Raw genomic sequence first — 1,153,433 nt, forward strand, 5'->3', positions numbered from 1 at the left:
TGCTCGGCCCCGCGCCGCTCTCTGATTGGCTTCCGCCAGTTAGTTGGCTCCTCAGATTGTAAAACGGAAGGCCTCAAAGCGGTGGAAGCGGCAGCGCGCATCTGTCTTGCGCTCAAATGTCGGTTCAGGATTGTCAGTATGTTGTTGTTCTCCGTGCTTTTGATGGTGTAACCCACCAAGAGTACCTGGGGTGGACCACTCCCCCCCATGCCATTGCATGGATCTTGCTCACACTATGGATTCTTATTTTAACTGCTGCGGACCTTACAGGTATTGGGGGTAAAATGAGGTAACATGGAGTGAGCGGGATCCGTGAGAGTTAAAACAAGGATCCCTGCAGACCGCATGCCACTTCCACTTTCTTTTTAAGGTCGTGTGGTAGGCAAAGACATCTGCGAGGTCTGTGGAATCCTTGTTCACGGGTCTGTCAAGAGATAAACTGAAATTACAAACCGCAGCTGTCAAAAAACAAGGTAAGCAGATTTTTAAGGGAGTGCAGTTAAGATCCGTGAGGTCCGCGTTTTACCCAGTCCCCTCCATCTTTGATGTTATGCAGGGCTGATTTAATCAATTTTATGAATTACCTCTTCTCTGTACAACTTTGCTATTCTTTTTTCTCTTTTTAATGGATTAAGGTTCTGATCATACAAAGCCATAAAGGACAAAAACAATAATAGAAATCTAAATACTGTATACAGATACAATCAGCCCGCCATCCAAACGTCTACAAAACCGAGAAGGGACATTTAGGGGCACTTTTACTAGGCTGTGTTAAGTGCTACTGAGTGCCCAATGCAGGACCAGATACAGCATTTCCGAGTTACTTTTTTTTTTTGTCTGCGTAGTCCACGACACATCCGGGAATACCTGCATCCTTCGCCGAAAGTCTTAACAACTGTCTCGTCTCATCCCTTTCACGGACAGATGCAACGAGGGCGGTGAAAAGGATTTCAAAACCTCGCCCCCTACGTCCGGCGAATGAAAACAAAGGTGGGAGGGTTCTATAGCCTACAATTCACTGCTGGTCCCTTTCCAAGGTCTGGGCGAAAAAAAAAAAAAAAAAAAAAGACCCAAACAAACAAACAAAACCCTCGCGACGTCTGCCGTTACTTTGTGCGCGTGCGCGAAGGAGGGGGGGGCGCGCGGGACGTGGCGCGCCGCCGGCCGGCCGGTAGTCAGGCAGACGCGAATTACAGGCGAAGCGGAGGCAGTGGGAGGCGAGGGAACGAGCGACGTCATCGGAGGCATGCTTACGTTATCATAAAGATCGCTGCCCCGGCGGGGAGACCCACAAAGACGCCACGCGCGCGCACACACCTGGAGGTAAAACAGCCGGGATAGGTAGATACACCCGCACCCATGGAGGAGGACGGAGGCGGCGAGCAGATGAGACCGCTGCTAACGACGGTGAGTGACCGAAAAAAACCAAACAAACTGGTGGCTTTGATATCGTTGACATATCGGGCGCGGTGCTAAATAATCCGGTGCTCTGTTCCCTGTTAGAAATGGTGTGCGGCTAAAAAGCCCCTTGCTGCTCTTATTGTGGGGATGCAGAAGGGGGTGCGGTAACGGGGTCTGCTCGTTTCTATGGGAAACGCTGCAGCGCGTGGGATGAGGATGGGGAGGGAGGTCTCGTGCTCCGCCGCGCTTTTGTTTCTGTTGTGTGCCAGCTTTGAGCGCTTTGTTACTTGTGTGTCTGAGTGAGAGGAAGCGGATCTATGAAGTATCGGTGAGAACGCATTGTGGGCTGGGTTGGGGGTGGAGGGGGGGTCCTCAGAGGAAATGTCGTTTTTTCGTTTTCTCCTCCCCCCCCACCGACAGTCAGATTACTACACCGGAAGGTAGAGCACACCGCAAATGCTATTTCGCAACTCCATGGCTGGGAAGAGATGAGAGGATGATAGCTGTCTTCTTCCCCACCTCTTCCCCCGCTTACCGTCTGTCTTCTGAAGGAAGGGGGTTAGAGTTGGCTTCTTGGTGGAACCGGTTTATGATTTGGGCCGCTCTCTGTTCAGCTCTGGGAACAGCGAAAGGCAAAATCCCACAATGTGTGTGTAACTGTAAGATAAATTAAGGCATACCGTTTGCATTTGGTAAAGTGCCTTTTTTGGAGTAATATATAAACTGAATTTCATGTTTTTATATTTGACAGATATTGTAAAAAAAAAAACAACAAAACGATTGAAAGCAAGCAAATACTGTATATATAAACTTTTATATTTCTTAGATAAGTGGTTTCTCTTTAGCTGTACAGTATCTCCAAATGGGTTAATTTTGCATAGACTGTGATAGTGATGAACCTAGTTCAGGGTAAGTGATATACAGTAAGTGTTGCACATGTACTGTTAATCCTTAACCACCATGCTATAACAAGAGTTTTCTGCAGTTCACAAGATATTATGTATACAGGTGTGTCATATGTAACTATTAATGGCTGTAATGTACCTGTGTGTGCGTGCATGTGAAAATGTGATAACTTATTGTAAGTAAACATATTTATCTGTTATACATAGTTAATACTGATGAGCATACATGCAGTGAATATGAATACATACAGTACTGAATATGTATTGGATCTGTTGAAACAGAAGGATAAGGATGTGTTGATACCAGTCTAAATGTTTATTAATTGTAATAATTCTACACTGTGTGTGTATACATAGTTGTTGTATGATATTGCCTCTATAAACTGATTTAATGACAATCACAGTCCACTAATTACCAAATAATTTATCGTGGACTAATCAAAATCTAAAAAGCTCACAAAACTTAAGAAATTTTTATGACCCTTCAGAATGTGAACTGATCTCTGAACAGTTTTATATACAGTATTTTTTTTTTTTTTTTAATTTTTCCACTTAGATTGTCTAAGAGCTGTTCTTCAATTATCCAGCTCATTCATTCGTAAATGCAGTTCAATCTTCCTGTAGACAAGCCGATTGGCTGCATCAATGAGATGTGTGAAATGTTTGGCTCTTTTTCTGGAATAAAAAACCCCTGATGCAGCCAATCGCAAAACTCTATAATATGTTGGGGTGTCTGCAGGAATATTGAATTACACTTAAGAATACAAAGGAATGAGCTGGATAACTGAAGAACAGCTCTATGACTTATCTAAGATATGAATATCAGGGGTACCCAAAAGGTCGATCGCGTAGGCAATGTGACTTTATCGCAGAGCCCATCCCTGGCTCTGTGATACACTCGTGTTGCCTTCGCATTCTACCTGCTTCCCGACGCCGTAAACAGGATACAAAAGTTCTGGGACAACCAGCCTTCCTCTCCCGATGTCAATTCTGACGTCGGAGAGGATGTTCCAGGCCAGCCAATCACGGGCATGGCAGTGGTGGCTGCCTAGAGTTTGGGTTTCTTCAGCTGCTGAGCAACACCGAGCAGGAGCATGCTTTTGGCGCTGCTGCTCATCGCTGAGCGGCTTCTTGACTTGCTCCCGTGCAAATAGAATAGCTTACTTATTATACTAGTCTTTAAGCCCGTTACATTAACGGGTGCTAGAATAGATGTGTTTGTCTGTCTGTTTCTTTATCTCTCTCTCTCCTTGGCCGCTGTCTATATCCTTCTGTCTCCCCCCCCCCCCCCTGAGCAAAGCTGTCTGCCCCCAGGACACACCTCCCCCCAAAGCAGCCACCTTTCCCTCTCCCTAACTGTCTCTCCATGGCCCTCTTCTGTCTCCCCCCCCCCCAGCAAAGCTGTCTGTCCCCAACACCCCTCCCCCCAAAGCAGCCCCCTTTCCCTCTCCCTATCTCTCCATGTCCCCTTCTGTCTCCCCCCAGCTCCCCCCTCCCCCCAAAGCAGCTCCCTTTCCCCCTGGCTCCCGATATTGATTCCCTTCTTACCCTCCCAACATCCAGGCGTCTTCTGGCCTGCTCCTCTTCACCAAAGCAGCCTGTGATCGTGGTGGACGGCTTTAGCGAACCTTGCAGGCTGCTCTCCAACTCGGTAGCACGTTCCCTCTGACGCGATCCCGTGCGTCAGAGGGAGCGTGCTACTGAAGCTGGAGAGCGGCCTGCAAGGTTCTTTAAAGCCGGCCACGATCGCAGGCTGCTCTGAAGAGGAGGATCAGCGGTAGTGGCGGCAGCGGCGAGTGAGGGCGGGAGGTGACACGGTGACTCCTTCTGCAGGTGGAGAGCGGCTTGCGAGGTTCGCTACAGCGGCTGGCGAACCTCAGGCCGCTTTGAAGAGGAGCGGGAGGGAGGAGTCACTGGTGTCTTTGGCGCAGGCGCCCTGAGTACTGGCACAGAAGCACACCTCAGGGCGCCAGCGCTCACAAATTTTTAAGAGCGCATGCGCCTCTAGCATTTTATTATTATTGATAGAATCCCAATTAATTGATACTCAAGTAAACGGAAAAAAATTGCCATTAAAAAAAAAAAATGCCCTCCCTGCAGCCCTGAAGCGGCATCAGTTCTGAGTCACGAACCCCTCTCCCTCCTTCCTTTATCTGAAGCAGCAGCTGGCAACCGGTCAGCAGAGGTAGCGCTGAAAACAGGCTGCTCGTGTCCAGCTTCGGCAATGCCTTTTCTCTGATGCATCACTTCCAGTGCATCAGAGAAAAGGCCTTGCTGGGCTGGATACAAGCAACCTGCTTTCAGCGCTGCTTCTGCTGACCGGCTGCCACTGCTGCCAGACTCCTTCAGAGGGAGGAAGGGCAGACAGAGAGAGGTGGGCCAGAAATATGTATGGGCCTGTAGATAGAGGGTCCAGCAGGCAAGGATGAATGCTGGACCGATAAATGGGTGAGAAGGGGGAGAGAGAAAGTGACTCAAAGAAGGGAAGAACAGATGAGAGGGGGAGGATGGAAGGGAGACAAAACTAGAGTTACTCTCAAACAACCAGAAGCTACAATTATCCCAGGACAAGCAGGCAGCATATTCTCTACATGTGGGTGACGGAGCCCCGTCGCAGACAGCATTTTAAGCAAACTTGATTGAAGATCTCAAGTTTGCTAGCACTGCCCACGCATGCGTGCCTTCCTGCTCCACTAGAGGGCGCATCCCCCTCCTCGTGGTCTTCAGTTCTTAGTTTTCCGCGGAGCCAGAAAGCCCTGTCTCTCTTCTCTGCGTTCTCTAAGTGCCTTTCTAGAACTGCGGCTTCTTTATTTTCTTCGGGAGTCGCTGTGCGGTTTGTTGTTTATCTTTTTTCCACGTTCGTGAAAATTTTTTGTTTTGCTTCGGCGACCGGGGGCTCCCGTTCGCTGTGGCCGCCTGGCCTCGCGTGTCTGCGGCCATCTTTTTGACTTATGTCCCGGCCTCTCACCGGGTTTAAAAAGTGTTCCCAGTGCAGTCGGGTTATTTCAATCACAGATCCGCACCGCTGGTGTATTCTCTGCCTTGGAACGGACCACCCGACGGACTCCTGTCCTCGCTGTGCCACTCTCCAACCTCAGGCTCTTCGCTGCCGTAGGGCCCGGATTGAGGAGCTCTTTGCCATGGAGACCGCTCCTGCTTTGACCCCGGTTTCGGCCTTGACCCCGGCCTCGGTCTCGATGTCTGCCTCGAAGACCTCGGCATCGGGCAGGTCTCCCTCGGCCTCGGCGGCCTCAGCCTCGAAGACAGCTCCGGGTAAATCCTCTCTTCAATCTTCAGGTTCAGTTCAACCACCAAAGAAGCCTTCCTCGGAGTCTCTAGCCATCCAGACGGTGAGTGTAGTCTTGCCGGCCTCAACAAGACTTCCTTCCAAATCCTCCAAGCGTGCTTCCACCATAATGGAATACTCTTCCTCGAGGTCGCCCCCGGTGGAACGCACTGCTGCATCTGCTCGGCCTTCTATGGTCACGGTGCCGCTGTTTGAGGAGGTGTTGAAGACGATCATTTCCTCGGAGCTTTCCTCGGCGTTGGCTCACCTTGCGCCGGCCTCGACCTCGTGCGCTGTTGACCAGCCTGAGCGCCCCGTTGAGGTTCCTCGGGAACGAGTGCGCCGGTCTCGGTGGAACTCCTCATCGGATTCCTCGCCTCTTCCCTCGAGGCACGCTTCTCCCTCGGATCGACCTCGCTCGAGGAATCCATCGAGGTGTTTTGCGAAGCGTCCCCGGGCATCCCCCTCGAGGCGGGATAGATCCCCGGGTCCTCGCACTACCATGTCCATTAAAGCTTCAGACCTTACCGTGTCCAACCCGAGTGCTGCGCTGTCCTGTTCGCGAGGCGCCGACCTCGGGGGATCCTGCCTCCTTGCGGGGCTTGTCCTCGGGACGGGGTTCCCCACAGAGGGGTTACAGAACCTCGAGGGCCCGGACCCCGGGGTACCTCCAAACGCAGGTTTTCGTTGACTCCCCCCCCGCTCTTATAGCGGGGTTTCTTCGGCATCCCGGAGGGTGGATTCCGATGTCCTTCTGCAGTATTCCAGGGAGGCTTCCCCCTCTTTTTCTGCTGCCTTGCAGTCTCGCTCGACCACCCCCTAGGGGAGCCAATCTGAGAGCAAACTTTCTTCCTTCACCCGTTTTGTTCTGGATATGGGGAAGGCATTGAACTTGGACCTCCAGTCGGATTCCAAGTATACTAAGGAGTATTTGGAGGAGTTGGAGCTTCCCTATTCTCCCCGGGAATCCTTGCGGCTTCCCTTGAACCCGGTGTTGCAACAGACTTTCTGTCACAACTTGGAGACCCCGTATGCTATTTTTGCCATTCCATCTAAAATGGAATCTCGATACCGTACGGTGCCCTGTAAGGGTTTTGAAAAGGCTCAGCTTTCCCACCAGTCTTTGGTGGTGGAGTCTACCCTTAAGAAGTCTCATCCGTCCAAGGTGTATGCAGCTGTCCTGCCGGGCAGAGAGGGCCGGACTATGGACAAATTCGGGAGACGCCTTTATCAGAACTCTATGATGGCGAACAGAGTCCTGAATTACAGTTTTACTTTTACATCCTATCTCAAGTGGTGTGTTAAGACTCTTCCCTCTTTCGAGGCGGATTTGCCTGCTGAGCGCCATGCGGATTTTCGCCGGTTTGTGGATATTCTAGCGCAGCTGCGGCTGTACATGTTCCAGGCCTCCTATGATGCGTTTGAATTGTCATCTAGAGTCTCAGCCTTTGCGGTCGCCATGCGACGCCTGGCGTGGCTCCGCATCGTTGATATGGATCCTAACCTGCAGGACCAGTTGGCCAACTTTCCCTGCCTCGGGAGTGAATTGTTCGATGATTCCATCGAAGCCGCAACTAAGCGTCTCTCGGAACATGAACGCTCCTTTGCTTCCTTGGTCCGACCTAAGGCAAAGCCCACTCCTCCCAAGTTCTGCCACCCTCCTCCGTGGCGGTACCCGCAAAAGTCTACGCCTGCCTTTTCTCGCCCTCCTCGGAGGCCGCAACAGCAGCAGGCCCCTCCTAAACCTCCTACTCCTACAGCGACCAAACTCTCGCCGTCCTTTTGACTCGCCGGGCAGGCGGAGGCTAGCCTCCCCCGCTCTGGCTGTTTCCCCTCTGCCTATAGGGGGACGTCTGCGCGCCTTTGCGCATTGTTGGGAGGAGATTACTACTTACTCTTGGGTCCTCTCTGTCATTTGGGGAGGAACCCTCAACTTCCGTACCCTTCCACCGGACTGGCCTCCGAGAAAGTCGCTTACGGAAGGAGATCAGCTGCCTGTGCTGCTTCAGGAAGCGCATGCCCTTTCTTCGTCTGTGGGTGGTGGAACGGGTACCCCCTTGTCAATAGGGCTCGAGAGTGTATTCAGGTACTTCCTGGTTCCCAAAAACACAGAGGACCTTTGTCCTATCCTGGATCTCCGAAAGTTGAACAAGTTCCTGGTTCGGGAGAAGTTCCGCATTTTTTCGCTTCCCATCTTGTATCCTTTGGACGAGGGGGACTGGTTGTGTTCCCTGGATCTGAAGGAAGCCTACACTCACATTTCGATCCATCTGGCTTCCCGAAGGTTTCTTCGCTTTCGGGTGGGGAACCTGGTTCCCAAAAAGACCGGGGACCTTCGTCCTATCCTGGATCTCCGAAAGTTGAACAAGTTCCTGGTTCGGGAGAAGTTCCGCATGCTTTCACTTCCCATCTTGTATCCTTTGATGGCGAGGGGGACTGGTTGTGTTCCCTGGATCTGAAGGAAGCCTACACTCACGTTCTGATCCATCTGGCTTCCTGAAGGTTTCTTCGCTTTCGGGTGGGGAACCTTGATTTGCAGTATCGGGTCCTCCCGTTCGGGCTCGCTTCCTCCCCACGAGTCTTTACGAAGTGGCTCGTGGTGGTGGCGGCTGCTCTACGGTCGCGGGGCCTTCAGGTTTTCCCGTACCTCGACGACTGGCTTATCAAGGCCCCGTCAAGGGAGGGGGTTATTTCAGCGACCCTTCAGACTATTTCCTTCCTCCAGAGTCTGGGGTTCGAGATCAACTTCCCCAACCTTCTTCAAACTTTCGGAAAATAAAAGAACAAGAGGGCACTTGGAAAAGTTGAAAGGGGACAGATTCAATACAAATGCCAGGAAGTTCTTCTTTACTCAACGTGTGGTGGACACCTGGAATGCGCTTCCAGAGGGGTTTAAGAAAGGATTGGACAATTTCCTGCTGGAAAAGGGGATAGAGGGGTATAGATAAAAGATTACTGCACAGGTCCTGGACCTGGTGGGCCGCCGCGTGAGCGGACTGCTGGGCGCGATGGACCTCAGGTCTGACCCAGCGGAGGCATTTCTTATGTTCTTATGTTCTAAGTCCCAGTTGTGCCCCTCTCAGTCCCTGCAGTTCATCGGGGCGGTGCTGGACACAGTCTGCCTCCGGTCCTTCTTGCCTCCACCGCGGCAAGCCGTTCTCCTACGGCTGAGTCAGCTGGTGCTTCAGAGATCGTCGGTTTCGGCCAGGCAGATGATGATCCTTCTGGGACACATGGCCTCCACCACGTCACACCGTTTGCATCTGCGTGTTCCTCAATGGACCCTGGCGTCTCAGTGGCGGCAGGATCGAGAGCCTGCTTCCAAACTCGTTGCGGTGTCTCCCTCCTTGAAACGCTCACTCTTTTGGTGGACCAATCTGTCCAGAGGTTTGCTTTTTCTCACGCCCCCGCATCAGAAGGTTCTGACGACGGACTCCTCGGCGTACGCTTGGGGAGTGCACCTCGACGGCCTTCGAACTCAGGGTTGGTGGTCGAGCGGACCGTCACTGCCACATCAACATTCTGGAGCTCTGGGCCATTTACTGTGCCGTGGTGGCCTTTCGTCATTTGCTGCAAGATTGCGTCGTCTTGGTGCGTACGGACAACCAGGTGGCGATACATTACATGAACAAGCAAGGGGGGACGGGTTCCATATCGCTCTGCAGGGAGGCCCTTTGACTTTGGTGGTGCGCCACAACATCTTTCTTTGGGCCGTGTATATCCAGGGCGAGCAGAATTGTCTGGCAGACAAGTTGAGTCGCCTTCTTCAGCCGCACGAATGGTCGCTCCATTCTCAGACTCTACGGTAGGTGTTATGTTCTTATGTTCTGTCCCAGCAAACGGACGGAAGAGGAAAAATTTATTTATTTTTTTTAAATTTAAAACTAGAAATGAAAGAAATAAAATAAAAACAGCGATTCGTGAGGAAAAAAATACAAACCGCGGTTCAGAGAATGCACGAAGTAACGAAGTTAAATGCAGAGAGTCAAAGATGGGCTTCTCGGCTTCGCGGAAAACTGAGAACTGAGGAGACGACGCTGGGCGGGAAGGTACTCGCACATGCGCGGTGCGGGCGACTCAAAACTTCTAGTTTCTTCAAGCAAGTCTGCTTGTGAGGCGTCTGCATCCGGGCTCCGTTGATGACGTCACCCATATGTGAGAATAGGCTGCCTGCTTGTCCTGGGATAATACCAATTATTTCATAACTCACTCAGTCTTCCGCTCAACTATCTCACTCTTCAATCAGTTCAAAAATCTTCTGCATGAATTATATTCCAGCAGAGCCGCCATACATTATCCCTCTCTTCAAGTCACTTCATTGGCTCCCCATTTATTTCCATATACTGTATAGTTCAAACGCCTCTTACTGATTACTCTGCAGCCTCACAATATCTGTCCTCCCATATCTCCCCCTAGGCTCCCCCCCCTTGAACTCGTTCACTGGGTAAGCCCCTCTTATCTGTACCCTTCTCTTCCTCTGCCAACTCCAAACTCTGTCCCTTCTATCATACTGCTCTGAACCTGGAGCAGACTGCTGTAGTCAATAAGTCAAGCTCCGTCTCTAGCAATATTCAAATCCAAGATAAGTCTGGCTTTTTTTTTTTTTCTCAAGGCTTCTTTCAACTCCTAACTCCCATTCGCCATAAGATAACAATATCCATCTTATCATTCTCTCTGAATAAACTCCCTAACCACAATATGTCCTGTCAGTCCAAATTAGGTTGTAGGCTTTTCTTAGCAGGGACTGTGTATTACATGTTAGGAGCCTTTGTACTCTATCCCTGAGCAAAATCCTACAACTCCCTCTCTATTTTGAATGTCTGGCAATGGGATGAGTCTCCTATTCATTAATATTTTTAGGTGAAAGGAGCTTTCATCATAAGTCTTTCAGCGCTATAGAAATGATAAATAGTAGAAGCTGTCTGTGCTGAAATGTAATTGCGCTGGTGTGTGTGTGTGTGTGTGTGTGACCACAGGTTTTCCAGCCCTGGGTGTGTGTCTGTGGCCACAGGAGGGGGAGAGCCCATAGGTTTTCCTGCCCTTGGGGGTGTGTGTGTGGCCCACAGGGGGGGGAGGGGTGTGGCCACAGGTTTTCCTTTCCTGGGGGTGTGTGTGTGTGTGGCCACAGGTTTTCCTGCCCTGGGTGTGTGTGTGTGGCCACAGGAGGGGGAGGGCCCATAGGTTTTCCTGCCCTTGGGTGTGTGTGTGTGGCCCACAGGGGGGGAGGGGTGTGGCCACAGGTTTTCCTGTCCTGGGGGTGTGTGTATGTGTGGCCACAGGTTTCCTTGCCCTGGGGTGTGTAAGTGTGTGTGGCCACAGGTTTTCCTGCCCTGGGGTGTGTGTGTGGCCACAGGTTTCCCTGCCCTGGGGTGTGTATGTGTGTGTGTGTGTGTGGCCACAGGTTTCCCTGCCCTGGGGTGTGTATGTGTGTGTGTGTGGCCACAGGTTTTCCTGCCCTGGGGTATGTGTGTGTGGCCACAGGTTTTCCTGCCCTGCGGGAGGGGTGTGTGTGGCCACAGGTTTTCCTGCCCTGGTGTGTGTGTGTGTGTGTGAGACTACAGGTTTTCCTGCCCTGGGTGTGTGTGTGTGTGGGGCCACAGGAGGGGGAGGGCCCACAGGTTTTCCTGCCCTGGGGTGTGTGTGTGTGTGTGTGGCCACAGGTTTCCCTGCCCTGGGGTGTGTGTGTGTGGCCACAGGTTTTCCTGCCCTGAGGGGGGTTTGTGTGTGGCCACAGGTTTTCCTGCCCCGGGGGGGGGGGGGGATGGCCACAGGTTTTCCTGCCCTGGGGGTTCGGTGTGGCCACAGGTTTTCCTGTCCTGGAGAGGTTTGTGTGGCCACAGGTTTTCCTGCCCTGAGGGGGGGGGGGGGGTGTGTGGTGTGTGTGTGGCCACAGGTTTTCCTGCCCTGGGGTGTGTGTGTGGCCACAGGTTTTCCTGCCCTGGGGTGTGTGTGTGGCCACAGGTTTTCCTGCCCTGGGGGGTGTGTGTGGCCACGGGTTTTCCTGCCCTGGGGGGTGTGTGTGGCCACGGGTTTTCCTGCCCTGGGGTGTGTGTGTGGCCATAGGTTTTCCTGCCCTGGGGTGTGTGTGTGTGTGTGTGTGTGTGTGTGTGTGTGTGGCCACAGGTTTTCCTGCCCTGGGGTGTGTGTGTGTGGCCACAGGTTTTCCTGCCCTAGGGGGGGAGGGTGGCGGCCATAAGTTTTCCTGCCCTCTGTGTGTGGCCCCAGGTTTTCCTGCCCTGGAGGGTTATATGTGGCCTCGGGTTTTCTTGCCCTGGAGGGGTGTGTGTGGCCACAGGTTTTCCTGCCCTGGGTGTGTGTGTGTATGTGGCCACAGGTTTTCCTGCCCTGGGTGTGTGTGAGTGTGTGATTTGGCATTAGCCCATCACTGGCTGCTGTAAATGCCTTGACGTCGGTGGGCAGTTTCTAGACATTCAAAATATAGAGGGATTATTAGGTTTAGCTCAGGGGTGGGGTGCAAGGTAAAGAATGACGTGGGGATAAATTTGTCCCTGTCCCCGCAGGAACTCAATTTCCCCGTCTTGTCCCTGTGAGTTTTGTCGCTGTCCCTACCCTATTCCTGTAAGCTCTGCCTTAACTGCACAAGCCTCAAACACTTATGATTTTAAAGTATTTGAGGCTTGTGCAGATGAGGGTGGAGCTTGCAGGAATGGGGCAGGGACAGGACGGAAAAATGAGGTCTCGCAGGGACGGGGAAAAATTTGCCCCCGTGTCATTCTCTAGTGCATGGGCTCCTAAGCACTCCAAGGTCTAGGATAGCTTTTATACTGGCCTTGAGTGATGGGGTCTTTTCTTAACCTAGTCCTTGGGGTACATCCAGCCATCAGTTTTTCAGGAGATACATAATAAATATGCATGAGAAATTTTGATTCATTCGTATTCAATGGATATCTTGAAAACCATCTTAGCTTGTTGTCTTGAGCACTGGTTTGAGAATTCCTGCCCTAGAGGAATGGGATGAGTCTCCTATTCATTAATGTTTTTAGGTGAAAGGAGCTTTCATCATTTGTATGGCAGGATCACTGTTCACCACTAGCACTTCTATTGAAAAATTCCAGCAAGCCCTCCCTTTCCATAAGGCACTTTGTAGAATGGCCCTAGTGGAGTTGGAGACTTTTTTTTTTTTTAAATATCTTTATTCATTTTAAAAGCCAACATCAAGTGCAACATATTATCAAGCAATGTACAAATAGACAGCATTTAATTCCATCAATAGCCAATCTGTCGATCAAATCGGGAAAGATTCCAGAAGACTGGAAGGTGGCAAATGTTACGCTGATCTTAAATAAAGGTTTGAGGGGAGATCCGGGAAACTGCAGACCTGCGAGTCTGACCTCGGTACCGGGAAAGATGGTGGAGTCACTGATAAAGGACAGCATCATTGATCACCTTGACGGACACGGGCTGATGAGGACTAGTCAGCACGGTTTTAGCAAAGGCAGATTGTGTTTGATGAACTTGCTGCACTTCTTTGAGGGAATAAACAGACAGATAGACAAGGGCGATCTGGATTTTCAGAAGGCGTTCGACAAGATTCCGCATGAACGACTACTTCGGAAAATTGCGAGCCATGGAATCGAGAGTAAAATACTCATGTGGATTAAAAACTGGCTGGAGCATAGGAAACAGAGAGTGGGGGTAAATGGACAATACTCGATCTGGAAGAGCGTCACCAGTGGGGTGCCGCAGGGCTTGGTGCTTGGACCCATGCTCTTTAAGATCTTTATAAACGATCTGGACATAGTTACGCCGAGCGAGGTGATTAAATTTGCGGATGATACGAAGTTATTCAGAGTAGTGAAGACATAGGGGGATTGCGAAGATCTGCAACGTGACATAATCAGGCTCGAGGAATGGGCATCGACATGGCAGATGAGGTTCAACGTGGATAAGTATAAAGTGATGCATGTCGGTAACAAAAATCTCATGCACGAATACAGGATGTCCGGGGCGGTACTTAGAGAGGCCTCCCAGGAAAGGGACTTGGGAGTTCTAATCGACAAGTTGATGAAGCGTCCATGCAATGTGCGGCGGCAGCAAAAAGGGCAAACAGAATGCTAGGAATGATAAAGAAAGGGATCATGAACAGATCAGAGAAGGTTATCATGCCGCTGTACCGGGCCATGGTGCGCCCTCACCTGGAGTCCTATATCCAGTACTGATCGCCGTACATGAAGAAGGACATGAAAGGGTCCAGAGAAGAGTGACTAAAATGGTTAAGGGGTTGGAGGAGCTGCCGTACAGCGAAAGATTAGAGAAACTGGGCCTCTTCTCCCTCGAACAGAGAAGATTGAGAGTGGACATGATCGAAACATTCAAGGTACTGAAGGGGATAGACTTAGTAGATAAGGACAGGTTGTTCACCCTCTCCAAGTTAGGAAGAACGAGAGGGCACTCTCTCTAAAGTTGAAAGGGGATAGATTCTGTACAAACGTAAGGAAATTCTTCTTCATGCAGAGAGTGGTAGAAAGCTGGAACGCTCTTCCAGAGGCTGTTAAAGGGGAAAACACCCTCCAGGGATTCAAGACAAAGTTAGACAAATTCCTGCTGAACAAGAACGTGCGCTGTTAGGGCTAGTCTCGGTTAGGGTGCTGGTGTTTGACCAGAGGGCCGCCACGTGAGCGGACTGCTGGGTATGATGGACCACTGGTCTGACCCAGCAGTGGCAGTTCTTATGTTCTTAAATGATATAATAAAAACATATCCCTTCCCACCCATCCACCCTTTCATATAGCATAAAGACAATCAAGAATAATTCAAATGATCAAGACCAACAAATTACAATCAAATAATAATTAAAGGCATATCCCCCCTCCTAGATGTGTATAATCAAAGGGCTAAAACCAATAATCAATCTATATAAAATTTTGTCAATGGGTCCCAAACCTCCTTGAATTTCATATAATATCCCAATTGTATTGCTTTCATACGTTCAAATTTAGAGGCAGTGCTTAAGGATAGCAAGGTCATGAACACCCCCCCCCCCCGATAAAGCATTACCTGCTACAGAAGGAAGATTTGGAGCAGCTGTTTTGCTTGTCATGTGGATTACTTGTGACAGTGGTGACTGATTACTAGCCTGGCGGAGGACAGCTTAGTCTTGAAGGACTTTCTGTACAGAAAGGCCAAGGTTATCCTGAGATAAATGTTTTCTTCTTTGACATTGGGGGTTCAAGTGCTGAATTTTGGAGGCTGTGTGGCCTGAGAGTTAGGCTAATTTTTTTATTATACAGCTTTTCATTGACACACAACACCAAAATGGTTTACAAAAATATCAATCCATCTCTATATATATAAATCGGATGTATGTATGTATAACTCTGAAACGCATGGACAGATTTCAACCAGACTTGGTATACCATATCATTTACTATCTGGGAACAAACATTGTGGGGGTTGGAAGGGAGTGACTTGTAAAAATAATAAAAAACAACTGATTTTAGTGTCTACCCCCCATAATGTTTCCGGGCTTACTGAGATAACGCGGCAAACTCTGAAGCGTATGGAGAGATTTCAACCAAACTTGGTACACATATGACTTACTATCTGGAGAAAAAATACTGTGCGGATGGGAAAGGGGTGACATATAAAAATGATCGAAAATGACAGATATTAGTGTCTAACTCAGGGCTGGCCTGGAACTTCCTCTTCGACATCAGAATTGATGTCGGAGTTGAAGGCTTGTGGGTCTGGCGCTTGTACGCATCAGGCCTGGCTCGGGGAAGCAAGGAGAAATCTGTGTGGTGGCTTGGGGGGGGGGCAGGGAGAGAGAAAGAATCAGGGAAGTGGAGAAATCGACGCGATGACTTGTGGGAAGGCAGGGGGAGAGAGAAAGAAAGGCAGGCAGGGGGAGAGAGAAAGACAGAAATAAAGAGAGGGCAGGGGGAGAGAGGCAGAAAGAGAGAGAAAGAAAAGTAGAGAGGCAGAAAGAAAGAAATAGTGGATTTACAGAAGAAGGAAGTGCAACTAAAGACTCATGAAATCATATTATATCTGCTGTCTATATTTTGCACTGTGGCCCCCTTTTACTAAACCGTGTATTGATTTTTAGCATCGGGAGCTGTGAGGGGCATTCAGCGCAGCTCCCTGCGCTAAAAACCACTATCGCAGTTTAGTAAAAGGGGAGGGACTATATTTGTCCATTTTTGTATAGTTGTTACTGAGGTGACATTGCATATTTTAAAGTCATCTGCCTTGACCTCTGAAAAACTCCCTGAATTCAAATGATAATTAACATTTTCTCTGCGTACAGTGTGCTTTGTGGTTTTTAAAAATTTTATTGTTGGTAGATCCATTTTTGACTTGGTCATTTTAAAAGTAGCTCGAAAGCCAAAAAACTGGGCAACCCTGGTGTAACCCATAGTTTTTGGTCTCACTGAGACGAATATGGACACTCCGATGCCGTTTAAGTCTCAAGTTCAACCCTATAGAGAGGGACATTCCTGTGGGGGGTGGGACATGGGTGTGTGTGTAGGGGACATGTGGGGGGTGGGATGTTTTGGGATAAATAAATATCCATGCAATGCTGGGTAATCTGCTAGTAATAAATATAAGGAACTACAATCCTGAACAGGATTGGAAGCTTTCATACAATACACAAGAAACTATCATAACAATGTACTTATACAATTGTTTGTGTATAACATACCCCTTTACAATATGCAGATCTTCCATTCAACCCAGATCCCCAAGCTCCAAACTGGTCAACCAAATGCCAGCTGAAAATGTGCCTTTAGTGGAAGTGACATCACGTTAGGGCAGTGGTTGGCAAACTGCGGCTCGCGAGCTGCATGCGGCTCTTTAGCCACTTGAGTGCGGCTCAGTTAGCTAGAGCAGGGGTGCCCAACCTGCTTCCCTTCCCTGTAAAGATAAGGTGACCATCCGTCCTGTTTTGAAAAGGACTGTCCCCTTTTTAGATCCCCAATCCCATTGTCCACATGTACAGCTTCGGGACGCCGAAATGTCCCGTTTTCCGGGACAGCGTCCTGAAGCTGTGCATGGGGACAACGGGACAGGCGATCGCTCCCCCTCCAGTGCTGAAGCTGAAGCCTGTCCCGCCCTACGGACCAGCCCCCACTGCTGCTGCCTACTGCCGCTTCAAACCCCCCTCCCCCGATCCACTGCCGCCCGCCTCAACTAAAGAGGTCCAGGCGCCGGCCCACTAACCTTCCCGATGTCAATTCTTATGTCGGAGAGGAAGTTCTGGGCCAGCCAATCACTGCCTGGCTGGCCCGGAACTTCCTCTCCGACATAAGAATTGATGTCTGGAAGAAGGTTTGTGGATAGGCGCCTGGACTTTCCTTTGCTTTAGTTGCAGCAGTTGGCAGCGGCGTCGGACCGGGGGGTGGGGGTGTGTGTTTGAAGCAGCAGTAGGCAGCAGCAGTGGAAGCTGGTCTGGGGGGGCAGGCTTCTGCGCTGGAAGGAGGGAGGCAGGCAGGCTGGCTTTAGCGTGGAGGGAGGGAGGTAAGCTGGCTAGCTTCGGGGGAGTGGGTGGAACAAAGGCTGGAAGGCAGTGAGGGTGACATGGTAAGGAGGCACTAGGGGCACTGAGGACATGGGAAGGAGGCACTGGTGGCACTAAGGACATAGGAAGGGGCACTAAGGACTAAGGACATAGGAAGGAGCCACCGGGGGCACTAAGGACATAGGAAGGAGAGAGGGAATAGAAAGGGACAATTGTTGGGCCTCAGTGCAGAAAGAAAGGATGCACAGTCAGAAAGAAATGCAACCAGAGACTCATGAAATCAGCAGACAGCAAATGTAGGAAAAATGATTTTATTTTCAATTTAGTGATCAAAATATCTGTTTTGAGAATTTATATCTGCTGTCTATATTTTGCACTATAGCGATTTTTAGCGCAGGGAGCCTATGAGCATCAAGAGCAGCACAGAGCATTCAGCGCAGCTCCCTGCGCTAAAAACCGCTATCGTGGTTTAGTAAAAAGGGAGGGGCATATTTGTTTATTTTTGTATAGTTGTTACTGAGATGACATTGCATAAAGTCATCTACCTTGACCTCTTTGAAAACGGTGATGGGACAAAAGCGTGCAACACAATTACACACCGACAATTCAGCGCAAGATTTCAGCGCGCTGCAGGAAAACCTTCTTTTTAAAGGGCTCCAACGGGGAGTGTGGGGGGGAACCCCCCACTCTACTTAATAGGGATCGCGCTGCCTTGTTCGGGGTGTGTGTGTGTGGGGGGTGTAACCCCCCCCACATTATACTGAAAACTTAACTTTTCCCTAAAAAATAGGGAAAAAGTTAAGTTTCCAGTATAATGTGGTGTTTCAACCCCCACCCAACGCCAGCGCGATCCCTATTAAGTAAAGTGTGTGTGGGGGGTTTCCCACCAACACCCCCCGTCGGAGCCCTTTAAAAGAAGGTTTTCCTGCGGTGCGCTGAATTGTTGGCGCGCGCTCAAAACTATGAACCTTAACAACCCGCGGAATATAAATGATTAACATTTTCTCTGCATACATTGTGCTTTATGTTTTTAAAAAAAAAAACTTTTATTGTTGGTAGATCATTTTGACTTGGCCACGAAGGTAAGGGGGAGGGAGGGGAGCTGCTGAAAGACATTTAGTAATCATTGCAGGCTTGACTGTGCAGGGAATTATTTTTGTAAAATCGTGTTTTGTTATGTGACTGGCATTATTTAGGCTTCTATTTCTATGAATGAATAGAATGAAAATGATATAAAATTGCTTGCTTGTTTTTATGTGCGTGCGCTGAAGGGAAGTGGAGAGAGAGTGGGTTGAGGACGCTGAAGGGAAATGGGGAAGAGAGAGTGGGGAGAAGACCTGATTTATAAATTGACAATTGTACAGAATATTGTTTCAGTATAAAACTATTTGAGGCTTGTGTGGATGGAATCAGATGGTTTGCTGGGACGGAGACAAATTTTTTCCCCCTATGTCATTCTCTAGGCTCTGCCACAAATCGATTTCGACTACGTGTGGGAGGGCGGGGTGTCAAGTCGGGTTGACGTAGCTGTTGTAGCACAAGCGGTCGCAGGGTATGGCTCTCAAAAGAAATCATAATCGTTGTATTGCTAATCTTTGGCTCGTTTGACTAATGAGTTTGCCTACCACTGTGTTAGGAGATGCAACACAAGGATGACTGTCGGGGCTAAATTCCATATATACTCGATTAATAAGATGGGGGGGGGGGCAAGGTTTAATATTCATATGCCCTACCAGACTCTGCACTCAGCCTCCCAGCAGGACAGGGATTTTGAGCCAAGCAGGGCCTTCAGCACCTCTCACTGCATTGAGAGAGTGAAGCCCCGTCATTTGCAGCAGCAGCCCTGTAGGCAGGAGTGAGTGAGCTTCCTTTCTGCTGTTTTCTAATCTAATCTTCCATGTGTGAGTGGCACAAGGCTACAGATCAAAGAGGAAGTGGGAAAGTAGTAGGGGATGGGGGCATGGAGAAGCAAGAGGAGGTACCTAGAAGAAGGGGGTGCTATATAGAACCTGAAACAGTTAATTGTCAAAGAGGTGGGTCTTCAGGTTTTTTCTGAATGTGGTGTAGTTTGTCTCTTTCCTGATTGCTTCTGGTAGGTCATTCCAGGTTTTTACACCCAGATAAGTTAGCATAGAGTGGAAAATTCACTTGTAGTGGATGTATTTTGTGGATGGCAGGTTTAGTTGGATTCTGTTAAGGATTTTTTTTGATGTCGACCAAACAGTAGAGAATAATTGGATGAGAGGGGCTGCTGAGTTTCCATATAGAATCTGGTGTAAGATGCATGACATTTTGAAAATTATTCGGGATGATATTGGGAGCCAGTATAGTTGCCTGATGTGATTGAATCATATTTCTTTAATTTGTAGATTAGTCTAACGGCTGTGTTCTGGATGAGCTGTAGTTTGTGGATAAGAGTGGTGTTGATGCCAAGGTAGGCAGAGTTGCAATAGTTTAGTTGGTACTGGGAGTGTCCAGGGATGTGAGAGGGGGCCCAGGAATGTTGGGGGGGATGTCAGGGGATGTCCGTGATATTAGGAGGATGTCGGGGGGGGGGAGGGGTGTAGGGCTCAGCTGAGCCTGGCAGGGGGAATCCTCAGCTGAGCTACCAGGAATCCACAAAACTGGCTCAGCTGATTGGGATTCCTTCTGCCGTGATCAGGCAAGGTAATTGGTGGGTACGTCTAAAAAAACTTGCTTGTGGACAGTATTTTTGAAAATGGGCAAAAAAGGTAGATGTCCTAAGGACCAAAATGTATACCTAGCTTATTTTCAAAAATACTACTACTATTATTAATTATTTCTATAGCGCTACCAGACGCACGCAGCGCTGCACAGAGTCACAAAGAATAAGAAAACAGTCCTTGCTCGAAAGAGCTTACAATCTAAACAGGCAAGACAGACAAAACAGGATGTCGTGGATACAATCAAGGAGAACGGTCTATCAGCGGATGTTTTGGCAGCTTTGAAAATGGACATTTTTCCTAATGGATTTGTGGCATACGTTCAAACTCAGACTTAGGCATAGTTTCAGTTATTCCCCTCTATGTCTTTTGATCCCTCATTTGCATTTCTTACCAAGAAGAAACTATTCTTCCCCCTCCCCTCCCCTCCCCCCGATGGCTTTTGTTTTGTTGTCATGCGATGGTATTTTCGAGCTGTAGATGTTGCTATAGATTTTTCTTTTACTGGTTGTTTTCCTTGGAATCTCCCAGGCCCAGATGCTCAAACGTCCCGTGTGGCATATTAAACTGGGTCTGCAAAAGGCAATCTCAAAAAAGCCAGATAAGCTCAGAAAAAAATCACATGCAAATGAGGTGCACAGAAATTGTATAACTGCCTTGTTGGAGAAAGTTGCTCACATATGCACAGAATAGTTTCCCGGAAAAAAGCATCATTATCTCTGGACTAGTACTTAAAAATTGCCATACTGGGGCAGACTGAAGGTCCATCAAGCCCAGCATCCTGTTTCTAACAGTGGCCAACCCAGATATCTAGCTAGATCCCAAGTAATAAAACAGGCAGTATATTCTCGCATGTGGGCGACAACATCCGCAGAGTCCTGTAAGGACAGAGCAAAAAGCATACTATCACTTTAAATCTTTTCAAAGTCTTGTGACTGCCCATACCGCATGCACCTGTGCCTTCTCGCCTGACGGTTCATGGGACCATCAGTTCTTAGTTTTTTGTGGCGCTAAGAAACTGTAATTTTTTAGTGTCTCCAAAAATGCTTAAAACTTTCTTTGCGCTTTTCTCGTTTTTATGTATTTTTTTCATAATTTTGTTTTATTTCACTTTGTTTTTTATTTCATATTGATTTTCCAAATTTTCCATTTGTGGGCGTTTGGACCATTTCAAGCCTGTTTTCAGGCCGGAAGTATTAAGTCCTTTTTTTCGGGTTAGAGATCACTCAACCTTCTAGGACCATGAAGTCCTTTGATCTTGCGATGGCGGTGTTCCCCTTGATGTCAAAGCTAGTGGTTTTAAGCGGTGTACTCGGTACAACAGGACCATTTAGATCACTGATCCACATAATTGGTGTGTTCAGTGCTTGGGACCTTGGATAGACTCTTGTAAGAACTGTTCTCAACTTCAAAAGAGATCACTGAAGGCTGGACAGCTTCAGTTTGAGAAGCTTTTTTGATCAACATCAGGAGCATCGAGGGTGTCTACCACATCAGATGCTGAAGCTCAAAAAATCATCTTCGGCACCAAAGCTGACATCAATGCCTCTGTTGACATCACCACTCGTACCATCATTGGAAACAAATAAGAGAGCTAAGAAGCACAAGCATTATTCCCTGTCCAATTATAAGAGCATAAAAATTGCCTTACTGGGACAGACCAAAGGTCCATCAAACCCTGTATCCTTTTTCCAAAAGTGGTCAACCCATGTTCTAAGAAGTAAAGGGAATCACCTTTTGTTGCTTTGGATTTCAAAGCTGTGGGCTCTAGAGGATTAAGTGACTTGTTCAGGGTAACAAGGAGCTGAACCAGGATTTGTTCTCGCAACCTCTGGGTGCAGAGGCAGCAGCTCAACCAGTGAGCCGCTTATTCTAAGAATAAGCAGTGGATTTTTCCAAGCCATCTTAATAATGGCCTATTGACTTCTCTTTTAGGAAATTTATCCAGACCTTTTTAAAACCCTGCTAAGGTAACACATTTCACCACATTCTCCGGCAATGAATTCCAGAGTTCAATTACACGTTGTGTGAAGAAATATTTTCTCTGGTTTGTTTTTGAATCTGAAACATAGAAACATAGAAAATGATGGCAGAAAAGGGCTATAGCCCACCAAGTCTGCCCATTCCAAGTATCCGCCCCCCTGAATTCACTCCCCTAAAGATCCCACGTGAGCATCCCATTTGCTCTTAAAATCCGTCACGCTGTTGGCCTCAATCACCTGCAGTGGGAGCCTGTTCCACTGATCCACCACTCTTTCGGTGAAGAAGTACTTTCTGGAGTCTCCATGAAACTTCCCTCCCCTGATTTTCAGCGGATGTCCTCTGGTGGTCGAGGGTCCCCTGAGACAGAAGATATCATCATCTGACTCGATGCGACCCGTGATGTACTTAAACGTTTCAATCATGGGAAGTCATCTTGCCACTGTATCGAGCGATGGTGCGTCCGCATCTGGAATATTGCATTCAATATTGGTCGCCGTACCTCAAGAAGGACATGGCGGTACTCGAGAGAGTCCAAAGGAGAGCAACGAAACTGGTAAGAGGGCTGGAACACTGCCCATATGCCGAGAGGTTGGATAGGCTGGGGCTCTTCTCTCTGGAAAAAAGGAGGCTCAGGGGTGATATGATAGAGACCTTCAAGATCATGAGGGGCATAGAGAGGGTGGATAGGGACAGATTCTTCAGGCTGAAGGGGACAACAGGTACGAGGGGGCATTCGGAGAAACTGAAGGGAGATAGGTTTAAAACGAATGCAAGGAAGTTTTTTTTCACCCAAAGGGTCGTGGACACTTGGAATGCGCTACCGGAGGACGTGATTGGGCAGAGTACGGTACAAGGATTCAAACAGAGACTGGACGGATTCCTGAGGGATAAAGGGATCGTGGGATACTGAGAAAGCTAACCAGAAAATAAGTATAGAAACCCGACCAGGTCGTGCATGTGCAAGACCGGAGGGCTAGGACTTTGATGGGAAGATAGGACTCAATAGGAAACCAAGGTGGCATGGGGGCCCCTTCTGGTGATTTGGACAGGTCGTGACCTGTCTGGGCCGCCGCGGGAGCGGACTGCTGGGCAAGATGGACCTATGGTCTGACCCGGCGGAGGCACTGCTTATGTTCTTATGTTATGTTATGTCTCCCCTCTCTCTTCGTTCCTCAAGTGAGTACAGCCGCAACTTCTTTAGTCTTTCTTCATACGTTAGGTCCTTTAGCCCCAAGACCATCCTGGTGGCCATTCGCTGAACCGACTCGATCCTCAGCACGTCCTTACGGTAGTGTGGTCTCCAGAATTGAACACAGTACTCCATGTGAGGCCTCACCATGGATCTGTACAGCGGCATAATGACTTCAGGTCTCCTGCTGTCAAAACCTCTACGGATATAACCCATCATTTGTCTTGCCTTGGAGGAAGCCTTTTCCACTTGATTGGCAGCCTTCATGTCTTCACTAATGATCACCCCTAGATCACGTTCCGCCGTGGTCCTAACCAAGGTCTCACCATTTAGTGTATAAGTTCTGCGTGGGTTTCTCTTACCCAGGTGCATTACCTTGCATTTTTTAGCATTGAAGCCTAGCTGCCAAGTCGTTGACCATCGTTCCAGCAGCATTAGGTCCTGTGTCATATTATCAGGTAACAAGCTTTTGCTTACTATATTGCAAATTTTGGTGTCGTCGGCGAACAGTGATACCTTTCCCCTAAGTCCTTGCGTCATGTCTCTTATGAATAAGTTGAAAAGAATCGGGCCCAAGACTGAGCCCTGCGGCACTCCACTAAGCACGCTCGACGCTTCTGACGGGATACCGTTCACCACCACCCTCTGTAGTCTACCGTTCAGCCAGTCCCCAACCCATGTAGTTAGAGTGTTTCCCAATCCTATTGATTTCAGCTTGTTCAATAACCTTCGGTGTGGGACGCTATCAAAGGCTTTACTGAAGTCCAAATATACCACGTCCAGTGACTCTACGGCATCCAGTTGTCTAGTAATCCAGTCAAAAAAGCTAATAAGATTGGATTGGCAGGATCTGCCCTGGGTGAACCCGTGTTGGTGGGGATCACGTAGATTTTCCTCATCTAGGAATGTGTCAAGATTCCGTTTGATTAGTGTTTCCATGAGCTTACACACTATAGACGTGAGACTCACTGGTCTGTAGTTTGCTGTCTCTGTCCTGCAGCCCTTTTTGTGGAGTGGGATTACGTTGGCGGTTTTCCAGTCCAAGGGGACTCTTCCTGTGTGTAGGGAAAGATTGAAAAGCACAGATAATGGTTCCGCCAGGACCTCCCTTAGCTCTCTGAGCACCCTGGGGTGTAGGTTGTCCGGTCCCATGGCTTTGTTTACCTTGAGTCTTGTTAGTTCGTTGTAGACGTCACTGGGCGTAAATTCGAAATCCTGAAACGGGTCTTTTTGGTTATCTCCCGTCTGAAGCTGTGGACCATCTCCCGGTGCTTCACATGTGAAGACTGAGCAGAAATATTCGTTTAGTAGTTTTGCCTTGGCAGAATCTGATTCTACAAAGTTACCGTCTGGTTGCTTCAGGCGTTCAATCCCATCTTTGTTTCTTTTCCTGTCACTAATATAGCTGAAGAAAGATTTATCCCCTTTCTTTATGTTCCGTGCTAGAGTTACCTCTATTTGTGTTTTGGCCTCTCTGACTACTTTTTTGACAGCTCTAGATCTGTCTAGATCAGGGGTGCCCACACTTTTTGGGCTTGCCAGCTACTTTTTAAATGACCAAGTCAAAATGATCTACCAACAATGTTAATCATCATTCCTATTCCAGGGTTTTCAAAGAGGTCAAAGCAGATGACTCTATGCACTATCACCTCAGTAACAACCATACAAAAATAGACAAATATACCCCCTCCCTTTTTACTAAACCACGTTAGCAGTTTTTAGTGCAGGGAGCTGCGCTGAATGCCCAGCGCTGCTCTCGACACTCCTAGGCTCCCTGCGCTAAAAACCTCTATTGCGGTTTAGTAAAAGGGGACCTTAGTGTAAAATATAGACAGCAGATATAAATTCAGACACATTTTGATCACTAAATTTAAAATAAAATCATTTTCCCTACCTTGTCTGGTGATTTCATGAGTCTCTGGTTGCACTTTCTTCTTCTGACTGTGCATACAATCTTTCTTCCCTTCTTTTAGCCTGTATGCTTCCTCTCCTCCAGACCTCATTCCTTCCCCCAACTTTTCCTTCCTCTTCCCTGACCTTTCTTTCTCTCTGCCTCCCTTTCATTTTTTTCTGTTTCTCTTCTTTCCTTCTGTCTCCCTGCCTGCCCTTTTTCTTTCTTTCTCCCTGCCCTTCCCCAAGCCACTGCCACTGCCATTACCATCGGGGACCAGGACCCAAATGCCACCAATAACAGGCCCCAAGCTCTCCCTGCTTCGGCCAACCAGCATTCCTCTCCCCGACGTCAATTCTTCCGTCGGGAAGAGGAAGGCTGATCAGCCCAAGATCGTGATCAACCTATTGGGGGAAATGCTGCCGGGTCCTGCCTTCGCGGAAACAGAAAGTAGGCAGGACCCGGCAGGAAGAAGAACAAATGCTTCACTAACCTGTCTCCCGCATTAGCCCGTAGCGAACGCTTGCTTCAGGGCTCTCAACATGTGCGCGCCGGCTTCCCTTCTCCCCTCCCCCCCCGGACATAACTTCCGGTTTCGGAGGGAAGAGAAGAGAAGCCGGCACGCACATGTTAGAGCCCGGAGCATAAGTTCGCTACGGGCTGAAATCTCCAAGCCGGTTTTTTGTTCAGCAGCGGCAGATGACAGCTGGGCGGATCGCCCAGCTAAAAGGCCCTAGGGAGAAAGAACACTGGAGAGGAAGGCTGATCGGCCCGTAGATCAGGACGGCAACACGAGTCTATCACAGAGCCCGGGATAGGCTCCGCGATCGACTCGCGTTGCCTTCCTGAGCTACTGGTCGATCGCGATCGACGCGTTGGGCACCCCTGGTCTAGATAGTCCTCTTTCGCCTCTTGTTTTCCTAAATGTTTGTAGGTGTTGAATGCTTCTTTTTTCTTTTTGACTAGGTCTGAAATTTCTTTGCTAAACCATTGGGGTTTTTTGTTTCTCCTGCGTTTACTTATTGTTCTTATGTAGCGGGTTGTTGCTTCATGTAGGATGGACTTCAGAGTCAACCACATATCCTCCACATTGTCAGCTTTTGCCTGTTTATGTAGCTCTTGATGGACAAAATCTCCCATGCGGTTGAAGTCTGTGCCTCTAAAGTTGAGAACCCTCGTTGCTGTGTTTGACTTAGAGAAACCTTTCTTGAGGTTGAGCCATACCATATTATGGTCGCTGGAGGCCAGTGTATCACCTACTGAGACTTCCGAGACGCTATCTCCGTTGGTGAGTACTAGGTCTAGTATCGCCTGGTCCTTGGTTGGCTCCAACACCATTTGTTTGAGATGTGCACCTTTTATGGAGGTTAAAATTCTTTTGCTGCTACATGTAGACGCGGAGAGTGTGCTCCAATCTGCATCAGGCATGTTGAAGTCTCCTAGTATTACTGTGTCCCCGCGCAGTGTGATGTTCTCTATGTCCTCTATTAAACCCATGTCTTGATCTTCCTGTTGCCTGGGAGGTCTGTATATCACACCAAGGTATAGGCATTTTTCAAACCCTCTGGCTAGGTTCACCCAGAGGGATTCCCTGGTGTATCTAACATCTGTGATTCTGGTAGTTTTGATGCTTTCCTTAGTGTACAGTCTACCCCTCCTCCCAATTTACCCTCTCTGTCGCAACGAAGTTGTAGCCTGGTATTACCATATCCCACCCATGCGAGTCCGTGAACCAGGTTTCAGATATCGCTATCACGTCCAAATCGGTGTTTATTATTTCAGTCTCTAATTCTAGAATTTTATTGCCCAAGCTGTGTGCATTAACATACATAGCCCTCCATACCTGTGAAGAGATTCCCTTATTTGATTGTCTACCTCTTAAATTATCATTGATAATATTCCCCGACTTATTGTGGATATTATTTGTACCTACTTTAGATCCAGAAGTGTGGGTGTGACCTGCCTCCTCAGGGTGGTTTCTTACTGCTCTGGGATATAAGTATGTACCCTCCCCCAACTTACCTAGTTTAAAGCCCTATGGAGTAGGCGGGCTAGTCGATGTCCAAATACGTTCTTACCTCTCCTGGTTAGGTGGAGTCCGTCTGTTCCTTGTAGTCCCTGGAGCGTCTCGCCGTGGTCTAGGAATCCAAAGTTCATCTCTGTGCACCATTCGCGGAGCCATTCGTTGGTCTGTTGGATACGCTCTTCTCTAGCTCTGCCTTTGTTTCTTACTGGGAGAATTGATGAGAAGACTACCTGTGCTCCTATCTGCTTCAATTTCTTTCCCAGTGCTCCAAAGTCTCTGGGAATGTTCTCCGTGCTACTTAACTTCATTGCATGCCTCCTAGTCCTAGTATTTTTGGAAAGAGTGGACAAGCGATTTATATCTAATCTTTCCACTCCACTCATTATTTTATAGACCTCTATCATATCACCCTGAGTCATCTCTTCTCCAAGCTGAAGAGCCTAACCGCTTTAGCCTTTCCTCATAGGGAAGTTGTGCCATCTTCTTTTTTTTTTTTCTTAATTTTTGTCACCCTTCTCGGTACCTTTTCTAATTGCTATCTCTTTTTTGAGATATAGTGACCAGAACTGCACACAGTATTCAAGGTGTGGCTGTACCATAGAGTGATACAAGGGCAATATACCATTTTCATTTTCATATTTGTTTTCCATTCCTTTCCTGATAACATTCTATTTGCTTTCTTAGCAGCCACCACACATTGAGCTGAGGGTTTTAAATGTATCTTCAACAATGACACCTAGATCTTTTCCTAGGCAGTGACTCTAACATAGAACCCAGCATCATGTAGCTATAGTTCGGGTTACTCTTTCTCATATGCATCACTTGTGCATCACTTTTTTGCACTTGATCAAATTTCTTTGCGTTAAATATAATCTTCACTGCAGTGTTCTGTATAATTTGGAGTCTTTCTTATTTCTTTTTTAGTTATGTCCTTATAGAGCACATTACAGTAATCAATACAGGAAATCACAAGGGAGTGGTCAAGATATTCAGAGAAGTAGGCTCTAACACTTTGGATATAGATCTAATCATTCGTAGCCGGTGAAAACAGCGCTGAACAACTGTGCTGATATGGAGATAATTGAGTTTACTGTCAAAAATGATGCCTAGTAATTTTAAGTATGACACAACTTGAAGAGGTTGAGTTTTAAATGTAATGGGAGATAAAAGGGAGAGCCCTTCTTTGTTGGGAAAAATCATTAATTTAGACTTTTCAATGTTCAAAAAGAGCATATGTAGGTCTAACCAGGCGTTGATTTTTTTTTTCCAATTTTTTGTTTATAAGATTTATTTCATTTAAGTCGCTTAAATCTATTGGATGAATTAATTGCACATCATCTGCATAAGCAAACATTGTAAAGCCAATGACTTGTCCCAACGTTAAAAGGGGTGCAAGAAAAATACTAAAAAGTAAGGGAGATAAAATCGAACCCTGTGGGATACCATAATCTGTTGAAATTGGGTCTGATGAAGTTTTATTAAGCACTACCTTAGAGGAACGATCTGTAAAGAAAGATGAGAACCAATCCAAGACCTGGTCAGTAATTCCAATATCCTTCAGACGGGCCAGTAGGAGCTTATGATCAATTGTATCAAATGCAGATGATAAATCTAAGGAAATGAGTAAAACGGACTGGTGGTGATTGAGATAAAGAATTTTTGTAGTCAACACAATGAGCAAAAGTTCTGTGGAATGATATTGATGGAACCCTGTTTGGTGTGGATGTAGTACATTTGTTTGCTCGACAAAGTCTGAGATTTGATAGAAAACTATTTTTTTCTGTAAGTTTAGCCAAGAAAGGGGTATTTGAAATGGGTTGGTAATTTGAAACTTCATGTGCACTAATTTTGTAGTTTTTAATTATTGGGTAAATGATTGCTTCTTTCCATGGTAAAACTAGAGGGCATAATTTTGAGGTTGCATGGAGGAAGACTCAGGAGCAATATTAGGAAATTCTTTTTCTTGGAGAAAGGTAGTAGATGCCTGGAATGTCCTCCCAAGGGAAGTGGTAGAGAGGAAAATGGTGATGGAATTAAAAAAAGCATGGGATAAACATAGAGGATCTCTAATTAGAAAATGAAGAATGTAAATTAAAGAACTAAGGCCGGTACTGGACAGACTTGCACGGTCTGTGTCCCACATGTGATGATTTGGTGGATTGGGCTGGGGAGGGCATCAATGGGAACTCCACTAACTTGGAACATGAGGATATGGTAAATATCCTGCAAACAGGATAGTTAGATAGGCTGGAGTGAGTTTGGACGGCAACTTCAGCATTTGGAACCTAGGGCAATATCAGGTGGACTTTATAGTCTATGACCCAGAAATATCAAAGAAGAGACAAGTTAATTTGATCATGTATTTTTAATGGGTATAACTTAATGGGCAGACTGGATGGACCGTTAGGTCTTTATCCGCCTTCATTTACTATGTCAGTGTTCTTCAACCGCCGGTCCGCAGAAAATTCCTGCCAGTCTGCGCAGGGCTGGTGAGATCATGGGGAGCCTCTGACAATGGTTTCTCCCCTCCCAGCAGCTCTTGGTAATTGCCAGCATAGTGATTTACTTAGTCAGCCTTGGGGGGGGGAGACTAATGACTACAGCGTTCTTCAGGTTCAAACCATGACCTCTTATTGTAAACTTCCTTTCTCCAGAAAAATTTCTACCTCTTATCCATTATTTATGTTTAAAGCATTTGATCTCTGTTCCTTTCTGCTCTTCAGATTCTTAAGTTTGTTCCTTTTTTTTTCTTTTTGGTTGCATATCCTACTGTCAAGCAGAGAGTGAGATCTTCCTGTCTAGCCACTCTGTAATATTGTTTATGGAAACATTTAAATAGAACCAGCTCTAGGACTTATCCTTGTTTGTTCCTTTTGGTTTTAAGATGTTTCACAATTTATTTTTTGATTTATGTATTAAATTCTCCTCTACTTCAATGGCTTGATGCCATCTGCCTTCATGTTTCTTCAATAGAATTATGTTTTTTGTTGTGCAGTTTTCTGACATGCTTGCCTCTAGGACAGTGTATTGTAAACTGTGTTCCTCCTGAGATATCGGGTGTGCCACTGGGGAGGAAGAGAGGTGCCTGCTGACTCGTAGCGAGAGGCACATCTTGTAGACAATCAGCCAGCGCCTCTCCTCTCCGGCCCTCTTCCCTGCTGGCACTCCTTTCTGGCATCTCAGGGCCCCTCTGGAGGGCCTTCGTGCAGATGTTGACGTGATGACGTCACTGCAACGTCCACACACTTTTGAATGCCTTGAGCTGCAGTCACTATGTTTTAGTGTGCCATGGCTCGAGGAAGTTTGTGGAACACTACTCTAGGTTGAGTGACGTTACATAGAATTAAAGGCATGCCTAAGAAGTATGAACAACTAACTACATAAGTAAGTCCCCTGTGCATTCACAGGGTTTCAAACATGCGACCAAATTGGCTCAGGGAGCAGGCTGAAGGGGAGGGGGAATGGCTTGATTGCAGAATAAAAGCATTTTTAATATTTACTTCCATCTCTGAATTTAAAATTGTTGGAAATGCAGTATCAATTCTGTAAGGATGATATGTGTTTTGAAAGCTAATGGGGATCTGATGGGAAGGTTGAATCAGATGGCTGGTGGTATTGGCACTGTATCTAATTGGTCCTCTGTGGCCTTTTTTTTAAAGTGTCTTGGTGGTACCTAATAGTTTCCATGTTACAAGGATGAGCATGAGTTCCCCAAAGGATGTTCAAACACAAAGGAAGGCAGGAAGAATTTGTACCTTGTGAATAACTTTATCCTGGAGTTCTTGTGGTTGGATTGTATTTTGGCATGTTTAGGCCTATGCTTGAAATTCACTTCAGATGACGGTTTGATTTTGTCTTGGATTATTCAGTTTTGCTACTATGACTGGACACTTGCTGGGCTCTACTTAATTTAAGGTAGTGCTTTGCAAATGATGTGCACACTTAGCAACAGACTTTTTTATTTTAGTTTTCACTTTTTGAATAATTCTGTAATAGTTTTTCCAGTTGAAAAATGGTAGAGTAGGTAGATTAGTGAGATAAATACATACTGAATAAGTGGGTTGCGTCACTTTGCTACCAAAAGATGGAGATAGAACTGAGTTTTCCAGTGACATCAGCTGTTCATAGGCTGCTGCATCCTGGAACCACAACAGAGGGTAAGGTGGTTCAGGCTGATGCAACAGGTTCAAGGTCTAGCTCCCTGATGGATAGGTTAGGCTCAGCCACAGAATGGGGGCTCAATGTAAAGACCTTGCTCCAGTAAACTGCAGAGTTTGTCTCCCCCAACCCCAAGCTAGCACCTAAGGTGCTTGCTTGGTGAGGGGTTGGCTCACTTTGGGACTCTTACCTGTGGTGACAAAGTTCTTCCCCCAACCTTCCCTTGGTAGGGTTCTCTGTGGATATAGGAGAAAATTAAAAATAAATAAATATAAAATTAAAAATAAATAAATATAACTCTTCTAGGCAGACTATATTTCTCTTGTCAGGATGGTGGGAGAGAACAGTCCACACTGTACTGCAGTTTGGGGTAGGCTGGTCACATGGTTGAGAATACCAGCAGTCTAGCACTACACTGGCTGTGAGAACTGGCAGCTCAGCACGGCTGCTGGTTTCCTTTGTCCTAACTGTGATGGCCATTTCCTGGGGAGAGATATCTGTCATGCAATTGCTCGTCTAGAGTCAGCACCTTCACAGAGCATGTAGTTCATTTTAGTCCCGTCTTCCTTGCCTTTGGCTATGCAGTAGTCTTGGCAGGGTGCTGCTAGTGGGAAAGACTCTCCTTCCCCCCCCCCCCATGATCACAAGTACATATTGGATTCATTAGGTTCTCCTGCTTGTAAAGGAGGCCCTGATCAAGGATTGTGACTTTCTGGAATTGGTTGGAATGGAAAAGAGCTACTCTGAGGGGGGGGGGGGTGTATGTGTGGGGTGTCAGTGCAAGAGAACCAAGTGGGTAGATTTTAGAGCCAGTAAGACAGGGGGGTGGTGGTGGTGGTGTCTTTTCTGAGGCTCTTCCTTTGGGTAGGTGTTTGAGCTCAAAGCTCCCTTATGGGAGGAGGGGAAGTGTTCCCCAGTCATTTACCTCTTTTGGTGTGAGGAGATCTTGAACTTGATTGGATTTCAGATGCTATTCAGTTGTCTATAGTTTCAGCTTCACAGGCAGAAGAGGGGTATTCTCTTCTGGAGGGCCTTGCTGATCTGCTTGTCTTTTTTTCACAAGGCTGTACAATGCTGACATGATGGAAGAGCCTGGTTGGGATATTAGAGACTTACAAGATCACGAAGGGCATAGAGAAAGTGGAGAGGGACAGATTCTTCAAACTTTCAGCAACTACAAGAACGAGAGGGCATTTGGAAAAATTAAAAGGGGACAGATTTCAGAACCAATGCTAGGAAGTTCTTCTTCACCCAACAGGTGGTGGACACCTGGAACGCGCTTCAAGAGGGCGTGATAGGGCAGAGTACGGTATTAAGAACATAAGCAATGCCTCTGCTGGGTCAGACCTGAGGTCCATCTTACCCAGCAGTCCGCACACGCGGCGGCCCAACAGGTCCAGGACCTGTGTAGTAATCCTCTATTTATACCCTTCTATTCCCTTTTCCAGCAGGAAATTGTCCAATCCTTTTTTAAACCCCAATACCGTACTCTGTCTTATAACGTTCTCTGGAAGCGCATTCCAGGTGTCCACCACCCGTTGGGTAAAGAAGAACTTCCTGGCATTTGTATTGAATCTGTCCCCTTTCAACTTTTCCGAATGCCCTCTTGTTCTTTTATTTTTTGAAAGTTTGAAGAATCTGTCCCTCTCTACTCTCTCTATGCCCCTCATGATCTTATAAGTCTCTATCATATCCCCTCTAAGTCTCCTCTTCTCCAGGGAAAAGGGACCCAGTTTCTCCAATCTCTCAGCGTATGAAAGGTTTTCCATCCCTTTTATCAGTCGTGTCGCTCTTCTCTGAACCCTGTCGAGTAACGCCATATCCTTCTTAAGGTATGGCGACCAATATTGGATGCAGTATTCCAGATGCGGGCGCACCATCGCCCGATACAGCGGCAGGATAACTTCTTTCGTCCTGGTTGTAATACCCTTCTTGATTATACCTAGCATTTTATTTGCTCTCTAAGCGGCCACTACGCACTGTGCTGTCGGCTTCATTGACGTGTCCACCATTACTCCCAAGTCCCTCTCTTGGGTACTCTCATTCAATAGGATCTCTCCCATTGTATAGTTGTACCTCGGGTTTCTGCTTCCCACATGCAATACTTTACATTTTTCAACGTTGAACTTCATTTGCCATCTTGTCGCCCATTCTTCTAGTTTGTTCAAGTCTCTTTGCAATTCCTCGCAGTCCTCTTTAGTCCGAGCTCCCCTAAATAGTTTGGTGTCGTCTGCAAATTTTATTATCTTACACTTCGTCCCTGTTTCTAGATCATTTATGAATATATTAAATAGCAGCGGCCCGAGCACCGAGCCCTGCGGAACACCACTTGTGACCCTCCTCCAGTCCGAGTAGTGGCCCTTCACCCCTACCCTCTGTTTCCTACCCGCCAACTAAGTTTCTAATCCATCTATGTACCTCTCCGTCCACCCCATGGTTCTTCAGTTTCTGGAGTAGTCGTTCATGAGGCACTTTGTCAAAGGCTTTTTGGAAATCAAGGTATATGATGTATATGGGGTCACCTCTGTCCATCCATTTGTTAATTCCTTCAAGGAAGTGTATTGGAGATACGTACATCTTCTATATTAGTGAATGCAAATTTGGGACCTGCTCGACCTTTTTTTGGCTCATCGGCTAGGTCAGGGGTCTGCAACCTTTAAGACATAAAGAGCCACTTGGACCCGTTTTCGAAAAGAAAAAAAAACTTGGAGCCGCAAAACCATTATAAAACAAATCTAACACTGCATATATTGTTTCTTATCTTAATGCTATATACAGGATCACTAAATTGAAAATAAAATCATTTTTCCTACCTTTGCTATTTGGTGATTTCATGAGTCTCTGGTTGCACTTTCTTCTTCTGACTGTGCATCCAATCTTTCTTCCTTTCTTTCAGCCTCCTGTATGTTTCCTCTTCTCCAGACCTCATTCTCTCCCCCAACTTTTTCTTTCTGTCTCCCTGTTCCCCCCTTCTTTCTGTCTCCGTGCCGTCCCCCAAGCCACTCGGTTTGCTGCCACCGCAATCGGGGAACAGCCCCCAAGCCACCGCCGTCCCAAGCTTTCCCTGCAGAAGTGTTGCGCTGACCAGCATTCCGCTCCCTGACGTCAATTCTGACGTAGGAGAGGAAGTTCCGGGCCAACAAGGCATTTCTCCTCATTCCATCCAGCCTGAGCCCCATCTCTCCTTGATCCAGCATTTCCCTTCTGTGTCTGTCAGAATTACCATTCCACCTATTTTCCAGCATCACCCTTCTTTGTGTCCATCTCACCTATATCCCTATCTCACCACTTTTTCAGAATCTTCATTTGTCTCTGTCCTTGTCTTTACCCCATGTTCACCATTTGCCCTTTCAATGTCTTTATCTCCCCCCCCCACACACACTTTTTCAGCATGTCTCTATTTCACCTCCTCTTCATGTCCCTTCTGTATCTCTATCCTTATTCAGTAGGTCCTGCTTACCCTTTCTCTTCTTTGTGTCATTATCTCCATTTTCAGCTTTCCCCCCTTTTCTTTTGTTACTGCACCCTGTAGCTAGAATCTTTCCACCCTCCCTCCACTCCGGCCCAGCCCAGTATGAAAGATTTCCTTTTGTTTCCCTCCCCTCTCTCTTTCTCTCTCTCTTCTCCTCCCTCACCCACGAGTCCTGCATCTGGCCCTCTCCCTTCTACCTGCACCAGGCAAACCCCCCCTGCTCCGCGGCTCTCTTCAGCAACTCGTCAGCAGCAGTGATCAAGACAAGCTGCCGACATCGAGGCCTTCCCTCTACGAGTCCCGCCTTTGTGGAAAAAGGAAGTTGAAACAAGCGGGACTCGCAGAGGGTAGGCCCCGACGTCAGAAGCTGCTGCTGAGTTGCCGAAGAGAGCCGCGGAGCAGGGGATGTGGCCGGAAGCAGGTAGAAGGGAGAGGGAGATAGGAAGGCTGTAGATCTCCGGAGCATGACACCGACCCCGGCCAGGATGATTTCTTTTTCAGGCACCTTACAAGTCCAGCGTCGCGGGGGAAATAGCCATGCTGAGCAGTGAGCTCAGCACTACACAGATGAAAGCCTTGCTTGCTGATTGGTCCGGCGGCACGGCGCCGCCGGACCAATCAGCAAGCAAGGCTTTCATCTGTGTATGTGCTGAGCTCACTGCTCAGCATGGCTATTTCCCGCCGCGACGCCGGACTTAAGCTGCATGCCTGCCTGACACACTACCGGAGCCGCAGCAAAGGTGGAAAAGAGCCGCATGCGGCTCTGGAGCCGCAGGTTGCCGACCCCCGGGCTAGGTGTTAAGTGTTTGTGCGACCCCCAGAAAAAAGTTTTTATAGACAATGCAGCCCAAGGAAGCCAATAGGTTGGACACCCCTGCGCTAGAGCAAGCTTTGTCCCTTTTTAAGGACACAGTCACCGAGGCACAAAATCTATATATACCGTGTATCAACAAGGGATCAAAGAGGAAAAAGAACAAAGAACTGGCGTGGCTCTCTGTAGATGTGAAGGAAGCGATAAGAGACAAGAAAACTTCGTTTAAGGGATGGAAAAGGTCAAAAACGGACGAGAACTGGAACAAGCACAAACAACATCAACGCAGGTGCCACAAGGCGGTAAAAGAGATTATGAGAAAAAATAGCCAAGGCCAAAAGAGATTACGAGGAAAAATAGCCAAGGAGGCAAAGAACTTCAAGCCGTTCTTTCGATATATTAAGGGTAAACGACGGGACCGTTGGATGACCATGAAATAAAGAGAGCGCTAAAGGAGGACAAAGCAATCACCGACAAACTGAACACATTTTTGCATTATGCTGGAAATGAAGACGAAAAGCTGACAGGATTGACGGTCAGTCTAGAGGAGGTGTATAGGCAGATTGATAGGCTTAAGAGCGATAAATCCTCGGGACCGGATGGCATCCATCCAAGGGTCATCAAGGAACTGAAAGGGACCATAGCTGAACTGCGTCAACTAATAGCCAATCTGTCGATCAAATCGGGAAAGATTCCGGAAGACTGGAAGGTGGCAAATGTTACTCCGATCTTCAAGAAAGGTTCGAGGGGAAATCTGGGAAACTACAGACTGGTGAGTCTGACCTCGGTACCGGGAAAGATGGTAGAGTCTCTGATAAAGGACCGCATTATTGATCACCTTGATGGACATGGGCTGATGAGGACCAGTCAGCACGGTTTTAGCAAAGGCAGATCATGTTTGACGAACTTGCTGCACTTCTTTGAGGGAGTAAACAGACAGATAGACAAGGGCGACCCGGTCGACATTGTATATCTGGATTTTCAGAAGGCGTTTGACAAGGTTCCGCATGAACGACTACTTTGGAAAATTACGAGCCATGGAATCGAGGGTGAAATACTCACGTGGATTAAAAACTGGCTGGGGCCGCACAAACACTTAACACCTAGCCGATGAGCCAAAAAAAGGTCGAGCAGGTCCCAAATTTGCATTCACTAATATAGAAGATGTACGTATCTAATAATATACCTTCATTAAAGGGACACTGTGGAGAGGAACCCAAAAAAGCAGTAATACTTACCCTGACTGAATGATCCTCCACGTGCTGACAGTGGGAGCAGCCACAGGCTTCCACATCCCCACTCCGATGAGCAGGGATGCGTGCTCCTGGTTCTCCCATTCACTTCTATTACAGCTACGGTGAGCCTCTTCAGAAGTGAGCCTCATCAGAGCAGGGATGCTGTATTGGCTGTCAGGAGCACATGTAGAGGATCGTTTAATCAGGGTAAATATTACTGCTTTTTTGGGCCTCCCACTGTGAGCTTAGGCTCCCTCAAAATGAACATCTTCCCTGTTGTAGCTAGTAGGGATCCCCAAGCCTCACCAACTGACAGCCACCTCCTCCCCCTCCAACTTCCCAAGATCTGCAGTTGGCAGCAATATTGCAGAGCTGCTGCCTTCCCTCCTCTCTGCCCCCCCTTTGGCTTTCATGCATGCATGAAAGCAGGGGCAGCTTGAGGATATTGCCATTGGCTGCAAAGCTTTGAGTTGCCAGACTGGAGGAAGATGTCTTCATTTGGCAGGACTTGGGAATCCCCACTATCTCAAGTATTTATAAATTGCACTCAGGCAGGGAGAAACTTTGGTGCCCATCCACTAATTTTGGGCTCGTCCCTCCCCCAAATCAGCTGTATATGACTAAGCCACTGAATACAGAAATAATTGTGATGCACATATCCCAAAGCTAACATATTCCAGTTAATAAATTCAAAATAAAACCATTTTTTCTACCTTGTTGCCTGGATGTTTTGTTTTTCCATCATCTTGGTCCCAGTTTCTCTTTCTGTTTTTTCTCTATCTTCAACTAATTCTCTTTCCAGTGTCTGCTGTCCATTTTTTTCTCCTCTTCTCTCGTTCCATTTCCTTCTTATGCCTGTCTCCAACGTATTGATTTTTCCCTTTCAGCTTTCTTAACTTTTTCTTTTCTGCCTCTGTCTACTCAAATCTTGCCTTCTTTCTCACCCTTCTTTTTAAATGTTCAGCTATCTCTCAATTCTCCATCTTCTCTGTCTCTAGCTCTCCCATTTTCCATCTCACTCCTTTCCCAGCCTCCTATTCCCTTCTATTTACTCCCCATTACCACATTTCTACCACTGTACTCACTGCTCTCTCACTTATCTTGTCATCTCCATTTTGACCTCATCCACATGGTTCACCACTTTCAGAATCCCCCTCCCTCTCTCCACTGGTCAAGCTATAACGCCGTCCCTTTCTTTCCATCCCCTAGAATCATCTTATCCCAGCTCCCTTCCCTCCTGCCCTCCCATGGTTCCATCTCTCCTCCTCTATCTCCATGGTCCAAAAATTTGCTCCCTCTCTTCTGTTTTTCTTCTTCCTTCCCCCCTTGATGCTGAACAATGAAATGAAGGAAAAAAAAGAGAGAGATGCTGCATCTCTCTGCCTTCCATCCACAGGCCTAACATTTCTCCCTCCCTCCCTCCCATCCCCAGATTCAACTTCTCTCCCTTTCTCTTTCCAACTGTCCCCCATCCCATCTCTCCCCCTGCCTGCCTCCCTTCTCCAGGTCCACCATTTCTTTCTTTCTCTTCCCAACAGTTCTCTGTTCAAGTATCTATTTCCCTCTTCCTCCACACTACCCCAGGTCTAACTTTCTCCCTTCAGACCATTGCCTACCATCTCTCTGTCCTCTGTTTCTGGTCCCATAAGCTCTCCCCCCCACCACGCCAAATCTGGCACTTCTTTTAATACCCTCCCACCCAAAGTAACCCATCTCTGAACAAATCCCTCTTGCTTTAATCATCTTATCTCACTCTCTTCTTTCTAGACAGCATCTGTCCTCTCTCTGTCTTCCATGCAGCATCAGCCCCTTCCATCCATTCTGCCCTCTCTCTCTCTGCCCCTTCCATTTCTCTGTCTGCTCTCTTCCCGTTCCATATATCTTCCCTCTTTCTATGCTCCTTCCATAAACTGTCTATGCCCGTTTTCTCCTTTGTATACGATTCATTTCAGCTTCACCCCCTCTCCATTTTTCTGTCTCCACCCGTCCCCTATGCTCTGACATCTTTCTTTTCCTTTCCTTCCCTCCCCCATGCCCTTGTATCTCCTCTCTGGCACCTCGTCTCCCTCTGGTCTGGCATTTGTCTCCTTGGTTTCCCTTCTCTCCCCCCATGCCCTGGCATTTCTCCTCTCCTTCCAACTCCCCTTTCTCCTCCATTATCTGGCATCCCCTCTCATTCCTTTCTCTTGTTCCCTCCCCTCCCTTGCCCTGACATCTCTCCCTCCCATGGACTTGACATCTCTCATTCCTCTCCCTTTTCCTTCTCCCCAGGATCTGGTTGAAGTTACAGGCGGCACTGAACTTGCGGCTCTTGGAGCAAAAGCCCTGCTTGCAGCGTTTGCTCAAAGCCGCGGGCAGCATCTTCCATTCACCTCCTATGGCTGATCTGGAAGCGTTCCCTCTGATGTCGCAACGTCAGAGGAAACACTTCCGGGTCTGCCCCAAGAGGCACATAGGATCCGCTGCTCGCAGCTTTAAGCAATCGCTGCAACAAGACGGAGGAGGGAGCCGGCAGAGGAAAACACCGTATTGTGAGCGGGGCCGCACAGAATTCTTCACGGGGCCGCATGTGGCCCGTGGGCTGCGGGTTGGACACCCCTGCTCTAGCGTTTTTACAGTGCTTATCCTCTTCTTAATCTTCTTCCCTACCATGAGTCTCATCCCTTCGTAATTCCCTTTTCGGAAGTTCAGTGCCATGGTTGTCGTTTTGGACTGATGTTTCTCCCCTGCGTCCAGATCGAAGCGGATCATATTGTGATGCTGTTTCCCAGCATCCCTTCTACTTCTTGTGCCGGTCCTCGTAGACCATTTAGAATTAAGTCCAGAATTGCATTTCCTCTAGTGTTTTCTTTGACAAGTTGTTCCAGGAAGCAATCGCCTACAGCATCCAAGAACTTGGTCTCTCTAATACAGCCGGAGGTGCCTAGGTCCAGTCTATTCCTGGATAGTTGAAGTCACCCATGATAACTGCGTTGCCAACCTTTCAGTTGCGTTTAATCTCGTCCTGTCATTTCTCTGTCAATTTCTTAGGACTGTCCTGGGAGTCGGTAATAGATGCCGATCTTCATTTCCAGGCCATTTGTTCCTGGAATTTTGACCCATAGAGACTCTAACTTATCCATCAGTTGTGGTGTGTTCTCTCCATTAGATTCAATTCCCTCTTTGACGTATATGGCAATGCCCCCACCTTTTTGAGCCACTCCGTCTCTGCTGTATAGTTTGAATCCCAGTAGCACAGTGTCCCAGACATTTTCCTCATTCCACCATGTTTCTGTGATGCCTATGATGTCAACGTTATCTCTTTGTGCCATAGCTTCTAATTCACCCATCTTATTTCTGGGGCTCCTTGCGTTCGTGTACATACACTTGAGTTTGCGGCCTGTTCCTTTCTTGTATTTCCTTCCCTCTTGTGACCTTTTCAATCTGTCTTGCCTGTGATCCGGTAAGTCTTTCCCTCTATCTTCTTGCATGGTATCCTCCGGGTATACCCGTTCCCGAACCACCGACTCTCTCTCAACCATCGACTCTCTCTTAAAAAAAAACAAACCTTGGCAGGAAGGATGCCCACTCCCTTTTGCTGCAAGGGTCTCTCACTCCCCCCAACAGCCCCCCGCACCTTTTAAACTGAAGGACTGCAGGAGGAATGCCCACTCTTGCTGGCAAGCTGTCGGGGCCCCCAACTCCCCCCACCCCAGATTCCTGCTGGCTGGCAGGCCTGCCTTTGTCATAATGGCGGACCTTCCCCTTCTCAGTGCATCCTGGACTAGGAAGGGGTCTAAGGCCATGATTGGCTCTGGGCCTTACAACCTGAGCCTGTTGGAGTGTTAGGCCTCTGCCCAGTGCATCCTGGAATAGGGAGGGTTTTTAAGGCACTCCTTAGGCCCCTCCTGGTGCATCCCAAGGTGCACCAGGAAGGGGAAGGCCCACCATTTTGAAGAGGCGGGACTGCCGGACGAAAGGAGTGGGCATGCTTCCTGCCATCCTTCAACTTAAAGGTACGTGTGAGGTTTGTCAGGAGGGTTGGGGGTCCCCAGTGACAGGAGGAAGTGTGCTTCCCTCCTGCCAAGGCACGGGGGTGGGAGGGTGGGGGGTTCAGGTGGGTCCGGGTAGTGGTGACCAAGGCAGGAGGGGTACGGCATCCCTCCTGTTGATCTTGTATGGGGTGTGGAGGGGGACCGGGTAGTGACAGGTAAAGGGAGGTGTCAGCAGAAGGGGGACTTTTCCTTCTGCTGCTTTCCCTGCTGGTTAATTAGCTGAGCCAGCAGGACTCGGGGAGACCAGCGGCTCAGTTTATTGGGACAAGGAGAGCAGCCTTGACTTGAGGGAGGAGCTTTTCCTAGCGATTACTCTTGTGAGCAAGTGCCAGGCACAGTTTTCCCCACATTACCAGCGATTCTCCGCACAAATAGCATGCATATAATTTGTATGCTCTTATGCTGAGAATCACCAGTATGTTAAAACTTGGGGATAGGGAGTAGGGAACAGGAGGATTATGGTGGGAGGGATTGTTTATTTAAACAGATATTGTTTAAACTGCTGTTATTGTACTAAATGTTTTGTGCTAATAAAAAATATTAAAAAGTTTAAAAAAAGTGTTAAAACTTATGGCAAGTATGTCTAGTCTTTGTAGACTTTCTCACCAGGATCACCCAAATTTCTAATCTCGATTTTTATATTTGAGTCAACCTTTTAACTCTTTTCTTTTCTTTTTTTTTGGGGGGGGAGGAAAGGGGGAAGAAGGTTACCTCGGTTTATATTCCAGTATATTCAGTGTTTACATTCTTTATACATGAACAAAAATGTGTGGAGGGGCATAATCAAAAGTATGCCTAAGTCTGAGGTTGGACATTTTGTGCAAGACGTCCACAAACCCATTAAGTAAAATGTCCATGTTCAAAGCTGCCAAACATCTTTTTTGAAAATGAGCTACGTACAAGTTTTGGTCTTTAAGATGTCTACCTTTTTTGCCCATTTTCTAAAATAAAACTTCCATGTGAAAAACGTACAAAAGCAAGTTTTGTAGACATATCTACCAACTACCTTGTCTGATTGTGACAGAAGGAATCCTCATTAGCTGAGCCGGTTTTGGAGATTCCTGGCAGCTCAGCTGATGGGGATTCCCCCTGCCAGGATCAGCTGAGCTGCTGAGCTCTACGCTTCCCCCCCCCAATACTTTCAGGTGAGAAAATGGCAGGAGGGAAGCCTGTCTATAGGGCCGCGTGCTGCAAATTACGGGGCTTTTCCCTCCTAATACATCTTGGGTTGCTGGGGAGGGGCCAAAGGCCCTGATTGGCTTAAAAGAGCGTCTCAAAAGTGATATTTTGGCTATATTCATGAAGGATTTAGCTGATATAAAACTCACCTTGGTTTGCTTCTGTTTAGCACAGGTGAAATGTCTGCAAAAACTAAGTCTAGTGTGCAGCAGATAGGACTGAAAGCAGCAGATTAATTTTATGTAACAAGTGATTATACAATTACGTATAATGTTTTGCTGTATACAGAATATAACTTGATCTTTGGTGAGCCAATAATACAAGCCTCAATTACCAAAACCTCTTAATAGAACATCATTCTTGCCCTGTATTGATTTTTTTTTTTAATTTATTTTTTTTTCAAAATTGCATGATCAGCTTACTTGTGAAATGTACGTATTTATCTGGTTGTGTCTCATTATAAAAAGATGTTTTTATGTCTGTCAATATTAGGAATAACACTGTCTATTCAATTTTAATATTTGCACAAATGCCTCACCTGTAGTGGAAAAGCCCTTATCAAAAATTTTGAGAAGGAAGGAAAAAATACACCTTTTGATTTTTGCTCATTGCTACTGAAAAATTTTTTGACTGAAGTTGGCATGGTTCTGTTTTTAGCCACTACTATCTTGGAGTGAACATTTTTAAGACTGTATCAGCATAGCTTCATTTCCTTTTTTGGTTTTCTCCTGGGCTGGAATTGAATACATGCCATATTCCTGAAATCTCTTGTTCTGACTGTGTGTGTGTGTGAGTGAGACATAGGTTTGGGCTTGGAAGATTAAATAGCTTTACAGGATAGTGATTGGCTATTGGGTACACAGCAATTTGTTAAGGGTTCAGCAGTGCTTGGCACTGGGTCCTAAAGCAATCGGATATACACTGGTTTGGTATATTACCTTGCAGCATTTCAGACAAGGACACGGACACGCTATGCTGACAGACATTAACATGGAGAGGAGCCATTCTCAGAAGGAGCTGATATCTGTATGTAAACTGATTACTTGTCTTCTTTTAAAATCTGATTTCCTAGAATGTAACGTTATGTGAAGCCACAGGAAGGTGAGGGGTATTTATCAAGCAGTCTCGGATTAGTATCCTAATATCCTTGTGTCCTTGATGGCGCAAGTAATCTCTAAAAGAACTGTTGCTCTTTGCAGTGGATAAGGATTTGCTTGGTTTATTCTCAGGTCATATTAGCTGTTGTAGATTGTTATAGATATTAAAACCAGGGTAGCTGTTAATGTTGTTTGGGGTAGCAGAATGGGGTTAACAATAACAAAGATTTTTTTAAAAAGCTGAATAGAGGTCTGTTTCATGCTTATGAAACAGTAATAAATAACATTTCGTCTAGCAGTTGCTACACATTATGTGTTTAAAGGGGCATTCAGTAGACAGTGATTTGTCAAATTTTTGGCACTGGGGAAGAGGATAAATCCTGAAAAACATTTTGACATGCTAGGTTTGTAAAGAGACTTACATTATCCTGCTTTATTTTAGAATACATATTTAATGAATAGTTTTAATTAACCTCCCCACCATAAACTATACTCACTGTTATCTCAACCCCCCACAACTCATTCCCTGTGTACATTTTGAGGCCGAGATTACATTGTTGTTTGTTAAATTTTATGTATGCTTGCACAAATTCATGCACACTTCCCTTTAATCTGTTTATCATTCTTTTTTTTCACTTAGCTGTTTTTATGTAAACAAACTGTTGATATCTGACACAATGGCTAGTAATATGATCCCAAATTTTAAATTAAATTATTATGTTCTCTGAAGAAGCTAACATGACTTTTTAGTCTGAAGGAAAGGACAGCTTATGTGATTGCTCTGTGTACATGCATGCCTCTTAGGATTTCATTCAGGGTAAAGAGGATAGGACTTGTATACCATTTTTTCTGTGTGTGGTTACAATCAAAGCAATTTACATATTTTAGACATGTACTTATTTTGTACCTGGGGCAATGGGAAGTGTTACCGTATTTTCACCCATATACCGCGCACCCGTGTAAAACGCGCACACGGATATAGCGCGCGGGGAACAGAAATTTATGTAAAAAATTTTTACTATAGCGCGCACATGCGTATACCGCACATGCCGCCCCGACTCTCCTTTCCGAAGGACCTCTCACACCCCCACAGCCTCCCCCCCTCCCGCATGGAGAAGCTGCCTACCGTTGTTTCCGATGCCAGTGAGCCCAGCTGCTTCCTCTGCCGGCGGTCCCGCCCCTTCTCTGAGCCCTGCGCTACGCTGCTTCCTCTTCTGATGTCAGAGAAAGGGCGGGACCGCCGGAAGAGGAAGCAGCGCAGCGCAGGGCTCAGAGAAGGGGCAGGATCGCCGGCAGAGGAAGCAGCTGAGCTCACTGGCATCCAGAAACAATGGTAGGCAGCTTCTCCAGCGGGAGGGGGAGGGGGGGGAGGCTGTGGGGGTGCGAGCGGTCCTTCGGGGTGATGAATCGGACGTCGGGAGGGGGAAACTATGTAAAAAAAAATTTGTACAACGCGCTCACGTGTATAACGCGCATGGTTATGCACGGTTTGTAAAATCGTGTATAACGCGTGCGTTATATGCGTGAAAATACGGTAAGTGACTTGCCCAAACTCACAACCTCATGGTGCTGCTCTAACCCTTAGGCCACTCCTGTACTTCTGCCCATACCATATATCAAGTGTGTAATGAATATGTCCTTGTGTTTTGAATATTGTTACACCACAGCTATTCAAGCAACACTTGTAACTCTACTTCCTTGTGTTCTGAGACTGAATTGTTCTGAATGAGTGGGTGTTATATGCTCCTACCAGCAGATGGAGGTAGAAAAAAATTGATTTCTTCCTGTAAACTCGATAGCATAATCTTCTGGCGTTCAGTGGAAAACTGCAGTATTTTATTTATTTATTTATTTTTTTAAACCATATGAAAGGTAGTTCAGGCTCCTGGTCTGCTGCTTACCTCCAGCCCTGCAGGCCACAGCTGCACAACTTGGTAGAGCTTAACAACTGCTCCTGGTCCCTGGACCTGTCATGTTAGTGCATGGAGTATTGCTCCACTGCCCTCAGTCATGCTTTTTAGCTACCACTGGGTAAGAGATCGGCCAGAAGGGAGTGTGTCCTCATCCCTCCTCCCCTCATTGCCTGTACACTTTGAGTGTGCTTTCCCGAGCTCCCCTTGCAAATAGAATAAACCTGTTCTGCCTGGTTTAGCTTTCTTGTTTTTTTAAGGGAATAAAGCCAAGTGTTCTCTTAAGCTTCCGTGGTTGGCATCATTGTTGCACTTGTCCGTGTCTCACTGTGTCTGCATAGGTAGAATTCACATTTCAGCCATCATGCTGTGACTCTCTTGAGGGTGTTCTGTGAGATCTGCAATTTCTTTTATATAGTAGGTCCTCTAACCTGATTGATTGGAGTTTGAGGTGAATGAGGCAAAATCCATTGGTCACGAATATGAATTTTGGTGAGAGTTTGCTGGTCACAAATTTGAATTGTGAAGGGAAAGTCCATTGGCCACAGATTTGAATTTTGATAGGAAAGTTTGTTAGTACACAAATTTTAAATTTGTGGCAGGAAAGTCTCTGTTCACATTTTTAAAATTTTCTCAGAATAGAGGCTGGGAACTGAGATGGAAGGCAAAGCATTTATCCTCGGCCCCAGTCCTTTTTGTGCTAAATTTTCTTTTTGTTGAGCGGTTGCCATGCTTTGTTTATGGAGTGCCCTTTATTTGAAGCTATTGGGGAGTCTTGGTATCTAACTCTTTGAGTCTTCTTGACCACCAGTGGTTGTCTTTCTCCAGGACTTTTGTATTCTCAAATCCTAATCATATGCCCAGTTTCCTTGGCATGGAGGGCTACAGCAGATTTTTCTGCGTTGCATAGTTGTGATGTCTCTTGTGCTCTTTCAGCCTTTCCTCTATGGTGCTTCCAGTTTTGCCAATATAAGATTGGCAACAATTGAATGGGATATTGGAGATTCCATGGATTTGGAGCAGAGGTAAATGGTTTTTCACATGTGAATGTGGATTCAAGTTCCTGTGGTGCACTGTAGGCTGTCTTGATGTTATTTTTCTTTAGCAGTTTCCCTATACGATCTATTACTCCTTGGACATAAGGGAGCACTACCATTGTTTGTTCTGTCTGTTGTTGGTGGCTGTTGCTTTCATGAGTTGGGTTGTTCATGAGTTTTAGGGCTAGAGAGGTAGCACCTATTCTGTAGCCATTAGTAAGAAATGTGTCCTGGAGGGTGTTCTGTTTTCTTTCTGAAGACTGCCTGGGTCACAAACTCCTAGTGCTCTGGTCATTAGTGTATGTAGAACCCCTCTCTTTATGGATGGGTGGTGATTGGGCTCTGCATGCCAATAATGGCTGGTATAGGTGGGTTTTCTGTATACTGTGTGTCCCGGACTTCCATCTGACTTTTCTGATCATTACATCCAGAAAGGGAAGACATCCGTTGGTCTCAGTCTCCATGGTGAATTTTATGTTGGAGAAGCTTAGAAATTCAGAGGTTTTCCCATTCGTGGGGCTAGATGACTGAAGTGTTGGCTACATAGTGGGTCCACATTTAGGTTTGAGCTTGACACTCTCCAGTAGGGTGGATTTGAGAAACTCCATGAATGTTAGCTATCACTGGGAAGAGGGGGGAGGGGGGAGCCCATCGCTGTGCCTTCTGTTTGGGCATAGTACTGTTCCAGCACTGATAGAAAATTGTCTTTAAACAGGAAGTTGCTAGGTTTGTCCATTCCAACCTGAAGATCCTTTCTGTTCAAGCATGTTCCTTTTGACATCTTCATTAAAGCACTTCTCATGATGTTTCATTCAGGCCACCAGGCCTTGCATTTCTTTATTGCTGTATTTGCATGTTGCATGCATGCCTGCCTGCCTTACCCGTAGATAGAGGAACTTCATTAAAGTATTCCCAGACTGTGTCCGTTTTTTGGCCTGCTGCCATTATATGTTTTCTCTTCCAAGGACAGAATAATATGATAAACTTCAGGCTATACACACAAATATCCCAAGACTTGTGGAGTATTCTGCTTAAAAGGTCTCACTAATATTTACTGCTTGCCCCTTCCTCCTCACACTTATCTCCTTGTGGAGACATATAAACTTAGCACTTAAGAGGTAAGAGGTTGATTCTGTAAACACTTCACCCTCCCTATTTGTGGGGGGTTAGGGGCAGAGCCGGCCCGCGAACAGGGAAAATTTGCAAATAACTTTTGAGCCGGCTCTGACCCATCCCGGACCTTACCTGGTAGTCTAGCGGTGATGCGGGGCAGGAGCGATCTTCCTATACTCCTGCTCCATGCAGAGCCATGCTATGAGTTCCTGTGGTCTCACAAGACTACAACAGGAACTCCAGGACCAATGTCCAAACTGGAAATGTATAGGGCTCCATAGATCTTTTGTGATAAGTAAGACTTTTAACTATAAACAATGGAGTGGCTAGAATAGCTTCTGAAAATATTGCAAAATAAAATAACCAAAACTCTGGTTTGTCATGTTTTCTGTGTATACTTGCCATTCAGTGGCAAGCTGCAAGTTGCCCCCCTTTGCTTTAAAATAAAAGGGCAAGGATTAAGTGGAGATGCAAGCATTCTTTTTCCATGTATAATGGGCCTTAACTTCTTTATTAACTACGTTGTGTTTTTCTTTACTTTAGGGTCATGATGAAGAAGCAGTTGTGGATCTGGGCAAAACCAGTTCAACAATCAGCACAAACTTTGAAAAGGAAGAGCTGGAAAGTATGTATTCCAAAATACAATATAATGCTTTGCAATACTAAGGCCTAAAAATAGTTTGTAGCTTCTGAATTCCACCTCCCTCCTGTTTTCCACAACTCATCAGTTTGGAGGACAGTGGGCTAAGAAACTTGGACTTAGGCTTAATTATCATTGTGGCTCTTTGTGACCATAGGTGAGTCACTTTCCCTTCCCTCAGGTACAAAAACCTAGATTGTGAACCCAGTAGGGGCAGAGAAAGCACCTTCTTAGAATTTGTAAACTGCTTTGTTTTTATCACAGAAAAGGCAGTACAGTAAAACCTTGGTTTACGAGCATAATTTGTTCCAGAAGCATGCATGTAATCCAAAGCACTCGTATATCAAAGCAAATTTCCCCATAGGAAATAATGGAAACTCAGACGATTAGTTCCACAACTCAAAAACTTTAATACAAAATACTGTATATCAATTTCTTGATTCTTTTTTGAGTGTGAATTTGCTTCTACTATTACTACTACTATTTATTATTTCTGTAGCTCTGAAAAGCGTATCCAGCGCTGTAAATTTACCATGTAATAGACAGTCCTGCTATTTGAAATAGTCTAATAGTGTGTCTATTTTTAAAAAAATTATTATTATTCATTATAGTAAGCCTGTACTAGATTAACACAGGATATATTTTAGTTAAAGCATGTCAAACTGAAGATGCTCTGGTGTGCAAGATAAAATGCTTCTCTGAGAAAAAGCAGGTACCGTAATTTTTGGTTAAGATGCACTTATGCATCTTATAAAGCGAAGGTAACTTTTTTTAAACACCCCCCAGGTGTACCTTTTTTAAAATGACCCGCTCGTTGGGGGTACATGGGTTGACTGCTGCCTGCCGCTGCTCCCCACCGCTGCTCCCTGCTGGCTGCCACTGCCCCACAACTCAAAGAAGGTAAGGGAAGGACCAGCGTGCAATGATTGCATGTCGCCGGCCAACAAGCCTTCTCCCAACGTCTGAACTGACGTCGGGCAAAGGATTGTGGGCCGGCGATGTGCAATCACTGCATGCTGGCCCTTCCCTTCTTTGAGTTGCGGTGCAGCGGCGGACCGGGGCCAGAGGAGGAGGAATCGGCGGAGGGTAGGCAAGTTTCAGTGCGCAGCAGGGAGGACAAAGGACAAAGGCTGGAAGGCAGTGAGGGCAAGGAGGCACCAACTCGTGACATGGGAGGGAGAGAGAACGAAGGACAAAGGCTAGAAGGCAGTAAGGGGGCACGAACTCGGTACATGGGAGAAAGGTAGGTCAAAGAACAAAGGCTGGAAGACAGTGAGTGGGAGGGGGCACGAACTTGGGATATGGGAGGGAGGGAAAAGAAAGGGATAGTTCTTGGGCCTGAGTGAAGAAAGAAAGAAAGGAGACTCATGAAATCACCAGACAACAAAAGTAGGAAAAATTATTTTATTTTCAATTTAGTGACCAAAATGTGTCAGTTTTGATAATTTATATCTGCTGTGTGTATATAAAAAATGAAATGAACAGCCTGGCAGGGAAGGGGAGACAGAGTGCAGAGCCTGGTATATATTAGTACACAATTTGGTTCAGAATGGTTTTTTTCCGGTTTTCCTACTCTAAATTTAGGGTTCGTCTTAAGGTCCGGAGCGTCTTATGGAGCGAAAAATACGGTATATTCTCACATGTGAGTCTTCCATGGAACCCAGAATGGACACTACCAAGTGCACTGTCACTTTACATTTTTTAAGGCAGTGAATGCACCGCTGGTTTGTCAGCGCATTCCCACCCGACATTAGCTCGTGGGATCATTGGTTTGTTTTCCTGGAAGCTTGTGTCTTCAGTGTTTTCCTTAGCGCATTAAACATTTTGAGGTTTTGCTATCTTTCTGTCATTTTTCTTTCTTTTTTGTTGAGTTTCTTCATTTTTATTAAAGTTCCAGGCATTGTTATAATAAACCTTCCACGTTCTCTCACCCTTCTACCCAGAGGCGTCCTAGACAACATTAATCTCAGTCACAACCTCTGTCAAAACCACATTAATCCTTTTGACTTTCTGATAGCATTGCCAACATCTCTGTGTCTTTTCTGCCAGATTTCCCAATAGGGGGCAAGATCAATCACTTTATTTTCATTGGATCTTCATAATATTAAACCAATGGGTTCAACAGTTGGTGGATCAGGGTTATGTCCTTCATGTACTTCAAAAGCCTCTGAACCACCCTTCAAGAAAGTCTCTTTTGAACTACCACCAGAAGACCCTTCAAAAGCTCTCAGCCTTTCCCCAGCTCAATGCAGTAGAATAAGAACCTCTGCAGGAGAGGGGCCAATGGTTCTTCTCCAAGTATTTCCTGATACTGAAAGACTGTAGGTCTCCATTTAATTCTGTATCTCTGTGCTCTCAAATACTTAGTGAAGCAGAAATTTTGCATGGTCTCTCTGGGAACTCTTATTACTTCTATTAGACAAGAGCAATTGGCTTTGATCTCTAGATCTCAAAGAAGTGTACACTTGTATTTCAGTCCTATCTGCCCACATAAGAACATAACATAAGAATAGCCTTATTGGGTCAGACCAAAGGTCCATCAAGTCCAGTAGCCAGTTCTCAAGGTGGCCAATCCAGGGCACTAGTACCTGGCCAATACCCAAGGAGTAGCAGCATTCCATGCTACTGATCCAGTGCAGATATGATTCAACAGAGGGAAATTATCTCACTGTATTAACTATCTTCATTCAGTTATTTAACTCATTAATTATTCACCGTTCCTCAGCGGGCCACCACACACTCAATTAATCTCATAGTGAGTGGCTTTACGCTCCCACTCCTCATAGGAACCGATTAGTTTTTGATATTATACTTTTTAATGCAATTTAATATATAAATAATTCAATACTAAGAATACTTAGCTTAAAGCTGTTAGCTTGTTAGCAAGACGCTGTGCGGGGGAGTTTATGTAAAGACACCGACATGTTTCGCCCGTATGAAATGATGGGCTTTCTCAAGGCTCCAACTCCCTGTGGAATATAAAGTATCAGTCTAAATTACACTAATCCACCTTCCCAACTTCTTACAAGACTATTGCCAAGTATAATGCTCTAAAATATATTTAAATCTTTCTTACCGCTCATACATATTCAGCCACCATAGCGTCAAGACGGAATGGCTGGCCGGCTCTGAATCACGTGTTTTATAGGCTCCACCTCCCCACGTCAACGATCCACCATATTGTGGGCCGTGACGTGAAGGGACGGGGTCAATCGTTTCGTACAGTAGTTATAATTAAGTACACTGAATATCTCAATGACATGGGGACACCTCGAGACTTATCAGATCTCATAAAAGGGAAGCCCACTCTAGCTCATTATTGAGCCCAAACGGAACTACTGAGTTTAAGCGGTAAATCCACCGCTGCTCAAGCATGTTCAACCTCTGTTCCCAATCCCCTTTTAATTCATTAGGTTCCATATGGTCTATGACTCTCCATGTTAATTGATGAATCCCGTGATTTTTATCGATACAGTGCTGAACTATTGGGGCTTGTATGGCTACAGTTGTAATACGCGATTTGTGTTCGTTAAGCCGAACATGGATCGCTCTCTTAGTGCGCCCCACATAAACTAGATTACACGGGCATATGATCACATAAATGACCCGAGGGGTCTTGCAGTTGGTATTAGCCCTAGCTTTAATTACATAGCCAGACTGAGGGTCAATCCATTGGGGACCCTCCAAAGTCGAGTGGCACCATTGACACTGTTGGCATTTTTCATGACCCTTTATCTTACTAGGGTCCACTCTCGTTCTATCGGATTTAAGAAGTGCTTGTCCTATGGTCCTACCCCGACGATGGGAAAACATGGGAAGTTCTGTAAAGATTCCATATAAACTCAGTGTAGGCCAAAATTGTTTGATATAGGAGATTAGTACTCCTGAGGCGCTAGAGTAGGGCAAAACACAGACAAGACGGTCTTCCTCTTTCTCACTGAGTTTTTCTTGAAGTAAAAGATCTCTCTGGGCATACCTAGCCCTGAGGTAAGCCTGCCTGACAGCTTTTCTCGGATACCCTCTTTCTAGGAATCTGCCCTCCATTTCTTTAGCCACCCTTTTAAATTCTACTAAAGTAGAACATACTCTTCGTATCCTCAGATATTGACTAATGGGTAAGTTATATCTCAGATGGTATGGATGGTAGCTATTAAAATGGAGAAGTGTATTCCTCGCTACCGCTTTTCTATATAAGGTGGTATATATCCCTGTTTCATCCTTGTTAATTAGGATGTCAAGAAATTCAATCGTGGTTTTACTGTAATGGGCAACAAATTGAAGGTGTGGGTTTAAAGTATTGATCCATATACAAAACTTCTCCAGATCTTGTTCTGTCCCATCCCATATAATGAAAATATCATCTAAGAATCTTTTCCATGCTTGCATGGACTGGAAAAATGTAGAAGGATATATGAATTCGGTCTCAAACTTCCCCATATAAAGGGTGGCTATGGATGGAGCCACTGTTACTCCCATAGCGACCCCCTCTGTCTGCTGGTAAATAGTGCCACTGTACTCAAAAAAGCTCTTTTTAAGAACCCATTCAGCTAACCTTAAAAGGAATGCATTAGGTATTCTCTGGTGTTCCGTTCTGTTCTCTATGATGTCTTTAATAATGGAAAGAGCGTCATTTTGGGGGATCTTTGTATATAAAGACACTACGTCGAGAGTCACAAGAATAGAGTTTTTGTGGGGGGTTATTTCCTGGAGGGTCCTCAGAAAGTGTGAGGAATCTTTCAAGTACGATTTTACCTTGATTGCTTCTATCTTTAAAAATATGTCGAGGAATTTGGAAAGTGGTTCTAATAGGCTGGTTCTGGTGTTCACTATAGGCCTTCCAGGTGGCCTGGTGATACTCTTATGTATTTTCGGTACAAAGCGAATGGTAGGGGTTCTAGGGTGTTTTTCTAGAAGAAACTGATATTCTTTAATAGTAATGTGGCCTTGTTCATAATGATGAGTAATGAATGAAAAAATATCTTTCATTAATGGGCCTGTCGGATCTTGTGGGAGGACCTTATAAGCTGTCCTATCTTGCAGTTGTCTATCGGCTTCGTCCTGATATTTTTGAAGATCTTGAACCACTATTGCCCCTCCCTTGTCTGCTTTGGTAATAGTGATGTTCTCCATGTCCCGAAGTTGGTGGAGTGCTTGATGTTGTTGATAAGTGAGGTTATATTGGATGTCAGAGGGCTTCAACGATCTCTCGTATTTGGTTAGCCCATCCAATACCAGATCTTTAAATGTGTGTAATGCTGGATCCAGTTGCCCAGGAGGTGTCCATTTAGATTCTTTTTTAATAATGGACAAATCTTCCCGGTCCGGAATAGGTGTCTGTGTTTGGAAAAACAGCCTGATGTTTAGTTTTCTAATAAATTTGTGGAAAGCTATCTTAAGGGTAAAAAAATCGGGTTTTTCCTGGATCACATAACCCAAACCCAACTGAAGCACTGAATTTTGGCTTGATGTTAAAGCCATAGAGGATGTGTTAATTACTAGAGGCATATAGTCTATAGTTACAGAATTTACTGATCCAGTGCAAACATGAGCTTGCCCCATGTCTGGTAATGCATTCCAGAGCTTAACTATTCTCAGAGTGAAAAATATTTCCTCCACTCAGGATTTTGTAGACTTCAATCATATCTCCCCTCAGCTGTCTCTTTTCCAAGCTGAAGAGCCCTAACCTTTTTAGTCTTTCCTCATATGAGAGGAGCTCTATTCCCTTTGTCATCTTTATCACTTTTGAATAGGTTCTCGCCATTTCCAGTACAGGATCTTACCCTTTTGGCCTTGTACCAAGGCAGAGACACCATGTTTCTCATTGCGCCTCTTTTACCATGTCAACCATGGTTCTCCCTCCTCCTACAGCTCACTGTTTGGCAACCCATCTCACTCAGCTAATTCCCACAGAACGAAGTCTCTCTACTTCAACCCAATCTACACTCATTAGCTTCATAGTGTGGTATCTCTCTCCAGATGGGTAGACACTTTCACCCTGTCTGTTCCAGTATTAGCTAGCATTAAAGCTTCAGAAAAACTTCCACACAGCGCTGTTATTGCTTCAGATTGACTTGCTTCACTGTCTGGTAGAGGTATTCACGGGAACTGGGATCCCCCTAGGTCAACAGGACTCCCACGGGGATGGAACTGGGGTTCCTATCCTGAGGCCTACCTAATTTCCGGTACAGTGCCGTGCTGCGCTCCCAACGAATCAACAGCAACAATCTCTGTCACGTAGGAATAGAGCTCAGCACAGGCACACATTGGTTCAGCTGCAGCACAACGGGCCAATCATAAACAACCTTAGAACTCTGGGCCAATCACAAATGACCGTAGAGTTCTAAGGTCATTTGCGATTGGCCCGTTGTGATGCAGAGCCACAATTAGCTGGTAGGAAATGAGCCGTGAGTCAGAGGAGGGAGAGCCGGCGGTTGAGTTTCTGCTTCTAGGGAGCTGCGGCGCTTCACTTTTCATTGCCTTTTCGTGTGCATCTAAGGAGCTGTTTTGTGCAGCTGCCCGAGCGAGGAATGGGATGGTTCTCTGACTCCCAGCTGTGTTCTGCCCTGCCCCACCTGATCTGGCCAAAGTTGCGCAGGGTAAGTGTGAGCACTGGGTCCAGAGAAGGGAAGGACCTTGGAGGGGGGGGTTTAGAACCCTGCACCTCCCCCTCCACGACTCCTTCTGCCGTGGTGAAGGTGGCTACAGCTCCTGGGCACTGGGGTGGCTGTCTGGGAGAGGGCCTACTCCCCCTGCCAAACCACTTGGCAGGAGCTGGCTGGAGCTGCTGAGGTCAGGTTAGTGGGGGTGGGGGAAAGGCTTGGCGGGTGCTGGGGCTTGGCATGCATGTGACAGATGGGGAGGAAAGAGAGGAGAGCCTATTCTGCCCATAGGTTAGGCAGAGGTGGGCTTGGGGTTGTGGGTGACAGCTAGGGTGAAGGGAGAGGAAAGAGACAGGCAGGCCAGGGTGAGGAGAAGAAAGAGTGAGAGCTAGGAATGAAGGGAGAGTGAGGTGACAGGGAGGGGGAGGGGTACAAGATAGCAGCGACAAGTAAGCAGGCAGTATGGCTAATATGAGAACTAGCAAAAGGGATAGGTGACGACCATCATGAGAGGTAGGGAGAATGAGGGAATGGTGCTATGGAGCATAGGATGACAGGTGGCTAGAGAATAAGGTGGCAGACAGGCCAGCCTTCTACCTTGGGCAGAGAGAGAGGTAGGGAGAGTGAAGTGGCAGGCTGGATGGGATGAAGGGGAAGGAGAGAATCTGGTGACAGGAACAGGCATAAGGGTTAGAGAGATGATGGTGACAGCCAGGCAGGCCTGCCAGGATCAGGGGTAAGGAGAGTGTGGTGATGGTGACAAGGAGGCAAGTGGGCCAGTGTGAGGGGTAAAGAGGTTGTGTTCTGTATGTATGAAAAGAATTGTTTTCTTTTAGCGTTGACTGCACAGGATTGATCTGTATTAATCTGGCTTCAGTTTAACAATGTTTTAATGCTCACTGCAGTGTTTATGATGCTCCCTTTTCCTAGGTGCACTCTTTCTGTGCGACTCATGGATTATTACTAAAAATATTTTTTTATAGAGAATAGGGGGGTATTAAAAAAAAAAAAGAGAGGGGTGTTTAAAAAAAAAATGATGTTTTTATTATTGGTTTAAGACTTAAAAAAAAATCAAAACTTTCTGAAGTAATTGCTGCTTTTTATGGGGACAGGTAACTTTTATGGGGTGATGGGCGGGAACGGAGAGGATTCCTTGTAGGGATGGGCGGAGATGGAGGGAATTTTGGGCGGGGATGGGTGGGATTTCTGTCCCTACGCAACTCTCTACTGCAGGGGTGCCCACACTTTTTGGGCTTGCGAGCTACTTTTAAAATGACCAAGTCAAAATGATCTACCAACAATAAAATTTAAAAAAAACACAACGCACACTGTACGCATAAAAAATGTTAATTATCATTCCTATTCCAGGGTTTTTCAAAGAGGTCAAAGCAGATGACTCTATGCACTATCACCTCAGTAACAACCATACAAAAATAGACAAATATACCCCCCTCCCTTTTTACTAAACCATGATAGCAGTTTTTAGAGCGCAGGGAGCTGCGCTGAATGCCCAGCGCTGCTCTCGACGCTCATAGGCTCCCTGCGCTAAAAAACTCTATTGCGGTTTAGTAAAAGGGGACCTTAGTGTAAAATATAGACAGCAGATATAAATTGAGACACATTTCGATCACTTTAAATTTAAAATAAAATCATTTTTCCTACCTTGTCTGGTGATTTCATGAGTCTCTGGTTGCACTTTCTTCTTCTGACTGTGCATACAATCTTTCTTCCCTTCTTTTAGCCTGTATGCTTCTTTTCCTCCAGACCTCATTCCTTCCCCCCAACTTTTCCTTCCTCTTCCCTGCCCTTTCTTTCTCTCTGCCTCCCTTTCCTTTTTTTCTGTTTCTCTTCTTTCCTTCTGTCTCCCTGCCTGCCCTTTTTCTTTCTTTCTTTCTTTCTCCCTGCCCTCCCCCAAGACACTGCCACTGCCATCGGGGACCCAAACTGCCATCGGGGACCAGGACCCAAACCGCCACCAATAACAGGCCCGAAAGCCGACGCCAATAACACGCCCAAAAGCCGACGCCGCCCCAACCTCTCCCTGCTTCGGCCGACCAGCATCGCGAGGAACTGTTAGGGGAAATGCTGCCGGGTCCTGCCTTCGCGGAAACAGAAAGTAGGCAGGACCCGGCAGCAAGAAGAGGAAATGCTTCACTAACATGTCTCCCGCCTTAGCCCGTAGCGAACGCTTGCTTCAGGGCTCTTAACATGTGCGTGCAGGCTTCCCTTCTCCCCCCCTCCGCCTCCCCGGGCACAACTTCCTGTTTCGGAGGGAAGAGAAGAGAAGCCTGCACGCACACGTTAGAGCCCGGAGCATAAGTTCGCTAGGGGCTGAAATCTCCAAGCCTGTTTTTTTGAGGTTTTTTTTAATGTTCAGCAGCGGCAGATGACAGCTGGGCGGACCGCCCAGCTAAAAGGCCCTAGGGAGAACACTGGAGAGGAAGGCTGATCGGCCCGTAGATCAGGACGGCAACACGAGTGCGATCGACTCGAGTTGCCTTCCTGAGCTACTGGTCGATCGCGATCGACGCGTTGGGCACCCCTGCTCTACTGTCTGGTATGACCTCCACTCACTGAATTCCATCTCTTGTCCTCTTTCATCAGTTTTGGAATACATTCTTTGCTTTCCAACTGTGGGCTAAAGACAATCTCAATGCGAGTTCATCTAAGTGATATCTGTGTTTTCCATTCACAGTTGGAAAAGAGACCTTTAGTCAGAAAACTAACTAACCTGCTGCCCTCAAAGATCTCAAAACAGGTTACAGGTTAAACATACATCCTATATAATAAAACGCTAGCTGCGCATGCGCACTCCTATCGGTGTGCTTCCATGATCAGTAGGTCTGTGGCCGCAGGAGTGCGCATGCACGAATCCCCAGCACCTACCTACACTCGCTGGAAGGACTGGACCCCAGCGCTGGACATCCTGCTCTCCTGTCGGCTCTTCTCACGAGCTGCACCAGCATCGGAGAAGGCTTCCAACGCTGGCGGGGATCGAGAGGAGCTGCAGCGACAACTCAAGGGATGGGAAAGGAAGCGCCGAAAAAAGATTCCAGCCGCTACTTTCTTCGCGCTCCCGACTCCAAACGCTGATTCAAGCAGTGTGTGCAGCACTCTACACACGCTGCTTCGGGGCCTTCTACTGCCCTGATTTGCTCTGCCGCGTCTCTGATGATGTCATCAGGGACGTGCCAGAGTAAATCAGGGCAGTAGAAGGCACCGAAGTAGCGTGTGTAGAGTGCTGCACACGCTGCTTGAGTCGCAGGTTTGTCGGGAAAGGGGAGCAGGAGAACCCCATACCCTAAATCAGATTTCCCTTTGCCCCATTTCCCACTAGCTCAGCTTGATCCCAAGTAGCAGTACCAAAAGGCTACTGCTAGGGGTTAAGAAATGCTACTTTGAAGGTGGCAGTCTATGAAGTAGGAACAACTATGGATCACTCTTTAAACCACCCCCCCTCCCAAAGGGCAAGAGAGCTGCTGCAATTGGACAGACTGAGGAAGGAAATGTTCAGATAAAGAACAGCTGAGACTGAAGAAGGAAAGAAAATTGGAGACTGAGGTAGGAAATGTTCAGAGAAAGAACATCTGAGACTGAAGAAGGAAAAAAAATAGGAATAAATTCCTACAGGAAAACACAAGATCAGGAGCATACAGAGAAAAAAAATACAGCATAGAGGTTTAGAAACATAGAAAAAAAGCGGCAGAAAAGGGCTATAGCCCACCAAGTCTGCCCATTCCAAGTATCCCTCCCCCCTGAGTTTACTCCCTTAAAGATCCCACGTGAGTATCCCATTTTCTCTTAAAATCCGTCACGCTGCTGGCCTTTATCACCTGGAGTGGGAGTCTGTTCCAATGATCCACCACTCTCTCGGTGAAGAAGTACTTCCTGGAGTCGCCATGAAACTTCCCTCCCCTGACTTTCAGCGGATGCCCTCTGGTGGTTGAGGGTCCCATGAGCCAGAAGATATCATCTTCTGACTCGATGCGTCCCGTGATGTACTTATACGTTTCAATCATATCTCCCCGTTCTCTTCTTTCCTCAAGTGAGTACAGCCGCAATTTCTTTAGTCTTTCTTCATACGTGAGATCCTTGAGCCCCAAGACCATCCTGGTGGCCGTTCGCTGTACCGACTCGATCCTCAGCACGTCCTTTCGGTAGTGTGGTCTCCAAAACTGAACACAGTACTCTAAGTGAGGCCTCACCATGGCTCTGTACAACGGCATCATGACTTCAGGTCTCCTGCTGACGAAACTTCTGCGGATACATCCCATCATTTGTCTTGCCCTGGAGGTAGCCTTCTCCACTTGATTGGCAACCTTCATGTCATCGCTAATGATCACTCCTAGATCGCGTTCCGCCGTGGTCCTAACCAAGGTCTCACCATTTAGTAAATAAGTTCTACGCGGGTTTCTCTTACCCAGGTGCATTATCTTGCATTTTTTAGCATTGAAGCCTAGCTGCCAAGTAGTCGACCATTGTTCCAGAAGCAGTAGGTCGTGTGTCATATTATCAGGTAATAAGCTTCTACCTACTATGTTGCAAAGTTTGGCGTCATCGGCGAACAGTGATACCCTTCCTCTAAGTTCTTGCGTCATATCTCTTATGAATAAGTTGAATAGAATCGGGCCCAGGACCGAGCCCTGTGGCACTCCACTGATCGTGTCCGATGCTTCGGATGGGTTACCGTTCACCACCACCTTCTGCCAATCCCAACCCATGTAGTTAAAGTGTCTCCTAATCCTATTGATTTCAGCTTGTTCAGTAATCTTTGATGAGGGACGCTATCAAATGCTTTACTGAAGTCTAAATATACCACATCCAGTGACTCTCCGGCGTCTAGTTGTCTAGTAACCCAGTCAAAAAAGCTAATCAGATTAGATTGGCAGGATCTTCCCTGGGTGAACCCGTGTTGATGTGGATCACGCAGTTTTTTTTCGTCTAGGATTGTGTAAATATTCTGTTTGATCAATGTTTCCATGAGTTTACACACTATAGACGTGATACTCACTGGTCTGTAGTTTGCTGTCTCTGTCCTGCAGCCCTTTTTGTGGAGTGGGATTACGTTGGCGGTTTTCCAGTCCAAGGGGACCCTTCCTTTGCTTAGGGAAAGATTGAAAAGAACAGATAATGGTTCAGCCAGGACTTCCCTTAACTCCCTGAGCATTCTGGGGTGTAGGTTATCTGGTCCCATGGCTTTGTTTACTTTGAGTCTTGATAGTTCGTTGTAGACGCTACTGGGCGTAAATTCGAAATCTTGGAACGGGTCTTTCTGGTTATCTCCCGTCTGCAGCTGTGGACCAGCTCCCGGCACTTCGCGGGTGAACACTGAACAGAAGTATTGGTTTAGTAGTTCTGCCTTCTCAATCTGATTCCGCAAAGTTACCGTCCGATTTCTTCAGGCGTACTATCCCATCTTTGTTTCTTTTCCTGTCACTAATGTAGCTGAAGAAAGATTTATCCCCATTCTTAATTTTCCGTGCTAGCTCTTCCTCCATTCGGAGTTTGGCCTCTCTGACTGCTGTTTTGACAGCTTTAGATCTGTCTAGATAGTCCTTCTTTGCTTCCTCTCTGCCTAAATGTTTGTAGGTGATAAATGCGTCTTTTTTCTGTTTAACTAGGTCTGAAATTTCTTTACTGAACCATTGGGGTCTTTTGTTTCTCCTGCGTTTACTTACTGTCTTTATGTATCGGTCTGTTGCTTCGTGTAGTATGGACTTTAGAGACGACCACATGTCCTCCACATTGTCAGATATTGCTTGGAATAAGGAACACATAGAGAAAGTAGAGCAGAGATCCCTGCAAGAAGAGGTGGGAGAGGGGGCAAAAAAAGGGGACATGATAGAGAAAAGGACTGGGACTGAAGCTGGGGGCTAAAAAAAGGGGGCAAGTGAGAGAAAGGGGCTGAAGATAGGAGCTGGAAGAATAAGTGAATGTTGATAGGGAAAGGGGGAATGGAGAGGGAGTTCTTTGGAGGTGAAGGAAAGAGAAAGAAGACAGATTTTTAAATTGGTGGAAATAGGGAAGGGGAAATGGGAGCCTGAATGTGGGGGTGAGACATAAGAAGAATAGCCATACTGGATCAGACTAATCTTTTCTAGCAATCGTTAATGTAACGGGCTTAAACACTAGTAATATATAATTAACAGCTTACAATTTGCGCTGGATTTGCCATAATTTCAGTACAAGTTTGATACAAGTTTTTATCCTAACTTAACACATTCTAGGGGTCTAATACTAATATACAGGTTACAATTTGCCATAGTTATCCTTACAGTACAAGTTTTATTCTAACTTGACACACAAGACAGTTTACAGGTTAGATTTGCCATAGTTACAGTGCAAGATTTTTCAATGCAAGTTTTCCTTACATGACGCACACTGGGATCTGGTACCAATATACATTTCTTTGTAATCCATCAGTCGAGGGCAGGGGAGTTAGTAGGTAAAGAAGTATGTTTTTATTACTTTCCTAAAGTTGAGGAGTCCTTCAAGGGATCTGATCTGCGGGAACAGTCAATTCCAGTAGCTTGGTATGAAGTGGGAGTAGGAACATCGTTTGGTGGTTTTCAGTTGAAGGGCACAGCCAGATGGTGGTTTGAGGCATATTTCATCCTGGGAGTGGAGGACCTGTTCGGCATGTACAGAGGAAGCTTAATCAACACGTAGCCCAATATCATGTCGTGCAAGGATTTGAACGCTAGCATCAGGCCCTTGAAAACACAACGTTTGGCTATGGGCAGCCAGTGAGCTGACACTAGAGCCTGAGAGACAGGGTCATGAGCATAGATGTTTTTTTAGAAGCCTGATTGCCATGTTTTGAACATGTTGGAGACGACGTACGTTCTTCACAGTGAGACCATTGAATAGCCTATTGCAGTAATCCATGCAGGAGTGTACTAAGGCAAAGAGTAGTTGGGTAAAGTCAGAGTCTGAAAAGTAGTTCTTATTTTTGAGTTGTCGCAGGTAGTAAAATGAGGAAGATACCACCTGAGAGATATGGTTGGAAAGTGACAGGTTGCAGTCAAGGAGTATTCCTAGGCTGCATGTTTGGTCTTTCGCAGTTATGGTAGTTGAGTCCCAGGCAAGGGAAGGGTGCTGTTGAAGTGTTCTTTGCGGACCCAAAGGATTTGTGTCTTGGAAGCATTTAGTTGTAATTTGTTGACAGACATCCAGTTTTGATTTCCGAGAGGCAGTTTAGGAGTTTCACAATTTGAGCTTCACGTGAAAGAATGAATCTGTATTTTGATATTTGCGGACTATGCCAAGGACAGGTCTAATGTAGAGACTGAATAATAGGGGGGATAGCAGAGCCCCCTGTGGAACATGGTATTTGATTAGTTTCGATAGCGTGTTGTTAAACAATGTTTATCCCAGGACATTCTCACTAATGGGTGATGTGAACCAACGGAGCCCCGATGCGGACGCTTCTTTGAAGAAAAACTCAAGTTTCGAGTCGCCCGCACTGCGCATGCGAGTGCCTTCCCGCCCAGACCAGGGTGCGTCTAATCAGTTCTTACTTTTCCGCGGAGCCGAGAAGTCCGTCTTCGACTCTCTGCGTGAAGTTTTCTTCACTTGTGCCTTCTAAGTCTGCGGTTTTGGTTTTATTTGATCATCATGACAAGGTGGTCCTCCGCACCCATCCAAAATTTCTCCCGAAAGTTGTCTCAGAATTTCATCTCAACCAATCCATCGTTCTGCCAGTGTTCTTTCCGAAGCCACACTCTCACTGGAGATTCTGCTCTTCATACTCTGGATTGTAAGCGTGCTTTGGCTTTCTACCTAGAACGCACCAAACCTCACAGAGCTGCTCCTCAACTTTTCATCTCCTTCGATCTGAACAAGTTGGGACGCCCCGTGTCCAAGTGCACCATCTCCAACTGGATGGTGGCTTGCATCTCATTCTGCTATGCCCAGGCTGGATTGCCCCTTGACAAAAAAATCACAGCCCATAAGGTCAGAGCTATGGCAGCTTCTGTAGCTTTCCTCAGATCGACACCGATTGAGGAGATTTGTAAAGCTGCCACTTGGTCCTCGGTTCATACCTTCACTTCTCACTATTGCCTGGATACTTTCTCCAGACGGGATGGACAGTTTGGCCAAACAGTATTACAAAATTTATTCTCCTAAGTTGCCAACTCTCCCACCATCCCCCTATGGTTAGCTTGGAGGTCACCCATTAGTGAGAATACCTGCCTGCTTGTCCTGGGATAAAGCAATGTTACTTACCGTAACAGTTGTTATCCAGGGACAGCAGGCAGCTATTCTCACGTCCCACCCATCTCCCCTGGGTTGGCTTCTCTGCTAGCTTTCTGAACTGAGGAGACGCGCCCTGGTCTGGGCGGGAAGGCACACGCGCATGCGCAGTGCGGGTGACTCGAAACTTCGAGTTTTTCTTCAAAGAAGCAACCGCACCGGGGCTCCATTGGATCACGTCACCCATTAGTGAGAATAGCTGCCTGCTGTCCCTGGATAACAACTGTTACGGTAAGTAACATTGCTTTTGGGATCTTGTTATTCAGGAAGGAGGCAGACCATCATAGTGCAATGTCTTGGTTATCCCAGGACAAGCAGGCAGCCTATTCTCACATGTGAGTGACGTCATCCATGGAGCCCAGATGCAGACAGCCTCGCAAGCAGACTTTCTTGTAGAAAACTTGAGAAGTTTAGATTCTGCCGCACTGCGCATGCGTGAGTGCCTTCCCGTCCAGCACAGAATGCGTCTCCTCAGTTCTCAGTTTTCCGCAGAGCTGAGAAGTCTGTCTTTGACGCTCTGCGCTGAACTTAGTTCATTTCATGCCTTCTCTCACTGCGGCTCATGTTTTATTTTTCTTATTACCATGTTGCTATGTTTATTCTTTTCATTCTTTAAAAAATAATAATTTATTTTCGTCGACTGACTGGTGGGGTCTGCTGCATGCCCTCAGCCTGCGGGCTTTGACTTTGCGGCGGTTATTTTTCCTTCTATGTCCCGGCCGGTCACAGGCTTCAAGAAGTGTAGCCAGTGCCAGTGTGCGGTCTCCCTCACTGACCCACACTGCTGGTGTCTTCAGTGCTAATATGACCATTGCCCGGAGTCGTGTGTTCACTGTGCTATCCTTCAACCTCAAGCCCTCAAACGTCATCAAGTTCACGTGGAGATTTTCAGTATGAAAACCCCTGCTACACCCTCGACCTCGGACTCGGTCAAGCCTGCTGCGAGGGGGGGGGGGTGTCCTGCCTCCACAACTCTGGCCTCAAGTCTCATCAGACCTTCCTCGTTTGGATCGTCCTCGACCTCGAGTAAATCTGCCAAGTCTTCTCCTGGGCTTCCCTCAGGTCAGATATCTCAGCAGACGGTTCCGGCGGTGGTTCTCAAGCTATCCAAGCATCACTCCTCCAAGTCGAAGCATGCTTCCTCTACCACCTCGCATGCTTTAGCCTCAGCAAATGGTCCAGTTTCAGACTCGGATCCACAATTGCAGACTACCATCCAGACCATTTTAGATCGGAAATTTGTTCAGTTACTGAGCAAATACAGTCCTGCCTCGACTCTTGCTTCCTGCAGTCCAGCCTGGGCACTCAGCAGTCTCACAAGAGTCCTTGCCTATGTCTCGACTGGAATCTTCACACTCTATGCAAGTTGTCGAGTCTTTGCGAGTGTCTCGACTGGAATCTTCACACTCTATGCAAGTTGTCGAGTCTTTGCGAGTGTCTCGACTGGAATCTTCACACTCTATGCAAGTTGTCGAGTCTTTGCGAGTGTCTCGACTGGAATCTTCACACTCTATGCAAGTTGTCGAGTCTTTGCGAGTGTCTCGACTGGAATCTTCACACTCTATGCAAGTTGTCGAGTCTTTGCGAGTGTCTCGACTGGAATCTTCACACTCTATGCAAGTTGTCGAGTCTTTGCGAGTGTCTCGACTGGAATCTTCACACTCTATGCAAGTTGTCGAGTCTTTGCGAGTGTCTCGACTGGAATCTTCACACTCTATGCAAGTTGTCGAGTCTTTGCGAGTGTCTCGACTGGAATCTTCACACTCTATGCAAGTTGTCGAGTCTTTGCGAGTGTCTCGACTGGAATCTTCACACTCTATGCAAGTTGTCGAGTCTTTGCGAGTGTCTCGACTGGAATCTTCACACTCTATGCAAGTTGTCGAGTCTTTGCGAGTGTCTCGACTGGAATCCTCACACTCTATGCAAGTTGTCGAGTCTTTGCGAGTGTCTCGACTGGAATCCTCACACTTCATACAAGTTGTCGAGTCTTTGCGAGTGTCTCGACTGGAATCCTCACACTTCATACAAGGAGCCGATTCTTTGGGAGTGTTTCAAGATTCCTCAATCCAAACCACTGAGTCTATGGAGTTTCGATCTACAGCTTCCAGCCCTTTACCTTCTCCTAAGGCATTGCCCATTTCGAGGCACAGGGCGAAGTCTCCTTGACCTCACACGAGACCTGCTTCCAGGCAGCACACTCATCGCTCGTTGAGGCCCTCATCCTAAGGCATTGCCCATTTCGAGGCACAGGGCGAAGTCTCCTTGACCTCACACGAGACCTGCTTCCAGGCAGCACACTCATCGCTCGTTGAGGCCCTCATCGAGGTGCAGATCCTCTTCCAGAGAGAAGCCTTCCTTGTCCAGGCCTTCCAGTTCTTCGAGGCCTCCAACTCCTTGATTGAGGACACCGATTGCAGAACCCGAGGACGCAGCTGATTCCAAAGCCTTGTCCCAGTCTGTCTATTTACTGGGATACCAATACTTCAGAGAGGCCTCACCTTCGTTTTCCACTCAAGGCGCCTTAAGGTCATCGAGTTCCTCTCGAGGCTATGTGCTGCCTTCCTCCGTCAAATGGCTGAGGACCTGGATCTCAAACTGGACACTGGTTCAAAGTACTCTAAGGAGTATTTGGAGGAAATGAGTATGTCTCGACCTCCTGCAGAGTCTCTCAAGCTTCCTCTTAACAGGCTTCTGTCTCAGACTTTCAAACGAAACCTGGAGACTCCTTATGCCATTCCTGCTGTTCCAGGCAAGTTGGAATCGAGGTATAGAACTCTACATTGCAAGGGCTTTGAGGACTCCCAACTATCTCATCAATCCCTTCTTGTGGAATCTTCATTGAAGAGGAGTCATCTCCCAGAGTTTTCACCAAGTGCCTTGTGGTGGTAGCAGCAGCTCTACAGAACCTCAGCAGCGTCTGGATGCTCTTCTTCAGCTGTGTTGCAAAGTGTCTTCCCTTTTGTCATTCTCAGTGAGACACATGATGGTACTACTCGGTTACATGGTCTCGACCGTTCACGTGACTCCTTTTCCAAGACTTCACCTCAGAATTCCTCAGTGGACCCTGGCATCTCAGTGGATGCAGGCTTGCGAACCACTCTCTCGACACATTACAGTCACTCCTTTGTTAAGACAGTTTCTCCACTGGTGGATGCTCTCTTTCATTCTCTCTAGAGGTTTACTGTTTCAGACACCCCCTCATCAGAAAGTCCTCACGACAGATTCCTTGACTTACGCTTGGGGGGCTCACCTCGATGGGTCTCTGTACTCAAGGCCATTGGTCCAGCATGGATCGTCAGTGTCACATCAATCTGTTGGAACTCAGAGCGATCTTCAATGCTCTCAAAGCTTTTCAACATCTTAACGACCAGGTAGTCCTCATTTGGATGGACAACCAAGTCGCCATGTACTATGTCAACAAACAGGGAGGAACAGAATCTCTCCCTCTTTGCCAAGAAGCTCTGAAGGTTTGGAATTGGGCAATCCTTTCGTCTTCTGCAACCTCACAAATGGACACTCAATTCCTCGCCTCTTCATCATTTTTTTTCTCAGTGGGGAACTCCTCAGATAGATCTCTTTGCATCTCCCCACAACTACAAACTGCCTCAGTTCTGCTTCAGGATATACTCTCCTCATCGCCTCGAGGTAGATGCTTTTCTTCTGGAATGGACAAATTTGTTTCTGTATGCATTCCCTCTATTCCCTCTCATTCTCAAGACTTGTCAAGCTCAAGACCGATCATGTCACCATGATTCTAATAGCTCCTCGGTGGCCTAGGCAATTTTGGTACTCCCTTCTTCAACTCAGCAGCAGGGAGCCATACATTCTACCAGTTTTTCCATCTCTGCTTACACAGAGTCAAGGATCTGTACTTCATCCTAACCTGCACTCTCTGCACCTGACAGCTTGGTACCTCTCAACATAACTCCCCTTCAGTTTTCTCAACCTGTTTGGGACATTTTAGAGTCTTCCAGAAAGCCTACCACTAGACAATGCTACCACCAAAAATGGACTAGATTTTCTACGTGGTGCATCTCTAATAGCAAGGAGCCTCGAGATACCTCCTTGTCTTCTGTCTTGGATTATCTTTTGCACTTATCTACCTCTGGCCTCAAGTCTACATCCATTTGAGTCCATCTCAATGCAATAGCTGCTCTCTATCAGCGTATCGAAGGGAAAAACCTTTCTGCTCATCCGGTGGTTTCCAAATTTATGAAAGGACTTTTCAATGTCAAACCGCCTCCAGTGGTTTGGGATCTCAATGTTGTTCTTGCTCAATTGATGAAGCTTCCTTTTGAACCAATGGATTTGGCTCATCTAAAATATCTCACTTGGAAAGTGGTGTTTCTCATTGCCCTCACATCTGCTCGCAGGGTCAGTGAGCTGCAAGCTTTAGTTGCCGATCCACCTTTTACAGTTTTCCATCATGATAAGATGGTCTTTCGTACTCATCCTAAATTCTTACCTAAAGTGGTTTCAGAATTTCATCTCAATCAATCCATTGTACTTCCAGTGTTTTCCCAAGACCTCATTCTCATCCTGGAGAAACAGCTCTTCATACTCTGAACTGTAAACATGCTTTGGCCTTCTACTTAGAATGCACCAAGCCACACAGATCTGCTCCTTAACTTTTTGTCTCCTTAGATCCAAACAAGATGGGACATCCAATTTCTAAGCGTACCATCTCCAACTGGATGGCTGCTTGTATCTCTTTCTGCTATGCCCAGGCTGGACTGCATCTACAAAGTCGAGTCACAGCCCACAAAGTTAGAGCCATGGCGACTTCAGTAGCTTTCCTCAATCCTATTGAGGAAATTTGCAAAGCTGCCACCTGGTCCTCAGTTCATACTTTCACCTCTCATTATTGTCTGGATGTTTTCTCCAGACGGGATGGCTATTTTGGCCAGAGAGTATTACAAAATTTATTCTCCTAAGTTGCCAACGCTCCCACCATCCTATTCTGGTTAGCTTGGAAGTCACCCACATGTGAGAATAGGCTGCCTGCTTGTCCTGGGATAAAGCACAGTTACTTACCGTAACAGGTGTTATCCAGGGACAGCAGACAGCTATTCTCGCAACCCACCCACCTCCCCTGGTTGGCTTCTTCTAGCTATCTGAACTGAGGAGATGCGCCACTCATGCACGGTGCGGCAGACTCGAAACTTCGAAGTTTTCCACAAGCAAGTCTGCTTGCGACGCTGTTAGCATCCGGGCTCCGTGGATGACGTCACCCATAAGCTAGAATAGCTGCTTGCTGTCCCTGGATAACAACTGTTATGGTAAGTAACTGTGGTTTATGGTCATTCTGTTTTGTAGGCTGTGTATAATGACATTTTTATAAAACCAAAGCTTGACTAATCAGTGCCAGTCTAGATTATCTTTGGTATTTTCATTTTTTTGACTTTGCTCAACTATTTCCTCTATGCTTTTAGGCATTCTTTTCTGACAAGGCTACGGATATTCCTTTTTGTTAGGACATAATATATAAATATATATACAGTAAAACCTTGGATTGCAAGTTACTTGGTTTGCAAGTGTTTTGGAAAATAAGCAAAACATTTTATTAAATTATAACTTGATATACGAGCAATGTCTTGAAATTCAAGTACATACAGTATACACACGTCACATCATCACAACTGAGCCGATAGTTCTCTCTCTGACGCTGCAGGAGTGTAGTGACTGTTCTAAATGAGCGAGGTCTTGCAATACAAGTACGTATAGTATTTTGCATTAAAGTTTTTGGGTTGTGGAACGAATCGTTTGCGTTTCCATTATTTCCTATAGGGAAATCTGCTTTGATATACAAGTGCTTTGGATTACAAGCATGCTTCTGGAACGAATTATGCTCGCAAACCAAGGTTTTACTGTATAGATATACACACATATACTTATAAAAGAAACCAGAAGCATTGCTTCTGCTATTCACAATATGCAATATTTATCATAATAAGCCAGTCAAAAAAAGAAAAAAAAATTAAGAAATATATAATTTTTTTTTTAACTTTTTTGACTGCTTGGCTTATTTTGATGTAAATAGCATGGTGTAAATAGCAGAAGAAATGCTTCTGGTTTCTTTTATAAGTCCAATCTTGTGGTGCTGTGAATTGGTCATTGTGAACACTTACCTTGCCTAAATTAGATGTTTCCTATCATTGTTTCAAATTTGGGTGGAAAAGTTTGATGGCTCCTTTCAGATAAGCTACTTATATTTCCTTGTGTTATATTTTAAATGGTTCAGAATGTTCCATTGTTTGTGTATAATGAAGACTATTGTTTTATAGTGTACCAGTGAAGGACATGAAGCTACATTTTGCAACATTAGAAAATAGTTTAAAAACTTAAATCCTTTTGAAAGCCTGTAACTTGAATTGTCTAGATTTCATAGAATATTATGAAATTTTTATTCCTTTCACTAAAAATTTCTGTAGGGAAAGTGAAAACGCATACAGTAAAAGAAATGTACAAACTTTTTATCAATACCATATTCTCCCATATATAGGTTGCGGCCTATATATGGGTTTTGCAATCCAAACATTGGGTGCGGCGTCCTTATATGGGGCGGCCTACCTAATGACATTGTAGATAAGCCACCCCATTAGTAGATCCTCCCCGCCCGCACCTTTTAAAATAATGTAGCTCCCTTGGCCTCCTACCTCCTGCCATGTCACGGACATGGTGTAGGGCAGGAGCAGTGTAGGGCAGGAGCGATCTTTTCAATGTTCAGCCGGCCTCGCAAGAACTGACGCAGGCATTGAGGAAGCAGTGCGGGGCTGGCTGGATGCTGAAAAGATTGCTCCTACCCTGCACCGCGGCCACAACATGGCAGGAGGCAGCCGGCAGAGGTACAATATTTACTGGGGGTGGGGAGAGGGATATATAGGCTGCCCCCATGTGGTTTTAAAACTGTTAGATAAGCTGCGGCTTATAACATGGGACGGCTTATCTAAGAGTTTTAAAACATGTATAGGCATTTTTTGTGGCCTATACACTGAGGCGGCCTATATGTAAGGAAATACGGTATAAGTGGCAAGCCAATAAAAGTTATATTTATTTGGTTTAAAAAATTGTTAAGAACAATAAACTGGATGTGGATGTTCTGAAAGATGATTTATTATTCACTCTTCACAATAAAATCATAAAAATACAAAAAAAGAATCCAAGTTAATGGTCCACATGTAATTGTCCTATCGAACCCTACACGGTCCGTGTTTCGGTGAACACGCCTTCTTCAGGGGTCCAGTTGGTATAGGGATCACATATAAAAATGTAGACTAAAAACAAAGTACATGTCTTTGAGCAGAAAGGAGGGACAGGGGAGATTTGATTCAGACGTTTAAATACTTCTCGAAAGAAATAAAAACCCAACCATAACAAACCTATTAATAAACTCAATCACGTACCCCATTCAACCCACTCTAAAACTTCTGGGAATAATGATAGATAGATGCTGCACCATGCTACCACAAATCAACAAAACAATACAGAAATCATTCGCGGTTATGAGAAACCTAAGGCAAGTTCGAAAATTCTTTGACGAAAACAATTCCAGCTCATGGTCCAGTCCCTAGTCCTAGGTCTCCCTGACTACTGCAACATCCTAAATCTCCCCTGCCCTGCAACAATGATAAAACAACTACAAACAGTACAAAACACAGCCCTGAGACTAATCTATTCGCTAAGAAAACGCAACCACATCACCGAGGCATACCTCAACTCACACTGGCTCCCAATTCAAGCAAGAATACTATTTAAATTCTACTGTCTATTATTTAAATCCATAAATGGTGACAGCCCAGCCTATTTCAAACTACCTAATTCAACCACCTAATTCAAACTACCACAACCAGACACAGGAGAACCCAGACACCATTCACATACCCTCCAATCAGAGACATCAAACGGAAAAAAACTGTACGATGGCCTTCTAGCCACTCAGGCAGCAAAACTAGACCCACCAACTCTCCAATCTACTAATCGCAACCCCAGACTACAAAACTTTCAGAAAAGAAATAAAAACTCTGCTTTCCTTAGCAACAGCAGCAGATGAATCCAGAGACCAATGGGATAGCACACATCTACCAGCAGGCAGAGATAGAGAAACTGATTAACAGGTGGTCCTATTGGCTGGCACTCCTCCTGTATCTCCAGCAGGTGATGGTCGCTATTCGAATAGCTCCTGGATTCTGGCTGTGACTGGAACTTTATTTTCTCCTGTTGAGGTTTCTCTTCAGTGAGACAGGGGTGTCCGGTTGAACAGTGCCGGCTTTAGGGGTTACATCTGGGGCCCCCAGGTCCCTGCCTCACCCTCCCTCCATTGCTAGAGGGTCTGACCTAGGTTTCAATTTTTTCTTCTTTCCCTTCTCTGTTAAAAAAAGAAAAAAGGGAGACCACAGTTGCTACATTCTGCTCTGTTAGTGCTGCACATCCAGCTCTAACTGGCTTCAACCGGCCCTAACAACAAGTTTGTGAGTATGTATGTGGTTTTTTTTTACTATTGTTTGAACTTCAGGTTCTGTTTGGGAGTCTTAGTACTGTGGGTTCGGTCAACATACGTTTAAGGAATGGATATTTTATTGAGGCTATGTTTTATGACTAGAAATCCGTTTAGGGAGCCGGGACTTTCCCGCCCTTTGCATGCACGCGCTTGGTTTCCTTGTTGGTTACAGCGCGACAGTAGTGGTGCGATTTCATGCTCGCACTTGTTCTCCTCGTTGGGTTTCAGTGCAGCAGTAGCAGTCCTGTTTATTCTGAGGCTCTCTTTCGTTGGTGTTCATCACGGCCATGTGCAGCTGATTGTGCAGGTACCGGTTTATAGCAGTGCACATGAGATGGGACATGTTTTTTCTGGTGCTGTGGGAAGTACCACACCGTTCTGGTTATTCCCTGAGTCTGATTTTCTTTCTATGCAGGCCGCGGCAGGGGCTTGAATTCGATTATGTTCCTAGGAGTGTTGATGCAGCGGCCACGTGTCGGTGAGAATCAGGCATGCGCTTGGGTCTCCGGCGATGGAGGGAGAGCTGCAGCGTTCTGGTAGTTTATTTATAGCTGACTTTGGTCAGGGTATGCCGCGGCTTCTCTCCTTTCCGGTTCAGACAAGTTTTACGTGTTACACCAGCTTTGGGACAAGCTTGAGCAATCAATAAATGCTTGGATGAGGAGATGGTGTGAGGAAGAGGGATTTCTCTTCGTGAGGAATTGGACAGCGTTCTGGGGAAAGAACAAGCTCTACAAGAAGGATGGTCTACACCTGAGCACAGCAGGAACTAGACAACTAGCAAATAACATCAGAAGAGCAATAGAACAAGCTTTAAACTAAACAGAAGGGGAAAGCCGACAGTCGACCTGATATCGACGGTTCGGGAGACAGTACCCAGTGAAGGTACTGAGGGGGAAAAATGCTGGGCAGACACATGTGGACAGCAACAGGTTATGGAAAAACAAGGGAGACAAAAGAAGAGAGAGGAGGACATGATAAACATACTACAAGGGGAAGTCAAAAAGGAACGGGAAGATTGGAAGGCACAGGAAGAAGAAAATACAAACATGCCACATGGGCAAGGCAATAGAAACATACCACAAAGGGAGGACAAAGGAGATAAAATGCAGAAGTTGGCTGGCCAGGAAGAGAACAGAAAGAAAACTGAAGCACATGGGGAAACAGCTGGGAAGACTAAATGCCAGGACTTGAACTGCATGCACACTAATGCAAGGAGTCTAAGAAACAAAATGGGGGAATTGGAAGTCATGGCCAAAAATGAGAACCTAGACATCATAGGGATCACAGAAACATGGTGGAACGAGGAAAACAAATGGGACATAGTACTGCCAGGGTATAAACTCTGCCGAAAAGATAGGACTTATCAAAAAGGAGGAGGAATAGCACTGTACATAAGGGAAACCATCTACTCAACCAGTGTGGATACAGCAGCAGCAAATGAACAACTAGAGTCATTGTGGGTTAAAATACCAGGAAAAAACGGATCTGAGATAAAGATGGGACTGATCTACCGTCCACCTGGGCAATCTGAAGCAGTTGAAACAGAAATGGTAGCTGAGCTGAGGAGGGAATGCAAGAACGCTAACACTATAGTTATGGGAGATTTCAACTATCCCAGGATAGACTGGCATCTTGGAAATTCAAAATGTACGAAGGAAACGGAGTTCCTGGAAACCGTCCAAGACTGTTTCATGGAACAACTTGTCCAGACTCCAACAAGAGGGGCAGCGATCCTGGATCTGATCCTCAACTGGCTTAAAGGACCTGCAAAGGGAGTGGAAGTAATGGGACCGCTAGGAAACAGTGACCACAACATGATTCTGTTCCAAGTGGAAGTAGGATTACCAAAGGGGAAGAGATCAAAGGGAACAGCGTTTAACTTCAGGAAAGGGAACTATGATGCCATGAGACAAATGGTGAGGAAGAAGCTCAGAAACAGCTCCAAGAAAGCTCTGTCTGTGGAGCAAGCCTGGTCCCTATTCAAGGACACGGTAAACGAGGCACAAAACTTATGTACCCAAATTTAGGAAAGGATGCAAAAAGAATCAGACTAAAGACCCAGCATGGATAAACAATGAAGTAAAGACAGTGATAGGAGACAAGAAAACATCATTTCGGAAGTGGAAGAAGGACAAAACTGAAGGAAATTGGAAAGAGCACAGGAAGCATCAGAAAGAATGTCACCGAGTGGTCAGAAAAGCCAAGAAAGAATACGAGGAGAGACTAGCCAAGGAAGCATGAAATTTTAAACCATTTTTCAGATATGTAAAAGGGAAACAGCCAGCTAGGGAGGAGGTGGGACCTCTGGATGAGGGAGACAAGAAAGGAGTGGTGAAGGAAGAAAAAGAGGTGGCTGATAGACTAAACAAGTTCTTTGCGTCGGTCTTTACAAAAGAAGACACATCCAGCGTGCCGGAACCGGAAAAAATCTTCAAGGGGGATCAGGAGGGTATATTATCATGCATGGAGGTAAGCCTCGAAGACGTTCTAAGGCAGATAGATAGATTAAAAATTGACAAATCTCCTGGCCCAGAGGGGATCCACCCGAGAATATTGAAAGAGCTCAAAGACGAAATAGCGGAGTTACTCAGGCATATTTGCAACCTATCCTTGAGAACAGGGATAATCCCGGAAGATTGGAGGATAGCAAATGTTACACCAATCTTCAAAAAAAGATCGAGAGGCGACTCAGGGAACTATAGACCGGTGAGCTTGACTTCAGTTCCCGGGAAGATGGTCGAATCACTGATCAGGGAAGGTGTCAATGAGCATATAGAAAAAAATAAACTGATGAGAACAAGCCAGCACGGTTTCTGTAAAGGATGATCGTGCCAAACGAATCTACTACATTTCTTTGAGGGGATAAGCAAACATTTGGACCAAGGTAGCCCCATTAACATAGTTTATCTGGATTTCCAAAAAGCCTTCGACAAGGTACCCCATGAGCGCCTGCTGAAGAAACTGTGGAACCACGGGGTGGAAGGGGACGTCCACAGATGGATCCAAAATTGGCTGGCGGATAGGAAGCAGAGGGTGGTAGTAAAAGGACACTACTCTGACTGGAAAGGGGTCACGAGTGGTGTCCCGCAGGGGTCAGTGCTGGGACCGCTGCTGTTCAATATATTCATTAACGATCTGGAAACGGGCACGAAGTGCGAAGTTATCAAGTTCGCGGACGATACAAAACTCTCCAACAGGGTCAAAACTGTTGAGGAATGCAAAGAACTGCAGAGCGACCTGAACAAACTGTGTGAGTGGGCAAAAAGATGGCAGATGAGCTTCAATGTGGAGAAATGTAAGGTCTTGCACATGGGGAAAGGGAACCCCATGTACAGCTATACGATGGGAGGGAGGGTGATGGGGAAAGGCACCCTAGAAAAAGACCTGGGGGTTTTGGTGGATACAACAATGAAGCCAGCGGCGCAATGTGCAGCGGCCTCAAAGAAAGCGAACAGAATGCTGGGCATTATCAAAAAAGGTATCACTACCAGAACGAAGGAGGTTATCCTGCCATTGTATCGAGCAATGGTGCGACCACATCTGGAATACTGTGTCCAATAATGGTCACCGTACCTTAAGAAAGACATGGTGATACTTGAGAGGGTCCAGAGGAGAGCAACTAGGATAATAAAAGGAATGGAGAACCTTTCATATGCCGAAAGGTTAGACAAACTGGGGCTCTTTACCCTGGAAAAGCAGAGACTGAGAGGAGACATGATAGACATATAAAATCATGAGAGGCATAGAGAGGGTGGAGAGGGACAGATTCTTCAGACTAGCAGGGACAACAAAAACAAGAGGTCACTCAGAAAAACTGAGAGGGGACGGATTCAAAACGAATGCAAGGAAGTTTTTCTTCACTCAGAGGGTGGTGGACACCTGGAACACGCTTCCAAAGGAGGTAATAGGACACAGTACAATACTGGGTTTTAAAAAGGGACTGGATGACTTCCTGGAAGCGAAGGGGATTGCAGGGTATAGATAGAAGGTTACTCTACAGGACAAAATCGAAAAGTGTATGTGAGTTTTAGGGTAGGAGCACTATCAGGTCCTGGACCTGAGGGGCCGCCGCGTGAGCGGACTGCCGGGCACGATGGACCTCCGGTCTGACCCGACAGAGGCAAGTCTTATGTTCTTATGTCTGTGTTCCTGCTGTATTCCCTTGAAGGAAGCTGCTAGTTTAATCGTACTCTGGGGTTAGCACTCAAGGGGATTACCAGAGAGACTCTGACCTGTGCTAGGTCACCCAGTCTCGGTTTGTCTCCGGACTGGGTCAACATACGGCAACTCACGGCACAGTGAGATCAGCAGTAAAATAGTGCCCTGTATTTCACACGGGTATCTCATTGTCTCTCTTGTGGTTCCTGCAGATTGAGCCTTTGTGTGTTGGTAAATGTCCTTCTTATTTGGGCCTCTGTGCTGCGCTGCATGTGTCTAGTACTGGCATAGGATATATATGCCTAAAGGTAGTACTAACAGTTTTCAAGTTCGGGCTGTCTCTATGGGCATAATGATACTTCGCATCTTCCAGTCTCTTTCTCTATTTCTGAGAGGGCCTGGACTTCAGATTTCCATGCTTATCACGCTGGTTTCTCCTGTCGCCATCTTCTCATGGCACATGCTAGACAGACCCCCGACCAGACAGGAAAGGCTTTGCAGCTCCTTCTAACCAGGAGCCAGTTACCTATTCTATCAAACCGGCAGAGGAGCGCGTGCTATGTGGTGGTTAGCCTCATCCCTGAAGCTCTCATTAGCGATGTGAGCTTTGTCTGATACCTGTTAGGATGCTGTTGTTTTCCACAGGGCGATAGATGCAGCATCTTGATTGCATCTAGTACGTATTCACTTTAAAGGACATACGTATTTCGCTCATGTTGCATGGAGTTAGTACTGTTTTCATGGTTCCAGTATACTCCTCTTTACATTGCGAAACTTGATTTTTCCTAGGAGAATTTCTTTCTTCTTACAGATCCTACAGTTCTCATCCTTCCGTTCCCTGACCTTTTGCACTTCATTCTGAGGGGAACTTGACTTCTTCCAATGACTCTTCAGACTTTCTCATAAGGGAGAAGATGCTATAATGTCAGGTCAGGGAGCTGTGAACATTTTTCAAGATGCTTGCAACTTTGCATCCTCCTCAGGTTTCCGGTTCGTTCTTCTAGTCTCTATGTTTTGTGTTTCCCTTTTAAGTGTTACTGGTCCTCAGGGCAGTTCTTGTAGTTCTTCAGGAACTAAGGAACGTTGTTCCACTTACTGCATGGTGTCCAAGATGGGGGCATTATGCAGGCTGGATTCCATTCTGCAGAATTAGTTTCTTAGGGTTACACATTTCTGCAGAAAAACTGGGAGAATATTTACATTTTCACTATGGACTCTGAATCTGCACTAGATTTGCTTGCCTCTCTTGGAGCAGTGCTTTCGGTTTTGGCACATGCCATTTCGCCTACCCAAGGCTTCACGAACATTTTAGAAAATGTGGGCAGTGGTACCGTTTTGGCACTACCAGACGATTCACCTAATTTCTTCTTGACTGACTGCTTGATTCGGATGTCTTCCAGTCGGGCCATTTGACTGACACGAAAAGGGTGATTTCTTTTCCTCAGTTCTTTGGATGTGAATCTTCGAATTTGCACAGCCCTCTTTTCTCCTGTACTATTTATAGGTATATTGGGGAGATATTTTTATTCATATAGGAGAGAAATGTGTTTCTTCCCAGAGACTAGGGCGATGGGTCACAGTCTCAGGTTTGCATTCTTCTTCGGTCACCATGACCAAGAGTATGGGATTCTGTACAGGTTCTAGGATCCATGTTACTGACTCCACTGGGAACTTCGGCTTGTTTTTCCATTATAACGCTACAGCAGTCGCTTTTGTTCCGGTGGTTCCCGGTATCTCAGGGCTCCAATTATTTGGTAGGCTCCTCAAGCATCGCTCTATATGATTTGATGGCTCAGTGAGATTTCTCTTTTCAAAGGCATGCCTTGGTCTTTGCTGGACTAGCTCATGGCCACCAATAATCCCGGGCTGTCGGGTTGGGGGGCTCGGTGCCTTCCATCCTCAGCTCCAGGAGTCTAGGAAGAGGCGACTCAGTACTTGTTCATTCTTCTACTCTGGAGCATGGTCAGGCTACCGTTTCTGAAGCTTCAGACCATTCTTACGGAATGACGCTGAAGGTCTTTTCAGTCAGTATTATGATGGGGGTATGTCTCTACAGCCTGGGCAGTAGGTGATGTACTCAGTTGGCAGGTAAAGTTGTGGTTCTACTTCAATGGGTGGACCCTCATCTTCCTCTTCTGTTGGCAGATCATTTTATGGGTCAGGAAAAGAGTTTGGACAGACTTTCTCTCTGCAAAATCTGTGCATGGCCCATTTATTGTATGTTACAGTGTACAGCGCAGTGTGCGCTCTAGAAAGTGTAAATGTTAGTACTAGTGAAATCTTCTACATCCTGGATATTGAGAATTTTGGCTCAGGCGTTCCAGCTCTTTTTATGGAAGTGAGATCTCTTGGAACTAGACCTCATGGCCTCGTCTCAAAATTCTAAGCTTCCTAGCTTCTTTGGCGGGCACAGGGAGTGGGAGTCAGAGGAGGTAGCAACGTGGCTTCTTTCTCGCCTCTGGTTTCTCTTTTTTCAGTGTTTTCCCCTGGCTGATGATGGCTTGGATTTGCCATCTCAAGCTCGCTTTTAGGGCACGGTATTTGTAGAATCTCTGGATTGGCTGTGCCATCCTTCCTATGCAGATCTGATGAGTCTTTCGACAGCCGAACTGTTGAGTTTCCTAGGATCTCTGGATTTGCTCACCTAGGGTCCGATCAACATGGATATTCGTGCTACTTTGGTATTACGACCTAGCTTTTGAAAAGTCATGGCTGACATGTAAGGGTTATGCGAAGCAGGTTGTTTCTTCTCTTATCCAGGCGATACAGACGTCTTCACCTGTGGCTTCTGCTTCCTTTTGGAGGTTTTTCCTTTCTTGGGTACTTCTCAACATTTGCACCCTTCCAGAGTTCTTTTTTGGCACAAGTGTATTGCCAAGGGCTTAGTGTTCAATTCCTTTCAGCTTCAAGTGTCATTCTTAGCTTGTTACAAGGGCTAGGTATATTGCTCTTCGATTATTTCTCAGCTTCATATAGTTCAGTTCCTAAATGGAGTACGGTATATTCGTACACCTCTTAGAAAGCCCTGTCTGGAGTACAGTGTTAAGGTACTTCTTCGCAGTTTATTGAAGGTTTCATTTCATCCTTGTCTTTTGAGACTCTAATGGCTGTGCCATTGAACATGGGGTTTCTTGTGGCATTGGCTTCAGCTCGGCGGTTTTCTGAGTTGCAGGCCTTGTTTGGCGGGGGTTCCTATTTCTGATTTACAAAATCTGGGATGTCAGTTCGGATGGTACCACAATTTCTTTCTAAGGAGGTGTCATTCTTTCTTTTTCTGACACTCTCACTTTTCCTTCCTTCCTTCCCGGGAGGAGAAATGGGGAGATGTGCTTTTATTCACTGCATTTTTTGAAAGTGCGTAGCGTTCTCCGCAAGCTAGGTTTCTAACGACTTTTAGTTGTTTAGATCATCTTTTTGTATTCTTCACGGGATACCTCAAACGTATGGCGGCGTCCAAAGCCTCCATTGCTTGATGGGTCCAGGAGAACATTCTTTACGCTTGCTTGATGGCAGGGAAGTGGTTGGCGAAAGAACTTCATGACCATTCCGCCAGAACGATGGCTACTTCTTGGACCCGGTCCAGAGGTTTTTTCCTTGGATGAGTTTTGTCTCGTGGCTACTTGGTCTTCCGAGAGTGCTTTCTCTCATCATTACTGGTTGGATGTGGGGGCGCATGCGGTAGATGCATTTAGTGCTTCGGTTGTTGCGGAGGCGGTGTTTGCTTCCCACCCAGATTGAGGATTGATTTGCTACATCCCATTGATCTCTGGATTCATCTGCTGCTATTGCTAAGGAAGGAAAAATTATGTTCTTACCTGTTAATTTTCTTTCCTTTAGACGCAGCAGATGAATCCAGAGCCCCACCCTTTCTGGATATTGTCTGTTGGTTTTTTCTTTTCCAACTTTCAAAGTTTGTTATTATTGATGATTGTATTCTGTATTATTGCCTTTTGAGATTTGTTATGGGAAATAAGTTTTTTACATACTATGCCTATTGATTTACATGCTATGCCTATTTTACATGCTATGCCTATTGGGCAAGGAGCTATACTGGAGATACAAGAGGAGTGCCAGCTAATAGGACCCCCTGTTAATCAGTTTCTCTATCTCCGCCTGCTGGTAGATGTGTGCTATCCCATTGGTCTCTGGATTCATCTGCTGCGTCTAAAGGAAAGAAAATTAACAGGTAAGAACATAATTTTTCCATTCAAGAAATCCATGAAGACACCGTATGGAGCATTTCAATCCTCTAAAGCAACCCGCTCTACTCTTTAACACCTCTGGACATGTCCAGAAATCCTCTTCTGTAATCCACCTTGAACTGCAAGGTAATGGCGGAATAAAAATCACTAAAGTAATGTAATAACTAAAGTGGCTTTGGAACAAAGAGTGTTTCAAAGCCACTTTGGTTAGCTGCTCAAAGACATGTACTTTGTTTTTAGTCTACATTTTTATATGTGATCCCTGTACCATTTGGACCCCTGAGGAAAGCGTGTTCGTCGAAACACAGACCGTGTAGGGTCCGGCAGGACAATTACATGTGAACTATTAACTTGGATTCATAATAAATCATTTTTCAGAACATCCACAATTTTTTGTTCTTATCGTTTGGGTTGCTTTCACTGTGGAATATTGGGTCATCTTTTTGTTTTTTGTGGTTTAAAAAAATTGATGCATCGCCAAATTTGGAGAAAGATGAAGTGATTTTTTATTTTTATTTTTTTTTTACCAAACAAGCCAAATAAAAATGTATGGGTAGAAAATGAACACCATAAAATACAGGACAAAGTACAATTTCAGATGAATACCCCGACTCACTTTCTAGTGTGACAAACGCTCCATTTCTGAACATGTGGTTAGTCGGCCCCTTCTTGCGAGAATTCTTGTAGGGAGCTTCATTTGCATTCTTTTTCTCTGCCTCCTATCTTCCTGGGCTGTCCTCCAATTCCTCAGTTGTCTTCCTACAAGCGAGATAGTAGGAGCTTCTTTTTTGATCTTGTTTTGTTTTTTCATTTAAATTCACTCTTTTTCCTACTGTTTGTGAGGCTTTTTGGTATTGTGGAGGATCCCTTTTGTAGATCAGCTCTGGCTGTGGGAGAATGTAGACTGAGGTCAAGAATCTGTTTCCAAGGAGCAAACTGCTTTTCAGTGCAGCCACTTGGACAGCCTGCACTAATAGTTCAGGGGCTTGGGAGTAAGGCTTACCCCAGGATCATCTGCAGTGGGCTTGAGCGCAGACTGAGAGGCTTCATGGTGGCTTTTCCAGGTTTGGGGCCAATTGCTTTCCTCCCCCTGTTTGCGTGCGTTAGGTCCGTTAGGGGTTGAGGTGTCCAGCCGGTGCATTGGGCCCCAGGGGCAGTCTAGGTTCCAGGCTTGTTGAGGCAGAGATTCTCCCTGTAAGCTGTTTGCAGCTTCCATACTTGCAGCTAGCTCCCAGCACACAGCATTGCACAGTGAGTAACAGGCTGATAGCCTGACAACAATTTTTTTAAATATTATTATTATTTTTTTTTTTTTAAGGGGGGGGGGGTTTAACATAAGAATTTCCATACTGGGAAAGTCTGAAGTTGACAACCCAGGTCCCAAGTACCTAGCTAAATCCCAAGTAGTAAAACAGATTTTATGCTGCTTTTCCTAGAAATAAGCAGTGGATTTCCCCAAGCCATCTCAGTAATGGCCTATGGACTTCTCTATTAGGAAATTACCCAAACCTTTTTTTAAACCCCACTAAACCAACTGCTTTCTCTCCGGCAACGAATTCCAGAATTTAATTACATGTTGTGTGAAGACATATTTTCACCGGTTTGTTTTAAATCTACTACTTGGTAGCTTCATCCCATGCCCCCTAGTCCTATTATTTTTGGAAAGAGTGAACAAGCATTTCACATCTACCCTTTCCACTTCACTCGGTATTTTATAGACCTCTATCATATCTCCCCTTAAGCTATCTCTTCTCCAAGCTGAAGAGCCCTAACCGCTTTAGCCCTTCCTAATAGGGAAGCCAACCCATCCCTTTTTTTATTATTTTTGTTGCCCTTTTCTGTACCTTTTCTAATTCTGCTATATCTTTTTTTTTATATCTTTTTTTTTAAATACGGAGACCAGAATTGTACACAGTATTCTAGGTGCGGCCTTACCATTGAGCCATACAAAGGCATTATAACGTTCTTCATCTTTGTTTTCCATTTCATGGAGGTAATTGGACTTCCTGTGTTAAGAAATGGTCTGTTTATAGTACTGGGCCATTTCTCATGGTATAGTACTCGGAGCCACTTAACTGCCAGAGAAGCACTACTGTCTGGTAGACAAATTAAGCTGCGTCATACAATTGCATGATTGATCAGTGAGGCCAGCGTTAATAGAAAAAATGTGCAGTTTGTCCACATTCATTTCTCACTTCTGTCTAGATCAGGTTTGGACAGACTTCTCCAACTTAACCTTCTAAGTTCGTTTTTGTTTCTGTTCTAGGCTATTCAAAATTAAGACCCTCCCCTTCACAATTTCTAAAAATAAAATTGATTGTTAGGCTTTGGCTGTTGGTATGCCACTACTTTGACTTTTTATTTAGAACAGCCCAATAGCTAGGAATTTCCATTGGTATGGAGATATCTTGCTCGTCCTCAGATAAACTAAAACTACCCACCTGTAGCAGGTGGTGGTTGGGGACAGCAGGATGTACACTGTCCTGCCTACCTCCATTTGAAATTACATAGTAACATAGTAACATAGTAGATGACGGCAGATAAAGACCCGAATGGTCCATCCAGTCTGCCCAACCTGATTCAATTTAAATTTTTTTTTTTTTTTCCTTCTTAGCTATTTCTGGGCGAGAATCCAAAGCTCTACCCGGTACTGTGCCTGAGTTCCAACTGCCAAAATCTCCGTCAAGACCCACTCCAGCCCATCTACACCCTCCCAGCCATTGAAGCCCTCCCCAGCCCATCCTCCACCAAACGGCCATACACAGACACAGACCGTGCAAGTCTGCCCAGTTACTGGCCTAGTTCAATATTTAATATTATTTTCTGATTCTAAATCCTCTGTGTTCATCCCACGCTTCTTTGAACTCAGTCACAGTTTTACTCTCCACCACCTCTCTCGGGAGCGCATTCCAGGCATCCACCACCCTCTCCGTAAAGTAGAATTTCCTAACATTGCCCCTGAATCTACCACCCCTCAACCTCAAATTATGTCCTCTGGTTTTACCATTTTCCTTTCTCTGGAAAAGATTTTGTTCTACGTTAATACCCTTTAAGTATTTGAACGTCTGAATCATATCTCCCCTGTCTCTCCTTTCCTCTAGGGTATACATATTCAGGTCTTCCAGTCTCTCCTCATACGTCTTCTGGCGCAAGCCTCCTATCATTTTCGTCGCCCTCCTCTGGACCGCCTCAAGTCTTCTTACGTCTTTCGCCAGATACGGTCTCCAAAACTGAACACAATACTCCAAGTGGGGCCTCACCAATGACCTGTACAGGGGCATCAACACCTTCTTCCTTCTACTGACTACGCCTCTCTTTATACAGCCCAGAATCCTTCTGGCAGCAGCCACTGCCTTATCACACTGTTTTTTCGCCTTTAGATCTTCGGACACTATCACCCCAAGGTCCCTCTCTCCGTCCGTGCATATCAGCTTCTCTCCTCCCAGCATATACGGTTCCTTCCTATTATTAATCCCCAAATGCATTACTCTGCATTTCTTTGCATTGAATTTTAGTTGCCAGGCATTAGACCATTCCTCTAACTTTTGCAGATCCTTTTTCATATTTTCCACTCCCTCTTCGGTGTCTACTCTGTTACAAATCTTGGTATCATCTGCAAAAAGGCACACTTTTCCTTCTAGCCCTTCAGCAATGTCACTTACATACATATTGAACAGGATTGGCCCCAGCACCGAACCCTGAGGGACTCCACTAGTCACCTTTCCTTCCTTCGAGCGACTTCCATTAACCACCACCCTCTGGCGTCTGTCCGATAGCCAGTTTCTGACCCAGTTCACCACTTTGGGTCCTAACTTCAGCCCTTCAAGTTTGTTCAACAGCCTCCTATGAGGAACTGTATCAAAGGCTTTGCTGAAATCCAAGTAAATTACATCTAGCATATGTCCTTGATCCAGCTCTCTGGTCACCCAATCAAAAAATTCAATCAGGTTCGTTTGGCACGATTTACCTTTTGTAAAGCCATGTTGCCTCGGATCCTGTAACCCATTAGATTCAAGGAAATACACTATCCTTTCTTTCAGCAACACTTCCATTATTTTTCCAACAACTGAAGTGAGGCTCACCGGCCTGTAGTTTCCTGCTTCATCCCTGTGACCACTTTTATGAATAGGGACCACATCCGCTCTCCTCCAATCCCCAGGAATCACTCCCGTCTCCAGAGATTTGTTGAACAAGTCTTTAATAGGACTCGCCAGAACCTCTCTGAGTTCCCTTAGTATCCTGGGATGGATCCCGTCTGGTCCCATCGCTTTGTCCACCTTCAGTTTTTCAAGTTGCTCATAAACACCCTCCTCCGTGAACGGCGCAGAATCTACTCCATTTTCTCGTGTAACTTTGCCGGACAATCTCGGTCCTTCTCCAGGATTTTCTTCTGTGAACACAGAACAGAAGTATTTGTTTAGCACATTTGCTTTCTCCTCATCACTCTCCACATATTTGTTCCCAGCATCTTTTAGCCTAGCAATTCCATTTTTTATCTTCCTCCTTTCACTAATATATCTGAAAAAATTTTTATCTCCCTTTTTTACATTTTTAGCCATTTGTTCTTCCGCCTGTGCCTTCGCTAAACGTATCTCTCTCTTGGCTTCTTTCAGTTTCACCCTGTAGTCCTTTCTGCTCTCCTCTTCTTGGGTTTTTTTATATTTCATGAACGCCAACTCTTTCGCCTTTATTTTCTCAGCCACTAGGTTGGAGAACCATATCGGCTTCCTTTTTCTCTTGTTTTTATTGATTTTCTTCACATAAAGGTCCGTAGCCATTTTTATCGCTCCTTTCAGCTTAGACCACTGTCTTTCCACTTCTCTTATGTCCTCCCATCCTAACAGCTCTTTCTTCAGGTACTTTCCCATTGCATTAAAGTCCGTACGTTTGAAATCTAGGACTTTAAGTATCGTGCGGCCGCTCTCCACTTTAGCCGTTATATCAAACCAAACCGTTTGATGATCGCTACTACCCAGGTGAGCACCCACTCGAACATTAGATATACTCTCTCCATTTGTGAGGACCAGATCCAATATCGCTTTTTCCCTTGTGGGTTCCGTCACCATTTGTCTGAGCAGAGCCTCTTGAAAGGCATCCACAATCTCCCTACTTCTTTCCGATTCCGCAGTCGGAACATTCCAGTCCGCATCCGGCAGGTTGAAATCTCCCAACAGCAGAACCTCCTCTTTCCTTCCAAACTTTTGGATATCCACAATCAGATCCTTATCAATTTGCTGCGATTGAGTCGGAGGTCTGTAGACTACACCCACGTAGATAGAAGTTCCATCTTCTCTTTTCAGAGCAATCCATATCGCTTCTTCCTCTCCCCAGGTCCCTTGCATTTCGGTCGCTTGGATATTGATCTTTACATAGAGAGCTACTCCTCCACCTTTATGACCATCTCTGTCCTTCCTAAAAAGATTATATCCCGGTATGTTTGCATCCCATCCATGTGATTCACTGAACCATGTCTCTGTGATAGCAACAATATCTAGATCTGCCTCTAATATTAGGGCTTGCAGATCATGAACTTTGTTGCTTAGACTGCGAGCATTTGTGGTCATCGCTTTCCAGCTATTTTTCAGCGATAATCTCCTTTTTCGTATGGATTTTTGTGTCGTTTCACTTTCCGCTGCAATACTAAGAAATGAGTTGCTGATATTGCTTTTGTTGCAGCCTTTACTACTATCACATCTTTTCTTGTATTCTATTAGCTAATGTACTAGACTGAATTGATCCCATGCAGCAACAGCATACAGGAAGAAACACGTGTGGTAGACTGCTTGTGAAAGCTTCACAAATGCTGGAGAGAGCATACTGTATTGGGCTTCACTGGATGATGTTGCCCATAAGTATTATATCACTCTAGACCTAAGAGGGGAGATTCCTAATTTGTTTCCCTATTCAGAACTTTTAATTGTTAAGATCTCATTACCCAATCACTTACATCTTCTTCTATTCTATTGCCCTCCCAAAACTCTTAACGGAACAATAGACTCATTGCCAACAATCCTTAATTGAAGCCACCCTAACACTGCAGAAGACAAAAGCAAATAGGGCTATAGACCCTGATTGATTTTCAGAGGATGTGTGCATGAGGAGCTAGCTAAATTAACAGTGGACAAAGCAATGGGGGGGGGGGGGGCGGGGGGCTGATGATGTGCATCCGATGGTATTGAAAGAACTTAAGAAAGTTATGGTGGTTCCACTGGCAGACCATTACAATGCTTCTCTAGAGTCAGGAGTGGTACTGGAGGACTAGAGAAAGGTGAATGTGGTCCCTCTCCACAAAAGTGGAAGTAAAGAAGAAGTAGGAAACTACAGGCCCATAAGTCTGACTTCTGTAGAAAGTGAAAGTAAATTAATGGAAGCTCTTATAAAACAGAGAGTATTGAAGTTTCTGGAATCCAATGGATTACAGGACCCGAAGCAACATGAACTTAAGAATTGCCATACTGGGACAGATCGAAGGTCCATCAAGCTCAGTATCCTCTTTCCAGCAGTGGCCAACCCAGGTCCCAAGTACCTAGCTAGATTCCAAGTAGTAAAACAGATGTTATACTGCTTATTCTAGGAATAAGCAGTGAATTTCCCCAAGCCATCTCAATAATGACCTATGGACTTCTCTTTTAGGAAATTGTCCAAACCTTTTTTAAATCCCACAAAGCTAATTCTTTGGCATTGAACTCCAGAGTTTAATTACAGATTGTGTGAAGAAATATTTTCTCCATATTCTACTACTTAGTAGTTTCATTGCATTCCCCCTAGTCCTACTATTTTTTGGAAACAAGTGATTTACTCTTTCCATTCCCCTCATAGATCTGTATCATATCACCTCTGAGCCATCTCTTCTCCAAGCTGAAGAGCCCTAGCCACTTGCCTTTCCTCATAGGGAAGTCGTCCCATTTCATGTATCATTTTTGTCGCTCTTCTCTGTACCTTTTTTAATTCCACTATCTTTTTTTTGTATTACAGCGACCAGATTTCGCGAGCTAAATGCCGAGCTGCCCATTCTATTCCTATGGATGGTGTGGACATTGTTTTTTTTATCAATATAGTTTTATAATTCTCTTTCCAGAGGCTTTAAAGTTGAATCCTCATACTTAATGTTTCACAGGAATTTGAAAACATATTTGTTTAAAAAGTCTTTGATTTTCATTTCTTATAGTTGGTATGTAATTTTAGTGATTGTTACCACTTTGAAAGTAGTTGGGAGTTGCTGAATACAAATATGTTACTTATGCAGATGATATATTTTTACTCTACCCACACATGGAAGCAAGTATAAATGTTCCTGAATATATCAGTCAAGTTATAGATAAAGTTAGCATTTGGGCTAGGAAAAACTTTTAAAAATTGAATACGGCCAAGACAAAACTTACTGATTTTGGAAATTATGAGAGTATCTGTATTAATGAAGTAAAGTTAATATCAGGTGAAGTTTTGAGAATAGATAATGCATTTAGAATTTTAGGTGACATCCTAGATTCTGATTTAGAAATAAGGGCCTCTTTTAAGAAACTGTTTAGTGCAGGCCGCTGCAGTAACTACCCAGAAGCCCATAGGGATTTAAAGGACTTAGGGGCCGTTGCCACGTGACTTTGTAAAACAGGGGGTTAATCACCATATGAGAAATGCTTTCAAAAAATTATTTTTCTATCTTTGACAACTGAGAACTATAAGATCTATTTTGTCACAATCTAGATTTTGAGCACTTTGTCAATAAAAATTATTATCCCAGGACAAGCAGGCATGATATTCTCACATGTGGGTGACGTCATCTACGGAGCCCCGATGCGCACAGCTTTTTCAAGCAAACTTGATTGAAGATTTTAAGTTTGCTCTGCTGCTCCATGCATGCTTGCCTTCCTGCTCCACTAGAGGGCACATCTCCCCCTCGTGGTCTCCAGTTCAAAATTTTCCGCTGAGCCTAGAAGTCGTTTTTTTTCCAGGCTCTGCCCCAACTGCCTTCTAGCACCGCAATTTTTTCTTGCTTTTTCGATTAAGTTGCTGTGCGCAAATTTTTTTCCTGTTCCTGCGTCGTTTTGACCGACCTGGAGGCTTCCGGGCCGTCGTGGCCGCGTGGCTACTCGAGCCGCGGCCAGTTTCTTTTTCTATGTCCCGGCCCCTGACCGGCTTTAAAAAGTGTACCCGGTGCGAGCGGCTTCTCTCCATCACAGACCCGCATCGCCGGTGCATCCTCTGCCTGGGGGCCGCCCATCCAACCGACTCCTACCCCCAGTGCGCTACTTTTCAGAACCAGGCCCTCCGTCGAAGAAAAGCCCGCATGGCGGACCTTTTCACTGCCGACCAACCCACTACCTCGGCCTCGAGGTCAGCCTCGGCCCCGGCCTTGACCTCGGCCCCGAATACCTCGGCACCACCTCGAGACTCGACCCCGAAACCCTCGGGACAGCAAAAAGCTTCGGCTCCGGGTAAGTCTCCTGTTTCTTCTTCAGGTTCCGCACCAGCGAAGAAACCAGCCTCGGGGACACCGGCGACGCATGGTGGAAGCCCCATGCTTTCAGCCCCGGCGAAGCCTTCTAAGCCTTCGGGCCGTGCCTCCACCACACGGGAATACTCTGATACGAGGTCGCCCCCGGTGGAGTGCACCGAGGCATCGGACATGCCCTCGATGCTGTCCGTGCCCGTTTTCCAGGACCTGCTCCGAGCGTTGATCTCGTCGGAGCTGTCCGCTGCGCTGGCCCATCTACAACCGGCCCCGACCTCGACCTCGCGTGCGCCGGACCAGCCTGAGCCTCGCGCCGAGCCCCCTCGGGGCAAAGTGCGCCAGCTTCGCCGCATTCCATCCTCCTCGGATTCCTCGCCGAGGCGCCCGAGATGCTCTCCCTCCACGGACCGCCGCGGGGCAAAGCGTCGCGCTAAAACGACCGAAACCTCAAACTGCCGTACCTCTAAGAAGGCCCAGAGTTCTCCCACACTACGAGGCCGTTCACCGACGCCCCGTACAGGGACGCTGAAGGTGACTGAGTTATCACTCTCCAACCCTCACATCCTCCTAACTCCCCCTCGGACCGGGGCTCCGAGCCGAGGTCCCAAGCTTTCGCCAAGGGAGTCCGGGTTGAGGTCACCGATTCGACATCGATCGGTACCCCGTACCCCGGCATCGTCTCAGAGGGGCTCCTCAAGACGATGTAGGTCCTCGACCCCGGAACACTGCCACAGTGTTTCCCCGGTCTCGGAGCGCGGGTCAGAGCATGAACCTCGATACTCGAGGGAAGCCTCCCCGTCCTTCTCCGCCCGACGGAGGTCTCGTTCACCGTCCCCACACGGGGCCCCGGGAACGTCTCGCCCCTCCTTCACTCGCTTTGTCCAGGACATGGGCCACGCTCTGGACTTAGACCTCCAGTCCGACTCAAGATACTCTAAAGAGTACCTGGCGGAACTAGATTTACCGTCACCGCCCAGAGAGTCCCTTCGCTTACCGCCCAATCCGGTACTCCAACAGGCTTTCTTCAGGAATCTGGAGACCCCCTATATGGTAACAGATGTCCCCTCCAAAATGGAGTCCAAGTACCGTACAGTACCATACCACGGTTTCGAGCAACCACAGCTCTCCCACCAGTCGCTGTTGGTAGAATCTTCCCTGAAAAAGGCTCACCCCTCCCGGGTCTCAGCGGCGGTCCCCCCAGGTCGAGAGGGTCAGACCCTTGACAAGTTCGGCAGAAGACTGTACCAGAACTCTATGATGGCCGCTAGGGTACAAAGTTACACTTTCACCTTCATGTCCTACTTGAAACATCTCATTGGACTGTTGGGAGCCTTTGCGACCGACCTGCCGGCCTCACGCCAAGGAGCCTTTAACCTGCTCCTGGAGGTTTTCTCCAACCTACGCCTCCATTTATTTCACGCGGCCTATGATGGCTCCGAACTTTCCTCCAGAGTGGCAGCCTTTGCTATCGCCATGTGCCGCCTAGCCTGGTTACGCCTTGTCGACATGGACCCCAACTTACAGGACCGGTTGGCTAACCTCCCCTATGTGGGCAAAGAACTTTTTGATGACACTATCGAGGCAGCTACGAAACGCCTTTCAGAGCACGAACGCTCATTTGCCTCCCTCGTTCGGCAAAAGCCTAAACCGCCAGCGTCCAGGCCGTTCAGGGCCCCTCCATGCCGCTATCCTCAAAAATCTACCCCCGCCTTCTCACGGCCTCCACCCCGACGCCCGCAAGCTCACCATCGGGCTCCCCCCAAGTCCCAGCCACCTGCGACCGCCAAACCATTCCCGTCCTTTTGACGGGACAAGCGGATGGGGGTTGGCCCCCTTCGCCACAGACCCAGGCCTCCTTCCCATCGGGGGACGCCTCAGGGTCTTCTACCCGCACTGGGAACAAGTCACTTCGGACGCATGGGTCCTTGGCGTGATCTCATCAGGATACTCTCTCAATTTTCGGGAAAACCCTCCAAACAATCCTCCAAGGGTGTGCCCTCCCAACCGAACTCAGTTACCCCTCCTTCTCTCAGAAGCTCGAGAACTGCTTCGCCTACGGGTAGTGGAGGTGGTTCCCCCCCGACCAACGGGGAAAGGGTTCTACTCCCGTTACTTCCTGGTACCGAAGAAGACGGGAGACCTGCGCCCAATTCTAGACTTGAGGCGACTCAACAAATTTCTGGTGAGGGAAAAGTTCCAGATGCTTTCTCTACCGATTCTCTACCCTCTCATCGACGAGGGCGATTGGCTCTGCTCCCTTGATCTGAAGGAAGCCTACACACATGTTCCAGTGCACCCCGCTCACCGCAAGTATCTGCGCTTTCAGGTGGGGGACCTGCACCTACAATACCGAGTCCTCCCATTTGGCCTGGCGTCGTCACCCCGAGTCTTCACGAAGTGCCTCGTGGTGGTCGCAGCTGCCTTACGCTCACAGGGCCTCCAGGTATTCCCCTACCTGGACGACTGGCTGATCAAAGCCCCGTCCAGGGAGGGGGTTATCTCAGCGACCCGACAGACTATTATCTACCTTCAAGGTCTGGGGTTCGAGGTAAACTTCCTAAAATCCCAGCTGCGCCCCTCTCAGTCCTTACAGTTCATCGGGGCCGTGCTGGATACGGTTCGACTCCGCTCCTTCCTTCCCCCTCCACGTCAAGAGGCGTTAGTAAATCTGAGTCGAAGGATTTCGCTGCTGACCTCGGTATCACTCGGCAGATGATGACTCTTCTGGGCCACATGGCCTCTACCGTCCACGTCATACCCTTCGTTCGCCTCCACCTGAGGATTCCTCAATGGACCCTGGCCTCCCAATGGCGTCAGGACCGGGACCCAACCGATCGTCCCGTGACAGTGACTCCTTCATTGCAACGATCGCTCCTCTGGTGGGCCGACTCTTCAAATCTGTCCAAAGGTTTACTTTTTCTCGCCCCTCCACACAGCAAGGTACTCACCACGGATTCATCGGAGTACGCTTGGGGAGCTCACCTGGATGGCCTACGCACTCAGGGGATGTGGTCAACAGAGGACTGCCGCTGCCACATCAACGTGCTGGAGCTTCGGGCCATCTATCTCGCCGCTGTAGCCTTTCAACATCTGCTCCACGACCGGGTGGTTCTCGTCCGAACCGACAACCAGGTAGCAATGTACTACGTAAACAAGCAAGGTGGGACGGGGTCTCGGGCCCTCTGTCAGGAAGTTCTGCGCCTCTGGAAGTGGGCAATCTCCAACAACATCTTCCTTCGAGCGGTGTACATACAAGGAGAATGGAACTGTCTGGCAGACAGACTCAGCCGCCTCCTCCAGCCACACGAGTGGTCGCTGCACGCTCAAACCTTACGACAGGTGTTCGAGAAGTGGGGGACTCCTCAGATAGATCTGTTCGCCTCCCCCCTCAACCACAAACTCCCTCAATTCTGCTCCCGGATGTACTCCCCGGACCGCCTCGAGGCTGACGCCTTCCTCCTAGATTGGGAAGGAAGGTTTCTGTACGCGTTTCCGCCTTTTCCTCTGATTCTGCGGACGCTGGTCCATCTCAAACCAGTGCGAGCCACTATGATCTTGATTGCTCCTTGGTGGCCACGCCAGCCTTGGTTTTCCCTTCTACTTCAACTCAGTACCAGAGATCCACTGCCTCTGCCTTTGTTTCACTCTCTGCTATCGCAAAGCCAGGGTTCGCTGTTGCATCCAAATCTTCAGTCTCTTCATCTGAATGCTTGGTTTCTCTCCCCCTGACTTCTCTCCCTGTGTCGCAATCAGTCAAGGATATACTGGAAGCCTCGAGGAAGGCCTCTACTAGAGCCTGCTATTCCCAAAAGTGGACCAGATTCTCGTCCTGGTGCTCCTCGCACGACCAGGACCCGGTGTCGGTCCCGGTCCCCCTGGTCCTGGAGTATTTGCTCCATCTTTCTCACTCCGGCCTGAAGACCAACTCCATTCGGGTACATCTTAGTGCGATTGCTGCCTTCCATCAACCCCTGGAAGGAAAAGCCCTTTCACTCCATCCCTTAGTTTCTCGTTTCATGAAAGGTCTTTTGAATGTCCACCCTCCTCTCAAACCTCCCCCGGTGGTTTGGGGCCTTAATGTGGTGCTGGCTCAACTCATGAAACCCCCATTCGAGCCGTTAGACAAATGCCATCTGAAATTCCTCACTTGGAAGGTGATCTTCCAGCTCGCACTCACTTCCGCTCGGCGGGTTAGCGAGCTACAGGCTCTGGTGGCGGACCCACCTTTCACTGTATTCCATCATGACAAGGTGGTCCTCCGCACTAACCCCAAGTTCTTACCTAAAGTGGTGTCTGATTTCCATCTCAACCAGTCCATCGTCTTGCCAGTATTTTTCCCCAAGCCCCACTCACCCAGGAGAGACGGCGCTACACACGCTTGACTGTAAGAGAGCATTGGCCTTTTACCTCCAACGCACTCAGTCTCATCGGACAGTCCCACAATTGTTTTTGTCCTTCGACCCTAATCGGCTGGGTCGTCCAGTTTCCAAGCGCACCTTGTACAACTGGTTGGCTGCTTGTATTTCTTTTTGCTACGCTCAGGCTGGTCTTGCGCTGCATGGTCGAGTAACGGGACATAAAGTCCGAGCGATGGCAGCCTCCGTAGCTTTCCTCCGGTCCACACCCATTGAGGAAATCTGCAAGGCTGCCACGTGGTCTTCGGTTCATACTTTCACCTCCCACTACTGCCTGGATACATTGTCCAGGAGCGATGGCCGTTTCGGCCAATCGGTATTGCGTAATCTATTTGCTTAAATTGCCAACTTCCCTCCATCCCTTTTTCAGTTAGCTTGGAGGTCACCCACATGTGAGAATATCATGCCTGCTTGTCCTGGGATAAAGCACAGTTATTTACCGTAACAGGTGTTATCCAGGGACAGCAGGCATATATTCTCACAACCCGCCCGCCTCCCCGAGGTTGGCTTCTTTGCTGGTTAAGTGAACTGGAGACCACGAGGGGGAGATGCGCCCTCTAGTGGAGCAGGAAGGCACGCATGCGTGGAGCAGCAGAGCAAACTTAAAATCTTCAATCAAGTTTGCTTGAAAAAGCTGTCCTCATCGGGGCTCCATAGATGACGTCACCCACATGTGAGAATATATGCCTGCTGTCCCTGGATAACACCTGTTACGGTAAGTAACTGTGCTGTACCATATTTGGACTACTGTAATTCTGTTTACTATGGAGCATCTGAAAAGGTTAGTTGTTTCAAAAAACAGCTGCTAGACTAATCTTGTAAGCTAGAAAACTTGAAAGAGTTTCACTGCTCTTGCATAAATTGCACTGGTTTCCAATTAGATACAAGATTAAGTTTAAGGTATTTTGTCTGGTATATAAGGCTTTACATAGTAATGCTCCAAATTAATTTAACATCTCTTTTATATGTTCCAGGCAGGTTTTTTCCAGACAAATCTGAACAATTTCTTTGACTGGGTGACCAGAGAATTGGATAAGAGAGAGTGTGCTAGATATGATGTATTTAGATTTTAGGAAAGCCTTTGATGGTGTTCCACACAGGCGTCTAGTAGTGTGCCCTCAGAATGGGTCTCAAAGTGATGGACTGGGTGAGGAACTGGTTGAGTGGAAGACAATGGAGATTGCTCTGAGGAAAGGGATGTTACCAGTGGTGTGCCTCAAAGTTTGGCTCGTGGGACTGTTCTTTTTAACATTTTTGTAATCCATATTGCTGAAGGTTTGTCCGGTAAGATTTGCCTCTTTACGGATGATACTAGAATCTGCAATAGAGTTGATACTCTTAATGATGTGAAAAGACCTAGTGAAGCTGGAGGAATGTTCTGTAATTTGGCAGATAAGATTTAAGAGGTGATAGACTCAGGAGTAATCTAAGGAAATAATATTTTTTTACAAATAGGGTGGTAGATGCTTGGAATAGTCTCTCAATAGAGGTGTGGAGACTGAATTCTGTGGAGTCTGAATTCAAGAAAGCATGGCATTTCTTAGTGGATGCTGTGGATGGACAGACTGGATTGGCCATTTGGCCTTTATCTGCCGTCATGTTTCTATGTTACTTATACCTGGGGATTTTAATGTTCATATTGATAACCCTTCTAACTAAGACCTCAGATTTTCTACTACTTCCATCACAATCAGGGTGCAGGAAAAATCACAGCACTGAGATGGTTGTCGCAGCATTAGTAACATAGAGCAAGCAACTACTAAGCAAGGGTCACAGTTCAATCATAGTTTCAACCTAAGCAGTTTGACCCAGTAGACTTTGATCAAAGGTCTGAGATCTTCAGTAATTTTGGATTTAGTAGTCCAGTCCTCCTGGTTCCAAGGTTTCCTAACCATAAGGCATAGGATGTTGCTAACATACTCAAAAGCAAATACCAGGTCCACAGGGGTACCTATTGTGCCCTAGAGTATGCTTCATCTCATTGAGCTCCTGTATGACCCAGAGCCTTGTGCTTCTGAGCTATATTCTGTGCCAGTGCAGATAGTGCCCCATTGGCGGTATGATGGGCAGGTGGCAGGGGCTGGTAGAGGCCATGGATTTTCTCGCTCTATCACCTTTTGATCATTGTAGTATTCTTTGTGGGGTAGCACAGCAGGATTGGCAGGGGTAGTTGAATGGGATACTAAGGTGGAGGGAGCTGTGAAGGATGGTTGAGGGAGGAAGTGCTAGGGCTATCAGCTGCCCTTATCTCTTTCTTCATCTTCCCCTTCTTTTCCTCCATCTCCTTTTCTTCTGGGACTGGGGCCAGGTCCGCATCTTTACCTCCTGGGGTCTGGTAGTTTGTTGGTAGGGTTAGTTGGCAGCATAATGGTGTGTGTTCAACCAGCAATGCCCATATGACTTCAGCTGCTATGCACTTAGATGTGGGTTCTCAATGCAGCAGTTCATTGGTCAGTGTGCCTAGTAATACCAAGGCTAGGGCTAGATCAGCTGAGGCGATGTTACTTGTATGGATTCTCACATTGTCACAATATTTACTGTATTTATAGCCTTGAATCACAAGGCAAGAATGAGTATTTGTTCAGTTTTTTAAGTTATGCTGACCACCTGGAATAGTGGTTCTCAACCCTGTCCTGGAGGTCCACCAACCATTCAGGTTTTCAGGATAGCCCTAATGAATATGCATGAAGCAGAGTTGCATGCTTGTCACCTCCATTATTTGCAAATCTCTCTCATGCATATTCATTAGGGCTATCCTGAAAACCCGACTGATGGTCCTCCAGGACAGGGTTGGGAACCACTGATCTTGAATATTGATCATCAGACACATATTTGTTGGATGTCCCTTTTTTCCATTGAGTTCATCTTAAAGAAGCTAAGAAAGAGGACCAACGCTTTGGAACATTCTTTCCAAGAAAGCTTAGAATTATAATTTGTATTATTACATTTTGAATGAGATTGAGGTTGCATCTTTATAAACAGGCCTTTTCTACAATATTGACTGAATTTAGTTAACTGATCTTATGCAGTGATAGATATAATTAATGCTTTAACAACAAATGTTTACGGTAATTTTGATGTTTGTTGTAGGTTTTTTGCTTGCTTTTATATTAGATATATCACTTTGTGTTTTTAAGCATTATGTATGAGTTTTGTGAACCAACTACAATGGTAGTTCAGAGTATAAGCTTTAAAATAAATAAAAATAAATTGCCTGCTTGCTTAATCATCTGGGCACTGACCCCCAGAGCAACTCCATTCTCTTACAGATACCTAATTCTTCTCTTCAGTTCCTTAATCTGTGTGGGGAAAAGGGGAGACAGATTGAGGCCTGGTTGCACTAAAAATGGTTGCTAGATAGCCATTGTCCAATTTTAAAATGGTGATTGATGCACGACCGCCTTTGCATGCAAATCCCACCCCACCAATTGCTGAAAAAGTGACTTTCACACATGCGCAGAACCGGCAGGGGAAACCCTGAAGCCGCCTCCTGCTGCCCAGCTGTTCGGAGCAGGAAGACTTTTAAAAAAAAAAAAAAATGGGCACAGATGCGTGTTACACACTCATAATACCCAGGGGGAGGGGCCTTAGGCACCTAAGCCAATCAGGGCTTTAGGCCCAAAGGGGAAGACCCGCCATCTCCTACTGGAATACTTTGTCGATTTTGCAACTAATATAATAGTCATTTTTGAATAAACTTTAATATATATTATTTGAAAGGTCATCGAGCTGTGTACATAGGAGTGCATGTACCACTTGGTAGACAGAGTCGTCGACGCCATCGACATCGAGGTCACAGGCATCATAGAAGGAGGCGAGAAAAGGAGAGTGACAGAGAAGATGGACGTGAATCTCCAACATATGGTAAGCAGATATTTGGCACTGGTAGCTTTTAATATACTGTGATGCTTTTAAGGTGGTGGTGTCCACCATACATCCTGGTCTACCTGCTGCTGCTGTGCAGCTTTCTAGCTATACTGCCAAAGAAATTGAGGCTCAAACTTAAGCATGAATTACTAGCTCTGGAATTGTTGATAGAGCCATGTAGTGTAGGAGGTTGAGCATGTGTCGGGCAGAAACCAAATTCCTGTATATGTTCTTATAAGACTTGGAATTCAGAGCATTAATTCAAGGACCTTAGAAGTTAGGATTCTGCAGTTTGACATATCAGCTGTTCTGTCCTATTGTGAAGAAAGGGCAGGGGATTGGAAGTTGATAGCTTGGCATCCTATATGGCTGGGGGAATAGTACTGGCTGGCAGGCAGATTGGCTAGAAGGGCTAGGGTTAATTTGGCAGGCAAGCTGGTGATGTGCTAGCTGCCAGAGGTAGGGAGTTATATAATAAGCTGGAGGGGGGCGAGATAAGGGTATAGCTGAGTGAGTGTGCGAGAACATAATGAATGCAGATGGGGAATAAAAATGTAAGAGGGAATAAGTTCAAGTCCCTTTTGTAACCTCAGATCAGTTGATTCTCAAACTAGTCCAAACAGGTTATACACTTAATTAGAAAGGTTATCCCCAAATTGCCCACCAAGAACATGAAAACTAAGTGCTCTACTTAAGGAATTGCTTACAAAGGAATTTTTTCCATTTGCAGTCAAATGCAAACTCATTCCACCAAGGAAAAAGGGAAGGAATACTATTCAAAGTACATCCTTGATCACTAAAAAAGGGGATTTTGCCACATCCTAGATCTAAGGGCCTCTGATCAGATATTTGACAAAACAAGTTCTAGATGGTTTCCCTGTCATCTTAATCCCAATGATTCAGAAAGGAGTTGCCTGTACTCTCTGATCTTACAGGATGCCCATTCTTACACACAGATACTTTCAAGTCACAGAAACTATTTGAGCTTTCAAGTAGAGAAACAACATACTGCCTTGTTGGCATCTAGGGTATTCACAAAGTGCCTAGCAATAGTTACTAAAATAAAATAATTGGAAAAGAACCCCTTAGACTCCCAACAAGAATGACACCTGCAGTTTAAATTTAAACCATCTAAGTAAAGGGATTTCAGTACGGGCTCAATTAACCCTCTGAATCATAAGAAACTCCAGGCAGGTGTTCATAGGTAAAAATGATGATTTTGCCTGTGGTTTGTTATCAAAATGGATATACAGTGGTACCTCGGTTTACGAGTGCACGAGTTTGCGAGTGTTTTGCAAGACGAGCAAAACATTGGCAAACTTGGTGCCTCGTAAACCGAGCTTGCCTCGCTGTACGAGCGCCCCCCCCGGCGATCCGGCATCCCCCCAGCGATCTGGCATCCCCCCCGCTCGCATTGCCCCCCTCCACCGCGATCCTACTCCCCCCCCTCCCCCCGAGCAGTCAATGACACCCTTTACCCGACTTGGCACCAGTGCCGGTGCCCAAAGATCCTCCCTCTTCTGGCGCGGCCTGGGCTGGGTGGTGCGTTGGAGATCCTCCTTTTTCTGGGCTGGACTGGCTTTGAGCATTTGCGCATGCTCAAAGCCTTCTGGTCTCGCTCTCAATCTCGGAGAGAGCGACCAGAAGGCTTTGAGCATGCGCAAATGCTCAAAGCCAGTCCAGTCCAGCCCAGCCCTGCCCAGAAGAAGGAGGATCTCCGACGCACCGCCCAGCCGCGCCAGTAGAGGGAGGATCTTAGGGCACCGGCACTGGTGCCAAGTTGGGTAAAGGGTGTCATTGACTGTTCGGGAGGGGGAAAGTAGGATTGCGGTGGAGGGGGGGCAACGCGAGCGGGGGGGATGCTGGTTCGCAGGGGGGGAAGCTGGATCGCGGGGAGGGGTTTGGAACAGCGTCGGATTCCTCAAGGTGGGGGGGAGAATGGAGCAGCGCCGGTAGCCTCGTGGAGGGGGGGGGGGAGGTGGAACCAATCAAAGCAGTTTCCCTTACTTCCTATGGGGAAACTTGCTTTGATATACGAGCAATTTGGTTTACGAGCATGCTTCTGGAACGAATTATGCTCGTAAACCAAGGTTCCACTGTATTACAATTTATTTTCAGGGGTCCTACTATAAGAAACTAAATAGTATTCTTACTAAATTTATTTGGCTGGGTAAAAATGCAAGAATTGCTTTAGTATCTTTACAAAAACAGATTGCGGAGGGTGGAGTGAATTTTCACAACTTTTATAGGTACCATCAGGCCTATATAATGTGCCAGGGAATGTATTGGATCCTCCTCGAGCTCATGGAGCATCTTCCAGATTGGCTATATCTAGAATTGAAAATTATGTCTCCTATGATATCTCATGTATTAAGTATCAGACTACCTAGATATGCTAAGGATAACATTATAATACAGTGGTACCTTGGCTTACGAGCATATTTCGTTCCAGAAGCATGCTCGTAAGCCAAAGCACTCATATATCAAAGCAGAGTTCCCCATAGGCCATAATGCAAACTCAGAAGATTCGTTCCACAACCAAAGTTTGCAATGGTGGCCCAGGGGTGGGTACCTACCTGTGGGTGCTGCAGCGCTTTCAGCGTGGTGGCTTCCTTCCCTCGGGGACCTGTGCAGCTGCCCTCCCTCTTCGCCCGATGCCTCTGCCGTCCACCAGCGCCTCCCGGCTTCTTATTCAAGCCGGCCACTATCCTGCAGTAGCATACTCAGGACCTCTCAACTCCCGAGTCAAGCCGGCACCGTCCCAACAAATTAATCTTATTCTTGATTCAGCAATTCCCTTAACCTATGAAGCCATAATTTGTGGTACGCTTTTACACGTCTAGCCTTCTTTGGATAAGTATAAAAGTCATCTTTTTTTTGATAATGACAGGAATAGCTATTCAATTGATTACACATAATTGGAAGAGCTATGACAAACTGAATTACACGTTTTGGTGGACAAATGTTTGTACCATGTATAAATATGAGAGAATGAATGCGGAGTGTTTGGAGTTTAGTAGTACATTTAATAGAGTGTGGAGCCCATTGACTGTATTTGTTACATCGTAATAATTGTAATGTATTTACTTATTTATATTTTTTGTGGTTGGATTTCCTTATACATCCAGGGGAGGGAAAGGTATTTTGATTATTAAAATTACTTAATTATAATATTATAATTACATTATTTTTCTGGTATTTAAATTTGGGAGGAGGGGGGAGAAAATGATTGTTTTATGTATAAATTGTGTGTTTAATAATGCATTTTGTGAAATATTTATGTTCAGGTAATTGTATTGCATTGTCAAAGTTTAAAAATCAATAAAGATGTATTAAAAAAAAAATAAAAAATATATATATATATCTTTATGCTTTTGACTTCTATCAAGATACTCCTTCACAGCGAGTGCAGTTCATCCTAGGCACGGAGGATGATGATGAAGAGCACATTCCTCATGACCTCTTCACCGAGATGGATGAGCTTTGTGTTCGGAATGGTGGTGAATATGAATGGAAAGAAACTGCACGGTATATCCTTTGTTTCAAGATTAGATTAAAACAGTAATTGGTGATTAACTAGCAGCTAGTTAGTTAATTCTGCTAACTAGTAGGATGAAGTGTAATCCTTTTTCCCCCCACCTTTTAGAGTCTGTTTCAAGAAGAGTAGAGCATTGTAACGCGGTAGCTAGAGTGATATATATATACTAGTTTTTTAGCCCGTTACATTAATGAGTGCTAGAATAGATGTGTAGACATAGGCATTAGAGAATGACACGGGGAAAAAATCTGTCCCCGTCACTGCACCGTCCCCAGCCCACCATCCTCTGCACCGCCCCGTCACCGCCGTTCCTTTCACCGCCCCGTCACCGCCACCCCTTTCACCGCCCCGTCACCGTCCCCGTCTAGCACCCATTTTCTTCCCTCCGCTCCCCCATAGTCTGGCATCTGTCTTCTTCCCTTCCAGCGTCTTCTCCCCACTCTGCCTTCCACATTTCCTTTCAGGGTCTGTTCCTCTCTACCCTCTTTCAATGTCTGTTCTATTCCTTTCCACCACCACCCTTCCCTCCCTCCTTTACCATCTGTTCCTTTCTACCACCCTTCTTTCATATCTTCTATCAGTCCCCCCACCATCACTAGCAGTCTCTCTTCTCCCTTACCATGAGCAAATAGAACTTCTGAAAATTGTATTGCTGAGGCATTATTTCTAGTACGCCTTTTTTTCCAGATGGATAATGACATCAATTTTATAATTCTTACTGTCTGCTCTGATTTCATTCACAATTTGGTTTGTGTTTTGTACCTGAGGATTCCATGAGGCATTTAACCTTTTCCTGTCTCTTCTGTGATTTCAAGTTGATTCCTTCAATAATGGAGTCTCAAGGCAGTAGCAGTTTTCTATTTTGGGCTCTTTTGACATTGTTTAAGGGATTTCTTGTACATTTAGTGCTGGTCTTCTTTGATGAGGTCACTTCAGAATCTATTTCCAAGGAAGAGAAACTTTTTCCCTTTCACCCCCTCCTTCCTTGTGTGAGCCGGAACACGCGGTCCCCGCAAGCAAGTAATTTTATATCATTTTCATTCTATTCATTCATAGAAATTAAAGTCTAGATAATGCCAGTCACATAACAAAACATGATTTTACAAAAATAATTCCCTGCACAGTCAAGCCTGCAAGGATTACTAGATGTCTTTCAGCAGCTCCCCTCCCTCTCCCTTACCTTTGTGGCCAAGTCAAAATGATCTACCAACAATAAAATTTTAAAAACACAAAGCACGCTGTACGCAGAGAAAATGTTAATTATCATTTATATTCCGCGGGTTTTCAAAGAGGTCAAGGCAGATGACTTTATGCAATGCAATTCTCAAAACGGACACATTTTGATCACTAAGTTGAAAATAAAATCATTTTTCCTACCTTTTTGTCTGGTGATTTCATGAGTCTCTGGTCCTTCTTCTGATCCTTCTTCTTTCTTCTCCTGCCCCCCCCCTCTTTCTTTCTCTCTCCCCCTGGCTCCCCTCTTTCTTTCTGCCTTTCTTTCTCTCCCTCTTGACCCCCTTTTTATTTCTGCCTTTCTTTCTCTCTCCCCTTGGTGCCCCTCTTTCTTTCTGCCTTTCTTTCTCTCTCCCCCTGACCCCTCTTTATTTCTGCCTTTCTTTCTCTCTCCCCCTGCCCCCCCTCTTTATTTTTTCCTTTCTTTCTCTCTCCCCCTAGCCCCCACAAAGCCATCGTGCCAATTTCTCCACTTCCACGATTCTTTTCCTACCCTCACCCCCAAGCCAGCAGCCGATTTCACCCTGCTCCTTCCTCGATGTCCTGAACTTCATCGGGCAGCAGCAGCATTCACAATTCACTGATGTTGCCCGCTTCAGGCCTTCCTCTCTGTCGGGTCCCGTCTTCATGAAAACAGGAAGTAGGCAGGACCCGGCAGAGAACAAGGCCTGAAGCCGGCAACAGCAGCGAATTGTAAACGCTGCTGCTGCCCGAAGAAGGTAATGGAGCACCGAGGCAGACCACTTCTCCCCCCTCCCAGCCGAATCCCTGCTGACCCTCCTATCTCCCCCCCCCCCGTGAACCTTTCCGACCCTCCCAGCGAGAGCAGCAAACCTCCTTCGCGGCTTTCTCCTCCCTCTGCCGCATCACTGATGACGTCATCAGTGATGCGGCAGAGGGAGGAGAAAGTCGACGCTACTGGAGGGAGGTTTGCTGCGAGGGTCGGAAAGGTTCACTTGGGGGGGGGGAGATAGGAGGGTCAGCGGGGGTTCGGCTGGGAGGGGGGAGAAGCGGTCTGCCTCGGTGCTCCAAGGCCTGGCGCCATTACCTTTTTCGCCCCTCCCGCCCCCCCCCTTGGTACGCTACTGCTCTCCAGCTCTCCTTAGTTTGCCGGTTTTCTTTTTCGGCGACCGGCACGCTTTCAAAGAGCCGCGCACGTGCGGCAGCTCAAAGTTCAATCTTCTGCTCTACTGCAACTTCCTGTTTCCGGTTGGGTCAGAGCAGAAGATTGAATACTTTGCAGCCGCGCGTGCGCGGCTCTTTTGAAAGCGTTCCGGTTGCCGAAAAAGAAAGCCGGCAAACTAAGGTGAGGTGGAGAGAGGAAGCTGGTTAAACGATCGAGCCGGCGTGCGGGTTGGCGGATGGGGGTGCGGGGACCGCACGATCCTTTATGCCTCACTGCGGTGACAAGGCCATTCACCGCTCCACGGGGCGGTGATGGCCTTGTCCCCGTCCCTGCAGAGGCTGCTAATTTTCATTCCCCGTTTTTGGCGGGTTACCCGCGGCTAAACGCAGTAGCCGCGGGTAAACCGCCACCGTGTCATTCTCTAATAGGCATTTTTTAATTTTTCTTTCTTTCTTTCTTTCTGTCTCTTTCCCTGGCCCCCTGTCTGTCTGTCTTTCTGTCGCTCTCCCTTCCCCTTGTCTGTCTTTCTTTCTTTCTGTCTCTCTCCCCCTGTCTGTCTTTCTTTTTGTTGCTGCACTGACCGTCTAGAGTGTCCTAAGGAGTAGCACTACGTGAAAAGGGAATAAAAAAAATATTTTGCAAGAACTTCATAATACCAAAAATAGGAGAGGCACAGAAACTATTGTCTTGAAACAGTCTCACACACTTATCAGGTGTTCTTTTCAGACCTGGCATATGAGGTTTCTATCATTGCACTGAGTTTTGTATAAGGCAACAGTTCAAAAACAAAATATAATAACAATGTTAGGCAAACATTGGGCAACAGCCAGTTATTATATTTCGCTGTTGCCTAATTTTGAGCCTTATACAAAACTCAGGGCAATGATAGAAACCTGTTTCGGAGCACTGCTTGCTAATTCATGATGTGTGTGAGACTGTTTCAAGACAATATTTTCTCAGGACACTATAGATTAAATATGCAAGCTACTGTATTTCCTGGAACAGTGTCAAACCTTTAAGTCTTCCTTTTTATTTTCTGGAAGTCAACCAAATTTCAGTTTTGGTTTTGGCACCAAAACCAGCTTAAAATCAGATTTCATGTTTCATCCTTCGGCCAAAAATGCAAGTGCATTTTTGGCTGAAACTGAAACTTCTTCCCCCTTCCCTTTTGGCCACCAGAGCAAGTCTTCTTGGGCTCAAATCCACCCCACCCCAACAAAAAGACGGCCTCCAATAGGCTGGGTCAACCATTTACTCCACTGGAAGAAAATACGTGCCACCATGCTGACCCTTCCTCCCATTTGAAGGGCATCCCCCATAAACTACCTTTAACTGCCCTGGTGATCTAGTACCTCTTACAGGAAGGGTCATAGTTGCTCCTGCCCCGCCGATTCCTCCATAACTATGACTATCGAGAGCTCTCACTGATGAGACCTGGTCTTTTGGGAGAGGAGGGGGAGGTGCAGTGCCAGCAGTCTGGGATAGCCACAGCGCCCGGCCACCTAACAGTCTCACGCTCCCAGCCGGGGCTTCTGAGCGCCGTCGTCCCAGCCAATCGTTGGCCGCCTTAGTCGGCGCTAGGCGGCCGTAGCCCATGCCTCTGTCACGCCAACCCGCCGCCGAGCTGTCTTTACGCCTCTGCCGGCGGGGACCGCTGGGGCGTGGGTGTGGCGGGAAAGGGGGGTCTTGCCTGGCCGGGGCCGGCCGAATCCCGGGCCTACTCTCCTTCCCCTAAGTACCAGCACCTCACGCCGCGCCATCTAGCACATGCGCACTCGTGCCGCCAAATCCTGACAGATCAGGGAACACGTGGCGCGAGTGCGCATGCGCGCTTAGCGTTTTATTATAGATGGTGTGCCATTATATATTTTTCTGTGCTAACTAGCCAGCTAGTGTGAACTAAAACTCCACACAAGTTTTGCAGTAGTATTGTAGCCAACATGATTCATCTATATTTTTGTATTTATATTTGTTTACATTTCAGGTGGTTAAAATTTGAAGAAGATGTTGAAGATGGAGGTGACCGATGGAGCAAACCTTATGTAGCAACTCTTTCTTTGCACAGCCTCTTTGAACTGCGAAGCTGCATACTGAATGGGACAGTCATGCTGGACATGAGAGCAAATACTATAGAAGAAATATCAGGTGACTGAGGCAATACTAAGCTCTTTTGATATTAGCTGGTATATTAGCTGGTATATAAGCTGATATTAGCTTGATATAAGCATATATCTCTGAATTAAATCTTGTTGAGCTGGTAGTCTCATAGACATGTAGTACTACTGTACTGTATTTTATAGAACATTTGGTAACCGAAACCAATTCCCCCAAATTTCTTAGAAGCCTTTCTGCCTACTTATAAGAACATAAGCAGTGCCTCCGCCGGGTCAGACCATAGGTCCATTCTGCCCGGCAGTCCGCTCCCGTGGCGGCCCAAACAGGTCACGACCTGTCTGCATCACCAGAAGGGGCTCCCTTGCCACCTTGGTTTCTCATTTAAGTCCTATCTTCCCATCGTAGTCCTAACCCTCCGGTCTTGCACATGCACGACCTGTTGGCTTTCTATACCTGTGTTACATCCCAGCACCTCTCTCAGTATCCCATGATCCCTTTATCCCTCAGGAATCTGTCCAATCCCTGTTTGAATCCCTGTACCGTACTCTTCCTGATCACTTCCTCCGGTAGCGCATTCCAAGTGTCCACGACCCTTTGGGTGAAAAAAAACTTTCTTGCATTTGTTTTGAACCTATCTCCCTTCAGTTTCTCTGAAAGCCCCCTCGTACTTGTTGTCCCCTTCAGTCTGAAGAATCTGTCCCTATCCACCCTCTCTATGCCCCTCATGATCTTGAAGGTCTCTATCATATCTCCCCTGAGCCTCCTTTTTTCCAGAGAGAAGAGCCCCAGCCTATCCAATCTCTCGGCATATGGGCAGTGTTCCAGCCCCTTTACCAGTTTCGTTGCTCTCCTTTGGACTCTCTCAAGTACCGCCATGTCCTTCTTGAGGTGCGGCGACCAATACTGAACGCAGTATTCCAGATGTGGACGCACCATCGCTCGATACAATGGCATGATGACTTCCCTCTTCCTGGTTGTTATGCCCCTCTTTATGATGCCCAGCATCCTGTTGGCTTTTTTCGAGGCCGCTGCGCACTGTGCAGATGGCTTCAGTGATGCATCCACCAGCACACCCAAGTCTCTCTCAAGTTTGCTGTCTCCCAACAATGCCCCCCCCAATTTGTAGTTGAACAACGGGTTCTTTTTTCCTATATGCATGACCTTGCATTTTTCCACGTTAAAGCGCATTTGCCATTTGTTTGCCCAGTCTTCCAGCTTGTCCAGGTCCCTTTGCAGGTCCTCACACTCCTCCCTGGACCCAACTCTACCGCACAGTTTGGTATCGTCTGCAAATTTTATAACCTCGCACTTTGCCTCCTTTTCCAGGTCATTGATAAATATGTTGAAGAGTAACGGCCCCAGCACCGATCCCTGTGGCACACCGCTCGTGACTCCCTGCCAGTCAGAATATTGGCCCTTCACTCCGACCCTTTGCAGTCTACCCGACAACCAGTGCTTGATCCATCTGTGCACATCCCCTCCCACCCCGTGGTTCCACAGCTTCCTAAGCAGCCTTTCGTGTGGCACCTTGTCGAAAGCCTTTTGAAAATCGAGGTAAATGATGTCTATAGGTTCCCCATTGTCCACCCGACTGCTTATTCCCTCGAAAAAGTACAGAAGGTTCGTTAAGCATGACCTTCCCTTACAGAATCCATGCTGGCTTGTTCTCAGTAGGCCATTTCTCTCGATGTGCTCGCAAATACTGTCCTTGATCATAGCTTCCACCATCTTCCCTGTAATTGAAGTCTTCTCATGGGGTTCATTTTGGTAAACTAGATCACTTGAATATGCTACAAATATCAGCTGCTTGGGTGCTACCAGGGAAGCAACTCAAAGCTGTATGTATGCACTAGCTTCAACAGTCCCCTCCCCCAACATGCATGTTTGAGTCTCTGGCCTGTGAGAGCTCTCGGGAAGTAGTCTGTGGACCTTTGCACTGATTGAGCTTGTAAGACTGCTTTGGCTATCCTGTCCTGTTTCTTAGCTTATGGATCTATGCTTAGTGTGGTTGAACTGGTAGGAGTTCTGACCAATGTGGCCAAAACTTGGGCCAAGGTTGCTGTGTTGGGCCTTAAGGGTCCCTCCACCCATGCCACATCCAAGAGTAAAGGGAAATTGCTTAACAGATCTTTCAGTTATATGTTTACAGATGAAGGGCTAGGAGTAGGACCACAGAAGACAAACACAAATAATAATGGAAGTAAGGTAGACCTTGAATGACTTTCAGAAGCCAGTGTTTGTGAGGAGCTAGATAGACTAAATATGGCTAATGTAATGGGACTGGATAGGGATACTTTGAGGATACCGAAAGAACTTAGGAAGGTTCTGGTGGCTCCATTATCTGACCTTTTTCAGTACTTTAGAATTGGAAATGGTCCCAGAGAACTGGAGAAAGGTGAATGTGGTCCCTTCTCCACAATAGCAGAAGTAGGAGAAGATTTGGAATTCTAGACCAGTTAGTCAAACCTCTGATAAATAAAGGAATTCTATTACATCTCCTCAGGAGTCTGTATGTTAGGTGTTCAGTCAGCCTACCGTTAGACTTCAGGATTCGAAGTCTATTCTCCTGAGAGCTGGCTCGCCTTCTGAGTTTCTTGGTGGCTTGAGCGCAGGCTGTGGGCGCCCTGAGTAAGAACCCTTGGGGTATCAGGGTGCTGGCTTTGTATTTCCAGATTGTACCAAGTTAGGTTTAGGACCCACCTCTCTTCAATCAGGAATAACCCATGTGGTGTTCCTCAGGGTTCTCTACTTTCACCTACACTATTCAATGTTTATCTTTCATCATTGGGCTCATGTTTGAGCAACCTGGATGTAGAACTGTTTAGTTACGCTGATGACATTACTATTGTCATACCTTTTACTTCAGCCCTATCTCAAGATTACCACTAAAGCTGAAATTGTAATGAAACAGATGGATTCCTGGATGCAAAAATTTAAACTCAAACTAAACTCTGGCAAAACAAAGTTTTTCATGGTGAATGCTAATAATATTTCTTCTAAATCTTCTATTAGTATAATATGTGTGTTGCCAAGTGTGCACTGCTATTAATTAGGGGGGAGGGAGGGTGGGATGGGAGGAGAGGGGAAATGGGAATGGGAAATTATATTGTTATAATGTATGGATATCTGATCGTAAAACTTATATTACATTCAAATCAAAATAGTTCTAAAATTTTAAATGGATATTAAAATATATACAATTAATGTCAATGGTTTAAATCATCCTATCAAAAGAAACAAATTATTAGGATTTCTCCATAAGCAAAACGCCGATATATACTTTATACAAGAGACTCATCTCTCAGATAATGAATCTAGGAAGTTAACAGGGGGTTGGATATCAAAATGTTTCTATTCACCTGCTTTAGGAAAAAAGGCTGGGGTAGCGATCCTGATAAATAAGAAATGCACTGCAAACTTTAAATTAATAAATTTTGATCCTTCAGGAAGATGGGTACATATTAAAATGGATTTGGGAAGTACAACCCTTGATTTATTTAATCTTTATGCTCCTAATTCAAATCAAAAGGAGTTTTTCAATCAAATTCAACAATTATTATTACCACTGGCTGCTTCTAATTTAGTAGTAGCTGGAGATTTCAATGCTGTAATGGATCCAATTATAGACAAAAAACCAAGTAAAATCATAAAATCTTTAGGACTAGATAATTTAATACAATCTTGTAATTTAATAGATATATGGCGTATCCTTCATTTTAATGATCGGGAATATTCTTTTTGTTCTCAAGTCCATAAATCTTTTTCAAGAATTGATTATATATTTGTAAATAATAACATAGCGCAGCATGTATCAAAAGCAGTAATTGATCCCATTATAATTTCAGACCATGCTGGTGTGTGGATTAACCTTCAGAATTACAATAATGATCAATTTAATTCAATATGGAGATTTAATAATGATTTATTAGCAGATTCGAAATTCTTAGAAGATCTTAAAGCAAAAATGCAAGAATTCTTTCAACTTAATACTTCTGATGACATTAATATAGAAATTTTATGGGATGCTTTTAAAGCAACAATGAGAGGAAATATAATTTCATATTCAGCTTTTATTAAAAAACAACTTAAAAAACAATATGAAGATATGGAAAAACAAATAAAAATTTTAGAAAATAAATTAATTACAAAATGGGAAAACAATACATTACAAGAGTTGTTAAAAGTAAAAGTTGAATATAATGAGATTTCTTCTCAAATTGTGAGGAAAGATATTTTCAATAAACAAGTACAATATTATGGCAATTCAAATAAAGCAGGAAAATTATTAGCAAATTTTCTTAAAGCAAAGAAAAGAAAATCTAAGATTATTGCAATTAAAGATATACAAGGTAACACACATACCAACACAAAAGATATTATAACACAATTTCTTGATTTTTACAAGGAATTATACACTTCTAATTCTTATAAAAATAAAGAACAAGACGGATTAACTTTCTTAAATTCTTTTATTGGACCGAATATTCCGGATCATATAAAAGGAAGTTTAGAAGAACCTATATCTTTAAAAGAAATAGAAACAGCATTGAAGTCTCTTAGAGTTGGATCCGCTCCAGGTGGAGATGGTTATACTGTTGAATTTTATAAATCATTCCAAAATATCATATTACCATATCTGTTAAATTTGTTTCAATATCAAATAAAGAATGAAAATATATCTGGTACTATGGCAGAATCGATAATTATAGTCTTACCAAAACCAAACAAAGATCCTACTCTGGTTTCAAATTACAGGCCTATTTCATTATTAAATGTGGATAATAAATTAATGGCTAAAGTATTAGCATTAAGATTGGCAAAAGCTCTTCCTTTCATTATTGATGTACATCAAACAGGATTTATTGCTAAAAGACATTCATTAGACAATACTAGACTTGCATTCCACTCATTAAATTTAGCAAAAAATATAAATGATCCAGCTTTTTTAATTTCTTTAGATGCAGAAAAAGCTTTTGATAGAGTGGAATGGAATTTTATATATCAAGCTTTACATTGGTTTGGTATAGGATCCGGTTTTATTAAAATGATTCAGACATTGTATAGCTCTCCTGGAGCAAGATTATATATTAACAATAATTTATCAACTAGATTCAACTTGCATAGGGGAGTTAGACAAGGATGCCCTTTGTCTCCATTACTTTTTGATGTTGTCCTAGAACCTTTATTAATTGCAATAAACAAAACTAGGGAAATAAAGGGAATCTCATTTACCAGTTTTGAATTTAAATTATCTGCATATGCAGATGATATATTATTATATTTAAGAGAACCGGAAATTACTATTCCATGTATGCTTAATTTAATAGAAAAATACGGTACATTTTCTGGATATAAAATTAATTGGAATAAATCTGAAATCCTCCCAATTAATGTTCATTGTACCAAAGGATTATTTGATCCATATTCATTTATTTGGAAAGAGGATGGAATAAAATACTTAGGAATTATGATCAAAAATACAATTGAAGACACAGTCAAAGAGAATGAAAAACTTTTATTGAAAAAAATAACAGAAATGTGTGAGCAATGGAATCCATTACATCTTTCTTGGTGGGGAAGAATTCAAACAATTAAAATGATGATATTGCCTGTGGTTTGTTACCAAATGAGTATGATTCCAATATTTTTTCAGGGGTCATTTTATAAAAAACTTAACAATATTCTTACAAAATTTGTTTGGTGTGGGAAAAGACCAAGAATCGCTTTAGTATCATTACAAAGACCAATTATGGAAGGGGGGGTAAATTTTCCAAATTTTTATAGGTATCATCAAGCCTATATTTTAAGACAGGGTATGTATTGGATCCTCCCAGATCTCTTAGAAAATGTACCAGATTGGCTGTATTTAGAATGGCGGCTCCTGTTCCCTTTAAATCCAGAACATTTAATTTCTATATCAATGCCTATAAGATACAAAGAACACAGAATCTTATTAGATACTTGGAAAACATTAAGATACATAAATAATCTGACACCAGAACCAATTGCTAAATCCCTAAATCAATCAATATGGGTAAACTCCAGGATCAGAATTGGCGGATTTAAAATCGTCTGGAAACAATGGATAACTGCAGGAATAAGAACATTAAATGACGTCATATCAGAAGGTTCCTTGCTTAGTTTTTCACAATTGCAAAATAAATTTAGACTAAATAAAACACAATTTTTTAAATGGATGCAATTGAAGCAAGCCATTCAGGTAGGGTTCCCTGAATGGAAAGTTCTCAATACTCAATATAGTTTGCAAGTTTTATGTTTCCAGACGGATTTCTTGGGTCACCAAGCTGCAAAATGGTATAAATTAATAAATGGATTTCTAAATAAAAAAAAGAAAACTGGACTTAGGGATATTTGGAGCATTGAGATTGGACAGACAATTTCTGCATCTCAATGGCCAAAATTCTGGTCCTGGAGATTAAGATTAACAAAGTCAGCATCTATGAGTCAAACATGGTTATTTTTATTACATAGAGTGTTATGGACCCCGACGCGCTTGCAAAAGATAGATAATACTAGATCTAATAGATGTTGGCATTGTAAAATAGAAGTAGGGACATTGGATCATTTAATTTTTTTTTGTCCCTGTATAAAAGCTTTTTGGAATTTAATTTGGCCCCAAATAAATATATTACTAGAAAATCACGTAGGACTCTCATATGATACCATATTATTCGGTACTGCAATGAGAACACAGAGTCCAATATCAGCAAATAATAATAAATTACTTTTAATATTGACAGGAGTTGCCATGCAGCAAATCACACAAAATTGGAAAGATTTTACCAAACTAAATTATACATTCTGGTGGAACTCGGTATGTCACATTTACAAAATGGAGAAAATTTTGGCTTTACAACAAGGAAATATTAAAAATTTTAAGAAAATATGGGATCCATTGACTAATTATTCTAGAGATCAGATATCTTAACACATTGATAATAGTAATATAGGGTTAGGGTGGGAAATATAGATATTAATATGAAAGAAAAATGGAAAAACAATTAATAGGGGAAAGGGATGAATATTTATGATATGAATTTGTACATACATATATATTTTATTATACATTTTATAATATGTGATTCATGTATTGAAAGAATGAAAATTCTATAAATAAAAATTAAAAAAAAAAAAAAGTATAAATTCAACTCAGTATATAATTCATCCAACGATTAAAATTTTGAGAGTTATTTTAGACCAGCATCTTCACATTATGGAAATTGCGAACAAGTGGGCATGGGGACACAGAGGGACTGAGTGGCATGAAGGCGAAAGCCGAGGGTAACATGGAGGTACCACAAGGCGAGGGGGATCAAACAGAGGCTCAAGGGATGATAGCCCAGGATGGGGCCGGTAGGGCTAGAAATCCCAGAGGAAAAGCGGGAAAGTGGGGTGGCAGAAATGTGGGGGAGCTGAAACCTAAGAGGGTAAAGGCTGAGGGCAAAGCAGAAGCACAGAGAGCGGGAAAACTGCCAGAAATCCAAGGGCAAGTGGCCCAGGTAAATGCAGAGGTGGAAGAAAAACGACGGGACCTGCGGTGCCTATACACAAATGCTAGAAGCCTCACGGCCAAGATGGGTGAACTAGAAGTCATGGCCAAGGGGGAGGACCTGGATATAATTGGAATTGTAGAAACCTGGTGGACAGAGGAAAATCAATGGGATGTAGCGCTGCCAGGGTACAAGCTCTATAGGAGGGACAGGACCCACAAAAAGGGGGGAGGCATAGCACTATATATAAAGGACACTATCCACTCAGTCGGGATGGATATGGCAACGAAGGCAGAGGGGCTGGAATCGCTATGGGTCAAATTACCGGGAAACAAGGACGCGGGCATAAAACTGGGGCTGTACTATCGACCACCTGGTGCGCCAGAGGGAGTCGGACACGACTTGGAAGAGGAATTGAGACAGGAGTGCAGGACTGGAAGTGTAACAGTGATGGGGGACTTCAACTACCCAGGGATAGACTGGAGTACGGGTCACTCCAACTGCACTAGGGAGACAGGATTTGTAGAAGCTGTGAAGGACTGCTTTATGGAGCAACTAGTCAAAGAACCGACGCGAGGGGGTACTACTCTTGACCTCATCCTAAACGGATTAGGGGGGCCTGCAAGAGGGGCAGAAGTGGGAGGACCACTAGGCAACAGTGACCACAACACGATCAGATTCACATTAGAAAGAGGGACACCCATAGTTAGGAGGACCGCAACAACTGCGCTGAACTTCAAGAAAGGGAACTATGTTGCTATGAGGGAAATGGTGGGGAGAAAGCTCAGAAACATCTTTAGGATGGAGACTGTGGAAAGCACCTGGACCCTATTCAGGGACACCCTGCAAGAAGCACAGAGAATGTACGTCCCCAATTTCAGGAAAGGCTGCAAGAACAAGCGATCAAAAGACCCGGTTTGGATGTCAATAGAAGTAAAGAGGGCGATAAAGGACAAAAAAGTATCCTTCCGGAGATGGAAAAAGGATCCAACAGAGGAAAATCACCAGGCGCACAGGAAATGCCAAAAGGAATGCCACCGGGAGGTTAGAAAAGCAAAGGGGAAATACGAAGAGGGGCTGGCCAGGGAGGCGAAAAACTTCAAGGCATTCTTCAGTTACGTAAAGGGGAAGCGACCAGCGAGAGAGGAAGTGGGGCCGTTGGACGATGGGGACAGGAAGGGAGTGGTTAAGGAGGATAATGAGGTAGCTGAGAGGTTGAACACGTTCTTCTCGTCGGTTTTCACGAGCGAAGACACATCTAATATACCGGACTCAGAAGAGCTCATGAGTGGGGAACAGGCTGAGAAACTAGAGCACATAGAGGTAAGTAAGGAGGATACCCTCAAACAGATAGACAGGTTAAAATGTGGCAAATCACCAGGCCCGGACGGGATCCACCCAAGGGTTCTGAAGGAACTAAGACAGGAAATAGCGGGCACAATCCAGCATGTTTGCAACCTATCCTTGAAAACTGGTGAGGTACCAGAGGACTGGAAATTGGCAAATGTCACACCCATCTTCAAGAAGGGATCGAGGGGTGACCCCGGGAACTACAGGCCGGTGAGCCTAACTTCAATTATAGGGAAGATGGTGGAAGCTATGATCAAGGACGCCATTTGCGAGCACATCGAGAGGAATGGCCTACTGAGAACAAGCCAGCATGGATTCTGCAAGGGAAGGTCGTGCCTAACGAACCTTCTGTACTTCTTTGAGGGAATAAGCAGTCGGGTGGACAATGGGGAGCCCATAGACATCATTTACCTCGATTTTCAGAAGGCTTTCGACAAGGTGCCACATGAAAGGCTACTTAAGAAGCTGTGGAACCACGGGGTGGGAGGGGATGTGCACAGATGGATCAAGCACTGGTTGTCGGGTAGACTGCAGAGGGTTGGAGTAAAGGGTCAATTTTCTGACTGGCGGGGAGTCACAAGCGGTGTGCCACAGGGATCGGTGCTGGGGCCGTTGCTTTTTAACATATTCATAAATGACCTGGAAAAGGAGGCAAAGTGCGAGGTTATAAAATTCGCAGACGATACCAAACTGTGCGGCAGAGTTAGGACCAGGGAGGAGTGTGAGGACCTACAAAGGGACCTGGACAAGCTGGAAGACTGGGCAAACAAATGGCAAATGCGCTTCAACGTGGACAAATGCAAGGTCATGCATATAGGGAAAAAGAACCCGTTGTTCAACTACAAATTGGGGGGGGTATTGTTGGGAGACAGCAGACTCGAGAGAGACTTGGGTGTGTTGGTGGATGCATCACTGAAGCCATCTGCACAGTGCGCAGCAGCCTCGAAAAAAGCCAACAGGATGCTGGGCATCATAAAGAAGGGCATAACAACCAGAACACGGGAAGTCATCATGCCATTGTATCGAGCGATGGTGCGTCCACATCTGGAATACTGCGTTCAGTATTGGTCGCCACACCTCAAGAAGGACATGGCGGTACTTGAGAGAGTCCAAAGGAGAGCAACGAGAATGGTAAGAGGGCTGGAACACTGCTCATACGCCGAGAGGCTGGAAAGGCTGGGGCTCTTCTCCCTGGAGAAAAGGAGGCTCAGGGGAGATATGATAGAGACCTTCAAGATCATGAGGGGCATAGAGAGGGTGGATAGGGACAGATTCTTCAGACTAAAGGGGACAGCAAATACAAGGGGGCATTCTGAGAAACTGAAGGGAGATAGGTTCAAAACAAATGCAAGGAAGTTTTTTTTCACCCAGAGGGTCGTGGACACTTGGAATGCACTACCAGAGGAAGTGATCAAGCAGAGTACGGTCCAAGGATTCAAACAGGGATTGGACAGATTCATGACGGATAAAGGGATCGTGGGATACTGAGGGAGGAGCTGGGATGTAACACAAGTATAGAATGTTAACCAGGTAATGAGTATAAACCAACCAGGTCGTGCATGTGCAAGACTGGAGGGCTAGGACTTCGATAGGAAGGCAGGACTTAAACGAGATACCAAGGTGGCAAGGGAGCCCCTTCTAGTGATTCAGACAGGTCGTGACCTGTTTGGGCCGCCGCGGGAGCGGACTGCTGGGCAGGATGGACCCATGGTCTGACCGGCAGAGGCACTGCTTATGTTCTTATGTTCTTATGTTTAAGTGGATCTTATTTTGAATTTACTGCGTTTAGATTACTGGTTCAATCGTTACTACCGAGTCTTCTCGATTATTGTAATATTATCTATCTGACAGTCACCAAGAAAAAATTAGCAAGACTTACAATAATACAGAATACAGCGGTCAGAATGATTTATGGCCTGAAGAAATTTGATCATGTTACACCCTTTTATCGCGAATTGCATTGGCTGCCAATGAAGGCACGGGTATTGTTTAAACTAGGCTGTTTCTGTTACAAGGCTGTTTATGGTACAGCTCCTTCTTACTTAGTCATTAGATTTTCTTTAGCATCATACAGACATAGTAGAAGAACTCATCCTTTGTTTAATTTTCCATCTGTCCAGGGTTGCAGGAGTAAGAAATTTCTGAATCATACTTTGGCATCTCAAGCAGCTCTTCATGACAACAAATTTCGAATACTGTTGATTACTACCCATTCCTATGGCCATTTTAGAAAACAATTGAAGACCTATCTTTTTTCTAAATATTTGACTGTGTAACGAATCATCTTATTTCATGTAACATGTTTACTTTTATAACTTTTTGTGAACCGCTTTGAACTTCTGGTTACGTGATCAATAAGCACAATGTTGTTATTTCTTGCCCCGTTGTACTTCGAGGTTCCATGGAGGTAGTGGTCTTAGTTGGGCTCAATCCGACTGCCAGCCTGAAGATTTCAAGGTCTGGTGTCATTTGGAGTTTTTTTGAGGCAGAAAGTCCTTTCCATCCATTTCAGCTGCAGGGAAAGCTGACAGGCAGGCACTGCACAGAGCTGTAAGTTCGACACCATTATTTCTCATGGGAAAATCGGGGAGGGGGTTAAAAAAAAAGTCATTTTGAGGGTTTCTGAGGGTAGAGTTCAGGTATCCCACCTCCAAAACCCCTCTTTGTGTTTTTTGGTTTTCAATAAGGTCTCCTCAGACTGTTTCTAGCGTGATTTTTCTGGCGGTGGCCTTCTTGGACTTTAAACAGTCTTTTTTTTCCCTGAAGCTTCTGTCTCCCTGAAAACCCCTAGATTTTTTAATTTGATGAGTCCCTATGGAATGAATAGCCGTATAGAGTGGGCAGAGAGAATCCTGAAGTGAATGGAGTAGATCCCTGATGCATCTGAAAGGTGAAATGGGGAATCCCTGTCGGATCTGATACTGTGGATTATAAATATTGTGGCCAAGCCTGAACAGGATTTGAGATTTGCAGCTAAGTAACTATAGGATTATAATGCACATTTATCTTAAGCCTGCCTCATATTGTTTGAACTGTTTAAGTCATGCATGAGACTTGGTTAAGGCCTGTTTTTTAACCCTTTATTTGGCATTGTTGCTCAGAAGCAACATGTGTTTCTATGGCTATTATGGGAGATCTACATCTCCAAATGCCTGTTACTTGGCACTGTTGCTCTCGTTCAACATCAGGTTATGTAAAGCAGCTGTTTTCACCATCTACCAATTAAAGGGTTAAAAAAGCCTGTTTTTCTTAAAAGATAAGAGTATTTTTTCTGATCCATAAAGTTGAACTGAGGTGTTCTTTTTCCTTTTACATAAGTTTTGACTATAATTTTTGATTTGTAGGTTTTTTTCAGCTTTGTGGTAGTGATTGTAAATGGGATTTCCTGTTAACATCAGAGTATGTAGAATTTATAAGGTTATTTCAATTACTCCAACATTGACTGGATAAATGTTATATCACGAAGTGGTTGGGAGGTAAAATTCCTAGATATCATAAATGACTGCTTCTTGAACCAACTGGTCCAGGAACCGACAAAGAGGGAGAGCTACAGTAAAATCTCAGCTATCCGTCACCCAAAGGGCTTGGTGGGTATCAGATAACTATTTTTATCTCAGGACAAGCAGGAAGCCTATTCTCAACCTGTGGGTGATGTCATCCAAGGAGCCTCGATGTGGACAGCCTTGCAAGAAGACTTGCTTGAAGAACTTGAAAAAGTTTGTAACTGCTGCATGCGCGAGTGCCTTCCCGCCCAGTGCAGGGCGCGTGTCTCCTCAGTTTTCTGCAGAGCCGAGAAGACGTGTTTTGACGCTCTGCACTAGACTCAGTTCTACTTCGTGTCTCCCACCGTGGCTCGTAATTTATTTTCTTCAGGGTCGCTGTGTTTCTTGCGTGTTTTATTTATAAAAAAACTAAACAAATAAATTTTTTTCATGTATCAACATTGGGCCTACCATGATCTTAGCCTGCAGGCTCAATTGCCTTGCGGCCTTTTCTAGTCTGGGGCTCCGTCCTGCCTTTTCTCCGGACTTCGAGTTTCGGTACAGCAACTTGGGCAGTGTGACTAAGCCTTTCTATGAGGCCCTTACCCTGACTTCAATCCTCGTCTCGACTAGTCAGGTCTCCTCCCTTCTGTCCTCTACCTCGTTCTCGAGTTTACTTCACCTTTTCTCAATTGGGAAGTCCTCGTCCAACTGCTATGTCTTTTTCTGAGGAACCGTTTTCTTTTTTTGTCTCCCTCAGATCTCATAGCTCAGCAACCTCCTCCGACCATGCCACTATTAGAGCAGGTGGCTTTGACGCTGCCTGTCTTCAACTTGAGCCTTCATCCTTCCTTGTCTTCGAAGTCTACCTCCGCACCATCTGTACCAGTTTCCCTGGTCTCGATGCCAATTTTGCAGCATATGCTTCAGTCCATTCTGCATCAGGAGTTCGGTAACATGTTTACCCACTTTACTCCTGCCTTGACTCTACTTCCTGGGCACTCAGCAGTATCACAAGTAGAGTCCTCCAGACTGTCTCGACCTGAAGTTCCACATTCTATACAAGGAGTTGAGTCTTTGGGAGTGCCTTGAGATCACTCTACACATTCTATACAAGGAGTCGAGTCCTTGAGAGTGCCTTGAGATCACTCTACACATTCTATACAAGGAGTCGAGTCCTTGAGAGTGCCTTGAGATCACTCTACACATTCTATACAAGGAGTCGAGTCCTTGAGAGTGACTTGAGATCACTCTACACATTCTATACAAGGAGTCGAGTCCTTGAGAGTGCCTCGACCTGGACCTTCACACTCTAGACAAGGAGTCGAGTCCTTGAGAGTGCCTCGATCTCCATCTATACACTATGCATGGACCTGAGTCCTGCAGAGTAATTTGAGACACCTCGTCACAAGGAGCTGAATCCTTTTTGGTGTTTGACCTCCCTCGATCACGATTCCGTGATTCGAGGCACTGCTACTCGCAGTCTCTGTCAAGGTACACATCGAGCTCCAGATCCTCCTTTCGAGACAGGTCTCAATTCTCCAGGCATGGAGGCTCTTCGAGGCCTCCACCTTCTTTGTCGAGGGTATCTGTTGTGCCTGCGAGGCATTCTGTACATTTTTTTTTCCTGATTCATATCTCAGGTATCTGTACTCTAAGGAGACTTCCTCCTCACTCTCAGCGAGGCACAACGGATCGAAGTCACGAGCTCCTCCTTCAGACTGGGCTCCTATTCTTCAGGATCTGGACATCCTGTTGCAGTCTGATTCCAAATACTCCAAAGTGTATTCGGACAACTCTTATATGTCTCCTTCTCTCGAGGAGTCTTTTATATTGTCCATTTCTGGTCTTCTTCCTCAAACATTCCATGGGCATTTTGAGTCACCATATTCCATTCCTGTGGGCAGGTGCATTCGGAATCTCAATCTAGAATGGTTCACTGTAAGGTCTTTGGGAAATCTTTTTCTGTGACTTCTTCTTTGATCAAATCCAGTCTGGCTGATGTTTTTGCCACAGTCACTCCTGGCAGTGGGAGCAAGCACTTGGACAAGCATCACAAGCACAAGTTACTTGGACAAGCATCTACATCACAAGTTACTGATGTCGCACCACAATTTGACCACTTTTCTTTGCACTTTTTATCCTAAGTTGTATATTATGCCTTGCCTTTCTCCTCTTGAGTCATTGCCTTCTCAGTGGCGATGTGGTGTCTTGCTGGGCTCCGCTTTTTAGTCGTGAACCGGCTGCTACCAAAGCATCTGGTCTCTTTGCATTGCCACGGCGATGAATTCTTCAATGTTTTCTCACAGCAGCTACCACTGCTTATTTGAGCATGAGCAATTGCTTCCTTCTACATTGTCTAAGCCAGGGATCTCAAATTCCCTCCTTGAGGGCCGCAATCCAGTCGGGTTTTCAGGATTTCCCCAATGAATATGCATTGAAAGCAGAGCATGCACATAGATCTCGTGCATATTCATTGGGGAAATCCTGAAAACCCGACTGGATTGCGGCCCTCAAGGAGGGACTTTGAGACTCCTGTTCTAAGCCTTCTACGGCCTTCAGACCTACCAGACGTTTTTGTTTTTCCTCAGAAGGTGCCTCCTACTCACCTCTCAGTCTTTTTCAACACCAGAGCAACACCTTCATTGGTCTCGCTCTGTCCTTTCTTCTTCCTTGGGGAGTCGTTTTCATTTTTTCCTGACCATTGGGAGTTCTTTCTATCAGATCTCTGGATCATCTCTCTGTTCGTTGCAGATTATTCTCTCCATTTCAATCAGGGCCACCAGTCCTTTCTTCAGGAGAGTATCCTTCCCATCCATTGCATTGCCTCAGTCCATCAAGCATGTTCCTTTAGAATGTTAGAGCATAGCAATTTTTCCCCATCCTTCCGTATTATGAAGGAATCAGGGAATCTGCAATCTATTTTGGATCCAGTTCTTCTTTTAGACCACTACTTCAAATGCTGTCTCTGGCATTCTTATATCGCCTTCTGACTCAGCATACTTTGTTCTGCTTTCTGGATCTCACAAGGCTTACATTCCCCAGCCTCTCGCAGTTCCTCAGATTTGGATGGGATCAGAGTGCTCCCTTCGGCCTGGCTTCATCTCTGGAGCATTCACCAAGTGCCTAGTTGTGGCTGTAGCTCTGCGGAGCCATAGTTTTCAGGTGTTCCTTACCTGGATGGCTGGCTCATCACAATTTCATCTCTCAGGAGGTTTTTTGTAGCGATACAATGGACTTCTTCGTACCTACAATACTGTGGTTCGCATCCCGCTTTCTGAAGTCCCAGTTACACCCCTCTCGGACTCTGCAGTTCATCGGAGCTGTCCTTGGCACTGTGCCACTCAGAGCCTTCCCTCCTCATCAATGTCAGGGGGTTCTTCTTCAACTCTGCTGCAGTGTGTCTTTCCTCACTTCGATTTCAGCCAGTCACATGATGGTTCTTCCAGCTCACATGACTTCTGCCGTTCATTTGACTCTTTTTGCCAGATTTCACCTCGGAATTCTTTGGTGAGCCCTGGCGTCTTAGTGGGCTCAAGCTTTCGACCCACTCTCTCAATACATTACAGTGACTTCTTCATTGAATCAGTGTCTTCGCTAGTGGATACTTTCTCCCACTTTCTCCAGAGGCTTGCTGTTTCAACTGCCCCCTCATTGGCTAGTCTTCACTACAGACTTTTCAAACTCTTCTTCGGGGGCTCATCTTGACGGTCTCCGTCATCAAGGTCTTTGGTCCATACGGATCTTCCGTGTTACATCAGTCAGTTGACACTCAGAGCGCTCTTCAATGCTCTCCCTCTTTGCCAAGCAATTCTTCTGATTTGGAATTGGGCAGACCTTCACGACATCTTCCTGACAGCTGTCTACAGTCAAGCAGTGTGAAATTGTCTGGCGGTTCCTTTACTCACCTCTTCTTCATATTTTTTCTCAGTGGGAGACTCTTCTGATGGATCTCTTTGCGTCTCCCCACTACCACTGCCTCAGTTCTGCTCAGAGATATACTCTCCTCACCAACTGTAGGCAGATACTTTCTTGCGGGAATGGATGCTTCAGTTCCTCTATGCGTTTCCTCCATTCCTTCTTATGACATTTGTCGCATTGAACCAGGAACGTTCCACCCTCATTCTAATAGCTCCTTTGGTTCTCCCTTCTCCTTCAATTCAGTAGCAGGGAGCCTTTTCTTCTACCTGTTTTCCCTCTGTTTTCACAGAGTCAAGGTCTATGCACTTGAATATTCTACTGTCAGAAAGGCACTTGCTTTCTGTTTGATCTTCCTCTCATCACAAGGAGCTTCAGTCTACCTCCTTGTGTTCACTTTTGATTTCAAATATGTTTATTGAGTTTCCTTGTGTTCACTTTTGGATTATCTCTTCCACTTTTCTGCCTCATGCCTCAACTCTTTCATTCGAGTCCATCTCATTGCAATTGCTGTCTTTCATCAGCCTATTGAAGGGAAACACCTTTCGATTTATCCTGTGGTTTCCAGATTTATGAAAGGACTTTTCAGTGTCAAACCACCTCTCATACCTCCTCCAGTGGTTTGGGATCTCAATGTTGCTCTTACTCAATTGATGAAGTCTCCTTTTGAACCAATGGATTCGGCTCATCTTCAATATCTTACTTGGAAAGTGGTTTTTCTCTTTGCTCTTATGTCTGCTCGCAGGGTCAGTGAGCTACAAGCTTTAGTAGCAGACCTACCTTTCACAGTATTCCATCATGACAAGGTGGTCCTCCATACTCATCCTAAATTCTTACCTAAAGTGGTTTCAGAATTTCATCTCAACCAATCGATTTGTACTTCCAGTGTTTTTTCCAAAGCCTCATTCTCATCCTGGAGAAACAGCTCTGCATACTCTGGACTAGTGCTGCCCAATTCACGATCTGAATCGATTTACCGATTCACTTCAGGTGAATCGATTCGAATCGATTTACCAGGACAAAAAAATCAGCCTCCAGATCCGTTGACTCACCCTCTCCCCTAAAGCAGGAGTGGCAGCGCTGCCTCTTGCTGGCCTGCCGCTCCTGCTTTAGAGGGCGAGTGGGGAGGGTCAGTCGGGAAGTGGCTTACCCGCTGGCCTCCCGCTGCTGTGCTGTCCGTCTTCCCCACTGGCCTCCCGGAATCAATTTTCCTAATTTCAGCAGCCTGCAATAAGATCGCTGGCGCTAATGATCTTTGCAAGCTGCCGTACGACTTCGGAGCTCTCTTCTTTCTGCCTTGGTCCTGCCCCTTCTCTGATGTCGGAGGAGGGGCGAGACCGCATCAGAGAGAAGACACTCCAAAGCCGTATGGCAGCTTGCAAAGATCGCTAGCGCTAGCAATCTTATTGCAGGCTGCTGAAATTAGGAAAATTGATTCCAGGAGGCCAGGGAGAACACGCAGGCCTTCCTGTGTGTGTGTGTGTGTGTGCGAAATCCTTCGGGGGGGGCGGCCTTCCAGGAGGGGGTACAGGCCTTCAGAGGAGACAGGCAGGCCTTCAGGGGTGGAGTGTAGGCCTTCAGGGAGGGACATGCAGGCCTTCAAAGGGGGGGACAGGCCTTCAGGGGGAGGTGCAGACCTTCAAGGGGGAGGGGGCAGGCAGGCAGGCCTTCAAGGTGGGGACAGGCCTTCAAGGGGGAAACAGGCCTTCAGGGGTGGGGTGCAGGCCTTTAGGGGTGGGGTGCAGGCCTTCGGGGGGACAGCCTCGCAAGCAGACTTGCTTGAAGAACTTGAAAAAGTTCGAAACTGCCGCACTATGCATGCACAAGTGCCTTCCCACCCAGTGCAGGGCGCGCGTCTCCTCAGTTCAGATAGCTAGCAGAGAAGCCAACCAGGGGAGGTGGGTGGGTTGTGAGAATAGCTGCCTACTGTCCCTGGATAACATCTGGTACGGTAAATAACTGTGCTTTATCCCAGGACAAGCAGGCAGCCTATTCTCAACCTATGGGGACCTCCAAGCTAACCAGAATGAGATGGTGGAAGTGTTGGCAATTCAGGAGAATAAATTTTGTAATACTGCCTGGTCAAATAGCCATCCCGTCTGGAAAAAATATCCAGACAAAAATGAGAGGTGAAAGTATGAACCGAGGACCAAGTGGCAGCTTTGCAGATTTCCTCAATAGGAGTACCGTATTTTCACGCATATAACGCGCGCGTTATACACAATTTTTACAAACCGTGCATAACCTTGCACATTATACGCGTGAGCGCGTTGTACAAAATTTTTTTACATAGTTCCCCCCTGCAGGACCGCTCGCACCCCCACCCCGAAGGACCGCTTGCACGCACTCCCACCCGCACCCCCACCCTGAAGGACCGCTCGCACCCCCACAGCCTCCCGACCCCCCCCCCCCATTATGTAGAAGCTCCTACCTGTGTCCTGCTGCTTCCTCTTGGCGGTCCCGGCCCTTCTATGAGCCCTGCGCCTGCACTGCTTCCTCTTCCGGCGGTCCCACCCTTTCTCTGACGTCAAGCACTCTTGCCCCGCCGACTCCCCGACACGATCGGGGTAAGAGGGAGCTCAAGCCCTCTAGCCCCAGCCAACCGCGGCACCCCCGACACGATTGGGGCAAGAGGGAGCTCAAGCCCTCTTGCCCCCCCGACTCCCCGACACGATCGGGGCAAAAGGGAGCCCAAGCCCTCTTGCCCCGCCAACTCCCCGACAATATCGGGCCAGGAGGGAGCCCAAGTCCTCTTGGCCCTGGCGACCCCCCCACCCGCTAGTTGTTCGGGCCAGGAGGCCACAGGTTGAGAATAGCTGCCTGTTATCCCTGGATAACATCTGTTACCGTAAGTAACTGTGCTTTCTGGTTAATTGAGTGTACAGTATATTAGAAACCTTGTCTAACACAATCTCAATACCCCCTCCTGCCCTGAAGCACCAACACGGCAGAGATCCTGAGCTTCAAAGCCCTCCTCCCTTAAACACCTTAGTTGGAGAAGCAGGTGGCATCCTGAGCTGCAAACCCCCTTGCTTTCTCCCTCCTCACCCGAAGCGCAGCCAGTCAGCAGGAGGCAGCCTCAAAATAAAGCTATTCGTGGCCAGTACCGTCAGGGCCTTACCTCTGTTGTGTGCCAGCAGCCAAAACAGCAAACAAGATGATGGGAATTATTTCTTAAAAAAAAAAAAAAAAAAGGGATGGTTAACAAAGACTAAAAATGTTATAGTGCCTCTGAATTGCTCTATGGTGTGACCACACCTTGAGTATTGCATTGAATTCTGGTCGCCTTATCTCAAGAAAGATATAGCTGAACTAGAAAAGGTTCAAAAAAGAACAACCAAGATGATAAAGGGGATGGACCTTCTCTTCTATTAGGAAAGACTAAAAAGGTTAGGGCTCTTCAGCTTAGAAAAAAGACAGCTAAGGAGAGATATAATTAAAGTCTACCAAATCCTGAGTGGTGTAGAATGGGTACAAGTGGATTTATTTATTATTATTTTTTACTCCGTCTGAAATTACAAAACCCAGGGGACACCCTATGAAATTACAAGGACATATCTTTTAAAACCAATAGGAGAAAATATTTTTTCACTCGGAGAATAGTTAAGCTTTGGAACACGTTGCCAGAGGTTATGAAGAGTGGCTAACATAGCTGGTTTTAAGAAAGGTTTGGACAATTTCCTGATGGAAAAGTCAGTCTGTTATTGAGAGAGACATGGGAGGAAGCTCTTGCTTGCCCTGGATCAGTAGCATAAAATATTGCTGCTATTTTGTTTTTTGCTAGGTACTAGTGACCTGGATTGGCTACTGTGAAGATGTAATAAAATAGATCTAATTCCTGTGGAGTAGACTTCATCAAGAAGGGGGGGAGATTATCAGAGTAACAGTGAGATTTAAACAGTTCAGTTGTGGAACAGGAGAAATACCATCTGTAGGATAATATCACACAATAAAAACAGCAAAGGCACTGGCGCTCTTTATTTACACAAACTCTACTTGACACACATGTTTTAGCCTGCCTTGCCTGCCTCAGGAGTCTTAAAAGTACTTCACACCCAATCAAGTACATTGAAATGTGTCTTATAGCAGGGTTGTCCAACTTTTTGGCTTCCCTGGGCCGCATGGGCCGAAAAAAATTTTATCCCAGGACAAGCAGGCAGCATATTCTTAACGCATGGGTGACGTCACCGACGGAGCCCCGGTACGGACCTTTTTAACTAGAAAGTTCTAGTTGGCCGCACCGCGCATGCGCGAGTGCCTTCCCGCCCGACGGAGGAGAGCGTGGTCCCCAGTTTCTTCGTTTCCGCGGAGCGAAGAAGACGCATGTGTTTTCAATGGCCGTTGAAAAACTAATTTTTGCCTTCCCGCTCGCGTATTTTTTCACTTTTTTCCCTTTTTTCTTATCGGATTCCCTTTATTTTTGTTTAAAAAAAAAAAAACTCGTCGAGTTTTCCTTGTTTTTTCAGGCCGGCCCCGGCGGGGCCTATTGCCACCATACAGGCCTCCGGGTTCGATTTTGCGAAGGCCCTCAACCGGGTTTTAAGAAGTGCCAGCGGTGTGCACGCCCGATCTCCCTCACCGACCCACACAATTGGTGCCTCCAGTGCTTGGGTCCAGAGCATCGGGCTGACACCTGCACCCGCTTTGCTACGCTTAAAAAGCGTACTTTGAAAAATCGGCAGATCCAGCAAAATATTTTGTTTGGTACCGGATCTGCCATGGAACCGGCTGCGACGTCAGCGGCACCACAAAAGTCAGCACCGAAGACATCGACACCACTGGACCCTTCCTTGGGGTCGTTGGGCCCAGGTAAGCCGGCTAAGAAGCCTCCCACTTCCCTTGAGCGCCCTCCTGCCACGGTTGCGACACCGGCCCTCCCGGCACCGCACCGGCCCCGCAAACGCTCCGCTCTGATCTCGGTGAGTGCCTCATCATCGGCCTCCTCATTGCCGGAGCGTAGAGCGGCACCTATGGTACCGAAGAAGAAAAAAGCGGTACCGGTGCCTCCCTTGGACGACCGCATCGCGGCCATACTCCAAACACAGTTACAGGAGCAGCTGCAACAACAGCTCCAACAACTGTTGCCGGCGTTGCTGGCACCACACCTTCCGGTACGGGTCCGGTCCGAGCCTCACACTGTCCCATTGGTGTCGACCCCCTCGGTACCGATTAATACTTCCATGCCGGTGCTCTTGGCAGAAACACCTACAGTACATACCCGTGATGCTGCCGACCCTATCCGGTCCCAGGAACGACATCGGTCTTCCTCACCCGGTACCGCCTCGGTGCGCTCAGGCAAATCTCTTTCAAAGACCCGCCATGCCGAGCCCTCCACACCGATGTCCAAACGTACGCACCCCGACATTAGGGACCCAGATTTGTGGGAAGACTCCCCTCACAGTACCGAGGAGGACGCTTCGTCAACCGACGAAGAACCCTCCATGACCGACACCGTCTCCAAACCAGAGCAATCCTCTTTCTCCAAATTCCTTAGGAAGATGTCAGCAGCTCTTTCCATTCCCTTAGAGTCCGACTCTAAAAAGTCTCAGGCTTTCCTCGATGCCCTAGACTTTGAGCAACCTCCCAAAGAATTTCTGAAGTTGCCCGTCCACGACATCTTACGGGAAACTTTCTATAAAAACTGGGAAGCTCCCCTCACGGTTCCTGGAGCCCCTCGTAAATTGGATAGCTTGTACCGGGTTATTCCAATCCCAGGGTTTGATAAACCTCAATTGCCCCACGAGTCTCTCCTGGTGGAATCTACTTTGAAAAAATCTCAGGGTTCCAGTGTATATGCCTCCACCCCTCCTGGCAGAGAGGGAAAAACCATGGATAAATTTGGTAAGCGCCTTTTCCAAAATGCCATGTTAGCCAATAGAGCCAACAACTACACCTTCCACTTCTCCTACATGAAGCATCTGGTGCAACAGCTCTCCTCCTTACAGAAATACCTTCCTGAACGTAAGGTCCCTCTTTTCCAGCAACATATTTCCAGCCTCCTCCAACTCAGGAAATTCATGGTTCGCTCCATCTACGACTCATTTGAGCTGACCTCTCGCGCATCTGCCATGGCGGTGGCCATGCGACGTTTGGCATGGCTGAGAGTCTCTGACCTGGACATTAACCACCAGGACCGCCTGGCTAACGCACCTTGTCTGGGTGATGAACTCTTCGGAGAGTCCCTGGATTCAATAACCCAGAAACTCTCAGCACATGAGACCAGGTGGGACACTCTGATTAAACCTAAAAAGAAGACTCCACCTGCTTGCACCTACAGACAGCAGTCTTCCTACCAGCGCAGGTTCTCGGCCAGACCTCTCAACCCGCCTCAACAGCAGCCTCGCCGACCTCGTCAACAGCATCAATCTCAGGCTCGCTCACAGTCTCACCAACCTGCCAAGCCTCTCCCTCCGTCAAAACCTTCTCAGCCCTTTTGACTTTTTCCTCCAGGGCATAGCCAGTCTCCCATCATCATTGCCTCTTCCTCAGCCTATCGGAGGTCGCCTCCAAATCTTCCTCAGCCGTTGGGAGGTCATCACATCAGACCAATGGGTCCTCAACATCATTCGCCACGGCTACTCTCTCAACTTCCAGACTCTTCCACCAGACAATCCCCCCGCAGGAGAAGTTCAGAATGCTCTCCCTTGCCACGCTTTACCCTCTTCTCTCTCAACACGACTGGCTATGTTCCCTAGACCTCAAAGAGGCCTACACTCACATCCCAATCAATCCGACTTCACGTCGCTACCTACGGTTTCAGATACAGCACCGTCACTATCAGTACAAAGTGCTACCTTTTGGCCTCGCTTCATCGCCCAAGGTGTTCACCAAGTGCCTTATCGTGGTGGCGGCCTTCCTCAGGTCTCACAACCTCCAGGTGTTCCCCTACTTGGACGATTGGTTGGTGAAAGCACCTACATCTCCACTTGTGCTACAAGCCACTCATCACACCATCTCTCTCCTCCATCTCCTGGGGTTTGAGATCAACTACTCCAAGTCGCATCTGCTTCCCACACAGCGACTTCAGTTCATTGGAGCAGTTCTCGACACCACACTAATGAGGGCGTTTCTCCCCTCCGACCGTCAACGGACCCTGCTCCACCTCTGTCGTCAGGTGCTCCTTCATCACTCCATTCCTGCCCGACAGATGATGGTCCTCCTGGGCCACATGGCCTCGACGGTCCATGTGCTTCCTCTGGCGCGACTCCACCTCAGGACACCTCAATGGACTCTTGCCAACCAATGGTCACAGACCATGGATCTTCTTTCTCATCCCATCTCTGTGACATCGTCTCTTCAGCAATCTCTTCAATGGTGGTTGAACTCCTCAAATCTTTCCAGGGGTCTACTCTTTCATCTACCCCCTCACTCCATGATCATAACCACGGATGCCTCCCCCTATGCGTGGGGAGCTCACCTGGGAGATCTCTGCACCCAGGGACTCTGGACCCCTCAGGAGCGTCAACATCACATCAATTTCCTGGAACTCAGAGCCATGTTCTATGCTCTCAAGGCCTTCCAGCACCTTCTCTGCCCTCAGGTTCTTCTCCTGTGCACAGACAATCAAGTCGCCATGTACTACATAAACAAGCAAGGCGGCACCGGATCTCGCCTCCTTTGTCAGGAGGCTCTCAGCATCTGGACCTGGGCCACGGCCCGCAATCTCTTCCTCAAGGCTGTCTATATCCAGGGCGAACAGAACTCCCTGGCCGACAATCTCAGCCGCATCCTTCAACCTCACGAGTGGACTCTGGACCCTTCAACACTCCACTCCATCTTTGCTCGCTGGGGCACTCCGCAGGTGGACCTCTTTGCAGCGCCTCACAACCATCAGCTGCCCCAGTTCTGTTCCAGACTCTTCTCTCCTCATCGTCTGACCCCAGATGCATTCCTGCTCGACTGGACGGATCGGTTCCTCTATGCCTTTCCTCCACTGCCTCTGATGTTGCGGACGTTATCCAAACTCCGCAGGGACAGGGCCACCATGATTCTCATCGCTCCTTGGTGGCCTCGCCAACACTGGTTCTCCCTCCTGCTTCAGCTCAGCTCCAGGGAGCCCATTCCTCTTCCTGTGTTTCCTACTCTACTTACGCAGCACCGTCAGTCTCTACTGCATCCCAATCTGTCTTCGCTCCACCTGACAGCTTGGTTTCTCTCGGGCTGACCTCTCCAGAGAATCTGTCTCAGCCTGTCCGTCGCATTTTGGATGCCTCCAGGAAACCGGCCACCCTCCAATGTTACCATCAGAAGTGGACCAGGTTCTCCTCTTGGTGTCTACTGCATCATCACGATCCCACCTCATTAGCGGTGGAAACCGTACTGGACTATTTGCTCTCTCTGTCCGACGCTGGCCTCAAGTCTACCTCAATCAGAGTCCACCTCAGTGCCATCACTGCGTTTCATGAGCCTATCCTCGGAAAACCTCTTACGGCTCATCCACTGGTTTCCCGGTTCATGAGAGGCCTCTTCAATGTCAAACCACCTCTGAAGCCTCCTCCTGTCGTCTGGGACCTGAATGTGGTTTTATCAGCCCTCATGAAACCCCCTTTTGAGCCTTTTGCCACAACTTCGCTCAAACTTCTGACATGGAAGGTGCTTTTCCTCATTGCCATCACCTCTACCAGGAGGGTTAGTGAGATGCATGCACTGGTCGCCGATCCACCGTTCACTGTTTTTCATCATGACAAGGTGGTTCTGCGTACCCATCCTAAATTCCTTCCCAAGGTGGTCTCGGTTTTTCACCTCAAACAGTCCATTGTGTTGCCTGTCTTTTTCCCTAAACCCCATTATCATCATGGGGAACAGGCGTTGCACACGCTGGATTGTAAGCGTGCCCTTGCATACTACCTTGACCGTACCAGGGCTCACCGCTCGTCCCCTCAGCTCTTTCTGACCTTCGATCCTAACCGTCTAGGTCGTCCTGTCTCTAAACGGACGCTTTCCAACTGGCTTGCTGCCTGTATTGCGTTCTGTTATGCTCGGGCCGGTCTCTCACTGGAAGGTGCTGTCACGGCCCACAGGGTCAGAGCTATGGCTGCTTCTGTGGCTTTCCTCCGTTCCACGCCCATCGAGGAAATCTGCAAGGCTGCCACTTGGTCCTCAGTTCACACGTTCACTACTCACTACTGTCTGGATGCCTTCTCCAGACGGGATGGTCACTTCGGCCAATCTGTGTTACAAAATTTATTTTCCTAATGGCCAACCATCCCTCCTCCCTCTCTGTTAGCTTGGAGGTCACCCATGCGTTAAGAATATGCTGCCTGCTTGTCCTGGGATAAAGCACAGTTACTTACCGTAACAGGTGTTATCCAGGGACAGCAGGCAGATATTCTTACGTCCCACCCTCCTCCCCGGGCTGGCTTCTTAGCTGGCTTATCTTAACTGGGGACCACGCTCTCCTCCGTCGGGCGGGAAGGCACTCGCGCATGCGCGGTGCGGCCAACTAGAACTTTCTAGTTAAAAAGGTCCGTACCGGGGCTCCGTCGGTGACGTCACCCATGCGTTAAGAATATCTGCCTGCTGTCCCTGGATAACACCTGTTACGGTAAGTAACTGTGCTTTCTGGGGCCACACTAACACTAACTGATGAGCAAAAAACAGGTTGAGCAGGTCCCAAATTTGCAATCACTAATATTGAAGATGTACGTATCTAATAATATACCTTCATTAAAGGGACACTGTGGAGAGGAACCCAAATACTTACCCTGACTGAGTGATCCTCCATGTACACCGCTGACAGTGGGAGCAGCCACATGCTTCTGCATCCCCATTCTGATGAGCAGGGGTGCACGCTCCTGGTTCTTCCATTCACTTCTATTACAGCTATGGTGAGCCTCATCAGAGCGGGAATGCTGAATCAGCTGTTAGCAGCACACGTGGAGGATTGTTTAATCAGGGTAAATATTACTACTTTTTTGGCCCTCCCACTTTGAGCTTAAGCTCCCTCAAAATGAATATCTCCCCTGCTGTAGCTAGTAGGAATCCCCAAGCCTCACCAACTTGACAGCCAACTCCTCCTCCTCTAACTTCCCAAGTTCTGCAGCTGGCAGCAATATTGCAGAACTGCTGCCTTCCTGCCCCCCCCCCTTTGCTTTTATGCATGCATGAAAGCAGGGGCAGCTTGAGAATATTGCCATTGGCTGCAAAGCTTGGAGATTCTGAGTTGCCAGACTGGAGGAAGATGTCTTCAGTTGGCAGTGCTTGGGAATCCCCACTAGCTCAAGTATTTATAAATTGCACTCGGGCAGGGAGAAACTTTGGTGCCATTCCACTAGTTTTGGGATCTAGTCCCTCCCCCAAATCAGCTGTATATGACTACACCATTGAATTCAAAAATAATTATGATGCACATATCCCAAAGCTAACATATTCCAGTTAATAAATTAAAAATAAAACAATTTTTTCTACCTTGTTTGGATGTTTTGTTTTTCCATCATCTTGGTCCCAGTTTCTCTTTCTGTTTTTTCTCTATCTTCAACTAATTCTCTTTCCAGTGTCTGCTGTCCATTTTTTTTTCTCCTCTTCTCTCATTCCGTTTCCTTCTTAAGCCTGTCTCCAACATATTTTTTTTTTTAAAAGTCTTTATTAAATTTTCACATCTGTCAAAAAGTGCAATATAATATACATACCATAACAATAAACAAATAAGCACTTATATTCAATCAGTAACCCAGAAATACCCCCCCCCCAACCATCCAAAATTACATCAATGAATTGCATAAAGATATACCCACCCCTGGATGTGCAAATACTATACCAGCAAAGATAAAACTACAACAATTCCACAAAAGACGTCAATGGACCCCATACCAATTTAAATATTTTAGTATTCCCTAACAAATCAGCATTCATTTTTTCATATTTATAACTTAAACATAAATTCGCCCACCAGAGAGTGAAATTAAGACTGTCCCAATTTTTCCAGTTACGGGTGATCATTTGCACAGCAGTCCCTGTCATAATTAAGAAAAGCCGACATATCTGTCCACTGGTGGCTTAATATGCAGTATTGTTCCACATATGACTACCTCAAATGTCAGTGGAATTGCAGGTGCTAGAATATTATTATGTCCCCAAATCGACTTTGCCAGCATCTATTAGACTTAGAACTGTCTAGCTTTTGTAACCTAACAGGGGTCCAAAAAGATCTATGCAACACGAAAAATCATGTTTGTCTCTTTGATGCTGTACATCCCATCCTCCAAGTCCAAATTAGTGGCCATTGAGATGCAGAAATATGCTGCTTTATCTCAATGCTCCAAATGTATCTAAGACCATTTTTTGGTTTTTTATTCAAGAACTCAGATATTAATTTATACCACCGGGCGGCCTGATGTCCTAGCAAATCTGTCTGGAAGCAGAGGGATCTGCAAGTTATAATGATTTTTAAAATTTTGCCAGTCAAAGAACCCCTTCTGAATGGCCTGCTTCAACTTCAACTACTTGTAAATTTGAGATTTTGAAATACCAAAAGATTGTCGCAGTCATGAAAAATCACGCATTTTCCCATTTAATATAACATCATCTAATGTTTGTATACCTGCCTGCATCCAATCCTTCCAGGCGATCTTAGAATCGCCAATTTAAATCTTGGAGTTTAGCCATAAGGATTGAAACGTGGATTTCTCTACTAGAATTTTGTTAAATTATTAATAAATTTCAAGGTTTTCCAAGTGTCCAATATAATAGTATTGTCCTTAACATAATCAGGTAACGTGATACTCAATACATGAGACAACCGTAATGGGGACATAATTTGCCATTCTAAGTACAACCAATCTGGAAGATGTTCCATGAGCTCGGGCAGAATCCAATACATAGCCTGACGCCTTAAAAGCTAAATTTTTAAATACAATGAGATTTCTTCTAAATGGATGGGAAAGAGTTGTTCTCTCAACAGGCTTTGTATTATGGAAACTCGAATAAAGGGGGAAGATTATTGGCTAATTATCTTAAAGCAAAAAAAAAAAAAAGAAAAGTAAAGAAATTCAGGCAGCATTGAAATCCCTTAGAGTTGGATCCACTCCAGGGGGTGGTGGTTTCATTGTGGAGTTCTAGAAATCATTTCAAATTACCTTATTTGTTAAATTTATATTAGGCTCAACTATCTAAAGGTTGTATTACAGGTACTATGGCAGAATCCTTAACTATTGTTTTGCCGAAGCCAAATAAAGATCCTACGTTTGTCTCAAATTACAGGCCTATTTCTTTGATTAATGTTGATTGAAAACTTCTGGCTAAGTTATTGGCTTTACACTTGGCCAAGGCCCTTCCTTAAATTATTGGTATGCACCAAACATGTTTCATTGCTCAAAGGCATTCTTCTAATAACACTAGATTAGTTTTTCATATGGGAAATTTAACAAAATCTATGGAAGATCCTTTTCTGTATCTTTGGATGCAGAGAAGGCCTTTGATCGCATGGAGTGGACCTTTATGTATCAAGCAATGGACTGGTTTGGTATTGGTTCTGGATTTATACAAATGATAGATCCCCTTCTGCCAGATTATATATTAACTAGTCTTTAAGCCCGTTACATTAACAGGTGCTAGAATAGATGTGTCTGTCTGTCTGTGTTTCTTTATCTCTCTCTCCTTGGCCGCTGTCTATATCCTTCTGTCTCCTCCCCCCCGAGCAAAGCTGTCTGCCCCCAGCACACACCTCCCCCCCCAAAGCAGGCCCCTTTCCCTCTCCCTAACTGTCTCTCCATGGCCCTCTTCTGTCTTCCCCCCCAGAGCAAAGCTGTCTGCCCCAGCATACCTCCCCCAAAGCAGCCCCCTTTCCCTCTCCTTGTCTCTCCATGGCCCCTTTTGTCTTCCCCCCTGAGCAAAGCTGTTTGCCCCAAGCACACCCCTCCCCCCAAAGCAGCCCCCTTTCCCTCTCCCTGTCTTTCCAGGGCCACTTCTGTCTTCCCCCCCAGAGCAAAGCTGTCTATCCCCAGCACACCTCCCCCCCAAAGCAGCCCCCTTTCCCTTTCCCTATCTCTCCATGGCCCCTTCTGTCTCCTCCCAGAGCAAAGCTGTCTGTCTCCAGCACACCTCCCCTCCAAAGCAGCCCCCTTTCCCTCTCCCTGTCTCTCCAGGGCCCCTTCTGTCTTCCCCCCTAGAGCAAAGTTGTCTGTTCCCAGCACACCTCCCCCCCAAAGCAGCTCCCTTTCCCTCCCCCCAAAGCAGCCCCCTTTCCCTTTCCCTCTCCCCCTGGTTCCCGGTATTGATCCCCTTCTTACCCTCCCTCCATCTTGGGTTATATGGCATGAGTGAACTTTGAGGAGAGCAGTAGATATTCTTTTCTTTTCAATCTGATAGTTCCATGCATTGATTACCCCAGTGAAGCTAAAATATTTTCCTGCACCGTAAATCCTCCTAGGTCAGGATACAATTGTATAAAGCTATAGAGGGATGCTGACAGAAACAGGTATCTGGCAAAATTACAACAATCTTCAACCTCACCTGTGGTATCCCTGAAATAGATATACCAGCCACTTCTTCACCCATGTACACACCGAGGCCTGATAGAAGGTTATGCTTGGTACCTTGGCTATGGAAAGTCCTTCGACTCCAGCTGACTGGTTTTGTGAAGGTATCTCCTGGGGCATTCCGGGGACACAGTTTTAGCTTAATTGGTGTAGTCTAAGAATATGTGTGTCACAGCATATGATATGCCTGGTTGTGGGTAGGATTGGATTCCTTGGTCTGAGGGTGTGAATGCGATGACATGAGATGTGCCTGTTGGCGTTCTCGGCAGGGAACACACCTCCCGCCCTCACTCGCCGCTGCCGCCGCTGATCCTCCTCTTTAGAGCAGCCTGTGATCGTGGCCGGCTTTAGCGAACCTAGCAGGCTGCTCTCCAACTCGGTAGCACGTTCCCTCTGACGTGATCCTGTGCATTAGAGGGAGCGTGCTACCGAGTTGGAGAGCGGCCTGCGAGGTTCGCTAAAGCTGGCCACGATAACATAGTTTTGGAACCCCTGTTATTGGCTATTCAACAGTCAAATGAGATTCAAGGTATTCCTTATGCAGGTCGGGAATATAAAGTAGAGAATGATACGGGGAAAAAATCTGTCCCCGTCACCGGCCCACCATCCTCTGCACCGCCCCGTCACCGCCGTTCCCTTCACCGCCCCGTCACCATCACCGCCATCCCTTTCACCGCCACTGCCATCCCATTCACCGCCCCGTCACCGTCCCCGCTGCATCCATATAAGCCTTAGTACTGTAATATTTAGCTTATTCCTTTCTTATAAATCAAAGTTCCTGCTGCTGAACTAGAGAAAGAGATGTTCAGCTGGCAGGGCTTTGTTTATAAATTTTTATCAACACAACTAATATACTATTTTATCCTAAAGCAAAAAATAAATAAATAAATATAATTTTTTTTTCTACCTTTGTTGTCTGGTTTCTGCTTTCCACATCTTCTCATTGAATTCCTTCCATCCACTGTGTGTCTTCTCTCTGCGTCTTCCATTTGCTGTTACTGTGCCTCTCCCTTAACCCCCCCCCCCAATTGGTCTAGCACCCATCTTCTTCCCTCCGTTCCCCCATAGTCTGGCATCTGTCTTCTTCCCATTCTGTCTTCCACATTTCCCTTCGGGGTCTGTTCCTCTCCACCCTCCTTCAATGTCTGTCCTATTCCTTTCCACCACCACCCTTCCCTCCCTCCTTTACCATCTGTTCCTTTCTACCACCCTTCAGCTTCTCTCGCGTGGCCTATCTATCTACCTTCCTCCCTCTTATTTTCATGGCACGTTACAATGTAATTTGTGCAAGCCACTGGAGCCTGCGAGCTCGGTCCCTGTCCCATCCCCACAAACCATCTCGCTTCTGTGCTCCTATTTTCCCCATTTCTAATATCTCCCATATGTATCTGCCATTGTCCCCCCCTGTGTCCATATACCATCCCCATGGCATGTCCCCTTTATGTCTCTGTCCCTATGCCCCATACACATAATTTCCCCTCTTTCTGTTACCTTCCTGTGTCCAGATTTCCCCTATCTTCCTCTTCCATACCAGTGTGTCTCTTCTTTTCAACCCCATCTAGCTTTTTTCCCTCTTTCTTCCCCCCCCCCTTGCTTCTAGCATCTGGCTCACCTGCCAGTCCTTCCCTTTCTTTCCTGCTGTGGGTTTTTCTTTCCGACTTCATCCCCTTGGCCCAGAATCCTTTTCCCTTTCACTCCCTCCTTCCAATTTGAGCCGGGAACACTAGCGATCGCACGGTCTCTGCAGCTCACACTCGCCTGCGCAATCGATTCTAGTGTTTAGCCAGCTCTCTCCCTTCTCCTCACCTTAGTTTGTAGATTTTCTTTTTCGGCGACCCGCACGCTATCAGAGAGCCGCGCACGCGCGGCTGCTCAGTGTTCAATCTTCTGCTCTACTGCAACTTCCTGTTTCCGGTTGCGTCAGAGCAGAAGATTGAACACTGAGCAGCCGCGCGTGCGGGTCGCCGAAAAAGAAAATCTACAAACTAAGGTGAGGAGAAGGGAGAGAGCTGGCTAAACACTAGAATCGATTGGGCAGGCGGGTGTGAGCTGCGGGGACCGCGCGATCCTTCATGCCTCACTGCGGGGACATGGCCTTGTCCCCGTCGCCGCAGCGACTGCTAGTTTTCTTCCCCGTTTTTGGCGGGTGACCCGCGGCTAAAATGCGGTGGCCGCGGGTAAACCGCCACCGTGTCATTCTCTAATATAAAGTCTCTGCAAATGCAGATGACATTTTGGTTCATTTGAGGAATCCAGAGTCTACCATCCTGTATTTACTAGATTTGATTTACCAATTTGGTAAATTTTCTGGTTAAAAAATAAATTTGAGCAAATTGGAGGTTCTTCCGCTAAATGTACATTGTCCAGAAGGATTATTTGATTCATTCCCCTTCCTTTGAAAGGAGGAGGATATAAAATATTTAGGTATCTGGATTTTCAAAACGTTGGAAGAAACAATGAAAGTAAATGAAAAATCTCTATTGCTGAAGGTCACATCTGTCTTGGTGAGGAAGAGTCCATACTGTTAAGATGATGATTTTGCCTGTGGTTTGTTACCAAATGGGTATGTTGCCAGTTTATTTTCAGGGGTCCTTTTACAAGAAATTGAATAGCATTCTCACCAATTTTGTTTGGCTAGGTAAAACAGCTAGAATCGCTTTAGTATCTATATCAAAAACAATTATGGTGGGTGGGGTAAATTTCCCAAACTTTTATAGGTATCATCAGGCATGTCTCCAACGTATTGATTTTTCCCATTCAGTTTTCTTAACTTTTTTTTTTTTGTTTTGTGCCTCTTTCCACTCAAATCTTACCTTCTTTCTCGCCCTTCTTCTTTTTAAATGTTAAGCTACCTCTCAATTCTCCATCTTCTCTCAGTCCCTAGCTCTCCCATGTCCCATCTCACTCCTTTCCCAGCCTCCTATTCCCTTCTATCTACTCCCCATTACCACATTTCTACCACTGTACTCACTGCTCTCTCACTCATCTTGTCATATCCCTTTTGACCTCAAACACGGCTCACCACTTTCAGAATCCCCCTCCCTCTCTCCACTGGTCAGGCTATAACTCCCTATCCCTTTCTTTCCATCCCCTAGCATCATCTTATCCCAGCTCTCTTCCTTCCTGCCCTTCCATGGTTCCATCTCTCCTCCTCTATGGTCCAACATTTTGCTCCCTCTCTTTTCTGTTTTTCTTCTTACCTCCCCCTTTGATGCTGAACAATGAAATAGATAAATAAAAAGCGATATGCTGCATCTCTCTGCCTTCCACCCACAGGCCTAACATTTCTCCCTCCCTCCCATCCCCAGATACAACTTCTCTCCCTTTCTCTTCCCAACTGCCCCCCATCCCATCTTTCCCCCTGCCTACCTCCCTTCCCCAGGTCCACCATTTATTTATTTCTCTTCCCAACAGTTCTCCCTTCAAGTATCTCTTTCCCTCTTCTCCACACCACCCCAGGTCCAACTTCTCTCCCTTCAGACCATTGCCCACCATCTCTCCCTCTGTCCTCTGTTTCTGTTCCCATAAGCTCTCCCCTACGCCCAATCTGGCACTTCTTTTAATACCCTTCCCCCCAAAAAAAAAAAAAATCCAGGAGGTTTCCTCGGCCCAGCATGTTCTCTCTGCGCCCATGCATCTCTACCTCACTCCTCTCCCACCACCATGTCCAATAATTCTCTCTCTGTCTCTGTCCCTCCTCTCTCTGCCCATCAGTTCTCTTCTTTCTTTATCTCCCCAATTATACCATCTCTTTCCCTCTCTCAGACACCCAATTCTCCCTTTCTATTATCTCCCTCACCTCTGCATCTTTTTCCCTCACTCCCTCCATTCTTCCATTTTATGGCTCATGCTCCCCTCTATCTTTCCCTTCATTCTGTGTCCTAAGTTCATGCCCCTCCCTCCCATCATTTTTCCTAAGTTTGTGCTCCCTCCCTCCCTTCTGTGCCCCGGGTGTTTACCTTAAGGCCGGCTCCGTCCTCACTGCTAGTCATTTTTTGCTGAAAGCCGTGGGCAGCGCCTCCCTCTCAAGTCTCAACACACCCTTCTCCCTCCCTTCTGTTCTGCGGGTGTTTACCGTCTTGCCTGCTCCCTCCTCCATCTTGCTGCAGCGTTCGCTCAAAGCCGCGAGCAGCGGCTTCCACGTGTCTCCTGCAGCTGATCTGGAAGTGGTCCCTCTGATGTTGCGACACATAGGATCTGCTGCCCGCGGCTTTGAGCAAATACTGCAGCAAGACGGTAAACACCCGGGGGTGGCAGAGGAAAACACCGCATTGCCCTCGAGCGGGGCCGCACAGAATACTTCACGGGGCCGCAAGTTGGACACCTCTGTCTTAGAGTAAAATATAAAAAGCACGCTGCTCACAAACTTCTTCCAAAACTTCAAAAGTTTGGAAGGAAGTTTGTGAGCATCTATGCTTTTTATATTATACTCTAAGACAGTGGTCTCAAACACGCGGGCCGCATGTGGCTCTCCATATTTTATTTGCGGCCCGCGGTCTGGAGGCCATCATTCTCTTCCTTTTGGAGCAGCAACCGGCTCGTTTGCTCAAAGCCGCGGGTTGGCAGCTACTTGCGCTATCCACTCCTGCATCGGAAGCCTCTCTGATGTCACAACATCAGAGAGGCTTCAGACGCAGGCGCGGATCTCGCAAGGAGCCGCCACCCGCGGCTTTGAACGAACGAGCCGGCCAGACACGCTGCTGCTCCAGTGGCGTACCAAGGGGGGGGGGGCGGTCCACTGTTCTCTTCCCTGTAGGGCCGACCAACTCTGGTGGCCCGACGTCAATTCTGACGTCGAGAGGACGTTCTGGCTAGCCAATCGCTGCCCGGCTGCCCGGAACGTCCTTTCCGATGTTAGAATTGACATCGGGCAGCGAGAGTTGGTCGACCCCGTGCAGAAGAGAAGCAGGGAGATGGCCTGTTCCTGATAGCGGCAGCGGCATGGGGGAGGGCAGGAAGGAAGAAAGAAAGAAAGAAGGTGGGGTGGGGACAGGGAGCCAGAAAAAAAAGCAAAAAATGGGGCACAGAGGAAGGAAGAAAGAAGGAGGGGGGACAGGGAACCAGAAACAAAGCAAAAAATGTGGCACGGAATCAGAGAAAGACACAGAGAAAGAAAGAAAAAGTTTGGGGAGGGAATGAGGTCTGGAGGAGAGGAAGCATACAGGAGGCTGAAAGAAGGGAAGAAGTAGTGGATGCACAGTCAGAATAAAGTGCAACCAGAGACTGATGAAATTACCAAACAAAGGTAGGAAAATGATTTTATTTTCAGTTTAGTGATTGAAATGTGCCAGTTTTGAGAAAGAAAAGATATTGAACTTTAAATGTGAGTGCTGCAGAAAAAAATAGAGTACTTGGAGGGCTGCAGAAAAAATAGTTAATGTCTTATTAAAGAAATGACAATTTTGCATGAGGTAAAACTCTTTATAGTTTATATATCTTTCCTTTTAACTGTTAAAGGAAAGTTTTATAAACTATAAAGAGTTTTATCTCATGCAAAATTGTCATTTCTTTAATAAGGCATTAACTATTTTTTTCTGCGGCCCTCCAAGTACCTACAAATCCAAAATGTGGCCCCGCAAAGGGTTTGAGTTTGACACCACTGCTCTAAGACATATTTCAATATACTTAATTGGGTGTGAAGTACTTTTAAGACTCCTGATGTAGGCCAGACAGGCTGAACATGTGCGTGTCAACTTAAGACATTGTGTTAATAAAGAGTGTCAGTTAATTAGACACCTTTGCTGTTTTTCTTGTGTAAAAGAGATTTAGCATATTTGTTACATATTCTCTCTAAGTAACAGTCATATGAGCAAATGTACAGACTGGTATGCAGACCTAGTGCATATTCAGAGGGGCACAAGTTTCAGACTGTTAATACAGCTGGACTGTCTTTCTTGGGGTCCGGTGGTCATAGAAGATCCAGATCGCTTTGCTCTTAAGCATGTGGCATTAGCGCACAAGGGATACTTGAAGGTGGTCATTGCTACTCTGCTCAGAGCCAAAAAGCCTATGACAGTCTCTGTTATGCTAAGGCATGGGAAACTTTCCAGCACTGGTGCATTAAAAAGAAGGCAGAGCCTTTCTCCGCTCTGATCTCCGTGGTGTTAGCCTTCCTCCAGGCTGCCTTGACAAGGGGCTTACACTTGTGTCCCTCAGAGTCCAAGTGATGGGACTCTCTTGTTTCAGGGCTCGAAAGCATAAGGCTTCACTGTCATCTAATCTGGACATAGCCAGATTCCTAAAGGGGTGCTGCAGCTCAAGCTACCAATAGAACACCTGTTTCCTTTATGGAACCTAATATGGTTTTGCAAGACCTCAGTGAGGCTCCTTATGAGCCACTGAAGGAAGCATGCTTGATGGATTTGACACTCAAGATGGATTTTCTTGTTGCTATTACCTTAATGAGAAGAGTCTCAGAGCAACAGGCTCTTTCTTGCAGAGAGCCTTTCCTCAAGTTCACAGAGGCTGGAGCTTCTTGTGCACAGTTCAGTCCTTTTTGCCAATGGTTGTTTCAGCTTTGTGTCAATCAGGTCAGATTGCTGGCGTTCTAGTCCACAGGTTTGAGGAAGAAGGATTGGATTCTGAAAAAGGTGGATGAGAAGGATGCTTCTGTGATATCTTTAGGTCACCAATGAGTTCAAGACATCTTTTTGTGCTCACAGGTCAGGCTAGACGTGGCCATTTTGTCAGTATATATTGCCTGTGGAAAACATTCAGTCTCTATAAAGGCGCATTTGACTAGAAGCATGGCAGCTTCATGGGCAGAAGCTTGGGCGCTCTCTCTCTCTCGGAGATTTGTAGGGCAGTGACTTGGTCCACTCTATATACATGTTACAAGTTTTACAGAATGGATATAGCAACAAGGGAAGACTCCTCCTTTGGTCTTCAGTGTTACAAGCTGGTGCAGTGAACCTGCCCTAGATTTCTGGGACTGCTGTTCTATGTCTCACCCATTCAGAATGACACACCTATCTACTAGAAAAGATATTAGCAAGGTAAGAACTGAATCTCTTTCAAGTGCAATACATGTGTCATTCTGGAGCCCCTTCCTGTCCGTTATCTCCTGCACCTGCCTATCATCTCAATCAGAAAGTTTGAGTCCAAACTGAAATTTTAATATCAGTCGGACCTTAAGAGTGTAAAGAATAATCTATTGCTGTTTTGCATTGGGATAATATTTGAGTTCCATAAATGTTTGTTTGGCATGATTGTTTTGATGATTCTCCTGTTAATGCAGTGTTTAACATGTTTGTTATATTTTCAGAGCAGAACAGAGTTGTAGTTTCTATATTGTGCTATTGCCTGTTTTGGTACAAACTGAAGGGGGCAGCAGAGCCCTCTAGTGAAGGGGGAGTAATTCAAAAGCTGAAGTGGATTCCTTCTGCATGGCTCACGAGCATGAGGATATTACCCATCAGTCCAGAATGACACACCTATCCATAGGCGTTGGAACGGGGGGGGGGGCACAGAGGCCATGGCCTCCCCCCCAAATTGCCCGTCTTGTAGGTCAGGGGGTATGCGGGCTGCCCGCCGCTGCTGCTCCCTGCCTGCCGCCGCCGCTTGCCACCGTAACTGCAGGAAGGTAAGGTCCAGGTGCGTGCAACCAATGTACGCCGCCAGCCCTCAAGCCTCCCCTCAAGGTCAGTTATGATGCCAGATGAAGGCTTGTGTGCTGGCACCGTTGCATGCGCCTGGCTTTTGCCTTCTTGGATTTGCTGCAGCAGCGGGTGGCGAGTGGTGGTGGATCATGAGGGAGGAGGAAGAATCAAAGGCGGGTAGGCTAGGCTTCAGTGGCGCAGGCAGGAAGGTAGACTGGCTTCAGTGACGGACCGGGGGAAAGGAAATATCGGCGGCGGGTAGGCCAGGCTTCAGCACAGGAGGCAGGCAGGCTGGCTTTGGGGGAGGGGTTGGGATAAAGGCTGGAAGGCAGTGAGGGGGGACATAGGAAGGAGGGAGGAAGGAAGGAGAGAGAGAGAGGGGCAGAGAAAGACCGGGAAGGGGGGGGATTGTAAGCAAAAGAGAGAGAAAATGCTGGACTATGTGAGGTACACACACAGGGGGAGAGATTTTGAGGAAGAACATAGAGATGGAAGATCACAACAGAGGAGGGAGACCTGGAGCAAAGGTGGTGGTAGGTACAAAGGAGAACTGACGCTGGATCTGGGGAGGGTAAGCAGAGGGAAAAGAGAGCGAGACCTGAAGCCAAAGGTGATGGGGCTGGATTGTGAAAGAAATATTGGAAAAGAAAGAAGTATTGGATGCACAGTCAGAAAGCAGTGCAACCAGAGACTCATGAAATCACCAGACAACAAAGGTAGGAAAAATTATTTTATTTTCAATTTAGTGATCAAAATGTGTCGGGTTTTTTTTTTTTTTTTCCTGGTGTCTATATTTTGCACTATATTTGTCTATTTTTCTCTAGTTGTTCATGGAGTCCTTTTGGTTACCATTATGTTTTAATAAGATTATATTGTGTCTATATGAAAAATGGATAGAAGAAATTGCATTTCAATTAGTATTATTATTATGGGGGTGGAGTCAGGGGCGGAGTTTGGGTGGGTCTGGGGGGACAGAACTTGTGCCTACCCCCCAAAAAACCCCCCAAAAAACAAAACAACCCCCTCCCCCCCAAAAAAAAAAAGTGTTCTGCTGCCTATGCACCTATCTACTAGAAAAGATATTAGAAGGTAAGAACCTAACCTCTATACCAGGGGTAGGGAACTACGGTCCTCGAGAGCCGTATTCCAGTTGGGTTTTCAGGATTTCCGCAATGAATAGGCATTGAAAGCAGTGTATGCAAATAGATCTCGTGCATATTCATTGGGGAAATCCTGAAAACCCGACTGGAATACGGCTCTCGAGGACTGGAGTTCCCTACCCCTGCTGTATTCAAAGTTTCTAATTTGTTCAACTTTTATTTGTTTTGTCAGATATGGTGTTGGACAACATGATCACCTCTGCTCAGTTGAATGAGTCTGTAAGAGAGAATGTTAAAGATGCACTTCTAAAGAGACATCATCACCAGAATGAGAAAAAACTCAGCAATCGCATCCCATTGGTTAGATCCTTCGCAGATATAGGCAAGAAACATTCTGACCCTCACTTGCTTGAACGAAATGGTGAGAAGTTGTAGCATCCAGTTTGCACTAATAATTTGAAAATGTTGTACAACTGGAAGTTGATTGTAAGCTCCCCTCCCCTAAAACAAAAATTCAACAAATGTTGAACAAATATTCAGTTTTAGTCGTCATTTGGTATGTATTAAGTGTGGATTATTTTGTGTTGCTTAATGAAAAAGTACAGTGGTAGTAACTTTATGACAAATGGGTTGAGAACGCACAAGTTTGATGTAATGAGTTTGTTATTGCAGGACTTTATAAAAAAACAATTTAGCAATTTTGGAGTCCAGATGTCATTTTATATAACCAAGCTTTGTTATAAAGGGGACCCCACTGTATTGCTATTTTCTTTTTGCATAGCACTGTACAGTATATTTTGTAGTTGATGTAGAGGTTTTTCTCCTTGCCTGCATGCAGAGTCTGGTTTAGTGAACATCATTGATGTTGTACTGAACATTCACATCATCCAACAGAAAGTTCTGTATGGATTCTAATACTGATGTAGATGATGTTTGTTCAGTCTGTATGACAGACTATTATTTAGCCCTCTACCCTCATTTCATCTATACTAGGGTATAAACATGTCTTAATCTGCTTTCTGTTTGCATTTTCCATCAAGTTTTTTTGATTTTAACAGGTTTTTAATATTTTATTTTGAGTGGGGAACATAAAAATGACTAAGCTATGTTTTTGAGTGGAAATTTATATTATCAGTTGCACTTATTGAGCTTCTACAAAGACATGCTTAAAGTGGTGTCCTCTACAGAATTCAGGATTGTTCCTTGTACTTTTTAATATTAATTGCTTAAATATGTCATTTGGACTCATACTAACAATGAAGGACACTTAACCAAGTTTGTTTTTTGTTCATTGTATTTTTAATTTATCATCTGTAGTCAAATTGTTTTTGCTTACTGAAAGTGTTGCCTAGTGCCCTGTATTAATCGTTGATAGCCATCTTTTATTTATTTACGTGTTGTTTATTTCTGGTTTCTTTTTTGCATTTTGTCCACAATAGCAGGAGATATTGGAAATAAGGAGATAGTGACTTATCACTGTAGAATTCAGTGGTGTGACCTTATATCACTGCCCAAAAATTCACACTCAAGTAGTCTCAGGCAGCATTGCGCTTGAATGAGAAGATGCAGAATCAAAAACCAGTTTAAGCACAAATGAGTCTTTAAAAATCCTTGAGCGTGTAGTAATGTATACATATGCTTCTTGCTTTTTATATTCTGATGGGACTTCTGAAAAGGCAAGTTACTCTTCTCTTGCACAGTGAACTCTTGTGTGATGATAGTCCAGCCTTATCTATTCCCTTGGATTTCTTAAAAATTCAGTTTAATTGAGAGCTCCCTTTACTGTGATTTAAGTATGGTCAACCTTCTTAATAGGCTTCTAAGGAATATTTATTTTTCTTGTACAGTCCCACTTTATTCAGGGAACAGATGGAATATTGTCTTCACTGGCTAGCCAGGGACTGTAGGAACTTCACTTGATAGAAGTTTTAGCTCCTCCCTCTGCACTTATCCCCTGGAGCATGCTCCCTGGACATCAGTTTTGTATTCCTACAAGCCAGACAATAGGAGCTCCTCTCTTCTGCTTGTGTTTCATTTCTAAAATTTTCAGTGTATTTGATTTCTCGCGCGTTTTGCCCTCGTGCTGTGGAAGTTCCCTGTAGGGACATCCTTTCAGTGGGAGATCGCAGACTTTGGGGTAAGTCTGCCTCTGGGGGGGTTGCCTGCTCCTGCAGTAAACCCCCTGAACAGCTTGCACGTCAAATCGGGGATCTGGGAGCTAACTTACCCCAGGTTCGTCCGCTAGTGGGTGTAGCGTGGTTCTGTGGAGGCACGCCCAGGATCAGGACCGGACTGCGTACCTTCCCTGAGTGATCCGGAGGTGGTGGAAGTCACTAGTCGAGGTGGTCGGTCCTGGTGGAGCAGTCAGAAGACTTGAATTCCAGTTTTCCAACTTCCTGAGACTTTGGATCTCCCTACATGCTGTTTCAGCATTGCCTGCCATTTTTTTCATACAGCACCATAGAACAGTGAGTAGCAGCTTGCTTGCCTGGTTTGGTGGTTTTTTGGGGTCCTAAAAAGGTGTTTTGGGGGGGGTTTCCCTGCACATCCTAAACCTCCCCCCCCCCCCGACACACACACACGCCTCTAAAATTGCAAAATCGCCGTTTTCCAGGCTGTTTTAGGGCAAAATTGGCACCTGGATTTTTTTCAAATTTTTTAAAAGTATATATTTTTTGTACTTAGCTCCAAACTTTTCAGATGGCCACCTCAGGACATGATGGCATGGATTCATGCCTTGTTTGCGGCGGATGGCTGTCAGATTCACAGCTGTGTTCTACGTGTGCCACGGCCCGCAAGGGGGGGGGGGGCGAGGTGTGCATGAATGAAATGGCTTTCACCTCTGGAGAGACCCTTCTTGGATCTTCTGTTTCAATTGCCGCAAAAATCGTGCTGGGAGACCCTCAGAAGAGCGCTAGCGGCATTTTGGTGAAATGCAAACGTGGTTCCGGTGAAAAATCATAGGGCGGCTCTTGCTGTGGAGGGGGGGGGACCTTTTCCCCCACCGGAATTTGTGAATATTCTCTATCAGACATACATGGTTAAAGTCCATGCCTGTAAATTTCATCCATTGTACACTGCTGTTCCTATAAACTGTGACAGATTTGGTCTGTCTGCTCCATGCTTGATAGGAAATTCCTCCCTCAGGATATTTCTCTTGGCCCTGGTCATTATCATTTAACATTTACTAAATCCTTATTTATTACAATATCAAATCAAGGTGAAGTACAGTAAAAACCAAAACATTGGGAAAGGAACAGCATTATCAGACATGATAGATTTAATATCCAACCAAGGATAACAAGCAATCAAATTTCTAATTAATGAGCAGCCATTAGAAAACTGGATTATTGTAATTGCCTATAATCACTGCCCATTAATTTCTTCAGATTGTCAATAATTATTTGGTTAAAAAAATGATATGACCATGTAGTGTTCTCCCAGCGCTTTTCAGCCAGGCGCCCAGCTATCATCTGCTGAATCCTGCTGCCGCCACTGCTTAATGCGCAGCCTGAAGAGCCGCCGAAAGACTTCCGCCGGACTTTAAACAAAACCAAACCCAGCAAGCGACTCGAACCTGGCTTCCCTCCGAAACTGGAAGTTACGTGGGGGGGGGGGGGGGGGTTAGGGAAGAGAAGCCGGCACGGACCATTAGAGCCCCGGAGCATGCGGGAGATAGGCCAGCCACGGAGGGAAGCTTACTTGCTCTTGCTTACTTCAGGCCTTTCTCGCTGCCGGGTCCTGCCTACTTTCTGTTTCCGTGAAGGCAGGACCCGGCAACGAGAAAGGCTCGAAGTAAGCAAGACCAGTAAGTTGTAAGCTTCCCTCTGTCGCTGACCTTTGGGAGATAGGTCAGCGACGAAGGGAAACTTGCAACTTGCCTTTGTCTGTAGCGAATCTGCCGGGTGTGTGAGACGGGGGGGGGAGGGGGGGTGAATGGGAGGAGAAATGCTGCTGTACCCAATTAGAGGGGGAAGGGGAAGAGAAATGCTGGTGCTTCTGCTGTACCCAATTTGGGGGGGGGGTTAAGAGAAATGCTGATGCTGCTGCTGTACCCAATAGGGGGAGGGGGAAGAGTCATGCCCCTTTCCTCAGGTCAGGACAGGATACCATAACAGCAGGGGTGCCCAAATGGTCGAGCGCGATCGACCAGTAGATCGCAAAGGCAATGTGAGTTGATCGCATTGCCTTGGCAATCTTTTTCTTCCTGCCTCCCTGAGCCAGGCCAGGCGCGTACAAGCGCCAAACTCACAAGACTTCACCTCCGACGTCAATTCTGACGTCAGAGAGGAAGTTCTGGGCCAGCCAATCGCTGCCTGGCTGGCCTGGAACTTCCTCTCTGACGTAAGAATTGACATCAGAGGTGAAGTCTTGTGAGTCCGGCATGTGTACATTTCTGGCCTGGCTCGTGGAAGCAGGGAGAAATCGGTATGGTGGCTTAGGGGGTAGGGAAAGAATTGGGGAAGTGGAGAAATTGGCGCGATGGCTTGGGAGGGCAGGGGGAGAGAGAAAGAAAGAGAGAAAGAAAAGGGGAGGGGCAGAAAGAAAAAAATATTGTATTTATAGCCAGAAGAAGGAAGTGCAGAGACTCATGAAATCACCAGACAAAACGGTAGGAAAAATGATTTTATTTTCAGTTTAGTGATCAAAATGTGTCTGTTTTGAGAATTTATATCTGCTGTCTATATTTTGCACTATGGCCCCCTTTTACTAAACCGCAATAGCGGTTTTTAGCGCAGGGAGCCTATGAGCATCGAGAGCAGCTCAGGGCATTCAGTGCATCTCCCTGCTCTAAAAACCGCTATTGCGATTTAGTAAAAAGGGAGGGGGTATATTTGTCTATTTTTGTATAGTTGTTCCTGAGGTGACATTGCATAGAATCGTCTGCCTTGATCTCTTTGAAAACCCGCGGAATATAAATGATAATTAATATTTTCTCTGCGAACAGTGTGCTTTGTGTTTTTTTTTAATTTTTATTGTTGGTAGATCATTTTGACTTGGTCATTTTAAAAGTAGCTCGCAAGCCCAAAAAGTGTGGGCACCCCTGCTGTAGAGCCATTTCTTGTATGACTGGATGAGCTATATTTATCTTTTTTTTTAGTTGTTTAAATTCATGCAGAAATAAATGGCTAGATTGAATCTAATGACTTCATTAACGCCTTTCCCTTTTTTTAACCTCTATACCATTTGAAAGAGGGCAAATACTTCTTAAATTTAGTAAAAATATTCTGGCACAAGTGTCAAACCTTAAAAAAGGAAGTCATATTGAGCATTGGAAAATAATAATAATAATTAACTAATAAAAATAGTACACATTTAGGGCTCCTTTTACTAAGTTACAATAGTGGTTTTAGCATGCGCTTAGTGTGCGGAGGAATTGCCACGCGCGCTAGATGCTAACGCAAGCATTGAGCTGGCGTTAGTTTTCCCATGCAGCGCAGGGGTTTGCGCGCACTAAAAATGCTAGCGCATCTTAGTCAAAGAGGGGGTTAATTTTCCCCACCACCAAATTTCCCCATCCCGCCCCACCCGGTTACTTTTTCATGCTACCCGGCTGGAAAAAATTTCTGGGGAGAACACTGCCATGTGACACCCCTGTTTATATCAGAAAACTGGTTCCCGTCTCCTATCAGATTCCCTTAAAATACATGATCATTGTATATCAGATCCTAACCTCTGTGGTACCCCCTCTGAAACCTAGTCCGCCAGTGGGATCTTACCCTCCACTGGACTCCAGTCTTTCTCTGTACTCTCAGATGGGGAGCGCAAGCCGGTGATGCCTGCCATTGCGTCCACGTCTCTTTCCATCCCCCTGCTTCCTCAGAGCACCTCAGGGACATCCAATGATGTGGCTAACCTAGCGGATCAAGATTTGTGCAGGTCCCAGGATCTAACGGATGATCCTTCTGTGCACATGTTATTTAAACCTGGTCGGCTTGAGTATCTTACTTCAGAATCCCTGCAGGAGTTAAATCTGCAGTCAGTTCTGCCTGTCCAGTCAGAATGTTCATTGATGAGTGATCAAAAACCATTCTCTGCCTCCTTTCATGATAACCTGGATCTAGTCCATATTCTTTCAAGAGGTTTGAGATAACCCGGAGGGTTCTATGAAATGCGCTCGGGCCATGGCAGCAGAGTTTAACGAGCACTTTGCATCACCGAAGGTAGATTCGGCTATGGCTCAGGTCACTAAGCATACCTCTCTGATGGAGGGATTGTTCTGAAAGATGTTCAGGATAGGCGTGTGGATTTTATTTTTGACCGCCTTTTTGATTCTGCGGTGGCTGGTGTCAAGGTAACCACGGCCATGTTATTTGTCGTCCGGGTATACCATTCCAAACTCTGCCACGATCCTGATATCGTAGTTCTCCATGATCTGGATCTTATCATCTCTGGAGTAGATTATCTAGTGGATGCCTTAAATGACATGCTGAAGGTCTTCGCCAAGCTGGATGCTTATTCAGAGTCCGCCTGGAGAATGCTGTGGGTACGGCAGTGGTCCGGGGATTCCTTCTCTAAAGCCACTCTGAGTAAGTTGCCCTTTGAGAGACAGCTACTGTTTGCCCATGGTTTGGAAGACCTTATGTCAAGTATGTCAAGGACTGTAAGTCTAAGACTTTGCCGGGGAATAGGTTTCGCCCTCCTAGGAGTTTGGGGCATCCTAATTTTCGTCCCTTACCTGTGCTCACTTCAGTACTCTGGTCCTCCAGCCTCAGGCCAGAGGCTACCTGTCTTCCTCCAGGTAGTGTTGCGGAGGCCCTGGTTGTCAGCAGTCCTCAAATTGATGTCCAGCTGCTTCCCCAAAGAAATGATTCTGATGCCAGGCTCCTCTCCCCCGCTTTGGAAGGCAAATCTTGGCTTTTCTGGCTGAATGGGAGACATGCTCTTTTCATGCCTTGGACCACTGGTTCCAGAGGTCCTAAGTGACGGGCTCAAATTGGAAATTTTCTGACCTCTGTCGGACTTCTTTCTGGATTCTCCTGCGAGGTATCAAAGGTGCTCAAGGTGCAAGCCACGATCCACAGACTGCTGGATATTGCGACAATCGAACTTGTGACAGAGGTCGACTTGGGCTTAGGGAGATACTCAATATACTTCATTGTTCCGAAGAAATGCTCCGAAGATTAGAGAGCGATTCTGGATCTCAAAGCGGTTAATGCGGCACTAAAGATACCCTGCTTCCGAATGACAGTGCAGACTGTATCCCTAAAATACAGTTTTGATCGTTCAGGTTTTAATGTTTTAAAAAAACTTGTTTTCTAGTTTTTATTGTTGCTGATTTGAATATATTGATATAAGCAGAATTGATTGTTTGGTGGGGAGTTCTCTGTTCCCCTTTCACTCTTGTTTTTCCTGTAGAGATTCCTGGCTGCTTGAAGATTAACTGATGCCAGGGAGCATGCTCCAGGGGATAAGTGCAGAGGGAGAAGCTAATACTTCTATCAAGTGAAGTTCATATAGCCCCGGGCTAGCCAGGGAAGACAGCATCCCATCCATTCCCGGAATAAAGTGTGGATTTACAAGAAAAAAGATTAGCAGAGGTAAGAACCTAATCTTTCTATAGGAAGGTCACATTTTGTGCTTCTGCTCTCTGATCCTATCTTTATTGATAAAAGACAGAATGATTTTTTTTTTTTTTTTTAGAGTTAGGATTCCAATTTGGTCACGCTCTCTCTTGCTTTTTCTTGTGCTGTGGAAGTTATGTACTTATGTATTCTTGACTGTATATAAGCTTAAAAGAAAACAATGTTTTCTTCCACAATTTATTTGCAGTGGACTGTTTCTTCTGTTTTGTTTTATATTTTGTTATAGTATTTGTGTATAAAAGTTTGCACATAGTAAACAGATGAAGAAATACAATGCAAAGGGTGGGTTTTATTCCTAAAGATTTAAAATTAAACAGCTGAAACATTGATGATGCTGCCCACAAGTTTTCAAATGTGCGCAAATTTGGCACCTTTTGAGAATCTTAAAGATTGGGATGTACTATTCTATTTAATGTAGTCTTCAGAGACGGTCTTTTACAACATTTTGCATATACTGTATAGAATTATCTTGCAAATGTGTAATTGCCATGTAGCCATCTTTAGTCTTGTGCATTTTCTTGTAATTTTTGCATGCCTATTAAAGGCATTTCACTTAAATTGAAACAATATTTTTGTGTCTTTACACATGCCTTGACGTCATCATTTTCCTATATTAAAAACCTCATGGAGATAACAGATGAAATGCACATTTGCTGGTGTAGTTATATTAAGTTTGTTGACTGTGAAAGGCAGATTAAGACAGAAGGCTTTGTTTCTTTCAGCATGCACCAGTAATGCCTGCCATTTGCTTCCTGATGTTCTTGTATATTACCTAGAAGTTGCCAGCAAGTTAAGTCCTCCGATATCTCAAGATATAAGTGGATTCTCTTTCATTTGCATGAATTTTTTTCTCTTAACATTTAACTTATGGTAGATTTTTTTTTCCAATGTGGATGACTCTAATACCAGTGTGTTTAACTATAACATGAATTTAGTTTTAATTTTTTATTTATTAAATATATTTAACTTTCTGTATCTGTTCATGTTCAGTATCTGATTGGCATGCTAAAATCAGTAATTCTAAAAATATACAATTTTTGAAAGCAATTATCTTCTATATTCAAACAATTTCCTATCATAGTTTTTACAACTCTGGCTTTCCTGATCAGTTGCCTATGTAATAGAAAAAATAATAAAAACTTAAAACTACATAACGTTATACACAACATGCTGGTTTTATTATTCTCCACAAGACAGAAAAAAATTACTATAGGTTAGTGTTTGCTTGTTCTTTGAGCATGTAGCTTCCATTGCAAACACTGTATGAACTTTAGTTCTTGCTCTATTTCGGTTCGGTTGACAACTTTGCATTAAATTTCTCTGTTTTGCCTCAGGGGAGGGCCTTTCAGCCTCCAGTAACTCTTTACGTGCAGGTCTCTTTTCTTCAACCCTCTCCCTACGACGTGAATCACGCCTGTCTCTTCTTGGTTACCTTCTACCTTCAAGAGGTGGGACCCCAGCTGGATCCAGGTGTACAACCCCAGTAGCAACCCCTCAAAACACACCACCCTCAAGCCCTAACCTCAATCGCCTGGTATCTAGGTGCTCCCAACAGAATGAGCACCATGTCCCAGAACGACTCTCATGTGGCAATGATGATATTCCTACGGTAGTCATTCATCCACCTGAGGAGGAGATGGAAGCTCAGGATGACCAGGAAAAGAAGAGAGAGGATAATAGTGACATTATACCAGGCAACTATCTAAATTATGCTTGTGTAGTGCTATGTGTATCACTTTACTGGAATGTTTTTGAGCACACTGCTTTGTAAAGTGTACACCATATGTTGCAGTTTGTAGTTCCTCATTCTGCATGTTTTGTTATGTATATCAGTTTTTAAAATTTGCTATATTGGATTTTCTTGGCATAATGTTAATGTAAGGATTTCATATTCATTTTATTTACAGCTCTTAGAGAAACAAGGGAAGAAATTTAAGATTCCCTAGTGGGGTATTTTGTTTTTTTTTTTAAATTTAAAACACTGAAAGTATTTTGTTTTGTGCCTAACCTTTTATTTATGTCTTGGATTTAAAGGGCTCAGTTGAGATGCTTTTCTGATGATCACTCCTTTATACATAAAGGAAATAATCTTTGACATTTTTACTAAGAAAATAATATAGTGAAATACAAAGACATAATTGGAGTGCAGATAATATGCAAGTATAAATTTTAATCTGTTGTGAGGAGGTATAATTTAGAGTAGATTCTAGCTTGAAACACACTAAGCTATGGATTATTAGCAGCATTGAGTACATTTAACCCCTTGTTGGATGGTTCAGAGCTGTTCAGAGCTTTTGACAGCACCAGTTCATTTTACATTAAGTAAGGTTTCTTAATTCACTGTACTGTCTTCTCAGGCTTAACTATATTTTGTTTAATTTTTCCAAGTCTTATGTGTTGGCCAAAGAAAAGCTAGGCATGCCCCTTGGTCCTATTCTTTAAGACTATTTTCAGAGTTAGAAGTCATTTATAAATTTGAAATTGTGCAAACCTTTAAGCAGAGTCTATGTATAGCAGAATTGGAGCCTTCACCTTTTGTAATTACCTTTATAATTTGGTAATTACCTCCTCTTGCACAAAGGTGATGGCAGATAACAACCATATGGTCTCACCCAAGCTGCCCTCCATAAGCAAATGCATGCTTCCCTTTTTTGATAGAGCTGAAGTTTCAGAAGCAGGATATGGAACTTCCCTTTTTGGGGGATTAGGAAATAGATATATTACTTACTTCATGTGTTAAATGCAGCATTTTCTTGCTGCCAGATGATAAATGGAAGGCAAGAGTATTTTTCTATTACTCAATAGAAACTGAGTTGAACTGCATTTATCTTCCCCTTCCAGTTCAGAAATATTTTCACATATTGTGCATTGTATTCTTCCAAATCTGTAGGAAAGCTTTTTGAAAACCTGAAAGCCAAATAAAATGAATAACATATTAAAAAGTAGAAATCCTTAGTGATTGCATTGTGCAGTGCTGGGGCAAAGATGTTGGGCACCCTAGGCAACTCTTCAGCCTTAGGCCTTTCCCAGAAGATGACCTGGTTATATGTCACACATTCACAGTGAAGGTCCACCCTTCCTTCATGTTAACATACTCATTGATGATTCTTTGAGTTAGTATGATTGTCAGAACCCATGTTTTGCTTTGACTAAGCTGCTTCCCTAGGTTACCGTCTAGTCTTTTCTAATAGTTGGGACTGGCTCTGCACTGTAGTTATAAGCATGTACTAAGAAAGAATGTGGTGGAACGAGATAGGGACCATTTAAATGATGATTCTGATGGCTTGAAACAAGTTTTTGCATCAGAGTTGGTTCTTTGTATAATAGAATAAATGTAGTATAACAGAATAGATTAGTATTCATGTTGCTGTATTGCAAGTGAAAAGGGACATTTTGCTCTCCTGTGTAATTACTGATGATATCTTAGGTGTTTAGTTCCATTTGACAATTGCTAGTTATGCAAAGTCTAAAACCAACATGTTGATTTTGTGTATAAAAATATTATCCATAAGATTACTTGGTGATTGATTTTTTTTTTGTTGTTGTTGTTGTTGCCCTATCTGAATAAAATGAAGAGTAAGCCCCAAAGCTGAAAGAGGATTGATGCTTAAATAATCTGATTTGGCCTGTTTTAGGAAAGCCCTCAGGGACAAGTTCCTAATGTGATGGCAATGTAATTAGTATCTGTTCAAAATATCTGCATGACAAGATCACTACAAGACTTGTGCTTTGAAGGTGAAAAAAGGATTCAGGGTTGTAGCAAATGCAGTTAAAACAGAGACAAATTCTTCAGTGACCATCACTATAAGCAGCTCTTAAAGACAGTGTTCAGTGTGCTGCAGCTTTTAGTATGTCTTTTACTGCTTTCTGAATGGTTCCATTTGCAATTTCACATACTCTTTTTTTAACTATATTTATGAAAAGGCTACCACTTGTATAATGTCTAAATGTATTATGTAGTTTTTCAAAAAACACAATGTCTATGGTTTTGTCCAGATTTAAATGAAATCATTGCACATGCAATACTAACATCCACTTTTGTTGATTAACCTACACATTGTGCTTTTTTTTTTTATTTGGCACTCATTGGTTTTATTTTAAGCATTTTTCATCAAACTCAATTTCTTTTGGTTCCATTCTGAGCATAAATATTTATTTCTGTATAGGGCTTCTAACGTCTCCACAGTCAGCACCTGGGAACTTAGAGATTGGGAAAGGAATGGATCATAAAGGTAATGGAACAGGAAGCCATGAAAACAGTACTGTTGATTTTAGCAAGGTAAGAAACAATGGTCATTTAAAATAATACTTTTATACTGTAGATTTTGTACACATTCAGGTCTGAATTTCATGGAAATTTGACTTTCTTAAATGCTAAGCAGTCATGAAAATTAATAAATTCCCTACTTCCAGTACTTGGTTAGCATTATTTGGCTTCTTGCTCAGGTGTAAGGGCAAGCTACAGAGTAGTGGATCATGCTGATCATAAACAGCTAGTTTATTCTTCAGGATGGTAATTAAAACATTGAAAGTTCACTTTCTAAAATTGCAGATTAATAGTTCTGTTTCAAACAAAAATTGTGGAAACATTTTTCCTTAGCAACAGCAGCAGATGAATCCAGAGACCAATGGGATAGCACACATCTACCAGCAAGTAGAGATAGAGAAACTGATTAACAGGTGGTCCTATTGGCTGGGACACCTCCTACATCTTCAGTATGCTCCATCTCCCAGCAGGTGATGGTCGCTATTCAACTAGCTCCTGAATTCTGGCTGTGACTGGAAAATTTTTTTCTCCTGTTGAGGTTTCTCTTCAGTGAGACAGGGGTGTCCGGCTGAACGATGCCAGCTTTAGGGGTTACACCTGGCCCCCCCAGGTCCCTACCTCACCCTCCCTCCAATGATAGAGGGTCTGACTGGGTCTCGATTTTTCTTCTTTCCCTTCACTGTAAAAAAAAGAAAAAATAGAGAGACCACAGTGATTATTAAACAATTCTGCCCTCATAGTGCCAAGCAACCAGCATCTCCCGGCACTATCAACAAAGTTGTGAGTATATGTTTTATTTGAACTTCTTTTATGGTTTCTGGTTGTGGTGGAGCTGCGGGTTCGGTGTAAGTCTACAGAAAGAATATGATTTTTATCAAACGTTATATTTTGTAGAGTTGTGGAAATGGTTTAGTGACTGACAAGTAAATTTACATTTGTATGAAGTTTATTCAGTAAAGGGCTTTGGCTATATGGATAGAGCTCCGATGAAGGAACTAGTGCCTTCCCGCATGTTGTAGGTGTGCGCTTGTTTTCATACTCTGGCAGCAGCGCCACAGCGGTAGTGGGATTTCTCCCCGAGGCGGACTTTGCTTGGCAGTTCCCGTGGTTGGGTGGAGGTAAATATTTGGATGGCTCCGGGTGTGTTCTTCACATAGCCGGTTCCTGACTGAGCGCATAAGGTGTGTGCTTATTTTCCTAAGTTGAGAACGAAGCAACATTCATTTATTTCTCTCCAAAGTTTATTTTAAGCATTTTATACCATGATAGTGGGAAAAATATTTTAATGGTTCCGGGTAGGTTTTTTAAAGCATTGTTGATAGAGCCAGCTCATTTCAGCATGAAACAGGCACACACTTGAGTCTCCGGCGCTAGTGAGAGCACCGCAGCATTCACGGAGTTTATTTTGCAGCTGACTTGGGTCACTATTCCGCGGCTTCCCTGTTTTTGGAGTTCTACGCGTCAGGAGTGTTTCAACAGCTTTTGCCAGTGTTGCGGTGATATACCTTGTGTGTGTTTCCCCACTCTCTCTGCTTGAAAAGACTTAACGACTTTAATTGCGACTGTACTGTTATGCCTCACGGTGCTTAAGAAAGAGATTCTGCCCTGTGCTTAGCCGCACAATCTCGTATTTTTGCTGTTATGGGTCGGCAGAAGGCAAATTATCCCAGGACAAGCAGGCATGATATTCTCACATGTGGGTGACGTCATCTACGGAGCCCCAGCGCGGACAGCTTGTCAAGCAAACTTGATTGAAGTTTCAAGTTTGCTATGCTGCACCACGCATGTGCATGCCTTCTTGCCCACTAGAGGGCGCATCCCCACCTCGTGGTCCTCAGTTCAGTCTTTTCCGCGGAGCCAGAAGCCCTGTGGAATTTGTGCTCTTCTATTTTAGCCTTCTGACTCCGCGGCTGAGTGTTTCTTTCTCGGTCGCTGTGCTTACTTTGTTTTTTTATTTGTTTGTGTTTAGGTTTTCGTCAAAAAAAAAAAAAAAAAAGATTTTTCGTTTGGCTCCGGGGGCTGCCGGTAGCCGCGGCCGCGGGACCTCGTTCATTCCCGGCTGTTTTTTGTGTCCATGTCCCGTCCCTTGACGGGCTTTAAAAAGTGCACCCGGTGCGATCGACTCCTTTCGATCACCGATCCCCACCGGTGGTGCTTACTTTGTCTGGGTCCTGAGCACCCGACCGACTCCTGCACTCGGTGCTCTACTTTTCAGCAAAGGGCCCTCCGCCGCCGTCGCGCTCGTATGGCAGAGCTCTTTGCTGTGGACCCCGTGGCGGGGAAGGCCTCGACGTCGGCCTCGGCTTCGGCCCCGGCCTTGACCACGGCCTCGACTCCCTCGACCTCGCCCCGACAGCCCGCTTCGTCGAAGCCTGTGTCCTCGACCCCGAAGTCGACGACGGGTAAGTCCTCACTTCCTTCTTCTGTTCCAGCCTCGAAGAAGCCATCCTTGGGCTCATCGACGGGGGCGGGTGGATCGTTGAAGTTGGGTGCCCCGCAGGAATACTCGAGACCGAGGTCGCCCTCGAGGGAGCACCCGCCGGCCCCGGATCTACCAGCCAAGATGGCGGTGCCGGCTTTTCAGGACTTACTCTGTGCGCTCATTACCTCGGAGCTGTCCGGTGCCCTCGCGCACCTCCAGCCGCCTTCGGCTGCCCCGGTGTCAGCTGCCTCGGTCTCGGTACCCTCGACTTCGGCCTCCGGGGGGGGCTTCAGCCTCGGCCCCGACCTTGCCCTCGACCTCGGTTGACCAGCCTGAGCGGAGCGTGCGGCCTCGGGACAAGGTGCGGAGGGTTCGGAGGATCTCTTTCTCTTCGTCCTCGTCGAGGTCCTCCCGGGGCTCCTCGCCCTCGGGTCGGCCTCGGGCGAAGCGTCGGTCGAGGAAGCCCAAACGTTAACGGGCCTCTCCTCGACGACACGGTCGCTCCTCACCGACCGGGGCAGAGACCCTACGGGTCTCCGAGCTCCGCCTCGATAATCCGAGGCTTTTCCGTTCCTCCGAGGTTGAGTGCTCGAGGGACTCTTCGCCGAGACGGAAGGGGCGTGCCTCGGTGCCCCATACCCCGGGGACTTCCCGCATGGGCATGGGCATGGGCATGGGGCATGGGCGGTCCCCGACCCCGTCGAGGTCGCTTGGTGCGGCTTCTTGGAGTTCGGGGTCTGGCACGGGTAAGGAACCTCGTTACTCCCGTGAGGCCTCCCCTTCCTTCTTGGCGACGAGGGCTTCTCGATCGCCCTCTCCGCCTTCGAAGCCCTCCTCCTTTTCGAGATTTGTGCTTGATATGGGGAGGGCTTTGGACCTTGATCTGGCGTCAGGGTCGCAATACACGAAGGAATTTTTGGAGGAGCAGGATTTGCCCTCTCCCCCAAGGGAGACTCCTCGGCTGCCTCTCAACAAGGTTCTCCACCAGACCTTCCTGAGGAACTTGGACTCCCCTCTTACAGTCACAGCGGTTCCATCAAAGATGGAGTCTAAGTACCGCCTGCCCTTGCAAGGGCTTCGATAAAGCGCAGCTGTCCCACCAGTCGTTGCTGGTGGAGTCGGCGTTGAAGAAGTCTCAGCCTTCTAGGGTCTCTGCTGCGGTCCCCCCCGGGCGGGAGGGACGGACCCTGGACAAGTTTGGTCGTCGCCTCTATTCCAACTCCATGATGGCTGCCAGGGTCCTTAATTACGCATTCACCTTCTCATCCTATTTAAGGCAGATGGTGAAGGCGTTGCCCAGGTATTATGGGGTCATGCCGGATTCCCATAAGGGGGATTTTGGTACCTTTATGGCCAATTTGTCTCAGCTGCGTCTCTACCTTTTTCACGCAGTTTACGATGCGTTTGAGTTGGCCTCTCGTGTATCCGCCTTTGCGGTGGCGGTGCGCTGTCTCGCATGGCTTCGTACCCTGGATATGGACCCGAACTTGCAAGAACGTCTGGCCAATCTTCCATGTGTTGGCTCCGAGTTGTTCGATGAGTCCTTGGAGGCGGCGACCAAACGCTTGTCTGAACATGAGCGCTCTATCGCCTCATTGGTCCGTCCTAAACCCCGGGCCCCGCCGCAGAAGCCGTTTAGACCTCCTCTGCGGCGATACCCGCAGAAGTCGATGCCGGCTTTCTCGAGGCCTCCGCCCCGGCGTCCCCCTCAGCAGGGCAGAGAATCCCAACCAAAGCCTCAGGCGCAAGGGGCGTCTAAACCGGCTCCGTCTTTTTGACGTGATGCGCGGTTGGGGGCGGGCCCCCTCCGCACTGTCGAAGGACCCCCTTCCTATCGGGGTCCGATTGCAGGCCTTTCTTCCAGCCTGGGCCGAGATCACGTCGGACGCTTGGGTGCTCCGGATCATCTCCGAGGGTTACTCGCTAAACTTCTTAGCCATGCCGCCAGAACATCCGTCGGGGGCTTCTCTTGGCTGTCGAGACCAGCTTCCTCTTCTCCTGTCGGAAGCCAGGTCCTTGTTGAGCCTTCGGGCGGTGGAGCCCGTGCCCCCGAACCAAAGTGGACGGGGGTTTTACTCCCGTTACTTTTTGGTCCCGAAGAAGACAGGGGACTTACGCCCCATTCTGGACCTCCGGAGGCTCAACAAGTTCCTTGTCCGGGAGAAGTTCCGTATGTTGTCCCTTCCAGTCCTGTGCCCTCTGTTAGAATCGGGGGACTGGATGTGCTCCCTGGACCTGAAGGAAGCATATACTCATGTTCCGGTGCATCCCGCCTTCCGCAAGTTCCTCAGGTTCCAGGTGGGGGAGTTGCACCTCCAGTATTGGGTCCTCCCCTTTGGACTGGCTTCGTCCCCTCGAGTCTTCACGAAGTGTATGGTGGTGGTCGCGGCAGCCCTGAGATCTCAGGGGCTGCAGGTGTTTCCCTACCTGGACGATTGGCTGATCAAGGCGTCCTCCAAGGAAGGGGTTATTTCAGCGACCCGACAGACTATCATCTTCCTTCAATGTCTGGGGTTCGAAGTGAACTTCCCCAAGTCTCAGTTGTGCCCGACTCAATCCCTTCAGTTTATCGGGGCCGTGCTGGACACGGTTCGCCTCCGTTCGTTCCTCCCCCCGTCACGGTTGGAGGTCCTGCTTCGATTGAGTCGCCAGGTTTCGTTGCTGCCCTCAGTTTTGGCGCAGCGCATGATGGTTCTGCTCGGCCACATGGCGTCGACGGTCCATGTCACTCCGTTCGCCCGTTTGCACCTGAGGCTTCCTCAGTGGACCTTGGCCTCCCAGTGGCGTCAGGATCGGGACCCAGTCTCCTCCCCTATAACTGTGACTCCTTCCTTGAGACGCTCGCTCCGTTGGTGGACCAACTCTTCCAATCTTTCCGGGGGTTTGCTCTTTCTCGTTCCTCCGCATCGCAAGGTCCTGATCACGGACTCTTCGGAGTACGCGTGGGGAGCTCATCTGGACGGTCTGCGGACTCAAGGTCTATGGTTGGCAGAGGACCGGAGTTGTCACATCAATGTTTTAGAACTTCGTGCCATTTTTCTGGCTGCTCGAGCGTTCTGCCACCTGCTGCACGATCAGGTAGTCCTTGTGCAGACGGACAACCAGGTGGCCATGTATTATGTGAACAAACAAGGGGGAACGGGCTCTTGGTCCCTGTGCTGGGAAGCCCTGCGCCTTTGGGAATGGGCGGTCTCCCAGAACATCTTCCTGCGGGCGGTTTACATTCAGGGAGAGAAGAATTGTCTGGCCGACAAACTCAGTCGTCTTTTCCAGCCGCACGAGTGGTCGCTAAACTCCCGAGTTCTGCGCGAGGTCTTCGACCGCTGGGGGACTCCTCAGGTGGATCTGTTTGCCTCTCCGGAGACTCGCAAACTGCCCCTCTATTGTTCTCGGATGTACTCCCCGGACCGTCTCGAGGCCGACGCCTTTCTTCTCGACTGGGGAGGGAGGTTCCTTTATGCGTTTCCTCCTTTCCCTCTGATCTTGAGGACGTTGGTTCATCTCAAGGCGTCCAGAGCCACTATGATTCTCATTGCGCCTCGTTGGCCTCGTCAGCACTGGTTCTCCCTGCTCCTTCAACTCAGTGTCAGGGAGCCTCTGCTTCTGCCTGTCTTTCCTTCTCTGCTGTCTCAGAGTCGGGGTTCGCTGTTGCATCCCAATCTTCAGTCTTTACATCTGACGTCTTGGTTCCTTTCCCCATGACTTCACAGGTTTCTAAGTCTGTGAGGGAGGTTCTGGAAGCCTCGCACAAGGTCTCGACTAGGCTTTGTTATTCTCAGAAGTGGACCAGATTTTCTTCCTGGTGTTCCTCGAATCATCTGGATCCGAGTTCGGTTCCGGTGTCTTCGGTTCTGGAATATTTGTTGCATTTGTCCAAGTCTGGGCTGAAGACGACTTCCATTAGGGTGCATCTCAGTGCGATTGCTGCTTTCCATCGGCATCTCGAGGGTCGATCTCTCTCTCTTCATCCTCTGGTGATTCGTTTCATGAGGGGTCTAGTGAATGTTAATCCTCCTTTGAAACCTCCTCCTGTAGTTTGGGATCTTAATGTGGTTTTGGCTCAACTGATGAAGCCTCCCTTCGAGCCTATTGACAAATCTCATCTTAAGTTTCTCACTTGGAAGGTGATCTTTTTGCTTGCGCTCACGTCCGCTCGTTGGATTAGCGAGCTGCAGGCTTTGGTTGCGGACCCGCCCTTTACTGTGTTCCATCATGACAAGGTGGTTCTTCGCACCCATCCTAAATTTTTACCTAAGGTTGTGTCTTGATTTCCACCTCAATCAGTCCATTGTTCTTCCGGTGTTTTTTCCGAAGCCCCACTCTCATCCTGGGGAGGCGGCGCTTCACACGCTTGACTGTAAGAGAGCGTTGGCCTTTTATCTTCAACGCACCAAGTCTCATCGGAAGGTTCCTCAATTATTTTTGTCCTTTGATCCTAATCGGTTGGGACGTCCTGTTTCCAAGCGCACCTTGTCCAACTGGTTGACTGCTTGTATTTCTTTTTGCTACGCTCAGGCTGGTCTCGTGCTTCATGGTCGGGTCACGGGACATAAGGTCCGAGCGATGGCAGCTTCTGTGGCGTTCCTCCGGTCTACTCCGGTGGAGGATATCTGCAAGGCTGCCACTTGGTCTTCGGTTCATACTTTCACCTCCCACTACTATCTGGATACGTTATCCAGGAGTGACGGCCGGTTTGGCCAGTCAGTTTTGCGTAATCTGTTTTCCTAAATTACCATCCTCCCACCTGCCCTTTTTTGGTTGGCTTGGAGGTCACCCACATGTGAGAATATCATGCCTGTTTGTCCTGGGATAAAGCACAGTTACTTACCGTAACAGGTGTTATCCAGGGACAGCAGGCATATATTCTCACAACCCGCCCTCCTCCCCGGGGATGGCTTCTTTGCTGGCTATGGAACTGAGGACCACGAGGTGGGGATGCGCCCTCTAGTGGGCAAGAAGGCATGCACATGCGTGGTGCAGCATAGCAAACTTGAAACTTCAATCAAGTTTGCTTGAAAAGCTGTCCGCGCTGGGGCTCCGTAGATGACGTCACCCACATGTGAGAATATATGCCTGCTGTCCCTGGATAACACCTGTTACGGTAAGTAACTGTGCTTTGCTGCACAGTGATGTCAGCGGCATGAGAGTACCCTGTGTTTCATACGGGTATCTTCTTGTCTCTCTCGGTGTCCCTGAAGACTGAGTCTATGTACAGTGTTCTCCCTAGGGAGCGCCCGGCTAATTTAGATGACCGCCCGGCTATCATCCGATCCTGAATTCTGCTGCTGCCGCCACTGCTCAACATTTAAAAAAAAAAAAAAAACGGCTTGGAGATTTCACGCCTTAGACCGTAGCGAACTTATGCTCCGGGGCTCTAACGTGTGCGTACCGGCTTCCCTTCTCTTCCCTCCGAAACCGGAAGTTATGTCCAGGGGGAAGGGGGGGGGAAGAGAAGAGAAGGGAAGCCGGCACGCACATGTTAGAGCCCCGGAGCATGTGTTCGCTACGGGCTAAGGCGGGACACAGGTCAGTGAAGCTTATAATTTGCTGTTCTTGCTGCCGGGTCCTGCCTACTTTCTGTTTCCGCGAAGGCAGGACTCGGCAGCATTTCTCTAAAACAGGGGTGCCCAATAGGTCGATCGCGATCCTGGGCTGATCAGCCTTCCTCTCCCCGACGTCAATTTTGCCATCGGAGAGGAAGTTCTGGCCAGCCAATCGCTGCCTGGCTGGGCCGGAACTTCCTCTCCGACGGCAGAATTGACTTCAGGGAGAGGAATGCTGGTCGGCCCGACGCAGGGAAGCAGGGAGAGCTTGGGGTGGCGGTGGCGGCTTTGGGGCCTGTTATCCGATGGAACAGGGCAGGCAGGGAGACAGAAGGAAAGAAGAGAAATAGAAAAAGAGAAAGGGAGGCAGGGAGAGAGGAAGAAAAAGTTTGGGGGAGGAATGAGGTCTGGAGGAGAGGAAGCATACAGGTTGGAAGAAGGGAAGAAAGATTGGATGCAGTCAGAAGAAGAAAGTGGAACCAGAGACTCATGAAATCACCAGACAACCACATAGGAAAAATGATTTTATTTTAAATTTAGTGATCAAAATGTGTCTGAATTTATATCTGCTGTCTATATTTTACACTATGGTCCCGTTTTACAAAACTCAATAGCAGTTTTTAGCGCAGGGAGCCTATGAGAGTCGAGGGCAGCGCTGGGCATTCAGCGCAGCTTCCTGCGCTAAAAACTGCTATCGTGGTTTAGTAAAAAGGGAGAGGGGGTATTTGTCTATTTTTGTATGGTTGTTACTGAGGTGACAGTGCATAGAGTCATCTGCTTTGACCTCTTTGAAAAAACCACGGAATAGGAATGATAATTAACATTTTCTATGCGTACAGTGTGCTTTGTGGATTTTTTTTTTTTAATTTTATTGTTGGTAGATCACTTTTTTTGGCGCCTCTTTTTCAACGGATCAAATATCATAGCCCCACTGTCGCGTGTTCACATTTATTCTGCGTACGAGTTTATCTCATCAGTGCAGAGACCTTTTTGGTAAGTCCATTTTACTCTCCCTTTTTTACTTTCCTGAGTGCTGTGGTTTTATTCTTTGGTTTTAGTAGAAGCTCATTTGAACAATAATTTAGATCTTTCCCAGGTTTCAATTTTCATCTACCCGGTCGGCTTGTCTTTGAGCTACTATTGGCTTATGTTTTCAAGATACACTCTGTATTATCAGCTGTTCATTTCCCATATGTTTACTTTTGCCTTATTTAGGTCTATATAGTCTAGGCATACTGTTTGTAACCAGCCATCATTTTAAGTATGTGTATGCCCTATTTTTTTTTTTTGGGGGGGGGGGTTAAGTTCTTTTAGCATGTTATTTCATTAATTCTGAGTTCGGTGTTGCAATATGTTGTTCTTGGTTTTTAGTTTACACATTATTTATTCTTTTCTATGACATGTTTGCATTGCAATTTTACTCAAAAGTATAAATAGGTATCCATATTTCCATTCAAGTTTCATCATTGTGCTCTGGTTTTGGCTCCAGTATTTATCACTTCCGTCCACCAGGTCTGGCTATCTGTTACCGTCTCATATTTTAAAGACTCGCTCGTTATAATTAGCAGTGACCACACATCTCTTCATAGTGGACATATCCGATTTTAGCATTTGAATCTTAGTACTATGGGTTTGGTCTTTTCTGGTTTCCTTTCTATAGTCTGCTTTTCGTTTGGAGTCTTTTGAGATTAGAATTACATTTTATGACATTTTTGTTGTTATAATTGTATGACATGTCTAAGTCGGTCAAGTTATCCATTCTTTTTATTATTTTTTGTCCCCTCATACAGTGGCAGACCGCCCCGGGTGCCAGCCCTAGGGGGGGTACACAGCTGTCTTGATCCAGAACCTTCCGAGCTGCTCAAAATGGCACCTGCACCTCAGTGCGGCTGCTGCACTTATTTCGAAGCAGAGTTGGCAGCCGCACTGAAGTGCAGGAAGGTCCCGCGATGACTGCATTTGCCGTCTCTGCCTCAGGAAGACGTAAGTGACATCAGAAGGGGTGGACCGGTAGCTGCAGTCATTGCGGAACCTTGCCATAACTGCCTGCGTCTGCCGGCCCAACCCCTCCAACGTCACTTACATCTTCCAGAGGCAGAGGCAACAGAAGCAGTAATCATGGAACCTTGATGGTTTGGAGGGAGAGAGGAGCATAGAAGGGTGGTGGAGGGAGAAAAAGGGGTCAGGGTGGTATGGAAGAGTGGTGAAGGGGAGAAAGGGGGCAGATGCTGCTGGAATTGGTGTGCAGTGAAAGGAGAGAGAGACATAAGGGAGAAGTGTACTGGATGGAATTGGGTTGGAGAGAAAGAAAGGGGGCAGATGCTTATGGAAGTGGGAGGGGAAGGGAGAGGAAAGAGTGAAATGCCAGACCATGGGGGTGTGGGAGAGGAAAGGGAAGAAGAGGAGAGAGATGCCAGACCATTGGAGGAGGGAAGGGAAGAAGATGGATGCCAGACTAATAGGGGTGAAGGGAGAGATGGAAGGGGAATACAAGGAGATAAGATGCCATATAGAAGGGGCAGAGAGAGGGTAAACAGTGGATGAAAGGAAGAGAGGGACAAGACTATGAGGAAAGCAGAAACCAGAGAAGACGATGTAGAAAAAAATTATATTTATTTTTTTTTGCTTTAGGGGAGATGCATCGCTGTTTCTGTGGTGTTGCATTGTATGCAGAGTCCAGCTTCTTGGTGGTTCACTTTAACTTTGTCTACGTTTTTCTGTTTTACCCCTCCCCTTTTTACAAAACTGGTAATTGCTCAGAATTCTATGAGAGTCTGAGCTGTTACCACCATGGCTAAAAACCACATTACAGTTTTGTAAAAGGGAGAGGAGTTAGTTTGTGATTACATATTCCATATTAGGCGAAGGTGTTTTCTGTGTTCTGTGTGTTCGAAAGATGGTTTTCAGTTAGGATTGACTGTGTAGGATTGATCTGTACTAGTCTGGCTTGTTTAGTTTTACAATGGGTGTACTGATGTACTGCTTACTGCAATATGTAAGAAGCTGCCTTTTCCTAGATACACTCTTGTGTGTTGTGTGGATTGTTACTAAAAATCATGTTTTTCATACAGATGGGGGGGTGTCAAAAAAATGATGGGCCTCGGGTGTCACATATGCCACTGCCTTCATAGTTTATATATAATCCACAAGCCTGCTTTTAGGACCTACAGGATATGTATCCCTCTGATTCATGCCAATTTCACTTCTCATGTTATCTTATCCATTTTTTTATTGTACAACTGCCCAGATAAGCATCATTCTTTGACGTGATTGGACATTGAAAACTAACAGCAACAGTGTTTTCCCCAGAAATTTTTTCCAGCCATGAAAAACATTTGCTGCATTTAGTGTGCCACGAAAAACATTTGCTGCATTTAGTGTGCCACAAAAAACATTTGCTCCGTTTAGTGTGCCGGAATTAAAAAAAGTTTGAGAGACACTGCTCTATACCATTTGAAAGAGGGCAAATATCTACTTATTCACTTCTAGAATTGGATACTTCTTAAATTTAATAAAAATATTGTGGAACAAGTGTCAAATCTTAAAGGCAGTCATATTGAGCATTGGAAAATAACTAATAATAATTAACTAATACAAATAGTACACATGTAGGGCTCCTTTTACTAAGCTGCGATAGCGGTTTTACCGCACGCTTAGGTCGTGCAGAATTGCTGCACGCACTAGATGCTAACGCTAGCATTGAGCTGGCGTTAGTTCTAACCGTGTAGCGCGGTAATTCTGCACGTGCTAAAAACGCTATTGCAACTTAGTAAAAGGAGCCCTTAATTTTCCCCACCACCAAATTTCCCTTCCCGCCCCACACGGCTACTTTTTCATGCTTCCCTTCAGCTTACAAGGGCTAGGTATCTCGCTCTTCGCTTACTTCTCAGCTTCATGTAGTTCAGTTCCTAAAAGGAATACAGTATATTCGTACATCTCTTAAGAAGCCCTGTCCGGAGTACAGTCTTAAGGTGGTACTTCGCAGTTTACAGAAGGCTTTGTTTCAGCCTTGTCTTTTGAGACTCTAAAAGGCTGTGATGTTGAACACGGTGTTTCTTGTGGCCATGGCTTCAGCTCAGTGGTTTTCTGAGTTGCAGGCCTTGTACGGCAGGGATTCTTATTTCTGATTTACAAATTCTGGGGTGTCAGTTCGGACAGTACCTCAAGTTCTTTCTAAGGTTGTGTCATCCTTTCTTTTATGCCGCTCTCACTTTTCCGTCCTTCTTCGTGGGAGGAGGAATGGGGAGGCGAGCTTTTCATCACTGCATTTTTTTTAAACGTGCGTAGCATTCTTCACAATCTGTAGGTTTCTTTTTTTTAAAAATTCTTTATTTAATATTTTCTAATACAATGAATTCTATGCAAAACACATTTAAAGTAAATATGTCTCACAATGTTGTTGAACTAATAAAAATAAAACAACTTGTTGTTACAGATTTTGAACATTCCCATTCCCCCCTCCCAAGAAATCTAGTTCCAAAAACCAAAATGATCAAATGAGTCCTTCAAACATTTCTTTTTCCAATTCAATATAACTCCCCCATATATAATTAAATTTTGCCCATTGATTAGTTAAAATAGCCTATTCCTAAGCGTTCCCTTACATCTCTCAAAGTAGGTACCTTTAACATACGCCATTGCTGAGCTAATGTTAATCTGGCAGCTATGAATGTCAAGTCCAAAAGTTTAGATTGAGAGGATGTTAAACCTTCTGTTCTTACTCCCAATAGTGCCCTTTCAGGGTTATGCTTTAATGGGATCTGAATTAGTATGCTTACATACTCAAAGACTTGCTCCCAAAACTTCTGGACCTTTTGACATTCCCACCACATATGATAAAATGTACCTCTTTCACCACATCCTTTCCAACAGCTAGAGCAGGGGTGTCAAAGTCCCTCCTCGAGGGCCGTAATCCAGTCGGGTTTTCAGGATTTCCCCAATGAATATGCATTGAAAGCAGTGCATGCACATAGATCTCATGCATATTCATTGGGGAAATCCTGAAAACCCGACTGGATTCCAGCCCTCGAGGACCGACTTTGACACCTGTGAGCTAGAGCATCACTCCGGTTAGCGTATATACTAATTAAAACCGGGGTAATATACCATCGTACTAGGAGTTTAATAGCATTTTCCACCAAAGTGGCAGCCCTCGCTGTCTGAAAAAGATCCTTCCCCAAATTTTTTTCCCATGCTTTCATATATGATGTTTTGGTTATTTTATCATCATTTATAATTTTATATAACCACGAAATACACCCTTTGGCTGCTGGTTCTCCTAGCCTTTTTTCAAATTCAGATTTCTTTAAAATTCCATCGTTCTTCATCTTATATGTTAATATGTATTTTTTTATCTTAAAATAAGGGAAAAGATCTCTCATTTCTAAATGAAAATAATCCTGAATATCTATAAAGGCTTTTACCTCGCCTTCTTCAACTAATTGACCAAAACATACTAATCCTTTATCCTCCCACTTCTTAAAAATTCCCCCCTCCCTGCCTGGTTTGAAGTCTTATGCATGTAATATAGGGGTAAAAAGAATGCCTTTTTCTTTACCTGAGAGTTTTTCCTCACACTTTTCCATATTTTCAGAAACATTTAGTAAAGGGATTATTTATATTTATTCATTCTTTTTCTCCCAACCATGGTAGGTATTTCAGTTTTCTTATTCCATCTTTCCCATCTAACATTGCTTGTTCTACCTTTACCCAAAACTTAAGAGGGGATGAATGCCATTCAACTATTGCTTTCGTCTGTGCTGCTTTGTAATAGTTCTCCAAGGAAGGTAAGCCTAATCCTCGTTCTGTCTTAGACTTAAACATTGATTGCTTTCCAACCCTTGGCCGTTTTCCTCCCCATATGAATCTCAATATCATTTTATTCCGTTTTTGAAAAAACTGATTTGGAATTTCTATCGGTAGTGCTTGGAAGAAATAAAGAAACCTAGGGAGAATCATCATCTTTACCATTTCAATGCGACCTAGCCATGAAATGTATAACTTATTCCATCTGTCTAAATCTATCTGAATATCTTTGACCAATGGTATATAATTTTGTTGGAACAGAGATGTCCAATCTGCTCCCAAAATTATTCCCAAATAGCATATAGGACCCTTTACCCATCTCAGGGGAACTGATCTTTGTAATTCCGTAATTTTCTCTATTGGTGCTGAAATATTCATCGCTTCTGTCTGATTTAATTGGCTTTAAACCCTGATAACTGGCCAAATTCACTCATAATGTCTTTAAGGGTGATTAGAGTCTTCTCAGATGCCTCAACAATAGCTAATATATCGTCTGCAAACAATGAAAGCTTTTGTTCTTCACCTGCCACCCTCTGGCCTTTTACCTGTTGAGATTGTCTAATTTTCTGTGCTAAAAGCTCAATAGTTAGTGCAAAAATCAAAGGGGACAATGGGCAACCCTGCCTTGTCCCTCTTTGAAGTTCAAATATGGGGGAATAGGATCCATTTACTTTAACATATGCTAATGGATTATTATATAATGTAAATATCCAATCCCTATACCTTTTCCCCAGGCCCCTGTGCGCCAATACTGCGTCCATAAACCTCCATTCAACTCGGTCAAATGCTTTCTCAGCATCGACCGAGACTGCCACCTACCCAGTTTTTTCTCTCTTAGCCCGCCATACTAAATTTAACACCTTCCTAATCCCATCTGAAGCTTGTCTCCCAGTAATAAAACCTACCTGGTCCGGGTGGATAAGCGACGGCATAAATAATGCCATTCTATTAGCAAGAACTCTAGCCATAATTTTTGTATCAATTCCCAATAAGGAGAGGGGTCTATAGCTAGCGCAATAGGTCTTAACTTTCTCTGTTTTAGGTAATATTGTAATTCCCACTAGTCTCATATAATGTGGCAATTGTTCTCTATCTTTTAGGTTGTTAAATAACTTTGCTAAAAGAGGAGTTACATAAGATATAAATTTTTTATAAAACGTTCCTGTAAATCCATCCATTCCTGGAGATTTGCCTGATTTAATTTAATGTATTACGCCACGTATCTCATCTTCAGTTATATCTTCATTTAGACCAGGGGTGTCCAACCTTTTGGCTTCCCTGGGCTGCATTGGCCAAAAAAATGTTTATGGGGCCGCACAAACACGCAAATGCTGCAGCAAGACAAGAGGGAGCTGGTAAGATGGTAAACACCGGAATAGGCCCAGTAGGCTTAGTGGTCGATACTATTGTTCTCTAAAATATTTCTGATAGATTGTTCTATTTTTTGTACTACCTTGGGATCTTTTAATTGCATGTCATTTAATTTCCAATATCTTGTCCCTGTGTTAGAGTATCCCCATATTATGTCTATCCAGACTAAGGAATGGTCTGTCCAACTAGCTTCTTTTATTTTTGCATCTATTATCCTACCTCCTAGGGATTTATCAATCCAAATCATATCAATTCGAGAGTACACTTTGTGTGGTGGAGAGTAATAAGTATAATCTCTTTCTAGCATATGTATACTCCTCCATCCATCTGATAAATTTAATAGTTCCAAAGATCTTTATAATAGTTTCCTATCTTTTTTAGTTCTATCACTTTTAGTACTTGTAGAATCCCAGCGAGGATCCAGAACCAAATTAAAATCCACAATCTGTAGGTTTCTAACGACTTTTAGTCATTTAGATCACCTCTTTTTCAAGAGATATGACAAAACGTACGGCAGCGTCCAAAGCCTCTATTGCTCGAAGGGTCCAGGAGGACATTCTTTACGCTTACTTGGCGGAAGACCTTCATGACCATTCAGCCAGAACAATGGTGGCTACTTGGACATACTCCACAGGTTTTTTCCTTGGAGGAGTTTTGTCATGCGGTTACTTGATCTTCTAAGAATACTTTATCTCAGCATTACCGGTTGGATGTGGGGGCGCATGTGGAGGCAGCGTTTAGTGCTTCGGTTGCCACGGAGGCGGCGTTTGCTTCCCACCCAGATTGAGGATTGCTTTGCTACATCCCATTGGTCTCTGGATTCATTTGTTGCTGTTGCTAAGGAAGGAAAAATTATGTTCTTACCTGTTAATTTTCTTTCCTTTAGACGCAGCAGATAAATCCAGAGCCCCACCCTTTCTAGATATTGACTTGTTTTTTTCTTTTGCAACTTTTGAAATCTGTTATTCTTGATAGTTGTATTCTGTATTATTACCTTTTGAAATTTGTTATGGGAAAGAAGATTTTTACATGCTAAGCATATTGATGGTTATGGATGCTTGGGCAAAGAGCAATACTGAAGATGCAGGAGGGTGTGCCAGCCAATAGGACCACCTGTTAATCAGTTTCTCTATCTCCACCTGCTGGTAGATGTGTACTATCCCATTGGTCTCTGGATTCATCTGCTGCGTCTAAAGGAAAGAAAATTAACAGGTAAGAACATAATTTTTCCTATTTTTTCCTTTGAAAATATCCCAATTCATAGATGTTCTGCTAAGAACATGAGCTGCTGTTCTAACATTTACCCAGTATGAAAGTTATTTTCAAAGTCATTTTTGTAGCTGAAACATACTAATGAAATTGTTAAAGTAAAATGATACTATGCATGTAAGTTTACCTGTATTTTCAAGAGACATCCTTGGAGGTGGGCTTGAGGATACGTTTTACAGTTAACATGATTCTTGGGCATTTTCAAAAGTTCATTTTTTTTCCCCTCCAAAAATAAATCTGTAAAATTTAGTAGGTGTAAACATACATACTTTGCACTTTTCCCAGGGTGGTAATTGGTGAAAGTACATGCGTATCTTGACTTTCAAAATTGGTTGTGGAGTTTGAGTATATTTGTATAGCTGCAAGCAGTTCTATAAAATTTAAGGGATAATTATGTAATAGAAATAAACAAACTATAATTAATTTTGTAGTTGAATAAATTACATTTTACAGTTTGCTTGTTCTCTTTATGGAAAGATTTTTTTCCCCCTTATTTCAATGTCTATTTGGAGAAAACAAAACAGTGATGCATATCTTTCTTCAGTATCTGCACTCTATACCCTGATTTTGTAATGGTCTGATTTAATAGGTAGTTTTATTTAATTTACAATTTCCATAATAATTTAAGTTTTAGAGTTAAAACTTAACAGCATAGTAAAATATATTTTTGATATATATGATTTTTGGTTCTGATTGATAGGACATTTGTTGGGCATCACTTAAGGTCTATGTTTTTTTAACTCATCTTTTGTAAAGTTCCTTGACTGGGGATGTTGCTTTAATAAAGCGTTTGTTCATCTCTGTCAGTAAAGAGGCTTGAAAAGACCAGCCCTTCACATCCCCAAGCACGACTTCCCCAAGTTAGATCAGTAGGCACTAGAGCCCACCAAGGCAACTAGCAACTGTGTAGAACCTCAAGATCTTCCTACTTTCTCTGAAATGGTTGTTCTACTGCATCCATTCCCCCTCCCCCAGATATCACCCTGAATACTGTTTCAGGCTGTAGATTTTGGGACCACATTTACTCAGAGCTAGGTGCTGGAATTGCTGCCAACATCTCACACAGGAATTTTGTAAATCTGAGTGCTTTGAAAATGAGCCAAATTGCTCCTAAGACTCACACCTTGCAGCTTCAACTCATGTCCTCTAGTTTACTGCTTCCCTTTATCTGTGGGGTAAGTTTGGACATTAATACCTTTTTTAAAGTACAGTATTTAATCCCCCCTTTTATGAAGCTGTGTTAGCGTTTATCGCCTACTCCAGTGATAAAAGTTCCAACGCTTATAGGAAATCTATGAGCGTTGGAGCTTTTACCACCAAGGTCCCTCTCCCAGTCTGTGCTTATCAGCCTCTCGCCCCCTAATATATATAACTCTCTTGAATTTCTGCACGTCACATTCATCAGTCTACATGCCTTTGCATTAAATGTTAACTGCCTGGCTGCCTTTCTCTAGTACTGCTCTGCTGATCAACTTTAGACTTAGCTCAAGGCTAGCTTTTGGAGTTTATGATCTATGTGGCTGTATATGGCACCACGAATAAGGTGCCTATTTCAAGCCTATTAAAGAAAATGAGGTGTCCCTATAGCTGGTATAAATACTCGCACCTAGGTTGACCAGAAAATACAAATTATAGTATTCTATGATCTTTGTATTTGCATGCTATGTCCAGTCTCCACCTATGGCATGCCTACTAGGAAAGTACACACTATCAAAACATGATGAATACTTTTCCACTAGTTGGTGTTTTACAAGAGGTGATTTTACACTTCTCCCTCGGTATTCACAGGGGTTAGGGGCAGAGCCGGACCTTGAAGTGTGAAAAATCACGAATAACTTTGTGCCGGCTCTGACCCACCCCCGGACCTTACCTGGTGGTCTCCGCCTCTGATCGTCTGCTTCCTTGCATGTTGCATGTTTGCAGAGGCCAGTGCAGATGCTTCAGTCTCCTCTTTCCCTGCTGTGGTGTCAGGCCGGGCAGAGCGAAGATTGTTCCTCTCTGAGCTGGGCAGCCTGTGCTGGCCTTACCTAGTGGTCTAGTGGGCTTTCGGGGCAGGAGTGATCTTCCTAAACTCCTGCCCCATGCAGATCGCCAATAGGAAATGGCTGCTGTGAGCTCCCGTGGTCTCTTGAGACTATGATGGGAGCTCACAGCAGCCATTTCCTATTGGCAATCTGCATGGGGCAGGAGCGTAGGAAGATTGATCCTGCCCTGAAAGCCCGCTAGACCACCAGGTAAGGCCGGGATGCGGGAGGGAAGCGGGGAAGGTCCAAAATAAAGCTGTTTTTTTTTTCTCCCCCCTAAAAAAAAATCACAAATAACCGAATCCGCGGATTCAGAGGGGGAAGTGTACTTGTATTCCTGTTGCCCAGAGCAAGGTTGTTCCTTTCAGAATGTGTGCTGAGTTGAGCACCCCCGCTCCTCCCAACCAGTTGTTTTGAAAAGTTGGCCTCCATGTATCTTTCATCTCATCCCTCTATTGCTCCACATAGAGAGATTTGGATTTAAATTTATTTCTGATTCGTTTTTATAAGATTAGCTTTCAATGGTAATATATGAAATGCTTTCTTGGAGTCAATATTTAAAAATGGATTAATTTTGTTCATACTGTAATGATCCTTTTCCTTAATCAGAGAGGTAGATTATATTATCTGTCTCTGAAATTTACTGCTAGTGCTTGAAATTGAGAGGTGAACAGTGCTTCAGTTACCAGAGAATCTTTAGAATCTTGTGATTATGAAGCCTCTGCAATTTTGTAGCAGACATGTTTATGCAAGCCCGCTTTTTAGTGTACTTTTTTCACCTTCTGTAGTTAACATAACTGGCTCCTGCTTCATCTCTGACAATGTCTGTAGCTAGAGGATCAAGGTAATATGTCAGTACTGCTACTTTGGCTGCAAGGGGGAGCCTGTGTTACGTGTCCTAGTGCTGTACGTCTTAAGACATACAGTGGATCCTACTATGCATACCACAAGACTGAAGGGACACCATCACTGGAAGACAACCAGAATGGATCTGGAGAGAAGACTGAGATGGGGCAGCCGGGAGGGAAAAGGAACAAAGGGCAAAAGGAAAATCGTAGGGAAGAAGTTTTTTTTTTTTTGGGGGGGGGGGTCTTTTTTTTTGGGGGGGGGCGGCGGCAAAGGAATTCTGCAAATAATAGGTTACACCTATTATGTTTTTGTTTCTGGTATTTGCTTGGTCTTTCCTTTTGCACACATCCTTGTCTTTTGCTGGGCAAGAGTCAGTCTCCTTGCACTGTAGTTGTGGCACACTTGGCTAGGACTCAAGAGGCCAGCTGTAAGTGTTTACAGATAGCTGTGTAACTGGTGTTTTGGTTTCTCTCTGATCATGTTGCCTGTTTTGTGTCTTTGTCAAGGAAGAAAATAACTTGTGCTGTAAATCTGAATCATTTCCTCCCTGTAATTATACACATAGTTAAATTTTCCTTCTATGTTCTTTTACCATATCTACTGGTACAGCTTTGAATTCTTGTCGTTGAGTCAAATTTGAGCAATTTAACAGTAAATGGAAAAAGAGATGCTATGTGTTTAATTCCATAAGTGTTTACAAAATTCATACAGATATCGTCTTAGCTCTTCAAAGTTGCCATATGTCTTCAGAAAATATATCTGTCTTTTTGGAAGTATTGTAGAAATTTCTCTTCTGAATACTATGTTGGTACAGAAAGTAAAATTATTTTTACATAGTTGGAAGTAGAAAATGATTTGACAGACATATTTTTCCATGTTGCAAAAAGATTTTTGTGGCACTTTGCTTTTATGTCAAATATTTCACCTCCTTCGGATATTAATGTTTCCATAAAGCATCCTTTTGAACAATTAAATTATGGTTTTGTCAAGTTTATAACTTCCAGAATAAGCAATGGGAATAGTATATTGATTATGCAGTTTTTTTTCCTCCCTTTTAATAGGTTGACATGAACTTTATGAGGAAAATCCCCCCAGGAGCAGAGGCATCCAATGTTCTAGTGGGAGAAGTTGAACTTTTGGAAAGACCTGTCATTGCTTTTGTGAGGCTGTCTCCTGCTGTTCTTCTTTCGGGTCTCACAGAGGTTCCTATTCCCACACGGTAATGCACTAGTGGGTGATATGCATTTCAAGTATATATTAAAATCAAGGCATAGGATTTGTTAATTGTTCCCTGTAATGTGCAGGTTAATTTTTCCTAAAGTTTTCAGAAATTATAGCTGGTCACTTAAGGCCTCATGTACAAAAATAGTTTATTCTGTTTCTGTGGTCGTTGAGAAATATCCCCAGTGTGTGCAAGAAAAACAGCAGAAAAGAGAAGAGCTCTTTGGGGTGATTGGTGTGAATGGAGTTAGTCCAGTGAGAAACAGTGGGCTCTGATCCTGGTGAACTGGGTTCAATTCCCACTGTATCTCTTTGTGACTGACTTTAGGCAAGTCACCTAACCCTCCATTGCCTCAGATAAAACAAACAAGCAAGAAAACCCTCAACCAAAAACCCTTCTTAGATTGTGAGTCCATTAAGGACAGAGAAAGTACCAGCATATATAATGTATACATCTAGTAGAGCTATAGAAATAAGTAGTAGTAATATTAGTAGTAGTGTTTATCCCTTTCTACCAGGAAATGGATTCTGCTAGTGGCATCACCAGCATAAGCTATGTTTGTCTCTGGAACAGTCCAGTATTTTTCTTTACTTCAGCAGGTGGTAGATTGTTCTGACTATGCTCCTAACCCTGGCATAGCTCCCTGCTCTACTTGCTGCATCTGTACAGTGTAGTCGGGCCTAATAGCTGCTCTGAGGATCATACCTGGTTGAGCTTGACTCCAAAGCCCCCAGTCAACACTTTTTAGTGTTACTGTATAAGGCTTTGACTTGGTCCTGCGGAGTCTTGCCCAAAGGGTACGAGTTCCCATCTTCCATCCCTCTTGCCTGTTTATCCTCTTTGTGTGTGCTTACCCTAAAGTTCTCCAAAAGTGCATACTTAAGCAGCACACATACCAAAAAAAATGAGGCCTGTTTAGCTTTATACCCTTTGACAAGGGCTTATGCTACTTAGAGCTAATAGGGAATTTTCCTTTAGGTGCACCCAGAGAGAGCTGGGGAAAGCAGAGATGCTGGAGCCCAAGGCCAATGTAGGCTGAGGCAGTCACAGGCCTGCATGAATGTGCAATATGGTAGGGCATACTGTCTGGAACACACTGTGCAGTCTTCAGGGCCAGCAGCTGAGCAGGGATCATTGATTATTTTTATAGTGTGTAAATGTGGAGTCATTTAGATTGTCTTCAAATTTGCCTGCAAGTCTCTGTTGGCAGTTAGAATCGTCTCATCTCTGTCCATTCACTCAAAAGACAAATCCCTGATCATGTGATGGGCTTTTTAATTCCTGTCCACTCCAGGTCCCTCTGCAGCGGGAGGGGGGATCTTGGTGGGGCAACTGGTGGATTTTGGGCTTTCCCAGATGGTTAAGCAGCCCTGCATAAGTCCTCTCTTGAGACTAATCCTAGCCGTTATCCTAGCCCTCATCCTCTTGGGGGGCCATAAGGGGATCAGCAGGGGCTCTGTTTTTGGGTCTCGGTGCTGTAGAACATATCTGGCTGTTTTTTTGTTGTTGGGTTTGTTTGTTTTTTGGCAGGGGGGTCAGTCAGAGTTCTTTGTAGGGAGCAGATGAGAGCTTAGAGGTTCTTTTGAGCTCCCAGTCCCTCATGGACTACTGTTCCAGAGATCCTCCCTGTTGAGAGGCTGTGGAGGCGCGATCCTATGGATTCTGGCCCTTTTTTTCATGAGGAGCTGTCCTCATCTAAGAGAGAAATCATGAGGGCCTTGGCTTAAGCCTCATGCAGTGCGCCCCTTGAGGCTCCAAAGCATTTTTTGCACCATAAGGCCCTCATTTGTTACTTGGTGGAGTTGGAAGTCTTTTGGATGGTTCCCTCGGGGTCAGTAGTGCTCTTATTCTTCTCTGCCTTTACTGAGAAGGTGAAATGTTGAGTCGTCTTGAAGATGGTTGCCCTGGTTACAGTGGTTTTGAAGGAAATGTCACTGGAGAATTCAATTTTAAGTTTGTTGACTTTTCTGAGTTCCATGCATTTAACGGGGGGGTATAAATGAAAAAACCTTGACCTCTATATTTTCAATGCCCTCTTGAGTCAGTTCACTACCCTCTGGAACCTATTTGCTCTCCTCTAAAATGGATAAATGAGGAGAAAGAACATTTCCCTCAGATTTCATTTGATAATTTGGAACTTAACAGAATACAGATCTAATGATGATAATATGATGGCAACCATTCTTGTTATTGTTGCATTACAGCCAAGATTTGTTCATTAGAGGGGAATCAAGATGGTGTCCTGATCAGATGCCCTGACCGGAGGCTTCCTTATCTCGATATTATTAGACTGTTTGCTTATGGCTCTTACTGGTTTTGAACTTGGGTAAGAGAAGGAGGGGGGGAAGGTTCAGAAGACCTCTCCAATTGTGACCTCAGCCCTGATGGTATAACAGTCTACACTGCAGGGGTTTTAAACCCCAGCCGCCTTGATTGGCAAGTTGCTCAGAAGTGTTTCTGCTTTGCTCTGCAGTTTTATTATTTTCTGGTGGTTTTTTTTCTAAGTGTTCAGTTGGAGGCTAGGTGCCCAGAGCACTTGTTGGGACCTCTGCCTAGGAGAAGATGCAGACTTGCACTGCGGAAGTCTACTAGCAAGATTGGCACCTCGGAGACACCTAGCTATCCAGCATGCTTTAATATATTTTTGAGCTCAGAGGCTATCCCCTGCATAGCTAGCTGTTCACATCCCTGGTTTGTCAGGAGCTTGGCTGAGCTTAATAGTGGACCAGGTGCATAGTTCTCTCTCCCTTCATTTTGCAAGGTTTATGGGAGTTGAAGCTCAGTTCGACCTCGGTGCCCCGGCAGCCTGAAAACCAAGTTCATCCAATGAACCTGTGAGGCAGCGTTCTTCTCCATTTATCCCAGCTGTATTTCTAAGCTGAAGCAGGCAGGCATATGGCATAGTGAGTAAGCTATTATCGCCTATGGGGAAAAATCAGTACTGGTGGTGGTGTGGGGTGTGAAAAAGTGAAATTTAAAGGATTCTGCAGCCAGTGCATAGGTCCCCCACCTCTAAAACCCCTTTCCCTTTCAGGGAAATTCCCACGGGCCGTTTTTGGTGCAATTTTACTGGCAGTGGCTATCTTGGATTTTAAACTATCTATTTTTTGAAAGCCTCTATCTGCCTAAAAACCTCTTGATTTTAGTTATAATCAACAGGGATGGACCCCTCAGGCCTTCTTTCCTGCCTATATCATGCCAGATTTGCACTGGGTGGCCAGTAAGGAACATCCGTGTCCCATGTGTTGAGGAGTATGCTGGGGAGTGACAGGAGCCTTGGCTCAGTCGCCTCTGAGTCCTCTAGGGCTGGGAATCCACAAAAAGTGCAATCCCAAGGAAAGAGGCCCTTTCTAGAGCCCTCCAAAGATGCAGTGGCCAAGCGTTGACTTGCAGTGGCCATGGAGCCCAGGAGTACCAGCAGGAGGTCCCTGCCAGGTATCTCAAGACCCCCAGTAAAAGGCTTCACCCTGTATTTTGTGAGCCTTAAGTGGAATGCCTATTTTAATTGCTGAGGTTCCTCAGCATCCGCATGCAGTGCAACAGAGGCAGTGGCGCAGCATGTGTCCCAACCAGATGAGGACACAGAGCTGGATCAGAAGGTTCAGTCTGCAACTGTTGTTCCAGGATGCAGTTTCTCTGGTAAAGTCTTGTTATCTGCGGTAGTGGGCCTGGACTAGGAGAAAAACTCCATACACTGTTCTCATGCAGAGAAACAAGACTTTGCTAGAGAAATTACATGCTGGCACAACAGTTGCAGTCTGGCTGGCTGTTCAAAGCCTCTGCATTCTCGGGCATTATTTCTACCTCGCTATGAGAATTGAAACTGAAATTTCTTCCATCCCCTTCATCACAGTGCTCAATTATTAGCGGTTCAGTTGCTCAGACCACTTTCATTCCCTTGTATCCGGACATCACAAAGCTGGTTTAGGACCACTGTGAGTTACCAGAAGGGTCTCTGTGAGTGGCTAAGACTATGACTTTTACTAGTGGCTCAGAATTTCCAACAGTTCAGCCAAAGGTGTATTCACTGGTGGCACAAGTCACCAAACGAACCTCCTTACTAGTGCTGCCCGATTGCAAAGGCAAAGGAGGGAGGGAGATGCACGGACCGTGATGGGAGGGAGGGAGGGGACTGCTGCTGGGGACGGGACCCAGCTGAAATGAACCCTATGACCCCATGCACATAATTTCCCCTCTGTTTCTGTTACCATTCTGTGGCCAGATTTTCCCTCTCTTCCTCTTCCACACCAATGTGTCTCTCCTCTGCAATCCCATCTAGCTTCTTTCCTTCTTTCTCCCCCCGCTTCCAGCATCCGGCTCACCTGCTTGTCCTTCTGCCCTTTCTCTTTCCTACTCCTAAGCCAGTTTTGCTTTGGTGTCCTTCCCCCCCACCCAAGCTCTATGAGAAACGTATGCAGGCATACTTATAAATCCAAAGTAGGCACTGTTCTGGTAGATAAGATATTGTTTTTCAGGAGGGCTCCTTTCACATCTTTTCAATCTGAAACTCAGTTCCTATGAACTCTCAGGACTGGCATATGACTCCCTCTCTGGACTTTCATATCTTGCAGACCTCTGAGAGTAGTAGTCTTCTACTTCATCCATCCAAACTTGACAATTCCGGCCAAGATGTCCTGGTTTACCACAATAGGAACAAAGAACTTGTTTTTTCTCCTTCGGGTTCTGTTAAAAGGAATATTTTCTCTCATTTTCATATTTTTCTGGGGAATGCAGACAATATTCCTCGTGATTCCACTTTTGCCACTCAAACTCTTCTCTTTGGTCTTGCTGTCTCCATATAACTCTGTAATTAGATCTCGTCATATATTTGTAGTCTTCCATTTTCTTAATGGGAAAAGACTTTCCCTCAGGAAAATTCAGAGTTGCTTAGGGAAACTTTCAGTTGACCACAGTGCAATTTATAAGCAAATCAAATAAACAAATCAGTGTTCAAATTTACTCACAGGTCCTTTCTCATAATATAAATTCACAATAAATATATACTTTTAAATTTCAAAACAAACAATTCTTTAAGTTTTTCTAAAATGAGTGTTCTTATAAACATATTTTTGCAAACCACATACACTTTTCAAATTCAGGATTAGTAACAATCTCTCAATTCCCCCATGCTTTAAATTGGCTTTCTCAGTGATATCGAAAATATATTTATCAGATCTCTAAAGAAAATCTAAAGTAAATCTTGACCTTAGAATCAACATGGATGAAAAATCACAAACTGAAACTGAACCCAGACAAGACAAAATTCATTTTCCTGGAAAATAACAAAACCCAAACCATAACAAATCTAGTAATAAACTCAATCACATACCCCATACAACTCACTCTAAAACTTCTAGGAATGACGATAGACAGATACTGTACCATGCAACCACAAATCAACAAAACAATACAAAAATCATTTGCGGTCATGAGAAACATAAGGCAAGTTTGAAAATTCTTAAACAGAACACAATTCCAGCTCTTGGTCCAGTCCCTAGTCCTAGATCTTCTAGACTACTACAGCACTATCTCACCTGCCCCACAACCATGACAAAACAACTATAAACAGTTAAAAACACAGCTCTAAGACTTATCTATTCACTGAGAAAACATGACCACATCACTGCAGCATAGCTCGATTCACACTGACTCCCAATACAAGCAAGAATACTATTCAAATTCTACTGCCTACTATTTAAAACCATAAACGGAGACAGCCCAGCCTACCTGAACAACCGCCTAATCCTAACTACCACAACCAGACATAGGAGAACCCACACACCATTCACGAAGCCCCCCCAATCAGAGACGTCAAACTAAAAAAACTGTATGATGGCCTTCTAGCCACACAAGCAACAAAACTAGACTACCAACTCTCCAATTTACTGATAACAACCCCAGACTACAAATTATTCAGAAAAGAAATATAAACCCTGCTATTCAAGACATCCTTGAAGACTAACTAACACTGCAAGATTCATCCCAATTCTCTGAAGCAACCTGCTCTACTCTTTAATTCCTCTGGAAATGGCCAGATAACTCCTTTTTTAATCCGCCTTGAACCACAAGGTAATGGCTGAATAGAAATCACTTATGTAATTCAAAATCACATCATGTGAAGTTTAACATACACTCAGAATTGTGTAATCAAGCCAAAGACCGAAGTCCCTATAGCTAGATCCACCATTATGTATGAATCTTTTATAAATTACTGAAAACTGAGGTGAATTTATAAATTTATACTCATATAAGATGAAGAGAAAATTGTTGGTTTTTTTTTTTTACTTAACTCTTAGGGTGTTGAGGGTCCCGACACAGACCACATTTTGTAATCTTTCTGAAGGAACCCACAGAGAAAAAGTGCTTAAAAAAGTATTCAAAATGAAGATGATAGTCTGATTTCAACAATTTATAATCAACAAAGAAAGTGAGAAAGCACTTATAAGCTACTATTAAAAGCGTGAAAACTCAAAACACAAAGTTAAAAAATAGCTTAAGGTCTGCTAAATAGGGTACCTTGTCATTTAAACAGTCTCAAAATGAAGGCAATACATGCTTCTCCTTACTCTGTGAAGTTTAACTGACGAAAAATGCCGACACAGACTTTGAAGAAATGATGACGTCAACACGTTGTACGTACAACGGTGATGTGAGGAGCAGCTGTAGCCAACCAGAAGTCTTGTGAACATGAAAGAGGGAATTACAAAAACAAAACCCTGCCATTCAATCTCGCTGTTAAACCCCCCTGGGTGCAGGGTTTTAAGTTTAAAGATGAATTTCTGTTCTTGAGTCTAAAGCATACGTGTTAGGTCTCCACCCCTGGTATAGAAAACCAAAGATTGTCAGCTTTATGATTTTTGTTTGTCCAATGCTGGACTAAAGGAGGGTTTTAAGTTTAAAGATGAATTTCTGTTCTCGAGTCCAAAGGATACGTCCTAGGTTTCTGCCCCTGGTAAGAATGGGTCCTTTAGTATGAATTTTTTTCAATGTATGTAGATATTTTTGTTTTTAATTTCCTATACATTATGAAGGATTATATTATTGTGTTGTTAATATGTGTACTTATTTGTATATAGATTCCTGAGGAAGCGCATCTTTTGGCACCGAAATACGGTCGGTGTTGAAATTTATGAAAAATTGGTGATGCTACCTGGAAAAGCATCTCATCATTTTCCTACTTCTTTTGACTGTATTTTCAGGACTTGTAGGAATTGTTTGCTTCCTTTTCTGGGATTTCTGTTATCAACAGAGAAAGCACACGTTATTTAACTATAGTGGATTTTTTTTTTTCTTGTAGTATTTGATTTTCATTTGAATGTATTTTTTTCTACAGGTTTCTGTTTCTGTTGTTGGGTCCACCTGGCAAGGCATCACAGTACCATGAAATTGGGAGGTCAATAGCAACTCTTATGACAGATGAGGTAAGTCTATTTAAAATCAGTGAGGTGATCTCTTAATATATCACTTGAAATGTGCATCCCTTGAAGGAGAAAGGAGACTTTTTATTAATTAGTATTTTTTGTTGCATTTCTGTTTAGAAATAAGATTTCAGATATTTGCATAATTTGTCACTGACCTAGTTGTCATCTCTAATCCTTTAGTTTACTCAACAAACTAACTAGTAGAAAATTGAATAGGGGCAATGATCTTTGCTATTTTTCTAGTGACAAAAAAGTTAATGTGAGCATCAAGATCATTGCTAGACAAAGCAGACACAGCATACTGAGTTGGGAGAGTTCTCCAGACACATTCTGTCCTGAGGGGTTTCCCCTCTGATGCAGTTGTCCTGACCAAGTAAATTATGAGTAATTTATGTAACTAAAATAGTATTCTCCTTTCCTAAGCCCATCTCCCCCCCCATATGTTTTATCCCTGTTATTATATCCTTTTTCCACGTTCTCCAACACCATCCCAGCTAGTCCAAATCCATCCTCTCCCCATCCTACTATTATTATTAGTTCTATAGCGCTGAAAGGTGTTTGCAGTGCTGTACATTTTAATATACAATAGAATAGCTCAGAACAGCTTACAATCTCTCTCCCCCCCCCATTTTTATATTTATTCCATAGATTTGTTGGCAGCACCACCTCTGAAATATATTCTGTTTTCTGTTATGTCACATCTGGATTCCATATGCAAAGTGAATTACCTCCACTCATGAACTAGGTCTTGCAGAAATCCACAACTTCTCTGTGACTGCTCCTCTCACTTAGCTAAGGAGCACAGAGCCCTCTGTAGTTTTTATTTCGGCAAGCAAACCATGCAGAAGTCTTTCTGATCTCTGCTTCATTAGTTTTTGTCACTAAAATTCATCCTTTTTTGATGGCCTTGGTGCCTTGAGACCCCTTTGGAAGGGTTCTCTGCCTGGGAAAGAACATAGTTCTGTAGATCTGGATTGTTGCTTCACAGGGCAAGATTCAGGTGGGTTTGTGGAGCCAGCCTGCAGTGTGCCGAGCTTGGGGGTCTGTCTCCAAAGGAGCGTGCTTACCTCCTGACCTTGTCAGAGGTTTAAGCACAGGCTGTTTTGCACCCTGAGTAATAACCCTCAGAGTAGCGGGGAACAGCTCCGACTGGTATAAGATCCTGAAGATTGGACTGTGAGAAAAGAAACTTTGAGGCAGAAATTCCTTTCCCTTCACTTCAGGTGCACACAGAGGTGACAAGCAGGCACTTTGGAGACTGTAAGTATAGCCCCATTTAATCCTATAGGAGATTTGGGGTGTGTATGTGTCTGAAAACAGAGTTTTCAGCACTTTCTAAAGATAGGGGTCAGGTCCCCCAGCCCTAAAAGCCCTAAATCACCATTTTTGGAGTATGGGGTTTTTTTTCAGGGGGGGGGGGGTCAGGCTTCATGAAGCATTTTAGATGTGAATTTTCTGGCAGTGGCCATCTTGATTTTTAGTGATCTTTTTAAAAATTTCAAATTTTTGTCTTGCAACCCCTCATTTTTGAATAAAAACATCAGAGATGTACTCCTCCACACCCATAGACATAAATTCATTTCTGGATTGCACAACCTTTGTGGTGGAGGAGCATCTTTGTACCATGTGTAGTGGCATGTGGGAGCTGTGGGCCTCACTTGCTTCTGGTCTTCTAGGGCTGGGGAACCTGTTTGGGTCCGGGAACTTGGTAGAAAATCTCACCCAGTGCCACCTTTTGGCAGTGACACAAAGCATGGGCGTACAGAGTCTGGAAACTTCTCTCAGACCATGTCTTGGACCCCCAGGGAGCTTATGCCACCTCAGAAATGGTTTTTTTTCCCCCCGGAATTTGTTCAGCTCATGTGGAGAGTGTTTTTAATGGATCCTGGTCCATGCTACGTAGCTGTTTGGTACGATGCAAGCGTCTATGCCAGGGTCTTCATTGGCGGAGGTCCTTGTTTAGGTCCCCAGTGCCCCTGTCTTCCTGGACCAGGACTGCCTTACTTGAATGCTGGATCCCACCCTAGATGACATCGATGCCCTTTGCGGCACCATTAGCCAGGTAGTCTTGAAGAGCCCTGATAGGGGTGATGACTCTCCTGCCCGCCAGCTGTTTAAATCAGTCCCTGTACCATTTTGTAGCGGATGCCATAAAGGAACTGGACTTGGAGGCTCAGCCCTCCACGTCTCAATGTGCTGTCATGAGACACTTTAATACTCTGAAGTACTTTTTTATCCTATGGTGCTGGATTTTCAGCAGCCAAAGGTGTATTCAGTGGTGGCTCAGGTGACCAAGCATCCTGTCCTTCAGAGCAAAGGTGGAGTTAGGCGGAAAGATTCACATATCCACAGGATAGACTTGGTCTTGAAGAAGCTTTTTGAAGTGGCTTCCTTGGATATTAAGGCATGGCAGCTACCTCTTTTGTGGCACATGCTTGTCGCACAAGGATGCATAGACATCCCTTTACAGAGGACTACACCTGCCCCCAGCTGGTGCACAAGGGGGTGGATTAAGTTGCTGATTCCTTATGACCTCATGTGGGTTCTAGGCAAAATTTCGACTTACACAGTCTCAGCGCGAACAGTCTGGTCCCGCCACTAGGCAACAGATTTCCTTTTAATGATTTATAGCAAAGGGTTAAATGACCTTATGGCTAGTGTGGCAGACTGCCACCCTAAGTCCCTCCCAGATAACAGTTGGACCCTGGGAGGCAGTCACAGTAATTTTTGTCCCTCCCACAGGTTTTGCCAGGATTTCACAAGATCCTCTGACCAAATGCATTCCCAGAGCTACGGACAACGCTTTAACAACCGTAGACGCCAGCAGGCTTCAGGTTCCCGCACCAGCAAAGTCTTGAGTATTAAGACCTTCATGAGCCTGAAGGTAAAGCCCCTCATGAGACCCCCAGAAGGAAAATTTAAGAGAGATACTGTGTTGCTGAATTGAATTTACACAAGCTTGATGAACAATGCAAAAATCATATCTCTCCCTGTCAGCATAAATAACAAGTCTTTTTATAAGAAGTTTATCTGTGCCCCAGAAAACTGGCAAGCATCTGCTGATTATGACAGCATTGGTTATTTGCTAACTGTATTGGATATTCTAGGACTTTCCAATAAATGCTTGAGTCACAAGAAAGAAACCAAGCCACATGACTCCAGGTCAGGGCGACTTACCAAAAGTCACATCAGCCACAGATGAAAAATGCTGACAGAAGTGCTGATAGATCTACAATCAAGCCCTGGAGGAAGGGGGCACACTCTCACAAATTATTGACCTTAGTATTAAGAATGCATTGTCAGGGAAAATAGAAAAGCCATATTTGGCACCGGGTGACATCATGCTTCAATATGGCTTAATGACCAATATGTATATCCTCCAATCAACAGTAATGAAGAATGTGACAAACCAATAGAAAGTGAGTATGTAATTTGTAACCAGGAAATACATGTGACTTTAGACTATTGTATTACAATATAAAAGTAGCAGCCCTGCTGGCTTAAGCCCCAGGATGGATCCATATCATATATGCCGGCTATTCTGTATGTAATCCATTGACTTAATCTGCTGTTATTTTACTACTTGTAAGCTGACTTTTTTTATTATTAATAAATTTATATTTCATACAGCAATTGAGTTGTCGGTGTGAGGTCATTCAAATTACATTTGATGTTTAGCAGCACCTCCAGTCTCTAAAAATTCTCAGAGACACAAGGACCTGTGTCGTGCCACCTTGTATGGAGACAGGTTGTCTGAGTTCATCCAGGAGTGGAAGCTGTTCTCCTCGGACCGATGGGTGCTGGACATCATACGGAATGGACATAAGATAGTCGAGGTGACGCTGCAGTGTCTCTTGGCCATCCAGGCCAAATAAAAGCACCAAAGATTGGAGGCCCATCCTGGATCTATATCAGTGTCTTCCTGCGGGTCCCACGTTTTTGCATGGAGACAGTGCACTCCATCATTGTGGCGGTGACTCCGGGAGAATTCCTGGCTTTGCTGGATTTCAGAGGCTTATCTGCATTTTCCCATTTTCCCAAGACACCGAAAGTATCTGAGATTTCATGTTCTTCAGCAACATTTCAAGTAATGGTGGTGGTGGTGGCGTATCTTCGCAGAATGGGGGTCCTAGTTCATCCATATTTGTTTGATCAGGCACCATCCAGCCTGGAGTGCAGACTAGTGTTTGGGCTGGATAATCCAATTTCAAGAAGAGTCAGATGCACCCATTTCAGACGTTGGATTTTCTGAGAATATGGTTTGACACACTCCAAGAATGTGTTTTTCTTCCCAAGCCATGCAGACAAACTCTAGCACCAAATCCTGGATCTGTTAGCAATTCCAAGTCCCACTGCTTGGTGTGGCAGCCTCAGGAAAAACACAATCCCATAGACTGAAGCGTTAAGAAACGATGGTTGAGAATCTCAGAAACTAGCTTGGACAAATAACAATAAATTTTTCAGCTAAGACTTACAAGTTTTATGTTTCCATCATAGATTCTCAATATCTCCTCCTCCTATTTCTAATACTCTGTAAAATTCAAATATATTCTTTATTGCTGCTTTCTTGAAAATACTTTCAATGGTGGTTCCTTTCTCTCATAGTCTTAATAAATAGTGTTTCATCCAGGAAAGAAATACAGTAACTTTGGAATATGCATCTATTTTATACAGTGTTAAAAATAGAAAGGTGAGGTTTTGAGATTCTATGATGGAAACGTGGAACTTGTAAGTCTTGGCTGAGAAATTTTATTGTTATTTGTCCAAGCTAGTTTCTGAGATTCTCAACCATCGTTTCTTAACGCTTCAGTCTTTGGGATTGTGTTTTTGCTGAGGCTGCCATACCAAGCGAAGGTGACTTTTTAAAAATACCCCCACCCACCCCGTTGTACCTTTTCAAAATGTCCCACTCATTGGGGGTACGCCGGCTGACTACCGCCCGCCCCCCTGTTGCTGCTGCTCCCTGCTGGCCGTCACTGCGCTGCAACTCCAGGAAGGGAAGGGAAGGGCCAGCGTGCCACGCCAGACACTGGTTTCCTCCTTCCCTGCTGCGCTGAAGACTGCCTACCCTCCGCCGATTCCTCCTCTGGTCCGGGTCCGCAGCCGCTGCACCGCAATTCAAAGATATATATTAGTTCACAATTTGGTTCAGAATGTTTTTTTTTTTTCCTGGTTTTCCTACTCGAAATCTAGGGTGCTTCTTTTGGTCCGGTGCATCTTACGGAGCGAAAAATACGTTAATCTTCTAGTCATCTGGCATCATGTGACTCTCAGCAAGTTTGATAGTTTAGTGCCTAATCTCTTTCACTGTCTTATGAGAATAGTGAAGGAGTTTAGGATAAATGTGGCTCACTTTCAGAGAGCTGACTGGTGCAGGGAGAAAAGCAGACAGGCAGACAGAAGAACACCTCGCCTTGGGATATGAGCAGACAAACAAAAAAGGCAAGGGCAGTGTCTTTTCAACCAATGATTAAGTCTTTATTCAGAAACAAATAGTCTCAACAAGGATCCCTGTTTCGGCATGTGGATAACACCTTCTTCAGGGAATACTATCGGAAATATATAACACATAAAAAACAAAATACAGTGGAATCTTGGTTTACGAGCATAATTCGTTCCAGAAGCATGCTCGTAAAGCAAAGTACTCGCATATCAAAGCGAGTTTCCCCATAGGAACTAAGGGAAACTCGCTTGATACTTTCCCACCCCCCCCGAGGCCAGCGGCTCTGCTCCACACACCCCTCCCCCCGTGATCCGGCATCCCCCCCCCCTGCGATCTGGCATCCCTCTCGCACCACCCACCCAAACACATTATCTTACAGGACATGCTGGTGCCTGAAAATCTGCTCTCTTCCTTGTGCTGGGCCTTGAGCATCTGCGCATGCTCAAGGCCTTCTAGTTCTCGGAGAGAACGAGACCTAGAAGGTCTTAAGCTTGTGCAGATGCTCAAGGCCCAGCAGAAGGAAGAGAGCAGATTTCGGGCATCGGCATGTCCTGTGTGTTGGTGCTGGTGCCGGTGCCAGATGGGGGTAACAGATGGGGGTAAGACATGTGTTTGGGTGGGTGCATGGGGGATGCCAGATCGCGGCGAGCAGGGGTGGGGGTGGGCACTCATAGATCGAGTCAAGCTCGGTTTCCGAGGCGCCGATTTTGTGAATGTTTTACTCGTCTTGCAAAGCACCTTCAAACCAGAGCACTCGTAAACCGAGGTTTGATTGTATGTCAATATCATGTACAAATATCAGGACACATGTATTTAAATTACGGTAAAATGATTCTTTAAAAATATAAATTGTATTTTACTTTGATGGCAATCACTAGTGTTTTGTACTATTTACATTGCATTATTGTTTGATATATTATTATATACCTTAATAATATATCAAACAATAATGCAATGTAAATAGTACAAAACACTAGTGATTGCCATCAAAGTAAAAAAGGAGAAAATTGAAATGAGTATGTACAGACAGAGACATAATCAATGACATAGAAAAGTGTGATATATGACCAGAAAAAAATACATGGTGAACAGTGGACCATAGATTGTGAACATGAAACCATGGGTCCTGTATAAATAGTCTGATTAAACAAGTGAAAATGAAGGACAAAATGGAGAAAAGCAATACCTTGACAATTGGCAAAATACAGGGATTCTTGTTGGGACTATTTGTTTCTGAAAAAGACTTAATCATTGGTTGAAAAGACACCGCCCTTGCCTTTTTTGTTTGTCTGGTGTAGGGAGAAAACAGAACAACTGATATGGATTTAGTGCTACTAGCTTCACTCTGGAGAGAAGGGGTTCAGGGGCCCACCCTTTGGGTCAATGGGAGCTACTACTAGCCTTTGGCCTTGCAATGAAGAACACTGTTTTAAAGTAACAGGTATGAATGATATGAATGTTGTAACATATTTCCCAGTAATGATTTGGATACTTTTTCATACCTTTTATTTATGACTTTTATATATGACTCTTCATATAGACAAAGATAACAGAGAATAGCCATAACCTATGTGATTAAGTGATTGATCTTTAAGGTTTTGGACAGTTATTACAGTATGCAGTGTTAGAGATGTACTTATGCTATTTGCCAAGTGCCATTTCTGTTGCACCTGCTGAGTCTTGATAATTACAGTGGGGCGTTTTGTTACACTCCTAAAATATTCCTTTAAAACTTATATTCCACCCACATATGAGTATCTACTGTAATAGATTACCTTTGTTTTTAAGGTTTTCCACGATGTTGCTTATAAAGCAAAAGACAGGAATGATCTCCTTGCTGGAATTGATGAATTTTTAGACCAAGTAACAGTTCTGCCTCCAGGAGAATGGGATCCTTCCATACGCATTGAGCCACCAAAAAGTGTTCCTTCCCAAGTAAGAACTCTTAAATGTTCCAGCATAATATGACTTTTTTCACACACATCTATAGTGTGTTTATTTTTATTTTAGTGAGTTAAGTAAAGTATTTTCAGACCACAATCTGATTTTGCAAGGTTCTTAAAAATATGATAACTAAATTTTGTTTTCATTCATATTTATGTAATTTCAAATATGTATTATCCCAGGTCAAGCAGGCAGCATATTTTCACATGTGGGTGATGTCATCCACGGACCATCCAAAGTGAACTGTCACTTTAAAAATACTGCACATGCGTGGGTGTCTGCCAGTTCACAGGACCATCAGTTCATTGTTTTCCACTGAGCGGAGAAGTCATCTTTTTGGTTTTATCTTCGCACGTTGTTCGGCGTGTCGTATGTGTTTTTTAGCATACATATATTATCCACATTTATTTTCTGTGTGTATTAACTGCATTTGCTTTGTGCTTTCCCATATTAAATTTATTTGCCAGTATAACTAATGGGAGTGCTTTTAGACCTCAACCTGCTAGCCGCTGCCTCCTCTCTGAGGAACCTCATGTCAGCAGCTTTACTCTAGGGTAGAGAATGACTCGGGGACAAATTTGTCCCCATCCTCACAGGAACTCAGTTTCCGTGCCCCGTCTCCTCAAGTTTTGTCACTGTCCCTGTCCCATTCCTGTAAGCTCTGCCTTAACTGCACAAGTCTCGAACACTTATGATTTTAAAATGTTTTGAGGCTTGTGCACATGAGGGCAAAACTTGGAGGAATGGGCAGGGACAGGAAAAGAACAGGATGGGATGGGAAAATGAGTTCCCGCGGGGGCAGGGAAAAATGTTATCCCTGTGTTATTTTCTACTCTCGGGGTCATTTTCCTTCCGATTAATTTTTAGACTTTCAAGTCTTCTTTGAAGTGATGTTGAGGATGGCCAACTCTGACGCAGAGACTCTGTAGCCTTCCTTCAGGGCCATCAACTTCAGAGTCCAACTCTATCTCTGCTTCTTCGGTGCTGCTTCCATTGAGGGAACCATGTAAGAAAGCTAAGGAGCAAAAGCACTGTTCCCTTCTCCATTGCTACTGCAATGCAAGCATCTCTTCCAGTGAAGAAATAACAGATGGGCTTTGCACAGGCACATTCTGTGCCGACTGCCACACAGGCACCACTTCCAGTATTTGTGCAGCAATAAGCACGTTTTGTGCCGCCTACCCTACAGGCGCTAGCACATTCTGTGCTGCCTACCCTACAGGCGCTCTACTTCCATAGTCAGGCGCCATATATACTGACTACAGGCCCCTGATTTTCAAGATCATCTGAATATTCTGCTGTGGAATGGGCTAGCCAGACTACTGCAGTCGCACACTGTGCAAACTCCTGTCAACACTACTACTTATCACTTACCGTATTTATCACATTATAAGACGCACTTGACCATATGATGCACCTAGGTTTAGAGGAGGAAAACAAGAAAAAAAATATTCTGAGCCAAATGGTGTACTTATATATTTAATAAAATATACTAGTTCTGCATCCAGCCCCCCTCACTCCTTGCCAGGCTCTGTACCCAACCCCACACTCCTTGTCAGGCTCTGCACCCTGTCCCACCTCCCTGCCAGGTAATGGGGGGTGGGGGTATAAAATTGTTATATTCGCTTCATAAGATGCACAGACATTTCCACCCACTTTGGGGGTGGGGGGGAAATGTGTCTTATGGAGCAAAAAGTACGGTATATAGCGCTGAAAGGCATATGTAACGCTGTACATGTTGACATTTTTTTAGATAGTCCCTGCTCGGAAGAGCTTATAATCTATCTTGAACAAGCAGACATGACATAGAAGGTAGGGAATGCAGAACCCAAGGTGAGAGGAGTTGAGAGTTGAAAGCACTCTCAAAAACGTGGGCTTTTAAACGGGCCTTGAACACTGTCAGAGACGGAGCCCGCCATAGGGATTCGGGCAGCTTGTTCCAAGCATATGGTGTAGCAAGGCAGAAGGGACGGAGTCTGGAGTTGGCAGTTGACGAGAAGGGCAGAGATAGGGAGGGACTTGCCAGCTGAGTGGAGCTCATGGGTGTGGGGTGGATCATGTGGGAGATAAATGAAGAGAGAGAGTGAGGGGTAGCTGAGTGAGTGCATGTTTAGGTCAGTAAGAGGAGTTTGAATTGTATTCAGAAATGGATGGGAAGCCAATGAAATGACTTTAAGAGAGGAGTAACATGAGTAAAGTGGCTCTCCCAGAATATAAGTCGTGCAGCTGAATTCTGGATGGATTGGAAGAGTGCAAGATGGCTAAGCGGATGTCCTGAGAGTAGCGAGTTGTAGTAGTCTTAAGCACGAGGTGAAGAGGGCGTGGATAAATGTTTTGGTAGTGTGCTCAGAGAGGAAGGGTCGGATTTTGGTGGTAATATAGAGGAAGAAGGGGCAGGTTTAAGTGATATGTTGTACCTGGGCAGTGAAGGAGAGACGGAATCAAAGATGACCCCAAGATTACGAGCAGACAAAACAGGGAGGATGAGAGTGTTGTCCACAGAGATGAAGAATGAGGGAAGCAGAGAGGTGGGTTTAGGCGGGAAGATGAACAACTCTGTTTTAGCTATATACAATTTTAGATGGCAGTGAGACATCCAAGTGGCAATGTCAGACAGGCAGGCTGAGCCTCTGGTCTGGATTTCAGTAGAGATATTTGGCACAGAGAGGTAGATCTGGGAGTCAGCATAGAGGTGATACTGGAAACTGCGGGAGGAGGTCAGCGTTCCAAGTGAGCAAGTGTAGATTGAAAAATGGAGTGGTCTCAGGACAGAGCCTTTAGGTACACCAATCAATAGAGGGAAGGCTGTGGAGGAGGAACCACTATTGCATACACCGAAGGTGCGATGGGAGAGAGAGGAAGAAAATCAGGAGAGGGCAGAACCCTGGAATCCCAACAAGGACAGCGTATCAAGGGATAGGTGGTGATCAGATACCATAGTCTGCAGTTCTCAGACTCCTGCATGTGTGATATATGCACGTAATGAAGGCTACAATAGCATGTGCCTATAACCTGCATCTGTAGCTGCATCGTCTTTAGGGGACCAGAGCGTATCTTCTGATTCTCGACACTAGTCTTCAATGTGTTCACGTCAGCGTTCCTCCCAAGGTCACAGTTCTACTTCTAGACATCAAAGCACAACCAAACACTCCCCTCATTGCTCCCATCACTGTTCCAGGTCTATGAGTCATTATAATGAAGACTATGATTCTGACTTCTCTCTTCCTGTTTCTAGCAGGTCTGACTACAATGATGCATTCTCGGATGGCAGGTTTTCAGATTCAGCTTCCCTGCCTTATCAGACTCCACTACCTTCCAGCCTATTTGCCAAATGTATTAGACAAAGGGGGCAGGATCTTCCAGTTAGAATGGAGCCTGAAACAGAACTCTCTGCAGAATACAGAGAGGTCTTTGATTATAAGGAGTTGCCCAAACACTGCCTGAAAGTTCCTCTACACAACCTTATGAAAGAGACTTTACTCAAAAACTGGGAATCCCCCCTTTGTATACCAGTAGCTCTAAAGAGGTTGTATTCCCTATATAAATTCCATTATCCCAGGACAAGCAGGCAGGTATTCTCACTAGTGGGTGATGTCATCAGACAGAGCCCCGGTACGGACGTCTCACAAGCACGTGTTGCTTGTAGAAACTTAAAGTTTCTAGATGCCCGCACCGCGCATGCGCCGGTGCCTTCCTACCCGGAGATCCGGGCGTGTCTCCTCAGTTCTTTCTTTTCCGCGGAGCTGAGAAGTTCAACTTCTTCATGCGCTAGCTGAATTCAGTTAAATTTGCCTTCCTTGTCCGCGTTTTCGCTTTCTTTTAATTACAGTTAACAGTTCTTTTCTTTTTCAGTAAAAAAAAAAAAAAAAAAAGAAGATTATTTCCTCCGGCGGGTCGAACGGGCCGGCCACGTGGCTCAGGCCCACTGGCTTCGACCTCGTGGCGGAGATTTTCCGGCCTATTTCCCGGCCAATCACCGGGTTTAAAAAGTGCAGCAAGTGCCAACGCGCGATTTCACTCACGGACCCTCACTGGCGCTGTTTGCAGTGTTTGGGCCCTGACCACATTCCGAAATCGTGCAGGCCTTGCTCTACCCTTATGGCACGCTCATTCAAGCGGCGTTGCCTATTGTGGGAATCGATGTTCAAGATGGACGCAGCTAAGGATCCCTCAGCCTCCACTTCATCTGATACCTCCCCGGTTCGGGCGAAACCGGCATCGACCCCTCCTGCATCGAGTGTGGTGAAACCGGCATCGCTCACCCCGACACCATCCACGAGCTCGACGTCGGTGCCTGCCCCGGTCTCCTCGGTTCAGGTACCTCTTCCTTCCACAGTGCCACCAATGGTCATCAAAGTGCCGAAAGCTACTAAGCAGAAGCACTCGGCCTCGAAGGAGCGCGATGTCCGTGCAGGAGGACCCCCTTTCGGTGCGGATCCCTCCTTATCGGCTTCGCTAAGGTCCGTGCTGGAAGCTCAATTCGTTGAGCTCATGCAGACCATCGGACCCGGGCTCATCGCTGCCATACAGGGTGACCTCCCGGTACCGGTCCAAAGGGGCGGCCCGCCCCCTCCCCCTCCCCCACACCGTTCGACCTCGACAACCGACGAGGACGAACGGGGGAGGGCGGCGATGCCCGCGCGGCAAGCCTCGCTTACCGATATGCCGCCATTAGAACCCATTACGCCTCCGCGCCAACATGGGACCAGACCTCCGATCGATACTCGAAGCCCTGGGCATAGTCAGGAAGACTTCTTCCGTACTCCTTACCAGACTTGGGTAGCATCGCAAGAACCCGCATCGCAAACCCAGTTGCGATCCACTGCTTCCAGCCCTATCCACTTGGGGGCCTCGGGAGACCATGCGATGCACAGACGATCCCGATCCCCGTCCCGCCACCGAGACGGGCACCGATCGAGACACTCATCCTGGCACTCCTCACGCCATTCGGAGGTGTCACCGCAGAAAAAACTGCAACGTAGGGGATACTCCTCATCAGAGGTGTCCCCCCCCGAGGGGCCCGGAGTACGAGGAGACACCGGTGCCCGATTCTCCTTGTCACTCCCCGATGTCCACGGACCTGGAGGCCTCCTCCTCCTCCAGCCCGTCCCACAGACCGACGCTGGCGGAACAATTGTCCTTCTCATCATTCTTCCGACAAATGGCGGATGATCTGGATGTGACCCTTGACACGGGCTCCCGATACTCCAAAGAGTATCTGGACACCATGCATTTACCTAACCCTCCAACGGAGTCGCTTCGGCTCCCCTTGCATAAATTACTGGACCAGACCTTCATGCAGTGCTTCGAAACACCGTATTCCATACCGGCGATCCCCAGCAAACTCGATGCTCGATACCGCATCGTGCACCATAAAGGGTTCGAGGGCCCTCAACTCTCCCACCAATCCCTACTGGTCGAGTCCTCCCTTAAACGCTCTCATCCCTCCCAGGTCTACGCCTCTGTACCGCCGGGCCGAGAGGGGAGAACAATGGACAAATTTGGTAGAAAATTCTACCAAAACTCCATGATGGCGTCACGGGTGCTAAACTACAACTTCTTTTTCTCTTCCTATCTGGAGTTCTTCTTGCCGGTGCTCCGCAAGTTCACTCCGTTCATAGACAACCAAGCTCGATTCGAGTTCGAGGAAGTGGTAGCCTCCCTCTCCCAATTACGCCTCCAGCTGATGCAATCCTCCTTCGATGCATTCGAACTCTCGGCACGCGCCGCCGCAAGCGCGGTAGCTATGCGTCGCCTGGCATGGCTCCGTACCATCGATATGGATCCCAACCTACAGGACAGACTCGCCAACGTACCATGTGCTGGAGCTGACCTGTTCGATGAGTCTATCGAAACTGTTACCAAGAAGCTGTCGGGTCATGAAAAATCCTTTCAATCCATCCTGCGGCCCAAACCCAAACCTCAACAGTCTCGACCTTCCAGGCCACCCCTGATTTACCAGCGGCGTTACATGCCCAGACAAACGCCTGCTGCGAGACAGCCTGCGAAGAGACAACCTCCCCAGAAGTCTCAGCAAAAACCTCAGCCACCGGCTGTACCTAAGGCTCCCCAGCCCTTTTGACGCCCCCCCCCGGGAGCATAACCTCGGCCTCTCCCATAGGGGGCCGCCTCCATCTTTTTTACCATCGATGGGAGGCCATAACCACGGACCTATGGGTCCTCACCATCATAAGAGAAGGATACTCTCTTCAATTCCACCGGGTCCCCCCGGACCATCCTCCAAGAGAGTATCCTTCAAGCTCGATGCAGACCGCCCTTCTTCTTCAGGAAGTCCAAACCTTACTTCAGCTTCGGGCTGTCGAGCCGGTCCCGTCAGACCAATTGAACCGAGGGGTTTACTCCCGGTACTTCCTCGTCCCGAAGAAAACGGGCGACCTGCGACCCATTTTAGACCTTCGGGCCCTCAACAAGTTCCTGGTCAAAGAGAAGTTTCGCATGTTGACTTTGGCTTCTCTATACCCCCTCCTCGAGCAGAACGACTGGTTATGCTCCCTGGATCTCAAGGAGGCCTACACTCACATCCCCATTCACCCGGCCTCCCGAAAGTTCCTCAGATTTCGGGTGGGAAATCTGCACCTACAGTATCGAGTGCTACCATTCGGCCTATCTTCATCCCCCAGAGTCTTCACAAAGTGCCTGGTGGTAGTGGCCGCAGCACTCCGGGACAGGGGTCTACAGGTGTTCCCATACCTCGACGACTGGCTCATCAAGGCCCCGTCAGCCCCAGAGGTCACTTCGGCGGCCTTGGCTACAACCTACTTCCTCCAGAATTTGGGCTTCGAGATCAACTTCTCCAAGTCTCATCTACAACCCACCCAGTCCCTCCCCTTCATCGGAGCGGTCCTGGACACCACCCGACTCCGAGCATTCCTGCCTCGGCAACGCATGGAGTCTCTTCTTCATCTCTGCCAGTCGGTGTCTACTCGCCAAACCCTACCGGCGAGACAACTGATGGTGCTCCTGGGCCATATGGCCTCCACAGTACATGTGACACCCTTTGCCAGACTCCACCTCAGGATCCCCCAGTGGACCCTGGCATCACAGTGGAATCAGACGTCCGATCCACTATCCAAACGCATCTTAGTCACACCTGCTCTTCGGCAGTCTCTACTTTGGTGGATGACCTCTTCGAATCTATCCAGAGGTTTGCTGATGCACTCTTCCCCCCATCAGAAAGTTCTCACAACCGATTCGTCGAATTACGCATGGGGGGCCCACCTGGAGGGTCTCCGCACCCAAGGATTCTGGACCAGTGCGGAAAGACTACACCAAATCAATCTACTGGAACTCAGAGCCATCTTCAATGCGCTCCAAGCTTTCCAACACCTACTCCACGACATGGTAATCCTCATTCGCACAGACAATCAGGCCGCCATGTATTATATCAACAAGCAAGGAGGCACGGGCTCGGCCCTCCTTTGCCAGGAAGCTCTACGAGTCTGGGACTGGGCGGTGCGCCACAACACCTTACTCAGAGCAGTATACATCCAGGGGGAGAACAACGTCTTAGCAGACAAACTAAGCCGTCTGCTACAACCGCACGAATGGACTCTCCATTCCAGCCCCCTTCACCAAATCTTCACGCAATGGGGGACGCCTCAGATAGACCTCTTTGCGGCTCCCCACAACGCCAAACTGCCTCAGTTTTGCTCCAGGATCTACACTCCTCACCGCCTCGAGGCAGATGCTTTTCTACTGAACTGGGGGAAACGATTTCTATATGCGTTCCCACCATTCCCGCTGATCCAGAAGACTCTGGTCAAGCTGAAACTCGAACGGGCCACCATGATTCTAATAGCTCCTTGGTGGCCCAGACAACCTTGGTTCTCCCTCCTACTTCAACTCAGCAGCAGGGAACCAGTACCACTTCCAGTGTTTCCTTCACTACTTACTCAACATCAAGGATCACTACTTCATCCCAACCTGCAGTCTCTCCACCTGACAGCTTGGTTCCTCTCAACGTAACCCCTCACCAATTCTCACAAGAAGTGAGGGAGGTCTTGGAAGCTTCCAGGAAGCCCGCCACTCGACAATGCTACTCCCAGAAATGGACCAGATTCTCCTCATGGTGTGTTTCTAAGTCAAAGGAACCTCAGCGAGCTTCCTTATCCTCCGTGCTGGACTATCTCCTACACCTATCTCAATCTGGGCTCAAGTCCACATCCATACGAGTCCACCTGAGCGCTATTGCGGCGTTCCACCAGCCCCTACAAGGGAAACCCCTCTCGGCCCATCCGGTGGTCGCCAGATTTATGAAAGGACTCTTCCATGTTAACCCTCCTCTCAAACCACCCCCAGTAGTTTGGGACCTCAATGTAGTCCTTTCCCATCTCATGAAGCCCCCGTTTGAACCACTCAACAGGGCCCCTCTGAAGTATCTCACCTGGAAAGTGCTTTTCCTTGTAGCCCTTACGTCCGCTCGCAGAGTCAGCGAACTCCAGGCATTGATGGCGGATCCACCATTCACAGTATTCCACCATGACAAGGTGGTCCTCCGCACTCACCCGAAATTCCTGCCTAAGGTGGTCTCCGAATTTCATCTCAACCAATCCATTGTACTTCCAGTATTCTTCCCTAAGCCTCATTCTCACCACGGAGAATCGGCCCTTCACACTCTAGACTGTAAACGTGCCTTGGCTTTCTACCTGGATCGCACCAAGCCACACAGAACCACTCCTCAACTTTTTGTCTCCTTCGACCCTAACAAGTTGGGAAGACCCGTATCAAAGCGCACCATCTCTAATTGGATGGCGGCTTGTATCTCTTTCTGCTATGCCCAGGCTGGATTATCACTTCCTTGTAAGGTCACAGCCCATAAGGTCAGAGCAATGGCAGCCTCAGTAGCATTCCTCAGATCAACACCAATCGAGGAAATTTGCAAGGCTGCCACCTGGTCCTCGGTTCACACATTCACCTCACATTATTGTCTGGATACCCTCTCCAGACGGGATGGACAGTTTGGCCAAACAGTATTGAAAAATTTATTCTCTTAAGTCGCCAACTCCCCCTCCATCCCACTGAGGTTAGCTTGGAGGTCACCCACTAGTGAGAATACCTGCCTGCTTGTCCTGGGATAAAGCAATGTTACTTACCGTAACAGTTGTTATCCAGGGACAGCAGGCAGCTATTCTCACGTCCCACCCACCTCCCCTGGGTTGGCTTCTCAGGCTAGCTACCTGAACTGAGGAGACACGCCCGGATCTCCGGGTAGGAAGGCACCGGCGCATGCGCGGTGCGGGCATCTAGAAACTTTAAGTTTCTACAAGCAACATGTGCTTGTGAGACGTCCGTACCGGGGCTCTGTCTGATGACATCACCCACTAGTGAGAATAGCTGCCTGCTGTCCCTGGATAACAACTGTTACGGTAAGTAACATTGCTTTCTGTTCCTGAGTTTGATAAACCATAGCTACCACACCAATTGTTAGTAGTGGAATCCTTCTTTAAAAATATGAAAAAAAGCACATAGCTCTAGAACCTATGCTAATGTTCCCCCTGGCAGAGAGGGCAGCATGCTAGATAAGTTTGGTTGCAGGGTGTTCCAGGGCTTCATGCTCATGAGCAAAATCCTGAATTATACCTTCTATATATGTCCTTGTCCAGAAGATGTCCAGTTATGACCCATACATACCCTCTAAACATCGGCAACTCAAGCATGACTCCTGGAAACCAGGAAATACCTGGTTTGGACTACATTTGATGCCTTTAATGTAGCCTCTCATACCTTAATGTTATCCTTTGCTATGCACAGACAAGCTTGGCTCAGAATCTCAGATCTAGATGCCAGTGTTCAAGATAGTCTTTCTAACATACCCTGCATGGGTGATGACTTGTTTGGTGACCGTACAGAGGAGGCCACTCAAAAGATAAAGACATACTGCCTGTATAACCACTCTTTCCTCCTAGAAAGTGCAACTGTCTCAGCAACCTAAGTGCTTTTCAATCTCCTATAGGTGTTCTTCATACTATTCCAGAAATAAATACCGCCAGCCTTCAGCGTCTATATGAACATCTACTCGGAGATGTTTGAGGCAATACAGGCAATAGAAAACTTCTGCACCTACTCAACCTAAGCAGCAGCAGTAGTTTTGACTTCCTCCTAGAGAGCTTAGCCGGTGTTTCTCAGCCCTCACCTCAGACTCTCCCAATAGGAGGCCAGCCCATCCATTACCAACAATGCTGGACCCTAATAACATTAGATCAATGGGCCCTCCAAGTAGTTAGCCAGGGATATGCCCTTCATTTACAGAAAAGACCACCGAACTACCCTCCAAGAGTCTTGTTTCAGCTCCTATCAGAGGGCCCTCCTCCACCGAGAAATCTCAGCCCTTTTCCAGCTGAACGCAATAGAAAAGGTTCAACTGCAAGTGAGGGGCAAGGGGTTTTATTTGATGTACTTCCTTATCCCAAAGAAGTCCAGAGGTATTCGTCTGATCTTAGACCTCAAAGCATTAAACAAGTACCTGGTGAAGAAGTTTCAGATGCACTCTGGGAACCCCGTTACCTCTTTTAGAAAAGAACAACTGGCTATGCTTGGTTGCCTATCGGTGCTCGCATCGAATTTAAGGCTCTTTGTCTAATATTTAAATTACTGTGTGATGCCAGTCCTGTGGCGGTGCTTATGATGCTGCACTTTTTTATTTTATTTGCATAATAATGTATGAGAGCTCTTGCCAGAGTAATACAGAAAGGAAATAGAAATTTCAAGAATGTGTAACCATTAGGTAACAAAAATAAATCTTCCTTAGACCACTAATAACAACTTCAAAGAAAGTAATCAGATAATGGTGAAGAGAACCCTCATCAAAGTAAAAGTCTAGGAATTGACTTAACAGACAGATCCGACAATTTCTTCATATCTATAAAGGCACTTAACTGCTCAGGTAGAAAAAAAACATATTTAATAATGCATTTGCAGGGGTAATCTAAAAGAAAATTTGCCCCCAGAGTTACCACTTCAACTCTCATAGCGAGGAATCATTTCCTACGCTCCTGTGTTAGTCTCGTAACATCTGGGTAAATCTAGACTTTTTCCCCCAGAAATAATACTTGAGAGTTATGAAAGTATTGTCTAAATAATGCAGATAGGTCCTGATTGAATACAAAAGATACCATTAATGTTGCTCTCTCTGCCTCAGATATTGAGGTTTCAAGAAACTGTAAAATTCAAAAGTTCATCATTTGGATTTTGGACAACTTTTTCTGGTGTAGTTCCCATGGCTTTTTTTTTTTGTGAGAATATAGTAAATGTGGTTAACAGGCAGAATACTTTCAGAGGGATATTTTAAAGCTTAAATCAAAAATTTTATTAACATTTTCATGGGAGTCACACCTACTGATTTTGGAAAATTCAAAAAGCGAGCATTAAGGCCCTGATTCTACAAAGTGCGTCCTGATTTTAGGCAGCTGTAGGCGTCCTACAGCTATCTAATCAGCCAATCGGGATGCATGTTTTATAAAAAAAATGCTCCCCAGGCAGGCTGCCTATATTGAAGGCGCCTCCGGGAGCCTAGGGAGGCCCGCAAGACGCCTAAGCTCGTCTAAGGGCCTTAGGCGAACCTAGGCAGCCCTACGCGTCTCCCTAGTCTACATTGTAAGTAGACGCGGCCGCTATACTTATCGTGGCAAGAGATCTCCCTGCTGCAATAAGTATAGCGGCCGCCTGTCCCATCACCGGCAGGAGGATGCCCAACTCCTCCTGCTGGAACCCCCCGGACCCCCCCTCCCCCCCAAACTGGTAATCACTGGCAGGAGGATGCCCAACTCCTCCTGCCGGAACCCCCCGGACCCCCCTCCCCCCCAAACTGGTAATCGCCGGCAGGAGGATACCCAACTCCTCCTGCCAGAAAGCCGGACTCCCTCCCCCAACTAACCTTTAAATGTTGGTTGGCTGGACGGGTCTTGCTGCCGTCCAGCCGACAGGCCCGCCTCGTGGAAATGAGACGGGCCCGCCCGTTCCCGGCTCATCCCCGCTAAGTCTAAGGCCTGATTGGCCAAGGCTCTAGAAGCCTGGACCAATCAGGCCTTAGGCATAATGGGTCCGCCCATCCCCACTAATCCTAAGGCCTGATTGGCCCAGGTGCGGGGGGGAGCCAGCGATTACCAGTTTGGGGGGGAGGGGGGGGTCCGGGAGGTTCCGGCAGGAGGAGTTGGGCATCCTCCTGCCGGCGATTACGAGTTTGGGGGGGGGGTCAGGGGTTCCGGAGTTCCGGCAGGAGGAGTTGGGCATCCTCCTGCCGGCGATCAGACAAGTGGCCGCTATACATATCCCTTGCCGCGATAAGTTTAGCAGCCGTGTCTAATCTAACCCGATTCTCTAACCGGCGTCTGTACCATGGACGCCGGTTACAGAATCAGGGTTTAGTGTGAGCCCGATTCTGTATAGGACACCTCTCCCGGGCGTCCTATACAGAATCAGGGCCAGAAAGTACTTCTTCACAGAGAGAGTGCTTGATCATTGGAACAAGCTTCCAGTGCAGGTGATCGAGGCAGACAGCGTGCCAGACTTTAAGAATAAATGGGATACCCATGTGGGATCCCTACGAGGGTCAAGATAAGAAAATTGGGTCATTAGGGCATATACAGGGGGTGGGTAAGCAGAGTGGGCAGACTTGATGGGCTGTAGCCCTTTTCTGCCGTCATCTTCTATGTTTAAGTCTCCAATTATAATTTTCTAATTGTTCTATTTTTCTGTTCTGAAGAATTTTCTTTAATAATTCCAGAGGTCAAAGATTGGAGGTCTTCCATTTTTTCTATCACCTGCTTAACTTCTAATGTGAACTGTCCCTACAAGTTTTTCTGCCAGGGTATTGACTGTACTCCTGAGTGTTGTAAGTTCCTGGAAGGACTTGTCTACTGAAGAGTATTTTAACACGCGCTAAGTGCACGCTAAAACCGCTAGCGCACCTTTGTAAAAGGGGCCCTATGTCTGGATGTGCCCTCCTAGACTGTAGTGAAATGCCCGAGTTACCGTAAGTCGGTGTTCTGTGCAGGGATCTACCTGTTGGAATAAGCTACCAGTAGATCTTAGATAAGCCTCTTTTGCATCACAGTTCAGGAAAGGGCTTAAAGCTGTTTTGTTTTTGCGCATTTTTATAAACTGAAGCACTGAGTCACATGCCAATAGTCATTTCTCAGCAGAGTAAAAACGTGGAAAAAATGTATTTTAGGGTTGCTTTGATTTAGTTTTTTACTTTTTGTTTTAATGTGTCTTTGTTATTTGTAAGGTTGTAATTTGTGATCTGTAATGTCTTTACTTATTTTGAATATTATATTTTAATCCACATAGAATTGTAGGATATGCGGAATATAAATTTTTAAATAAATAAAATAAACCTAAAAAAAGCGTACACACATTTCAATTCTCCCCACTCTCAGAAAATACCTTATTGGGAACATGCCATGTCTGATACAAAGTCCTTCCATTTGAGCTGGCATTGGCACCCAGAGTATTCACAAAGTGCTTGGTAGTAGTGGAAGCAATACTTCACTCATACAGGTTTCAAGTTTATTAAAATTTTGTTATCATGCCTTCTCAAAATTTCAAAGCGGCTTACATTCATAATACATTTGAGTAGGGTAAAAACAAGTAAGGGAAAAAACAAAATGACATCAAATTTTAAAATTATGTTAGAACAAACACTTTCACCAATGCAATAGAATGTCACAAAACTCAGTGCTGCTGCAGTTTCAATAAAGGGAGTTTTAAATGACTGGAGGAAAAAGCCTCGGATTGGAACCCTTCCACCACCACAATGGTGGTCCAAGGTGGTCAGGCGAACACCTCACTGGCAAAAAACCTCCAGACAGACTCCCAATAGTAGTAAACTTGAAGCAGGGCTGTTGTGCAAAAGATAGAGGAAATATCCACTTATCTAATTTGTTGATCGGTACACCAACGATGGCCAGCGTTTCACATATCTGCTGCATCAGGGTGTAAAGCGATCCGATCAAACTGAAACCAGAATTAAAGCAAACCTTAGATTAAAAAACTGGACAGTTGCACGGCTTCAAAAAGAACTGAAAAAGAAGCCACAGGGACATACCTTTAAGCTGGACGCAAACCGCATCTCAAGATCAAAAGATGGCTGCACCACGACTGTACTGGGATTATTATAGCACTCCCGGGTGACAAACCCGGAAGTGAATACGTGGCAAAAATTAATGCTACGATGGTAAATGCTGACACGTGCAAAACTTCAAACACTGTTACCGAGGCTGGTAAATAGGAAGAGATTAATTATGTATGTGATGTGAAGAACTGATTCAGTGTGTGTCATTAATGAAACGTTAGTAAAATATACTCCATTCCAGTTTTGAGTTGAGTCCATCTGGTTCTTCACTATTTAGTCTATGAATCCATTGTTGCTCTGCCCGCAACAAACACCGCTGTCTATCCATGCTCGCCTCACTAATATGATCAATCACACAACATTTTAAATCCATGAACTGATGATTATGTTCTAGACAATGTGTGACCATAGGAGCTTGTAGTCTATTATTGCGTATGCAACTCTTGTGCTCAGTGACCCGTGTTTTGAAGGGACGAGTAGTCTGACCTACATAAATCATTGGGCATGGGCAGATGAAAACATAGACTACAAATTTTAAAATAACATCAAAGTTAAAAAAAATCACTAAAACTTTAAAATAGACGAATAGACTGGCACAAAAAGTAAGGGGAAGAACTACAATATTTTTGAAAGGAAAGAACAAAAATGTAAAAAACAAAAGGTTAGGTGGACTCTGCAGTTTTTTCTTGAGCAGAAAAGCTGGTTAGAAGAAAATTCTACTATTTGGCTAAATGAGAACATCCTTAAAAGGACAGTTGTACTGCAAAAGTATCTTCAAAAAGCATAGTTTTTAGGCTGGGTTTAAATTTGTCTAATGAATTAATTTCTCGTATATAAGCTGGTGCTGAGTTCCATAGTGTGGGAGCAGTGACGGAGAAAATGCAATTTCACATAGTATTAATAACCCTTAATGATGGGATTACGAGTAAGTTCTGGTAAGATGAACGGAGTGTATGTTGGGAGGAGTGGGGTATAAGGAGTCTATTAATGAATTCTGGCTGTCCGGTTTGTCTAGTTTTAAATGTCAACAATATTATTTTATAAGTGATACAATGCGAGATTGGGAGCCAATGAGATTTAACCAGTAAAGGTGTTACATGATCAAACTTTTTTTGCATTATAGATTATTTTGATGGCTGTGTTCTGAATTATCTGTAAACATTTTTCCTTATTTGGATGACTAGTTGATCAAAGTCTCCACACCCCAACAGGCTCAGCAGGCTTTGAGTTCAACTTTTCAAGCTCCTGGACTTTGCAGTCAGTTATCCCAGATCCCACCTGGAGCCCACTCAGTCTCTGGAATTCATTGGAACTCTTTGGAAACAGACCAGTCTCGTGTTTTTCTCCTTCAGCAGAGACTCGCTACATTACTTCAGCTCTGCCAGGAAGTCTCTTCTTGACGCCACCTGATGGCACGTCACATGTTAATGACTTCTGGTTTACATGGCTTCCACAGTATCTGTGATCCCGTTTGCTCATCTTCACCTCGGACATCCTTAGTGGGTGTTATCCTTCCAGGGGTCTTAAACAACTGGTCTTCTATCTCCGCTTGTCTGTGACACCACAACTCAGACTCACTTCTGTGGTGAATGTCTCCGGCCAGTCTCTCCAGAGGTCTCCTGTTCCAAGTACCACCTCATCAAAAGATTTGGATAACGGTTTCTTCCATGTTAGGATGGGGAGCTCACTTTGACGGCATGACCCCCAACTTCATAGCAAGGAAGCTCCCTGTCTACCACTCTCCGATTACAACTTGAACTCAGGCTGTCCAAACCTTCAACAAACTGCCACCACCTGGAAACAGCCCAGAAGCGATCGTACTCCTACAACATGCCTAAACTATGGAACCAACTCCCTCCTGCCATCAGGGAAACTGACAACCTACTGCCCTTCCGGAAGGTAGTAAAGACATTATTGTTCAGGATCCAGCTTGCTCCTGATCTCAAACTTTAACCGGCCGGGATCCGGTGCACCATAACTCGAAGCACCAATACTGTGCTCTTATCTACTACAGCCATGTAGATACCATTATGAGACTCTATAGCTTGTAGATGTTTAGATTCACTAAAGCTTGTGCGTTTTTAATTTCTCCATTCTGAGACTCCATATAACTTGTATACTCTTAGATTCGCTAAAGCATGTGTGTTATCAAAACCCGTCTCAATTTTCTGTAACAAGTGTGTTCCAATCCTGTAGCTCGTTATTGATTCTGTAGCATGTGTGTTATTGATCCTGAAAACTTCTGTGTGCGTATCCTTCTAACACATTCTGGGCTCCTGGGGAGAACGGGCTATAAAACTAAATACATAGACGGCCTCCACCCCCAGGGTTCGCCAAGAACTCCTTCAGCAGAGGTACGTCTTCCTGTCAACCTCCTTGAACTATGAGCAATTTGCAATGCCCTGTTCACATTTCAGGATAATCTTCTCAATCAAGTTGTACTGGTTCGGACAGACAACCAAGTGGTCATATACTACGTGAACAAACAGGGTGGAACTGGATCTCGCTTCCTCTACTAGGAGGCCATTCAATTCTGGTCCTGGGCCATTGCTCGCAACATTTTCCTAAAAGAAGTTTACTTAGTAGAAACCCAGAATGTATTGGCTGACAAACTGAGCAGAGTTCTGCAACCACACATGGTCACTCAACAACTTCATCTTATCTTATGATAGATATTTGTGGCTTGGGGAACCCCAGAAGTGAACCCGTTTGCTTCCCCCTTCAATCACAAGCTCCCTCTTTTCTTCTCCAGGCTCTATGCTCCCAATCGTTTGGAAATGGATGCCTTTCTACTAGACCTGCGAGGCAGATTCCTCTATGCATTTCCTCCAATCCCTTTAATCAAGACAACACTGCTCAAGCTTTGCCAGGAACCAGCCATCATGATACTCATTGCACCTCAGTAGCCATGACAAACTTAGTTCCCTCGCCTACAAATGAGCAAAAGGGAACCTATTACTCTGCAAATCTTTCCAATACTGCTGACACAGAACGAGGGCTCTTTACTGCATCCCAATCTACATTTGTTAGCTCTCATAGCTTAGTGTTTCTCTCCCAATCAGTAGATACTCTTTCACTGTCTGCATCGGTGTCGGCCATCATTGAGACTTTCAGGAAGCCTTTCACATGGTGCTGCTACTGCTTCAAGTTAACTCTCTATTCCTTGTGATGTAGGGACAACCCTCTGGATCCAGTAACCTGTTCTGTTTCATCTGTACTAGATTATCTCCCTCTCTGCTCCTGGACTAAAGACTATAATTCAGTGAGAGTTCATCTCAGTGCTATAAGCGTTTTTCACAACCATCTACACAACAAATCCTTATGCCGTTCATTCTCTGATTTCTAGATTCATGAAAGGTCTTCACAATATCAAGCCACCGCTAAAACCTCCCACAGCAGCTTGGGACTTTAATGTGGTACTTTCAGTGCTCATGATGCCTCCATTTGAATCATTGCCTTCTTCATCTCTCAAGCATCTCACTTGGAAAGTGGTCTTCCTCATTGCTCTCACATCAGCCCGCTGAGTCGATGAACTTTAGGTGCTAGTAGCGGATCCTCATAAACTACATTTTATCCTGGCAAGGTGGTTCTTTGTGAACTCCCAAAAGTTGTTCTGATGTTTCATCTCAACCAGTCCATCAACCTTCCTGTATTTTATCCAGAGTTGCATTCTCATCTTGATGGGGCAGTTGTTCACACATTGTGGGTCAATAGAGTGGGCAGACTTGATGGGCTGTAGCCCTTTTCTGCCGTCATCTTTCTATGTTTCTATGTTTCTGTGAACTACAAACATGCTTTAACTTTCTGTTTGGATAGAATCAAACCTTACAGAGCTCCTGTCATTTGACCTAGACAAGCTGGGAACCCCTGTAACCAAGAGAACTATCTCCACATGAATTGCGGACTGTATCTCATTATGCTATCTTCTTTCTGGTCTAAAGCTGAGGGGTCAAGTTACTGCTCATACAGTACGAGCCATGGCAACTTCAGTAGATCATCAACACTCCACTCCTATTGAGGACATCTTTAAAGCAGCCACCTGGTCCTCAGTTTATACATTTATGACATTACTATTTGGAATGCCACACAAAGTCCAGCAAAGAACAAGCCCACGTAGATAAAACAGAACAGAAGGAATGACTTTGCTTGTGTGCTGGAGAGTCCATTGTCCCATCCCACTCCTTCTACTCCATTACTATTTCCGAGCACAAGCTCCACCCCCTTAGCCTGAGAGCTGGTAAACAAACCCAGTTTCACTTTCTGCAAGCAGTCTGTGCAGAAGTCTCTTGCATTTGCTCTGCTATTATTTCTTGTTATTTGTGTTTAAATTTTGTTTCTCGGGGGATGCTAAGAAGCCCATTCAAGATGGAGTTATAGTTGCTCGGCTCCGTTCCTCGCACTCAGAATTATTATTATTATTTTTTAATAAATCTTTATTAATTTTCAATTTGAGAACAGTGCATTAAATATATACATACAATTAACGTCATAGACAGCATTTACAATCGATCAATGAATACAACAAAATATATTACTCCCCCCCTCCCTCCTACCCTCCCTGGATGTGCAAATAAAATAGGAAATAAAGGCATAATCCAACTAATCAGAGTTAACAAAATTCGTCAATGGACCTCATGTTAATTTAAATAGTTTATTATGACATGATATTTCTGAATTCATTTTTTCATATTTATAACATAAACATAAAGTTTCACATCATTTTCACTCTCACAATTATTCTACTGTATTTGAACGATGCTTCAACAAAAGACTGGTAAAATTGAGGCGGCTTTTAGGATAAATTCCAGTGCTAAGTGCCCTAAATGAGACCCTCTGTCATCTGAGGACAGTATGGAAAAGATGGTGAATCAGCTGAAGCATATTTCCTCGGTGCTTTCCGAGAGTTAGTCTGATATTAAAGACATTAAAACTGAAATATCGCATCTGACTACTTACCATGGAACAAAAATATAAACTTCTGGATGATGTCGCATCCCATCAGAAGCAGGATGGTAAAGCTTTGGGGCGATTTGTGAAGATTATGGGAATCGCAGCCGGAGAAATAACCTTCGTATCTCTGGTCTGTATGAGCGCATGGAAGGAGACAATGCGATCCAATTCTTTGAACAATGGAAGCCAAAAGTACTTCACCTCACTTTTGAAAGACCCTTTAAAATTGACCATGCTGATCGGGATCCTGCTCATCAGCTGCGGGGTTCCCAGAAGCCGAGAATAGTGGTGCTTAAGATCTTACGCTATCCGCAGGTGGAACAAATTCTAACCAAAATGAAAGAGCTTCAATCTTTACAATGGCAAGGTCAGCGTATCTATATTACAGCTGATTTCACCAGAGAAACTGCTGAAAAGAGAAGACAATTTCTGGCTCTGAGACCGCGACTTAAAGCTTTGGAGGCGAGAGATGGATTTTTGCCAACGGCACGCATGAAAATTACTTTTCATAATAATACCAAGATCCAAAAGCTTTGCAACACTTCATCGAAGAACAAGACGCGTTAATCCCTATGGATACTGCTCTGTCTCTAAATATGTGGGGTGCGCATTGCGCCTCAACATACAGGGTATTTCATGCTAGTAACTCATACATAGACATGTAACTTAATCAAAATAATTTTTATTCAATTTATATTCAATTAAACTTGAGGCTCAGATTAGAATTAAGATTGCATTGCATTAATTATATACATTACATTCATTGCCAATTTCGTAAACATTCTGTGTGTGAGGAGGATTAGTCTTGCCCCAGGACTAACGGATCTATATGAAGTGAGAAGTTTCTCTCCCTGAGCAGAAGCTGTTGCTTGCTTATAAACCCTCACACTGGCCAATAATGCATCACTCAAGTCGGCCAGTGGTCAGCTAGCACATCACTGAAGAAGGCTGTACTTGTTTGAACAAAAGAATTCCTAAGCACCACTGCTGACAATTTATTAACAATTTGCAAAACTTGTATTTTCTAGAAAGAATATATTTTTACCAGTATTCTTCTTATGTCCTTAAAGAATAAATAATTTACTCTGTTTGACCAAATTGTACTCATGCCGGAAACACTGTCAAGTCTGGGCTTTATCCCTGGACAAGCAGGCAGCCTATTCTCACATGTGGATGACGTCATCCACGGAGCCCGGATGCGGACAGCCATGCAAGCAGACTTGCTTGAAGAGAAACTCAGAAGTTTTGAGTCTGCCGCACCGCGCATGCGCGAGTGCCTTACCACCCAGCACAGGGCGCCTCTCCTCAGTTCTCAGTTTTCCGTGGAGCCGAGAAGTCCATCTTTGACGCTCTACACTGAACTTAGTTCACTTTGTACCTTCTCTCACTGGGGCTGGTGTTTTATTTTCCTTATTACCGGGTCGCTGTGTTTCTTTCAGTCATTGTAAAAAAAATAATAAATTTTTTTTCGTCTAATGACTGGCGGGGCCTGTCGCACGCCCTCAGCCTGCGAGCTTCGACTTTGCGGCGGCTATCTTTCCTTATATGTCCTGGACGGTCACAGGCTTCAAGAAGTGTAGCCATTGCCAGCGTGCAATCTCCCTCACTGACCCACACCGCTGGTGCCTTCAGTGTCTGGGGCCTGACCATTGCCCGGAGTCGTGCGTTTGCTGTGCTGCTCTTCAACCTCGAGCCCTCAAACATCATCGACTTCAAGTGAGGAAGATTTTAGCTATGGAAACCTTAACTACACCCTCGACCTCCGATTCGGTCAGGCCTGCTACAGGGGGTCCTCCTGCCTCCATAACTTCGGCCTCAACCCTCATCAGACCTTCCTCGTTTGGATCATCCTCGACCTCGAGTGAATCTGCCAAGTCTTCTCCTGAGCTTCCCTCAGGTCAGATACCTCAGCAGACAGTCCCAGCGGTGGTCCTCAAGTTACCTAAACATCATTCCTCCAAGTCGAAGCATTCTTCCTCTTTGACCTTGGAGCCTTTAGCCTCAGCAAGTGGTCCAGTTTCAGACTCGGATCCACAATTGCAAGCTACCATGCAGACCATTTTAGAGCGGGAATTTGTTTAGTTACTGAGCAAATACAGTCCTGCCTCGATTCTGCTTCCTGCAGTCCTGCCTGGGCACACAGCGGTCTCACAAGAGGTCGAGTCCTTGCCTGTGCCTCGAGCTGAATCTACACACTCTTTGCAAGGAGTCCAATCTTTGCGAGTGTCTCGTCTGGAATCCTCACACTCCATACAAGGAGCCGAGTCTTTGGGAGTGCTTCGAGATACCTCGATCCAGACCATAGAGTCTATGGTACTTCGATCTACAGCTTCCAGCCCTATATCTTCCCATAAGGCATTGCCCGTTCTGAGACATAGTGCACAATCTCCTCGACCTCGCACAAGACCTGCTTCCAGGCAACACTCTCATCGCCGGTCGAGGTCCTCATCGAGACGCAGATCCTACTCCAGGGAGAAGCCTTCTTCGTCCAGGCCTTCCAGCTCTTCGAGGCATGCAACCCAGTGCCTTACCCTAGTCTGTCTATTCGCTGGGATATCAAAACTCCAGGGAAGCTTTGCCTTCATTTTCTACTCGAGGCGCCTCGAGGTCATCGATTCCCTCTCGAGGCCATCCTCTGGCGGGTCCTTTTACTCCTTCCTCCGTCACATGGCTGAGGACTTGGATCTTAAATTGGATGCTAGTTCTAAGTACTCTAAGGAATATTTAGAGGAAATGAGCATGCCTCGGCCTCCTGCGGAGTCTCTCGAACTTCCTCTTAACAGCCTTCTTTCTCAGACTTTCAAACGAAACCTGGAGACTCCTTATGCCATTCCTGCTGTTCCAGGCAAGTTGGAATCGAGGTATAGAACTCTACATTGCAAGGGCTTTGAGAACTCCCAATTATCTCATCTGTCCCTTCTTGTGGAATCTTCCTTAAAGAGGAGTAATCCTTCCAGGGTCTATGCTACCGTCCCTCCTGGCAGAGAGGGCAGGACCATGGACAAGTTTGGCCATCGCCTTTATCAAAATTGATGATGGCCTCCAAGGTTTTAAATTATAATTTTATATTTACTACTTATTTTAAGTTTTTTTATTGATATACTCCCTGGTTTTTCTAAGGGACAACACAGGCTTTTAGAGTTCCTCGAGGGTCACTACTTTCTCAGTACCGATGCGTTGCCTTACCTGGCTCCGTACCATTTATATGGATCCCAACATTCAGGATCGTCTGACCAATATTCATTGTGAAGGAAATGACCTATTTGATGAATCTATAGAGGCCGCCACCAAGAAGTTGTCTGAACATGAGAAATCTTTTGCTTCCATCGTCAGACCAAAACATAAGCCAGCTCCTTCCAAGCCTTCTTGACCTCTTCCATCCTATCAGAAGCATTATCCTCCGAGGGCAGCTCCTTGCACTTGAGCGCCTCCCAAGAAGCAGCAACAACAGCAGAAGCAACAGAAACCCCAGCCTTCTGCTGCACCGAAGGCTTCTCAGCCTTTTTAACTGCCTCAAACAGAGCATAACCTCCATCGTTCTGCCTCTGTCCTCTCCTCTTCCCATCTGAGGTTGTCTCTATCATTTTTACCATTGATGGGAGACTATTACATCCGACCTCTGGGTACTGTCCATAATCGAGGAAGGATACTCTCTTCATTTCACTCACCATGATTCTGATAGCTCCTCAGTGGCCCAGGCAACCTTGGTACTCCCTTCTACTTCAACTCAGCAGCAGGGAACCATACCTTCTACCAGTTTTACCGTCTCTGCTTACACAGAGTCAAGGAACTCTTCTTCATCCCAACCTGCAGTCTCTACACCTGATAGCTTGATATCTCTTAACATAACTCTTCTTCAGTTTTCTCAACCTGTTCGAGACATTTTTGAGGCTTCCAGAAAGCCTGCCACTCGACAATGCTACCACCAAAAATGGACTAGATTTTCTACGTGGTGCATCTCTCAGAACAAGGAGCCTCGAGATGCCTCCTTGTCTTCCATCTTAGATTATCTTTTGCACTTATCTACCTCTAGCCTCAAGTCTACATCTATTTGAGTCTATCTTAGTGCAGTCCAGAGTATGAAGAGCTGCTTCTCCAGGATGAGAATGAGGTCTTGGGAAAAAGACTGGAAGTATAATGGATTGATTGAGATGAAATTCTGAAACCACTTTAGGTAAGAATTTAGGATGAGTACGGAGGACCACCTTGTCATGAAGAAAACAACTAAAGCTTGCAGCTCACTGACTCTTCAAGCAGATGTGAGAGTGATGAGAAACACCACTTTCCAAGTGAGATATTTCAGATGAGCTGTAGACATTGGTTCAAATGGAGGCTTCATCAATTGAGCAAGAATAACATTGAGATCCCAATCTAGTGGAGATGGTTTGAGAGGAGGTTTGCCATTGAAAAGTCCTTTCATAAATTTGGAAACCACCGGATGAGCAGACAGGGGTTTCCCTTCAATAGAAATATAGAAACATAGACGATGACGGCAGAAAAGGGCTACAGCCCATCAAGTCTGCCCACTCTGCTTACCCACCCCCTGTCTATGCCCTAATGACCCAATTTCCTTATCTTGACCCTCGTAGGGATCCCACATGGGTATCGCATTTATTCTTAAAGTCTGGCACGCTGTCTGCCTCGATCACCTGCACTGGAAGCTTGTTCCAATGATCAACCACTCTCTCTGTGAAGAAATATTTTCTGGTGTCGCCATGAAATTTTCCGCCCCTGAGTTTGAACGGGTGCCCTCTTGTAGCCGAGGGTCCCTTGAGAAAGAAAATATCATCTTCCACTTCGACACGTCCCGTGAGGTACTTAAATGTTTCGATCATGTCTCCCCTCTCCCTACGTTCCTCGAGAGTGTAGAGCTGCAATTTGTTCAGTCTCTCTTCGTACGAAAGACCCTTGAGCCCCGAGATCATCCTGGTGGCCGTCCGCTGAACCGATTCAATTCTGCGCACATCTTTACTGTAATGTGGCTTCCAGAATTGCACACAGTACTCCAGATGAGGTCTCACCATGGCCCTGTACAACGGCATTATGACTTCAGGCTTTCGGCTGACGAAACTTCTATTGATACAACCCAATATCTGCCTTGCCTTAGATGAAGCCTTCTCCACTTGATTGGCAGTTTTCATGTCTGCACTGATGATTACTCCTAAATCTCGTTCTGCTGAAGTCCTAGTTAAAGTTTCTCCATTCAAGAAGTACGTCCTGCATGGATTTCCGCTTCCGAGGTGCATGACCTTACATTTCTTAGCATTGAAGCCTAGCTGCCAGGTTGAGGACCAACTTTCCAATGTAAGCAGGTCCTGCGCCATATAATTCTGTAAACTGCATTCACTTACTATATTACATAGTTTGGCATCAGCGAATAGTGTTATTTTACCTTGAAGCCCTTGAGTCAGATCCCCTATGAATATGTTGAAAAGGAGTGGACCCAGGACCGAGCCCTGCGGCACTCCACTGGTCACCTCCGATGTTTTAGAGAGGGTACCATTAACCACCACCCTCTGAAGTCTGCCACTCAGCCAATCATTGACCCATGCAGTTAGTGTCTCTCCTAACCCCATCGATTCCATCTTGCTTAGCAGCCTGTGGTGTGGGACACTGTCAAAAGCTTTACTGAAGTCCAGGTACACAACGTCCAAAGACTCTCCCAAGTCCAACTTTCTTGTTACCCAGTCAAAGAAGCTGATGAGATTGGATTGGCAGGACCTACCCTTGGTGAATCCATGCTGACTGGGATCCCGAAGATTCCTTTCATTCAAGATCGTGTCCAATTTGCTTTTAATTAGTGTTTCCATGAGTTTGCACACTATTGATGTGAGACTCACCGATCTATAATTCGCAGCCTCTGCCCTGCAACCCTTTTTATGCAGAGGAGCGACATTAGCTAATTTCCAGTCCAGGGGAACTTTCCCCTTACTTAAGGAGAGATTGAATAGCTCAGCCAACGGTTTCGCCAGGACATCGCTCAATTCTCTGAGCACTCTTGGGTGCAAATTGTCTAGTCCAATGGCTTTGTTCACCTTGAGTCTTGCCAGTTCACTGTAAACTTCACCTGGTGTGAACTCAATTCTGAAATGGGTCTTCTGTGCTTTGTGCTGCCTTCAACTGCGGACCGTGTCCCGGTGCCTCACAGGTGAAGACTGAGCAGAAGTATTCATTCAGTAGTTCGGCTTTATTGGAATCTGCTTCCATGTAACTTCCGTCCGGTCTTCTAAGGCGTACTATCACGCCTGTGTTCCTTTTTCTGTCACTAATATACCTGAAGAAGGATTTGTCCCCCTTTTTAATGTTTTTTGCCAGAATTTCTTCCACTCGAAGTTTTGCCTCCCTAACTGCCATTTTGACCGCTGTAGACCTGGTCCTATATTCTACTTTTGCCTCTCTTTTCTCCGTGCGCTTGTAGGAGAGAAACACTTTTTTCTTCTCCTTAATGAGGTGCGAGATCTCCACGGTGAACCATTGGGGTTTATTGTTTCTTTGTCGTTTATTTACTGATTTTATGAAGCGGCTAGTTGCTTCATGTATGGTTGATTTCAGTGTTAACCACTTAGCTTCTACATCATCGGTCTCCGCTTGGTCCTGCAGCGTCCGATGGACGAAATCTACCATGTGTGCGAAGTCTGTGCCCCGGAAATTGAGTACCTTTGTTTTCATGTTTGATCTAGGGAAGCCTTTCCTAAGGTTGAAGCATACTATGTTGTGGTCGCTGGAGGCTAGCGTATCTCCTACTGAGACCTGAGACCTCTGAGAAGCTTTCCCCATTGGTGAGTACCAGGCACATGCAAAAGTAGCGACCCTCCTCTACTATCAGCCAACTTCATTTGCATGCATGTTTTTTTAAAGAATGACTCATCTTTTTGAAATCATTAACAGTAGCGGCTGTAATGGTCCATCGGATTTTACTATTAACATTTCAGAATCTTCCTCTGAGTTCTTAACTTGTCTGATATGGTATAGTAAGCTTCTACGTGTCTGTGTAAGGTTTTGTGTTCTACTATCAGACACTGTATAACATTTGTATTGCTGTCGCTGATTTGACAGCTGTTTGTATGGTGAGCATGGACCATGAGACACCAGTGCACTCATAAAGCTGCAGTTGCCAATTAAGCTGCTAGCTTTCACTCAAGGTGTACAAAAAATAACAAAAATATGGAAAATGAACGCATAACGCAAGTTTTACCAAAATATAAATATTTATTTATTGCTTTTATTTTTCCATCATGAAACTCAAAAGACTAGTTGCGTTAGCGGGAGGTCGTTATAGTTGCCAAAATGCTGGCCTTCTAATAACGAACTCAGCTCGATACTTCGAAGCTCCCCTTTATATACCTTTAGTCCAGTATGACATCATTGGTCGTGGGCCAACCAAATACAGAGCAAAAACAGAGGTGGTCTTTAAATTCAGACAAAGAAAATTCCTTTACATGTTTAAAAGTTTCAGAAATCATATTTGTTTTGTTTACATTCATTTCTAAATATACGTTAATATTTTATTACATATCCAATATTCTTTTTGTCCTTTCCAAAAAGGTATATTAAGAGAACCTGCATTTGTTAAGTGCTGAGATATTCTCAGCCTCGGAGAAAAAAGGAGGGGCTGTTTCCCCCTCTCCCTGAGCTGACAGCTTCAAATTTCATTGATACTAACACAGAAACCTTCCTCTATCCTGGAGACTGGAACAGCAGTCTCTGACTAATTATTTCCAGATGTTATGCTCAGGCTTCCTTTAAATTTCTTTAGGTTGCAAATATATATAATATGTTTTTTCCAAAACCAATTCTTTTGTTCAATACACATCCATACACATATCACACTTTCAGGGGCCCCTTATCCATACATTCATAGCTTCACACATTATATGTCATTCATATTTAATACATGTTATATCTCAGTTTGGGATATCTCAGTTTGAGATACATAATCTAATATGCTCTTCCTAACCAGCCTAAGGCACATCTGGTATCAATTAGAACCACGAGGCTAGAAGCAGGAAAACTAAACAAAAGGGACACAGGCCGAACACAAAATGGAGTAAAAACCAAGCAGAAGATACAGAAAGACAGAGAACAAAATGGAGTCCATGTATATCCTGATTTCCTCTATGATCTACATAAAAAGAATATTATTATTCTTTTCCTTAATATTAATCTGTAGTGTGTTTTTCTGGCTCTGGCTACATCCATATTCAGATTTTTATTCACCAATTTTTCATACGCTTCTATTGGGCGTGGCCTGAACTAACACATATGCTTGTATCTCACTAGTTACCCAGAATCATAAGAAAAACAAGCACTTTTGTAGAAAAACTCTACAAAATATTGCACTATCATGTCCTGACATCCATTCCATTACAGTCCCATAGACATCACCCCCTACTGGCCACGAGCCACTACTCCTCAATGGTTGAGTTGTAAAGTGAAACATTCTATTTCTGTTCTGTACCTTACTACTAATATTAATTTTTAGAGCACTACCAGACGTAAGCAGTGCTGTACAGAGTCATAAAGGAGACAATCCCTGCTTGAAAGAGCTTACAATCTAAACAGACAAGAAGACAAACAGGATCCAGAATAGGGATACAACAGTTAGGGGGATTGAATAATCAGCTGGCTAGAGTGGTGAGCAGTAGGCAGAGTGTTATGGATTGAAGGCTAAATCAGAAAGGTGAGTTTTTAGTCTGCTTTTAAGGTAAGGGAAGAGGCATGATGGAAGAACTCAGGTAGTTTATTCCAGGCATACGAGGTACCTAGATGAAAGAAATGGTATGGAATTGGCAGTTGAGAGGGATACAGATAAAAGCAGATTATCTGAGGAACGGAGTTCCATGTGGGAGCATTTTATTGGTTGACCTAGGAATACCCCAGTAATGAATAATTATGATGCATATGATTACATAAAATTGACATCTGTGAATACGTAAGTGCTCCTTACTCCAGACCTCAACAAGTGTGCATCTAGGCCACAGTGGCAGCAGCAGCACCAGAGGGCTTAACCCTAGTGAAATGAACTGCACAATTTTCTTCTGTTTGACTCCCATCAGGCTGTTTCTTTTGGTTTTAGTTACATATTATATATAAATATACTGTTTATGGTTTATGTATTTTCATAATTTTGTAATACATTTAATTGCTTAGTTCCTGTCAGTTTGTTGTCAGTTTGTTGTTTTTTTTCAGTCCTAGCAACCTTATTTCCTATTTGTAGTTCTGAGGAGGAGCTGGAGATTGTTGGGGGCACCATCCAATCCCTCATCTCAGGCAGCAGGTTACCTTGAGCCAACCCTGCACTCTTTAATTTAACATAAGATGAAAAATTAGGGCTGCATTTTTGATTAAAAATGTGAATCTTACGATTAACCATGTGATTAAAGTTGGAGCATAGCCAGCAAGCCGGGGGGAGGAGCTGGGGGGGCCACATATTTTCTCTGTCTACCCACATTAAAAAATTGAACCCAGTATGAAAGAATGTTTAAATTGGAATACCGGAGAATTCTCTCAAAGATATAAGAGAGATAAAGTGGGACAGCACAGCTCAAAAATACTCCAGTGATATGAAGAGATGAAAAATATGGAAAAATATATAATGAATGTGAAGCGTCCTCAGTCACAACTCTTGTGTGGGGAACCAAACCCCTAACTCAGAGTTGACACATAATAAACCCAAAATGGATGATATTTGTGATACATCCCCAGAACTCTCTTGTGTATAGTGTGAAGCAACACGTGAATAAAACAAAAATAAATAAAGCTGTGACTGTCCAACTTTAAATCAATTATATATAAGCGTTCAAATCCAATGCCTGAAAATCTATTGAAAACTGCAAAGCTGGAAGTAAAAACTCCAAAAAGGAACACGGTACTTATCTCCTGTAGTTATATAAGAAACTGAATAGCTGGAAAAATTACTGGAAATGTGCTCAATGTTCAGTTCTACGATGCTCCATTTTGGGTAGATAAAACCCTCTTCAAAGGGAACCTTGGCATTGCTCCTGAGTTCCAATGTTAATCACCAGCGATGTGGCCGGCAAAAATGAAAGATGCTGCACAAGTGAAAAACACCCCAAGGCTACACTTCTAAATCAGAAAGATGTAATGACGTCAAAAACCTGATGACATAATAAATGAATGAAAACCAGCTGGTTAACTTATATATGTGAAAAACTGATAAATCAAATAACGCAGTTTCATTCAATAGTCATTCAAACCTCCCAGATGTACACTCTGAAGTTCAAAAATCCAGAACTGCTCTCTAAGTTGAAGCCGAGACAACTTATCCCCACAGGAATTTTTTCGATTACATACCATTTCAAATCAAGAAAAGTGTGATTTAAGTTCTATGCAGTGGGGAAAAGTTCTGTGCAGTGGGGGAAGTCATAGATTTGGTGTTAATTCTGTTTCTGTGTTCAATCAAGCGAGTACGTGCTGCTTGTTGGGTGCGTCCAATATACACCAAAGAGCAGGGGCAAATAATGATGTAAATAACTCATGCTGATTTACAGTTCATAAAACTTTTCAATCTGTTTTTTTAGTGGTACCCGGATTGGTCCAAGTATCACAAATTATAGTTGTAGAACCAATTTCACAATGTCAACAAGAATCATGTTGACCTGTAAAGAAATGATTTCTGGAATTTGAAGAAAATCTGGAATGCACCACATAATCCCCCATATTTTTAGGCCTCACAAAAGCCACACAAGTCAAGTCCTGAAATGCTTGGTGTAACTGTAATAGGTGCCTATGGTAGATGCCTGATCTGAAAAAGTCAGAACGCATACCAACCTCTGTTCCTCAAGAGCATTATTGGGACTGAGTAAAAGATCGCAATTAGCATACAAGGCTCTAATGAATGTATAACCTGATGAGGATAAACCTGATGGATAAAATGGTCATACAAAATCTTGGTTTGGATCTTGTATTACTCCATGGTGGAGCAAATGCTGCTTATGTGGAGGAATTGGATAACAGGCAAAGATTGCTTGAGGCGAGTGGGGTGACTGCAGTTATATCTAAGATAATTTTTGGTGTCTACAGGCTTCCTGTAAACCTTGTATGCTTACTCCCAACATTGGGCATCATACCTTTTACTGGTGGGGATGCCAAAAGCCTGCCAAACAAAGAAATCCATTGGCAAAGCTACCTTCTTGGGGTGCCTCTAGGCACTGATGCTGGCACTCACCGAGCATGCTCAGATTACACATGAAATGTGCAAGTGTCGGTGGCTGGAGGTATGTTGCTGACTTCTCCATTTCTGAGGCAGTATGAGGAAGGGTAGGGGGCAACTCCAGGCAGCAGATTTCTTTGGCTTACATGGCTTCACTACCCTAGCACCCAGTGAACAGGTAATGCAGCTTTGGAGGAGGCCCAAGTCTCCAGGGAGCTCCCCAATATTTTTTTTCCCATCCCCAAGTCCAATGCACTTGCTGTCTCTCTCTCTCTCTCTCTCTCTCTCCCTCCCCACCCATAGCCCGAGTTCCAATGCTCTATTTCTTTTCCTCCCTCCCTTCCCCCTCAGCCCTAGATCCAATGATCATACACTCTCTCTCTCCCCCAGATCTGACTGTTCTCCCCCCCCCCACTGTCTAGCATCTCCTTCCCTATATCCAATCACAGCTTGATGATGCCCCCCAGCTGTAGCTGTCTTAACTTTTAAACCAGGTCTCTGGCCCTGCAGCCTGAAGCCTTCACTGGACCTTTTCCTCTAACCTGACTGCATCCTTCTAAATAAATGGAAGGTACATCAGAAGTGGGCAAGCCAGGTCAGAGGGAAAGGCCCCGTGCAGCCCACAGGCAGCCTTTCAGTAGGGCTGCTGCTGGCTGCAAGGTCGAATACCTGGTTTAAGGGTAAGCTGGGTGTGGCAGGAGGTGGACATGAGGAAGGCAGGCAGAAAGTGGGCTGACTCTTGGTGTGCTTTCAACTATGTTCCATACTACTTTGAAGTTGTTTTCAGTATGTCCAGCATTTTGATAGCAAGAGCTTAGGGAAACTATGAATCTCCCACATGAGATAACATAAATGATTGGGCTAGGCTGTTAACTATCATTGAAAGCTAGTAAACTAGGATTTCATGCAAAAAATTACTCGTGTTTAAGAATGTACTTTTTCTTTTCTCTCTCCTTATTCTCCGCTATGACCTAGGAAAAGAGAAAAGTACCTACATTTCCAAATGGATCAACTGCCACTGGTGAGACAATTAAAGAAGAAGCTCATCATGCTGGGCCAGAGCTGCAGAGAACTGGAAGGTGAGGTTGCTTTGACGATAACCTTTATCAAAACCATTTAAAAAGATTTTAGTTTCAAGATTTACAAAGATTTATTTTTAATTGTTCAGAAATTGTGGCAAATAATTCAAGAATTCCTCCATGATTTGACTCATTATCTTGACATTTTCTAACTATCACTAAGTGGGCGATATCTAATGGAGCTTGAGATCAAAGCAGTATTTTTGAAGCAGTAAATCATTTTAGAGTTCTACTTCACATGTGTAGGAGTTACTCTGTTTTATATGGCCATATTTCCATGCAAAGCCATTAGGAGAAGCTTCTCTTTAGAATAGGACAGGTTTTATGAGGGCTAGTATCTAGTTGTCTCTTAGAACAATTTTTGCAGGTAATAATAATAAATTTATTTTTTTATCTGACAGTACCTTGCATCAAGAGAAACTTCTAAAAAATGCAGCAAAAATTACATCTACATTAGCTTGAGAACATAGTTAGAATAGTTAAACAAATTTGTCAAATAAATAGGTCTTCAATGATCTTCTAAATGTTTGATAAGAAAATGTGTTCAGAAACAAAACACTTTAAAGTTTTGTTCCAAACCCCAGCCTGAAAAGATAGTTTTATCAAGAAATCTTTTAAACTGACATCCCTTTAAAGTTGGAAATGAAAGAAGAGTAGTTCTACGTGTATGACAAACTTTTGCTGGTAAGTAATTTGCTTTCTCTGAGGATAAGTAGGATCGTAGTCTCTACAATTGAGAAGCCTTGATGCAGATTACCTTTAAAAAGAGAGGAAAACAGAAGAATCTGAATGTCCATGGGCCAGACATCATGTTTTGATGTGGACATACCTCGAAATAGAAAGGGCTCTATTGGGGATGGTATGGGATTCTACTGTTGCATTGTGAATCCCATCCAAATAGAAATAGGGGTGTGAATGTTTAGTTGGAATCTACTATTCAAATGGAGTTTCTGTATCGCTTGGTAGACTGGTATAGTCCTTACGAATGGGTTATATGCCTTACTGCTACCAGCAGGTGGAGTCTGAGCACAAACATGTATATCAGGCTAGAATCTACCTAGCAACTCAGTCTGTCTTAGTCTTCATAGCAAGTGGGTAAGACTAGATCGGCTCCCATCTTAGTTACTGTTGGAATTTTGTTTTGGACTCCTGGGTTCCCCTTTTGTGCCGCATAGAGCTTGGACGGGTCCTGTTTGGGGATCCATCCGACCTCGGGGGTGTTACACCTGGTGGGTCTCGTGCTGGGTCTCTCCCCCACCTTCCTCCACCTCCCCATATTTTTGTAGAGGTGCCTCAGCCATTGGCACCTGGCCCCCTGGTTGGTCAGCCCTCCAGCTTTGAGAGCCTTGGAATCTTGTTCTGTAAAAAAAAAAAAGGCAAAGTCCTGAGGTGTGCCGGTCTAAAAGGCTCATTTCCCTTTAAAACTACCTTTTAACTGTATTTTCTCATCTAACCAGCACTTTTCTTTCTGCTAGGGCAGTTTTCAGCACAATGAGCACTTTTAAAGGGAAAAAATGCTCATTGTGCTCCAGACGTGAGGTACTCGTGGCCGGCCTGTGCAAGTGTTGTGCAGGCGGTGGGGTAGCCTCATCAGCAGTGGATGCCGGCGGCCAAAGCACCCCGACGCATGTACCTCACAAGTCGGCTTTGGATTACGGGGAAGCCAGGCTTCCCTCGACGGCCATGCTGAGGGTTCCCCACCTGCCGACTGTCGGGGAGAAAAAGATTCCTTTGCCGCCGGAATGAATGGAGATTCCCTTTTCGCATCAGTCGATTCCTCGGCCTCATCGTCAGGAAAGTCCCAGGCTTTTCAAACGCGGTAGGCCACAGGATCTCCGATTTTGGAAGTTTCAGGTCCAATTTCAGCGGGAACCACCTCCTTCATCTCAGTTACCTCAGGTGACCTTCCCCCTATTCTGGAAGTACAGGGGCAAGGTATGGCAAGGTCCCCTGCTGGGGCAGGGAGTCCCTTGGGGCCATTGGGAGGGTTTTCCCCCTGAATTTATGTTAGCACTTTATAAAGCTTATGTACTGGCGGCTGGAGGTTCCTTGTCCATTTGGGGGGGGGGGTTTGGGGGTTTCCCTCGACGTTTTTTACCCTTGACGTTTTACCCTCGACGTCTTGCCCTCGACGTCTTCCCTGGTGCAGTCCATACAGCGGTGGTTTTGCCCCCCCCCCCCTTACTCCTCATCCAAACGCCCGAGGGTCTCTTGGGATGAAGATTTTTGTCCAGAGGAGCAAGATGTTATTGATGAGGACCTGGACCCATGGGGAGATTTCCAGGATCCTCTTGGGGGCTCAGATTTTGCTAACAAGAGGTTCGAGCACCGCTCAAGCTGGTGAAGATACGTCTGTGGTGCGCATTTTTCAGCGGGAAGAGCTTCATGAGTTAATTCTTCAGGTCTCCTCGATTTTGCATTTTGAGGACACCGTGTCGGAGCCCCCGCGTACGGTGGACCTCTTGCTTAAGGGGATCCGCTCTGCTTCCCGTTCTTTTCCTATGCATCAGGATATTAGGGATATTAGGCTCGCACAGTGGCAGGTACCGGAAGCTCTCTTTCATTTTGCGCGCTCCATGCCCCGCCTGTATCCCATTCCTGAAGGAGATAGGGACAATCTGATGTCGCCTATAATGGACGCAGTGGTCTCGGCCATCTCTAAAAGGCATACCATGCCTGTTGAGGGTGGTGCAGCCTTGATGGACCCGGAGGAGCATAAGTTGGAGTCTCTCCTTAAACAGAGTTTTGATGTGACAGCTCTGGTGGTCCAAGCAATATGTGGCAGGCTGGTGGCTCAGGCGTGTTTTCGCTGGGTCGAGCATGTCCTTGACTGTAAAACTGAAAATTGGGAATTGCTCAAACGCGAGGTGGCAAAGATTGAATTGGGTGCTTTCTTATCTTTCAGATGCCATGTATGACCTCTTGCGAGCTTTTGCTAAGTTGTTGGCATTTGCAGTGGCAGCTCACTGTACTTTTTGGCTTCGCGCTTGGTTGGCAGGCTCGGCGTCCAAAGCTAAGTTGACAAAGTTTCCTTTTAAGGGATCTTTCTTATTTGGTGAGGACCTGGACAGGTTGGTTCAGACTCTCACTGATTCTAAAGTGCCTTGTTTACCTGAGGATAGGCCTGGGCTGCTGGCTCGAGGTGGTGCTGCTCATGGATGTGATTTCTGCCGTTTCTGCCCTGGTCGAGGGGCTGCCTCTTTTCAGTCCCCTGAGCTCTTTAGAGGCAGGTTCTTCCAGTGCATGCAGTCCTTTTAAGGGGCCCGCCGTGGTGTGGATAGTGCCTCTACTGGGTCCCCTGCCACCCATCCTGCCCAATGATTTCTTGCTGGCACCCGTTTTGGTTCCGGTGGGTGCCTGGCTGAGGGATTTTTATCCAAAGTGGGCAGACATCACGTCTGATCAGTGTGTTCTGGAGGTGATTCAGGACTGTTATGCTCTGGAGTTTGCTTGTTCCTTACCAGATCGTTTTCTCGCTTCTCCCTCGCAGGTGGTGTGGAAGCAGACCCTTCAAACATTGTTGGATTTCCACGCAGTGGTTCCACTTCCCCCGAGGGACTGGGGCACATGTTGGTGCTCGATTTACTTTGTGGTGCCAAAGAAAGAAGGGCATCCTGGATTTGAAGGGGGTCAACAGGGCGCTTTACATGCTTTCCTTCTGCATGGAAACTCTGCGGTCTGTGATTCTGGCAGTTCAGCCAGGAGAGTTTCTGACCTGTCTAGATCTGACTGAGGCCTACTTGCATATTTCTATTCTTGCCTCCCATCATCTCTTCCTGCTCTTTGCAATCTTGGGGCAATATTATCAGTTCTGTGCACTTCCCTTTGGTCTGGCCATGGCTCTTCGGACGTTCACCAAGGTGATGGTGGTCATCGCAGCAGCATTGTGCAAAGAGGGCATTCTAGTTCATCCCTACCTGGACGATGTTGATTCGAGCGAAGTTGTTACAAGAGAGCACCTGGGTCACAGCTTGGGAGGTGGAGTTTTTACAGCCGCTGGGATGGGTAGTCAACAGCCACCGTGTAATTTTCTAGTAAGGACTATACCAGTCTACAAGCTAACAGAAATAAAATTAGCAGGTAAGAACGTAATGTCTCCTTTTTGTTCAGCAGTAGCTAGTGAACAAATAACTGTCATCCGTAAATAGTATTGAGACTGAAATCCCCTCTCACTGGCCGGGTAACTAAATATGTTTTGAGAGGAGGCAGGGGCTATACCTTCATTAATCCCAAATTGTTTTTCTTCTATAACTCAAAAGCAGAAGCACTATACCACACTGGTTAAATACAGACGTTCTAAAAAAAATTGAAGAAACAAGGACCTCAAAACCCACCACTCCAATTATATTTTTTCAGGCTACTTATAGGGCATATCATTGGTCTATAAATAATCTCCACAAAACACTTGAAACAAAAAATGCTCCCAAATCTTAAACTGGGGAAGAAAAAGAAAACTTCAAGAAAAAAATGTTGACATATTTAACAAAAAATTTCAATCTTTCAGTGTATTCTGTAGTTCTCAATGAAGATTATAAGGTTTTTTTTTGAAACCATCTTTAGTGCAAAGTTACTATGAAGCAGGAAATCTTATCTCTTAAAACAATGTTTCTATTCAAACAGTTTCAGACATGCTTCCTTTAATAAAGTACAGAGAAACTTGACTACTTAGGGTAGAGCCTAACCCTTCACATTGAACTCAAGCCTTTGACTTCAAATCCTCTAGCTAAGACTTCTCACAGTCTTTTTTTGACATTCACAAAGTTGCAAAGCTTTTGAAGTGAGCCTACTTTATCGCAGCTTGTGACTCATTTGATTTCTGTCATTTAAATGATGTGATAAATTTTGGAGACAAGCTTGCTGGATCTATGCTACCAAGCACAATAGGCACAGTTTCAAATTCATTATTACAAGATTATCTTCAAAATCATGATGCAGGCCATCTAACCAAAACGCAAACAATGCTGATTCTGAAGCCATGCGACAACCCTTAAGAGTACTGATATCCTCTTGGGCCACATGAACTACGTCTGTGGCTGAACAAAGGTACCTGAGGACTGGTTTGCAGAGGAGGACTGGTCCTCTAAGCGATGATTGAGAGATGGAATGGTTTCTGTCAAGATTTGGGTTATTTCCTTGAACATGCATAAATTAGAATCAATTATCTCTTCATCTTTTAGCTGACACTCATTTCAGTGCCATTTGATATTGACTTGGTAGAATCCTTTACTAGCCCCAAGTGAGGCTTATCTGGTTTTATCTCTGTCAATGTTCAATGTCTATGGAGTAATACTACTTTGATGCATTGCCAGTGTCTGTTGCAGCTTTATGTCCTTTGGAGTTCAGAATTACTGATGCCAATAGACATTTATTGTACTTTAGGGAGACATTTAGCCCCCACCCACTATATGCTCATGTTGGTCTCAAACCAGAACACCAGGGTGTATGGTAGCATGGCTCCGGGCATTCATTTTGAGTGGTTTGCCAAATATGATGCTGTCACACTAAATGTATTTATTGAGGACACTTGCTGCCTTTGCTTTTTGTGCTGGTGGTTGAAAAACAGCCATTGTGAAATAAAAATGACTTGATAATTTTTATTTATTTATATTTCTTATATACCATTTCTATTCAAAGTTGTTTACATTCAGATACTCTTAAGTATTTCTCCCCATCTGTCCTGGTGGGCTAACAATCTAAGACAATGGAGAGTTAAGTGACTTGCCTAGGGTCACAAGAGCGGTGTGAGGATTGAACCCACAACCTCAGGATGCCAAGGCAAGGGTTCTAAATACTAGGCCTCTCCTCCACTCCCTAGCTAGAAAAGTACTAACAAAAAAACCAAGCCAAGACAATGTGAAGTAAGCCCTTTGAAAAAGCAACCTTTAAAGGCAAAAGAGCTAACTTAACCCACCAATGTGGAAAGATTGGAATCCAGGTGACCTTGCTTGAGAATGTAGACATGGAAGTCCCCACACATGCATGATACAGCACTCGAAAGCTCTACAGCTTTGTAAATAGTGCTCTAACTTTGAGCTCCATTAGATGACATCACCCACTTGTGAGGACTGGTATCCTGCTTGACCTCCAGGAGAATCTTGCAACATTCAGTAGTATTGTAATGGATTTCTGGGTGTATAGCAGCAGAGCATCAGTTGAACATACAGCAGTGGTGGTGTAAAATACTTTAATGCACAAATAAAATCATAACACCTCATTTGTTCCACTTATGTGCTTTCATATAGCATTAAAGCAGCATTAAGTATTTTACTCGATGTCTTTCGCCATTCAATATTGTCTTTTTTTTTTTTTTTTTTTGCTCAAGTGAATTTTTCATTTCATACAACATCTAGCTGCATAGGGTTTTTTTTTTCCCTTTTTAAACATGACCTGCCCTCAGATGGAGGTATAAAATTTATTTTTATGGCTCTGGAAGGCAACAGCAACAGGTCTAGGTAATCTATTTGTCTGCAAGTTGTGATAGCTACTCTTTTCTTACTTGGAACAAAAGATTTGTCCATAGATCTATATATTGAATTTTGGAACATAGGTCACACTTTGAAGAAAGAATCTATGGTTTCTGTCATAGTGGAGAGGTGTTGGAATCTTCCATCTTAATTGTCATCAAGGTGCTAATTGCTTTCGGTTTTGGTTGGTGAATGAATTCTTTTATTCTTAGAGGTGGTACTTGGAGAACAGGATGGGAAACCTATGAACTTATACAGCTCTTGCATAGAAAACCTAAACAGATGGTAGTGCCATCAGTCTGGCATCTCTTGCAAGTACAAAAACTTATCCAGTACAGCTACTCAAATAAAAAAGTTATTTAACAGAAGGCATCTCTTGTTTCAAGGCAGTTTAACCTTTTAATTGAATAGTTTTTAAAAAAATGACTGAATAGATACTACATGATTTTTGCACATTAAAAAAAATATATATATTTAGCACATTACACATACCTTACAGCAGGCTTGTCCAAGTTCATTCCTTGAGACCAGGTTTTCAGGGTATCCTTAATGAATATGCATGAGAGAGATTTACAAGCGCACTACAGCCATTGTATGCAGATCTCTCTCATGCATATCATATGTTCAAATAAAAGGCTGTCCAAATGCAAAAACAGTAAAGTAGAGTAAATGGAAAGACATATATAAATAATTAAGAGTGCACTATAAATACCTTCTAGAATAGGGTGGTCCTAAGGTAAAAAGTGAGCCTCATACGAACATGCCTCTACAAGTCTGAATATGTTCTACCTCATGTAGGTAAGAAATGGTTAAAATTTGAAGTAGTTTGGGGCAAATTTAGAGGTCATTCATAGTACTACAATATCCTCATAATTTGGCTGGCTGTTTACAACAATGTGGTTTGAAACTGTTAACTTATTACTTTCTGCAGAACAGCTTTGAATTCATCACATTCAAGGGAAGACTACAAAGAGCTTCTTGAGCTCTAAGTTTTCTTGGTGGCTACCCGGATTCAGATAAAGCGAAGCCATTACTCTGAGCACCTTGGACCTTCCACCATGCATGGTGGATGGTGAAGGCCTTCTTTAGGAATAAGATATTTGTGTTCCAGCCTCAGTTCTCTCTTACTGCCAAAGAAAGGCAGGGCATCAAAGAATGAGTTCTCTTTGTTAGTCTCATCTACATCTGCTACTTGCACCTCTTCCTGTAAAAGTACCACTCAATGACTTGCTTCTGCTTTCAGAACACCAGAAATATCTGAACAAGGCTATTACCAAGGCTGCATCTGTGTGGTACTAATCAGATTTTTTTTAAAAAATTTATAAACTTTATTGAACCATATGAAGCAAAATACAAAAAAAATCTGTATTACACCAGACAATAGCAAAAGGACATAAAAGTACAACCATAGGTTCCACGTATGATGTGACCCGGGAAACTACAGGCCGGTGAGCTTGACCTCAGTCCCGGGAAAGATGATGGAAGCACTGGTTAAGGACACAATCTGCAAACACATAGAAAACAATGGACAACTGAAGGCTAGCCAACACGGCTTCTGCAAGGGAAGGTCGTGCCTCATGAACTTACTGTACTTCTTTGAGGGAATAAACAGCCAGATGGATAAAGGGGAATCCATAGACATCATTTACCTTGACTTCCAAAAAGCCTTCGACAAGGTACCTCACGAACGACTACTTAAGAAGCTGTGGAACCACGGGGTGCAAGGAGATGTCCACCGATGGATCAAACACTGGCTGGCAGGCAGGAAACAGAGGTTGGGAGTAAAGGGCCATTACTCAGACTGGCAATGGGTCACGAGCGGAGTTCCACAGGGGTCGGTGCTGGGACCGCTCCTGTTAAATATATTTATTAACGACCTGGAAACGGGGACAAAATGTGAGGTTATTAAATTTGCTGATGACACCAAACTCTGCGGCAGGGTTAGAACCACGGAAGACTGCGAAGACCTACAAAGGGACCTAACGAGACTGGAAGAGTGGGCAAAAAAATGGCAAATGAGTTTTAACATAGAGAAATGCAAGGTCATGCATGTAGGGAAAAAGAACCCGATGTTCAGCTACAAAATGGGGGGATCATTGCTAGGGGTGAGCAACCTTGAAAGAGACCTGGGGGTGATGGTGGACACAACATTAAAAGCATCGGCACAGTGTGCGATAGCCTAAAAGAAAGCGAACAGAATGTTGGGTATCATTAAAAAGGGTATCACAACCAGGACAAAGGAAGTCATCATGCCGCTGTATCATGCAATGGTGCACCCGCACCTGGAGTACTGTGTCCAGTACTGGTCGCCGTACCTCAAGAAGGACATGGCAGTACTTGAGGGAGTCCAGAGAAGAGCGACTAAACTGATAAAAGGTATGGAAAACTTTTCATACGCTGACAGGTTGAAAATGCTGGGGCTGTTCTCCCTAGAGAAACGGAGACTTAGAGGAGACATGATAGAAACCTTCAAAATCCTGAAGGGCATAAAGAAGGTAGACAGGGACAGATTCTTCAGACTGTGGGGAACCACAAGTACTAGGGGTCACTCGGAGAAACTGAAAGGGGACAGGTTTAGAACAAATGCTAGGAAGTTCTTTTTTACCCAGAGGGTGGTGGACACATGGAACGCGCTTCCGGAGGTTGTGATAGGCCAGAGCACAGTACAGGGGTTCAAGGAAGGTTTAGATAGGTTCCTAAAGGATAAGGGGATTGAGGGTACAGATAGAAGCAGAGGTAGGTTATAGAAATGGGCAGGAACCACTTCACAGGTCACAGACCTGATGGGCCGCCGCGGGAGCGGACCGCTGGGCACGATGGACCCCCTGGTCTGACGCAGTGGAGGCAACTTCTTATGTTCTATGTGCTGTAGCTCTTCATCTAGCTAGACAATGTCACTTAAAGAGTCTACGGACCTAACAAGTCAAATCTGAAAAGTATCCTTCTACCACAAGAAAGGGAGCCCAAACTTTCTGGAAATGAGAGAGTCTATTTCTAAGAAGAGCTGTCAATTTGGACATCAAAGATATATGGTTTACTCTTAAGGACACCATACAAAAGGGGGAGTTCCTGCTTTTTCCAGGCTGCCACCACTACAAGGCAGCTAGTTGTCACTACTTGGGTGACCCATTTGTGCTGACAGGGCAGTAATGCCAGAGGGGTGACATTCAGCAGACAGCATTCACATCACAGACAGTTTGTCCATTGAGATGCCCAGTACCTCAAAAAAAATAATCCATAACCTATTCCCAAAACATTGTAACTTTAGGACAAAACCACCAAATGTGTAAGAAGGAACCCTGAGACCCACTCCAACATTGGGGTACTGGTCATATATTTTGGTTAGTCTGGCCTTTTTTGATGACAGACTAAGCATTGAAGTAAAATCCAAGATGATTGCAAACCTTCAACTTCAACAATCCACATGTTTAGTGAAATATCTCGACTCCCTCCAGAGTCGCTCGATCCCATCGGCCTGTCATCATGTATAATAAAGAGAATTTTTATGTCTTCTTTGGTGTTCTTGACACAAACAGACATGAAAAGGCTCAATAATTTTTGGTTAAAGATCCTGCAAACTGGAGAGATGATCCAAACTACTAGTATTTGAAGCAGTCATCATCAATGATAGTAGTCATTGACTCTGCTGAAAGAGCAATTGCCTTAATGCATCAATATAATTCAAGTCTCACAAAGAATGAGGAGCAGAAGCAGCTCCTCCTTCACCTTGTTGCTCAGCACAGAAAGACCTAGCCAACTTGCTGCAAAACCACATAAAAACATTTTGGGGGTAATAATCAAAAAACAAAAACGTCTAAAAAGTGTCCTAAATGGCTACTTGGATGATCAGAAAGCCTGATCGTCCAAGTACCCATAACCAAAGCAGGTTTTTAGACGTATCTAAAAACAGCTTAGGCCTTTCCCCTGCCTCTAAACGCACAGAGAGAAAAGAGGTTTGTTTAGAGGAGGGGAAAGGGCGGGAGGTGGGCCGACCTACACCTAGGCGTACAACACCTATAACCAAAACAGTTTAGTCAACATTTAGACCTGTTTGACTTAGACGAAAGAAAACCAGGTCTAAGTGCCGAGAAAAGGGCTGCTGAGCTGATGGCTGCTGGTGCCATCAGTTCAGCGGCCCGGCAACCTAACCATCGCGTCAGGAGAGATGCCTCATCTCCCCTACCGCGATGCCATCACTCTTCTACCCGAACTGCCGCTACCCGCGGCAGTTTGGGTAGAGGAGTGATGGCATCGCGGTAGGGGAGATGAGGCATCTCTCCTGACACGATGCATCACTCCCCCCCCCCAAACAACATTTGGGCAAGAGGGAGCTCAAGCCCTCTTGCCCCAGCCAACCGCGGCACCCCCGACATATCGGGGCAAGAGAGAGCCCAAGCCCTCTTGCCCTGCTGCAGCTGCGACCCCCCCCCCCCCCCCCGACTCGATCGGGGCAAGAGGGAGCTCAAACCCTCTTGCCCTGCTGCAACCGCGACCCCCCCGACTCGATCAGGCCAGGAGGAAACCCAAGCCCTCCTGGCCCAGGCGACCCCCTACCCCCACCGCCCACTACATTACGGGCAGGAGGGATCCCAGGCCTGCCCTCGATGAACCCCCCTCCCCCCAATGTCCGCCCCCCCAGAATCCCCGACTGCCCCCCCCCCCGGCTGACCCACGACCCCCCGGCCGACCCCCCCCCACCCCCCTTCCCCGTACCTGGTTTGAAGTTGGCCGGACAGACGGGTGCCCAAACCCGCCTGTCCGGCAGGCAGCCACCAGCAGAATGAAGCCGGATTAGCCCAGCCATCCCAAAGGCCCGCCCACAGGTGGGGCCTAAGGCGCCTGGGCCAATTAGAATAGGCCCGGGAGCCTTAGGCCCTTCCTGGGGGCGGGGCCTGAGGCACATGGGCTGGTTGGGGGGGGGCGGACGTTGGGGGAGGAGGGTTCGTCGAGGGCAGGAGGGCCTGGGATCCCTCCTGCCCGTAATGTAGTGGGGTGTGGGGGTGGGGGTCGCCTGGGCCAGGAGGGCTTGGGCTCCCTCCTGTCCCGATCGAGTCAGGGGGGTTGCGGCTGCAGCAGGGCAAGAGGGCTTGGGCTCCCTCTTGCCCCGATCGAGTCGGGGGGGTCGTGGCTGCAGCAGGGCAAGAGGGCTTGGGCTCCCTCTTGCCCCGATATGTCGGGGGTGCCGCAGTTGGCTGGGGCAAGAAGGCTTGAGCTCCCTCTTGCCCCGATGTTGTTGGGAGGGGGGGTCGAGGTTTGCCATGGCATGAAGGCTTGGACACCCTCCTGCCTGGATGGTTGTGGGGAGGGGGGGATTCTGTAACCGGTGTTGTTTTTAACAGACACTGGTTACAGAATCCAGCTTTTAGGCGAAGGACTTGCTCCTCCTTCGCCTAAAAGCCCTTCTGTTGGACGTTTGTGGCTTAGACGTTGTTTTGTTTCATTATGGCTAAAATGTGTAGACGTGGCATGGGTGTACCTTAGACATAGTGGAGATTGGGTGTTTAGGCAGAGGAAGGCCATAATCAAAACATGGACGTTTGTTTTAGTTATGGACACTTTCCCTGCTTCTGGGTTGAACGTTTAGGGTCTTAGACCAAAAGGGGACTTAGACGCTTTTTTTGATTATGCCCCTCTTTGTGTTTACTGTGGAATAATGACATTAGTTACTAGTCATCACTGAACATTGAATAATACATAATAAATTTTTAGGCCAACAAGCCAATTTTCAGTTGTAACACAGTATGTATTAACATCTTTCCATGTGCATTGCTCACAATTCAGGTTTAATGGAAAATTAATATAAATTCTGTGCTTGCTATTTATGTATTAAGTTAAAAACAAACAAACATTGAGCAATCTCTAAATATTCATAATTTAGCATAATTAACAGTGGCCAAACATGAACAAAAATAGACTTGTGGAGGTCATGTCCCACAAACTTGATCTTTTTTGGACCATTCTACTCTAGAGGCCAGCTAAATTATCCTAAATTTTTAATATAAACAACTTTCATATAAAGAGTTTTAAAAAATGTTACACTTTATTGAGATTGTATAGATGTAAACATGCAACTGTCTATCACAGTCTATATATATATATATATATATATATATATAAGATTTCTGACAGATTTTGGCATGATGCCCAAGTTAGGAAGCCTTATTGAAGACAGGAAAATCAAACAAGCAACAGGTGAGAAAACCCTAAAAACAAAATGGAGAGAAAACTAATTGGAAAAAAAATAAAAATCTGAAGTTATATTTTATTTAAAAGATTTTAATAATTATGATCCTTTAATATACAGTACTTACAGAAAAAATCTGCACCCAAATCTATAAACCCTAAAATTGAAGCATAAAAATGTCAAATAGAAAGTTTTATTTATATATTACCACTCAGCTCAGATAATACACATACACACATGGATTTAGTATATCAAAACATCAATATTTACTTATAGATAAGTGGCTCATAAAAGCCAATTAATGTCATAGATTTTTACATGAGATTGAATGGACTATCCCCTCAGCCATGTGGGTAGCTGGCCAACCACCTCAGGTATAAAAAAAATGGGTTAGGCCACTTGTCTTTAGTACTTTCTATTTATTGAATTAATACTGAGGTTATGGAGAGGGGACTTCATTTACGTGTTTAAAATGGGCCGTCACATCTTTGAAAGAACTACATAAAACCTTGGGTTTTTACAAGTTGTGATAAAACAGCTACTGTAGTAAGACTTTATATATTATGGAGTTTTGAAACTTAAAAAGTTTTAATATTTATATGGTCCTGTTGCTTTGACCTTCCAGAACGTAGTTGATCCTAAAGATAAGCAGATATCATTCACTATAGAACATTTATTTTTGTTTCATAGTTCCCTAGAAGAGCAGAGAAGCCAAACTGTTTATTTCAATATCTGTGAAGAACTGTCTATAAAGTACTGTTTATTATTTGATTCAAAAAATAGTTTACAAGACTTAGTTCGATAGCAGTTCACACGTATGAAGAAGCAAAATAATGTGGTATTGCTGCTTTAAAATGTTTCTTGTCTAAAAAAATAAAATCATGTTTTGCTAATATGAGTGTATTGAAATGAATAATAATTGCCTATATAAATGATTACATTTAAATAGCTTCCATGCTCATTATCTTTTTGAGGTTTGACAAATCTGTTTTGCTACTTCCAGATCATATTTGCATAGTCTTATCTTTAAATACCAATTGAAAAAGTATAGTGATTTTAATCAGAGTGAGGTGGCATTTTTCACTGGCAGCCTAGATGTTCTTGTTTCAGTTCCCACAAAACAAGAAGCCATTTCTGTTGATATAAAATCTGTACTGGTTCTACCTTTTGACCCTTGGATTAGGTGTTGCCTGTTAACAAGCTACTTGGCCACATCTTATAGATCTCGCCTCATAAGATGGCAAGTATATTAACAGAAGCTAAAAAAATTGGAGATTTCATTCAAAAATGACTCCTTTAAAACAGTTTTATGATTGGAGAGGAGAGATTTATAATTAACTATGGGCTTTATTTTTTTATAAAATCACCTTTGATAGGCAAGTGTGACCTGGAAGTCCATAGGACATATAACCTAAAGGTCTGTTTTACAAAATCTTTGATTTTTTTTTTTTTCCCTACAATTATGCAATTAAGAATAAGATTTTGTAAACTTTATTTTTTAAATTGAAACTGGAATATTAAATTTAACTCTTGCTATGCTATAAGCACTCGGGAGTAAGACTTACACAGTCTATGTCATTTCAGAGCAGAGTTGGCCCTATAGTGTACAGTTTGACAAGTTTCATCTCACCTATTTAGGCTTTTTGGTGGTTTGGTACTTGACATCAAAAGGAAAGCACCTTTTTACTTGAGTGACTTCAAGGATGCATTAAGTCTGCAGTGCCTGGCCTCGATTCTTTTCCTATACTGTGCCTGTATGTCTCCTGTAATCACTTTTGGAGGGCTCCTGGGAGAAGCTACACAAGGCAATATAGTGAGTACAAAAAATCCCAGCAGCACCCAGGCTTTGTACCCCTTTCAATGCAAAGTGTCCAATTTGCATTTCTCATTTGCTTATACTGGTATTTGAAGCATTTGATTAATCTGTCCCAAAGTAGACCTTCCCCCAGTAGATATCTGCTATAAAATAAACTATATGAATAGGAGTCGCATAGTGCAGGTAAATCTACTTTATAACTGGAGGTTAAAATTAATTTCTTTTTTTATATTTTAAAATAAAGAAATAAATTTTGAGCTTTAAAATGCAATGATACCAAAGGCCCGCCTAGGTTATGGAAAAGTTTTCTGATAAATATATTTTTCTGAAGATGAGCGGGCCTCATTCTCACAGCTGGGCGACATCTGATGGAGCCCAGCATGGAGCTAATGTAACTTAATGCAGAAGCTTCTAGCAGCACCGTACTGTGCATGTGGGGATACCTTCTCACTTGAGCACAGGTTCCTCACTCTTCTTTTATCCACAAAGCAGAGAGGACATGTCTGTATGTTCTCTCACTTTAGCATTTTTTTGCATGTGTACTTGTGCCTTCCTGTTCAGGTTTTCAGTTTCCTTTATTTTTGTATCCATTTCTATTTTATACCTAACCCATGTATTTCTTTAGTTTTTACAGCTTTTTAAGTGATTCCCCCCCCCAGCTGTGCTAGGCCTATACTTAGGCCAGAGACTCAGTAATTTAAGCATACCGTTCTTTGCTACAAAATTGAGCAGTTTAATTTAGCCTCAATAAATATATTTTTTATGTCGAACGTCCCCAGTGGCTTTAAGAGGTCCGCCCAGTGCATTGGGTGCCTTGGATCTGATTATAATACTATCTCTTGTTCTCTCTGTTTGCAAATGCAGTTGAGGACACAGAGAATGTGGCAGGTTCAATAGGAGAAGCTGTTTTCCTCCTTGAAGTCCAGTCCATTGACTTCGGCATCAGAAGCATCGACATCGATGGCAGGCCAAACATCCGGAAACACTGGGAGTGCACTGACATTGAGGTGTTCTCCACCTCACCTGACATCAGGTGCTATTTGTTGGCCCTGGGACCAGGCAGCATTGCACCAGACACCGAAGATGTATACAAGTTCCACATTCACATGGGCACCAAAGGACTGCTATGCTGAGAATTGGGAGAAGCCCAAGTATTGGAGACTTCAATAACCAAGAAACTTAGACATCAAAAGGATAGCTTCACCTCTGTAGTGGAGATGCCATGTGCAAGACTCAGGGCAGCCAGTCCCTGCCTCTGTTGCACCAACGCCTTCTTAGGCTGTCCCTCTACTGGCTTCCTGGCCTTTGCCAATGCCCATCTCCAACTATTTTCAGGAAGGAGCTATCTCAAATCTTTTAACTGCAGCCCACTTGGGCATCAAGGATGCATGTACCAGTTGAGGCTCATCCCTCGGTTCCTCTTGAAGCACACATGAGGCCTGTGGAATGATCCTTGACATTGGTGCCTCAAGAGGTGCCGGTGGTCTGCACAAGTGCAGGAGAAAATGAAGAAGATTCTTGCCTTGGAATATGTGAAAAACAAAGTAAAGGCAAGAAAGATGTCTGTACAATCATGTAATTTATTTCAATAAATAGGCATCAGTGTGATCAGTGTCTAGAAAGAGTCTATGTGTAGAATAGCAGTGGTCCATCAGAACACAGTCCTGTTGGAATGAAGTGCTTGTAGAAACATAAGAATAGCCTTAGTGGGTCAGACAAATGTTCCATCAAGCCCAGTAGCCCATTCTCACGGTGGCCCATCCAGGTCACTAGTACCTGACCAAAATCTAAGGAGTAGCAACATTGCATGCTATTGATACAGGGCAAGCAATGGCTTCCCCCATGTCTTTTTCAATAACAGACTATAGACTTTTCCTCCAGGAAATTGCCCAAACTTTTCTTAAAAGCAGTTACGCTATCCGCTCTTACCACAGCTTCTGGAAATGCGTTCCAGAGCTTAACTATTCTCTGAGTGAAAAAATATTTCCTCCTATTGGTTTTAAAAGTATTTACCTGTAACATCGAGTGTCCCCTAGTCTTTGTAATTTTTGATGGAGTGAAAAATCGATCCACTCATACCCGTTCTACTCCACTCAAGATTTTGTAGACTTCAATCGTATCTCTCTTCAGCCATCTCTTTTCCAAGCTGAAGAGCCATGTTTTAGTCCTTCCTCATACGAGACAAGTTTTATCCCCTTTATTATCATGGTCGCTCTTCTTTGAACCTTTTCTAGTGCCGCTATATCTTGAGCTAAGGAGACCAGAATTAAATGCAATATTCTAGGTGGGGTCGTACCATGGAGCGATTCAGGGACATTATAACATTCTTAGTCTTGTTAACCATCACTTTATAAATAATTCCTAGCATCCTGTTAGCTTTTTTGGCCGCCGCCACACATTGGGTGGAAGGTATTGTCTACTATAGCACCCAGATCCTTTTCTTGGGTGCTAACATCCGGTAACTATGATTTGGGTTATTCTTCCCATAATCCTATCTCTTCTTCAGGGGTCACTTTTCCAAGTCCAAGCTGGAAGCAAGTTCCAGATTCAGGTTCAGTTGTTAGGTCTCTATCCAAAAGATTCAAAATCTAAATTGTACAGTCAAAGCTCCTCAAAAGATTTCACCGAATAGAGTGAAGAGGTAGGGTCCTTCTGCAAAACTTCAACATTGTTATTCGATTCTACCAGGAACTTCTGGATCTGTCTCCTCTTTATTATCTTCAACATTATAATAGTTGATATTTATATCTTCCTTTCCTGAAGATTTACTCCTGAAGCTTTTCTAAGAATGATCAAAGGACTTAGGATGTTGAACATCTTCTACCTCGTGTCTTGCCAGGCCTCTTCCCGCATTGCTCTTCCAACACACCGTAGACATCGCCTACAAGCACATGCAGTACCTCCTTTGACATTGAGGAAGGAAGCTTCGCTGGAGTCAAATAGAGCTGTATCTCGGCATCGACTCACTATGCTAAGGCAGACTGAGACCTTCTAATTTCATTTAGATTTGGAAGAGGAGTCTGACTGGGAATGCTCATGCGGCTCAGTTAAGATTCCACATTATTCTCGGAGCAGTTGTCATATGGAGTCCCTTCTGATGCTTCACCACCTCAAGAGAGAAGAAAGTCTCCACCTAAGTCTTTCACAGGTTTTGTGCAGGAAATGGCTTTGGAGGAGTAGCCTAGGGCTGAGGAGATGTCTTGGACTAAGGGCCCTCCTTCCAATGAAGGGGTCATTGTACCATTGCACCCTATCTATCGAATGCACTGATGAAGAACTGGGAAACTCCTATCTCAGTGTATGTCGCACCCAAAAAGGTGGATGTGCAGTACTGTATCCAGAAGGTTCTCGAATTGAGAAGTGCCAAATTCCTCACCACACTTTGGTAGAATCCACTCTACCAAGTCAAAAGCTCTGGGACTTTGCCTAAGCTCCCCCAAATAGAGAGGCCAAGACATTTGGATTATTTTGGGAGAAAACGTTTTAGGTCTCAGTGCTTATTTCCTATATCTAATCCTATCAGCTCTACATGAACTCTTTGGTATGTAGTATGTTGACTGTTGCAGAATCTCTCCCTCTGAAGCTGGCCAATAAACATGGTCTACCAATGGGGAGAGGCTGGATTTTTTTCCATCAAAAGTGGCCCTTTGTAACCTTCGACCAGTGTTCTTCAAATATTTCACAGTTACACCTGAATTGCTATCAAAGACCTCCAAATTGCCCACCGAGAGCATTCTACCTAGCTGTCCTCACACAATCTCTGCCCTTTTACAGGCCAATACCGTTGAATCTGTTCCACGGGAGGGAAAAAGGGAATGGATTTTGCTCAAGGTACTTTCTTAAACCCAAGAAAATGGGAAGATTTTGTCCCATCCTAGACTTAAGGACACTTAACAAATTCCTGTTCAAAGAATATTTCAAAATGATTTCTTGAGCACTCTCCTCACCATGCTTCAGGAAAAAGATTGGCTACGCTCTCTGTACTTGTAAGATGCCTACATCCATAATTTAATGTTTCCCAGTCACAGGAAGTATCTCAGATTTTGAAAAGAGAAACACCACTACCAGTGTGGTAGTCTGCCTTTTGGCATCACATCAACTCCCAGGGTATCTAGCAGTATTAGCATGCAGCATTTGTAGCAGTCTGGGGTATATGTTTTCCCCTATCTGGCCGATGAGGAAGGGGCTTCAGAGTCTGTGCGCAGAACTACTTAGGTGCTGGAGCTACTAGGGTTAGTGATAAAACTACCCACCTACTTCCTATTCAGCATTTGGAGTATGTAGAAACCCTATTAGATACTTTGCAGACTTGAGCTTACCTACCCCAAGTGAGGGCAGACACCTTAGTGATTCTAGCCTTGCAATTTTAAAGCAGTTGGCACAGACCACAGACTACAAAACCTTCAAAAAAGAAATAAAAACCCTTCTATTCATAAACCACATAAAACTGAACCTGCATCACCTGCAACTAATACATATGAACTTCTAATATCATGTCAACTCAGATGTAATCCTTAACAACTCTAAGAAATGTACAATCTACTCCCTAAATACTTCTAGTCTCTGGACAAACCATTTGTAATCTGCCTTGAACTGCAAGGTAATGGCGGAATAGAAATCCCTAATGTAATGTAATGTTGAGATTAGCCACTTGGACTCCACAATGCATGTCACACCCATGGCATGTCTCCAGTTGAAAGAAGCTCAGTGCACCCTAGCTTCCCAGTGGTCTCAGGCCACTGAGAACCTAGCAGATGTCATCCAAGTAATGCTAAAGTTGAGACAATCTCTTCTCTAGTCGATCATTCAATTCAATCTGACCCTGGGACTTCAGGTGTGATGTAGAGAAGAAGGATAAAGCACCATGTTAATGAACAAGATCCTCAAAAAAAAAACGAGGTATAAATAAAGACAAATGATTCAGTGTTAGAACCAAATAGTCTTTAATCCTCAATTTTATGGCACATATTTAAGGACTTAATATGGCCATGTTCTAGCAAAACATTGCCTGCATCAGCAGTCAGCAAATTCTACAGATAAACCATACATAAATGAATACATAAAGAATATAAGTAGATAATATCTGTAAATAAAAAGTCCATCCTCAAAATAAAACATAAAATGCATAAATCCAAATACAATGGTACCTTGGATTATCCCAGGACAAGAAGGCAGCATATTCTTGACTGATGGGTGACGGCACCGACGGAGCCCCGGTATGGACAGTTTTAGAGTGATTGCACTCTAAGAACTTAGAAAGTTCTAGTTAGGCTGCACCGCGCATGCGCGAGTGCCTTCCTGCCTGACGAAGGCGCGCGGTCCCCAGTTTCTTAGTTTCCGCGGAGCTAAGAAGCCGCGTGTTTCCAACGGCTGTTGGAAAATTTTTTCAATTTTTTCTCGCCTTCCCGCTCGCGCGTTATTTCTTGTCGTGAAGTGTTCACGTTCTTGTTTTCTTTCTTTTCTTAAAAAAAAAAAAAAAAGTCAATTTTTTTCGTCTCTTTTCCGGTCGGCCCCGCAGGGCCTGTTGGCACCATCGAAGCCTCGGGCTTCGATTTTGCTACGGCCATTTTTCCCTTCATGCCCCCTTCACCGGGTTTTAAGAAGTGTCAGCGGTGTGCACGTCCTATTTCCCTTTCCGACCCGCACAAGTGGTGCCTTCAGTGTCTGGGTCCGGACCATAGGACTGAAACGTGCACCCGCTGCAGTTCTCTCCAAAAGAGAACTCTAAAGAACCGCCAAATTCAACAGCGCATTCTTTTTGGTGCCGCCATGGAAGTTCCCCCGACATCGACACCGACAACTTCCTCCAAATTGGCACCGGTGACTTCGACACCGCAAGATCCATCCTCGGTGTCGCACCCTGTAGGTAAGCCAGCTAAGAAGCCATCCCCTACTGTCCTTGGCCCGCCAGTCGAACAAGCAGTGAGTCAAGTCCTGCAGACTGCGCGCCGGCCCCGCAAATGCTCCGCTCCCATTGAAGTCACTGCCTCTTCATCGGCATCGACTTCGCCTGAGCGTCGAGCTGCACCGCAGGTACCGAGCAAGAAAAAAGCGGTACCGGTGCCATCGGGCCCGTCTTTGGATGAGAGAATAGCATCCATCCTTCAGACCCAGCTTAAGGAGCAATTACAACACTTGCTCCCGGCTCTCTTAACTCCACACCTTCCAGTGTCGGTACCGACTGAGCCTTCGGTGCCGATTGTCGAACAGCCTATTCTGTCGGCATCGACGTTATCGGCACCGCAAAAATCTGTCTCTATGCCTGTTCTCTCAGCGGAACCGAAGTCTCTTCGACGCACCGCTTACTCGACTTCTGAGCCGGTGCCGTTCTCTGACACCCGTACCGCTGTACAGTCACCCGGTACGGTGTCCATGCGATCAGGTACATCGGTGCGCAAGACCAAGCATACCGAGCCTTCTACTCCCCTTTCTCAGGGCCGTCTTTCATCGGTACGAGACCCTGATTTGTGGGATGATTCTGATGACCCTCTCAGTACCGAGGCAGATTATTCCTCAGATGAGGATGATCCATCGGTGCAGGATCCTGCTAGCAAGCCAGAGCACTCGTCCTTCACCAAATTTCTTAAGGAGATGTCGGACACCCTTTGCATCCCTCTAGAGTCTGACTCTAAAAAATCCAAGGCATTTCTTGATGCTTTGGATTTTGACCAGCCTCCTAAAGAATTTTTAAAGTTACCCCTCCATGACATCTTGAGGGAAACTTTTTACAAAAATTTGGAAACTCCTCTAACCGTTCCAGGAGCTCCTAGGAAGCTGGAATCGCTTTATAAAGTGATTCCTATTCCAGGGTTTGACAAACCCCAGCTGCCCCATGAATCTTTGCTGGTGGAGTCAACCCTCAAAAAATCGGCAGGCTCTAGTGTGTATGCCTCTGTCCCTCCTGGTAGAGAGGGCAAGGCCATGGATAAATTTGGCAAAAGGCTTTACCAAAATGCAATGTTGGCCAACCGTTCAGGTAATTATGCGTTTCACTTCTCTTTTTACCTGAAACATCTGATTCAACAAGTGGCCTCTTTTCAAAAGTATCTTCCTGACCATAAACTTCCTGCATTTCAGCAATGCACTTCCAGTCTTCTGCAACTCAGGAAGTTTATGGTCCGTTCCATCTATGATACTTTTGAACTTACATCCCGAGCCACGGCTATGTCTGTGGCGATGAGACGATTAGCATGGCTTCGAGTCTCAGACCTTGATGTGAACCACCAGGACCGCCTTGCCAATGCCCCCTGCCTGGGTGACAAGCTGTTTGGAGAGTCTATGGATACCACCACTCAAAAACTCTCTGCCCATGAGACGAGGTGGGATACCTTGTTGAAAAATAAGAAGAAACCTCCTCCTCCTCGTCCTTTTAGACAGCAACCTTCATATCAGAGGTGGTTTTCTGCTCGGCCGGTTCAGCCTCATCCTCCTCAACCTCGGAGGCAACGGCAACAACATCAACAGGCTCGTCAGCAACAGCAGCCTGCCATCAAGCCTGTCACTCAGACTAAGCCGACTCAGCCCTTTTGACTCCCTTCTCCAGGGCATTGCCAGTCTTCCTCCCTCCTGTCCTCTTCCACAGCCCATAGGAGGTCGACTGAACATTTTTCACTCTCGATGGGAAGTAATCGCCACCGACCAGTGGGTGCTCTCGATCATAGCCCACGGCTACTCCCTCAATTTTCAGACTCCTCCGCCGTTAGGCCTGCCAAAAGAGTCTGCTTCCAACAAGTCTCAGTCCCTCCTTCTCGCTCAAGAGGTTCAATCCCTCCTTCTTCTCAATGCCATCGAAGAAGTTCCTCCAGATCAGAAAGGTCAGGGATTTTACTCCAGGTACTTTCTAGTCCCCAAAAAGACCGGAGACCTCCGACCCATCTTAGATCTCAGAGATCTCAACAAATGTTTGGTCAAGGAGAAGTTCAAAATGCTCTCTCTTGCCACCCTCTACCCTCTTCTCTCTCAGGGCGACTGGCTATGCTCCCTCGATCTCAAAGAGGCTTACACACACATTCCTATCCATCTGACGTCCAGGCAATACCTACGATTTCTTATCAACCAACATCATTATCAGTACAAGGTGTTACCCTTCGGTCTGGCCTCCTCTCCCAGGGTGTTCACCAAATGCCTAATTGTGGTAGCGGCCTATCTTTGCTCTCACAACTTTCAAGTCTTCCCTTATCTGGACGACTGGCTGATCAAAGCTCATACACCTCAGGCTGTTCTGCTTGCCACCAATCAGACCATTCACTTCCTTCGACTGTTGGGGTTCAAAATCAATCTGCCCAAGTCGCACCTCATTCCAACTCAGCGACTTCAATTCATTGGAGCCATTCTGGACACTGTTCTGATGAGGGCGTTTCTTCCATCAAACCGCCTTCAAACCATCCTTCATCTCTGTCAGCAGGTGTTTCAGCAGACTACCATCTCTGCAAATCACATGATGGTGCTCTTGGGGCACATGGCCTCCACAGTACATGTCACCCCCTTCGCACGTCTCCACCTGCATACTCCTCAATGGACCCTAGCAACTCAGTGGTCACAAGCGACAGATCCTTGTTCACAACGCATATCTGTGACCTCGTCTCTTCGACAGTCGCTTCTTTGGTGGTTGACATCTTCAAATCTATCCAGAGGTCTACTGTTCCATCTACCTCTTCATCATTTTGTGATCACCACAGACGCATCCCCTTATGCCTGGGGAGCTCACCTGAACGAATTCCAAACTCAGGGGTTTTGGACTGCCCAGGAAAAGAAACACCACATCAATTTCCTGGAACTCCGAGCAATGTTTTATGCCCTCAAGGCTTTTCAACATCTTCTCTCTCCTCAAGTACTTCTCATTTGCACAGACAATCAAGTTGCAATGTACTACATCAACAAACAGGGAGGGATGGGCTCTCGCCTGTTAGTCAAGAAGCCCAAAGGATCTGGTCTTGGGCGACAGCTCGTCACTTATTCCTGAAGGCTGTCTACATTCAAGGGGAGAGGAATTCCTTGGCAGACAATCTCAGCAGAATTCTCCAACCTCACGAATGGGCTCTCGACCCTTTGACTCTCCAGTCCATTTTCGCTCAATGGGGCACTCCTCAAGTGGACCTTTTTGCAGCTCCTCACAATCATCAGCTGCCCCTGTTTTGCTCCAGACTCTACTCTCCTCACCGTCTGGCAGCGGATGCATTTCTCCTGGATTGGACCAATCTCTTACTATATGCATTTCCTCCTCTACCGCTCATGCTGCGGACATTGTTCAAGCTCAGGAGGGAACAAGCCACCATGATTCTCATCGCTCCACGGTGGCCCAGGCAACATTGGTTCTCCCTTCTACTTCAACTCAGTTCCAGGGAACCCATACTTCTTCCACTGTTTCCTTCACTGCTTACTCAGCATCAGCAGACTCTACTGCATCCCAACTTACAGTCTCTGCACCTGACAGCTTGGTATCTCTCGGGCTGACTTCGGCTCACTCACTCCTTTCCCAACCTGTCCGTTCTATCATTAATGCTTCCAGGAAACCGGCCACGCTTCAGTGTTATCAACAGAAGTGGTCTCGGTTTTCTTCCTGGTGCCTCTTACATCACCATAATCCCTTGTCTCTGGCAGTGGAAATGGTGTTGGACTATCTTCTTTCCTTGTCTGACTGGTCTCAAATCTACTTCCATCAGAGTTCATCTTAGTGCCATTGCTGCCTTTCATGAGTCAATTCATGGAAAACCTCTCTCGGCTCATCCTTTAGTTTCTAGGTTCATGAGGGGCCTTTTCAATGTGAAACCACCTCTTAAGCCCCCTTCTGTAGTCTGGGATCTCAATGTGGTTCTTTCTGCTTTAATGAAGCCTCCTTTTGAACCTTTGGCCACAGCACATTTCAAATTTCTTACTTGGAAAGTGGTCTTCCTTATAGCACTCACTTCTGCCAGGAGGGTCAGTGAGCTGCATGCACTAGTGGCCGTTCCACCTTTCACTGTTTTTCACCATGATAAGATGGTCCTCCGTACACATCCAAAGTTTCTCCCTAAGGTTGTGTCTGACTTTCATCTTAATCAGTCCATTGTCCTACCGGTATTTTTTCCAAAGCCTCATTCTCATCCAGGTGAACAGGCTTTGCATACCTTGGACTGTAAACGTGCTCTGGCTTACTATCTTGAACGCACCAAACCTCACAGATCATCTCCTCAACTGTTTTTGTCCTTTGATCCTAACAAGTTGGGTCATCCTGTATCTAAACGCACCCTATCCAATTGGCTTGCTGCTTGCGTTTCATTCTGTTATGCTCAGGCAGGCCTGACACTGGAAGGTTCTGTCACGGGCCACAAGGTTAGGTCTATGGCAGCGTCTGTAGCTTTCCTCCGTTCCACTTCCATCGAGGAAATCTGCAAGGCTGCTACATGGTCCTCAGTTCATACTTTTACATCTCACTATTGTCTGGATGCATTCTCCAGACGGGATGGACACTTCGGCCAATCGGTTTTACAAAATTTGTTTTCCTAATGGCCAACCTTCCCTCCATCCCTCTTTTTGTTAGCTTGGAGGTCACCCATCAGTCAAGAATATGCTGCCTGCTTGTCCTGGAATAAAACACAGTTACTTACCGTAACAGGTGTTATCCAGGGACAGCAGGCAGATATTCTTGCGTCCCTCCCACCTCCCCGGGTTGGCTTCTTAGCTGGCTTATCCTAACTGGGGACCGCGCGCCTTCGTCGGGCGGGAAGGCACTCGCGCATGCGCGGTGCGGCCTAACTAGAACTTTCTAAGTTCTTAGAGTGCAATCACTCTAAAATTGTCTGTACCGGGGCTCCATCGGTGCCGTCACCCATCAGTCAAGAATATCTGCCTGCTGTCCCTGGATAACACCTGTTACGGTAAGTAACTGTGCTTTACGAGCATAATCCATTCCAGGAGCATGCTCGTAATCCAAAATGCTCGTTTATCAAAGCGAGTTTCTCCATAGGAAATAATGGAAACTCACTTTGATGCATTGCTCCCCCCAAAGGCCTCCCCCTGCGATTCGGCACCCCCTCGCCACGATCCAGCACCCCCCCCCCCCCCGACGCGATTGGGCACCCTCCCCCGCCGCTTCTTACCCTCATCTGGGTACCGGCATGTCCTGTGCTTGGTGCCGGTGCCCAAAGATCGGCCTCCTCTTCTGCTGGGCCTTGAGCATCTGCGCATGCTCAAGGCCTGCGAGTTCACGGGCGCCAGGGGGGAAGCCGGACAGCAGCACTTCCCGACTGACCCGCCCACCTCGCCCTCTAAAGCATGTGCGGCAGCGGCCGGCCAGCAAGAGCAACGCTGCTCCTCCTGCATTAGGGGATGAGGGGGGAGGGTCAGCTGAATCGGGAACCGGTTTTTTTTGTTTGTTTGTTTTTATTTTGAATCGATTCACCCGAAGTGAATCGGGAATTGATTTTTGTTTGTTTGTTTTTATTTTGAATCGATTCACCCGAAGTGAATCGGGAATTGATTTTTGTTTGTTTGTTTTTGTTTTGAATCGATTCACCCGAAGTGAATTGGTGAACCGATTCGAATCGTGAATCGGACAGTACTAGTCCACACATTCAGATCCCACTTCTGCTTTGAACAAAATTACTGAAGTGAGAGCAGGTTCAATCAGACAGTTTTGCAGAATTTGTTGCATGTCTAGAATTCACCCCACCCCCACACAAACCCCCAAGCCCATTTTTATATCTGTTCCAGGCTGCACCTTCACGTTAGCATTATTTAGTTCTTAGGTTAATTGCTGTACAGGCCTTGGCGTTTCAAGTCCCTTTTGTTTTAACCTTGTTTTTGGTGAGCCTAGTAGGTAGGGATTCCCAGCTGTGAGAATGAAGTTTACTTATCCTTGGAAAAAGTTAAGTTACATACATGTATCAAGTGTTCTCTGAGAACAGCAGGCCAAATATTCTTACATACTTTTGCACCTCCCCTTGGAGTTGTATTCTATAAACCAGTATTCTTCAACCTTTTTACACCTGTGGACCGGCAGAAATAAAAGAATTATTTTGTGGACTGGCAAACTATTGAGACTGAAATTTAAAAAAAAAAACATTTCCGCCCCATCTCCGCGAGCTCGGTCCCCGCAAACCATCTGATTCCATCTGCACAAGCCGCAGTTATGATTTTATATTGAACGTATTTTATTAAAGTATAAAAAGAAACAATATTCTGAACAATTGTGATTTTATAAATACAAATATACAGAGCACCAACCAACAAAAACCCTGTCTTCCCTCCCCTTCACATATATCCCCTCTACTATCAAGAAAATTAAACAAGCCAAGTTATTATAGAATGCTACACAGAAATATCATGCTAACAGAATACTGCAGTCTCCAGTTATGTCTCTAGCAGGATATATATTTCAAATCTGATATATTCTAATGACAAAATAGAAATAAAATTATTTTTTTCTACCTTTTGTTGTCTCTGGTTTCTGCTTTCATCTTCTTTTCACTCTTTTTCTTCCAGCGTCTGCCCTGTCTCTTCAATCCAGGATCTACTCATTCCATCCACTGTCTGCCCTCTCCCCCTTCCATATGTATCTGACTTCTTTCTATGCCCCTCTCCCCTTTCCATCCAGCCTGTGCCTCCTCTCTCCTTTTTTACATCATTCATTCCAGCTTCACTGCTTTCTTCATTTTAATCTCTCCTACACCAGATCTAGCATCTTTATCCCTCATTTCTCTGCTGACCCCGTTTCCAGCATCAATCTCTCTCTACTTTCTCATTCCTCTCTCTCCCCTTTCCCTCATCTGATCTGTCCATTCCACTCTGACCCCTTCCTCTCCTGTAATCTCCCTGCCAGCTGTTTCCTTCCTTTTTTCCTTCTCCCTCCCCTCCTCCCCCTATCCAACATTAACTCTCTTCCCATCCCCTTCCCTCCTCCCCTTCCAGCAGCATCTCTTCTCCCTCCCTCCAGGTCCAGTAGCAGCTCTCCCTTTATCCAGCAGCTTCCCAGCCTCCTACAGTGGCTTCCTCCCCTTACAACAGTTCTCAGTACTTGCCTGCAGCAGTGATTTACTTAGGCAGCCTTGGGTCCGTTGCCGCCTCTAAGGAAAGAGGAAGTTGCCGGAGATTCATTGCCCTGGCAAGTAGGAGAGCTGCTGGGAGGGGAGACAGTCACTGTTGAAGGCTCCCCAGGATCTTGCTTGCACACGCTGACCATCTCCCTTGTACCTGCAGCTCTCTCCCTTCCACTTGCACCTTCCCCGCGGCCCTCTTAAGCAACTCGGCAGGGGCGGCAATCAAGACAGGCTGCCGACGGGACCTTCACTCTCTGAGTCCCGCCTATTTTGTTTCAACTTCCTGTTTCCGAACAGGCGAGACTCTCAGAGGGAAGTCCCCGACGTCGGCAGCCTCTCTTGATCACCCGAGGCTGGGAGGAACAGCAGTCGGCAGGAACCACAGTCGGCAGGAAATTTAACTGCCGACTCAATCTCGCCGGCCCTGCACAGTGCTATAAACTACTTACAGGATTGAGGGACCTGAGCTCGCACATCAGGCAGGAAGGCACCTGTGCATACATGGTTCAGCGCTTCTAGAAGCTTCTGCATAAATTATCACTAGTTAGCTCAGCGCCGGGCTCCGTTAAATGATGTCACTCAAGTGGTGAGAATATGTGGTCTGCTGTCCTCTGAGAACACCTGTTTATAGATGAGCTTGATGGGGCAATGATCAAGTTGGTTCTAGATTTAACACTGAATGTAAAGAATGAAAAATTATATTCATCTTTCTTTAATGGCTTTATTTTTAGTGATTAGAAGTCTTACTATAATTTAATGAGAGTAAATCCCTATTTTTTTCTATATCTTCCATGTGGCTATATTTTAGTCTTGTGTTTGGTTCTCTTCCAACCTTCGGAATGGAAAAAGGCACCCTCAGCTTTCAAATTTAATTTAACACATGGATTTCTTATTCTAAATTTTCAAACATAAGTTTGCAGTGCATTCCAAGTGAATTTCAGATAGATTTTGACTTTTGAAAATCATTTTTCTATTTCATTTGAGAAAAGTTGAATAATAGAGTATTGGACTGAACAGTGAAATTAACAAATGTCTTTTCTTTTTCAGGATAGAATATTCTAGTTCTGGTTTTACTTACTGCCTATTTAGATTTATAACAGGGGTTCTGAAGAGATGTGAAATCAAACAGGTGTAGAGAAGGCTCCTAAAACCTAATGCAATTTATTGAAACCTTTTAAACAGAGTGAAGTCAGTTATTAGGACAGTTGTTGGTAGTATAACTGTGTATTTCTGTAATTTTAGCAAAATGTTAGCAGTTTGCAATGTTAGTGGACTAGTGAAGATGTGCTCTAAGAAGAGGATCCTAGGGTTTCATTGATCAGTTAAAGGGGTGTGGGAACCAAAAAATATTAAGAGAACCCCTGATTTATAATCTTTGAAACTGCCAAGCTGGATTGAATCAGGCACCCAAGTAGCTGATCTAATCTGATGGCACAGGGATGGAACAGTTGTTATGTAGCATTTGTTAATCTTTCCACAAAGAGCAAGACCTGTTTCCTCCTCCTCCTCCTTTTTTTTTTTTTTTTTTTTTTAAATCTATCTCTTCCCAGTGGACATAGAAAACAAGGTGAATAAAAGACAAAGGGCTCCTTTTACTATGGTGTGCTAGCGTTTTTAGCGCACGCACAAAATTACTGCGCACTACATCATGTGCTACGCTTCTAGAATAACGCCAGCACAATGGCATTAAGGTCTAGTGAGCGCATATATATATATACTAGCTGATGCCCCGGCGTTGCACGGGTATTTAATTATAGCAATAACATTGTAAATGGATTCAAATAAAGATACTTTATAGTGGTGAATGAAATTATTTTTTTACAGCTTTATAAAAAGTACAATATTCAAATTATAATGTGAAATATTTGACAAAATGAATACAATACAACTAACACAAAACTTGATTATAAACAACATTTTTAGTTTCAACTCCAGGAGCAAGAACATATAAATTCTTGGGTGAACCTACCCTTGAGCAAGCAACATAGAGTTGACCATGGGAAAAACAGGGGGATCTTAAATCCGCTCCACAGTATGTAATAGTCTGTCCCTGTGATTTGTTGATTGTGATAGAGAATGCAAGTCTCACTGGAATTTGCAAGCTCTTAAACTGAAAAGGAAGATGTGTTGCAAGTTTCGTTCAAATCGGGCAAGCCGTTTTTGCATTGGCAGCTTTTTACAATTTTTCCATTGACATGAATGGGTGAAATCTGATTTTCTGTTTGTAGCTCCGCCCACGTGTGCAGGTGGGCCGCGAGACCCCCAGAACATATCACCCCAGGTAGTGAGGGATCTGCATACCAAGTTTCGTTCAAATCGGGCAAGCCGTTTTTGCGTTGGCAGCTTTTTACATTTTTGCCATTGACATGAATGGGTGAAATCTGATTTTCAGTTTGTAGCTCCGCCCACATGTGCAGGTGGGCCGCGAGACCCCCAGAACATATCACCCCAGGTAGTGAGGGATCTGCATACCAAGTTTCGTTCAAATCGGGCAAGAAGTTTTTGCGTTGGCAGCTTTTTACATTTTTGCCATTGACATGAATGGGTGAAATCTGATTTTCAGTTTGTAGCTCTGCCCATGTGTGCAGGTGGGCAGCGTGACCCCCAGAACATATCACCCCAGGTAGTGAGGGATCTGCATACCAAGTTTCGTTCAAATCGGGCAAGCCGTTTTTGCTTTGGCAGCTTTTTACATTTTTTCCATTGACATGAATGGGTGAAATCTGATTTTCTGTGTGTAGCTCCGCCCACGTGTGCAGGTGGGCCGTGAGACCCCCAGAACATATCACCCCAGGTAGTGAGGGATCAGCATACCAAGTTTCGTTCAAATCGGGCAAGCCGTTTTTGCGTTGGCAGCTTTTTACATTTTTTCCATTGACATGAATGGGTGAAATCTGATTTTCTGTTTGTAGCTCCACCCACGTGTGCAGGTGGGCCGCGAGACCCCCAGAACATATCATCCCAGGTAGTTTCGTTCAAATCGGTCAAGCCGTTTTTGCATGATCGCGGCACATACACACACACACATACATACATACATACACACATACATACCTCCGATTTTATATATATAGAAGATATATGGCTAAAAATAATATAAGAACAATATAAAAAGCATGCCAAATTGTGAAATTATACAAAACGAATAATAAAAATGAAGACATGTATATCAAATTCTATAACTATATAGATATAAATTAATATATTAATAAACAAATGAATTAAAATAATTCAACCAATGGAACCAGTGGTGATATACAACAATAAGAACAGAAATTACAACATAAAAAAATGCACACACAATCTGCACAATATATAAACTGATCAAACGTGGTAAATTTAATGGCATAAGTATAAAACTAACCTTTTTTGAGTTCATGAGCATTTATTGTTGGCTTGTGGTGGGGAAAGTGTGTGTGTGGGGAGGGGGGGTGGGAGAGCATAAAAGGACATGCTTGGAATTTCCACTAATTTTATCTGAAGGTAAGGTCTTCCATAATTCAAACCACAGCAGCAATAAAAACAAATTTCCTCGCCTTCCAACTCGCTGCCCGTTTTAACAAACATTTTGTTCAGAAAGCTAAGAAGTTGATTTTATGGGTCTGGACCACTGCTGACCCTCCTTTCTTCTGGGCTCAGTGTAATTACCTTCTTGCCCTTATGTTGCTGGATTGTGAACAGATACATATTTGTTTCTGTTTAAAATAATCTTTTTTTTCAAAACCTGGGGAACTTACATACATTGTTTACCACATCAAAGCTCGAAGCCTTATTCTTAACTCTTTTTGACACCTGCTATTGTGTCTCTCAGGGAGGGAGACCTTATCATTCTTTGTTGATCTTTATGCCACTGTGGGACGAATGGCTACCTTTATGGGTTTTCCCATCTTTCTCTTTCTTCTCTCGGCTAGGGTCCATAAGAACCCAGGACCTTGACTGGTTTGATTTTGGTGATCTGATGTGGGCTTTTAGGTGTGGGGGGGGGGGGAGGAGGGTGTGTTAAGTCTTCTACAGTTAAAATTTTTGATGACACACTATTTTGGGTTGTCTTGTATCACTGAAATACTGTTGTTGTTCATATTTATGTTGACTGTTCTCCCTTTCTGGATTTATCTGCTATCATTGATAAAAATTGTTTGAAATAAAAACAAATTTCCTTTAACTTATTTCCCCTTCTATTTCTAAGCAGTAGCTATCTTGGTGGCATGTTCTGTTCTGGCAAATGAATCTGTTCCTTTATCTGAGAGCTATTACCTATTGCTAGAGGGCTATATGAGAATATTTTTTTCATGAACGTAAAAATGGTGCATTTTGATGTAATAAATGAAGAAGTCGTCATTGGTCTAGGTTCTCGGGCATATCTCTGGCATATGTATTCTGTTGATCATAAATTTATTTTTTGTCTTTAGATGATATGGGAAGTAGTAAGCATATCTTAGCTGCCAAAATACTGTATTACAGTTGTTCCCAAGCCATAGTTTAATTTTGGTTAAACACAAAAATTGATAAATGGCTACTTTATGTGCAAAATGACATATATTGTCATTCCTCTACCAGAAATGTTTCCTTATGCACACCAGAAAAGTTCAGGACTTTTGAGTTTGCCTCTATCCACCAACAAATAGAGATAGAATATTGAATTGTCTGAGCTGTACAGAATTCTATTAAGTCCCAGCACAATTCTTATCTCTAGCAGGCAGTAGACACTCGCTGGACAGCTCCTAGTTTGAGTTTTACTTTTTAACTTCTGAACTGGTTGGTGATTAGTTTATCAGAAATTAGGGGGTAGAACTGGTGAATTTTTGTGGAGAAAGGCAAATTCGACCACATAACTCCTTTGCTTTTGAGTCTCCATTGGCTCCCAGTTTACCTCAAAATCCAGTTTAAATGTTTGATGTATTATTTAAAAAATTGTATATGGTATTTTTTATTCCTCTTGTTCCTCTTCTATGGAATGTTTATAAATTTTCATATGCAAGAGGCACTCGACGATTTAAACTTTCCCTCCCTTCTAGGAAAGGAATTCAAGGAGTCAAGAATTTTAGCCTTTCCCTGGCTTTTAAATTTCCCCAATTATGGAATGAACTTTCTTTAATTTTGAGGTGTCCCAGTTCTTTCCAATCTTTCCGAAAAACTTTTCTATTTGCTAAACATTTTGAAAATTAATCATCTTGTATTTTAGCTTATTTTTTAAACTTATTGTTAACCGTGTCGAGCTTCCTCTGGTTGAAGACCAGGTATATAAAGTTAAGTTTTAATTTAGTATAATTGGAATTTCAGCGGTATACATGTGATGTAGTGTCCTTCTCCTGAGGTTTTTGTTTCTTCTGCTTTCTTTTTATTAGCTGACAGAATAGTAATAACTGAAAGAATTTGGTCTGTCTCTAAGAACTATATTCGCACCTAATGGCTGGAATTTGTGTGCGCACTGATTATTTCTCTAGTGGATGGTAATGGTTGGTCTGTTCAACAGTTGACTCAGTTGGAGAAATGGGCATCAGTTGAGCAGAAAGGCAGTTTGGTTGAGGTTTTAAACTCCATTACAATAATATTAAAAAAGGCATAAAACAATTGTATTGGACCTGGAGAAGAAATAGTTCTTCTCTCTCCCTTCCACCCCCCTTGCGGTCCATTATTCACTGCAATTTTCTTCTTTTCCTCTGAATGAGACGTTGCTTGCTCACTTCAAACAGTTAGATCTTTTTACTTTGCAGCATTTTGTTTCAGGTTGCAATACTGGTTAGTTAAAACAGGTAGGAGTTTGCACCCACCTCAAGAGGAAGGATGTTTTCATATTTTTCAGATAATCCCAAGGGAGATGGTGTTAGGGACTGAATGTTTGGGCAGGCAGCAAAGCTCGTATTTGAATGGCTAGACTGAAGCACCTGCCTTTCCTGTTGGCTTAGCCCAGGCATCTCAGGTAATTTTCTGGGTGCATTTCTTGATGCAGACCTTAGAGGGGTATAACTCAAAGGAGTCTGATTTTTCACCACTGGTTTCTTTTTCTTCAGGTAAGCAGGAACCAGGTGTGCAGATGCAATTTTGAGAAGTTTAGCAGCTAGCCAATAGCAAAGCTGAAGATGTTCTCCAGACTAAACTATAGCCTGTGCAGTGTATATGCAGTAAGACCTGATACTATTTCTTTAGCCTTTTTATTTGTGCTTTACATTTTTAAAAAATTCTCTTTCTGATAAAGAAATGGGGAAAGCTACATATCTACTCTGAGGTACAGCAGAGTCTGCATAGCTCCAGATCTCTACTAAGTTAATATGTCAGCTCTTCTTTCCCCACTCTCAGCTAAGGGGTAATAATGGGAATAACCTGCAGAACTAGTTCTCTGATCCATTACACAAATGAAGGTTTGCAGACTGCTTTAAGGCTGCATTAGGCTTGTAGTACATGAAAAATGTTCAATCTGAAAATTAAAAACAAAAAACCCTGGATGGCCTGCTTTGGTAGCGTCTCAAAATTCTCCTTTGAGTCCTTCTAGTTGTAATCTGTGTCCCTACATGGAAGGAACCACAGGTTGCCTTCCTTTGACAATTTTTGGGATGGTAGAGCATTCCACAGGGCAAGAGAATGAGGGGATAGCCAGTTCAGCAGATATTATATAGGTGCCCACAGAGGTCTGAGAAATTACAAAATGGCATTAGCGTGTGTATGTGAGTATTGAGAAAAGATGAGAGAAAATTGAGCCTTTTCTCAATAATCACATATACGTGCTCATGCCATTTTGAATTTCCTCAAACCTCTGTGGGCACCTAAATAAAAATCTGATTCACATCATATCCAATTCAGATATAGTACTTGGGACCTCTGAGGAAGGCATATATTTGCCAAAACATGGACCATGTTGGGTTGGCTTGCCAGTCTAAATTTCTCCATTTGCAACTTTTGGATTTTATCTTTTGATCAACATTGGACTTTGTTGGTCTCTTCTGGCCTTAGGCTATAACCCTTGTAGTCCTAGAAAAAGGAAAATGTTTTAGTTTGTTTTAATATTGAATATTTTTCTCACTTTTTTAAATATCTTAAATAATAAAATGCTAGCCGCGCATGCGCACTTGCCTCGCGTGTTCCCTGATCCCTTTTCTGTCGGGATGTGGCAAGACAAGTGCGCATGTGTGCTTATTACGTCACTGAGAGCAGCGAATATAGGAAGCAGAGTAAAAAAAAAAACAACCGAGCGAGCCGGGCCGCTGAGAAAGCGTGGGAGGCCTGGCCCGGGCTGCGGACGGGTAAGGAGCTGGGGCAGTGAGCCTTCCCTGCGGCTGAAATGGAGCCTGGCCACCCTCCGCGACAGACCACAGGAGTCCTTTTCCGTTCACCCTCCTTCCCGCGGACCCGACTACCTTGGCGATTCAAGCAGCGTGTGCACCAGTCTTCACACTCTGCTTCGGGCCCTTCTACTTCCCTGATTTGCTCTGCCGCATCTCTGATGATGTCATCAGGGACGTGCCAGAGTAAATCAGGGCAGTAGAAGGACCCGAAGCAGCGTGTGAAGACCTGCACATGCTGCTTGAATCGCCGGGTAGGTAGTCAGGTCCGTGGGAAGGGGGGGGGGGCACAAGGACTCTGGGGAGAATGGCAGACACCGAACCTGTACTAACTCCCGTGGACAGGGGGAGCAGGAAGGGGTGCTGATGGACAGGGGTGGGGGAAATGAAGGGAGGCCTATTGCTGGACAGAGGGAGCAGGATGAGGTGATAATGGACGGGGGGGGGGGAAATGAAAGGAGGCCTACTGCTGGACAGGGGGAGCAGGAAGAGGTGCTGATGGACAGGGGGGGAAATGAAGGGAGGCCTACTGCTGGACAGGGGGAGCAGCAAGAGGTGCTGATGGACAGGGGGGGGAAATGAAGGGAGGCCTACTGCTGGACAGGGGGAGCAGGAAGAGGTGCTGATGGATGGGGGGAAAGGAATGGAGGCCTATTGTTGGTCAGGGGGAGCAGGAAGAGGTGCTGATGGACAGGGGGGGAAATGAAGGGAGGCCTACTGCTGGACAGGGGGAGCAGCAAGAGGTGCTGATGGACAGGGGGGGAAATGAAGGGAGGCCTACTGCTAGACAGGGGGAGCAGGAAGAGGTGCTGATGGACGGGGGGAAAGGAATGGAGGCCTATTGTTGGACAGGGGGAGCAGGAAGAGGTGCTGATGGACACGGGGGGGGGAAATGGAGGCCTACTGCTGGACATGGGGAGCAGGAAGAGGTGCTGATGGACAGGGGGGGAAATGAAGGGAGGCCTACTGCTGGACAGAGGGAGCAGGAAGAGGTGATGATGGACATGGGGGAAAATGAAGGGAGGCTTACTGCTGGACAGGGGGAGCAGGAAGAGGTGCTGATGGACAGGGGGGAGGTAAAACAAAGGGAGAAGGGCTGCTGCTGGATAAGGGGAGCAGTGAAGGGGTGGTGGTGGACACAGGGAAGGTAAAAATAAGGGAGAATGGACAGGAAAAAGCGGCTAAGGAGACACAGAGAGAAAGAAATAAAGACAAACACACATATATTCTAGCACCCGTTAATGTAACGGGCTATAAAGCTAGTATATTAATAAACTGCTTTTATGGAAGTTTCAGAAACCATAGTTCCATTCTTGTTGGTTCCTTATATAAAACATAGTCTGAAGGAAACACAAATTCAGAGACCTCAGTGGCAGAAATATTTAAATCTGTTTGGGTAGCTACATGCAGTAGCTCCAGATTGAGCCCTTCTTTGTTGGGGCCATGCTGACCTTCCTGCAAGTAACAGTACATAGAGCTGATAGGACTTCAGCATCCCCATGCAGGATTTAAGAGCTACTGTTCAAGTTAACTGCTGGTGAATCTTGCATGATGGAGCTGAGTGATGCTTTCTGTCTCCTGCTTCCATTGGTCCCATATCTAGCTTTTCCCCTTTATTTACTTCTGGTGTTGACGCCAATGTCACATTTGTTTACCCCAGCCTTTAAAACTGGTGTCCAATGTAGATGCACAGCATTTGAGCCCATGGAGGCACTAAAGTCCTGCTTCATTCCTATCCTTTCTGACGTTTCCAATGTACAGGGATGCAGCAGGGTCTTAAATATGTACATAGGATCATAGGTCTCATGCCTCCTTCTGTTTATATCTACCTCCTAGTCACTATGCTAGCACTTCCCCCTTGGGCATTCTACTGAGGGTCATACCCTCTCACCCCTTGTTTTGCTGCTGCTGTGCATATACTATACTTGTCATAGATTAAAGACTTTTTAAGACAAGCCCTTTGCTTTGAGTACATAACAAAATTTTTGGCAGGAGCCTCAATTTCCAGCATGTCACCACATAAAGTGAAATGTTTATTTCTAGTGCAATGAGTTTAGTGGTCTTGTCTCTGAACTAGCAAGTTGCTTGCAGAAAACTTGTCAGTTGTGTTTTACAACTCATCTCCTTCCTAGGGAGCTGCTCCTGCCCCCCCTTAGTTTGTTTTCTGCAAGCAAGTTGCTCAGAAGTGTTTTTGATCTACTCTGCGGTTTTATTATTTTCAGGTATTTTTTTCTCTGTTCTTTGGAGGCTCGGTATCTGCAGGTTCCCATTTGTTGGGACCTCCACCTTGGAGAAAACTCAGATTCACACAGCAGAAGTCTGCTGCTAGTAAGATCAGCCCTTTGGGGACACTTAGCTTGCCAGCCTGCTGGTATTTTTTTTAATAGTTCAGGGGACATCTCCTGCATAGCTGCTTGCATCCTTGACTGAGTCAGGAGTTTGAGCATAGGATGTGTGGGTTCCTTCCTGGCTCGGCTGGGACTAACAGTGGACCGGCTGCATAGTCCTTCCCCCTTTTGTGGGTGATGTCACCGACGGAGCCCCGGTACAGACACGTTAAAAGTGCATCGTCACTTTAAGATTTTAGAAAGTTTGCAATAGCTTGCACCATGCATGCGTGTGTTCCTTCCCGCCCTCAGATCTTAGAAGTTGCGTTTTTCAACAGCTGTTGAATAATTTTCATTGCTTTCTCATTCTCGCGTCTGTTTATCTTTCTTTACCGTCTGCGAATTTTGGCTTGGCGGGGCTTTTTATACTTTCTCAGCCATTGAGTTTAATTTGGCTGAGGTGGTGTTCCCGTCCATGTCACGCCCACTGGTATTTAAAAATGTGGTCAGTGTTCTCACACTATTTCACTTACAGACCCCTCACAGCTGGTGCCTGCAGTGTTTGGATCCCGAACACCATGTTCAAACGTGTAAGCGCTGCTCTTCCTTACAGAAACATAGCATCAAAAGTCGTATCCGTCAACAGGAGAAACTCTTCGGTGTCGCCATGAACGGAGATGCACCATTGACACCGTCTGCATCGAAGACTTCGGCACCACTAGAGGACCAGCATCGACACAGGTGTCGCAGCACGTTGCGCCTTCGGGTAAGCCAGCTAAGAAGCCATCCCCTTCCCCATCAGGGATGCAGGTCACAAAGGCATCGAGCCAATTCATGCCGACCAAGTGCAAGTCCCTACAGCGACCAGTTCCATTATCGAGGGTGCTTCGTCATCGGAGTCATCCTCTCCGAAACGTGTCGCAGCACCTGTGGTACCAGCAACAAGGCCACAAGTGCCGGTGCTTACTCTGAAGCAGAAGCTCGATGCTTTGCTTTGTGAGGAGCTCGGGGACCAATTTCAATTGCTGCTCCCGACATTGACTCCTCCGATACCGGTCCAGCCTGAGCATAATACTGCCAGGATCACTGGCACCGTCGAAGCTCCATCGGTGTGTCACAGGGAATCGACACGTCGATCCACTCCTGCCACTCCGGCTCTGAAGCATCAGTCTTCTTGACACCGGTCTTCGTCTGCCCAGCATCACATGTTTTAGTCCAGGCATTCAGACAGGAGTCCTATCAAGTCTGGGAAGGTGTCTCAGAAGAGAAAACATTCTGAGACTCCGGAACAGATCCAAGCAACACTCCCCTTCTGTGCTACAGGACTCTGGCATTCAGGACAACTCTGACCCCGAGCCATCTCCACATCGGATTCTCCAAGATGCTCTCTTACTAGAGCTACTTCTCCCATAATATGGAACTCCTTGCCACCTCATATTAGGGCTGGATAAATTTAAGGGAAATCTAAAATGCTACCTCTTCCAAGATGCATATGATTGCTGAATAGATTGGATGACAGCCAGGGTTGTTTAATAATCTTAATACCCTAGCTTCCCTATTGTTTTTTACCCTCTGTTTCCTTTGCTTTTAAAATTGTAGTTCTCCCCACTTTCCTATTGTTTTTATGTCTGTGAAGTATTGTCTAATCGGTACTTATGTGTTCAGTGTTCCCCCTTTTTTTTTTTTTTTTTTAATAAATTGTAAAATGCTTAGAATTCATGTTTAGTGTTTTATCAAAATTTTAATAAATTTGAAACTTGAAAAGCTCTCTTTCACTAGATTTATACGTCAGATGGAAAAGGATCTTTTGATGACATTGGAGGCTAATTCTAAGAATAGTAAGGAGTACCTTGAAACTTTGGACTATGATCACCCTCCAAAGGAGATGCTGAAGCTCCCTTTGCATGGGATCCTAAGAGAGACTTTCTACAAAAATCTTATCACCACTCTCGGTGCCAGTGGCTCCTAGGAAACTGGAGCCTCTTTACAAGATTATTTCTCTCCTGGGATTTGATAAACCTCAACTTCCTCATCAATTCCTGGTGGTAGAGTCTACTCTGAAAAAATCTGCTTCTTCTGTTGTTTATGCATCAGTGCTGCCTGGTAAGGAGGGCTGCATTATGGACAAATTTGGTTGGCGACTCTACCAGTATTCCATGTTGGCTAATAGAGCTGTCAACTATAACTTTATTTCTCCTGCTACTTGAAACAAATACATCCCTGCTCATAAGTTGAAGGGTTTTCAACACCTTACCAGTACTGTTCTGCAGTTGAGAAATATATGGTACGTTCAGCCTATAACACCTTTGAACTTACGTCCAGAGCCTCTTTCATGTCCGTGGCCATGAGGAGGTTAGCATGGCTTAGAGTCTCAGACATGGATGTGAACCATCAGGACAGACTAGCCAACATGTCTTGCTTGGGAAATGAGCTTTTTGGGGATTCAGCGGATACTGCAACCCAAAAACGTTTGGCTCATGAAACTCAATGGGACACCTTGGTTAAATCTAAGAAAAAGTCCTCAGTATCGAGACCTTTCAAACCTGCTTTATCCTATCAGAGGCGTTTTTCAGCCAAAGCCTCTGCCCCAGTAAGACCTCTGCAGAAGAAGCAAAGGCAACAGTGGGAGTTGATGCAAGCCTATGAGGGCTTCACCGGAAAACAGATGATGGACATTATAGTAAAGTACTCGTAAAGTGGGAAACCTATAAGTCTTGGATTGAGATTTCACCCAGAACCGTTTCAAGAGTCCTATGAGTAGGAAGCCAGAGAACAAATGAGGCCGGGACTGGAAATCTCAAGTCGGGGGGGGGGGGGGGGGAATATACCTTGACTTGATACTATAAACTACAATGCAGACAAGATCAGTGGTAGGCTGGGCCTTCCAATTGTGAAAAACAAAGACTGCCAAGGGTTGCCTGAACAGAAAGAAGTGGACCCAGAAGAAGCAGCAGTGCTGTAGGCTAGAGCAACTCCGGAGTTGACGGGATGGTCTACAACAAAGACTGTTGTCAGAGGCGGCGGCTCCCGAGTATGAACAGTTTCCAAGTTATAAGGCCATTGGCGTAATTGGGCCCAATGGTTGCTGTGCTTACCGTGTCTTGTTCACCTGAATATGCTTGAGGATTGGAGTGTGACAGATGAGATTATACACCTGGGGTGGTTCTGCAGATTCTTAATAGTGGCTAAGGTCCTAGGTGCCCTGGGTGTGTCTTACCGTCTATCCTTTGGGAAAGAGCCCCTAGCAGTAGCAGGCGCTCACCCTATTAGGGTTGTGCTTAGGTAGAGGGTATGTGAGGGATTATTTCCTCACTAAAACTACAGTTATACCACCGGGCCTTAGGGGATGCTAGCCCAAGTGGGGATGAACTATAGGTCCCAGAATGCATTGGGCTCAGCAGCCCTGCTGAGTCACAGGGGTGGACCTCAGGCAGGAAGGGGAATATATGCTTTAGCCTGAAAATAAGTTGTGAGAGGCCCCTGAGAGAGGAGGTCCTGAGGAAGAGACTTCCACAAGAGAAGCTTCCCTAGCTATGCATTCATAAGGAGCCCTGGGAAGATGTGGAATTGTGTGAGACTGTCCAGAGGAGATGGTTAGTGGTGGCTTGGCTAAGGTAAGTCAAAACCACATTGCTGAATAATAATTGAAGCACAGCAAGGACCACAAAAATAGTTGGACTTGAAAAAGTATATGTAAGCATTTGTTACAATCCCTGAGCATGTGAGGAAACAGGCTGAGGTCTGAAAAAGAACAAAAGTTGTGTTACATCTTTTAAAGTGCTCGTGTTTGTGTTTTGTTTGTGTGAAAGTATACAGGGTTCTAGGAAAACTTGGATTGAACTTTGCCACAATGTGACTACATCAGCGAGACGGGTTTCCGAGTTACAAGCTCTTTCCTGCAGGTTCACAGAAGCAGGGCATTCCATATGCACGGTTCTGTCCTTTTTACTGAAAGTAGTCTTGTCGTTCCACATCAATCAGGAAGTGCCACTTTTCATCCTACAGGTGTCTAAGAAAAAGGATAAAGCGTTGCATTTGCAGGATATCAAGTGAGTGCTGCTTCGTTACCTTGAAATTACCAGTGAGTTTCGCCTTTCGGATCACCTTTTTTTTTTTTTCTGACCAGTCATGCCAAGAAAGGGAGGCCTCGATTTCCAGATGGATTAAAATACCCATTTCCTCTGCATATGTGGGCTTTGGTAAACTGTTACTAATTGTGTTGAAAGCACACTCCACTAGAGAGGTTGATGATTCTTGGGCAGAGACTAGGGCTGCCTCGCCTGAGATTTGTAGAATGGCAACATGGTTTACCCTTTATACCTATACCAGGTTCTGTAGGGTGGATGTAGTAGCCAAGAAACACACTGCTTTTGGGTCCTCCGTTTTGAAGGCAGGCTCAGTGGGCCACTCTAGACCCTGGGGGCTGCTTTGGTGTGTTCCTAGCATTCAGGACCACTAGACACATAGTAAGAAAGATTAGGTTCTTAACTTGGTAATCTTCTTTCTTGTAGATAATGTCTAGTAGTCCTGAAGCCCTGCCCTGTGTATGGGCTTTTCCTGCCTTCTGCCTTAGGATCAGTCTGGATTTGAAGTATTTTCTGTCTCAAATGAGCTGAGAGTTTAAAAAAAAATAAAAAATTAATGCATAGGTAAATCTTCATGACCATACAATCTGGCTTAAGTCTCTGCTTGATAGGTGGTCATGCGAGTAGCTACGAACTCTATATATAATTGGTGCTGGTTGCATAAGTTTGGATGTTATAATGTTATTTCCTATATTTGTTACAGAGCAGAACAAAATTGTAGTGTTGGGCATTTTCTCCAGTTTTCCTCCTTCTTTTATGGTTTTTTTTTTAAATTAGTGTTGATTGCTTTTGTACAAACTGAGGGGGCAGGAGCAGCTCCCTGGGAAGGAGGTGGAAAACATGATAGTTTTCTGGAAGCAACTTGCTGGTTCAGATACAAGACCTTAGCATTCAGGACCACTAGACTCATCTACAAGAAAGATTATTGAGGTAAGAACCTAATCTTTCTTATTCAAATACGTAGTTCAAATACTTGGAGGGTATTAACGTAGAACAAAATCTTTTCCAGAGAAAGGAAAATAGTAAAACCAGGGGACATAGTTTGAGGTTGAGGGGTGGTAGATTCAAGAGCAATGTTAGGAAATTCTACTTTACGGATGGTGGATGGAGGGTGGTGGATGCCTGGAATGCACTCCCAAGAGAGATGGTGGAGAGGAAAATGGTGACTCAGTTCAAAGAAGCATGGGATGAACACAGAGGATCTAGAATCAGAAAATAATATTAAATGTTTAACTAAGGCCAGTACTGGGCAGACTTGGCATGGTCTGTGTCTGTATATGGCCGTTTGGGGGAGGATGGACTGGAGAGGGCTTCAATGGCTGGGATGGTGTAGATGGGCTGGAGTAGGTTTTAACGGAGATTTCGACAGTTGGAACCAAAGCACAGTACCAGGTAGAGCTTTGGATTCTTGCCTAGAAATAGCTAAGAAGAAAAAATTAAAAAAAATTAAATTGAATCAGGTTGGGCAGACTGGATGGACCCTTCGGGTCTTTATCTGCCATCATCTACTATGTTAAGTAGAAGTATGTTCTTTATATTCAGTACAGAATAATTATTCCTAGTACTAAAAACATTTTATGTTTGAGTATCTGTATGACTTATTCTTTAAACATATATTTAGCAGCCTCTCTGTTTCAGTTCATAAGTTTTAATACAGATAAGTTTGGTTAGTTAAACAGATTACTATCCATAATGCAAAACTGGAATAACTTATTTTTTCATCTCCATCCTCCCCCTTCTGAATAACAGAGTGCAATAGAATCACTTTTTGGAGCATCGCTAACAGGCATTGCCTATTCCCTCTTTGCGGGGCAACCTCTTACTATACTTGGGAGCACAGGACCAGTTCTAGTATTTGAAAAAATACTCTTCAAATTCTGCAGGTCAGTGCTTTTTTATACTTCTATACAATTGTGTTCTTAAAACACTTTTAAAGACCTATTTATTTAAAGATGCCTATGATTTTTAGAATCAGTTTTTTTTTTCAACTAATTTAAAATTTATTTCCTACATGGTGCTTTGGTTTTATAACTCCCTTCCTATTGTTTTTTCCCTTTTTAACTAAACCCTAATATTGTAACTTTTATCCCTATTCCTCAAACTCATGTATGTATTGTTTTAAATTTTAAATTTGAATTTATTATGTTAGTTTCTTCTATCTAAATTGTAATATGTACATCGCCTAGAATTTGTAATAGGCGATTCATCAAAAATTGAATAAACTTGAAACTTGAACTTGAAACTTGAAACTTATCTGTCAGCAGCATGTCAGCAAGACTGGTCATGAAGTGGGTAATGTAGTTATACTCTGTTGCAAGCTTAAAGCATCGTGCTTATATGGACAAGTATATGCTATGTTAAAGTACATTGGATGGAAATGTTTAATTTTAATACTGTGTGTGTTAAAAATTGGGGAGGGGGTAGGAGACACTATACATTAACACTTCAATCATTTAATTCTGTCAATAAGCAGTATACAAGTGGGGTAATGTCATTAGACTATGGCAGGAGAGCACAGCTCTCCCACGTCTCAATAGTATAAAATTCTGAGTACGTGTGACCTTTTCCATGTGCAGTAGTCCCTTCATTTCTGTTTTTTTTTGCCCTGCTAAATGGGGTTGAAATATAGCTCTCCTGAGTGCTTGAATGCTTTTTTTTCTAGTTTGGTGAACCTTTTTAGCTGTCATTTTGTTTCTTTAAAAAACAAAATTGTTTGTTATTTATTTTCTGGTTTTATTTAAGTGCAAAACAAGAAAAAATGCAAGATGCAGACAATGTTTATTTCAATAAATAGTTTGTTGTGCACAAATAAGACCATCTTAAGTAGGTAAAGATCCCAATTTTGAGGACTAGTGTGTGATTAAGTTAAGATGTACTTTTTTTTATAGTTTGGTTTATTTTCAGGATTGAAAGTAAACTTAAATAATTATGTTTTCTTAAGTACACATTCTGTACAAGATGATATGCTTGATAAATAATGTGAAATTGTATAAATAGTTTCAATCAACACATTTTCATCAGAGGTGGTGTAAAGAATATATACCCAACAATTTTGCCTTGTATATGGGCTGTGGATATGGTAAGGCATGTTACTGCTGAAAAGGCAGGATACTAATGACTTTCAGTCTATGATTTGATTGGTCTCTAGAACAGTGGTCCCCCAACCTTTTTGACACGAAGGACCGCTTTTAAGGAGGCAAGTTTGTCCAGGGACTGGGGGGGATTCGGGACAGGTCCGTAGGGCAGTTTTATACACAATATGCATTATATTTCTATTATTATTAAGTTATATTTGGCCAATCGGGGACTTCCTGAGGCTCATCCCTAAGGAAGTCCCTGATTGACTCTGGTGCCTCAGGCCCCTCCCAAGGGAGGAGCCCGAGGTGCCTGAGCCAATCAGGGCCTTAGGCCCCTCCCTGTGCATCACATGATGCATTGGAACAGGGCCAAAGGCCTGCATTGCATCGCTGAAGGCCAGAGAAGCAGGAGGGACTGAACCCCTCCTGTTCCCAACTTAAAGGTACGGGGGGGGGAAGAAAGGCCGATGGCGGGGGGGGGGGGCCTGACGGCAGGAGGGAGTTGACATCCCTCTTGCCATATTTTTGATCGTTGTGGGTGGTGCACCGATGGCAGGAGGACATTGGTATCCCTCCTGCGATTTTTTGGGGGTTGGGGAGGGGCGAAAGGATGGAGCAGTTTGTCAGGAGAGGTGACTTATTTTTCTTTTCTTTTCTTTTTTTTATTGGCCAGATATTTTGCATGTGTAATACACACAAAATATCTTGCCCATTAAAAGAAAAAAAGCCGGCAGAAGCCCTGACAGGACGCTGTTTCTCCTGTCATGCTGTCAGAGCTCTGCCCTGACTCAATCGCTCACTTTAAAAAAAGATAGTGAATGAATCGCTATTTAAAAATTGACCAGAGAATCGGCCAACAGCAATTGAGTCGCTGTCTTTAGTGAATCTGGGCTAGAGTCTTCTGCTGCCTCATCATCATTGGGATTTTCCCCCTTTTCAAAGAAGCTTTCAGTGATTTTTTTTTTTTACTCATTTTTGCCAAGGTGCAAAAATGTGTTTAGAGTTATCACTGCCAAAACTCTACTCCTGTGCCTTTAAGCACTCCCCCTCATAGCTCCACACACACTGGCTGTAGCCTTCAAGATGGTAGCTGCATCTGCTAACTGCGGCCTCTCCTGCTGTCATCACCAACCAAGTACCCCTTTTCCTACCTCCTGGTATCTTCTGCCTCTGCCCCATGTGCTTCTGCTCCACCGTCTCCTCAGATTTTCCTCCTCAGTCTCCTCCAGCACTCCTCCAGCCTGGCTGGATATTGATCGGCAGATTGGGTAAAGGTGGGGTGCCCAATAGTGCCTATACGCCTGTAGTGCAAATAGTACCATGTTTCCCCAAAATAAGACACTGTCTCATATTAATTTGGGGTCTAAAAAATGCACTAGGGCTTATTTTCAGGAAATGTTTTTTTTTTTTTGTGTGTGTGTATGTGTATGTACAACAATCATCTCTCACCCATCCCCCTGTGCAGCATCTTTCCATCTCTCCCTCTCATTCCCCACATGCAGCAGAATGCCGCCAACCCATACCCCTGCGCAGCATCTTTCCAGCTCTCCCTCCCATCCCCCACATGCACCAGAACCCTGACGACCCCGCCAACCCATCTTTCCATCTCTTCCTCTCTCCCATCCCCTCACCCCCATGCAGCAGAACCCCGCCAACCCTTCCACCTCGAGGCCGACATACCATTGTTTCAAACAGCAGTGGCGGCAGTACTGAACAGGCTGCTTCGCTTCCTTCCCTACAGGGGCCTTCCCTCTGCCGCTGCACGTGGCTGCAGAGGTAAGGCCCCGGCAGAGAAGGTAGCGAAGCCGCCTGTTAAGTGCTGCTGTTTGGAATGGAGGTATGTTGGCCTCACGGAAGGAGGGTCAGTGGGGTTCTGCTGTGCGGGATGGGAAGGAGGGATGCAAATATGTTGCGCAAGGGGATCTCTTGTGGCCCACTAGTGGGCCGCGGACTGGGGGTTGGGACCCCTGCTCTAGAGGACCATTTTGAATGTGGATGCCTATCATTCTCAGTCTTAAAGAACTGTCTATTGGTTCTGTGGCCTTTGAGGTGGAGCTCAGGCTATTAAAAGTGGGAAAACAATTTCTAGTTCAATGTGTCTAGTGGCCCTGAAATAAGGCTGCAAGTTGCTTGCAGAAAACTGTCAATCATGTTTTCAACTCTGCCTCTTTCCAAGGGAGCTGCACCTGCCATCCCCCACCCCAAGTTTGTTTTCTGCAAGCAAGTGCTTCAGATCTGCTCTGCAGTTTTATTATTTTTGGGTAGTTTTTTCTCAATGTCCATTTGGAGGCTAGATGCCTATAGGTTCCCACTTTATCCCAGGACAAGAGGTGGCATATTCTCACATGTGGGTGATGTCATCCATGGAGCTCTGATCCGGACATCTGCAAAAGCGCTATTGCACTTCAAGAACTTAAAGTTTGCGACTGACTGCACCGCGCATGCGCGAGTGCCTTCCCACCCGTCATAGGCACGCGTCTCCTTAGTTCTGTTTTCCACGGAGCTACTAAGTTGTGTGTTAAACATTCTGCGTTTGATTTTTGCCTTTCCGCTTGCAAAATTATTGTGTTTTCTTTTTCTTTCATCTTGAAGAGCTGGCTATTATGGCCTTCACAGACAGAGCACTCAACTCTCTTTATGCTGGTTCAAATAATATGACTTTAATAATCAAATAGCAATAGCATACAGGAACAAATCACACAGCATAGAGTGATAGAGCATACACCAGACTGGACAGACTGATGGAGAACTTCTAAAGAGTTCTGACTCCTTGGTTCAAGGAGCTTTCTTTTATATGATTCTGACAGCTCTAGCCCACCCTGGTGCTTGTTACATTTCATACTTTCATTGGTTAATCATATTCATTATCTCATTTATTAATCTATGGATTGGTTAAAATAATTGAGTGATACTGCGTCACGCCTCTTTCCATCTAATTCTACTCTCATTTCCCCATAAGTGTTCTCTTAATATATCAAGAACCTCCCTCGAGCACCTGGGCCTAATAGTTTTCCAGTTCTGTGGTTAGCCTTCTTGTACACTTCTATCTGTAGTTCGTCTTTCTTCTTGTGAAACTTCCATAAAGTTATCATGCTACTTATATTTTTCACCAGAATTGTTTTTGTCTCTAACTATGCCTTCTGGTTGCCTCTGCTTCTAAGAAAAAGCAGAAGTGCCTTTCAGAGTTGACAGTGTCTTCCAGAGTTGACAGTTTCTAGTCAGAGAGCACATTTTGCTTTTTCAGCAACCATTTTAGGTCTTAGCTGTATTGGCCTTGCTTTGGCCTGCTCCTGCTGTAACAGGGAAATTCTCGGGGGTCTTCACCTGAGCTTACAGGACTTTTCCTCCCCTCCCTCAATCTGTTTTTTTTTCTTCTTACCTTAATTAAAAAAAAAAAGAGCTTTACATTCTTTTCTTTTTTTGTTTAGCCATTTTTTACGGCGGGGCCTTTGCCTCAGGCCTCGAGTTTTGATTTAGCTGAAGCAGTTTTCCCTTCCATGTCCTGGCCATTAGCTGGCTTCAAAAAGTATGGCAGGTGACCCCACAAGTGTATCCAGTGCCTGGGCCCAGACCACTATGTCAAATCTTGTTTACGCTGCTCCACACTTCAGAAGCGTTCCATTAAAAATTGCCTTCTTCAATATGTATGCATCACAGGTACCTTCGACACTGTCCAAGCCCTCAATATTAAAGGCATCACCATCGCCCGATGTACCGGCTTCCATGTCGGTGTCACAGACTATAGTGTCAGGTAAGCCAGCTAAGAAGTCACCAACTTCCCAGACAGTGTCTCATGCCACAAATGTACAGATGTACCGGCCAAACAGAGACCATTGATGCATCTCGCTTTAACATCAAAAGGTGCATCTTCCTCTATCATCCTCTCCGGAGCGAGCCACGGCACCATTGATACCAGCGTCCAAGCCACGGGTATAGGTGCTGGCCTTCAAAGAGAAGCTCAATGCTCTCTTTAAGTTGGAGTTTGGAGACATGTTCCAGATGGTCACTCCATGTCGACTCCTCCAGTACTGGCCCAGCCTGAGCGTCGCTTCATGCAGGACGCATGTACCACCACTGCCTCAATGATACTGCCTCCACGGCACCAATCATCTTCATCGAACCATGCTTCTTGACACCGGTATTCAAAACACCGATCTCCTTCACCAAAGCTTTGCTCCTCGAAGCATTCTGCCTCAAGGTACTGATTCAGATCGGTACCGATCAGAAAGTAGGTACTGCTCTCCCTCTATTCTGGTGGATTCAGGTTTCCATCTTATATGGAAGCTTATGGTTCTCGAGCAGAGTGTTCTCCTCGCTCTTCTTCTCAAAGATAGCCTTCTTCTGAACCAGTCTCGTTTACTCGTTTCATTGGGCAGATGATAAAAGACCTAGCGGTGAAATTGGAGGCAGATTCTAAGTATTCAGAAGAGTATATGGAGACCATGGATATCAAATATCCTCCTAAGGAGCTAATGTAATTTCCTTTGCATGGTATCCTGAAGGAGACTCTTCGTAAGAATTGGGACTCCCAGCTGCTCCTAAAAAGCTGGATTCTCAATATAGGATTATCCCTGGATTCAAAAAGCCTCAGCTCTCTCACCAATCTCTCGTAGTAGAGTCCACTCTGTTTGGGAGCCTTTAACAAATTATTGTAATGAATAGATACTATTTTTCCCTTAACAGTACATGTCCAAGACAGGGGGGAGGGGGGAATAGAATTTGGTCTCTATATAATTGAAAGAAATGATAGGAAATATTTTATTATATGATATATCTGTTATATTTTTGATATGCTAGGTAGGGGAGGGAGGGTAATAAACTTTTTAAAATGGATTATTGCAGAATATTAAGTGTTGTATCTAAGGTAAAATGTTTTTATTTGCTGAGACACTTATTGTAAGTTTTAAAATAAATAAAGATTAAAAAAAAAGAAATCTGCCCCTTCTAAAGTCTTCGCCACTGTGCCTCCAGATCGTGAGGGTAGATCAATGGACAGGTTTGATAGGCGTCTCTACCAGAATTCCATGTTCGCTAATAGTCATTAATTACAACTTCTATTTCACGTGCTACTTGAAGTACTGGGTCAAAACTATGCCAACTTACTTCAAATATCTGCCATCACATCGGAAGTCAGAGTTTCAACACATGTTCCATACTCTTCAACAGCTCAGGCAACACATGCCTTTGAGCTGTCTTCTAGAGTGTCTGTAATCTTGGTGGCCATAAGAAGGTTACAGATATGGATACTAACCTTCAAGACCGGTTAGCAAATACCCCCTGCCTCATAGATGAACTTTTTGGGGACACTATAGAGAATGCAACTAAAAAGCTTTCAGAACATGAAAAGTCTTTTAATTTGTTGCTTAGGCCTGAGCCTAAATCTTCTGCCTCTAAACCTTACAAATTGTCTTCCTCATATCAGAGACGCTATACCCCATAGTCTGCTCTTCTTTCCAAACCACAACAGAAAAAGCAACGCCAGTAGTGTCTCCAGAAGTCTCAGACTATGATTGCTCCCAAGTCAACTCAGCCTTTTTGACCATCTCCTGGAGAGTATAATTTCAATCAAGATATGTCTCTCTCTCCCTCTTCCCATCGGAGGTCGTGTGCTTCACTACCATCATTGTTGGCAACTGATCACCTCCGTTCTCTGGGTTCTCAATATTATTCGAGAAGGATTCCTCGTTCTGAAGAAGACGGGAGGTCACCAACTGATATTGGACCTCAGAGCTCTCAACAAATTTCTCGTCAAAGAAAAATTTTGGATGCTGTCTTTGGCGTTTTTGTATGCCCTTCTGGATCACAACGATTGGTTATGCTCTCTGGATCTCAAAGAGGCTTACACTCACATTCCCATTCACCAGCCTCTTGCACGTTTCTCATGTTTCGGGTGGGAAATCATTACCAATACAAAGTTCTACCTTTCGGCCTTGCCTCATCTCCCAGAGTTTTCACCAAGCGCCTAGTGGTGGTGGCGGCAGCCTTGCGAAATCACGTTTTCCAAGTTTTTCCATATCTGGACGATTGGCTCATCAAATACCCTTCATCTCAGGGGGTTACTGTAGTGACACAACAGACTATACTTTTTCTACAGAATTTGAGATTCGAAATCAATTTTACCAATTCTCTACTGCAGCCTTCTCAGACTCTTCAATTTATTGGAGCTCTTCCAAGCTTGTTACAGTAATATTTTCTCTACGGCAATCTCTTCAATGGTGGAAGCTCTCTGCCAATCTATCCAGAGGTTTGCTGTTCCAAAAACCTTCTCACCAGAAGGTTCTCACAACAAATTTGTCAATCTACACTTGGGGAGCTCATCTAGATAGTCTCTGTACTCAAGGTCACTGGTCTGCCACAGATCGTCACCATCACATAAATCTCTACTATGTGAAAAAGCAGGGAGGAACAGGATCTCTTCTTTGCCAGGAAGCTCAGAAGATTTGGGACTGGGCAATTCTTCACAATATTTTTCTCAAAGCTGTCTATATTCAAAGAGAGAAAAATTCTCTGGCAAACAAATTAAAGTTGCATTTTGCAACCACACGAATGGATTCACCAACTCTTCATCACATTTTTTCTCAATGGAAAACTTCTCAAATAGACCTTTTTGAGTCTCTCCACAACAACAAGCTGCCCCAGTTCTGTTCCAGACTCTACTCTCCTCAACACCTGGAGGCAGATGCTTTTCTCCTAGACTAGAGGGGCAAGTTCCTTTACATGTTCCCTCCTTTTCCACTTATTCTCAAGATGCTTGTCAAACTCAAACAGGAACCTGCCACCATGATTCTGATAGCTCCTCGGTGGCCCAGACAACCTTGGTTCTCCCTTCTTCAACTCAGTAACAGGGAGCCACTTCTGCCAATATTTCTGTTTCTTCTTACACAGAGTCACGGTTCTCTTCTTCATCCCAACCTGCAGTCAATGCATCTGACAGCCTGGTACCTTTCGGGATACCTTCACACCTTCAGTTTTCCCAAGCTATCAGAGACATTTTAAATGCTTCCAGAATACCAGCCACAAGACAATGTTACACTCAAAAATGGACTAGGTTTTCTGCTTGGTGTGATCTTAATCACCAGGAGCCTCAATCTACCTACTTGCCTTTGATTATCTATTTCTTTTATCTCAATATGGCCTCAAATCCACCTCCATTAGAGTCCATCTCAGTGCAATTGCTACTTTTTATCAACCATTAAATGGAAAGCCTCTTTCTGCTCATCCTGTGGTTTCCAAATTTATGAAAGGACTTTTCAATGTCAAACCACTTCTCAAACCACCTCCAGTGCTTTGGGATGTCATTGTTGTGCTTTCTCGTCTAATGAAGCCTCCATTTGAACCAATGTCTACAGCTCATCTTAAGTATCTCACTTGGAAAGTTGTCTTCCTCATTTCTCTCACGTCTGCTCGCAGTTAGTGAACTACAAACTTTGGTAGCGGACCCACCTTTTACAGTATTCCATTATGATAAGGTGGTACTCTTCACTCATGCAAAATTCTTACCCAAAGTTGTTACGGAATTTCATATCAATCAATCAATTGTTCTCCCAGTGTTCTTTCCCAAACCTCATTCTCATCCTGGGGAAACAGCTCTTCATACTCTGGACTGCAAGAGAGCATTGGCCTACTCTTTGCAAAGGACTAATTCACAAAGATCTTCTCCACAACTTTTTGTCTCCTTTGACCCAAACAAGTTGGGGCATTCAGTTTCCAATCGAACAATTTCCAACTAGTTGATTGCTTGCATCTCATTTTGGTATGCTCAGGCTGGGCTGCAACTGGAAGGTCGAGTAACAGCTCAAAAAGTTATAGGTATGGCAGCTTCAGTAGCTTTCCTTAGATCTACTCTTATTGATGAAATATGCAAAGCTGCAACTTGATCCTCGGTTCATACCTTCATTTCTCACTATTGTCTGGAATCCTATTCCAGATAGGATGGCTGTTTCGGCCAAACTGTATTACAAAATTTATTTTTATAAACGCCAACACTCCCACCATCCCATTCTGGTTAGCTTGGAGGTCACCCACATGTGAGAATATGCTGCCTGCTTGACCTGGGATAAAGCACAGTTACTTACTGTAACAGGTGTTATTCAGGGACAGCAGACAGATATTCTCACAACCCAACCACCTCCCCTGGTTAGCTGGCTATCTGAACTGATGAGATGCACGCCATGCCCAGTGCAGTCAGTCGAAAACTTTCTTAAGTTCTTAAAGTGCAACAGCACTTTGCAGCTGCCCACATTGGGGCTCCATGGATAACATCGCCCACATGTGAGAATATCTGTCTGCTGTCCCTGGATAATACCTGTTATGGTAAGTAACTGTGCTTATCCCAAGACAAGCAGGCAGCCTATTCTCACATTTGGGTGACGTCATCCACGGAGCCCGGATTTGGACAGCTTCGCAAGCAGACTTGCTTGTAGAACTTAATAGAAAGTTTGTGACTGCCGCACCGCGCAAGCGCGAGTGCCTTCCTGCCCAGTGCAGGGCGCGCGTCTCCTCAGTTCTCAGTTTTCTGTGGAGCCGAGAAGTCCTATTTCAACGCTAAGCGCTACTTTATGCTTTCTCTCGCCGCAGCTCGTGTTTTATTTCATTTCAGTGTCGCTGTGTTTTTCTTGCGCGTTTTTATTTATTTTTTTTAAAGACTTTGTTTTTTCTTTCGGTCACGGCAGCGCCTGCCTCGCGGCCTCAACCTGCAGGCTTCGACCTAGCTGCGGCTATTTTCCTGTTTATGTCCCGGCCAGTCACAGGTTTCAAGAAGTGTAGCCATTGCAAATGCGCGATCTCCCTCACTGACCCACATCGGTGGTGTTTGGGACCTGACCATTCTCCAGAATCGTGTGCCTGCTGCGCTACTCTTCAATCTCGTGCCTGCAAACATCGTCAATGTCAGGTGGAAAAACTCTTTGGAGGTATGGATCCACTTGCCCCGGTCTCGACGAAGCTTCTCATCGGGGTTCCACCTTCTGCCTCGTCCTCAACTTTAATCAAGACATCCTCGTTTGGAGGGTCCTCATCCTCAAACAAATCTGCTAAGTCTTCTCTTGACGAGACGCTTGCCTCGCTGCCTCCCTCAGGTCAGGTACCAGCAGTAGTTATCAAGCTGCCCAAGAAGCATGTTTCCAAGTCATTCTTCCTCCTCTTCCTCGGAAACTTTAGCTACACCAAATGTACCATACCCTCAAGTCTCGGAGTCATACTTGGAGGCTATGGTCCAGACCATCTTGGATCACTAGTTTGGTAATATGCTTGCCAAGCATACTCCTGCCTCAACTCTGCTTCCTGCAGTCCAGCCTGAGCACTTAGCAGTATCACAAGGAGTCAAGTCCTTGGCTGTGCCTCAAGCTGATCCTCCTCACTCTATACAAGGAGTCGAGTCCTTGGGAGTTCCTCGAGAGGATTCTATACACACTATGGAAGGAGTCGAGTCTTTGCGAGTGTCTTATCTGGAGCATAAGCATGCTAATCAAGGAGCCGAGTCCTTGTCAGTGCCTCGAGATACCTCGACACCAGGCGTTCAGTCCCTTTAGGTGTCTTGATCTCAAGTCTCCAGCCCTCCCTCCTTGTATAAGGCATTGCCCTTCCCGAGGCATAGGGCAAAGACTCCTCAACTTTCTTCTCAGCGAGACCTGCCTGGTTCGAGGCACAGTTTTCCACAGCAGTCGAGGCATCCATCGAGGCACAGATCCTCTTCTTGAGACAAGCCTCGTCTCATGAGACTCTTCGAAGCCTCCAACTCCGAAGTCGAGGACACCACCTCCAGATACCTCTGCTTCTTCTCCTGCGAGGGATTCTATTCATTCTCTCAGTGAGTCGTCTATACATGCATATTCAGGCCTCAGGTATCAGTACTCCAGAGAAGCTTCACCTTCATTTTCTACCTTGGAAGGCACCTTGAGGTCACCTTCTCCTCGAGCAGATATTCTTGGAGCAGATATCTTTTTCCTCTTTCCTATGTCAAATGAGTAAAGACCTCAGTATTACTTTGAACCTTGATTCCAAATACTCTCAGGAATATTTAGAAGAAATGGGTATGTCTCGACCTCCTGCGGAGTCTCTCAAATTTGCCCATTAATAGACTTCTTTCTCAAGCCTTTAAGAGAAATCTTGAGACACCTTATTCCATTCCTGCTGTCCCAGGAAAATTGGAGTCTCGTTACAGGATGGTCCACTGCAAAGGCTTCGAGAAATCTCAGTTATCCCATCAGTCCCTTCTTGTGGAGTCTTCTCTGAAAAAGACTAACCCTGCCAAAGTTTATGCCACTGTCCCTCCTGGAAGAGAGGGTAGGACCATGGACAAGTTTGGTCACCGTATGTATCAAAATTCTCTCATGACAACTAGAGTTTTGAATTACAATTTTGTTTTCATTTCTTACTTCAAGCATTTGGTTGACACACTGCCTGAATATTTCAAATATATTCCTCAACACCATCTTCCAGGGTTTCAGCAAACAATCGCCACTCTGACTCAACTCCGCATGTATCTCCTTCAATCTTCCTATGATGCATTTGAACTTTCCTCGAGGGTCGCTGCCTTTTCAGTGGTGATGCGCAAGCTTGTCTTGCTCCGCGTTATAGACATGGACCCTAATCTTCAAGATTGTTTGGCCAACATTCCTTGTCAAGAAAATGAATTGTCAACATTCTTTGTCAAGACAATGAATTGTTTGATGACTCTTATCGAGGCAGCTACCAAACAATTGTCTGAACATGAAAGATCATTTGCTTCCATCACTCATCCTAAGCCTAAGCCTTCTAATAATAATAATAATAATAACAGCTTATATACCGCAATACCGTGAAGTTCTATGCGGTTTACCAATATTAAGCAAAGGTACAAATTGATTGACTTTAAGAGGGGAGGAAGGAAGAGGGTTAATAGGACAGGAAATCCATTTTAGGGAGAGAGTGATCAATAGAACAAGTTAATCGCTATAGAGGGGAGAGAGAAGAGAGGATCAGTTGTCTAGATACTTTAGGAACAGGTGTGTTTTCAGACGTTTCCTAAATTCCTCATAAGTAGTGGGCGAAAGCAATTGTTCTAGGTCTTTACCCCATGATGCTGCTTGGTGCGAGAGAAGATGTTCATGGTGTTTTTTCAGTTTACAACCTCTCACTGGGGGGAAACGAAGTTGGAATGTGAGCTTCTCTTGTGTCTGTTAGCTGAGAAGACGAAAAGGTCAGTTATATATTTAGGGGCAAGTCCGTGTAGTGCTTTGAAGCAGAAGCAGGCAAATTTAAACTTTACGCGCGCCTCCATTGGCAGCCAATGCAGCTGCCTGTAGTAGGGTGTCATGTGGTCAAACTTCCTCAGCCCAAAGATCAGTTTGACCGCTGCATTTTGCATCAATTATAAACGTTGCATGTTCTTTTGGGAAATTGCTAAATAGGCGATGTTACAGTAGTCAAGTAGACTCAGTACGAGGGATTGGACTAGGGTTCTGAATGCCGCTGTATCGAAATAAACTTTAATGGATCTGAGTTTCCAGAGAGTAGAAAAATCCCTTTCTGATCAAGGAGTCCACCTGGTCTCTCATGGTTAGGCACTGATCCATAGTTACACCTAGTATCTTTATGGTAGGTTGGATAGGGTAATTAAGATTATTGACACATAGTGGTGATTTGGTGTCAAGCGGATGTGGCGAAGCAACGAAGAAAGTTGTCTTTTCTGAATTAAAAGTTTGAGCCTAAAGGTTGTCATCCAGTGCTCCATCACGTTTATGGCTTCTGAAGCTTTAGGAATAGTTTCAGAGATAGAATTAACGAATGGGATGATGATCGTAAAATCATCTGCATAACTAAATAGTTTTATCCCTAACTGGGTTAGCTGTATGCCTAGTGAGGACATGTAGACGTTGAAGAGCAATGGAGATAGCGGAGACCCTTGTGGCACACCGGATGGATTGCTCCAGGTATCTGAAAGTTCATAATTAAAACGTACTTGATAAATGCGGGACATAAGGAAGCCACGGAACCAATTCTGCACCTCGTCCCTGATACCAATGGCATCTAGGCATTGCAGCAGTTTCCCGTGGTCTACTAGATCAAAGGCAGAACTCGTATCGAATTGCATAACCAGGGCATTAAGGCCCTTACTAAACAGTAGGCGCAGATTGTCTAAAATAGCCGCAATTACTGTCTCAGTACTGAATAACGGTCTAAAACAGGATTGAGTTTCATGTAGGAGAGAGAATTGATCCAGATAATCCATCAGTTGGGTGTGTACCAATCCCTCCATAATTTTTACAATAAACGGAATGGATGCTACTGGTCTGTAGTTGGATATTATAGCTGAAGATTCTTTTCAATTTTTTAGAATTGGGGTTATTATTATGTGACCATTATTAGAGAGGAACTTCCCACCTACCTCTTCCATCTTACCAACCACAAACTTTCTAAAGTTCTACAAGCAAGTCTGCTTGTGAAGCTGCCGCATCTGGGCTCCGTGCATGACGTCACTCATATGTGAGAATAACTGCCTGCTGTCCCTGGATAACACCTGTTATGGTAAGTAACTGCTTTTTGGGACCTCAGCCTGGGAGAAGACGCAGACCCATGTGGTGAAGGTCTGCTGTTAGCAGGATTAGTCCTTGGGAACACCTAGCTAGCCAGCCTGCTTTTATTTATTTATTTTTAGCTCAGGGGCTGTCCCCTGCATAGTTGCTTGCAGTCCTGATTTACTCAGGAGCTTGAGCACAGGCTGTTTGGCTCCTTTCTGTTTTGTTTGGGACTAGCAGTGGGCCGGTTGCGTAGGTCTCCTTTCCATTCACGGTGAGGTTTTCTGGGAGTTGAGGCTAAGTTCAACCTCGGCCTGACTGGTAGCCAGAAGACCCTATATGAGAAAGGTGCTTACACAGGTAGGCAGCTTTGCTGTACCATGCTTTTCTATTGACTGTATTTGTACTGAATGTTCTATATTTGGGCAAAAATATAAAGTGTTAAAGTTTGATAGTATCTGAAGTTGAAACATATTGTACCTAAGATGGTATAGAAATAAAACGAAATAAAAAGAATAAAGGTAATACCTCTTAATTGAAGTAACTTAGATCCAGATGCACTAAAGAGGATCAGTAAGACTGTGTGGGTCTGCTCTGATCCGAATTTTGGCTGATTCAAAAAGAAAAGAAAAATCCCCCATCCCGCCGATGACTGCCCTTCCTGACTAGCAATGACGAACCACTGGGAATTCCCCCTCCCCCCCACGGTAGGGAAAATCGGCAGGAGGAATGCCCACTCCCTCCTGCCATGGTGACACCACTCCTCTCGCGTGAGAAAAAATGGCAGAAGGGATGCCCAATCCCTCCTTCCAGGCTGACCATCGCCCCTGTGGCAGTGAAGCGTCAGGCCTTCTTTTACTAAGCTGTGGTAGATGTTTCTACATCGAACTGAGGCGCTAAATGCTCCGATGCTCATAGGAATTCTATGAGCGTCTGAGCACTTAGCGGTCTGGGCCACGGTAGAAACGTGACTTAATAAAAGGGGCAGATGTGTATAATTACACTGGCCAACAGTCATTTAATGCCTCAAATATTAGACCTGTTTCTGGGTATATTTGACCTACTGATTCCAAAAATGTCAACAATTTTTTTCTCCTATCAGCTCTAGTTTTTGAGATACAGAATTTGTGCCATATACCACTCTTCACGCTGTTCACCCATTAAAAAGTCAAGATATTTTAATGTAGAGTTTAAATTAATATCTTAAGCATGAAGGAAGCATATTAAAAATGAAAAGAAAAGTGTACAGCATGAAAATCTACTTATTTCATACCAAAGACACAAGTTTGATATAAATTTTCCAGCTATTCGACAGACAAGAAGCTCCTTTTGTAAGAATGCTGAAAGTTGCATCTGCCAGGGCAATCCCGCATAAGATTCCAACAATAGTCTGTCGTCATGTATGCATCCCATCTTCCTTGGTATTTGGCTTCCATCGTTTTTATGTCTTGGTGAAATCTTTCACCTTGCTCTTCGCTTAATTCTGGAAAGCGATCTAAGTAATTGTGCAGATAATGGACTTAACACTCATGTTGCAGCTAAGCCTGTTGAAATGGAAAGAGTATAACCTTTACTAAATGTGTGTATTCTGCCTTCTTGTTGCCAAGAAAGTTTTTCATAACAAGAACAAATGAAGACCAGGCAGTTTTATTCCCTGATGCTATGAAATGTGGGTCATTTATTAGTTGTCTGATCTGTGGACCATCAAAAATTCCTGTCTTCAGTTTTTCCATGGTAAATCTGGGTAACATATGCGCTATGTATTCAATGCATGAATTTTCTTTATTCAAAGCCTTTACAAATTGTTTCATCAGGCCTAGTGGTGGCACTATGATTCTATCTTGTGCTACCAAAGGTTCATTGATTACATTTTGTCCTCCAACCGTCATATATTCCCTTAGAGGCCAATCTTTTTTTGCCCAATATTCATGTTTGGCTCTACTATCCCAAAGGCATTAAAGGCAAGGATACTTTGTATAGCCATCATATCTAAGAAACTAAAACTGATGCGGTCTATCCAATGCAATTTTCCGAATCAGCATCCCAAATAAAACCAAGGCACCAAGAAATATATTCTATTTTGTTGGCCTGTGTTGTTGCTTGATACTGTACCACTAAAAAGCACATGATTTCTATTTGTAGCAAAATGATAATGAATTAACATGTGCAAACTTTTTTCTATTGTGAATTTGTATAGAATTTAGTTTATCAAGATAATGCTGTTAATGATTTATATGTGTGAATTTAATACATATGGATATATACTGAATATACAGTTGTATAGTGAGCATTTTTTTAACTTTCATTTTTAACCCCTGCAAGATTGCAAACCACTTTATTTACATGGCTTATATAATGTTCTGAAACAGAGACTATGGGCTTTCATACCTGCCACTGCGTACCAGCATCGGTCTATGGACTTCATTTTTCTGCATATTATTGGTCGCAACAGATGCAAGCAGTCTTGTATGTTACATCACTCGATTTACAGAAGAGGCTTTTGCATCTCTCATTTGCATCATATTTATTTACGAAGCTTTGGAGAAACTCTTCCATCTAGGAGAATTGTATGCTTTCAACATGCACAATGATCTGGATCAACTGACTAATTATCGGTGAGTAAATTAATACTAAATTGGAGGCCATCTTGCAGGCAAATGCACTTGATTATGCACAAGGAATGCTTATAAATTTAAACTGTGACTCAGTTTATTGCTTTTTGGATTCCTTAATTGTTTACCATTTTTAGATATGCACTGGGCTTGTCCTCTATATACTGTTTACTGTCAACAGACCAGAAAACAAAAAAGAAAATCCAATGAGAGCTCAGTTAAAATAAGTAATCAAACAAAAAACAAAAGGAACTGCAGACAAGATGTACAAGATGCAGGCTATGTTTATTATATCAAATATCAATGCGGTTAAATGTTACCACCCTTCCAACAAACCTAAGGACCCGACACGGTCCATGTTTCAGTAAGCACGCCTTCTTCAGGGGTCCAGGGTTGTTAAGGTTTGACTTAAATCGCAATTATAAAAATGATGGTAAACATAGGCGTGTTAAAACTCTGAAAAGGAAGCACAACGACAAACTCGGCAAAAAAAACTTCCACCATAGTGAAGCTTGGAAGTTTTTTTGCCAAGTTCGTCGGTGCGCTTCCTTTTCAGAGTTTTAACAGGCCTATGTTTACCATCATTTTTATAATTGCGGTTTAAGTCAAATCTTAACAACCCTGGACCCCTGAAGAAGGCTTGTTTACTGAAACACGGACCGTGTCGGGTCCTTAGGTTTGTTGGAAGGGTGGTAACATTTAATCGCATTGATATTTGATATAATAAACATAGTCTGCATCTTGTACATTTTGTCTACTGTCAACAGACCTCCATGTAAGAGGGTTTCTGTGTACTAGATCTCTATATCGATAAAAAATTTTAAGCACATGATTAATCACATAAAGTTCCCTCTCACATTTCCTCCTATATAATGTATAGATAGTGGATGTACATTCTCAAATCTGACATTTCAATTACTAAATTCAGAATAAAATCATTTATCTTACCTTTATCTGTGATTTTTCTGCTTTTCTTCTTGTCTTTGCACGGTCTCCTATCCATTTGGCATTTCTTCTCTTCCCATGTCCACCATCCATCTTCTCTGTACATTCTGTCCTGTTGAGCATCTCCCCTCTGTCTGTCCTTCCCTCCACATTCTGCATCTGCCCTCTCACCCTCCACAATCTGCATCTGCCCTCTCAATGACCTTATCTTCATCTGTATTCAGCATTTTTGCTCTGTATTCTTTTCCTTTACCTGTCCTGCATTTCCATCCTGGGTCCATCTATCTTCTCCTGTGATCAGCATCCCCCTCCCATGTCCCATATTGTCCTTTTGTCCCTCTATTCCTTCTCTGTCTAGCACTGCTCTTTTGTGTCCCTGTGCTCCCTCCATGCCCAACATCTCTTCTCTGTCTCCCTCCCTCTCTTTTTTTCTGTCTCCCTCTCTCCCTCCCTCTCTTCCTTTCTTCCCATATCTACTACTCTGGGACCAAGATCTACTTCCTAGATCTACTTCCTCTTCCTCTTGGGTCCAATGTCCTTCCAACACTTTCCCTCCTGGGTTCAGTGTCTTCCTCTCCGCCAATCTGTCTATCTTCCCCTTCCTTCTACTCCATCCCACCCCCACCACTGATCTAGGATCTGTCCTTCTCCTTCCAAATCCTAGGTCCAGCACCTCTTCCTGTCTGTCCTCCTGATCTAGCAGAGCAGCATCTCTTTATCCCTGAGTCCAGCACTGCTGTTCCTTCTCCCCTCTCCCTGTCCTTTTATTTCCTCTCCCATTCCACTGTCTGTCCCTATCCCTCCCTCATAGTCCATCTAACTTTTCCTTGTACCTCCATCTCTGGATCCAGCATTGCGCTTCTTCCCCCCCCCACCCCCCATTTCTTGGTTCCAGCATCTCTCCCCTTTTTGTCCCCCTTCCTCCTCACAGTCCATCTAACTTTTTTTCTTTGTTTTTTTAATCCATTACCGCAATAACGGCACTGTATCCACTACATCTCCTTCCTGATTCCAGCATCCCTCCCCTCCCAGTTCCATCCTTCCCTGTCCTTTTTCTTCCCTTCTCATGATCCATCTAACCATTTTTTTATTACCTCTGTAGCTTTGGGCCTTTCCTGTGAATGCCCCACCCTCATAAAGCAGGAAGTTGTGTTAGAGAAGATGGGAAACTCACAGAGAAAGTCCAAAGCCCCAAGTCAGCAGCTATAGTGGATGAAGTACTGCTACAGCTGTGAAGAAAAAAAGGTTAGATCAACCATGAGAAGAGATGGGTGGGAGAAAAGATGGAATTGGGAGGGGAGGAAGCAAGGGGAGGGACACTGGAACCAGATAGGAGAAGGAAAGAGAAGGGCTGTACTCGGGTACAGATTCAGACACCTGGAACGAGCAGGGGAGAATCAGGGTTTGCAACTGGAGAGGCTTAGCCCAGAGGGAGGGAGAATGAAGATGTGTTAAAATTATTAATGCACATTAATATTTTAATGCATTAATTGTGGTAAAAATGTGATAAATGGATAGCCCTACTGTGTATTTTTCATTTTCTTTATCTAGTGCTTTAAATCAGATGCTTAGCAACAAATTACATAGAGGGTAAGAACTTAAAAGTTGCCTTACTGAGACAGACTGAAGGTCAACCAAGCCCTAGTATCCTGTTTCCAACCTAGGTTACATGTAGATCCCAAGAAGTAATTCAGATTTTATGCTGCATATTCTAGGAATACGCAAAGAGCCGTGGATTCCCGAAGTCTTTCTTAATAATGGCTTATGGACTTCTCTTTTAGGAAGTTATCCAAACCTTTTTTTTAAAACCCTGCTAAGCTAACTGCTTGTACTACATTTCCGGCAATGAATTCCGTGGTTTAATTATACGTTGAATGAAATATTTTCTTCAGTTTTAAATTTACTATTTAGTAGCTTCATCACATGCCCCCCAGTCCTAGTATTTTTGGAAAGAGTAAACAAGTGATTCACATCTACCCTTTCCACTTCACTTAATATTTTATAGACCTATACCTTATCTCCCCTGAGTCATCTCTTCTCCAGGGTGAAGAACCAGAGCCACTTTAGCCGCCCTTCTCTGTATCTTTTCTTCTACTATATCTTTTTTTGAGATGCAGCGACCGGAATTGCACACAGCATTTGAAGTGTGGCTTCATCATGGAGCAGTACAAAAGCATTATAACATTCTGGTGTTTTGTTTTCCATTCCTTTCCTGATAATTCCTAACATTCTATTTGTTTTCTTAGCCGCCTCCACCGCACACAGAACTGGTGGTTTTCAACATATCCTCAGTGATAACACCTAGATCCTTTTCCTGGGCGGTGACTCCTAACATGGAACCTGCATCACGTAGCTTATTGTTTGGGTTCTTCTTTCCCACATGCATCACTTTGCACTTGCTCACATTAAACATCATCTGCCATTTTGATGTCCAGTCTCACAAGGTCCTCTTGAAATTTTTCACAGTCCTCTTGTTATTTAACAACTTTGAATAACTTTGTGTCATCAGTAAATTTAATTATGAACCCTTTCTTCAGGGAACTTAGTCTTAAATGGGTATTTGAAGCAATAGGACATAGTGACTTGCCTAAGGTCACAATAAGTGCTAGTACTGAAGATTGAACCAAGATCTGTCTTTTGAATCCATTTAGTCTAAATGCTGTACCATTTTCAATCTATGATCAGCTTTTCATCTCTTCATGTTGTGATGTATATTTTGAAAAACAGTATGAACACAACATAGGAGATGCTCTATAAAAGTAGGGCCCATTCAGGTAATAGGAAAGAAGGTGTCTTCCCCAGCACCCTGGTTTTTGGCAAATGTAGTTGGTGTAAAAATTTGAGTGTGCAAGTCAAATATTTGTTACCTATGCCAACAATAGTTACTGGGGATATTACATACATGTATAAGCCAATAATTCAAGTGTAATTGGCTCATGATTTGCCATAAGAATAGTGATAGACCTCATTGCCCCAGCAACAGTAGAGTTTCTAATGCCTATAGCAGATGTCCTTTCATTTTTGTTAAAGATTTTTTTCTAATGCTTCACATATTAATGGTAACGTTCTCATTTGTTTAGTACATAACAAATACAATGCTTTGTAAGTCTTCACACAAAATTCAACATGTATTAAAGTAGGAGTTTATCACTTGTGTCATGCAGCATACTGTTTACTTTCAATATAAAAAAAAACCAATTGGAGAAATATTGAAGAAATATACAGTAGCTAAGCACTATTTGAAAACCAGATAAAGAAGACATTTTTGATTGCTTACTGATATTTAAAATTATTTCAGATGTGCATGTTCTGAGCCTACAAATCCCAGTAATGAGACGCTGAAGATGTGGATGAAGTCAAATAAAACAGTAGATGACATTCCATGGGGTAATTTGACAGTGTCTGTAAGTATTCATGTGCATCTTTGTATATAGCTTAAAATACCACATTTTGGTGTGGGAAGCATTATTTCTCTTTGAAATGTTTCTTTATGTAGAAAGATTATGCATCAATAAGATTTCAGCTATATATGCACTAGATGGTGAGTCTTAAGAGTGCTGCTGTAAGAAACAAATGCTTGTTCTGTATCGCTTGGTAGCCTGGTATAGTCCTTACAAATGGGTTATATGCCTCACTGCTTCCAGCAGGTGGAGACGGAGCACAAACTTGTATATCAGGCTAGAATCTGCCCAGCAACTCAGTCTATCTCAGTCTCCATAGCAGGTGGGTAAAACTAGATTGGCTCCCCTCTTAGTACTGTTGGAATTTAGTTTAGGACTCCTGGGTTCCCCTTTTATGCTGGATAGAGCTTGGATGAGTCCTGTTTGGGGATCCGTCCGAACTCCATGGCCTGCCTGTATCCCATTTCTGAAAGGGAAAGGGACACTGAAGTTGCCTGTAGTGGACGTGATGGTCTCGGCCATCTCTAAAAGGCATACTGTGCCTGTTGAGGGTGGTCCGGCCTTGAAGGACCCGGAAGAGCGTAAGTCCCTCCTTAAACAGAATTTTGATGTGACAGCTCTGGAGGTCCAAGCGGCGATGTGTGGCGGGCTGGTGGCTCAAGCGTGTTTTCGCTGGGCCGAATATATCCTTGACTGTAATACTGAGGATTGGGAATTGCTTAAGCGCGAGGTGGCAAAAATTTAATTGGGTACTTCTTATCTTTCAGATGCCATGTATGAGCTCTTAAGAGCTTCTGCCAAGTTGTTGGCGTTTGCAGTAGCAGCTCACCATACTTTTTGGCTTTGCACTTGGTCAGTGGGCTCGGCGTCCAAAGCTAAGTTGACAAAGTTCCTTTTAAGGGATCTTTCTTGTTTGGTGAGGACCTAGGCAGGTTGGTTCAGACTCTCATTGATTCTAAAGTGCCTCATTTGCCTGAGGATAGGCCTGGGCTGCTGGCTCGAGGTGGTGCTGCTTGTGGGCGTGATTTCCGCCGTTTCCACCCTGGTTGAGGGGCTGCCTCTTTTCAGTCCCCTGGGCTCTCTAGAGGCAGGTTCTTCCAGTGCATGCAGTCCTTTCATGGGGCCCGCCGGGGTGCGGGTAGCACCCCTGCCATGTCCCCTGCCGCCTGTCCTGCCCTATGACTCCTTGCTGGCGCCCATCTTGTTCCGGTGGCTGCCTGGCTGCTGGATTTTTGGCCAAGGTGGGCAGACATCACGTCCGATTAATGGGTTCTGGAGGTGATTTGCGACAGTTATGCTCTGGAGTTTGCCTGTTCCTTGCCAGATTGTTTTCTCGCTTCTCCCTCGCAGGTGGTGTGGAAGCAGCAGGCCTTTCGCCAGACCCTTCTAAGATTGTTGGATAACCACGTGGTGGTTCAAGTTCCCCCGCGGGAGTGAGACACAGGTTGGTACTCAATTTACTTTGTGGTGCCAAAAAAAGAGAGGACCTTTCGGCCCATTCTGGATTTGAAGGCATCAACAGTGCTGTTCATGTGTCTTCCTTCCGCATGGAAACTCTGTGATTCTGGCGGTTCAGCTGGGAGGGTTTCTGACCTCTCTAGAACTGACTGAGGCCTAATTGCACATTCCTATTCGGGCCCCCAACATCGCTTCCTGCACTTTGTGATCTTGAGGGCAACATTATCAGTTGTGTGCACTTCCCTTTGGTCGGCCACGGCTCCTCGGACATTCACCAAGGTGATGGTGGTCGTCGCTGTGGCATTGCGCAAAGAGGGCATTCTAGTTCATCCCTACCTGGATGACTGGTTGATTCGAGCAAAGTCATTACAGGAGAGCACTCAGGTCATGGCTCAAGTGGTGGAGTTTTTGCAGTCGCTGGGATGGGTGGTCAACCTTGCCAAGAGCTGGCTGTCTCCCTCAATGCCTGAAGTATCTAGGCATGCTGTTCGACATTTCCTTCGGGAAGGTCTTCCTTCCGGAGGCCCGGGTAAGCAAATTGCAATCTCAGATTTGCCTGCTTAAGGCATCCTGGTGTCCTCGGGTGCAGGATTTCCTCCAAGTCTTGGGGTCGATGGCGGCTTCCCTTAATATTGTGAGGTGGTCACGGGTCCACATGTGTCCTCTTTAGTATGCTCTTCTTCGGAGGTGGTCGCCTCAGAGGCACAGTCTGGATCACCCTGTTCTACTTTCGGGCTTAGCTTGGGGCAGTCTTCGTTGGTGGCTCCAGACCCCCCATCTTGTACAAGGGGCAAGTCAGGATCAGCCGTAGTGGATAGTGCTGATCACAGATGCCAGTCTTCTCGGTTGGGGAGCTCAATTTCTAGGTCACTCAGTTCAGGGCACCTGGTCCATGGAGGAGGCTTCTTGGTTGATTAGTGTCTTGGAGACCAAAACCATCCGTCTGGCGTTGCTAGCCTTCCAGTCCTTTCTGATGGGCAAGTCAGTCAGGGTACTGTCGGACAATGCTATGGCGGTGGACTATGTCAATCATCGGGCGCACCAGGAGCACTTTGGTGGCACAGGAGGTGACTCTGCTGATGGTCTGGGTGGAGTTGCACCTTCAAGAAATATCAGCTTCCCACATAGCTGGGGTAGAGTAGAGAATGTTCAAGAGGACTTCCTCAGTTGTCATGTGCTAGATCCCAGAGAGTGGTGTCTCAGCCCGGTGGCTTTTCAGTTGATAGTGCAGTCTTGGGGTTAGCCCCTCATGGACCTGATGGCCACAAGTATCAGTGCCAAAATACCCTGCTTCTTCAGTCATCGCAGAGACGGTCAGGTCGAGAGCCTGGATGCTCTGGTTCAATCAGGGCCAACGGAGGGGCTGTTGTATGTGTTCCCTCTGTGGCCATTAGTGGGCAGAGTTCTTCGCATAATTTGCCATCCGGGCTTCGTGGTTCTGGTGGCTCCAGCTTGGCTTCAACGACTGTGGTACATGGATCTTGTGAGGCATCTGGTGGCGGATCCTCTTCCTCTGCCTCTATTGGACGATCTTCTAACTTAGGGTCCCATTCCAATGTTCGATCCGGATCCCTTTTGTCATGGCTTGGCTCTTGAAAGGGATCGCCTAGGTAAGAAGAGGTATTCAGGTAAAGTGATCTCTTGGGGTCTTGGAGGCTTTCCACCTCTTATGTGAGGGTTTGGCATCTATTTGAGGAGTGGTGTGATGCGTGTGGAGTAGTCTAACATCTTAGAGTTTTTGCAGGATGGCCTGGATTAGGGGACTGGCTTGTGCTCTCCAGGTTCAGCTTGTGGTTTTGTCAGCCTTTTGGGGGTTATTGAAAGGTCAGAGTTTGACTGCCATTTCTGATGTGATTCGCTTCTTGCGGGCGGCCAAGTTGCTCAAGCCTCCCGTATGACTCTCTGTTCCATCTTGGGATCTGAATCTGATTCTGTCAGTTCTAGTGCGCCCTACTTTTGAACCGTTGGATAGACTGGAATTGGGGATAGACTGGAACCTAAGCACCTCCGGCTGCGCTAATGAGACCAAGTTCCTGGATGCTGGAGGCGATTGTTTCCTGGAACAACTTGTCAAGGAAAATACAAGAGGAAAAGCAATTCTGGACTTAATTCTAAATGGACTGCGAGGACTGGCACAAGGTGTAGAAGTAGAAGGGACGCTGGGAAACAGCGATCACAACATGATCTGCTTCGACCTGGACGCAGGGTCGGTCCAGAACGATGGCCACGGCACTGAACTTCCGAAAAGGAAATTACGAAGGGATGAGACTCATGGTGGGGAAGAAGATTAAGAAGAGGATAAGTACTGTAAAAGCAAGCTTGGTCCCTTTTTAAGGACACAGTCACCGAGGTGTAAAATCTCTATATATTGCTTATCGACAAGGGATCCAAGAGGAAAAAGAACAAGGAACCCGCATGGTTCACTGTAGAGATGAAGGAAGCGATCAGAGACAAGAAAACTTTGTTTAAGGATTGGAAAAGGTCAAGAACAGACGAAAATTGGAATAAGCACAAACTTCAACAACGCAGGCGCCATAAGGCAGTAAAAGGGGCCAAAAGAGACTAAGGAAAAAATAGCCAAGGAGGTGAAAAACCTCAAGCCGTTCTTTCAGTATATTAAGGTGAAACAACCTGCAAAGGAAGCGGTTGGACCATTGGATGACCATGGAATAAAGGGAGTGCTAAAGGAGGACAAAGCAATTGCCGACAAACTGAACACATTTTTTTTTGCATCTGTATTTACCGAAGAGGATATTCGCAGCATACCGGAACCCATCAGGCTATATGCTGGAAACGAAGACGGGAAACTGACAGGGTTGATGGTCAGTCTAGAAGAGATATGTAGGCAGATCGATAGGCTTAAGAGCGATAAATCTCCGGAACCGGATGGCATCCATTTGAGGGTCATCAAGGAACTGAAAGGGACCATAGCTGAACTGCTTCAACTAATAGCCAATCTGTCGATCAAATCGGGAAAGATTCCGGAAGACTGGAAGGTGGTGAATGTTACGTCGATCTTCAAAAAAGGTTTGAGGGGATATCTGGGAAACTACAGAATGGTGAGTTTGACCTCGGTACCGGGAAAGATGGTAGAGGCGCTGATAAAGGACTGCATCATTGATCACCTTGACGGACACGGTCTGATGAGGACCAGCCAGCACGGTTTCAGCAAAGGCAGATCTTGTTTGACTAACTTGTTGCACTTCTTCGAGGGAGTAAACAGGCAGATAGACAAGGGCGACCTGGTCGACATTGTATATCTGGATTTTCAGAAGGCGTTCAACAAGGTTCCACATGAATGATTACTTTGGAAAATTGTGAGTCATGGAATTGAGGGTGAAATTCTCACATGGATTAAAAACTGTCTGGAGCATAGGAAACAGAGTGGGGGTAAATGGACAATACTAAGACTGGAAGAGCATCACCAGTGGGGTGCCACAGGGCTCGGTGCTGGGACCCGTGCTCTTCAACATCTTTATAAATGATCTGGCCATTGGTATGACAAGTGAGGTGATTAAATTTGCAGACAATACGAAGTTATTCAGAGTAGTGAAGACACAGGGGGATTGCGAAGATCTGCAGTATGACATAATGAAGCTTGAGAAATAGGGTTCAACGTGGATAAGTGTAAAGCGATGCATGTTGGTAACAAAAATCTCATGCAAGAATACAGGATGTCCGGGGCAGTACTTGGAGAGACCTCTCAGGAAAGGGACTTGGGAGTTCTGATCGACAAATAGATGAAGCCTACCACATGAAAAGGGCAAACAGAATGCTAGGAATGATAAAGAAGGGGATCACGAACAGATCGGGGAAGTTTATGCTGCTGTTCTGGGCCATGGTGTACCCTCACCTGGAGTACTGTGTCCAGCACTGGTCGCCATACATGAAGAAGGACATGGTACTACTCGAAAGGGTCCAGAGAAGAGCGACTAAAATGGTTAAGGGGCTGGAGGAGTTGCCGTACAGTGAGAGATTGGAGAAACCGGGCCTCTTCTCCTTTCAAAAGAGGAGACTGAGAGGGGATATGATTGAAACATTCAAAATACTGGAACACTTTTCCGGAGTCTGTTATAGGGGAAAACACCCTCCAGGGATTCAAGACAAAGTTGGACAAGTTCCTGCTAAACTGGAACGTACGCAGGTGAGGCTGGACTCATTTAGAGCACTGGTCTTTGACCTGGGGGCCACCGCGTGAACGGACTGCTGAGCATGATGGACCACTTGTCTGACCCAGCAGCGGGAATTCTTATGTTCTTATGACTGCTCTTTGAAGGACCTTGCTCTTAAAGTGGTCTTCTTGGTGGCTATTATTTCAGCTAGATGTGGCTATTACTTCAGCTAGATGTGTTTCTGAGCTGTAGGCTTTCTCTTGTAGGGCTCCCTTTTTGGAGTTTTCTAGGGAGCGGGTTGTCTTGAAGCTTGTTACTTCCTTTCTGCCAAAGATAGTTTCTCCTTTTCATGTCAATGAGGCAGTGGCCCTCCCGGTGTTGGGTAGCTGGGAGGGCTCTTCTGAGCAGAGACAGCTGTGCAAGTTGGATGTCAGTCAGGACCTTCGCTCTTATGTGCAGAGGACCCAGGAGATCAGGAACTCGGATCATCTCTTTGTCTTTCTAGTGGGTCCTCGTAAGGGGAATGGCGCTTCTAAGACTACTATTGCGTGCTGGATCAAGGAGATTATTGCGTCTGCTTCTCTTCTGAAGAAGAAGTCTGTTCCAGAACTTCTTAAGGCTCATTCCACTAGGGTCAGGCAGCTTCTTTGGCTGAATCTTCTCTGGTTCTTCCAGTGGAGATTTGCCAGGCTGCAGTTTGGTCTTCTCTGCATTCCTTTGTAAGCCACTACCGTGTGGATGTTCAAACGCGTCGGGATGCGGTATTCAGTGAATGTGTTCTGGTGTCGGCCCTTCGGGAGTCCCACCCTTAACCCTTTCAGGACCATAAGGATCGTAGGCCAATTTTTGTGGTTTTGATGACATTTTTATGGTAAAAAGGGCTTGCAGATGCCAAAAAATTGATTTTTTTTGTGAAATATCATTATTTTTATTTAAAAAATCACACTTCTGGCTTATGGACAGTGTGGCAAGTGAATCTTCTCGTCAGTCTGGCAACGACGCTAATGAATGAATGTCAGAACCAGTTTGTTTACATAAAGGCAGTATCATATGGAATCCGTACATATCAAATTTAGAACTGTAGACTATCCCAATCAAAATTTATAGGATTTTAAAGTTATGGGACAAATATGTCCCTTGGTCCTGAAAGGGCTAATGGGTACTGCTTTGGTACGTTCCATTCGTAAGGACTATACCAGTCTATGAAGTGATACAGAAGGAGAAATTAGGTTCTTACCTGCTAATTTTCTTTCTGTTAGCTTGTAGACTGGTACAGTCCCCCACCTTGTTGGTCTTTGTGCGGTGATTGCAAGGTTTTGTTTTGCTCGCGTGCAGATTTTGTTTTTTTCTGCGGGTTCTAGAATTCCCCTCGCTTTCTTGTTAGTTAATATTGAAAATTGATGTTTTTAAGTTTATATTAATGTTTTTATGTTTTATTATATTATGTACATCGCTTAGAATATTCAAAATAGGCGATACATCAAGAGTTAAATAAACTTGAAACTTGAAACTTGAGAAGTAAGAACAGCGGCTATGGCTCAGCTGGCTTAGCTAGTGAGCTGTGGGGATGTTTTCTATACCAGGATTAAATTCTAGACATGTTCCAACAGTAGTTTATAAGTATTTGTTGTTTTTTCATCTCCTGTTCGGAGTTGAAGTCTTTCCTACATTCTGCTTGGCTATTCGGCAGACTGAGTTGCTGGGCAGATTCTAGCCTGATATACAAGTTTGTGCTGAGTCTCCACCTGCTGGTAGCAGTGAGGCATATAACTCATTTATAAGGACTATACCAGTCTACAAGCTAACAGAAAGAAAATTAGCAGGTAAGAACCTAATTTCTTCTTCTCAGGGTTTGATTTTTAAATGTTACCAATCTCTTTCACAAAATAGAAGCAAGACCAGATTAGACTGTTTATGATTATTAACCAAAACTTGCCTTATTAGTAAATGATAGAATGCATAAGATATTTTCTTTCTCAAGGGACCCTCGGCCACAAGAGGGCACCTGCTCAAACTCAGGGGCGGAAAATTTCATGGCGACACCAGAAAGTATTTCTTCACAGAGAGAGTGGTTGATCATTGGAACAAGCTTCCAGTGCAGATGATCGAGGCAGACAGCGTGCCAAACTTTAAGAATAAATGGGATACCCATGTGGGATCCCTACGAGGGTCAAGATAAGGAAATTGGGTCATTAGGGCATAGACAGGGGGTGGGTAAGCAGAGTGGGCAGACTTGATGGGCTGTAGCCCTTTTCTGCCGTCATCTTCTATGTTTCTATAAGAGTTGCCATACAGGGACAGACAGCAGGTCCATCATATTCAGTATGCTTTTTCCAACAGTAGCCAACCCATGTCACCACTTACCTGGCAAGATCCCAAAGAGTAAAATGAACTTTATGCTGCTTATCCTAGGAAATAAGCATTGGATTTCCCATAGTCCATCTTAATAATGGCTTATGGACTTTTCTTTCAGGAAATTGTCCAAACCTTTTTTGAACCCTGCTAAGCTAACTGCTTTCACTATGTTGTCTGGCAGTGAATATCCGAGTTTAATTACATATTGAGTGACAAAATATTTTCTCTGTTTTGTTTTAAATCTCCTACTTAGTAGCTTCATCATATGCTCCCTAATCCTAGTGTTTTCAGAAAGAGTAGACAAGTGATTCATTTATACCCATGCCACTTCACTCAGTATTTTATAGATTTGTCCTATCTCCCCTGAGCCATTTCTTCTCCAGGCTGTAGAGCCTTAGCTGATTTAGCCTTTCCTCATAGGGAAGTCATCCCATCCTGTTTATAATTTTTGTCATTGTACCTTTTCTAATTCAGTTATAGTTGTTTTGTTTTTAATGGCAATCAGAAGGGATGAAGGGATTTCTGTAGTAAGAAGTATAATGTATATACATACTACTGGTCATAGAGGTCATATTTGTTCTAACGTGTGAGTTAGTGTTAAATTAAGGCTGTTGAATTTGTGGTTTGATAGAAGGTTGTAAATTTAGGAAGCACATTTTACATTACATTGCATTTATTGGTTTCTATTCCACCGTAACCTTTCATTTTTAGGCAGATTACAATGAGAAATATCTGTCTATTTCCAGAGAATTACATTTTAAAACCTAGTATAAGACAGGCTTTGGGTTATTCTAGTTTGAGATGTATTTCCTAAATAATGTTTTGATTTCCTGTTCTTAAGAGTCTGACAACATCTGCCTCTAGTTTTGCTGCTTGGAATGTCAACAGACCTTCTAGTGTTTTTAGTTTCTTCGCTATCTTAATTGGAGGGTAGGTAAAGGAGGGTTCAGATTTTTCCTTAGTCTTATTTCTTTTAGGATAAATCTATCATTCAAATAGGTTGGAGCAAAAATCCATATAACACTTTAAACACAAGGCAGTAAAATTTGGATAAAATGCAGGCCTTCACAGAAAGCCAGTTTACCTTTAAGTAGGCTGGGGATATGGCATATTTATTCAAGGAGGAAAATTAATCTTAGGGCTGTGTTTTGTAAAGTCTGTAACTGTTTTACCATTGAAGCTGAATATGGCAAATATAAGAATTTATAGTAATCCAGCATTCCCAAGATTAAGGAAATTCAGTCCCTTCTCCTCCACGCCATCGAGGAAGTTCCTCTCGACCAGTGGAATCAAGGGTTTTTCTCCCACTATTTTTTAATAGCGAAGAAAATTGGAGATCTCTGACTGATTTTCGATCTCAGAGCCCTCAACAAGTTTTTGGTCAGAGAGAAATATCGAATGCTGTCCCTGGCCACTCTATATATGCTCCTGGATCGCAACGATTGGCTATGTTCTTTAGATCTCAAGGAAGCCTACACTCATATCTCGATTCGCCCGGCTTCCAGGGTTTCATATGGCAAATCACCACTATCAATACAAGGTCCTACCATTCGGCCTGGCATCTTCTCCCAGAGTCTTTACAAAGTGCCTGGTCATAGTGGCAGCAGCCTTGAGGTCTCAAGGTCTTCAAGTCTTTCCCTATCTGGACGACTGGCTCATAAAAGGCCCTTCCTCTCCGATTGTCGTCCTTGCCATTAACCAAATCTTCTTGTTTCTTCAGAACTTGGTTGTCGAGATCAACTTTCCAAATTCACAACTTCTTTCATCTCAAAGACTCCAGTTCATTGGAGTCCAGAACATTGGAGCCCTTCTCAACACCTTACAAATGAGTGTTCCTTCCACAAGATCGTCAGAATGCTTTACTTCAACTTTGTCATCAAGTGAACCAGCATTAGACCATTTCAGCCAGGCGAATGATGGTTCTTCTGGGCCATATGGCTTCTATGGTCCATGTGACCCCTCTGGTGAGACTCCATCTCAGAACGCCTCAATGGACTCTGGCTTCACAGTGGTCTCAGGCGACTGATCCTCTATCGGAACACATTTCTGTGACATTATCTCTTCGGTCGCTTCAGTGGTGGATGATCCAAGTTTATTTACAGTTTGATATACCGACCATCAAACATCTGGACGGTTTACAATTGTTAAAATCTCTCCAGAGGTCTGTTTTTTTCACATATCAAAAAGTATTGACCACGGACAATTCAACTTACACATGGGGAGCATATCTGGATGGTCTTCAGACTCAAGGTCATTGGTCCACCAGAGAGCAGAAGTTCCATATCAATCTTCTGGAACTCAGAGCAATTTATTATGCTCTCATAGTTTTCCAGCATCTCATACATAATCAAGTCCTCTTGCTTTGCACAGTCAAGTTGCAATGTATTCTATAAACAAGCAAGGAGGCACAGGATCTCTCCTTCTTTGCCAGGAAGCTCAAAGGATTGGCTTTGGGTGACTGCTCGGAACATCTACCTCAGAGCAGTCTACATTCAGGGGGAGCAGAATTACTTAGCTGACAAGCTTAGCAGAATTCTTCAAGCTCACGAATGAACGCTCAACTCTACAGCTCTCCATCCCATCTTTGTTCAGTGGGGCACTTCTCAAGTGGACTTGTTTGCATCTCCCCACAACAAGTTGTTCCAGTTCTGTTCCAGACTTTACTCACCTCACCGCCTGGAGGCGGATGCATTTCTACTGGATTGAGCACACAAGTTTCTCTATGCGTTTCCACCTACCCCTCTCATTCTAAAGACTTGTCAAGGTCAAGCGGGAGGCAGCCACCATGATTCTCATAGCTCTTCAGTGGCCCAGGCAGCTTTGGTTCTCCTTTCTACTTCAACTTACTACCAGGGAGCCAATGCCTCTGCCAATATTTCCAACTCTTCTTGCGCAGAGTCAAGGTGCACGTCTGCATCCCAATCTTCTGCCATTACACCTGACAGTTTTGTATCTCTCGGGCTGAATGCTGCTGGGCTTTCTCAGCCTGTTAGAAGTATAATAGATGCCTCCAGGAAAACAGCCACTCAACAATGTTATCAACAAAAGTGGACTAGTTTATCTTCTGGTGGCATCTTAATCATGATCCAACATCCCTCTCAATTGACCTGCTGTTGAATTACCTTCTGCATTTGTCTGACTTGGGACTCAAGTCTACATCTATTGAAGAGAACATTTACTGTGCCTCTCCTTTTTTTTATTCTTTATTTTTATAACTTACATCAAATGTAACAAAAAGTAACATCATTTTAACTTAAATATATCACTAGGAAATTCTATAATCATACTCAATATATTTAATCCCATTCCCTCCCAACTCTTCAATATATCATAACACATATATCATATAATAAAGACTTTCCTTTCATTCAAAGCACCTAGTGAAAATTCAAAAAATTACCCCCCCTCCCCATTTTTCATTTGTACTAACCAGGGAAATGATATTTATTTATTGTAATAATTTGTTAATGGCCCTCCACACATCTTGAAATTTATTAAGATTTCCTTTCTGAAGAGCTAATGTTCTTTCCATTTTATAAATGACACACTGAATTCCACCAAAAACTATAGTTTAATCTACTCCAATTTTTCCAATTGCATGTTATTTGTTGTATGGCTACTCCTGTTAAAATAAGTAAGAGTTTATTATTTTTGGAAGATATTTGGCTCTTAGCCCTCACAGACATGCCAAATAATACTGTATCATACGATAATGCCCCATAATTTTCTAACAAACTATTAATTTGGCCCAAAATTGATTTCCAGAAAGCCGTAATAAATGGACAATAGAACAATAAATGATCTAAAGTCCCTGCTTCAAGATGACAATGCCAACATCTATCCTTTTTTTTTTTATTTATTAAGTAGTTCTTTGAGGGGGGACTATTGAAAAATTTGTTCTTCCCTATTCGTGTGGTACATCTATTAGGGTCCATCTCGGCGCTGTTATAGCTTTCTTCAGCTAGTTGAGGGTAAACCCCTCACTGCTCTTCCTCTGGTCTCCAGATGTATGAAGGGTCTTTTCAATGTCAAACCACCTCTCAAGCCAATTCGGTAGTCTGGGATCTGAATATAGTGCTTACTAAGTTGATGAAGCCTCCGTATGAACCAATGTCTATGGCTCATCTTAAGTATCTTACCTGGAAAGTTGTTTTTCTTATTGCACTCACTTCTGCCAGAAGTGTAAGTGAACTTCAAGCATTAGTGGCAGATCCCCACCTTCTACAGTTTTTTACCATGATAAAATGGTTCTTCACACACATCCAAAATTTCTCCCAAAAGTTGTCACTGAATTTCATCTCAATCAATCGATTGTGCTTTCAGTTTTTTTCCCTAAGCCCTATTCTCATGCAGAAGAAACGATACTTCACACTCTAGATTGCAAAAGAACTTTGGCCTATTATCTCAACAGAACAAAGCTTCATAGAGCATCTCCTCAACTTTTTATCTCCTTTGATCCTAACAAGTTGGGGTATCCGGTTACCAAGAGAACGATATCCAATTGGTTGGCTGCATGCATCTCGTTCTGTTATACTCGGGCTGAGCTGCAACTGGAGAGTTGTGTCACAGCCCATAAAGTTAGAGCTATGGCAGCTTCAGTAGCTTTCCTCCGATCTACCCCTATTGAGGAAATTTGTAAAGCTGCTACATGGTCCTCGGTTCATACATTCACCTCACATTACTGCCTGGAATCTTTTCCAAATGGGATGGGCACTTCAGCCAGTCAGTGTTACAAAATTTATTTTCCTAAAAGGCCAACTCTCCCACCAGAATTGGAGGTCATCCACATGTGAGAATATGCTGCCTGCTTGTCCTGGGATAAAACACAGTTACTTAGTGTAACATGTGTTATCCAGGGACAGCAGGCAGATATTCTCACAACCCACCCACCTCCCCTGGTTGGCTTCTTAGCTGGCTTACTGAACTGGGGGACCCTGCACCTACGTCGGGTGGGAAGGCACTCACGCATGCGCAGTGTGGGCTATCGCAAACTTTCTAAAATCCAAGTGGTGATGCACTTTTGAAGTGTCCGTACCGGGGCTCCGTCTGTGACGTCACCCACATGAGAATATCTGCCTGCTGTCCCTGGATAACACCTGTTATGGTAAGTAACTGTGCTTTCTGGTAGTTTCTGGATTCATAGCATGATAGAAGACAAGGCAGCCCTTGATTCTCTAGGGGGTAGTATAATGGTAGTTGCTACAGCCCCAGAGGGGATTTAAGGCTCCAGAAAGGGTCTTTGGATTTTCCCCTTCCAATTGAACATTCACCTTAAGGACTGGAGATATGGAGATACTGTACATAAGTTTCAACTTGTGGTTGACATTTGCAAACATTCAAGTGGAATGCCTTATTCACTAATGAAGAGTAAAGTTTTTAATTGGCAGTTCAATATCTTATGTGGTCTGGATTCTAGAAGGAGTGAGGAGTTTGTCTGGTACATGCTTGCCGTGGGCCTCCAGCGTGGAAGTTGGCCTCGGCCCTGGTCTCATATAAATATTTTTGTATGCCCCTTTGCCATCATCCTGAAAGGGTTGAGGCAGCTACCTAGACCCTGGGGTTACATATATATCCTTTGTAAACTGGTTTGGGTGTCTTTATGGATAAATTGTAAAAGAAACGACAATTTTTTTTTTTTTTTTTTTTCCAGGAATGCAAAACGTTTCATGGCGTATTTGTTGGATCTGCATGTGGTCATCATGGTCCTTACATTCCTGATGTTCTCTTCTGGTCTGTCATCTTGTTCTTCACAACTTTTTTTATGTCTGCTTTCCTCAAACAGTTCAAGACCAAAAGTTATTTTCCTACCAAGGTAATCACAAAGCAACTGGTTTTCATTTGCTATTGAATTATTTTTTCATGTTTTAACTATTGATCAAATTTCACTCTGGAATAGAAAACCTCCCTGCTGTGTGCTTCGTACACATGCTTATTCACTGATCTTGATGATACCTTTAGCTTATGTAGTAATTAAATGGATATTGCAGTGTAGTAGTGAGGTATGGCTGGAGTGTGTGTATGGCCCAATATTCATTTGATCTTATTTGTTTAATGGCACCCACAAGACATACAAGTCCTTTGTGAATTTTCAGTGACATTATACTGAACACGTACCACTGGCAACTATATGTCCTAAAGGTAGTTCTATAAAGAGGGCACCAACATCTAGTCACTAAGTATGTATGAAAATGACCAAAATATCGGCGTATATGCATATATGTGTGCACATAAGACATACATGCATTCCAGCTATGCGCTATTTTGTAAAATGGCACCTAAATTCAATGGTAGAGAATACTAATCTATTTGTAATCATGGAAGTGGGTCAATAAATATAAATAAATAAATAGAAATACTCCACTTACAAGCTAAAGAGCACTACCACAACGGAAGAAAAAGGCCTCATCCGATGCTCAAACCACCTCCACCCACATCATTGGCCAAAAAAACTTCCGAAGTGAATGTGCTACTGCCACTACTCTAGCAGGACTAAGATTACTAGCAGCTTTTTAAAGTATGTAGGTATCGGTGATACAAAGCTATTATATCACTGATAAAGCTGCTAGAGTAGTGACAGTAGCACATTTACTTCGGAAGTTTTTTTGGCCAATGATGTGGGTGGAGGTGGTTTGAGCTTCGGCTCTGCCGTAATAATACCTGAACTATAAACTCCTATACGTTTGCCAAAAGGTGCTTAAAAAGATACAAAAAAGAAGGCAAAAGATGTCAGTAAGGACTCTATGAGTGTGTCTATCAGCTAATCACTACTAACAGACCAAACCACACAAATACCAAATGTCAATTGAGGAGTAGGGACGCTCTCAGTGTGAGGTTATTAGCGACGGGAGAACAAACTCCAGCGCTTCCACTACAAAGACGGAGGTAAATCACCCCGCCTGCACACCATCATCGGGCGTCCCTAGTGTGCAAAATCAACTGTGCAGAATTAATAACAATAAATAAGTCACAAACAGTGAACTAGTGAGAGAGTGAATCACACTGAAAACCCACTCATAGAGTCCTCCCCAGCCTAATCCCCAAGATACAAAATGAAACCACAGCCAACTTAGCTTTTAAAGCGAGCCAAATGAAGTCAATGAGAATTGCAGGAGACCAGAATAGTCATTGGATCAACCGGTTTCGGGTGAAACCCTTCATCAGGATCTTAAGGCTGGAGCAGAACCGGCTGGGAGGGAAGCAGGAGAGCCCGCAGAGGCAACTGACCGGGCTTAAAAGCAGATCCAAAATGACATCAGACACTTTCAACCAATCAGAAACAAAAAAGAAGAAAAAACAAGGAGGAGTCACCAAAAGATCAAACAATAGTATTCCACTCCACACATTCATTGAGGCCCCCCGGAATGACCGTGCCAAGCTTAAAAATCCAATGTTGTTCTCTCAATTGAAGTTGTGTCATTCTGTCTCCTCTGTAGGTATCAGGAATCTGTTCCAGCACCATCCATGTTAAGTGTTGGAACTCATGGCCCAATTGTAAACAATGGGAGACCATAGGAGCCGACTCGACAGCCTGGTGAAGTCTACTCTTGTGTTCCGTCAACCTGGTTTTGATCATTCTGCATGTGCGACCTACGTAGGATAACCCACAGGGGCAATTGATGACATACACAACCCCCCGTGATTCACAAGTGGTGTGACTCCTTAACTGAAATTCCCTGTGGGTATGAGGATCATGCCAACAAGACGCAGTGATAGTATTTGCACACATGGAACAACACCCACAAGGTAGATGAGAGCCAGGACTGCTCTTAGTGACACGAGTAGACAACAAATTTTTTAGATTCCTGGGGTGCGAGAATGCAATGAGGGGGGTTGCTGAAAGATAGAGTGGAAACTCAAAACCTGCCAATGTTGTCTGATGAGGGCAGCCATTTGTTGAGCCCGAGGGGAATATGTGACCACACATACTTGACGTTCTGGATCAGAACGCTGAACATGATGAAGCAATAGTTCAGGATTAGCATGCCGGGCACGTAAATAAGCCCGTCTGATAGTCCACTCCGGGTATCCTCTTTCCAAAAAACGTTGAGATAAATCTCTGGCCTGGATTTTGAATTCAGCCAGAGAAGAACAAATTCGGCGAATTCTCAAAAATTGACCGACCGGAATAGCCTGTTTAAGTCTGAAAGGATGACAACTAGTAAAATGTAAATAGGTATTCCGGTCGGTCACTTTTCTAAACACAGACGTTATCAACTTTCCCGCACTCTTAGTCACCACCGTATCCAAATAAGTCACTGAAATAGCACTTGTAGTGGCAATGAACTTCAAATGAGTATCCACTGAATTAAGCCAATCCAAAAACACATGAAAACGAGCCAAGGAATCCGTCCATATTAAAAACACATCATCGATGAAGCGAAACCACACCGAGATGACAGACATCCAAGTGGACTGGTAAAGGAAACACTCCTCAAAATTAGACACATACAGATTAGCAACACTAGGAGCCATGGCGGTACCCATCGCTACCCCATGCGTCTGTAAATAAAATTCTCCTTGATCTTCAAAAAAATTCCGTTGCAGAACAAAAGAGGATAAAGTCTGCAAAAAAGAAGCAGGGATTCTGTTATCAATAGGCAAAGCAGACAAATTATTTTCCACTATCTTTAACGCTTCTGCCTGAGGGATGTTGCTGTAAAGTGCTTCAAGATCCATGACTATCAAATAATCAGTGGACTGGACTTCAAGTGCTCTGATACTTTTTAAGAAATGGGTGGTATCCCAAATGAACGATTTGGCTTTGACCACCTGAGGTTTGAGAAAGTGGTCTACCATCTTGGACAACGGCTCTAGGACAGTCCCACGCAAAGACACAATGGGTCTGCCCGGAGGGTTGTGCAAAGACTTGTGTATCTTGGGGACAGTATAAAATTGAGGAGTGCGAGTAGGGGTCTGGGTGAGAAACTTCGCCTCAGTTTTGGTAATCATGTTTTTTTCAAGAGCAGTTTGGACCACCTTAGCAATATCAGCTTGTAGGACGAGGGAGGGGTCAGACTCAAGCCTTCTGTACCATGCCGTGTTGGTAATATGGGCCTGTACTTGAGCTAGGTACTGAGTAGTAGATTGGACAACAATGGCCCCTCCCTTGTCAGCGGGTTTGATGTCCAGGGTAGGATCAGTTCTCAGTGCTTGAAGCGCCTGGTACTGAACCCGGGTTAAATTGGTATACCTCTGAGGGTTTCCACCAGCTGCCATACGATTGACCTCCCTGAACATCAAATCCCTAAACACTCTGATATGGGGGTCTATATTCCCTGGTGGAACCCAATGAGACTTTGCGCGGAACAGAGAACCATCGGTGGTATTGATTTTATCCGAAAAAAACAATTTTATTTGGAGATTCCTCACAAACCGAGCAATGTCTCTATGTGCAGTGAATGAATCAAAATTAGTGGTGGGAACAAAAGTAAGACCCTTATTTAATACTTGAATTTGTGTCAAAGAAAGATCAGAACCAGAAATGTTGATAACAGCGGAACCTTCATTAATAAAGCTGATATTGGTAACAGCAGGAGAGGGCGCGGTTAAACCTGCTGCCCTCCTCTCGAAGCCTGGAGCCGTGTGACCGGTTGATTTGACCCTACACTGGTGTTTGTGTCCGTACCCCTGATTTCGGTCGGATAGACCCCGACGACCCCTGCCACGTCTTCAGCCCGCTCTGTTGCCCCGCCCCAAAAAACGCGAAGCACTAGAGCGTGCACCCGACGCGCCGGAATCGCTCGAGGAAGAGCTATCCTCAGTGTTTAAGGTATTAGATGAACCCACCTGACTAGAGTCCACCGTGGACATCCATTTGTAAACCTGTCCATTAGCATAGTCGTTGGCATCCCTATGAAATTTTTTTATCTTACCCGCTTTGATTTTAATACGATATTGCTCTAAAGAAGCCTGGATCTCAGGTAAACTCTGGGTAAACAAAGGTGTCATAATGGAATCAGTGGTTAACTTGCTGTGTAAAACCTCTGCCTGTTGGGTCACTTCCTGAGACGCTTCCCGAATTGTGTCCACCAATAAGACCATCGGGTCCAGTGAACACTTATTCAGGATCACCGCCCACTTATGTAGGAATGTCTCCTTGTTAGTAAACATGCCAGGAGGCTTGTAAACTCTTAAACCTCGAGGGATGTAATGATTCTTAATGTATTCAACAAGGGACATACTATGTAATTCCAGTTTTATAAGCTGCAGGCTACACCAATTGTTTTTAGCCGTAACAAACTCAGAAGAGTCTGCGCTGTTATCACCATCTTCAAATAAAGAATTCAAAGCTATCAGACGGGCTTATTTACGTGCCCGGCATGCTAATCCTGAACTATTGCTTCATCATGTTCAGCGTTCTGATCCAGAACGTCAGGTATGTGTGGTCACATATTTCCCTCGGGCTCAACAAATGGCTGCCCTCATCAGACAACATTGGCAGGTTTTGAGTTTCCACTCTATCTTTCAGGAACCCCCCCCTCATTGCATTCTCGCGCCCCAGGAATCTAAAAAATTTGTTGTCTACTCGTGTCACTAAGAGCAGTCCTGGCTCTCATCTACCTTGTGGGCGTTGTTCCATGTGTGCAAATACTATCGCTGCGTCTTGTTGGCATGATCCTCATACCCACAGGGAATTTCAGTTAAGGAGTCACACCACTTGTGAATCACGGGGGGTTGTGTATGTCATCAATTGCCCCTGTGGGTTATCCTACGTAGGTCGCACATGCAGAATGATCAAAACCAGGTTGACGGAACACAAGAGTAGACTTCACCAGGCTGTCGAGTCGGCTCCTATGGTCTCCCATTGTTTACAATTGGGCCATGAGTTCCAACACTTAACATGGATGGTGCTGGAACAGATTCCTGATACCTACAGAGGAGACAGAACGACACAACTTCAATTGAGAGAACAACATTGGATTTTTAAGCTTGGCACGGTCATTCCGGGGGGCCTCAATGAATGTGTGGAGTGGAATACTATTGTTTGATCTTTTGGTGACTCCTCCTTGTTTTTTCTTCTTTTTTGTTTCTGATTGGTTGAAAGTGTCTGATGTCATTTTGGATCTGCTTTTAAGCCCGGTCAGTTGCCTCTGCGGGCTCTCCTGCTTCCCTCCCAGCCGGTTCTGCTCCAGCCTTAAAATCCTGATGAAGGGTTTCACCCGAAACCGGTTGATCCAATGACTATTCTGGTCTCCTGCAATTCTCATTGACTTCATTTGGCTCGCTTTAAAAGCTAAGTTGGCTGTGGTTTCATTTTGTATCTTGGGGATTAGGCTGGGGAGGACTCTATGAGTGGGTTTTCAGTGTGATTCACTCTCTCACTAGTTCACTGTTTGTGACTTATTTATTGTTATTAATTCTGCACAGTTGATTTTGCACACTAGGGACGCCCGATGATGGTGTGCAGGCGGGGTGATTCACCTCCGTCTTTGTAGTGGAAGCGCTGGAGTTTGTTCTCCCGTCGCTAATAACCTCACACTGAGAGCGTCCCTACTCCTCAATTGACATTTGGTATTTGTGTGGTTTGGTCTGTTAGTAGTGATTAGCTGATAGACACACTCATAGAGTCCTTACTGACATCTTTTGCCTTCTTTTTTGTATCGTAATAATACCTGAGGCCTTTTTCTTCCATTGTGTTAGTGCTCTTTAGCTTGTAAGTGGAGTATTTCTATTTATTTATTTATACCTAAATTCAATGGCACATAGTTTGAAGATAGGCATATTCATCGGTGGAACATGACTGAGGTGCACAGTTACGCTCATAAATTATACAATACTATGACCTTTATTTTGGTAATCTAGCCTTGAGTATTTACACCAGCTCTGAGGTTGGTGTAAGTAGTGACATATGTATTTGAAAGTTAGTATTTATAAAGGAAAGTAGGTGCCAGTCAGGTGCTTTCTTCGCACCTAAAAATAGGCACACCTTTTATAGAATTGCCCTCCCAGTTAATGATATTCAGCTGCTCTCCATATAGTTAAGCAGCTTAACTAGGCCAGTTTAAACCACTTAACTGAATGAATTGTGGCTGAATATTACTACTGTCGTTCTTATTCTGTAATCGTAGTGTCTAAATGTAAGCTCCATTTACATGCTAAGATTAGAGTACTACCTCCTTTCGGAACACTTGTGGATAATATGAAGATAAGTTTCTACCGTTATTGATGATTGTTTGGGGTAGAAACTTTCTCTTGTACTGAACTAAGGGTTTAAGTGAGTTGATATTTAAACACTTTTGATTTTTGTACTTTTAAGTTTGCACAGAGCATGTTTGAATTTAAATTATTGTTTATATACAGGATGATAATATATGATGTTTGTGGATAAACCCTGCAGTGCGCTCTAGGGTGCACAACGACTGTGGATATATTCAGGTGAACTCCTGAATCATTGAAAGGAGGTTCTCATGAACTGATTAATCACCCTGTGTTAAGTGGTAGTGACTGCAATCTTAGATGCAGGACTGCGTATGTTAAAGTAGAGAACGAGGAGTTGGTCTTTTTGGAATATCATATTATAGAATGCTGTCATCTATGCACTACAGTGCTACAATTAGTTATGCATGTTTACACCTGTTATTGACAGGGCATAGGTGGATGTGTGTAAATATAGGAACAAAAACTTATTCTAGAATTCTATAAGGGAATCTGGGCACCCAGATGTCATATTAGAATTCACAATCAGCATGCTACATTTTGGTGCCTAAATTTTGATAAACTTTATACATATAGGGGAAAATCTATAGTTGCTGGTGGCAAATGCTGTCTACAAATATTCAGTGCTGCCCCCTATCTATATAGGGTGGCACTGAATGCCCATATTTTTTTTGTTTTGGGTTGTTTTTTCATGCTGCATCTGGCATTTTTTTTAAATAAAAAAATTAGACTATTTACCTGTTTATATATTTTTTTAAAACCCCAAAACATAGCAGACCAAACAGCTTGCCCAAGGTAGAAATTATTGTACTATTACTCTTCACAATATGATCGTCTGACTACATTTTGTTAATATTTTTTTTATGGGTTTGCGTCTAGGTGCGATCTACAATCAGTGACTTTGCTATATTTTTAACCATTGTCACAATGGTTGTCATAGATTACCTTGTAGGAGTTCCTTCTCCTAAACTTCAGGTTCCTGAGAAGTTTGAGGTAAGACTCAAGGAAAATGACTTGGGGCCTGATTCTCTAAAAGTGCGTCCCGATTTTAGGCAGCTGTAGGCGTCCTACAGCTGTCTAATCAGCCAATCGGGATGCACGTTTAAAAAAAAAAAATGTTCCCCAGGCAGGCCTGAAGGCGCCTCCGGGAGCCTAGGGAGACCCGCAAGATGCCTAAGCTCGTCTAAGGGCCTTAGGCGGGCCTTAGGCTGAACCTAGGCGGCCCTACGCGTCTCCCTAGTAGATGAGAAGCTTAAAATGTAGGCCAGCAAAATGCTGGTCTACATTGTAAGTAGACGTGGCCGCTATACTTATCGCGGCAAGGGATCTCTCTGCCGCTATAAGTATAGCGGGCCGCAGCCTGACCGATCGCTGGAAGGAGGGTGCCCAATCCCTCCTGCCCAAAGACGCACCCTCCCGACACTACCGACCGCCCCCCCCCCCGACACTACCGACCGCCCCCCCCCCGACATTACCGATCTCCCCCCCCCCCCGACAATATCGGTCGCTGGCAGGAGGGTGCCCAATCCCTCCTGCCCGAAGACGCACCCCCTCCCGGCGCTAACAACCCCCACTCCACCAAACCTGTTCTTACAGATGGGTCTTGCACATCGAGCAAGCAGGCACGCCTCGTCGAAATGAGGCGGGCCCGCCCCTTCCCGGCCCATCTCGCCGAAGCCTAAGGCCTGATTGGTCCAGGCTTCTAGAGCCTGGGCCAATCAGGCCTTAGGCTTTGTCGGGATGGGCCAGGAAGGGGCGGGCACGCCTCATTTCGACGAGGCGTGCCTGCTTGCTCGACGTGCAAGACCCATCTGTAAGAACAGGTTTGGTGGAGTGGGGGTTGTTAGCGCCGGGGGGGGGTGTGCGTCTTCGGGCAGGAGGGATTGGGCACTCTCCTGCCAGCGATCGGTCAGGGGGCCACAGCCCGCTATACTTATAGCGGCAGAGAGATCCCTTGCCGCGATAAGTGTAGCGGGCCGTGTCTAATCTAACCCGATTCTCTAACCCGCGTCTGTAACATGGACACCGGGTTACAGAATTGGGGTTTAGTTTAGGCCGATTCTGAATAGGACGCCTCTCCTGGGCGTCCTATACAGAATCAGGGCCTAGGTGTCTTGCGGGCCTCGCCTTCAATATAGGCGACCTGCCTGGGGAGCATTTTTTTTTTTTTTAAAAACATGCATCCCGATTGGCTGCTTAGACAGCTGTAGGACGCCTACAGCTGCCTAAATTCGGGACGCACTTTTAGAAAATCAGGCCCTTGATGTTTAAACACATGAAGAAAGGTACTGCAATCACTTATGTTGTATAAGTGAATCTATAGTTGATGATTTTGCCAATAAGTATTACAGTTGAGGAAAAAAGTAATCTGGAACTAAGAAGAATGATTAAAGTCTTCAAGATCCTCAAATAATTGGTGACTTGGTTTTGACCTTTTTGGTTTGAGTAAGATTAGGAGGTATGCATTGAAGGGAGGAAGAATAGTGCTCTGCACCTACAAGTGCATTCATTCTGCAGCTCCTTGGTATCTTCTCACCCTTTACCCCTCCTCAGAAACTCCATTCATCTGGTAAGTCGTTCTTATCTGTACTCTTCTCTACAGCTAACTCTAGACTCTGTTTATCTTTCAGTACCAAATACCTGGAATAGACTTGTTAAGTCGATACATCATGCTACATCCTTGGCCCTACTCGAAACTAGCCATTTTTTGAGGGTGGTTTTATCTCTTAACTGCCATTCACCTGTTCAGTACCCATGTTTGTTTTAATCATTCTCAGAATAAATAACCATTTATTTGTCTTATGTGTCTTGAATAGATTGTAAGCTCAATTGAGCAAGGACTGTCTCATACTTGTTTTGCATACAGTGCTGCGTATGTCCAGTAGTGCTATAGAAATTTGAAGTACTACAGTAGAAAGGAAGTAGAGGAGAGATACGGACCACATGTATATGGGGAGGAGTGACTTGATAGGACTAACAGTGGGGGCAGTCCTGGATTTCTTTCACATCACTCCACAGAGCATACACTTTTAGGCCTCTTAAATCATGTAAGACTAATTCTTGATAGTGGTCATGATGTAGTTCTTTCTCTCTTGACACGTCTGCTTTTGATCTGGTAGATCACAATGTTCGTCTTAATCGCTTGAATGACATGCAAGTTAAAGGGTCTACTTTTCATTTGTTTCCATCATATTTATCCAACTGTATATAAACTGTTCATTATTCTAGTACATTTTCTAGTTCCTCAAGGTTCTATTTTGGGACCTATATTCAATATATATCTCGCTCCTTTGAATCTTCTTCAGTCTCTTAGTTTCTGCTAAACTGGATAGAGTTGCTGATTGGCTGTCATCTAACAAACTAAAAATTAACTCTCAGAAAGCCACTGTAATGCTCTTCTCCTCAAGCTCTCCATTCTTAAATCCATCTAAATTTTGCATGAAAGGTGTCTCTACCATTCAATTTACAACTATTACCAAGATTTGGGGAGTTAATTGATAATACCTTATCCTTTCATGCTTGTATCTCGAAGATAGTTTCCTCTTCTTTTTTGCTCTCCATCAAATTTGTTCTATTCAATTGGGTTTTTTATTTTCATTTGTATTCTCTTCGTATTTTTATTCATTCTTTAGTTCTTTCTAAACTTGATTATTGTAATTCTATTCTTATCGGTCTTCCTATTTATCAGCTAAATTTGTTACAATTAGTGCAAAATACCGCAATTAGATTGCTTTATCGCCACTCTAAATATTACCATGTTACCCCTCTCTTTAAAACTGAACATATTCTTCCTATTTCATATCGCATTCCTTTTGAATATATCATCTTATCCTTTCAGATTCTGTCTAGTGGACTACCATTGTTTCTATTTAGTTACTTGATTCGATATTCTCCACAAAAAAATTTTTGTTCATCACATCAACATTTGCTGTCTGTTCCTTTCAGGCAGCTATGTCTCAATGTCCACAGAAATTCTTCTTTCTCAGACATGGCTCCTACTCTCTGGAATTTGCTCCCCCTCTATCTTCGCACTGAAAAATCATTTCCAACATTTAAACCCCAGTTAAAAACGCTCTACTTCTCGCAGGCATTTTCCTTACAATCTTTAGTGTTAGGTTTTTTTATTTTGGGCTTTTTTTTGGGGGGGTAGGGGGTCATTTTATATTACCTTTTGTTTTTTCCCTTCATATCCTTTTTTCCTACTGTTCATTCCTCTTGTTTCCAGTTGTATTTGTTGTTGTTGATTATTATAATTCTGTTCTTGTTGTTTGTCTTAATGCCCCCCCCCCTCCGCTTAGATTTTAACCTTGGTTTTATATTGGTAGTATATCAAATAAATTGAACTTTAACTGACGGGCTTGTTCATTGTTAGCTATGCCCCTGGCTCCATAGTTCTATGGCCAATCAGGGACTTCCTTAGACTCCTCCCTAAGGAAGTCCCTGATTGGCTGAGACACCCCAGGCCATTCCCAAGGGAGAAGCCCGAGGCACCTCGGCCAATCAGGCTTTAGGCCCCTCCCCGTTCATCAGATGATGCTTCGGGATGTGGCCTAAGGCCGTCATTGCTGCGCAGGAGGCTGGAGGAGCAGGAGGGACCAAGCACCCTTCCTGCTCCCAATAATTTTAAAGGTATGGGGAGGGAGTGGGCCAGGCCAGGCTGGCCAGCCTAGCTTAAGCTAAAGGGAGGGAGGTGGGCTGGGCCGGGCCCTTACAGGATGGGTTTGAGATGGTAGGAGGGAGTTGGCATCCCTCCTGCCTTTTGTGGGGCATCAGCGCGGGAGGACATTGCCGGGGGGGGCATCAATGCGGGGGTAGGGGTGGGTTAAAACCACAGGCAGGCAATGCATTTTACAGAATACCCAAACCTCAAAAGGGTTATGGAAACAAAAGGAGTCTTTTGGACCAAGAAGAGTGTTGTCTACAAGTTAGCCGAGTGACAGATAAATAATTTCAATTAAATGAAAGGGCGAGCAGTACTATTACAGGTGCCAGTCCCGTTCAAGGAATTAGCAGAATAGAGTAAAGTATGACAAGTTTTTAAATTGTTAAACCAGACTGCCTAAGTGTGTCCCGAGGGCTGGTAGAAAACTCCTGCCCCTGGGATCTTCACTCCTAGTTCTTCAGGGTCCCTGGTGAACCAGGTTTTCAGGCTATCCCTAATAACCATGTGCTAGAGATTTGTATACAATGGAGGTAGTAAGCATGCAAATTTCCAGGTATATTGATTAGGGGTATTCTGAATATCTGATCTGTTGTCAGCCATTGTGGACTGAGTATAAAGACCAAGGCTGTAGGTAATGAAACTGAGAACAGCCATGCATCCTTGCACTTATATACTGAATAGCAGTTTTGAGAGACTTGAAAATCCAAGAGATACCAAATTCCAGTGAGAAAATAAGTACAGTTGGCTTTGAAGCTGCGCTAGTACACATTCTGCATTAACTGTGTTTGCAACATTTGAATTTATGTTCCACTTGAATAAGCCACTTTCTTTTGATGGCCATCTTATTTTGTATGATTTTTTTTTTCTTTGTTTTTCAGCCTACAAGTAAGAATCGGGGATGGATCATGGATCCTCTTGGATCTAATCCTTGGTGGACATTACTTGCAGCTGCTGTTCCATCCCTGCTTTGTACTATTCTTATTTTCATGGATCAGCAAATCACTGCAGTAATTATAAACCGCAAAGAGCATAAGTTGAAGGTTAGTTTGCATATAGCTTTTCCCCTCATTTTAAGCCTTTGAATCCAAATGAGTTTTCATCTTCTCTTCCAGTTGATATAGAAAAGCTCTTTAAAATCATTAAACTGGACTTCTGCTCTTGACCTTGTTAGTCTTTTTCTCTGCTTGCTAAAAGTGACTGTTAAGGAATGTACTGGCCTCTGTCCATGGAAACACAGAAGAATGTGAATTAAAATTACTATAGGAAGATGTTTGTGCTGTTGTAATTGCATAGATTTGTAAGTCTGTTATCTTTACCTACCACCACATTATTCCTTGTCTGATTTATATTGTATTTGTTGCTCTCCTCTCAAAATTCCTGATTAATAACCAGCGACGCACTGTTCTATTTTTTCGGCTTTGCATAACTGTTATGAATGATTAAGCTGCATGCTAGTTATACAGCTGTAATATTAGGATGGTATATATGCTGCAAGTTATTTAGCAGAAAGAAAATCAAGCCTCTCTCTTTGTTTGACTTTCTAGAAAGGCTGTGGTTACCATCTTGATCTGCTTATAGTTGCTGTGATGCTGGGCATCTGCTCCATCATGGGACTACCCTGGTTTGTTGCAGCTACTGTTCTTTCCATAAGTCACGTGAACAGCTTAAAACTGGAATCGGAATGTTCTGCCCCAGGAGAGCAACCCAAGTTTTTAGGAATTCGGGAACAGCGAATAACGGGTTTACTGATATTTGTCCTTATGGGGCTGTCTGTATTTATGACCTCTGTTTTAAAGGTAAAGTATTTGATTGATTGTTGCATGACTTGAAGTTAAACATTAATAAAACAGAGGTAATGGTGGTGAAAGGTCAAAGAGACAACGTTGAGATAGAGAATGTGGTTGTGATGGGGGAGAAATAGCCAGTGAAAAAGGAGATGACCATCTTGCGAGTGTGCTTGGAAACGATTAGGGTAGGTTATATGCAAATGCAGCTACTTTATAGACTTGAAACCATTATTACCAGCATCTGATTTTCGTAGTGTTGTCCAAGCTTTGATACTGAGTAGGGTAGATTATTGTAACTCACTGTATCTGGGAATTGCTAAAAGGAAATTGAAGGCACTGCAGATGCTGATCAATTCGGCCACTAGATTGATTACGGGGATTCCTAGGAGCTCACATATTTGAAAAAGTTACACTGGCTTGCCTATTCAGCAAAGAGTACATTTTAAGATCATTGCAATCATCCATCAGATACCATATTGCTCCAAGGGTACTAAAAGAATTGTTTGAAATTTACCAACCTAGAAGAAATCTAAGGTCTGAAAACATTATGAAATTGAGTTTAGAGGGGAGGATGCCTATTCATGTTAGAATTAGAGCATTAATGATGTTGATGGCAGGTGTCAAACTTTGGAATGCTCTACCAGGCATACTGTGGTTGAAAATGCAGCTCTTTGTTAATGCTTTTTTAGGAAATGTTGGTACTTTTTTTCTTCCTGTAAGATATAGTGCCAACAAATATCTAGGTTTTAACTTTTTACAGTTTTATTGTTGAATGTTTTATTGATATGATTGTCTATTGTTTGTTCATATCTATGCGACTAAAGGGCGATCAGTATATTATGTGTGTAACCAATATGTTAACCACATAGTTTTATGCGGTATATAAATTTTTTAATAAATAAATAACATGTGCAAACTATGAGCAAAGAAATAGATGAATCAAAACCCTTGGATGTAGTAATTTATTAATCCTTCTTACTGGGAATCTAATTGTAATAATACAGTATTTGTAGGAAGAGTTAAGAAAAGTAGCCAGAGAAGCTACACAGCTTTTGAACCATATTATGGTGCTCATTCAACTGTTTTTTGAGTTTTCTAATATAGAAATTACTAAAAGGATTTTGCCATTGATTTCAGAAAGGTTAAAAATATAGGCAAAAATTTTCTCCATGAATTATCAGTGTAGTGGAAAGGAATAGCCTAATGGTTAGAGCAGCAAGCTGAGAATTGAGGGAGAATCAGGAGTAAGACCTTCTCTGAATCAGAGAATCTTGGTTCAAGTGGCAGTGCATCTTTTGGTGATCTTGGGCAAATCATTTAACCATCCATTGCCTGAAGTACAAACACAGATTGTGAGCTTTCTAGGACCAAAAAAAAATGCCTATAGATAGCATTTGGTTTGCTGGTGATTTATGAAAAAATTAAAAAATAATTACAGAAAATTTATTCCATGATATTCTAAAATACAAAATCTAAATTGCCAAATCATTTTTTAACAGGTTGGCATATTGATTTCATCCTTTTGTTTTGTTGTTTCATGATGGTCTATGATTAGGTTGGCTATGTTTTGTTTTCAATAATAATAAAAAGTTAGATTCTGTGACACTTAGCAGTTTACAGGATTCTATAAAACATGCTCAAATGCATATGATAAATTTCCTAAGAAATTTTCTTTTCCTCTGATCATGTGTGTGATTGCTCATAACTTTTTTTTGGCAGAGCATTACCTTTAACTTCAATCTTTTGTGTATCAATCTTTTTAAAAATCTGTCCTTTTAATAAATTTGTTCAATTTATTGGATCTTCATAGGAATGCTTTTTGGCAAACTGTAACTTATTGGTCCATATAGATTCATTTCTAATCTTTCTAGCCCTCTGTAGGTTGGAAAGAAATTATACACAAGGAGTTGAAAATGTCTGTGTTAGGCTGCAAAATAATGCTTCATAATTTTCAAGAAACAAAACCAAATTTTGGTCTTGAAGACCCAGTGGAAAGATATAGTTAAAAAAAAATAGGGCTGATAAGCAAGACTACAGGTTCCAGAAAATGGCTGCCTGTATTTCTGTGGGATTTGTTCCTGCTTCTGCAGCATAACATTTTGATACAATGAAACACAGGTAGGCAATTGCTTGCTTTCAACTGCCTCTTAATCTCTTTTGTCAGTTAAACATAAAGCAGATATAAACGCACCCAACAGAGATACATGCATACCATATTCATACATTTAAATATGAAGACAAGTTGGAAAGATTTCCATGAACTAGTCCCTGCTTTCCCCACTACTTGTTTAGAATTGATTTGGACCAATAATTTAAAAAAATTACAACTATTGGCAATTGAAATATATGCCAGAAAGTGTTCCTATAATGTGAAGGTCCAATGCATTTGCCAAATACAGTGTTGAGAAAAAAAAAAAAAAAAGTATTCCTGTGAATTCATTAAAGGAGAAAGTTTTTCCAGAGTTTGAACATTATTTCTTCTGAACTTTGTATTGTGGCTTTACAAAGAACTACAAAATTGTGCATACTTGTAGCAAGCAGATCAAATGTATATTCAATTTTTAAAAAATTGCAGAGGTTTTTTAATTTGAATATTGGGAAATATTGAATATTTTTCTTTAGTGATCATGCAGTTGAATTCTGCTAATTCTGTTTGATAGAATGCTTTTAAGAATACTTTATAGCTTTGGCAATAAGAAGGTAATATACAAAATACTTTAGGCCATGGTCTTATTGTAAGGTTCGAGACCCATTAATGATACCCACTAACTTTTAAGTATGGCTTCCTGATTATCTTCCCCCAGTATCTTCTTCCCCTCACTTTCTGGAGACTTGCTGCCAGCACTATCTTCAAAACAACTTTTGTGTTCTTTCCAGGACAGTCCTGCAGTTAGTAAGTTTGAGCCTTGTAGTCCCCTGCCCATTGCATAATTCTCAGGAGACACAATAGTATGAAAGTTCAGGCAATCAGGGTTAAACTTGCTGAGACATGATGCCTGAAAGAAATGCTTGTGGAAGATAGCACTGACAATAAAGCCTTTGGAAATAGTGAGGGGATTAACTGAGGTGGGGTGGCATTTTTGAGGGGAAGGGGTTGAAAACGTGATTATGGCTGAATTGTGGAAGAGACGGAGGTTGAGGATTGGTTTATATTTGGGGCAGTGTTTCTCAACTTCTTCAAGCCAAGTACACCCTAAGTCAGGGGTAGGTAATTCCGATCCTCGAGAGCCGGAGCCAGGTCAGGTTTTCAGGATATCCGCAATGAATATGTATGAGATGGATTTACATGCACTGCCTCCTTGAGATGCAAATCTATCTCATGCATATTTATTGTGGATATCCTGAAAACCTGACCTGGTTCCGGCTCTCGAGGACCGGAATTGCCAACCCCTGCCCTAAGTCTAACAAATATCAACGGAGTACCCCTAACCACCGACTTCTCAAGCTCCTCACCAGACTCACCCAAGTTCCACCCAACCCCCATTACTAATTGTAATGCAATTTCTTCCATTCAATTTTCATATATACAGTATACACACAGCAGATATAAATTCTCAAAATTGACACATTTTAATCACTAAATTGAAAATAAATAAAATAATTTTCCCTACCTTTGTTGTCTGGTGATTTTATTTTTCTAATCATCTTTTCCCAGTTTCTGGTTGTACTTCCTTCTTTCTGTGCTCTTAACTATGTTTCCAGGGCCGCCTTATCCATTGTCTGTTTTCCTCTCCTTCACTTTCTACCCTGCATCCATCTTTGGTATTAACTTTTAACATTCAACTTTTCTCCATTTTTCTGCTTTCTTCTCAAAATCTACTTTTTCATGTCTTACCTTCCCTTCCTATCTCTCTCTCCTTCCCTCCCCGTTTCCATGGTCTGACATCTATCTCCTTCCCTCCCCCCCCAAATAGTCTGCTATATCTCTCCTTCCTTTCCCCCATTCCCACAATCTGGCATCTTTGCTATTATTAATTATAGCGTTACCAGACTCCCCTTCTTCCCTTCCATTCCCTGGTCTGGCATTCCTCCCTTCCTTAAGTCATCTCTCCCCCTCCCCAGTGTAACATTTCTTTCTTCTTTCCTCATTTCTGCCCCCTGCAATCCAACAATTCCCCTCCTCTCCCTTCTTCCTTTCTGCCCCCCCCCCTCCCAGTTCAAAATTTCTCCCTCCTTTCCACCAGTCCAACATTTCTTTCTTTCTGCCTTTTGCATACTTTCATTCCTCTGATCATCATTCCCTCCCCAACCAACATCTCTCTCCATGAGTCCAGCTTTTCACTCTCTGCCCTCTCCCCTTTCCTCTGAGTGACATGTCTCCTTCCCTCCATTCTGCCCTCCCCATCCATCTCTCCTCTCTCTCCATGAGTCCAACACTTTCTGCCTCCTGCATGCTTTCTCTTTCCCTTCGCCCCCTTCCCTCAAATGTGACATCCCTTCTTCCAATCCCCCAATCCATCTCTCCCCAACCTCATTCACAGCTAAGATGTTCTCTCCCCATGCATCATTTCTCATTCTCTTCCACCCATGTCCATTTCTTCCTCTCTCATCATTCTCACTCTTGCAACAATTTTCCTTCCTTTCCTCCCCCCAACCCCACTCACACCTAATATACTCTCTTCCCATGCACTATCTCACCCTCCCCTCCAGTGTGCAGCACCATTCCTTTCCCTCCCCTTCTCCTTCAAGTCTAGCAGCACCTTTTTTTCCCTTCCCTTTCCCTTCCCCCTGTCTAGCAGTACCTCTTCTCCCTTCCTTTTTCCTCCTCCCCTGTCCAGCAGTACCTTTGCTTTCCCTAGCAGCAGCTCGCTGTGTGCTTTTATGTTTGAACAATTTTATTGATGACTATGCAAGAAAACAGTAGAGATACAATAACAAAGTAACTATGTCATCATGTATGTAATATATGTTCCTCTACCCATACCACTCCCCATCCACTCTAACATTCAACAATTGGAGCAAAACCTGCACCTGGTTATCACAGAAATGAACATGAGTACCACTTCTTGCCAGAGCCTTGCTGTGAGAAGAGCAAAACAATACAACAAACTGAATTATTAACAGCAAGAAAACAAGCAAGGGAACCCAAAGTCACTGTGTGCTTTTAACTTCCCCACATCTGCCGGTAGTGTTAGTTTAGCCAGCGATTCCATCAGGCAGTTTCGATGGTCTTTATTAGGCCAGACCATCTCTGATGATGCAACTTCCTCTTTCATTGGAAGCGGGCTGGCCTAGCAAAGGCCCTGAGGCTGCCTGATGGAATCGCTGGCTAAACTAACACTAGCAGCAGTTGTATGAGGAAGATAAAAACATACAGTGAGCTGCCACTGCTAGTCCAAGGAAGAAGGAGGGGTAGAGGCTGGGAGAGAAGACTATGAATGCGGGAGATACGCAACTGCAATAGGAAGTTGGAAGACATACGGAGCTGTCAGCATGTACCCCCTGATAATGGTACGCATACCCTCTGGGGTACACCTAGCACGTATTGAGAACCTCTGATTTAGGGGATATGTTAGGAGGGGAGGCATAAATAGATAAAAGTTCAGTTGCTCTGAATTTATCTGAACAGCCAGATATACAGTACTATCACTGGATAGACTCCCCCCTTCCTTCTTCAGGTTACCTTTTCCTATGGTAGTCTTGGCTGTCACATTAAAATGTTTTTACTAGAGTAGACCCCTCCTACCTCACAGTTGAAAAATGATGAATAAAACTGTAGAAGTTAATGATGTCCTTGCCTTAATTTTTTTTTAAATTGGGATAGTTTATTGAGAATTTGATATACAGTGGTGCCTCACACAACGAACTTAATCCGTTCCAGGAGCAAGTTTGTTATGTGAAACGTTCGTTGTGTGAAACGCGTTTTCCCATAACAATACATGTTAAAAAAAATAATTCGTTCTGTAGCATAAAATATGCTAAGATGACATAAAAAAAGATAAATTTTTGGTTATTATTTTTATTTAGATACATCTAAAAACATAATTGTTTTTTAAAACAACACACATTTTTTAAATTTAAAGACAGACTAAGTAGAGTCTAATTTTACAGTGAGAGGGCAGAGTCTCAGCGGCAAAAACTGGGACTTAACTGTTCATTTTTTTTTTTTTTTCTACCGTGTTTCCCCGATGATAAGGCAGGGCCATCAAATAAGACAGCCCCCCCTTTTTAGAAAAAAATGTAAAATAAGGCACCCCCCCGCAAATAAGCCACCCACCGATACCTGCGCTTACCCGAATCGGGTGGTACGGTGGGTGACTCCGTGTGGTCCCTGGCACCCCCGACACGATCGGGGCAAGAGGGAGCTCAAGCCCTCTTGCCCCCCCCGACTCCCCGACACGATCGGGGCAAGAGGGAGCTCAAGCCCTCTTGCCCCCCCCGACTCCCCGACACGATCGGGGCAAGAGGGAGCTCAAGCCCTCTTGCCCCCCCGACTCCCCGACACGATCGGGGCAAGAGGGAGCTCAAGCCCTCTTGCCCCCCCGACTCCCCGACACGATCGGGGCAAAAGGGAGCTCAAGCCCTCTTGCCCCCCCCACTCCCCGACACGATCGGGGCAAAAGGGAGCCCAAGCCCTCTTGCCCCGCCGATTCCCCAACTCCCCGACAATATCGGGCCAGGAGGGAGCCCAAGTCCTCCTGGCCACGGCGACCCCCTAACCCCACCCTGCACTACATTACGGGCAGGAGGGATCCCAGGCTCTCCTGCCCTCGACGCAAACCCCCCTCCCCCCAACGACCGCCCCCCCCCCCAAGAACCTCCGACCGCCCCCCCAGCCGACCCGCGACCCCCCTGGCCGACCCCCACGACACCCCCAACCCCCTTCCCCGTACCTTTCTGTAGTTGGCCGGACAGACGGGAGCCAAACCCGCCTGTCCGGCAGGCAGCCATCGACGGAATGAGGCCGGATTGGCCCATCCGTCCCAAAGCTCCGCCTACTGGTGGGGCCTAAGGCGCCTGGGCCAATCAGAATAGGCCCGGGAGCCTTAGGTCCCTCCTGGGGGCGGGGCCTGAGGCACATGGGCCCAACCCGACCATGTGCCTCAGGCCCTGCCCCCAGGAGGGACCTAAGGCTCCCGGGCCTATTCTGATTGGCCCAGGCGCCTTAGGCCCCACCAGTAGGCGGAGCTTTGGGACGGATGGGCCAATCCGGCCTCATTCCGTCGATGGCTGCCTGCCGGACAGGCGGGTTTGGCTCCCGTCTGTCCGGCCAACTACAGAAAGGTACGGGGAAGGGGGTTGGGGGTGTCGTGGGGGTCGGCCAGGGGGGTCGCGGGTCGGCTGGGGGGGCGGTCGGAGGTTCTTGGGGGGGGCGGTCGTTGGGGGGAGGGGGGGTTTGCGTCGAGGGCAGGAGGGCCTGGGATCCCTCCTGCCCGTAATGTAGTGCAGGGTGGGGTTAGGGGGTCGCCGTGGCCAGGAGGACTTGGGCTCCCTCCTGGCCCGATATTGTCGGGGAGTTGGGGAATCGGCGGGGCAAGAGGGCTTGGGCTCCCTTTTGCCCCGATCGTGTCGGGGAGTCGGGGGGGCAAGAGGGCTTGAGCTCCCTTTTGCCCCGATCGTGTCGGGGAGTCGGGGGGGCAAGAGGGCTTGAGCTCCCTCTTGCCCCGATCGTGTCGGGGAGTCGGGGGGGCAAGAGGGCTTGAGCTCCCTCTTGCCCCGATCGTGTCGGGGAGTCGGGGGGGGGCAAGAGGGCTTGAGCTCCCTCTTGCCCCGATCGTGTCGGGGAGTCGGGGGGGCAAGAGGGAACCAGGCGGAGAGAGGGCAGTTAAGCGCAGTGCGTGCGCGGAAGGATGCAGCTCGGGCGACTTCGTTGTGTGAAACGAAGTTCGTTGTACGGATCAAGACATAAAGTTCGTTGTGCGCAGCGTTCGCTGTGCGAGGCGTCCGTTATGCGAGGCACCACTGTACTGTATTGTGATAATTTCAATATTCACATTGTTAATTAGCAAAATTTATTTTTATTTCCAGTTCATTCCGATGCCAGTGCTATATGGCGTTTTTCTGTACATGGGTGTTTCCTCATTAAAAGGCATACAGGTGAAATTTAAAAAAATATATATATATATGTTTACACTATTATTTTTCTCATGTGCTTGTTTGTGTGTTATTATTTGAAGCTCTCTTATTTTGTTAAAAGCAGTACTTTTTATCTATTTTGATCCTCGGAGAGCATTTTCTTATCTAAATAAAATCTATTAAGAAATGTATTGAGGCCAAAATAAACTAAAAAAGGAGAGTCTGGAGATTTTATTGTACAAAGAGATAAAATATCAAGAATAACATATATCAAAAAAGTAGGTCTTTAAAACTTTACAAAAACTAATATATGAATTCAGGCTTTTTATTTCTTAAGGAAGACTGTTCCACATCTGAGCTGCCTGATAAGAAAACGATCATACCAGTCCAAATTACTCCAAAAAGTCCTATCTTCCTGGACATCTTTTCGATTATGGCCTGATATTATAGATATCCAACTCTGGACTTTTTTAGCTTAGATATCTTATTGAACATGGCCCTCTATGTTTTCGAGAGAGAGTTTGTGAAACAGGAGCTTGTGAAAAATTTAATTTTTGAGGTTGGTGAAACAAAGTGAAGTAACTGAAAATTAGAACTACTAGAAATCATAGTGAAATGCTGAATTCATCAATTATCTAATCTGGAGATTTAAGATAGTTCCAAAGGAGAGAGTCCTAGAAGGTGATCCAACTGGTATAACTATACAGTACATTTTTGAAACAGCCTAAAAATAAGATGCCAAGAATGTAATTGCCAGACATGACATATATCAGCCAAATACGTTTGCCAGATGCTTTGTGCCATAATTTGGTTATGTTTAGAACAGACAAATAGTGAATGTATTCTTGAAAAAAAAAAAAGAACCTTAGCATGTGTTAAATCATATTTAAGGTTCAAATTCAAATCAACCATGAAATAAATCCTTTTCACTATTATATATAATTTACATCGTGCATGATTTGAACCATAAATGTGATTTATTTCAAGGTTCATATTTTTCAAGAATATATTAACCATATGCCTGTTCAATATATTGCCGTATGTCATAATGAAGTTAATGGTATTTTATCTACTTCATCTGCCTTAATATAGTGCAGCATGTGGATTCAATAGCCAAATAACTTTGAACTCTGAGGGGTAAACAGAAGAGACTTTAGTTGCATCACTATTTATAAGAACATAAGAATTGCTGTGCTGGGCCAGCTGAAGGTCCATGTTGCCCTCTGTCTATTAGACAAGCCAGGTTACAAGTACCTTAAAAAATTCCAAAAAGTAGGATGATCCTATACTTAGGATAAATGTCTATTCCTGGTCTATCTTAATAAAGGTTTATAAATTTTGCCTCCAGAAATTTGTACAGACCATTTTTAAACCTGGCTAAGCTAATTTCTTTTACCACATCTCTGGTGATGAGTTTGAGTTTAATTATGCATTGAGAAAAAAAAATGTCTTATTTTAACATATTACTATGTAACTTCATGGCATGTCCTCTAGCCTTTGTACTTTTTTGAAAGATTAATTGATTTGTTTCACCTGTTCCATACTACTTGGGATTCTGTAGAACTCTTTCTTATCCCCACTCAGTTATCTCTTCTCTAAGCTGAAGAGATCAAACCTTTTTAACCTTTCTTCATATGAGATTTGTTTCAGCCCTTCTCTGTATCTTTTTAATTCTGTTATATCTCTTGAGATGTGGCAACCAGAATTGCATACAATACTCTAGGTGTGGTTACACCTTGGAACAATAAAGGCATTATAATGTTCTTTGTTTTATTCTCTATTCCCTTGCTAATAATTCCTGATATTCTGTTTGTTGTTTTGGCTGGTGTGGTCGCATATCGAGCAGAAAATTTCAGTGTATTTCCATGATAACACCTAGATCTTTTCCAGGGTGGTGACTCCTAATGTGGAACCTAGTATCGTGCAGCTGTATTTTGGGTTGTTTTTCTCAATGTGCATTACTTTACTCTTCACTTTAAATTTCATCTGGCATTTGGATGCCCAAATCTTGAAGTCTCATAAGGGCCCCATACAATTTCTCACAATCTGCATTTGATTTAACAACTTTGAATAGTTTTGTGCCATTGGCAGATTTAATCACCTCGCTCATCATTCCCATTTTCAGGTTATTTATAAATACATTAAAAAGAACTAATCCCAGAACAGATCCTTTCGGCACATGACTATTCACCCTCCTCTATTGAGAGAATTGTCCATTTAACCCTACTCTAATGTCTTTCTTTTAACTAGTTCTAATCCTTCTAGCCCATAGCTTTTTACTTTCTTCAGGAGTCTATCAGGAGAGACTTTGTCTAAAGATTTCTGAAAATCTAGATATAATGCATCAACTGACTAGCCTTAATCTATATGTATGTTTATGCCTTCAAAAATGTAATAAATGGTTGAGGCATTACTTCCCTTGTCTAAATCTAAGTTGTTTGTCTATGTTCAGTAATTTTGTTCTTTATAATAGTTTCTACCATTTTGCTTGGCACGGACATCAGGCTTACTGATCTATAGTTTACACCACATGGCAGTGACTCTGAGAGCTGCATCACACAGCCCTGAGCATCTGCACATGCTCAAGGCCCTGCAGCAGGCTGGCTGTGCAGTATTTGGTGATGCAGCTCCAAGGTGAGACCAATCACTTCATAGGGAGGGTAGCTTATGACTGGCTCTACCAGACGCAGAAACAGACAGTTACATCAAAGCTTGATGTAACTTCCTGTTTCTGGGTTTGGAAGCGCCAGCAAAAATTGAATGTGTTAAATCTGCAATAGAGTGACACGGGAATAAATTTTTCCCTGTCCCTGTGGAAGCTCATTTTCCCGTCCCGTCGAGTTCTTTTCCTGTCCCTTCCCCATTCCTGCAAACTCTGTCCTCATCTGCACAAGCCTCAAACACTTTAAAATCATATTTGAGGCTTGTGAGGTTAAGGCAGAGTTTACAGGAATGAGGCAAGGACAGCGACAAAACTCATGGGGATGGGACGGGGAAATTGAGTTCCTGCAGGGACGGGGACAAATTTGTCTCCTGTCATTCTGTAATCTGCCTCTCTAGTTTTTTGTGGTGGTGGTCTTGCTCAGTTCTGTGTGTTGTTTCTGTTGGGTTTAGACTAGTGGTCTCAAACACGTGGCCCGCCTGGTACTATTTTGAGGCCCTTGGTATGTTTATCATAATCACAAAAGTAAAATAAAACGGTTTCTTGATCATATGTCTCTTTAGCTATAAATTATAATATTATTATTATTATTAAGACTTAGCCAAAAGGAAAGATTTATAAACTATAAAGTTTTACCTCATGCAAAATTGTCATTTTTTAATAAGACATTAACTATTTTTTCTGAGGCCCTCCAAGTACCTACAAATCCAAAATGTGGCCTTGCAAAGGGTTTGAGTTTGAAACTACTGGTTGAGAGGGAGCTTAAATTTACTGCTTTGCCAAGATAATACAGGATGTTTCTAGGCTGCACTGAATGCTATATAGAATGTCATAATTCATTAGTTCTTAGTCTCTACCTGGTGGCTGGAGAGCAATACACAAGTGTCTGGATTGGTCTAGAAGGGCACAGGGAAAGAAAATTAGCAATTAAGACCTAATTTCACTTTATTATAGTATTGCCAAACTTGTTAGCTTTTCTATTTTTACCACCATTTCATCATCTGTCCATTCTGGTCAGTCAGATGGTAGTATAGCCCATCTAGTATTCTTCCTCTTCATATACACAATTTCGATCCATAAGGATTCCAAATTGCCATCGGTTTTCCTACTCAATTTTTATTCTGACTCAATACTTCTTTGGCATGTAGTTCTACCTCTTCCAATTTGATCTACCCCACCTTTGAAATGTACCTACCGTTCATCGGATTTTTGCAGCCCAAATGCATGACCTTGCATTTCTTAGCATTAAAAATAAGCTGCCAATTTCAGACCATTCTTCAAGCTTTGCTAGGTCCTTCCTCATGTATTCACACTATCAGGTGTCTACTCTATTGCAGATTTTAGTATCATCCACAAAGAGGCAAATCTTACCTGACAGCCTTTCAGCAATATCACTTACAAAAATGTTAAAAAGAACAGGTCCAAGAACCAAACTTTGAGGTATTCTTAGGTGTAATTACTTTTTTAATCCAAAGTGCTTTTTTAGCACTGAGGCAAGGATCAAAGTTTAGAATATTTTGAGGTAAATCTGGTGGGAATTCTTTATGGAGAGATTCAGTAATTGTACCTTACATCATGCATACAATCAGTCTTTAGCTTTCTGAGGCATTGTGTTTTATTTAGAATTGATGTTAACTTGGAGAATGAGGCAAGGAGGAAATTTTATTATGCTGAGTATTATGCATTTTAATTTAGAAGGGGGTGCACTTTGAAATGATTTGTGATGTTTTCCATTCAGCTATTTGACCGTATAAAGTTGTTTGGAATGCCTGCCAAACACCAGCCTGACTTGATCTACTTGCGTTATGTGCCTCTTTGGAAGGTCCATGTCTTCACAGTTATTCAGCTTACATGTCTCATACTTCTGTGGGTGATTAAAGTCTCTGATGCTGCTGTTGTCTTCCCCATGATGGTAAGGTTCAATATTTTCTTCTCTGTGGAAGATGTAGAAATTCTGTGTACCAGCATTAAATCTTTCTAGGATGTAATACACTGTTAGGTCATTTATAATGTCAGTGTAAGAAAATATACTTCATTCTTTGACATTTTAAAATTGATTTAATTCAACAATGATGTTTTCCTTAGACTGAATTTACAAATTTGCTATCATGTGTGAAAACAGGTAGTAAATAACTGACACAGTAAATAACCTGCACAGTCCATCCTTTCTGCTCACAATGAGACAGAACATCAGTGACATGGCAGAAGGAAGGCCGCGAAGCAGCCTGTTCTGAGGGCTGTTGCCGCTGCTGTTTTAGGAGGCCTCTGAGGTATGTCTGGTCTCACTGGGGTAGGAGTCGCTGAATCGGTGAGTCTGATTTCTCAGACAACGAATTGATTTTGAATCGATTCACCAAAGAATCAGTGAACCAGATAGCACTAGTGCCTCCATTATTTTTCCAAAGTGAGGCTTACTGGCCTGTAGTGTTCTATTTTTTTTCCTCTGTCACCGTTTTTAGGAAGGACCTCATCCACTCTTCCAATCTCACAGACCCTTTCCTATCTTCAAAGATTTATTAAACAAAGAGGGTCTACCAGAACTTTTTTGAACTCCCTCAATATCCTGAGATGGATTTCATCCGGTCCCATAGCTTTGTCCACTTTGGTCATAGTAGTTGCAGTAAATGTTCGGTCTGCCCTCACAGCCTGGACATTAAGGAGTTTGAGCATCTCTCCACTCACACACAATACATTTTGCAACACTAATCTAATTGCAGCTCTGCATATGTCATTTATGTCTTACAATGCCACTGAAAATTACTTTATGTGGGCAAAACCAAATGATTAATCAAAGCACGAATTATTAAACATAGAAGCAATTTACATTGAAAAGTTCTCTGAGCTCCTCTTGTTTACACTGGATTAATAAGAATCATGAGATAAAGGATTTGAAGGGTTTTTTGTTGTTTTTAAAATAATTAAACCTAACCCTAGATATTGAACAGAGAATTATACATTACCTTAAAACTTTACAGCCATCCAGTTTGAATACTGAGACAGATTATAATGTTTTCCTTTAAGGTTTTCAGTAGGTACCACTCATAGTTATGTTTATCCATTTTTTGTTTTCTTCCTTTTTTTCTTTTGTCGTTTTTCTGTTCCACCCTTTGTCTTACCTTTTCCCCTTCCCTTTCTTTTCCTTTTTTCCTTTCTTCTTTATCTTCACCTGGCAAGTAGATCCACAGCTATTCTTTTACCAAATAGGGAACTACTAGGCAAAGGCTTATTTTTTATTGTGTTCACCATCCACCTCAAACTCCTCTTGGTGAGGATTTAGCAGGATATAAGTATTTGAAAATTTAGAAAATATATTCAAATCATCATTACATGAAGAAATGGATTAGGCATTAACTTTGAGTAGTTTTATATTTCAAAGTCAAGGCTTAAGAAAATTTGAAATATAAAAGTACTCTAAGTTAACACCCAATCCATTATATTTTCAAATTTTTTTCCTTGAATAAACTGCTGTATACTATACCTGGATGGAGGAGGGGGGAACTATTGAAAATCACCTCCTCAGTGGGGATCAAAACGGGCACAGCAAGAGTACTGGCAAAAGAGCATGCATGCGGAGATTTCTTTTGAAAGCTCTACATATATTTTATTTAAAGAATGGCACTCCATATAAGATGTCAAGGCCAAGCCAACAGCAAAAGTCCAACAGGACAAGAACCCACAGGTTCAAAATCACACAAAAACCAGTGGGAACGGACAATGAACACTCCACAAAAGTAAAAAAAAATATAAAAACAAACTTGTTTATTCCAAAACAAAAGGACAAATATCAACTGTGGACCTGACACAGTACTGTGTTTCGGCGAATCAAAACGCCTGCATCATGGGTCATGAGGTCAAACCCTTGCAGAAAAAAAATCAAATGCTGAAAAGTTATCAAACAGTTCAAGCTTGATAGCTTTTCAGTGTTTGATTTTTTTTCTGCATTGGTTTGACCTCATGACCCCTGATGCAAGTGTTTTGATACACTGAAACACAATACTGTGTCGGGTCCACAGTTGATATTTGTCCATTTGTTTTGAAATAAACAAGTTTGTTTATATATTATTTTACTTTTGTAGAGAGTTCATTGTCTGTTCCCACTGTTTTGTGTGTGACTCCATATAAGATTACATATAACATAATACATGCAAATTTCACTTTCCTGTAGTAACTTCTTGGTAATAAGTAGTGTTGATTTTTAGTTATTTGTATTTGCCTTCAGGTTCTTGCACTGGTGTTTGTTCGCAAGCTCTTGGACTTTGGTTTTACCAAACGAGAACTAAGCTGGCTTGATGACTTAATGCCAGAGAGTAAAAAGAAGAAAGAAGATGATAAAAAGAAAAGAGAAAAAGAGGTAAGAGTAAGACCAATGTATAGAGTGTGCTACAATTTTAATATATCATTAGACACTAAAACCTATGCCAGATTTTAGGCTATCTAATTAGCTGGAGTACAAGGTATATGTTTCCTAAACATTGATCACCTTCTTTTTAACCAGTGTTAAAAAAAATGTTTAAAATAGTAGTAATCCCTGCTGGACTGCCTATGCTCTATCTAAATGAAATGCTGTCCATATTATCGCAGGGTTTCAGTTCTGTAGATCATAAGGTCAGGGTTCAAGATGTACTGAAGAAATATGCATGAGAGAGTGAGGGCATACTATTTCTATTGTATGCATATCTATCTCATGCATAGTCACTAAGAATGTCCTAAAAACCTAATTAGTTGTAGCCCTCTATGATTGAACTTGTGCATCCCTGCTCTAAATTATATCTGATGTTTTGCTCAATTGAGGTGATTGTTTAGTAATCAAAACACAACTACAGTCAAGGTAGGGGAGGGGAGTGGTAGCCTAGTGGTTAGAGCTGCTTCCTCAGCATCCTGACGACATGAGTTTGATCCCAGTCTGCTGCTCCCTGTGACTCTGGACAAGTCACTTAACCCTTCGTTGCCCCAGGTACCCGATTACTCTTCAGTGTATTGCAAACCGCTTTGGGTGAATTTTCATGAAAAGGCGGTTAATACATCTAAATAAAGTCCTAACTTTTTTTTATTGGCACACGTTAACCACTCCACTTTGGGGAAATCCTGTATTTATGATTGGCCAATTATCAGTTTTTGGGAGACAATGGTCAGAATGTGAGAATTTTTTTGTTTGAGAGATATTCTGGTTGACAATAAGGTTTTCTTTTCAGATGTTGAAAACCTATTATGGTTTGCTAGACTATTTTTATCACTATTTACAACTTAGAAATTGCATCCAATGGTATTTAGTTGGAAAGCAAAACGAACTGCTAGATAATACACAAGACATATTTCAAGTTTTGCAAATGGGACAGCAAGTACAGCATGTAGCATCTAAATTCTACAGATTCCTCATTACTCATCCTAAGCACACCTCTTTAATTATTTAATCTATCTGGGAGCATGAACTGAATCTCAAACTTGCACCTACAATAGGCGTGCTTCTGGTGTCAAGTTAACAGATCAGTGCACTCGGAACTGATTCTTTGGTCTTTGTATCATATTGCACATAAAGCAATTTGGACACCAGTCAAAAGCTGGAACTCTAGTATATCAATTCCACTGCTGGAATTGTCTACAGGTGAGAACACGTACTCTTTGTGTATCGCTAATGCAATATTGACACAATGTCTGGGACATTTACAAAATTACTCTATGAAGTGCCTGTGTCATTGTTAAATTATTCTTTGATCAATGGTACTGTTTCCTGATTTTCAACTGGAGTTGCATACACTATTTGATATCCTTATCGCAATAGCAATTAAGGTTGTGATCCTTCACTTGAAACACAGCATAGATGTCTGTACACTAGTGGTGGAACCATGTCGGTTTAATAGCTAAATATGAATATCATTTAGCAGAATGAAATGGAGCATTATTGAGATATAAAGAGATTTGGGGTTCATTCACTCAGTATAGTGACTTGCAGATTTCTTCCCCTTAGATACTCATTGCTAGTTCAGTTATTTTTTTGTGATCTTTTAATGACCTATGTGGTATGATTGTAGAGATCATTGGAACTTAGGATCCACACATCTCATATATTGAAATGTCACTGTTGTTCTGTGGAAAACTCAATAAAATTTATTGAACTAAATAAGTCCATCAATTGTAAAACTAAGCTCTCAAATGCTTCCCTAAAATGGCAAAGATGAAATTGGCTGATAACTCTTCAGGTGTATCAGTAACAAACTACTACTATTTATATAGTGCTGAAAGGCATATGAAGCGCTGTACATATATTGACATTTAATAGATGGTCCCTTCTCAGTAGAGATTACAGTCTAACTTGGACAGACAGACATGATATATAATAGGGTCAAGGATGCAGAACCCAAGGTGAGAGGAATTAAGAGTTGAAAGCAATCTTGAAGAGGTGAGCTTTTAACTGGGCCTTTAACACTGCTGGAGCCCACCTTAGGGATTTGGGGCAGCTTATTCCAATCATACGGTGAAGCAAGGTAGAAGAGATGGTGTTTGGAGTTGGCGGAGGAAGAGAAGTGCACAGACAGGAGGGACTTACTGTCTGCGGGGAGACATAGGGCCCCATTAGACTTTAAACTAACACTGTGGAGTTATCTGACCAATAAATTCAAAAACGGAAAATTCCTAACGAATAACGGTCACATTATAATCACCCCCATTCCAAAAAATCGTAATACAATCCCTAACATCTGTAACCAACTATAGACCGGTAGCATCCATTCCATTCTTCGTAAAAATAATGGAAGGTTTAGTACATACCCAATTGATGAACTACCTTGATCAGTTCTCACTACTACATGAAACCCAGTCTGGCTTCAGACCTCTGTTTAGCACTGAGACGGCGATTGCAGCGACCCTAGAATACTTACGCAACTTATTCAGCAAGGGCCACAATGCCTTAATCATGCAATTTGACATGAGCTCGGCCTTCGACCTGGTGGATCACAAAAAATTGCTACAATGCTTAGACGCAATCGGCATCGGAGGTGAGGTATTCGACTGGTTCCGAGGATTCCTTACGACCCGCACCTATCAAGTATGCTTCAACTGTAACCTCTCTAAAACATGGAGAAACCCATCAGGCGTTCCACAAGGGTCTCCATTATCCCCACTATTTAACGTCTATATATCATCACTAGGCATGCAGCTGGCCCAACGGGGTATAAAAGTATTCAGTTATGCGGATGACTTCACAATCATTATCCCGTTTAATACGTCACCCTCCGAAATCATCCCCACGGCAACAGAAGCGCTAAACCTGATGGAACAATGGACCACAGAATTCAAACTGAAGCTTAATTCAGATAAAACTAAATTCTTCATAGCCTCGCCACACCCACCTATCACCACAACACCACTACGCATTAACAATCTTAACTACCCTATTCAACCTACAATGAAGGTTCTGGGGGTAATACTGGATCAAGGTCTAACTATGAAAGACCATGTGGACTCCCTAGTCAGAAAGGGGTTTTTTACTCTCTGGAAACTCAGGTCCATCAGAGCATACTTCGACGCTTCAGCATTCAGAATTCTGGTACAATCCCTAATACTAAGCCACCTTGATTATTGCAACATTACCCATCTGGCAATCACCCAGAAGCAAATGCAGAGACTTCAACTGATCCAAAACGCAGCAGTCAGGTTGATCTTCAGACTGAAAAAGTCCGATCATATAACCCCTTCCTACCGACTCCTGCATTGGCTGCCAATGGAGGCACGTACGAAGTTCAAACTAGGATGTCTCTGCTTCAAGGTATTATCCGGTCTAGCCCCTAAATATATAACAGATCTCTTCTCATTCCCAACCAACAGACATGAGAGAAGAACACACCAGAAATTTGTTTCCCCACCAGCCAGAGGATGCAAATATAAGAGACACCATCAACAACTTCTATCATACCAAGCTGCCTTATGGGGCAAAGACTTGGAAAAACTAATTACACACTCAAACAATTATGGTGAATTTAGGAAACACCTAAAAACATACCTGTTCTCGAAATACCTAGGTAACGAATCAGGACAATAGCCCCCATCGCAATCCCTCCCCAATTTAGATCTTGTAAACTATTAACCTCTAATCTCTAACTATGAATGTTCCTCACAATTTATGGAATTTTTCTAATTCATTGTAAACCGCATGGAACTTCACGGTCCTGCAATATATAAACTGTTGTTATTATTTTTATTGTTGCTACTATCAGATATTCACCGCTACACTCTGTAATTCGATGTCTGTGCAATTTATCTTCATTGTAAACCGCCTAGAAGTCGCAAGATTGTTGGCGGTATATAAGAATAAAGTTATTATTATTATTATAGGGTGGGAGATAAGTGAAGAGAGAGAATGAGGACCAGCCAAGTGAGTGCATTTGTATGGCCAGTTAGAGGAGTTTGAATTGTATTCGGAAGCAAATGGGGAAGCCAATGAAGTGACTTTAAGAGAGGGATAGCGTGAGAATAGCGTCTCACAGGTTGTCGTACAGCCAAATTTTGGACAGATTGGAGGGGAGTGAGATGTCTAAGCAGAAGGCCTGAGAGTAGCAAGTTGCAGTAGTCTTAAGTGTGAAGTGATGAGGGCATAGATAAGGGTTTTGGTAATGTGCTCAGAAGAAGAGTCAGATTTTGGTAATATTACAGAGGATGAAATGGCAAGTTTTAGCAATGTGTTGCATCTGGGCTGCGAAGGAGAGAGAGGAGTCAAAGATAACACCGAGATTGCGAGCAGACAATACAGGGAGATTGAGAATGTTGTCCACAGAGGCCGAGAACAGGGGAAGCGGGAAGGTAGGTTTAGACGGGAAGATGATACAGCTCCGTTTTAACCATATTTAGTTTTAGATGGTGGTGAGACATCCAGACAGTAATGTCGAACAGGCAGGCTGAGACTCTGATATATGGGTTTCAGTTGAGATATTTGGTGCTGAGAGATGACTCTTAGATCTACCAACATAGAGGTGATATGGGAAGCCATGGGAGATCAGTGCTTCGAGTGAACAAGTATAGATTAAGAAAAGGAGTGGTCCCAGGACAGAGCTTTGAGGTACACCAATCAATAGAGGGAAGGCTGTTGCATACACTGAAGGTGCATTGTGAGAGACAGGAAGAAAAGCAGAAGAGAGCAGAGCCCTGGAATCCCATCGAGGACAGCATATCAAGGAGTAGGCGGTGATCAAAAATATCAAAGGTGGCAGATAGATCTAGAAGGATGAGGATGGAGCAGAGGCCTTTGGATCAGGCCAGGAACAGGTCATTGTAAACTTTGGTAAGGGCAGTTCCCGTGGAGTGCAGCAGATGAAAGCCTGACTGAAGCGGATCCAGAATAGCTTGGGAGGAGATGAAAGCCAGGCAATGACGGTGAACAGCACATTCAAGTAACTTGGATAAGAAGGAGAGGAGGGAGATGGGGCAATAGTTGTAAGGGCACATGGGGTCCAGTTAGGGTCTTTTGAAGAGGTGTGACAACAGCATGTTTGAAGGCATCAGGGACAGTTGCAGTGGAGAGTGACAGGAGGAATGACAGCGGGCGAGAGAGCACCAAGTAGGTGAGTGGGAATCAGATCGGAGGAGCAGGTAGTGGGTTTGGAGGATGAGAGAAGATATGTGCAGTTTCCTCCTCCATGATTACAAAGGAGGAGGAGAGGGTGACAGATGTTGAGGGAAGGTTAGCAGAAGAGACAGGTGGAAGGAGGGGAGGGTGAAGCAGCCTGGTTGAGAACTTAAGGTGAATATTCATGATATTATTGTAGAATAACGCTGCCATACTTTGGGGAGAAATTGAGGGAAGGATGGGAGATGAGTGCTTTGATTAAAGAGTCTAGTGTGGTAAAGAAACGGTGAGGGTTAGAGCCAAGAGAAGTAGTTAAGTGGGTATAATATTCTTGTTTGGCCAGTGTGAGGGCAGACTAGAGTGATGTCATAATGATTTTGAAGTGAATGAAGTCTGAGTGCGCAAAGGATTTATGCCAGAAATGTTTCGTGGAACGAGCACATGAGCACAAGTAGCGGGGGGAGGGGGGGTCAGCCAGGATTAAGATTTGTCTTGCCTAATAGGACAGGAAATTGAAGGAGCAAGGGTGTCTAGTGCAGAGGAGAGAACGGTATTATAGGAGAGGATGGCTTCGTTAACAGTCTTGTGTGATATGGAAGTTGAGGAAAGGGATGAGACAGCAGCGGAGTGGGCTCTATGGTCAATAGCCTGAAAGTTCCTCAACATGTTGATGGCGATTGGCTGGATCTGGGAGAGTGGGATGATGAATAGTGAATGTTAACAGGTAATGGTCAGAGAGGGGAAGGGTGGTATTGCAGAATTTGGTGGTCAAGCAGTTGGAAGAAAGAATTAGGTCCAGTCAGTGTCCTCTCTGGTGTGGAGGGGTAGTGGAACACAGCTAGAGATTGAATGAGGATGTTATGGCAAGGAACCTGGAGTTGGAGGAGTCATCAACATGAATGCTAAAGTTACTGAGGATGAGGGAACAAGATGAGGGGTCAAGGAAAGAGAACCTGAAGTCAGTCGGTGAGGAAGAAAGAGCGGGGTGTATCAGGGGGGTAGATAGATGACTACTACTCGGAGAGGTAGGGAAGTAAATAGATGGATGGAATGGACTTCAAAGGAGGGAGAGTGTTGAGATTGTGGTGGATGAAGGGGTTTAATCTGCTTGAGGGTGAGAGTAGCAGCCCAACGCCTCCTCCTTGACCAGCTGTTTGAGGCGTGTGGGAGAAAAGGTTGCCTCCATGATACAAGGCAGCAGCTGAGGTAATCATCAGGGCAGATCCATGTCTCAGTTAGTGCGAGTAGGTAGAGAGATCGAGAGATGATGAGGTAGACAAGTTTGTTGGTAACAGCGGGCATTCCGTAGAGCACAAGAGAAGGGGGCAGGGAGGAGGGGAAGGAGAGGAATAGAAATAAGGTTGGTGGTATTGTGGATTGGCCTGCAGAAGTAGGTTGGGAATTGGTTGGTAGGACCAGGATTGGGGTTAATGTCTCCAGCAGAGAGCAGGAGAAGGAGGAGGAAGATAAGGGTAGGGGAGATGAGGTGGCACCTGCTGCTGCAAAGTGGGTGAGGTGCACACAGGGAGAGAGGGAATGATCGAATGAGAGGGAGAAAATGGACTTTTAGAGCGGAGAAGAGGGTAGAGGATAAGAGGAAGGGAGAGGCAATGGGTTTAAAGAGTGTGGTGTGGTGGTAAGTTTAGAGCTAGATTCACTAAACAGGATCAGTAAGACCGCATGGGTCCACTCCAATTTGATTTTTGGCTGATTCTAAAAGAGCTATTGATGCACTACAAATTTTATATGCAAATGATTCACTCGGAGGTTCGGTGTAAGCTCCGTCTGATTAATCGCTGTGAGAGCTAATCACACACGTGCAAAGCTGGCAGGGGAAGCTCAAACAGCTGAGTGGAAGGGCTTCTAAGCCAATCAGGGCCTTTGACCACTCCCCATGCATCACATAATGCACTGAGGAGAGGAAGGCCCACCATTTTAGATCAGAGGGCCTCGGAGCTGGAGGGACCAAGCCTTCCTCCTCTCTTCAGACAAAGGTACTGCGAAGGAGGGTCGGAGTGAGAGGTTCGGGGGAGTATCTGGTGGCAGAAGGATCCCACCTGCCTTTTTTTTTCAGCGGGGGGGGGGGGGGAATGGTTTGTGGAGTAACACTTGACATGGGGGGAGGCTCCATTGGAGGAGTGGGCATCCCTCCTGCCAATTTTTTCTTGTGGGGGAAGTTAGCATGGCAGGAAGAAGTGGGCATACCTCCTGCCATTTTTGCACCGGGGGGGGGAGGGGTAATCAGTCCCTGGTGCTGGTTCATAGGGGGTTGTCAGAGAGGGATGTCATTGACAGCGAGGGAGGAAGCTTTTTTTTTTCTTTTTAAAGGGGGCAGATATTGTGCCTGTGTAACACACACACAGCATCTGTGCCCATTAAAAAAGAGAGTTTAGCATGTTATAAATATTTTTGTCTCAACACTTAAGGAAAACCAAAAATTAGATAAGGTGATGATGGTTCAAATCATAATAATTAACCACCTTTAATCTTCATAAACTAAATTACAATCTGGTTTTAAGGTAGGTAGACAGCATAAGATACTGATGGAGGAGGGTCTAGTGATCTTTAACTGCTGTCAGATTGGTTTTCTGCTTAGCTTTATTGAATAAATTTGCACAGTAGAGTTGTAGAGTATTGATATTTATACTCATTGATTCTCAAGTTTGAATTGGTAGGATAGAGGCAACCAGTTGTGTGTAATAGAATCCAAATCAGCAGGGATAGGTTGTTCTCTTCAGTCTTCCACACAGTATAATATAGAAAAATACTTTGTAGGTATAACTTTAATATTCAGTCTTGAAAAATGCTATGTTTACTTTAAAGGAACACTGAAATAAGATTTCATGATCTGTGTAGTTTTCAAATCTTTCCTTATCCTAACCTCATTAAACAATTTCTCCCAATAAAAATATTTTCAAGATTTTTAAACCCATCTTACTCTGATAAAATAGAATATTTGTATTTCAAGTTTTACCTTCTCTTAAATTATGGCATCATCTTTCAGTATCTTTCCTAGTCCTGTGAATATACAGACCTGACATGTAGAAAGGTGACATGTAGATTCTACTTATTTTTCATAGCAGTAGTTCAAGCCATTAAATACAGAGCTGCCTTTGAAACCAGACTTTCTACCAAAATAATACAAGTAAACAGTAATGTATTTTATTAATATATTGCTAGTTTTAGTCCAAGTTAGAAACCCAAAATAACTTTGCAAATTTAATTTTCATGGTTTATAGGAAGCTGAACTAATGCTCCAAGCAGAAGAAAGTGAAATTGTACATCTTCCATATGAAAGTGGAAATATCTTGCAGATTCCTGTAAAAGGTTCAAAATATAGGTACAGTAATTCATTTTTGTTACAGTGAACATCTCATTTTTATTTTCGAAAACCTATGTAGGAAACATTAGAAAGGAAAATAGTATTACTACTACTAATGCATTTCTATAGAACTAATAGAATGTTAGGATTATCAGGACATAAAGATGTGTTATAATGCCCTGTATCGCTCCATGGTGTGGCTGCACCTTGAATACTATTCTAATTCCACTATATCTATTTTGAGATGCAGTGACCAGAAAGGTACAGAGAAGGGCGGCAAAAATGATTAAAGGGTTACGACAGCTTCATTTTTTCTTTGTTTCTAGGGGGGGGCGTATGAAGTGTTTGTGGATGGGAATTTAGGGAGGGTGAGTGAGAGCAAGCAGTGGTAGTGGTAGTATTATAAAAATCATTATTAAACTAGTGTTTAAGCCTGTTATATTAACGGGTGCTAGTAAAGCCTCCTTCCCTCACATGTCCCCTATTTTCAGCCCCAGCTCCAAACCAATTTTTTACTCCCCCAACCCCCTTCTCCCATCTTTTCATAAGGAAGGAGCAAAAACTGTTCCACCCACCCCACCCAGTGTTTAACTTCAAAGAAAAGCACTGTGCCACGCTGTTGCTGGCCTCGGCATCTTTTGTCCACTGCGGCCAGCACTAGCGGAAACAGGAAGTTGTCAGAGGGCGGGCCACAGTGGAGAGAAGACGATGAGGCCAGCGGCAGCACGACTCAGCGCTTTCCTTTGAAGTTAAACACGGCGGGCGGGTGAGCAGGCGAGGGGGAGAAGTAGATGCTGGCAGGAGCACCTTTGCCCCCCCCCCCGTTCCGATGCCTATGGAGGTTTCTCTGGCGGTGAGTGAGGGCGGGAGGGGGGAGTCACCGGCGTGTTTCCTGACTCCGTATTCAAAAATGAAATTTGACATGGAGGGCCACAGCACACTATCAGGAAACACACCATCCTAAGTGCTCATGCGTGCTTAGGATTTTATTATAGAGAATAAAGGGAACGCCAACAACAATATATATCCCTTTCTGGCTTAGAGAAACATATTATAAAGAACTATAAATTTGGGGAAAGTTAGCTTGCTTGATTAAAACTTAGCTAATTAAATATATATATGAATATTTAGTCAAGGATTAAGATTCAGAACATTTATAAGCAAACTGAAAATTTATTTAACAGCATTAATCAAGCAGGTAAAGCTGTTACAGATGGGACCTTTTGAGCAAAGACAATAGGATTGCACAAGACAAATGTTGCTAAAGCAGAAGGATTAATTTATCTGGATTCAAAAAATTACTCACAATGTGAATAGTTCTTAAAATGGAGCAGAGGCTGCATGGCCTAGTGAAGCACCATGTTGGTACAGGGAGAAGAGTTGTAACTTGATCCAGGCTGGTTCCAGAGGGTGGAGAGAGCATAGCAGTTGTCCCATCTCTGAAGCTGACAAGGCATCGCATCCAGTCATAGAGCAGTCGTTCAGTTCCCTCTGTGTTTCTAGGTAATGTCATGATTGAATTATACTGGCTTAAAATGGTGTCCCAATATAGAGTATTGTTACTTGTCCTTGCTGAATGTGGTGTGAATATATGTCTGAGTGGTTTAAAATGGTGTGATGAACTTCTATTATTGCTGATTGGAGTAGTCCAGAGATGAACTTGATTTGAAGAGCTTCTGTTTGATCTTGTAGTCCAGAGATGAATTTGGTGTGAAGAGCTTCTGTTTGATCTACATCCTGTTAAAGTTCTGTTTAGCTCTGGTATCCACCCTGGCCATGTCTTTTGTCTTATGTACTTAACACTTTCTGAAGGTGATGGCTCAGTCCTTTCTTTTCCAAGGAAGGAGCCTGAGGCGCCTGAGCCAATCAGGGTCTTAGGCCCCACCCTGTGCATCACATGATGCACCGGGGTGGGGCCTAAGGCCTCAGAATCGTTGCGGGAGACATTGGAGCAGGAAGGATTGAGCACCCCTCCTGCTCCGTTAAAGTTACGGGAAGGAGAGGTGGGGAGGGGAATGGGGAGGGGGAGGGGGCATCCAGTGTGTGGCAGGAGGGAATCGGCATCCCTCCTGCCATTTGATTGTTTTTTGGAGGGGGAAGTTGGGAGTGGGAACCCTCCTGCCATAATTTCAAAGGGCTGCAGCAGCGGCAGAGCACATTTTTTTTTGGGGGGGGGTCAGGGCACTTGGGAGAGGGAGGGGGGGTTAATTAAAAAAAAATTAGGCTGATATTTTGCGTTTGTAAAACATGCAAAATATCTGCCCATTTAAAAAAAATTGTTAAAAGCTGGAAGAAGCCCTGACAGCAGTGACAGGAGGCTGCTTCTCCTGTCACTATTGTCAGGGCTGTGCCCCAACTCAATTGGTTTTGAGTAGGAGTTTGCATGCAAATGATTTGTACCTCCGTGCAAATCATTTACATGTAAACAAGATAGTGAGTTGCCTGCCCGGCCACGGATCAGATTTGTGGGCTTAGTGAATCTAGCCCTTTAACTCCAAGCAGAATTTTAAAACCATATCATTTTTACTTTAAGTCCTTCAGAATAAATGATCTATTGGGTCGGGAAATAATACAAATTCAAAATTCATAATTTCATTAACATTAACTATATCATGCTTCATATTTTAACTCCAAGCGGAATATAAAATCAGTTTGTGCTACACTAGGAAGGGGCTTAAGAGAACTCTCAACCTCTCCCATGTGTGTGCTGAGGGGAAAGCTGAGAGTGTTAAGGGGATGTATCTGTATGAATGCCAAGGAAGGAATTCAAAAAGAGATGGCACTGCCATCCTGGAAAATGGTGGTGCCCAACCCGATCTGTTGCATCCTGGAATGCACTGGGTGAGGTCAGTCTGTCATAAAAACAAATTTTCCCCTTATGTGGTAGTCTTTGCACCAGGCAGATGGGCAGGATGTAGTGGGCAGGGTTGGATTCTACTGTTTTTCAACATGGTAGTGCCAGAGGCAGGATTCAAGTTAATCTTTATTTGATATGTTGCCATAGGGAATATACCACCTTCGTGGTTTTAAATCAGGGGTGCCCAATAGGTCGATCGCGATCGACCTATAGATCGCCAAGGTAAAGTGAGTCGATCACAGAGCCCATACCGGGCTCCGTGATAGACTCACTTTGCCTTGATGATCTACCGGGCCGATCAGCCTTCCTTTCCCCGACATCAATTCTGCCATCGGAGAGGAAGTTCGGGTCAGCCAATCGCTGCCTAGCTGGGCCGGAACTTCCTCTCTGACGGCAGAATTGATGTCAGGGAGAGGAAGGCTGATCGGCCCGGTAGATCATCAAGGCAAAGTGAGTCTATCACGGAGCCGATGGCGGCGGCCTGTTCCCCGATGGCAGCGGCAGTGGCTTGGGGAAGGGCAGGGAGAAAGAAAGAAAGGGGGCAGGCAAGGAGACAAGGAAAGAAGGGAAACAGAAAAAAAGAAAGGGGGCATGAAGAGAGGAAAAAAGAAAGGGAGGCAGGAAGATAGGAAGAAAAAGTTGGGGGAGGGAATGAGGTGTGGAGGAGAGGAAGCATACAGGCTGAAAGAAGGGATGAAAGATTGGATGCACAGTCAGATGAAGAAAGTGCAACCAGAGACTCATGAAATCACCAGACAACAAAGGTAGGAAAAATTATTTTATTTTAAATTTAGTGATCAAAATGTGTCTGAATTTATATCTGCTGTCTATATTTTGCACTATGGCCCCATTTTACTAAACCGCACTATGGCCCCATTTTACTAAACCGCAATAGCGTTTTTTAGCGCAGGGAGTGAGAGTAGTGCTGAGCATTTAGCGCAGCTCCCTGCGCTAAAAACTGCTATTGTGGTTTAGTAAAAAGGGAGGGGGTTATATTTGTCTATTTTTGTATGGTTGTTACTGAGGTGACAGTGAATGGAGTCATCTGCCTTGATCTCTGAAAAAACCCCGGAATAGGAATGATAATTTTTTTTTTTTTTTTAAATTCTTTATTCATTTTTCCATCTTACAAGTGCACAACATTACATCATTAAAAACTTTTACACATCACTTGAATTTCTTTCTGTTATCATCGTAAATATATAAATTTATTCCGTTCCCTTCCCACCCACCCTTCCCTCAATTATTTCAATCAAAAATATCATATACATATTGTATTCTTATTTAACCTTTAAATAAAATTTCATACTATCCCCCCTCCCCCCATGTATAAATATACTGTCAGTGGAAAATGATGTCTACTCATTACAATAATTTGCCAATGGCCCCCAGATCTTTTTAAAATTATTATAATTCCCTTTCTGCAAAGCAATTATTCTTTCCATCTTGTAAATGTGACGCAACGAATTCCACCAGAATGTATAACTAAGATTATTGTAATTTTTCCAATTACTGGTAATATGTTGCATGGCGACTCCTGTCATAATCAATAGAAGTTTATTATTGCTTGATGAAATTTGACTTTTTTGTTCTCATTGACATACCGAACAGAATAGTATCATATGATAACGCTACATGGTTTTCTAATAAACAATTTATTTGAGACCAAATTGATTTCCAAAAGGCCATGATACAGGGACAATAAAATATTAAATGATCTAGGGTCCCTGCTTCCAGATTGCAATGCCAGCATGTATTAGACTTAGAGCTATCTAACTTTTGTAATCAAACAGGGGTCCAAAATGCTCAATGTAACAAAAAGAACCAAGTTTGTCTCATAGATGCAGACACTGTACATCTCATTCTCCAAGACCAAATTCGTGGCCGTTGAGATGCAGAAATTTGATGCTTAATCTCAATGCTCCAAATGTCTCCAAGACCAGTCTTTGGTTTTTTATTCATATATACAGATATCAGTTTATACCACTGTGCGGCCTGGTGTCCCAGGAAATCTGCCTGAAAGCATAAGAACTCCAGACTATACTGATTATTAAGATTTTTCCATTCAGGGAACCCCTCCTGAATAGCCTGCTTCAATTGCAACCATTTAAAACTTTGTGATTTATTAAGACCATATTTATGTTGCAACTGTGAAAAATCAAGCAGTTTACCATTTGAAATAACATCATCTAAAGTCCATATACCTGCAATAATCCAATGCTTCCATATGATTTGAAATCCGCCAATTTGAATCTTGGAGTTTATCCATAAAGATTGATTTATTGATTTATTTATTGGAATAGGTGTTAAATTACTAACATATCGCAATATTTTCCATGTATCGATCAATATTCTGTTCTGTTTATATTTTCTAGGCATCTTGATACTGAGAACATGAGATAAATTTAGAGGAAACAAGAGACGCCATTCCAAATACAACCAATCCAGGGTATTTTCCATGAGTTCTGGGAGGACCCAGTACATACCCTGGCGTAAAATATAGGTTTGATGATACCTATAAAAGTTTGGAAAATTTACCCCACCCTCCTCAATTGGCTTTTGTAAAGATACTAAAGCAATTCTAGGCATTTTACCCAGCCAAACAAATTTTGTAAGAATACCATTTAGCTTTTTATAAAAGGATCCTTGAAAAAAAACTGGTTATCATGCTCATTTGATAACAAACCTTAGGCAATATCATCATTTTAATAGTTTGGACTCTCCCCCATCAAGAAAGATGTAAAAGGATTCCATTGCTCACACATTTCTGTTACTTTTTTTAATAAAAAATTTTCATTCTCTTTCATTGTGTCTTCCAGTGTATTTTTTATCCTAATACCTAAATATTTTAAACCATCTTCTTTCCATACGAAATGTATCTCAATTCTAACAAGCTTGGAATGGTAGTTTCTGGATTTCTCAAATAGAGCAGTATATCATCTGCATACGCTGAAACTTTATATTCCCAATCTGTATAGGGAATACCCTGTATCCCCTTTGCTTGTTGAATGGCTAGTAACAAGGGTTCTAATACAGTATCAAAAAGCAAAGGAGATAATGGACAGCCTTGTTTAACCCCCCTCTGCAAATTAAAACGCTCTGATAAATTATTATTAATATACAATCTTGCAGCAGGGGAGCTATACAACGTCTGAATCATTTGTATAAATCCTGAACCTATACCAAACCAATCTAATGCTTGATACATAAAAGTCCACTCAACCCGATAAAAGGCTTTTTCTGCATCTAAAGATACAGAGAAAGCCGGATCTTTCATGTCTTTTGTTAAATTTAACATATGAAAAGCCAATCTGGTATTATTAGAGGAATGTCTCTTAGCAACAAATCCTGTTTGGTGCATATCAATAATAAAAGGGAGAGCCTTAGCTAAGCATAAAGCGTAAAGCCAAAAGTTTTCCATCAACATTTATTAACGAAATAGGCCTGTAGTTTGAAACCAAAGTGGGATCTTTGTTTGGCTTTGGCAAAACGATTGTTAATGATTCAGCCATAGTACCTTTAATGCAACCCTTAGTTGGGACTGATATAAATTTAATAAATGAGGTAATAGGGTAATTTGAAATGATTTATAAAATTCTACTGTGAAACCATCACCACCTGAAGTGGATCCAACTCTAAGAGACTTCAATGCCGTTTCTAATTCTTTTAGTGATGTAGGCTCATCCAAACTTCTTTTTATATGTTCAGGAACCTTCGGTCCAATAATTAGATTTTAAACCATCTTTTTCCCTGTCTTCATAAGGCTCAGAAGAATATAGGTCTTTATAAAAATTTAGAAATTGACTTAAAATATTTCTAATTTGATTATGTGTAACTCCTTTCTCATCCTTTATTGCAATAATTTTTGTCCTTCTTTTCTTTGCTTTAAGACAATTTGCCAATAATCTTCCCGCCTTATTTGAGTTTCCATAATACAGAGTTTCTTGGGAGAACAAATCTTTCCTTACCAATTTTGAAGATAATTCATTATATTTATATTTTGCTTTTAATAGAGCTTGTAGAGTGCCATGCTCCCATTTATCAATCAATTTAGATTCTAAATATTTAATTTCTTTTTCCAAATTAGAATATTGCTTTTTAATTTGTGTTCTAATATAAGCAGAGTATGAAATAATATTACCTCTCATGGTAGCCTTAAAGGCATCCCATAAATTCTCCATGGAGATTTCATCTGCTAAATTAAATTGAAAAAATTCATTAATTTTTAATTGAAATTCTTCAAGGAATTTTGTATCCACAAGCAATGTATTATCAAATCTCCAAACAGATCTGCTATACTCTTGTTCATCTAATTGAAGTTCAATCCATACACCCGCATGATCAGATAAAATAATTGGATTTATGGATACTTTAATCACCTGCTGAACTATTTGAGTTGAGACAAAAATATAATCAATTCTTGAAAAGGACTTATGAACATGTGAACAAAAGAAAAATTCCTGATCATTAAAATGAAGTATTCGCCAAATATCTTTCAAATCACATGAATGTACCAAATTGTCTAACCCTAATGATTTTATACATTTACTCGTTTTTTTTTATCCATTAATGGATCCATAAAAGCGTTAAAATCTCAAACTACAACAATTTTAGAAGCAGCCAGTGGGAGTAACAATTGTAATGTTTTTAAAAATTCATTTTGATTCGAATTAGGGGCATACACATTGAACAATGCCAGGGTATTATTTCCCATACTCATATCCACATGTATCCATCTACCCAGGGGATCCGAACCTATTAATTGAAAATTAGTTGTACATTTCTTATTTATAAAATTAGCTGCCCCTGCTTTTTCCCTATTGCTGGGGCGATAAAACATTGTTTCACCCATCCCCCTTCAAGTTTTTTTGACTCTACCACAGACAGATGAGTCTCTTGTATATAGTAGATATCAGCATTCTGTTGTTTCAAATAAGCTAGTGTTTTTTTCCTTTTAAGAACATAAGAAGTTGCCTCCACTGGGTCAGACCAGAGGTCCATCGCGCCAAGCGGTCCGCTCCCGCGGCGGCCCATCAGGTCCATGACCTATGAAGTGGTTCCTGACCATTCTTCTAACCTACCTCTGGTTCTATCTGTACCCCTCAATCCCTTTATCTTTTAGGAACCTATCCAAACCTTCCTTGAACCCGTGTACTGTGCTCTGGCCTATCACACCTCTGGAAGAGTATTCCATATGTCTTCCACCCTCTGGGTAAAAAAGTACTTCCTAGCATTTGTTCTAAACCTGTCCCCTTTCAATTTCTCCGAGTGACCCTAGTGCTTGTGGTTCCCCACAGTTTGAAGAATCTGTCCTTATCCACTTTCTCAATGCCCTTCAGGATTTTGAAGGTTTCTATCATGTCCCCTCTAAGTCTCCTTTTCTCCAGGGAGAACAGCCCCAGCATTTTTAACCTATCAGCGTATGAAAGGTTTTCCATACCTCTTATCAGTTTAGTCGCTCTTCTCTGGACTCCCTCGAGTACTGCCATGTCTTTCTTGAGGTACGGCGACCAGTACTGGACACAGTACTCCAGGTGCGGGCGCACCATTGCACGATACAGTGGCATGATGACTTCCTTCGACCTGATTGTGATACCCTTTTTTGATCTGATGATTGAGGCCATTAACATTCAGTGAAAAAATTTTAAACGCTATCTTAAGCTTTATAATCAAAACAACTAATCAAAATCAAGTAACTAAAATCATACTGAATCTCATGAACAAACACCATTTTCTTTAATTTAAATTTTTGAGCCTGAAATTTGCCCCTTTTTGACCCACCCAATCCCCCCCTTCCACCCATCCTATCCCCCTATATTAATGGTAAAAGTGAAAACTTGAAAACACACATATTAGATCAGGTAAAGAGAATATCCCCAATAGACAAACCATTAACTTTTGTTCCCCAATAATAAGTTACATTAATATTATATTTATAAATTAATTAATCCTTTTCAAATATACCCCAATAGACAAATCATTCCCCCTATAAATAATTATGATAATTAATTGTGCCTCTGAATTATATTTAACATCAAATTTTCATTATTATATTATACCGATATGAGCACTCATATTAAATGAATAATAAATAAATAATGAATGAGTGAAGAAATTAATATCTTGCTCAAATTTTTACCTTGTAAATCAATAATAAATTGATCAATGACATTTCAATTAACATAAACTTCTAAACTAAATACATTCCAAAATTAATTAGTAAATCACATTTTATATAATGTTATACCAACATACATTGTAATAACTACCCATCATGAAAAAATGTAATTAATATGAAACAAAACACATGTAAATGTGGAAGCAGATGTACTTGACAATATCATTCAGAAATAGGGCTATCATTTCAAAGCAGTAAATGTCATGAACTTTTATTTTACATTCACTTTTCCATGCTTTGAAGCCCATAAATCAAATCTATTACCAGATACTTTAGCAATAATGCCTTGTCATACATTTATTACCACACTAGTGTTTAAGCCCGTTAAATTAACGGGTGCTAGAATATATGTCTTTCTTTCTGTGTGTCTCCCTGCCCCTGTCTCTTTCTTCCTTTCTTTCTGTCTCTTTCCTTCCCTCTGTCTGTCTTTCTTTCTGTCTCTTTCCTTCCCTCTGTTGGTCTTTTTTTCTATCTGTCTCTCTCCATCTGGTCCCCTGTCTGTCTGTCTTTCTTTCTTTCTGTCTCTCTCCGTGCCCACTGTCTTTCGTTCTCGTGCGCTGTCTGGCTTTATGTCTCCATGGCCACTTGCCTGCCTTTCTTTGTCTTTCTCTATGGCCCCCTTCTATATCCTCCCCAAAGCAAATAAAGATTGCTCCCTGCACCCAGCACACCCCTCCCCCCAAAGCAAAGCAAGTTCACTCCCTGGCCCCCTTTTGCTACTGAAAAGGAAACTTTAAAATAATACTTTTAAAATGATCAGATACTTGGAAACTGCAAAGAAAGGACTTAAGTAAAGTTCAGGATTTTTAAATCATAATAAAAGTCATAAAATTCTGCAGCTTCCCTGCTTTCTATCTTGAAAGTTGTTTAATGATAGAGAAATTGATAGAGAGAGAGATTTCTGCAGCTTCTCTGCTTTCTATCTCTCCACCTTTTCCCTTCACACTTTCACTGAAATAACCTGAGTTACAGCTTCGGGAGCAGCATGCAGGCTACTTGCTAGGGGATCGGCCGTTTTTGCTGCATCGGATCCGTTGCTTTGGCTGGCCGACTTAGGCCTGTGAGCGTCGTTGGCCTGGAGGAGCCGGTCGGGGCGGGGCTTCCGTGCTGGTCGGCTGCGTGTGAGTTTAGGGGTATGGGTGATTATTGAACATACCCCGCGCATCCCTGAACCTACCCAGAGACTCCCCGCGCGGGAGGAATCACCGCCATCACCGCCCCCCCTGAGCCGCCACTACTGCTGCATCCGTCGCCGGGCCCCGCTCCCAACGCTGCGCACCTAGGCCGGGGAGGAGGAGGTGGCGGCAATGGCAACAACAGTGGATTCCGGGAGCAGCGGCTGCCTTCCCCGCCTCCCTCACCGCCCGACTGCAGAGGCGAGATTGAGGAGCCGCCACTGACAGGCAGACTGTGAGTGCGCGGTCTGGCTGGCGCCTCTACCAAAGCCCTTCCGGCGGCAGCCCCTCTCGCATCCGTCTCCACGTTGCAAGCCTCTCCGAAGGCCGGCTCCCACAAAAATGCTGCCCCTCTGTCCAAAGCTGCGGCCGGACGCAAGATTGGTTTTAAAGTTAGGCGGCCAGGCCAGGTCTTCAAAGCAGCTGCAGCCGCGGTTTTAAAGTTAGCCGGTCAGGTATTCAGAGCGGCAGGGGGAGGCAACCTTTTATTCAATGTCTGCCGGGTAAAGCGCCGTGCCGAGTAGAGGAAGCAAACGCCGTGGCAGGAGAGCAGGGAGTGAGTTTTTCCTATGCGGTTGTTTTTGGGGGGGGGGGGGGGGGTTGTGAACAGGAAGTCGAGCAGAGGCGGGAGTGAGCTGTTCAGCTTCCCCTATCTGGGCAATCCGCTCTGGCGAAAATGGAGTGAAGTGCCGCGTGGGGCCGTAGAAAGAGCTGGGCATGCTGCAGTCTTGGCGGCCACGGACATACGGATCACGGAAGCACGCCGATAAGACTGCGCATGCGCCGCCTACGGTTTTATTATATAGATGATTCATATTAATATTATAAAATAATCAATCATGTGATTTCTTTCATAACAACTTTCCTCTGCTTCCGTTTTTGAAATCCGTTGTCACGGTAACGTTTCCTTACACCCACAGATGTCAGCATTCTAGTTTCAACGATTCTTTCATGAGCCGTTAAACTTTTAGATTAAACTGTTATAAGATTCATATCAAATTTATATTAACACCTTAAATAAATTATATGGTCTAACTCATTTTCCTAGGTAATGTATATCATAATAGAAGTATTTATAAATTCATAGGTTCTTCCAGTTGTTTTAAAAATTCTTGCAGATCTCCAGGTTCTTTGAAATTAGATGTTTTATTTCTGTACATCACCCTCATAATCGCCTGGTAAATCAAGCCGTATTTTGCTCCGATGCTTCTCAGTTGTGGCCTTAAATCCAGAAAACTCTTCCTCTTAGTTGCAGTTGCTGGCGCAAAGTCTGGCACGATGTGAATACGAGAATCCTGAAATTTTAAATTTTTGTTCTCTTTATCGAGGCAACATAATTCCAATGCTTGTTGGTGCCTTAAGAGCTTAAAGATTACTAGATGCTTCCGCTTTTGGTTGTCAATCCTTTTTGAAGGTATCCTATGGGCTCTTTCTATTTCTGTTTTAATTGGCAAGATTTTAGGGAGGAGGTTCTCTAAGAAGGAAGTCATATTGTTTTTCTCTGCCCCTTCCAGAAGCCCTAATAATCTCAAGTTGCTCCTTCTCTCCCTATTAAAGCAATCTTCCAGCATCTGTGTAAGTATCTCAATCTTCTTATGATCAGGCTTCATTTGAATTAGGTACTTCTGTTTCAACTGTCTCCATTCTGTTCTCCAGGTTCTCCATTTTGTTTTCAGCTATCTCCATTTTTTTGTTAAGAATAGAGATCTCTTTCTTCATCTCTTGGATTTTCTTTGAATTATCCATACAATTTCTCTAATTGCACGCAGCTCAAGAAGGATCTCATTATTATCCAAGTTGTCTTTCGATGTTAGATTTTTCGAGGGGGTCGTTGGCTCGGGTTTCGCTCTTTTAGCACTTCCCATTGGAATAAAAGCTGAATCAGCCTTAATTTGCTTACCGGACGCCATAGATTAACAAATCCTCCTTTTTGAGTCGGATAAAAACAAATTTTTGTAACCGATTAATCTTTAAAAAGATCTATTGGGACAGAGCTCACCATTTACCCGACTGTGCTCATGCGCTTCCAAGCCACGCCCCAATAAGAATGATAATTAACATTTTCTCTGCGTACAGTGTGCTTTGTGTTTTTAAAAAATTTTTATTGTTGGTAGATCATTTTGACTTGGTCATTTTAAAAGTAGCTCGCAAACCCAAAAAGTGTGGGCACCCCTGTTTTAAATTATAAATAACAGGAGACACACAGTGATGAAAAGGACTACAATTCAAATAGAAAAGCAGAGAAAAGATCAGAAAACTGCATCTATCTGCAAAGAAACAGTTAGAGTTGGAAAGACAGCAGGACCAGCAGACTCAGTGCACCAAACATTGTCCCCCAAAAGGTCAAGTGCAGTGAAAGGGTGCAGACAGCCAAAATTTAAGGAAGTGAACTGAATAGGGAGATTTTAAGGATCACCTTAAATTCTGAGTGAGATTGTAACATACTGTAAGCTTAGAGGAAGAATATTGTAGAGCAGGGTGTTGCTACACTTTTTGGGCTTGCGAGCTACTTCTAAAATGACCAAGTCAAAATGATCTACCAACAATAAAATTTAAAAAAACACAAAGCACACTGTACACAGAGAAAATGTTAATTATCATTTATATTCTGGGTTTTTTTCAAAGAGATCAAGGCAGATGACTTTATGCAATGTTACCTCAGAAACAATTATAAAAAAATAGACAAATATACCCCCTCCCTTTTTATTAAACTGTGATAGCGGTTTTTAGCGCAGGGAGCTACGCTGAATGTCCCGCACTGCTCTCGACGATCATAGACTCCCTGCATTTAAAATCGCTATTGCAGTTTAGTAAAAGGGGGCCATAGTGCAAAATATAGACAGCAGATATAAATTTTCAAAACGGACACATTTTGATCACTAAATTGAAAATAAAATCATTGTTCCTACCTTTGTTGTCTGGTGATTTCATGAGTCTCTGGTTGCGCTTTCTTCTTCTGACTGCATCCAATATTTCTTCCCTTCTTTCAGCTTCCTGTATGCTTCCTCTCCTCCAGACCTCATTCTCTCACCCAACTTTTTCTTCCTCTCTCCCTGCCCTTCCCCTTTCTTTCTCCCTGCCCTCTTCTTTCTTTCTGTGTCTCCCTGCCCCCTTTCTTTCTTTGTCTCCCCTTTTTTTTGTTTCCCTTCTTTCTTTCTGTCTCCCTGTCCCCCTTTCTTTCTTGCTGTTTCCCTTCTTTCTGTCTTCCTGCCTTCCCCCTTTCTTTCTTTGTCTTTCTTTCTCCCTGGCCTCCCTCAAGCCACTGCTGCCATCGGGGAACAGGAACTCAAGCCGCCCGCCGCTGAGTTGTGAGCTCTCCCTGCTTCCCAAAGCGTTAAACAGAAGTGCCATGCTGACCAGCCTTCCCCACTAGTCAATTCTGACATCAGAGAGGAAGTTCCAGGCTAGCCAGGCAGCGATTGGCTGGCCCGGAACTTCCTCTACGATGTCAGAATTGATGTCAAGGGGGGGGGTGTTGGAAGCTGGTCGGCCCGGTGCTTCTGTTTACCACGTTGGGAAGCAGCTAGAATGCAAAGGCAACAAGAGTCTATCATGGAGTCCAGGATGGGCTCCGCAATTAACTCACATTATCTTCGTGATCGACCTTTTGGGGCACTCCTGTTGTAGAGGGTAGGATCTAAGACATTAAACACTGATTTCCAGAAAATGTTCAAAAATGATGTGACAAGAAGGGACGGATACAAGGTTTTACTGTGAAGATTGAAGAGCATGGCTAGGAGGACAGGAGGCAAATAGCCTCAAATTCCTGCTAGCTAACTTAAGAGTTTTATGAATCAGTGTAAGGATTTTATAACTAATCCATGCATGAATAGGAAATCGATGCTCTTGCTTAAAAAGAGGGGTGTCGTGATCTTATTTATGTCTACCAGTATTTAGTTTCACAGCAACATTCTGGACAAGGTTCAAACACCTTAACTCTTTCAAGTTTCAAGTTTATTAGGTTTTAATATACCGACCATCAAATAAATATCTGGCCGGTGTACATTACAATAAAAAATATAAAAAGGAAGAGGAGTTAATATATTCAATATTTAGAGGACAGACATTGTATATTAAAACATAGACTAGACAAACTTGATTGTGAGGGAAGAGGTTAATGGTAGGGTAAAGTTACAATGTTGAGAGAAAAGGGAGAAAGAGGGGATGGGAAAAAAACATTTGGGTGGGGAAAAGTCTTTGAAATAATTTTCTGTATTGCAGTAGTTAAGCAGGAGAGCACCAAGGCATGTATCAATATACGGAGCGTTCTAGATTCTAGGAAGGGACAGAGAGACCTAATCTTACATATTTACTAACTGTTACAGAAGCATGGGACCAAAAAGTAAGACTAGCATCACTAGTGGCCTCTAGAATCTTAATGGAGTCCAAGATGAGAATCCAAATGCCAAAAAGGCTAGTGAAATCTACAGCAGTATTATGAGTAAAAAGCCTGGCCCTTGATTTTGAAAGACTTGAATTTCATTTTGGATTTGAGTTTCATTTTGTTGTCCTGGATCCATTGCAGGACCACCTCCAATTTAGCAGTCAGGGCAGGAAATGCTAAGGAACCAGAAGGTTAAGTCACAAGGATCTGAATGACATCAGCATAGATAGGCAAAAGATTCAAATCTATAAAAAGTATTGCCAGAGGAACTAGAAATATACTGGAGTATAGGAGCAAATAATGACCCCTGTGGCACTTTACAGGTCAGCAGAAAGGATTCAGACAATGTATTACCCCAAAAAATACAGAGCAGTTTGTTGGATATGACCTAAAACCACAACCATGCAGAACCTGTGATTCCAGTGTCCCATAGTCTTCCAAGAAGCAGGTAGTGAGTTACTAAATTGAATAACAGCAGCAAAATGGACAGATTTTTGAGAGAGTGCGGTCTGGACTGTAGTCAGCATGACAATAAGGACTATTGCAGTGTTGCAAAAAGTTCAAAAGCCAATTTGGTTGGGATGAAAAATGCATATATCATCGATGTGTTCTGTCAACCATGTCAGAACTAGAGATTAGATTGTTATCTTAGAAAGAAATGGTTAGTTGGCTATAGAACAGTAATTAAAGACATCTCCTGCATGTAATTGGTCATCCTTCTTCCTTGGGCATACTATAGCCAATTTCCAAAACGATAGAATCTGACCTGTAGTGAAACTGTAAGAAAGCATAAATGCCAAAATGCATAGAGAAGATGGATGAACCGAACAATCAGAATAGATGGGCAAGGGTCTTGGGGGGCTGTCATAGATTTAACATACTGCTTCATCACAGTGGATAACAGTGGAGAATCAAAGGATGCTAAAGTTTGCATAGACTTTGCATAGACAGGGTAGAAGCTGAGGCACCATCAAGATCGAAGCCTTGGGTTGATGAGTGAGAAGCAGAAAGTAGAAATGGCCAAGTTGTCTCCATTCTTGAAGAAAAATATGTGGCAAGCTCTGTCACTGTAATTAAATCTGTGGTAGTAGGTTCAGATTGCTTAGTGAGTGCCTGCAGGATCCCATAAAGTTTCTTTGAGTTGGGGTTCTTTCTATCTGTTGAGAAAAGCGACACAGCTTAATAGTTTTATATTTTCTCATGATGATATAATTGGGTTCTCATGAAATATAAGTTGGCTGTAAACTAGCTACCCTTCTTAGAAGATCAAGCAGAGGAAGGTTTCAGTGGCACTAATTTATCCAATGCTCTTTATAATGATGTATCTCGTCTCTTCCTGAGCATCCAGGGATAATAGTTGGAATGTTGCCTCTTCAAGATCTAGCAAAGCTGCCAGATTAACTGAGCTAATAGATCAGATTTCTTATGTGTCTTATATTGGATGCAGCAAGAGGGGTAGTAAGTAGAACAGTGCATAATGTCAGCTGTAACAAATCTTGATCTGAGTAAAGAAGAGGAAGCTGAGAATAAGAAGAAAATGAAACCGAGAGAGCATCACTCCTGCCTCCTTTAAGATATAAGCTGGAGGAGGGTTTGGTAGGGAGGGGTGCCACAACATTATGGAGAATTGGTTTTTGTTTTAGGGAGGAAGAGAGGGTAATGTAGGATGGGTATGCCCTAGAGACCAAAGTTTGTTTTGTTGTTTTTAGTAATACAAGACTTGAAGGTACCCTAGACACAAGGCAATTTTTATTTTATTAAACTTGGTGGGGGGGGGGGGGGTGCAGGGAGCTGAGGTTTCATCAATGCAATTTTATCATTGCATATTAGACACACTGCAGAACCTGCTCTCTCCACAAAGGCAAATTCCTCTGTCCATTCCTGCTGAAAAATATGATACTCCTCATCTTTTTTTCTTTTAGCCATATTCTTCAATAAAAGGGTTCTTCAATAAAAGGGCAGGGTAGCCCATTACAGGTATAGCTGGTGGGATGGACCCTTACAGGCTGTCAAGGCAGTTTAGGCCCAAGTCGGGGGCTTGATGTTCGGCCACTGGTGGAAAGTAGCATGATTTGTGGCTGCCTGTGGATGCGGCTTCAGGCCCTTTCGGTCACGGATGCTGCGGGGACCGCAACTGTAGCTAGGCCGAAGCGGGGGCCTCAATTTGTGGCAGTACGTTTTGCTGGCGGGCCACTGACTGTAGCTAGGCAGAAGTGGGGGCCTCAATTTGTGGCTGTATGTTGGCTGGGGGGGCTACCAACCTTAGCTAGACCGAAGCCTCAATTTCTGCCTGCGGCCTGTTCTACCGCGGATGCTGCAAGGTAGGGCGATGGATCGCCTGCGAATGTTGCGATGCCGAAGCCGGATACTGCGATAAAATAGAAATACATAGACAAAGGTTAAATTGAACCAGTAAGAAGCTGGACTCTGCATACAGTGCACCACAGAAACAGTGACACATGTCTCCTAAAGCAATAAATAAATAGAAAAATTTTTTCTACCTTTGTCTTCTGTGTTTTCTGCTTTCCTCATTTTCTTGTAACTCTCTTCCTTCCATCCACTGTCTGCCGTCTCTCTTCCCCTAAATGGCATCTTCTCTCCTTCTATGCACCTTCCAGAAACTGTATGCCTCCCCCTTCCATCTCTCCTTTCACCCCCATTGGTCTGGCATCTCTCTTCTCTCCAATCCCTTTCCCTTTTTTCCCTCATTTTCCTTTTCAATTTATTTTCTTCATCTGTCTAGATTATGTTCTTACTACCCTCTCATCAATGTCCTTTTTTTACTGTCTACCTAAAGCTTGCCACCTCTTTCCCTCACCCCTCCAGTGTTTCCTTAACTCAATCATTTTCTCCCCATCATGTACCCTCCTTTTATTTATCCCCTCCTTCCATCATGTACCCTCTTTCTCTATCCCTTCCATCTAGTACCTTCTTCTCTCTTTGTCCACTTCCATCCAACGTCTGCTCCCCTCTTTCTTTCCTCATTTCCTTCCTGCATTTGCTCCCTTATCTCTCCCATCTGCACTTCCATCCAGCATAGGCTCCCCACTACCATCCAATGTCTGCCCTTTCTCTCGCCATCCACCCCTCTTCAATCAGCATCTGCCCCCTTTCTTTCCCTCCAATATCCTTCCCCCTTATATCTCTCCCCTTTCTCTGTACATCAATTCCATCAGCACCACCCTACCATACCACCCTGCCCCCTTTCTTTCCCTCCACCACTCTTCCATTCCAGCAGTCCTGCTCCTTTCTCTCCCTTCATGCAGCAAAGTCCCACGATGACTGTAACTGCCGGCTGCCAGTCCACCCCACTCCGACGTACTTGCTCTGGAGCGGACTCAGCAGCCGCATGCTGGAAGGTCCCACGATGACTCATCTGCTGGCTCTGCTCAGGAAGAAGTAAGTTACATCGGAGGGGGTGGACCCGGCAGACGCAGGAAGTTACGGCAAAGTCCCGCAATGACTGCGTCTGCCGGGTCCACCCCCTCCGACGTAACTTACTTCTTCCGGAGCAGAGCCGACAGACGAGTAATGCGGGATCTTCCTGCACCTCAGCGCGGCTGCCGACTCTCCTGCAGAGAAAGTAAGTCAGAGGTAACATGACAATTTATTTTTTTCATCAAAAGGGGATATCTATTAATTGACTGTGTATCCTTTCTTTCATTTATTTCTTTCTGCACTCAGGCCCAACAATTGTCCCTTTCTATTCCCTCCTTCCTTCCCATGTCCTTAGTGCCCCCGTCCTGTGTCATTAGTGCCCCCAGTGCCTCCTTCTCATGTCCTTAGTGCCCCCATTGCCTCCATCCTGTGTCCATTATGCCCCTAGTGCCCCCGTCCTGTGCCCTCAGTGCTCCCGTCCTGTGTCCTTAGTGCCCTCAGTGCCCCCGTCCTGTGTCCTTAGTGCCCTCAGTGCCCCCGTCCTGTGTCCTTAGTTCCTTCAGTGCCCCCGTCCTGTGTCCTTAGTGCCCCCAGTGCTTCCTTCTCATGTCCTTAGTGCCCCCAGTGCTTCCTTCCCATGTCCTTAGTACCCCCAGTGCTTCCTTCTCATGTTCTTAGTGCCCCCAGTGCTTCCTTCCCATGTCCTTAGTGCCCCCAGTGCCTCCGTCCTGTGTCCTTAGTGCCCCCAGTGCCTCCTTCTCATGTCCTTAGTGCCCCCAGTGCCTCCGTCCTGTGTCCATTATGCCCCCAGTGCCTCCGTCCTGTGTCCTTAATGCCCCCATCCTGTGTCTAGTGCCTCCTTCTCATGTCCTTAGTGCCCCCAGTGCCTCCGTCCTGTGTCCATTATGCCCCCAGTGCCTCCGTCCTGTGTCCTTAATGCCCCCATCCTGTGTCTAGTGCCTCCTTCTCATGTCCTTAGTGCCCCCAGTGCCCCGTCCTGTGTCCTTAGTGCCCTCAGTGTCCCCGTCCTGTGTCCTTAGTGCCCTCAGTGCCCCCGTCCTATGTCCTTAGTGCCCTCAGTGCCCCCGTCCTGTGTCCTCAGTGCCCCCGTCCTGTGTCCTCAGTGCCTCCAGTTCCCCGTCCTGTGTCCTTAGTGCCCCCAGTGCCTCCTTCTCATGTCCTTAGTGCCCCCAGTGCCCCCTTCTCATGACCTTGTGCCCTCAGTGCCCCGTCCTGTGCCCTTAGTGCCCCTTTCCTGTGTCCTTAGTGCCCTCAGTGCCCCTATCCTGTGTCCTTAGTCCCTCTAGTGCCCCCGTCCTGTGTCCTTAGTGCCCCTAGTGCCTCCTTCTCATGTCCTTAGTGCCCCCAGTGCCCCGTCCCTTGTCCTTAGTGTCCCCGTCCCGTGTCCTTAGTGCCCCCAGTGCCTCCTTCTCATGTCCTTAGTGCCCCCAGTGCCCCCGTCCTGTGTCCATTATGCCCCCAGTGCCTCTGTCCTGTGTCCTTAGTGCCCCCAGTGCCTCCTCATGTCCTTAGTGTCCCCATCCTGTGTCTAGTGCCTCCTTCTCATGTCCTTAGTGCCCCCAGTGCCTCCGTCCTGTGTCCATTATGCCCCCAGTGCCCCCTTCCTGTGTCCTTAGTGCCCTCAGTGCCCCCGTCCTGTATCCTTAGTGCCCCCGTCCTGTGTCCTTAATGCCTCCAGTGCTCCGTCCTGTGTCCTTAATGCCCCCAGTGCCGCCTCCTTATGTCCCCCCACTAACTTCCAGATCTTGTCCACTCCCAAAGCCAGCCTGCCTGCCTACCTATCTCCCTCCCCGTTGCTGCTGCTAATTGCCGCCGCCGATGTCTTCTTTCCGACGTCAATTCTGACATCAGAGAAGACGTTCCGGGCCAGCCAATCACTGCCTGGCTGGCCCAGAACGTCCTCTCCAACGTCAAGACGTCGAAAAGAAGACATTGTCAGCGGCGGAAAGGAAGGGCAGGGGGACCCGGACCTGGCAGGAGTTCTGGGCGGGTAGTAGGGCAGGAGGACCCTGATCTGCTGCGAGCCAGATGTGGCCATCAAAAGAGCCATATCTGGCTCGCGAGCCATAGGTTCCCGACCTCTGTTGTAAAGTAATGTGGGCATATACCCCATGGTAACTGTGCTGCTTAGCTGGACCTTTCTGAATATGTCCCTAAGTTTGTAGGAAACACTGTTGTACTTGGTCTGTTCTCAAGGATTCACTCTTTTTAAATCCATATTAAAATTAACTGCAAAAGGGAAGATTAAAGAGCAATGCGACAACTTCCCTTATATTAAATCTTATTTGACATGGTTTTGAAAGCTTAAACATAATGTTTGAGATGGTGTCACTTCCTTATATCATGCAAGTCATTGTCTTTTCAAGTGCTGGAATATAGACTTCCAGAAAATTTTTAGTGTGATATTTGCTGCCATAACAAAATATATTGTGAAATGCTATTGTTGAAAATGGTATAAGCAATGTTTCATACAGTGAATATTAACCAAAAGTGTATTTTGTTTTAGCCTTGATCCATCTGTTGTGAACATATCGGATGAAATGGCTAAAACTGCACAGTGGAAAGCGCTGTCCATGAATACTGAGAATGCAAAAATAACCAGATCTAACCTGAGGTATCTGTAGCTCTTTACGTACACTTTTTTTTTGTGCATAATTCATAGGTTTTACATTGGCCATTTGTGCTTTTAATTAAATATTCTGAGGTTATTTGAAATCTCCTTTCTCTCATCTTCATAAGAGGCCAGATTAAAACAAAAAGATTTCCATTACCCAAATCCTTATTTTTGTTTCTATTTCTCTGTGGTGACTGTGAAATCCACAACCACATACAATGGAGATTGTAATAGTCAATTATTTGATGACAAGCAGAACATAAAATCCCTCACACATGGGTGATGTCTGATGGAACTAAGGCTGGAAAAATTAAATCAATGGTTTTAATATGGTTGAGATTTCAGGCACAATGAAGCTTATACATGCTAGTCCTTGCTCACCAGCTCTATTACACTGGGCAATCTCAGTTATTTCTTCTGTAGAAACCAATGGTTACATTTCTCCATGGGTTAAGTAAACTCTTGCCAGTTTCAAATCTGTTAATTTTCATTGAAACCACCTGCTTAGAGACCAGGTTTTCAGTTTCGGCTGAAATGAATTTACAGTCGAAATCCACCACTCTGTTTGACCATAACCATCAGTTATCCCAGGACAAGTAGGCAGCATATTATCTACATGTGGGGTGACATCACCGACGGAGTCCCCTAGCGGACGTTTACGCAAGCAGACTTGCTTGAAGACCTTCAAGCTTGTGATTGGCCCGCGCATGCCCCTCCCGCCCGGTCTATGGCATGCGTCTCCTCAGCGTGTCCTCAGTTCTCTATTTTCCGCGGAGCCAGAAGCACTGCTCCCTTGCTTCGCACGATATCGTTGTTCCTCTTGCACCGCGGCTTGTTTGGTTGGTTTCTTTTGAGTCGTACTCGCGTCTTATGTTTTTTTCTTCTTTTTATTTGTTTTACGATTCGTACCTTTTTGACCGGGTTCCCGGTCTTACTCTGGCCGCCTGGCCTCGCGGGGCCGCAGCCGTCTTTTTTCTTATGTCCCGGCTTCGTTCCAGGTTTAAAAACTGTACTAAGTGCAACCGGGTTATCTCCATCACCGACCCTCATCGTTAGTGTGTGGAGTGCCTGGGTGCAGAGCACCGCGCTGAGTCGTGCCCCCATTGTGTGACTTTGCAACCGCAGGCTCTTTAATACACTTTGAATTGTATTTTATAGACAGCAGAATAAAGAATGGCATGGCAGAATGAAGAATGTACAAGGGCATGAATATTTTTAGAAAGCAGTATATAAGGGTCAATTGAAAAGTTTCCGGTCTAATCAAGAAAACTTTTTTTTTTTTTTGGTGGGGGGGGGGAGAATTAAATTTATTTTTTAACATTGTCTCTTTTTGACTCAATACATTTGCTCTAACATTTTTCCAGTCCTTTCATGCCTTCAATAAAATATAAAAGTCTAAATTGGAAAAATAGCTATTTAAAGCATCTATGACCACAGAATATGAAGAAAATTTATTTTCAGACAACCATTTTTCAGGTTTGGAAACAAAAAAGTTGCATGGGGCCAAATCCAGAGAATACATGAGTGGATGAGGAATTAATTCAAACCGCAATTCATGCAATTTTGCCATCACACTTGTTGATGTGAGCCAGTACATTGTCCTGGTGGAAGATAACTTTCCTCTTGGCCAATTGATGAAGTTTTGTCTTGATTTCAGCACTTAAACATTAATAATGTAATAAGCCTGCATAGTATTTATCATTAATGGGGTTTCCCTTTTCTAGAGAGTCAATAAAAATTATCCCATGGAAATCCCAAAAGATGGTTGCCATCACCTTCTCAGCTGATGGAACCGTTTTCGCTTTCTTCGGAGTCAGTTCATCTCTTGTAGCCTTATTTGGATTGTTTTGTCTCAGGAGTATAGTTATGAACCCATACATTTTTTTTGCATCTGTGTTTACCAAAGAGGATATACGCAACATACCGGAAGCCGACAGGCTATACACGGGAAATGAAGACAGGAAACTGACAGGGTTGACGGTCAGTCTAGAAGAGGTATGCCGGCAGATTGATAGGCTTAAAAATGATAAATCCCCAGGACTGGATGGCATCCATCTGAGGGTAATCAAGGAACTGAAAGAAAGTATAGCTGAACTGCTTCAACTGATAGCCAATCTGTTGATCAAATTGGGAAGGGTTCCAGAAGACTGGAGGGTGGCGAATGTTACGCCGATCTTCAAGAAAGGTTCGAGGGGTGATCTGGGAAACCGGTGAGTCTGATCTCGGTACCGGGAAAGATGGTAGAAGCGCTGATAAAGGACCGCATCATTGACGAACACGATCTGATGAGGACCAGCCAGCATGGCTTCAGCAGAGGAAGATCTTGCTTGAACTTGCTGCACTTCTTCAAGGGAGTAAACAGACGGATAGACAAGGGTGACCCAGTCGACATTGTATATCTGGATTTTCAGAAGGCTTTCGACAAGCTTCTGCATGAACGACTACTTCAAAAATTGCGAGTCATGGAATCGAGGGTGAAATACTCACGTGGATTAAAAATTGGCTGGCAGATAGGAAACAGAGAGTGGGAGTAAATGGACAATACTCGTACTGGAAAAGCGTCACCAGTGGAGTCCCGCAGGGTTCGGTATTTTGACCCGTGCTCTTCAACATATTTATAAATGATCTGGAAATTAGTACAAAGAATGAGGTGATTAAATTTGTGGTCGATGCAAAGTTATTCAGAGTAGTGAAGTCGCAGGAGGATTGCGAACATCTGCAATGTGACATAAACACGCTCGAGAAATGGGCCACGACATGGCAGATGAGGTTCAACATGGATAAAGTGTAAGGTGATGCATGTTGGTAACAAAAATCTTATACACAAATACAGGTTGTCTGGGGTGGTACTTGGAGAGACCCCCCAGAAAAGAGACTTGGGAGTACTGGTTGACAAGACAATGAAGCTGTCCGTGCAATGCGCGGCAGCAGCGAAAAGAGCAAACAGAATGCTGGGAATGTTTAAGGAGATCACGAACAGATTGGAGAGGGTTGTCATGCTGCTGTACTGGACCATGGTGCACTCTCACCTGGAGTACTGCGTCCAGCACTGGTTGCCGTACATGAAGAAGGACACGGTACTACTCGAAAGGGTCCAGAGAAGAGTGACTAAAATGGTAAAGGGGCTGGAGGAGTTGCCGTACAGTGAGAGATTAGAGAAACAGGGCCTCTTCACCCTTGAAAAGAGGAGATAGAGAGGACATGATAGAAACATTCAAGATACTGAAGGGAATAGACTTAGTAGATAAAGACAGATTGTTCACCTCTCCAAGGTAGGGAGAACAACAGGGCACTCTCTAAAGTTGAAAAGGGATAGATTCCGTACAAACATAAGGAAATTCTTCTTCACCCAGAGAGTGTTGGAAAACTGGAACGCTCTTCCGGAGGCTGTTATAGGGGAAAACACCCTCCAGTGATTTAAGGCAAAGTTAGACGGGTTCCTGTTGAACCAAAACGTAAGCAGGTAGGGCTGGTCTTGATCTGGGGACTACCGCGGGAGCGGACTGCTGGGCACAATGGACCACTGGTCTAACCCAGCAGCGGAAAATTCTTATGTTCACAGTCACAAAATGCCACAAAAAATCATTCTCATTGCGCTTAGAAAGCTCAAAACATGTTTTTGAAATGTCCAAACTCATTTTTGGTTGACGGTTTGCAACTATCAACCATCACACACTCAACAGCCTCTGTTATCTCATTTAGGGTTATGATTTGGTGAATTTCATCAACCATTTTGTCGGTTGTTGCTGTTTTTGGATATCTGGAGCATTCTTTATCAACAATGCTTATCCGGTCATGTTTAAACTCAGCAGCTCACACTTTATCCTTTGAAAATGGAAGACCCATCACTATACACAACACCTAACTCAGATTTAATTTTGGTAGGTGAGTTTCATTTCAAATGAAGGAATTTTATCATGGCACGATAAACTCAATTTTATCTACTTTTTTATAAAGTAGAGCATTTCACTTCAAAAGGCTGATGAGACAAAACTAGACTTCAGACTGACTTGAAAATCTAACCGTAGATGTTTGTCAATGCCATCTGCTGGCAAAGCCATCAGGCTGGCAACTTTTCAATTGACCCTTGTACAAATTTATTAAATCATTTTCTAAACAGTGTTAACACAATCTTTTATTTCTTTGCTTTTGTACATTAATTGATGATATTTTTTCCTATTTATGTTTTTTAAATATATTGAAAAATTTCATTCATAGTATGTGCTCATATGATCTACAGTAATATGCCTACATACTACTCATGTTATTTATACAATGCTTCCAGAGTCTCATAAAATGTAATCACTCTTGCAGGTTGTGTATTTCTCTTAAATTCTGTACCCCTCAAATTCCTAATCTATTTTATGGTTAAGAAGTAATAGCATGTCAAATTTGTTTTTAAACTTCCAAACCATATTTGTGCTAGAGGGGGCTAAATAAAAGTTCGAATGTATGCAGCTTAATAATTTTTGTTTGTTATAGTGGCACCTTTTTCTCTAAGAAAACCCACTTAAATAGATATTTCTGAAGTGGGGCACAATAAATAATAGGGACTGGAGTAATCATATCAGCTTATTTTTGTCCCCCATGTATACTGGGAAAGTACCAAATTAATGGAAATTTTGATGTCCCATAGGTGTTTTTCAAAACCTGTTTTCCTCAACCGAGAACGTTAAGTTACATGACTTACTTAACCCAAGTTAAAAATACAAATCTGTATTTCACTTAAACAATCTTTTCCTTTTTTTGTTTTACAGCCCAGAAAACCCAGAGAGAACTATGAGTGTGAAAATAAATTTAGAAGATGCAGAGTCACAGAAGTTTACAGATACTGAAACATCATTATAGAATCGAATCAAGAAAAATGTGTGTGTGTGTGTGTGTGTATGTGGTTGTATGTATATATCATTATAGGATGTCCTATCATTGAAGGGCGGTTTCATGCTTCTTGTAAGTACTGTATACACATCAAAAATCATGAGCACTGTAAATATTGTATCTTCAGGAGCGAGGCATTCTCTCTCAAGACACAATGGTCACTTTGAATATTTATTCTATGGAAAATTTTATTTTAAATGAGACAATTTTAAATAAGTGTATGTTTGTGTGTATGTATATTTTGTATCAAGTGAGAATCAATATGTGCATCAGTGATTTGAATTGAATACGGTAATTGCTGATCTGCATGCGCTAAATGGCTATAATGCATGTATGCATTACAGCCTGTATAGACTTTTATTTCCAGGATATATAATTATTTGTTTTAAGATTGGTGGGAGGTTTATTAATTTGTTTCCATAGAACAAATATAAACATGCCATTACTTGAATTGTTAAGGACAGCTATAATGGCAATAAATTAAAGGTTTACTCCAAGCCAGATGAAGTGCCTTCCTGTCTGGACATGAGCGTTAGACCCAGGAAATTTTCCATATTATGATGGTTCTACTACTACTGGAAGCACTTATAATGTTCCAGCATATTAGCTGACTTACATTGGCTTTTACAAAGCTATGGTAAAGGTTTTTATTGCAGGCTGGTGAGGTAAATGCTCTAATGCTCATAGAATTCCTATGAGTGTCAGAGCATTTACCTCAACGGCCCTCAGTAGAAACCTCTAACACAGCTTTGTAAAAGGAGCCCTTAGTGAGGTAAGCTCTTCCCCTGTTTTTCATGAGGGAGACTGTATAAGCGGATATTACTAGAGCACCTGTTGCTGGCACAGAATAAGTACTGCAGAAATGTTACCTTTGCATTCTAAGCAGGATTCCGGTAGAATACTTAGGTCTAAATGCCAGCATGACAGGCCGCTCTTCTGTGGGCTGCATGAAAAGCTTGTTCTTAGTTTGCCATAATAATTGTCCCTCAAGGCTGTCTTTTTAATTTGTTTACTGCTACTCCATCTACATGGTTGATAATTTATTCCTCATGTAGATGAGTGTAAGACTAGTTTTACAAAAAATTATGTTTCAGATTTCAATTTCACCTCCCCCTTTTTTTATATTAAACTGCCCCTTTCCTCCTATAAAAGAAATCTGTACCATCTTTTGCATCACTTTTCTTAGTATTGAATTTTTTTTTAAATTACAACTTTTACTTAGTATTGAAGTTATTTAACTATGTGGAAAAATTATAAGGGGAATATCTGAACAATGCAGAACTTGTATCCATTTTATTTCATGACTACCTATTTTCATAATATTCAGCTCTTTAAATGATTGCTCTTACCATATAGCTGCTTAATGGTGTGATTAACAGATCAAAGATAATGCAATGTGACAGTTCTGAAAGTTATTGGTCTTCTCAGTATTATACAAGTTTCATTAGCCATTATTCTAGGATTATTGCCATCATTTCTTTTCTGTTGCATGGACAGTGCAAGCATATCTATGGCCTATTTACATTGTCTTGCATATTAAAACAACGACGCTGTCTGCTTATGACAATTCAGATTTGCCTTACAAAGGAAAATAGCCTTTTATTAATGCTGAGAAACTGTCAGATCTCCTTTCCCATTAAAATGTTTATATATTAGGGAAAAATATAGTTTATTTTTAATGAATTTTCTTATGAAAAAATGACCAGTGGGGCCACAATTTCCTCTTTCCTTTACCTGTTCATCCACATTTGTACCTTACATTGGGTGTAAATTCAAAGGCATGCAATTAGAGGTCAGAATTTGAGGAAGAGGGCAGATAATTATGGTCACACCAGTCATTTTTTGGGGGGTTAGTTTTTCATAATGAAGTGGAGGTTGATCCTTTTAGAAGTCAAGTTGTTATAGAAGAAAATAATTTCATGAGCTCTAGTAAGGTCTATCTAGATACTTATGGCAAATTTGATTTTGTTGCTATGAGTTAGAAGCCATGTTGTGGCTTTTAGGTTCTCTACCATCACTGCAGTGTTCTATCAACAACTTAAACCTGTGTGTTTACTACATCAGAATCTTCTCCAAAGATCTATGAGAGTCTTTACTTCTTTAATTTCTAGTCTTCAGCCTGAAGGATTCCTTCTATAAAAGTACTAATGCAAATAGTATCTGACAAAAGCAAAGGGAATTTATGCGCACCTGGTCATCCTGTGAGAAATTCTTTGACAATTGTATATGAGAGCTTGGAAATCACTGGAATAATAGTATTTCCCCATTTAAAAATATATTGCCTCATTTCAAAGTAGTCAGGAACTAAAGGATATACATAAGGCATATTTGTTTCCCTATTGTCCACTATGAGAGATATATTTATCTCCAAGTACTATCTTTGACTGTTTTTTTTTTTGTTTTTTTTTTCATGAAAGCCATGGAAACCAGTTGTAAACTGGTTTTAAAGATTATCCTACTAACTTCATGCAAGTGCTGTTTCCTCTACTGTCTATTTTTTTCAGTTATATACATAATACACATGAGAGATTTTAAAGGCCTAGCTGAGGCAGCTAATAAAACATTGCCTTAACAGAGGTAAATGAGCAACACTTCTTTTTTTTTTTTACATAGAATACTTGTTAATATATTCAATCATAGTCCTGTACTTTCTTATAGCAGATGTGCTATTTCTGGCTGAAGAGCCAACTCAGGAATTTTTTCTCATTAGCATCCCTTTAAGAAACATGCATGTTTACTTACAGTGTGCAGGGTAACACTTAATTAGTCAAAAAAACAAAACCCCCAAAATAAGATAAATTAATTTTTTTTTATTTATTTATTTTTTTTGCAAGTCACCCCATATTTACAGTTTTCTTTGTTGGGTCCTACCACCTAAATTTTAAATTGGTCTTAGTGTGCAGGTAGGAATATATTTAACTCCAATAAATATTTGATTCACTTATTGTTTTTAGATTCTTTTTTGTATTTGCATAGATTATGTAAATGTGATCATAAGTAATTTTTTAACAAGAACTGAAATGTCATTATGCAAGTGCTTTTTACTTGCTACTTTACTACCCCTTTTACAAAGCCACGGTAGTGATTCTCCCACAGCAACTGCACATGAATAGAAATGAATGGACTTTGGTGCATTTGCCACAGGGGAATTGCTACCGTGGCTTTGTAAATAGAATCAAACTAGTGGCATTGTAAAATTCAGTGAACTAGCACACTTGAAACTTCCCAAGTTCAACTTCATTTAGATTTTATCAACACTTCCAATAAATCTGAAACATATTTGAGTAGCTACTTTTCTTTTACATAGAATGCTTTCTGTAAACAATGTGCTGGCTTGTCAGTGGTATTGTATGACGTGCATGCAATTTTTCTGCGTGAGCTGTGTATCTTATAATTGTCCTAATTCAATTAATCATGTTCTCCAGTTCACAGATTTAAAACTTTTGAAGCACCTCATACTTTCCCTTTGCATTTATATTTGGTGCATATAATTAATTTTGAGTTTGAAATACTGATGCAAGCTTGTTATATCACAGTGCAAAGGTGTTAAAGAGTAGATTTTTGTTTATACTGTACCAACATCTATTTATTTTGTAGAAAAGTAAATTGAAGCCTAAAAGTGCACAGCTTTGAATATTTCAAGGTAGAAATAAAGGTAAAGAAAACTAGTGATTTATTTTTTACAAAATCTAGTGATTTTAATATTGAGTAATTTTATTTTGTAACTTTTTCTAGGAAAAATTGTGTCAAATGTAGAAAACCGTTGTAATTATTTGAAGGTCAGAGTTTATATTGAACTTGGCTTGGAATAATGTGTTGAATATTTTTTTATGCAAGCAGATTGATTTGGTAGGAATGGTGATATCATGCCATTTTGTATTCTTGTTTTCCATTTTTTGTAATCACAAATGTGTGCGTTTGTCTTCCATAGTTCAGTTTATTTAACTGAATGAAACCAAATTATAGTATTCATTGTCATACTTGATGATTTGATGTGTAATTACACTCTGCACAAATGTTTTATAATCACTGGTTTTATAATTAAACAGTGATTTTTCTTTCATAATAAAATCCAAAGCAAGCTAAATGTTGCTCCAAAACTAAACAATATTTTTGTTCAGTTTGTGAAAATAGCACTCATTGTATGTACTTGTCTTTAATGTGAAACAACCTGCCTCTGTAATTTAATGATCATTAAAAAAAAACAAACCTATTTTTTGTAATGTTAAAGTTGACAAAAGCAATAAAATTCTACTATACTATATTGTTGGACATTGTTCTTTTTTTTTTTTTTTTGAGGTTTAAAATGTGAATAATACCTATCATTTGTGGCCAGATTCAAATTGCTGTCTGACATGGATCTTCCACTTAGGCCTCGATGCACAAAAGTCTGCCATTCACACAAGACTGATTCTGTTACGTCTCTTCCGGATTTCATACACTAGGTGTTCAATCCCAACTCGCAATCTGGGTGTTGCAGAAATCCAACACTTTTCTGAGCACATGCTCCACCCCCTTAGCCTGAGAGCTAGCAAACATATCTAGTTACAATTTCTGCAAGCAATGAGTGCAGATGTGTCTTCCAGTTGCTCTGCTTCCTTTCTTGTTTTTTTCACTTAAAGTTCACTTTCTCGGTGGCTTCAGTGCTTTGAGACCCCTTCCAGGTAGTCCCCTGTCAGAGGAAAGGATGTAGTTTTGTGGTGCCGGATTGCTGCTTCACAGAGAAACTGGGAGTTTGTTTGCCCATTGACCTTGTCACTGGTTTTAAGCGCAGGCTGTATGCATCTGGAGAGAAACCCACCTAGGTTTCAAGGCAAGCTACTTTTCCTGCCCCTGACCGTGTGGCAAGGATCCGTGGGGGGGGGGGGCAGAGGTCGTAGTAGGTGTCTAGCTGACTGGAAGTCCAAAGATATTCAACTCTGATCATTTGGAAAAGTTTCTGAGGCAGCATATTTTCACACATGGGTGATGTCACCGACGGAGCCCCGGTATGGACACTTGAAAAGTGGATCGTAACTTTTAACAGTTGAGAAAGTTCACGATCAGCCCGCAGCGTGCATGTACAAATGCCTTCCCACCCGATGTAGGCATGTGGTCCCTCAGTTTTCTAGTTTCTGCGGAGCTAAGATTTGTTTTTTCCATTGGCTGATGAAATTTTTTCTCTTGCCTTCTCACTCACTACTTGTGACTTTTGTCATTTCGTGTTTTTATTTTTATTTTCTTCTGTGTAAAAAAATAAACATAAAGAAAATTATTTTATTTTTTCTGTAGCGGGCTTTCGGCTCGGCAGGGCCTTTTCACCGTTGTCATCGCGTTAGATTTGGCACAAGCAGTCTTCCTGTCCATATCACGCCCGCAGACAGGTTTTAAAAGGTGCGGTCGCTGTGCTTGGGCTATTTCCCTTACTAACCCTCACTGCTGGTGTCTCCAGTGTTTGGGACCTGAGCACCAACCCGAGTCTTGCATGCGCTGCTCCACCTTGCAGAAGAGGACTTAAAAAAATTGAATTCTGCAACAACGTGAACTCTTTTGTGCCAGAATGGAAGGGGAGCCGACATCAGCACCGATACTGTCTCAGACCGCACTGACCAAGAAGACACTGCGCGTGTCGGCGTCGGATACAACTTCGTCAGCTCCAGTGTCACAGTTTACCATGTCTTTGGGTAAGCCGGCTAAGAAGCCTTCTCCTACCCCCTCCGGGACGCAGGTCAAAGCTTCATTGAGCCAAATCGTGCCGACCTCGAAAAAGTCCCCTAAGCGCTTGGCTTCAATTCTGGTGAGTGCCTCTTCATTGGCCTCCTCATCCCCGTCCATGTTACGGCACCAAAGGTACCAGCTAAAAAGTAGACGGTACTGGTGCTTTCCCTTAAGCAAAAAATTGATAACTTGCTTAGGGAAGAATTAGGGGAGCATTTTCAATTGTGGTACTGACTCAGATTGTGCAGTTGTCAACACCGATTCTCCCGGTGCAGGTCCAGTCTGAGCTGCCCACGACACCGATCATGCCTGGCACTGATACTCCCCCAGTGCGTAAATCCTCGACACGGGAGTCGAGCAAGACAGGGCACCATTCCTCTTCCACTCAAACTTCCAGGGAGGTCACTCTGGCACAGTCAGGGAAGGTTTCACACAAGTCAAAGCATCTTAAACCTTCCCACCATGCTTCCTCTATCAGAGATTCTGATCTGTTGGGAGATTCTAATCAGGAATTACCATCTTCCACCGAAGAGGACTCTTAGGATTCGACTTCACGTCGTTCTCCACCTAGAGCATCTTCTCCATCTGAGAATCTGTCTTTCTCCAGATTTCTCCGTCAAATGAGTAAAGATCTCAATATTTCTTTGCAAGCGGGTTCTAAACATAACAAAGAATACTTGGAGACCTTGGATTACGACTTGCCTCCTAAGGACATGTTAAAGCTGCCTCGTCACGCCATCTTGCAGGACACATTTTTTTCAAAAATTTGGAGACCACTTTCCATACCAGTAGCTCCTAAGAAGTTGGAGTCCCTATATAAAGTGGTACCACTTCTCGGCTTTGACAAGCTTCAATTGCCACATCAGTCACTGGTTGTGGAATCTACTCTAAAGAAATCTTCTGGAGCCAGTGTTTATGCATCCGTTCCTCCTTGCAGGGAGGGCCGGACAATGGATAAATTTGGTAGACATCTTTACCAAAATTCAATGTTAGCAAACTGAGCAGGAAACTATAATTTTTATTTTTCATGCTATTGAAAGTATTTGATCAAACAATTTTTATCATTCACCAAATACATTCCTTCAAGAAAGACCAAGTCCTTTCAGAGTCTTATTGCCACTGCTTTCCAGCTACGGAAGTATATGATCAGATCCACCTATGACACTTTTGAGCTTACTTCTCGAGCAGCAGCTATGTCGGTAGCTATGCGACATCATGCGTGGTTGTGTGTTTCTGACCTCGACGTTAACCACCAAGACTGTCTGGCCAATGCTCCCTTTCTCAGAGATGAGCTTTTTTGTGATTCTACTGACTTCTACACAGAAACTCTCTGCCCATGAGACCAGAATGGACACGTTGGTGAAGCCTAAAAAGAAACCTCAGGCCCTTCGACCTTTCAAACCTACCTCTTCTTATCAATGTTGGTTTGCTGCCAAAACTCTTGCTCCTGCTCCTCTACCATCTAGAAGGCAGAAGCAACCACAGCATCGACCACCTAAACAGCTGGCTGCTCAACAAAAACCTCAGCAGCCTTTTTGACATGTTCCTCACAAGCATAGCCACAGTTCCCATTCTCCATCCTCTGCCACAGCTCATAGGGGGGCGACTTCAACTTTACATCAATCGTTGGGAGCTCATCAACTCTGGTCTCTGTGTGATAAACATTATTTGTCAGGGTTCACCCTTCCTCCAGATCATCCACCAAGAGAGTCTGCTTTGAACCCTGCCCACTCCTCTCTTCTTCTCCAGGAGGTTCAATCCCTTCTTCTCAATGCCATCGAGGAGGTTCCTCTCTCAACACCATCAGGGATTCTACTCCTGCTATTTCTTAGTACCAAAGAAGACGGGAGAACTGCGACCCATTCTGGATCTCAGAGCTCTCAACAAATATCTAGTCAAGAAGAAATTTTGAATGCTATCTCTTGCCCTTCTCTATCCCCTCTTAGCGCAGAACGAATGGCTATGCTCTCTGGGTCTCAAGGAAGCCTATACTCGTATACCGATACATCCGGCTTCCAGGAAATACCTCCTCTTTCAAGTGATTCAGTGTCATTACCAATACAAAGTGCTTCTGTTCAGCCTGGCATCTACTCCCAGGGTCTTCACAAAGTGCGTTATTGTGGTAGCGCAGCTTTTTGTTCCTGCAGTCTTCAGGTATTCCCTTATCTGGACAATTGGTTGATCAAGGCTTCATCTGAAGAGGTGGAACTGGTGACAACTCAGACCATCTCTTTCTTTCAAGCCTTGGGCTTCGAGATCAGTTTCCCCAAATCATCCCTGCAACTGACTCAACGTCTCCAGTTCATCGGAGCCATTCTCAATATTACTCTTATGAGGGTGTTTCTTCCTCCAGATCGCCTAAGCACTCTGCTCCATCTGTCAGCAAATATTTCATCTCCAAACGATCTCTGCCAGACACATGATAGTCTCCTAGGCCACATGGCTTCTACAGTTCATGTAACACTACTTGCCAGATTGCACCTACACACTCCCCAGTGGACCCTCGCTTCTCAGTGGTCTCAGGCGACAGATCGGCTCTCACAGCATATCTCTATAACCTCATCTCTTCAGCAGTCGCTCCACTGGTGGATGACCTCCTCCAATCTATTCAGAGGTCTCTTTTTCCATCTACCTCTCATCAACAGGTGCTCACAACAGATGCTTTCCCATACTCCTGGGGAGTGCACATGAACGGTCTTCAAACACAGGGCCATTGGACTACCAAAGAGCACAAATTTCACATCAATTTGCTATAACTCAGCGATATATTATGCACTGTAAGCGTTTCAATATCTTCTGAGTGATCAAGTCCTCCTCCTTCACACAGACAATCAAGTAACAATGTACTACATAAACAAGCAAGGAGGCACGGGCTCTTTTCCACTTTGTCAAGAGGCTCAGAAGATCTGGTTTTAAGCGACAGCCCACAACCTTTTCCTGAGGGCAGTCTACATCCAAGGTGAGCAGAATTCCTTGGCAGACAACCTCAGCAGACTTCTTCAGCCTCATGAATGGATTTTCAGCTCGACAGCTCTCCAGTTCATCTTTGCATAATGGGGCACTCCTCAAGTGGACTTGTTCGCATCTCCCCACAACCACAAGTTGCCCCAGTTCTGCTAGAGACTTTACTCACCTCACCGTCTGGAAACAGATGCCTTTCTACTGGATTGGAAGAAAATGTTTATGCATTTCCTCCCACTCCTCTCATCTTGAAAATTATTTTCAAACTCAAGCAGGAGTCAGCCACCATGATACTCATAGCTCCCTTCTACTTCAGACCCAGACAGCATTAGTTCTCCCTTCTACTTCAATTCAGCACCAGGGAGCCCATTCCTCTTCCAGTCTTTCCTTCTCTGCTCACACAGAATCAAGGAGCTCTTCTTCATCCCAATCTGCAATCGTTACACCTGACAGCTTGGTATCTCTCGGGCTGAACTCAGCTGAATTACATCTTTCTCAGCCTGTCCGCAGTATTCTCGATGCTTCCAGAAAACCAGCCACTCAACAGTGTTATCAACAAAAGTGGACTCAGTTTTCTTCCTGGTGTCCTCTGCATCATCATGATCCTACTTCCTTGTCAGTTAATCTTGTGTTAGATTATTTACTTCACCTTTCGGACTCTGGACTCAAAATCAACATCTATTAGAGTCCATCTCAGTGCTATTACAGCTTTCCACATCCCAGTCAAGGGAAAACCTCTGACTGCTCATCCTTTGGTCTCCAGATTCATGAAAGGACTTTTCAATGTTAAACCACCTCTCAAACCTCCTCCTGTAGTCTGGGACCTTAATGTGGTTCTTTCCAGCTTGATAAAGCCTCCATTTGAACTAATGGCCACAGCTCATCTTAAGTTTCTTACCTGGAAAGTTGTTTTTATCTCGCTCACATCTGCTTGAAGGGTCAGTGAGTTACAAGCGTTGGTGGCAGATCCACCCTTCACAGTTTTTCACCATGATAAAGTGGTTCTGCGCATGCATCCAAAGTTTCTACCGAAAGTGGTCACGGAGTTTAATCTCAATCAGTCGATTGTGCTTCCAGTTTTTTTCCCTAGGCCCCATTCTCATGTAGGAGAAACGGCGCTTCACACTCTAGACTGTAAACATGCTTTGGCCTATTATATTGAAAGGACAAAGCCTCATAGAACATCTCATTTGATCCGAACAAATTGGGGCATCCTGTTTCCAAGAGAACAATTTCCAACTAGTTAGCGGCCTGTATCTCGTTCTGTCATGCTCAGACTGGACTGCAACTGGAGAGTCGTGTCACAGCTCACAAAGTCCGAGCTATGGCAACTTATGTAGCTTTCCTTAGATCTACTCCTGTTGAAATCTGTAAAGCTGCCACCTGATCCTCAGTTCATACCTTCACTTCACATTACTATCTGGAAACTTTCCAGACGGGATGGGCACTTTAGCCAATCTGTTTTACAAAATTTATTTTCCTAAATACCATTCCCACCATCCCTTTCTAGTTAGCTTGGAGGTCACCCATATGTGAGAATATTTTGCCTGCTTGTCCTGTCAGCAGTTTTAACAGAAGCTGAGTGGAGGAAAAGCACAGTTACTTACTGTAACAGGTGTTATTTAGGGACAGCAGGCAGATATTCTCACAACTCACCCCCCATCACCTGGTTGACTTCTTAGCTGGCTTATCTCAACTGAGGGACCGCGCACCTACATCGGGCGGGAAGGCACTCGCACTTGCGTGGTGCGGGCTGATCGCGAACTTTCTCTACTCTTAAAGTTGCTATCCACTTTTCAAGTGTCCGTACTGGGGCTCCGTTGGTGACATAACCCATGTGTGAAAATATCTGCCTGCTGTCCCTGGATAACACCTGTTACGGTAAGTAACTCTGCTTTTCCTCCACTCAGCTTCTGTTAAAACTGCTGATAGGCATTGCATTGCAGAACTGTGAGTAAACCTCAATTATTTCCTATGGGAACTTAGGGGGTGGCTTGCTGAATGCTTAAAAAGTCATTTTTCACAATTTGTGAGGATAGGGTTCAAGTCCCCCACCTCCCCAGACCCCAGATCACTATTTTGGGTTTTTATTTTTGGTGCAAATTTGCTTGTGGCAGCCATCTTGGATTTTCATTGATCTTTTTTTTTAAGTTTTATTTTTGCCTCAGTACCTCTTGATTTATCTAAAAATTGTTTTGAGATGGACTACCCAGCCCCTAATCTGCTGGATGTATGCATTGATTGTGCCGAATTAGCAACTGTGTACCACATGTAGCATGCTTGGGAGGGGAGCTTCGGAACTTACCTCCTCCATGTACCCTAGCGCTGGGGAGCCGATCTGGGTCCATGATTTTGGGAGAAAATATCGCCCAGCAGTCCTTCTGGAGTCTGGCGCAAAATGCCTGCATTCTGAGTCTGCGGACTCTTTTGGTAGGGCGCATGTGCATCAACAAATCCCTGCCATGGTTGTGGGGTGTGACTTTTCACCGGAATTTATTCAGCTTCTCTGGAAAGCATTTTCTGCAGTCTCCGCTCATTCAATGCAGCCAGTGGGTGCATTGGGACCTCAGGTAGTGGAGCTTCCTGTTCAAATCTCTCTCATCCTGTGGTGGCAGACTCTGTTGCACTAGTTGGCATTCAGATATGCCTCTGTCGTCTCCTGGCACTGCTAGTTTGGATCCGGCTGATACCCTTGCTGGGACTAGTCATCTCAGCCGCCCTGAGAGTCCAGATTTGGGCGATGACCTTTCTGTCTGCAGAGTTTTTAAGCATGGTTCTGTCTTTCTTCTCATTGCTGATGTTCTGAAAGAGCTCAAATTGGATTCTCCACTTTCCACAGGTTATCAGGTACACAGCTCTCCCTAGTGATGGGGAAGTGATGCTTAAACATTCTCAGGAATGCTGGGTGAACATTATGTTGAAAAAATTATTTTGAAGTGGCGTCTTTGGGTATCAAAGCGGCAGCAGCTGCTTCCTTCACAACACGTGCCTGTCATTCTAGATTGCGCGGTGCATCCTCTGCAGACACACCTGCCTGTCCTCCACTGGTAATGGATGGTGTAGATCAGGGGTGCCCAATACGTCGATTGCAATCAACCAGTAGATCAAGAAGGCAACGCGAGTCGATCGCGGAGCCCGTCCCAGACTCCGTTATAGATTCGTGTTGCTGTCCCGATTTACCAGGCAAATCAGCCTTCCTCTCTCTGATGTCCCCCACCGCCGCCCCAAGCTATCCCTGCAGAAGGTCGGACCGACCAGCATTCCGCTCCTCAATGTCAATTCTGACGTCGGAGAGGAAGTTCTGGGCCAGCCAATCACCACCTGGCTGGCCTGGAATTTCCTCTCCGACATCAGAATTGACGTTGGGAGTGGAATGCTGGTCAGCACAACGCTTATGCAGGGAGAGCTTGGGGTGAAGGTGGCTTGGGGGCCTGTTCCCCGATTGCGGCAGTGGCAGCATACCTAGTGGCTTAGGGGAGGGCAGGGAGAAAAAAAGAAAGGGGGAAGGCAGGGAGACAAAGAAAGGGGTAACGGAGACAGAAAGAAAGGGGGCATGGAGAGAGAGAAAGAAACGGAGGCAGGGAGACAAAGAAGGGGGCAGGGAGAAAGAAAAAGTTGGGGAGAGAATGAGGTCTGGAGGAGAGGAAGCATACAGGAGACTGAAAGAAGGGAAGAAATATTGAATGCACAGTCAGAAGAAGTTCAACCAGAGACTCATGCAATCACCAGACAACAAAGGTAGGAACAATGATTTTATTTTCAATTTAGTGATCAAAATGTGTCCTTTTTGAGAATTTATATCTGCTGTCTATATTTTGCACTATGGCTCCCTTTTACTAAACCACAATAGCGGTTTTTTAGTGCAGGGAGCCTATGAGCGTCAAGAGCAGCGCGGGGCATTCAGTGTAGCTCTATGCGCTAAAAACTGTTATCGCGATTTAGTAAAAAGGGATGGGGTTTATTTGTCTATTTTTTGTATGGCTGTTACGGAGGTGACATTGCATAGAGTCATCTGCCTTGACCTCTTTGAAAAAAACCCAGAATATGAATGATAATTAACATTTTCTCTGCCTTTCAGTGTGCTTTGTGGGGTTTTTAAAATTTTTTTATTGTTGGTAGATCATTTTGACTTGGTCATTTTAAAAGTAGCTCGCAAGCCCAAAAAGTGTGGGCACTCCTGGTGTAGAATATGTAGCGGACGCCCTTTATGATGTCATTCGAGTTCTTAGTAAGGTCTCTGCTTATGCTGTGTCTGCACACCAGACTCTTTGGATCTGTCATTAGGCTGAGGATGCTGCCTCAAAAGCCACCTTGAGCAGACTTCCTTTTAAGGGTTAGCTTCTTTTTGGTAAAGGTCTGGATGACCTCATGACCAGTGTTGCTGAGCGCTGCCCTAAGTTTCTCCCTGTGAACAGGTCTCATCTGTCAGCGGGAGAGGATCATAATAATTTTTGTTCCTCCTGCAGATTTCATCAGGGCTCCATGGGATCTTCCTCCCAAAGATATTCCTAGGGCTACCACCCTCGTTACAGCAGTTCCAATTCCAGGCAGCCTCAGGCCTGCGGTTACTGAGTAGCAGCTGCTCCTAAGAAGCCCAAATCACACCAGGAGTCAGGCGGAGCTTCCTCATATTGAAGGTTGCCTTTCTCAGTTTATCAGGAGTGGACTGATGTTTCTTTGGATCAATGGATACTAGACATCATTCGGGAGGGGCACAAGATAGACTTTTTTGGCCTGCCACCAGATCTGTTTCTAGACTCTGGCTGGCAGGCCGGCCGGAAAAGAAGTCCCAAGTCTGCGCTACTGTGCAACGTCTCTTAGAGCAATAGAACCAGTTCCAGACCACAAATCAGGCTTAAGCAGATACTCCTTATACTTCATCATGCCAAAGAAAAGCTTGGAAGATTGGAAGCACATTCCGGATCTAAAGTCAGTCAACCGCTTCTTGAAGATTCCTGATTTCCACATGGAGACAGTTCACACAATCATAGCGGTAGTTTCTCCAGGGGAGATTCTAGTGTCCTTGGATCTCAAGGAGGCTTACCTTCATATTCCAATCTACCCTGTGTATTTCAGGTTTCTGCATTTCCATGTTCTGCAACATCATTTCCACTTTGCTGCACTGCTCTTTGACCTTGCGATGGCGTTCTGCACTTTCACCAAGGTGAAGATATTTATGATAGCTTTTCTTCACCAGCAGGGGATCCAGGTCCATCCTTACTTGGACAATTGGTTGATCCAAGCTCCATCTCGTCCGGAGTGTGAAAGTGCAGTGAAGATGGTAGTGTCTCTGTTGCAGGCAATGGAATGGATTGTCAACTTCAAGAAGAACAACTTGATGCCTCCCCAGTCCCTGGAGTCTGGGTCTTCTCTTCGACACCAGGCAGGGTTGTGTGCTTCTTCCCAAGGCATGCAGACAGAAACTTCAACAGCAAATCAGAGCTCTTCTGAACTACCTGGCTTTATCTTCAGGTTCTGGCATCCATGACAGCCTCCTTAGAAGCGGTTCCCTAGGCCTGAGCTCCCTAGGCCTGAGATCACATTACAGGAGTCCCTCCTCTCTTGGTTGTCTCCACAGTGTCATCACCTTCAGATGCCGCTCCCCTGAATGGAGTCAGCTCACAGCAGCTTGAGCTGCTGACTTCAAGGGATGCTTTCCGCCAGGATTGGCTTCTTTGGATATCAGAATGAATGACTCTTATGACAAATGCCAGACTGTCGGGTTGGGGTGCTTACTGCGGGGACCGTTAACATTCAGGGGCAGTGGATTTATCATCAGAAAAGTTGGTCGATCAATCATCTGGAGCTCAGGGAAATTCGGCTGGTGTTAATCACTCTCCAGGCCCTTCTGGAAGGAAAAACGGTGCAGGTCTTCTCCGTAAACGCCATGAAAGTGGTGTACATAAATCGTTAAGGGGGTGTGAGAAGCACTCCCTTGGGCCAGGAGGCTTGCATGCTGTTTCGCTGGGCAGAAGCTCCTCTTCTGTGTCTCTTGGTGGCCCATGTGGCCGAAGTAAACAACGTTCAGGCAGACTTTCTCAGCTGACAGATCCTGAACCCAGCCAAATGGTCCCTCTCACAGAGGTGTTCCGTCTGATTGTGCACCGCTGGGGTCTACCCCATATGGGCTTGATGGCTTCAGCAGAGAACTCAAAGGCTAGGCACTTTTCAGTTGACGAATGCAGTACAGACATCTAAGGCTGGATGCCTTGGTTCAGCCATGGTCGGATCACAAGCTCCTGTATGTGTTCCCGTCGTGGTTTCTGGTCAGTCGGGTCATCTGCCGGATAGCGACACATCCCAGCCTGGTGATTCTAGTAACTCCAGATTGGCCTCATTGCCCTTGGTATGCGGATCTTGTCTGTATTCAGTGGGACGAGAAGCTCTGGCTACCTCTTCATCGATACCTTCTCATTCAGGGGCCTATGCCCATGGAGAACCCACAGTGCTTTGGTCTTACAGCATGGCTCTTGAGTGCTCAGCCTTGATGAAGCGCGGTTATTCGAATGTAGTTATCTTGACTCTCTTACGCTCGAAGAAACCCTCTACTATGGTTTCTTAATGCCAAAGGCTTTCCAACAGTGGTGTGCTAAGGATCAGGTAGAGCCGTTCTTTCGATATAGCAAAGGGAAACGACCCTCAAAGGAAGCGGTGGGACCGTTGGATGACCAAGGAATAAAGGGAGCACTAAAGGAGGATAAAGCAATCGCTGACATACTGAACACGTTTTTTGTGTCTGTATTTACCGAAGAGGATATACACAGCATACCGGAACCCATTAGGCTATAGTCTGGGAGTGAAAATGAGAAACTGACAGGGTTAACGGTCAGTCTAGAAGAGGTATGCAGGCAGATTGATAGGCTTAAGAGCGATAAATCCCGGGACCGGGACCAGGTCATCAAGGAACTGAAAGGGACCATAGCTGAACTGCTTCAACTAATTTCCAATCTGTCGATCGTATCGAGAAAGATTCCGGAGGAAATGTTATGCCGATCTTCAAAAAAGGTTTGAGGGGAGATCCGGGAAACTACAGACCGGAGAGTCTGACCTGGGTACCGGGAAAAATGGTAGAGGCGCTGATAAAGGACCACATCATTGATCACCTTGACGGACATAGGCTGATGATGACCAGCCAACACGGTTTCAGCAAAGGCAGATCTTGTTTGACAAACTTGCTGCACTTCTTCGAGGGAGTAAACAAGGGTGACCCAGTCGACATTGTATATCTGGACTTTTTCAGAAGGTGTTCGACAAGGTTCCGCATGAACCACTACTTCGGAAAATTGCGAATTGAGGGTGAAATACTCATGTGGAATAAAAACTGGCTGGAGCATAGGAAACAGAGAGTGGGGGTAAATGGACAATACTCAGACTGGAGGAGCGTCACCAGTGGAGTGCCGCAGGGCTCAGTGCTTGGACCTATGCTCTTCAACATCTTTATAAATGATCTGGACATAGGTATAACGAGCAAGGTAATTAAATTTGCGGATGATACGAAGTTATTCAGAGTAGTGAAGACGCAGGGGGATTGCGAAGATCTGCAACGTGACATAATCAGGCTCAAGGAATGGGCATCAACATGACAGATGAGGTTCAACGTGGATAAGTGTAAAGTGATGCATGTAGGTAACAAAAATCTCATGCACGAATACAGGATGTCCGGGGTGGTACTTGGAGAGACCTCCCAGGAAAGAGACTTGGGAGTTCTGATCAACAAATCGATGAAACTGTCCACGCAATGTGCGGTGGCGGCAAAAAGGCGAACAGAATGCTAGGAATGATAAAGAAGGGGATCACGAACAGATCGGAGAAGGTTATCATGCCGCTGTACCGGGCCATGGTGTGCCTTCACCTGGAGTACTGCGTACAGCACTGGTCGCTGTACATGAAGGAGGACATGGTACTACTTGAAAGAGTCCAGAGAAGAGCAACTAAGATGATTAAAGGGTTAGAGGAGCTGCCATACAGCGAAAGACTAGAGAAACTGGGCCTCTTCTCCCTCAAACAGAAGAGATTAAGAGGGGACATGATCGAAATATTCAAGGTACAGAAGGGGATAGACTTAGTAGACAAGGACAGATTGTTCACCCCCTCCAAGGTAGGGAGAACGAGAGGGCACTCTCTAAAGTTGAAAGGGGATAGATTCCGTACAAACGTAATGAAGTTCTTCTTCACCCAGAGAGTGGTGGAGAGCTGGAACGTTCTTCCGGAGTCTTTCATAGGGGAAAACACCCTCCAGGGATTCAAGGCAAAGCTAGATAAGTTCCTGCTGAACACGGACGTACGCAGGTAGGGCTGGTCTCAGTTAGGGCGCTGGTCTTTGACCTGAGGGTCATTTTGTGAGCGGACTGGTGGGCATGATGGACCACTGGTCTGACCCAGCAGCGGCAATACTTATGTTCTCCCATTTCGGCAGTCCTGGCTTTTCTTCAGGAGGGCCTAGGCAAAGGTCTGGCAATTGCCTCACTTAAAGTTCAGGTTGCAGGCCTTTCATATTTTTGAGTGCGTAGAGGCACTAGTTTGCTTACTGCTCATCCGGACGTGACCAGATTTATGAGAGGGGTCCTTCGTTTGCATCCTCCCTTGCATCTTCCTTTTTGTGGAATTTAGGCCCCATTTGAACCACTGAAGGATGCTTCTCTTTTGGATCTTACGATCAAGATTGACTTTCTGGTTGCCATTGTCTCAGCACGGTGTATATCGGAGCTTCAAGCTCTTTCATACAGGGAATTATTATTTATTTTTTTTTAATCATTTTTATTAGAAAGGGTACAACAGGGTAACATGAACAACAGAAATACCAAAAGCTAAAATACAAGTAAGCAGTAAAAATACAAGAAAAATACATTCTCCATGGATAGTTACCGGGATGGAACAGGTATATCAGAGAAACAAAGCAACAAATGAAATCGGCTCCCCCCAGCGAGTTAAGGTGAGGAAATAGCTGTAACATATAGGCAATAGAAGAGCATCCCCAGTACCACATAAAAGGTAGAAAGACAGAAGCTCCACATCCCCCCATGGGGGGGGAGGTGAGACAAAAAAGTCATCCCAGGCCACCAGCCGACCCCTTACATTTTCATTTTTATGAGAAGTACAGACATCCTAACCAGAACAGCTCCCCAAGAGGAAAGGGTCTGGGCACTCCACACAACACCATCCAGCCATGTACTCGTGACTGGACTATCTTCTAGTGTCTTCTACTCTTTTTTTCTCAGGTCGATAGAGTCACTATTGAAGACACATCGTTATCTGACTACGCGGTGGTGACACTTGCGTTGGGAGTTACAGACCGGCGAGAGTAGCGCTCCTGGTGTTTCCCCGCAGCCCTATATGGTGACAAGGACTTTCACACCTATCTTAGAGCTAAATGGCTTGAGTACGACTCTCACAACCGCACTTCTGACATAGATCCTGAAATTTTTGGGGAGGCTTCTAAGGCGGTTATGCGTGGGCATATCATTCAGTATGTTACTGCCAAGCAAAAGGAGCAGGGCGCACGCTCCTGACCCTCTCGGGGAAATTGATTCCCCTGCGCCGACGTCATCATACAAGTTTGGATGCGGCTGAGCTTCAGCAACTTAAGTCTATTTGTCTTCAAATCAACAATATCCTTGACCAGCGGGCCCGGCAAAACATTTACTATCAGAAGTTTAGACTCTATCAATGGGGGAGCAAGGCAGGCAAGCTTCTCGCAAATTTGGTTCGTCCCTACCGGAAAAAAAAACAACTTATCCGACTGGTGCGGAATAAGCAGGGAGTGTGTTTTACTCAGGAGTCTCAAATCAGGGATCAATTTGTGGGAACCTTTTCTCCGTATTACGGATGCAGGTGGTGTTCTCTGTACTGTACCTTCCTTTCTGTCGAAGGTGGTTTCGGCCTTTCATGTCAACCAGGAGGTTCGGTTGCTTGCGTTTCATTCTATAGGTTTGGAGCACAAAGAACAGATTTTGCGCAAATTGGATGTCCGGAGAGTCTTGCTCCATTATTTGGAAAGGACTAATGATTTCAAGCTATCTGATCCCCTTTTGTTCTGACTGCTGCATCTCACTGTGGTTGGCCTGAGTCCAAGTCTTCGATCGCTGGATGAATTCGAATGGCTGTTTCCACAAGTTACATCCCCCATGGCAAGCAGCCGCCGATTTCGCTTAAAGTATACTTGACTAGAAGTATGGCTGTGTCGTGGCTGGTGTCTCACGTGATTCCTCCTGATGAAATTTGCAGGGCGACTACTTAGTCCTCTCTTCATACTTTTGACTGGTTTTACCGAGTGGCTGTGGCGGCTTGTTCTAATGCCGCTTTTGGGACCTCTGTGTTGAGGGCAGGCTCTTCTGTCCTTCCCTAGCTGCTACCATTGCATTGGTATGTCACCTAGCATATGGAATATGGAAAGGATGGAAGAGAATGGAAGATTAGGTTTATATCTTAGATCACTGTTCTTCAACCGCCGGTCCGCAGAAAATTCCTGCCAGTCCCTGCAGAACCGACGAGATCGACATCTGTAATTTCCTGCCGGTCCGCACAGGACCGGCAAGATCAACAGCTGAAGTCCACGCAAGGCCGGAGAGATCATGGGGAGCCTCCAACAGTGGCTTTCTCCCCTCCCAGCAGCTCTCCTTACTTACCACGCAGCGATTCAGGAAGGCAGCCTTGGGGTTTTTGCTGAGTCACGGCTGCCTCTGATGATGCAACTTCCTCTTTCCTCGGAGGCGGCGCGACCCAACAAAGGCTGCCTTCCTGAATCGCTGTGCTGGTAAGTAAGGAGAACTGGGAGGGGAGAACGCCACTGTTAGAGGCTGGGAAGAGGCTGGGAAGCTGCTGGGCATGATAAAAAAAAAAGGGGGGGATAGCAGCTACTGGACCTGGAAGGAGGGAGAAGGAGAGATGTTGCTGGGAGGGGGAGGAGGGAAAGGACTCTGGGAAGCTGCTGGGCAAATGAAAAAAAAGGAACAGCTGCTATTGGACCTGGAGGGAGGGAGAAGGAGAGATGCTGCTGGGAGGGGAGGAGGGAAAGGAGTCTTGGTAGCTGGTGGGCAAAGGAAAAAAAGGGACAGCTGCTACTGGATCTGGAGGGAAGGAGAAGGATAGATTCTGCTGAGAGGGGAGGAGGGAAAGGGAAGAGAAGAGAGTTACTGCTGGACAGGGAGAGGAGGGAAGGGAGAAGAAAAAATGAAGGAAACATCTGGCAGGGAGATTAGAGGAGGGGAAGGGGAGAGACAGGAATGAGATGGGAAGGGGGGCCAGCAGAGAAATTGAGAGGGACAAAGATGCTAGATCTGGTGTAGGAGAGATAAAAATGAAGAGAGCAGTAAAGCTGGAATGAATCGTGTAAAAAGGAAAGAGGGGGTAAAGGCTGGATGGAAAGGGGAGAGGGGCATAGAAAGAAGACAAATACCATATGGAAGGGGGAAAGGTCAGACAGTAGATGGAAGAGGCAGATGCTGGATTGAAGAGACAGGGCAGACGCTGGAAGGAAGAGAGTGAAAAGAAGATGAAAGCAGAAACCAGAGACAACAAAAAGTAGAAACAAATAATTTTATTTCTATTTTGTGATTAGAATATATCAGATTTGAAATATATATCTTGCTAGAGCTGGTGTTAGACATAACTGGTAGGCAGTGGCTTAGGGCTCTCTCTGACTAGGGGGGCAGTTGCCCTAGTTGCACTTCCCTAACCCTGTTCCTGTCATGTGTGACTGCAGTATTCTGTTAGCATGATATTTCAGGGTAGCATTCTGTAATAATGTGGCTTATTCAGTTTTCTTGAAGGTAGAGGGGATATATGTGAAGGGGAGGGGAGACAGGGGTTTTGTTGATCCTTGCTCTGTATTATTTGTATTTATAAAATGACAATTGTACAGAATATTGTTTCTTTTTATACTTTAATAAAATACATTCAATATAAAATCATAGCTGAGGCTTGTGCGGATGGGATCAGATGGTTTGCGAGGACCGAGCTCGTGAAGATGGGGCGGAAACGGGGTTTTTAAATTTCAGTCCTAGTAGTTTGCCGGTCCACAAAATAATTTTTTTTTCCGCCAGTCCATAGGTGTAAAAAGGTTGAAGAGCACTGCCTTAGATAATCTTCTTTCTGTTAGTCCTTGTAGGATACCATACGACCCGCCCTCTCTATATACACTCAGTTGTTTGAAACAGCCTGCTTTTCTGCCTCGGTTATTCTCCTTACAGGCTTGAAGATTTCCCAGCTACTTTCCAGATCCTATGGGGAGTTTTTCTATGAGTATGCGCATTACCGAAGGCGTTTTCATTGGGTGCTCGTTGCACACAGCAGGTTAGTTCTACATTGTTCCTCAATGTTTTTCTGAGTTGCCTTTGTGCCTATTTATTACTTGTTCATGTTTGACTTGTTTGTGTTGGGATCTGCCCTGTACCCCCTTGTCATGGATTTGTTTAGGTATGTTACTTGGCTTTGGAGACAACTGGATATGTTTGCTATCTCTCTGGCTAAGGGGATGGAGCATGTGCTCAGAAAAAGTGTTGGATTTCTGCAACTCCCGGATTGCGGGTTGGGATTGAACAACTAGTGTGTGGAATCCTACAGAGACTAACAGAAGATTTTTGAAGGTATAAACCTAATCTTCCATTGTAGCCAGTCTTACTTGCATGGCAAGTCAGCCTCCAGTACTCAAAAGGGTTCTCAGGGGCTTTTACCGATTGCCATAGCAGCCACAAAACCCTATGCAAATGCATTACAAAGAGCTCATTGGTATTGAAATGAGCTCTCCTTGTGATGCACAATGAGCTCTCCTTGTGATGCACCTCTTACCGGGTAAAATTTTCCAGGAGATCTAGAACTGCTTGTTTCATCTGTTATGTGGGTGTACATCCCGCACCTATGGCCAGAATGTAGCCATTAGACACAGGACAAACACTCTCATAAGAGATGCATAACAGCTGCATCCATATCAGATAGCTAAATCCAAAAAAAAAAAGAAACACTTTTAAAAACTGCTCGTGAGCTTCCACAATTGGGAGCTGTATTGGGCCCGTGCAGAAGAGTTGTGCCTACTGATTTGCTCTTCTGCGCAGGCACCAGGCACAGTTCCTTCCACTTTTACCAGGCTATTCAGCACAAATAGTATGCATATGATTTTTATGCTATTTGTGCTGAACATAACCTGCTAAAGTCAAATCGCTCCCAACCTGTATTTTTTACCAAATTGCTGGAGCTTTGTGCATCAGGCCCTTGGAGAGCTTACATTCTGCAGAAAAGATGAACTGTTCAGCTGTGTTGGTAATTTGTAACTGTGCACATGGGCAACATTTGATCCTAACTACATCATCGTTCTCCATAATGGGTTGTTTTTTGTTTGTTTGTTTTTATAAAAGTATGACACACACTGTTACTAGTAAGCAAAAAACAAAGGAAAAAACTGCAAACAATATGTACAAGATGCAGCACAGATATCTATTCTGTGCTGTATCGTCGGCCCATTGCGGTTGTTCTTTATCCATTTTAATTGCGGTTTGTTGTTTATCTTACTTACCACGGACCCCTGAAGAAGGCGTGTTTTCCGAAACACGGACCGTGTTGGGTCTTTTGGTTTGGTAAAAAGGTGGTATTAGTTACTGCATTTAACATTGGGTAAAATAAACATAGCCTGCATCTTGTACATATTGTCTGCAGTTTTTTCCTTTGTTTTTTGCTTGCTGTTATACTGCAGACACTGTTGGGTTTCTTTTGTTGTTACACACTGTTACTAGTAACACTCGCATCAATCCAGGGAGACTATTTTTGCTGGAAAGTCAGCAAAGCTGAAATGAAATAAACTTTAACTTTTCAGAATTTAATTTGCTGTGTTAACCATTATTTAAGTAAAACAAAAGATATATATAATGAATGCAGAGACAGTTTGTCTGGTGTGATCCTAATACTACCCGACAGAGTGCTCTGTTTCGTCTCTTCATCAGGGGTAGATGCTAATTCCACTGCCAAAAGATATGAGTTTGTATTTAAATTCAATAGCAATGTTCCCTGCAGTTGAATTGATCTCTCAGCAAGAATTGTGATAATACCGCCTTTGTTTATTTCCCATTGAGTGGGAAAGTAGTGGTAGGTGCTGGAGAAAAATCTATCCAGCTTACCACAGATCAGGGAGATTTCACACTCCAGCAACTCAGTGAAAATAAAATGTACAAGCAACAAAGGAACTAATGTGGCAAGGCTTGAAGACTGCAGTCTAAAAGCAGTTTTTTTCAGCTACAAAGAATAGACAAATTGCACCATTTCACCATGCAATACTGATTTATTCTAAATGGCTGTTCTTGCTGCAAAAAGGGTTTTCACCAAGTATTGAAGCTTCAAGCTGTGGTATTATCTAGTATTATCTTGACTCCTCTTTCAATGTCTTCAAGATTGCTTCATTGTGTGATCTCTTCTTGCTTCCTAGTGAGTTTAGTTTGTCAGCTGAAAGATGACATATCTGACATCTCGCTATTTCTAGTTTACGGTTTTAATGGGGAATGCAGATCTGAAATAATATTTTACAATCTGTAAGATCGTTTGTACGTACGTAGTGTCTAGACTGGTGTTTCCCAACTTCTTCAAGCCAAACACCACCAAAGTAAAACAAATTTCTTTTTTTTTTTTTGAATATATTTTTATTGTAGGAACCAATCACGAGAGGTACAATCAGCAACCAAACCAAAAGGGAATAACACCATAGATACAATAATCAGGTATACAATACAGCTAGGCCTGAGATCAGGCACTCAAACAGAGCCTTCTCATGAAAGTCCACAATTTTCATTTTTGAAACAGAACAACAGGAAAACAAACTTCCCTCCCTCCCACCGCCCCAAACCCACCCACCCCCAGCCCCTTGCATCCTGAGGAACCGACCCAGCTTAGAACGAGTCCCAGCACTCCACATAAGCCACTGATTGCCAGCTAGTGGCACCCTTCTTGCGTTTCCTCTCCCAGACCGCCATCTGGGACATACTAGTTCTCCATTGTTGGAACGTAGGGCACACACTTCCCACCCAGTGCTGCAGAATTAGCTTCTTAACGAGTCCTAGAGCCACCAGCACAAAGCGTTGCAAAGGCGCAGTAATACCAGCCTCAGTCAGGGGACCCGTGACACCAAGCAGCAGAGTCTTATACGACCATTCCAGGGAGCGCCCCAAAACATCCTCCACCTCTTGAAGTACACGTACCCACAGCGATCCCACCAAAGAGCATTCCAAAAAGTGATGCACCAGCGTCCCCTTGAGAGCAGGACACCGGGTACAAAAGGCATCAGGCCACAGGCCCATAGTGTGTCCAACGCAGCGGGTTACATATGCCCTATGCAAAATCTTAAGATGAATTTCATGTAAAGCAACGTTAGGAGTCGCCCCCGCACCATCCACAAAACATTGGGACAACTCATCAACCGTAACCTCTTCACCCAACTCAGAGCTCCAGCCATCTGCCATCCGGGACAGAAAAACCTCAGCAGGTCTCCAATCTCTCCCCAGTTTGTACCAAGCCGATAGCGAGTTAAATTCAAGTGAGAGGGAAAGGAAAGCCCTGTCCAACGGGGAGAAAGTAGGTAACTCCCCGGACGTCAACCGAAGCGAAGAACAATAACTACGTAGTTGTAGATAGAACAGTACGGACCCTGCACTCCACGCCCAGTGCTCCTGACATGCAGAAAAATCTGGCAGTCGCCCCGAACCCAGCTCCATAAGCTGGCCAACAAATCGGCACCCGGATCGACTAGCCCGCACGAAGAAAACATGTTTACCCGCAGGGAAAGCAGGGTTAGCCACGAACTCCAAGAAAGGGGAGGGGCCCGATGAGCCCCCCAATTCCCTGCGCCACCAACCCCAAGCGGTCCGCAAAGGTCGTAATAAGGAAGCACAAGCGCCAGCCCCGGGTCTCAAGATATTGAACACCGATACCGGGTCCGCCAACATGGACCAAAATCCCTTTGGGGCAAACTTAGTCTCACCCGTGTAAGTTTCGTGCACCCAACGAAGCAGAGCCGCCACGTTATAGAGACGAAGATCTGGGAGATTTACACCTCCCTGAGACCGCTCTCTAATAAGCTTTTGGTAACCAATTCGCGCCCGTCTAGATCGCCATATGAAAGATGAAACAATACCTTTATATTTCCTAATATCTCTACACGTGACCCACAGAGGCACCAGTTGCAGAGGGTAGAGCAACTTTGGCAAGAGGACCATCTTAATAAGAGCAACGCGACCGAGAAAAGAAATCGGAAAGTCCATCCACCTCTTACAAAGCGCTCCAACCGCATCTAGTTTGTCCAGCACATTTTTCCTATATACCACCCGAGGGTCCGCATGCAAAAACACTCCCAGGTATTTAAGCGTGCCCCCAGACCATTTTAATGGAAAAGAAGGATCATGATGTGCCGCACATTGCGAGTGGACCGCCAAAGCTTCCGACTTTTCAAAATTAATACTCAGACCGGAAAACATGCCAAATTGTTGGATAATCTGAATTAGTGCAGGCACTCCCGTAATTACATCCCCCAAAAATATAAGCATATCATCAGCGAATAGATTAATTTTAAATTCTTGCGTCCCCAGATGTATACCCCGCAGTTCTGTAGTGTGCCTGATCTTAACTGCTAGAGGTTCAAGGGCCAGCACGAACAGCGTAGGAGAGAGCGGACAGCCCTGACGCGTGCCTCGAGCTAGGGAAAAGGAGGAGGTGAGCGCCCCATTCACCAAGATCTGTGCAGTCGGCTGCTCATATAGTGAACGAATCCCGGCCAGAAAGCTCCCCATGATACCCATCTGTGGTAAAATCCAGAACAGATAATCCCAGAGAACTTTATCAAATGCCTTTTCCGCATCCAGATTGACAATAAGGGCATTCTCCTGACCCGGATGACTCCGTAGCAGTGCAGGGTTCTGTAACACAGATAGGGCTCGCAAAACATTAGCCGAAGAATACCGCCCTGGGACAAACCCGGCCTGGTCCGGGTGAACCAGACCGGGCAAGACCTTGCCAAGACGTGCAGCTATAATGGCCGCAAAGAGCTTGATATCCTGATTCAACAGAGATATAGGCCGATAGGACCCCAGCTGGTCCTCCGCCCTTCCGGGTTTCGGTAAAACAACAATATGAGCATGAGTAAGCCGATGTGAAGGCAAACCCCCCTCACAAAGGCCTGACATAAAGCCTGAAAGGGACCAATAATCTTCTCCCCCAGCAATTTGTAGTATTCGGGGCCCAGTCCATCCGGGCCAGGAGCTTTCGCAAGCTTTAAAGCTCGTATAGCTCTCTGGATCTCAATACCCTGCACTGGAGCGTTAAGTGCCTCTCTCTGGTCCTGGGACAGCTCAGGAAGGGGAAGGCCACGAAAAAAACTCCGCTCTCTGCTCAGTTTCACAGCTCCCCCGATCATAGAGAGCCTGATAGAACTGTACAAAGCTCTGTTGAATAGCCGCGGGCGAAGTTGCCTCAGAGCCATCAGGAGCCCAGATTTTGGTAATATTTCGCCTGCGGGCCCTGTAGTTAACCAAGGAGGCCAACAATTTCCCTGCCTTGTTGCCCCACCTATGCAAACGGTATTTATACATCTGAATATCCCTTAGGGCTCTCTGCGCCAATAAATCATTAATTTGACGTCGCAGCTCCACGTATTGACTCTTGAGGGCTGTGGAACTCTTTCTATGCAGCTCCCTCCGCACCCGGCCCAGCTGACGGGACAGATCCAGTAGTGCCCTATCTTGTACCTTCCGCTTATTTATTTATTTATTTATTTGGATTTCTATCCCGTCCTCCCAGTAGCTCAGAACGGTCTACAATGAACATACACAGTGGGGAGTAAATAGACATATAAGTAATACAACAGGTTTAGTAATTGGATTTATAGATTTTGGAGAGAATTAAATACAGGGAGAGTATAGCAGAAAGAGAGAAGGGGGAAATACAGTAGTTTAGTTTAAGGAAAGTTATATGCGTTTAGATACAATTTGTTGGTGGAGAGAGTAAGAGAGGGTTATATTGGAGTTTTGGGGGGGAGATAGGAGAGTGGAGGGGGGTGTAAGGGGGGGAGAAGACAGAGGAGATCTTTAGTTGAAGAGGAGGGTCTTTACCGATTTCCTGAAAGTTAATAATGAGTTCTGTTGTCTAAGTTGGGGGGGGGAGGTGTAAGCTATAATTTTATGGGAGGTGTAAGCTATAATTTTACCCCTTAGAACAGCTTTACTAGCCTCCCAAAACACCACCTCGGAAACATCAGAAGAGGAGTTATCGGCTAGATAGGAATCCCATTGGTTTACCAAGAAAGTGCGGAAATCTTTATCCTCATACAATGTGGGATTCATTCTCCAGCCCGACAAGGTCCTCTGGGGCGCCTGGTGATCAAGAAGCTCCATCCAGACCATGTGATGATCGGAGAGTACTCCGTCCTCAATCATCACTCTCCGGACTCTAGACAAAAGGGGTGGGGCAACTAACAAATAATCCAATCTACTGTGTGCTTTATGCACTGGTGAATAAAAAGTAAAATCAGATTCGTCTGGATGGAGCGTGCGCCAGAGGTCCACAAGGCCCAACTGCGAAGTAACAAAGTTGATCCCCTTGTGTTCCCCTTGATGTAAACGAGGCCTAGGAGGCTTACAGTCAATTAGAGGGTCAGCAGTAATATTGAAATCCCCACCGAGCACCAGTTGGTACTCGGAAAAGGGAGCAAGGGCAGCAACAGAGAAAAAACGGTGAGAATACACATTAGGGGCGTATATAGAGCAAAAAACATATTTCGTTCCCTGAAACACCCCTGCCCAAATTACATACCGGCCCTCAGAGTCTGAAATCACTTTGTGCAAAGTACAAGTATGTTTCTTATGGAAAAGCACAGCTACACCCCTCTGTCTGTTATTAAAGGAAGCAAAGACAAGCTCACCCACCCAATCCCTGCGGAGCTTAGCATGCTCAGAAGCGTTGAGATGTGTCTCTTGAAGAAGCAAAACATCCACCTGTAGTTTCCTACAGTACTGAAGTACCTTACTACGCTTAACAGGAGAGTGCAACCCATCTACATTAAATCTAGCAATCTTAACCCCAGACATAACAACCAGATATAACCAAAATACACAAAAAAGACCAAAGATCATACGGGACGGCAGCACCAGCCTCCCAGCCGAGCCGGCGCTCCGTCCACTCAAACAAAAAATCAGACTGAGCCAGATTCCTAGGATGCAACCCATTCCCCAAACTACCCACCAACTCAACTGCCAACTTCTTCAAACAAGCCCCCCCCTACAATCAAAATGACCCACCCCCCTCCCCTCCATCAACCCCACCACCTCTTCCCCCATCCACACTGGCGACCACACCCCCATGTCACCAACACCCACCGCAATCAAACACTGATGCTCACACTCACCCCGCACCCTCCCCCAGCCCCCCCCCCACGCAACTCCAACCACAAGTACCAGTCTCAGCCATGACCGAACTAAAATAAAATAAAACAGTGGAGAACAGAGAACAGGAAAACATCCCAGCCCCTGGACATAAAGGCCAAACACAGAGGGTCAAAAAATAGCAGAAGAGAACCAAGACAGCCAGCCCCGCACGACAAAGGAAGGCATCTAGCTCTCCTGGCCAGGTCAAAGAGAGATTCAGAAAATAGTTATCAGATGTCCAATCCTGCTCGAAGGCCGGCTGAAAGGGGTAGGAGCATTCCCTCCCCAAGTATCTTGTCAGCAAACCGCCAAAGGTCCCCCAGCACGTATTCGGTGGCAGTGCTACTATGTCCAAACAAATAGGCTCCATCCAAAGGGCAGCAAAGTAGTCCAAACAGGCAATAATGGTCCTTGTCCTAGATGAATCCATGAGGAAGCACGGTAGGCCCGAAGGCTCACCCCCAAAGCAAAATTCTCCTAGTCCTCTGGCAGGGATGCTCCCTGAGGAACAAACTCATTACTGAGCAGGGAGACTCTCAATGAAGCGCTTCAGCTCCTCTGCCTTAGATACCGTAAAGGTACGGTTTTCATAGGTCAAACGCACCTTAGCCGGGTAAAGAAAGGCAAATCGAATTCCTCTGGAAACCAGTTGAGAGCAGTAAGGCGTGAAGGTTCTTCTCATCTCCGCCACTTTAGTAGAGAAATCCTGAAATATCAGTAGCTTAGCGCCCTCGAATAGCAGATGTCGCGCCTTCTTAAACAGGTCAAGTAAGCGGGCCTTAACAGCATAGTTGTGGAAGCGGGCCAGCACAGCTCGAGGTCTGTTATTACCATCCGAGTCACGGTGCCCCACACGGTGAACACGCTCCACTACCACAGGTCCCTCAGCGTCCGGGAAGCCGAGCTCCTTGGGCAGCCATTGTTCAATCAAGTGCTTAAGCTCAGAATCTTGTACAGTCTCTGGTATTCCAATAAATCTAAGATTCTTTCTGCGAGCCCGGTTCTCCTGATCTTCCACTTTCTCCTCCAGCTGGGAAACCCGGGCATCCAGAGAGGCAAGCCTGCCATCAGCCGTCCCAGCCCTATCTTCCTGAGCCGATAGTCGCTCCTCTACTTGTTGCAGTTGTGCAGCCTGCCCCACCAGGGTATCTTTAAGGTCATCCATAGAGGCATGCAGCTTGGCCAGTTTTTCATCAAGCAGCTGCGAAAGGTGCCTCATGGAGACCTGCATCACCTCGTCTGGGGAGTGGGCCGTCACGGCGTCTGTTTGGGTCTCCGCCATCTTGCTCGCCGGGCTCCCAGAGGTCTTTGTCGGCCGCGAAACCTTTGGCGGCATACTCCGCCGCTGGAGAGTGCAAGTCGTGGTGCTCAGCCCCCGGCCGGTTCCCGGTGCCCAGCAACAACTGCGCCGCTAAGGTTCCCTCAAGTGCCGGTCAGAAGCACACCGGGAAGGGAGGAAGTCGGGGGAGGCAGAGCAGATCTCAATGCTCAAGCTCACCATCCAGCACGTGGCCCCCCGCCATCTTGCGCGCCGGGCTCCCAAGGCTCTGTGTCGGCCGCGAAATCGCTGGCGGCATACTCCGCCGCTGATGAGTGCAAGCCGGTTTCTCAGCCCTCCGCCGGTTCCCGGTGCCTAGCAACGGCTGCGCCACGAATTTTAAAACATGTGCCGGTCAGGAGCGCGCCGGGAGGGGAGGAAGTCGGGGGAAGCAGAGCGGAGCTCAGTGTTCAGACGTCCGCTCAGGAACCAGCCATCACGTGACCCCCCTAAAACAAATTTCAATGAGTACCCCTGACCTCTGATCAGCAGGCAATTTGAAATGGACATTTTATTATTAAACAGTTAACTAAGTTGGGCCTCCTTTTATCAAGCCATGTTAGGGTTTTTTATCGCTGGCTGTAGCGTTAAAAGCTCCAGTACTCATAGAATTCCTATGAGCATTGGAGCTTTTGCCACAGCGGTTGGCTGGAGATTAAAAATAACCCCTAACACAACTTGATAAAAGGGGGGGCCTTGGCACCATACATAACAAAAATGATTGGAAATGGCATACAGAACAAGACACAGTTTGCATGGTCTACTATATGAGTATTTCAAACTCATGTAAATTGTCTGGCATCTTGACGGGTAGGGTGGTAGTATTACAAAACCAAAGAAAACTGACCAATGGGTTTACATATTTACAAAAGAAGGAGAAAGGTTTTTCCTTTTAAAGAACCTTCCCTATAGTGACCGATGAGACTCCTTGTTTCGTTGTCCCAGAGGATAAAATATGAAACTTTATTGGTCACTATGTGAAGAACTTTTCTTTTTCTTAAAAATAGTCCCCAGTGAACCAAAGCACCTTTCTATGCACATACCAAGTGAAAACTAAAAATAAATAGTTTGCACTATGTGCTGTCGTCAGAATATATAAGGATTGCAACCACAGCCACTTATATTCAAAAGTGTGGCTTGTTACCTCTTTTAGCATTCTATGCTTAACAAATTAGCAGTTAGCTTGATTTATTATATTTTACATTAGTTTTGGCAGATTATGTTCCAAAATCTGACACATTCTATTCATGACAAAAGAATAAAATCTCTGGAGACGGGAGTGATTCCTGGGGATTGGAGGAGAGCGGATGTGGTCCCTATTCATAAAAGTGGTCACAGGGATGAAGCAGGAAACTACAGCCGGTGAGCCTCACTTCAGTTGTTGGAAAAATAATGGAAGTGTTGCTGAAAGAAAGGATAGTGTATTTCCTTGAATCTAATGGATTACAGGATCCGAGGCAACATGGCTTTACAAAAGGTAAATCGTGCCAAACGAACCTGATTGAATTTTTTGATTGGGTGACCAGAGAGCTGGATCGAGGATATATGCTAGATGTAATTTACTTGGATTTCAGCAAAGCCTTTGATACAGTTCCTCATAGGAGGCTGTTGAACAAACTTGAAGGGCTGAAGTTAGGACCCAAAGTGGTGAACTGGGTCAGAAACTAGCTGTCGGACAGACGCCAGAGGGTGGTGGTTAATGGAAGTCGCTCGAAAGAAGGAAAGGTGACTAGTGGAGTCCCTCAGGGTTCGGTGCTGGGGCCAATCCTGTTCAATATGTATGTAAGTGACATTGCTGAAGGGTTAGAAGGAAAAGTGTGCCTTTTTGCAGATGATACCAAGATTTGTAACAGAGTAGACACCAAAGAGGGAGTGGAAAATATGAAAAAGGATCTGCAAAAGTTAGAGGAATGGTCTAATGCCTGGCAACTAAAATTCAATGCAAAGAAATGCAGAGTAATGCATTTGGGGATTAATAATAGGAAGGAACCGTATATGCTGGGAGGAGAGAAGCTGATATGCACGGACGGGGAGAGGGACCTTGGGGTGATAGTGTCCGAAGATCTAAAGGCGAAAAAACAGTGTGACAAGGCAGTGGCTGCTGCCAGAAGGATTCTGGGCTGTATAAAGAGAGGCGTAGTCAGTAGAAGGAAGAAGGTGTTGATGCCCCTGTACAGGTCATTGGTGAGGCCCCACTTGGAGTATTGTGTTCAGTTTTGGAGACCGTATCTGGCGAAAGACGTAAGAAGACTTGAGGCGGTCCATAGGAGGGCGACGAAAATGATAGGAGGCTTGCGCCAGAAGACGTATGAGGAGAGACTGGAAGCCCTGAATATGTATACCCTAGAGGAAAGGAGAGACAGGGGAGATATGATTCAGACATTCAAATACTTGAAGGGTATTAACGTAAAACAAAATCTTTTTCAGAGAAAGGAAAATGGTAAAACCAGAGGACATAATTTGAGGTTGAAGGGTGGTAGATTCAAAGGCAATGTTAGGAAATTCTACTTTACGGAGAGGGTGGTGGATGCCTGGAATGCGCTCCCGAGAGAGGTGGTGGAGAGTAAAACTGTGACTGAGTTCAAAGAAGCATGGGATGAACACAAAGTATCTAGAATCAGAAAATAAGATTAAATATTGAACTAAGGCCAGTACTGGGCAGACTTGCACGGTCTGTGTCTGTATATGGCCGTTTGGTGGAGGATGGGCTGGGGAGGGCTTCAATGGCTGGGAGGGTATAGATGGGCTAGAGCAGTGGTTCCCAACCCTGTCCTGGAGGAACACCAGGCCAATTGGGTTTTCAGGCTAGCCCTAATGAATATGCATGAAGCAAATTTGCATGCCTATCACTTCCATCATATGCAAATCTCTCTCATGCATATTCATTAGGGCTAGCCTGAAAACCCGATTGGCCTGGTGTTCCTCCAGGACAGGGTTGGGAATCACTGGGCTAGAGTAAGTCTTAACAGAGATTTCGGCAGTTGGAACCCAAGCACAGTACAGGGTAAAGCTTTGGATTCTTGCCCAGAAATAGCTAAGAAGAAAAAATTAAAAAATTTAAATTGAATCAGGTTGGGCAGACTGGATGGACCATTCGGGTCATTATCTGCCATCATCTACTATGTTACTATGTAACCTTTTTTTCTTGGTATTTGATATTGTAATTATTAAACTTATAAATAAAATTAAAAAAAGCTATATTTGTAGCTTTTACACTAAGATTTTTAGTAGAATTTTGCTCCTCTTTGGGACTTTGCCGTATACTTGTGACCTGGATTGGCCTATGTTGAAAGCAGGATACTGGTTTATAGGGATTACACTGGTCAACAAAATAAAAAAGGTTTTCTTTGCTACTGAAAACTTAAGAAGTGTTCTTAGTTAATTTAATGACACTGATTTCAGATCTGTAATTGAAATTCAGCTAACACGTCAGGTTTCTAAGATACACGTTACTGATTTTTTTAGACAGATTTCCATATCAGCACAATATTGCGAGTATGAACTGTGTCCCACCAAATTTGTGTTAAGGAGTTTACTCTGAAAACAAACATGAAGACAATAAGGAGACATGTTACAGCATATATTTACGCCTCTTAACTCACAAAAAAGTGATAGCATGTTCAGAAATGTTTGACACTTGCTTTTATGCTTGTACTGTACATTTGTCTCTCTTTGCAAGAACCAACAATAGTTTCCCATCATACTAGTATTGAACTTTCCCTGATATCTGCTTTCCATCACTTTGATATCTTGATGAAATCTTTTCCCATGCTCATTGCTGACTTCACCAAGATTGGGTGTGAAGAAGTCGGTGAGAATGTAAGAAGTGCATTTTAAGTGACATTCTGGCAGGCACCCATTAGCTGATATGCTGTCGGTATATTCTCTACAAGCTCAGCATGATTCTCTGATTTGTAATTACCAAGAAAATTCTGAACAACCAGCATGAATGCTATTAATCTGGAATAGTAGACAGTGCAGCACACATGAGGTGCCCACGCTTTATCTTGGTTGCCAACTTTACAGCCAATATAATGCTTGTATGCACTTTGAAGTCTGCTAGACAGATTTTTCGCTGATCTTATGCAATAAATTGTCCACAGATATAACAGAAATTATCAAGATGGTTAACACAACTTCGTCTGTTTATAATAATTATAATATCTCAGACAAAAATAGCCAAAATATAAAACTTCACAGGTAGAAAAGGCAGCACAATCACTTTTTAGTATAAACTTTCAAATGGCTGGTATAGGTGATCAGTGAGCTGTCCTAAAATGCAATACTGTGTTACAGAAATGGTAAAATACTGATGCTTCATGGTAGCGTTGTTGACAAAAATAATATAAGCACAAACTGACACATAACTTAAAAATAGGATGTGATAGATGAAAACTGTTTTCAGATTTAGAGTCAGCTTGTGGTCCTTGTTAAGATACAGGTGAGAGAACTCCAATAGCAAAATGCTCGTTGACCAGTGTTAGTGGTCTGACCCAGAATGGCTGTTCTTATATTCTTATGTTCATCCCAAGAACCTTGGGATGTTACAATAAATTTTTACAATTATGGAAGACACTTGAATCCTTTGTTTCCCTCCTGATCATCACTGTCTCTTGTGTTCCCCATCACCACCAGCAGTGGCAGCATTCGTCACAGGCTGCCTCTGACCATAATGATGCCTTCCCTTTGCCATGTCCCACTAAGGCAGAAATAAGAATTGGAATCAAAGGAGAGGAGGGAACCACCAGAGTGGTAGAAAACAGCCTGTGGTGATCACTGCTGCTGCCAGCAGCATGTGGTGATAGTTATAGCAGGGAATTCAGTAGATGTTTGTAATTTATTAGCTCTTATCTCTTGAGCAATACAAGAGGAGCTTGGTGGCCCCAGAATATTTCCTTTCACTCCTAAAGCAACCATAAGAGGAACTTGAAAGTTCCATCATGTCACCTCTCAGTGGATGGTGGTATGTTGGGACCAGCAAACCCAGAGAAACAGCAAGAAAGCATCAGCACCCCCTACAATGCACCTTCCAAACAGTAAAACAACAAAAGGTCAAGGAGCTCCATCCTATTGCTTTTCAATCCCACAAAAAAGCAAGAGGAACTCTGCAGTCCCATCATATGACCTATCATCTCCAGATGAATAATAAGCGAGGCTTAATGGTTCCATTATATCACTTCTCGTTGGGAGGTTATAAGTTGGAGCCACCAAGCCCTTCTTGCTGGTTGTGGCTGGGAGACTTCCACTCCTAGAGAAACGATGAAAGTCTCAACAGACCCAACATCATATTCCAGCTCCAGAGAAACAGCAAGAGGGGCTTGGCAGTCCAACACATCACCTCGTCACCCCAGAGCAACAACAAGAGGTTGGGGCAGCTCTATTCACCTGAAACTTGCCTACACCACCACCCACTCCCCCCTCTCTGCCCCATCATGTCTTCTCGGTGGCTTTTGTTTCCCGAACCACACCTACTCTCCTGTCACTTTTCACAAATGCATATCCATTCTCCTTCCTTTTCCTATCCTGGCCCTTCCCATTTTGTTACTCCTAAATCTCCCCTCTGTAACTCACCCCTTCCTTTCTCACCATCACTTCTCTGTGCCTATTCATCTAATATCAGCCCCACAGTAAGTTTTTATGCAGTTTTTCTTTTGTTCCTTACCCAACACTGAGATGGGAAAATCTTAAGAACTAGAGCAAGGCTACTGCCCTGATGCAGATGCTGAAGAAACATTTGCCTCTGGGACTGAGGTATTGCAACATACCAGGATCTCCTGGTCTGATGGCATAGCTCAGAGGAGGCCAGAGGAAGGAGCTGGTTTCTGGTAGTGGCAAGACAGACTGCACAGCCCAGGGATCAGTGGAGGCCAGAAGAGTTTCCCACCACAGGAGAGAGTTGTCAACACTAAATTCAACAGTGGAGGCCAGAGGAAAGAGCTGTATACCTGTGGGGTAGGGTCAGCACAGCCCAGAGGTCGGTGGAGGCCAGAGGGGGAAAGAGCGAGATGTCCAGAATGGAGCTCAAGGAGCACTATCTTCCCATAAGTGGGGAGGGAGGCAGAGGTTTCAGCTTGGTGTTGAGGCATGCTGTTACCTACAGAGGATTCAACATTGTTGTCCTGCTGGGGAAAGTGAGTTGAGGCCAGAGGAACATGTGGTAGTGGATAATCCAAAGCAGAGAGCTACATAGCAAGGCATGGGGCACACTTCACTGAAGCTAAGAGGCATATTGCTCTGAGTATACTTCATGCAGCAAGAGAGATCCTTTGCTCATGGCTCTTGTAGCTTGTGCACCTGCTCTGACTTAAACTGTAGTCTGTACAAAAGGGGGAAGGAGCAAGAGGAAGAGATTCATTTTTTTGTTGCTGGGAACCACATTCTTTGTGCCTACCCCCTGGGGATATATTGCATACCCATACCATGTGTTTGGGAAACTGGTCTACACCACTACTTCCTCTAGTGTGACACTTTTACTTTGGAAGCTGGGTTTGGTTAATATGTTCATCAGCTGTAGTTAGCTGGAATATGTTAATTACCTTTGCTTTGCTTATGTTTTGTCCCATTTTACTCTGGGTGGCTGTATTAATGAGGTAGGAGGTTTAGATATTCTGGTGTTGTTGAACTCATAGAGTGTGGTTGGGAGAGGTTAAAATGGGCTTGTACAATGCAATACAATTCAGTTTCTACTACAGACCTAAAGGTTCAGTGCAAATTGAAACAATAGGAAATGTGCCAGTTCCAAGAATTAGTTATAACAGAATTGAGCTGGTATTAATGATATTTACAAACAAGTTTCCAATTTAATTTAACTTAATGTACTCTTTTATTATGAGGTAAGGTTTACTGCCTGGTAATGCACTGATGGAAAATGCCCAGGTAATGTGTTCACCTCAAAAAAGGAAGAAAATAAAGATCCTCATATGAAGTGCAACCAATGTCAATTGAATACATTGGGGAAACACTAGACAGATGAATAATATGGAATTTACTAGAACAACTCTTTATTGTAGAAATATATGGTTGGCAGTAAGGGACCCCCAAAACAAGGTGACACTGAATAAGTGCAAACTCAACTCTGGGTCAATGGATTTTGAGCTAGTGAAAACAAATGATTAATCCATGAACACTTACTCTGTGAAGATAAAGGTTGATATCTGGTGAGGTACTGTCACCAGTCTGTAAAGGAGCTTATGTTCTGGGAGAATTTTGTTCAGATGAACCTCTTGACTTCCTGAATTTAGGTGTCAAAAGACTTCACCTGGTTTGTTTGCTGCCTTGGTGTGCTACATAACTACCTCTTTTGCTGAGGCTATTACTTCTGGTATTCAGCCTTTGGCCAAGTTGACAGATGAATGTGCAATTCAGTGTTGCCTTCTTTTTGAATCCCTTATTGCCTCCTTTAAGCACTTTGGGTCCTGATTCCACTCAAGCCTCCTTGTTCTTAGGGCAAGTGTTTTCAGTATCCATGTTGCTACCTCTTGCTTCCTGTTTTTTTCTTTCTGGGTTCCTCAGTGTCCACTACCCTAGGCCCCAAGACTTATGTAACTAAGGTCTAATGGTTGACAACCTATGAATGGAAGGTAGCAACTAGAAATGGAAGACCACGTTTACCACCCTGAACCCTGGTGAGAAGTATTTTTCATGTGGGAAGCACATAAGTGGATGTCAGTCTGAGTCATCCTAAGGAGGGTTTGCTTTTTGGTTTTCCACTGGCTGGGAGTACATCCTGGGAAGAGTGTGAATAGTGTGTTTGGGCCTCCATAGGTAGCGGCTGAAGAAACATTTGCCTCTGGGACTGAGGTATTGCAACATATGAACCTGGACTAAGTTGGAACTCTGTGTGGGACTGTGTTGAAGCACGGCTAGCTCCAAGTGTGCTTACTGTGTGAAGCCAGCCACTGTGAGACCGAAGTGTGTGTAATTGGAGCCGAGAGTTTCTGGGCTGACCTGGATGAACCACTATTATTGCTATTTTTACTTCCAGCTAAGTACTTGGCTTTTTTGTTTTGGAGTCTTTTTGTTTCATGTACATTTTTTGTTTAACTTTGTGGCACACTGCCATGTGACTGTACACTGTTAACTATATATATTGCTCTACAATCGGGTGGGGTTCAGGTTTTTCTTGGGATTGGTGTGAGTGTTTTTTTTTTTTTTTTTTACTGAACTTCCCACCCGATGGGTAAGAGAAGCCGATGATTAAATGACATGTTGCCTTGTTGGCTAAAAGTACCTGACTTGAAATTGTGTATTCAGTCAGTGTGTCTGAGGCTCATTTGATTAACTGTTTGTATGTAGTGACAGTTTACTTGGTAGTGATTTTTTTTCTCTGTAAGTTATATACTTGAAAATTAAAAATTGACAAAAATACCTTTATAATTTTGTGCAAATAATCATCCTAACATTATACATCTTTATTTTTCCTTTTATTTATAGATTTAGTAGTGTTAAGCCACCCTTTCAAGTTGATTCACATATTGCACTAATACATAAGGTCATTCTACAGAGATGTTTAAATACCTATGTAATGTAAATGCGCATGAGTCGAGTCTCATTTGAAAGAAACTGCAATGAGAGGGCATAGAATGAAGTTAAGAGGTGATAGGCTCCAGAGTAATCTAAGGAAATACTTTTTTTTCCAGAAAGGTTGGTAGATGCATAGAAGAGTCTCCCAGAAGGGGTGGTGGAGACAGAGACTGTGTCTGTATTCAAAAGAGCTTGGGATAGGCACGTGGGATCTCTCGGAGAGAGAAAGAGATAATGGTTACTGCGGATGGACAGACTAGATAGGCCATTTGGCTTTTATCTTCCATCTTCTATGACCCCCCTCTGTAACCTGGTGTCAGGCTCTGCCCTCTGTTAGAGGATTTAAAAGGTCAGCCAGCAGAGCTGCCAGAACTGCCCTAAATTTCTTCAGTACCCTCGAATGTATATCATCCAGCCCCATCGCTCTGTCTACCTTTATCTAGCTCCTCATGAACACAATCCTCTGAAAATCAATCAGTCTACCTCACCTCCATCTCTATTTGCATTTGTCTTTTGTGGTCCCTCTCGAAGCGCTTCATCTGTGAACATAGAACAGAAATATTTGTTAAGCAATTCAGCCTTATCTTTATCAGCTTCCACATACAGTACTCCCCCCAATATTTGTGGGGCTTCTTTTCATGGAGGAGACTGGAGAGGGCAGCGGGAGAGGCAGGAGAGAGCAGCTGGAGTACTGGCGAGCGCAGAAAATAACTTGCTGTATGCACCGACCGCCTCATCCTGCACTAAGTCGGGCCTTACCAATCAGGAACTGCGTGTCAAAGCAGCTTCTGAATGGATAAGGCCTGACTTAGTGCAGGAAGAGGCGGTCGGAGCATACAGCGAGTGATTTCCTGCACTCGCCGGCTCTCCGGCTGCTCTCTCCTGCCTCTCCAGCTGTCCTCTCCTTGTCAGCCGTTCGTGGTCGGAAAATACCACGAATGACCGGGTCCGTGAACTGCCGACAATGAACGACAGGGAGAACACTGTACTTCTCTCCTTCACCTTCGAATCTCACAAAACCATTTTTGTACTTCTTCCTATTACTAATATACCTATAAAAAATATCTTGTCCCCCCATTTTATTATGTTGGCTATTAATAGTCAGACTCCTGAAGCAGTCCATTGGGCTGATACATGTACGTGTCGAGTCTTAATTGAGTCAGTGCAGGCCACATTTTAGCACAGCTTAGTAAGAGTGCCCCTTAGAGTGCAAATCCCTCAGCAGACAGGAAGATATCTACTATTACCTTGGGCTACTAAAGAAAAAGAGTGAGTTAAAGTTAAATAAAATGTACAGCACTCCCCCAATATTCACGGGGGTAACGTTCCAGGAACCCCTACGAATATAAAAAAACCGCGAATAAGGTTTTTCACCTGGGGAGGCAGGAGAGGGCAGCTGGAGAGACAGGATAGGGCAGCTGGAATGCCGGCGATTGAAGGAAATTACTCGCGGTATGCTCCGACCGCCTCTTCTTGCACTAAAGTCAGGCTTCACCAATCAGGAGCTGCTTTGACACGCAGCTCCTGATTGGTGAAGCCCGACTTTAGCGCAAGAAGTCCCGGTCAGAGAATACCGCAAATGACAGGGACCGCATTGTACTCCAGTTTCAAGTTACTCCAGCTTTAAGTAGAAGTACATTATCCCAGGACAAGCAGTCAACATATTCTCTACATGTGGGTGATGTCACCGATGCTCGAAGACCTTCAGGCTTGCAATTGGCCCGCGCATGCGCGCGTGCCCCTCCCACCCTGCCTAGGGCATGCATCTCCTCAGCATGTTCTCAGTTCAGTGTTTTCCGTGGAGCCAGAAGCACTGCTTCCTTGCTGCGCAATCTCGTCCCTCTTGCACCGCGGCTTTCTTTATTATTTTCGTTAGGTCGCTGTGCTCGCATCTTAATTATTTTTCAGTTCGTATATTTTCTTACCTGGCCACCTGGCCTCGCGGAGCCGCAGCCGTGTTTTTTCTTATGTCCCAGCCTCATTCCGGATTTAAAAACTGCACTCAATGTAACCGGGTTATCTCTATCACAGATACCCATCGTTGGTGTGTTGAGTGCCTGGGTGCTGACCACCGCGCTGAGTCGTGTCCCCGATGTGCGACTCTTCAACCGCGGGCTCTTCGTCAACAGGTGGCCAAGATTCTTCAACTCTTTGGCCCCATGGAACCTGCGGGGCAGGCCTTGAGCTCGGCCTCGGCACCCTCTGTGGGCACCTCGGCTACCTCGTTGGGTGCTTCGGCCTCAAAATTCTCGGCCTCGAAGGCTCTGGCCTCGGCCTCTTCTGCTACTCCGGCCTCGGGTAAGTCTCCTCTTTCCTCCTCAGGTGTGCCGGCAAAGAAGCCTTCCTCTGAGTCTCAAGTCAGCGCCGCGTCATCGGTCATCTTGCTAAGCGTGCCTCCACGTAGGGAATACTCATCCTCGAGGTCGCCCCCAAAGGAGCGCACTGCTGCACCCTCGACCCACCTTCCTTTGGTCTCGGTGCTTATGTTCGAGGACATGCTTAAGACTATTATTACCACATAGCTTTCCTCGGTGGTAAGTCAACTCGTCCCGACCTCAACGCCTGTGGCCTCGGTCTCGACCCATTCGCGGTCTGCCCAACCTGAGCGTCCCCTCGTTTCTCGAGGCGTCACCCGCAAGTCTCGTCGAGTTCCCTCGAGCGATTCTTCCTCCCCTGAGGTGCCAAGGACCTTTCAGGGGTCCCGGCTGGGGGGTCATGTTTCCCCCGCTATTGGGGCGAAACTTGCCTCTTCTCCGAAGCTCTCTCAGCGATTTCCTCGGACTCTGGGGTCTTCCCCAGTCCATTTGGCGCGGGGCCGTTCTTTGAAGCCCCCTACCCACCTTAGTCGAACCTCTTCCGTCTCCCATTCACGGGATTCTGAGGCTCCGGCTTACTATTCCAGAGAGGTTTCTTCCTCTTTCTCGGCTGCACCCCGATCTCGGTCGGAGTCTCCTCCGGAGGATGAATCCTCTTCTCGGACCTCCTCCTTTTCTCGTTTCATCTCTGACATGGGCAGAGCTCTGAATTTGAATCTTCAGTCCGACTCCTGCTTTACGCAGGAATACCTGAAGGAACTGGGAGTTGACAATATGCCTCGTGAGGCACTTCGCCTTCCATTGCATCAGGGTCTTCGGCAGGCGTTTCTCCGGAACCTGGAGACATCTTATGCTGTCACGGCTATTCCCTCCAAGTTAGAATCCCGTTACCGGACTACTCCTGTTAAAGTGTTTGAGGGTGCTCAGCTTTCCCACCAATCATTGGTGGTTGAGTCTTCTGTGAAGAAGTCTGATCCCTCGAAGGTCTATGCTGCCGTCCCCCCTGGCAGGGAGGGCCGTACGATGGACAAATTTGGTCGCCGTCTTTATCAGAACTCGATGATGGCGAATTGTGTCCTTAACTACAGTTTCTTCATTACATCCTACCTTCGATTCTGTATTGATGCCCTCCGCTCGTTCTGGGAGGCCCTGCCAGAGCCTCGGCGCAAGGAGTTTCGTCTCCTCATGGAGACCCTCTCCCAGCTCCGCCTGTATATGTTTCAGGCCTCTTACGATGCCTTTAAATTATCCTCGAGAGTCACAGCCTTAGCGATCGCTATGTGTCACCTCGCTTGACTCCGGCTTGTGGATATGGATCCGAATCTACAGGATCGTCTTGCCAATCTCCCGTGTGTGGGTCATGAGCTCTTCGATGATTCCATCGAGGCAGCCACGAAGCACCTCTCGGACCACAAGCGGTCCTTTGCGTCTCTGGTGAAACTTAAACCTAAGGCCTCTCCGGCTCGCCAATATAAACAGTAATCCACTCCTGCTTTCTCTAGGCCTCCTTCGAAACGGCCTCCGCAGCAGCAACAACATCAACCTAAAACTCAGCCGCCGGCCCCGGCCAAATCCGGGCCGTCCTTTTGACAATTCCAGTATGAGCCTTTGGGCTCCCTTCCTCATGGAGCCTTCCATATTTCCCATCGGGAGTCGTCGCCATCATTTCTTTGCCCAATGGGCAAATATTACCACCGACAGCTGGGTACTGTCTATCATCAAGGAGGGGTACTCCCTCCACTTCAGTTGCTTACCCCCGGGTCTGCCTCCAACAGAGTTTCCTTTTGCTCAGTCTCAGCTTCCTCTCCTTCTGCAGGAAGCTCAGGTCCTTCTTCGCCTGAGGACAGTCGAGGTGGTTTCCAAGGAACAGTGGAACTCCGGGTTTTATTCCCAGTACTTTCTGGTACCCAAGAAGACGGGGGATCTGCGTACGATTCTGGACCTCCGTGCTCTGAACAAGTTTCTGGTACGGGAACGATTCAGAATGCTCACCCTTCCCACGTTGTATCCCCTCTTGAACGAGGGGGACTGGCTGTGCTCACTGGACCTCAAGGAGGCGTACTCACACATTCCGATGTATCCGGCCTTTCGTCGATATTTGAGATTCCGGGTGGGGGATCTCCATCTTCAGTATTGCGTTCTTCCCTTCAGCCTGGCGGCCTCTCTAAGGGTCTTCACGGAGTGTCTGGTTGTGGTAGCTGCGGCCCTGCACCTCCGTAGCCTGCAGGTGTTTCCCTACCTCGACGATTGGTTATTCAATCTAGAAAGACAGTCGAATGGAAAATGAAGGATTTAGATCAATCTGGTAATATAACAGCACCATATAAATTCGAACCTAGAAGGGAAGAATCAAGAAACACAAATTATAGCGTGGATAAGCAAGTTATATTGTAGTTCAAGGTATCAAAATAATCCAATGGGTAGCAAGAACCGCCCAAAATCTTCAGAGGCATATGTGCGATTTCCATATAGCAAGACGAGATTCGCGCCAACCGCCATGTGGCGAGGTCTCATATAAAGAATCTAAGCGCCATGTTTTCCAGTAGTATGGAAACTCTAATATTGAACAAGAGATAAGTTAGGACATATAACCAGACAAAAAGTCTCGTTCATGAGGGACTAAAGTAACACTAGTGAAAGCGATGATCCATCTAACCAAGCCAGCATTTCTTCATTAAGTCCAGTGAGTAAGATATAAGCAAAGTGGTGTAACTTAGCAGAACAAAGAAGAAGTACACTGTCAGGAGTAGTTAATATATAGGCGCAGCAGCACAGACCCATTTGAGGAACTTTCACACTTCATCTATATTGGAGGGTCTCTTCTCTTCGATGAAATCCGCCAGCGCCGCAGGATCTGTAAAATCTTTGGTTGAGTTATGAAGGGTCACCCTCATCCTCGCGGGATACAGCATGCCGTACTTGGCGTTGAGTTCTTTCAGCTTTGGACGATAGGCCAATAGTTGCTTGCGTACTTGAGCCGTTTGTTTGCTTAAATCAGGCACAAAGAGTATATTATATCCATCAAGTTTCAGCGGTGATTTTGCCTTTGCCCGCGCCATGATTTCAGGTATTTGGCTGAAGCGTAATAATCGAAGCACAATCGGGTGTGGGTAGTGCACGTTCGTTAGCTTATGTGAAGGAACTCTGTGCGCTCGATCGATTTCCAGCGGTTTATCAAAGTGGTGATCCAGGATTTTTGGTATGAATGTCTCTAGGTATTTGACCATATCAGTAGATTCAGTACCTTCAGGTATTCCCAAAATTCTTCAGTTGTTTCGGCGTGATCGTAGGTTTGCCTCTTCAAGCTCACGCTCAAGCACTGGTATTTTTTTGAGTTGGAGCTGCATTTCCTTAATAGTCGACTGTTGAGTAGATTGTTTATCTTCAACCACCTGAAGCCTATGTTGGAATTGAGTAATGTCCTCTCTCATTTCGGCAATTTCAGATTTTATCTCCTTTATATCAATCCCCATATTTGCTAGCATGGATCGCAGGGCCCTGAGCTCAGTCATTATGGCCTGAGGGCTGTCGTCCACGTTGGCATCGTCTGCTGGTTTTTTTGGAGACGGTGGGTCAGGTTTGTGCCTTTTTCCAACTTTGGCGGATGCCATGAAGATAAGAGAGGAATCAACAAAAGTCACTCCGTCGAAGGATGATATTTAAAAGGTGATTATATTATTTTCATGAGAAGTACAGCCGGAGCTCTGCAGTTATGCTGCCATCTCTCAACAGGCTCGCTAGCGCCTCCCAAAAGCTAAGTCTGTTTTGAAGTTGAGCATTTAAAAAGACAAAAAGTATTTTAAAAAGATCAAAAAAAGTGAGAGAGGATTATACTTATAGATACTACAGGGACCAGTGCAATGATTGAGAATTGAGCCGTATTAGTAGTGGCTAAAAAATGTTGCTTATCCAGCGGTTTCACAAACTAAATACGGTTCTCTGAGCACTGAGAAGTGTTAGAAAGTGTGTGTTATAATCACCTGTGTGCACATTAGTTCATATCTGTTTGCAGTTTAGTGCACTTGGGGCAATTAATTATTCCTGAATATATATTTGGGCCTCACTTTGAATGACATGTGGTAGCTGCCATTTTCCTAGACGCCTACTGAGTTAGGCATCTTTTATAGAATCAAGCCCTTTGGGTTCATTTTACCATCTGCATGCGCTGAGTGTGCAATATTTATTTTTTTATTTTTTTGGAGCAGATATGTCAAGGGCAAAGAATAGACATGGAAGCGTTCTTCAGTTAGTGTGTTATTACTGAGTTCACTAACTGATTAAAACATCCATAACACGGGAGCCCTTAATGCTCCTAAAGAATTGGAAGTAAATACTCCTGCGTAAATTTTTTAAATGGCCATGTGCTAATGCTAACATTAGTGCACAGCCAGAAGTTCAACCAATAGAAAAATGCCTCTGCTATGGCTGTGCTAGAAATAGGCTTAGCATGCGGAAAGGTCCTGCAATAGGCAAGGTTAAACCCTTTTACTAATGCAGCTTAGGAAAAGGATCCCTAATACCCTAAGCAAAGAAATTATTTTGGAAGCATTTTGTTTTACAATAGCAGTATAATCATCTTCCCTTTTTGATTGTCAGAAAACAGGAAAGTACTGAAAAATGAAATGGGTTACTTCGGAAAGACGCACAAGAATTTTTTTTATTTTTTATTTTTCACAGCTGCGGATGTTCTCTGTGGACTTTTAGATACAGTTTTAAATTCTACTCTTTGACATTTTCTCTTTCACTGAATGGAAACTTGACATTTAATCTCTTAATATTTTAGTGTAAGCCTAAGGTAAATTACCCCAAGATTTAGTGCTTTAAGATTAGTATGAATTCAGAGGAATGAATACAGATGCTATTTTGAGGAACCTGGGAAGCCTGCCAAGAAATGAATAGGTATCGCCTTAAAATAAGATTATTTCTTTTTCACAATTCACAAAAGCACAGAAGTAATACCTTTTGTTGTTGATTCTGCTTTGTTACAACAAGCTTTTTCCTAATCTTTAAATTTATTTTAGAAGCTGGACAATTGAGTTTAGGAATGAAAAAAAAAAAACCCCAACCTAGCAAGCAGCTTATCCTATTTTCCTGTTTGGCATTAATCCACACGCTTTAAGTTATGTGCATTAGCTAGGCCCGGAGAGATCTAAATCATATTCACCAAGGCTTCCTATTGGGAATACAATTGTAAACAGTTGCACTGAAATAAATCACCAAAGCTGCAAAACAACTTAATTACTGTCAATCAAAGCAAATGTTCATGACCACAAAGCAAAATACATTCTTTTTTTGTGCTATTTTAGTACACTCTTCTAATGCCTCAAACATAAATCATTATTTATAACCTTTCCCAAAGATTACAATCAGAGCATGTTAATATATAAAGTATCATTATAAATTTTGCTGGGCAAATTAAACTTTTAATTAGGTGCCTTAATTATTTCACAGACGGGCCCCTCATTTAGGGAACAGAGTCTGGAACCAGTCATAAAGGGAGATTGGATATAGAGGTCAAATTGCTTAAGACCCATCTCAGTAAATTTCAGGATTGCTTGCCTGAGTAACTTTCTTTCATCATTGGTCATGGGTGGAGCTGTCGGGAGAAAAGATTATATCTCATATTTGATAGGCATCCTGGAATAGAATGTTATGAGTTTGCTCTTGAATTTATCAAGAGATTCTTCAGATTGAATGTCAGACTGGAGTGCGTTCCAGAGTGTAGGTGCTGTGGAATATGTTATTGCGAGTATAATAGAGCTCTTTGATTGGGGAAATGGTGAAAAATTTTGGTTAGTGGATCTTAGGGCCCGAGAGTTGGCATATGGATGAGATATTTATCTAAAAAAAACTGGGGAATGGGTGAGTTTGATTTTGAAGGCAAGTAATAGTATCTTGTATGTTGTTCGATGAGGTACTGGTAACCAGTGTACTTTCTTTTAGGTTACTAGGGCAGATTTCCATGATTTTGGGACAGTATAGGTGGAAAGACTTTTGGATGCCATTTCTAGCAGGAAAGGTCTGAATATTTAAAAATGTGTTTTTTAAAGTGGTTGGTGGGATTGTCTCAATAGGGTGGTTAGAAATGTTCATGGTCTGTATGAGTTTATATAGCTTGTCCAATGTGGGGAGGTGAAATTTAGAGAGAGTACTGAATGAGAATTGATTTTCTTGGTTAGGGGGCTCTAGTGGTTTTGCAGATAGAATATTTCCTAAGTTTGTTCAGATGATTTGGATTTTTTTTTGTCAAAATGGTCTGCTAGTTCAGTTGCTGACAGTTTAATGGAGGAGAGGGTTGGCTTTTTTAAATATTGGGGAGAAGGAACGAATGATGGCATATAAAGCGAACAAGTTGCAGGCATTTGTGATATGTTATGAATAGTATTCTTTTTTTTGCAGTTTGGATTGCGAGTTTGTAATGGGTTGCCTGTTCTTTGTATTGTCGCAGAATAATCGTGGAATGAGAATGGTGCCTTTAAGATAATAGATACAAAGAAAAGCAAGGATGAAAAACTTATTAAATTTTTGTGTGATGGAGCATTTAGTGCTCTGGGCCGCAGTAGAAACCTCTACCACATGTTAGTAAAACAGGGGGGTTTGTCTAATTTCAGAAACCATAAGTTGCTAATGGGAAATGTTATTGATTGGTCACTATTCTTGAAAAGAATAAAGCCAAATGGAAACTAAAAACGATAAAGTTGCCCACCTTTTCTGCTCCATTTCAGAAGGTATCCTTAGAGAAGTTTTATTTTCTGAAACTAGACAAAAGTATGGTTTAAAAATATGACATGTTTTTTTTCCCCCCTGCAAAAAAATAAAAAATTTAATTCCCTTTGAACTGAAGGTTATTATTGAAAAATTACACTTTTTCAAATTTCTATTCTAATACAGGAGAGAAAATAGATATGAAAACTTTGAGCAGCACCTCTGAACCTCTCAAGATGTATTTGAAATAAATTTTAAATCATCTTTTTACAAACATTGAAGGCCTGATTCTGTATAGGACGCCCAGTTTCAGCAGCCGCCTAAGCAGCTTTTAAGAATCGCACATGGGCATCCTATATAGAATCACGTCTGTCCTAATGGACAAATGCCTAACCCCTTATAACCACCCCGATTGTCTAACTGACATCCATGTCACAGGCGCTGGGTAGAGAATCGTGTTGCCGCTGAGCTAATTGCAGCAAAGAAATCTCCCTGCTGGGTACCTTTCCAATTAAATCTAAGGGTCAGTTAGCAGCATAAACAAGGCATGAAAACAGGGTGATAGTTTTAAGCTAAGGAAAGTGTTATTTTTCTGGTATTTATCCAGTAAAACCTTTTTTTTTTTTTTTGTACACCAGGAGGAGAAGTGTGTTTTATTAGTTCTTTTCAGTTAAACCTAAAATCAGAAGCCCTATTCATGATGTACAAATAAGTTAATGTGGCTTGAAATAGGTTTATATGGAAACAAACAAAACATTTATTTGAAATCTATAGCTGCAAAACTACTGCAAAACAGCCTTCATTGTACGCAAATCTTTTTCATGTCTATTCACTGTGGATATCCTGCAAACCTGTCTTGCAAGGGGGTACCCGGGACCGACTTGGGAGACACTGCTCTAGGGATAGGGAAATACCTGCTGTACCTGAATGCAACTCACCTTGAACTATTACTGAAAACAAAACAAAACCATGAACTAAATAAGGGCTAGATTCACTAAGCAAACCAATCGTGTACCGATCGGTTTGCGACCCCTTTTCGACCCGATTTCCCTCTGACCTGATTCACTAACCTGTGTACCGATCATCCTCCGATCCGATCCCGATCCTTGCATGCAAATGAGGGGAAATGGCATGCAAAGCAGGAAGGACATGATTCACTAAACTTTCTTCTGGCACACTGACTGGCTGGCCGATGAAAATACAAGCGACTGGTGAGGAACAGTCGCTTGTGCTAAAACCCTGCTCTCTGCCCCAATCTCCTGCTCTGGCCACCCTGCTCTCTGCCACCCTTCCCCGTAGTGTGAGTTCATGGTTTTAGCCCGCGGGTTAAAAGTGGAGCTGCACTTCGGAGAAGGGCAGCAGAGAGCAGGAGAGTCGAGGCAGCAAAACCCAGCATCCCTGAAAGTTTCCCAAGTGCCATAGCAAGGCCTGTTGTGAGCTCCTTTCTCCTTTTCTGCCATTTAAAGCATCTGAAGCACTTTTATAGGCTGTGAATGAGTGCTGGCAACCCCTTTGCCAGGGCTCAACGCTAACCCGGCAAAACGCTGTCATAGCTTTCATATTCATCGCACTCACCCCTCCCAACCCCCCCCCCCCCTCCAGGGCTACTCCAGAGAGCATGCGCAGACCATCTACAGGAAAAGCAGATGATCTGTGCATGCGTCAGGATCGCTCACTAGCGATCCGTGTGGTGGTGGGGGGGGGGGCGTTCCTCCGATCGCCACCATTTGCATGCTGAGCCTTGGTGAATTGGTCGGCCTGCCACGTATCGGGCACCGAGAGGCAGGTTACTGAATCTAGCCCTTAGTCCACAAACCTTTCCCTTCCCTTGTAAATAAAGGGGATAAGAAAGCTTTTCAACTGACATGAAACATCTTGCTGAGCAAGTATATCAGGTATTGACATGTTCCAGTACTGTCTCAAAACACTTTGGAAGTGTGACATTCTTTGGAATGCCCGGAACTCTGTGTGATGTCAGCATATTCCCTCTAGTCTCTAGGCAACAGCTTGTGTACATTGTGTCCATGGCAACCAGCCTCACCGTGCACTTAAGGCTCAGTTAAGTATTTATAATCAAAAGTGCCATTCGATCGAAAACATCTGTTTCCCTCTGTTGTTACCTGAAAAAAATGTGAGTAAACGGAGCAAAACTGATTAAGGAAAACCTTTCTTTTCTCTCCCTACTGTGCCTCCCACCCCCCAGTGCTTTCTGAGGAATGTATAAACCAGGAATGGTTTAATGTGGCAGTTTCGCAGGTGGCATTAACTCTTCCAATGACGGATCAAGGCTGGGAATTGATATGTGCAACATCGGTTCAGCACATACTGATGCACTCTTGTGCGCATGGTGACTGCACAGCAGCCCACCTCATGTCATTGTATGTACCACCTGGCCTTCCCTGTGTTTTTGGCATCCCTTTCAAGCACATTCAGGTGGTGCAGATCTGTCTTTCTGAACTTCCTCACTCACAATATTAAGCTTTTCTTTCTTGCTGTATACTTTGATGATTCTGGGGCAAGAGATAGAAAAGTCCGCCTTTTTTTCTTGTGGCAAGATTAGGTTTTAAGGTTGGGGGCTATAGGGTGGCATTGTTTAGGTCTGGTTGTTGGATAGAAGTATTTAGACCTCATTTGTGAAGGGGAAAAAATCGGGGGGGGGGGGATTCCATTTGGATCCAACCTTCATTTGAGAAAGGTATAGACCTAATTTATCTCCCCCCCCCTCTTTCCCTATACAAAACCATACTGCAGTTTTTAGCACCGGCTGTGGTGGTAACAGCTCCGATGCTCTTAGAATTCCTATGAGCATATGAGCTGTTACCGCCGGGGGGGGGGGGGGGGGGAAGGAGGGGGGGTTACGAAGGAATCCTTTTACTAAGGCATGCTAATCAATTTACCATGTTCAAAATGCCAGGAAGTCCATAGGAATACAATGGGCATCTTAGCATTCAGCATTCAGCAACATTAAATCCATTAGCACACCTTAGCAAAAGGAGCCTTAAGGGTTTTCCTCCCATTTTATGTTTATAGAAACATATAAAGGCTTTGTACATCATGCACATACCTTTTTTTGTCAGAATGATAGAATTTGGACGATGTTTCTTAACAAGGGAAGACAGTTGCTTTTGTATTCAACTGTCTTTTTTGGATAGCAAGTTTCAAGTTTATTAAAAGTTTGATATAAACGCAGTGTCAAATATTTTCAATGCGTATAACAATAAAAAATTTGGGGGGGGACAAAGTAAAACAATTTATATAAGTAAACATACAATCTATGTACACAATTAATTGGCGAAACATAAGGGAAGAGGGGTGAACTACAATTTTTTAAAGAAAGTAGAAGATCATTTAAGGAAAAAACAATATCAGGAGGGTAATTGAAAATGTTTTACAAATAAGGCTAGGCCTAAAAAGTGAAAGGGAGAAGTTGTGACATATATATAGATCTGGTTAAATTTAAGTATGTGAGCCTGAGATTGTTGATGAAAGAATTAACCTGTCTGTGACTCAAATGCATCTTTAAATAGGTAGCTTTTTAATGTGCTTTTAAATTTTTCTAGAGAGGTTTCACCGCGCAGATAAATTGGTAACTTGTTCCAAAGCTGGGATGCTATGATTGAAAACATTGTAGCTCTTATAGCGCCTATTATTTTCAAAGAAGGGATACTTAGCAAATGCTGTTCTCTTGATCTTAAAGATCTAAAGTATGGTATCAAATAACGATTTAGAAATATTGGTGTGTTGGTTTGTTGGATTTTGAAGGTTATTAATACAATTTTATAGATTATTCTGTGTGAAATTGGTAACCAGTGTGCTTTTCGTAGAAGAGGAGTGACATGATCGTATTTTTTGGAGTTTGTAATAATTTTTATTGATGTATTTTGTATAATTTGTAACCACCTTATTTCTTTCTGAGTTATGCCGTGGTACAATGTATTGCAGTACTCCGGCCTGGAAATAACCAAAGAATGAATTAGAACATTAAGTGCTTTTGGTTCTAAGACTTTGGATAAGGATCTAATGAGACATAGTTTATAAAAACAGTTTTTAACTACAGAACTAATCTGATCATGGAAAGATTTGGTCCAATAATACTCCCAGTATTTTTGTCGTCGTCACTTTTTGCAGTGGGAAATTGTCCAGGAGTATTTGTGATGAGAATATAACATGATTATTGGGGTGGGAGAACATAAATCAGATTTTATTGGGGAAATTTAATATCCTTGCTTGTATTTAAATAAAAAAAACTGGCATCGGTGTATTGGATTTGAAGGAGAAGATCAAGTTGTAAGCCAGAGGTGATGGTGATAAACTCTTTAATTTGTATGCACCATTTTTAGGACGCAGGGGGTAGACTCCATTAGTTTTAAATACTCTATTTCCTTGCATTAGATTTCAGATGTATGGTAGTGGGAAGGAGGTTGGGACAGGATTTTTCAACGAGTGGGTGTGAATCCTATTTGCATTATTTCATCCTTGGGCATGGTTGCATTGGTTTATTATGCCTTAGGGTTTACTTGGCATACTTTTCTGTATGGTTGTGGTAAATGTAATAGGCTCAAAGTCCTTTGAAGTTTACTATGAGAGTTTTAAATTATGCAGGAATAGCCTAGGAAGTAATTATGGAACCACAGATCTCTGCATTTGTGGCAGCTTCCTTTTTCATCCTTGGAGATTCTGTTACCACTTAGGACAACCTGAGTGCAGGTTTCTGTGGGCATTTGATCTTTGATGACTGAATTACTGTAACTCACTGTTGGTTGGGTTACCTTACCACAAGAATTTCATCAAACATCTGCAGTTAATACAAAACTCAGCAACTAGGTTACTTTTTTGGTTTGGAGCTCATATTTTACTTGTTCTATATGCCCTCTACTGGTCTGGTTGCCAATTGCAATCAAGCTAAATTTAAAGTCCTGAATTTCACTTTCATTTATCCATTTTTCTATACTCTTCTCCCAGGGAAACCCATAACAGTTTATATGAATTTATTCCAGTGGGCTCATAGTCTACCTGGGGCAATGGGGGGATTAAGTGACTTGCCCAGGGTCACAAGGAGCAGTATGGGTTTTAACCCACAACCCCAGGATGCTGAGGCTGTAGCTTTAACCATGGTGCTACACTCTCCCCTTAGGGGTCCTTTTAACACACCTTAGTAAAAAGGATCCTTAAAAAGCACAAAGAGGAATAACCCAGAACATCTTATCAGTTCTTATCATGTTATGTCTGTCGACATCAGATTGGCCAGTACTTAACCAGAGAGCTGTTTTGGGTTGTTGTTTTTGTTTTGTTTTTACCATCACACCGCTGTTGTAGAAACAACCTGTCAATTTTCCTGGGTTTAAGAAAGGAGTAAAGACCTGGATCAGGGTTGTGATTGCTGATTAGGGAATACCATATTATGGGTCTCTTCTGTATGATTTTGCTAAGGAGGGTCACTTATTGCCTCTGACATTGTATACACAAAAGGGAACTGACCTCGAAAAATATTGATATCCTGTCTATGAAGGGTGATCAAAAATCTATATAAAATGCTCAGAGATATGAAACTCTGAAGGGACGGCTGAAAAATCTCCCTGTAATAAGAGTTCACCTTCCAGTCATTGCAACTTCATAAAACATTGATCACATGCCAAGACTTGGATAGATGCCTTAAATTGATTTTGAAATTTTCTAATAATGCAAAAGGTGATATCTTCTCTTCTTGTATCAACAATCATCACTGTATTTCAAAAGTAGTATACTTCCACTTAGCTTTTAAATAGGATTTATGGGGTCCCGACGTGGCCCCGTTTCAATTACTGCTTCAGGAGACCCGAATTTGTACCTATTCAAAAGGATTCCTAAGTACTGTAAACTCATGAACTTCGTGATATGCAGTCGCATCACTGCTGGATGACAGGGTAAATTCTAAATATTCCAACTGCCTACATTGTATGGCATGTTGAGTTTCCAATTTTATGGTTGATTTGTGTGGATATATGTTTTTTAATGTTTTATTCTGTATGTAATTAAAGTGTAGAATTCTTACAGTTTTGTATTTTATTTTGCTGCTTAATTTACTGTAGACCCTTGGGGCAAGTTGGACCTTGTTTTTGTAATGTAGGACACTGGGTTAGGACAGGTTTAGAATTTGCTGATGTAAGTTGGGCTATGTTTATTAAATTGTTTATTACCTCATTGTCTTGTTTTCAGATGTATTTTGTAAACTGCATAGTACTTATAGTGATAAAAGGTCTATAAATGTTTCATATAAATAGACATGAACTTTAATGTTATAGGATAGAGGAAGGATTATAATTTAATCTTTTGTGAGTTTGGTTCAGAGAGCTGTTTGGTTTTTTTAGATGGAGGATAGGCCTGGCATTATTTGTATTTTCAGAGTGGTGGGTGTGTTATACTTTGTACAAATTCGACTTAAGAACAGCTTTAAAAATGTAACTCGTTCTTAACCCAGTAACTACCTGTAATGTTGGCTAAATTTATTTTCTTTGTTAAATATACAGTGGTACCTTGGTTTACGAGCATAATTCGTTCCAGAAGCATGCTCGTAATCCAAAGTGCTCGTATATCAAAGTAACTTTCCCCATAGAAGATAATGGAAACAAAAACTTTTCGTTCCACAACCCAATGTAAGGCTAACTGCGCCTACCATTCTCTTGGGTCATCATTTCCTCTGTAATCCTTGCACACCATTTCCTAGTCTGCCCCCACCCCCCTCAGCCCCGCTCCATCACGCTCTGGTATGATATCCTCTGGAATGAAACCCACATTCTGCATGCCCATTCTCTGCTCACAATGCCAAACTTCACCCCCCAGCCCGTGGGAGCAGTGCAGATCACCTCGTGCACTTACTGTCTTTATTAGCCATTCTCTCACGCACCATCTCAGGCCTTTGTTCCCTCTCCTTCAGCGCAGGATCCATCCGACGCCAGCGGCTGGGGAACGACAAGCCAGCCCCAGTCGGTCTTCTTCCCGGCAGGATCCATCCGACGCCAGCGGCTGGGGAACGACAAGCCAGCCCCAGTCAGTTTTCTTCCTGGCTCAAACATAGGTTGGTCCGGCGTCCCCTTCCCAGATCCCTGAACTGATTTGTGCCACTTTCAACCTGCACTGCTGTCTGGTACACCTTGACTGCGCATGCACCCACAGAGCCAGCATCCAGGGACAGACGCTCTCTATCAGAGGCCACCGAAAAGAAGGGCGTGAGAATTTGAAGGCGGGCTTCAAAGGGAAGGTGAGGGGAAAGCACGCATGTGACTTTTCTTTAGTTTACTTTACCACTTTGGGAAATTCGGCGCATGCGTCTTTTAACTCTTCTCTGGTTTGGAGGACTGTTTATCGAGGCAATGCTCATTTTGCGAGTCATAGTGTGCTGAAGTGTTTTGCTCGTCTTGCAAAACACTCGCAAACCGCGTTACTCGCAAACCGAGGTTTGACCGCATAGGAAATATCATTTCTTTGTTAAATTTATAGGAAGATTCAGATAATGCTTCAGGTTGTGTTAATGCAGAGGTTTTGCAATTACTGAACGTTAATTCTAGCAACTCTTAAACCTTTACATAAAGATCCTTTTATTAAGGTGCGCTAAAGATTAGTGTGTGCTAAATGCTAAGATGCCCATAGGATATAATGGATGCCTTAGCATTCTGGATTAGTCTTCCTCTGATCTTCTTCAGACATAATGAACAGTATTGTTCCCCAAAATTGAGATTCTTATTTTATCATTCCAAATTATTCCCTTCAAACCTTCCACTTTCCCCTTCCCCCAAATTTTATTTATAGCGCTCTTTCTACATGCAACTTAATTGAAGAGCGAGCCAATTAACACTGATAATTGGCTTCTTAGCAATCAATTATCAGCACTAGCTGGATTTAATTTAAATTTATGCATGTAAATTTAAGGTGCGGGATATGTCACTAAATTTTATGACATCATAAAGGGGTTGCAGACATGGGAGAGTCATGAGTGGATTGAGGGCATTCCTCACATCTACGTACGTAATTATAGAATAAGGGGCATCTACACTTAACTTTAGGCTCAAGGATTTACATCACATTTCTGTTGGTGCAAATGGGCTGCACCTAAAATTAGGTACGGTATTTGGACATATGCACTATTCTATAAACCAGTGTCTCGCAAACTTTATTGAGCCACAGCAAATGTAGTGGCTGTGGCTCGAGATATCTGGAAGTGCATGGACATAGATGCAATGATGTCACATTGATGTCCGCACATGTGCAAAGGCCCTCCAGACTTGTCCTGAGCCACGTGGGGGTGGGGGGTTGCTGGCAGGGAAGACGTGTGGAGAGAAGGAGAGGTGCTGGCGCCAGCTGATTGTCTACAGGATATGCCTCGCGCCGCGAAAGGCACGTCCTAAAGGCAGTCAACTGGCGCCTCTCCTCCTCCCTAGCATCTCGCAGCACACCTGAAATATCAGGAGGCCCACAGTTTGCGATGCATTGCTATAAACTGTACATATCTTTAGATGCCATTTATAGAATAATGTTTTTGGGATTTTTTCAGTGCCAATTTTTTTGGCACTATATGTAGAATTCAGTCCTTTATGTATTCTTTAGCCCATTCAACTCTTTTTTTCTTTCTATGCTTCATATTCAAAAAAAGGCTTCTTTTGTGCAGTTCTTTCCTTAAAACCAAACAAGAGAGTTGATACTGATTCCTCCACAAAAGGAAAACCAACCGAAGCAAAAAGACTTGTGGAGAGTTGATGTCCAAGATGAAGGCTTTATTAAAACAAATAAATAATACACACAAAAATGTCTAGGGTTTGAAACACTGGAAACATATGGACCCAACACGGTCCGTGTTTCAACACTATTGTCTTCTTCAGAGGTCCTAGGGATAGAATGATATGTAGTGTAATATGCTGTGTGATGGTGAAATGAAATTGGATCCAAGTAACAAGAAGAGCGTTAAGAGGTATAAAATATAAAAGATGACTGGTGTTCACGTAAGGAATACATATATGTATCTCAGATCACAATTTTCCTTCACCTTGATATTTTGTACTCATGAATAGGTGTGCATCATGTTTTCACAAACACCATTTTTCACTAAAGAGATCACTAGTTTCCTCACGTAATTTTGTATGACAGCACCAGTCATCTTTTATATTTCTTATACCTTTTAACACTCTTCTTATTACTTGGATCTAATTTCATTTCACTATCACACAGCATATTGAAATAGGATAGAATCTTGATTATCTGACTTAATCGGATCAACAGTTTGTTGGATAACTGAGAAGTTGAATAATACAGAGACTCACTGCACAGTGGCATACCTAGGGTATGTGGCACCCAGGGCCCATCATTTTTTGACACCCCACCCATGTAAAAAAATATTTTTTGTAATAACCATGAAACTGAATAAATGGTCATAATAGAAACAGGCAGTGAAAAATTTCTTTTATTGAACCTCATATATGTAACCATTATTCCAAACATACCATAACATAACATAAATTATGTCTGAATTGTCATGACATCAGAAGTACATATGGAGTAGTTGCAGGTGATGCTTGGGACAGTTCTGATTGTGTTAGTTCAGTTTTATGTGTTTTTTGAATAGAAAGGTGTTCATTTCTTTTTTGAAGGTTTTGTAGTCTGTGGTTGAGGTCAATAGGTTGTAGAGTTGGGGGTCGAGTGTTGCAGCTCGAATGGCTAGGAGGTTGCCGAACTTTTTTTTCTTTTGAAGTTTTTGGTTGGAGGGTGTGTGGGTTCTCCTATGTCTGGTTGAGGTGGATTGAATTATTTAGCTGAAGAAATTAGTTACCCCACCATTCCACACACATTAATTCTCTCCCTTTTTTGTTCCCATTATAAAAAACACTGATAAGTTCCCAGAAAAAAAATACATTAAAATAAGAAGTGAAAACAAAGGCCCCTACAGATGAGAGCATAACATAAGAATAGCCTAACTAGAGAGGCAAGATGGCGACCAGAGCAGACGTGCGTGTTTAAGCTTCCGCTTCGGCAGCGAACTTTTTGCTAAAAATAATAATTACCTGCGATACACATGCCTAAGAGAAGGGGAAGGCAGAGAAGTATCCCTCTTTCTCTGTCAGCGTCTTCAACACCGCGACAGACTGCCATTACATCCTATGCAGTCTCATTATCTTCGGCGTCGGGCGTTTCCTTAGCTGAGCCCCAGGAGCGACTCAGCATGGACAGCGAGATATCGCTGAGCCCCTTGGGACCTGACCCTCCTCCACCCCCGGTAATGGCATCGGTGATCGACCCCCGTGAAGAGGGACCTCAGGAGCAACTGAGAGTGGAGGCGATACCATTGCCGGTAACTCCGGGGGGAGCATCTTTGGAGGAGACAGCACTGCAGACAACTGGTGGTGAGCTCAGGGGAGGAGAGATCCGGGAAGTTAGGAGGACACCCGAGCAAGAACTTCCTCAGTTGCCAGAGCTCAAGCCTCTTGTCAAGCCGGCAGTGGTTACTTTGGACTCACTGTGGGGAGCCATAGAAAATTTGCAATTGGTATGTTCCGGTTTCATTTCCCTTATGGCTAATGTTTCAACTAAAGTTAAACAACTTGAGACTGATATTCAGGATCAAAAAGAGAAGATGGGGGAGATCCAGAAGTCTATGGCGGATATAAAATCTTCAACCAAACAGCAAGTATTGGATAAAACTTTTCTTCTGCGTAAAATAGAAAATCTGGAAAATCAAAATAGGAGCTTAAATCTAAGGATTTTAAATTTTCCTATACCTAAATTTAAAACACCTAGGGAGATTTTTAATGATTTTCTAACCTCAACATTGAAAATACCGGACGGGCATTTGCCCCCTTTGCAGAAGATTTATTTTTTGAAAAGAACACTAAGAGAGCTACACGTAACTACAGATAAAGAAATTTCATCAATATTGGAATCATCAGATATTGAATTAACAGAACGGGCTACATTAATAGTTTCTTTGGTTTTTCACCAGGATAAAGACTCAATTTTGAGGCTTTATTATAATTTAAAACAAGTTTCCTATTTAGGAGAAAGAATATTTGTATATCCTGATGTTTCCAAATGGACACAATTGAGAAGAAAAGAATTCTTAGGTTATCGTGATAAAGTGATTTCATTGGGTGCTTCTTTTCAGTTAAGGTTTCCATGCAAGTGTTTCCTATTGTATCAGGATAATAAGTATATATTTTATGATCCCGACCAGTTGCGTTTCTTTTTAGAAGGGAAAGGGATTTCTTTTGCACCCCAGTGAAGGACAAAGTAATTCAAGTCTGTAATTAAAGCCGAAGTTAATGCTCTAATTTCCTTAATAATATTAATAAGTTGTTTTCTTTCCTGGAAGAATTTCTTTCTTGCCTTCTCTCTCCAAATTTGAGGACTATGTATTAAGGTATATTATTTCACAGCCATTTTGGCTTAATTTAATTTCTAAATCCATTAGTGAATTGGATGTATCAATTTCTGTTAATTTCCTGTTTAAGCACATTTTTGTATTTAAACGAAAATCAATAAATAAAAAAAAAAAAAAAAAAGAATAGCCTAACTACTGGGTCAGACCAATGGTCCATCATGCCCAGTAGCCCATTCTCATGGTAGCCAATCCAGGTCACTAATACCTGGTCAAAACCCAAAGAGTAGCAACATTCCATGCTACCGATCCAGGGCAAGCAGATGTTTCCCCCATGTCTTAATAACAGACTATAGACTTTTCCTCCAGGAATTTGTCCAAACCTTTCTTAAAACCAGCTATGCTATCTGCTTTTACCATAACTTCTGGCCACTTCATTTTTAAGCTGAGATCTTTCCTTCCAAACAGAGACCTTGCTAGATGTCAAATACAGCACAAGGTAACTTCACATGGACTTAGCTGTGCAGGAAATGTGAATCTCCTCATACACCCACCATATAGTGCAAAAATGTGCAAAGGTCTGGTTTTTTCTTTCGATCACTACATAGGCTAATGCCACACAAGCAGCGCTGTTACAAACATATTCTGTAGGTCAGTGCTAAGGTTAACAAAGTTTCCTTCCTTGGACCAGAAGGAGATACTGACAAACCACTGGAAGAGATCCCAAAACAACTACCCAGGAACAACACCCAAAGACCCACTCAGTGTGTGAACCAGTTGAGTGGAGTGGACTAACTGGGGGGTGGAAATGGGCCTGGAGTTTGCTCAGCAGAATTTCCTCTTCCTCTCAACACATTGACACGCTGCCACCACCACCACTAGGAACACCTCACCAGGTAGGCCAGCAATGCTATAAACTTTACAAAACACATTATTATATTTTCTTATAAAGCACATATTTTAACTGAACTCTCTGACATCCTCAGCCTTCCAATTCACAAAAATAGAAGGAAGAAAAGTTCCCATTTCCTGCTGTCTCATGTCCCCGGCCTATACAACATTTTTCTTCTGCAGACCCTTCAAAAGTCTGACCAAATCCTCGTTTCACTTGCATTATAAAGTACTGAGGATGCCATCTCTCCCCAATCCCAGGTCCTAAAGTCTAAGACAGTAGTGCAAACTAGTGCTGCCAGATTCAGGAAAAAAATTTTGATTCGATTCAGCCTATTGAATTGGTTTATCGATTCGATTTTCCTGCCCAATTTGGTGTTTTTTTCAAACATCCTGGTGGGTTTATTTTATAGCTTTTTCACCCCCCCTTTGGCTTCTCCTAACCACACTGGCGCTGTGGTGTAAATAAAATGAAGAAACAAAAAGGACTTTTCCTCTTTCTGTTAAATCCTAGCTCACATTTGCGGTCTAACACCAGCTCTGGCAGGATACACATTTCAAATCTGACATATTGTAATCACAAAACAGAAAATAAAATTAGTTTTTCTACCTTTTGTTGTCTGGTTATTTTTCAAATCTTGTTGGTCCAAGGCTCTGGTTGTCTTCTGATAACTTGCTTGCCAGGGTCTCCTTTCTTCTTTCTCCGTGCTAACCATCCATCTGCCATCTCTGTCCTCCCCTTCTGTTTCCCTTCCCTCCCCCGGATGTCTGGCATCTTTTCCTTTTTTTGTCTCCCTCCACAGATCCACCTTTTCTTAACTACCCTTTCATCCAGCAGCTCTCCCTCCTTCCCCACCACCCCAGAGTCCACCATCTCTCCCTTTCTTTTCCCAACTACCCTCCTAACCAGTATCTCTATCCCCCCCTCCACACCATCCCTTGTGTCCAACTTCTCTCCCTTTCTGTTCCTTCCCTCCCTAAAACCCATGTCCATCATCTCTCTCCCTCTCCTCTATTTTCAGACCCATTATTTCTTCCCACCCAAAGTCCGGCATATGCACGTCTCTTTGAACCCCTTCCCCTTCCCTCCGTATACTTCTACACCAGGGCCTCCCCTCCCCTGAAGGCCTGTCTCCCCCTTAAAGGTCTGCATCCCACCCCTAAAGGTCTGCATCCCGCCCCTGAAGGCCTGCCTGTCCCCCCCTTGAAGGCCTGCCTGTCCCCCCCTTGAAGGCCTGCCTGCCTGATCCCCTTGAAGGCCTGTGCCCCCCCTTGAAGGCCTGCACCCCCCCCCGAAGGCTTGTCCCCCCCCTTTGAAGGCTTGCCTGCCTGTTCTCCATGAAGGCCTGTTCCCCCCCACCACAAGATCTGCCTGCCCGCCCCACCCTGAAGGCCTGCTGCCCCCCCCACTACCTCGAAGGACCTCTTGCCCCCACCACCACCAGGTAGCACTGCTCACCCCCTCAGGCCTCCCCGCTCCATTTCCCTGGGGGAAACAGCCTGCAGCACGATCGCGTGATGCCAGCGATCTTTGCCCGCTTCGGGTGTTTCCTCTGCCGCGGTCTCGCCCCTCCTCTGATGTCAGAGGAGGGGCGGGACCGTGACGGAGGAAACAGCCGAAGCAGGCAAAGATCGCTGGCATCGCTATCTTGCTGCAGGCTGTTTCCAGACGCGACACCCGGCGCAGGAGGGGGGAACTGAACCGGTAGCACCCCCTCAGGGCTTGGCACCCGGGGCAGACCGCCCCCCACACACCCCCTTGGTACGCCACTGTCACTGCTTCCTCCTCCGCCAACCATGCTCAGCACAGCCTAACCTCACCCACTCTGCAGCTGCCTCCCTGCTTTTAGACTTCCCAGCCCCAGCCACCCAACCAAAGTAGCCCCCTGCCCCCCCCAAGGTTCATCTTTAGAAGGCCTGCTAATTAAGAGTTCACAACAACCATTTGAAAATGGAGCCTACAGAGGCATGAGTGAGTGGGGATCACTCATGTCCTGAATTTACCCCTGGCCTACCAGGGCTTCTCAAGGTAGACCCAGTCAGCGGGCCCTATCTTGGCTGGCTGGAGAGGCATTTGGGAGATCTGGTAGCTGCTGTTCAGGTAGATAGGTGGGCAGGGGAATAGGTACTTTGAAGGGGAGAGAGTAGGAGGAGCTCAGTTAACTGAGCATCATTTAATCCAGAATGTCAGATAATCAAAATGTTGGTTAACTGCGAATCTATTGTAAACGGGGGAAAATTCTTCAGAATAATCTGTAGGTTCCTTTAGAACTGCTCTGCAGCGGTTAGTAAGCATTTCAGGGCCACAAGTGAAGAGAGACTTCCTGGATAACTTCAGGGTTCTGCTTTATCATATTCAACATTATTACCTTTCTAATGATGCTATACAATTAATGAGTTACATTTTTTTAATTTCAAAGGAATAAGATGTTAATTCTGTGGGAGTGACGTTTTATAATGCCTGATCAAGACAAGAAAGGGAGAAAAACGGAAAAGGCCACAGAGAAAAAACTTCCACGAACTGCTGCTAGGTAGGTTCACATTATTTAAAGAGGTTTGATTATTTAAAATGCATCTTCACAGGGTATATTCAGGTGTTCTGCAATAGTTTATATATGAGTACATGCTACCCATGCGCTAAAAAATAGCTTTTATTTTTTTAACGCTGGGCAGGGCAGGATTAATTCTTTGAGGGCACCTAGGCATACAAGTATACTGGATCCCCTGGCCCCTGCCTCACTCCCAATTATTTACCTGTTTTCTTATTTACTTCTTTATTTCCACTTAATTTCTTTTCTTTTTTTTTTATTATTATTGAATTTCAAATTTCTTCCAAGCATGAAAAATCTTGTACAGATAGTGTAATTAACAGATAAAAATGGTAATAGGAATCACAATTAAACTTATAAGGAAAATAAAAAACAAGAAATAATCTTTAACTATTACATACAAATTAATCTCACTCAAGTCCTCACAACTAGATCCATGAATGATTGAGTAATATTTAAACTAAGGGCTCCTTTTACAAAAGTGCGCTAGCGGTTTTAACGCGCGCTAGTTGCTACCACCTCCTTTTAAGCAGGCGGTAATTTTTCAGCTAGCGCGCGCTATAGCTTGCGCTAATCATGTTCGTACGCTAAAAACACTAGCGTACCTTGTAAAAGGAGTCCTAAGATTATGTTAATAAAGAAAAATAACTATCCTTTGCTAGAAGAGGAACAAATATATCTAGTTCTGAGCCATAGTTTTTGTTTGTCTATTTTCCAGTCGCTTTTGAGATAAAAAATTTCATCAGCTGAATCGGTTTGAAAAAAACATATTTTAATGAGTGGTACCTAACAATGCATTTGCATGGATAGCGGAGAAAAAAAACTCCTCCAATCTGTATCACCCCTGGTTTCAGCAAAAGAAACAGGGTTTTTTTTTTAGTTTCCTTCGAAACATCTGGAAAAATTTGAAAATGGAGACCAAGGAAGTCCTTCATTCTATTTTTAAAGAACAACTTCAATATTCAGTCTTTATCTGGGGATAGTGCCACTTTAATTAAGAGAGTAGCTGGTTTAGCTACCTCATGATCAGAAGTTTCTAGCATTGCAGAAATATCTAAAGGAGCCTCTCGTTTTGCTTCTTGTACTTCAATGTGGTCTTGAGCCATAGTTGGCAAGTAGTATGCCCTTGTAAGAGGAGGCAAAGAGGCCTCTGGAATATTGAGAATTTCTAGAAAGTACCGTTTTACCATGTCTCAGGGAGGAATGGAGAGGATGTTTGGGAAGTTTATCAATCTCAAGTTATTAGTTCTTCTATTATTTTCAAGAGCCTCGAGTTTCCTCTGCAGAATTATATTATCTTTAACATCATATCTTGATTTTGCTTTAATGTTATAATTTCTTTGTCCGTTTTTTGAATGTCTGTTTTATATAAAGTAAATTCATTTTTCAATAAACTAATCTCTTCCTTCTGTGTCTTCATTTCAATTTCTAAATTTTTTATCTGTAGTCCCAAGATTCACAGCAGGAACTTGTCTAACTTTGTCTTGAATCCCTGGAGGGTGTTTCCCCTATAACAGCCTCCGGAAGAGCGTTCCAGTTTTCTACCACTCTCTGGGTGAAGAAGAACTTCCTTACGTTTGTATGGAATCTATTCCCTTTTAACTTTAGAGAGTGCCCTCTCGTTCTCTCTACCTTGAAGAGGATGAACAACCTGTCTTTTATCTACTAAGTCTATTCCCTTCATTATCTTGAATGTTATGACCATGTCCCCTCTCAATCTCCTCTTTTCAAGGGAGAAGAGGCCCAGTTTCTCTAATCTCTCACTGTACGGCAATCCTCCAGTCCCTTAACCATTTTAGTCGCTCTTCTCTGGATCTTCTCAAATAGTACCGTGCCCTTCATGTACGGCGACCAGGTGGGAGCGTACCATGGCCCGGTACAGCAGCATGATAATCTTCTCTGATCTGTTTGTTGTTCCCTTCTTAATCATTCCTAGTATTCTGTTTGCTCTTTTTGCCGCTGCCGCCACACATTGTGTACACAGCTTCATTGACTTGTTGACCAGTACTCCCAAGTCTCTTTCCTGGGGGGTCTCTCCAAGTACTGCACCGGACATCCTGTATTTGTGTATAAGATTTTTGTTACCGACATGCATCACCTTACACTTATCCATGTTAAATCTCATTTGCCATGTCGCTGCCCATTTCTCGAGCGTGTTTGTCACATTGCAGGTCTTCGCAATCTGTTTGCGTCCTCACTACTCTGAATAACTTTGTATCGTCTGTAAAATTTAATCACCTCACTTGTCATACCTGTAAGGATTGTTAGTGGCCCCCACAATATATGGTTGGTGGGGTCACTTGAGAGGTGCCCTTACACACGCCGGTCCCAGGTTCAGTTCCCTCACTGAAGATTCACCAGGAGTAGAATCAAATAAGAAACACAGCCAAAGGTGATTGCATAAAGAATATATTATAGAAATAGTCTTACAGAAAAGCAATATTTATAAGCATTACAATTAATGAGAGAGCAAAGCAGTTTCCCTGCCTTACAGAGTCCAGAAGGAAGCGTGAAGTTCCAGGGAAAGGAAGAGAGAGAGAAAAGGGGGATGGGGTGATGCTTCGTGTTCCATAGATAAAGAGAAGGATAGACAGAGAGATAGAGAAAGAGAGAGCTGCAGATGTGTTGCAGAAAGGAGGCTTTTATAGCTTTGAATCTTATTCTGTGTATAGAAACTATTGTATGTCCCAGTATCTTTCTGTTTAGAATTTGTAAACTGTTTGAAACAATGATTAATTTAATTGATAAGAAGGGTGTGATACCCGGTACCAAGGTCAGACTCACTGGTCTGTAGCTTCCCGATTCTCCCCGCATATCTTTCTTGAAGATCGGAGTAACATTTGCCACTTTTCCAGTCTTCCGGAATCCTTCCCTACTTGATTGACAGATTGGCTATTAATTGGAGCAGTTCAGCTATAGCCCCTTTCAGTTCCTTGATTAAACGTTGGATGGATGCCATTCAGTCTTGGGGATTTATCGATTTTAAGCCTATCAATCTGCCTGCATACCTCTACTAGACTGACCGTCAACCCTGTCAGTTTCCCGTCTTCATTTCCTGCATATAGCCTGTCGGCGTCCGGTATGTTGCCCTTTATTCTAACGGCCCCACCACTTCCTTTACGGGTCATTTCCCCTTAATATATCGAAAATACGGCTTTAAGTTTTTTGCTTCCTTGGCTATTTTTTCCTCGTGGTCTCTTTTGGCCCCTTTTACTGCCTTATGGCTTTGATGTTGTTTGTGCTTTTTCCAGTTTTTGTACTTTTTTTACCTTTTCCATTCCTTAATCAAAGTCTTCTTGTCTCTGATCGCTTCCTTCACTGCTACAGTGAGCCACGCCGGTTCCTTGTTATTTTTCCTCTTGGATCCCTTGTTGATACGTAGTATATATAGATTTTGCGCTTCGGTGACTGTGTCCTTTTTTTTTTTTTTTTTTTTATAATTTCTTTATTCATTTTTTTATATTACAACAAGTGTATCAGAAAAATTTATATGATCTTATAAATACACACTTGATTTACCTTCATGAACACTTTATGTACAACATATGATATTTATATACATATTTTATAATGTTCTAAATAATATGTAATTCATTTAATATGTATGAGCAATATAAATAAAATAAACTCCCCCCTCCCAATCCCTTCCTATCTATTTCAGAAAATCTAACCTAATCCTTTAAAATTTATTAATTAATTCATACATATTGTGAGATAAATAAAATAATACCCACCCACATCCCCATTTAGGGGGACCATGTTACCCCTCTCTACCACAAACTTCATTGGCTGCCATTGGAATACAGAGTACTATTTAAATTCGCTTGTTTCTGCTACAAAACAGTATTCGGCCTAACCCCAAACTACATCAACCCACACTTCATCCTGAATAACAGAAACAAGAACCCCCGCAGAATCCAGTTATTTGCTTTCCCCTCCCTAAAACTCTGTCACTCCAACAAATTCTTAGACAAAACCCTCGCCTTCCAGGCTGCCAAGCTAAACCCATGGATAGCCCAATTAATCCTCGAGGCTCCAACCTACCTCAGCTTTAGAAAACTACTCAAAACACACCTCTTCCAAAGCCACAACACTTAATGGCCCCCCTCCTCATAGATCCCCCCTCCCCCCTCTTTCTCGCCCCTCCTCCCCCCGACCCACCTTTTCCTTCTCCCCAATCTTATCTTCTCCCCTGCCTGTATCCCTGCTCATTTCAACACCTAACTCCACACAACTCTGTTCAACTATTACTTAACTGCATGTAACTATGTTAAATTAATGTGAACCGCATGTAACGATGCACGTAACTATACTTAATTTATGTAAATCTGTTCAACCAACTCTTAACTTCATGTAATCCATGTTTAACCTATGTGAACCGCCTAGAACTCTCTGGGTATGGCGGTATACAAGAATAAAGTTATTATTATTATTATTATTTAGCAAATATCTTATTATGGGAAAATGTTATTAATCATTACAAAAATCTGCTAATGGCCTCCAAATCTTCTGAAATTTACCAAAGTAACCTTTCTGTGTTGTTATTGTGCACTCCATTATATATATATATATATATATATATATATATATATATATGGCATACCGAATTCCACCAAAAGTTATAACTTAATCTGTCATAATTTTTTCAGTTACATGTTATTGTTGAATTGCTACTCCAGTTAATATGAATAAAAGTTTATTATTATGTGATGAAATTTGACTTTTTGCTCTCATTGTTGTACCAAATAAAATAGTATCATAAGTCAAGGCTACTGGATTGTCTATCATCCTATTTATTTGAGGCCAAATTGATTTCCAAAATAATAATATATATGGACAATAGAATAAAAGATGATATAATGTCCCAGCCTCAAGATGACAGTGCCAACATTTATTAGACTTAGAGCTATCTAATTTTTGTAAACGAACAGGGGTCCAAAAAGCTCTATGCAAAAGAAAAAACCATGTTTGTCTCATAGATGCTGATACTGTACATCTTATCCTCCAAGACCAAAGTCGTGGCCATTGAGATGCATTAATTTAATGCTTAATCTCAATGCTCCAAATGTCTCTAAGACCATGTTTTGGTTTTTTATTTACAAATCCAGATATTAATTTATACCACATTGCGGCCTGGTGACCAGTAGAAGCCACCTGAAAGCATAAGAATTCTAGGCTATGATAATTGTTAAGATTTTTCCATTCAGGGAACCCCGCCTGAATGGCCTGCTTCAATTGCAACCATCTAAAATATTGTGATTTATTTAGACCAAATTTATGTTGCAATTGTGAAAAGTCAAGCAGTTTACCATTAATTATTACATCCTCTAAAGTACGTATCCCTGCCAACATCCAATGCTTCCAAATGATTTTAAAACAGCCTATTTTGATCTTGGGGTTTAACCAAATTGTTTGAGTTGTTGATTTATTTATTGGAATAGGAGTCAGACTACTTATATACCTTAAAGTTTCCAGGTATCAACAAATATTTTATGATCTTTATATAAACTTAGCATTTTGATACCAACAACATGACTAAGACGCAATGGAAACATAAGTCTCCACTCTAACCAGAACCAATCTGGAATATCGTCAATGGGCTCTGGGAGGATCCAATACATACCTTGTTGCAAAATATAGGCCTGATGGTATCTATAAAAATTTGGAAAATTTACCCCACCCTCCACAATAGGCCTTTGCAAAGACACTAAAGCAATTCTAGGAATTTTTCCCAGCCAAATAAAATTGGTTAGGACCCTATTTATTGTGTCCTTAAAAAGAGACCATGCTTGCTCTAACAATTTTACAGTGCTTAACCTCTTCTTAATCTTCTTCCCCACCATGCGTCTCATTGCTTCATAATTTCCTTTATTTATGATTATGATAGGTTAAACTATAACTTTTGGTGGAATTCCGTATGCCATATATATAAAATGGAGCGTGCATTAGCAACAGAGAGAGGTTATTTTGGCAAGTTTCAGAAGATATGGGGACCATTAGCAGATTTCTGTAATGAATGAAATCATTTCCCCATATTTCCCCATAATAAAACTCATATTAAGAAGGGAGGGGGGTGGGTTTCATCTTATTTAATTTATCTCATAAAATATTTGTCAATATTTTATTATAATTGTTATGTGTATTGGGAGGGGAGGGAAAAGAAGGGTTTCAATTTTAACAACAATTATTATACATATTAGGTAATACAGATATTTTAGGTATTATTGTTTATAAATACAGAATAATATATTGTATTTACAGTGATACATGAAAGGAATTCAAATGTATGTTTTATGTGATTTTTTTAAATTTCTATGTTACACTTGTTGATATATGAAAATGAATAAAAAATTTAGAACATAAACATAATTTCCTTTTTGGAAGTTCAGTGCCATGGCCGTCATTCTGGATCGATGTTTTGCCCTTGTGTCCATGGTTGAAGCGGATCATATTGTGATCACTGCTTCCCAGCGTCACTTCTACGCCTTGCACCGGTCCTCCTAGTCCATGTAGAATTAAGTCGAGAATGGCATTTCCTCTCATATTTTCCTTGACGAGTTGTTCCAGGAAGCAATCGCCTACAGCATCCAGGAATTTGGTCTCCCTACCGCACTCGGAGGTGCCTAGGTTCCAGTATATCCCCGGATAATTGAAGCCACCCATGATAACTGCCTTGCCTCCCTTGCAGTTGCATTTATTATCCCAGGACAAGCAGGCAGGTATTCTCACTAGTGGGTGACCTCACTAGTGGGTGATGTCATCAGACAGAGCCCGATACGGACGTCTCACAAGCACGTGTTGCTTGTAGAAACTTAAAAGTTTCGAGATGCCCGCACCACGCATGCGCCGGTGCCTTCCCGCCCAGAGAGCCGGGCGTGTCTCCTCAGTTCTTTTCTTTCCGCGGAGCTGAGAAGTTCAACTTCATCATGCGCTAGCTGAATTCAGTTAAATTTGCCTTCCTTGTCCGCGTTTTTTCGCTTTCTTTTATTTTAATTGTAGTACATTTCTTTTTCAGTAAAAAAAAAAAAAAAAAAAAAGATTATTTCCTCCGGCGGGTCGAACGGGCCGGCCACGTGGCTCAGGCCTACTGGCTTCGACCTCGCGGCGGAGATTTTCCGGCCTATGTCCCGGCCAATCACCGGGTTTAAAAAGTGCAGCAAGTGCCAACGCGCGATTTCACTCACGGACCCGCACCGACGCTGTTTGCAGTGTCTTGGTCCTGACCACATTCCGAAATCGTGCAGGCCTTGCTCTACCCTTACGGCACGCTCATTCAAACGGCGTTGCCTACTGTGGGAGTCGATGTTCAAGATGGACGCAGCCAAGGATCCTTCAGCTTCCACTTCATCTGATACCTCCCCGGTTCGTGCGAAACCGGTATCGACCCCTCCTGCATCGAGTGTGGTGAAACCGGCATCGTTCATCCCGACACCATCCACGAGCTCGACGTCGGTGCCTGCCCCGGTCTCCTTGGTTCAGGTACCTCTTCCTTCCACAGTACCACCAGTGGTCATCAAAGTGCCGAAAGCTACCAAGCAGAAGCACTCGACCTCGAAGGAACGCGATGTCCGTGCAGGAGGACCCCCTTTCGGTGCGGATCCCTCCTTATCGGCTTCGCTACGGTCCATGCTGGAAGCTCAATTCGTTGAGCTCATGCAGACCATCGGACCCGGGCTCATCGCTGCCATACAGGGTGACCTCCCGGTACCGGTCCAAAGGGGCGGTCCGCCCCCTCCCCCTCCCCCACGCCGTTCGACCTCGACAACCGACGAGGACGAACGGGGGAGGGCGGCGATGCCCATGCGGCAAGCCTCGCTTACTGATATGCCGCCATTAGAGCCCATTACGCCTCCGCGCCAACATGGGACCAGACCTCCGATCGATAATCAAAGCCCTGGGCATAGTCAGGAAGAGTTCTTCCGCACTCCTTACCAGACTTGGGTAGCATCGCAAGAACCTGCATCGCAACCCCTGTTACGATCCACCGCTTCCAGCCCTATCCATCACTTGGGGGCCTCGGGAGACCATGCGATGCACAGACGATCCCGATCTCCGTCCCGCCACCGAGAGGGACATCGATCCAGACACTCATCCTGGCACTCTTCACGCCATTCGGAGGTGTCACCGCAGAAAAAACTGCAACGTATGGGATACCCCTCATCAGAGGTATCCCCACCGGAGGGACCGGAGTACGAGGAAACACCCGTACCCGACTCTCCTTGCCATTCCCCGATGTCCATGGACCCGGAGGCCTCTTCCTCCTCCAGCCCGTCTCACAAACCGACGCTGGCGGATCAATTGTCTTTCTCATCATTCCTCCGACAAATGGCGGATGATCTGGATGTGACTCTTGACACGGGCTCCCGATACTCCAAAGAGTATCTGGACACCATGCATTTACCTAACCCTCCAACGGAGTCGCTTCGGCTCCCTCTGCATAAATTGCTGGATCAGACCTTCATGCAGTGTTTCGAAACACCGTACTCCATACCGGCGATTCCCAGCAAACTCGATGCTCGATACCGCATCGTGCACCATAAAGGGTTCGAAGGCCCTCAACTCTCTCACCAATCCCTACTGGTCGAGTCCTCTCTTAAACGCTCTCATCCCTCTCAGATCTACGCCTCTGTACCGCCGGGCCGAGAGGGGAGAACGATGGACAAATTTGGTAGAAAATTCTACCAAAACTCCATGATGGCGTCACGGGTGCTGAACTACAATTTCTTTTTCTCTTCCTATCTGGAGTTCTTCTTGCCGGTGCTCCGCAAGTTCACTTCTTTCATAGACACCCAAGCTCGATTCGAGTTCGAGGAAGTGGTAGCCTCCCTCTCCCAGTTACGCCTCCAGCTGATGCAATCCTCCTTCGATGCATTCGAACTCTCGGCACGTGCTGCCGCAAGCGCGGTAGCCATGCGCCGCCTGGCATGGCTCCGTACAATCGATATGGATCCCAACCTCCAAGACAGACTCGCCAACGTACCATGTGCGGGAGCTGATCTGTTCGATGAGTCTATCGAAACTGTTACCAAGAAGCTGTCGGATCACGAAAAATCCTTTCAATCCATCCTGCGGCCCAAACCCAAACCTCAACAGTCTCGACCTTCCAGGCCACCCCTGATTTACCAGCGGCGTTACATGCCCTGACAAACGCCTGCTGCGAGACAACCTGCGAAGAGACAACCTCCCCAGAAGTCTCAGCAAAAACCCCAGCCACCGGCTGCACCTAAGGCTACCCAGCCCTTTTGACTCCCTTCCTGGGAGCATAACCGACACCGTTCTGCACCCCTCAGCCTCTCCCATAGGGGGCCGCCTCCATCTTTTCTACCATCGATGGGAGGCCATAACCACGGACCTATGGGTCCTTACCATCATAAGAGACGGATACTCTCTTCACTTCCATCGGGTCCCCCCGGACCATCCTCCAAGAGAGTATCCTTCAAGCTCGACACAGACCGCCCTTCTTCTTCAGGAAGTCCAAACCTTACTTCAGCTTCGGGCCGTCGAGCCGGTCCCGTCAGACCAATTGAACCGAGGGTTTTACTCCCGGTACTTCCTCGTCCCAAAGAAAACGGGCGACCTGCGACCCATTCTGGACCTTCGGGCCCTCAACAAGTTTCTGGTCAAAGAGAAGTTTCGTATGCTGACTCTGGCTTCTCTATACCCCCTCCTCGAGCAGAACGACTGGTTATGCTCCCTGGATCTCAAGGAGGCCTACACTCACATCCCCATTCACCCGGCCTCCCGAAAGTTCCTCAGATTTCGGGTGGGAAATCTGCATCTACAGTATCGAGTGCTACCATTCGGCCTCTCTTCGTCCCCCAGAGTCTTCACAAAGTGCCTGGTGGTAGTGGCCGTGGCACTCCGGGACAGGGGTCTACAGGTGTTCCCATACCTCGACGACTGGCTCATCAAGGCCCCGTCAGCCCCAGAGGTCACTTCGGCGGTCTCGGCTACAACCTACCTCCTCCAGAACTTGGGCTTCGAGATCAACTTTTCCAAGTCTCACCTACAACCCACCCAGTCCCTCCCCTTCATCGGGGCAGTCCTGGACACCAGTCGACTCCAAGCATTCCTGCCTCTTCAACGCATGGAGGCTCTTCTTCATCTCTGCCAGTCGGTGTCTACTCGCCAAACTCTACCGGCGAGACAACTGATGGTGCTCCTGGGCCACATGGCCTCCACAGTACATGTGACACCCTTTGCCATACTCCATCTCAGAATCCCCCAGTGGACCCTGGCATCACAGTGGAATCAGACGTCCGATCCACTAACCAAACACATCGTAGTCACACCTGCTCTTCGGCAGTCTCTACTTTGGTGGATGACCTCTTCGAATCTATCCAGAGGTTTGCTGTTGCACTCTCCCCCCCATCAGAAAGTTCTCACAACCGATTCGTCGAACTATGCATGGGGGGCCCACCTGGATGGTCTCCGCACCCAAGGATTCTGGACCAGTGCGGACAGACTACATCAAATCAATCTACTGGAGCTCAGAGCCATCTTCAATGCTCTCCAAGCTTTCCAACACCTACTTCACAACATGGTGATCCTCATTCGCACAGACAATCAGGCCGCCATGTATTATATCAACAAGCAAGGAGGCACGGGCTCGGCCCTCCTTTGCCAGGAAGCTCTACGAATCTGGGACTGGGCGGTTCGCCACAACGCCTTCCTCAGAGCTGTCTACATTCAGGGGAAGAACAACGTCTTAGCAGACAACCTAAGTCGTCTTCTACAACCTCACGAATGGACTCTCCATTCCAGCCCCCTTCACCAAATCTTCACACAGTGGGGGACGCCTCAGATAGACCTCTTTGCGGCTCCCCACAACTCCAAACTGCCTCAGTTTTGCTCCAGGATCTACACTCCTCATCGCCTCGAGGCAGATGCTTTTCTACTGGACTGGGGGAAACGATTTCTATATGCGTTCCCACCATTCCCGCTGATCCAGAAGACTTTTTCCTTCACTACTTACTCAACATCAAGGATCACTGCTTCATCCCAACCTGCAGTCTCTCCACCTGACAGCTTGGTTCCTCTCAACGTAACCCCTCACCAATTCTCACAAGAAGTGAGGGAGATCTTGGAGGCTTCCAGGAAGCCCGCCACTCGACAATGCTACTCCAAGAAATGGACTAGATTCTCCTCATGGTGTGTTTCTAAATCAAAGGAACCTCAGCGAGCTTCCTTATCCTCCGTGCTGGACTATCTCCTACACCTATCTCAATCTGGGCTCAAGTCTACATCCATACGAGTCCACCTGAGCGCTATTGCAGCTTTCCACCAGCCTCTACAAGGGAAACCCCTCTCGGCCCATCCGGTGGTCGCCAGATTTATGAAAGGGCTCTTTCATGTTAACCCTCCTCTCAAACCACCCCCAGTAGTTTGGAATCTCAATGTAGTCCTTTCCCATCTCATGAAGCCCCCGTTTGAACCACTCAACAGGGCTCCTCTTAAGTATCTCACCTGGAAAGTGCTTTTTCTTGTAGCCCTTACGTCTGCTCGCAGAGTCAGCGAACTCCAGGCATTGATGGCGGACCCACCATTCACAGTATTTAATCACGACAAGGTGGTCCTCCGCACTCACCCGAAATTCCTGCCTAAAGTGGTCTCCGAATTTCATCTCAACCAATCCATCGTACTTCCAGTATTCTTTCCTAAGCCCCATTCTCACCACGGAGAATCGGCCCTTCACACTCTAGACTGTAAACGTGCTTTGGCTTTCTACCTGGATCGTACCAAGCCACACAGAACCACCCCCCAACTTTTTGTCTCCTTCGATCCTAATAAGTTGGGAAGACCCGTATCAAAGCGCACCATCTCTAATTGGATGGCGGCTTGTATCTCTTTCTGCTATGCCCAGGCTGGATTATCACTTCCTTGTAAGGTCACAGCCCATAAGGTCAGAGCAATGGCAGCCTCAGTAGCATTCCTCAGATCAACACCAATTGAGGAGATTTGTAAGGCTGCCACTTGGTCCTCGGTTCACACCTTCACCTCACATTATTGTCTGGATACTTTCTCCAGACGGGATGGACAGTTTGGCCAAACAGTGTTGAAAAATTTATTCTCTTAAGTCGCCAACTCCCCCTCCATCCCACTGAGGTTAGCTTGGAGGTCACCCACTAGTGAGAATACCTGCCTGCTTGTCCTGGGATAAAGCAATGTTACTTACCGTAACAGTTGTTATCCAGGGACAGCAGGCAGCTATTCTCACGTCCCACCCACCTCCCCTGGGTTGGCTTCTCAGGCTAGCTACCTGAACTGAGGAGACACGCCCGGCTCTCCGGGCGGGAAGGCACCGGCGCATGCGCGGTGCGGGCATCTCGAAACTTTTAAGTTTCTACAAGCAACACGTGCTTGTGAGACGTCCGTATCGGGCTCTGTCTGATGACATCACCCACTAGTGAGGTCACCCACTAGTGAGAATAGCTGCCTGCTGTCCCTGGATAACAACTGTTACGGTAAGTAACATTGCTATCTTGTCCATCATTTCTCCATCAGTTTCTTCGGACTGCCCTAGGGATTGGTAGTAGATGCCGATCTTCGTTTCCATTCCATTTATTCCTGGAATTTTGGCCCATAGAGACTCTACCTTATTTTTCATTTCCAGCGTGTTCTCTCCGGTAGACTCAATTCCCTCTTTGATGTATAGCGTAATACCCCCACCTTTTTGACCTATTCTGTCTCTGCGGTATAACTTGTATCCCAGTAACACAGTGTCTCAGACGTTTTCCTCATTCCACCATGTTTCCGTGATGCCGATGATGTCAAGGTTATCTTTTTGTGCCATAGCTTCCAATTCCCCCATCTTATTCCTTAAGCTCCTTGCGTTCATATACATACCCTTAAGTTTGCAGCCTGTTACTTTCTTGCATTTCCTTCCCTCTAGTGTCCCTTTCGATCCGTCAGGATTTCTGTCTTGCCTATGATCTGGTGAGTCTTCCCTACTATCTTCCTGCATGGTATCCTCTGGGTATACTGTTTCCCGAACCATCAACTCTTGGTCTTCCTAGTTTATAAACTTCTCAATTTCTCTCTGCTGAGGTGGAATCCATCATTCCTGTATAGCTTGATCTTCCTGTAGGGGTGATTCCTTCCTCACACCTAAGGTTAGGCCTCTCTGAAGTCAAGAAGCCTGAACCATTGTCTGCAAGAAGAGAAAAAAATCATCTTTGCTGTCTGTTGCCTGCCTGATGCATTTTGGATATGTTTTCAAGAACAAGACTATGTGTTTCTAGCCAAGGACATCTCCTTAGTGATACATGCTCAGCCTGTGTGAACTGGAGGAGGCATGAGCTTCTATGCTGTTCTTATCTATGAAGGCGCCTCTCTCTCAAGGCTTGTCCAAGACTATACACAGAAAGGCTATTGATTCAAGTTCTGTTTTGGGATTGGTCCTAGGGGAGTCATCTGACGTGAACTAGAGAGAAAGGTGTCTAATTATTTTTAGTCTATTCTGGGATGCAAGGGAGCTTGGATCTTAGCATAGGTTTCTCTTCACACACCTTCTATAATAAATAAGGACTGCTAAGTTAACTCTTGTGACCTAGCTCTCGGATGAGAGTGAAACACAGAACTGCCCATTACACAGATCTGTTTTACATCACATAAGGAACTTTAGCGGATATATCTGACAGCTTGATCCAGTGACAAACTGCCCTGTCTAACTTGAAGGAATTTTCACATTTGCTGTGCTGAAGGAAATGGATGAATTCCATCTCCCTGTTCTGAGGAGGCATAACCTTAAAGGGGTGAGAATAAGGAATTATCTATCTTACCAGATGGACTTCTCCCTGTTTCCTTATGAGTGTCCTTGGTGTTACTGTGTGGTCCCTCAGGGCATCCACTGTTACCTTCGGGGGTTTAGCTGGGTTAAAGGAGGAAGCAGACATTGTTAATGGAAAGGCAGTTACTGATTTTACCTCAGACGACCTTCTCTCCCACTGCTTGAGATATTCTGGCCACAGGTTCATCACCGGAGGTTGATTCACTCCAGGAGATCTCCAACTGCGAGTTCACTGACATACCGGCCTCTGGAGTTGAGAGCACTTCCACATCAGGAGTGTTCTCTTCTCGTGGTGAACTAGCCCTCTGCAGCGTCAGCTGTATGGGAGGTGCTCTGGCGTCGTGTCTCAAGGTCACATCAAGCTCAGGGTTAGGTGCCACTGCATTACTCCCCAGTGGCGTCTCCAGCGGGAGATTCTCTGACATTACAGGCTCCTATTGAAGTTTTCTGAGGAACTCATCAATTGTAGCAAAAGGGGTCTCTAAACGTCGGGAGGCTTCACCGACGCCTTTTCCCCCGTCTCTTCAGCATCTGCGAAAGTTTCCAGTCAAAGGTAACGGAAAAATTGTAAGATCATCAGAGGCATCTGCTAGCAGTCAGGCAGTAGCGGCCATCTTGGATCATTTTTTCTTTTATTTTAAAATTCAAAACAAACAACAAATATTACCTTACCAGTGCACAGCTTTTCTTCTATGCAACCCCCAAACATCTCTGAACAAATCCCCCCTTCCTTTCCATCTACTTGCCCAGGACTTAAATGCTGAACCCTTTCCTCATGGATCCTATCACGCCATGTATCCTGCAAACCTCAGCGGGATCCATGAGGTCTGCGGGAGTTGAAAAATGAGGATCCTTGTGGACCCCATGCCACGGCAGGGCCGCCATCAGGGCAGTATTACCAGTCCTGCATTCAGGGGCCTGGAACTGACAGGGGGCCCGGGCTCCCCAGTGTTCTCCCCAGCGCTTTTCAGCCGGGCGCAACGCCCAGCAAATTTAGATGCCCGCCCGGCTGTCATCTGCCAAATCCTGCTGCCGCCACTGCTTAATGAGCAGCTTGAAGAGCCGCTGAAAAACCTGCCGGACTTTAAACAAACAAACAAACAAAAAACCCAGCAAGCGACTCGAACCCGGCTTCCCTCCGAAACCGGAAATTACGTGGGGGGGGGGGAAGGTAGAGAAGAGAAGCCGGCACGGACCATTAGAGCCCCGGAGAATGCGGGAGATAGGCCAGCCACGGACGGAAGCTTACTTGCTCTTGCTTACTTCGGGCCTTTCTCGCTGCCGGGTCCTGCCTACTTTCTGTTTCCGTGAAGGCAGGACCCGGCAACGAGAAAGGCCCGAAGTAAGCAAGAGCAGTAAGTTGTAAACTTCCCTCTGTTGCTGCCCTTTGGGAGATAGGTCAGCGACCAAGGGAAACTTGCACCTTGCCTTTGTCTGTAGCGAATCTTCCGGGAATGGGAGGAGTAATGCTGCTGCACCCAATTAGGGGGGAGGGGAAAGAGAAATGCTGCTTCTGCTGTACCAAATTGGGGGGGGGAAGAGAAATGCTGATGATACTGCTGTACCCAGTGGGGGGAGGGGGAAGAGAAATACTGCTGCACCCAATTGGGGAGAGAGAGGGAAGGAGGGAGAAGGAAGATCAGGAAAAGGAGGAAAGAGATGCAAAGACCATGGGAGGGAGGGAAAGGAGATATGTCAGGGCATATGGGGGGGGGGAAGCAGGGCCAGATTAAAGGATAGGCCCAGTAGGCACAGGCCTAGGGCTCGAAATAGTCAGGGGGGGCCTGCCAGTGCTGTGCTTTGGGGCCTCACCCTTGCTGGATTCGCTGGCAGCAGCAGCAGCAGCCTCATCATCATCCTGGGCGACCCCCAACCTGATCCGACCCTCCTTTCTCTCCCTCCTTCCCTCATCAGTGACGTGCCAGAGGGAATCACGGCAGGAGAAAGCCCTGAAGCAGCCTGCTTAGAATAGAGCAGTGCTGTTTAGAGTCTCGTGATAGGAGGGAGGGAGAGATAGGAGGGTCGTTGGGGGGGGGGAGAGTAGCAGTCTGCCCTGGGTGTTCGACCTGGCGTCATGAACTTCTTCGGTTAGCATCAGCATTTACAATTCACTGCTGTTGGCAGCTTCAGGCCTTCCTCTCTGCCGGGTCCTGCCTACTTCTGTTTCCATGAAGGCAGGACCCGACAGAGAAGAAGGCCCGAAGCTGGCAACAGCAGCGAATTGTGAATGCTGCTGCCTGAAGAAGTTCATGACGCCAGGTCATGGGTGACAGAAGGAGGAAAGGGAGCAGAGGGGGAGAGACTTGCTGCACCCAACTTGAGGGAGAAAGAAGATGAGGGAGGGAATGAAACGAGATGCCAGGGATTGGGGGAAGGGAGGGAGGAAGAGATGCCAGGGCATGGAGGGAAGGAGGAAAGTATGCCAGACCAAGGGAAAAGGAAGGGGGAAAGGAAGGAGGAGATGTCAGAGCATGGAGGGGGAGGGAGAGATGGAAGAAAAGGAAAGGAGTGAGATGCTAGAGAATCAGGGTAGGGAAGATACCAGACTGTGGGGTGCGAAAGAAAGAAAGGAGAAGAGAGAGATGCCAGAGTATAGGGGACGGGGTGGTGACAGAGATAGAAAAATGGAGAGGTGGCAGAGCTGAAATCAATCATGTACAAAGGAGAAGAGAAGGGGCACAGGATAGACAGTTTATTGAAGGAGCATAAAAAGAGGGAAGATGCCATATGGAACAGGGAGAGGGCGGACAGTGGATGGAAGGGGCTGATGCTGTATGGAAGACAGAGCGGACAGATGCTGGCTAGAAAGAAGAGTGAAGACAAGATGATTAAAGCAAAAACGACAAAAGGTAGAAAAAATTGTTTTGTTGCTTTACGTAGAATCAAGTAGTATTGTATCTATTGATTAAAATTTATAAATAGGAAATGGAAATAAGGCAGTTTTTTGGGGACTAAACCCCTTTCCTCAGGTCAGGACAAGATACCATAACAGCAGGGGTGCCCAAATGGTCGAGCGCGATCGACCAGTAGATCGCAAAGGCAATGTGAGTCGATCGCGTTGCCTTGGCAATCTTTTTCTTCCTGTCTCCTTGAGCCAGGCCAGGTGCATAGAAGCGCCGGACTCACAAGACTTCACTTCCGACGTCAATTCTGACTTCAGAGAGGAAGTTCTGGGCCAGCCAATCGCTGCCTGGCTGGCCTGGAACTTCCTCTCCGTCGTTAGAATTGACATCAGAGGTGAAGTCTTGTGAGTCCGGCGCTTGTACATTCCTGGCCTGGCTCGTGGAAGCAGGGAGAAATCGACATGGTGGCTTAGGGGGTAGGGAAAGAATCGGGGAAGTGGAGAAATTGGCGCGATGGCTTGGGGGGGCAGGGGGAGAGAGAAAGAAAGAGAGACAGAAAGAAAAGGGGAGGGGCAGAAAGAAAAAATATTGGATTTATAGTCAGAAGAAGGAAGTGCAAACAGACTCATGAAATCACCAGACAAAAAGGTAGGAAAAATGATTTTATTTTCAGTTTAGTGATCAAAATGTGCCTGTTTAGAGAATTTATATCTGCAGTAGCGTTTTTTTAGCACAGGGAGCCTATGAGCATCGAGAGCAGCACAGGGCATTCAGTGCATCTCCCTGCTCTAAAAACCGCTATTGCGATTTAGTAAAAAGGGAGGGGGTATATTTGTCTATTTTTGTATAGTTGTTCCTGAGGTGACATTGCATAAAATCTTCTGACTTGACCTCTTTGAAAACCCGTGGAATTTAAATGATAATTAACATTTTCTCTGCATAGAGTGTGCTTTGTGTTTTTAAAAAAATTTTATTGTTGGTAGATCATTTTGACTTGGTCATTTTAAAAGTAGCTCGCAAGCCCAAAAAGTGTGGGCACCCCTGCTGTAGAGCCATTTCTTGTATGACTGGATGAGCTATATTTATCTTTTTTTTTAGTTGTTTAAATTCATGCAGAAATAAATGGCTAGATTGAACCTAATGACTTCATTAACGCCTGTCCCTTTTTTTAACTTCTATACCATTTGAAAGAGGGCAAATACTTCTTAAATTTAGTAAAAATATTCTGGCACAAGTGTCAACCCTTAAAAAAGGAAGTCATATTGAGCATTGGAAAATAATAATAATAATTAACTAATAAAAATAGGGCTCCTTTTACTAAGTTACGATAGTGGCTTTAGCGTACGCCACGCGTGCTAGATGCTAACGCCAGCATTGAGCTGGTGCTATTTTTCCCACGTAGAGCAGGGGCTTGTGCGCGCTAGACATATGTTAGTTTAGAATAGAAAGGTATAGATTAGTTTAGTTTAGGTTAGGTTAGGACCCTGCTGCAAGAGTCTACCTTGACGTGGTTGCAGGCTTACAAATCTTTTGGTCAAAGAGTGCGGTGACAGAGAAAAGTATGTATGTATTCGGCCCATGGAGAAAGGGGGGGGTCAGGGGGGAAGGGGTGCATGGGGGGCCCAATACGATTGCTCAGTAAGGGGCCCAGAAATTTCTGATGGCGGCCCTGTGCCACGGCCACTTTATTTTTGAGTCCATGCATTTTTAGTTCTTTGGGGTCCGTGGGATCCTTGTTTTAACTTCTACTCTTGATGGCTTCTTTTCTGTTTGTGGTTGGGATTGCTGGTGCTGACTACTGGGTAAATTGCCTGCTGTCTCACCCTAGATCTGTGATGCACATATCCCAAAGCTAACATATTCCAGGTAATACATTTAAAATAACTCTCTTTTTCCATCTTTGTTGTCTGTACATTTTATTTTTCTATCATGTTGGTCAATGCTAACAGAAAACCATGTCTTTCATACACATAGAACACATAAACACCCTTGCCAGGTATGGAATAAGTAATCGCAAACTAACACCCCCCCTTTACAAAAGCACTGAAGAGGTTCTTAGCGTTGGCCGGTGCGCTGAATATTCTGCTTCTTCCCTGTTCTCCTTCTCTATTTTCTGCCTCCATCTATCTAATTTAAATTCTTTCTTACTATCCAGTCCGCAGTTTCCCTCTTTTCACTGTGTCTACCCACAGCTTGCCACCCCTTTCCTTCACCCCCTTCAGTATCTCACTAACTTTATCATCTTCCCCCATCCAACATATGCCCCTTTTCTTTATCCCCTCCTTCCATCTAGTATGTGTTCTCTTTCTCCCATTCAGCATCTGATCTCCCCTCTTTCCCCTTCCAAAGTCTGCCTCTTCTCTCTCTCTCTTCACCCCACTTCAATCATCTGCACCCATTCTTTCTCTCTCTCTCTCTCTCTCTCTCTCCACCCCCAATTCCATTGAGTATCCGGCCCCCTTCTCTCTCTTTCCCTCCACCTCAATTCCATTGAATTATGCTGCCACCTCACTTCCCTACCACTGCTGCTGCTTTCCCATATGCTCCTGACAGGAAAGATAAACCTCAAGTACCACTTATCCTCTTCCTCATGTTGGCCCATCACCCTCCCTTCCCCTTACCTTTGTGGTTACCTTTCAATTTCAAATTGAATGTTTTCTTTTTCATATGGGCCCTGGCATGGCAGCCGTTCTCTTAAGTTGCAAGCGATTGCTCAGCTCAAATCTTCCCCTCTGACGCGAGCCACCCAGGTAGAAACAGGTGAGAAGAAAGAAGGGAGATGGGCTAACAAGGGAAAGAAATGCCTAGACCGTGGGGCCCCCTGAAGCTCTGGGGTCCAGGGTAGCTGCCCTGTTTGCCCTCCCCTAATGCTTGCCCTGGCCATAGCACAACACCGGCGGGCCCCCCTGACATTTTTGGGCCTGAGGCACATGCCTACTGGTCCTACTCTTTAATCTGGCCCTGATGCTGGGGCCAGGTCTGGTGACAGAGAGTTACATAGAAACATAGAATATGATGGCAGAAAAGGGCCATTGGCCCAACACATCTGCCCACTCAAAAGAACCCTCCCCTTAAAAAACCACTCCCCTAAGCAATTCACCAAAGTGAACCCACATGTTTATCCCATCGTTTCTTGAAGTCGAGCACCTTGCTGGCCTCAACTACCTGATTTGGAAGGCCATTCCAATGATCAACCACCCTTTCGGTGAAGAAGTACTTCCTGATGTCACCACGAAATCTCCCACCCTTGAGTTTGAACGAATGCCCTCTTGTTGCTGTGGGACCCGTAAGAAAAAGGATATCTTCCTCCACCTCGATACGGCCTGTAAGATATTTGAACGTGTCTATCATGTCTCCCCTCTCTCTCTCTCTCTGTGAGCCTTCTTGCCTACAACATAAGTGTTAGTTAGTGCTCACATGCCAACGGGAAAATTAGCACATGGCCATTATTGCCAAAATAGAAAAATTGGCCATTTCCAGCAATGCTAAAAATGGCTTTATTGTGTGGGAAAGACCTGATCTGTGGATAGCACAGGCTACTTTTTACTGCTGCTTAGTAAAATGACCCCTTAACCATGAAATCCTGTGTATTTGCCAAATATTTTATCAGGTAGAACTAGCCAGAATCTCAAGCAAGTAAATGCTGCACTCTCCTCCTCCCCCCCTAAGTTTCAGCAATTGAAAATGCGACCTAGTATAACCTTTACTTCGTACTTAATAGTTTCCAGTTTGGGAGGTTGAACCCAGCTTTTGTCCTGCTGCAGCTAACGATGAACCTCACAAATGTATATCTGCTAGTATCACAACAAATGATCCATTTGAACCCAACGTTATTGTTTATTTTTCACACACATCACATTAATAAGAGGAACTGATATTTTAACATATGCTAAATTCTATACAGCTGATACAGCAGTTAGATGTTACTCAGTGCTGCATTTATATTTCCTTACACTCTGGTAATATTTCTCAATTAATTAATTTCATTTTATAGCCTGTCCTCCCCAGGAACCCAGAACGGGTTACAGCAGTACATTCACAATATTTTGGAGCCACAGGATTAAGAATACATTCACATTATACTGAAGGGTGGAGATAGGAAAATAGAGGTGTTTTTTTTTTAATATATTGGAGGCAGAGCATCAAGGGTACATTCACAATACACTGGGGAAATGGAGTGAGGTTTACAGAGGTATATTCACACTAGGCTTGGGGCTTTAGATTTAGATCAGCACAAGTTATAGAGGTATCTTTGGATTTACTGGAGGCATATAAGGGTGCCTTTACAATGTATTGGAGGTATTTGATTAGATTACATTCGTCATATACCCGAGTCAGGGCACATAGAGATGCATTCACATTTTATTGGAGGCATTTGCTGAGGCTCACAAATGGTCACACTCTTCCCCCCTCACCTTGTAGCAGTATGTTCAGTGCCAAATAGTTTTACCACAAATAGTTTCAGCATGGGGGTGCTGGAATGTACCAGTGCAGTAATAACACTGGAGAGAAGTCTTGAGAGAACTCTACGATGAAAGAAGCATAACAAACACACAGGAGTCATGAGGGAGAGATGTCACCAGCTGAAGCGTGGGTCAAATAGGAGAAACTTTACTGATAGTCAAAATATTAGACTTGACAATGACAGTATTTTGGCAGGAATCCTTTATCAAGAGTCTAATGAAATCATAAATAAACATACACAAGTTAAAACCATGTATATACATGTACAAAAGGTAAAAACAAAACACAACATAGATTAAAATTCAATTCCACAACACTGAAAACGCCTAAAGCAAAATCATTTGGAACAGATTAAAACTAGATGATAAATGAAGTAAAAACCATAGAAACATGCAAAGTAAAACTGTATGATGAGAGGTGAATAATAAATACTTAGATTTAAAAGTACAGTATTTGTTAAGAAGGGAAAATAGATCTGTTGTGTATTTAAAACTTTTTTACATTCTGGTGGAATTCAGTTTGCCACATATATAAGATGGAAAAGGCGTTTGCGTTACAATTATTTATTCATTTTATCATCTTACAACAAGTATGCAATATTATATCATTAAAAATTTTGACACATCACTTGAATTTCTTACAAATGTCATCAAATACATAAATTAATCCCTCCCTACCCACCATTCCCTCAAATATTTCAGTCAAAAATATCATATAAATATTATAAACTTATTTATCGATTAACCTTTAATTAGAACTTTATACCATCCCCCCTCCCTCTATGTATAAATATACTATCAGTGGAAAATGATGTCTAATCATCACAATAATTTGCCAATGGCCCCCAAATCTTTTAAAAATTATTATAATTTCCATTCTGTAAAGCAATTACTCTTTCCATTTTATAAATGTGGCACAGTGAATTCCACCAGAATGAGTAACTAAGATTGTTGTAATTTTTCCAGTTACTGGTGATAAGTTGCATGGCAACTCCTGTCATTATCAATAAAAGTTTGTTATTACTTGATGATATTTGACTCTTTGTTCTCATTGACATACGGAACAGAATAGTATCATATGATAGAGCAACATGGTTTTCTAATAAACAATTTATTTGAGACCAAATTGATTTCCAGAAAGCCATGATATAGGGACAGTAAAATATTAAATGGTCTAAGGTCCCTGCTTCCAGAAATATCTATAGCTCAAACTATTTGGTATAATTTCATTGGTCCTATGGCATTTATATTTCTGATAGTTGTGATATATTTTCTTAATTTATATATAGGTTCTATCCTCTTAACTGTTCATTTATTTCTTTTAGGTCCTATCCTTTTAATTGTTTTTTCCTGATTAGCCGACAAAAGTTGGGCTTGTTGCTTAAGCCAGACAGTTCCTGTTAGACAAAAAAAGCATTATATACTCTTTAAGCTTTTGTCATTTTCAGCCATTTTTTTAAATTGAAATTTATTAACATATCCAAACAAGTATACAGGATATGGGAATTTACACAAAAAGTATAGAAATATTTCTTAATACAACTTAAATCAGTCATAGAAAATCAGAAATCCCATCAAGCCCCCATCATTGAAGAGAAAGAGTTACATTACATAACAACATAAAATTTAGTAATCAATAAGGGATAACACCCTTAAGCCATTTGATAAAGTTTCTTGAATTGACACGATGACATCAGCAAGAAGTTCATTCAACTTCCAACTGTTGAGCATGTTCCCTTTTCTCTAGTGACCACAAACATATGCCACAGTCACTATCAGATTTCTGTCACACAGATCAATTGTGCTCTATCATTCTTTCATATTGGGTAAGTTTATTAAATGTTCATTCCACATGTACAACCTTTTTTATGTTGTAATTGCATGGTTCAGTTTCTTGTTGTTATTTTTTCCTGCACAGGCACGTTATAAAGTGCAGCTTTTGAGGTATTTTCCCTCAGAGTTTATATACACCATCATTTTTATCTTCAATGAGACTACAAGACTCTTGTATATTATAAGAGAAGGCTTTTATATCAACTATTCTCTCATTTCATGTTAGTGCATATAATGTTAGCTCTGTGCACTTTAAATATATGATGTTCCTTCTGTTAGTCAATTTTATTTTTTTACTTCTAGCATGCACTTGAACAGCTGTTCTGTTCTGTTGTGCTGCAGGTCCTTTGCACACAAAAAGAGTGGCCTCAGAAACAAAGTTTTCTTAAGACTTAGAAAGTACTGTTTTACTTAGACTCACTATTATGCTCCCCCTAGGTTACTAAGATCGACAGACTAACACCTTCTATCAATACTGTCCTTAAAAATAATTAATACAAGGCACACAGACATTTTCATGGTCACTGCCCCACAAACATGGAATCTTCTACCAGCCTATATTAGAGAAAAGACTACGCTGGAACAGTGGCGTACCTAGGGTATGTGGCACCCGGGGCCCATCATTTTTTGACCCCCCCCCCCATGTAAAAAAATATTTTTTGTAATGACCATGAAATGGAATAAATGGTCAGAATAGAAACAGGCAGTGAAAATTTTCTTATATTCCAAACATAACATAACATAAATTATGTCTGAATTGTCATGACATCAGAAGTACATATGGAGTAGTTGCAGGTGATGCTTGGGACAGTTCTGATTGTGTTAGTTCGGTTTTATGTGTTTTTTGAATAGAAGGGTTTTTATTTCTTTTTTTGAAGGTTTTGCAGTCTGTGGTCGATGTCAATTGGTTGTAGAGTTGGGGGTCGAGTGTTGCAGCTCGAATGGCTAGGAGGTTGTCAAACAGTTTTTTTCTTTTGACATTTTTGGTTGGAGGGTGTGTGAACGGTGCGTGAGTTCTCCTATGTCTGTTTGAAGTGGATTGAATTATTTAGCTGAAGAAATTAGTTACCCCCTCATCCCACACACATTAATTCTCTTCCTTTTTTGTTCCCATTATAAAAAACACTGATAAGTTCCCAGAAAAAAAATACATTAAAATAAGAAGTGAAAACAAAGGCCCCTACAGATGAGAACATAACATAAGAATAGCCTAACTGGGTCAGACCAATGGTCCATCATGCCCTGTAGCCCATTCTCATGGTAGCCAATCCAGGACACTAATACCTGGTTAAAACCCAAAGAGTAGCAACATTCCATGCTACCGAACCAAGGCAAGCAGACACTTCCCCCATGTCTTAATAACAGATTATGGACTTTTCCTTCAGGAATTTGTCCAAATCTTTCTTAAAACCAGCTACACTATCTGCTTTTACCATAATTTCTGGCCACTTCATTTTTAAGTTTAGATCTTTCCTTTCAAACAGAGACCTTGCTAGATGTCAAATACAGCACAAGGTAACTTCACATGGACTTAGCTGTGCAGGAAATGTGAATCTCCTCATACACCCACCATATAGTGCAAAAATGTGCAAAGGTCTGTTTTTTTCTTTCGATCACTACATAGCCTAATGCCACACAAGCAGCGCTGTTACAAACATATTCTGTAGGTCAATGCTAAGGATAACAAAGTTTCCTTCCTTGGACCAGAAGGAGATAAACCACTTTAAGAGATTCCAAAACAACACCCAAAGACCCACTCAGTGGGTGAACCAGTGGAGTGGACTAACTGGGGGGTGGAAATGGGCCCGGAGTTTGCTCAGCAGAATTTCCCAGACCACCTCTTCCTCTCAACACATTGACACGCTGCCACCATCACCACTAGGAACACCTCACTGGGTAGGCCAGCTATGCTATAAACTTTATAAAACACATTATTATATTTTCTTATAAAGCACATATTTTAACTGAACTCTCTGACATCCTCAGCCTTTCCATTCACAAAAATAGAAGGAAGAAAAGTTCCCATTTCCTGCTGTCTCATGTCCCCGGCCTATACAATATTTTTTTTCTGCAGACCCTTCAAAAGTCTGACCAAATCCTCGTTTCACTTGCATTATAAAGTACTGAGGATGCCATCTCTCCCCAATCCCAGGTCCTAAAGTCTAAGACAGTAGCGCAAACTAATGCTGCCAGATTCAGGAAAAAAAATTTCAATTCGATTCAGCCTATTGAATTGGTTTTTCAATTTGATTTTCCTGCCCAGTTGGGTGATTTTTTTCAAAACTCCTGGTGGGTTTTATAGCTTTTTCACCCCCTTTGGCTTCTCCTAACCACACTGGCGCTGTGGTGTAAATAAAATAAAGAAACAAAAAGGACTTTTCCTCTCTCTGTTAAATCCTAGCTCACGTTTGCAGTCCAACACCAGCTCTGGCAGGATACACATTTCAAATCTGACATATTATAATCACAAAACAGAAAATAAAATTAATTTTTTTACCTTTTGTTGTCTGGTTATATTTCAAATCTTGTTGGTCCAAGGCTCTGGTTTTCTTCTGATAACTTGCTTGCCAGGGTCTCCTTCTTTCTGCATGCTAACCATCCATCTGCCAACTCTGTCCTCCCTTTCCATTTCCCTTCCCTTCCCAAGAAGTCTGGTATCTTTCCTTTTTTTCATCTCCCTCCACAGATCCACCTTTTCTTAACTACCCTTTCATCCGGCATCTCTCCCTCCTTCCCCACCACCCCAGAGTCCACCATCTCTCCCTTTCTTTTCCTAATTACCCTCCTATCCAGTATCTCTATCCCTCCTCCACACCATCCCTTGTGTCCAATTTCTCTCCCTTTCTGTTCCTTCCCTCCCTAAATCCCATGGTCCATCATCTCTCTCCCTCTCCTCTATTTTCAGACCCATTATTTCTTCCCCCCCCCAAAGTTTGGCATATGCACGTCTCTTTGAACACCCCCTTCCCTCCATGTACTTCTAAACCATGGTGACATAGTAACATAGTAACATAGTAGATGACGGCAGATAAAGACCCGAATGGTCCATCCAGTCTGCCCAACCTGGTGCCCCCCAAAGGCCTGTCCCTCCTTAAAGGTCTGCCTGTACCCCCTTGAAGGCCTGTCCCACCCCATTGTAGGCCTGTCCCCTCCTTGAAGGCCTGCCTGCCTGTCCCCCCCTTGAAGGCCTGCACCCCCTTGAAGGTCTGCACCCCCCACCCGAAGGCCTGCACCCCCCCAGAAGGCCTGTCCCCCCCTTGAAGGCCTGTCCCACCCCCTTGTAGCTTGTCACCCCCCCTTGTAGGCCTGTCCCCCCTTGAAGGCCTGCCTGCCTGTCCCCCCCTTGAAGGCCTGCACCCCCCCGAAGGCCTGCACCCCCCCTTGAAGGCCTGCAATCCCTTGAAGGTCTGCACCCCCCCCGAAGGCCTGTCCCCCCCTTGAAGGCCTGCACTCCCTTGAAGGTCTGCACCCCCCCGAAGGCCTGCACCCCCCCTTGAAGGCCTGCACTCCCTTGAAGGTCTGCACCCCCCCGAAGGCCTGCACCCCCCCTTGAAGGCCTGCACTCCCTTGAAGGTCTGCATCCCCCCGAAGGCCTGTCCCCCCCTTGAAGGCATGCCTCCTTTCCCCCCCTTGTAGGCCTGTCCCCCCTTGAAGGCATGCCTGCCTTTCCCCCCCTTGAAGGCCTGTCCCCCCCCTTGAAGGCCTGTCCTCCCCCTTGAAGGCCTGCACCCCCTTGAAGGTCTACACCCCCCCAAAGACCTACACCCCCCGAAGGCCTGTCCCACCCCCTTATAGGCCTGTCCCACCCCCTTGTAGGCCTGTCCCCCCCCTTGAAGGCCTGCCTGCCCTCCTTGAAGGCCTGCCTGCCCCCCCCTTGAAGGCCTGTCCCTCCCCCTTGAAGGCCTGCACCCCTTGAAGGTCTGCACCCCCCCGAAGGCCTGTCCCCCCTTGAAGGCCTGCCTGCCTGCCTGTCACCCCCTCCCCCTTGAAAGCCTGCCTGCCCGCCCGCCCCACCCTGAAGGCCTGATGCCCCGACCCACCCCGAAGGACTGCTCGCCCCCCTGGCCTCCCCGCACCACCTATGAAGCAGCCGCAGCAGGATCGCGAAGTCAGCGATCCCTGCGCTGCTTAGGCGCTGCTTCCTGCGCCGCGGTCCCGCCCCTCCTCTGATGTCAGAGGAGGGGCGGGACCGCGGCAGAGGAGGGGCGGGACCGCGGCGCAGGAAGCAGCGCCTAAGCAGCGCAGGGATCGCTGACTTCGTGATCCTGCTGCGGCTGCTTCATAGGTGGTGCAGGAAGGTCAGTGGGGTGAGCGGTCCTTCGGGGGCGGGGGGGGACTGAACGGCAAGACCGGGAGCACCCCCTCAGGGCTGGCACCCGGGGCGCACCGCCCCCCCTTGGTACGCCACTGCGCTGGAAAGATTCAAGGGCTCTCTGAAGAGAATTGATCCACAAGTCATCTAATCTTTGGGCTGCATAAATCACTAGAATTAAATTTGCATCTCGGCCTCCAAGCAGTTCTTAAACCCTGCCCTAATGTGCTTAGACCTTTTTTATGTAGCTCTTTTCTATAATAATGTAACATAGTAACATAGTAGATGACGGCAGATAAAGACCCGAATGGTCCATCCAGTCTGCCCAACCTGATTCAATTTAAATTTTTTTTTTTTTTTTTTTTTTCTTCTTAGCTATTTCTGGTCGAGAATCCAAAGCTTTTCCCGGTACTGTGCTTGGGTTCCAACTGCCGAAATCTCTGTTAAGACTTACTCCAGCCCATCTACACCCTCCCAGCCATTGAAGCCCTCCCCTGCCCATCCTCCTCCAAACGGCCATGCACAGACACAGACCGTACAAGTCTGCCCAGTAACTGGCCTAGTTCAATCTTTAATATTATTTTCTGATTCTAAATCTTCTGTGTTCATCCCACGCTTCTTTGAACTCAGTCACAGTTTTACTCTCCACCACCTCTCTCGGGAGCGCATTCCAGGCATCCACCACCCTCTCCGTAAAGTAGAATTTCCTAACATTGCCCCTGAATCTACCACCCCTCAACCTCAAATTATGTCCTCTGGTTTTACCATTTTCCTTTCTCTGGAAAAGATTTTGTTCTACGTTAATACCCTTTAAGTATTTGAACGTCTGAATCATATCTCCCCTGTCTCTCCTTTCCTCTAGGGTATACATATTCAGGGCTTCCAGTCTCTCCTCATACGTCTTCTGGCGCAATCCTCCTATCATTTTCGTCGCCCTCCTCTGGACCGCCTCAAGTCTTCTTACGTCTTTCGCCAGATACGGTCTCCAAAACTGAACACAATACTCCAAGTGGGGCCTCACCAATGACCTGTACAGGGGCATCAACACCTTCTTCCTTCTACTGACTACGCCTCTCTTTATACAGCCCAGAATCCTTCTGGCAGCAGCCACTGCCTTGTCACACTGTTTTTTCGCCTTTAGATCTTCGGACACTATCACCCCAAGGTCCCTCTCCCCGTCCGTGCATATCAGCTTCTCTCCTCCCAGCATATACGGTTCCTTCCTATTATTAATCCCCAAATGCATTACTCTGCATTTCTTTGCATTGAATTTTAGTTGCCAGGCATTAGACCATTCCTCTAACTTTTGCAGATCCTTTTTCATATTTTCCACTCCCTCTACGGTGTCTACTCTGTTACAAATCTTGGTATCATCTGCAAAAAGGCACACTTTTCCTTCTAACCCTTCAGCAATGTCACTTATATACATATTGAACAGGATTGGCCCCAGCACCGAACCCTGAGGGACTCCACTAGTCACCTTTCCTTCCTTCGAGCGACTTCCATTACCCACCACCCTCTGGCGTCTGTCCGACAGCCAGTTTCTGACCCAGTTCACCACTTTGGGTCCTAACTTCAGCCCTTCAAGTTTGTTCAACAGCCTCCTATGAGGAACTGTATCAAAGGCTTTGCTGAAATCCAAGTAAATTACATCTAGCATATGTCCTCGATCCAGCTCTCTGGTCACCCAATCAAAAAATTCAATCAGGTTCATTTGGCACGATTTACCTTTTGTAAAGCCATGTTGCCTCGGATCCTGTAACCCATTAGAAAATATACTATCCTTTCTTTCAGCAACACTTCCATTATTTTTCCAACAATTGAAGAGAGGCTCACCGGCCTGTAGTTTCCTGCTTCATCCTTGTGACCACTTTTATGAATAGGGACCACATCCGCTCTCCTCCAATCCCCAGGAATCACTCCCGTCTCCAGAGATTTGTTGAACAAGTCTTTAATAGGACTCGCCAGAACCTCTCTGAGTTCCCTTAGTATCCTGGGATGGATCCCGTCTGGTCCCATCGCTTTGTCCACCTTCAGTTTTTCAAGTTGCTCATAAACACCCTCCTCCGTGAACGGCGCAGAATCTACTCCATTTTCTCGTGTAACTTTGCCGGACAATCTCGGTCCTTCTCCAGGATTTTCTTCTGTGAACACAGAACAGAAGTATTTGTTTAGCACATTTGCTTTCTCCTCATCACTCTCCACATATTTGTTCCCAGCATCTTTTAGCCTAGCAATTCCATTTTTTATCTTCCTCCTTTCACTAATATATCTGAAAAAATTTTTATCTTCCTTTTTTACATTTTTAGCCATTTGTTCTTCCGCCTGTGCCTTCGCCAAACGTAGTTCTCTCTTGGCTTCTTTCAATTTAACCTGTAGTCCTTTCTGCTCTCCTCTTCTTGGGTTTTTTAATATTTCATGAACGCCAACTCTTTCGCCTTTATTTTCTCAGCCACTAGGTTGGAGAACCATATCGGCTTCCTTTTTCTCTTGTTTTAGTTGTAGTTCTATCCCCCCTTCCTTTATCTCAAGTAAGTCATGTGAATGTCATTTATTTCATGTTGTTGGTTTACCCCAGATTTTATTATTATGTAGAACGCTTAGAAAGTTTATAAGTGCTGCATCAAATTTTTAATTAAAATATGGTGAAACTTGGTATTACTTGGCTGAGTCTATTGATTTAATTATCAAATACAACTTCTTTTTTTTTATAATTCTTTGTTCATTTTCATATTTTACATGAAGTGTACAAAATATTGAGTTACAACTAATGAATACACAATATCACTTTTATATCTATTACATAATATTCTGAACAAATTTTTTTTATCCCCTCTCCCACCCCCCACCCTTCAAGTACTTTCCAATCACCTTATACATATCGTATACCATATTATAACATGTTATGTAAAATTATTTTCACTACCCCCCTCCATTTGTGCCATAAAGAAGACAAGAAAAAGAAGAAAAGAAGAAGATAAATCCTATTATTCATTCAGTACAATACTTTGTCAATGGCCCCCATATTTTTATAAATTTAGGATATGTCCCTCTTTGTATTGCTATTACTCTTTCCATTTTGAATATATGACAAATTGTATTCCACCAAAATGTATAATTAAGGTTACTATGATTCTTCCAGTTATTGGTTATATGCTTGTTGTAGACTGTATTTGTTTTGCAGCACTGTTTTTTTCCAAACCCTCTTTTGTAGGTCCGTTCTTCCATTTTAAAGTGTTGTCCAGCTCTGGCTTACTATACTTTGATTTAATTATCTAACACAGAAACGTGATGGCAGATAAAGGCCAAATGGCCCATCCAGTCTGCCCATCCTCAGTATCCATTATGTCTTCCTCTCTTTAAGAGATCCCACGTGCTTATCTAGGACAGTCATTCTATATAGACTGCTCTCTGTCTACAGTTTTGGTTTCCCTCTTGGTCTGTAGTTCTGGTTATCCATAGAATAGGGTTATAGTAGAAAGTATGTTTGCTCATTGGATTACTTTTACTCTGATTTGATATCATTTTTATTGGGTTTTATTCTTTTTAGTTAATTTTCATTATATCAACCAGAAGACCACTGATATTTGGTATGCTCAAAAAATTTTTTAATTTTACAGTTAATATACCTCTTATTACAGTTAATATACCGTTACTTTTAGGGTTTACAACGTATTTTGGTTCCTATTTTTCTGGGAGTTTGCTTTTAAGTATGCAGCATATCTATTTTTCACTTCTTAACAAATACTTTTAAATCCAAGTAGTCATTATTCACCTTTCATCATATAGTTTTACTTCACATGTTTCTATGGTTTTTTTAAATTCATATATCATCTAGTTTTATTGTATTCCAAATGCTTTTGCTTTAGGCATTTTCGATGTTGTTTTATGCTGTGGAATTGAATTTTAATCTGTGTTGTATTTTGTTTTTACCTTTTGTACATGTATATACATGGTTTTAACTGATGTATGTTTATTTATGATTTTGTTAGGCCAATGCAGTAATAAATATGGGTTACATTAGAAGTCTGAGGAGTAGCCTAGGGATTAGCTTAGTGGACTTTAAAGGACCCTGATTCACATTTTTGAGGAGGAGGGAAGATATGGGGGTATTGAAAAATAAATGAACACTGTTGAAGAATTGTTCTTTTTCTGTTCTCGAATAAAGTCATTTTATTTAAAAAAAAAACAAAAAACCATACAAACCTAAAAAAGGATTACACTAGAAATACAGAGAGCTCTTGGGTGAATCTAGAAGATATAGTAGTAAATAGGATTTGAATGCTGCTTTCCCATGCTTTGAACCTACTGTTCTAGAAACTACAGTATTCAAGAGCCTGAAAAAGCAAGCTATTGAATAGAGAATGACACGGGAACAAAGTTTGTCCCTGTCCCCGCGGGTACTGGCTCCATCTCCATCCCGCCTCATACCCAAGGACTCTGTCCTCACTTTCACAAGCCTTGAACATGTATGATTTTATATTTAAATCTTTTTATTAATGTATAAAAATGGACAATATTCTGTACAACTGCTTATAAATGACAAATAGAGCCTTCCATTTCTATCAGGTTTGGGTACAACTTTCCCAAAGATTCAGTTACCTATGTTTTTGCATCACTTGAGAAGGTAATTGGATTGTCTTTCAGACATGGGTCTAGAATAGAACTTAGACTATATAGTGAATGAACAGGAAAATAAGTGTCTATTAAATGTTAGAAATGTTTCTTGATGCCAACAGTAATTTATGAATGTGTTCCAGTAACAGTAAGAAGCTTGAGCTGCTGGGCACATGATGGAAGGAGGTTGCAGATGGCAGACAAGACACGAATGATGTCATTTAACAGTAGTTCATTGAAATCCAAAAGTAGTTTCTGCAGTTTTTTTTAAATTATTGAATTCAGTTGTCAATTGTCTAAAATGTGTTACGTTTTTGCATATTGGTACTAGTCTCAAGTTTTTAGAGAATGAAACGGAGACAAAGTTTATTCCTATCTCCGCAGGCTCTGTCCCCGTCCCTGCCCTATGGGTACTTGTCCCTGTGTCATTTTCTACTATTGAACAAATCTGGCAGTGAGACAATGGAAAATGAACTCATCAGATGACCAAAAGATCTGTTTAAGTCAATATGAAGTTCTATGTTCAGAGGAGTGATAATTCCTAAGATCCAAGGTTGATTTTTCAGTTTCACTATATATTTTCTTCAGATTTGCTTAAGAAAATCTGAGTTCCCCAAGCAGATTCAGAGAAAATCAGAAATTTACCCGTATCTCAGACTGCCTGAAATCTACATTATTTGGGTTTTACTACAAATTTCTCACACTTAACAATGTCACATAACAGCATTTGGAGTTGCTCATGCTTGCATGGGGCCCTTTTACTAAAGTGCTTTAGGTGTTAACACATGCCTAATGCAGCAAAACATGGACTACCATGGAATGCAGTACAGCATCATGTGGCAGCTTTTGACTGTATATATGCTAAATAATGTTTTGTATATTTTAGAGGAGGGTGTCTGGGTCGAGTGTGGACGTTCCTGCACTAACTCCCTCCTCCTTTTACTAAGCCACAATAGAGATTTTTACTGTGGCCTCGAGCACTAAATGTTCCAATGCTACTCTGACACTCGTAGAATTCCTATGAACGTTGGAGCAGCATCAGAGCATTTAGCACCCCGGGCCGTAGTAGAAATCTCTACCATGGCTTTGTGAAAGAGGGCCTAAACCAGTTAGCACATCCACATTGCTATATGCTTACTGGTTAGTGCACAGATAACACAGGAGCCCTTAGTACCACCTACAAATAGCTACTGATAAGTGCTCTCCTGATGATTTTTTTTTAAATGGCTGCACGCTAATGCAACATTAGCTGATAGTCATTAATATGAAAAGTAGAAAATCGAGGTTTTTACCAACATGATAAAAATAGGCCATAATTTGGGAAAGACCCACATAAGGATGCAATAAGGCCTATTTTTACCACGGCTTAGTAAAAGGACCCCATGGTTATTTATTGGCATTATCTTTTCAGTATTTTAATAAAATTTTGTTTTGTAATGCTTAGTTCTAGGGACTACTCAGACATCAAAAGGCTGTTGTCTCTTTTAAATGTTCAAGCAAGCAAACAGCAGGTAAGACCACTGTGATGTAAAACTGTTTCCCAAGTGAAGTCTTTGGAGTACCTCCTTGCCATTCAGATTTTCAGGATATCCACAATAAAGAAGCATGAATGATATTTGCATATAATGACAGTAAAGTATGCAAATCAATTTCATGCATATTTATTGTAGATATCCTGAAAACTTGATTGGCAAAGGGGTATTCCAGGACTGACTTAGAAACACTGATGCAAAATACATGATTTGCAAAGTTTTGCATGGACTACTGCCAAGCTATCTTTTTGAACACTTCAAATTTGCAAACAGGAATCATTTACAGTTAGTACATTTTTTTTTTATTTTCCATTACAAAAGATTCTTCTATAAAATGCTGGCATATCAAGCAGCCCTTTGGGAAAAACAAGTTAGTATTTATCTCTCTTTTTCCACCTCTTACTCAGCTTATAGGAAAAAGTTGAAAACATATCTTTATCCCAGGACAAGCAGGTAGCATATTCTCCACATGTGGGTGACATCATCCACAGAGTCCCGTCGCGGACAGCTTTTCAAGCAAACTTGATTGAAGATCTCAAGTTTGCTAGTGCTGCACCGCGCATGCGTGTGCCTTCCCGCTCAACTAGAGGGTGCGTCTCCTCAACATGATCCTCAATTCTTAGTTTTCCGCGGAGCCAGAAAGCCCTGTCTCTCTTCTCTGCGATCTTAAGTGCCTTTCTTGCACCGTGGCTTCTTTTCTTTTTTTCCTAGTCGGAAGTTGCTGTGCTCTGCGTCTTTATTGTCTTTAGAAAAACTCCACCAATATATATATATATATATATATATTTTTTTTTTTTTCAGTTTTTTTCTTCTTTGATGAGCGACCGGGGGATCACGGATTTTCCTTGGCCTCTCGGCCTCACATGGCCGCGGCCCTACTTCCTACCATATGTCCCGGCCTCTTACCGGGTTCAAGAAGTGCACGCAGTGTGGTCGGGTAATTTCCATCACAGACCCTACGGACTCTTGCCCTCGTTGTGCCACCCTTCAACCTCGGGCTCTTCGTCGGCGTCGGGCCAAGATTATGGACCTCTTTGCAATGGAAGCTGACAACACTTCGGCCTCGGTCTCGACGTCGGCCTCGAAGACCTTGGTCCTGAGCAAGTCTCCCTCGACATCGAAGGCCTCGGCGGCTCTGGCTTCGAAGACCTCGGCCTTGGGTAAGTCTCCTCTTCCTCCTTCAGGTTCAGCTCAGCTACTGAAAAAGCCGTCCTCGGAGTCTCTGGCCGCCCAGGCAGTGAGTGTAGTCCTGCTGGCCTTGACGAGACTGCCTCCCAAGTGTGCCTCCACATCACGGGAATACTCTACATTGAGGTTGCCCTCATTGGAGTGCACTACTGCACCAGTATGTCTGAATCCTTTGTTCTTAGTGCCGATGTTCGAGGATATGCTTAAGGCAATCTTAACCTTGCAGATCTCCTCTCCTTTAGCTCAGCTTGCCCCGGCCTCAACCTCGTTCGTTGTGGACCAGCCTGAGCGTCGCGCCGAGAGGCAAGGTGCGTCGGTCTTGACGCTTGTACTCGAGTGACTCCTCGTCTATTCCCTCGAGGCGGACTTCTCCCGCCGCCCGGCCTTGTTTGAAGCACCGGTCGAAATGTACTTTTTCCTTGAGGCAGAGGTCTGCAAAGCGGCCCAGGGAATCTTCCCCGAAGCGGGATAGGTCACCAGGCCCTCGCACTACGGGGTCCATCAAGCCGTCAGACCTCGTACTGTCTGGCCCTAGTCTTCTCCGCTCTTCTGTGCCATCTCGGTCCCCGGACCGATGGGCTCCGAGGTCGAAGACTCCTGCCTCCCTCCCTCATCGGCAGGCCTCTTCTTCCCGGAGCTCGCCAAGGAGGGCTCCACGGATCTCCGTCCCTCAGACCCCTGGGTCCTCGCCTTCCAGGCTCTCTAAGCGCAAGCTGTCGTCAACTTCCTCTTGTTCTTTCAGCGGATGCTTGTTGACTCTGACATGCTGGCGCAGTATTCGAGGGAGGCTTCCCCCTCGTTTTCTGCTGCCCCAAAGTCTTGCTTGGCTTCCCCCCTTGAGGGGCCTTCTGCGAGCAAGCCGTCCTCCTTCACCAGGTTCATGGTGGACATGGGCAAAGTGCTGCAATTGGACCTCCAGTCTGATTCCAGGTACACCCTGGAATATTTGGAGGAGATGGAGCTTCCTTATCCACCGAAGGAATCCCTTCGCCTCCCTTTGAATCCGGTTTTGCAGCAGACTTCCTTCCGGAATTTGAAGACTCCTTACGCTATCCCGGCCATTCCATCCAAAATGGAATCCAGGTACCGGACGGTCCCCTGTAAGGGGTTTGAGAAGGCTCAACTCTCCCACCAGTCCCTGGTGGTGGAGTCTTCCCTAAAGAAGTCTAATCCTTCCAAGGTCTACACGGCTGTCCTGCCGTGCCGGAAAGGCCGGACTATGGATAAGTTTGGCAGACGCCTGTACCAAAATTCGATGATGGCGAACAGGGTTCTGAACTACAATTTTACTTTCACATTCTATCTCAAACAGTGCATCAAATCCATGCCCTTCTTTCAGGATGATTTGCTTGTCTCATCGCCAGACGGAATTTCACCAGTTCCTGGATACGCTGTCGCAGATTCGACTTTATAAGTTTCAGACGACATATGATGCCTTTGAACTCTCCTCGAGGGTCTCCGCCTTTGCGGTAGCCATGCGCCGCCTGGCTTGGCTCCACATAGCTGACATGGACCCGAATCTGCAGGACTGGCTGGCGAATCTTCCGTGCTTGGACAACAAGCTCTTTGACGACTCCATCGAGGCAGCCACCAAACGCCTCTCCGAGCATGAGTGCTCCTTTGCCTCCTTGGTCCAACCCAAGGCGAAGCCCGCTCCTCCTAAGTAGTACAAGTTGCCTCCCCGGTGCTATCCCCAGAAATTGACACCTGCTTTTTCCAGGTCACCTCCTCAGCGTCGGCAGCAGCAGAGGGCCCCTCAAAAGCCTCAGACCCCTGCGACGGCTAAGCCTGTGCCGTCCTTTTGACTATCTTGGTTGGAGAGGGCCGGCCCCCTCCGTCCTCGAGCCTTCTCCTCTGCCTATAAGGGGCCACCTCAGTGCCTTTATCACCACTGGGAACTGATTACTACGGACAATTGGGTCCTCTCGGTCATCAGAGAGGGGTATTCCCTGCACTTCAGGCTGCCGCCTCCGGACCTGCCCCCAAGACCTTCCAACAGAGCGCAACTCCCCCTTCTTCTCCAGGAGGCTCGTGCCCTCCTTCACCTCCAGGCAGTGGAGGAGGTCCCTTTGTATCAGCGGGGCACCGGATTTTACTCCCGGTACTTTCTAGTCCCCAAAAAAAACCGGGAACCTGCACCCTATCCTGGACCTCCAAGTACTGAACAGGTTCCTGGTCAAGGAGAAGTTCTGTATGCACTCTCTTCCCAAATTGTATCCCCTGATGGACGAGGGGGATGGTTATGTTCCCTGGACCTGTAGGAGGCCTACACTCACATCCCAATCCATCCAGCCTCTCGCAGGTTCCTTTGCTTTCAGGTGGGAGACCTTCACCTTCAGTATTGAGTCCTCCCGTTCAGGCTCACTTCGTCCCCACAAGTCTTCACGAAGTTCCTCATGGTGGTGGTGGTGGTCCTGTGGTCGCAGGGTCTTCAAGTGTACCCGTACCTCAATGACTGGCTCATCAAAGCACCGTCACTGCGGGAGGTTATTTCAGCAACCCATCAGACTATTATGTTCCTTCAGCATCTGGGCTTAGAGGTCAACTTTCCCAAGTCCCAGTTGTGCCCCTCTCAGTCTCTGCAGTTCATTGGGGCGGTTCTGGATAAAGTTCACCTCCGCTCATTTCAGCCTTAACCTCGGCAGGCCGCCCTCATCCACCTGTGCCGGCAGGTCTCCCTTCAGTCCACGGCCTCCGCCAAGCAGATGATGATCCTGTTGGGACACATGGCCTCCACTGTTCATGTGACTCCTTTTGCCAGACTTCACCTCCGAGTACCTCAGTGGACCCTGGCGTCCCAGTGGAGACAGGACCAGGATCCCGCCTCTCAGCACATTGCGGTGACTCCCTCCTTGAGGCGTTCGCTCCGTTGGTGGATGCTCTCTTCCAATCTTTCCAGAGGTTTTCTCTTTCTCACACCCCCGCCGCGGAAGGTCTTAACAATGGACCACTCTACGTATGCCTGGGGGGCTCACCTCGACGGCCTCCGGACTCAGGGTCTTTGGTCGAGGGCCAACCGTCGCTGCCACATCAACCTGCTGGAGCTTCGGGCCATTTACAATGCCCCGGTCGCCTTTCGGCATTTGCTTCAGGATCAAGTAGTCCTGGTGCACACGGACAACCAGGTGGCTATGTATTTTGTAAACAAACAGGGAGGTAAAGGTTCCTTGTCTCTTTGCTGGGAGGCTCTTCGGCTCTGGGAGTGGGCGATACACCACAACATCTTCCTTTGAGTGGTCTACATCCAAGGCGAGCAAAACTGCCTGGCAGACAGGTTGAGTCGTCTTCTCCAGCCACATGAATGGTCGCTCCATTCCTCGACTCTGCATCAGGTGTTTGCTCAATGGGGAACGCCGCAGATCTATTCGTCTCACCCCTCGACCACAAATTGCCTCGCTTCTGTTCAAGGATTTACTCCCTGGATCGTCTCGAGGCGGATGCTTTTCTTCTGGTTTGGATGGGCTGGTTCCTCTATGTGTTCCCTCCTTTTCCTCTGATTCTGAGGACTCTCGTGCAGCTCAAACCAGCTCACGCTGCCATGATTTTGATAGCTCCTCAGTAGCCCAGGCAGCCGTGGTTCTCCCTTCTCCTCCAACTCAGTGTCAGGAGAGCCTCTGCTTCTGCCTGTGTTTCCTTCTCTGCTGTCTCAGAGTCGGGGTTCACTGCTGCATCCCAATTTGCAATCTCTACACTTAACAGCTTGGTTTCTTTCCACCTGACTCCCTCCTTCGGTTTTTCTCAGTTGGTGTGGGATGTTCTTGAGGCCTCTCGCAAGAGTTCTACTAGACAATGCTACTCCCAGAAGTGGTCTAGATTTGCTGCGTGGTGTGCTTCGCAACGTGTGGAGCCGCTGTCTGCCTCCTTGTCATCTGTGCTGGATTATTTGCTCCACTTGTCTCGGTCTGGCCTCAAATCAACTTCTATTCGAGTCCACCTTAGTGCGATTGCTGCCTTTCATCAGCCGATTGATGGGAAATCGCTCTCCGTCCATCCGGTGGTTTCTCAATTCATGAAGGGCCTTTTTAATGTTCATCCTCCACTCAAGCCTCCCCCCGTGGTTTGGGATCTTAATGTGGTTCTGGCTCAATTGAAGAAACCTCCATTTGAACCCATTGATAAGGCTCATCTGAAGTACCTCACTTGGAAGGTGGTGTTCCTGGTTGCCCTCACGTTGCGGACCTACCTTTTATTGTCTTTCATCATGACAAGGTGGTCCTTTGTATTCATCCTAAGTTCTTGCCCAAGGTGGTTTCGGATTTCCACCTCAACCAGTTCATTGTTCTTCCGATGTTTTTCCCAAAGCCCCACTCTCATCCTGGTGAAGTGGCACTTCACAATCTTGACTGTAAGAGGACGTTGGCTTTTTTACCTCCAATGCACCCAGTCTCATCGGATGGCTCCTCAACTCTTCATTTCTTTTGATCCTAATCGGTTGGGCCGTCCTGTTTCCAAGCGCACCTTGTTCAACTGGTTGGCTGCTTGTATTTCCTTCTACTATGCTCAGGCTGGTCTTCCGCTGCCGGGTCGGGTCACAGGGCATAAAGTCAGAGCGATGGTGGCATCTGTCGCTTTGCTCAGGTCCACGCCTATTGAGGAGATCCTCAAGGCCGCCACTTGGTCCTCGGTTCATACATTCACCTCTCACTACTGTCTGGATACTTTTTCCAGGCGTGACGGCTGGTTCGGCCAGTCAGTTTTGCGTAATCTGTTCTCCTAAATTGCCAACTTTCCCACCATCCCTTCCTAGTTAGCTTGGAGGTCACCCACATGTGGAGAATATGCTGCCTGCTTGTCCTGGGATAAAGCACAGTTACTTACCGTAACAGGTGTTATCCAGGGACAGCAGGCAGATATTCTCGCAACCCTCCCACCTCCCCGGGTTGACTTATTTGCTAGCTATCTGAACTGAGGACCACGTTGAGGAGACGCGCCCTCTAGCTGAGCGGAAAGGCACATGTATGCGCGGTGCTGCACTAGCAAACTTGAGATCTTCTAGCAAGTTTGCTTGAAAAGCTGTCCGCGACGGGGCTCTGTGGATGACGTCATCCACATGTGGAGAATATCTGCCTGCTGTCCCTGGATAACATCTGTTACGGTAAGTAACTGTGCTTTTTAGGAAATTCTTAAACTAAAACTTTATAATATGTAATAATGTTAATATTTCCTTGGAAATATATGGACTTAATACTTATGATCTGCTACAATGTTAGTATTTCTTAATTTGTAAACCACACTGAACCATAAGGTTGTTGCAGTATATAAGAAATTTTGTTATGAAAACGACTCAGCTTTGAATAGGTGATAAGTTATCATGCTAAGATGATCTGAGTCACATCTCCATCCTAAGGCCAGTAAAACATTAACTGACTTATATTCAGCATTATTTAACTGGCTGGAAATGGCACTGACTAGTTAAATAATGCTTAACTGGTTATCTCCACTGAATATTTGGGTAAAAGTTAGCTGGCTATATTTCACAATAACTGGCTGGTATAAAGTTAACTGGCCATAAGTGGTGTTCAAAATATTTAAGTAAAAATAAAAATACATATTTTTTTAATACTTAAATAAAGGTACAGTGAAGAACACATTAAAAAATTTCCTTAAGAAAAAGTTAAAAAGCTTATAATACTTTTTGAGTAAAAAGTATTGTAATTGCAATGAATTAAACTATTAATGTTTTTCTGCTAACAATTTTATTGCTCTACAATTCAATCCACTTTGCTTTTAATAACATAAAAATTTGAAAATGACTTACTCATACAAGTGTGCTTGTGAGTCATTATTAAACCAGCACAGCTAAAATGGTGTTCTACAACTGCACTGGCAGAAAGTGGATTGCTCAGTCTGAGCTGCAATATTACTGATACAGTGAAAAAAATGAAAAGAGTAGGGAAGTATTTTAAGAAAAATAACATGTAAGAATGTGGCGATCAAAAATATTAAATTTAAACCAAATGGTCTCCAATTAAATATACGATGAACTGAAAGTTAAACTTAATCTCAAATTCTCATATATTCAGAATTGTGTAATTCAGCCTAGGACCGAAGTCCCAACAGCCGAATCCACCACCCAGTCACTGTGTATGGAATATTTATAAATACTTTGTCATTTGAAAATATTTCAATCTATGAATAAATGAACATTTGCAAAAAAATTGAAAAATGCTTATAACTTAGCTTATAAAATCTCACAGGTCCCAATGTGGACCACGTTTCGAGGACCTTTTTCAAGGAACCCACAAGGGAGTTAGAGTTGTGCTTGACTTTCACACATTAAGGGTGATGCTTTAAAGTGTGCCGTGCAATTCTGTCATATCGGCAAAATTCGGCACCGATGTTCTCAAAACTGCTTGCTGCTTCTCGTTAAAGCATCACCCTTAATGCGGTTATAACATTAGCAAGCTGCACCCTTTTTTTTTTTTTTTTTAAAGCTTATAAAGCTTTTTTTCTTTAGAATAGATTGTTTTTACACAACTGTGATATCCATCTCATAAGTATGGTCCCCACATTGAAGGCCTCTGATAAAAGTTTACAGTCATTATAGGTTAGTAGACAACTTTTTTTTTTGTTTTAAGTTTTTTATTGATTTTTTCATATATCAACAAGTGTTATAAATTTTCCATACAATTATCTTAACAATACACTTGATATCACTATAATGTACTTTATATAAACCATATTTTATATTATTTTTCTTATGAATTTATATAACATATATATTGTAATGATTTTATCAATTATTATTTAATTATGAACCCTTTTCCCTCCCTTTATCACGTTAATTTCTCATAAGACTATCACTCATTATGATATATTTTTTATAATGTATAATAAAGAGAATAAATTCCTTACCCCTTCCCTCCCTCCCTTCTTTAACCATTATCTTATTATGGGAAAAAATTAAAATCAGTCATTGCAAAAATCTGTTAATGGTCCCCAAATCTTCTTGAACTTATCCATATATCCTTTTTGTGTTGCAAATGTACGCTCCATCTTATATATATGGCAAACTGAGTTCCACCAAAAATTATAGTTCAATCTGTCATAATTTTTCCAATTATGTATAATTTGCTATACTGCTACTCCAGTCAATATAAATAAAAGTTTATTGTTATTTGATGAAATTTGACTTCGAGCTCTCATTGCAGTACCAAACAAAATCGTATCATATGTCAAGGCTACCGGATTTTCTAACATCCTATTAATTTGAGGCCAAATTGATTTCCAAAATATTAATATGAATGGACAATAGAATAAAAGATGATCTAATGTCCCTGCTTCAAGATGACAATGCCAGCATCTATTAGACTTAGAGCTATCTATTCTATGTAAACGTGTGGGGGTCCATAAAGCTCTATGTAAAATAAAAAACCAAGTTTGTCTCATAGAAGCTGACAATGTACATCTTAACCTCCAAGACCAAAGTCGTGACCATTGAGATGCATTAATCTGATGCTTAATCTCAATGCTCCAAATATCTCTAAGACCATTTTTTTTCTTTTTATGTACAAATCCTGATATTAATTTATACCACATTGCGGCCTGGTGACCCATGGAATCTATCTGAAAACATAAGAATTCCATACTATGATAGTTATTAAGGTTTTTCCATTCAGAGAACCCTGTTAGTAGACAACTTTAATGTGTTGCAACTGTTACGGGTTGTTTCCAGCATTTTGCTATTCAGTTAATGCAGAGAAAGCAGATAATAGCTACACCTCTTGAGATGGCATTAATTACTGTTTTATTTGCTGTGTTAATTGTTAGGAGGTAATTCTATAACTATGTACCTATAAATAGATGCCCAGAGAGTACGTGGTAAGTGTGTGGTATGGTGGTTGGAGCTACAACCCCAGCACCCTGGGGTTGTGGGTTCAAATCCCGCACTGCTCCTTGTGACCCTGGGCAAGTCAATTAATCCTCCAGTGCTCCAGGTACATTAGATAGAGTGTGAGCCCGCCGGGACAGATAGGAAAAATGCTTGAGTACCTGATATGTGGAAAATAAATAAATAAAAATAAGATATATGCATATTTACAGATGACTGCTTAGGTAGAAATTTGGCATTTATGTGCATTTGTGCACACATGCTTTACATGTGTATAGTTAAATTGTGAGCCTACCAGGACAGATAGGGACAATACTTAAGAGTACCTGACTACTATTCAGTGAATGTGCTGGATAACTGAAGAACAGCTCTACGACTATCTAAATAAGTGGAAGAATATAAAAAAATATATAAAACTGTTTGGATGTTTCTAAGCATAGTGATGTCAATAAGAAAGTCTGAAAAATGAAGTGATTCATACAATATATTTGAAATTGGCTTAACATTGTGAAGGTCCACAAAAATTTCTTGATAACTCTTGTGAGCTTTATAGAGTTTGATTAGTCCATGATAAGTTGTTTGGTAACAAGTGGATTGTGAATTGTCATGGCTTAAGTCCATGAAGGCAATTTCATATAACAACCTTTGCTAGTGAAACATGCATTATTAGATCTGATGCAACATGATTTCAGAGCTGGGCACAATCTGGAAATATCACATGCTTCTCTTTTATCATGTTTAGAATCAAAAGACTAGGTTTTTAAAGATTTCTTTTATTGAAATCACTACAGCATTTGATCTTGTCTAGCAAGAGCTTTTGTGGGCTCAGTTGATGCAGTTGGGCTTGGTTTGTACAGTTAAATTGTTTATATCGTACTTATCTAAATAGCATCAGTGGGTTTACAACAGCTCTGATGTTTCTGACTGGTATGTTACATAAAATCCCTCAGAACTCCTCATTAGAGGAATTTTATTTAATATGTACATATTATCTTTTTGTTATAAGCTTCAGGAACTGGCAGTCAATTAGAGTGATGTTTATTAAGCTTCAGATCTGTCATTTGAGGATTTTTCTTGAAGCTTCAGATTTTAGATATGCAATTGTTTTACCTAATCTTGATTACTATAATTTGGTATTTACTAGTGTTTAAGTCCGTTAGATTAACGGGTGCTAGATGACCGCCTCTCCTGCTTTTGAACCTGGGCAGAGGCAGAGCTGGGGCGGGAGGGAGTGACGGTGGGAGAGCAATTTCAAAGCCTCGGCAGCGGCGGCTCCTTGACCAATCCACGCTTACAACGGCCCCACACTCGCGGTCTGGCTGGCTCCCCCACCAAAGCCCTTCCAGCGGCAGCCCCTCCCGCATCCGTCCCCGCATCCCAAGCCTCTCCGAAGGCCGGCTCCCACGAAAATGGTACCCCTCTGTCCAAAACTGCGGCGGCAGCCTCCCTCAAGACACATTTCAAATCTGACATATTGTAATCACAAAACAGAAAATAAAATTATTTCTCTTACCTTTTGTTGTCTGGTCATTATTCATACCATGTAGGGGTCCCAGGCTATGGTTGGCTTTTGATAACTCGCTTGCCAGGGCCCCTTCTTTCTTCTTCCCTCCCTCCATCCCTGCAGCTGAAGACAGGCACCTCCCCCCAGTGGTCTGAGACAGGAGGGAGCAGTTAGGAGAGGGTCTGAGGGCAAAGAGGGGCTCAACAGCGCACAACCACCTTTCCTTCCCTCCCTCCATCAGGTGCAGTGCAGCTCCACCAATGTTAAAAGGAGCCACGTCGAAATCGGAGCCCTGCCACTGCCATAGCACGTTCCCCTCTGCCTTGGTCCCGCCCCTTCTCTGACATATGGGACCGCGGCAGAGGGAACGTGTTACTGTGGCGGCAGGGCTCCAATTTCAAAGCAGCTGCTTTTAACATAGGCGGAGCTGAACTGACCTGATGGAGGAAGGGAAGGAACGGTGGGGCAAATTTCGGCAACGGCAGGAATTGTTTGGCGGGCCAAGCACCGTGAAACTTTGTTTCTTTAGGCAGCCATGGTTGTTTACTTGAATTCAATGTCAGCATTAGGGTTCGCCGGCCGCCAGCCGTGAGAGGAAGGCCGCCGCAGGCTCGCGGCTAGGTAGGGGGACAACAATGGCGCTTATGCTCAAGCCCCTGCCACAGCTCCTCTCTCGATCCTGGTGCGGTTCGAGAGAGGAGTCGTGGCGGTGGCTTGAGCATTAGTGCGATTGTTGTCCCCCTACCTAGCCGCGAGGCTGCGGCGGCCTTCCTCACCCAACTCTCATGGCTGGCGGCCGGCGAACCGTAATGCTGACATTGAATCCAAGTAAACAACCGGGGCTGCCTAAAGAAACATGGTAATCATATTCTGTCCTGAAAGCCCCCGTCGCAGCTCCTCTCTCGATCCTGCTGCGGTTCGAGAGAGGAGCCGTGGCGGCAGCTTGAGCATAGAAACATAGAAAAAAGCAGCAGAAAAGGGCTATAGCCCACCAAGTCTGCCCATTCCAAGTATCCCCTCCCCTGAATTTACGTCCTTAAAGATCCCACGTGAGTATCCCATTTTCTCTTAAAATCCGTCACGCTGCTGCACAGTGAGAGCCAGGGGCGCGCATGTGCACTCGTGTTTCCGCGACGGGATCAGGGAACACGATTTTTGAGTGCGCATGCGCGGCCTATCATTTTATTATATTAGATAGAATTACCTGATGCTGTGGTTTACCAACCACAACTGGCCCAAAATGCAGCTGTACAAGTTATTTGTGGCTGAAGTAACTGAACATGTTGTTCCATATCTGAAGGATTTTTACTGGCAGCCAGTAAAGTTTTGTGTGTGTTTCAACCCCTTAATTCTCTAAAAAGTGCTAAAAAAATGTGTGTACAATTTTGTGTTGTGTATCTGAATTGGGGTGCACAATTTAATTGAATAGCAAGCTAATTTGAATCAATCAGTGAATGATAGAGGTGTGTAGCCAAAAAATGAAGGAGTAACCTAATGGTTAGACCAGGGGGGCTGAGAACCAGGGATTAAATGTTGGCTCGGCCCAAGGATCACTCTAGAGCTAAAAGGGCAGTGCCGCAATGGTCAGAGCCAATATTCAGTTACATTGCTTAGTTAAATGCTGCTATCGGTGGCCAGTCTGCCCAGTGGTTTAAGTAGGCAGCAGGATCTCCTGCCTGCTTAAACCACTCTGAATTTCGAGTTCATATAGTGTCAAGGCACAGCTTTTGAATGGTTTAAATAAATTTTATCAAATCATATGCACAATGGCATAGTAAATGGGGGGGGGGGGGGGACAGGGAAGCATACCACACCGGGCGCTGTCTTGGCAGGGGTGCTGGTGCTGTTGGCGTCTCTCCTCCTCTCCACCCCATACCTCTTGAAATGTTCGCCGGAGGGAGCATCTTCCACTTCCTGCTTGTGCCAACCTCGGCGCCCTTCTGATGTCACTTTCAGATTGTGGAACCAGAATGTGATATCAGAAGGGAGCCAAGGATGGCACGAGCAGGAGGTGGAAGATGCTGCTCGCTCCAGGAAATATTTCAAGAAGTACATGTGGAAGGGGAGGGGGGAGCGTTCGTGTGGCAGTGAAGAGTGTGTGTGTGGGGGGGTGGGTGTCATATGGTGCGATGATGTCAGGTGCTTCCCTCCCCTCACTACTTCACTGCATGTGCAAAAGAGAGGCAATTCTATAAGTGAGCCCCTCCATTTAGGTATCCCAATGCCATGGGGCAAAACCTATATCTGATTCTGTTATAGAATAGCAGCGTAACTCAGTTTTGACTTGCCCAACCCACCCTCAGTTATGCTACCCTTACTGTAGACCTGATGTCATTGCAGTCACATAAATGCTAAGGGATATGCATAACTGACAGTATTCTGTAAATTACATGTGTAAGTGGAAGCTCCACCCATATCTTGCCAATGCACTGTCCATATATGCACCAATGGCATGACCACGAGGGGCTTTGGGGCTTGGATCTCCATAATTTAGGTTCAGTCCCCCTCCTCAATTCCTCCACTGTCTGCTGGTTTGGCTGGCGTGGGTCCCAAGCCCCTTTAGCAGAAGGCCCACCTTCATGCAAAGCCTGGCAGTTAATATTTCTCCTGGGCTGCCACCACTATGCTGTTCCCTGCCCCCCCCCTTTGCACATGCCTGTTTTTTGTGAAACTGAGCATGCATGAGGGAGACACACCCCCACGCATGTGTGAAATTCAAGCATGCGCATTGTGGTTGGGCCCGGTTCTTGGCAAGCGAAAGACCTGGCTTGGACTGCAGGCAAGATTTTGGGCGCCTTTGATTTGGTTGGTGAACTGAAAACCACGGAATTTTTCTGGCTTCAGTTCAAAATAAGGTTTATACTTTATTTGTCCACAACGGAAAACCCCAAAAATATCAGACTTAAATCCAGTGACAATTTCCCTGCAGTTCAGTCTTCACTGCTACCTGGGTAAAGCATGCATTCTCATTATTGTGTTTCATTTCAAAGTTCATCGCCACCAGGCTTCATTTGCCTCCAATACTAATGTCCAAATAATATGATAGTCTCTGTTGGGACCCCTACCCGCAGGTAGCTAGGTTCCCTCTTAGGGAGCGCTCGCCAGCTTACTCCCCTCTCTTAAGGCCATGCCTGGTATATCATAGCCAGTCCAAACAATAAACCAAAACAGTTTTCATTGACTTTTGGCTTCTCAGCTTTCACTGCTTTTCTCTCTTGGGACTTCTCCTGTTCTGCCTAAGCAAGGGGGGTGGAAACAAATAACCCTTCCTATGCATGAAGTTGTGCTATGCTCCACCCAAGTTTCCAAGCCCCCTTGCTTCTGCACGGCAGTTTAAAAGTTTTTTCAAGGGATTAGCTAATTCCCCTAGCACTTGTGCTTGGTCCCTATTTCTTATCAGCACTCTGAAGCCCTCTCCCAGCACCAACATGTTCCTAGCTCATTTAATATTCTGGCTAGAGAAACATTGCAAAGCGCAGTGCTGGGGAGAAGTTGTATCACAACTCCATGCCTTCTCCTGGCAAATTATATTCTTCTGGGATATTAGCATGGCTCTCCCAGCCCATACTACTGATATTGTAATCATAGCTATTTCCCTGCTTTCTGCATTTACATTGTCCCATTCCCCTCCCCCTTCAGGGTAGTTAGAAGAGCTGGCTGGCTAAGCTTCCCCTTTCCCCTCTGTAGTATAACTTTTCCTTTCCCTTACAAATCCCTCTGCAAGGTCCCAGTACTTAGCTGCTTGGGGAATTTCTGTTTGTCCTTCTCTGGGTGGCAAAGAACTGCCTCTCTGTCTCTGTGGAGGGAATGTCCAGCTTGGAGCTGTGGGCTGGGCTCGAATCTCTCTTACAGCCACAGCTGGGGTTAATTTATTTCCCTTCTGCTTCACATCTGAAAGCTTATGTGTTTACAGTTTCCCCAGTATAGCCCCTCCCCCTTCTGGGTTGATTCTCTGTTTCACAGCTTGGTTTTGCAAAGAAACTTCTTTGCTCTTGGGACAGAAATAATGGCAATTAGACTGGGTTGATTCTCTGTTTCACAGCTTGGTTTTGCAAAGAAACTTCTCTGCTCTTGGGACAGAAATAATGGCAATTAGACTGGTTTGGGAGCCCTCCCTACTAGGTTTCCTGGTGGATGGCTCTCTTGTTTTAACCCTGCTTATTTTACTCTGCCTAAAACAGCAACAGATGAATCCAGAGACTAGTGGGATACCACACATCTACTAGCAGGTGGAGAAAGAGAAACTGATTAACAGGTGGTCCTATTAGCTGGTACTCTCCCTGTATCTTCAGTATTCTCTATCTCCCAGCAGGTGATGGTTGCTTTTCAACTAGCTCCTGAATTCTGGCTGTGACTAGAAAATTATTTTCTCCTGTTGAAGTTTCTCTTCAGTGAGACAGCCATTCTATTTTCTCCTGTTGAGTTTTTCTCTTCAGTGAGACAAGGGTGTCCGACTGAACGGTGCCAACTTTAGGGGTTACACCTGCCCCCCCCCCCCCCAGGTCCCTGCCTCACCCTCCCTCCAGTGATAGAGGGTCTGCCTTGGTCTCTAATTTTCTTCTTTCCCTTGTTGTAAACCCCCCCCCCCAAAAAAAAAAACCCCTAAAAAACAAGAGACCAAATATACTGTCTGGGTTTTTTCTGCACTGCCAGTACTAAACAACCAGCATCCGCAAGCCCTCAAATCATTAAGGTATGTTTTGTTATCAATGACTGCGGTTTCTTGCGTCCGGTATGGGGTTTGTTATGCAGTCTTTATGCTCCGGGTTTTTCGTTGAGTGTATGGTTGGTTGTGGAAATTCTAGGCTGAGTTCCTCCGGTGCCGCGAGTGAGTTAGTAACAGGCATTTTTGACGGCGAATTCCTGCCTCAAGCGTGTGATACCTGTTTGATAAGCCACTTTCGGTTGCGGTGTTACAAATAACATGCAGCTGTGTTTCTGGTGAATGCCTTTTTCCACTGCTCTGTCCGTTAGCTTGGATAGCTCCGGGAGAGAGTTGGCACAAGAAGTCGGAGTTAGCTATATGCCGCGCTGTGGGAGGCATGCGCATTTGCGACACTGAGTTCGCAGAGAACAGTTTATTATGGTGTTGGAGGAATTGTGTGTTTCTTCCCGCTCGCAGGAGGTGCATGGGTGTGTTAGTTTCTTTTGGCGGCCTTCTCTGGCGGTCGTGACCTTTCTCCCCGTACATGAAAAAAAAATACCCCAAAAAAGAACTTGTTACTCTGTACGGCGGCTGCTGTGTGCTTGGGGGGCAACAGCGTTGGCAAGCCTGGAGGCATGCTTTACTGATCCTGCTTCAGTCGGGTTTCTGTGGTTTTGTGCATCCGAGGTTTGATTTCTTGAGCGGTGCAGTTTTTTTCTGGGGGACCCATCACATTTAGGCATAAGGAGATCCTCCATTCTATTCTCTGCTGCCCAGTTTCAGCTTGTTCTGGAATGTGTCGGCAGGAGGTGAATCGCTGTTGAGCATGGTCAGTGGCGGGGGATTATTCTGTTTTCAGTACAGACATTTCCTCCTCCTTCCTGGGGTCCCTGTCTGGTGAGAATATAGCTCTCTGGTACCATAAGCAGATTTGCCTGTTTTATTCTTCTTTGACCAGGTGTACTGCACTGCATGTGGCTGGTGGTGGTGCTATAGAATTTATTACTAGTTAGTAATGCTGGATTAGACTTCTGTTCAAGCGGTCTCTGGTGGCACTTCTCCTCATCAGGAGGAGTTGGCTATTTTTATGTTTAAGGCGCTGTTAGGTTTTCATGTTCGCAGGATGTTACTCAGCCTTCTGTGGTTTCTCACCCTCTCATGGCGAGTGATAGAGCCCTTTTCATTCTGGGGCCGCAAGACACTCATTTCTGGTTTGAGCCATGTTTGAGACTAGTCTCAGTACCATAGCCTATGGGGCTGCTGTATCCTAGAGTTCTGGATAGCTTAGAAAGGTTGGCGCTTCAGAGTTAGATGCTGTTATGGCAGTGGGGACAAAGGGGTCCACCTACTTCATTCATGGAAAGCTGGTCCTGTCAGATCCCCACATGGAAATGGGATTTATCCCTGCAGTTCTCCTTTGAGTTTGCAAGTTGCCGGATGCACCTCTTTGGCTGTTGGGCGAAGGTTGCACTTTCTACTTTGTCTCTAGTACATCGTTCCTATTGGGGCCATTGGAGTTTGGCCTGGATTTGAAGATCTTGCTAGAGAGTTTTGGGGTTTACCAGTTTTAGCGCTTGAAAGAGATGGATAATGAAAGTTCCATCTTTTCATGAGGTCAACTGATATAGACCATGTAAATTGTCTTATAGCCCTGATTCAATTTTTTCTGCTAATGCTTGCCTGATCTTTGAATCAGGCAATTCTTTCTTCCATCCAAGGAGTCTTTGTATCATCATGACTGTGGCCAAGCCACAGGCATTTCGTTCTGAAGGGGCCAAGTGGATGCATGGTCTGTAGGTCGTGCCCATTATTAGCTATGGTTGCAACCTACTTTCTAATCTAAGGTTGCAAATTATTTCTTGAGCTCCTTGTGTCAAGTGCAGCCACAATGGCGTTTGAGCGTCACCATTCAGTGTTTCTGGACTTAGGGCTGGTAGTCCCAGTTTCTCCAGCACATGGTGGCCAGGGATGCTATTTCAGGTCCTCACCGTGCCCTAGAGGGAGTACTTTACAGTGCTCGGTTTTGAAGAAACCCATTTACATCTTCGGATCTAACCACCACATCAGCAGTATATTCGCTTTGCGGTCCTCCTCCGGCACTTTTGGTGTCGGTCGATTTCCATTTGTCCTAGCCCCGACTCCATGGAAATTTCGATGGTGATGGTGGTAGTGACAGCATTTATTTGCTAGGCCATGATTCCTGTTAATCTTTTTTTAGCAGACTGGGTCTTTAGGCTTTATTCCAGACAAGACTGTGTCACCAATGAGTGATTTTTCTTCTTCATTGTTTGAGGTGGATCTTCCATCTTCTAAAGACCTCTCTTATCCCTTTCCATTCAGTGTGATTTCTAGAGGGGTATTGGGGGGCACCCTGGTGTTGCCTGTGTTTATTCCCAGAGAACGGGGCGACCAGATCCATTCTCAGGTTTTTCTTTGGTTATCCTAAACAGCAGTATGGTATTATATACAGGTTCCAAGATTGATGGTGGTGTTTCTACCCGTGGATTCTGGAGATCGGTTTCACTGAAAGCGAAGGCGGTAGGCACTTTTGTTCTGGTGGTTCTGGGTGTCTCAAGGCTGCTACCGTACTCTAGATGACTCAGGTATCGCTCAACAGGTATTAGTGGCGCAGTCAGATTATTCTGTTTAAAGGCATGCCACGGTATTCACTCGAATGCCCCCTAGTCTCTGAGGATGCCAGTCTTTTGGCGTGCGGGACTCTGTGTCTTCAGTTCTCAACACAAGGAGTCGGGTTTCATCAGGAGGCTTCGTGCTCGCTCACTCTCCTGTTCTTGTAGATGTTCAGGCTAGTGCTAAGGCATTTTAATCCTTGTTTCGGGGCTGACAGATGAGGTTCTTTTATGACAGGTCATGGGGATTGCATTTCTCAGCAGCCAGGAAGGTATGCATTGTTCCCCATTGCCAAGAATGGATCCACTTCTTCAGTGGACGGCAGCTCATCTTCCTATTCTGTAGATGGTTCACATTGCAAGATAGGTAACATGTTTAGGCAGAATTGCTCAACAAACGTCTTCTACATCCTTAAAAATGAGACCTGTATGCTCCGGCGTTCTAGTTCATTGTGTAGAGGTGGGGTCTCCTAGACCATGCCTCATGGCCTCATCTCGATTTGTAAATCTTCCTCGGTGCTTCTGCAGATGCAGGGTGTGGGAGTCAGAGGGGTAGACACGTTGGCTCTTTTCTGGGCCTGGGTTGTTTTCTCTTTGATGGTAATTACGGGTGTGTTGCATCTCTTACCTTGTTTTTACAGTACAGTGATCCTGGTAGCTCCAGCTTTTCTGCGCTGTCCATGGTATGTAGTTATCCAGCTTTTGTCTGAGCACTTGTTTTTGGTACCTCCTAATTTGATCTCTCAGGGGTCGTTCAGCATGGAAATTTGTCTCACTTTGCTATTATAGCTTAGTTCCTTACAAATTCATGGCTGCGGTGTAAATGTTATTCGGAGCAGATTGTTTCTACTCTTCTCCATGTAAATCAGACATCTATGTCTGAGCCTTACGCTAGCATCTGGAGGGTTTTAAATTCTTGGTTAGCTCTCAGAGTTTTTCGACCTTCCAGACTTCTTTGTCCTGTCTTCTTGTTTTTCTCCACAATATGTAGCTAAGGACTTTGCATAAACTTACCTTTACCTTCCAGTGCCAAACCTTAATTGTTGCAGGAAACGAGTGTGTCATTCTTCGCTTGATTCTCGGCCTGCTGTAGTTTGGTTCCTGAAAGGACTACAGCATGTTCGTATGTCTTTTGGGAACTTCTGTCCGGTCTGGAGTCTTATGATAGTTCTTGAGAGTTTCCAGAACGTTCCATTTTATCCTTCTCTCTTCAGACCCGAAAGGATGTGAGGTTGGCAATGTTCTTTCTTGGGGCCATGCTTTCAGCCCAGTGCTTTTTTGAGTTGTGGACCTTCTCCTGTAGGAATCCTTTTGTTGTGACTTATGGCTTCTGGAGTGTTAGTTCGGACAGTGCCATGGTTTCTTCCTCAGGTGTTATCGACCCTTCATGTCAGCTGCTCTCTCTTTTAATTCTGGTTTCTGGAACGAGAACTCTGGACCGGCAGGTTTCTTTCTCTGTCTGTCTTAGAAATGATTTGCATTCTTCTACTCTTTCTGTGGGTTTCTTGCTACTTTAACCTTTCTGTTCACCTCTTTGGTTTGTTCACGGGATGCAGTAGCAGTTTGGGAGCGTCCAAGTTGCCCTTCGCTTGATGGGTCAAGGAGCCCTTTGTGCACCCTTACTGGTGGGCAGGAAAGTGGTTGCCAGAAGAGCTTCTTGCTCATTCATCCAGCCTAATGGCTACTTCTTGGACTCAATTAAGCGGTTTTTCTTTAGAGATGGTTGTCTTGTGTCTACTTGGCCTTCTACGAATATTTATTCGATGCCTTACCGGTTGGATGTGGTGGCGCGGGACTGTTTTAGATGCTTCTGTCTTTACGGAGGCAGCGTTCATTTCCCACCCAGATTCAGGATTGCTTTGCTACATCCCACTAGTCTCTGGATTTATCTGCTGCTATTGCAAAGAAAGAAAAAAATTATGACCTTACCTGTTAAATTTTCTTTCCTTTAGACGCAGCAGATGAATCCAGTGTCCCACCCTTCCCGGATATTGTCTGTCGGTTTATCTTTTGTGTGTTTCAGGCGTTGGTTCTTTCTGGTGGCTGTTTCTGTATAATTTCCTTTGCTTTTTGTTATGGGAAATAAATTTTTTACATGTTCTACATAGTACTGGTTCCGAATGCTGGGGCAAGGAGCAATACTGAAGATACAGGGAGAGTACCAGCCAATAGGACCACCTGTTAATCAGTTTCTCTATCTCCACCTGCTGGTAGATGTGTGGTATCCCACTAGCCTCTGGATTCATCTGCTGCGTATAAAGCAGCGATCTGAAACACGGGCCACATGTGGCTTTCCAGATTTTATTTGCGGCCCGCGGTCTGGACTGGATCATTATCTTTCTTTTGGAGCAGCAGCATGTCTGGCCGGCTCATTCCGTTCAAAGCCGCGGGTTGGTGGCTCCTTATGCTATCCACGGAAGAGCCGGCCAGACATGCTGCTGCTCCAGTGGCGTACCAGGGGGGGGGGGGGGGGCGGTCCACTGTTCTCCCTAGAATGCGGCTTATCTAGAGCAGTGGTGCCCAACCTGCTTCCCTTCCCTTCTCAGGCTGGCACCATGTTATTTGATCTCCCTGCTTCTCTTCGGGGCTGACCAACTCTCGCCGCCCGACGTCAATTCTGACGTCGAGAGGACGTTCTGGCTAGCCAATCACTGCCTGGCTGCCTGGAACGTCCTTTCCAATGTTAGAATTGACGTCGGGCGGCGAGAGTTGGTCGACCCCGTGGAGAAGAGAAAGAGGGAGATCTCGGCCTGTTCCTGATGGCGGCAGCGGCAGCAGCCTATTCCCCGGTGGCGGTGGCGTGGAGGAGGGCAGGAAGGAAGAAAGAAGGGGTGGGTGGGACAGGGAGCCAGAAACAAAGCAAAAAATGGGACAGAGAATCAAAGAAAGACAGACATAGAGAAAGAAAGAAAAAGTTGGGGGAGGGAATGAGAGGAAGCATACAGGAGGATGAAAGAAGAGAAGAAATATTGGATGCATAGTCAGAGACTGATGAAATTACCAAACAAAGGTAGGAAAATGATTTTATTTTCAATTTAGTGATTGAAATGTGCCAGTTTTGAGAAAGAAAAGATATTAAACTTTAAATGTGAGGGATGCAGAAAAAATAGAGCACTTGGAGGGCCAAAGAAAAAATAGTTAATGTCTTATTAAAGAAATGACAATTTTGCATGTGGTAAAACTCTTTATAGTTTATATATCTTTCCTTTTAACTGTTAAAGGAAAGTTTTATAAACTATAAAGAGTTTAACCTCATGCAAAATTGTCATTTCTTTAATAAGACATTAACTATTTTTTTCTGCGGCCCTCCAAGTACCTACAAATCCAAAATGTGGCCCGCAAAGGGTTTGAGTTTGAGACCACTGGTATAAAGGAAAGAAAATTAACAGGTAAGGACATAAATTTTCCTTCTCTGGCTCCTGAACTGGCTTAGTTTTAGGGATGGAGGGTTTTAGAGCAGGGTTTTTCCACGTGACAGGGGCTTCCCTGTCACAACATACAAGCAGTCTCTCAATGGTGCTGAGAAAATTAATGATATTGATAAGTAAACAAAATTTCTAGGTTTTCTAAACTAAACTATCTAGATGCAATGTGCTATCTACAACAGGGGTGCCCACACTTTTTTGGCTTGCGAGCTACTTAAGTCAAAATGATCTACCAACAATAAAAATACTAAACTATGCCCCCTCTTTTACTAAGGCGCGCTAGCCGATTTAGCGCATGCTAATGCGCCCATTATATTCTATGGATTAGCGTGCGCTAAATTGGCTAGCGCACCTTAGTAAAAGACCCCCAGACATCGTTCCATTCCCCAACCAATATATCTCTCTGTCCCTTCAGGAGTCCAACTTTTCTTCCTCTCTCCTCCACCCCTATTGGAAACATGTCTCCCCCTCTCTCTCCCTCCTCTGTTATGATCTTGCATCTCTCTGTTCTTCCTCAGGGTCTCTCCCCCTCTGTCTCTTCTATTTGCATCTCCCATAGTCCAACATCTAGCCCCCTCTCTTCTGCCTCCCCTTTGTTTCAGGTTTCTCCCTCTCTCTTCCTTCTGCTAACATTTTGAGTCCTCCTACCTTTGATCCAGGTCTTTCTGTTTCTCTCACTCTTTGTCTTCCCCCTCCCCAGGGCCTGGCATCTCTCTCTCCTCGGTTCAGAGTGTATCCCCTCTCTACCCCCTCTAGTCCAGCATCAGCCCTGTTTTACCTCTCCCTTTTGGTTCGTCTGCTTTCCCACCCCTCTTCAAGGTCCTTTTGTCTCTATCTCCCCCTCCCCCCCCAATCCAGCATCTCTGAGGCAACCCCCATCCCGCTGGGGCCCTTGCGACAGGCACAGCCTTACCCGATGTGTGGGGCCTTACCTCCGCTGCTTCCCGTACACAGTGACTGTCAGGACTTCAGACTGGATCATCGAACAGGATTGCAACTGTCAGTTCTCGCCTCCGTTCTTCCCTCTGGGCCTAACTACCACAGTTAATTTTGGCAGCCTGCAGAGTGAACCTAGCAGGCTGCTGTCAGCCTCTGTTGCACGTTCCCTCTTCCGCGGTCCCGCACCTCCTCTGACGTCAGGGGCGGGTCTGCGGCAGAGGGAATGTGCTCTGCAGCCTGCCATAATTACTTTAAAGGTGAGACAGTGATCATGGGTGAATGCTAAATATGCTAGGGAGAACACTGGCTCTGCGATCTACCGGTGTTGCCTTTGTGATCGACCGGTAGATCACGATTGACTTTTTGGGCACCCCTGATCTACAAGGTACGAGTGCATGATTAAGAAGCTGTGATTGTTTGAATGTTTTAGTGATATTACAGATATGATTGTTGATATTTTAAAGCAGGAACTTGTCTAGGACTTTGGATATTTGTGTTTAATACTCTGTAACGTGATCTTCTGTCTTTAGAAGAACTATTCTACTACTCTTTTCAGTTTGTCCAGTGGTAATTTCTCTGCATTTACAAATCCAATCCTTCATAATTCTTTCTTCTTCATATAACTGGGGGTTTTCCCCCCACTTTATTATTTTCAATACTTACAATAAGTGTAACAGTAAATACAACATTTTATACTCAAATATCACACTTAATATTCTTATAATATCCATTACAGAATTAATCCCCTCCTCACCTAAACACTCACAATGCTCATACATAAAATATCTATAATCATCCATATCAATTATTCAAAATTTATTAACCTATAAACCGCCCCACCTCCCCCCTCCCGGATGTGCATATTTAAAGGGGAAAATACTATTTAAATGTTACAATATTTTGTTAATGGCTCCCAAATCTCCTGAAACCTCTTAAAATTTCCTTTCTGAATGGCCAATATCCTTTCCATTTTATACATATGACACAGTGAATTCCACCAAAAACTATTATTAAGCCTCTTCCAATTGTTTGTAATTTGTTGTATGACGACTCCTGTCATTATTAATAAAAGCCTGCTGTTTTTAGATGATATTTGGCTTTTAGCCCTCGTTGGCATACCAAATAATACTGTATCATAAGACAATGCCATTGGATTTTCCAACAAACAATTTGATCCCATATTGATTTCCAAAATGCCAAAATTAAAGGACAATAGAACAATAAGAGATCTAAAGTCCTTGCTTCGAGATGACAATGCCAACATCTATTTGATTTAGAGCTATCCAACTTTTGTAAATGAACCGAGGTCCAGAATGCTCTTTGTAACAAAAAAAACACGTTTGTCTCATAGATGCTGACATTGTACATCTCATCCTCCAAGTCCAAATTCATAGGAGTGGTGGAATAGGGGTTTGTTTTATCTGATTGTGATAAACCCACAAACAGAACACTAACTGTGTGATGCAGTTCTTTTAAAACAACATTAAAAGTACATGGCAGTGACCATCTTATTTAATTCCTTAGAAATATACACAGCAGTTCTACTTTACTGCCACTAGAGGACAGCCTAACAATGAAATTTCTCTACTCTTCCCTTTAAATACTATACATAGGTTTACTTCTCATAGTTGGTTTTGTTGGTTTATTTTTGGTTTTTTTTAACTGGGTAAGATGAAATACTCTTTTGATGTTACTATGTAAGATCTTTCATAATTATTAAATTGTTCTCACTTATGTCCTTTAATAAGACTATAATCATTGTCTAATCAAAAATCCATCTGACCGTGAGTTCTAAGAGCAAGATTTTTAACCTTTTTTGGTCCAGCACCATTTTAACTGATTAATGAAACTCTCACACCCCCTTCCTAAATCATGTGTCCACCCACTAAAATTACAGTAGTACAACTTATACAACTAATAACTGCTTTCATTCTGTCTTGAAAGTTTCAATAAATTGCCTCAAATGTCAAAACCCATCTTTACACCCCATCTGATTGCTTCCCGCAATCCTTGGTGGTGCGGACACTACTGATTAAGAACCCCGGTTCCAAACATGGCAAAAAATGGTTTGTATCCTGATTCTAGAAAGATAGATCTAGATGGGCAAGAGTAGGCTTCAATGGCAACTCCAGCAGTTGGGGAGTAAGGGCAGTACCTTGCAGACTTCTGTGGTCTGTAACCTGAAAATAGCAAGGACAGATCAAGAACAAGCATAGGTGTCAGAACGGGGGGAGGCCACAGGGGCCATGGCCTCCCCAAAAATTGCCAGTAGTAATAGGGGCAACAGGGATCCTACGGGCAGAGAAACACTAACTGAAGCGGTGGCCTTGGTACTCTAAAGGGAGTGGCATCTTGCTGCCTGCCAACGTACCTGCTGGTTAGTTCTCTCTGCCATGTCCCTTCCCAGGCATCTACTTCTTCTCCCCCCCCCCCCACGTCTACCCTGAATTTCTTGTAACAGTTGCCGGGCGGCGGAACAGATTCACAGCATCGCTCTGCTGTTGTCTTCTCTCCACTGCGGCCTGCCCCAGTGGAAATAGGAAGTGGTCAGAGAGGGCAAGCTGCAGTGGAGCGAAGACAACAGCAGAGCGATGCTGTGAATCTGTTCCGCTGCCCGGCAACTGTTACAAGAAATTCAGGGTAGACGCGTGGGGGGGGGAGGGAAATAACTCTATTGGAGGGTTAAGTGACTTTCCCAGAATCACTGGAAGATGATATGAGTCTAAGATAAAAATATAATGTTAGAAATTTTGGATATAGGCATGCTGGGTTACAGAAATAAGACAATGTTTCACCTATCTGCTGGAAAAGAGCTGATCAGGGTAAGTACATAATCTCTTTTTTCCAGTGCAATAGGTGAAACAAAGCAAAATCCATCCTGTTTAAAAAAACAAAACAAAAATCCCTCCTCTTGTAATTGTCCTTGATTGTCTCATCTGCCTTAATTATTGCATTTCTAATCCTATTTACCCTACTGGTCTCATCTCTTTTGAAAGTCATGTATTTGTTATATGAACTTTTTGTTCCCCTGTGTATTGTTATAAAATATTTTTAGAATTGTACATTGCCCTGAATATATGATAGGGCGATTAAACTAATTTTAAATAAACTTGAAACTTGAAGTACATAATCTCTTTATACTATATTCAGAAATGTTGTTATCTTAACATTCACTGCTTCTTTTAATGTACTTGCAGCTACCAGCCATTAGCACAGAGATTGCCCAAGGTGGTCAATCAGATTCTCAGCAACATTCCAGTCAGATTTATGGATGTAGAAGCCGTGGTAATTGGCAAGAATCAACTGAAGCTCTTGAACTTGAAGCCTTCAGGTAAATGCTTCCAAGTAATATTAAAATGCAAAGAAGTAAAACCCTTGTGAAAGGGTCACCATATTTTCAGTACTGAAAATGGTGGCATAAGGAAGTTTGATGCAAGACTGTCAATTCACATGATTTTTCTAAGTGATTATTCAGTGTGATGTACATTCATTAATGTGGCATATTACATTACATTATATTGGTGTCTTCTATCCCACCAATATTTCAGTTCTAGGCAGTTTGCAACAAGAGTTGGCCTGGGCATTTCCAGGGAAAATACATGGTTAATAGATGTAGTATGCGTTGGGATCTGTGGAGGGTCGATCAGGTTTAGTTAGATCATTTGACAAATTTCTTGAATAGAAAAGTTTTAAGTTCTTCCTGAATGTTTTGTAGTTGGGTGTCATAGTCAGCAGATTGGAGAGGTGGCGGTCTAATTTCGCTGCTCTGGTGGCTAATAGTCCGTTGTATATTTTTTTTGCTTTGTAGATGATAATTATATAAATTAGTGCCTCATTACAGGCATCCAGATGGTGCATGGTGAGGGCCTATTCTATAATAACATCTGGATGCCCTGATGTTCCTATAGATTACTTGCATAATGTGATAGTGGTGTATCTTACATTTAGGGATCCATATTTATACCAGTCCAAAATCAAGAAAAGTATTTAATAATAATAATAATAACAGCTTATATACCGCAATACCGTGAAGTTCTATGCAGGAAAAGATACATCTGCATAGATTTTATTGACATTTTTTACTTATATGTATTTTGTTCTCTCCTTTCATTTTAGTGTAAACTACAACAATGAAAGGAATTTCAGCAAGCACCCCCAACACAAGCTATTTCTGGAAATCTTTACAGCTCTGGTGAAGAACAGACTTACCTGCAGGTAAGAGCAGCTATCCTAGGGTACAGGAAGGAAACACCTCAGAAATGTCATTCTTTGCAGAATTTTCACATTGAAGTAAAGAGCTACATGTAACTATATTAGGAATTTTAAAATCCTCACAGAAATACAAGGAGTTGCATTTCATTATCCAAAATGGAATTAGAATAAAAGGAAAGGGGAATGGAGATGAGATTTGATATACCACCTTTCTTTGATTACAGTCAAAGTGGTTTACATACTACACACATGCACTTATTTTGTATCTGGGCAATGGAGGGTTAAGTGACTTTCCCAGAATCACTGGAAGATGATATGAGTCTAAGATAAAAATATAATGGTTAGAAATTTTGGATATAGGCATGCTGGGTTACAGAAATAAGACAATATTGCATTTTCTTATGTTTAACACTTGATAACTTGCTTTATCACATTTGTAGAAATTATTACTATAACATTAGCATTCGCATTCCCGTCACCTGCAACTGAAAGCTAATCATCATCAATCAATAATCACACAACTCAGTTTTATTGGAATAAATATTTGGCCGCAGCTTTATTATCTATCTGAATATTATCTTCACTTACAATACAATCTGTGTCCAAAAACCAACAAACCCCCAATGCATATTTCACACATCCCCAGGGAGCTATTCGGTGTCAAAACTAGCTCCCGTTAAGTCTTTAAATTTATAACAGTTCCCCCAAATATGGCCCACGGTGACGCAAGGCCATGCTTCCCCTCCCCTCCCCCAAACATGACCCACGGTGACGCAAGGTCATGCTTCCCCTCCCCCCAAACATGACCCACGGTGATGCAAGGTCATGCTTCCCCTCCCCCCAAACATGATCCACGGTGACGCAAGGCCATGCTTCCCCTCGCAGCGGTATCGCATACGAATGTTACATTTATTTATTAACTGCTCATCTCCCAGATCCAACTGGGCCAAACCCCATTTTCCGCCCCACCCTAAGCTGCGACCACCTCCCCCCAACCCCATAAGCTCCACCAAATCCACCCAAGTCGACATATAACATGTACATCCCCCACCCCACCCCACAACACTAACACAAAACATAACACCAGCACAAATGGGAGGGAGGGAGGGATAATCTTTTCCTGAAGAGACTACTCTACTGTTCCCCTTTCCTCACAGAGTTCACTCCAGCCTGCCACAACATCCAACCAATCACGTGACTGCTCCACCCCATCACCTTAGCAACCTCCCTAATCATTTTTCTTTCTTACAAGCTCTGCCTATTAACCCTTTCTTACTTCCTCTTATAAAATTGTCAATCCTTATTCTACAGACCCTTGATAACACCTCATATATCCCCCTTACCCTCTGTCCCCCCTCCCCCATCATTCAATAAATATTACCAGCCGGTGACATCAGCTCAGCTAATGTTATATCACACCAGATGAATCTGGTGTTCTTCTTTATCTTAAGACACTTTCCAAATATAGAATTAGAGTTTGTGATTTTATCTCAAATTGATCCCATTATAAAACAATTTTTAAAATATTATAAAGATTTGTATTCTTCTGAGCCTTATTCGAAAAAGGAAAAGGATGGTTTAGATTTTTTAAAGTTAATAAAAGGACCAAAAATTCCTGAACATATAAAACGAAGTTTAGAAGAACCAATATCCTTAAAAGAATTAGATACAGCTTTGAAATCCCTTAGGGTTAGATCCACTCCAGGTGGAGATGGTTATACAGTGGAGTTTTATAAATCATTTCAAAACATTATAATGCCCTATTTATTAAAACTATATCAGACACAACTAAATAAAGGTTGTATTGCAGGTACTATGGCTGAATCAATAACTATAGTTTTACCTAAGCCAAATAAAGATCCCACTTTGGTTTCAAATTATAGACCAATTTCTTTAATAAATGTGGATGGAAAAATTTTAACTAAGGCATTAGCATTAAGATTGGCTAAAGCTCTCCCTTTCATTATAGATATGCATCAGACAGGTTTCGTTGCTCAAAGACACTCATCTCATAATACTAGACTGGCACATCACATGTTATATTTGACAAAATCCATTAAAGACCCAGCATTCTCTATTTCATTAGATGCTGAAAAAGCTTTTGATAGAGTGGAATGGATCTTCATGTTTCAGGCAATGGAATGGTTTGGAATAGGATCCGGATTTATACAAATAATAAAAGCATTGTATAGCTCCCCTGCTGCTAGATTATATATCAATAACAATTTTTCAGAAAGATTTATTCTACAAAGGGGGGTTAGACAAGGATGCCCACTATCTCCTTTGCTTTTTGATATCGTTTTAGAACCCTTATTATTAGCTATAGAACAGGTAAGGGAGATGCAGGGTATTCCGCATTCAGATAGAGAATATAAGTTATCAGCATATGCGGATGATATTTTACTTTGTTTGAGAAATCCGGAAACAACTATTCCAAATTTGCTTGAATTAATTGAAAAATTTGGAAAATTTTCAGGTTATAAAATAAACTGGAATAAATCAAAAGTGCTTCCACTCAATGTACATTGTACAAAAAGTTTATTTGACTCATTTTCTTTTATTTGGAAAGAAGAAGGATTAAAATACTTAGGAATTTGGATTACAAAAACTGTGGATGAGACTATGAAAATTAATGAAAAAAATTTATTACAAAAAGTGTCAGAAATGTGTGAACAATGGAATCCTTTATGCATATCTTGGTGGGGGAGAATACAAACTGTAAAAATGATGATATTACCAGTAGTTTGTTACCAAATGGGTATGATACCAATTTTTTTTCAGGGGTCATTTTACAAAAAATTGGATAAGATGTTAACAAAATTTATTTGGCTTGGAAAAAACCCCAGAATTGCTCTAGTATCTTTACAAAGACCAATTGCGGAGGGAGGGGTAAATTTTCCAAATTTTTATAGGTACCATCAAGCCTATATTATGCGTCAGGGTATGTATTGGATCCTCCCAGAGCCCATTGAACATATACCAGATTGGTTCTGGTTAGAATGGAGATTAATGTTTCCTTTACGTCTGAGTCATGTTATCAGTATTCAAATGCCAAGGTTATATAAGGATCACAAAATATTTGTTGATACTTGGAAAACTATAAGATATATAAGTAATCTAACTCCTATTCCAATAACTAAATCAACGACTCAAACAATATGGCTCAATCCAAAGATCAAAGTTGGCGGTTTTAAAATTATCTGGAAACATTGGATGATTGCTGGAATTCGGATTTTAGAAGATGTAATAAATAAAGGTAAACTGCTTGAATTTTCACAATTGCAAAATAAATTCGGTTTGAATAAATCACAATATTTCAGATGGATGCAATTGAAGCAGGCCATTCAGGTAGGGTTCCCTGAATGGAAAAATCTTAATAACTATCATAGTATGGAATTCTTATGTTTTCAGATAGATTCCATGGGTCACCAGGCCGCAATGTGGTATAAATTAATATCTGGATTCGTACATAAAAAGAAAAAAAATGGTCTTAGAGATATTTGGAGCATTGAGATTAAGCATCAGATTAATGCATCTCAATGGCCACGACTTTGGTCTTGGAGGTTAAAATGCACATTGTCAGCTTCTATGAGACAAACTTGTTTTTTTATTTTACATAGAGCTTTATGGACCCCTACACGTTTACATAGAATAGATAGCTCTAAGTTTAATAGATGCTGGCATTGTCATCTTGAAGCAGGGACATTAGATCATCTTTTATTCTATTGTCCATTCATATTAATATTTTGGAAATCAATTTGGCCTCAAATTAATAGGATGTTAGAAAATCCGGTAGCCTTGACATATGATACGATTTTGTTTGGTACTGCAATGAGAGCTCGAAGTCAAATTTCATCAAATAACAATAAACTTTTATTTATATTGACTGGAGTAGCAGTACAGCAAATTACACATAATTGGAAAAATTATGACAGATTGAACTATAATTTTTGGTGGAACTCAGTTTGCCATATATATAAGATGGAGCGTACATTTGCAACACAAAAAGGATATATGGATAAGTTCAAGAAGATTTGGGGACCATTAACAGATTTTTGCAATGACTGATTTTAATTTTTTCCCATAATAAGATAATGGTTAAAGAAGGGAGGGAGGGAAGGGGTAAAGAATTTATTCTCTTTATTATACATTATAAAAAATATATCATAATGAATGAATGATAGTCTTATGAGAAATTAATGTGATAAAGGGAGGGAAAAGGGTTCATAATTAAATAATAATTGATAAAATCATTACAATATATATGTTATATAAATTCATAAGAAAAATAATATAAAATATGGTTTATATAAAATACATTATAGAGATATCAAGTGTATTGTTAAGATAAATGTATGGAAAATTTATAACACTTGTTGATATGTGAAAAAATCAATAAAAAACTTAAAAGAAAAAAAGAAAAAGAATTAGAGTTTGTGATAGTTGGTTATAACCCAAACCAGTGATAAGACACCTCTGGAATGAAAAAGGATTTTGTCATATGATTGATAGGGGATCAGGGACAAGATGGTGTTAAGAGTAGCTTGATAAGGAAACAGGAGTATAACCATTGCAGAATCAACAAGGAAGACAAAGACAACAGAGGTGGTCAAAGAAAGGAGGATACAACAATGCAGTTTTATTCAAGATGAACCCAACTTGACTAAGGTTTGACAATAGCCTTCATCAAGGGTCATCAGATTCTTCAATGTGCAATAAAAATTCTTCTACTATACTGCCATTTCAGCATTCAGCGGTTATTAAAATGAAGTCTCACTTAGCCCACTTGAACCTGACACTCCTTTGTGTCTGCAAGTCAGAGGAGATATGCAGTGTGGCAGGGAGGGTAGTGCTGGCAGGCATGGAGTTGTAAGGGGCCTCTTCTCCTAACATCATGGCAGAGTGCTGCTCCCTCAGCGCATATTAACACTGTCATTTTCACCTCTCTGCTAACGTTTCCCTCAACAACAATAACAACACCAAACAAATTAATGGTAAAATTTGGGCCGCAGCTTTATTAACTCCCAAAGTACAATAAATCCATAAGTGATAACCATACATAAAAAAACAGTGTAGCATACCAGTGTAACGTAACATAATCACAACCCCAGGAGCTAGTCGGTGCCGAACTAGTTCCATAGACAAAAATGTCCCCACAATCCCCATACTCCACCCCAACAGGGCTCGCGGTGCCGCAGATTCCTTCCACCACCCATGGCGGTGTCCCACATGAGCTGCTCAAAAACAAATCCCCCCTAATTTTCTTAGCCACACTGGTCCACATTTTTCCCCCAAACCTCAATTTTTTCCTGCCACATGCAGTGACAGTTTAGCTAGTCACTGCACCTCCAAAGCTGCGACCCGGAGGGGAGCCATAACAAGCCTCTAACAAGTCTTGCACAGAGCTCAAAAAAATATCCAGCCCAATGTCCAATAAGTGAACACCATCCTCCCTATATAACCCCTGGCAATCACTCGAAAGTAACTCATGACCCATGATCAAACCCCCCAACAAACCCATAAAGTGAGAAACTTCAAAGTTGACCCGCTTCTGCAGACACTCCACCCCCTCCACCCAGCGAATATCCCTCCAAACTCGCCGTGGAATGATACAAGACCAAACAAAACGATCACCCGGAAAATAGAAGGAAGCAGACAACAGGTCTTGCTTCATGTGCCGGATAAGATCTACCCCTTTGATACTACACAGATCATTACCCCCAACATGCAACAAAATAACTTGAGGAGAGGAAAATCGCCGAGCTTGAAGTAAAGTTGGCAAGGATTGGTCCTACAGCATGCCCCGCAAGCCCAGCTTTGTCCCTACAACAACCCTCACCCTACCAACCTCCCTCACAACCAAAAATACCGCGAACCGCCAAAACTTCGCTATTAATTCCCCTCTCCTCACAGCACCTCCCACCAATCCCGGCTACCTTTCCTCAACAATTCCCACCCACTACCCCTCCAATCCCGCTAATCCTTTCATGTCGATCCATCCCCCACCTCCCTTTTCCTCCCCTCCCTACTCCCAGGGTCTGCTAAACTTTCACCCTTAAATCCTTCTCCCTTAACAACAGGCTCAGCCAGTGTTATGTGCTCACAGCCAAAACTGTGAGCAAACAAATTCATGCTCCTGTCTGTGGATTTTTGCTCTATCATTCAAGCATTATTGCAATCTCGAATTGATTACTACAATCTTTTTTATCTTGGATTGTAAAAAAAACAACAACATGCAAACCTATGCAACTTCTAATGAACTTAGCTGCTAGATTGATAATGGGTATTCCTAGGATTGAAAACAAAAGAATTGACCCAATGATCTCAATAAACAAATACAAGAAGAAACAAAAAACAATGTGGAGAAATTATGTTTCTGAGATGGACTGAAAAGCTTTGGAATCGGCTTTTTGAGCTCCTGTCCTGCACACAGCAAACCGAGGTTCCACTGTATTGGGGAAAGAAGAAAAACTAGAAATGAAATTGCAAGACTGAAAGATGCTGAGAACTACTATGTGGAAAGTGATGAGGGTAAAGCAAGTGTACTAAACAAATACTTCTCTTTGGTGTTCACAGAAGAAAATCCTGGAGAAGGACAGCATTTTGCTTGGGGGAAGGGTGCTTATCTGGGAATGGAGTAGATATATTATAGTACAAATAAGTCATATATCTCACTTATGGCACTTTTCCACTCAGCAGGTCACATATTATCTTCCTTTACAGGATCAGATAGTCTGAATGGGGACTTGGGAGAGATAAGAGCAGGAGGTTATGACGACAGCTGCCCTGTTAGTCTCTTTCATTTTTCCACAGGATAAGGAGGCTATTATGTGTAAACCTGGTATGAACATTAGGCAAGATACACAAATATATTTTTATAGACTGGTTTGAGGACACAGCCAAGGCTAACAAAGCTAGAAGGATGGCTGTCATACAAGCCACACAATAACATATAGGATGTTTGTTAATGTGGTTGCTGTTTTTCTGAATGTAGATTATTTTTCAGGATAAATTATGTAATTCTAAAAATTCTAATACAGAATAATTTAAAAAGATCCTCACAGTCAATTCATTACACAGAGTTTAATGTCTTTCAAACTGAGACAGGTGTATTGTAACTTGGATACACAATCATTTGGGGTAATGTTCCATCAACTATGTACAATGCATATAAATTTCAAGCAAAATAACAATATAGGATAGCACTTAGTTTCTGTACCCCCGATATTCAGTGGGTTTGGCTGGATCGAAATGGCTCCTGGCCAGCTAAGTCCCATTCGGCCAGCTATCTGCCGAGATTCAGTGGGAGACAGCCAGCTTGCCAGCTAGCTCAGTGACTGGCTATGTTGTGCAATATGGCTGGTCACCACCGATTTTCATTGGCTGGTCGGCTAAGGCACACAGCCAGATAGACCTGCCTAAAAAGCAGGTCCATATTTGGCTATTAGCTTTAGCCAACCAGCTGGTGAAAATTGGTTTTGCTGGCTAAGTGTGAGCTGCTGAACTTTGACGCAGATGTTCAATGCTGGTGATCCTGGCATTTACTATTTGGGACTGCCGCCGACTGCGGAAGGCAGCTAGGCTAACTCCCATGGTTTCAGTATTGGGCCCTGTGTATTTTTCTTCCTGATGATTATTTGTTATTTTTAAAAGTAATATATTACTAGTGATATGTTGCCAGTAATATGTTACTTGTACTATTATTTTGCTTACCTTTTCCTCTTCCACATGGGTTTAAAATTATATCTCTACCCAGAACCAGAGGAAGAGGGAGAGGACTAGCCATCATAGCGAAAGATTCTTTCAAGTCCACCATCTTAGCCTCAAAATCCTCAATAGATCTCAAAATCTTTTCCTGTAAACTCCAATCAGACCAGTTAGAAGATACCTTAATTATCACGCTGTTTTACATCCCTCCTAAGAAATGGTCCACAGTGAAAGATAACTTCTCCGAATTCCTCCTCACAAACTCAATTACAGGTCCCTATAACCTACTGGCCGGCGATCTGAACATTCACCTAGAACAAGTAGAGCAGAGTGACCCTAAAGATTTACTATCCTTCATCACTTCTCTAGACTTCTTTGTGCCGACCCCAGAAAAGACCCATCAAAAAGCCATCAACTAGACCTAGTAACCTTCTCCTCCAAAGGCCTAGTCTACCCCAAGATTCTCTGGGAGCAAGCCACTTGGACTGATTCCCTATGGTCAGACCATCGACTATGCAATTTCCAACTTAGCTGGCAAGCAAGACATTCCCCATCCTACCCCAAGGTGGCAAAAGGAATAAGAAAGTGGTAGCCACTAGAGGCTTGGTAAATCCAGTGGAATTCTGGTCACATTACGACATCTCTTCCAACCCAGATCCCGACTCATTTACGGTAGACTCCTAGATCAACACGAGCACGCAGATCCTAAACAAAATTGCCTCCATAAAATCAAGGAAAAAGAGAAACAAAATCTGGATGGCTGGTTTGACGCTGAACTAGGAACAGTGAAACGGGAGTTACGAAAACTTGAAAGACAATGGCTGAAATCCGGAGATAATAAAGAGAGATTGCATTGGAGATCAAAATTAAGAGAGTACAAAAAACTTATAACAAGTAAACGTTCTAACTTTTACGCCCAAAAAATCGGTTCGCCAAACACCGACATCATAAATCTTTTCAAATTAGTCAACAATCTGTACGACATTCAGACCATAACCCGTCCTACCTTAGACTCCCCACCATCGGCCAAGGCCCTGGCTGAGTTTTTCAACAATATCTCTAACCTGAGATCCTCCATATCGGTCGTTACAACCAACCATCTGAACTACCCAGTTGCTCAACTCAAAGACGAACCTAGGGCAGATATGATCTGGAACAATTTTACCATCCTTACCTGGCAACAATTCTGCAAGTTTTACTCAAAATATGCTGTCTCCTACTGCAAATTAGACTGTTGTCCTCCAAATGTTATGAAAGTTGCCCCGGTTACCTTCAAAGCCAAGTTACACACTTGGCTTTCTTCTCTTCTACTGTCGGGTACTTTTCCTGAGGCCCTAGGCCAGATCCTGATCACACCGATCATAAAAAATCCCAAAGAATCTATCAAGCTGACATCAAATTACAGACCCATCATGAGCATTCCTTTCTTTGTAAAGCTGATGGAAGGTCTGGTCAACCAGGATTTAGTAACCTATCTGGATTAATTCAGCATACTAAATGATAACCAGTCAGGTTTTCTTTCTGGGTATAGCACGGAAACTTATTATCTCACTGCTAGATTCCCTCCATAGCTTATTCAGCCAGGGCACAAGTGCACTAGTCCTACAATTTGATTTAAGTAATGCCTTCGACTTAGTTGGCCATGCTATTCTTATGGACTGTTTGGAGTCAATCGGTCTCTCTGGTAATGTGTTAAAATGGTTCCAGGGTTTCTTGAGTAAACTATCATACCAAGTTTACAGTGACAATACTCATTCTTTCAGCTGGGTAAACTCATGCAGAGTCCTACAGGGCTCCCCACTATCCCCCACACTGTTCAACATTTACCTGGCTGCACTGGGGAACCTATTGCAAAGTTTAAAAATCAAATTTTACATCTATGTTGATGACATCACCATAGTCTTTCCCCTAACAAACCTAACTCCTGAGACGAAGAAACACCTGGCATCTATCTTAAAGCAAATCAAACTAAGGATGGCCGAATTCAAATTGAAACTCAATTCAGAAAAAAACAAATTCTTCCTGGCAAGTTTGAACGACAAAATCAAAGACTCATCAATTTCCTTGAATGGTCAAGTCTTTCCTATTACAGATTCCATAAAAATTCTGGGAGTGACTCTGGACCGCTACCTCACCCTTGAAGCTCACACCGACTCACTGGTCAGAAAAGGCTTCTCAACATTATGGAAACTAAGAACCATCAGAAAATACTTCGATGCTGTTTCATTCCGGACACTGGTCCATTCCTCCATTCTGAGCTTACTCGACTACTGCAACATCATTTATTTGCGGTCTTTCAAAAGAACCATTCAAAGACTCCAAATCATCCAAAACTTGGCAATCCAATTGATTTTGGGGTTAAAAAAATGGGAACACGCAACTCCTTACTACCAAAAACTCCACTGGCTGCCCCTTGAAGCAAGAGTGCTGTTCAAATTTGACTGTCTCTGTTTCAAATTCGGCCCTGTCACACCCACGCTCCTGTAAGACACAGCGAGCACATAGAGACATGACCAAAACTTCAGATCCAGCGTGTCCCTTACTACCAAGGGATCCTTCAGGTCTTAATTCCAGCATGGTATCTGCCTTATGAGCATGCAAGGTAAAGAGTCTAAGTCAGAAATGGCAAAACAACATAGCTTTATTTCAGCCACTGGCAAAATCAACCAAAATACAGGCTTCAGCCTTGCAGTTCAGGATAAACTTCTATTTCATAGAATTATAATACAAAAAAGAAAAGGTTTTAACAACACTCTCAGGATGTTCAAGTTTGGTCAGCACCAAATTGAGTATAGTCCCCTGCTTCTGGACTTCAACAAGGTAAGTAACACAGTCCTCTTCACCAGAACAGTTATATTTTGACTTTACCAGCTTGACACACAGTTCATACAAAATAACAAGGTCAGCAGTACTTAGTTTCTCAATGAACAGAAAACCATACTTACAACAGACTTTGCAGTGCAGCAGGTAGATCTTTCACATGGTTTTACTGAGCTATACCATACATACTTTCCCTTGGAAATTTTACTGCAGTTACTATGCACAGCTGAGAGGGAAAGCAACGTAATTACTCAACTCCATATCAATCTAGGAAACCATACACATGTTTGATAGTAACCCACACTTCACTGCTGTAAATGAAGCAACCGAGTTTAGCTTTCAAGGCGAGATCCTAACTTACTTCAAAAAAGGATTATAGTTTAGCTGGTAGCTCAGAGATATAAGCAGCAAAACTCACTCTTATGCTCACTGTACTTCCATGGCTATGGGAGGGGTCTCAGTTCCTACCCGGCTTTCCTGCACCTCCGTGGCTTCCTCCTCCAGCTACTCCCAGGTAGGAGACAACTCCTCTGCCTCTACCATAAGCCAGTCTGTATTATCAGACTCCTCCGGGTGGAGTGAGATGACTGACTCTCTCCAGGTTTCCTCTCTCCGGTTTGCCTCCCTCCTCTTCCTGTTCTGAGGAGCCACGTTTTATTCTGTGTAGAGCCACTCCCCCTCTGAATAGGTAGGGGAAGGGTTTTCCACATACCAGCCTGTTCACTATTATTACAGGCAGGCTTCTTTCTAGTCCTAATTCTCCTAGGCACAGGTTGCTCAAAAGGTATCAAACTTCTGACAGTGGCAGGGACAGATTTGCACTGGGTACAGCTTTCAAGCCTAACCTTTTCCTGCCCTGCCTCTTCTGACTCCACTTCATTGTCTGAGCAGTAGTCAACTAGATCTATTAATTGGCTGGCCACCTGGTTAGCTCTCCTACACCTAGACTCAGTGTGTTTTCTCCTGATCCTTGAGGCAAAACCCGGGATGGATTCAGGTTTATTATGGGTAAAACCCGAAATGGCCTTGGGTTTGTCACAGCCTCCATGTGACAAACTTGGTTCCCCATTTTAACTTAGATTGTTCATCCAGATCAGTGGTTCCCAAACCTGTCCTGGGGGACCCCCAGCCAGTCAGGTTTTCAAGATATCCCTAATGAATATGCATGAGAGAGATTTGCATACCTGTCACTTCCATTATATGCAAATCTCTCTCATGCATATTCATTAGGGATATCTTGAAAACCTGACTGGCTGGGGGTCCCCCAGGACAGGTTTGGGAACCACTGATCCAGACCCACACGCAGAGTCCATCTGTTTAACCATGAAAAGGATTCAGGTCCCAATTCCTGCCCCATACTTTCTCTGTCTCTGTCATTTGTAAGTCAGGTACCTGGGGACACATCTTAAAGACCAGAAACCATCTTTCAAATATGTCCGTCTTTTATTATGAGTTTCACATCTTTTATACGAATCAGGTTTGCCAGCATGTGTCAGCATGTGACGTAAATACAAACCATATATGGAAGGTCACATGAAACTTTAAACACATCAGCATTTTTCCTAGCTAGAGATTGAAGTCCAAAGAGGGTCAGAAAAAGCCTTGACCAGCAGAGCTTCTTAACTAAAGCTGTCTGTAAATACGGCTTAACAAAACAATTGAATTCACTTCACTATATCTCTGTTTAAACATTACCTGTCCTTGTACCATCTTCAAAGAAGGGAAAGATAAACAGGGCCTACCTTTGCATCTTTAAACAACATATGCCTAAGGACACTTACTAAAGTTCTGATACGTGTCCGTTCAAACCATCCAACACTAAAGACCTGCCGTTACAAAAGATACCTGAACAGAACACTTGCTTTCCATGCAGGCCAACTGAACGATTGGCTGGGTAATATTATCATGCACTCCTCATCCTACCTAAGTTTCAGAAAATTAATGAAAACAAACTTATTTAATCTATTTGTAACCTAAGACCTCTCTTAAGCCTTATCTCTTCCACACTAACCGAATTGTTTCCCATTTTCTCTTATGCCTTACCTGCTTCCTACCCACCCATATGTTGATTGACTTTACATTGTACCTATATTTGCTGATTGTCCAGCTCCTCTTTATTGTAAACTGCCTCGAACTTTGGCTTTGGCGGTATATAAGAATAAAATTATTATTATTATTATTCAGTCTCTGTCCTTTCCTTTGAAAATGGGCATTCTCTCCTCTCAGATTTAGATTTATTGTCTATTGTTCACTGTTTTGTTAGTTCCTCAAGAAAGACAATATATTAAATTATAATAAATCATAAGATATTATTTAGTAATATATTACTTGCCAAACACTGGCCACAAGGTTTTCTAAATCTTGTCACAGAATTTACCACTGAGCAGCTACAGGAGACCTGGGACCAGTGTTCCCGCTAAGGTGCGTTGGCCTGCGCGCGCGCACAAAATATTACATCGCAGCGCAAAGTTTCTCTTCACAGCGCACACACGCGTCGCAAAGGTAAGGGGAGGTAAGGTAAGGGGACGCATTGGGGGGATTGCACTTCCCCACAATTGCCATGCTTCGGTTCCTCTTCTTCCTTCCTTCCTCCCCCCCCCCCGCGGGACCCTGCGGCACCATCAACTCTTACTCCCTCTAATGTCGGCCCTGCAGCTCCAGACTTCCTCGCACCTTCTCCCCTCCCCCTTTGGATCGCTATTATTTTAAATGTTATAGCCGCGGAGCTGTATCCATCAGTGGAGATGTCTAACCTCGGCCTGCCCCGGAACTCTTACTGCAACAGTGACTTCCTGTTCCTGCCTAGACGGGCGGCTGCTGCAGTAAGAGTTCCGGGGCAGGCCGAGGTTAGACATCTCCACTGATGGATACAGCTCCGCGGCTATAACATTTAAAATAATAGCGATCCAAAGGGGGAGGGGAGAAGGTGCGAGGAAGTCTGGAGCTGCAGGGCCGACATTAGAGGGAGTAAGAGTTGATGGTGCCGCAGGGTCCCGCGGGGGGAGGGGGGGGAGGAAGGAAGGAAGAAGAGGAACCGAAGCATGGCAATTGTGGGGAAGTGCAGAGCTGCAGGGAAGAGTGTTGCGGTACCCAGCTGGAGGGAGAAGGAAGATGAGGGAGGGAATTAAAGGAGATGCCAGGGCTTGGAGCATAGGAGGAAGGTATGCCAGTCTAAGGGAAAAGGAAGGGGGAGATGTGAGAGCATGGAGGGGGAACGAAAGATGGAAGAAAAGGAAAGGAGAGAGATGCCAGAGAATCAGGGAAGGGGAGATACCAGACTATGAGGAGAGGTGTGGGAGAGGGAAGGCGAGGAGAGAGATGCCAGACCAATGGGGTGAAAGGAGAGATGGAAGGGGGAGGCATACAGTTTCTGGAAGGGGCATAGAAGGAGAGAAGATGCCATATAGGGGAAGAGAGACGGCAGACAGTGAATGGAAGGAAGAGAGTTACAAGAAGATGAGGAAAGGAGAAACCACAGAAGACAAAGGTAGAAAAAAATTTCTATTTATTTATTGCTTTAGGAGACATGTGTCACTGTTTCTGTGAAGCATTGTATGCAGAGTCCAGCTTCTTGCTGGTTCAATTTAACCTTTGTCTATGTATTTTTATTTTATCCCCCCTTTTACAAAACTGTGAAGCGTTTTTAGCGGTAGCAGCTCTGATGCTCAGAATTTTATGAGCATCAGAGCTGTTACCTCCGTAGCTAAAATCCACACTACAGTTTTGTAAAAGAGGGAGGGGTTAGTTTGTGATTACATATTCCTTACTAGGCGAAGGTGTTTTCTGTGTTCTGTGTGTTCGAAAGACATGGTTTTCTGTTAGGATTGACGGTGTAGGATTGATCTGTGCTGGTCTGGCTTGTTTAGTTTTACAATGGGTGTATTGATGTACTGCTCACTGCAATATGTAAGATGCTGCCTTTTCCTAGGTACTCATGTGTGACGTGTGGTTTGTTACTAAAAATCATGTTTTTCTTACAGATGGGGGGGGGGGTGCCAAAAAATGATGGGCCCCGGATGTTACATATGCTAGGTACGCCACTGTATGTAAAGATACCAGAAAGCTGGCGTAGCAAAAACTTCTAAGTTTTGAGTATTTAACCCTCCCACAATCTCACGGGCACTCGTTTCAAGTTTATTGAGATTTTGATTTAAACGCAATATCAAATATTTTCAATGCATATAACAAAAATAAATTTGGGGAAATAAATAAAACCATTTGAACCAGTGTTCCCGCTAAGCTGCGCTGGCGTGCGCTGGCGCACAAAATATTACATCGCAGCGCACACGTTTCTCGTCACAGCGCACGATCGGAAGAGGCGTACGGCAGATGGCAGGGCGGCGAGAGGAGAATCGGGCGAGTTGGCTCATAACTTGCTGGCGCCCGATATTTTTGGCTCACGGTGAAAAAAGTTTGCTCACAACACCCGCCCGCTTAGAGGGAACACTGCCTGGGACTATGACTGTTATAACAGTTCTATTGTTTTGTTATCAGAAAGACTTTAAAAAATGTTCTTTCTTTTACAGAGAGTGGGTTGACCGAGCACCATCAATACATTTTCTGAGAACCTTGATCTGCCTGAGGTTGTTAATGCGGGATCCATTTTACCAGGTTTTTGAACAAGCTTTCTACCTAAAACCAGAAAAAGATTTAAAGTATTGATCTAGTAAAATAAGTCACTCTGTAGAAACGATAGTATAGAATCAGCTGAATATTTCCCCCTACCCTTCATATCTGATTACTCATTGCACTAGCAAAAGTACAAATTTATTAGTCTCAGCCACTATAGACTACAGTGACTAAAGGGGAAGACACAATAAACTGGGAGCATATGACACTGCAACAGCAATTAAATTGGGCAGAATAGATGGGCTTTACATACCTTATCTGCAATCAAATTCCATGTTTATTTGTAGAAGCTTTTTGTCTAGGTGAGTGAGGAGCAGTGATTAACAGGACGGTAGATGCAGAATGAGCAGTTATTGTATTGTAGGTTTTTGATATTATTGTTTAGTATTTTATGTTATGGATTTTATTTTGTGTTATTGATTTATTTATGTACATTTTGGAACCGGCTTAGGCTTTAGGTGGGTTATAAGTAAAATAAATAAATGTTTCTATGGTGGCAGGTTAAAAAAATAAAAAGCTGTAGAAAACCAAGCTGGTTTTAGCACTTACAAATATGTGATCTTTTTTTTGCCTGTCTATTTGTTTTACAGATTCAGAATGGGACAATTCATCACAGCTATTTTATCGCTGGACGTTTAAAAATAGCTGCCATGAAATGGCTGTGATGAATCATCCTCTCCACAATGGCCACAGGCTTCTCCCCCTCCCACCAGTGCCTCTCCTCTTCTTTACCCCATCTTGCTGGGGCTAGGGGCAGAAAGGGGGCAGGGCCATGTGTCTGAGTTTCTCCGGACAAAAATCTGGTAACCTTTCTTTACCTAATGTCTGAATTTCTCAGACTGTTCAAAAGGTAACAATTGATCATAACAGAAAGTGAAAGCACTCACAAGGGTGAGCTGTAATCTTGCTTCTGGGATTTGGTGGCATAAGAAAATCCTCAAGCATTACAGCTGCTGCTTTCAGGGGCATTAGAATCCAGGGATGCTTACAGAATTCATCCCCCTAAATCTTTTATAATGTTTTCAACTGTACATCCTTTCTAAAACATTTTCAATGTATGTTTAATTGTAATAAACAATTATTGTAGTTGCATGACTTTCTAATTTATTTTAGTTCTAAATGCTAATCAGATGTGTGCTTTTTTTCTGCATAGGAAGTGCTCCATCAACTTAATGGGATTGAAAGTCTTGCACAGGTAAAAAAAAAAAAAAAAAAAAAAAAAGAAGGCCCTCAAAAATCAAATCACCTTTCTATGTCATAAGTTAAAAATGAAACATCTTGCAAATGTAGCTTTTCTGGCAAAATAGAGAGGCTGATATACTGTCCTGTGAGAAACTCATGGGTTAACGGCTATAGAGCATAAAAAGTTAGCTAGGAATATAGATGGACTCTTGGTTCATCTGCAAACATAGCTAACATTTGCAAGAAAAGTTTTGTGACCTGTCATGGGCAGCAGCTTCATGTGTTCCTATCTGTGAGGGTGCACAAAATATTTCAAAATAAGGCCCTCTTTGTTTAGCAAAAGCAAAGATTTAAAAGGGTCATATGGACTGTTTCAGATCACTTTCCCTCCAGCTAGGCCAATACTTCCCTCATGGACCAGTGGGCTTCTTCCAATCTGCAGCCCTGTTGCAGCCAAAAGATAAAGTTAAGCCTTATTCTTTCAGAAACCCAGCTTACCAAAAAGACAAGCCGTGAAACCTTGTTTGTGGCCCTTCAGCCCCTAAGAGCCCAACTCCTTCGTAAAAGAGCTCCAAATTGCTCCTGCCCTGGTGGTATCATCTTGGAAAATAGCTCACAACTACCTGTATGTCACACTGGGACTGGGGAAGGGAGCTCACTGGTCCAAAAGAACTGTACTGTGTCAAGAGTTAGGTCTGAGAGGTGCCAAATAACCCTTTTACATCTTTGGCTGGAAGGTGTGAAGCCTGCTCCAGAGAGCATGCAACAATGATAATTATCTAATATAATAAAATGCTAGGCCGCGCATGCGCACTAAAAAAAACGTGTTCCCTGATCTGTCGGGTTTTTTTTAGTGCGCATGCGCGGGTTGTACGTCACCAAACTCGGCAACGCAAGCCATGTCCGCCGTCGGCCTCGAGCTCCTGGGGGCCGTCGGCTCGAGTCGCCCAGCCGGTGCTGAGTCCCCCCCACTCCCACTTCAGCTGGCACGGACTGTTTGAGAATGAGGGAGAGAACAACGCAGCCAGACGGACCGCGGGAAGGGAAAGGGGGGGAGGGTTTCGAGGGAGCCGGCTGGCCGCATAAATTATTTTAATTTGAAATCTGCCGCCGTCGCCGCGGCTCCTCTCTCATCTTCCGACATAATATAAGTGCAGCTCATGAGAGGAGCCGCGGCGGCGGCTTTGAAAACGGCTCCCTTAGTTCGCTGCATTTTTTTTTTAAGTTTAAAACTGCCGCCGTGGCTCCTCTCACGATCCCGGCCTGTGTCGGAGAAGGCTTCCGACGCAGGCCAGATCGTGAGAGGAGCCGCGTAGGCATCTTTAAACTTAAAAAAAAATCCAGCAAAGAACTAAGGGAGCCGTTTTATCTCCATGCTGCTACGAAGGAACAGGTGAGGGGGAGGGAAATGCTGATGCTGATGCACAGGGAGCAGGCAGGCATGGCAGGCAAGCAGGGGAAGAGGGAAAGGGGCTGCTTTGGGGGTAGGGGTGTGCTGGGGGCACATAGCAGTCATGGGCAGGGGATCACAGAACAGGCAGGCATTGCTCAACAAGGGGAGAGGGAAAGGGGGCTACTTTGGGGTGAGGGGTTTCCTGGGTCAGACAGCAATCATAGGGGGGAAACAGAAAGGGGCCACGGAGCAGGCAGGCATGGCACAAAAGGGGGCAGGGGCATTGGGAAACGGGGCTGCTTTGGGGGGAAGGGTGTTCTGGGGGCACACACCAATCATGCCGGGGAAGAGAAGGGGGCCACAGAGAGATAGGCAGGCATGGCGCAAGACAGAGACACAGACAGAAAGAATGACAGACAGACAGACAGCATCCAAGCACAGAGAGAGAAAGGAAAAAAAAAAACAGTCGTCTACTCTAGCACCTGTTGCACAGGGGGAGAACGAAAGAGATGCTGATGGACAGGGGGTTGAAGAAAAGGAACGGAGGACTAATGTTGGACAGGGGGAGAAGGAAAGAGGTGCTGCTGGACAGGGGGGAGGTAAAACAAAGGGAGAAGGGCTGCTGCTGCATAAGGAGAGCAGTGAAGGGGTGGTGGTGGACACAGGGGAGTTAAAAGGAAGGGAAAATGGACAGGGGGAGCAGGCAAGGGGTGGTGATGGACAGCCAAGGAAAAAGAAAGGCAGAAAGAAAAAAAGCAGCTAAGGAGAGAGAGAGAAAGAAATAAAGACAGACACACACACATATGTTCTAGCACCCGTTAATGTAACGGGCTTAAAGACTAGTATTTCCATATTTTTGTTTTTCAACAGCTCATTTAATAGGGAACTTAAATTTTCATGTGTAGTGGAATATGCCTAAAAGTTTACTACTATGAAAGGTGCTTTGCAAAAGTAGGTTTTGTGTGGAATGTTGTGTGAAAAATACTGATATTCTGATGTTCTTTGTGCTTTTGTAAAACAACTTTGTACCTTAGAGGAGCATTTTTGATATGATGTCTTAGTCCGAATTTGGTTGTTTTGTGAAGTATGTCTAAAAATTGGGTAGAGAAAATGGTCATTTTTGAAACCACAAGATGTCTTCCCCCCCAAAAAAAAAAAAAAAAAGACCTTTCTGATATATTTGCCCTTAGTGTTTCTATTTTAGAAAAAGAAAATGTACAAATTAAAAATGTACAAAACAAGCCAGCATTTATAGCAGACTGGCCACACAGACATCTCAGCAGAGTAGTAAGGCACCTCAAGGCATATTGCATTGAACTTCACATCAAAGGTCCCAGATAGACATCTCATGATAATCCCCTTATTGTGTATGGTGAGCCTTCCAAAACCTAATGGACCCAATTGTATACTACCCCAATAGCCTTTATGCCTGCAGGTGTTACCTGTATGATGGTACAGTAGGTCCTGGGTGGGTTTTAATGGGCTCACAATAACTACTACAAATGTAGTAGTTAGAGTGGGATTATGGGCCTGGGTCCTCTTCTCTGGAGTCCACTGCACTGCCCACAAGGCTACTCCACAGACCTGCTCACTGCTGTCATAGAACTGGCCATAACATCTGCAGCTGTCATACAGGCAGCTATGCACCATTTCATTCACATCTTTGGGGGATTGGGGGGGGGGGGGTTCAGTGACCACTGGGGGAATGTGTGCGGGGTAATGCATCCATCCCTCCAGTGGTCATCTGGTTAACTTGGACACCTTTGTGGCACTTCTTCATTTTTAAAACAGGTCTAGCCTTCCTCATTTTCTAAAACAGGGGTGTCCAACCCACAGCCTGTGGGCCGCATGCGGCCCTGTGAAGAATTTTGTGCGGCCCCATTCACGCTAGAGGACAATGCGGTGTTTTCCTTCTGCTGCCTCCAGCTGTTTAACGTCTTGCCGGCTCCCTCCTCCGTCTTGCAGCGTTCATTCAAAGCCGCGGGCAGCAGCTCCTATGTACCTCCTACGGCTGACCTGGAAGCGTTCCCTCTGATGTTGTGACGTAAGAGGGAACGCTTCCAGATCAGCCACAGGAGGCATGTAGGAGCCACTGCCCGCGGCTTTGAATCAATACTGCAAGACAGAGGAGGGAGTAGGAAAAAGGTAAACATCCGTGGCCCAGAAGGGAGAAAGGGTGAAGGGCGTGAGACTTGAGAGGGAGGGAGCATAAACTTAGTGAAAAATGATGGAAGAAAGGAGGGAGGGGCATGAACTTAGGACACAGAATGAAGGGAAAGATAGAGGGGAGCATGAGCCATAAGATGGAAGAATGGAGGGAGTGAGGGAAAGAGATGCAGAGGTGAGGGAGATAATAGAAAGGGAGAATTGGGTGTCAGAGAGGGAAAGAGATGGTGCAATTGGGGAGATGAAGAAAGAGGAGAACTGTTGGGCAGAGAAAGGAGGGACGGAGACAGAGAGAGAATTATTGGACATGGTGGTGGGAGAGGAGTGAGGTAGAGATGCATGGGCGCAAAGAGAAGGGGGAGAACATGCTAAGCTGAGGAAGCCTCCTGGATGTTGGGGGGGTTGGGGGGGAGGGTATTAAAAGAAGTGCCAGATTGGGCCTGGGAGGAGAACTTATGGAGCCAGAAACAGAGGACAGAGAGAGAGATGGTGGGCAATGGTCTGAAGGGAGAGAAGTTGGACCTGGGGTGGTGTGGAGGAAGAGGGAAACAGATACATGAAGGGAGAACTGTTGGCAAGAGAAAGGAAGATATGGTGGACCTGGGGAAGGGAGGCAGGCAGACAGGGGGAGAGATGGGATGGGGCAGTTGGAAAGAGAAAGGGAGAGAAGTTGGATCTAGGGATGGGAGGGAGGGAGAAATGTTAGGCCTGTGGATGGAAGGCAGAGGATAGAAGGCAAAGAGAAGCAGCATCTCTCTTTTTTTTTTCTCCATTTCATTGTTCAACATCAAGGGGGAGAGAAGAAGAAAAACAGAAAACAGAGGGAGCAAAATGTTGGACCATGGAGATAGAGGAGGAGAGATGGAACCATGGAAGGGCAGGAGCGAAGAGAGCTGGGATAAGATAATGCTAGGGATGGAAAGAAAGGGACAGGGAATTATAGCCTGACCAGTGGAGAGAGGAACAGGGAGTTATAGCCTGACCAATTTAAAAAGGGAAGGGGATTCTGAAAGTGGTGAGCCATGTGGATGAGGTCAAAAGGGAGATAAGTGAGAAAGCAGTGAGTACAGCGGTAGAAATGTGGTATTGGGGAGTAAATAGAAGGGAATGGGAGGCTGGGAAAGGAGTGAGATGGGAAATGGGAGAGCTAGGGACTGAGAGAAGATGGAGAATTGAGAGGTAGCTGAACATTTAAAAAGAAGGGTGAGAAAGAAGGCAAGATTTGAGTGGACAGAGGCAGAAAATAAAAAGTTAAGAAAGCTGAAAGGGAAAAATCAATTCGTTGGAGATGGGCATAAGAAGGAAATGGAACGAAAGAAGAGGAGAAAAAAATGGACAGCAGACACTGGAAAGAGAATTAGTTGAAGATAGAGAAAAAAGCAGAAAGAGAAACTGGGAAAATAAAATATCCAGACAATAAGGTAGGAAAAAATTGTTTTATTTTGAATTTATTAACTGGAATATGTTAGCTTTGGGATATGTGCATCACAATTATTTTTGTACTAGTGTTTAAGCCCGTTAGATTAACGGGTGGTAGAATATATGTGCAGACTTAGGCTTTTCTTTTCTTTTTTTCTTCTTTCTCGCCCCCCTGTCCAGTGGCACCCCTTCCCTGCTCCCGTTCTCCCTTGCTTTTACCTCCCCCCTGTCCAGTAGTACCCTTTCCCTGCTCCCCCTGTCCAGCAGTAGCCCTTCTCCCTTGCTTTTACCTCCCCCCCTGTCCAGTAGTACCCTTTCCTTGTTCCCCTGTCCAGCAGTAGCCCTTCTCCCCTTGCTTTTACCCCCCCCTGTCCAGTCCTGCTTTTACCTAACCATATTCAAGATCCCATTTCCCCTTTACCTTATCTATTTCCGTCTGGCGCTGTTGGGATTTGGGCTCCGGGGGAGCTGGCTTCTGCATCGTTTGCCTACGCACTCTGGCACGGGGACTTTGCTGGGCCGCAGGGAGCTGGTTTGGCCACACTGCATCTGTAGAGTTCGTTGTCCGGGCCATGGGAGGAGTAGGTTGTGTGTGGGAGCCGACAGGATAGTGCCTTGGCTCCCTTCGTCCCTTGCTGCCCCCCCCTACCCTTCCCGTGGTCTCGTTGACACATTTTTGGGTTTGAGGGTGCCGGGTGTCTTCTCTCACGATCGCGCCTGTGTCGGAAGCCTTCTCCGACGCAGGAGCGGCTCGTGGGAGGAGACGTTGTGGCGTGTTCTTTTAAATAAACTCCGGACTGTGCGAGGTGGAGAGCAGGCAGGCCACTGGCACAGCTAGGCGCGCATGCGCACTCCTACCTGCAAGAGACCTACAGCTCACAGAAAACTGGCACACGCAGGTGGGAGTGCGCATGCGCGGCTAGAGGTTTATTATATTAGATTCAATGGTGTAGTCATATACAGCTGATTTGGGGGAGGGACTGAAGCCCAAAATTAGTGGATGGGCACTAAAGTTTCTACCCTGCCTGATTGCAATTTATAAATACTTGAGTTAGTGGGGATTCCCAAGCCCTGTGAACTGAAGACATCTTCCTCCAGTCTGGCAACTCAAACTCTCCAAGCTTTGCAGCCAATGGTAATATTCTCAAGTTACCAGTGCTTTTATGCATGCATGAAAGCCAAGGGGGGGAGGGAAGGGAGGAGGGAAGGCAGCAGCTCTGCAATATTGCTGCTAGCTGCAGAACTTTGGAAGTTGGAGGGGGAGGAGGTGGCTGTCAGTTGGTGAGGTTTGGGGATCCCTACTAGCTACAGCAGGGGAGATATTAATTTTGAGGGAGCCTAAGCTCAAAGTGGGAGGCCCAAAAAGCAGTAATATTTACCCTGATTAAATGATCCTCCACGTGCGCTGCTAAAAGCTGATTCAGCATCCCTGCTCTGATGAGGCTCACCTCTGAAGACGCTCACCGTAGCTGTAATAGAAGTGAATGGGAGAACCAGGAGCGTGCATCCCTGCTCATCAGAATGGGGATGTGGAAGCCTGTGGCAGCTCCCACTGTCAGCGATGTACATGGAGGATCACTCAGTCAGGGTAAGTATTACTGCTTTTTTGGGTTCCTCTCTACAGTGTCCCTTTAATGAAGGTTTATTATTAGATATATACATTTTCTGTATTAGTGATTGCAGATTTGGGACTTGCTCAACCTTTTTTTTTTGTTCATCGGCTAGTGTTAGTGTTTGTGCGGCCCCAGAAAAATTTTTTTCGGCCAATGCGTCCTAGGGAAGCCAAAAGGTTGGACACCCCTATTCTAAAATGTTTGATTATGATAGTAAAATGTCAATAATATTCATTTAAAATTAACAACGTTCCACTATCATGCCAATAAGTCACTTTGATAAGACACAAGAAAAAGCCTCAGGTCATTGGTGAATGTACATAAGCTTAACCACCACCGCCTACATCATCAGCATAAAAAAACCTTCGTGAAAAGTGACTTGCCAAATCTATTAAAAAATATTTTCTTCAAAATATATCTTAAAGTCCATTCTCACCTGACGCCCGTTTGGTCTTCTCTTCATTTTTGCTGCTGTATACCGACTAGGGGTTGCTGGTCAGTATTTCCTATGGTGAAGCAGCGCGGGGGAAGAGCACCACTGGTACCTCGCAACGTCTAGAACCTGCGGCTTCAAGTTTGATTGAGAAATTTTTGAGAAGACTATAAACAGAGATTTTTATCAATGTGGGCCCGCTGGAGATGCCGGCATGGAGTGGAGGCACGGTTCATCTCCCTGGGCTAGATACGATGCTAAGCCCTGATTATAGAGCTCCTCCCCCTCAATCACAGAATGCTAGCTCCTCACAGCAGGCTCAGGAAACACTGAGGCTGGTGAAATTTTCTGATCCAGAGGCTCAAGTAAAATCATCTGCGGATTTGGAGTTTCCTCGGTTGGAGGATGTTGTGTCACCTATGGAATCTGCAAAGTCTCAAACACCCAAGAGGGAGTTGGAGGACTCCATTGGAAGTATTCAGAAAGAGTTGCAGGGCGGTGAGCAAATTACAACTTTACAATTGCCAAAATTTTCCTTGACTAAACCTTCAGAAGTAACACTAAACTCATTGTGGAATTTAGTTGCAAATCTGTGGAAATCTTTGTGTCCCCAAATTGAAACTGTGTGTTACTCGGATTGGTGGAACTTTTTATTTAAGATATCCATGGAAATGTATAATGAGATATCAATCTTTGAAATATGTTTTCTTTAAACCATCTCACCTAACTGTATTTCTATCTACAAAACATATTGAAGGAGTATGATAGATAAGCTCTTAGAATTAGATATTTCTTTTCTCTGTATTTTAGGTGTTAGATGATATATTTCCTCTCTTCTTTTTCTAGGTTATAGTTGTGTCCTTAAATAACTCTATTCTTTGTAATCTTGGAGGACTTGAGAATATTTAGCTTTTTTTTTCCTGATATATATTTGACTACATTATTCTTTTCTGTACAAGCTGTGGGACCGTTGGATGATGATGGAATAAACGGAGTGATAAAGGAGGACAAAGCCATCGCTGATAAACTGAACACATTTTTTGCATCTGTGTTTACCAAAGAGGATATACACAACGTACCGGAACCCAACAGACTATATGCTGGAGCTGAAGACGAGAAACTGACAAGGATGACGGTCAGTCTAGAAGAAGTATGCAGGCAGATTGATAGGCTTAAGAGCGACAAATCCCCGGGACCGGATGGCATCCATCCTAGGGTCATTAAGGAACTGAAAGGGACAATAGCTGAACTACTTCAACTAATAGCCAACCTGTCGATCAAATAGGGAAAGATTCCGGAAGACTGGAAGGTGGCGAATGTTACGCCAATCTTCAAAAAAGGTTCAAGGGGAGATCCGGGAAACTACAGACCGGTGAGTCTGACCTCGGTACCGGGAAAGATGGTAGAGGCGCTGATAAAAGACCGCATCATTGATCACCTAGACGGACACAATCTGATGAGGACCAGTTAGCACGGCTTCAGCAAAGGATGATCTTGCTTGACGAACCTGCTGCACTTCTTTGAGGGAGTCAACAGGCAGATAGACAAGGGTGACCCAGTCGACATTATATATCTGGATTTTCAGAAGGCATTCGACAAGGTTCCGCATGAACGTCTTCTTCGGAAAATTGAGAACCATGGAATAGTGGGTGAACTACTCACGTGGATTAGAAACTGGCTAACAGATAGGAAACAGAGAGTGGGGGTAAATGGACAATACTCTGACTGGAAGAACGTCACCAGTGGGGTGCCGCAGGGCTCGGTGCTTGGACCCGTGCTCTTCAACATATTCATAAATGATCTGAAATAGGTACGATGAGTGAGGTGATTAAATTTGCGGACGATACGAAGTTATTCAGAATAGTGAAGACGCAGGGGGACTGTGAAGACCTGCAACACGACATAACCATGCTCGAGAAATGGGCAACAACATGGCAAATGAGGTTCAACGTGGATAAGTGTAAAGTAATGCATGTTGGTATCAAAAATCCCATGCACGAATACAGGATGTCCGGGGCGGTACTTGGGGAGACCACCCAGGAAAGGGATTTGGGAGTACTGATTGACAAGTCGATGAAGCCGTCTGCACAATGTTCGGCGGCGGCGAAAAGGGCAAACAGAATGCTAGGAATGATTAAGAAGGGAATCACGAATAGATCGGAGAAGGTAATCATGCCGCTGTACTGGGCCATGGTACGCCCTCACCTGGAATACTGCGTCCAGCACTGGTCGCTGTACATGAATAAGGACATGGCACTACTCGAAAGGGTCCAGAGAAGAGCAACTAAAATGGTTAAGGGGTTGGAGGAGCTGCCATACAATGAGAGATTAGAGAAGCTGGGCCTATTCTCCCTTGAAAAGAGGAGATTGAGAGGTGACATGATTGAAACATTCACGATAATGAAGGGATTAGATTCAGTAGATAAAGACAGATTGTTCGCCCTCTCCAAGGCAGAGAGGACGAGAGGGCACTCTCTAAAGTTAAAAGGGAATAGATTCCGTACAAACGTAAGGAAGTTCTTCTTCACCCAGAGAGTGGTGGAGAGCTGGAATGCTCTTCCAGAGGCTGTTATAAGGGAAAACACCCTCCAGGGATTCAAGACAAGGTTGGACAAGTTCTTGCTGAACCAGAACGAGCGCAGGTAGGGTTGGTCTCGGTTAGGGCACAGGTCTTCGACCTGGGGGCCGCCGCGTGAGCGGACTGCTGGGCGCGATGGACCGCTGGTCTGACCCAGCAGCGGCAATTCTTATGTTCTTATGTTCTTGATATAAAGAATGAATATTTAATAAATAAGAAGCAAAATATATCTTAAACAGAACCCAGATTCTGTACAAAAATGGAGCTTCAATCATACTATAGTTTCCTCCTACTGCTAAGCCATTTAAAGCCCTTCTTTTCCAAGCCGACGTTTCACAGTACTGAAACCGCTTCCTCGGGGCAAAAACAGACTTTAAAGTTCCCCCAAGCAGCATCTGACATTGTCTTCTGATCCTTCCGTTGGAAATGTTGGCTTGGAAAAGAAGGACTTTAAATGGCTTAGCAATACAAGGAAGCTATAATGTGATTGCAGCTCCATTTCTGTAGAGAATCTGGGTTCTGTTTAAGATATATTTTGAAGAAAATAATATTCAATAGATTTAGCAATAGTCACTTTTGATTAACTTTTTTTATGCCGATGATGTGGGTGGTGGTGGTTAAGCTTATGTTCACTCACCAATGACCTGAGGCTTTTTTTTTTTTTGTCTTATAGTGACTTCTTGGCATGATAGTGGAGAGTTGCTTATTTTGAATGAAAATTTTGTTTTTCCTCCTCTCCTCTTTTTTATAGTTTTGTTTAACATACAACAAAAATGTCCAAGTCATAAGTCTACCCTAGTCCCACCAAAAACATGCCTCTAACACGCCCTCTTGAGAGTTAGATGAACTTTGGATGAACGGCATAGAAATCCATCTAAAAAGTGGGTTTTGAACATTTTGCATTTGGGCATTTTTGTATTAGAAAATGGCCAAAAAAGACATATTTTTAGGCCATTTTCTAATACAAAAATTAGTGCATCTGTCTAGATAGGCCATTTTTGAAAAAAAGGATAGATATCTTGCAGTTTCAAAAATGGGACATTTTCTCCACTTGATTTATAGATGTTTTTGCTGAAAACGTCCAAAGTTGGACTTAGATGTCCTATCGAAAATTCCCCTCCATTCTTTATAATTTTAGCAAAAAATGAGCAGGTAAAGACAGAGACATAATGTAAACATATATTGTGTTGTTCTCTTCTAGCATTTGGAGATAACAGCAGATGAATACATTGTTAATGGAGGGGAACAACATACTGTAGACAAACTGGTTAATATGACATGTAAGTATCGAGTTAAACTGTATACAGTGCACATACATTTTATATTCTTGCATTACTTCAGAAGTAATATTTTTATACTATACTCTGTAAAATGAGAGATTACATTAAAGAACACTATCTAATATAATAAAATGATAGGCCGCGCATGCGCACTAAAAAAAACGTGTTCCCTGGTCCCGTCGCGAAAATACGAGTGCGCATGCACGCCTACAACGTCACCACAGCCTGCTCTCCGTCTCCACCTCGCGCCGCTGCAGGCCCCACACTCACAACTCACACATCCGCTGCAGCCTAGCAACTCCGACCACAACCTTCCACCCTCAACCGCCTATGCCGGCTCAGGCTGGCGCGTTGAGGAGTCGGAATGCAGACCCGGAAGAGCGAAGGAAGCCTCACATTGAGCAACTGTATTTACACTGTGCAACGAGCCTCTGCCATGGTCCCGGGTTCCTCTAGCCCACCCTTCTCGCGGTCTGGCAGGCTACCTTAGTCCTTTGCCGCCGCCGCCACCCCCTTCCCTTCCCTTCCCGCGGTCGACAAAACTCTTGCCTCCAGCAGCCGCCGCAGCTCTTGCCTCTACTGCCTTCATTTGCTCTTCCGTTTCTCTGATGACGTCATCAGGGACACGGAAGAGCAAATCGGGGCGGTAGAGGCCGCGAAGCAGCGTATTTACAGTGCGGCGGCTGCTGGAGGCAAGAGTTTTGTCGACCGCGGGAAGGGAAGGGGGTGGCAGCGGCGGCGGCAAGGGACTAGGGGAGCTGGCCAGACCGCAAGAAGAGAAAATCGCGTGGGCCACGAAGAGACAGGGAGGAACTGGGAAGAGGAAAAGGGGTCTGCTTTGGGGTAAGGGTGTGCTTGGAGGCACACAGCTTTGCTTGGGGGGGAGACAGAAGGGGGGCCACGGAGAGACAGGGAGGAACTGGAGCTGGAGAGGGAAAGGTGCCTGCTTTGGGGAAGGGCTGTGCTTGGAGGCAGACAGCTTTGCTTGGGGGGGAGACAGAAGGGGGACCACAGAGAGACAGGGAGGAGAGGGAAAGGGGCCTGCTTTGGAGGAGGGGTGTGCTTGGAGGCAGACAGCTTTGCTTGGGGGGGGAGACAGAAGGGGGGGCCACGGAGACACAGTCCGGGAGGAACTGGAGGGCCAGAGGGAAAGGGGTCTGCTTTGGGGGAGGGGTGTGCTGGGAGGTAGATAGCTTTGCTTGCGGGGGAGAAAAAATGGGGGGCCACGGAGAGACAGTCAGGGAGGAATTGGAGGGGTAGAGGGGAAGGGGTCTGCTTTGGGGGGAGGGGTGTGCTGGGAGGCAGATCATTTTGCTTAGGGGGGGAAGACAGAAGGGGGGCTACGGAGAGACAGGGAGGAACTGGAGGGGGAGAGGGAAAGGGGGCTGCTTTCTAGCACCCGATAATGTAACGGGCTTAAAGACTAGTCATATATAAAAGTTAGCCAAAACAAGATGGCCGGACATGAGACTAGATTAAAAGTTGTTGAATCTCAAGCCTTAACTTGGATTAAGGACTGTGGGAATCTTCATTTCAAAGTAGAAGAGTTGGAGAATGTCTCAAGGAGATGTAACCTTCAGATTATAAATTTTGCAAAGTTACCACTTAGTTCACCGCTTGGTATGTTTAAGAATTACCTAACAGAAATTTTGAAAGCACCCGAATCTTCCTATCCACCTCTCTCAAAAATTTTCTATTTACCTAATAGAGATAAGGCTCTGAATCCAAACCAGCAGAACTTATCTGCTGATAGTCTGGACTAGTGTTCCCTCTAAGGTGAGCGCATGAGCGATTGCTCACTATTTTCAGTGGCGTCGCTCATACGCTTTCTCCTGTCGCTCACTCGAGGGCGAGGTGAGAGGAAGCGGCGGCGGCCTGTATTTTAAAGGTGAAATATGCAGCGGCGGCTCCTCTCAAGATCACTGACTGCATCGGATTTCTGACGCAGGTGAGGATTCGTGAGAGGAGCCGCTGCCATTCTTCAGTGTCATACCGGGGGGTGGGGGGGCGGTCCACCCTGGCTGTGCACCCGCCTTAAGGCTGCAGTCGGAGAGGAAGTTCGGGCCAGCCAATCGCTGCCTGGCTGGGTGGAACTTCCTCTCCGACGGCAGAATTGACGTCGGGGGATTGCTGGTCGGCCCGGTGGGAAACAGAGCGAGCTTGGGGCAGCCGTTGCAGTGGCTTTGGGGCCTGTTTCTCCCGATGGTGGCAGCAATAGCTTTGTGGAGGGTAGGGAGCAAGAAAGGGGGCAGGCAGGGAGACAGAAGGGAAATAGAAAAAAAAAAGGGGGCATCAGAGAAAAAAGAAAGAAAGGGCAGGGAGAGAGGAAGAAAAAGTTGGGGGAGGGAATGAGGTCTGGAGGAGAGGAAGCATACAGGCTGAAAGAAGGGAAGAAAGATTGGATGCACAGTCAGAAGATGAAAGTGCAACCAGAGACTCATGAAATTACCAGACAAGGTAGGAAAAATGATTTTATTTTCAATTTAGTGATCAAAATGTGTCTGAATTTATATATGCTGTCTATATTTTGCACTATGGCCCCCTTTTACTAAACCGCAATAGTGTTTTTTAGCGCAGGGAGCCTATGAGCGTCGAGAGCAGCACTGGGCATTTAGCACAGTTCCCTGCGCTAAAAACTGCTATTGTGGTTTAATAAAAAGGAAGGGGGGTATATTTCTCTATTTTTGTATGGTTGTTACTGAGGTGACAATGCATAGAGTCATCTGCCTTGACCTCTTTGAAAAAAAACCCAGAATAGGAATGATAATTAACATTTTCTCAGCGAATAATGTGCTTTGTGTTTTTTAATTTTATTGTTGGTAGATCATTTTGACTTGGTCATTTTAAAGTAGCTCGCAAGCCCAAAACGTTTGGGCACCCCTGAGCTAGAGCGTTGAAGCTGTGTATTTCTATTTTATTCCCCCTTTTACAAAACTGTGGAGCGTTTTTTAGCGGTGGTAGCAGCTCTGATGCTCGGCGAGAGGGAGAATAGAAGTCCTTGAGCATGCGCAGATGCATGCTCAAGGCAGGCAGAAGCCGGAGGTGTCAGGTCAAAAGCGCGCCGGGACAAAGGCGCGCTTTGTCTATGGAACCGAAGCCGGAAGATCTTCTAGGCACACGAGCTGTGCCTGCATGCCGGTGCCGGTGCTGGTACTAGATGGGGAGGTGGGTAAATTTAAGTTGTACTGGCGGGGGGCTGGTTCGCGCGGTGGGAGTGGTGCCGGTTAGAGCGAGGGGGCCTTTGCGAGCGGGGGAGGAGCGATGCCGGTTATCGGGGGGGGTGCTCGCAAATCGAGTCAACACTCGGTTTGCAAGTCAAAAATTTGCTGAGTGTTTTGCTCGTCTTGCAAAACACTCGCAAACAGGGTTACTCGCAAACCGAGGTTTGACTGTATAAAGATGTTCCATTTATGACAAAAGTAGTGAAAATGTATCCAGATGTGTCACAGAGGAGAAGAAAGCAGTTTCTTATTTTTGAGACCCCACGTTATGCAGTTGGGTGCAACGTTTGTTTTGAGATACCCTTGCAAATGTGTTACGTACTATCAGGTGAATAGATATGTATTTTTCGAACCTCAGCAGTTGTCAAAATTTATTGCTGCCAAAGGGCAAATTGTAAATACTTTGTGAGATATGCTACTTATATATTAGCTTAATGAAGTTAAATTCAGGGCCCAACTAGTCACATCTTTATTTTCTTTGAATAATTACCAGTGAAATAGTAAATTGGCATAATAAATTGGCAGTTCTAGCCTCCTATATTGTGGACTAATTTATGCAAACCGGTACAGTTGTTATTTCTTGAAAAATTATGACTTGCTTTTTGAGAATGATTGTTAAACTGGATTGTATTATTTCTTTCATTTTGATTTTGTCTTTGTCATAAGGTTAAAATGTATAAATAAAGAATTTTTTTTTTTTTTTTTTTTAAAGTTAGCCTCAGGGTTCCCTTTCCCTTGCATGTATAATTCAAATGCATCATGAAAGTTATATGTCTGTGTTATGAACAGAAGGCATTGACAGATGAAACTTTTGGAATAAGTACAAAAACTTTAATGCAAGAGGAAGTAAGTTAACAACAAAAAAAAATGTTTTAGCAAGGTGTCTGGTTTACGTGTTAGAATGAAAAAATAAAATTCAAGTGTTTTCTGAAGTCACCGAACAATGAGGTGAAATTATTTTCTTTTGATTTAACTTGTGACTCATTTCTTATTAACCTCTTGACCGCCTGCATGGTGCATATATGCCTTTCCCCCCTGCATCTGCAGCCACAGTGGCAAGAGCTGTAGGTGACCCCAGAGAGCCATACTCCACTAGAACATGGACAATTGAGAGAGAGCTGAGGTCCTGGTCAAGGGAATAAGGCAAAATTCATAGGAAGAGAAATCCTGCAGATATAACCTAAGGTTACGAGACAAAGACAATTGTGGAGTCTGATGTTACTGATGCAGGCTCTATTAAAATAAGAAAGTAATCCACAATCTTAAAGGAATAAATTTCATCCACAACTTTAGTAAATTGAAGAGGACCCAACACAGTCTGTGTTTCGACCAAAAATGGTCTTCTTCAGGGGTCCCAATTGGTCTCTCCTAGGATTTTGTGGATGAAGCAACCTACACTCGGTGTAAGTTGATTGTACTCCTCAAACAAGTGGCTTGTAGAGATATAACCTAAGATTACACCTGGACTGGGAGAGTTTGGACTGTACCAGTGGAATTGCACCCTCAAGTTATACATAATACCTTATTATTTTGGCTGTTTGTCATATGTTTGTTCACTGTATTTTTTGTTCTGTTGTAAATTTACTTATCGGTATTGTGTTAATCCTAATTTGACATAATTTTTTTATGCTTTTGTTTAATATCTATTTAGTGAACATATATTAGAAACTTGAAACTTATACATTAAGAGAGGAAAGGCTGGGACCAGCAAGTAGACCATGCTCTTGTGCTCACTCTTCCTCCTCCCCAAAAAAAACCAAAAGCATTAAAAAAGCATTTAATTTGTAAGTAGTAAGTACAGATATGTGAGTGGGTGTGCAAAACCTACAGCCAGAATGAATAGATAAAAATAAAGCGAATAATTGAATGCCTAAGGACACAGAAGGATTACCAATACAATGTGAAAGGAAAGAATACTGAAGGGAGAGGGAAGAACAATGTGCTGCTTCCTATAGACATATCCAAAGGTCAGGGGGAGGCTTGTGGAGGAAAAGGCTCCATTGGAATCGGGAGAAAAAAGAATCTAAAAATACACTGTAAAGCTAGGGCCCATGCTTTACTTAGATATCTCTCCATGCATACTCTCCAGGAACTAGCTGATAGAGTCTACAAAAGCACTACAAAAACATAAAAGATTAGTGCTGATGGGTTCTGATAGGGCAGTGATGGCTAACCTTTTTGAGCCCGAGTGCCCAAACTGCCGCACAAAACCAAAGAATTTCCTCAAAGTGCCAGCACGTCAATTAAACCTTAATAACAAGATTTTAGTATCTAAAAACTCTTTATAAAGTTGCCTGAACTATGTAACATCATTTTTAAAGGTTGGAATCTTTGTATTGTCAGAGAATCAATTTGATTCACAATCCTTTGGTTTGCATTTCAATTTATTGGCAATTTATAATGTTTTAATGATTTCATTCAATTTAATGAATTTAGGAAGAATTTGATTCAGTTACACAATATATTTTAAATGTATTATTCACATACCATGTCAAATGTATCCTGAGTAAAAAAAAAGATAAACTTCTTAAAACTGTTAACTGTGTCAAGACTCGGTGTGCATTCCCAAAGAGTCTATACATGTTTTTTTGTAAAATTTACAATCAAATTAGAAAATAGTTAAATCATTACATTTCTAATAATATGATGTAAAGAAAACAAAAGAGCTTTCAATTAAACTAATCGTTTTTATTGGAAATTCCAGATTGGAATACAACAGGGCCATGTAAAGTCCCTTTTTTAAATAACATCTTTAAATAATATTTAAATAACTTAGAAAGTGTCTTAACTGCAAACTGAAAACACTGCTTCATGTAAACATATGCATTGGGCATGCTCTGAAAAAAATTAATGTGATATTTGTTATTGCATGCATGCTGATAACTTGTCAATCCTTGGCTTGTCCACTCTCAAGGTCTTTTTCAAAAACATGCAATTTTCTCTCAAAAGCTTTGATGTCACTAAACATGCTTTCTGCTGTTTTTCCCATGCCTTGTAATTTTTTGTTTAGTACATTAAAGTGGTTAGTAAAATCTGTAAAGAACATGAGGTTGGTAAGCCAGGCCATGTTGGTGAGTTGAGGATAGTCTTCCCCCTTTTCGTTCATAAATAGCCTAACTTCTTCCAAGCAGGCCACAAATCTCTCTAACACTCGTCCTCTGCTCAGCCACCAGACATTATTGTACATCAGTAAAGTGTTATATTGTGCCTGAACCTCATCAAGAAGGGCTTGAAATTGTCGAAAATTAAGAGCACGCGCCATGATGAAGTTCACCATTTTTGTTACATCTTTGAGGACATCGTCAAGTTTTTTGCTGCTTTCTTTGGCGCAGAGAGCCTCTTGATGTATTATGCAGTGAAATCGAATCAGTGGATGTTTTGCTTCCTTAGCAAAGAAATGAATGAATCCTGATGTTGTCCCCACCATGCTAGGTGCTCCATCGCTAGTAACTGAAACTACTTTTTCTGGACTTACGTCTAGTGATGAAAAAGCCTCCATCACAGCATTGTGGATATCTATCCCTTGTGTTCTTCCAGGCAAAGACAGCAGTTTTACCAGCTCTTCTCTCATGATGTCACCAGTAGCATAACGCAAAATGAGCGCTAGTCTTGCATGGTTAGTAATATCTGTACTTTCATCCAAGCACATGGAGTAGAAGGGTGCTTTTTGTAAGTAGCAAGTAAGCTGTTGACTATCATCAGCAGCCATTCGCAGAACCCTATCTTTTGCAGTATTTCTGCTTAGCGGCATCTCAGAGATGCGCTGCACAATTTTATCCTTGTTTTGGAAATCATGGAAGAGTGAATTACTCCCAGCCAAAATTGCCTTTTTGATAAAATCTCCATCAGAGAGGGGCTTACCATGTTTTGCCATGCACAGTGAAATTTGAAAGCTGGCAACTGTAAGATGATTAGTTTTTGAAAGATAGTTGCTAAAACTAAGAGACTGGGAGTGATATTTCTTTAATTTTCCTACAAGGAACTCTTTTCTTTGAGCTAAACCAAGTTCAGCAACACTGTTATGGTTGGTCTCAAAGTGACGTTTGACACTTGATGTGCGAGACACAACACTTTCATTACACATAATACACAATGCTTTCCCACTGCGTTCAATCACTCCATATGTACTCTGTCCAGGCCTCTTGGAATGGTCTTCCACTATCTGTTTTTGCTTTTTTGCTGTACTCATTTTCTTTGTTCAAGACTTCAAGTCTACAAAAAGATAAAATTTGTATAATAAAAAAAATCTAATGAAGTGCTGTATACAAATCCATCCCCATAAAAAAATATGTGATTGGGGAATTTTACTAATTGTAGACATCCGTTTTGGTCAAAAAATATACTGTCCGGGTGAAAACCGGACTTGTGCAACCTGAGTGTATGGGAAAAGGACTTTTATTTTTCATTATTGGAGCCTTTGTTATTTTATTATGATGTTTACAAAAGCACTGTGAAGAGCCACATATACACTTTACTGTTTTTTGCTATATTGAGTTTTCCATAAGGTACAGCGCAGAGGATTAGTGTGTTGGTTGTTCACAGAGAGCCCAGCCCTCCTCTCAGCTTACTGAACTTCTCTATGCAATCATCATAAGCAGCTTTTTTATTTCCTCAAATTTAGCATGTCCCCCATGGAAGATACAGAGGCTTTTACAGAGGAGCACATTATTAGACACATTAACTTCCCCCCATATCCTCACCTCTCTAGCATGGGAGCACTAGGAACTGTTCCTGATTACAGATGTCACATGTGGAGTCACACTACAGCCTCACTGAGTTCCTTTGACAGACTCAGTGTGAAGCTTCTCTTCCTCCCCCCCCACTTCCCCCTCACACACTGCCTGGCTCATAGGATACTAAGGGGAAGACAGGCAGGCTAAACATCCACTCACAGGACTGCAGCCAGCACAGGAGGATGGGCCGCGGCCCACCGGGACAATGCCCGGTCCTCCCAATGGCCAGTCCGGCCCTGTTGCCAGGTGAGCTGCAAAGCAGACACCGGCACACTCACCACCCGCCGCGCCGCATATCTTAATTGCGGACTAGAGAGTTGCGCGGGGACAGAAATCCCACCCGTCCCCGCCAAAGTCTCACCCGTCCCCGTGAGGAATCCCACCCGTCCCCGTGAGGAATCCCTCCGTCTCCACCCATCCCCGCGAGGAATGTCCTCTGTCCCCGCCCGTCCCCGTGAGGAATCCCCTCCGTCCCCGCCCGTCCCTATAAACTTCAGAAATAGTTATTTCATTTAATTATGCTACTGAATTAAAGGCTCTGGTAGAAACCCATTTACAAATAAGCAAAAAGACTTTATTAATTTGGAAATATTAATTGGGAAGAATACACACTTTGTAAACGGGTTTCTACCAGAGCCTCTTTTGTTTATAAATTTTTCTCAACACAACTAATATACTACTTTATCCTGAAGCAAAAAAAAAAAAAAAGAAAAAAAGAAATAGAATTCTTTTCCTACCTTTGTTGCCTGGTTTCTGCTTTCCTCATGTTCTCATTCAGTTCCTTCCATCCACTGTTTCTCTTCCTTCTGCGTCTTCCATTTGCTCTGTTACTATGCCTCTCCCTTTCTCCCCCCTTCCAAATTGGTCTGGCACCCATCTAATTCCCTCCACTCCCCCCATAGTCTGGCATCTCTGTCTTCTTCCTTGCCAGCGTCTTCTCCCCACTCTCTCTTCCCCATTTCCTTTCAGCGTCCTTCTCCCCCCCCATCTTCCCCATGTCCTGTCAGCGTCCTTCTCCCCCCTCTGTCTTCCCCATGGCCTTTCAGCATCCTTCTCCACCCCCCCATCTTCCCCATGTCCTTTCAGCGTCCTTCTTTACCCCTTTGTCTTCCCCATGTGCTTTCAGCGTCCTTCTCCCCCCCGTCTTCCCCATGTCCTGTCAGCGTCCTTCTCCCCCTTCTGTCTTCCACAAATGCTTTCAGTGTCCTCCCCCCCCCCCCCGTCTTCCCTATGGCCTTTCAGCGTCCTTCTTCACCCCTTTGTCTTCCCCAGTGCTTTCAGTGTCCTTCTCCCGCCCCAGGTGCAGTCAGCCGGCCAGGTCCCCTTACTTATGTGGCGCTTCCGTGACCGACAACAGCCCCGGTCTGACAAACCTCCCTGCCCTTAACCGCGAATCTAAATTTCCTTCTTACAGCTGCTGTAAGAAGGTAATTTAGATTCGCGGTTAAGGGCAGGGAGGTTTGTCGGACCAGGGCTGTTGTCGGTCGGTCGGGTTAGCGCCACAAAATTAAGGGGACCTGGCCGGCTGTGCTGCACATGGGGCGGGGCAGACCGCCCCCCTCCCTTGGTAGCCACTCGAGCCACTAGGCTACTCCTCCTTACCTACCCTGCCTGCAGTACAGAGCCGAACGGAAGTCTTCCCAACGTCGGCGCAGACGTCGGAGGGAGGGAGGGCTTTGTTTACCGATGTCAGCGCTGACGTCGGGAAGACTTCCGTTCGGCTCTGTGCTGCAAGCAGAGCAGGTAGGGATAAAAGCCGCGCAACTTAGTACATCCAGCCCCGCAGGAACCCCGCGACCCTCGGAGGCGTCCCCACGGGATCCCCGCGACCCGTGCAGCTCTCTATTGCGGACCTTCCCGCGTGCCAGCTGCAAGGCCTTCGCGGTCCACAGCTGGCACGCGTGCCGTAGGTTCGCCATCGCTGTGATAGGGGGACACAGAAGAACCACATCCTCCCCTGCTCACTATATAATGTGACTTCCAGTATCTATTTTTATGCGTGTATACTCCAGGGTAATTTTATAAGCACACACTTGAACTTATTAAAATGTTATTCCAGACTCTCAAGTCACTTATAAAATTACTCACTCCTAGTAGACATATTCCATCTCTCCCTTGTAAAACCAGTGTCTACAAAAAATGTATCTGAAGTCATATTTCATGAGATCAGACAAATTGAGTTTAAGGAACTGTTCAAAGTTATATTACCTGGAACATTATCATTGAATAGTATTATCATTTTTACTTTATCCTCATCCTTCTCAATCTATCTGCTGCCTTCAAAACTTGCTCACTGCCTACTCCTTGATATGCTAACCTCACTGGGATTCCAAGATTTCTCTTGGTTTCATTTTATTGCGGTTTAGTAAAAGGGGGGATAGTAAATCACTGAACTATCTCTTAGTGCTTACTGGTACTCATTAAGTACTGCACAATTTCAAAAGCCATATGCTTTTTTATTAGGATTTATTTACCTCCTTTTTGAAGAAATTCACTCAAGACAGTGTACAACATGAATAATGCAATCATAAGCAATAGACGCTTACAACAGTAAAAATATTCAAATTATAATCAAATTATGCTACAATACAATGTTGACACAATACGTGATGAAACATTTTAATAGACAGCATAGGGTGTAAGCAAAAATGGAGCATATACAAGGGGGTGCTGAAAAGTTCTCGGCCCAACCAAGAAGAAAATGACATGGATATGGTTCAATCAATGATCTGAAACAATGTCAAAACATAGAATATCATTTCTGCAAATTGGCACTTAAGGAAATAAGATAACACTCTCTTCAGGTTGATAGCGCATAAAATGTCAGTTTGCAACATTATGGGATTGTTAATTTAATCAGAGCTGAAAATGAATGTGACTATGCTGCAACCAAAATTGTAAAACCACTATTCCATGATTGTGTCAAATATAACTGGGTGGCAACATGACAAATTGCAAACCTCCCTGCGTTTGATGCCAATGTTTAACAATGAAGGAGTATAACTTGCACGGAGTGGCAGATGTGGTTCGGGCCACCTTATTGGGCAGACTAGATGGAATGTGCAGGTCTTCATCTGCTTTCATGTACTATGTAACTATCTATAATACCATTTATAAAATTACCCCATGCGTTGAAGTGTGCACGATGATAAGAATGTATGTACTTGTATGCGACTCTGGAGTAGGCAGGTTTGGGGCCACAGGGGCCATGGCCTCCCCCAAAATTGGTGGTTGACGGCTGGTGCCTGCCCTCCCATCTGTTAAGCTGTGTGGCGGTTTCCCCGAAGATTTAAAGTACAATGCCAGTAGGAGGTGGAGATGGAAGCTGGTGAGGGCCATGCCACAGGATTCCACTGGGGCTAGGGTGGAGCTCTTGGGTCCCCCCCAGGACTGTTCTGCTGCCTATGTGGCTAGAGACATAATTTACACAGTATATTGTACACACATACATTTATTCTGGCTCCCAAGATGGTGTAAATGTATGTGGCTTAATCATACCTGGAATTTCTGCACCTTTTCAGAGGCAATTTTATAAAGACAAATAGGTACATCTATGCCCTTATTTAATATGGTGTGGGAGTGTGTGGTACAGGGGTTAAGCAGACATGGGCAACTCCGGTCCTCGAGGGCCGAAATCCAATCGGGTTTTCAGGATTTCCCCAATGAATATGCATGAGATCTATTTGCATGCACTGCTTTTTTTTTTTTAATTCTTTATTCATTTTATAACTTACATCAAATGTACAGTAAATATCAAACAAATATAGTACAACATCACTTGAAAATCTACAATATCATAAAACAAGAAGATTTAACCCCCACCTCTCTCCCAAATTCATATATAACTAAAATAAACCACATGAAAATAATATTTTATGTCATTCATATAAATATTATTAATGGAAAACAAAAAATCCCCCCCACCCCAAATCTACAAGTGAATTGAAACTTAGAAAAGTGTAAATTATTCATTATAATAATTTAATAATATTCTCCATTATTACTAAATAAGCAATACAATCGGAACCCTTTCCCCATACCCCTCTCTATTATTTATTGTGTATATTTCAATAGAAAAAAATGGTGTGTAATCATTACAAAAAGATGTCAATGGCTCCCATATTTTAATAAAAGTTTTATATTTTCCATTCTGTACAGCTAATGATCTTTCCATTTTAAACATGTGACATAATGAATTCCACCAAAAGTTGAAATTAAGTCTACTGCAATCCTTCTAATTGTTAGTGATATGTTGAATGGCGACTCCAGTCATGATTAATAAAAGTTTATTATTAAATGAAGATATCTGACTCATTTTTCTCATAGAAGTTCCATATAATACTGTATCATAAGATAGTGCTACATGATTTTCCAGTAAACAATTTACTTGATCCCAGATGGAATTCCAAAAGGCTAAGATATAGGGACAATAAAACAAAAGATGATCTAAAGTCTCTATTGCAAGATTACAATGCCAGCATCTATTAGACTTTGAACTTTGAAGTATGTTTGATACATTCTCATTTGTATGGAAAGATGATGGTTTAAAATATTTAGGAATTTGGATCAAAACTACGTTAGATGACACGGTTAAGGAGAATGAAAAGCTGTTACTAAGGGGGGGCGTGGCTTGGAACCTTGCACGAATGGTCGGGTGAGGAAGGAGCTCCTGCTATTAACAGACATTATATTAAATAAACTAGTGTCAGGAAAAATAGAAAGTTTTGAATTTTTTCAAATTAGTAAATCAGGATGGCGTCCGGTAAACAAACAAAAAATGATGCCGCAATAACAAACGCTGGCAGCGTAAAGCGATCGAAACCGGAGCCGGTGACACCCTCAAAAACTCCGTTGCCAAAGGACAGCAAATGGGAAGAAGAAATGTTTAAAGAAATTAAAGCCATAAAAGAAATCGTGTTGTCAAACTCAAAAAAGCTGAACGAGTTACAGGATGAAGTATCCACATTAAATAGGAGAACGGAGGTCTTAGAAAATAAAGTTAACCAACTGGAAAAGAATGTTGAAGGGTTTGAATTTCTAAAGAAAAAACTTAGAGGATGGAGAGAAAATAGACTTGCTTACCAGGGAGCTGGAGGACTGCTCGAACAGGATGAGGAGGTCGAATTTGAGAGTGATAGGGATACCGGAAGGGATGGAGAAAGGGAACATGATATCTTTCTTAGAAAACTTCATTATTAAAGTCCTGCCTTTTAAAGCAAAACACCCTATTGAAATAGAAAGGGCACACAGAGTCCCAACCAGAAGACCTGATAAATTTGTTGGACCTAGACCGATAATTTTTAAGGTGTTAAGATTTCAGCATGCCCTAGAAATTATTAGACTTGCAAAAGAAAATCAAAATCTGCGCTGTCAAGATGCCAAGATTCACATTGTCCCAGATTTTGCAAAATCCACAGCACAGAGGAGAAAGCAGTTTTTAGATTTGCGTCCATCACTCAGAGAAATTGGAGCTAAATATGGGTTGTTGTACCCAGCAGTTATGAAAGTTACAATGGGCAATAAAACATTCAGCTTTGATAACCCTGAGAAGCTTAAAGAATATTTAAATCAGAGAGCAGCCTATGAATGAATGAATCTGAGTGGTTTATTCCAATTGTTTTATATGCTTTATAGTATATATAATACTTGTTTTATATGCTTTATAGTATATATAATATAAAGAATTGTTTTTATATTTTAAAGTTTATTTTAATATGTACCGGTAAAAGAATCTTCCCAGTTTACAGTGAGGATTTGAATTGCATTCGAGTTCTATAAGCACTACAAATGCATGAGGTAATATATTGTACTGAACATTCCTCTCTGGAAGATTTACAACTTACAAAATATTCTTATCTGCCTTTTCTTATTGCAGTAAGATTCTAACAAAGGTCTAGTCAAATATTGAGTAACTTTTAATTATTAGCTGCAGTAAGGATGCAATATATATTTTATGTATAATGTGCTGGGTTATGAGATATGCCTTTTATATAAACTGAAAAATGGATCCTTTGTACATGATACCACATGTTGGACATTTTTCTGACTCGAAGAAGAAATAATTTTTTTTTTTTCATCACAATGACTGAATTATAGAAGATGAGTACGAAACTAAGAATAATTCTACAGCAGGATTAACAGGAATATGGTGGAACATTATGCTCACTACATTGCCAAGTTGTATGATCACTTGCATATCGAAATGCATAGGGGATATGCCATTCATACTAAAACTTTTGAACTGAGGAGTTCACCTTTCTGTTCAAGAAAGAAAGAGACTGATTTCCAGATACGATTGGCATGGTGAAACGAGAATCTTTATTCAGAAAAGACACCAGCATCGAAAATGGATTTCTTGGAACTATTTGTTTATTGATTTGAATCTTCATCGCAGATATCATCTTCAGACTGAACAGTGGTTATTGTGCAAGGGAAGGACATATATAATTAACTGGCATGTCTCGTGCTTATTGCATATTAGGAGATGGATTGCATTCCTTGTGTCTCATTGCTCATTCCTTATAGCTCCTGAAATTCTAACCTTAATATATTATCGTAGTATGACTAGGAAGATATAAGAAAAAAGGAGAAAGAAGAACTAGAATATTGAGTTTTATGACTCCATTACTGTTTATAACTATGATTTTGGGATCAATTGGAAGTAAATTTGTGCGCAGGGAATGTGACGCACTAGGATCTTTCACTGAGGAATATTCTTTCAAAAATGATCTTATCTTTGATCTAGTGCTGAACTCATTCTGTATAAGAATTAATATTTCAATATATTTAATTTAAATTTTAATGGCTTTTCATTGAATCTCATTGATAGCTATAGAATATATTTTCAATAGGGAATATCTAATTCTAATATGAATCAAATTCATATGTCTTTAGTGCTGGAAAATTTATTAATTAACATCTGTACACTTCTAAAGAGGATGGTTACTGTGCACATATGAGCAGAAGCGATTTGATTTCATTATGAGTAAATTAAAGATTTATAATTTGTCTCCTTTTATACATATTAATATTATATGTTAAAGGATATTAAGAATAATTAGTTATTGATTATCCAAGCAAGATAATCTTAATATTATCTTCACATTAGATCAATTAGATCTATACAGCTTGGGAATTGGTTGTTGAGGTTTTTGATGGATATTTATGGAATGATTATAATAATAACAAGAGAATTATATAAAAAGATGAATATATTATAATATTGTCTTAATATTGTGGTCTGTTGGGGAACTTTCTGGACTCATCTGTACTTATATGTGTGATTCCAAGTTATATATGTCATTATTTAGGGGGGGATGGGTGGGAATGGGATTAACAAAGGGATTGATAATAACTGGGGGAAGTGTTATATTCTAATGAAGAGGGTTTGGAAAATGGCATCTAATCATGAATTAATTTGTTATTTATTCTTTACATTTGAGAAGAGATTTTTGATAATTATTAAATATAATGGAGACTAAAATTTTTTCCCTTAACATTAATGGTCTCAATCATCCTGTAAAAAGGAAAAAAATGCTTACTTTCTTGAAAAAACAGAAAGCTGATATATACTTCATCCAAGAGACGCATCTTTCAGATGTTGAATCAAAAAGACTCAAAGGCGAATGGATAAAGCACTGTTTTTTCGCCCCTGCAGTTAGGAAAAAAGTGGGGGTTGCTATTTTAATAAGTAATAAATGTTCAGCTTCATTTAAAATGTTGGAGTTTGATCCCTTAGGAAGATGGATTAAGGTGGAAATGAGAATGGGAAATAATATCTTGACCTTGATTAATGTCTACGCCCCTAATTCGAATCAAAATGATTATTTTAAATCTTTACAACAATTAATACTCCCACTGGCTGCTTCTAATTTAGTTGTAGCTGGAGATTTCAATGCTGTGATGGATCCTTTTATGGATAAAAAACCAAGTAAAAATATAAAATCTTTAGGGTTAGAAAATCTGGTAAATTCTTGTGATTTAAAAGATATATGGCGAATTCTTCATTTTAATGATCAGGAATTTTCTTTTTTTTCACAAGTTCATAAATCTTTTTCAAGAATTGATTATGTTTTTGTTTCAAATTCATTGGTAAAACAGGTGCTACAAGCTTCCATTGATCCAATTATTTTGTCAGATCATGGAGGGGTATGGATTAAATGTAGTTTAGATAAACAGGAAATAAATAGATCAGTTTGGAGATTTGATAATACACTGATTGCAGATTCAGTTTTTCTTGAAGAATTTAAGGAAAAGATATCTGAATTTTTCCAAATCAATAATACAGTGGATATCAACACTGAAATATTGTGGGATGCTTTTAAAGCTACTATGAGAGGTCATATCATTTCTTATTCGGCACATACTAGGAAATTATTGGTTAAACAATTCACTGATCTGGAAAATGAAATTAAATTTCTAGAATCTAAATTAATTAGTAATTGGCAGAAAGATACTTTACAAGAACTCTTAAAAGTAAAAGGGAAATATAATGAGATTTCTTCAAGATTGGCGAGGAAAGATTTATTTTCCCAGCAAACTTTGTTTTATGGAAGTTCCAATAAGGCGGGGAGATTACTTGCAAATTATCTTAAAGCAAAAAAAAAGAAAAGTAAAAATAATAGCAATTAAAGATAGTAATGGAAATTTGCATACTCAGATTAATGATATTTTAAATCAATTTCTTAATTTTTATAAAGACTTGTATTCTTTCGAGTCTTATGCTGATAAACTTCAAAGTGGTGTGGAATTTTTAAATTTATTAGTGGGTCCAAAACTTCCTGATCATATAAAAAGAAGATTAGATGAGCCTATATCATTAAAAGAAGTAGAAACTGCATTGAAGTCTCTTAGAGTTGGATCCGCTCCAGGTGGGGATGGTTTTACAGTAGAATTTTATAAAACATTTCAAAATGCGTTACTCCCTCATTTATTAAATTTATATCAATATCAACTAAATAAAGGTTGTATTACAGGTACTATGGCAGAATCTTTAACTATTGTTTTACCTAAGCCAAATAGAGATCCTACTTCGGTATCAAACTATAGGCCGATATCTTTAATTAATGTAGATGGAAAATTACTGGCTAAAACTTTGGCTATGAGATTGGCTAAGGCTCTCCCTTATATAATTGATGTACATCAAACTGGATTCATTGCGAATAGACATTCTTCTAGTAACACAAGATTGACATTCCACACTTTAAATTTAACTAAAAATATGAATGATCCGGCTTTTTGCCATATCTTTAGATGCAGAAAAAGCATTTGACAGAGTGGAATGGGATTTCATGTATCAAGCATTGGAATGGTTTGGTATAGGTTCAGGATTTATTCAAATGGTTCAGACTTTGTATAGCTCCCCTATGGCAAGATTATATATCAATAATAAAATGTCAGATCGTTTTCATTTACATAGGGGAGTTAGACAGGGTTGTCCACTATCTCCTTTGCTTTTTGATATAGTATTAGAACCCCTATTATTAGCTATTAATCAAGCAAAGGGGATACAGGGTATTCCTCATAACGATTGGGAATATAAGTTCTCTGCTTATGCAGACGATATTTTATTATATTTGAGAAATCCTGTTTCCTCCATTCCTTGTTTGTTAGACTTGATAGACAAGTTCGGTAAATTTTCAGGATATAAAATAAATTGGAATAAGTCTGAACTTCTTCCACTTAATGTACATTGTTTAAAAAGTATGTTTGAGTCCTTTTCTTTCGTTTGGAAGGATGATGGTTTAAAATATTTAGGAATATGGATTAAAAATACAGTAGATGAGACTGTAAAAGAAAATGAAAAAAGGCTGTTAAAAAAGGTTACGGAATTATGTGAGCATTGGAATCCATTACATTTATCTTGGTGGGGGAGAGTTCAAATGGTTAAAATGATGATTCTACCTGTAGTTTGCTATCAAATGGGTATGATACCAGTATTTTTTTCATGGATCTTTTTATAAAAAAATTGAACTCGATTATTATAAAATTTATTTGGCTTGGTAAAACTCCTAGAATTGCTATAGCATCTTTGCAAAGACCAATTAAGGAGGGCGGGGTAAATTTTCCAAACTTTTATAGGTACCATCAAGCCTATATTTTACGTCAAGGTATGTATTGGGTCCTCCCGGATCTCATTGAGTATACTCCTGATTGGTTATATTTGGAATGGCGACTCATGTTTTCCTTTACATCTTTCTCATGTGCTCAGTATCAAGATGCCCAGATTGTACAAAGAAAATAGAATTCTAATGGATACTTGGAAAACATTACGGTTTGTCAGTAATTTAACAGCAATTACTATTAATAATTCAACGAATCAATCCATATGGCTAAACTCCAAGATTCAAATTGGCGGTTTTAAGATCGTCTGGAAACATTGGATAATTGCAGGTATCAGAACTTTAAATGTAATGTAATGTAATTTATTTCTTATATACCGCTACATCCGTTAGGTTCTAAGCGGTTTACAGAAAATATACATTAAGATTAAAAATAAGAAAGGTACTTGAAAAATTCCCTTACTGTCCCGAAGGCTCACAATCTAACTAAAGTACCTGGAGGGTAATAGAGAAGTGAAAAGTAGAGATAGAGGAAAAATAAAATAAAAATAAACATTTTAACAAGACAGCATTGATCTAGATACTTTGGAAGGTAGAAGAGAGGAGAGAAAGGAATAGATGTAGAAGGGAGAACCGTTGAACAGTAGAATTCTGGAGAAATTTAAATGATAGAAATAGAACAAAACAAAGACAAAAGGCAAAACAATAGATAAGATTAAAGATAGATCATAAGCTGGAAAGAAAAATAAAAATAAAACTTTGTCTTCAATCCACGGTTTCAGCGTCATTGATGAAGTGGAGCAAGTAAGTTGTAATAAATGATGTAATTACAATGGTAAGCTGCTGGATTTTACAAAATTGCAACATAAATTTGGGCTTCACAAATCGCAATTTTTTCGTTGGTTGCAATTGAAGCAGGCCATTCAGGCAGGGTTCCCTGAATGGAAAAACTTGAATAATCAACCTAGCATAGAATTTTTATGTTTTCAGGCGGACTTTCTGGGACATCAGGCCGCACACTGGTATAAAACTATTAGTGAATTGGTTAAAAAAAAAAACTAAAAATACTCTTAGGGATATTTGGAGCATTGAGATTAAGCATGATATTTCAGCATCTCAATGGCCACAAATTTGGTTTTGGAGAATGAGATGTACAATGTCAGCGTCTATGAAACAAACTTGGTTTTTTTTGTTACATAGAGCTTTTTGGACCCCAGTTAGATTGCAAAAGTTAAATAGTTCTTTGTCTAATAGATGCTGGCATTGTAATCTGGATATAGGGACTTTAGATCATCTTTTGTTCTATTGTCCCCATATCTTAGCTTTTGGAACTCAATCTGGGATCAAGTAAATTGTTTATTGGAAAATCACGTAGCATTAACTTATGATACTGTACTTTTTGGTATGTCTATGAAAAAAAAAGTCAGATATCAATGTGTAATAACAAAATTGTATTGATTTTGACCGGAGTAGCCATTCAACATATTACTAATAACTGGAAAGACCATAGTAGGCTCAATTTTAAATTTTGGTGGAATTCAGTTTGCCACATATACAGAATGGAAAGATCAAGAACAGTGCAAAATGGAAATTATAAAAACTTCATTAAAATTTGGGAACCATTAACGTCCTTTTGTTATGATTGATGCCATTTTCCTAATATTTCTATATTTAATATGTAAGATAAGGGTGGGGTGGGGGGAGGGTTTCTATTATGAAAAATAAAAATTACTAAAAGGATTTCAGGATGGGAGAGGGAGGGTTATATTTACAACTATAAGTTATAATGATAAGATGTACAAGTGGTTAAATCTATGTTATTGTGTTGCAATTTTTGTACACTTGATGAAAGTTTTAAAATGAATAAAGAATTATAAAAAAAAAAAAAGCTGTTACTAAAAAAGGTAACAGAATTGTGTGAGCATTGGAATTCATTACATTTGTCTTGGTGGGGGAGAGTTCAAACGGTTAAAATGATGATATTACCTGTGATATGTTATCAAATGGGAATGATACCAGTGTTTTTTCGATACTTACTAAATTTATTTGGCTTGGTATCTGCATGCACTGCTTTCAATGCATATTCATTGGGGAAATCCTGGAAACCCGATTGGATTCCGGCCCTCGAGGACCGGAGTTGCCCATATCTGGGTTAGAGCTACAGCCTCAGCACCCTGAGGCTGTGGGTTCAAATCCCTCGCTGCTCCTTGTGACCCTGGGCAAGTCACTTAATCCCCTCATTGCCCCAGGTTAACTAAATAGAGTTTGAGCCCACCAGGTAGGGAAATGTGATAAAGTACCTGAATGTAAACCATTTAGGATATAAGTGGTTTATAAATAAAAAAATAAATGTTTAACATAGGCACCTACCTGGCCTTACAACATAAGTGACCTGGTATAAAATTATTTTCCACAGGTATAATGATAACCTTCAGACACTCTGGAGGTTATTTTAGAAGCATATTCATGTATAAAAAATGGAATTTATACATGCAGACTACATACATCATTTTAGCTGCTCTATATTACCTATCTTGTTCTGTCTATATATCTCAATTACGCTTGACCAATTTGACTGCCTGTTAAGATGTTTCATTGTATTGTGAGAACAGTGTTAGCATCATATCTATTATTTAAATGTTTCAATGTACTGTATGTCTATTAAGATGTTTTATTTGTATTGAGCTGATATTGTGTTACATGGATTTTCTTCCATACTGCCTATTATGGTATCATTGCTATTCTGCTATTTATCATATTTCTGTTTAATGATTGTCCTACAATGCTGTTAAAAATGTTTATTACTGATTCTGTATCATACTAGTCCTATTACTAGGATTCAATTTGCCATCTCAAAACTTTCTCATTGATTCTATTTAAGCTTCGTCATTTTACTATTGGTTTTGCTGTTAACACAATTGTTAAGATTTATGTCTATTTTTACCTGCGGCACGCTGCTTTGGCTGAATCTCTTCTCAAAGATGGTTAATAAATCCCAATAAACAACCTAAATAAATAAAATACAAGTATAAATGGCAAGTTTTGGAAAGCTGCTATTTACAAGTGGAGATCCACACACATTGTAGGGCTCCTTTTACTAAGGCGCGCTAGCGTTTTTAGCGCACGCAGCATTTTTGCATGTGCTAAACCCACGCTACACTTCTAGAACTAACGCCAGCTCAATGCTGGCGTTAAGGTCTAGCACGTGCGGCAATTTAGTGCACGTTATTCCACCCTAACGCCCTTTGTAAAAGGAGCCCTTAGAGATTTCAAGGGGACACGGTAAGTGTGTTGTTTGGACATGTTTTGAGCAGGACAAAAATCCCCACATGCATTCACCATGTCTATGGGGAAACTTTCCCAGTTAGGTTTCAGTTTAAAGGAACACAGATTTTTTTTTTAGATTTTTGGGCTAGGACTTTATATGAAGGATAAGGGCTGTGATTTTCCTTAATTTCCCATTATTTACTCTTGATGTCACATTTATAAAATGGAAACGACAATAGCCACACAGCAGGGGAATTTTAGGAAATTTCAGGAGATTTGGGAGCCATTAACAAAATATTGTAATGATTTGAATGTTATTTTTCCCCTTAAATATGCATGTCCAAGGTGGGTGGAGGGAGGAAATGATATTTTGGTTTGATTATTAAAGTAAGGTATATATAAATGGGGTTAATGGTAGGTTTTATTGATTTTAAAGGATGTTATTGATTAGGGGGGAGGGGAGGATAAATTATGATATGGATTTTAACAGAATATTAAGTGTTGTATCTGAGTATAGGGACATTTGGAGCATTGAGATAAAGCATCAAATTACTGCATCTCAATGGCCATGAATTTGGTCTTGGAGAATGAAATGTACGGTGACCGCATCTATGAGACAAACTTGGTTTTTCCTTTTACATAGAGCATTTTGGACCCCAGTTAGATTACAAAAATTAGATAGCTTTAAGTCTAATAGATGTTGGCATTGTAATCTGGAAGCAGGAACTTTAGATCACTTAATATTCTATTGTCCCTGTATCATGGCTTTTTGGAAATCAATTTGGTCTCAAATTAGTTGTTTACTAGAAAACCATGTAGCATTATCATATGATACAATTATGTTTGGTATGTCAATGAGAAAAAAGAGTCAAATTTCATCAAGCAACAATAAACTTTTATTGATTATGACAGGAGTCGCCATACAACATATCACCAGTAATTGGAAAAATTACAGTAGACTTAACTATACCTTCTGGTGGAATTTGTTGTGTCACATTTACAAAATGGAAAGAACAATTGCTATACAAAAAGGGAATTATAATCATTTTAAAAAGATTTGGGGGCCATTGACAAGTTATTGCATTGATTAGACACCATTTTCCTCTGAAAGTACATTTATACATAGGAGGGAGGGGGATGGTATAAAGTTCTATTAAAGGTTTAATCAATAGATAAAAATATAATATTTATATGATATTTTTTGATTAAAATATTTGAAGGTAGGGTGGGTGGGGGTATAAATTTATGTATTTATGATGATGTTATAAGGAAATTCAAATGATGTATTCAAGTTTTAACTGATATATTGTTGTGTACTTGATGTAAGATGGAAAAATGAATAAAGAATTTGAAAAAAAAATGTTATATATGCTGTTACACTTATTGTAAGTTTTAAAAAAATGAATAAAGAATTGGAAAAAAAATTTCCCATTATTTATTTCTGCCTCCAAAATAGAGAATAATAAAGCCTGCAGCCTTGTTACCTAATTGGTGCCACTTACATATCTAGGATTGTAAAATGTGACAGCTATGTGTAGAAGCAATACTACTTATATGTGAAAGCTGCAAAATCACCAAGCAATGTATTTGCTATATATTCGGAATCTCTTGACTATAGATGTAGAGGCACTTAATATACATCTGTTTCAAAAGCTGGCATTTTTAAATAATAGGTTGATTGTCAGGTCAGGATGACACACAGATTCCAAAAAAAGTGGAACTGTTTCTTTTTAGTTTTTATATCTTTTCTGAATGGGCTTCTCAATATTTTCAGGGTGTCTTTCAGCGCTATTGAAATGCTAAATAGTAGTAGTGGTAGTATCCTTTGATTGTATCAACCTCCCCCACACATTGCGCTCTGAACAAAAATGATTGTTGTGTCTGCCAGATAACTCTGAAGTGCATTATGCCATTAGAAAAAGTGCTGCGTTTTCAATTTGGAGTCCAATTCTATAGAATAAGCTGCCTATCCGTTTGTGTGATACTACTGATTTGCCTTTATTTATGAAATAGCTTAAAACACACATTTGTCCAATTATGAATTTTTTGTAAGTATCTCAATTACCTTGCGTTAAGCTTTTTTTTTTTTTATCACTTTCTACGACAAGTATTAGTTCTGATGTTCATAGGAATTCTATGAGCGTTTGAGCTAATACCGTTGTGACTGGTGATAAAAAAAAGCCTAACGTGGCTTCATAAAAGGTGTGTGTGTGTGGGGGGGTTAATGTTGTTTTATGTGGGATTTTTGTTTCTTTTATTGTAGCTCACCTAGTAATAGGTGGGCTAGAAATGTTTTAAATAAATAAATGAGGACAATATAAGCATATCTCCCTAAGAAAGCTTAAATGGCAAAGGGCCCAGAAAGTTCCAGAAGTCCATTAGATGCCCCAAATTCTCCATAAGAATAAAAGGCCAATGTAGTGCAACTTTATTGACAACTGCTTTGACAGGAGAGGGATTAAAAATTTATTGGAGCATTGAATATAAGGAATGGTAAGAAATGAGAATTAGGTCTGAAACTTATAGTTGTAATGATTTATAATGCATCAGAAAGCTTACTTAATTCTGCCTATTTTTTATTGATACTTATTAGACAACAGGGATTATTATTAGAATTACTGTACACTAATTTGCTTGACTTCACAGTATATAGCAAATTAATGATTTTGATCGTGATTGATCCTTTGTTTATGACAGAGTGACAAAATGTTTTTTTTTATGGCTGTACAACTTCATACAGTTTTCTTTGCCTTTCAGACATTTTTCAAAAGCTCTCTGCTGTTAAAGAACAAAGAGAACGGGTTATAGGAAGTGGTGCACACAAGGTAAATCAGCATTAGATAGTTTCATTTGCTGCTGGTTATTTTGGTGTTTCCTAGTAGTAGTGATAATTTTCTAAGGACCAGTGCTAGGTATCTTCACTTTGAATAACTAAACTTGAGCTGGTTTAGTTCAGTGCCCGTTCCTTCAGCAATTAGGAGCATGTTTATTAAAGTGCAGTATGTTTTTGTATTTATTGCACTTTAACTGTAAAAGTTAAGGTGCAGTAAATGCAAGGCCTGTGTGGTAAATGCAAGGGGCATGCCCTGCAGCTGGCCTGTATTTATCTCAAAGGTAGTCATGTATTACACAGGCACTGCTGATTCCCCCCCTCCCAACAGTCCTCTCACCCAATCCCCCTTCCAAGTTTCAAGTTTATTAAGATTTGATATCCTGTCCAGGAGGATGCCTATCAAGGTGGTTTACATGTAGTTAAATATAATAAATTGAACAGAACTATGAGAATATATAAGATAGGTGAGAGAGGAGAACGGAGATAGAGGGATGGGGAAAGATCAAGGCTAAAAAGCAGGTAGCACTATTATCCCAAGCACCAACAGCCCAAGATGGCAGTGTGTGTGGGGATGTGGGCGTGGCCTTAGGCACATGGGCCCAACCCGGGCCATGTGCCTAAGGCCCCGCCCACAGGAGGGGGCCTAAGGCGCCTGGGCCTATTCTGATTGGTCAGAATAGTGAAAAACTGGAGAACAGATTAACCACTATCAAAAAGATCCACAAAAAAGGTTAATCTATTGAAGACAACAAACCATAAATTCTAATGGTAATCTTATATTTTTAAAGTAAGTGAAGGTAACGATCTCAGAGTTGCCACTCCCAGGATAATATTGTTATTGTCCAAAAGGGAATTGTGGCATGTGGTTTCTTTCATTGATCAAACCTTCATCCTTAATTATTTTATATTATTTTATATTTATTTTAATCTAATTTTTATAAAACAATTGTAAATATTACCACTCATATAGTATTACCTAATCTTATTTTTATAAAAATTTTTTTTTTCTTTTTCTTCCACCTTTTACTATGCTAAAGAAGCCTAAAGTGCATACATATTTTTTAAAGTGACTCGTGCTAATGCAGCTTATCGTTATAAATGGGCTGTGCAAAAATAGCAAAATAGCATAGATAGAGAAAAACTTTAAATAGGCTGTGCAAATTAGCAAAAAGGAACATCATGAATAAGCTTTTAACTGGCACTTATCTTTTTTGACATGAAGCCGCATGAGAGCGGCGAAACGGGTTCCCGTTGGTCTGATACACGGGTCTCCTACGGCTCAATAAATCTGCCGTTATTTACCACATCATGTCAAAAAAGATAAGTGCCAGTTAAAAGCTTATTCATGATGTTCCTTTTTGCTAATTTGCACAGCCTATTTAAAGTTTTTCTCTATCTATGCTATTTTGCTATTTTTGCACAGCCCATTTATAACGATAAGCTGCATTAGCACGAGTCACTTTAAAAAATATGTATGCACTTTAGGCTTCTTTAGCATAGTAAAAGGTGGAAGAAAAAGAAAAAAAATTTTTTATAAAAATAAGATTAGGTAATACTATATGAGTGGTAATATTTACAACAATTGTTTTATAAAAATTAGATTAAAATAAATATAAAATAATATAAAATAATTAAGGATGAAGGTTTGATCAATGAAAGAAACCACATGCCACAATTCCCTTTTGGACAATAACAATATTATCCTGGGAGTGGCAACTCTGAGATCGTTACCTTCACTTACTTTAAAAATATAAGATTACCATTAGAATTTATGGTTTGTTGTCTTCAATAGATTAACCTTTTTTGTGGACCTATTCTGATTGGCCCAGGCGCCTTAGGCCCCACCTGTAGACGGGGCTTTGGGAGGGCTGGGCCAATCCGGCCCCATTCAGCTGTGGGCTGCCTGCTGGATGGATGGGTTTGGCATCCGTCTGTCTGGCCAACGTTAAAGAGGTACGGGGAAGGGGGGTGGGGGTGGGGGGTCATGGGTCGGCTGGGGGGGGCCAATCGGGGGTTCTGGGGGGGCGGACATTCGGGGGAGGGGGGTTCGTCGAGGGCAGGAGGGCCTGGGATTCCTCCTGTCCATAATGTAGTGGGGGGTAGGGATAGGGGGTCGCCGGGGCCAGAAGGATTTGGGCTCCCTCCTGGCCCAATCAAGTAGCGGCAGGGGGGTCACCAGGGCCAGGAGGGTTTGGGCTCCCTCCTGGCCCAATCGAGTAGCGGCGGGGGGGTCGCCAGGGCCAGGAGGGCTTCGGCTCCCTCCTGGCCTGCTTGTTCTTGGCGGGGGGGGGGGCACGATCCCCTTGGGACAAGAGGGCTTGGGCTCCCTCTTGCCCCGATATCGGCGGGGAGTCGGGGAGTCGGCGGGGTTAAGAGGGCTTGGGCTCCCTCTTGCCCCGAGGTTGTCGGGGGGGGGGGTTGTGGCTGCCGTGGGGCAAGAGGGCTTGGGCTCCCTCTTACCTCGATGTTGTATGTGTGTGGGGGTTGATGCATCGCGGCAGGAGAGATGCCTCATCTCCCCTACCGCGATGCCATCACTCCTCTACCGGAACTGCCGCGACCCACGGCAGGAGAAATAGGGCATCTCTCCTGCCGTGGGTCGCGGCAGTTTGGGTAGAGGAGTGATGGCATCGCGGTAGGGGAGATGAGGCATCTCTCCTGCTGTGATGGTTGCGGTAGGTCGGTTGCCGGGCCTCTGAACTGATCGCGTCAGCGGCCATCAGCTCATCGGCCCCTTTTTCGGCACTTAGACCTGGTTTGACTACGTCTAAGTCAAAAAGGTCTAAGTGCCGACTAAGCAACCTGTAACTGTTTTGGTTATACCTGTTGTACGCCTAGGTGTAGGTCGGCCCACCTCCCGCCCTTTCCCCTCCTCTAAACACACCTCTTTTCTCTCTGTGCGTCTAGAGGCAGGGGAAAGGCCTAAGCTGTTTTTAGATACGTCTAAAAACCAGCTTTGGTTATGGGTACTTGGACGATCAGGCTTTTTGATTGTCCAAGTAGCCATTTAGGACACATTTTAGACGTTTGGTTTTTTTTATTATTACCCCCATAGTATAGATCAGTTTCATTTGTAAAAAAATCCCCAACTCCTAAGTGACTTTAGATGTTGGATGGAAGGGGTAGAGAAAGAGGGCACATGATGGAAGGAGGGGATAAATAATAAAGAGGGCACATGATGGGGGAAGAGGATTGAGTTAGTGAAATACTGGAGGGGGTGAGAGAAAGAGGTGGCAAGCTGTAGGTAGAAAGCGAAAAGGGAAATTGATGACAGGGTAGTAAGAACTTAATCTAGACAGATGCTGAAAATAAATTGAGAGGGAAGATGAAGGAAGGGAGAGGAAAGAGTGAAATGATAGACCATGGGGGTGTGGGAGAGGTAAGGGAAGGAGAGAGATGTCAGACCATTGTAGGAAGAGAGTGACGGGAAGATGATGGATGCCAGACCAATGGGGGTGAAGGGAGAGATGGAAGGGAGAGACATACAGTTTCTGGAAGGGACATAGGAGACGATGCTGCCGTATAGAAGGGGCAGAGAGAAGACAGACAGTGGATGGAAGGAAGAGAGTGTCAAGAAGATGAGGAAAGCAGAAACCAGAGAAGACAAAGGTAGAAACAATTTTTCTATTTATTTTTATGCTTTTGGATAAAGTAGTATTTAAGAACATAAGAACATAAGCATTGCCTCTGCTGGGTCAGACCAGGGGTCCATCGTGCCCAGCAGTCCGCTCACGCGGCGGCCCCCCCAGGTCCATGACCTGCAAGTGATCCTTCACTTAAATCGTTTATTCCCTATTCATTTACTATCCTGTATAGTTATCCTCTATCTGTACCCTTCAATCCCCTTCTCCTTCAGGAAGTCATCCAATCCCTTTTTGAAACCCAATATTATACTCTGTCCTATCACCTCTTCTGGGAGCGCATTCCAGGTGTCCACTACCCTCTGAGTAAAGAAGAACTTCCTAGCATTCGTTTTGAATGTTTCCTTTCAATTTTTCTGAATGCCCTCTTGTTTTTGTTGTCCCTGCTAGTCTGAAGAATCTGTCCCTCTCTACCTTCTCTATGCCTTTCATGATTTTATAAGTCTATCATGTCGTCTCTAAGTCTCTGCTTTACAAGGGTGAAGAGCCCCAGCTTCTCCAGCCTTTCAGCATATGAAAGGTTTTCCATGCCCTTTATCATTCTTGTTGCTCTTCTCTGGACCCTCTCGAGTATCGCCATATCCTTCTTAAGGTACGGCAACCAGTATTGGACGCAGTACTCCAGATGCGGGCGCACCATCGCTCGATACATTAATAACTTCCTTCATTCTGGTAGTGATACCCTTTTTGATAATGCCCAACATTTTGTTCGCTTTCTATGAGGCCGCTGCACATTGCGCCGCTGGCTTCATTGTTTTATCCACTAATACCCCCAAATCTTTTTCTAGGTTGCCTTCCCCCAGTACCCTCCCTCCCATCGTATAGCTGTACATCGGGTTCCCTTTCCCTATATGCAAGACTACATTTCTCTACATTGAAGCTCATCTGCCATCTTTTTGCCCACTCGCTCAGTTTGTTCAGATCTCTTTGTAGTTCTTTGCATTCCTCAACAGTTCTGACCCTACTGGAGAGTTTTGTGTTGTCCACAAATTTTATAACTTCGCACTTCTCCCTGTTTCCAGGTCATTTATGAATATATTGAACAGCAGCGGTCCCAACACTGACCCCTGTGGGACACAACTTGTGACCCCTTTCCAGTCAGAGTAGTGTCCCTTAACTCCTACCCTCTGTTTCCTGTCCGCCAGCCAATTCCTGATCCATCTGTGGCTCCACTCCGTGGCTCCACAGTTTTCTTAGTAGGCGCTCACGAGGTACCTTGTTGAAGGCTTTTTGGAAATCCAGATATACGATGTCTATGGGGTCACCCTTGTCCAATTGTTCGCTTATCCCCTCAAAGAAATGCAGTAGGTTTGTTTGGCATGATCTTCCTTTACAGAAATCATGCTAGCTTTTTCTCATCAGATTATTTTTTTCTAAATGCTCATTGATACTTTCCTTGATCAATGATTCGGCCATCTTCCCCCGAACTGAGGTTAAGCTCACCGGTCTGTAGTTCCCTGGGTCGCCTCTCGATCCCTTTTTGAAGATAGGTGTAACATTCGCTATCTTCCAGTCCTCTGGAATTACCCCTGTTCTCAAGGATAGGTTACAAATCTGCCGCAGTAACTCCGCTGTTTCGTCTCTGAGCTCTTTCAGTATTCTCAGGTGGATTCCGTCTGGGCCCGGAGATTTGTCAGTTTTTAATCTATCTATCTGTTTGAGTACGTCTTCGAGGCTTACCTCCATGCATGATAGTTTTCCCTCTTGATCCACCTTAAAGATTTTTTCCGGCTCCGGCACGTTGGATGTATCTTCTCTTGTAATGACTGACGAGAAGAACATGTTTAGTCTGTCTGCCACCTCTTTTTCCTCCTTCACCACTCCCTTCCTGTTGTCCTCATCCAGAGGTCCCATCTCCTCCATCACCGGCTGCTTTCCTTTCACATATTCGAAGAATGGTTTAAAATTTCATGCTTCCTTGGCTAGTCTCTCTTCGTATTCTTTCTTTGCTTTTCTGACCACTTGGTGACATTCTTTTTGTTGCTTCCTGTGCTCTTTCCAATTTTCTTCTGTTTTGTCCTTTTTCCACTTCCGAAATGATCTTTTCTTGTCTCCTATCACTTTCTTTACTTCATTGGTTATCCTTGCTGGGTCTTTTGTTTGATTCTTTTTGCATCCTTTTCTAAATCTGGGTATATACAGGTTTTGCACCTCGTTTACAATGTCTTTGAATAAGGACCAGTCTGCGCTTTCTGGGAGCTGTTTTTGAGTTTTTTCCTCACCATTCGTCTCATGGCATCATAGTTCCCTTTCTTGAAGTTAAACATTGTTGCATTGGTTCTCATACCCTTTGGTAATCCTACTTCCACTTTGAACTGGATCACGTTGTAGTCACTGTTTCCTAATGGCCCCACTACTTCCACTCCCTTAGCATATCCTTTCAGCCCGTTGAGGATTAGATCCAGAATCGCTGACCCTCTTGTTGGTTCCTTGACAAGTTGTTCCATGAAGAAGTCCCGTACAGTCTCCAGGAACTCTGTTTCCTTTGTCCATTTGGAAATTCCAAGACTCCAGTCTATCCCAGGATAGTTGAAATCTCCCATAACTATAATGTTAGTGTTCTTGCATTCCCGCCTCAACTCGGCTTCCATTTCTGTATCATTTGCTTCAGTTTGCCCATGTGGACGGTAGTACAGTCCCAACTTTATCTCAAATCTGTTTCTTCCTGGTGATTCAAGTTGGTCATTGGTCGCTGCTGCATCCACACTGGTCGAGTGAATGGTGTCCTTAATGTATAGTGTAATTCCTCCTCCTTTCTGATATGTCCTGTCTCTTCGGTAGAGCTTGTACCCTGGCAGTACTATGTCCCATTTGTTTTCCTTGTTCCACCATGTTTCCGTGATCCCTATTTGTAGCTGTGTTGATAAATATTTACATAAGAACATAAGAAGTTGCCTCCACTGGGTCAGACCGAGGTCCATCTCGCCCAGCGGTCCGCTCCCGCGGCGGCCCTTCAGGTCTGCGACCTGTGAAGTGGTTTCTGACCACTTTTATAACCTACCTCAAGTTCTATCTGTACCCCTCTATCCCTTTATCCTCCAGGAACCTATCCAAACCCTTCTTGAACCCCTGTACAGAGTTCTGGCCTATCACTTCCTCCGGAAGCGCGTTCCATGTGTCCACCACCCTCTGCGTAAAAAAGAATTTTCTAGCATTTGTTCTAAACCTGTCCCCTTTCAATTTCTCTGAGTGACCCCTAGTGCTTGTGGCTCCCCTCAGTTTGAAGGATCTGTCCTTATTTACTCTCTCTATGCCCTTAAGGATTTTGAAGGTTTCTATCATGTCCCCTCTAAGTCTCCTCTTCTCCAGGGAGAACAGCCCCAGCATTTTTAACCTGTCAGCGTATGGAAAATTTTCCATACCTTTTATCAGCTTAGTCGCCCTCCTCTGCACTCCCTCGAGTACCGCCATGTCCTTCTTGATGTACGGCGACCAGTATTGAACACAGTACTCCAGGTGCGGGTGCACCATTGCGCGATACAGCGGCATGATGACTTCCTTCGTCCGGGTTGTGATACCCTTTTTGATGATGCCCAGCATTCTGTTTGCTTTCTTTGAGGCTGTCGCACATTGCGCCGATGGTTTCAGTGATGAGTCGACCATCACCCCCAAGTCCCTTTCCAGGTTACTCACCCCTAGCAGTGTTCCCCCCATTTTGTAGTTGAACATCGAGTTCTTTTTCCCTACATGCATGACCTTGCATTTCTCCACGTTAAAACTCATTTGCCACTTTTTTGCCCAGTCTTCCAGTCTCGTTAGGTCCTTTTGTAGGTCTTCACAGTCTTCCGTGTTTCTAACCCTGTTGCAGAGTTTGGTGTCATCAGCAAATTTGATAACCTCACATTTTGTCCCCGTTTCCAGATCGTTAATAAATATATTGAATAGTAGAGGTCCCAGCACCGACCCCTGTAGAACTCCGCTCGTGATCCATTGCCAGTCTGAGTAATGGCCCTTTACTCTCTTTAATATCCTCCTTTCTCCACTTGCATCATTGATCCAAACACTAGACATCATTGCATTCATATATGTAGATGATATCCTACTTATTTGTACATTAGATTCAAGTCTACCACATGCAATTGCAGTATTGAATAAAAAAACTGGATTCTATTGCTGATTGATTATATTCTCATAGGTTTTAAAGTTGAACCCTGATATGCTTTACTTTTCTCTTTCAAATGAGATGCCTTTTTTGTAGATCCTACTCTTAATAGGCAAACTGGATGTTGTTAATTCTTTGAAAATCTATGGCGGACAGGAAACAGAGGGTTGGAGTAAAGGGACATTACTCAGACTGGCAATGGGTCACAAGCGGAGTTCCACAGGGGTTGGTGCTGGGACCGCTCCTATTCAATATATTCATTAACGACCTGGAAGCAGGAACAAAATGTGAGATTATTAAATTTGCGGATGACACCAAACTACATCGCAAGGTCAATAACATGGAGGACAGTGAAGATCTCCAAAAAGATCTGACAACACTGGAAAAATGGGTCAAAAAGTAGCAAATGAGTTTCAACATAGGGAAATGCAAGGTCATGCATATAGGGAAAAAAAAACCTGATGTTCACTTATAAAATGGGGGGATCAACGCTAGGGGTGAGCGACCTTGAAAGAGACCTGGGAGTGATGGTAGACACAACATTGAAGGCGTCGGCGCAGTGTGCCACGGCCTCAAGGAAAGCAAACAGAATGTTGGGTATCATTAAGAAGGGTATCTCGACCAGGACAAAGGAAGTCATCCTGCCACTGTATCATGCTATGGTGCGCCCGCACCTGGAGTACTGTGTTCAGTTCTGGTCGCCGTACCTCAAGAAGGACATGGAGGTACTTGAGAGGGTCCAGAAAAGAGCAACTAAGCTAATAAAGGGCATGGAGGACCTCTCATATACTGACAGACTGAAAAAGCTAGGGCTTTTCTCCCTGGAAAAGCGGAGACTTAGAGGAGACATGATAGAAACCTTCAAGATCATGAAGGGCATAGAAAAAATAGACAGGACAGATTTTTCAAATTAAGGGGATCAATAAGTACAAGGGGGCACTCAGAGAAATTGAAAGGGGAGAGGTTTAGAACAAACGCCAGGAAGTTCTTTTTCACACAGAGGGTGGTGGATACATGGAACGCGCTACCAGAGGATGTGATAAACAGGAGCACGCTACAGGGGTTCAAAGAAGCTTTGGATAGGTACTTGGAAGACAAAGGGATTGAGGGGTACAGATAAGAGTAAAGGTAGATTATAGGGATGGGATTAGAGGTAAGTTACAAAATTAATCAGGGACCACTGTTCAGGCACTAGGCCTGATGGGCCGCCGCGGGAGCGGACCTCTGAGCAAGATGGACCTCTGGTCTGACTCAGCGGGGGCAACTTCTTATGTTCTTATGTCTAACAATTTCAAAAATGCATTTTCAAACTAAAGTCACTTCGTATTTTGATTAACTCCTTAAAAGTCACTTCGTATTTTGATTCATGCCTTAGTTTTGAGTCACTTGGATTACTGCAATGCCTTATTTTCATGGTCTTTGTTTGACTAATATCAAAAGACTTCAATATATTCAAAATACTACTATGAAGATAACCTAATGAGCAAAACGCTAGGGTCATGCCACCTTTCTCAAATCAGAACATTGCTTATCAGTACCAGCTAAGACAACATATAAGATCTTAGGACTGATACACAAAATGTAGTCTACTGGCTTTCCCTTATTTTTTTCTCTCCTGCATATTCACTATACATCATATTGAGTCCTGCATTCAGTTCAGAAAGATATTCACTCCATTTTTAATGCAAAGGAGCCTACACTTTGGAATAGTTTATCTCACTAGCTGTGCTTTGACTATTCTTATCAGAAACTTACAGCTGCCTTATAAACTTAAAACAAAACAAAACACAAAACATTTGGAAATTGAGTGTTGTGGAATTATACCTGTTTTTAGGGATGGGGCCACCATCTAGGTTTGTGACTGCTCAAAATAGCATGAGTATGAACTTTTAAGCTTCCTCTTTCCTATTTGATAATTAGAGCATTTCTTTCCTATTAATAATTTTAGATAACTGTAAACCACATAGATGCATTCTGATATGCGGTATATCAAGCTATAATAAACCTGAAACTTGAAATCTCTTTGTTGCATATGTATTAGAATGTTATAAAAACCTACTTGGTTTGTGGCCCTTGAGGACTAAGTCGCTTGGGTTAGAGTAGTCCAAGCCCAGTACTTATTTCATGCAAAATAGATTACATATACTAGGTTCAGGAACCAGAAAAATGCAGTTAGAGTTGTCATCTGACCTAGGCAACCCTGAAAGGCTGATCAATCTATAAATCTGCAATACTGCCCTTCCTAGAGAAATTGAAACTCCAACCTGAAATCATGAAAGTAGCTTTGGATATTTATATTTTGACTTAAAAATCTTTATTTTCCAGACATTAGTGAAACTGTTGGCAGCCAGGGATAACAATGTACTGTTGGGTGCTCTCCTTGCTCTTACAAGTTTAGTTGAAAGGTAAGATTATCAAAGATCATTACAAACCTATTTGCCAAAAATTTGGGTTCATGCAAAATGGGCTTCAAAAGAGTAAGTTTCATGAAGGACACAACTCTCCCAGTTTTGATCATTTTCAGCGACTTGAATTAGTATTTGTATTTCTAAAGCCCCTGGAATTCTTCAGAAATGATAGTATTTATTATATGTGGGCTGGATTCCATAAACGGCACCGTTGTCATCATCTGCCTAAAAAAATGTTGCCAATCATGTGTCAATCGTGCAATGGCACCATTTCTAGAATTGTGGCTTTATGAAAGGTAGGCACCAGAAAGGTAGGCCAGGGCTTTAAAGACCATTATTTTCGGTGCCTACCTTTCACGTGAATCACGGCTACGGAAACGCTTGCAAAACTAATACCACTTCTGGCATTAGCCACACCTACTGTGATGTAAGGTGTCATAAAGTGCCTCCATAGCTGTGATTTAGGTGCCGTTTTTCTAGGCACCAGGAGGTGCCCACATTTTTTTTTTTTTAACAAAATCATTTTTAAATGGCATTTTCCACTTAAGTTAGGTGCAGGTATGGTGCCTACTGGCACCTAACTTAAGGCATCATTTATAGACTATGGGCCTTTGATTTCTGTCCCTCATCAAAATATGTTTGAAACAAATTACCCTCACAAAGATACAATATACACAGCATACTACCCTCCCATCCTTCTCCGTTATACCAAGTTACATTTTCCCCACTTCATTTTCACAGCTCACTCACACAATTCCACACAATATTTTAATGAAAAACCAACCTTCTAATTATTTCTTCAACCTAAAATTAGCAATTCAAATTCTACAGTAAAAAAGGCAGGCCTTACATTGGATTCTTTTAACAAAACCGCGGTAGAGGTATCTACCGCGGGCCAGCGAGGTAAATGCTCCAATGCTCATAGAAATTCTGTGAGCATCGGAGCATTTACCTCGCCGGCCCTAGGTATAGCATATCCAGGTTTTTCTTGCATTGTAACATCAATGATCATCAAGCCTTAATGCAGTATTTTGTTGCAGTAGCAGTTTTTTTTTTTTTTGTAATGCGGCGTTTACGCCGATGATACCTGTCCTGGATCCAAGAATATGGGTGTACATCATCGAAGAATAACTCTACATCAACACCGATGTCCTCCTTCTATGTAGGTTGGGGTCTCTAACTGGGGATGCATACTCTTTGAGGTCTCCCACCCCTCGACACTCTGCGGCACCATTGATATCGGTGCAGGATATTTGTTCCAGGATCAATGATTTTATGCACATTGCTTTGCATCATTTACATCAGCTATGACCTACTTACTTTTTAACAGAGCATGGTAATATTCCTTTTCACTGGAGTGGTACCGAAGATGTCAGGGAGTATCATCTTTCTCCCTTTTACATTCATTGGTTAAGAACATAAGAATTGCCGCTGCTAGGTCAGACCAGTGGTCCATCACGCCCACCAGTCCACTCACGCGGCGACCCTCTGGTCTAAGACCAGCGCCCTAACCAAGACTAGCCCTATCAGCGTATGTCCTTGTTCAGCAGGAACTTGAACTTTGTCTTGAATCCCTGGAGGGTGTTTTCCCCTATGACAGACTCCGGCACAGCGTTCCAGTTTTCTACCACTCTCTGGGTGAAAAAGAACTTCCTTATGTTTGTACGGAATCTATCCCCTTTCAACTTTAGAGAGTGTCCTCTCGTTCTCCCTACCTTGGAGAGGGTGAACAACCTGTCCTTATCTATTAAGTCTATTCCCTTCAGTACCTTGAATGTTTCGATCATGTCCCCTCTCAATCTCCTCTGTTCGAGGGAGGAGGCCCAGTTTCTCTAATCTTTCACTGTACGGCAGTTTCTCCAACTCCTTAACCATCTTAGTTGCTCTTCTCTGGACCCTTTCGAGTAGTACCATGTCCTTTTTCATGTACAGTGACCAGTGCTGGACGCAGTACTCCAGTGAGGGCGCAGCATGGCCCAGTACAGTGGCATGATAACCTACTCTGATCTGTTTGTAATCCCCTTCTTTATCATTCCTAGCATCCTTTTCACTGCCGCCGCACATTGCATGAACGGCTTCATTGATTTGTCGATCAGAACTCCCAAGTCCCTTTCCTGGGAGGTCTCTCCAAGTACCACCCCGGACATCCTGTATTTGTGCATGAGATTTTTGTTACCGACATGCATCACCTTACACTTATTCACATTAAACCTCATTTGCCATGTCGATGCCCATTCCTCGAGCCTGATTATGTCATGTTGTAGATCTTCACAGTCCCCCTGCATATTCACTACTCTGAATAACTTCATATCATCCGCAAATTTAATCACCTCGCTCGTCATTCCTATGTCCAGATCATTTATAAAGATGTTGAAGAGCACCGAACTCTGCGGCACCCCACTGTTGATGTTCTTCCATTCTGAGTATTGTCCATTTACCCCCATTCTCTGTTTCCTATGCTCCAGCTAGTTTCTAATCCACGTGAAACACTGATATTCTTCTTCCCATCAAGGCATCGAAGGTCTTCATTGGGGCACCAAAAGCTTTTTATAAAAAAATGCAGGTTAAATTTGAACTTTCCTTAGCCATGGCACAACATTCCAGCTCTAGTTTCTTAATTTCCAACAGTCTTTGAACTTTATTTTCCTATGGACTCCACGGCACAGATTTACATAAGAAGGAATTTGATCGACATTCTGCATTGACATTGATGGTTTTTCATTCCGTGAGGTTTCATCTATATCTCAGAAACCAGCTCAGTCTTTTTGACCAACTTCTAGCTGCTGTTTTCTTCAGTACCAAGCCTACCTAAGCATAGCATTTTGTGGCTACAAGGTACCGAATCCAGTTTCTATTAAGGCATCGATCCACATTGCATCTGCCTTTTCAGTCACTTGTAATTCGGAGACTTTTGCGTGTCATCTTCCAATTTTAGTAAGAGTCCAAAATGCTCCCAAGGCCTTGAATATTTAAACCACACTTTTGTATTAGATTTATTTTCCTTGATCTCCTCTGAGATAGAAATAAGAGCTGAGGGGTATGTAGCCTGTTCACATAGTTATTTACACCAAATACCACCAAAATATCCATTTTCTTGGAAAGAAATGGTATGAATGTACATATACTTCCAATTATAAATAATTACGTAATACCCTGTTTCCCTGGAAATAAGACCTATCCTGAAAATAAGCCCTAGCATGATTTTTAAAGATGCTACAACTGCTGTTTTTGGAGGTTTTGGAGTGAAGGTATGTCAGTCTCACGGTAGGAGGGTCAGTGGGATTCTCTGCACAGGAGGATGGGAGGGAGGGATAGAAATATGCTGCACAAGGGGGATGGGTGACAGGGGAGGAAAGATATTGCACATGCGGAGAGGGGGATAGAAAGGAAAGGAAGAATTGAGTGGAGGAGAGGAAGGGAGAGATGATTGTTGTACATGAAAAAAATGATGCCCCCTGAAAATAAGCCCTAATGTGTTTTTTGGTCCCCAAATTAATATAAAACATTGTCTTATTTTAGAGGAAACACGGTATATATGACCTGATTTGCCTACATTTGAACAATTATGTGCAACAATTATAATTTAGGATTTATTTTGGCAACAACAGTGATCTATTTTTCTTGTTTATATATAAAGTAGTAATAAAAGAGCTCATTTTCAAAAGAGATAAAGTCCAAAAATCAGTATAAATTGGTACTTGGATGTTTTAATCACCAAAATGTCCAAGTACTGATTTTCAAAACTAATTTTAAGGGGGGGGGGTGTAAGAGGTGTGGTTTGGGTGAGATTCGGCTGGGTTTAGCACTTGGACATCTTGCAGGGATAATCATAGATTTTTCAAAGCATCCAGGGTGTCATTTAGATATTCAGAGTTAGACCTGTTTTAAGAGTGAATAAGGACCTAAAAGGTACCTAAACTGACCAGATGACTACTGGAGAAATAAAAATATGATCCCCCTACACTCCCCCAGTGATCACTGACCCCTCCCACCCCCCACCCCCAATGATGTAAATGAAACAGTACATATTTGTGTCTCTAGAACAGCAGCACCTGGTATGGGAAAGCCTAGCAGAGCGACACTCAGGTGTCTTAAGTAGCCTGGTGGGTGGGCCAGTGAACCATAGAGAGGACCTAGGTAGAAAGTGAGCCCACCAAAACCCACCCCAAACCGATTGTACTGCTATAAAAGTGACACCTACAACCATAAGGACTATTGGGGTGGTAGGCAGGTGGGTATGATAGGTTTTAGAGAAGTTTTGGAGGGCTCATTATACATTGAAAGGGGTTCTGGTGAAATATGTACCTGACTGTCTTAATGTGAAGTTCACAGCAGTGCTCCCTAAGGTGCTTCACTGCCCTGTTGGGATGTCCGCATGGCCAGTCCATTACAATGCTGTCCCCTCCCACATCCATAAGAACATAAGAATTGCCGCTGCTGGGTCAGACCAGTGGTCCATCGTGCCCAGCAGTCCGCTCATGCAGTGGCCCTTAGGTCAAAGACCAGTGCTCTAAATAAATCCAGCCTCACCTGCCTACATTCCAGTTTAGCAGGAACTTGTCCAACTTTGTCTTTGAATCCAAATGAGCTTGATTTGAACATTTTGAACATGGATGCTTTTGTATTCGAAAATGGCCAAAAAAGTTAGATATTCTAAGGGCCAAGATGTCCAGGTCATTAAAAAAAAAAAAGAATGTAGGTGTCTAGCGGTTTTGAAAATGGATGTTTCCCCACCCCGATAGACATTTTGCAGAATAAGTCCAAAGTCAGACTTAGTTACACTATCAAAAATGCCCCTTAAAGTTTTTATATACCTGCTTAAATGCCAGTGATAGCCAGTCATGTTTAAAATAGAAGATATTCTGAAACATTTATGAGGAAAGCATCCTAGTCAAAGAATATTTAGAGCAAAGGCAGATTGATTTGTAGTATTTGTTATTCTCCCTTAGCATATTACATTTGTCATACTATAATTACTTATACCAATCATGATAGATTCTGGCTTTTATGGCAGCTAGATTATGATAGCTCTACAAACAAGCAGGTGATTCCGGAAGTAGATGCACTTGAGTCACTTTACAGAAAATGATTTGAAAATTCTTGGACAGGTTATAGCATGTATTGTCGGTAGGAGATGCGATAAGAAAAATGTATTTCATGTGTTCCATGTTCTAAAATTGATTAAAAGTTTTCTATTTGTAGTCCAGAATGTAGGGAGAAGATAAGTGAGCTCAACCTTATTGAAAACCTGTTGATGATATTGCATGAATATGACTTGCTTTCTAAACGGTAAGTCCTCATTTTAAGAATTATTTGGCTTGAAACATTATATGACTGTGTCCTTTTTTTAGTTCATAAACTTTATTCATCCCCCCCGTTCTACAAAACCATATTGTGGTTTTTAGCGCCAGCCACGGTGGTGACATCTCCAACACTCATACTATGAGCGTCAGAGCTGTTACCACTGTGGCTGGCGCTAAAAACCATGCTACGGTTTTGTAAAAGGGGAGGGTTATAAATAATGAAACAACATTAATAAAATGATTATTAACAAATAGATCAGATTACAAAGAATAAAAAGAGAGCTGCTGATCCTCAAAAATATCTGAGTCCATACATCAGCAAATTTATGCAACCAAAGATCCTTCTCTCTCAGAAATTACTCTCTAGTATATCTGACAAACATAATCATATCACAAATATCCAGCTGGTGCCAGTCAATTTCAGAGCTAAAGTAAGTAATGTATTTTAACATTTTATTCTGATTTTTATTCTGCATAACAGGTCCCCTCAACAAATGATAAATTGCTATATTATAGGTTAAAGTAAAATTCCTTTCCAGTATGGGGACAAGGTATCACATTTCAATAATATATGGGAAAGCCCTCCTTTTTCACAATAACATGACTAGCAATTAGGACTAACCAGGCTATGAGCCTCAAACACCTTAACTGATATTGAAAAAGCTCTATGAATTAACGCCACACTCCAGATTGCATGACTGAAGCTAAATGAATTGTATGCGTCATAGAGACACAGAGATTGCCCCATTGTTCTGCAGTCAGTTGTAACCCAATATTGTCCTCCCAACATTTTCTCCATCTCCAACCACCTCTTATCCCTAGAAATAATATATAAAGAAAGGAGATGGGATTAGATATACTCCCTTCCTGCGGTTACAGTCAGTGGTTTACATATTGTTTACAGGTACTTATTTTGTGCCTGGGGCAATAGAGGGTTAAGTGATTTGCCAAGAGTCACAAGGAGCTATAGTAGGATTCAAACCCAGTTCCTTTGGTTTTCAGGCTGCTATACTAATCATTAGGCTACTCCTCCACTCATAAAATTGGGAAGCAAAATGACCCTCAACTATTAGCATTGAGCAAAAAAGCATCCAACTACTGATCAAATCAGCTAAATTCCACAGATATTTCCAAAGAGAGTGTATGAGCTGCAAATAGAAGAAAACATTGTTGGCCAACAAATTAAATTCTTCTTTCAACTGAGCAAAGGATGTGAATTGCCCAATAAATATAATTTATTGCAATGTCCAAAATTCTTGCTTTTGCCAGGATTTCCATGAAATAGGTTGTCCAAATTTGGGCTCACTGTTTTCACTGTATACCCTACCAGTGGATTTGAGGATTGTGCTTTTCATGAAACAGAGAGAACATTTATACAGATATTAATGTTGTGCCATAGAAACACAGACTATTTATTTATGTGGATATTGGAATCTGCTTAGGCTAAAAGTTGAATAGAAATTTTTTAAATAAGAAAGTAAATAAATAAATCTTAAGTGAGCCAAACAGGTTGAAAAGGTGACAGTAAAAGCTAGAAGGATGTTAGGATGTATACGGAGAGGTAAGGCCCTTATTGAGATCTCATTTAGAATATTGTGAACAATTCTGGAGACCGAACTTTCAAAAAGATAGAAACATGGAAAAGCTCCCAGATTGGTTGTGGTTGGAATGGAAACTCATGTCTCCTCTGCGATTATGCCTTGTTCTCAGTATCAAAATGCCTAGGTTATATTAAGAAAACAGAATATTAGTAGATACATGGAAAACATTAAGATATGTGAGTAATTTAACACCTATTCCAATATATAAATCAACAAATCAAACTATATGGCTGAACTCCAAGATTCAAATTGGCGGATTTAAGGTTATCTGGAAGTATTGGATGATAGCAGGTATATGTATTTTAGATGATGTTATATCTAATGGTAAGCTGCTTGACTTTTCACAGTTGCAACATAAATTTGGTCTTAGTAAATCATAGTTTTAGATGGTTGCAACTGAAGTAGGCCATTCAGGTGGGGTTCCCTGAATGGAAAAATCTTAATAATCAATATAATTTGGAGTTCTTATGCTTTCAGGTGGACTTTCTGGGACACCAGGCCACACAATGGTATAAATTGTTAGCTGGATTTATAAATAAAAAACCAAAAACTGGTCTTAGGGACATTTGGAATATTGAGATTAAGCATCAATTTTCTGCGTCTCAATGGCCACAAATTTGGACTTGAAGGATGAGATGTACAGTGTCTGCATCTATGAGACAAACTTGTTTTTTTCTGTTACATAGAACATTCTGGACCCCAGTTCGTTTACAAAAGTTAGATAGCTCTAAGTCTATTAGATGTTTGCATTGTCATCTCGAAGCAGGGACTTTAGATCATTTATTATTCTATTGTCCATTTATTTTGGCTTTTTGGAAATCAATATGGGGCCAAATAAATTGTTTAATCAAACTGGGTGGCATTATCATATGATACTGTATTATTTGGCATGTCAATGAGGGCTAAGAGCCAAATATCATCTAAGAATAACAGGCTTCTACTTATTATGAGAGGGGTTGCCATACAACAAATTATGAGTAATTGGAAAAATTGGAAGAGACTTAACAACAGTTTTTGGTGGAATTCGTTATGTCACATATATAAAATGGAAAGAACAATAGCCACACAGAAAGGGAATTTTAATAAATTTCAAGATGGGGGCCTTTAACAAATTATTGTAATGAATAGATACCATTTTTCCCTTGATAGTAAGAGAGCAAGATTGGGGGGGGGGGGTTGTGTTTGGTCTTTCATTAATTGTATGGAATGGTAGGAAAGAATTTATTATATGGTATGTGTTTTATATTTGTTATGAAAGGGATGGGAGGGAGGGAGGTAAGCTTTATAAATTGAATTATTGCATAATATTAAGTGTTGTATCCAAGTTAAAATGTTGTTACTTTTTGATGCACTTATTGTAAGTTCTAAAAATGAATAAAGAATATAAAAAAAAAAGATAAACAGGATGGAGTCAGTCCAGAGGAAAGCTATTAAAATGGTGGTATTCATCATGAGGCGTATGGGAACAGGCTTAAAGATCTCAATATATACTTCAGAGAAAATACAGGATAAGGGAGATGTGATAGAGGCATTTAAGTACCTACATGACATAAATGTGCATGAGACACGTCTCTTTCATTTGAAAGTAAGCTCCAGAATGAGAAGGCAGGAGTAATCTCCCAAATTCTTAATTCATTTTTCCATCTTACATCAAGTACATAATATTACATCATTTAAAACTTGTACATATCACTTGAATTTCTTTCTATTATCATCTTAAATACATAAAGGCAGGAGTAATCTAAGGAAATACTTTTTTTTACAGAAGGGGTGGTAGTTGGGTGACACAGTCTCCCGGAAGAAATGGTGGAGACAAAGACTGTGTCTGAATTCATGAAAGCATGGTTCAGGCACGTGAAATCTCTTAGGGAAAGAAGGAGACAGTGGATGCTGCAGACAAGCAAACCGGGTGGACCATTTGCCCTTTATCTGCCATAATGATTCTATGTTTCTATGATAGACCCAAAATCAAACCACTGTTAACATGAAACAACCACCCCCATTCGACCCTGTCAAATGCTTTCTCAGCATCTTTATTACATGGCAAACAGAGCAGCATTTCTCAAGTAAGTCCTGGAGTACCCCTGGCCAGTCAGGTTTTCAAGATATCCACAGTCACCCCAATATTCAGCTAAGTATGGCCAGCTATCTGCCAATATTGAGCGGGACATAACCAGCTATCTCCCATTGAATATTGGGCTCACCGGCATGACATAGCCGATCACCATGGTCTATATGGCTCTTTTGCTTTAGCCAGCCAGCTAGCTGATGCTGGCCACATCGCGAATATGCATAATAATGATTTGCCTACACTGCCTCCATTGTATGCAAATCTCTTTCATACATATTCATTGTAGATATCCTGACACCTGGCAAAGGATTACTCCAGGACTGTCTCGGGAAACACTGAAATACAGGATCCTTTGAGTTTTCAAATTCCAATAAGACATTTAAAAAATAAATTGATATTGTCTATGGGGGTTCCTCCAGTCATGGTACATGGGCTTGTCGTGCCACTGGGGCACTTAGGCAGAATATTTACATGTATTTTTGTGTGCACACATGTCTGCATATACTGATATTCTGGTGTCTAAATGTTGGTGCATTCCTTATAGTCCAGTCAGAAATGTCATACATTATTTACTTGCCAAAGGCCATTGTGTTTAGTGTGAAAATCAAAGGTTTTGTTGTTGATTTCCTTCTAGGTTGACTGCAGAGTTGCTGCGTCTCCTTTGTGCAGAATCACAGGTAAAAGAGCAGGTGAAAGTTTATGAAGGTGTTCCTGTCCTCCTCACTTTGCTTCATTCAGATCATCTCAAGCTGCTGTGGAGCGTTGTTTGGATTCTGGTGCAGATCTGTGAAGATCCAGAGATCAGTGTGGAGATAAGGATTTGGGGCGGAATCAAGCAGCTTCTTCATATTTTACAGGGGTAGGTTTGCGGTCGCTACTGGTAGGGAAACAATCCAACTCCAAATAGTAGAAATATCACTGAGAGCAAACAACCAGCTGCTATCATAGAACATAAGTTCTAAATACTGTGGGCAGGGCTGGTTTTAGATATGCTGGGGCCCAAGGCAGAAATTAAGGAGGGGGCCCCTGATCCCTCTCTTTGATCTCTTCACCAGCCATTAATACTACACATAAAACAACTTTAAATGATTTCTTCACACACAAAAACACAGACCAAATACAGAACACAGGATCACAAATAGAAATTGAACTGGGAACCCCAAGAAACTAAACTCAGTATGAACTAAAATACTAGAGAAATAAAAAATAGATATACGCTTATTTTTGTACTGAACACACAAGGGTACTGGGCCCAGATCCTCCAAAAATTAGCCACCTCTCTTGCTGTTGCTGGTGGGGATCCTGAAGCCTTGCCAGTTGAAGGCTGCAACCTCCAGTCTGGTAGTCAGAAATCTCCAAGTTCTGCAGCTATCGGCAGTGTTCCCAAGGTCTTCAGCTGGCAGGACCTTGAGATCCCTACCAGCTTAGGTATTTATATTTTGCATTTGGGCAGGGGACAGGGTGAGGGTGGAGAGAAAATTTGGTAACTTTGGGCTCGGTGCCACGTTCTACCATCCCCATCAGCTATCTCGCAAATCACTAAACACAATAAAAAGATTTGTGATGCATATATCCTAATGGAAGTGTTGCGGAAAGAAAGGATAGTGAACTTCCTAGAATCTAATGGGTTGCAGAATCTGAGGCAGCATCTTGTCAAACAAACTTGATTGAATTTTTTTTATATATATCTTTATTGATTTTTAAAACTTCAACAGTGCAATACAGTAAATTCAACGTATAATGATACAATAAGAGCACATGCAACTTTTGCATGTTCAAAATCAACCATTTCCCACTCCCCACCCACCCTCCCAATAAAGGTAAATTGTGCCAAACGAACCTGATTGAATTTTTTGATTGGGTGACCAAAGAGTTGGATCGAGGACATATGCTAGATGTAATTTACTTAGATTTCAGCAAAGCCTTTGACACGGTTCCTCATAGGAGGCTCTTGAACAAACTTGAAGGGCTGAAGTTAGGACCCAAAGTGGAGAACTGGATTAGAAACTGATTGATGGACTGACGCTAGAGGGTGGTGGTTAATGGAAGTCGCTCAGAGGAAGGACAGGTGAGTAGTGGAGGCCCTCAGGACTCGGTGCTGGGGCCAATCCTGTTCAATATGTTTGTGAGTGTCATTGCTGAAGGGTTAGAAGGAAAAGTTTACCTTTTTGTTGATGATACCAAGATTTGTAACAGAGTAGACACCGAGAAGGGAATGGAAAACATGAAAAAGGATCTACAAAAGTTATAAGGAATGGTCTAATATCTGGCAACTAAAATTCAGTGCAAAGAAATGCAGAGTAATGCATTTGGGGATTAATAATCGGAAAGAGCCATATATTCTTGGAGATGAGAGGCTGATATGCACGGATGGGGAAAGGGACCTTGGGATGATAATGTCTGAAGATCGAAAGGTGAAAAAACATTGCGACAAGGCGGTGGCTGCTGCCAGATGGATGCTGGGCTGTATAAAGAGAGGCGTAACTAGAAGAAGAACGAAGGTGAGACCCCACTTGGAGTATTGTGTTCAGTTTTGGAGACAGTATCTGGTGAAGGACACAAAAAGGCTTGAAGCGGTCCAGAGGAGGTCGACAAAAATGATAGGAGGCTTGCGCCAAAAGAATTATAAGGAGAGACTGGAAGCCCTGAATATGTATACCTTAGAGCAGGGGTGTCCAACCTTTGGCTTCCCTGGGCCGCAATGGCCGCACAAACACTAACACTAGCCGATGAATAAAAATAAGGTTGAGCAGGTCCCAAATCTGCAATCACTAATATAGAAGATGTATATATCTAATAATAAACCTTCATTAAAGGGACACTGTGGAGAGGAACCCAAAAAAGCAGTAATACTTACCCTGACTGAGTGATCCCTCCATGTGCACCGCTGACAGTGGAAGCAGCCACAGGCTTCCGCATCCCCATTCCAGGTTCTCCCATTCACTTCTATTACAGTTAGGGTGAGCACTTTCAGAGGTGAGCCTCATCAAAGCAGGGATGCTGAATCAGCTATCAGCAGCACACATGGAGGATCGTTTAATCAGGGTAAATATTACTGCTTTTTTGGGCCTCCCACTTTGAGCTTAGGCTCCCTCAAAATTAATATCTCCCCTGTTGTAGCTAGTAGGGATCCACAAGCATCACCTACTGACGGCCACCTCCTCCCCCCTCCAACTTCCCAAGTTCTGCAGCTGGCAGCAATATTGCAGAGCTGCTGCCTTCCCTCCTCCCTTCCCCCCCCTTTGGCTTTCATGCATGTATGAAAGCAGTGTCAGCTTGAGGATATTGCCATTGGCTGCAAAGCTTGAAGAGTTTGAGTTGCCTGACTGGAGGAAGATGTCTTCAGTTGGCAGGGCTTGGGAATCCCACTGACTCAAGTATTTATAAATTGCACTCAGGCGGGGTAGAAACTTTGGTGCCCATCCACTAATTTTGGGTTCTAGTCCCTCCCCCAAATCAGCTGTATATGTACACCACTGAATACAAAAATAATTGTGATGCACATATCCCAAAGCTAATAAATTCAAAATAAAACAATTTTTTCCTACCTTGTTGTCTGGATGTTTTGTTTTCCCAGTTTCTCTTTCTGCTTTTTCTCTATCTTCAATTAATTCTCTTTCCAGTGTCTGCTGTCCATTTTTTTCTCTTCTTCTGTCGTTCTATTTCCTTCTTATGCCTATCTCCAACGTATTGATTTTTCCCTTTCAGCTTTCTTAACTTTTTCTTTTCTGCTTCTGTCCACTCAAATCTTGCCTTCTTTCTCACCCTTCTTCTTTTTAAATGTTCAGCTACCTCTCAATTCTCCATCTTCTCTCAGTCCCTAGCTCTCCCATTTCCCATCTCACTCCTTTCCCAGCCTCCTATTCCCTTCTATCTACTCCCCATTACCACATTTCTACCACTGTACTCACTGCTCTCTCACTCGTCATCTTCCTTTTGACCTCATCCACATGGCTCACCACTTTCAGAATCCCCCTCCCTCTCTCCACTGGTCAGGTTATAACTCCCTGTCCCTCTCTCCACTGGCCAGTATATAATTCCATGTCCCTTTCTTACCATCCCTAGCATCATCTTATCCCAGCTCTCTTCCCTCCTGCCCTTCCATGGTTCCATCTGTCCATGATGTCAGCAGGAGAGACTACAAAAGAAGTTCGCTGATAGAACAGTTCAAGATTCTGGGAAGGAAGCTGAAGATGAGGACCCAGAAGATAGCATTCTCAGAGATCCTACCGGTACCGAGGGCAGATGTGAAAAGGCAGGATGAACTACAATCAATAAATGCGTGGATGAGGAGATGGTGTGAGGAAGAAGGATTCCACTTCGTGAGGAACTGGACGACGTTCTGGGGCAAGAGCAAGCTCTACAGGAGAGATGGATTGCACCTGAGCACAGCGGGAACTAGACTTCTAGCAAACAATGTCAAGAGAGGAATAGAACAGGCTTTAAACTAAGAAGAAGGGGAAAGCCGACAGTCGACCAAGCGTCGATGTTTCGGAAAAAGGTATCCCGTGAAGATACTGAGGGGAAAAAAGGCTGGGAAGAAATAATGGACAAATTACAGGAGTCGACTAACCAAGAAGAGAAGGTTAGAAAGATTGTAGCCAAAGAGAAGAATCTAAAGACCGAAGCACAGGGAAAGGAATTAAAGGCAACAAAATTCCAGGAGCTAAATTGCATATATACTAATGCAAGGAGCCTAAGAAACAAAATGAGGGAATTAGAAGCCATGATCATTGCGGAGGACATAGACATCATTGGAATCTCTGAAACATGGTGGAATGAGGAAAGCAAATGGCATACTGCCGGGGTACAAGCTCTATCGCCAGGACAGGTCAGGACAGAAAGGGGTGGAATAGCACTATACATAAAAGAAAGCATACAATCGACAAGAATGGACACAGAGGAGACGGCCAACAAGCTAGAATCACTATGGGTTAAAATACCAGGAAGGAAAGGGCCTGAAATAAAGATAGGCCTATACTATCGTCCACCCGGACAAACTGGAGACATCGATGAAGAAATGGAAGCCGAGATGAAGCGAGAATGCAAAGGCGGTAACACGGTTATTATGGGAGACTTCAACTACCCTGGGATAGACTGGAGTCTCGGAAGCTCAAGATGCGCTAGGGAGACAGAATTTCTGGAGGCTGTACAAGATTGCTTCATGGAACAGCTTGTTAGAGAACCGACAAGAGGAAATGCCACTCTGGATCTAATCCTAAATGGGCTAAGGGGACCTGCAAAGGAAGTAGAAGTAGTGGGACCATTGGGAAACAGCGATCATAATATGATCAAGTTCAAGATGGAAGTAGGAATACTGAAAGGAAAGAGAACCATAGCTACAACTTTTAACTTCAGGAAGGGTAACTACGAAGCAATGAGGGGAATGGTAAAGAAGAAACTTAGGAACACTTCCCAAAAATGGCAGACGGTAGAACATGCCTGGTCCTTTTTCAAGGACATGGTGAGCGAGGCGCAAAATCTATATATCCCCAGATTCAGAAAAGGGTGCAACAAGAGTCGAATAAAAGACCCGGCGTGGATAACTAAAATAGTGAAGGAAGCGATAAGCAATAAGAAAAATTCATTCAGAAAATGGAAAAGGGACAAAACTGAGGTAAACTGGAGAGAGCACAGGAAGTATCAAAAAGAATGTCACCGTGTGGTTCGAAAAGCCAAAAGAGAGTATGAAGAGAGACTAGCCAGGAAAGCACGAAATTTCAAACTGTTCTTTAGATATGTTAAAGGGAAACAGCCAGCTAGGGAGGAGGTGGGACCACTGGATGACGGAGACAGGAAGGGAGCGGTGAAGGAAGAGAAAGAGGTCGCAGAAAGACTTAACATGTTCTTTTCATCTGTATTCACAAACGAAGACACAACCAACATACCGGAACCTGAGCAATTCTTCAATGGAAATCAAGCACAAAAGTTAACATCCATAGAAGTGAGCATTGATGATGTGCGCAGACAGATAGAAAAACTAAAAACTGACAAATCCCCGTGTCCGGATGGAATCCATCCAAGGGTGCTGAAGGAACTAAAGGAGGAAATAGCGGAACTACTACAGCAAATTTGCAACCTATCTCTGAAAACAGGTGTGATTCCGGAGGATTGGAAGATAGCCAACGTTACGCCCATCTTTAAAAAGGGATCAAGAGGAGACCCGGGAAACTACAGACCGGTGAGTCTGACCTCTGTTCCGGGGAAAATGGCGGAAGCACTAATAAAAGAAAAAATTGATGAACATTTTGAAAAACACGAACTTCTGATAACCAGCCAACATGGTTTCTGCAGGGGGAGATCGTGTCTGACCAACTTATTGCACTTCTTCGAGGGAATTAACAAACAGATGGACAAAGGAGACCCCATAGACATCATATACCTGGATTTCCAGAAAGCCTTTGACAAGGTGCCTCATGAACGTCTACTCAGGAAACTGAAGAACCATGGGGTGGACGGAGACGTGCATAGATGGATCAGAAACTGGTTAGCGGGTAGGAAACAAAGGGTAGGGGTGAAGGGACACTACTCAGACTGGAGGAAGGTCACGAGTAGTGTTCCGCAGGGCTCAGTGCTCGGGCCGCTGCTATTTAATATATTCATAAATGATCTAGAAACAGGAACAAAGAGTGAGATAATAAAATTTGCGGATGACACCAAACTATTTAGTGGAGCTCGGACAAAGGAGGACTGTGAAAAATTGCAAAGGGACTTGGACAAATTGGGGGAATGGGCAGAGAGATGGCAGATGAAGTTCAATGTTGAGAAATGTAAAGTATTGCATGTGGGAATCAGAAACCCGAGGCACAGCTATACGATGGGAGGGATGTTATTGAATGAGAGTACCCAAGAAAGGGACTTGGGAGTAATGGTGGACATGACAATGAAGCCGACGGCACAGTGCGCAGCGGCCGCCAAGAGTGCGAATAAAATGCTGGGGATAATCAAGAAGGGTATTACAAGAATGAAAGAAGTTATCCTGCCGCTGTACCGGGCAATGGTGCGTCCGCATCTTGAGTACTGCATCCAGTATTGGTCACCATACCTTAAGAAGGATATGGTGTTACTCGAGAGAGTTCAGAGGAGAGCGACACGACTGATTAAGGGGATGGAAAGCCTTTCATACGCTGAGAGATTGGAGAAACTGGGTCTCTTTTCCCTGGAGAAGAGAAGACTTAGAGGGGATATGATAGAGACTTACAAGATCATGAAGGGCATAGAGAGAGTAGAGAGGGACAGATTCTTCAAACTTTCAGAACATAAAAAACAAGAGGGCATTCGGAAAAGTTGAAAGGGGACAGATTCAAAACGAATGCTAGGAAGTTCTTTTTTACCCAACGTGTGGTGGACACCTGGAATGCGCTTCCAGAGGACATTATAGGGCAGCGAACGGTACTGGGGTTTAAGAAAGGATTGGACAATTTCCTGCTGGAAAAGGGGATAGAGGGGTATAGATAAAAGATTACTGCACAGGTCCTGGACCTGATGGGCCGCTGCGTGAGCGGACTGCTGGGCGCAATGGACCTCAGGTCTGACCCAGCGGAGGCATTTCTTATGTTCTTATCTCTCCTCCTCTATCTCCATTTCCAACATTTTGCTCCCTTTCTTTTCTGTTTTTCTTCTTCTCTCCCCCCTTGATGCTGAATAATGAAACGGAGAAAAAAAAGAGAGATGCTGCTTCTCTCTGCCTTCTATCCTCTGCCTTCCATCCACAGGCCTAACATTTCTCCCTCCCTCCCATTGCTAGATCCAACTTCTCTCCCTTTCTCTTCCCAATTGCCCCTATCCCATCTCTCCCCCTGTCTGCCTGCCTCCCTTCCCCAGGTCCACCATTTCTTCCTTTCTCTTGCCAATAGTTCTCCCTTCAAGTATCTCGTTAACTGCTTCCTCCACAACACCCCAGGTCCAACTTCTCTCCCTTCAGACCATTGCCTACCATCTCTCTCTCTGTCCTCTGTGTCTGGCCCCATAAGCTCTCCCCCCAGGCTCAATCTGGCATTTCTTTTAATACTTTCCCCTCCCCCCAAAAAACCCCCAACATCCAGGAGGCTTCTTCGGCCCAGCATGTTCTCCCCCTTCTCTTTGCGCCCATGCATCTCTACCTCACTCCTCTCCCACCGCCATGTCCAATAATTCTCTCTCTGTCCCTCCTCTCTCTGCCCAACAGTTCTCTTTCTTTATCTCCCCAATTGCACCATCTCTTTCCTTCTCTGACACCCAATTCTCCCTTTCTATTATCTGCCTCACCTCTGCATCTCTTTCCCTCACTCCCTCCATTCTTCCATCTTACGGCTCATGCTCCCCTCTATCTTTCCCTTCATTTTGTGTCCTAAGTTCATGCCCCTCCCTCCTTCGTGCCATCATTTTTCCTAAGTTTATGCTCCCTCACTCTCAAGTCTCACGCCCTTCTCCCTTTCTCCCTTCTGGGTCGCGGGTGTTTACCTTTTTCCTGCTCCTTCCTCTGTCTTGCAGCGTTCACTCAAAGCCGTGGACAGCGGCTCCCGTGCACCTCCCGTGGCTGATCTGGAAGCATTCCCTCAACACACCTGTCTTCCTTTCTCCCTTCTGGGCCACGGATGTTTTCCTTTTTCCTGTTCCCTCCTCTGTCTTGCAGCGTTCACTCAAAACTGCTGGCAACAGCTCCTACGTGCCTCCTGTGGCTGCTCTGGAAGCGTTCCTTCTGAAGTAACGACATCAGAGGGAATGCTTCCAAGTCAGCTGTAGGAGGCACGTAGGAGCTGCTGCCCACGGCTTTGAGTGAATGCTGCAAGACGGAGGAGGGAGCCGGCAAAACGTTAAACAGCTGGGGGCATCAGAAGGAAAACACCACATTGTCCTTAAGCTTGAGTGGGGCCACACAAAATTATTCACGGGGCGGACACCCCTGCCTTAGAGGAAAGAAGGGACAGGGGAGATATGATTCAGATGTTCAAATACTTGAAAGGTATTAACATAGAACAAAATCTTTTTCAGAGAAAGAAAATGGTAAAACCAGAGGACATAATTTGAGGTTGAGGGGTGGTAGACTCAAGAGCAATGTAAGGAAATTCTTCTTTACGGAGAGGGTGGTGGATGCCTGGAATACACTCCCAAGAGAGGTGGTGGAGATGAAAACCGGTGTCAGAGTTCAAAAAAGCGTGGGATGAACACAGAGGATCTAGAATCAGAAAAGAATAGTAAATATTTAAGAACTAAGGCCAGTACTGGGCAGACTTGCACGGTCTGTGTCTGTTTGTTGGAGGATGGGCTGGGGAGGGCTTCAATGGCTGGGAGGGTGTAGATGGACTGGAGTGAGCTTTGACGGAGACTTCAGTAATTGGAACCTAAGAACAGTACCAGGCAGAGCTTTGGATTCATGTCCAGAAATAGCTAAGAAGAAGGAGGGGGAAAAAACCCCCCAACAAATTTTTAGATTGAATCAGGTTGGGCAGACTAGATGAACCATTTGTGTCTTTATCTGCCGTCATCTACTATGTTACTATGTTAACATACTGAATTTACAACAAGGCCCCTGCATAGAAAAGCACAACTACAAGCAACCACAAACATATAATATGTAGACAAAAATTAAACTTAAACCTCAAGAAGCCATACACTGCATACAGAGCAACACTAGAGAAAGAGAAATAGAAACAGCACTCTATACTTATGAAAATAAATATAAAACTGTGTAAATTTACTGTACAACTGCATTTTCAGTTCATGAAATTAAAAATACAATTCTTTTTTTTCTACCTTTGTTGTCTGGCCATTTTATTCATGTTTATCCCAGTTTCCAGTTTCTGCTTTCTTCTGTCTTAATTTTCTTTCCAGGGTCTTCAGTCTATCTGTGACTTCTTTTCTTTCCTGTCAGCTTTCCATCTTCAGATTTTTGCAAACTCTCTCCTCTTTCCCCCCCTTCCAGGATATCCTCTTCCCTCTTTTCTCCTTTCTCGACTTCAATTCAAGATCTCTTCCCATTACCTTATTCCTCTCTCATATGCAACATCCCTCTGTTCTTCTCCCCCTTCTGTCAGCATTTCCCCATCTGCCTATTTCTCTAATTTCCAGAACCCCCTTTGTCTTCTTACTGCTTCCACTCCATATCCAGCATCTCCTATCTGTCTTCCTACTCAGTCCATGTGCGGTTTTTATCTTTATTCTACAGCCCCCATGTTCAGCATCTTCCCATGTTCCTTTTTTTCTTTCGTATCTGATCTAACAGCTCTTTTCTTCCCTTTCCTAAGCCAGCCAGCCCACCATCTTCCCCCATTCCATTCCAGTACCTCCCCTCTCTTCCCCATCTTAAACCAGCAACTCCCTTCTATCACCCAACTCCCTCTATGATCACTATCTTCCTTCCAACCCTAAGCATGCAAATTCCCTTTCTTTCAATCCCTTATTCAGCATCTCATATCCCCTTTTATCCAGCATTTTCCTCTTGTCTCCCTACTCCCCCTTTACCATGTCCAGCATATCCCCTCTGTCTCCCTACTCCCCCTTTACTATGTTCAGCATATCGCCTCTGTCTCCCTACTCCCCCTTTACTATGTCCAGCATTTTCCATGTTGATTCATCATTCCCCTTCTGTCATGCCATGTCTACCTCTCCCCCTTCCCATTACAAGCATATCACATTTTTCCCTCTCCCCACAATCCAGCATCTCTATTTTCCTCCCTTGACTGGCTGGCTGACCCCTTGGCTAGCTGGCCCTGATCCAAATCCTTTTATCCTTTGCCTCTTCCAGCATTCAGTTGTCAACAGCCTTGCCTTTGGCCTGCTAAACCAGACAGAAGCCGGGGGAGCTTCCCTATTGACTGCATCACTATAAGCTGTGCTGGTCTCGACCCTCAAAAACAGGAAGTCACTTCAGAGGGGGGCAGGATTAAGACCGGCAGAGCCTATAGCAATACAGGCAAGAAGGAAGGCCCCACAGCTTTTGTCTTCATTATTACCATCTGGTTTAGTGAGACCAGGGCTGAAGGCAGGGTTGATGACAACTGAGTGAGATGCCCTGATCACAGCTGTGAGGCCCAGGGCAGCTATCCTGACTGTGGGAGATTAGAACATAAAGCTCCTAGTGGCCTGATTTCTAGTTAGTGAGTATTGTGTGGGACAGAGTAATGGGTCCAGATGCCTTGATCTGAATCTAGGGCACTAGTGGCCTACATTAATGTACGTGCATGTAAAACCTTCTGAGGCATAGTTAACTTCCTACCTTAAAGGGATATTCATTCAGCATTAATTTCTAAAATGAGTATTCCTGACCATGTAAAAGGAAGTCTTGAAGAGCCTGTATCGCTAAAAGAATTGCGTTGAAATCCCTTAGAGCTGGGTCTGCTCCAGGTGGTGATGGTTTCATGGTAGAGTTTTATAAATCATTTCAAATTACCCTATTATCTCATCTATTATATTTATATCAGGTTCAACTAAATAAAGGTTGCATTAAAGGTACTATGGCAGAATCGTTAACTATAGTTTTGCCAAAGCCAAATAAAGATTCCACATTGGTTTCAAACTATAGGCCTATTTCTTTAATAAATGTAGATGGAAAACTTTTGGCTAAACTTTTGGCTCTACGTTTGGTTAAGGCTCTCCCTTATATAATTGGTATGCACCAAACATGGTTTGTTGCTCAGAGACATTCTTCCAACAACACCAGGTTGGCTTTTCATATGTTATATTTAACAAAAGCCATGAAAGATCTGGCCTTTTCTGTATCCTTGGATGCAGAGAAGGCCTTGGATCGGGTGGAATGGACCTTCATGTATCAAGAAATGGAGTGATTTGGTATAGGTTCAGGATTTATACAAATGTTCCAAACATTGTATAGCTCTCCGGTTGCTAGATTATATATTAATAATAATTTTTCAGAATGTTTCAATCTACAAAGGGGGGTTAGACAAGGTTGTCCCTTGACTCCTTTACTTTTCGATATTGTATTAGAACCCTTGTTATTAGCTATTCAGCAAATGAAGGAGATACAGGGTATTCCTTGTTCTGAATGGGAATTTAAGGTCTCTGCTTATGCAGATGATATATTGCTTCATTTGAGGAATCCTGAAACAACCATTCCATGCTTGCTTGAATTGATAGAGAAATTTGGGAAATTTTCAGGATATAAAATAAACTGGAGCAAATCAGAAGTTCTTCCACTCAATGTGCATTGTACAAAAGGTTTATTTGATTCATTTCCCTTCATCTGGAAGGATGAGGGAATAAAATATTTAGGTATTTGGATAAAAAATACGCTGGAAGAAACAATGAAATTGAATGAAAAATGTTTTATAGAAGGTAACAGAATTATGTGAGCAATGGAATCCTTTACATCTGTCTTGGTGGGGGAGAGTCCAAACTATTAAGATGATGATTATGCCTGTGGTTTGTTACCAAATGGGTATGATACCAGTTTTTTTCAGGGGTCTTTTTATAAAAAGTTAAACAGTATTCTTACAAAATTTATTTGGCTAGGTAAAATTGCTAGAATTGCCTTAGTGTCTTTACAAAAGCCAATTGCAGAGGGCGGGGTAAATTTTCCTAATTTCTATAGGTATCATCAATCCTATATTATGCGTCAGGGTATATATTGGGTCCTCCCAGAGCTCTTGGAAAAGCTCCCAGATTGGTTGAGGTTGGAATGGCAACTTTTGTTTCCTTTCAGACTTTCCAATATTCTTAGTATTAAAATGCCTAGAGTGTATAAAGAAAATAGAATATTAATAGATACATGGAAAATTATAAGATATGTCAATAATTTAACACCTATTCCAATACAAAAATCTACAAATCAAACTATATGGTTGAACTCCAAGATTCAAATTGGTGGGTTTAAGGTTGTCTGGAAGTATTGGATTATAACAGGTATACATATTTTAGATGATGTTATATCTAATGGTAAACTGATTGATTTTTCACAGATGCAACATAAATTTGGTCTTGATAAATCACAAAGTTATAGATGGCTACAACTGAAGCAGGCCATTCAGGCAGGGTTTCCTGAATGGAAAAATCTTAATAATCAATATAGTTTAGAATTTTTGTGCTTTCAGGCGGACTTTCTGGGGCACCAGGCCGCACAGTGGTATAAATTAATATCTGGATTTATGAATAAAAAACCAAAGACTGGTCTTAGAGACATTTGGAGCATTGAGATTAAGCATCAAATTACTGCGTCTCAATGGCCATGAATTTGGTCTTGGAGGATGAGGTGTACAATGTCCACATCTATGAGACAAACTTGATTTTTTCTGTTGCATAGAGCATTCTGGACCCCTGCTCGTTTACAAAAATTAGATTGCTCTAAGTCTAATAAATGTTGGCATTGTCATCTCGAAGCAGGGACTTTAGATCATTTATTGTTCTATTGTCCTTTTATTTTGGCTTTTTGGAAATCAATATGGGGCCAAATAAATTGTCTGTTAGAAAATCATGTGGCCTTATCGTATGATACAGTTTTATTTGGCATGTCTATTAGGGCGAAAATCCAAATTTCTGCCAACAATAATAAGCTTTTATTTATCCTGACAGGAGTTGCCATACAACAAATAACATTTAACTGGAAAAATTGGAATAGATTGAATTACAGTTTTGGTGGAATTCAGTGTGTAATATTTATAAGATGGAAAGAATAATATCGATTCAGAAAGGAAATTTTAATAAATTTCAAGATGTGTGGGGGCCATTGACAACTTATTGTAATTAGTAGGAATCATTTTTCCCTAAATAGTACAAATGAAAATATGGGGAGGGTGGATAGTTTTTGATTTTTCACTATTTGATTTGAATAGAATGAAAGACCTTGTTATTTGATGTATGTGTTATGTGATATTTGTAAGGGGGAGAGGGTGGGGGTGGGGAGAATTCTGATTTTTTAGTAATGGTTAGATTAATGGCGGAATAGAAATCTCTAATGTAATGTAATTAATAGAGAAGAATATTTTATATGATATATTATGATTGGATAGGATATGGTTGGGGCGGGAGGGAGGGGGTTAAATTTGATTACTTTATGTGCATTTTGATAGAAAATCAAGTGATGTTTTCAAGTTCAAATGTTACTTTGTGCTACACTTGTTGTAAGTTGTAAAATGAATAAAGATTTAAAAATAAAATAAGAAATTTTCTTAAATATCCCTGCTATGTAGCAATTACCCTTTCCATTTTATAAATATATGACATAAAGAATTCCACCAGAAACTATAGTTTAATCTATTACAATTCTTCTAATTACTCGTAATCTGTTGTATGGCAACCCCAGTCATAATAAGTAAAAGCTTATTATTTTTTGAAGATATTTGGCTTTTAGTTCTCATTGACATGCCAAATAGTACAGTATCATACGACAATGCCACCGGATTTTCTAATAAACAATTTACTTGGCCCCATATTGATTTCCAAAAAGCCAAAATGAATGGACAATAGAACAATAAATGGTCTTAAGTCCCTGCTTTGAGATGAAAATGCCAACATCTATTAGAGCTATCTAACTTTTGTAAACGAACTGGGGTCCAGAATGCTCTATGTAATAGAAAAACCCAAGTTTGTTTCATAGATGCAGACACTGTACACACACACACATATATATATATATATATATATATATATATATATATATATATATATATATATATAGTATGTGAATGTCCATTCTAATGCCTATTTAACACAGATATTAATGCTAATGTCCTTTAGAGGCTACTAGTAAGATGTATTTTACCACCTTTTTTTAAAATCTTTATTCATTTTTACAACTTACAAGTGTATCAGGAACATAAGAACATAAGAACTGCCATCTCCGGATCAGACCTTCGGTCCATCAAGTCCGGTGATCCGCACACGCGGAGGCCCTGCCAGGTGTACACCTGGCGTAATTTATAGTCCACCATATCTTTATATGCCTCTCTTAAGGAGATATGCATCTAGTTTGCTCTTGAAGCCTAGGACGGTCGATTCCGCAATAATCTCCTCTGGGAGGGCATTCCAGGTGTCAACCACTCTCTGAGTGAAGCAGAACTTCCTGACATTAGTCCTGAACCTGTCTCCCCTTAGCTTCATTACATGTCCTCTAGTCCGTGTCAAATTGGACAATGTAAATAATCTTCTCTGCTCTATTTTGTCGATTCCTTTCAGTATTTTGAAGGTCTCGATCATATCCCCACGCAGTCTCCTTTTCTCAAGGGAGAACAATCCTAGTGTTATAAGTCTATCCTCGTATTCCAGTTTCTCCATACCCTTTACCAGTTTTGTTGCTCGTCTCTGCACCCTCTCCAGCAGTTTTATATCCTTCTTTAGGTAGGGAGACCAATGTTGGACGCAGTATTCCAAGTGTGGTCTGACCATTGCCCTATAAAGCGGCATTATAACTTTCTCCGATCTACTCGAGATTCCTTTCTTTATCATGCCCAACATTCTATTTGCCTTCTTTGCCGCTGCCGCGCATTGTGCCGACTGCTTCAGGGTCCTATCTATCAGTACACCCAGGTCCTTTTCTTGTTCACTCTTCCCCAGAGTTGCACCTGACATTGTATACTCGTATTCCTTATTTTTATTGCCTAAATGCATTACCTTGCATTTCTCCACATTGAACTTCATCTGCCATTTCTCCGCCCATGTTTCTAACCGACACAAGTCGCTCTGGAGTTCCTCTCTATCCTCCTGCGATCTGATCGCCCGGCATAGTTTTGTATCGTCTGCAAACTTGATGATCTCACTGGATGTTCCTTCCTCCAGGTCATTGATATAAATATTAAAAAGGATCGGCCCAAGTACCGAGCCCTGGGGTACACCACTAGTCACTTTCTCCCAGTTGGAGAACTTCCCATTTATGCCCACTCTCTGCTTTCGGTTTTCCAGCCATTTGCCTATCCATCTTTGTATATCTCCCTCTATGCCATGGCTTTGTAGTTTCCTGAGAAATCTTTCGTGTGGGACTTTGTCGAACGCTTTCTGGAAGTCCAAGTATATTATGTCCACCGGCTTCCCACTATCAATCTGCTCGTTCACGGTCTCAAAAAATTGGAGTAAATTTGTCAAACATGATTTCCCTTTCCTGAATCCATGTTGACTGGGTTTCATCAAGTCGTGTGCATCCAAGTGCCGGACTATGCTATCCTTGATCAGTGCTTCAACCATCTTGCCGGGGACAGACGTAAGACTCACAGGCCTATAGTTGCCCGGTTTCCCTCTCGATCCTTTTTTGAAAATTGGCGTGACGTTCGCTATCCTCCAGTCGTCTGGTATCTGTCCAGTTCTGATTGTCAGGTTTGCAAGTTTTTGCAATAACTCTCCGATTTCAACCTTCAATTCCTTTAAGACTCTCGGGTAAATTCCATCAGGTCCAGGGGATTTGTCACTTTTAAGTTTGTCGATCTGATAGTATATCTGGTCTACGTCCACTTCAACTGTGGTGAGGCTGTCTTCTATTTCTCCTGCAAACACTTTCTCCGCTTCAGGTATTGTTGAGGTGTCCTCCTTCGTAAAGACGGACGCAAAGAAGGAATTTAGTTTGTCTGCGATTTGTTTATCTTCCTTGATGTACCCTTTTCTTCCCTGGTCGTCCAGGGGTCCCACAGCCTCTTTTGCAGGTTTTTTTCCTTTCACGTATCTAAAGAAGGGCTTGAAGTTTTTGGCCTCCTGGGCTATTTTTTCCTCATATTCCTGTTTGGCATCCCTCACCGCCTTGTGACATTTCTTCTGATTATCTTTATGTTTGTTCCAGGAAAAAACATTTGAACTTAAAAACATCACCTGATTTACTATTACAGTCATCTTAAATTAATGAAATTTATCCCCCCTCCCAACCCTACCATTTCATATGCATTCACTTATATTATATAATATATTCATTCCTATTAATCCAAATATTTAATAAAAAGTCAGAAAACACCCCTCCCTACCCCCTTATTTTCAATTGTATTATTAAGGGAAAAATGTTATCTACTCATTACAATAATCTGCTAATGGCCTTCAAACATTCTGAAATTTACTAAAATGTCCTTTCTGTGTGGCTAATGTTCTTTCCATTTTATATATATGGCATAAAGAATTCCACCAGAAATTGTAGTTCAATCTACTCCAATTCTTCCAATTAAATGTAATTTGTTGAATGGCGACTCCAGTCATAATTAGCAAGAGCTTGTTATTTTTTGAGGATATTTGACTTTTTACTCTCATTGACATGCCAAATTAAAATAGTATCATATGATAAAAATTTTTTATGGGGCAGATATTTAGCATGTGTAACACAGCAAAATATCTGTGCCATGGGAAAAAAATGAATAAAAAAGACAGGTAGGCCTGTCAAAAATCCTGCAAACCTATAGGTAACTCAGTTACCAACAGGTCTGCAGCAGTCGGGTTTGCCAATAGTAAAACCCAATTCAAAATTGGATCTCCCTTATTCTATAAAACCACATAAATTCCAGGAATGCCCCCAATCTGCACATGCACAGACTCCTTCCCGGAGTTCCTTCCATATGGGCATAAGCTTGTTTGCGGTTTTTACTGTGTTTTTCTCCATTTGGGACCCCTGATGAAGGTGTATTTTCCGAAACACGAACCGTGTTGGGTCCATTGGGTCATTTGCCTTTAGTCCTACTTCTTTGATTAATGTTGATGGAAAACTTCTGGCTAAGCTATTGGCTTTAAGATTAGCCAAGGCTCTCCCTTATATGATCGGTATGCACCAAACGGGGTTCATTGCTTGGAGACATTCCTCAAATAATACCAGATTAGCTTTACATATATTAAATTTAGCAAAATCAATGGATGATCTGGCCTTCTCTGTTTCATTGGACGCAGAAAAGGCATTTGATCATGTGGAATGGACTTTTATGTATCAAGCAATGGATTGGTTTGGTATTGGTTCCGGATTTATACAAATGATTCAAACCTTGTATAGTTCCCCTTCTGCCAGAATATATATTAATAATACTTTTTCAGAACATTTTTATCTGGAGAGGGGAGTTAGACAGGGGTGTCCATTATCTCCTTTGTTGTTTGATATTGTACTGGAACCCTTGCTATTGGATATTCAACAAGGAAAGGAGATACAGGGTATTCCTTATTCAGGTCAGGAATATAAGGTCTCTGCTTATGCAGATGATATTTTGCTTCGTTTGAAGAATCCTGAATCCACCATTTACTGGAATTGATTGAAAGATTCGGTAAATTTTCTGGTTATAAAATAAATTGGAGTAAATCCAAAATTCTTCCACTAAACGTACATTGTACAAAAGGATTATTTGATACATTCCCATTCCTTTGGAAGGAAGAAGGGATAAAATATTTAGGTATAATGATACAAAAGACTCTGGAAGACACAATGACAGTAAATGAGAAATCTTTATTGCAGAAAGTCAAAGAAATGTGTGAGCATTGGAATCCTTTACATCGTTCTTGGTGGGGAGAGTACAAACTGTAAAGATGATGGTTTTGCCTGTGGTTTGTTACCAAATGGGGATGTTGCCATTTTTTTTCAGATGTCCTTTTATAATAAACTAAATAGTATTATCACTAAATTTATTTGACTAGGTAAAACTGTTAGAATAGCTTTAGTGTCACTGCAAAAGCCAATTGCTGAGGGTGGGGTAAATTTCCCAAATTTCTACAGATATCATCAAGCTTTTATCATGCAGCAGGGGTATGTATTGGATCCTTCCTGAGCTCATGGAACATCTTCCTGATTTGCAACTCATGTCCCCAATACGATTGTTTCATGTTCTGAGTATAAAGTTACCTAAATATGTCAATGACAATAGTATTTTATTTGATACATGGAAAACATTGAAATTTATTAATAAATTAATGGATGTTCCAGTGGCAAAATCCACTTATCAATTCTTATGGTTAAACTCCAAGGTTCAAATAGGTGGGTCTGGGATCTCCTGGAAGCATTGGATGCAGGCAGGCATTTGAACATTAGATGATATTATATCTAATGGGAAACTGCTGGATTTTTCACAGCTGCAACAATCATTTGGAATTTCAAAATCTCAAAATTATAGATGGTTCCAGCTGAAGCAGGCGATTTGGAGTGGGTTCCCTGAATGGCAGAATTTTAAAAACTTATAGATTGCAGGTCCTATGCTTCCAGACAGATTTGCTGGGACATCAGGCCGCCAGGTGGTATAAATTAATTTTTGAATAAGAAACCAAAAAATAGTCTTAGAAAAATTTGGAGCATTGAGATAAAGCAGTACATTTCTGCATCTCGATGGCCACAAATTTGGACTCGGAGGATGAGATGTACAGCGTCAGCATCTATGAAACAAACATGGTTTTTCTTATTGCATAGAACTTTTTGGACCCCTGTTTGTTTACAAAAGTTAGATAGTTCTAAGTCTAATAGGTGCTGGCATTGTCATCTTGATATAGGGACACTGGATCATCTGTTGTTCTATTGTCCTTTAATACTCAAGTTCTGGAAGTCAATATGTGGACAGATTAATGTTATACTTGAGGCATTGATTCCTTTGACATATGAGGCAATCATATGTGGGATGATGTTACATATGATGCCCTCACTGGACATGTAGGGCAGCTTTTCCTTATCATGACTGGGGTAGCCATACGAATGATTACGCGTAACTGGAAGAACTGGGATCACCTTAACTTTAATTTTTGGTGGGCAAGTTTGTGCTTACCTTATAGATTTGAAAAAATGAATGCAGATATAATGGGTCAACTGTTCGACAAATGACACTAACTGTAATCAAATAGCTAACATACAAGGAAATGAAATACCAGCAGACATGATCTGGAGTTCCTTTCAAGATTTAGAATGGAATAATTATATCAAACTATATAACAAATACTCCAAATCAACTGCAGTCTGGACTCATGTCCCCTAGAAATTATGAAAGCGGCTCCTTTAGAATTTAAACTATCTCTGTTGAATTACTTAGCCCATTACCTAAAAAATGGAAAATTCCTCACTAATAGTGGTCATATAATAATAACCCCAATTCCAAAAAATAGTAAAGAATCGTCAGCACTGGTAACCAGTAGCATCCATTCCATTCATTGTAAAAATCATGGAAGGATTGGTACATTCCCAACTGATGGAATATCTCGATCAATTCTCTCTCTTGCATGAAACTCAATCTGGCTTTAGACCTTTGTTCAGTACTGAGACAGTAATTGTGGCTATCTTAGATAATCTGCGTCTCTTGTTCAGTAAGGGCCTTAATGCCCTGATCATACAATTTGATATGAGCTCTGCCTTTGACCTAGTTGACCATGGGAAAATGCTACAATGCCTAGATGCAATTGGCATTAGGGAAGAGGTGTTGGACTGGTTCCGAGGCTTCCTCATGTCCCGTACCTATCAAGTATGTTTCAATTACGATCTCTCCAATACCTGGAGCAATCCATCTGGCGTACTGCAAGGATCACCACTATCCCCATTGCTTTTCAATGTCTACATGTCATCACTAGGTGCGCAATTGACCCAGCTAGGGATATAATTATTCAGTTACGCAGATGACTTTACAATCATCATTCTATTTACTAACTCTCTCTTGGAAATTACTCCCAAGGCATCAGAAGCACTACATTTGATGGAGCAATGGATGACTGAATTCAAACTGAAACTGAATTCAGAAAAAACAAAATTTTTTGTAGCTTCACCACACCCGTTTGACACCAAAACACCGCTATTCATCAATAATCTTAGTTATCCTATTCAGTCTACTATGAAGGTATTGGGTGTAACTCTAGACCAGTGCTTAACCATGAAGGACCAGGTAGACTCCTTAGTCAGAAAGGGTTTTCTCACTCTCTGGAAACTTCGATCCATTAGAGCATATTTTGATATGCCAGCATTTAGAATCCTGGTACAATCCCTCATTCTGAGTCAACTTGATTACTGTAACATAGCCTATTTAGCAATTTCCCAAAAGAATATGTGACGATTACAACTAATGCAAAATGCAGCAGTCAAACTGATTTTCGGGCTGAAGAAGTTTGATCATGTGACACCTTACTACCGACAGCTGCATTGGCTTCCAATGGAGGCACGCGTATAGTTTAATTTCGCCTGTTTCTGCTTTAAAGTACTATGTGGACTAGCCCCTAAATACATAACTGAACTTTTCTCCTTCTCAGCCAACAGACATAAGAGAAGTTCACATTCGATCTTCGTTTCCCCTCCAGTTAGAGGATGTAAACTCAAAAGACACCATCAACACCTTTTCTCACATCAGGCAGCATTGCTTACGCCTTTCCTCACATCAGGCAGCATTGCTTACGCCTACTACTTATGGAGAATTCAGGAAATACCTAAAAACATATCTGTTCCTGAAATATCTAGACAGTTGACCCATACAACTCTTTCTCCTCAATAACTGATCCCTTGAGCCATTAATCACTAGCTTCCACCCTGTTAAGTTCAATCTATTTGTACCTTCTTTTAATCTTTGTAAACCGCATAGAACTTCACGGTCCTGCGGTATATAAACTGTTGTTGTTATTATTATTATTATTACTAAGTTAATCTAGGGCCCTTTGATATCTTTTATGGATGCGTTGTAATTGGTTTTGTTTTGTTGTTTTTTTTCCCTTTGCTATTTTCCTTTTGCTATTTTGGGGGATTTTGATTGATTATAAATGCATATATGAATAATGCTGTTTGTGTAAATACTGTACTGCATTTTTGTTAACTTTGAAATATTAATAAAAGATTTAAACAAAAAAAATTGTTAATAAATTTTAAGGTTTTCCAGATATCAAATAAAATACGATTGTCAATCAAATAAAATACTATTGTCAATCAATCAATTCCAGTAAATGCGGAATGGTGGATTTGGGATTCTTCAAATGAAGCAATATATCATCTGCAAAACCAGAGGACATAATTTGAGGTTGAGGGGTGGTAGATTCAAAGGCAATGTTAGGAAATTCTAATTTACGGAGAGGGTGGTGGATGCCTGGAATGCACTCCCGAGAGATGTGGTGGAGAGTAAAACTGTGACTGAGTTCAAAGAAGCATGGGATGAACACAGAGGATCTAGAATCCGAAAATAAGATTAAATATTGAACTAAGGCCAGTTCTGGGCAGACTTGCATGGTCTGTGTCTGTATATGGCTGTTTGGTGGAGGATGGGCTGGGGAGGGCTTCAATGGCTGGGAAAGTGTAGATGGGCTGGAGTAAGTTTTAACGGAGATTATGGCAGTTGGAACCCAAGCACAGTACTGGGTAGAGCTTTGGATTCTTGCCCAGAAATAGCTAAGAAGAAAAAATTTTAAAAAAATTTTAAAAAAATTTAAATTGAATCAGTTTGGGCAGACTGGATGGACCATTCGGGTCTTCATCGGCCATCATCTACTATGTTACTATGTTATGTTACTATCTTATATTCCCGACCTGCATAAGGAATCCTCTGTATCTCCTTTGCCTGCTGTATAGCCAACAACAAGGGTTCCAGAACAATATCAAAAAGCAAAGGAGATAAGGGACATCCTTGTCTAACTCCCCTCTTCAGATTGAAATGTTCCAAAAATGTATCATTAATATATAGCCTGGCTGAAGGGGGACTATACAAGGTTTGAATCATTTGAATAAATCTGGAATCTATATCAAACCAATCCATTGCCTGATACATGAAAGTCCACTCCACACGATCAAAGGCCTTCTCTGCATCCAGAGCGACAGAGAAAGACGGATCATTCATTGTTTTGCAAGATTTAGCATATGAAATGCAAATCTGATATTATTAGAAGAATTTCTTTGAGCAATGAAACCAGTTTGGTGCATACCAATCATATAAGGGAGCGCCTTGGCTAACCATAAAGCCTAAAATTGATAGCATCACCATTTCATATACTAGCTTTGTGCTGGAATGTAAAATTTATATTTAGAGATTAACAAAAATATTATGATTTAGAACTGTGATCTAAAATCAACTGTCGACTTTGTTTCTATTTTATACCAAACTTTACTGATCAGTTTGCAATGGTATAGGTTCATCTCCCTGCAAGCCATGCTGAACAGGAAATAAAGGACTGTGATATTAGATTAATGCTTTAAATTCTGGTGCTCTAAGTTCTCTCTTATTTTATTTGCAGTATTCCTATGTAACATTTCTGCAATCGTTTGTGGAAATTAGGAGTTGAATTCCAGTTGTCATTTTTGGTGCTCTGTTTCAGGTACTGATTTATAATTTTCTTTTTCTCTGTACATTTGTCATTTTAGAGACAGAAACTTTGTTTCTGACCGTTCTTCCATTGGGAGTTTATCTAGTGCAAATGCAGCAGGGAGAATCCAGCAACTTTGTTTGTCAGAAGATTTGAGTCCTCGGGAGATACAGGAAAATACTCTCTCTCTTCAAGCAGGTACAAGTAACTGTAGTGTATTCATATGGACCTAGGTATTTCCTGATTTCCATAAGGAATGGGAAAAAAATAATATATTTTCATAGTCACTGACCAGTAAGACCAGTGGTTTTCAACCCAGTCCTCAGGACACACATAGCCAGTCAGGTATTCAGGGATATTCACAATGAGAGGGACCACATTCAAAGCAATTTGCATGCAGGTACTTCAAGCATTTTCCCTATCTGTCCCAGTGGACTCACAATGTATCTAATATACCTGGAGTAGTGGAGGATTAAGTGATTTGCCCAAGGTCACAAAGAGTAGCACAGATTTTGAACCCACAACCTCAGGGCGTTGAGGCTGTAGCTCTAACCACTACACATGCATTGTTTCCTTTGTATCCAAATCTGTCTCATGCATATTAATTGAGGACATTTTGAAAACCTGACTGGCTTGGTGTGCCCTGAGGGCTGGATTTAGAACTACTGGTCTAACTGATCAATGACTGGTCTCTTGATGATGCATGAAACCTAACAGTGGTCAATGTAAAGGGGTAAGTACTAAGGGCCAGATTCTCAAAACAAAAATCTGACTTTAACATGCTCGCTAAATAGGCTCAAGCTGATTTAACGTGCATGTATTAGCGGCAGATTATCAAAACAGCTTAGGGAGATCTTTTCCCAGTTTTCTTGAAGTCTCTGATATTTCCATGCAAATGTAGTACAACCAGTTCATTAATATTGAAATAATCACTCCGAGCGATTCTCTATAATCACCAAGTGATTCTCTAACCTGGTTGTGCCAAGTTTCCAAAGTTTATTATAAATTTGATATCCCTCCTACATTTGCAGCCAAAAGTTACCGATAGGTCTGAGCCTGTCATTGCCTTACTTTCTGATCTGTGCCTGAGTGCTGATTGGTTTGACAGCTCAGACTCTCTCCCCCCTACACAAATTAAAATAATAATAAAAACCCAAAACAAATTGAAGATCGGCAGGAGAGATGGCCATTCTCTCCTGTGACCAAGCAACGCTCCCCACCCCTCCAGCAGTGGGAGAGATGCCCACTTCCTCCCACCACCATGCAATGTACCCCCAATACCCCCTCGGCAGCGGGAGAGATGCCCACTCTCTCCTACCACCAAACACCCCCTCTGATACCCCCCCCAGCAGTGGGAGAGATATACCTACTCTCTCCTGCTGTCACGCAACTCCCTCGTGCCTCCAATGACCCCCACCCTGTCCCCCTTACCTTACTCCCTACTTCCTCCGGCCAGCTGACCTGCCTCTTCAAAATGTCATGCCTTCCCATCCCTGGTACATCCCAGGATGCACTGGGGAGGGGCCTGAGGCTCTGATTGACTTAGGTTGTTTAAGGCTCCTCCTATGGGCGGGGCCTTATGCACCTGGGCCAATCAGAGCCTTAGGCCCCTCCCAAGATACACTGGGGAGGAGCCCACGGCTCTGATTAGCCCAGACGCCTAAGGCCCCACCCATAGGAGGGGCCTTAACCTGGGCCAGTCAGAGCCTTAGGCCCCTCCCCAGTGCACTATTACTACTTACTATTGTTGTTTATCATATATTTATTTATTTCAATTATTAGCCCATCCTCCCTGAAGCTCAGAACGGGTTATATCATGACATTCACAATGCAGACATTATACAAAAGCCGGGACATGACAGGTCTTAGGGAAGAGGGTACAATGGTGAAAATTGTTGAAATTTCACAGAGACTAAGTCAGAGGTTGGTCATTAAATACAGGGGTACAAGGGCAGGTTACAGAAAAGGGGGGTAGTCTGTCAGTCTGTTTAGATGAAAAGAATGGTCTTTGCTACATTTCGCAGATCATTTGAAAGTATTGTCTTTTCACTGCTCTTTGAAGATTATGGTCTTCACTGCTCTCCAGAATGTCATCAGTGAGTTATGGGATCTTATCTGATTAGGCAACTGGTTCCAGAGCTGGGGAATGAAATGACTTTCTGAGTGTTTCTGGGCCGTTTCCATCTGGAGGGATTTTCCATGGGGGATGCACAGTCGTCTTTTCACAGTTGAGTGTAGGGGGCGATTGGGGGTGTACTGGTGTAGTTTGGAAGTGCTACTAGGCATACACAGCACTGTACATCAAACATAGAATAGACAGTCCCTGCTTGAAAGAGCTTATAATCTAGTTATGACAGATAATCTAGACAAAAAGATGCAACTATACACAGTGATCAGATGGTGAATTACAGAGGGAACACAAGAAAGATGGGTGCTAGTTGATAGTTTGGAGTTAGGAATTGAAAACAGCTTCAAAGAAGTGCCAGAGACGGAGCTTGACGTACGGAGTCAGACAGTTTGTTCCAGGCATATGGTGCAGCAAAGTAGAAGGGAATGGAATCTGGAGTTGGCTGTAGAGAAGAATGGTACACATAAGAGAGACTTAACCAAAGAGCGGAGTTTCCGGGGAGGAGTATAGGGAAAGATGAGAGAGGAGAGACACTGAGGAACTGCAGAGTGAATACACTTGTAGGTCAGTAAGAGGGGTTTAAACTGTATGTGAACATGGATAGGGAACCAGTGACATGACTTGAGGATAATGGTAGTATGTGTATAGTGACACTGGTGGAATATGAGCCAAGTTCTGGACAGAATGAAGGGGAGAGAGATGGTTTAGCACAGATCTGCACAACTCAAAAATGATCTGGGGCCGAAACAAAGTCAGAAAATGTAGTGAGGGCTGCAGGTAGTGGCCATGGCTCAAGGCACCTGGAAGTGTGCGGACGTTGCTGTGATGACATCACGCGCATGGATGACATCATCATGATGACATCTGTGCTTGAACAGAGGCCTTCCAGACAGGTCCTGAGACACCAGTAGGGGGTGCCAGCAGGGAAGAGGGCAGGAGAGGAGAGGCACTGGCAGCGGCTGATTGCCTACAGCAACTACCGTATTTTTCACTCCATAAGACGCACCCTAGATTTAGAGTAGGAAAATCAGAAAAAAACCATTCTGAACCAAATTGTGTACTAATATATATCGGGCTCTTCACCCAGCCACCCTCACTCCTTGCCAGGCTCTGCACCCTGTCTCCCCTTCCCTGCCAGGCTGTTCCTTTCATTTTTCATATACACACAATACACACAGCAGATATAAATTATCTAAACTGACACATTTTTATCACTAAATTGAAAATAAATCATTTTTCCTACCTTTGTTGTCTGGTGATTTCATGAGTCTCCTTCCTTCCTTTCTTCACACAGGCCTAACAATTGTCCCTTTCTATTTCCTCCCTCCCATGTCCCAAGTTCGTGCATCATCACTGCCTTCCAGCCTTTGTACTTCGTTCTCCCTCCCTACCATGTCCCGAGTTCGTGCCCATTCCCCTCACTGCCTTCCAAGCCTTTGTCCTTCCTGCTGCGCTGGACACTGACTTCCTCCCTCCCTGTTGCGCTGATGAAGCCTGCCTACCCTCCGCCAATTCCTCCTCCTCTGGCCCAGATCCGCCGCCACTCAAAGAAGGGAAGGGAAGGGCCAGCGTGCAGCGATTGCACGTTGCCGGCCCACAAGCCTTCTCTCGACTTCAGAACTGACCCAATTTTGGGTGGGAAAAAAGTGTGTCTTATGAAACAAAAAATACGGTACTTCAAGCTAAGTACCCCCAACCACAAACCTCCCAAGCTTCGCCCTAAACCCATCCAAGCTGTGCCCCAGATCCTGCCACCTTTACTAATTGTATTGCAATTTTTTTCCTTTCATTTTTCATATACGCACAATACACACAGCAGATATAAATTCTCACAACTGACACATTTTGATCACTAAATTGAAAATAAAATCATTTTTCCTACTTTTGTTGTCTGGTGATTTAATTAGTTTCTGGTTGGACTTCCTCCTAACTGTGCATCCAACATTTCTTTCACAATCCAGCCACATCCCCTTTGCGTCTAGGTCTCTATCTCTTTTCCCTCTGCTTACCCTCCCTAGATCCAGTGGCAGTTATCCTTTGTACCTACCACCACCTTTGTTCCAGATATCCCTCTCTCTCCCTCCTCTGTTATGATCTTCCATCTCTCTGTTCTCTCCCAGGGTCTCTCCCACTCTGACTGCACCTCCCATAGTCCATCATCTGCCTCCTGTCTTTCCCTTTTGGTCCTGTCTTTCTTCTGTTTACAAACCCCCCACCCGCCCCCTCCCCGCTCTACCATTTGCTCTACTTTCTTCCAGGTCTTTCTCTGCTTCTCTCTTTCTCTTCCTCCCTCCCTGGTCAAGAATCTTTCCACCTCTCTGCAGTCTCACTCTCTCTCTTCCCTCTATACACCCCCAAGTCCAACGTCTGCCTCCCTCTCTGCTGCCTCCCTTTTGTTTCAGGTTTCTCACTCTCTCTATTTCCCTTCTGCTAACATTTTGAGTCCTCCCACTTTTGATCCAGGTCTTTCTGTCTCTCTCACTCTCTTTGTCTTCCCCCTCTCCAGGGCCTGGCATCTCTCTCTCCTCGGTTCAGGGTGTTTCCCCTCTCTACCTCCTCTAGTCCAGCATCTGTCCTGCCTTTCCCTGTCTTCAGGTCTATTTTCCCGCCCCTCCTCAAGGTCCTTTTCTGTCTCTCTATTCCCTGCCCGCCCCTCCTCAAGGTCCTTTTCTGTCTCTCTCTCTCTCTACCCCCCTGGTGTCCCGATCCAGCGTCCTGCCGGGGCTCTTGTGATGGGCGGGGCCTTACTTATGCTGCTTTCTGCAACCAGCGAGAGAGGTCATTTTTTACGGTCCACTGCTAAACTAATTACGGCAGCCTGCAGAGCCGTTGGCCTCCAAACCACGTTCCCTCTGCCACGGTCTCGTCCCTCCTCTGACATCAGGGGTGAGACCGCTGCAGAGGAAACATGTGTGGAGACTGACAGCAGCCTGCTAGGTTCGCTCTGCAGACTGCTGTAATTAGCTTGTTGTTCCTTGAAAGCGGCAGTGCTTTTAAAGGTGAGACTAGGAGGGAAGAGCAGGAGCAGGAGAGCGGAGTGAGAGCCAGGCCGCAGTGAGAGCTGTTTTGGGCCGCATGTTGTGCAGGGCTGAGTTTCCAGAAGGCCAGTGAAAGCAGGTTGCAGTAGGAGAGAGGTGATGAGGGTCTTAGCAATGCCTTCAGAAAGGAAGGGTCAGATTTTAGCAATGTGGTAGAAAATGATGGGTTTTGGCAGTCTGTTGAATTTGAGAAGGAGAGAGATGAGTCAAACAAAGATCACCCTGAGTTTGCAAGCCAACAGGACAGTGAGGAAGAGGGCATTGTCTATAGAAATAGAGAAAGGGGGGAGAGGAGAGGTGGGTTTAGGAGGAAAGATAAGGAGCACTAAACTCACCATGCGTCTAACAATCATCGCTAAACCAGTAGAACCGGTTTAGTGTTGATGTAATTTAACTAACTGAAGTACACAATGGCTCACCGCAGACTTTTCCATGCATTGATTGCAGCCTCTGACTCTGCTATGCAAATGACCTCATTAGTATTAAAATAAGGTCATTGATATTAAAATGAGCACTCCAGTCGATGCCCCGATCCCCTGGCACCCCACCCCAATATTTCCCTTACATCCCCATACCTTCAACGACAATTTGGCAGGAGGGATGCCCACTCCTCTCACCGGCAGGCCTGCCTTTTCTTTATGGTGGGCCATCCCCTTCCTGGTGCATCCTGGCATGCACTGGGAGGGGCCTAAGGCTCTGATTAGCCCATATAGGCCAGGTAGGAGGGGCCTGTGGCAGCTGGGCCAATCATAGCCTTAGGCCCCTCCCATTGCATCCCAGGATGCACCAGGAAGGCCTGCCATTATGAACAGGTGGGCCTGCCAGCAGGAGTGGGCATCCCTCTCACTGGATTGTCATTGATGGTATAGGGTTGTAGGGGGGTGTCAGGATGGTGTGTCAGGGGTTCGGGAAGTGTCATGGTGGGGTGCCGCGGGTTCAGGGGTGTCACAGTGGGGTGTCAGGGGTTCAGGGGTGCCGCAGCTTGGGGTGGGGTATAAGGGTTCGGTGGGGCTCAGCAGCAGGAAGGAGTGGGCATCCCTCCAGCCAATTTATCTATCAAAGGTACAGAGGGGCGTGGGGGAATGTCAGGAGTATATGGGGATGTCGGAGGGTGGGGATGTTGGGAGATGTTGGGGGGAGGGGTGTAGTGCAGGGGCTCTCTGTGGAGGAGGCTCGGGGATTGGTGTCTTTGAGGGAATGAGTGAGAGAGGAATCGACCTGCCAGTTCAGATGATTCTGGCAGTGGAAATCCCCATCAGCTGAGCTGGCAGGAATCCCCGACACTGGCTCAGCTGATAGGGATTCCCCTGCCACAATCAGCTGATGGAAAGCCTGGCTTTTTTTTCCCTCCAGGGGAGGGGGTTGTGACCACTGGGGGAGTACAGGGAGGGGGGGAGGGTCATGTCTTAAACCCTGCGGTGGTCATCTTGTCAGTTTGATCATCTTTGGAACCCTTAGACACATGCAAAACGGGTCTAAGTAAGTTCTTCCTTGAATGTCCTGAGAAAGTTTTGATTATTGCTGCAGGACGTTCAGGTTTAAGCCTGCCCATAACACACCTCCCAACATGCCCCTTTGATCTCTGGATGCACAGCGGCTTAGAAGTGATGCTGGACATCCAGAAAGTCAATTTTGATTATTGACACTTGGATGTCCTGGCTATTAATATGTTCAAATGCTGACTTAGGCTGCTTTTTAGATATTTAATTGTTTTGATTATGAGCCTAATTGTATTTCTGTCTCAATCTACTATAAACCTGCCTTCATTCATAAGCTCCTCATCCCCCATGATCCTTCGAGAACCTTAAGATCTGCATCTCAGCACCTTCTTCATATACTATCTTTAAAAATTATTAGTACTCGTAGGGCATCTTCATTTGCAATCACAGCCCCTTCAATCTGGAACTCTTTACCTCCATACATTAGGGCTGAACAAAATTTAGATAAGTTTAAGGGAAATCTTAAATTTTTCCTACTCAAAGACGCATTTGAATGCTAAATGATCTCAGGGTCTGCCTTAGCTGACAATCAAATGATTCCTTTCTTTTATAAACATGATCTTCCACACCTCCCCTCTGTTTTTTTTACCTTATTTGTCTCTTTTCTATTAAATTGTATTTCCCTCACTTTCCTCTTGTGAAGTATGTCATGCCCCCCCCATTTTAAGTACGTTGTGTGTGCCCCCCCCTTTTTATTGTAAAACGCTTAGAATTTATGATGTGTTTCATAAAATTTTTATTAAACTTGAAACTTGAGTAAATATTGTAATGATACATTTTGCTTTTGCATATCTGTGCTGTAAACCTTCATATTTATACTTTTTTCTTTTAGCCTGCTGTGCTGCTCTGACTGAGCTTGTGCTCAATGACACAAATGCTTCCCAAGTAGTTCAGGTATAATATGATAGATATTGTTTGTGTGGATACTATATTGCATTTTTGTTGGGTTTAGAAACTCAATAAAGTTTTAAAAAATAAAATAAAAAAATATAGTTGATCCTCTGAGTGAATACCTGCATATATTTTTTTATTCTCCCTGTCCAACTGGATAAACAGTGACATGTTTTTAAAATTAAGCTTTTGATAGCTCATAAAGGGCCTGAGTGATTTAAGACTTCTGTCCTTTCTGTATCTATGGGAAAAAAGCTTAAAAAAGCAGGAACAAAGTAACATAAATGATTTAAAATTTAAATTTAAAACTGATGGAGGCAAAATAGTTTATTTACTCCCTCCTTTACAAAGCCACGCTAGCGTTTTTAGTGTTCTATTAGCATCGCAAATGTTACCGCAGCAGCCAGCATTAAAACCGCTAGCATGGCTTTGTAAAGGAGGGGGTTAATGCAGATGACAGGTAAGTCAATCAGCAAAATTAAGAAACCTCTTTTTCTCCTACTTAGTCACTATTCATAAAACAGGACTTTATTGTGCTGATTCCTATCAAAATCCCATTCCGGCATCCCACAGAAGTTTGGGGAAATAGGGCTAGATTCACTACGGTAAACCTTCTGATCCTGTACCGACGATTCACTAAATTGCTGCCCAATCAATTTCCTCCCCGATCTGATCCACCCATGCAAATTAGTAAAACCCTATGCAAAATAGCCAAGCGATTGATTCACTAACAATTGCTTGCCTATTTTGAATCGGGTTTTACTATTGCCAAACCCGACTGCTGCAAACCTGTTGGTAACTGTGTTACCAACAGGTCTGCCAATCACTCCCTCCTGCTCCTATGCCTCCAGTGACGCGTCTGCCTGCCAGGGCCTTAGGCCCCGCCCCGGTGCATCATGTGATGCACAGGGAGGGGCCTAAAGCCTTGATTGGATCAGGCGCCTCGGGCTCAGATACCTCAATTTTATTAAATAAATATAACAAAGATAACAAAAATAAGATTAAAAAAAAAATGAGGCCTATGAATCCAACAATAATTGGGGAAAGCATGTAGAGTATGGCTCATGGAATTCTTTCTAACCTATCTAAGTATAAATGCATATGTGCATGTGTGTTGGGAGGGAGCAGGTGGTGGTAGTGATTGCGGTGGCAGCAAAAGAGATGAACAGAATGCTGGGAATGATTAAGAAGGGGATCACAAACAGATCGGAGAATGTTATCATGCCGCTGTAGCAGGCCATGGTACGCCCCCACCTGGAGTACTGTGTCCAGCACTGGTTGACGTACATGAAGAAGGACATAGTGCTCCTCGAAAGGGTCAAGAGAAGAGCAACTAAAATGGTTAAGGGGCTGGAGAAGTTACCATACAGTGAGAGATTAGAGAAACTGGGCCTCTTCTCCCTTGAAAAGAGGGGACATGATCGAAACATTCAAGATAATGAAGGGAATAGACTTAGTAGATAAAGACAGGTTGTTCACCCTCTTCAAGGTAGGGAGAACGAGAGGGCACTCTCTAAAGTTAAAAGGGGTTAGATTCCATACAATCGTAAGGAAGTTCTTCTTCACTCAGAGAGTGGTAGAAATCTGGAATGTTCTTCTGGAGGCTGTTATAGGGGAAAACACCCTCCAGGGATTCAAGACAAAGTTAGACACGTTCCTGCTGAACCAGAACGTATGCAGGTAAGGCTAGACTTGGGGCACTGGTGTTTGACCTAAGGGCCGCCGCAGGAGCAGACTGCTGGGCACAATGGACCACTGGTCTGACCCAGCAGCGGCAATTCTTATGTTCTTATGATATGTGTGTTTGTATATTCATGCTTGTATGTCTCTGTGAGCTTTCTTTGTGTCTGTGATCATAAACCATCAGCAAAAGAGATGAAAGTAGATGGCAGTTGGAAATGTGCAATTCCGTAATTACTGTGTTACAGTGGATCAGTAAATGCATACTGCAGCTGTTTTAACTGCTTTTCCCTGGAAATGTATTGGGGATTTTTTTTTTTGAGGGTTTATTTCTGTTTTACCCCAGAAACTTTCTGCAGATGACTTTCTTGCTTCCCTGTGACTAGAGCTGCATTCTAGTCTTTCACCTCCACCACCTTCCCATTGGCTGGATTCTATCTACTGTCTCAGTTGCTAGCTACAGTGGAAGCAAGAAGGGCAGAATCACCCACATGGGGGTGAGGGGAAACTAGAGAACTACAGATAGAGGTTTTAAACTCAGAAAAAGGTCATCATATTACCCATCCTTCTACCTTCTGGGCATTAATGTAAAGTTCTGTTGACTTTGTTTATTTATAACCTGCTTTTTACAGAGCGGCTCACAATTTAAACATGCACTATACAAATCATACACATTTAAAACATAAATAGACAAGCGACCAGTGCTTATACCTATACATAGAAACATAGAAATATAGAAATAGACGGCAGATAAGGGCCACAGCCCATCTAGTCTGCCCACCCCAATGACCCTCCCCTACCTTTCTCTGTGAATAGATCCCACGTGTCTATCCCATTTGGCCTTAAAATCAGGCACGCTGCTGGCCTCAATAACCTGAAGTGGAAGACTATTCCAGCGATCAACCATCCTTTCAGTGAAAAAGAATTTCCTGGTGTCCCCGTGCAGTTTCCCGCCCCTGATTTTCCACGGATGCTCCCTTGTTGCCGCGGGACCCTTGAAAAAGAAGATATCTTCTTCCACCTCGATGCGGCCAGTGAGATACTTGAATGTCTCGATCATGTCACCTCTCTCTCTACGTTCCTCGAGTGAGTACAGCTGCAACTTATCCAGCCGTTCCTCGTACAGGAGATCCTTGAGTCCCGAGACCATCCGGGTGGCCATTCTCTGGACCGACTCCAGTCTCAGCACATCCTTACGGTAATGCGGCCTCCAGAATTGCACACACTATTCCAGGTGGGGCCTCACCATGGATCTATACAATGGCATAATGACTTCAGGCTTACGGCTGATGAAACTCCTGCGTATGCAACCTATGATTTGCCTTGCCTTGGATGAAGCTTGCTCCACTTGATTGGCAGTCTTCATGTTCTCACTTCATGTTCTGCTTCAGTTCTTGTTAGGATCTTGCCATTAAGGGTGTAAGTCTTGCATGGATTTTGGCTGCCCAGGTGCATGACTTTGCATTTTTTGGCATTGAAGCTGAGTTGCCAGGACCTAGACCAGCGCTCACTGTTCTGCCATGTGCTCAGGACTGTTCTACCATGTGCTCAAGACTAGGCACAGCTCCTACAGTCTCCCTTCGGCTGGCCTTGCACTGTAGACTCTCTGCCGTTGGCTCGTCCCCTTTTATGGGGGGAGTTTGGCAGGTGACGTTGGGGGGGGGCAGAGTTAGCTCTCACCTCTTCTCCTGCTAGCACCGCCTTCTCTGCTTCTCTCTCCGCTTCTTCAATTCCATATTTCATATTACAAAACAGGTGTCTCTTCAATAACTTCTTAAAAACATCACCCTGCTATCGTGTATATATATATATATATATATATAGGCACACGATTCCATTTCTGCGGGCCAATGCACAAAAATGTGCTTGTTCATGTAATGTTCAATCTCAAATATCTAACCGGGGGAGAAAACAATTCTGCACAATGGACAGAGTGCTGCTTTGGTAACGGAATATAAAACTGAATAGTGGTCATCAGACTTGCTGATGCTTGGCCATGCATACACAAATAAACCGCAAAAAACAGGTAGGAATGGAGGGAAATATAATACAAAAATTCTTTTTTTAAAAAAATTTTTATTTATTCATTTTTATTTTTTTTTTGTTTGAAATAATATTTATTAAACAGAATAGCACTGAACAGCCACAAAAAACAGTACAATACAGACATGGCAAGGAATGAGTAAAACAGCATATCAACCAGGGGAGCTCCTCCCCAAAAGAGGGGAAGACAGACCCCACTAGGCCCCGAAAGGGCAAATCAAAAACCATTCCGGCTCAGTCTGCATAAGAAAGAAGCACAGAGTGAAGTCAAGCTGAGCAGTACAATTCAACATTTTTGCAATAAACAGATCCCCCAAGATAAGCACAAGAAAGAAAACCCCTAACATCCAACCAGCTCACATACACCACAACATCCGTACCCCATTTATACCGATCCGCACACTCACACACCAGCTACCATCCAATCGAACGAAGAAACAGACAATCCCCCCCCCTCCCAGTCCAGTGGAAGTGAATAGGGACAAGGCACTCATCCAGTCACAGAGAGCCAACCTCCAATATGGTAGCATCCCATAGAGAGCGATACAGGCGCCGGGACGCCGACATCGGCTCCGGACAAGCGCGAAGCTCCCATCGAGCCACCTCGAGTAAGGAGCGCTTCCATCCCAGCACCTCAGGCGCGCTGATATCCATCCAAAGATGAAGCACACCACGCTTGGCCACCAGCAGAGCAGTGTACAAAAAGCGCCAGCGTTCCAATCTTAGGCCCTGGTCTAACACCTCCCCCTCGCACCCCAGTAGAATAAGTAAATATGATCACTGAAAAGGCAGTTGCACAACCCGAGCCAAGAAATCCAACACCCCATTCCAGTAAGTTTCCAGCTGCGGACATTCCAGTAACATGTGTACAAGGGTGCCACGCATATGCTGACATTTAACACAGATATCTGTTCCCCAAAGGCCCGCCCTCCTGCCCCGTACCCTAGTAAAATATGTGCGGTGTAGTATTTTGAATTGTATTTCCTGGAGGGTGACATTCCGTGCCCCTCTGGGGATGCTGGAAAAACAAGCCACCAACATCTCAACCCCGACCGGCTCCCCCAGCTCCTCAGTCCATTGGGAAGCTAAACCAAGGAGCCGAGCGTCCGGTCGTTCTGCCCGGGCCATCCTATACCAAGTGGAGAGAGAATTCGAAGAGGCAGGGAGAGAGAGAAAGATGTGGTCAACTTTCAGGAAACGATAGCCAGTTGGGGCGCACCTCCGAGAGGCCTCATAAAAGTGACGCAGCTGTAAATAAGCAAAGAAAGGCATATCAGGGAGAGACCAGTGACGACGGAGGTCAGCAAGGGGAGGGAAAGTCCCATCCGCGGAGGGCGAAGAAGTAACGTGCCCTAAGCAGAAACACGAGCCAAAGCTGGCCTCCAGGCCACGCGCTCCACCGACACCCGGCGGGAACGCAGGGTTACCCCGAACAAATTGAAAAGCCCAGTGGTCCCGCGCTCCCCCCCTATCCGGTGTCGCCACCAGAGCAGCGCACGCCGCAGCGGATCCACCCAAAGAGAATTACAACCCGTCCTGAGGCGCCGCCACCTAGGGACATCAAGACAAGCCAGCGCACAGTGCGGAGCCACCCAAGAATCGAACAGGCCCGGAGGAGCAAAGCGAGAACCTAGCGTGTAAAGTTCATGCACCCAGCGCATCAGGGCCGCCACATTATATAACCGGAGATCCAGAAGTGTTAAACCACCTCGGTCTCTGCTCTGTGTGAGTCTCCAAAACCCAACGCGGGCCCTCCGGTTCCGCCAGATAAAGGAACCCACAAAGGACTGGTAGGCCCTCTCCTCGGCCGCCTGCAGCCACAGGGGAATCATCTGTAAAGGATAAAGAATCTTGGGCAACAGAACCATTTTCACTAAGGCAATACGACCAAAGAGCGACAGAGGGAGGTCCCCCCATCGATGACAAGCATCCCGGAGCTGAGCAAGACGATTCACAATGTTGCTCCGATAAACCACGGCCCAGTCAGCGCTAAGGAAGATCCCTAGGTATTTAAGCTCCCCCACCGCTCATCTAAAAGGGAAAGTGGGCAGAGCTCGCGATGCACAAGGCGAAGTGACAGGGAGCGCCTCAGACTTACTGAAATTTATACACAGTCCGGAAAAAGCCCCGAAAGAGTCAATAAAGGAAGATATGCAAGGGATAGAAACCCGGGCATTGCCGACAAAGAGCAGCATATCATCCGCAAACATGGTGATCTTACATAGCTCTGCCCCCACTTGGATGCCCTCTATTCCCGGAGCGTCTCGGATCTTAGCCGCCAGCGGTTCAAGCGAAAGTATAAATAGCAACGGCGACAAAGGACACCCCTGCTGAGTCCCTCTCCACAGAGGAAAAGGAGCCGTGCGCTGACGATTTATAAGGAGTTGAGCGGTAGGAGCCGTATACAAACGGACCACCCATTCAAGGAAGGAGCCGGTAATGCCAAAGCGCCGCAAGACCCAGAAAAGGTAAGGCCAAACGACCTTCTCAAAGGCTTTCTCGGCATCTAAGCTAGCCAACAAATCGTCCCCAGAGCGTCCCCTGCCCTCCCTCAGAGCCACCAGTGCCTTGAGAATGTTAGCCGAGGAAAAACGACCAGGCACAAAACCCACCTGGTTAGGATGTACAAGCAAAGGGACAACCTGAGCCAAACGCTTAGCCAGAATAGCCGTAAGAAGTTTCATATCTTGGTTAAGCAGAGATATGAGTCTATAAGAGCCCACCAGCATGGGATCCTTGCCCGGTTTAGGAAGCACCACGACGTGAGCATGGTTCTGCTCTGGAAGAATTCTATCCGAGGCCTGCATATCACCAAACATGGCACATAAGGCAGGGCCCACATGATGATGTAAAATCTTATAAAACTCGGGCCCCATGCCATCCGGTCCTGCAGCCTTGGCGTGTTTCAAATGTCCGATGGCCGTGGAAATCTCCCGACAAGTAATAGGGGCATTAAGTAGTTTGCGGTGCTCCTCCGAGACATATGGAAGATTCAAGTCTCGAAAGAAAAGGTCCCGAGCTTCAGTATCATACACGCCCGCGCTATAGAGGTCGCTATAAAAACGTACAAATTGGGACTGGATAGCCGTCTCCGTCCTATGCAACACATTGGAGGAGTCCCGAATATGAGAAATGCGCGCTGCACGGCGGAATGGTCGAACCAGGTTGGCCAGGAGCTTCCCCGCCCGATTGCCCCACCTATATAGTTGAAACTTGTAAACATCTAGATGAGTTAAAGCCCACGCAGAGAGAATGGCGTCAATTTGTTTACGCAAACGGAGGTACGACTGTCGAGCTTCCTCAGAACTGTGCCGCAAGTGATATAACCGGCATTCCCTCATTTGTTTTGCCAGCAACGTAAGTTCAGCATCCCGTAGCTTACGCTTACGAATAGAGTAGGCTATAACACACCCACGGAGATAGGCCTTCGCTGCTTCCCAAAACACGGTATCCGAGACCTCGGTCCCCTCATTCGTCTGCTTATACTTAGACCATTCCTCGATAAGATAGGCGTGAAATTCCTCATCTAAATACAAGGAGGGGTTAAAGCGCCAAATGCGATCAACTGGGGAACCGCTCCCCCACTTGAGAGACAATGTCACAGCATCATGATCACTAAAAGGAACATCCAATATGTGGGTACGCACCGTCCGCCCAATGGAACGAGAGGGGAGTAAAAAATAATCCAGATGGGAGTGACAGTGATGGACCCCTGAAAAAAAGGTGAAATCCACCTCCCCAGGGTGGTAAACCCTCCACACATCCTGGAGGTCCAACTCTCCCATCAGGAAATTCACCCCCCTAAGCTCATTATCCGCCGCCACTGGTCTTGGGGGCTTACAATCAATGGAAGGATCGCTAGTGATGTTAAAATCCCCGCCCACCAGGAGTTCATAATTCGGTAACGCTATCAAGTGGGCCAAGAAAGTAGAGAAGAAAGAGGGAGTGTAGACATTAGGAGCGTAAACATTGCAGAGCACCACAGGTCTATCATTCAAAGTCCCCACCCAGATGACAAAGCGGCCCTGTGGGTCCCGGATGACCCTGTGGGTGACCACAGCCACCGCCTTATGTATGAGAATAGCCACCCCCCTCTGCCTGGACGAGTAAGAGGATGCCACCACTTCCCCCACCCAGTCACGCTGCATCTTCTGATGTTCGCAGGCCGTGAGATGAGTCTCCTGTAGAAAAGCCACAGAGACTTTTTCCTTTTTCAAAAACGACAAGACCTTGGTGCGCTTCACAGGAGAGTTGATGCCTGCCACATTCAATGTGAGACACACCAAGTCAGCCATAGCCATGGGAAGTACCCAGCATCAATGCCCAGTCCCAACGAAGCATCACACGATCCCTGAAGGCCTCCCAGCCGGACCCCCAAGAACCATCAATAGGGCCCCTAACCCTCCACTGAACTAGAGAACCTCCCCTCTGCAGCCATACCCCCCCTCCCCATTCCAGATCCACACCACTCAAACATCCACACCCAAGCACACCCCACACAAACAATCCACATCCCACTAGAGAAACAATACCCCACCCGTTCAGCCTCCCGCCCCTCCCTCCCATACCCAACCAGCAACCCCTCCATCCCCTCCCCCCCCACAGTAAAAACATAATACTGAAAGCCCCCCAACCCCCTCACGCAAAAAGACCCTAAAAGCCTCAAACACCCCCCTACCCCCAACAGTAAACCTCCCAGCACAAACACACCCAAGGGCAACAGAATCGTCATTTGTCCAAAAAATCAAACAAGGGGCATAGGACAAATTACCAGACACCCAAAGTTCAAGATCGTGATGATCATAAAGGGCAAAAAAGAAAACATTGTCAAAGTCCAGGGACCCGGGTAGGGAGGTCCTATAAAGGTGTCAAAGCAGAGAGAACAGCAGGTATAACAGGATAGTACTCCTGCAAACTCCCCCCCCCAAATAAAGGGCCAGGAACACCTTCCCGGTAGACAGGGAGGCAGCCCATATCCCAGGCCTAAGCATAGTCATCCTCCAAAAACAGCAAGCAGGAGAGCCATGGAACTAACAAAAAATGCACGGCTGGCCCCAGAGCCCTAGAGCCCCCATAACAAGGAAACAAGGGGCATATGCGCAGGACTGTCCAGCCCCCGGTCCAGTCCTGTGGTCTCCAGGGAGTCAAAATCTGAAGAGAGTCTTGAGGAAATCAAAGCGGATCTTCCTAGGGCACCGGAGGTACAGGCGCCAGAGATCTTATATAGGCCTGTAGCGCCTCCACGTTCTCGCAAGTCTTCGGTCCCCCGGCCTCAAAGACCCGGACCCGTGCAGGATATTGCACCACGAAGCGGAGGCCTCTGTTGCGGAGCTCGGTGCAATAAGGCGCCAGGGCGCGCCGGCGAGCAGCCACTTCGGCGGAGTAGTCGTTGAAGAGCAGGATCTTAACGCCCGCGTGCTCCAGCGCACCCTTTTTTCTATATAGAGCCATGACCTGGGCCTTGTCAGCAAAGTTCAAGTACCTGGCAATAACAGGTCGAGGCCTGCCCGTGCCCTCCCGACGCGGACCCAGGCAATGCACCCTCTCCACCAAGGTGCGCGACCCATCCGGGGTAAAGCCCACCGCTCCATGCAGCCACATTTCCACCAACTCACGGAGCTCAGCATCTCGGATGGTTTCCGCCAGGCCTACCAGGCGAATATTGTTGCGGCGGCCGCGGTTCTCCTGGTCCTCAAGCCGCTCGTGGAGGGTCGCGCACTGAGCTTGCAGGGCCTGAACTTGCATCTCCAGCGTCCCAGTACGATCCTCCTGGGCAGCTATGCGGGACTCCGCGGTCTGTAGGCGCTGACTATGCCGCTCCAGGCAATCCCGAACATCCTCCACTGTTGCCTGGAGCTTAGTGAGCCTTTCGTCAATCGCCGCAGAGATAGTCTGGGTCAGCTCCTTGACCGCGTCGTCTTGGAGCAGCACTCTCGGCGGGGTCGCAGTTCCAGACGCCATCTTGAGAGCCCCGTGCACACGCTGAGCCCGAGTCGGCCGCGGGGTCTTAATGGGCATAACTTGCCTGAAAGCTGCTGCAGAGAGCCGCCGACGCAGCCGCTAGCTCCCCACAGCGTTCCTCTCCACCCTACACCAAAGAAGATTGGAAGGCAAGGCAGGATGGCTATAAATAGCGAGAATTAGAGCGCGAGAGAGTCGGAGCACGAGCAGGGAGCCGCCGCTCAGCTCAACGTCATCATGTGACCCCCCTATTTATTCATTTTTGAATTCTTACAACAAGTGAATTAAACATATTATAATCAATTATCATATGGCACTTGTATTTACAAACAACTCCTCTTATAATATAGAATAAATCCCCCCCTTTGTCAGTATTCCTATTTCCATATGATATACATTCCCCATCCCACCCCTATATATCTACTACCCATGTGCTAAGATATCTGATCATTAGAATAATTAGTCAATGGTTCCCAAATTTTTTTAAAATTATGAAGATTCCCTTGTTGTAACGCTAACACCTTTTCCATTTTATATATATGACAAACTGAGTTCCACCAAAATGTATAATTTAATTTAGTATAATCCTTCCAATTTTGAGTAATTTGTTGCATGGCGACCCCTGTTAATATTATTAATAACTTGTTATTATTCGCAGAAATCGGACTCTGAGTTCTCATTGCTGTACCAAATAATATAGTGTCATATGTGAGTCCTACATGGTTTTCTAATAATTTATTAATTTGGGGCCAAATACAAAAATTCAAAAATATCACTCCAAAACAAAAGCACCACACATAGAAACATAGAAATAGACGGCAGATAAGGGCCCACGGCCCATCTAGTCTGCCCACCTTAATGTCCCTCCCCTACCTTTGCCCTGTGAATAGATCCCATGTGCCGATCCCATTTGGCCTTAAAATCAGGCACGCTGCTGGCCTCAATCACCTGTAGTGGAAGACTATTCCAGCGATCAACCACTCTTTCAGTGAAAAAGAATTTCCTGGTGTCACCTCATAGTTTCCCGCCCCTGATTTTCAAGACCAAGAAAGCTAGCTTATTACTTAAGCAAAAGAAAAGCCTCAGACAAATAGAGAGGTGTACCCACACTCTTCCACCAAAGCATTATAGGCAAAAAAACTTTTGCACAAGTTTAAAGTTAGCAGATGGGAACAAAAAAAACAGCCTAGATTGAACACAAACAGGCCAGGCCGATGATCGTTTTGTGGCCGATAACCACTGCTTCAGGGCTATCAGTATGCAGTACAATTTTTTCAGGAGGGGGAACACAGGGGAACATCCAGAAACCCTCAAAATCCTACTTTTCAAACCTCCCCCTATGTCCCTCACAGGCTGACAGTCTGTGTACTCACTGTGACCTGAGAGAAGCTGTGCAGCAACTTGCATTCAGCTCTCTTACAGTATCTGGATAAGAAATTTCACTGCCACAATGCTGGAAATGGTTCTGGAAAACTGATCTTCGGGCTGCCAGTCAGACTCCTATGTATGACTACACCTCCACCCTTGCGGACCATCATATGCACACCAGGGCCTGCAGAAGCGCAATGATGCATCTGGCACCCTGCGATACCCTACTGAGCCTTATAAGGGTGCTTAACAGCCTGCGCTCGACCTCTGATTAACAGGAGGTGAGACCACCTCAGGGACAGCCCTGAGCTCCAGAGAAACTATGCAGACTGATTAAGGAAAGATTGGCAGTTTTTAAAGTGGACATGTGGACAAACAGAAGAGCCCCTTGCCTTGCAGTACAAACAAGTCAACAAGAAAAAGCAAGGGGGATGTCTTTTCAACCAATAAAATCTTTATTCAAAATAAACGAGTCCCAACAAGGATCCCTGTTTCGGCGTATCAAAAGACGCTTTCTTCAGGGGACACTATTTGAGAATAATAACATATAAAGCAAAATACATGTATATAGTGCTGACCTATAGAAGAACATATTGTTAAAATGTAAAACAAATAAAAACATATGAAAAAGGCCGGAAGGACAGTTGGAAGCATAAAGCAATGTATAGGATAAAAACAATGCATAACAAATAAAAACTGTTCAACATTGTACACATCATAGTTGAACTAAGCCTAGATAATACATATCATAAGAGACATAAACACAGATAAGTTAGGCAAAAAAATAAATAAATATATATATATATATATATAGTATTGCATAGAAACACGCATGAGCTTAACAATGAAGCACAGACAAATTAGACAATGAAGAACATATAATATTCAATGGATGCATGCATGTACATGACATTAAAGCATAAGAAATGCATAAACACACACAAAAAAAATAGCAACCCAAGGTGAAAGGAACAGTCCAGATATATGCAACCAATTATAAACAAACCAAATAACTGAAACTGAGTCTTAAAAACCATTAGAAACAGCATACTGACCAGTCTAAGGAAATATAATGAACATAAATATAAACAAAAATGTAATGAATGTAAGCACAGAAGATGATAGGAACATTATCGTGCCAAGAAAAACAGTCAATAAACCAAAAGAAATATGTAAAGAAAGAAAAGAAACTAATAATATAAAACCTATAAAAGAAAGTGGAAGGAGAAAAAAAGGACCCAGAGTCAAATGCAAGATTGAAAGGACAATATCAAAATGGAATGTGCAAAAGAAAACCAGACAAAGCAATGGTGCATTAACGTTAATCTTAAATCATGGAGGCTCAGCTGGAAAAGAAGTAAATTGACAATTCAGTAGAAGGGAGAAAATCAAAGTATGATACCTATGTTGTAAACAAATGTAGAAAAAACGGCAACAGGTGACCCTGTATATAAAAAAGAAAATGTATATTGCTTAACAAACAAGTCTTGCTTAAAAGAAAAATAAGGTGGGGCCTTGGAGGAGAAATAAAAAGCAAAAAATAAGGGCTTAAAGTAAACCAAGATTTGGGGACTTTGTGCAAAGTTACGAACCTAGAAGATTTATTTATTTGGGGACGGTGTTTTAAACTACTATTTGGGAAACAGCTGGACATAGGTAAGACGAGCGAGTTTAAATTTGCAGATGATACGAAGTTATTCAGAATAGTGAAGACACAGGGGGATTGCGAAGATCTGCAGCGTGACATAATCAGGCTCGAAGAATGGGCATCAACATGGCAGATGAGGTTTGACATTGATAAGTGTAAAGTGATGCATATAGGTAATAAAAATCTCATGCACAAATACAGGATGTTGGGGCGGTTCTTGAAGAGACCTCCCAGGAAAGAGACTTGGGAGTTCTGATAGACAAGTCGATGAAGCTGTCCACGCAATGTGCAGTGGCGGCGAAAAGGGCGAACAGAATGCTAGGAATGATAAAGAAGGGGATCACGATCAGATCAGAGAAGGTTATCATGCCACTGTACCGGGCCATGGTGCGCTCTCACCCAGGAGTACTGCGTCCAGCACTGGTTGCCGTACATGAAGAAGGACACGGTACTACTTGAAAGGGTCCAGAGAAGAGCGACTAAAATGGCTAAGGGGCTGGAGGAGTTGCCATACAGTGAAAGATTAGAGAAACTGGGCCTCTTCTCCCTCGAACAGAGGAGATTGCGAGGGGACATGATCAAAACATTCAAGGTACTGAAGGGAATAGACTTAGTAGATAAGGACAGGTTGTTTACTCTCTCCAAGGTAGGGAGAACGAGAGGGCACTCTCTAAAATTGAAAGGGGATAGATTCCGTACGAACATAAGGAAGTTCTTCACCCAGAGAGTGGTAGAAAACTGGAACATTCTTCCGGGGTCTGTCATAGGAGAAAACACCCTCCAGGGATTCAAGACAAAGTTAGACAAGTTCCTGCTGAACCAGAACGTACGTAGGTAGGGCTAGTCTCAGTTAGGGCGCTGGTCTTTGACCAGAGGGCCACCACATGAGTGGATTGATGGACACGATGGACCACTGGTCTGACCCAGCAGCGGCAATTCTTATGTTCATTGACAAACTAAGAAAGTTAATTGCATTTGATTTTTGAAGCTAGTATTTTTTAACTAAGGTCCTCTTCTATTAAGCTGCGCTAGCAGTTTCTAGCACGGGCAGCCGCGCTGAATGGCCTGTGCTGCTCCAGATGCTCATAGAGTTCCTATGGGCATCGGGAGCAGCGCAGGCCATTCAGCGTGGCTCTCTTCACTAAAAACTGCTAGTGCAGTTTAACAGAAGAAGGGGGTAAGTTTGGTGCAATATGAAGACAAAAGCAAAAAGAGAATATGAAGAGATGCTAGCCAGGGAAGCACGAAATTTCAAACCGTTCTTCAGATATGTTAAAGGGAAGCAACCAGATAGGGAGGAGGTGGGACCGCTGGATGACGGAGATAGGAAGGGAGTGGTGAAGGAGGAGAAAGAAGTGTTGGAAAGACTAAACATGTTCTTTTCATCAGTATTTACAAAAGAAGACACATCCAACATACCGGAATCTGAGCAAATCTTCAAAGGAGACCAAGCAGAAAAATTAACAACCATTGAAGTATGCCTTGAGGACATACACAGGCAGATAGAAAAATTAAAAACTGACAAATCACCGGACCCGGACGGAATCCACCCTAGGGTATTGAAAGAACTAAAGGAGGAAATAGCGGAACTACAACAGCAGGTTTGTAATCTATTCCTGAAAACAGGCCTGATCCCGGAGGATTGGAAGATAGCCAATGTTACACCCATCTTTAAAAAGGGATCGAGAGGTGACTACAGACAGGTATGTCTGACCTCGGTTCCGGGGAAAATGGCGGAAGTGCTGATAAAAGATAGCATCGAGGAGCATCTAGAGAGGCATAAACATATGAAAACAAGCCAACATGGCTTCTGCAAGGGAAGATCATGCCTGACGAACTTATTGCACTTCTTCAAAGGAATTAACATACGGATGGACAAAGGGGACCCCATAGACATTGTATACTTAGACTTCCAAAAAGCCTTCGACAAGGTACCTCATGAACGCCTACTTTGGAAACTAAAGAACCTTGGGGTGGAAAGAGATGTACACAGATGGATCAGGAATTAGTTGGCGGGCAGGAAGCAGAGGGTAGGAGTGAAGGGCCACTACTCAGACTGGAGGAAGGTCACAAGTGGTGTTCCGCAGGGGTCGGTGCTTGGACTGATGCTATTCAATGTATTTATAAATGATCTAGAAACGGAAACGAAGAGCGAAGTAATAAAATTCGCAGATGACACCAAGCTATTTAATGGGGCTAGGACTAAAGAGGACTGCGAAGATTTACAAAGGGACCTGAACAAACTAGGGGAGTGGGCGACTAGATGGCAGATGAAGTTCAATGTAGAGAAATGTAAAGTCATACACGTAGGAAACAGAAACCCGAGGTACAGCTACACGATGGGAGGGCTGTTATTGAGTGAGAGTTCCCAAGAAAGGGACTTGGGGGTAATAGTGGACATGACAATGAAGCCGTCGGCACAATGCGCAGCGGCTGCTAAGAAAGCGAATAGAATGCTAGGAATAATCAAGAAGGGAATTACAAGCAGAACGAAAGAAGTTATCCTGCCGTTATATCGGGCTATGGTGTACCCGCATCTGGAGTACTGCGTCCAATATTGGTCGCCGTACCTAAAGAAGGATATGGCAATACTCAAGAAGGTTCAGAAGAGAGTGACACATTTGATAAAATGTATGGAAAACCTTTCATACACTGAAAGATTGGAGAGACTGGGTCTTTTTTCGCTGGAGAAGCGGAGACTTAGAGGGGATATGAGAGAGACTTACAAGATCACAAAGGGCATAGAGAAAGTGGAGAGGGACAGATTCTTCAAACTTTCAACAGCTACAAGAACGAGAGGGCATTTGGAAAAATTGAAAGGGGACAGATTCAGAAACAATGCTAGGAATTTCTTCTTCACCCAACGGGTGGTGGACACCTGGAATGCGCTTCCAGAGTGAATGATAGGACAGGGTACGATATTGGAGTTCAAGAAGGGATTGGACAATTTTCTGAAGGAAAAGGGGATAGAAGGGTATAGATAGAGGGCTACTACACAGGTCCTGGACCTGATGGGCTGCCTCATGAGTGGACTGCTGGGCATGATGGACCTCAGGTCTGACCCAGCAGAAACACGGTTTATGTTCTTATGTTTTTCTGAATTACCCTGAGTGTGGAGAGAGAACAAAAAGAAGAAAATTCACAAATACTTGGTGTTAAAATATTTTTATTATGAGATATGCAATCATACTTGGCAACCCCAGTACCGCTCGACTGGTGCCGTGTATGAGGACTAAGGTCAGGCTACCCGCTGCTCTTACTCCCCGCCACAATATATATTAATATATTCAAAAGTATGATGTAATTTTTCATTTAGAACATTCAACAAGCATGCAAAAGCCATGAGATATACAACCATAAATTCTGTAAACAAAAGTTCAGCTTCATAAATAAAATAAATAAATCAATTCAAACAACTTATCATTTTCAGCTAACTTTACAAAGCCCCACTGAAAGAAGGACAAGAAAACAAGAAGAAAATAAGAGCAAACATGATCTCCTCTATACTATTTTTCTTTCGGGGTTGAATTTAATGTATGTAAGAGTTAAAGACTAACGGTTGCTGAATAGTCTGCAAGGGCGACTCAGTCTCTAATTTCTATTGGGAAAATGCTGGCATAGTTTCTTGCTCCACCCTCAAAATTATTCTGAAAGCTCTGTGCTGTTTCTGAGATATTTTGCAGTGTATTTTTATCCTTGATTTGGGTGGTGCTCACATCATTCAAGTTACACATATGTTAAGCTAGCCTTGCTTTGATTTTGGATTGGAACTGTACAAGAGGTATAATACAGTTTCACTATATGTATGTTCTAATGATCAGAGCCGACTCAACCTATGGACCAGGTGAGGCCCTGAGCCAGGGTGCCAGTGATAAAGGGCACCAAAATACTAGCCTGATATCTCTTTCTTTTTTCCCACCCCTCTGCAGGTGGGGAGGGAGATATGCCAGACTGGAATATAGGATTTTGGTTGGTGTGTAGGGGGGAAGGGGGACTTCAGATAGAGGGTAAACTACTAGGCCATGAGTAGTTACCAATGCATAAGTTGGCTCAGCGTGTCACAGTCCCTTGAGCTGGTCCTGCTAATGATGACCAGAACCCTTAACATTCTTTAATTTTAATTCTTCAGGAAAATGGCATCTATGTAATAGGAAAGCTAGTTTTACCAAACAAACAAACAAGTTCAGTGAAGAGCAAAGTCAACTTGTTACAGGTAACATGAATAAAAACTATTTCATTATATAATAAAAGCTATTGTAACATAACTTTTTAGATGATTTCAGAAATTGTGTGTTAATGTCATAGAAAACCATTTGTGATATCATGAAAACACAAATTATACTTGTAAAAATTTTTCTCTGATATTATATTAGGATTATATTAAATATAAGAAGTTAGAATTGTTTTCCTTATAACTTTGGACCTTTTGAATTGTCATTGGGTTAGGAATCACCCCCTCCCCATCTCTTTTACAAAACCATGGTGCGTTTTTTTTAGCACTGGCTGTAGCGGTAAGAGCTCCGACACTCATAGAATTCCTAGGAGCGCTGGAGCTGTTACTGCTGCGGCTGGCGCTAAAAACTGCGCTACAGATTTGTAAAAGGGGGGTGGGGATAATGTATAATTTTTAATTTCTTGTGTTTTATTGGCTTCATGTTAGAACCATAAAGGATAATTTACAAAAAAGGCTGAGTCCCTAATATATTCATTACATTTTAGTTAGCTAACTGTCCCTTTTATCAAGCTACGCTTGAGGTTTTTTAACGCAGGCTGGTGAGGTAAGTGCTCCAGTGCTCATAGGAATTCTATGAGCGTCAGAGCATTTGCCATGCCAGCTTGTGCCAAAAACCTCTTGCCAGGGCCGGATTAAAGGGTAGGCCAAGTAGGCACGGGCCTAGGGCCTGAAATGGTCAGGGGGCCCGCCGCCGGAACCACCCTCCCTATTCTGCCGCTGCTGCTTTTCTTAACCATCATCATCATCAGCAAACCTTTAAATCAAGTGTCCAACCCGCTGCCCAGCTTGTGCTCACTCAAACACGGCCTTCTCCCTTCCTTTCTTCTGCGCCTCCCTCCGGTGCGTGCTTCGTTTCTGGCCGGCTCCCTTGCTGCCTGTTTAAAGACACGGGCGTCGGCTCCTCTTGCGATCTGCGTCTGTAAACTTGGTTATTAATATAGACTTATACATTATTTCGGATAGTATTACTGCTTTACAATATATTTGAAAACTTTTATATTCGTATGGAAAGGGTTCAGAGTTAAAGTCCTGGGTAAGTAGTTGGGAAAGGAAGGATTGTTCAGAGATGTTTTGGGGTTGCTTAGAAGAAAAACTGTACACTGGTATGCTAATCTTTGTTTTGAATTTTAAAAAAGAAAGAAGTACAAGTGGAAATAAAGAAGTAAATAAGAAAACAGATAAATGGGGGCAGGGCATTGGTGGGGCATGGGAGGGGCAGGGCCAGGGGGGCCCAGTGTACTTGTATGCCTAGGGGCCCTCGAAGAATTAATCCTGCCCTGCCTCTAACGTAGCTTGATAAAAGGGGCCCTAAATTAAGCTGATTTTCAGTTGAAACTTGCCAACTAGATGTTTAGATGAAAATGTCCTTAAATCTCCACAGTTTACATTTAACTATTTATAAATAGTGCCTAAATGTATCTTGTATCTGGTTTAGCACTGAAACTCAGAATTAGCCAGCTAAGCCCTCTTCACTTTTACAATAAAAGTGTGAGGCCAGACATTCCTACCTCCCTTCTGCTGATCTGAAAAATTGCATGAGTAGTGCTGCTAGCCACTGCAGTGTACCTACCTGTCTGACTGCTCTGAACAGTAGGGTGGTGATTCCATGATGTGCCCTGCCATCTTCTCTCCCTCTGTTATAGGGGAAAACACCCTCCAGGGTTTCAAGACAAAGTTGGACAAGTTCATGCTAAACTGGTGAGACTGGACTCATTTGGAGCACAGGTCTTGACCGCCGCGTGAGCGGACTGCTGGGCAGGATGGACCACTGGTCTGACCCAGCAGCGGCAATTCTTATGTTCTTAACGTAGATACTTTTTGAGGGGGGGGGGGTGTGCGAGAGGTTCAGCCAGCCTTTGACAGTTCTTCCTTCTTCCCCTATCAACATAATATAAAATACTATTACCCCAACAAAGCCTCTCCGTTCCCATTATGTTACCCATAGGACTATAGATTAACTGACAGGGGGACTTTCTCTTCCCTTTAGCTGGCTGAACATTCTTTTGCACACTGATCACTTATTTCAGAGTTTGGTGAGAAAAGGCACCGTAAATAAAACTGGCCACCCATGTGATTAACAGCCAGTTTTAATATTGCTTAGTCCATTGGTCCCCTAGTGGCTGACCGTTATTGGTGACAAATGCACTTAGAGCTAAGCAGATGATTTATCTGCTTAACTATAAGTGGATTTTCAGCCAAACTGTTTACTTAAGTTGCACTGCTGAAAATCCATCTTTCACTTCTTGGGGGCCAACATAACAACCCATTTAACCGGGTAGGAGAGGTTCCTAACTGACTAAATGGTGCTCAGCTGCCTATCTGGGGATTTTCAGCGGCACTTATCCAGATGGTGCCACTGAATATCCCCCTCTAGTTGCAAAAATGGAAACCAGCTAATCTGCAGGTATCCAGGGACAGAGCTGTTACCTTCCAGTTAAGTGCTGATATTCAGTCCTTAACCAGAAAAGTTAACTAGACAAATAGAACCAGTGGTGTAGAGAAGGGGGAGACACCCATGGCAGTGGCACCCGCCTGCATCCCTTCTCTTCCCTCATACCTCTATAACTTCACTGGTGTGAACAATATTGCTAACCTGCTGCCCGCGCCGGCCTTGGCTCCCTTCTGATGTCACTTCCTGATCCAGCAACCAGGAAGTGACTTCAGAGGGAGAGCACAGCACGCTGGAGATGCTGCTCACACCAGCAAAGAGTTAGAGATAAGGGGGGAAGGCGGGGAAGGTGCACGAGTGGTGGGGGAGGGGTGGGGAAGGAGTGAGGGTATGGAGAGGTGTTGGTGCCCCCACCAAGATGGTGCCTGGGGTGAACTGCTCTCCCCCCCCCCCCACTCTCCCTTACTATGCCACTGTCTTTGACTGGTTTACATTTTCTGGTTAGGGACTGAATATTGGTCTTTACCCAAATAAAAGCCAGCTGCACATAGCACAGCACTGAATTTCTAGGCATAAAGATGGTGACAGTGAAAAAATCACTAACTGCCACCAGCTGAATAGTTACCTTCTAAAATATATATATACAAAAATGCTAGGGCACATAAAGGTGGTCCTGTTTACCCAGTTAATGTGATACTGGTGAATATTGAGCCTATTCAAATAGCATTTGACTCCACTCCCAGAACGCCCCTTTTCTCTTCATCAATTCATGCAGTAAAATTTAACCAAAATGACGCAGAGGATACTGTTATGAGTCTGTGTAGTTTCTTACAAAAATATATATTCATACCAGTTATCTTCAGCTGAATATTCATTTAATAGTAACTGAGTTAAATTAGCAAGTCATCCAATCTTGTTGTAAGCCACAATGATTCCCTGCTGAAAATTCCAGGATATAAGAAACTATATAGTATGCTCAGCGGGTCTAATTGGTGAACAAAAATGGATCGAGAGTTTGAAATCCCTTTCTTTTTTTTCTCTTCCCTTTCTCTGCCTTCATTTCCCTTCCCTTCTGAATACTGACTGTTAAAGAGCTTTTACATACACACATTCATCTTCTGAGGCTAACATCTTTTTTTTTCCTTTATTTTTCAGTGTTATGCTTTTAGAGCTTTGAGATTTCTATTTAGCATGGAAAGAAATAGACATCTTTTCAAAAGGTATAGTGCTCAAATCTATTATTTCTGGAATTCAGTTTATCTTAAAGTGGCAGAACAGCATAAGTGGTTAGATCAGTGAGCTGGGATCAAATGAAATTGGTTCAAATCCTGTTTCTCTTGCTAAAGTTTTTATGATCTTAGGCAAGTCGAGTAACCCTTCATTGCCTTAGGTTCTAACTTAGATTGTAACTTCTGAGGCTGGAAGTTAACTATCTACTATGCTTGGCTGTAATGTTTCTTGAGCTTGGAGTTAGAAAGGTGAGGGCTGAAATTTAAAATCAAAATCTCAAAAGTGAGGCACTAGTTATTTTATAACTCTTAGTATATCACAAATTGACTCCTGACACAAATTTGAAACTCATTTAAATTTATGATCTTGCTTACAATCACATGGCTATGGCTAAATTAATCTTATCATCCAAAACTATTACATAAACTAATGGTTTCCCAAGTAGCAATAAACTGAAGAGAACCATAGTGGTTTTCATACCTAACCAGTCAGATGTTCAGGATATCCACAGTGAACATACAGTTAAGGGGCTGGAGGAGATGTACACGATGGAAAGAATGTTAGCCTTGCAGAAAGGTAATTTTAGTAACTTTCATGAGGTTTGGAGGCCATTAATAGAATATTGTAATGAGTAATTATTGGATTATCATTTTTCTCTAATAGGTATAATTGCAAAGTATGGGGGGGGGGATTTATGATTTGATATTAAATGATTAGATTAATAGGACAGAATATATAATATATTATATAATATATGTACTACATATGAATTAGTAGGGTTGGGAGGGAGTGTTTAAATTTTATGATTTAAGTTAAATTGATAGAGAATCAAGTGATATTGTATAAGTTCAAATGTTATTTTATGATACACTTGTAAGATGTAAAATGAATAAAGAATTTAAAAAAAAAAATTAAAAAAGGGGGCTGGAGGAGTTGCCATACAGTGAGAGATTAGAGAAACTGGCCTCTTTTTCCCTTGAAAAGAGGAGATCGATCGAAACATTCAAGATAATGAAGGGAATAGACTTAATAGATAATGACAGGTTGTTTACCCTCTCCAAGGTAGAGAGAATGAGAAGGCACTATCTAAAGTTAAAGGGGATAGATTCCGTACAAATGTAAGGAAGTTCTTCTTCACCCAGAGAGTGGTAGAAAACTGGAACGCTCTTCCGGAGGCTGTTATAGGGGAAAACACCCTCAAGGGATTCAAGACAAAGTTAGACATGTTCCTGCTGAACCAGAACTTATGCAGGTAAGGCTAGTCTCAGGGCACTGGTCTTTGACCTAAGGACTTCCGCGGGAGTGGCCTGCTGGGCATGATGGACCACTGGTCTGACCCAGCAGTGGCAATTCTTATGTTCTTATGAAATAGATCTATATGTGCTGCATCTTCTGTATGAAAACTTGACTCGTGCATCTATGTTGTGGATATTCTGAAAACCTAATTGGCTGGGTGTGCCCTGTCACCCACGGACTATGCCAGGCACTCCTACTGACTCAAACCTTGAAGCTGAGACAGCCTGAGAGGAGGCTGTAAACCCAGCTCTTCCAAACTAGCCAACTATCCTTCTAAGCACAGTAATTTCCCCATTATCACATTGCAAAGGTACAGGTAGGGGGTGGGGGGAGGGAAAAACACAAAGTTCAGAGAAGGAAAAGCCCAGCGCAAACATGAGCCCTATATTCCATGAACAGGTAGGGAGCCAAAGAGCACAGAACACATTCCCTCAGCCTGGAAGTTTGGGGCATGGCACACACACACCTTAAACACCTGGGGAGCTTGGTTAGAGAGGCAAAAGCAAGGGCAGAGACAGCAAGCACAGGAGTACAGAAACTGCTGAAGAAATGGACATTGGCAGCAGTACAGTACCTCAGAGGAGGGAAGCCAAAGCCTTGAGCCAAGTCCAGCCCAGCAAAAGCCATGGAATGGGACATGGAAACTAATAAAAATAATGGACAGCCAGAAGTAACGGAAGTTTGCTGAAGAAAGTCAAGTGTTTTTGCATTGAAAGTTGGTGCTGTGCTAATCACCTGTTCTTATTGGAGACTTGGAGAAGCTAAAGGGACTGGCTGAGACCACTTTAAAGGGCAAGTCTTACAGAGTGTTTTTTTTTTCCATGCTGGGATTCTGAAGCCCTTAGTGCACATTTACATAGTAATAAGCTTTATATACATTTTTATAATTTGCATCTTATTACTTGATACATTGTGATATCTTAACTAGTGCTGCCCGATTCACGATTCGAATTGATTCACCGATTCATTTCGGGTGAATAGATTCGAATCAATTTACCCCGCCAAAAAATCGGCCTCCCGATTCATTGACTGACCCTCTCCACTCGCCCTCTAAAGCAGGAGCAGCAGCGTCGACTTTTGCTGTCCTGCCGCTTCTGCTTTAGAGGGTAAGTGGGGAGGGCCAGTCGGGAAGTGGCTTACCTGCTGCTGTGCTCTCCGTCTTCCCCCTGGCCTCCAGAATCAATCTCCCTAACTTCAGCAGCCTGCAATAAGATCGCTGGTGCTAGCGATCTTTTCAAGCTGCTAAGCTGCTTCGGAGCGTCTTCTCTCTGCCGCGGGGGAGATGCAGGCCTTCAAAGGGGGGGAACAGGCAGGCAAGCCTTCGGGGGGATGCAGGCTTTCAAAGAGGGGGAACAGGCAGGCAAGCCTTCGGGGGGATGCAGGCCTTCAAAGGGGGGGACAGGCAGGCCTTTGGGGGAGACTCAGGCCTTCAAAGGGGGTGACAGGCCTTCAGGGGGGACAGGCAGGCAGGCAGGTCTTCCGGGGATGTAGGCCTTCGAGGGGGGTACAGGCGTTCATGGGAAGGTGCAGGCCTTCAAGGAAAGACAGACCAGAGGAGGGGGGGGGGCCCTGGTGTAGAAGTACACGGAGGGAGGGAGGGAAGGGGGGATCAAAGAGACGTGCATATGCCGGACTTTAGGGGGGAAGAAATAATGGTCTGAAAATAGAGGAGAGGAAGAGAGATGATGGACAATGGGATTTAGGGTGGGAAAGAATAGAAAGGGAGAGAAGTTGGACACAAGGGATGGTGTGGAGGGGAGGATAGAGATACTGGATAGGAGGGTAGTTGGGCAAAGAAAGGGAGAGATGGTGAACCCTGGGGTGGTGGGGAAGGAGAGAGAGATGCTGGATGAAAGGGTAGTTAAGAAAAGATGGATCTGTGGATGGAGATGAAAAAAAAGAAAGATGCCAGAACTCCGGGGGAGGGAAGGGAAGGGAAACGGAAGGGGAGGACAGAGATGGCAGATGGATGGTTAGAACGGGAAAAGAAGGAGACCATGGTAAGCAAGTTATCAGAAGACAACCAGTGCCTGGGACCAACAAGATTTGAATGACCAGACAACAAAAGGTAGAAAAACTAATTATATTTTCCCTTTTGTGATTACAATATGTCAGATTTGAAACGTGTATCCTGCCAGAGCTGGTGTTAGACTGCAAATGTGAGCTAGGATTTAAGTGAGAGAGGAAGTCTTTTTTGTTTATTTATTTTGTTTACACCACAGCGCCAGTGTGGTTAGGAGAAGGCAAAGGGGGTGAAGAGGCTATAAAATAAACCCACCAGGATGTTTGGAAAAAACATCCAATTGGGTAGGAAAATCAAATAGAAAAACCAATTCAGTAGGCTGAATCGAATCGAAATTTTTTTTTTCCTGAATCGGGCAGCACTAATCTTAACCATTGCTCTTTAGTGTCCTTTAAGTTACATTAAGGGGCAAATAATACAGGTTTTTGTCCAAATGCAACTTGATAACTTACCCATTCAGTCAACAAATTGTAATATCATTAACTACATGACAGCAATTTCATTTTTGGGTGGCTTAATTTTAGCAGCAACATTTTATAACTAATTAAAATTTGAAGTATGGTTTAAAACTGCGGAGGGAGGAATAAGAACTATAGGGTTGCGTTTCTCAAGGCCTTTTCTCTGGTGTTTACTGGATAAGGCCAATTGTCTTATGAAAACTAGAATCTAATCAAGAATGAACTTTGCATGCAGTTTTCTACAGCACCTTGGAGAGTTCTGTCTGTGGTAAACCTCATTTCTTATGTGACATATTGAAGGGCAAGAAAGAAATGTCATTTTTTCATCCTCTGCCAAGAGTGTAACAAAGAAGCTTTCCAAGTTATATTTTATTTACCTTTATGGGCGATAGTGGCAGTGATTGATTGCCAGAGACTAAATTAAATTCCTACGTTCAAAAGTCCTCGATGTGCTTTTGTTGTCACCTCTGACTTTTAGTTTAGTATACACACCGTGAACCAAACCCCCCCCCCCCCACCAAAATGGTTTTTGACATATCTTCCACAGAACTCGGCCAATTTTTATGAAATTTAGTGTGTTGTGTTCTAAATGAAGTTGATGTAAAATGTTTTAAATATTGCGCACCACAACACTACCTTGTAAAAATGAATTGTTGATATGGGATATAAGCAGAAACACTACCTTGTGAAAAAGGATTGTTACTATGGGATATGCACAGAAGCAGACAATAGTTTATAAACAGTCTGTATCAAAATGGTTTTCACTGCAGAAGACTAACATCTGATAAAGAACTTGGAACTGCTAAAAGGTTATAGCAGTTGACGATTGTTGAAAGAGTTCTCACAGAAGGGTTGGAACAAAAACAGCCTTGATTTGCTGCTATGCAAGATCCAAGCAATGGGCACTGTGGATCATAAGCCAGACAGCAGACAACTGCACTTGATTCGCACACAAGAGCACATTGATGTTGTATGCGATCTTGTACTGGGCCAGGAGGACGTGCCACAAACACACTGAACAACTTGCCAAATAGCAAGAGAAGCAGGAATAAGCCAGACAACTGTGCTTAGGGTAATTCATGACAATCTGAAATTAAAAAAACGTCATGCCCAAGAGTTAACTTTATACAACAAAAACACATGCCTGAAATGGTGCATTCGTTTTTTAACCAAGATTAACACACAGAATGATCTCCTGTATGTGCCTTCAACAACACTAAAGCGTGAGGTTAATGCTAAACGCCTACAATGGACATTCAATCATGGTCTACTACTATTAATCATTTCTATAGTGCTACCAGACGCACGCAGCACTACACAGTCACAAAGAGTAAGAAGAAAGTCCCTGCTTGAAAGAGCTTACAATCTAAACAGGCAAGACAGATAAACAAGATGTCAGGACAACAGTTAATCAGCTGGCTGGGTTGGAGGGCAGAGGAGTAGGGTTAAGGATTGAAAGCTATATCAAAAAGGTGGGTTTTCAGTCTGCTTTTAAACAAGGGAAGGGGCTTGATGGACAAACTCGGGTAATTTATTCCAGGCATAGGGAACAGTTAGATGAAAGGAACAAAGTCTGGAATTGGCAGTGGAGGAGAAGGGTAACGTTAAGAGTGACTTATCTGAGGAATGGTGTTAGTAGTATAATGGGTACGCCTCATGTCAAAATGATTGACAGCTGTCAAGATAAGGATCAATCAGCGTTCACTTCCGGGTTAAGCCACCCCACTCTCAGCCCATACACACCCACTCTCTGCCCAAACCCCACCCACTTTCTGCCGACACCATGCCCACTTTCTCTGAGAGGTATATAAGGAGAGAGAAATGAGATGAGATATTGAGGGGCAGCAGAATGAACATACTTGTAGGTCTCAGTCGCAATCTCAAAACTTGGATTCACAGATCTGTTCTTCATCGATCCTGGGTTAAGATCAATGATGCATACTACTGGGATGACCTCTTGATGAAGAAGCTGTTGCTAGCAATCCGTTGCATGTTGGTAGACTGCTTTATCTTCTAACAGGACAATGCCCCAGCACATTGGGTAAAGGACACTATAGAACTGCTACTTCAGGAGACCCCAGACTTCATTGGTCCAGACCTCTGGCCTGTAAATTTACCAGACCTAAATACAGTTGACTGGAGGCTGATGCAGGAACATATCTACCAGACAGTGATATCTGATGTTGAAGACCTAAGTAGGTGGCCACATAATGCATCCTGAGAAGGTGATCAATCAAGTGTTGAAAATTAGTGGAAGCTCCATGAAGTCCAAAAGGCAGCACAGTAAACTGGAACAGGCATTGGGGTATGGAAAAGGCTGTTTTCTTTTTGGCTGCTGGTGTAACGGGTACCTGCCAATATCCCTTGGTCAGATCCAAACTAGAGATGAACTGGGCTCTTCCCAGCCCGTCTTTGAGCTCGTCAATTCTTGGCATGGGATACACTTCCAGCTTGGAGACAGCATTCACCTCCCAAAAATTGATACAGAATTGGATGTATACATCTGGTTTTGGCACCAGCACAATGGGAGAAGATCAGTTACTTGCTGACTCTTCAATAGCACCTTCAGCTTACAGGAATTTCCTTTTCCACAGCCTGTTGCCAAGCTTCCGGGATCCAATAGGACCATTGCCAGACTACCACTCCCAGCTCAGTTATAATGTCATGAGATGCCAGGTGACTATGGCCCGGCTTCCCTGAACAAACATCTTGGTTTTGCTTTTCCAATTGATCCAGGTCAGCTTTCTGTGGAAGAGAAAACTGATCATTAAAGGGAACTTGTAGGGTCCCCAACTCAGTCATGACCTCTGGATCAAAGCCATCCCTCTGGACTAATGCTGTCATTTTTGGTTGTATACTCGGCTTGCCCCATCTGAGCCTTCTCTAAGCAGTTTGGCCACTTCCACAGCCTTTATTAGTCTCTTCTGCATGGTGAGTATGTACGCAGCCAAATTCCTCCCTCGACTGGTTTCTTCCTCCCAGGCTCCTTGAAACACATCCAGGATTCCTCTCGGTCTCTGCCCATACAATTCAAATGGAGAAAATCCCATTGAGTTCTTGGATACTTCATGAATGGCAAACAGCATATACAGAAGGAGAGAATCCAAGTTTTTCTCATCTTCAACCATAATTTTTCTTAACATTTGCTTAAGAGTTTTATTAAAATCTTCTACTAGGCTATCCATTTGTGGATGGTAAATGGAGGTCCTTAAAGTCTTCACCTTTAGCAGGGTGCATACCTGCTTCTTGACCCTATACATAATGGTGGTCCCTTGCTCTATCAGTATTTCCATAGGAATTCCCATCCTGGCAAAAATTTCCCACAAAGCTGTGGCCACCATAGTGACCTTCATGTTGTGCAGAGCACTAGCCTCTGGATATCTAATGGCATAGTCCACAATGATTAAAATATCATTGGTGTCCAATGTGGTGCGTTCCAGAGGTCTCACAAAGTTCATAGTGACTCAATTAAAAGAGGTGTCGACCAGCGACAAAGGCACAAGAGGGGCTGGTGGAACCCTTGCAGGACTACATAACTGGTAGCTCAGGCAAGATTGGCAGAATAATTCTATTTGCTTGAATATGAAAAACCAGGACAAAACCAGGACAAAATTCCGTTAAGGTTGTTTCCTTCCCCAAATGACTTTCTAGTAAGTGAATATGGGCTAACTGCATGACTTGCCTGCGATATAGTAGGGAACTAACAACTGCTCTATCTTCTTCCCTTCCATGGTTCCCTTGGGCACCCTATACACCAGATCCCTCTTAATTATGATGTGCTGGATTGCCCATTCACCATCACCACTTGAGCTCTGGTTGTCCTAAGGGACTTATCCTTGGCCTGGGAATCTCCCATGAGGTTCCACCCCTACTCCACTCAGGAAGGTTATCCAATGGGTCTGGGGAATACTGTTCCTTTTATCCCAATTCTGGATCCTCATTTACTGCAATCCCCAAATTCAGGGGACTCTGTCCACCTCTGTCGGCGGGCTTTAGGCAACTTAGGCTCCTTTACATAGAAGTCGGGGTCTTCCAAAGGAAAGATCTTAGTGAAAGACCTTTCTTCCTATCCATGAGAACCAGCAGTTAACTGAGCCCAGAGAGCTCCAAACTTTGGTAAATCCTGGCTAAAAACAATGGGGTAGGAAAGCCAAGGCAAGACTGCTGCTTCCAAATGGGCCTGACTGGAGTCTTGAGAGATGCCTGGGCAGTAGAAAACTGTTGATGATCTCCATGCACACATGAAAGTACCACAGTCCATTTATAATTTACTTACAGTCGGGTCACAGTTTTTCTTCATATGAGTCTTGATGCTACCCGAGTCTATTAGTACTTGGTAGGGGTTCCTATTCAGTTCCACTTCCGTCAGGCAGTTCCTGCCTCAAGTTGAGTGGCTTCCACAATATTGCAGTCATGTGGTTCCACCACATTCATATCTATAGCGTCTTCGCTTATCCCCAGGCAGTCTCTTGCCAAATGTCTCTTTGTTCCACACATAAAGCAGATGAGGGTGTTTGAATTTTATCACTGGCTCCACCTGGGCTGGCCGATTCTGGGTGAAGCCAACCTTCATTGCTCAGGCCTTTTTTTTGGGGCTCCTGGGCTTGAGAGCTGTAATAAGAACTTAAGAATAGCTTTATTGGGTCAGGGAACATATAGTCCATCTCCAGCAAATGGTGGATATGCAGCCAGTGCCATCTGTGTCAAAGTTTGGTAGACCCATAGGGGATGGGGGTATTCCTTGTTTCAGTGTTTTTTGGTGGATTTTGGTCTGGTTTCCTTATCAGGGGGGAAAAAAAGAAAATAAACCAGCTGTTCTCTATTTTTGAACCTGTTTGCTCTGGGCCCTCTGCTAAATGACCCAGGATTGGGTGGACAACTTGGAGAATACAGCCTCTTTGGGGTTGGAGGGTGCCTTCAGTGACACAGAGGAGGATGAAGAGCCCATTCAGGAAGCTGGGGAGCAGCTATAGCCTCCAAGAGAGGACCTCCCTCATTCATTAGGATTTTTTAGTGGGACAAGCTCTCTGAATTAATTACTCAGGTTTAGTCTATACTCTATTTTGAGATTGATATTGCCCAGAGTGATGCTTTCCAATGAATCAGGACCGTGGACAAATGATTCAGGCAGAGTGGTCATTGCCGAACACCCCGTGTAAGGTCGCGAGGGTGAAGACAAAACTGTATCCCATTCTATAGGGGGACAAGAACTCTTTTTAAAAAAAAATTTATTTATTTATAAATTTTCAATATAACAATCAATCTAATCTAAACCTTAAGTTTATATACCGCATCATCTCCATGAGAATGGAGCTCGACACGGTTTACAAGTATAATCTTGTACAGAAAAGTAAAATTGAAGAAGCAAAAAAATTTTTTTACAAACAATATAAAACAAGAAATAATTGTATCTTTAATCTCACTCAAGTCCTCTATTTGGGATCCAAGATTGAAAATAAACGGAATTTAAGTAATCAATTAAAGAAGAAAGACAGTTGTAGGTAATACTGTGCTAACAGTCGTCTATCTTTATCCATCTTGAGCTTTCTCTTTCTCCAGTCTTGACAGTGATAGGAATGTTGTCAATTGAGACAGTTCAAAGAAAACAAATTTATGCAACTTGTAATGGACTATGAATTTGCAAGGATACCGAAGGAAAAAAGTAGCACCCAGGGCTATAACTGCTGGTCTCATTAGAAGAAATTCTTTTCTCCGCTTCTGTGTGTCTCTGGCCAAATCAGGGAACATTTGAACTTTCAGTCCCAAAAATTCTTTATGTTTATTTTTGAAGTATAATTTCAATAACCATATTTTATCCATTGTGAGAGCTACTGAAAGAAGCAAAGTTGCCGGTGTGGCTACTTCCCTATCTGAGGATTCTAATAAAGTTGTAACATCCAAAGGCTCTTGAATTACTTCTTTAACATCTTTAACAGGAAGGTAATACACCTGAGTTAGAGGTGGTATAGAAGATTCAGAAATTCCCAATATTTCTGTCAGATAGCGAGTAATCATTTCTCTAGGAGTCACTGTTATAATCTTAGGAAAATTAATTAATCTAAGATTATTACTTCTTGTAGAATTTTCAAGTGACTCAAGTTTCCTTCTTAAGTTTGTATTATCTGTGATTAAAGCCTCCTGTATTACTTTTTGGGAATTAATATTCTGTTGTTGGTTTTCTATCTGTAATTTATTTTCAATGGTAATTTTCCGTGTTTCTAGAATGTCTTTATCATACAATTTAAACCGTTCTTCCACTTGGCTTAATTGGGACGCTATAGTTTTAGGAATAGTAACTACCAGGTCCCACAGGGCGTCCAATGTTACCTCCTGGGGTTTAGTTATCTGAGGAAATTGAAAATGTAAAGTCTTATGCTCACCCACTGGCAAGTCTTCCAATGTCTGTCCAGACTGGGCTAATCCTTCTCCCGCTGATGTTGTGTCCTCAAATTCCTTATTCAGGTTTCCCAGAGAAATCTGGGAAACCGAATCTCTGTCCCCCGGACTGATCTCCACTGCCTCCAGAGGAGGAAACACTCCGATTCCCGGAAGTTCCCCCTTCCTCGGGGAGCTAGCCGTTCGTGGATGCGAGGGAGGTGCTCGATTATCAGGGCTGAAGGTGGTTTCAAGCCCCAAGGAGGACTGCTGTGCGCCGTTCTCCTGCAGCGTCTCCAGCGGGGGTAGCCCTGATGCTGCCGACGTTCCCTGCATGCGCCAGATAATTTCTTCAATGTTGCCGAACACGGAGGTCTCGGGGCGCCGCGAGGCCCCAGCGGCGCTTCTCCCTCTCCATTTGGGCATATCGTAAGTAGGAAATCGTAATTGTATACCGAAAAAATGTCCAGTTTGAGAAAACTATAGGGAGCTTCCGCACAGTGTCCCTATACCGTCGCCATCTTGGATCCCCGGACAAGAACTCTTTTGAGCCCTCCACTGTGGACACACTGATTATGGCAGTTCCAAAGAGGATGACAATGGTGGTGCTGTGTTTAGGGATCTGCAGAATCACAAGATGGAAACCTTATTAAAACATAACTTTGATCTTTCAGCTCTGGTACTCCAGGCATGTTTGTGGGGGCTTAGTGGCTAGGGTCCTGTGGTTGTGGAGTTGACTGCTGATATAGCATCTAAGTCTATAAGCTTTATTCTGTTCCCTTTCGCAATTATATGCTCTTTGGCAAGGAACTGTACAAATTGGTGAAAGAGCTAGGAGAAGTTGAAGTTCCACAGTTGCCAGAGGACAAGTCTAGGAGACTGGGCAGAGGTTCCTTTGCCAGAGGCAGATACAGAGAGGCTCACTGTTACTGTCTGGTAAGATCGCTGCTGTGCAGCAGGATTGTTTCTTTCAGGGCTTTTGTGACACCCACCTTGGAGGTAGGGAGTCCTTTCCCTGCTGATCAGGGCCAAAGGAGAAACTCCAGCAATAAAGGTGTTGGAGTGTTTCCTTTGGTGGATTGTAATGGTCAGCATTGTGCAAGAAGGGCATCCTGATATATTCCTAACTTGATAACTGGTTGATTCTGGTGAAATCCTTTCAAGAACTTGATAGGCTTACTTTTAGAGTAGTGAGCGTTTTGTGTGTTTGTTTTTTGTTTTTTTTTGGAACACCTCAGTTGGGTGGTGACCTCCATTCTCTGGCTCCATCCTTCTTCTTCAGGTGCCATCAACTCGTGCTAGTGACTTGATGAGTTACAGATCTAAAAAGAAATTGGTTTTGTGCTAGTCTGGTAAGGTCAACGTGTCAAGCCATCTGATTGCAGGTCATCCTCTTCGCCTGGTTCTTTCAATTTTCTCAAACATGATGTCCTTCTCCAATGATCTTTCTCTTCTGACAGTATGACCAAAATAAGACAGTCGTAACTTCATCATTTGGGCTTCTAGTAACATAGCCGGTTTGATATCTTCCAGAATCAATTTGTTAGTTCTTCTGGCAGTCCACAGCATGTATAAAATCCTACTTCAACACCAAAGATCATCCTAGTCTCTCATTTATCTCAGGGAGTGCTTTGACTCCGGATTATCAAGTTGCTTTTGCCATAGAACTGGACTGACAAGTTGCAGGTACAGATTTGTAGTCCTCTGGCCTCAACAACTCCTCAAGGATTATCTTCATGGTGGCCTCCTTGAAGGTGGTTCAGTGGGCCAGGGTTCATATTCAATGTGCGTTGTTGTTAAGATGGGGCAGTGACATGATCTAGAGATGAATCTGCTCCTGTGGGGAGAAATAAAGAAGAATCTCAAGTTAGTGACTCAATCCGGCACATCAGTGGCAGGGGTGTGTGTCTGGATCCTCCAAATTGGACTCTAGTGACAATGGATGCCAGTCTCACAGGCTTGGGGCCCATTGTCTGGATCAGGTGGCACAGGGGTGCTGGTTTCTTGAGAAAGCCTCATGGTTGATTAATAAACTGGAGATGTGTGATTCATCTAACCCTGGAATCCGTACAGCAAGCTCTCCAAAGCAAGATGGCAAGAATGCTTTCTGACAATGTGATGGCAATGGCCTATGTGAATTTGCAAGTTGGTAGGAGAAGTTCACAGATGATGGTGCAAGAGGCTGTTCAGCTTCTGTCCTGGGTATAAGCCCATCCATTGGATCTCTTGGCAATACATGTGGCAGGCGTGGAGAATGTTCAAACAGACTTTCTCAGCTGAGCATCTTGAATCACATGGAGTGAAGTCTAAATCCACAAGCCTTCAACATCATAGTTCAGTCATGGGATCTACCCTGATGGACATCATGGTAACTGCAGCCAATGCTCAAGTTCCCTGGTTTTACAGTTGAAGAGAGGCAACATTGGAGGGTATAGATGTCTTAGTTCAGCCATGGCTGTTGAAGATTCTCCTGTACATGTTACCTCCTTGATTGTTAGTGAGCCAAGTGATTCAATGCATGGAAAACCATGCTGATGTTGAGGTTCTGATGGCACCCTATTAGCCCAGGTGACTGTGATATGGTGATCTGGTCAGCCTGAAGGTGTGTGCTCCAATTTGGCTGTGGGGAATGGAGGCCCTGCTAGTGTAGGGTCTAATCAGGATGCCAGACCCATCTTCATTCTCTCTTATGGCATGGCTCTTTAGAGGGATGTGCCTCTGGAAGAAAGGTTTCCTACCAGCTGTGATTGATACCATGTTGAAGTCTACCTATGTGTAGGCTGGCGTATGTTTAAAAGTTGGTGCCAAGAAAGAAGATATGCTCTATTGCAGGCAGTCTTGCCTGAGATTTTGCAGTTTGTGAAGGATTGGTTTGATAAAGGACTGACTGACAGTGCTTGCATGTTTTGGGGGGCTGATTAAAGGTTTACCTTTGTCTTCTTCATCTGATGTCTTGTGTTTCCATAGAGTGATCAAGCTTATCGGGCCTCTGCACTGGCCTTTCATTCCTCAGTGGAATTTGAACTTGATCTTGTCAGCTATGGTGTCGGTGCCATTTGAACCCATGTAATCCTGTTCTATGACGGATTTTACCTTGAAATTGGTGGCCATTTCTTCAGTGTGGCAGATTTTGGAGCTGCAGGTGCTTTCATGCAGAGAGCCTTTTTTGTTCTCCTCTAAGAAAGTAGTTCTGAGGCTGGTTCCTTCCTTTCTGCCCAAGGTGCTATGTCCCTTCTATATGAACCAAGTGTTTTCTGTTCTGGTTCTTAGTGATGCTAAAAGAGACCAGGAACAGAGACAAGTGGTGCATTTCAATGTTTAGGGGATTTTACTGGCCTACCTGAAGTGGCTGGAGGAGTTCCATAATTCGTATCATCTGTTTGTATTATTCGGAGGTCACAACGAAGGATTTGCAGCATTTACATCAACTGTACTCAATGATTGAAGGAGGATATTGTCTTGGCCAATCTTTTAAAAGGGCAGCTGTTGTCTTCTGCGCTTAAGGCGCATTCCACATGAGGCATTGTGGCTTCATGGGCTTAGAGTGGTTTGATTCTACCACAGGACATTTGTAAAGCAATGGTTTTCATTGCATACCTTCACTAGGTACTATTGGATAGGTGTGCAAGCAAAGCAGGATGTAACCTTTGGAGTTTTGTCTTCTAGACTCTGAAGGTCCCGTTCATAATTTCTTACTGCTTTGGTACTTCTCACATATCAGCACCTGTACTGGTCTGGAATGGCTGACAAGGAAGGATAAATTGTCTTTCTTGATCATTTTCATTCCATTAGGCCTTCCAGATTGGTCTAGAACCCATACTGTACGTGATTTGGATTAAGGTGTGCAGAAGTTTGGAGAAGAATTCTGATTCACTTTCAATTTATAGTTCTTCTGAGTTTATTCCATGTTTCAAATTGACTGCTGTGGTTGGTAGAAAACAGTGAAAAAAAGAAGATAATAAGGACCTCAAGGCATATATTCCTTGCATGGTGTGGCACAACCTGGTGGCATAGATGCCAAGTTTTCAAAATTATTGGGGGTACCAAACCAAATGGACATTACCTCACCTTGGACACAGTCAAGAAGTTTGTTCAATATTGGGGGTGCTCAAGCACCCACACAGCTGACTTCTATGCCTGGTCCTGATATAGATGGCCTGTTGTATCCTGAGAACAGCTAGGGTGGGAGTTCTGATAGAAAATAACTAAACCTATCTGCTTTATGACTTCAATACTGGCTGCCTGGCAACTGCACAAGGATTCTATACAAGTCAAAGTTTGTGTTCCCAGTCTCCATCTGTTGGTAGGCATGCATAACCCACATATCAATGTTTGAACCGGTCTGGAAGGCCTAAAAGAGAGAAAATTAGCAGGTAAGATCTAATTTCTCCATAGTGCCTATATATTTTCCTCTAATTGACATGTCTTCTTTTAAAATGTTTATTTTATTATATATAGAAATTTGTGAGCCGCCTTGGATAAAGGCAGATTAAAAATGTTTTAAATAAATAAATATATCTGCAAATTAGAGTGAATTACTGTCAATTCCAATAGTCACCGATTATTGGTTGTTAGTGACAAGTCACACAATTAGGAGATTAAATTGCACATGTAACTGCTACTATTCTATAATTTATATACACAAATGTGCTCTAGGTATGCAAATTTGCAACTGAGGTTATAGAATATGAAATGACCTACCAGATGCTATCAGGAAAGAGACAAACTATACTAGATTCAGAAAAAACCTGAAGACTCACCTTTTTGACAACTATCTCAGTTTCTGTATAGCGTCCCCTACGTCTAAGTCCCTCCTCTTATATCTCCACGTCCTCTTCCCCCTTCCTCTTTGATCTGTCGCCTTGAGCCTGTATAGGTATGTTGCGACTCACAAATGGAAGATTACATTAGAATCAGGGGATAGATGGCTAACTTTAGGCAACCTGTACAAAATTACATTTTATAGGCCCCTTCCTAAAATATAATAATGGAGTAACTTTGAAAGTTCATACACAACAGTATAATGGTATTGACTTCTATGCTGGTCCAAAAATAAAGAATTTAGTTTTCTTCAGTATAAATATGACTATTATTACTTTTTATTTTGATCTGAAGGAATCAACATAGAGGCAGATAATTTTTTTGTTTTGCCTTTTTGAAAAGAAGGTTTCCTTCTGCTTCTTTGGACTTCCAGCTTAATAGGAGCAAGTCTTTTCTAGGTTATGGCATCATAAGCTTTCATTCTTAACTACCCATGTTTCTTTCCCTCACTTTGTAACTACCTCCCAAAAGCAACACTTCAGTGATCCTTCTGGAACTCAGCTAACATGGATCCTAATTCTAGCCATCAGGTGTTGATTGAGCAACGACTGGGATTCCCTTTTCCCAAGGAGTATGAATGCTGCCTCAACAGTATCCCTAACCTTATTAGCCTCTGGAGCAGAAGTCTGTCCCGGCAATGAAGTGCTAGTTTTTTACTTGGCGCAACTGTTGTAATGGCCACTTGTCATATAATATTAATCCAGCCTTATAAACATCAATGAAAACTGCATTTACCTAAATGGTCTGGATATTGTAGTATTAATCGTATCTATATAACATTAGAAAGGACGCCTCAGCCCCACCACTCCACTGCAAAAAAATGCTTAAATCGCGGGAAGCATTGTGTGGTGCTTCATCATTGGCTGTCTTTTCCAACTTTAACCAACTTAATGTTTTTTCTTTGTTTTTATGTTTTTGATCTAGTTATCTCATAAATACATCGCTATTATGTTGTGCTTATTGATAATAGTCCAACTTTAGAATGGTACTTATCTCAGCCAAACCTGGGGAGCCAGACCCGACATGTTTCGCACATAAACTGTGCTTTCTCAAGGGTCTCCCTAGAAAATATGGAAACGGAGCCATAAACATACAATTGAGTACAGTCCCCATCCTATCAAAAGTTACAACATTAAAAACCAGTGTGGTAAAGTTGGAAAAGACAGCCAATGATGAAGCACCACACAATGCTTCCCGCGATTTAAGCATTTTTTTGTGGTGGAGTTGTGGGGCTGAGGCGTCCTTTCTAATGTTATATAGATACGATTAATACTACAATATCCAGACCATTTAGGTAAATGCAGTTTTCATTGAAGTTTTTTACTTGGCAGCATATAGCACTGTTACTAAGCCATGAAGCCCTAGCTCTATGGAAACTATTTTAGTAAAGACATGCTTCATATTAGTGTAAATATCTCCTGCCAGCGCAGCACCTCTTTCTTCCAGTTTAATGAACTTATGATATATCAGAGCCACTTTCCAGCTAGGCAGATAGTTCTGATTTTGATTTGCAAATCATCTGACTACCATTAAATGTGTTAAATGGAGATATCTCAGGAGTCTTGGACTTTCATAGGTTACCAGGATGACATTCTCACGGGGTATATATGGTAGTCCACAAGGAGTGACTTATGAAATTTGTAATTTCCATGTTATTGTTTCTCTATCAGATGATACCAGTAAGAAGATTATTTTTTTCTTATAAAACAGTATATTGCATATTCACAAATCAGATTTCTTGTATTAAGCCCCCTTTTACTAAGCTCGGTAGAGGTTTCTACCGCAGCCTGGAGCGCTAAATGCTCCAATGCTCATAGAATTCTATGCGCATCGAACCAGCGTCAGAGCATATAGCACCCTGGGCCGTGGTAGAAACCTCTACTGCGGCTTAGTAAAAGAGGGCCCATGTTTAATGCCCATGCACCATTTCATGCATTCAGGCTTTTTAAATATGCATATGTTTTCTAGGTTTTTTCCTTCCAATTTATTTGAGATTTTCATCGATATTGGACATTATGTACGTGATATCAATGCTTATGAAGAACTTGTGGCAAAGTTCAATTCATTACCGGTAAGTATAGTGCTTGCCATATTTTAACAAAATTTAGAATAGCTCAGATTGAGACAGCAAAAGAAATCAATTCCTGTTTTATACCTAGCAGGATGAAATAAAGCAAATTGCTGAAAATATTGAAAGCATCAATCAGAATAAAACACCCACAAAATGCATTGGCAATTATGCAATATTAGATCACCTTGGAAGTGGAGCTTTTGGAAGTGTTTTTAAGGTACATTTTCATTAACTTTTTCTTAAAGCTATTTCATGCATAATAACAATTACACATATGCTAATGAGTGGCTATTCTAGGATAAGAGTAAAAAGGAATGCAACTATCTCTTGGATTAATTTACCTGATGGTAACTATTACCTTAGAGCGTTGCTATTACACTGTCATTGTTATTATTATGTACGGTATTTCAAATTTGGATAGATTCATGTTCAGCTTTCAAAGTGGTAAAACTAAAATCATGGTCATTGGTTTTCACCAGTTCTTCCTCTCTTTATTCTCCTCTTTTTCCCTTCAATTGGTTGATTTATTTTTAGGATATTCCTGATGAATATGTATGGAGTATTTTTGCATATATCAAACACATTTATATCATGCATATTGACTCTAGATATCCTAAATACCAGGTTATCTAAGAAGCTTGAAAATCAGATTAAGAACTTTGATTTTCAAACAAATTCAATGACAATCTATAATTGATGGACTATTTTAACAGTGATAAAGCATTTTAGACCTTCTTTTTAGAAGCTCATATATACCAGCACTTATACAGTATCAAAAATCTTAAAAGTCCAAAACCCAGCATAAATCGGCACATGGACGCCTTACTAGTCAAAACGTACAAGTGGGCATTTTTAAAACTGACTTTCTGGACATCTAGTGGGATTTCTTATACGCTCTGCGTCCAGAATAGAAATGGGCGTGTTGGTAGGTGTGCCATAGGCAGGGAATGAGCAGGCTTTGGGTGGGCTTAGACTTGGATTTCCTGCAGCTATAATAGAACATTTCCCAGGACGTCCTAGATGAAACTTAGACATTTTCAACTAGATCTGTTTGAAAAGGATCTAAGTGCAAAAAGGGGTACCTAAACTGACCCCATGACCACTGAATGGATTAGATAATGAGCCCCTCATACTCCCCCAGCGGTCACTGACTCCTTCCCATCCCCTAAAATTTTGAATGAAACAATATATTCCTGGCTCTAGAACAGCAGCACTTGGTATGGAAAAGCCCAGTACAGCATCACACATGTGTCTTTAGTAGTCAAGTGGGCGGGCTAATGCACCAGTGCTAGGAAGTTCTTCTTCACCCAAAGGGTGGTGGACACCTGGAATGCATTGTGATAGGACAGAGTAAGGTATTGGGGTTCAAGAAGGGATTAGATAATTTCCTGAAGGAAAAGGGGATAGAAGGGTATAGATAGAGGATTACTATACAGGTCCTGGAGGGCCGCCACGTGAGCGGACTACTGGGCATGATGGACCTCTGGTCTGACCCAGCAGAGGCACTTCTTATGTTCATAGAGAGGAGGAGCCAGGCCCATAAGCCATTCTAACCACCACATTTATGGTGGAAAATGTAAGCACATCAAAACCCTTCTAAACTGCCGTATAGGTACCACCTGCAGCTGTAAGGGCTATTGGAGTGGTGGGCAAGTGGATATATTAAGTTTTAGGGGAGTTTTGGAGGGCTCACCATACATTATAAAGGAGTTTTGGTGAAATGTACTTCTGGCACTGTTATATGAAGTTCACAGCAGTGCCTTCTAATGTGCCCCAGTGCTCTGTTGGAATGTCTATATGGCTAGCATATTAGAAAGCTGACCCCGTGTATCAAATGGGATTCATTTGGATGTTTTCAATTTGGACGGTATTGTGGTTGAAAATGTGGAATAAAGTTAGACATCCTGAGGTTGGACATCTAGTTGGACAATTTTAAAAACCAATTTGGATGTCCAGCATTTTAAAAAATGTACCCTTCTGAAATTCCAATTGTGGATGTTTTTCAGGAAACGTCCAAAGTCGGACTTAGACATCTTATCGAAAATGCCCCTCTATGTGTATATAGTAGAGAATGACATGGGGAAAAAATTTGTCCCCGTCCCGCAACTACCGTCCCTTCCCCGTCCCGTCCCTGCATCCACTGTCCCTGCCCCGTCCCCGCAGCATCTATACAAGCCTCAGTACTGCAATATTTATCTTATTCCTTCCTTATAAATCAAAGTTCTGACTGCTGAACTAGAGAAAGAGATGTTCAGTTGGCAGGGCTTTGTTTATAAATTTTTACATTAAATAAATAAATATAGGGATATATATATTTTTTTCAATTGTGATAATAACTTAAATGACCATTGGAGAAGCAGTAACCACCACAAAGATAAGTTTATTTTATAGTAAATGGATGTTGGATTGCTATATGGTGGTACAGACATTAATAGTGCCATGATGGTCTGATGGCAACTGGTGTTGTGTGTCTTTACACTAGAACACTAAGGTTGTGGGTCTGAGCACTATTTAAATTATTAATTAATTCTTTTAAATTGTGTTATGAATATTGTCATATAAATTTTTATAAACACAACTAATATACTACTTTATCCTATAGCAAAAAAAGAAAATAAATAAATAGAAATTTTTTTTCTACCTTCGTTGTCTAGTTTCTGCTTCCCTCATCTTCTCATTCAGTTCCTTCTATCCACTGTCTGTCTTCTCTCTGCGTCTTCCATTTGCTCTGTTATTGTGCCTCTCCCTTCACCCCTCTCTCAATTGGTCTGGCACCCATCTTCTTCCCTGCACTCCCCCATAGTCTGGCATCTCTGTCTTCTTCCCTTCCAGCTTCTTCTCCCCACTCTCTCTTCCCCATTCCCTTCAGCATCTTCTCCCCACTCTGGCTTCCCCATTTCCTTTCAGCGTCTTCTCTCCACTCTGTCTTCCCCATGTCCTTTCAGCGTCTTCCCCCCACTCTGTCTTCCCCATGTTCTTTCAGTGTCTTATCTCCACTCTGTCTTCCCCATGTCCTTTCAGCGTCTTCTCCCCACTCTGTCTTCCCCATGTCCTTTCAGCATCTGTTCCTCTCCACCCCCTTCAGCGTCTGCTCCTTTCCTCCACCACCCTTCCCTCTCACCACCTCACCGTCCTTCGGCACCCCTCGCATGGCTCTCTCCCTCCTTCCTACCTACCCAAATCTATCTATCTATCTCCCTCCCTCCCCTTTACCTTCGCGGCACATTTTAAGTAACTTTCACAAAGCCGTCGGAGCTTGCAAACAGTAGCATACGTGTGTGGGTGGAAACTTCTCTTCTGACACAACCGGAAATTGCGTTAGAGGAGAAGCTTCCACTCACACACGCACGCTACTGCTTGCAGACTCTGATGGCTTTGTGAAAGTTACTTAAAATGTGCCACCAAGGTAAGTGGGAGGGAGGGAGGGAGGGAGATAGATTCGGGTAGGTAGGTAGGAAGGAGGGAGGGAGCCACCCGTGATTGATGACCGCACGCGTTTCTTCCCTTAACTGCGGGGACAAGGCCATTCACCGCTCCACAGGGCGGTGGATGGCCTTGTCCCTGTACCCGCAGTGAGCACTTTTTCCCCCTCACCGTTTCGGCAGGTTACCCGCGACTAGCCATGGGTAACAGTCATCGTGTCATTCTCTAGTATATCGCATGCTTGTCTAAAATTGTTTTTACACATGTATGTCATATCTACATTTATCTTGAAAGAAAACATGGATTGGGCAGTCTACGACTAGGATGCCTGAAGTTTACACATTGCAGAAGGGGAATACACATCTATGAACTGATACCGCAAAGTCAGGATTTACATCTGCTCTATCCCATAAATATATTGTGGCACGGTGCTCCTTTAGGCAGGGGGTCAGGGATGGAAGTGGACAGAGAGAGAAGATGCTGGATGGAAGGGGTAGAGAACGAAGGCACATGATGGAAGGAGGGGATAAATAAAAAGAGGGCATATAATGGGGGGAAGAGGACTGAGTTAGTAAAATACTGGAGGAGGTGAGGGCAAGAGGTGGCAAGCTGTAGGTAGACAGTGAAAAGAGAAATTGATGACAGGGTAGTAAGAATGTAATCTAGACAGATGCAAAAAATAAATTGAGAAGGAAGATGAGGGAAGGAGAGAGTGAAATGCCAGACCATGAAGGTGTGGGAGAGGGAAAGGAAGGAGAGGAGAGAGATGCCAAACCATTGGAGGAGGGAAGGGAAGAAGATGGATGCCAGGCCAATGGGGGTGAATGGAGAGATGGAAGGGGGGGAGGCATACAGTTTCTGGAAGGAGCATAGAAGGATAGAAGATGCCATATAGAAGGGGTAGAGAGAGGGCAGACAGTGGATGAAAGGAAGAGAGTGACAAGAAGATGAGGAAAGCAGAAACCAGAGAAGACAAAGGTAGAAAAACATTTTCTATTTATTTATTTTTTTGCTTTAGGGGACATGCATCACTGTTTCTGTGCTGTTGCATTGTATGCAGAGACCAGCTTCTTGGTGGATCATTTTAACGTTTGTCTGTGTATTTCTATTTTATCCCCCCTTTTACAAAACTGTAGAGCATTTATTAGCACTGGCCATGGTAACAGCTCTGATGCTCAGAATTCTATGAGCTGTTACCACCATGGCTAAAAACCGCACTACAATTTTGTAAAAGGGGGAAGGGTTAGTTTGTGATTACATATTCTATGCTAGGCAAAGGTGTTTTCTTTGGGTTCAAAAGACATAGTTTTCTGTTAGGATTGAATGTGCATAATTGATCTGTACGAGTCTGGCTTGTTTAGTTTTACAATGGGTGTATTGATGTTGTATTGCTCACTGCAGTATGTGTGATGCAGCCTTTTCCTAGGTACACTCTTGTGCGAAGTATGGATTGTTACTAAAAATCATGTTTTACATACAGATTGGGGGGGGGAGGTGTCGTGTCAAAAAATGATGGGCCCCGGTTGTCACATATGCTATGTACGCCACTGGTAGGTAATATAGGATTTTTACCACACTTGATGGTTTGATAGTGTCTTAAACAATATCGCAGGTTTATGCTAATGTCTGCCATGCCAGAAAACTCACACACTAGCTTCTTAACAAAAATTAGTAAAAGGGCCCCTATGTGTCTTTATAAAATAGGTTGTCAGAACTAACTGTAATAGCATGCAAATACTCATGTATACATAAATTTTATAATACAAAAATCATGTACATCAAATTTCCATCCCTGCTCTGCCCAAACTAAACCCTTAGGAGTACTTGTCAAGTGCATGTATAAATATGTTGGATTTTGTTGGCATGTTACATGTACATGGATCTACGTCTGCATAGTATTATAAAAGCCCATTAGTCCCTCCCCCACATGGATAATATATTTCAGCATCTAATTTATTCAGATAAGTAGTAAGGAAATCCACTGATTTTTGCTGTTCTCTATATAACTTTAGACTCTCCCATATAGGGTCCCTTTTACTAAGCTGCACAAGGCACTAAAGCGCACCTAACACAGCCCAACGTCATGTGGTAGTTTTTAAATGTATAAGTGCTAAATAATTTTTTAAATTTTTTGAAGGCATGTTGGGTGGAGAGTGGGCATTCCTGTGCTAACCATCAACATTACAGCTCTAACTGATTATTTCATGGATAACACAGGAGCCTTACTACCTACACAATAAAGCTTTCTTTGTGGCCAATGCAATATACTGTCATAGATGTTCAATAAAATACTTAAATTAGTACCTCCTTTATGCCTAATTGCCCCCCCCCCTTTTTATATAATCATAGCACAGTTTTTAGCGCCTTACACAGTGGTAACAGCTCTGATGCTAAAAACCACACTATGGTTTGGTAAAAGGAAGGGTATATTAGTAATTCTTACAAAGAGTGATATCTTCTAGGTAAGAAAACGCAGTGGCCAAAATCTTCTAGCTATGAAAGAAGTCAACCTACACAATCCAGCATTTGGAAAGGACAAAAAAGATCGAGACAAGAGTGTGGAGAACATTGTTTCTGAATTGACAATTATTAGGGAACAGGTAAGTTTTCAGTTTAAATTTTTAATGCTATAAAAAGCTAATTATTTGCTTTTATTGAAGAAGAATACCCAGTCTAATAGTTCTACCACAGAACTGACTACTCACATTAGATTTTTGGTTATAAGTGATAATAGCCCTTTACATTTCAAGAACATTTGTACTTCCCTTTCCCAAGCCTCTTTTCCCAGAACTCCTTCAAAAACAACTTGCACATGGCAGAAAACAGCTGCAGATTTTAGAGTCTAACTAAATATCATAAAACATTGAATATTACAAAAACATCCCTTATTTGTCCCGCAAACATCAACCTTTACTCTTCATTCATGTGGCAATTCCTGATTAGTTGGAACCAAACTAACCAATGTTGCTTAAGCATCCTGTGAATAACTCCCTCATAGCAAAGCCTGCAATAATGTCAAACCTTGCCATTCCCTGATGATTTAATGACAAATTTGTCAAAAGTTCAAACGTCTCAGCGGTCCACTCAGTCATTCCGCTGGTATACCAATACTTCTAGATGAACCTCCTATTATAACCCCAGGAATTGTTACATCCAGCCTTCTTCATCTGCAAGGTCTAATAACCAGAGATGGTCTAGACAATAATGACAGCAGAAGTCACAATCTCAGTCTCAGTTTAAGCAGCAGTCAGCTTTTTGACTCCCTACTAGAGAGCATTACCAAAACCTCCCTCAATCTTCTTCTAGATCAGTGGTTCCAAACCCTGTCCTGGAGGACCATCAGGCCAATTGGGTTTTCAGGCTAGCCTTAATGAATATGCATGGAGCAGATTTGCATGCCTCTCACTTCCATTATATACAAATCTCTCTCACTTTGAGTGTGGTTGTAAAATTACAAAAAGGTGGTATACAAGTCCCAATCCCTTTCCTTATTGTCAGAGACCTCAATATCATTCTCTCTGTACTTATGAAGTCTATCTTTGAGTCACTCTTGACTTGCTTACTCAAACATATTACTTGTAAAGTGGCATTTCTTATAGCCCTTACATTTGCACACTAGGTTAGTGAACTTCAAGCACTTGTATCAGATCCACCCTATACAAAATTTTATCATGACACAGTTGTTCTCTGAATACTTCCGAAGTTCTTCCCGAAAGTCATCTCCAAATTTCATTTCAACCACTCCATAGATCTACCTGTCTTCTTCCCAAGGCTGCATTCTCACTCTTGCATGCTATTTAGATCACACTAAGATTCACAGGACTTCCTCTCAGCTCTTTGTATCTTGTGATCCTAACAGGCTTAGAATTCTTGTCATCAAGAACTATTTCCATATGGCTAGTGAACTGTATCTCCTCTGCATACAGTATGCTTGAGTTGGACTGATACTTTAAGGCCATGTCACAGCTCATCATGTATGAGCTATGGTTATTTCAGTAGCCCATTTTTGCTCACTACTATTGAGGACATTTGCAAAGTGGCCAGTTGGTCCTCAATATACACACTCATTTTACATTAATGTTTGGAGCAGCACTCCAGAAGGAACAGTTGTTTTGGGTAAGCAATTCTGCAAAATTTATTCTCTTCCTAGAAACCAATTTTCCTTCCAACCCTTTTGGGTTTTGTCAGGTTCATGTTTGTTCACTCTAACCCTCTACCTAAATGCATGATCTTGGCAGTTTGGGAATCCCACATCTAATATAATAAAATGCTAGGCCGCGCATGTACACTCCCATCTGCGTGCGTCCGTTTTCCGTGAGATGTAGGGCAACTTAGGTAGGAGTGCGCATGCGCGCTTACGTCACCAGCTGCCAATGCCTCCACAAGCCAGGACCGCAGCCAGCCACTGATCTCTGTTCCTCCAGCGGGCGGGCGAGTGAGCGGGCAGGGGGGGTATCTCAGAGGAGAGGGATTGCCGCCGCTCAGTGCCCCCACCGAGGAGCCCAGCAACTTCCGCCCCGGCTCTTAAACTGACCCAAGTCCTTTGCCGCCCCCCCTTCCCTTCCCACGGGCCCGACTACCTACCCAGCGATTCAAGCAGCGTGTGCAGCAGTCTTCACACGCTGCTTCGGGGCCTTCTACTGCCCTGATTTGCTCTGCCGCATCTCTGATGATGTCATCAGGGACGTGCAGAGTAAATCAGGGCAGTAGAAGGACCTGAAGCAGCGTGTGAAGACTGCTGCACACGCTGCTTGAATTGCCATGTGTAGTCGGGCCCGTGGGAAGGGAAAGGGGGGTAGAGGAAACGCTAATGCTGCTGTACAGGGAACTGGTGTGGGGGGGTAGGAAATGGAGGGGGAGGGAATGCTGCTTTGGACAGACAGACAGAGGGAGGAAGGGAGACAGAAAGAAAAGAAGAAAGACACAGGGGCAGGTGCACAGGGAACTGGTGTGGGGGGAGGGAAATGGAGGGGGAAGGAATGCTGCTTCGGACAGACAGACAGATGGAGGAAAGGAGATAGAAAAAAAAGAAGAAAGACACAGGGGCAGGGAGATACACAGAAATACAAAGGGGATCAGGGACAGAGACAGACAGAAAGAAAGACAGCGGGAGTCGCATCAGGAGGGGTGCGGAATGCGGCAGAGGGTCCTTTTCCAATGGAAATGGTTTGCAGGCAGACCTTGGGTGTCCAAGTTACAGATGAAATGTAATGTGGACAAATGCAAAGTGATGCACATTGGGAAGAATAACCAAAATCACAGTTATCAGATACTAGGTTCCACCTTGGGGGTTAGCGCCCAAGAAAAAGATCTGGGTGCCATTATAGACAATATAATGAAACCTTTTGCTCAATGTGTGGCAGCTGCCAAAAAAGCAAACAAGATGCTAGGAATTATTTAAAAAAGGGATGGTTAACAAGACTAAGAATGTTATAATGCCTTTGTATTGCTCCATGGTGCGACCTCACCTGGAGTATTGCGTTCAATTCTGCTCTCCTTATCTCAAGAAAGATATAGCAGCAATAGAAAAGGTTCAAAGAAGAGCGACCAAGATGATAAAGGGGGATGGAACGCCTCTCATATGAGGAAAGACTAAAAAGGTCAACAAAATCCTGAGTGGATAGATTTTTTTCACTCCATCAAAAATTACAGACTAGGGGACACTTGATGAATTTACAGAATAATAGTTTTAAAGCCAATAGGAGGAAATATTTTTTCACTCAGAGAATAGTTAAGCTCTGAAACACATTGCCAGAGGTTGTGGTTAGAGCATATAGCATAGCTGGTTTTAAGAAGGGTTTGGACAATTTCCAGGAGGAAAAGTCCATAATCTGTTGTTGAAAAAGACATGAGGCAAGCCACTTGCTCTGGATTAGTAGCATGGAATTTTGCTACTCTTTTGGGCCCTAGTGACCTGGATGGGCTACTGGGCTTGATGGACCTTTGGTCTGACCCAGTAATGCTATTCTTATGTTATGTTCTTATGCTGTCCTCGGATAACACTTGTTACTGGTTAGTAACTTTGCTGAATCTGCCCTCATGATAGTGGCCTATTATTCCTCTTTTCTAGATGTCGGAGCTGTAAAAATTTTCCTTTTGAAATTTTGATTATTCTTTGTATTGGAAATTTCCATGAAGATGTGTTGTTTTCTATAACTTGTAAAATTCTATAAATACAACATAAAAAAATGTATCATATATATGAAATCAACACATCATACCATAGTCACTTATACTGAGATTTTATTGTACTACATTGTAGTGGAGGAAGGATAATTGTTAAAGGAAATAGCCTGTGTAATATCTGGTTAATTTATCTGAGCTGAAAGTTGCCACCCTTCAGTGTAAAAAAATTAATGTCTTGAAATATTATCATTTCTTTTCCTGCAGCTATACCATCCTAATGTTGTGCGGTATTATAGAACTTTCTTAGAAAGTAAGTATAGCTTTTGTGAATTAATATGATGGTCTATGAGCGTTGTTCAGAGAGTAGTTACTGGTTACAGTTGTTCCTTTTAACTACTCATAGAAGTAAAGCTTCCTTAACTATAGAAAGGAGAAATGACTTGGGGGAAATTACTAAGCTATGGTAAAATATGACATTTGACCACAAGTTATTTTGCCTCTACCCCCCTTTTTACTAAACCATGATAGCAGCTTTTAGTGCAGGGAGCTGCGCTGTTTCCAGTGCTCATAGGAACTCTATGAGCATCGGCTCCCTGCGCTAATAACCACTGTCGCGATTTAGTAAAAGGGGGGATAGCTGGGTGTGTGTTATTGTGGAAGTCACTAATCAGTGATAACATAGTATTGCAGGTTAGTGACTCCCAGAGTATGGAAAAGTCTATTTCAGTCAACCTTAAATGCTGTTGTTTTGCTTCTTAGGAGGTCTGGGAGTTGCCCCTCTTTTTCTCTCCAACAAAGACCATTTACTACAAACCCCTCACCCTCTGCTAGGAGTCGTGGACACCATTTTGAAACCCATAGCTGATAGTACAGAATTTGGGGGTTGGAGAAAACCTTACAAAGGGGAGGAAGAGTAGAAGGTATGCAGGGGTGGAAATGGGGCTTAGGCTCTTGTTTTTAAGGGAGATAAAGGGTCTGGGAGGTTGGGGTATCTTGGAGAAGTCTTTACTGGAATAGGGGAGAGGTGGAGCTCTCAACTTTTTAAGATGGTGTCCAGGAGTATTGTGCTGTATGTAAGCAGTCTGATGCTTTCAACCTGGAAAAATAACACCTGCTTTCAGCTGGCATTGTTTTTCCAAGAATAACACAACTTGCAAAGTTCACTGAAGCTGCATTATTCAATTTGCATAATAATGAGGTAATAATAATGTATCTTATGGTACTTTAAACTAATGTGCATTACAGTAAAATAACACAAATTTTGCCATTTAATGTGTTTTACGGGGCAAAAAACATAAATTGTAGATCAATGACTGTGCCCGATCTTCATAAGCATGAGAGATGCAGAATGCCATCTCTAATAGGACAGAAACATGCATTAAAGACGAATAATGAGCTAAAAGCTGAAAATTTATATTCCCAAATAATAATAAAACAATATCCTCTCTGTAGTCTCCAGATGAAAATTAAACTTTTATTACAAATACTGATGGCATGAATTACCGCTTCATTCTGTTGCGTGCAGATGACAGATTGTATATAGTTATGGAGCTCATAGAAGGTGCACCTCTGGGAGAGCACTTTAATTCTTTGAAAGAAAAGAAACAACTCTTTACAGAAGAAAGAATATGGAAGATATTTATACAAGTAAGTAGTGGAAATGTTTTTATCGTTTGTATACTGTAGCTTGTATAATTATATAGATGAACTGAGCTAAAAGACTAACAAAAACCAGATATTTTGGTTCAGAAATGTATTTTATTGAATATGCTTTCGCATCTGAGGTAATAATAATATTCTTCTTTAAATCTTTATTTTTTTAAATGTAGCTGTGTTTAGCTTTGCGGTATTTGCACAAAGAGAAAAGGATTGTCCATAGAGACCTCACACCTAACAATATTATGCTGGGAGAAAAGGACAAAGTAACGATCAGTGAGTACAACATTCATTTGCAAGTCATAACATGGAAGGACTTAAGAGGGACTAGAAGATTAAGGGGGGAAATTAAGATGTGACATTTTTGTGTTAAGCCCATTTAGTACTAACAGGAGGAGGGGGGATTACTATCAAGACATATTATTTTACTGAGCATGCCAATTATTAGTAACTAGGTCTCATTGCATAATATGGAACCTCTTCTAAAATAGCATGAGTTAATGGTAAAATAACATGTCTTAACCTTTTCCCTATCGTGTGTCCCGGATGTTGGGACATTTCAAAAAATGTTGTTGCCATCGTATGTCCCATGGCATGGAACATACAGTACACCTTCTACCTATCATTTGTCCCATCTATTGGGCCATTGTGTAAATGATAAAGGTGAATAATATAAAACTTTGCTAAAATAATTACGATTGGAACCAGCGTAACATAAAATTTATTACGATAGGAAAAGGTTAATAGTAGCCCACATTGATAACTACATCCCTTAATATAGAGTTGCCATTCATCTTTTAACCACCAAGGACCAAATTCAGTAAAGATTGCCCAAATCTGGGTTGAGTGCCCTTTATAGAATAGTGTGTAACGCCGGTTCCTGCACTCAGATTTGAGCACTAGGATTTATGCCTGTTAAACCCAGGTATAATTCCTGGTGCCCAATTTGGGTGTGCATATGCGGTATTCTGTAACACTGTGTGCAAATTTACAGAATGCCCCTGACCTGCCCATGCCCACGTCCCTTTTGGGTTGTGCACCATGGAATTTGGGTACACTGCTTTATTGAATAGCATGTAGCAAGATACACATGGAAATCCAAATTGGTGCCAATTAACATCAATAATAAATGAGTTTATTTGATGCACTTGTTGTAACATACAAAAATGAATAAAGAATTATAAAACATAAATGCCCAATTATTGACATTAATTGGTTTGTTGCCCAGTTTAGTTGCGTGTGCATCTCAGGATCGTGTCAAATTTGGGTTCAGAAATTTAAGCATATTTTATGGAATTGGGGGCAAATGTCCCCCTACACTTCTAGGTCATAATTGGTAAATTTTCCATACTTTGATATTCCTGTGTATGATAATTTTCCTGTGCTTCACTAGTAGTAGAGTGTTTTTCACTAATGTACCCTCCATTTTTTAAAGCATCACTCTTTCCTCTGTATAGTATCTGTGGATTCAAGTATGCCCTAATTATTAGATAAAGTCGATGCACGTTAGGCATGTTTATTTTGATCCTAGGGCAGGAAATTTTCAAGATGTTTTTGTGAGCAAAACATAGAAACAGAGAATAATGAAGGTAGACAAAGACCATATGGCATATCCAGTCTGCCCATCCATGTCCACACAAAATGAATTTTATAAAATTGTAATTATAAAAAGGGAACATTAAATTGAATTCAAAATAAATCCCTAACCCAAAAAGTCATATGCAAAACAAACTGGCTTAGAAAAACTATTCAGCTCAAATTTAATAATATATTTAAATACCCCCTCCTTTACAAAGCCGCACTAGCATTTTTAGCACCGACTGCCGCAGTAAAAGTTCTAACGCTCATAGAATTCCTATGAGCATCCAAGCTGTCACCGCTATGGCCGGCGCTAAAAATGCTAGCATTGCTTTGTAAAGCAGGGGGATATTCACTTATTTAATCATCAACTGAAAAAAATAACCAAAACAAAAATATATAAAAAATAAAACTAGGCCCCCTTTTACTAAGCCATAGGCATCGGATCATTTAGCTCGGGATGCTGTGTTATCGGGCTTAGTAAAAGTGGGGGTAAGGGAGCAAACCACATGCTCCAAATTCTATGCAGGATACCAAAATAAAATGCTGCCTGTAAAATCCAATCATTGTATATAGAAAAACATTCATACAGAAGATGGTGGCATGAAGAGAACTGTGTTTAGGTCTCACTGTGAATTTTGCCTGATTCCACTTGTAATTATTCCACACACTATAAGGAAAACAGCGGTCAACGCTCTTCCCCCAAGCTCTAAGGCTGCTCTTAACTCAGCCGACTATCAAGACTTTTGCAGTCTGAGCTCCGAAGCTAGGCTCTGGAGGCTTACCGGCATTGCCCTGTGAGGAGGGAGACTTGACGGCTTCAGGACTAGATGTGTCCCTCTCAACTCCAGAGAGGAATCCGCTGCCTTGCTCCTGCAAATTTGGAGGGGTTTCCTTCGGCAGAAGTCGCTGAATTGGAAGCCCCCTGTAGGGGTGATTTTGCAGTAGGATCCTCAGGGCAAATTAGAAGATCTATGGAACACTCTGCTACTTTCATCAGCAAGAAAATGTTCGAGGCAGTATTAGAGAGCATATGGATTGCTCTCCAGAAACTTGATATGAAGGTAGACATCTCAACTAAAGAAATATCTTCCCTTGCAAGTACAATTGATACCTTATCAGAAATTTTGGCAGTATTGGAAAAGATAGAGGGAGGGTGGGAGTATGAATGATAAGAATTGATAATTGTTAATTATTAGTATATGGGAGGGAGGGGTGGGATTCCTTTATATTTATGTATTGGAAGATTACAAATAAGATTGTCAAGTGATTAATTAATATATTTCTGATGGATTATTGTACACTTGTAATTTTTGAAAACGAATAAAGATTTATTAAAAAAAAAATAAATTTTGGCAGGGACAAAAAGTGGGTTTACTACTCAGTTTATATCGCTAAAGGAAGAAATGAGAACTTTAAAAGATGCTTCCTCATCGATAACCAAATAATTAACAAAAAGATTGAAATGTTAGATAATTATAAAAGAAGACTGAATCTTCATTTCTTGAATTTTCCAAAATCTCCTGGGATTTTTCCTCTTGATGCATTTAAGAAATATTTGAAAGAAGTTCTAAAATTTTCCTCTCAAAATATACCTCCGGTGAATAAAATATATTATATTTCCTCAAAGAAGGTAGGAGATCCTTCAGAGACTAATGAGCAAGCAATGAAGATCTCAATATCTCAGAAATTCCAGAATCTTCTTTAACAGAGAGTTCTGAAAGGTCAGCACTATTGGTCTCATTGTTTTTGAACAAGATGTGAATTTAATTATGAAGTTATATTTTAGAAATGCCCAAGTTCTCTTTTGTGGGAAAAAGATATGGATCTACCCAGATGTGACATGACAGATACAAAATTCTAGAAGAGCCTTTTTGGAAATGAAACAGGAAGTACTGTCATTGTGAGCACAATTTTTGCTGGCTTACCCCTGTAAATGTTGCATAAAGTATTTGAGTATAACTTATGTTTATTATCAGCTGGAGCATCTAAGGGCATTTATTAATTTAGATAAGCTGTCTGCCTGAAGCTCAAGTTATTTAGATTGCAATTTAAGTATTGTATCAGAGCTTAAATCATGTTACAGCCTTTTGTTATACTGTATATTTGTTGCTATTTTTTTTCCTCCTTATCTAGAATCCTCCCCTTCTATTTTGGGGTCCAATGAAGAACTTTAAATTGTTTCCTAATTATTTATTTTCGTTAAAACAGGGATCTCAAAGTCCCTCCTTGAGGGCCACAATCCAGTTGGGTTTTCAGGATTTCCCCAATGAATATGCAGTGGAAGCAGTGCATGCACATAGATCTCATGCATATTCATTGGGGAAATCCTGAAAACCCGACTGGATTGCGGCCCTCAAGGAGGGTCTTTGAGACCCCTGCGTTAGAACAAATTATGTATTTAGGCCCTCCTTTACAAAGCCGCGCTAGCGTTTTTAGCGCCGGCCACGGCGGGAACAGCTCGGACACTCATAGGAATTCTATGAGTGTCCGAGCTGTTACCGAGGTGGCTAGCGCTAAAGCCATTAGCTCAGCTTTGTAAAGGAGGGGATTAGTTCTGTATTGATTGAACAAGAGTATACTTGTGTGATTATTTGAAAAAGATAATAAAAAAGAAAAAAAGAAATGCATATTAAGAGTGGGTACAAAAATATAATTATTAAGAAAACTTATCTTGTTTATGTATATTTCTACAAAAGATTGTCCAAACATATCCAAAAGAGGAGCCCTAATGTTGTGCATCATTCAGCAGGGCCCTCTTTACTTTTCACAGAGAGCCATATTCTGTAAATGGTGCCTACATTAGACACTGCTAGGTGCCCTAATTGTAGCTGCCTAGTGATGCCTACATTTGGGATTCGCACCTAACTTTTATTTTTTTAATTGGCTTAATTAGGATGGTAATTGACCACACCAGTTTTCAGCCAATCAAAAACAAAACAAAACCCATTAATTAAACAATTTAAGAGTTCAGCGCTGAACTCTTAGGATGCCTAGCAACACCTAAGTTGAGGCGCCCTCCCACGCCTAAGGATGCCTATCTTAAACAGTTAAACAGTATGGTTATATGTGGAGAATAGGTATGGTTGAGTTAGGTGTAGTTAGGCAGCTAATATATGTGCCGCCAAATTAGGTGAATGAAAAGCTGGCCTAATGGTGCAGTGCCTATGTCTAGAATGCCAAGCGATGCCTAAGTTTGTTTAGGTGGCGTTAGGCATGATTCTATAAACAGTGTCTATTAATTGATTGACAACCGTACCAAGCGGCATCTACAATGTAGGCACCACTAGGTGCCATTTATAGAATCCGCCCTAAAATGGCTTCAACATCCCACATGACCTTATTTTGGTACACTTAACACCTGAACTTACACTAGCCATAGAGCTGGCATAAGTGTAGATGCCCATAACATACCAGGGTGGATTTGATTTAACGCTGATTTAAATCACAATTTAAATCGCTAGTCAGAAAGACTTGATTTAAATCATGGTTTTCTACAGAAAGATTCATTCTTGTTGGTATAATCTTAATAATAATAATAATCTTAATATTTACAACCAGATGATGGTAACACGCAGTAATAATAACAAATATATTTTTGCTCATATATAACAATTCCTCAAGGCAGTCTTTAAGAAATATGATGAAATTAAAACATTTACCAACTTGAAGATACTGCCTGTTCAAACATGTTCTTATCTTCATCAAAGCATTTCTCATGATGATGTTTCATTTCAGCCATCAGGGATTGCATTTTTTGTTGCGGTGTTTGCATTTTGTACATATGCCCATCTTACCCATAGGTAGAGAGAAAAATATTTCCAAACTGTGTCTCTTTTTTTTTTTTTTTTAAATCTTTATTCATTTTCAAATATTTCAACAAGTGTATAATAGTCAAACAGAAAATCTTTAACTAATCACTTGACAATCTTACTTAAATTCCTTCAAACATATAAATATAAAAGAATCCCTACCCACCCACTCATATTAATAATAAACAATTATCAATTATTATCTTTCACATTCCCCCCCCTATATTTAATCTAACACTAAGGTGTTTAAGATGTCTGATCATTAGAATAATTAATCAAACTGGGTCTCTTTTATGGCCTGCTGCCATTATAGTTTTTCTCCTCCAAGGAGAGAATAGTATGATAAATCTCAGGATATACAAAGATCCCATGACTTGTGGAGTATTCTGCTCAAAAGGTTTCACTTTCATTTTTACTGCTTGCCCCACCCTCCTCACAATTAGCTCCTTGTACAGATATATAAACTTAGCACATAAGAAGTAAGGGGTTGATTCTATGTACATAGATTTGCAAAGGAACAATGGGGCTAAGGTCTATTTCTCAACTCTGTATATTTTATAACATTTTTGCTATGAAGAAGCAAGTTATCTCTTCAGAAACAAATTCAGTTTTCGGAAATGCAAAACCAAGCATTTATGATATCTTCTAGACAGAAAAATTGCCTGTGACATTATGAATGGATTAATGGAATTCATTTACCAAAAAATTTAAACATTGCATGAATATATGGCTTCATGCTACATAAATAAAATCTAATCCTTATTTCTTGATGAATAACTTTTGGACTATAATGTATCTTAGTTTTCTATTTATTTTTAGATAGATATTTTCTCAAAGTAGCATTTTAAAAAAAAAATCCAATTTAAATAAAAATCCACCCTCTAACACAACATTCTGCAAGTTACGCAGGTAAGAACTCACCTGTATGAATATTTCCCTTTCAAATACATGCTATACAAAATAGTCATGTATTTACAGAATGGTGTAGAGGTGATAATATGGCATACTAGCTGATGCCCCGGTGTTGCAGGGGTATTTAATTATAGCAATAACACTGTAAATGGATTCAAATAAAGATACTTTATAGTGGTGAATGAAATTATTTTTTTACAGCTTTATAAAAAGTACAATATTCAAATTATAATGTGAAATATTTGACAAAATGAATACAATACAACTAACACAAAACTTGATAATAAACAACATTTTTAGTTTCACATCCAGGAGCAAGAACATATAAATTCTTGGGTGAACCCACCCTTGAGCAAGCAACATAGAGTTGACTATGGGAAAAACAGGGGGATCTTAAATCCACTCCACAGTATATAATAGTCTGTCCCTGTGATTTGTTGATTGTGATAGAGAATGCAAGTATCACTGGAATTTGCAATCTCTTAAACTGAAAAGGAAGATGTGTTGCAAGTTTCGTTCAAATCGGGCAAGCCGTTTTTGCGTTGGCAGCTTTGAACAATTTTTCCATTGACATGAATGGGTGAAATCTGATTTTCTGTTTGTAGCTCCGCCCACGTATGCAGGTGGGCCGCGAGACCCCCAGAACATATTACCCCAGGTAGTGAGGGATCTGCATACCAAGTTTCGTTCGAATCGGGCAAGCCGTTTTTGCGTTGGCAGCTTTTTACATTTTTTCCATTGACATGAATGGGTGAAATCTGATTTTCTGTGTGTAGCTCCGCCCACATGTGCAGGAGGGCCGCGAGACCCCCAGAACATATCACCCCAGGTAGTGAGGGATCTGCATACCAAGTTTAGTTCAAATCGGGCAAGCCGTTTTTGCGTTGGCAGCTTTTTACATTTTTTCCATTGACATGAATGGGTGAAATCTGATTTTCTGTTTGTAGCTCCTCCCACATGTGCAGGAGGGCCGCGAGACCCCCAGAACATATCACCCCAGGTAGTGAGGGATCTGCTTACCAAGTTTAGTTCAAATCGAGCAAGCCGTTTTTGCGTTGGCAGCTTTTTACATTTTTGCCCTTGACATGAATGGGTGAAATCTGATTTTCTGTTTGTAGCTCCGCCCATTTGTGCAGGTGGGCTGCGAGACCCCCAGAACATATCACCCCAGGTAGTGAGGGATCTGCATACCAAGTTTCGTTCAAATCGGGCAAGCCGTTTTTGCGTTGGCAGCTTTTTACATTTTTTCCATTGACATGAATGGGTGAAATCTGATTTTCTGTGTGTAGTTCCGCCCACGTGTGCAGGTGGGCTGCGAGACCCCCCAGAACATATCACCCCAGGTAGTGAGGGATCTGCATACCAAGTTTCGTTCAAATCGGGCAAGCCGTTTTTGCGTTGGCAGCTTTTTACATTTTTTCCATTGACATGAATGGGTGAAATCTGATTTTCTGTGTGTAGTTCCGCCCACGTGTGCAGGTGGGCTGCGAGACCCCCCAGAACATATCACCCCAGGTAGTGAGGGATCTGCATACCAAGTTTCGTTCAAATCGGTCAAGCCGTTTTTGCGTGATCGCGGCACATACACACACACATACATACACACATACATACCTCCGATTTTATATATATTGATATATGTCTGTATGCCCCAGGGCTGGATTAAGGCCAACTGATGTTCTAAGCATAGCTCAAGAGTTGGTGCTCCTCAGTCCTTCCTTTGCTGGACTGACAAGACATTAAAATGTAATAAGTGCTGAGAAGTATCCTTGTATAAAACAAATCATATAGATTTGAAAACCACTGAAATTCATATTAGATAACTGGTGTAGCCAGGCAGCCAATTATGGGTAGGCCTGAGCTACCCCCACCTCAAAATACTTTAGCTAATAAGAAATCCCCATGCTCTGTCAATGGAAAAGCGGAGACTTAGAGGAGACATGATAGAAACCTTCAAGATCCTGAAGGGTATAGAAAAAGTAGACAGGGACAGATTTTTCAGATTACGGGGAACCACAAGTACAAGGGGGCACTCGGAAAAATTAAAAGGAGACAGGTTTAAAACAAATGCCAGAAAGTTCTTTTTCACCCAGAGGGTGGTGGACACATGGAACGCGCTCCCGGAGGCTGTGATAGGCCGGAGCACGTTACAAGGCTTCAAAGAAGGTTTGGATAGGTTCCTAGAGGATAAAGGAATTGAAGGGTACAGATAAGAGTAGCGGTAGGTTATAGGGATAGTCTGGGACCATTGCTCAGGCAATGGGCCTGATGGGCCGCCGCGGGAGCGGACCGCTGGGCGAGATGGACCTCTGGTCTGCCTCAGCGGAGGCAACTTCTTATGTTCTTATGTTCTTATGTTCTGAAGGTGACCGGAACTCCTTTTACCAAGCTTGGCAGGGAACAGCAACAGACATAAGCCAATGATTCCGGTACATGCTTAATTGCTCAAGGATGCTGTCACCGACTGCAGAGCTTGGTAGAAGGGGGTTCTGGCTATCTTTGGAGGAGGGTCTCAGCAGGAAATGCTTGGAGATCCCCTCCAGATGTAAGTCAAGGGGCAGGACCAGTGTTTGATCTGCTAGTGCCCAGGTCAGAAAATAAAGGAGTTCCCCTCCCAGATCCCCTCTCTTCCCTACCTCACCTCTGATTTCCTCACATGCCATTACTATCTCACCAACAGACCTTCACCAAATATAGAACAAGGGATTACAAATTAGAAATAAAAATATTTAGACAAAATTCAAGTGGGAACCCCAAGAAGTTAAACTTAGCATATATGGCAACACTGCAGACATAAAAACAAATGCATTTCCTTTTCTACTGAGCATAATAAAAAGCTAACATTAAATTGGCGGATTCAAGGTAGTCTGGAAACATTGGATAATTGCAGGTATTCGAACTTTAAATGATGTTATTTCTAATGGTAATCTGCTTGATTTTACACAATTGCAACATAAATTTGGGCTTCATAAATCACAATGTTTTCGTTGGTTGCAAATGAAGCAGGCCATTCAGGCAGGGTTCCCTGAATGGAAAACTCTTAATACTCAATACAGTATGGAATTTTTATGTTTTCAGGCGGACTTTCTGGGTCACCAGGCCGCGCAGTGGTATAAAACTATTAGTGATTTGGTTAAAAAAAAGCCTAAAAATGGTCTTAGGGATATTTGGAGCATTGAGATTAAGCATCAGATTTCAGCATCTCGATGGCCACAAATTTGGACTTGGAGAATAAGATGTACAATGTCAGTGTCTATGAGGCAAACGTGGGTTTTTTTTGTTACATAGAGCTTTTTGGACCCCAGTTAGATTACAAAAATTAAATAGTTCCTTATCTAATAGATGCTGGATGTAGGGACTTTGGATCATCTTTTGTTTTATTGTCCCCATATCTTAGCCTTTTGGAATTCAATCTGGGATCAAATAAATTGTTTATTGGAAAATCATGTAGCTCAGGGGTGTCCAATGTCGGTCCTCGAGGGCCGCAGTCCAGTCGGGTTTTCAGGATTTCCCCAATGAATATGCATTGAAAGCAGTGCATGCAAATAGATCTCATGCATATTCATTGGGGAAATCCTGAAAACTCGACTGGACTGCGGCCCTCGAGGACCGATATTGGACACCCCTGATGTAGCGTTATCTTATGATACTGTGATATTTGGAATGTCCATGAGAAAAAAGAGTCAGATATCATTGTGTAACAATAAACTTTTATTGATCAAGACAGGAGTTGCAATCCAACATATTACTAATAATTAGAAAGATCACAGTAGACTTAATTTTAATTTCTGGTGGAATTTGTTGTGTCACCTATATAGAATGGAAAGATCACTGGTGGTACAGAATGGAAAGTATAAAAGTTTTATAAAAATATGGGAGCCATTAACATCTTTTTGTCATGATTAAATGACATTTCTATTAATTATACACCACTTAGTGTTGAAAGAGGGGAAGGGTTTAATAGGAGGGTTTATGATCTTATAATGAATAATGGGCTTAGAGGGAGGGTGGGGGGAGGGTGGCATTTATATTTATAAGATACAATGATAAGATGTTCAAGTGGTCTAATTAATAGTGTTTATTATGAATTTTGTACACTTGATGAAAGTTTAAAAATGAATAAAGAATTTAAAAAAAAAAAAGCTAACATTTTCCACTGAAAACATTTAAAATAAAATTATTTTTTTCTATCTTTGTTGTCCGGACATTTTATTTTTCTTTCATGTTGGTTTCAGTTTTTTGTTTCTGCTGTTCTGTTTGTCATCTGCTAATTCTTTTTTAAGTAGCTGCTATCCATTTTCTCCTCCTTTCTATTATCTCACTACACTTGCCTCTGATCATTCCTTTATAGTTCTTTTCTGTCTTTCTCACCCTTCTCCTTTTTACTTTTCAGCTACCTATCAAATTTCCAGTTGTGGATTAGGAATTGGTTATCAGATAGAAAACAGAGTGTAGGGTTAAATGGCCATTTTTCTCAATGGAGGAGAGTAAATATTGGAGTGCCACAGGGGTCTGTACTGGGACTGGTTCTATTTAACTTATTTATAAATGATCTGGAAACTGGAATGACGAACAAGGTGATTAAATTTGCAGATGGCACTAAACTATTCAAAGTTGTTAAAACACATGCAGATTGTGAAAAATTGCAGGCAGACTTTAGGAAATTGGAAGTCTGGCCGTCCAAATGGCAGATGAAATTTAATGTGGACAAATGCAAAGTGATGCACATTGGGAAAAATAACCCAAATCATACTTACCAGATGTTAGATCCACCTTGAGGGTAAGCACCTAAGAAAAATATCTGGGTTTTACTGAAGACAATACGTTGAAACCTTCTGCCCAATTTGTGGTGGAGGCAAAAAAAGCAAACAAGATCCTAGGAATTATTAAAAAAGGGATGGTTAACAAGACTAAAAATGTTATAATGCCTCTGTATTGCTCCGTGGTGAATTCTGGTCGCATTATCTCAAGATATAGTGGAACTAGAAAAGATTTAAAAAAAAGCAACCAGGATGATAAAGGGGATGGAACTCCTCTTGTATGACGAAAGACTAAAAAGGTTAGGGCTCTTCAGCTTGGAATAGAGCGGCTGAGGGGAGATATGATTGAAGTCTACAAAATCCTGAGTGGAGTAGAATTTTTCACTCCATCAACAATTACAAAGACTAGAGGACACTTTATGAAGTTACAGAGTAATAGTTTTACAACCAATAGGAGGAAATAGTTTTTTACTTGGAGAATAGTTAAGCTCTGGAATGCATTGCCAGAGGTTGTGGTTAGAGCAGGTATTGTAGCTGGTTTTAAGAAAGGCTTGGACAATTTCCTGGAGGAAAAGTCCATAGTCTGTTATTGAGAAAGACATGGGGCAAGCCACTGTTTGCTTTGGATCGGTAGCATGGAATGTTGCTACTCCTTGGGTTTTGGCAAGTTACTAGTGACCTGGATTGGCCACTGTGAAGGCAGGCTACTGGACTAGATGGACTATTTGCCTGACCCAGGAAGGCTATTCTTATGTTCTTAGCTCTCCTATTCCCCATCTCACTCCTTTTTCAGCTCTCCATTACCTTTCATTTTTAATTTACTCCTCATTACCATATTTTTACCCTCTGTAATTGCTGTCCTCTTATTCATTTCCTTGCTACCCTCTCCACCCTCTCCTGACCTCTCCAAAAGGATTCCGCCATTCCTAGCATCTTCCTCCCTTTGCCCTTCTAGCTCAGAATCTATTCCCTCTACCTCCCCTCCCTGCTTTCATAATCTGACATCCCTATAGCAATTGTTGCTTTGCTAGCCAAATTTTTTTTGCCGCATTTGCATTTAACCAAGAGAAATTGTGTTGAGTCTCAGGTGCATTCCATTTGTACATATGCACAAACCATTGTCCTCATCAGTTGTATGTGCTACCCCTGATGCAGGCATTTGCATGTCAAACACATCTGTGTCAGGTCCCTTTGTACATGCTATCTCCTGTTGGATTGAATAAATTCTCTTTGTGTTACTCCTGTGGATATTGCCTTGCTTCATTGTCCTGTTGATTCTCCACGCAAGGCCAGTTTATCCTTCTTTTACCTTTTTTTTTTTTTTTTTGCTTGTCAGTGGTAAAATAACACATCTTAACAGTATCCCAGGCTAATAAGGAAGCTCCTTGGTTTCATACTAACATTATTTAATATATTACTATGAGTGTATAAGTGAGTTGCTTCATATATGCTTTGAATTTTACTTGAGCACTTCTGAATAACTTTTGGAGAGTTTGAAAACACATCAAATAGCCCTCCTTTTATGTAATAAATATTTGGGAAAATTGAATATCTGATCACAGCTTCCTTCCTGAAGTTGAACCCAACACCATTGTTATTGAAAGCAATATTAATGAAGTTTGAGACCCGTCTTTGTTTTACACTGGTGTGAGTCTCATAGAAGACAACAAGAGTAGATATTATTAATTATTGAATCACTAGTAGTATATTAAAAACAATTTATTCATTATAAACCAATAAAATTGCTTCTTTATCCCCTGGTAGATTCAGGGGCAATGTTAGGAAATTCTACTTTACGGAGAGGGTGGTGGATGCCTGGAATGCGCTCCCGAGAGAGGTGGTGGAGAGTAAAACTGTGACTGAGTTAAAAAAAGCGTGGGATGAACACAGAAGATTTAGAATCAGAAAATAATATTAAAGATTGAACTAGGCCAGTTACTGGGCAGACTTGTACGGTCTGTGTCTGTGTATGGCCGTTTGGAGGAGGATGGGCAGGGGAGGGCTTCAATGGCTGGGAGGGTGTAGATGGGCTGGAGTAAGTCTTAACAGAGATTTCGGCAGTTGGAACCCAAGCACAGTACCGGGTAAAGCTTTGGATTCTCGCCCAGAAATAGCTAAGAAGAAAAAAAAAAAAAAAAAAAAATTTAAATTGAATCAGGTTGGGCAGACTGGATGGACCATTCGGGTCTTTATCTGCCGTCATCTACTATGTTACTATGTTACTATGTTAACTGCCACCACTAAGTATAAAAATGTTTAAATTAAATTCTCAAAGTATTCAAACTATGAATGCCTGGAATTATCTTTGCTACAAATGAATGAATCAGAGAATTTGTCATGGGACAGTGGTTTCTAAAGTTAATATCACTTAAAATCCTATAGGAATCTGTATTAAAAATAGTCATGAAAAATCAGCAGCTGAAAGGTAATGGTTATAAGTTAAAAAGTGATATTTACAGTTGAAAAATTATTGGCTTAATTTTCTGTAGCTGTGTCCACCAGATGATATAAAATGCAGGTGGTGGTACTTTATCCATATATAGAAACACTGAAAATGACAGCAGATAAAGACCATATGGCCCATCCAGTCTGTCCATCCATATCATCTGCTATCTCTTCCTCCCCATAATATATCTCACATGTCTGTCCCATTCAGTGGCACTAACTGTTTAAAGGGCACTGTTGATTATACATGTTAAGTGGAAACTGTTTCTGTGCACATGTAAGTTAGGTTTGCTTTTTTGTTGAGTTGATTTATGTGTTGATATATGAAGCGGAACTGTGCTAGTCTCCAGATAACTTTTCAATTTGTTCTTGGCCCACCCCTAATGCTATTTCCTGGTTAAAGTATAACTTTTAAGCAAGTCACTACTTTGGATTAAACCAAAGGGGTACAATAAGTTGAGTTCAGCTGAGCCGACCTCCCCCCATGTGCATAGGGAGTTCAGATGGGCAGAGAGGTAGTGTTACCATATTTTAGGCCACAAAACACCAGACACATGGCCCCTCCCCATTCTGCCTCCAGCCATGCCCCCAGTCTCCTCTCTTCTTTCCTGATGAGCTCTGGCCGTGTCTGGAGGGCCTGGAACATGCAGGGATGTGTATGATATTATCTGCGCAAGCTCAAAGGCCATCCAGATGTGACCGGAGCTCGTTGTGGTTTTCCAAAACCTAGACACACCTGGATAGTCCTCTAAAAAGAGGCCATGTCTGGATTTTTCTGGACATCTGGTAACCCTACATAGAGGAATTGTTTCAGGGACAGTCAGAATATGAGGAAGAAGTTATGTAATTTGATTGGTACACCGATCATATCAGCTCCAATCAAATTAGCTTGGAGGGGTCCCACATGTCTATCCTGATTTGGTCTGGGTAGGGCATATTTTATGCTGAGACTTGGGGAGGGGGGTAAGTTACAACAGAGTTTTGTGTTGCCATCCCCTTTTTGGATAAAGTTTGAGAAAGGAAAAGTGAAAATTCAACTGGGAGTTAAAAGTGGGATAGGGTGGGTTGAGTCCATGTGCAATTCCATTATAGACCCTTAGAGACTGGCAAAGTTTGGCATTACTGCCGATCTTGCCTAGAGGGAGTTTTTACAGGGTTCTTGTTTAAGTGACGTTGGTTAGCTCAGTACCGACTAACCAGAAAGTGCTTAAGAGAATGAGAATATTATTGTTGAGATTACTATTGAAGTAAATGCTGCTTATTTTACCTCATTGGAATGACTACGAGACGGCATTGTATGTTCCAAAAACAGACAATATTTGTTTATTGTTAGTATAAAAACTTACAAAATTACAGCAGCAAAGGCATAGCAGAAAGAAATATATTGTCAGTTCAGAATATGCAATGGAGAGTAGAACTTACACCCATATGCCTAGCAGGGGGCTAGCATGTCCCTGCTGGCATACCCAAGTGAATTTCTCTCTCGTTTTACCTGTGATGCATGGATTGTTATATAGAGAAATTCTTCCTTTGTTTCAAAAAGCACATCCCCGAACTCTGGTCATGTACTTCCCTATTGGTTCAAAAATGTATACCTAACTATTCCTCCCCCCAGTACACGCCTCTCTCATTCCCCCCCCCCTCCCCCAGGAGGGGGGCCTGAGCAGAAACAGAGAATTCTTGGTGAACTTTCTTCCACCAGCTCTGAGATCCTTATTACCTTGCAGATGCTAATTTGTGGTTTTACAATTCTGTGCATCTTCAGGATGGCGTCCTTATAGATATGCAGAAAGTTGGCAATGGTGACCTCTAGCACCCCAGCTGTGCTTGGTTCCCATAACTTGCTTCAGAGACAGGCAGCAAATGTCCAGCTTGGGTAAGAGTTCTGTCTTGGTATCAGGCTCCTACGTCTCTTATTCCTCTTTCATCCTGCAGGGAATGTTGCTTGTTATAAATGTTTTATGGCTTTCCAGGGTGCCTGGCATATGTGAAGTCATACAGCACTGATAACAGCTCAGCAGAACCTTGGAGAAGTATCCTCCCAGCAGGGAATGGCAGCTGGGTTAGCATTTCAAAGGTACATGTGTTCACAGACAGCAAGGTACAGGCTGGGCCAGGCTATGGGAAAATATAAGTCTGTAGTGTCCAGCATACACAAGTGAGGCCAGTATGTCCAGTTTATCCATCTGTATGTCCAGGTTATCCATCTCACTATGTTAATGTTTGAGACTATAAGAGGGATACATTTATTTGGGACTATTCAATGTTGTGTTAAATTTGACATTACTCAATAAAGCTGTGACCTGTTTTCTGCCACATGTGGCTGGTTAAGTCTGTTATTTATGGGAATGTGGGAAAGCAGGGCGGGGAAGAGAGTGTGAATGCAAATATATATATAACCAACCCAAAAATGACTTATGGAGTTGAACAAATTACCGGTGTATTTATGACAGTTGAAAGATTTGCAGGAAAACATCTATTTTGTACTATGAAATATGATACTTAATGCGATATAATAACTGAAACAGTGAATAGGAAGATATGCACTCTGTACCATGAAGTATGTCATTTGGTGATAAGTTCGATTGTTATGGTCAAGTTGTTTTGTTAATTGTTGTGTATGTACATTTATGTTTTATTATGTATGTACATTTTGTAACCCGCCTTGGATAAAGGCAGGCTAGAAATGATAATAAACTAAACTAAACTTATGTAGTTAGCATCATGATATAAATACAGCAAAAGGGTATGCTACCACTGAGTGGCAGTGTTGTTCTTCATATACTTTACATGCACTGCTTGCACTGAGACCTCTGTTTCTGATTATGTACAGATGATGTGAAAAAATAGTCTAATTTGAAAATGATTTGTATGCAAACTATACAGTCCTGTAGGCATCACATGTATATATTAAAGGTCACATTAGAAACTACATAGCATTTACACAAATAAATGCTCTACATATTAATAGTAATTTTAGAAAGCTATTTACGTGTTAAGAAGATTCATAGCATGCACAGTTTGGAAGGAATCACGTTTTGGGCATGGTGTGGGTATAGCATGCACATATTTCATATTTTACAATGACTATCCATGCATCCTTTATAAAATTTGGATATTTTTTTTATACCTGCTTCAAGGCAGGTGTGTTAGCAGCTTGTTTGAATCTGGGAACTGACCAGTGATTGAAGCGGTAATTATGCTTACCTCTCATGCTAAAACCAGCTTCTTAAATGGTACATCCTGGATGCTCATCTTAATAAAATCTGCCATTTATGTGTTTAAATGGTGATGTTCACATGTCCAGAATCCTGAGTGATAATGTTTCTTTGTAAAATAGCTGCTTGTACTGTGTTTGCTGCCAAATTCATGTTTATAAACGACCTAGAAATTGGCACGACAAGTGAGGTGATTAAATTTGTGGACGATACAAAGTTATTCAGAGTAGTGAGGACACAGAAGGATTGCGAAGACCTACAAAGAGACATAAATATGCTCAAGGAATGGGCCGCAAAATAGCAAATTGGATTCAATGTGGATAAGTGCAAGGTAATGCATGTCGGTAACAAAAATCATATGCACGAATACAGGATGTCCGGAGCTATACTCAGAGAGAGCCCCCAGGAAAGAGACTTGGGAGTACTTGTAGACAAGTCATAGAAAGCGTCTGCGCAATACGCAGCAGCGGCGAAAAGGGCAAACAGAATGCTAGGAATGATTAAGAAGGGGATCACGAACAGATCTGAAAGGTTATCATGCCGTTATACCGGGCCATGGTACACCCCCACCTGGAATACTGCGTCCAACACTGGTCGTACATGAAAAAGGACATAGTACTACTTGAAAGGGTCCAGAGAAGAGCGACAAAAATGGTTAAGGAACTGGGGGAGTTGCCGTATAATGAGAGGCTAGAGAAACTGGGCCTTCTCTCCCTTGAGAAGAGAAGACTGAGAGAGGCATGATCGAAACATTCAAGATATTGAAGGAAATTAACTTAGTAGAGAAAGAGAGACTGTTCACCCTCTCCAAGGTGAAGAGAACGAGAGGGCACTCGCTAAAGTTAGAAGGGAAAAGATTCTGTACAAACATAAGGAAGTTCTTCTTCACCCAGAGAGTGGTAGAAATCTGGAATGCTCTTCTGGAGGCTGTTATAGGGGGAAAGTACCCTTCAAGGATTCAAGATAAGGTTGGATAAGTTCCTACTGGAACAGAACATACGCAAGTAAGGCTAGACTCAAATAGGGCACTGGCCTTTGACCTGTTTCAATTTGATATGTGACCACTTGTAATCTCTGTCTAATGTGAACCGCCTAGAACTCTTCGGGGTATGGCGGTATACAAAAATAAAGTTATTATTATTATTTATTATTAAGGGCCGCCACGTAAGCAGACTGCTGGGCATGATGGACCAGCAGAAGCAATTCTTATGTTCTTATGTATTTCCCACAGCCTCATAGGAATTTTACAAAAGGCTCTGTGTTTTAAAGGAAAACAGTGTGTAGGGTTTTCTGTAAGAGACTGAATGAACCATTCTCAGGCCTCACTGAGATTTCAAGATGGCCGTGTTTTCCACTGGTGGGCTGTCATGAGAAGAAAACAAGAATTGTGTTGTATTCTTTTCTTCTTTATTTTCTGTAAACTGCCTAGATGCAACTGATGGATGTGGTACAACAAATTTTAGCAAAATGAAAAGGAGGTGCATTCCTATGGAATAGCAATTTCCATCTCACCAAAAGACTTTACTGCATAAAGGGGAAAATGCTTGGTCATTTAAAATGTTCTCTAGAGGCTATAATGGTGTTCAAGATAACAGGTGGCATAGTGAGAATGATGGCAAATATTTATGACAGAGGACTGGATCAGTGAGTGTTAGGGAGGTGGGTCCATCAACCTCCAGAAACGCTGCTGAATTCTTGAGGGTTGAAAAAACCTTAGCTGATTCTTGATGAATCAGCAGTTGTACGAGAGAGCCCAATGAATTAGTTCATTTCTGGATACGTATCTCCAGCATGATCTCCTACAATTTGCACCCACCTGTAGCAAAAAACCCTAGAAATTTGGGAGGCCCAAAGTACAATGATATCTGAGTAGGTCTCAGTGATCAGTGTCCTATGATCCATACCGACTTCTAGTTGGGCTCACAATGCAAGAGTTTGAGAGTCTGACATTCGTACATTAGTGTATCAGATTTGGCTTTTAGCTCATGTGAGTTACATTTAGGTATACTAGGTATCACCCTGTCCCTTGAAGGAGATAGTCTGTTTATACCTGAAGCAATGGCGAATGAAGTGACTTGTCTAAGATCATAAGGAGCATCAGTATATTTTGAACCCTGGTTTCCCTGGTTCTCATCTCCTAACCAATATACTACTCCTTGTTGGGTATCTTTTTGGATGGTTGCCTTCCAGCCCTTAACCCAAGGTAGCATCATCTCTAACAATACATCAACTCCTGGGGTTCCCTAAGCCAGGACCCTAGGGTCAGAGGGAAAAGCGAACTAAATTTGTCTACTGTAGTGATACCAGTAGGTTTTATCAATGACCCCTGAATTGATTCCTGGCAAAAAGAAGTTAAATGTATGACCCAAAGAGGAACATTTAATTTGGTGATTGTTCTGGGAGATATGGAGAGCATCTTACTCACTGATTTCATTGACAATCATGAATGTAATAGAACTGAAAATAGAGGGGAAGTGGGTCTGTGCTGAAGTTTATCAGTGGATCTGTTGTGATGCCACCTAAATGTCATTTTCATAGTTTAGACAAAAATCAAGTATCAGAATGTGCAGAGACAAGTAGAAGGAAGCATAAGAAAACATGTAGAGCTGATCATGGACTAGAATGGAAAGCCAAAGAGTTTTTCAGTAATACATATTCCCCTCAGGAGGAAATGCCCACAAGAAACCTGGCCCTGCTTTGTGTAATCCGTATGGATGTTTCCTATCTACATTAAACAGAAGTACAGTACTCTCAACTGCAAATCAGAAAAAAATTGAAGAGAAAAAAGAGGAGCCAAGGGAACTTTTCATGTCTCTGCTTGCTGTGTATTTTGTTATCTCTATTTTGTTTACAGATGCTGAAGAAAATTCACCACCTGCAGCTGACAGTTTATGCCTTCATCTAAACTGAACTTTGAGAGTTTAAATTTTTCATTGTGATGAAACTATGATCCCTGAGGGCAACTAAACTGTTTTGTTAGTAAGTGCACAAGAAAACCTGAAATTAGAGAAAACCGTACTATAAAAGCCATTTAGGAGGAGATTTTAAAAGGTGTGCGCAGCATTTACATGTATAAATGTTCTACACATGTAATAAATTATTTTAAAAAGATGCTATTTACATATTTAGAAGAGAGGCATGCACAATTTGGAAGTAACCAGTCATGGGCATGCCAACAAAGCATGCATGTATTTCTAATTTTATAATGGTAATATATTGTCTACTTTTAAAAAATATTGGATGTACAGATTTACATTTGCTATGAGGCAGCTAACAGCTTGTTTGGGCATGGTTTTTCACCACTGATTGAGGTGATAATAGTGTTTATCTCTCTTATGTGTAAGGACCCTTATATTATGTATCATGGTGTTTCATGGTTATGGGTCAAAGCTAGTGAACCTGAGGTCTAATGTTCAGGATACCATATTTCATATCTACGAAACAGGAAAGCATCAGTTGAATTTATAATTAAGTTATACTTTTGTTTTTTATAGGATTTTGTGAAAATCCAGAGGCTAGATGTTCTGCAGGATTATAGTTCTATTGTTTGAATTTTGATGTAAACCTTTTCTAATTCATACATCACTTTCTATGTTATGTATATTGGAGCAAAATGCTTTAACCAGTGAATATCTTATATACTTTTCTAGCAACTGAAATGTAGCAAACTACTACTAATTCAATACTTTTAGACCTCCGGTTGAATATTGGAAGGGGGCGCTAGTGAGCTCCAATAAATGAAAGTGCTGATGAAAATTAGCTATAAATCAAGAACAAACATATAAAAAAATACTTGAAAATAACTAAAAACTGGCTGCCTAAACTGGGAAATAACCAAGATGTCAACAAAAGGAAACATGCGACTGAAAACAGACCTGAAATCACCATCAAAACAATCGGGGTCTAAACAAGAAGATAACCACTTATCAATTATACTAGAGGAACTGAAATCACTTAAAGATCTAATTACAGATACCAAAGAATACTGTACATTGAAGAGATTAAGGAAGACATTGCCTCCATGAAAACTGAAATTACCCAATTTCACAGCCAAGACGAGTCTCTAGAGGTAAAGCAAAAAGCCATAGAAAAGAACATAAAAGACCTAAGATACCATGTTAAATGCATTGCGTAGCCCAAAAAAGAACTAGACAAAATAGATAACTGCACTAGAAAGCACAATATATGAATCCTTAGAATACCAGAGGGAAGAAAAGAACAAGATTTAATCAAATTTAGAGAATCAATGATCATATCACTGCTGGATATAAAATTTGAAAAATATTTTGAAATTGAAACTGCTTACTGCATTCCTTCCCAGCGTCAAGCAAGAGTTAAGTATCCCTGAGCAGTAGTGATGAAACTCTTGTGGTTCAATCAAACTTTTGGGAGTAGCTTTAGGTTTTTGGTCAATCAGAGTGTTAAGCCATTCCTAGTACATCCCAAAATGCACTAGAAAGGAGGCCTAAGACTCCAGTTAGCCCAGACACCTAAAGCCCCTCCTATGGGAGGGGCCTTGAGTGCCTGGACCAATCAGGGCCTTGGGCACCTTTCCCAGTACATCCCAAAATGCACTAGGAAGGGTAAGGCCCACCATTCTGCAGGCGTGCCTGCTGGCTGGAGGGAGTAGGCATCCCTCCATCTGGCCTTGCTTATAAAGGTCTGGGAGGTGTCCGGGTGGGGGGTCGGAGTTTCAGGGGGTGGGAGGTTATGTGTTTGAGGGGTGTCAGAAAGAAGGAGTGGGCTTGCCTCCTGCTGGGGATGTTGGGGGGGGGGGGTGTGCCGCTAGGAGACGCCTAGGGCCGCTTAAGCTCACCTAAGGCCACTTCCAGGTGAAACCATGCCTATCCTTGGGCGAGCTTAAGCATCCTTAGGTGCCTCCCTGCACCCATGACAGATGTCTACAGTGCAGGCAGCCTTCCTCGTGTTTTTTTTCTTTTTGAAAACGTGCATCCTGATTGGCTGGTTAGACAGCCGTAGGATGCCTACTGCCTACAATCGGGATGCCATTTATAGAATTTGGCCCAAAGTCTTTTAAAAATATGGATGTGCTTGCTTGCATGAATTTAATTTCAATTATGATAGGCTCTATTACAAAGTTATATCATTATGTCACTTTAAATGTATATCACTTATGTAAAGCGCATACACAATCCTATCAAGAGAACAAAAAAAAACTTACATAACTAAATTTCAACCTGATGTAGCACTACTGTAAGAAATGCAAATAGAATGCTAGTCATGATAAAGAAGGGAATCACGAGTAGATCGGAGAAAGTAATAATACCGCTTTATAGATCGATGGTCAGACCACACTTGGAATACTGCGTCCAACATTGGTCTCCATACCTAAAGAAGGATAGAAAACTGCTGGAGAGGGTGCAGAGACGAGCAACAAAGCTAGTGAAAGGTATGGAGAACCTGGATTATGAGGAATGACTTAAGAGACTGGGGTTGTTCTCCCCTGGGAAGAGGAGACTGCGAGGGGATCTGATCGAGACTTTCAAAATACTGAAAGGAATCGACAAAATAGAGCTGGAAAAACAGTTATTTACAATGTCCAATGTGACACGGACAAGAGGGCACGGACTGAACAAATATCAAGAGAGCAGGTCCAGAACAAATATCAGGAGGTTCTATTTCACGCAGCGAGTGGTGGACACCTGGAATGCTCTCCCAGAAGAGGTAATTGCGGAATCCACCGTTCTAGGATTTAAGGGTAAACTAGATGTACATCTCCTTATGAGTGGCATAGAGTGATACGGGTAAGGGTAAACTAGATGCACATCTCCTTATGAGAAGGATAGAGTGATATGGGGACTAAAACTATGCCGGGGTACACCTGGCGGGGCCTCCACATGTGTGGATCGCCGGACTTGATGGACCTAGGGTCTGATCCGGAAATGGCAATTCTTATGTTCTTATGTTCTTATTTGATTTACGTCGTGCTTTTGATTTGGTTGATATAATGTTCTACTTAATTGTTTGGTTGACATCGGCATCTCTGCAAAGTATTTCAATGGTTCCGAGATCTTTTTAAATTATGTACTTATCAAGTCAGTTTTAATGGGGTCTTGTCAGATGCTTGGAGTAATCCTTGTGGAGTTCCTCAAGAATCTCCTCTTTCCCCAGTACTTTTCAATATTTATCTTGCCTCCTTGGGTTCAAGATTATCAAATTTTGATATAACATTTTTTAGTTATGCAGATGACATAACTTTAGTAATTCCTATTTTTCTAATTTTTCATCAGCTTCTCAGTTAATTTTGAATGTTTTTCAGACTATAGCTCATTGGATGAGGGATTTTAAACTAAAGCTTAACCCAGAGAAAACTAATTTTTTCTTTGCATCTCTTACCAAATGTACAGAAGGAAATTTGACTCTGAACAGAGCGTCCTGCCCTATTGCTCCAACAATCAGGATTTTAGGAGTATACTTTGATTAAAAAAAATCTATCCATGAGTGATCACATTGATGTTCTAGTCTGAAAAAACTTCTTTACTTTATGGAAACTACAAACAATTAGACCATACTTCAACACTACTTCATTCAGGTTATTGGTACAATCATTAGTTCAGAGTATTTTGGACTATTGTAATATAGTACATCTAGCAGGTTATCATAAAAATTTTCAAAGATTATGAATTGTACAAAATATTGCTGTGCATTTAATTTTTAATTTGAAGAAAACAGATCATGTTACACATAGAAACATAGAAACATGATGGCAGATAAAGTCCAAATGGTCCATCCAGTCTGCCCATCCGCAGTAACCATTATCTCTTCCCAGGCTTTCTTGAATTTAGACACAGTCTCTGTCTCCACCACCTCTTCCTGGAGACTGTTCCACGCATCTACTACCCTTTCTGTAAAAAAGTATTTCCTTAGATTATTATTATTATTATTATTAGGTTCTTATATCCCGCCATACCCAAAGAGTTCTAGGCGGTTTACATCCGTTACATTAGGATCCGGTCTGAACCCGGATTTACAAAAATTTTGTCGGAATTGCAGGTAGCGCGGAAGGAGGCAAAGTAGTTTTAGCACAGGTTTATCATAGTTGGGTTAGAAGATAAAATGGAGGGAGTGGGAAACCAGAAGAGGGGGGGGAGAGGGAGGTGGGGGTGGGGGGGGGGTTGGAGTGTATGCGGGGAGTAAGGACTAAGGGTCTTGTTCGCGGAAGAGGTGTGTTTTGAGAAGTTTTCTGAAGTCTAGGTAGGTCAGGGCCTCTAGCATCATTTGGGCTAGCTAAGGGTTCAGCTTGGCCGCCTGGAAGGCGAAGGTTTTGTCGATGAATCTTTTGAGCTGGCATGATTTTATGGAGGGGAAGGTAAACAACTGGATTCTGCGGGATTTCTTGTTGGTGCAATACATATTGAAATGTGGGGAGAGGTATTTTGGTGAGAGACCAAATACTGTCTTGTAACAGATGCAGGCGAACTTGAAGAGGACTCGGGATTCGAAGGGTAGCCAGTGCAGTTGGTGGTAGAAGGGGGTGATGTGTTCCCATTTGTTCAGGCCGAAAATGAGGCGGACAGCTGTGTTTTGAATCAGTTTTAGTCTTCTGGTGATTTTCTTTGTGGAGCTTAGGTAAATGATATTGCAATAATCCAGTATGCTGAGGATAGAGGATTGAACTAATAGTCGAAATGCAGTGTCATCGAAGTATTTCTTTATGGTACGGAGTTTCCAGAGTGCTGAAAGGCCTTTCTTGACAATGAGGTCGGTGTGATTTTCTAGGGATAGATGTTTGTCAAGCGTGACTCCTAGTATTTTTAATGTTTGTTCGAGTGGGAAAACCAATCCTTTCACCTGGATTGTGGTGTCTTTGATTTTGTCTTTGGGGGTGGCTAGAAAGAATTTTGTTTTGTCTGGGTTGAGCTTTAGTTTGAAGGAGAGCATCCAGAGTTCTATCTGGGTGAGTATGCTAGTTAAGTAGTTGAGAAGATCCTGGGATAGACTGGTTAGAGGGATGACAATTGTGATGTCATCTGCATAGATGAAGAATTTGAGCTTAAGTTTGTGAAGGAGGTTACTGAGGGAGGCGAGGTAGATATTGAACAGGGTGGGGGATAAGGGGGAGCCTTGTGGTACACCGCAGGAGTTCACCCAGCTGTAGGAGAAGTTGTCATTTTTGTGTACCCTGTAGGATCTGTTTCGTAGGAACCCTTGGAACCAGCTGAGTACCCGGTCGGAGATTCCAATGTGGGCCAGGCATTCCAGGAGAATAGTGTGGTCAACTAGGTCAAACGCACTGCTTAGATCGAATTGTAAGATCAGGGCGCTGGAGCCCCGACTGAAGAGTATGTGCAGGTGGTCTAGTAAGGAGGCGATGATGGTCTCTGTGCTGTGGTCCGTGCGGAAGCCCGATTGATTGTCGCTTAGGATATTGAATTTTTCCAGGTATGCGGAGAGTTCTGCTTTTACTGCCCCTTCCGCGATTTTGGTGAATAGTGGTATGTTAGCAATTGGTCTGTAATTGGAAGGTGCGTTGGAAGAGTCCTTTATGCTTTTTATGATTGGGGTTATTAAGATATGTCCTTGTTCTGGAGGGAAGTTTCCTGCGGATAGTAGGGAGTTGACCCATAGTAGTATGTTTGCTTTGAAGTAGATTACTTCTGAGCCTATCACCTCTTCTGAGCCTATCACCTCTTAACTTCATCCTATGCCCTCTCATTAGAATATATAATAGCTTCTGTCAATAATGAACTCCACCGCCACCCATTAGGTATTCCTTGGAATAAATCCTCCGAACTTGTCTTTGAGATCATAACAAGCACTTTTCTAAAATTTCAAGATTGATTATTGGTGATATTAACCTCGATCTAGATCAGACATGTCAAACTCTGGTCTGTGGGTCAAATCTGGCCCGGGGCGTATTACAAGTTGGCCCGCCATACATTTACCTTTTTTTACTTTAATCTGGCCCACTGGCACGAACCACTGCTGCTGCTCTTCACAAGTGTCTGCCTTTGCCTGGTCTTCTCTTCCTCTTCAAAGCAGCCTGCTGAGGATCGCCGGTGGGCTGTAGCGAATCTTGAAGGCCGCCGTCGCCCTCGGTAGCATGTTTCCTCTGATGCTAGGAGGAGTGGGACCGTGCTACCATAGTAACATAGTAGATGACGGCAGATAAAGACCCGAATGGTCCATCCAGTCTGCCCAACCTGATTCAATTTAAATGTTTAGTATGTCAATGAGAACAAAAAGTCAAATTTCATCAAACAATAATAAACTTTTATTGATCATGACAGGAGTCGCTATACAACATATTACCAGTAACTGGAAAAATTACCTATACCTTCTGGTGGAATTTGTTGTGCCACATTTACAAAATGGAAAGAACAATTGCCATACAAAGAGAGAATTATAACAATTTTAAAAAGATTTGGGGGGTCATTGACAAATTATTGCAATGATTAGACACCATTTATCCAATGAAAGTACTCTCATACATAGGGGGGAGGGGGAGGGTATAAAGTTATATTAAAGATTTGATTAATAGATAAGAATACAATATTTATATGACATTTTTGATTAAAATATTTGTGGGAAGGGTGGGTAAGGAGGGTATAATTTTATGTTTTTAAGATGATGTTATAAGAAATACAAGTGATGTTTTTAAGGTTAAATGATGTAATATTGTGTTCTTGATGTAAGATGGAAAAATGAATAAAGAATTTGAAAAAAAAAAATTCTTCTTAGCTATTTCTGGGCAAGAATCCAAAGCTCTTCCCGGTACTGTGCTTGTGTTCCAACTGCCAAAACTGTTAAAACCTACTCTATCCCATCTAAACCCTCCCAGCCATTGAAGCCCTCTCCAGCCCATCCTCCCCCAAATGGCCATATATAGACATAGACCGTGCAAGTCTGCCCAGTACTGGCCTTAGTTCAATATTTAATATTATTTTCTGATTCTAGATCCTCTGTGTTCATCCCATGCTTCTTTGAACTCAGTCACCATTTTCCTCTCCACCACCTCTCTCGGGAGCGCATTCCAGGCATCCACCACCCTCTCCATAAAGTAGAATTTCCTAACATTGCTCTTGAATCTACCATCCCTCAACCTCAAATTATGTCCTCTGGTTTTACCATTTTCCTTTCTCTGGAAAAGATTTTGTTCTACATTAATACTCTTCAAGTATTTGAATGTCTGAATCATATCTCCCCTGTCCCTCCTTTCCTCTAGGGTATACTTATTCAGGGCTTCCAGTCTCTCCTCATATGTCTTCTGGCACAAGCCTCCTATCATTTTCGTTGCCCTCCTCTGGACCGCTTCAAGTCTTCTTACGTCCTTCGCCAGATAAGATCTCCAAAACTGAACACAATACTCCAAGTGGGGCCTTACCAATGACCTGAACAGGGGCATCAACACCTTCTTCCTTCTACTGGCTATGCCTCTCTTTATACAGCTCAGCATCCTTCTGGCAGTAGCCACTGCCATGTCACACTGTTTTTTTGCCTTTAGATCTTCGGACACTATCATTCCAAGGTCCCTCTCCCCGTCCGTGCAAAGAGCAAATTTGACTGTTTCGCCGCTCTTGCTACAACTCCACTGGTTCCTAGTAATTTCCAGGATCTGCTTTAAATGTGCCTGCCTAACTTTCAAGATCCTCCACGGCATTCTTCCTCCTTTAATCCCTCTGTCTTTGAATGCTGCGAGATCTGACATCACCAGATCTATCCAAAAGCTCAAATTATCTTTCCCCTCACTAAAAGGCGTTACCTACTTCAAAACTTGCAGAGCTCTGGAATAATTTCCCTGCCCAGCAGCGCAACCTGGGCTCTTTCCAACTATTGTACTCAATCACTATAGTAGGCAAAACAGTCCTCAAATGAAAATCAAATCCAACCAACACAAAAGAGGACTACAACAGAAGTCAATCCTTGCTGGTTACAATACCGCTCTCAGAGATCTGTGCTGTCCTCACACAATAGTGTTTGGAACCATTTTCACAGGTAGAAGATATCTTTCATAGAGTCGGTATTTTTTATGCAAAAACCATAATCATGCAAGCTCATATAAAGTGCTAGGTACAATAAATAAATAACTTTTTTTTAAAAGAATAAATATCCAGAGACTTTTTGCACTTATCTTATAAAGAGCTGGCTTATGATTCTCGGTTGCTCATAATATGGCTGAACGCCCTACGGGACCCGTTTCGCCACAAATAAAGGGCTTCTTCAGGGGTCTTTAGTTAGAAATGTGCTACAGTATAGGTATTAACACAAAATGACTATACCATAGACACCTTAAAACTTGGCTATTTTCAGAAATGTAAATTTCTGTTTCCCTCTACCACTAACTCCCACTGTACTTCACTTTTAACTTTTGTAAACTGTGTCGAGCTCTATATTTATAGAGAAGATACGGTATATAAACTTAAAGTTTAGTTTAGTTTTCCTTTCAAATGAAAGAGATTCGACTCATGTGCATTTACATCATGTAGGTGTTTAAATGTCTCTATCATATCTCCCCTCTCCCGCCTTTCCTCCAAAGTAAACAGATTGAGATCTTTAAGTCTGTCCCCATATGACTTATGATGAAGACCACGCACCATTTTAGTAGCCTTCCTCTGGACTGACTCCATCCTTTTTATATCTTTTTGAAGGTGCAGCCTCCAGAATTGTACACAGTATTCTAAATGAGGTTTCACCAAAGTCTTATACAGGGGCATCAAAACCTCCTTTTTCCTACTGTCCATACCTCTCCCTATGCACCGTAGCTTCTAATAGAATACTGAGTGCATCTTATAGAATACTGAGTACAAAGATGCATGTGTAAATTCAAATTAGCGCAAATAATTGTTAGTGCCGAGTTCTGAGTGCCATAATAGAATAGGTAGTAAGTGCTTAACTTGGCTTATTAAAAGGGTCCCAAAGAGTGTTAGTAGCAGAAGTGGGAACTGAACTTTGGTTTCTCTGCTTCTCAGCCTATTGTGTTATCCACTAGACCAGTGGTCTCAAATTCGCGGTCCGGGGGCCACATGCGGCCCGCCAGGTACTATTTTGAGGCCCTCGGTATGTTTATCATAATCACAAAAGTAAAATAAAAGTTTCTTGATCATAGGTCTCTTTACCTATAAATGACAATATTATTATTAAGACTTGGCCAAAAGGAAAGATTTATAAACTATGAAGAGTTTTACCTCATGCAAAATTATTATTTCTTGAATAAGACATTAACTATTTTTTTCTGCGGCCCTCCAAGTACCTATAAATCCAAAATGTGGCCCTGTAAAGGGTTTGAGTTTGAGATCACTGCACTAGACCACTTTCTGGAGACCTTTAGAAGATTTCTATACTCCTATATAAATATGAGGATATAGTTTAGAGCTAAATCAAACTGACCTTTAACATATGGTGGAAGTATACTTTGCTTCTAAGGGCTAACAGATTTAATAAATGCACTGCATCTCATGGAAATCTTAAGTGTCTAGGGATACACATTTTCTGCTACAAACTAAGGCCCTGATTCTATAAATGGTGCGTGACTTGTGGCACCATTGAGTTCAATTATCAATCATTTGCTAGGCACCATTTATAGAATTGCGTCTAGGCAGGGCCGGATTTTCCTATAGGCTAACTAGGCTTCAGCCTAGGGCCTCAAGATCAAGAGGGGCCTACATTCAAATTGTTAGCAAAATTAAAATTACACTATTCTAAAAACAGTGAACACTAAAACACTGAACCAAAAATAAGGAGAAATTCTACGCATTTGACTAATAAACAAACATAAAATGTATTGGTTAAGATCAACGCGTTCGGCTCATTGGGTCTGTTCGTTTGTATATACTAGATTGCACCAAAATATAGTTCATACGTTCACTGATTGCTATGACAAATATTGACGTGCCTTATGCTACTAAGCTCTGGTTTGTTCTTGCATAAATAAAGTGCAGATTGGTGTAGATTGAAACAGACAAACGAACAGACCTATTGATATCCCGACGTTTGGTTATATTCGTGTTACTTCAATAATATGAGTATACCATGCACAGTTTGTCTATATAATTTTTAAGATGATTATTCAAACAATCTTAACTTTAAACTTGATAGTATTTTTAACTACCAGTTTTATACCACCTTATCACTATAGAGTTTTATTTGGAACCTCAGCGCCACCACTCAGAGCTCAAACTCGTTCATTGCTCTAAGCTTTATGTGTTAGCTCCTCATCGGATCCTTTTTTTAAACTCCTTTTGCTTTTGTAAACTGTTTTACCATATATATCTTGACATTTTATCATAAAATTTGAAATACTAAATTTTACTTAGCTTTGTTTCTTGTGGTCTTAGGCTAGGGGAAACATCTTGCCGACATGTTTCGCTCTATAGCTTTATCAAGGCTTTTACCCCTGAAATATAACAAAAGCCAAAATAATTAACTTTATAGTGACACCACTAGATATAAAATTTACTAAAGTGTCCTAATCTCACTTACCTTACTAGTTTACCGCCAATACTTGTGACCACTTCATCCACAAATATGGCGGCGGCGCTTTTACTTTGAATTTAAATAGAGCGGGGCCCCCATTAGCATAGGTTGCATCATCACGCAACGTAAGCATCATCGGATGCCACGTCTGTCAAACTTAATTGTTAAAACTTGAATGACTTATTATTCATTAGATATCCTTCCATTCCTGACTCACGCTAGATCAAAGAACCCCATTCTAGTTCCGCCTTCAATCCGTGCGGGACCACTGTATTCTTTATGATTCAACCATGCTTCACTATTTCCTCCCACCCTCCCCTCTTCCATATTATCAATTATACGCCATTGTATCTGTTCTATGGAGTGCTGGTGTTCCAAAAAATGTTCTACCATCGGTGCTAAAAGATTTTTTGTTTTTAATCGCGATTTATGTTCATTTAGTCTTATGTGCATGGGCCGTGAAGTATGACCCACGTAGACAAGACCACATGGACATATTATTGTGTAAACCACATGAGTTGACTGACAATTAGTATTAGTTCTAGCTGTAATGATTTTTCCTGTTTGAGGATCTTTCCAAGTGGTGCCTATGATAGTCAAAGAGCACCACTGGCAACGTCCACAACCCGTGTGATTTTCTACCTTCCTGGTTTTAAAATTCCCCAATTTTTGTTGACTCAAAACTTGGCCTATAGTTTTTCCTCTTCTAAAGGCAAACATCGGGATCTCATTGAGTATGGGATGCAATTGTAATACATGCCAATATGTCTTGATATATGTTATGAGTACTTTCGCTGCTTCTGAATAGGGAAGTACACATATTAATTTATCATTTATTTGTTGTTGTTGTACTGCTGGTTTTTCAGAAATTAATAGGTCCCTATTAACATATTTTGCCCTGGTATAGGCTCGTTTAATAGATTTCGACGGATATCCCCTAGCTTGGAAACGTTGTTTTAGCTCTTCAGCTGCCTCCATAAAATCACTTAAATTAGATGACACTCTACGTCCAAGAGGCAAATCCAGAGGAGCTCCTCGAGGACGAGGTAAATCGACGAACAACGGGAAGACAAAATAAAATCCACAGTGGTTAACATCTCTAAAGTGATAATGACGAAAGCTCAGTTAGAAGTACTTGAACTGGGTCTAGGATATGTAATAACCCAACGTCCTGATTTCTTTCAATTGAGAATATCGTTCTATAAATTTCTAAGAAAGATACAACTGAAAATATTTTTTGCTGATAAAGAAGCTGTTGAAAGTGAAGATGAGGGTTCTATTTGTAAAAATGAATCAAAATGGAATCCACCAGGCCCTATGGATCCAGCGGTAGCAACATTCCAAAATCTGGTATTGACTGAGTTATCAACGTATGAAAATTCATCTGCTCATCAATGGCCTTCTTATAATTTAACATATCACCAATATCAGGCATTGATGCAATTAAGACAAAAAAGAGACTGTATGATATTAAGAGCAGATAAAGGTGGTGCTATAGTCATTTTAGATCGAACATACTATTTGGAAGAGGCTGCTCGCCAGTTATCTGATACAGTTGCCTATAATCTGATTCCAGACGATCCAGTAGGTCCGTTGATGAAAATGATTTTTGATTGGGTGACTGCTTTTTATGAAAAAGGAATGCTCACTAAAAAGGAATATCAATTCCTACTTGAAAAATATCCGAGCACTCCTAATATATATTTCATACCGAAAATTCATAAAACTTTAAAACACCCTCCAGGCAGACCCATAGTAAACACTAGAGGATCCTTGCTTGAACCCTTGTCCAAATTTTTAGATGTATTCTTGGCAAAAGAAGCATTAAAAACGACTTCTTACTTGAAAGATTCGTCTCATCTTTTAAGAATTCTGTCCCAGGAGATTTCTGTCAGTACCCATACCTTTTTAGTCACCTTAGATGTGGTTTCCCTATATACTAATATTCCCCAGAATGGAGCTATAGAGATTATACAAGAGGTCCTATATAAACGAGAGGACCCTCAAAGGATCAGCACAGAATTTCTAGCACAGTTAGCCCAGTGGGTGATAAAGAAAAATTATTTTGAATTTGAAGGGAAATTTTATCAGCAAACTCAAGGAGTAGCGACCCTCTATATGGGGAAATTTGAAGAGACATATATCTATACATCTAAATATTTCCAACATATAATCTTATGGAAAAGGTTTTTGGATGACATTTTTTTCTTGTGGGAGGGTTCGGAAGTTGAGTTACGTGAATTTTTAGATTGGATTAACACAAAAAATCCCCATCTTCAGTTTACTCCATCGTACAGTAAAGATAAAATCGAGTTTCTAGATCTACTAATAATAAAGGAAGAATCGCAGGTGAAAACTAAGCTATATAGAAAATCAGTAGCTAGGAATACGCTCCTTCACTTTTCCAGCCATCACCCTTATCATCTGAAGTTTAATATTCCAGTTAGTCGATTCTTAAGGATCCGTAGAGTGTCATCTAATTTAAGTGATTTTATGGAGGCAGCTGAAGAGCTAAAACAACGTTTCCAAGCTAGGGGATATCCGTCGAAATCTATTAAACGAGCCTATACCAGGGCAAAATATGTTAATAGGGACCTATTAATTTCTGAAAAACCAGCAGTACAACAACAACAAATAAATGATAAATTAATATGTGTACTTCCCTATTCAGAAGCAGCGAAAGTACTCATAACATATATCAAGACATATTGGCATGTATTACAATTGCATCCCATACTCAATGAGATCCCGATGTTTGCCTTTAGAAGAGGAAAAACTATAGGCCAAGTTTTGAGTCAACAAAAATTGGGGAATTTTAAAACCAGGAAGGTAGGAAATCACACGGGTTGTGGACGTTGCCAGTGGTGCTCTTTGACTATCATAGGCACCACTTGGAAAGATCCTCAAACTGGAAAAATCATTACAGCTAGAACTAATACTAATTGTCAGTCAACTCATGTGGTTTACACAATAATATGTCCATGTGGTCTTGTCTACGTGGGTCGTACTTCACGGCCCATGCGCATAAGACTAAATGAACATAAATCGCGATTAAAAACAAAAAATCTTTTAGCACCGATGGTAGAACATTTTTTGGAACACCAGCACTCCATAGAACAGATACAATGGCGTATAATTGATAATATGGAAGAGGGGAGGGTGGGAGGAAATAGTGAAGCATGGTTGAATCATAAAGAACAACGTTGGATATATATGCTTAATACAGTGGTCCCGCACGGATTGAATGCGGAACTAGAATGGGGTTCTTTGATCTAGCGTGAGTCAGGAATGGAAGGATATCTAATGAATAATAAGTCATTCAAGTTTTAACAATTAAGTTTGACAGACGTGGCATCCGATGATGCTTACGTTGCATGATGACGCAACCTATGCTAATGGGGGCCCCGCTCTATTTAAATTCAAAGTAAAAACGCCGCCGCCATATTTGTGGATGAAGTGGTCACAAGTATTGGCGGTAAACTAGTAAGGTAAGTGAGATTAGGGCACTTTAGTAAATTTTATATCTAGTGGTGTCACTATAAAGTTAATTATTTTGGCTTTTGTTATATTTCAGGGGTAAAAGCCTTGATAAAGCTATAGAGCGAAACATGTCAGCAAGATGTTTCCCCTAGCCTAAGACCACAAGAAACAAAGCTAAGTAAAATTTAGTATTTCAAAGTTTATGATAAAATGTCAAGATATATATGGTAAAACAGTTTACAAAAGCAAAAGGAGTTTAAAAAAAGGATCCGATGAGGAGCTAACACATAAAGCTTAGAGCAATGAACGAGTTTGAGCTCTGAGTGGTGGCGCTGAGGTTCCAAATAAAACTCTATAGTGATAAGGTGGTATAAAACTGGTAGTTAAAAATACTATCAAGTTTAAAGTTAAGATAACTTCAATAATATGAAACACGTGTTAATGTTATTAGAAAAGATTCTTATTTTAGGATTGCGTACACGATCATTTGATTCTCGCCTTTTGAGTTCAGTAGGTTCAATACTTTAGTGAAGTGTTTATAGACTATTGAAAAAATTTTTTGTGACAATATCTTCATTTCGCGGAATTCTAAGTAAGTTCTTAACATATGTTTTAATTTGCATATTTTAAAATGTATATTACGTGCTTTATTTTATATTTTCATGATTATATCATAAATAATAAAATCCTAGAGCGCGCATGCGCTGTTGAAATATCGTGAGTCCTGGTGGTGTGAGGTGTGCTTCTGTGTCACTCCTCAAGGCGCCTGCGCAAGCGACTCATCAAAATTCAGCCGGGGTGGGGAATCCGAATTGCACACGTGCTCCAGCTCCGGATCAGATCCCGCTGCTCCTCTCTCCCCCCCCACCCCTTTTCACGGCTCCGGAGGGGAATCGGTCTCAGCCCCGGGTGGGGGCACGCGCCGGTCCCCAGTCCGATCCTGCCTCCGGTTCAGGTTTTAGCCGCTCCCCAGTTACCTCGGTTCCGCTTCGGGATCGGAAACGGCTCCGGCCGCAATGGGGCGCCGACTCGGCTTTTCCCTTTCTTTTTCTCTCCCTGGGAGGAGGATCGAGGAGGGAAAGACGTTAGTCCAGAAACAGCTGGGCAAAACCCAGCCCCGCGGGGAGAGAGGCAAAACGTGGATCCGTCAGGACAGGGCGGTCCAGACTGGCATCGGGGGTGGGGGGGTTTCAGTGGAAGGGGGATGGGAGGCAGGCATGCTGGCATCGGAGGGGTTAGGGGGGTTCAATGGGAGGTGAAAGGGCCTCATAAGTGGAATAGCCTAGGGCCTCTTTTTATCTAAATCCGGCCCTGCATCTAGGGATGCCTAAACAGATAGGCATTGAAACCTTAGGCATACTAAAATTTATTTCAGGATGTTCTTGGCCTAAATAAATGTGCCTAATACAAACCATACCCAAAATCTGCCCTTAATCATGCCTACTTTCTGGTAGGTTCCTCAGAGTAGATGCCTACCTCAAATTGTTAGGTGCCTACCAGCTAATTAATTTTTAAAATTGTTGTAAATCACTTTATAATGGAGCTTTTCAATTAATGGTGCCATTTAAACCTAATTGAATAATTAAGTTAGGTGCCAAGATTGGCTAGGTTCACCTATCTAGGTGCCTAACTTTAGGCATCATTTATAGAATCTGGGCCTAAGTTTTACAGTAGATGAACTTCTTGAAGACAATTAGGAGCATTTTGAAAACACTAAGACATAAAAAAAAAAACCCCAGAATAAATTGGCACTTGGACGTTTTTTTTCCTCAAAACGTCCAAATACTGATTTTTTAAACAGTCTGGATGTCTTGTGAGGCATCCTAGCTGCCATGAGTCCAGAACTACCAGGTTGTACATTGGAGGTATGTTCTGGGTGGGCATGGACTTAGATGTCTTGCATTATAATCAAACCTTTTCCAAGACATTCTGGACAGAACTTAGACATTGAGTTATACCTGTTTTAAAAGCGTCTAAGTGCCAAAAAGGTACCCAAACTGACCAGATGATCACTGGAGGGATTAAGTTATGACCCCAGCAACCACAATTTTCACAGGTTTGGGTTCAATTATAGGATGGCAAAGGGGCCTTCAAAGCTATTTACATCAATACACAAAATATGTGTGAATGTCTGGCTTTGGCTCATCTCATTGCCTCCTTCTTAAATGTAGCTTGTCTGTTTACTTCCGTATTACTTTTTGTTATTCAGAAATAAAGACTAATTGACAGCACAATTTCTTTGTACTTAACGTTTTAATACAATGTTTCAAGCATGCCCCGAAGGGACCCGTTTCGCCCAAAAGGGCTTTCTCAAGGGTTCATAGAGGAGCCCTTTTATAGCGTCCTTCCTCTTTTGGGGCTAGAGTAAATCTGCTCATATCATACTCTAGCCCCAAAAGAGGAAGGACGCTGTAAAAGCTTCTCTATGAACCCTTGAGAAAACCCTTTTGGGCGAAATAGGTTTTGTCGAGGCTTGCTTGAGACACTGCATTAACACGATAAATAAAAAGAAATTGTGCTGTCAATTAGTCTTTATTTCTGAACAATAACAAAAAGTAATACGGAAGTAAACAGACAAGCTACATTTAAGAAGGAGGCAATGAGATGAGCCAAAGCCAGACATTCACACATATTTTATGTATTGATGTAAATAGCTTTGAAGACCCTTTTGCCATCCTATAATTGAACCCGAACCTGTGAGGATTGTGGTTGCTGTGCTTGTTTCCAGTTTGGCCTCACTTTCTCATCTTCTACATCTTTTTAGTGTTTATTAAGTTATGATCCCTCACATTCCCCCAGAGGTCACTGACCCCCTCCCACCTCCCAAAAATCTGAATGAAACAATACATACCTGTCTGTAGAATAGCAGAACCTGGGATGGGACATCCTAGTAGGTCATCACACAGATGTTTTAAGTAGCTTAGTGAGTGAGCTAGTGAATCATAGAGAGAAGGACCCAGGTCCATAAGTCATAACCACTACATTTATGGTGGAAATATGTGAACCCATCCAGACCCACCTAAATGCTACTATACTGTCATATAGGTGCCACCTGTAACCATAAGGGCAATTTGGGTGGTAGACAGGTGGGTATAGAAGGTTTGGGGGAGTTTTGGAGGGCTCACAATACATAAGAAGAGGGTTATGGTGCAATGTACTTCTGGAGCCCTTTCTATAAAGTTCACAGCAGTGCCCTTTAAGGCGCCCCACCGCTCAATTGGCATGTCTATGTGGGCACTCTATTACAATGTTGGCCCCTCCCACGTCCAAATGGTCTGGATTAGGACGTTTTGATCTTGGATGCTTTTGTGGTAAAAAATGGTGAATAAGTTGGATGTCATAATGTTGGACATCCTGGTGGACAGAATATCTAAGTAGGCAATTAAAAAAAAAATTGGATGTTTTACAGTGTTGCCAGTTTCAAAAATGGCCATTTCTCTGCCTCTGACTTTTGATGTTTTCTAGGAAACATTCAAAGTCAGACTTAGATGTCCTGTCGAAAATGCCCCTCGATATATAAGGCAATGATGAATAATATGTAGCAGCTATCTTTATATTAAAAAGCATGTTATATTCATTTCCTCATTCATTCCCTAGGATACCAAGTTGTTTAACCTATGGATCCAAATTTACCCCCTTTTACAAAACTGTAGCGTAATTTTTAGTGCCGACCACAGCGGTAATAGCTCTGATGCTGATAGGAATTCTATGAGTGTCTGAGCTATCGCTGCGACCGGAGTTAAAAAACACACTACAATTTTGTAAAAGGGGGTTATTTATTTTGTAACATTTTATTTTTCTTTAGAATCTCTTCTCCTTAGATATAGCATTGTTCAGGTTTAACAAGAGTATTTTGGTTCGAAGGCATGGTAGATTTGTGATGGTTCTTGAGACCATTCTTCTTAGAAGTCACTGACATTTGCTTTCTGCAAACTTTAGGGATGTTTACCAAATGAGCTGATTGTCCACAATTCTTAACAATTCTACACACCTGGGCTTGCAGGTTTTCACTTGTTAAACTTTTTGTCTAATAATACAAAGTTTCAACAGCAGTTGATTAGAATACCTATTCAGTATCACATCTGCAAGCTGAGATAGTTTAATTCTGAACAGAGAGTTGTAATGAATTACATAGGGGGCACTCGTGTTTTATTTTTACAAATGAGCATAGAAAACATTAATGAAAACCGTTTCTAATAACTATTCAGAACTCAGTATGTGTAGATGTTTTTAATAAAGATATTTTAAATGAGAATCATTTTCTATATCTTTATATGTAAGCCTTATGAATATCAAATATTTCTAATTGAGTTCTGATAAAATCAGGTTTCTAGGCAATATCCTGATTGCTATACTTTTTTGTCCCTTATATATACATTTATAGATCAGTGTATTCAACCTCTCAGCAATATTTAGAATCTTATACATTTATGCAATCAATACCATTATCTCTATCTCTCTGCCCCCCTTTTATCAAGCTGAGTTAGGGTTTGTTTTTTTTTGCTAGCTGCTGCAGTAAAAGCTCTGACATTCATAGAAATTCTATGAGCAGTTTGATAAAGGGGGACTAATATATATATATAAATTACAAATATACAATAATACCATTGTATTCACCTTTAACTTGATAAACATTCTCAACTTTTACAATAGAAAATCATTTAATATTAGGTATGCAGTTTTCATGACTGTATATCTTGTGACTATAGGTACTGTTACTAGACACCTGACAAAGAAACCCTAAAAACCACAGCATATATCTTTGTCAGACAAGAGATGAGCAATTTTTTTTCTGCTGTAGACCATTTTGTGCAGGTGGCCCATGTCATGAGCTGCTTGTACTTTATGTGGATTTAATAGAAACTTTATCATTAGTGAACAAATGAGGGAATAAAGGCAAGAAACGGTAACAAAGGGAAACATTTGGATCCATAAATTAAGCACCTTGGTGCCAAGAGAACAAATGAGGATAGGAACATGCTTTTTATTTAAAGACAACTGATGCTTTCTTGTATTGTTCAACAGGTGAAAGTGCCAGCTATAGAATGTGAAAGGGAGCTTTATCTGTGGAACAAATGGAGGTCCTGCAAAGGCAGTCTCTCTAGATGATGGGGATCACCATAGGGTAGGTTCTGTTGATTATATTATGAAAGCAAAACACCAAATTTTCTACTTTCAAGTCTCTGCTGTAATGTATCCTATTGATTTATAAACCTCCTTTCTCTTTCTGTGACCTGCCCTGCATCCTAACATCATACGTTTCCTCCCCCACCCCCTTTGAGGCAATGGATTTCTTTTACTAAACTACCCCATACCCCATATATACTTTGAGGATAATAATACTATGCTATTGTAATTTTCAATGAAAAACTTAAGAGGCTGATTCCATTTCAGTTCATTTGAAACTGGCTAAATTGCAGTATCTTGATAACTATATTAAACATTTTCATAACTATTTGGTATTTTCATAACTATTTGGTATTTTCTCCCATCTCACCCATCAGCTCCTTAATCATCTTTTAGATCAGCAGCTGATGATTTAGCTAAGTACGTCTCTTCAAAGGTTGATCAATTGCAGAACACTTTTCTCCCTAACTCTTCTTCTCAGAATGTTGCTTCTTTAACTTCTCCTACACCATCTTCACCCATCTTGACAGCTACCTTATCTGCAACCTAGAACTTTTTCTCCAGTCCTGATCTCTCTGCCCTAATTCTTATCCTTTTCTCTATGAGGACTACTACTTCTCCTTTAGATCCTATCCCCTCCTCTTGGCTCAAGAGCTCTGCCCATGGTCTCCTTCAACTAGTCTTTTGCATGATTACTCACAGTCTCACCTCTGGGGTCTTCCTCTTTCTTTTGAAAAGAGCCACCATCAGGCTTGTACTGAAAATCATTCATTAAACCCATCGTTCCCTAGCAATTATTGACCAGTTTCTAATCTTTTCTTCCTATGCAAACTCCTAGAGATAGTTGTTTTCCATGAACTGATTTCAAATGTTGAATAACTTTCCATCCTTAATCCACAATAATCTGGGTTTCAACCACAGCAGGACACCAAGACCATTGTTACTGCCTTCCTTAGTGAAGTCCTCTCTATTATTGACAATGGTGATGTAGTTCTGGTAGTCTTGCTTGTTATATTGGCCATTTCGATCTTGTGGATCATGCTCTTTTGCTGTCATGCCTCTCAGAGATTTTACTTGACTCAGAGAATAGTTAAGCTCTGGAACGCATTGCCAGAGGTTGTGGTAAGAGCGGATAGCCTAGCTGGTTTCCAGGAACTTATCCAAACCTTTCTTAAAACCAGCTATGCTATCTGCTCTTACCACAACCTCTGGCAATGCGTTCCAGAGCTTAACTATTCTCTGAGTGAAAAAAAATTTCCTCCTATTAGTTTTAAAAGTATTTCCCTGTAACTTAATCGAGTGTCCAGCACTGCTTGCCCTGTATTGGTAGTATGGAATATTGCTACTCCTTGGGTTTTGGCCAGGTACTAGTGACCTGGATTGGCCACTGTGAGAACAGGCTACTGGGCTTGATGGACCATTGGTCTGAACCAGTAAGGTTCAGACCAATGGTCCATCAAGCCCATCAAGCTATTCTTATGTTCTTATGATCACACATGTTCGTAATGATCTGATCTTTTCCTTGCAGTTTTAAATTTAAATTATTTGTGTTTTGTTATATCAACCATGATGGATAAATCTTGTAACCATACTGGATCAGAAAAGAACCTTGTGTTCAATTTGTAGTTATTAAAAACTGACATATTTCTTCTTTCAAGTCCCAGAACTGTTTAAGGACCTTAGAGCAGGATAGCCAATGTACCTCAGTAAAGTAGGATAAACTGGAATATTTGCTTTCTAATTCACTTAAGAAGGCAGAGAATTGTCGCTGATTTAAGCCTTGAGATCTTATGAAATTGTTTATTTTTTTGACAAATGTCAATACATTTTCCATGTTTATTACCTTTATGCAAACTCAGAGAACACCTCACCTTCGAGTATAGAAGTCAAACAGAAAAGGCAAGTTAGGTGTCTTTTGAACCAACGATAAAGCACTTTTATGGTGCTCTGAATGCTGTTACTTGACTGCTCATGTGATTTTAGCTCTCAGCGTTTTTCAGCTAAAGTGTCCCCTGACGAATGCATTTTTATACGCAGAAACAGGGATCCTTGTTGGGACCACCACTTTTTCAATAAAGACTTTATAATTATCATTGCCTTTTCTGTTTGACTATTACCTTTGTGCATAATACTTCTTGATGTATAATGCAATGCGTATGATGAATCTTGGCTTTGTCACAAGTTTCACTTAGTTTTTTCGCGTTCTACTTCACTCAGGATTTTGTAGACTTCAATTATATCTCCCCTCAGCCATCTCTTTTCCAAGCTGAAGAGCCCTAACCATTTTAGTCTTTCCTCATATGAGAGGAGTTCCATCCCCTTTACCATCTTGGTCGCTCTTCTTTGAACCTTTTCTAGCGCCACTATATCTTTCTTGAGATAAGGAGACTAGAATTGAATGTAATACTCCAGATAAGGTTGCACCATGGAGCGATACAGGGGCATTATAATATTCTTAGTCTCGTTAACCATCCCTTTTTAAATAATTCCTAGCATCCTGTTTGCCTTTTTGGCAACCGCTGCACATTGGGCGGAAGATTTCATCGTATTGTCTACGATGATACCCAGATCCCTTTCTTGGGTGCTAATCCCCAAAGTGGACCCTAGCATCTGGTAACTGTGATTCAGGTTATTCTTTCCAATGTGCATCACTTTGCATTTGTCCACATTAAATTTCATCTGCCATTGGGATTCCCAGTCTTCCAATTTCCTAAGGTCCGCCTACAATTTTTTATAATCCGCATGCGTTTTAACAACTTTGAACAGTTTAGTATCATCTGCAAATTTAATCACCTAACTTATCGTTCCAATTTTCAGATCATTTATAAATAAGTTAAATAGCACCAGTACTAGTACAGACCCCTGTGACTGTGACCACTGTTTACTATCCTCCATTGAGAAAAATGACCATTTAACCCTACTCTCTGTTTTATATCCGATAACCAATTCCTAATCCACAACTCAACTTTGCCATTGAAATAAGTGACTGCTATTTACAACTGGGCAGGATATTTGTGTGCTGTTAATCCAGTGAAGCACATCCCATCGTTTTGGTAACAAACAGATAAGTGCACCATCCACTTATCTAGCTTGCATATCCTTAATACTTAGAGATTTAAGGTTAACGGTAACCATCAAGTATATATTTGAGGGTTGTTGTTTTTTTAGGTGAAGGAACACCTATTGTGCAATGATGGTTTCTTGATTATCATGGTCCTGGGACCAATCCCAGCTATGACCTTGGTGGAGGCACTGAGCACAATAACATTTATAAAATTTTAAATTAGTAGAAGTATTATCTTTAAGGCACTGAGTGAATAGGAAGGCTGTGGTATGCAGCCACCAATTGCATTGAAAGCTCACTCCATCAGAGGAGTTGCTACCTTATGAGAAGAGACTAGGGTGCATTGAAAGCTCACTCCTTCAGAGGAGTTGATGCCTTATGAGCAGAGACTAGGGCTGTCTCGTCTGAGAAGATCTTTAGAGTGGCTACGTGGTCTAATCTTCTATAGAGTGGACATGGCAGCCAGGAAAGATGCTACTTTTGGGTCCTTCATTCTGAAGGCAGACTCAGCAGGCCCACCCTAGACTCTGTGAACTGCTTTGGTACATCCCTATGGTTCAGGACCACTAGACACATTGCAATAGAAAGAAAGATTAGGTTCTTGCTTCAATAATCTTTGTTGTAGGTGTGTCTAGTGGTCCTGAAACCCTGCCCTGTACGTGGGCTTCACCTGCCTTCTGCCTCAGAATCAGTCTGGAACTGGACAGATCTCTGTCTTCATCTGAGCTGAAAAAAAGGGAACACTCTCGAGAGTGTATAATCTGCTTCAAGTCTCAGCTGGCTAGCGGAACAAACTTTATATGAGATTAGTGCTGGTTGCACAAGTTTTTCTATCTGTTTTATAGCAGCTGCTTGAATGCTATAATGTTTATTGTTAATGTTTGTTACAGAGCAGAACAGAATTGTATTGTTGGGGATTTTTCCCCGTTTCCCTCCTTATGGTTATGTCTTGCATTTCAGTGCTACTTGATTGCTTTTGTATGAACTGAGGGGTAGGAGGTAGAATTGAAAAGATGATTGACAGTTTTCTACAAACAATTTGTGGGTTCAGATGCAAAACCTTATCGTTCAGGATCACTAGAAACATGTACAAGAAAGAAGATTATCATGGTAAGAACCTAATCTTTCTAAATGATGTCTTTATTCAGGTTTCTATATCTGTTCCAAATGTTTCCTGTGTTGATAACAAAGAAAGTGCTAGATAGTTTACTGCACAAATTTTTGCGCACATGTGGAGGATGTGTTGATATATTGAAATACTCTTTCAATCTCAGCAAATCTAGTGGAAAATGGGGTGAAATCAATCTTCTGGTGGTACCTATCACTCTCCTGGCTGGATCACCTTTACCCTTCCCAAGAAATAATGTGTTGGAGAAGATGCAGGGAGGGGAGGGTATTTATCCTTATATTTGGTAACAGTGCTCAGTAATTTGACCACTGTGGGATGTCTGTGCTAAGCTCTTTTTGGAGATCTTTGGTGTTTCTAATGAAGCTATTTCTATCCTCTTTTTACTTTCCACAAGCCTCAATTCTGTTTGATATGGTCAAAGTTCTTTTAGCCTATCTAGTGGTTATCGCCACGAGATAGCAAGGCATTAGACATTTAAGCATCTTCCAGGAATATCTCATCTGAGAAGTGCTTGTGGGATGCATATTATTTGAGTAAACTCATGGCCCAGAAGTGTGGAAGACTGCAGATATTTAATAAATTATGGGCACCTTTCCTGGCTTGGTATCAGAAGGCATGAATTCATTTTAAGTGATCTTGATAGTATTTGAAATCTTGTGTTCCGGGATTCCAGTTACTTTATTAAATCTTTTAAAGCTTACAATCTAATTGAAATATTGTGATCTAGTGAGGCTAATTTATTGATTGTACCGGGAGTACAAGAGGCTAGATTTGAATGTACCAGGAAAGGGGCTTTAATAATAATAACAAATTTATTTTTGTATACCGCAATACCACAAGCAGTTCAGAGCGGTTTACAGAGGAAGAGACTGTATACAGACAATGATGTTGCAAAAAAGACTTTCAAATTACATTAGCATGTCAAGATTTATCCAGATACATATATCAAAAACCATTAAACAAATTAGACTGGTTAGTGGACTTTGAATTCAGGTCCTATAGTAATTAAATTTTTTCTGTGGGGGCAAGCCTCAGAACATGGAGTCGATCTTTCCCATATTTGGGATTTCTTCAAGAAGAAGAAACCATCTTCACTTGCACTCCTTTTAGCATCATAAGCTTGAACCCCACCTCCCTACCAAATGATTAACTTTATTATTTAATTAATTTAAATTGCTATACTCCTTCCTTTTATTCCTTCAACTTCAAGTTTATCTTATTAACTATTTGTTCCAATTACAATTTAAAACATATTCTAAAAAAACTTCTTCAATCTTATAATTAGAAATTAGAAATTCATATCTTTTTTTTAAATATCCACCTACCAATCTAATACTCGGGACCATCAAGGAACACTATAGTATTATACTATAAAAATTATAAAGTGCTTAATACTAAAGTGCTTAAAAATGCTTTGTATGTGCATAAAGTGCTTAATATTAAAGTGCTTTTTATGTTCTTTTGATATGCTATTCAGGATATGTAAAGTGCTTCAGGACATCTCAGTTCATATAGTCGCAATTCATTTCAGTTCATTTAATAGCAATTTATCTCGGTTCATTTCATAAAGTGCTTATGATGCTTAAGCTCATTGAATAAACTGGTTTGTAATTCAGGCAGTATTGTCATGCACTTAGCTTAAATCCACTCAAATACGTTCTTTTTCAAAACCACAGCCGTTGCTGAAACTTAATTGTGGTCGTCCAATGAGGCCTACATTTTGCGGGACTGACTTATAACCCGCTGCATCAGGGATATATTTTACGCAATGCTACGAAAAAAGCTAAGAATTACTATACAGATTCAAACGTATACTACTCAAATTCAAAGATACATTCAATTGCAACACACATTACTATTTACCCTCTTTCTTATAGCCTCACGTCTCTTTTGGTTCCGAGCAACAAGCAAGTACGGCACCACATCTCCTATTTGAAGAGAAACGGTCTGTTGTACGTGTTCCCTCCATGGCCATTAGTGGGCAGAGTTCTCCTTCGCATTGTTCGCCCTCCGGGCCGAGTGATTCTGGTGGCCCCGGATTAGCCCAGGTGCCCGTGGTACGTGGACCTGGTGTGGCATTTGGTGGTGGATCGTCTGCGCCCGACCTTCTGACTCAGGGTCCCATTCCCATGTTCGATCTGGGTCCTTTTTTGTCTTACGGCTTGGCTCTTGAAAGGGAATGCCTAGGTAAGAAAGGGTATTCAGAGAAAGTTATCTTAACCTTTTTGGGGTCCCGGAGACTTTCCACTTCTCGGGCTTATGTGCGGGTTTGGCGTGTCTTTGAGGAGTGGTGTGTGGCATGTGGAGTGGTCTCTTTCCATGCTTCTCTGACTAACATTTTAGAGTTCTTGCAGGATGGCCTGGACAGGGGCCTGACTTGGTCTTCTCTCCAGGTTCAGCTTGTGGTCATGTCAGCCTTTCGAGGGTTGTTACGAGGTCAGCGCCTGCCTGCCATTCCTGATGTCGTTCACTTCTTGCGGGCAGCCAAGTTGCTCAGGCCTTCAGTTAGACTGTCTTTTCCATCTTGGGATCTTAATCTGGTCTTGTCTGTGATGGTGCACCCACTCTTTGAGCCTTTGGGGGCCTACACATTGAAGGACCTTACTCTTAAAGTGGTCTTTTTAGTAGCTTTTATATCTGCTAGATGTGTTTCAGAGTTGCAGGTTATCTCTTGCAGGTCTCTCCGTTCCTAGAGTTTTCTATGGAGCGGGTTGTATTGCGGCCTGTTCCTTTTTTTCTGCCAAAGATAGTTTCTCCTTTTCATGTCAATCAATCAATGGTCCTAACGGGATTGGGTAGTCGGTAATGATCTTCTGAGCAGAAAAAGTTTGCATGTTGGATGTCAGTCGGGTCCTTCTCTCTTATGTGCAGAGGACCCAGGAGATCAGGAAATCAGATCATCTCTTTATCCTTCTAGTGGGTCCTCATAAGGGGATGGCGCTTCCAAGGCTACCATTGTACGCTGGATTAAGGAAACTATTCCTCCTGCTTATCCTTCTTAAGAAAAAGCCTGTTCCTAACTTTGTCAAGGCTCATTCCACTTGGGGTCAGATGGATTTTTGGGCTGAGTCTTCTCTTGAGCCTACAGTTTGGTCTTCTCTGCATTCCTTTGTCAGACACTACCGTGTGGATGTTCAGGCACATCGGGACGTGATATTCGAAGAACGTGTTCTGGTGTCGGCCCTTCGGGGGTCCCACCCATGATGGGTACTGCTTTGGTACATCCCATCAGTAAGCTGAAGCTGTACCGGTCTGGAAAGGTTGTTAAAGAAGGAGAAATTAGGTTCTTACCTACTAATTTTCTCTCTTTTAAACCTTCCAGACCGCTACAGAACCCCACCCTGTCTGTTGTCATGTTATTCTTGCGGTTGTTGCGCGTGCAGATTTAGCTTTTTCTGCAGGTTCTAGCATTTTTCTAGGGCTGGGGAGATTAAAGAACAGCGGCTGTGGCTCGGCTGGCATAGCTGGCGAGCTGTGAGGACATTTTGCTGCGGTGGTCTCTCCGTTGCATTTTCTTACAGCATTCATATTTATTAGTTGTTACTCCTGTTCAGAGTCTTGTTCTCTATTTATAGTTTTTATTTCTGCTTGGCTATTCGTCAGACTGAAGGAATATATGGAGGGTCAGCTATTATATGCTATTCCAAAGTTTTGTTTAAGTCTCCACCTGCTGGTCATGATGAGATATAACCCATCAGTAAGCTGAAACTGTACCGGTCTGGAAAGTTTAAAAGAAAGAAAATTGGCAAGTAAGAACTTAATTTCTGCTTGGTACAGCTGTAATTGAAACATAAATTAAAAGATACCGAATAAAAGATATTTTTGCTCCGCATTCAGTATTTAGAAACATGTGCTGATAAAGATTATTCTCCTAATTTGAAAATAATGGAATTCTATGTTTTAAATGCAAGCACAGTTCAGAGCAGAGAGCATAATTAGGTTCAAAAGGAATTAAACAAGTTTTGAAAATAAATCAAGCATTACTTCATTTAGTTATTTGATGAAATAACAGATATAAGAGATTGGGAATGCATGGTGATCTAAAACCCAATTTACAGTACTCACAACCTGTCTGGTTTCCAAGATATCTAAAATGAGAACACTCTAGAGATATTTGCATGCACTGCCTGTCAGCAGATACCTAGGCAACCATAATATTTTCCCATGACTATTTTCAGTACTGTTAACTTTTGTATAGATTTTGTGTAATGTCTTCTGTTGTATGCACCTAATTAATGGAGTATGGGTAGAAGAATATGTATGGATATTTACGGTGTGAGATATGGGCAGTGTTTCTTTTTGAGATGTAATGAATATATGCTAAGATCTGAATGGTACATTTTTATTTTATTGAACATTTGTTATACTGCCATTCAAGTAATACATCATGGTAGTTTACAATCCATATTTTCTAAAAAAAGATTGACCAGCAAACTTAAAACTCAACAAAAATAGATAAAACACCTTTAAAATAAACAACTAATGATTGGGTTAACACATAAGGATAGGATTGAATAGTATAATAAAATGCTATAGCTGTACATATACGAATGAATTCTATGTACGACGTCTAAAAAAATCATCACTTTAAAGTTAGGTGTGATTTTCAGAATAGCGCTTAAGCCTGGGAACCAAGATTAAATTTAGGTGTAGCCATTTGCATCAGTGAAAATGTGGTACAAATGTCTGACCCTAAATATAGGTGCATAACAAAGTAACACCCCTGATCCACCCATTTCCACATTCCCATTTTTTTTTTTACTCACACAGGTTTACAGGTTACCTTTATTTGATATACCACCTCTATGTTAAAATAAACCAATGCAGTTTACAATATAAAACAGATTTTGAAAGGAATTCCATTAAAACAGATAAAGCCCTACCCAAAAAAAAACACCCCAGAGAGAGCCCAAATAAATCACAATCATGCATCCGCACACACTTACCATATCCAAAAAAAGGTCAATCTTCAATTACTCATTTAAAAGCCTTCTGAAATAAATAAGCTTTCAAAACTTTTTAAAATCTGGGCAAATATGTGACATGTTTTATCGTCAGTGGAAGGGCATTCTATAACATTGGGCCTACAAATGCTCCCTCCTACCAAACCTTCAGGAAGTCTTATCTCTTTTAAGTTACCTTGTAAATGTTTGGTCTACAGGACTGGATAAGGTTAGAACCAACTGGTCCAAAAACCATACACATGGCAGAAACTCGCAAGAAGTCGTACATGGCACCTAAGAGACAAGAAGCACCAATCTCAAGTTTGACAACTGCCTGCTCTACTAAGTCCCAATTATTACACTCACTGACAAGGACAATCACAATATGATCTGCTTCGATCTGGATGCAGGGGAGACACATTGGTCCAGAACGAAGGCCAAGGTGCTGAACTTCCAAAAAGAAAATTATGAAGGGATGAGACTCATGGTAGGGAAAAAGATTGAGAAGAGGATAAACACTGTAAAAACGCTAGAGCAAGCTTGGTCCCTTCTTAAGGACACAGTCACCGAGGTGCAAAATCTATATATACCGCGTATCAACAAAGGATCCAAGAGGAAAAAGAACAAAAGAACCAGTGTGGCTCACTGTAGAGGTGAAGGAAGTGATCAGAGACAAGAAAACTTAATTTAAGGAATGGAAAAGGTCAAAAACGGATGAAAACTGGAATAAGCACAAGCAGCATCAACACAGGTGCCATAAGGCGGTAAAAGGGGCTAAAGGAGACTACGAGGAAAAAATAGCCATGGAGACGAAAAACTTCAAGCCGTTCTTTCGATATATTAAGGGGAAACGACCCGCGAAGGAGGCGTTAGGACCACTGGATGAGCATGGCATAAAGGGAGTGCTAAAGGAGGACAAAGAAATCACAGACAAACTGAACACATTTTTTTGCATCTGTATTTACTGAAGAGGATCTACACAGCATACTGGAACCCATCAGGCTATATGGAGGAAACAAAGATGGGAAACTGACAGGGTTGACGATCAGTCTAGAAGAGGTATGCAGGCAGATTGATAGGCTTAAGAGCAATAAATCCCCGGGACTGGATGGCATCCATCTGAGAGTCGTCAAGAAACTGAAAAGTCTGTAGCCAAACTGCTTCAACTAATAGCCAATCTGTCGATCAAATCGGGAAAGATTCCGGAAGACTGGAAAGTGGTGAATGTTATGCCGATCTTCAAAAAAGGTTTGAGGGGAGATCCGGGAAACTACAGACTGGTGAGTCTGACCTCGGTACTGGGAAAGATGGTAGAGGCGCTGATAAAGGACCGCATCATTGATCACCTTGACAAACACGGTTTAATGAGGACCAGCTAGCACGGTTTCAGCAAAGACAGATCTTGCCTGACGAACTTGCTGCACTTCTTTGAGGGAGTAAACAGATGGATAAACAAGGGCAACCCGGTTGACATTGTATAGCTGGATTTTCAGAAGGCGTTCGGCAAGGTTCCACATGAACGACTATGTCGGAAAACAGCGAGCCATGGAATCGAGGATGAAATACTCACGTGGATTAAAATCTGGCTGGAGAATAGGAAACAGAGAGGAGGGTAAATGGACAATACTCGGACTGGAAGAGTGTCACCAGCGGGGTACCGCAGGGCTCGGTGCTTGGACCCATGCTCTTCAACATCTTTATAAACAATCTGGACATTGGTATGACGAGTGAGGTGATTAAATTTGCAAACGATACAAAGTTATTCAGAGTAGTGAAGACACAGGGGGATTGTGAAGATCTACAAAGTGACATAATCAAGCTCGAAAAATGGGCAGCGACATGGCAAATGAGGTTCAACGTAGATAAGTGCAAAGTGATACATGCCGGTAACAAAAATCACATGCACGAATACAGGATGTCCGGAGCGGTACTTGTAGAGACCTCCCAGGAAAGGGACTTGGAAGTTCTGATCGACAAGTCAATGAAGCCATTTGCACAATGTGGTGCGGCGGCAAAAAGGGCAAACAGAATGCTAGGAATGATAAAGAAGGGGATCATGAACAGATCGGAGAAGGTTATCATGCCGTTGTACTGGGCCATGGTGCGTCTCACCTGGAGTACTGCGTCCAGCACTGGTCGCCGTACATGAAGAAAGACACGGTACTACTCAAAAGGGTCCAGAGAAGAGTGACTAAAATGGTTAAGAGGCTGGAGGAGTTGCTGTACAGTGAGAGATTATAGAAACTGGGCCTCTTCTCCCTTGAAAAGAGGAGACAGAGAGGAGACATGATCGAAATATTCAAAATACTGAAGGGAATAGACTTAGTAGATAAAGAAAGACTTTTCACACTCTCCAAGGTAGGGTGAACGAGAGGGCACTCCCTAAAGTTGAAAGGGGATAGATTCCGTACAAACGTAAGGAAGTTCTTCTTCACACAGAGAGTGGTGGAGAGCTGGAACGCTCTTCCAGAGTCATTTATAGGGGAAAACACCTCCAGGGTTTCAAGACTAAGCTGGACAAGTTCCTGCTAAACTGGGACATACACAGGTGAGGCTGGACTCATTTTAGAGCACTGGTCTTTGACTCGGGGGCCACCGCGTGAGCGGACTGCTGGGCATGATGGACCACTGGTCTGACCCAGTAGTGTCAATTCTTATGTTCCTATGTTCTTATGACACGCTCGGCCCAGAGAAAAAACACACCCGAGTGACCAGCTCGCCACATATCGTTGCCTGGACTGCCAGGGCAGGAACCCTAAAACCCTGGATTAAGGAGCGACTCCAACTTACGCTCCTCAGCCTCTCAAGGCAGAGTCGCCCTCCACAGGCCCAGCATGCCACTTTGCCATGACTGAGGCCACCATGCCCACAACAGGTGACAGCATCAGGACCCGGGCCAAGGAATGCACAAAGCAAAAGGGCGCCACCGGCACCTGCCACAGAGCGAGCAGAAAATCCTGATAACCTGAGGCATAAGGAAAGAGTGGGAGCAGAAAAATTCCCCTGAAGCAAGGGGCCCACCGCATGCGGGGGCTCCAACACGGTGTCCTCAGACTGCAACACAGAGTAGACCGGCAAACACAGCCCATGGAGCTCATCCCACAGAACAACTCGCCCCCTGGACGCATAGACACTAGTAGACGAAGCAACAACCGCCACTAGCGAGAAAACTGTATCCCCTAGAGGATCCTGGAGAGCTCCCCAAAGGATCCAGGTCCTGCGCTTCCAAAGACTGCTCCTTCCAACCCAGCAGCATTCCAATAGACCCTCAGGCATTGGGATGAGCAAGGAGCAGAGGGGAATAAAGCTGTCACTTAGTAGGGTCAACCTGTAGAGGATGTCGGGGCAACCCCCTCCCCCCCAAGACCTCCAGCTGCAGCAAAAAGCTAAACATGAAAAATAGGGAGAAGAAAACCCCTGGTGGCCCCCTGGGACTCCCTGCCACAGCAGGGTACCCAGCAAACCAACCTGTTGCCGGTGTCACCAAACAGGGACAAAGTCACCTGAGGCTAGACTAATATGAAGGTGCTTCCCGCCAAAAATGGAGTTGAACTGCCCAAAAAATAAGCTCCATAGACCTTCAGTGGCTGAGAGGCCTAAACCGCCCCAGCTGCTAAAGGAGAAAAATCAGCATCAGCTGTTAAGGGAGTCTCCAGCCTTTCTGCTTGACTATCAGGTGGCTGGGGAAGCTCCCATGTGGGCGGAAGGGGACCCGCTAACGGCTACCAGTTGCGAGGCACTCGCAAAGGGGATCCCCAGCCACCGTTACCCGATGCCGACGAGGCTTCCCCTTCTGAGCATGGGAAATTGGACGAAGCTCAAGGTGTGAAAAATAACAAAAAACATGCAAATGACATCAGTGCAAGGTTATAATAATTATATTTATGACTTATTGAGTTATTGTTTATATTTTTCCATTATGAGACTCAAAAGAATAAAGCATAATTGCTTGCATTAACATTTGCGCTAGTGGGAGATCGTCATAGTTGCCAAAATGCTGGCCTTCTGATAACGAGCTCAGTTCAATATCTCAAGACACTCTATTATATACTTTTGGCTCAGTATGACATCATCAGTTTGACAGCCAATAAAAATCAACAAAGGAGGTGTTTAAAAGTTAGACAAAGAAAAAAGTTTCAGAAAATTACTTTTGTTCTGTTTACATTCATTTCTGAATATACATTAACAATTTATAACATTTCCAATATTCCTTTATCATTCTTAAAACTTATTTCAGACAATTTGTCTATGTGTCAGGCAAGATGCTGAAATGTTCTAAACCCTACAAACAGTGCTGAAAATTTGTCAGCCTTAGAGGAAAAGAGGGGCTGCCTCCTCCTGAGCTGACAGTTTCAAATTTCATTGATCTGCATACAGAAGCCTTCCTATGTTAGAGCAGCAGTCTCTGACTTAATTATTTCCAGATGTTATACCCTTTGAATTTCTTTAGGTTGCAAATATATATATGTTTTTTCAAAACCCATTCTTTTGTTCAATACACAGCCACACAATCACATACTTTCGGGCCCTTCATTCATAATTTTCATTCATATCTTGGCCATTCATATTTAATGCATGTTATAGCTTAGTTTAGGATACGTCTTCCTAGCCAGCCTACGGCACATCTGGTATCAATTAACACCACGATGCTGAGAAATCTAAACAAAGACTTGGAAAAAACTGACCACAAAATGGATTCCAAAGACACAAGAACCCAAAATGGAGTCCATGTGATTTCCTTCATGATCTAGCCTAATAGCAAAGTACATAAAAATAATATTATTATGCTTTCCCTTATATTAATCTGTAGTGTGTTTTTCTGGCCTTGACTTCATCCATATTCTGATTTATATTCACCTTTCTTCGTATGCTTCTATTTGGGCGTGGCCTTAACTAACACATATGCTTGTATCTAACTAGAATTACCCAGAATCATACGAAAAGCAGGCACTTAAAACTGCACTATCATATTCTGATATCCATTCCTTTACCGTCCCATAAACATCACCTCCTACTGGCCACGAGCCACTACTGCTCACTTCACAGTGGCCTGCCTCGCGGCTGGATTATAATGAGCACTTTTTTTCCTTACAAAAGTGTTCATTGCTCCAGACGCAACCTAGCTAAGTAAAAAAGTGACGATTAGGTGAGATTTAAAATACAGTAAATTTAAAGGGAAAGAGCCCTTCAGACCGGAAAGAGCCCTTCAGCCTCAGGATTTTTTTTGTGTTTTTTTTTTCTTCTGTCAGAACAGTCTTCATGGCTTTCAAAGCTGGAGGCCTGACTGGAATCAGGGGCCAGGCTGCCAGCTGAAGCAGCTCTTCAAAAGGTTGGGGAAGGGGGTAGGGACCCAGCATAAGACCCGCTGGGTGTGACATCCCTGAGATTGGACGGACTCCCAAACAGGGTCCACCCAAGCTCAGTCCGGCTTGGGACCAGGAGCCCTAAACAAATGCCAACAGCCCTAACCAAGGGAGATGGGTACAACTCACTCACACCTGCTGAGACTGAGATAAGATTAAAGGAATATAGGGAGGGTCAGCTATTATATGCTATTCCAAAGTTTTGTCTCAGTCTCCACCTGCTGGTCATTATGAGATATAACCCATCAGTAAGCTGAAGCTATACCGGTCTGGCAAGGTTGATAAAGAAATAGTGTATTTTTCTATTCTGCCGAGAACAAACAATGAAACATATTATTCAGCCAAAAACAAACACTAAACATGAATAATGGAAATTGAACTTTAATATAACAAACAATAAACGAAGCAATGTGAAATCAGAGATCAATATGATTTAGCTCGGCAGATCCCCGGATTATTCGTATTTAAATCACTGTTCAGCTGAATGTGAATAGGAAAAATGTTCAGATGGTTAGTGGTCTACATCAGTGGTTCTCAAACCTGTCCTGGAGGACCACCAGCTAGTCAAGTTTTCAGAATAGCCCTAATGAATATACAAGGAGCAGATCTGCATGCCTGTCACCTTCATTATATGCAAATCTCTCTCATGCATATTCATTAGGGCTATCACAAAAACCCAACTGGCTGGTGGTCCTCCAGGACAGGGTTGGGAACCACCGGTCTACATCATAAAGCGTACAGAGGCAAATTCAAAGATCTCAATATGTATATTTTAGAGGAAAGATGGGAGAGGGGAGATGTTTAAATACCTATGTGGCATAAATACACATGAGATGAGCCTCTTTTAATTGAAAGGAAACTCCAGAGTGAGAGGGCATGGGATAAACTTATGAGGAGTTAGGCTCAGGAGTAATCTATGGAAATACTTAAAAAAACAAACAAAACAAAACAAAACTGAAAGGGTGGTAGATGCATGTATGCAGTAGAGGTGGTGGAGACAAAGACTGTCTGAATTCAAGAATACATGGGACAGGTATGCAGGATCTCTTAGAGAGAGGAGATAGTGAACCATTTGGTCTTTATCGGCTGTCATGTTTCTATGTTTCTAATGTATTTGGGGCCTGAAAGGAATAGAATATGAATTTTCGGTACAGAACTAGTTTTCATTTATAGATTTCATTTCCTTTACTAAAGCTTCTTTGTATGTACCAAAAAAAAAATCCCCCAAATAATCTGACAAAATGAAAACATTTTTCCTGTAAGTTTTTCCCCCTCTAATCTATTATAATTTAACACAGCAGACTCTGTAAGGATTGTGTCTTCTGTTTTTTCTTTTTAACTGGTAGGACCTCATTTTAATGAATGCCATTAATTAATACTGAGATAAGTGTAAAAGATAAGCAGATAGCACTTCAATGAAATGTGCAAAAAAAGAAAATCCCAAAATGGGTGTTATGAACCAAAACTAATTATCATGTTCTCATTTGAAAAAGTTGCAATGTATATCCCAAGAAAATAATAGTGATATGCACATCTCTCTGTCTGTTTTAACTATAGCTGACTTTGGTCTTGCCAAACAGAAACAAGAAAGTAGCAAACTCACATCAGTGGTGGGAACAATACTATATTCCTGGTAAGAATCAAACAATATAATCCAAAAAGTGTTCTAAATTTGTTTGAGAATGATTATCTAGATGATATTTAAAGTCACTTATTTAGTTAGCAGGTGAAACTAAGGCCCGGATTCTCTATATCGGCTAAAAAGCGGCCAGTGATCACGTGTCAATCATGCGACAGCGCTGTATAGAGAATCGCATCTCCAGGAAAGCTAGGCAATGGAAATGTAGGCCACGGTTTTCCAGGTCTATATTTCCGGCGCCCATCTTTACTGTGATTCACGCTCATGTAGGTGCTTTAGGCTGCCTAATGTCATTTCCAGCATTAGCTATGCCCACAGTGGCGTTAAGCGGCTTAAAACACCTAAGGAACCAAGATTCTGATGCTGATTTTTTAGGTGCAGTTAGGTGCCTTGAAACTCAGTTAAAAATATTGTTTGAACAGTGTTTTTACTGAGCTTGGGCGCCTACTGGCGCCTAAAAAATCATTGCCGGTTAAAGATTTTGAGCCTAAATGCCAGCAACTGGGATGCTCAGCAGCATTAACTGAATAGTGCTGCTGAATATTCCCTCTGACCACTTGAACACTGTCTGGATAGCACTGGAGCAGTCCATGGGCGAAGCTGGAGATCATCCAGTTAGCAGCAATATTCAGACCACTTATCGCTAATGATAAAGTTAGAACAACAAAAGGCTGTCTTACATTTATCTGATTACAAATCCAGAGAGTGGTCTGAATATTGCCACTAACTGGATAAGAATGCTGGTTAGTGGCAAATTCAGTGCCGATGGGTACCCAGCTACTGATTTTTTTAATTTTTAATTATGATTTTTTTTTTTTTTTTAATACTGATCACTGAATATTGGCCCCTATATTTTCAGTTTCTGAATAATCTTAAACTATGGGGTCCTTATACCAAACTGCGGTAAAAAGCAGCCTTAGCGCATACTTATGTGGGTCATTCCCTCATGCTAAGGCCATTTTTACTACTAGAGTAAAGTGGCCAATTTTTCAGTTTTCCCTATTAATAGCCATGTGCTAATGTTCCCATTCGTGCATGGGCTCCTACCGCCACCCACTATGTAGGTGGTAAGGGCTCACGTTTTAAGAACGGGCTAATCAATTAGCATATTGCTATATAGTTGTACTAACCAATTAGTGCAGAACACACCCACTCTTCATTCCAGAACTGGCGCAATCCTAAAAAAATAAATGTTATTTTTTTAGCATGTGAATAAAAAAGGGCTCCATTTACTAAGGTGTACTAATAGAAACAGAGAAAAATGAAGGCAGATAAAGATAAAATGGCCGATCTAGTCTGCCTAACCATGCCATCTACCATTCCCTCCTCCCCTTTTGAGGTCCACAATACTTGTAGCAAGCTTTCTTGAATTCAGATAAACTTTGGCCCAGATTCTCTCTATGATGCAAGGATTTGAAATAGCAGAGCCAGAGTGATAGATGGTAAGTTGTAGGAAGACAGTCAAAAAATGGAAACTAGAGACTGTGGAGTAGTTAAGAATTAAATCTGAACAGAAGCCCAAAAATAAATTGACGCAAGCTGAATGGAAAAGGAGAAAAATTATAAATTGACAGGAAATCTTGGCAAGACAGTTAAGAGGAAAACAAGGAAAGCAGAAACCAGAGACTGGGGCCAACACCAACACAGAGGTTAAACATTTAAATATTTGTATTTATTTGTCGCAACTAAAAAAACAATAACAATTGAGGATGAAAGAAATCTAAGTAAGTATGTGTTACACATGCACAATATTTGTCTCATTAAAAACAAAAACAAGAAAAAAGGCCCCACCCATGATGGACCTCCCTGAAATCCCCCGACGAACTGGCACAGAGGACTAACATCTCACCCCTCACACCAGCAAAAATCAGCAGGAAGGATGCCCACTCCCTTCTATCATGCTGACACCCCCCTGCCTCACCAGCAAAAATCAGCAGGAGGAATGACCACTCCCTTCTGTCATGCCGACCCCCTCCCCCAAAGAAAAAATTGGCAGGAGAGATGCCCACTCCCTCCTGCCAGCGGATGCCCCTTCTTGTGCCAGGCACCCCCCAACTATCCTCTACCCTCACCCCCAAAAATTGTCAGGAGGTATTAACCGTTCCACTTAACTGCATCTACAACATCCTGTTTGTCTGTCTTGCTTGTTTAAATTGTAAGCTCTTTCAAGCAGGGACTATATTCTTTGTGACTGAACAGCACTGCATACGTCTGGTAGTGCTATAGAAATAATTAATAGGAGGAGGAGCCTAAGACCCGATTGGCTATATCCCGGGATACAGAGGGAGGAGCCTAAGGCTTAATTGGCTCAGATTCTTAAGGCCCCACCCCTTGGGAGGAGCCTTAGGTGTCTAAGCCAATCAGAGCCTTAGATCCTTCCTCGTGAATCACATGATGATACATTGGGGAGGGGAAGAGGTCAATCAGGGGAAGGAGCAGCATTGATACCCTTCCTGCCCATAAGTAATTTTCTGCCATCCAAGAAAAAAGGTGCTGAAGAAAGATTTTCAATTTCTTTTGTATTTCTACTATGTTGATATATGCCAAATAGCAGCTGAACATCATCAGTGTACATCCAATAACACACTCCCAGAGTCTGAAGCAAATCTGCCAAAGGCCTTAAATACAGATTAAACAAATAGTGATGAGCCCCGAGAGACCCTGTAATACACAGAATATCAGAGTGAAATCAAATTGCCAGATTTCACTTGCATTGTTCTTTTGAACATAAAAAGATTGAAACCACAGTAGTCAGTTCTTGAAAAGCCAAGATAAGCCAATTTGATTGCCAATATAGTCTGACCAACTATATCAAATAAATGCAACTGATATATCGACGGAAACCATTAACAAAGGGAAGACCTATGCCCATCCCTTGGTGATGGGCTTCTGCTAAAGCAACAAAACAAAGTTTAAGTCCTGTGTCTGCAGCAAAAGAAATGAGTGAAGAATATTATCGAATACTCATCCAACTGGAGAAAAACACATTTCTCAATTGTTATGCACAATATGGCCTCATTAGATACCGGACTATAACTGCCAACGTGTTCCTGTCTTCCATGTTTTGCTTCAGCTTTTTTTTATGGGAGAATAAGTTCCTGTTTCTAAAGAAGTATTCACTATTTGTGACAGCATTCCATACTTTATCCATCATGCTGTGCAATATAGTGAATGAACAGGGATCCAGAACAGATCCACCTGATTTCAGTCTTTTTATCACATGCAAAATTTCTTCCTTAGAAATGTTATGAAATAATTTCCATACAGTCTGACCCATATTTTTTGATTGGCAATGACTCAGTGGTCCAGACTTTCAAGCACCCTGGAACATAACATAAAAATTGCCGCTGCTGGGTCAGACCAGTGGTCCATCGTGCCCTGCAGTCTGCTCCCACGGCGGCCCTTAGGTCAAACACCAGTGCCCTGAGTCTAGCTTTACCTGCGTACATTCTGGTTCAGCAGGAACTTGTCGAACTTTGTCATGAATCACTGGAGGGTGTTTCCCCCTATAACAGCCTCTGGAAGAGCATTTCAGATTTCTACCACTCTCTGGGTGAAGAAGAACTCCCTTATGTTTGTACGGAATCTATCCCCTTTTAACTTTAGAGAGTGCCCTCTCGTTCACTCTACCTTGGAGAGGGTGAACAACCTGTCTTTATCTACTAAGTCTATTTCCTTCAGTATCGTGAATGTTTCGATCATGTCCCCTCTCAGTCTCCTCTTTTTAAGGGAGAAGAGGCACAGTTTCTCTAATCTCTCACTGTACAGCAACTCCTCCAGTCCCTTAACCATTTTAGTTGCTCTTCTCTGGACCCTTTTGAGTAGTAGTGTCCTTCTTCATGTACGGCGACCAGTGCTGGATGCAGTATTCCAGGTGGGGGCGTTTTTCATATACTTATAAAATTAGCTATTAAAAAAAACTCAGCAAAAACATTTGCAGAAAGACCTTCATTTGTCACATTCAAAGAAGGCATGACAATGAATTCTTTCATGACCCATAATAACTTCTGAGAATTTCAGGCTGAAGGAATTTGAGCAGAGAAAAAAAATCCTTTGTTGGAGCCTATACAATTACATGATATAAGTTCAGTAATTCAGTATATTCTTGTGTAGCATCCACATCACAACATATGGATAAAGGTGAGCCGGTTGATGTAGTGTAGCTAGATTTTCAGAAAGCTTTTGACAAAGTTTTTCATGAGAGGCTCCTGAGAAAATTAAAGAGCCATGGAATAGGAGGCAACTTCCAGTTGTAGATTAGGAATTGGTTATCAGACGGAAAACAGAGGTCAAATAGTCATTTTTCTCAACAGAGGAGGGTAAATAGTGGAGTGCCACAGGGATCTGTACCGGAACTGGTGCTATTTAACTAAATAAGTTGAGCTGGCAGGAATCCCCAAAACCGACTCAGGTGATAGGAATTCCTCTGCCGTGATAAGCAAATGGCAAGCAGGATAAACGGGATAGGACAATTGGGTACCACATCCGAACAGCTTGCTTATATGCATTTTTCATGTGGGCGTCTTTATATTTGGGAATGTCAAAAATGATAGACCTACTAAGGGTTAAGACATCTAGAGCAGGGGTGCCCATACTTTTTGGGCTTGCGAGCTACTTTTAAAATGAGCAAGGGGTCCTTTTATCAAGGCGCGATAGGGGTTTAATGTGCGGAGTACTGCGCGTTAAACCGCCTGCCGTGCTAGTCGCTAATGCCTCCATTGACCGGCCGTTAGTTTTTTTGCTTGCCGCGGGGTTAGCGCGTGATGAAATGTCTGCGCTAGCCCCGCTAGTGTGGCTTGATAAAAGGACCCCCAAGTCAAAATGATCTACCAACAATAAAATTTTAAAAAATACAAAGCACACTGTATGCAGAGAAAATGTTAATTATCATTTATATTCCGGGGGGTTTTCAAAGAGGTCAAGGCAGATGACTTTATGCAATGTCACCTCAGTAACAACTATACAAAAATAGACAAATATACCCCCTCCCTTTTTACTAAACCACGATAGCGGTTTTTAGTGCAGGGCAGTGGCATACCTAGCATATGTCGACTGCTATAATGTTAGGACATTGAAAGATAACGTTTTGCAAAACGTTTAGCAAAACGTTATCTTTCAATGTCCTAACATTATAGCAGTCGACAATTGAAAGTGTTGGTCTACATACATTGGTTTTTCAATATATCTGTGTTTTCATACCTAGCATATGTGACACCCAGGGCCCATCATTTTTTGACACCCCCCCATCTATACGAAAAACATGATTTTTAGTAACAAGCCACATGTCACACATGAGTACCTAGGAAAAGGCAGGATCTTACATACTGCAGTGAGCAGTACAAGGATTCAAGACAAAGTTAGACAAGTTTCTGTTGAACAAGAACGTGCGCTGGTAGGGCTAGTCTCAGTTAGGGTGCTGTTCTTAGACCAGAGGGCCGCCGTGTGAGCAGACTGCTGGGCATGATGGACCACTGGTCTGACTCAGCAGTGGCAATTCTTATGTTCTTACAACATCAATACACCCATTGTAAAACTAAACAAGCCAGACTAGTACAGATCAATCCTGCAGTCAATCCTAACAAAAAACCATGTCTTTTGAACACACAGAACACCGAAAACACCTTCACCTAGTATGGAATATGTAACACAAACTAACCCCTCCCTCTTTTACAAAACCGTAGTGTGGATTTTAGTCACGGTGGTAACAGCTCTGACGCTCATAGAATTCTGAGCATCAGAGCTGCTACCACCACGGCTGGCGCTAAAAAACGCTCCACAGTTTTGTAAAAGGGGAGGATAAAATAGAAATACATAGACAAAGGTTAAATTGAACCAGTAAGACGCTGGACTCTGCATACAGTGCACCACAGAAACAGTAACACATGTCTCCTAAAGCAATAAGTAAATAGAAAATTTTTTTCTACTTTTGTATTCTGTGGTTTCTGCTTTCCTCATCGTCTTGTAACTCTCTTCCTTCATCTACTGTCTGCCGTCTCTCTTCCCCTATATGGCATCTTCTCTCCTTCTATACCCCTTCCAGAAACTGTATGCTTTCCCCTTCCATCTCTCCTTTCACCCCATTGGTCTGGCATCTCTCTCTTCTCCTTCCCTCTCCCACACCTCTCCTCTGCAATCCCTTTCCCTTTTTCCCCTAATTTTCCTTTTCAATTTATTTTCTGCATCTGTCTAGATTACGTTCTTACTACCCTCTCATCAATGTCCTTTTCTACTGTCTACCTAAAGCTTGACACCTCGTTCCCTCACCCCTCCAGTGTTTCCCTAACTCAATCCTTTACTCCCCATCATGTTCCCTCATTTTATTTATCCCCTCCTTCCATCATGTACCCTCTTTCTCCAACCCTTCCATCTAGTACCTTCTCCTCTCTCTGTCCACTTCCATCTAGTGTCTGCTCCCCTCTTTTTCTTCTCCCATTTCATTCCTGCATTTGCTCCCTTATCTCTCCCATCTGCACTTCTATCCAGCATAGACTCCCCACTACCATCCAATGTCTGCCCTTTCTCTCGAGATCCACCCCTCTTCAATCAGCATTTGCCCCCTTTCTTTCCCTCCAATATCCTTCCCCCTTATGTCTCTCCCCTTTCTCTGTACATCAATTCTATCAGCACCACCCTTCCATACCACCCTGCCCCCTTTCTTTCCCTCCACCACTCTTCCATTCCAGAAATCTTGCTCCTTTCTCTCCCTTTATTCAGCAAGGTCCCAGATGACTATAGCTGCCGGAAGCCAGTCCACCCCACTCTTATGTACTTGCTCTGGAGTGGACTCTGCAGCCGCATGCTGAAAGTTCCGCGATGACTCGTCTGCTGGCTCTGCTCTGGCAGACGCAGGGAGTTGTGGCAAAGTCCCACAATGACTACATCTGCCGGGTCCACCCCCTACAACGTAACTTTCTTCTTCTGAAGCAGAGCCTGCAGATGAGTTATCGCGTGACCTTCCTGCACCTCAGCGCAGCTGCTGACTCTGCTGCAGAAAAAGTAAGTCAGAGGTGACCATTTATTTTTTTCATCAAAAGGAGACATCTATTAATTGACTGTGTATCCTTTCTTTCATTTCTTTCTTTCTGCACTCAGGCCCAACAATTGTCCCTTTCTATTCCCTCCCTCCTTCCTTCCCATGTCCATACTGCCCCCAGTGCCTTCTTCCTGTATCCTTAGTGCCCCCGCCTTTGTGTTTAGTGCTCCCAGTGCCTCAGTCATTTGTCCATAGTGCCCCCAGTGCCTCCTACCCGTGTCCATGGTGTCCCCAGTGTCTCCTTCCTGTGTCCATAGTGCTCCCATTGCCTCCTTCCTATGTCCATGGTGCCCCCAGTGCCTCCATCTTGTGTCCATGGTGCCCCCAGTGCCTCCATCTTGTGTCCATAGTGCCCCCAGTGCCTCCTTCCCGTGTCCTTAGTGCCTCCAGTGTCTCCATCCTGTGTCCATAGTGCCTCCTTCCCGTGTCCTTAGTGCCCCCAGTGCCTCCTTATGTCCCCCACTACCTTCCAGATTTTCTCCACCCCAAAGCCAGCCTGCCTACCTACCTACCTATCTCCCTCCCTCCCTGCTGCGCTAAAGCCAGCCAGCTTGCGTGCCTATATCCTGCACTACCTGCCGTGGGGGGGAAAAAAAGCGCCTCTCCCCTTCCTTTCCCTTGGTCCACGCCTGCAATCTTACCTCCCCCTGCCGACAAGAAGTCTTTCCGATGCCAATCACTGCCTGCCTGGCCCGGAATGTCCGCTCCGACGTCAGAATTGACGTCGGAAAGACTTCTTGTCGGCGGGGGAGGTAAGATTGGAGCGGCGCGGGCCAGGGGAAAGGAAGGGTAGGAGGACCTGGACCTGGCCAGCTGTGCACCCCCCCAAGCCATGCACCCAGGGCGGACCGCCCCCCCACCCCTCCCCTTGGTACACCACTGGTGCAGGGAGCTACGCTGAATGCCCCACACTGCTCTCGATGGTCATAGGCTCCCTGCGCTAAAAAAACGCTATTGCAGTTTAGTAAAAGGGGGCCATTGTGCAAAATATAGACAGCAGATATAAATTCTCAAAACGGACACATTTTGATAACTAAATTGAAAATAAAATAATTTTTCCTACCTATGTTGTCTGGTGATTTCATGAGTCTCTGGTTGCACTTTCTTCTTCTGACTGTGCATCCAAAATTTTTTCCCTTCTTTCAGCCTCCTGTATGCCTCCAGACCTCATTCCCTCCCCCAACTTTTTCTTCCTCTCTCCCTACCCCTCCCTTTCTTTTTTTTCTTCCTGCCCCTTTTTATATTTCTGTCTCCCTGCCCCCTTCTTTCTTTCTGTCTGTCTGTCTCTCTCCATGCCCCCTTTCTTTATTTCTGTCCCCCCTTTCTTTATTTCTGTTTCCCTTCTTTCTTTCTGTCTCCCTGTCCCCCCTTTCTTTCTTTCTGTCTCCCTGCCTGCCCCCTTTCTTTCTTTCTCCCTCCCCTCCCCCAAGCCACCGCCGCCACCATCGGGGAACAGGTCCCCAAGTTGCCCGCCGCCAAGTTGTGAGCTGTGTCCCTGCTTCCCGATGTGGTAAACAGAAGTACCGGGCCGACCAACCTTCCACCCAATGTCGACTCCAACCCAACTAATGTGAAGGGAGAATTCATATTATTTATGGGCTAGCACCAGAGTTGGTATAAAAGTTAGTCTTCCTTTAGGTAAATCTCTTTTTGCTTGGCTTTGTGGATTTCCTGTGGTATTAACAGGAGAACTGAATACCACTAATGCCTTCAGTGTCTTTCTGTGTCCTTGCCACTCTTGCTTCTGACTGGGTTACTTCTGTTGTCTTACCTGCTCTTTTTTCCCACTGAAGAATTTTATTCTCAAATACAAAATATATAAAAAAAAACCGAGGAAAAAATAATCTCTTGTCCTTCCTCTCTCAGGATATTTTGGAATCTTGTCACTAATTTAGCTACTGCTTCTACCACCTGGCCTGCTCTTGTTGCCTGACATGCTGCTACTTTTGCACTCCTGCTGCCAATACTGCTTTCATTGTTCCAAGGGAGTGATTTTGGTCTCGCATCAAAAAAACAACAAAAAATCCCAGAACAGAAAAATAACATTTCTTCTTTCCTGCCTCTTATCCGGATACCTTGGAATCTTGTCCTCCTAGTCATATCAACTATAGGGATTTGAGGGGAGTTGTGGGGTACCCTTTCTAGAAAGCTCTGGAAAAGGTTATTTGTTCATCACCAAGTATAGTAACATGGACAATGTGTATGAATGTTGAACTGCTGTCTTAAGAGAACATGCACTATAGATAAGCACCTTTGCTTTACTCAGCATTTAGGCAATTTATCCACTAATTAACAACAAGTAATATCAGTCTGAGTGAGTCTGAACTTTGAAATCCACCCTGGATTGGCTCAGTTGCTGGAGTCCTAGAACTCAATGGCATACTGCCACCAAGAAAATCAGTCATATGATTGCTGAAGTCAGTGAAAACAGACATGGTTCATATTACTAACAGATTTTAAATTTACCCGTCTTTGAGTATAAAATAATTAAGTATGTTAAAACAATTATGCTATTTCAAATTATAGTCTCCATCATTTTAGAAATATCAGCTTAAGTTTGTCTTATTACAATAAAGTGTAGATAGCTGTTTAGAATACATTATGTTACAGAAGCAGAAATTGTTTAACCCCTCCCCCCTTTACAAAAGCATAGCACAGTTTTTAGCGCTGGCTGTGGCGGTAACAGCACCGATGCTCATAGAATTCCTATGAACGTCAGTTGTGACCACTGTGACCGGTGCTAAAAACCATACTATACTTTTGTAAAGTGGTGGGGTAATTTGCTGTTGACTGCTACCCCTCTCACTCCCCCCACTATCCTCGCAGAACAATTAGCTTGTTTGTGTCCAAAATCTATTTCTATTTCTTGATATCTAGTATTATTTGAACTCTCTCAGCAAGTGTCCGTATTTATATAGAAATACGGAATGAATGAATTATCAGAATCATACAACAGAACAACATCTTGAGAGAGAGCTGAAAGGATGAAAATAAGTCTCTATTTTCTTTCAGGTTGTGTAAGACCACAGATTGAGGACTTTTTTTTTTCTTTTTCGAAAAGCACTCTAAGGAAAATTGCTGCTGTGATTCACTGCATGCAGGGCTGCTGATTTGCAGGGGATTATTAATTTGAAAGGTTGGCAGCATGATGGGGTTTCCTAGCTGCCAACAGCATCAATTCCTTTGCTGATAGATGTGGTAGCATAGTGATTTCAGTTGGGAAAGCACTGTACTGTTGCAATTACCTGAAACTAAAGGAGGTCAACAGCTCTAAGTGAAAGACACCAATAGGTAGAAGAATGATGTTTTTAAAGCACTTTCCTATTGGATCTGTGTAACAGAGTTATTAACAACTAAACAGCTTCTACAGTAGTAATTAATTACACATATGATGCAATATGAATTTCATTTTAATGTTTTGTACAAATTTCTCAGCTTGGAATTATTTGTATGTACAAAATTGCATATATTATAATTCTTTATATAAATCAACAGTACCAATTTTTGTTTTCAAAATTGTTTGAGACTAGTGCCTATTGAAACAAATTTTGGCACATTGAGTGCTCTTTTAACCTGTGGGCTCCTTTTACGAAGGTGCGCTAGCGTTTTTAGCGCATGCACCGGATTAGCGCATGCTATAGTGTGTGCTAGCTGAAAAACTACCACCTGCTCAAGAGGAGGTGGTAGCAGCTAGCGTGCGCGGCATTTTAGCGCGCGGTATTCTGCGTGCTAAGGTCCTAACATGCCTTCGTAAAAGGAGCCCTATATCTTTGCGAGTATAATCTTGTTTCTATATTTTTATATCATAATTTATTGAGTGTATGTGCTTTCATTCAGCAGCTGAGAACAAGTTAGGCTGTTTTAATTATTATAAGGTGCAGGCCAACAGAACATTTTCAGAGCTAGAACCATGATGCACAGTATCAGTGAAAATAAGTGCAATCAAATGTTACGATGTAGACCTTTATTCATTTGAAAAGCCTGACTTGTGAAACCTGAGAGATCAATTCAGTTTTTTCTAGGGAAAACTCATTATGGGGAGGTGGAGGGGAGAGACAATATATCTTTGCCTCACTCTGAGGTGGAGAATTTTATAAGGTGTTTTATTATTTTGCATAAAATAATACAGATATGGAATGTATCCAATTGGAAGAGAGCAAATACAGCATGAGCAGGAGAGGAAGTGACTGCAGTAAATTTATTTATTTATTCAATTTTCTATACTGTTCTCCGAGGGGAGCTCAGGATGGTTTACATGAATTTATTCAGGTATTCAAGCATTTTTCTCTTTCTGTCCCAGCGGGCTCACAATCTGTCTAATGTACCTGGGGCAATGGGGGGATTAAGTGACTTGCCCAGGGTCACAAGAAGCAGCGTGGGTTTGAACCCAAAACCTCAGGGTGCTGAGGTTGTAGATTTAACCACTGTGCCACACTCTCTCAGGCTCATATTAAGACCATTGGAGATCATTGGCGGTCTCCTGTGATCTGCAGCGATAAAAACAAAAATTCAACGCTGGTGCCATATCCGGCCACCACCATTGAATTTCCAGTCTTTTTGTGGCTGACCAAATCATAGCTAGCTATGCAAATATTCAGTGGCTAGCAGCTAAGTCTTAATGATGAAAGATAAACCACCCTTTTAGGCAGTTGTCTTTGACTGCTAAACTTAGCCGGTGAGCCTCTGAATATTGACTGACCGTAGCCGATCACTGGCCTGTCTGCTAAGCTGGATATTTAGCATGAGATAGCCAGTTATCCTTTGCTGAATATTGGCAGATAAATGGATATAGGGATATTCAGCGCTATTTAACCAGCCAGGAATGGTTCCTGGGTGATTAAATAGTGTTTGGACTAACTGATAATATGCAGTGAGAGACAGCTGGATAGGGACTAGCCACTAGCTACAAATATTCAGCAGCGATAACGCGGTATGCTGTAAATATTTTGCACTAGTTGGCTAAGTTTAGCGGGCAAATCAAACTATATAAATAGCAGTCTTATCTTTGCCTGTTATTAACCAACCAGTGCTGAATATTCACTTAACTTAGAGCCAGGCCCCCCAAGCCCCCCAGATATTCAATGCTGGTTGCCAGAACTGACCCAGCATTGAATATCTGGGTTGAGCATCGGCATTAAACTGAAAGTGCACTGCCCAGCACTGTCTCAATACTGGGCCCGTGCTTTTTAAGCATGAGCACTCATGCTGTGTAAATGCTTGTGCCAAGATGACAACACACCTTACCATCACTCCAAACAGGTGATCAGCTAGAAGCATCAGAACAACATCGAGTCAATCGATCTGAATCTGATCGAAAACTTATGGCACATAGTGACCTGGGCGATATCCAAGAGACATTCAGCATCAAAATGTGAGTTGATTGAGTCACTCATTGCAGCCTGGAATTGCTTTCTCAACCATGATTACCTCATCAAACTAGTTCACTCTGTGCCGACTTGGTGCAGACAGGTGATCAAGAACAGAGGATGGCTCACTAAATGCTGACCAACAAACAAAAGCACAGTGGAGATGAAAATCAATGGAGTTGAATGGGAACAATTTATTCAATATCACAAAATACTGAGCCATTACTGACAAGCAAAACAGCCTTTTTCAAGGCCACTAATATGAATATAAAGGATAGATTATGCTTGTATATACTTTTTTGATCAGCGAAGTACATTACTTAATTTACGCAGAAAAATGATTAATTTGGCAACTTTAACAAACAAACTCAGAAATTTAAGGCCAAGCTAGAATACAAAGTTGATCCTAATAGCCTAATGTATCCCATATGATGTGGTACACATACAAATCTATTGGTTCAACAAAAAAATTAAAATAAAAGGTCAGAAAGCAAAATTCACATATGGTTCCAGAATTTTGCACACCACTGTAGGTGGGAACACTGCTTGAGAGAGTACATATACTTGCATATATTTCTGTGCGATATAAATAGAGCAGGCCAGTCAATTGACTTGATGTTGTTCTGTCGCTTCCAGTTGATAACCTGTTTGGAGTGATGGCAAGGTACATTGTCATCTTGGAACAGTAACTGGCCTGGAAACAGCTGCTGAGCTGATAGCACCATGCTCTTTTGCAGTACTGTGCTGTACTTGGTTCAACTGACCATTCCATCAATGATGTGCAGATGTCCGATGCCACTGACAGCTATGCAGCCCCAGACCATGACCTTCAAAGGATGCTTCGTAGTGAGGTTGAGGCTTTCAGGCTTGAACTTCTCTCCAGGAAACAGGCAGAAGGTGCTTTCATTGCTGAAAAGCACCATTTCCCACATTACACATATCCAGCTTGAGTACTTCCAGTTGTGTCTTTGAACATCAGTCATCAATGGCTTGTTGCATGATTTGCAGCTCCACAGACCAAACTTAGACTCCTGAGAAAAGTAAAGTGTTATGGGATAGGTGGCAAAGTTTAGTTGTGGATTAGGCTATATGGAGGAAACGAAGATGGGAAACTGACAGGGTTGACGGTCAGTCTAGAAGAGATATGCAGGCAGATTGATAGGCTTAAGAGCGATAAATCCCCAGGACCGGATGGCATCCATCCGAGGATCATCAAGGAACTGAAAGGGACTATAGCCAAACTGCTTCAATTAATAGCCAATCCGTCGATTAAATCGAGAAAGATTCCGGAAGACTGGAAAGTGGCGAATGTTGCGCCGATCTTCAAAAAAGGTTCGAGGGGAGATCCAGGAAACTACAGGCTGGTGAGTCTGACCTCAGTACCGGGAAAGATGGTAGAGGCGCTGATAAAGGACCGCATCATTGATCACCTTGACAAACACGGATTAATGAGGACCAGCCAGCACAGTTTCAGCAAAGGCAGATCTTGCCTGACGAACTTGCTGCACTTCTTTGAGGGAGTAAACAGGCAGATAGACAAGGGCGACCCAGTTGACATTGTATATCTGGATTTTCAGAAGGCGTTCGACAAGGTTCCGCATGAAAGACTACTTCGGAAAATTGAGAGCCATGGAATTGAGGTTGAAATACTCACGTGGATTAAAAACTGGCTAGAGAATAGGAAACAGAGAGTGGGGGTAAATGGACAATACTCGGACTGGAAAAGCATCACCAGTGGAGTGACTCAGGGTTCAGTGCTTGGACCTGTGCTCTTCAACATATTTATAAACGATCTGGACATTGGTACGAAGAGTGAGGTGATTAAATTTGCAGACGATACAAAATTATTCAGAGTAGTGAAGAAACAAGGGAATTGCGAAGATCTACAAAGTGACATAATCAAGCTCGAGAAATGAGCAGCGACATGGCAAATTAGGTTCAACATAGATAAGTGCAAAGTGATGCATGTCGGTAACAAAACTCTCATGCACGAATACAGGATGTCTGGGATGTTACTTGGAGAGACCTCCCAGGAAAGAGACTTGGAAGTTCTGATCGACAAGTCGATGAAGCCATCAGCACAATGCGCTGCGGCGGCAAAAAGGGCAAACAGAATGCTAGGAATGATAAAGAAGGGGATCACGAACAGATCGGAGAAGGTTATCATGCCATTGTAATGGGCCATGGTGCGTCCTCACCTGGAGTACTGCGTCTAGCACTGGTCGCCGTACATGAAGTAAGATACGGTATTACTCAAAAGGGTCCAGAGAAGAGTGACTAAAATGGTTAAGTGGCTGGAGGAGTTGCAGTACAGTGAAAGATTATAGAAACTGGGCCTCTTCTCCCTTGAAAAGAGGAGACGGAGAGGAGACATGATTGAAAATTCAAAATACTGAAGGAAATAGACTTAGTAGATAAAGACAGACTGTTCACACTCTCCAAGGTAGGGAGAATGAGAGGGCACTCTCTAAAGTTGAAAGGGGATAGATTCCGTACAAATATAAGGAAGTTCTTCTTCACACAGAGAGTGGTGGAGAGCTGGAACGCTCTTCCGGAGTCTATTGTAGGGGAAAACACCCTCCAGGGTTTCAAGACTAAGCTGGACAAGTTCCTGCTAAACTGGGACGTACACATGTGAGGCTGGACTCATTTTAGAGCACTGGTCTTTAATCCGGGGGCCGCCGCGTGAGCGGACTGCTGGGCGCGATGGACCACTGGTCTGACCCATCAGTGGCAATTTTTATGTTCTTATGAAACAGAGGGTAGGGTTAAATGGTCATTTTTCTCAATGGAGGAGAGTAAACAGTGGAGTGCCGCAGGGGTCTGTACTGGGACTTGAAATTGGAGTTACAAGTGAGGTGAGCAGATGACACTAAACTGTTCAAAGTTGTTAAAATGCAAGCGGATTGTGAAAAATTGTAGGCGGACCTTAGGAAATTGGAAGACTAGGCGTCCAAATGGCAGATGAAATTTAATGTGAACAAATGCAAAGGGATGCACATTGGGAAGAATAATCTAAATCACAGTTACCAGATGCTAGGATCCACCTTGGGGATTAGCACCCAAGAAAAAGGATCTGGGTATCATCGTAGACAATACGATGAAATCTTCCACCAATTGTGTGGCGGCAGCCAAAAAAGCAAATAGGATGCTAGGAATTATTAAAAAAGGGATGGTTAACAAGACTAAGAATGTTATCATGCCCCTGTATCGATCCATGGTGCGACCTCATCTGGAGTATTGCATTCAATTCTGGTCTCCTTATCTGAAGAAGGATATAGTGGTGCTAAAAAAGGTTCTAAGAAGAGCAACCAAGATGGTAAAGGGGATGGAACTCCTCTCATATGAGGAAAGACTAAAACGGTTAGGGCTCTTCAGCTTGGAAATGAAATGGCTGAGGGGAGATATGATTGAAGTCTACAAAATCCTGAGTGGAGTAGAACGGGTACAAATGGATTGATTTTTTACGCCGTCAAAAATTACAAAGACTAAGGGACACTTAATGAAGTTACAGGGAAATACTTTTAAAACCAATTGGAGGAAATTTTTTTTCACTCTGAGAATAGTTAAGCTCTGGAACACGTTGCCAGAGGATGTGGTAAAAGCGGATAGCGTAGCTGGTTTTAAGAAAGGTTTGGCCAAGTTCCTGAAGGAAAAGTCCATAGTCTGTTATTGAGAAAGACACAGGGGAGGAAGCTCTGTATCGGTAGCATGGGATATTGCTACTCCTTGGGTTTTGGCCAGGTACTAGTGACCTGGATTGGCCACAGTGATAACGAGCTACTGGGCTTGAAAGACCATTGGTCTGACCCAATAAGGCTATTCTTATGTACTGGCGATGAACTGTTGATGAGCTGACACTGACATGACACTTGTGTGACCGCTCATGCAGTAGTTAAGGTAAGGTCAATTTGCAATTGGTCAATGCATCGAAGTGTGCTTTTTTGGCATGATGTTGATGCATGTGGACGACTGAACTAAGACTTGTCTACTACCACTGAACCCGTTGCTTTCTTCTTTTGTACAATCTTTACTGAATAGCAAAATCCAAATAGCACCAAAAGGTTCCACAAAGGAAATGAAGAAGCAAAACAACAAAAAGATTGTGGAACAGAAGATCGGATGTCCCAGTTTGTAGTTTAATAAGCATCCAAATAACTTAAAAACAATCCAGAAATGGTGTAAAGTAAACTGTCACAAGTGATCCACAGATCAGAAACCAAAAATGACCCAACATGGGCCGTGTTTCAGCATAATAAAAATGTCTTCCTCAGGAGTCTTATACGGTCCTTGGTGCCTTAAATATAAAAACTAAAAAGTCATAAAAAAATCCAAGTAGTTAAGAGGCTACAAACAAGCAGCACAGCTTATAAGACTACAATGTAGCTGGTGCATGTTATATACTAGATCAAATTTGTAATATTGATGAGTGAAACTGGGTTATTTTATTTAAATAAAAGCCTGCAAAAGCCTATACTTTGAAAGAAGAAAAAAGTGCACCAGGGCATAAAGCATCTAAGGATAGGCTAACATTATTGGTTGGAGGGAACACATCTAGGGATTTCAAGCTAAAGCCTTTGATCTGAGAGCACTTAGCTGTATCATTAAGACAGCCTTTCCCATTATTCAGAAGACAACTTCAAAGGCTTGGGTTACAGTTGCCATCTACGAAGACTGGTTCATGAACCATTTCATTCATGCCATTGAACGTTATTGCTTGGAAAAAAGTTTCCTTTAATATTCTCCTTGTGCTAAATAATACACTTGAACACTTTAGATGAACTTTGCCCCAATGTAAAAGTGGCATTTTTATCACCTAACACCATATCCTTACTGCCTCTAAAGGATCAGAGAATAATAACTTTGAAGGACTCCTTAACTTAGGAAAGAACTCCTCAACTTTAGGAAAGCAATAAAAACATACCTGTTCACTTAACTTCTCCCACCCATGACCGATAGATTACAAAGAAATTTATATTGATACAAGATTCTCGATATGTGTTACATTAGGATAAAAATTTGTATTGAAAAATCTTGCATCTGGGGAGGGGCTTAAGGCTCTGACCCAGACACCTAAGGCCTTACCAGTAGGAGAGGCCTTAAGCAACCTGGGCCAATCAGAGCTTTAGGCCCCTCCCCAGCACATTCCAGGATGCGCTGGGAAGGAGAAAGCCCACCATTTTCTAAGAGGTGAGCCTCTTAGATGTGAGGTAGGTATCCCTCTGGCCAAACTTTTGTATAAGGTAGGAAGGGGCGGGGGGGGGGGGGTGTCGGGGGCACAGGGAGAGTTGTTGGGGGGGTTGGGTGATGGTGGAAGGAAGTGGGCATCCCTCCCACTGCGCAGGGGGGGGGGGATTGGGGGATTGTGCAAGCATAGTGGAAGAGAGTGGGTCTCTTTCCCACTGCCAGGGTTGGTGTCTGGAGGTTGTGTGAGCACGGTGGGGGAGAGTGCGCATCTCTCCTGCCGGTCTTCGATTTGGGGTTTATTTTTTTATTTTAATTTGTGTGTGTGTGTGTGTAGGGGGAGGGGTTATGAGCTGTCAAACCTTACTTTCCTTTCAGGCACTGATCAGAAAGTAAAGCTACAACAGCTCAGACCTGTTGGCAAATTTTGGCTGCAAATATGGCACAACGAGGTTAGGGAATCACTTTTCAACTATAAAGAATCACTCAGAGTGCTCATTTTAATATTAATGGCCTCATTATACTACATTTGCATGTCAGTATCGGAGACTGCTAGAAAACTTGGAAAAGACCACGGTAAGCCATTTTGATAATCTGCAGCTAAAATACATGCACGCTAAATCGGCTGGAACTGGTTTTGAAAGGACGTTCAAGGCACATTTTAGTTTTGAGAATCTTCCATTAAGTCCAGTATGGGTTCCATTACCAACTGCTGGAAAAGTTTTCCCTATAGAAAATCCAGGATCTTTCTACTTCTAAAAGGCCTTGCAACGGGGATACTCTAATTAACATCTGACTTGTTAAAATCACATGACCTATTGGCTTAACACACCTACTAACTACCCTCTTAAATGTTAACATGTACAGCTTGTATATAAAGTGTGAATATAAATCATGTTTCTGCCTGTGCTCTACCCATGCTTCAGTCCAAAACATACCTAAACTAAAGCTTAACTTTATATACTGTGTCATCAACCTAAGGAAGCTCGACTCGGTTTACAGCAATTAAATAAGAACTAAAAAAAGTAAGAGCAGAGGTTTCAAAAGAGATTCATTTTCATAAGATTTAGCAAATAAAAAAAGGTTTTAGAAATTTACAAAAAGATTGGAAAGGACTGGGGCTCCTCAGAGTTAAGGGGAGTTCATTCCATAGTTGCAAAAGTTTAAAAACCAGAGATTGACTAAAGATCTAAGAACATAAGAAGTTGCCTCCGCTGAGGCAGACCATAGATCCATCCTGCCCAGTGGTCCGCTCCCACGGCGGCCCATCAGGCCCATTGCCTGAGTAGTGGTCTATACCTATCTATACCCCTCAATCCCTTTTTCTTCCAGGAATCTATCCAAACCTTCTTTGAAACCATTTAATGTGCTCCTGTCTACCACATCCTCTGGAAGCGCGTTCCATGTATCCACCACCCTCTGAGTGAAAAAGAACTTCCTAGCGTTTGTTCTAAACCTGTCCCCTTTCAATTTCTCCGAGTGCCCCCTTGTACTTGTGTTCCCCCATAATTTGAAAAATCTGCCCCTGTCTACTCTTTCTATGCCCTTCAGGATCTTGAAGGTTTCTATCATGTCTCCTCTAAGTCTCCGCTTTTCCAGGGAGAAAAGTCCTAACTGCTTCAATCTGTCGGTATATGGGAGATTTTCCATACCCTTTATCAGTTTAGTTGCTCTTCTCTGGACTCCCTCAAGTACTGCCATGTCCTTCTTGAGGTACGGCGACCAGTACTGGACACAGTACTCCAGATGCGGCCGCACCATTGCACGATACAGCGGCATGATGACTTCCTTCGTCCTGGTCGTGATACCCTTCTTAATGATACCCAACATTCTGTTTGCTTTCCTTGAGGCTGTGGCGCACTGCGCCGACGCCTTCAGTGTTGCATCCACCATCACTCCCAGGTCTCTTTCCAGGTATCTTAACTCCTTTAATTCCTTTTCTGGAGGGGAAGGGAGAGTTTGAATTTTTGGATGCCTCTTGCATAGGAGAATCTGTAAACATTCCATAATAAGGGAATGAGGGGAATAAAAATACCATATAAAATTTTGAAAAAGATTTAAACACATTTGAATTGAATTCTAAGATAAACCGGGAGCCAATGAAGACTCAGGAGCAAAGGGGTTACATGATCATATTTATTTTTTCCAAAAATCAACTTCACAGCAGTATTCTGGATTAATTGTAATCTTTGGTGACAGATTTTTGTAATGCCAAAATAAACAGCATTGCAATAATCTAATCGGGATAATATGATTGATTGGACCAAAACAGAAAAATGTCACACACAATTATACACCTTCCTATCACCACATGAACCTTAGCACACAGAAGTCCTGTGGTAATTATATGAAAGCCCTGTTACTTATCTAAATTGAACTCAGTACTCCAAATGGTGCCTCAGTATAAACATACTGCATACAATAGCACTGTTACATTCTTTTTCCTTCAGGCAATTCCCTTTCTTATGCATTCAAAAATACTTCTGGCTTTTGAGCTTGGCTTAAGAGAATATTGGAAGCTAATACAGAGATTTTAGGATGGAGTCATCCTTTCAAACTTACTTGAATACAGCAGAGTTTGAGCTGTAGCAATCTGTATGACTTGTAGGTATTAATTGCAGAGCAAGTTATTGAAATCCAGCTGGGAGTTCACTCGTATAAGCTGGGATGACTGTGGCAAAGCTGTAGCTAGCGTAGTTGATTCCTTAAACATAAAGCTTTTCAGATTACAATTATATTTAGAAAAAAACTAATGAGGTAGCAATGAAATACTTATCACAAAGACATTCTGTGCAAATAGTTATCCAGGTATTACTAGAACTTGATTTCAGAATTGAATAAATGTAACAATAAACACAAATGTCATAGCATAAAGAGTAACAACAAATACATTTGACTTGTCACAAACAATGCATTATTAAAGGTCGGAAAATATTATTTGCCTAAAGATGTTTAAATTGCCTAGGTTTACAAAATGCAAAGATTGACAAGAATGGTTGGGAATATGCTTTGGATGCATTATTTGAAAGGGGTTGGGGTGTTTCATCAGAAATCATGGCCTAAGACCTTAGAATTATCTCAGTCTACAGATAGGTCAATATTCAAAAGATTTTACTGCATCTCTCAGAGACTATATATGGCACCGATCTAAAATGTGCACCCAACTAAATTGGCTAGTGAGCCAATTAGTGCTAATAATTGGGTGCTACCTGGCACTAATTGGCATCACGTAGAACAAAATCTTTTCCAGAGAAAGGAAAATACTAAAACCAGAGGACATAATTTGAGATTGAGGGGTGGTAGATTCAAAGGCAATGTTAGGAAATTCTAATTTACGGAGAGGGTGATGGATGCCTGGAATGCGCTCCCGAGAGAGGTGGTGGAGAGTAAAACTGTGACTGAGTTCAAAGAAGCGTGGGATGAACACAGAGGATCTAGAATCAGAAAATAATATTAAATATAAAACTAAGGCCAGATCTGGGAAGACTTGCATAGTCTGTGTCTGTGTATGGCCATTTGGTGGGGGATGGGCTGGGGAGGGCTTCAGTGGCTGGGAGGGTGTAGATGGGCTGGAGTAGGTTTTAACGGAGATTTTGGCAGTAGGACCCCAAGCACATACTGGGTAGAGCTTTGGATTCTTGCCCAGAAATAGCTAAGAATAAAAAATTTAAATTGAATCAGGTTGGGCAAACTGGATGGACCATTCGGGTCTTTATCTGCCGTCATTTACTATGTTACTATGTGACATCTTGCTATGTGCTATTCTATAAGCATGTGTGCCCGTAGCACATAGCCCGAAAAAGGGATGTGACCATGGAAAATGCATGATCGTGTCAGGAACATTCCTAAAATTTTTACATGTAGGCTCATTTTCGATAGGATGTCTAAATCTTATTTTGGACGTTTTGGGAAAGACATCCAGAAATCCAGTAGAGAATATGCCCATTCTCAAAACAGCAAAACGTCTATCTTTTTAAAAAAATTTTAGAATGACCTATGCAGATAATTTGGTCCTTAGTACAACTATCTTTTTAGGCCATTCTCAAATATAAAGATAGCCACATGAAAAACGCTCTGAAGCAAGTTTTTCGGCAGCTAGCATTCTTAGCAAACTGTTCACAGACAGCTAAACATTCCTCAGCACAGCAGGATTGCTGCAGAGAATGTCATATTAAAAGTACAAGGTAGAGATGCCACTTTAGCTTGCTTCTATTGTATGATGAGTCTTCCAAAACCCCACCCACAACTTACTGTCCCATCTGTACACCACAACAATAGCCCTTATGCCTGCAGGTGTCATCTTAATGTAGGTTCAGTAGGTTTGGGGGGGGCTCACCATACAATAGAAGCAACTTAAAGTGACATCTTACCTGGCACTTTTGATGTGAAATTCACAGCAGTAACCCTTAGAGTGCCCCTCTGTTCTCTGGGCTCAAATGTCTGTGTTATCTAAAGCTGTAGGAGGGGGTGTTGAAATATTCTCAGCCCAATCTAGAAGAAAATGATGTGAATATGGCTTCAGGGAGGCCTGCCAGCTCAGCTGATTCGGGATTCCTTTGCCGTGATCAGCTGATGGCAAGGGATCTCTCAATCAGGCATGTGCGATTCTCTAACTGATGCTGGTGACATGTGCACCGGTTAGAGAATCGTGGGGTTAGGTGGGTTAGGCATCTGTCCGTTTGGGCAGACACGATTCTGTATAGGTCACCAGTGTGCGTCTCTTAGCCACTTCTTAGGCAGCTGCTGAGACTTGCGTCCTATACAGTTCTGTCCCTAATGTTCTGTCCTGATCAATACACTAGTCTACAATAAGTGGTGAAATATATTTTAAGGATATATATTTTCATTTATGAAATACAATAAAGCAGGTGAAATTGTAGTATAAAATGTGCAATAACACATAATAGTTGCATGTATCTGCATCAGAAGCTCTTAAGAAATTCCTTTATTTTTTTCATTTCTGATAAGAAGTGATTGTTGTTTTATATTAAATAATATCTTGCAAAATTTATAAGAATTGTGGATGAAAGTTAATGTTCTCTAGTGTTCACTTTCTAAATACTTCTCATTGTTTGATGGGATACATTTTGTTGTCAACAATTTTTGTATGAAATCCAGGTCATCATTACCTCCCATAAGAAATTGAGGCTTAAAGGCTTACTGATTTATTTGGAGGGTGTATTGGTTTTACATATGCCGAAAGGGCAGTATATTTCTGTTGTACTGAATTAGCTTATTTTTATTGATGTTGACTATACGTATGCTAAGACTTCAACATTAAGCTTACCAATGACCAAAGCTTATCTGGATAACATTAATTCTGTTTCAGCAGACATGACCAATTAAGTCCCGTTGCTGAATAGAACTGGCTAAAGTTAACCTGATAAACTTATTAAGTCTTCTATTTTCCCCCTTCCATCTGATATCCAGCTGTGTTTGATTTATGGTTCATGCCAGCCACCATGAATCTTTTATACACAGATATTTGACATCAATATCGGGATATTAGCTGGTACTGAATATCCAGATATAACTTGGCTGCTTGCAGTTATCTGGTATCTACAATATTCATCTGATACCTAGATAATTAACTAGACAAATTTTGAAGCATTTTTGCTGTCACGACTTTATCCAGGTACTGTACATATTGCATTAGTGATCTGAATACTGTTGCTATTTGGATAACTAGAAATTCCATCCATGTTCTGACCCTGGACTACCCCAGCTAGGGTGGTCAGAAAGGATTTTCAGCAAGATTATGCCACTGAAACCACTGGAGCCACGCCTACCCTGAAACGTGCCACTGGATATTGACCCATGTGTGTCCTAACTTAACCAGTTAAATTTTACCAGACAGAACTAAATATGAACCATATGTCTGAAATATTCCAAACACTGCCTTTATGTGGTCAGCAAAGGTGAGAGAAAGAAAATTCTGAATAAAAAATTTGCCCTTGAAACTCTTGAAGTTACCCAAATCTTAAATGTAAACTGCCTTAGACATTCCATAGAGGATTGGGGAGGCCATGTAAAAAAAATGTAAGTCAATTGATCACCTTAATGTTTTGGGATAGGAATTTTACTAATGGTCCTGCATTTTTGATTACTATTTATACAGCCCTGAAGTTGTGAAGAGTGAACCTTATGGCGAGAAGGCTGATGTTTGGGCTGCAGGATGCATTCTTTATCAAATGGCAACACTCAACCCACCTTTCTACAGCAGCAACATGCTCTCCTTAGCTACTAAAGTACGCAGGTTTGCATAAATATAATGACATTTCATCATCAGTGTAATGTTTCTCACTTGGTTCAGAAGTAGAAAAGATTTCATTTGAATGGTAGCGAAATTCACCAAATATTAAAGCTTATGAGGCACATTAACTCTTTATTCTCCCAACACAAACTCACAAGGAAGAAAATGGCACAAATCCCTACAATATACCAAACTGCAAACTTTGCCAATACATTTCATAGGTCCCCTTAGCCTTTCACATTGGAAAAACATTCAATCAATCAATGCAAAAAGTGTGAAGAAGGGGGCTATGTTGGAGAAACAAGCCAGTAACTAGTGTTACTGTAACTAGTTACTACCCAGTATTGAATACAGTCCACAGTAGATCAGATTTCCTCAAATACAAAGCAGGCTGATTTAAAGATTACAAATTATCTATGCCAACTGCTCAGCAAACTGTAAATAGATATGTCAAACATTGTTTGAAATGTCTACCGGTATATGCAAATGCCAGAAGCCCAAGAATCAAGATGGGAGAGTTAGAATATATTGCACAAAGGGCTCCTTTTACTAAGATGCAATAGTGTTTTTAGCGCATGCAGGATTTTAGTAAGCGCTAAACCTGTGCTACGCAGCTAGAACTAACGCCAGCTCAATGTTGGCGTTAAGGTCTAGAGCGTGTAGTAATTCAGTGCGCGCTAAAACCGCTATCACAGCTTAGTAAAAGGAGCTCTAAATGACAAGATAGGTATAATAGGCTCTCTGAGACCTGATAGAAGCAAGATAGCCAAAGGGACACTGTCATACTGAGGTACAAATTATATCACAGTGATAGGGTGGATTGAATTGGTGGAGGTGTAGTGTTATATGTTAAGGAGGGCCTTGAATCGAATGGAGTAAAAATTCTTCAGGATCTAAAACACATCTTGAATCCCATCTATAAAGAGGAAAAGGATAGTAATAGCAGTGTACTACCATCCACCTGACCAGGATGAATGAACAGATACTGAAATTAGGGAGGTTATCAAATTGGGTAACACAATAATAATGGATGATTTCAACTGCCCCAGCTGCTCCATAAATCAGTGCTTGATTATGTCAAAGAATTTAATCTCCCTTGCATGCCCTGATCTTACACTTACTCAATAAGATCAGGACATGCTAGGGAGATATAATTCCTTGACGAAATCAAAGACTGCTTTATGGAGCAGCTGGTTCAGGACCCAAAAGGTGAAGCAATTCTAGATCCAGTTCTTAGTGAAGTGCATGAATTGGTGCAGAAGGTAATGGTGCTGGAGCCGCTTGATAGCAGTGATCATAGCATGATCAGATTTGGAATAATCCCTGGAATAAATTCACACAGGAAATCCAATACAACAGCATTTAATTAAAAAAGAAGAAGAGCATGTTAACATGAGGAGAATGGCAAAAAGAAATTTGGAGGAGCAGCTGCAAAGGTCAAAAATTTATATCAGGCATAAATGTTATTCAAAAATACCATCCTGAAATACCTGACTAGATATATTCCATGTATTAAAAAAGGAGGAAGGAAGACCAAATGGCAGCCAGTGTGGTTAACGAGTGAGGTGAAGGAAGCTATTAGAGGTAAAAGAGAATCCTTCAGAAAGTGGAAGAAGGATCTGAATGAAAATAATTGTAAACTGCATAAGGAATGGCAAGTTAAATGCAAGGTACTAATAAGGAAGACAAAGAAAGACCTTGAAAAGAAGATTGTGCTGAAAGCAAAAACACAGTAAAACCTTTTTTTGGCATATTAAAAGCAAGAAGCCAGGAAGAGAATTAGTTGGACCACAAGATGACCAAGGGATTAAAGGGGGCTCTCAGGGAAGTCAAGGCCTGAGATTGAATTAATTCTTTGCTTTGGTCTTCACCAAGGAAGATGTATGGCAGTTACCGGTGCCAGAAATGATATCCAATTCTCATGAATCGGAGAAACTCAAACAAATCTATGTAATACTGGAAGATGTAATGGATCAGTTTGACAAACTGAGGAGTAGCAGATCACCTGGACTGGATGGTAAACATTCCAGAGTGCTGATAGAATTGAAAAATTAACTTGCAGAGCTATTGTTAGTAGTCTGTAATTTTTCTTTGGGTGGCCAATGTAATGCTGATTTTTAAAAAGGGTCCCAGAAGTGATCCAGGAAATTATAGACCAGTGAGTCTAACAAAAGAATCGCCATATTGAAGGTCCATCAAGCCCAGTATCTTGTTTCCAAAAGTGGCCAGCCCAGGTCTCAAGTAGATAGGTAGATCCCAAGTAGTAAAACAGATTCTATGCTGCTTATCCTAGGAATAAGCAGTGAATTTCCCCAAGCAGTGCATTTTCCCAAGCCATCTCAATGACTCTGCTACAGTGTGTTTTTTCTCACTTCGGCTTCGGCCAGTCACATGATGATTCTTCCAGGTCACATGGCTTCTGCTGTTCATTTGACACTTTTGCCAGATTTCACCTCAGAATCCCTCGGTGCGCCCTGGTGTCTCAGTGGACTCAGACTTTTGACCCACTCTCTCAATACATTACAGTGACTTCTTCGTTCACTCCACCTCTTCGCTAGTGGATACTTTCTCCCACTTTCTCCAGAGGTTTGCTGTTTCAATTGCCCCCTCTTTGGGTAGTCTTCTCGATAGACTTTTCAAATTTTGCTGGGGGGCTCATTGTGACGGTCTCCATCCTCAAGATTTGGTCCACATGGATTGTCCGTGTTACATCAGTCAGTTGACACTCAGAGCGCTCTTCATGCTCTCTCTCTTTGCCAAGTAATTCTTCTGATTTGGAATTGGGCAGCTCTTCATGACATCTTCCTGACAGCTGTCTCCAGTCAAGCAGTGCAAAATTGTCTGGTGGCTCCTTTACTCGCCTCTTCATATTTTTTCTCAGTGGGAGACTCTTCTGATGGATCTCTTTGTGTCTCCCCACTGCCACTGTCTCAGTTCAGCTCCAAGATATACTCTCCTCATCAACTGTAGGCAGATACTTTCTTGCGGAAATGGATGCTTCGGTTCCTTTATGCGTTCCTCCATTCCTTCTTATGACCTTTGTCGCATCCAACCAGGAATGTGCCACCCTCATTCTAATAGCTCCTCGGTGGCCCAGGTATATTTGGTTCTCCCTTCTCCTTCAACTCAGTAGCAGGGAGCCTTTTCTTCTACCTGTTTTTTCCTCTCTGTTTTCACAGAGTCAAGGGCCTCTTCTTCAATACTTGCAGTCTATGCACTTGACTATTCTACTGTCAGAAAGGCAATCACTTTCTGTTTGATCTTCCTCTCATCACAAGGAGTCTCAGTCTACCTCCATGTGTTCACTTTTGGATTATCTCTTCCATTTCTCTGCCTCAGGCCTCAACTCTTTCATTCGAGTCCATCTCAGTGCAATTGCTGCCTTTCATCAGCCTATTGAAGAGAAACCCCTTTCAGCTCATCCTATGGTTTCCAGATTATGACAGGACTTTTCAATGTCAAACCACCTTACAAACCTCCTCCAGTGGTTTGGGATCTCAATGTTGTTCTTACTCAATTGATGTAGCCTCCTTTTGAACCAATGATTTCGGCTCATCTTCAATATCTCACTTGGAAAGTGGTTTTTCTCATTGCTCTTACGTCTGCTCGCAGAGTTAGTGAGCTACAATCTTTAGTAGCGGACCCACCTTTCACAGTATTCCATCGTGACAAGGTGGTCCTCCGTAATCATCCTAAATTCTTACCTAAAGTGGTTTCAGAATTTCATCTCAACCAATCGATTGTACTTCCAGTGATTTTTTTACAGCCTCATTCTCTTACTGGAGAAACAGCTCTTCATACTCTGGATTGTAAAAGTGCTTTGACTTTCTACGTACAACGCGCTCAACCACATAAATCTTCCCCTCAACTTTTTGTCCCCTTTGATCCAAACAAGTTGGGACATCCGATTTCCAAGCACACCATATCCAACTGGTTAGCGGCTTGCATCGCTTTCTGCTATGCTCAGGCTGGACTGCATCTGCAAAGTTGAGTCATAACCCATAAAGTCAGAGCCATGGTGGCATCAGTAGCTTTCCTCAGATCTACTCCTATTGAGGAAATCTGCAAAGCTGCCACTTGGCCCTCGGTTCATACTTTCACCTCTCATTATTCCCCTTTTTCCAGATGGGATGGCCATATTACAAAATTTATTTTCCTGAATTGCCAACACTCCCAGCATCCCATTCTAGTTAGCTTGGAGGTCACCCACATGTTGACAATAGGCTGCCTGCTTGTCCTGGGATAAAGCACAGTTACTTACCATAACAGGTGTTATCCAGGGACAGCAGGAAGCTATTCTTACAACCCACCCACCTCCCCTGGTTGGCTTCTCTGCTAGCTATCTGAACTGAAGAGACGCGTGCCCTGGGATAGATTGGAGTCTTGGAAGCTCAAAATGCGCTAGGGAGATAGAATTCCTGGAGGCTGCACAAGATTGTTTATGGAGCAGCTTGTTAGAGAACCAACGAGAGGAAATGCCATTCTGGATCTAATCCTAAATGGGTTAAGGGGACCTGCAAAGGAAGTGGAAGTAGTTGGACCGTTGGGAAACAGCGATCATAATATGATCAAGTTCAAGGTTGCAGTAGGAATACCGAAAGGAAAGAGAACCATAGTGACAACTTTCAACTTCAGGAAAGGAAACTACGAAGCAATGAGGGAAATGGTAAGGAAGAAATTTAGGAACACTTCCAAGAAATGGCAAACAGTAGAACATGCCTGGTCTTTTTTCAAGGACATGGTGAGCGAGGCGCAAAATCTGTATATCCCCAGATTCAGAAAGGGGGGCAAAAAGAGTCAAATAAAAGATCCGGCGTGGATAACTAAAATAGTGAAGGAAGTGATAGGAAATAAGAAAAATTCATTCAAGAAATGGAAAAAGGACAAAACTGAGGGGAACTGGAAAGAGCACAGGAAGTATCAAAAAGAATGTCAACATGTGGTTCGAAAAGCCAAAAGAGAGTATGAAGAGAGGCTAGCCAGGGAAGTACGAAATTTCAAACCGTTCTTTAGATATGTTAAAGGGAAGCACCCGGCTAGGGAGGAGGTGGGACCGCTGGACGACGGAGACAGGAAGGGAGTGGTGAAGGAGGAGAAAGAAGTAGCAGAAAGACTTAATGTGTTCTTTTCATCTGTATTTACAAATGAAGACACATCCAACATACCGGAACCCGAGCAAATCTTCAATGGAGATCAAGCAGAAAAATTAACATCCATGGAAGTGAGCCTTGAAGATGTATGCAGGCAGCTAGAAAAATTAAAAACTGACAATCCCCGGGTCCGGACGGAATCCATCCAAGGGTTCTAAAGGAACTAAAGGAGGAGATAGCGGAACTACTGCAGCAAATTTGCAATCTATCACTGAAAACAGGTGTGATTCCGGAGGATTGGAAGATAGCCAACGTTACGCCCATCTTTAAAAAGGGATCAAGAAGTGACCCGGGAAACTATAGACCGGTGAGTCTGACCTCCATTCCAGGGAAAATGGTGGAAGCACTGATAAAAGACAACATTGATGCACATTTTGAAAGAAACAAACTTCTGATAACCAGCCAACATGGTTTCTGCAAGGGGAGATCGTGACTAATGAATTTATTGCACTTCGAAGGAATTAACAAACGGATGGACAGAGGAGACCCCATAGACATCATATATCTAGATTTCCAAAAAGCCTTTGACAAGGTGCCCCATGAACGCCTACTCCGGAAACTGAAGAATCATGGGGTGGAAGGAGATGTACATAGATGGATCGGAAACTGGTTGGCGGGTAGGAAACAGAGGGTAGGAGTGAAGGGCCACTACTTGGACTGGAGGAGGGTCACGAGTGGTGTCCCGCAGGGCTCGGTGCTTGGGCCGCTGCTATTTAATATATTTTTATAAATGATCTAGAAACAGGGACGAAGTGTGAGATAATAAAATTTGCGGACGACACAAAACTATTTAGTGGAGCTCGGACTAAAGAGGACTGCGAAGAATTGCAAAGGGACTTGAACAAACTAGGGGAATGGGCGACGAGATGGCAGATGAAGTTCAACGTTGAGAAATGTAAAGTACTACATATGGGAAGCAGAAACCCGAGGTACAGCTATACAATGTGAGGGATGTTATTGAAAGAGAGTACCCAAGAAAGGGACTTGGGGGTAATGGTGGGCATGACAATGAAGCCGACGGCACAGTGCGCAGCAGCTGCAAAGAGAGCGAATAGAATGCTAGGTATAATCAAGAAGGGTATTACTACCAGAACGAAAGAAGTTATCCTGCCGTTGTATCGGGCGATGGTGCATCCGCATCTGGAGTACTGCGTCCAATATTGGTCGCAGTACCTTAAGAAGGATATGGCGTTACTCGAGAGGGTTCAGAGGAGAGCGACACGTCTGATAAAAGGTATGGAAAACCTTTCATATGCTGAGAGACTGGAGAAACTGGGACTCTTTTCCCTGGAGAAGAGGAGACTTAGAGGGGATATGATAGAGACTTACAAGATCATGAAGGGCATAGAGAAAGTAGAGAGGGACTGATTCTTCAAACTTTCGAAAAATAAGGGAACAAGAGAGCATTCGGAAAAGTTGAAAGGGGACAGATTCAGAACGAATGCTAGGAAGTTTTTCTTTACCCAACGTGTGGTGGACACCTGGAATGCACTTCCAGAAGGCGTAATAGGGCAGAGTACAGTACTGGGGTTCAAGAAAGGATTGGACAATTTCTTGCTGGAAAAAGGGATACAGGGGTATAGATAGAGGATTACTGCACAGGTCCTGGACCTGTTGGGCTGCCGCATGAGCGGACTGCTGGGCACGATGAACCTCAAGTCTGACCTAGTGGAGGCATTGCTTATATTCTTATGTTCTTATAAGTAGGGGACTTTACTCCAATATTTCCAGGTCACAAAAAATACAGCAAGATTCTATCTCATCCTATGGATCTTGAAGAATGGTCTAAAGTGAGAAAATTTCATGAGCACTTTGATTCTATTTATTTGAAAAAGAGATTGGCTATATTCCCTAGAATAAATAAATAAATAAAAGAAGCATAAACCTAAGTAGAAATATTTCACAATCACTGGAAGTATAGGATTCTGCCATTTGGCCTAGTGTCAGTTCTCTTTATCTTTGAAACTGTCTCACCATAATTGCTCACCTTTCAAACTGGAAGTGTATATGTTACCCTCTCTGGTAGAGTTCATCCTAAGAAGGAGATAAAAAAAAATCAATGCATATAAACCTCTGGGTTCTGGAGTCTCTAGGTTTTAAGAACATAACATAAGAATAGGCTTACTGGGTCAGACCAATGGTCCATTTTGCCCTGTAGCCCATTCTCATGGTGGCCAATCCAGGTCACTAGTACCTGGCCAAAATCTAAGGAGTAGCAATATTCCCATTTTAACTTTTCATCTCATTAGGAATTAATAGGAACTCTACTAGACACTACTCAGGTGAAAGCATCTAAAATATTCACTATGATGGTTTAGAAAATTTTAGTGAATCAGCAGACATTATCATAGGGAATGTTATAGCTGGGTCATATACCTCAACAGTAACACCTATGATTTATTTCAGAAGCCATTATCATAGAACACCCAATTGATCTTATGTGTACAGTGGACTCAAGCTATTCAAACTTATGTGATATAGTCTTGAGCACCAAAACTCTCAGGAATTCCCTATTCTGGTGGTTGTACCAGTTAAAGGGATTCCTTTTCAGATCTCTGCTATTCAATTTGTCTTCACCACAGATGCATCCAAACTGGGCTATGAAGCCCATGTAAATGAAATTCATGCTCAGGGTCTCTGGTCTGCCAAAGAGAAACTTCGTCAGATAAATTTCTAGAGCTAAGGGCAATATGGAATACTCTAAAAACTTTCAGAGATCAGCTAGCCAAAAATATTATTCTGGTCCAAACTGATATCAAGTGGCTTTACAATACATCAATATACAAGGAAAAACAGTGTGCACCTCTTGTGTTGGAAAACTGCCAGAACACAAATCTGGACCATCTGTCATGGTATGATTCTTAAAGTTTCATAATCTGGCAGGGCTGAGCTCTATTTCAACCACAAGATCAGTCTCTAGTGGATATGATTTTCCATGAATGGGGCATACCTGCGATAGATCTCTTTGTAACTTCTTTGGAAATTCTATCAGCCTTGCTCCAGGATAGGTACTTACAGAAGACTAGCCTCTCCTATATGCCTTCTGTTTGTATATTCTCCACTTATGTTCTTGAATAATTCTCTCCTAAAACTGAGACAGGACCAAGGGACTTTAATTCTCTTTTTAGAGTTATCCATTTGGAGATTGATTAGACTTGGGAATTCTCCAACATCAGTCTTTGTGATGGGTCATACTGATTGTAAGTCTCTGTGATCCCTCTAAGAAGTGGAGGATACACCTGGGCAGAATACATCACTTCTTGTTGTTGTGAGTTATAATAAAATAAGTAGCTGAGACTGTTTGTCTGGCCTTTTTTGTGGTGTGTTCTGAGAGAGTCTGAATATATTACACGGTGTCAGAAGTAAATTAGGGTCACAGAAAGTCACACATCAATTCCACTTCTACTACTGCTGAGTTTGACAGGGGATTGCACTACAAATTTTAAACATTTCAGAAGTCAGTGCTGTAATTATGAAATTGCAACTGACCTGGAAGAACAGTCAATGAAAAAAAATGTGCTGCTGTTTCCTGGCATATAGTGGCATGGAAGCATATGAGCTGTATGAGACCCTGACCTTTGAAAGCAAGGCAGAGAAAACTGATGTGAAAATAATCCAGGATGCTTTAAAAAATTACCTTGTTGGAGAAACAAGTATGACTTACAAAAGGCATGTCCTGAATAACAGATTGCAGGAAACCAATGGATCCTCTGAGGCATATCAAGCAGAAATTAAAGGGGGAATTCATCACGGGGCACTAACAGATTTAGCTTGTGCTAACCGCATTAGTGCGCTAAATGCTAAAAGTATATTTGTGTTTACTGCACACTGATCGTTAGCACACACTAATGCAGTTAGCGTGTGCTAAATCGGTTAGTGTCCCTTAATGAATTCCCCCCCCTAAGGGCTAGATTCACAAAGCCTACCGATCAACTTCCGACCACTTAGTGACCCCTTTACAACCCGATTTCCCTCCGATCCGATTCACTAACCTCTGTCCCGATCATCCTCCGATCCATGCATGCAAATGAGGGGGAACGGCATTCAAATGCAGGCAGGAAGCAATTCACTAAAATAAAAAAGCAACATCGACTGGGCTAGCCAATCCAAAAATAAGCGACTGCTGAGGACCTTTCGCTGAGGTCCTTTATGACTGCCCTGCCTTCTGCCGCCCTGCTCTCTGCCCTGCTTTGTGCTATAAGCCCCAATCTCCTGCTTTCTCCTGCCTGCCCCGAATCTCCTGCTCTCTCCTGCCTGCACCGAATTTCCTGCTCTCTCCTACCTGCCCCAAATCTCTCCTGCCACCCCGACTGGCCGCCATGCCCTCCTGCCCTTCCCCGCACTACAAGCCCGTGGTTTAAACTGGGTTAAAGCCATGGGTTCATAAAGAAAAAGTAAAAATAAAAAAAGTTGCTGCTCTTAAGCATGCATCGGGATTGCTAGAGAGCGATCCCAACAGTCGGATGGGGGTGTGATTCCGAATGCCTTCATTTGAATGAGGGTGATTCGTGAATCAGCCCCCCAGACATGGATTGGATCAGATCCGTGCCCTTTGTGAATCTAGCCCTAAGTGTCTAATAAGTTGTGAGAGTACAGAGAGTTACAGTCATTCATGACAGAATTATTATTGACATCAGGGATGATGCTACATGATGTAAGATCCTCCAGACAAATAGACTAAACCTGAGTGATGCCATCACAATATACTGTGCGAACAAGGTTGCTTCTAAGCACAAGAAAGTGAGGAAAAAGTGCAGTGGCTGTCTGAGCCCAAGTGCACTGGGACTTCGGGCAGCAACTATATAATGAAGAAGGAAACATGCCCTGAATAACAGAAGCTCTATAAGATCTGTATGAAAAGAATCATTTTGCCAATGCATGCAGAAGGCAATGATGATAGACAAAGCCTTGTAGCCTTAAGAAGAAGTAAAAATAAAACCCTGAGAAAGTTACACATGCATATTCAGGTTAGCGACAAGCTGGTTTCAGTTGGATACAATTAATTCAGAATACTGCTGCAAAGCTGATCTTTGGAAAACGTAAATTTGACCATGTGACCCCTTTGCTTCAGAGTCTTCATTGGCCCCCGGTTTATTTTAGAATTCAATTTAAATGCACTTGTATTTCTTTTAAAACTCTACATGGTATCTTTAATCCTCTTATGCCTTTATTTTGGAATGTTTACCGATTCTCCTTTGCAAGAGGTATCCAACAATTTAAACTCTCCCTTCCTTCTAAAAAAGAGATTAAAGGTTTTAAGATATTCAGTCAATCTTTGGTCTTTAAACTCTCTCAACTCTGGAATGATCTCCCCTTTTTTTAAGGAGTTTCATTTCATTTCAATTTTTCCGTAAATCTTTAAAAACTACTCTATTTGCCAAACATTTTGAAAATTAATTCTTTTAAAATGTTGCTATTATCTTCTATTTATCATGTGTAAATCATTCCCTGTTTATTTAATTGCTGTAAACTGAGTTGAGCTTTCTCAGAATGATGACTCGGTATACAAAGTTAAGTTTTAGTTTAGTTTAGATAAATCTCTTGCCAGAAAGGATGATCAGAGAAGCTTTCAGATTGGGATATGTTTCTCAGTATCCTGAAGCTAATGTCTACATTTGACAACACAGAGCTACAAACAACGGAGATGATTATAGCCAATGTGATGAATCCCAGGGATAATCAGTCACAAAATATTATTTATGTAGCCCTGGCGTCCTGCCGGTCCGCACCTTCGAACGGTGGGCTCCAGCCAGCTCTTCAGGGTTGATGAGGGGGATCACCCGCCGCGCACCAGGGCCCATAAAAAGTTAGTTTCAGACTTAGTTTCAATTACATTTACAGTTCCTCCAGAGCTTGGGCTTAGGCTAGGGCTGGATAAATCCAGTAGGCTAGAGGAAATGCAAATCTTGGTGCTCCAGGCACTCAACTCAGTCGCCTCTGTTCTTGTGATGAAGAACAGGCAGGAACCAAAAGGTAAATTGGAACAAATTGAATGATTTATTAACTTGCTTGAAGGTATAAACAATCAACTATTCACATATTCACAGGTACAGGTTTCATCTTTCACAAGTGTTTCTTCTCTATCCCAACTCCCCAGCCAGTAGAAAGTCCCCTTCGTTGACTTAGACTTGGCAGGGGAAACCAGAATCAACAAAAGTCTGAGAGCAGCTTAGTCTCCTTTTAAATTATTTTGCTTTCCTTGTCTAATCCAATAATGTCTGTCCTCCTCATGGGTATGACAGGAGTCTTTTTCATCATACAGGACTTTGGCAGGAGTAAAAGGAGCACTAAAGACAAAGATTTCTCTTTACACACTCCTTTTACAGGACTCCCCCTCCCCTTCAGCAAAAAGACCTCCTGCTCTTCCCTCTAATTCATTCTAGCCATATTTTCATCTCAGTGACACAATGAAAGTGCACATCTGTCTGCTTCCTTCTGCAAAGGCATTTTCCATGGGGGGGAGGGGGGGCTCACATTTATTTTTAAAAACTTTATTCCATATAACCTAGGCAGATTACAAAAAGAAAACAAAAATCATAAACCAATGCATAAAAACAATCCAACATCACTTACCCATATATAAATATAGTTTTAAAATGCCTGCACAAACAGATGTGTTTTCAATAACTTCTTAAACTATTATAAAGCCCCTGGCAACACATTATACTTCCATTGATGAAGTGCAAATAATACAGCATCCCAGCACTCAGCATAATGCACATTTTATATGCCTTGCATCAACAAGCACATAACTGTCTAAGGCCTAGATTAACTAAACTTATTGATCTGGATCGTTGTTGGGTGATTCTTGGCCGAGTTTTGCCGAGGGACCGATTCACTACAGATTCTACATGCAAATGATCTGATCAGACGCATGCCCTGATTGCTGTAAGAGCGATCAAAACACATGCACAGAGGATCCTTGTTTTTTATTGATGCAATTTACGCATGCGCTAGCTCTTCGCCCTTACTATGTAGTTAGTGGGCAGGGTTTATTCCCGTACGTCATTAGCGGCAAAGCACAAGCGAGCTCAAAAGAAAGGAGGAGGGGTGGCTGCAGTTTACTTTTGCTGGCCCTATGAGTTGGACATTTTTAAAAAGGAATGATTTGTGACCGACGCAGTGAATTATTTTGGGTAGCCAGATTATTGATCGTCGGGACAGGATCGGTAAGTTTAGTGATCGTAACTGCCAACATGGCCATTAATGTACCAGATCCTAAAACATATACTATGGAGCAACCACATATAAGCCTGGTGAATTAATTATAACTCTTTAAACTGCACCCTGAACTGAAGAAGTAACCAATGTAACTGCCTCAGCAAAGAGGTAAAGTGAAAATCTAGATGTACCTATAATCATTCTAGCGGCCTTAAAACCAAACAACACTGTGGGGTGGTCAACGCCAAAAAATGGTCCAGTCTCCCACAGCAATAGACCTTGGTACTATAACAGTACAAATGTTTTCAGCAAAACACTGTGGAACCAGTCCCCGGACTTCCAGAGGTTAAAACAATAAAATTTATTGACACAAAATTAAAATGCAATACATAATATGATAAAAGCCAACAAAGCTTCAATAAAGTCACTTGCTGTAAACAGATATCCAGACCCTACATGGGCTGTGTTTCGGCAGTGTTTGCTTTCTTCAAGGGTCCTCAAATACAGCAATACAAATACACCGGCTTTACAGAAAACTTCCTCTATCTTTGAAGCTTGGCTATCCTGCTTCCAATTCCCTGCTGGATTCTGCTCTGAAAGCAAGTGTGGCTTGGTTCCTGGCTTCTGTTTCAACTGCTTGTCAAGCCCTGCTCTCCTCCCTCTTTTCTTGATGTAAACCAACAGCTGTTGGTTTACTGCCTACAGATACATCAAGAAAAGACGTAAGGAAATGTGAATGGCTGTCTTTTTGCGATCCAGCAAAGACACCTAGTGGAACACAAGTGGAACTGTTCATTTGTTCAGTATCATGAACAGTGACTAATAGGACACATATTTTAGGATGTGTATTTATGAAAATTATTGACTATTGATTATTTATGTCATTGTGGTGTTTGATTATATTATTGTTGAATTCTCTACATTTGTGTAGGTTCACTACTATGTGTAGTTTGATATTTCATGTACAGAAAGTAAAAGATTCATGTGGTTTGATACAAACTATATGTAAATTTTTGAGATTTTGAGTGTGACATTTTATATATAGTTTTTTAAAAAAATTTAAACTCCTTGATTTGAAAGGTCCTAATTTATGGAATCATCTTTCTTTGTTTATTCATAATAAAAGTTCACTTGATAATTTTATGTAGAGCTTTAAAACCTATTTTTTTCAGATTTCCTTTGTCGAGTAGTAGACGCTGACTAAAAAGCCTGACTTTGGCTGGAAAACATATGACTTGCTTCTACAACTACTATTAACTGTATATTCTATAATGATGCAACTCTTTCTCCTTTCTTTTTTTTTTTTCCTTCTTAAATTTTTTAATTGATTGTAAACGAAAAGTGTGGAATAACTTGTAAGTTTCATGACTACACCATTCTCTTCTTGATTGGGCTGAGAAATTTTCAGTGGCCCCTCGTAGGATAGTGCTCCCATCCTGTTGGAAAATAAATCTGTTGTTTTACTGAAAAAAGTCTCAAACGATGGCAGAAGCCTTGCCTTGTGAACATCCTTAATGTACCTAGATGCATTAACAGTTCTATCAATGCTGAGAAAAGTGAGAGCCTGCTTCTACCAACAACATTTTGCTGTCCTTGTACAATCAATCATTCTTTCCAGGCTGGACTACTGCAACTCCATCTATCTAAGTCTAACCAAGAAAAGTCTCCAAAGACTTCAGCAGATCCAGAATACTGTGGCTAGGCTGATCTTTGCAAAAAGTAAATTTGATCATGTTTTCATGCTTCTGTCAAAACTTCACTGGCTTCCAGTAATTTCTAGGGTTCACTTTAAGTGTGCCTGCCTAACATTCAAGATCTTGCATGGCATTCTTCCTCCTCTAATTCCACTACCAGATCCATCCAAAAACTTAAACTATCTTTCCCCGTGCTAAAAGATGTTATCTATGCTGGAAAATTAGGGAAATCTCTTTTCATCAAATCACTGAGCTTTGGAATAACCATCCTGCCCTGCTGCGAAATCTGGGCTCCTTCCAACTATTCCAAAAGCATCTGAAAACTTGGCTATTCTCAAAAATGTAAATCTCACTACCCTCTTTATAATCACTAACTCTTATTATGTTTTTCCTTTCTTACATTAAAGTTCCTGTAAACTGTGCTAAGTTCCATCTCTATGGAAAGGATGCGGTATATCAACTTAAGATTTAGTTTAGTTAGTTTAGTTTAGCAGGATGGAAGTGGAAGCAAGGAGGGCTGTCGAGCTGGGCCTCTGGACCACTATAAGTAAAAATGTGTTTGGATTTGGGAGAGTTTGGGGGGTGGGGTCTGCTGGACTACCAGGGGTGACTCTTTTGGCTGTGGAGGTCAGGGTTGATAGGAGGGTGGTTTATGAGATCACTGGGTTTCTTGGGGGAGGGGTTCCTGGACATGCACACAAGAGTTGTGCCTACCACACAGCTCTTGTGTGCATGCCCTGGGTGGTCCCAACCCCCTTAGTAGCCAATATTCAACACTAACCGTGTATAAAATTTGCATGCTGTTTGTGCTGAGGATCAGTTGCTAAAAACAGACCAGTATTTCTCTGGTGCCGTAGCTCTATAGTACTGGAATTTATGCATCTGCCCCTCAGAATTTTGTAATGTCTTGAGGCAGCTTAATCAGCTTGGTGACTGAATCGAGCTATTTGTAAAATATTGGGGGAAATATTTAAAGTGGGGACATCGATTGCAGCTGTCTAGAAACAATGGTGCAGCTGAATCCATTTATTTGATGATTCCACATAATGATTCCACAGATTCTGAAATGGTTTAAGAGCTTGTCCTCAAAAATGTGAATAAATAACCAAATACCTTTTGAATACCAGGATATCATTTTATTACTTTGTATACTTTTAGTCATGAATTATGTTAAATTAAGATGCAGATAAAATTGCCCCATTGACTTTCTAAGAAGTTATCTCTAAGAACGCTTCAGATATCTGAAATTATATTATTAAAGCTTAAAGAAACAGGGAGTTATATACCTCCTAGAACAGTGATTTCAACCTTTTTACACCTGTGGACCGGCAGAAATAAAAGAATTATTTTGTGGACCGGCAAACTACTAGGACTAAAATTAAAAAAACCCCGTTTCCGCCCCAACTCCGTGAGCTCGGTCACCTCAGTAACTATAGAAAAATAGACAAATATAGTGCAAAATATAGACAGCAGATATAAATTCTCAAAACTGACACGTTTTGATCACTAAATTGAAAATAAAATTGAAAATAAAATTTTTCCTACCTTTGCTGTTTGGTGATTTCACGAGTCTCTGGTTGCGTTTTCTTCTGTCTGTGTATCTTTCTTTGATTTCTTTCTTTCTACATTTAGGCCCAAGAATTGTCCCATTCTATTCCCTCCCTCTTTCCTTCCTTCCTATGTCCTTAGTACCCTTGGTGCCTCCTTCCCATGTCTTTAGTGCCCACAGTGCCTCCTTCCCATTTCTTTAGTGTCCCCATTGCCTCCTACCCAAGTACTTAGTGCCCCTTCCTATGTCTTTAGTGCCCCCAGTGCCTCCTACCCATTTCTTTAGTGCCCCCCAGTGCCTCTTTCCCAAGTTCTTAGTGCCCCTTCCTATATCTTTAGTACCCCCAGTGCCTCCTTCCCATGTTTTTAGTGCCCTGTATTAGGATCATCAGCGCTAAAATGTCATAGAGGTCTGTCAGAGCCAGAGACTAGTGCTGGAGCGGCTCTAAAATGAATCCTTTAAACTGGCTTCCTGCAGCCCCAGTAAATTAAAAAATCTGAGGTCCATGGCTCTGACAGACCTCTATGACATTTTAGCGCTGACGGATCCTAATACTTTTCCCTCCCTATGCTGAGATGAATTCGTCAGTGCTAAATTGTCATCGAGGTCTGTCGGAGCCAGAAACTAACTACAAGTGGCACGGACCTCTGATTTTTAAGGATGTGCGGTTTTAGATCCGCGAAGTCCGTGAGGTCCGGGTTTTACCCCTTCCCAAAATTAAACTGTGTTAACTTGCAAATATTCCCGGCATTTGAAACTGAGATAAGTTCTGTGGTATGAGTAAACGCAATGGTAGAAAATGTGACAAAATTAGCGATACCAATTCAGGTGTCATTAATAATGCCATGTTAACAGTTAACACATGATAACTACCAGTATGTTAACTACAAGGCTCATTCCCTGTTCATTTCCCACCCCTTCAGCATTAGGAACTTATCACAGAAATTAGGGTGTGCTAACAAGACAGTATGTGTTACAGTGACAAAATTAGCGATACCAATTCAGGTGTCATTAATAATGCCATGTTAACAGTTAACACATGATAACTACCAGTATGTTAACTACAAGGCTCATTTCCTGTTCATTTCCCACCCCTTCAGCATTAGGAACTTATCACAGAAATTAGGGTGTGCTAACAAGACAGTTGTGTTACAGTTAACAACTAACACAACTTAGTAAGTTGGTTCCTAAGCAGCATACTGTAAGTTTTGAATCCACAATATAAACTTTGAGCCACAATAAACAAATTTGAGTGTCAGTGTTCCAGCCCTATTTTTATTTGAAAGGTTTATAGACGAGTATTTGAAAGGTATTCTTCAAAGTTATTTTCTGAAATTGTACTGCAGATATAATACCTGTCACGTTTTTGTGAATTAGGACGTTAATCATGAAGCATTTCAAACAGGTATTAGAATGTTTTTCTTCTATTCACTCTGAAATGTTTGTTTCATAGATAGTAGAGGCTTTGTATGAACCACTGCCAGAAGGAATCTATTCTGAAAAAGTGACAGACACTGTTAAAAGGTAATTGCTCATGTAACTTTATTCTTACGTTTTGCCAGCAAACTGCTTGGCTTCACACATTTCTGTCAATAATATTACAAACACACCAGGTGCTGAATGAAAAATCTTTAGTTTGCTTCTCTGTAAATGGAAAGTGACTCAGGGGCTTATTCTATGAACGGTGCTTCAAGTTAGGCTGTTAGATGCCATACTACCACCTAACTTAAGTGACCAAACTTATTTTAAAAGCCTCTAAAACAAAAAAAATTTGACGCCTTTCGGCACCTTCTGAACCAGGCCCTAATCATGGATACAGAGGCACCTAAAAGCGCATAGGATTGAAGAAGGCATGGCTAACACCCCAAATGACCTTAGGCATCCTCTTTAGCTGTGATTCACAGCAAACAGATGTGCCGGCTATGTAGTTCTTCAAAACCCTGGCTTGCATTTTGGGCACCTATGTTGTGGTATTATAAGATGTGGAGGGCCATTTTTGAAAAGGATGTCTAAGTCCAACTTGAACATTTCCCATTAAATGTCCAAATTTGGAAGCAAAGAAATGTTCATGTTCAAGAGGTAAACTGCTAGACATCCAAAAAATATATATTTTTGAAAATTGCCTAGGGACAGAATGTCCAACCCTTAGAATTCCAAACTTTATACCCCATTTTCTAACACAGAAACTTTCAAGTTGAAAAAGTCCAAATCCAGACCATTTGGACATGGGGAGTGATCATCATTGTGATGGACTGGCCACATGAACATGCCAACAGAGCATTGGGACACCGTACAGGGCACTGCTGTGAACTTTGCATAAAGGGTGCCAGAAGTACATCTCACCATAACCCCCTTATAATTTATGGTGAGCCCTCCAAAACGCTCTTTCTTTAGCTAAAGAAAGAGCGCCTACTGTGAACCCTTGAGAAAGCTCTATACGGGCGAAACGGGTCCTGACGGGGCATGCTAGTAACTCTGCACTATTAAATAATAATAAATGAATGAATCATCAGATACCATTTGCTTGTCTTACTTCTGAGATGAATAGAAGATGACGGAATATAGCAAATATTAAAGACACACAACATATCAGATGTGGATGTTGTGGCATATCTCAGTTTAGAGATTTAGCCATATGATTTCCTCTTCACATTGAGTGAGGTGAAGTTTTGGATTTGTCAAGGTTTGAATAACCTCACTTTCATCTTCGTATTACACTGAGTGCCCTCCAAAATACTCCCAAAACCTAGTATACCCAACTGTCTACCATCCAAGTAGCCCTTATGGCTGTAGGTGACACCTATATAGCAGCAATTTAGGGGTTTGGTGGGTTTTGGTGGCCTCACACTTTCCACCATAAATGTAGTAGCTAGAGCAGCTTATGTGCTTGGGTCCTCCTCTCTATGGTTCACCCCATCCACCAGGTTACGTAAGATACCTGTGTGATGCTTTACTGGGCTTTCCCATACCAAGTGCTGATGTTCAAGAGACAGGTATGTACTGTTTCATTCAAATCATTGTGTGGTTGAATGGGGTCATTACTTAATCCCCCCAATGGTCATCTGGTTAGTTTGGGTACCTTTATGGCACTTAGATGCTTCTAAAATAGGTCTAGCTCCAAATGTCTAAGTTCTGTCCTGGTCATCTTGAGAAAGGTTCAATTTTTGCCTCAAGACATCCAAGTTAAGCCCGTCTATAACATGCCTCCAAACATGCCCCCTGGAACTCTGGATGTACAGCAGGGAAAATGCCTCACTAGACGTTCAGAAAAACAGTTTCAAAAATTGGCACTTGGATACCCCAGTGATTATAATGTCCAAATTGCCAACTTATGATGGTTTCTGGACATTTTAATTTTTTGATTAGGAGCCCCTTAGTGTCTTCGACTTAAAAGAAAACTTCTTAATAAATTCTGTTCCTTGGACATATTTTCATCTTATTTATTAAGATGTTTTACTTTGGGTCTGATTTATTATTTTGACCCCGAGAGCCCTAACTATAATTGTGCTGACTACTATACCAAAATGTATTGGGGCAGATCTTATAACAGTAGAGAATTGCAAATCAATTGCCTAGTATTCCTTGGTTTGCTAAACTTTTGGACTTCAGAATTAATAATTTATAGCATTTCTTTTTCTAAGGGTCCCTTTTACAAAACTGTGGTAAATGCACAGAAACCCATAGGATTTGAATGGGCTTTGGTGCATTTACTAAGGCAGCATTGCTACCGCGGCTTTGTAAAAGGAGGCCTAGATGATTTGCATATTACACAACATGGATTCAGACCAAGGCATAGCACTGAATCATTATTACAGTTGTAATAGTATTAACATTAGAAATTATAAATACACTGAGTTCTCTAATTTAACATTTTAGTTCAATATTTTTATTGAGTATTGAAAAATTACACACTGCAGCTTGAGTACAAAAGAAAAAAACATTTTAGTAGCTTTTCATGCAATTGATCATTTTCTGTTACAGTATACAAGGAGTTCTCAGCCCAATCAACAAAGTTGGGGCAATCTCCATCGAGGGCTATATACTTAGTCCTGTGATTTTGCACTTATTTCATTCCAAATTTTTCCAACAGAACAAAAAAGTGGAAACTCACTGAACTAGGTATATAGCTCTCGATGGAGACTGCACCAACTTTGTTAGTTGTGCTCAGAACTTTTCATCAGCCCCTTATAGATTTACTAAACTGTGCATAACTGGTAATCAGCTGGTATGAGGAGTTTCTAAAGAAAAGAACATATAATAATAATAATAATTTTATTCTTATATATACCCCCTAAATCTATATATAGCATTCAAAATTGTGTGCATAAATTTGGGTGCATTCTCAATTTAATTGCCTGAGACAATTAGCGCTAATAATTGTGTGCTGACAATCAATTATCAGTGCTATTTGATAACAATTTGAATTTACGGCACATCTTACTAGGTGCTAGTTTACAAAGATGCGTGTGTAAATTCTTATGCATGGATCTGAAAAGTTGGCATGACCATGGGAGCGGCATGAGTGGGTAATGGGCATTCCAAGAATTTGAGTGTACTGTTACAGAATATGCTTGATCCATGCCTAATTTAGGTGTGAGGATTTACATCATGGTTCAGTTGGTGTAAGATAGGTTTGCACAGAATGGAAGTAGTGCATGCAGAATTCTCATGCACATTCATTGTGGATATCCTGAAAACCTGACTGGCTAGATGGGTTCCCAGGCTGGATAGAGAATCTCTGTTCTAAACCAATGACCATGAAATCTATCAAGAGAATCTGGCAGTAATATTAAAAAAATATGGCATGTGAAATTGTTTAAAAACTTTAAAATGAATAAAATTTTCATTGCTTAATGTATGAAAATAAATGCCAATTTGCACAATACTTTGTAGAAGCTGATGCATTGGAGAAAACAAGATGGCATTTGAAAGAAATTCACCCAAAGGTCGTTAAATTTTTCCAGCTTGGACTACTGCTATTCAATGTATTCATAAATGATCTAGAAACAGGGATGAAGTGCAAAGTAATAAAATTTGCAGACGACACCAAACTATTTAATGGGGCTAGGACTAAAGAGGACTGCAAAGATTTACAAAGGGACCTGAACAAACTAGGGGAGTGGGCGACGAGATCGCAGATGAAGTTCAATGTAGAGAAATGTAAAGTCTTGCACGTAGGAAACAGAAACCCGAGGTACAACTACACGATGGGAGGGCTGGTAATGGGTGAAAGTAGCCTAGAAAAAGACTTAGGGGTACTGGTAGACAAGACAATGAAACCATCGGCCTAGTGCGTAGCGGCCTCTAAGAAGGTGAACAAATGCTAGGTATCATCAAGAAAGGTATTACAACCAGAATGAAGGAAGTTATCTTGCTGTTCTATCGGGTGATGGTGCGCCTGCATCTGGAGTACTGTGTCCAATACTGGTCGGCGTACCTTAAGAAGGACATGGCGATATTCGAGAGGGTTCAGAAAAGAGCGACGAGATTGATAGAAAGTATGGAAAACCTTTCCTTTGCTGGAAGACTGGAGAAACTGGGGCTCTTTTCCCTGGAAAAGCAGAGGCTTTGAGGGGACATGATAGAGACTTACAAGATCATGAAGGGCATAGAGAAAGTGGAGAGGGACAGATTCTTCAAATCTTTGAAGACTACAAGAACGAGAAGGCATTCGGATAAATTAAAAGGGGACAAATTCAGAACCAATGCTAAGAAGTTCTTCTTCACCCAGAGGATGGTGGACACCTGGAATGTGCTTCCAGAGGGTGTGGTAGGACAGAGTATGGTATTGGGTTTCAAGAAAGGATTAGATGTTTTGCTGAAGGAAAAGGGGATTAAAGGGTATAGAGGATTAATATGCAGGTCCTGGACCCGATGGGCCGCCGCATGAGCAGGCACTGCTTATGTTCTGTTTTCTTTCTGAGATGAGAAGAAAAAGGAAAAGGAAAATTTGGCGTTGCCTTCTTTCCCAGCAATGACCCTGCAGCTTCGGCAGACAACGCTGTGAGATTATCAAGCTCCCAAGGTTCTTCCACCGGCTCCAGCTTTGACTATGCCAATGTGTCTCAGTATTGACTGCTGTATTGGCTGCTGAGGTGCTATCAGCTCAACATGGCTTAGCAGAATCAGGGTTTTGCTAAGCCCTGTTGAGCTGACAGCCTTCAGCAGCCAACAGTTTTTTAATTTTTTTAATTTATCAAATTTCAATTATCTTATCAAGCAAAAACTTGTACAGAAAAGATTGATACAGTCTGATACATTTCAGGAAAACAAAAATATATCAAGAAGCATTATAGGCTAATCATTCTCAAGTCCACTATTTAGATCCAAGATTACATAGAGCAGAAATATAACGATAATACTAGAATAAATCAGAAAAAACAAGAGGAAATTACATCATCTGACGACTGGTTCTCAGAGACTATCAATCATTTAAGAGCTCTAAACTTCATACTCCCTCAAGGCGTTTCATGGATAGAAAAGTAGTTAGATGAGAAGGTTCAAAAAATACATATTTCAAAGATTGATATATCAATATACATTTGCATGGATATCTCAAATAAAAAGGCCCTCCTACGAGAGTAACTCCTGATTTCAAAAGCAAAAACTGATGCCTTTGCTTTTGTGTATCTTCAAGTTTATTTAAAATTTGATTGATCACCTAATCATATATTCAAGGCATCTGGGAATATCTGGACCTTAAATCCCCAAAATCCTTTATGTCTATTTTTAAAGAACATTTTCAAAATCCACATTTTATCTGGCAAAAGTAGTACTTCCAAAAGATATCTTTTCAACATCTCCCTTGTTGTCACTGTGAACACCTGAGGGAAGTTCAGGAAACATAAATTATTATTCCGAGAACTATTTTCCAATATTTCTATTTTTCTTCTCAAGTTCATATTATTTTTAATTATAACATCCTGAGTTTGACATATCTCACTTGAGTCCTTATATTTATCAAGCCAAAGTTTTAAAGAACCCGTTTCAACTTTTAATTCTTTCAGTTCTTCTTTTGCTTTTTAGTTCTTCCTTACAGACACTGAATTTGAGGGCACAATGATTTCCCCAAATTAGCCACTAAGTCCCATAAAGAGTCAAGAGTTACTTCAGGAGGTTTAATCAAGGAATAATTTTGCAATTGCATAGTTATAGACTGCTCACCAATTTTATTCTCATCCCAATTGCCTCCATTGGGATCCAGCTCCTTCTCAGCAATTGGCAAACTCACAGAGTCCTTAGATGGTCCTTCCTCCGATTGAAGAGAATCTAGGCCCATTGATGTTACCACTAAAGCCTCTGGGTCAGGAACCGCCATCAACTTAGGTGTATCCTGAACCCGCTTCGGAGAGCTGGTGCTCTGCGGCTGAAGAGAAGGTGCTCTACAGTCAGGGCTCAGCGTGATATCCAGCCCTGGTGGTATCCAGCCCTGGTGGGAGATCCACAGTGCCTCCACTCTATTCCGGCATCTCCAGCGGGCATCCCTCTGATGTTGTCTCAATCTGTAGCCTCTTCAAAAAGTTATCCAACAAGACCAGCTGAGTGGACTTAGGACGTCACAAGGCTCCAGCAGCGCTCCTTCCATGACACTTCGACATGGAGGAAAGAGTTCCCCAGATGCACAGGAAAACTACAAGTTAGAGGAAAAACCCAGAAGAAACCTTGCACGCATCAGGGGAGTGCAGCCATCTTGGATCCAGCAGCCAGCAGTCTTAATAGAGGAGAGAGCTGGTTCCCAGCCCATTTTGTCCTTACCTTCTTTTCTTTTACAATTGTATTTCATACACTTTAATCTTACGTTTCTCATTAATCAAAATATCCAAGTTTTAGTTTTGTTATTTGTGATGTCATTTTTTATCCCTTAAATCTTTTATTGTAATTTTATCAAATTTTAATAAAACTTGAAACTTGAACTTGAAAGATCCCAAGAGTGAGGAGGTCTCCTTTTCCAGGGCTTGAGGGACTCTCCTTTAGCCATTTCGACACTTCAGGTTGCTTTGACTGGAGAGAGAGCAAGTCTTCAGCCAGTATGTAAACTTGACTCTGAACTGGGTCTGCAATAGACTGTATTGAGGCAGAGGAATTTGATTAGACCTTCTGTTATCATTATAGACTCTATTTGGGAGTCAATACAAACTCTTAGCATTTCCTTTTTGAAGTTTTCGGAGACTTTTCATCTTAACATGCTACTCTATCTAGGACTTCTAGAGCTAAGGCACAAGTGCTAGATCAGCATGCTAATAAACAGTCTGCATTAGAAAGTAGAGACTCTACAGCTGAATAATGAATCTTTTGTTAAGGATAAATTGTCCACCCAGAAGAAAATGGAATATTTGGAGAATCAAGAAAGAATCATTGGAGGTTTTCGAACTTCCTAAATCTTGTCTGGTTCCAGCTATAGAGACGGTTAAAAGATATTTTAGGGAAGTCTTTAATATTTTAGCATAATATTTGATAACAAGTGCACAGGGAGATGCTGAGGGTGAAAAGTGTAGAGAAATTAACCAACTTAATCTGACAGTTTTTGGAATCATCTCTTGAGGTTGTTACCTCTAGGACTACTCTATTGGTGCCATTTGTGCTTGAACCAGATTGGAACCATGTCTAGCAATTAGATTTTTGTCATAAATATAGTTATGGAATAGCAGCCGTTCTTTCGATGCTTCTGCAAGTTTAAGATGGAATGTTTATGGAACAGTATTTTGCCATAGATCTGTGGGGTTTGTCTTATGTTCTGTATGTTTTGGTGGGATGCTTGGGCTTACTAGTTTTAAAAGTGGAAAAAATGCTCGTCTATAAATGAGGCATGAATTAAACCAATGCAAATGCTGACAAGACATATGAATGAGATACACTTTCAGAATTGTGCGTTGTTAGAACTGACCGCTTTCAACATGAGAGTAAGGTATCTGTGTAGAGAACTGTTTGATGATAGGGGATTGCAGAGAGATTTGGGGACTAATATTTTAAAGGTTTCAGCAAACGCACAGATCCAATGAATTAAGCATTTCTAGATGACATCAAAACGTAGTGCCTCAAAAGGCTCAGCATTTGAATTAAAGCCCTAGCCATCTTTGAAAGTTTTTCCGCTGTGTGGTGATATTGCATGGATGAAGAACGGTTAAATTTTCCCCTGAGGTAGCTCATTAAAGTCTGGTTGTCCTGTTCCAGTTTTATTTAGTTTTTTTTTTTTTTTTAAGAATATTGAAGTGAATTTTGCTTTCATACATTGGGACAGTGTCTATATAAACTTATTATAATTACTGCTTTGTTAGCAGAATCCACATAGCTATTTGTTCTCTATTGTTGCCGTCATATGTACAAGTTTATTGTTGTGGACTCCTAATGAAAAATTACATATACTGAAGAAAAAGAAAAGAATATTGAGAATGAATGGTTATTTTCTTATTACGTGGAATTTTTTTTACAGACCTATGATGAAATGGGTTCTAAAGCAGTGTTCTTCAACCACCGGTCTGTGGACTGGTGTCGGTCCACAGAAATTTCCTGCTGGTCCACAGGGCCAGCACGTGCATCAGGCCCAAAACAGTGTTCTTCAATCGCCGGTCCATGGTGCGATCGATGCGGTGTTATCTTCGAGCCAGCTCCCTCTTCCTCACTGATTCAGTGCACAAAGCCACGGGCAGTGGCTCCTACGGACATCCTGCACCTGAACCGGAAGCCTCTCTGATGTTGCAACGCCAGAGAGAAGGCTTCCAGATAAGGCACGGGTTGCGCAAGGAGCTGCTGCCCGCAGCTGTGCACTGCATCAGTGAGGAAGAGGGAGCCGGCCTGAGATAATACCGGGGGTGGCATAAAATGGCCAGGCTGGAGCAGGCCAGAAGGTAAGGCATAGCATGGAAGGAGGGAGACAACAAAGTTAGGGGGGAATGATTTGATTTTTGAATTTAGTGATTGAATTATGTCAATTTTGAGAATTTACATCTGCTATCAGTGTGCTTTGTGTAGTTTAATTTTGTGGTTAACCGTTATGTGTTGTTAATAAGATTATATTGTATATCTGTGAAAAATGAATAGAAAAAATACTGTTACAATTAGTACTATTATGGGGGCGGGGTCTGGGGTGGAGATTGGGTAGAGATGGGCGGGGTCTGGCCCACGACTTAGCCCAGTTCTTCAACCGCCGGTCCACGGACCGATGCCGGTCCACAGAATAATTCTTTAATTTTTGCCGGTCCATAGGTGTAAAAAGGTTGAAAAACACTGTTCTAAAGGATACCATGTGAGACTAGAAGAAAAGTTATTAAGGTCTGTTTTTCTCCACTTTGTCCTTTATTATTTATTAGTCTTAGTTATGTATGTTTGAATGGTGGACCAAACAATACCTAGAGCAATTGCTCCAGGTATGACTTAAGTGTTATGATTTTCTTGTCAATGTGTGGTTAGTTTTGAGTCTAAAAATTATATGTTCTTTGAGCCTAAACAGCTCTTGGATTTTGTATCAGCGAAGGAAGAATTAAGGGTTATTGTACAATTTATCTGCATGGGTTGGCATTTGGAGTAAGCGAAGGAATGTGATTTTCTTATATTAGATATTTCTTTAATTGAATTTTCTTATCTTGGCTCCTATTTCTTCTTATATAATATGTAATATAATATAATTGAGATTTATTGTTTTCCTTGGTAAATAATGTATTTCCTTTGAATTGGTGTTAATGGTGTTTGTTACAATATTTTTAGTGTGACTTAATAATTTTGAAATATTTCAATAAATATAAAATATACTGTATATAAAAAAGAAGATGATGCCTTTTATCTTGCTACCTTGCACATATATGTTTATGAATAGATATATATTTTGTATATTAACTTTTATGTGCACACATTGAAGTGCAATGACACAATAATCATATTATGATATATATTGGTTAATGCATATTTTCACAGGTGCCTGACTCCTGACTCAGAGGCACGTCCAGATATTGTGGAGGTTAGCGCCATGATATCAGATGTAATGATGAAGTACCTTGATAGCTTGTCTACAAATCAGCTTGCCTTGGAAAAGAAACTGGACCGTGAGAGGCGACGTACCCAAAGATATTTTATAGAGGCTAATGGAAATGCATTATCTTATCATCATTATGTAAGTACAGCTGCATTTTAACACAGAAATATTTTCACCATTATGTTTCTTTGGTTAATATGAGATTTTATCAAAGATGTAATAAAAATATTAATTTAAGACATAGTTGAAGTCTGTCATCATCTTATGATTGCCCTGTTACATCATGCCATTGGTATACTTTGAGTAGGTAAACCCGGTTTTATATGCAGACAAGAGCTTTTATAGAAAGAAGACACAGAGAATGTTCATGCTTAATTTTATGTGACCTGAGAATAGGCATGGTGGGAGGGGGGGGGGGGGGGGGCGGGAAGAGATTTAGGTGGAGCCTGGGTAGAGTCTTGATATATGTGTATGCATTTCCACCAACTTCTAAAGAGATGTGATTGTAAGATGAGTTTGTAACGCCACAAATAATTTCAAGTTTCAAGTTTATTAAAAATTTGTTGTACATGCAATGTCAAATATTTCAATGCGTATGACAATTTAAAATAGGGGCAAAAATAAAACAATTTTATACAAATAAACATACAGTATTTACATACCAATACAGTATTTACATACCAATTTACATACCAATACAAAATACTATGATTGTAAACTGTAACCCGGTCTGAGCTCTTTGTGGAGGACAAGAAATGAAACCAAATAAATAATTGTCCTGCAATTGTTGAATGTTTTGTAAGGCTATTTTATAAAGAACATGCCTGGATTGGGAAGCAAGAAGCTGCATATTGCATATTAAACCTCCATGGACCGCTATGAATGCTGGCTTTTCCTAATTATGACTGGGATAGCCATGCAAATGGTTTCTCGTAATTGGAAAAATTAAGATCGCCTCAATTTTCCTTTTTGGTGGGCGAATTTATGCTCAAGTTATAGGTATGAGAAAATGAATGCTGATATGTTGGGGCATAGCAATTTATTTAATCTGGTTTGGGGCCCGTTGATGTGTTTTATTACTTCATTGTAGTTGTCTTTTATCTTTAATTTATCTTTATTTGCGCACACATCCAGGGGAGGGTGGGGGAGGAGTGGCTTTCTCTTTGCTTTGCCTTAATCCTTGATGAAATATAATGGAAGGAAAGGGGGGATTTATTCTTTATGCATTGTTATTGATTATGATTATAAGTGTTTAACCTGTTGATTAATGTAGTGTTCTCCCGGTCGTTCACGGTCGGCAGTTCGTGGTCCCGGTCATTCGTGGTATTTTCTGACCGCGAACCGCCGATAAGGAGAAGGCAGCGGGAGAGGCAGGAGAGAGCAGCCGGAGCACCGTGAGTGCAGGAAATCACTCGCGGTACGCTCCGACCGCCTCTTCCTGCACTAAGTTGGGCCTTATCCTATCAGGAGCTGCTTTGGCACGCAGCTCCTGATTGGTTAAGGCCTGACTTAGTGCAGGAAGAGGCGGTCAGAGCGTACCACGAGTGATTTCCTGCAATCGCGGCACTCTGGCTGCTCTCCTGCTGCCCTCTTCAGGCTCCCCCATGAAAAACTGTATTTGCGTTTTTTTGAGATTCGTGGGGGTTTCTGGAATGGAACCCCCGCAAATATCGAGGGAGTATTGTATATATATGTTGACCTTAAAAATCAATAAAGATTTATAAAAAAAAAAAAAAATAAAGCCATATAGCTATCTATGTTATTTTTAAAAATAAAATACCAGCATAAATCCTGCACAAATTGTGCCTAAAATGAAGCCACAGAGACTCAAATTCTATAAATGGTGCAGTTATCAGCGGCCACCATACAAATGAATGCTGATCTACTACTTCTACTACTTATCACTTATATAGCGCTGAATGTACATTTTGACATTTATAGATGGTCTCTGCTTGGAAGAGCTTACAATCTATCTTGAACAGACAGTCATGACATAGAGGGTAGGGAATGCAGAACCAAGTGAGAGGAGTTAGGAGTCAAAAGTACTCTTGAAGAGGTGGGCTTTTCAATGGGCCTTGAACATTGCCAGAGAGGAGGCCGCCGTAGGGATTCGGGCAGCTTCTTTGAAGCATATGGTGCGGCAAGGTAGAAGGGACGGAGTTTGGAATTGGCAGTTGAAGAGAAGGGCATGTCAATCATGCAACGACGCCGTTTATAGAACTGTGGCTATGTGAAAGGTATGTGCCAGAAATGTAGGCCAAATTCCACTTGAGCTCTTTAAAAAAAAAATAATAATAAAAAATTCTAAGCTTTCCAAAAAACAGGAAAATACACACTGTACCTATATAACATACCTGCAAACCTGAAGGCTACTGATGTAGTGTATATTCAGGTACAGTGGGTATTTTTCAGGTCCTGGAAGAAGTATATTTACAAAAAAAAAAAAAAAGAGAGTTATAGTGAGGTTTGAACCTTTGTGCCTTAGTTTTACATTCCACTGAACTAACCGCTAGGCTACTCCTCTGTTCTACATAGATATCTCTATGGCTATAATTTCAAAAATGAGGCCAGACAGGCATTCTTGTCCCTGTTTTTTTGTTGTCCAAAAGTTGATCATTGCACTTTGTAAAATGGCTATTCATTTTGGACATTTTCAATGCAAAAACATCTTTTCTATTTGATTATGGCTATGAACTGAACTTTTTTTGGGGTGTCATGAGCTGGATTTTTTTTTTTTTAACTTAGGTTTTTGAAAATGCCCTTCCACAACAGCAATGAATATGATATAAAATATTTGATCTTGGCCTTTCTGTGACATTTCTGGGACATATGAAGAGGCACTAAATAGTTCTCAGCCCAACAAAGAAGTGAATGATGTGGAGCCATGAAACTTACAAGTTATTCTACATTTTTCATTTCAATGATATGAAATGAAAAGTGTCAAGAAAAGTGTGGAATAACATGTAAATTTCATGACTCCAAATCATTCTCTTGTTCTTTGGGCTGAGAACTTTTCAGCGGCTCCTCATAGACTATAGAATTCTGTCCAGCACTGTCCTTACATTCCATCTACTGGAGATGCCGTCGAAGACCACTCCAGCCTATCCAAAATTGTCTTGTCATTTGTGGCACACAAACCATAAAAGTATAGAAAATTCTGTCTGCTCAATATCAAATTAGCTCAATGAAGAATGGGACTCAACGAAAATGTAGATAGATGTTCTACCAGTTAATCTTTTTTTTAGAACGTTTAAGATCTTGTTTCTATTATATCGAATGATGGCCAGTATAGGATATTTTCAATTTCGCTTTTCTTTTTTCATGATTATTTTTATATTTTTATTGCTTCGGCGATCCATGTTCTGATGTCATCATGTCAGTTAACGTGTGCTGTTCTCGCGGGTTCTTTAGGGCGTTTTTAAACTCCTGAGACGCCATTACTATCTTTATGCACTTTAAATTTATTGTCAAGTGACATCATGAAATTGCAATGAGATTCAGTTTAGCACGGCATTTTTATTGAACAATCTTAGCATGAATTTTTTCTGTGAGCACTTTAACTATTTTTGGGAGTTTATTTTTTCATTTTCCTTTTTCCCTGGTGTGACCATGATTTAGATGGGACTTTAATTTAACTGATTATATTAAATAGGACTACATGATGTATGGGGCAGTCCTCATTTAGACTTATGGTCTGGTGCTGGTCACCTATGAGTTACTGCCCGAGCACATAATTCCTCGTTTGTATGCAACGGGCTCATACTGATGTCCATTATTTAAAAAACTTTTTTGTAACAGTCCATTTTTATCCCAGTTCAAACATTTTCACCAAGGGATTACGAGTGTTAGCCAATTATATATTGGATATCAATATCAAATTAAACATAAATTCAAAGGAACAAGGAAATTAATGCACATTCACTGCTGAAATTATAATGAAAGACATAAAAGTAATGTAAACTGTAAAATTTATTATCAAGACTGGTCAACACATATTGTAAATTTCCATTAATGGTTTGTTTAGGATCTGTGAATTTAACGATAAATGTGCATTGGTTTTCTTGTTACTTTTAAAATATTTTACAATTTACAGAAGGGCCAGGTTTTTTTCGAAAGTGAAGTGTTCTTTCGTGTGTCACAGTTGCCTGGTATCAGTTCAAACAATTAATATCCCCTGTATGTTTGATAGAAGAGATAGCACCTGTTTTGTCCAAGTATCTTCACATCTTTAATTTGTAATTACTAGTCTCAGGGTGAACATCTTGGCTGAGAATGTATTTGTTCAGCTTGTCTTGCTATCTGACACAGTTCTTTAGAGGCATCTTTTCCAGTGTTGTGATTTGCTTCATAGAGCAAAGCTTTGTCCTGTAATCTATTGGACAGGTATTATTCAAGGTCATTTAATTTACTTTATCAAGATTAATTATTTTTAATAGAATTTCTCCATTGAAAAATCAACCTGAACTTTCTTTAAGCTCAAAGAAATGTAAAGGCCAGGTGGATTTGTAAGACTGATTTTAAAGCTTATTGTTCTTCCCTATTGTGTATAAAAGTGGACTGTTCGCTTATTGTTGTCTGGATTTCTACTATTGAGTCCGTCTCCTAGTGACTGTAGATGCATTGAAATAAATCTTCTAAGTTATATTCAGAGTTGACCTGGAAGAAAAATGCAATGAAACTAATGATATAACCTATGTATAAATTATAAAGTTATATGTGAATGAAAGTCCTAAGTTTTCACAACTCATTAAGGGAAAACCCTTGAGTAAGAGTTGTCGATTTTTATTAACCCAATCGAATGAATATCCTCTCTATGTGCAAAACATGTGATAATTCAAAATAGTGTCCTTCCAATTAATCCATCAATATATCATACAATCTTTAAAAGTATTATAAATGTCTATCATACGTGCCCACTATCTTAACAAGAAACACATATCTAGTTTATGATTAAATGTTCTCCAAAGATAGAAGTACTGTCCAAATTGAATAAACAGGACAAAACTGTGTACTTATCTCTCTATATCAGCAGTACTTGAGACCAGTGGCATGCTGCATTCAGCTCAACAGAGCTCCATTTCAGAGGAAACTCTCCATTCCTCGGGAATTTTACCACTGCTCACTTCCAATGTGACTATCTAAATAAAAAGGATTGCAAAATGAAAAGATGGCACAATAGCGTGGAAACGCCCCCTAGGCCAACTGCAGATGTAGGAACAATGTAATGATGTAAATAATTAAGTATTCAAACTTTAAAATAAGTGCTGTACATTTAAATCCTGAGGTTAAACAGTTTGTAGTTCAAAAATCCATAATTTTTCACAAAGCTGTAAATGTGCTAGTCTGTCTCCTTTATAATCAGTGGCGTACCAAGGGGGGGATGGGGCGGTCCGCCCCGGGTGCAGCCTTAGGTGGGGTGCACAGCTGGCCAGGTCCGGAAAATTCCTGGGCTGCAAAGGCGACGGCACTCAGTGGCATCGGCGCCCTCCCCCCATGATGTCACTCAGTGGCATCGGCGCCCTCCCCCCCGCGATGGTATTCAGTGGCATCGGCGCCCCTCCTCCATGATGGCACTCAAGTTTGGCCTCCTCCCGGCATCAACAGAACTTCAGATCGGCAACAGGTGCTCAGTCAAAAGCTTCCCTCTGACTCAGCTTCCTGTTTCCACCCAGGCAGTTAAGTCAGAGGGAAGCTTTTGACTGAGCACCACGTTGCCGATCTGAAGTTCTGTTGATACCGAGGGTAGAAGGAGGCCCATTGCCGATCTTAAGTGTCATTGCGGGGGGGGGGGGGGGGCATTGCTAATCTTGTTGCCAAAATCGGAAAGGTGAGGAAGGGAGAAAGATGGGCCTGTGGTAGATGGAGAGATTGAAAGAAGGGGGCAGATGATGGAAGTGGGGAGAGAGAAGAGGTCAGATGATGGAAGTGGGGAGAGAGAAGAAGGCAGATGATGGAAGTGGGGAGAAGGGAGAGCAAATGCTGAATGGAAGTGGAGAAAGAGAACACATACTGGATGGCAGGAGGGATAAAGGAAAAGGACATATGCTGGATGGGGGAAGAAGATAGAGTTAGTGAGATAGTGAAGGGGTGAAGGAAAGGGGTGGTATACTGTGAGTAGACATAGTGAAAAGAGGGAACTGAGGACTGCATAGTAAGAAATAATTTAATTTAGACGGCGGCAGAAAATAAAGAAGGAAGACCAGAGAAGGAAAGGGAGGAGAGAGAGAGATGCCAGAGAACGGGGAAGGAGACAGAGATGAGCGGAGGAAATGAGAAGAGAGAGATTCTAAAAACCATAGGGTAGAGGAAAAGAGAGATGAAAGGAGAAATATGCCAGACCATGAAGGAACAGAGGGAAGATGATAGATGCCAGACCAAAGAGGGTGGGGGGTCTAGAGGAGAGATGGCAGGGGGAACAGACAGTTTCTATAAGGGGCAGATGGTGGATGGAACGGGCAGATGCTGGATTGAAGAGACAGGGCAGACGCTGGAAGGAAAAGAGTGAAAAGAAGATAAAATCAGAAACCAGAGACGACAAAAGGTAGAAAAAATCATTTAATTTCTATTTTGTCATTAGAATATATCAGATTTGAAATATGTATCCTGCTAGAGACATAACTGGAGATTGCAAAGGCCAGGCAGTACTTCTTTAGCTTCAAGCTGGCTTAGGGCTCTCTTGGACCAGGGGGCACTCCCCTAACACTATTCCTGTCATGTGTGACTGCAGTATTCTGTTAGCATGATATTTCTGTGTAGCATTCTAGAATAATTTGGCTTGTTCAGTTTTCTTGATAGTAGAGGGGATATATGTGAAGGGAAGGGGAGACAAGGGTTTTGTTGGTCCTTGCTCTGTATATTTATATTTATAAAATGACAATTTTACAGAATATTGTTTCTTTTTATACTTTAATAAAATATGTTCAATATAAAATCATAACTGAGACTTGTGCGGATGGGATCAGATGGTTTGCGGGGACTGAGCTTGAGGAGAAGGGTCGGAAATGTGTTTTTTAAATTTCAGTGTTAGTAGTTTCAGTGTTAGTAGTCCACAAAATAATTATTTTATTTCTGCTGGTCCATGTGTGTAAAAAGGTTGGAAAATACTGCTCTAGAGCAGAGTCGGCAGCTGCGCTGAGCTGCAGGAAGGTCCCCCGATGACTCGTCTGCCAGCTTTGCTCCGGAAGAAGTAACTTATGTCGGAGGGGGTATACCCGGCAGACGCAGCCATCGTGGGTCCTTGCCGCAACTCCCTGTGTCTGCCGGGTCAACCCCCTCTGACGTAATTTACTTCTTCCGGATCAAATCCTGGAGTGGAGTGGCAGTCACAGTCATCGCAAGAAAGGAGCAGGACTGCTGGAATGAAAGAGTGGTGCAGGGAGAGAAAGGGGGCAGGGTGGTATGGAAGGGTGGTGATGATGGAACTGATGTACAGGGAAAGGGGAGAGAGACATAAGGGGGAAGGATACTGGATGGAATTGGATTGGAGGGAAAGAAAGGGGGCAGATGCTGATTGAAGAGGGGTGGATGGAGAGAGAAAGGGCAGACATTGGATGGTAGTGTGGCGGGTAGAGGGGGAGCCTATGCTGGATGGGAATGCAGATGGGAGAGATAAGGGAGCAAATGCAGGAAGGAAATGGGAGGAGAGAAAGAGGAGAGCAGAAGATGGAAGTGGACAGAGAGAGAAGAAGGTACTAGATAGAAGGGGTAGAGAAAGAGGGCACATGATGGAAGGAGGGAATAAATAAAAGGAGGGCACATGATAGGGGAAAAGGATTGAGTTAGGGAAATACTGGAGGGGGTGAGGGAAAGAGGTGGCGAGCTGTAAATAGACAATAAAAAGGAAATTGATGAGAGGGTAGTAAGAACCTAATCTAGATGGATGCAGAAAATGAGGGAAGAAAGGGATTGCAGAAGAGAGGTGTGGGAGAGAGATGCCAGACCAATGGGGTTGAAAGGAGAGATGGAAGGGGAAGGCATACAGTTTCTGGAAGGGGCATAGAAGGAGAGAAGATGCCATATAGGGGCAGAGAGATGGCAGACAGTGGATGGAAGGAAGAGAGTAACAAGAAGATGACGAAAGCAGAAACCAGAGAAGACAAAGGTAGAACACAAATTTTCTATTTATTTATTGCTTTAGGAGACATGTGTTACTGTTTCTGTGGGGTTGCATTGCATGCAGAGTCCAGCTTCTTGCTGGTTCAATTTAACCTTTGTCTATGTATTTCTATTTTATCCCCCCTTTTACAAAACTGTGGAGTGTTTTTAGCACCAGCCGTAGTGGTAGCAGCTCTGATACTCAGAATTCTATGAGCGTCAGAGCTGTTACCCCCTTGGCTAAAATCCACACTACAGTTTTGTAAAAGGGGAAGTGGTTCGTTTGTGATGACATATTCCATACTAGGCGAAGGTGTGTTCTGTGTGTTCGAAAGACATGGTTTTCTGTTAGGATTGACGGTGTAGGATTGATCTGTACTAGTCTGGCTTGTTTAGTTTTACAATGGGTGTATTGCTGTTGTACTGCTCACTGCAGTATGAAAGATGCTGCCTTTTCCTAGGTACTCATGTGTAACGTGTGGCTTGTTACTAAAAATCATGTTTTTCGTACAGATAGGGGTGTGTGCCAATATGCTAGGTACGCCACTGATTATAATTATCAGGTATTTTTTCAATTATACACCATCTCAGGTCAGAAAATTTGTGGTTCTTCTGAGTACAATGTGGAACCATGGGGGGAGTATTCAATCAATCTAGTACGTTTGACTCTCTGTGTCAAGCCACATATACCAAAGCACAGGGGCAGACTATGATGTAAATAACCTAGGAAGATGTACAATTTGTGACTGCTCTAAGAGTATAAGATTGTTTGTTCCTGGATTAGTAATATGAGTGCATTTAATATCAATTGAACACATATCACAATTATCACATGGATTATATCTGAACATATATTTTAGATTTAGATGAAAAAGCTGAATGAACCATTTGATCTGATAAATTTCTTGGTCGAGTATATGCTATGCATGGAAGAGCGTGAAAATCCGGATGAAGTTGTATAATGTACCAATAGTGCCTTATGCTTCTTCCTATAGTCGAAGCCTGATCTGAGAAGATGAGCACGCATATTGTTCTATCCTCTACAGCAGTATTGCAAGGTTGTAACAACAAATCCTGATTTACATAGAAGGCTCTGAGATAAGCTTTTTGTAATACCTGATGAGGGTAACCTCTTTTAATGAAAAGGTCATACGTGATACGTACTTGTCTCTTAAATTCCTCAGCAGCAGAGCATAATCTCCTAATACAGAGGAACTGACAATAGGGAGAGATTGTTTCAATCGAGTTGGATGACAACTGTTATATCTCAAGTAATTATTGGTATCCACAGTTTTTCTGTATACCGTAGTCTCTAATATAGGTGCTCTCTTCTGTACCATGACATCCAAGAAAGATGAAAATCCTTGGTCATAGAGAATTTAAGATGTTTATCCAATGAATTGATCCATTCTAAAAAAGATGGAAGCAATGTCTCAGGACATGTTCAAATGAAGAACACGTCATCAATGAAATGTAGTCATGTTTTAACATACCTAAACCAATGAGATTTTGTCTCAAGTTCTGCTGTTATAGAGAGATAAGTACACAGTTTTGTCCTGGTTTTTTTTTTCACTTTGGACAGTACTTCTAACTTTGGATAGCATTTCATTATGGATTGGATATGTGTAACTTGTTAAGATAGTGGACACATTTGATAGACATTTATAATACTTATAAAGACTGTATGATATATTGATGGACTAATTGGAAGGATACTATTTTGAAATATCACATGTTTGCATAAAGAGAGGTCCTGGGATGTTTCATGCATATTCACCCGATTGGGTTAATAAGAATCGATAAGTTTTACTCAAGGGTTTTCCCTTAATGAGTTGTGAAAACTGAGGACTTTTATTCACATATAACTTTATAATTTATACATAGGTTATATTATTAGTTTCATTGCATTTTTCTTCCAAGTCAACTCTGAATATATCTTAGAAGATTTATTTCAATACATCTACACTCTTTCTCTTTTTTTTATTGAAAGAATTTTTGTGGTGTAGATTTTTGTTATTCTTTCTATATTGGGTTCATTTTGTTTAAAAGTACATCAAACTATTACTTAAACTAAATAAACGTACTGCTACTGAAGTATTGTTGCACTCAGCATACCACTCAAACTTCAAACTGAACAAAAAACTAAGTGGAGAAAAACAGACTTCAATATATTAGACTCCTCGATTCCCAAAAATCAATTGGAGCTCATATCATCATAGGTATGTGAAAAAGCTCCATTTAACATATATAATAGATTTCATTCAGCCAATTCAATTCAGTTTTCAGCTTCAAAATGTGTCTTTTGCATTTACAGTTCACAACTTTAAACTTCACACTACTTGGCTTTCAAAATTCTTAAGTAGAATATTTCAGTGTGTCTGTCTAAGCCATTCCAAAAAAAATATCAGGTCACAGTATTAAATTGCTATTCTATAGATAAAGGTACTTAGCTTGATAATTTCACACGATGTTCCTGGAACCATTGTTCTTCATCCAAATCCCGACAGGGTACTCCTGTTTCGCTTAGAGGCTACATCAGGGGAATAATTGTAAACAAATTGGCTCTAATATACACACTGCTCAAATCTTCCTTTAAAAAATGCCCGAAGTCACAATTTGAAGTTGAAGACTGAATTGAATTGATTGAATGAAATCTTTTATATATGTTAAATGGAGTTTTTTTCACAGATCTATGATATGAGCTCCAATTGATTAAGTAATGATCCCCCCATACTCACACAGTTGTCACTGACTCCTTTCCACACCCCTAAAAATCTGAATGAAAAGTACATACCTGTCTGTAGAAGAGCAACACCTAGTATAGGAAATCCTAGTAAAACATCACGCAGGTGTCTTAAGTAGCCTGGTAATGAGTGGGCTAATGAACCATAGAGAGGAGGACCCAGGCCCATAAGCCATTCTAACCACTACATTTATGGTAGAAAGTGTGAGTCCACTAAAACCCACCAAAATTCTACTATACTGCCATATAAGTGCTACCTGCAACTATTAGGGTGGTAGACAGGTGGGTATAGTAGGGTTGGGGGAGTTTTGGAGGGCTCATTATACAGTAGGCGATTTTCCAAAATAATGTGGACATCTTGAAATGATGCCAATTTAAAAAATGACCGTTTCTCCACCTCTGACTTTGTACATCTTGCGGGAAATCCTGTTAGATGTCCTGTTGAAAATGCTTGGTACTGAATATTGAGGGACTAATATAGCCGGCATTGGAAAACATTTAGAAAAAGCTGACTGGTGCCAGCTGGATATCTGGAGAAGTAAGTGCAAAATTTAACACACTTTAGTAAAAGACCCATGTGCTTCGACTAAGAGCTGTATCAGAAAGGACTATAAAACAAATACAGTTAAGCACCATTGTCTCTTACACATCATTAGATCAGTGGGGCAATTCAAAACATGAAAGATGGAGATAATAAAATCATGTGGGTTGATAAATTCCTGGAGGATTTTAGTTTTGACTAAAAATATTTTTCTTTTTGTATCCTAAGCAGTCCTACTCTGGGACTGATTATTATTTCTGCGTATTCCTGGATTTAGTTATATATCTGTGTTTCCCTATTAAATCCTGTCAGTTACCCTTTCTGAATTGAGGCTTAAAGTGACAAACAAATGGATACACACATTTATTAGATTCTGCAAATTTTTTCTTAGATAATGAAAAAATGTTATTTAATCAATCTAGAGGGGATCTTTAATTAGGTCCTCTTTCTTTTTGTATATGCATGTTTAATTATGGAACAAAATATAATCTCCCTCTGTGTTCGTCCCTTGTAGCATTTAAGTTAATGATGCCATAATGAGGATACCAGCTCCCCATATAGCAATTTTCAAGGATGAGTTAATTTAATGGAAGATAAAAAAGGGAGCCCACTGAAGTAATATATATCTTAATGGACCCCTAATGCATGATTTCTAACAGTAGATTAGTGTATCTGTATTGTATGTAGCTTGCACTATTTATTGAAGTAAATATCACAAATATGCTAAAACAAATGGTTGTCTTATACATTTGAATCAAGTTGAAGAAACTGGTAGTGTGAAATAAAAAGAAATTAGAATACTTTTACTGGGGCAGTGCATATCAGATCTAGTATAGAGTATGTGCATTTATGTGTCAGTTTATTTTGCACCTATTTGTGTGGGTGATTGACAGACCCAGTGAAAAGATATTGAGGATTATTTTAGACAGGATATAGAGAGGATAATTCATACATCCAAGTCAGGGCACTCTCTAAAGCTAAAAGCGGATAGATTCCATACAAACATAAGGAAGTTCTTTTTCACCCAGAGAGTGGTGGAAAACTGGAATGCTCTTCCGGAGTCTGTCATAGGGGAAAACACCCTCCAGGGATTCAAGATAAAGTTAGTCAAGTTCCTGCTGAATCAGAAAGTATGCAGGTAAGGCTAGTCTCAGTTAGGGCATTGGTCTTTGACCTAAGGGCCGCCGCGTGAGTGGACTGCTGGGCACGATGGACCACTGGTCTGACCTAGCAGCGGCAATTCTTATGTTCTTATGAATTCTCACAGTATTTAGCAAGAGACTCTGCTAAATGTAGAACCTCTTGTAGAGAGTGACATGGTAATGGTTACCACAGTAATTATCTTGGTAATGGGAAGACATAGGCTGACTTGCCTGGTAATACCTCGGTAGCGGTAGGCCATTCTGTGGTAGTGCTGCAGGAATGTGAACTGCTGCCGTGGTAATACCATGGCAATGGGAAAGCATGGTAGACCTCCCCTAATATACCTTATCCTTGGTGGTCTTGTTGCTTTTTCTGGGGCAGGAAAACCCCCAACTCTTTCCTGTCCTTGACCCCACTATAGCTGCCACCGCCAGTTTGGAAATTTTCAAGATGTCTTCCGAAACTTCATACGACAGCCTTGCAAGACTTAGTGAAGTCTCGCAAGGCTTCCGCATGAAGTCTTGGCAGCCATCTTGAAAATCTTTGGAGCAATGGTGGCTCTAGCTGTGTCAGGGGCAGGAAAGAGTTGGGTTCTTTCCTGCCCCCAAAGAGGCCACTAGACCACTAGGGGTGTTAAATTAGGGCATGGGGGGGGGGGGTCAGGTCGGGTTGGGATCGGGGTTGTACATGGAATAGGAATGGGGAGGGGAGGGAAGGGAAGGGATGGATGAAAGCCAGAGCAGGGAGGGAGAAATGCATACCTGCTTTGGATTCTTGCCCAGAAATAGCTAAGAAGAAAAAATTAAAAAATTTAAATTGAATCAGGTTGGGCAGACTGGATGGACCATTCGGGTCTTTATCTGCCGTCATCTACTATGTTACTATGCATGCCAGCCAGCCTGCCAACCAGCTTACAAGCTTGCCAGCCAGTCAACCTACAAGCTAGCAAGCCAGCCAACCTATAAGCTAACTAGCTGGACAGCTAGCCAGCCTGCCAGATCGTGGAGGATGAGAGGAGAAAGATGCCAGGGGAAGGGACGGGAAGGAGACAGAGATGCCAGGGTGAGGGAGGAAGGGAAGGAAAGAATAGAGATGCCAGAGCATGGGGGAGGGGTTGGATAAACCTCTTTCAAGAGAGAGAGAAAAATGGTGAAAGGGGTGAAGCTGAAATTAATTATTTACAAAGGAAAGAAGGGACACAGGCTGGATGGAAAGGGATAGGGTAGGCAGTTTATGGAAGGGGCATAGAAAGAGGTAAGATGGTATATGGAAGGGGGAGAGAGGGCAGAGATTGGATGAAGAGAGGAATCACAGATGCTGAATGGAAAAAAGAGAGTGAAGAGAAGATGAAGAAAGCAAAAAACAGAGATATCAAAAGGTAGAGAAAATATTTTTTTTGGTTAGAATAAAGTAGTATTGTAGCTGTTTTGGTAAATGTTTATAAACAGAAAATGGAAAATACTCTTTTTATTGGACTAATTTTAATACTTTTTTTTCAATTAACTTTTAGAGACCAAAACCCTCTTCCTCAGGTCAGAACAAGATACCGTAACAGCAGTATACTGTAGTGACCTGAGGAAACAGGTTTTGGGCTCTAAAAGCTTAATAACAAATGTATTAGTACAATAAAATGACATTATTTTATTTTCCATTTTTAAATTTATTTCTATTTATTAATTTGTAAAGTGGTGATTGTTGTCAGTTTTTTCAAATTTACATCTGCTATCTTAATATTTTGCATAGTATTGTTTCTGTGGTGTTTTATTTCAATCCCAAAACTGTCAAATCCCTGGTTTTCAAGTGAACTCCATATGATAAAACGTCAACTACGTTCATTAGAACGAAAATGGAGACACAACAAAACTCAATCAAATCTCCAAACTTATAAGGATAATATTATATATTACAAGGACAAAATTAATAATGCAAAAAGGACATATTATTCCAACAAAATTGATAAAGCCAAAAATTCTTCTTCACTATTCAATATTTTAAAAACAATAGATTCAAAAAATAAAATAAATAATACTAGCCATAACTCTACACTAACAGCACAAGATCTTTCCAATGCCTTCATCCAAAAAATTAATAATATTCGAAATTCTTTTACTACAAATACAAATAGTAATATGACTAACATAGACCAAATTAAATCTGTCCCTATAGCAAGATGCTCAAATTTCAAAATCCCTTCTACTACAGACATAGAATTTCTGTTTCAACAAATTAATCTAAAAAATTCTGGTTCTGAGATCATTCCACCTTACTATTTAAAAAAATATATTTCTCATTTTGGACCATTCATTCAATCACTAATTCAGAAGAGTCTAATGACAGCGACCGTTCCCCCTCTTTGGAAAACTGCAACCATCACTCCTATCATCAAAGATCATAATACCAGCATAAATGATCCAACTAATTATCGGCCAATAGCTAATTTGCCATTTTTGGGAAAACTTACAGAGAAATTCATATTTAATCAACTCTCTGATTTCATAGAGAGCACTAATGCATTGCATCCAAACCAAACAGGGTTTAGAAAATTCCATAACACAGAATATTCTCTAATAGGGCTAACTTCAAATATTCAATACCATTTAGACCATCACAAATCCGTCATCCTGTTTTCTTTAGATATCTCAGCAGCGTTCGACACCATAGATCACGACTTATTGTTACAAAGACTAGAATCAATAGGCATAACAGATAATGTCCTAAATTGGTTAACTTCATATCTCGCTGATCGCACTTCCTCTGTTAAATTTAAAAATGAAATGTCTATAACTCATTCTTCCACATTTGGTATCCCTCAAGGATCCATCTTATCTCCTCTTCTATTTAACATATTTCTTTCTCCACTGTTAAGCATTTGTCAATCTATAGGCTTTACCCCATTTGCATATGCAGACGACGTTCAACTTATACATCCCTTAGATCCCAAATGTGATAATGAAATCAAATCCATAAATCACAAATTAGAAATAATTCATTCTTGGCTTAACACAAACAAATTGGCTCTTAACATAAAGAAGACGAAAGCCGTATTATTTACTTGGAGGAATGATATAACTTTGTCAAACCCATTCATTCTTAATAACACCACACTAAACTTAGTTCCTTCAGTTAAGATTCTTGGCGTACTAATTGATGAAAAATTCACTTACCATGATCACATTTCTCTTACTGTTAAAAACTGTTTTTTTAAATTACGCCGAATTAGATCAATATCCAAATTTCTAACCCCTAAATCTATCACAATACTAATTCACTCATTAGTAATATCGAAACTCGATTACTGCAATTCTTTCTTTCTTAACATATCATTGAAAGAAAAAAGGAGATTACAATTGATTCAAAATACTGCAATAAAGTTAATATACAATGCAAAGAAATATGATCATGTTTCTCCGCTGTTAATAGATTCTCATTGGCTACCCATTAGTCATAGAATCACATTTAAAATAATGCTACTCATCTTTAAAACTTTAGCCTGTGGTGAACCCCAATTCATATCCAGACTCTTGATACCTTATAATACACAACGCTCTCTTCGTTCCTCCAACCAGAATCTTCTCTCAGTACCTTCCCTGAAAATCATTGGTACAAGAAGGGCTGACATTTTTTCCGTGACAGGTCCCCAATGGTGGAACGCCCTTCCCCAATACATTCGTAAAGAAAAAGATATTTTAATATTTAAAAAACTTTTAAAATCTTATTTATTTAGAGATGCTTTTAATGTTTAAAGCATAGTATGTTTATAATTGCTGAGGTTTTTTACTCCCCTTACCTATTGTTATTTCCTTTATTCTACCCCAAACAAAAATTGTAACTTTTATCTTTTCCTTCCCAACTGTATGTTTGTTCAAGTTAAATGTTTTTTGTTAAATTTTGAATCCCTTTCTACTTTATTATATTTTTGTTATGTACATCGCTTAGTGATTATAATAGGCGATTAATCAAATTTTGTTAATAAACTTGATAAACTTGATATGCAGAGTCTGTCTTCTTGGTGGTTCAGTTTAACTTTTGTCTACATATTTCTATTTTTAGTTTGCAGGTACTTATCCCATGCTATGTGAGGGTGTGTGAAAGAGGCCAGTTATTCTGATAGCCTTGAATGTCTATGTAGAATCAATTTATACTAAACCAGTTTGTTTAGTAGCTTGGAAATAAGAGTATGTCTAACTTAAAGCTAAACCTGAACAGTTATAGTGATATTCTTTTGTTTGGGCTGTTTGGTTTCTCACTGAAAAGGCAATAGGCCATGGTTAATGTTGAGGATTGCCTGTATAGGTTTCAAGGTTCTTGGAAATGACTGAGAGATCATGTTTTTACCAAAGCCATGGTAGCAATACTATCATGGTAAATGCATCAAAGCTCTTCACTTTGGTGTGTTTACTGCAGCATCACTACCGTGCCTTTGTAAATTTATTACAGTGTGATATTCTGATTTAATTTTTCTTTTCTTTATTTGCTGCCTTTGTTTTGTTGCTTAGAAATGGTGTCATCTCAAGTGTCCATACCACTGATGCATTCTAAGCATTGGTGCACAGATACACACTCACCATCTTTACAAGTAGTTTCTCCTCAAAGTTGTGCCTTGTCATCGAGGTTACCAACCCCTAGAAATCCTATGGCGCCTTCTGTACCTATTATATCCTCAGTACCAGTGCCATCTCTTCAGGAGCAGATAAGAGAGTGCATACAAAGGGAGTTGGCTAGCATGCTGCAAACTCCAGGCAGCTAATACCCCTGTTGTGACACAACTAGTACTGGCCTGGTCTGAGCAGCACTTTAAGTGATTCTTGAGAGCCAGGTCTTGAACTCCCTACCAGCGTCACTTGAGGTCGAGGAGAGGAACATCATCTAGGTGGTGAAGTACTTTTTCTCATTCTATGTTGGATCATCATAGAGCATCCAGAAGTACCTCTTAACATTCTCGTTGATATTGTAGTCAATTCTCATCCACACCTTGATGTCCGTCTTGACGTCACCTGTCTCAATATCACCTGTCTCAATGATCCTCATCTTCAAGACAAAGCAAGGGCACTGAAGAATAGGATACTGACTTGTCTAATAATTCTTCTCTGAATGTCTAGAGCTCTTGGCTGAGGAATCATATGGGATCTCTTTAGACCAGGGGTAGGGAACTCCGGTCCTAGAGAGCCATATTCCAGTTGGGTTTTCAGGTCTTCCCCAATGAATTATGCATTGAAAGCAGTGCATGCAAATATATCTCATGCATATTCATCGGGGAAATCCTGAAAACCCGACTGGAATACGGCTCTTGAGGACCGGAGTTCCCTACCCCTGCTTTAGACCCATCTCATATCACCTTGCAGGAGATCAATACCAGTCTCTCATTTACAAAATTTATCTGGCAGATGAGTCAAGACCTGCCAGTCAAGGTGGAATCAGAGTCTGCAGCTCTCTGCAGCTTTCGACATTGTCCATCATGACATACTAATCCTCCAACTTTCTGAAATTGGCATAAACTCCACAGTCTTAGACTGGTTCTCAAAATTCTTACGTTCCCGCTCCTACTTCGTTAACATGAATGGCACCTCATCCTCCCCTTGGAAACCGATTTGCGAAGTTCCTCAGGGTTCACCTCTATCCCCAATTCTTTTCAATGTTTATATGTCCTCCCTGAAACTCCTCCAACTATCCCACTTGGAGACACTTTACACCTACGCCGACGACATCCTCATCCTCCTCGAGACCGACTCTAACCTCACCAACCTCTCTGATAACATCTCTTCCTGTACAACGAATCTCCAATCCTGGGCTCTCACCGTTCAAATAAAACTAAATGAGACTAAAACAAAACTACTTTGGCTCGACCCAAAATTAGATCAGCTGCCCACTCTTATCCCACTATCCTCTGGCACCAAACTGCAGCTTGAGCACTCAAGCAAAGTTCTGGGAATCATCATTGACTTTACACTGTCCTTCAACGATCACCTCAACTCCTTAGTAAAAAAATGCTTTTTCAACCTTCACATGTTAAGGAAAGTCAGATCCTGCTTCCACCAACAACACTTTGCTGTCCTCGTCCAATCCATTATTCTATCCAGACTGGATTACTGCAACTCCATCTACTTAAGCTAACAAAGAAAAGTCTTCTCAGACTGCAGCGGATTCAGAACACCGCGGCTAAACTAATCTTCGCAAAAAGCAAATTCGACCACGTCTCCCCGCTTCTGTCTAAGCTTCAATGGCTCCCAGTTATCCTCAGGGTCAACTACAAATGCACCTGTATAGCCTTCAAGTCTCTTCACGGCATCCTTCCTCCCCTTTTTCCACTTTCTTGGCTCTCCTCGAATCCTAACTCCACCAGATCCACTCAAAAATTCAAACTATCCTTTCCCTCTTTAAAAGGCATATCCCATACAGGCAAACTTGGAATGTCCCTCCTCTTCAGGATCACCGAGTTGTGGAACAGCTTTACTGCCCCTCTTCGGAGTTCGACCTCCCTCCAACGCTTCAGAAAACATTTGAAAACTTGGCTTTTCTCTACATAAGAACATAAGAAGCGCCATCTCCGGATCAGACCTTCGGTCCATCAAGTCCGGCGATCCGCACACGCGGAGGCCCTGCCAGGTATACACCTGGCTTATTTTATATCCATTACTACACACACTACAAGCTGAATATCTTCAATTATATAACCACACTAATAATATTCATATGTATAAATGCTTTCAGAAGACCAGTGCTAACATTCAATCACACTATAAGAGTAACAACACTCCTGAGATATGTAAATATCCAACCATATCTTTATATGCCTCTCTCAAGGAGATATGCATCTAGTTTGCTTTTGAAGCCTAGGACTGTCGATTCCGCAATAATCTCCCCTAGGAGAGTATTCCAGATGTCAACCACTCTCTGTGTGAAGCAGAACTTCCTGACATTAGTCCTGAACTTGTCCCCCCCTTAGCTTCATTTCATGTCCTCTTGTCCATGTCAAATTGGACAATGTAAATAATCTTCTCTGCTCTATTTTGTCGATTCCTTTCAGTATTTTGAAGGTCTCGATCATATCCCCACGCAGTCTCCTTTTCTCAAGGGAGAACAATCCCAGTGTTTTAAGTCGATCCTCATATTCCAGTTTCTCCATACCCTTCACTAGTTTAGTTGCTCGTCTCTGCACCCTCTCCAGCAGTTTTATATCCTTCTTTAGGTAGGGAGACCAATGTTGGACGCAGTATTCCAAGTGGGGTCTGACCATTGCCCTATAAAGCGGCATTATAACTTTCTCCGATCTACTCGAGATTCCTTTCTTTATCATGCCCAACATTCTATTTGCCTTATTTGCCGCTGCCGCACATTGTGCCGACGGCTTCAGGGTCCTATCTATCAGTACACCCAGGTCCCTTTCTTGTTCACTTTTTCCCAGAGTTGCACCTGACATTCTGTACTCGTATTCCTTATTCTTACTGCCTAAATGCATTACCTTGCATTTCTCCACGTTGAACTTCATCTGCCATTTCTCCGCCCATTTTTCTAACCGACACAAATCGCTCTGGAGTTCCTCACTATCCTCCTGCGATCTGATTGCCCGGCAGAGTTTTGTGTCGTCTGCAAACTTGATGATCTCACTGGATGTTCCGTTTTCCAAGTCATTGATATAAATATTAAAAAGGATCGGCCCAAGTACCGAGCCCTGGGGTACACCACTAGTCACTTTCTCCCAGTCGGAGAACTTCCCATTTATGCCCACTCTCTGCTTCCTGTTATCCAGCCATTTGCCTATCCATCTTTGTATATCTCCCTCTATGCCGTGACTTTGTAGTTTCCTGAGAAGTCTTTCATGTGGAACTTTGTCGAACGCTTTCTGGAAGTCCAAGTATATTATGTCCACCGGCTTTCCACTATCAATTTGCTCGTTCACGGTCTAAAAGAATTGGAGTAAATTCGTCAAACACGATTTCCCTTTCCTGAATCCATGTTGACTGGGTTTCATCAAGTCGTGTGTGTCCAAGTGCTGAACTATGCTATCCTTGATCAGTGATTCAATCATCTTGCCGGGGACAGACGTAAGACTCACAGGTCTATAGTTGCCCGGTTCTCCTCTCGATCCTTTTTTGAAAATTGGCGTGACGTTCGCTTTCTTCCAGTCGTCTGGTATCTGACCAGTTCTGATTGACAGGTTTGCAAGTTTTTGCAATAACTCTCCGATTTCAACCTTCAATTCCTTCAAGACTCTCGGGTGAATTTCATCCGGTCCAGGGGATTTGTCACTTTTAAGTTTGTCGACCTGGTAGTATATCTGATCTAAGTTCACTTCAACTGTGGTGAGGCTATCCTCTATTTCTCCTGTAAACAGTTTCTCCGCTTCAGGTATTGTTGAGGTGTCCTCCTTCGTAAAGACGGACGCAAAGAAGGAATTTAGTTTGTCTGCGATTTGTTTATCTTCCTTGATGTACCCTTTTCTTCCCTTGTCATCCAGGGGTCCCACTGCCTCTTTTGCAGGTTTTTTCCCTTTCACGTATCTAAAGAAGGGCTTGAAGTTTTTGGCCTCCCGTGCTATTTTTTCCTCATAGTCCTGTTTTGCATCCCTCACCGCCTTGTGACATTTCTTCTGTTCATCTTTATGTTTGTTCCAGGCTTCGGTTGTCTTTGTGCATTTCCATTTTTTGAAAGAGTCCTTCTTTTCTTTTATGGCTTCCTTCACCTGTATGGTAAGCCATGCCGGTTCTCCTTTGCCTTTAGTTCTCCGATCTTTAGAAATCCTCGGAATGTAGAGATCTTGTGCTTCTGCTATAGTATTTTTCAATAGGCACCATGCCTGATCTACTGTTTCAAGTTTATCCACCATCTTCTCGAGTCGTTTTGTTACCATGGCTCTCATGCAATCGTATTTACCCTTTTTAAAGTTTAAGGTGGTGGTTAAGGTTTTGGCATGTTTCCCTTTCCCGATGTCCAGTTTAAAGTTGATTACATTGTGATCACTCGTTCCCAGTGGAACCATGACTTCTACTTCTGTTATCGGTCCCGTGAGACCATTTAGGACCAAGTCCAAGGTGGCGTCACCTCTTGTCGGCTCTTTTACCATTTGCTCCAGGAAGCAATCCCCTAGCACCTCCAGGAACTTGGCCTCCTTGCCGCAGTTGGAGGCTCCTAGTTTCCAGTCTATTCCTGGGAGATTGAAGTCTCCCAATATAACTACATTGCCTGTAAATGTAACTACTCCCTCCCTCCCCACTACACTAAGTCCCCTCTTTCTTTCCTTCTTCTTTCCATTGGAGTTCCTTTCTTTATTAATTCCTGTAAACCGTGTCGAGCTCCACTTCTGTGGAGATGATGCGGTATACAAACTTAAGGTTTAGTTTAGTTTAGTTAGTCTGAACACAGGGCAGAACTCATTGATGCATTGGACTATAAACAGGTACCAAAAGATTGTCTAAAGCTCCCTTTTCACAAACTGATGAAGAAAAACATGTTTAAGAATTAGGAAGCATTACTGTGGGTTCCTGTTACTCCAAGGAAGTTGGATTCTTTATACAGGGTTCAGTCATGCTCAGGATCTGACAAACTGCAGCTCCAGCATCAATTACTCCTGGTAGAGTTTGCATTGAAAAAGACTAGCAGCTCCAGAACATATGCTAGCACCCCAGGCAGAGAGGGAAGGACATTGGACAAATTTGGTCACAGACTATTTCAAAACTCAATGATGACCAGCAGGATTTTGAGTTACAGTTTTTATATGACTTTTTACATGAAGTCATTAGTTCAAAAACTAACCCAATATGAACAGTACATTCCAGATGATCAACTACATAATTTTCAACATATTAGCAATGACCTTCTTGGAAACAAGAAAGTTTATGTCTAGATCAGTATTTGATGTTTTTGATGTCACCTCTAGAGTGTTGGCATTATCTGTTGCCATGAGGAGACAAGCATGGCTAAGAGTGTTGGATCTGGACCCTGATGTACAAGCATGTTTGACCTACATTCCCTGCTTGGATAATGAGTTCTTTGGGGGAAAGATAGAAGAGGCCACCCATAATAAGCTTCCAAACCTCAGGCTGCCAAGTGTTTCTATAATCCACAGCACTGTTATTATTATAACAGACAAAGGTACATCCCAGCATCTACCTCATCCAGAGTTCTAACTCAAAGATGCCCTAGGCACTATATTTCCTTGGGAAAGAAGAAAACTCTGGAAGATCACCAGGAACCTGAATTAGATCTATTAGATTTGACGAACTTAATAGAAAAATCAGACTCAGAACAGATTACATTTGCTACATTATTTGTGCAATTAGCCGTAGATTTAGATAGAGATTGGTTATTGAAGTTGTTTTTTTAAATATAAAGATGTTTCGTTTCTGAATCAAAAAATAAGAATGTACCCAGATGTGTCTAAATTAACGCAAAAAAGGAGGAAACAATTTTTGCTTTTGAGACCCCAGGTTTTGAAACTGGGAGCTACTTTTGTATTAAGGTTCCCTTGCAAATGTTTGATTAATTTCAAGGGCGCCATATATACTTTTTTTTTATTCTACACAGTTGACAAGATTTATTTTAGAAAATGAGGTGAGGTCTGCAAGTACCCCTATCAATATTCAGGAATGAATGCTCAAAAAAGTTTAGATTAGGTCTACTTCAGGCGACCATTATTTTCCTTAATAAGTGAGGGAATAAATTAGTCTTCGATTTTTATGGAACTCCTCCTTCATATTATTGTGGACTAACAAACAGTTGAAACTTGTCTAATTTACCTTATTATTATATTTCTTTTTTACTGATATTGGATACTGTTGATTTCATATGATTATTATTGTCATAAAAAATTGAAACTTAATAAAGATTTAAAATATAAAAAAAAGATGCCCTAGGCAACAGAAGCCTCAGAAAACCCAACCCCAAATTCAACAAAAATACCAACAGTTTTTTATGACTTTGTTCTAGAAAGCCTAGTCAGTGTCCTACAGCCTCTTCTCCAGCCTCTTCCCATCGGGGGTTGTCTCACTAATTTCATCGATGCTGGACCCTCATTATATCAGACAACTGGGTCCTACAAATTGTAAGATTAAGATGAAGTTACGTTCTTCACCTCCAAAAAACACCTCCAAACCATACTCCAAGAGGGTCTTATTTCAATTCCCATCAGCCTACCCTTCTTCACCAAGACCTCCAAGTGTTTCTACAGCTCAATGCCATCAAATAAGTTCCTTTGCAGGAGAGGTACTGAGGGTTTTAGTCCAAGTATTTCCTAATACCAAAAAAGACCGGAGGTCTCCATCCAATTTTGGACCTCTGTGCTCTCAACAAATACTTAATGAAAGAAAAGGTCAGAATGGTCTCTCTGGGAACCCTGTTACCACTATTGGAGAAAAATGACTGGCTCTGCTCTCTGCATCTCAAAGAAGCCTACATACATATTCCTATCCTCCCAAACTACAAGAAATATCTTCACTTTTAAGTTGGCACACTTTCAATAAAAAGTGCTTCCATTTGGCCTAGAGTCAGCACCCAGAGTTTTCACAAAATGTTTAGTTGTGGTGGCTGCAACATTCTAATCTTATGGCTTTCATGCATTCCCTTATCTTGATGATTGGTTGATCAAACCTTCTTCACCTGAAACAGCTTACCCAGCCATCAATTCAACAATTTGTCTACTGGAGCTTCTGGGATTTGTAGTCAATTATCAGAAATCCCATTTTCAACCAACTCAAACTCTGAGTTTATAGGAGCCCTTCTAGATACAACTCAAGCGCATGCATTCCTTTCACAACAGAGATTCAACTCTCTAATTCAAATCTGCTAAAACGTATCCACTCTCTATTGAATTACTGCACGCCACATGGCATCAACAGTTCATGTAACTCCATTTACATGCTTCCAACTCAGAGATTCTCAATGGACACTTTAAACCTAGTGGTCTCAGGCCTTAAATTGACAATACAGAAGCTGCAAATTACCTTAGTATTCCATTGCTAACACCAACAAATTTGTCCAGAGGCCTCCTCTTCCACACTCTGCCTCATCCGAAAGTATTGACAAGAATACTTCTATGTTTGGGTGGGGAGCCCACTTCAATGGGCTCTACATTCAAGGTAGCTGAAATACTCAAGAAAGATCTCTCTACATCAATCTCCTCGAACTTCGAGCAATTCACAATGCTCTCCATACCTTCTAAGATTGCCTACTCAATCAAGTAGTACTGATCCGAATGGATAACCAAGTAGCCATGTACTATATGAACAAATAGAGAAGGATAGAGTGTCATTCACTTTGTCAAGAATAATACAGATATGGACATGGGCGATTCCTCACAATATATTTCTCAAATCTATCTAGCAGGAAAACAGAACATTCTGGCAGACAAACTGAGAAGATTTCTCCAACTTACATCAGCTGTTCTCTCATTGGGGAACTTAACAGATAAATCTCTTTGCATCTCCAATCACAAACTTCTAGTTCTCTGTTCCATAATATACACTCTCAATCAACTAGACTGGAAAAACAAGCTTCTCTATGTGTTCCTTCCAATTCTTCTGTGAATCCACTGATTTCAAAAGCACTTAATTGGGAGGATGCTATTCAAGCTCTGACAAGATCCATCCAACATGATCCTTATAGCTCCTTGGTTGCCAAGACAGCTCTGACAAGACCCATTCAACATGATCCTTATAGCACCTATGTGGCCGTGACAACCATGGTTTCCTCTTTTTCTTCAACTCAGCGTATGGGAACCCATTCCACTACAAATCTTTCCAACTTTGCTAACACAGACTGAGAGGTCCCTTCTCCATCCGAATCTCCACTCATTAACTCACAGCATGGTATCTCTCTCCAACCGAGTAGATAGGTTTTCCCTATAAGAAACTCCAACTCCTGTCTTTGCGGTATATAAGTGAATTTGTTTTGTTTTTTGTTTTGCTTTCTGCACCAATATCAGCCATCATAGAAGCTTCCAGGAAACCTTCCATGCAGTATTGCTACTTCTTCAAGTGGTCTTGTTTCACACTCTGGTATCACCAACAATCATTACTTCAACAATCATCTGTCCTTGACTATCTTCTACACCTATCCATCTCTGGTCTTAAAACCACTTCAGTAAGAGTACTACTCAGTGCTTTTCATACATGGCTAGATAACAAACCATTATCTGCACACTGGTTGACCTCCAGATTCATAAAAAGACCAAACTTCCAATCAAACCTCCTCCAGTTGTTTGGGATCTTAATATTATACTTTTAACATTCATGAAGCTTCCCTTTGAACCACTTGTATTTTCTTTTCTCAAACATCTTACCTGGAAAGTAGCTTTCTTAATCTGCATCACATCTGCACACCGAGTCAGTGAGCTTCAAGCATTTGTGTCAGATCCTTCTTATAAAACATTCTACCATGATAGGGTAGTTCTTCACACTCCTCCCAAGTTCCTCCTAAAACTCGTCTCAGAATTTCATTTGAACCAGTCTAAGTTTTACCTGTCTTTTTTTCCAAGACCACATTCTCACCCTCGAGAGGCTACACTCCACACATTGGACTATAAATGTGCACTGACTTATTACCTGGATTCAACCAAGCCTCACAGAACTTCCATTCAACTGTTCCTGTCATTTGATCCTAACAGACTTGGAAGTCCTGTTACCAAGAGAACCATCTCCAAATGGCTGATGAGTACTATGAGGAAGAGAAAAAGTGTTGATGAGTTATTGTGAAACAGTCTCAATACCTCAGTGGTTTGGTGTATCCCGCAGAGATCAAGACTGGAAAAAGATCTTTTATTACGTGTGTCTTCACATCTAGGAGCATTGTTTAAGAAACTAGGCAGCTTGTTAAATTTTTTTTCAAATGCCAAAAACTCCATCTGACCTGGTTTGGTGACCCCTGATGTAGGCTCGGTGACCCGAAACATGGACCATGTCGGGTTGTTTAGCTTTTCATCAATAAAATTTACCTAGAAGAAAATCCATTTCAATTTTTACTACTGCTATTACTATATTAGAGAGGAGCCCTCAGGCCCATATTCTATTTAGGAATCTTGTAGGTGCCCTACCGGTGCCTAAATTAAGAGTAACACACTGTTTAAAAGACATTTTAATATAAAATTCAAGGTATTTAAAAAAAAATGGCATGGGTATCATGCCTACATAGGTGCTTTCTGGCACCTGTAGGCATGGCTAATGCCGAAAGTGGCATTAGGCACCGTAAAGTGCCTATGAAGGCATGATTCATGTCAAAGGTTGGTGCCAGAAATGTAAGCCTTGAAAGCTCTGACCTACATTTCCAGTGCTTACCTTTCCCAAAGGCGCAATTCTCTACACAGCACCTTCGCATGATCGACATGCGATTGGCAGCCACTTTTAAGGTGACAGTTGAAAATGTCACCCTTTAGAGAATCTGAACCTCTGTGAATCCACTGATCTCAATGGCACTTAATCATTGCCTATATTTCTGTGTATAAATGAATGTATGGCCCTTAGGCTCTACTCACTATTAGCATGGAATAAACCATGTTTATCGATAACTTAAATAAGCTGAGCTGTTGCTCAATTAAGATCCATAACTTTTACTTATTGTAATATATCACAGCAGACTGTGTGGACTGAGCTTAAAGGAGACATATTTCAATACAGAGATACATCCAAGTTACTGGAAGTAGCTCAAATATGTAATAGGAAAACACGATTACTAATATTATGTACTACCCTTTGAACTCAAACAAATAATACAAGAAAAAGCCTCAGAGCATTGGAGAGGTGAATCCACACTCTACCACCCTCACATCATCGGCAGAACAAACATTCACTATTGTGCTTAGAAAAACAAGAGGTGAAAAACTTCTTACACTAATAAACAAAAAATGCTTTTATGTAAGAACATAAGAATTGCTGCTGCTGAGTCATACCAGTGGTCCATTGTGCCCAGCAGTCCGCTCACGCAGCGGCCCTTTGGTCAAAGACCAGTGCTCTAACTGAGACCAGTCGTACCTGAGTACGTTCTCAGGGGCGGAAAATTTCATGGCGACACCAGAAAGTATTTCTTCACAGACAGAGTGGTTGATCATTGGAACAAGCTTCCAGTGCAGGTGATCGAGGCAGACAGCGTGCCAGACTTTAAGAATAAATGGGATCCCTACGAGGGTCAAGATAAGGAAATTGGGTCATTAGTGCATAGACAGGGGGTGGGTAAGCAGAGTGGGCAGACTTGATGGGCTGTAGCCCTTTTCTGCCATCATCTTCATCTTCATCTTCATCTTCTATGTTTCTATGTTCTGGTTCAGCATGAACTTGTCTAACTTTGTCTTGAATCCCTGGAGGGTGTTTTCCCCTATGACAGACTCCGGCACAGAGTTCCAGTTTTCTACCACTCTCTGGGTGAATAAGAACTTCCTTACGTTTGTACGGAATCTATCCCTTTTCAATTTTAGACAATGCCCTCTTGTTCTCCTTGCCTTGAAGAGGGTGAACAATCTGTCCTTATCTACTAAGTCTATTCCTTTCAGTACCTTGAATGTTTCGATCATGTCCCCTCTCAATCTCCTCTGTTCAAGGGAGAAAAGGCCCAGTTTCTCTAATTTTTCATTATATGGCAACTCCTCCAGCCCCTTAACCATCTTAGTTGCTCTTCTATGGACCCTTTTGAGTAGTACCATGTCCTCCTTCATGTACGGCGACCAGTGCTAGACGCAGTACTCCAGGTGAAGGCGCACCATGGCCCAGTACAGCGGCATAATAACCACCTCTGATCTGTTTGTGATCCCTTTCTTTATCATTTCCTAGCATTCTGTTCACCCTTTTCGTCGCTGCCGCACATTGCGTGGCGGCTTCATCAACTTGTCGATCATAATTCCCAAGTCTCTTTCCTGCGAGGTCTTTCTAAGTACTGCCCCGGACATCCTGTATTCGTGCATGAAATTTTGTTATTTAAATGCATCACTTTACAGTTATCCACGTTGAACCTCATCTGCCATGTTGATGCCCATTCCTCGAGCCTGATTATGTCACGTTGCAGATCTTCACAATCTACTTGTGCCTTCACTACTCTGAATAACTTTGTATCGTCCGCAAATTTAATCACCTCACTCGTCGTACCAATGTCCAGATCGCTTATAAAGATGTTGAAGAGCACAGGTCCAAGCACCGAGCCCTGCGGCATCCCACTGGTGATGCTCTTCCAGTCTGAGTATTGTCCATTTACTCCCACACTCTGTTTCCTATGCTCCAGCCAGTTTTTAATCCACATGAGTATTTCACCCTCGATTCCATGGCTTGCAATTTTCTGAAGTAGTCGTTCATGCGGAACCTTGTCAAACACCTTCTGAAAATCCAAGGTTGGGCACCCAGATTTTGGCACAGATCCCAGATGTACATACAAGCTAATTAATTAAGTGCTAACAATCAATTATTGGGGTTAACTGGAATTAATCACACTTAATTGACACCGATTTGGATTTGCATGCCCTAGTTGTTCTATAACATCTGTGCTTAAATTTCATAGCATATAACTCCAAGAGGGGCATGGCCATGGAAGGGGCATAGGCGGGTTGGGACATTCCCAGAAATTAGGCACGATGTTATAGAATACTTGGATTGTATGCGCAACTGCACAGGAATCCACTCTAAGCATTATTCTGTAAAGATCACACAGCACTAAGTGACCTTTATGGAATTGGTATTTAGCATAGACCAGTGTCTCTCAAACTTTCTCAATCCGGAGCACACTAAAGGTAGTGACCATGGCTCGAGGCACCCGGAAGTGCGCAGACTTCCCCATTATGATATCACGCGCACGCATAACATCATCACGTTGATAGCCACGCTTTCGCAGAGGCATTACAGACAGGCCTTGAAATGCCAGTAGGGCATGCCATCAGGGAAGTCTAACAAATATCAACTGAGTACCCCCAACCACAGACCTCCCAAGCTCCACCCTATACCCACCCAGGCTCTTCCCCAGTTCCTTTATTAATTGTAATGCAAATTTTTTCATTAATTTTTCATATACACATACAATATACACAGCAAATATAAATTCTCAGAACTCAATCACTATATTGAAAATAAAATTATTTTCCCTACCTTTGTTGTCTGGTGACTTTATTTTTCTGTGCTTTCAATTATGTTTCCAGGGCCTTCTTATCCATTGACTCTTTTTTTTCTCCTTTTTCACTTTCTGCCCTGCATCCACCTTTCAAAATAGAACTAAACACACAAAAAAACCTCTCATCAATACTGGGCAAGTTTCTCAAATAATATCTTCATATAACATTTAAAGGCTTTCAAATATTTAAATGTGCTCATAAGCTCTTCAGCAAGGCGCCGCAGCAGAGGTACAATGTCGTTGGAAAGGTGCTTGAATTTTAATCATAACACATTGCATGGAGCAAGGATTCTCGCTTCTACTGGAGCGGCAAATGTTATGGCTCTCCAAAAGTTGTTTAACAGTAGACCACTTATCTGAAAAAGTCAGTTCACGGCTCCAACACAGTCTGTGTTTCGCTACGCTACATCAGGAAGCCGGAAGGATAAACTTTTTAGATTGATTTTATTTGCAGTGTGCAGTGCCTAAGAAGAACAAAAACATGGTATGAAAATTGTGCTCATAGTTAAGAAACAAAATTCATTATAATTTAAAATCCCCGGTCTGTTTGGATCAAACCTGCATCCACCTTTGACATTAACTTAACATTCAATTTTTCCATTTTTCTGCTTTCTTCTCAAAATTTACTTTTCCATGTCTTACTTTCCCTTCCTGTCTCTCTCTCCTTCCCTCCCCTCCCCCAGTAGTCCAACATCTCTCTCCGTCCTTTCCCCCCTTCTAGTCTGGCATCTCTCTCCTCTCCTTCCCTTAATCTGGCATAGCGCTGACAGACTCCCCTTCTTCCCTTCCATTCTCTGGTCTGGTATCTCCCTTCCTTTAGTCATCTTCCCTCACTCCCCCTCCAGTGTAACATTTCTCTTTCCCTTCCTCCTTTCTGTCCTCTGCAGTCCATCTCCCTTCCCTTCCTCCTTTCTGGCCCCCTTCCTAGTCCAATGTTTCTCCCTCCTTTCCACCAGTCCAACATTTCTTTCTCTCTTCCTCCTGCAAGCTTCTTCTCTGGTCCTCCTACCCTCCCCTAACCAACATCTCTCTCTCTTATTCCATAAGTCCAACTTTTCACTCTGCCCTCTCCCCCTTCCCCCCGAGTGTGATATTTCTCCTTCCCTCCTTTCTGTCCTCCCCATCCATCTCGCTCTCTCCATGAGTCCAACTCTTTCTGCCTCCTGCACACTTTCTCCCTCTCCCTCCTTGCCTCGTCCCTCGAGTGACATCCATCCTTCCTTCCTTCCTTCCCACTCCCCAACCCATGTTCTTTCCCCATGCACCATTTCTCTCTCTCCTCCACCCCATGTCCATTTCTTCCTCTCTCATCACTCTTACTCCTCCTGTAACAATTTTCCTTCCTTCCTTCCTTTCCTCCCCCAACCCCACTCACAGCTAATATGCTCTCTCCCCATCCACCATCTCACCCTCCCCTCCAGTGTGTAGAATATTTCCTTTCCCTCCCCTTCCAGTAGCACCTCTTCTCCCTTTCCTTTCCCTGTCCCCTGTCCAGCAGCACCTTTTCCTCTCCCCTTGTCCAGCAGTATCCCTTCTCTCTTCATCCTTCCCTTTCCCCCTGCCCAGCAGTACCCCTTCTCCCTTCCCTTTCCCTCCTCCCCTGCCAAGCAGTACTTCTCCTGTCTCATGGTTTTCTCAGGCAGCCTCGTGGCTTTTGCTAGGCTGGCCACCTCTGACAAAAAAAGAAGTTGCATCATTGAAATGGGCCTGCCTAGCAGAGGCCCCAAGGCTGCCTGAAAAAACCAGCATCTAAATTAATCCTAGCGGCAGCTCTGTGGTCAAGTTAAAAAAACAATGAGCTGCCGCTGCTGTTCTGGGGGTGCAGAGATGACTCAGAAGGCAAGAGTCCCTGGAGATACGTGACAGCAGGGAGATGCCGATTGATATGCAGTACCAGCATGTGAACCTCTGCCTCTCGCGGTGAGAGGCAAGTCAGCTAGCCGTTGCTTCCCTTCTTCCTCAGTCTGCCGCGGCACACTTGGAATCTCAAGAGGCACACCAGTATGCCATGGCAAACTGTTTGCGATACACTGGTATAGACCTTAATTTTGGGCACCATTTATTGAATCCAGCCCTTGGTGGTTATGGTGCTGGAGATAGCAACAAGTTTCAAGTTTATTTAAAATTTGATACAAATGTTTATAAAAACATTTCAAAGCGAAAAACATATTAAAATTAGGGGGAAACAAAGAAATCATATATATATATGAACAAGGTCCAACTCGGTAGACAAACAGAAACAAGAGGAAAGGGGGTAGAACTACAATGGTTTAAAGAAAAAGAAGACAATAAGGGGTAAAATAATAGGTTAGGGAAGGACAAGAGCATCAGGTCATTTTTGAAACGATAAGAAATAATGATTAAGTATTTTAATGATAAGTTAAGCCGCTGTGATTAGTGGGCCATGTGGCTTCAGCTTTGTTAGTAACTCCGTTAGTGTGTCTCAAGATGAGACACTCTCAATAGACCCTATGCTCCCAGTGGATTGAAGCCACTTAGGAGCAAATTCATAAAACAGTGCCATTAGGCAGCAGTAGGTGCTTTAATTGTGTTCAAGCACATCTCCTGCTTCCTTACAGTGTCGATACCTAGACACTTGAGAAAGTATTCTTTGCTGAGCGCAACACAACATGCTTTTCAATTATTAGATGCAGTGGCTGAGATCTCTGTTGCTGAAGGCCCACTCATGTCCCTTTGGAATAATTCTAAAATTCAAAATAAGGGTAGATCCCTTTCATGGAAGAGGTGGCAGCGGGCGGGTGTGTGGTTTGTTCATCAATTGATCTCCTCCTCTTCATTTGTCCCATTTGATACTTTTTGTTCTGTAAACTCACTCCCATCCTCTGTATATCCTCAATGGCTTACGCTTACTAGAATACTATCTAATGTGCAAATGCGCCCTGACTTTATGACCTCTCATCAAACTATTCGTCACTGGTCTACCTTGGCTTTACTGAAAGGTAGGGCGATATCTCTTTTTTATAATATCTTAAGAGATCACACCTTCACTTTTACGCCTCAATCCATGAACCACTGGGGCTCTATCTTAAAGACCACGCTTTCTGAAATAGATTGGGAACTCTTCTGGTCATCTACAAATTGTCCTCTATTATCCTCAAGAGTCTCGCAATCAATGTTTTTTGTTATGTGGAATGCAGTATGGACTCCGTTTCGAATGTGGAAAGCGAAACTGAAACAAGATCCTACCTGTTGGAACTGTTTGAAAGAGCCTGGAACTCTTGATCACATGCTTCTTCACTGCACTATGGTTCATTCCTTTTGGATTCGTATCTGGGACACCATAAAATCTATTACCAATTGTTCAGAACCTATTTCCATGGACATTATAATCCTTCGTTCTCAACACCCTTGCTTCGCACTATCAAACTGTCCTCCTAAACTCATTGACACCATGTTTGTGACAGCTCTTATGCACATTTTAAAAAATTGGAAATCATCTACATTACTAGACTACACCTTTTGGTGGAACTCTTTGAGCATGTACCATAAATTCGAATCATATGCATATGAAAAGAACATGATATCTCGTTTCTCTACAAAATTGATGCGAAATAAATCACCTTGGTCGTTCTTAGATTCATATGTTCATTCTGCCTCGTAGACACTTCTACCTCTCTCTTTTTCTCCCTCTTTCTCTTTCTCCTTCTTTACCTTTCTTTTTTCTTTTACTTCATCCTCACTTTCTTTTTTCTTTTACTTCATCCTCTCTGCTTATCTACCCTTTCTATTTCTTTTCTTAGCAGTTTCAAATACTCTGAATTCTTCTTAATAATTTGTTATATGCAAATGAATGTAATTATGGTTTCTTTTGTTTCTACATCACTATTTCTTATTCAATTTTCATGTACTTGAACTGCTTTCTGTATATTATTTATAATATTCAATAAAATTATTGAACTCAAAAAAAAAAAAAAATTGTGTTCAATCGGCAGAGTAATTGCAGCGATTAGAAACCAATTAAAACATTGTTTAAAAAAAGTAGGTAATCATAGGCGCCTCCAAAAACGGCACCATTAATGAGACTACAGAGGCGCCTTGCAACGCTTAAGGTCACAGTAGATGTGGTTAATGCCAGAAGTGACCTTAGGCACTATGAGGCAGCTCTGTAGATGTGATTCACATGTAAGATAGGCACTGGTAATGTAGGCCTTTAAATCCCTAGCCTACATTTTCAGCACTTATCTTACACCTAAGCCACGATTCTGCAAATGGCGCCGTTGTGTGATTGACATGCCATCGATGCCATTTTGGGGGGCAGCTTCCGATCATGGCGCTGTTTACAGAATCTACCCCTTAGAGCTTATAAGCCATCGTCCAAGGCTCTAAACCGTTCAGAGGCTCCCTGTTCTGCTGGTTGATAAAAATCAAATCTAGTATAAGGAATTCTTTTTCTGTTACTTCTGGCTCAAGTTGCCTTAATTATAGATGCATCCAAATTGAGTTGGAGAGCTCATGCAAATGGAATTCATACTCAGGACCTTTTGTCTACTTAAGAAGAAAATCATTTTTTTTTTCTGTCAGACTATCTTACTTGGGTAAGCTATTGAAAAATTGTCATCCTAAGGAGCAAATCCTTTAACATTGTTATATTGGGTGAATCAGCATTACAAAGAGCTACATTAATTTCTTTTATTAGAAAAGGTAGAGACGAGTGACCATAAAAGATAAAAGGGATGGAACAACTCTCCCGTGAGGAAGGCTAAAAAGGTTATGGTTCTTCAGTTTAGAGAAGAGACAGTTATAAAATAATGAATGGATTAGAAGGGGTAAATGTGAATCACTTTACACTTTTCAAAAGTACAAATGCAATGAAATTATAATGATAAGTAGTTCATTTAAAATAAATTGGAGAAAATATTTTCTTACTTAATGTATAGTCAAGCTCTGGAATTCATTGCCAGAGATTATGGTAAAAGCATTTAGCACAGTATTGTTTAAAAAAGATTTGGTGAAGTTCCTGGAAGAAAAGTCCATAAACGATTAATAAGGTGGATTTGGGGAAAATCCACAGCTTATTTCTGGAATAAGCAGCATGAAATCTGTTTTTTCTCTTCTGGTATCCTACCAGATACTTATGACCTAGACTGGCCACTGTTAGAAGCAGAACACTGATCATTCAGTCTGTCCTGGTTTTTGGCAATAATTATGTACTACCTTTTAAAACATATGGCATAAAATAAGCAAACTAAATATTGATGTATATAATCATGAGCAAATGATTAAAGATTAATATGATTCCTACTAAATCAATGCTTCACTGTTTTTCCACTTTATGAATATTCACAGTATTGCACATTGTTGACTTTGCATGAAAATCACAGCTATCTTTTACTGGAAGAACGTTAAGCTTCAGAATATCACAGCTTAGTTAAATATAAATCTGTTGCATGAGGAAGCTTTACAGGTTGTGAGGTTTTCAATGTGATTTCACATATTGCCCTCTTTAGGGTATTAGACCTGAATATGGGTTCTGGGTTTTCAATGGTCTGCATTGAACAGATGGTTTAGTGGGCCAGTTTGAGGAATGCTTCACTGGAGAAGACTGACCAGACCTTTCTGTAGATGCTACTGCTCCATTTTGGAAGAGACTTTGCTTTCTGTTCACTGATGAATCATCTCCCAGACATACAATTCAGAATGCAGTTAACGGTGGTGATTCTAACGGGGCCTGCGTTATTTACAGGTGTAGAGATATTTACAAAGTCCACTTCCATAGACACATCATATGTAATGGAACTAGTTTATACAATTGAACTAGAAAATGGCAGCAGCAAAAACAGAAGAAATCAGCAAAATTGTAAGAAGATTCATAGCAAAATCATGACTGGTTGGGTTGATTGGGCCTGTTCTTATGAACATACTAAGGGCTTTTTGAGCTGTGATCATCCTGAGATTCAGGGCTCTTTTTACTAAGCTGCGCTAGTGGTTTTAGCGTGCGCTAGACACTAATGCCACCATTGATACAAGATACAAACAAGCTCGTTTCTTGATAAAGCCCAGTCAGGGCGAAACGGACCCGTCGAGGATTATTGCACTGAGTACTTTACTCGAGTCCAGCACAGAGTTGGATAAATTATCAACTCTGTTACTACATTGGGCACCTATTCCATGCAGACGGACACTTATATTCATTTCAGATAAGTGTTCTCTTTATTTATAGTCTATCACCATAGTCCAGACTATTGCTGGCTTGAGTTTGCATCTATTACATTACATTAGTGACTTCTATTCTGCTCGTACCTTGCAGTTCTAGGCGGATTACAGAGAAGCTAACTGGACATTTCCATAAGAGTATGAATTTATAATATAAGATAATTATTAATTTAAAAAATAAAAAAATAAATAATAAAGAATTTAACAAACTTATAACTAATAGTTTGTAAGGTAGGATGGCGGTTTTTTGATCGATGATTGAGAACTATCACCTAATTCTTTGGGGTGAATATTCTATGATCCCCATAAGGTGTCACTGAGATCTTTTCCTCCATTTAGGCTTTAATTTCAGTAGTATCAACTTGTTGTGGTACTTGTTTCTTTAGTTGATACATATCTTTTACTTTTTGTGTTTGCGTGTTTTACACACATCTGTGCTTTAAAAAAAACCCCAAAGCTCTAATAGCAGTGACAGAAGGCTGCTTTCCCTGTCACTGTTGTTAAGGCTCTGCGCATGTGTCAATCGCTCACTGAGTGATTGAATCGGTCGCCTTTGCATGCAAATGATTTACACTTCCGTGCAAATCATTTGCATGCAAACTTGATAGTGCATCGATCACTGTTGGAGAATCGGCCAGAGAATTGGCCAACAGCAATTGAGTCGCTATCTTTAGTGCATCTAGCCCTTAGTAGACCAGCTCTAAGACTGGTGTGACTTCTTATGCCTAAATGTGAGTTGCTCTGAGCCTGGATTGCGTTAGTTTTCTATTGTATAACTGAATCTGGATGCCCAGATATTGACTCACGGCACCTATAAAGACATGCATATTTATAAAATTGTCACCCAATATTGAAAGGAATTTTCATTTACTTTCTAAACTCTTTACAGTAGAGCTCTCAGATTTTGTGTCCAGGAGGAAATGCAATGGGAAATAGGACTCAGACTTAATATGCATTAATTCCAAACAGCAGGTGATCTGCATTGCAAATCCAACCATTAAGCTTAATTGATAGTCTATCCTGCTTATGCCCCAGTTCTCACAAATTAACTGTGGCATTCTGTATTTTTTCTCCCAAAAAACAATACCAAATCTTATTACTATTTTCTTCCACAAACTTAAACATACATGGGTAAATATTCAAAAAGATTTGACTGGATAAGAAGGCTACATCCCATTAACCAGTTCCAGGGCAAATGTTCAAAGATACTTAAGTGTCTACTGCCACTGAATATGTGCTCTGATTGCCACAACACTATTCACTTAGTGCTGGGAGGTCCAGGGGTAGAGTCAAGATGGAACTGAGACTTACCTGGTTAGCAGCTATTTTAAGTCCATTAATGGGCAAGTAACTGGATAAAGCTAGGACAGCAAAAAGGTTGTCTTACTTTATGCAACCAGTGGCCCTCTGTGGCCTGGTTTGTCAGTGTTGATGCCTGGATTAGGCCTGACACTGAATATCCAGGTGATATTCAACCTGCAACAGTCAGCTCCTTTAAATTTGCTGATCTCTATGGGCTCAGTGTCAGGAGGACAATTTTCTTTAAAGATGGAGTAGTAGCCTAGTAGCTAGGAAAGTCCAGTTCAAATCCTGCTTCTGCTCTTTGAGATTTTTTTTTTTTTATATATATATCTTTATTCATTATAAATTTTCAAACAAGTGTACAATAATTCAATTCATAATATATATTTCCACTTGAAATTATTACAAATTTCACACAAAAATAATTATCTCCCCCACCCCCATACAGATATCTTTATAAATATCTGACACTTTTTAAACCCCCCTCACCCCCCCACCCACCACATATACATAATAAATGGGGTTAAATACAAATTATTTATTATAATAATCTATTTACTATAATAATCTATTAATGGCCCCCAAACATTTTTAAATTTATTAAAATATCCTTTTTTAATTGCCAATGTTTTTTCCATTTCATACATTTGACACACCGAACTCCACCAAAAGCAGTAGTTTAACCCTCTATAGTCCTTCCAGTTGTATGTTATTTGTTGAATGGCAACCCCTGTTAAAATCATTAAAAGCTTGTTATTATTAGAGGATAACAGACACTTAGCCCTCATAGACACCCCGAACAAAATTGTCATCTTAATTTTTATTAGCACATCAACACAGTTAAAGGTAAATAAAGGGAGCTGTTGTAATTGACTCCTCAAGACAGCTTATTAAGAGCATAGATAAAAACCAATTCACCTGATATTTAGTTCTATTTAAACGGCCAGGAATGGCTTCTGGCCAGTTAAATAGCTCTTTGCAGGCTAAGTACTAATATTCAGGGTGAGATGACCGCTGAATATTAGCAGCTAGCCTAGTTACCAGCTATATCATGCAACATAAGTAAATGTAACTAATTACTGTACTTAAGTACAATTTTGTTACTTTTACTTGTAAAGAAGTACAACATATAACATTTGTTACTTTTACTGAAGTAATAATTTTACCAAATTAGTGCAGTTATGCAGAAATGTTTCCATAGGGTTAGGCTCATCCGTTCTATTTCCTCTTTTCTTGATCCCTCCTCCATTAATATCCTGATTCACTCCCTAGTAATTTCAACTATAGATTACTGTAATGCCCTTTATCAAGGCATAACCCAGATAGAAATTTGCTGTCTACAACTATTGCAAAACATTGCTGTTAAATTAATCTATCATGCAAAAAAATTTGACCATGTCACCCCTCTCCTCCTTAAAGCACATTGGATACCTATCACTCATCGTCTCTCCTATAAAATACTCCTCCTCACTTTTAAAACAAGAAACTCTAATCAGCCGGCATTCATAGATAAACTTTTGATCCCTTGCTCATCATCAAGGGCCCTCCGATCAATTAATCAAAATTGACTCTCTATATCATCAATACGGGAATTGTTTTACGATACCACTCGCAAATCCATATTTTCAGTTACTGCCTCCTCTCTGTGGAATGCCTTTCCACTAGACATTCGATTAGAGAATTCACTCTGAAAATTTAAAACCAAACTTAAAACTTTCCTCTTTAAAGATGCTTTTACTCTTTAGCATCAGCCTCCGCCTTTTAATTCCCTGATTCATGTGTAGCTTTGAAACATCTAATACTTTTTTTTAAGTGATTCCCCTCCTAATGTCTTTATTACTCTCCACTTACCGTCCTTTTTTTTATTAATTTTACTTCGATGTATTTTAAACTACCTCTCCCTCCCCTACTTTCCTTTCGTTTCATGTATGTTAATCTGAATTTGTCCAGTATTTTTAATATTTGATAAATTATTCTTTTTATTTACCTATTTTAATTGTTTCCTATAATCTTTTATAATGTACACTGTCTAGATGTGTTTTGATAGACGGTATATCAAAAATAAAGAAACTTGAAACCAATTTTCACTACTTTTACCTAGTTGTATTTGATGCTTGCAGTTAAAAGTAAAAAAGTATACAACTAGGGGTGCCTTTGTAACCCAGGAGTCCAGTCCTCTTAGGGGAGGTGGGGGGGGCCCTGTCTTGTTTATTTCAATTCTTGTCTGCCATTTTGCATTTGTTGGTGTGTGGTTTGATCTTGTTAATAACAGATTTAAACATAAAAGTAAAAAAGTAAAAGCAGAAGCAAGATGCAAATGATGATTTCTCAGGAAACCAAATCAAACAGCAAAATCTGGAATGGAATTTTGCTATTGCAAATCTCATCATGTAAGCAATGGCTTATTTCATCTTACATTTTGCTGTTCAATAAATACATAACCTATAAGAACAGTGGAGATGCATATTAGGGGCATTTTCAAAACACAAAAATATCTAAAAACCATCTAAATTGGTACTTGGCCATTTTTCTCAGCAAAATGTCCAAGTGCCGATTTTTGGAACAAAGAGCTTAGATGTTTTACAGGACGTTCACCCTCCATGACATCCAACTCAGACAGGGGAGTATTTTGGGTGGGAAGCAGAGATGGCAGATGAAGTTCAACATTGAGAGATGTAAAGTCTTACATGTGGGAAACAGAAACCTGATGGGAGGGAATGTTATTGAATGAGAGTACCCAAGAAAGGGACTTGGGGGTAATGGTGGACATGACAATGAAGCCGACGGCACAGTGCACAGCGGCCACTAAAAAGGCAAACAGAATGCTAGGCATAATCAAGAAGGGTATTACAACCAGAACGAAATAAGTTATCCTGCAGTTGTATCGGGTGATGGTGCGTCCGCATCTGGAGTACTGCGTCCAATATTGGTCGCCATACCTTAAGAAGGATATGGCGATACTCGAGAGGGTTCAGAGGAGAGCGACACGTCTGATAAAAGGTTTGGAAAACCTTTCATACACTGAGAGATTGGGAAAACTGGGACTCTTTTCCCTGGAGAAGAGGAGACTTAGAGGGGATATGATAGAGACTTACAAGATCATGAAGGGCATAGAGAGAGTAGAGAGGGACAGATTCTTCAAACTTTCGAAAAATATAAGAACATGAGGGCATTCGGAAAAGTTGAAAGGGGACAGATTCAAAACGAATGCTAAGAAGTTCTTCTTTACCCAAAGTGTGGTGGACACCTGGAATGCGCTTTAGAGGGCATAATAGGGCAGAGTACAGTACTGGGGTTCAAGAAAGGATTGGACAATTTCCTGCTGTAAAAGGGGAAAGAGGGGTATAGATAGAGGATTACTGCACATGTCCTGGACCTATTGGGCCGCCACGAGAGCGGACTGCTGGGCACGATGGACCTCAGGTCTGACCAAGCAGAGGCATTGCTTATCTTCTTATGTTAATTGGGCAGGCTTTGGGCCAGCTCAGACATGGATGTCTTGCAATGATAATTGAACCTCTTGCAAGATGTCCTGGATGGAACTTAGACTTTCTAAGCTAGACCTGTTTTAGAAGTGTCTAAGTGACAAAAAGGTACCCAGACTGAGCAGATGCCCACTGAATGCATTAAGGTATGACCTCCCCCAGTGGTCACTGACCCCCCTCCCACTCCCCACCCGCAAATATCTGAATGAAACAGTACATACCTGTATCTAGAACAGCCGCACCTGGTTTGGGAAAGCCTAGTAGAACTCTACATAGATGCCTTAAGTAGTCAATTGGGTGGACTAGTGAATCGAGAGAAGGAGCCAGGCCTTTAAGTCACTCTAACCACTACATTTATGATGGAAAGTGTTAACCCATCAAAACCCACCAAATCTCTACTATACTGCCATATAGGTGCCAGCTGCAGCCATAAAGGCTATTGGGGTGGTAGACAAGTAGGTATAGTAGGTTTTGGGGGCATTTTGGAGGGCTTACCATAAATTATAAGGAAGTTATGGTGAGATGTATATGTGGCATCCTTTATGTGAAGTTTATAGTTGTGCCCTCTAAGGTGTCCCACTGCTCTGTTGGCATGTCTATGTGCCCAGTCCACCACAATGATGGCCATTCCCACATCTAAATGGTGCTGAGTTTTAAAAAGGGTTCTAGAGGTGATCTGGGAAATTATAGACTGGTGAGTCTGACATTGTTACCAGGCAAAATGGTAGAGACTATTATAAAGAACAAAATGACATAAGCATGGTTTAATGAGAGGAAGCAAGCAAGCAGAACATCTTGTTTAATAAAGAATTTATCATTGGTTGAAAAGACACCTCCCTTGACTCTTCTGTTTTAATGAGAGAAAGCCAACATGGATTTAGTCAAGGAAAATCTTGTCTCTCCAATCTACTGAATTTCTTTGAAGATGTGAATGAACATGTGGATAAATTTGAGCCAGTTGATATTGTATATTTGGATTTTCAAAAGGCATTTGACAAAATACTGTACCTCATGAAAGACTTCTGAGAAAATTAGGGAGTCATGGGATAGGAGGTAATGTCCTATTATAGATTAAGAACTGGTTGAAAGGCAGAAAACAGACAGTAGGTTTAAATGGTCAATTTTCTTAATGGAGAAGAGTAAATAGTGGGGTTCACTCAATGGATGTCCTGTTTGAAAATGGCTTTTTCATTGCCTCTGACTTCATGGAATAAAGAGAACAGAGCCTGCAAAATAAACAAACTTTTTAATCCCAAATTTTTTTACTAAAGGTAAAGCAGATCACCCAAAATCACACTCATATTCACTAACTTGTCATAGGCTCTCAAATCCGTGCTCAGAAGCCACCCACACAAAGATGGCTTCTGCATGTCTGTTACTTGTTATAAACCAGGGATTTCAAAGTCCCCCCTCGAGGGCCACAATACAGTCAGGTTTTCCCCAATGAATATGCATGAGATCTATTTGCATGCACTGGTTTCATTGTATGCTAATATATCTCATGCATATTCATTAGGGAAATCCTGAAAACCCAACTGGATTACGGCCCTCGAGGAGGGACTTTGACACCCCTGTTATAAACCCACCCACCTTATAACATCAAATTGAAAGAGCCAATCAGGACTAAAAAAAATGTCCATTGACAAAACTTTCAGTCCTATGACAGTAAATGATACAGCAAATATGTAAAAAAGCACAGAGTTAAACAAAAGGTCCATTCTGAAAAAGTGACACCATTCAATTTTAGCTGCTGTTTCTAGTTAGAGGAGGGTTTCTACCCTGATGGGGTTCTGATGCTTTTCCTCCTGAACACATCTAAGTTGTTCAGCTTGTTTCCACTGTCATTTTCATAGCTTTTTTTGATGAAATGTTTGAATTCTAGCTTTGTAGGGTTTTTATGTGTGATTTTGTAACTAGTGGGGGTTCCCCAGGGGTCTGTGCCGAGAATAACTAGTGAGATAATTAAATTTGCTGATGACAAAAAGTTGTTAAATTATAAGAGGACCTTGTGAGACTGGGCATGAAAATGGCAGATGACGTTTAATGTAAGAAAATGCAAAGTGATGAATGTGCGAAAGAGGAACCTGAACTATAGCTACGTGATGCAGGGTTCCACTTTGGGAGTCGCCACCCAGGAAAAGGATCTAAGTGTCATCACTGAGGATACGTTGAAACCTTCAGCTCAATGTATGGCAGTTAAGAAAGCACAAAGAATGTGCAATTGTGCTCACCTTATCAAAAAAAAAAAAAAAGATGGAGCAGAATTAGAAAAGGTACAGAGTAAGGTGATGAAAATGATAAAAGGGATAAATTAGTAGCACAAGATTCAGTATAGAAAGGCTATCTCCTCTTATATCAGCGTTAGTCAGAGAGGAAGAGAGAGCTTTTTTCATTGTTTGTGTTTTTCAGTAAGAAAGTTTTTCAGTAGCACAAGATTCAGTATAGAAAGGCTATCTCCTCTTATATCAGCGTTAGTCAGAGAGGAAGAGAGAGCTTTTTTCATTGTTTGTTTTTTTCAGTAAGAAAGAGGTCTAGGTTTGAAAAAGAGCAGTACACCACAATACAGATATACTGGGGGATGCACAAAACTTACCAATCGTGTCCTGATTGTCGCTAAACCAGTTTGACCAGTTTAACGATCAATTGGATTGGATTCCCCAATGCACAAAACTGTCCACTGCATGTTTTCTGATCCGATCCGACCCATGTAAATTAGTAAAACCCCATGCAAAATAGCCAAGCGCTTGATGCATTAAAATCGCCTGGCTATTCAGCATCGAGTTTTACTTATCCTAGAACCCGATTGCTCTAGACCTGTCGGTAACCACATATACCACACGCAAACATATCGACCCAACCACGTTTTGGTCAAAAGTAGACGAAACCATACAAGACTGCGACCCAAAAAACTTCATCTCCCACTGGAAAAATGTGTCCACCAACATCCTCGATGATCTGGCCCCCCTACAAACCAAAACCAGAACCAGCAGGAAATCAGACCAATGGTTTGATAATGAATTACTCCAACTCAAAAGACAGTGTAGAAGATTAGAAAGAAAATGGAGAAAAAAGAACCAAGATCAAACAAAAACCGATTGGAAAAAAATCAACAAACAATACAAAAATCTACTAAGGGATAAAAGGAAAAACTACTATACTAATCTCATAGGCATGGAAACCCAAGATTCCAAAAAAATATTCCAAATCCTAAAAGAATTAACAGACACCAAACCATACACAACCACCACGAACACCCCCCCACCATCACCCACCCTCTTAGCAGAACACTTCAAGAACAAAATTACCAACACCAGAGCCACTCTCATCCTTAACCCATCCCATCAAAACACAATCACAACCCACCCTTCAGGAAAAGAGGCAACTGCAGCAGACAGAATTTGGACTCAATTCCCCAACATACAATGGTCAGAACTCAACAAATTCTACAAAAAATACAGTCATGCCTCCTGTGACCTCAACCATTGCCCCTCATATCTCCTCACCACCGCTAGTGTAAAATTCCGCACCATAATGCTACAATGGATTCAATTCACGCTCACAGAAGGCACATTCCCTGCTGACCTCAGCGAAATCGTCATCACCCCAATCCAAAAAGACCCAAAAGCACCACAAAACAACCCATCTAACTTTAGACCTATAGCCTCAATTCCGCTATATGTCAAAATTATAGAAGGCCTAGTAGCCAAACTCCTCACCAATTACATAGATGACCACAACCTACTCCACCCCATGCAATCAGGCTTCAGAACAAACTTCAGTACAGAGACACTACTAGGCTCCCTTATGGATACCGTCAGACAACACCTTAGTACAGGGAAAAAAATGCTTCTCATACAACTGGACTTAACTGCGGCATTCGACTTAGTGGATCACAACATCCTTCTACAGATCTTAGACGCAATAGGTATTTCAGATAAAGTTTACTCCTGGTTTGAAGGATTCCTAAAACTCAGAACCTACAGTGTAAAATCAAACAAAGAAAAGTCAGAATCCTGGTCAAACCCCTGTGGCGTACCACAAGGATCTCCACTATCCCCTACCCTCTTCAATCTCTACACTGCTTCTCTAGGAACGCATCTGGACAATCTGGGCATAACCACCTATAGTTATGCTGACGACATCACCATCCTCATCCCATACGATCATTCCAAACCTACCATGACAGACAAACTTCACCAAACACTTGAAACAGTCACAACCTGGATGAAAAATCACAAACTTAAACTCAACCAAGACAAAACCAAATTCATCCTTCTCGAAAATGACAAGATCCAAACCACAACCAACTTAGAGATAAACGCAATCAAATATCCCATCCAAACCACCATAAAACTACTTGGCATGACCATAGACAGATGCTGCACTATGCAACCGCAAATAAATAAAACAATTCAGAAATCATTCGCAATCATGAGAAACCTGAGACAAGTCCGAAAATTCTTTGAAAGAACACAATTTCAACTTATAGTACAATCTCTAATACTGGGTATATTGGACTACTGCAACATCCTCTCCCTTCCTTGCCCTGCAACTACGATTAGACAACTCCAAACAATCCAAAATACAGCTTTGAGACTCATCTACTCATTGAAAAAACATGACCACATTACGGATGCCTTCACCAACTCACATTGGCTTCCAATCCAAGAAAGAATCCAATTCAAATTCTACTGCATATTATTTAAAACCCTACACGGAGACAGCCCATCATACTTGAACAATCGCCTCATCCAAGCACCCACTACCAGACACAGAAAAACGCACTCCCCATTCATACCCCCCCAATCAAGGAAGTAAAAAGAACAAAACTACACGACGGCCTACTAGCCACTCAAGCCGCAAGACTGGACAACCAAATCTCCAACCTTCTGATGACCACCCCAGACTATAGGACATTCAGAAAGGAAATAAAGACCACACTTTTCAAGAAATTCCTGAAGCAGCAATAACATCACGACCTCTTAGTAACTCTAAAACTGACGCTCGATCTACCCATTACTGCACTAATAATAACAAAAGAACCTCCACTTTGACCACCTATCAACTCTACTACAAACCACCTCACCCTCAACAACCCGCTAAATGTCTATAAGATCTACAACCTACCTCTCTAGCTAATCATTGTAACTCTGTTTTTAAATTAACCTTTTGTAATCCGCCTTGAACCGCAAGGTAATGGCGGAATAGAAATCCCTAATGTAATGTAATGTAATGTAACTGTGTTTTGGCCAATTAGGGACTTCCTTAGGCTCCTTCATATGGAAGTCCCTTATTGGCTCAGACACCATGCATAACATGATGCACCGGAGAGGGGCCTAAGGCCCAGTGTCATAGTCTGAGGGAGAAGGAGCAAGTGGTGTTTTCTGTACCTCCTGCTCCCAACTATTAACAGGTGGGACCTGGAGATGGCAGCAGGGAGTGGGCATCCCTCCTACCTTTTTTCAGGGGGGAGGGAGTGGCTGGGCTGTTGCTGGAGGGTCATGTCACAGCACATAAAGTTAGAGCAATGGCAACTTCAGTAGATCATCTATGTTCTACTCCCATTAAGGATCTCTGTATAGCAGCCACCTGGCCCTCAATTCATACCTTCACATCCCACTACTATCTGGAAAATCTTTCCAGAGGGGATAGTTGGTTCAGCCAAGCAGTTCTACAAAATTTATTCTTCACATAACAGCCAATTTCCCTCCAACCCATGTGGTTTCAGCTAGGAAGTGCCATCTGTGTGAATATGTTGCCTGCTTGTCTTTAGATAACAGGTGTTATCTAAAGACAGCAGGCAGATATTCTCACAGCCCTTCCACCTCCCCTTGTTGGCTTCTTAGCTTTTTTACCAAACTGATGGCCCTGTGAACCAACATCAGGCTGGAATTCACAGCGCATGCACAGTACGGGCAGTCTCGAGAGTTTGAAAAGTTTAAAGTGACAGTACACTTTTGCATTGTCCACACCAGACTCCGTGGATGGCATTATCCATCTGTAAGAATATCTGCCTGTTATCCTCAGATAACACCCATTACAGATAAGTAACTGTGCTATATAACCATAAACAGTTTCTCATACCTCCTCTCTCAGTTCTATCCCCAGCCAATATTCCCAAGCCTCTTGATAAGAAGATCTGTGCATCTGCCTGTTCCAAAGGTTCAATAGAATCTGGATAAGATTCCTTTTCTGGAGTAGCTTTTAAATATGGCTACTTCTAAGTCCATTGGGATCTGTGTAAATTCATTGTAGCATCAGAGCTTAGCAATAAATCTTGAAGTTGAAAAAATTGATAAAAAAAGTATTTTGGCACGTAGCCACTCTTGTGGTTGGACATGGACCAGAAGGGAGCCCTTTTTTAAAATTTGTTCTTATTAATAGTTCTTCATATAACAGTCAGAAATCATCAATAAATTCAGAAAATAAAACATCATTGTCAGAACTTAAATACATATTAAAGAAAATATAAATTCAAATTCAGTCTCACTTGAAATAATTTTTTAGGAAAATTTGCACAATTCAAGTCTTCATCTCGGGAGAGAGAAAAACCATCTCTACAGCAGAAATATTATTTATACCCTCTAAACCCAATAAGAAATATAAACAATGAAGAAAAATTTTCAGATTAACTCTAGGGGTGAGTAACCTTGAAAGAGACCTGGGAGTGATGGTAGACACATCATTGAAGGCGTCGGCGCAGTGCGCCACAGCCTCAAGGAAGGCAAACAGAATGTTGGGCATCATTAAGAAGGGTATCACGACCAGGACGAAGGAAGTCATCCTGCCACTGTATCGTGCAATGTTGCGCCCGCACCTGGAGTACTGTGTCCAGTACTGGTCACCGTACCTCAAGAAGGACATGGCGGTACTTGAGAGAGTCCAGAGAAGAGCAACTAAGCTAATAAAGGGTATGGAAGACCTCTTATATACTGACAGACTGAAGAAGCTGGGACTTTTCTCCCTGGAAAAGCAGAGACTTAGAGGAGACATGATAGAAACCTTCAAGATCATGAAGGGCATAGAGACAGGGACAGATTTTTCAAATTGCGGGGAACCACAAGTACGAGGGGGCACTCGGAGAAATTGAAAGGGGAGAGGTTTAGAACAAATGCCAGGAAGTTCTTTTTCACTCAGAGGGTAGTGGATACATGGAACGCGCTACCGAAGGATGTAATAAGCAAGAGAACGCTACAGGGCTTCAAAGAGGGTCTGGACAGGTACCTGGAGGACAAAGGGATTGAGGGGTACAGATAGGAGTAAAGGTAGGAAATAGGGATAAGATTAGAGGATTAGAGGCAGTTACAAAATTAGTCAGGGACACTGTTCAGGCAATTAGGCCTGATGGGCCGCCACGGGAGCGGACCGCTGGGCAGGATGGACCTCTGGTCTGCCTCAGCGGAGGCAACTTCTTATGTTCTTATGTTCTTAAGACTTCTAAATGCGTGGAGGGGCATAATCGAAAGAAACGTCTAAGTCCATTTTCGTCTAAGTCGCAAGTCGTCTAAAGTAAAAATACATCTTAGGACACATTTTTGAAAAATACATCCAAATTTTTTTCCTTTCCGAAAATCATCTAAGTATACGTCCTGCCAATCTGATGTTCCAAGTAGCTAAATCGTCCATCTTCATACCACATTTTCGTCCAACTTTTCGTCCAAATCAAAAATGCCTAGAACAAGCCCTGTTGGACGTGGGAGGGGTCTGCAAAGTGATGGACTGAACACCCAAACATGTCACCTAAATAGTGGGGTACCTTACAGGGCACTGCTGTGAACTTCACAAAAAGGGTGCCATGCCATCATCTCACTACAACTCCCTTATAGGTCATGGTGAGCCCCCCAAACCACCTCCAGAATCCCCTAGACCCACTTATCTACCACCCTAATAGCCCTTGTGGCTGCAGGAGCCACTTATATGCCAGTACAAAAGGGTTTTGGGGTGTATAGGGGAGTGCACATGTTTCAGTATCAATGCAGTGATTACAGGGGCTTATGGGCATGGGGCCTCCTCTCCATGGGTCCCTAACGCATCCCCACGATGGCTTAAGACACCTCTGTGCAGGACGACTAGGCTTTCCTATGCCAGGCTGCCAGGTGATGATGGTCTGGAGGCTGAATTTTAAAGGTGTGATTAATATTTTTATGGGGTTGGGGGGGTCGATGATCACTGGGGTAGTATTATGTGGGGGAGTAGGGGTCTGTATTAAGTGTTTGCAGTGCTTATCTGGTGACTTTAGGTGGGTTTTTGTGACTTAGACCATATTTTAAATGGTCTAAGTCACAACGTCCAAGTTCCGTCGATCCTGTGCTGTATAACTTTCGGTTATACATGCAGTACAACTAAGTCTAAGTTGGCCCACGTCCCGCCTAACTCCCGTCCTCAACACTCCCCCTGAAATGCCCCATTTAGCTATGGTTGTTCAGCGGCACTATGAAGGCCTAGGTCATTTGTAAACACATCCAAAACCCATTTCGATTATTGGCACTTGGACGTCTTTCGTTTATGATCGTCCAAGTGCCGACTTAGGCCAGTTTTTGGATGTTTTTCTCTTTCGATTATGAGCCCCATAGGTTTCAAAAACATGTGGAGGGGCATAATAAAAAAACAAAAACGTCTAAGTCCCCTTTTGGCCTAGGCCCTAAATGCTGAAAGTAGAATCAGGGAAAATGTCCATTCTCAAAAAAAACCGTCCAAAATGAGTTTTTTTCTGAGAATGGCTTGCCTCTATGTTCTATAGATCGGGATGGTTTGCATAAATGGTTAAAGGGGGACTCTTTCTTGAAGCAGCCTAATGGCGAAACATGTCGAAGTGACAGGTCCCTTTCCCGAGTCGATAAGAGCAAATGAAATGCACAAAAGATTTTTTAAGATAAGTTCATATTTATTTACTATTTAAGCATTAAGCACTTTAAACCATACAAGAAAATTGAAAATACAAATACCGTATTTTCACGCAGATAACGCGCACCCGTGTAAAACACGCACACGGGTATAGCGCGCAGAAACCACGATTTTATGTACAAAAACTTTTGTATACCGCGCTCACGGGTATACCGCACATGCAGCCCGACTGTCCTTTCGCCCGCCCCGACTCTCCTCTGGCCACCCCGACTCTCCTTTCGCCCTCCCCGACTCTCCGTGCGCTGTCCCGACTATCCGTTCACCCTCCCTGACTTTCCGTGCACTGCCCCGCCTCTCCGTGCGCTGTCCCGACTCTCCGTTCACCCTCCCTGACTTTCCGTGCACTGCCCCGACTCTCCGTGCGCTGTCCCGACTCTCCGTTCACCCGCCCTGACTTTCCGTGCACTGCCCCACCTCTCCGTGCGCTGTCCCGACTCTCCGTTCACCCGCCCTGACTTTCCGTGTACTGCCCCGCCTCTCCGTGCGCTGTCCCGACTCTCCTTTCGCCCGCCCTGCCCTGCTTCCAGCTCTGTAAGCATGCGCAATGGTCTGAGCATGCTTGCCGCTTAGTTTTCACCAAGACTGTTTTTCTGGTGGTGTGCTTTTCACCACGTGGCTGTGGCCCCCCTCTATCTGGCCTTGTAATTTGCCCAGTGAATACTATTTTGACTATACAACAGCATCTCAGCCTTTAGGTAAGCCTATAAAAGATTAATGCTGCATGTAGAGCCCACATTTTAATTTGATCTCTTCAGATTGGTATTCTGCATTTATCTACCCGGTAGTAGAGTTTATCAATTAAATTTAAATGTACCGCCATAATGGCAGGAATAAGATGAAAGTCATATACAGTGAACTTTAAGCTTCAAGTCGTTGCGAAAGTTGAGGAAATAGGCAACCGGGCCGCAGCGAGAGAGTTCGATGTTGGAGAAACATCGGTGCGTGAATGGAGAAAAGATAAGAAGGAACTGGAGAAATGCAATCCGCGCAAACGGGCACGTCGTGGGGCCAAACCAAAATGGCCTCAGCTGGAGGATGACTTGAATCAGTGGATTCTGGCGAGAAGGGAGCAAAATCAATCAGTCTCTACTGTTGCGATTCAGATGAAGGCAAAACTACTTGCCAATGGAAGAGGAATACCCGACTTCAAAGCTGGCTTCACATGGATCTCAAAATTTATGAAAAGGAACGGACTATCAGTTAGATTGAGAACAACTGTTGGCCAGCGACTTCCAGATGACTGGCAGCAAAAATTGATTGATTTCCGTGACTTTGTCGCCAAAGAAATATCTGAACTTGGCATCACTGCAAAGGACGTCATCAACATGGATGAAATTCCAATGGCATTCGACATTCCAGCAACAAGAACCATAGCCCCCACAGGTACTAAATCTGTTGCCATCACCACAACTGGGCATGAAAGAACGTGTTTTACAGTCGTTCTTGGTTGCTCAGCTAGCGGGGTTAAGTTAAAGCCCATGCTCATTTTCAAAAGGGTCACTATGCCCCGTGAAAAGCTGCCCACCAGTGTGGTTGTGCACTGCAACAAGAAGGGATGGATGGACTGCGACGTAATGAGATTGTGGGTAGATAAATGCTTTAGGGCAAGACCGGGTGGATTCTTTGCAAAAAAATCCTTGTTAATTTTGGATGCCATGGCTGCCCACAAAGAAAAAAATGTTCAGGCCTACATTAATTCTACTCGTGCCCACATCGCTGTGATACCTGGAGGCCTGACGTGTAAGCTGCAACCACTTGACATCGCAGTGAATCATCCATTCAAGACTTTTATTAGAAAGGAGTGGGAGGAGTGGATGCAGAGCGGCACGCACGAGTACACACCCGCGGGGCGGCAGAAGCGGGCAACTTTCACAGAAGTCTGCAAGTGGGTGGCTTCAGCATGGGACAAAATAACACCAGATACCATTCGAAACGGATTTAGAAAAGCGGGCATTGTTTATGAAACCAATGACACTACGGGTACTACCAGTGCAGCGGAAGGAGGCAACAACATGGATATCAGCGATGATGATGATGACGATGATGACGATATCACTTCGGAAATAAACGAGGATCGTCTGCAGGCCGTGCTCAGTTTATTTAATGACGATGATGACAATTCGGATTTTGATGGATTCAAGGATTCAGATGACTGTGATGATGATGACTGAATAAACCTGTAAACTTTGTTTATTTACAACTTTACCGTAATTACGGTAACTGTATTTAGATTATTTTGTCCTCCATACTTCGTTTGATCTACCGGTTAATGTTATAGTTTATAAGAATTAACATGTTTCTGTTCTTGTTGCTGAATTCATACTCACTAACTCTAGATTAAAAGTTATAAGGTTGTTTATAAGAATGAACAGTTTTTTTCTTTTCATGTGTTTGGTTGGAGGGTGTGTCAATGGTGCGTGAGTTCTCCTATGTCTGGTTGAGGTGGATTGAATTACCGGTATTTAGCTGAAGAAATTATGGTAGTTAAACAACCCCCTCCCATTCCACACACATTATGGTAATTCTCTTCCATTTTTGTTCCCATTATAAAAAACACTGATAAGTTTCCAGAAAAAATACATTAAAATAAGAAGTGAAAACAAAGGCCCCTACAGATGAGAACATAAGAATAGCCTAACTGGGTCAGTCCAATGGTCCATCATGCCCTGTAGCCCATTCTCATGGTAGCCAATCCAGGTCACTAAATACCTGGTCAAAACCCAAAGAATAACAACATTCCATGCTACCGATCCAGGGCAAGCAGACGCTTCCCCCATGTCTTAATAACAGACTATGGACTTTTCCTCCAGGAATTTGTCCAAACCTTTTTAAAACCAGCAACGCTATCTGCTTTTACCATAACTTAAATCATTCCTTCCAAACAGAGACCTTGCTAGATGTCAAATACAGAAAGAACAAGGTACCGTAACTTCACAAGGACTTAGCTGTGCAGGAATACCTATATCTATATACCTATACCATATACCTAGTGCAAAAATGTGCAAAGGTCTGTTTTTTTCTTTCCATCACTACATAGTCTACGGTAATGCCACACAAGCAGCGCTGTTACAAATATATTCTGAAGGTCAATGCTAAGGTTAACAAAGTTTCCTTCCTTGGACCACAAGGAGATACTGACAAACCACTGAAAGAGATCCCAGGAACAACACCCAAAGACCCACTCAGTATGTGAACCAGTTGAGTGGAGTGGACTAGGGTAACTGGGGGGTGGAAATGGACCCGGAGTTTTCTCAGCAGAATTTCCCAGACCACCTCTTCCTCTCAACACATTGACACGCTAGTGGGTTTATTTTATAGCTTTTTCACTCCCTTCGGTCTGCCTGTCCCCCTTGAAGTCCTGTCCCCCCTTGAAGGTCTGCCTGTCCCCCTTGAAGGTCTGTCCCCATCCTGAAAGCCTGATGCCCACCCCGACGTCCGATATATCCCCCCCCCCGGCAGGACCACTCGCACCCCCACCCCGAAGGACCGCCGACTCCCCGACAATATCGGGCCAGAAGGGAGCCCAAACCCTCCTGGCCATGGCGACCCCCTACCCCCACCCCGCACTACATTACGGGCAGGAGGGATCCCAGGCCCTCCTGCCCTCGACGCAAACCCCCCTCCCTCCAACGACCGCCCCCCCCAAGAACCTCCGACCGCCCCCCCAGCCGACCCGTGACCCCCCTGGCCGACCCCCACGACACCCCCACCCCCCTTCCCCGTACCTTTGGTAGTTGGCCGGACAGACGGGAGCCAAACCCGCCTGTCCGGCAGGCAGTCACCGACGGAATGAGGCCGGATTGGCTCATCCGTCCCAAAGCTCCGCCTACTGGTGGGGCCTAAGGCGCGTGGGCCAATCAGAATAGGCCCTGGAGCCTTAGGTCCCACCTGGGGGCGCAGCCTGAGGCACATGGTCGGGTTGGGCCCATGTGCCTCAGGCCACGCCCCCAGGTGGGACCTAAGGCTCCAGGGCCTATTCTGATTGGCCCACGCGCCTTAGGCCCCACCAGTAGGCGGAGCTTTGGGACGGATGGGCCAATCCGGCCTCATTCCGTCGTTGGCTGCCTGCCGGACAGGCGTGTTTGGCTCCCGTCTGTCCGGCCAACTACCAAAGGTACGGGGAAGGGGGGTGGGGGTGTCGTGGGGGTCGGCCAGGGGGGTCGTGGGTCGGCTGGGGGGGCGGTCGGAGGTTCTTGGGGGGGGCGGTCGTTGGAGGGAGGGGGGTTTGCGTCGAGGGCAGGAGGGCCTGGGATCCCTCCTGCCCGTAATGTAGTGCGGGGTGGGGGTAGGGGGTCGCCGTGGCCAGGAGGGTTTGGGCTCCCTCCTGGCCCGATATTGTCGGGGAGTTGGGGAATCGGCCGGGCAAGAGGGCTTGGGCTCCCTCTTGCTCCGATCGTGGATGTGGGTGCGGGTGGGAGCGCGTGCGAGCGGTCGTTCGGGGTGGGGGTGCGAGCGGTCCTGCTGGGGGGGGTGAATCAGGCGTCGGGCGGGGTGGGAACTATGTAAAAAAAATTTTGTATACCGCGCTCACGCGTATAACGCGCGAGGGGTATGCGCGGTAGGTAAAAACGCGTATAACGCGCGCGTTATATGCGTGAAAATACGGTAATAGCAATGAGTATAACATAAAACAGAGGGGGCAAATGAAGAAGCCATAGCCACAGAGATATTTGGTTACTATGAGACTATGGGTAACCAATTGGCATGTCTGAAGCCCTAAAAAAATATGACAATTGACTTTAAGGCAAACAATACATTGACCTAAGGGAGAAGTTGCATCTATGTTCAGCAGTTTAAACAGCCATACCACCATTACATCTACACTTACAGCACATTATCAACCCCAAAACAGCCTAAGCCCCAAATGCCCAAAACCAGGCCTTTTAGGCGAAGGAGGAGCCAGTCCATCGCCTAAAATCTGGATTTTGTAACTGGTGTCTGTCAAAAACACCTGTTACAGAATCCACCCCCCCCCCCCCGTAATGACCGCAGCAGGAGAGATGGCTCATCTCCCCTGCTGCGATCGCGATGGCGATTGGCCCGCCTCTGAACGGCGGTGATCCGCAGCAGGAGAGATGCCCAATCTCTCCTGCCGCGGTTTGTGTCAGTTCGGATAGAGGGGTGATCTCGATCGCTGCAGGAGAGATGCTTTCTCCTTCCACGATTCCCCCCACCAAATGATACAGGCAGGAGGGAGTCCATTCCCTCTTGCCCCGGCAACCCCCCACCCCCTAATCTGATTCAGGCAGGAGGGATCCCAGGCCCTCCTGCCCATGACACCCCCCACAACCGCCCCTGAACCCCTGATGGCCCCCCCAACCTGCAACACCCCTCCGACACCCACTTACCTAAAATCAGTTGGATGGATGGATTAGGGCCTGATTGGGCAAGGCGCCTAAGGCTCCGCTCACAGGAGGGGCCTTAGGCACCTGGGCCAACCGGAATGGGCCCAGTTGCCTTAGGCCTCTCCTATGGGTGGGCCTTAGGCACATGGGCTGGGTTGGCCCCATGTGCCTAAGGCCCTGCCTACAGGAGGGGGCCTAAGGCAACTGGGCCAACTCCTGTGGGCAGGGCCTTAGGTACCTGGCCCAATCAGGCCCTAAGGCCCACTATTTGGCGGATGGTGGGCCTGCCAGGCGGATGAGCTTGGGACCCAACCGTCCAGTCAGCTGATTTTAGGTAAGGGAGGTGACGGGGTGGGGGGTGTCTTGGGGTCACAGGTTGGGGGGGCAATAAGGGGTTCAGGGGGACCAATCAGGGACTCGGGGGCAGTCGTGGGGGTGTGTGCATTGTGGGCAGGAGGTCCTGGGCTCCCTCCTGCCTGTATTGAATCAGGGGTGGGGGCAGGAGGGTCACCGGGGCAGGAGAGGTTGCACTCTCTCCTGCCCATATCATATTGGGAGAATGGGGGAGTCGCAGGGGCAGGAGGGGTTGGGCTCCTTCCTGCCCATATCAGATTGGGGGGATGGGGGGTTACAGGAGCAGGAAGGGTTGGGCTCCCTCCTGCCTGTATCGAATCGGGGGGGGGGTGAGGGTCTCATCTCGGCAGGAGAGATTGGCTATCTCTCCTGCCGCAATAGCGATGCCCCCCAACCGCGGCACTTTGGGGGGAGGATCGTGGCAGGGGAGATGAACCATCTCTCCTGTCGTGATCGTTGTTGTGGGGATGGGCAGGTTGCCAGAGCCGCTGAGCTGATCCCGGCAGCCGTAATCAGCTCAGCAACCCCTTTTCGGCACTTATACCTGTTTTGACTTGGTCTAAGTCAAAATGTATAAGTGCCGACTAGGCAACCTGTTAAAACTTTGGGTTATACCTGCTGTACGACTAAGTCTAGGCCAACCTACCTTCCTCCCACCTCCCGCCCTTTCCACTCCTCTCAAAAATGCCTCTTTTCGCTTTGATTATCTGTACTTGGATGATCTGGATTTTTGATTGTCCAAGAACGGATTTAGGCCACTTTTTAGACTTTTTTTTTTTTTTTTTTTTCAATTATGAGCCCCTTAAGATTTAGTTTCCCAGATGATCAGACACTTACAAGGATATTTCAAAAAGAAAGTGCCTCCTCCTGCCAAGACTTTAGGTCTTAGTTGGAAGAAGGTTTTGCGACGACTTTGAGTTTGTCTTGATACATCTGAAAACACTGATACAGTATAACTATTAAACAACGTTGTTTTCTTTGGGAAGTATGCCTTCATAATCTTCCTTTTTTGTTCCTTAGAGGACATTGTAACTAATAAAGTGGATCTTTTTGAAATAATGTCTTGCAGGGAGTCCTTTTTAAAGAAAGATCTATAAGGTGTGTCTATCCGAACTCTTCCTGTTGTATTCAACATGTCTGAAAATATGAACTAGGGTAAAAGTACCTCAATTTGCAGAAAGGGGGTTCATATCCTTCAAGCTCTAATACTTTCTTTACTGAAGACCATAATCTTCTCAGTGGTCCTAGGAAAAGGTGACTAGGGGGCTCATTTTCAAAATAGAAAAACCTCCCCAAAATGGCATAAACTAGTGTTGGGATGTTTTGTTTGCTTTAATGTCCAACTTGGGGGAGGAGATGGGACTTAATATATTGCTTTTTCTATGTGATTTACACAATCAAAGTGGTTTACATGGGGAAATGAAGTGTTAAGTGACTTGCCTGGAGTCACAAGGATCTGCAATGGGAATTGAATTCAGAACTTCAAGGGGGCTGAGGTAGCTGTTCTAACTACTAGGCCACTCCTCCACGCCATTGTTATGCCATTCTTGAAATGTTTTAGATGGTTTTCTATGCTGTTTGCAGTGCATCTAAATCTCAAGGGGTGAGTTGGGGGTGTGGGTGGGACCAGGGCAGACTTATGATTTGGACTTTTTCCTGCAATAATGGAACATTGCAGAAAACGTCCAGGGCAAAGTTTTTATGTTTGAGGCTAGACCAGTTTCAATAACAAATAGGTAGCAAAAACGACCATATGATCACCAGAGGCATGAAGGCATGGCCATCCCTCACTCCTTCAGTGGTCTCTGACTCTCTCCCACCACCCAAAGATGTGAATGAAACAGTATATACCAACCTATATGACAGGTTCAGATGTTATGGCCAGAGCAGCAAGCAGGTCTTTGGAGCAGACTAGTAGTTGGTATAGTGGACTATAGAGATAAAGACCCAGGTCCATATGCTACTCTGACTAGTACCCTTATGGTGGAAAGTGTGAGTCCTCCAAAACCTACCTAAAACCTACTGTACCAACATATCAATGACACCTTCAGTCATAAGAGTACAGTAGGTTTTGGAGGGCTCACCATACAATGTTAGGGGGTTATGGTGAGATATGTACGTGAGACCTTTTATGTGAACTTCACTGCATAAAGTTCAGTGCCCCACTGCTTTGCTGAGATGTCTGTGTGGTCAGCCTGCTAAGAATGCTGGTCCCTCCTATGCTCCAAGGTTGGTGTTTGTATGTTTTCTTTTGAATTGGTTGTTTTTGGGGGTTTTTTCAAATATGGTTCAAAAAGATAGATACACTGAGGACAAATACATCTAGGAGATGGCCATTTTTGAAAACAAACAAAAAATAAAAAAAGATGTTTTTCTGGTTTGAAAATTGCCATTTTCTTTATTGGATTTTTGGACATTTTCCCTAAACTATCCAAAATCAAATTTGATGTCATATTGAAAATGTCCCTGCACATATTGTAGGGGGGTGGGGGATGTTTCAGCTTCCATACCCAGCAGTGCCTCAGAAACAGAGAATGGCGTTAGAGTATCACTTTCCAGTTGAACCCACCATATATGTGAGGCCTCAAAGTAGAATTCCTGAGAGCTTTCATCTCTGCAGCTCTGATGGTGTTGCAAATTGAGAAATCCTATATACCCTGAGCTTTTAGGACAAGAAAGACTCTGAAGTCTACTTTTTGGGCTTTTACGCTTCCATATGAAGTTTCAAAACATCCTTCACTTAACCCTCTGTTGCCTCAAGTGCAAACATAGCAGGTTAGTTAGCAAGCCCCATTAGGGCACTAATCCTTGTTATTTACTCCTTAATGCAGGTTAAATAGCTCAAACACTGATGTTACCCTAACACAGCATTAGTCAGCTTACCCAATGATATACCATAGATACAAAATATGAAAATACATGTAAAGCAGCACATTACTATGGAAATATTATAATGTAGAATTGTAGATTGTGTTGAACACCAATTCCCTGATATTCAAAACTATTTAACTGGCCAGGAATGTTACTCTAATCAGTAGTCAGTTGATCCAAAATGATAGGAAGATGCTCATTAACAATTAGCATGTGTAGTTTTTTTAAATTCCTGTACCAAATTTGTGTGCTGTTTTTCACTTGCATGTATAAAAAACATGACCCTCCTAATTTTGCCAGGATTTTTTCTTTGTCTACTGCAGGGACTTTTTGAGAAATCCATCCTCAGCAGCAGCTCTGGAGCAGCCAGTTTCCAAAGTGGACTTTCAGAAAGCACTAATCTTCCAATTGGAGAGTATCAACCAGACTCTGGTGAAAGTGCATGTGATGAAAGTCTTTATGATATTAATTTCCCAAAAGGTAATCATTTATTGAAAATAAACATTTGAAAGTTAAAGTATATCTTCTGTTTTGAGATAATTACTTCTGTTTATTTTCCCTATTTATTTCCACCATTCTTTGACTCCATAATGTGTTTTTCTGTATTGGTTCTCTTACCTTTCCTTCATTCCATGATGCACTTCAGTATATTACTTATTTCAGAGCTCATAGTTGTTTTGGTTTTGTTTTTAGTTTCAATAGCAGTATGATGGCAATTAAATAACCCCCCTTTTACAAAACTGTGAAAGTGGTTTATAGTACCACCTTTACTACATCTCACATTTCCGTAGCCTCACGATATTAGTTCTATATGATATCCAAAGATATGCCACCATTCTCACACATTTTTTCATTCACATCTGTATCACATCCTCATTTTTTTCTTTTTTTTTCTCTCGTTTTGATTTCATCTTTATACCTTATATACATTGCTACTTTCATTTTATTTTGATTCAGGAGTTTGTTTTTATTTCTATTCTTCAGGACCCTTGCCAGCCGAAACACGGCCCGTGTCGGGTCACAGTAGTATTTTATATGTTTGGTGTGGATCCATTTTACTATTGTTAGACGATATTTTGAAGAAATAAAGGAAAGTCAAGAACACTGTATTTCTCCACAGTCTATTTTCTTTTGAGAAGTGATGACCAGAATTGCACACAGTACTCAAGGTGCAGTTGCATCATGGAATGATAGAGTATTATGATATTCCTGTATTATTTATTTTCTTTATTTCTTTGAAGACAAGCAGTATATAATAGATTTAAATGTGGGATGGCACCATCTGATGGAGCCCTTGCAGGAATGCTCTCCAGCTTGTTTACTTCAATTTTTAGAATATTGCACCATGCAAGTGCATGTGTGTTCCTTCTTGTTGATGTCACATAGGACCTGCCAATTGCCGTTTTTCAGCAAAGAAGTCAATATACTTTTCTGTGCTCTCCTCAGTTCACATCATACTTTGGTTTCCTTTGTGGTTTTCTGCCTTCCAGTTTGCAAGTCTTGTCATTTGTCACATGGGGGCAGTTCATACCTTTTCTTATTTTCCCTAGTTGGAGTTTTCAGAAATGTTTTAAGTTTTCTTTCTTTTCCACAACCTGTTTTGGTTGTATTTAGACCTAGGGCACCCAGTCAGGTAACTTTTAAAAATCAAGTTATTTGATTTTATTATGGCGGTTCTCCTGATGTCCCAGAAGAAAGTTCCCAATGGCTTTAAGAAGTGTTCCAGGTATAACAGGACCATATCCATCACAGATGCATATAACTGGTGCCTGGGACCCGATCATGATGCCTCTTTTTGTAATTTGTGTTCACAGATAACTAAAAGAGAGATCAAGAGTCAAGAAAAACAACACAAACTTATTTTTGACACAAGAAGGTTCAACCATTTGACATTACCATTGGAAGCACTAGTCTACATGGCTTTGGGAGCTGTATTGGACTCTAGGGATGCATTGGCATTGAGAGTGCATTAATCATCTTTGATGTTGACAGAGGCCATTGAACTTGGTAATTTTCCAAACACGTTCTGAGGAAAAGGAAGGATTTGTCCTCATCCTCATCAGTACCAAGAGACAAAAGTGCTGGATGTTAGACAGAGGCCAAGGTACACTGACATCGGTCCCCTTCTAAGAATGCTTCTAAGAGCATTGAGGCACCAAGATTGTCAGTGCCCTCAAAGCACTCTGATAAGAGCGCCTCTCATTCTCCTTGGCATCGGAAGGATGTGACAGCTTCCATGGAGCTGAGATGTAGCTTCTGTTATGCCCCAAAGGTCTCAGGGGTGTCTGGCACTCTGACTGTATTGTTGTCAATGGCAGTTTTCAAGAGCAGCTCATGAGGAAGTTCAGTCATTGTACTGAGTGTTTCTATGTCCAGCATGATGCTATGTCTTCAAGTCATCAGTGCCGAGACTCAAGGTAGTGCAGCTGATATTTGAAACCTATTCACTGCCTGCAGGTGATGCATGAACACTGAGGCTTCATAGGATATCAGGGTAGGTGTAGACTGTGTCTATGTTGATCTCAAGCCCATTGGGAGAGGAAGCTTTCAAGTGTACAGATTCCTGATGCTTTAATGCCACAGACCAGGTTAGTTGCTTGAGGCAGGCAGGAACTTAAATGCCTCCTACAGAGTACTTTTATAAGTCAGAGTCAGAATGTATAGGTATCTCATTGTAGAAGTCCACCTATCTCCCTTCAGATCCCTCCCAACCAGACGAGAAACCAGAGGAACTTTCATTCAGTGATTTCATCAGAGAGATGACTAAATCTGTCCCATTTCCCTTGGAGATTTGAGGTTGAATCCAGGGCATAAACTCTGGACATCCTCCACTTAGGTGAATCCTTTAAGGTAGATGTGATAGTATAGAAACATAGAAGATGACAGCAGAAAAGGGCCACAGCCCAACAAGTCTGTCCACTCTAATGACCCACCCCCTAATTTCTTCCTTGAAGTGATCCCACATGCTTATCCCATATTCTCTTGAAATCCAGCACACTGCTGGCCTCAATTACCTGCAGTGGAAGACTATTCCAATGATCAACCACCCTTTCAGAATCCTGTGGCAAGTATAGATAAAGGAGACCTTCACTTTCTATGCAGCAGGTAAACAAGTAGGCTGTCTTAGTACAAAAGGCTATGAGGTTCAAAAAGCTCTAGCTTTCTTACCATTACATAGTGATTGAATCCGCTCTCAAAAGAGCTAAGAGTATAAAGACTCACTCATCCATGTCCTCAGAGAAGAAGGAGAGGACCTTGGAATCCTTGGTGAAAAAATTTTATCAAAAAAATTATACTTACAACCTGCATAGCTTCTTATCATCTCTTACAGTTCAAATTTATTTAATATACCATATATAAGCTATGTAGAAATCAATTGTAATTGTGTCAAAGAAAAGGGGGAGAGGGAAACAGAGGTTACAGTGGGAATAATTAGCTAATTGTAACAAAGATTACTAATTAATTTAATTTAACATATGGTACACTTCAAAATGAGGGGAGGGATGGTGAAAAGAGTAACAGGATAGTGAGGGAGTTATTTAAAAAAGGCAATTTGATTCATAAGCTAAGCAGAATGCTATTCTAGACAGCAGAGGAAACTACTGAAAAAGAGAAGGTTCTGGTGGCGTGTGAGCAGATTTGGAGATAAGTAGGTACAATCAAGAGATGATTGTTGTGAAGATTATAGAGAGTGTACTGGTTCATAGGGGATAAGATGTTTGAAGAGAAACAGGAGTTGACTGTAGTGAAGAATTTGGAAGGTTTGAATAAAACAAATATTGAATTTATAGCTAGTGATCTACACAGAGCACATGAATGACACAATCAAATTTTCATGCCCCATATATTAGTTTGATGGTGGTTTCTTGGATAAGTTGCAAGCAGCGTTGTTGATATTAGGATAGACCATGGAGGAGAGAGTTGCAGTAGTCCAGACAAGAAATTACAAGAGAGTGAAGACAAAATGAGGATTTGTCAAAGGGTAAGGGTAATGGATTTGATATACTGCCTTTCTGTGGACAAAATTGTCTTAGAAGAAAGGACTTCTTAATTATCTTTAAATGTTAATTGATTATCAAAGATAATACCAATATTGACTTCATCCTTAAAAAATATGTGTGTCTCAGAAATAGAAGGACCAGTGGTTAAGGCAAAAGCACCAACTATGGGAAAGAGCACAGCAACAGGTTTTGCTGAGTACTGTGTGCAGGGGAGTTTGCTGACATCCTTCCCAGGGCAAGGTCCATCAACTAACGGCCAAAGGGAAGTAGTGTGGAAAATACATAGTCCATGTGACTTATGATATTTTCCCAATGAAGACTGGTGTCTGCAGACTTGCAGGGTTTCAGGCCTCAAACCTCAAGCCAGAAGTACGGGATAAACTGGTGGAAGGATATACCATGTCAAGGAGAGAAATGCAAGAAGCTTCTATTCTCTTCAAGCAACACTTGGACATGCCTGACCTTCTCAAGGCCCACTCCTGACCTAATCTCCTCTTCCAGGAGCTATTTTAGCAGGAGGCAATGAAGATCAATATATATTCTCAGAGGCATAGGTGTCCTTTGCCTCCATGCTTCTCCCAAACAAGTCAGGTGTCTTGTTCTTATCTAAAACAGCAGAAATTCAAAAATCCCAACCATTTGGTCAAAACCTTGGATAAACTTTTGACTGACTCCAGCACAGCATAATCTCAATCTTGGTAACCATCTCAGATGTTCTTTCCAGTAGGAGGAAGGCTGAATTTTTTTCCAAGCAAGGTGTCCCCTTATAACCTAAGACCAGTGGGTTCTGAAAATTGTCCAGGTAGGTTACTTTCTGCATTTGGAACAAATTCTTTCAAATTGATCACCAAGGGTCTCAAAGTTAAGCTCTCAACATCAGGAATTGCTTACCAAAGAACTCTTCCCTCTTACTGACCAATGTGGTTCAATATATTCCCCCAGGGAAAGAGGAAAGGGATTTTATTCCAATTTTTTCTGGTCACAAAAAAAATGGAATAATTTTTTTCTATCTTAGATTTAAGGGCTTTGAACAAATATCTAGTCAAACAAAAGTTCAGATTGGTTTCCTTAGGCACCCTCATACCCATGCTATAGAAGGAAGATTTGTTATGCTCTCTGAACTTCAAGGAAACTCTTACCCATACACAAATACATTCAGATTACAGGAAATACCTGAGATTTATAGAAGCACCAATAATTTTTACAAAGTGCTAGCATTCATTGCAGTATCTCTGTGCAGGGGTACACATATTTCCCTCTTGCATGATTGACTGGTAAACAATACATCAGGAGAAGGTGCAAAAGAATCAATGTGCATGTCCATTTGGGTACTGGAGCTACTAAGGTTCATCAAAACTACCCAAAATCATAGTTAAAGCCTGTCACAAAAACTGGAATAGGAGCTTTGCTAGATACAATTAGCCAATATTCAAAGTATAGTACCACGAGCCTGATGTGAGAGGTCGCAGCAGCCATTTTGTGAGGCCAGCCACTAGGGCTGTGCTTTTTTCCCCTGTGGCCCTATGGACCACCAGGGATTAGAAAATAGGCCAGGAGGGGGGCCTACCTATGAGTGCTGTTGGGGTGGCAATGTTGTGGGGGAGGTTAAACTTGGTGTGGGCTGGGGGACTATGTGGAGCAGGAGAGGTATCAAAGCAGTTGAAAAAGATTTCTAGTTATTTGGATGTCAGCCTAATATTCAGCCTGTACTACGTAACTGTATTATGAGATCATGGCTCAATATTGGCTGGGCCCACATAAGCTCAGGCAGCCTGCCAGTCCTGGCACTGAATACTAGGGGCGGTGACAGTCAGTGTGTAAACAAAAATGCCGACTGCCATCAACTGACTATTGGGGAGAATGCAGGCATAAGCATTTCTTCTCTGATAGTAGATTCTAGCTCTCTTATCAGTAGTTTCAGAAGTGTATCAGAGTCAGCATGAATCAGCACATTAGATGTTGAGAAATATTATTAGCTTTCAGAAGAGTTTCCACTAGAAAGTCCTATAGTCTTAAATGGAAGAGGTTTACCTTGTATAAGGGGAAGGACCAAGACCTATTTTTCTGTCCTACACCAAAAGTCCTTGAATACCTTCTACACTTGTCAGAGTGTCCCAAGATCAACTCTCTTAGGGTTCATTTTAGTGCAGTTGACACTTACCATCACCAAGTTGAAAGTAAACCCTTCTCTATTCAACCTTTAACTGTTTGGTTTATGTGGAGCTTAATTCTGTTGAAACCTTCCATCAAGCCTTATACAGTGTCTTGGAATCTTTATATAATTTTAACAAAGCTGATTTTGAGCCACTAGACATTTGTCACCTGAAAAATCTGACCTGAAAGGTCCTTATTTTGGTGGTGGTACATTCAGCCTGTGTGGTCAGTGAGCTCCAGACCCTAGTAGCTGATCCATTTTTAGATAATAGAGTGGTCCTGCACAGGTATCCTAAAGTCCTTCCTAAGGTGATGTCAGAATTTCTTCTTAACTGGAAAAAAAGACCCATTCTCAATTCTTAGAACTGTCTTGAACCTACTTAACCTTCTTAACCAGTCAGTTGTTTAAAAATATTTTTTTCAAACCTTCATGGCTAGAAGGGTGAAAGTGCACTGCACACTTTGGGCTACCTTGGTCTTCTATTTAGAGTAGACTAAAGCCAATTGAAAGTCCACCCAAACAGCAAGGGGCTGCCACTGGCAAATTAATTAACTGGCTAGCAGGCTGCATTTTCTTCACTTATTCCCAGGCAGAACTATTTCTGGATATATCACAGTTCATAATATAAGAGCTATGGTTGTAGAAGTGGCCTACTTGGGACCAGGTTCCATAGAAAAATAAAACATAGCAAAATGAAGGCAGGTGAAGACCATATGGCCTATCTAGTCTGCCCATTCATGCCATCTACTATCCTTTCTTCTCTTTTAGAGATCCTATGTACTTATATCAAGATTTCTTGAATTCAGATATAGTTTCCATCTCTCCCACCTCCACTGGAAGGCCATTCCATGAATTCACCACCCTTTCCAGAGGAACTATTTCCTCAGGTTATTTCTGAGTCTGTCCCCTTTCACCATCCAATGTCCCCTCATTCCAGAGCTTCCAAGAGGCTCACCTCCTATGCATTTATGCCATTTAGGTATTTAAGGGCTCCTTTTATCAAGGCGCACTATGGGGGTTAGCGCGTCAGACATTTCATCACGTGCTAACCCCCAAGGCAGCCTAAAGTCCTAACGCCTTATCAATGGAGGCGTTAGGTACTAGCACGGCAGGTGGTTTAACATGCAGTATTCTGTACCTTAAACCGCTACCGCCCCTTTGTAAAAGGACCCCTAAATGTTTCAATCATGTATCTCATCTCCCACCTTTCTTCCAAAATATACATATTAAGACCTTTAAGTCTGTCCCCATACTCTTTATGACGAAGACCATTGACCATTTTAGTAGCTGGTCTGACTGCATCCTATGTTTATCTTTGTGAAGAATATTCTATACAATATTCTAAATGAGATCTCACCAGAGGCATAATCCCATCTTTTTTTCCTACTGGCCATTCCTCTCCCTATGCACCCAAACATCCTTTTAGATTTTGCTGCCAACTTTTCACCTGTTTGGCCATCTTAAATCATTGCATACAATCACATCCAAGTCATACTCTTCTTTCATACTCATACTATTCATTTTTAAACTATAACATTCCCTGGGGTGGATTTTTTTTTCATTCCAAATGCATAACTCTGTATTTTATTTAGCATTAAATCTTAGATAACAAATTTTAGACCATTCTTCATGCTTCATTAGGTTCTTCCTCATGTTATTCACAATATCAGGAGTGTCTATCCCATTAGATTGGATTGGATTTAATAATTTAATATACCGCATTGTAATTGACTTTAAAGGAAGTTTACAATAAAAATAGTAACAGTAAGTAATAAAAACAACAATAAAACTAAACATAACATCAGAGATTTATAATAAAGTTAAAACAGCAATAAGTAAATTAATAAAAAACTAATAATAATAACTAGTGGTGATGACATGACAAAAACAGCTCAGGCAAAAGTATTTTTAATTAATGAGGTTTCAAAATTTTATAAAGATTAAAATAACTGGTAGCTCCAGTTATTTCACCAAGCAATGAATGCTACAAAGAAAGACCCATATAACTGACTGTGATTCTCCTTATGGAGGCTAGTTTAATCGTTTGCAATGAAGGTAGATCTAGAAATTGGAATGACGAGTGAGGTGATTAAATTTGCAGAAGACACTAAATTGTTCAAAGTTGTTAAAATGCATGCGGATTGTGAAAAATTGCAGGCGGACCTTAGGAAATCAGAAGACTGGGCATCCAAATGGCAGATGAAATTTAATATTGACAAATGCAAAGTGATGCACATTGGGAAGAATACCCTGAATCACAGTTACCGGATGCTAGGGTTCACCTTGGAGGTTAGCACCCAAGAAAAGGATCTGGGTATCATTGTAGACAATACGATGAAACCTTCTGCTCAATGTGCAGCGGCAGCCAAAAAAGCAAACAGGATGCTGGGAATTATTAAAAAGGGATGGTTAACAAGACTAAGAATGTCGTAATGCCCCTGTATCACTCCATGGTCTCCTTATCTCAAGAAAGATATAGTGGCGCTATAAAAGGTTCTTTTTTCCAATTATTTATTCATTTTTCCATCTTTCATCAAGTATACAATTTTACATCAAATGAATCATACACATCACTATAAAAGGTTCAAAGAGGAGCGACCAAGATGGTAAAGGGGATGGAACTCCTCTCGTATGAGGAAAGACTAAAATGGTTAGGGCTCTTCAGCTTGGAAAAGAGACAGCTGAGGGGAGATGGAAGATATGATTGAAGTCTACAAAATCCTGAGTGGAGTAGAACGGGTACAAGTGGATCAATTTTTCACTACGTCAAAAATTACAAAGACTAGGGAAAATACTTTTACAATCAATAGGAGGAATATTTTTTTTTTTCACTCAGAAAATAGTTAAGCTTTTGAACATGTTGCCAGAGGATGTGATAAGAGCGAATAGTGTAGCTGGTTTTAAGAAAGGTTTGGACAAGTTCCTGGAAGAAAAGTCCATAGTCCATAGTTACTGAGAAAGACATGGATGAAGCCGCTGCTTGCCCTGCATTGGTAGCATGGAATATTGCTACACCTTGGTTTTGGCCAGGTACTAGTGACCTGGATTGGCCATGATGAGAACAGACTACTGGGCTTGATGGACCATTGGTCTTACCCAGTAAGGCTATTCTTATATTGCGAAGAATGTAGAGTTCACTAATGATTTTGTCTGACTAATAATACTTAAAGATATTTAGGTGCTTCCATAAAACTTAACATAGAATTTTGAAGCTGATTCTACAGGAAACCAGTGCAAATTCATCAGATTTGATGACATGTGATCTACCGGTAGTCTTTTATTGCCAAGTATTACATGAGTCGCTGTATTCTGAATCAATTGAAGTCTCTTCTGACAATTTTGGGTGAGTCCTTGGTACAAAGAATTGCAGTAATCAAGTTTGCTTGTGACAAATGCATGCATTAGTTTCACCAGATTAACCTGAGAAGAAGTTTCAAATGCCGAATTTGTCTCTGTTGAAAGTAACAGGACTTGATGACATGATTAGTTTTCTTATCAAATTTCAGTAGATTATTATCATAGCAAAATCCCAAAGCAATAATGTTCTCTTTAAGATGAATTGCTTGACCCTGCTTCACAAGCAGGAGTCTGTTCTTATGAGACAGACATATTGCAGCAGATTTGTCAACATTTAAAATTAAACCATGATCTGTTAAGATCCGACATTATCTGAGACTGAACATCCGTCATGAAAACAATTATCTGTATGTCATCAGCAAAAAGATGAAAAGTGAACCTTGTGGCAAGGAAGACTCAATAGGGGTTGGGAAACTAACTGGGAACACTAAAACAGCAGGTTTAACCCACACATTTGTAGTCGCAGCCCAGCTCTACACTGTGCCCAAGAAGGAATTAGTGCCTGAAATCACAGCACAATTCAGGACTAGTTCTGCAGGTACCTGTTTGTCCCTTCCCAGGTCTTCCAATAAGCCTTTTAAAGCGCAGTTAAAACTTCCCAAAGAAGGAGCAAGGAAAAGGTTAAATCCCAAAGTACAGATTAGAACGAGACCTGTTTCAGTCCCATGTACAGTTGTGCAGAGCCCTCAGCCAATCAGAGGTAGCCACACAGCTGGGGCTGATAGCAATCTCACAGCTGGGGGGAGAGGGAGAAAAGCAGGGAGCTTTTCTCACAACAGGAGGGCAAGAACTGGAGGAGAAGTAGGAGCAGAAAACCAGACCAGTGGCAAAACCCCGAAGTAGCAGAGGTAAAGTAGCTCCAGGAGGACTGCAGAATCTAGCTACAAGTAAACCACAGGTATTCTCGATAGGTGATGAGATGCTATGGGAGCAAGAGTCCCGGGGTACAGAGCCTGTTGATTATATGGAAGTGCAGGAGAGTGGGGGATGGTCTACAAGCAGAGATACAGAAACAAAACGGTTTTGAAATGGACCCTGTTTGAAAAGGGTTTTGAGGTTCTGCTCTGCTCTAATAAAGAGAAGAAATAAAATGTTGTGTAAAGCTTGTAGAAAACAACAAACAGACTGCAGACAATGTACAAGATGCAGGCGTTGTTTATTAGTAAATGCAGTAACATATACAACCTTATAGCCAACCAAGGGACCCGACACGGTCCGTGTTTCGGATAACACGCCTTCCTCAGGGGTCCATGGTGGTTAAGGTATAAAGCAAACTGCGTAAAAGATAACAGACACACGCCAATCACGATCAAATGGGGTCAAGCAAGTCTTTTTACCATTGTGTAAGACTTGCTTGACCCCATTTGATCGTGATTGGCGTGTGTCTGTTATCTTTTACGCAGTTTGCTTTATACCTTAACCACCATGGACCCCTGAGGAAGGCGTGTTATCCGAAACACGGACCGTGTCGGGTCCCTTGGTTGGCTATAAGGTTGTATATGTTACTGCATTTACTAATAAACAACGCCTGCATCTTGTACATTGTCTGCAGTCTGTTTGTTGTTTTCTGGTTGCTGTTGTTTACTGCAGAGTACGTTGGTTTTCCTCCCTTTTGTGTAAAGCTTGTAACCAATGCCAAGTTTAAAGTTTGTTAAAGAAAATAGCTGAAGAATATTTTGAAGCCAGTTTTGGCGGGATTGCTGATAAAGTTGTGCAAGACTTTTCCAACACAAGCAGAGGCCATTGAGCCCAATAGTTTGAAGGCAGAGCTGAAGCAGGTTGCCCTACTCTGGCCAGGTTTGTGATGGCTGAAAATCCACAAGCTATGTTTTGCGAAGAAAACTTCTTTTTCTGTTTAATGATGTTTTGAAACCCTTTAGCCTAGTTTTGGCTAGGAACCGTTTGGTTTAAAATATTCTGCACAAGTTTTGAATAAAGGACTGAAGCCTGAATTTCTGTTTTTGCACTGCAATATTTTTCTGTTGAATCTTTTGAGTTAGCTTGTGAAAAAAGGAAGTGAATAAGCTGGCTTGCTTGATCAAATTGAGTCCTGATACTTTTAATGCAGCCAGTTCCACTAACTCCATGTTGGACAAATCTGTTCGGTCCAGTTGTAAGTGACGAGGACTACCCAGTTAGGCACAAGCCTAGAGCCAGCATCCAGACACAACCCCCAAATCTCTAGCAATCCCATCAGGGGAGTAAGATTTAATTTAAAAAGCATATGCTCATGTGAAGAAAATTCATAATTCCAACTTACAAACTGAGAGCACCTGGCAGAAAGCACACCTCCTGGGACATCATGTCTGGTCTGTAGATGAATGCCTCTGTATGCCTCAGAAGGAAATTACAAATCATCACTTCCTAGTGGACACTGATTCAGCAACTTTGGGGATTTTGAGCTTTGGTCCCTCCTCCCTGTTTTGCTTTCACCTTCTCCACTTCTAGGGCTGTATACTAGTTCTTCAATTTGAGGGCAGGTATCAATGGTGTCCTATGAACCCCGATTTTCCAACTTAAAGGGGGAAAAAAAACCTACCAGAGCATGAGACTACTAAGACTAATCAGGCCTTTCTTTCCTGACCAGCACTTCGCCATTCTGGTACAAATGCTATTGCAATACTTTCTCAATTAGATTACTGCAACTCTCTCTCTCTCTGCAGGTTTAAATACTACACTCACCTGGAAACTGCAGATGATGCAAACTACTAAGACTAATTTTCAAACTGGACAAATTTAAGCCCATCTCTCCTTACTATAGAAAAATAAACTGGCTACCCATCAATGCACATATCACCTTTAAACTAGCATGCATAATGTTTCATATCCTATATGCTAATTCCCCTGATCTCCTCATAAACCTTTTCTCCAACTCCTGGTCAACCTTGACTAAAAATCTCAAGAAACTTTTACTGATCCTTCCTTCACTCAAAGGAGTACAAATGCATATTTAACATGCTGCTCACCTACTTTGGCACAAAAACCTGGAACAACCTCCCAACAACCATCAAGACGGAACGCAACTACTTTAGATTTCAGAAAAAAAATCCAACTCGATTCTTTAAGACAACAAACACCATTGACACATGAGAATGATGCTTGAAAACAAAGAACTTCACACCATCCCGTAGCCATATACAGCATGACTCAACCACTAGACAAACATTTTTCTCTGTCTCCCTATCGAACACTCTGAGAGCAAACCAATTATTATAACGTGTTTATTGTTTCCACTATAGTCCCCTCTATAACAGTCTTAACTCCACCTTTGTCTGTAACTCATGTTGACTTTGCCTCATGATCTTGAATATAATTATGTTACAGGCCTGTTTGTTTACTCCTACTTCATGCTCTTGATCTAACTTCGCTGCATTCCTACACCATCTCTTGTTGTAAACCGTCTTGAACTGAAAGGTATGATGGGATATAATAGTTATTATTATTATTATATCTCCTAAATACTTTGTATTGAATTGTAAGTCACTTTGAACCTAGTTAGGCACCGTGTGACCTAGAAATCCCAGATTAGATTAGATCAGTGGTTCTTAACCTGGGTTCGACCGAACCCCAGGGGTTCGGTGAGTCAGTCTTGCGGGTTCGGCGGAGGTCAAAACACACCTCCGACTCATATAGCGCTTCGGTCACGTTCAATCATCTATCAGTTATTCAATGATTTTGATCAAGACTGATCGTGTACTCGGTTTCTTGATCTATCAATCTGTAACTAACGCCTTATATACATCAATCAATTCCTGATCAAAATTTGTGATTTAACTGATAGATGATTGAACGTGACCGAAGTGCTTATGATTCGTGATGATACGCCCCGCTTGTCCATAATTGGCTGCAGGTGATCACGCAACATCACTTGGCCTATCTGTGCTGCAAGGGATTTGATGCGCACAGTAGTCGAATTGTAACTGTTGTGATGGTACATCGTGTGACACCTATCTTAATATTTTAATCCCTTACTAACTATGTCGAGCAAAATACGAAAGTGGTCGGATGAATATGTACAATATGGATTCACATGTATAACGGAACGTGATGGGAGTCAGCGTCCTAATTGCATGATTTGCAATGCCAAGTTGAGTAATTCTAGTCTAGCTCCGGCAAAACTAAGGGAACACTTCCTTAAGCTGCATGGAGATGGAAAATACAAGAACACAACGCTCGCTGAATTCAAGGTGAAGAGAGCAAGATTCGATGAAAAGGCTACTCTGCCTGTTCTCGGCTTTGTACCCATCAACAAACCGATCCTCACAGCATCGTATGAAGTTGCTTACCTGATTGCAAAGCAGGGCAAACCACACACCATTGGTGAAACACTCATAAAACCAGCTGTGTTGAAGATGGCGAATATCATGCTGGGAAAAGCGGCTGAAGTTCAGTTATCTGAAATTCCTCTTTCAAATGACATCATCAGCAACAGAATAGAGGACATGAGCAAAGACATCTTGGCTCAAGTAGTTGCAGATCTGATTTCAAGCCCGGCAAAATTCAGCCTTCAACTCGACGAGACCACAGATGTTTCCAATCTAAGCCAGCTTGCAGTATTCGTGCGCTATGTGAAAGACGACGTGATAAAGGAAGATTTTTTATTTTGTAAGCCTCTTACAACAACAACTAAGGCAACTGATGTGAAGAAACTTGTGGATGACTTCTTCAAAGACAACAATCTTTCATGGGATATGGTTTCTGCAGTTTGTTCGGACGGAGCTCCAGCCATGCTCGGAAGAAAGTCCGGTTTTGGTGCGGTAGTGAATGCCGATGCACCACACATCATTGTTACGCATTGCATTCTACACAGGCATGCGTTGTCAACAAAAACCTTGCCTCCAAAACTGGCAGAAGTTTTAAAAATTGTTGTGGAATGCGTGAACTATGTGCGAAATAATGCTCTGAAGCACCGCATCTTCAAGGAGCTGTATAAAGAAATGGGATCTGAATTCGAGGTACTTCTGTACCATTCTAACGTTCGGTGGTTATCCCGGGGACAGGTGCTGAATCGTGTTTTTGCCATGCGTGTGGAATTAGCTCTGTTTTTGCAAGAGCAGCAACATTGTCATGCAGATTGCTTCAAAAATTCTGAGTTCATTCTCATTTTAGCATATATGGCTGATATCTTTGCAGCTCTCAATCATCTCAATAAGCAGATGCAGGGTGGTGGAGTCAACATCATCGAAGCAGAAGAAAACCTGAAAGCTTTTCAAAAAAAGCTACCATTATGGAAACGACGAACAGAAAACGATAACTTCGCAAACTTTCCCCTGCTAGACAACTGTGTAAGTAAGATCGAAGATGTATCTGGAATTGGGGATATTTCTGTACCCGTTGAACTGAAGCAAACTATTGCCACGCACTTAGATGAGCTTACAAAGTCTCTCGACGGATACTTCCCTACAAGAGAGTCATATCCAGCATGGGTGAGACAGCCGTTCACGTTTAGTGTTGAGACAACAGATGTCAATGATGAATACCTCGATGAAATCATTGAAATTCAGCAGAGCCAGGTTCAACAGCAACTCTTCAGAACAACAATGCTCTCAACGTTTTGGTGTCAACAATTGGTAATGTACTCTGTTATTGCTAAGAATGCTCTGGAAATTTTCATACCGTTTGTTACAACATATCCTTTTCGAGGATGCTGGACATAAAAACGAAGAAAAGGAACAGACTTTGTTGCGAAAATGACATGAGAGTGGCACTTGCCAAGGTAAACCCGCGCATTTCTGAACTGGTCTCTGAGAGGTAACAGCAGAAGTCACACTGATTTGCAGTAAATTTCATTATTATGTTATTATTATTCGAAATATAGGAGAACTTTTTTGTTTTCAAAATTGATATTATTTTTTCCCTCACTGTAAACCTATGTTTTGAATTTGTAAAAATCATATTTTATTTTTCCAATAAAGAAGGGTTCGGTGAACACACATATGAAACTGGTGGGGTTCAGTACCTCCAACAAGGTTAAGAACCACTGGTTTAGATCATGATCTAAGTCCAGTATTCCTCTTTGAGCACAGCTTCTTCCCCACTGCTAGAAATCTTTGATGCCTCATGAAGCATTATATTGATATACTCATATTTCTCTCAGTACCTTCCTTCACTTCTTTCATAAGGGATTCAAACTGAAAACATCTCATACTTAAATTACATTTTCTGTCTACACAGAGGCAGAAGCTTACGCGTAGGTGACACAATATTTCCCAGCCATACTGCAGTTGCAGAAATATTTGCATCCGTTGAAAGAAAAGAAAAAACAGAAAAAGCCCTGCCAAAGCCTCTAGCTCTTCCACAGCTGTTCTGTAGGTTAAAAGAAACAACTATCTTTTGTATGAGATCTAACCCTCCGAAGTACATGGACTTCAAAAGAGATTAATTAGATCACCTCTCCTTTTGAAATGGAGGCAAAAAAGCAATCCTAGAGCAAGCAAGCAACCAAAGAAGCTCCTTAAAAAGAAAATTAAGCTAATTCCTCTCTAATACGATAAGAAAAAAAAGTTATCCCAGCAATATAAAATTAGAATTTAAACAAACTCTTTCATAAAATAAATCAAGGGCCTCCCCCACGCATGCTCAATTTCACTAAAATCGAGCGTGCATGTGTGTGTTGGGGGTGGGGGATGGGAACAGAAGAAGCTTGGAAGGCAGTGCAACAGCTCTGAAAAAGAGATATCACTTGAGGTGGATTTCTGCTGGCAGGGCTTGGCGACCACTGACAGCCAAACCAGCAGACAGTGCATCAGTTTTGGAGGGTTCCAAATCCAAATTGGGTTGGACAGGCTCCCAAGACTCTTCCATGATTATATCCCTAATGTATAGGTTTAACAGTAGTGTTCATTTTGGGTAACAATATTCTGGAGTGAAAATTGCTATGAAAACTGTATTCCTCAATGCCTAAAAACTTGGAATGACCTTACTGAAATGACCAGGACGGAACCTAACCACACCAAATTCCAGAAGAAACTGAAAACTCATCTATTTGGCACATAATCACTTGTATCCTCTTCTCCTCCTGTATCTTCCTGCCCTCCATTGTCCTCCCTACCCTCTTCTAACTCTTTCGTCTGTAATGTCGCCAAGAGCTTGTATAGGTATGTGCAAAGCACAAATGGAAGAAATAAAATAAATTAAATTAAATAATGTACTTTATTGGAAGCATTTAGACATATAAGTTTCAAAAATGGCATACTAAGGGGCATAGTTATCAAGAACATAAGATTAGCCATACTGGGCCAGCCCAATGGTCAATGTAGCCCAGTATCCTGTTCCTAACAGTGGCCAATCAAGGCCACAAGTACCTGGCAGAAACCTAAATATTGGCAAGATTCCATGCTACCAATCCCTGGGCAAGCAGGGCTTCCATCATGTCTGTCTCCATAGTAACCTTATGGACCTTTCCTTCGGAACTCGTCCAAACCTTTTTTTAAACTCAGCTGCATTAACTACTGTTACCATATCCTCTGGCAATGTGTTCCAGAGCTTAACTATTCGTTGAGTGAAAAAATATTTCCTCCTATCCATTTTAAACGTATTCCCATGTAACTTTATTACGTGTACCCTAGTCTTTGTACTTTATGAAAGAGTAAAAAAAAAAATGATTTTACTCATTCTGCATCACTCAGGATATTGTAAACCTCAGTCATAACCTCCTCTCAGCTGTCTTTTTTCCAAGCCTTAACCTCTTCAGCCTTTCCTCATATGAGAACATGGGCTACTGTTAAATGTGTTATGTTCTCAATGTGTTATTTACGTACAGATCCATTTTATGCAGTGAGATCTAGTTACTAATAACTGGGTTAAACAGTAAAATAGCATGTCTTAACTGTAGCTCACATTGATAACTTCCCCTCTTACACATCTATGTGGGTACTGTGTGATTGTGCCTAGAGCTATAAAACTATGCCCTGGGACTTGCTTACTTACACATGGATCATGTAAATGTGCCTGGCTTTTCACATGTGTCCATTTACAGCAGATATAGCATGGGTTAATTATATAAAACTATAAACAATCCTAACTGAGTGGTATAAATATTTAATGTATCACAAAAGTTTGAATTAGTAGAAACACAATATGGATAATGAAATAAAAGAGCAGGTTTTTGGCCAGTGATAATTACCACTGAAACTATAAGCGTAGTACTCCCTATTTCTGAGGCCTTTTCCTGAACGAATACCAAGCTCTAAGTATAAATAGACTATACGAGCGGAGTGCGAGTGATTTAATTTTATAAAAGCCATTTTTTGCGGGTGAAGTTTACTCATTACCCTGTGATACTATATAACATAGATAGAAAATTACTTTAAATATGTTTCAAGTTTAATTAGAATTTCTTATACCGCCCAATCAACCTTCTAGGCAGTGTACAAAAATCATAAAAACATAAAACATATTTTAGCTAAAAATACAAGTTTAAGCTGACAATGCTTAACCAAACGAAAACAATAACGCTCGAGACTATTTAAAAACAAAGACAAACAGGAACAAAAGGTAAAAAGGCAAGAACTACAATAGTCAAAGTAAAAGAGAACAATTAGGGGAAAAACAATAGTAGGAACTGCTATAAATAATGTAGAACACAATAGTGTTGATCTCAATTGCCCTTAAAAGGACAGTTAGGTCTCAAAAGAATCAAGAAAAAGAAATGTCTTTAGCTTCATCTTAAAATGATTAAGAATAGATTCTTTGTGTAAATAATTTGGGATACTATTCGAGAGAGTGGGGGCAGTAACAGAGAAGATAGTAGACCTCATTGTATTTATATACTTCAGTGACGGCATAGAAAAAAGGTTATTAGCTGTTAATCTTAGAGTCCTAGAAGGATTATAAGGAGTAAGAAGATTATTAATAAATTCAGGGTGATTGTTTTGTCTGGTCTTGAATGTTAATAGAAGAATTTTGTAAGTGATTCTGTGTTCCATCGGCAACCAGTGAGCTTCTTGCAAATAAGTATTTCATAAATACAATAAACACTTCCCTAGAAATGTGTCATCTCAATATAGCTTCATATGTCTGTATTGTGGAAGAATATGCACAGTTTTATTTATTATGGTGAAGGAGGGAAATATTCAGACATTCTTTTAACATAAGTAAAATGTTTCTACTAATAGTAACTGCTGTGAAAACTCTACACCCTGTGCCAATAAGCCTTTTCTTTTTGTCCAGAAGTCTGCTCTGAATTAGATGATGATCTGGATGTATCAGATAGTTCTAATAATGTGTTTGGTAAGTTTGTTTCATGTATTTATCCAGAACAATTTTATTTATTTTTACAAGACTTTATTTCAATCTTGTCAGATTTATACAATGCAGAAATATTATAACAGAAGCATTAAGTAACCTAAGAACATTTTTTCACCCCAGCACACTGAGTAGGTTCATAGGATACTACCAACCTTTCTTTGTCAGTGCTTCTTTTAACAACGTAAGGGCTTCTTTTACAAAGCTGCATTAGTGGCTGCCATGCGGCAAACACTCCGACGTTCATTAATTCCCTATGGACATCCGAGCGATTACTGCAGCAGCAGCTTCTAGCACGGCTTTGTAAAAGAGGGGGGGAGGGGAGGGTGGTAGTAAATGAGTAGCCTGAATATGATCTAGCTAGGGAATAGGGACAAATAGTGAAAACTCAGGTTGTGCCTTTGACTGACACCTACGAATATGTCAGAAATGTTATTTATTTATTTTTTTTAGATTAACTTACTTTTTCCAAATCTGAGTTCAAGGCAAATTACAATTTAGGAAACTGAGTATGGCAGACAACTCATTTAACCCTCCATTGCTAAGGCGCAAAGGGCCCCTTTTAACAAAGCCATGGTAGTGATTCTCTTGTAACAAATGCACCGAAGCCTATTCAGTTCCTTTGGGCTTCCCTGCATTTATCAGAGAGGAATTGCTACTGCAGCTTTATAAAAAGGGGCCCAAAGTTGTAAACCCTCCGAGGATAAATGAATACCTACTATACTCGATAGTTCTGTGCACATTCATTAACACACCTAAAAAAAAAAGCTTTTGCACACAGAATCAATTTAACATGCTTTAACCTATGAATTAAAGCTCATTAAGTCAATTAATGCACATTTAAAAATTTTTAATCAAGCAAATGTGCATAACCACTGGAACAAATATAAAAATGAGGGGAAATGCCCACATGAACTGAAAACAAATCAAAATATTTGCTATGCAACCTTGCTACCTAAGGGGCCCTTTTACTAAAGCTTACATTTGCTAACGGGATTAGTGCCCGCTAAATGCTGCACATCTTATTTTATACCTGTGGACCATATGGCACTTAGTATACGCTAGACTTTAGTAAAAGAACCTCTAAATATCTATTACTGAAAAGACTAAGGTAAAACAAAATATATATGTAAAAACAAAGACTAATATGACGTAATGATATTTTAAATTTTTTTTTTTTTAATCATTTCAATACATCCAAAATACATTGATGTAAAAGGAAATACAAGAGTATATCATCATTTAGTTATTCAGACTAATCACCAAGAAATGAAACAATGAAATACTTATCATAATACAGTCAACAATCTGGTGAGCAGGAGCAAAATTAAGGAAAACCCCTCGGGAAAAGGGGAATTCATATACAATGAGAAATAAAGAATAAAGAAAATAGAGCAGCAATTGATGTTAACCTATCCTTTTAAATTAGTCACCGCACTAAATAACATGTTTCATTTTGGCTGCATCGAGACTCCTTTACCCTCAAGAAAAAAGCCTAGTTGGGCAGGATCAAAAAATATATATTTATTCCCTTGATGGGAAATAAAAACATTTTCAAGGAAATCTTAATTGAAACAACTGTCCCCAAGGCAATCACTTTTGGACGCAATAATAAAAATTATTTTCTCCTGACTGTGCCCATTTAGAGACGTCTGGGAATATATATATCCTTTCACCTAAATAGGTGACTTGTTTTAAATTAAAGTATAACTTCAACAGCATTTCTTTGTCCTGTAGAAATGACGTAATGATATTTTAAGATTTTTTAAATATTGAACTCTAGTTTCTCCTCCAAAGCTGTTTGATATAAGCTGATTTTGCACCTCTTGTAAAACATTTCCTGTCTCAATACATCTCTAATGTGAACCAAGATGCACTTCAGAGAGTCTTATTAACTGAAAAATTGAATTTACAATTCAGATTTCTAAATATTTCAGAAATTTTTGGCAATTTGCCCTAAAGCCCAAAAGGGTCTACAATCTAAGAAGTACATGATTGTGTGAGGCCACAAGGAGCATTAGTGAAAGGAAGAGATTTGAATCCTAGCTTTTGTGGCCCTTTCATGACTAGGTTACTTTTTCATATATACCGTGTTTCCCCGAAAATAAGACACTGTCATATTAATTTTGGGCCCAAAAAAGGCACTAGGGGCTCCTTTTACTAAGGTGCACTAGTGTTTTTAGCACACGCAGCAGAGTAGCGCGTGCTAACCCCATGCTACGTGGCTAGAACTAATGCCAGCTCAATGCTGGCATTAGCGTCTAGCGCGTGTGGCATTGTAGCACATGCTATTCTGTGCATTAATGCCCTAACGCAGCTTAGTAAAAGGAGCCCTAGATCTTATTTACGGGGTAGGTCTTATTTTTTTCCATGATTTTTTACAATGATCATCTCTCCCTCTCCATCACCCCAATTCTTCCTATTTCCTTTCTCTCCCCCTCATGTGCAGCATCTTTCCTCCCCTCTCACCTATCCCCTTGTGCAGTATCTTTCTATCCCTCCCTCCCATTCCCCTGTGCAGCAGAACCCTTGCAGTAGAGAATGACACGGTAGCGGTGAATCTCCACAGTTAAAGGAGGGAACGCGTGCAATCACTGATCATGCACTGCTCCCTCCCTCCTTCCTACTTACTAGCTGCATTTACCTCCCTCCCTCCCCCCTTACCTTCCTGGTACGTTATTGTAATTTGTGTAGGCCGCCGGAGCCTGCCTGAAGTTGCGTGTGTCTGCGGGCAGAAGCTTCTTCTCTGACACGACTTCAGACAGGTTCCGGCGGCCTGCACAAATTACACTAATGCGCCAAGAAGGTAAGGGGGAGGGAGGGAGATGCTCAGACCGTCCAAGGGGTGCTGAAGGGGGTGGCGAGAGGGAAGGGTGGTGGTGGAAACAGATGTTGAAGGGGGGTGGGGAGGAACAGACACTGAAGGGAAATGTGGAAGACAGTGGGGAGAAGACGCTGCAGGGAAATGGGGAAGACAGAGTGGGGAGAGGACGCTGTAGAGAAATGGGGAAGACAGAGTGGGGAGAATATGTTGAAGGGAAATGGGAAAGACAGATTGGGGAGAAGACGCTGAAGGGAAATGGGGAAGACAGAATGGGGAGGAGATGCTGAAGGGAAATGGGAAACAGAGAGTGGGGAGAAAATGCTGAAGGGAAATGGGGAACAGAGAGTGGGGAGAAGATGCTGAAGGGAAATGGGGAAGACAGAGTGGGGAGAAGATGCTGAAGGGAAATGGGGAACAGCGAGTGGGGAGAAGACACTGAAGGGAAATGGGGTAGACAGAGTGGGGAGAAGATGCTGAAGGGAAATGGGGAACAGAGAGCAGGGAGTAGACACTGAAGGGAAATGGGAAACAGAGCGGGAAAAGACGCTGAAGGGAAATGGGGAAGACAGATTAGGGAAAGACTCTGAAGGGAAATGGGGAAGACAGAGAATGGGGAGAAGACGCTGAAGGGAAGAAGACGGAGATGGCAGACTATGGGGGAGCATCTTTTTATCCCTCCCATCCCCCCTGCCGCAGCTGCTGCCGCTGCGCACCCGCTGACCCTTTCATCTTTCCCTCCCATCCTAACCCTGACCACGAGACAGAAATACCTGGTAACAAACGGCAGCGTCGGCAGCACAGGCTGCATTGTGGCCTTCTCATGCCCAGGTGTTCCTCTGCCGCATCACTGATGCTGTCATCAGCAACATGGCATGGAACGCCCAGGCATGAGAAGGCCATGATGCAGCCTGTACTGCCATTTGGTGTTTGTTACCAGGCATTTCGGTCTTGCAGTCAGGGATTGAATGAGAGGGTCGGCGTGGGAGGGAAGGGGCGGGGGGAAACACTGCTGCCAGCGACTAGGGCTTATTTTTGGTGGTAGGGCTTATATTAAGACCTATCCTGAAAATTATGCTAGGGCTTATTTTCTGGGTAGGTCTTATTTTTGGGGAAATACGGTAGTTGAAGGGCAATTCTATAACAGGGAACTTATAATTGTGCACCACAAGTACATGTTAATGTACAGAAAATCTTCTTTTATGCTCATAAGTGGCAGTAAAATTACTGAGTACTATTTTGTAAGGACACACGTAAGTAGGATCATGCCCAAATGCAAAAGTCATTCACATGAGTCGAGCATAGGAAGGGCTGCCATTTATATATATGATTTACAGAATAGTGTAAGCATGCTTTTGACATATTTAGGCGCCTACAGGTATACCCAGTTTTCTGGCTGATATAATTGCTAGTACCTGTATGGAAGGTACACCAATACTGGGTTCCACTAGTATATTTTTTCTAATATCTTTATTGACAAGCAGAAAGGATTTATAGCAAGTATTAATACACTGTGCTCATTGTTTCCATTGGCAAACATGCAAAGATTTATATTATAACATTTCAGACAAGTATGAATTGTTCCCCTGGTTGAAGTTTTTTTTTAGTGTGCTTTTGTGGAGGAACAGCCTAATGGTTAGTGCAGTGGACTAGAACCAGGGAAACTGGATTCAATTTCCAATATGGCTCCTTGTGACCCTCCATTGCCACAGTTACAACCCCCCCCCCCCTTAGATTGTGAGGTCACTAAGCACAGAGAAAGCACATGCATTTAATAAATGTAAACTGTTCTGGATGTACCATAGAAAGGCTGTTTATCAAATCCATGACCCTTTACCATTACCTTCCTTTCCTGTGAGACTCCCTTTCCCCCACTACCACCCCACCACTCCCTGTCCACCCACATAAACCCTATCCTAAATCCCATAAGCATCAACCATCATCTTCCACTGGGGAACAAAATACTGTATTTATCCAACATTTTGACTATTTACAACTTTGTTTCCCATTTGCTTGGCATTTTTTAATGCACTATTCCTTAGAGAGCAGGTGAGAATGATTATTCCAAGGATGTGAAAGAGGAGCGGTGGTGCTTAGTGAAGGTGACTTTATAGGGGGCATCTAGTAGGGGATGATTGGTGAGGCTTTGAAGAGTAGAAACAAGGATATGGAGTCCATCAAGGACTAGGTCATGCAGAAGGTCAATATATTTAGCCACCTTGTTGCAGGTTCAGCAGGAGCAAGATCTTTGATGTGGATTAGAGAATGACACGGTGACAAAATTCATCACCGTTCCCGTCCCCATGGATAACCACGGGAAACCATCTTCATGTCATTCTTTAAGGAAAGAGGGAAGAATCAGAGTATGAATGGCCACAATCACTGACCCGCAAGCTTTGCTTTGAAGAATGCTGGTGTAGAAGGACTGAGGTTGAAATAGACACTAGAAAATGACATGGGATTATTTTCCACGGTTATCCGCGGGGACGGGAACGGTGATGAATTTTGTCACCGTGTCATTCTCTAATGTGGATCATGTCCCGAAGTCTCTTGGTCCACATGACATCCTAGGGATCTCAGTATACAGCTACAGGGCATGAATAAAATTCCCAGGGAGTGGATTTCATTTGGAGGAAAAAGAAATGAAAAATAGTGTAAAGGACATACTTCATAGGAAGAAGATAAAATAAAAATAAAGTTAAAACAGGAGGGTAGAAAGATCTATTCATCTGACATGGTAGATAAAATAGACTGAGGGAGGTAGTGGGCTGGCTTTTGGATGGGGACTGCTTGCAATTTTCATGGGGATCTTTTCAAAAGGTCTTTCTGAGCTATGGGAAAGTGAGTGCATCCAAGACATCGTTGGATGATATCACCAAGTGGATGACTCATCCTGTTTGTCCATGAAGAAATATATTAAACACAATTAAATACCATTAAACATTTTATTTTTATCATTCCTGTACTGTAACACTCAAATTCATGCCACAAAAATACACTTAATAAAGTTCTCTATTACTTTGTAGCATTTGTATAATTTGAGTCACATAATAGTCACATTATTTATTTACCACCTTTTTGAAGTGTTCAGTCAAAGCAGTATACAACAAGAATAAGTCAAACATAAGCAATAGACAATTACAACAGTAAAAAAAAATATTTAGATTACAATACAAAGAGGCTCATTTTAAAATACTTAGACACACCTATGGTACTTTGTGTGTCAAGTGCTTTTAAATGAGCCCTAAAATATGGCATAGAATGTTACATTACAGTCAACACAATGTGTGACAAAATATTTTAATAGACAGCATAGGATGTAAGCAGAGAAAGATTATATAGATAGAAGAGATAAGAGTAACAGAGGTTAGAAAACAAGAGACTAATTTGAAGAAAGCTGCAGATGAGGTCAGACTGGTACTTGAAAATTATCTCATCTAGGGTAGGAGTGAATAAACATGTCCTGCTATATACTTCCCCCTCCGAATCCACGGTTTCAGCATCCACGGATTCGGTTATTCGAGATTTTTTTTAGAGCCATTTTCATTTTATGGGCTATTTTTAAGCCATCTTAGACCCCCCTTAAGCCTTACCTGGTGGTCTAGTGGGTTTTTGGGGCAGGAGCAATCTTCCTACACTCCCGCCCCGTGCAGATCACTCATAGGAAATGGCTGCCGTGAGCTCCCATAGTCTATGAGTGATCTGCATGAGGCAGGAGCATAGGAAGATTGCTCCTGCCCCAAAAACCCGTTAGACCACCAGGTAAGGCTTAAGGGATGCCAGGGGGAAGTGGGGGGTGGGTCAGAGCCAGCCTGAATATTATTCACGTTTTTTTAATATTCGCAGGCCGGCTCTGCCTCTAACCCACGTGGATACAGAGGGAGACGTGTAGTATGTGCAGCCAAGTGTTACACCTTTTGTGTGTGACCAGCAAGTTAGTTACTTCTTCCATTAAAGGCTTGGGTGAAGAATCAAGCTTTCATCTGCTTCCTGAAGTAGAGATAGTCTTGAAAATGATCTCATCTAGGGTAGGAGTGAATAAACATGTCCTGCTATAATATGTGCAGGCAAGTGTTACTCCTTATGTGTGTGACTAGCAAGTTAGTTACTTCTTCCATTAAAGGCTTGGGTGAAGAATCAAACTTTCATCTGCTTCCTGAAGTAGAGATAGTCTTGAAAATTATCTCATCTAGGGTAAGAGTGAATAAACATGTTCTGCTATAGTATGTACAGCCAAGTGTTACTCCTTATGTGTGTGACTAGCAAGCTAGGTACTTCTTTCATTAAAGGCTTGGGTGAAGAATCAAACTTTCACCTGCTTCCTGAAGTAAACATAATCTTGAAAATTATCTCATCTAGGGTAGGAGTGAATGTCCTGCTAGAGTATGTGCAGCCAAATGTTACTCCTTATGTGTGTGACTAGCAAGTTAGTTACTTGGGTGAAGAATCAAGCTTTCATATGCATCCTGAAGTAGAGGTAGTCTTGTGTTAAACATAGCCTTTCAGGGAGTGCATTCCAGAGAGTGGGGGCTACTCTGGAGAAAGCTTACTGGTGGGTATGACATCATGTGATATCCTTTGGAAAGGGTGTAGTTAGGGATACTCCTTGGAAGAACCTTAGTGACCTTGAAGGTGTGTAGAGGGAGATCCTGTTTAAGTACATTGGGCCATTTCCTCTGAGGGCCATGAAGATCAGACACATGGTTTTAAATTGAACTTTGTATTGTACTGATAGCAAGTGAAGTTTTTGTAAAAATGGTGTGATGTGGTCATATCATTTATAGCCTTCCATTAGTCTTGCTGAAGCATTCTGAATCAATTGGAGCTAGTGCAGACCTTTTATAGTTAAACCATTATAGAGTGCATTACAATAATCCAATCTTGATGTTATGGCATGCACAACTTAGACAAGATTTGCAATTTTATGTATCAAGTATTAAAATCTACTGACAACATAAAGTGTAATTGCTAAATCAGAATTTTGTTGTTTGCTGACTGGCATGTATCTCTTTGACAGATTATAGCTGTCCCTCCAGTTTGCCAAATGGAGTTAGGTCTCAGCAATTCTCTGTATCAACCGTCATCAATAACCAGAGGAGACGTTACCATTCGCAGAGCTCCATATCAAGCAATCACGTAACAGGTGAAAACTCTTACTAGCTTATTTTCAGAAGGATATGTAAAAATATATTAGAGTTTTGAGAGAGCTCCGAGTTTAAAATAACAATGATGTGCTTATCATTCCATTGGAAAAATACTTACCTTTTTTTTTTTCAATAAAAATTAAGGGGTCAATATTCAGTGTGGTTAAGCAGGCAGGAGAGGCTTCTGCTTGCTTAAATCTACACTGAGGGCTAGATTCTCAAAACTGCGTGTTAAAAACTGATGGGCCATGTGCACGTACATGGTAGAGAATGATACAATGAATCCTCTTTGAACCGCAAGGTACAAGCGGAATAAAAAATCACTAATGTAATGTAATTCATCACCATTAATGTCCCCGCGGATAACCACAGGAAACCATCCCGTGTCATTCTTTAGTGTCTATCTCAACCTCAGTCCTTCTTCACCAGCATTCTTTAATGCAAGGTTTGAGGGTCAGTGGCTGTGCTAATCCATACTCTGATTCTTCCCTCTCTCCTTAAAGAATGACATGGGGATGATTTCTCGTAGTTATCCGTGGGACAGGAACAGTGATGAATTCTGTCACCGTGTCATTCTGTAGTTCGGTTATGCACACTGATGTACATGCCCAAGATTAGGTGCCATTTAAAGAAGAACACTAGATTCATCTAGTGTGATATAACATTGGCTGAGCCAAAATCACCTGTTAGTAATATTGTTTGGATGGTGGGGTGGGTGAAAAGGAGGAGCAGATGGTGTGAGGGGTATATATTAGGTAATGTTAAGGGTCTATACAATAAAGATTGATGAGTGTAAAAGAGGAGATTAGAAAGGGTTAAGACACACAGCTTATAAGAAAAAAGGAATTAGAGAGGTTTTGGACGAGATGAGGGTAGAGCAGTTGCAGGATTGGTTGGACATTTGTGGAGGGCTGGAGGGAGTTCTGTGAGGAAAGTAGTCTCTTCGGGGTATTTATTTTTTACATTTCTATTCCTCTTAAGGCCTAAGTAGTATGTCTTGTGTTAGCATTGGGGATTGTTTTACAAGTTTTATGTGGATTTGGGTGGGTTTGGTTGAGCTTTTGGGATGGGGGAGGCGGTTACAGCTTTGGACAGGGTGGAAATTGGGTACTGGCCTAGTTGGAGCTGGGAGATCAGCAGTTAATAAATAAATAAATGTAACACTCATAGGTGATACCGTTGCGAGTGGAAGCATTGCCTGCTATCACCGTTGGTCATATTTGGGGGATTTTATAGAGTTTAAAGAATTACGGGAGCTAATTTCAACATCAAATAGCTCCCTGGAGGGTGTGTGTGTGTGTGAAATATGCATTGGGGGTTTGTTGGTTTTGGCCATGGATTGTATTGTAAGTGGAGATTATATTATGATAGATAATAAAGCTGTGGCTAAATATATATTCCAATAAAATCAAATTATGTGATTATTGGTTGAGGGTATGAAGCTTTCAGCTGCAAGTGATGGAGTGCAAATGCTAATGTTTAGAATTTGGGAGTATGCCACTTGGGCGTGCTCTTACAGAATAGTGTAGTTTTGCGTGTTGTTATCCATTTTATAAAACATGACAAAAAGTTAGGGATTTAGAAAATGTTCTTTATCAGAAACTGACTTAAAAAAATTGCCACAGTACAATGTATTCCTGTTTCACATTTGATTTCACTGGATAACTCAAGTGCATCCAATTAGTTTTCTAGTAAGAAGTAGAAAATAGGTCTCTTGTTAACGCACCAAAGGTTGTTAAAAGAAAACAGAGTAGTGAGACAGAAGTGGTACATTTTCTAGGCTAATGAATTTGTAATATGATTAAGGGGTCTGAAAAAACTTAGTAGTCCTCAGATCTTGCATTTTAAGCCATTCATTAACTTCATAAATGTATTACCACTACCTGCATTGATGCCTTTCTTTACACTAGATTCCAGGTTTCATTTTAGTTTTTGCATCTTTTTCTTAAAAGTAAAATAAAATTTATTATACTGATAAAAACAGATGTTGGGATACTTTGTGAAGTAATTCTGTAACAATGTGCCTATATTTTAACCCGCCAGATGGCACCTAATAGATGCATATTCTAGAGAAAAAAAAGTAGCTGCCTATTTTCTTTTATAGAATGCTAGTAAAACTGGATATTTATGTGTTTAGGTGTGAACGCTTATATCAGCTATAGAACTGGCATGTTCATGCCTAAGTTCTACAGATATGAGTATAACTTATAGTATTCTGTATTTTATGCATGTAAATGTGCACCAACCCATACCTTGCCAATGTTAATACCCACCTGAAAATATGCACTATTGCAGATGTATGTAATAACAGAATGATGTATATTTGTGTATCCGGCACATGTACTGTGTATGCACTGTTATAAATATGTGCATATTTGTGTATCCAGCAGGGCCCTTTTTATCAAGCTTTTTAGTGCAATCCAGTGCGGTAAATGTTCCAATGCTCATAGAGTTCCTATGATCAGCGGGGCACTTACCGTGCTAAAAACCTCTAGTGTAGCTTGATAAAGGGGGATACATGTGTATATGTGCTATCACAGATATGTGTGTATTTACAGATTAGTGCATATTTGTGTATCTAAAATGTATAAATATGCATTTGTTTATGGGCTCTTCAAATAACGAACGACACTGTGGGGGTCGGTCTAGGTCACAAAGACGGTTCTACCCACCACAGGAATGGACCTTGGTACCACAAAAGACCAGGTAACACAGAAGAGAAGAGATGTGGACCCAATTCCTGGACTTTCAAGAGTTAAAATTGCTAAGTTTATTGGTGTATAAAACAAATAAAATATATCACAAAATCTATTTCCAACAAATATAGTGATGACACTGCAAAAACAATGACCAGACCCTACATGGGCCATGTTTCGGCTTTATATAGGCTTCCTCAGGGGTCCTTGAGATGCAGTAACAAAGAATCAAAAACAGTCAGTCCTGAGTTTCCTGTGGAGTACTGGTTTCTGTACCCTGAACCCTTGGATGCACAGGACTGCTTCTCTCAGAGGATTCAGCAATAAACTTTGCAATTTTAACTCTTGGAAGTCCAGGAACTGGTTCCACACCTCTTCTCTTCTTTGTTATATGAGTTATCACAGATACTGTATGTGTGTATTATTTGAGAAGGTCCTTTCCAAAAATATTTATTAATAAGAAACACTTCAGACAGACAGTAGCCCAATATGGCCGTGTTTCGCACCTTCTCTTATTATATTGATATCAATAAATCAATTAGTATAACAAGGGACTGCATGCCGTTGCTGCTGCAGCTACACAGAAGCTTGGAAAAATCTACCATTTAGATGACATCTCATTCACATACCTAGTGGTTCTTATAGCCCCTAATGCAGTCCTTGGAAGGAGCAAAACATGACCGTGTTGGGCTACAGTCTAATTTAAGAGTTAACTTATTAATAAATATTTTTTAAAAGGACCTTTTCATCTGATCCACTTTTTTTCTCCACCACATTGGATCTTGAAGATCAGCTGCCCTATTGCCTTTTTTTTTTTTTTTTTTTTTAAGATATGTGTATATTTACAAAATAGTGCATATGTGGGAATTTGGTATGTACATGCATACGTGTATATACAGTATATGCTAGTATTCTGGCACATGTAGGTTAGTGCCAGCTGTATAGAATTACCTCCTACTGGATTCCAGTCTGACATTTAGAGGCCACGTTCAGGTAATGATATACAAAATTTTTTTAAAGCTGCGCCTCTTGAGTAAACTTAGGTTGTATTTGTTAGATAGCACTTTTAAGATCATTTTGCAATCCATGGTGTTATCAAGTCTTGACTACTGTAATCTGGTTCTTTTGGGCTTACCTTCAACGAAGCTAAGTGCCTTGCAGGTTGTGCAAAATTTGATTGTCAGGTCACTGTTTCAATAGGGGAGGCATGAACATGTTACAGAACACTATGTGAAGTTATATTGGCTGAAATTGAAACATTGAATATGATAGAAATTGTTGGTGATGGTCTATCTTTGTGTGCATGGATTGGCACCAAAAGGTTTGACGGATAGTATTCTGCCCTATGTTACATTACCAAAATTATGTTCTGTTCAACATGTTGACTTGTACATCCCACCTGTTAAGTGTCCGAGACTGAAGGTATCAAGAATGAGCATGTTTTCATGCAAGGGCCCTCAAAAATGGATATATGCCAGCAGGAATAGTTATGTAATTTTAAGCGATTATTGAAAAGACATTTGTTCTGTAAAATGAAATATGGGAACTAAGGGCTCCTTTTACAAAGGTACGTTAATAATAATTTATTGTTTATATACCGCCAAAGCCAAAGTAGTTCGAGGCGGTTTACAATAAAGAAGAGCTGGATATACAGCGAAAAAAAACAATGAAGTCTTTGAGTACATGAATATTTGTACAGAGTAAGGTAACATTGTAGGGGCGGGTTTACAATAAGAAGTAGGTCGAGGCGGTTTACAATAAGAAGGGCTGGTCATACAGTGTGGGATAAGCAGTGAAGACTTTAGGAATTCTTGGTCACAAATAGGTTGAACAGGTTGGTTTTAACTAGTTTTCTGAAGTTGAGGTAGGATGAGGAGTGCATGATGATGCTGCTTAGCCAGTCGTTCTGTAGACTTGCTTGGAAGGCAAGCGTTCTGTCAAGGAATCTTTTGTATCGGGAGGTTTTTATTGTAGGATGGCTAAACATGCGTATTCTGCATGTAGGCCTGGTGGAGCAGTCTAGTTTAAAGTGGGAGACCAGGTATAGAGGGGCCAAACCGAGAATGGATTTGAAACAGAGGCAGGTGAATTTGAACAATACTCTTGCCTCCAGGGGCAACCAGTGGAGTTTTTGGTAGTAGGGGGTTATGTGATCCCATTTCTTTATGCCGAAAATCAATCACACAGCTGAGTTTTGTATGATTCGGAGTCTTTGAATGGTTTTCTTGAGAGACCCCAGATAAATGATATTGCAATAGTCGAGTAGGTTTAAAATGGAGTATTGCACCAGTAAGCGGAATGATGTTGTGTCGAAGTACTTTCTGATGGTTCTTAGTTTCCATAGTCAAGAAGCCTTTTTTGATCAGTAGCTCTGAGTGCATATCTAGAGTGAGATAGCAGTCCAGTGTCACTCCCAGGATTTTTATGGTATCGACAATAGGGAAGTTCTGTCAGTTCAGGGTTATTCTAGTATCTTTGATTTTGTCATTTGGGCTTGCCAGGAAGAATTTGGTTTTTTCGGGGTTGAGTTTCAGTTTGAACTCTGTCATCCATGTTTCGATTTGTTTTAGAGTTAGTGCTAGATGAATCTTCGTCTCAGGAGTCAGGCTTGTTAGGGGCAGGACTATGATGATGTCATCGGTGTAAATGTAAAATTTGTTTTTTTAATTTTTGCAGTAGATTTGCCAATGGGGCTAGGTAAATGTTGAACAGCGTGGGGGATGGGGGGAACCCTGTGGGACACCGCATGGGTTTACCCAGCTGGAGGATTGGATATTGTCGCTATAGACTCGGATCGATCATTTAGTCAAGAAGCCTTGGAACCATTTTTGTATATTGCCTGAGAGACCAATTGTCTCCAAGCAGTCAATTAGGATGGTGTGGTCGACCAAGTCAAAGGCGCTGCTTAGGTCTAGTTGAAGGATTAGTGCACTAGAACTTTGGCTGAATAGGTTCAGGAGGGAATCCAGTAATGAAGCAATAACCGTTTCCGTGCTGAACCCGGATCGAAAGCCTGATTGGTTGTTGTGAAGTATGTTGAATTTGTCCAGGTGAGTTACTAAATCCTGGTTTACCAAGCCTTCCATCAGCTTTACAAAAAAGGGAATGTTTGCGATGGGTCTGTAGTTAGATGTTAGCTTGATAGATTCCTTGGGATTTTTTACAATCAGTGTGATCAGTATGTGACCTAACTCCTCGGGAAATGTACCTGACAGTAATAGGGAGGAGAGCCAATCGTATAATGTGACTTTGAAGGTGACTGGAGCAGCTTTCATGACGTTTGGTGGGCAGCTGTCTAATCTGCAGTATGAATCGACATATTTTGAGAAGAATTTGCTGAAGTGATTCCAGGTAGGGATAGAAAAGTTGTTCCAGAACATGTCTACTCTGGGTTCGTTTGTGTGTTGGGCGACTGAGTAGTTCAGATGGTTGGTTGTGGAGGGTGGTAGGTTGGATCTTAGGATATTGATTTTGTTGTTAAAAAATTCAGCCAGCGCATCAGCTGAAGGTGGGGAGTCTGTGGTGTGAAGTGAAAAGGCCTGTATATCGTAGAGATTGTTAACTAGTTTAAATAAGTTCTTGGTGTTGGTGTTGGGATAGTCTATTTTTTTTGCGTAAAAATATGTGCATTTTGTAGTTATAAGTTTTATGTATTCTTTTAATTTTAGTCTCCAGTTTGTTCTTTCTATGTTATCACCAGATTTCAGCCATTATCTTTCCAGTTTTCGTAATTCTCATTTCACTGTTCCTAGCTCGGCATCAAACCAGCCATCTAGGTTTTGGTTTCTTGTTTTTCTTAGTTTGATGGGGGCCATCTTGTTAAGAATCTGCATGCTCGTATTGGTCCAGGTGTCAATAGAGGGGGAGTCTGATGAGATATTTTAATGTGACCAGAATTCCACTGGGTTTATCAAGCCTCTGTGCCTGTCATTTTCCTAATCCTTTTTTTCTCCAGGGGTTTGGTTGGAGAGCATTTGGTTTGCTAGTTGAATTGGAAATTGCATAAATGATGGTCCGACCATAGGGTGTCGATCCAAGTGGTTTGGTGCCAGAGCATTTTGGGATGGGCTGGGGCTTTAGAAGAAAAGGTAACTAGATCTAGTTGATGTCCTTTTAGATGGGTTCTGTCGGGGGGTGGCACAAGGAAGTCGAGAGAAGTGATAAAGCATAATAACTCTTTGGTGTCGCTTTGCTCTACCTGCTCTAGGTGGATGTTCAGGTCACCAGTCAGTAAGTTGTAGGGGCCAGCAGTTGAGTTTATAAGGAGGAATTCGAAGAAGGTGTCCTTGGCAGTGGACCATTTCTTTGGAGGAAAGTAAAATAGCGTGATGATTAAGGCCTCTTCTAATTTGTCTGACCAGAGTTTGCAGGAAAGGATTTCCATGTCCACTGAGGAATTTGAAGCTATGATGGTGGATTCATATGAGTCTCTTACAATGACGGCTTATCCTCCCCCTCTTTCCCTACTTCTGGGTAGAGAAGTGATTTTGAAACCAAGTGGGAGGCACTCGCGTATGATGATGTCATTGTCAGCGATTAGCCATGTTTCCATTAAAAGGACAAAGTCAGGGTTGGTCTCCTCGAGCCAGTCTTTGACCAGTTTTGACTTATTCCTAATGGATCTGATATTAAGGTAAAAACCTTGGACCTCTTTAAAGTGGGGGGAGTCAGTTGTTGCTGAGAAGGAGACTTTCCTCAGCTTCTGCTGGTGTTTACAGTGAGGACTGTTAGGTTTACGTGAGGGAGGTAAGACCGGGATTTGAAAAGGGCCCTTTTCGGAACAGTTATGGATGAATCGAGGGGCAGGTCTCTGGGGTTCTAAGATGATGTGACGGGGGTCTAGTGAGGATTGGTATTGGTATGGAGTAAAGGGCATCGGCTGACCTGTATTTGTAGCAGGACCAATAAAACATGAGAAATAGTATTAAATGTTGATTTACAGAAGCCATTATGTTGTGAGACAGTAATTGGATAGACAGCAGAATCTTATTAATTATCCTGTCGATTGGTTGGACATGCAGGTATTTGACTAATTTATCAGTCAGTTGGCTAAACATGCAAATTAGAGAAAAAATACATGCAGATACTTATACATGCAGGTACTTATCAGTCTTCAGTCAATGGGCCCGTGAGTAGGACTTCCAAGTTAGGACAAACTGGTGATGTAGGGTTGGCAAGTCTGTTGCTAATGGGAGGTGGAGGTGGGGTAGTTGCTACTTCCGGGGTTAGACCGCCAGGGATAGGGCTTAGTTGCAGGGGGGAAGATGTTGTGATGTGAAGTGTATTCTTCTTTGGCTCCACTCTGTCTCTTCGCATAGGCGCGTGCCGTTCCCGCAGCTCAATTTAATGCTCCCGCAGGTCGGGAGGGAAGGAGCTGGCTCGCACGCCCTGCTGGAGGGTGGTTTTGGTGGAGGCTCCATGGAGGAGCAGGCCCCGGTCGTGGGAAGCTGCCGATTGCAGATGGGGGTGGGGGCCCAAAACGAGGCTCTGTGGAGGAGCCAGCCCGAAGTTGCTGAACGATGCCAATTGCAGGTTCAGTTGTGGATGAGAGGGGCCCGCGGAATAGCGCACGCTAAAATATCACGTGCGCTAGCCGCTATCTCCTCCTCTTGAGCAGGCAGTAGTTTTTCGGCTAGTGCATGCTAATCCGGTGTGTGCGCTAAAAACGCTAGCGCACCTTCGTAAAAGTCTATTACATTTGTCCTAGTGCTGGTTGCTGATTACTGACTGTTTTGAGAATGTATTGTGCAGGTATGTCTGTCCTTTTGATATTGTGTATGTATTTGCTGTGACCAGCTTTGAATAAAGCGGGATACAAATGGATAAACTCATACTGTACATATCTGATTTTATTAGAGAAAGACATGCACTATGTTTTCTAAAATTCATGTAACTGCTTTTCTGTGTTAATAATTTACAGGCACATTGAAAAGAAGTGTCAGTGCCTCTGGAGGAGAAAGACAAAACCAAACAAAGTATGTATGATGTAAAGACTTAAAGTGTTTGGTGCAGCAATATTTATAATTTCAATGGATAATATCTCAGTACTTTCCAAAATCAAATGTGATTGGGTTATTTATTTAGCACTGTATATTACTTGCTGGGGATGTGCTTGGCTCAAAAAATCAGTCTCATTTTTGTATTTTCAGAATTTTTCCTGATTTTCATACTTTATCGCATGCTTTTGACCTAGTCAACCTAGACCTACTTTTAAGACTAATGGATCTCATTGGAATTACAGGGAATGTAGCCAACTGGTTTAAGACCTGTTTGAAAAGAACTTTAAAATTTAAAATGCAATCAAGGGTATCTGAAAATTGGCAGCCTTTATTTGGAGGTTACTTCTGTAAACCTTTTTGAGACCTGTCTCCGGAAGAGAGATTTAAAAGATTGTCTCTATGGGTTCTCTGAAGCAGCATGTGTATACGATACACGTCAGAGCCCTGTCAGCTCAGCTAAATGTGATTCAAGAACCTCAACAGCTAAGTTACACTGTACTTTCATATACAATCGCAGTAAGCTTTTTAGTTTGCATTCTGTACAAGCCAATATGGCCTGTATAAGCCAATATGGCCAATAGGAGCCTCCCTATGGTGGATGTGATCCACCGGCGGTCTCATTCACTTAAATCTCTGAGCACTCCTTAACATCTCTGTATAAATTTGATTACTGACCTATAAATAGACGCCTGTTGTCCATTATAGCTATAATACTTGTAATTGGCGGGAAGGGTGACATTAAAAAAAAAAAAAAAAAAATAGCTGCAGGCAAGCATGCCACAGCATTTTGCTTCTCCCATTCCATCCTGATGGCACTGGTGGCACTTGACCCTCCCAACATGACCAGCCACCCTTCCCATCCCAAGCCCTGAACCTGGTGTCTTTCCTCCCTCCCTTCCTCCTCTAATTAAAAAAAAAAAAAAAAATGTATATACTGTATATCTCTGATGTCTATTGCCACCCCCTTCCTTTCTTCTTCCCTTGTATTTCCCCATATAAAGTTAAAGGGTAATAGATATGATATAACACCTTTTGGGGCCTAGTGGTTAGAGCTACAGCCTCAGCACCCTGAGGTTGTGAGTTCAAGTCCCACACTGCTCCTTGTGAACCTAGGTAAGGCACTCAATCCTTCATTGCCCCAGATACGTTAGTTAGATTGTGAGCCTGCTGAGTACCTGAATATAAACTGCTTAGACAACCTCCATTGATAGACAGTATATAAATAGCTTAAAAATAAAATAAATATGAATATTATATATAGGTACTTTCTCTGTTCCTAGTGGGTTCATAATCTAAGTTGTGTACCTATATGGCATTTTGGTCCTGCCTGATACATTCCAGAATGCATCACGCTGGGCATGCTGCTGCTGCTCTTCCTAGCTCTGCTCTTGCAGTCCTTTTTCAGTCAATCTTCACACAGAGAAGAAAAAAGAACTGTCCTCTCTGCCACTGCTTTTGTTTTACTAGCACTTCTGTCGCCTATACGGACTTTCACAGCTTTGCACTGCAGGCTGTGTAGAAGAAAGCCTCCTTTTGCTCTTAGCTGTTCAGGCCCTCCCGAATGCCTCCAAAGTCCAATATCTTTTTATGCTTTGAGGACTTTGCTAGTAAGGCTTCAAACATTTTCCCCTTTAAGCACTGTTGCCTTTCTATTTCCTGCAGCTTCAATTAGGCTCAGGCATCTCTGGGCAGAGGATTGACTTTTCTTGGAGGAAGGTAGTAACTTGTTACATTCAAATCACATCTTCATACCTTCCTCGAGTACACCAAACTCTGGTTGAGCCTCACTATCCCTTCCCTACTCTGTATCACTGGGGCTATAGTCCATTAGGCCTCTTGTTTCACTCTCCACCTCCCATTCCCCTTCGTGGGTGTTTGGACCAGTTTCAAAGCAAGATTCTTCTTGGCTTGAGCTAACTTCTAGCCCTACCTTCCAAGGCTTATATGGGGTATTACCATACCTCTATGAAGGGAATATTCCTGCCCTTCCTTCTTGACCTGGAACAAAACTCCTGCATTGTTGATAAGGGAAGTTTTCTGGGCTGCCTGTCATGTGCCTGCCTCTCCTGATAGTCATCTGGAGTTAATTTATTCACCTGCAGTCCAGCTTGAAGCTGATGTGCCTGCTGAGCTTTGGGGTTAACTCTACTCCCCTCTGGGTTGATCTTATGTTTCTCTATAGCTCTGGTAAAGGAATAATAGGGGATAGATTGTGTTTTCTGTGACCTCCCTACCTGAATACCTGGCTGTAACATCACTTGCCTTCTCTCCTTATTCCCTGGCTGTATGACAGCTGAGCTTTTGGTAGGCTGTACAGGCTCATTTTTAGGGATTGCAGGTTTGAGGGCTGTATTTTTGACTGGGCTAGCAGTCTTTTAGCTGTGACGGGAGCTGCCCTGTCACAGTATTGAAAGTGGTAACAAGTATGCCACCCACTAAGGAGGTGGCAGTACTAGCCCCACTAGGGAACAGCGATCACAATACGATCCAGTACAGGCTAGAAATTGGATCATCAAAGGTGAAAAGAACCACAACAACAGCACTCAACTTCAAAAAAGGGAATTATGATGCCATGAGGAAAATGGTGGGAAAGAAACTCAAAGATACCGCAAGGAAGATGGAGTCCGTAGAAAAAGCCTGGACCCTACTCAAGGGCACGGTGCACAAAGCACAGAACCTGTGCGTCCCCAAGTTCAGGAAAGGATGCAAAAAAAATAGAACAAAAAACCCAGTGTGGATAACAAATGCAGTGAAAAAGGCGATAAGTGATAAGAAGGCATCATTCAAAAAATGGAAAAAGGACCAGACAGAGGACAACCAAAAGGAGCATAAAAAACACCAAAAGGATTGTCACCGAGTGGTTAGGAAAGCAAAAAAAGAATATGAAGAGAGACTGGCAGGGGAAGCAACAAACTTCAAATCATTCTTCAGGTACATCAAGGGGAAGCAACCAGCAAGGGAGGAAGTGGGACCCTTGGATGATGGAGACAGAAAGGGAGTGGTAAAAGATGAAAAGGAGATAGCTGACAGGTTAAATGAGTTCTTCACATCAGTTTTCACAAGGGAGGACACAACCAACATTCCGGAACCCGAGGAGATCGTAAAAGGAGATCAGGATGATAATCTGATCCAACTAGAGGTGAGCAAGGTGGATGTCCTCAGGCAGATAGACAGGCTAAAGAGCGACATATCGCCAGGTCCAGACGGCATTCACCCAAGGGTACTCAAGGAACTAAGGAACGAAATAGCTGAGCCACTTCGACAAATATGCAACCTATCCTTAAAAACTGGAGAGATTCCGGAGGACTGGAAAATAGCAAATGTCACGCCCATCTTCAAGAAAGGCTCAAGGGGAGACCCAGGAAACTACAGGCCGGTGAGCTTAACCTCGGTCCCGGGAAAGATGATGGAAGCGCTGATTAAAGACAGCATCTGGGAACACATCGAAAACAATGGGCAGCTAAAGTCGAGTCAGCATGGCTTCTGCAAGGGCAGGCCATGCCTCACGAACTTATTATACTTCTTTGAGGGGGTAAACAGCCAGGTGGATAAAGGGGAATCCATAGACATAATTTACCTTGACTTCCAAAAAGCCTTCGACAAGGTACCACACGAAAGACTGCTAAGGAAGCTATGGAACCACGGGGTGCAAGGTGTGGTCCACCAATGGATCAAAAACTGGCTGGCGGACAGGAAACAGAGGGTTGGAGTAAAGGGCCATTACTCAGATTGGAAATGGGTCATGAGCGGAGTTCCACAGGGGTCGGTGCTGGGACCGCTCCTGTTCAATATATTTATTAACGACCTGGAGGCGGGACAAAATGTGAGGTTATTAAATTTGCGGATGACACTAAACTATACAGCAGGGTCAAAAATATGGAGGACTGCGAAGACCTCCAAAAAGATCTGACAACGCTGGAAGAGTGGGCCAAAAAGTGGCAAATGAGCTTCAACATAGGGAAATGCAAGGTCATGCATGTTGGGAAAAAGAACCCGATGTTCACTTACAAGATGGGGGGATCACCGTTAGGGGTGAGCAACCTTGAAAGAGACCTGGGAGTAATGGTAGACACAACATTGAAGGCATCGGCGCAGTGCGCCACAGCCTCAAGGAAAGCGAACAAAATGTTGAGTATCATTAAGAAAGGTATCACGACCAGGACGAAGGAAGTCATCCTGCCACTGTATCGTGCAATGGTACGCCCGCACCTGGAGTACTGTGTCCAGTACTGGTCGCCGTACCTCAAGAAGGACATGGCGGTACTTGAAAGAGTCCAGAGAAGAGCAACTAAGCTAATAAAGGGTATGGGGGACCTCTCATATACTGACAGACTGAAAAAGCTAGGGCTTTTCTCCCTGGAAAAGCGACGACTTAGAGGAGACATGATAAAACCTTCAAGATCATGAAGGGCATAGAAAAAGTGGACAGGGACAGATTTTTCAAATTATGGGGAACCACAAGTACAAGGGGGGCACTCAGAGAAATTGAAAGGGGAAAGGTTTAGAACAAACGCCAGGAAGTTCTTTTTCACCCAGAAGGTGGTGGATATATGGAACACGCAACCGGAGGATGTGATAAGCAGAAGCACGTTACAGGGCTTCAAAGAAGGTCTGGACAGGTACCTGGAGGACAGGGATTGAGGGGTACAGATAGGAATAGAGGTAAGGTTATAGGGATAGGATTAGAGGTAATTTATAAAATTGAGTCAGAGACCACTGTTCAGGCAGTGGGCCTGATGGGCCGCCGCGGGAGCGGACCGCTGGGCGAGATGGACCTCTGATCTGCCTCAGCGGAGGCAACTTCTTATGTTCTTATGAATGGAGCAAGGTGTTGCTCTTGTGGGCACTGGATGGTGTTGGACATCTTAGAAGATCAGGAAAGAGAGACAAAATAATGTATAGTAGAGGTGGGTGTGATGAGCAGATTCAGTGTCTGACCAGCAGTATGCATTGGTGCAAATAGTAATTGGGTAAAGCCCATATCCTGCACATATGAAATAATTTGCTAGAAGATTAAGAGGACTTATCCTAAATGTTGTCTTATCTTAAATTTTGCACAACTCATTTTTTTTGTTGTTGTTATTGATGCTTTTGGAGGTTTACTCATCAGTGATGGTATTGTGCCCAGGATACATCAAGTCTTCTCTCCATTTTTTTTTTTTTTACTGTGTTTTTATGTTGCTTTCTAGAAACATAAAAACATAGAAACATGATGGCAGATAAAGGCCAAATGGACCATCTACAGCTTCCACTATCTCCTCCTCTTCTCTTTAAGAGATCTCACGTGCCCGTCCCGTGCTTTCTTGAATTCAGACACAGTCTTTGTCTCTACCACCTCTACTAGGAGAATATTCCATATCATAACATAAGAAGTTTTTTCTAAACCGCAATTACCTCAAAGTTCAATGCGGTTAACATAAGATTAACTAGAAAACATAATTCAAAATGATGGATACATTAATGTTAAGAACCAAGAAACTTAGAGAACAAGAAAGTCTTGAGTTGTTTCCTATAGTGAAGATAAAAATAGATGAGGATAAGAGCCACTTAAAATCATCTTATCTACCATCCTTTCTGTAAAAAAATATTTCCTTAGATCACTCCTGAGCCTATCCCTTCTTAACTTAATCCTGTGCCTTCTCATTCCAGAGCTTCCTTTCAAATGAGACTCGCCTTATGCGCATTTATGTCACTTAGGAATTTAAACATCTCTATCAAATCTTACCTCTCCCACCATTCCTCCAAGGTATACTTATTGAGATCTATAAGTCTGCCCCCATACTCATTATGACAAAGACCACTGACCATTTTAGTATTTGTATTTATTTATTTATACCCCGTCTTTCCCAAAGCGGGTCACAATAGAGTACATACACAAACAGAATCACATACAGTAGTAACCTTCCTCTGGACTAACTCCATCCTATTTATATCTTTTTGAAGGTGCAGTCTCCAGAATTGTATACAATATTCTAAATGATATCTCACCAGTCAAACGGGCATCAATACCTACTTTTTTCTACTTGCCATACCTATCCCTATGGACCCAAGCATCCTTCCATTACATCTCCTTTCTTAAGATTAATGGAGTTCTTTTCCTTTTCTTAATGTTTTTAGAATTGTTCACCACCTTCTTATGCTTTATAGGAAAGGTGGTTTATCAAAACTGTTACTAAACCATAACTAGGTCAAAAAGAGCTTGAAGAGACTTCTGGGACATAGAGGGGTATGATAGATGAGGCAGAGACAAGTGAAGTTGTTTTGGATCTTTGGAAAAGTAATCCTTCTACAAGATTAGAGTTGATGGGAACAGCAGATAGATAAATTACAATGATACCACCTCCCCTCTTAAAGGGATGACTGGAATGAAGGAGCTAATATCCAGGATTGCAAGTATGACAGATAGGAAATGTCAGCATTGTTAAGTGCCATCAACTCATTTTTGAGTCCTAGCAACTTGATGAACATCAAGTTTTTATAGCAGAATACAGAAGTAGATTGCTGAGCCTTTCTTCTGCTCAGTATAAATTTGATGTTTTCACTGTTGTTGCATCAAATGCAATCATCCGCCTCTAACACTAACCATCTGCTACTGCCCAGTTGGGTAGTACAACATTAGTTAAACATTAGTACATTGTTATTGCAGCATTAGAAAGCCAAATGTCTCTGTGAGGAGCATTGATACGAGAGTAGATAAGATGAGTTGTCTTCTTGAGTGAATGCACACTGATGAGACCAAGTTGAAGTGAGAAAGAGAGAAGAGGGGTCATAGATAAGTTAGCTTCATAAGGGTATAGAGGAATTGGGACAAGCAAAGGTGGGTTTTACTTGAGGTAAAAGAACAGAGTTAAAGAAGAATAGGTTCTGTCATCCCAACAGAGTTGAAATCTGATAGACTAGACAGAATCAATGGGACACTGTGTTTCCAGGGTACAAACTATATTGCAATGATAGAATGGATCAAACTGGAGAGGGGTTGTGCTTTATGTTAAAGAGGAAATTGAGTTAAAGACACAGCAGCATGGAATCCTTATGGATAAAAATTCTATGTCTGAAGGGAAGGATTATACTGGTAGGGCTATTTTACTGCCATCCAGGACAGAATGAACATACAGATGAAGAAATATTACAGAAATTAGGAAAGCAGGTAAATTGGGCAACAGTATAATAATGGGTGATTTCAATGGAATTAGCTTGGACTGGAAAGTGCCACAGCATTTTTTTGAGATAAGTGACTCTCTTTAAATGGAATGCATGATAGTATTTTGAACGTTGGAGATTTTTGAACTATACTGTTGGACATTGTATCATTGAAATGAACTGGGCATCCTGATTGATTTATATGAATAAGCAACAGTATTGTAGCATAGAACTATGATTTTATAAGTGGAGGGTTTTTTGGGGTTTTGTTTTGTTTTTTGCCAGTGATAGGGCATGAGTTAACCTTTAAAAATTATTAGACTAGCTCTTTTTTGACTGAGCTTTTTTCTTCAATTTTTTTTTTTCTTTAAATAACATTCAGAGTTATGGAGCTTAATTTGCTTTTGTTCTGGCTGGATACAGTTTCTGTTAAGCTTGGCAATTGATATATATGGTGGATAATTTCAATTACCCCAATATTGACTGGATAAAATTTTACATGACCTTTCACTTTTTATTACTGAATCTTAGTATTAGTTCCTGAGGAAGATCATGAAACGAGGTTCCTCAATGGATGGCATCTTGATGTTATCTGCAAGTACAGCATGAAAATAAAAACACTACTGACTTTTTTATTTAGATAATTGAAGCCAGATGGTAGGTAACTAAGGAACACTTTAAGTGCCTTAATTTGATCTCTTGGTTTCATTTTTGAGCTTGATATGAAAGGCACATTGGAAACAATGAATCTAGGTACAAGCAACTATATGGTATTTCACTTGAGTATTTTATTATTGGGAGAGGTATCTGTTGATGTCAGATAATAATGACAAGTAGAGTCTGTTGGCTCATTGTTTATCATTCATAACGGAGAGTGCCAGTGAGCACTTTTGTTTCACTCTCCACATTAAAAAAATTAGTGTAATTTGCTTTTGATATATAATAAAGTGGATGCTGTGCTGTATACAAAGTCTAATGAGAGTGTAGTTTATTGGCTCGTGATTTTCTTATAGCAGTGGGCAACCACTTTAGATAATGTAGGCAAGTTAAAACATTATATTCTATAGCATGCCTTCTTTGACAGTTTGCCCATTACACATTCATTCTCTGACCAAAACTTGCCTCTTTAAGGACACATACTTACACTTCCCCCATGCCATTACAACTTTTGAAACCTGGAATGTAAATTGCTTCTAGGTGCTTAAGTTTGTGGTCAGCTAGTCTTCCTCCACATACTTTCCTCTCGTCTATTCTTTCTTACACTCCTTTACATTCCCACACCACCATTCAGATTTTCCTTTTTCGTCCTTCTCCTTTGGCTTCTCCTTCCTGCTTTCTGATTGCTATTTTTTGTGTGATTTTGAAACCGTGGGTTCTTGTCCTGTTGGACTCCTTACTATCAGTTCGTGCTGTTTCTAAAGGCCAGCCTCCCTCTCTTTCCCTCTGTTTCTTGGACCCTCTGTCTGTCTTTGTTTTTCAATGTGTGGGCTAATCTGCTTTGGGTCAAGGGTCTGATAGTGGTTCTTATGGTAGATATGGTGCTGGGTGTGGTTCAGGCTAGGCTAGCTAAAATGATTCATGTTTACCAGTGGCTCATATGCATTTCGGATCAGAGGAAAGTGAGGCAGCAGGAAACACTTTCAGAGGTTCATATTTGTTATAACAGCCATATTCCACTGCTGTTAAGAACTGGAAGATCTGATACAGTCCCCTGATTGGAGTGGACAGATTTCACTATTGTATCTCAAGGTCACCACAGCCTTCACCTTCTTTGCCACTGAAATTTTCCAGATAGCTCTCAGGACCATATCCAGAATCAGCCAGCCACCTCATACTGCCAGCCTCTTGGTCTGTGTTCTTCTTATACATTCCTACTGAATTCCCAAGTCATCTGCTCACCCATCTTTCTCTTCCCTCTCGAATATCTACTTATTTCTCCCTTCTTCAATATCATAAGAATAACCTTACTGGGTCAGACCAATAGTTCATCAAGCACAGTAGCCCATTTTCACGGTGACCAATCCAGGTCACTAGTACCTGGCCAAAACCCAAGGTGTAGCAATATTCCATGCTACTGATACAGGGCAAGCAGTAGCTTCTCCCATATCTTTCTCAATAACCTTTCTTAAACCCAGCTACGCTATCCGCTCTTACCACATCCTCTGGCAACATGTTCCAGAGCTTAACTATTCTCTGAGTGCAAAAATTTTTCCTCCAATTGGTTTTAAAAGTATTTCTCTATAACTTCATCGAGTGTCCCCTAGTCTTTGTAATTTTTGACGGAGTGAAAAATCGATCCACTTGTACCTGTTCTACTCTACTCAGGATTTTGTAGATTTCAATCATATCTCCCCTCAGCCGTCTCTTTTCCAAGCTGAAGAGCTCTAACCATTTTAGTCTTTCCTCATACAAGAGGAGTTCCATCCCCTTTACCATCTTGGTTGCTCTTCTTTGAACCTTTTCTAGTGCTACTATATCTTTCTTGAGATAAGGAGGCCAGAATTGAATGCAATACTCCAGATGAGGTCACACCATGGAGCGATACAGGGGCATTATAACATTCTTAGTCTTATTAACCATCCCTTTTTAAATAATTCCTAGCATCCTATTTGCTTTTTTGGCCACCGCCAGATTTCATCGTATTGTCTATGATGACACCCAGATCCTTTCTTAGGCGCTAATCCCCAAGGTGGACCCTAGCATCCGGTAATTGTGATTCAGGTTATTCTTCCCAATGTGCATCACAATGTATTTGTCTACATTAAATTTCATCTGCCATTTGGATGCCCAGTCTTCTAATTTCCTAAGGTCGGCCTGCAATTTTTCACAATCCGCATGCATTTTAACAACTTTGAACAGTTTAGTGTCATCTGCAAATTTAATCACCTCACTCATCATTCCAATTTCCAGATCATTTATAAATAAGTTAAATAGCACCTGGTCCCAGTACAGACCCCTGCATCACTCCACTGTTTACTCTCCTCCATTGAGAAAAATGACCATTTAACCCTACTCTCTGTTTTCCATCCGATAACCAAGTCCTAATCCACAACTGAACTTTGCCACCTATCCCATAACACTTTAATTTTCTCAGGAGCCTCTCAAGAGGAAATTTATCCACTCACATCCTTCCTGAACTATCATTCTCTCTTCCTCTACCTTACCATTTTCAACATTCTCTTTCCTCTCTTCCTCTGTCCGCAACATTTACCTCTGCTTGTCTCCCTCCCTTCCATAACATCTGCCACCTTTCTGCCTCACCACCCTTCCTCTGATTAAATGAAGGGACCCTTTGTCTCTACTCCAAACTGCTCAGTATTCCGTTAGTGTGCCATCACTGTGAACACTCTCAGAACTGATGGTCTAGTACTGCTTAATACTGGTTTCATGAGATCAACATCAGCAAATGGCAGCATTGTGAATACAAAGCATGCTCTTGGAGACAGCACTGTGACAGAGAAGACCGAATGGTGGGGGAGCAAAAAGTCAGGCTCCTGCCCCCTCCTAATAGCTGTGGCAGTGGCTCTAGCTGTAGATTGTAATTTCTTATGCTGGTGGGGCCTGGGTTGGCATAGGGGTGGGTGCAGGTAAAAGTGGTCATGGGAGAGAATATCTGAAAATATTATGTCTGTCCAAATACATTCAATAGAAATGTGAATGGAAAGATGTAAGGGGGATTGTTATATTAAAAAAACAACAACAACCCAAGAAAAGCAATACTATACCATGAAGACAATTAGAAATTTCAATTACTATCTAATCTCTTTTAATTAAAAATATACAAGATTGAGAACTGAGTTAGAAACTGGCTGCCCTCAGCAGTACACATAATTAAAAGCTATTGAAGCATTTCATAAATAACTGTAGTTATTCAGATGCCCAAGTGCATTCTTATGGGGTTTTTTAGCATCAGAGATGAGGTTGGAGCACTAGTCATAATGCTTTTCATGGATTTGGAACCGATTAGAAGTGCATTTTGTATTCCGTTTAAGTTGTTGAATACAAAGGGCAACAATTTTCACTGAAATTTAGCTAGGACAGGTGAATAAATAATTTCCCAGCTAGATTGACCTGCATGAAAACTATTTCCCTGAGAGTGGCTAAATGCAGGTTTCCACAATTCAATACTTTTAGCCATATTTTTAAATATAAGTGTTCCGGTGAATGTGGATAAGTCAATAAATTAACAAGATTGTTCCTGATGTTCAGCTGACACAGCCAGTGAAATAAGTCAATACCAACATGCCAGCAGGTAATCAATGTATTCAATGCTATTCAGATAATAGTAGTGCTGAATGTATGTGATCAGGCAGAACCAGTCTATGGGTTCTAAGAGTGATAACTGCAAGTAGAGTACACCTGTGCAAAATTAACGCACTTTCAAAAACAAAGTGAACAATGCATCTATTAAATATTAATGATGTGGGTAACCTCAGTGTGGAGGGTCGGCGAAGGAAGAATATCTCCAGCGCTGCACACAAGGCAAAGGTAAACATAGCCCCGCCTGCACACCATCATCGGGTACCGCACGTGTGCTTAAATCAAAATATGTGATAAACTACAGTGAAATAACTAATAACACACAGGTGTAAATCAATCAGAGATCACTCTGAGAACCCCCCCCAGCGAACTCCCCCCCCCAAAAAAAAATTTAAATGCAGCCGACTTATCTTCAAAAAGTCTTCAAGAGTCTTGCTATGAAAACACAGGGGTCATGGTGATCCAATACCCCAATGCCAGGTTCAACCAAGCCCGATTTCAGGAGCTTAGTGTCCCTTCATCAGGAACCCGTAGGCATAAAATGGCGATAGCACAAGTTCGAGCCGGCTGGGAGGAGGGCGTTAATTATGCACAGGTGTACTCTTCTTGCAGTTATCACTCTTGGAACCCATAGACTGGTTCTGCCTGATAGTCGTGTCTTTTAAAGTATCGGTGGCAGTTTTTCTTTGGAGTTGTGTAGTGAATGTATGTGATCAGCAGTAACCTTGCCTGCACTATGCAGATAAATTTAGGGTTTGCTGAATATTGCCACTGTCCAGATGAGCTCTGGCACCACCTCCGCTTCTCCCTGACCTGGCCTCTTTTTATTTGGGTTATATCTGACTGTTTAGCATTTTAACTAATCCAACTGTAATAAACTACAAAGAGTAATGCAAATAACACCAACCACAAAACCTCTTTGTGTATTAAAAAATGCTAAAATTGTATTCCTCTCCAAGTCCCCTCTACTAATATATGACATGTATATCTCAGTAAAACTAAAGTTATAAAGAGGAATAAACTATATAATCTTACTAGCAATGCCTAAAATATATATAGCGAGTATAACCAGAAAACGGGCTAAGCACATTAGCAATTATATCAAATAGATGCTGCATTAGTTTCAAATAGTGGAAAAAAAGACCTCAGATATCTTGCTCCAACAAGTCCCAGTTTCATGAGACTGAATATATATATATTTTTTTATAAAGGAGCTATCCCAGTCATTAGTCAAAAAACCCTCCACTTAAGTATACCACTCAATTGCAAAAAAGTGCAAAAATGTGTCTTTAAGCACAGTTTTCTTAGATACAACCCCATATCACTCACAACTTACAACCATAACGGTTGAAAAAATGCAAAGTCCAATTGTATTCTTTATCTCGCATTCACAAAAAAGCCCCATAGCAACCCTGTTTTGCCTCCAGCTTTATTAAGGGCTGCAACCTTAATTCTCCATCAGCAGTCTTCACCTAACACAAAACTCTTTACTTTCACAGAGATTGCACCAAATGGCTCAAAACACAGAAAGAACCAGAAGTTACTAGATTTATACAGTCTTAAAGAGCAACTGTATATGTGTGTGAGACACATAGGAACATGATGGCAAAGGAAGGTCAAATTGCCAACTAGTCTGTCTATCTGGAGTATCCACTATCTTTTCCTTTCCCTAAGAGATCCCATGAGACAGTGATATACGCTGGTAATCACTCAAGTCACCGCTCATAAACATCACCTGTAGTTTCCATTTGTAAATGTGAAAAATGTGCACAAACTCAAAAGTGCCTTATAATAAAAGGGCATCAATAATCTCTGCAAAGTGCCTGCATCCTAGTGTGTACGGGCATGAAGACAACAGGAAATCTGCAGAAATCCACAGGGATGGGGACAAAAGAGTCATTACTATCATAGAAATGGGAGAGAATGGATTGGAAGTGAATGGGGACCAGATTATGACCCTGTGCACATCTTGACTTGGACTCTTGCACCAACACCTCAGCTAAAAAAATAAAAATTAAAAAAATATATATATATTAAGAGAACAGCTCTTCTTGATGAAAACTGGTGTATGTGTTCAGCAATTTTGGCAACGAAAGAGACCACTGATAAACTGCTGAAAATACGAATTGATTTGTTTCAAGCATTTTGGCAGAGTATAATCTCCACAGAGCTAGTATCATGTATGTAAGTGATAATGCAACTAAAATGAAAGCAGCATTTCAAGATGACGACTGGATAGTTTGCTCAGGTCATAATCTCATTCTCGTCCTCTCTTGTAGTCTCCAGCCATCAAAACCTGAAGTTGATCCAAATGACCTCCCTAGTGAGATAAAAATGACACTCACTAAGTGAACAGACATCAATTGTTTACTGAAGACACTGCTCAAGCAGTGTGTGTCAACTCAGTGGAACCACATTCTATTGACACTGAAATCTGTGGCAGAGAAACAGGGAGGAGTTGCGTGCAATTGGCAATGAACCAAGTGCAAATATGCAGTTCCTGACCAAATTGTGTGCAATGGATGGCTCCTTGCTAGCAGAAGTTGTTATGATATTTGAATCATTTGATAGGTCTACAAAACATCTGATGACAGATTCTAAGCTTTCTCTGCTGCTGATGGTCCCGGTAAAATGTCAATTGAAGTAGCAAACAGCCTTGTGATAGCATCATTAAAAAGATCCTTCCAGTCAACTTATATTGCAACATTGGATGATGGCATTCAGTTATTGAGATATGACTTGTTCTCCACAACAGGAATTAAACCATATCATGGCTCATGTCTCGATCTGCTACTAGATTATAGTCCTGATATCTCTCTGTACTTTGGATATTTTAGATGCTATGGCTGCGAGTTGTGTTGATATTCTTCTTCTAGATAGGCTTGGTACAGCTTGTTGTATTACATGGATATTATTGTATGATTCTTTTTTTTCTTGTACAGCTTGTCTGTATCTTGACTCGTTAACATTGCTCTTTTTGTACTTATTGCATATTAAAATCAATAACATCTTTGAACTAAAAAAAAAAGATCCTTGCGTCATATGGCATCGTATGTTACTTCTTTATAGCAGGTCTCTCATAAGTCAGGTTTTGTTTACTTTCATACACATCCAAAAGAGGTGTCCTAATTTGCCCCTAGAGTAGTTACACTTGGGGTGGGAGGAAGGGTGGGAAGATATTATTAATATGAAGAGGGTAAGGTTACTGGGCAAATAAATGTTGCTATGTTTTATTGTATAATCAGTGAGTGGGGGGGGGGGGGGAGAGAAAATGAGTGGTTATATATATAATTGTATATATATGTGCTTATATTGATGTTTTATGTGTTATATATTCATGTATTGCACTTTTGAAGTATGGAAAATCAATAAAGAATTATATATATATATATATATATATAAAAAGATCCTTGCAGATCTTCTGGATCATTGTTTTACAGTTACAGAGACACACTTGGCAGCAACATTACTAGATCCAAGGATGAATGGTCACTTAGATTTGATGACAGTCAAATGGTGGAACAGTACCTTAGATAAACTTTCAAAGTAGAGCTATGAAAAACTTATTACCAAATGGGATCATATCAAATTTTTTGTAACAGTTTTAACAGTATAAATTGTTTCCTACACAGAGGAAAAAAGACCTCGAACAACTATTATGGTGTTTCCAAATAGCCAAGGCTTATCAATTGAACAAAACATCACTGCAGTCATTGGTCATATAAAAAAAACCCTCTTGTGCATTTATACATGTCTTAATGTGGTATATTATCAAAATAGCAATAATAATTTATCATAATAACTTAGCTTTTCGGATGGAGAATCCTGATTCCAACGGGAACTGTTTCATCCAATGCTTTGTCAGGGAATCAGTGCAGAAACAGAAAGGTGGAGACTGAAATTAAACTAGTCTTCCCATACAGTGCCAACCAGATGCCATTCCATCTTGTGCTTAAGCATTATACATATTTTAACCTAAATCCGCACCAGCATAATCAGCTCCTGCCAGACAAATTCCACTGTGAACATTGATAGCAGGTCTAACTGTAGTTGAGGTGCAACCAATTGTAAAAATGCTAACAAAACATCCAATTATGAAAAATCAGATGCAGATTTTTTTGAGACTTCTCAAGAGCCAAGAACCAGGTTCAGTGATTGATGAAATGGATACATAAATATCGAGCTCAGACAAGGAATTCTGCTCATCTCTTATTACCTGCTGGTAACGGAGGCCCCATGTAGAGTCGAAACTGACATGTGTTGTCTGTTCCCTGATTTAAACTGCCACCAGCACATCAGAATGTTCTTTTTCAGTTGCAGGATGAACAATCAAAGAATGGAACTGAGTTCTGGCTCCATAGATGGTTAATATTTTTTCGTACTTTGAAATGATTGTTTTATCACAGTCTTTTAGTAAATAATATTTTTCTTGTATATTTAACAAAGTTATGCCTATTGTTTTATGTTAAGCTATAGGACACATTTTATATATATATTTTTTTAATTTACAAGATCTTTTAAATGCAGGTTGGGTAAGGGGATGGGAATGAAAACTATGAAAATGGTGAGAGGATGGAAAAAAATTGACTGGGAATGGTGTGGGAAATTAGCAATATGATGGGGATGGGGTGATGATGGAATAGAATTGACTGGGGACCAGATTATGTCCCTGAACATGCCTCTACCACAACAATAAAAGTTTGTAAAAATATAGCACTTATCTAAAAAAAAAAAAAAAAGCTTGGTCATTTATTTATTTATTTAAAACATTTTTAATCCGCCTTTATCCAAAGCGGCTCACAAATTTCCATACAAAATAAAATGATTTGCCTCAAGAATGCCTTCAGAGGCCACATAAATATAAGCAACCCTTGGTTTGTACTGAGGTATCCCCATATTACATTTATTATATATTAGCAGTGGGAACTTTGAGAAGAATACAATGTCTGCATTTTTTAATAGAAATATGGTCCTGATCACTCAGTTCAGGGACACCGGCTAAGCTCCTTAGTCCATGCACCTGGCCCAGGAATTACAAAACAGCTTGGAATGTTGATCTGGGCAGATGCCAGGCTAAATCCTGGTAGGTCATGGGGTGTTAAGACACCACCTTTATCATTATACCACAGTGTCAAGGGACAAGATACACTGTCTACAGATTGCTTTAAATTGGTGAACCTTTACTAGAAAAACTTCAAATAGACAAACAATAAAACCCATCTTATTGCATCAAGTCCAAATAATTCTCTTTTATTTGGTTTTCCCTCGGGGGGGGGGGGAGGAGGGAGGGGGTTATCTCTTGAGGGGTTAATTTGATAAAATATCTCCAATGATTAACTATTTGCAAATGTCTAAGTAATCTGCTATTCTCCTCAAAACCCATTTCATCCAGCAGAACAGTCTGGGGCTGCAGTTTGTCTGCTTACACACTGGACAGTTCTACTAGCTCCCATCACTTAATGACCTCCGCCTCCTTCTTTGCTAAAGAGCCATTCTCCTGGGGGCGTTACATTTGTATACAAAGATGTTTTGTAGTTGGTGCTTTTAGTGATTTAAGTAGAAACATCAAAATAAAGGCCAAATGGCCCATCTAGTCTGCCCATCCGCAGTAACCATTATCTCTTTCTTTCTCTGAGAGGTCCCACATAGCCAGACCTTATCAAGATAACATTTACAAATATTTGGCTAGGAGAGTTATGCATTAGCCACATGGTGGCCTCATATTTAAATCTCTTTAAATATCTGCCTAATTGTGTTTTATCCAAGTAGATTAGCATCTTATACCCATATATCTTTTAGGCAATGTTCTTTTACTTTGAAAACTGACTACTATGCAGGCAATGAATAAAAAAAAATCCATGTACTTTGAAACAATGAGACTTGCTGAATATTAGTTTCTAGGAGGTCAATATTTAAAAAAGCATTTACTTCTGATAGTAGTTATCTCTGTGCACAGAAGAGCTATTTGAAAATTGCACATCCTTTATTTTGGTAAAAATTTGAATAATGTTCAATGAATCTTACACTTTATATCACATTTTTGTTGTTGTTCAATAAATATTTATTTGTTTTAAAACCATTTTTGAGGCCAACTTTCCATGGATGAAGCTAATTGCACCTGCTTGCCTATTTCTCATAATTGTCCTCATAATACAGAAAAAAGAGAAAAATGTAATTAACCTCTCTTTAGGAGTTGGATTGTTTGGGGTTTATTTATTTTCCTATAGGTCTTTGCTTAATTCATAAAACTGTGGTGTATAGTAGATTTTATTTGTCTTCCTAGACCCCCAGATTCTGTATACTGTGACCAAAGTTGCACATGCAAATCTGTGTGCATTGCAGATTTGTGTGTGCAACTTAATTGGATAACAAACCAATCAGCGCCAATAATTGACAATTAACAAGCAATTACTGGCCCTGTTGGGAACTAATTAGAATTTATGTGCACCACTTTCTAAGTGTATTCTATAAAGTGGTGTGTGTAAATTCTAGTGCGCAGATCTCAAAAGGGGGTGTTGCCAGTGGAGGGGCATGGGCAGGTCTTAGGCATTCCTAACAGGCACACTGTTAGAGAATATGCCCAATCTGCACACAATTTAGGTGCAGGCATTTGTGTCTGGTTTTCATTGGCATAAGTGGCCATGTTGTAATGTTAGTTACACAGACTAGGTGTTATGGGCTCAATTCTAAAAACAGCACCCTAAGTTAGGTGGCAGTAGGCGCCCTGCTTCCCTTTATTATTAATTGGTTTTAATTGGTTTAATCGGTGCACTAATTGGCTGTGCTGATTAAAAAACAATTAAAATGCCATTAAAAAATGGAGGCATCTAAGGGTACCTCCAAAAACAGCACCGTTATCACGCCTAAGGAAGCTCCTTATGATGCCTAATGTCATTGTAGACATGGTTAATACCGGACATTAGGTGTCGTAAGTTGCCTCCGTGGCCTCGTTTCTCATGAATCATGGCCAGAAATGTAGAATCATGGCCAAAAATGTAGAAATCACACCTATGGAAGCTCCTTATGATGCCTAATGCCTGTGTCGGAAGTTGCCTCCATGGCCGCGATTCTCATGAATCAAGGCCAGAAATGCAGGCCTTGAAAACCCTGGCCCTACTTTTCCGATGCCTACCTTTCAAATAGCTGTGATTCTGTAAATGGCGCCATTGCCTGATTGACACACAATTGATGACCATTTTTAAGGTGGCTGCCGATAATGGCTCTGTTTACAGAATCCAGGAGCCTTTCACCTCTTAACTTCATCCTATGCCCTCTCATTGCAGAGATTCCTTTCAAATGAAAGAGTCGACTCATGTGCATTTACATTACGTAGGTATTTAAACATCTCTATCATATCTCCCCTCTCCCACCTTTCCTCCAAAGTAAACAGATTGAGATCTTTAAGTCTGTCCCCATATGCCTCATAACGAAGACCATGCACCTTTTTCATAGCCTTCCTCTGGACTGATTCCATCCTTCTTATATCTTTTTGAAGGTGCGGCCTCCAGAATTGTACACAATATTCTAAATGAGGTCTCACCAAAGTCTTATACAGGGGCATCAATACCTCCTTTTTCCTATTGGCCATACCTCTCCCTGTGCAACCTAGCTTCCTTCTAGCTTTCACCATCACCTTTTCAACCTGTTTGTCCACCTTAAGATCATCACATACAATCACACCCAAGTCCCGCTCTTCTGTTGTGCACATAAGTTGTTCACCCCCTAAACTGTACCATTCCCTTGGGTTTTTGCAGCCTCAAATGCATGACCTTGCATTTCTTAGCATTACATTTTAGTTGGCAAATTTCTGACCGTTCTTCAAGCTTCGCCAGGTCTTTCTTCATGTTATTCACACCATCCAACGTGTCTACTCTATTGCAGATTTTGGTATCATCCGCAAAGAGGCAAATCTTACCCGACAGCCCTTCAGCAATATCATTTATAAAAATGTTAAAAAGAACAGGCCCAAGAACAGAACCTTGAGGCACACCACTGGTAACATCCCTTTCCTCAGAGCGATCTTCATTGATCACTACCCTCTGTCGCCTTCTACTCAACCAGTTCCTGACCCAGCCCGTCACTTTGGGACTCATCCCAAGGTCACTCAGTTTATTTATCAGACGTCTGTGTGGAACACCATCAAAGGCTTTGCTAAAATCCTGAGACAGTTTATAAAATAGCACAAGCACATATTTTTTAATCAACATTGAAGAATTTAGTCCAGAATGTTTGATTTCAAATCATGAAAAAAAGAATAATGCAATCAAAATGTTCTGTTTTACAGGGATATTTCTGGAGGTTCTGGTTGCAAGTCAAGACCAGGTATTTTTTTTATATATATTTTTAAGTATTTAATTTAAGATCTTTTCCTTAGCTTCTGGTGTTAAAGATGGATGTTTTCCTTCTTTTATTTCTTCAGCTCTGCTGCCTCTTGACCTGCTTCTGAAAATGCCTACGTTCATATTCAGGGCTCAAGCTAAAGAAATAGAGACTTCATTAGTGACAGGGTGGCGGTTCGAGAGCCTTCCAGCTGTGGCTCTTTGCAGTCTAAAAACTCATGGTAGTACTTACAGTATAGTATGTACAGTATTCTTAGAGCAATAATATAGAATCTGAATTATGGATAGGTAGTAAAATATTTGATGATCCAATTCATGTCCAGACTTGAATCTTCAAAAATGTGGCTCATATTTACTACATAACTAAATTAAGTTGAAATCTGGTTTAGATCTGATTGTTTGCTACAAAACATAGATTAAAAAATTTTTCTGCCAGATTCTCTAAACGGCACCATTGTTGGCAGCCACTAATCACGTATTAATCACATGATAGCATTATTTAGAAAATCTGGGTTACCACTTGATCTGCGCAATGTGCTGCATAGTGTGCTAACCCTTAGGTGTTCAAGAATAATGATAATTGTACAAATATTTCAAATCAGGTATTTTTTATTAACATTATCAGGATCAACTTTCAAGAGGCATTTGTACAAGAAGTTCGTCATACAGACACTTAAATATGGTGTTTCTGTCAACGAACTTGACTCTATACTAGTTTATACATTCATATATACCTTTCATGATGCCATCCCTTCACTAACATCTAACTGGTCAAAAATATTTGATTCCATATAGGGCTTGCTTCTATACCTTCATATGGGGGCATGTCACAAAAGCATTCCTAAAAATTACATTCTTATACCTAAAAAGTTACAGTCTTATACTAAGCTTACATGATTTATAAAGAAAAATACAAAAACAAATATTGGAATATGCAGTACTCACAAAAGATAATCCATACACACAGCTTTAAACCCTTTCTGCTAAAGTCAGCCTGCATCTCTGCTAGCAGCATATGCTGAAAAGTCTTTGTTCCCAGTCAGAACAGAAGAAGGAGGGGCTACCCCCCCATGAGTTCCACAAATTCTGATTTTGCCTATCTAGTCCTTTAAAACAATTTCAAAGTAAAATATGTATTCTAATCTACAGTTGTTACCTGAAGCTGCATAAGTAAATTCTTAGTTTATAGTTTTAATGGCTTATTAAAATTTACTAAAACTTAATTCTGGAACTATACAATACACATGTGTATCCAATTAGTGTTTTATGCTGCAAAATCAGGGCCTCTTGGAATATATAGTTCTGTTTCTCAAAGTAAGGCAACCAGGTCAAAGGCCAACCCCTGTTTGCCTATAAATTCCATTGGGATCTCCCTAGACTGGACTGGACACACATTTAAACAATGAAACCTTATGAAACTTAAGCTAAGGCATCTGGAGTAAATTTTCTATGACGCTTATCAATCACGCTTATGTCCTAAGCTGCATTTCTTCTCCTTCAAGCACACAGCACATGTTGGGTTTTTTTCAAATCAATATGTTAATTTCCCATCCTTTGCCTCTCTGATTGTTAATATTCTGGTTTACCAAATTTTAGTTTTTATAGGCATATCCACTCGTAATACGTTCTCACCTGCTCTAGGATTAGGCCTTATCTGACAAATGTGATTTCTAACTAGTGAAATCCTGGCAAGGTGAGAAAACGTAATTTTGCCTGTCCATATTAATAGGCTGCACCCCCCCCCCCCCTTCAGGCTCATATAAGGTAAAGAACTAGTTGAGTATTAAAATCTTTGATGATCCAATTCATGTCCAGACTTGAATCTTCAAAAATTTGACTCATATTTACTACATAACTAAATTAAGTTGAAATCTTCTTTAGATCTGATTATTTGCTACAAAACATAGATTAAAAGATTTTTCTGCTAGATTCTCTAAATGGCACCATTGTCGGCAGCCGCCAATCATGTATTAATCACATGATAGCATTATTTAGAGATAGGTGCCAAAAATGTAGGCCAGGGTTTTCCAGGCCTACATTTCTGACACCTAACTTATGATGTAAATCATGCCTAATGCCACGTCTGGCGATAGACACCTATAGTGGCAGGAACTGGTAGATGCCTCTGAAGGTGGGATTCCAGTGCCGTTTGTTTAGGCGCTGGTAGGTACTTTGAATTTTTATTTAAATACCATTTAAAATGGCAATTCCCTCTTAACTTAGGTACCTGCTGCGCTAACAGTGTTAGTGCACACTTAGCGCATGCTACATTGCCAGGCATGTTACCCACTAATGCCTCCATAGAGCTGGCATTAGTATTTTCCACGTAGCGCGGGGGTTAGCGCACGCTAATCGTCAGCACATACTAAAAACGCTAACGTAGCTTAGTAAAAGGAGCCCTAAGCTAAGGTGCCATTTATAGAATTTCCTCCTTTATGAATGTCACTAAATACACACCCATTTATCTCACCATAGGCAGGGCAGGATTAATCAATAGGTCAAGTAGGCACGTGCCTAGGACCTGAAATGGTCAGGGGGGCCCAATGAAGGAGGGCATCAACATTGTTTTTCCAAATGGCGATGGGCCCCTACAGCATCGATTAGCAACGCGGGCCCCCCTGATCAGTAACACGGGCCCCCCATCGACAGAAAGTAAGACAAGCAAGCAATGTGGTAAGAAAGGCAACAGGAACTGTAATTGTGCAAGCGGTGCTGTTTGCCCCAAACTTCCCTCTGATGCAGCTTCCTTTTTCCGCCTGGGTGCATGGTGGGGTGAGGCGGGGCAGGGGGCCCTGTGTACGTGTGTGCCTAGGGGTCCTCGACGAATTAATCCTGCCCTGACCATAGGAGGAATGCATAATGATTATCAACCCCCCACCCCCTTTTATCAAGCTGTTCTCGAGATTTTTAGTGTGGGCCAGCAAAGTAAGTGCTCCGATGATCATGGGAATTCTATGAGCGTCAGAGCATTTACTGTGCCAGCTCATGCTACAAACCTCTAGTAAAGCTTGATAGAAGAGGCTCTATGGTATTTCATTGTATATTAATCTTTTATCAGACTAAACTTATTTAAAATACATGATCATAAATCCTTGTGAAGTGGAATTCATGTTAGTTTTTCATATGACCTAATTACAATTTTTTTTTTACTTTGGGGGCAAGGGCCATAATATTTTTGGCTATATGTGCCTTTAAGAATGAAAACCAGCACATCTAAACCTGTTGATCTAGAAAGAATAAATCACAGCACAGAGAATATCTGAGGGAGTGAAAAGTATTATAGAATTGAGCCGCTGGCATGGAAAAATAGAAAGGTTATAGGTTATTTATCTGCTGTCTTGCTTTATGCTTCTTAATAAATCTGTAGGAGACGAAAACAAATATTAACCTCAACAAGTTGATCGAAAGCGGTCAAAACTGATAACAAAAATCATGGCTTGCTTGAAGGAATTGGCATTGGTGTTCCTTCTGCAAATATATGTCTTCATCCACTTACATTTTTCTTAGAACTGACTCAATTTATTGAGAGTTTATTTTCTACTCTATGCCTAGAGTGATCATTGATAAGTCAGACATCCCCAAAAGTTTCAAAGAAATAAGAAAGATGGTGTTAGAAGATTTGAACTTTATCAGAATCAGGATGACAAGTGAGGCAGATTATACTGGAATAGGAAATATATTTTAAGATTCAGAAGGTTGCGAGGGGCCGCTGAAAAGTTCTCAGCCCAACCAAGAAGAGAATGATGCAAGTTGCAAGTTATTCCACACTTTTAATTTCAATGATATGAAATGAAATGAAAAGTGTCAAGAAAAGTATGGAATAACTTGTAAATTTCATGGCTCCACATCATTCACTCCTTGGTTGGGCTGAGAACTTTTTCGCGGTCCCTTGTAATTTCTCATCAACAAGAATATCGGTGTCATAAGTATGACCAATACTACTACCGTATTTTCACGCAAATAACGCGCACCCGTATAAAACGCGCACACGGGTATAGCGCGCAGAAATCACGATGATATGTACAAAAACTTTGGTATACCGCGCTCACGGGTATACCGCGCATGCTGCCCGACGCTCCTTTCGCCCGCCCTGACTTTCCGTGCGCTGTCCCGACTCTCCGTTCACCCCCCCTGACTTCCGTGCACTGTCCCCCCTTGAAGGTCTGTCCCCATCCTGAAAGCCTGATGCCCCCCCCCCGACGTCCGATACATCCCTCCCCCCGAAGGACCGCCGATTCCCCAACAATATCGGGCCAGGAGGGAGCCCAAATCCTCCTGGCCACGGCGACCCCCTAACCCCACCCCGCACTACATTATGGGCAGGAGGGATCCCAGGCCCTCCTGCCCTCGACGCAAACCCCCCTCCCCCCAACGACCGCCCCCCCCCAAGAACCTCCGACCGCCCCCCCAGCCGACCCGCGACCCCCCTGGCGACCCCCACGACCCCCCCACCCCCCTTCCCCGTACCTTTGGTAGTTGGGCCAGAAGGGAGCCCAAACCCTCCTGGCCACGGCGACCCCCTAACCCCACCCCGCACTACATTACGGGCAGGAGGGATCCCAGGCCCTCCTGCCCTCGACGCAAACCCCCCTCCCCCCCAACGACCGCCCCCCCCAAGAACCTCCGACCGCCCCCCCAGCCAACCCGCGACCCCCCTGGTGATCCCCACGACCCCCCACCCCCCTTCCCCGTACCTTTGGTAGTTGGCCGGACAGACGGGAGCCAAACCCGCCTGTCCGGCAGGCAGCCAACGAAGGAATGAGGCCGGATTGGCCCATCCATCCTAAAGCTCCGCCTACTGGTGGGGCCTAAGGCGCGTGGGCCAATCAGAATAGGCCCTGGAGCCTTAGGTCCCACCTGGGGGCGCGGCCTGAGGCACATGGTCGGGTTGGGCCCATGTGCCTCAGGCCGCGCCCCCAGGTGGGACCTAAGGCTCCAGGGCCTATTCTGATTGGCCCACGCGCCTTAGGCCCCACCAGTAGGCGGAGCTTTAGGATGGATGGGCCAATCCGGCCTCATTCCTTCGTTGGCTGCCTGCCGGACAGGCGGGTTTGGCTCCCGTCTGTCCGGCCAACTACCAAAGGTACGGGGAAGGGGGGTGGGGGGGTCGTGGGGGTCGCCAGGGGGGTCGCGGGTCGGCTGGGGGGGGCGGTCGGAGGTTCTTGGGGGGGGCGGTCGTTGGGGGGGAGGGGGGTTTGCGTCGAGGGCAGGAGGGCCTGGGATCCCTCCTGCCCGTAATGTAGTGCGGGGTGGGGTTAGGGGGTCGCCGTGGCCAGGAGGGTTTCGGCTCCCTTCTGGCCCGATATTGTCGGGAAGTCGGCGGTCCTTCGGGGTGGGGGTGCGAGTGGTCCTGCCGGGGGGGGGGATGTATCGGACGTCGGGGAGTCGGCCGGGCAAGAGGGCTTGGGCTCCCTCTTGCTCCGATCGTGGATGCGGGTGCGGGTGGGAGCGCGTGCGAGCGGTCGTTCAGGGTGGGGGTGCGAGTGGTCCTGCCGGGGGGGGGATGTATCGGACGTCGGGGAGTCGGCCGAGCAAGAGGGCTTGGGCTCCCTCTTGCTCCGATCGTGGATGCGGGTGCGGGTGGGAGCGCGTGCGAGCGGTCGTTCGGGGTGGGGGTGCGAGTGGTCCTGCCGGGGGGGGGGGGATGTATCGGACGTCGGGGAGTCGGCCGGGCAAGAGGGCTTGGGCTCCCTCTTGCTCCGATCGTGGATGCGGGTGCGGGTGGGAGCGCGTGCGAGTGGTCGTTCGGGGTGGGGGTGCGAGTGGTCCTGCTGGGGGGGTGAATAGGGCGTCGGGCGGGGTGGGAACTATGTTTTAAAACTTTTGTATACCGCGCTCACGCATATAACGCGCGAGGGGTATGCGCGGTAGGTAAAAACGCGTATAACGCGCGCGTTATATGCGTGAAAATACGGTATTTATCATTTCTATAGCACCACATTGTAGGTAGCACTGTGCATAAATGACATCTCTGCCATGCCAAGCTCTACGCTTGTGGAGATGGTACGGTATACAAACCTAAGATTTAGTTTAGTTTAGTTTAGACAGAGCTTACAATTTATTCCACCGCATCTATATTATGTAATTTTCATCTTCTTGGTAAGCATCATGATGAAATTCACTGCGGTTTTCATTGCGAAGTAGAAGGTCATCACAACTTTAATTCAAGTACACTATACACTACCACAGCATATCCAATAAAGATGGTATAGATAACGTTAAAAAAAGATCTTATTATTATGGAATAACAGGTGCCCTTGTGGTCACTGCATATTCAACCAGCATTTCAAAAATGTATCTTTAAATAGATACTGATAAAACATATCTATTAAGGTCTGTTTTTATTCAGCCACTGAGCGAACAAGATAACTAGTGAATTTTCAGGTGAACTTATATGGCTTGATTTTCAGCTGAAATCCCACCTAGATCTAAAATCTAGATGGCCAAAACATAGCAAGATTTAAATCAGCACTAGCTAGTTAACCTCCCCTTTTACAAAGCCACGTTATGCTTTTAAATCACCAGCCACAGTGGTATTAGCTCTGATGCTCAATTCCTCTGAGTGTCGGAGCTAATACTGCTGCAACCAGCGATAAAAAAAAGCCTAACGTGGTTTCATAAAAAGGAGGGATAAGTAAAAACATTAAAAAAATAAGGCAGGTTTGGATGGGTTCCTGGAGGATAAAGGGATTGAGGGGTACAGATAGGAGTTGAGGTAGGTTATAGGAATAGTCAGGGACCATTGTACAGGTGATGGGCCTGGAGGGCCGCCGCGGGAGCGGACCGCTGGGCGGGATGGACCTCTGGTCTGACCCAGTGGAGGCAAATTCTTATGTTCTTAAAATAAAGCCTAAAATTCCCTTCCCTGCATATAAAAAGAGGCCTGTGTCTCAGGCCTCCTGCCTTCTGATTGCCTTTTTTGTTTAAAAAAACCCAAAGTGCTAATGTCCTGAAACCTACAAATCCTATGGGGCCCATTTATCAGAATGCAATAAAAAGTAGCCTTAGTACATCCTTTCATGGGTCATTCCCACACATGAAGGCCATTTTTCTGTAGATGTAAAATGGTTGATTTTTCCTTTTTCAATATTAATGACCACATGTTAATTTAATTATTGTGTTAACCCCTACCACTATATATTTTATTGACGGTAAGGGCTCACACACTAACCACATGCTAATCGGTTGTCACACAGCAATGTAGCTGCGTAATTGATTAGCACAGAACACACCTATTCTCTGCCTCCCCAGCACTGAAAAATTAATTTTATTTTATCCCAGGACAAGCAGGCAGCATATTCTCATATGTGGGTGACATCATCCATGGAGTCCCGGCACAGGCAGTATTAAAAGTGTACTGTCACTTTTAAGTTTTAAGAAACTTCACGACTGCCCGCACCGCGCATGCGTGAGTGCCTTCCTGCCCAACGTATGCTTGCGGTACCTCAGTTCTTTTTTTTTCCATGGAGCGAAGTACTTTTTTGACTGAACTCTGTTCAGTCTGCATTACCTTCCCGCTCTCACGTCTTTTTTTCTTACTTTATCCTTTCAGTATTATTTATTTTTACTAAAAAAAAAAAAAAAAAGAAATGAAAAATTTCCTCAGCGGGTCTCACTCTGACGGAATTTTCTTTTTACCCTCTATGTCAAAATCAACGACAGGTTTTGAGAAATGTTCTAGCTGCAGCAGCCTATTTCTTTCACCGACTCTCATAGTTGGTGTCTACAGTGTTTGGGTCCTGAACACCAAAATGAGTTTTTTGCTTGGTTTTCCACCTTACTAAAGCATTCCCTCAAGACCCGTCGTATTCAAAAGGAAATGTGTATATCTTCAAGAGTATGAACAACAAATGCAACCCTTCCCCCAACACACACACACATTCTCCTCAGTCTTGGCCCCAGAAATGCTCCAGTTTGGATAAAATGTGGGATAAACACATAGAAAAAGGATGGAATTCAATTAAAGCAAAATATAAATGTAGTGAGCTTTGGTGGCAGCTTCAGAGGTTGGGAATTAAGATCAATGCTGGGCAGATTTCTACAGTCTGTGCCCAAAAATTGGCAGGGAGAGATGGAGATTAAGTATACCAATATTTAATCATGAAGAAATGGAATCTGTTTAATATGTCATATTTAACTCTGGCCAATTGTTGTGCAGCCTGAATGAAACATACAGGTCTTTATCTATTTATATTTACTTGTTACTTGTAGCTTGTGGGTTTGTGCACAAGACAAAATATTTAGGGCTTTTTTCAGTTCATTTTGGGCCTTTTTCCTGATTTTAGACTTTTTAAAGTTGATTGTATGCATTCATTTAATACAGATTTGTTTTAATGCTCATTAGAAATTTGTATCACTTACTAATTGACTTAACATTGATTTAGTGCATAATAAACTTTTTAAAGAGTGCTAACAAATCAAATTTGCACAAATGAATGCACATCCCTGATACCATATATGCATATAACTTTATGCACACATTTGATGCATTAATTATTTCTATAGCGCTATCAGACATATGCAGTGGTAGTCTGGTATTTGCAGTAGTCTGTTTCCCAGAAAATCCGTGAACTGCAAAATCGTGAATGCGCCCAAGGGAAAATAGAGATTAGGTTCCAGCAGTACATTTTGCACCTCAACACCATGTAAAGTGAATAATGGATCCTATAGGAAAAATAGGGTCTGCATTGCACAGCATTTGACAAAAACCATAGTGAAATATTTAGAATGTTGCAAACATAATTTTTTATTTGCAGTATTGCTTATAAAAGAATGTATAACATTCTTAAACAAAATAATTGCTCACAACAGTTACTGAAAAATAAATACATAGCCATGCTGGGACATGCTATGGGGTTTTCTAAAAGGGGCCCATAGTGTGCTCACCATTGGGACAAAACAGTTCAGGATGCTACAATGCAGACTGGATAATGGACTCGTATAAAGAGATGGTACACAGGGCAGGATTAACCAATAGGCCAAGTAGGCACATGCCTAGGGCCCGAAATGGTCAGGGGGGGCCTAATGAAGGAGCATTGTTTTTTCCAAACGGTGATGGGCCCCTCCAGCATCGATCAGTAACGTGAGCCCCAACCTGATCGGCAACCGCCCCTCCCCCCCCCCCATCGACGGAAAGTAAGACAAGCAAGCAACACGGGTAAGAAAGGCAACGGGAACTGTAATTGTGCAAGCACTGCTGCTTGCCCAAAGCTTCCCTCTGACGCAGCTTCCTGTTTCCGCCTGAGCGCATGGTGGGGTAGGACGGGGCAGGGGGCCCAGTGTACTTGTGTGCCTAGGGGCTCTTGACGAATTAATCCTGCCTTGATGGTACACTACGATTATGAAAACATTGCTTGACAAGAACTAGTGTTATACAAATGTAGGTGTACAGTACTGTACTATATTACTCAAGGTGTATCACTCAGTCTGATCAACCTGTAGCGCATGAGTCAAAGCTGACAGATCAAATTCTGACATATCAACCTCTGGAGAGGACCATGCATGCAGCTCCAGAATGACAGTACTGTTTCTGTAGAAGATGGAGATGTCAGCGCTGGTAGGTCGACTTCAGCCTGATCAACCTCTGTCATGTGAGTCTCATGACTCATTGACTGAAAAAACCGTGTCAGCCTTGTCTGCTTAGTTTTCCTTCTCAAGTCCTTATGTATCTCAGCATAAGGGGCAAATGCAGAGCTTGTCAGACACTTGAATTTTAGACTGTGATCCAGCATAGGATCACATTCCCCCATGTCACTGAACAGTTTTTCTAACATTGATGCTCATCCTGACATATAGTTCAGGTTCTTTCCTTTTATGTGCGTGTAGATTTTGGGCTCCGTAGACTATAAGGGGCAAATTCTATAAATGGCATCCCGACTGTAGGTGTCCTACCGCTGTCTAACCAGCCAATTGGGACACACATTTAAAAAAAAAAAACCCGCGCCTGAAATGTAGGCTAGCTAAATGATGGTCTACATTTCAAATAGATGCGGCTGCTGAGCCAATAATGGCAAGGGAATCTCCCTGTCGCAATCAGTTTAGCGGCCATAGCAGGGGAGGGGCTTTAGGTATCTGGCCAATCAGAGTCTTAGGCCACTCCTAGTGCATCCCAAGATATACTGGGAAGGAGGCCTAAGACTCTGGTTGGCCCAGGTGCCTAAGGCTCCTCTTATGGGAGGGGCATTGGGCATCTGAGCCAATCAGGGCCTTATGCCCCTCCCTGGAATATTGCAGAGGGCATCCCCTCCCCCCATTTTGCAGTGGGCATCCCTCTTGATGGCCATCAGATAAAGGTACCGTGGGGAGGGGTTGGGGGGCAGGGGAATCTTGGAGGTGTCAGGGGGTGTTTGGGAAGTGTCAGGAGGTGTTGGTAAGTGTCATGAGTGGAGTCAGAGTGTTTGGGGAGCTTCAGGAGATGATGGGGCCAGCAGCAGGAGGGAGTGGGCATCTCTCCTGCCGGGGGATGTCTCAGGGGGTGGAGGCAGGAGGAATTGTGCACTCCTCCTGCTGCGGTCATTCTGTGTGTGTGGGGGGGGGGGGGTGGCTTCGAGGGTTCCAGCATGAAGGAGTGGGCATCACTCCTGCCAGCCAACTTCGCAGGGGGGTCAGGTTCCATGCTGCGGCCGCTAAACTGATCGCCACAGAGAGATTCCCTTGCAGCGATCAGCTCAGCGGCAACATGATTCTCTAACTGGCATCTGTGACATGGATGCCATTTAGAGAATCGAGGTGGTTCGTTGGGGATAATGGAAAGAAGCAATTCTATATAGGATGCCCATGTGCGATTCTTAAAATCCACTTAGACAGCTGCTGAGACAGGGCATCCCATACAGAATCTGGCCCATAAAGGCTTGCATTTGAAATCACCCTTGGCATTGGCACACAGTAACAGGGTGGAGTGATTTCTGAATGCCTTGAATCCGTGAGCTTTTGCTGCTATTTTCATTATCTATGTCTGTTTCCCAGTCTGCTTGTAAAAGTTTCAAGTTTATTTAAAAAATTTATAAAGAGCTCAATCTGCTTTTTAGGCGGTGAACATTATGTTAAAAACATATATGGAGTAACTGTACATCCTTTAAAACAATAATCATTATTTAAAACATTTAAAAACAAGCCAATCTCATCCACTTTGAATGCTTCCTTTGGCACATACCCCTTTACTTCAATTACACTTAGTAGGTATGTTTTAAATTCGTTAGCAGTTTTGTTGTCAACTGAATTTGACTCTGTGGAAAGGCTTACATTTTTTTAAATTCATATCAGTTTTTAAAATGTGATAGCCAACCTGAATTCGCAGAAAAGGATTTCATGTTTTTCTACCCCTGGGTGCTGCATATGTAAATATCTCAGGCTTTCATCATGACACCAATGTTATTTTTTCCATTCACTATTTGCACTATCCACAAATTTAGCCGCTTCTCCATTTTTCCATTGACTGATCACAAACCACAGATGTTATTTTGGAACTTTCCGGTGCAGCTTTGTAAACAGACTGACAAATATCTTCTTCTTTTTGCTGGGTGGATCAGATTGTGGATTCATTCACATTGAACTCACGGCTGACAACAGATTTGCCAGAATGAAGCCTATGTAAAACACATATTTTGTCACTCGGACACATGATATGCTTCTTTCCCTTAGGAGCTGTACCTGCAGATACTTATAACTCACTCTTAGAGAAGGACACAGTGAGCGATCCCCGCGGGAAGCCGCGGTGTGCTGCGGTTTGGCCGCGGGCTATGGAGACTCTAAAGCCAAATCGCCGCAGACATGGGAACAAAAGTTTTCACCGCCCGCAAGAACGGTGAAAAGATTTGTCCCCGCAGGTAAATGTACCCCCTTCTTTGTGACCGCGATTTACCGTGTCTTTACCGTGTCTGATCCTTCTTCAAGTTTCTTCCAGTGGCCATGCTGTCTCGGCCATGCTGTCTCCAACTCTCCTTCGCCGACTTGTGCATTGCTGCATTGACTCCGCCCCCTTCAATATACTGACTCCTGATTAGTCACTTCTTACTGCTCAAACAGTGAGGGGACCAATCGCTACTGCCACACATGATTTGAAAACCCCATTTAATGGGTTGTAGTGGCGCAGCAGTAGCGATTGGGATTTTGGAAACATTTTGGAGCTGAGAGGGCTGGAGTCATTGCCTGGACTGGAATCACTGCGGACTTGGAGGAGCTGAAAACTTTATTGGCGTTACAACTAGTTGTAAGAGGTAAGGTGGGCCGTGTCCCCACACTTTACTTCTGCTTGCCTGCCCAGGGTTCCTGGGGGGTGGGGGGGTGTCATTCTTTGGTCCAGTGTCCGGTTGAGCTGATCGCAAGGGAATCCAAGATCAGCTGATTCCCTGGCATCCGCTCAACCAAACTCAGGAGCAAGGAAAGAACATCCCTCCCAACCCAAATCCAACTCCCCTTTTTGATCTTGTGGCTTGTATCTTTTGTTTTCCTTTCTATCTTTCCCTCCATTCTCTATGTACGGTACAGCCTACAATTGAGAGATTTCTTTATAATAATTAGGAAGAGGATCTCAGATATGGCTAAGGAAGACTAATGGACTGGTTACAGCTAGAGCTGTGCTAATGATAAAGCTTGTATGGCTGAGAAACTGTGCTGGTATTTGCTCTCTCTATCATAAGTGGACTAACCCCCTCTACTTATTAAGTATATAAAATCATACCTGTTTGAGGCTTTTATGGATGCTGCGGGGACGGTGACGGGGCGGTGAATGGGATGGCAGTGGCGGTGACGGGGCGGTGAAGGGATGGCGATGACGGTGATGGGGCGGTGAAGAGAATGGCGGTGACGGGGCGGTGCAGAGGATGGTGGGCCGGGGACGGGGCAGTGACTCTCTTATGCTTCTAACTCACTTTCTTGATGCTTGGTACCCGTTTCTGAAAGCAAAGCCAAAAGTGAAAGAGAAAGGAAATAAAGCTTTTTTTCCTAAGGTTAAAGGTCTGCGAATATGTGAACACATGGCATGAATGGCGAATAGTGATCACAATGCATGCAACCGCGGATAAGCAAAATTATGAATCATGAATGTGCAAATAACAAGAACAGACTGTAAGGGCCAGATTCTGTATAGGGTGCCCAGTCGCAGCAGCTGCATAACATAACATATAATATATAACATATAACATAACTATTTATGTATATACCGCGAAAGCCTTTTGGCTTAATAGATCTCTATTCACCAGATTACTACTCATTTTATATTTTCAATACTTATTTTCCCATCAATGTAGAAATTGTCTCAACAACAAATATTATGGCTCTTATTTTAGAAACCCTATTTACAATGTACATGTGAATATACTAGCATTTACATGTATATATTGCATATAAATGTAAAACTCAATTTAAAAAAAACTGGTATTTACACATGGATATCTGCAACTCATTTAAATTGCAAAGGGGCATGATTTAGGCCTGAATGGCCGTATTCTGTAAATGGAGCCTAAATCGTCGGGTGCTTGAAAAAAGGTGCCGGCCGCATGTCAAATCATGCTTAGGCGCCATTTACAGAATCGCTTCTAATGGCGCCTATCAAAAACTTATGCACCAACAATGTAGGCCAGGGTTTTACCGGCCTACATTGCAGTAGCCTAGGTTTTTTGAGAATCACGCCTAGTGGCGCCTATCTCTATCTTTGCCCCCAAACATGCCCATTTAGGCATTAGGTGCCAATAGGTGCCATGCGATAGTTGCCTACCTTTTATAGAACCAGGTAGGCACCTATAGGCCAATTAATTTTTTTTCCAATTATGAGCTTGTTTAGGTAATTAATGTAGGTGCCTAGCTTAGGCACCTGTTACAGAATCTGTGCCAATATGGGCAGGGCATAGGAATGAACAAAATCTACATATGTATTCCCTATTTCATAAAATGAACACACATGTATTTGACCAATCCACATGTTGGGATTTACATCTACACTTTCTCATATACATGTAATATGAAAATGCACTTATTGAGAGGCCCTTTACAGTAAGTGTTAAGGGAGATCTCCTTTATAATATTCCATTGTTTATTGATACCTCTGGGACATATGAGTAGTATGTGCATATTTGTTTTGGCAAAATAGCTAACATACATGTGTAGGCGCTGACACTTATATGAATAGACTGTGTTTGTGCCGACCCACTTATACTTTACAACAGTGTTTCTCAACTTCTTCAAGCCAAGTATCCCCTAAGTCTTAACAAATATCAACCGAGTACCTCTGCCCAAACTTTGCCCCAGATCTGTCCAGGCTTTGCCCATGATCCCACCCCCCTAATAATAGCATTAATTGTAATGCAATTTCTTCCATCCATTTTTCATATACACACAATATAATCTTATTAATAAATAATGGTAACCACAAAATTAAAAACAACACACACGCACCTGATTTAGAGGAGGAAAACAAGAAAAAAAACACTCTGAACCAAATTCTCCCTGTCCCCCCTCTGGAGGTCTAGTGATAGGCCTGGACAGGGCACAGGGCAGGCAGGGACAAGGCACAGGGCAGGCAGGCCTAGTAGCAGGTCCAGCGCTGTATCGACATTGCTCCTAACTGGAACCTTTTCAAAACCTGGACTGAGTGCCGGGTTTTGAAAAGCTGTCTGGATGCCATGACATGTCTGGTAACCCTACCCCCACCCCCCAGTTTGCAGCCTTAACTCTTCTCGATGGTATAGCCAGCTTCTGGAGCGCAATGTAGGGAGATACACATTCAGCCAGATATTGTGGGCTATGTGATTACTATATAACAACTGATTTAGGGTGAATGACCATAAATAAACACAACAGATACTCCATGAAAGCAGCTGCCAAAGAGTCATTTTTTCTTGTCTTTTTAGTAATTTCTGTCCATCTCACATTTCTTCTCTCTCCATGTCCACCATCTTTCTCCTGCAGCCTTATCTGTCCTATGTAACAAACATCTCCTTTCTGTATTTGCCATATGAATTTTTGTTTCCCTGTATACTGTCATAAATTGTTTTTAGAATTGTGCATCGCCTTGAATATATGATTAGGCGATTAATCAAATTTTAGATAAACTTGAAACTTATATCCTATTCCTTTCCTTCCTCCTGTTTCTATATCTGCCCTCTCATATTCAGCATTTTCCTTCTGTGTGTATGTCTTCTCCTGTCCTGCATTGCATTTTATTGTCTTTCTTCCTGTCCTTCCCTCTCCCTCTGTGATCAGCATTGCTCCTCTGTCTCTATCCTTTCTTCTTCCATGCCCACTATCTCTTATGTATCCATGTCCCTCCCCTTCCCCCCCCCCCCGGGATTTGTATATTGCACAGTTGCTTCCCACCCCTCAACTCCCTCATAGTTCAGTATGACTCTGTCCCAGGCCTCCAGCGTCTTTCCCCTTCTCTTCTATCCAGCACGGAAGGAAGGAGCAGGCTCGGGGGAGTTGCAGTTCAGCAGCCCGTGCGCTTTTCTGTAGCATGCCCACCACCCTTGTCATCCAGCTGTTCCCCTCTGAGCAGCTAGGCGAAATCCCAGGGTGGCCACGCACCACTTCCTCCCGTGTCTCACTCAGTAACTGACGTCACTCGTCAATGCCTTAGAGCCAGCATTGTCTCCCAAGAGCATCAGGGTCAGTCATGCATGCGCAGGGAAGGCAGCGGACGAAGACCGGATGGCAGGGGCCATCGTGAAAAGAAAGGCCTGGGTGAAGAGCCGGGTCTTGTGGCAGGCGTCCGAGGCTGAGGAGCTTGAGGTGGAAATGGCTTTTCCAATGGGCGGGCTGGTGGAGCTGGTTGCCAAGACAGGGGCTGTTCCGAATGAAAAGATTGCGATCTGGCTCAATCACTGTTCCGTTAACCACCGAGCAACCAATCAGAATGGGGGGTGGTCCTCCTCCGTGCTCAGCACTTTGGGAGTGTAGAAGGCTGCCAGTGGAAGCGCTGGATTACAAAAAGGAACAGGAGGGGGGGTGGCATTTGTTCCATAAGACGCACCCTTATTTCCACCCACTTTTTTTGGGGAAAAAAAGTGTATCTTATGGAGCGAAAACTACTGTACACTGTATCCAGAGAAAATGTTAATTATCATTTATATTTGTGTGTGTGTGGGGGGGGGGGGGTTCAAAGAAGTCAAGGCGGCAGATGACTTAAAAATATACAGAAAAATATAGCTCAAAATATAGACAGTCGTTATAAATTCTCAAAACGGACACATTTTGATCACTAAATTGAAAATAAAATAATTTTTCCTACCTTTGTTGGCTGGTGATTTTGTGAGTCTCTGGTTGCACTTCCTTCTGACTGTGCATCCAATATTTTTTTACTTTCTGCCTCCTGCACGCTTCCTCTCCTCCGGACTTCATTCCCTTCCCCAACCATCATCTCTCTCTCTGTCCCTCCATGAGTCCAACATTTCTCCCTCTCATATCCCCCCAGATCATGTGCAGCATTTTTCACCACTGCCCACCAGCCCTTCTATCACCCCTCTCCAACACCATGCCACATCTCTCTCTCCATCATTATGTCCAATATTCCTCCCCCTTGCATCCCCTTCCCTCTCCACCACAATATCCAACATTTCTCCCTCTCATCCTTCTCTTCCCCATACATCTCTAGCTCTCTCTCGATGCCCAATTTTCCTCTTTCTTCCTTTACCCCATGTGCCACCATCTCTTTCCCTCTCACTCAAACATGCCCAACAATTTTCCATTTCTATTCCCTCCATCCTGTGTCCCAAGCTAGTGCCCCCTCCCTTCTAGCTGTTGTCCCAGAATCGTGCCCCTCCAACGCTTCTATCTCCACCCCTTCCTTTCTCACTTTTGTTCCAGAAAGATGGTGCCCGCTTATTTGTTCGAGCCACACTCACTCCTTCTGCCTTCAGCAGCTTGTTGGGAGGACACGTAGCTGGCATTGATTTACACGCTGCAAGTGGCTGACCCACAAGCCTTTCCTCCAGTGTCAGATCTGACATCAGAGAGAAGGTTTCCAGGTCAGCTATATGTGTGAACCACTGATGGCTGCGCATCCCCCCAACAAGCCACTGAAGGCAGAAGGAGCGAGTGCAGCAAGGAGGTAACTGGGAACCTCTCTCCCCCCCTCCCCCACTTATCCGGAAGGCTTTCCTCTGATGTCAGCTCTGACATTGGAGGGAAGCCCTGTGGGTTGACTTCAGGAGGGAGGGAGGAGAGGGGGTGGTGGGCAGGGATCAGGGATCCCCGGCAATGGCTTCAGTGGGTGGGGCAGGCAGCAAGGAGGGATCCTAGCAGTGGCAGTGTGTCTTCGGATAGGTGGGTAGAGAATATTCTCTGTGGCGGCAATGCCGTGTACCCCCAACAAGCGATCCGCGTACCTCCAAGGATATATGTACCATGTGTTGAGAAACGCTGCTTTACAACATATACAAGTATCTGCTTATCCTCCATTCATTTTGCATTGTAAATTGGATGCTCCCATCACACATACAACTACATTCGTGTGCGTTTCCACTTGTATTTTTGAACAGGCTGTAGGATGGCAGATCCTGTAGTAGAAATACTATCAAAATTGGAGGTCACTTCAGTTTCATCATGCTGATTAGAATGGATCTCCACATAATGTGCTATGGGAAGAGTCAAATTATCACTTTAACTTTCCTGCTTAAATCAAACTTAGCTCACACAATTGAAAAACAATTTTTGGAGAAAAAAAAATTCTAATCACTTTTAGAGTTAATATATTCCTTTACCTTTTTCTTGATGTTAGTATATTTTTAATCTAGTTTTAATTGCATGTATGTTGTGCTAGTAATATGTATTTAGACCTATTAAAATGGATGCTCCTTCTGATTATAGCATTATCTGTAGCATCTGCAGGAATTGCTGTATCACCAAAGAAGGTACGACAGATCAGTGATCCTATTCAGCAAATTCTAATTCAGCTGTACAAAATTATTTACATCACCCAGGTAAGTGCTCAATTCATATACTTTTCAAAGATCACAAACTGTGTCTTCTGAGTGCATTAGCCATGATCATTATTAATGTCACTTAGAGATTTTTATATTCTCTGAGGACAAGCAGGACTATGGATGATGTTAACTCCTTAATAGCCTCTGAGTAGGCTCACTGCACTTATGGACCTGTTTCTATCTGCTGCTGTCACATGGGTGGGACTTTCTCAGTCTAAACATTTTTGTGGAGCCTTTGGTCCCTTTTTTTGTCATAGTCTCCTTAGCACTTAAAGCTTATTTTTAAATACTATTTATTGTTCAGTCTGTTGTGTGGTCTTTTTTTTTTAATTTTCACAATGTTATTTGAATTTGCTGCTGCTAATTCTTCAGATTATATGTCCCAAAAGACTATCTGTGGTTTCAAATATTGTTTCTGCTACAACAGGACCACATCCATAATGAACACTTCTTCATGGTGCCTGCATTGTAGGACTCAACCATGATCCCTCTCACTATATTCTCTGTTCACAAATTTCCCAAGGGAGAGATTTTTGCTAAACCAAAGAAAAGCAAAAGGCTCAACAGCATCAGAAATATAACTCCACATGAGTGGCTTGGTGATCTTTAACCTTGAGTATTGGTAGAGCCCACCAGGAGCAGTGATCATCTGATTCCTATTTGCAGAAAAGGAATGATTCAACTTCATCATCAATGCTGAGGGAGTTCGATGAAAGATAACAGGTGGAGGCTGAAATATCTCATCATTGCTCTCCATCAAGATGTAATACAGATGGTACTGAGGTTGCCAGTGTCCTTGAAGTGCCCTCAGTAGGAGGACTGCCATTATAGAGGGTGCGACAGCTTCCATAACCTTGAGATCCTGCTTTCAGTACACCTTAGGTGACTCAGGAAGATGTGACCAAGCGAAATGCTTATGCCTTCAGTTTCTGCCTTCAAGGAGTAGCTGATGTAGAGGTTTGTGGAAAGGATAGAGCATTTCTTTGTTCAACATGGTGCTGTAGCTTTGACATCATCAATATTTTAAGAGCAGAGGAAAACTATCTGATACTCGATACCTATGTTTCAGAGACACCTTGATACCAAGGCCCAGATGTCCATTTCCAGTCCTTCAAAAGAAGAAACTTCACCAATGCACCAGGAATCCTCAGTTGCTTTAGGAGGCCTGACCATACAGTCAGTATTGCAAGACAGGCAGAAACTCAGACTTCATTGACTGACTTCTATTCATAGTGCTCCTGGGATTCTGTTGAGGAACCAGAAAGCTGGGAGGAGAGGTCCACTGGTATCCCTTTGGGTCCTTCCCCATCACATGAGAGGTGCAAATCTTCACCAGAGGACTTTTCCTTCATTAATTTTCTACAGGAGATGGAGCAGAACATCCCATATCAGTTAGAGATGGATGAAGAAACAAGGGCAATAGTATTGGATATTCTCCAGTTCCTCAGCCCCTTAAGGAAGTTCCAACAGTGCTTATTCACAGAATTCTAAAGGATGTACAAATGAGAATGTGGAAGACCTTCCTCTCTATATCTCCAATTAATACGAAGGTTGACTTTTTGTACGGATGGTACCCAGATTTCAGAAGCAGCAGCTTCCTCACCATTCCATAGTGTTCAAGTCAAGAGTTTCAATAGTCACTCCTTTGTGCTCCTGGGAGGGAGACTCTGAAGTCTTATGGAAAGAGATTGTTTCAGAATGTTATGATCTTATCCTGCATAGCATGTTATCAGCTCTTCATGCTAGAAATAAGAGCCTTACTTTAATGAGAGGGGTCAAAATGACTTGAAACTCCAAAAACCAGACCTGTTCTCTATTCTCCAGACACCTGAAGGATTTTCAGGCTAACTGAGCTCCTTGTACCAAATGTTTGGTTGGAAATTATAAACAGAGAGTTATGTCAGTAAGTGGGAACTCATGTGGAAGGTTTTATCTGAGTTCACCAGGGTTCAACACCACCAAATGTACCAACGTGCTTGGCAAATATTACCCACTCACATCATTTTAAAACACTCTGTGGGCTAATCTAAAAATCTATAATTCATATTGCAAAAGTTTTTTTTAAACTGCTTTTTTTCTTTTTCTCTTTAGACTATAAATAAATGCAAAATTCCTAAATTCTGAGCATTATTTTGTCACTATAGCTGAAAAGAGTGTTATCTTATTTCATTAAGTGCCAATTTGCAGAACCAAAACTCTGTGTTTTGACATTGTTTCAGATCATTGATTGAACCATATCCATGACATTCTCCTAGGTTTGGGCTGAGGACTTTTCTGGACCCCCTCGTTTAAGGGTTTATTGTATATAAACTGCATGATAACCAAATTATGAAGCCTTACAGAGCCACAGTAGATAACGAATATGAATCACTGTGGCCTCTGCAAACACCTCAGAGGTACATAAAACTGAACTGCTTTCAGCATAGAGTGAAGTCTTTAAAGTGACTTAGGGGCCAGGTTTCACTTCTGATGCTAAAAGTAAGCTTTTTATATACAAATTGAAAATACAACAATGCTATAAAAAAAAAAAATTGGCTTTTGAAGCTTTTCGGTTTTTAGAATTTCAGTTAAAGGATCTTGAACCTGTACAAGAACTAGGAGGTATGCAATGAAGCTACAAAGTGATAAAGTTAAAACAAATTGTAGAAAGTATTTCATCACACTATATGTTATTAAACTTTGGAATTCGTTACCAGAGAATGTGATAAAAATGGTTAACGTAGCAGTGTGTAAAAACACTTTGGATACGTTCCTACAAAAAAAAAAAAAAATCTATACACTATCATTAAGGTGGACTTCAGGTTTCAAGTTTTTATTAGTTTTGATATATACTCTCAATGAGCCTATCAAAGTACTTTACAAATTAAAATAAAAAAGATTTAGAAAGGAACTATATCTTAAGAGAGGAAAAGTAGCATAGGGTGAGGCACAGATTACTCAGTCTGGATGCATCTTCAAAGAGAAAAATCTTATTTTTGAATCTAATATGTGATGCTTCCAATTGAAGTGCTGAGAAAAATGCATTCCAAAGGGTAAGGGCCATGGCATTAAAAATACATGTACAAACATGGTCGTAGCTAATTTTTCTGAAAGAGGGTATAACTAATTGGTTAGAGTCAGCTGAATGGAGGGAGTATAGGAAATTAATAGATGAGAAAATCCACTCCTTATTCCTAGGATAAGCAGCATTCGTAAAATTTATTTCACTTTTTTGGAATCTTGCCAGGTACTTGTGGCCTGAATTGGCCTTTGTTGGAAACAGGATCCCAATATGATAATACTTATGTATTTATGGCCCCTTAGTGTATCTCTGGATAGCACTGACAGAGGTTATGCTTTGTTAATCAGGTTTTCTGTTCCGCCTTTACCTATTCAGTTGAAGGTTGGATTACATTACAAGAGGTTGGATATGTTACAATGGACAGTTTGAAATGGACATTCAATAGAGTTGCTAGTACAGGTAGATCTGTTCAGTTATTAATACAGTTAGATCATAGTTACAAATACAGGGTTACAAGTTCAAGTAGGTCATTGTTGGCTCATCATTATGTCCCTGGAGTTGCATTAGATAGTTTAGAAATGTGTTTTTACAATTACCATTTCAGTTACTTCACAGTTGGCTCCCCTGTCTTGGTGCAGAAATGCTTTTAAAAGTTTTTTGAACTTGAGATAGTGGTCATAAGATCATAGTGTACATGGTAGTTGGTTCTAGCATTTTGCTAATTGATATTGGATGGATAAGGTAATTTGCCTGGTAGACTTTATATTGTTGCATGCTGGGAATTTTAAGTGGAAAAGATTTCTGATGAAATATCTGTTGGAGGCTCTCTGGAGTAGGATGGCCAACTCTGTTAGGTAGTTGAGGTGCATTCCATTTCAGGATTTTAAAGGTAGTGTTGCCTAATTTAAAATTGATCCTTCAAATATGGACAGCCAATGTAGTTTCATATAGTAAGGCTGTAGGTGTTCTGTTTTCCATAGTCCGTATATGAGCCTTAATGTTGCATTTTGAACTAGTTGTAGACATGATAGCAAATTTTAGAGCAAAGAACTAGTATTACATTACAGTAGTCTAGTTGAGGTAGGATTACAGATTGCACTAAATTTTGGAAAGTCTCTGTTTTGAAGTATTTTCTGATAGATCTTAACTTTCTCATCACAAGAAAAGATTGTTTCATTATTGACTGTATGTGGCTTTTCATGGATAGATGAAAAGTTGCAAAGGGACTTGAACAAATTAGAAGAATGGGCGGCGAAATGGCAGATGAAGTTCAACATTGAAAAATGTAAAGTATTACATGTGGGGAGCAGAAACTCGAGGTACAACTATACAATGGGAGGGATGTTATTGAATAAGAGTACCCAGGAAAGGGACTTGGGGGTAATGGTGGATATGACAATGAAGCCGTCGGCACAGTGTGCAGCGGCCGCTAAGAGAGCGAATAGAATGCTTGGTATAATCAAAAAGGGTATTACAGCCAGAACGAAAGAAGTTATCCTGCCGTTGTATCGGGCGATGGTGCGCCCGCATTTGGAGTACTGCATCCAATATTGGTCGCCGTATCTTAAGAAGGATATGGCGTTAGTCGAGAGGGTTCAAAGGAGAGCAACACGTCTGATAATAGGTATGGAAAACCTGTCATATTCTGAGAGATTGGAGAAGCTGGGTCTCTTTTCCCTGGAGAAGAGGAGACTTAGAGGGGATATGATAGAGACTTACAAGATCATGAAGGGCATAGAGAGAGTAGAGAGGGACAGATTCTTCGAACTTTCGAAAAATAAGAGAACAAGAGGGCATTCGGAAAAGTTGAAAGGGGACAGATTCAAAACAAATGCTAGGAAGTTCTTCTTTACCCAACGTGTGGTGGACACCTGGAATGCGCTTCCAGAGGACGTTATAAGGCAGAGTACGGTACTGGGGTTCAAGAAAGGATTGGACAAATTCCTATTGGAAATGGGGATAGAGGGGTATAGATAGAAGATTACTGCACAGGTCCTGGACCTGTTGGGCCGCCGCGTGAGCGGACTGCTGGGCACGATGGACCTCGGGTCTGACCCAGCAGAGGCATTTCTTATGTTCTTATGTTCTTAGATGGTTATCAATTTCTATTTCTAATATTCAGGATTGTAGTTCTAATGGAAAGTTTGTGTCATCTACTGTAATCCTTGGAGCGTAGTGTGGGTCAGTTAAGGGTCCTAGCCAACGGAACTTGTTTTTGTTCTTATTTAGTTTGAGGTCCAGTTTTCTATCATATGGACACATTTTTTGACAATGATGAGGGTGTTTGGTGGGTTGGTGGCAGGAGGGATGCCCAATACCTCCTGCTGGGGATGTCCTGGGGGAGGTGTCAACAGGAGGGATTGGGCAACCCTCCTGCCGGGGATGTTGGGGGGGAGGGTTGTCAGGAGGGAGTGGGAATTTCTCCGGCTAGTTGACTTGCAGTGGGGTTTGGGGGGTTCCCTGCTGCAGGGGAATTGCCCCCTCCTCCATCAGCTGAGAGGCATAGACTTCCCAAAGCTGCGATTCTGTAACCAGTGCCCAAACTTGGCACCAATTACAGCACTGCAGCTTTGGGGAGTCCTTGTTGCTCAGCTGAAAGGGGGGGGGGGAAATCTCCCTTCCGCTCTCGGCTGCTGCGGTCTAGCGGCAAAGATAAGCGGCTGAAATGTAGGCCTGGGTTTTCCGGTCCTACATTTCAGCCATCTATCTTGGATACTTCTGTAACCAGCATCTTGGAATGATTGACAGATGATCTTTGGCCACTTTTAAGACAGCCACTGACTTGGGTTTCGATTACAAAATCCGGCCCTTTTTGTTTTACCCTTTTTTTTTTAGTTTCCCTAATCAGATCCAAATATGGTCTAAGTTTTCCAGATTCCTTTCTTTGTTTGTCTAGCATCTACAGTTCTTATCCTTGGACGTTTCACTATTTTTCTCTGCTATTTAGTCAATAAGTACTTGCATAAAGAGTTTTAAAATTACAAACTGAGAATGCCCATGGGAATATTTAAATGAGAATGCATATTCCTACAACATGATAAAAATGTAAAGATATTTTAAGTGTAGGTATGAATATAAGTGAAGGAAAAGACCTCAGAGATCCAAACCTTAGACTATATTGGAGTCTTTCAGTTGTAATTAGATCAAGTTCTCTTTCATTGATCAAAAAACTGTCACTCTTTTAATTGCTTTAGTTTAATTAATTTGTACTTTTTTTTCTTTTACTTGTTTCATTGTACCAAATTTCCAAACAATTTTTCAATATTTCATAATTGTAAATTTGACATTTCTCAAACAGCACTTGATATATAGAATGCTACTAACACTGAGAGGAGTGCAAAAACTTATTCAGCCAGCTTAGGTTTTACTACAACAAGTTTTTTTCAAATATACTCTTCACAAACATGGAGATGTAAAAACTTAATTATCCAGCCTGAGTTCCCAAAAAACACTTATCTTAGTCGTGGTGCTCGCTGGATACACACTCCGTTATGTTAACTCGGTCAGTGTTGTAGCTTATGTTTTCCAAATGTTACAGACGGGTCCTGTTTCGCCTGATGGGCTTCTTCAAGGTAATTGCGAATTCCTAAAATCAACAGAGCAGTTAAATGATCTGTTGCTTATAACTCTTGACTTTAAAAAGTAATATAATCAACTTACAGCTTGTTTTTTTAGCAACATCTTGCAAACTTCTAGCACCAACTTAAAATGACACCTCTTTAAATCTAGAATCCAGCTCATTCATACTGGTAGTTGATGTCACCCATTGTAATATCCCCTTTATTTAGCTCTTAATATATTAAACAACCAAAAGGAAAGATTCAATGTGGAACGTTTTCTTGGCAATTGGTCTGTTGATGTTCTTAACCCTTCTCTACTGTTAATTACATCTTACTTGATTGGAAGCTTGTTCATCTTTGATGTGCTTCTTTGGCATCAGTGTTCCAATGTGCCATAACCAGCTCTCAAAATGTACATACACAAAGCACGCTCCTATAAACTATGTTGTGTTAACATTAATGCTATAACTTTTTTATGCTGGAAGATCTTGTTCATAAAATGATATGTATGTCACTTAATGTTTATTTCTTAAACTTGTCAGCATTGGTACACTTCACTTTTTAAGTCTATTTTACTAGTCACATTCATAGTGTTAATAAAGAAGTGAGGTCTCCCTAATATTTAGAACATTTTCTTGAACTCTACCTTCTCTTTTTTAAAATCAAAACACTTTGTGTTATATAGATCTCCGTACGCTAAGGAAGAGCATTGTTTGATAGTGTTGTGTTCTGTAAGTTGACGTAAAACCTTCTTTCAAAAAAATTAAAAGTCCTGTTATAGAAAAACTGACCAATTCAATTTGTTATTTAACCCAAAAGGATCCATAGTATTAAGAAGTTGTATCTACTTCATTTCTTTCCTTTGCAATCTGTTTTTTCTGTCACCTCCATGTCAATAACCCAATATTTCAATTCTGAAAACTTATGACGATTTTTTTTTTTTTTTAACAATGTTGCACTAAAGGTGTATTGCTTGTAAGGCCTCAAATTCTATTTATGTTCTCTCATTCTAGTTCTTCGGTCTCTTGTCATGCCTATATACAACTTTTCACAAGGACATTTAATTCCATAAATAACAAAAGGAGTCTTACATGTGGTAAAATGAACCAAATCATATTTTTTTACCAAATGTGGGATTAATAATATCCTTACATTGTAGGCTGATGGAACAAATTTGACAATGTCCATACCTATAGTGACCTTCCTCTTTGTTGGGAATTCTATTATCATGATGTAAAATTGATGGACGCAGAATTTCTTTAAGATTTTTTTTATATCTAGAAAATGCTATACATAAACCCTTCTTATCAAAAGCTGGATGAAGTCTAAGGATATCCCCTTTGTTTTTCTGAATATTCATGATACATTGATTATTTGATGAATAGCACATAATGCAAATCTCTGTTTCGTTTTCTGAATTTTTTGCTACATTGTCTGTTGTTTATCAAAAGAGCTCTATTCAGACATTTAGCTCATCTATGTGTTTTTCAAAACTTTATCTGGGTAACCTCTTTGTGATAATTTTATTAGAAGTTCTTTCGCTTGTTTTTTAAACACTTCCATAGAAGAATAATTTCTTCTTATTCTTAACATTTGAGATAGTCTTCTGGGGTGACAACTATCAAACCTTAAAATGGTTCTATCAGTTGTTTTAGAATATACACACATATCGAAGGAACCATTTCTTTGTGTTATAGAGACATCTAAAAAACTGATGTTCATATATGAACAAGCTTTAGAGAATTTCAAATGTTCATCACAGGAATTAATCCATTGGTTGTAGGCTTGCAAATCTTTTCTGGTCCCTTTCCACAACATAAAAATATCATCAATGTATTGAAGCCAGATGTAAATGTATTGACTAAAAGGAGAACAATGTATCCAATCTTGCTCAAATTTTGTCATATAAAGGTTTGTAACTGAGGGAGCAAACGTAGCTCCCATGGCTACACCTGAAATTTGTAAATACAATTTCTTTTCAAACAAGAAAAAATTATCTTTCAAAGCTATCCATACTAACTTGACCCAAAAATCTATAGGAATAAGATGTGGTCTCCATTCTGAAATCCCACGCTGAACAAACCACATCTATAGTCATATAATATACTTTGCTCTTCTGTAGCGTACGAAGATCTATACGACACAAGGTGTTTTGATTAAAACAGAGAAGGTGTTCAAGAAAATTTTCTAAATATAAGGGAGATATCGCTTCTTTATTAACACTATGAATGTGACCAATGAAATCAACATAAAAGCAAAGTGTACCAATGCTGACAAGTTTAAGAAATAAACGCTAAGAGGTACATAATCAAAATAGAAATACATCTAAAACCTGCCCAAATTGGCACTTGGATGACTTAGAAGGTCATCCAAGTGCTGATAATCAAAATGGGATTTCAGATGTATCCAGAGACTCTTTAGGCCTCTGAATGCCGCTGTGCACCCAGAGCTGAAAGGGGTGTTTAGGGAGGCATGGTTAGGGTGGGATGTGGGCTGACCTAGACTTACCCCCCTCTTTTCCTAAGGTGCGCTAATTGATTAGCGCACGCTAATCAAATTAGCATGTGCTAAACGCTAACGCATCTATAGACTAACATGCATGCATAAGCGTTAAGCGCGTGCTAATTGAATTAGCGCATGCTAATCGGTTAGCGCACCTTAGGAAAAGAGGGCCTTATTCATCCTACAGGGATAATCTAAAGTTTAATGAGACTGCTTAGATGGAACTTATAAGTTGTGACTTAGGCTATCTAAAAACAGGTATAAGTGACCAGAGAACCACTGCAGAGACAAAGTACAGACCCCCACAAACTCCCCTAGTGATCAATGCACTTGGTATAGGAAAGCCTAGTAGAGCTGCACAGAGGTGGCTTAAGTAGGCTGGGGGATGGGCTAGTGATCCATAGAAAGGAGTACCTAGGCCCATAAGCCACTTTAACCACTGCATTCATGGTGGAAAATATGAGCCCACCAAAACTCCCCCAAACACTACTGTCCTGCTATATAGGTGGCACCTGCAGCCATAAGGGCTATTGGGGTTGTAGACAGGTTGGTATAGTGGTTTTGGGGGGTCTCACCATGACCTGCAGGGGAGTTGTGGTGAGATGTTTATGTGGCACCCTTTTTGTCAAATCCACAGCACTGCCCTGTAAGGTGCCCCACTACCCTGTTGCCATATCAAGGTGTCTAGTCCATCACTTTACTGGCCCCTCCCATGTCCAGGTCTTGTTCTGGGCTTTTGGAACTTGGATGATTTTTTGGGACAAGAATGTGGTATATAGATAGATGACTTGGCAGTAAACGGCTGCATGGATAGTTAGATGATTTTTTAAAAAATGATTTTGGATGTATTTTTCGAGAATGGACTTTAGACGCTACCAATTTTGGGCGACTAGTATCCTAGGCCCAAAACGGACTTAGATTTTTTATTATTGTTATGCCCCTCCGTGTGACATACATATTATTTTATGAACAAGATCTTCCAGCATAAAAAAGATAGAGCATTAATGTTAACACAGCCTAGTTTATAGGAGCACGCTTTATGTACATACATTTGAGCGCTGGTTACGGCACATTGGAACACTGATGCCAAAGATGTCAAAGATGAATGTGCTTGCAATCAAGAAAGGTGTAATTAACAGTAGAGAAGGGTTAAGAACATCAACAGAACAATTAACAATGAATCTTTCCTTTTACTTGTATAATATAATAAGAACTAAATAAAGGGGATATTACAAGGGATGACGTCAACACCATCAGTGTGCATGCACTGGTGTTCTAGATTTAGGAGGTGCAATTTTAAGTTGGTGCCGGCAGTTTGCAAGACATTACTAAAAAATGAGCTGTAAGTTGATTATATTACTTTTTTGAGTCAAGAATTAGAAGCAACAGAATTTTAACTGCTCTATTCATTTTAGGAATTCCTCCTTACTTTGAAGAAGCCAATCAAGTGAAACAGGACTCATCAGTAACATTTGAGAAACATAAGCTACATTAACACAGCGGAGTGTGTATCCAGCGAGCACCACAACTAAGATAAGTGTTTTTTTTGTGATTTCAAGCTGGATAAAGTTTTTACATCTCCACATTAGTGAAGAGTATATTGAAAAAGGTTGGTAGTAGTAAAACCTAAACTGGTTTAATAAGTTTTTGCACTCCTGTCAGTGTTAGTAGTGTTCTATATAGCAAGTGCTATTTGAGAAACACCAAATGTACAATGATGAAATTGTGAAAAATTGTTTGGAAATTTGGTACAAAGAAATGAGTAAAAGAAAAAAAAAGGAGGGGCATGGCTTGGGGACGTAATGATATAGTCGAGTGAATGATCTGCTCCGTGGTAAAAGGCTAATTGTGGTTAAATAAGCTACAAAATAATATCGCAAATCATCTCAAAAAGGGAAGAACTGAAGGCAAAATGGCATCAGGTAAGCTGACAAAAACTGATTCAGCGGGAGTGAGCTTAGGAAGTAATAAAAGAACAAAAATGGAGCCGGCAACCCCGTCAAAGGTTCCATTGCCAATGGAAGAATTTGAAAAAAAAGATATTTTTAAGGAGCTTCACAAATTACAAAACGCAAAAAATATTCAAGAAGTCAAAGAAGAGATTGCAAGTCTTAATAATAGAATGCAGATGGTTGATTTTTAAGTTGATCAATTAGAAAAATGAGTTGAACAGGCAGAAACAGAAATGATACAATACAAAATGGATCGTAAAGAAATAGAAATGTTAAAGAGAGATCTTGAAGACTGTTCAAATAGAGAAAGAAGGAATAATTTAAGAATTATTGGGGTGCCAGAAGGGGTAGAAAAAAATGGCCCTATAGCCTTTCATGAACAATTTTTGCCTAAAATTCTTCCGCTTAAAACTAAATTCCCACTGGAGCTAGAAAGGGCTCACAAGATCCCGACAAAAAGGAAAGATAATCAAAGGGGTCCGCGTCCTTTAATTTTTCAAGCTGCTCCATTACCAATATGTTATAGAAATTATTAAGCTGGCAAAAAAGAATAAGAACCTAGATGCCAGGATTCAAAAATTCACATAGTACCGGACTTTGCAAAGGCAATGGCTTATAAAAGGAAAAGTTACTTGAGCTACACCCACAGCTAAGGTCGATTGGTGCCAGATATGGTTTGATGTACCCGGCAATCATGCGGGTCACTTATGCAAATAAAACTTTAAATTTCAAGGATCCATTGAAATTACAGGAATTTTTGGAGCACTGTGATCAACCCATGACTACATAAACGATGATTACATGATTTGCGTTCAAATGCAATAGGTTTGAATTACTTTGAAAGTTGGGATTTTTTATTCTTTTCTTCATTTTGTTCACATTCTATTACAGTTTATTTGGAAGGTTTATATCGGATTTATGAGATAGGGGCTTTCCTCTTTGGGAAGTTACAGTTTGTTTTTGAAGTGATTTGAAATACTGGTAAAGATATTTGGAAGGAGGAAATAAGATTCCATGATTGCAACATTCCACAAGCTGCAGTTTCAGTGGAGTTTAGAGATCTTGAATGTTCTGATGTGTCGGTCAGCTGGGATTCTAGATTTGTTGCACTGACGTGAGACTGGAATTGCTTCAGGAATTCAATGGAAGAGAATATGCTTGCTGATAGGAAATCATAGAGCAAGGAATGAGAGATAAAGGAATGTAAGATCGAAAGAAAAGCTGCGTTGTGTCACACCAAGGTACATTAAAAATCCGAGATTCCATCTCTGACAGGGGCCAGCCAATATTGTACGTATAGATCCAAAATCTAAAAGATAGAATTTGCTGGTTTCGTCTGTCATTGCGGAGGAAAGTTTAAAAAAAGAAGAAAGGAAAAAGGGAAAAAAAAAGAAAAAAATAATAACATCAAAGAGCAAAGTATCAATAATAGTCCTGCTGTCAGCTGACGTGAGAACATGGGCGGCTGACAGGGAGGACGGTAGTGGCTGACACGGAAGACGGCAGCATCCGGCACAGAGGGCACCGCCGGAAGGCGGGGAGAGCGCCGCTGCCGGCGGACGGATAACAGCAGCCGACACAGTGGACACCAGCAACGGACACAGTGGACACCAGCAATGGACACAGAGGACACCAGCGACCGACAGAGAGGACACAAGCAGCTGACAGAGAAGATACCAACAGCCGACAGAATGGACACCAGTAGCAGACACCTGCAGCTGGCAGGGAAGTCAAATAATCAAATTAAAAGAAGAGAAAGGAGAAAAAAAAGTCACTAAGTCACTTTTTCTAGCTGAAAATTATTCTAGCAAAAACTGTTGCAATACAGAGCAAGGAACATAACAATAACAAAAAACTAACTTTGTGTATATGCATGCGAGTGATTCGAATTGTATAAGTTAATACAGAAATCTATGAACAGCAGGAGTTGGAATTTGTCAATAGGAAAAGGAAATATAAACCTGAGACAGAATTTGTAAACTGGACTTTAGAAAAATAACTTGGATAGGGGACGAGAAGCATGTGGAAATATATCTGATAGAAAATGAAAATGCTCAGGATCAGACGGAACTAAAGTTTGTGAAAGAAGTTTGAAATGCTAAAAGAAGAGTATTTTCTACTTAAGAGATATATGAGCAGACTTGGAAATAGAAAGAGTTGATGAAAGGAGTGTTGGGTATCATTATTATAACTGTGATTTTTTTTCCAGGTCTATGAAATAAACACGTTCTTAGGTTGATGGATTAGCTAAATATATTGGATTGTGGGTATTTCAATGATTAAGAAATACTTAATTAGTATTCAATTAGTACTGTTGATATATAGAGTAGTAAAAATATTCCTATTAATTTATGGAAAATCTGATTTTATAAAGTTTTATGAAATGGAAAAAGGTAATAAGGCTTGTAGTGGTATTATGATTTTAAGTTTAGTATATGCAAAGATTTATATAATAAGTCAAATATGGATTTTTTAGTAATAAACCTTCATTAGTATAGTTCAAAAGAGGGAATTAGAAATTAAATAGATTTTATACAATATGTGATTCACACTATAATATTGGGTAGCTTATTATAATTAATTAATGATGTTTATAGATTTAACCTGAAAGGAGTTTTTGTCACCTGATTTTATATGTGCATTTCCAAGTTTTCACTTTTAATTTAGGAGGGTTGGGTAGGGGTGGGATGGGATGTTGGAGGGAGGGAATTTGGAGGAGGGGGGGTTTAGTCTTAGTTTTAAGATTGGGGGAAATGATTACATATTAATTATTCAATATATTGTGAATTTCTGGTTATATACAAGTATTGTGATTAAATAATATAATGGATTTAAAATTTTTTTCATACGATTAAAAGAAAAAAAACATTATTATACTTAAAACAACAGAATGCGGATATCTGTTATATCCAAGAGATACACTTGTCTGCTGTAGAATCTAAAAAATTAGAGGGCAATTGGGTAAAGCATTGTTTTTTTTGCCCCTGCTGTAGGTAAAAAGGCGGGAGTAGCCATTCTGGTGAATAAAAAATGTACTGCAATGTTTAAAATGATAGCTTCTGATCCATTAGGGAGATGGTTACATGAAAATATGAGCATGGGCAATACTACTATGGCGCTGTTTAATGTATATGCCCCCAATTCGAACCAAATTGAGTTCTTTAAAATTCTACAACAATTAATACTGCTACTAGCTGCTTCTAATTTAGTAGTGGTGAGGGATTTTAATGCTGTTATAGATCCTTCAATGGATAAAAAATCTAGTAAAATTATGAAATCATTAGGACTAGATAATTTTGTACAATCTTGTAATTTGAAAGATATATGGCAAATACTTCATTTTAGTGAGAGGAAATTTTCTTTTTATTCCCTTGTTCACAAATCTTTTTCAAGAATAGATTATATTTTCATTTCAGATCAACTAATACAACAGACAACACAAGCCTCCATAGATCCAATTATTTTGTCTGATCATGGTGAGGTGTGGGTTGAATTCAAATTAATTGATCAAGATGGTAGTAGACCAATATGGAGATCTGATAATACATTGCTTGTGGATCCAAAATTCTGTGAAGAATTTCAATTAAAAATTAATGATTACTTTCAAATTAATAGCACAGAAGAAATCTCAATGGAAATCTTATGGGATGCTTTTAGTGCAACCATGAGAGGACAAATTATTTCATTTTCAGCATACATTAAGAAACAAATAAAACGTCAGTTTTCTTTTTTTTAAATTCTTTATTCATTTTAAAACTTTCATCAAGTGTACAAATATTATATAATAAACATATTTAGCTTGAGCACTTGAACATCTTATCATTATATCTTATAATTAAAAAATGTAGCCCTCATCCCACCCTCCCTCAAAACCCTCTATTCATTATAAGATCATATACTTTGAATCCCACCCCCCACCCAATACTGAATGGTGTGTAATTAATAGAAAAATCATATATAAATACAGTGACTGGGTTGTTATGGCAAACTAAAACAACAAGTTTGATCGAAATATCTCAGCCCCACCACTCCACCGCAATAATAATCTTTTCTAAAGCGGGAGATTTACGTGGTGCTTCATCATTGGTAAATCGTTTTTAGCGCTGTGGTTGTATTTAAATTAGTTTTTTATATAAGTTTATCAATTCAATAAATAGAAAGTTGTGAAGTGCATAAAATTGTATACTTAACGTCTATGCACAGCTAGACCTGGGAGTCCGATCCGACATGTTTCGCACTGATTGTGCTGTCTCAAGGGTCTCCCTGCATAACAAATAGACAACATCTTAGAGCAGTGACCATGACATTTCTCAACCACCCACCGCTCCTCATACAAAAATTTAACATAACTACCCCCTCTCTCTCATCAAGACTCACCGAGGAAGCCGCAGTCATCCGACTCACAAGTGTAGTGTCAGTGAAAGATGGCGGCGGCGTCTTCAGTACCAATGTAAATAATTTCCTTAATGAGACACACCCCCCCCAACGTAGCAGTCCATTGGTCCATTCACCCTCCAATCAATGTGCTCCAGTCAATCTCAACATTCAATCCCCGCGGTTCCACAGTGTCTAATGTAAAAATTGTTCTCTGTTCAATCTCATTCAATCTCCGTACATCCGTACATCCGTACATCCTTCACACCCTCCCTCCCCGTGACTCTCTGGAACCTCTCTCGAAATGTATTGATTTCTTTTTAAGAAGCCAGGTCCCTAAGATACGATCATACATTAGGGACTCTTCTGATTTCCTTCGAAAATTAATAACTCAGGAGATCAATATGGAAGGAAAATGGATGGTGACGCTGGATGTAGTCTCCCTCTATACCCAGATCCCCCAGTTAGAGGCACTGAAGGTTATAGTTGATACGCTCGATCACCGTACCCCTCCCCACCGTGTGTCTACCACCTTCCTCATACAGTTAGCTAAGTGGGTCATTCAAGAAAGTTATTTTCGTTACCATCATGATTTTTATCAACAGGTTCAGGGGGTGGCCATGGGGGCAACTCTGGCCCCCTCTGTGGCAGCCCTCTTTATGGCTAAATTTGAAGAGGACCATATATATCCATCTCAATGGTTTAGTTCCACTGTATTTTGGGGCCGCTTTCTTGATGACGTTTTTTTCATCTGGAGCGATACAAGGGATGAGCTGGATCAATTTATACAATATCTCAACACCATTGACGATAACATAAAATTCACCATGCAATGCCACCCCACACAGATGGTCTTTTTAGATATCGCTATTTCTGTTGTTGACGATAAAATCCAGACTTCCCTATACCGCAAGCCGGTGACACGTAACACCATCCTCCATTACGATAGCTTCCACCCATTCAAATTAAGATTCAATCTCCCCATAGCTCAATTCTTACGTATTCGTAGGATATGTTCCTCTTTAGAAGAGTATAAAAAACAGGCTGATCTGCTAGCGGATAGATTCCGCAGGAGGGGTTACCCGGAAAAATCTATACGTCACGCGTATTTAAGGGCTCGATATGCTCAGAGGGAGGTTCTTCTGGGTATTCAAGAGGATGTTGAGGGGAACACTCAAGAAGTTTTGACATGTGTGCTTCCTCATTCGAAGGCCACTCGGTTGCTGGTGGGGTATATGCACTGCTACTGGCATATAGTACAGATCCATCCATCCCTTAGTGAGTTCCCTCGTGTGGCATACTCTAGAGCACAGGTGTCAAAGTCGGTCCTCGAGGGCCAGAATCCAGTCGGGTTTTCAGGATTTCCCCAATGAATCTGCATGAGATCTATTTGCATGCACTGCTTTCAATGCATATTCATTGGGGAAATCCAGAAAACCCGACTGGATTCCGGCCCTCGAGGAGGGACTTTGACACCCCTGCTCTAGAGGTAGGACCCTGGGGCAGAGGTGTGACTCTTTAAAATATGAGAAGATGACTGTGAGGGAGAGAGGATCCCACAATCCGTGTGGAAAGTGCCAGTGGTGTTCTTCTACCATCTCAGGGGATGTATGGAGACCTCCAGGTAGATCAGTATCTTTATATTCGAATACAATTACAGATTGCACATCCGAAGATGTAATATACGCGATTGTATGCCCCTGCGAGCTGATCTACATTGGGAGAACTAATCGTAAGATCAGGACTCGACTCAATGAACACAAATCACGGATTGTCAATAACGTTGTTCAGGCCCCCTTGGTAACCCACTGGCAAAAATATAAACATGGGGTGGATCAATTGAGGTGGCGGGTGGTGCAGAGAGTCACGGGGAGGGAGGGTGTGAAGGATGTACGGAGATTGAATGAGATTGAACAGAGAACAATTTTTACATTAGACACTGTGGAACCGCGGGGATTGAATGTTGAGATTGACTGGAGCACATTGATTGGAGGGTGAATGGACCAATGGACTGCTACGTTGGGGGGGGTGTGTCTCATTAAGGAAATTATTTACATTGGTACTGAAGACGCCGCCGCCATCTTTCACTGACACTACACTTGTGAGTCGGATGACTGCGGCTTCCTCGGTGAGTCTTGATGAGAGAGAGGGGGTAGTTATGTTAAATTTTTGTATGAGGAGCGGTGGGTGGTTGAGAAATGTCATGGTCACTGCTCTAAGATGTTGTCTATTTGTTATGCAGGGAGACCCTTGAGACAGCACAATCAGTGCGAAACATGTCGGGTCGGACTCCCAGGTCTAGCTGTGCATAGACGTTAAGTATACAATTTTATGCACTTCACAACTTTCTATTTATTGAATTGATAAACTTATATAAAAAACTAATTTAAATACAACCACAGCGCTAAAAACGATTTACCAATGATGAAGCACCACGTAAATCTCCCGCTTTAGAAAAGATTATTATTGCGGTGGAGTGGTGGGGCTGAGGTATTTCGATCAAACTTGTTGTTTTAGTTTGCCATAACAACCCAGTCACTGTATTTATATATGACTTATTAGAGTGGGTTGGATATAAATCCATATAAACTACTGGTTTCTAGTAAAGATTAATAGAAAAATGGCATTTAATCATGACAGAAAGATGTTAATGGCTCCCATATTTTAATAAAATTTTTATAATTTCCATTCTGTACCGCTATTGATCTTTCCATTCTATATATGTGACATACTGAGTTCCACCAAAAATTAAAATTAAGCCTACTGTGATCCTTCCAGTTATTAGTAATATGTTGGATGGCAACTCGAGTCAAAATCATTAAAAGTTTGTTGTTACACGCTGATATCTGACTCTTTTTTCTCATAGACATTCCAAATATCACAGTATCATATGATAACGCTACATGGTTTTCCAATAAACAATTTATTTGATCCCAGATTGAGTTCCAAAAGGCTAAGATATGGGACAGTAGAATAAAAGATGATCCAAAGTCCCAACCTCTAATTTACAATGCCAGCACCTATTGGACAAGGAACTATTTAATTTTTGTAATCTAACTGGGGTCCAAAAAGCTCTATGTAACAAAAAAAACCAAGTTTGTCTCATAGACGCTGACATTGTACATCTCATTCTCCAAGACCAAATTTGTGGCCATTGAGATGCTGAAATCTGATGCTTAATCTCAATGCTCCAAATATCCCTCAGACCATTTTTAGGTTTTTTATTAACCAAATCACTAATAGATTTATACCACTGTGTGGCCTGGTGACCCAGAAAGTCCACCTGAAAACATAAGAATTCCAAACTGGACTGAGTATTAAGATTTTTCCATTCAGGGAACCCCGCCTGAATGGCCTGCTTCAATTGCAACCAGCGAAAACATTGTGATTTATGAAGCCCAAATTTATGTTGCAATTGTGTAAAATCCAGCAGTTTACCATTAGAGATGACATCATTTAAATTTCTAATTCCTGCAATTATCCAATGTTTCCAGACGATCTTGGAACCGCCAATTTGAATCTTGGAGTTTAGCCATATGGATTGATTAGTTGATTTATTTATAGGAATACCTGTTAAGTTACTAACAAATCTTAAGGTTTTCCATGTGTCCATTAAAATTCTATTTTCTTTGTATAATCTGGGCATCTTCATACTGAGAACATGAGAAAGATGTAAAGGAAACATGAGTCGCCATTCCAAATATCACCAATCAGGAGTATATTCAATGAGCTCCGGGAGGACTCAATACATACCTTGACGTAAAATATAGGCCTGATGGTACCTATAAAAATTTGGAAAATTTACCCCCCCCCCTCCTTAATTGGCTTTTGCAAAGATACTAAAGCAATTTTTCAAGAATTGATTATGTTTTGGCTTCAAACTCATTGGTATAACAGGTGACACATGCTTCCATTGATCCAATTATTTTGTTGGACCATGGAGGGGTTTGGATCAAATGTAGATTGGATAAACAGGATTTAAATAGATCAATTTGGAGATTTGATAATACATTGGTTGCTGATTCAGCTTTTCTTGAAGAGTTTAAGGTAAAAGTATCTGAATTTTTCCAAATTAATACTACTGAGGATATTAGTACTGAAATGTTATGAGACGCTTTTAAAGCTACTATGAGAGGATATATTATTTCTTATTCGGCACATTTAAGGAAACAATTTGCTAAACAATTTACTGATTTGGAAATTGAAATTAAATATTTGGAATCTAAATTAGTTGATAAATGGCAGCAAGATACTTTACAAGCTCTTTTAAAGGTTAAAGGGAAATATAATGAGATTTCTTCAAGATTGGCGAGGAAAGATTTGTTTTCCCAGCAAACTTTGTATTATGGAAATTCTAATAAGGCGGGAAGAATACTTGCAAATTATCTTAAAGTAAAAAAAAGAAGAGCAAAAATAATACCAATAAAAGATGAAAAAGGAAATACACATACTCAGATTAATAATATTTTAAATCAATTTCTTAACTTTTATAAAGATTTATATTCTTCCGAGTCTTATGGTGATAAAGTTCAAAATGGTGTGGATTTTTTAAATTTATTGGAGGGTCCAAAACTTCCTGAACATTTGAAAAAAAGTTTAGAGGAGCCTATATCACTAAAAGAATTAGAAACAGCGTTGAAGTCTCTTAGAGTTGGATCTGCTCCAGATGGGGATGGTTTCACAGTAGAATTTTATAAAACATTTCAAAATTCTTTACTACACCATTTACTAAATTTGTATCAGTTTCAACTAAATAAGGGTTGTATCACAGGTACTATGGCAGAATCTTTGACTATTGTTTTACCAAAGCCAAATAAAGATCCCACTTTGGTTTCAAATTACAGGCCGATATCTTTAATTAATGTGGATGGAAAATTATTAGCTAAAATTTTGGCTTTGAGATTGGCTAAGGCTCTCCCTTTCATAATTGATGTACACCAAACTGGATTCATTGCAAATAGACATTCTTCTAGTAACACTAGATTGGTGTTTCACACATTAAATTTAAGTAAAAACATGAATGAACCGGCCTTTGCCGTATCTTTAGATGCGGAAAAAGCATTTGATAGAGTGGAATGGAAGTTTATGTATCAGGCATTGGAATGGTTTGGAATAGGTACAGGATTTATTCAAATGATTCAAACTTTGTATAGCTCCCCTATGGCAAGATTAATTATTAATAATAACTTATCGGATCGTTTTCAACTGCATAGGGGGGTTAGACAGGGTTGTCCAGAATCTCCTTTGCTTTTCGATATAGTTTTAGAACCCCTATTGTTAGCTATTCTACAAACAAAGGAGATACAGGATATGCCACGTAATGATTGGGAATACAAATTTTCCGTTTATGCAGATGATATTTTACTATATTTGAGAAATCCAAGTTCCTCCATTTCTTGTTTATTAGAGCTGATAGAAATTTTTGGTAAATTTTCAGGTTACAAAATAAATTGGAATAAATCTGAAATTCTTCCACTCAATGTACATTTTTTAAAAAGTATGTTTGATTCATTTTCCTTTGTTTGGAAGGAGAATGGTTTGAAATATTTAGGAATATGGATTAAAAGTACAGTAGATGATACAGTAAAAGAAAACGAAAAACTTTTGTTAAAAAAGGTTACAGAACTATGTGAACATTGGAATCCATTACATTTATCTTGGTGGGGGAGAGTACAAACTGTTAAAATGATGATATTGCCTGTGGTTTGCTATCAAATGGGTATGATACCAGTATTCTTTCATGGGTCTTTCTATAAAAAATTGAACTCAATAATTATTAAATTTATTTGGCTTGGTAAAACGTCAGTTTTCTAATTTGGAACAAGAAATTAAGATCCTAGAATCAAAACTGATTGAAAAATGGGAACAATCTACGTTGCAAACTCTTTTAAAAGCTAAATGTAAGTATAATGAGATTTCTTCTAAATTGATAAGGAATGATTTATTTTCTCAACAAGCCTTGTATTATGAAAGCTCAAATAAGGCAGGAAAATTAATGGCAAATTATCTTAAAGCAAAAAAAAGAAAGACAAAAATAATTGCAATTAAAAATGAAAAAGGAGATACATTTTCTCAAATTGGTCCTATCTTAAAACAACTTTTAAATTTTTATAAAGTCCTTTATTCTCCTGAGCCTTATTTAGATGGAGAAAAAAATGGTTTAGAATTTTTAGAATTAAGGGTCCAAAAATTATTGATCATATAAAAAAGAAGTCTAGAAGACCCTATATCATTAAAAGAATTACAAACAGCGTTGAAGTCCCTTAGAGTATGGACCGCTCCAGGTGGTGATGGTTTTACTGTAGAATTTTATAAATCATTCCAAATTACCCTATTACCTCATTTGTTAAATTTATATCAGGCTCAACTAATTAAAGGTTGCATTTCAGGTACTATGGCAGAATTGTTAACTATAGTTTTACCAAAGCCAAATAAAGATCCTACATTGGTTTCAAACTACAGGCCTATTTCTTTAATTAATGTAGACGGCTAAACTTGGCTAAACTTTTGGCTTTACGTTTGGCTAAGGCTCTCCCTTATATAGTTGGTATGCACCAAACAGGGTTTGTTGCTCAGAGACATTCTTCCAATAATACCAGGTTGGCTTTTCATATGTTATATTTAACAAAAGCCATGAAAGATCCGGCCTTTTCTGTATCCTTAGATGCAGAAAAGGCCTTTGATCGGGTGGAATGGATCTTCATGTATCAGGCTATGGATTGGTTTGGTCTAGGTCCAGAATGTATACAAATGATTCAAACATTGTATAGCTCCCCTGTTGCTAGATTGTATATTGTACTGTATAATATGTGAACATTCACAAAGTAAAAGGTCCAATAGAAGAGAGCAGAGTACGCCTAATCCTCAAACCCACTTTATCAGCAACCAAATATAAAATCTATATGAACAATTGTCTGTAGGAGATCATAAACTCATAAATACATGTAGAAGATCATGGACTCGCAAAGTAAATCATGAAATGTATTACAACAGAAGGGAAAAGAAAAAAGAAGAGAAATACACTTTTTTGTTCTGGCAGGATAACAATTGTTTTCCTGTATACAGCTCCCTCCTGCTTTGCATGACAATTTAAAAAGAAGAGTTATTGAAAGATACAAGAAGTCCCTTTTCAGCCTACAGAGTAATCCCTGCAACCTGAAATCAGAAATGAAAAAGGTACATTTCTATAAAGCAAGTAAAGAAAATATGTTAAGGGTTCAAAGTGACTTATTCCATGTAGCTTTTGTATCTTTGTGAAAAATGAAAATGCCTAAGTCATTAAGGGGCCCTTATACTAAGCTGTGCTAGGTGCTATCCTGTGCCCAACACATCTTAAAATAAAATATCGTTGGGTGAACTCAGGCATCTTGTGGTAACTGCACTGCAAAATTAGTGCACGCTAATCTGGGTGCTAACAAATGTTTATATATTTTTTAGGGCAGGTGCATATCAGGGGGACAGAGAACAGGCATTCCTGTTCTAATCAATTAGCGCATCCACATTGGTGCGTGCTAAGTTAGTGAAGAATTTTCATAAGAGCCCTTATCTTCTACTCATGCAGTAATTTTTTTTAATGGCTATGTGGTAATGGCAACATTATCACATATCAATTAAATATAATACCTTAAATAACCCACTCATAGACCTCAGCGGTGCTACTGTGTGTATAGCAGTTTCCACACACAGATCCAAAGCACCAACCTCTTCATCGGTCTATTTGTTTTAATTTTTAATTTTTTAACTATTATATTTTTTATCTTTATGTTCCTTATAAAGTGTTTAATAGTGCATTCTAAAGTTTAAATTAATACTCATCTTTGTAAACACAGAACTATGTTGCGCCACAGGCTGTTTCAAGGAATTCCCTCTAAAAATCAAAAAGTATAATCAGTTACTTAAAATCGTATTTTCTATTTAAATCCTTCTAAAGTGCTTCAATCAATTAAAACAGTAACTCTGTAGTACTCAAATGATAGATACTCCAGGGAAGAAGGGTTCTTGAGTAGGCAGACTTGTTGGGCCATCGACCCTTTTCTGCCATCATACTCTATGTGTCTATGTTTCAAGATATGGAAGGGAATAGATTTAGTAGATAAAGAAAGGTTGTTCACCCTCTCCAGGGTAGGGAGAATGAGAGGGCACTCTCTAAAGTTAAAGGGGATAGATTCCGTACAAACGTAAGGAAGTTCTTCTTCACCCAGAGAGTGGTGGAAAACTGGAGCGCTCTTCCGGAGGCTGTTATAGGGGAAAACACCCTCCAGGGATTTAAGACAAAGTTGGATGGGTTCCTGTTGAACTGGAATGGAAGCAGGTAGGGCTGGTCTCAGAGGGGCCACCGCGGGAGTGGACTGCTATGCTTGATGGACCACTGGTCTGACCCAGCAGCGGCAAATTCTTATGTTCTTGTCCCCGCTCAGTCTCCTCTTTTCAAGAATATTCTATAGACATTGCATAGATTAGGGGTATCTTGGACTGGTCACTTGGATCAAGGGGGAGGAAAGGGATACAAGGTGCATCGTAAACACATAATATCAGCAATTAAGAATGGTGTGTTTTTAATATAATGGGTATCTTTAGTGTTTAGTGTGAGCTAATGCGGTGGTGCTCTTTGATGAATTCCCACATAAATCGGTCAAAATGGATCTGACTAAATGAAGATGTTATTGCTAAGATAATATTTCTCAGAAACTCTTCTAGGTATCTGTAATTTGACATATATGGCTTGTGAGTACAGCAGCAAATGGTAAAGCATTGATTCTTTGCAACATGTTTTCAGAATATACAGTAGATCTAATAAAGGGTGCATATCTTTTCATTGCTAAAATGTGTGAATATGTAAAAACAGAATATGAGTAAAAGCCATCTGGGGAAACAGTAAAACTAAGAAATAAGTTGAAGAATCTGACACTGACTCCATGTTCAATCTTCAGTTAACTATTGCTTACTATCTTTATTTAAGTTACATTCTCAGGCATGAAGCTGTGCAATCTTTGAAAGAGTTTCCAATAGTTTCAATTTTATGTTTTGTTTTTATGCAGCTGCTGGAGGGATCTCCTGAACTTATAGAGTCCAAGTTTTTTACAGCAGATTTTAATTTCTTACTTCATTCCTTGGGAGGAAGCACACTAGTCCCAGATGAGAGAACAGGTAGGAGCAACAAAACATGCACGATCCTTGACATAGTTTTCCAATGGAGAATGTTAATTTGAATTGCATGTTTGTGATGTATTCATTGGATTTTGTTGTATGTTATTTGTCTAAGTTATTATGAATGTGTTGATTTATTTTATTTTTTTGGTAATCTGCCTTGGATATAGGCAGAAAAGAAATGAATGAAAGAATAAATAAATATTTTCTTTATGACCAATAATACAGGTTTAATTACTATATTAAAATGACTTGTCCAAGAAAATCAAGCCTTTGTTTTTAACTGAGTTTTGTAGAAGTGAAACTAAACAAAATATCAGTTTTGGGTGTAGTTATCAATATAGGCTACTGTTAAGACATTATTTTGCTATAAATTCAAATTATTAATAACCAAGCCTAATTGCATAAATGGGACTTGTGCTGAAATAGCATGAGTTAGTGGTAAAATAACACATCTTAGCAGTGGCCCATGTTGAAAACTTATACTCTTAAAAATTTCTCCTCCACAGGCTGTAATTTTCAGATAACAAAAAAAAATAAAAATCTTCAACTTTTTCCTAAATATTAAGGGGGGGGGGGAGTAATATTAAGTTGGTGGCAGTCAGCATTTTTTAAAATGCTGACTGTGGCTGGCTAATTTGGGGCTCCTTTTACAAAGCCACGTTATGCTTTCTTTATCGCCGGTTGCAGTGGTATTAGCTCTGCCACTTATAGAATTCCTATGAGTGTCAGAGTTAATACTAAACTAAACTAAACTAAACCTTGGGTTTATATACCGCACCATCTCCACGAATGCGGAGCTCGGCACGGTTTACAGGAAGAAGGATGAGAGAGGAACTACAGTGGAGAGATTAAAGAGTTAGGTGTAAAGGGGGAAGGTGAGAGGCCTAAGAGGGGGGGAAGTGTTACAGTTTTGAGAATAGCCTGGTTTTTAGGTGTTTGCGGAAGAGTTGGAGGGAGCTTGAGGTTCGGAGTGAGGAGGTGAGGTTATTCCAGATCTCAGTGATTCTAAAGGGGAGGGATGACCCAAGTTTGCCTGCATGGGAAATACCTTTTATGGAAGGGAAGGATAGTTTAAAAATTTGGGAGGATCTGGAGGAAGTAGGGGTTGGGGAGTTCCAGGATAGAGGGATAACGGCAGGAAGGATGCCATGTAGGATCTTGTAGGCCAGACACGCACATTTGAAGTGGATCCTGGGAATTACTGGGAGCCAATGGAGCTTAGACAGGAGTGGTGAGACGTGATCAAATTTGCTTTTCGCGAAAACAAGCTTAGCTGCGGTGTTCTGAATCCGCTGAAGTCTGTGGAGGCCTTTCTTGGTTAGGCTGAGGTAGATAGAATTGCAATAATCCAATCTGGAGAGGATGATGGATTGTACTAGGACTGCGAAGTGTTTTTGGTGAAAATAGGGTCTGACTTTCCTTAGCATGTGAAGGCTGAAGAAGCATTTCTTCACCAGGGATTGGAGATGTTCGTTGAAGGATAGAGAAGAGTCTAAGGTGACACCCAGAACTTTGCTTGAGAACTCGAGCTGTAATGGGGGGCCGGAGGACAATGGGATGGAGGAAGATAGATGGTCTAATTTTGGGCCGAGCCAAAGGAGTTTTGTTTTGGACTCGTTTAGTTTCATATGCATTGTGAATGCCCAGGATTGGAGGTTCTTTATGCATGAGGATATGTTCGTGGAGAGGTTAGTGAGGTTCGAGTCGGTCTCAAGGAGGACGAGGATGTCATCAGCGTAAGTGTAAAGAGTTTCAAGGGGGGATAGTTGGAGTAGTTTCAGGGAGGACATGTAAATGTTAAAGAGGATTGGGGGAGGGGTGAGCCTTGTGGGACACCACAAGTCGGGATCCAGGGGGAGGATGAGGTGCCGCTCATGTTAACCATGTAAGAGCGGGAGCGCAAGAATTTGGAGAACCAATCAAGAACTATGGAGCTAATGCCTATCTCAGAGAGTTGGAAAATTAGAATGTCGTGGTGGACAACGTCAAAAGCTGCGGAGAGGTCGAATTGTAGAAGGACAGCAAACTTGTTATGAGAATGCAGTTGCTGAACCATAGAGATTAGAGAGGCCAATAGGGATTCAGTGCAGAAGTTGGGTCTGAAGCCATATTGGTAAGGTAAGAGGATGGAGAATCTTTCTAAGTAGGAAGAGAGCTGGGTAGATATGATAGACTCGAGCAGTTTGGTGAGGAGAGGGATATTTGCTATTGGACGGTAGTTGGATGGTATGGAGGGGTCTAGGTCAGCTTTTTTCAGTAAAGGGGTCAATGCGATGTGTCCCATTTCAGTGGAGAATAGGCCTGATAATAGGGCAGAATTTATGAGTTAGGTAAGAGATGTGATGGCCTGTGCAGGGATTTTCTCAAATAGGTAGGAGGGAAATGGGTCCAGGATGTAGTTGCATGATTTTAACTTGAGGCAGAGTTTAAGGGTCTGAGAATCAGATATGAGCTCGAAGACAGTCCAGGATCTGTCGGCAGGGATGGGGTTGAGAGCAGCTAGGGTGGGGTTGGGTTCGGGGGGCACCAGAGAATTGTAGGAGATTGCGGGCGGGAAGGAGCGCCTTAAGGTAGAGATCTTATCATTGAAGAATTTTGCTAGGACCTCGGCTGAAGGAGATGAGGGAAGAAGGGTGGAGTCATTTTTATTGGTTAGGGAGCGCCAAATGTTGAACAATGTGCCATTCTGGTTTTTGGATTTGGAGATTTTGTCTCCATAGAAGACAATACTACTATGACCGGCAATAAAAAAAAGCCTAATGCGGCTTTGTAAAAAAAAATGGGGGGGAGGGGTAATCCTGGATATCACTATGTAACACAATTTTTGTTCCTGGGCAGTAAGTGTAATTTTCTAATTACTCATGCCTAAAAAGTATAGAAAATGTATGTTATTTCCAGAAAACTTTCTTTTGTGGCCAGGATAGTCAAGTTTTGCAATTTACCTATTTAAAATATGAAAACAACAAATTTTCATCTTTTCATTCTTAAGTCATAAAAAGCAATATATGAATCACAAGTATTTATATTGAAGTTATACAAAGATGACCACAGAAGATTTAGTAGTAGGTAGTTTTTTGAGATTTGCAATTATATTATATCACTTTCACGAATCAGCCCCAGATGCAGTCTCCCATCATGTTCTCATTATATTGTCCTTGGTAGTGGCATTCAAAGTCCAGTAAATCCTGAAGGAAGCATTCACCTTGCTCTTCTGAGTATGTTCCCATGTTCTCCTTGAATGTCTCAAGATGAGCATCAAGGATATGGAGGATATGGACTTTGAGAGACATCCTACAGCCCATTTCACTATAATTCTTCACCAGATTCTCAACCAACTCCATACAGTTTTTGGCCTTGTGCTTGCCCAGGAAATTTCGAACTACTGCAAAAAAAGCTGTTCCAAGCTGCTTTCTCCTTTCTAGTTAGCTTCTTGGGAAATTCCTTGCATTCCAAACAGATTAGGGAATATGTCTTGAAGATACACTTAAAGGCTGCCGACTCCTTATCTAGAGCTCTGACAAATGGTTTCATTAGGCCCAATTTGATGTGCAGTGGTGGCATTAACATCTTCCAGGGGTCCACCAGTAGTTTCCATTTGACATTGTTTCTCCCCACAAAGAACTCACTCTGTTGTGGCTAGTCCTGCCTTTGGTAATGCGCCAAAGACAGAGATAGCAAGGAAACTTAGTAAAACTGCCTTGGAAGCCCATTAGGAATGCCACCATTTTGAAGTCTCTGATGATCTCCCAGGCATACTCATCATACTTCAAAGTGCCTAGGAAGGTCTTGATGCTATTGTAATCCTCTTTGAGGTGCACTGAGTGAGCCAGTGGCTGAGACGGGTACTTGTTTCTGTTATGGAGCAACAAGGTTTTGATACTCCTGGATGAGCTGTCAATGAAGAGACGCCACTCTTTCAGGTTACAGGTGATTTCAATTGCCTCAGACAGACTAGTCATATTGTGGCAGAGGCAGAGCTCATCTTGATGGGTGAAGAAGGTGGAAAAAGCTTGGTGATGCTTCCTCTGATCTGTGACTTGCACACTTTTATCATCCAGCATGTTCCACTGTTTGAGCCTAGACATCAAAAACTCGGCATTGAACTTAATGAGACTGAGATATCTGATCAAGTCATTGAAGTCTTTTTGGTTTGGATAGTATGGGTTTCTCTCAACAGCTGTACTACTGATATTGTAAACTAGATCTACAATGTTTCCCTCTCTCTCTGACTTGCTGCTCTCTTCTGAAGACAGCTGCTTTCTCTCTGGGGGAGTAGTATGGAGAGCTCAGGGCAATGGATGAAGGAATGTGATTGCAGATGCATGCTTGCCAGTTCAACATTTGGAATGGTCCAACATGAAGAAGTAGCAGTTGCTTGAGTGGCCAGTGGGTTCCCGCCAAGTTCTTTGGAAAGCAAACTTCATGACTCTCTTTTCCCCACCATACCATCCTGTAGAACAGGGGTGCCCACACTATCTTGTCTTGTGAGCTACTTTTAAAATGACCAAGTCAAAAATGATCTACTAATAATGATATTTTAAAAAACACAAAGCACACTGTACACAGAGAAAATGTTAATTATCATTTATATTCGGGGTTTTTTTTCAAAAAGGCCAAGGCAGATGACTTTAAAATATGCAATGTCACCTCAGTAACAACTATATAAAAATAGACAAATATAGCCCCTCCTCTTTTACTAAACCGCAATAGTGGTTTTAGCACAGGGAGCTGCACTGAATGTACCGCTCTGCTCCCGACGCTTAAAGGCTCCCTGCACTAAAAACTGCTATCGCAGTTTAGTAAAAGGGGGCCTTAGTGCAGATATAAATTCGGACACATTTCAATCACTAAATTTAAAATAAAATCATTTTTCCTACCTTTACTGTCTGGTGATTTCATGAGTCTCTGGTTGCATTTCCTTCTTCTTACTATAAGTCCAATATTTCTTTTTTTCTGCCTCCTGCATGCTTCCTCTCCTCCAGACCTCATTCCATTCCCCAACCAACATCTCTCTCTGTCCCTCCATAAGTTCAACTTTTTCTTCCTCTCTCCCTGCCCCTTTCTTTCTTTCTTTTAAATTTTAACAAGTTTTATTGAATTTTCACAATGGCAAATACAGCACAAAACAATACAACCAATACACCAGATAACCAAATCCCCACCCCAAAACATAAACAGTCATACTGGTACTCTTTAGTATAAGGCAATACTATCCAACCCAAAATTTCCCCCCTCCCCCCTCTTTCTTTCTTTTTCTCTCTCCCTGCCCCCTTTCTTTCTTTCTTTCTTTCTCCATGACCCCCTTTCTTTCTCTCTCCCTGCCCCCCCAAGCCACCGCTGCAAATTTCTGCCTGCTTCCCCAATGCCAGACCCACAAGTCTTCCCCCCTCCACCCCCGACATCAATTCTGACGTCGGAAAGGAAGTGTGGGGCCAGCCAGGCAGCGATTGGCTGGCCCCAAACTTCCTCTCCAATGTCAGAACTGACGTCAGGGAAGGCTGTGGGCCCAGTACATGTACGTGCCTAGCCTGGCATCGGGGAAGCAGGAGTAACAGAATGCAAAGGCAACACAAGTCTATCCTGAGATGGGGCTCCGCGATCGACTTGTGTTGCCTCTGTGATCTACTAGTTGATCGTGATTGACCTTTGGGCACCCCTGCTGTAGAAGAACAAAATGAAGAATAAATTTATTTCACCTATAACTAATGTGTACAAGATTCTCACAACATATTTCACAAATGATATATTTTCGAATAACATTGAAAATTTTAAAATTTAAATATTTTTAAAAACTAAACATTCTAAGATTTTATAGTAGAAAATTCGCCATCCTAGTGAGAAACAAAATTATTTTACCTTCCAGAGTATTTTGGCAGTGCTCGCATGTGACATGAGGTGCCCATGGTTTGTCTTGATTCCCAACAGGCATGCTGAAATATGCCTTGTAGGCATCGTACATCTTAATAGATACTTTTATAGAGTACTTTTTCCCTCGTCTTGATAAATTGGCCACCTGCATAGCAAGATGCATCTGCTGAATGTTTGCAGCCTCTGGATGCCATCTAAAACAATGTAGATATGTTACTACTTAGGCAGTTGGAAATGAACTGAGCTGGTGGGCTTAAGATCTCTATAGTTATACTGTCCTACTATTTATATTGATGGAAAGTTCTAGAAAGTTCTTGAAGTTACTGTAAAGAGCTCTTTTACTAAGTCTATGGCCAAAATTAGCACAGCAGGTCTACCACCAACTTTTGGTCTGTAGAATATAGAAATGACCACGGGTCAAAAAGTGTCTGCATGTTATAGGCATGTCTACTGAGAGGCAGGTTTCTGCTCACATGCACTGCAGTAGCAGTGCGTCTGAAAAGCCTTTACCGCCTGCCTTTTTGCAGGTGGTAAAAGCTCCTGTGCTAACCTGGCAGTAAGAAGAGCTGTGCGCCTTTACCACAGTGTGCCAGTGCATTAAAGGTATGCATGCCCACAACACACCCCTTTCTCCACCCATCTCCACCCACAGCCACATTAAGCCTTACTGCCTGAATTGTTGTTTGTAAATCCTTTTTTTTTACCACAGCGGCAATTGCAGCATGCCTGCAGTATTGTTTGCCATGTAGCAATACCCTACTGCGCTTTAGTAAAAGGGCCCCTAAGTTTACTCAGCTTGGAATCAATCTGGAATGTTATGCAAAAAAAGATAAATTTCAAAATATCAATGTCCTGGTCACAAAACCAAAGTTTGAGAGGAATTATAGTTATTTACTATACTTTTACAGCATAGGTAATTAAGAAAGAACACTTATTACCCAGGAACAAAAAATGCAATAAAATTTTGTTACATAGTATATATTTACTGCTGTGAGCACCGAAACAGCCTGTTAGAGTGTTGCTGGCCTGACATTGCTTAGGGAGGTAAGTAGGACTCGCAACCGGGTTCTGATGGGAGGGAGGGAAGGATGGGGATTTGGCTGTGTGGCGGTGGTGGGTGCGGGTGCTCGGGGGGGAAGGGTGCTCTCTCAAGGGTCCTGCTGCACGAGGGAGGGAAGGGAAACTGCCGGCAAATCCCGGGACTAGGGCTTATTTTGGGGGTAGGGCTTATATTAAGACCTACCCCGAAAATCCTGCTAGGGCTTATTTTTGGGGTAAGTCTTATTTTTGGAGAAACACGGTATTTGACTACTAAACTTATCTGGTTAGGTGCTGATTGAATATCAGCACCTAATCGGATAAGTCTTGTAATACAGCCGGTTAACAACTTGCTGCTAACTAGTTAACTCCCACTAAATATCTGTGGTTAGGCACTAAAAAACTATTTAACTGTACAGGAGCCATTCTTGGCTGGTTAAGTAGTTTTGAATATTGGCCAGACAGAGTTCACTGCCCAGTCATTTAGATAAGTCAAAGGCTGTTGATCATGAGGTAGTCATTATGGGTTCTTTTACAAAGCTGCTCTAAAAAGTGGCCAGTGCTATCCCCAGTGCGAGTCTTTCCTATGTACTGAGGACACTTTTAATGTGGTGGTAAAATGGCCTAATTTTTCATTATTTCTATTAATGGCCATGCACTAATTTCCCCATTAGCATGTGAGTATTTACTAACACCTATTTTCTAGGTGGAAAGGCCTCATGCACTAATCCTGCGCTAATTGGTTAGCATATGGCGATTAGTGCAGGACACAACTACTCTCCATTCCAAGGATGACCCTCATGCTAGAAAAAAAATTCTGTTTTTTTAGAGTATTGGAAGCGCATGCTGATCCCCAAACCACTGGGGTACACCTGAATATGCCCTACAGTAGTGCTTTTTGTTACCTGTGGTAAAGACTAGAGAATGACATGGGGAAAAAATTTGTCCCCGTGAGCTCATCCTTATCCCTGCGAGCTCGGTTCCTGTCCCCACACCTTCCCCGCAAACCATTTGATCCCATTTACACAAATCATCTCCCTTCTGTGTTCCTATTTGCCCCATATCTAATATCTTCCCTGTATATCTTTATACTCCCTCCTGTGTCCGGTATTGCCCCCCTCCCCCCCGTGTCCATATACCAATCCCATGTTATCTCTATGTCTCTGTCTCTATGCCCCCATGCACATAACCTCCCCCCCCTGTTTCTGTTACCTTCCTGTGTCTAGATTTCCCCTCTCTTCCACACCAATGTGCCTCTATCCTCTCCAACCCCATCTAGCTTCTTTCCCTCTTTCTCCCCTGCTTTCAGCATCTGGCTCAGCTGCCTGTCCTTCTCCCCTTTCTCTTTCCTGCTGTGGATTCAATATTTGTCTCCCTCTTACTTCATCCTCTTGGCCCAGCATCTCTTTCCCTTTCACTCCCTCCTTCCTACTGTGAGGGAACACGCTTGGTCATGGATTGCACAGTCCAGCAGCACCCTCCCGCCCAATTGCCACCGTCCCACCATCTCCCTTTCTCCATCACATATGGTGGTATGTGCTGAATTTCATTTTTCTTCTCCCAGCGGCATGCTTTCAACAAGTTGTGCGCAGCTGCTTGAGTTGAATCTTCTCCTCTGACACAACCGGAAACAGGAAGTTACATCAGAGGAGAAGATTCAACTCAAGCAGCCACGTGTAACTTGTTGAAAGCGTGTCACTGGGAGAAGAAAAATGAAATTTGCCACATAAGGTGAGAGAAGGAGACGGCAGGATGGCGGCGATTGGGTGGGAGGGGGCTGCTGTACTGCGTGTGTGTTCCTTTACTTCACTGCGGACACAAGACCATTCATTGCTTCAGGGGCGGTGAATGGTCTTGTCCCTGTTCTTAAGGTGAGCACTATTTTTCTCTCCACGTTTCAGCGGGTTTCCCGCTGCTACCAGCCACTGTGTCATTCTCTAGTAATGACATGTTTGTACTTACCGCAGCTTAGTGAAAAGGCTCCTGTGTACGAGTATCTTGACACTAAAAGGATGTGGATACCTTATGTAACCACAAGAAGAATCCAACAGGACAAGATCCAAAAAACACCTAACAACAGAGAAAGCAGTGGGAATGGACAATGAGCAATCAACAAGAGAACATAAGAATAGCCTTACTGGGTCAGACCAATGGTCCATCAAGCCCAGTAGTCCATTCTCACGGTGGCTAATGCAGGTCACTAGTACCTGGCTAAAACCCAAGGAGTAGCAATATTCCATGCTATTGATCCAGGGCAAGCAGTGGCTTCACCCCTGTCTTTCTCAATAATAGACTATGGACTTTTCCTCTAGGAACTTGTCCAAACCTTTCTTAAAACCAGCTACGCTATCCGCTCTTACCACAACCTCTGGCAATGCGTTCCAGAGCTTAACTATTCTCTGAGTGAAAAAAATTTCCTCCAATTGGTTTTAAAAGTATTTCCCTGTAACTTCATCTAGTCTTCCACTAGTCTTTGTAATTTTTGACGAAGTGAAAAATCATTGCACTTGTACCTGTTCTACTCCACTCAGGATTTTGTAGACTTCAATCATATCTCCCCTCAGCCGTCTCTTTTCCAGGCTGAAGAGCCCTAACCGTTTTAGTCTTTCCTCATATGAGAGGAGTTCCATTCCCTTTATCATCTTGGTTGCTCTTCTTTGAACCTTTTCTAGTGCCACTATAACTTTCTTGAGATAAGGAGACCTTGGTCCATGTTACTGTACATCCTGGATTAAAATAAATAAGGCTTTGACTCATACCACTGGCTCTTGTGGACTGCTCATTGTCCATTCCCATTGCTTTCTCTGCTGTAACTTATGTAACCTACATACACTTCTGCCTATGTTGCCTTCATAAGATTGGCTTACAATAGGTACATTTATGACCTCTCACACAGATATCTTGGTACAAAAATAGGACCTCGGATTCCCCCATAGGTAAAAAATTGATGTCTCCTGGTAAAGCAAATTGAAATATAGAAATTCCACAAGTTAAACAGTTAATTTGGCACAATAGCTTTTATGCTGAAAAGCTGATAAAGTTTATGTTTAAATTCTATTGTCATATTATTTTGTATAATTTATACATTCACAGGCATCCCTAGCAGTTTTGAGTTTGAAGAAGGATTGACTTATGAACAGATGCAGGTCAGAGTTTAGCATTTTCTATGATCAGCATCAGGTCAGTATTTAAACCACAGTGGTCAGTGTTTGTTTAAACACCATCCATCATGGGTTTTTTAGGTTCAAACAATTTTTATTGATGCAAACAACAGAATAAGCACACAATGGAACACAATGGGTTCACTTCACAAACAATGAGGCATTGTATTCAATACTATATGAAGCATTAACTGGAAAAAAGTAACACTAACCGACCCCCCCCCCCCTTTCAATTCTACTCCTGGCAAACAAGGCCAGAGTTGACGGAATGGCACTCTGAGGCCCTGGACTCTGATGAGCCCCGAAGAAGCCATTCCACCTCCCTTCCCCCACTCATCGCCAAAGAATATATCGGTGACAAAGTGCCAGAACTGTACAGCCCCCTCTCTCCCCTTCCCAATACCCCCTCTCCCCCCCCTTGGTACTCTCCACCCTGCCCTACCATGTCTCACCCATGCTCTCTCACCCCAGCAAGCTAAGCTGAGATCCCAGATTAGTACACCAATTGTAAAACCTCACTGTGTCCCTTTGGATATAAGGACTGCAGATATGGCTCTCAGATATTCAAAAACACCATCTTCTGCTTCCGAGACCCTCCCACATGGGCTTTTTTATAAAATGCCAGATATTCAACAGTAGTACAAAGATACTAGCCAGTGTTGTCTATCTGAGTATTATTTGGGAGACACTAAGAAGTTCATAAAAAAAAAAAAGAAAAACATCCAAAAAGTGGCATAAAGAGACAGATGGACGATACTCAATTAATATTGAATAACACCCCACTGAAACTGGATTTAGAACTGAAAATCTTAGGGATTATACTGTATTTGACAGGAACCTATCTTGGGAAGTACAAGTATGAGTTTTAACCGAGAATATTCTTGACACTGAGAAAATTAAAACAAATTTGTCATTGGTTTGACAGAGAAAACTTTCAGCTCCTGGTTCAATCACTGATATTGTCTCGGACTATTGCAATGTCCTTGATGTGGGATACAAAGTAACTATATGCAAACATATTACAGACCATTCAGAATGTAGCAGCCAGGCTTATATTTTCAGCAACTAGAAATGAGAAAGTATCATCTCTATATTTCAAACTACACTGGTTTCCCACTGAAGCAAGGAATTTCTTTAAACTATGGACTCTGATCTTTCTAATCTTATGTGGCAAAACTCCAGACTACATGCTGAACTTAATAAAACTACCACCTAATAAGAAGTATAACCTGATCAGCAACCATCTGAGACTGAGATTCCCAAACCCTAGAGGTATCAAATACAAAACACTACACTCTATAACTTTCCCATATATAGCGGCAAAATGGTGGAACTCCCTCCCAACACAATTAAGAACCTCCTATAAAATATCTCATTTTTAAAACTCTAGATCCCAAATAAAGATCTCATCCAATTTAACAACCAATCAGATTATCTGGGCTCCCTTATTGTTATCTCTTGATCCCTAATGTAAGATTGTGATTCCTAGAAATGATCCCTCATAAGAACATACGACTAGCCTTACTGGGTCAGACCAATGGTCCATCAAGCCCAGTAGCCAATTCTCATAGTGGCCAATTCAGGTCACTAGTATCTGGCCAAAACCCAAGGAGTAGCAATATTCCATGCTACTGATCCAGGGCAAGCAGTGGCTTTCCCCTTGTCTTTCTCAATAACAGACTATGGACTTTTCCTCCAAGAAATTGTCCAAACCTTTTTTAAAACCAGCATGTAATTCCTTTATATGTCCAGTTTATTCTCAATTTGTAATTCATGGATAAGACCAGTCTCTCTTTAACTTGGAAATCATATTGAACACCTCCTGGAGAATATTAGAGATCCATAAATACCTACGTAATGTAACTTAATATATTTTTCATTTGTTGTAGACCATGATTGAAGAGGTTCTAGAAGAAAGTGGTTATTACAGTTCGACTTCTAAGAGGTAAACCAGATTTTTTTTTTATAAATAGAATCTCTGTAAACAACACTTTATAGGCAGATTTAACACAATCCATTTCTGTACAGTCTCTTTTTCTCTAATCTTTTTGAAACATATACTTTTATACCGCAGAAGTGTAGCCTGAAAGGAGTGCGAGTTTGAGAATTATACTTTGTGGAGTCATAGTTGTAGAGCTCTTCTTTTAGAAGGGAAGAGATTATGCGTGATGTAGTTACCTATGAAAAATCATGCAAAAAGTTCTCTGAAATGTACAAAAGCAATGACATTTGAGGCTTTCACATGTTTTTCTGTACAAAGTTCCATTTTTAACCCCCCTTTTTATCAAGCTGCACTAGAGATTTTTAGCATGGGCCAACAAGGTAAGTGCTTTGATGCTCATAGGAATTCTATGAGCGTCAGAATATTTATTATGCCGGCCAGCACAGCTTGATAAGAGGCCCTAAGTTTGTTACATCCCAAGAAGTTAAATTTCATCAGGCCAATATTCAAAAAAGAAGTTTTTGCAGAGGATTTGACTACATTAGTCCTTTAGTTTGAATCATCCATGCCATGGAACACAAAACTTTTGGGACTCTTTTACTACTACAGCAAAAAAAGGCCTTAGTGTGCACTTGCACGAGGTTTTCCTTACATAGAGGCTATTTTTGCTGCAGCCATACAATGACCAATTTTCTATTTTTTTGTATTACTGGCCAATGTTGACATTACTACATAGCCATTAAATAAATTTATTGTGTGAGCATTTATCATCACCCATTTTGCAGGTGATAAGGTCTCACACAGTAATGTGTGATAACTGATTAGCATAGGAATGCTCCTGACATGGACCCCTCCCCAAATTGATTTTAAATTTTCTAGTATTTGAATTAGCACATTCTAAATTGGCACCACAGGACACCCGATTGCATAAGAACATAAGAATTGCCATACTGAGTCAGACCAAAGGTCAGTCTAGCCCAGTATCATGTTTCCAACAGTGGCTAAGTACCTAGCTAGATCCCAAGTCCTTAAACAGATTTTATGCTGCTTATCCTAGGAATAAGCAGTGAATTTCCCCAAGTCATCTCAAAAATGGCCTCTGGACTTCTCTTTTAGGAAATTATCCAAACCTTTTTAAAACCCTGCTAAGCTAACTGATTTCACAATATTCTCCAGCAACAAATTCCAGAGTTCAATTACACGTTATGTGAAGAAATATTTTCTCCAGTTTGTTTTAAATCTACTACTTAGCAGCTTCATCGCATACCCCCTAGTCCTAGTTTTTTTTGGAAAGATTTAAAAAGCGATTCACATCTACCCTTTCCACTCTACTCAGTATTTTATAGACCTCTATCATATCACCCCTAGCTGCTTTAGCCTTACCTCATAGGGAAGTCATCCCATCACTTTTATCATTTTCATTGCCCTTCTCTGTACCTTTTCTAATTCCACTATATTTTTTTTGAGATACAGTAACCAGAATTGCACACAGTATTCAAGGTGCAGCCGTACCATAGGGTGACAGGTCAAAAGCGCGCGCCGACAAAGGTGCGCCCAGACAACTGAGTGCAAGGCGGAAGCCCGCACAGAAGAAAAACAGGGGTGTGGGGGGGACCCCCCCCCCCACTTTACTGAATACAGATCGCGCCGACGTTGTGGGGGGTTTGGGGGGTTGTAACACCCCACATTATACTGAAAACTTAACTTTTTCCCTAAAAAACAGGGAAAAACTGAAGTTTCCCATATAATGAGGGGGGTTACAACCCTCCAATCCCCCCTCCACACAACGCTGGCGCAATCTGTATTCAGTAAAGTGGGGGGGTTCTCCACGAACACCCCCCGTCGGAGCCCCTTAGAACACTGTTTTTCTTCGGTGTGGGCTTCCACCTTGCGCTCAGTTGTCTCGGCGCGCCTTTGTCGGCGCGTGTTTTTGTCTATGAACCGTACCAGAGCGATACAAGGGCATTATAACGTTTTCATCTTTGTTTTCCATTCTTTTCCTTATAGTTCCTAACATTCTATTTGCTTTCTTAGCTGCCACCGCACAATGAGCCAAGGGTTTCAACATATCATCAGTGATGATACCTAAGTTCTTTTCTTGGGCAATGACTCCTAACCACCGTAGTTATAGTTCAGGTTCCTTTTTACCACACGCATCACTTTGTACTTGCTCACATTAAACATCATCTGCCATTTTGGTGCCCAGTCTCACAAGGTCTTCTTGCGATTTTCACAATCCTCTTGTGATTTAACAACTTTGAACAACTGTGTGACATCCTACTGTACATCACTTTAAGCTGTGTTGAGCGCACTTTAGCATGTAATGCAACTTAGTAAAAGGGCCCTTAAGCTTGTCATTTCTTAACAGTTAACTTGCACAGATGGAGGGTCACTTTATAATATGATATCTGAATTTAGCCAGAAAGAAGGCACCTATCATGGTCCTAGTTTATAAAGACATATAGGTTGCCTGTCTGAATGACATGCTAGTGCAAATCCAGCGGCCTGCATTGAAGGCATAGATATTATGCCTACTCAAAAGCAAGTGTAACTGTTAGTGTACAGAGTATATAACTAGATTCACATATTGTGTATCCAAAGCTTGTACTACATGACTCTGCCTGGACACTGGCCATACTCCTGGTAATGCCTATAATACAAGTATGTGCCCACATGCCAACAGACCTAATTCTATCAAAGCTATTTTATATGCATATATTGCCGTATGTATGCTAAAATAACTTTACAAACTTATCTCAGCTGTTCATAAATGACTCTTATGTAGCCAAAGTTATGTGTTTTGGGAGATGAGAGGCTGCAGCATTGCAGGGGAGCATTTAGAGTTATACAATGAAATTCAGTCATATTTCCCAGGAAAGGGACTTGGGGGTAATGGTGGACATGACAATGAAGCCGTCGGCACAGTGTGCAGCGGCCGCTAAGAGAGCGAATAGAATGCTTGGTATAATCAAAAAGGGTATTACAGCCAGAACGAAAGAAGTTATCCTGCCGTTGTATCGGGCGATGGTGCGCCCGCATTTGGAGTACTGCGTCCAATATTGGTCGCCGTATCTTAAGAAGGATATGGCGTTAGTCGAGAGGGTTCAAAGGAGAGCAACACGTCTGATAATAGGTATGGAAAACCTGTCATATTCTGAGAGATTGGAGAAGCTGGGTCTCTTTTCCCTGGAGAAGAGGAGACTTAGAGGGGATATGATAGAGACTTACAAGATCATGAAGGGCATAGAGAGAGTAGAGAGGGACAGATTCTTCGAACTTTCGAAAAATAAGAGAACAAGAGGGCATTCAGAAAAGTTGAAAGGGGACAGATTCAAAACAAATGCTAGGAAGTTCTTCTTTACCCAACGTGTGGTGGACACTTGGAATGCGCTTCCAGAGGACGTTATAAGGCAGAGTACGGTACTGGGGTTCAAGAAAGGATTGGACAAATTCCTACTGGAAATGGGGATAGAGGGGTATAGATAGAAGATTACTGCACAGGTCCTGGACCTGTTGGGCCGCCGCATGAGCGGACTGCTGGGCACGATGGACCTCGGGTCTGACCCAGCAGAGGCATTTCTTATGTTCTTATATGTTCTTATGTTCATGTAATTTACACATTTATATTTGATCGGCCAAATAGCAGGTCAGAGTTTAAGATAACTAAATATACACCTCTGTAAGTATAAGTCATCAGGCATATTTTAGATAGTGTTTGCATGTGATAATATCAATATGGAAGCTGAAACATGTAGATTGGCTCCATTATTTTAGAAGAGCAGGTGTGCACATGTAGGTCAGATATAAAATTTGCACATTTCTTTACCCAGGAATATATGAATTAATATATATATTTCCTTATGTGGAAGATATATGTGGATGTGTCTCAGGTCAGTCAGATATAACAGAGGCAGGTGCATTCTCATAGCCTTACCTATTTAGTGGGCATGACTTTTTTTTGATCAGGGTATACATAGATGCCTGCTTCTGATACATTGGACACTGCTCCACACATGCACAAACCTCAGTACATTATAAGATAACACCTGCCACAATCATTGCAGTGACAACTAAGTAACCAGACTACCCCACATTTACTGTAATTTATGCTTGCCTTTGCAGCAACACTAGAAGGCCAGTACAGGGTTAACACATTAAATGTGGTCACCCTTTACAGCTCTCAGACACTGACTCCTGCAAATATGTGTACACAGTCACAAATACTCTGTTACCGGGGGAAAGGAAGTGGTCAAGATGTCACCACACAGCCTAATGACTGATGACACACACACATAGTTTTATCACATAGACTGGGAACAGAAGTGATACCACAGTGCCTGGTTGTGGCTACATGTCTTCTCTTCCAGATAATAGGAAATCAGTGCCTTCAAATCACTGGGCCCTCTACAAGTGCAATGAGGGAGACATATAAGGTTCCTTCTACCATTCCATTTCTGTTTACCACATGCTATGTGTTAAATAGTTGCAGAATAGAAATAATACAGGGTGAGGTTAAAAAAAAAATAGTAGTCAACTACTGTGCAGTTGGTTTTTTTTTACTGTTTTCTCAGCAATCACTTTGAATTTCAATAAGAAATTTTACATACTTTAGTCATCATTCTTACATATTACTATTAAACAACATTTAATTATCTTAAGCTATGTTGATGTTAGACATTTTAGCATTACTACCTAGTGATTTTTGAACATTAAAAATGTTCAAGCTAAAACATAAAGTAATGTCATTCAACCGATACAATTAACAATGTGTCCGAATTTTGCAGTCCATAGAAATGCTCAAAATGTCTACCCTCAGCTTTAGCATAGGCCTTTAGTAGCTTTGGGACATTCCTAAGAGTCCTGTTGATCAGACCCTGTGGTAGGCTGTCCCAGATCATCTGCAGTGCTTCCTTGAGTTCAGTGATTGTTTGCGGTTTTGGGTGGAACTTGTGATAGGTCTCCAACATTGCTTCCCAGACATGGTAGTCCAAGGGGTTTAGGTCTGGCAAATTTGTTTACAAAGGTCTACTTCACTATGACATGATTAATAGTATGCTTGAACTCCCCCTCCCCCTTTTGTTAAATAATGATAGTTTTAGAATGCACAAAACTTGCTGGGTAGTCATACTAAAGAGTCTGTAACTTCACCTTGTTTAAAGATAATTTCATTCCTCTCAGTGCATAAATGTAGATAGTAACAACAAATAAAGCTGCAAAATTTCACATTGAAATACCAAGAGGTTGCAGAGAAAACAGCTAAACATTCTAGGGGGTTCCTTTTTTGCCTTTCCCTGTACAGTTTTATTTGTTTTCACGTGATCTGCTTTTCATTGTGTGTGCTACAGGGCAATTCAACCAACTCCCAGATCACATCTAGAATGCCATACATTTTTGACACTTACTCCATACTGGTCTTGTTAGACCAAATATATACACCAGTATGTCCAGAGTTTGTGGGGTCTGGGATGCTATTACCCAGGGACCAGGTGAAATAGGCAATGTCCCATGTCATGTGAATCCAGCAGCAGACTCATATAGTACTCTAAGAACCCCCAACCAATGCTTTACTTCACATAGGTCAGCAGAGCCTGCAAGCCTATCATTGGCATAGCTTTTCACTACAACAGGTATATCCAGCCAAGGATACTATTTATTGATTTATTTATTCAATTTTCTATACCGTTCTCCCAGGAGAGCTCAGAATGGTTTACATGAGTTTATTCATATACTCAAGTATTTTTCCGTCTGTCCCGGCGGGATCACAATCTATCTAATGTACCTGGGGCAATGGGGTATTAAGTGAATTTGTCCAGGGTCACAAGCAGCAACATGGGTTTGAACCCACAACCCCAGGGTACTGAGGCTGTAGCTTTAACCACTGTGCCACATTCTCCCCATCTAGACACATCACACAGTATAGTAGCATAGTAAATGACGGCAGATAAAGACTTGAATGGTCCATCCAGTCTGCCCATAACTTATACACATTAAAAAATACATGATTAGATTAACTTGTCTCTTCTTTGATATTTCTGGGCCGTAGACTGTAAAGTCTGGTATTGTCCAAGGTTCCAAATGCCGAAGTTGCCATCCAAGCTCACTCCAGCCTATCCAACCATCCCGTTGTTTGTAGGATATCTACCTTAAAGTCTGGCCAGTAACATCCTCATGTTCCATATTAGTGGAGTTCCTATTGATGCCCACCCCAGCCCATCCTATACCGAATCACCATATATGGGACACAGACTGTGCAGGTCTCCAATACTGGCCTTAGTTCTTTCCTTCGTTTTCTAATTAGAGATCCTCTATTTTTCCCCATGCATACTTTATTACTGAGAAGTTACACATGCACACAGTTGCAGAGGGAAGCCATGCACAAACTACTGTGAAACCTTGCACTTACCAGGTCTACGTTAGACAGCTGCTGCAATGCTGCCATGCCCCTCACCAAGCCACACAGGCCATGTGCACAAGCCCTCATTTTCACCTCTTTAGAAAGAAATGCCATGTATGAAAGCAGCAAAGCAGCACGAGTGAGCTATGGTTAGACTTGGCCTTCCATGACCAATAAATACATCATGCTCTTATTAGCATTCTGATATTCCCATAATTAGAGCAGATATTCCAAAAGGCACCATATCATATCTAAGACATTTACAGAGCTGCTCATACCCCCTTTTCCCCCTCAGACCCCCTCCAAATATATTCAGGTTTAAGGTTGTCCTGGATGTCCCCAATAAAACCTGAATATCAAATACTACCTGAATATAGTAGCCCCCCACCCTCCTATGTATATGGTTAAAAGCAGATTTCAATGGGGGCCTCCAGGACTATCATATGTTCAACATAAAGGTCTAGCCCAGGGGTGGGCAATGAGGGCCGCAATGCAGTCGGGTTTTCAAGATTTCCCCAATGAATATGCATGAAATCTATTTGCATGCACTGCCTCCATTGTATGCAAATAGATCTCATGCATATTCATTGGGGAAATCCTGAAAACTTGACTGGATTGCGGCCCTCGTTGCCCACCCCTGGTCTAGCCCCTGCTTCCCTATATGCATAGATAAAAACAGTCCTAGGGTTTTCATGAGGAGAGCAAATGAGTGGTTGCAGAGAAGATTGTGTCAATGGGCTTCTGGTCAGTGCATGTTATTTATCATGTGATTCATATCCCTGTGAGTGTTAGCTTTGATTGGCCCACTACCCACAGCCATTATGGTTTGCCGGCATCTTCAGATACCCATGTTTGAGATATACATATATAAGCAATGATATGTGCCTGGCTTATATATATACTGAACCACGAAAATGGACTAAGTCCTCTTAGTCAAATCTAAATAAACAAACAAACAAAATAGAGGACTAATAATAATAACAAGAATTCTTGCTGTTCTATACCGCTCTCAGAAACCTGTAATGTTCAAAACACATAAGTGTCTAGACACCACTCATACAGGTAAATGGTATCTTTCATTGAGCCGGTATTTTTATGTGCAAAGCTACAAATGTGCAAAAAGCTATATTAAAGTGCTACGTGAAATAAATAACTTTAAAAGGTATCAAAAATTCGCACTTAGCTTTTGTATGAGCTTGATTTGTAGACAATCATTGTAGTTAACAAAAAATGGCTAAACGCCCTACGGGACCCGTTTCGCCACAATGAAGGGCTTCTTCGGGGGTCTTGTATTTATGAACTACAATAAACAAAACATAAACCAATCAGTATATCTGTGATACAATAATGCAAGAAAACTCTCTCTAAAACTTATATAGGAAGTACTCACTGTGCAATTTTATTTCGGTTGACACATATCAAAAAATGGCGCTGGCGAAATTTAAACGCCACGCATGCGCTTTTTAAACATCCCTAAGGGATGACGTATGTATTATTAATGCGCATGTGTCAACTATACGTCATAGCTTTGTTAAGAATTTAACTGTATTAACCAAATACTATAAACATGTTATTACAAAAAATGTTATTAAAAGAATATTATTAAAAGAATGAACACCAATGTGGCGAAACGGGTCCCGTAGGGCGTTTAGCCATTTTTTGTTAACTACAATGATTGTCTACAAATCAAGCTCATACAAAAGCTAAGTGCGAATTTTTGATACCTTTTAAAGTTATTTATTTCACGTAGCACTTTAATATAGCTTTTTGCACATTTGTAGCTTTGCACATAAAAATACCGGCTCAATGAAAGATACCATTTACCTGTATGAGTGGTGTCTAGACACTTATGTGTTTTGAACATTACAGGTTTCTGAGAGCGGTATAGAACAGCAAGAATTCTTGTTATTATTATTAGTCCTCTATTTTGTTTGTTTGTTTATTTATATATATACTGGACTGGAAATTAGCTAATGTTGTTCCTCTGCATAAAAAGGGTTGCAGGGCAGAGGCTGCGAATTATAGACCGGTGAGTCTCACATCAATAGTGTGCAAACTCATGGAAACACTAATTAAAAGCAAATTGGACACGATCTTGAATGAAGGGAATCTTCGGGATCCCAGTCAGCATGGATTCACCAAGGGTAGGTCCTGCCAATCCAATCTCATCAGCTTCTTTGACTGGGTAAAAAGAAAGTTGGACTTGGGAGAGTCTTTGGACGTCGTGTACCTGGACTTCAGTAAAGCTTTTGATAGTGTCCCACACCGCAGGCTGCTAAGCAAAATGGAATCGATGGGGTTAGGAGAGACACTAACTGCATGGGTCAATGATTGGCTGAGTGGCAGACTTCAGAGGGTGGTGGTTAATGGTACCCTCTCTAAAACATCGGAGGTGACCAGTGGAGTGCCGCAGGGCTCGGTCCTGGGTCCACTCCTTTTCAACATATTCATAGGGGATCTGACTCAAGGGCTTCAAGGTAAAATAACACTATTCGCTGATGACGCCAAACTATGTAATATAGTAAGTGAATGCAGTTTACAGAATTATATGGTGCAGGACCTGCTTACATTGGAAAGTTGGTCCTCAACCTGGCAGCTAGGCTTCAATGCTAAGAAATGTAAGGTCATGCACCTCGGAAGCGGAAATCCATGCAGGACGTACTTCTTGAACAGAGAAACTTTAACTAGGCTTCAGCAGAACGAGATTTAGGAGTAATCATCAGTGCAGACATGAAAACTGCCAATCAAGTGGAGAAGGCTTCATCTAAGGCAAGGCAGATATTGGGTTGTATCAATAGAAGTTTCGTCAGCCGAAAGCCTGAAGTCATAATGCCATTGTACAGGGCCATGGTGAGACCTCATCTGGAGTACTGTGTGCAATTCTGGAGGCCACATTATAGTAAAGATGTGCGCAGAATTGAATCGGTTCAGCGGACGGCCACCAAGATGATCTTGGGGTTCAAGGGTCTCTCGTACGAAGAGAGACTGAACAAATTGCAGCTCTACACTCTTGAGGAACGTAGGGAGAGGGGAGACATGATCGAAACATTTAAGTACCTCACGGGACGTGTTGAAGTGGAAGATGATATTTTCTTTCTCAAGGGACCCTCGGCCACAAGAGGGCACCCGCTCAAACTCAGGAACAGAAAATTTCATGGCGACACCAGAAAGTATTTCTTCACAGAGAGAGTGGTTGATCATTGGAACAAGCTTCCAGTGCAGTTGATCGAGGCAGACAGCGTACCAGACTTTAAGAATAAATGGGATACTCATGTGGGATCCCTACGAGGGTCAAGATAAGAAAATTGGGTCATTAGGGCATAGACAGGGGGTGGGTAAGCAGAGTGGGCAGACTAGATGGGCTGTAGCCCTTTTCTGCCGTCATCTTCTATGTTTCTATATGTTTCTATGGAAAGAGGTTATTGGTCCCATCAAAAAAGGCTTAATTGGTGTTGAATGGAGGAAGTTCAGATATGACGGTGTTGTATAGGAAGCTCAAAACAGAGGACAAAACAAAACCACAGGTAAAATACAAAAAAACAAGGAATGGAATTGTCCAAAGAAGAATGATGTGCACTAATCAAGTGTCCACAAATTCATCTGAAGGTGTAGAGATCTTTATTCTTCCAATATCATCATGGTACAATCAATTATTCAAATGACTCGACACGTACATGTTTCAGCCACCAGGCCTGCCTCAGGAGTCTAAAAATATCTATACATAAATAGTATAAATAACTTAATGTACATATAGATAAAATTGAGAAAAATGAGACAGCAAATAAATCACTAGATGATGTACAACACAAAATTAAAATTCATGTACAATGAATGAACGACAGAATGTACATAGACAAAATACAAAGATGTCAATTAATAAAATAAAACATATTTAATATACGCTATAAAAAGTAAACCAAAAAAATATATTATTATAATTTAAATTTTAATTGCAAAACGTACAGCATATAACATATCATACAAAACTGTGAAGTGCATGCACCACAACTAATACAATAAATATTAAATAGTAAGTAGGCACCCAAAATAAAAGGTATTCAAATATAAATATATATATATATATATATATATATATAAATGTATATGTCAGTGATCATCAAAAATACCATAAAAACATAGCTGGACACCCAGTGCTCATAAAAAACAATCAAAATACAATGAAAACATACCTTGAGAATCACATAACAAAAATGAACTCACTGCCAAATATACTGTCAAATAAAATCTGATAAATATAAAAAAGATAATAGAAAACCAGAAAAAAGGAAGAAGAAAGAAAGAAGAAAAAAGAAAAGAAAAAAGGGGGGGAAAAGGGGGGAAGAGTAGGAGTGGGGAAAGTAGGGGAAGGATGTGAAAAGGGTCAAAAAAGGGGGGGAGAGGGGGGAGGGAAGGGATAGAAAGGGAGGGAAAGGATGAGACAGGTAGGGATGTGAAAAAAAGATAAAAAGGAGGAATAGAAAAACGAACAGAAAAAGATATGAAAAAGAAAAAAAGAAAGTAAAATACAAACAAGTAAAAATATAAAAGAAAGAAAAGGAGAGAAAGAAAAATTTAAAAAGAAACAAAAAAAAGGAAAGAAAAAGAAGGAAAAAGAAGCATTATACCATTGTAGGGGTTTGATTTTGTAAATTTGATTTTTGTTCATACCGGTAGTAATACACTTTTTGATATTTTGACTTCCCTAAAGAATAAAATAAAGAACAGAAGACAAAAAATGGAACAAAAAAGAAACTTATACTTACACCATAAAAAACTATAAAAAGGCTGTTTTAAAAATGTGATTTTTGTGTATGGTGAATCGTTTTAAAAGCTTAGGACTGCCCAAAGAACGGAGGAAAAAACCGAAGAGAAAAACCAAAATAATAAACCGAAAAAACGACCAACGTATATGGTAAAAACTTATGCTTGCACCATAAAAACTTATATAAAGGCTGCATCCACATGATAATGAAATGTTTAACCTATTAAGGCCTATGCAAAAGACAAAACCGCCATGCGTTTAATAGCGCTAAATGAAGGCAGAGTTCCAGCCGCACACTGGGGTATTGGAAAAGGAAAGAGAAGGCAGAAACAAATCACATATTGAACAAAAATTGCCAGCATCAAAATGAAATAAACTAATAAAACATTAAGAAAGAATCTAAAACCAATCCTCACTGGCATGTTGAACAACTCAGGCTGACTGAGATCGGAGCGTCTGACATTAATCATTGAGGCTTGCTCGTGGCCGCCATTTAAAACTAGCTTGCCAGCATAAAGATAAAATATGCTGGTAAAACGTTTAGAAAAAGTCTAAAGCCAATACTCACCAGCGCATTAAACAACTCGAGCGGACCAAGATCGGGGCATCTCACATTAATCACTGAGGCAAGCAACAGCTGCGGTTTAAAACTAGCTTAGAACGTACATGTAGAAGGGCAGTCTGAAATGTCCATAACCTACATGGAAGTGAGATATACATGTACAACCCCTTTTTAAGATGTCAGATATATGCATATAATATGATTACAAGTGTATAGCTGCTGGTTATAGAAAACTGATCTATATGCACTCTGCCTTTTCTGCATGCAGATAGAGCCTTTATGCACATGTATCCAGCCAATTTACAAGGCCTGTATGACAGGGTGTACATTCCGTGAAATGGAACTCAGGTACTGGGAAGGAAGAGATTTATATGCAAAGATAAGCTGAGTCTAACAAGCTCCCATGGGGCCTTTGGAGAACCTCATTTGCATATGTGGTCTCAAACAAGAAATCTGTGATGGGAAAAGGAGTTGCCCAAAGCCGAGAGAGAGAGAAGGAAGAGAGATAGAAAACTAGGGATTCAGAAGGATCATCCCTAGGGGAAGGAAAAGAGGTACCTTGACTGATCTTTGGGAGGGGCTCACCTTCACTAATTAGGGGGCTAGGCCTTAGGACTTCCCACCTCAAAAGGTCTAGCTCCTAGGCAACCCTTGAGAGGATTAATGTTGGTGTAAGCTCAACCCTTTAGTAAGGCACCGTCTGGACCAGAGTGACCCAAACAACCCTGACCCATTTACAGCCAGACATCTGTGCTGCTAGACATGTATGTACTGTATAACCATGACTCTTATTTAGCACTCAAATTCTCTCAGGTATCTAAATCTTCATAAATTCATATCATATATAAATATACCCTTAATATAAATCAAGAACTCATTCTTATAGGTAAACAACCTTCTACGATATAGCCTTTAAGGTTTACTAGCAAAAATGCTGACTCATAAAGGAATTTTTCAACTTCTTCATTAGATGGGTAGTTTTCATAAATGATTTTCTTTTGCAATAGAGAATTTTAAATTAAATACACTTATCTTTTCTTTTGTTGATTAGATTCAAATCAATTCAGATTAGCTTTAGCAATTGGAGACATTTTCACCCCGACATGAATTCATATTTAACTGAAACAGCTGAATCACGAGGGTCTCCTACGAAAAGCAGAAAAAAACTTTTTATCACTACTGGTATTAATTATATTCCCCTGATTTCAAGGTACAAATCCTTTATAATTAGGCTATCTTTCAACAGTAAGCGGTACTGACCTTTAATAGAATCAGGAATGTTTCTTCCACGGTCCATTCAAAATGGCCACAGAGCTCTTTTTTTAACTCCCTTTGACAACTCACATGCAAACTAGTAACCTATCATGGAGCCTAACATCATTCATTCTTTCTCCCGGTTCAATGCCATTGGGGTTACCAAGTTCAATAGGAAGATTCAGTGTTGTTCTTTGCAATTTAGCATTTACACTTGCTCCTTTCCTGGCTCATTGGTATGGTCACTCCCACTCTTGAGGATCCTTTTAATATCCGTGGCACCAGACCTCTGGGCATGCAGCTTTGTGGGAAGCCATTGGACTGCATGATAACAGTGCTATTGTCAAGTATGAGTCCACAACCATGCACTTTATAACATTATGTAGTACACGCCTCTTGGCTCACAAGCTCTGGACATATAGATGAGAGAGTGGCTGTGCACATTTCAGGTCATGTTGCGAATAGAGACCAATGGCTTCAAACTATTAATGATGTGCAATTGTTTCCTTGCTTTGGATAGTGACGAGCATGGGAGCAGCCAGACTAGGGCAGACTGGAGAGTGATCTAAGGAAAACATCTGCAGAAGTCCATTATGTGCCACTGAGACAGCTGACTTGGAGGCTACAGAAGAGGAGTTAGATGTGCCTGTACCATCTCTCTCACCCTTCACTCTGCAAGATGAGCCAACACAAGGTGGTGAAAGAGAGATAAATTCAGTCAAACATTGGTTCTTGTGCAGTGTGCCTTCTGGAGCAAAACCAATAACTGCTTACTCAGTGTAAAAAAAGAAGCTTCAGCAAATGATGGCACTGAGTATCAAGAAGCCCTGCAAGAGAGGAGGGTGAAATTGAATGAGTGGGTGGTGATAAGGAAGTAGTTTCTTACTCATGAGGTTCTGGCCCTGCCCTAGGAGATGAGGTTCAAGATGAGACAACAGACCTCTGCTCCACCATTCTGCCATCTATTCTCACAGCACCACTGAAAAGAGCCATGCTTGCTGGCACTGAGCCATGTGCATCTGTAATAAAACAAGCCAGGAGAAGGCACCAACCAGGACCCTGAGACACATCAGTGCAAGGTAGTGGATGGTGGCGCTTGACGAAACACACAGCCGCCGGGACGAGCAAGTACAAATTTTCAGCATGCCAGTGCCCCAGTGGAGAAGGCACCTACTGGGACCCTGAGAGACAACAACATGAGACAGTGGGCGGCGGTGCTTGAAGTCACATGCCACCTCCAGGACCAGCAAGTACAAATTTTCAGCGCACCAGTAATGTGCCCTAAGGGGGTGTGCCACAAAAAAAATGGAGGGGGACACTGGGGTTGGAAGAAGAGGTTAGGGCTGGAAAGTTCTGTTTTGAGTCACTGAATGGAAACTACAGTATTTGGAATCTATCTAAAAAGCTGCAACATGTTTTTCAACCCAAGTACACAACTAAACTCATATTTTTCTGACCATGGGAAAGTGCTAACAGGAAATTCTGTAAGGGCCGCCCAAAGTTAGGCACTTAGATCGCGCCTGCTGGCGCCTATCGTAATTGTTTTAAACGGCTTTAAGTGGTGCAATAATCGATCATGTCATTAAAAGCTGATTTAAAAAAACAGTTTAAAAAACCCTAGCACCACTAGGCGCCCTGCACCCAGTTATCTAGTGCTGCTTAATGATGCCACATGCCTAAGGAGGTATGTTTTGGGATGGAATTGGCCTTAGGTGTCACTAAGCACCGCCAGGTGCAATTCTTTGATGAACCTAGGTGCCTGTAAAACCCAGGCCTACATTACCAGTGCCTAAGTTCATCATTAGGTGCTGGTAGTTGCAATTCTCTAAGTGGTGCCTGAACATGATTGACATGTGACAGATGCCATTTTTCTAGGCGCCACTTATAGAATCAGCCCTTAATTGCCTCAAAATGATCCCTTAAAATTCCAAACAATAATTCCAAAATGAGGTAGAACAGGGATCTCAAAGTCCCTCTTTGAGGGCTGCAATCCAGTCGGGTTTTCAGGATTTCCCCAATGAATATGCATTGAAAGCAGTGCATGTACATAGATCTCATGCATATTCATTGGGGAAATCCTGAAAACCCGACTGGATTGCGGCCCTCAAAGAGAGACTTTGAGACCCCTGATGTAGAAGGTTATGTTAAAAGGCTTCCCAATTTTGCAGTGTCACTAAGTTTCCAAGTTTATTTAATCTTTGATATACCATTTATCTTACCTAAACGGTTTACAATTACCAAATATTATTAAAAATAAAAAAGTTAAAAATAAAAGAGGAGGCGAAAAAACATGCAGACTTACTGATACCAAAAGGATTAAGTGGGAAATGGAAAGAGATTAAATACAATGAGAAAATAAAATCATAAAAGGGAGGGAAGAGAAAGAGAGGGGCTTGGTACACTAGGATATGGTAGGGGTTGCTTCAGAAGAAGCGTTTCAATTCTGTAATGCCGACTGCACTATTTACACAGGTAGAAACCATAGGATATTTCATTGTGAAAAGGGTGCATTTTGGATGCTATTTGGCCAGTCCAAAATATAGGGGGGGGGGGGTGTTCCCATTTTCCAAAGGAAAATACACAATTTGTTTTTAAATTCTTCATTAGCATTTGCACCTACTATGAAGCACCATTCAGACCTAGGGTCTCTAGCAGTGATTGAAAAGCCATTGTACTTTTCCCAGTATTGTCTAACACAAATTCAAAAACAATGAATTATGTCATAGGACTAAACTGGCTCCTCTTGTTTGTGACGCTCTGTGAAATCCAGCACTTAGACACATATAGAAACATAATGGCAGATAAAGGCCAAATGGTCCATCCAGTCTGCCCATCTTCAGCATCCACTATCTCCTCCTCTCCCTAAGAGATCCCTTGTGCCTATCCCAAGCTCTTGAATTCAGAGACAGTCTTTGTCTCCACCACCTCTACTGGGACCCTATTCCATGCATCTACCATCCTTTCAGTAAAAAAAAGTATGGTATTTCCTTAGATTTCTCCTGAGCCTATCACCTCTCATTCTGGAGCTTTCTTTCAAATGAAAGATTTGCCTCATGAACATTTATGGCATGTAAGTATATAAACATCTCTATCATATCTCCCTTCTCCTACCTGTCCTCCAAAGTATACAGTACATATTGAAATCTTTGTCTACTCCCATTCATCTTATGATGAAGACCACCAACTATTTTAGTAGCCTTCCTCTAGATCATGGGTGTCAAACGCAATCTAAAACATAGGCTAAATTGTGGGCCAAATTTTTTATTAAGATACTTAGGGGGTCCTTTTATTAAGGTACGCTAACCAATTTAGTGCGCTAAATGTGCACCTTAATAAAAGGACCCCATAGTCTTAGTAGAAGTATAGGGTTACAACCTCTCCAACCCCACGCCAGCTCTGTGATGTAAACAAAATAAATAAAAAAGACTTTTCCTATCTCTTTTAGATCCTAATTTATGCCTGCTATCTAAAACCAGCTCTGACAGGATGCACATTTCAAATCTGACATATTGTAATCACAAAACGGAAAATAAAATTATTTTTTCTACCTTTTGTTTGGTCATTATTCAAATCATGTTGTGGTCCTAGGCTCTGATTGTCTTCTGATAACTTGCATGCCAGGGTCTCCTCCTTTCTTCTTCTCTTCCGTTTCCCTTCCCTCCCCCGGAGGTCTGGCATCTTTCCTTTTGGCCTGAAATTTAGCCCTCTTTTCCTTCCCTCCCTTCACCCTGGATTCTCACTCTCACAGCAGCCTGCAGAGGATCACTGGTCAGCTGAAGCGATGCTAGCAGGTTGCCGTTAGCCTCCGCAGCATGTTCCCTCTGCTGCTGTCCTGCCACTCCTCTGACGAATGGGACCACGGCAGAGGGAACATATTGCTGAGGCTACGGCAGCCTGCTAGGATCACTGCAGCCGACCAGTGATCCTCTGCAGGCTGCTGTAATGTGAGACCGGGAAGCTGTGTGAACCTACAGCTGATGTGGTACTTGTACCTGATTGGGTAACAAAAATGTCTGCCAGTGGGCCAGCTTAAGTGCAAATTGATAATTATCTGGTGGGCCAAATTATATTACACCTTGGGCCAGAGTTTGACATGTCTGCTCTAGACCCACTCCGTTCTGTTTATATCAGGGGTGTCCAACCTGTAGCCCAAGATCCGCATGTAGCCCCATGAAGTATTTTGTGCGGCCCCATTTGAGGGCGATGCAGTGTTGTCCTCTGCTGCCCCCGGGTGTTTACCGTCTTGCTGGCTCCCTCCTCTGTCTTGCTGCAGCATTTGCGCATTTGTGCAGCCCCAGAAACATTTTTTTCGGCCAATGCAGTCCAGGGAAGCCAAAATGTTGGACACCCCTGGTTTATATTTTTTTGAAGGTGCAGGTCTCTAGAATTGTATCTTTGAAGTGCCAGCAGATGCACATATATTGTGAGGTGGGCATGCACACATGTATTTACCCACATTTACATGAATAAAATCCTGTGCGATGCTGCTCATTTTTTTTTAGCACTTATCTTCTTAAAATGGCTGTTCTCACTGGACATTCCTGCAAATATGCATGTACTGTATTTCTGGTGTCTTTATACCTGTTTTAAACAGGATTTTACATTCAAGAGACTGGTAAAATACAGGTGAAACTGTGATTGTCTTGACTTCTATGCAAAATCAGGCTTTATCTTTGCTTGTTTAACATAATGTGCATTATTAGAGCCAGGGAATAAGGTGGTCACCATTTAAAGAAAAAATAAACATGTGGAAAACCAATTTCACCATACTATAGCCTGTAGCTAAATATTAGAAATTGACAACAATCTGTCCGTCTGCAAAATGTAATTAAAGCATTGATGTGAAAGATTACGTTCTACCTGCTCAACTGATGCAAACTTGATCACAGCTCATTACTTCACAGTATTTTATGAAACCTTATGCTGTTGTCTGATTATTTCGTAGTTATCTCCTTCGGTGCTGAGATAGTGTTTGACTTTTATGTATTTGATGTATCAGTTTGGAAAGTCAGTTTAATGTAGTATTAACTGCAGTATCTTATTCTTCTAGGTACCATTCCTATCCCTGGGGAATTAAGAACTATCCAACCAAATGATAATAGCCTTGGTTTCAAACAAAAGAATGCTTGCTCTCAAAGATCTCAAGATCAAACTGCCTATGCTTAAACCAATGTTTATGGGATAATCAAAGGGAACACTATTTAAAAACCAAAAATGAATGGTTATTTCCAGGAGTTCTGAAGGCTAGAATACTTTAAGGATTCTATAAGCTCTCAGCAAAGAAACCTTAGATGAGAGCAGAGAGTGGAGACCTGCAAGGACATTTTCAAAAATCTATATATTTCTGTACCAAGTTTATATTTTATAATTGTAAATGTATTACCCAAAGTTGAGCTGTTGGGAGTAGCACTCTTATACAGAACAACAAGAAAGTGATTAGAAAACAGGCAAAGAATATAATATTGCTTAGTTTACTATGATGATTTATAAGCATAGGGGCAGGTCCCAAGGTGGGTAATGTTCAACGTAATTCACAGTTGTGTATTAAAATCCATGGTCAGAATATCACAATCTAAAAATCAGCCCAAGAAAATAAAATATGTAAGATGTTGTTACAAGGGTTTATAAAAATCTGGATTGATATTTACAGTGTAACATTCAGATTTCAAAACTGTGATCCAGAACAGGAATGTACTGAAAAATTGTGACTTAACCATTAGACCGACTCTAATGGAACCGCATTGCTCTACAGATAACATTATGGGCCTATTTGCAAAGTTGCACTAATTGTTCAATGTGGGAATTAATAAGCACTATCAGTATGGAACCAAATTAGCAGTCAATGCAGAACATTAACTATTAACATGCACCAATTGCTGTGTTAAATAGCTAAAGCTGGAATCACCATTGTGTGGCATGAAAAGGGCAGGAAATGTGCCTTGCAATTAATGCTCAGGTCATTACCATGCATAAACTGCAAGAGGTATACCCAGTTGCATTCTGCATTATCTGCTATGTTATTAATGTGCAATAGTGAACTTTGCCTCAATGTACCTTAACTTTTATAGTTAACACATTAGATGCAAAATCTTAGCTTACCATAGTAAATAGGGCTATTTAATGTTTATAATATCTTCCAGTGTAAATAGAAAATACTTTTCAAGCCTGTACAGATCTAGAATAAAAAGTATGGTTTTTAATTGATGATTTGAATGGAAAATAGTCAAATATACAGTATGTTTACATATATTTATCTTGAAGTAAATAAATGAAGATGATGGATTGCTGCTATCCAACTGTGTAGAATTTCCTTTTTATAAGATGCACCTGATCTGTGTCAGCACAGGAAATCCATCTCAGATGAGAGGTCACATCTATTTGTCATGCGAGCATGTGTGCATTATGAAATGTTAAAACTTGGTGGTGACTTTGGGAAAGTGTTATAATGGATGATATCCTCATGTTTGCTGCTAATACTAATTACAGTTTTCCTTGTGTCTTCTCATATGTTCTTGATGAAATACAAGGCTGAAGCTCACAGTGACTAACTTGATCTAATGTCCCTCAGAAAACCAGAACAAGTGCCCCTCCTGATGCTGGCCTCATTTTAATTATAGAACTCTGTTGTGAGGTATCTGTTTTAGTAACATAGTAAAGGACGGCAGATAAAGACCTAAACGGTCCATCCAGTCTGCCCATTAAATACATGATTAATTTAACTTGTCTCTTCTTTGCTATTTCTGGGTCATAGACTTTAAAAAGTCCACCTGGTATTGTCCTAGGTTCTAAATGCTGAAGTCTCCAGCCTATCCAACCATCCTGTTTGCAGGATATCTACCTTAAAGTCTGGCCAGTAACATCCTCATGTTCCAAGTTAGTGGAGTTCCCATCGATGCCCTCACCAGCCCATCCTACACCAAATCATCACTTATGGGACTCAGACTGTTCAAGTTTGTCCAGTACTGGCCTTAGTTCTTTAATTTACATCCTTTATTTTCTAATTAGAGATCCTCTATGTTTATCCCAAGCTTTTTTGAAATCCATCACCATTTTCCTCTCCACCACTTCCCTTAGGAGGGAATTCCAGGCATCTACCACCCTCTCCGTGAAAAAAAATTTCCTAACATTGCTCCTGAGTCTTCCTCCCTGCAACCTCAAATTATGCCCTTTAGTTTTACCATTTTCTCTGGAAAAGATTTGGTTCTATATTAATAACTTTCAAGTATTTAAACGTCTGTGTCATATCTTCCCTGTTCCTCCTAGAGCATACATATTTAAGGTCTTCCAGTCTCTTCTCATACTTCTTTTGGTTCAAACCTCTTACCATTTTTGTCACCTTCCTCTGGACCGCTTCAAGTCTTTTTATATCCTTCACCAGATACGACCTCCAAAACTGAACACAATACTCCAAGTACAGCCTCTTTCTATACAGCCTAACATCTTTCTGGCTAAAACCTCCGCCTTATCACATTGTTAAGATGCCTTTAGATCCTCAGACACAATCACCCCAAGGTCCCTGTCTCCGTCAGTGCTTATCAGCCTCTCACCTCCTAGCACATATGGTTCTCTCGGATTTGTACCCCCAAATGCATCACTCTAATCCAATCCTTGGCTTTATAAACTGAGACTTCAATCCAGGAAAGCTCGTCTCGGTTTACAATAATTAGTTTAGGCTAAAAATGACTAAAGAGAAGGGAAATTGAAAAGGAGTTAGTTACCAAAATGCTTAGTGAACAGGATATTTTTCAAAGACTTACGAAAAAATAGAGAGACAGAACTTCTTAAAAAGAGTGGAAGATTATTCCAGAGTTGAGGAAACTTAAAAGACATAGAGTGACTACATTGAATTTTAGTTACCAGACATTAGATCATTCTTCTAACATTTGCAAATCCTTTTTCAGGTTTTCCACTCCCTCTGGGATGTCCACTCAGTTACAAATCTTGGTATCATCCAGAAAGAGCTAACCTTACTTTCTGCCCCTTCAGCAATGTCGCTCACAAACATATTAAACAGAATCGGTCCCAGCACTGATCCCTGACGCACTCAATTACTCACTTTTCCCTTCTCTGAGCGAATTCCATTAACCACCATCCTCTGGTATCTGTCCATCAACCAGCTTCTAATCCAGTTCACTACTTTGAGCCCTAACTTCAGACCATGGCGTTTAAAAGCCTCATATGAGGAACCGTGTCAAAGGCTTTGCTGAAGTAAATTACATCTTTGATCCAATTCTCTGTTCACCCAGTCAAAGAATTCAATCAGATTCGTTTGGCATGATTTACCTTTGGCATGATTTATCCATGTTGCCTCGGATCTTGTAATCCATTAGATTCTAAGAATTTCACTATCCTTTCCTTCAGCAATGTTTCCATTATTTTTCCAATAACCGAAGTGAGGTTTACCAGCCTGTAGTTTCCCGCTTCATCTCTGCAACCTCTTTTGTGACGAGAGACCGCATCTACTTTTCTCCAGTCCCGCAGAACCTCTCCCATCTCTAAAGATTTATTGAACAAATCTTTAAGAGAACCTGCCAGAACCCATCGGAGCTCCCTCAATATCCTGAGATAGATCCCGTACAGTTCCATAGCTTTGTCTATCTTCAGTTTTTCAGGTTATTCATAGACACTTTCTTCCGTGAACGGTACGGTATCCACTTCATTCTCAGATGTAACTTTGCTATCCAATCATGGTCCTTCTCTATGTTTTTTCTGTGAATAACGAACAGAAGTATTTGTTTAGCATGTTTGCTTTGTCCTCATCACTCTCCACATTGCGGTTCATACCTTCTTTCAGTCTCATAATTCCATTTTTTGTTTTTCTCCTATCACTAATATACTGAAAAAATGTTTGTCTCCCTTTTTTATATTTATAACCATTTACTCTTCTGCTTGCGCTTTCACCAGACGTATCACTCTCTCTATTGACTTCTTTCAGGATTTATACCAAGTAAAACCTGGTGTAAATCCTGAGGCGTAAGATAGGTGTGGATCCCCAAAATTCTATAATTCTCCACGCATCTTTAGTGAATGCTCTGACCTGCCTACGCCCCGCCCAGGCCACACCCACTTTTAAGTTTTGCACTAAAATATTTATACATGGATCTTTATAGAATAGTGCTTAGCAAGTTATGCACAGAAATCCTAATTAAGGTCAAGTAAATGCAATAATTGGTTTTTAGCACCTAGTTTGGTTTGGCTTTAGGCTGGCTATTGTTTTGATATCCATGATATGCCAATCTTCATTGAGTAAACTTGGATTCTTATAGTCCTGATACTCAGCCAGCATATTGACGTTTGCTTATTCCATATTTCAGTGCTATAATAGATATAAGCAGAAAGCGCTGAATATCTGTAGAATGCAGTTCCAAGACTAGACTATATATTTAGGCCTACCCTCATGCTGCCTCCTCTTATTTCCTCTTCATATACAGCAGGGGTGTTCAACCTGCAGCCCCGTGAAGTATTTTGTGTGCCCCTAGTCGAGGGCGATGCAGTGTTTTCCTCTGCTGCCCCCAGGTGTTTACAGTCTTGCCAGCTCCCTCCTCTATCTTGCTGCAGCGTTTGCGCATTTGTGCGGCTCCAGAAACATTTTTTTGGGCCAATGCTAATGCAGCCCAGTGAAGCCAAAATATAGTGAAAATACGAGAGTTCTTTAAAAAGTTTCCACACTTTTATATTTTTGTGGGACATTGGGGTAAGAAGAGGTAAGAGGGCGTGTCGAATGTCATGTGACTAGTTAGTCAGGCAAGCCGGCTCACCTTGCAGGTAGTGATGTATGAGTAATTTGCTTTTGAGATATTTAATAAGTGGAGGGGCATAATAGAAGAAAACGTCTAAGTTCCTTTGTGGCAGGGAAATGTCCTTTCTCCTATAAAAACGTCCAAAATGTGGGGTTTTTTTTGAGAATGCCCTACCTGTACGTTCAGGTGTTTAATTGCCCAGAAAATCATTACATCTGTCTTTAAGCCCTATTCCTAAACAAAAATTTGGCCAAGTCCCAAACGCCCAAAACAAGACCCAAGACCTTTTAGGCGGGGGAGGGACCAGTCCTTTGCTTTAAACCACGATTCTCTAACCGGCATCTATCATAAGCGCCGGTTAGAAAATTGTGGAATCGCTCCCCCCGCAGTGATCATGGTAGGAGAGATGCCCAGTCCCTCCTACCTGCACCCGCTGTGAAACCTCCCCCCCATAGGAGGGGCCTAGGGGATCTGGCCAATGGGAATCTTAGGCTACTCCCAGCACATCTTCAAATGCACTGGGAGATGGGCCTAAGATTCCAGTTGGCCCAGGAGCCTAAGGCTCCTCCTACAGGAGGGGTCTTAAATGCCTAGGTCAATCAGGGCCTTAGGCCCCTCCCCGGTGCATCCCAAGATGCACGGGAAAGGGGCAGGCCTGCAATTCCAGTGAAGGCGGGCCTGCTGGCCAGACACAGCAAGAACCCATCGGTCCAACCATCTAAAAAAGGTTAGGGGATGTAGGTGGGCTTGGGGGGGGTCTGGGGTGGAGGTGGGAGTGTCTGGCAGGAGGGACTGGGTATTGCTTTTGCTGGCAAACTTTTAGGGTGGGTGGGGGGTGTCAGCAGGAGAGATTGACCATCTCTCCTGCTGGCAATCATTGCGGGGGTAGGAGCGTTGGCAGGAGAGATTGGACATTTCTCCTGCCGGTGAACTTTCAGGGGTTTGGGGAGAGGGTGTCTAGCAGGAGAGATTGGGCATCTCTCTTGTCGGCAATCATAGCGGGGGGATCGTGGCAGGTTCTAGCATGAGGGACTGGGCATCCCTCCTGCCATGATCATTGCAGGTGAAGGGGTGTGTCACGGCAGATGTGGGCAGCAGGGACTGGGCATCCCTCCTGCTGGTAGTCTTCAGGGGGGGGGAGTCGACCGGTTGCCTGAGTTGCTAAACTGATCATGGTAAACCTCATCAAACTTTTGATTATCATTGGAGGATGACTAAGTTTGGTTGGCCTACATCCCACCCATTTGCCACCCTAACGACTCCTCTAAAAATGCCCCTTTTCGCTATGGGTGCACAACAGCAGTCAAAAGGCCTAAGCTACCTCTTGATACTTTTAAAACCCATTTTGATTATCGGTACTTGGACGACCTGTCTTTTTGATCATCCAAGTGCCAATTTAGGTGGGTTTTTAGACATATTTTCATTTCGATTATGTACCTCATAGTGTTAAAAAAAAATAAAAGTACTCTTTGAAGATACCTCTTATAATTTCTTTTGAATATAGGTCCCTTTGTGACCTGAAATATATCACATCAGTTGCTATTTATTAACATATTGTACTCCCTAAGGAAATAATTTTGTGCCTCTTTTATCAAGCTGTGCTAGAGGTTTGTAACACAAGCTGGTGTGGTAAATGTTCTGACACTCATAGAATTTCTATGAGTATTAGAGCACTTACCTCTAGTGCAGCTTGATAAAAGGGGGGTTTATAAAGTACTCAATTCCTACTCATGTGGCCATATATTCACATAGGGCCCAATTCTAAAATTGGCCCAGTAGGCGCCCTATCTTAATCTTAATCTTAAATTAGGCGCCCTACCTAACTTAATCGGTTTAATTGGTACACTAATTGGCTTTGCCAATTAAGAAACAATTTATACTAAATTTAAAAAAATCAAAGCGCCCAAGGGTGTCTCCAAAAAGATCACTATTATTCTGCCCATGGAGGTGCCACTGTAGACAAGGTTAATGCCAGAAATGTCACTGGTGTCGTAAGGTGCCCCCATAGGCACAAATCTCGTGAAGGCTAGGCACTGGAAATGTAGGCCTTTAAAAGTCTGGCCTACATTTCCGGTGCCTACCTTTCTCGTAGCCATGATTCTATTAGTGACATGCAATCGGTGGCCATTTTTTAGGCAGCCACCAATAACGATGCTGTTTACAGAATCTGTACAGTAATGACTTCTTGTAAAATACTTACCTGTGTAAAAGTGTGTGCTTTTCAAACAGGGTGTGTACTTTAGAGCATGGACATGGGTGGACTTGCAAAATACTAGGTGGGAACTAGAGAATGATACGGTGACAAAATTCATCACCATTCCCATCCCCATGGATAACCGCAGGAAACCATCTCCATGTCATTTTTTAAGTAGAGAGGGAAGAATCAGAGTATGAATGGGCATAACCACTGACCCTCAAGCCTTGCATTGAAGAATGCTGGTGTAGAAGAACTGAGGTTGAGATAGGCACTAAAGAATGGCAAGGGATTGTTTCCCACAGTTATATACAGGGATGGGAACGTTGATGAATTTTGTCACCATGTCATTCTAGTGGGAACATTTATACCAGATCTAGGGCTGCAATGTAGACACTTGTTAGGCAAATTCTGCTAATATATTATAATAAAAATAAGGCACTTACTTTTCTATATAAAATAGTACCTGTGTAGGAGCCCCCTGTTATAAATTTATCCTCCAGTTTCATAGGCACCTTTGTGTCTTTCTGCATTAAATGGCCCCAAATTAGGCAGCTAGGTTACGTACGGTAATCAGGAATGAGCCTAATTTGGAGCTATTTTTTTGCAGACATATATGCCTACAAAATTTTATAAAGTACAGACACAAATCCTGCAGCAATCATGCATTAGCTTGTAGGAGCAAAATTGATTAACAAATATAGTGTGAAAATAATGTTGCAATATTAGAACCTGTCTCTGCTGCAGGAGCCACCTATATATTGAAAAATTAATCAAAGCAGCCTCATAGACTCAACAAGCATAGATGGCTGCCTTAGCTGTCTAAACGAACTATGCTACACTAGAACACAGAATCATATCATTTGCTCAATATGTCAGAAAAAAGGAGCACTTTGAAAAATTCATCACCAAGTGCTCAAAAAAAAAAAACCTGACAATATATAATATCACAAAAGAGAAAATAAAAGGGTACTCCAACAGCACAGCAGGACTAGTAGAGGAAGGAGCTCTCAAAAATAGAATAAAAAAGGAATAAAAAAACAACACAAATCTTATTTGTATGTAGCTGAGGACAGACCAGGTCACAGATGTTTACATAGGTGTCGGAACGGGAGGGGGGGAACAGGGGCTGTGGCCTCCCCCCAAATGCCACTTTTAAATTGCCACTTAATTCCTGGTGGTCCAGAGGTAAAGTGGGCAGGAGTGAGCTTTCAGGCTCCTGCTCTGCTGTTCACCCGGTTGATCATGGCAAATTTCTTCTGCCGCTAAGTGGAAATGAGCGGGAGCGCGCTTTGGTGCTCCTGCTCAGCGGCTTCTTTGACTGACTCCCGCAAATTCTCATGATTCGTGATAATTCATGGGAGCCATAGACAGAGGCGTACCTAGGGTATGTGGCACCCGGGGCCCATCATTTTTTGACACCCCCCCCCAATGTAAAAAAATATTTTTTGTAATGACCATGAAACGGAATAAATGGTCAGAATAGAAACAGGCAGTGAAAATTTTCTTATATTCCAAACATAACATAACATAAATTATGTCTGAATTGTCATGACATCAGAAGTACTTATGGAGCAGTTGCAGGTGATGCTTGGGACAGTTCTGATTGTGTTAGTTCGGTTTTATGTGTTTTTTGAATAGAAGGGTTTTTATTTCTTTTTGAAGGTTTTGCAGTCTGTGGTCAATGTCAATTGGTTGTAGAGTTGGGGGTCGAGTGTTGCAGCTCGAATGGCTAGGAGGTTGTCGAACAGTTTTTTTCTTTTGACGTTTTTGGTTGGAGGGTGTGTGAATGGTGCGTGAGTTCTCCTATGTCTGTTTGAAGTGGATTGAATTATTTAGCTGAAGAAATTAGTTACCCCCTCATCCCACACACATTAATTCTCTTCCATTTTTGTTCCCATTATAAAAAACACTGATAAGTTCCCAGAAAAAAAATACATTAAAATAAGAAGTGAAAACAAAGGCCCCTACAGATGAGAACATAAGATAAGAATAGCCTAACTGGGTCAGACCAATGGTCCATCATGCCCAGTAGCCCATTCTCATGGTAGCCAATCCAGGACACTAATACCTGGTCAAAACCCAAAGAGTAGCAACATTCCATGCTACCGACATGCTATCTTAATAACAGATTATGGACTTTTCCTCCAGGAATTTGTCCAAATCTTTCTTAAAACCAGCTACACTATCTGCTTTTATCATAACTTCTGGCCACTTCATTTTTAAGTTTAGATCTTTCCTTTCAAACAGAGACCTTGCTAGATGTCAAATACAGCACAAGGTAACTTCACATGGACTTAGCTGTGCAGGAAATGTGAATCTCCTCATACACCCACCATATAGTGCAAAAATGTGCAAAGGTCTGTTTTTTTCTTTCGATCACTACATAGCCTAATGCCACACAAGCAGCGCTGTTACAAACATATTCTGTAGGTCAATGCTAAGGATAACAAAGTTTCCTTCCTTGGACCAGAAGGAGATACTGATAAACCACTGGAAGAGATCCCAAAACAACACCCAAAGACCCACTCAGTGTGTGAACCAGTTGAGTGGAGTGGACTAACTGGGGGGTGGAAATGGGCCCGGAGTTTGCTCAGCAGAATTTCCCAGACCATCTCTTCCTCTCAACACATTGACACGCTGCCACCACCACCACTAGGAACACCTCACTGGGTAGGCCAGCTATGCTATAAACTTTATAAAACACGTTATTATATTTTCTTATAAAGCACATATTTTAACTGAACTCTCTGACATCCTCAGCCTTTCCATTCACAAAAATAGAAGGACGAAAAGTTCCCATTTCCTGCTGTCTCATGTCCCCGGCCTATACAATATTTTTTTTCTGCAGACCCTTCAAAAGTCTGACCAAATCCTCGTTTCACTTGCATTATAAAGTACTGAGGATGCAATTTCTACCCAATCCCAGGTCCTAAAGTCTAAGACAGTAGCCCAAACTAATGCTGCCAGATTCAGGAAAAAAAATTTTGATTCGATTCAGCCTATTGAATTGGTTTTTCAATTCGATTTTCCTGCCCAGTTGGGTGATTTTTTTCAAAACTCCTGGTGGGTTTTATAGCTTTTTCAAGCCCTTTGGCTTCTCCTAACCACAATGGCGCTATGGTGTAAATAAAATAAAGAAACAAAAAGGACTTTTCCTCTCTCTGTTAAATCCTAGCTCACGTTTGCAGTCCAACACCAGCTCTGGCAGGATACACATTTCAAATCTGACATATTATAATCACAAAACAGAAAATAAAATTAATTTTTCTACCTTTTGTTGTCTGGTTATATTTCAAATCTTGTTGGTCCAAGGCTCTGGTTTTCTTCTGATAACTTGCTTGCCAGGGTTTCCTTCTTTCTTCTTTCTGCATGCTAACCATCCATCTGCCAACTCTGTCCTTCCTTTCCATTTCCCTTCCCTCCCCAGGAAGTCTGGTATCTTTCCTTTTTTTCATCTCCCTCCACAGATCCACCTTTTCTTAACTACCCTTTCATCCGGCATCTCTCCTTCCTTCCCCACCACCCCAGAGTCCACCATCTCTCCCTTTCTTTTCCCAATTACCCTCCTATCCAGTATCTCTATCACTCCTCCACACCATCCCTTGTGTCCAATTTCCCTCCCTTTCTGTTCCTTCCCTCCCTAAATCCCATGGTCCATCATCTCTCTCCCTCTCCTCTATTTTCAGACCCATTATTTCATCCTCCCCCCCAAAGTTTGGCATATGCACGTCTCTTTGAACACCCCCTTCCCTCCGTGTACTTCTAAACCAGGGTCCCCCCCCAAAGGCCTGTCCCCCCCTTAAAGGCCTTCACCCCCCTTGAAGGCCTGTCCCACCCCCTTGTAGGCCTGTCCCCCCCCCTTGAAGGCCTGCCTGCCTGTCTCCCCCTTATAGGCCTGTCCCCCCTTGTAGGCCTGCCTGCCTGTCCCCCCCCCCTTGAAGGCCTGCACCCCCTTGAAGGTCTGCACCCCCCCCCGAAGGCCAGCATCCCCCTGAAGGCCTGCACACCCCCTGAAGGCCTGCACCCCCTTGAAGGCCTGTTCCACCCCCTTGTAGGCCTGTCCCCCCCTTGAAGGCCTGTCCCCCCCCTTGAAGGCCTGCACCCCGTTGAAGGTCTGCACCCCCCGAAGTCCTGCACCCCCCCCGAAGGCCTGCTCCCCCCTGAAGGCCTGCACCCCCCTCCGAAGGCCTGTCCCCCCCTTGAAGGCCTGTCCCACCCCCTTGTAGACCTGTCCCCCCCTTGAAGGCTGCCTGCCCCCCCTTGAAGGCCTGCCTGCCCCCCCTTGAAGGCCTCTCCCTCCCCCTTGAAGGTCTGCACACCCCCCCGAAGGCATGTCCCCCCCTTGAAGGCCTGCCTCCCCCCTTGAAGGCCTGCCTGTTCCCCCCCTTGAAGGCCTGTCGCCCCTTGAAGGCCTGCCTGCCTGCCTGTCACCCCCCTCCCCCTTGAAAGCCTGCCTGCCTGCCCGCCCGCCCCATCTCGAAGGACTGCTCGCCCCCCTGGCCTCTCCGCACCACCTATGAAGCAGCACTACCTATGCTCCCGGCCTTGCCGTTCAGTCCCCCCACCACCCCCCCCCGAAGGACCGTTCGCCCCACTGACCTTCCTGCACCACCTATGAAGCAGCCGCAGCAGGATCGCGACGCGATCCCTGCGCTGCTTAGGCGCTGCTTCCTGCGCCGCAGTCCCGTCCCTCCTCTGACATCAGAGGAGGGGCGGGACCGCGGCGCAGGAAGCAGGGCCCAAGCAGTTCAGGGATCGCTGACGCTGCGGGCTGCTTCACAGGTGGTGCAGGAAGGTCAGTGGGGCGAGCGGTCCTTCGGGGGTGGGGGGGGACTGAACGGCAAGGCCGGGAGCACCCCCTCAGGGCTGGCACCCGGGGCGGACCGCCCCCCCCCCCCCCCCTTGGTACGCCACTGGCCATAGAAGCCACTGAGCGCCAAGCAAGAGCGCCAAAGTGCACTCCTGCTCATTGCAGCTCAGCAGCAGAAGAAAACCAGCCGTGACCAAGCCAGAGAAGGTAGGTTGACGGGGCAGGGTGCACAGCGAGTGAGCGAGGAGGAAGGGAAGGGAAGGGCAGGGTGCAGACGGATGGACGGGGGAAGCAGATTCTGACGGAGGGCTGGCTGGCTGGGTGCAGAGTCTGATGGGTGCTGGCTGGGTGCAGAGTTTGACAGGGCGAGTTTCAGAGTCTCATGGAGGTGGCTGGGGGGTGCAGAATCTGGGGGGTTATTTAGTGTATGGTTAGCATTTAATTAAGCTTAGAAGAAGTGCCCCATAGTAAATAATAATACAAATAATTTTACAAAATAGAATGTACATAAAATGAGCAACATCACTTGAGTCTTTGTACACATACATCACTGTTCCCTTTAATCTATGCGGCAATGCTCCAAGCACACTGTTGCCAGTGGGGGATGGTGTGTCAATATTGTGTTTGTTTGTTTTATTTAAATTTTATATTTATTGATTTTCAAATCTCCATCAAGTAAGAAACAATCTTCCATTTGAACAGAAAACAGGAAAACAAAAGTAATTCAATACAAGAAAACAGAGTCTGCAATATACAGAGCCTCCTAAAATCATAAGAAATCATTCCCTTATTCCTCAAAACTTAGGAAGAGTAGAACAACCAGAGAGGGATATAATTATAAAATATCATACTATAAAAATGGAGCCAGGCATACTTCTAATCATCCGATTTCAGTGACTTTCCTCATTCTGGTCACAGTTGCCAGCCTGCACCATAAATTTACCATCTAGAAAAGACTGGTTGATTAGGAATGAAAAATATATATCTTGTATTATTAATTTTCGCCAAACAATAGCTAGGGAGAGGCAGGTCATCTAAAGTCTTGCAGAACTTACCTGTCTCTCACTGTTGAAACAGCACCCCCACTGGCAGGAATATAAGTGGAGGACTTCTGCATAGCTTAGAGAGAACATTGCACATAATAGCCTTTGTTGCTTACATGTTTACGTGGCACTAGTTTATGCATGTAAATAAGCAGTTTTAGAAAAGTGTATGTCCAAGGTGAGTCAGTTAAAGATTCATCCTCCAAATCTAAAATTTTTCAAAATGCACAGTGGTTTTCAATTCCAGAGAGCAAAGCACAAGCTCTCCTCCCGAGCTCAAGTCCAAAGGAGATGTTAGCCCACAATTAATCTAACTGGAAACAGATAGAAATGCTGATGGGGAATTTGTCTATATTATGCATATATTGTTGTTCTAAAATTCAGAATGCGTGCATACCTGAAAGGCCACCCAAATCACATCCAGAACGTGCCTGCTTCAAATCTGTGTGTCACCAGCATATAGATATATATAGCCCAGTGCTATTTCCCGTAGATGGCGACAAACCAGAAATTCAATGCTGCTGCTGTATCTGTCGACAAGCATTGAATTTCCTTTTTTTCTTTTGGTTGGCTAATTAGATATTCATCAACTGGCCAGCTAAGACCTTGCTAGTTTCAAGTTTTATTTACAATTTGCTAGTTTCAAGTTTTATTTACAATTTGATGAATCGCTTAATCTTAAGACAAACTACAAAGCGATGAACAAATGTAAAAAAATTAGTACATCACAATACTTAAGGAGACAACACAAATAACATAAGCATATCACTTAGCGTAGACAGGACTGAGAGGGAAGTGGGGGTAGAAATACAATATATGAAAGTAAATAAGTCGAGTAAGGGAAATAACAAAAGGGAGGGTTTAAAAAAAAAAAATAGCAGTTAGAATTAAAAAGTAAATAGTATGTCCTAACTATATAGAACTAGCAGTCAAAAGCATCTTTAAAAAGAAAGTATTTTAACTTGCTTTTAAATTTGTTGATAAGACGTTCTTCCCTTATGTGTATTGGGAAGGCGTTCCACAATTGCAGAGCCACAACTGAAAAAATATATTGTCTGCTTGTATTGATGGATTTGAGAGATGGAACCACTAGCAAATGTTGACAGACCTGCTTTTTAGGCGGGTCTTTCTGGCCACTGAACTTAACTAGTCCGCTGCTGAATATTAGCAGTGACTGGTTATGCCATGTGACATAGCCAGTCACCAGGCTAGCTGCTGACCTGGATATTCCATTGGGAGATAGCCACCTATCTCCCACTAAAACCACTTCTCACGTGTCTATGCTGGTTCATAACATGGACATCAGCTTTTCATATGTGCAAATGGCTCCTAATCTTTGCAATATCTTTGACCTTGCCTTGGATCGTGTTTACATTTAGATCCTGTTGAAGTGATTTGTGTCTCCCGTACACTCCACTCTGTTCTGAAGCCAGCTAACAGCTTTCTTTTATAAGCTTTTCTATTTTATGTGTAAGAAGAAAATGTTCTAGCATTTGTTTCTGTATAAAATCTTAAGTACTTCAATCCAAGGAGCACCTTTGTACTGCTACATTATATTCAGCACTTTGAAGTTTCATTCATTTTTGGGGAACTGTTAAGCAAAGAAAACTATGTTGTCTGATTAGGCTAGTCTTACAAGCATTGAAAAATAATTGCTGCAAATACCTTTTATTTATTTCTGAGTAGTTAGTATGTGATTATTGCAAAAGAAGGCAATTGGTACCATATTCTTATATATAAAAATGAAAAAAAAATGTAATGTACAGTATGTTATATAGTTTTTGCATTTTGGTCTATTTTTTTAAATAAATTGTTAAACAGCATAAATAAGTAAGGAGCCCTTTTATTAAATTATGCTTTAAGATGGCCTGTGATATCCCCTCTTCTGGTCTTTCCCGTATGCTGATGCCACTTTTAGCAGGGAAATAAAATGGCCAATTTTCCATAAATCCCCATTAATTCATTAAATCCCATTAAATCTAAATCTGAGAAGAAAGAACACTAATTGTAAAATGAAAGGAATTAAATTGCAGAAAATAGTAAGAAAACTAATAATAGCAGTGACTGGTAATATTTCACTAGTAATATATTGCTTTTAAAAGTATGAGTAACCACTGTAAAGTAAGTTACATTCCAAAAGTAATATAAAACAGTCACTAATTTCATTAGGAAATAGGAATGTTACATTTACTAGTCTAGGTAGGTTGCTGTGAAAAATAATGTATTACTTGTAAAAGTAATATATTACCAGTAATATATTACTACCCAGCTCTGAACACAGCTTACATTGGTATCTAGATTTTAATTCTAACCTGAAGCCGGCTGGCCAGCCTTAACCATGTGCTGATGCAAGGTAGGAGAAGAAAGGCATAATGGGGAGACAGAAAGGAACCTCAAGAAAATGAAAATATTCTAGCCTTCACACCCCTAACATTTATCTACTGCTGAATTTACTGTCTTCAAGCATCTGCCTTATACCAAAGATATTCATTATTCTTTATGATATGAATTTCTGCTGCAATGCCATGAGCCATCATTACTGTAGCTCTGTTATCATGACAATCTATTGTGAAAAGGATCACCACAATGCATTATGATAATCATCATGGAATCCCAACTTAGATAGCAGCATATGTAAAGTCATTGTCATTACATTCTTCCACATGAATACTATTGTTATCTTGTCAGAAGTAAATTTTGTCTTTAAGCAGAATAGGTAGATTGGAATCTGCTATAATAAAACCCCTAGCGTGCATGTGCACTTCAATCTCCGTGCCTCCGTGGTGTCGTGCCGCGCATGCGCAGTGCCTGCCTCAGCTGATTTCCTGCCTTCTACCCCGATCTCCGACGCTGGCTGACTTCCTGACTTCTGACTACGCTGCCGCTGCCGGGATGCCTCTTCTTCTCACGCCCGGACCAGCAGCATCAGCAGCAGCCACAGTTTCATCAAGCAGCTGATAATGTGAGACGGGCCGGCCTAGCAAAAGCCCCAAGGCTGTCCGGGCTAGCGGATGCTGGACAAGGAGGAACAGGGAAGGGAAAAGGGGTACTACTAGACAGGGGGGAAGTGAAAGTAAGGGAGAAGGGCTACTGCTGGACATGGGGAGCAGAGAAGGGCTACTGCTGGATAGGGGGGAGGTCAAAGGAAGGGAGAAGGGCTACTACAGGACAGGAGAGCAGGAAAGGGATGCTGCTGGACAGGGGGAAGGTAAAAGGAAGGGAAAAGGGCTACTGCTGGACAGGGGGAGCAGGGAAGGGGTGCTGCTGAACAGGGGGGGGAGAGAGAGACAGAAAGAAAGACAGACATACAGACAGGGGTCCAGGGAGAGAGACAAAGACGGACATACAGAAAGAAAGAGAAAGAAAAAAATGAAAGAAATGCCTAATGTAACGGTCTAAAAAACTAGTTAACATATATTAGGACAACTTTGCTAATCTCATAAAATGAGACAGTTTGCCATTTTAGCAGATTTATACTGTGTAAGGATTTTTTATTTGTAGTAAAGTTTTGAAACTCAGAAATCAGTTTGCAGGTTAATGAAGTGATATAATATGAGGACACATTTGTTTTGTGATAGATGTAGAATTCTTGGTGCAAATAGGCATAAAGTAATAGCCTGAAGGAAACTTCCAGATGAAATATAGAAACATGATGGCAGATAAAGGCCAAATGACCCATCCAGTCTTACCATCTGCAGTAACCATTATCTCTTTCTCTCTCTGAGAGATTGCACATGCCTATCCCAGGCCCTCTTGAATTCAGACAGTCTCTGTCTCCACCACCTCTTCCGTGAGACTGTTCCACACATCTACCACCCTTTCTATAAAAAAGTATTTCCTTAGATTACTCCTGATCCTATCACCTCTTAACTTCATCCTATGCCCTCTCATTCCAGAGCTTCCTTTCATGCACATTTACATCACGTAGGTATTTAAACGTCTCTATCATATCTCCCCTCTGCTTCCTTTCCTCCAAAGTATACAGATTGAGATCTTTAAGTCTGTCCCCATACGCCTCATGACGAAGTCCACGCACCATTTTAGTAGCCTTCCTCTGGACTGACTCCATCCTTTTTATATATTTTTGAAGGTGTGGTCTCCAGAATTGTACCCAATGTTCTAAATGAGGACTCTCCAGAGCCTTATACAGGGGCATCAATATCTCCTTTTTCCTACTGGCCTTACCTCTCCATATGCTTTTGTTAGTGGACAGGCAGGCAGATAGGTGCATCTCCCAGAAAGAATAATAATTAGCTGAAATATTTTTCTTCTATCAGCTAGATTCTGTCCTCTTCATCTTTCCTACAGAATTTCACTGCTGAAAATATTTTGTGTACCTCTAAAAGACTGTACAAAGCTCCTTTAACACTCAAAACCAGCACTTAAAAACCCCACACTTTTGTTTGTATTGCCTATTTGTTTACAACCCAGCAGATGGCACTTGCCAGGACATTTTTCCAGAAATGCTGCAGAGTTGCCTCTGGTTAATATGTGATTTGCTCTCTGGTGAATTGATTAAAAGTCTGCTAGCCAGTAGTAGGGATGCCATAGAAAGACTTAAAACAAGAACAGTTTTAAAGTAAAAATTGATATACTCTTTCTGCTCATATCACTTTCTCTTTTAAAGGTATAATAGTGTAGAGTAGTGGTCTCAAACTCGCGGCCCAGGGGCCACATGCGGCGCCAGGTACTATTTTGAGGCCCTCGGTATGTTTATCATAATCACAAAAGTAAAATATGTCTCTTTAGCTATAATTGACAATATTATTATTAAGACTTAGCCAAAAGGAAAGATTTATAAACTATAAAGAGTTTTACCTCATGCAAAACTGTCATTTCTTTAATAAGACATTAACTATTTTTTCTGAGGCCCTCCAAGTACCTACAAATCCAAAATGTGGCCCTGAAAAGGGTTTGAGACCACTGGTGTAGAGGGACATCCTAAAAGCTGTTATACTGATATCATTTAGCGCCGGCAACAGATTGGATGCTCATAGGAATTCTTTGAGCATCGGAGCTGTTACCGCGGCTGTCGGCGCTAAAAACGCTAGTGCAACTTTGTAAAGGGAGGGAGTAAATTTCGGTAAGGGGACACAACATAAGAACATAAGAACATAAGCAGTGCCTCTGCTGGGTCAGACCAGAGGTCCATCATGCCCAGCAGTCTGCTCACGCGGCGGCCCCTCAGGTCCAGGACCTGTATAGTAATCCTCTATCTATACCCTTCTATCCCCTTTTCCTTCAGGAAATTGTCCAATCCCTTCTTGAACTCCAATACCGTACTCTGTCCTATCACACTTTCTGGAAGCACATTCCAGGTGTCCACCACCCTTTGGGTGAAGAAGAACTTCCTAGCACTGGTTCTAAATCTGTCCCCTCTTAATTTTTCCGAATGGCCTCTTGTTCTTGTAATTTTCGAAAGTTTGAATAATCTGTACCTCTCCACTTTTTCTATGCCCTTCATGATCTTGTAAGTCTCTATCATGTCCCCTCTAAGTCTCTGCTTCTCCAATCTTTCAGCATATGAAAGGTTTTCCATACCTTTTATCAATCATGTCACTCTTTTCTGAACCCTCTCGAGTATCGCCATATCCTTCTTAAGGTACGGCAACCAATATTGGACACAGTACTCCAGATGCTGGCACACCCGGCAGGATAACTTTTTTCATTCTAGTTGTAATACCTTTCTTGATAGTACCTAGCATTCTATTTCGCCTTCTTAGCGGCCGCTGCGCACTGTGCCGATGGCTTCATTGTCTTGTCTACTATTACCCCCAAGTCCTTTACCACTTTTAATAAACACAATTTTTTAAAAAATAAATAAATATGCTGCCATTTTCGACCCAAAATATGTCCTAGCTGGAATTATTTAGGAACACTTTTGATTAATTCATCCTAGAGCAAACCCGACATTGACACTTAAGTAAGCAAGCCTTGATCACTATAATTCCCTCTCGTCATTTCCCATCTTTGTTCTCTTTCTTATACCGATTGTAGTTCCTCCTCTTACTTTCCTCTTGTTTGACGTGTGTCAGTTTTTCCCCCAATAAATTGTTTGTTTCACCCATTTTACTATTCATCACTTTGAAATTTCTGAAAAGCAATTTTGAAACTTTGCTATTACTTTCTTTAGTTTTTATTTAATCATTGTAAACTTTCTTTAGTTTTTATCTAATTGTTGTTCACCGAGTCGAGCTTCCTTAGGTTGGCGACCCAGTATATAAAGTTAAGCTTTAGTTTAGTTTTAGTTTAAATAAACTTGAAACTTGAGGGGCCAACCTTGTAATAGACTGGCCGCATTGACATGCCAACAGAGAGCAGTGGGGCACCTTAAAAGGCACTGCTGTAATCTTCACATAAATGATGCAACATGTACACCTCTTATAATGAAGGGTGAGCCCCCCTAAAACTACCCCAATACCTACTATACTCATCTGTCTACCATCCCAATAACCCTTATGGCTGCAGGTGACACCTATATAGCAGTATAGTAATATTTTGGTGGGCTCACACTTTCCACCAGATATATATACTACAGTAGTTAGAGTGGCTTATGAGTCTGGGTCCTCCTCTCTATGGTACTTAAGATACTTTTGTGCTGCTCTACTAGGCTTTCCCATACCTGGTGCTGCTGTTCTAGAGAGAGCCATGTACTGTTTCTATCAGATCTTTGTGACCATTGGAAAAGTGACTACTGAAAGAGTGTGGGGCTCATTACTTAATTTCTCCAGAGATCATCTGGGCAGTTTGCATATTTTGGACACTTAGATACTTCTAAAACAGGTCTAGACTGAAACATCTAAGTTCTGTCTAGGACATCCTACAAAAAGATTGATTATAGGTGCAGGAAGTCCAAGTCTAAGTCTGCCCATAGTATACCCATACATGTCCCTTTGAACTCTGGACACACAGCGGGCCAAATATCCCCCTAGATGTCCAGTAAACCGGTTTTGTTGGTGCATGGACATCCTGGCAATTAGGAGGTGCATGGGTAGTGCACAGGTGGGCCAACATTTACACGGGCAACTTAAAGAATACTGCAAGTTGTACACATTCCTGTCACATTTGGGCACAAACATTTATGTGAGCTACAGACCTGTAGTAAATGTACAGTATATGACTGATGCCTGGTTTAATCTACTGTAGTATTCTATAAGAACATTTGTGCACCCAAGTTTCCTTATAGAATAGGCTCACCTACATGAAGGCATTCTATTATAGAATTTCTTTATTAATGTGTATAAAACAAGGCTTTACTAAAAAAAAAAAAAAAAAAGTTTATAAAGTTATATTCCCAATGTGTACAACCTCACCCACAAAATATCTTGCTCTGAAACTTGAATCTAACTATTTTAGAAATGAAAGATAATTAAATGCCCCTATCTAAATCCTCCAAGTATTCTAGTCCTCATATTAATTCACTTCACTATGCATTCAATTGTGCCAAATCACTATCATAAAGTTGGCTGAATACTTGTAGTCCCCCTTTCACTCCAGATAGCTTCCCTTCTGACCCGTCCTGCAAGAGAGACCAAAAGTTAGCTTTGCTACAAGACAATGCCGCAATGCTTCTTCTTCAGTTATGGATATCTGTGGGATGTGTGTGTTTTGGGTCTTTAATGTAAGCTGTTGTAAATGTAGGGTTATTCTATTTTATTCCAGTACTCCCCGTGTTTTTATATGTGGCTTTGCTAACCGCTACAAATGATTTTGGACATAGCGGCAGTATATAAGCTTTATAAATAAAACCAGCTTAAATAAGCAAACACAGCCAGAGTTGTGCAAGTAATACATTACTTGGTTACATCTTATGGTTTATTGTTTGTTATAATTTAATATATTGTCTGTCCTGAGGAGATAACAAAGAACTGAACAATAGACAATAAATCTAAATGTGAGAAGAAAGAATACCAATTGTAAAATGAAAGGAAATAAATTGAAGAAAATAGTAAGAAAACTAATAGTAGCAGTAATATATTACTGGTAACATTTCACTAGTAATATATTACTTTTAAAAGTATGAGTAACCACTGTAGAGTAAGTTATGTTCCAAAAGTAATATAAAACAAGTCACTGGTTTCATTAGGAAATAGGAATATGTTACAGTTACTAGTCTAGGTAGGTTGCTGTGAAAATAATGTATTACTTGTAAAAGTAATATATTACCAGTAACATATTACTCCCCAGCTCTTAACACAGCTTACATTGGTATCTAGATTTTAATTCTATCCAGAAGCCGATAGGACAGCCTTAACCATTGTGCTGATGCAAGGTAGGAGAAGAAAGGCATAATGGGGAGATAGAAAGGCTAGCAGAAGTTTGGGGATGCCATGGTAACTGTGCTCCCCATTTTCTGGGGCCTATGGATGGCACTATCAAGAAAGAGCATGTGGGTTTCACAACCATGACAGATAAATGTAATAACCACAAGAAAGGGCCCTATCTTATAATATAATTTCAGGAAGTGATTTAATTAATGATTTAGTTTTGTATGTGATTTAAATTTGTTTTCAGGGATTTGTACTTGTTTCTGTTTATTGTTCATAATCTTATTTTATATTTATAATTTTTGTGAATGTTGTATTGTTAAAGGTGAAATAGAAATTTTTAAAAAAATCTTAACCTTAAGACCAGAGCGTAACTGGGAAAAGAGGAAGGGGCAGAAGGGAAATGTGCAACACTCTGTCTTCTCTTGACTGGTGTGAGGGGAGATAGGGAATGACAGCAGCAGACCTAACACGGAGAAGGCTCTTGCATTTGCGGGAACTACATTGCTGCTCCCAAACTCTGCTGCCCTATGACTATGCCTGGTTAACCTGTCTGACTAAAGAGAAAAAGGTATAGAAAAGGATGTTCTCAATGTTCCCAGGAACTCTTCATTTTCCGTTATGGCTCCTACTGTCTTACTATCTCTGCTTAGAAAGTTCATTTTTGACATTCAAGACTCAATTAAAGCCATATTATTTTTCTCTGGCATTTTTCTCTGGGCAACAATAGAATATGATTATACTTTTACCCTCTACCTTACATGTTTTTATCCTTTCCCCTTTCCCTATTCCCCGGCTTAATTGTAACTAACCCATATTTTCTTTCCTGCGTGTTTCTTGATATGTTTATTTAGTCCGAATTTTGTTAACTTGTTTGTGCTCGTTCACTCCCCTTTTATATATATTTTTATATTGTAAACCGCTGAGATTTTAACCCCGGTTTAATATTTGTTGTATATCAAATAAATTGAACTTAAACTTGATTGCTGAAAAGAATGCAGGGCTAATACAGCCCCCAAGAATGGGACAGAGCCACAATGACCTTCTTGCATAAAAACTGGTGAACTAGCTGGTAGTTTAAAATGGCCTACTTGAATACTTGGAGATGAGGAAGGAAGAAAGGTATGTGTCATTGACATGATCTTGTTAAAAAATTCACCAAAGAAATCCAGCAGATGGATGTCAGGTGATCTTTTAGACAAGTCAGGCAAAAGGCTCTTGCAGATAGCAAAGCTTTATAGGATTGTTACATGCTGAACAAATAAATATATGTAATATAATCTTTCCTCATTAGATAAACTTTTTTTTGTATAAGATTCCATTCTGTTATGACAAAGTGAAAGTGAAGTAATCTTCCACATCAGTTATTTTTTTTAAAATTTATAGAGGTGACATTCCAAATAGATGCAGAGGTAAAACCTGAAGTACGGGCAATGAGTAAGACTCGGAGAAAAGCAAAATAATGGTCGATCCAAGAGAAGTAGAAAAAAAAATTATAAGGACTAAGGGATGACCAGCCTGATAAGTTGGAAAAGTCGCCAATTGTGGAAACCCAGTGAGTCAAGAACAGAAAGTAAAGCGGCCTGTGACAGTCTGAACCATTCACAACCATGGACTGAACAGACCTCTGATATTCAATCCTGGCACTGAACATTTGGGTCTCAGCAGGGACCCAGAAGTAACCAGGCACCAGTCACTATTCAGATCGACACCTGATTAACTTCACCACATAAAGTTTGAAAAACTTTTTTTGCTGTCATAACTTTATGAGAACTTAGCCAGTTAGCGGGCCGAAAATCACCACTGACCAGTTACATTTATGCTCATGTCCCATTGCTACCTGTCCCAATGCCTAACTAGTTAGGAGATGGTCAGTTAGTAGTGATATTCAGCAGAATTAGCCAGTTATGTGTCTCAATATATCTGGGTAGCCTGGGGGCAAGCCATTTAAACAGTCAGGAGCCTCTCCTGGCCATTTAAAAGGCTTCATATATCAGGCAGACAGTGTATAACCTTGGCATTCACATCGCACTCTAACCTTTAATATCATCAACAAAATACACACATCATCTGCTTTGGTAGAAATTGATGCAGCTTGTTTGTTAACAATTTCAACAACATTCATTACAATACAAACTCATCCCTTCTCAAAATTTCCTTAACTTCTACCCCAACCCTTCATAATTGAAGACTAGTTGGTGTCGACCTAACCTCCATACCATTTAACTTACCCCAAACCACAATCAATATTTAATTTACTCCAAAACCTCAATTAAGGTAAGCTTTGTGGTGACGCCAAGACCTTATCTCGGCTCGATGCAGTGTTGCACCCAAGCCTTTAATCTTCCAGCCCAATTTTATCCATCTCCATTCATTTTCATATCAAGTTTTCCCTTTTCTCTATGCCTTTCTATTCCCACCAAGCTGCACCTGAATCTACTCCCTGTCCTGTCCAACACACCCCCAATCCATAGTTTACCCCCACCCCAAACGTACCTAACCTCCTACAGGGATGGGCACAAAAAATTTTAAACTACCTACTCTACCTGACCCAAACTGATTCCCACATCTCCCAGACCCCTACAATAAATACAGCCTGCCAAAACCTCCAAACCTTCCAGCACTTCCCATCCTTTTTCCTACACCTATCAGTACCTCCCAACTTTTCCTCCCATTTGTTGCTCTACCCAGATACTCAACCTCATCCTAGAATTAACATTTTCCTTCCCCCACACTCTCATTCCCCTTATACCCACGCATACCTATTTCTTGCCGAACACTACCCATGCCCCTTAAATGCTGCCCTGCCAGGGTTATCAGTCCCCTTGGCCATATCAAGGGGATCCTCTTTAAAAGTGGTGACTATGATATGATGACATTAGCTGTCAAAGAAAATAATTCCTTGAGAGATGCATATGAGGGTTGGGGAAGTTAATATATAGATAAAGGAAAGAGGGCTTCATACAATGATGCAATAGAGTTGACATTTGCTCATTTTTGAATTTAGTCTAATACAAAAAGAAATCATCTTGTTTTCTTTGTTTTGTTTTATTTCTGTTTATTATGTTCTATTTTAATGGGTTTAGATATGTTCTTTCTCCTATTTCAGCTCTCTTTCTATTCCAGTCAATCACATTGCTCTGCAAATCTCCTTTTTGTATTAATTTAAGGGGTCCTTTTACTACATTGTGGTAAAAAAGTAGCTTTAGTTTTTCCATGTTCTAAGGTCATTTTTATCATTGCAGAAAAATAATCAATTTCCTATTTTTTTCTATTAATGGTCACACAAAAATGCTTACTCTCCGCCCCAGACACACACCCCTAAAAAAAAGAAAAAATAATTTTTAGCACATGCAGATTTGGAACTTACTATAAAACAGCTGAACACATCCCTCGGTAAACCATTTTAAGGTGTAGTACATATGTGTCAGTGTTTACCTCAGCTTAGTAAAAGGATCCCTATATTTCCTAGTTGAAAGCATTTAGGAGTTAAGAGTCAGAATGCTTAAATTCTCTTAGCTATCCATCCATGAATACAAATCTATTACTGCAGGCAAATTATTACAAACTCCTTAAGCAGCTGATTGAAGTCTCCTTGGGGATTGCAAGTTGATACCTGGATGCTTTTCTGTGTACTGTTTTGTGTTAATTGGATTATGAACGGTTATGAGGAATACACAAGTAAATAGCAGCTAGGGATATGGTAATTATTGTGCATTAACCTTTTTAAAATAAAATTAATCTACTCTGAAATCTCTCCTTTGTCAAGTGAAAAAGAGTATGGCTTTTTTCATCCTGCAGTAACAGCATCACCTCCCCCAACCAAAAAAAAAAAGCCTAATGATTACCATTTTGGATTAAGAATATTAAGGTTAATATTCAGTAATTCAACAAATATATGATTTCAAATATCCAACTTAGATATTTCCAAATCTTAGGAATAACAAGCGACCCTATCTGTCTAGGTGGTATTGCTGAATATCCATGCATAATTTGAAGTTAAACCTTTTATTTGTGTAGGCCACCTAAACGTGGAGGAACATTTTCGATAGTGCATCCTAAGTCTGACTTTGGATGTTTCCCACTAGACATCCAAAACTGAACTTCCAGAAGTGTCCGCTTTCAAAAATACTGGATGCTCAAATTTTTTAAAAAAATCATCTAGTTGGATATCTTGTCCAGCAGGACATCTAATGTTATAGCCATTTTTCGACCACAAAACCATCTAAGTTGAAAGCGTCCAATTGAAGCCCATTTGGAAGTGGGAGGGGCCAGTCTTCTAATGGACTAGCTACACAGACATGCCAAGAGAACATTGGGCCACACTAGAAGTGTTTATGTGAATTTCACATAAACAGTGCCAGAAGTACATCTCACCACAGCCCATTCTAATGTATGGAGAGCCCTGCAAAACTCCCCTAAAACCTAATTTACCCACCTGTCCACCACCCCTATAAAGCAATATTGTAGGTGTTTGATTGGTTTTGGTGAGCTCACACTGTCCATCATAAATGTAGTAGTTTAGAGTGGATTATAGGCCTGGTTCCTCTTCTCTATAGATCACCTGCCGACCCACCTGACTACTTAAGACACTTATGTAATGCTCTAATAGGCTTTCCTATACCAAGTGCTGCTTTTGGGGGGGATCGATGACCACTGGGGGAGTGTGTATGGGTCATTACTTAATTCTTCCAGTGGTCATCTGATCAGTTTGAGTACCCTTTTGGCACGTAGATGCTTCTCAAACAGGTCTTGGTGAAAATATCTAAAATTCCATCCAAGACAGCCAGGGAAAGCTTTGATTATAGCTGCAGGACATCCAAATCTAATCCCGCCTAAATCCTGCCCATTCCCTGCCTCCCAACACACACATCCTGGAGATGAATGCATGGCTGCATGGATTGTGTCATTGAGAGCATTTTAGCTTCCTGCACCAAGGGTTGATTTTCCATAGGCTGCTGAGCAGGGATGGTATACATCTAAAAAAGAAGCAAAGAAGTGTCATTGGTGGCAGGCTGGCTAATCTACTGAAGAGGGCTTTAAACTAGAAGTGATGCGGAAGGTGATCAAAGCCACTGGGTGAGTATAAGCCCTCAGGTAAGTAAATCACTGAATACCTCTACTTGGATGAGAAACAGTGACAATGTCTGGAAAGCAGTATATACTAATGCTTGAAGTATAGGAAACAAAATGCCCCTCCCCCCCACCCGGATGGTTTTTGTAAAAATTTGAAGGAGAATCTTCTCTAACTCTCTCACATCTGAATTGGATATATGCAGTTTATGAGTATTTTATTTTATTCTATGTTTAATTTTTGTTTAATTTTAAGTTGTTATTTTATAATATACATGGTCCTCATTAAGTTGTAATAATGTGTGTATAATAATTATTGTTATTGTATTGTACATATTGTGATTAAGAAAATAAAAATAATAATACAAAAAAAGAAGCAGTGATGGAAGAAGATGAGTTAAATATAGTGGCAATCACAGAGATATGGTTTATGGAGAACCATGACTGGGAAGTAGTTATACCGGGCTATATTCTATTCAGGAAAGACAAGGTAGGAAGAAAAGGAAGGGGGAGTAGCGTTATATATTTCATATTAAAGTCACACAATTGCAGGATCTTCAAGGAAAGGAAGAAGCACTGTGGATCAATTTAGAAAGAAAATGTTAAATATATTTACATTGGTGTGATATACAGGCTTTCTTCACAGATGGAAGAAGTGGATAGAAATTTAATAGTATACATTCGGAATATATCTAAAAAGGGGACGTTTTACTAATAGGTGATTTTAACATGCCAGATGTTGATTGGGGTATCCCTATTGCAGGGTGTTCTAGAAGTATGGAGATCCTGGATTCTCTATAAGGAGAACTGTTCCAGCAGTTGGCAATTGAACCCATGTGGGATGGGGTCATACTGGACTTAACGCTTACAAACAGGGAAAGTGTTTCTGATGTTACAGTGGGTGATCATCTGGCATCCAGTGATCACTGCATGGTACATTATATTAAGATGGGTGTAGAGAGGGCTCATTCAAAAATAAAGATTCTAGACTTTAAAAAAAACAACTTTCTTTGGATGGGGGATTACGTCAATGAATTGTCTGGATGGGAACGTCTAGAAGGAGCAGAAATGCAGTGGGCAAAACTGAAAGGCGTTATTGTAAGTACAACAAATCGTTTTGTGAGGCAAGTAAGTAAAAATAATAGGAAAAGAAGGCCACTTTGGTTCTCAAAAGATCACAGAAAGAGGAAGACAGGCTGGTCAAGAAGTCAGGAAAGCAAAGATACAAATAGAATAAAAAATAGTTGACAGTAAAATTGGGAGACAAAACATTTTTTACATATATCATTGATAGGAAGAAGTACAAAAGTAGCATTGTGAGACTCAAAAGTGAAGGGGAGGAATATGTTAAAGCTGATAAAGAAAAGGCTGATTTATTTAACAAATATTTCTGTTCTATGTTCACAGCTGAAGATCCATGAGTGGGACCTCAGAAGACAAATGCAAATAGGAATGGTGGAGTGGTAGACCCCAATTGATTTTCAGAAAGTTGTGTTCATGAGGAGCTAGCTAAATTAAAGGTAGACAAAGCAATGGGACCGGATGGTGTCCATCCGAGGGTGCTAAAGGAACTTAGGGAAGTTCTGGTGGCTCCTCTGACTGACCTTTTCAATGCTTCTCTAGAGTCGGGAGTGGTACTGGAGGACTGGAGAAGGGCAAGTGTGGTCCCTCTTCACAAAAGTGGAAGAAAGGAAGAAGTAGGGAATTACAGGCCAGTAAGTCTGACTTCTGTGGTAAGCAAATTAATGGAAATGCTTTTAAAACAGAGAATGGCCAAGTTTCTGGAATCCTGTGGATTACAGGACCAGAGGCAACATGGATTCACTAGAGGCAGGTCTTGTCAGACAAACCTCATCAATTTCTTTGACTGGGTGACCAGAGAATTGGATAGAGGGAGTGTGCTAGATGTGGTATATTTAGATTTTAGTAAAGCCTTTGACAGTGTACCACAAAGACGGCTAATAAATAAACTGAGTACTCTTGGGATGGACTCCAAAGTGACAGGCTGGGTCAGGAACTGGTAAAATGGAAGACGATAGAGAGTAGTGGTCAGTGGAGATCGTTCTGAGGAAAGGGATGTTACCAGTCGTGTTTCTCAAGGTTCTTTTCTTGGGCCTGTTCTTTTTAACATTTTTATAAGTGATATTGCTGCAGGGCTGTAGGGCAAAATTTGCCTCTTTGCGAATGATACCAAAATCTGCAACAGAGTGTACACTCTGGATGGTGTGAATGACATGAAGAAAGACCCAGCGAAGCTTGAACAATGGTCTGAAATTTGGCAGCTAACAATTATGTTTATTAGGAACTTTATATTCCGCATAACAGCCTAAATGCTACGAATTGCAAAGTCATGTATTTGGGCTGCAAAAACCGAAAGGAATGGTATAGTTTACGGGGTAAAGAACTTTTGTGTACAACAGAAGAGTGGGACTTGGGTGTGATATTATGTGATGATCTTAAGGTGGCCAAACAAGTTGAAAAGGTGACAGCGAAAGCTAGAAGGATGCTAGGGTACGTAGGAAGAGATATGGCCAGTAGGAAAAAGGAGGTATTGATGCCCCTGTATAAGACTCTAGTGAGACATCATTTAGAATACTGTGCACAATTCTGGAGGCCGCACCTTCAAAAAGATATAAAAAGGATGGAGTCTGTCCAGAGGAAGGCTGCTAAAATGGTGTGTGGTTTTCAGCAAGGCGTTAAGGGACAGTCTTAAAGATCTCAATATAGAAACATAGAACATGACGGCAGAAAAGGGCCACGGCCCATCTAGTCTGCCCACACTAATGGCCCACCCCCTAACTACCTCCATGAAGAGATCCTACATGCCAATCCCATCTTTTCTTAAAATCTGGCACGCTGCTGGCCTCAATTACCTGTTGTGGAAGATTATTCCATTGATCAACCACCCTTTTGGTGAAGAAATATTTTCTTTAGAGGAATATGTATACTTTAGAGGAAAATCAGGAGAGGGGAGATATGATAGAGATATTTAAATACCTATTTGGCGTAAATACGCATGACTCAAGTCTCTTTTAATTGAAAGGAAACTGTGGAATGAGAGGGCATAGGATGAAGTTAAAAGGTGATAGGCTCTGGAGTAATTAAAGGAAATACTTTTTTACAGAAAGGGTGGCAGATATGTGGAACAGTCTCCCAGTGTGTCTGAATTCTCTCTCTTGGAACAGTCTCCCAGATGTGTGGAACAGTCTCCCGGAAGAAGAGACTGTGTCTGAATTTAAGAAGGCATAGGATAGGCACGTGGGGTCTTTGAGAGAGAGAGAGAAAGAGATAATGTTTACTGCGGATGGGCAGATTAGATGGGCAACTTGGCCTTTATCTGCCATCATGTTTCATTTCTACTCTGGATGCACAGTGGGATAGACATCCAGGAAGTCAGCTTTGAGAATGCCTACTTGGACATTTTATCTAGTAAGACATCCAAGTGCTGGTTTATGCTGTCTTTTTGGATGTCTGTCATTTTTGAAAATGAGCCCCGTAGCTTTAAGTTGACATTCAGACTGCAGCAAACAGCCCAGTTAATTTTCAAAGTGATTTAATTGAGCAAGAGAGGCTTTAAAGTGATATGAGGCTGCTGCTGAGTTAGTGGCAGCCATTTTAAAGAGGAAACTGCATCGGACCAGGAGTGAATGGGTATTGCTCCTATTTGTTTCCCCACTAGACCACCAGGAATCAGGCAGATAAACCTTCCATAATTTGGGGGAGGGAGGGAGATCCAGGGGGGTGGGGGTGATCTTTTTTCCAGGGAACAGAAGAATTGGAATGGGGGGTGGGGGAGGGAGTCGGGAGTGTATGAAATAAGTATGGGAAATGTGGACACATGGAACACACTCCTGGAGGTTGTGGTGGGGCAGAAGACACTACAGGGATTCAAAGAAGGTTTGGATAAATTCCTGAAGGAAAAGGGGATTGAGGGATACGGATAGAAGTAAGGATAGGTTTTCTAGGGCAGGGAACACTTGACAGGTCATGGACCTGATGGGCCGCCACGGGTGCGGACCGCTGGGCGCGATGGACCTCTGGTCTGATCCCGGTGGAGGCAACTTCTTATGTTCTTATGTTCTTATCTGGATAAGTTCCTGCTGCCATAGAAATGAGTACTTGAAAGCAATAGTGATTTTCGTTCAGGTCATGCCAGACTACAAAACTGGAATATTTTACCACTGACCCAGAATCTGACACACCAGACTAACATACAAATATTTTATTGCTGAGCCAAAACATTTCTAAAGTTGTTAATGGAAAGTGAAATGCATTGCCGACCCCAGTCTGAGCAGGACGAGCATTAAAAAAAAAAAAAAAAATCCCTTGCTTATGAAATACACAGGGCACTTCCTTTCTCTTTCTAAACACAAAGCTCTATAATAATCTCAGTAGTTTGCAGTACTAGTGTAGCTGTTATTTGTACATCTGGTCTTCTAGATCAGTGTTTTTCAACCTTTTTACACCTATGGACTGGCAGAAATAAAAGAATTATTCTGTGGACTGGCATCGGTCTGTGGACCGGCAGTTGAAGAACACTGGTCTAAGTTGTGGGCCAGACCCCGCCCATCTCTACCCAATCTCCACCCCAGACCCCACCCCCATAATAGTACTAATTGCACCTTGCACGTCCCGTGCCTCATCTGGAAGCTTTCCCTCTGATGTTGCAACGTCAGAGCGAAGGCTTCCGGTTCAGGCGCAGAATGCCCGTGGCTTTGTGCACTGAATCAGTTAGGAATAGGGAGCTGACTCGAAGATAACGCCGCATCGATCGCACCGTGAACCGGCAATGGAAGAACACTGTTTTGGTCCTGATGCACGTCTGGCCCTGTGGACCGGCAGGAAATTTCTGTGGACTGGCACTGGTCCATGGACCGGTGGTTGAAGAACACTGTTCTAGATCATGGCAGCTTTTCCACACTGGATATCGCCATCATCAAACTGATACAGGGACCTGACATCTACAAATCTAAGGAGGGGAGTGAGATGTCAGTCTTGGGGGGGGGGGGGGGAGGAGGGAAGGAAAGGAATGATATGCCAGATCAGGGAAGCGATTCCAGCCTGGGGATTTGTAGACTACCGATACTATCCTTAGAGAGTGAAGCGGTGACAAAGATTCAACCCATTCCCTTCCCACAACCAAAGATTATTTCCTGTTCCCACCCCATCCAGGCACATTTTTCATCACTGTCCCCTCATCTTCCCTGCATTTTTCATCCCTGTAGTTCCTTAATTTTCTTCCTCACATGTTCCCGCTCAAAGCAGAAAGATGGTTTTATGAAACTTTATGGGCATAAGGCATTGCAAATAAGCATTCTAAACCTGTGGTGTTGTTTTCTCTTTTTTTTTTTTGATTGAAAGAACTTCAATAAAAGTACAACTTGTAAGGCATGCTGAGTTCTGCATTGTGCACAGAAAGCCAAACATCAGCTCAATACCAGTGTTATTTTAGTTCAGACAATAATTTTAGTTCTACCGTCATTATTTTTGCACAAAAAATATCAAGAACAGCCCTCAGAATATCAGACACACAAAACTTAGGGCTCCTTTTACTAAGGTGTGCTAGCGGTTTTAGTGCATGCAGGGTATTATCACGTGCTACACAAAACCCTAAGATACATGACTCTGCATGCAGTACAACACCAGAGAAATAGAAAAACACACAATTTAGGCTCCTCTTTATCAAGCCATGTAAGGTTTTCTTTAATCGCAGGCCACTGCAGTAAAAGCTCTGACACTCATAAGAATTCCTATGAGCGTTGGAGCTTTTACCGCAGCGATTTGCGATGATAAACCCTCATACAGCTTGATAAATCTGATTTTAGACATTTTAGGAAAAACATCCACAAATGCAGTATGGAAAATGGCTATTTTCAAACCAGAAAGCATCCAACGTTTTGTTCTCAAAAAATGACCATTTTCTAGATTTATCTGTCCTCAGTGCATCTATCGTTTGCCACCATTTTGGGGGAAAAAAAAGTTGAAATGACCCCAAACCAGCCATTGGGACATAGGAAAGGCCATCATTCTCATCACACGGATTACACAGACATCCCAGCAGAGTGTGGGGCACCTTAGGGGGCATTGCAATAAACTTCATATATGACAAGGTTCCAGATACATATTTCACCATGATCCTCTTACATTGTATAGTAAGCCCTCCAAAACCCACCCAGTGGTGTTGCCAGGGTAGGAGGTACCTGTGGTAGTGGGGTCATCTGCTTCTCCCTTCCCCCCCCCCTCCGGTACCCTTCTCTCCACCCTCGCTTTTCCACGCAACACTCATGTCCTTCCTTCCCACCCTTCTGTACCTCTTAAAATCTTCACCAGTGCCAGCAGCTTTTCCAGCCTGCTGCTCATGATGACTTTCTCTCTTGATGTCACATCCTGGCCCCATGACCTGGAAGTGTTTTCAGAGGGAGCCAAGCAGCAGGCTAGAGCAGTTTCTGTATGTACTGTTTCATTCTCTTCTTTGGGGGGTGGGATAGAATAAGTGACCACTGGGGGAATAAAGTGGGATCTTGCTTTCATCTGGTGGGATCATGCCTGTCTCCCCTTCCCTTTCCGTGGTCTTCATCATGCCTTCACTGGGATCATCCAGTGGTTATCTTGTCAGTTTGGTTACCTTTTTGGCACGTATTCATTATGAAAACAGGTCTAGCCTCAAATGCTCAATTTGTGCCCTGGAAAATATTCTGCAATGTTCAATTATTGCAGAAAAACATCCAAATCATAAGTCCACTCTATCCCCACCTGAAACATACTTCCAACACACCATCTTCAGATTTAGGCGCACTGCAGACAAACAGCATTAAAAAAAATGTCTAAAAATGTGTTTTGAAAGTGGCAATTTGGACATTTTAATAAACAAAATGTCCAAATGCCGCTTTATGCCATTTTGGGGATGTTTTTCTCTTTTGAAGATGAACCCTATTAAGTCTTCAGCAGATAGCATGCAGTACAAATAACGTGTTAATTCAGTTTAGCATATAGAATAATAACTCTTAGCAATCTTTAGTGACTCAGTCCCTCTGTATTTATTACTGTATGAGTAATGCTTTGCTCAACATTCTTTGTCTAGGCAAACTTCTTCCTGGGAATACTTTTTCTATCTGCTATTTGCAGGAACCATTAATAGGTACACCATGTTACACATTAGTTACTTTAACTAGGGAGAAAGGGCACATCTCTGATTATTTTAAAATATTTGTTTCATTTCAAGTAGTAGAAACTACTGAGCCAAACTGTGCTTCTTGTTTTAGTTCTGTTCCACATTCTGATTAAAAAAACACAGGACTGGGAACTTGTAGCACTAAATAGCAATTTGTTCTTGTAGAAACAAAATTACCTTTGTTTCAGATGACCTTCTTTGCATATTAATCTTATTCTGATCCTCAGGTATTAGGTATATTTTGAATAGGAGGGGGTGCTGAAAAGTTCTCAGTCCATCCAAGAAGAGAATGGCATGGATGTGGTTCAATCAATGATCTGAAACAATGTCAAAACATATAATTTTGTTTCTGCAGATTGACACTTTAATGAAATAAGATAACACTCTTTTCAGTTACAGTGGCAAAATAACGCCCAGAATTTAGGAACTTTACAGCTCCCCCTTGTATATAATAAATGTGTGCCAAGTATAGGGCAATCAAGCCACTGTGACATCACTGATGAGGTTGGCTCTTACTGGTGGAATGAGGCATTATGACATCACAATCTCAGCTCTGGTTACCAGAGACTGAAAGTCTTCACACTACGAGGGGGTGCTGAAAAGTTCTCAGCCCAACCAAGAAGAGAATAGTGTGGATATGGTTCAATGAATGATCTGAAACAATGTCAAAACATAGAATTTCATTTCTGCAAATTAGCACTTAACGAAATAACACTCTCTTCAGCTACAGTGACAAAACACTCAGAATTTAGGAAGTGGGTTGATTGGACTGAGAAATTTTCAGCACCCCCCTCGTATATAGGGTAAATATTTAGCCAAAAGCACTGGGCATTTTGCTGACTGCCACCAACATTATTCTTGGATATTCAATGCTGGGCCATGTCCTGGCTTCAACATCCAATGGTTCGTTAAATCAGTTTTTCGTAGCACTTCAGTTGCTATGATTACCGCAATACCCATAGGGATTTAATGGGCGTTGGACTGTTTGACACATGGCAGCCACTACCACAGCTTTGTAAAAGGGGAGGGGGACGATAAGACTGTTTTTTTATGTGGTCCTATTTATGCACTTAACCTGGCCAGTTAAGTTCTGAATATCAGCACTTAGCTGGCCAAGTGCTGACTCAACTCCCAGAACACCCCCCAAAATAGCTGGTTTTTACTTAGGCATTAATAGGCAAATTCTATATAGTCCGCCTAAAGTTAGGCACCTAGCCTATGTAGGTGCCTAACCTAATTGTTTAATAGATTTAACATTTAGCGTGGAAGCGCAACTTTGTAAAAGAACCCATTTAGTTGCATTCTATTGCATATTAGTTTGAAAGATGCATTTAAAGCAGTGGTTCTCAGCCTAGTCCTCTGGACACACCTAGTCAGTCAGGATTTCAGGAAACCCACAGTAAATATGCACACGGTGGAGGTGGTGCCAATAATTGACAATTAGCGCCATACAATTGATTGGTCTGTGTCTGTATATGGCCATTTGGGGGAGGATGGGCTGGGGAGGGCTTCAATGGCTAGGAGGGTGTAGATGGGCTGGAGTAGATTTTAACGGAGATTTCGGCAGTTGGAACCCAAGCACAGTACCGGGTGGAGCTTTGGATTCTTGCCCAGAAATAGCTAAGAAGAAAAAATTTAAATTGAATCAGATTGGGCAGACTGGATGAACCATTCGGGTCTTTATCTGCCATCATCTACTTTGTTACTATGATATAAAGTGCACTTAATTGGATGTTAAGTGCCTAACTTGGTAGTGTCTGCCCCTTTGAGGTAGGTATCTAGTCCAAGGCACCTATCACAAAGTAAGTATAGTTAGGGGGCGGATCGTGGGCCTATTTTGCATATAGGCACCTGTTTTGGACTTAGGTTCATGCATTTAGGCCAAGAAAGCCCTGGCATAAATAAGGTTCTCACAAAGTTAGGATACCTAGTGAAGCCTAAGGCTGCTGAGCTGGTGCTAAGCATGATGTTATAAAGAGCCTCTAACTTTTATAGAACTGCGCTTTGCGCCATTCTAGTCAGTGCCAATTTTTTGGGGTCCCTAATCACTAATTTTCAGCTGTGGTCACCAGTTAAGTGCCACTGAAAATTAGTGGCCCAAACAAGCGATTTATATTTTACCTTTTATTATTTATATTTCGCCTTTATACAAGGTGGGTCACAAAATTACATACATAACCAGTCAGCGGCTGTTTCTGGTCAGTTAAGTCATTTGAATATTGCCCCATACATATTTTTTTGCTCTGTGTAGGTTGTGCAGGAGAGTGTGTGGCACAAGGGTTAGAGCTACACACTCCAGAACCTGAGGTTATGTGTTCAAATCCCACACTGCTCCTTGTGACGTTGGGCAAGTCTCTTAATCCCTCATTTCCCTAAGTACATTAAGAGTGTGAGCCCACTGGGACAGATAGGGAAAACTGTCTTGATGTGCCCTCCCTGTCTGTAGTTAAATTTCTGAGTTACCGGAAAGTGATGTTTTCTGTTCAGGGTCCTATTTGTTGGAACAGGCTTTCTACGGATCTTAGGCAAGCATCATCGGTATTACAGTTTAGACAAAAGTTTAAAACTTTTTTTATTTCTGCATGCTTTTTCAGCGTGTAGCAGCGAGTAATGAGCCAGCAGTCAAGTCTAAGTCAAGTAAAAGCAATGGAGATGGTGGTTATTTGTTTTGTGGTTGTCTGTTTATTGTTGGCTGTTTTGGTATATGTTTATTTGTTGTACTGTAATATGTCTATTGGATTAGGTTGTTCTGTTGTTTTATTGAAATTAGTGTTACACGAGAAGGCTGTAAGTTGTGTTTTTTTTAGTGGATGCTTCATTGTACTCCGCAGGGTATGTGGAATATAAATTTTTTTTAAATAAATAAACAAATACCTAGCCTGTCAAGTTTTCAGGATAATTTTTACAAAAATTTCCCCAAAACAAGAAAAGATGTCAATATAATATCTTCAACAAAAAAACATCCAACCGTCCACCCATCTCTACAAACAATCATACACAAAATTGGAGAAAAGACCTTAGAGGGGCATAATCGAAAGGGACGTCTAAGTCCATTTACGTCCATCTCGTAAGTCGTCCAAAGTTAAAAAGAGCCTAAGACACATTTTCGAAAGAGACGTCCAACTTTTTTTTTACTTTCGAAAATCGTCTAATTATACGTCCTGCCGATCTGATCGTCCAAGCCGCTAAATCGTCCTTCTTTATACCACATATCCGTCCAACTATCCGTCCAAGTCCAAAACACCTAGAACAAGACCTGTTGGACGTGGAGAGGGGTCTGCAAAGTGATGGACTGCACACCCAGACATGCCACCTAAATAGTGGGGTACCTTACAGGGCACTGCTGTGAACTTCACAAAAAGGGTGCCATGGCTTCTCCTCACTACAGCTCCCTTATAGGTGATGGTGAGCCCCCCAAACCACCTCCAGAATCCCCTAGACCCACTTATCTACCACCCCAGTAGCCCTTATGCTGCAGGAGCTACTTATATGCCAGTAAAAAAGGGTTTTGGAGGTGTATAGGGGAGTGCACATGTTTAAGTATCAATGCAGTAATTACAGGGGCTTATGGGCATAGGTCCTCCTCCTCTCTATGGGTCCCTAACCCACCCCCAAGATGACTTCAGCTGCCTCTGGGCTGGAAGACTAGGCTTTCCTATGCCAGGCGGCCAGGTAATGATGGTCTGGAGGCTGAAATTTAAAGTTGTGAATAAAATTTTTATGGGGGTGGGGGAGGGGGTTGGTGATCACTGGAGTAGTGTGTGGGGGTCTGTGTTATGTGTTTGCAGTGCTTATCTGGTGACTTTAGGTGGGTTTTTGTGATTTATACCATGTTTTACATGGTCTAAGTCACAACATCCAAGTTCCGTCGATCCTGGGCTGTATAACTGTCGGTTATACATGCTGCACGACTAAGTCTAAGCCAGCCCACGTCCAACTCCAGCCCTCGACATGCCTCCCGAAATGCCCCATTTAGCTTTGGACATTGAGCGGCACTATGAAGGTCTAGGTTGTTTAGAAATACGTCCAAAACCCGTTTTTATTTTCGGCGTTTGGATGTTTTTGAGAAATGTTCGTCCAAGTGCTGAATTAGGCCAGTTTTTGAATGTTTTTCTCTTTTGATTATGAGCCCCTTAGTGTCTAATAGGAGTGCCAAAAACAACTTCCCATTTAGGCAAACCTATCTCAAGATACTGACATTGAGACAGGCAAGACACATCCTCGGTCAAAAAACTCCATGATAAATGGAAAAATACATTTCCTATTACAACTGTCATCTGAGTATATCAAAATAACATCACACTTATCGGAAAAAATTCATAGTAGTCTTCGTAGTACTGGGCTGTAGAAGCAGGAAAAAACCCGCACGGTGGTACGGACGGAGAGAGGTGGCATTCATGCTCCACAGTGACAATTCCCTGATGAAGCTTGTTTGCAAAACAGGGAGCCCTGTTGGAAATTGTGGTGATAGCGTGCAAGCGGTGAAGAGTGAATAGCCGTTTTTTGCTTTTTTGCTCATGCTCCACTTTGTGGGTTTTTTCCTGCTTCTACAGCTCAGTACAAAAAAGACTACTATGAATTCTTTTCCGATATGTGTGATGTTATTTTGACATACTTTGATGACAGTTGTAATAAGATATGTATTTTTTCACTTATCTTGGAGTTTTTTGACCGAGGATGGGTCTGCCTGTCTCAAACCTATCTTGAGATAGGTTTGTCTAAATGGGAAGTTGTTTATGGCACCCCTATTAGACACTGAGGTCTTTTCTCCAATTTTGTGTATGATTGTTTGTAGTGCTGGGTAGATGGTTGGATGTTTTTTGTTTAAGGTTTTCAGTATATCCATGCATGAGATATATTTGCATATACCACCTCCACCATGTGCAAATCTATCTTATGCATATTTACTGTGGGTTTCCTGAAATCCTGACTGACTAGGTGTGTCCAGACGACTAGGCTGAGAACCACTGCTTTAAATGCATCTTTCAAACTAATATTCAATAGAATGTAACGAAATGCCACGCTAAATGCCGTGCCGCCTTTTCTATTCTTTAGCACTCGCTGCTTGGCAGTGAGGCTTTGTAAAAAAGGCCTGCCTTATTTTGAGAAGCATTTTATTATTGACATTTAAAACATTTATACATACTTGAATGGACTTGATAGTTGTTGTTTTTTTTTGTAAATCTTTATTCATTTTAAAGCCAAAAATAAGTGCAGTCATCATACACTTTAACAGCACTTAAATTCAATCAGAATTATATTCTATGACAAATACATATATCATCCCCCCTTCTACTTATCCAAAAATTTGCACTCAGAATTTAAAAAAATCTTCTCACCCACCCTGGACGTGTATTATCAAAGGGGAAAATCAACAATCACTCCATATAGAATGTTGTCAATGGCTCCCTAATATCCATAAACGTCCTATAATGTCCCTGTTGTATGGCCACTGTACGTTCCATTTTAAAAAGTGTGGCATAGAGATTCCCACCAAAAAGTATAATTTAATCGATCCCAGTTTTTCCAGTTCCTCAAAATAAGTTGTATGGCAACCCCTGTCATTATAAAGAGAAGTTTGTTATTCCGAGCAGATATTTGGCTTTTAGCCCTCATTAACGTACCAAATAGGATGGTATCGTACGTCAATGCCACTGGATTTTCCAATATTTTGTTCATCTGTACTTGATAGTTGTGACCAGAAAGAAAACTGACATGTAAAGGCATGAGCCAAAACATAAATCACACCTTCGAACATGTGGATAAAAACATAGAACAGAGCAATAGGAAGGTAGAGTCTTGTAATTGTATAACATATTCCTGCAGCAAAAATAAAGTTCAATTGTATAAGAGCAGTAAAAACTTGACAAGAGTGGGAAAGCAACATCACCCTATGATACAACTGAAAAGATGGTTATATGATCAATAGAAATGCAATCAACCAAGCCCTCTGCTAGGGTAATAATAATAATAAATAATAATTTATTTTCTTATATACCGCCCCATCAACAGTTCTGGACGGTTCACAAAAAAGAAGAACTGAAACAATTCAGCGAAAAAATACAACAATGAATAAAATACATTTTAAAATGTACTAAGAAAACGAAAAAGAGAAAAAGAATCATAAAACTACATCCTGCAGCGGTCAGATACAGCATTAATTAAAATACAATTTAAGATAAACAGAATTAGAGAATAAAGAAGGGTAATAATGGAACCACATCGCTATTAAAATCAACTTTCTTGTTTATCAAATAGATATGTTTTTAATGATTTCCTAAATGTAAAATAAGAGTAAGTTTGAGCAATCAGCAGGTGTAACCAAGAGTTCATCGTTTCAAACTTGGGTCTGGTAGGCACTCAAACTTATGGGTTAACATTACATTGGCACACCAGAATGTAGTGTTGAGGAGATTGGCAGATTTCCAATTAGAAAGAATCATTTGGGTGGTTAATGCGATTAGTAGGTCAAATCATTTTTTCTGGTCCATTGTCATTGAGTCGGCTGTTTGTACGGTTTTGTGAAAAATTCAATAAAAAAAGTTTAAAAAATGAAAACATTTATATGTATTACTTTTCTCAACAAATCAAAATGCTTACAAGGTTTTTATAGTTATGCAATTTCACATAATTATAAGAGTAAATCTTGAAAAAGAACGTGAAAAAGGGTGCAGGCAATTAGATGACACACATCAATAGCCACAGAAAAGAAAAATAATCCTCTCCATAATTCACATCCAAGTCCTCAATATTTATATTTGGGGAAGAGAACAATATAATAAGGAGGTAAATAAAGAAAGGAAATGATAAGAAAACATGAAAATAAGCAACAGCTGAGTGTTTAGATAAATATTAATGACTAATCTAAGTCTAGACTGAGAAGAGATGAATAAATCAAGAAGTATATGTTCCAGTTGGCCTCTTAGCAGCAAAAAAAAAGTTAACTGAGAAGGTTCAAAAACAAAAAGGCCCTGATTCTACAAAGTGCATCCCGATTTTAGGCAGCTGTAGGCGTCCTACAGCTGTCTAATCAGCTAATCGGGATGCACGTTTAAAAAAAAAATACTTATTGTGGCAAGGGATCTCTCTGCTGCTATAAGTATAGCGGCGCGGCCGCCTGTCTGATTGCCGGCAGGAGGGTGCCCAACCCCTCCTGCCGGAAGATGCCCCCACTCCACCCGACACTACCGATCGCCAGCAGGAGGGTGCCCAAACCCTCCTGCTGGAAGATGCCCCCCTCCGCACCCCCCCCTGCGCTAACAGCCCCCAAACCTCCCCCCCACCAAACTAACCTTTATTTGTTGGCCAGACGGGTCTTGCCCGTCCAGCCGGCAGGCCCGCCTCTTCCCGCCCATCCTTCGAAGCCTAAGGCCTGATTGGCCCAAGCTCTAGAAGCCTGGACCAATCAGGCCTTAGGCATAGTGGGTCCGCCCATCCCCACTAAGCCTAAGGCCTGATTGGCCCAGGCGCCTAGAGCCAATCAGGCCTTAGGCTTTGTGGGATGGGCCGGGAAGGGGCGGGCCCGCCTCATTTCAACGAGGCGGGCCTGCTGGCTGAACGGGCAAGACCCGTCTGGCCAACAATTAAAGGTTAGTTTGGTGGGGGGAGGTTTGGGGGCTGTTAGCAAGGGGGGGTGCAGAGGGGGGCATCTTCTGGCAGGAGGGATTGGGCACCCTCCTGCCGGTGATCGATAGTGTCGGTGGGGGGGGCATCTTCCGGCAGGAGGGTTTGGGCTCCCTCCTGCCGGCAATCGGACAGGCGGCCACAACCGCTATACTTATAGCGGCAGAGAGATCCCTTGCCACAATAAGTATAGTGGCCACGTCTATTCTAACCCAATTCTGTAACCGGCGTCTGTAACATGGACGCCGGTTACAGAATCGGGGTTTAATGTGGGCCCGATTCTGTACAGGACGCCTCTCCTGGGCCGTCCTATACAGAATCCAGCCCAAAATGTCCACCTTTATATTTCACTATTCATTTACATTGGAACTTCAAAAAATAAGTTGCATCTATCTGTAAGACCCCTGACCTCAGTAACAGGAACTGTTGTCTCTTTCTCTATGGGTTCCAATACACAAACACCAATGGGATTTATAAAATACCTACAATAGCTCTAGTTAATTTTACAATAATTCCATACAAAGAGGAGCTATATTCTTAAACCATATATTTTATAAATAATTATAATTTATTAAATCATATTTTATTACACCATTATATTTTAAAATTCAATTAAACATCACAGGAAAGGCTGGGAAATGCTGCTTCTGCACAGAGAAGTGTGTATGTGTGTGGGGAAATGATGCTTCTGCACAGGGAAGGCCAGGAAATGCTGCTGCTGCTCAGGGAAGTGTGTGTGTGTGTGTGTGGGGGGGAATGCTGCTTCTGCAAAGGGAAGGGTGGTAAATGCTGCTGCTGCACAGGGAAGGGTGGGAAATGCTGCTTCTATACATGGAAGTGTGTGTGTGTGTGGGGGGAAATGCTGCTTCTGCAAAGGGAAGGCAGGGAAATGCTGCTGATGCACAGGGAAGGGTGGGGAATGCTGCTGCTGCACAGGGAAGTGTGTGTGTGGGGGGAAATGCTGCTTCTGCACAGGGAAGGCCGGGAAATGCTGCTGCTGCTGCACAGGGAAGTGGAGGGGACAGAAAGAGAAAGGGGGCCTGGGAGCAATCTTGGTTTGCTTTGGGGGAGGGGAGACAGAAGGGGGCCATGGAGAGACAGAAAGACAGGCAGGCAGGCAGCGCATTAGAACGAAAGACAGACACACAGAAAGACAGCAGGCAGGGAGAGAGACAGAAAGAAAGAAAGACAGACAGGGTGCTAGAGAGAGAACCAGAAAGAAAGAAGGACAGACAGCGGGAGGGAGAAAGAAAGAAAGGAAGAGAGAAAGGGGCAGGGAGAGACACAGAAAGTAAGAAAGAAAGACAGACAGACATATATTCTACCACCCGTTAATGTAACGGGCTTAAACACTAGTTGTTCATAATACTTTATATCTTGGCCACACATAAGTGTGAGAGCTCCAAGCCAGAACTTTTCCACAGCATCACCACAATTGAGGCTGAGATTGAGAAGGTGATGTTTAATTGAATTTTAAAATATAATGGTGTAATAAAAACATGAGTAATTTAGGGCTCCTTTAGCAAAGGCGCGCTAGCAGCGTGTGACTTTTCATCATGTGCTAACCCCGCGCTGGCCAAAAACTACCGCCTGCATAAAGAAGGAGGTAGTGGCTAGCGCATCCAGTGGTTTAGCGTGCGGTATTACACGTATTAAACCGCTAGCATGCCTTTGTAAAAGGAGCCCTTAATGATTTAATAAATGATAATTATAAAATATATGGTTTAAGAATATTTCTCTATGGCTTGAGATATGTCAGGGAAAAATAAGAATATTTAACCCACACAAAACAGAATCTTTATGGAGAAAAAAAGTTCTCAAAAGTTTATCACAGTCCAGTTCTGAATTTAAAGTAACAATCAGTATAAATGGAATAGCTTGCTGCTCAATTAACATTTCCAGAAATCTAGTAAGCACCACTTCTTCCAATTCTACAGCTAGTTCTGTAACTTCTACTAAATTGCCTGGGGTTTGAGGTTTAGGTTTTAAAAGTATACAATAAGCCTTCAGTACGTCTGACAAAAAAAATGTTTGGAACGTTCACTGTTTCCAGAAAATACTTTCTAATCACTTCTCTAGGGGATATATTAGGAACTTTAGGAAAGGTTATCAGAGGAAGAGTTGTATTTTGCAAAGTATTCTCCATAGCCTCTACTTTATTATGAATTAAAGTATTATTCTTTATTGCTGCAGCATTTTTGTTAAGCAAGCTGAATTAATCTTAGTCTCAGAAACCTGAAAATATTCAAAAATATCTTTCAACTTTGAACTGTCAGTTTCATCTTAAACTCTTGAAAAGTGTTTATTCATTGGCAGTAGCTTACCAAGCTTCTCAATGGCATTCCATATTGAGTCAAGGGAAATCACAGGAGGGCATTGAGAAGCAAATTCAAACGCTGGTAGAGTCTCCTTCATGGTATCTCCTCTATCCTCTAATCTAGGCTTTCTCCCAATATGACCCCTAGCTACCTGGTCACTGAGATCAACGTTGGAGGTACCAATGATCACCAAAATGTCACTTTTATTAGCCCCTTCTGATCTTCCCAATGCAGGAGGTAGTCTGGCACATGGGCTCAGAGATGTTTCCAAGACTAGGGGATCTGCTCCTAATGGCTCCTTGGGATCTCCCAACGGTCATATTCTGAGTGCAGGTAACAAACCTATGCATAACACATAACGATCTATAGGACCCAAGGAAAGCACCACTGCGGGTTCTTCCTTACCTCTATGGTTAAAACATTTCCTTTTCTTCCCCATTAGAGGAAATGGATTTGAAATAAGGTAAGCAGGTGACACTCAAACTATGCTGTTGATCATCTTGCTCCACCCCTGTGGATTAGTACACTAATCATAATTAACAATAAAATCACTTGGCATTCAAGTACAATATGATTATTATTGCATGGAATTAACTCTTATTAAACTAGTAATCATTACAGATATTTCAACCTAAAAATTAAGATTCAAACATTTAAAAATCTGGCAATTTGCATAATCTGAAAAAGCAAGGTCTTCAAATGTTGCCTAAAACTGATTACAAAATGGCCATCTTCATTATTCCAATAACATGCAATCACACAATTAAGGGCTCTATTCATTTATTATGCTATCCAAAACTTTTTTTTTTTTTTTTAAAGAAATAGAATAAATGTAAAAAAAACAATATTACATGATGCTGCTAAAAAAGAAAACCAAAACAAATAGAGATTAGTCAACCAAAGAGGGGGGAAAAAAACTGTGCAAAATGTCTGTAGGGATGAAGGTTATAGAAAAAGGACAAAAACAGTATGAGACAGGAGGGAGGATTGGTTAGGCAGAAAAAGAGAGCAGCTTTTAAAAAATGTGGAAATAGAGGAGAACATATTTCTGTTCTCATTAATAACATTAGGGAGGATAAAGAATAGAGATAAGGGAAACAATTATAGTAGGTTTACAAGTTTGAAAAACAAAACAAAGCTCCCTTTTAGGGGACTAGATACTAATATGCACTAAGGGAACAATGCACATTTTCAGCCAAACAATAAGGCCCTGATTCTACAAAGTGCGTCCTGATTTTAGGCAGCTGTAGGCGTCCTACAGCTGTCTAATCAGCCAATCGGAATGCATATTTTTTTTTTTAAAAATGCTCCCCAGGCAGGCCGCCTATATTGAAGGCGCCTCCGGGAGCCTAGGGAGGCCCGCAAGACGCCTAAGCTCGCCTAAGGGCCTTAGGAGAACCTAGGCGGCCCTACGCGTCTCCCTAGTAGAGGAAGAGACACTTACAATGTAGGCCAACAAAATGCTGGTACATTATAAGTAGACGCGGCCGCTATACTTATTGCGGCAAGGAATCTCTCTGCCGCTATAAGTATAGCGGGCCACGGCTGCCTGTCCGATCGCTGGCAGGAGGATGCCCAAACCCTCCTGCCAGAAGATGCCCCCCCCCCCAACACTACCGATCGCTGGCATGGCAAAGCACCTCATTATTATATAAAGTGCATAATGAAGCATGTGCTTATCCTCACAACGACATTATTCATGGAAAAATAATGCAAGCTTTGAGTTAGCAGAATCTTTCCTCCCTGGGAACATTGGACCACAAACAAATGACCCATTGCTGCTGAGTAGCTGTTCAAAGGGGCCAAGCAGAAAAAAATTCCAGTGTGTCACAACCCCAGACTTAAGACTAGGGTTGTGCCAGGTCAATCTCCTCCAAATCCAAGCCTTACCCTGAAAAGGGCTAACCAGAGTGACAGGCTAAGCTCAGACAAACAAATAGGGTCTGAGTTCCCATTGAACCACCAGGTTAAAGAACCCTGGGGAGGGGAAGATGAGGGTGAGAACAGCCTGGTGCAGCAGGAGGTGCCTTACAAACAAGAACAGCCTAAGAGGCAGGCTCACAGCTCAGCTAAGGCACAACTGCTGGGTCCAATTAAAGCTAAACAGAAAACTCAGCAGCAGCAACAGGTTGTCCTGCCCCCTTACATGTTAGGGCGTGTCCAGCTCAGGGCTTTAGAGGCTGAGCTGAGGAAAAAAAATTCAGTCTGCCCTGGGTCAGCCCAGGAAGGAGGCTCGAGGGACTGGGCTCCTGAATCATCACAGAATCAGGACATTGAGATGGCAGATATAACCACTGTCCCTGAGGCAAACCAGCCAGCCAGCCAGGACACCATAGAGCTTATGGATACTTCACTGGAACCAGAGGAAAGCTACATGGATCAAAGCTAAGTTGGACTTCTTTGCTGTTTTGTTGGCTTTTGAATCTGGGTTTCTTTTGGGGCTGTCTGGAAGTACAAGGCGAGTGCAGGCAGCGTGAGCAGTGCTAGGTTCACAGCTGCAGGTGTGCCTTATTGCCTGAGGCAGTGAAGAAAGTGTTTTTGTTGAACATTTTTACTTTTGCCTTTTTTCTCTGTTTGGATGGGACTTTGTGGCTGACCAGGTGAAAGGGGTTGTGGTGGGGAGAATCCACGTAAGATCCTCAGGGCGGGATTGTGGGGCCAATTTTTGGCAAGCTTTAAATTAGTGGATTCAACTACTCCCCTCCCCCACCAGCTGTTTGTTAAGTTGGCTGGGGAAGGCCTGTTAAAAACCAGGCCTAGGCAGCACATTCTAACAGTGTTTGAAAACCATAATGAATGACCAGTGTAAAGGCTGGGTGTTCCGGTAGCCTTATTTTGCCTTCTTTGACTGTGGGACTGACAGGGCAAGGCTACAATAGAGCCATTTTGGATTTACCTGCAAGAAAGGTATGGGCTGTATTTTTTGTAAGCCCAAATTTTATGTTTATGTTTATGTTTGAGTGCAAAGCCTAAACTGTAGCTGTTTGCTACCGGAGAAATAAAGTTGGACTCAAGTTCTTTTGAAACACTTTATTGTTCCTGACTTTTGTTTTTCTTTATACTATTAAGAACCAGCAGGACCTTCAACTTCCTTTGAAGGCACGTCAAGGTCGGTCTTTACTGAGTCCTGTCGGTGGCCATTTGCAAACCCGGCACCGGCAGGCTCACAAGTGTCCCCATCCAATTTCTCTAACACTACGTCCCCCCCAACCCACTCTGATGTCTTAATTTCCTGATCAAGTTTCAAGTTTTCAACTTTATTAAAAATTTGTTGTACACAAAATGTCAAGTACTTCAATTCATATGACAATTTAAAATTAGGAGACAAAAATAAAACAATTTTATACAGTACATACGTACAATAATTACCGATACAAAAGGAGAGGTGGATGAACTACAATCTTTAAAGAAACATTTAGGGGAAAAACATCTGGAGGGTAACAAAGAATAATCATGAAAGCATGGATAAGCCTAGAAGAGAAGGTATAGAAGATTTTGACCTATTCAAAAGGTCTGATTAAAATTAGATATTAGAGCATAAATATTAATGATAGACACATTATCCTATCTATGTCTCAAATGCTTTCTGGGGCTTTCCCTAATGACTAGTGAGTGAGCAGATGTGTTCTGCAGCAGCAACTGTAGAGCATTATTTTGAAGGTGCCAAACAAATCAAAATTCAACTTTGTTCCCAAGTTCTCTAGTTGCTGATGCTGTTCTGGAGTTATAGCCCCTGTGGCCCACTACATTCCACCACCTAGGATCTCTAGTCACTCTTGCCCTATTGAGCACCTGGGCTAAAATGGTGCTGGTCACTCCTAGCTGTAGTCACACAGTAGAACTGAGAGAGGTCAAGCTGTCAATAAGGGATGAAATAACTCTTTTTTGTCCCTTCCCAAGGAGGCTCCGCTATTGTTTGGCCAAACACAGAGATAGGTACGCTGGGGTAACGATGGAGGGATATCCACCAGAACACACACCAAAACTGCAAAGGGAGAGATAAGAAGAAAACCAAGACAGAACAGAACCCTGAAATTCAAGTGAGGACAGTGTATGAAGGAATAGATTGTGAGCAACACTGTGAAAAACAGCAGATACTTCAAGAAGGATGAGGACCAAGTAAAGGCCCTGGCCAGAACCATCTCTCTTCGCTTCAATCCATTCAAAATTCTGCTGCACAACTTATCTTCTGCCAATGTACCCTACACTCACATAACCCCTCTCTTCAAGTCACTTTATTGTCTCCCTATCCACTTCTGCATACAGTCCAATTGCTTGCCCTGGATCGGTAGCATAGAATGTTACTACTCCTTGGGTTTTGTCTAGGTACTAGGGACCTGGATTGGCCACCGTGAGAACGGGCTACTGGGCCTGATGGACCATTGGTCTGTCCCAGTAAGGCTATTTTTATGTTTTTTTGTTTTTTTTTCTTTATTTATTTATATTCTTTTACAAGTTGAATAAATAAAACTTGAAAGGAAATGTAACAATTTAAAAGGGAAAACAAATGATAAAATTATAAAATAATTCCACATTAATAAACTATAATTAAAGTCCACATTGAAAGGAGAGAGAATCAACCATTTCCAAGGGAAATTGGATTCCAAGAAATAATACTAAATCAAATTACAGAGTGCAGTTGGAATTAATTAATGGCCTGGTTGGGAGATTCCATGGAAGTCTCTGGAATTCTTGTAGTTGCTATACCTTCAAGAAAAAATTGCAACTGATCAGGTTCATAAAAAATATATCTATTAATTTGATATGTAATGCAATATTTACAAGGAAAACGTAACTGAAAGGTTGCTCCTAGACTCAAAACAGATTGACGGTAGGCCAGAAGTTTTTTACGTCTGGCCTGCGTCCATTTCGATACATCAGGAAAAATTGAAATTTTGAATCCATGAAATTCCACATTATCAGTCCTATAAAATAGATGAAGAATTGCATCCTTATCTTGAAGAAAAACAAGTTACCAATAAAGTGGCTCTAACCAAAATTTCCTCTTGAGATATCTCCAGCATACCAGTGAGATCTAATTCTCCTGGTAATGCATCTCCTTTTTCTTTATCCACTTTTGGAAGATTCAGATAGTGTAACTTTTGTATCGGTGGCATATTATTTTCAGGAAATTTCAAAACTGATTTAAAAAAGGAATGGAATAAATTATTTTTATGTTCTTATGTGTGCCAAGTATAGGGCAATCAAGCCATTGCAATATCACTGAAGAGGCTGGCTCTGAGGCACTGTGGAATGAGGCATTATGACATCACAATCTCAGCTCCGGAATGTTGCTCTCATTTGGGTTCCAGAATCTTGCTATTCTTTGAGATTCCGAAATGTTGCTACTCTGGATTTTGTAAACAAAATAGATAGAGGGAAGATAATTTATTAAATATATAAAGTAATCAAATCATCAAAACTAGCACCATTCAAAACTAAAATAAAAGATACTATAGCATCTAATGTAATAAATCTAAATCAAAATATTATCATAAATATTCAAAATATGATTGAAATTAAATCATGATCCTTATTGAGTATTTAAGTATTTAAAGAAAACTGTGGTGGACATATCATAAATTATACAGACTTCAGTATTTGGAACCTCTTATGATATATACCATTCCAAGTTCCTGTCTCTTTGGATTTTGGCCAGGTACTAGGGACCTGGATTGGCCACCATGGATTGGCTACTGGGCTTGATGAACCATTGGCCTGACTCAGTAAGGCTATTCTTATGTTCTTATCTCTTACTGTCATACAAGTCCAGTACATTCATTCTGCAGCTCCTCATTATCTCTCCTTGCAGCCCTCCTTGAGAACTCTGTTCATCCTTTGAACCTTTCTCCTCCTCTCTCAAATTCAGACTCCATTCCTTCCATCTTGTTGCACTCTGTTCCTGGAATAGACTTTCCGAGTCCATATGTCATACTTTGTCTCTAACCCTACTCAAAGTAGGCTAAAAGCTCACCTTTTTGAGGCTGCTTTTAATTCTTAAAACCTTATTCACATATTCAATGCCATATTTAGAATCTGGGGGTTAGCGCTTAAGTGCTATAGCATGCAACCACAAAGGGGGCATGCACATGGACGAGTTAGGAGCATGTCTTAGAGTTATGTGCATAAGTTAAAGAATGCTATAATTTATGCTTGCAACTGACTTCTTTAGGTGTGACATGGCATAAATACTCACGCCTAAAGTTAGGTGTTCACATGCTATACCATTCTCCTCCACTGCTAATTCCAGACTTCGTTCCTTTCATCTAGCTGCCTCCTATGCCTGGAATAAATTACCCGAGTTTGTCCGCCAAACCCCTTCCCTTGTTTAAAAGCAGACTGAAAACCCACCTTTTTGATGTAGCTTTCAATCCATAACTCTACTCCCCACCAACCTAGCCAGCAGATGAACTGTTCCCCTTAACTGTATCCCTGGCATCCTGTTTGTTTTGATTGTAAGCTCTTTTGAGCAGGGACTCTTTCTTTCTTTCCCGTTCTCCTAAGGGAGCCCAGAACGGTTTACATGAATTTATTCAGATACTCAAGCATTTTCCCCCGTGACTCTGTACACGCTGCATACATCTAGTAGCGCTGTAGAAATAATTAGTAGTAACCGCCTAGAAGTCACACGATTATGGCGGTATAGAAGAATAAAGTTATTATTAGTAGTAGTAGTAGTAGTGTTTGCCTACAGTACTAAATGGGGTAGGTTCGAGAAAGTGCACAAAAAATTAGGCGCAACCAAATGGGCACTAAGCATCAATTCCATAATGTCAATCACGTGCAAATTTGCTGTTATAGAACAGAGTGTGACAGCATGTGCACACCTAACTTTAGGCGCGAGAATTTATGCCATGTCAAGGGCTGATGTAAATGGTCACACCTAAAGAAGTCAGTTGCAAGCATAAGTTATAGCATTTTTTAACTTATGCACCTAACTCTAAGACATGCTCCTAACTCGCCCATGTGCATGTCCCCTTCGTATTGCATGCTATAGCATTTAAGCACTAACCCCCCAGATTCTATATATGGCGCCCTGAGCTGTGCATATGGGTGCATGCCTAATTTGTATGTGCATCTTAATTGAGTAATGACCCAATATTAACGTACTGACATATTAGATGTCAGCAGATGCCTGTACTGTCCATCCAGTCTGCCCAAAAAGATAAGCTCATAACATGCGAAGTGATACTACAAATTCATACTTGATTTGTCCTTGCCATTTTCAGGGCACAGACCCATAGATGTCTGCCCAGCATTTGCTTTGCTTCTCGATTACTAGTGTTGCCATCTAATCACCACTCGGCTTGTTTGGTTCCATGCCTTCTATATAGAATTCCTTTTTGCTTATCATACATAGTTTTGAATTCCATTACCGTTTTCATCTCCACTATCCATGGAAGAGGATTCCAGGAATCTACCACCCTCTCTGTGAGATAATACTTCCCGAGATTAGTCTTGAGTGTGCCCCCCTGCAATCCAAATTTATGTCCTCTAATTCAAGCACCTTCCCTCCTCCATAAAAGTTTGTTTGTATACCTCTCAAATATTTGAATGGCTGGATCAGTATTTATATTTACATTAGAGGCTCTGGTAGAAACCCGTTTACAAAGTATGTATTCTTCCCAATTAATATTTCCAAATGAATAAAGTGTCTTTGTTTATTTGTAAATGGGTCTCTACCGGAGCCTTTAATTCAGTAGCATAATTAAATGAAATAACTATTTCTGAAGTTTATAGGGTTGGGTGGGGACGAAGGGGATTCCTCGTGGGGACAGGTGGGGATGGAGGATTCCTCATGGGGACGGGTGGGGATAGGTGGTATTTTGGCAGGATCGCGATCGACTGGTAGATCGGAAAGGCAATGCGAGTCGATTGCGGAGCCCATCTTGGGCTCTGTGATAGACTCGTGTTGCCGTCCTGATCTACCAGGCCAATCAGCCTTCCTCTTCCCGACATCCTCCACTGCTGCCCCAAGCTCTCCCTGCAGAAGCGGGGTTTGTAGTGATGCCAGAGTGTCGCCATTGCTCCTTAAGGAGTGCCACATTGCGGCTCTTTAGACTCGGGGCAGTTTTGTTTGGTCCTTTTCGGGAGTGTTCAGGCCGTGGAAGGGGCGGAGTGATTTTGTGGCTTCTGTAAGAGCTGTAATCCGAGGTGGCTGTCAGCGCGTGCGAGCTTTCGGGAGTGTCTCTTTCATCTGTGAGCTGTGTGGCGAGCATGCTGACAGACAGCATCGTGGAGGAGTTCGAGATCAAGGACAATGAGCCCTGGTACGATCACCAGGACCTGCAGCAGGGTGAGTGCTAGAAGATGCTTGGCTGCAGTAGCAGGACTCACCCTTCCTGTAACTTGGGTCCTGGGAGGAATGAATGCCCCATCTGCAGTATCCAGAGCTGTGGGGAGGAGATTTGAGCAAGTGGCACCCCAGTCTGAGGACTGTATGTAAAGGGTCTTTGTGTTTGAGACATAACGTGATGCTCATGCTTGCAACTGGTCCATAAGTAAGCCGCTCTAAAGCAGTGATGGGGTGAGCGTTAATGCACTATAAGTTGAGGATCGAAGTAGATTTACTATACCACGTTCACATACAAAAGGATTCGCTCTCTTCCGCTGGGGAAGGCACTACTCATATAAATAAATCAAACTGCAAAAACCAGTGGAGAAGAAAAAAAAAAAAGTGTCGCCAGAATACTACTACTTTCAGCAATGCTATTGTTATAGCAGGCTCACCCTAATCATTGGTCATTAAAAAAAAAAGAAAAAAAAGAAAAGGCAAGAGCGGTTACTCTGCAACATCCACTGGCCACTAAATATAATCAACCCAAGTGGTCAAAATATTTTGTATATGAATAAGCTATAGCAGGACCGACCAGCATTCCTCTCCCCGACGTCAATTCTGACATCAGAGAGGAAGTTCTGGGCCAGCCAATTGCTGCCTGGCTGGCCCGGAACTTCCTTTTCAACATCAGAATTGATGTGGGGAGAATGTTGGTCAGCGTGACACTTCTGCAGGGAGAGCTTGGGGTGGCAGTGACTTGGGGGCCTGTTCCCCAATGGCGGGAAACCTAGTGGCTTGGGGGAGGGCAGGGAGAAAGAAAGAAAGAAAGGGGGCGGGCAGGGAGACAGAAGAAAAAGTTGGGGGAGAGAATGAGCTCTGGAGGAAAGGAAGCATACAGGAGGCTGAAAAAAGGAAAGAAATATTTGATGCACAATCAGAAGAAGAAAGTGCAACTAGAGACTCAAGAAATCACAAGACAACAAAGGTAGGAAAAATGATTTTATTTTCAATTTAGTGATCAAAATGTGTCCGTTTTGAGAATTTATATCTGCTGTCTATATTTTGTACTGTGGCCCCGTTTTACTAAACCGCAATAGCGGTTTTTAGTGCAGGGAGCCTATGAGCGTTGAGAGCAGCGTGGGGCATTCAGCGCAGCTTCCTGCGCTAAAAACTGCTATCGTGGTTTAGTAAAAAGGGAGGGGGTATATTTTACTGAGGTGTCTATTTTACTGAGGTGACATTGCATAGAGTCATCTGCCTTGACTTATTTGAAAAAAAACCCGTAATATGAATGATAATTAACATTTTCTCTGCCTTTCAGTGTGCTTTGTTTTGTTTTTTAAAATTGTATTTTTGGTAGATCATTTTGACTAGGTCATTTTTAAATGTAGCTCACAAGCCCAAAAAGTGTGGGCACCCCTGGATCATATCATCCCTGCATTTTCTTTCCTCCAGAATGTACATTGTCAGGTCATCAAGTCTCTCCTCATACATCTTTGTTGCTGTTCTCTAAACTGCTTCAAATCTTTTTTCATTCTTAGCAAGATCTGGTCTCCAAAACTGAACACAATATTCCAAGTGAGGCCTCACCAACAACTTGTACAGGGATATCAACACCTCCTTTCTTCTGCTGGTTATACCCCTAATTATGCCTAGCATCCTTCTGGCCACAGCCACCACCTTGTTACATTGATTTGCCATCGCCATCAGACACCATCGCCACAAGGTCCCTCTCTGTGCTTATCAATCTCTCTCCTCCTATCTCATACATCCCCTTTGGGTTTCTGCACCCCAATCAGCGCCAATAATTAGGCAGCTGCCAGTAAAATTCATTTTCCAAAACAAATTACATTAACTCACCATGCTCTTTTCCAAATGTCACCTCCTTATCTTGCTAATTTAATCACATCACTAAACTCAGCCTACCCAGTTTGTTCAGTATCCCCCCTCCCCCCCCTTTTATGAAGCTGCGTTAGAGGTTTTTAGTGTCGTCCTGCGAGCTAAGTGCTCCGGCGCTCATAGGAATTCTGTCAGTGTCTGAGCATTTACTGTGCCGGCTTGTGCTAAAAACATCTAGCGCAGCTTGATAAAAGGGACCCTATATGAGAAAAGATTCAATTTCTCCTCCCTCACGTGCATGTTTGAAATCTACACGTCAGTCAGCTTACTTTTTCCTCTCCCCTTTACTCTGGAATGTCCTGCCAATTTTTCTTCAAAAGGAAGAGTCCTTTAAAAATGTTAAGGTCCAGCAAAAGACTAATTGTTTCACTTTAGCACAGGGGTGTCCAATCTTTTGACTTCCCTGGGCCGCATTGGCTGAAAAAAAATGTTTCTGGGGCTGCGCAAACGCTGCAGCAAGAAAGAGGAAGGAGCCGGCAAGACGGTAAACACCTAGGGGCAGCAGAGGAAAACACGGCATCACCCTCAACCAGGGCTGCACAAAATACTTCACGGGGCCGCATGCGACCCTTGGGCCACAGGTTGGATACCCCTGCTTTAGCATGTGTGAAAAAAATAAGTCTTGAATTTTGGATTAAAATTCCTCCCTGGGATTGTGTACCCTGTAAAGGATTTCCTTGATTTCTGTTTTTATTATGTATGTATGGTGGGGGGGGGTTTCCCCCCCAGTAAGGGTGGTATATCAAAAGCTAAATAAACATAAACATTAAAAAAAACCCAAAAACCAATTATCAGCAACAGTTGGCAATAATTAGAATTTATATGTGCATTTTTTTAGACATATTCTTTCTTTTTTTTTTTTTATTAATTCTTTATTCATTTTCAAAAATACATTAAGTGTTAAATATATTCATTCATATTAACAATAAATACATCACTTACAAACAATAATTGATATATTTCATAAATTCTTATCCCTTCCCCTTTCCCATCCCTCCCTCCCATATATGCCATTATCATATAAAACATATAATAATAAACTCCCCCCCTCCCTATACCTTAAGTTGATAAATATAAGGGAAACAAATTCAAATTAATTTTTACAATACTTTGTCAATGGTTTCCACACATCCTGAAACTTCTTAAAATATCCCCATTGTAATGCAATAAACCTTTCCATTTTATAGATATGGCATAAAGAATTCCATCAGAAGTTGTAATTTAATCTCCTCCAATCCTTCCAATTATATGTAATTTGCTGAATGGCAACACCAGTCGTTTTAAGTAGTAATTTATTGTTATTCGCAGAAATCTGACTTTTTGCTCTCATTTCCATACCAAATATCACAGTATCATAGGATAATGCCACTGGCTTATCTAATAAATTATTAATTTGGTCCCAAATTGATTTCCAAAAATTCATAATACATGGGCAATGAAACAATAAATGATCTAAAGTTCCTGCTTCTAGATGACAATGCCAACATCTATTAGACAAAGAACTATCTAATTTTTGTAACCTAACAGGGGTCCACAACGCTCTATGCAACAGAAAAAAACCAAGTTTGTCTCATAGATGCTGACAACGTACATTTCATCCTCCAAGACCAAATTCGTGGCCATTGAGATGCAGTAATTTCATGCTTAATCTCAATGCTCCAAATATTTTTTAAACCAGTTTTTAATTTCTTTTTATTAAATCCACATAACATTTTGTACCACTGGGCGGCCTGGTGACCCAAGAAGTCTGTCTGAAAACACAGAAACTCCATACTATAATGATTATTCTATAAAGAGATATTCTATAAAGAGATTTGCTGTGTAGATCTGAAAAGGGGGCATGGCAGGTCAGGGGCATTCCAATAATTTGTGCACACTGTTACAAAATATGCCTGACCTGTGCCTAATCTCCCCCCCCCCCCTTTTTACAAAAGCATGGAAGAGGTTTTTAGCGCCGGCCGGCAAGCTGAATGCTCTGTGCTGCTCCAATGGTCATAGAGTTCCTGTGAGCATTGGAGCCAGCACTAAAAACCTCTTCCACGCTTTTGTAAAAAAAAGGGGGAGTGTAGGTTAGGCGCAGAGAATTACACCAGATTGGAGCACCATTTATAGAATAGTGCTTAGCGTGCATTTTTAAATGCCGATTTTTTTCAGAACAATATATAAAAGTTACTCCTAAGTTTATAGAGTAGTACCTAAGTGCAATTATGCAACTATAAATTAGCACCAATTAAAGCCACTTAAGGTCAATTAGTAGTATTTAATGCCAATTGGTGCCCAATTTAACAATTAAGGGCTCTTTTTATCTAAAGGCAGTAGAGGGCTTTACCGCGGGTTCCTATGAGCACTGGAGCATTTACCTCATTGGGTTTGATAAAAGTCAGTGTAAGTCAGGTGCACAACTGGTACTATTCTATAACTTGCATGCCCAAATTTGCAAGCTAGTCAGAAGTTTGGGTGCCCAACTTTATAGAATCTGAAGATATACATCTAGTAGTGCTATAGAAACAATAAGTAATTTTGTAAACCACATAGATTTTATGCGGTATATAAATTTTTTAATAAATAAATAGTATCTTGTAAGGATGCACCCCCACAATATACCAGAGGTCCTGGGTTCAATATCCTCAAAGAGGTTCAGTGAGAAGTGAAATTAATGAAAATGACAACCAAGAGTGATTGCATAAAGAATGTGGAGGGGCATAATTGAAAGAAACGTCTAAGTCCATTTTCGCCTAACTTGCAAGTCGTCCAAAGTCAGACACAGCTTAAGACACGTTTTCGAAAAATAATTCCCAAATATTTTACCTTTTCGAAAATTGTCTAACTATACGTCCAGCTGTCTGATCATCCAAGCTGCTAAATCATCCATCTTTATACTACATTTTCATCCAAATATTTGTCCAAATCAAAAACGCCTAGAATAAGCCCTGTTGGACGTGGGAGGTGTCAGAAAAGTGACACTAGACTGGACACTAGAGAGTTGCACGGGGACAGAAATCCCCCCCCCCGTCCCCACCCGTCCCTGCCAAAATACCACCTATCCCCACCCGTCCCCGTGAGGAATCCCTCCATCCCCACCTGTCCCCACGAGGAATCCCCTTCGTCCCTACCCGTCCCTATAAACTTCAGAAATAATTATTTCATTTAATTATGCTACTGAATTAAAGGCTTTACAAATAAGCAAAGACACTTTATTCATTTGGAAATATTAATTGGGAAGAATACATACTTTGTAAACGGGTTTCTACCAGAGCCTCTAATGTAAATATAAATACTCAGCTGATGAGAACCCCCAAGCTGTCAGCTGAGGACTTCTTTTGCAGTTGGCCGTGGGTCCCTTTTGCCAAGCTTGGCAAGCAGCAGTAGCATCCCTGAGTCATAGATGCTGGCACCTCCGTGGCTCATGGATGCTGCCAGCGACTGCTGTGCTTGGTGGAGGGGAGTTCTGGCCATCTCTAGAGGAGGTCCTCTGCTAGTGGTGCTTGGGAATCCCCACCAGCCACAGCAAGGGTCAGCAAGTACTTCAACACTGTAGAAATAAAACCAGAAATGCATTTCCTTTTCTTTTGAACACAATACAAAGACATCTGCTATATACATTTCTCAAAGCTAACATATTTTAGTCAATAAATTCTTTTTTTACCTTTGTTGTCTGGACACTTATTTTTCCATAAAGTTGGACCCAGTTTTTTTTTTTTTTTTGCTTTCCCATCTTCTGTAAATTCTTGTTGCTATCCATTGGTTCCTCCTACCATGGTCCAGCATTTATCCCTTTCTCATCTTTCGCCCCTGCCCACCAGTCCCATGTCCAACATTTCTCCTTCTATCCCCCTCTCCAGCACCATGCCACATCTCTCCTTCCATTCCCTTCACCACTGTGTCCAACATTCCTCCCTCTTGCATCCATTTCAATCTGTCCGTTCCACCACAATATTTCTCCCTCTCAACTGTACCTCAGTCCCTCCCTATGGCCAAAAATTCTCCTTTCTTCCATTCCCCGTGTACACAACCATCTCTTTCCCTCCCTTCCTCTCTCCCAAGTTCATGCCTTCTGTGTCCAAAAACGCATTTCCTCCCCCACCTCAGCATCTCTTTCCCTCCCTTCCTCTCTCCCAAGTTCATGCCTTCTGTGTCCAAAAACGCATTCCCCCCCACCACAGCATCTCTTTCCCTCCCTTCCTCTCTCCCAAGTTCCTGCCTTGTGTCCCAATACATTTCTCTCCCCCCACCCCACCCCCTGGATGTGTAAGGAAATCTACTAAAAAGAGATACATGACGATTATTGCGATGCAACAAATGCATTCAATGGGCTCCACACCCTATTAAAAGTATTAATAAACCCTAACATTCCGCATTAATTATCTCATACTTATAAGTGATACAAACATTTGTCCACCAAAATGTGTAATTCAGTCTGTCATAGCTCTTCCAATTATGTGTAACCGCTAACCAGTTAGCATAATGGGCAATATGCACATATATTGACAAGTAAATTCAGACCTACTCCAACTCTCTGCCATTGACCGCCCCAACCAAGAGGAGAAAATAATTGCCCAGTAGTTATCATGCACAAGTGGCAAAAACTAACCAGTACACTTTAGCATATTCCAAAGGCAATTTTTGCTGTTTTAATGCTGGTGCCCCTCACACAACTTAGTAAAAGAGCCATAAAAAGCATAATGCGTCTATGTATTAATTCAGTCAACTTGCCTTGTGTCCAAAAACGCATTCCCTCCCCCACCTCTTTCCCTCCCTTCCTCCATTCTCTCTCCCATGTTCATGCCTTGTGTCCAAAAACGCACTCCCTCCCCCCTTTTGTGTTTCGCGTTTGCCTCCCAGCCCTCATCTGCTAGCAAATTACCATCCAAATGTAGATCGAGCCGCGAGGCTCATCTTCTATTTCCTGCCTGCACTGCCGCAGCACATAGCCGACCAGAAGTCTTCCCCGATGTCAGCGCTGACATCAGAGGGAGGGTTTAAGCAAAGCCCTCCCTCCGATGTCAGCGCTGATATCGGGGAAGACTTCCGGTCGGCTATATGTGATGCGGCAAGGCAGGTAAGAAAAGAAGATGAGCCTCGCGGCTCGAGATGTATCGAACCCCGCAGAATCCCCGCGACCATAGGGGGCATCCCCATGGGATCCCTGTGACCCTAGGGGGCATCCCCACAGGATCCCTGCAACCCTAGGGGGCATCCCAACGGGATCCCTGTGACCCGAAGGGGGAACCCGCGGGATTTCCGTCGTCTCCGTTCCCATGCAGCTCTCTATTGGACACCTAGACATGGCACCTGAATAGTAGGGTACCTTACAGGGCACTGCTGTTAACTTCATAAAAAGGGTGCCCCATAAACATCTCACTACATCTCCCTTATAGGTCAGGGTGAGCCCCCCAAACACCCCCAAAACATACTATACCCACCTGTCTACCCAATAGCCTTTATGGCTGCAGGAGCCACTTATATGGCAGTACAAAAGCGTTTTGGGTTTTTGGGGGGGAGTGCACGTTTCACCATGAATGCAGTGATTACAGTGGCTTATGGGCCTGAGTCCTCCTCTCCATGGGTCCCTTACCCACCCCCAAGAAGACTTCAGCCGCCTCTGTGCAGCTCTACTAGGCTTTCCTATGGCAGGCTGCCAGGTGCTGATGTTCTGGAGACAGATATTTAAAGTTGTGATTACCATTTGTATGGGGATGGGGGGTCGGTGATCACTGGGGTAGTGTGTGGGGATCTGTACTATGTGTTTGCAGTACTTATCTTGTCACTTTATATAGGTTTTTGTGACTTAGACTGTGTTTTAAATGGCCTAAGTCATAACGTCCAAGTTCGGTCTAGTCTGTTTTGTAAAACTTTCAGTTATACATTCAGTACGACTAAGTCTAGCACGGCCCACGGCCTGCCCAGATCCCGCTCTCGACACTCCTCTAGAAACGCCCCGTTTAGCTGTGGTCGTTCAGCGGCACTGGGAAGGCCTAGGTCATTTGTAAACACGTCCACGACCCGTTTTGATTATCGGCACTTGGACGTCTTTCGTTTATGATTGTCCAAGTGCCGACTTAGGCCGGTTTTTGGACGTTTTTCTCTTTCAATTATGAGCCCCATATTGTATAGAAATAGGCTTAATATTATAAATATGCAATGCTTAGTAGAACGATACATTAAAAAATATATTTAGTTACTAATGTACAGAGAGAGATTCTATTAGGTAGCTGCTTCTGTGCTCTTGTGAATGAGAGAGAAAAGACAGGTTCCTGAATAGGTGCTGTGAGGGCAAAGAGAGGAGACAGAGAGGGAGATAAGCATGAATCCTGAGAGAAGGGGGGTAAACAAGAGTCTATAGACTATAACAGATCTGAAAATGAATGATTTTAGGAGCATGTAGCCGTTCAATATGTAATTGTTCAACAGAACCCTATGATCCTAATTAATTCAATAATTGCACTCATAATAGAATTGGAAACAGTGAAATTAAAAGTCAGGAAAAATAAATTCTGCCAGAGGCTACAGCACAGTGATAGACAGGCAGGCAGTGCACACGGCACCAAGGACATCTGGAGAGAAAACTGTGCTGTGTTTTCATGCTGGAGGGTATACTTGCTTGCTTGCTGGCTGCCAGTGCCTGGTCTTGAAGGAAAAACATGCAGGAGGAGGTCAGGAAGTGCCAGACAAAGGCTAGAGATAGCTCACGTATGCCTCCTTTTCTGATGCTGGTGGAAATTGCATACTTCTAGTGGTTAATTGAGAATAATATCTTGAGTAAAAACTAGGGTTGTCAGATTTCCTCTATTAAAAAAAAAAGAGACACCCGGTCCCATCCTGTTCTGCCCCCCAGCCCTGCCCCATTCTGTCCCTGCCACGTGTCCACACCAACCTCCCCGAGATTGGGACCGCGTCTGGAGAGCGTCTGTGCATGTGTGGATGTAAACGCGATTTCACAAGCATGCGCAGACACCCTCCAGATGTGGCCCTGAGGTCAGGGACTTCCAAAACCCAGACAAACTTCCGGGTTTTGGAAATCCCTCTGGGCACCTGGACAGTTCTCTAAAAAGAGGACATGTCCAGGTTTTTCCGCATGTCTGATAACCCTAGTAAAAACTGACCGGTACAGCTTGTTTATGTTTGCTGCCAGGGGCTGTTTAGCTTTCCAAGGGGACAATTCTCAAAGCAGAAGCCCACAGTGCAACAACATTGCCAAAACATAGCTTGAAGAAATCGAAATACAAATGATATGCAGACTTAATTTGTGCTAGTAAATCAAAAGTAGGGGGAGGAATGTGCCTGGCATATGCACACAGAAGTTTGTGTCATGCCCAGACAAAACAGGAAGTGCATGCATACATTGATACTGTTGCAGTGTGTCTTTAAATAAGAGCCCTTTCAAAAACTGTTTGCACTTAAAATATGGGAAGGCTCATATTTAAGTGTGGAACCAGAGGCACCGATGTATGCTTTCACTTTTGATTTTGCTCAGACTTGCACACATGCTTGTTTCTCACTTTCAGAAACCTGCGCAGATTTCCTTCTGCTTGCAAAAGAGGACAGAACCCACAGTTTAATGTGACATAGTGACAAGAAATCTTCTGAAAACCTTCAGTACTGCGCCTGAGCTAGGGGTAAGTTTTCAGCAGACGGAGCTGGGTGGAACTGGGCGGGCCTGTGGGCAGGGCTATGGGTCTGGAATTTACAGGAGTAAAATCTGGTAACCCTAGCTAGTGGGTTACACACTGAGAGCTTCTGTAAAGACATATAAAAAAGAGACAGCCCCTTTATCTGAGAGCTTAGAATTTGTGGAAAGGGTTGTCCTAACTAAGCTGACAAGAACAATTCATAGCAGCAGTGAGCACGCCAAACTATGCCGTGGTGGTGTTCAACAGCACTGTCATAGGGCATGGGCAGAGTTGAAGATGGTGCATCATGGAAATGATTGTCCTGGATGATCAGCCCCTGCAGGTGGTTGAATATATAGGTTTTAAGAGGCTGCCCTACCCCCTAGTTGCTAAATGCCCTATAGCAGTGATGGCTAACCTTTTTGAGCCCGAGTGCCCAAACTGCCGCACAAAACCAAAGAATTTCCTCAAAGTGCCAGCACGTCAATTAAACCTTAATAACAAGATTTTAGTATCTAAAAACTCTTTATAAAGTTGCCTGAACTATGTAACATCATTTTTAAAGGTTGGAATCTTTGTATTGTCAGAGAATCAATTTGATTCACAATCCTTTGGTTTTCATTTCAATTTATTGGCAATTTATAATGTTTTAATGATTTCATTCAATTTAATGAATTTAGGAAGAATTTGATTCAGTTACACAATATATTTTAAATGTATTATTCACATAACATGTCAAATGTATCCTGAGTAAAAAAAAAGATAAACTTCTTAAAACTGTTAACTGTGTCAAGACTCGGTGTGCATTCCCAAAGAGTCTATACATGTTTTTTTGTAAAATTTACAATCAAATTAGAAAATAGTTAAATCATTATATGCATTGGGCATGCTCTGAAAAAAATTAATGTGATTTTTGTTGTTGCATGCATGCTGATAACTTGTCAATCCTTGGCTCATAGTGCGTTAATTTCAGAGCAACACATGCAGCACTCATGTCATCCGTTAATCTGTTTCTAGCATCAGATTTTATATGATTCAAAGCCGAAAACAGCTGCTCACAAGCATAGGATGACCCAAACAAAGTAAGAAGAGCAATCCCAAGTGCTTTCATGGACTTAAAATTGTCTGGCAGAGAATTCCACACTTTTAGGATTTCATTTTCAGAACTGCTAGCAGTGATTTCATTTGTCACCCTTTCACACTCAATACGTTCAAGAGCCGCACGCAGGTCATTGAATTTACTTTTCCAGATAGAGCTTTCTTGAAATTCCAGTAGCTCCCTTTCCAAATTTTGAATATCCAACCAATGTAAGCAGGAAAGATCAAGATCTTCAAATGTGGACTTTTCTGGGGAAGTTATAAATGAAAGGGTTGTCTCCATCTTACGGAATTGAGAAAATCTTTTACTAAAATTCTCCTTTGCTTCGGCTACAATGGTGGAATATGCTTTGTGGATTTCCTGGTGTTTTTTATGACTGTCCACAAATGTTGTAGAATTATCCAAATGTATTTTTAGGTTGGGAAAATATTTTAGCTGTCCACTCTCAAGGTCTTTTTCAAAAACATGCAATTTTCTCTCAAAAGCTTTGATGTCACTAAACGTGCTTTCTGCTGTTTTTCCCATGCCTTGTAATTTTTTGTTTAGTACATTAAAGTGGTTAGTAAAATCTGTAAAGAACATGAGGTTGGTAAGCCAGGCCATGTTGGTGAGTTGAGGATAGTCTTCCCCCTTTTCGTTCATAAATAGCCTAACTTCTTCCAAGCAGACCACAAATCTCTCTAACACTCGTCCTCTGCTCAGCCACTGGACATTATTGTACATCAGTAAAGTGTTATATTGTGCCTGAACCTCATCAAGAAGGGCTTGAAATTGTCGAAAATTAAGAGCACGCGCCATGATGAAGTTCACCATTTTTGTTATATCTTTGAGGACATCGTCAAGTTTTTTGCTGCTTTCTTTGGCGCAGAGAACCTCTTGATGTATTATGCAGTGAAATTGAATCAGTGGATGTTTTGCTTCCTTAGCAAAGAAATGAATGAATCCTGATGTTGTCCCCACCATGCTAGGTGCTCCATCGCTAGTAACTGAAACTACTTTTTCTGGACTTATGTCTAGTGATGAAAAAGCCTCCATCACAGCATTGTGGATATCTATCCCTTGTGTTCTTCCAAGCAAAGACAGCAGTTTTACCAGCTCTTCTCTCATGATGTCACCAGTAGCATAACGCAAAATGAGCGCTAGTCTTGCATAGTTAGTAATATCTGTACTTTCATCCAAGCACATGGAGTAGAAGGGTGCTTTTTGTAAGTCGCAAGTAAGCTGTTGACTAACATCAGCAGCCATTCGCAGAACCCTATCTTTTGCAGTATTTCTGCTTAGCGGCATCTCAGAGATGCGCTGCACAATTTTATCCTTGTTTTGGAAATCATGGAAGAGCGAATTACTCCCAGCCAAAATTGCCTTTTTGATAAAATGTTTTGCCATGCACAGTGAAATTTGAAAGCTGGCAACTGTAAGATGATTAGTTTTTGAAAGATAGTTGCTAAAACTAAGAGACTGGGAGTGATATTTCTTTAATTTTCCTACAAGGAACTCTTTTCTTTGAGCTAAACCAAGTTCAGCAACACTGTTATGGTTGGTCTCAAAGTGACGTTTGACACTTGATGTGCGAGACACAACACTTTCATTACACATAATACACAATGCTTTCCCACTGCGTTCAATCACTCCATATGTACTCTGTCCAGGCCTCTTGGAATGGTCTTCCACTATCTGTTTTTGCTTTTTTTGCTGTACTCATTTTCTTTGTTCAAGACTTCAAGTCTACAAAAAGATAAAATTTGTATAATAAAAAAAATCTAATGAAGTGCTGTATACAAATCCGTCCCCATAAAAAAATATGTGATTGGGGAATTTTACTAATTGTAGACATCCGTTTTGGTCAAAAAATATACTGTCCGGGTGAAAACCGGACTTGTGCAACCTGAGTGTATGGGATAAGGACTTTTATTTTTCATTATTGGAGCCTTTGTTATTTTATTATGATGTTTACAAAAGCACTGTGAAGGGCCACATATACACTTTACTGTTTTTTGCTATATTGAGTTTTCCATAAGGTACAGCGCAGAGGATTAGTGTGTTGGTTGTTCACAGAGAGCCCAGCCCTCCTCTCAGCTTACTGAACTTCTCTATGTAATCATCATAAGCAGCTTTTTTATTTCCTCGAATTTAGCATGTCCCCCATGGAAGATACAGAGGTTTTTACAGAGGAGCACATTATTAGACACATTAACATCCCCCCATATCCTCACCTCTCTAGCATGGGAGCACTAGGAACTGTTCCTGATTACAGATGTCACATGTGGAGTCACACTACAGCCTCACTGAGTTCCTGTGACAGACTCAGTGTGAAGCTTCTCTTCCTCCCCCCACTTCCCCCTCACACACTGCCTGGCTCATAGGATACTAAGGGGAAGACAGGCAGGCTAAACATCCACTCACAGGACTGCAGCCAGCACAGGAGGATGGGCCGCGGCCCACCGGGACAATGCCCGGTCCTCCCAATGGCCAGTCCGGCCCTGTTGCCAGGTGAGCTGCAAAGTAGAGAATGACACGGTGACGGTTTACCCGCGGCCACCGCATTTAAGCCGCGGGTCACCGCCGAAAACGGGGAAGAAAACTAGCAGTCGCTGCGGTGACGGGGACAAGGCCATTCACCGACCGCGGAAACGGTGAACAGGTTTGTCCCCGCGGGCCAATGTACCCCCTTCTAGGAACCGCTATTTCACCGTGCTCCTCATTTGTCATTTCAACCCTTCCTGCCAATCGCAGCAGAAGGGTACCCAACCCCTCCTGCCGGTCCTCCCAAAGGCCTCCCCTAAGATCGCCGGCAGGAGGGTACCCAACCCCTCCTGCTGGACCCCCCCCCCAACGAACCCTCCCACCCCGGAACCCCCTTAGTCTTACTTTTCAAGTTGGACCGGACAGCTCCTCGCTCGTCTGGCCAGCAGGCCTGCCTCCGTCCAAATGAGGCGGGCCCGCCCCTCCCCTCCCCTGCCTAACCCACAGGATCCTAGGGCCTGATTGGCCCAAGCACCTAAGGCCCCTCCTATAGCGGGAGTGGCTTTAGGTGCCTAGACCAATCAGGCCCTAGGATCCTGTGGGTTGGGCAGGGTAGGGGCGGGCCCGCCTCATTTGGACGGAGGCAGGCCTGCTGGCCAGACGAGCGAGGAGCTGTCCGGTCCAACTTGAAAAGTAAGACTAAGGGGGTTCCGGGGTGGGAGGGTTCGTTGGGGGGGGGGTCCAGCAGGAGGGGTTGGGTACCCTCCTGCCGGCGATCTTAGGGGAGGCCATTGGGAGGACCGGCAGGAGGGGTTGGGTACCCTTCTGCTGCGATTGTCGGGAGGGCCGTTGGGGGGGTCTACAGGAGGGGTTGGGTGCCCTCCTGCCGTGATCGCTGGGGGGAGGGGAGACTTGCAGCCATTTAAAGTACATGTCGTGTTTGTTTTTGCATTGCTAGCCCCAGGGGTGGTGGAAGATTAGTGATTGAAAAACTGTATGAAAAATAACTATTTTAAATTTAGTGATCAAAATGTGTCAGTTTTGAGAATTTTTATTAATTAATTTTTTCTCTGCGTGTTTTGTTTTTGTATAGTTATTAACTAATATTTAACTAAGTTTTAAAGTTTTAAAGTTTTAAAGAATGTTTCCTTTATACGTAAATAAAGAAAAGTGAATGGGATTGCAGTGGCGGTGACGGGGCGGTGAATGGGGTGGCAGTGGCGGTGACGGGGCGGTGAAGAGGATGGTGAGACGGGGACGGGGCGGTGACGGGGTTGGTGAGACGGGGACGGGGCGGTGACGGGGATGGTGAGACGGGGACGGGGCGGTGACGGGGACCAATTTTTTCACCGTGTCATTCTCTACTGCAAAGCAGACACCGGCACACTCGCCTCCCGCCGCGCCGCATATCTTAATTGCGGACTAGAGAGTTGCGCGGGGACAGAAATCCCACCCGTCCCCGCCAAAGTCTCACCCGTCCCCACCCGTCCTCGTGAGGAATCCCACCCGTCCCCGTGAGAATCCCTCCGTCCCCACCCGTCCCCGCGAGGAATGTCCTCCGTCCCCGCCCGTCCCCGTGAGGAATCCCCTCCGTCCCTATAAACTTCAGAAATAGTTATTTCATTTAATTATGCTACTGAATTAAAGGCTCTGGTAGAAACCCATTTACAAAAAAGCAAAAAGACTTTATTAATTTGGAAATATTAATTGGGAAGAATACACACTTTGTAAACGGGTTTCTACTAGAGCTTCTTTTGTTTATAAATTTTTATCAACACAACTAATATACTACTTTATCCTGAAGCAAAAAAAAAAAGAAAAAAAGAAATAGAATTCTTTTCCTACCTTTGTTGCCTGGTTTCTGCTTTCCTCATGTTCTCATTCAGTTCCTTCCATCCACTGTCTCTCTTCCTTCTGCGTCTTCCATTTGTTCTGTTACTGTGCCTCTTCCTTTCTCCCCCCTTCCAAATTGGTCTGGCACCCATCTTCTTCCCTCCGCTCCCCCCATAGTCTGGCATCTCTGTCTTCTTCCCTGCCAGTGTCTTCTTCTCCCCACTCTCTCTTCCCCATTTCCTTTCAGCGTCCTTCTCCCCCCCATCTTCCCCATGTCCTGTCAGCGTCCTTCTCCCCCCTCTGTCTTCCCCATGGCCTTTCAGCATCCTTCTCCACCCCCCCATCTTCCCCATGGCCTTTCAGCGTCCTTCTCCCCCCATCTTCCCTATGTCCTGTCAGCGTCCTTCTCCCCCTTCTGTCTTCCACAAATGCATTCAGTGTCCTTCCCCCCCACCCCGTCTTCCCCATGGCCTTTCAGCGTCCTTCTTCACCCCTTTGTCTTCCCCAGTGCTTTCAGCGTCCTTCTCCCTCCTCCTTCTCTCCCGCCCTGGGTGCAGCACAGCCGGCCAGGTCCCCTTACTTTTGTGGCGCTTCCGGGACCGACAGACCGACAACAGCCCCGGTCTGACAAACCTCCCTGCCCTTAACCGCAAATCTAAATTTCCTTCTTACAGCTGCTTTAAGAAGGTAATTTAGATTCGCGGTTAAGGGCAGGGAGGTTTGTCGGACCAGGGCTGTTGTCGGTCAGTCGGGTTAGCGCCACAAAAATAAGGGGACCTGGCCGACTGTGCTGCACACGGGGCGGGGCGGACCGCCCCCCTCCCTTGGTAGCCACTCGAGCCACGAGGCTACTCCTCCTTACCTACCCTGCCTGCAGTACAGAGCCGAACGGAAGTCTTCCCAACGTCAGCGCAGACGTCGGAGGGAGGGAGGGCTTTGTTTACCGACGTCAGCGCTGACGTTGGGAAGACTTCCGTTGGGCTCTGTGCTGCAAGCAGAGCAGGTAGGGAGAAAAGCCGTGCGACTTAGTACATCCAGCCCCGCAGGAACCCTGCGACCCTCGGAGGCATCCCCACGGGATCCCCGCGACCCGTGCAGCTCTCTATTGCGGACCTTCCCGCATGCCAGCTGCAAGGCCTTCGCGTGCCACAGCTGGCACGTGTGCCATAGGTTCGCCATCGCTGCCCTATAGGATAATGTTTAGCAGGCAGGTGATCCCAAGCTACGGTATATAATCAGTTGCATGCTCTGCTGCAGACAGAGCTGGATATAGAGCAGGGATCTCAAAGTCCCTCCTTGAGGGCCGCAATCCAGTCGGGTTTTCAGGATTTCCCCAATGAATATGCATTGAAAGCAGTGCATGCACATAGATCTCGTGCATATTCATTGGGGAAATCCTGAAAACCTGACTGGACTGCGACCCTCAAGGAGGGACTTTGAGACCCCTGCCATAGATGCATCCATAAAGCAGAAATAACGGGAATATTGCAGGGCTGGCAGATAGGCCACAGACAGAGAACTGTGCTTCCCATTTTCTTCTTGTAACCCAGTGGAAAAAACATCGGCGGTTTTTGCCTTTTTGTTTGCTTTTTTTACTTTGTTGCAGCGCAGAGGGCCGGAGAGGGCAGGAGAGGCCGAGAAGGAGGAAGCCAGAGCAGGCAGGAGGACCCAGGGTCACGGCGAGAGATAGCTCTGCCCCCCCACCGCGTCACAGGTCGCATCGGCGCCCGGGCTCCCCTTTAAGAAGAAGGGAAGCCAGAGCACGAGGCAGACCTCGGCGGTTTTTGCCTTTTTATTAGCTTTTTTTACTTTGTTGCAGCGCAGAGGGCAGGAGAGGCCGAGAGGGAGGAAGCCAGAGGAAGCCAGAGCAGGCAGGAGGACCCGTGGTCACGGCGAGAGATAGCTCCGCCCCCCACCGCGTCACAGGTCGCATCGGCGCCCGGGCTCCCCTTTAAGAAGAAGGGAAGCCAGGGCACGAGGCAGACCTCGGCAGTTTTTGCCTTTTTGTTTGCTTTTTTTACTTTGTTGCAGTGCAGAGGGCAGGAGAGGCCGAGAGGGCGGAAGCCAGAGGAAGCCAGAGCAGGCAGGAGGACCCGGGGTCACGGCGAGAGATAGCTCCCCCCCCACCGCATCACAGGTCGCATCGGCGCCCGGGCTCCACTTTAAGAAGAAGGGAAGCCAGGGCACGAGGCAGACCTCGGCAGTTTTTGCCTTTTTGTTTGCTTTTTTTACTTTGTTGCAGCGCAGAGGGCCGGAGAGGACAGGAGAGGCCAAGAGGGAGGAAGCCAGAGCAGGCAGGAGGACCTGGGGTCACGGCGAGAGATAGCTCCGCCCCCCCACCACGTCACAGGTCGCATCGGCGCCCGGGCTCCCCTTTAAGAAGAAGGGAAGCCAGGGCACGAGGCAGACCTCGGCGGTTTTTGCCTTTTTGTTTGCTTTTTTTACTTTGTTGCAGCGCAGAAGGCAGGAGAGGCCGAGAGGGAGGAAGCCAGAGCAGGCAGGAGGACCCAGGGTTGCGGCGAGAGATAGCTCCGCCCCCCCACCGCATCACAGGTCGCATCGGCGCCCGGGCTCCCCTTCAAGAATAAGGGAGCCAACGGCGCCCAGCCATTCGGCGCGCGGCGATGGCGAGCAGCAAAGGCGCTCGCCTTAGCAAGAGCGCCTTTGCGAAGGAGCCTTGTGAAGGAGCCCAGGCAGCCCAGCAGCAAATCTAATTTCTAAAAAGAAAAAAAAAAGGGTACTTTTCTATTCTTCTCTTCTCATTCTTTTCTCTCTCTCTACTTTTTAAGCTAGCAGCAAGCCAGGCACCACTCCCAATCACCGAGGCTACAGGAATGGAGGCTACAGGAACCCAGGGGAGCTACCCAGTATACTGCATCGAATGTCATATGTATGACTACCTCCCCTCCGGGAGGCAGGCGTACATATGCAGTCGATGTCAGGAACTGGATAGCCTGAAGAAGGAGGTCGGGAGACTGCAGGTTCGAGTACAAGAACTGGAGGGACTGTGCACCATGGAGGAACAGTGCTGGACAACCGAGGACACCGCCAGAGAGGACCACATCACGGAACAAGTTAGAGAGCTTGAGAAATTCATCGAGGAGGCCTGCAGGATGGTGGAGGCACAGGACCACCAGCACTTCAGGGAAGAACCAACAGGCGGACGACCTAATCCACCAGACACCACGGGAGTAGGACGTTGCGGAGAATCTGGTCAGGCAGATGAGGAGAAGACCCAACAGAACCTGGAGGAAGGACTAGAGGACTGCGCCAATGACACAGACCTGAGACCAAAGAGACAGCTGAGGAAGGGGAGATCTGCTATCGTAGTGGGAGACTCAATCCTGAGAGGAGTGGACAGTCACATAGCTGGAGGGAGAGAGGACCAACTAGTGACATGTCTCCCGGGGGCAAGAACGAAGAACGTCATCGACAGAATTGAGAGGATCCTGGAAGGGGCCGAGACGGAGGAGACAGCTGTAGTAATCCATGTTGGAACTAACGACGTCAGCAGGAGGAGCTACAACAGGACTGCACTAACTGATCAGTTCAGGATCCTGGGGAGGAAACTGAAACTGAGGGCAAGGAAGATAGCCTTCTCAGAGATCCTGCCAGTACCGAGAGCGGACACAAGGAGGCAGAGTGAACTACAAGCAATAAACGGATGGCTCAGGAGATGGTGCGAAGAGGAGGGTTTCCTTTTTGTTCGGAACTGGACAACTTTCTTGGGGAAAAATAAGCTCTACAGGAGGGACGGACTGCACCTGAGCACGACTGGGACGAGGATGCTGGCATGCAACGTCCAGAGCGCCATAGATTTGGCTTTAAACTGAGGAAGAGGGGAAAGCCAACAGTCGATCTGACACATTGGACAAAAGTATCAAATAAGGATACTGAGCAAGGACATTGTAAAAGAGGGCTCGGCACTGAGTGGGAATTTTTGGAAAAAGGACCTAAGGATGCAATACAGGGGCCCAGGGCCAAGGATATTGAGCAAGGACATTGTAAAAAAGGGATCGGGACTGAGTGGGAAATTTTGGGACAAGGACCTAAGGACACAATGCAAATGCCCAGGACCAAGGACATTGAACAAAGACACTGTAAAGGAGGGCTCAGGACTGAGTGAGAATTTTTTGAAGAAGGACCAAAGGACAATTTGCAGGGGTCTAGGGCACAAATGAAATTGGCAAACAGGACTAACAGAGAACAACGGAATCCAAAAGGACAACCAAAAATGGACGCCAAACCACGAGGAAAACCAGCAAGAGAGGCAAACAACCGGGACTTACATTGCCTATACACAAATGCTAGGAGCCTAAGGGCTAAAATGGGAGAATTGGAAGTCTTAGCCAACAAAAAGGGCCTTGACATAATCGGAGTCACAGAAACATGGTGGGCTGATGACAATAAATGGGATGTGGCTTTACAAGGGTTCAAACTCTACAGGAGAGATAGGCTACACAAAAAAGGTGGAGGAATAGCGCTATATATAAAGGATTCCATACATTCAACCAGGTTGGAAACAACAGCAAGGGCGGATGACTTGGAATCATTATGCGGAGGAACTAGAGCAGACATAAAATTGGGTCTGTACTATCGCCCACCGGGACAAACGGAAGAAATCGACCAGGATCTGGAGGCTGAACTGGGGCAGATATGCAAAAGCGGAAGGGTGGTGGTGATGGGGGACTTCAACTACCCGGGAATAGACTGGAGTATAGGGCACTCAAACTGCATGAGGGAGACCAAATTCCTGGAGGTCACGAGGGACTGTTTCATGGACAACTGATCACAGAACCAACACGGGGAGATGCCACTCTTGACCTAATCTTCACCGGACATGGGGGACCCGCTAAAGAGGTGATGGTACTAGCCCCACTAGGAAACAGCGATCACAACACGATCCAGTACAGGCTAGAAATTGGATCATCAAAGGTGAAAAGAACTACAACAGCACTGAACTTCAAAAAAGGGAATTATGATGCCATGAGGAAAATGGTGGGAAAGAAACTCAACGACACCGCAAGGAAGATGGAGTCCGTAGAAAAAGCCTGGACCTTACTCAAGGGCACGGTGCACGAAGCACAAAACCTGTGCGTCCCCAAGTTCAGGAAAGGGTGCAAAAAAAATAGAACAAAAAACCCAGTGTGAATAACAAATGCAGTGAAAAGGGCGATAAGGGACAAGAAGGCATCGTTCAAAAAATGGAAAAAGGACAAATCAGAGGACAACCAAAAGGAGCACAAAAAACATCAAAAGGTTAGGAAAGCAAAAAGAGAATATGAAGAGAGACTGGTGGGGGAAGCAACAAACTTCAAATCATTCTTCAGGTACGTCAAGGGGAAGCAACCAGCAAGGGAGGAAGTGGGACCCTTGGATGATGGAGACAGAAAGGGAGTGGTAAAAGAGGAGAAGGAGATAGCTGACAGGCTAAATGAGTTCTTCACTTCAGTCTTCATGAGGGAGGACACAACCAACATTCCGGAACCCGAGGAGATCGTAAAAGGAGATCAGGATGAAAATCTGGTCCAACTAGAGGTAAGCAAAGTGGATGTCCTCAGGCAGATAGACAGGCTAAAGAGCGACAAATCGCCAGGTCCGGACGGCATTCACCCAAGGGAACTCAAGGAACTAAGGAACGAAATAGCTGAGCCACTTAGACAAATATGCAACCTATCCTTAAAAACTGGAGAGATTCCGGAAGACTGGAAAATAGCAAATGTCACGCCCATCTTCAAGAAAGGCTCAAGGGGAGACCCAGGAAACTACAGGCCGGTGAGCTTGACCTCAGTCCTGGGAAAGATGATGGAAGCGCTGATTAAAGACTGCATCTGGGAACACATCGAAAACACTGGGCAGCTAAAGCCGAGCCAGCATGGCTTCTGCAAGGGCAGGTCATGCCTCACTAACTTATTATACTTCTTTGAGGGGGTAAACAGTCAGGTGGATAAAGGGGAATCTACAGACATCATTTACCTTGACTTCCTAAAAGCCTTCGACAAGGTACCACATGAAAGACTGCTAAGGAAGCTATGGAACCACGGGGTGCAAGGGGAGGTCCACCGATGGATCAAAAACTGGCTGGCGGACAGGAAACAGAGGGTTGGAATAAAGGGCCATTACTCAGACTGGCAATGGGTCACGAGCGGAGTACCGCAGGGGTCGGTGCTGGGACCACTCCTTTTCAATATATTTATTAACGACCTGGAAGCAGGAACAAAATGTGAGGTTATTAAATTTGTGGATAACACCAAATTATACAGCAGGGTTGAAAGCAAGGAGGACTGCAAAAATCTCCAAAAAGATCTGACAGCGCTGGAAGAGTGGGCCAAAAAGTGGCAAATGAGCTTCAACATAGGGAAATGCAAGATCATGCATGTAGGGAAAAAGAACCCGATGTTCACTTACACCGCTAGGGGTGAGTAACCTTGAAAGAGACCTGGGAGTGATGGTAGACACATCATTGAAGGCGTCGGCGCAGTGCGCCACAGCCTCAAGGAAGGCAAACAGAATGTTGGGCATCATTAAGAAGGGTATCACGATCAGGACGAAGGAACTCATCCTGCCACTGTATCGTGCAATGGTGCGCCCGCACTTGGAGTACTGTGTCCAGTACTGGTCGCCGTACCTCAAGAAGGACATGGCGGTACTTGAGAGAGTCCAGAGAAGAGCAACTAAGCTAATAAAGGGTATGGAAGACCTCTCATATAATGACAGACTGAAGAAGCTGGGGCTTTTCTCCCTGGAAAAGCGGAGACTTAGAGGAGACATGATAGAAACCTTCATGCATATGAGAAGAGAGTTACATTCCGAACCTGCATGAACTTGAAATACAACAAATCTCCATGGTCATTCTTAGACTCCTATGTACGCTCATCTTCTTAGACACTCCTGTTATCCTTTTCTTCTCCTCTCTTCTCTCTTTCATTTTTCTTTCCTTTTTCTTTTCTGCTCTCTCTCATCTTTATCTTATATATCCCTTACATACATTTTTAATAATTGGAGCCTTTGCTCCTATACAGTTAAACATAGATTTATATATTTTATATACAGAAAGCTTTATTTTGTTTCTATGTACTTTAAATGATTCTTGTATCCTTTAAAATACTTAATAAAAATTATTGAACTGGAGAAACCTTCAAGATCATGAATGGCATAGAAAGAGTAGACAGGGACAGATTTTTCAAATTACGGGGAACCACAAGTGCAAGGGGGCACTCAGAGAAATTGAAAGGGGAAAGGTTTAGAACAAACGCCAGGAAGTTCTTTTTCACTCAGAGGGTGGTGGATACATGGAACGCGCTACCGGAGGATGTGATAAGCAGGAGCACGCTACAGGGCTTCAAAGAGGGTTTGGACAGGTACCTGGAGGACAAAGGGATTGAGGGGTACAGATAGGAGTAGAGGTAGGTATTAGGGATAGGATTAGAGGATTAGAGGCAGTTACAAAATTAGTCAGGGACACTGTTCAGGCAATTAGGCCTGATGGGCCGCCGCGGGAGCGGACCGCTGGGCAGGATGGACCTCTGGTCTACCTCAGCGGAGGCAACTTCTTATGTTTTTATGACGATGACTTTCCTGGTATCGGATGCTTTGTACACTTGCTGCAGCTGGTAGTAAGAGACTTCCTTGGTTTGGGGAGTAAAGAAAGGAGCGGTCTGGTTCTGAAACTACTCGTTGAGAAATGTTCAAAATACAAAGCAGTGCATTTTCACTGCTGTGTGAAAAGTGTGCATGAGCTTTTTATATGAAGCAGGAAAAAGCAGGAGTTATCTGAGCACCAGCGTGTTTAGGATGTCAGGCACCAGGTGGACCCTTTCACAGACCTGGTGGTGATCTTCACAAATCTAGTGTGTCTATAGATTACAAGCGAAATCAAATGTGAGCCAACCTAAGACCCAGTTGTATGTTTTCCATACAAGGTATATACTGTACACAGTTCCCAACCATGGAGCCCAGATGTGGAGGCCGTTTTCGATATGACATTTAAATCCAAGATTAGACGTTTTGTGGAACATGCACAAAAATCCAGTAACAAACATGCCCATTTTCAAAACTGCAAAAAGTCTATATTGTTTTATCGAAAATGGATGTGTTTGTGCTCAGTGCATTCATGCTTTTTATTTATTTATGATATTTATTACCCACCTAGGCGGTTTACAATAAAAATATTCATAATCACATAAAATCATACATATATAATCTCCAATACAAAAAGAAACAATGGTAATTTAAAAAAAAAAATCACATCCAAAAGAAAAACGCACAGAACAAGCCATTGGGATGTAGAAGAGGCCAGCATTCTTAGTAGACTGGTCATACAGATATCCCAGAAGATCACTTGGGCCCCCTAGGGCACTGTTTCTCAACTCGGTACTGGAGTACCCCCTTGCCAGTCAGGTTTTCAGGATATCCCCATTGAATTTGCATAAACTTGATTTGCATACACTGCCTCCATTATATGCAAATGTCTTTCATTTTGGATATCTTGAAAACCTGCCCTGCAAGGGGGTACTCCAGGACCGAGTTGAGAAACATTGCCCTAGGGGGCACTGCAATGAACCTCTCATGTAAAGTCCTAGGACTCATCTCACCATAGTCCCCTTATATTGTATGGCGAGCCCTCCAAAACCCTCTGTACCCAATTGTATACCACACCCAATAGTCTTTAAGCCTGCAAGTGACACCTATATGTGGGTACAGTGGGACTAGGATGGGGGTTTGGAAGGCTCAGAAATTCTACCATAAATGTAGTGGTTGGAGTGAAGTATGGGTCTGAGTTCCTATCTCTATAGTTCACTACACTGCCCACCAGGCTACTCAAGGAAAGTGTCGGCTGTCTACTAGGACTGGATATAATATCTGAAGCTGTCATAGGGCAGGTATGTATGGTTTCATTCATATCTTTAGGGAATGGGAGGAGGTAAGTGAGCACTGGGGGAGTGTGGGGGGTCATTCCTTCATCCCTCCAGTGCTCATCTGGTCAGTTTGGTCACCTTTTTGGCTACTGAATATCTGTCTCCTGCCTTGTCAAACCACTCTGAATAACAACCTATATCTGCCTAGTGTTGCATCAAAAAATATTTATCATGGGCTGGGTGGTATCCCTGTTCTTTTCATGTCTGTTCCAAACGTCCTCTTTTTCTTCCATGAATTCCCCAAGCTGGCCACTGTTGCAGTATGCCTCGTGCAAGTGTTAAAGGATGTAATTGTCTTTAATAATAAATTAAACAGCCTGCTCAGTCGTTCAGTTTACTTGTGATATAAAATAAGAGTTTCCGCATACCACTCATCTATCTCTGTAGTAAACCTCAGCTGATCAGGGGGGTGGAGGGGGGGAGGTCTGGCAGGGGGGATGTCAGCGATGTTTGGGAGTAGGGTAGGGTGTGGGTTCTGGAATGAGGAACTGGGCATCCCTCCTGTTGGCGATGTACTGGGGGAGGGGTTCCGGCAGGAGGGACTAGGCTAGATATCTCTGAGGATGCTCAGTTCTAGAGAGAAAATATACAGTAACCGAAAAGTTAACAAATAAAATAACGATGTACTTGGTTTCTGGAAATGTTCATAATCCACATGCATTTTCCCCAAGAAATTTATTAAGATGAAAGGTTCAGGTTTTCAATCCTTTTAGCTCCCAAAATACCATAAGGAATAGACTGATAACCTGTTAGTTATATGACAAGTTTCATTTTCTCCTGGGAAAGTTCAATTTGTTCTGAAGGCTTCCCTTGAGAACTTTGATGACTTTCTTTCCTTGTCCCTCAGGTCTCAGGAGGTTCAAATGCTTATTGTATGTATGTGAACCAAGACATAATAACCTTCACTGGTGACTAACCTCTTCTTGCTTGGATTCCCTTCTGTGTGCTGTGAGACGTAAAAAGCTGCTTTAAAAAAAAAATCTTAATTATCCAAATGTGTTAAGACAAGACTATACTGCAGCTAAACTGTAGAGCATAGAACTGTTGGATTTTAAGTAGCATTCTTTACTGAAAGGGCTCTAGTTGCTGGATTTGCAAGATGTAAAATTATATTTCTTCACACAACGTGTAATTAATCTCAGGAATTCGTTGCCAGAGAATATGATGAAAAATCAGTTAGCTTAGTGAGTTTTTTAAAAAAAAGACTTGGATAGTTTCCTAAAGGAAAAGTCCATAGACCATTATTGAGATGGCTTGGGGAAATCCACTGCTTATTCTAAGATAAGCAGCATAAAATCTGTTTTACTACTTGGGATCTAGCTAGGTACTTGGGACCTGGGTTGACCACTGTTGGAAACAGGATATTGGGTTTGATGGAACTTTAGTCTGTCCCAGTAAGGTAATTTTTATGTTCTTATGTATTTCTGTATGTGGCAATGTCCATATCTTTATAAAATGCTAGAATAGTCACCCATAAAATTATAATATCCCTCACATGTACTGTATATAACTGAAGAACAGAGTTATTCTGCTTTGTTATTTTTTTATAACCTAAGAATCTTATTGTAAGTGCTTAGAAAGAGTTAGGAATGTTATTGTAAGCCACAATGAATCCTTGTCGAAATTATGCAGGGTATAAGAAATTGTATGGTATGGTAAATAAGAAAGTAGTAAACAGGTATTTGTAGTTGCCAAAAGGCACCTTTACCCAAAAGGTCACACATTAGTTGCGCTCCCGAGAGAGGTGGTGGAGAGTAAAACTGTGACTGAGTTCAAAGAAGCGTGGGATGAACACAGAGGATTTAGAATCAGAAAATAATATTAAATATTGAACTAAGGCCAGTACTGGGCAGACTTGCACGGTCTGTGTCTGTATATGGCCGTTTGGTGGAGGATGGGCTGGGGAGGGCTTCAATGGCTGGGAGGGTGTAGATGGGCTGGAGTAAGTCTTAACAGAGATCTTGGCAGTTGGAACCCAAGCACAGTACCGGGTAAAGCTTTGGATTCTTGCCCAGAAATAGCTAAGAAGAAAAAATTAAAAAATTTAAATTGAATCAGGTTGGGCAGACTGGATGGACCATTCGGGTCTTTATCTGCCGTCATCTACTATGTTACACATGTCAAACTATTCACCATAAAAATGTACAGAATTTAGGCTAATGACCAATGCCAATTAAAAGAAAGAAAGAGCAAGAGGATCACAGAAATAGTGACAAATATTTTGTATAAAGGTTCAGTGAGCATGGCCTATGACTAGAGAGGGAGACCGATTCTGCATGAATGGAACAAAAAGGGAAAATGAACAAACTGAAGAGAGGTCACATACCATTTCCAGCAATGATTTAAGATCAATACTTAAATGCCCAGATACTCTAACTGGTGCCCTTGTCGGTGACTACCTTAAAGGTGGCCGCCAATCACGTGTCAATCATGTGATAGCACAGGTTAGCGAATCGCACCGCAAGAGCCTACATAGGCATAATTCATGCAAAGCACCAAAAATGTAGGCCTGGGAAACCTTAGCCTACATTTCTGATACCTATCTTTGACGGGGGATCCCAAAAATAGTCCACAGCTTACCATCAGGTGATCGCAGCAGGAGAATCCCCAATCAACTGAGCCTACAGGCCACCCCAAAACCACAGCTTCAGGGAGTCCTGTCGGCTCAGCTGATTGGAGAGTCCCTTGCTGCGATTAGCTGAACCAGCAGGTGGGATCTCTGATTCTTCTTCCCTCCCACCCATCTACCCACTGATCCTCCCAGCACTTCTCCAAAGGGAGCCCCCTCCCACTAAGCCTGACATCCCACACACCCTTTCACCCCACCCCACACACCCTTCCATCCCCCCACCCCCGACATTCCCACACATCCCTCCATACCCACCTTGTACCTTTGGATGAAAAACCGGCAAGAGGGATGCCCACTCCTTCCTGCTAGCAGGTTCACCTGGAATGCACTGGCCTAGGAGAGGTGCTGAAGGGGATCGGTGGTGTGAGAAATGAAATAAGAAATAACAGAATAATTACTAATAAATGAATGATGTTAATTTCTGCAGAGTGTAATAACCTATAAATTCCAGTAGAAGGAATTTATTTAACACTGTGTGCATATAAAGGCCCTAGAATGATATTTCATTATACTTTAGAAAGAAAGAAACACCCAATCGAAGTAGCTTAGACCTCAAAAGCAAGAATTATTTCCTTCTCTTCTGTCTCTCTTATTACATTATGGACAGATAATAAAACACTTAAAAATCTTGTTCCACAACAGGTTTATCTTTTCTTTCTTTTGATATTGCTTCTGTGTTCAATGACTCTTGTTTTGAATTTGCTCTTTGTTTTTCCGTCATAAAGGACAGATCACTTCATGAATGATATTTTCAATATTACAATTGAAGAAGTGTTTTAATTCATATTTTTGCCCAGTAATGGGATGTATAAGATCAGCATTACATAGCTCCATATTTAAAATACCCCATAGGGTTCTTAAATACCCTATTATCTAAATTGGCATAGCAAAGGATACTAAGACGTCTCTTAATTTTTCTACCTAATTCATTTGCTATCATTATCTTGATAAGAAGAAGCAAATTCATCCATAGGCATTTCCAGTAATACAATGCGCATTTATTAACAGTGAGTGGGGAAATAGTTAATATTTTTCTACTTCCATAATACCATCTTTCTTTCCCTTCCTCATCCTCTCCTCATATTTCCCTGCTTCCCCTCAGCATTCCAGCTGCTACAACATTCAGGGGTGTGGGATGAGGTGTCAGTGGTCTCAGAAGGTCTACATGACTCATCATGCAACATCCACACAGGTCATGCAGCCCCATAAAAATCAAGAAATAAGAGGGATGTACCGAAAGTAATGCAAATAACTTTTTTTATTAATTGAGATAGGTCGTTCAAATTGCACATGTTGATAGAGTAACTTGTCCTCTATACAGGTGTTTTTGAATCTTTTTCTTCTTTGCAGGTGAATAATGGACTCCAAGCAAAAGCAATGTGCCGTCATTGAGTTCTGGAAGAAGGAGGGGTGCAAGCTGTCGGACATCCACAGAAGGCTACTGAATGTTTATGGAGATGACACCATAATATTCAGAATCGCTCTCAACACGCTTTCATGCCCTAGAACATATCCTTACCTTTTATAAAACCACAATAGCGATTTTAGCGCAGGCCGGTGCGCTGAATGCTCTACGCTGCACAGATGGACACAGAAGTTTAAAGAAGGGGAAACCAGCATTGAGGACAAACCATGCAGTGGGAGACCATCAACCGCGACCACCGACACGAATCACCAGCGAGTGGACAAATTGATTTGTGCAGACAGATGAGTCACAATTCGTGAGCTTGCTGCACAACTGGACTGTGGTCACAATGCTATACTGAAGAAAGTGAAAAACCTAGGGTACTGGAAAGTGTGAAGGAGAGAAGGGTGGGAGTCTGCTCTGATCTGCTGGAAATTTTTGAAACCAATGAAACCTTTTTTTTTACAATCTGGTGACAGGGGATGGAATGGATCTTGATGGGTATGGGATGGTTGAAATTTCTGTCTCTAGGCCAGTGGTCTCAAACTCAAACCCTTTGCAGGGCCACATTTTGGATTTGTAGGTACTTGGAGGGCCTCAGAAAAAAATAGTTAATGTCTTATTAAAGAAATGACAATTTTGCATGAGGTAAAACTCTTCATAGTTTACAAATCTTTCCTTTTGGCTAAGTCTTAATAATAATATTGTAATTTATAAGCTAAAGAGACATATGATCAAGAAACTGTTTTATTTTACTTTTGTGATTATGATAAACATACCGAGGGCCTCAAAATAGTACTTGGTGGGCTGCGAGTTTGAGACCACTGCTCTAGAATATCATTATCTTTTTGAACTCCTACTAATTATGGTGACTGTTTATGTTAGGATCAGTCAGAATGTTTCTCATTCTCTGGACACCTAATATGAAGTGTGAAAATGCCTACTGTATTATTTTAAAAAAATATGTAAGGAAAGTGCTTTTCTGTCTAAAGAAAACCCTTCCAGTTCTAATTCTTGAGATTTCTAACTTGCGTGAGTGCAGTTGTTCTGTTCTATTACACAGATAAAAAGGTTACCTCTCACGCCATAAATTCACAGATGCCTTTGACAGCAGAAATAATGCTGTTAAATTTTCTTGTAACAATACAATTAAATTTTCACAGTCACTCTGACTGAATTCCCTGTCAGGGGCTCAAATTAGCTTGAGCTTCCCAGGTCTTCGCTGTCTTTCTCTTATATGATAGTGCAAAGAGAACATAGTATTAAGAGGAATCTATATATATAAAATCGGAGGTATGTATGTGTGTGTGTATGTGCCGCGATCACGCAAAAACGGCTTGACCGATTTGAACGAAACTTGGTATGCAGATCCCTCACTACCTGGGGTGATATGTTCTGGGGGTCTCGCGGCCCACCTGCACACGTGGGCGGAGCTACAAACTGAAAATCAGATTTCACCCATTCATGTCAATGGAAAAATTGTACAAAGCTGCCAACGCAAAAACGGCTTGCCCGATTTGAACGAAACTTGCAACACATCTTCCTTTTCAGTTTAAGAGATTGCAAATTCCAGTGAGACTTGCATTCTCTATCACAATCAACAAATCACAGGGACAGACTATTACATACTGTGGAGTGGATTTAAGATCCTCCTGTTTTTCCCATGGTCAACTCTATGTTGCTTGCTCAAGGGTGGGTTCACCCAAGAATTGCTCCTGGAGGTGAAACTAAAAATGTTGTTTATTATCAAGTTTTGTGTTAGTTGTATTGTATTCATTTTGTCAAATATTTCACATTATAATTTGAATATTGTACTTTTTATAAAGCTGTAAAAAAATAATTTCATTCACCACTATAAAGTATCTTTATTTGAATCCATTTACAGTGTTATTGCTATAATTAAATACCCCTGCAACGCCGGGGCATCAGCTAGTACTGTAATAATGTACTGCCAGGATTTTATTTTATTTTATTTTTTTTTAATGCTGCCATTTTTTTTAACTTAATATCTTTATTAAGGTAAATGCTGGCGACAGACCCCAGCCCATGATTGTGAGAAATATTTTCTTCTCCTGTCATTTTTTTAAAACACATTGACAGCACTGTCAAAGTTTCACAGGTTTCTCATTTCCTGCAATAACCTTTCCTTTCTGTGAGATTTTGCCCTCTGACAGCCCCAGGGCTTTTGTTTAAATACTTTCCAAGTGGGCACAAATGCTATCTTTAAAACGAAATATTCAGAATCACTTTCGAGACAAGCTTTCATGCCCTAGAATATATCCCCCCCCCCCACCCCTTTTACAAAACCGCGATAGCGTTTTTTTAGCGCAGGCCGGTGCGCTGAATGCTCTATGCTGCTCCCGACACTCATAGTAACTCTTTTGTAAAAGGGGGCGGGGGGATAGTTAGGTCATTTTAGAAGGATTAGGTGGCAATTACTCTTGTAGAAAGCTAATATACATGATTAGATGGGCCTTCATTCCTTAACTCCCCAAATCTTTTTCGTATGTTTTCTCCTGTCTTTCCTTTCTTCCTGCGCAACTAATAATGGAACCCCAGTCCTCTTAAATTCCTGTCCACTGGGGTAACAGACCGCTTCCGTCCCTCAAGCCACCTTTTCCACGTCCCCCCTCAAAGAACAGATATTCACCTTAACTCTCCCTCCCACTTGATGCTTCCTCAAAAGACTTCTTTAAAGTTAGGTTTGATTAATGCCTGCTCTATTCGCAATAAGCACCATATTCTCAAAGAACTAATCACCTATAATTCCCTTGACTTCCTTTGCATCGTTGAAACCTGGTTGGAGGTGGAGACGAGGCATTTCTAACCTTTGCAAGCCTGCCTGGCTTCTCCTTACCATCATCGTGGGGGAAGGAGGGGGGAGGGCTGGCTGTTATCTCTAAAGCCTCTCTGGTCTCTGTCATCAAATAGTCCCCTAATAGTTCTAGCATCAAATTCATCCAATTCAAAACCAACCCTACCCTAACTGCTATTCTGTTTTTGGTGTATGTCCCTCCCCCAATTACTCATGATCTGACTGCTCAGTTGTAATCCTTACTCTTACAATTCTCAACTCTCAGCCATTTCCCAATTATTCTAGGTGATTTCAACTTTCATTTTGACGACCCTAATAACATAGCCACTTCAGACCTCTTTAATCATGCCCAGGATCTTAACTTATCCCCCTTAATTTTCACTCCAACTCATACAAAAAGTCACACTTTAGATATGATTTTCGTTCCGTCTAGCCATGTAGGTAACTTCTCTAAGCCCAATGATATTCTCCCAATGATATTTATGTAACCTCCTTGTCTGCACACCTAGGAAGCTGGGTGGATGAGGCACACATCAAATTTGTTGGTTTGGGACCAGGATTTGCCCTGGGAGGCCGCAACAAGCTGCTTCAGACTTTAATTCAATAATCCACACCATACAGTCTTTTCTATCTGAACCAAAATTTTACTGTCCTTCCAAATGATTAAGGCACAGTACACTTTCCGCTTTGTTGAACAGATGTCTCTCCTTTTCTCTCAAATGAATATATAAAGATACCTTTAAAGAATTCTTTAGTTCCCCTAAATAATACTGACTTACTCTCTAGGTTGATGAGGGTCCTACTACCACACAGGTAAATGCATCTGCTGTTTTCAATGACAGATGCTACAAGTAATCAAAGCTGAACTTAGATGATAACACAGGTTTCTCCAGCATATGGGTGGTATAGTGTGGCTCCTATGCTAGATGCAGTGGCATAGTAAAGGAGTGAGGGAGGACCGCCCTTGGTGGAGGCACTGGCACCTCTCCACCCCCATGCCATGCTTGCTCCCTCCCTTCTCCATCTCATGTACCTCTTTAAAATCTTCACCAGCAAAAGCAACTACTCTAGCCCTGCTGTTCGTGCTGACCTGGCTTCTTCGGAAATGACTTCCAGGTTGCGGGGTCAGGAAGTACATTGGAAGGAAAGCCAACGCCAGTGTGAGCAGCAGGCTGAAGAAGCTGCTCGCACTGGTGAAGGGAGGGTGTGTGTGGGGGTGCAGATGGAGTGGAGGATGTAGAGGAGGGTGTGGGGGGGAGGTTGGCAAGGAAGGAGCAGCTGAGCAGAGATGAGGGTGCGGGTGGTGCCACTACCCCTGGCGCCTCCTTCCCTCTCTACACCATTAGTTAGATGGTTCAATCAATTGTAGATGTTGCACCCTTCAGATATATAGAGATAGAAAAGGCCAACTGGTTGTTGTAGCAGAAACTCACACTTACCTCCTTCTCCTTTCTCCAGGACCTTGCAGGTGTGGGCAGGTTCCCCATTCCCTTTCACTAACACAAGGCAGCAATTGGTTTAGTTGTGTTACTTGTCCCTGGATCCTTCTTGAATCTGTGTTCCTTATGAAGTGCCTTTAATGGCCAACCTGTGGAGCTCTGAGCTAGCTCAGTGGTTCCCACCTCTGTCCCAGAGGACCACAAGCCAGCCAGGTTTTCAGAATAGCGCTAATGAATATGCATGGAGCAGATTTGCATGCCTGTCACCTCCATTATATGCAAATCTCTCTTATGCATATTCATTAGGGCTATCCCGAAAACCCGACTGGCTAGTGGTCCTCCAGGACAGGGTTGGGAACCACTGAACTAGCTGATTCCCTAGGTGAGGTGGTGCTTCAGGTATAAATGAAAGGAACTCCTTGTAAATGCAGGTCAAAGGCAGGAGATGGACCTGAGGCAAAGTGGTGTGGCAGGGAGGGGGCTAAAATATGCAGAGGGAATGTTCTACTGCTACTCGAACCATACCTTTGAATATGGCAATGCTCTCCTAGGTTTCTACTAGTTTCCAGTACCTTCTAAAATGTAAGTTCCACAGTTGTCCTATTTGGAGCTTTCTGTACTATGATTAGTGTCTGATGCTACTTCATAAGTGTTTTTGAATACTGAACTATAGGTGTCTAAAATCCAGATAATTATTTGTTAACTCTGACCTCAATTGTCAGCAAGTACAAGAATGGAGCTAACTAAAATACATTTCCATGTTCTAGTTCAATGAATTTTTTTGTTAATGATAAACCCCAGGGAATTATGTGCCAGAAAACTCAAAATTATGCCCCATAAAACAGAAATTATATAAAAGTGATTGCCTGTATTTTTACACAAGTTAATAGCGTAGTATTTAAACATTGTTTGAAATAAATGAGATAATATAATGTAAATATCACTCCAAATGAACAAAGAATATTTACATTACATTAGTGATTTCTATTCCGCCATTACCTTACGGTTCAAGGTGGATTGCACAAGAGTTGTCAGAAGATTACAAGAGTTGTAACATTACATGAAAATTGTCGTAAGCATTACATAAGAATTACATAAGAATTGTCGAGAACTTAAGAATTACATAAGAATTGTGGAGAACTTAAGAATTACATTCGAATTGTCAAGAACTTAAGGAGTAGCATGTTGGGTAATTAGAAACATTTTAGATTAGATATGGGTGGAGTGTGTGGTAGGTGGAGTTAGGGAAGGAACTGGTCGTGTTAAACAGGTTTTATGTGTTTTTTGAAGAGTAGGGTTTTTGTTTCTTTTTTGAAGGTTTTGTAGTTTGTGGTCGTAGATAGCAGATTGGTGATTTGTCTGTCTAGTTTAGCTGCTTTGGTGGCCATTAGGTTGTCATAAAGTTTTCCTCTTTTGACATTTTTTGTTGGTGGGTGTGTGAATAGTGAGTGGGTTCTCCTGTGCCTGGTTGAGGTGGATTGGGTTAGTCGGTTGTTCCAGTAGGTTGGGCTTTCTCCATTAATAGCTTTGTATAGTAGGCAATAGAATTTGAAGTGTATTCTTGCTTGTATTGGGAGCCAGTGTGAATCGTGGTATGCTTCTGTGATGTGATCATATTTTTTTCAATGAATATTTCTGAGACCAAATGTCTCACTTGGCATCCACACATGCATGGATACGCTCCTGCCCAACTGTGATTTGTTCTAAGCTTTTCTAAACAAAGTGCCATGTTTTGAAAAACTGTCCTGATCCCTGGACATGTCTGGGGAGATCCGGACGTCTGGTAACCCTAGTGATAACCCAACTTTCAACACCATGCTGCAGTACCAGCATTGCAACATATTAGGGTAGTAGACCTTTAAAAACAGAAAGCATATGAAGTTTACCAGTAAAAATGTCCTTCGCGCATGGGAAATATCTGCCCAATAACGCGCTAAGGCTACTTTTTGCTGCAGCTTAGTAAAACAACCCTTTAATTGAAATAATATCAGCAAACTCAAATAGAATCTGTAACAAGGATTAGGAAGACTCAAATTATAGGAGCCTTTGCATTGGCCTCACCTCCTGCATTATCACTTCTCCCACAACTAACACTTAAGCCAGCAGTGGCATAGTGAGGGAAGTTGACACCCGGGGCAGAGGTGCCCGGCATCACTGCCCAAGTGACCCCCCGACATCACCATGCTCCCCATGTTCTTCCCCACCTTACCTCTTCACATCTTCACTGGCAGCAAATAGGCTGCCATACTAGCTGCCTGTGCCAACTGAGCCTTCTTTCTGATGTCACTTCCTTGTTCTGTGAACAGGAAGTGACTTCAGAGCAAGGGACATGGCTGACAAGAGCAGTACATAAGACAATCTGTTCGCTATCAGCAAAGATTCAAAGAGGTGGGGGGAGGTGCAGTGGCGTACCTAGGGGGGGGGCGGGGGGGGGGCGGGCCGCCCCGGGTACCAGCCCTGAGGGGGTGTTCCCGGCCTTGCCGCTCAGTCCCCCCCCACGCCCGAAGGACCGCTCGCCCCACTGACCTTCCAGCACACCTATGAAGCAGCCCGCAGCAGGATCGCGACGTCAGCAATCCCTCAGCTGCTTGGGCGCTGCTTCCTGCGCCGCGGTCCCGTCCCTCCTCTGACGTCAGAGGAGGGGGCGGGACCGCGGCGCAGGAAGCAGCGCCCAAGCAGCTGAGGGATTGCTGACGTCGCGATCCTGCTGCGGGCTGCTTCATAGGTGTGCTGGAAGGTCGGTGGGGCGAGCGGTCCTTCGGGCGTGGGGGGGGCAGTAGCTTAAGGTAGCCCGGCGCAGGAAGCAGCTCCTAAGCAGCGCAAAGATAGCTGACGTCGCGATCCTGCTGCGGCTGCTTCATAGGTAGTGCGGGGAGGCCAGGGGGGCGAATGGTCCTTCGGGGTGGGTCGGGGCATCAGGCCTTCAGGGTGGGGCGGGCGGGCGGGCAGGCAGACTTTCAAGGGGGAGGGGGGGTGACAGGCAGGCAGGCAGGCCTTCAAGGGGGGGTGCAGGTCTTCGGGGGGGGGTGCAGACCTTCAAGGGGGTGCAGGCCTTCAAGGGGGGGACAGGCAGGCAGGCCTTCAAGGGGGGGACAGGCCTACAAGGGGGGGGGGACAGGCCTACAAGGGGGTGCAGGCCTACAAGGGGGGGGACAGGCCTTCAAGGGGGGACAGGCCTTCAGGGGGGGTGCATGCCTTCAGGGGGGGGTGCCGACCTTCAAGGGGGTGCAGGCCTTCAAGGGGGGGACAGGCAGGCAGGCCTTCAAGTGGGGGGACAGGCCTTCGGGGGGGTGCAGGCCTTCGGGGGGGGGTGCAGACCTTCAAGGGGGTGCAGGCCTTCAAGGGGGGGACAGGCAGGCAGGCCTTCAAGGGGGGGACAGGCCTACAAGGGGGTGGGACAGGCCTTCAAGGGGGTGCAGGCCTTTGGGGGGGTGCCAACCTTCAAGGGGGGGTGCAGGCCTTCAAGGGGGGGGACAGGCCTTCAAGGGGGGACAAGCAGGCAGGCCTTCAAGGGGGGGACAGGCCTACAAGGGGGTGGGACAGGCCTTCAAGGGGGTGCAGGCCTTTGGGGGGGTGCCAACCTTCAAGGGGGGGACAGGCCTTCAAGGGGGGACAAGCAGGCAGGCCTTCAAGGGGGGGGTCAGGCCTTCAAGGGGGGGACAGGCCTACAAGGGGGTGGGACAGGCAGACCTTTAAGGGGGGACAGGCCTACAAGGGGGTGGGACAGGCAGACCTTTAAGGGGGGATAGGCCTTCAAGGGGGGACAAGCAGGCAGGCCTTCAAGGGGGGGTCAGGCCTTCAAGGGGGGGGGACAGGCCTTCGGGGGTGCAGGCCTTCGGGGTGGGTGCAGGCCTTCGGGGTGGGTGCAGGCATTCGGGGTGGGTGCAGGCCTTCGGGATGGGTGCAGGCCTTCAGGGGGGGACAGACCTTCGGATGGGGGGTACAATCCTTCGGGGAGGGTGCAGGCCTTCAGGGGTGGGGTTTAGGCGTTCAGAGGGGGACAGACCTTCGGGTGGGAGGTAAAGTCCTTCGGGGGGTGCAGGTCTTCAGGGGTGGGGTGTAGCCCTTCTGAGGGGGGACAGACCTTCGGGGGAGGGGGGTCCTGGTGTAAAAGTACACAGAGGGAGAGAGGGAAGGGGGGGTTCAAAGATACGTGCATATGCCAGACTTTGGGGGTTAGAAATAATGGGTCTAAAAACAGAGGAGTGGGAGAGAGATGGTGCATAATGGGATTTAGGGAGGGAAGGAACAGAAAGGGAGAGAACTTGGAAACAGGGGATGGTGTGGAGGGGGGATAGAGATACTGGATAGGAGGATAGTTGGGAACAGAAAGGGAGAGATGGTGGATCCTGGGGTGGTGGGGAGTTGAGAAAAGGTGAATCTGTGGATGGAGACAAAAAAAAAGGAAAGATGCCAGATCTCCGGGAGAGGGAAGGGAAACGGAAGGGGAGAACAGAGATGGCAGACGGATGGTTAGCACGGAGAAAGGAGACCCTGGCAAGCAAGACAACAAGAGCCTGGGACCAACAAGATTTGAATATTGATCAGAGAACAAAAGGTAGAAAAAATAATTTTATTTTCTGTTTTGTGATTACAATATGTTAGATTTGAAAAGTGTACATGAGACAGCTTGAAATGGGAACTTTTCTATTTTTGTGAATGGCAAGGCTGAGTTCAGTTAAAATATATGCTTTATAAGAAAATATAATAATGTGTTTTATAAAGTTTATAAGCATTGCTGGCATACTCGGTGAGGTGTTCCTAGTGTTGGTGGTGGTGGTAGCATGTCAGTGTGTTGAGAGGAAGAGGTAGTCTGGGAAATTCTGCTGAGCAAACTCTGGGCCCATTTCCACCCCCAGTTAGTCCACTCCACTCAACTGGTTCACACACTGAGTGGGTCTTTGGGTGTTATTTCTGGGTAGTTGTTTTAGAATCTCTTCCAGTGGTTTGTCAGTATCTCCTTCTGGTCCAAGGAAGGAAACTTTGTCAACCTTAGCATTGACCTTCAGAATATGTTTGTAACAGCGCTGCTTGTGTGGCATTAGGCTATGTAGTGATCGAAAGAAAAAAACAGACCTTTGCACATTTTTGCACTATATGGTGGGTGTATGAGGAGATTCATTTCCTGCACAGTTAAGTCCATGTGAAGTTACCTTGTGCTGTATTTGACATCTAGCAAGGTCTCTGTTTGGAAGGAAAGATCTAAGCTTAAAAATGAAGTGGCCAGAAGTTATGTTAAAAGTAGATAGCGTAGCTGGTTTTAAGAAAGGTTTGGACAAATTCCTGGAGGAAAAGTCCATTGTTTGTTATTAAGACATGGGGGAAGCGTCTGCTTGCCCTGGATTGGTACACTCAGCAGCAACAAATACTAGTTTTGGCTGGCTCTTTCCCCGCATTTCTCCTCTCTTCCCCACGATTTAATATCCAGTTCAGGCAGTAAGTAAATGCATCGGCAGGGGGGGGGTCTGGTAAGTCTTGGGGGCTGGGGATGGAAGGTGAGAATCAGTTCTGTAGGCTATCAGAAATTTGCTTAATTATCTACTCACACAGAAAAGCAGTAAAGTCAATAGGTTCTCTGAGTGGGAACAACCTGTTTGATCTTGCACTCTTGTGATTGACCAATTGTTTATCACTGTTTAATTTATCACATTGATTAATTTGAGCACACCTGAGGTGTCCTATGATGGTGTGCACTGCAGGCAGAGGAGCCTTATTGTGTAAAGCACTGGAGAATTCTCTCCTCTCGCTTACCTCTCACGCTGAGGACACCCTGCTTCAGTATAATCATTTATATGATTTATCTTATAAACATTATTACGTGGTCTTTTCCTCAAGTGCTGAGACATCAGGTTGTTCCCACTTGGAGAACCTATTGACTTTTACTGCTTTTCTGTGTGGCTTTAACATTTTTGCTATTCAGTATACCTAAACTATTATTCAGTAGAAAAAATATGGTTTGTTCAATCAAATCCTGTGTGGACATTGGACTTCTATGAGTGAATGTTCTGCTTGATTGAACAAACTAAATTTTTTCTACTGAATAATAGTCTAGGTACAATGAAAGTAAATAGCAAAAATGTTTGAGTAGATAATTAAGGAAATCTTTTTCATATTGCTTGCTTATGGACTGGGAAAAAAGACTGTTCAAGCAAATGTCTCCAGAACTGCTTTAATGGAAAAATGTGATTTTTTTTTTTTAAGTACTTTGTGAAATTTATTGTTGTTGTGAAATTTATTGTTATACTTTGTTTAAACTTAAAAAGCGGTGTCATTAACAGTGAATCTAATCGAAAAATCGATTCAACAGGGTGAATCGAATCGAATGAAATATTTTTCTCTGAATCGGGCAGCACTATTGGCTACCATGAGAATGGGCTACTGGGCATGATGGACCATTGGTGTGACCCAGTTAGGCTATTCTTATGTTATGTTCTCATCTGTAGGGGCCTTTGTTTTCACTTCTTATTTTAATGTATTTTTTTCCTGGGAACTTATCAGTGTTTTTTTATAATGGGAACAAAAATGGAAGAGAATTAATGTGTGTGGAATGGGGGGGTAACTAATTTCTTCAGCTAAATAATTCAATCCACTTCAAACAGACATAGGAGAACTCACGCACCATTCACACACCCTCCAACCAAAAACGTCAAAAGAAAAAAACTGTTCGACAACCTCCTAGCCATTCGAGCTGCAACACTTGACACCCAACTCTACAACCTATTGACCTCGACCACAAACTACAAAACCTTAAAAAAAGAAATAAAAACCCTTCTATTCAAAAAACACATAAAACCAAACTAACATAATCAGAACTGTCCCAAGCATCACCTGCAACTACTCCATATGTACTTCTGATGTCATGACAATTCCGACATAATTTATGTTATGTTATGTTTGGAATAATGGTTACATAAATGAGGTTCAATAAAAGAAAATTTTCACTGCCTGTTTCTATTCTGACCATTTATTCCATTTCATGGTTATTGCAAAAAAAAAAAAATTTTTCCATGAGGGGGGGGGGGTGTCAAAAAATGATGGGCCCCGGGTGCCACATACCCTAGGTACGCCACTGGGGAGGTGTGTTTTTCATAGACCCATCCCATTTCTGGGGAGGGAGAAGAAAAGAGGTGCCAGCACCCCGCCAATTGGGCGCCCGGGGTAATCTGCCCCTCTTACTAAGCCACTGGCTGCCAGCCTTCTGGTCCTGTATTAAGTCAGCACTGCAGTGAAGAAGGTTGCTGATATGGCACAGAAATTGTTTTGCTCTGTTGCTTATGCTCAGCCTTCAGCCCCCTTCACTTCTGCCAGAAAACACTTTTGCTTTGGTTTCCTCTGCAATCTTCACTCCCCCTCCCCCTCCCTCTGAAGCAAAGATATTTGATCTTGATTGGGGTTGGGGTTAGGGGTGGGGGTGGGACTAAAGAATTCTGCTAGTACCACTGCCAATCCCACAGCACTTCTTCCCTCTGCCTTTCTCACATCTGCTTCTGTTAATTAGAAATGGCAGGATGGATTTTTTCATGAGTGAAAGATATCACTGGGGCCAGTGGCATATTGTAGTACAGTGACAGACACAGACACTGAGCTTAATGAATGCTGATGAGTGCTGGCACTGAGATTTTACAGAAACCTCTCCCCCCCCCCAACACACACACATTTAGCTTAAAAAAAAAAAAAAATGCACCATCATATAAGCAATAAAGCTTTAGCAAACTTACCAAGGCAGAATTCTCTCTCTTTCAAAACTATAGTTCTGAACTGTGTAATCTAGTGTGTCTCTTCCAACTCCAAGCATACAGAAAAGATACAAAAAATACCCATGGGGGGTCAACGACCTTTATATATTGTCTGTGTCTCTTTTTGAAAACTAAAAATAGGCAAGCCAGCATTGGCAGGTTCAATGTGTGTTTCCTAATCATTGCTCCTACTCCAGCATCTTCCCCTCTGTCACACCTCTGCTGGCTCTGCGAAGGTAGAATTTGCCACATAGCAACATGAATAAAGCTGTAAAAACATGAATTCAACAGTGAGGAAAGCAGCTTGCTTCCCCCAATGGTTATAATGCACCTCTTATTTATTTTCGTTTTAGATTTTACAAAAAAAAAAAAAAATATATATATATATATATATATATATATATATACGAAAAACCATATAACATGCCAAAAGTAAACACATCAACTATACAAGAAAAAAATAGTATCATTATATCAATCCTTAAAGAAAAAAAGGTGACAACTTGCATTATTCAAATGTGCGTTGGTGTTCTTCTGTTCCTTGGGTCAGCTAATATCTGAACCAGGACTTCAAAGATAAGTCTCGATTAAATTATCTCTCGAAAAGTTGATAATATATAAGTTATTAAAGAGATTGTTACTCTTCTGGAACTCCTCTAACCCTAATTCCACTAGATCCTCCCCAAAACTGAAACTATCATTCCCCTCTGCAAAAGGTATATCCCGCGTAGGAAAACTAGGAACATCCCTCCCCTTTAGAACCACAGAACTCTGGAACAACCTCACATCCCTGCTCAGAATTTCAAGCTCCTTCCAATCCTTCCACAAACACCTGAAAACTTTGCTCTTTTAAAAAATCTAACACCTCCCGCTCTTTGGTACCCTGTCCCTCTTTATCTTCCTAGCTCCTTTCCTTTAACCCTTCATTGTAGCTCCTTTTCAACCTAACCCTGTAAACCGTGCCGAACTCTACGCTTGTGGAGATGGTGCGGTATACAAACCTAAGGTTTAGTTTAGTTTAATAGTGTATGAGCTTATTAGGAAGTGATGGTGGCAAAGAGCTCCATGAATTTGATATTATATATATCTGGAGTGCCGCTTCTAATGGCTCTTTAAACACTTCTGATAAATTTTCAATGTTACTGAGAATATTTCATTGCAAAGTTGTGGATATGAGAACATTCATCTATGAATTGGATTGATTTGCATATCATTGTGAAAACTATACCATAGCAAATCTTAAAATCTATTCAGCTGGTTTAAGTGACAAAAGAATCCAAGCCACCCTCTATTGGATTTTTACCCAAGAATGTTGAGAAATGTAATATTTTTAAACAAGAAAGAAATAGAATTTTGAGCAATCAGTATTTCATAAGAACATAAGAATTGCTATACTGAGACAGACTGAAGGTCCATCAAGCCCAGTATACTGTTTCCAACAGTGGCCAACCCAGGACCCAAGTACCTAGCTAAATCCCAAGTAGTAAAACAGATTCTATGCTGTTTATCCTAGGAATAAGCAGTGGATTTCCCAAAGCCATCTCAATAATGGTCTATGGATGTCTAAAGAGAAAAGTATCCAAACCTTTTTTAAACCCTGTTAAGCTAACTGATTTCACCACATTCCCTGGCAACAAATTCCAGAGTTTAATTACATGTTAGGTGAAGAAATATTTTCCCCAGTTTGTTTTAAATCTACTACTTAATAGCTTCATTGCATGCCCCCTGGTCCTAGTATTTTTGGAAAGAGTGAACAAGCGATTTACATCTACCATTTCCACTCCACTCACTATTTTATAGACCTCTGTCATATCATCTCTGAGCCATCTGTTCTCCAAGTTGAAGAGCCATAGTCACTTTAACTTTTTCTCAAAGGGAAGGTGTCCCACACCTTTTATCATTTTCATCACCCTTCTCTGTACCTTTTCTAATTCCCTATATCTTTTTTGAGCTAAGGGGATCAGAACTGCACACAGTATTCAAGTTGCGGTCATACCACAGAACGATCCAAGAACAGTATAACATTTACATCTTTGTTTTCCATTCCTTTCCTGATGATTCCTAACATTCTATTTGCTTTCTTAGCTGCCTCCGCTCATCAAGCTGAGAGTTTCAACGTATCCTCAACAATGACACCTAGATCCTTTTTCTGGGCAGTGATTCCTAACAAAGAACTCAGTATCACATAGCTATAGTCCGGGTTCATCTTTCCCACGTGCATCACTTTGCACTTTTTCATATTATACATCATCTGTCATTTTGACACCCAGTCTTCTAGCCTCACAAGGTCCTCTTGCAAATTTTCACAATCCTCTTGTGATTTAACAACTTTGAACAACTTTGTGTCATCAGCAAATTTTATTATCTCACTAGTTATTTCCATCTCTAGATCATTGATAAATAAGTTAAAAAAGCAGCGGTCCCAGCACAGACCCTGGGGAACCCCACTATTTATCTTCTCCATTAATAATATTGACCATTTAAACCTACTCTCTGTTTTTTGTCTTCCAGTTATGAAAAACTCAGCACTTCTTTAAAATATTTATTTAACAAAGTATCTGCAGAAAGAAATCTTGTCTGGGAAAAGTTCAAAAATCAAAGATTCCTGGAGCACAACTCTTAATACCATATTGTAGCTGTCACACCTGTAGCCCAAAAAGTAGAAATTTGAGGCTCCATTCCCTGGAGCTTCCTATCCAATGTGGCAAATTTATTATCAACTTCCTCACATTTTAAAGCAGTCTCCTGAGTGAAGGTTCATAGCTGATGTATCTGAGACTTAATTTGGTTTCCTAATGAAAAGCAAAGCCTGTCTCAGACTGTTGGTTGCCAGAATCACAGTGAAGAGTGAGGCAATTATGTGGTCAGAAGCAAACTAGTGCTTCTGCTAGAGAGGAAAGAAATTGTTGATGAGAAACTTTACCAAGCTTGCTACAGTAGAACATAATATAAAGAGCAAAATGGGATAATTTATATCTTTTGGGAGGGATCTTATAAGCAGATCAATAAGGGCAGATAGATCCCATGCACTGGTTTTACACAGTGGTTAAAACCAGTGAAATGCTTCAGTATCACGTTAGGAGCTGTGATGGCTAAAGTAAGACTTGGAGATTAAAAGTGTGTTTTTTTTTTTGTTTTTTTTTGTGCTTTCTGAGCCATTGGGTAGATGAAGGAAGACTGATCTGAAGCAGTCTGACTTAGACCAATGCTCATATGAAGGCAGGTAAATGAACTATTCTGCAGAAGAAGAATGTTTTGATGATGGTTTTCTTTGAATTCTGAATGAATGAACTCTTTGAGCTGAATTAAGGCAATATTAGGCCAACTTACTTAAGAGGAAAAGTTCTTGAGTTTTGCTTGGATTGTACTTGATATTTTGAGGAACTGCTTGGTGTGTGCAAAAGAGATGAACAACACTAAATAATTTTGGCTCATCAGACTTTGATGTTTCCTCATTTATAAAGTTACCCCAGTTCTACCAACTCTATAGGAAACTGCTCAGGCAAAGTTAGTGGCCAAGGTAAACAGCCGTTAGCGTCAAACAACAGACCAGCACCTGGTCACAGTATATACATGTTAGGCCTAATGTCTTGGTACCTAACATAAACACCTAAGACAATCCATGCCCAAACTCTGGCCCAAACCACACCCAATTTTCAGAGGGTTAAACGCTGAGGTGGAATGGACCACTCTAATTTAGCCACACCCAAGAGACCGGCCGGAGGATCAGCTGACATATGAGTAGGTTATATTAAAAAAAACAAAAACATAATGCTGCCGCCATCATACTTAAGAACTTAGGGGTGAGTTGGATGGCAAAGTGTTTTTATCCATGAGATCTAATTTTTCCATTTATTTGGAGGGGCAGGAGCTTTATTAGTAGTTCATTTAATTCATTAGAGTTTAAATGCTTTTTAATTGTTTTTAGGGGGATCTTTGATAAAGCAAATTTTTTGCGAAACATGTTGGATCCGCAGCTCCCAGGTCAAATCAAAACTGAGATGAATTTAAGCTAAGTATAAAATTCATCGTTTGAAATATTTATACTTTTGAAACCAAAAATGAATGGTTAAAATATTTGAAAAGAGTTATTAAAATAATAAATAATGCACATATAAAAAGTAGAGATGAACTAATGTCAGTGATGAATATATTTCACCGTCATTCCAGTTAGATAAAATTTAATTATCAAGGGCAGAGGAGGTGTTTCTGAGGCCTTTTTTCTTACACAAAAGTATATACTCCAGTGGCGTACCAAGGGGGGGGGAGGGGCGGTCCGCCCCGGGTGCCAGCCCTGAGGGGGTGCTCCCGGCCTTGCCGTTCAGTCCCCCCCCACCCCCGAAGGACCGCTCGCCCCACTGACCTTCCTGCACCACCTGTGAAGCAGCCCGCAGCGTCAGCGATCCCTGAACTGCTTGGGCGCTGCTTCCTGCGCCGCGATCCCGCCCCTCCTCTGATGTCAGAGGAGGGGCGGGACCGCGGCGCAGGAAGCAGCGCCTAAGCAGCGCAGGGATCGCATCGCGATCCTGCTGTGGCTGCTTCATAGGTGGTGCAGGAAGGTCAGTGGGGCGAACGGTCCTTCGGGGGTGGTGGAGGGGACTGAACGGCAAGGCCGGGAGCATAGGTAGTGCTGCTTCATAGGTGGTGCGGGGAGGCCAGGGGGGCGAGCAGTCCTTCGAGGGGGGGCAGGCAGGCAGGCTTTCAAGGGGGAGGGGGGTGACAGGCAGGCAGGCCTTCAAGTGGCGACAGGCCTTCAAGGGGGGGGACAGGCAGGCCTTCAAGGGGGGGACAGGCCTTCGGGGGTGTGTGCAGACCTTCAAGGGGGAGGGACAGGCCTTCAAGGGGGGGGCAGGCAGGCCTTCAAGGGGGGGGACAGGTCTACAAGGGGGTGGGACAGGCCTACAAGGGGGTGGGACAGGCCTACAAGGGGGTGGGACAGGCCTTCAAGGGGGGGTGCAGGCCTTCAGGGGGGGTGCAGGCCTTCGGGGGGTGCAGACCTTCAAGGGGGGGACAGGCCTTCAAGGGGGGGACAGGCCTTCAAGGGGGGACAGGTCTATAAGGGGGTGGAACAGGCCTTCAAGGGGGGTGCAGGCTTTCGGGGGGGTGCAGGCCTTCGGGGGGGGTGCAGACCTTCAAGGGGGTGCAGGCCTTTAAGGGGGGGGGCAGGTCTTCAAGGGGGGGGACAGGCAGGCAGGCCTACAAGGGGGGACAGGCCTATAAGGGGGAGACAGGCAGGCAGGCCTTCAAGGGGGGGGGACAGGCCTACAAGGGGGTGGGACAGGCCTTCAAGGGGGGTGCAGGCCTTTAAAGGGGGACAGGCCTTTGGGGGGAACCCTGGTTTAGAAGTACACGGAGGGAAAGGGGTGTTCAAAGAGATGTGCATATGCCAAACTTTGGGGGGGGAGGATGAAATAATGGGTCTCAAAATAGAGGAGAGGGAGAGAGATGATGGACCATGGGATTTAGGGAGGGAAGGAACAGAAAGGGAGGGAAATTGGACACAAGGGATGGTGTGGAGGAGTGATAGAGATACTGGATAGGAGGGTAATTGGGAAAAGAAAGGGAGAGATGGTGGACTCTGGGGTGGTGGGGAAGGAAGGAGAGATGCCGGATGAAAGGGTAGTTAAGAAAAGGTGGATCTGTGGAGGGAGATGAAAAAAAGGAAAGATACCAGACTTCCTGGGGAGGGAAGGGAAATGGAAAGGGAGGACAGAGTTGGCAGATGGATGGTTAGCACGCAGAAAGAAGAAAGATGGAGACCCTGGCAAGCAAGTTATCAGAAGAAAACCAGAGCCTTGGACCAACAAGATTTGAAATATAACCAGACAACAAAAGGTAGAAAAATTAATTTTATTTTCTGTTTTGTGATTATAATATGTCAGATTTGAAATGTGTATCCTGACAGAGCTGGTGTTGGACTGCAAACGTGAGCTAGGATTTAACAGAGAGAGGAAAAGTCCTTTTTGTTTCTTTATTTTATTTACACCATAGCTCCAGTGTGGTTAGGAGAAGCCAAAGGGCGTGAAAAAGCTATAAAACCCACCAGGAGTTTTGAAAAAAATCACCCAACTGGGCAGGAAAATCGAATTGAAAAACCAATTCAATAGGCTGAATCGAATCAAAATTTTTTTTTCCTGAATCTGGCAGCATTAGTTTGTGCTACTGTCTTAGACTTTAGGACCTGGGATTGGGTAGAGATTGCATCCTCAGTACTTTTTAATGCAAGTGAAACGAGGATTTGGTCAGACTTTTGAAGGATCTGCAGAAAAAATATTGTATAGGCCGGGGACATGAGACAGCAGGAAATGGGAACTTTTCGTCCTTCTATTTTTGTGAATGGAAAGGCTGAGGATGTCAGAGAGTTCAGTTAAAATATGTGCTTTATAAGAAAATATAATAATGTGTTTTATAAAGTTTATAGCATAGCTGGCCTACCCAGTGAGGTGTTCCTAGTGGTGGTGGTGGCAGCGTGTCAATGTGTTGAGATGAAGAGGTGGTCTGGGAAATTCTGCTGAGCAAACTCCGGGCCCATTTCCACCCCCCAGTTAGTCCACTCCACTCAACTGGTTCACACACTGAGTGGGTCTTTGGGTGTTGTTTTGGGATCTCTTCCAGTGGTTTATCAGTATCTCCTTCTGGTCCAAGGAAGGAAACTTTGTTATCCTTAGCATTGACCTACAGAATATGTTTGTAACAGCACTGCTTGTGTGGCATTAGGTTATGTAGTGATCGAAAGAAAAAAACAGACCTTTGCACATTTTTGCACTATATGGTGGGTGTATGAGGAGATTCACATTTCCTGCACAGCTAAGTCCATGTGAAGTTACCTTGTGCTGTATTTGACATCTAGCAAGGTCTCTGTTTGAAAGGAAAGATCTAAACTTAAAAATGAAGTGGCCAGAAGTTATGGTAAAAGCAGATAGTGTAGCTGGTTTTAAGAAATATTTGGACAAATTCCTGGAGGAAAAGTCCATAATCTGTTATTAAGACATGAGGGAAGTGTCTGCTTGCCCTGGATCGGTAGCATGGAATGTTGCTACTCTTTGGGTTTAGACCAGGTATTAGTGTCCTGGATTGGCTACCATGAGAATGGGCTACTGGGCATGATGGACCATTGGTCTGACCCAGTTAGGCTATTCTTATGTTATGTTCTCATCTGTAGGGGCCTTTGTTTTCACTTCTTATTTTAATGTATTTTTTTTCTGGGAACTTATCAGTGTTTTTTATAATGGGAACAAAAATGGAAGAGAATTAATGGGTGTGGGATGAGGGGGTAACTAATTTCTTCAGCTAAATAATTAAATCCACTTCAAACAGACATAGGAGAACTCACGCACCATTCACACACCCTCCAACCAAAAACGTCAAAAGAAAAAAACTGTTCGACAACCTCCTAGCCATTCGAGCTGCAACACTCGACCCCCAACTCTACAACCAATTGACATCGACCACAGACTGCAAAACCTTCAAAAAGAAATAAAATCCCTTATATTCAAAAAACACATAAAACCGAACTAACACAATCAGAACTGTCCCAAGCATCACCTGCAACTACTCCATATGTACTTCTGATGTCATGACAATTCAGACATAATTTATGTTATGTTATGTTTGGAATATAAGAAAATTTTCACTGCCTGTTTCTATTCTGACCATTTATTCCGTTTCATGGTCATTACAAAAAATATTTTTTTACATGGGTGGGTGTCAAAAAATGATGGGCCCGGGTGCCACATACCCTAGGTACGCCACTGATATACTCACATATTTACAGAGTTTTATAAAATGCTATGAATAAGAATTGAGCTAAATCAAATGATGTGAGACTCGGATGTTGGATGTTATCATCCGGGTAATTAAGTCTATCTATTTAAAAGACTTGTGAGACTATACAGAGAACGTACAGTATTCTAGTTTCCAGTCATAATCAATACAAATAAGTGAACTCCAGATGTACAAAGCATGATGGTACTTCCAATTACCGTGCCAATAAAAAAAAAATTATGTTGAACGCCTAACTTGGTAGGCGCTCCAAACTAGGTGCCTACCTATAGGTGCCATTCATATAATCAGGGTCTATGTGAGCTCCTGAATAAGCAACTTGCTCAGAATGAAAGTAGATTAAAGAGAGAAAATAATATATTTACAACACTGGCAAAAGATTCTTGCAACAGCATGGTTATTGTTTGTGTGTGCATTTCAGTAGAGATAAATAAATATCAACTTTGTATTGCCAGTATAAATGAGCGTTTGCTAGATAAAAAGCAACCAAAAGAAAGTGAGGAAGGGACAACGTACGTCAGCCTTGAGAACCATCAATTTATTAAAAACATATAAACCATTAAAACATGTATACAAAAATAATGTAAGCCAATCAGAGAGTCTCTAATCCTTTTATACTGGACCCCAAAGGTTTAGAGACTCTCTGATTGGCTTACATTATTTTTGTATACATGTTGTAATGGTTTATATGTTTTTAATAAATTGATGGTTCTCAAGGCTTACGTGTGTTGTCTCTTCCCCACTTTCTTTTGGCTTCTATATTGTCACACGTGGGGTTGTGTTTTCCTTTCTGTTGTGGAATATATCAGAGAAAAAGCAACACCATATAAAAATATTTGTAGTTAGGCATAGCAGAAACAACTGATGCTCAGATGAGGGGCAACTTCTCTTGGTTTCTTAGTTGCAGCTCAGGAAACTTTTCTAAAGGTCTACGGATCCTGGAAATAAGTTATGACTTGGTTGTAATTGGCGAAGAGGGAGTGTCAGGAGGAGGACTGCTTTATGCCCAGGGAAAACAGTGGCTCCTTCTTGTGCAAGACATGCTAATAAAGGAGAAAATCCCAGTTAAAATTCAGCTGCTTCTTATGTCCAGCTGTGTTAACAAGCTATTCTCCATGCATTAGACCCAGACACTAGATGGTGCTCTAACACACAGGTAACCAACACACACCAAAAAATATAAATGACAAAGGTGCCAAGTTACCCAGTTCCAGGCTCGAGACATTTTAGCCTGTCCTGGATTTGAACTTGCATCCCAAAGCAGTCTGGGATTTCTAATGTCTGATCCTGCCCAAGTGACATAGCCAGACAGTCCATTTTAGGTAGGTCTGAACCCAGAGTGGGTGGGCACCAAGATTTCTCTGCCTTCACCCTACCACAGCACCTCTTATGAGCTTATGAGGATCCCCAAGCAGTGTCAGCTGTAGACTTTCTCCAAAGATGGCCAGAACACAGAACTCCTTTTTACCACGCTTGACAGGCAGCAGCTTAGTTGTTGGTGGCTCAAGGATGCTACCCTGTCTGCTCTGGCAGCCTTCATAAAAGGTCCCCAGCTGGTGGATCTAAGGGATCATCACCAACAAGGGTCAGAGCTGGTGTTAGCCATGCTAGGGCTAAGGGCAGAAAATAATTTCCTCTCCTCTCAGCCACCCTCCCAATCTCACCACCCACCTTTAAAATCACACTAACAAAAACTATGGGTAGATAAAAAATGAACTGGAAACCTCAACAAGTACTGCAACATTGGAGAAATAAAAGCAGAAATGTATTTCCTTTTCTAGTGAGCACAATAAAAGGACATCTGCTCTGCACATTTCCCAAAACTAACCTATTCTATTTAAAATAGTCAAAATAAAATGGTTTATCTACTTTTGCTGTCTGGACATTTCATTCTTCCATCATATTAGTTCCAGTTTCTCTTTTCCGCTTTTCTGTCTGTTTTTTGCTAATTCTCCTTCAAGAGGCTGCTGTCCATTTGTCTTTTCTCCTTTCTTGTTCCTTTTCCTTGCTGTATCTGCCTCTGATATCTTGATCTTTACATTTTAGCTTTCTCCTTTCTTTTCTGCCTCTCTGTCCACTCAAATTTCACCCTCTCTCTACACCTTTTCCACTTTTCAGGTTCTTATCAAGTTTCCATCACCTTCTTTCACCCACTAGTTCTCCCATTCCCCATCTCACTCTTTTCGCAGCCTTGCATCCCCTTCATTACATTACATTACATTAGTGATTTCTATTCCACCATTATCTTGCGGTTCAAGGCGGATTACATAAAGGATCTATCTGGTCATTTCCAGAGGAATTATAGAATAAATAGATTGGTTCATAGAGATGAGGTGGTTCTTGTGGTGTTAGGTTGTTTTAGAGAGTAGAGATGCTTTAGGTTGGTTTCGATTGTTGAGTATCAGGGTTTGTTTGTTTTTTAAATAGTATGGTTTTGGTTCATCTTCATTACCATATTTCTACTCCTTGTAATCACTATCATTTACTTCTTTGCCATCTTCTATCCTTAGACTTTCTCACATGTTTTACACCATTCTCAGTATCTCCTTCCCTCTACCCTTCTAGCCCAGCATTTGATCCCTCTGTCTCCCATCTCCACCCTCATAGCCCAACAACTTCCTGTCCACTCTACCTCCCTAGCATCTTCCTGTCTTTTCTCTCTCCCCTCCTGCCCCCTCCCCAGTGGGCCAGCATTTCTCCCGCTCTCTTCCCTCCCACCCATTGTCCAGAATCTCTCCCTTACTCCCTTCTGTCCCTGGATCCAACATATGCCTCTTTTTCCTCTCCACTCTTGTGCATATCTCCTCCAACCCAATGTTCAACATCTTTTCCCTCATCCCTCTTTCCCATTGTCTTCCATCTCTCTCCCCACCCCATCTTGTGCCTCTGGCCTAACATCTCTCCCTTTCACCACCCACAGCATCTCTTCATCTCTTTTCTACCCCATGCAGCATCTCCCTTCCCGTCCCCTGCAGGGTTCATCATTTCCCCTTCTCTCATCTCTCATCTCTCCCTCTCCCCCTCTTACTCTGCAACTGCAACATTTTTTTCTTCTCCTGGTTTTCACTACTACTTTGTAGCCTCTCTCTCCCTCTCCCTCTCCCCTCCCCTCCCTCCCTCTCCCTCTCCCTTCCCAACCCCACTCCACCCATCCCATCCATATCTGACAATTCTCCCTTTTTCTCCCCTATGCATCTCTCCCTTCTCCTCCTGTCCTCCTAGCATTGCCCCATCTCACTTCCTCACAGCAACAGTACTCCTGTTCCTTTCACTATCTTCCTGCCCTTCCTCAAGCCATCCAACGGCATGCTGCAGGTTTAGTTCCTTCCCTTCTTTACCATCTCTGCCGGGCTGCGGTTTTAATTCTACAACTGTCTGCACGCTGCGGCTGCTTCCTGTAGACCGACACCTCCTTTTCAGATATAACTTACTTTTTCAGAGGAGGCAGGGCTGGCTCGGAAGGCTGTTCAAGACAAGGTTAGACAAGTTCCTGCTAAACCAGAACGTATGCAGGTAAGCCTAGACTCAATTAGGGCACTTGTCTTTGACCTAAGGGCCACCGCGTGAGCGGACTGCTGGGCATGATGGACCCAGCAGTGGCAATTCTTATGTTCTTAAGCAGCTGCACTGTGCAAAGAGCCACGGTCTTGAACGGCTTTGCTGTAAAATTAAAACCGCAGCCTAGCAGAGATGGTAAGAGACGAAAGAAAGAAAACCAGAACTCCCATGAGATGCATCGCTGCTGGGTGGGCCTGTGCCAAAAGTGGGTGGGTCAGGCCCACCTGTGGCTATGACCCTAATGCACCAGGATGGGATGGGCAGAAATCCAGGGCTGTCTTAAAATCTCCAGCTTGAAACTGGATAATGTGGCATCTCTGCTGTAGAAATTTTTCTGTAGAGGTAGGCAGATTTTCACAACTTTGTGGCTCATATAGGAACACTTTCCAAATATATTACATGGTTTACCTACCCACAACTGTGTACATAACTCTTTGCTAGGCTAGGATTGTCAGATTTCCTCTAAAAAAAAAAAAAGAAAGAGGACACCTGGTTCCACCCCATTTCACCCCCAGCCCTGCCCCCAGCTCCAACCCCGCACAAACCTCTCTGAGCTTGGGACCGCATAGGTGCATGCACGGACATCGGCATGATGACATCATGCTCATGCGCACCTGCATATGCTATCATTAGCATATGCAGATGCCCTCCAGACACGGCCCTGTTGGAGACTTCCAAAACTTGGACAAACTGTCGGGTTTTGGAAATCCCTCTGGGCACCCGAACAGTCCTCTCTAAAGAGGACACGTCCAGGTTTTCCCAGACGTCTGATCACCCTAAGCTAGGCATTGTATGAAAACCTACCCCGTTGTTTCCCTTTCTGTTTAAGACACTGGTTCTCAATCCAGTCATCGGGACTTAGCTGGTTGGGTTTTTAGGAAACACACAATGAATATGCGTGAGATAGCTTTGCATACATATTCATTGTAGATATCCTGAAAACCTGACTGGCTCGGTGGGTCCCCAGTTCAAAGTGATTAGGAAAGCAAAACAATAGTGTACTGAGATGTATTTCCTGCTCGTATATGAAAACAAATGCACAGTTGAAAATAATTCAGATAAATTAGACATTTTAACATCTGAGGTACGAGGTTAACCCTTTAATTGGCAGATGGTGAAACGTCTGCTTTATGTAACTTGATGTTGAACCAGAGCAACAGTGCCAAGTAACAGGCATTTGGAGATGCAGATCTCCCCGTAAGAGCCATAGAAAGCACATGTTGCTTCTGAGCAACAATTCCAAATAAAGGGCCTAAGAAAATAAAAACAAAACATGTTACTGAAAATGGTTTCCAGATTTTGACTCTTACTGCTTGCAGCCGGAGAGAGACAATTCAGATAGAAATGAGCTAGAGGGCATCAAAGGATGCAATTTTTTTTTTTTTTAATGATCTGCTTTGGTGATGAGAAACCATGTCTTTGTGAGATTCTAAATTAAAACAACTAATATTAAGATATATGAACTAGAGCCTCTTCTTAGGAAGAAGGATTCTTCAAATGTCAGTATGCAGTGTTTACATCTCTGTGACACTACTTTGCTTATTTTTAAGCCATTTCAGTTACAATCACTACAGTATTTTTCCCAATGCATTTGTCTCTGACTCAAAACATTATTAAAAATGCCATGGTAAATTAACTTCTAATTACATGGAGTCTGACTAGTATTCAAGATCACTCATCTGGTTTGAGATAAAGGAGCGTGGCTTGCTAGCACTTGGCATGCAAGACAAAACAGGGATTTTTCATTCCTTGCTGGATGGTTTTAGAGCATGTTTTTATTGTTTTACAGAATAGGTAGGAGAAACAAGTCATTTCAGAAGAGTTTCAGAAGGAACAAAAGTTGTATACGTGGAAATTGTAGAAAAATGAACACCTTTCAAATGACTGTAACCTTTCTTTTACTCAGGTAGAGGGCTCACTGCAGACCTCCTGTGACCAGATACCTCCCAGGAGGAGAGAGGCTTCTATAACCATTACATACAGGACTCTCTTGCTGGTCTTTGTTAATTACTTTTTGTGCAGTATTTGATTTCCAACAGAAATAAAATAGTTTCTTTAGTAGCTATAATATGATATAGGCTATACTCTCAGAGATGAATCCCTAACGGGTTGGTTTTTGTTTTTTGTTTTGTTTTTATTAAAGTGTGCTAAGCAGTTAGCGAAATGAATTAGTGCAGGGCCACATTTTGGATTTGTAGGTACTTGGAGGGCCGCAGAAAAAAATAGTTAATGTCTTATTAAAGAAATGATAACTTTGCATGAAGTAAAACTCGTTATAGTTTCTAAATCTTTCCTTAATTGCTTCTGATAATTGCAGCTATCCACAGCTGAAAGCAGTGCAACATGCAGAAAGTGAAGTTTAGATAGTTTTTCACTTTCTGCATGTTGCACTGCTTTCAGCTGTGTATAGCTGAAATTAACAGAAGCAATTAAGGAAAGATTTATAAACTATAACGAGTTTTACTACATGCAAAATTGTGATTTAGATTCTAAAGTATCAGCTGCAAGAGACAAGATTTTGGTGTAATCCTCTAAGCTTTTTTGTAAGGGGGGAGAATCAATATCCGACTTGTGCCTGAAAAACTTGTGCCTTAAGAGTCCGGTGGTCGCATTTGCAACCGCCTTCAGCTCTCACCTCCTCCAGCACCGGACATAACCACCATCTTACATCAAGCAGTCACCGCCAGGAGAGGTGCCGAATTTTGCACGAGATTACGTACACACGCACAAGCTGCACTGTCTGCAGTGGTTACCTTATGTTCTGGAACGTTGCTTGCCTCACTGCTGTAACTTCACGCAAGTGCTTTCCTGCGTCTGTACGCGATTGTCCTCTCCACTCCACCTCATAATCGCGTACAGACTCAGGAAAATGCTTGCATGAGGTTATAGCAGTGAGGTGTGCAATGTTCCAGAATAATGGTAACCTACCGAGGGCCTCAAAATAGTACCTGGCGGGCCGCGAGCTTGAGACCACTGAATTAGTGTGTGCTCAGTGTTAGCATTTGGAAACAGTAATTGTTACCACACTAGCATGACAGTGCATACAATTAGGGGTAAATTCTCTATTACTGCGTTTAACTTAGGCGTGCTTTGGACGTCCGATGTAAGTGAATAATTACGGAGTTAAGGGTCTTAATTAATGTTAATTGAGAAATTAACGACACATAGACGTCCCTATGAGGTAGTTGATGAACTGACGTCTATAGAAAGCATAGTCCCGTCTCCAGCTCTGGACGTGGGCGTTCCGTGGGCGTGCCAAATGGTGACGCTAGATGGGCGCTACCTGAGCGAGCAACCGCGTCTAAATATCGTGTATTATGTAGACGTAAGAAACCCTGGTCTAACTTGGATTTCAATGCCGTTTCAACTATCGTAATTGCGGCTCTTTGTTAGACGCGAGGCAGACGTCCGCTTTGTTTTTTCATCAATAATTCCAAAAGTGAGTTTGAATAGGTAATTTTCATCTTTTCTCTGTCCTAATAAATATAATGACACCATAACAATGGAACACATTATATTGCATGGATAACAAACCACATTTCTGCCCAAACAATAATATAATTTACACATGGCTTTTAAAAACCCCTTTTTTTTCTCAACAAACAGCACTGCAATCGGCTCTCTTTTGAAAGCAAAGAAAAAACAGCACACATTATCAGCACTTAAAAAGAGAATAAACAGATACACACCTTAACATTCAGCTTCCCTCATTGCAAAATGGAGGTCTTCAGTTGCACAAAACTGACCTCATTGTGACCTCATCAATCTGCACCTTCAAAGTAGTATGCCACAATTAAAAGATGTGCTGGGTGTAGAACTCACAACCTCTGGATGTTAGGAGCACAGGCTGGCGCCTAACACATAGAGCTACAGTTGCTTCTACTTAGGTCCATCTCACCACCCTTCCATATCATACTTGACTGAGCTGTCTATGCTCATTAGCGATCATATCAGGATGAACTCAAATAAGTTTAAGCAAAGGAATGCCTAAAGATTTGGAAGGTTTTCAAGTAGAAAACAAATATCAAATATGTATTAAAGAATTGCAGCACAAATGACGCTGATCAGCAAGGGCAAAAAAACACCACTTTTCCGGTATGACGCCTAAACGGAACAGATTACTTACAGTCATATATGCATTAGTACAGTGCTTAGAATGAAGATTAGCGTGTGAGAAAAATGGAGCTCCACCTCACATGTATTCAAGCACACTTGGGAATATGGGTTTGGGACTCAGTGAAAGCAGCGCTTTTAACCATTGAGCTACCACTCTTTTATCTCAGCCTACTATGACATTATAGCTAAACTCCTTTTCCCTTAGCACTTCACTAAGATATGATATGACAAGGGAGCCAGAGACATTGGAGCTGTAGCTCAGTGAGGAAAGGCACTCTCTACCAATCTTCCGGGCTGTGAGGGTTCAAATCCCAGCCTGTATTTTACTTGTGGCATATCTACCTTCCAGGTGCACTTTGATGATGCTTTCTACTTCTTATAGGAGCTGAATATAACATTATTGTACAACTTTGCTGTGTAGCAGAAAAATAAACTTTTCCCCCTTCCATGCTAAGAATTTGAGTTCAACTCATCTTATATTTCTCCTTTTAAACATGGCATACTTTGTTAGTTTATATCATGGTAAAGTATACATTTCTGAAATGGTGAAGAAACAATAATATACAACTGCAGTGTTTTGTCTCACCAAACTGCTATAAGCACAAGAAAGCATTTGTAGCTCAACACGGTAATGCTCCTGTTCTGAGCTCTGACCTCTGAAACTCCCTGGTTTGACTCCCACCTTTGCTCATTTTAATAAGGTCCTAGTTTTTTCCTATTAGCTCTTATAACAGGGTCTACATGGTGGACTTTGCCATTTGTAAGGTGCACATTTCCCTTTCCAGGCAAACCTATTTTCAACTTACCATGGCTCGGACATCCTAAGCAGTGATGAGAGCACATTAACCAGGCGATCCACAAATGTCATCTTGCTGTCAGAGGAAAGGTTTCCTCTCATCACTGCTTAGGATGTCCGAGCCATGGTAAGTTGAAAATAGGTTTGCCTGGAAAGGGAAATGTGCACCTTACAAATGGCAAAGTCCACCATGTAGACCCTGTTATAAGAGCTAATAGGAAAAAACTAGGACCTTATTAAAATGAGCAAAGGTGGGAGTCAAACCGGGGAGTTTCAGAGGTCAGAGCTCAGAACAGGAGCATTACCGTGTTGAGCTACAAATGCTTTCTTGTGCTTATAGCAGTTTGGTGAGACAAAACACTGCAGTTGTATATTATTGTTTCTTCACCATTTCAGAAATGTATACTTTACCATGATATAAACTAACAAAGTATGCCATGTTTAAAAGGAGAAATATAAGATGAGTTGAACTCAAATTCTTAGCATGGAAGGGGGAAAAGTTTATTTTTCTGCTACACAGCAAAGTTGTACAGTAATGTTATATTCAACTCCTATAAGAAGTAGAAAGCATCATCAAAGTGCACCTGGAAGGTAGATATGCCACAAGTAAAATACAGGCTGGGATTTGAACCCTCACAGCCCGGAAGATTGGTAGAGAGTGCCTTTCCTCACTGAGCTACAGCTCCAATGTCTCTGGCTCCCTTGTCATATCATATCTTAGTGAAGTGCTAAGGGAAAAGGAGTTTAGCTATAATGTCATAGTAGGCTGAGATAAAAGAGTGGTAGCTCAATGGTTAAAAGCGCTGCTTTCACTGAGCCCCAAACCCATATTCCCAAGTGTGCTTGAATACATGTGAGGTGGAGCTCCATTTTTCTCACACGCTAATCTTCATTCTAAGCACTGTACTAATGCATATATGACTGTAAGTAATCTGTTCCGTTTAGGCGTCATACCGGAAAAGTGGTGTTTTTTTGCCCTTGCCGATCAGCGTCATTTGTGCTGCAATTCTTTAATACATATTTGATATTTGTTTTCTACTTGAAAACCTTCCAAATCTTTAGGCATTCCTTTGCTTAAACTTATTTGAGTTCATCCTGATATGATCGCTAATGAGCATAGACAGCTCAGTCAAGTATGATATGGAAGGGTGGTGAGATGGACCTAAGTAGAAGCAACTGTAGCTCTATGTGTTAGGTGCCAGCCTGTGCTCCTAACATCCAGAGGTTGTGAGTTCTACACCCAGCACATCTTTTAATTGTGGCATACTACTTTGAAGGTGCAGATTGATGAGGTCACAATGAGGTCAGTTTTTTGCAACTGAAGACCTCCATTTTGCAATGAGGGAAGCTTGAATGTTAAGGTGTGTATCAGTTTATTCTCTTTTTAAGTGCTGATAATGTGTGCTGTTTTTTCTTTGCTTTCAAAAGAGAGCCGATTGCAGTGCTGTTTGTTGTTCACTTTTGTTTCCTTGCATCCTAACAGTTCTCAGAAGTGGTGGAATTTGCTGTTTCTCCTCAGCATTCTGCAGCCATAGGTGCATGAGATACTTTCATTTACTCCTAACTACAAGCCATTCTAGTAGGAATGTGTTTATTTTGATGCAATATAGGCATTGGCCAACAGCTATGAGTTAAATCAAACTTCAGAGGGCTTGGACAGGTGTTGAAGAATGATCCAGTTAGGGGGGGATGTTTTTGGTGGGGGAGGGTGTTCAGCATGAGAGAGAACAGGTTGCATTAAATATTAGACAATGGGCTGCACATAATAAAAGCTGAAGCAAAATATTGATATGTAAAGGCAAGGCTAAAGAGTTACCAGGTGTCCTGGCTGAGAAATGAATATAACCTATTTGCTAACCTTACTCAAGACTTGAACTCCCTGATGTAAGGAAGATAAAAAGCAATGCCTTAAGGCATAGAGCTATAGAGGTAACTTTGTTTAGAACATAGAGCTTCGTATCAAAGCTTAGAGATGTGAAGGAAATGACTACAACGTCACTACAGCTGTATATTGCAAAACGACATCTAATGCACATCCAATTAGATTTGAATCCTAACGGGTCCTATGACGTCAGACGCTAATTAGGCGTGCTTTAGTATATAGAAATCTTTGGCACAGCCATTTTTCCTATGTAAGACCCCCTCATGTGAGTTGGTGTTTGTGGTGTTCCGTTTCCTCAATGATGAAACTTTGTGCTATGACTTGCCTGTTCTCCTTTATACTCCCTTCTGCCTTTGACACTCCTCCCCACCCCCATTATCTGTATTTCTTTAGTTTATGGATTTTTCTGGATGTTGGTGTGAGGGATTGTTGAGGACTAAGGTTTTGTGTTAAGTGTGGAGGGGAATCAATTGTTAGGGAAAAGAAGGGGCCAGGCCAGGTTACACAAAGATGCCCACACCCACCACTCTCCCTGCTTTCATAATGTCATGGTCTGCCCCACCTCCATTTTCCATATCTGCAACTCTCCATGCAAGAAATTCGATTTCCGTTTTGGAACCATGTTGTAAGGTGAAGACATCTTTTCAGGCTACTTGTAGAACACGTTCAAACACCCCCCCATAGAACTCCCAATGAGGTGTGATGGGCGTGGTTAGGAAGCGGGCCAAGGGACTGCGCCCAAACGGCGCCCAATAGGCATTGGGAAAGTTTTCCCGCCCTGCTGATGTCAGACGCTACATAGGCGTGCATGGGTATAAGAAGGTCCAGGTGAGCAGTGTTTCTTTTCTATTCTGTCCTATTGCTTATGCAGATGTTTGAGACTTTACTCTGTCTTAGTCTTTTACATTTTTTTTCCTATCTCTGCCTCCCATTTCTCTCTATTCCACAGAGCCATTAACAAGCTACATGTCATTCTTATATGTTGTTTTATCTTTTCTAGAAGCAGCTCAAATAGTAAGTCCAGGTGAGAATGATATTTTGTAAGCTACTTAGGTGTCCTTATGATAGAACTAAAGAAACCAACCAGCAAAAACTGACTTCTCTTTATGGGCTTTCATTGTGTGCTATTGTTTATAATAGTTATTTTATTTCTGATATCTCTTACTCTCCATTCCACAGGGCTGACAAAAATGACTGAGAAGACTGATAAAGACCATGCTGGTAGAAATTTTGCTGGTAGAAATATGGATATGTAAGTAAAATGGATGTGTTCATACATCTGAGAGGGTTTACTCATAGAGCTAAAGTTAATTCTTTGAGGAATGGTTCTGTGTACTAACTCATTGATAAGAATAGGTCGGGTGTGTTGGGGGGGGGGGAAACACTGCCATTCAGTGGCCATCCAATCAGTGTACATGGTTCAGGTGGAAAACTCCTAATGAGTGGCTAATGGCTGCCATTTTTAATAAGGAGTCTAAAGGTATGTTAGCAGCTCTGTTACTTCTAGGTGTGTGTTCTGCCACAACTTCAGTGTTAAATTTGGAGACATAGGTCTTTGTTAACAGTTTCTTTCTATTCTTCATTTCAGGTTAACTCTGCTCATCACCTATGTGTTTGCCAGAGAGAGACCAGACGAGCAGCTCAGCACACCAGCTTGCACCTAGCCAAACAGTTGTAGGTGAGAATGATATATGGTAACCTTTATTTGCTTACTCTACTATTCTTCACTTGAGTCACTCTTCTGATGAGTGAAATAAATGTTTCACACTTCTATTGTTCTCTTCACACAGGTATCCTTGATGACTTTCAGGAACAATAGTAAATTGATAATGTTGGCCTCATAGAACACCATGGCACGCATTCCTGCTGTTATATGCACACAAACTTTTTGTTTTCAGTTAGTCTATTCCCTCACATGAGTTCTAAACAGTAGCAGTGGAGGATTACAGGTGATATTAACCCACACCATCAGCGAGTTAAGGCTATTGCTTTAACAACTATACCACGGTGACATCTAAGCAGCTCAACATAAATGAGGTTAACACATTGCTTCAGGGAAGGGAGGACATATATGGACCTTGGGGGTTGAACCCCCTGTTTGTGAACCTTGTGTAAACCATCTTCTCCTCTTTTCTGTTTTCAGGTGTCTTAGACAGGCAACTGCAGTATTGTCACATGAAGTTTTGTATTACTGAGAGCAGTGCAGCTGTGAGCATCTTTGTGGTTTCCACACCTGCTTAACCAAAATAGTGCAGCTCAAGAACCAGGAGGATAGATTGAGGTATGTGGCCTTTACTTCCATCACCTTCCGTGAAAGGAAGAAAAACCCACATGTCTCATTTGGATTCTCCTGGTGTGGAGCCAACTCTTACTAGCAGTAACCCTATTCCTCAACAACAAATCTACCACAGTGACTTATATTCTCTTCCTTATGTAGCCATTTACTTTGGAACAGGGACTGGCTTACTTTGCACATCATAGCTGAGATGTCGTCATCTACCTACAGTTGCATATACCCTTGCATTCACTTGCTTCTTTCCTAGATTCTGCAATGATTTGACATCAGAGTGGCTAGCAGGTAATAGAATGAATGACAGACCCCAATAAAGATTGTTAAACTTTCTATATGTCACCTTGTTGTTATATTGAAAAGGGCCCATTCAGCAGTCCCTCCTGAACCCCTATCTACCTTGGACTCTGTCCACTAAACTGCTGATGCTACAAGGTTAAAACCACACAGGAAAGTTTAAACTATAAAAAATTTTTTAATTCAAATATAAAACTTTTAAAAATTTAAACTTTTGAAAAATATAACTATTTACATATAACACATAACGCAGGGAAAGTGGGTGGGTGCCCCCCAAGAACAGCTTGAGCTACCTCAGGCGAGGGGGGCGGAAGAGGTGCAGTTATTGAGAGGGTGCATGGCTGCTGACACCATGCCCTCTTTCGGCTACCAGCCGCAAGAGGGCATGTTCCATCCTCTCAACACACCCTCTCAATACCTGCACCTCTTCCAAGAGGGCAGAGTAGGGCTCTATCTCCCTGACCGCCCCCTCCTGAGGCTGGTCGGGCTGCTCCTGGGGGGGAACAGCAAGGAAAGGGGGTGGGATGGGAACAGGAAGAACAGGAGAGTGAGGGGAAGGGCTATGGGTGGGGGAAGGGGAAGGTCCAAAAGGGGATGGTGGTGGGGTCCTGGAGGTAGTGGTGGTGCAGGCGGTGGGGGTCCAGGGGGCAGTGGTGGGGCAGGCGGTGTGGGTGGTCCTGAGGGCTCCCAGGGAGAATAATCCCCCTCCTCCTCCTCCCCTTCTTCTTCTTCCCTCTCCTCCTCCTCCTCCTCCACCGAGGACCAGGGTGGGGCTCCCTCCATCAGCTGCGGTGCCTCCTGAGGGGGTGCCTGCGCTGCTGCTTGACAAGAGGGAAACAGGATACAGTCAGATATGTCCACAACACTTTTGAACATGACATTCTTTACTACGTTATTTTCTTCAAATGCTAATGGATGCAAAGCACCTACTCCACTGTAAACATCAAAATGTAGCGTAAGTAAGTAAGGCAGGCAAGTAGAACACCATAAAGCCATTGTGACATGATATCACAATAGCAGCTTTACTGCAGATTTTATGATTAAGAATGGTTTACAGCTACTCAAGCATTTTCATCTATTTATTCTGGTAGGCTGATCACAAAGAAACACACACTGGACTCATTACTCACCGGCTTCAGCGCGCAATTCCTCCATCACCCCCTCAAGGAAGGCCCGCTCCTGGTGCCTCAGCAGCCGCCCCCTTTTCCTGAGATCCTCAACCTGGATAATAGAGAGAGAGAGGGAGGGATATGATGAGTGCCATCTAGCACTGTGGCATAACATGTTTACTTAAGTATTGACCTCTATAAGCACATAAAAATGGAGTATGCTGCCCTCCAAGAGCCCCTATCGGCTTTGCTGCCTGCCTCCACCCCCTTCTGCCACATGTTTTACATGAATGTATTCACGTACTCCAGCATTTTCCCCTTTCTGTGCTGGAGGCATCGCTATCTCTCTACTGTATCTGGGACAGTGTGTGTGTGTGTGTGGGGGGGGTTTGAGGTGACATGGGCAGCATCACAAGGAGGAGTGTGGGATTGAACTCACAACCCCAGGGTGCTGAGGCTGTAGCCTATCAGCACTGCCCCACATTACAGCATGTCCTGGTGAGCTTACAATCATGCAGCAGGGACAATAAAATAATTTGGTCAGAAGGAGCAGCATGGCTTGAAACCCCTGACGTCAGGGTACTGACGCTGTCACTTTAAACGTCATGCCACTATCTCCCTAGACCAGCAGATTGATACAGGAAAGGTGAAGGTATTTGAAATGACATAGCAGCACTTTAATATATTTGTTTTCCTTTGGCAAAATTGATTTCAAGATGTTTCTATTACAAATGCGAAGCTTGTGACCCAAAAATTAGTTGTGTGCATGTTGTGAATGGAATAGATGCCTTCTAGGAGCTGAATTTGTCATTTGAAATCCTACTACTGCTCCTTTGGGATGTGCTTTAATTTCAGTATTCAATGTAAAAGATTTATTATGCACAATTGTAGTTTTTAAAAGGAATCAAGATTTACCCACAAAAACATGACAATTTGATTGAGACAGGTTTCCATCATCATTACATTTGACATGATTATTTGTGAGGGCCTGACTTGGAATACTTACTTCCCTGGCACATGAGGCTCTTCGATTGTACCGCCGGGTCAGGCGGGTCCAGGACTCTCTATACTGCAGGTATGACCTGCGGTGGCCAGGAACCACGAAGTAGTGATGCTCCCGGGGGAGAAACAGCCTGGCCAAGAGTCTGGTGTCAGCTGTGGAAAAGTTTGGCTGTCTCCTGGCAGCCATTTTAGGAGAAATAACTGCGTATGAAGAAAGGGTGATTCTATGACGTCACAACGCAAAACAACACGATGACGTATTTGTGCCGCTTGGGCGTGCTTGCAGCGGCCGATCCGCGCTACATCAACACTGTTGATTACATCCTAAACCACGCCGATATCGCTGTTATACAAAAAAGTATAGCAGAACGCTTAGAAGCTTATCATGTAAACCTAATGAAACTTCACCTCCCCCAAACACAATGACAAGTTATAAATTAAATAAATGAAGATTGGGAAGTGAGGTTCACATATTTTAGCTTAGCTATGCATGTTTGTGTGGGTGGAAAAAAAAAAGAATATTATGTCTTTGGTAACCTTAGTCAGGACTTGAACCCCTGACCTTTGGAAGATACATGCAGTGCTTTTAAGCACTGAGCTATGTTGGGGATTTGGGAATGGGAGTCTGCAGAAATGACTTTAGGTACAAGCTTAGAAGCTTACCATGTAAACCTAATGAAACTTCACCTCCCCACATGTATTTAGGTTCACACTATCTACATTTGAACAAACACAATGACAAGTTATAAATTAAATAAATGAAGATTGGGAAGTGAGGTTCACATAGTTTAGCTTAGCTATGCATGTTTGGGTGGGTGGAAAAAAAAAATATTATTATGTCTTTAGTAACCTTAGTCAGGACTTGAACCTCTGACCTTTGGAAGATACATGCAGTGCTTTTAAGCACTGAGTTATGTTGGGGATTTGGGAATGGGAGTCTCCAGAAATGGCTTTATGTACAAGCTTTGACAAGGGGTAATCATTGCAAGTATCTACAGGTGTATTTGATCTGAGAACGCCCAATGAATGTCCAAAACGATTTCAAAATTCTAACGGCGTCTATGACATCAGACGCTACTTTATGGTTAGGGTTAGGGCTAGAGTTAAGTAGCTCAGTAGCTCAGTGAGTAAAACGCGCTGTACCAATCATCCATAGGTTGTGAGTTCAACTCCCGGCTTGTCTTTTACTTGATTATAACATGAGGGGTATATGCTGCAGGAGTGTGTTGTTGGGGTGTTGCAGGGGTGTCTAGGATGACAGAGAACAGTCACTTGCGTTTTCAACAACGCATTTGAATTTCTTAAGACGAAACCTTAGTGAGCCGGGGGAGGGAGGTCACCGCAGCCTCGCGCCTCAGATGAAAAGGTTCATTTTTTAGGGACCGTGTAAGCTGATCTGGGACAGTCTTCAGCGACTCGGAGCCCTCCTCCTGGCTGGGCAGAAGGAGGAGGCTTTGGCGGTGGTGGTTTTGGTGGTGAGTGAGGTCGGGAGGGGGGAGTCGCCTGGCTGCTGCATCTACACTCCTGTTGGCCACAGACCTACTGATCACAGAGCAGAGATCACAGAAGCACGCAGGTATGTGCGCATGCGCGGCTAGGGTTTTATTATATAGGATATACACCTATCGCATCTCATTTTCATCACAAACACATTAGCGAGACTATACACAATACATTACAAAGTTGAGCTTGGGTTTGATAAAATAAACAGCATAATTTTGACTCTGTATTACATTTATTGAACCATACTTAAGAATATGGGTGTTGCATCCGTGACAACGGTGCTTTACACCATTGAGCTACCAGTCTTTTGCCTCAACTGACTGTGATATGATAGCTAAGTAGAGTATACTTTAGCACATCACTAAGATATGCTATGACAGGGGAACCAGAGACACAGGTGTAGGTCAGTGAGTAAAAGCACTATATCGATCATCTGTAGGTTGTGAGTTCAACTCCCGGCTTGTCTTTTACTTGTGGCATATCTACCTTCCAGGTGCACCTTGATGATGTCACAATGAGATCAGCATTGTGCTGCTTGCTACTTCCTCTTCCTGTGAACTGGAAGCCACATTCAGGTCTAATCTGTGTTTTGATTCTGTTTCTAAGTTGGGCCAGTGTAAGTTATGGGATTTACCTTTGTTCTGAAGAATGAGCTGATTGTTGCAATGTTTTAAGACCAGGAGACTGTTCTTTCGAGCAAGATATCACTTCTAAACTATCCTCTCTGAAATAATGGCTCTGGGAAATCGAGAGAAAGCTTATTGGATGACTTAGGGTGCCTTTCCTGCCAGTCTTTGTGGAACTTAAACGAAGTTTATATGGTGTTCAAAGTACTATCCTTTTCACTTCTAATAGGAGGTGAGTATGACATTTCTGTACAGCTTTCTGTGTAGCATACATCTACCGGTTCCCACCTTCCATACTGATAATGTAAGTTCAACACCCACTCGGTACGTTTCATCTTCTAGTTCTCCTTTGAAACATAACATATTTTTTTTCCTTGTATTAATGGTAAACTGTACAATTCTGATATTCTAGAGGAAAAAGATACAACACAGCAGTGTTCTCTGTCTGCCATTCCCTACCTCACTGATATTGCTAGATTAACTAATATATAGTTTACAAAATGGTATACTGTGTTTTAGTTATCTTTTTCATCATCCTATACTTACAATGCTGAATGAGTGATAATAAAGAGTATAAATAAAGTATAATTTAAAAAAAAAAAACCGTGCCCACGTCTATCACTGGTCCATTGGAGACGTCTTAATGATGTTTCAGAAACCTGCGTCTATTTTGCGCGAAGAGGTTGTAGGGACGTCTACCGCACGCCTAAGTACCGTTTAATTGGCACTTGTGTTTCCCGGACGTCTAAAGCACGCCTAAGTTAGACGTACTAATAGAGAATTTACCCCTTAATGTTATTGGTAGGGAATAGATGTGCATTGCAGTTAACACTTGGTCAGTTACCACAAGTGTGTGTGTGGGGGGGAGGGGAATTCTTGACCACACCTTCCCTGCCCTGCTTCTGCTGAGTCATCTCTTTCCTGCTCCGTGTCCCATCTCTTAAGGTGGTTCTCTACTTGTGAGGAAGTGTTATTAAGCAGAAATGTTAATTTCCTATGTGTGTTTGTGTGTGGGGGGGGGAGGGGGTGCAGATGCTGGGATATTTTTAAGGTGAGGCAGTTTTTGTGCTGCTGGGATTGTGATGAAATAATTTTTGTGAGTGGGAATAGTTTATGAGGTGTTGGTACAGTTACACGGGGTAGTTTTTGGAGGTGGGAATAGTTTGTAGGGTGGCATGCAGGGCTTTTGTAAAGGGTTACCTTTTGGGGATAGGACAGTTTTCAGGGTAGTGGTACAGATGCATGAGATAGTTTTGTGGGTTTAAGAATAGGAATTAGTGCTAATATTTAAAAGGGGGATTCCCTAACTGCTCCATGCTATGTTACAAAAGCAGGAAATCCTTCTAAAGAAATGTATTGGACCATTTGCTGGGAGGGATGTATTGTTTATCAGGAACCTCCAGTCTTATTTGGCTCATGTTTTGAATGCCATATATTTTTGATTATTTGACTAGTTTTTCCCACATGCCAAGTTTCATCCCATTCTATTAAATTTTCTGAGAGTTATTTTGCCCTCAAATGGATAAATAGACAGACATCCTTGGTCTCTTATGTACAATTGTTTTCAGGGTGTTACTTTAAACAAATAAAATCCTTTGGTAGATTAGCCAGAAGATGTCAAACTAAAAACAATAAGAGCTGTATTTTTTTATTTTTATTTGTTACTATTTTCAGAAACACAGAGTCTACTGTGCTTTCCTTTGTGGATTACTGCGTAATCTAAATTATGATATACAAAGAGGCATTCCTGGTGTGATGCGACTTAAATGTCCACATTACTTAAATGGAAAAGATACATGGAAGCTCACTGGAGAAATGAATGACTGACATTCCATGGAAGAAAGAACATTATTATGAGGCGTGAAAAAAATATGGTTCATCTACAAAGGACAGCTTACAACAAGGGCAATAACGGTAATACAGCTTCAGCAAATCTGCAGTCATTTTGGCTTTCCAATGATGGACAATTACTTTTTTGCAGGTCTATATCTACATCCAATCCCTGTCTTTTTATTTCTGTAAAGAGAACACACTTACTGTGCGCAGCGGAGCTCCTAGGGTGATCAGATTTTGTCACAGAGCGCTTCGTTGTAGCAAACAAGAGAATCTCTATTAGCTTATTTGACACAACTGCTCATACCAAAACAACAACAAAATCTCCCCCACCCCCGCCGCAATCATTTCTGTTTATAGCAAGAGAGGTTTTGTGCACCGAATGCTAAGAAGCTGGACATTTTACTATTTTTTTTTCTACATCCGAGCCCAGTTTAATGTCAGTGCTGTCATAATATTCCTCCACATAACAATGTCACTGCTTTAGGCTTTCCTCAGAGATATCTGTTCTTAATATTTGCCAAATTTATTTTTTCACTTGAGATTTTGAAATGAATTTGGATTTAATCACCTTTCCATATCTGTGCTGTAGGCAAGTATTAATGGGAAGGTTTCTGTCCTGGGAAGCCTTACAGTCCAAGCTGGTAGATGGGGTAATGGAGAATGAAATGACTTGCCCAAAGTCCATCAGGGGGAAAAGCCGGATACAAATACGACTTCTACTACTACTACTACTGCATTTACTTTTTATTTATTTATTTTAAAAATTTATGAATCGCTTAAAACTAAGGGCTCCTTTTACAAAGACGTACTAGGGCCTTAATGCGCAGAATAGCATGCGCTAAATTGCCGCACGCGCAAGCCGCTACCGCCTCCTTTTGAGCAGGTGGTAGATCTCCGGCTAGCACGCGCTATAGCGGGAGCTAATCCGGTGCGCGCGATAAAACCGCTAGTGCGGCTTTGTAAAAGGAGCCCTAAGCGATGAACAAAAATGTTACATACACAATCTTGAAACACAAGCAAACATAGGGGTCCTTTTGCTAAGGTGCACTAACCGTTTTAGCACGCACTACATGCTAACGCGTCCATTATATTCTACAGATATGTTAGCAGTTAGCGCGCGCTAAATTGGCTAGCGCGCCTTAGTAAAAGAGGGGGATAATAACAAATTTCTCTTAATATCAGAAAATCAGAAAACAAATATTTAATATCCTATATAGAAGATTTTTTATTTTTATTTATTCAATTTTTCTATACCGTTCTCCCAGGGGAGCTCAGAACGGTCTACATGCATTTATTCAGGTACTCAAGCAGTTTACCCTCTCTATCCCAGTGGGCTCACAATCTATCTATCGTACCTGGAGCAATGGGGGGATTAAGTGACTTGCCCAGGGTCACAAGGAGCAGCGTGGGTTTGAACCCACAACCTCAGGGTGCTGAGGCTGTAGCTTTAACCACTGCGCCACACTAAAATTCCCCCCCTCCCTGAATATTAAACTTATAAATATAAGGGGAAAATGGCATCTATTCATTACAATATTTTGTTAACGGCTCCCACGCATCTTGAAATTTCCTTAAATACCCCTGCTGGGTAGCTATTACTCTTTCCATTTTATATATATGACACAGTGAGTTCAACCAAAAATTATAATTCAGTCTACTCCAGTTCTTCCAGTTATAAGTAATTTGTTGTATGGCAACCCCTGTCATTATAAGCAACAGCTTATTATTATTCGAAGATATCTGACTTTTTGCCCTCATTGACATGCCAAATAATATAGTATCATAGGTCAATGCCACCGGGTTATCTAATAAACAATTAATTTGGTCCCAAATTGATTTCCAAAAAGCCATAATAAATGGACAATAGAATAATAAATGATCTAAAGCCCCTGCTTCAAGATGACAATGCCACCATCTATTAGACTTAGAGCTATCTAATTTTTGTAACCAAACAGGGGTCCATAATGCTCTATGTAACAGAAAAAAACAAGTTTGTCTCATAGATGCAGACATTGTACATCTCATCCTCCAAGTCCAAATTTGTGGCCATTGAGACGCATTAATTGGATGCTTAATCTAAATGCTCCAAATGTCTCTCAGACCAGTCTTTGGTTTCTTTTTGATAAATCCAGTTAACAATTTATATCACTGGGCGGCCTGGTGTCCCAGGATGTCCATCTGAAAGCATAAGAACTCCAATCTATATTGATTACTAGCTGATTACCCGGCGTTGCCCGGATATTTATTTATCCCAAAATGTCCAACCCCCTACATGTCCCACACCCCTATGTCCCACATGTCCCACCCCCCCCCGTTACCCCCCTCCACATGTCCCATATGCCCCACCCCCATGTCCCAACCCCCTACCCTCCACATGTCCCAAAAGAATGTCCCTCTCTATGGGGCTGAACTTAGACTTAAACGGCATCGGGAGTGTCAGTATTCATCTCTGCGAGCCCGAAAACTATGGGTTGGACATTAATATCTGTCTCTTTTGATAATCAAGTTTCAAGTTTATTGATTTTTGATATCCCGATCATAAAACAAATATCTGACCGGTTAACAATAAAAAAAAATTTTAAAATGGGAGAGTAAGAACTAGGTAGTTATTGGTGTGTTGGAAAAATTAGCGAAAACATATTAGACATATACTGACAAACATAACTGTGAGGAGAAATGGGAAGGAAGGGAAAAGTTACATAATATAAGAGGAAATGAGATAGAGGGAAGGGATAGGACATGAAGAACAAGGGTGCATGGTATAAGAGATATGCGCAGAAATAAAGGAGAACATTTGGGACAAGGATGAGTATATAAGTGGATATAAAAGATTAAGATTTATTAAAGGCATCCTGGAATAGGAAAGTTTTAAGATTAGTTTTGAATTTAGTTAAATGAATTTCATCCCGAAGAAATTGAGGGAGAGAGTTCCATAATGTAGGGGCTGTTATGGCAAAATTAGTCTTTCTTGTATAGTAAGATTCTTTTAGGGAAGGGATGAAGAGGAGTTTTTGGTCCGTAGATCGTAAGATACGGGGAGAATTTTGAGGAATTAGCAGTTTGTCTAGAAATAGGGACAGATGGGAAAGTTTGATTTTAAAAGAGAGTAGTAAGATTTTATAAATTATACGGTGTGTGACTGGGAGCCAATGAGCCTCCTTAAGAAGCGGAGTAACGTGTTCGAATTTACCTATTTTGTAAATGAGTTTGATAGCGGTATTTTGTATAATCTGCAAACGGCGGAGTTCTTTTTGGGGTAGTCCATTTAATAATGAATTGCAGTAATCTAAATTTTAACATATCACCCCCTTCCCACCCCCACAGTATTTTACCCCGTCCCACCTGCACAATATTTTTCCCCAGATAGAAAGTCATATGTGTACCAAGTTTGGTTGAAATCTCTCCATGCGTTTCAGAGTTATGCTGAGTATTCATGTGTGAGCCCGAAAACACTATGGGGTAGATACTAAAATCTGTCATTTTCAATCATTTTTACATATCCCCCCCTTCCCACCCCCACAGTGTTTGTCCTCAGATAGTAAGTAATGTGTATGTCAAGTTTGGTTGAAATCTGTCCATGCATTGAAGAGTTATGCTGGAACATACATACATACACACACATAAATATATTCAAATTATAATGTGAAATATTTGACAAAATGAATACAATACAACTAACGCAAAACTTGATTATAAACAACAATTTTAGTTTCACCTCCAGGAGCAAGAACATATAAATTCTTGGGTGAACCCACCCTTGAGCAAGCAACATAGAGTTGTGGGCCGCGAGACCCCCAGAACATATCACCCCAGGTAGTGAGGGATCTGCATACCAAGTTTCGTTCAAATCGGTCAAGCCGTTTGTGAATTAATGTGAGAATGGCAGCTTTTTACATTTGTTCCATTGACATGAATGGGTGAAATCTGATTTTCTGTTTGTAGCTCCGCCCACGTATGCAGGTGGGCCGCAAGACCCCCAGAACATATCACCCCAGGTAGTGAGGGAACTGCATACCAAGTTTAGTCCAAATCAGTCAAGCCGATTTTGAATTACTGTGAGAATGGCAGCTTTTTACATTTTTTCCATTGACATGAATGGGTGAAATCTGATTTTCTGTTTTTAGCTCCGCCCACATGTGCAAGTGGGCCGCGAGACCCCCAGAAAATATCACCCCAGGTAGTGAGGGATCTGCATACCAAGTTTCGTTCAAATCGGTCAAGCCGTTTTTGAATTACTGTGAGAATGGCAGCTTTTTACATTTTTTCCATTGACATGAATGGGTGAAATCTGATTTTATGTTTGTAGCTCCGCCCACGTGTCCAGGTGGGCCGCGAGACCCCCAGAACATATCATCCCAGGTAGTGAGGAATCTGCATACCAAGTTTCGTTCAAATCGGTCAAGCCGTTTTTGCGTGATCTCGGCACATACACACATACACACACACATACACACATACATACCTCCGATTTTATATATATAGATTAAGATTTTTCCATTCAGGGAACCCTTCCTGAATGGACTGCTTCAGTTGTATCCATCTAAAACTTTGTGATTTATTGAGGCCATATTTATGTTGTAACTGTGAAAAATCAAGCAGCTTACCATTAGAAATAACATCATCTAATACGCTTATGCCAGCAAAATCTTAAAAATAAATATAGTTTGCCGGCCCTAGGCTTCCAGACAGATTTCCTGGGACATCAGGCCCCTCAGTGGTATAAATTAATATCTGAATTTTTAAATAAGAAACCAAAAACTGATCTTCATGACATTTGGAGCATTGAGATAAAGCAGCAGATTTCTGCATCTCAATGGCCATGAATTTGGACTTGGAGGATGAGATGTATGGCATTTGCATCTATGATATCCTCTAAAAAATCGTGAAACACACAAAAACACCTTAAGAGGCTAAATCACAAATAGGAAAGGATTCTAATAAGAGCTCAGGGAGAGTATAGAAAGGGTTGTAGGACGCAAACGCACACCACCACCAGTGCTAAAGGCCACGCCCCCTGTACGCGCTCTGTTAGGTGGAGGGGGAGCCGGCAGATCCGGGTCAAGTGCTCAAGAATGACGTGTCAGTAGAATCAAAACATTCGGAGCGAGTGAAATCAGAGCCTGGGGTCGGGCAGCGCGAGTCCCTGCCACGGTCTTCTCCACTGCCGGGTGCTGTCGGAGAACTGAGAGGGAAAAATCAGTTTTGGGTGCTCTAGAAGGATAGTTACCTGAGTAATGGCAGAAGGAGGATATGATCCCTGCGAATGTATTTGCTCACATGAGTATGCAATGAGAAGACTAATCAGTCTGTGAGAATGTCGGCTCTTTCCCTGATGAAGCTCTCTCTAAATTAATGAGAGCGAAACGGAGATCTTCCGTAGCCACCCTGATATCTCGCTATTGAAGCTAAGTAGTTTAAGATCTATATATGGAAGTTATTAACTCCAACAGTTCTATTTTAGAATTATAAGTTATAGAATTTCATAGAATTATTAAAATTAAATTAAAAATAAAAAACAAAAATTTTTTTGAAATAAAAACTATCTATAGAGGGTTCTGATAATACAGAGCATATATTGGAGTAGTGAATAAAGATCGATGATAGCTCACCCTATGGTTATCAGCTTGTAAGACATATCGAGCTTTTAGCCGTGAGCGCTTGAGACCCTTTCTATACTCTCCCTGAGCTCTTATTAGAATCCTTTCCTATTTGTGATTTAGCCTCTTAAGGTGTTTTTGTGTTTTTTTATTTGCATCTATGAGACAAACATGGTTTTTCTTGTTACATAGATCTTTTCAGACCCCTCGTTTACAGAAATTGGATAGGTCTAAGTCTAATAGATGCTGGCACTGTCATCTCAATGTAGGGACAATGGATCATCTACTGTTCTATTGTCCCTTGATACTTAGATTTTGGAGATCCATTTGGGGTCAAGTGAATGAAGTATTGGAAAATCCTATGGCATTGACGTACGATACTGTGCTCTTTGGTACATTAATGAGGGCTAAAAGTCAAATATCTTCCCATAATAATAAAATTCTCTTTATTATGACAGGGAATGCCATACAACTTATTTTGAGGAATTGGAAAAACTGGGATCAGTTAAATTATACTTTCTGGTGGGAATCTCTATGCCACACTTTTAAAATGGAATGTATGATGGCCACACAACAGGGACATTATAGGAAATTTATGGATGTTTGGGAGCCATTGACAAAATTCTGTAAGGAGTGATTGTTGATTTTGTCCTTTGATCATACACGTCCAGGGTGGGTGGGTGGGGAGATACTTTTAATTTGAGTGCAATTGTTGGATATGTAGAAAAGGGGAGATGATATGTGTATTTGTCATAAATATGATTTGATAGAATTTAAATGCTGTTAAAGTGTAAAATGTCTGTATAATATGTTGCACTTATTTTTGGCTTTAAAATGAATAAAGATATATATATATATATATAAAGATAATATATAATTTAAGAACATAAGAACATAAGAAGTTGCCTCCGCTGAGTCAGACCAGAGGTCCATCTCGCCCAGCGGTCCGCTCCCGCGGCGGCCCATCAGGCCCACTGCCTGAACAGTGGTCTCTGACTAATTTTATAAATTACCTCTAATCCTATCCCTATAACCTTACCTCTACTCTTATCTGTACCCCTCAATCCCTTTGTAGACACATGGAAAACAATAAAATATGTGACTAATTTATCACCTTATCTGTACCCCTCAATCCCTTTGTAGACACATGGAAAACAATAAAATATGTGAGTAATTTATCACCTATTCTAATTCACAAATCAACAAATCAAACTATATGGCTGAACTCCAAGATTCAAATTGGCGGATTTAAGGTTATCTGGAAGCAATGGATGATTGCAGGAATACGTTTATTAGAAGATGTTATTTCTAATGGTAAACTACTTGATTTTTCACAGTTGCAACATAAATATGGCCTCAACAAATCACAAAGTTTTAGATGGATGCAACTGAAGCAGGCCATTCAGGCGGGGTTCCCTGAATGGAAAAATCTTAATGATCAATATAGCTTGGAGTTCTTATGCTTTCAGGTAGACTTCCTGGGACACCAGGTCGCTCAGTGGTACAAATTAATATCTGGATTTATGAATAAAAACCTAAAGACTGGTCTTAGAGACATTTGGAGCATTGAGATTAAGCATCAAATTACTGCGTCTCAATGGCCACGAATTTGGTCTTGGAGGATGAGATGCACAATGTCTGCATCTATGAAACAAACATGTTTTTTTCTGTTGCATAGAGCATTCTGGACCCCTGTTCGTTTACAAAAATTATATTGCTCTAAGTCTAATAGATGTTGACATCGTCATCTTGAAGCAGGGACTTTAGATCATTTATTGTTCTATTGTCCATTTATTATGGATTTTTGGAAATCAATTTGGGGTCAAATTAATAATTTATTAGAAAATCATGTGGCATTATCATATGATACAGTATTATTTGGCATGTCTATGAGGGCTAAGAGCCAAATATCTTCCAAAAATAATAAATTCTTACTTATTTTAACAGGAGTTGCCATACAACAAATAACATGTAATTGAAAAAATTGGAATAGATTAAACTATAGTTTTTGGTGGCATTCAGTGTGTCATATTTATAAAATGGAAAGAACATTAGCTATTCAGAAAGGGAATTTTAATAAATTTAAAGATGTGTGGGGGCCATTAACAAATTATTGCAATGGATAGGTATTATTTTCCCTGATTTGTACAAATGAAAGGATGGGGTGGTGGGTGGGGGGACTTTATTATATGGTATAAGCATTATGAGATGTTGAAGAGATGGGAGGGTAAGGGATAATTTTATTTAATATGAAGAATTGTAGAATTTCAAGTGATGTATTTAAGTCAAAATGGTTGATACTTTTTGATGCACTTGTAAGTTATAAAAATGAATAAAGAATTTATAAAAAAAAAAAAAAAGAAAGAGACTCGACTCATGCGCATTTACGCCACGTAGGTATTTAACCGTCTCAATTTCCCCTCACCCGCCTTTCCTACAAAGTATACAGATTGAGATCTTTAAGTCTGTCCCCATACACCTTTTGACGAAAACCATGCACCATTTTAGTGGCCTTCCTCTGGACCGACTCCATCCTTTTTATATCTTTTTGAAGGTGCGGCCTCCAGAACTGTACACAATATTCTAAATGAGGTCTCACCAAAGTCTTATACAGAGATATCAATGCCTCCTTTTTCCTACTAGCCATACCTCTCCCTAGGCACCCTAGCATCTTCTAGCTTCTGCCATTGCCTTTTCAACCAACTGTTTGGCCACCTTTAGATCATCACATAATATCACACTCATGTTCTGGTCCTCTTTTCCTCTAAGGGCCTAATTCTTTATAGTGGGACCAAAGTTGTGTCCGCAAATCTGTGCTCATTACCTATTTCCACACACAGCTTAATTGTTTAACAAGCTAATCAGCGCTGATAATTAGCAATTAACAAGTAATAATTGACACTAACTGACAATTATAATGTGATGTCCATAAATTCTAGTGCTTCAGGCGGTGTGACCAGGGGAACAGCATTAGCAGGTCATGGGCATTCCTAAAAGATAGGTGCACTGTTATAGAATATGCCCAATCTGTGCACAGCTTAGGCACAGGTATTTAGGCTTGATTTTTCATTGGCAATAGGACTGCTGTTACCGTTACTGCTGTTACTAGCTTAACAAAAAACAGTTAATATGTGCCGCTGAGGATGTGTCTCAAAGGATTTCCCCTCCACCTCTCAGAAAGGTGAGAAAGAAGATGAAATTTGAATGGACAGGCAGAAAAGGAAAAAGGGAGAAATAGCTGAAAGAAATGAAGAAAGAATGAGGAAGAGAAAAGAAGCAAAAAAAGAACAAGGTAATATAAGCAGAGACATCTGAAGAATGCTGCAGACAAAGGCAGAGGAAAGAATATGCATTAAAAGAAATTATCATAAAGAGAGACAACAGCACAGCAAAGCACTTGCCTTAGAAGCAGTGAGGAAAAAAAAGCTGAGAATCTTTGAAATCAGAAACAAAGGCAGGACTGCCTCGATGAAACGCCCGTCGTTCTCACATAAGGGCAAGCGTTCTCAAAAGAATGACGGAGCGGCACAAAAATAGTTATGTCTTGTTTTGCAACAACTGCCTGATTTTGACACCCACACATTTCAAAATGGTTCCAGGAATGCAATTTGCAACGTGCCAGACTCTTGCTGTAGATTGGCAATAGCTCTGCAAGGAAGATGAGTGTAATTCAGTCCTAAATCATATCATTACTTCCAACGCAGGACCTGTAATACAGAGTAAGATTTGAGTCTGCTTCCTCTGTGAAAGGCATACAAGGATAATAAATACTCTTAGGGGCTTTAGCAATCAAGCCCTTAATGTCCTACCAGCTTCCTTTCATGCTTATCTCCCTGTGCATCACAGACAAAGGAATTAAGTCTAAAATTTTCCTAGCTTAACAACAGTAAGATTTCTGGATATCAATAAATAACAATTTACATTTCTACCCCCAAGGTATATTGAATTGTGCAAACATTATTAAATAATACAAGCAGTTCCATTCTGCCCGAATATGAAAGTAGATAGGATATTACGAGGGTCCTTGTTTGTAAAATAGTGCTTGATGTGCAGAAATAGGCGGGGGGGGGGGGAACATATCTATGAGCAGACTGTACATGCATAAGATTTTCAGGACTGAGTGAAATGTTCCAAAGATGGGGTTTATGCACCTACTGTTGAAAATGTGCCTGTATGCACATAAAATACCCCCATAATTTTGTGGATGCTAAGAGCAGGGTAAATATATGCACACAGCTGTAACATTACTTCTTTTATTTTTACCAATTTTATTTAGAAATTTTAATTTTTTAGAACAACAATAAAATGATTAAAAAAAAAAAGAAAAACAGTTTAAGGCAGTTTAAATGTACAAGTATAGCTGTAGAGTAACTACATATTAAGATATACATAGATTATAATCCCCCCACTTTTACAAAACCGCAGAAGTGTTTTTTTAGCACAGGCCATTAAAAAATGATTAAAAACAATTTTGACAAATTAATTTGCCAGTAGGCATGATGTAGGAGTCTACATCGAGGCATCTTCCGGCACCTAGTGATGCCTACCGTGACATTTCCGCTCCCCGAGACGGTCATGTCCGAGTGAAACCCCAGCCTAAATCCTGTGCCCGAGACCAGGGAGTGACCGAGAATGATCAGGCAGGGGATACCGAAAACAGAGCTGCCTATCCTGAGCCATCTGAACCTGATCAGGAGCCAGAATACGAGTTAGCTCCACGGCCCAGTAAAAACCCCAGCTACAGTAAGAGGTTTAATCAGGCTCCCAGATGTATTCTGCCTAGCAACCTGGGGGGGAGCCCAAGAGCACGAAAGCTAGGCACACAAACACCTAGTACAGGGTGTGGCCCAAAGACTCTTAAGCAGCTCTCCAAGGCAGTGAGACAAGCTGCACACGAGGACCTGGCAGAGAAGGTTCTCCGGGCCAGGCAAAGGCCAGACCTCGCTCAGGAACCCATGGAGTGTGAGGATTCCATTGCTCAGGAGACAACAGAGCAGCTGGGTATTCCAGAAAATATGGACACGGATGAATGGACAATGCCTGAAGCTGACATCGAGGAAGCCATGGATGTGAGCTTGGCAGCTTCTCACTAAGTACTGCAGGTACGGAGCTGTATAAGAATATAGTGGTGAAGATTGATAGAAAACTATTTTTGTTTGGTGTGTAAAGCCAAGCTCAGAGCAGTGCTGCACCAGCTTGATTACGTTGCTGCACTCCAGCTGTGCAAAAGCCCAGAGAAACTGAAGAAAATTTTCTGGCTTGTGAAGCAGTTTCCCTGTTAGCTATCTAAGTTCCAAGGACTTACAGAATTGGGGTAGAAGCCCCGAAGATCTGAGGGTTGGGATTCAGAGGGAGCTTGTTAAAGCTAAGTAATAAAAGGGGAACCAGCAATTCTGTGGCCCAACAGTGGGAAAGACTGAAAACTGATTATTGCTGGAATAACAAGGCTTTATTTTTTTTTCTTTTCACGATTGAAGTTTGCTTTACAATGTGAAATGTAAGTGCCTGGTGAAGAATCCGGATTTTTGGATTGAAAGTCCAGGGCTCAAGAGTATTCTTGAGAACTTCTTATGGGACTAATTTTGTGTGCTCTTACAGAGACTGTGGTTCAGTGCAGGGTGAAGCACTAGAACCTTGATTGTGAACTTACCTAACATAAACCCTGCTGTTATTTCACTGAACTGTTTGAAAGATAAAAATCTGTTTTTTTTTCTCTTTGGAAAAAAGGAAGCTTGTACGCTAGTGCTTCTTTATATGATTTTTGGTTTTCTAATCATTGTGTTTTGGATACAAATTAAACTTTGGACATTGTTTTTGATTTGACTTGGCTCGCTGTACTTTATTGTAGCGAAGCCCAAAGTATTTGGACACCAGTGAGGTCTTCCACTTTGGGAGCCACGCCAGGGTAGTGCTGCCGCCTGTCGGTGGTCTTTCTCAAGCTTCTAGAGACCCCGGCAGGTGACACTACCCAGAAAGTAGGTGTGGTTAGGAGCAGAGTTTGGGCATGGATTGAGTTAGGCGACAGTAAATGTCTACCTTAATTGCCAATATTTTAGGCCAAGAAAACCCTAGTCTAATATACTGGTGCTAAGTTGTAGAAGCCTACTGGCACCTAACTCAGTAGACTGGTGGGGTGGGAATGGGGATGGGGGCACCAACCCATTTATATATACCTACCTGTCTACCACCCCAATAGCCCTTATGGCTGCAGGTGGTGCCTATATAGCAATATGGTAGGATTTTGATGGGTTTTTGTGGGCTCACACTTTCCACCATAAATGTTGTGGTTAGAGTGTCTATAGTCCTGGGATCTCCTCTCTATGGTTCACTAGCCCACTCACCAGAACCACTAGTAAATAAAGTGCAGAACTGCAAATGTAGAACTCTCCATGTGTAGCAGGAGCAGTGATTTAAAAAAGTTGCACATGAGGATAAAGCCTATATTCATAGATTCAACTTTTTTTAAATGGCTGCTTTTGCATAGCCCAAACCAGCATTGCTACTTCTCTCCCCCCCCCCCCCCCACACACACACAAAAGGAGTGATCACACCCCCATCTTCCCAAAATATCAGAAGACCTCCAACCCCCTTGAGGTATCAAAAGACTGTGAAAGCTCTCAGATGGAGGTTGATTTACGCTGCTGTGGTATAACACGAAGGGTAATAAGAGAGCCTGGGAAGAGGCAGGGTGAAGTTTGTTGCAAGTAGTGAGGGTGCATTTGATGTTGGGAAGGGGCTTTATTCTGAGGTAGGCACCTTCATCCTCTGATTTCCAAGAAGATGCCTATTCCTTCCAATGTAATTTTTTTCCCCTATATTCTATTTTTAACATGGAATAAAACTAGACTAGAGTAATACATTTGCATCCATCATAATACATATGGTAGTTCCTTCATCTTCTAGGACATTAGTGGCATGCCTGCATCAATTAATCCTTTGACTTAAGGAAGGAAAAGTCCAGAGTCTGCTATTACTGTTTGCCCAGGATCAGCAGCATGGAATGTTGCTACTATTTGGGTTTCTGCTAGGAGAATAACCTTGACCGTTTCAAGGGCACGCTTAAGACCCATCTATTCAAAGAATCTTTCAATATTTGATTTTTCACTTTTATCATTCTTCAAATTCTGCTAAAGAAACAAGTAGCAATGTTCCATTTCCTCTTGTTTGTTCCATATTTGGCTTTCTTTCCTATATAACTTGTAGTTCCAACCCAGCTTCTGTCTCGTTTCATGTTTGTCTGTCATAGTTGTCAACTATTAGTATTTATTTGTTATTTCTTTTAAATTCTTTTAATTGTCTTGTTGCTTTTATTTTGTCATGGGTTTTGTTTTTGTTTCCCCTATTATATTTTAATTTGTATTTCGCTTAGAAATTGGATGTGACTGAATCAAATTTTAATAAAAACTTGAAACTACTTATGACCTGGATTGGCCACCGTGAACATGGGATATTGGGCTAGATGGACCATTGGTCTTACCCAGTAAGACTATTATTATGTTCTTATATATTCCACAGCATAAAAATATATTAATCTACAAACACAAAAACAGAGTTATATCTAGAAACTGTAGTAGCATGACTGAATGAAGAGATTTCCATTCAGAGAATAATTGGGGTCAGGAAAACATATTACGGTCACAAAAACATATTACTAAGCCCACAGCTACTTTCCCAAACAAGTGCCTCTATTTTCATTGCAGTCAGCGTCCCTTGAAAAATATGACCTGTTTTGTCCCATGAAAATTGATGGCTCTGAACTGATACAAACCAAAGCATTTGAGTCAATAGAAACCAAAAAAAGGTGATTCAAGTTTGAGCCTATGTGGAAAACTGGCCCAGGAATAAAAAATGATGAAGGACTAAATCTGAGTTTAAATTTGAACATGATCAGAGTCAGTCCAGGCTTAATTTAGGTACATATCTGTATCAGATTTATTTTTAGACAATATACATTGGTCTCTTACTAAGGGTTAATTGATCACTGTTTTTCTGAAACTTAAATAGCTGATGGATGTCTCCATTTCATCAAGAAATGTGCAATTTTAAATTTGACTATTTTTATCTTGTCAGAGATAGGTAAGACACTCTAAAAGAATGAAAGAGAAAATGACTTGTGGATGAAGGTAGGTGAAGGGTATTCAAGCATTTAGGAGTCCTTTTATTAAGCTGTAATAAGAACTAACACAAGCTTACAGCAGCAAAAAAGGCTTTACTGCAGGGCACTCGGGTGTTCCGTGGTAATTTGTATGATTGGTGTGTGATTCCTTTGCCCTTAAAAATAGATGTTAATTATTAGTCCTGGGAGCGGGTCAGGGGGCAGAGAGTAGGCATGTTCTGTGCTAATCGGTTAGCACAGCTACATTGCCATGTTAGCCTTCACCATTTACAAAATAGGTGGTGATAGGGAACTCATGCTCCTAATGGCTATGGGTTAATGGGAAAACTAGTATATAGCCATTAATTCAAAACCCAGAAAAAAGGCCATTTTACCCATGTGGAAAAACGGTCTTATTTATTCAATTTTCTATACTGTTCTCCCAGGGGGAGCTCAAAATGGTTTACATGAACTTATTCAGATACTCAAGCATTTTCCTCTGTCTATCCTGGTGGGCTCACAATCTATCTAATATACCTGGGGCAACTAAGTGACTTGCCCAGTGTCACAAGGAGCAGCGGGGGTTTGAACCCACAACCTCAGGCTGCTGAGGTTGTGACTTTAGCCACTGTGCAACACATGTATGCTGCAGTTTGTTTATTCTTTCCAAAAATAGTAGGACTAGGGGGGCATTCAGTGAAGCCTAAGTAGTAGATTTAAAACAAACCAGAGAAAATATTTCTTCATACAACATGTAATTAAACTCTGGAATTTGCTTCCAGAGAATGTGGTGAAATCAGTTAGCATAGCAGGGTTTCAAATAGGTTTGGATAATGTCCTAAAAGATAAGTGCATTGGCCATTATTGAGATAATTTGGGGAAATCCACTGTTTATTCCTCGAATAAGCAGCATAAAATCTGTTTCATTTCTTGGGATCTTGCTAGGTACCTGTGACCTGGGTTTGCCACTGTTAGAAACAATCTATCTTAGTCTATCTTCGGTCTATCTTAGTATGGCAATTTGTATGTTCTTACATAACGCTGAGATCCACTTCCAAATTTGGGTATAAGGAGTAACATCACTGAAACCAGGTATAAATCCCAGAGTGCAAGTAGCATATGGATCTAAACTATTCTACAATACATAAAAGCATGATGACAGATAAAGGCCAAATGGCCCATCCAGTCTGCCCATCCATAGTAACCATTATCGCTTCCTCTCTCTCTAAGAGATCCCACATGCCTATCCCACACCTTCTTGAATTCAGACATAGCCTCCGTCTCCACCACCTCTTCTGAGAGAGTGTTCCTTTCTGTAAAAAAGTATTTCCTTAGATTACTCCTAAGCCTATCACCTCTTAACTTCATCCTATGCCCTCTCATTTCCAGAGCTTCCTTTCAAATGAAAGAGACTCGACTCATGTGCATTTACATCACATAGGTCTTTAAACGTCTCTATCATATCTCCCCTTCCCATCTCTCCTCCAAAGTATACAGATTGAGATCTTTAAGTCTGTCCCCATACACCTTATGAAGAAGACCACACACCATTTTAGTAGCCTTGCTCTGGACCGACTCCATCCTGTTTATATCTTTTGAAGGTGCGGTCTCTGGACTTGTACACCTTTTAAAGGAATACTTCTGACCTGTTTAAGCCCATCTTACAGCCATGCCCCCTTTGCAGATCCATGAAAAAACACCTTTGCACAGATAATTCAAAACCTTGCCGTTAAACTTATTCATAACGGTAAAAAATATGATCATGTAACTCCTTTCCTGGTTGATTCACACTGGCTTCCCATTAACCACCGCATTACCTTTAAAATTCTACTCCTAGTATGTAAAACCTTATCTATGAGCGAACCGCAATTTATAAATAGGATGCTTATTCCGTATAACACATCCTGCTCTCTTCGTTCTATGGCCCAAGGACTACTCGCAGTCCCTTCCTTAAAAGTTATTGGCACTAGACGTCATGATATGTTTTCAATAGTGGCCCCCAGGTCTGGAACTCCCTACCCCAATACATAAGAGATGAAAAAGACATTCGCCGTTTTAAAAATAATTTAAAAACTTTTTTGTTTAAAGATGCTTTTAACCTCTGAATGGAATATATACAGTGCAGTAGACTCCCTACCAAAAATTAAAAAACAAAAGAAAGAAAAAATGGATACCCCTCCTTATGTTTTTTCCCTCTATAGTTCTTTTCTTTCTTCAAAATTATTAATTTTGTAACTTTACCCCTTTACTCCCTTCGTATTCAGTCTTGTCTGTTTGTCTGTTCGTCCAACCCCTTTTTTTTAGCTAAATTTTTAAATTGTATGTTGTATGTTTACTTTGGATTTTACTGTAATTCGCTTAGTAAATTATGAATAAGCGATTTATCAAATTTCTAATAAACTTGAAACTTGAATTCTGTAAATGGGCGCATAAGTGTGTGTTCACTTGGATCTCCCATTTCAGTGCCTTACATCCATTAGAATGCTTTTTCAGAATAAAAAATTTGACACGGAAATAGCACCTAATGTGTGATACCATAACATGGGTGACACCATAACATGCTAGCTGGATAATGTGGGAACACTGACTCTTCACCCATGACATGCTCTCTCCTAACAATATTTTTTTAAAATAATTAATGCATGGGTTAGCTCATGCAAACAGGCAAAGTACCACAAACACTTTAACACATTCTGCGGAATGTGTGCTAACCATTCTGCATGTGCTAGCCATGCGTTAAACTAAACTAAACTAAACTAAACCTTGGGTTTATATACCGCACCATCTCCATGAATGCGGAGCTCGGCACGGTTTACAGGAAGAAAGATGAGAGAGGAACTACAGTGGAGAGATTAAAGAGTTAGGTGTAAAGGGGGAAGGTGAGAGGCCTAAGAGGGGGGAAGTGTTACAGTTTTGAGAATAGCCAGGTTTTTAGGTGTTTGTGGAAGAGTTGGAGGGAGCTTGAGGTTCGGAGTGGGGAGGTGAGGTTATTCCAGATCTCAGTGATTCTAAAGGGGAGGGATGACCCAAGTTTGCCTACATGGGAAATACCTTTTATGGAAGGGAAGGATAGTTTAAAAATTTGGGAGGATCTGGAGGAAGTAGGGGTTGGGGAGTTCCAGGATAGAGGGATAACGGCAGGAAGGATGCCATGTAGGATCTTGTAGGCCAGACACGCACATTTGAAGTGGATCCTGGGGATTACTGGGAGCCAATGGAGCTTAGACAGGAGTGGTGAGACGTGATCAAATTTGCTTTTCGAGAAAACAAGCTTAGCTGCGGCGTTCTGAATCCGCTGAAGTCTGTGGAGGCTTTTCTTGGTTAGGCTGAGGTAGATAGAATTGCAATAATCCAATCTGGAGAGGATGATGGATTGTACTAGGACTGCGAAGTGTTTTTGGTGAAAATAGGGTCTGACTTTCCTTAGCATGTGAAGGCTGAAGAAGCATTTCTTCACCAGGGATTGGAGATGTTCGTTGAAGGATAGAGAAGAGTCTAAGGTGACACCCAGAACTTTGTTTGAGAACTCGAGCTGTAATGGGGGGCCGGTGGACAATGGGATGGAGGAAGGTAGATGGTCTAATTTTTGGCCGAGCCAAAGGAGTTTTGTTTTGGACTCGTTTAGTTTCATATGCATTGTGAATGCCCAAGATTGGAGGTTCTTTATGCATGAGGATATGTTCGTGGAGAGGTTAGTGAGGTTCGAGTCGGTCTCAAGGAGGACGAGGATGTCATCAGCGTAAGTGTAAAGAGTTTCAAGGGGGGATAGTTGGAGTAGTTTCAGGGAGGACATGTAAATGTTAAAGAGGATTGGGGAGAGGGGTGAGCCTTGTGGGACACCATAAGTCGGGGTCCAGGGGGAAGATGAGGTGCCGCTCATGTTAACCATGTAAGAACGGGAGCGCAAGAATTTGGAGAACCAATCAAGAACTATGGAGCTAATGCCTATCTCGGAGAGTTGGAAAATTAGAATGTCGTGGTGGACAACGTCAAAAGCTGCGGAGAGGTCGAATTGTAGAAGGACAGCAAACTTGTTACGAGAATGCAGTTGCTGAACCTTAGAGATTAGAGAGGCCAATAGGGATTCAGTGCAGAAGTTGGGTCTGAAGCCATATTGGTAAGGTAAGAGGATGGAGAATCTTTCTAAGTAGGAAGAGAGCTGGGTAGGTATGATAGACTCGAGCAGTTTGGTGAGGAGAGGGATATTTGCTATTGGACGGTAGTTGGATGGTATGGAGGGGTCTAGGTCAGTTTTTTTCAGTAAAGGGGTCAATGCGATGTGTCCCATTTCAGTGGAGAATAGGCCTGATAATAGGGCAGAATTTATGAGTTTGGTAAGAGATGTGATGGCCTGTGCAGGGATTTTCTCAAATAGGTAAGAGGGAAATGGGTCCAGGATGCAGTTGCATGATTTTAACTTGAGGCAGATTTAAGGGTCTGAGAATCAGATATGAGCTCGAAGACAGTCCAGGATCTGTCGGCAGGGATGGGGTTGAGAGCAGCTAGGGTGGGGTTGGGTTCGGGGGGCACCAGAGAATTGTAGGAGATTGCGGGCGGGAAGGAGCGCCTTAAGGTAGAGATCTTATCATTGAAGAATTTTGCTAGGACCTCGGCTGAAGGAGATGAGGGAAGAAGGGTGGAGTCATTTTTAGTGGTTAGGGAGCGCCAAATGTTGAACAATGTGCCATTCTGGATTTTGGATTTGGAGATCTTGTCTCCATAGAAGTTCTTCCTTGCTTTTTTTTAATATTGAGTTGTAGAGTTTGATATTGATTCTCCAGGCCTGTCTGTCAGATGAGGATTTGGATTTTTTCCATTTTCGCTCTGAGGCTCGACATTTTTGTTTCAGGTCTCTATGGAGTGGAAGGTACCAAGGGGCTTTATGGGGATAGGTGATGGATTTAGTGGTTTGGGGGGCGAGGGAGTGGTAGGTGGACTTGGAAAGGGCGATCCAGTTGTGTCAATTGTTTTCAGAGTCTGCAAGCTTGGGAATGGAGGGGAGGAGGTTGAGGAATTTGGTCCAGAACAGATCGCTCGAAATTTTTTTCCGGAAGGTAATAGAATTGGGGGATCGGGGTAGGGATCCGAGATGAGACCTGAAGATGGGGAGGCAGAAGGCCCCTAGGAGATGGTCTGACCACGGGATGTGTTCCCAACGGGTGTCTTCGGCAGACGTTTTATAAGCGGTGAGGTCGAGGAACTGGATGAGGTCTAGGGTGTGCCCTTTTTCATGGGTAGGAGCGGATGTGGGGGGGAGAAACCTAGGGAGATGAGGAAGTCATTGAATTCTATCGTGTCCTTGCTGGTGGAGTCATCAAGGTGGAGATTAACGTCTCCGATGATTAGTAATCTTTGGAATTTGAGAAAGGCATTAGTTATGGTCTCGAAGACAAGGTTAGAGGAATTGGACCAAGGGATAGGTGGACAGTATAGTAACAGGATGCCCAGTGGGTGAGGACGGAGCTCATCATTGATTGAGGCTAGCATATATTCTAATGAAGCGTGGGTGCCTCTCTCGAAGAGCTGGACATCAAAGAAGGATTTGTAGAGGAGTGCCAGGCCACCTCCTTTGCGGTTGATTCTGGGTGAAAAGAGGCCTTGGTAGCCATGGGTGCAGAGTTCGTTTTGTGTGAAGAGGTCGTCTTTTGAGATCCATGATTCTGTGATGCTTAGTAACCCTCCCCCCCCCCCTTTTAAAAAAAACCAAGGAAGCGGAGCAGCGCAGAGCATTCAGCACACCAGCCGGTGCTAAAAACCACTTTTGCAGTTTTGTAACGGGTGTGTGTGTAAAAGAGGCCCATAGTTAAAAAAAGAAAACACATCTAGGCTGTTCATACTAGTATATGGGGCCATGTCAGCATGACAAATCTCAAGATTCAACAAACATTAAAACAAAATAAGATAGAACTGGAAGTTAGAATTTCCTGGACAGAAGGAAAAGACATAAGGAAGGAAACAATCTTTCAGCCAAAGAAAAAACAGCTAGGACTACTATCCAAATGCTTCAATGAAAATAGTATTTTATTTTATTTTTTTTATTTTGGAAGGAAATTTCCATTCCTGATCCAGTTTGGCAGGCACTTCCACAGGGTACATGCTGCATAGCCAAAACCTGTCTTCTCATCAATTCCAACCTAATTCTGACTGCTGGAGGAATGGATAGCAGTTTATCCTGGGATGAACTCAGAGCTACATAAAATATATAGAAGGCAGGAAGGGCTACAAGTCAATGTGGCAATTCAGTAAAATATACTGCACATGAAATTTAGCCATCGGGATCTTAAATGTTATAGTTATGATTTGAATGAAGCTAATGCTCTTCTTTTAGGTATGGTGCCATGTGGTCATTCTTTCTTGCATTGTATTAGATTAACCAATGGCAAACCACTCCTGCACTCTGCCGTGAAAGATCACAGGGTGGATTTCTCACCGTGCATGTTGCCATGAGTCGGTGGCCGACTTGGTAGCATGATCCATCCATTAACTTAACAACCCGGCGGCGATCAGGGGTGTTGGGTGGGTGGCGTTCCGGCAGAAGGGGTTGGGTATCGGGGGGAGGGGGGGTTAGAGTAGATGCAGCCGCTATACCTATCGCGGCAGCAAGATCTCATGCGCGATAAGTGTAGTGGCCGCATCTACTCTAACCCGATTCTGTAACCGGCGTCTGTAACATGGTTAGTGTTAGGCCTCCTATACAGAATCCGGGCCTGTCTGTCTAAATTCAAATCAGGCCTAAAAACTTTTCTGTTTCAAGACACTTTCAATATTGAAAGTATGTATTCAGCCCATGATTAACTCTGCCAGAAGGCCTCTTGCTGTACCCTCTGCCAGTTCTTGTTCTCCACCTACCTTTTTGGTTTGTCCTTCTCCCTAACAAAATTAAAATGATGTACCCTTTTACTGTTCTTCCCTATGTATCTATTTTTTCCCTTTAGTATATCCTTTTTATTTGTCTCCTTTATGACTTTTTTAAAATTATGTTATTATTACCTTTAATTGACCAAACAGCACAATAGTTCAAGTTAAATTTTCTGTGAGAGTATAGCCCAAACTTCAGATTGGAAGGGTGTATATTCTCTTACCCCTCCTAACTCTCTTCACAGTAAATAATACAGCTAGTGAGCCTCAGTCAGTACTACAGCGGTTGGAGTGTCAAGAATAATGCTTTGGTCTTCAGCTTACATTGAGTTCCCTATCTTATCAAATAGAAAATGGTATACAGATTACTCACTGAAGACCTTTGAATTCTACAGGAAAAATTTTAAGAATTGATCCAGTTCATGTCCAGTGGTCTCTGCCATGTACTAATTATTTCCAAATCTGGGGAAGATGATGTAATTCCTGCCTGGAGAGAATTCATTGGTCCAACTGATGTTGAAATTGCTAAAAGACCTTTAATTGACCAAACAGCACTAAGGTGGAAAAAAGTATTTATAAATTTAACAGCAAAGTATGGAAGATCCGGTGAGGAAGTAGTACATAAAGCCTGACACACTGAATTTGTATGAGTGCTAGGTAGTACTTCTGAGGATCTATAAACATTGTATTATTTACTGTGAAGAGAGTTAGGAGGGGTAAGAGAATATACACCCTTCCAATCTGAAGTTTGGGCTATACTCTCACAGAAAATTTAACTTGAACTATTGTGCTGTTTGGTCAATCTGAAGATTATTACCTTTAAAGCATTTGTACAAATGTTTCCATTTTATGTAAATTATCAAAAAGTATACAAGCAGAATATCCAAAAAAATCAAAAAAATAACCTACAAATATTCAGAATAAAGCTGCTAATAGTGGAAGGAAACAGGCTGAAAGGCAAGTAACTAACATGGAGAAAAAGACCTCAGTGTTTCAAGGAAACAACCAAGAAACTATATGTTCAGTTATAAACTGCCATACAAAACACATCCCAGGTCAAAAAACTCCATGGAAAAGATTCATAAAGATACAGTTTAAAATACACAAGTTAAACTGCAAAAAAACAGCAAAAAACTGTAAAAACTTGCACTTATCTTCCATTCATCTCCCACAAGCAGTGGAAATAAATATGCGTTGCTCCAATACGGAACCAGACACACTTTTCAAAGAATGAACTCAGTATTCCCGACAGGCCCTGTTTCGCCAAGTGGCTGCGGCAGGGGAATATCTTTAGAAAGAGAGCAACTGCTTCAAAAAATCTTCCACAGGAAAATGGCCATTTTATGTAAACCATCTAGGTACTTAGGCAGTATTTCAAATACAATCAACTTGAACTTGAAACTTAAGAACACAAGAACATAAGAATAGTTTTACTGGGTCAGACCAGTGGTCCAACTAGCCCGGTATCCCAACTTCATGGAGGCCAATCCAAGTCACCTGGCAAAATCCCAATAGTAGCAGCTTTCCATGTCACTGATCCAGGGCAAGCAGTGGCTTCCCCCATGTCTGCCATGGGGTAGGGTGAGGGACTTAACATTAAATGCAGGTGACATTTCCTTGCATTTCTAGCATTTTTTTTTAATGTCTCATAGATCCATCTAAAACCATCCTTTCAAAACAAGTAAAAACAACAAATTCCAAGCTATCAAGTATATTTTCTGAATTATTGTGTGTTTTTGCTTGCCATGGACAGATTGCTAATCATAAAAAACGAAATTGATTTTCAGATAATCTATTACATAGACCAGAGTATTTTTTATGTCATGCATAAATCTTTTTTGCCTTGCTCTGCCAGCATAATGATGATGAATACTTATGTCTGTTATATAAACAATAGAGTTTATTGATCCATTTTATGAGTCATTAGGATCTGTCTTGCGCTGCATAACTGCCTATGGTTTCCTCCTGCTTTGAAATCATTACATATTATGCTATTAATTTTGTTTAAGAAGGTCTCTTTCGGTTAATGTATCGTGTCTATTTTAATACTGCTTTGTATTCCTAATTGGTTATGAAGCACCGCATTTATATTTGTATCTGAAAGTGCTAATACTATTTTTTTTACTTTATATGTATTAACATATAACAAACATCTAAAAGAAGAAACGTCTTGATCAAGAAACTCCAATAAAAAAGCACATACACATTGGAAAATGAGAAACATCATATGGTCCTGAAGCAGATGCAAGGCAAAACATGGTTATGTCAGGCAAGTGACTTTTTTTTCATATTTCTTTATTGAAATTTCAATTTTTCTATGATCACAACAATCATAAGAATTAACAGTAACAGGAAAATTCAAAGACAAAAAAGAAGAATGAATTAGGAAAAAAAAATTCCTTTGTTCTATTAGCTAGTCCACAATTATGGGGAGAGAGCTTAAAAGAAAAATCGGAGATTAGATAATTGCTGCATCATTAGTATAGGCAAACAGATAAGCAGACCTGAAGATGGCCTAATTCATTAAACTACGGGCATTATTCCTGTATGTTGACAGGGGTACAGGCAGTAATCACCTCTTTATCCAAAATAACGCAGGTGACTTTTGTATCAGCAAATGAACTAAACATTATTAAAGACTTTTTATCACACTGCTCTATTTTCATGGGGTGGTTCCAATTCTGTTTTCTGAATGTGGATTGTCTGTTGACTTTTTTACCTCTCTGAGGGTTTTGGTTGTTATTGAAGCTAACACCATCTCACACAGGCTACTCGGTATTAAAAAAAAAAAAACCTAGAATAAATAAGAGCCGTCTGTTATACCTTTAGAGATTGATTATCCCTTTCAAGGATTTTTGTAATACAGCAAACATTTTGGGCTCCTTTTACTAAACAGTGTTACAGGTTTCTACCATGGGCCATTGAGATAAATGCTCTGATGCTCATAGGAATTCTCCTTTGAGAATATTTGAACCTACTCTCTGTTTTCTGTCTTTCAACCAGTTCTTAATCCATTAATCAATTTGGGGACAAATAAATCTTATTCTTGAGTCATCTATTTCCTTAACCTATGAAGCTGTAATTTGTGGTACGTTACTACATGTTAAGCCTACTTTAGATAAGTATATAAGTCGCCTTTTCCTGATCATGATGGGAATAGCTCAACTGATCACACATAATTGGAAGAACCATGACAGGATTAATTACACTTTTTGGTGGGTAAATGTGTGTACCACATATAAGTATGAAAGCATGATGGTGGAACGTTTGGGGACTAGTAAGTCCTTTAATGATGTAAGGAGTCCATTGACTACTTCATGTTTCTTCCCTTTTCATTAGATTTCATTACACATCAAGGGAGGGTGGGGAGTGGGGGGAGGGAAATGTACTTTGAGGAGTTAAATTATTTAATTATAATATATATAATTTTTTACATCTTTATTCATTTTTAAACTTATAATAAGTGTGATAACATATCCATACAAATAACCATAAATATATCACTTAATAATCAACAATGATACATATAATATTCTCTTATCTCCCCCCCTCCCCACCCTTATCTATCATATAATCAATACTTATACAACATGTAACAATAAAAATACCCTCCCTCCCACCCCATAATTGAACTTGTAAATTTAAGGGAAACAAGATTTTTCTAATCATTACAATACTTTGTTAATAGCTCCCAAATATCTTGAAATTTCCTGAAACAACCCTGTTGTATTGCAATAAGTCTCTCCATTTTATAAATATGACATAAGGCGTTCCACCAAAAATTATAATTTAATCTATTCCAATTTTTCCAATTATATGTAATTTGTTGAATGGCAACCCCAGTCATTATAAGTAATAATTTGTTATTATTTGTAGATATCTGACTTTTTGCTCTCATTGCCAAACCAAACAGTACAGTATCATTTGATAATTCCACAGGATTATCTAATAAACAGTTAATTTGGTCCCAAATTGATTTCCAAAAATTCATAATGAATGGCATTGTCATCTCGAAGCAGGGACTTTAGATCATTTAATTATAATATTGAAATCACATCGTATGTTTTTTTGTATTAATAATTAAGATGAAGATGGGAGTAAATGACTGTTTAATGTAATAATTGTATGGTTATTAGTGTGTTCTATGCAGTATTTTATGATTTACCAATTGTATTGCACTATCAAAGTTTGAAAATCAATAAAGATTTAAACACAGTTCTTAATCCATACTAGGACATTACCTCATATCCCATGACTCTCAAATTGCTTCATAAATCTTTCATGAGGTACATTGTCAAATGCCTTTTGACAATCCAAATACACAATATAGCCTTGATGGAGAGTGCCTCAACTTTGTAGGTTTGGCTGAAGAGCCATAGCCACTTTAGCCCTTACTCATAGGGAAGTCATCCCATCCCTTTTATCATTTTTGTCGTCCTTTTCTGTACTTTTACTAATTCTGCTGCATCTTTTTGAGATATGACAAGAATTGCAAACAGTATTCGAGGTGCGGCCATACCATAGAGTGATACAAGGGCACTGTAACATTTTCATCTTTTGTTTTCCATTCCTTTCCTGATAATTCCTAACGTTCTGTTTGCTTTCTTAGCAACACATTGAGCTAAGGGTTTCAACGTATCCTCAGCAATGACACCTAGATCCTTTACCTGGGCAGTGACTTCTAATGTGGAACCCTGCATCATGTAGCTATAGCTCGGGTTCCTCTTTCTTACATGCATCACTTTGCATTTGCTCAGATTAAGCGTCATGTGCCATTTTGACACCCAGATTTCCAGTCTCACAAGGTCCTCTTGCAATTTTTCACAATGCTCTTCTGATTTAACAACTTTGAATAACTTTGTGTCATCAGCAAATTTAATTATCTCACTAGTTATTCCCATCTCTAGATCATTGATAAGTATGTTAAAAAGCAGCGGTCCCAGCACAGACCCCCTGGGGAATCCCACAATTTACACTACCATATTTATGTAGGTGGATTAGGTAACTACAATCCAAATCTAATACACCCCTCCACTTTTTTTATGCTCTTATTATGAATTGTCTTGCTTGAGGACTAGAAAGGGTAACAGCCTCTCTGGCTTTACAAAAAACCCTCCTAGCCAACCAATTATTCAATTGAGCAATAGAAAAACCCAAAGAGAGGAATACTGTAATATAGCAAAAAACCAAGTCTCCCCTGACCCAAAAACAGGGTGAAGGGCAGAGGCAGTCCAACCAAAACAGCCTACCACAAATTATTAAATGGGAATGGGAAGCCCTCAGTCTCACAGCTTGCAGTGGGAACATGTCCCTAATGCACCAGCTGTCACAGTCATACACCCAGAAGGGTATTTATTATCTGTGAAACATCCCTTGGAATGCCCGTGTGTTAGAACTAGTGCACAAACGTGTGCTAAAAGTGAAATAAATACCAATAAATAATCACATAGATAATATGAATTGGTTAAACTGTCTCTGACCCCCATCCAAGGGTACAGTGGCGTCCAAAATCTGCTGAACTGGCACAGTTATGAGCTAGATCCCCCCCCCAAAAAAAAAAATATAAAAAAAAAAAATATATATATATATATAAAATAAATAAATAAATATATATATATATATATATATATATATATATATATATATATATATAAAGTACTTAGCTTCTCCGTGGAAATCTGGAGTGAAAGATAACCAGCATAAAATGAACCCATTCAACGGGGCTCCGTTCCGAGGGAAACCCCTCTTCCTCAGGAATCAGCTGTGTAATCATAATGTGCTCTCAAGTAACCAGCCAGAGAATGGTAAGTCCAAGTTGAAAATGGCACCCCTCGTTCCCTCTGTACTTACCCCACCTAAGCACAGTGTATTGATGCACCTTCTTGTCCAGTTTGTCTGTCTTGATTAGATTATAAGCTCTTTTGAACAGGGACTGTCTCTTCTGTGTTCTGATGTACAGCGACTAGTAGCACTAGAGGGCAGTGGTTCCCAAACCTGGTCCTGGAGGTACCTTAATCAGTCAGGTTTTCAGGATATCCACAATTAATATTCATGGAAGAGATCTGCATGCAGTGGAGGCAGTACATGCAAATATTTATCATAAATAGTCATTGTGTATATCATGAAAATCTGACTGGCTGGGGAGCCTCCAGGACCAGGTTTGGGAATCACTGACATAGGGCTCATTATTCAACTATGGACAGGTGGAATTCCTTTATCCAATTACCAATGCTGCTGACAATGTTTTAGAAACAGAGAAAATCAAAGGTAGACAAGACTATATGCCCAATCTAGTCTGCCCATCCATGCCATCTATTCTCCCTTAGAGATCCTATGTCCTTGTACCAAGCTTTCTTGAATTCAGATTAGAGAATGACACAGGGACAAATATGTCCCCGTGGGATCTACCTCCATCTCTGCCCAATCCCCACGAGTTCTGTCCCTGTTCATGTCTCATCCCTGTAAGCTCTGTCCTTATCTACACAAGGCTTGAACACTTTAAAATCATAAGTGTTTGAGGCTTGTGCAGATGAGACTGAAAACCCACCTTTTTTTATATAACCTTCAATCCATAACCCTATTCCCCATTGTCCACTGCTCACTACCCTAGCCACCACTCTGCTCTCTTTTTCCTTTATCCGCTTCATGTACTTTAATACCTTCTTGTACCTATCTTCGCTGATTGTCCAGCTCCTCTTATTGTGAACCGCCTCGAACTACTATGGCTTTGGCAGTATATAAGAATAAAATTATTATTATTATTATTATTAACCATCCCCTAACTGTATCCCCCACCTTGGCATCCTGTTTGTCTGTCTTTTCTGTTTAGATTGTAAGCTCTTTTGAGCAGGGACTGTCTCATTTGTGACTACCGGTATGTACAATGCTGCTCTCTAGAAATAATAATAATTAGTAGTAGTAGTAATGAGATTTAACATACCTTAAATAATTCAGGCTCCATTATTCTCATGGAGCCAGTTTACTAACCTATACACCAACCGTGTATTGATGCACATTATTGTGGATTCATTTGAGTTAACTCCTCAAAGCACATTAATAAATGAGGCCCTGAGTTTGTTCCTGAGGGAACAGAAGGTAAAGTGACTTGTTCAAGGCCAGAAGGAGCATTAGTGAGATTGAATCTTGGCTTCCCTGGTTCTCGCTCTGCTGGTCTAAGCCCTATGCTACTCTTCCAAGAAATGGACACTCAACTACATCTAGTCAAATATATCAGCAGTCCTGATAGAAAATTATGGAAAGGGAAATCACTAAAGAGAAAGGTGTAGAAATACCAGCTTGTATAAATTAACACCCTAGAGTGAGAAATTGATTAACTAGCTCTGAAGCATAAGTTTATATAGCTGAGAAGACATGAAAACTAACATGCTAGAATTAGATTATGATTCTCCTCCCCTCCCCTAGCACTTGGATTTCATGAAACAATTAACATCTTCCAACTCTGAACAGCATAGAGATTAAGGGCTCCTTTTACGAAGGCATGTTAGGGCCTTAACGAGTGGAATAGCGTGCGCTAAAATGCCACGTGCGCTAGCAGTAGTTTTTCGGCTAGAGTGCTAATCTGGTGCGTGCGCTAAAAACGGTAACGCACCTTCGTAAAAGGAGCCCTAAATATAAAAGTTCTACCACATCGCCCACTTCATTTCTTAGAGACAAATGAAAGAACAAGGTAACATGGATGTGAGGAACTCAAACTCTCAAGAAAAGAGTTTTCAGGAGCCAAGTCATTAGATTTTAGGGACTGTAGTTCTACTGAGGTTCCAAAGATTACCAGCAAGTGATCAATTAAGTACAGAAGAAACAGGAAGCCCTACAAGCCTGGTTTTCATGATAATAAAGTGGAGATCTTGGTGGAAGGGATGATGTCATATTTCCCTTGGCTCCTCGGAAAATAATCTAGGATCACAACAATACAATCAAACAGCAGCTCTGGAATCAAAATTTTACTGAGGCTAATTACATTGTAATGAAGACCATAGAGAGGTTCATGAAGTCAAACGCATTGCGAGAAAGGGTAAGATTAGGTGATTACTAGGGATGGGCAGTCATTTGCAACAAGCTACAATACAACATGCAACAACATGGACTATGTCATTGATATTTCTCATGAAAATGAGCAGAAAGAACACATTTTGGCCCTGTTTCTATATAAATGGTGCATAACTTAGGCCCTCTTTTACTAAGGTGTGCTAATCGATTTAGCGCATGCTGAACGCTAATGCATGCACGTTAGTCTATGGACGCATTAGCGTTTAGCGGGTGCTAAATTGATTAGTGCACGCTAATCGGTTAGCACACCTTAGTAAAAGAGGGGTTTACTAGGCGCTATTGAAAATGGCACCTACCATATGTCATTCAAAGATAGGTTTATAAATAAGCATAGAACAAAGGGGGGAGAGAGCCAGGAGACAGCCCTGGTGGCGAAACATGATCGTGCCGGCTTGTTTTTTTCCCTCCCCGACACGACCACAAAGCTAAGTTGGCAAAATCTACTTACTATTAATTTGAAAACAAAGTTACTGATTGAATGAAAGACAAAAACAGTTTTTTTGATTATATCTATTGAAGATATTTATTGAATATTCTAAGTAGTTATAATGCACAGTTTGCACTTTCATTACTAAAAATTCAAAAAATTGGACTATTGATAAGGCACTGTGGTATACAAAGAGTCCAACAAGTGTTTCTTCTAAAAGTCCTACAAAAAAGTTATTTCCTAATAAGATTTGATTCCTATATTCAAAGATAGGTGCCATTTGTAGAATTATGTCTAGCGGCACCTAAGTCAAGTTAGGCACCGGTAGGAGTCCACAACTTAGGCACCATTATATTAGACCAAGATTTTCTCGGCCTACCAGTGAATATCCACACCCAAACTTTACCCATAGCCATGCCTATTTTTGGGCTAACTGCCTCTAGATGCCGGTAGGTGCCTCAGTGTAGACACCTACATGGTGCATACCGATGTAAGTGCCTACCCAAAAATTAAATTTTTTTAAAATTTTTAATTAATTTTTAATGGTGCTCTGCAATTAACATTGCTGATTGAACCAATTACAAAAAATAACCCCCTCTTTTACAAACGCATAGCATGGGTTTTAGCACCGGCAGCAGCGGTAACTGTTCTGATGCTCATAGAATTCCTATGAGCGTTGGAGCAGTTACCGCCTTTGCCGGTATTAAAACCAGCACTATGCATTTGTAAAGAGGGAGTAAGTTAGGCACCTACATACCAATAGGCATTAAAACCTTAGGTGCATTGTCATGAAGGCAGGGTTTTCTTGGCCTAAATGAATGTGCTTAAGGCAGTGGCGTACCTAGGGTATGTGGCACCCGGGGCCCATCATTTTTGACACCCCCCCCATCTATATGAAAAATATGATTTTTAGTAACAATCTACATATCGCACCACAAGAGTGTACCTAGAAAAAGGCTGCATCTTAAACACTGCAGTGAGCACTAGAACACCAACACATACATTGTAAAACTAAACAAGCCAGATCCCGCACAGTCAATTGATCCTGTAGTCAATGCCAACTGAAAACTGTGTTCTTTTCATACACACAGAACAGAGATACACCCTCGCCCAAAATGGAATAATCACAAACTAAAAATAGAAATATGTAGACAAAAGTTAAACTGATCCGCCAAGAAACCAGACCCTGGATACATTGCAACACCACAAAAAACAGTAACATATGTCCTCTAATACAGTGCAAAATATAAAGACAGAAGATGTAAATTTGAAAAAACTGATACATAACAATCACCACTTTACAAATTAACAAATAAAAATAAAACAAATAATGAGAAATAAAAAAATACCATTTTATTGGACTAATCCCCGTAAGCTCGGTCCCCATCCCCGCAAACCACCTGATTCCATCCACACAAGCCTTGAATTGTTTATATTAAAGTATAAAAAGAAACAATATTCTGTACAATTGTCAATTTATAAATCAGCGTCTTCTCCCCACTCTCATCCCCATTTCCCTTCAGCATTCTCAGCCCACTCTCTCTCCACTTTCCTTCAGCGCACGCACATAAAAACAAGCAAGTAATTTTATATCATTTTCATTCTATTCATTCATAGAAATTAAAGTCTAGATAATGCCAGTCACATAACAAAACATGATTTTACAAAAATAATTCTCTGCACAGTCAAGCCTGCAAGGATTACTAGATGTCTTTCAGCAGCTCCCCTCCCTCCCTCCCCCTTACCTTTGTGGCCAAGTCAAAATGATCTACCAACAATAAAATTTTAAAAACACTAAGCACGCTGTACGCAGAGAAAATGTTAATTATCATTTATATTCCGCGGGTTTTCAAAGAGGTCAAGGCAGATGACTTTATGCAACGTCACCTCAGTAACAACTATACAAAAATAGACAAATATTCCCCCTCCCTTTTTACTAAACTGCGATAGCAGTTTTTAGCATAGGGAGCTGCGCTGAATGCTCCACGCTGCTCTCGACGCTCATAGGCTCCCTGCGCTAAAAAACGCTATTGCGGTTTAGTAACTCTTCTGGTCCTTCTTCTTTCTTCTCCTGCCCTCCCTTTCTTTCTCTCTCCCCCTGGCTCCCCTCTTTATTTCTGCCTTTCTTTCTCTCTCCCCCTGGCCCCCCTCTTTATTTCTGCCTTTCTTTCTCTCTCCCCCAGACCCCCCTCTCTATTTCTGCCTTTCTTTCTCTCTTCCCCTGGCCTCCCTCTTTATTTCTCTCTCCCCCTGGCCCTCCTCTTTCTTTCTGCCTTTCTTTCTCTCCCCCTTGACCCCCTCTTTATTTCTGCCTTTCTTTCTCTCCCCTTGGTCCCCCTCTTTCTTTCTGCCTTTCTTTCTCTCTCCCCCTGGCCCTCCTCTTTCTTTCTGCCTTTCTTTCTCTCCCCTTGGTCCCCCTCTTTCTTTCTGCCTTTCTTTCTCTCTTCCCCTGACCCTCCTCTTTATTTCTGCCTTTCTTTCTCTCTTCCCCTGGCCTCCCTCTTTATTTCTCTCTCCCCCTGGCCCTCCTCTTTCTTTCTGCCTTTCTTTCTCTCCCCCTTGACCCCCTCTTTATTTCTGCCTTTCTTTCTCTCTCCCCCTGGCTCTCCTCTTTCTTTCTGCCTTTCTTTCTCTCCCCCTTGACCCCCTCTTTATTTCTGCCTTTCTTTCTCTCCCCTTGGTCCCCCTCTTTCTTTCTGCCTTTCTTTCTCTCTCTCCCTGACCCCTCTTTATTTCTGCCTTTCTTTCTCTCTCCCCCTGGCCCCCCATCTTTATTTTTTCCTTTCTTTCTCTCTCCCCCTAGCCCGCACAAAGCCATCGTGCCAATTTCTCCACTTCCACGATTCTTTCCCTACCCTCACCCCCAAGCCAGCAGCCGATTTCTCCCTGCTCCTTCCCCGATGTCCTGAACTTCATCGGGCAGCAGTAGCATTCACAATTCACTGTTGTTGCCCGCTTCAGGCCTTCCTCTCTGTCGGGTCCTGTCTTCATGAAAACAGGAAGTAGGCAGGACCCGGCAGAGAACAAGGCCTGAAGCCAGCAACAGCAGCGAATTGTAAACGCTGCTGCTGCCGAAGAAGGTAATGGAGCACCGAGGCAGTCCGCTTCACCCCCTCCCAGCCGAACCCCCGCTGACCTTCCTATCTCCCCCCCGTGAACCTTTCCGACCTTCCCAGCGAGAGCAGCAAACCTCCTTCGCGGCTTTCTCCTCCCTCTGCCGCGTCACTGATGACGTCATCAGTGATGCGGCAGAGGGAGGATAAAGCCGACGCTACTGGAGGGAGGTTTGCTGCTTTCACTGGGAGGGTCGGAAAGGTTCACTTGGGGGGGAGAGATAGGATGGTCAGCGGGGTTTCGGCTGGGAGGGGGGAGAAGCGGTCTGCCTCAGTGCTCCAAGGCCTGGCGCCATTACCTTTTCGGTAATGGCTCCGATGCTGCTTTTGCTGGAAGGGTAGGAGCGCGATAGGGGCCGGGCCAGTTGTGCACCCCCCCTAAGGCGGCACCCGGGACGGACCTTCCCCCCGCCCCCCCTTGGTACGCTACTGCCCTGGGGAAACAGCCTGCAACAAGATCGCGCGATGCCAGCGATCTTTGCTTGCTTCGGCTGTTTCCTCCGCCGCGGTCCCGCCCCTCCTCTGATGTCAGATGAGGGGGCAGGACCGTGGTGGAGGAAACAGCCGAAGCAGGCAAAGATCTCTGGCATCGCGATCTTACTACAGGCTGTTTCCAGATGTGACACCCAGCGCAGAGGGGGGGGGGAAATGGACTGGACCGGGAGCACCCCCTCAGGGCTTGGCACCCGGGGCAGACGGCACCCGGGGCAGACCGCCCCCCCCTTGGTACGCCACTGGCTTAAGGTATCTAAATGAAACCACATTCAATATTTGTCCTGAATCTGTCCCTAATCCTGCCTACTTGTAGGTAGGCACCTTTGTGTAGATGCCTACCTCACAGTGGTAGGCACCTGTAGGGGTGTTTCTTTATTTGCACCTGAAGGTTAAGCCTCTCTGGCATCATCAAGCCTGAACCATTATTTGCAAGAAATCTTTCCAGCCTGAACCTAGCAAGAAGAGAAAGAAGAACACATCTTAGCTGTTTCTGCCTGATGCATTCTGGGTATGTACCAGAATTGTATTCTAGTCAAGGACATCCATCTATGCCTTCATGCTTAGACTGTGTGAATCTTGGGGGAGTTATACTCCTATGCTGTGCTTATCTATCGAAAAGCGCCTGTGTCTCCTAGCCTGTATGAGACTTTACACAGAGAGGCTATTCATCTAAGTTCTGTTTTTGGATTGGTCCGAAGAAGTCATCTGACGAGATCCAAGTGAAAAGGTGCTAATTATAATTAGTCAGTGTTTTAGGTGTGGGTGAACTCACATCTCATCACAGATGTTCTGCACGCATCTCTTTCATAATAATTAAGACCTGAACAGTTACCTCATGTGACTCTATGTCTGAGAGAGTGAATCAGACTTTAAACAGATCTGAATTCCATCACCTCAAGGAAACTTTTGCTGCCAATAAATTACAGCTTTACCAGTGGCTGACAAACACTTGTTCCTGTAACCAAAGGATTTCTACATCTGCTAAGCTGAGGAGACGTATTCCGTTTCACCTGATGTTGTGCTAAGGCCTAATTGGATGGTGAGGATAAGAAACTTATTATCTTATCAGCTGGGGTTAGATAAGTACATCCGATTGTGATATAGGATAAGGCTTGTAAAGCTACTTTTGGTGATAACCGTAATAGATTGCTGCTAATCAGGGATTATTATTATAAGGAATTGTTTAGTATGTGTAAGAATTAGTTTTACTTAATTATCTAACAAGAGTGTTGTGATAATTATGTACTGAGTTTCATTTATGTAATCGGATATTTTGTGAACAATATTTAGATATTGCTGCTGGCTTGTGAATTATATTTTTCTATTTTCATAATAAAAGTATTTCTCATTAGCCTTGGTCTTGTGTCGTGTAAATAGGCAAAGAGAGTTGAACCTGGATGAGATATTATGGTCTTCCCTAGAAACTAACAGGCATGTATTTGTTTATGTACCTGATTAGTGGACCGTAAATCTTTCTACACGCCTACTGGCTAATTAATTATTGTAAATGTATTTTTAATTGGTTTTTAATGGCACTTTCAATTAGCCATTAACTAACACCAAAGTGCTTAGTAAAAGGTGTACTCAAACTAGCTAAAGAAATACCACGGGAACTTCAGAATATCAGCTGGGTCGCAAGACTCACACTGACTGGACTCCTCATTAGAACCATTTAGTATTTTTTACTGGAAATTTATTATATACTGTTTCATAATCTTTTCTTCTTCTTTTTCTTCCTTCTTCTTTATTCTTAGTACTTATTACTTTTGTTTTATCTAACATTTCATATTAAACTGCTAAATACATTTCAAATTATGAATCATGTACTTAGCTTGCACTGATTCAAACTATGAACCATGTTCTTAGCAGCACTGATTAAGCCAATTAAGAAAATTAAGTTGATTTCCTCCGAGATGTTGAATTGAAAATATTCATTCATTTTTATTTGAATTTCTTCTAGAAAGTTTGAATCTGCAAGCAATGCATTATTGAATCTCCAAACAGGTCTAGTAGAATCTTGTTCATTAAACTGATCCAATCCAAATGCCAGCATGATCCGTCAAAAGAATCGGGTCTATGTTGCCCTTTGTAACCTGTTGAATTAGAGTATCAGAGACAAATATATAATCAATGATTTATGCACTTGAGAGCAAAAAGAAAATTCCCGAGCATTATAGTGAAAAAGCCTCCATATATCTCTTAATCCTTATGAGTTCATCATATTATTAAGACCTAGTGACTTTATTTGCTTACTAGGCTGTTTGTCTAATAATGGATCCATGACAGCATTAAAATCACCAGCTACAATTAATTTATTTGTAGCCAATGATATAATTAACTGTTGGAGATTTGTAAAGAAATCAGCCTGATTTAAATTAGGGGCATACACATTTAGTAACGTCAGGGTATCTTTTCCTGAGATTATTTCAACATAAATCCAACTACCTAAAGGATCAGCTTTAACCATACCAAACGTAGTAGAACATCACATATTTATCAAAATAGACACTCCCGCCTTTTTCCCCAATGCAGGAGCATAGAAACAATGCTTAACCCAGTCCCCTTTTAATTTATCAGCTTCGATAGATGGTAAATGTGTTTCCTGCAAACAGCAAATATCTGCCTCTTGTTTCTTAAGAAAATTCAATATTTTTTTCCACTTTATAGGGTGATTGAGATCATTAACATTGAGAGAATAAATTTTTAAAGGCTTCTTATTTATAAGTAGAACCAAGTGTGCACCCTTCACCTCATAAATAATACCATTAAACAACCTTCTATACACATCCAGGATCCCAGAACACCCATATCCCACCCACCCCCACCCTGATAAATAATGCATGTGAACTTGGATGCACATCCAATAGACTCGCAAACCCATACCCCCTCCACCCTGCAACTGAATGAATATTTTCAATTTAACACCTCGGAGGAAATCTCATTGGAAACAATATGGGATGCTTTCAAAGCTACAACTAGAGGGAAAATAATTTCCTATTCGGCTCATGTTAAAAAAGCAGCTAAAATTGGAATTTTCTAATCTGGAAAAAATTATTTTGAATTTAGAATCACAATTGGCATCAAAATGGGAGTACAGTACTTTGCAGGCCCTTTTGAAAGCTAAGTATAAATAAAATGAGATATTCTCACAATTGGCTAGGAAAGATTTGGTTTCACAGCAGGTTCTATATTATGGAAACTCGAATAAAGCAGGAAGATTATTGGCTAAGGGCTCCTTTTACAAAGGTGTGCTAGGCCTTAATGCACGCAATAGCGCACATTAAATTCCCAAAGCACTAGACACTACTGCCTCCTTTTTAGGAGGCGGTAGATTTTCGGCTACCGTGCGCTATAACACCTGGTAATTTTGTGCATGCACTAAAAACCCTAGCGCACCTTTGTAAAAGGAGTCCTAAGTATCTCAAAACTAAAAAAAGAAAAGTAAGAATTGTGGCCATTAAGGATGAGAATGATCAATCTCATACCCGGACTGAAAATATTTTAAAACAATTTTTGAAATATTACAAGGCTTTATATTCTTCCGAGCTTTATTCAAATAAAGAAAAAGATGGGTTGGAATTTTTAAAGTTAGTTCAAGGGCCAAAAATTCCCGAGCATATAAAAAGTGATCTTGATGCACCTATATCACTTAAGGAACTCCAGACAGCATTGAAATCCCTCCGAGTTGGATCTGCTCAAGGTAGTGATGGATTCACTGTGGAGTTTTACAAATCTTTTCAAATTATACTTTTACCTTATCTTCTAAATTTATATCAGTCAAACTGACTAAGGGTTGTATTTCAGGTACTATGGCAGAGTCTTTAACCATTGTTTTACCAAAGCCAAATAAAGATTCCATGTTGGTTTCAAACTACAGGCCTATTTCTTTAATCAATGTGGATGGAAAACTTCTGGCTAAGCTATTGGCTTTAAGCCAAGGCTCTCCCTTATATGATCGGTATGCACCAAACGAGGTTCATTGCTCAGAGACATTCCTCAAATAATACCAGATTAGCTTTACATATGTTAAATTTAGTGAAATCAATGGATGATCCAGCCTTTTCTGTTTCATTGGACGCAGAAAAGGCCTTTGATCGTGTGGAATGGATTTTCATGTATCAAGCAATAGATTGGTTTGGTAAAGGATCGGGATTTATTCAAATGATTCAAACCTTGTATAGTTCCCCTTCTGCCAGGCTATATATTAATTTAATAGAAATAGGAACTTCTTCCTTATTCCACTTAGCAATCTGATACTATGAGTTGTTATTAGGCCCTCAGCGTCACCACTCAGAACTCAAATATATCACCGTTCTGAGCTTTACGTGACAAATCCTCACTGGGTCTAAGTTTTTACTTATTTCACGTTTTCAAGAGCTTTATATATTTAATTACTTATAAATTTTTAAATTTTTACTTCATTTTACTTCGTTTTAATTAGCTTATTTTACTTAGCTTTAGTGTAGTTGTCTCTGGTAGAGATATTTTTAAATCAAGCAGGGTGCCATAGCTGACATGTTTCGCGGGAAACCGCTTTATCAAGGCTCCACCCCTAAAAAAACAAAGAAGAGTAATGTAATGACTATATATTAATGACACATTTTCTGAATGTTTTTGTCTGGGGAGAGGAGTTAGACAAGGATGTCCCTTATCTACATTGCTTTCTGATATTGTTCTGGAACCCTTGTTGTTGGCTATACAGCAGGCAAGGGAGGTACAAGGGATTCCTTATGCAGGTCAGGAATATAAGATCTCTGCTTATGCATATGATATCTTGCTTCATTTGAAGAATCCTGAATCTACAATTCCGCATTTACTGGAATTGATAGATCGATTTGGTAAATTCTCTGGATACAAAATAAATTGGAGCAAATCAGAGGTTGTTCCGCTAAATGTGCATTGTACGAAAGGATTATTTGATTCATTTCCATTCCTTTGGAAGGAAGAGGGGATAAAATATTTAGGCATTATGATTCAGAAAACATTGGAAGATACAATGACAATAAATGAAAAATCCTTATCGCTGAAAGTCAAAGAAATTTATGAGAATTGGAACCCTTGGTGGGAGAGAGTCCAAACTGTCAAAATGATGATTCTGCCTGTAGTTTGCTACCAAATGATGCCAGTTTATTTTCAGGGGTCCTTCTATAAGAAATTGAATGGCATTCTCACTAAATTTATTTGGCTGGGTAAAAATGCCAGAATTGCTTTATTAGCCTTGCAAAAACCAATTGCAGCAGGTGGGGTAAATTTTCCAAATTTCTACAGATACCATCAAGCTTTTATTATATGGCAGGGTATATATTGGATCCTTTGATTATACACATCCAGGAAGGGTGGACAGGGGTGAGGGATAATATGTACTTAATTTATTTTTGAATTATAATTTGTTTACCTTGATCATCTGTATTGCTTTTGATTGTTTTTATTCTGTATGAAAGGGTGGGTGGGAGGGGGGAGGGATATATAATTATTATATCATTTGATGGAATTAAGCGTTGTCTATATTGTTAATTATTGATAATATGTTGCACTTTGTGTTGGTTTATAAAATGAATAAAGATTTTGAAAAAAAAAAAAATTAAGTTAAGCACCTAATTTTATGTGTCTTTTATAGAATCAGGGCCATTGTGCCATCTGTTTGGTTTCATATGAGGTGGCTTAAACTTGAGTCAAAGGCAATCCTCCTTGATAACTGCCCTGCTCATTCTCCTGTGGAAAGGCATATCATCAAAGGTAGAAAAATCAAAGGATAGACCAGGGAATCAGAAAATAATATTAAATATTGAACTAAGGCCAGTACTGGGCAGACTTGCACGGTCTGTGTCTATCTGTATATGGCCGTTTGGGAGAGGATGGGCTGGGGAGGGCTTCAATGGCTGGGAGGATGTAGATGGGCTGGAGTCGGTTTTGACAGAGATTTCAGCAGTAGGAACCCAAGCGCAGTACCGGGTAGAGCTTTGGATTCTTGCCCAGAAATAGCTAAGAAGGAAAAATTAAAAAAAATTAAACTGGGCAGACTGGATGGACCATTCGGGTCTTTATCTGCCGTCATCTACTATGTTACTATGAATCATTTCCACTTTTATGATGAATTATTAAAAGACCCTAGTAGAGAAGATTGTGGGAAACAATGACACTGTGAGCAAAGTTGTGTAGGAACTCAGTCTACATGTGTTCAAATTGGGAGAAATAGCATGGAATGCTACAGTATAATCCCATTCATCACTGAGAAATGCTGGTAACTTAGCCTGAAAGCAGCTTTCAAACCTGTCACCCTTCATAGTAGAGATAGTGATGAAGATGATGACAGCTTCAAAAGCTTTACAGAAGAGGAGGTCAAAGAATCAGAAGACATCTATTGGCATTGACAATTAGCGATAACTTGGGGGAGTGGATGGACAAATATTTGACAGAGAGATTGCTGAACATACAGTGTGAAATTTCTCCACCAGAGACTCAAATGAGGACAAAAACGAGCAACTAGATCAACCATTCCCAAAGGCGACTAAAGCTATTCAAGCATTGAAACTTGGGATGAGATGGCTAGAAACCCAGGAGGTAGATTGTCTAAAAATTCTCCAGCTGCAATCCATCATCATCTTACAAGAGAAAAGGGAAAGCATAAAACAAATGTTATCACATCATTTATCCAAAAATGAGCTCACCCCCATTCTGAGTCATAAAACTGTTGTGTCCTCATGCAAGACATTGAATTTTTTTTTTTTTTTAAATTAATGCCAAGATCTTTGTGTACAGAAACACAAAAAGAGGTCCAAGCTAAAAATGATTCACAGGTCATATTTTTCAAAGAAGCGTGTTGCAATGAATTTATAACTTTCAATATATATAGTTTAAATGTAACTTTTAAAGAGCCATCAGAAGCGGCACTCCATGGCATACAAGATACCGAAATCAAGGAGTTGAACGTCGCTACGTTTCTTCATTGGCTCATATCTTGAAAACTTGTTAAAGTTGTTTTAATCATAATTCTTATAACTTTCATTGACTTATGTGTTATATTTTAAATTTTGTCCAACTTATCTGTAGAATCTCGGCAAGGTATTAAGCCTATACCCAGATGACTACCCTGACTACTCACATTGAGATTAGCGTTGTTACTGGGCATGTTAAAAATGTAGACTATTTAAATATTGAATAACTGTGTGAAAATTGTCACCAATCCAAATATACCCAATGGTAAATCTATGGTGGAAATGATACTTTCTCAAATGCCCAAGTATTTAAAGAATTTACTTTTGAAAAAACCCTTTCATGGGGCTTCAACATCATCATTGGTCTAAAAAACCTGGTAATTTTTTCCTTTTTTTGTGCTATTATGCATGTGCAGGTATTAACTATTGCAGTCATTAAATTGTATTTAATAGCGTAAGAATATTCGTTATTTTTGCAACATATTGAAAACTACTTCTATAGTTGCAATGTTCAGATACAACTAATAAGCGACAGTGCAGCGGAAAGCAGCCAGTGATACACTGTGGCAGTCAGTGAACTTAAACTAATTCAGTAGCAATTTCAACTATTCTGAATAGGTGCTTTCCCCTGAAGAAGCCATCCATGAGAGAAACGGACTGGCCAAAGTTCCGTCGGGAGCAAGCTAAGTACCTTATGTCATCAATAGAAGCTTATTAGTTGCATCTGAACATCACAACTATAGAAGTAGTTTTCAATATGTAGCAAAAATAACGAATATTCTTACGTTGTTAAACACAATTTAATGACTGCAATAGTTAATACTTGCACATGCACATGATTTAGATGCAAAATAGCACCAAAAAAAGGAAAAATTACCGGGGTTTTTAGACCAATGATGATGTTGAAGCCCCATGAAAGGGTTTTTTCAAAAGTGAGTTCTTTAAACACTTGTGCATTTGAAGTCTTTTCCCGGCTTATGTTATAGTATAAGGACAATGTAATTAGTTACTAGAAACAGATAGCATCATTTCCACCATAGATTTACCATTGACTATCTAAATATACCACGCCCTGAAGCAGTATCGTATTTACGAAACAGGCATGCCGGCGTTGGTGCGTTTGTCATCTGGGTTTAGGCTTAATACCTTGCCGAGATTCTACAGATAAGTTGGACAAAATTTAAAATATAACACATAAGTCAATGAAAGTTATAAGAATTATAATTAAAACAACTTTAACAAGTTTTCAAGATATGAGCAGATGAAGAAACGTAGCGGCGTTCAGCTCCTTAATTTTGGTATCTTGTATGCCCTGGAGTGCCGCTTCTGATGGCTCTTTAAAAGTTACATCTAAACTATATATATTGAATGGTTATAAATTAATTGCAATATTAAGGGCTCCTTTTACGAAGGTGCGCTAGCGGTTTTAGCGTGTGCTACAATGCCACACGCGCTAGATGCTAATGCCTCCATAGAGCTGGCGTTAGTATTTTCCGTGTAGCGTGGGGTTAGCACGCACGGCATTGTAGCGTGTGCTAAAAATGCTAGCGCACCTTCATAAAAGGAGCCCTAAGCTTCCTTGAAAAATACAACCTGTGAATCATTTTTGGTTTGGACTTCTTTTTGTGTTTCCATAAATTATACACCAAGCCTTTCAAACTGTTTTCAACCGGTTTATGTGGGTTAAGATCTTTGTGTACACATTTTTCTAATTGCCCAATATTATTATGTTTACAAACTGCTCTTGGCTTGAGTTTTCCTTGGGTTCTTTTCATTTATGATACAGGACATGATTCTGACTGAACAAGATTGTTGTCTCAAAACTTTACTTTAAATGTACAATACTGTAATATATAATAGGGAATGACACGGGGAAAAAATATGTCCCCGTCACCGGACCACCGTCCCCTTCACCTTTCCATCCCCGAACCCACCGTCCCTTTCACTGCCTTGTCCCCATCCCCGCCGTCCCCTTCACTGCCTCATCCCCATCCCCGCCGTCCCCTTCACCGCCCCATCCCTGCAGCATCCACCCTTCCCTCTCGCCACCTCATCACCCTTCAGCAGACTGAGAATCTCTCTCCCTCTCCCTTACCTTTCTGGCGTAAAGAAACTTAAGAGAGGGATGGTACGCGGTCCCTTCTTTCCCTCCCTCTGGCCAAATCTATCTCCCTCCCCCTCACCTTCGCGGCGCTTTAGAAAATAAATTGATGCCGGTGAAGCCTGCCTGTACCGCCCTGCAGTCGCATGTGTGTGGCCGGAAGCTTCTCCTCTGACAATTGTCATTTTATAAACACAAATAAAACAGAGCAAGGTTCAACAAAACCCATCTCCCCTCCCTTTCACAAATATCCCCTTCACTATTGTGAAAACTGAACAAACCAAATTACTACAGAATGCTACATAGAAAAATCAAACTAACAGAATACTTTAGTCACCCATGACAAGAATAATGTTAGAGGAGTGCAACTAGGGCAACTACCCCCTGGTCAGAGAGAGAGCCCTAAGCCAGCTGGAAGCTAAAGAAGCACAGCCTGGACTTTGCGGTCCCCAGTTATGTCTAATACCAGCTCTAGCAGGATACATATTTCAAATCTGAAATATTCTAATCACAAGATATAAAATAAATTTATTTTTTTTATATTTTGGCTGGTAATTTTATTCTTCAAATCACATTGGTCTCAGGCTTTGGTTTTAGGTTCCTTCTGTCTTCATTGTGGCATGGCTGGCTCCTGAAGGTAAAATAGACGCAAGAGGAGTTAGGGAGAAGTAGCCGAGTCTGCCACAGGCGCAATTTTTTTTTACCACAGGAGTAAGACTTTTCACCGCTCCCACAGGGCAGTAAAAAGTCTTGTCCCCATTCCCGCGGGGCAGTGAAAGATCTTGTCCCCATTCCTGCGGTAATCCAGTTGCAAATATCTCCATTCCTGTGGATTTACTGTGGTGACCCGCAGTTTACCACGGTAAACAGTCCCTGTGTGATTCTCAAATATATATGTTTGCCAGTTAAATTCAAAAGCGATATACATGATTTCAGTTGCCCTTGTGTTCTTTCATTTATAAGATGTGATTCTGACTGAGCAATGCATTGTTAACTTTTTTTTTTTTTAGTTCAAAATTTTTTTTATTGAGTTTAGTATAGAAAGTACAATAAATGTTAACAAGGCAAGAAACATAATTCAAAGGAGAAAGGGTTCCTCCTTACAGCATGGCCTCAGGTACAACGCGGTTGAAGTTTTTGGTTCCCAAGGCCCACGTTATCTTGAGTCATCAGTGTATTCTTGTAAAAGTGAATATCTGAGGAACAAATTAAGGAACAGAGCTCTGAAACTTATATTTTTGGTATTTTAAGATATGTTGACACTCCTGAGAACTAACCATTATTCCACTCTCAGGCACTCTTCCAAAGCTCAGAGTCAAATGAGTTTGTCTCAGGGGCAAATTCTTCAAATGGGCTCATTTTCTGCATACCATAACAGGAATAAGCCTCATTCTTAAGCCAGGATATGTGAAGTATGATCTCAGATTCTCAGATTTACTGTTAATGCTTGGCATAGAACTTGTATTGTGCAAAAGAGACTTTCTTTCTGGAGTACATATAAAAGACACTTTCAAAGACTATTATCATTTCAGGATGTGACATGGGATTGGGATTTTTTTTGCCATTTGTTAGCTAGCTCTCCCTCATACTAACATTTTAGGAAATTGTTGAAAATGCATTTATTTGAAAAATTCTTGTAAGTTTGATATTTTATATTTCACTGTGTTTTGTTTAGTTTTCTTTTAATCTTGTTAACCATATAGAACTGTGAGGTTTTGTAGTATATTAATAAATTCTTATGTTATGTAATATATAGAGACAACTTATTCAGGTACGCTTGGAAGTTTTTTTTAATCAAGCCTGTGGCACACAAAATGATGGGAAGTATTTCTGTATCTTTCTGCCACATTTTCTCAGTCTCAGACTGCAATTCTTGGTACTTGAGGATTTTTCCTCTCTCCACATGATTCACCGACTAATTGTTTGAGGCTGACACCTCTATAATCGGTGCTGTTCATGTGTTTTTCTCTTTTACCGCTATATCTGGTTTTTTGGTATCCAGCTTTTTATCAGTCAGGATGGGGACGTCCCAGGTGATCATAAATTCTGTTAGGGTCATGATCTCAATGCTTTTCTCATACACTGATGATGTAATGCTTTCAGAGTTTCCAATGAATGTGACATGCCATCTTCTGCTCTCAGACACTACTCCAAAACCCAGAGTCAAATGAGCAGTTAGAGCTATGTTGTAACCCATCATGCATATTCTCTGTGGTTTATATGTATTGCCTTGTAAAATACAGAAAATATATGTACTTGAAGTATTACCACACCCAGAATTCACTCACTTCCAATTTATCATTTCCACCACTTCTGTTTATAAGTAGTACCTTTCCTAAAACCACTACTTATAGGTATGTGCCAATAGTGGCATAGCAAGGGTAGGAGGTGCCCAGGGCTGTGGTGCCCCCCCATGCCTCCTCTCCATGCTCCCACTCCTTCCATGCACCCCCCCCCCCACCACTGGACCTCTAAATATTCGCTAACGCAAGTGGCTTCTGCAGCATGTTCCTCGTGCCAGCATTGGATTTCCCTCTGACATCACTTCCTGGCCCCGTGACCTGGAAATGATTCAGAGGGGAGCCAGGATGATATGAGCAACAGACAGAAGTTGCTCACGCTAGCGAAGATCTACAGAGGAAAGGGGTGGGGGTGGGATGGTGTGAGCGAGGCGTGGTGTGGTGGAGAGGTGCCAGCACCCCCACTGACATGGCACCCGGGACGGTCCACCCCCCTGCCCCCTTACTGCACCACTGTGTGCCAATTAGGTATGTGCAGGCAAAAAATACATATATTTTTAAGTTTCTGTGTTGTTTGCAGGTGTTTTCATTTTGCTTTTATACATTTTTATTTTGGTTTTATAAAATTGTGTTTCAGGGTGAATTTACTGATAAAGAGATACCTGCAGCTATTGTTCAAACAAAACAAAAAAAATTCCACTTGTGGAGAACCATCCAGCCTCCAACCTGAAGCCTCAATGACAACCTGTCTTTCCCTAAGAGATAGCCTGACCCAGTTCTGACCTCATCCAATCTCCTGGCATCAGCTTTAGGCAATGTATTATTCCCCACAACAAAAAGGCAGTCAATCTTACATGCAGTAATTATGGGGGGTTATCATTGGTGGTATAGTATCAAGGTGGAGCATTTCCTCTTCACTCCCAGCCCCACTGCACTGAGGCAAAGATAGCAGCCATCCCTAGACTGTAATACCAGGAGTTAGAGCAATGGAAGCAGGAGGCTTATAAACATAGCTTTAACTCATAGATTTAGGAATATTTGGAGTATGTGAAACTGTTAATGGCCCCATCACTGAAAATAATAGGAACACAAAGGCTAGATATCTTGTCTGTGAACGTGCCTAGGCTCTGAAACGCTATGCCAGCATACGTAAGAGAGGAGGAAAATGTAACGCATTTACCCTGAAAAGCTTTCTATTTAACAATACCTTCAACCTATAATTTCTCCCAAAAAGATATTTCTGTTTCCCCCTTTAAATTCCCCCCTCCCTTCCTTATTATACTTTCCATATACGTTACCACTATCTTTTCTAAAACAAATTGTAGTTCTACCCCTGCTATCCTTATGTTCTAGTTAGTATATGTATTTGTATTGTTTAAAATATTTTATTGTGAATAATTTTTAAGTTGTATGACTTTTTATGTTCTTAAAATAATTTTTTTTTCTTGTATTTTGCTTAGAAGCACTTGATAAGTGATCAAATCAAATTTTAATAAAAATTGAAACCCAAACCTGAGAGTCATGGCAGTTACAAAGTTTACCAAATTGCATAGAACTTAGCTGTTCTCATCCAGCAGGGGAGTAACCCTGCATAACAATTTTCCTTTGATGAGGAGGCAATAAAGGCCCTTGGGGCTAGATTCACTAACCTGCCCGATTGTGACCGATCCATGTCCGATCCAGGCAGGGCCGATGGATTCTGCAACCAACAATATTACAATGGGGGCAATCGGAGGCATGCCCCCATCTGCCGATACAGGTCGTTAGTGTGTGATCCTGACATATGTGCAAACCATCTGCTTTCCCTGTAGATCATGGATCTCAAAGTCCCTCCTTGAGGGCTGCAATCCAGTCGGGTTTTCAGGATTTCCCCAATGAATATGCATTGAAAGCAGTGCATGCAAATAGATCTCATGCATATTCATTAAGGAAATCCTGAAAACCCGACTGGATTGTGGCCCTCAAGGAAGGACTTTGAGACCCCTGCTGTAGATAGTCTGTGCATGCTCTCTCCATGCAAGGAAGACAATTGCAGGGAGGGAGGCAGGCAGGGAGGGGGGAGAAATCAGCCAGAACATGCACCCACCTGACTCTCCTACTTTCTGCCGCCTTCCCTGCTGTGCCAGATCCTCAACCCCGAACCCACACATGAAAAGGGCCATCAACTTGATATTGCTGCATACACATCTCATAACCTCCACACAAAAAATATCCACATCTCCAATGGCTCCTGGCATCCTACCCTCTGGTCAGACCACTACAAATATACCTTCACTATCAACTGGGCGCAAAACAACAACAAACCTATTCCACACAAAACACTCATCAAGACCAGACAGAAAATCGAACCTACTACATTCTGGGACACAGTAGACCCAGCAATCGACTCCAACAACCCTAAAGAATTCATAAACTTCTGCCGTACCCTCAGTGAATCTACCTTGAATGAGCTAGCCCCAATAAAAAATAAAAATAAAATATGTAGACCATCAGACAAATGGTTTGATGCCGAACTCCTACACCTAAAAAGGCAATGTAGACAACTAGAAAGGTTATGGAAAAAACAGAAACTAGACCACACCAAAACAGCACTGATACCAAACCTTTCCTTGCCACTCAAGGAAACCAACAGTCTCCAACAGCTCCCCAATTAACGGACCACTTCAAATACAAAATCATCAGAATCAGAACCACATTCAACAACTCACTAAACAACCTAGACGAGATACTAATAAAACCCACAAAAGATGAAGCCATTTCAGCAGATGGAAACTGGACCAATTTCCCAATGATACAATGGTCAGACCTGGACCAGCTTTACAAAAAATACAGCAAATCTTCATGCGATTTGAACAACTGTCCTTCGTACCTACTAGCTACAGCATCCACTAAATTCAAAGCTAGTCTCATGCAATGGGTGCAAACCACTCTCAGGGAAGGCCAGTTCCCATCGGAACTAGGCAAAATTATAATTACTCCTATACTGAAAGACCTCAAAGGTCCAATAGACAACCCAGCAAATTACAGACTCATCGCTTCTATCCCCTTATACGTCAAACTAATAGAAGGTCTTGTAGCACAATATCTCTCCAATTACCTAGAAGACCACAACATTTGGCATCCATTTCAATCTGGATTCAGAACTAACCACAGTACAGAAACACTACTGGTATCTTTACTGGACATAGCTCGACAGCATCTCAGCAAAGGAAACAAGATACTAATCATCCAACTCGATCTCTCAGCAGCATTCGACCTAGTAGACCATCCTATACTACTCCAGATACTAGAAGCCATAGGGATCTCAGGTAGAGTTCACAACTGGTTCGAGGGTTTCCTCAAAACAAGATCATACAGAGTTAAGTCAAAAGATCTTATATCCGACTCATGGTCAAACCCCTGCGGAGTGCCACAAGGATCACCACTATCACCCATACTATTCAACCTCTTCATAGCTTCCCTAGATACAACACTAGACGCCCTAAATATAGCATCATTCAGCTACGCGGACGACATAACCATCCTCCTCCCCTTCGATGTCCGAGACCCCGTCTCTACAGAACGCCTGGAAACAACACTGGAAACCGTAGAAAAATGGATGTCTAACCATAAGTTGAAGCTGAACTCGGATAAAACTAAATTCCTAGTGCTAGAAAAGGACAAAAACCATCCTTAATGGAACTGGAAGTAAATGCAACCAAATACCCAATACAGAGCACACTCAAAATACTGGGAATACTATTAGACAGATGCTGCACAATGCAGACACAAATCCACAAAACGACCCAAAAAGCATTCTTCACCATGCGAAACTTACGAAAAATAAGAAAATTCTTCAACAAAGATCAATACAGGATCATAGTCCAATCCCTTGTGCTAGGTATTGTAGACTACTGCAACAGCCTCTACCTACCATGCCCAAACAACATGATGAAACAGCTACTGATGGTGCAGTACACAGCTCTCAGACTCATCTATTCCCTTAGCAAATTTGACCACATCACCAATGCCTACCTAGACTCTCACTGGCTACCGACAAAAGCAAGAACCCAATTCAAACTCTACTGTCTACTATTTAAAGTAACCTATGGAACTGCACCCATTTACCTAAACAACTGCCTATACCGTAACCTCTCTCCCAGAATAAGGAGAACTCAGATCCTATTCACCTACCCTCCACTCAATGGTACTCGACACAAGAAACTATACGACAACCTTCTATCGACACAGGCAGCAAAACTTGACCCCGCCATCTCCAAGCTGCTGATCAAAACAACAGACATTAAAGTGTTCTGAAAAGAAATCAAAACACTTCTATTCAAAAAACACATCCCATCAATCTAATCCCCTCCTATCGCTCCAGCTCCCCTTTATAGTACTGCAACTTCTAAAGTACTGCAACCTTCCTTCTAAAGTACAGTTACCTGCTGACATACATCCCCAACATCTCAAAATTTCAGAAACCTCAACCAAGTAACCACTATCTATAACCAGAAACCTGCTTCCTTCAACGTTATGTAATTCTCTTTTGTAACCTGAATGTGATGTTATTCTCTATTGCAACCTGATATATTCTCTCTTCCTTGTTATGTAACTGTCCTGGAAATGTCCAGATATCTTCTAATTGTAATCTGCTTAGAACCGCAAGGCACAGGCGGAATAGAAATCACTAATGTAATGTAATGTAATGCAAGCCCATGGGTTTAAAACGGGCCTGCACTGCAGCATGCAGCCCCACTTTAAACCTGCGGGCTCTCACTGCAGGGAAGGCGGCAGAGATCCAGAGCTCGGGGCAGAGAGCAGGGCATGATCGGGACAGAAAAGAAGGGCTGGAAGATCGGAGCAGAGCTTGGGGCAGACAGCAGGGCTGGAAGATCGGGGCAGAGTGCAGGGTGGCAATTGAGCAGGAGAGTCGGCAGAGACGTGTGCAACTGGTCCCCAGCAGTCGCTTCTTCTGTTGATCAGCCTGCCCAGTCTGTGTCCTGGATTTGTTTAGTGAATCGCGTCCCTGCCTACTTTTCATGCCATTTGCCCTCATTTGCATGCACGGATCAGAAGCGGATCGGAGGAGAGGTTAGTGAATCGGGTCGGAGGGAAATCTGGTCTCAAAGGGCTCGCAAACCGATCAGTACACGATCGGTTTGCTTAATGAATCTAGCCCTTAGTCCTCTTCTGTAAGAAACTCCTGTGGGTGTGCCTGGAATGACTGGAAGTAATTTATTAGCAAACTGTAATGTGGAGATGCCAAGTTACCCAGCTCCAGGAGGGAGTATTTTTGTCCAGTGCTGGTTCTGAACTTGCATGCCAAATCCATGTGAGATTTATAATCCCTGATTCTACCTACTGGAATCTATGCTGCAGGTCCCATACTGTATGATAAGGTTGAAGGAAAGCTAGGACTTGCCTAAAAATTGTCTTTCTGAACTGGGCCACTTGGACGTTCTGCAGCTCTGAGTCCTCAAATTTAGTTGAGTTCTATCAGGGTTTCTTTTTAAATGGAGGTGACAGTAAAATTTAGTAGGAACTCCTGAGGCTTGAATACTAAAGCAGAAAAAGACTAGGATTACTTGGTGTAAATCTTAATAGCACTATGCAGTACCTCTAAGAAGTGTATCTAACACCCAAGGGCAAAAAAGGATTACTGAAAGCTAAGAGCTTGATAAAATGCTGAAATCCTGAGTCTACAGGAAATAAAGCAAAATAGAAACCATGGAGGACTGAAGCAACAGGAGACAACTCTAGAGGATACAAGCCTATGGGGAGGGGGGCAGAAATATTCAAGCCTGTTCTTAACGTAATTCTACTGGGTCAACCAGATCATAAAACCAGAAGTAGGATATAGAAAAGAATGGGCTGCCTACATCCAGATTCCAAAAGGCAGACCAGCTCCTCCTGGAAAGCAACTGCTGTCCAATCCAATGGTCACAGGTTAAGACTGGCTTATACCTGATAAGCTATTAACACTGCAAAAACACCCCTGAAATTTAAAAAAAGAAATAGAAATCTGACATTTTGGGATTTTCCCAGTCATTTGGGGATAGAAAAGATATAAAGCAACAAGGGCCATGTCTGAAAGAACATCTCTTAATGGCAATTTACATGAATAAGTCTGCTCTTCATACATGTAAATGGCATCTTAGCGTTCTAATTGATTCCCTTAAGGGCAGTGGTCTCAAACTTGTGGCCCAGGGGCCACAAGCGGCCCACTAGGTCCTATTTTGAGGCCCTTGGTATGTTTATCATAATCACAAAAGTAAAATAAAACAAAGTTTCTTGATCATATGTCTCTAGCTATAAATTACAATATTATTATTAAGACTTAGCCAAAAGGAAAGATTTATAAACTATAAAGAGTTTTACCTCATGCAAAATTGTCATTTCTTTAATAAGACATTAACTATTTTTTTCTGAGGCCCTCCAAGTACCTAAAATCCAAAATGTGGTCCTGCAAAGGGTTTGAGTTTGAGAATGCTGCTTAAGGGGGATGTTATCAACATGAGCTACCATTAAGTCAGGTTACTTTAGCACAAGTCATGCTATTTTAGTACAAGGTCTCATTATATAAATTGGGATCCTGCACTAAACAAGTATGACTTGTGATAAAATAATTCATCCTAATGGTAGCCCACATAGATTGCTTCCCCCCTTAGGTACCTAATGATAAAAGTCAGAACTAGGTGTCTAACTTTTATTTCCATTTTACCTCATCCCCTTATCTACTTAGATGTACCTGGTATACTATGATTGAGGCAGAAATATGGAGGTACCTAAAAACAGGATGAATTTAAGATCTAGAGGTCGGTCTACTTGTGCTTCAGACCGTGTAGTCCATTTTATTTCCTGACCTTGGCCTTTAGTGTATGTAGGGAGCACCAAGAATCTTCATTTGCCTCTTAATGAATATAAAAACTAGAAATGATGTGGCACCTTAGGTAGAAACAGAGAAAATGATGGCAGAAAAGGGCCATGGCCCATCAAGTCTGCCCACTCTAATGACCCACCCCCCTAATTTTTTCCATGAAGAGATCCCACATGCTGATCCCATTTTCTCTTAAAATCTGGCACGCTGCTGGCCTGAATTACCTGCAGTGGAAGATCATGAAAACATGGCGCAAACGCTTGCTCCTAAATTTAAGCATGGATGTCCTTGTTCTATAATTACGTGCATAAGTTAAAGTAGCACCCCCAACCCTTCCATGAGCCACCCATTTCCATGCCCCCTTCATTGATTTGCACGTAAAATTTAAATGCAGATCTTGCACCTAAATTTACCCACGTATCATACAATTCATTTAGCACCAATAGTTGCTTGTTAAAATACCAATTGCTGGCAATAATTAGGTTGTTATTCAGTTAAACTGTATGGAATCTATCCCCTTTCAACTTTAGAGAGTGCCCTCTTGTTCTCCCTACCTTGGAAAGGGGATATAAAAGGAAATAAATAAATTCTGTTTGCAGATGTGATAGTCCCTCCCCTTCTAATGTCTGCCAGGCAGCCTGGTTGTACAGTGAGTGGCCATGCAGCAGTGTCAAAGGGACAGCAGCCTTACTAAACAAGAGAGAGATTATACACATGCTGCAAAATGTTCTGGGTTACTGTAAGAACGTGGTGTGTCATGTACGTAAGTACTGCAGACTGGCTTATTGTAACTAAATGTTCTCAAGATGGGGGCAGTGGTGCACAGTTTTAGAGGATCTGCTTCTGATATCCAAAAAGATAATTTCTTTGTTGGTGCTGTTTTGTCACTCCCAGTTCCTTCAGCGCTTCACGCCAGTGGTTATATCTTGATTTCCATGATACAATCCTATTGTCCCAGTACATGCATTCTGAATATGCAATTAGTTATTAGTTTGCCTGGCTGCTCTTTCATGACTGAAGAATAGTAAAGATGAAAGTTTAGGCTGTGTTCCAACCGTCCTTTCAAAATATGATCTTTAAGTCTTTTTATGTGATATTTCTGGCAGTATAGCTGAAAGTAGGGCCTTGCTGTCAAATTCGCCCAGGCAAATCTGTCTATGGAGATGCTTAGATATGCCTTTCTTTCTTCATTCATTCATTCAGTTTTCTATACCGTTCTCCTAGGGGAGCTCAGAACAGTTTACATGAATTCATTCAGTTACTCAAGCATTTTTCCCTGTCTGTCCCGGTGGGCTCACAATCTGTCTAATATACCTGGGGTACTGGAGGACCAATGACCTGTCCAAGGTCACAAGGAACATCGCGAGTCAGAACCCACAACCTCAGGTTCCGAGGCTGCAGTTCCAACCCATGCGCCACACTCTCAGACACAGTATGGTAAACGTTGCCTGACAGGGATGGCAAAACTTAGTTGACAAAGCAGCTTCTAATGGGTACATTTCCCCTTGGAACTGGTGCCGAGTCACTTGGGAGGGGGCACACCGGGTTCTGGGGAAGCTGTGTTTTCTTTCATCTCTCCAAGCTGCTGCTCTTCCTGGGGATTCTGTCAGCAGGTTCGACGCGGCAGCATAGAGGGGCCATTCTGGGGCTGTCCGCTGGTGCTGGGTCACTTGGGAGGGAGCGAGCCAGGTTCTGGGGGAGCTGTGTTTTCTTTCGTCTCTCCTGGTTGCTGCTCTTCCTGGAGATTCTGTCAGCTGGTTCAACACAGCTTTCCCTGTCCGGGCTCTTGTCCAGCAACAGAAGGGGGAAGCCATAGGCACGATGCAGCACAGCCCCAACGTGGTCACCAGCGGTGGATTGATGCCGGTGTTGGAGGATCTCCTGTGGCCTGCCCTCTCTCCCCCTCTGCTCGGCAGATTTGCACTCCTGCAGCTGCATTGTTGGACACATCAAAGGGAAACTTCACTTCACTTCAGGAGTCTGCTGTCGGCGGCGCCTGTCCTTGCCTGTCCGGTGACTGGTATCACGGTGGTCTTCATTGGCGTGGTTCCTTGTCCTGCTTCTTTGGTGGTGGCCAGTTGACCTGGTTCTGCAGACTGAACTTACTATCAAGCGGCCTCAGAGACTTTTTTATCTCTTAAAGTTGTTTTGTTTTATTTTTAATTTTTTATCTTCTTCCATTATTTTCTATTTCTTTGATTTTTGATCTTGGAAATGTATTACATATTTTTATTTTTTAAAAAAATATCTATTCATTTTGAAGCCATAAATAAGTGCAACATATTATACAATCATATTACACTATAAAAGCACTTAAATTCAATCAAAATTGTAATCTATGGCAAATAGATATATCACCCTCCCATACTCATATTCAAAAATTTTTTATATTTTTATTTTAATCCGTTACTTTTAGCTAGATTGTGAGCCTTCAGGACAGATAAGGTAGTTTTTCTCAAGTACCTAATTTCATTTTAGTTTAGTTTGATACATTGTAAACTGCTTAGGTCATTAAAATGCAGGAGCGGTAGATCAAATCTTAAATAAACATAAACATAAACTCTGACCCTAGCCTAATCCTGTTGTTGGTTCTTTGCCCAACACTCATAAGACTTGAGGTCTTCACAGTGGCGTAGTAAGGGGGGAAGCAAAGGGGTGTCATGTTAGTGGGGGTGCCGGCATCCCCCTCCTCTCCACCCCTCTGCCTAGTCCCACTCCTTCCCTCGCCACTCGCGCAATCCCCTTTCCCCATATCTCTGGTTGTTCACCGCCACGAGCAGTAACTTCAACGTGTTTCTCACGACCATGTCAGCTCTCCTGCTGACGGCACTTCCAGTTGCTACATATAGGAAGTCACATAATAATAATAATAATAACAGCTTATATACCGCAATACCGTGAAGTTCTATGCGGTTTACAAAGATTAAGCAAAGGTACAAATTGATTGACTTTAAGAGAGGAGGAAGAAAGAGGGTTAATAGGACAGGAAATCCATTTTTGAGGAGAGAGTGATCAATAGAACAAGTTAATCGCTATAGAGGGGAAGAGAAGAGAGGATCAGTTGTCTAGATACTTTAGAAACAGGTGTGTTTTCAGACGTTTCCTAAATTCCTCATAAGTAGTGGGCGAAAGCAATTGTTCTTGGTCTTTACCCCATGATGCTGCTTGGTGCGAGAGAAGATGTTCATGGTGTTTTTTCAGTTTACAACCTCTCACTGGGGGGGAAACGAAGTTGGAATGTGAGCTTCTCTTGTGTCTGTTGGCTGAGAAGACGAAAAGGTCAGTTATATATTTAGGGGCAAGTCATCAGAGGGAGAGCCGCCGGGGTCGAGAGGAGCACGTTAAAGTTGCTTGCAGCGGTGAACAAGTAGAGGGGAAGGGAAGGGGGGGCACGGCAGGGGGGATTGGGGAAGGAGCGGGTGGGGGCGTAGAGATGAGTGAGCGTGAGGGGCGCCGTCAACCCCGGGTGCCTCTCACCCTCGCTATGCCACTAGGTCTTCCTGTCAATGTTAGTGCCACTTTGCCCCTCTCTTGGTACACTGAGGTCCCTTGGCAATATTGGTGCTGTTTTAAACTTATCCTAGTGTGTTGGGATCTTCTATCAGTGTGAGGCTCTTTTTCCACCCTCCTAGTGCTTGGGGATCTTTGTGCCAATCCGGAATATTAATCAAATATTAAATCTTGTGTCCGACTGGCTCTGTCAACATCTTCTTTCTCGTAATATACCAAAAACCAAGGGCTTCTTTTACTAAGCTGCGCTAGTGGTTTTAGCGCATGCAGCACTACCGCCCGCGCTAGATGCTAACACCAGCATTGAGCTGGCATTCGTTCTTGGCGCATAGCGCGTGCTAAAAACACTAGCACACCTTAGTAAAAGGAGCCCCAAATGTATGCTTTTTCCCCAGGAACAATATTAAACTCTTGTCTCCCCAATATGCATTTCTTCAATCCCAATCAGATTTGTACTAAATATCAAAATTCTAGGAGTGATTCTGGTCAACACGCTATCTTTTAAATCTCAGATCAGCTCTATGGTACAAAAATGTTTCTTCAAACTAAAAATGATCAGATCTCTCAAATTGCTACTTAACCCGAATTCAATCAATATTCTTATCCATTCTTCTGTAATTTCAACTTTAGATTACACACTTCTCCCTCCGTATTTGCGGTTTCAGCATTCACGGTTTCAATTATTTGTGGTTTTTAGCTTGCTGGCTCCTCCCCCCAAATTGTCAGCTTGCATAGAGAAATCACCAATTCCAAACGTTTACAGAGAAAATCGCTGATTCCCAGCACTTTCTTCACCGTGTTTTGCCTCTCCTTCAGGAACAGGCCAGGTCTCCCACCTGGTTTCACCATATTCACGATGGTTTATAATAGAAAACAGCGAATAACATATGAAAAAGTTGTTCACGGTTTTTCTGTATTCACAGGTCTGTTAATCCCCTACCACAGCGAATACGGAGGGAGAAGTGTATTGTAATTCACTTTATCAGGGCATCACTCAAAAGGAGATCAAGAGATTACAGGTCATCCAGAACACTGCTATAAAAATCATTTTTAACGCTAAAAAATTTGACCATGTAACACCACTCCTCAGAAAAGCTCACTGGCTACCCATTTCACATAGGATTACTTTCAAAATACTACTTTTTACTTTTAAAGCTCAATCTAATCACATTCCATCCTTTATAGATAGGATGTTAATCTCATATGATCCACATAGGACTCTACATTCTTCCCAACAATATCTTTTAGCAGTCCCTTCAGTCTACCAACTGTTTTATGATACAATGCGGAAAACAATCTTTTCTGTAACGCTCCCACTGTAGAACACTTTACCTCTGACCTTGAGACATGAAAAGAATCTCAATAATTTTAAATCTAATCTTAAAACATTTCTTTTCAGAGATGCTTTTCAGATTTATGCTTAATTTTTTAACCCAAAATCTCAGACATCAGGCCTTACATTAATGATTCCCTTTGTACCTTTTGTTTTTTACCTCCCCTTTTTTTTATTTTATGTAATGTATCCTCCCCATTTGCCCATCTGTATCAAGCTATGTCTGTATGATAATTGTGAATTTGTTCCCTTTATTTTATTTTCAAACTCTTTAAAACTTTGTATTAATTGGAAACCGCTTTGACTATAAAAGTGGTATATCAAGACTTAAATAAACTTGAAATTTAAACTTGAAACTTATCCCTTTACCAGTGCCTTGGGATTTATGTGCCCATCTCATGGCATCTTGGGATTTTCATGCCACTATTTCATGCCCTTTCTCTCTCTTTTGGTGCTGTGAGGTCTTCATAAAACCCTCAGTGCCTTGGAGTGCTGTTCCCTCTGTGGTGGCTGCCTGCCAGCAAGATCTGAACAAGTTTAAAGAGTAGAAAATTGCTTGCCTCATTGACTTCAATAGAAATGAATGTTCTGAATAATTCAGAATCCAAAAACCAATCAAAAAGGGTGACTGATCCAAAAATGAAACAAAACAAGCTTTTTCCTTGTTATTCCATAAATAGTACTATATATATATACCGGTATATAAAAAAAAAGAAAGTGACAATTCAGCTGGAAATTACACTAAACAAAACAGTATTCTCATTTTGGCTGATTTTTGTTTTAAGTATGATTGCTTAGGCCCTCTTTTACTAAGGTCTGCTAACCGATTAGTGAGCACTAATCGAATTAGCACACGCTAAATGCTAACGCGTGAATGTTAGTCCATGGATGCGTTAGCATTTAGCGCGCGCTAATTTGATTAGCTCACCTTAGTAAAAGAGGGGGGTTAATGTTGTTACAAAATTCACCTGCAGAGCTGCTATTACCATTTTTTATCTGAGTAAATCAAGCTGTTGCTGCTGAGCTGATTTTTAGCAAAGTCCCATGCAGGTACCATGCTCCTGCAGTATATGCCACAATTAATTCAACAGTAAATTCATAGAGAAGACAAAAAAAAAAAATACAGGGGGCAGTCATAATAAAAGGTGCACAGAGTTTGACCAAAAAGAAAGCAAAAATATAAGTCATAGAATACAACTGGAAAAAAAAAAAGAAAGGCAAAATATATTACATTACATTGATGTCGTCTATCCTGCCAATACCTTTCAGTTCTAGGCGGTTTACAACAAGAAATTAGCCTGGGCATTCCCAGGGAGATTACAAGGTTGACAGCTATAGTATGCGTCGGCATCTAGGAATGGTCGATACAGTTTGGTTAGATCATTTCACAAATTTCTTGAATAGCATGGTTTTCAGTTCTTTCCTGAATGTTTTGTAGTTAGGTGTCATGGTCAACAGATTTGAGAGGTGGTGGTCTATTTTCGCTGCTCTGGTGGCTAGTAGACCGTTATATATTTTTTTGCTTTGCATGCCTTTGATTGGAGAGTGGGTAAAATGTGCTTGAGTTCTCCTTGGTCTGGATGAGTTTTTCCAGATTAGGCAGTTGTTCAAATAGCTTGGTCCATTTTTATTTAGGGCAGTAGAATTTGTGCAATAGAATTTGTGTTGTATGCGTGCTTGTACTGGGAATCACTGTGAGATCAGAGAAAGACCAGAGCAGCAAGGGTCACATAGTTACCCTGCACAGGGATCCCTAAGCCAGGCCACTGCTTCTCTTGTATCCAACTTATCTAAATTTTGTCCTTGTCTTGGCTCCAACCTGCCCTATTTTATATAAGAGAAAGATTAGAAAAATTAAAATCAAATGAGTCATAGAACAAAACCACTCTTGCTGCTTTAAAGTATGACATGCCACTGACTATCATTTTTGTGAAATATCTGTCTTTTGTTTATGCTACAATAATATAAGAAGGAACGCTTCACTCTGTGTGAAATCAGAGAAATGAAATGCCATTTGAGACGAAAACATATACAGTGTTCCCCCAATCATTCGCGATTCACAGTCCCGGTTATTCATGGTATTCTCCAACCGGGACTTCCTGTGCTAAAGTCGGGCTTCACCAATCAGGGGCTGTGTGTCAAAGCAGTTCTTAAATTGGTGAAGCCTGACTTTAGTGCAGGAAGAGGTGGTCAGAGCATTCCGCGAGTGATTTCCTTCACTTGCCGGCACTCCAGCTGCCCTATTCTGCATCTCCAGCTGCCCTATCCTGCCTCCCCAGGCAAAAAAACATATTTGTGGTTTTTCGATATTCACGGGGGTTCCTGCAACTGAACCCCTGCGAATATCGGGGGAGTATTGTACAGCAAACCCCCGTGAATTTGCGGTTCACAAATTGCGGTATTTTCCGACTACCACTTCCTTGTATTAAAGTCATGGTTACACCAATCAGGAGCTGCTATGACATGGGTGGATGGGCACCACATTTTCTCCCCACCTGAATGCAAAGTATAAATACTTGAGCTGGTGGGGATCCCCAAGCCTGCCAACTAAAGATCTCCTCCTCCAGTCTAGCAACCAAATTTGCAGCTAGTGGTTGTATCCTGAATGCATGAAAGCCAAGGGGTGGGGAGACAGCAGCAGCTCTGAAATACTGTTGCAATCTGCAGAACTTGGAAAGTTCTGATCTCTGGACTTGAGGAGTTGGTCATTAGCTGGTGAGGCTTGGGGATTCCCACCTGCTACAGCAATGGAGATGCTCATTTTGCAGGGGCCTAAGCTCAAAGTGGGAGCCCAGCCTCCTTTCATGGTTATGCCACCAATTGTGTTTAGTATAAGATGAAGTACTTGCTGAGTTTGTTTTGGGGTTTCCAGTTCAGTTTTTGTATTCATATTTCTATTTCTAATTTGTGATCCATTGTTCTGTATTTGGTGAAGGTCTGACTGTATATTGTGTGTGAAGAAGTCATTTAAAATTGTTTTATACATATATGGTAGTAATGGTGGGTGGGGAAATTGGGGGAAGGGCTCCCGCCTTAATATCTGCCTTGGACCTCAGTATGTCTAAAACCAACCCTGGTCCTACCCAAAGGAAAAGTCTAGTTGGCCAGAAAGGCTCTTAGGCTGCATTTTGCCCAGAAGAAGTTACACCACAGAGGCAGGAGAGGCCCAGGCAGGGCCGGATAGGGACAGGATATTTCAATTGCTTTCTCTGCCAGTGACCCATGCATGCTTTGAGGACCATGGAGGGATGAGAAAGATACCGAGGCTGCACAGAGATGGGAGAAAGGAGGGTTGGAAAGATCTTGAATCTGCGGCCAGGCGGAGTGGGGAGGAGAGGGAAGAGGAGGAGGCAGGTGGAAAGAGGGAAAGAGGATTCTCTACTGCTGGTGGCCCCAACCATAGAGAAGCCTTAGGCATTTTGCTGGGCTCGCTCAATGATAGCTGTGCCCCCAATCTACTGTTTATCTAAAGATATAAATAGATTATTTATTTATTATGTCTTGCATTCCACTCATCTACAAAACTGATCAGCTAACAAAATTACATACACAATCACAAAAGTATAAAACATTACAGCAAAACCAAATGCAATTCTCAATAAAGCTGTACAGAAATAAAATAGCATGAGCTGCAAGATTTAAATTAAAATATTAAAATCTTACCTGCAGAAAAAGCTTCCTGAAAGAGATGTGTTTTTATTGATTGAATCTGAATGCAGATGTTTAGCCTGTACAATTCTATCGTAACAGAATGAATCAAGTACCACAAAAATATTCTAAAGACATCTCATTTAATCAACACACCTTTCTGGCCCTATCTTTGCAGATCTAAATTTATTCTGATCTATAGCAAATGTTCTGGCAAATACTTGACATTTTCTCTCTTTGTTATCGCTGAGCTGTCATTTTCATAACCTCTGAAAATTTGTCTCATTATAGTGTACATAATATTATCTGAAGGCTGTACAAATGTGATTTCTTCTTACCATCCATTAGAAGCTTTGTAAAAAGAGGGAAATGAGAGGCTTTCTGGCCTTGTACAACATACCTTTTGAAATGACCTTCAGTGTTTGGGCTTATTAAGACAACTATATTTTCTACTGGCTACAGCGTGAAAAGTTAGCATTAATTAGGAAAAATCTCTACTACTGTTAGGGTCCTATTTAGTAAAGTGCAAAAAGATTGTGCAGTTATCATACAGCAAATGCCAAAATTAATGTGTAGTAAACTGCAAAACATCAGTGTCAAATACTGAGAGCGTTTCCAGCAGTTTCCTGTTCATTTAACATGACTGCTATTACTACTATTTAACATTTCTATAGCCCTGATAGGCATATGCAGCGCTATATAAGATCATATTTAAGAGATAGTCCCTGATGGAAAGCTGCTTGACTGTCCACGACTGCAACAAACATTTGGTATTGCTAAATCTCAAAATTATAGGTGGTTGCAGTTGAAGCAAGCCATTCAGAAGGGGTTCCCTGATTGGCAAAATCTTAAAAATCAGTATAGTTTGCCGTTCCTATGCTTCCAGACAGATTTCCTGGGATATCAGGCTGCTCAGTGGTACAAATTAATATCCGAATTTTTAAATAAGAAACGACTCTTCATGACATTTGGAGCATTGAGATAAAGCAGCAGATATCTGTGTCTCAATGGCCACAAATTTGGACTTGGAGGATGAGATGTATGACGTCTGCATCTATGAGACAAACATGGTTTTTTTGGATCTTTTAGGACCCCTGTTCATTTACAGAAAGTGGATAGTTCTAAGTCTAATAGATTCTGGCACTGTCATCTTGATGTAGAGACATTGGATTATCTACTGTTCTATTGTCCCTTGATACTTAACTTTTGGCGATCCTTTGGGGTCAAGTGAATGAAGTATTGGAAAATCCAGAGGCATTGAAGTACGATATCATTTTATTTGGCACGTTAACGAGGGCTAAAAGTCAAATATCTTCCCATAATAATAAACTTCTCTTTATTATGACAAGGGTTGCCATACAACTTATTTTGAGCAACTGGAAAAACTGGGATCGGTTAAATTATACTTTCTGGTGGGAATCTGTATGCCACACTTTTAAAATGGAACATATGATGGCCATACAACAAGGACATTATAGGAAATTTATGGATGTTTGGGAGCCATTGACAAAATTCTGTAAGGAGTGATTGTTGATTTTGCCCTTTGATCATACACGTCCAGGGTGGGTGGGTGGGGAGATACTTTTAATTTGAGTGCAATTGTTGGATATGTAAAAAGGGGGGGATGATATATGTATTTGTCATAAAATATAATTTGATAGAATTTAAGTGCTGTTAAAGTGTAAAATGTCTGTATAAATATGTTGCACTCATTTTTGGCTTTAAAATGAATAAAGATATTAGAAAAAAAAAGGATAGTCCCTTCTCAGTAGACAAAAGAATGTTATTATTGCATGTTAATTGCATTGTGGATGATGTGATTTGGTTTGCTCCACCTGCTGAGGTAACTTTAACTGTGCACCATTATCTGTCACATTAACAATTAATGGAGCCATTATACTAAGCTGCGGTCAGAGCTAGCGCGCGCTTACCACAATTTAAAATGGTTTGCTGCAGGACATGCAAACCGTGCACCCAAAACATGTTTTATCTCATATGGGCTTGTTAAGAAGTGGAGAGAGTGGGCGCTTCAGTGCTAATCAGTTAACAAAGCCACATTACTGCATGCCAATTAGTGAAAGCCAATAGGTGCCAGTCATGGAAGCCAGCTCTGTGGGTGCTGTGGGTGATTGAGCATTCCCAATATTGAACAAACTTCTTGACTGTGACCAGTGTGAGGATCTTTGGGTTTAGCACCCCCCGATATTTGTGAAACATTGGCTCCTATGGTGTCATTAAAAACTCACGCACTAATATTATAAATGGCCATCTAATTACAAGCTTGCATGCAAAATCATTATTCCAATCTTATGTATATTTATACTTTTTGCATACTTAAGTCACAATTTGGAGGGGGGAGGGGTGTGTGGACCGATGATTGAGAAGGCAAACCCATTTGCTAGTTCTAATGTGAATAGGGAAGGGATGTCTGAGGTCCTTCCACCTCTGTCCAAGATTTCTACAATTAATTTTGTGCTATTTGTAAGAAATCTTTATGCCAACCCAGGTTTTTTAAAAATTTAAAATCTTTATTAAATGTATTTACAATGAATTTATAATATTTTGTAAATAATGACATAACCGCTCCACTTTTTAATGTTAATCTTTTGGGGATAGTCTAGTGGAGTAGTTTGTCTTTTTTGTTGTATAAATATTAGCACCTGGCCATTAATACAGAAAACAGAAAAAGGCCATAATGCAGGGGTGTCCAATGTCGGTCCTCGAGGGCCGCAGTCCAGTCGGGTTTTCAGGATTTGCTCAATGAATATGCATGAGATCTATTTGCATGCACTGCTTTCAATGCATATTCATTGGGGAAATCCTGAAAACCCGACTGGACTGCGGCCCTCGAGGACCGACATTGGACACCCCTGCCATAATGGATCAGATCAACCCCCTCTTTTACAAAGGTGTGCTAAGCTTTTTAGCATGTGCTAAACACACGCTAAACGCTAATGCGTGCATGATATCCTATGGACACGTTAGTGGTTAGCGCATGCGTTGATTTAGCGTGCACTAAGATCCGCGCTAAAATGCTTAACTCGCCTACGTAAAAAGAGGGCCCAAGGGTCCATCTAGCCCAGAATCCTGTTTCCAGCAGTGACCAGTCCAGATCACAAGTACTGGCAGAGACCCAAAAAGTAGCAAAAAAAAAAAAACCATGATGAAAAACATTGGAATTCATAAAGGTTAAAATTATTTAAAAGGTTGTTTGTGCCCATTCAGCAGAGGGGAGGAAACAAAACTTTGAGGGCTGAGGAGCCTTCTGTCTGCAGGAAGGGCTGCATGTGTTCAGAGCTTGATATTAGTTCCAAGTTCTGGAAGGGCTGTTCTGTCCTGGTACCATCTGACGATGCCACACACTTGTATGCCTAATTCACCCCCTCTTTTACGAACGCATAGTGCGGGTTTTAGCGCCGGCAGCAGCGGTAACTGCTCCAACGCTCATAGGAATTCTATGCACATCAGAGCATTTACTGCTGCTGCCGGCACTAAAACCCGTGCTATGTGTTCGTAAAAGAGGGGGGGGGTCAATCTTCCTTGTTGACAGAAACTAAGGGCTAGATTCACTAACCTTGTTTCCGTGCCCGATCCGTGCAGGTCCGACCAAATCTCAAAAGAAAAAAATTAAAATGAGGGCGTTCGGAGGAACGCCCCCCCCTCGGACTGCATAGATCACTAGTGTGCGAGCCTGACACATGCGCAGACCATCTGTAGATGGTCTGTGCATGCGTCTAAGAGCTGTGACTTTTTTAAAAAAAACTTTTACTAGCCCAATGAGCCCATGGTTTTAAACCGCTTTTAACCCGCAGGTTAAAACCACAGGCTCGCAGTGCGGGGAAGGGCAGGAGAGTTGGAGTGGCAGGAGAGATTCTGGCTGAGAGCAGGGCAGTCAGTCAGGGCAGCAGGCAGGAGAGATTCGGGCCGAGAGCAGAGTGGCCAGTCGGGGCGGCAGGCAGGAGAGATTCAGGGCAAGAGCAGGGTGGCCAGAGCAGGAGATTGAGACAGAGAGGAGCAGGAGATCAGTGCAGAGATCAGGGCGGCAGAAGGCAGGGCAGTCGGAAAGGACTTCAGCGACTGGTCCTCCGCAGTTGCTTATTTTGGATCGGCCAGCCCAGTTGGTGTTGCTTTTTTATTTTAGTGAATCGCGTCCTTCCTGCTTTGCATGCCGATTCCCCTCATATGCATGCATGGATTGGGATTAGATCGGTACACAGGTATGTGAATCGGGTCGGAGGGAAATCGGGTCGCAAAGGGCTTGCAAACCGATCAGTACACGGTCGGTTTGCTTAGTGAATCTGGCCCTAAGAGAACAAATATTAGGTTTACTTCCTGCACCATTTAGCTTTTTAATAACAAGGGCATCCTTTTTATATAACAAAGGCATCCTGCTCAGAGAATGATAGTGTCTCCTTGTAAAGTTGCTCAAATTTGTATGGACTTTAACAGTTGCTGGTTTTGTGTAATGGAGTTAGAAGCATTTCCTCAGTGTTTTTTTTTTTATAGGTTTACTTTGAAAAGCCATTGGGCTTTAGTTTGGAAAAAGATATATCACATTTTCAATATCCAAGAAGATTTATTATATAAAATAGTTATATGGGAATCTAGGGTTTTTTTTCTTATAAGATGTTATAACCTGACAGGAGAGCAAGTTAATGGATTTGGTACTATCTTTGTCAGTGAAATTGATAATAATTGTAGAGACACTTCTAGGATAGAACTGAATGCCTGATAGAACATGGCTTGCTTTACTTATAAGTGTAAAGCACCAGCAGCGGGGGGAAATTAATAGAATATGTCAGTATAGGGAATTATGGAAGCCACTGGATGTGTTCCTGCATTTATAAGTTCTCTAGCAGGAGGTTCTGCATTGTTTTATATGAATTTTTCAGGCAATGTCCTGAAATGCTTTTCCTTTCATGGAATATTCCTTTTCTAATTGGTATTTTGTAACTGTGAAACACATTCAAAAAAGCTGAACAAAAATATTGATGTCAGATAAGCGGGCATTATCATTCTCATCATCTTCAGGGATTTCAGCGTGGCCAAACAAAAGTCCTTAATATAGGATTTAGATTCTAAACTTTATTTGAAAGATAATTGAAAGATCTATTTTACTGCTCTAGAGGTTCAAAATGAATGCACATAACTACATTTCTCTACAAATACAGATTGTAGTCTAATTGTATTTGTAATAATTTTAGTCAATCTAATAAAATTTCAGCCTATTTGGATGATTTTCTGGTATTGAGTAATTACCACATTTGATTTTATTTTTTTGGCATTTGGAATTGTTATTATTCATAATTATGATTTCCCTTAAAAGCAAAATGAGGCGATTAAAGCTGTATTCAATATTCCTCTTAGTGAATTTCACACTGAGTTGGTTTAGCCTGCTTTATTTGGATATCTTTGAATATAGAGCCTTATAATTATGCCCCTCTTTATGATGCTGGGCATCATAAAGAGGGGCATAACAACCAGGACGCGGGAAGTCATCATGCCATTGTATCGAGCGATGGTGCGTCCACATCTGGAATACTGCATTCAGTATTGGTCGCCGCACCTCAAGAAGGACATGGCGGTACTTGAGTGAGTCCAAAGGAGAGCAATGAAACTGGTAAAAGGGCTGGAACACTGCCCATACGCCGAGAGGTTGGATAGGCTGGGGCTCTTCTCTCTGGAAAAAAGGAGGCTCAGGGGAGATATGATAGAGACCTTCAAGATCATGAGGGGCATAGAGAGGGTGGATAGGGACAGATTCTTCAGACTAAAGGGGACAACAAGTACGAGGGGGCATTCGGAGAAACTGAAGGGAGATAGGTTCAAAACAAATGCAAGGAAGTTTTTTTTCACCCAAAGGGTCGTGGACACTTGGAATGCGCTAGCGGAGGAAGTGATCAGGCAGAGTACGGTACAGGGATTCAAACAGGGATTGGACGGATTCCTGAGGGATAAAGGGATCGTGGGATACTGAGGGAGGAGCTGGGATGTAACACAAGTATAGAAAGCTAACCAGGTAATAAGTATAGAAACCCAACCAGGTCGTGCATGTGCAAGACCGGAGGGTTAGGACTTCGATGGGAAGATAGGACTTCAATGAGAAACCAAGGTGGCAAGGGAGCCCCTTCTGGTGATTCAGACAGGTCGTGACCTGTTTGGGCCGCCGTGGGAGCGGACTGCCGGGCAGGATGGACCTATGGTCTGACCCGGCGGAGGCACTGCTTATGTTCTTATGTTCTTATAACAAGTTTATCTTTAAAGTGTGCTACTGATTCTATGAGTTAGAGCGCCCTCTAAAGGCAGAGAGAAAGTTTTTCAGGATGGTGCTTACAGCAGAAAGATTTGGGTATAGCTTGTATGAAAAGGGGATGTCATGGTAGGCCATTTAATGGGGAAGGAAATAAATACTAAGTTAATTATGTATATATCTGCAAAGTATTAAGACACAACCAGTGTGTCAACCATAGAGCCAGTGTAAATGCTTGCATCTAAATGCCAAAGATACACACATGAACGGCAGTTCTATGATTGGGTCAGTTGTGAGGTGTTACGTGCCAATTATCAGCACCAATTAAGTCTACTAATCAATTAAGTTAGGCGCCTACATGGGCTAGGTGCTCCGATGTAGGCGCCTAGCTTTAGGCAGACTTTATAGAGTGTGCCCGAGTGAGGAAATATATATTTTTTTAAATTTACTACTTATGAGGGGCACCTGAAAAGTTCTCAGCCCAACCAACAAAGTTTGGGTAGTCTCCGAGGGCTATACACTTAATCCAGCAATTTTCCATTTTTTTTTTCAATCTGTATTTTTCCAATGGAATGAAAAAAGTGGAGAAAGTGGAGAAACTCTGGATTCCATACATGGGGTGATTTATCCCTTCCCACGAACTGGCATTCAGAGAGAAAATACTTCCAGCTTTGAGCATCTCCTCTATAGAGGCGGAATCCCAGTCCTCATCTCAGGCTTTTCTCTGGAAGCAAACTGTGCAGAGGTATCCTGATTTGCTCTATTTAACTTTTTTTCTGTGCCCTGAGACACCATTCTTGGGGATTGTCTGCCTGGGAAAGGACGTAAACTCACTGTGCCGGTCTGCAGTTCTGCAGGACAAGCTTTAGGGTGGACCTGGACAGCCATCCTGCTGTGTTTCCTTCTGGGCTCAGGGTCTGCTCCCCTGGGTGATGGATCACCTTCTGAGTATCTCAGTGGCTTGAGCACAGGCTGTGGGCGCCCTGAGTAAGAACCCTCAGGGTATCAGGGTACCGACTGCATGTTTACCTACTCCTGTTGCACTTCAGGATCTCTATGCGAGTAAAGATTGGTCCATCTAGCTTGCAGTCCAAAGATTTCATGGTCTGGAAGAGTTGCAGGAAGTATCTGAGGCAAAAAAGTATTTTCCTCCTTTCAGATGAAAAAACTGCAGGCAGGCACCAACTGAAAACTGTAAAACCCCATTCATTCCTATGGAAGAATCAGAGTGGGTCAGAAAATTACAAATTTAAGGGTTCCTGGGGTTAAAGTTCAGGTCTCCCACCTCCAAACCCCTTATTACTGTGTTTTTGCACTTTTAAAAAAAGTCTCCATGGGCCGTTTTTGTTTTTCCCAAAGGTGGTGTCTGATTTCCACATCACAAAGAGGTTCGCGTGCCTGCTTTTCAGTCCACAGTATCTGCTAGAGTTTTGAAGAAGATGGCCATCTGCAGAACTTTACTCTAGTACTTAGAAAGGACAAATGACTTTTACCTTCCTGACCACCTGTTCATGCTTACCAGCCACTCCCGTCCTGGCAGGCCATCATCTAAGGTCTCTACTGCTAGATGGATTTGCATGGTGATATCTTCGGCGTACATCGCCTGCAGGAAACAGCCATCTGCCTCTCTCAAGGCTCACTCAACCAGGAGCATCACCTCTTCCTGGGCGGAGTCTTGGGCAGTTCCTTCCACAGAGATCTGTCAGGCAGCTACTTGGTCTACTCTTCATACCTTTTCCTGATTTTACAGAGTGGATATAGCAGCTTGGGAGGATGCTGTTTTTGGGTCCTCCATCTTGTGGGCAGGCTCTTCTGTCCCTCCCTAGAAATCAGCTACGGCTTTGGTATGTCACCATATGTACGGAATCCAGAGTAGATGTACTGTATATACTCAAATATAAAATGGGATTTTTGGGCCAAAAAATTGGCCCAAAAATGGGGGATCTTGGTTTATATTCGGGTCACCACCTCTACCCCTCTTTCAAAATTATTGCAGGCCACCGCCGCCAGGCTCTGCAGTCTGCCGCCCTCCCTGTCCTAGCCTCAGGCTCATACCTCTACGGATGATCATCGGTGGAGGTGCAGCAGGCAGGAGCGAACTTTCCAAGTTCCTGCTCTGCTGTTAACTGGCTGCCTGTGAGCGTCTTCGGCTGCTGAGAAGAAGCATGAGCAGGCATGCGATTTTCTGCTGCTGCTCAGTGCTGAGCGGCTTCCTTAATGGTTCCCACAAATTCTCTCCAAATACCTACAGATCCAAAATGTGGCCTTGCAAAGGATTTGAGTTTGAGACCACTGGTCTAGACCCACTTCTGATTCTAGAGAAGTATTAAAAAGGTCTACCAGAGGAGCCACCAGATCTTCTATACCATTTAGCCCTATTGTTACATCTACCTTTAGTTTAGCTAGCTCCTCATGAAAGCAGTCTTCTGAAAATTGTTCAAGGTCTACTACACTTCCATTCCTAAGGTTTTTGTGCTTGTCCTTCTGCAGTTCTAATTCTGGGTCTTCATATGTGAACACAGAAGAGAAATATTTGTTAAGCAATTCCACTTTATCCTCATCAACTTCTACATATTCCCTCCTTTCACCTTTAAGTCTCACAATATCACTTTTGCATTTCTTCCTATCACTAACATATCTTAAAAATGTCATGTCCTCAATTTTACCATATTGACTATTTTTTTCTTCTATTTACATCTTTGCTTACCTGACTACTTTACCAACTTCTCTTAGCCTTTCAAGATATTGTTACCTGACTTCCTCTACATTGCAGTTAATAAAAGCTATTCTCTTTTTTGTTTGTAGAACCAAAATGACCCCTTTTCACACTTACTTTTATTTACTTTCCTAATAAGAAATTTGTTGTCCTTAAAACAATTCCTTTCCTTTTTTCTACTGCTTTTCTATGTCCCTCTAGTGTTTCCATCCAGCCAACAATTCCTGGAATAAACTCTCTCCATGTTTGTCTCTGTATTGAACCATCCCATCTGGTGATCACTGGATGCCAGAAAATCGCCCTTTATAACATTAGTAAAACTCTCCTCATTTGTAAGCATTAGGTCCAATATGGCCCCATCCCATGTGGGTTCCAATATCAATTGCTGGAACAATATTCCCTGTAGAGAATCCAAGATCTCCCTATTTCTAAATGCCCCTTCAAAAGGAATATCCCAAACAACCTCCAGCATATTGAAAACACCTATTAATAATAGTTCTTTCATGGCTATATTGTGAACATCTTCAATTAAATCTCTGTCCATTTCTTGTGTCTGTGAAAGATGCCTCTATGTCACACTAGTGAAAACAGATTTTTCATTTCTTGTTTCCAAATTAACTCACAGTGCCTCTAACTTTTCTCATATTATAGTCATGATTTTCTGTAAACCATATTTCTATCACCACCAGTAAATCCAAGTCTGCCTCTAGATCCAGAACCTTAATTTCCATACTATGGGAACTAGTATGCACAGCTTTCCAGATGTTGCCTTTTTCCCCATTTCTATTGAGGTATTTAATGTTTTATTTACATATTCATCTCCAGTGATTGCACTTTAAAGCCCTCTTTTATAGGTTAGCCCAGGGGTAGGAAACTCCGGTCCTCGAGAGCAGTATTCCAGTCAGGTTTTCAGGATTTCTCCAATGAATATGCATGAGATCTATTTGCATGCACTGCTTTCAATGCATATTCATTGGGGAAATCCTGAAAACCCAACTGGAATACGGCTCTCAAGGACCGGAGTTCCCTACCCCTGGGTTAGCCAATCTCCTGCGGAAAACAGCCCGGCTAGTTTGTTTTTAGAGGTGGCCAACAAATATGTCCTGTCTTTGTTGTTAAAAAAATATATATATACTGGAATGGTTAATTAAGGTTACTGTAGAAAAAACAGCTAAAATGTGTGTGTGTCAATGCCAGATCAGTTAGCAATAAAGTACCTATAGTTAAAGAATTGATCACTGCAGATTCCTTAGATATTTTATACTTGACAGATACTTGGCTGGGTTCTTCAAAATGATTCCGTACTTTCATTTTATCATGAGAAATGGTTGGTGCATGAAAAGTGGTAAGAGGGCATGCTAGTAACATGCTGGGAAAAATGTATTGCAAAACAGGGAGGTTATGTGGAAAAGTGATGTAATTTGCTTTTGAAATATTTAACAGTGTTTTAAAAAATAAAAGTACAAAAACCTTTTAAATATCCCTCGTGTAAATGAGTTAGGCTTTCCTCCTTTATATTTTACATTAGAAATATAGAAACATAGAAACTGATGGCAGAAAAGGGCCCCAGCCCATCTAGTCTGCCCACACCGATGACCCACCCCCTAACTCCCTCTGTGAAGAGATCCCACGTGCCAATCCCATTTTTTCTTAAAATCTGGTATGCTGCTGGCCTCATTTACCTCTAGTGGAAGACTATTCCAGCGATCAACCACTCTTTCAGTGAAGAAATATTTTCTTGTGTCACCATGAAATTTCCCACCCCTGAATTTCAACGGATGCCCTCTTGTTGCCGTGGGACCTTTAGGAAAAAAGATATCTTTCTCCACCTCCATACATATTTGAACGTCTCGATCATGTCTCCCCCTCTCTCTGCGTTCCTCGAGTGAATATAGTTGCAACTTATCCAGCCGTTCCTCATACGGGAGATCCTAGAGTCCTGAGACCATCCGGGTGGCCATTTTGTGAACCGACTCAACTCTCAGCACATCTTTGTGGTAATGTGGCCTCCAGAATTGTACACAGTATTCCAGGTGGGGTCTCACCATGGATCTGTACAATGGCATTATGACCTCGGGCTTACGGCTGATGAAGCTCCTACGGATACAACCTATGATTTGTCTAGCTTTGGATGAAGCTTTCTCCACTTGATTGGCAGTCTTCATGTCTTCACTAATGATCACCAGGGCCGGATTTTCCTATAGGCTAACTAGGCTTCAGCCTAGGCCTCAAGATCAAGAGGGGCCTACATTCAAATTGTTAGCAAAATTAAAATTACACTATTCTAAAAACAGTGAACACTAAAACACTGAACCAAAAATAAGGAGAAATTCTACGCTTCGGGATCGGAACCGGCTCTGGCCGCAACGGGGCGCCGACTCGGCTTCTCCCTTTCTTTTTCTCGCCCTGGGAGGAGGATCGGGGAGGGAAAGACGTCAGTCCAGAAACAGCTGGGCAAAGCCCAGCCCCGCGGGGAGAGAGGCAAAACGTGGATCCGTCAGGACAGGGCAGCCCAGACTGGCATTGGGGTGGGGTGGGGTGGGGGGTTTCAGTGGAAGGGGGATGGGAGGCAGGCAGGCTGGCATCGGAGGGGGGGTGGGGAGTTTTAATGGAAGGCAGGCAGGATGGCATGGGGGGTGTTCAATGGAAGGGGGATGGGAGGCAGGCGAGCATCGGAGGGGGTGTGTGAGGTGAGGAAGGACGCACCGGGGGCACTATGGACATAGGAAGGGGCAATATTGTGTGTTATGTTTGATTAGTTATTGTTACAAATACTATATATGGTGCTGAGAATAAATGTCCAAATAAGTGTTCTCGACTTTTTTTTATTTATTATCCGTGTCACATTTTTTATAAAGGTTAGTACCAATAACAACATGTTTCATTTAACATATTGATATATATCACAGTAATGATGTATTTTATTATCTCTCATATAATTTACAGATTTAAAAATGGGAAGTGAAAGGGCCTTCTCATAAGTGGAATAGCCTAGGGCCTCTTTTCATCTAAATCCAGCCCTGATGATCACCCCCAAGTCTCGTTCTGCTACAGTCCTTGCTAGGGTCTCACCATTTAGGGTGTAAGACGTGCATGGATTTTTGCTGCCAAGGTGCATGACCTTGCACTTTTTGGCATTGAAACTTAGTTGCCAAGTCCTGAACCAATGCTCCAGTAGGAGTAGGTCATGTGTATGTGTCATACTGTCGGGTATTGAGCTCTTGCCTACTATGTTGCATAGTTTGGTGTCATCGGCGAATAACATAATTTTACCTCGAAGTCCCTTAGCCAGACAGACTTAAGGGAAGGGGCAGTGGGATATGGACAATCTGAAGTAATCATTTTAAAGATGTTCAAAGCTGCTATCTTTAATATTAATGTTTCTGAAGCTTTGTTAGTGCAGACATCATTCACATACCCTCCAATCTGAGACATCAAACGGAAAAAAACTGTACGATGGCCTTCTAGCCATACAGGCAGCAAAACTAGACTACCAACTCTCCAATCTACTAATCGCGACCCCAGACTACAAAACTTTCAGAAAAGAAATAAAAACCTTGCTGTTCAAGAAATCCATGAAGACTGACTAACACCGAATAAAACATTTCAATCCTCTGAAGCAAACCGCTCTCCTCTATAACACCTCTGGACATGTCCAGAAATCCTCTTCTGTAATCCGCCTTGAACTGCAGGGTAATGGCGGAATAAAAATCACTAATGTAATAACAAGAATCAGGACTTATGCGTTGTATATATTCTACAGATTCATCAGCATTTTTAGACTGATTAATTGTGCTACATATTTCTTTTACAAATACAGTAAAACTAGGTGATTTTAATGTACATGCTAATCTGCTCCATTTTCTAAAATTGCAGATGATTTTTTTGATGGGCATGTCTATGTCGGGTTATAAATAGAAGATCAATTTTCTAACACACTCAGGGGAGCCATATGCTTCACTGCTTTTTTTTTCTCTGGAAATTCATAGTGATCAATTTAAATGTATTAATTAGCATAATCAAGCTGTACCATGGTCAAATCATTACCTAATTGTTTTTCAGTTTAATCAGTGTTACCCATTAGCTAAACTACAATAATCAAGAGTTTAAAAGTATTAGTGACGTGATGGCTGATTCCTGAGCGGACGTCTGAGCACAGAGCTCCGCTCCGACTTCCCCGATTTCTCCCCCTTACTTGCGGTCCATGATGGGTGGAGACTCCTTTTTGGATGCCTATGCCTGAGTTGGTGTAGGGACACATTGCTGTGCTCTGGGGACGCGAGGATTTCATCTCCGTGCCGCGGGGCATACTGCTAAAAGTTTCCCGGCTGGTGAAACTCAGTGGAAGCCCAGCGTGCAAGATGGCAGGGATGCAAACAGGCGCTCCGGCGGACCGCTCTGACAACATGCTGCAGGTGTCCATGAGGCATTTATCGCAGTTACTAGATGATAAACTTGCTAAACTGCATGCCTCTATGGACGAATTAAAAGACGCCTCGGCGGGACAAGCAGCACAACTTCAGCAAGTGGAGGTGAGATTGACGGCCCAGGAAGATCACGCGGGGGTGGCTTGACTCTCTGGAAGCACGAGTCTGCTAACTTATGGAGAAAGTCGAGGACCGGGAAAACAGGGCCCGATGGAAGAACCTCAAGGATCATTAGAATTCCGGAGAGTGTTAAGGATCCTGAGCTCCTCCATATTGTGGAAAGGTGGCTACCGAAGGAGCTGGGCCTGCAGGAACAAGCGGGCCCTGTGGTGGTGGAGCGTGTCCATCGCGTGGGGCAACGTCAAGAGAACGATGGTACTGGCAGACCGAGGGCCGTGCTGGCCCGTTTCCACAACTATGCTATAAAAGCTTGTTTGCTTGATCTATTTAAGAAGTCCCGGCATCTGGCTTATGAGGGCACTAAGATTTTGATCTTTCAAGATTTTTCTACTAAGATGGCCAAACAACATAGAACCTTTATACCTTACTGCTCTCAACTGGTCGCCAGAGGAATCCGATTTGCCTTCTTATATCTGGCTAAGGTGCGCTTGACCCATGAGAATCGCACCTTTACTGTATCCAAGGTGGAAGAGCTGAAGCGTTTCATCGAGAGTCTCCCCACCCAGTAGGGAACCTGTGAACCCTTTGTTGATTCCTGTCTGTTGGGTGCCTGGCGGCGATCCGGCCTTGGACAGTGCTCTTAGATTCCCCTTTCCTCTTTGTGTTTATATCTTGGGGGGTGGGGGGGCCTCATTGTACATGAAGGAGTCTCTGGTGTCACCTCGAGAGAGACTCTTTGGAAGACCTAGACTTTTGTAATTGTCACCCTGGATGGCGGGGGCTTCTCCTGGGGCACCCAGAGAGAGGGCCGTTCTGGCAGGGCTGCCTCCTCTCAGGTGCAGGAGCTTCATTGGACACTTCTTGGACTCTTTTAAGTTTTGACGTAGGGGGGCTTGCCGCCTTCTAAATTTTCTGGTCTGAGTTCTTTTGCTTTTTTTTTTTTTTTCTCTCTCTCTTGTTCAGTTTCCACATTGGTCATGGATGAAACTGGTTGTTGCTGTTGGACTCGATCCAGCGGGGTGGAGGGGGGAGTGTGAGCATCTGTGTATGCTCGTAGTTGGGGTTGGTGTTATGGGGTTGTGGATGAGAGTGTGGATTTGGAATGGGGAGTCGTTGAGTGGGGGGTGGGGGAGGGCAAGAGGGAATGTCTTTGGGGGTTGGGGGGTCTGTCTGAAAGAACAGGAAGTTGGGAGGGTGGGTTGCATCCTGGGAGTCTGGCTCAGTATGATTCCTTGTGTGAGTGGGCAGAGCGTCAGCTCGACTGGAAGTCCGTTGCTATTGTCCCATGTGGTCTATGGTTTCAACATACATCTCTGCTACACCTTGCTCTCATGAGCGGTGTTAAAATTGTTAGCTTTTAGATTCAAACAATTTTTATTGATGCAAATATCATCAAATACAATAAATACAGCATCAAAAGGACATCAATAATGCATCAATTAGTAATAAACATAATAAAAAACAAATTCCAATATCAATAAACCCCCACTTATCTATATAAATTTGAACCTTTACCATCCCTCTCCACACCCACACCTTCCCACCCAAGAGTACTCTCTACCCAATGATACACTCTTTATTTGACTAAATAAAAATTCCCAATTAAGAAATCCAACTTAAAATCACTTTAATGTTGATGGGTTGTACTCCCCTGTAAAGCGCAGCAAGGTGCTTCAGTACTGTAGGAAACTGCAGGTGGATGTCTTGCTTCTCCAGGAGACGTACCTCAGCGCCTCTGAGCATGCCAAGTTACGAAGGGATTGGGTGGGTGAGCTTGTGTATGCCTCTTTTAATAGCAGACAAAGAAGTGTAGCTGTGCTTTTCCATAAGAAACATACTTGTACGCGACACAAAATGCTTTCGGACCCTGAGAGTCGATATGTGATCTGGGCTGGAGAGTTTTTGGGGAAGAAATATGCTTTTTGTTCGATATATGCCCCCAATGTTTATTCCCATCACTTATTTTCTGTTCTTGTGGCTGCCCTTGCCCCCTTTTCTGTATATATTGCGATGATTACGACTTGACCGCTGTATATTTCTCCTGTGCTTTGTTCCTCTAATAAACATATATTAAAAAAAAAAAAAGTATTAGTATGTGAAATTTGATCAGCAACCATTTGTTGATAACTAGAGATTCCAGAAGGAATTCAATAAACAGTGCTCAAAAATCAACACCAGAAAAAAAATGATATGAGTCACTATTCTATGAAGGGCACGTGTCCTTTATTGACTAGTGCTTATAGTGGATTTTCACACCCAATTCTGGGCACTGGACTTACTATGAGTGTCAGAGCTGTTACTGCCTTGGCCAGCACTAAAAACCATGCTACAGTTTTGTAAAAAGGGGGGTGGGGGGGGGTTAAGTTAGGTGGTGGTAGAACGCCCACTGCTGCCTTACGGTGCCATTTATAGAGGTGATAAGCTCAGGAGTAATTTATGGCAATATTCTTTACAGAAAGGGTGGTAGATGCGTGGAACAGTCTCCTGGAAGAAGTAGTAGAGACTGTGTCTGAATTCAAGAAAGCCTGGGATAGGCATATGAGATCTCTTAGAGCAGGCACGGGCAACTCCTGTTCTCGAGGACTGGAATCCAATCGGGTTTTCAGGATTTCCCCAATGAATATGCATGAGATCTATTTGCATGCACTGCTTTCAATGCATATTCATTGGGGAAATCTTGAAAACCCGATTGGATTCCGGCCCTCGAGGACCAGAGTTGCCCATGTCTGTCTTAGAGAGAGGAAGAGAGATAATGGTTACTGTGGATGGGCAGACTGGGTGGGCCATTTGGCCTTTATCTGCCATCATGTTTCTATGATCCTGTCGTTGAAATTTTGGAGTAATTTTTAAAGCAATATGTCTGATTTTTTTTAAATCAATGGATGGAATAGTAATGATAGATTAAGAAACTCTGATGCAATGAATCTTTATATTCCCAAACATACTTAACAATTTAATCAGGAACTCCTGCTTGAGATTCCTTCTCTTTCTTGTTCATTATCAATTGCAGACCTTCAACAGTGGAATGATTCACCTTATTATTTGTTACAAAAGCCATATTTTTTTAGTATTGAGAAAGAAATATATTTGTTTTAGTTAGCACATGACAGAATGTGATTTATATTTTTTAAATGTTAATTTTAATTGTCTATTCGTATATTGTAATGCAGCTAAGAATATACACAATAGGCAGATTAGAAATTTTATGAATGAATGCATGAATGATCAGATTTGAAGATAACACCAAATTGTTCAAAGCTGTTAGATCGCAAGCAGGTTATCAGGAATTTCAAGGGGACCTTACAAGACTGTTGGGCTAACATCTAAATGTTAGGTAAAATTTACTTTATGCAAGTTAAAGTGATATTTTGCACCACTTCTATATAACTAATAATAATAACTTTTATTTTTGTATACCACAAGTACCACAAGCAGTGGAAGAGACTGTGCATAGCCAGTGATGTTACAGAGAGTAGTTTCGAGTTACATTGGTGTCAGGGGTACAAGTATTTCAGAGGAGATGTTACAGAGAATGTTACAAGGAATAGATTCAAATTACGTTGGTGTCAGGGATGCAATAAGTAGTTCTGAGGTACAACAAGGTCGGAAGGAGTCAGAGAAATTTATCAAAGAGATAGGTTTTAATTGATCTCCTAAAGGATCGGTAGGAGGGAGTATTTAAGATGAGGGTGGTTAGGCATTTATTCCATTTGCCTGCTTGGAATGACAATGTTCTGTCAAGAAATCTCTTGTAGATGCAGCCCTTTAGGGAGGGGAAGGCAAACAGATAGACATTGCGCGTGCGAGTGGAGCTTGGGAATACAAAGTAGTGTGACATGTAGATTGGGGATAAGCCTGTAAGGGTTTTGAAGCAGAGGCAGGCAAATTTGAAGATGACCCTTACTTCGATCGGCAACCAGTGAAATTTTCTGTAGAACGGGCTTATATGATCTGACTTTTTTAGGCCATAGATGAGACTGACAGTAGTATTCTGGATGAGTCTCAGGCGCTTAGTGATCTTCTTAAAGGATATCAGGTAGATGATATTGCAGTAATCTAGGGTGCTTAGGATTAGAGACTGAACTAGCAAGCGAAAGGAGAGGAAATCGAAATAGTGTTTGATGGTTTGGAGTTTCCAGAGGGTGCTAAAGCATTTTTTGACCTGAGCATTGGTATGGTCTTCAAAGGTCACGCCTTGGTCCAGGATGACTCCAATGACTTTGATGGTAGGGTTTATTGGGTAAACAAGCCCATTTAAATAAAGGAGGTATTTGTTAGCTTGTGGTTAGGGCTTGCCAGGAAGGGCTTGGTTTTTTCAGGATTCAATTTTAGTCTAAATTGTGTGGTCCATTGCTCTACCTTAATGAGAACGGATGAGGTGAATAGTTCAGTTTCATGAGTCAGTGAAGTTATGGGGATGATAATTGTAATGTCATCTGCACATATGAAAGATTTCAGTTTTAAGTCAGACAGCATATGTCCTAAAGGTGCCAAGTAGACGTTAAATAGAGATGGAGAGAGGGGGGAGCCCTGTGGAACTCTGCTGGGATTGCACCAAGGTTGGAAGAAGGTTCTGTCGCAGTGGACCTGGTAGTTTTTACAAAACTGTAGCATGGTTTTTAGTGCTGGCCAAGGCAGTAACAGCTCTCCCCAGGACTATACGCGAATGTAGGGGAAGGGAATGGGTATTTGTACACCACTTTTTTGTGGCTTTGGCATTTCAAAGCTTACATTGAAAGTTGTGGGCATTGGAGGATTAAGGGCTAGATTTTCAAAAATTTGTGTTAAAAACCGATGGGCTGCTGTTGCAGCCAGTGATATAAAAAAAGTGAGGCATTCTCCAAACAATGATTATGCAAATGAGGTTTCAGAGAGTAGTGAAGTTTCACTAAATTTGCATGTGCCCTTCACTGGTGATAGCGATGGGCATATGCGCAGAATAAACACACAGAAAAAACAAATCAAGCCGCTGAAGTCAAGTGATCCCCCACCTGACAATCCCCCTCCCAGCAGTGGGAGAGATGCCCGCTTCTTCCTGCCACCACACACAACCTCAACCCCATGTCTCCAATGAACCCCGCCCCCACCCCCTTACTTTACTTACGATGGCTGACCGGAGGGATGCCTACTCCCTCTGGCTATCAGGCCCGCCTCTTCAAAGTTGTGGACCTTCTCCTCCCCAGTGCATCCTAGGATATACCAGGGGAGGGCCTGAGGCTCTGATTGGCCCAGGCTGTTTAAGGTGTCTGGGCCAATCAGAACCTTAGGCTCCCCCCAGGTGCATCCCATCATGCACCGGGGAGGGGAAAGCCCACCATTTTGAAGAGGCGGGCCTGCTGACCAGAGGGAGTAGATATCCCTCTGGCCAGCCATCATAAGTAAGGTAAGAGGAAGGGGGTTGGGGTCGTCGGAGGCACAGAGGAGGTGTCGGGGGGGGGTGTATTTGTGTGGCCAGTGGGATCAGGTCGCTTGACGTCAGCGGCGGAAAGGAGTGGGCATTTTTCCCGCTGCCAGGGAATATCGAGGAGTGTTGCTTGGTGGCGGGAGGGAGTGGGCATCTCTCCTACTGCGGAGGGAGGGGACGCATTAGTAGTGTTAGTTGATTGTGCAATGCAGCAGAAGAGAGTGAGCATCTCTCCTGATGATCTTCAATTTGGGTTTTTATTTATTATTATTATTTTAATTTGAATGGAGCAGGGAGGGTCTGAGCTGTCAATCCTTACTTTTCTGTCAATGCCTGAGGCAGTCATCATTCAGAAAGTAAGGCAACGACAGCTCAGACCTGTCAGCAAATTTTGGCCACAAATGTGGCAGTGAGGTTAGAGAATCACTCGGCGATTATAGAGAATCGCTTGGAGTGATCATTTTAATATTAATGACTGTAGGAATGCCCCACAATAAACACACACGCAATCTTAGAGTCGAGAGGAAACGCTCCAAATGAATGGTCTCTCCCTCTTTTTATTGAGCATCATATCTCCAATAATTACTTAGTTAATGCTCTACAAGGTTATAATTTCATAATGCATTTACAGTGAGGATTAAACCAAGGCAATATATTGTTTATCTATATCAAAGCTACTATCTCACGTGACATATGAATACATAATAACAATTATAATAAAGTGATTCCCAATGTGTACATTTCTGATATGTCTCAAATCTTACTATAAGCAACTATTATATTGGCCACCAATCGTATTATATCCAAACTTTATTTTATCAGTAAGTCTATATCAACTTATTTAGTCCAGATATCATCACTTTATTTTGTACTTTTTAAGAAAGGACGCCTCAGCCCCACCGCTCCACCACAAAAAATCTTTTCATATCGCGGGAAGTCTGATGTGGTGCTTCATCATTGGCTGTCTTTTTAATAGGTAATGTTATTCTAGTCAATCTTTTTTGCCTTTATGTTTTTTACAGTATTTAAACCTTACAACATCTTAAGGCAGTACTTATCTTAATTTGTTTCAGCCAACACCCGGGGAGCCAGACCCGACATGTTTCGCACAAAACTGCGCTTTTTCAAGGGTCTCCCTAGAACAAATCAGGAAGGAGCCATTAATATACAATTGTAAACAGCTACCCCCCTACACAAAAACTATATATAATATAATGTACAGCTCACCGAGGTCGCCGCCGTCATCCGACTCCACTAGTTTAATGAGTATAAGATGGCGCCGGCGTCCTCGGACCACAATTTAAATACTTGTAACTTCCTTATTAAACCACGCCCCCCTTGACGCTCATTGGTTCAAATCCACTTAGCAGATTACATCAAGGAACCCCATTCTATCATGCTGTTAAGACCACGGGGTTCAACTGTGTCCACCTGAAAAATTAATCTTTGTTCAGCTTCATTAAGCTGTCTCATATCACCATCTCCCCCTATATCATACATCTTATAGATAACCCGCCATCTCAGATCCTGCACTGTATGGTTATATTTAGCCCAATGCTCCACTAAAGGAGCTAGGGTTACCCCATTTATTATCCGGGACTTATGTTCGTTCAGGCGTAACTTAATCTTCCGATTAGTACGTCCGATGTAGACAAAATCACAGGGGCAAACTATAGCGTATATCACTCCCTGGGAGTTACAGTCAGTGTCAGTTCTAGCTCTAAAGTTCATATTCCTTCCTGGAACCTCCCAGTTCTCACCTTGAATAGAAAGAGGACACCATTGGCATCTCCCACAACTACCATGGTGCCCACCTATCATTCTCCTCTTAGTTCCATATCTCTGGAAATAACAATGTTGTCCTATTGATTTACCACGGGAATATGCGATCAATGGAAAATTCTCTAAAGCTTTATGACTCTGGACTATATACCAATATTTTCTAATCATATTTACCAGAATAGGAGTTGCCCTAGAAAAAGGTACAATACAGGTAAGCTGGCTATAATCTTCCTCTGTTTTATCTTGTGGATCTTGTAGAAGAAGATGCCTCTGTGCAAACTTTCCCCTTAGATACGCCTGTTTAATAGAACTTTCAGGATAACCCCTCAAGCGTAGTCTATCCCCCAAAGTTTTAGCTTCAACTTTATATTGATGCATCGTAGAGCAAATCCTGCGAATTCGCAGGAATTGCCCAATAGGAAGATTATATCTAAGTTTGTAGGGATGAAAACTATTGTAATGTAAAATAGTATTTTTAGTCACTGGCTTTCTATAAAGAGACGTAGAAACTGAACCTCCCTGAATCTGAATAGAGACATCTAAAAAATTAATACTAGTTTGATGACATTCCATAGTAAATTTTATGTTAGTATCTACAGAATTCAAATGTTGAAGAAAAATCTCAAGTTCATGTTTCATACCATCCCAAATAAAAAAGATATCATCTAAAAATCTCCTCCAAAATAAAATTTTTGGGTTCCATATAGATGTATAAACCCAGGTTTCTTCAAATTTTGCCATGTATAGGGCCGCGACAGAAGGAGCCAAAGTGGCTCCCATCGCTACCCCCTTGGGTTTGCTGGAAGAATTTTTGATGGTATTTGAAATAATTCCTCTTGATAACCCAGAAAGCCAGTTGTACAAGAAAATCTATAGATATACGATGGGGGATCCTAGCCTGAAGAGTCTCACGGATAATAACAAGAGCTTCATCCTGTGGGATCTGGGTGTACAATGACACAACGTCTAAAGTTACTAACCACTTATCCGACATATCTATATCTAAATTATTCAAGTCCCTCAGGAAATGGGAAGTGTCTCTAATATATGATTTTATCTTAGGGACCTCTTCCCTAAGGAAGAAATCCACCATCTTAGACAAAGGTTCTAAAATGGAAGAACGGGTATTTACAATAGGTCTTCCTGGGGGGTCCTTTAAGGTCTTGTGTACTTTAGGAACAAAAGAAATTTTTGGAATTTTAGGATGTTTTTCAAATAAAAATTTATATTCCTTCATTGTGATCATCCCCTCCTCCTTATGTCTATTTAGAAATTGTAATATTTCCATCCCTAGAGATGTAGTAGGGTCTTCTGACAATAAGCAATAGGCCTTTTCATCGCCCAGTTGACGTAAAGCTTCTCTGTCATAATCTGTTCTATTGAGAACGACAGTGGCGCCGCCCTTATCAGCCTTCGTGATGACTATATCATCATTCTCTAAAAGATCCCCAAACCCCTCCCTTTGAGCCCTAGTAGTATTAAATCGCCCCTGGTTCTTCCAGGATTTCTGTAGTTCTTTCAAATCCTTACTAACAAGTTCAGAAAAAGTAAATATTAAAGGGTCCATAGGGCCCGGGGGGGTCCATGCTGATTTAGACCTATAAATAGAGATAGAATCACTATCTATTGAAACTTCTTCCTGATCATCTGGGTCACCCTCATTTTGTGGAATGGTATCATTGTTCTCAAAAAAAACTTTAAGTTGCATCTTCCTTATAAAGCAATGAAGTGCCTTATGCAGTTTGAAAAAATCAGGAGGGTGGGACATCACAAAATTCATGCCCTTTTCCAATATGTTCTTTTGATGGATTGTCAATTGAGTTGAAGATAGGTTGATCACTGTCGAACTCCTCCCGTCCGAGTTGATTTGTAAGTCATTTGCTGGGCTGCACCTCTCGTACGCTGTTGCCGCGTTCGTCCTCGGCCTCGAGTATCCACAGTAGAGGACTCCCCTGATTTTTCACTTGTAGTCTCCGTTGAACCTTCGCTCAATCCTTCTGAATCTCCCGAGGAACTCTCAAAAGCTATCTTTTTCTTCTGTGGGATCCCAACAGTCTTTCTTTGCCACGAATATACACGATCTTGTAAGTAATCGCGCTCATCCCTTTTCCATTTCTTGATCTTATTGGTCTTAATCTCCTCTCTAAATTTAACCATTGAAGCTTTTAAATCTTTTAGTTTCTGATCAAAATCAGTAGCTTCTTGCCGCTGTTGAAGTTCATTTTCAATCCCACTCACTTTTATACACAATTCTTTCTCTGTTGTCTCTGTAGTCTCCTCTAAGAGAATCATTAGGTCCCTAGAGCATTTGTTTAAAATCGCTGTCCAACGTTCATTAAAGGATTTATCAGTAGAAATCATCTTCGGTTCTTTTAAGATGCGGAGTCCTCTGGGAATCATTGAGTTTTTTAAATACTGTACTAACGTACTACAGTGCAATTCAGCCCTTATAGCCCTTTTCATTACATTCTCGAGTTCCAACCAAGAGGATTCAGCTGGGGAGACGGATTCATCGTCCAGAAGAGCAGGTCTCAAAAGTACTTTCTTAAACTGCTCCTCTGTGTACCCTTCAAATTGTATTGATTCTTGGGCCATATTTAGTTTTCACTTTAAGCAACTATTATATTGGCCACCAATCGTATTATATCCAAACTTTATTTTATCAGTAAGTCTATATCAACTTATTTAGTCCAGATATCATCACTTTATTTTGTACTTTTTAAGAAAGGACGCCTCAGCCCCACCGCTCCACCGCAAAAAATCTTTTCATATCGCGGGAAGTCTGATGTGGTGCTTCATCATTGGCTGTCTTTTCAATAGGTAATGTTATTCTAGTCAATCTTTTTTGCCTTTATGTTTTTTACAGTATTTAAACCTTACAACATCTTAAGGCAGTACTTATCTTAATTTGTTTCAGCCAACACCCGGGGAGCCAGACCCGACATGTTTCGCACAAAACTGCGCTTTTTCAAGGGTCTCCCTAGAACAAATCAGGAAGGAGCCATTAATATACAATTGTAAACAGCTACCCCCTACACAAAAACTATATATAATATAATGTACAGCTCACCGAGGTCGCCGCCGTCATCCGACTCCACTAGTTTAATGAGTATAAGATGGCGCCGGCGTCCTCGGACCACAATTTAAATACTTGTAACTTCCTTATTAAACCACGCCCCCCTTGACGCTCATTGGTTCAAATCCACTTAGCAGATTACATCAAGGAACCCCATTCTATCATGCTGTTAAGACCACGGGGTTCAACTGTGTCCACCTGAAAAATTAATCTTTGTTCAGCTTCATTAAGCTGTCTCATATCACCATCTCCCCCTATATCATACATCTTATAGATAACCCGCCATCTCAGATCCTGCACTGTATGGTTATATTTAGCCCAATGCTCCACTAAAGGAGCTAGGGTTACCCCATTTATTATCCGGGACTTATGTTCGTTCAGGCGTAACTTAATCTTCCGATTAGTACGTCCGATGTAGACAAAATCACAGGGGCAAACTATAGCGTATATCACTCCCTGGGAGTTACAGTCAGTGTCAGTTCTAGCTCTAAAGTTCATATTCCTTCCTGGAACCTCCCAGTTCTCACCTTGAATAGAAAGAGGACACCATTGGCATCTCCCACAACTACCATGGTGCCCACCAAAAATTTCTTTTGTTCCTAAAGTACACAAGACCTTAAAGGACCCCCCAGGAAGACCTATTGTAAATACCCGTTCTTCCATTTTAGAACCTTTGTCTAAGATGGTGGATTTCTTCCTTAGGGAAGAGGTCCCTAAGATAAAATCATATATTAGAGACACTTCCCATTTCCTGAGGGACTTGAGTAATTTAGATATAGATATGTCGGATAAGTGGTTAGTAACTTTAGACGTTGTGTCATTGTACACCCAGATCCCACAGGATGAAGCTCTTGTTATTATCCGTGAGACTCTTCAGGCTAGGATCCCCCATCGTATATCTATAGATTTTCTTGTACAACTGGCTTTCTGGGTTATCAAGAGGAATTATTTCAAATACCATCAAAAATTCTTCCAGCAAACCCAGGGGGTAGCGATGGGAGCCACTTTGGCTCCTTCTGTCGCGGCCCTATACATGGCAAAATTTGAAGAAACCTGGGTTTATACATCTATATGGAACCCAAAAATTTTATTTTGGAGGAGATTTTTAGATGATATCTTTTTTATTTGGGATGGTATGAAACATGAACTTGAGATTTTTCTTCAACATTTGAATTCTGTAGATACTAACATAAAATTTACTATGGAATGTCATCAAACTAGTATTAATTTTTTAGATGTCTCTATTCAGATTCAGGGAGGTTCAGTTTCTACGTCTCTTTATAGAAAGCCAGTGACTAAAAATACTATTTTACATTACAATAGTTTTCATCCCTACAAACTTAGATATAATCTTCCTATTGGGCAATTCCTGCGAATTCGCAGGATTTGCTCTACGATGCATCAATATAAAGTTGAAGCTAAAACTTTGGGGGATAGACTACGCTTGAGGGGTTATCCTGAAAGTTCTATTAAACAGGCGTATCTAAGGGGAAAGTTTGCACAGAGGCATCTTCTTCTACAAGATCCACAAGATAAAACAGAGGAAGATTATAGCCAGCTTACCTGTATTGTACCTTTTTCTAGGGCAACTCCTATTCTGGTAAATATGATTAGAAAATATTGGTATATAGTCCAGAGTCATAAAGCTTTAGAGAATTTTCCATTGATCGCATATTCCCGTGGTAAATCAATAGGACAACATTGTTATTTCCAGAGATATGGAACTAAGAGGAGAATGATAGGTGGGCACCATGGTAGTTGTGGGAGATGCCAATGGTGTCCTCTTTCTATTCAAGGTGAGAACTGGGAGGTTCCAGGAAGGAATATGAACTTTAGAGCTAGAACTGACACTGACTGTAACTCCCAGGGAGTGATATACGCTATAGTTTGCCCCTGTGATTTTGTCTACATCGGACGTACTAATCGGAAGATTAAGTTACGCCTGAACGAACATAAGTCCCGGATAATAAATGGGGTAACCCTAGCTCCTTTAGTGGAGCATTGGGCTAAATATAACCATACAGTGCAGGATCTGAGATGGCGGGTTATCTATAAGATGTATGATATAGGGGGAGATGGTGATATGAGACAGCTTAATGAAGCTGAACAAAGATTAATTTTTCAGGTGGACACAGTTGAACCCCGTGGTCTTAACAGCATGATAGAATGGGGTTCCTTGATGTAATCTGCTAAGTGGATTTGAACCAATGAGCGTCAAGGGGGGCGTGGTTTAATAAGGAAGTTACAAGTATTTAAATTGTGGTCCGAGGACGCCGGCGCCATCTTATACTCATTAAACTAGTGGAGTCGGATGACGGCGGCGACCTCGGTGAGCTGTACATTATATTATATATAGTTTTTGTGTAGGGGGGTAGCTGTTTACAATTGTATATTAATGGCTCCTTCCTGATTTGTTCTAGGGAGACCCTTGAAAAAGCGCAGTTTTGTGCGAAACATGTCGGGTCTGGCTCCCCGGGTGTTGGCTGAAACAAATTAAGATAAGTACTGCCTTAAGATGTTGTAAGGTTTAAATACTGTAAAAAACATAAAGGCAAAAAAGATTGACTAGAATAACATTACCTATTGAAAAGACAGCCAATGATGAAGCACCACATCAGACTTCCCGCGATATGAAAAGATTTTCTGCGGTGGAGCGGTGGGGCTGAGGCGTCCTTTCTTAAAAAGTACAAAATAAAGTGATGATATCAAATCTTACTATGGCATGTGACAGTTCTTAAGCTCTCTTGATTAGCCATGCTCAGGCAAAGTCTGATTGTTGCCCATATAAGGGATGCTTAAACATGATAAGAGAAAAAGGGTAAATGTATGTCTGGTTAATATGTGGCAAGAGCCAAGGAGGGGGGAATGCCTCAGCCTTCTGCTCAAGGTGCAACCCTTGTCCTTGCTTAGAATGTATACGTGGCCAACATATGAGAAGGACCAGCACTACTGTCTCAAAGCTCAGAGACTTGTAACTCTGAAGAGGGGAAGATAATCCTCTCTTAGGAAAAGAGTTTTGCATCCAATCATAGCTAGAAATGCAGTAAGGGCAAGTCCGACTCAAGAAGGCAACTGTTTGTAATACTTTCAATGCTAATATATGAGTTGATTCGTTTTTTGAAAAAAGTCCAATAGGAGATTGCATTCAAGTTGTACAGAAAGTGAACTTATCTTATAAGCATAAAGCTATATTCAGGGTCCCTCACGATGCTGTTTTGCTTACTTTTGATATAGCAGCTCTCTACACCAATATTCCACAACGTGAAGCCATTGAAGTTATTCGTGTAGAGTTACAGCAGATGGATTTTTCAACATCTAGGACTTCATTTCTGCTTGATGTGGCACATGTGGCATTGAGCCTCAATTATTTTCAATTCGACCAGCATTTTTATAAACAGGTCAAAGGCACAGCTATGGGGTCAAAAATGGCTCCTTCTATAGCATGTTTGTATGTGTCACAATTTGAACATCAATTTTTGTATCCTTCAGAGCATTGGCAGCATTTTCTAATTTGGAAAAGATACATTGACGATGTTTTTGCTGTCTGGATTGGTACAGAGCTTGAACTACTATCATTTTTTGATTGGCTTAACAAATGTGATTCGAATCTTCAGTTTACCATGACCAGAGACTGTTATCAGGTTGCTTTTCTGGATATCACTGTCATTTTACATCAGGGTACTTTTCAGACATCCATCTATCGAAAACCCACGGACAGAAATAATTTACTCCAGTATGATAGTTTCCATCCTAAGCACTTAAGAGACAACATTCCCACTGGACAGTTCTTGTGTCTCAGGAGATTGTGTTCGTCAGTGGAAGAATATGTGTACAGGGCTGAAGAGGTCAGGAACAGATTTTTACAGAAGGGTTATCCACCAGGAGTTCTTAAGTAGGCCTACAAGAGAGGCTTGTATGCCAATCGTTCTTTACTGTTACAGCCACATCCAGCTCCTTTATTACATCCCTTGGTGTGTGTTTTACCATATTCCATTCATGCGTTCCACATTAAGAAGATTATCAAAAGCCACTGGCCCATTTTGCAGTTCCATGAAGCCTTTCATGAGATTCCCATGTTTGCGTTCTCTAAAGCCACGAATCTTAAACAGAGATTGACCCACTCTCAATTTTTGAGTCGACCTTCTCAGCTATCTCCTCTGGGACATCATTCCCCGTGTGGACATTGCAAGGTATGTGTGTACAGTGTATCAATACATCAAATGTCTCTTCCTCCTCAGTTGAAGTACACTCATGTCAGCACTAACTGTAACTCACATCATGTAGTGTATGCAATTTCATGTCCGTGTCAACTGGTGTACGTTGGATGTACTACACGTCAATTAAAACTACGGATTGGGGAGCACATGAGTCGCATCCGAACAGGGGTGCAGGAGGCCCCCCTGGTTCAACACTGGCAACAAGCACACCATGCATTGGAAGATCTGTCTTTTACAGTTTTGGACAGTATAGAGTGCCCCAGGGGTGGTGACATCGCTCGATATTTGTGGAGGAGAGAACAGAAATGGATCTTTAATTTGAATACTCTGCATCCACACGGCCTTAATGGCGAAATTGAATGGGCTGCTTTTCTTTGATAGCACCTAGTTGTGCTGTACGTCTGACAGCTATTTCTTCATGCATCAGCTGTGAATCGATGATGTCATCACGTCCTGTGCGCACGGGGCACCCATCCCCCTCCTGCTTTTAAATTTCGGAGCGGGAGGAGGCGTTCCTTGTTGCACAGAATTTTTTCTATTGTTTGACCGGTATGTATTATTTATGTGCCTCTCATGCGTTTCAGCTGCTAAATTTTTTATGAAATCTGCACAGGTTCAGTAGCTTTTTGAGTGTCTGCGTCTGTATCTGTAGCATTTCATTTTGTTTTTGGTTTTTGTATTTCAGACCGCAGTTTGAACACCTCTATTAGTGTGATTCTTATGCAAGCATTTTGTGTGTGTGGCGGGGTCTCCTGAAGCAGACGCCGAAACGGGGCCGCGTAAAAAGGGACCCTGAATATAGCTTTATGCTTATAAGATAAGTTCACTTTCTGTACAACTTGAATGCAATCTCCTATTGGACTTTTTTCAAAAAACGAATCAACTCATATATTAGCATTGAAAGTATTACAAACAGTTGCCTTCTTGAGTCGGACTTGCCCTTACTGCATTTCTAGCTATGATTGGATGCAAAACTCTTTTCCTAAGAGAGGATTATCTTCTCCTCTTCAGAGTTACAAGTCTCTGAGCTTTGAGACAGTAGTGCTGGTCCTTCTCATATGTTGGCTTTACTGAGTGAGTCAGTCTTTATCTTGCTATTTAACGTTTTTTCTGACTCTGGCTGATACATTGTCCCTGTTGTTGTGGAAACATAGAATGTATACGTGTCAGGAGGGAGAGGGAGAGGAAATGAGAAACAGGGCCTCAGAACCAAACCCAGGCCTAGATCCACACACAGGCCTCAATCCGCACACAGGGCCTAGGTCGGTGTGCCGACCTGGCCTGAGTTCAGAACCGCCTGCATGTTAACCCTGACTGTGTTCTGATGCCCTGGATCAGAACTTATCAGATCTCCATCCCTACAAATGACCTTGTTATACTACAATTGCATGGCAGTATTAGAGAGTGCTTGAAAACTCGGAAAAGACCTCGGTAAGCCGTTTGGATAATCCACCACTAAAATACATTCATGCTAAACCAGCTTCAACTGGTTTAGCGAGCATGTTAAAGGCAGATTTTAGTTTTGAGAATCTGCACCCTAAGTGACTTGCCCAGGATCTCAAGGAGCAGCACTGGGATTTGATCTCACAACCTCTGGTACAGAAGTAGCAGCTCTACCAATGAGACACGGTGACCCGTCAAAAGAGCGCTAGACAATAGTACACCGACAATGGTGCACAAGGACAAATGTGCGCCGTCGCCTGAAGCCGTTATTACCGTTCCCGTTAGCGCTGCGAGGGTGTGTGTGTGGGGAAACCCCCCCCCCCCATACACACACACAGAAACACACTACACTGAAAAATACTCACACTCACATTGAGAAGGAATGAGGGGGGAACCCCTCCCAATACAGCGAAAAGTCCCACTCTTCTCCCGAACACCGGCTCTTCTGCTCTGTTGGGTGGTGTAGGGGGGGCCTCCCTCCCACAAACATCCCTGCAAGTATTTCTCACAGCGCTAACGGGAACAGCAATAACGGCTTCAGATGGCGGCACGCATTTATCCCTGCACGCAATTGGCGCAGCTTTGTCGGACCACTTTTGTGGAGCGCTTTTGTCCTGCGCTCAAAGGCTTACATGTACAAACAGAGAGTAAAATAACTGTAATCCGTTGATCAGGGAAAAAAAAATATTTTGCTGAGGTCCCAGCTGTTTTGGCGTTTCTCAAGAAGAAAGAGGGAAAATTGCATTGCTAACACTAGGATCACTTAACAAACATTCTTGGATCCACTTTTAAAGATATCCCAACATTGCAAAGAGTCAGTAATTTTAAAAATTAGCTAGCATCTACATTAAACAACTTTGATATTACCAATTCGTCTTTCCAAGGCGGTGGGAAAAGACTCCCAGAGTACAATTTTATGAGTTTAGGAGAATTAGAGCATGATCAGCTAATGTCTGTTTTGGCAATAACTCTGATAGATGACTGTGGTGTGTTAGAACCTGGTTTATATAGAATCGGTATAATTGTACATCACATGAGGTGTAGTATACAACTAATTGCAATTATTCCATTATGTGGATGTTATAATACATAATCAAATTCTAGGGGGGGGGGGGGAAATCAGGGCTATTGTCCCAATGTCTCACTAACCCACCATTTTATCTTCCCTTCCTAAACATCATTGTACTCTGGATTTTCTTTCATTTAGGAGTGCCAAAACATTAATTTAATTTATTATCCTAAATTGGAACAATCCACAGAAAGCTTGTGTGGTTTTCTATACATGGTTTGACACATCCTAGTTGCTCTTGATCAATTCTTGCCTGACAGATTTTGCTGACAGGCAAATGGAAGCTGGACATCCCCAATCAATAGTCATTTGCACCATGCTTGTTTGTTGGAGCATAGTGACCTTCAGACACAGAAAAGCACCGCGCCTGGTTTTGTCAGCTAAGGAATAGAATACAAATCTGATTACTTGCCTCTTTGAAATCACAGCTTACAGGGACAAGGGCTTTATACGAGGTGCGATTTTGCATTTCGGTTCCTGTTTTGCCATTTCTAATTAATCACCTCCCCTCCTTTTATAAAACCGTGATAGCGATTTTTAGCGTAGGCCGGTGCGCTGAATGCTCTGCGCTGCTTCCAGCACTCGTAGAGTTCCTCATAGAGCATTCAGTGTGCCGGCCTGCACTAAAAACTGCTATCGCGGTTTTGTAAATAGCAGGAAGTTCCTCTATTGGAGAATGCGCAAACGATCACCATGTCATTACGGTTCATAGACAACTTGGCAAAAGACAAAGGCGCGCGCCGACAACTGAGTGCAAGACGGAGGCGCGCACCGAAGAAAATTACAGTTTTTAGGGGCTCCGACGGGGGTTTTTGTTGGGGAGCCCCCCCCCCCAGTTTACTTAATAGAGATCGCGCCAGTGTTGTGGGGGGTTTTGGGAGTTGTAACCCTAAACATTTTACTGTAAACTTAACTTTTTCCCTAAAAACAGGGAAAAAGTGAAGTTTTCAGTAAAATGTGGGGGGTTACAACCCCCCACACCCCCCCACAATGCCCCCACAACGCAGCACAATCTCTATTAAGTAAAGTAGGGGGGTTCCCCCCACGCCCCCCCCCCCCTTCGGAGCCATAAAAACAGTAATTTTATGCGGCGCGCACCTCCACGCTGCGCTCAATTGTCTGCACACGCCTTTGTCCCGGCGCGATTTTGACCTGACACCGTCATTACAGTCACGTTGTCTTTAGGCCATCCAGTCCATGGCATGCGCCACATGTTTAACTGTTAGATTCATTTAAAGCAAAGCAAGAGAGTGGGTTAACTTTCAGACATTTTAAAGAGGGTAAATGTGTTTTCTCCTTGAAAAACATGGATCAATGGCTCAAGAACACCTCCCCCTCTCCTTGGATAAAAGGGGCATGTTTAGGGAAAGAGAAGGCAGGTTTGTATGGTGATTTCTTTCTTTATCAGTTAGTAAACTGAGTTGCAGCGGGACAGAAGCTCTATGTCGCCTGTCATTCATGGATTTATCCGTGTTTGTTGGTTTTTTTCAATAAGGTTCTCTACGTGTGTGTACCATAACATCCTGGAACCCTGAGGAAGGAGTGTTTTCTGAAACACGGATCGTCGGGTCCCGTCTCTTCACATATGAAGAACCATTATTTGGATTGCTACATTGTATTTTCTCCAATAAAGATCTTGCGCCTTGCACACCACATCTTCAGCTTTTTTCCAAGTTTTCTTCGTTTGACTCTCCACTGCAGATTCGTTGGATCGTTCTTTTGTTTTGATTTCTTTTCATGTGCAAATACACAGTCATAGTGTATCTGTACTGCCCCACCAGCTTGAAGATCAATTTTTTGGGAGACTTTTACCTTTATAATACATCTTGTAAGCCTCTACGAAGTACAATAGAGAGGTACAAATCCTGCAAACTAAAAATCTAATAAAAATTATTATTTTTTAAAATGACTTGTAAAATCTGAACATATTTCTACTGCTTAACATCCTAGCAAGTAAATGAAAAAATTATTTAATGGAATGGTTAACAAGCTGTGTTAGGACACTAAACCACTCTATATAGAAACAGAAAAATGAAGGCAGATAAGGACCATATGGCCTATCTAGTGTGCTCGTTCATACGTGTCAAAGGGCTCGAATGCCTGTTGTGGTGCTCTAACGCAGGTCACCCTGTGTTTTTTAATAATGGGATGCAAAACATGCAAATATATTTATATAGTAATGAGCTGATTTACATATCATAATGCAGTGTCACAAGGGAATGCTCACAAGCTCACTTGAGTCCTGAAATCTGCTACAGCATCACCTACTAGGTGTAGAGGCAAAGACATCCCTGATCCCTGAGGATGCTAACCTGACTTGAGATGCCTCCTTTCTTGCTGCTGCATACAATTTTTTAAACACCCCTCCCCCCTCCCCCGCCTCCCCGGTACCTTTTTATAAATGCCGGTGGACCAGTGCAGTATCGCCAGGAGCTTTTCGTGCTCCTGCTGGATGGCTGCCTCCTTTCTTGCTGCTGCAGAGCAAGCGCATAAGGCAGGAGCACAAGCATTTTGCTTCCTGCCTGGTCCTGCTCTGCTCCGTGAATGGCCGCCGTCAGTTCTCACATAAAGAAGCTCCCAGGAGCAGGACTGGCACAACCCAGTAAGCACGGCAGCAGCAGCAACTGGAATTCAGGTAGAATAAAGGAAGATGCTGGCTGGGGGGGGGGGAAGAGGAAAAGAGGGGGAGAGATATAGTATCCACAGAAGGGGAGAGGGAGGGAGATGAGAGAGAAATACTGGATGGAAGGTGTTGTGTGGGAATTTGAGAGAGAGAGAGAGGGACAGATGCCGGCCTGAAGCAGAGGATGTGGGATTGCAGAGGAAGGGAAGAGAGCGAGGACAAGGCGGACATGGGGAGGGACTGAGACATAGCAAACAGATGCTGGGCAGGGAAAGGATAGCAAGAGGGAAAAAGAAAAGCAATTTTGGATGAGGGGAAGAGAAAAGATGAGAGAGGGAAATAGAGGAGAAGAGAAGATAGGGATGAGATGCTATGTATGGATGGAAGAGGAATGTAGGAAAAAGAGAGAGAAACTGTTGCACATGGATAGAGGGGAAGGGAAGAAGAGGGATAAATGCTGCTCATAGGGAAGGGAAGAAAGAGAGGAGGTGCTCATGGATAGAGGGCAGGAGAGGGAAAAGAGGAGATGCTGTGCATGGATGGAGAGGAAAGGCAAACAAGGAAAACTAAATAGATTTGAGGCATAGGAGCTAACTTTTCAAAATTATTGGGGCTCAAAAGCCTTATCCAGACCCTGCCCCTGCCCCATAATAATAGCACTAATTGTTATGCCATTTTTTCCATTCATTTAAAAAAAAAAAATATATACACACAATATAATCTTATTAACAATACATAATGATTAACCACAAAATTAAATTACAATGTATGCTTCTCAACGTCCAATCCTACCAGAACACCTGGCCTTGGTCACACATACACAAACAAAACCCTAAGTTGCCAGACTCTACATGCAGCACAACACCAGACAAATAGAAAGAAAATAATTTCTTCCTGAACAGTGTAAAATATAGACAGCAGGTATACATTTTCAAAACTGGCACATTTTGATCACTAAACTGAAAATAAAATCATTTTCACTACCTTTGTTGTCTGGTGATTTTATTTTTCTAACCATCTTTTCCCAGTCTCTGGCTGCACTTCCTTTTGTCTGTGCTCTTAACTGTGCTCTTAATTTACTGTTTTTCTCTCCTTCTTCAGTTGTAATTTCTTATAATGTATTTTTTAAATATTCAATATTATGTTATATTTATTCATAGGTTCTTTGGCTCATAGATGTTTGCCGCTCAGCTTTTTGAAACAGCTATTGCAAAACATGGCTCGTGTCAAAGCTGGATTTCATAACTGCAAAAGCTACGTGTTTTCATTTCATATCTTCTATTTGAAACTTTGTTTCTTTTGTGAGATTCAATTTTGTGTAGCAATGTTGCTTCTTTATATGGGTTAATAAGCCTGTTGCTATGATTAAGCTGTGAACTGCACCACTGGTGAAAGCCTGTAAATTACTGATTTATGAGCACATGTGAGCTTTATAATTGGGATTTATGAAGTGATTTGAAGTGATTTTCTGTTCCTGGTGGGTTTTTGGAATGAATTTATATTATATTACCCCAAGAGATATACTCTCTGCTATACCCCTTTGTTTCTTTTGGAATAAACCTATATCTATGTTTGGCATTAACTATTAATATTCAACTTTCTTCCATTTTTCTGCTTTTTTTTCTCAAAATCTATCTACTTTTCCATGTCTTCCCTTCCCATCTATTCATGTGTACAGTCTCCTCCCTCTTTCTTTTCCACATCTATCCATAAGAAGCATTTCTTCTCTCTTCCCTTCTGCACCCATCCTTGTGTACAATTTCCTCCCTCTCCCTATCTTTCTCCTCTTCTTCCCCCACAGCTTGGCATCTCTCTTTCCTTCTCTCTCTCTCTCCCCCCCCCCCCCCCCATGGTCTGTGTTTTCCCCTGCTCTTATTTCTCCATGCCCCACCCCTAGGCTAACTTAAAAGAGCTCCAGGGGGTCCCGTGGTTAAGGCATTTCTTCTCCTTCCTTCCATCTCCCTCCTTTCCTTCCTCACCTTCCTGGTCTCCTTTCAAAGTCAAAATCTTCTTTTCAGAGGGGCCTAGTGTGGAAGCCATTCTCACTGGCTGCTATTGCTGTCCCGGAGCTTTCCTTCTGCCATGATCAATTTAGGCAGAAACAGGAAGTTACTCCAGAGGGAGGCAGATCACAGCAGCAGAAAAGCTTTGAGGCAGCGCTGGCAGCCTGTGAGAATGGCTGCTGTGCCAGGGTCCCTCTCAAAAAGAAGATTTTGATTGGAGACCAGGAAGGTGAGGAGAAGGGAGGGAGATGAACAGAAGGGGAAGAAATGCCTGGACCGCACGCCAGTCCTGGTCACATGAGGTCCCAAAAATATTGGGGGTGCTCGGGCACCTACAGAGCTGGTGCCTATGATTTGAGGAGACAGATAAATGGAAGAAAGCTGAACATGAAAGATTTGTGCCAAATATGGATGTAGGACAGGGAATGAAGAAGAAAAGAGGAGAGAAAAGAAATAGCAAAGGAACAGGAGTCCTTAAAAACAGAGTTAAGAGAACAGACAGGGAAGAGAACCAGAAACTGGAAACAAGATGATTGGAAAAATCATGTTACTGGACAACAAAGAGAAAGGAAAATGATTTTATTTTTAGTTTGGTAATTGAAATATGTCAATTTTGAGAATTTATGCCATCTTTATGTATAGGAGGAAATGCATTTCTTTCTATTTCTCTCGTGTTGTACTGCCTATAGAGTCTGGCATCTTAGGGCTTCTGTTTAATTTTGCCTACATTAGTGCTTTCAGTCTGTGGTCACTTATCCTGTATTTGAAGAGGGCCTATATGTGTTCTGTTTGTGTGACTGAGGCCAGGTGTTCTGATAGGAATGGATGTTGATATGCACTGGACAGTGCCATAGCCCCATTAGGAAATATTTATCAGCTCTTCAGCCTTTAATGACCCTAAGCAGCCTTGACTTCCAAAATTAATGAAGACCTATTAATGATGTTGTTTAGACATGTCTATGTTATATGTGATAATCATAGGGAAACAAGATTTTATGTATGTGATATGGAAACCGCATAGTTGTATGCGGTATATAAATTTTTAAATAAATAAATAAATGTAGTGGAATGTAGAATTAGCCCGTGCTTGTTGCAGGGACGTGTGAGAGATGGGGTATATGCAGTGGTATAGCGAGGGAAGGAGGTACCCGGGGCAGTGGCAACCGGCATTGCCGCACAATGCTCCCCTATTTTTCCGCCACTTGTGCCCCTCCCCCTATGTACCTCTTGAAATATTCACTGGCGCAAGCATCTTCCACCTCTTGCTCGTGCTGACCTTGGCTCCCTTCTGACTTCACGTCCTGGTTCCGCAACCAGGAAATGACATCAGAAGGGAACCGAGACTGGTGTGAGCAGAAGGTGGAACTTGCTGCTTGCACTGATCAACACTACAAGAGGTATGTGGGAGTTGGGGGGGGGGGATGGAAAGGAGGAGAGACTCTGGCTCTTCCGCCAAGATGGCACCTGAGACAGTCTGCATTCCCCTTCTCCCTTGCTAAGCCACTGGGTGTATGAGAACATAAGAACATAAGAATAGCCTTACTGGGTCAGACCAATGGTCCATCAAGCCGAGTAGCCCATTCTCACCATGGCCAAACCAGGTCACTAGTATCTGGCCAAAACCCAAGTTGTAGCAATATTCCAAGCAACGGCTTTCCCCATGTCTTTCTCAATAACAGACTATGGACTTTTCCTCCAGGAAATTGTCCAAATCTTTCTTAAAACCAGCTTCGCTATCCACTCTTACCACATCCTCTGTCAACACATTTCCTCCACTTGGTTTTAAAAGTATTTCCCTGTAACTTCATCGAGTGTCCCCTAGTCTTTGTAATGTTTGATGCAGTGAAAAATCGATCCACTTGTACCCGTCCTACTCCACTCAGGATTTTGTAGACTTCAATCATATCTCTCCTCAGCCGTCTCTTTTCCAAGCTGAAGAGCCCTAACCGTTTTAGTCTTTCCTCATACGAGATGAGTTCCATCCCCTTTATCATCTTGGTCACTCTTCTTTGAACCTTGTCTAGCGCCATTATATCTTTCTTGAGATAAGGAGACCAGAAATGAATGCAATACTCCAGATGATGTCGCACCATGGAGCGATTACAGGGGCATTATAACATTCTTAGTCTGGGAGGTATGGGAGGTTCAGTAAGAGTAGTATTAGTGGGGAGAAGTTGCTATGTACATGTGGGCTTAGTAAATGTATAAGGGCTGTGTGGGGAAGATATATACAATACAATACAATTTTTATTTGTATACCGCCAATACCTCCATGAAGTTTATAGCAGACATGTGATGATATTTGCAAGATGTGTAGAGATGGACATAGATGGAAATGTTTTTGTGCGAGATACATGATGTGATGAACATCATTCTAAAATTACTGACACTTAAGAACAAGGCATGTGCCTAGTTTTAATTATTTAAAACATTTATATACCACCTGGAATCTCAGTGATTTCCATATAACAGACATCCCTAATAGACATAGATCTTACAATTAACAATTACACACATCAGCGCTAATTTTGTAACTAGGAGCGCGCAAAAAATGAAGCAGTTGAAGTCTTATGTAACACCAACATAGTTGCATCATCTGCAAGGAGTTTTGAGAAAAGGGGTGTGTGACCTGCTATTAATATTAACGAGGAAAGAGGGGCATGATTTGCAGGTTGCAGGGAGGTGCCAGAAACCCTTTCACCAGCCCTGCCCAGAAGAAAGGTTAACAGGGTGACACAGCAGAAAAGCTCCCTGGAAAAGCTGCAGGGCTTATGGCAAAGCTAGGCAGTTTATTCCTTCCATTAAGATTCTATAGTTTAGTATTAATCCTTATAATATTCCCAAAATCACTTTTGAGCCGAACATTGAGAAGACATCTAGGCCCTGATTCTACAAAGTGCGTCCCGATTTTAGGCAGCTGTAGGCGTCCTACAGCTGTCTAATCAGCCAATCGGGATGCACGTTTTTTTTAAAAATGCTCCCCAGGCAGGCCGCCTATATTGAAGGTGCCTCCGGGAGCCTAAGGAGGCCCGCAAGACGCCTAAGCTCGCCTTAGGGCCTTAGGCAAACCTAGGCGGCCCTACGCGTCTCCCTAGTAGAGGAAGAGACGCTTACAATGTAGGCCAACAAAATGCTGGTCTACATTGTAAGTTGACGCAGCCACTATACTTATTGCAGCAAGGGATCTCTCTGCCGCTATAAGTATAGTGGGCCGCGGCAGCCTGTCCAATTGCCGGCAGGAGGGTGCCCAAACCCTCCTGCCAGAAGATGCCCCCCCCCCCGACACTACCAATTGCTGGCAGGAGGGTGCCCAAACCCTCCTGCCGCCCCACCCACCCGACACTACCGATCACCGGCATGAGGGTGTCCAATCCCTCCTGCTGGAAGACGCATCCCCTTCACACACACCCCCCTCCGTGCTAACAGCCCCCAAACCTCCCCACCCCCCACCAAACTAACCTTTTCTTGTTGGCCAGAGGGAACTTGCCCGTCCAGCCGGCGGGCCCGCCCCTTCCCGGCCCATCCTTCCGAAGCCTAAGGCCTGATTGGCCCAGGCTCTAGAAGCCTGGACCAATCAGGCCTTAGGCATAGCGGGTCCGCCCATCCCCATTTAATCTAAGGCCTGATTGGCCCAGGCTCTAGGCGCTTGGGTCAGTCAGGCCTTAGACTTAGTGGGGATGGGCGGACCCGCTATGCCTAAGGCCTGATTGGTCCAGGCTTCTAGAGCCTGGGCCAATCAGGCCTTAGGCTTCGGAGGGATGGACCGGGAAGGGGCGGGCCCGCCTCATTTCGACGAGGCGAGCCTGCCGGCTGGACGGGCAAGACCCGTCTGCCCAACAAGAAAAGGTTAGTTTGGTGGGGGGGAGGTTTGGGGGCTGTTAGCGCAGGGGAGGGGGTGTGGAGGGGGTGCATCTTCCGGCAGGAGGGATTGGGCACCCTCCTGCCGGTGATCGGTAGTGTTGGGGGGGCGGCAGGAGGGTTTGGGCACCCTCCTGCCAGCGATCGGTAGTGTCGGGGGGGGGGGCATCTTCTGGCAGGAGGGTTTGGGCATCCTCCTGCCTGCAATTGGACAGGCGGCCGTGGCCCGCTATACTTATAGCGGCAGAGGGATCCCTTGCTGCAATAAGTGTATTGGGCCGTGTCTAATCTAACCCGATTCTCTAACCAGCGTCTGTACCATGGACGCCGGTTACAGAATCGGGGTTTAGTGTAGGCCCGATTCTGAATAGGACACCTCTCCCGGGCGTCCTATACAGAATCAGGGCCCTAAGGTATTAGGCATATCCTTTGATTCTTTATAGTCAATGAAGCCTCAGGTCAATAATTTGGTTTGGAAAATGTACTTCAAACTTAACTATGTTTACTGTGTTCCTACTTTTTTCCTGATCATTATAGGATCATATTTTAATGGTGTATTATGGAAACACTCTGGACTTAGGAATAGCCTCTAAATTAATTGATCAAGTTCAGTTACTTCAGAAAACAGCTGTGAGACTGATCTATTAAAAATCTCATTTTTAGCATGTTACCCCTTTACTGGTCAGTCTTCATTGGTTTCCAGTAAGGTCCCATATAAACTTTAAAGTAGGATGCTTATTTTTTTAAAAAAAACATTCAATGGCTTTTGTCTAGAATGTTTGATTTCTCTGGTAAATTTGTTGAGCTCTGTTTCTGAATCAAGACAAACTACACATAAGAATTGCCGCTGCTGGGTCAGACCAGTGGTCCATCGTGCCCAGCAGTCCACTCACGCGGCGGCCCTTAGGTCAAAGACCAGTGCCCTATTTGAGTCTAGCCTTACCTACATACGTTTTGGGTCAGCAGGAACTTATCTAACCTTTTCTTGAATCCCTGGAGGTGCTTTCCCCTATTCCAGATTTCTACCACTCTCTGGGTGAAGAAGAACTTCCTTACGTTTGTACGGAATCTTTTCCCTTCTAACTTTAGAGAGTGCCCACTCGTTCTCTCTACGTTGGAGAGGGTGAAAAACCTCTCTTTCTTTACTAAGTCTATTCCCTTCAATATCTTGAATGTCTCGATCATGTCAAGGCAAATTTCTCTCATTGCTACTACTATTTAATATTTCTCTAGCGCTAAAAAGCATTTGCATCACTGTACATTTAACATTTAAAAGAAGGGCCCTGCTCAGTAGAGTTTACAATCTAATTTGGACAAGCAGATTATACGTTTTTTTGCAATTCTGGTTGCTGTATCTCAAAAAAGATATAGCGGAATTAGAAAAGGTACAGAGAAGGGTGACAAAAATGAAAAAAGGAATGGGATGACTTCCCTATAAGGAAAGGCTAAAGCGGGCTAGATTGCTTAGTAGCATAAGATCATTTTTTGGAGATCAGTGGAAATACTAAAATCACCCAGAACACTAAGATTTGAAATACTAGAGGCTAAATGGTAATTAAATCTAGTTGTAACATGTGGAAAACCCATACTGAGCCTGGAATGTCCTCAGTATCTATCACTCCCTTCTGCAAAATTACGTTGGAAAGCATCCCTGAAGCCATGCCATTGTGTGTATTTCTCACTGGTTACTTTTTAATCCTTCTCTTTAAAGATTTTCATACAGATACATGTCAGTCAGTAGATGTACAATGCCTGTATTTTGCTTCTAAAGTGCAATGGAGTTATGAGTTATGTGCTAAAATAATTGTTCCTTCAGTAACATGTCAAGAATTTGTTTAGATGACAGGCGCTGTTCTGTGGGCTTGATCGATATGTCTGGAATGTATGTAAAAGTGATGGAACAGAAATGCAGCACTATTACTGACAGGGAAACAAGAGAATTACATAAAGCTTTATAACCCCTTTTCTAAAAAAAAACAACAACAACAAAAAACGGTCTGCTGTTTCCATCCTTGTTAGAAGATGTAATGAAAGGCCTTACATGGAAAGGTACTCAGCCACACGATGGAAATTTGTTTCCAAAACAGATCCTTTCACTTAAACTATGATTCTCAGGTAATCACAATTTATTTATACGCCTTTTCAATAGGCTTTTGTCTAGGTATAAACTCCTTTCCCAAACATTAAATCATGTTTAATTACATTGGGGAATGTATGCCTCAATTAAAGAATTCTTTATTATTCAGCAAAAGTAAAGATGGAAAGGTCACATGATGATATGAGCGGAGCAGACTTGTCTCCATACTGCTCTGGGGCCTTCTGCCTTTTTGGCTCATACTGGCATTTATAAAACTCATCTTTTTAAGTGCTTACTTTTACTTCTGGATCTGTACAGTTTTTGTGGGCAAATTCATGCTGAAATCTGGCGATACCATGATTTTTAAAGGGGGAAAAAAGAGATAATGACAAGATTCACTGCAGAGATGGCAAAATGGCAGAGCCATCGTTGCATGCCATGCTACCAATAGCACAGTAGATGCAAATGTTGAACAGCTAACAGAGGTGGTGGTGCGTGCATTTGAACCCTGCTTGGCCCAGGTTTTGGGGCAGCTAGTGCATCTCAAATCTATGCTGGCAGATACTACACCCAATCCTTTGTTCCAATCATTTGCATGTCAATTTCGTATTACTATTTTATGTTTTTTTATTATGGGTCCTTTTTCGATTCCAGTACACTATCGGCTACAGTCCTGACTTCTTGGCAATCTCCAGTGCTCGTAAGTCATGTACAAATGCTGCAAGTGCATACTATCTCCTGCCTACCTCAAATTGAGAATAATACTTCCTGTTTTGCTGGACTTCAAAATATGACTTTGGAATGTGAGAAGTTTGCAAAGTAAGATGTCTTTACTGTCAGATCTCATTTTATTTGTTTAGATATTTCTTGTTCTAAGATGGGTAAGGAGTCTATCTTCAAGCTGACTGCCCTACTCGCTACATCTACTATTTCTGTACAGTACTCCCCCGAAATTCACAGGGGTTTCGTTCTAGGAACCCCTGCGAATTTAAAAAAAAACAAATACGGTTTTTCACCTGTCAAAAGGCAGGAGAGGGCAGTTGTGGCACCGGCGGGCGCAGAAAATCACTCACAATATGCTCCGACCGCCTCTTCCTGTTACTAAAGTAAGGCTACACCAATCAGGAGCTCCTTTGACATGCCAGATAGCGTGTCAAAGCAGTTCTTCATTGGTGTAACCATGACATTAGTATAAGGGAGTGGCAGTCGGAAAATACCACTAATTACTGAGTCCATGATTCACGAACTGAAATTTCGAAGGGGTTTACTGTAATTGCTCAGCAAAGCATGGTGGCAGTGTAGATGTTTTTCTTCCAACCATTTTGGATTTCTTTTGTGTAAACCATAGGAAGCAGAATGCTTTTTTGTTTGGGAGGGCCCACAAGCTCCACCCCAGACCCCACCCTCATAATAGTACTAATTGTAATACAATTTTTTTCCATTTATTATAATCTTATTAACAATACATAATGATTAACTACAAAATTAAACTACACAAAGCACATTGTATGTTTCTCAACATTCATTCCTACCAGAACACCTGGCCTTGGTCACACATGCAGAACACAGATAACTCCTATGCAAATAGAGGACTACAAACTAAAAGTACTAATATGTGCAAACCAAACCCTAAGATTCAAGACTCTGCATGCAGTACAATCCCCAGAGAAAGAAACAAAAACATTTCTTCCTGAACAGTGCAAAATATAGACAGCAGATGTCATTTCTCAAAACTGACACAATTAAATCACTAAATTGAAAATAAAATCATTTCCCCTACCTTTATTTCCTGGTGATTTTCATTTTCAAACCATCTTTCCCAATCTCTGGCTGCACATCCTTCTGTCTGTGCTCTTAACTGTGTATCCAGGGCCACCTTATCCATTTACTGTTTTTCTCTCCTTCACTTTCTGCCATACATCCATCTTTAGCGTTAACTTTTAACATTCAACTTTCTTTCATTTTTCTACTTTCTTCTCACAATCTACTTTTCCATGCCTTCCCTTCCCAACTATCCATGTGTACCATCTCCTCCCTCTTTCTTCTCCCCTACTCCAATCTATCCATAAGAAGCATTTCTTCTTATCAGTTCCCTGTGACACCCATTGCTGTGCACCATCTCCTCCCTCTGTCTCCCCTTCCCCTCCTTCCCTATGCACCATCTCATCCTTCTCCCATGGTCAAACATCTCTGTCTTCCACCTTCCTCCCTCATATGGTCTGGCATCTTTCTCCTCTCATTCCCATAGCCTGGAATCTCTCTCCTCTCCCATGGTCTGGCATCTCTCTCTCCTTCCTTATCTCCCTCTTTCCAAGGTCTAACATCTATCTCCTCTCCTTTCTGTGGTCTGGAATATCTCTCTCTCTCTCCTTTCCATTCTCTCTCTTTCCTTCCCATTCCAGTGATCTGACATCTCTCCCTTCTTTGAGTCATCTAATCTAATCTAATCTAATCCTTAGGTTTGTATACCGCATCATCTCCACGTTCGTAGAGCTCGATGCGGTTTACAGTAGGAGAAATAGGAAGGAACTACAACAGAGGGTTAGAGGTAGAAGTGTGAAGAAAATTTAGAGGACTTGGGATGCCAAGATATAAGAGTTTCCTTGATTCCTAAGTTGGAGGGAGACTTACATTTTTTGAGAAAAGCCGGGTTTTCAGATGTTTGCAGAAAACTTGGAGAGAGCTCAAGTTCCGAAGAGGGGAGATAAGGTTGTTCCAGAGCTCAGTGATTTTGAAGTGAAGGGAGGTCCCTAGCTTTCCTGTGTGGGAAATGCCTTTTAGCGAGGGGAAGGATAGTTTTAATTTGTGGGAGGATCTGGTGGTATTAGGGTTTGAGGAATTCCATCTCTATTCCCTCCCTCATCTTCACCAGTATCATGTCCAACAATTCTCCCTCTTTCTTCTTTTCCCCATATACATCATCTCTCTTTCCCTCTCACGCCACACACTTATGTTCAACAACTCTCTGTTCCTTTTCCCTCCCCTACGGAAGCAATTCTTTCTCTCCCTTTCCACTACTCCACCTGATCACGTCACCCCTTTGTTACAAGAAACCCACTGGTTGCCTGTTCTACATAGGATTACATATAAAATTGCCCTCTTGACCTTTAAAACTATGCAAACTAATGCCCGGCATTCATAGATAGACTACTGATCCCCTATGACCCTCCCAGAACCTTAAGATCAACCTTACAGCATTCCCATAATGTCCCATCCCTAAAAATAATTGGTACTCATTGTACCCTCATTTTTTCAGTCACCGCCCCTTTAATTTGGAACTCTCTCCCTCTATATCTTAGAGCAGAACGAAACTTGCAGAAATTCAAAAGCAGCCTAAAGTGCTTGCTTTTTAAAGATGCCTATAACTGATATTTATACACGTATCTACTCCAGCAATTTTTAACTTTTTCCCTTTCCTTTTGTATTTTCCTTTTATGTATTCTTTCTATAAAATTGTAGTTCTACCCTCTTTTCCCATTGTTTTTGAGTCATAAGTATGTTTGTTTAGTTCGTGTATGTCTAATAATCAGTTCAGATATGTCTAATAATTTAAAAATGTTCGTCTCCCAGCTATTTTTAAATACTTTGTACAACGCATTGTACTTTTGGATAAGCGTTTAATCAAAACTTAAATAAACTATGAAACTATGCAGCATCTCTCTTTTCCTCCTTTCCTCCCCCCTCCCCCCATGCATTTGTCCTTCCCAACCCTCTCCCTGTATGTGCAGTATCTGTCTTCCCAACCCCCTGAGCATCTGTCCTCCCTGTCTTCCCAACTTCCTTCCCCCTGCACCTAGTCTCCCCCTGTCAGGCTTTGCACCCAGCCCCCTTGCTTCCCCACTCTAGTGGTACAGCAGTGCAGCAGGCAGGAGCGAGCTTTTCTCGCTCCTGCCCCGCTGCTAACCCGGTCTTTGAGGCTGGTTTCTTCTGCTGCTGAGCGGCAATGAGCGGGAGCATGCTTTGGCTTTCCTGCTCGGCGCTCAGCAGCTTCTTTGACTGGCTCCCGCAAATTTTCATGAATCTCAAGAGTTCACGGGAACCAATCAAAGAAGCTTCTGAGCGCCGAGTAGGAATGCCAAAGCGTGCTCCCGCTCATTGCCGCTCAGCGGCAGAAGAAACCAGTTGCGATGACTGGGTTAACAGCAGGGCAGTTGCGAGGACAGCTTGCTCCTGCCCGCTGCACCACTGGACCACCAGGGATAAATGTAAGTGGCAATTTTGGGGGAGGCCATGCCCCCCCCCATTCCGACACCTATGGTGTAAACTATTCTGAGCTCCCCTGCAAGATTGGGACAGAAAAATAAATAAATAAAAGAGCACCAACATTAGCAAGACAGAGTCCAGGTGGGAGAGGTATAAAGCAGCAATAAACACCAGACAGATAACCCCAAAGCAGCATGAGTGGGTTAAAGCAGCTTGCTACTCTCAGTGACCGTGCATGCCATTTTGTAACAGAATGTAGGAATTGAGACATGAATATGAGCCTGTTTCTCCTCAGATCCTATTTTTTTTTATTTATATTGCAAATTTATAGCCTGTTCCATCTCAAAATTTGGGGGAGTTAACAAAAGCATACATAAAAATTATACAATGCATGCTAATAAGAAGTGATTAAAAACATTTAAATAATTAGTCTATCCTGCTTTTACACTAGAGCAGGGATCTCAAAGTCCCTCCTTGAGGGCCGCAATTCAGTCGGGTTTTTAGGATTTCCCCAATGAATATGCATGAGATCTATGTGCATGCACTGTTTTCAATGAGGAAATCCTGAAAACCCGATTGGATTGCGGCCCTCAAGGAGGGACTTTGAGACCCCTACACTAGAGCAAACTGCTCTCTAATATAGACAAAACTGTTTTGAGCTTAATCATGAAAAATAAAAGGGGGGGGAGGGGACTGGGCTGCTACCAGCAATATTTAAACACATATGTGGGCTATCAAGAGGTGAAGAGAGGTTGCTGCTTTCCCCACAGACTATCAGGAATTGGGTCAATTGAATTTGGGGGACTATTACATAACACCTGTGTGGTAGTGTACCCGGCAGGGCAGGAACCCAGTGTGGAGTATCCTCTCCTTCAGCTGGAGCACCCTCTCTCCCAGGCAGAGTCAAATCCCACATTTTGAGCAGCCGTTGGCTCTGCCAGTCCCCTGCCCTGGAACAGAAAGTTGATGTCAGAAGGGGTGGGGTCAGTGGAGCTGACAGCCACACACAGGTGGAGCACAGCCTTGCAACTACTCCAGCACCCTCCAACTCCCTGCACTCAGGATGCACTGCCCCTACTGCCCTGCCTTTGGTGCACTACTGCCCTTGTGGCCTCCTTAAAGAATGATTTCTATGAGATGAGGTCTACTATCACACGTTGCTATGGCCAGGAACATGTGGCAACATAAAAAATTAACTGTGAAAAACTTTGCTATAGGGCAATTCTCTAAAGAAGGCACTAAAATATATGTGTCAAATATGTATGTAAATGCCAGCATACACGCATGTATGTGGACACATAAGTACATAACTGCCAAAATTCTAAGTGTTAGTCTGTGCACACATATCTTATTTGATGAATATTTCACAGGTGGGAAGAGTCATGGTAGAGCATAGACAGGGGCTCACACTTGTGTGCATAACTTATAAAATAATCCAAGTCACACACATATCACCAGAATCACACATTTACACCAGCTTTATGGCTGGTATAAATGTTCTTGCCTAAGTGCAATGTACATATTGTGACAGGAATCCCGCTAGCCTTACTAGAAACAGGGGGGAAGATCCCATAAGCCTCATTAGAAACCCTGTCAGCAGGTCTGTGAAATATCCTGAAGCTAGTAAAAATCTTGTGCACAGCTTTAGTCAGGAGCCTGCCCCTTTAAGAAAGCCTAGAGCTCAAGCTGACAGGAGGAGTGCATAGCTCTTTAAGAACTTCTCTGTCTCTGCTAGGAGGGGGTGTGGCTTTTTTTCCATTTCTTGAGCTTCCCTTGTCAGACAAGGGAGGAAGACAGCTGGGACAAGCAGCTGACCGCAGGCTGGGAAGGAGGCCAGTCCTTCGAGCTAAGCAGTAGCAAGCACAAGCCAATACCCCTTTGGAGACTGCTGACTGTCAAATGGAGGAGCTTGCTGAAAGCCAGGCCGAGCCCATGACAGAGTCCCAGCAGGAGGACTACCCAATGGATTACCAGGAGGATTCTGCTTTGCCTGATATTGATATGGAACAAATGGCTTGTGAGTAGGCTGGTAAGCCAAACAGTTTAATTCTTCACTGGAGTTCTTCATTCTGATATATTTTTTGTTCATACCTATTTAGGTGTTTGTGCTGGTTACTTTGAAACAGAAGCTGCATTTTTGTTCTGTTTTTTAACAGTGTGTGCACTATTCTGAGTTATGCTGTGGGGGGTGAAGTACAAAACCTGTGCCTGTCTTATTGGGGAGGGCGGCAAAACCAGTGGTGTAAAGGCCTATCTCATCCCAGCCTGTTTGGGGAACCTGGCTCTACCCAAGCAAGGCTCCAGCCAGAGCCAAAGCTTGTGCCTTGAAGAAAAAGCAATTTTGAACAATTGGTGGAATTGTGGCACGAACTGTTCATGTTGGGCCAGCAATGTGTGGCCAGAAGTTTTGGTTTTTTCTTGTTTTGAATGTGGGAATTGATCCTCTGTACTGTTTGAGCCATAAAGATTCCTTTTGTGTTCTAGAAACTGTGTACCATATGCTGGATGTCAAACCCCAAGAGACTTAGCTGGAGTTAAAAGTGGACTTTGCATTTAATGCTCAAGGGTATAGCACTGGGAAAACTTTTACTCTTTTTGCACTAAGAAATAACTATAGGATTTGTAGAACCTTTTTCTTTGCTCGTGCCATTCTGAACACTCTGTTTGATTTCTGGACTTTCTAGTAAAGTATTTTGTGTTACCACAAAGAAGTTTCTATGCACAATTACTGACAACTGTATTCAACTGCCTATATTTAACTCTGGGACAGGAATTCAGAGAGGCAGCTAGGCCAAGCTGGGATCCTGTCCCACAATATACATATATGGATATTCTGTAGTCTGTGGTTCTGCTAGGGTTCTGTGAAGGAAAGTAGGACACCTACTTTCCTTTATAGAATAATCTCAGAATAGGTGTTTATTTATATAATTTTCCTGCTTGATCCTTTGAAAACTAATTCCTTAATACACATGAGTTATTTTATATGGTATACCTTTTCTAAAAAATTGTATTTAAAACATCAACATATTTCAAGATGGCACTTAGTTGAGATGCATTTATTGCAGTTCTCAGGACTTCAGTCTTTTACTGTTTTACTTGCCTTTGATATAGGCAAGAGGAAGAGAAAGATTTGGGTTTGTCCCCCTACAGCTGTCTCAACCCCTGGCGTACAGCAGATTACACTTGATATCTTCTGAGCATCGGGAGTTTCCAGTGGTATTTTGTCTGAATTTTGGCTGGAGCCTGACCCACATCTGGGTTGTAGAATCAGCTTTCTTGCTGCCCCTTCCTTCTCCCATGACTCCAATCATCCCCCCTCCCTACACACACACACACGGCCTCTGGGAATATTGGCTGGGACTCAATAAGAACTGGCAGCAAGCACATGTTTGTTCAGAACAGAGGATATTGAATGCCAGTTCCCAGATATGGCTTGGCATTGACTATCTGGGTCTAATTTAGCTTAAAATAACCAATGACTGCCATTGACTGAATATTGACCTATTAATATTTTCTGGAAAAGAAAAAAAAATGTTTCTATGTTTCTAACTCTTTCTTATTAGTAAGGTGTCTGCTAGGTGACTGCTTATTCCTAGGACAAGCAGCATAAAATCTGTTTTACTATTTGGGATCTAGCTAGGTACTTGGGACCTGGGTTGGCCACTGTTAGAAACAGGATATTGGGCTTGATGAATCTTCAGTCTGTGCCAGTATGGTAATCATGTTCTTATAGACATTTATTTTTCTTGAAGCTGTCACAGAGCCCTGTATTTCATTCCAATTTTGCTTTCAGGAGGAATATCAGTGACTGAGGGATAAGTGGGCCACTTCACCCAATCCTTCCAGTGGAACACTGCTCAATAGGAACATTTTTCTCAGAACTAGACATCCCAGATAGAAGGTGTAAATCCTGATGTTAATCTTTTTTGGACATATAAGGAATATACATTTAGAGCTCCATTTGTCAAGCTGTGCTAGAGGTTTCTAGTGTCAAAGCAGCTCCTGATTGGTAATGCCCGACTTTAGTGCAGGAAGAGGCGGTCAGACCAGAACCCCAGTGAATATCGGGGAAGTACTGTATTAAATAAGACTAAGAATATTATAAAGCCTCTGTATCGCTCCACCTTGAGTATTGTATTCGGGTCTAGTCATCATAACTCAAAAAAAGATATAGGGGGGTCTTTTACTAAGGTGCGCTAGCTGATTTAGCGGGTGTTAAATACTAACACACCCATTATATTCTATGGACGCGTTAGCATTTAGCGCGCTAAATCGGCTAGTGCACCTTAGTAAAAGACCACGATAGTGAAATTAGAAAAGGTTCAAAGTAGAGCACCCAAAATAATAAGGGGGCTGAAACTCCTCTCATATGAGGAAAGGCTAAAGAGGTTAGGACTCTTAACATAGAAACATAGAAACATAGAAATAGACGGCAGATAAGGGCCAAGGCCCATCTAGTCTGCCCACCTTAATGTCCCTCCCCTACCTTCGCCCTATGAATAGATCCCTCCCCTACCTTCGCCCTGTGAATAGATCCCATGTGACGATCCCATTTGGCCTTAAAATCAGGCACGCTGCTGGCCTCGATCACATGCATTGGAAGACTATTCCAGTGATCAACCACCCTTTCTGTGAAAAAGAATTTCCTGGTGTCAGCTCGTAGTTTCCCTCCCCTAATTTTCCACGGATGCCCTCTTGTTGTCGTGGGACCCTTGAAAAGGAAGATATCTTCCTCCGTCTCTAAGCGGCCCGAGAGGTACTTGAACGTCTCGATCATGTCCCCCCTCTCTCTGCGCTCCTCGAGTGAGTATAGCTGCAATTTGTTTAGCCGTTCCTCGTATGGGAGATCCTTGAGTCCCGAGACCATCTGGGTGGCCATTCTCTGAACCGACTCCAGTCTCAGCACATCCTTGCGATAATGCGACCTCCAGAATTGCACACAGTATTCCAGATGGGGCCTCACCATGGATCTATACAGCGGCATAATGACTTCTGGCTTTCGGCTGACGAAACCCCTGCGTATGCAACCTATGACTTGTCTTGCTTTGGATGAAGCTTGCTCCACTTGATTGGCAGCCTTCATGTCCTCACTGACGATCACCCCTAGGTCACATTCTGCTTCAGTTCTTGTTAGGATTTCTCCATTTAGGGTGTAAGTCTTGCATGGATTTTGGTTGCCCAGGTGCATAACTTTGCATTTTTTGGCATTGAAGTTGAGTTGCCAGGACCTAGACCAGCGCTCCAGTAGGAGTAGGTCGTGCATCATGTTGTCGGGCATTGAAACATCATCTATTGTGCATTTGCCCACTACATTACTTAGTTTGGCGTCATCGGCGAATAATGTTATTTTACCCCGAAGCCCTTCTGCCAAGTCCCTTATAAAGATGTTGAATAGGATTGGGCCCAAGACCGAGCCCTGTGGCACTCCACTGATCACCTCCGTCATTTCAGAGGGTGTGCCGTTCACCACCACCCTTTGAAGCCTACCTCCAAGCCAGTTCCCAACCCATTTTGTCAATATGTCACCTAATCCTATAGAACTCATCTTGCTCAGCAACCTGCGGTGTGGTACGCTATCGAATGCTTTGCTAAAGTCCAGGTACACGATGTCCAGGGACTCCCCAATATCTAGCTTCCCCGTCACCCAGTCAAAGAAGCTGATCAGGTTGGATTGGCACGATCTCCCTTTTGTAAATCCATGTTGACGGGGATCCCGTAGATTCTCCTCATCCAGGATCTTATCCAATTGGTGTTTTATTAGAGTTTCCATTAGTTTGCTCACTATCGATGTTAGACTCACTGGTCTGTAGTTTGCTGTCTCCATCTTGGAGCCTTTCTTGTGGAGTGAAATGACGTTAGCCGTCCTCCAGTCTGACGGGACGCTGCCTTTCCTAAGGGAGAGGTTGAAGAGCTTGGACAGTGGCTCCGCCAGGACATCACACAGCTCCCTTAGCACCCTGGGGTGTAGGTTGTCAGGCCCCATTGCCTTGTTAACCTTGAGCCTTGATAGCTCACTGTAGACACTGCTGGGCGTAAACTCGAAGTTACTAAACGGGTCAACTGAGTCAACTCTTGTCTGTAGCTGAGGGCCAAGTCCCGGCGCTTCTCGGGTGAAGACTGAGCTGAAGTATTCATTTAATAGTTGGGCTTTTTCCGAATCCTTTTCCACATAGTCTCCATCTGGTTTCCTAAGACGTACAATCCCGCCTGAGTTTTTACTTCTGTCACTGATATACCTAAAGAAGGATTTATCTCCCTTCTTGATGTTTTTTGCCAGAGACTCCTCCATGTGAAACTTAGCCTCCCTGACTGCCGTTTTGACGGCTTTTGATTTGGTTAAGTAGTCTGCTCTAGAGACCTGTTTCCCTGATTGTTTGTAAGAGATGAATGCTTTTTTCTTCTCCTTGATAAGGGCTGAGATCTCCGCAGTGAACCACTTCGGCTTATTGTTCCTTCGCCGTTTACTTACTAATTTAACATAGCGGTTTGTCGCTTCCTGTATGGTGGTTTTCAAAGTCGACCACATTTCTTCCACACTATCGGTTTCTGCTTGTCCTTGTAGCGCCTGGTGAACGAAGTCTCCCATTTCTTTGAAGTTTGTATCCTTGAATTGGAGGACCTTGGTCAGTGTGGTAGATTTAGTGAAACCTTTCCTAAGATTGAACCATACCATGTTGTGGTCACTGGAGGCCAATGTGTCGCCCACCGAGACCTCTGTGACACTTTCTCCATTGATAAGTAGTAGGTCCAGTATTGCCTGATCCCTTGTTGGGTCCAACACCAGTTGCTTGAGACCAGCTCCTTTCATAGAGTTTAATAGCCTCCTGCTGCTGCCGGAAGCAGAGGTAAGTGTATCCCAATCCATATCAGGCATGTTGAAGTCACCTAACACTCCCACGCAAGGTGATATTTTCTATATCACTAATTATTTTCATATCCAGGTCATCATGTTGTCTTGGGGGTCTGTAAATTACGCCAAGATACAAGCATTTGTCCTTCCCTCTGGCCAAATTAACCCAAAGGGATTCCCCAGTGTACTGGACATCTGAGATTCTTGTGACCATAATGTCATCTTTAGTATATAATGCTACACCTCCCCCTATTCTGCCCTCCCTGTCCCGGCGAAGCAAGTTGTAACCCGGTAAGACCATGTTCCACCCGTGGGAGTCTGTGAGCCAGGTCTCAGATATTGCCACCACATCCAGGTCGGCATTCCTTATTTCCTTTTCTAATTCCAGGATCTTGTTTCCCAAACTGTGTGCGTTGACGTACATAGCCCTCCATGTTGTATTTTTGTTACGTCTCAGTGGGGATGTTCCTGCTTGAGCTACTTGAACATCTTTAGCATTGTTTATATTCTCCCTAGACTCATAACTACAATGTGTACTTGTATTCTCCCTAGACTCATAACTACAATGTGTACTTGTATTCTCCCTAGACTCATAACTACAATGTGTACTCCCCTTGGACCCAGAATTACAATGTGTGCTCCCTCTAGACTCAAAATTACAATGTGACCCATAATTGTCATATGAACATACCCCCGATTCGAAAGTTTTCGTACTCGCCCCTGACCCAGAATTACGGTGACTACTTTCCTCAGCCCCAAAAAAGTATTGGCAGTTTAGTTCGCCAGGTATGTTGTATGTGCCTGTACCCTCCCCCGACTTACCTAGTTTAAAGCCCTGTGAAGAAGGCGGGCTAGACGGTGTCCAAGGACATTCTTTCCTCTTCTGGTCAGGTGTAGCCCGTCGTGTCCCTGTAGTCCTTGCAAAGCTTCTCCATGGTGCAGGAACCCGAAGTTCATCTCCTTGCACCATCCTCGCAGCCAGTCGTTCGCCTTCTCTATTCGATCCTCTCTGGCTCTGCCCTTGCCCCTCACTGGGAGAATCAAGGAGAAGACCACCTGCGCATCCATCCTCCTCAGCTTCTCCCCCAGGGCTTTGAAGTCTTCAGATATGCTGTCCGGGGTGCTCCTGGCGGTGTCGTTGGTCCCAACGTGGATTAGAATCATGGAGAAGTGGTCTCGGGACTTGATGAGTCTGTCAAGGCAAGTGGTTACATCCCGAATCCTGGCCCCTGGCAAACAGCAGACCTCTCTTGATTGTAGGTCTGATCTGCAAATTGGTCCCTCGGTGCCCCTCAGCAGCGAATCTCCGATGACCACTACTCTGCGTTTCTTAGGGGTGGGCCTTACTGTTGATTCCGGAGCTGGAACCGTCTGCCGAACAACTTCTTGAACAACATCTCGTACTTCATTCTCAGGACCTTCTTGTAGCAGCTGATATCTGTTCCTCAGGACGAT

The 1,153,433-nt window shown here is 42.7% G+C and overlaps 2 protein-coding genes across 10 annotated transcripts; both read left to right on the forward strand.

Annotated features, from left to right (window-relative positions):
* The first annotated feature begins 1,064 nt into the window (after nucleotides 1–1,064).
* On the forward strand, nucleotides 1,065–364,425 carry SLC4A7 (solute carrier family 4 member 7). Of its 5 annotated transcripts, none has more exons than XM_033930147.1 (26): nucleotides 1,065–1,407; nucleotides 47,437–47,518; nucleotides 95,836–95,979; nucleotides 99,372–99,510; nucleotides 103,864–104,024; nucleotides 142,661–142,849; nucleotides 151,349–151,708; nucleotides 154,181–154,293; nucleotides 174,626–174,783; nucleotides 182,120–182,207; nucleotides 189,439–189,585; nucleotides 220,785–220,888; nucleotides 235,175–235,349; nucleotides 263,807–263,940; nucleotides 280,001–280,246; nucleotides 284,487–284,592; nucleotides 298,165–298,326; nucleotides 305,550–305,663; nucleotides 310,212–310,373; nucleotides 310,878–311,129; nucleotides 319,089–319,157; nucleotides 323,537–323,710; nucleotides 326,018–326,149; nucleotides 334,594–334,694; nucleotides 355,176–355,283; nucleotides 360,041–364,425. In XM_033930147.1, the coding sequence occupies exons 1-26, from the start codon at nucleotides 1,360–1,362 to the stop codon at nucleotides 360,129–360,131; spliced, it is 3,759 nt and encodes a 1,252-aa protein (XP_033786038.1). In that variant the 5' UTR covers nucleotides 1,065–1,359; the 3' UTR covers nucleotides 360,132–364,425. The 5 variants fall into 5 exon arrangements, with proteins under 5 accessions (XP_033786038.1, XP_033786037.1, XP_033786040.1 ...); XM_033930146.1 differs by lacking the exon at nucleotides 1,065–1,407 and adding an exon at nucleotides 42,616–42,762; XM_033930149.1 differs by lacking the exon at nucleotides 1,065–1,407 and adding an exon at nucleotides 42,616–42,762 and having other exon boundaries at nucleotides 142,661–142,810.
* A 44,708-nt stretch (nucleotides 364,426–409,133) lies between these two features.
* On the forward strand, nucleotides 409,134–923,702 carry NEK10 (NIMA related kinase 10). 5 transcript variants are annotated; one of them, XM_033930152.1, is made up of 38 exons: nucleotides 409,134–409,199; nucleotides 421,718–421,828; nucleotides 455,148–455,214; nucleotides 480,595–480,728; nucleotides 481,514–481,612; nucleotides 496,663–496,747; nucleotides 497,919–497,960; nucleotides 508,751–508,829; nucleotides 532,869–532,936; nucleotides 543,013–543,092; nucleotides 548,298–548,384; nucleotides 552,705–552,929; nucleotides 575,241–575,380; nucleotides 582,680–582,741; nucleotides 599,568–599,651; nucleotides 603,217–603,281; nucleotides 620,233–620,335; nucleotides 620,424–620,552; nucleotides 626,221–626,358; nucleotides 630,149–630,194; nucleotides 631,410–631,531; nucleotides 631,714–631,816; nucleotides 686,363–686,438; nucleotides 710,146–710,275; nucleotides 727,288–727,358; nucleotides 736,743–736,938; nucleotides 795,150–795,306; nucleotides 813,511–813,570; nucleotides 821,424–821,549; nucleotides 830,167–830,221; nucleotides 849,930–849,967; nucleotides 850,065–850,205; nucleotides 867,796–867,896; nucleotides 890,354–890,464; nucleotides 892,327–892,435; nucleotides 902,438–902,490; nucleotides 904,395–904,450; nucleotides 922,470–923,702. In XM_033930152.1, exons 2-38 carry the CDS (start codon nucleotides 421,755–421,757, stop codon nucleotides 922,513–922,515), a joined length of 3,558 nt encoding a protein of 1,185 aa, XP_033786043.1. In that variant the 5' UTR covers nucleotides 409,134–409,199; nucleotides 421,718–421,754; the 3' UTR covers nucleotides 922,516–923,702. The 5 variants fall into 5 exon arrangements, with proteins under 5 accessions (XP_033786043.1, XP_033786044.1, XP_033786045.1 ...); XM_033930153.1 differs by lacking the exon at nucleotides 850,065–850,205 and having other exon boundaries at nucleotides 867,784–867,896; XM_033930154.1 differs by lacking the exon at nucleotides 850,065–850,205.
* Nucleotides 923,703–1,153,433: the final 229,731 nt, after the last annotated feature.

Source organism: Geotrypetes seraphini, chromosome 2, assembly GCF_902459505.1.
Source record: "Geotrypetes seraphini chromosome 2, aGeoSer1.1, whole genome shotgun sequence".
Lineage (NCBI taxonomy): Eukaryota > Metazoa > Chordata > Amphibia > Gymnophiona > Dermophiidae > Geotrypetes > Geotrypetes seraphini.

Excerpts from the sequence above, each read along its gene's own strand:
- SLC4A7 (XM_033930146.1), top strand. The coding sequence starts at position 42,709 with ATGCTGACAGACATTAACATGGAGAGGAGCCATTCTCAGAAGGAGCTG. Across the intron at positions 47,519-95,835 it reads TGAAAAGGAAGAGCTGGAAA|GTCATCGAGCTGTGTACATA; the intron begins GTATGTATTCCA and ends ATTATTTGAAAG. Across the intron at positions 334,695-355,175 it reads GTAAAAGGTTCAAAATATAG|CCTTGATCCATCTGTTGTGA; the intron begins GTACAGTAATTC and ends ATTTTGTTTTAG.
- NEK10 (XM_033930152.1), top strand. The coding sequence starts at position 421,755 with ATGCCTGATCAAGACAAGAAAGGGAGAAAAACGGAAAAGGCCACAGAG. Across the intron at positions 543,093-548,297 it reads CTTACAAGTTTAGTTGAAAG|TCCAGAATGTAGGGAGAAGA; the intron begins GTAAGATTATCA and ends TTCTATTTGTAG. Across the intron at positions 727,359-736,742 it reads GTGACAGACACTGTTAAAAG|GTGCCTGACTCCTGACTCAG; the intron begins GTAATTGCTCAT and ends ATATTTTCACAG.